At 43.2% G+C, this 1,049,941-nt stretch overlaps 4 protein-coding genes across 4 annotated transcripts; 3 read left to right on the plus strand and 1 right to left on the minus strand.

Moving 5' to 3' along the window:
- The first annotated feature begins 40,779 nt into the window (after positions 1–40,779).
- Positions 40,780–533,315, plus strand: TRPM3 (transient receptor potential cation channel subfamily M member 3). Its single transcript, XM_033962555.1, has 25 exons — positions 40,780–40,879; positions 192,396–192,501; positions 211,899–212,103; positions 215,664–215,877; positions 217,151–217,275; positions 240,573–240,744; positions 310,707–310,881; positions 330,832–330,955; positions 342,549–342,621; positions 349,813–349,913; positions 352,977–353,111; positions 375,737–375,787; positions 405,121–405,261; positions 408,516–408,545; positions 411,879–412,168; positions 425,632–425,860; positions 433,313–433,480; positions 441,009–441,149; positions 445,057–445,185; positions 471,784–472,035; positions 505,580–505,754; positions 517,754–517,904; positions 522,120–522,319; positions 525,517–525,649; positions 531,101–533,315. The coding sequence occupies exons 1-25, from the start codon at positions 40,780–40,782 to the stop codon at positions 532,563–532,565; spliced, it is 5,085 nt and encodes a 1,694-aa protein (XP_033818446.1). The 3' UTR covers positions 532,566–533,315.
- A 241,223-nt stretch (positions 533,316–774,538) lies between these two features.
- Positions 774,539–778,556, plus strand: LOC117350384 (E3 SUMO-protein ligase KIAA1586-like). The gene is made up of 2 exons (XM_033924662.1): positions 774,539–774,595; positions 776,137–778,556. The coding sequence occupies exon 2, from the start codon at positions 776,170–776,172 to the stop codon at positions 778,192–778,194; it is 2,025 nt and encodes a 674-aa protein (XP_033780553.1). The 5' UTR covers positions 774,539–774,595; positions 776,137–776,169; the 3' UTR covers positions 778,195–778,556.
- A 9,082-nt stretch (positions 778,557–787,638) lies between these two features.
- Positions 787,639–798,459, plus strand: KLF9 (Kruppel like factor 9). The gene is made up of 2 exons (XM_033924674.1): positions 787,639–788,677; positions 794,495–798,459. Exons 1-2 carry the CDS (start codon positions 788,131–788,133, stop codon positions 794,719–794,721), a joined length of 774 nt encoding a protein of 257 aa, XP_033780565.1. The 5' UTR covers positions 787,639–788,130; the 3' UTR covers positions 794,722–798,459.
- Positions 798,460–808,950: 10,491 nt separating this feature from the next.
- SMC5 (structural maintenance of chromosomes 5) lies at positions 808,951–1,019,327 on the minus strand. Its single transcript, XM_033924682.1, has 24 exons — positions 1,019,002–1,019,327; positions 1,009,583–1,009,724; positions 1,006,135–1,006,187; positions 997,126–997,288; positions 983,656–983,790; positions 980,856–980,996; positions 976,156–976,317; positions 960,522–960,593; positions 957,195–957,450; positions 940,048–940,202; positions 932,700–932,813; positions 924,488–924,582; positions 922,825–922,957; positions 907,768–907,941; positions 894,879–895,048; positions 885,160–885,283; positions 874,645–874,767; positions 871,850–871,975; positions 843,188–843,283; positions 842,375–842,479; positions 831,923–832,042; positions 815,000–815,179; positions 814,481–814,576; positions 808,951–810,297 (listed from the first exon to the last, which is right to left on the minus strand). Exons 1-24 carry the CDS (start codon positions 1,019,214–1,019,216, stop codon positions 810,151–810,153), a joined length of 3,297 nt encoding a protein of 1,098 aa, XP_033780573.1. The 5' UTR covers positions 1,019,217–1,019,327; the 3' UTR covers positions 808,951–810,150.
- Between the last annotated feature and the right edge of the window lie 30,614 nt (positions 1,019,328–1,049,941).

The following is a 1,049,941-nucleotide window of genomic DNA, read 5'->3' on the forward strand; positions in this document are numbered from 1 at the left end:
GTAACAGTGCCTTAGGTCTCTCTTTTACCTTTAACTGGAGAGCACGAAAGGTTTGCCTGTAATACTCTCTCGTATATCCCAGAAAATCTAGGATATGTGCTTTCACAGCTGGGTAATTACTGGCCTGATCCGCAGCAATGGTCTGAAAAGCCGCAAGGGTCTCGCCAGCCAAACATGGCAGAAGGCGAACCGCCCACTGCTCTGGAGGCCAACCTGCTGCAACAGCAACCCTCTCAAAAGAGTTTAAAAAATCATCTGGGGCATCCTGTGGTGTTATTTTGTTCAAATTCAATAAACCTAGAGAGTTTTGCCCTACCACAGGTAGATTACCCCCAGTCCCCAATACCGGTATATGCATCTGTCCACCAGTCGTAGGCTTCAATAGCTGCGCCATTAATTGAGACTGCTGCTCCATAGCTCGCATAAAGTCACTGTGATGACGTTCACTAGCCTCCTGGCTTGCTTGCCATAGTCCGTGGCTAGTCTCCAGGACCTTCTTTAAGTCCTCATTCTGCCTCTGACGTTCTCCCGCAACCACTGCTAACGCCGCCGGCTCCATGCTGACTCTGTAAAAAAAAATGAAAAAACACACACTCCAAGTGCGATACCACACAGTTCTTTCTCCCCGAACTATCTTCACCAGCCCCTCTGTTGTATATGCTTACCAGAGGTACTGATGCATCATCGCCTGCGTGCTCATTACAGGGTGCACCACCCTTCTTCAGAGACCTCTTGGTCCCCCTTTTGTTCCTCGCCAGCTCAGGACGATGGCCTTGACCCCCGGTCTGCTATTCACCCTTCCTGCAGCCGCCAAACTCCGGACACTGGAACCGATATCCTTGGAATGTTCAAGCCGCTTCCATTCACCAGCATTTATAATCCTGGTTCCGATGAACCAAACAATAGTAGAGAACAAAAAAAAAAATTTTCCACCTTTGCACTCCCCAATCTTCACCTGAAGAGGTAACAGACCGCACTCCTGATACCAAACTGTCACAAACCCCCTTGCAGTCCAGGGCTGGTGTGTGACAAACACACTGCTTCGGGCGCGTCCCCTTCAACTAGGGGTACCTCCAGGATTTTTAGGCGGCCCCAGACAACGGTCTAGGCCCCTCGAGATATAGGGTAAGTACAAGGTTTCACTATATCACCAAGCAAACGAGTTCTTTAGGAAAACATAAGTGGTTTATTCTGACCTCCAGGTCAAAAGATATGCAACAGCAAAACAATATCTTTGAACAAAAATAGTAAATTGGCAAAAATCAAACTTACAGTACATTTTCAAACAGACAAGAACTCAGTAGGCAAAAATCGTCACAGCACACTCTGTTAGCAGCACAGCTTCTCTCTCAGCTCCTACGTGCAGGCACAAATCACACAGCTGAGACGGTTAATCTAATTAGCTCCCTGCAATGGGAGTCACAGTAACTTTCTTACAGTTCCAACTACACTCTAAAACAGTGCAGCCTGCCTCTGCTTCCTAAACTTGTCTTTGAATGCATTACTTGATTCAGACTTCAGGCAAATATTATTCTCCAACTTCTCATGCTTATACAGCTCAATATATATCCCCTTCTTCAGGTTTAACTTGGGCAGCAGAGAGAGAGAGGAAAAAAAAAAACGATATGCAAAAAGAAAACATAAAGCACAAACAGTTTTCCTGTTGCTGTATTCTTTCATTCAGAATTCCATACCTTCTACTTGGCCTTCTACCCTAGTACCAGCTATTTCTACCTCCATGCCTTCTACCTGGTCTGGCACTGGATAGTTTGAAGGGGTTAAGATTTCCTCCAAATCCTGCATGGGATAATCCAGCATGTTTTCCTCTGCTGCCCTGTTCCACAGCTCCTCTCCTGCCTTGGGCTGTGGGAGTGACTCGCCCTCGTCACTCGCCCCTCCTCCTCCTGTTTGTCTCTGCCTGCTTTTAAACAGACCAGAGCCAATCCCCTTCAGCCTGTAGTGGGGGATGGGTTTTGGCTCTACAGCAGTTTTCCTCTGCCTGGGTTTTTCAACTGCAGCTACTTTCCTTGTGGCTTCTTTAGCTGTTCTAAAGCCCGGAAGCTGCTGTTGCCAACCTGCCTGCCTCTGTTCCAGCTCACTATCACTTTGATTATAGGGGCAAGGGAGGTCAGCCTCAAGTTGAGCGCCAGAATCAATCTGGTCCATTCTTCTGCACTTAATCCTATCAGGGACTGGACTAGTGCTGAAGCTGGGTTTGTCACAACACTTAGTCTTTTGCTGACAAGAGTATGGAATCCCAAGATAGTATAGGGCAGGTGAAATTAGATATTGGACCCTTTAAAACATAAGATGATAATTACTTTCTGATTAGAGATCCTCTGTGTTCATCCCATGCTTTTTTGAACTCTGTCACTGTTTTCTTCTCCACAACCTCCCTCGGGAGCGCATTCCAGGCACCCACCACCCTCTTTACAGAGAGGGTGGTAGATGCCTGGAATGTGTTTCTGTGGGAGGTGGTGGAGAGGAAAAGTGACAGAGTTCAAAAAAGTGTGGGATGAACACAGAGGATCTCTAATCAGAAAATAATGGTATATATTGTAGAACTAATGCCAGTACTGGGCAGACTTGCATGGTCTTTTATGGCCATTCAGTTGAGGATAGACTGGGATGGTTTAGATGGGCTGAAGTGAGCTTCGACGGAGACTCCAGTAGATGCACAATACCGGGCAGAGCTGTGGGTTTCTGGCTCAGAAATATCTAAGAAAAAGAACAATTTAAATTAAATCATTAAATTATAGAGAGTGTATATTTGGGCAAACTGGATGGACGACTCAGGTCTTTATCTGCCGTCATTTACTATGTTACTATAATGAAGGAAATCCTATAACTTGGCCCCTCAAGTTAGGCACTCTGATGCCATGTGCTGAATACCAATTCTATACTGGTATCTGTGATCCAAGATGCTGTTAAACTACTACCGTACTACTACTACTAATAATTATTATTATTTCTATAGCGCTACAAGACATACACAGTTCTGTACAGAGTCACAAAGAAGACAGTGCCTGCTCAAAGGAGCTTACAGTCTAAACAGACAAGACAGGCAAAAAAGAATGCCATGAATTCAGTTTAGGATGCCTTGGATACAGTTAAGGGAAATGGTTAATCTGCTGGTTAGGTTGGTGGGCAGTGGGGAATGGGGTTATGGATTGAAGGCTTTATCAAAAAGGTGGGTTTTCAGTCTGCTTTTAAACAAGGTAAAGGAAGGGGCATGGAGGACAAACAGCTTATTCCCGACACAGGGGGCAATTAGATGAAAGGAACAAAGTCTGGAATTGGCAGTGGAAGAGAATGGTACAGCCAAGAGCAGCTGATCTGTCTCCTGTACAGCATCAGCACTGCAGAGTACGGTACTGGGGTTCAAGAAAGGATTGGACAATTTCCTGCTGGATAAAGGGATAGAGGGGTATAGATAGAGGGCTACTGCACAGGTCCTGGACCTGTTGGGCCACCGCGTGAACGGACTGCTGGGCACGATGGACCTCAGGTCTGACCCAGTGGAGGCATTGCTTATGTTCTTATGAATAGAGTTCTCTTAAAGAATGCTAACGTAAACCTGAATTGGCAAGCCTACATTTAGGAGTGACCAGATATATTAGATCAGTGGCAGGCATAAATGGACACACCTAAGTGCACCATGCAATGCACATAACATATATCTTCAACTATAAATTGGGAAATTAAGATAAAAAATTCCTTTAAAAAATGCCAATATCAACTTATCTACAAGAAAGACTCATAGAAGCTAAAAATATTTTGCAGTAATCAACCCCACATGCAACTCTGCATGTCGCAAGAGCAGCTCACAATCCGCACAGCCCCCTGCCCCCCAGCCCATTTTTCAGATGTCTTCTGTACAGCATCAGCACTGCAGAGTACACCACTGAAGTTCTGCTCCAGAGCATACCCTCTAACCTGTTCTGCCTGTACAGGAAAAGGAAGTTGGGTCAGAGGGTGTACTCTGGAGCAGAATTTGGACAGTGTATGCTGCAGTTTCAATGCCGTATAGAAGACATTTGAGATTTGGAAGGTACACAGTCAGGGCTGGTGTTAGATATGGTAGAAATTAAGGAAGACCCCAATTCCTCTCCTTTTTGCTCCCTCTCGTGATTTCCCCCACCCACCAAATGCTCTCCCATCCAGCATTTCTCCCTTCATCCTATATAATAAAACCCTAGCCGTGCATGCAAACTCTTACCTGCGTGTTCCGTGATCTCTGATCTGTAGGTCTATGGCGGCAGGAGTGCGCATGCGCGCATACATTGCTCCCTCTCTCCGTGGCCGCCAGGACTGGCCGGCAGTGCTGGACTCCCTGCTCTCCACCTCCTCAAGCAAGATTACAAGCCGTGGTGTCGGCTCCTCTCACAAGCCGCACCAGCATCGGAGAAGGCTTCCGACGCTGGCTGGGATCATGAGAGGCGGGCGGCACTTTTAAACTTAAAAGAAAAACTTCGGCCAGAACAGTTCTTAGAAAAAGAGTCTATGTGCTTGAATTTCAGGTGGTCTGATTATACCGGAGCTCTGGGCCAAACATCCTTCACCATACTCCAAGAGGCAGCTTGCATTCCAGTGGCAGCAACTGAGAATTTGTTGTAGTGGTGGAGAGCAGCCCCGCTCCACCCGTTGACCCTCCACAAATCTCCCGGCTCCAGCAGCATCTGCAGCACTTTAAACACGCTGCTTCACGGCCTTCTACTGCCGATTTCCTCTGCCGCGTCTCTGATGACATCATCGGAGACAGACGCGGCAGAGGAAATCGGTAGTAGAAGGCCGCGAAGCAGCGTGTTTAAAGTGCTGCAGATGCTGCTGGAGCCGGGAAGTTTGTCAGCGGTGGGAGGGTCAGATGGGAGGGTCAGGAGCAGGCCAGATCGAGCAGGACAACGCAGTAAAAGAAGGGGGAGGGGCCGAACGGAGCAGGCCAGATCGCGGTAAGAGAAGGGAAGGGGGGGAATGCTGCTACTGCTGCACAGGGACCTGGAGGGGAAGGGAAATACCGCTGCTGCTTCTGCACAGGAAAGTGGGGGGAGAGGGGGGAAGGAGGGAAATGCTGTTGCTGCTGCACAGGGAAATGGAGGGAAAAAAGACAGACAGACAGCGGGAGGGAGGGAGGGAGACAGAAAGAAAGGAAGAAAGACACAGGGGCAGAGAGAGGGACAGAAAGACAGACAGAGAAAGGGGGCCAGGGAGAGAGAGAGACAGCGGGAGGGAGAGAGACAGAAAGACATACAGACATACATTCTAGCACCCGTTAATGTAACGGGCTTAATGACTGGTTTTAAAATAAACTGCTCCGGGGAGGGCCCCCATGGACCTAAATATCCTGTCCTTCTCCCCACCCAGTTCCGAAGCACCCCTCACCTTAAAATTACAAGGAGGTCACCAGCCTCCTTGGTGCTGTTCCTCTACTGTGGTCTGTCTGTGATGCAACTTCCTGTTTATGCATGGTTAGACCACAGCAGAGAAACAGTAATCGCTGCCATGCCAGTGGCTTCCTTGCATTTTTACAGGTGAAGAAGGCTTCAGAATTGGATGGGGAAGATGGAAGGACATCATAGCCCATGGGGGGCTCCTGGAGTTGTAGGCTGTTTGAACCACCCCCATTACCACCTAACGCTGGCCATGTAGGGCAGAAAAGACATGCTGGGTCTGTGTGGTGGAGTATGAGAGGCAGGGAGGGAGAAGGACATGCTGGCTGCAGAGAGGTGTGAATGAGGCAGTGAGAACATTTTGAGTGCCAAAACTGCCCTTGACTTATGCATAAGATCAACTTATCATCAAGTATATATGGTATGGTTTTTCACCTCTCCCCCCACCCCCTTTTCATCTTTCCCTGAGAGACTCATTGAAACTTATCTTTAGCTCTTGTTGTCTTGACCTGAAGAAGGGGGTTTGAAAGCTAATCAAAACTTGTAAATGGTAAATTAGTCCCCCCCAAAAAGTATCATTTATTTATTTATTTGCTTTGTGTGTGTGTTTTTCCACTGCCATATGGAAGCACAGCAAAGTAAGAGATGTGTGAATAACAGACAACTGGACTATGCTATCATTTTGGTTGTCAGACTTAAATACTTAAATTTTAATCTCAGGTTAATAGTGTAGCTTGTTCCCATAACAGCAAATTTGATTGAGAACAAGGTCAAAAATCCACTCCGTTGTCTGCCTTCAGTTCATTTATTGACACCGTGTTTGTGTGGATGGTTTAATCAGAGTGATTGATGTTAGCTGGAACTAGACAGCTGCGCGTGTGGCTGGAACTGTGACTGAACACCAAGAACTAAATGTGGATCAGATCTGTGGTATCTTGCTCTTGCAATCCTTGTATGCCAAGCATAGGATATAAAACATGTCACACTAACTTACCTACATGAGAGTTCTTTTGTTGTATTTTTGTCCATGGTCAACTTGGAATTTTAAAAATTTCTATGTTTTTCCAATAAGCAGTTTTGATACAGAAATTTCTCCCTGTCAGAAAGCTTTTTCATTCCCCTTCATCACTTCCCAGATTGGGGGGTGGGGAGGGGGGGCACAGGGGCCAAGGCCTCCCCAAAATTGGCTCCTGCCCTGGCCGTCCTCTGCCGATCCCTGGTGGTCCACAGGTGCAGCGGGCAGGAGCAAGCTTTACGAGGTGCTCGCTCCAAGGGTTCTGCTGCACAAGGGATGGGAGGGAGGGAAGGATAGAAGTTGGGTAAGGGTCCTGTTACATGAGGGATGGGAGGGAGTGAAGGATAGATGTTGGGTAAGGGTCCTGTTACACGAGGGATAGGAGAGAGGGTAGGATAGAAGCTGGGCAAGGTTCCTGCTGTGCGAGGGATAGGAGGGAGGGGAGGAAAGATGCTGCACATGTGGGGGAGAGAAAGGTAAAGAAGAAGAATTGGGGTGAAGGAGAGGAAGGGAGAGATGATCATATACATACCCCAAAAATAATACCTAGTGCGTTTTTTGGGCCTAAAATTAATATGACACTGTCTTATTTTTGGGGAAACATGGTATGACCTTTTTACAGTCTCCTCCTCATTTCTTTCATTGATCATTACTCCATGTGTCTGACTCCCCATAGTCTCTCTCTGCCTTCTCCCATCTCATTTTCTTCCAGTTCCAGCCCCTCACACCACTTCTCACTCTTGTCATCTTCATGTCTCTTTCCTCAATCATGACCTCTCTTTCCTCTTACTCTCAGTCTCTCTTTCCCAGTCCTACAAAGATACATTCCCTTCTCTTTCAGCTCCTTCTTCTGCAGCTTGTGTCCTCTCTACCAAATCATGTCTCCTCCTCACAGCTCCCTTCTCCCATCGTAGCCCATGATCTTTCCATGAGTTCCTCTCATTCTCACAGCCTTTCTTCTCAGTCACACAGTTATTTTCCTAATTGCTGTGCCCATAACTCAGCCTCTTTTCCCTTCAGACACTTCCAGCACTTTACATTAACATTCCTTCTCCCAAATAATAACCCCTTTCAATTCCCTTTACCCCTACCTAGACCCCTCTATCCCCTCTCTATAGCTCTACCACTGGTATAGGGTTACCAGATGACCAGGAAAACCCAGTCATGTCCTCTTTATAGAAGATTGTCAGGGTGCAAGGAGGGATTTCCAAAACCCTGTAGTTTGTCCGGATTTTGGAAGGCCCTGTATTCTGGGCCGTGTCTGGATGGCCTCTGTGCATGTGCGGATGTTGACATGATGACATCGCATGCATGCGCATGACATCATTGCATTCCACGCATACACAGAGGTTCTCCAGATGTGGCCCCAAGCTTGGGGAAGGAGACACTAGGTTTGTGGGGGAGAGGGGCTGGGGCAGAGCGAGGAGGGGAGGGGAGTGGAAAAGTGCAGAGCGAAGTGTCCTCTTTTTGTAAGACAAAATCTGGTAACCCTACACCAGCGCCTGTCTTGATCACCCAGCCTTTCTCCCAGTTCCGATCTGTTTCTTCCAGCATTTCAAAGCAGAATTCTGTCTCCCAAGCAGTAACCCTTTTCAATCCCCTTCATCCTTTCTTAGCCTCCTCTATTTAGGATTACCTTATTTGCTATGTCAAAAAAAGAGGACACCAGACCCTACCCATACCCTGTCCTGTCCCACCCACAGTGCCCTGCCCCACCACATACCTTCCTCCTGCCGTTCTCAGTTCTAAACCACTCCATCCCCCCTTGCACAGCCTCTCTCCAGCTCCCTACCCAAGCCACCCTAGAGTTGGGTATGGCTTTTGTGAGTCTTCTCTGTCCCCAGTACCTTCTCCAGCGCTACAATTTAAAAATTTCAGGCAGCCAACAGCGTTAGCGATGTGATATTTCTGCTGTCAGCCTGTCCAGAAGTCTTCACTCTCCAGCATCCTGCCTATGTGAGAACAGGAAGTGCTATAGAGTGAAGGCTTCTAGGGCAGGCCGACATCAGCAGAATCAAGTGGCTAAATTGCCTGCTGCCCAAAGTTTTTAAACTTAAGCACCAGAGAACGTACTGGAGACAGGAGAGACTCACAAAAGCCATAACTGACTCTGGGGTGGGGGCTGGACTGGAGAAACCATCAAGATACCCGGACAAGGGGGATGGGATGGGAGGGTAGTTTGTGATTACATATTCCATACTGGACGAAGGTGTTTTCTGTGTATACGAACAACATGGTTCTCTGTTACCATTGACTGTGCAGGATCAATCTGTACTACTCTGGCTTGTTTAGTTTTACAGTGGGTGTATTGATGTTGTAAGATGTTGCCTTTTCATAGGTACACTTTTCTTGTGCGATAAGTAGATTGCTACTAAAAATCAGGTTTTTCATATAGATGAGGGGGGTGTCAAAAAATGATGAAGAAGAAGAAGTTTTAAGATAAACCGGTTCAAACGTTAACTTAGACTTATTTGGTTATTTGTAACTAGGGAGGATTTTTGAAGGAAAGTATAGAAATAAAAGTCACATTTTGCCTGTTTAAATTGTTTTTCTTACTAAATTTATGTTGCTTTAAGGAAGACACTGTTGGCCAGATAATGTGGGCTATATCTTTAAAAAATTTATTTTCTTCTGTAAATGTTTATGATGACATTGGTTGATTTTCTTGAGTTTGTTATATTTATATAAATTATAACAAATGAAAAAACTTAAAAAAAAAAACAAACACAAAAAATGATGGGCTCTGGGTGTCACATATGCTAGGTACGCCACTGGGTATTTTTATTATACTAGTATAATAGTACTTTTTAAGGACAAATTATTATGTTTTAACCCACAAGTCCACTAAGCCATTGAGCTATGAGGTTTTACATTTCTGCAGGGTTTTTTTCCCCCATTTAATAAGTATTATTTCCCTCCATATTTACAGGGGTTAGGGGCAAAGCTGGCCTGTGAATATGCTCATTATTCAATTAAATTGTGCACACAAATTTAACACACATCCAGATTTGCAAACAAAATCTTGAGTGGCATTCATAGAATTTTGGAGGATAGTCCAAGCATATACAGTGCGAGGCTCGTAAACCTTTGAAATGTCCAAAAACCAACCCAAGTCGGCACTTGGACATCCTAATACCTGGGATGTCAACGTTCTGATAATCAAAACTGACTTTCTGGACATCCAGCAGCACTTTTAGGCCACTGTGCATCCAGAGCTCAAAGGGGCATGTTAGGAGGTGTTTTATGGGCGGACGTTGGGTGGGCTTAGACCTGGCCATCCTGCACAGATGATCAAAGCTTTCCCAAGACATAGTAACATAGTAAATGTCAGCAGATAAAAGCCTGAACGGTCCATCCAGTCTGCCCATTAGTTATTCTCATTAAATACATGATTAAATTCACTTGGCAGTTAGACCTTTTTTACTTGCTTCTAAGTGCCTCAAAGCTGCCCAAATTTACTAGATGACCACTGGAGGAATTAAGGCATGATCCCCACCTTATTCCCCCAGAGGTCACCAAGCCCCTCCTACCACCCAAAGGTGGGTGGGGGAACAGTATATTGAGGGCTTGCCATCAGCTGATCACAGCAGGGGAATCCCCATCAGCTGAGCCGGTTTCGGGGATTCCTGCTGGCATAGCTGAACTGGCAGGCAGATTCCTCTCTTCCTTCCTCCTTCTCAGGCACCGATTCCCTCCAGTACACCTCCAAACTAACCAAATAAAAAGAGCCGCTGAGCCCTACACCCATCCACCCCCAACATCCTCCCGACATCCCCGGACTTCCAACATCCCTCAATATCCCTGGACACCGTCCCGATATCGCCAGACCCCAAGACATCCTTCAAGATTCCTAGACCCTGCTGACATTCCTAGACCCCCCCCCCCCGACATCCCTGGAGCCCCCAAAATTCCTGGACCCTCTGACAACCCTGGAACCCCCAACATCCCCCCCATCTCCCAACATTCCGACATCCCTCGACACCCCTTACCTTCAGATGACAAATTGGCAGGAGAGAAGCCCGCTCCCTCCTGCCTATAGGGCCACATGCTCAGAATGACAGGCCTTCCCCTCCCAATGCATCTTGGAATGCAATGGGAGGGGCCTAAGGCCCTGATTGACTCAAAGGGTTTTATAGTTTCACTCAAATGTGCTGCTTCCTTTTTTCCTACTTTCTACTCTATAACTGTACTGTGTGCTCTTATTTTTCCTAAGCTCTCTATCTCTTTTTTATATTTTTTTTACAAATTTTTCATTGATATTTATCCTTAATGCAAATGACGTATACTTTATATTTAATTATCTTTAATTTCATTCAAATGTAGATTTAATTACAGTACTATATAATGCTTTTTTCTTCAGCTTCCATTTGTTCTGAAAGAATCATGCAGCATTCAGTGTCAGTTAAGCATTTTATTTTCTCTGTCATGTTGCCACTCTTTAACATCAGATATAATGTTTGTGTTAAATGCAAAGACAAGTGTGTATTATTCCTTTCAGCCATTTTTATGTGAGTGACTTGTTAAGCTCCTGCTGATTCTTCTTCCATTAAATTACTCATCAATTTTAGCCTTCCCATGTCTTGTGCATCCAACATCGTCTAAATGAGCACCAAATGGGGAGATACAGAAATAGGGAAGGCCGATAAGCATTTTTCCTGTATATACAAAATGTTGAAAAACCCTTGGTGCATCTTGAGTCACCCTTGTTAATTTCATGACTGGATCCAGGGACCAAAGGATGATTTTGTTGATTATCCTTAAGAAGTATCTTTGTTCTAGAATTATCTTTGTTAGCATACCCTTCTTCATTGCTGGCCTCAGAGAATGGAATCATCTCCCAGTGCAGCTTAAGTTTGATGACACATAAAACTACCTTTGCAAAAGAACTGAAAGCTTTAAAAAAAATTATGGTAGTTTTTGGACACATACCCCTTCTTCTACGAAACCGAGCTAGCAGTTTAAGCACATAGAGCCGCGCTGAATGGCCTGCGCTGCTCCTGACGCTCATAGGAACTCAATGAGCATCAGGCACAATGTGGACCATTCAGCGCGGCTCTCTCTGCGCTAAAAACCACTAGCACGGTTTTGTAGAAGAGGGGGATTGCTTAGTCTGTGCCCTCTGTAATATCTAGTTTCAAGTTTATTTGTCATTTGATATACCGTCTATCAAGCGTTATCTAAACAGTTTACAATAAGTTATATATTTAATCCTGAGAAGATTTTATATATATTTCATGTCTTTTTAATTTTCTTATAAGTTGCAAGTTATTCTATTTATTGATTCTACAGCATGTTATTGACTCTGTAGTGTGTGTATCTCTGAAAACTTTGTGTATATATCCTATGTAACCCGTTATGGGCTTTTGGGGAGGACAGGCTGTAAAAATGAATGAATGAATTAATTAATTAATTAAATATATGAGTAGATATAATAAAACAAACAGAAAAGTTAAACATCGTGTATAATCAAATAAAACGGGAGTTAAAAATAGACAAAAACCCAAGATAGGCAGTGGGATAGGATACTGGATACATCGATATACAAATAAAACGAAAGTGATGAAGGGGGATGGGATGTGTAAAAGGGAGGGGGGTCGCCTTCTTAGGAAGCATTTGTCGTTCTCTGCTAATGCATCCGTCCTTGTTTGGAGAAGAGAGGAAATCTCAGGTATTGTAGGCATCCTTGAAGAGAAAAGTTTTGACTTTGGACCAGAATTTTTCCAGAGAAGGTTCTAGCTTAATGTCTAGTGGTAGTGCGTTCCAAAGCGAGGGAGCAGTAACTGAAAAGATAGCGTTGAGTGGTATTGTAGAATAGTTCATGGACAGAGGGAATTATTAGAAAATTCTGGTTGGATCGTAGTGTGCTGGTGGAAGGGTAAGGAATCAAATGTTTATCAATAAATGCAGGAATATGTGTTTGTTTAGCTTTATAAGTAAGGAGAAGTATTTTGAAGGTGATGCAGTGTATTATAGGTAGCCAATGAGCATCACGGAGGAGGGGGTAATGTGATCAAATTTCTTTGCTTTATAGAAACGTTTGACTGCTGTATTTTGCAGAATTTTGAGTCATCAAATTTCTTTCTGCGTTATTCCTTGGTACAGTGAAATTACTAATGAGTGGATGAGAATGTTTTTGTGTGTTTGGACGTTTGGTCAAGGAGCGATGTGATTGAGCGTATGAGTTTGTTTAAAAAACCATTTCTGAACTACTGAACTGATTTGCTCGTGGAAGGTTAGATTTTTATCCAGGATTATCCCCAGAAACTTGACTTTTGTATCCATCTGAATCGGTGTGGTATCTACTGTACAGTATACTAATTGGCAACATTAGGTCATCCTTATCTGAAATTGGGAATAGAATGCCTTTGGTTTTAGAGATGTTCATCACTAGCATGTTTTTGTCAAGCCAGATGCTAATCTTAGTCAGTTTGGAGTTTATTTCTTGGATCTCTTCTGTGACTTGTGGGTTGGGGGGGGGGGGGATGGAGCAGTGGGATGTCATCAGCATAGGCAAATACAGCGAATCCTAAGGATTGGGCAAGTGTTAATAATGGGGCTAAGAAGACGTTAAAGAGCAATGGTGACAGAATGGAGCCTTAGGGGACTCCATATTTTTGAGGGACAGTTGAAGCTATTAAGTTGTTAAAGCTTACTTGGTAGTTATGGTCCTGGAAGTATGAAGTAAACCAGTGTAATACCATGTAATGGGGAACCGGATGGGTTTGAAAAGTCAATATGATTTTCTGAAAACAGCCTGTAATATACCCCACCCTCCCCTCTTCTATTAAGCCATGGTAGAGGTTTCTACCGTGACCCAGAATGCTCCAGGCTGTGGTAGAAACCTTTACCGTGGCTTAGTAAAAGAGGGCCATTGAGCGGGTGAGTTTCATTTTCTGTTGTTGATAGAGTGAGATAGAGGACAGATATCCAGGCATTTATGGGAGAGTAAGGATTAATGTCAATGGCCAATTTGTTTTTATTTTAGGTTTGCTTATGTTTATGTCATACTTAAATGTTTTCAAATAGCACATAGCCTGGCTATCTGCCAATATTCAGCAGGAGATAGTCAGCTATCTTCTGCTGAATATCCAGGTTGATGGATAGCCTGATGACAGACTATATCGAATGACATAGCTGGTTAACACCAATATTTAATGGCTCACTGGCTAAGGCACATGGCCAGATTGACCTGCCTAAAAAAAGGTCTGCCATTGCTTCTGGGCCCTAGATGGCCAGCCTCTGAATATTGGCTTGGCTGGCTAAGTCCGCAACAGCAAACTTTACCCTGGAAATTCAGTGCTGTTGGCTGAATATAGCCCCAGATATTTTTAGTTCAATCACTTCAAGTTTTTATTCTTAGTTGTATGGACCTACAGATAGCAGCCGGGCATACAACTGCTGGTTGCTTTGCTCTTCGTCGGTCCAGCCTTTATTAATTATTCATATATAACTCATTTTATAATTTTTGGTTATTTTGTTTTTTTCTTAAACTTTTCTAAAAGTTAGTATTAAAGGAACGTCACTTAGCTTATAGTGATCTTGTCCTATATATATATTCAACAGTGGCTTTTCTATATTATCGATTTATGAATATAGCCCAAGCATTGAATATCCAGGATTGCAACTGGGCTGACTCCTACAGTCTGAATAATGGGCTCTTTATATTTAATCATTACTATGACCTGCTTTGGTATAAAGCGGGATATAAATTAATAAATAAATAAAAATAATTCACCTTTGTCAAGCATTAAACACTGTCAAGTTTCAAGTTTATTTCGTATTTGATAAAATTGCTTTTTTCAAAGATTACAAAGTAATGAACAATAAATATTTTTTAAATGAGGGAGACATATAGGACCTGTTTTACAAAGCCGCGCTAGCTGCTGCAGCATGGTAACGGCCCCAAAGCCCAAAGAGATTTAAAGGGCTTCGGGGCTGTTGCCGAGCAGCAGCCGCTATAGGGATAGACAGATGTACATTTCATAGGGAAAATGGGGAAGAACTACAATTTGATATAGGAAAGAGAACAAATAAGGATAAAACAATAGGAGTTATGTTATATTAGATCAGTACTTGCCTACTTCAATTGGGAATAGTAACTCAGTTTAAAAGGCTAATTAATTAAAGGTGTCTCTATACAAGAAACTTTTTAGTTTTGATTTAAATTTTTTGAGGTTCTTTTCTTCTCTTACCTGAGCTGGTAGTAGGTTCCATGTTTGGGGAGCAGTGACAGAGAAGAGTGTGGTAGTCTAGTATTTATGATTCGTAGGGATGGAATAGTAAGTAGATTTTTATCCTTGGATCATAAGGAGAGGAAAGGAGAATATGGAATAATGACTCGGTCTAGGAATAGCGGCGTGTTGAATTGTAAAACTTTGAATGTGATGAGCACCTGTTTATATGTTATTCTGTGGTTGATAGGAAGCCAATGCGCATTCTTTAGTATAATAACCATGAACATTCTCACAGGCACTAAGGGCTCCTAATACAAAGCTGTGATAGAGGTTTCCACCACGAGGCAGCGAGGTAAATGCTCTGACTCTCAGAATTCCTATGAGCGTTGGAGCATTTACCTTGCCAGCTTTGTAAAATGAGCCCTAAATTAGTTGTATACATTCTGGCCAATATTCAAAATGATTTAAGCATCTGGAGACAGCGATTAATTGCTTGTTTGAGGCTATCTGGTCATTTTCAGCAGTACTTAACCAGTTATCTTTACTAAATTGTGCCACTTAAATAACAGGCCTATATTTAAGAAGTTTGGCTTATGTGATCAGGGCCTGAATATTGACTTAGCTGGCTCTATGTTAGCCAGTTACAAAAAAAAGAAAGGAAAACAGATATTCAGTGCTGAAGCCTGGACAAGGCCTAGCATTGAATATCCAGAAATAATAATAAGAAAATAAGAACATAAGAATTGCCGCTGCTGGGTCAGACCAGTGGTCCATCGTACCCAGCAGTCCGCTCACGCGGCGTCCCTCTGGTCAAAGACCAGCGCCCTAACTGAGACTAGCCCTACCTGCGTACGTTCCGCTTCAGCAGGAACTTGTCTAACTTTGTCTTGAATCCCTGGAGGGTGTTTTCCCCTATGACAGACTCCGGAAGAGCGTTCCAGTTTTCTACCACTCTCTGGGTAAAGAAGAACTTCCTTTTGTTCGTACGGACTCTATCCCCTTTCAACTTTAGAGAGTGCCCTCTCGCTCTCCCTACCTTGGAGAGGGTGAACAACCTGTCCTTATATACTAAGTCTTTTCCCTTCAGTACCTTGAATGTTTCAATCATGTCCCCTCTCAATCTCCTCTATTCGAGGGAGAAAAGGCCCAGTTTCTCTAATCTTTCACTATAAGGCAACTTCTCCAGCCCATTAACCATTTTAGTCGGTCTTCTCTGGACCCTTTCGAATAGTACCGTGTCCTTCTTCATGTACGGCGACCAGTGCTGTATGCAGTACTCCAGGTGAGGGTGCACCATGGCTCAGTACAGCGGCATGATAACCTTCTCCGATCTGTTCGTGATCCCCTTCTTCATCATTCCTAGCATTCTGTTCGCACTTTTCACCGCCGCCGCACATTGCGTGGTAGCTTCATCGACTTGTCGATCATAACTCCCAAGTCTCTTTCCTGGGAGATCTCTCCAAGTACTGTCCCGGACATCCTGTATTCATGCATGAGATTTTTGTTACCTACATGCATCTCTTTAGACTTATCCACATTGAACCTCATCTGCCATGTTGATGCCCATTCCTCGAGCCTGATTATGTCACGTTGCATATCTTTGTAATCCTCCTTTGTCTTCACTACTCTGAATAACTTCGTATCGTCCGCAAATTTAATCACCTCACTCATCTTACCAATGTACAGATCGTTAATAAAGATTTTGAAGAGCATGGGTCCAAGCACTGAGCCCTGCTGCACCCCACTGGTGACGCTCTTCCAGTCCGAGTATTGTCCATTTATCCCCACTCTCTGTTTCTTATGCTCCAGCCAGTTTTTAACCAGGCAGCAAAACTTGGAAATTAGTTACTCTTATTTATTTTTTTTTCATATAATTTCTGCAGATTCTAAAAAAGAAAAACTGTGTGGTATTTGTTTCTAGTGATAAGGCTAAAATACATTTTCAGAGTGGGATTTTTCAGAGATTCTAAAAATATTCACAGAAGTGTTGCATGTGCCATGGAACAGTGTAGGAGCGATGATGATTCACTGAGTTGACGAAAATGAATTATTTCATGGAAAGCTGTTTCATTAGTTAGCTGTAATTTGTGTTACTTAATTACAAATTTAATCTTATATTAAAGTAATATGTTCCACAAAAAAGGAAATCATGATAAATTATCCACAAAGCATAACATGATACTCTACACTCCTTCCATTCCCCCACCCACCCCCCAAAAGCACCTAACGGCTGTTCCATGCAACCTTTTGAATATTATCCCCATAGGGTAATATTCAGCCTGCAGTAATAAGTGGCTATTAAACTGCTCCCAGCCATTGGCTGATCTGACCCTGGCTAATCAACGTTGGAAATGTATGAAGCTCATGACATTGCATATCCGGGTATGTGTGCTGAAACAAACAAGATCCGTTTCTTGGTCCCGAAACTGTCCTGCACACACCCTGTCGCCTGGTCAGATATCTGGAGGCAATTACAGAGGTTAAGCAATCACCAGACGACATTCAGATTCAGTGCGTAAAGTTAGGACAGCCTTTTTGTGAATCTAACTTTATGCACTTGTTTAGCTAGTTGGCAGTGGAGTGCCGCAGGGGAGAGTACTGGGACCGGTGATATTCAACTTATTTATAAATGATCTGGAAATTGGGATGATGAGTGAGGTGATTAAATCTGCAGATGACACAAAACTGTTCAGTTGTTAAAACACATGCGGATTGTGAAAAAATGCAGGCAGATGTTAGGAAATTAGAAGGTTGGGCATCCATGTCCAAGTAGCAGATGAAATTTAATGTGGACAAATGCAAAGTGATGCACATTGGAAAGAATAACCCAAATCACAATTACCGGATACTAGGGTCCATCTTGGGAGTTAGCGCCCAAGAAAGGATCTGGGTGTCATCGTAGACAATACGATGAAACCTTCAGCCCAATGTGCGGTGGTGGCCAAAAAAGCAAACAAGATGCTAGGAATTATTTAAAAAAGGATGGTTAACAAGACTAAGAATGTTATAATGCCTCTGTATCGTTCTATGGTGCGACCTCATCTGGAGTGTTGCGCTCAATTCTGGTCTCCTTATCTCAAGAAAGATATAGTGGCACTTCAAAAGGTTCAAAGAAGAACGACCAAGATGATAAAGGGGAACAACTCTCGTATGAGGAAAGTCTAAAAAGATTAGGGCTCTTCAGCTTGGAAAAGAGACGGCTGAAGGGGAGATATGATTGAAGTCTGAGTGGAGTAGAATGGGTACAAGTAGATCAATTTTTCACTCCATCCAAAATTACAAAGACTAGGGGGACACTCGATAAAGTTACAGGGAAATACATTTAAAACCAATAGGAGGAAAAAAAATTTCACTCAGAGAATAGTTAAGCTCTGAAATGCATTGCCAGAGGCTGTGATAAGAGCAGATAATGTAGCTGGTTTTTAGAAAGGTTTGGACAATTTCCTGGAGGAAAAGTCTATAGTTGTTATTGAGAAAGGCATGGGGGAAGCCACTGCTTGCCCTAGATCGGTAGCATGGAATATTGCTACTCCTTGGGTTTTGGTCAGGTACTAGTGACCTCGATTGGCCACCATGAGAATAGGCTACTGGGTTTGATGGACCATTGGTCTGACCCAGTAAGGCTATTCTTATGTTCTTAACTGCTGGCTCCTGGCCTAGCTGTGTCCTGACCACCTCTGACCTTGCCAGTTAGGGAATGGCTAGTTAACAGAGATATTCCTATGAGCGTCGAAGCTAATACCACTGTGGCCGGTGATTAAAAAAAGCCTAATGTGGCTTCGTAAAGAAGGGGGGATTAATATTTTACAATTACCGTAATAGTTGTTAGTATATATTGTTACAGCATCATAAACCACTTAGGACCTTCTAACCTTTTGAAAATCAGCCCATATACATTTCCAAAGAACCTAATTTTAAATGCAAAACTAGACAATTTGTAGGAATGGTACCATTTAATCCACCTTGGATTAAAAAATGGAGTTTGCTGCTCCCCAGCACACAGCTGCTTCTAAGCAATTAAAATAATTCAGACTTGCAACCTTTGAGCAGGTAATACTTACAAGAAATGGAGTGTGGGTATATCATAAGAATCCTTATTGACAAAAAAGAGGTCATGGACAGCAAAAAGAGGCAATGGAAGTGGTGGCATATCAGGGATCAAGTAGCAGAAAGAAAAATCAGTGCCGGTGGCCATGTAAGCAGAAAGCCACAGTAAGCAGCAGTGGCAGTGATGACGTGATACCACAAATCAAGGGGGGAAAGGGAGTCAGTAATACCAGTGGGAAGCAGTGGATACAGTGGCTCCAGCTCTATGCCAGCACATCTCCTGCACCCATCTCCCACTCCCCCACTTTCTTTTCTATGGCTGTACCAGCTGCCAGTGGAGTACATAATTGTGGGGCTATACCCAAATAAAATATGATGTGAAACCCGCCTCCCCCCTTTAAAGGAGGGCTGATAAGAAATTGGGAAGAGATATGTTTGCTCACAATCTGGCTGTACCATAAAAAATTGGCAAATAGCTTTAAGCTACCTGTTAGAAATCCACACCCGTCCAATGAAAATATAAATATAAAGGCACCTCAGTATGAGCTAAGTCAACCCTCCATTTTTGTTTTGGCCCCGGGCAAGTGTCCATGGGTGACTAGCACTAGACCTGTGAGGTCTAAATGAACATTGCCCCGTACATCATAACGTTCCTGGTAGATTTTTTTTAAAATTGAATGTAAATAATAAACCCTGAATGTGAATTCAAAACAGGAGCAAAAAGGCTAAGAGATGTTTTTAAATCTCCCCAGAGAAAAATTCAAAACACAAAGTGATAATAATGATAAGAAAAGTGCAATTCATAATGTTGCTAGAAAGCAAGCAGCTAAGGTAAAAAATTAAACTTAGATGAGTCCCATCAAGTTCACATCATCATTCTTTCTCCACAGGTAGCTTAAAGCTTTTTGCCAATTTTTGGGGGTACATTTTGTTTTCTTATTGGTAAAGTTTTTGAAGCCTATTTGATATTCAGCTGGCCAGGAGTGGTTCCTGACCAACTAAATAGCACTAAGTTGGCTAACCATTAATATGCAGTTGAAGATAGCCAGCTGTCTCCCACTGAATAGCCCAGTCGGCAGCTACAGTAGCTTGGTCACCGGCTATATCATGCAACATACCTGGTCAGTGTCAATATTCACTGGCTGATTGGCTGAGTTTAGTGGCCAGATAGACCTGCCTAAATGGCATCTGTAGTAAATGGGGAAAGTATACTGTTTTGCTTTTTGTTGCTTTGGCATTTCAAAGCTGACATTCAAAGCGGTGGGCACTGGAGGATTGAGGCCCAAATTCTGTAACCGGCGCCTAATGTTAGGCACCTATTTTGGAGGCGCCCAACTAGATAGGCGCCTTTCTAAATTGATTAACAAGCTCAATTAAGCTTTTTAATCAGCAATAATTGAAACCATAGGCAGCGGAACGCGTTTTTGTTTGGGAAGGCCCAAAATCTTCGTCCAGACTTCACCCTCCCACTCCATGTACCTATGTACAACAATTTTCTTTTTCTCTTCCCTCCCCCACTGGCAGCATCTCCCACTCTTTCCCTCACTTCCCAGTGCCCCATCCATGCATTATCTGTCCTTCCCAACCTCCTCCCAGCCCATGCAACATCTGTCCTTCCCTGCCTCCCAGATCATGCAGAATCTGTCCTTTCCAACCTCCTCCCAGCCTGAGCAATATATGATCTTCCCTGCCTTCCCAACTGCCCTCCCATGCCATATCTCTCCCTTTCCAACTATCCTATCCTCCCTCTACACCATCCCCAGGTCCACCATCTCTGCCTTTCTCTTTCCTTCTTCCCTTCTGGTATCTCATTCCCCTTTCCTTCACAGCACCCCTTCCACATTCCCCTTTCCACCCACAGCATATCAGAGGAAACATGCTACCGAGGTGCTGAGCGGCCTGCGAAGTTTGCTACAGCCGGCCGCGATCCTCACCAGGCTCCTTTGAAGAGAAGCAATTTCGGCAGTAGTTGGTGAGTGAAGGCGGGAGAGGGGAGTCTCCAGAGTGTTCCCTGCCACCGGGTTCTACAATAGAATTCAGCCACTGACCAGAAAACACGGCAGCAGGATCACAAAACCCTAAGTGTGCATGTGCGCTTAGGGTTTTATTATAGAGGATGGGACTGTGTCTTTCCTGCCTAGACATCCTGTTATAAAATTATCCTATATCCACTTCAAGAGCTCAAGATTTATCCTTCAGAGCAGTGGCTTAGTAAAGGGATTCGGGGGGGGGAGGGGGGCGAATCATCCTGGGCGCCATCTTGGTGAAGACGCCGGCACATCTCTGTCCCCTCACGCCATGCTTGTGCTCTCCCTTCCCCTATAACTCTTTAAATCTTTGTCAGCGCAAGCAACTTCTCTTGCCTGCTGCTTGCTCCGGCATTGGCTTTCCCTCTGACGTTACTTCCTGGCCCTGCGGCCCTTCCCACACCAACCCTAGGTAACTGGTCTCCACCATTTTGTCATCCAGGTGGGAGAAACTCCAGAGAAGGAGGATCTACATTCTCCAGTACAATAACTCCTTCCAAAATCATTGTCAGGCAAAACTGTTTAAACCCCAGAGGTTCTGTATGACTTTCTACAGAATCAATAAAAGAAAACTCCGAGCACAATAAGTTGCTCTGAAGGCGCATTTTTTTTTTCTCTTTCTCTCTATCTGTATTCAGGCTTTACTTCTTAGCTTGGAGTGTTCTTTCAAGTCATTGTGAAAGGTCAGACTCTATCAGCAAGTGTTCCCATGGGTTGCTCTTGGGCTTTTTTCTTTTTTTCTCTGCTGTCTTGTCCTGGATTCTTTATTGAAAGCCTAAGATACGACTCTACTATGAATTCTGATTACCGACATAATGTGCTGCTGAGGTTGCTCATAGCGTCTCTTTCTGTATCTTTGCCACCTTAGGATTAAATGGATTTCTACTTTCTTTACCTGGACTCTCCTCTCACCCACCCCTAGTATTATATGTGTAGATATGTAGGATGATTGATTATGGCAGTGTGTCACAAACTTTTTAAGGTGCGGCACACTAATCTCGCAGACACAGCCGGAGTACACCCAAAATGTGTGGCCATCGACGTGATAATGTCACGCGCATATGTGATGTCATCACGTCAACATCTGCGCGTGCACGGATGTCCTCTAGCTGTGGCCCTGAGCCTCCTATTAACACCAATGCGAGGGGGAGGGGAGGGGGGTGCTGCAGAAGGAGAGGTGAGGAGAAGGAGCAGAGGCACCAGCAAGGAGGAAAGGCAGAGACGCCTACAGGACATGCCATCTCACGGCACACCTGGAATCTGCCAGGGCACAATAGTGAAATACACTGGATTATGGTATAAATGTGTGTGTATTGGAAACCATCGGAGATCATGCTAACTCTGTATTGTAAGACATTTACAGAAGCTCATGTAAACCACTCTGAATTGACTCCCCAGTCATTAATAGCGGTATAGAAGCTTTCAATAAACAGTCTTAATAAATGGTCTCAGATCCTTGTTCAAATCCTTCCTCTGTTCAGATGCCTACTAATACTACCTAACCACTTCTGTTACAATTTTGAGAGCTGTTCTGTAACTCCAAATAATTTGTTGAAAGATTTACATGAATAATCATGGTTTGGCATAAAATATGTTGCCAAAAAAAAAGAAGTTAGCTAGTTAGTTCCTAACTCTTTTGTCATATTGGTGCATGGCTGCACTATAGGGATAATTTTTAAGGCTGTTGATTTCTTTGTAGCATAAGAACATAAGTAGTCGCCTCCACTGGGGCAGACCAGAGGTCCATCCCGCCCAGCGGTCCGCTCACGCGGCGGCCCATCAGGCATATTGCCTGAGCAGCGGTCCCTGACTAATTTTATACCTACCTCTACACTTATCTCTAAACCTTCCACTGCTTTTATCTGTACCCCTCAATCCCTTTGTCCTCTAGGAACCTATCCAGGTCTTCCTTGAAACCCTGTACTGTGCTATTTCCTATCACGGCCTCCGGAAGGGTGTTCCATGTGTCCACCACCCTCTGTGTGAAAAATAATTTCCTTGCGTTTGTTCTAAACCTGTCCCCCTTCAATTTCATCGAGTGTCCCCTTGTTCTTGTGGTTTCTTTCAAATTGAAAAATCTGTCCTTGTCAACCTTTTCGATGCCCCTCAGGATCTTGAAGGTCTCTATCATATCTCCTCTGAGTCTCCGCTTTTCCAGGGAGAACAGCCCCAGCTTCTTCAGTCTGTCAGTGTATGTAAGGTTTTCCATACCCTTAATCAGTTTAGTTGCTCTTCTCTGGACTCCCTCCAGCATTGCCATATCCTTTTTGAGGTACGGTGACCAGTACTGTACACAGTATTCCAGATGCGGGCGCATCATAGCCCGGTACAGTGGCAGGATGACTTCCTTCGTTTTGGTCGAGATACCCTTCTTAATGATACCTAACATTTGGTTTGCTTTCCTCGAGGCTGTGGCGCACTGTGCCGACGCCTTCAATGTCGTGTCTACCATCACATAGGAAATGCTAGCACTTCCATGTCAGTTCATGGAACCAAACAGGCAGGTAGTCTACAAGGGCCAGACTGGCAGGGAAGATGAACGGACCAGCAAAACAGAGGACAGGAAGCCCAAACTGTAGTCCAAACTATTTATTAGCAACAACAGCAACACAAAAACACTGCCTAACTTGACCACGTTTTGCCCACAGAGGCTGCATCAAGGGCCTAAAGTACCAGATAGAATATTTTTTTAAAAACACAGATCACAGTCAGAAAGAGAGAAAAACACTTGAACCAGATTAGATTCAACCATTAACTGGTTCTGTAATTTTCTGCCGGAACGAAAAAAAAAAAAGTGGAAAATCACTGGACTAGGTGTATAGTCCTCGATGGAGACTGCCCCAACTTTGTTGGTTGAGCTGAGAACTTTTCAGCAGCCCCTCGTAACAAGCTTAAATAAAAATTTGAAACCTCATTACTGTCTTTTTCTTCCAAATTCTTTTGATGCTTTATACAGTATCTTGAGCTGTCTGAGGCTGGGCAAGGCAGGAGGTCCAAGAACCAATGATGGAGCTCAGCATGCAATGTCACTGTATCTTGAGATGTCCCCCCATCAACAGTCTCCTTATTTAAATTCTTCCTCTGTTCAAGTGCCTACTAATACCGTACGAACATAAGGAAGTTCTTCTTCACCCAGAGAGTGGTGGAAAACTGGAACACTCTTCCGGAGTCTGTCATAGGGGAAAACACCCTCCAAGGATTCAAGACAAAGTTAGACAAGTTCCTGCTGAACCGGAACGTACACAGGTAGGGCTAGTCTCAGTTAGGGCGCTGGCCTTTGACCAGAGGGCCGCCGTATGAGCGGACTGCTGGACACGATGGACCACTGGTCTGACCCAGCAGCGGCAATTCTTATGTTCTTAACCACTTCTGTTGCCAGTTTGAGAGCTGTTCTGGTACTCCAAGTAATTTGTTGAAAGATTTACATGAATAAATAATCAGGTATACGGCATAAAATTCGTAGGCAAAAAATGAAGTTAATTTCCAAGGTGGGTTTTTCCCCCCCCCCCCCACTTGTATTCTTGACTCCTAAGTTAAAGGGATATAGAAAGGTTGTAGAAAGTTTAGTAAAGTGGAATACTGGGACTGTCAATGTAATTTAGCCTGATTCATTATGATTCGGTTTCCTTAGATGCAAAGTGGAACTAGTGAAAATAATTCTTAGAGCTAAAATCACAGCAGCTTCATCTGAATGTGAGCAGCAAAAAGAAACATGAAATACCGCATGCCCTATGACTCATATCCAGAGCAGGATTAACCAAAAGGCCAAGTAGGCACATGCCTAGGGCCCGAAATGGTTAGGGGGGCCCGATGAAGGAGGGCATCCACATTGTTTTTTCCAAACGGCGATGGGCCCCTTTCAGCATCGATCGGCAATGTGCCCCCCCCCGATCGGTAACACGCCCCCCCCCCCCCCATTGACGGAAAATAAGACAAGCAAGCAACATGGATAAGAAAGGCAATGGGAACTGTAATTGTGCAAGCGGTGCTACTTGCCCAAAGCTTCCCTCTGACGCAGCTTCCTGTTTCCGCCTGGGTGCATGGTGGGGTGGGGCGGGGCAGGGGGCCCAGTGTACTTGTGTGCCTAGGGGCCCTCGACAAATTAATCCTGCCCTGCTCATATCACATGACTGTGAATAGCAATTCTAATAAAAATATAAAAGCATTGATAGTCACAGTGATTTAACCAGGCAGGAGAGGCACCTGCCCAGTTTTATCGCTTCTGCAGAGTTATCTGCTGATAACTTTAACAGAGATAACTGCTGATAACTATATCAGCACTAACTGCTAAAGCTATAGCCAGTGATTTTGTGGGCAATCTAGGGTAGAGTTGGCACTTATCCTGTTACAGTATGTAATTTTCTTAATATAGCATTTAATTAAATTGTGGAATTCATTGTTGGAGAATGTGGTGAAAGCTTAGCAGGATTTAAAAATGGATTGGATAATTTCCTAAAACAAAAGTCCACTGTTTTACTCCTTGGACTCTTATCAGGTACTTGTGACCTGGGTTGGCCACTTTTAGAAACAGGATACTGGGCTTGATGGACCTGCAGTATGTCCCAGTATGGCAAATCTTATGTTCTTAAGTGTTGCTATTGAGCTCTTAGCCGCCTAAGTTAACCAGACAGATGGACCATCTAAAAGACAGTCTTATCTTTGTGCAGCTTAACTTATGTAGTTATGTGCTGTACATAAATCAACTTAATTGGATAAGGGATTGCCAGCTGCACAAGCCGAAATATTCACTGCTAGTACCTGGACATGGCCCAGCATTGAATATCTGGGCAAAACGCCAGCAGTGGCCAAAAAATAAAATATAAAATGGTCCTTGCTGGCATCTGAATATTTATTTATTTTTAGTATTTATCTGTCACTTATAGCCTAAGCAGTTTACATTAAGGTACCTCAATATAAATAAAAGGTCTTGACGCTGTCTTTATTCAAGCTCTGCTTTCCTCCTGTTGTTAAAAAAAAAAAACCCAAACGAAACAGTTTTTGAGAAAAGAAGTAAAGAACTGACTTCCTTTTGTTCTTATTGTCAGTAGATTACCGCTGGACTTTCAAGTTTATCAAGTCAAGTTTATTGGAATTTGTTATCTACGCAATATCATATATTTCAATGCGTATAACAATTGTTTTTAAAATAACAATTAACAAATAACCAACAAGATAATATAGACAAATTTTGGCATTCTATTACAAACTGGTACAAAAGGCAAAGGGGGTGAACTACAATTTTTAAGAAAAGAAAGAGAAACATTTAAGGAAAAAACACATATGGAGAGGTCATATAAAACATATATGGTAGGATCTCAAATCTCAAAGTGGAGAAGCAGGTAACCACTAGGGATGAGCAGTCGTTAATGTACATTCACTTCAGTAGCATGCCTTAAAATATTTGGAGGTGCTTATTTATTTATTTTTACTAAAGTGCAGTAATTTGAAAGGCAGTATATACATCCGTTCTGTCACGCAAATGTGTGTATATGTGGGAGGGGGGATGTTGGAATGTTAGGCAGGAGGGAGTGGACATCCCTCCTGCTGCAAGATAGGGCTTCCTAAGCAGGAGAATTTTCCCCCTGATAAGCTGAGCCGGCAGGACTCCCTGAAGCCATGGCTTTCGGGAGAACTGCCAGCTCAACTGATCAGGGATTCCCTTGCTGCGATCAGTTGAGCTGGCAGCAAAGTCTACTTTTAGGATGAAATGTAGGCCAGCATTTTGCAGGCCTATATTTCAGGCGTCTGTCGCTGCTCTAGGGAGATGCGTAAACACGCCCTAGGCCACTTCCGAGCAAAACCTTAGAAATTGCACTTAGATGAACCTGTCATTTAATTTGCTACAGCCTTTGAAGTCTTGTAATTCATGTTAAATAAAATCAAGATAGGGCTTCCCAAGCAGGGGAATCATCAAAGAGGTCAAAAGGAAAAAAAAAACCTAAGAGTATCAAAATAATGGCAAACTCCCTTGAGCACCTTAAAATGTAGCAGGTGAATAACCTAGAAATTTCAAACCGCCCCCCTACTATCAGTACAAAGTACTTACAGACCTCATTAGTTTTCAAAGGAAAGGTACACTCATACATTCTCTTTGAAAACTACCCAGGGCTATAGAGGAATTGCAGATTTTGCACCTGTATTTTCTGTTGGCAGAAATTTGCTAGGAACGCCATCAGGCAGTGGTGTAGTGAAAGGGGAGGGGGTGCAAGGGAGGCAGTCAGTCCTGGGTGCCATGTTGGTGGGGCATCAGCATCTCTCCTCCTATCCGCTCCCTCACCTCTTCTCGTTCCTCTCCTCCATGCACACACACCCCCTTCCCTTCCCCCATACCTCTAGTTGAAGTTGTTGTTTGCGGCGGTCAACACGTGGTCTTCACGAACCCGTTGGCTCTCCTACTCCTGCTCCGGGTGCCACACAAAGGAAGTGATATTGGAGGGAGAACTGACGGGGTCGTGAGGGGCACGTTGTTGACTGCCACAAGCAGCAACTTCAACTAGAGGTAGAAGGGAAAGGGTAATGGCGGAATAGAAATCACTAATGTAATGTAATTCCATGCTACTGATCCAGGACAAGCAGAGGCTTTATAACTTTCTTAGTCTTGTTAACCATCCCTTTTTTTCATAATTCCTAGCATCTTGTTTGCTTTTTTGGTTGCCGCCACACATTGGGCTGAAGGTTTCATTGTATTGTCTATAATGATGCCCAGATCTTTTCCTTGGGTGCTAACTCCCAAGGTGGACCCTAGCATCTGGCAACTATGATTTGGATTATTCTTGTCAATGTGCATCACTTTGCATTTGTCCACATTAAATTTCATAGCTTGCCTGCCTCCTGCGATCTGAGTATCAGCTAGCATGTGTACAGTAGAAAATTCAACCTATCTATGTGTTTCCCAACCCTACCTTAAATACTATGGATGGGCTGCCATGTGCAACAACCTGGGAAATGTTAAGAACACACCCCTTGCCATTGCATATTGTTAACGAATGAAAATAACCAAAACAAGAAAATATATTTGGGGGTGTAAATATCAATATAGGCTGCTATTAAAACAGCTTATTATACCACTAACGTGTGCTATTTCAGCACAGGTTCCATTTTATACAGTGAGACCTAGGTGAATATTCTCAAAACCCACCGTACCTTTAACAACGGTCGCTAAACCAGTTCCAGCCGGTTTAGCATGGAAGTATTCTACCAGCTAATTCTCCAAAGGGCTCACCGTGGTCTTTTCTGTGCTTCCTGGCAGACTCTGACTCTGCCATGCAAATGTATTACAATGAGATCATTAATATATTTAAACGAGCACTCCAGCTAATTCTCTATTATTGCCAGGATTCTCTATTATAACCTCGCTGGCCTACATTTGCGGGCAAAATATTCTAGCAGGTCTGAGCTGTCGTAGCTTTACTTTCTGGTCAGTGCCTAAGTGATGACTGGCTCAGGCATTGACAGGAAAGTAAGGCTTGACAGCTCAGACCTGACAGAAAATTTTGCCCTATATCCTCGACAACCCCCGACACCCTCGGCAGGAGGGATGCCCACTCCCTCCTGCCACCAGTGATGCTCCCCCCCCGACACCCTCATATCTTTCATTCCACGGGTCGGTCCTCCGAACAGCAGGCTCGCCTCTTCAAAATGGAAGGGCCTTAAGTGCCAGGGTCAATCGGATGCACCAGGGAGGGGAAGGCCCAAAATTTTGAAGAGGCGGGCCTGCTGGTTGGAAAGAGTAGGTATCCCTTTGGCTGACCTTGGACTGAAAGGTAAGGGGGTGTCGGTGGTGGTGGAGGTGTTGGTTGGGGTGTGCGTCACCAGCAGCTGGAGGAAGTGGTTATCCCTCCTATTAGCGGGGTGTTGTCGGGGGATGGGAATCATCAGTGGTGGGAGGAAGTGGGCATCCCTCCTGCCATCCTTTAATTTGGAGGTCTTTTTTTTAATGTGCTGGTGTATTCTGCACATGTGCTGATCACTATTACAAGTGACTCATCACATGCAAATATAGCGACCCTCTGTGACTCTACGTGAGCCTCATTTGCATACACAGGTTTTTGACAATGACTGGTCTTTTGCAAATCATTATATTTACAGCTACGACAGCAGCCCGTCAGATTTTACTGAGTTTTGAAAATCTTATAATTTGAGGTAACAATAAAATAGCATGTCTTAAGAGTAGCCCATGTTGATAACTTCCCCTTGTTGTTGTTTTTTTCATTTGCTGATAATAGTGTGCAACTGGAGGGAGAAAGAGAGGGAAAAGGAAGATGAGGGAGGGAATGAAAGGAGATGCCAGGGTTTGGAGGGAAGAGAGGGAGGGAGGAAGATATGCCAGGGCTTGGAGGGAAGAGAGGGAAGGAGGAAGAGATGCCAGGGCATGGAGGGAAGGAGGAAGGTATGCCAGACCAAGGGAAAAGAAAGGGGGAGGGAGAGATGGAAGAAAAGGAAAGGAGAGAGATGCCAGGGAATCAGGGAAAGGAAGATGCCAGACCGTGGAGTGGGAAGGAAAGAAAGAAAGGAGAAGAGAGAGAAACCAGAAAATAGGGGAGGGGGTGGTAACAGAGAGAGAAAAATGGAGAGGTGGCAGAGCTGAAAACAATCATGTGCAAAGGAGAGAAGATAGTTTATGGAAGGAGCATAGAAAGAGGGAAGATGCCATATGGAACAGGAAGAGGGCAGACAGTGGATGGAAGGGCTGATGCTGCAGGGAAGAGAGGACAGATGCTGGCTAGAAAGAAAAGAGTGAAGACAAGATTATTAAAGCAGAAACGACAAAAGGTAGAAAAAAAAATTTTGTTGCTTTAGAATAAAATATTATTGTAGTTGTATTGATAAAAATTTTATAAACAGAAAATAAGGTAATCTTTTTATTGGACCAATTTTAATACATTTTTTACTAACTTTTAGAGACCAAAACCCCCTTTCTCAGGTCAGGACAGTATAATGTAACAGCAGTATACTATATTGACCTAAAGAAGGAGGCTATGGACTCTGAAAGTTGATTGAAAAATGGATTAGTCCAATAAAATGATGTATTCTTATTTTCAATTTTTGTTTTATTTCTATTTGTTAATTTGTAAAGTGGTGATTGTCAGTATTTTCAAATTTACATCTGCTATATTTATATTTTGCAGAGTATTAGGGGGATATGTGTCATTGTTTCTGTGGTGTTTCACTGAATGCAGTTTGGCTTCTTGGCGTTTCAATTTAACCTTTATCTACATATTTCTTTTTTTAGTTTGTGATTAGTTATTCCATACTAGGTGAGGGTGTATCTGTGTTCTGCGTGTCTGTTTCTGTTAGCGTTGACTAGCCTTGTTTGGCAAAATGCATCGGGCATGGTTTTTAGGAGCACCTTGCGTCCAACATTGGTCTCCCTACCTAAAGAAGGATATAAAACTGCTGGAGAGGGTGCAGAGACGAGCAACTAAACTAGTGAAGGGTATGGAGAAACTGGAATATGAGGATCGACTTAAAACACTGGGATTGTTCTCCCTTGAGAAAAGGAGACTGCGTGGGGATATGATCGAGACCTTCAAAATACTGAAAGGAATTGACAAAATAGAGCAGAGAAGATTATTTACAATGTCCAATTTGACACGGACAAGAGGACATGAAATGAAGCTAAGGGGGGGCAAGTTCAGGACTAATGTCAGGAAGTTCTGCTTCACACAGAGAGTGGTTGACATCTGGAATACTCTCCCAGGGGAGATTATTGCGGAATCGACAGTCCTAGGCTTCAAAAGCAAACTAGATGCATATCTCCTTGAGAGAGGCATATAAAGATATGGTTGGCTATAAAATAAGCCAGGTGAATACCTAGCAGGGCCTCCGCGTGTGCGGATCGCCGGACTTGATGGACCGAAGGTCTGATCCGGAGATGGCGCTTCTTATGTTCTTATGTTCTTATAAACCTGATTTGAATCTCATTTTCTGCCGATCTTCTTTTGTTTCATGTTGGATTCTTTGGTGGACTGCTTGCCTTGTTGTTTCGTTATAAGTTAACACACATGGAGTGGAACATACTAGAAGAGTTACAGATTTGGTTGTTCATACATACATATGGGTTACAGTTGATTGATGTAGAGTAGAGAATGACACGGGGAGCGATCCCCGCAGCGAACCGCTGCGTGGCTGCGGTTTGGCTGCGGGTTATGGTGACCTCATTAGCAAATCGCCGCAGACGCGGGGACAAATCCTTTCACCGCCCGCAAAAACGGTGAATAGATTTGTCCCCGCAGGCCAATGTCCCCCCTTCTAGGAACCGCTATTTACCTGTGTTTCACCTGCACGTTGACGCATTGACTCCGCCCCCCAATATACTGGCTCCTCATTTGTCAGATCAACCCTTCCTGCCAATAGAACCCGCCCCCCCCCCGACGATCGCCGGCAGGAAGGTGCTCAGCCCTTCATGCCGACAGAACCAGCCCTCCCCAACGATCGCGGCAGGAGGGTACCCATCCCCTCCTGCCTACCCCAACCCCCCCCCCAACGGCCCTCCCGACGATCGCAGCAGGAGGATATCCAACCCCTCCTGCCAGCTCCCCAACAGCCCCCCTATGATCACTGGTAGGAGGGTGCCCAACCCCTCCTGCCGGCCCCCCCAACGGCCCCCTATATCGCCAATAGGAGGGTGCCCAACCCCTCCTGCCGGACCCTCCCCCAACAAACCCCGCCATCCCGAAACACCACCCTTAGTCTTACTTTCCAAGTTGGACCGGACAGCTCCTCGCTCGTCTGGCCAGCAGGCCTGCCTCCGTCCAAATGAGGCGGGCCCGCCCCTCCCCTGCCTAACCCACAGGATCCTAGGGCCTGATTGGCCCAAGCACCTAAGGCCCCTCCTATAGCGGGAGTGGCTTTAGGTGCCTAGACCAATCAGGCCCTAGGATCCTGTGGGTTGGGCAGGGTAGGGGCGGGCCCGCCTCATTTGGACGGAGGCAAGCCTGCTGGCCATACGTGTGAGGAGCCGTCCGGTCCAACTTGGAAAGTAAGACTAAGGGGGTTCCGGGGTGGGAGGGTTCGTTGGGGGGGGGTCCAGCAGGAGGGGTTGGGTACCCTTCTGCTGCGATTGTCGGGAGGGCCGTTGGGGGGGGTCTACAGGAGGGGTTGGGTGCCCTCCTGCCGTGATCGCTGGGGGGAGGGGAGACTTGCAGCCGTACATGTCGTGTTTGTTTTTGTATAGTTATTAACTAATATTTAACTAAGTTTTAAAGTTTTAAAGAATGTTTCCTTTATACGTAAATAAAGAAAAGTATTTAAAATCGTACCCGTTTGAGGCTTTTATATATGCAGCGGTGACGGTGACGGGGCGGTGAATGGGGTTGCAGTGGCGGTGACGGGGCGGTGAATGGGGTGGCAGTGGCGGTGACGGGGCGGTGAAGGGAATGGCGGTGACGGGGCGGTGCAGAGGATGGTGAGACGGGGACGGGGCGGTGACGGGGACCAATTTTTTCACCGTGTCATTCTCTAATGTAGAGTGAGGCAGTTGAGAGGCATTGTAAACTTGGTTATAAATATAGACATATTTCAGATAGTATTGCTGCTTTACAATATATTTGAACACTTATATATATGTATGGAAAGGGTTTAGAGTTAAAGTCCTGGGTAAGTAGGTGGGAAGGGAAGGAATGGGGATTTGTTCAGAGACGTTTGGGGGTTGCATAGATGAAAAACTGTGCACTGGTATGCTAATCTTTGTTATGAATTAAAAAAAGAAAAGAAATACAAGTGGAAAAAAAGAAGTAAATAAGAAAACAGATAAATAGGTGGGGCGTGGATGGGACAGGGGGTGAGGCAGGGCCAGGGGGGCCCAGTATACACGTGTGCCTAGGGACCCTTGAAGAATTAATCCTGCCCTGGATGCCAGACCATGAGGTGGGAAGGAAGTAAGGAGAGGAGAGAAATGCCACAGCATGATGGGAGGGGAGGTGGAAACAGTGAGAGGAGAGATAAAAATGGAGAGAAGAATGAAGCAAAAATAAATCAAGTAAAAAGGAGAGAGGGTACAGGCTAAATGAAGGGGGCAGGTGCTGGATGGAAGGGAGAGAGGTCAGACAATTTATGGAAGGGGTATAGAAAGAGGGCAGATGACATATGGAAGAGGCAGAGAATGGATTGAAGATAAAGAGGCAGACTCTGGATGGAAGGGAGTGAAGAGAAAATGAGGAAAGCATAAACCAGAGACAACAAATGTAGAAAAAATAATTTTTTTATTTTTTATTTTTTTGCTTTAGGATAAAGTAGTATTATAGCTGTATTAATAAATGCTTATTAAAAGAAAATGCAAATAAGGTAATCTTTTTAATGGATTAATTTTAATACATTTTTGACTAATCTTTGGAGACCAAAACCTCTTTCCTCAAGTCAGGACAGGATACTGTAACAGCAGAATACTGTACTGACCTAAGGAAGGAGGTTTTGGCCTCTGAAAGCTAATTGAAAAGCATAATCAAAAGAAACGTCTAAGTCTGTTTTGGGCCTAAGTTGCTAGTCACCCAAAGTCGGCAGTGTCTAAAGTCCATTCTCGAAAAATACATACAAAATATTTTGTTTTTTAAGAGTCATCTAACTCTACATCCAGCTGTTTGATCACCTAGACTGCTAAGTTGTCTATCTTTATACCCCATTCTCGTCCAAAAATTTGTCCAAGTCTAAAACGCCTAGAAAAGGACCTCTTGGACTTGGAAGGGGCTAGCAAAGTAATGGACTAGACACCTAGACATGGCAACAGAGTAGTGGGGCACCTTACAGAATACTGCTGCAAACTTCACAAAAAGAGTACCACCATAACTCCCTTATAGGTTATGGTGAGCCCCTCAAAACACCCCCAAAACCTACAAGACCCACCTGTCTACCACCCCAATAGTCCTCACGGCTGCAGGTGACACCTATTAGGCAGTACAGTAGGGTTTGGGGAGGGGGGTAGGGGGTGCACATGTTCCACCATAAATGCAGTGGTTAGAGTGGCTTATGGACCTGGATCTTCCTCTCTATGGTTCACTAACCCACTCCCACACTACTTAAGCTACCTCTGTACTACTCTACTTGGCTTTGCTATGTCAGGTGCTGATGTTCTGGAGGCAGGTATGTACGTTTTTATTCTGATTTTTTTTTTGTTTTTGAGAAATATATTTTATTAAGTTTTCAATGAAGGAAAACAAAGCACTCAAATATACATGGTGTACAACAAGATTCGTGGATACCAAATTACTGCTCAAATTCACCAACACATTCTTGAGCCCTCCCCCCCATCCCACCCACCCCCACCTCCCCTCCCATGTCCCAAACAAACAAATCATAACAAAAATCCACTCCAGTACAGTCTCAAATATATAGTCAAACATTTAACAAATGACTTCGAGCTCTTGATGTTAAAGTATCCCAGAAAGGAGCCCAACATTGACAGAACAACCTGCCCATTGCGGAGTCTAACATAGAAAAGCAAAGTCGCTCCATAGAGGCTTGCTGTATCATCAGAGTCCGCTAACGAGAAAGCGTCGGAGATTCAGACGAAATCCAGTAAAGTAGAATAGTCTTCTTCCCCAATAACATAGAACGGGCGAGAAAGCTCCAAAACCCCTTAGGAGCTGACAGGGGTACATATTCAAGGGTAAACAGCATCTGTTGATCTAAGGAAAAGTTGTAATTCCACATGGTTTGAATATGCGTACACAGCTGTTGCCAAAAAGCTTGAATCTGAGGACACAACCAGAACTGATGTCCCAAAGTGGACGGAGAATGAGAACATTTAAGACAGCAATCTGACAAGCACATCTTTGCTCGAAATTGGTATGAGGTAGATCTGTACAACCGATGTAAAAATTTATAGTTCATTTCAAACAAAGTCACACTGTACGAAACTCGAGCTGTTCGAAAGACCCCCCTACGGATCATAGCGGCTGTTACCTCACAAGAAAGATCCTGTGACCATTTTAAAGCATAAGATTCATAGGAAGGCTCGCCCAGACATTCCTGAAGATGGCGATGATGAAATCGCAATGGAATTGGTACCTGGGCAGACAGACTCAGCGCTTCAGATAGATGTTCCATACAACGGTCCACTATAGAATCCCGTGGCAAGGTGCTGTGGGGGGGTCAGTGATCACTGGGGCAGAATGTAGGGGTCTATACTTTGTGTCTGCAGTGCTTATCTGGTCACTTTGGATACCTTTTTGCCACTTAGACTTGGTTTTACATGGCTTAAGTCATTGGTTCCCAACCCTGTTCTAGAGGACCACCAGGCCAATTGGGTTTTCAAGCTAGCCCTAATGAATATGCATGAAGTAGATTTGCATGCCTGTCAAGTCCATTATATGCAAATCTCTCTCATGCATATTTATTAGGGCTAGCCTGAAAACCTGATTGGCCTGGTGGTCCTCCAAGACAGGGTTGGGAACCATAGGCCTAAATCACAACATACAAGTTCTATCGTTAAACTTTTGGTTATACTTGCAGTACGACTAAGTTTAGATCAGCCCACGTCCTGCCCAAATCCCGCTCTCACCACTCCTACTAAAACGCCCCTTTTAGATCTGGTTGTACAACAGCACTGAAAAGGCCTAAGTCGTTTTTAGATATGTCTAAAACCCGGTTTGACTAGTCTTACTGATCGTCCAAGTGCCGATTTAGGCCGGTGTTTCGATTATGAGCCCCCCTAGTCTAATAAAATGGTATTATCTTATTTTTCATTTTATTTCTATTTGTTAATTTGTAAAGTGGTGATCGTTATTCATCAGTTATTTCAATTTACATATATCTTTTTATTTATTTTGCACAGAATAAGGCAGGGGTGTCAAAGTCCCTCCTTGAGGGCCGCAATCCAGTTGGGTTTTCAGGATTTCCCCAATTAATATGCACGAGATCTATTAGCATACAATGAAAGCAGTGCATGCAAATAGATTTCAAACGCTGCTGGAACATAAGGCAATGTTTCAGCAGCCTTTGATTTTTCACACACCAGTTTCTCCACGTATTCGCCATCATAGGACCCTTAGGGACCCCTGACGAAGACACCTTGTCGAAACGTGGTCCGTGTTGGGTCCTGCGCCATCAGCCTATTACGTCCTTTTGATCTTTACGTGGACTTATACCTTTTATGTGGATTATTTATTTGGAACTTGGCTTTTTTTATGTACATTTGGAACTTCAATTAAAGTCCATTTCAGGATCATCGTCTCTCCACATTACTTTTTTGGTTTCTCTTGCTCTTTATTCAATAGCACTTAGGGCCAGATTCTGTAATTGATACCCAACAAGATAGACGTCTATCGCATGTCAATCACTAGGCACCCATTACAAACTGCGCTTAGTGGCGCCTAACATAAAACTTAGGTGCCTGTAATGTAGGCCAAGGTTTTAAAGATGCCTAAGAGCTTTATAGAATCACTAGTGTTTAAGCCCTTTAGATTAACGGGTGCTAGAATAGATGTGTAGACTTAACAGATCACAAAATTTAATGAAAACTTACCGTGTGAGCTGTCTGTCTTTTTTTTTCTCTCTCTCTCTCCTTGGCCGCTGTCTGTATGTCTGTCTCTCTGGGCCCCCTGTCTGTCTGTCATTCTTTCTGTTTATCTTTCTGTCTTTCTTTCTTGTTTTCTGTCTGTCTGTCTCTCTCCCTGGCCCCGTCTGTCTGTCTTTTTTGCTTTCTGTCTCTCTCCCTGCCCGCTGTCTTTCGTTCTTCTGCGCGGCCTGCCTGTCTTTCTGCCTCTCTCTGTGGCCCCCTGCCTGCCTGTGCCTCTATCTGTGGCCCCCTGCCTGCCTGCCTTTCTTTCTGTCTCTCTCCGTGGCCTCTTTCTGTCTCCCCCCACCCAGAGCAAACCAAGATTTCTGCCTGCCCCCCAGCACACCCATCCCCCCAAAGCATAGCAAGTTTGCTCCCTGGCCCCCTTTTCCTCTCCCCCCCCCCCACTTCCCTGTGCAGCAGCAGCATCCCTTGCCTGCTCCGCCTGTCCTGCAGTATTCCTTCTCTCTTCTTTTTACCTCCCCCTTGTCCAGCAGCACTCATTCCATTCTCCCTGTCCAGCAGTAGCACTTTTCCCTTCCTTTTCCCTCCCCCCTGTCCAGCAGCACCCCTTCCCTGTTCCCCCTGTCCTGTAGTAGGCCAGCCATCAGTATGGTTTCTCATCCCCCCTCCCCTTTCCTCCCCGGTCTCACACAGCGGTCGGCAGTGGTAGGTCACTGCTCCTACTTGCTTTGGTCTTACTTTATTTTTGGGCAAAGGCAGAAGTAGGACCTGGCAGCGAGGAAGGCCTTAGGCTGGAAGCGATGTCGGCAAATCAAACCGCCAGACTCCACCCGCACGCACCACAAGCCGCCCCACGTGCCGGAAATCAAATTCTACACGGTGTCAGATCTCACGGACACAGGGATCACAGATTTTATACTGCGCATGTGCGGTAAGGGTTTTATTATTAAGGATGCTTAGCAGTACCTATGTCACTCTCCACCCCTAAACATGCCTACACCGTTAGGCTCAAAATATCAAATAATATATGGGATATTCCATATAAATATACAAAAATGATATAAATACAACGGAACACAATTAGGCGCCATGCAATAAGCACCTATCTTTTCTATAATCGTGCCTAAAGCCCAATTAATTTTTAGTTTTTTTTAAATTATGAGCTTGAAGTCAATTTACTAATTAAGCCCCCCTTTTACAAAATCATGATAGTGGTTTTTAGTGCAGGCCGGTGTGCTGAATGCTCTACGCTGCTCCTATGAGCATCAGGAGCAGCGCAGAGCATTAAGCGCACTAGCCTGCGCTAAAAACTGCTATTGCGGTTTTGTAAAAGGGGAGGGTGGCATTCTAATTATTTAAACCTGCTATCACTGCCAGGAAGTTGAGCCTAGTCCTAGAGACTGATTTCCCAGATTTATTACAGCTTTGCTGGAGCTTGTGAGAGAGATTGCCCATTACATTTCAAAAGTTAATGCTGTGTTCCACAATAAAACTCGGCATTCAACTCAGGGTCTTCGGGAGCTGGAGGGAGGGGAGCTTTGTGGCTACCACTACTGCTTCGGTGGCTGGAGGGAGGGAGGAAGGGAAGGAGATTTGTGGTTGCCACTAATGATCTGGGAGCTGGAGGGAGGGAGGGAGAGGGGTTGTTAGGTCAGGAGCGCACGACTTTGGAGGTTGTGTGAAAAGCGCAGAAGACTTTTTTTTTTTTGCTGGCAATTTTTTTGCTGATTGGTTGAGCATGCTGGTTAGTTGAATACTAGTTAACTGGGATTCTACTGTATTAATGCTGGAGTACTCTGTGCATTATATATAAATATGTGACTCATAGCTAGAAAGATAAACTGAATGTTTACATCCATTTAGTTTAGACACCAATTCAGAAGATGTTACTTGACTAATTGAGAATAATGGTACACTATTGCATGCATGGGGGGAGGGGGGAGAGTCTGTTGTATGGGATGGACTACCAGTCCTTCATTCAAGAGGCCAGAGCTAACAGTTGGAGTCTATGCCCACTGTGCACTGTTTATATGATAAACCTAACGATATCCTTGTTTTCTCTCTTGTTTTTTGAAAGAAAAACAAGAGAGAGGGGATATGTCTGAGATATTTAAATATTTTAGTAGCCATGAAGGCGGGTCTCTTGCAATTGAAAGAAAGTTCTGGAATGAGAGGACATAAGATGAAGTTGAAGGAGAATAGACTCAAAAGTAATCTAAGGAAATACTACTTTACAGAAAGGGTGGACCCACCTCCCAGTGGAGTTGGTGGAGTCGAGAGCTGTGGCTGAATTCAAGAAAGAGTGAGACAGACATGTAGGATCGAGTGCTGCCCGATTCAGGGGGAAAAAATTTTGATTTGATTCGATTTGGTCTGTTGAATTGAGTTTTCAATTTGATTCACTTTTCCCGCTCAATAGGGTGTTTTTTTCAAACATCCTGGCAGCTTTATTTTGCAGCCTCTTCACCCACCCTATCTCCCTTTGCCCTCTCCAGACCTATGCCAGCGTTGTAGTGTAAACGAAATAAAAAAGACTTTTCCTCTCTCTGTTAGGTCCTAGCTCACACTCGCTGTTTAACACCAGCTCTGGCAGGATACATATTTCAAATCTGACATATTGTATTCAAAAAATAGAAAATAAAATTATTTTTCTACCTTTCTACCTTCTACCCACACTGGCATTGCAATAGCAAGCTCAGGGCCCTGTGCATGTGCGAAAGTTGACGTGATGACATCACACATGTGCATGAGATGATCGCATCCATGTCCACATCTTCCAGACACGGCTCCAAGTTTAGTGGGCCACAGCTTCAAAAATGTTTGAGACACTGTCTTAGGGGGAGGAGGAGGAGATAGCAGATGACATGGATAGGTAGACTGGATGGGTCACATGGCCTTTATCTGCCGTCATTTTCTCTGTTTCTATGGTTTTGTTTCTTATGGGATTTTTAGGCATTTAAAGTCAATAAAAAGTTAAATTTGTCAGAAAATATTCTTGCAAAACTTTAGTTCACACATATAAGAACATAAGCATCGCCTCTGCTGAGTCAGACCACAGGTCCATCATGCCCAGCAGTCCGCTCCCGCGACGGCCCTCCCAGATCAATGACCTGTAAGTGATCTTTTACTTAAAAACATTTTGCTCTGTATAGTATCCCTCTAATTATACCCTTCAATCCCCTTTTCCTTTAGGAATTCATCCAATCCCATTTTGAAACCCAAAATCGTACTCTGCTCTACCACCTCCTCTGGAAGCGCATTCCAGGTGTCCACCACCCTCTGAGTGAAGAAGAACTTCCTAGCATTTGTTCTGAATCTGTCTCCTTTCAATTTTTTTGAGTGCCCTCTTGTTTTAGTTGCCCCCGCCAGTCTGAAGAATTTGTCCCTCTCTATCTTCTCTATACCTTTCATGATATTGTAAGTTTCTATCAGGTCCCCTCTGAGTCTCCGCTTCTGCAGGGAAAAGAGCCCCAGCTTCTCTAGTCTTTCAGCATATGAAAGGTTTTCCATGCCTTTTATCATTCTTGTTGCTCTTCTCTGAACCCTTTCGAGTATCGCCATAGCCTTCTTAAGGTACGGCGACCAGTATTGAACGCAGTACTCCAGATGCGGGCGCACCATCGCCTGATACAGTGGCAGGATAACTTCCTTCGTTCTGGTAGTGATGCCTTTTTTGATTATGCTCAATATTCTGTCATTGAAATATATAGATAATTTCAAAAAAAAGCACAGTGCAGGCTTTCACAATGAAGCATTTAAACTTATCAGATAAGAAGCTTTTAACAGATATTTACCTATGGTGCAACCTCTGCCTCCCACATGGATCCCTCTGTGGGCTGTTCTGCTCTCTGGCTTCAGACAGCTGATAGCAGAAGCCTGCAGGAGTCTTTGGGGATATGAAAGTCAGACAGCCCTGCATGAAAGATAGGGAGGAATCCATTCCCACTTCCACTGTCCCGCAGGGTAACTAAGGTTACACAAATCAGCAAACACAGCTTCATGCTTTTTCATCACATCATGGAACATGAAACATTCACAAATGTGCACTGAAAAATGGTACACAATCTAAGTCTCTCTCTGTGGTTTAAAACTTTGCCTCAACTAATTAAAACTTATGTTTTGGTTCCCTGCATCTTTGGTCACATGGTTCCACCTTCTGTCTTTCCTTCACAAACAACTATGTGGTGTCCTCAAACAGAGTTGGCTGTGCATTTCAAAATTGATCAGGTTGTAAACCATCCTGGAATTTAGACATAGATCAAAGACTCCATCGACATTATCATACAAACCATTTTAAAATTTTTTCATGGGGGGGATCCAAGATGGCTGCACGTTAGTTTGTTGTCTCCTACCGCCTCCAAGGAACCGGCTAATTCTGATGTTTTCTATATATCGTGAGCCGTTTGACCACAATATTTTTCAAAAAATGCCTCATACCAAAAGAAAGGGAGTTCTGAAACCGATTCCCTCCCAGTTTAGAAGTTCAACGCCGGTTCAGCAACAGACCTTAGAATGGTATCTGAATCAACTTTCAACCCACTTGCCGAGAGAAGAGGGCCCTGCTGTAGACGAAGACGATGGAGCGTCTAATTTTTGGGGGCATGAAGTATCGTTGTCCCCTCCAGATACTACTGCACCACTGTGTACGACGCTAACACGGGTTGCCTTGGCGATGATCCCAGAGCCAGAAGTCACTGACCCAGTCTTGAGCCAGGAGGGAGAAGCGCCCATGGAAATGAACACCGAGCAGCCAACATTGGGAGCTGTTGCGGGTACTCCCCAGCTTGTCATTCCTTCGGTGGTGACTCTAGAAACTATTTGGCAGGCTTGTAAAGGTTTGATAGTATGCTGATTCAATCCAAACAAGAGGTACTTAACCTTTCTGGTAAAGTTGATAACTTAACTAAGAATATTGAGAAAATTAAACAAGACTGTTGAACAAATATTGCAAGTCAAATCTGAAGTAAAGGATTTGAAAGAGAGAACATCAACTTTGATTAGAGACAAGAGTTATGTACATCCTAAGATACTGAAGATACTGAGGGGGAAAAAGGCTGGGAAGAAACAAGGGACAAATTACAGGAGTCAACTAACCCAGAGGAGGAGGTTAGAAAGATTGTAGCAAAAGAGAAGACACCAAAGACCGAAGCACAGGGAAAAGAAATGAAGATCACAAAATGCCAGGGTCTAAACTGCATATATACTAATGCAAGGAGCCTAAGAAACAAAATGGGGGAACTAGAAGCCATGGCCAATAGCGAGGACATAGACATCATTGGAATCACTGAAACGTGGTGGAATGAGGAAAACAAATGGGATACGGCACTGCCGGGGTACAAGCTCTATCGCCAGGACAGGTCAGGACAGAAAGGAGGAGGAATAGCCCTATACGTAAAAGAAAGCATACAATCGACAAGAATGGACACAGCGGAGACGACCAACAAACTGGAATCGCTATGGGTTAAAATAACGGGTAGGAAAGGGCATGAAATAAAGATGGGACTATACTATCGTCCACCCGGGCAAACCGGAGATAGCGATAAAGAAATGGATGCCGAGATGAAGCGAGAATGCAAAAGCAGTTACACAGTTGTTATGGGAGACTTCAACTACCCTGGGATAGACTGGAGTCTTGGAAGCTCAAGATGCGCTAGGGAGACAGAATTCCTGGAGGCTATACAAGATTGCTTCATGGAGCAACTTGTTAGAGAACCGACAAGAGGAAATGCCACTCTGGATCTAATCCTAAATGGACTAAGGGGACCTGCAAAGGAAGTGGAATTAGTGGGACCGTTGGGAAACAGCGATCATAACATGATCAAGTTCAAGGTTGAAGTAGGAATACCGAACGGAAAGAGAACCATAGCGACAACATTCAACTTCAGGAAAGGAAACTATGAAGCAATGAGGGAAATGGTAAGGAAGAAACTTAGGAACACTTCCAAAAAATGGCAAACAGTAGAACATGCCTGGTCTTTTTTCAAGGACATGGTGAGCGAGGCGCAAAATCTGCACATCCCCAGATTCAGAAAGGGGTGCAAAAAGAGTCGAACAAAAGACCCGATATGGATGACTAAAATAGTGAAGGAAGCGATAGGCAATAAGAAAAATTCATTCAGGAAATGGAAAAAGGACAAAACTGAAGGGAACCAGAAGGAGCACAGGAAGTATCAAAAAGAATATCACCGTGTGGTTCAGAAAGCCAAAAGAGAGTATGAAGAGAGGCTAGCCAGGGACGCACGAAATTTCAAACCATTCTTCAGATATGTTAAAGGGAAACAGCCAGCTAGGGAAGAGGTAGGACCGCTGGACGAAGGAGACAGGAAGGGAGCGGTGAAGGAGGAGAAAGAAGTCGCAGAAAGACTCAACATGTTCTTCTCGTCTGTATTTACAAACGAAGACACAACCAACATACCGGAACCTGAGCAAAACTTCAATGGAAATCAAGCAGAAAAATTAACATCCATGGAAGTGAGCCTTGATGATGTACACAGGCAGATAGAAAAACTTAAAACTGACAAATCCCCGGGTCCGGACGGAATCCATCCAAGGGTTCTGAAGGAATTAAAGGAAGAGATAGCGGAACTACTGCAGCAAATTTGCAACCTATCCTTGAAAACAGGCGTGATCCCAGAGGATTGGAAGATAGCCAACGTCACGCCCATCTTTAAAAAGGGATCAAGAGGTGACCCGGGAAACTACAGACCAGTGAGTCTGACCTCGGTTCTGGGGAAAATGGCGGAAGCACTGATTAAAGAACACATCGATGAACATTTGGAAAGAAACGAACTTCTGACAACAAGCCAACATGGTTTCTGCAGGGGGAGATCATGCCTAACGAACTTATTGCACTTCTTCGAAGGAATTAACAAACGGATGGACAGAGGAGACCCCATAGACATCATATACCTTGATTTCCAAAAAGCCTTTGACAAGGTGCCTCACGAGCGTCTACTCCGGAAACTGAAGAACCATGGAGTGGACGGAGACGTACATAGATGGATCAGAAACTGGTTGGCGGGTAGGAAACAGAGGGTAGGGGTAAAGGGCCACTACTCGGACTGGATGAGGGTCACGAGTGGTGTTCCGCAGGGCTCGATGCTCGGGCCGCTGCTATTTAATATATTCATAAATGATCTAGAAACAGGCACGAAGTGTGAGATAATAAAATTTGCGGACGATACAAAACTATTTAGTGGAGCTGGGACTAAAGAGGAATGTGAAGAATTGCAAAGGGACTTGAACAAATTGGGGGAATGGGCGGCGAGATGGCAGATGAAGTTCAACGTTGAGAAATGTAAAGTATTGCATGTGGGAAGCGGAAACCCGAGGTACAACTATACAATGGGAGGGATATTATTGAATGAGAGTAGCCAAGAAAGGGACTTGGGGGTAATGGTGGACATGACAATGAAGCCGACGGCACAGTGCGCAGCGGCCGCTAAGAAAGCAAATAGAATGCTAGGCATAATCAAGAAGGGTATTACAACAAGGACGGTAGAAGTTATCCTGCCATTGTATCGGGCGATGGTGCGCCCGCATCTGGAATACTGCATCCAATATTGGTCACCGTACCTTAAGAAGGATATGGTGTTACTCGAGAGGGTTCAGAGGAGAGCGACACGTTTGATAAAAGGGATGGAAAACCTCTCATACGCTGAGAGATTGGAGAAACTGGGTCTCTTTTCCCTGGAGAAGAGGAGACTTAGAGGGGATATGATAGAGACTTATAAGATCATGAAGGGCATAGAGAGAGTAAAGAGGGACAGATTCTTCAAACTTTCAGAAAATAAAAAAACAAGAGGACATTCGGAAAAGTTGAAAGGGGACAGATTCAAAACTAATGTTAGGAAGTTCTTCTTTACCCAATGTGTGGTGGATACCTGGAATGCACTTCCAGAGGACGTTATAGGGCAGAGTACAGTACTTGGGTTTAAGAAAGGATTGGACAATTTCCTGCTGGAAAAGGGGATAGAAGGGTATAGATAGAGGTTTACTGCACAGGTCCTGGACCTGTTGGTCTGCCGCGTGAGCGGACTGCTGGGCATGATGGACCTCAGGTCTGACCCAGCGGAGGCATTGCTTATGTTCTTATGGAACAATTTGAAAATTTCAATAGGAGGCTCAATATACGGGTACTGAATTTTCTTAAATCACCAGCCTTAAACTTAGTTGATTACTTGAAAAAATACCTAACTGAGATACTTAAAATTCCTCAACAAGCTACTCCTCCTTTCAATAAGATCTACTATATTCCTAATGCTGCTACCAAGGCTGCTGAGGAAGGAAATTTGGTAGAAGAACTAATTCAAAAAGATTTATCTGCTATGTTGGAAGATTCCTTGTCTGAAATAAAGGAAAGGGGAACATTGTGTGGGTCTAATGACAATTTTCAGTATTTTTAACTCCAATGACTTCTGGGTTCTATCTGACATGTAGATGTTACAACACTCAAGAGGATTTATTGCAATTTAACAGTTCCTTCATTTCATAAGAAATTACATGGTTCTATGTACAGAAATTAGTCTATGGAATGGGATTATAAGGTTCTAACTGGAAGCCAACAGCATTGTGATGTTTTGTACAGTTAGAACCATGTCATTCTAAGGTTGCAATTGCTTGTCTCATTTGTATTCGAGCAGGACTTGAATTTAGTGATGAAACTTTATTTCCGTAGCTCACATGTAATTTTCTCCAGGCAGAGAATCTGGATTTATTCCTATTTCTCCTTCTGTAAACCGCGTCGAGCTCTACGAACGTGGAGATGATGCGGTATACAAACCTAAGGATTAGATTAGATTAGATATCTGAAAGATTACACAAGATTGTAGAAAAGAGTTTTTGTCCATGAGTGATGAAACTAAAAAGTTGGGAGCCTCCTACTTACTGGCATACCCCTGTAAATGTTTGTTTCGATATTTGGGGATTAAGAACACCTTTTTTTTTACCATCACAATTAAGAGCCTTTCTAGACCTCAAAAAGATTTCTAGCGATTCATAGGTCTAGTTAGATAATTTGAATGTTTGTTGATTGAAGTCAGCTTTCCTTAATAAATAGTTTATTTTTTGTGTCCTCTCCATGGGTTAATGGATCCCCGCCCCCAGTTTAATGGTGGTCTAGGGAAAAAAAATATTTGGATTTCTTTGTCAATATTTTTTCCTACCTTTACAAGTTTATTCTCTGTATTTCTGTAACAAGTGTTTACTTGTGTTGTTATTGCAAATTAATTAAAAAATAAATAAATCTTTCTTTAGGCAAATGCAGATACTTCATAGAGAATGTAATTTTATAAAGTCATTTTAAACTGTATGTGACCACAAAGACATGCAAATCGTCTTTTATAACATATCAACCGGCATAAAAATATGTATGACAGAAGATGTAGAAATTCATGGTAAACATTTAGAGGGGCAGAGTTCAAAAGTATTAGTGTAAATTATAAAGGAGCCTTTCTACTAAACTGCAGTAATTTGTGCACTTACTGCACAGGTAGCTTAAAAATTGATGTATGTTACATGTAAAGGTTGCACTGTAAATGCAGGGGGCGTGGCCACATCTGCTTTGCATTTACCACACAGGGCAGACAGTTACCGTAAAGGTTCCATGTAACATACTGTGGTACAGGCCAGTAGCATAATAAATACATATGAAACACTCAGCCATGGTGGCACTCCCACTATATAACAGCATTTAGTTGAACCAAGTTTTCTGCAGGCAAGCCCAAACAGGATCCTGAGGGATTAATCTGCTAGCTGCAGGTCCAAGTCTGCTTCTTCCCCAGACAGGCAGAGATCACCCCTGCATTGGGGAGCTCTGGAGCACTGATAGCTGCAAAAAATACGGAAAATAATAAAGAAATATACAGAGCAGATTTTACAGAAGGAAAAACTGAAGGGGGCAGCAGAGCCCTGTGGAGAAGGGGTTGAAACCTGAAACGTGTTGCTAGAGGATGTGGTAAGAGCAGTTAATGTAGCTGGTTTTAAAAAAGGTTTGGACAAGTTCCTGGAGAAAAAGTCCATAGTCTGCTGTTGAGACAGACATAGGAGGTAGCAAGGAATTCTGTTACTATTTGGGTTTTTGCCAGGTACTTGTGACTTGGATTGGCCTCCACAAAGATGGGATACTGGGCTAGATGGACCATTGGTCTGACCTAGTAAAGCTATTCTTATGCTCTTATGTTCTTAATTGCTCACGAGCATGGGGAGAATACCCTACTTTCTCTCAGAGTTTCTGCAGCTGGCATCATGCTTGTTGCAGGTTTCCGGGTCTCGCTATGTCTTGTCAGGTAGAAAACAATGTTTTTAGCCATCATGTTGTGGCTTTCTTCAGGGTTTATTGTGAGGTCTGCAGTTTGTCTTTATCTAGTTGGTCCTCAAACCCAATTGGTTGGGGCTAGAGGTGAATGAAGCAAGAAAGTCCATTGCTCAAATGAAGAAAGCCACAGCAATGATGGCTGAAATGTTACTGTAACTAATAATGCAACAGACAGTGGGAGTTGCAACAAGGAGGAATTAGCATCTGCTAGGAACGCAAAAGGGTGAATCGCAGTAAATATGCCTAGAGCGCTAAGAAAATGATGGATAAAGTACAGAGAATGAGAATAATCAGGAAACGTGTGAATCAAGGATGAACAAAGTACATGATACAGACACCATGTGAATATATAAATAGGATTTAAAATGAGCATAAAATATAATATTAGTATTAGATGTATATCTACAGAGGCAGAATGTACTATGGTATAAATACATAGATGAATGTATATATAGGGTGAATATACAGTAGTATTCCCTAGTGTACAGTATATATAGGGAAAGATATTGTGCCTAAAGTATATACTAAACCATCAGTGAGTACCATCTATTGTATTTCCATATATTATAACACCATTACAGAAGCTCATGTAAACCACTCTGAATTAACTCCCCAGTCATTAGTAGCAATATAGAACCTTTCAATAAACAATAAAAAAAAACATGTAACAAGCAAAATACCCTACTGTCCAGAATGACAAACTTATCTACTAGAAAAGATATTAGCAAGGTAAGAACCTAATCTCTTTTTCTGATAACTTGATGTTTGGGTACTATTTGTTTCATGCAAACAAAACTTTTAGGAGTAAATAGACCCCTTACAAATGGTTAAACTAAGTATTTTCCTCTGCAAACTTCATTTTGCATATAAACCACACACAAAATAAAAATCATTTGAAAATCTTAGGGCTAGGCCTTGAGTAATGATGTCAGAGAGACAGTATTCTGATACAGGACTCATGTTATCATGGCTGAGGTCCAGGGAGAGTAAATTTTGACTGGCAGCTCGAACCAGTGATCAGAGCATTGGCGAGAGGACGTGTTTGACTCATGATCACAGCGATTGACAAGTAATCAGTTTTGTTAGTTTAATTGGGGTGAGGGAGGAGAAAGGTTAAATGTGTAGGATCTTTTGCACTTATGAGATACATCAGGGTCTCCCAGAATCAGCTTCTGCATGAGTATAGTGCTTCATTCTTGAGTGACTATGCTGGGAGTGCACTAGGACTTTTTATATTAGCTGGTATTTTTATTTTATATTATTGCATTTGGAAACTACTGTGAATAATGAAGGCTAGTTTGGCAGAATGTACACATTGATAGTTATAGCCAGATTGGAATGAGATGCATAAGAACAGTGATTTATTGTTTTTATTGTCTGGTTTAATGTATTATTTGAATGTTTTAATTGCACTGGTTTGGAGTTTAATTTTGATATGTAAATTTTTAATAAAGAAGTAGAATCTGATGTTCTTTGTTTTTTGTTTTTTTTTTGCACTTTAGCTTTAATATAGCTGGAGGTTTGCTAAGTCTTGTAGCCCTCCAGCTTGCCGTGGAGAGGCTTCTTCTTACATGTGGATGTTTGGGGAGGGCTAGTAGCTAAGACCTTGAGTAATGATGTCACAGACAGTATTCTGACACAGGACTCATGTTGCCATGGCTGAGGCCATATTTTGACCTGCAGTTTATACCGGTGATGAGAGCCTTGCTGAGAATAAATATTTGGCTCATGATCACGAATGAGAGGTAATCAGTTTTGCTAGACTATTGGGGGATGGGGGTTAACTGTGCATAGTAACATAGCAATATAGTAGATGACGGCAGATAAAGACCCGAATGGTCCATCCAGTCTGCCCAACCTGATTCAATCTAAATCTTTTTTTTTTCTTAGTTATTTCTGGGCAAGAATCCAAAGCTCTGCCCTGTACTGTGCTTAGGTTCCAACTACTGAAGTCTCCATTAAAACTCATTTTAGCCCAGACATGGACAAACTACAGCCCGCAGGCCATATCCGGCCCGTTTAGTTTTTTAATCCAGCCTACCAATCATCCAAACCCCGCCGACTGCGAGCCCTACATACCTCCCTCCAGAGCAGCTACGGGCCGACAGCACTCTAAACAGACTGCTTCATGGCCTTTTCTCATCAGGGAATTCCCTCTGCCGCATCACTGATGATGTCATCAGTAACACGGCACACAGAAGGCCCCGACGAGAGAAGGCCGCGAAGCAGCCTGTTTCGAGTGCTGCCGGCCCGATGCTGCTCTGGAGGGCGGTATGTAGGGCTCACGGTCTGCGGGGCTTGGATGGGAGGGAAGAATGGAGGGTCAGCACGGGTTCGGCTGCGTGGCAAGGGCAGGTGCTCAAGGGTTCTGCTGTACAAGGAATGGGAGAGAGGGAAGGATGGAAGCTGGGCAAGGGATCTGCTGCACGAGGGATGGGAGGGAGGGAAGGAAGGATAGAAGCTGGGCAAAGGTTCTGCTGCACGAGGGGGGGAAGGGAGGGAAGGAAGGATAGAAGCTGGGCAAGGATTCTGCTGCATGAGGGAGGGAAGGATAGAAGCTGGGCAAGGGTTCTGCAGCACAGGGGGATGGGAGGGATGGAGGGATAGAAAGATGATCTTGGTCCGGCCCCTCTGTTAAATTTAAGAACCCATTGTGGCCCATGAGTCTAAAAGTTTACCCACCCCTGGTATAGTGCTTCATTCTTGAGTTACAATATGCTGAGAGTGCACTAGGACTTTATATGTTAGCTGGTATGATTATTTTATATTATTAGCTTTGTAAACTACTGTGAATAATGAAGGCTAGTTTGGCAGAATGTATACTAGGGGTAAGGAACTCCGGTCCTCGAGAGTCATATTCCAGTCGGGTTTTCAGGATTTCCCCAATGAATATGCCTGAGATCTATTTGCATGCACTGCTTTCAATGCATATTCATTGGGGAAATTCTGAAAACCCAACTGGAAAACGGCTCTCGAGGACCGGAGTTCCCTACCCCTGATCTATACTTTAATAGTTATAGCTAGGAAATCTGGTATCCCCTACTCCCACCACTCACTCACTCAGTACCCATCGTCCAATCCTCCTCCTTTTGTCCCCCCATGACCCCAATCCCTGACTGAATATTCATCACCCCCCCCACCCCCCGAGGCAACACCCCAGCCCTCCAACTCAGACCAAGTCCCACTCAAGCACCCCAGTCCTCCATTACAAATTCAGAACCCTCCACGCTCCTAGCAACCGTTCCTAACCCACCCAACCCTGTCTAATCCATTCTTCTGCACATCTGTAAAACAGCTCATAGCTATCCATTTTCTAGGGCCGTTTTTATCAGGTCTTAGGACAGATATTAACTGTGAAAAGAAATGCTTAATTTTCAAATGTTCTGAGTTCCATTACTTTTTTTTTTTTTTTCCTCTGGTACAATTTCCTGCATTAGGTGTGTGTGTGGGGGGGGGGGGGATCATATTAATATCTATTCTTGTATGTAAACATCCATTAGAAGATGTTCATTCTTTTATATTAGAGTATGATCTATTAGATGGAAGGACGAAAGGTATGCTTGACTGATAAATTCCTTTTGTTTTTATGGAAGAATGACTCTTGACCAGTTGGCAGATGAGATAGTAATTATCTTGTTAGCGTGATGTCAAGCCCACTAGTTTTGACTAGGCTTTGAAACGAAACATAATTTAATATCTCTAAGGATAACAAACACTTTATTACTTAGGTATGTTCTATCTTGATCTATTTTATATGGATCAGTATGGAAAGGAATATTCACTTAGACGCTGCACACATTCTCAATGCAGTAGATAAGCCTGGTGGAAAAATAATTAAGCTTAGCTATGTAAAATTATTTCCAAGGGTCAGACATGACTGAATGGGCACTTGAGCTGGTTCTTGAGTAGCTGTCCCACTGGCAAGTCACTTTTCCTGGCCAATATACAGTGGTACCTCAGAATCCAAATGCCCCAGACCTCGAACAACATGGAATCCAAACTTCTTTTTTTTAAATTAAATTTTGCCCCGGAATCTGAAAGCTGCTTTGGAATCTGAATGTACGGGAATTGCAAGTGTTGCTCAGCCCATAGCTTCCCCTCTGACGCAGCTTCCTGTTTCTGCCTGGGAGGGAAGCTTTGGGTTGAGCACCACTTGCAGTTGCCGTTGCCGATCTTGCTGTCTCTGCCAGGGGAACCCGATCTTGCTGTCAGTGCTGATATTCAGTGGTATTTGGCCAGAACTCTAGCTGGATAATGGCTGTTCTAAAGTTATCTGGATAATTTTTCTGGATATATTCAGAGGAACATTTATTTGAATAAGTTCTGTTGGATATCCAGATGCAGTTATTGAGATACATTCCCCACTAAGCCTCTTTATGAATATGGACCTCTAAGATTACTTGGACTTAGACTTAGGTGCACCCATGCCATTAGGCACATCGGATAGCAAGTTTTTGTCAAAGGGTTTGGCCAGCAGCAATGTCTATGGCTTCTGAGAGAAGGAAGAAGACGGAAAGAAGGTAAAGCATGGGAGCTCTGGAAGAATCCCTGTAAGTCCTGACATTATTAAACCAGGTGAAGTGGGATAGGGAAAAAGACAAAGATCACTTTTCTCTTTACAGAAAAACTGCCCTCACCCCCTGCAACTGACATCTACCTTATCTATCTCTGCAGCTGATAGAAACAGTAGATTAACTGTGGAAAGATATTTCACATCATTGACTAAAGAGTATGCAAAGATGGGGAAATGCGCTGTTTTTAAGTTCAATTAGCCACTGTAGCAGTAGAACTAGAGAAAAAGCAACAGGTCCTGAGGCTGTGGGTTTGCTGTGGTTTTACACCAAGGCCCGCCCAGCCAGATACCATGAAGAGATAAACAGACCATGGTCCGAAGACAGAATTCTCAGAAGATAGAATTCACAAGAAATATCATCTAATAGCAAGTGAAAGAGATATTTGCAGTTGGGAGGGGGGTCTTGTGCTCGGAAATGCTAATATGGTTCGGAAACAGGCATTTTGGGGAAAAGGTTAAGTCTTACGGGAAACAGAGTGAACATATAACATGACGCAGGTCAACCAGCCAATAAAGGAATGTAACTAGGCAGTAATGCAAAGGAAAGTAGCCAATAAGAAACATAGAAACATAGAAGATGACGGCAGAAAAGGGCTACAGCCCATCAAGTCTGCCCACTCTGCTTACCCACCCCCTGTCTATGCCCTAATGACCCAATTTCCTTATCTTGACCCTCGTAGGGATCCCACATGGGTATCCCATTTATTCTTAAAGTCTGGCACGCTGTCTGCCTCGATCACCTGCACTGGAAGCTTGTTCCAATGATCAACCACTCTCTCTGTGAAGAAATACTTTCTGGTGTCGCCATGAAATTTTCCACCCCTGAGTTTGAGCGGGTGCCCTCTTGTGGCCGAGGGTCCCTTGAGAAAGAAAATATCATCTTCCACTTCGACACGTCCCGTGAGGTACTTAAATGTTTCGATCATGTCTCCCCTCTCCCTACGTTCCTCAAGAGTGTAGAGCTGCAATTTGTTCAGTCTCTCTTCGTACGAGAGACCCTTGAGCCCCGAGATCATCCTGGTGGCCGTCTGTTGAACCGATTCAATTCTGCGCACATCTTTACTGTAATGTGGCCTCCAGAATTGCACACAGTACTCCAGATGAGGTCTCACCATGGCCCTGTACAACGGCATTATGACTTCAGGCTTTCGGCTGACGAAACTTCTATTGATACAACCCAATATCTGCCTTGCCTTAGATAAAGCCTTCTCCACTTGATTGGCAGTTTTCATGTCTGCACTGATGATTACTCCTAAATCTCATTCTGCTGAAGTCCTAGTTAAAGTTTCTCCGTTCAAGAAGTACGTCCTGCATGGATTTCCGCTTCCGAGGTGCATGACCTTACATTTCTTAGCATTGAAGCCTAGCTGCCAGGTTGAGGACCAACTTTCCAATGTAAGCAGGTCCTGCGCCATATAATTCTGTAAACTGCATTCACTTACTATATTACATAGTTTGGCGTCATCGGCGAATAGTGTTATTTTACCTTGAAGCCCTTGAGTCAGATCCCCTTTGAATATGTTGAAAAGGAGTGGACCCAGGACCGAGCCCTGGGGCACTCCACTGGTCACCTCCGATGTTTTAGAGAGGGTACCATTAACCACCACCCTCTGAAGTCTGCCACTCAGCCAATCATTGACCCATGCAGTTAGTGTCTCTCCTAACCCCATCGATTCCATCTTGCTTAGCAGCCTGCGGTGTGGGACACTGTCAAAAGCTTTCCTGAAGTCCAGGTACACGACGTCCAAAGACTCTCCCAAGTCCAACTTTCTTGTTACCCAGTCAAAGAAGCTGATGAGATTGGATTGGCAGGACCTACCCTTGGTGAATCCATGCTGACTGAGATCCCGAAGATTCCCTTCATTCAAGATCGTGTCCAATTTGCTTTTAATTAGTGTTTCCATGAGTTTGCACACTATTGATGTGAGACTCACCGGTCTATAATTCGCAGCCTCTGCCCTGCAACCCTTTTTATCCAGAGGAACGACATTAGCTAATTTCCAGTCCAGGGGAACTTTCCTCTTACTTAGGGAGAGATTGAATAGCTCAGCCAACGGTTTCGCCAGGACATCGCTCAATTCTCTGAGCATTCTTGGCCACCAAGAAATGTATAAAATCAGGCCTCTGGGAGAGAGAGGGTAGAACAGACATCAGAGGATCTCTAGGCCTGGAGATCACCTTCTGTTACGCTATATGCTGAATGATTTATTCCTGTAAGCTGTTATTGATTGACAAAATAAATATATACTTATTGAAACCAGTATATAGCGTGCGAGGTCTCATTACCGAGGTAGGCCTGGACAGCTGCCTACATCACTTCTTCCCATGTAATGCCAACATAGTAAAAATCTTCTCTGAAAGTATGCCACTATGCCATCATGCTACCAAGTCTTCCTTGGCTTTCCTTTCTTTTGCCCTTAGATACTGTCCATTGAATTGCGACCTTTGAAATTCTTTGGTCTGAAAACTAAAGGATAGGGGCTAAGTAAGTCATCCTGCACCTTGTTACAATGTCTTATACTAGGGTTACCATTTTTTCTAAGTCAAAAAAGAGGATGCTAGACCCTACCCCACCTGTGCCCCATCCACAGTGATCTGCCCCAATCCACCCCTCCCTCCTGCTAGACTCCCCATAAGCTTCTCTCCCCCCCCCCAGCAAGCCTCTCTCTCTCTCTCTCTACAGCCCCCTGCCTGGGCCACCCCAGAGTCAGATCTGACTCTCGTGAATCTCCCCTGTCCCTAGAACTTTCTCTGGTGCTACTGCAATTTAAAAACTTTGGGCAGCTAGCAACATGATCCTTCTACCGTTGGCCTGCCCCAAAAGTCTTCACGCTGCATCACCCCACCTATGAGGGAACTGGAAGTGCTGCACAATGAAAGTTTCCAGGGCAGGCTGACGTCAGAAGGACTCATCACTAAAGCTGTAGGCTGCCTGAAGTTTTTAAACTGCAGCACCAGAGAAGGTACTAGGGACAAAGCCAGAACTGACTCTGGGGTGGGGGCTGGACTGGAAAGAGTGAGTCCAAAACCCAGACAAATGCTCTCCAGTCCAGAAAACTTTCCGGACACCCGGACAGTCCTCTAAAAAGAGGACATGTCTGGGTAAATCCGGACATCTGGTAGCCCTATCATATATACTATGTTGCTCATTATTGAAGCAGATGAACGTTCGTCTCAAATAGGCCCCCCAAAAAGTCCTTCTGCTAACAATGTCCAAATCACAATTTTTGAAAGCAGAATTTAGATGTTTTCCAAATAGCAAGGGGACATGTTGGAGGTGTGGTTTGGGTGAGACTAAGGCAGGCCCAAAATTAGGACATTTTTCAGCGATAACAAAATAGGAAGAAATATCCAAGGCAAAAAAGAAGGACTTTTAACTAGACCTGTTTCAATCATAAGAACATAAAAATTGCTATACTGGGACAGACCAAAGGTCCATCAAGCTCAGTATCCTGTTTCCAACCCAGTTTCCAAGTACCTAGCTAGATCTCAAATAGTAAAACAAATTTTATGCTGCGTATCCTAGGAATACGCAGTGGATTTCCCCAAGCCATCTCAATAATGGCCTATGGACTTCTCTTTTAGGAAATTATCCATACCTTTTTTTTAAACCCTGCTAAGATAACTTCACCACATTCTCTGGCAACGAATTCCAGAGTTTAATTACACATTGTGTGAAGAAATATTTTCTCTGGTTTGTTTTAAATCATGTCCAGAGTACAAAATGTTACCCTAATTGAGCAGCTGACTGCTGAGGGGATGAATGTTTTATAACCCACTCTCACCCCACCCCACCCCAAAAAAGTGGACATGATAGTGTTCCAGGATTTATGACAGCTTCAGGTATTATGGCAATTCCTAATAAAGCAGCAAGCAGTGTACATTTCAACAGATTTTTTGTTAATAGTGATTGGAATGTCTGGTTTATTTGTTGATTTGAATTACTTTTGTCTTTTCAACATTTATTATTAATCCAAATTTGTTGGCATTATCTTTCAGATTAGTCATCGGTTTTTGCAGTTCAAGTTTTTTTTCCTGCTTTTACCAAAGGTGTAAACCACGCCTACTTTGACCTTAGACGACATAAGGCACCTCTGTAGATGCAATCATGATGTCCTTTTATTGTAGGCGCTTATATTTTTTTAGAATTACTTTTTAATTGGTTTTAAATGATGCAGTCAATTGCTGTGCCAATGAACACCAATTAAAACAGTTAAGTTAGGTGACAGTATGGTGCCTTCTGCCACCTAACTTATGGCGCCATTACTAGAACCAGGCCCTATAGGGTAATCATAGATATTAAACATTTTATATGAAAAAAAACCCCACTCTTCGACTGGTATCATATACTTCATTAGAATGGGGTAGAAAAAGCATCAGAATAAGGGGTCATTCAGCTTTTCAGGCCAAAAACACACTTCAGTCATCGGCATAGAAACCTCCCTCAGTCCTCTATCCACACTGAATGTCAATAGTAGTAACCACTTTGCAGAACCAATACAGAGACACTTGTTTTCAGTTAGGTAATCCAGTGCATCATCTGTCGTTAGCAGTGATCTGGGAAAGTCTTCTTGTTCATAGCTCTGTATTCTATGTACATCTGGATTGGTCAATCCTCCTTCCTTGCTACTATTATAGGTGAATCCAACAATGAGGCAAAAAATGGTCAAAAGGTTCCATGAGTGATTGCAGAACAGCAAAACCACCAATATACAAAGGAATATGTATACTAAAATAATAATAAGAGTGTGACAATGTAAGGTACCCTCAGTGCGCAGGATAAGCGACGGGAGAAAAACTCCAACGCTTCAAGTGAAGAGGTAGAGGCTAGAAAGCCCCCACCTACACACCATCATGGGGTACCTATAGTGTGTTTTGAAATTAAATAGCACAATCCCAAACAAGTGCACAATGAACACAAATAAAAAAATGGATTCACAAACTGCAATCACTCAGGGAATCCCCCAGCCAACTCCCAGCAAAAAATCAAAAAAGCAACTTAGCTTGAAGAGTCTTCATTCAACGTCCAGGGGTGCGGGAACAACGTAGATGAAACACCGCAAAACCAGGTTCAACCAAGCCTGGTTTCGGGGACAAAATCCCTTCCTCAGGAACCCATGAATCAAGTATCCAAACGGACTTCAAGGCAGGCTGGAAAGAAAGAGAGGTGAGGCATATAGGTGAGGCATAGGGACTCCTGGACTCTGAAATAATTCTGGCATCCAGCAATTTTTGAAGGACTTTCTATGATCTTCTATTTCCACAGGTGTCAGCCTCTCACAGAATAGGCATGGGTCATGAAAGGGTAGGGAATGGCCAGGCCCATGTCCCTGTTATTGGATCGAAAACACTTTTCACTTGACTAGAGAAATGTTGTATCAGTCTTCAGTTGATAGGAACTGGTGAATCTTTCTCAACTGGTGCCACTTGTGCCTATAGTGATATTACAGATGTACAGAATGTATTCTGTTTTTATGCTTCAGGCAAGGGGATTGCCTTCATGGTTCCATTTCGCATTCAGACGTGCACCTTGTTGCTCTTCAGTGCACAGACTGATAGTACACCCCCTCCACCACCAAAGACTGCTTTCTCATTTTTGATGCAGCTCTTTATAGTTATTTCAGACAAAAACCTGAAAGGCGTCTGGGAGGCATATCACATTAGTCCCAAACCTTCATCTATGGCTTGGAATTGGTGGTGTATTGTTTTTATATTGGCTTATTGCACAGAGGATGAAAGGATAAGACACTGGTCATTATTGGTCAACTGTTCAAACAAACTAGCATTGGTTCAAGTACAGTTTTCATGATATCTACCCTGAATATGCACAAGAAGCATTTGCAAGCAATGAAGTCCATGTGAGTATTTTGCCTATTTAACATGGGTATTTTGAAAACCTAACTGACATTTGGAATTTCAGTTCCAAAGTTCCCTTAGTCCCGCTTTTACTAAGCTACAGTAGAGGTTTCTACTTCGGCCTGGGCTGCTAAATGCTCCGACACTCATAGGAATTCTACCATGGCTTAGTAAAAAGAGGGTAGGGTAGGGTGTTAGTCTACAGTGTTATGAGACCAAATAATTGACCTAGAGAAGAGAATTTTTGATGGTAGTCACTTTAGCCTAAGATGTCAACCAGCTCTAGTAATTAGTGACTTATCTACTCTGTATAATTTTGCAACTTCGTAATAAATAGGTTGATTGTTCCTGAGTAAAAAAATGACAATGGAAGCCATCAATAGCCTCCCTGAAGGAAAGAGCAAACACAGGGATGGTGTGTTTAGATTCAAACTGATGAGTTGTGTCCTCTAATCCTTCCCCCACCTCTTTCCTGTCACCAGGTTTCACCACAGTAATGCTACTGCACCCTCTGGAAACTGCGCACCATCAAACGTTACTTCGACCACCAAGCCTTCCGACTACTCGTTCAATCTCTGGTGCTAAGCATATTAGACTACTGCAACATTATTTACCTCGGAACCTATAAAAACACCATCAAACGTCTAAGAATAGTCCAAAATGCAGCCGTCCGCCTCATTTACGATCTCAAAAAATATGACCACGTCAGCCCCTACTACACCAAACTCCACTGGCTCCCAGTTGAGGCAAGGATCATCTTTAAGTTCGCCTGCCTTTGTTTCAAAACTCTAACTGGCTCCTCCCCAATCTACCTGTCTGAGCATCTTGAAATAGCAGGCCCCTCTCGCACACGAAACACTCATTTATTCACCTTTCCCTCCCTAAAAGGCTGCCTCTATAAGAGATTCATTGATAGAACCCTAGCATTCCAAGCGGGCAAATGGAACAATTGCCTAACTGACCTCATCTCCAACTCCCCGCCTTATCACCTGTTCAGGAAGTCACTAAAAACCTTCCTCTTCGACAAATTCCGCTAACTCTGCCTTCCCTCCTTCCCTGCTCCCTCCCTACCTCGATATGACCCTCTTACCCAATCTCAGTTTTGATCTAAAGGCCCCTCAGGCCTCCATAGCATATGCCTTTTCACGGCCTTATATTCAACAACGCTGTAAATGTAACACCGTTATAATTTGTAACATCGCTGTAAATGTACAGCCTCTTCTTAGCACATGCCTTTTCACTGCCATATATGCAACATCGCTGTAATTGTAAAAACGCTGTAATATGTAACTTCACTGTAAATGTATGTAACTTCGCTGTTAATTTTCACTGCCATTTATGTAACATCGCTGTAAATGTAACAACGCTGTAAATGTAACTTCGCTGTAAATGTACAGTCTCTTCTATTGTTAACCGCATAGAACTTCCATGGTATTGCGGTATACAAGAATAAAGTTATTATTATTATTATTATTATTACTATGGTTTATTTCTGCATTTAATCATCAGGCAAACCTAACTCTACCAGGAATGCTACTGTATGATATACAGGGAAGAGGAAGAAATGCAAATGGCAGTAACTCATTTTGTACAGCAAGATTGCCTCATGTAGAACTCACTATGCATTAGTCTCTCTTTCTCTCTCCCTGACTTTTGTTATACTAGTTCATATGGTATGTAGAAGCACCACCGCTTCTGAAAGTGGATGCCATGTATCCCTTAAGGTGAAAACTATTAAAAAAAACAGATGAATGAATTATTCTATATAGGCTGCTCAATATTTCAAACTGTTGTCTGGTGATTTATTTCCTGTGGATTCCTTGTCAACCTCGCTGCTCAATTCATTTTATACAAACCCTCAAGAGGCTGGTGAAGCCTCTGAACTGAGCTCTCATCTCAAGCGATCAGCATTATTTAGGAGCTGATTAACTAAAGTACAGCAACCTAGTAGGGTTACCACAAGCAACTCATCAAAATTATTGCTCCCTAGGAAAAAGGCTGACATTGTGCTACAAACTAACTTAATGAGATGTAATATCATACTTCCCATGCAATTACACTTTCTTGCATGGGAGAAAAGTGGGATATTTGGCGCACGAGAGACCTGTATTATATGACCACAAATATTACAGCTCTAGAAAACAATAAGGCATTTATGGTCCCTCAGTGTCAGTGCTACTGGAAACCTCCAAACTGAGCATGGAGGACAGGTTTATATTTAGAGAGAGATGAAGAAGAGTAGAGTAGGATCTGATAGGTGCCATTGACTCGTGTTTGAATCCTAGCAACTTGATGGAACATCGTCAAATTGTCAAGGCAGAATACAGAAGTAGATTGATGGGCCTTTCTTCTGCGCAGTATAAATTCGATGTTGTTGCCGTTGTCGCTTGTTTGGAGCAATAGTGAGTTATGTTGTCTATTTGGAACAGGAACTGGCCTGGAAACAGCTGCTGAGCTGATGACACCATGCACTTTTAAAGTATTGTGATGTATGTGGTCCCGTTGATCATTCTATTGATGATGTGCAGATGTCTGATGCCTTTGGTAGCCATGCAGCCCCAGACCATGACCTTCAAAGGATGCTTCACAGTGAGGTTGAGGCACTTAGGCTTGAACTTCTCTCCAGGAAACCTTCATGCAGATGTGGGCCTGGTTACCAAACAGACAGTGGGTGCTTTCATCACTGAAAAACACAATTTCCCACATTTCTCATGTCCAGTTTGAGTGCTTCCATGCCCACTCAATCTGATTGTGCCTTTGGATGTCAGTCATCAGTGGCTTGTTGCATCACTTCCTGGACCCGCACCTAGGAAGTGATGTCAGAGAAAGAGCCGACATTGGTGCAAGCAGCAGGATGGGGTTGCTGCTCAGTCCGGGAATGTTAAAGAGGTACAGGGAAGGGGTACACATAGCAAGTCGGGGGAGGGGGGGGAAGGAGCGGATGGGGTGGGGGAAGAGAAGAGGGTGGGGGAGGGGAGCCATCACTTAGCACTCAACCCATTGCTTGAATGGAAGACACTTCACTGAAATAGAGAGTAGGTTATCTTTTAGCATTATAACTATTGAAGATGATATGTTATTTAGAGCTGTTGCCAAACCTGTGAGGTTTCATTTTTCCTCAGTTTATACGACAAGACAGTGACTATTTAAACAAGAAATGGTCACCAGAAGCCTTTACACTGTGACTAAGCAGACTATCCACTATTCACCAAAGGGGAAATTCTAAAACTGGCACCCAAACTTAGGTGCCAATAGGCACTCTACCAATGCCTAAGTTAATTGAAGAACGCCATTAGAAGTGGCAAAAAATGGTGAGGTAGAAGTGCCTGGCAGAGCCTAAATAAAGAGGGCCGGAATGGTGCCTAAGTAGGTGGCTTTAGGTTGCCAAACCCCAAAGTAGGCGTAGTCAATGCTGTAAGTGGCATTAGGTGTTTTAAAGCGCTTATGTAGTCGCAATTCACATACAGATAGGTGCCGGAAAGGTAGGCCCACAAAACCCTAGCCTACATTTCTGGCGCCTATCTTTCCTGTAGGTGCGATTCTGAAACTGGCACCGATGCGTGATTGACATGTGATCAGCGGCTGCTTTTAAGACGGCTGCCAATATTGGTGCCAGTTACAGAATCCAATCCTAAGTGCTAATATTCAATAGCCAACATGTGCTGAATATCGGCACTTAGCCGGCTTAATGCTATTTAATCGGCAGGAGCCATTCCTTGCTGGTTAAATAGCATTGAGTAGTGGTTGGTATGTGTCTACTGAACAGGAGCACCTTTAACGTTCCTGGCACGAGCAGCAACCCTAAACTGCTGCTCGCACAAGCATCAGCTCTTCCTCTAACATCACTTCCTGGACCTGTGAGGTACGGGGGAAGGGGCATGCGCATGTAAGGAGCGGATGGGGGTGTGGAAAATGTTAGGAGGTTAGCACTGATTTTCGGCAGCAGGCTCATAAATCTAGACAAATGAATGGCAGAGATTATTTTGTAGGAGAACTATTTTCTACAATTTAAAGATGTGTAACAATTTAAAAGTCAATATTTTGAGGAATAAGGAAGACTGACAACAATTATGTTGCTGTGCACCTCCTAGTAGTGAAAGTAGCTTTTAAACCTAGGTTGCACCTGTGAAGGTCCAACAGCAGAAAATATAATAGAAAATAGAGAAAAAAAATTTTACAGTCTGTTAGTCGTGGCATGGTCTGTTGCCAGGGATCATAAAAAGTAATGTTAAAAAAATCATAGAAAAAACTAAAATCAGTAAAATTAAGAAAAAAATGTCAATCCAAATAAGTAAGTTTCTAAAGAGGCTCTAAATTTTAAGTATGTAGGCTTGGGGAGATTATTGTGGGCATAGGTCTGACAACAGTGAGTGGGAGTTAAGAGTTGAAAGCAGTTTCAAAAACGTGGGCTTTTAGGTTAGATTTGAACACTGCCAGGGATGGAGCATGACGCATTGATTCAGGCAGCTTGTTCCACTGGTGTCGGCATAAGTACATAAGGGCCAAGAAAATCCTGACTTTATACCAACACCTAAGGTATACACACCTATTGGCACCTAAGTCGATTTAGGCGCCAACAGGTGTGATTCTACAAACAGCATCTAACTTTGATTGACATGCGGTAGGTGTTGCTTTTCCAGGCGCCTACTGAGTTAGGCTCTGTTTGTAGAATCTGGCCCTAAATACCTACTTTTTTGGGGGGTTTCTTATAAACTTCTTCCATTTATTTTTAATATACAAACAATACTGTATAACCTTATTAGCAATACAGAATGGTATCCACAAAATTAAACTACATATCAAAAACAGTTATGTTTCACTCCCATAAAGTAAACTGTCTGGCCTCTTATCAGCTGGTGTGTTCTTTTTTTTTTTTTAATCTTTATTCATTTTAAAAACTAACATCAAGTGCAACATATTATCAAACAATGTACAAATAAACAGCACTTAATTCCATCAAATAATATAATGATATAATAAATCAATATCCCTTCCCCCCACCCTTTCATACAGCATAAAGACAATCAATGATCAAGACAAACAAAAGTGTGATCAAATAATAAATGAAAGGTATATCCCCCCCCCCTCCCACCCACCCATACTGGACGTATATAATCAAAGAGCTAAAACTAAATCTTTACATAATTTTGTCAATGGGTCCCATACCTCCTTGAATTTCTTATAATGTCCCAATTGTATTGCATTCATACGTTCAAATTTATAAGGATTCCCACCAAAAATTGTAGTTTAACCTGTCCCAATTTTTCCAATTTTTTAAAATAAGCTGTATGACATCTCCCATCATGATGAACAGTAGTCTATTATTACATGAAGTTATTGGACTCTTGTCCCTCAATAACGTGCCAAACAGCACTGTATCATATGTCAATGCCACTGGAACTTCCAGTATTCTATTGATTTAACTCCAAATGGATTTCCAAAATTTAACTATCAAGGGACAAAAGAAGAGCAGATGATCCAGTGTCCCTATATCGAGATGACAGTGCCAGCATCTATTTGACTTAGAACTATCTAATTTTTGCAATCTAACAGGGATCCAAAAACTTCTATGCAACAAAAAAAAACTATGTTTATCTCATAGATGCTGACACTGTACATCTCATCCTCCAAGTCCAAATTCGTGGCCATTGAGTAGCAATGGGGAAATTAATTGACTTGCCTAGGGTCACAAGAAGCAGTGTAGATATGAACCCACAACCTCAAGTTGCTGAGACTATAACTTTAACCACGGTGCGACTCTCTTCTGAGTGTGAGACAGAGACTGTCTTGAATGTTTTAATGTACAGTGCTGTGTATGTCTAGCTATGCTATTTAAATGAACAGTATTTATTTATTTAAAAAATTTGTATTCTAGGCAGATTACAGCATTTACTTACATTATTCCAATTATTACTACATCATTACATCACAAACATACAATTCTTTGCAAATATGCAATCATAAATGACAGGGAAAAATAGAAAAGTTTTATACCTTAAGACTTATACCCAACGCATTCCAAAGTATTGAGGCAAATACATAAAATATTGAGAACCTGTATTCTTCAGGGTGGTTCAGTTTACTACTGAAATTACTTTTTGTGGCTAATTGTAGCGCAACTTTTATGCTAATTTTCATAAAATAGGGAAGTAGTTCATTCTCTTTGTAAACCAGTGTAAAGCACATGTGGCAAGAGTATCTCCATGCTTTGTACCTGGTCTTGTAAACAGTGTTCGTGCCTTTGAAATGCAGTCTGCATGAATGTTTTCTCCTCTGACCTAAACCTGAATCTCAGAATGTCTCCTTGAAGTCCAATAAAAATATGTGAGCTATGAAAAGCCATGTTTACATTTAGCACCCAGAAAACTATTTAACTCAGCTAAATAGCTTTGAAAATGACCCTCATAAAATTTGAGGGCATCTTCAAACCAGTTAATTGGCATGACATTAATGAATGCTAAAGTTGCATAACAGAGCATTAGGGGCATGAATCCTCTCCTTCCCCCCACCCCCATTTTCATTTTGTTTATTTTTCTGTTTCATTTACAGGAATTTTTATTTCTTTTAGGTTTTTAAAAACTTTTTTTATTTCAGGAAAAATATCATTATTGCTGCGTGCTTTTTTGGAAAGAGTACTATATACGCTTCTGAAAGAGGGTAGACTATTTTCCATTAGTCCATACTGACTGAAAATGCTGCATATTCTGTCTGTTGGGAGAGTATGCGTGATTTATGATACAAGAAAAAAACCCAACACATTTCAGGATTTTTTCTGTTTCAAGCAAAAATTGCCATGAAATATTATGGAAAATTTTATAACCTACGATTAGCCAGAAGCACCAAATCCTAGTTTCATGTACACATACTGATAATTCATTTCTGCCCTAACTAATAGACGTTTCCATTGTGAGTATCCAGTAGTCGATACTGGAACATTCAGCAAACCCAATGGGCTACGCTGCACTTGGCAGGTTGTACTAGCTGTAGCATTACTGCAAGAAAAACAATCCAGGCAAAGGGATGCTTTTAACGTTAAAATGATGAATTGGAGTTTTAAACTATCTTTTTTTTTTTTTTTTTTTAAGTTCAATCATCTTTATTGCCCACTATCTTTTAATTTCTCCTCGGTGTGACTTATTGCAGTGGCAGGAAGTGCTCTTGCAAAAACCCAGCCAATAGATTTCTTAATCTTTAAACAGCATACATTCTTTCTCGCACTATGACAAATATCAGCTTTGCTGACAGATAAATGCTGAGCTCTTTTGTACCTGTGACAGATATTGAATAGAGGATTTAACAGCATTACTAGACAGATTGCCCCAGGAATGACTTTAAAAAAAATCATGAGTAATAGAGTATCTTACCTTGTTTAAATCTGAAGATTTTTAGATAACATGTTGAGTCCAATATTTTAAAGACCTCTGCAGTCAGCCACAGGTTATGCACTTAAATTACAAGAAGGCAGGGCAAGGAGCAGGCCAGAGACTGGCCAAAAAGCTGTATGGAAGGCCAATCTAATCTAGGCATTAAAATAGTGACATTTTGATGGCTGAACATGAAAATAAAGTGCCACCAGCCTTCCACTGGCACTTAATCCAGCAGCCACAGATGCCTCATATCAGGTCTATTGTTTCTGAAATTCAGTGACTGGTCCCAGTGAGTGGCGCTTATCTAGACAGGAGCCACTCTTACCTGGATTAATGCTGCTAAATATCAACTTCTGTGTTTCTAAACACTCTGGGCCTGATATTCCAAGGACTTGTGCTCCTTATTTTGTGCTCTTTCTATAAGCTGCGACTAATCAGATCCTTAACAAAAATGTTAGAACCAGATGCTCTCAACATTCTAATTCACTCCTTAATTATCTCTAGGTTGGATTACTGTAACACATTGAGAAGATTGCAAATAATACAAAATATGGCAATAAAAATGATCACCAAGTCAAAAAAAATATGATCATGTGACACCACTTCTGAAAAAAAGCACATTGGTTACCAATCTCTTATAGAATCACATACAAAATTGCATTACTAAACTTTCAAATGTACCAATATTTCTTGCCCATCTTCTTATACCTCTTACTCCATTTAGGACATTAAGATCAACAGAGCAGCATCTTTTTGACTATTCCTTCCCTAAAAGTTATTAGCACAAGGAGGTCTACTGTTTTTTCATTCATAGCCCCTCAGCTTTAGAATACTTTACCAAGTTATTTGCGTGGAGAAACATCATTAGAAAAATTCAAAGGCTCTCTAAAAAGTTTTCTGTATAAGGATGCCTTCGAGATAAAGACAAGACGACCAGTCTATGTTTAAAAAAAAATTATATTTTATGTTCTAACATCCAATTTCTAATCAGTCCTCATTTGCAGGACTTAATTTTTTATCTTTCTTCCTTTTTCATTTCTTTTCACTCCCCCCCACCCCCGATGTGCTACCCATATATGTTCTCTTTTTTCCTTTAATTATTGTAGCTTATCCCCCCTTTCCTTTTGTACCTGTATTGAATTTTTTATGTATATATTTGTATTAATCTACCATGGTGTTTTTCCCCCATTTTTAAATTTGTAATACGCTTTGAAATATTTGACAATGCGTGCACATCAAATTTTAATAAAAACTTGAAAGCCACAGTAGCAATTCTCCGCAGAAATGCATTACAGTCCATTCAGTTGCTATGGGCTTCGGTGCACTCACTGCAGAGGAATCACTACCAAAGCTTTGTAAAAGGGGCCTTTGAGAGTTAGGCCCTAAATTGGGTTTTATGGAAGATTTACTAGAGCTGCGAGCCAAAATTTATACTTAATATTTCACTAAACTTCTAAATTTAGGAGCAGAAATAGCAGGTGGCAACCAGAGCCCCTTTTACAAAGCTACGATAGCGATTCCTGCTTGCCAAATTTGATGCAGCCCATTCAATTCCTATGGACTGCATTACATTTGCTGCGCCGGTACTCGCTACGGTGACTTTATAAAGGGGCCAATAGGGCGGGGAAAATGTTAGGAGGTTAGCACTGATTTTCAGCAGCAGGCTCATAAATCTAGACAAATGAATGGCTGAGACTATTTTGTAGGAGAACTATTTTCTACAATTTAAAGATGTGTAACAATTTAAAAGTCAATATTTTGAGGAATAAGGAAGACTGACAACAATTATGTTGCTGTGCACCTCCTAGTAGTGAAAGTAGCTTTTAAACCTAGGTTGCACCTGTGAAGGTCCAACAGCAGAAAATATAATAGAAAATAGAGAAAAAAAATTTAACAGTCTATTAGTCGCGGCATGGTCTGTTGCCAGGGATCATAAAAAGTAATGTTAAAAAATCATAGAAAAAACTAAAATCAGTAATATTAAGAAAAAAATGTAAATCCAACTAAGTGAGTTTCTAAAGAGGCTCTAAATTTTAAGTATGTAGGCTTGCAATGTAATTCATTTAGCAGGGAATTCCATAAATGTGGAACTGATACAAAAAAGGCTGAATTACGAATGAACTTTAGTCTAGTCTAACTAGATGAATATGTGATAAAGCTAATCTGTTTAAAGTTGTTGAACGCAACATACTGATGGTTTATATCAGTGGTCTCAAACTCGCGGCCCGGGGACTACATGCGGCCCGCCAGGTACTGTTTTGAGGCCCTCAGTATGTTTATCATAATCACAAAAGTAAAATAAAACAGTTTCTTGATCATATGTCTCTTTAGCTATAAATTACAATATTATTATTAAGACTTAGCCAAAAGGGAAGATTTATAAACTATAAAGAGTTTTACCTCATGCAAAATTGTCATTTCTTTAATAAGGCATTAACTATTTTTCTGGGGCCCTCCAAGTACCTACAAATCCAAAATGTGGCCCTGCAAAGGGTTTGAGTTTGAGACCACTGGTTTATACGGAACAAGCAATTTTGCAAGGTAATCAGGCAGCTTACTGTTTAGTACTTTAAATGCCAAAGTTAAAGCTTTGTGCATCAACCTATATTTACAACTAGTTTTTTAGCCCGTTACATTAACGGGTACTAGAATAGATGTGTAGACTTAAGCATTTATTTATTTATTTATTTATTTATTTATTTATTTATTTCTTTCTTTCTTTCTTTCTTTCTTTCTTTCTTTCTTTTTCCCCCCTGTCTATCTGTCTTTTTTTCTCTCTGCCCCCTGTCTGTCTTCCCTTCTCCCTTACTTTTACATCCCCCATGTCCAGCAGCACCCCTTCCCTACTCCCCCTGTCCAGCAGTAGCCCTTCTCCATTCCCTTCACCCCTTCTCTGCTCCCCCTGTCCAGCAGTTGCCTTCTCCTTTTCTTTTACTTCCCACCTGTCCAGTAGTACCCCTTCTCCCTTACCTGCTCACTGTCCAGCATCTGCTAGGCTGGGCAGCCTCGGGGCTTTTGCTAGGCCGTCCCGCTTCGCATTATCGAAGTGGGCTGGCCTAGCAAATGCCCCGCGGCTGCTGCCGCTGCTGGTCTAGAGGTGAGAAGGAGAGGTGTCATCAGAAGTCTGCCGGCATCGGAGATCAGGGCAGGAACATTGCTGGGGAAACCGCCGCACACGTCGCAAACCGCCGAAGCCTCCTACTGCACATGCGGCGACACAGAGCCATGGATCAGGGATCAAGGCCGAATGAAGTTTCAACTGCGCATGCGCGCTAAGTGTTTTATTATAGCAGATTATTGTGCTCACTAATCTGTATTAATGTTTGTAGTTAGCCAATTCATCTGTCTGGATGGGTTTTTTTTTTTGCCTATGACATTGGTGAGTAGAGCTGCAGTATAGCATAGCTCACTCGTAATCTGAGGCTTTTTCCTCCGTTCAGATTAAAGCGTTATAATAGTACTAGGGTTGTGTATGTGGTTTAATGGAACTTTTTTTTTTTTTTTGTATATATATTGCTATTGCATATGCTCCACTCCTGCTTGTATAGTATAGCTAATCTGGTCTGCAGCTCTCCCTATTTTCCCTACAGACAAATGCATATTGATAATGTGCCGACTTTTTCCCATAGGAGATGGAAGAGGGTGTAATTTACAAGCAGGTCTTCTTTGCACTCTTATTTACCCTGTGGACTCCCTTTAAAAATTACTCATGACATCTATTAAAAGCAGCACCATTTCTGTTGCTGCTATCATTCTCACAAGCACTATTTATGTCTGCTTGGCAGAATCAGTATCTTGCTCTATAAGACAATTAAACACATTTATCATGCTTCTCTGGGAGGACCTCTGCTGGGAAGCTCTTCCACTCTCATCTACCGCCCCTCCTCTAAAAAAAGGCTTACTTATGTTATTCATTATCCTATCCTCGGAGTCTCATAACGGCACTTTTCAGACTATCTACTCTGAGACCAAGTTTGTAGGTATTTTTACCCATGGAATTTCTACCAAATTTTCAATAACAAAGCAGGGACTTACTTCCATTTTGAAACTAGTAGTTGGAATAAAACATCTAAGGACTTTTGCATTTGCTTTTTCTGTAGCGAGGTTTTCTACATAAATTAAAATAATAATGCAGATGCACCTGATCTCACCCATAATCTCTTACCAGGAAATACTCTCCTAAATTTAGATAAAAGTGCATATTGTACGCTTTTACAGTCATTTTCGTGCACAAGTGGCCATGTATGCATATCAATGGCCTCTTATAAAATACCAACCAATAAAATCTGAGGTAGAAAAATCAATGGAAGAAAGCTGACAATAACAAGTCAGTGACAAAGATGTAAGGAAATGAGGAAGCATGCAAGAGAGAAAAGAAGGGGCAGATGATCTGAAGGCCCTGGAAAGAGTTAATAGAAGGTTCGGTACTTGGGCCTGTTCTTTTTAACATTTTTGTAAGTGATATCACTGAAGGGCTGTCAGGTAAGATTTGCTTCTTTGCAGATGATACCAAAATCTACAATAGAATAGACACCCCTGATAATGTAAATAACATGAGGAAGGACTTAGCGAAGCTTGAAGAATGGTCTGAGATTTGGCAGCTAAGAAATGTAAGGTCATGCATTTGGGCTGCCAAAACCTGAGGGAATGGTACGGTTTAGGGGATGAACAACTTATGTGCACAAAAGAGGAGCAGGTCTTGGGAGTGATGGTATGTGACGATCTTAAAATGGCTGAACAGGTTGAAAAGTTGACGGCGAAAGCTAGAAGGATGCTAGGGCGCAAGGGGAGAGGTTAGGCCAGTATGAAAAATGAGGTATTGATGCCTCTGTATAAGACTCTGGTGAGACCTCATTTAGAATATTGTCATCAGTTCTGGAGACCGTACCTTCAAAAAGATATAAACAATATAAACAGGATGGAGGTGGTCCAGAGGAAGGTTACTAAAATGGTCAGTAGTTTTCATCATAAGGTGTATAGGGACAGACTTAAAGGTCTCAATATATATGCTTTGGAGATTTGATAGAGACATTTAAATACAATCAGCAAAAAATTGTTATTCGCCTAGTGGTGGAGATACCCCATGAAAGTGCATTTATAATAGGTGGAGAAAAAGCCTCAACTTATCAACAATATACGGACGGCAACCCAATGAGTTCTTAAGCCAGTCCTGCTCTGTATCATAGGCAAAGAACTTCACACGTTTCAAAATGTAATTTTTCAAAACGGGACCAAAGCCACCACTGTGCACAGGGAGCGGCAGTTGGATTGCCATGAGAGACTTAAGTGGGCAGGAGCCTGCCCACTTAAATTGCTTCGACTATCAGCCCATTTATTTTCAATGATATGATTGGAATATGTCAGTTTTTGGCATTTGTTTGTATAGGGTTACCAGATGTCTGGATTATCCCGGACATGTCCTCCTTTTAAGGACATGTCTGGGGGTCCGGATGGCTTTTCAAAACCCGGCACTTTGTCCGAGTTTTGAAAAGCCTCCTCAAATCGCGTCAGGCAGAGAGGAAGTCTGTGCATGCAGGGATGTCACATGATGAAGTCACGCGCAACATCATTGTGTGACATTCGCAGGCTTCCTTCTTACCTGACGCGATTTGCGGACAAGAGCGGGCAGTGGAGGACAGGGTTAGGGCGGGACTTGGTGGGTCTGGGGGGCTGGCCTAGGGGGTCCGGGTTTTCTGATTGGAAAATCTGGCAACCCTATGTATGTACTACCTTTACATTTTGCACAGTAGAGGGGAATGTATCTCTTTCTACTTACCTGGGGCTGCATTGCATGCAGTCTGGCTTCTTGAGGTTTCAATGTAATTTTTATCTACATGGTTTTTATTTTTGGTTTCTCTTCACTTATTCTGTACTTGATGAGAGGCTGTGTTCTGAGTTTCAAGTTTATTCAAGTTTATTAGGTGTTTTATATACCGCCTATCAAGGTTACCTAAATCAGTGTTCTTCAACCACCGGTCCATGGACCAATGCCGGTCCACAGAAATTTCCTGCCGGTCCACAGGGCCGGCATATGCATCAGGCCCAAAACAGTGTTCTTCAATCGCCGGTACTTGGTGAGACTGATGCGGTGTTATCTTCGGCCCGGCTCCCTCTTCCTCATTGACTCAGTGCACAAAGCCACGGGCATCGGCTCCTACACACGTCCTGCGCCTGAACTGGAAGCCTTCTCTCTGATGTCGCAACATCAGAGGGACGGCTTCCAAATGGCCCATGACTTAGCTCAGTGTTCTTCAATCGCCAGTCTGAAGACCAATGCCGGTCCACAAAATAATTATTTTATTTCTGCCGGTCCGTAGGTGTAAAAAGGTTGAAGAACACTGATCTAAGTGGTTTTACAATCAGGTATTCAAGCATTTTCCCACTCTGTCCCGGTGGGCTCACAATCTATCTAGTGTACCTGGGGCTATGGAGGACAGAGTGACTTGCCCAGGGTTACAAGGAGCAGCGTGGGGTTTGAACCCACAACCCCAGGGTGCTGAGGCTGTAGATCCAACCACTGAGCCACACACTCCTCCCCTGAAAGTGTGACCGAAGTGAAATGCTCTGCTAATGTGGAATTTCTACTTTGGGATCTGTACTGTAGCAATCCGACTTGTTCAGGGTTCCTGAAAGCTGAACGGATATTCTAGAATTCACTGCTACTCTTTTCTAGGTAGGCTCCTTGTTTTGTGAGTTTTGGAAGTTGCTGCCGATATGTGTGGTAGAACTGAGTGATCTGTGTCGGGTTTTTTGTCAATTAATTATATGTCCTGGTTTGGAGAGGTTTTATGTTGCTTCATTATTAACCGGGTCCCAGTTTGCCCGTGAGTAAAATGCCCATAGGTTCCTCTAGGAAAGTTCCTTTTTCGTGGCCAGGCTGCCTTTCTCATTCTCCTCCCTTCTCGTGTCAGCTGGGAGGTCTTAAAATTCCCTCAAGCGTAATTCCAAGGGAGAACCTCAAAACATGGAACAGAACTGGCTGGGTTTGGTTCTGGCAGTGCTTCCCAAGCATACTGTTTTGGGGCTAGTCAGCGTTTCCTCTCTTCTTAGTTCATTCCTGCTTCTTCTTCCCCTAGATGCAGTCCTGTTTCAACTGGGTCAGACGGTGTCAGGTCAAAAGCGCGCCGGGACAAAGGCGCGCCCAGACAATTTGTTTTTAGGGCTCTGACGGGGGGCGTGGGGGAGAACCCCCCACTTTACTTAATAGACATCGCGCCGCGTTGTGGGGGCGTTGTGGGGGGTTTGGGGGGTTGTAACCCCCCCCCCCCCATTTTACTGAAAACTTCACTTTTTCCCTGTTTTTAGGGAAAAAGTTAAGTTTACAGTAAAATGTGGAGGGTTACAACCCCCCAAACCGCCCATAACGCCGGCGCGATGTCTATTAAGTAAAGTGGGGGGGTTCCCCCCCCCCACACCCCTGTCAGAGCCCTAAAAACAGTAATTTAGAGCGGCGCGCACCTCCGCGCTGTGTTCAATTGTCCGGGCGCACCTTTGTCTTTCGCGCCTTTGTCTATGAATCGGGTCAGACTCTGCAATATGGGAAACTAAGGCCCTCTTTTAGAAAGGCGCGCTAAGCGTTTTAGTGCAGATTTAGCGTGCGCTAAATCAATGTGTGCGCTAACCGCTAACGTGTGCATAGGATATCATGCACGTGTTAGCGTTTAGCGGGTGTTTAGTGCATGCTGATATTTAGCGCGCAATAAAAAGCTTAGCGCACCTTTCTAAAAGAGGGGGTAAGTTTTTCAGCCCGTCTTCTTGAGGGATATGGGGAGGAGATCTCTATGCTATCCTTATCCTACTGAGGGTTTCCTTTAAAGCAACAGGTGCTGTTTTGGAGTTTGTTTTACATAATAACATAGTCAATGACGGCAGATAAAGACCCCAAGTGGTCCATCCAGTCTGCCCAACCGTACAAGCTCCATAAATTAATTTAGTTTAAATGGTCCTTTTTCTTAGATATTACTGGGCCAGAAACCCAGAGCCCTGCCTAGTAGTGTGCTTAGGTTCCATCTACTGGAGTCTCCATCAAAGCTCACTCCAGTCCATCTTAACCATCCCAGCCATCGAAACCATCCCCAGCCTGTCCTCAACTGAATGTCCATATACGGGACACAGGCTGTGCAAGCCTTCCCAGTACTGGCCTTAGTTCCTTCAATATATACCCATTATTTTCTGATTAGAGATCCTGTCCCGTATGCTGAGGCAGTATTCTGTAAGAAAGCGTGTAACTTTTCAGAACATACAAAAAGGGAGAACCAACAAAAATCTGCAGTGAAGCATGCGAAACCAAAACAAGGAAAACTGCAGAAACACATACAATGATGCAGGCTAAATTTATTATATCAAAAGATAGGATGCGGTTAACAATACCACCTTAAAAACAAACCAAGGCACGGGTCCGTGTTTCGGTTAACACGCCTTCATCATGGGTCCCAGGTCGAAAGGGAATCAGATAAAACCGCAAACAAAAAACTGCATCATTGTATGTGTTTCTGCAGTTTTCCTTGTTTTGGTTTTTAATTTTCAGAACCTGCCTGATACAATCATGCCTCTTCCCCATCCAGGTCCCCATATGAGTCGCACGCTATTAGAGTTAGACATCATGATTTATAAAATAGCACACAGCCAGAAAACCTGGATGAAAATCTTATAAAATTGCCATCCAAGCTACCGTCCCCTGACATTACTTGGGGGCCTCCTTGATAAGACAGGATTGGTCCCATCCCAGCACTGCCTTGGTTGAAAATAGCACCAGTGACCCCTAGTGGTAATTTTGCAATGCAGTAGCACTCCTAAGGGTTATTCTTCCATTTAGGATGCGGAATATTCCTCTGAAGCAGTGTTCACAAACTCAAACCCTTTGCAGGGCCACATTTTGGATTGGTAGGTACTTGGAGGGCCTCAGAAAAACAGTTAATGTCTTATTAAAGAAATGACAATTTTGCATGAGGTAAAACTCTTTATAAGTTTAAAAACTCTTTATAAGTTTATAAATCTTTCCTTTTGGCTAAGTCTTAATAATAATATTGTCATTTATAGCTAAAAAGATCAAGAAACTGTTTTATTTTATTTTTGTGATTATGACAAACATACCGAGGGCCTCAAAATAGTACCCCGGGCCGCGAGTTTGAGACCACTGCTCTAAAGCGAGACAGCTAAATAAAGCCAGTCATTTTACCTGCTTAACATCTTACTGAATATTTACACTGTTTTGCTTCTAATATGAATTAAACAGCAAGTTCATTCCCCCAAGGACTGAATTGGATCACTACACTTGAAAAGCAAGTTTCCCTTGGGCTTCCTCTGTCTCCTTTTCTCCAACTTCCTCAGAATCTCCCTTTAAACTAACTGACTGCGTTCCCTAAACCTTCCTGTCAGTTGTTTGGTAAAGCTAAGATTGTGTTAAAGGCTTCTCTGCACCTGCAATAAATGAAGTGCAACAGACCTGACTTTTTCAAATGGATCTGCTGTGTTACCTGTTTTTTGACCTACAGCAAGCTGTAGAATTATAAGGATCACACACTGCTGTTCATTGCCTGTCTGACAGCTAGAACAGTCACAGCTTGGACCAAAGAAGCACTCTATGAGACGCGGAGGACTGTGCGTTCTTGAACGTTGAAAATAAAAAAATAAAAAAGTGAAAAAGATTAATGTGCTGTTCTATATACACCAAGAAACAGAAGTAGATATTTTACTTAGTATCCTGAAAGGATGGAACAAAGAGCAAAGAATGAAAAGTAAAAGGGGAAAGAAAGCAATTTAATCAAGCAATGGGTACGATTTACGACAGCGATCATGAATAATGAATCAAAGAATGGTTCCTCCGTGGCAGCAGTTAATGTGTAAGTGCAGTTATGAAGTCATTGCGCCGTACACAAATATATCAATACACATTTCAATTAGTAAAGTACTTGAGCATGAAATGAAATTGAATAGAAACAAAACAGTGACATTTGAAAGCATAAACTTAAATCAATTAGTAAAAATAGGAGTACATGATAGGAAGAAAATCACCACGGCCATAAAACTAATTAGAAATGGCAAAAGCTCAATGAAAGCTGAAATTGATAGATTCAACCAACATGTCAAAATGGAGACGGTAGATTAATGAAGACATAAAGACAGAGTATGACATAAACAGACAAGATGCTAAATAAGCTTGCGGACCAAAAGAAATTAATCCGAGTAGAACGCACAATAAGCACAGTTAGAAGCAAAAGAGAAACTAACGGGCTCAGGAATGGATGTACTGTAGATGAAGCAGAATGAATTCATTTCAGGCAGTGTGATAGCCGAACCGATTAGCAAAATGGCAGCATTGTCACAAAACAGAATAGGGAAGGGGGGAGGGGGAAGCAAAAGGAAACCTGGAGTGCTTCAGTTCTGCCATGGGAACCCTCCTCAAGTGTCTGTTTTCTTATTTAGCAGAGGATAGAAATGATTAGTAGTAGTAATAGCAGAAGAGGAGAAAATCTATGAGCCAGAGTAAAATCCCTCCAATGATTAGAAAAGGCAAATAAAAGTGTTAAGAGTTTATGAAGTGATAAAAGCAAACTAATTTGAAAAGAGCGTTAAAAATAGTAAAAAGAGGGGTTGAAAATTCTGGTCCTCAAGGATCACCAGCTACACAAGTTTCAGATATCACTAATGAATATGTATGAGGCATAGTTGCATGCATGCAGTCTCAGTAGTACACAAATCTGTCTCATGCATATCTATCAGAAATATCCTGATATCCTGAGACGTTAGTATCTACAGGCCAGAGATGCTACTACTAGTATTTATTATTTCAATAGCGCTACCAGATGCACACAGCACTGTACACTTCTCCCTCCGTATTCGTGGTTTCCGTATCTGTGGTTTTGCTTATTTGTAATTTTTCGGCCGCTGACCCCCACCCCCCAAAAAACATCATCACTAAAGTTTTTTCCTTTTACTGTACAGCACCGATAAAAAAGTTTATCACTTACCATTACTGTATTGTAACTCTGAAAATTGCTGCTTCCATGCTTTCTCCCACAAATTTTGTTGCATCCATGTTTCCCAATGTGCACTAAGAAAAATGCTGTTTCCCAGCATCCCTAGAGAGAAAGGCTTCTTCACAGCATGCATGAAATCGCTGGTTGGCTGCCCTGAAATCGCTAGTTGCCTCTCCTTCAGGAATAGATCAGATCAGATCTCCCACCCACTTATTTCAATAGTAGTAATTTCAAAAACCGCAAATAACAGTTGAAATGTTTTTCACGGTTTCAATAGTAAAAACAGTGGCGCTTTCCCCAAACCACAAATAACATATAAAAAAAGTTATTTGCGGTTTTTCCATACTCGTGCCTATTGGCAGCCCGCATCCACCGCGAATATGGAGGGAGAAGTGTACATTAAACATTCAAGAGACGATTCTTGCATGACAGAGCGTATAATCTAATTATGACAGACATACAGGGCATAGGGTGGATCAATATATGCTGCTTATAAAGAGAAATACAAAGGGATGAAGAAGCAGAGAGGGCTACAGAGGGAATGAAAAACCGATATAGAGAGAAATTCTATAAACAGCCCTACTGGCGTCTAAGTTACAGAAATGCCATTTTGAAACACCAATTAACATTAATTTTAAAGTGCCCACCGGTTCCTAAACAAAAGGCACTGGAATCGCACCTCCAGAGGCGCCAACCCTAACAATATTTCTTTTAACTTTATATTAAAGAAGGGGGAAACACTGAAGAACAATGCCAGTGCCAAAGGTCCTTTTATAAACAGGAGAAAAGTTTATTTTGTCCCATGCATAAATGATTTATTGAGATTAAAGCGTTTAAAATCTACTTTCAAAATCTTTGCATTTAAAATAATCTGCTTATCTGGTGAAAACAATAACTTCAGGTAATGACGGTTTAGGATTAAGCTAGGATAAAAATGTTTTTGAGCCTCTGACTGCAGAACAAGCCCATTGGTTTTGCAGACAGGTAATTTCTCTATATGATACGCGTCCTTGGACAGGTTTAGACTGTATGAATTCTGGAACTGAAGAATTTGGCACTGTTCCTGAGACGCAGTTTAAGACTCTGAGGTGATGATGTCATTTGATAGCTTGTGTTTGCAAGCATATCCGTTATAATACAACACAGCACCATGAAGCAGAAGATGCTCTTAAGACAGGGGTGAACAAATCTATATCCAGTGAGATGTCTGACTGTGCTATCCATAGTTCAAAGTGGTGCTGGGCATTCATTACCACACATTTAAAAAATGTAATGCTCGCTAAATTGATTTAAGAAGTAGTAACCTATAAATTAATATGCATTAAGTTGATTAGCACATGTTAAAAAGCTCTAACACATAAAAAAAAATGTAATTAAAATGAAAGTGTGAACCAGGGAAAAGCCCTGAATTAAGGACAAAAGTCCATATCAAACTGAAACGCTGTGCCCTGTACACATCCATTGTTAAATATACCATAAAGAAGCTAGTCCATAGGTACACTCGAAACATTCTCCCCTCCCCCTTTTACTAAGCCATGGTAGAGGTTTCTACTGCAGCCCGACACGCTAAATACTCCGTCGCTGCTCCGACACTCATAGAATTCCTTTACTGTGGCTAAGTAAAAGTGTGTGGGGGGAGAGGGGAGCAATTGTTAGTTCAGTTTGTGTTTGGATGAACTGGCCTTGACAGGTCACTTTTGGATTCTAAAAACTTAATTTCCTTTGTTTCAATGGGATCCATTAAAGTCAATGGGGCAAAAAATTATGCACATTGACAATGAGTTTTTCTATTGAAACTTGTATAAAACTTGTTGGTAGGCATGCACAACACAGGCGACAGCACTAGAAAACATGTAAAGAGACAGGAAGACCACCACAGCATCAAAAGAAGAACAAGGGGCATTAATAGTGGCCCTCCAAGAAAATCAGAGTTACAACTGTCTGGTCGATATACACAGTAGTTTTAGTAGATGACTGCCTGCCCTTCTATCTACCCTGTCTGTGCTCTTTAGTTACCTTTTCTCTCTGACGTGATTATATCATCTTTATGACTTATGTAGTTTCCAACTGGAGCTATAAAGCTTGAGGGACTTTTAAAATTTGATTTTCTCTGACAGTGAGATAGAAATAATGCTGCTTGTCTTTCTCTTATAGCCCTATCTCAAATCCTTCTCCCTGACTAAGCAGTCTGGAGCCACAGAATTTGAGAGATATGTAAAACTCACTTTTCCCTGCCACCAAAAGAGAAACAGTGCTGCTGTCTCTCTCACATAGCTTTTTCTGTGCTCTTAAGATAATTAGATATTTATTTTCTAGTGACTTCAATCACATAAATTGCATGTTTTGTCTTTGAATTCAGGAGAGAAAATTATGGATTGCGCTTGATTTCTATTTTCTGCAAAGCTGCTGACACCATCACCTGCAGGATTTAGGAGAAGTGAGGTAGGACTAGGCTTATCTGACTGCTTATCACAGAGCTTCAAGGTGACTAATGAGCTGAGCCCTGCTTCTTCATCCTCTTTCTTTCAAAGCAACTCCACTGTATCTAGCCCCGTTGACCACAGTGATACCAAAACCAAATGGCACAAGTCAGCTTTTGGACTTGTATTCTGGCCATATGGGCATTTGGTCCCTTTAAAGAGATATCCAGGTAAGCTCCCAGAAGAAATCGAATATCGTGGAACATTGATAATCTCACTTGTTTTTGATCAAGATTTGAATGCCTTAATGAAAGCTTACTTTTGATCTTCACAATATTTATTTTTGGGACAAAGAATTTGGATTTATCCCGATCTAACAAAATCTACTCAGGATCGTAGAAAGATGTTTTTAGCTATGTAAGATGAAGTATTAAAAATGGGAGCTTTTTTTAATCTTTTTATTAAGTTACCCCTGCAAATGTCTCCTGAGGTACGCTGGGACTAAATATGTATTTTTTGCTCTGGATCAGCTTTGACACTTTTTGGACACAAAAAATGTTTAATTTTAATTAAAGGATAAGAGCTGTAAGAGAAATTTGGCCGGTAACACACTACGCCTTTTCTGTAATGATATTAGTTAAAATAGAAATCTCCTTGTCTCATTAATTTACTTGTTTCCCATGGGGTGTCATGGTGGTTTAAGGAGGAGTTTAAAAAGATATGTAAGTAAATGAAAATGGGCTTTTTTCTTTTTTTTTTTTTTTTTCTTCTAAAATGTGATTGCAGTTTTTCCTTTGATTATTGTTTATATTAATGCTCCGATTTACGGTCACAAGATAATTCTTGTAAATTTGGTTTAAAATGCATAAATAAATAAATATATTTAAAAAAGAGATATCCAGATAAACAAAAAATGTTCTCTATTGTATTTTACCATTATTTTTTAAATGAATTCACATTCATAACATATGTGATTCTCATAGAAGGTAAAGTAGAACTGATTAACATTATAATCACCTCTTCCTTCATCTATGTTTTCATAGCCAAGAAGGAATTTTTATCAACTCCTACAATCTCATTTAAAAAAGATGGCACACCAAAGAGTAATGTAAAGCATTGTCTCTTTTATTGTGAACCGCTTAGAACTATTATGGTATTGTGGAATACAAAAATAAAATTATTATTTTTATTATAACATAATAGCAAATAGTGATCATTCCTTTTGTACAGACCTATAAGAAACCATTGTTTTGACTACTTTTTAACTGTGGGCATGTACAGGCTGCAGCTTAGTATATAAAACAAATCATTTAATATAGTGAATAAGGTTAATATTCATAAGAACAAAAGAATTTCCATACTGGGATGGACCAAAGGTCCATCAAGCCCAGCATCTTGCTTCCAGCAGTGGCCAACCCAGTTCCCAAATTCCTAGCTAGATTCCAAGTAGCAAAACAAATTTTATGCTGCTTATCCTAAGAATAAGCAGTGGATTTCACCAAGCCATCTCGATAATGGCCTATGGACTTCTCTTTTAGGAAATGATCCAAACCTTTTTTTTAAACCCTGCTAAGCTAAGTTCTACAATCACCAGTTCTCATACCTACAGTCCTCAGGACCTCTACCAGTCACACATTGAAGTTCTTATAAATTGCTAAACAGATAATAGCTCACAAGTGTCTGGGCCTCTTTGATTTCAGTTCAGGTACAGTATCCCTGGTCCCTGGTACTGATTTCTTCAGTGTGGAACCCTGTCAATTCAGTATGATTAAAGTTCTGAGAAGAAATGTACTCTTTTTTTCAGGGTCAATGGAAAGAAAAATTCATAAATCTCATGGCCCTTATTTAAGCCCCATGCCTTCTGAATCCTTAAGGCCCACAAATAGTTTGGGTCTCCAGGTTATGTGTGGGACAGATTTACCTACAATGGTGGTAGTGTGTAAGCAGATCATGAACACTGGCCAATTTGTAGTCGTAGTAATTGGGAAGCAAAGCCAGAGCCAAGAAGATTTTTACGGTTTATGCCTTGATCATGGCTGGACAGTTCTGGATGGTTTGGGGTGGGGCTTTGATAGCAGCTCCAATAGTTGGAGAACAAGGCCAAAGCCAGGTACATTTCTACGGTCTCTGCCCTACAATTGGCAAGGACAAATCAAGATCAAGTATGCATATGTAATATTGCATCATACCATATGCTAAGAGTTTGTCTTGTTGGGCAGACTGGATCTGCCGTCATCTACTATGCTACTGGGTTAGTCCTTGAGGACTGCTCATGAATATCACCTGGCTTATTCCTCCAATTTGCTAATTTCTAAGGCTAACAACGGATAGCGCTGTGGCATGTCGTAAGCAGGATAATCACTAGCCATTTGTCCATTTTTTTGCAGTCTTAAGAATTCTGCCCTACTGTCCTCTAATGATCCTTGTACCCCTTCTGACCAGCTGGCAGCCCTTCTGATCAGTTAGCTCTATAATGGACCAGTAACTTCTCATATATACTCTAAAATAGTGAACATTTTTAAATGTATCTAGGTGCACTATGAGGTTGCTCTGTTGGATGGACAAATTTTCTCATACTGCACCTCTTTTGAAGAAGTGCCATTGGCTCCCAGTTGAACAGAGAATCTCTTTCAAGGGATTTCTTTCTAATTTTCAAAGCACTTTGGTTAGCCATGTCACTATACCTGCATAATCTTACTATTTCCTTACTATTTCCTTATGAGGGGCCACTGAAAAGTTCTCAGGCCAACCAACGAAGTTGGGGCAGTTTCCATCGAGGGTTATACACTTAGTCGAGTGATTTTCTACTTTTTTTCTTTCTGTCGGGAAAATACGGAATGAAAAATGTGGAATATTGTTGAACTAAATGTAAAGCCCTCGATAGAGACTGCCCCAACTTTGCTGGTTGGACTGAGAACTTTTAAATGACACCTTGTACGTACACTCTAGTCTATCAATGATCACCTATTGGTGGTGCCTTCTCCTTGCTTTGCATGCCTGGAATCAACATATCAGTCTGCATTTTCTTTACTGCCCCAATTTTGTGGAACTATCTCCCTCTTGCTATTCAGGAAGAAAGATCTTTTAAAAAAAGTTTAGATCTGCAATAAAAACTTGGTTATTTGAACAGGATTCTTCCCATTAAAATGATGGAACTCCTCACTCTTCCTGCCAATATTTCCTATACTTATGTTCATACGTTTGTTTTATAACTATTCATGTATGATTGCTGATTGTTGTTTTCCTGTTCACAGTATTGTACTTCTTTTAGTTTAATCTGCTTATTGAAAATTTAACAATAACAAACATGAACGTCATAGGACGAATAAAGTTCAGTAAGTCATTAAGGATAGTAACATATATCAGGAAAGTTGTCAATGCAAATTGTGTAATATGATAGTTATTTAAACATTAGCCAAATAAATGTCAATGGGCTTCCATAAATTGTGATTGGGACCATTTGAATTAAGAAATAGTTTGTCTGTACCATACTGTTCATATCGTTTATATAGACAAAGGGAATTAATAATTATAATTTAATAATAATAATTTATTTTTATATACCGCCTAACCAGCAGTTCATAGCGGTTTACACAATAGGTACTCAGCATACAATATAATAATAACATCATACATAATAAAATTCTAAGTAACTAATACAAGCATTAAAACTAATGAATTTAAAAAAAACACAATATAAACTAAAATAAGTAAAGATTAAAAGTACATTATAACTCCACCCAAAAGTCTAATTGAGTAGAGAAGCAGATTTCCAATTTTGTAAGATTTGCTGAATTCCAACGGATATCATAATGTCAATTAGTTTCGGATCACAGGAAGAGGTTTCAAAACAAGGGTAAAGATAACTCAATATAATGATATCAAATGATAGTTGAACAATTCGTAATAGAACTTGTAGTTGACCACATCTGTGTCCAAAAGGGTTGAATCCTGGAACATTCAAATAGCATGTGTGATATCGAGCCCTGTGATTGTAAACAATGCCAGCAACGGTCTTCTGATGTTAGTTTGGCTTTTTTCATTTTGTATGGTGTCCAAATGGCCCTCCACATAAGAAAAAACAAAGACTGTGAAAGACTTGCTGACAAAAGGGGTCTGTTGATTTTAGACCAATATCGATTCCAGTCTGTTGGAGTAAGTTCCACATTAAGCTCACGAGACCATTTACAATTTATTTCTGCAGATGGCAGAAAATGAGTCTCGAAATTGTTTGTAGAAATGGTTTTACCTTTGGAAGCAACTATATTACTCCAGTGCCAGAGACATGGTACAGTAGACAAATGCAATTTAAAAATTAAAGATGTCAGAATAAACCATTGATTGTACTGTAGTTCTATTTCTTAATGTGTATCTCATTTTTAGATTATACACTGCCTTACTCTGTGTTATAGTTAAAGGTGGTATAGCAAATCTCCTAAAAAAACACACACAAAAAACATATTTTGCACTGTTTATGGAAATACCTATTAAAAGTGCCATACTATTTCTGCTTCTGTATCCTACCATTCCCATGGGAAATATTCACTACAGATCCCTAGCAACTGTGCTTTTCTAAACAAGATAATTAAACCTATTTATTGTTTTCCTATTTCAACACTTCTGATACAATTGATGCCAAAGAAAGGAGAAACCAGGTGAAAAATTTGCTGTGGTATTAATAAAGGTAGGGATGGGAGTGGTGGCCAATTGGGGTAAGCAAGCTGAGAGTGAAAGGTCCGGAAAGGAAGGAGAGGTAAGGCTTTTAGTTCACAGAAAAGATTGAGAGCCATGACTGATGGGGGGGGGGGGGGGATAGTGAGAATGGACACTCAGTAAAGGAATATTGATGAGAATAGAGGTCTAAAATCTTTTCAGAAACTTGGAGAAGAATATGTTTATTCATATATACACACACACACCCTTATACAAAACCGTAGCACATTTTTTTAGCACCAGCCGTGGTGGTAACAGCTCCAACACTCATAGAATTCCTATGAGCGTCGGAGTTCTTACCATCGTGGCTGGCGCTAAAAACCACGCTATGGTTTTGTAAAAGGGGTGGGGGGGGATAATTAGTAAATTATATTTTAGCTCCATTTTTTCCTGACAGTGAATTTTGTAATCTCTGTATATGGCTTACGTTGCCGGTCATCTACCACTTTTCTGGCATTCCTCTTAAATCCTTTCAGAGAGCAGAGATCTGCATTCAGTTTCCATTTTCACTTATCTCCATAAAGAGTATGTGCTAAGTTTATTTTTCCATACATAAATCCTCTAAATTAGTGTGTGAAGGTGTTGTTTGCATACGTGAAGCAACCAAAGGTTGCTGTTTCTTTGCTTTACATTTTTATATCATACCTTCATTATTCTTCTCCTGTACAAAGCTGTACTAGCATTTTTAGCACCGGCCACCACGGTAACAGCTCCGACGCTCATAGAATGCCTATGAGCATCCAAGCTGTTACTGCCAAGGCCGGTGCTAAAAATGGTAGTTTGGCTTTGTAAATGAGGGTGTATGTTTGTTGTTAATAAGGATGTTTTATGTAACAGAATAGATAATTTTGTCTTACTTTTAAATTATAATTGTTTTATTGCACATTTAAAAAATATATACAGTGGTACCTCGGTTTACGAGTGCACCAGTTTGCGAGTGTTTTGCAAGACGAGCAAAACATTCGTAAACTTGGTGCCTCGTAAACCGAGCTTGCCTCGCTGTATGAGCGCCCCCCCCCCCACGATCCGGCATCCCCCCCAGCGATCCGGCATCCCCCCCCCCCTCGCGTTGCCCCCCCCCCTCCACCGCGATCCTACTTCCCCCCCTCCCGAGCAGTCAATGACACCCTTTACCCGACTTGGCACCAGTGCCGGTGCCCGAAGATCCTCCCTCTTCTGGCGTGGCTGGGCGGTGCATCGGAAATCCTCCTTCTTCTGGGCTGGGCTGGACTGGCTTTGAGCATTTGCTCATGCTCAAAGCCTTCTGGTCTCGCTCTCTCCGAGATTGAGAGCGAGACCAGAAGGCTTTGAGCATGTGAAAATGCTCAAAGCCAGTCCAGCCCAGCCCTGACCAGTAGAAGGAGGATCTCCGACGCACCGCCCAGCCACGCCAGAAGAGGGAGGATCTTCGGGCACCGGCACTGGTGCCAAGTCGGGTAAAGGGTGTCATTGACTGCTCGGGAGGGGGGAAGTAGGATCACGGTGGAGGGGGGGCAATGCGAGCAGGGGGGATGCTGGTTCACAGGGGGGGGAAGCTGGATCACGGGGAGGGGTTTGGAACAGCGTCAGATTCCTCAAGGGGGGAGAATGGAGCAGCGCCAGTAGCCTCGTGGGGGGGGGGGGAGGAGGTGGAACCAATCAAAGCAGTTTCCCTTACTTCCTATGGGGAAACTTGCTTTGATATACGAGCAATTTGGTTTATGAGCATGCTTCTGGAACGAATTATGCTCGTAAACCAAGGTTCCACTGTATGTTTTTATTACAGACCTCTGATGCAGGCATACAGCTAAAACACTGGCCTGTGTTGCATAGGCAGCAGAATGTTTTTTTGTGGGGGGGGAGGCAAAATCTCCGCCCAAGCTCCATCCTAGATCCCATCCCATAATAGTACTAATTGTAATACCATTTTTCCATTCATTTTTCATATATACACATAATATAATCTTATTAACACATAATGGTTAACCACAAAATTAAACTACACAAAGCACACTGTATGCTTCTCAACATTCATTCCTACCAGAACACCTGACCTTGGTCATGCATGCAGAACACAGATAACCCCTATGCAAATACAGGACCACAAACTAAAATATATACAGATTAAATCCTAAAATGCAATACTCTGCAAGCAATACAACCCCAGAGAAATAGAAACAAATGCATTTCTTCCTGAACAGTGCAAAATATAGACAGCAGATGTAAATTCTCAAAACTGACACATTTCAAACATTAAATTGAAAATAAAATAATTTCCCCTAACTTTGTTGTCTAGTGATTTTATTTTTATAACCATCTTTTCCCAGTCTCTGGCTGCACTTCCTTCAGTCTGTGCTCTTAACTGTGTATCCAGGACCACCTTATCCATTTGCTGTTTTTCTCTCCTTCACTTTTTGCCCTATATCCATCTTTATCATTAACTTTTAACATTAAACTTTCTTCCATTTTCTTCTTTCTTCTCAAAATCTATCTTTTCCATTCCTTCACTTCCCATCCCACCCATGTGTACCATCTCCTCTCTCTTTCTTTTCCCCTATTCCCATTTATCCATAAGAAGCACACCCATTGATGTGCACTATCTCCTCCTTCTGTTTCCCCTTCCCCTCCTTCCCTGTACACTACTTAATCCCTCTCTCCCATTGTCAGACATCTCTGTCGTCCCCCTTTCTCCCTCCTATGGTTTGGCATCTTTCTCCTCTTCTTCCCATAGCCTGGAATCTCCCTCGTCTCCCATGATCTGGCATCTCTCTCTCCTTCCCTCCCTCTTCCTGTAGTCTAACATCTCTCTCCTCTCCTTTCCACAGTCTGGCATCTCTCCTCTCTCCTTCCCTTCCATTCCCTGGTCTGGCATTTCTCTCTCCTTCACATTCCAGTGGTCTGACATCCCTCCTTCCATCACCCTTCTCCAGAATCTGACATCTCCCTCTTCAAGTCATCTCTCCTCCCTCTCAGTGTAACATTTCTCCCTCCCTCTTCTCCACCACTATCACATCCAAGAATATCCCTCTTTTGTCCTTTCCCAAAGTATACCATCTCTTTCCCTCCCACTTCACACACCTACTGTATGTCCAACAATTCTTTTTCTCTTCCCTCACTGGCAGCATCTTCCTTTCCCTCCTTCCCTTCCCACCACCACACCCATGTATCTCTCTTTCCCTCCTTTCCTAGCCCCCAGCTCATGCATTTGTTGTTTCTAACCCCCTCCCAGCCCATGAAGCATCTGTCCTTCCATGCCTTCCCAAAGCCCTTCCAGTCCATGCAATATCTGTCCTTCCCTCATACCCCAACCTCAACACCTCCCCGCACAATCTGGATCCTGTGGTATGACCTCTCCCCAGTTCCCGACCTCCCCACCGCTGTAATTTAAAATCTTCGGGCAGCTGGTGGCACAATGAAGCGAGTCTCCTGTTGTCAGCCTGCCTCGGAAGTGCTGTTCTTTCTGCAGTACTTCCTCTTCCCACATTGGAAGGACGATGCAGAAAGAACACTTCCGGGGCAGGCCGACAGCGAGGGGCTTGCTTTGTTGGGCCACTATCTGCCCAAAGATTTTAAATTAAAGTTGCAGGAAGGTGGTAGGTGGGGGAGTCTGGATAGCCATACTTCCGATTGCCAAGTTTTGAGGAGGCCATGGACCCTGTGTCCTCCCCTGTTCCAAAGCCTATGCTGTGTCGGATCTTTATATTAAAGGTGTTTGTCTTTGTACCAATTCTTAAGGCCCTCTGCGCTGTTTTCTTTGTTGTTTACATATGTGAAAACATTTTAATTCACATCTTAATTTCTGAAGCAAACCAAAATACAAAAAGTGGCCTAAAAAAGTGAAAATGATCTAAAAACAAGCCAAAAATGTTTCATGTGCCCATCCCTAGAAACTCTGAGCCTCCTGCTTAGCTTGCTGGTTCATGTGATGTTAAGATTATTATTTTATTCATTTTAGCAATAAGTGAATTATTCTAGGGTTAATTTATTTAGCATTAGGTATTCCATTAACCCCGACCCCCACCCATTTTTATCAAGACACGCTGCCGAGTAGTGGGAGCTAAATGCCGAGCTGTCCATTCTAATCTTATGGGCAGCTTGGCATTTAGCTTGTGCTGCTTAGCAGTGCAGCTTCATAAAAGTGTGTGTGTGGGGGGGGGGGGGGAAATAATGTTTGTGATGCATATATTCAGAGAGAGGCCTAGAATCATTAAGCATGCTGGAGAACGAATGAGGACAGCGTAATGTATATAAAGTTGCTATGAGTGTGATTTTTTTTCATTCTTTTTTTAAATGTAATTTTATTATTTTCAATTGTGCATTCACAAATCAAAACAAGAAAGAAAATAGCCCACATAAATGGGGAGACAGAAAGATAATTTAAGAAAAAATATCAAGAAATCAAGATAGTCTATCCATATACAGATCTAACTACCTTTAGGCCTAAATACCACCTTTTTCTTTTTCCCTTTCTCACAGAAAAATTTCCATTTGAGGTGGGTCAAAGAAAACATACTTTTTTTTCCATTATATATAATTAAACATCTGCAAGGAAACCTAAGAAAGACCGATACCCCTGGAGCTAAAACATGTAATTTATATTTCAGAAAATGCTTTCTCATTAGTTGGATGGCTGTGGTGACATTGGGAAAAATGCAGATCCTTTACCCACAAAAATTCTCACATTTCTTAGAAAAATAAGATTTCAGTGTCCTTATTTTGTCTTGATCAGAGCTCAGGGCTATAAGGAGAGTTGTTCCCTATTAATAATATCCTGAGAGGTTTCTAGAAATTCAATTAAATTTAAAGACTCCAACTCTCCTTCTTTCTTCAAAAAAATACTATGTGCTAACGTGGTACAGTTAATGCCACAAACAGGTGTAGTTAATTGCAAGACCATTCCGAGCCAGAAATGTGCCCCATGTGAAACACCCCCCGGAGCTCCTATTCCTCCCACTGCATCACAGCCAAGCAGGAAAGGCAATAGATAGGACACAGTTGTGGAGTCCTTACCTCCCTTGCACTCTGTGCAGCTGCGCTGCCCATACAAAGCTCATAAGAACATAAAAATAGCCTTACTGGGTCAGACTAATGGTCCATCAAGCCTAGTAGCCTGTTCTCACGGTGGCCAATCCAGGTCACTAGTACCTGGCCAAAACCCAAGGAGTAGCAATATTTCATGCTACCGATCCAGGGCAAGCAGAAGCTTCCCTCATGTCTTTCTCAATAACAGACTATGGACTTTTCCTCCAGGAAACTGTTCAAACCTTTCTTAAAACCAGCTATAGTATCCGCTCTTACCACAACCTTTGGCAATGCGTTCCAGAGCTTAACTATTCTCTGAGTGAAAAAACATTTTCTCCTATAGGTTTTAAAAGTATTTCCCTGTAACTTCATCGAGTGTCCCCTAGTCTTTGTAATTTTTAACAGAGTGAAAAATCGATCTACTTGTACCCGTTCTACTCAGGATTTTGTAGACTTCAATTATATTTCCCCTCATCCATCTCTTTTCCAAGCTGAAGAGCCCTAACCTTTTTAGTCTCACTATGTCCCCTGTTAATTATATTGAATAGCAGCAAATATGTGCCTAAGCATTATTCTATAAACACGTGTATCAGTGATAATGTATAGTTTGAGGGTAGAGAATGACACGGTGGCGGTTTACCCGCGGCCACCGCATTTTAGCCGCGGGTCACCGCCGAAAACGGGGAAGAAAACTAGCAGTCGCTGCGGCGACGGGGACAAGGCCATTCACCGCCGCGGGGCGGTGAATGGGTCTTGTCCCCGCAGTGAGGCATGAAGGATCGCGCGGTCCCCGCAGCTCACACCCGCCTGCCCAATCGATTCTAGTGTTTAGCCAGCTCTCTCCCTTCTCCTCACCTTAGTTTGTAGATTTTCTTTTTCGGCGACCCGCACGCTATCAAAGAGCCGCTGCTGCTCAGTTTCGATCTTCTGCTCTGACGCAACCGGAAACAGGAAGTTGCAGCAGAGCAGAAGATTGAACACTGAGCAGCCGCGCGTGTGCGGCTCTTTGGGAAAGCGTGCAGGTCGCTGAAAAAGAAAGCCTGCAAATTAAGGTGAGGAGAAGGGAGAGAACTGGCTAAACACTAGGATCGATTGGGCAGGCGGGTGGGGGCTGCGAGGACCGTGCGATCACCCGTGTTCCCGGCTCAGACTGTAAGGAGGGAGTGAAAGGGAAAAGGATTCTGGGCCAAGGTGATGAAAACGGAAAGAAAAACCCACAGCAGGAAAGAAAGGGAAGGACAGGCAGGTGAGCCAGATGCTAGAAGCAGGTGAGCCAGATGCTAGAAGCAGGAAGAAAGAGGGAAAAAAGCTAGATGGGGTTGAAAAGAAGAGACACACTGGTATGGAAGAGGAAGATAGGGGAAATCTGGACACAGGAAGGTAACAGAAAGAGGGGAAATTATGTGCATGGGGCATAGGGACAGAGACAAAAAGGGGACATGCCATGGGGATGGTATATGGACACAGGGGGGGGCAATGGCAGATACATAGGGGAGATATTAGAAAAGTATATAAAATCGTACCCGTTTGAGGCTTTTATGTATGCAGCGGTGACGGTGACGGGGCGGTGAATGGGGTTGCAGTGGCGGTGACGGGGCGGTGAATGGGGTGGCAGTGGCGGTGACGGGGCGGTGAAGGGAATGACGGTGACGGGGCGGTGCAGAGGATGGTGAGACGGGGACGGGGCGGTGACGGGGACCAATTTTTTCACCGTGTCATTCTCTATTTGAGGGTGAGGGCATAGTTTAAATAGGCAGAGTCCACATGGAAAATGAGCGGAGTGCAAAGTTATCATACCTGGGGCTGGATTCAGTAAATGGTTCCAGTGTTAGGTGCTGAAAAGCTCCACAGTAAGCCAGTATTCTGCAAAAGACGCTCACCCTTTTCAGAATACTAGCTTAATGCTGATCTTGCGACTAAAATTATTCACTGGATTTACAATAGCTGAGATATGGTATAAAGCTTAGGCGCAGATGTGACATTATTCTCCAACAGGGATTCTCAATCTGGTCCTCAGGACACACCAAGCCAGTCAGGTTTTCAGGATACCTACAATGAACATGAATGAGATAAATTTTCATCTGCTACCTCCACTGTATTCAAATCTATTTCATGCATAGTCACTGTGGTGTCCTGAAAATCTGACTGACTAAGTATGTCTTAAGGACTGTGTTGAGAGCTCCTATTGTCTAACATTGCACCTAACATCTGGAAACACCTCATCCGCTCATATTTCTCCCATAGCTAGCCTCTCAAGTTGTGCAATATCTGCTCTATATTTAGGACTAGATTTTATAATTGGTGCCTAAAAACACAGGTGCCTAAAGTTAGATGCCTATTGCATGCCAATCAAACATAGGCACCCATCACAAAATCGCACTTAGCGGTGCCTAATTTAAAACTGATCAATAATATCAACAAATGACTTCGAACCTTCACTTAGAGTGTTTCAACAATCATTCAAAAAGAATACTCTAAGCAACAATCATTCAAAAAGCCTTAAAGGACCCAATCTGCTAGGGATACAGGTCCTTTAAGGCTTTTATGTGGATAACTTATTTTTATGTGGATGAATTTATTTCATATGGATGATTTCAGTGTACCTTTGGAACTTTGACACTTTCAAATAAAGTCCATTTAGGAACATCATCATTCCACAGAGGGGTGTTTTTTTTTTTTCCTCTGGATTTTCTTCTCTGTGAATATTTTGGGGTCAATTTCTTTTGTTTTTTGCTCCTGTAATGAAGGACAGGGCTTTAAAGGCCTCCATTATAGGCGCCTAAGTCTAGCAGTGCATACTTCTCCGCTCCTAAACACTCCTACTTTGGCGTTAGGTGCAAGCAATATCTCCCAGTTAAATTTTATTTTTTCAATAATGAGCTTGTTAGAGCTCATAATTGAAGCAATTTACTAATTAAGTTAGGCACCTATTTATTTTGGCACCTAACTTTAGGTGCCTCTTATAGAATTTCCCCATAGTGTAAAGTCGGGTCCCGTGTTTGTAGGATTAGGGAGTATGTGTATTCCTCTGGAACGTGATGCAGACACTTATGCCACCCACATGGCTGGTGTAAGTGCTCACACCTGTGTATCTCACCTTTTACTCTAGTATTCTATAAAAGAAAATAGTTGCCCACTTTCCTTTATAGAATAGACTCCTGTGGAGTGGGGCTTCATGGGCCTTTGGATGGGCTTTTGTCTGCTGGGGGGATGGTGTTGATCTGTGACAGCTTGAGCGAAGGTGGTTCTTTTATGCTGTTTCTGTTCGGTTGTATTGTAACTTTATGTATCATTTATTCTTACTTTGTATGTGTTTTCTGTTCCCCGCTTAGATTTGTGGATAGGTAGATTAGAAATAATTTTAGTTAAAAAAAATAAATAAAGATCAGAATAAGGAAGGGGTGGGGGAGGGGGGCTGTGGCTCATTGGTTAACGGGAAAGTCTGTGGTTCACTGGCTGAGCCGCTATCTCTGTACCCAGAGGTTCTGAGATCAAATCCTGGTGCTGCTCTTTTTGATCCTGGGCAAGTCACTTAATCCTCCAGCGCCCACTGATTTGAATGTCAGCTTTGAAATGCCAAAGCAACAAAAAGGCAGCATATAAGTCTCGATTCCCTTTCCCTTATTGCTACCAAGTAAGGAATCAAAGGCTTGTGGATGAGATTGCTGGGGCAGTTGGGTGGTAGATCTGGCCTCAGCCTTTACACCTACCCGTCCAGCAGGCACACCACCCTCTCTTGTGCAACTCCCTCTCCTTGCCCCAGCCATGCCCCTTTGCCAGCTACTGTAGATGTGGTGTGGATCCCCAAGTTTCAATGTCAGTTTTCTAAAGTCACTTTTACATGTCTTTATAAAACATGGAGGCAAGCCAGCAGAAAGAGGAGGTAGACAGAAGCAGGTATAAATATGTCCACATTCTACCCAAACTTCACCTCAGAACATGCCAATTGGGTTACAGAAAAGATTGTGCCTTCGTTTTTCACCACCTCCTAATTTTAAGCATGTTTCCTCTGGGACAATTTTATTGATACCCCTTTAACACACATTAAGCAGGATTTTCTTTGAGGAAAAGTTTCTTAAATTGCTCTCTGTATGCAGGAATGAATTGGGAGTTGGGAGTTCTGATCGACAAGTCTGCACAATGCGCTGTGGCAGCAAAAAGGGCAAACAGAATGCTAGGAATGATAAAGAAGGGGATCACAAACAGGTCAGAGAAGGTTATCATGCCGCTGTACCAGGCCATGGTGCGCCCTCACCTGGAATACTGCATCCAGCACTGGTCGCCAAACATGAAGAAGGACACGGTACTACTCGAAAGGGTCCAGAGAAGAGCAACTAAGATGGTTAAGGGGATGGAAGAGTTGTCGTACAGCAAAAGATTAGAGAAACTGGGCCTGTACTCCCTTGAAAAGAGGAGACTGAGAGGGGTCATGATCGAAACATTCAAAATACTGAAGGGAATAGACTTAGTAGATAAAGACAGACCGTTCACACTCTCCAAGGTAGGGAGAACGAGAGGGCACTCTCTAAAGTTGAAAGGGGATAGATTCTGTACAAACGTAAGGAAGTTCTTCACCCAGAGAGTGGTGGAGAGCTGGAACGCTCTTCCGGAATCTGTTGTAGGGGAAAACACCCTCCAGGGTTTCAAGACTAAGCTGGACAAGTTCCTGCTAAACTGGGACGTTCGCAGGTGAGGCTGGACTCATTTAGAGCACTGGTCTTTTGCCACGCAGGAACTGCTAGCACACCTTTGTGTGGAGAGGGGGGAGGGGTAAATTAGGTGCAGATCTCCCTTATTTTATAACAGCCTGCATATTACTCCTTTCTATCAAAAACTGCACCGGCTGCCGGTGGAATCTAGAGTTAGGTTTAAGTTTTCCTGTATTTGTTACAAAGTAGTTTTTGGTATGTCACCAGGCTACTTGCTCCCTCATTTTTCTTTGAGTCCCTTTAACGAGAATACACGGAGAGTACATCTGTTTACATACCCTTCCATAAAATCTTGTCACTACAAGAGGTTCCTCGAGAGAACGTTTTCATTTTAGGCCGCCAAATTGAATACATGGCTCGGCAAAATGATGTTAGAAGCCTCTTCAAGTTTCAAGTTTATTAGGATTTTATATACCGCCTATCAAGGTTATCTAAGCGGTTTTACAATCAGGTACTCAAGCATTTTCCCTATCTGTCCTGGCGGGCTCACAATCTATCTAATGTACCTGGGGCTATGGAGAATTAAGTGACTTGCCCAGGGTCACAAGGAGCAGCTAAAATTGCTAAAGACACAACTATTCAACAGGTTGGTATCTTAACGTTCTTTGCTTTTTTAACATATCTTTCCAATTTTATTCACATGTTTATTTTATCTTGATGTATTTATTAGAATTGTATGTATTGTTTTCCTGTTGTTAGCTGCTTAGAACCTTCCCGGTATGGTGGCATATAAATAAATTATTATTATTAAATCACAGGAATGCCCCTGATCTGCCTACGACCCTCTCATGGCCACACCCCCTTTTTGGATATCTATAAAATTCATATGAGGATTTGGGCACATAAATATGAGCACATAACTTATAATTGATTGTCAGAGCCCAATTATTGGTCCTAATTGGCTCATTATTGAATTATATTGCACACACAGTTTGCACATGGAAGTTTAAGTGCCATTATAGAATTCAGTGCATCATGTTCTTCTTTGCTAGGAATGCACGTTTGTTAGCACACATTCAGTTTACTAAGGGCTCCTTTTACGAAGCCGTGTTAGCGGTTTAATGCGAGTAACAGCGCACGCTAATTTGCCGGCCACACTAGCTGCTATCGCCTCCTCTTGAGCAGGTGGTAGTTTTACGGCTAGCGCGGGGATTAGCACGCGCTAAAAATGTACGTGCGATAAAGCCGCTAATGTGGCTTCGTAAAAGGAGCCCTAAATGTTCCTTGTGCATGCTAAGTTGATTTTAAAAATGTTGACATGAAAAGTTAATGCGTGTTAATTCAAATAATACACATTAGAAAGTTCCAATGATTGTTAAAAAAAACGTCTTGTATGAGAACAAATGTGTAATATAATCTGAATAAAATGCCCAAAATACAGGGGTGGGGGAGGGGAAAGCTTTAATAAACTAAAATTAAAACCAAAAATGTTTGCCCTGTGCACATCCTTATCCCCTGCCTTCTTATAATGTTGGTGAATTGGTTTTCCTTCTGGACCTCTGCTTGTATTCAGAAATTAGAACTTCCAGGCCTTTTTCCTCTATGTGAGTGCAATATTCAGGTGTAGTCTTCTGTCAGGATGTGAGAATTTTCTAGCATTCTACAATTGTTTTTTTCTTCCTGGGTGAGCTTGAGTTACCCCCTCTTCTACAAAGCCGCGTTTATGGCTGCCGCACGGCAACAGCCCCAAAGCCCTTTTAATCTCTATGGGCTTCGGGGCCCTTACCGCAGCGGCCCGCGCTAAACGGCTTCGTAAAAGAGGCCCTTAGGGTTTGGATTGAAAAAAATTCTGATTCATCCACCTCTGTCCCTAATTGCATAAATTATTGCTTTCGGTTCGATTATATCCTCATCTTTTATTTTCTTCCACCAGTTTTCTCCGCAGTACTACAGCATTTTCTGAAGGCTGAATCACTGCAGTGACCTCCCCTGTGGTTCATGGCCCTTTATTAGAACTAATGTGAATGTCCCGGACTGAATACAACTGACTGATCAATTCTCCTATGGTTCACTCATTTCTTGCATTTTCACTAATGCTTGTCTGAGTATAAAATATTGTTTTTTAACACCTTAGATTTGAACCACCTTAGATTTGAACCACGTTTCCTGTTCATTGAGTCGGAATAGCTCGCAGCAGATTACTATGCTAAAGGTAGAATTAGGATGAAACGGACTGGCAGACTTGTGCCATTAGCAGTATGCTTTTACAGATGAAAGATATGTGGGTTAGATCAATGAAAAGCAATGCATGTATCTGAATGTGTCATTCTCATGCTTGCTTTTTCTGACCTGTCTCTGCTTCTACCCCTCCCCCTTAACCCTAACCCTGCCAACCTTTTCCTACAGAGGGTGCAGAGCAGTATACGAAAAAAGTTTTTACAGCAGAAATCCATTTGAATGTCCTAATATTGTATACAGATAATCTGTCATAGCAAGGATGATTTTTAATAGTTAATCTTTCTATTTTTAAAAAAACCATATGAAGAATGATCAGATTCATAATTTCCATGTAAAACAAAGCATTATAGATTGAAATATTTAGAGCCTGTACTGTATAGTATATAACTAGAGTGATAACTATAGCAGTATTGAATTACCAGAGAGCATGCTGGAACTTTGAGTAACTTAGGGACTGTAGTATATTTGTGTAGGTACATTTCAAATGTAGGCCAAGCTCTCAGCAGGCAAGTTATTGAAGAAATCTTTCAGACATTTTGAAGTTTCCTGGAAGTGGATACCTAACAGAAGCAGAAAATTAGAGATTCTTAAATGTATCTGGTGAAATCTGTTATATAAGACTCAGTAGGGTTCATGCAGGTACACAAGTATAGATTGTATGCCTTGGGCTCCCAGATGTCAGGTCAGGAACAATATTTTTTGAAAATATAATGCAATTTAAGTACAAAATTAATGACACCCTCAGAAAAGGGATGATTACTGACAAATATTGCAGCAGCTCTGCCTTTCTATAGATACACTGAAGGAGATAAAAAAGATAATGCCTCTATTATGTGGCCTTTGCAAATGTTGTTCTTGCTGCGGGATAACATTAGAGGCAGAAGAAAAAGGGTGTCTGATACAACATTAGTAATAACACTGAAAGTTTTGGAAATGTGAAATGCAAAGGAAGTGAGAGTGTTGTATTCTGCAAACATAAAGCATCATGTTATATAAAAAAAACACACCACTTAATTAATGTTGTGTGTCACACTAACAACTTGTATAAATGCGCTGTCTCACAAATATATATCCTTGCATAGGTATTCTAGAGAAAAACAGGGGTCTCAAGTGCTCCCGGCCAGAGGCTTGAGGTATACTTCAAAGCCACTGACTGATACTGTGAGCTATCATCGGTCCTGTTTATGTTCTCTATACCAATGACTAATAGTTTTTATATTTACATTCTCTTCTTACGTTTTTACGTTCTTTTTTATTTTTTTTAAATGTATTTTACTAAATCAGTTCTTTTGCCAGTCTGTACAATTCAAAATTACTTAGCTTTTTTTTCTTCCTCATAAACTCTTTATTCTCCCTCTCATTAACTCTACGGAAGATCTCCGTTTCGCACCCGTTCATTAACAAGGGGCTTCTTCAGGAAAACGCTAAGGGCCGCTCATAGTATCCCCCGCGTAGTACTACTACTTTTCTATTGCAAAATGGAATCTCCTTCCTCATAGGATTCCCACAGCATAAAGAGCGGAGAATGAGATTCCATTTTGCAATAGAAAAGTAGTAGTACTACGCGGGGGATACTATGAGCGGCCCTTAGCGTTTTCCTGAAGAAGCCCCTTGTTAATGAACGGGTGCGAAACGGAGATCTTCCGTAGAGTTAATGAGAGGGAGAATAAAGAGTTTATGAGGAAGAAAAAAAAGCTAAGTAATTTTGAATTGTACAGACTGGCAAAAGAACTGATTTAGTAAAATACTTTTTAAAAAAATAAAAAAGAACGTAAAAACGTAAGAAGAGAATGTAAATATAAAAACTATTAGTCATTGGTATAGAGAACATAAACGGGACCGATGATAGCTCACAGTATCAGTCAGTGGCTTTGAAGTATACCTCAAGCCTCTGGCCGGGAGCACTTGAGACCCCTGTTTTTCTCTAGAATACCTATGCAAGGATATATATTTGTGAGACAGCGCATTTATACAAGTTGTTAATATAAAAAAAAACAACAAATGCCCATCTCCAGTCCTCCTTTATTTTTAGTCTCTGTTGGAGGAAACAACCGGATGATGTTCAAAATGTCCAGCTGCCTAACATTAAGAAATGATTTTGAAATGTTTTAGCTCTGAACACCTATATTTACAAGCTTTAAATCATAAGGGTCCCTTTTACTAAACCACATGAAACACCCCCTCCCCTTTTACGAAACTGTGTTAGGTTTTTTTACTGCTGGCCGTGGCAGTATTAGCTCCGACATTCATAGAATTCCTACGAGCGTCGGAGTCAATATTGCCACGGCTAATGATAAAAAAGCCTAACACAGTTTCATACAAGAGAGCCCTAACTGTTAATGAGTGTTTAGTGAGGGAAGACTGACTAGCACAGGACACATTAAAGAGTTATGCATTAATTTTGGCAATAGTGCAAAGTAATCACATTCTTGTTTTGGGTGGAGCGTGTCATAGGTGGAGAATGGGAAGGGAATGGGCATGGAAGTGTAACCACGTAGCGTACCGACATTGCTGCATGCTAACCGGTATGTGCATGCTTAACTCAGTTGTCCCTAGCGAATAACCTGAAAAAATGGAAAAATAGCCATTTTAAGGCTGTAGTACGCTGTTTCCCTGAAAAAAGACCTATCCCAAAAATAAGCCCTAGCATGATTTTAAAGATGCTCCTAATATAAGCCCTACTCCCAAAAATAAGCCCTAGTTAAGATTGACCCATGAAGCCCTCCTCCCCCCCCCAACCCACGAATGTCCCTGACACTCTCTGACTCCATCCTTGACACTAGTGCTGCCTGATTTGCTGAAAAAATCGGACTTGTCAATTCAGCAACCCCCCATCCCTGCTGCTTTAGAAGGCCTCATAGCGGAGGTATGTCAGTCTCACGGTGGGAGGGTCGGTGGGGTTCTGCTGCACAGGGGGATGGGAGGGAAGGAGAGATAGCAAGATGCTGCACAAAAGGATGGGTGAGAGGGGAGGAAAGATGCTGCACAGGGGTGGGGGGGAGAAAGAAAAGAGGAAGAATTGGGATGGAGGAGAGGAAGGGCGAGATGATTGCTGTACATGAAAAAAAATGAGACATCCCCGAAAGTAAGCCTTAGTGCGTTTTTTGGACCCAAAATTAATATAAGACACTGTCTTATTTTTGGGGAAACACGGTATTCAAATCTAGGCTAAAACCCAACCTTTTCAGGTCATTTTTAACTCCCAGCTCCTATTCAGTTGTTCAGTATTCATTAACTCCCTGCTTTTATAAAATCATAGCGTAGTTTGTAGCATCGACCACGGCAGTAATGGCTCCAATGCTCATAGAATTCCTATGAGCGTCGGAGCTGTTACCATTGCAGCTGGCACTAAAAACCGCACTATGGTTATGTAAAAGACGGGTGGGGGGGGGGGGCGTAAAAGACATGAGTTAAAACTAGAGAATGGCATGGGGGACAAATTTTTTCTCGTCCCCGCAGGAACTCAATTTCTCCATTCTGTCCCTGCGAGTTGTGTTGTTGTCTCTGCCCATTTCTGTAAACTTTGCCTCGAACACTTATGATTTTAGAGTAAAATTTGTTTTATTGGACACACATCACAACCATACATGCAAGAAACGGTGAAGCACAAATGAGCAGGTTCCCATTTTATAACAGCAGTCAACTAACTCTGAAAATCCAACCTCCCCCCCCCCACACACACACAAAAAAAAAAATGTTTCTGGGGGAGGTACAGTGGAGGGTTTAGAGGGGAATGGGAGGGAGTTGGGGGGTATAATGGTTTCATGGGTGGGATGGGGGGTTATCAGGTTCATAAGAGGGTTCTTGCAGGGCTAGGGAGATGTGTGGATGGGGCTAGCTCTTTTGGTGCAGTTCTGGATCCTCTTGTGGTTTTTTTAGGTTTCCTTAACTGGTAGTCATTTCTTCGGAGTCATTTGGTTGGATATGCTCATTGCTTTGTTCAGCGGGTAGGAGATTTCACGGGTTTTGCATCTCTGTTTATTATTTTAAAGTGTTTGAGGCATGTACAGATGAGGATGGAGCTTGCAGGAATGGGGCAAGGACAGGAAAAGAACTCACAGGGATGGAATGGGAAAATGAGTTCCCGAGGGGACGGGGGAAAATTTGTCCCCATGTCATTCTCTAGTTAAAACAATCATTTCCACCACAAGTAATTACCTAATCCCTTATTTGTCCCACTTGTCTGTTTTGATTAGATTGTAAGCTCTGTCGAGCAGGGACTGCCTCAAATGTGTTTCGTATACAGCTCCGGATTGTTCTACTTGCTCTATAGAAATGATTAATATTCATGGTTAGCCACAGACAAGTGATTTAAACAGCCAGGGGCATCTCCGAGCCATTTAAATCTCTTTGAATAATAAGCAGTACATGTTAAGTGTCATTACTTGCATGAGCCAATGCTGAATTATACAAATGAAGATATCAAGGAATAGCCAATTAAGGATTTAGGTTTGAAAATGCTCACTTTGTTTTTAAACACCAAAAATTTAAGTCTCTTGCAAACTCCAGGCCCAAAGTTAAAAAAAAATTTAACTGACTCTTAAACATACTTGGAGCACATATAAATTCCAGCATCTAGATTTAATGTGGGCTTTGCTGTTGTAATCATAAAAACATAAGAATTGCCATACTGGGATAGGCAGAAGATCCATCAAGCCCAGTATTCTGTTTCCAAAAATGTCCAACCCAGGTCCCAAGTACCTAGCTCCTGTGGATCCCAAGTAGTAAAACAGAGTTTATGCTGCTTATCCAAGGAATAAGCAGTGGATTTCCTCAAGCCATCTCAATAATGGCCTATGGACAGGTGCATACTTCTCAGGTCCACACAAACGGTGCCCTGAACCTGAATCTTTAAAAGCTGTGTGCATTGCAGACATACGGAACTATGTAGTACTAAGATTACCAGATTTCTGTAAATGAAAATCCGGACAAATAGCCCTGTCCCCAAGCCCGCCCTTTCTGCCCGAGTAATGCCCCATTCTGCTCCCAACCCTGCTCCCCCGACGTCGCTCATTGTTAGAAGCTTTTCAAAACCCAAAGTGCCAAGTTCTGAAAAGCCGTCCGTACTCCTAGACATGTCCTCGAAAAGGAGGACATGTCCGGGGAAATCCGGATGTCTGGTAACCCTATTAGCGTTGACTAGCCTTGTTTGGCGAAATGCATCGGGCATGGTTCTTGGGAGCACCTTGAATAAACCTGATTTGAATCTCCTTATTTTCTGCCAATCTTCTTTTGTTTCATGATGGTTTCTTTGGTGGACTGCTTGCCTTGCTCTTTCGTTGCAAGTTAACATACATGGAGTGGAACATACTAGAGGAGTTACAGATTTGGTTGTGTTTATACATACATATGGGTTACAGTTGGTTGATGTAGAATGAGGCAGTTGAGAGGCGCTGTAAACTTGGTTATAAATATAGACATATTTCTGATAGTATTACTGCTTTACAATATATTTGAACACTTTTATATATGCATGGAAAGTGTTCAGAGTTAAAGTCCTGGGTAAGTAGGTGGGAAGGGAAGGAAGGGGGATTTGTTCAGAGATGTTTGGGGGGTTGCATAGAAGAAAAACTGTGCACTGGTATGCTAATCTTTGTTTGTTTTGAAATAAAAAAAGAAAAATACAAGTGGAAATAAAGAAGTAAAGAGGAAAATAGATGAATGGGGGCGGGGCATGGGCAGGGTATGGACGGGGCAGGGCCGGGGGTCCCAGTGTACTTGTGTACCTAGGGGCCCTCGAAGAATTAATCCTGCCATATATGTGTGGATCATTTATAGCTGACCCACACAACATGCTTACTGGACCTAACAACCAAAATTTGAGAAGTGGTAGACTCTTGGGTGCATCGAGCCTTTCTACTTTTAGTGAGTGATTTGGGGAGAGGGAGGGCCTGGGCGGAGACAAACTGCTAATATTCTCATATGGAATACAAGTATGAGTGAACCAGGGCAGTCTAGCAGGTCACACTTTTGACTGACTGTTGCAGTCTTCAGTTTATTTTTCATGCTCCAGGAAGTAGCTGTTGTTTCTCGCAATGTCACCATTACAGCTGCCGGTATTGTTTTTCTTCCAAACACTCCCCATAGGCCCTTTTGCAATGGCACTAGCCATCTCACAAGAAACACAAAAGCTTATTTTTAGGTAAAGAAAATGTTGTAGGCCCAGTGGACCACTGGTTTGTAGATTTATGGCGGATGAAAACAGCTGCTGCAATTTTTAGCAAGGTATTCAGCTTCCTGTTTGTTTGTTTTTTGTTTTTTTTAGTTCAAATATTCTTTATTAAAGAAGTTTTCAAAAATCAAAACAAAACATAAAACAATAGAACAAACATGATACAAACAAAACAGCGCAGTACTCGGAATATAACAGTTATCTCCAAAAAAGCCACGCATTCACTTTAAAAATGAGTAGAGAAGTTTGTATGTCCTTGAACCAATGGGATAATAAATAAGAATATAAGGTCCCCAGGATACTGAGCAAGATTGTTCTGACTCGGTATGGCTATTCTTATGTTCTTAAGTTAAAAAGAGAAAAATAAAAATCTATATACAGTGGTGCCTCACACAACGAACTTAATTGGTTCCAGGAGCAAGTTTGTTATGTGAAACGTTCGTTATGTGAAACGCGTTTTCCCATAGGAATACATGTAAAAAAAAATAATTCGTTCTGCAGCATAAAATATGCTAAGATGACATAAAAAAGATAAATTTTTTGTTATTATTTTTATTTAGATACATCTAAAAACATACATCTCCCTGTCCTTTTACTTCCACTATCTTCCTATCCCATCTCTATTCCCTTTTTTCCCTCTCCCCATGATCAATCATCTCACCACCTCTCTCTTCCCTCACCCTCAGGGTTCAAGATTGCTTCCACTCTTTTTCCTGTTGTTCTCTCTGCCTGTCACCCTATGATTTAGCATCCCTTCTGCCCTTGTCCAATATTTCCCCTTCTCTCCCTCCCTCTCATCCCCTGCTCCAACATGTGCTTTCAGCGGCCTTCTCCCCCCTTAAGCGTCTTTTCTTCTCCACTCCACCTTTCCTCCCTCCCTGCCTCCACCTTTGTGGCGCTTTTGCACCCGACCGACAACAGAACAGGCCCGGTCGGACAAATCTCCCTGTCCTGTAGCCGCGAATCTAAATTACCTTCTTACAGCAGCTGGATTATTGAAGCTGCTGTAAGAGGTAATTTAGATTCGCGGCTACAGGGCAGGGAGGTTTGTCGGCCGGGCCTGTTGTCGGTCGATCGGGGGACCTGACCAGCTGTGCACATTCTTCGGGGCGGACCGCCCCCTCCCCCCTCTTTCGTTCGCCATTGCCTTCTTCCTACCTGCCCTGCCGCAGCCGCACACAGCCGAACGGAAGTCTTCCTGATGTCAGCGCTGACGTCGGAGAAAGGGAGGGCTTTGCTTAAGCCCTCCCTCCGACGTCAGCGCTGACATCAGGAAGATTTCCGTTCGGCTGTGTGCAGCGACAGGGCAGGTAAGGAGAAGGAGACTACCCTCGCGGCTCGACCAACCCCGCTGCGATCCAACCCCGCAGGAACCCCGGACTTCGTTGTGTGAAACGAAGTCCGTTGTACGAATCAAGACATAAAGTTCGTTGTGCGCAGCGTTCGCTGTGCGAGGCGTTCGCTGTGCGAGGCACCACTGTATATAAAATCGGAGGTATGTATGTGTGTATGTGTGTATGTGCCGCGATCACGCAAAAACGGCTTGACCGATTTGAACGAAACTTGGTATGCAGATCCCTCACTACCTGGTGTGATATGTTCTGGGGGTCTCGCGGCCCACCTGCACACGTGGGCGGAGCTACAAACAGAAATTCACATTTCACCCATTCATGTCAATGGAAAAAATGTAAAAAGCTGCCATTCTCACAGTAATTCAAAAACGACTTGACCGATTTGAACGTAACTTGGTATGCAGATCCCTCACTACCTGGGGTGATATGTTCTGGGGGTCTTGCGGCCCACCTGCACACGTGGGCGGAGTTACAAACAGAAAATCTTATTTCACCCGTTCATGTCAATGGAAAAAATGTAAAAAGCTGCCATTCTCACTGTAATTCAAAAACGGCTTGACCGATTTGAACAAAACTTGGTATGCAGATCCCTCACTACCTGGGGTGATATGTTCTGGGGGTCTCGCGGGCCACCTGCACACGTGGGCGGAGCTACAAACAGAAAATCAGATTTCACCCATTCATGTCAATGGAAAAAATGTAAACAGCTGCCATTCTCATAGTAATTCCAACTATAAAACACTTTCTATGACACTATAACCACTAGGGACATCGTTTCTATTCTACCACGGACACCATACATATAGAGTTTGTATGTTCTAACTGTGTTTGTAACTGTTTCCTTCATGCACCCCAGTTCATAATGTACATGAGTACTCACATATCCTGAACTAGGAACACAGGTTCCATTCTGAACCGGGAACAAACTGCATGGAGTTTCTTTTCAACCTGAGTTTCCACATATTGAGTTGTTTAAATCAATACTGAAACTTTTGGATGCCACTTATTCCAACAGATCTTCCTTTTCAGTTTAAGAGATTGCAAATTCCAGTGAGACTTGCATTCTCTATCACAATCAACAAATCACAGGGACAGACTATTACATACTGTGGAGTGGATTTAAGATCCCCCTGTTTTTCCCATGGACAACTCTATGTTGCTTGCTCAAGGGTGGGTTCACCCAAGAATTTATATGTTCTTGCTCCTGGAGGTGAAACTAAAAATGTTGTTTATAATCACGTTTTGCGTTAGTTGTATTGTATTCATTTTGTCAAATATTTCACATTATAATTTGATTATTGTACTTTTTATAAAGCTGTAAAAAAATAATTTCATTCACCACTATAAAGTATCTTTATTTCAATCCATTTACTGTGTTATTGCTATAATTAAATACCCGTGCAACGCCGGGGCATCAGCTAGTTACTTATATATCGCCTATCAATAGAGGATGTCTAAGTGGTTTACATTCAGGTACTCAAGCATTATTTTCTGTCTATCCCGGCAGGCTCACAGACTATCTAACATACCTGGGGGCAATGGAAGTTTAAGGGCTCCTTTTACTAAACTGTGATAGTGGTTTTAATACGTGTGCTAGACGCTAACACCAGCTTTGAGCTGGCATTAGTTCTAGCCACGTAGCGCAGGTTTAGCGCGCTTATGCACGCATTAAAAACGCTATCGTAGCACAGTAAAAGGAGCCCTAAGTGACTTGCTGTGTGGGACTTGAAACCACAACCTTTAAGCTTTATCAATTTTATAAAGAGAGTTTTGCACATATGACTTAGTAGAGAAAGAGAGATTGTTCACCCTCTCCAAGGTGAAGAGAACGAAAGGGCACTCGCTAAAGTAAGAAGGGGAAAGATTCCGTACAAACGTAAGGAAGTTCTTCACCCAAAGAGTGGTAGAAATCTGGAACGCTCTTCCGGAGGCTGTTATAGGGGAAAGCACCCTTCAGGGATTCAAGAAAAGGTTAGATAAGTTCCTTCTGGAACAGAACATACGCAGGTAAAGCTAGACTCCAATAGGATCATTGACCTAAGGGCCGCCGTGTGAGCAGACTGCTGGCCATGATGGACCACTGGTCTGACCCAGCAGTGGCAAATCTTATTTTTTATGTTCTTAATATATAAGCATAGAGGAGTATATTCAGTGAATGTTGCTCAAATTTAGTTGTCAAAAATGATCTGGATGGAGTGCTTGGCAGGATCTAGAATTTATACCAATTGAAACCTGGTGTAAATCCTGGCATGTAAGTCAGGTGCGGATCCTACAAATTCAATAATATTGCGCACATCTTTAGTGAAAGCCCTTGGCTGGCCCGTGCCCCTTGCATAGCCACACTTCCTTTTTAGGTACACGCTATGGAGCTCATTAAAAAAAAAAAAAAAAGACGTTCATAAAACGGCATAAAATGGCACTTGGTCGTTTTAATTGTCAAAACGTCCACATGACGATTTGCAAAATAGACATTTTTGATGTATTGCAGGTCATTTTCCTTCCAGTATGTCTAAATCTTAAGGGGGCATGTTAGAGACATACATAGGGTGGCCTTAGGATTTGGACGTCTTGTAAGAATAATGAAAACTTTTTGAAGACGTCTAGAGCGTCATTTAGACATTCGGAGTTAGACCTGTTTTAAAAGCGCATAAGGAACAAAAATTGACCAGATGACCTTTGAATGCTGACCCCCTCACATCCCCCAAAGATGTGAAAGAAACAATAAATTCCAGCCTCTATGGCAGCTGCAGATATTAGGGGAAATCCTAGTAGAGCAGCAAGCAGGTGTCTGGAGTAGCCTGGTGGGTGGTGTAGTGAACCATAGAGAGGGGGATTCAGGCCCATACCTGACCCTATCTACTACATTTATGATGGAAAATATGAGGACACCAAAACTCCCCCCAAACCTTCTGTACTGCCATATAGGCGACACCTGTAACCATAAAGGCTATTGGGGTGGCAGACAGATGATTAAAATATGTTTGGGGGCAGTTTTGGAGGGCTTATCATCCATTATAAGGGGGTTATAGTAAAATGTGTACCTCACCCTTTATGTGAATTTCACAGCAGTGCCCCCCTAAGGTGCTCAGCTTTTCCCTTGGCATGTCTGTGTGGCCAGTCCATTAAAATGCTGATCCAAAAGGGCTTGTTTCGAACGATTTGCATTTAGACATTTTGATTTTTGAAAATGGCCAAAAAAGATATATCTGATCTCACTGTGAGGTGAAATTCTGTTAGCTGCAGGTGTGGCTGAAACCATTCAAATGTTTTGTGGCTCCTCATGAAGGCCTCTATGCCAAAACAGTGCATCATATTGAGTCATTCTTCTGAATATACACCTATGAATTTGTCTCCTGGATAATTATCCACTTGGAACCCAGTATTGGCCCTTCTAGGCCCTTTGTGCCAATATATTTTTGTTGCTCTTCACACCTAAGTATCTTCTTTCAATTTTAGGCTGCTGTAGTTTGGGGTACATGGGCTTGTCATGTCACTGGGGCTTGTGCACATCTGTGAAGCTGAAAGCTATGCTATTGGTAGCTTCACTACCAGCAGGGCCTCCCAAGGCGGTTCATAGACAACGGCACGAAAGACAAAAGCGCACACCGACAATTGAGCGCAGCGTGTGCCGCCGCACCGCTCTAAATTACAGTTTTTAGGGGCTCCGACGGGGGGTTTTGTTGGGGAACCCCCCAGTTTACTTAATAGACATCGCGCCGGCATTATGGGGGGTTTGGGGGGTTGTAACCCTCCACATTTTACTGTAAACTGAACTTTTTCCCTAAAAACAGGGAAAAAGTTCAATTTTCAGTAAAATGTGGGGGGTTACAACCCCCCACACCCCCACAACACCCCCACAACGCGGCGCAATGTCTATTAAGTAAAGTGGGGGGTTCCCCCCCCACACACACCCCCGTCGGAGCGCTAAAAATAGTAATTTAGAGCGGCGCGGCGGCTTTTGACCTGACACCCCCAAGGCAGACAGATTTCAGTAGCGATTTCAGACTAATGATGTACCACACATCTGGCAGCAGCAGGTGAGCAGTGTTGGAAGTGGAGGATCACGTTTCAGGTGACAACAGCAACAACATCAAATTTTTACTGCGCAGAGGAAAGGCCCAGCAATCTACAGTACTTCTGTATTCTGGCTCAAAAACTTGATGATGTTCATCAAGTCACTAGGATTCGAACACGAGTCAATGACACCTAACTTAGGGTTCCTTTTACAAAGGCGCGCTAGCAGGGTTAACGCGTGTGACTTTTCATCACGCGCTAACCCCCGCGCTGGCCAAAAACTACCGCCTGCTCAAGAGGAGGCGGTAGCGGCTAGCGCGTCTGGCAGTTTAGCACGCCTTTGTAAAAGGAGCCCTTAGTTTTGGGTGCAGTACAGTAAAGAATTATCTGAGTGGTTAGAACAGGACTTTAAGAACCTGGGAAGCCAGCATTCAAATTGGCCTTCTTCCAATAATGTTGTGCAAACTACTTATCCTTCTTTTGCCTCAAATACAACCTGTAGGGCATAAGGAATTTCACACAGGATTCAAATATTGCTAGTTAGTCAATCCCAGTGTAAATTTGGTCTTGTGTTGTAGGACCAAGGCTGGTAAGTACAAGCAAAATAGTCCTATACTCCCAATATTTTTTAAAACAAGACAAAGCCTCCTTTACCCAAAATCTTCCACCCCTGATCTCTTTAAAAATGAAGCAGCTGCCCATCTGATTCCCTTTCAAAAATAAAGGACTCTAGTGCGCCCTTCCGTGGGTTTTTCCTGCATGCTAAGACTGTTTTTTGGGTAGATGGAAAATGGCTTATTTTCTATTTTCACAGATGATGGCAGAGGAGTTTTAAATGTCTTTGTAGTGGGAAAGAAAGCCCAGATCTCTGTTAAGTCCTGTCTGGAAGGTGTCAAAATAGTTTATCATTTTGATTTCAAAGGTTTTACGTTCTTTGATTGTCTTAAAGTTCCCTTTTAGTATTCTTACCATAAAATCATTGGTGCAGTGGTCAGTTTCTCCAAAAGTGTTGTCCGTCAGAGGTGACATCCTTGTTGGTATTGCAATTCTTAATATGATATCTATGTAGGTTGATTCTGGTCTTTAGCATATGGTATCTTTGTATTTTTTTTGCACTGAATGATGTATACCACATTAGAAGATGAACATGTGAAGGATCTCTTTATGCTGGATGTTTTTCTCATATGAGTGATCATGGGTCCTTTGAGATGTGCTTGCACAGTTTGCAGTTTGTCACACCACAAGGATGTGTGTCATTTTCATCTTCATGGGTTTGTGTGGGGAGCTTGCTTTTGACCAATTTTTGTTTCAAATTAGGTGGTTGGCGAAAGGCCAGCACAGGTGCAGCTGGGAATATTTATTTTAGTAATTCATCTTCCTGGAGTAGTGGTTGTAGATCTCCTATAATTTTTCTTAGTTTTTCTAGCTCTGGATTGTATGTCACAACCAAGGGAGTTCTGTCTGTGGTTTTCTTGTCCTTGTAGTGTAGTAAGTTTTCTCTGGGTATTTTAAGGGATGAAGCAATATAAAGGGATTAAAGCAGTGGTCTCAAACTAACCCCTTTGCAGGGCCACATTTTGGATTTGTAGGTACTTGGTAGGCCTCAGAATAAAATAGTTAATGTCTTATTAAAGAAATGACAAACCCTTTATAGTTTATAAATCTTTCCTTTTGGCTAAGTCTTAATAATAATATTGTAATTTATAGCTAAAGAGCCATATGATCAAAAAACTATTTTATTTTACTTTTGTAATTATGATAAACATACCGAGGGCCTCAAAATAGTACCTGGTAGGCTGCATATGGCTCCCAGACCACGAGTTTGAGACCGGATTAAAGGGACAAAATGGAGCTGCAGCTGGAGCTGGCTCTGTTCACATCGGGCTCACATCCTGTGTTCACATCCTATAACTCAAATTAAACACCACACTTTTTGTTTATTTACAACTTAAACTTTTATAGGCTTTTGTTCAGTCTGTCTCAAGGCACCAATCTTCAGTTTTATTTCAAACTTCTTCCATTTATTTTATCTGGGGAAAAGAAAAAATTATCTTCTCTTCATATTACAAACAATTCTTCTCATGTCCTGTGATTTGTGTTAGATCTGTATTTACATCTCACCCTCCTCCTGAACAACAAAAGAAGAGCCTAAAGCAACCTGCCTCAACTAGACCATCAAAAAATATCAGAACCAGAAACTATAAAGAGCATAACTGCTATCTGTGAGTTGAGATTTATTTTAACTACATAACTATTTTAAGATTCTATTCAATGAAGCTAAAATCTGCTATCAACCCCCTCAGCATCAAGTCCCCATAGGGAAATTCACACATAAGTGTAAAGTACAGACAATTGTTACTCAATTGCATAGAAGGTTTTGATCTTCCAAGCCTGGGCAGAATTTACAACTGTAAAGATCTGTTTCTCAAACTTGCTTAAAGCAGTCAATACTTTAGTGCCAACTGAACTGAAACAGATAACTAACTATTCCTTCCATTCAACACCTGACCTGCTGCACAGTCTTACCCTCCTCACTACCTGCATCATCACCACCAGGATGAACTAGTCTCAGGAAGTTGGCTGTAAGGCATTAAGCCCCACCTATGGTAACATACTTTGGAAGAAATACTTAGAGTACCTGAAAGTAAACTGCTTTGAATAGAAGCAGTATATAAGAAATGTAAATAAAATAAGTACTGGATGCTTTTTCTTCTTAAAGGACTAAGAGAGGTAACTGTTCTTCAGGGCAGCTCCAGTCCATCCCAAACAGGACCATGAGGCAGGAGAGAAGCATGGGAGGTAAAGCTCCACTCCTCTGCTGACATCACCAGTACTGCCGGAATCTCCAATTAAGTTCCTCAGGGCAACTCTGGTCCACCTGGGAGAAGCCCCAACAGGACCATGAGGCAGAAGGGAGACTTGGTAGTTGAAGCTCTGACCCCTGGCAACAACACCAGAGCCACCATCCCAATGGGACCACAAGGCAGGAGATAGGTGTGGATCTGAAACTCTGCCCTCTTCCCAACATCACAAGAACTGCTAGAATCTCCAATTATCCAGGAATAGACTGGAACCTAGGCACCTCCGGCTTCGGTAGGGAGACGAAACTCCTGGATGCTATAGGCGATTGCTTCCTGGAACAATTTGTCAAGGAAAATGCGAGTGGAAATGCAATTCTGGACTTAATTCTAAATGGACTGAGTTCCAGCGCAAGGTGTAGAAGTAGAAGGGACGCTGGGAAGCAGTGATCACAACATGATCTGCTTCAACCTGGACACAGGGGCAAAACATCGATCTAGAACGTCGGCCACAGCACTGAACTTCCGAAAAAGGGTTTACGAAGGAATGAGACTCATGGTGGGGAAGAAGATTATGAAGAGGATAAGCACTGTAAAAATGCCAGAGCAAGCATGGTCCCTTTTTAAGGACACAGTCACCGAGGCACAAAATCTATATATACCACGTATCAACAAGGGATACAAGAGGAAAAAGAACAAGGAACCGGCGTGGCTCACTGTAGCGGTGAAGGAAGCGATCAGAGACAAGAAGACTTCGTTTAAGGAATGGAAAAGGTAAAAAACAGAGAAAAACTGGAAAAAGCACAAACAACATCAAAGCAGGTGCCACAAGGCGGTAAGAGGGGCCAAAAGAGACTATGAGGAAAAACTAGCCAAGGAGGCAAAAAACTTCAAGCCGTTCTTGGTGAAAAGACCCGCAAAGGAAGCGGTGGGGGCCATTGGATGACCATGGAATAAAGGGAGTGGTAATGGAGGACAAAGCCATCGCCAACAAACTGAACACATTTTTTGCATCTGTATTTACTGAAGAGGATATACACAACATACCGGAAGCTGACAGGTTATACACAGGAAACGAAGACAGGAAACTGACAGGGTTGACGGTCAGTCTAGAAGAGGTATGCAGGCAGATTAATAGGCTTAAAAATGATAATTCCCCGGGTCCGGGTGGCATCCATCCGAGGGTAATCAAGGAACTGAAAGAGGCTAAAGCTGAACTGCTTCAACTAATAGCCAATCTGTCAATCAAATCAGGAAGGCTGAAAGTGGCGAATGTTACACTGATCTTCAAGAGAGGTTCGAGGGGTGATCCGGGAAACTACAGACCGGTGAATCTGACTTCAGTACTGGGAAAGATGGTAGAGGCACTGATAAAGGACCGCATCATTGATCACCTTGATGGACACATTCTGATGAGGACTAGCCAGCATGGCTTCAGCAAGGGAAAATCTTGTTTGACGAACTTGCTGCACTTCTTCGAGGGAGTAAACAGGCAGGTATACAAGGGCGAGTCGGTCAACATTATATATCTGGATTTTCAGAAGACATTCGACAAGGTTCCGCATGAATGACTAAATTGAAAAATTGCGAGCCATGGAATCGAGGGTGAAATACTCATGTGGATTAAAAACTGTTTGGCGAATAGGAAACAGAGAGTGTGGGTAAATGGACAATACTCAGACTGGAAAAGCATCACAAGTGGAGTGCCGCAAGGTTCGGTGCTTGGACCCGTGCTCTCCAACATATTTATAAACAACCTGGAAATTGGTACGATAAGCGAGGTGATTAAATTTGTGGACGATACGAAGTTATTTAGAGTAGTGAAGACGCAGAAGGATTGTGAAGACCTGCAACGTGACATAAACATGCTCGAGAAATGGGCCGCGACAATGTAAATGAGGTTTAACGTGGATAAGTGTAAGGTGATGCATGTCGGTAACAAAAATCTTATACACAAATACAGGATGTCCGGTGCAGTACTCAGAGAGACACCCCCCCCAGGAAAGGGTCTTGAGAGTACTGGTCGACAAGTCAATTAAGCTGCCGCTCAATGCACGGCGGTTGTGAAAAGGGAGAATAGAATGTTAGGAATGATTAAGAAGGGGATCACAAATAGATCAGAGAAGGTTATCATGCCGCTGTACCAGGCCATGGTAAGCCCCACCTGGAATATTGCGTGCAGCACTGGTCGCTGTACATGAAGAAGGACATGGTACTACTTGAAAGGGTCCATAGAAGAGTGACTAAAATGGTTAAGGGGCTGGAGGAGTTGCCGTAAAGTAAGTGATTGGAAAAGCTGGGCCTCTTCTCCCTTGGAAAGAGGAGATTGAGAGGGGATATGATTGAAACATTCAAGATATTGAAGGGAATAGACTTAGTAGATAAAGACAGGTTGTTCACCCTCTCCAAGGTAGAGAGAACAAGAGGGCACTCTCTAAAGTTAAAAGGGGATAGATTCTGTACAAACGTAAGGAAGTTCTTCTTCTCTCAGAGAGTGGTAGAAAACTGGAACGCTCTTCCAGTAGCTGTTATAGGGGTAAACACCCTCCAGGGATTCAAGACAAAGTTAGACAAGTTCCTGCTGAACCAGAGCGTACGCAGGTAAGGCTAATCTTAGTTAGGATGCTGGTCTTTGACCTAAGGGCTGCCATGGGAGTGGACTGCTGGGCACGATGGACCACTGGTCTGACCCTGCAGCGCCAATTCTTATGTTCTTCAGGGTAGCTCTGGTCCACCCGAGAGCTACCCCAATGGAACCACGAGGTAGAAAATAGGCATGGATGCTGAAGCTCTGCCCTCTACCAATGTCACTAGGGCCACCTATTTGGGCAGTGCAAGCCAAAGGCACGCTTAACACACTTCTATACACAGCGAATTGTGCAGCCACAGTGAGCTTCCAAACAAGACCTTCAGACACTGCATAACCTGCTGAAAACCCCATTTAATAAGAACCAAACACCCAGCAAAAACAGAACAGCCAAAGGTTTGTTACAGCTACATTACCTATTGTATATACAATACCCCCTACCTACTTCTACCTCATACAATACTCAGAATGCTAAGAAACATAGCTAGAATGTGGATAAGATTAGATTTACTTATAATACTAGTAATCAACTAACAGAAAGCACACTATCATCATGACCAATAGAATCCAGATAAAGCAGAAGGTAAACATCTTATACTCAATCAAAGTCTCAAAAATCCACAACCCAATAACAAGGAAAACTGAGGTAGTCAAAGGCAATAGACCCCAGGAAAATATTACACAAGAAACCAGGCCACAGTAGATCGATCAACAACCTTATGATTCAAAAGGTTAAACATAACTCCTTCCCAAACAACTCCTCACTCACAATCCCTGGCTACTGTATTAATGCCAAATCCGTGATTAACAAAACAGAGGGACTGGCTAATGCAAGAACAACCAAGTTTATTACTAGTAACTGAAATTGCAATTGCAGGATGACCCAGTCTTAAGAGACCTTCTTCCAGCCAGTTATAAAATACTACATCTATGTAGATAGAAAACAAAGAGGAGGAGGGGTAGCACAGTTACATAAGAATACAATAACTTGTTAGTGAATGGATACCACATGAGTCCTTGCTACCTACAAAATGGGTGGCCTTAAGGACTCATGTGGTAAATATTCTTTATGCTCTATCACTGATCACCTTAAATAGATAATAATAAATATTTTTGGGGGTAAATCTTTATTACATTTCCAAACTACCATAGTGCAAACAAACAATTTCAATATACATAAGTTTACATGAAATGCACATTAAACTTATAGACATTAATGTATAACTATTCTCCCCCCATCAAATAATCAGAAAAATTATATACCTACAGGACTGAGCGTTCACTTAATAGCACTTTTTGAAGCCAGTTTGATAGTGTAATTTTATTATGCATATTATATTTATTATTATCTATTTAAGGTAATCAGTGCTAGAGCTGTTAGTTTATCACCATTGGGTAATTTGAATTTCCCTAGTATATAGTGTAAATATTCTTTATGACCATACGCTAATGATAACATTAGTGCATGGCTATTAATAGAAAGAAAAAAGCAGGCCATTTTTTATGACTGCGGTAAAAATATTATTAATGCATGGGAAAAACCTGCATAAAGGCACGCTAAGGCCACTTTTTACCACAACTTAGTAAAAGGGCCCCTTTTTTAAAAAATTACTTCCTTCTCTGAAGAATATTATGGTTCGGAGACTGCAACTCGCTACCAAGCACAGAGCTAAAACTGTCCACCACTGGCATAAAGATAGAGAATACATTAATACTGGCATAAAGATAGAGAATACATCCAAAGTCCTGGGAATTACATTAGACTTGCAATTAACCTTCAGCACACACATTACCACTCTAGTGAAAAAAAACCTCTTCATTATGATGAGACAACTGAGGACAATAAGACCAGTCTTGACCGAAACCAGCTTCAGGAAAGTTGCACAATCTGTCCTAATACTGGACTATTGCAACTCGATGGTAACATTGCAGAAAAGTAACGCAAGAGACTTCAACACCTACAAAGCACAGCTGCAAGACTAATTCTAAAAAGGAACTGATATGAGAAGGCAAGTTCATTTTTAGAGCAACTACACTGGCTGCCAATGAAAAATAGAATCTAATTCAAGATAACCTGCATGGTCTACAAAGTGATCTATGGTGAGAACTCAGAGGGACTAACTTCTAGTATTAAAGTCCCACATTCGTTCTTCAACTCATGCAATATGCGATGCTACAAACTATCCTTTCTATTTCCTCAGCAAGTATAGTGAAATAAAATATTCAAAACTACAGAAGCTTTGTACCTGGAGGTACGTTCGGGCTATCTTCATCAGAGAGAGCTGCTGGAGACTTCGAGCTGGAGGTTTCTCTCTCCCCTCCAGGAACTTTTCCTCCGCCACTACCTGCTGTAGTTGCGGCCCTGCCGGGAGGCCCCTATGTAGAAGAAGAACCAGGGGAAACACCAGATCAGGGGGCTGGGCTTGCGATAAATCCAGCAAGCCAGGAAAAACAGAGAGCTGGTTTGGAAACTGGCTTGCTAACATCAAAACCGGCGGTGATTACCCTCGAGAGTATTTGGGAAACTCTCGAGAGGCTGAATTCCTCAATGACCAGATCTTCACAGAAGATTGCGACTCTTGTAAGTACTGTGGATGTTCTTGGAAAGTCCTTTCAAAATACTAAAGAAGAATTTTCTAATGAAATTCAACAAATTAAAATAACCATGACAGACGTTCAGGCTGTTACTAATGACTTGATTAAAGAAAGAAACTTTTTGCTTAGATAAACTGAACAGTTGGAAAATTACAATCGTAGACTAAATATTCGTATACTGAATTTTCCTAAAGCATTTGGTGTGGCACCATTAGATATGTTTAAAAGATTCTTGATTAAAATATTAAAAATTTCCTCAGACCATATACCACCAATTAATCGAATTTATTATTTGCCAACTAAAAAAGTTACTGGAGCAATCCTGATTCACAGATTCAGCAAGATACTTCTCTAAATATTACCGAACTGTTGGAAACTACTTTATCAGAAAATACTGAGAGGGCCACTAGAGAATGACACGGGGAAAAAATCTGTCCCCGTCACCGCCCCGTCCCCGGCCCACCATCCTCTGCACCGCCCCGTCACCGCCGTTCCCTTCACCGCTCCGTCACCGTCACCTCCATCCCTTTCACCGCCCCGTCACCGCCACTGCCATCCCATTCACCGCCCCGTCACCGTTCCCGCTGCATCCATATAAGCCTTAGTACTGCAATATTTAGCTTATTCCTTTCTTATAAATCAAAGTTCCTGCTGCTGAACTAGAGAAAGAGATGTTCAGCTGGCAGGGCTTTGTTTATAAATTTTTATCAACACAACTAATATACTACTTTATCCTAAAGCAAAAAATAAATAAATAAATAAAAATAATTTTTTTTTCTACCTTTGTTGTCTGGTTTCTGCTTTCCATATCTTCTCATTCAATTCCTTCCATCCACTGTGTGTCTTCTCTCTGCGTCTTCCATTTGCTGTTACTGTGCCTCTCCCTTCACCCCTCACCCCCCCAATTGGTCTAGCACCCATCTTCTTCCCTCCGCTCCCCCATAGTCTGGCATCTGTCTTCTTCCCACTCTGTCTTCCACATTTCCCTTCAGGGTCTGTTCCTCTCCACCCTCCTTCAATGTCTTTCCTATTCCTTTCCATCACCACCCTTCCCTCCCTCCTTTACCATCTGTTCCTTTCTACCACCCTTCAGCTCCTCTCATGTGGCCTATCTATCTACCTTCCTCCCTCTTATTTTCATGGCACGTTACAATGTAATTTGTGCAAGCCACTGGAGCCTGCGAGCTCGGTCCCTGTCCCATCCCCACAAACCATCTCGCTTCTGTGCTCCTATTTTCCCCATTTCTAATATCTCCCCTATGTATCTGTCATTGCCCCCCCCCTGTGTCCATATACCATCCCCATGGCATGTCCCCTTTATGTCTCTGTCCCTATGCCCCATGCACATAATTTCCCCTCTTTCTGTAACCTTCCTGTGTCCAGATTTCCCCTATCTTCCTCTTCCATACCAGTGTGTCTCTTCTTTTCAACCCCATCTAGCTTTTTTCTCTCTTTCTTCCCCCACCCCTGCTTCTAGCATCTGGCTCACCTGCCTATCCTTCCCTTTCTTTCCTGCTGTGGGTTTTTCTTTCTGTCTTCATCTCCTTGGCCCAGAATCCTTTTCCCTTTCACTGCTTCCAGTTTTCACTCCTTCCAGTTTGAGCCGGGAACACGCGCGATGGCACAGTCCCCGCAGCCCCCACCCGCCTGCCCAATCGATCCTAGTGTTTAGCCAGCTCTCTCCCTTCTCCTCACCTTAGTTTGCAGGCTTTCTTTTTCGGCGACCTGCACACTTTCCCAAAGTGTTCAATCTTCTGCTCTGCTGCAACTTCCTGTTTCCGGTTGCGTCAGAGCAGAAGATCGAAACAGAGCAGCAGCGGGTGTGCGGCTCTCTGATAGCGTGCGGGTCGCCAAAAAAGAAAACCTACAAACTAAGGTGAGGAGAAGGGAGAGAGCTGGCTAAACACTAGGATCGATTGGGCAGGCGGGTGTGGGCTGCGGGGACCGCGCGATCCTTCATGCCTCACTGCGGGGCCTTGTCCCCATCGCCGTAGCAACTGCTAGTTTTCGTTCCCCGTTTCGGCGGGTCACCCGTGGCTAAACGCGGTGGCCGCGGGTAAACTGCCACCATGTCATTCTCTAAGGGCCACCCTATTGGTTTCATTTGTTTTCGACCAGGACCTGAATGCTATCATGAAATTATATTTTCGGAATTCACAAACTATGTTTCATGGAAAAAAAGTTTGGATCTTCCCAGATGTCACCAGATCTACGCAGGAGCGCAGGAAACTGTTTCTTGCAATGAGAAAGGAGACATTAGCTCTTGGTGGGACATTTCTATTAACGTACCCTTGCAAGTGTTTAATAACATACCTGGGAGTCAAATATGTCTTCTTTGTACCGGAACAATTATGATCCCTTTTGGATCTGAAGACTCTGGCGAAAGGGGGAATATCAGGAACTGTAGAACAGTAGTTATAATATGGTGTTATAGCTGTTAAGCCTATTTCCAGATTATTGATTTGTTTTTTTTCCTTTTTAGTCTCTCTACTTTATGGAATTCTCCTCCTCCAAGTAGTGGTCTGAGAAAGATTGAATATATTTTGTTTGTTAATTAATATTTTAATTAATATTAGTGATGTCATTTCTTTTATATGTTTTCTTTCTTGTACAAGAGGATTCTTGTGAAGTAATTGAAATTTCAATGAAAAAAAAAAAAACCAACTACAGAAGCTTTGAATACCAAGGGCCTCTCATTTGAAATAAACTATCAATACACCTAAGAGAACCCATGATCTACCTTGAATTCCGGAAGAAACTTAAGATAGACCTCTTTTCACTGTAGTCACTTTTTATTTTTTTTTTTATCTTTATTAAATTTTCAAGGCTAATACAAAGTGCATAAAATGATACATACAGTAATACTCAGAATCAGCACTTACAACCAGTCAATAACAATACAAAATGAATTACCCCCTCCCTTCCAGTACATTCAGTAAAGGAATAAAACAAAAAGAAATAACCCCCCACCCCCACCCTTCCCTGGATGTGCGTATAAATCTAAAGGAAATTAAAGGTATAGACAACTACAGTGCTCCCCCACAAATTCCCAGTCAGCAGTTCGCGGTCCCGGTCATTCATGGTATTTTCCAACCGCAAATGACCGGGCAGGAGAGAGCAGCTGGAGCACCGGTGAGTGAAGGAAATCACTCACTGTATGCTCCGACCACCTCTTCCTGTACTAAAGTCGGGCCTTACCAATTAGGAGCTGCGTGTCAAAGCTGCCCTCTCCTGTCTCCCCTGCCTAAAACCCGTATTCGTGGTTTTTTTAAATTTGCAGGGGTTCCTGGAACGTAACCCCCGTGATTTTCGGGGGAGTACTGTATACCAAAGTAACAAAAGTTGTTAATGGACCCCAAACTAATCTGAATAAATTATTTTGCCCCAACATGTCAGTGTTCATTTTCTCATACTTATAACATAAACATAAATTTGCCCACCAAAAGATAAAATTAAGCTGATCACAATTTTTCCAATTATGAGTAAACATTTTCATGGCAATCCTGGTCACTTTCTTATCCTTCATCCCTCCTTCCTAAACCAATGCTCTTACAAATAATATAATTTCAGAACGTGATCTAAATCATAAGGTAAGTCATATAGATTCCTCACAGAAAATTGTGGTATATAAGACACTATGGGCTTATTTTCCTAAGCTGCGATAGTGGTTTTAGCGCGCACTGAATTGCCATGCATGCTAGACCTTAATGCCAGAATTGAGCTGGCGTTGGTTCTAGCCATTTAGTGTGGGTTTAGCGCGCGCTAAAATCCTATGTGCGCTAAAAACGCTATCGCAGCTTAGTAAAAGGAACCCTGTATTATATTGTGTTTATAACATTTTTTTCTGGAATCCCAGTGCAGTTTTTCCTTCCTTATCCATTAGAAAACCCTTATATAACTCCTGAGTCTTCCTCCTCTCAGCCTCACACCTTAATGCCCGGGGAGGATCCTCTCTGCTGAAAAATGCTTGCTTTTTGTACTTTAGTTATGCATCTGGGTTATTTTGAAAGTTTTTATGTTATCCTTTCTTCCCGTCTTTGTAAGTCTCATCTTGTAAGTATTTTGATTTTACATCAGTTCATTTTGATACAGATCGTTTTCTTTCTAGACACAATTTTCCAGATATAGTCTCCTTGGTGAATGACACAAAAACATCACAACCTTTTGTTTCTGCAGTTTATACATTTTCTTCTATATCCAATTCTCTTTAATATCCTTCAGTTTATCCTTAGATAAACCATGTTGTGGCTGGATTGTACTTAGATTCGATCACAGTGGGATATAATTTGTTTGAAAAATTCTGCATAAAACCACTTTCTTTTCTTAGCATTCCTTTTCCTCTCATTCCTTTGTACACTTCAATCAAATTTCTCCTTAATCTCCTTTCCTAAAGTCATTATACAATACACTCCAAGCTTCTGCTAAGCTTTCTGCATAGGCATTGCTCTTTAAATCCTCTGTTCATTGGCATTGCCTAGTACCACACCTTTGCCAGCTTTGCAATGTCCTTCTCATTGTCCTTTGTGTGTGTTTGTGAAAGGACCAAGTCGTTCCTTCCTTCAGCAGAGTTTTTGTTTTATTTATTTTTTGTTGTTATTTTCGTTCTTATAGAAATATACTTATAAATAAAGAAAACCATGTAGAGGAAAAAAGTGATCAGCCGTGATACAAAATAAATTGCTTAATCTAACTAAGAAATATACCCCCCTCTCCCCTTTTACAAACCCATAGCCCAATTTTTAGTGCAGCAAAAGCAGGTTTTAGTGCTGTGAAAGCGTTTTTTTTTTAGTGCCTGCTGGCACACTGAATGCTCTGCACTGCTCCGGACGCTCATAGAATTCCTATGAGCATTGGGAGCAGCGCAGAGCATTCAGCACACCGGCCTGCGCTAAAAACTTTCCTCAGTTTTCTAAAGGCGCACTTTATAGAATCAGCCTTTTAGGGTGCTTACATTAGTCTTGTATCTTTAAAAATAGAGCTAGATGGTCAACATAAAGAATAATGTTTTTCTCCTGAAGCAGTCTTGTATATTTTAGAGAAGGACTTTAGAAAGAGTTCAACACCAATGGCCAAATTCTATACAGATCCCTGATTCTATATAGTCTGCCTAAAATCAGGCTCCTACATCAATGGATGTAGGTAAAGAATTCAAGAGCAGTGACACCAGCAATGCTACAATGAGAGGACAGAAGTTGCATGATGTCATTGTACATTAGAGTCCGTGGCCACCGAAGGCTGACATGTCTTCTGAAACAGTGGTGACAAAGAGAAGGCAAACTGTGTCCAGTTGCTCACTTGGCAAGAACAACTGAACACAGAGAAAGGTCAGATGAGCCTTGTGTAACAAACTGATCCAATTAGACACAAGATCACTACAGGCTTCCGTAAATGGAAGCAGGAAAGCAATGAGTGTTGGGTCATAAAGTGAAGGAAAGATACAAACCTTAGTGAGGGAAGAAAAGTTTTGTTGAGTTTCTTGTGTTTGCTGGGAGCACTGAAAACAACGCTCTCTTAGGCTTCCACGGCTGGCATCATGATTGTTGTAGTTGTCCGGGACTTGCCGCATCTGAGTAGGTAGAACTGATCTTTCAGATATGCTGTGGCTTTCTTCAGGATGTGCTGTGAGGTCTGCAATCTGTCTTTATATATACTGGGCCCTCAAATCTTATTGGCTGGGGCATGAGGTGATTAAGGCAGGAAAGTCTGTTGGTCATGAATTTGAATTTTGGCAGGAAAGTCCATTGGTCACAACTTTAAATTCTGATGGGAAAGAGGTTGGAAATTAATTGGGACAGTTCTGACTCTGGAGGGGGGGGAGGATTTTCTGAGATAATATTCTAAAACTTTGAGAGAGGGAAGAAGGCGGTTGTACTCAGCCTTTGTCCTATTTGCGCTCAATTTCTTTTGGATGAGTGGTTGTCATGCTTTGTTTAGGAGGAGCCCTTTGTCTCCACTGAAGTTATTTGGGTATCTTGCTATCTCTATTACCTCTCTGATTCTTCTCGGCCACCAACAATCTTCTTTCTCCAAGACTTTTGTGTCCTCAAATCTATTCGTATAACCAGTTGCCTTGGCATGAAGGGCAACAGCTGATTTTTCCTTGCTGCATAGCTTGTGGTGTCTCTTGTGCTCTTGCAACCTTTCCTCTATAGTATGTCCAGTTTCACCAATGCACAATAGTAAAGTAACCCTAGAAAATCTCTGGAACTCATTGCTGGATGATCTATTAAAAGCAGTTAGTGTATCTGGGTTTAAAAAAAAGGTTTGGATAAATTGCTGGAGGAAAAGTCCATAATTTACTATTCGGAAAGACTGCTTGCCCTGGGATTGGTAGCATGGAATGTTGCTACTATTTGGGTTTCTGTCAGGTAACTGTGACCCGCATTGTCCACTGTTGGGAACAGAATATGGGGCTAGATGGACAATTGGTCTGACCCAGTATGGATATTCTTATGTTCTTATTTAAAAAGCTGAGTTATTTTACTGTGATTTTTGGGTCCCAATGTAACCTGTGGCGTATTGCCACAAGCCACATTAGGGTATTTGCATAGTAATGAGATGCAAAACATATGTTTACATATTGTGCATCTTATTACTACCCAACCTTCAGCAACTTAAATATCGAAACAAGCAGTGTTAGGCTGTATAAGTTGAATTAAGACCCCAATAAAATGACTTAAAGCCCTAACGCTGCTTGATAATTTCCCCCTGAATATATTGTTAGTCCAAAAAAGTCTCATTTTCTTTTCTGGTTTATTTTTATTTATCTCTTCTTTGTGAAATTAAGATTTTTGGCCACTTCAGTTTACAGTTCTACTTTATAAGTGCATCCTTATAAGGTTTATTTTACATAGAACATAGAGATCAAAATCGAGATGCTTAGTTTGAGAGTCTTGGGACATGCTTAATTCCAGTGGTATTTTAGAAAAGGATCTGCTGCCCCAAAGCATTTTCTAAAATACCTGCAGGAATGCACATGTTTTTGAAAGCACACACAGCAGAAACATAGAAACATAGAAATAGATGGCAGATAAGGGCCACGGCCCATCTAGTCTGCCCACCCTAATGACCCTCCCCTTCCTTTGCCTAGCGAATAGATCCCATGTGTCGATCCCATTTGGCCTTAAAATCAGGCACGCTGCTGGCCTCAATCACCTGCAGTGGAAGACTATTCCAACGATCAACCACTTACATGCGGAAGTGATGATGTGGCAGTTTCTGTGTGCCAATGCATCCACATGTAGCTGCCCCATTTTATAAGTTCTTAATATCTCATAAGAACATAAGAATTGCCTCTGCTGGGTCAGACCAGTGGTCCATCATGCCCAGCAGTCCGCTCACGCGGCAGCCCTCTGGTCAAAGACCAGTGCCCTGAGGCTAGCCCTACCTGCGTACATTCTGGTTCAGCAGGAACTTGTCTAACTTTTTCTTGAATCACTGGAGAGTGTTTTCCCCTATGACAGACTCTGGAAGAGCGTTCCAGTTTTCTACCACTCTCTGGGTGAAGAAGAACTTCCTTGCGTTCATATGGAATCTATCCCCTTTCAATTTTAGAGAGTGTCCTCTCGTTCTCCCTACCTTGGAGAGGGTGAACAACCTGTCCTTATCTACTAAGTGTATTCCCTTCAGTACCTTGAATGTTTCAATATTGTCCCCTCTCAATCTCCTCTGTTCGAAGGAGAAAAGGCCCAGTTTCTCTAATCTTTCACTGTACGGCAACTCCTCCAGCCCCTTAACCATTTTAGTCACTCTTCTCTGGACCCTTTTGAGTAGTACCGTGTCCTTCTTCATGTACGGTGACCAGTGCTGGACGCAGTACTCCAGGTGAGGGCGCACCATGGCCTGGTACAGCGGCATGATAACCTTCTCCGATCTGTTTGTGATCCCCTTCTTTATCATTCCTAGAATTCTGTTCACCCTTTTCACTGCCGCCGCACATTGTACGGACAGCTTCATCAACTTGTCAATCAGAACTCCCAAGTCTCTTTCCTGGGAGGTCTCTCCAAGTACCGCCCCAGACATCCTGTATTCGTGCATGAGATTTTTGTTACCGACATGCATCACTTTACACTTATCCACGTTGAACCTCATTTGCCATGTCGATGCCCATTTCTCCCAATGGCATGCCAAGGGGGGGGGGAGGTCCACCCCGGGTGCATGCCCCAAGGGGGTGCACAGCTGGCCACCCACCGGGGAATAGGCTGCCACCGGGGAAAGGCTGCCACTGCCGCCATCGGGAACAGGCTGGCGCCGAGTACTCCCTCCCTGGTTTTCTTCCCCGCAGGGCCGACCAACTCTCGCCACCCGACGTAGGCCGGCAAGATTAAGGTGACCATAGGTCCCATTTTCAGACCTCCTGTCCTGTTGTCCCCACACACAGCCTTGACCTCTTTGAAAACCCGCGGAATATAAATGATAATTAATATTTTCTCTGCGTACAGTGTGCTTTGTGTTTTTTAAATTTTATTGTTGGTAGATCATTTTGACTTGGCCACGAAGGTAAGGGGGAGGGAGGGAGGGGAGCTGCTGAAAGACTTCTAGTAATCCTTGCAGGCTTGACTGTGCAGGGAATTATTTTTGTAAAATCATGTTTAGTTATGTGACTGGCATTATTTAGACTTTAATTTCTATGAATGACTAGAATGAAAATGATAAAAAATTACTTCCTTGTTTTTATGTGCATGCGCTCAAGGAAAGTGGAGAGAGAGTGGGCTGAGGACGCTGAAGGGAAATGGGGAAGAGAGAGAGTGGAGAAGTGGAGCTGATTTATAAATTGACAATTGTACAGAATATTGTTTCTTTTTATACTTTAATATAATAAGTTCAATATAAAGCAATTCAAGGCTTGTGTGGATGGAATCAGGTGGTTTGCGGGGATGGGGACTGAGCTTACGGGTATTAGTCCAATAAAATGATATTTTCTTATTTCCCATTATTTGTTTTATTTTTATTTGTTAATTTGTAAAGTGGTGATTGTTATGTATCAGTTTTTTCAAATTTACATCTACTGTCTTTATATTTTGCACAGTATTAGAGGACATGTATTACTGTTTTTGTGGTGTTGTGGTGTTGCATTGTATGCAGAGTCTGGTTTCTTGGCAGTTCAGTTTAACTTTTGTCTACATATTTCTATTTTTAGTTTGTGATTATTCCATATTGGGCGAGGGTGTATCTGTGTGTATGAAAGGGACATGGCTTTCTGATAGCATCGACTGTACAGGATCAATTGACTGTGCAGGATCTGGCTTGTTTAGTTTTACAATGTATATGTTGGTGTTCTAGTGCTCACTGCAGTGTTTAAGATGCTGCCTTTTCCTAGGTACACTCTTGTTGTGTGATATGTGGATTGTTACTAAAAATCATATTTTTCATATAGATGGGAGGGTGTCAAAAAATGATGGGCCCCGGGTGTCATATATGCTAGGTGCGCCACTGATTTCTCCTTTTATTTGTTTGCTTATTTCATTAATTTGAATCCACAAAGTTCTAGATTCAGTAAAAGGCGTCCACATTTGGATACCAAAAAAAAAAAAAAATCCACATGGAGCACTATTCTATAAAGAGCACTCCAAGTTGCTTGCCATATATAGCATAGCATATATGCTGAGATGCATTTCCAACTTTGGGCTAGATTCAATAAGCAAACAGATCGTGTACCGATCGGTTTGCGACCCCTTTGCCACCCGATTTCCCTCCGACCCAATTACCTAACCTCATGGTCGATCACCTCTGATCTGATTCCGATCCGCACATACAAATGAGGGGAAATGGCATGCAAAGTAGGAAGAGCTGCGATTCACTAACAAAAAGCAGGCACACCGACTGGGATGGCCGATCCAAAAACAAGCGACTGCTCAGGACCAGTCGCTTGTGTAAAAATCCTGCTCTCTGCCCCGATCTGCTGCTCTGGCTGCCCTGCTCTCGCCCCGAATCTCTCCTGCCTTTTGCCATGCTCTCACCCTAAATCTCTCCTGCCACCCCGATTCTATTGCCCTTCCCCGCACTGCGAGCCTATGGTTTTAACCCACAGGTTTAAAGCAGGTTAAAACCACGGGCTCGCGAAAAAGTTTTTTTTAAAAAAAGCTTTTGTGCTGCTCTGCCGGGCACAGAGGGCCAGCACATGCGCAGACCATCTACAGATGGTCTGCGCATGCGTCAGGATCACTAGAGAGCGATCCCAGCAGTCAGTTGGGGGTCACCCTCATTTGCATGAGGGTGATTCGTGAATCAGCCCCCCCAGACACAGATCGGATCCCTCACGGATCGGATCCAATCCATGCCTTTAGTGAATGTAGCCCTTTCGGGGCAAGGATTTACACGAACTGAGACCTGGTGCAAATCTGGTGTGTAAGTTAGGCACAGATCCCCTAAATTCTATAATGCTGCATGCATCTTTAGTGAATGTTCCTGACCCACCTGTGCCCCTCCTATAGTCATGCCCCCTTTTTCAGTTGCGTGGATCTTAGAACTGCAAGGTACAGGCGGAATAGAAGTCAGTAATGTAATGTAATGTAATATAGAATAGCGCTTACCAAAATGCATGTGCAAATCCTAATTGAAACCAATTAACTGCAATAATAGGTTGTTAGTGCCCAGTTATTGCTAGTTCTCAGCTTGTTACTCAAAATGCTCGAGGAGCTCAGATGCAGTTTTGAACACTATATATAGAATCCAAGGGAAGCTATAGTACAATTTATTTAGGGAGTCTTTTAAATAAAGATAAGTGCGTGTTATTTGTCGTGACGTCAGAGAGGCTTCCGACGCAGGTGCGTCTCGTGAGAGGAGCCGCAGCGGCATCTTTGAACTTAAAAATAACTTCGGCAAGGGTAAGGGAGCCGGCCAGACGGTGGGCCGCAGAACAGTATCTGGGGGGGCCACGAGTTTGACACCGCTGTTAGATGGAGTGAGGGCGGGAGGGGGAAGTCGCCTCCGTGCATCCCTGCTTCACATGCCTCCGCATGCGCAGAAGAAACCACCGCTCCTTCTACTGCGCATGTGAAGCCACGGAGCTACAGACACACGGAGCCACCAGGTTTGAAGTGCGCATGCGCGCTAAGGGAATTATTATAACAGATATTACAGCTCTTTTTCAAATTCTATATAACTCCTCAGATTAGTAAATTATGCACTTCTCAACAAGAAGTTCAAGAAGGCTGTCCACAGGTCAACAGATATATTAATTTTCATATCTCCACCTCCCTGGACTAGAGCGATTAAAGCATATTATTGCACAATAATATCAATAGTTTTATAAGTTTTTATTGGTGTAATTAGACAGTATTTTATGCAATCCTTGTTTGCTACATGGTAATAGAATAAGATAGTCTGGAACCGCTAATAAATTTCACTCTTGTGTAGGTTAGCACATGGCACAGAAATGAACATGGTTTCTACTACTACTACTACTACTACTACTATTAATAATTTCTATAGCACTACCAGACGTATGAGGTGCTGTACAGAGTCAGAAAGAAGAAGACAGTCCCTGCTTAAAAGAGCTTACAACCTAAACAGGCAAGACAGACAAACAGGATGTCATGGATACAGTTAAGGTGAGCAGTTAATCAGCGGGCTGGGTTGGAGGGCAGAGGAATAGGGTTAAGGATTGAAAGCTATATCAAAAAGGTGGGTTTTCAGTCTGCTTTTAAACAAGGGAAGGGGCTTGATGGACAAACTTAGGTTTCAAGTTTCAAGTTTAATTAAAATTTCTTATACCACCTAATCAGCCTTCTAGGCGGTGTACAAAATCATAAAAGAAAACAGTAGTTAAAATACAAATTTAAAAAAAGACAGGGGGCGACAGACTTTTGGAGACATAAAACCATAACAGGTGGAAACAAGAGGATAATAGGCAAGAACTACAATTTCAAAGATAAAAGATAACAATTTAAGGGAAAAACAATAGGAGGGTAATTTATTCCAAGCATAGGGGGCAGCTAGATAAAAGGAACTAAGTCTGGAATTGGCAGTGGAGGAGAAGGGTAATGATAAGAGTGACTTAACAGAGGAAGAGAGAAGCAAGGAGAGATATTGAGGGGCAGCAGAATGAACACACTTGTAGGTCAGCAATAAGATCTTGGAACTGTATGCGATGGCAGATAGGGAGCCAGTGAAGTGACTTGAGTGTAGCAAGGTTGGTAGAAGATGAGTCATGCGGCAGAGTTTTGCAAAGATTGCAAAGAGGAGAGGCGACACCTTGGCATACCAGTTAGGAGTAGATTGCAGTAATCTAAGCGTGAGGTTACGAGAGCTTGGACAAGGGTCCGGGTAGTGTGCTCAGAGAGGAAGGGGCAAATTTTGGTGATATTGAAGAGATAGAAGTGACAGGTCTTAGCATCAATTTGTTTTACCATTTCCTGTACGCTCTATGTAAGTGGAGACTCAAAAATTTGACTCGCTTTTCATTTAGATACAAAGACATTTGTTAGCCACCTTGAAGCAATATGGCATATAGCAAAGGGGGACAATTTCAACTAGTTATAGTTTAAAATATGAAGTGTTTGTCTTTTCTTTTTCAGCTGTAGGCTTACAAACTGATTTGATCTGCAAAAGATTGTCCTCCTTGCAGAGAAGTTCAGGCAAGAATGTTTTCTTTATCACTGCTCTTCCAGCATCATTAATTGTGCGCTTGTTAACATATTACCGGTATTTACTGTGGCAAATCTGCTTAATGAAAACAAGAGGGAAAAGGGAAGAGATTGGATGAGGAATCGCAGCAGGAGATGGTTCAACTGTTAGATTCATTAGATGTGTCTGCATTGTTGAAAGTACATTACTGATTACCTTGGCAATGGTATTGGATGAGAAATGGTTACTTGGGGCAATTCTTTAACTGGGTTCCCCCTTTTAGGTGCCCTGATGACAAGCAATGAGCGCTTTTTTTATATGACATCTAGGCACACATATTCTATTACAGAATACTAGCATAACTGAGTAGTATGTTCCCAAGTTAACACCAGACACAGACCTGCATAAATATTGCAAGTACATGTATCACTTACAGCATTCGGCAAGTCCCACTCCTTAATATTCTGGGCATATTATTAACCTTCGAGTGGCCTAGTAAGAAACATAGAAACATGATGGCGGATAAAGGCCAAATGGCCCATCCAGTCTGCCCATCCACAGTAACTATTATCTCTTCCTCTTTCTATGAGATCCAACGTGCCTATCCCACAACTTCTTGAATTCAGACATAGTCTCTGTCTCTACCATGTCTTCTGGGAGACTGTTCCACACATCTACCACCCTTTCTGTAAAAAAAGTATTTCCTTAGATTACTCCAGAGCCTATCACCTCTTAACTTCATCCTATACCCTCTCATTCCAGAGCTTCCATTCAAATGAAAGAGACTCGACTCATGCACATTTACGCTATTTAATGTCTCTATCATAGCTTCCCTCTCCTGCCTTTCCTCTAAAGTATACATATTGAGATCTTTAAGTCTGTCCCCATATGCCTTATGTCGAAGATCATACACCATTTTAAAAGCCTTCCTCTTGACCGACTGCATCCTTTTTATATCTTTTTGAAGATGCAGTCTCCAGAATTCTACACAATATTCTAAATGAGGCCTCACCAGTCTTATACAGGGACATCAATCCCTTCTTTTTCCTACTGGCCATACCTCTTCCTATGCACCCTAGCATCCTTCTAGCTTTCACCGTCACCTTTTTAACCAGTTTGACCACCTTAAAATCATCACATACAATCACAGCCAAGTCCCGCTCTTCTGTCATGCACCCCCTCGGGTTTTTGTAGCCCAAATGCATGGCCTTGCATTTCGTAGCATTAAATTTTAGCTGCCAAATTTCAGTCCATTCTTCAAGCTTCACTAGGTCTTTCTTCATGTTATTCACACCATCCGGCATGTCTACTCTATTGAAGATTTTGGTATCATCCGCAAAGAGGCAAATTTTACCCAACAACCCTTCAACAATATCATGAAAAAAATGTTAAAAAGAAAAGGCCCAAAAACAGAACCTTGAGGTACTCTACTGGTAACATCTCCATTGATCACTACCCTCTGTTGCCTTCCACTCAACCAGTTCCTGACCCAGCCTGTCACTTTGGGACCCATTCCGAGAGCACTCAGTTTATTTATTAGACACTGTCAAAGGCTTTGCTAAAATGTAAATAGTGTACAACCTCTATCCAATTCTCTGGTCACCCAGTCAAAGAAATTGATCAGATTTGTCTGACAAAACCTACCTCTAGTGAATCCATGTTGCCTCCGGTCCTGTAATACACAGGATTCCAGAAACTTGACCATTCTCTGTTTTAAAAGTGTTTCCATTAATTTGCTTATCATAAAAGTGAGACTTACCAGCCTGTAATTCCCTATTTCTTCCTTACTTTTACTTTTGTGTAGAGGGACCACATCCGTCCTTCTCCAGTCCTCCCGTACCACTCCTCACTCTAGAGACTCATTGAAAAGGTCAGTCAGCAGAGCCACCAGAACTTCCCTAAGTTCCTTCCGCACCCTCGGGTCATAGGTAATATTGGGACTCACAAAAGACACTTATGCAGGTCCCCGCAGAATATCAGCAGGGACCCAAATAAGCATAATGTGCATGTCCTTCTTCCACCCTCAATAAATCCTCTAACCCCCCTCCCACCCAACCCAGGCAAATCTTCTGATCCCAGCACCTCCTCTAAGCCCCTTCCCACCAAACTAAGAACATCCTCCTAGCCCCCTCCTACAATCCTCTCAGCTCCCTTCACTCCTAATCTGAACAGGACCCCTGGTCCTAGACCCTGAAGTTATGCTGGTATCCATATAACCCTCAGCTCTATCCCCATTACTGCCTCTGACTTGCCCACTTTCACCCCCATCAGCCCTGACAATGCATCATCTAAAGCCCAACCCCTACCCACTGACACCCTTGACAGCCAAAGCCCCCCCTTCCCCCACACACTTACTGAGAGTTTTCAAGGTGACTGAGTAATCTATATGAATGGAATGATTAAGAAGGGGATCACAAACAGATCGGAGAAGGTTATCATGCTGCTGTACTGGGCCATGGTACGCCAGCACTTGGAATACTGCATCCAGCACTGGTCGCCATACTTGAAGAAGGACACAGTACTACTCGAAAGGGTCCAGAGAAGAGCAACTAAAATGGTTAAGGGCCTGGAGGAGTTGTCGTACAGTGAGAGATTAGAGAAACTGGGCCTCTTCTCCCTTGAAAAGAGGAGCTGAGAAGGAACATGATCGAAACGTTCAAAATAATTAAGGGAATAGACTTAGTAGATAGAGACAGGTTGTTAACCCTCTCCAAGGTAGGGAGAACGAGAGGGCACTCTCTAAAGTTAAAAAGAGATAGATTCCATACAAATGTAAGGAAGTTCTTCTTCACCCAGAGAGTGGTAGAAAACTGGAACGCTCTTCTGGAGGCTGTTATAGGGGAAAACACCCTCCAGGGATTCAAGACAAGTTAGACAACTTCCTGCTGAACCAGAATGTACGCAGGTAAGGCTATTTTCAATTAGGGCACTGGTCTTTGACCTAAGGGCCGTTGCATGAGCAGACTGCTGGGCACGATGGACCACTGGTCTGACCCAGCAGCGGCAATTCTTATCTTCTTACTCCTGCCTCATTGGCTGCCAGATTCAAACTGGTGCCATTTGACCCCTAGTTGTAGTCTTATGGTACTGCTGCTAAGGGCTGCATAACAACCTAGTTTTCAATTAAATTTATGCAAATATATCTGAAGACTGGCTTATTTTGTACATGTCTTTCTCAACAACAGACTATGGAATTTTCCTCCAGAACTTGTTTCTACCAGACACAAAGCATTTTCAAATGTTGGCCCTGCTCTCTGGAATTAATTATGTTCCATTCAAGATGATGTCTTATTTTGCTTTTAGGAAGCTAATTAATACATTTTTAGTTCAATGATATAATGGATCTACTTGTATGGACCACTTATAATTGTTTATTTAAACTTATATACTGCTATTAATGACTGGAATAGTCAAATCTGAGCGGTTTACATTAGCTTTCCAATGGTATCACAAAGCATGGGCTTCTGTAGTAGTGTAACAAAACAGAGCTAATTACATGGGCTGTTGACATGGTGTTACAATGCATCATCCTCTCTTATTACATTCACCCTATGCCTATCCATACAGCCCCTCTCATACCATATATAAACCAAACCAAACTCTTAACTATAAATATAGAATATAAACATAAGATATAAAATATAAATAATTATATAAATATAAAATACGCCACCAAAATAAAAGCTAACACAACATATCAAATTAAGCCAAAAGGTGGATTTATGAAATGGTCTATAGCTTGATCTGTTAATTTGTATAATTTTCTATTATCATATATCTTTTGGTATATTGTAATTGTATATTGTATTGTACACCACTTAATACATGTTTTTTATTGGAAACTGTTTAGGTGTAGATGGTATATAAATTTTATAATAAAATAAATAAATATATAAAAACAATAAATCCAATCCAGGTCCCATCCAATTCCTCACAGTGTACTTGGCTTTAGCCACATGATTTATTTTAGTGCCTGTGCAGATCTGATTACCCCACTCACTGTACCCTTTCTCCAGATTATTAATGTATAAATTAGTCTGCCACTACGTGCGCTCACCTATTCACCTCTACATTTGGAAAATTGACCATATAAAAATTCATTTTCAAATAATGCTCTGTTCTACAACTAGGTCTGTGTAAAAAGGAGCCAGGTTGGTCTAACCTCTATTTTTTTTACTCATCTTCTTCGTGATAATCTTGTATCACTTTTTGCTGTTCAGGAAAGGAATTACCTTTCCTAGGGATAGCAAAGTCCCACTTTTCATCTTGTCTAAAGTTTGCCCAAGGGTAACCAGTTCTGTGGGTTTACCAGTATAACATAGGTATTAAAATTGAGCTCTCGACATTAAGACTAATGAGGTAATAATTTTACTCTGATTGCGCCTGAAAGTTCTTCATCAGTGTTCTCCACAAACCCAATCAGCTGAATAATTTTAAACCTCAATCTATTAGTTAAAGCCTCATTTTGTTGATGCAGAGGAGGATTTTGTTTAATTAAAGCAGTTGTTTCAGCCTTATTTGATATAGCTTGATGAGAAAATTTAAATGGATGTTTTTCCTCTTACTAATTAGCTTTTTAGCTTCATACCCATCTCCCGAGTCTGATTTCATCTCAGTGTCTGAAGGGACACGTATCAGAACTTTAGTAAGTGTCCTTAGGCATATGTTGTTTAAAGATGCAAAGGTAGGCCCTGTTTATCTTTCCCTTCCTTGAAGAGAATACAAGGACAGATAATGTTTAAACAGAGATAATGTGAAGTGAATTCAATTGTTTTGTTAAGCCGTATTTACAGACAGCTTTAGTTAAGAAGCTCTGCTGGTCAAGGCTTTTTCTTACCTTTTGGACTTCAATCTCTAGATAGGAAAAATGCTGATGTGTTTAAAGTTTCATGTGACCTGTATCCATATATGGTTTGCATTTACGTCACATGCTGACACATGCTGGCAAACCTGATTCGTATAAAAGATGTGAAACTCATAATAAAAGACGGACATATTTGAAAGATGGTTTCTGGTCTTTAAGATGTGTCCCCAGGTACCTGACTTGCAAATGACAGAGACAGAGAAAGTATGGGGCAGGAATTGGGACCTGAATCCTTTTCAGTTGGGGGCTTGTCCGCGATGGGCAGATGATATCACCGGTATTTTGTGAGTATTTCTGAATTTTTTCTGTTCTTTAATACTCACTGGGTAGTGGTGACCTGTACCCAACCCTTTATTTTAAGTTCAAGCTTTGGGTTCTATTATGGAGTTTTTTTGGGGAAAAATCTCGGGGTACTTTCGGTAAGCACCCCTCATATATATAAGCAGCTGCCATTCTTTCGGAAAGAATGTAATTATTTATAGAACCCCCCTGCCCACTCTGTCATTTGTAAGGTTTTTTATAGAGTATAAGATATTATTGTCTCTTATTACTGTACCTCGCTTATAAGGTAAGATAAGCGAATATTTTTGCATTGTTATATGGGTTTTGTAATGAGTCATAAAGGCACTTACTCCTAGACAAATGAGACTTGTACGGCTGTGTGTGTGTATGACATTTTTCCTTCAGCTCCCATCTTTCTGTGTCACCAATGTTTACTACTGAGGTAGGACATGCTGTTATGTGGAATGAATTGAATGCGCTGTTTGAATCAGTCTAAGATCTTTCCCTTGTAGTTTGTACACAAGCCCTAATTTTGTGCGTTTTTTCTATGGCTGCTTTCTTTGTGTTCTGTGCTGGATCATAAAAAAAAAAAAAAAAAAAAAGGAAAAAGAAAAAATTCCGTTTTAAAGGTTTTCTTTCTTGTGCAGAGCAAAGCTAATCTGTTCTTTGCTTTCATTATCAGGGTCTGTGCATGAATGTTTTTGTCCCTTCCCCCAGACTTCACTGTTTGGGCTTCCACTGACCCCCTATAGTGCTTCTTTGAAGTTACTCATTCTTGGTTTTATAAAGCAGTAAGGTGAGATTCCACTGCTTGTCTCTTGACTTTTCTCCGGCATTATCAAAACCACCATCTCTTCTTATAATACGCCCATCGCTCTTGTTGCCAAAGCTGATGGCATTCCCTGTTTCGTCCTAGATTTTCGGGCTGTTAATGTTTTGGTAATTCTCATTGCACTTATGTTTCTTCCACCATTCCACCGGCAGCCAATGATTTTTTTCTGTCATTTTCCTAAAGAATGTTTTATTTTTAGTCCCTGTTGGTGAAGCTTTTCAGCCCTTTTTTTTGCCTTCACCTTTAAACAACAGTATACCCAGTGTGGAATGTCCTTCGGGCTATTCTACAAAGTCATGCACTGCCCCTCATGGTCCTATTCTTATTTTGTACAACTTTTTGTGTTCCATAATTCAGGAGACCTGTCAGGCTGATAGTTTGTATCTTTTATAATGGTTGTCTGTGTGTGGTCACAAGGTGTCATGAAATAAACTGCACTGGTGTACATCTGAAGTGAAATACCTGGGTTTTGTCCTGTCTCATGGTCAGAGGAAAATCTGCACTTTCTGCACTGCTGCTATTCTGTGTCTGCCCCGCCCAGCTACCAAGAAAGACATGCTTACTTTTCTTGCTATGATTGGTCACTGCCGCCAATGGATCTCTGCTTGTTCCTTCTATGACCAGATTTTGAGACAGACCCTGGTTTCTGAAATGACTGCTCTTATCAGATGGACTTATGAAATGTTGGACATTTAAGATGTGCTTTGGTTTCTAGCTCAAGTTTGGGTTTCCCTGCTTATGCCCACATGTTTTATCTCTTTGTTTGGGACTATTGTAACACCATGAAGGGAGAACATGGCGGTAAATTACGCTCTGTTGCCTTTTTTTATAGTCACTCCTGTTCAAGAAAGCCCTGGCTGCTTGTGCTATTGTGGTAGAGATGGTTACTTCTCTGATCCTAGGTCACCCCATTACCCTTCATACTTTTCACGATGTCCAAGCCCTTCTTTTAAATAGGCTTCTGGGTCTCAAGGGTGAACAGGATTCTCTTCCTCTCTTTTTTCACAGCTTCAGTCCTTTGTTACCACCCCCTCCTCTGAATTTGATGCCTGGTATTTGGCAGGTGCCCAAAGCCGCCCTTCTGGACGGACTTTGGTGCAAAGAGGGGAAACCCTGGATACCAGCTGCTAGCTCTCCCTTATTCATTGCCCAATATCATGGTATTGGTTATCGTAGTGCTCGCTCGACATTTTAACTTCTTGCTAGTGATATTTTCATTCTTGACCTTTTGCTCCTTGATACAGAGATATATAGCTCAATAATTACAGCTGGCACGGTTGTGAATTGAAAATAAATTGGAAAATACAATTCCTTTCTATTGTTTTAGCTGAAATTAGGATGTTGCTAATTTAAAATGTTTTTTCCGGATTTATACATAGCCATCCCAGATCCATTTTGGCACAGATATTTCTAATGTTTTCCACGGGTCCTCTTTATCACTGCAGAGATAGAGACGCTCCAAAGAGACATTAGCTTTATGCCTTTTTTCAAATATGAGATGGTTATGATATACATTATTTGTTGTTTTGGTTTTTTTATATCAATGTGTTTATTTGCAGAATTAAATTCAGCCCTGCACACTTGACAGATGGAGAAATAGCTCCACGTTTAAAAACTTTATGTTTTGTCTGTGTCATGTCTACTTGTCTTAGTTTAGTGGGTACCCTAGGATACATAATATTGGCCATTTTTAGAGCTCTTTTTCCACTTCTTACTAGCCTAACTGCGCAATGTTCTTTTACTTTTAGCTTTTATATTCTGAATATAGTTTAGTTAAGGGTTATATGTTTAAGAAAAAAGTTTTACTTTATACAGCATTTATTTCGTGGTGTTCCCTACATATGATCCATTCAATATACATTTCTGAATACATTCAGTACATCAGTATGGTCTCTCTGAGGTGCATAATAGTTATATGCAGCACGAAAAAACATATCTTTTTGGATTGTTCAATTAAGAACCTTAAGTAACTGAGTATTGTCTCTCTTTTGCCATAGCTATGTCAAGTACATGAATTGGTATTGTTGCATGTTGCCACATTCAGTACAGGCAACATGGTTTCTCTTGTTTTCTATCTCTTATTTGGATCACATTGGAGTACAGCTGCTGAATGATATTTGGAATGCTTTCCAAGCATTTCTTTTCAAGTATCTCTTTCTGTATGCACAGACATCTGGCTGCTCTCCCTTTGAGATTCTCACGGGATGACCTTTCCCCGCCCCATGGGTAGATTTTCCCTTGATACAGGAGGAATACGTCCAAAAGCTAATTGAAATATTAGGGCTTGTTCAAAGAAACGTGTCTTGCACTTCTCCTTTCTCTCCACAGATTCCTACCCATTTTTTCCAGCCTGGTGATTATCCAGCAGCTTTCCAAGGATCGGAAGCAGACAGATTTCCCCTTTGGCCTTCCCACTACTGTGATCGCTGTGACCAGGCCCGCTGCACTCACTGAGGAGTTTCCTGTTTGGATCCACGCAAGTCGCTTGAAGAGGGTTAACCTAAAACCCCAGAAGCAAGTCTTCCCTGCGCAGATTTCACCTCCTCCAGTGGAACAACATGATGATCTCATTGCAGCATTCTACCAACTTTATCATTCTCTTACTGGCACTGCTGCTGCTAGTTTTTCTCCCTGTATGAATCCTTTTCACTGGGTCTACAGGGATGATGTGTTCTGGGTCCACGACACTTTCTGCCCATACCCATCTGTAAATGACACTCCTGCTGTAAACAGCACCCCCGACACCTCTTTGCGAACACGACGTCAAGCTGGACTACTCCCTCGCAAAGGCTGTCCTTCAATCGGAATCCAGAAAAGACCGATGCTACCCTTTGGTATAATTCCAGCAGTGTACAAGTTGCCACCTTCTCCTTTGAGTATTGTGACATTGTGGACTGTTTATCAATTGATATCCCAAGGCTGTGCCATTGGTCCTCAGAGATTCCTAAAACTAAGGACATATATATATATATATGTTACTGACTTACGTTGGGGGGATAAGTGTGCATTCTGGGGAGTGGTAGGGTGGAATATTAATACTGACTGGGCTTATAAACTAGAAAATACCCTGAAAAACAGTGGACCAAAATGGTAAATCACTGCTTACTTGTATGACCCTTCATAAGGTTGGACACTGTTATAGGAAAAGTGTTCCTGCACAAATTATTAAGCTTTCTCTTACTATTGACAACCCTAGACCTACTGATGAAGGTATGTACATTATGGACATGTGGTTTAAGGGTGGGTCTAGCTATCATCAGTTTTCTTATGGGATCTATCTACCTCCACTCATCCTCTCCCACCATTTTGTGGGGGCCCCAGAAAATACTAACTCACTGGCCCCTACATTCAATAAACTTACTGACATGATGGCTATTGCCAATCCCACTTTTGAAGATATTGTGGCTGTTGAGGTAGGGTTTTCAGAACGTAACCTTTGGTTAGAATGGATGAAATTCACTGCTGATCAACATAATAAGAGTAATTGTTACATATGTGCTCAAGCTAGACCCCATCTAGGAACCGTACATCTGGACCTCCCTCCTGGTATCCAACCATGCCTTTTTGGGTTATTTACCTATCCCCTTTGTGCACTGTAGTGTTCTAAATACCCTTTGTTGCCAGGACAACAAAAGCTTGATATTGCCGTTATCATCTATAAGGGCAATTACACATGTCATGTTTCTAATCTGACACAGAGTAGTTTTGTAGGTAATTTACCCCCAGGTTATTGTTCTGTCTTGGCTCATAGGTATGCCCCATTGTTGCTGCATCAGATTTGATATTTACTGGCTTTATGGAGACTTTTGGCTCCCTGTTAAGCTACCCAACCAGTGGATAGGCTAGTGCACTTTAGTTAAGGTTACTATGCTCCTGCATATTCTTTCTGAAAGGCATCCTTCCTATTCACATGGTTTTTCCTTTTATTTGTCTTGATATAAATCTGATCACATGTATACATAGATGCTATAGGGGTCCCAAGAGGGGTCCCAGATGAATTTAAGGCCCGAGCTCAGGTTAAGGCTGGGTTTGAGTTCCTTATTCCCTTTATTACTATTAATAAGAATGTTGATCGGATTAGTTAAAATTATTATAATCAGCAACGCTTTGTGAACTATTCTAGGGACGCCTTGCAAAGTATTACTGATCAATTAGGCTCCACTTCTCAGATGGTTCTCAAAATCGTATGGCCCTAGCTAGGATTCTAGCTGAAAAATTCTCCTCAGTACTTTATGCTGTTGTACTTTTCTTTCTGACAATATAGGTCCTCCTATGGACATTCAGAAATTAGCAGACCTCTTTGCTGAGTTCAAATGTAACTCTGATTTATCTAATTTTTGGGATCAGCACTTTAGTTGAATGCATAATCTCTTATTATTTGCACTCTTGTCTTGACTGCTCATGTACTGTGTTATTCGTATTACAGCTCCTAAAAAGACCCCTCCTTGAGAGACATACCTAGAGTATCACTCCCTTCCAGCTCATGCTGTGTATTTGTGACGTCATTTACATGTCGTAAGAGGGGATTTGAAGGGACACGTATCAGAACTTTAGTAAGTGTCCTTAGGCATATGTTGTTTAAAGATGCAAAGGTAGGCCCTGTTTATCTTTCCCTTCTTTGAAGAGAATACAAGGACAGATAATGTTTAAACAGAGATAATGTGAAGTGAATTCAATTGTTTTGTTAAGCCGTATTTACAGACAGCTTTAGTTAAGAAGCTCTGCTGGTCAAGGCTTTTTCTTACCTTTTGGACTTCAATCTCTAGATAGGAAAAATGCTGATGTGTTTAAAGTTTCATGTGACCTGTATCCATATATGGTTTGCATTTACGTCACATGCTGACACATGCTGGCAAACCTGATTCGTATAAAAGATGTGAAACTCATAATAAAAGACGGACATATTTGAAAGATGGTTTCTGGTCTTTAAGATGTGTCCCCAGGTACCTGACTTGCAAATGACAGAGACAGAGAAAGTATGGGGCAGGAATTGGGACCTGAATCCTTTTCAGTGTCCATTACATCAAAATGTTTATTAACTTATATTTCACATATTTGAAAAGAAGATTATGGCGGTAATAAGTTTCCCTTCCCTTTCATAGATTACTCACTGAGACTTAGGAGCTTATTTTTGAAGCATGCAGACTTCTCAAAATGGGGATCTGAACCTGAATCATTTGGTTTAAATCCCATGGCACTAGTCACTAGGCTGCCTCCCTGCTCTGATGAAATTACGACTGTCTTATTTTGGTCACACCATCAGAAGAGAGAGATCACTGGAGAAGGACATCATGTTTGGGAAGATCGAAGGAACCTGATGAAGAGGGCGACCTGCAATCAAATGGCTGAACACACTGAAAACAACCATGGGGATGAATCTGGAGGACCTTTCTGGAATAGCACAAAACCGATGTATTTTTAGATCCGCAATTCATCAAGTCGCTAGGATTCGAGCACGAGTCGATGGCACATAACAACAACAACAACAATCTTTAATAGTGTTTCTCAAGCTGCCCCTAGCCAGTCTGGTTTTCTGGATATGCATTGGCTCCATCGCACACAGGTCTGTCTCATGCCTATTCATAGTGGATATCCTGAAAATCAGACTGGCTAGGGGCAGCCTGAGAAACACTGGCCTAGAACAAGAGACAACATTTAGCTTTCTTATATGTGATCATGAATAAGACTGAATTAATTAAATAAGTAATTTATGCATTGTTAAAACATTTCTAACTTACCAAACCACTCCATGCCTTGAATACTAATAAAATATAATTAGGGACATAATCAAAACATTAAAACATCCCCAAAATACACCTAAGTTGGCACTCGGACACCCTAATCGCAGGGACATCCAAATGTTTTTCTGGATGTCTAGTGAGACGTTTCACCCTCTGTGAGTCCAGAGTTCCAGGGGGCATGTTGGGAGTCATGTTATGGGACAGGCTTTGGGCAGGCTTAACTTGGAAATCTTGCAGCGATAATCAAACCTTTTCCAAGGTGTCCTGCACGGAACTTGTACATTTGGAGCTACACCTGTTTTAGAAGCATTTATGTGCCAAAAAAGTACCCAAACTCACCAGATGACCACTGGATACATTAAGGTATGACCTTTCCACACTCTCTCACTATTCACTAACCCTCTCCCACCCATCCACTACCCCCAAATTTCTAAATGAAAGAGTACATACCTATCTCTAGAACAGCAGCATTTGGTATGAGAAAGCCTAGTAGAGCATCACACAGGTGTCTTAAGTAACCTGGTGGATGGGTTAGTGAGCCATAGAGAGGATGATCCAGGCTCATAAAGCACTCTAACCACAACATTTATGGTGTTAAGTATGAGCCCACCAAAACCCAACTATACTACCATATAGGTACTACCTGTAGCCATAAGGGCTATTGGAGTGGTAGACGTATGAGTATAGTAGGTTTGGGGGAGTTTTGGAGGTTCACCATAAATTATAAGGGGTATATGGTGAGATGTATACCTGGCACCGTCTAAGGTGCCCCACTGCTCTGTTGGCATGTCTATGTGGCCAGTCCATTAGAATGCCGGCCCCTCCCACGTCTAAATGGTGCTGATATGGGCATTTCTATCTTGGACGTTTTTGTGGTTGAAAATGGTGAATAAAGTTAGATTCCTGGTGGTCTGGATATTTTGGCGGCCAAGATATCCAAGTAGGCGATAAATAAAAAAAAAAAAAAAGCTTTAGTGTCTCTTCAAAAGCCAATTGCGGAGGGCAGGGAAAATTTTCCCAACTTTTATAGGTATCATCAGGCCTATATAATGCGCCAGGGAATGTATTGGATCCTCCCCGAGCTCATGGAGCATCTTCCAGACTGGCTATATCTAGAATGGAAAATTATGTCCCCAATGCGACTATCTCATGTATTAAGTATCAGGCTACCCAGGTATGCTAAGCACAACATAATTTTGTTGGATACATGGAAAACAATTAAATTTATTGATAAACTAACAAATATTCCTATAATGAAATCTACTTTGCAGTCCTTATGGTTAAATTCCAAGATTCGAGTAGGCAGTGCTGGGATCGCCTGAAAGAATTGGATGCAGGTAGGTTTTCGGACATTGGATGATGTTATATCTAATGAGAAACTGCTGGATTTTACACGGCTGCAACAATCATTTGGTATTTTAAAATCTCAACATTATAGGTGGTTGCAGTTGAAGCAGGCTATTCAGAGTGGGTTCCCTGAATGGAAAAATTCAAAAACTTATTACAGCTTGCAGATCCTCTGCTACCAGACAGATCTAGTTGGGCATCAGGCCTCCCAGTGGTACAAATTGATTTCTGAATTTTTAAATTAAGAAAAAAAAATAGTCTTAGAGACATTTGGAGCATCAAGATAAAGCAGTATATTTCCGTGTCTCGATGGCCACAAATTTGGACTTGGAGGCTAAGATGTACAGCATCAGCATCTATGAGACAAACATGGTTATTTTTATTGCATATGATTTTTTGGACCCCAGTTCTTTTACAAAAAATAGATAGTTCTAAATCTAATAGATGCTAGCATTGTCATATTAACATAAGGACTCTGAACCATCTGTTATATTTTTGTCCATTGATACTTGGTTTCTGGAAGTCAGTTTGGGGACAAATTAATCTCATTCTTGAGTCATCCATCCCCTTGTCGTAGAGGCGATAATTTGTGGTACACTGCTTCATGTTAAACCTACTTTAGATAAGTATAAAAGTCGCCTTTTCATGATCCTAACAGGAATAGGGGTTCAACTCTAGCCTCATGGCTAAGATGGGTGAACTGGAAGTCATGGCCAAGGGGGAGGACCTGGATATAATAGGAATTACAGAAACCTGGTGGACAGAGGAAAATCAATGGGATGTGGCGCTGCCAGGGTACAAGCTCTACAGGAGGGACAGGACCCACAAGAAGGGGGGAGGCATAGCGCTGTATATAAAGGACTATATCTACTCGATTGGGATCGATACGGCAACAAAGGCAGAGGAGCTAGAATCGCTATGGGTCAAATTGCCGGGAAAGAAGAGTGCAGACATAAAGCTGGGGCTGTATTATCGCCCGCCTGGTGCGTCAGAAACAATAGGACAAGACTTGGAAGCAGAACTGAGACAGGAATGCAGGACTGGAAGTGTAACAGTGATGGGGGACTTCAACTACCCGGGGATAGACTGGAGTACGGGACACTCCAACTCCACGAGGGAAGCAGGATTCGTAGAAGCTGTGAGGGACTGCTTCATGGAGCAACTAGTCAAGGAACCGACGCGAGGGGATGCTACTCTTGACCTCATCCTTAACGGATTAGGGGGGCCTGAAAGAGGGGTAGAAGTGGGAGGAACACTAGGCAACAGTGATCACAACGTGATCAGATTCACATTAGAAAGGGGGTCACCCATAGTGGGGAGGACCGCAACGACTGCGCTCAACTTCAGGAAAGGGAACTATGTTGCTATGAGGAAAATGGTGGGGAGGAAGCTCAGGAACGGATTTAGGATGGAGACTGTAGGGAGCGCCTGGACCCTTCTCAGGGACACACTGCAGGAAGCGCAAAAACTGTACATCCCCAGTTTCAGGAAAGGCCGCAAGAACAAGCGGTCAAAAGACCCGGTTTGGATGACACCTGAAGTAAAGAGGGTAATCAGTGACAAGAAAGTGTCCTTCCGGAAATGGAAAAGGGATCCAACGGAGGAAAATCACCAGGAGCACAGGAAATGCCAAAAGGAATGCCACCGAGAGATTAGAAAAGCAAAAGGGAAATACGAGGAGGGGCTGGCCAGGGAGGCGAAAAACTTCAAGGCATTCTTCAGTTACGTAAAGGGGAAGCAACCAGTGAGAGAGGAGGTGGGGCCATTGGACGATGGGGATAGGAAGGGAGTGATTAAGGAGAATAAAGAGGTAGCTGAGAGGTTGAACACGTTCTTCTCGTCGGTCTTCACGAGCGAGGACACGTCCAATATACCGGACTCAGAGGAGCTCACGAGTGGGGAGCAGGCCAAAAGATTGGGGCATATAGAGGTAAGTCGGGAGGATGTCCTCAAGCAGATTGACAGACTGAAAAGCGGCAAATCACCGGGACCGGACGGGATCCACCCAAGGGTTCTAAAGGAACTAAGTCAGGAAATAGCGGGCGCAATCCAGCATGTTTGCAACTTATCCTTGAAAACTGGAGAGGTACCAGAGGACTGGAAACTGGCGAATGTCACACCTATCTTTAAGAAGGGATCGAGAGGTGACCCCGGGAACTACAGGCCGGTGAGCCTGACTTCAGTTATAGGGAAGATGGTGGAAGCAATGATCAAGGACAGCATTTGCGAGCACATCGAGAAAAATGGCCTACTGCGGACAAGCCAGCACGGATTCTGTAAGGGAAGGTCGTGCCTGACAAACCTTCTGTACTTCTTTGAGGGAATAAGTAGTCAGGTGGACAAAGGGGAACCCATAGACATCATTTACCTCGATTTTCAAAAGGCCTTTGACAAGGTGCCACATGAAAGGCTGCTTAGGAAGCTGTGGAACCACGGGGTGGGCGGGGATGTACACAGATGGATCAAGCACTGGCTGTCAGGTAGACTACAGAGGGTCGGAGTAAAGGGCCAATATTCTGACTGGCGGGGAGTCACGAGCGGTGTGCCGCAGGGATCGGTGCTGGGGCCGCTACTCTTCAACATATTTATCAATGACCTGGAAACGGAGGCAAAGTGTGAGGTTATAAAATTTGCAGACGATACCAAGCTCTGCGCCAGAGTTAGGACCAGGGAGGAGTGTGAGGAACTGCAAAGGGACCTCGATAAGCTGGAGGACTGGGCAAACAAATGGCAAATGCGCTTTAACGTAGATAAATGCAAGGTCATGCACATAGGGAAAAAGAACCCGTTGTTCGAGTATAAAATGGGGGGGAGATTGCTGGAAGACACCGGACTTGAGAGAGACTTGGGTGTGCTAGTGGATCCATCCATGAAACCATCCGCACAGTGTGCAGCAGCCTCGAAGAAAGCCAACAGGATGCTGGGCATCATCAAGAGGGGCATATCAACCAGGACGCGGGAAGTCATCATGCCGCTGTATCGAGCGATGGTGCGCCCACATCTGGAATACTGCGTTCAATATTGGTCGCCGCACCTCAAGAAGGACATGGCAGTTCTTGAGAGAGTCCAAAGGAGGGCAACGAAACTGGTAAGAGGGCTGGAAAACTTCCCATATGCTGAGAGGCTGGATAAACTGGGGCTCTTCTCTCTGGAAAAAAGGAGGCTCAGGGGGGATATGATAGAGACCTTCAAAATACTTAGGGGCATAGAGAGGGTGGACAGGGACAGGTTCTTCAGACTAAAAGGGACGACAGGTACAAGGGGGCACTCAGAGAAACTGAAGGGAGATAGGTTCAAATCAAATGCAAGGAAGTTTTTCTTCACCCAAAGGGTCGTGGACAAATGGAATGCGCTCCCGGAGGAAGTGATCCGGCAGAGTACAGTACAGGGATTCAAACAGGGATTGGACAGATTCCTGAGGGAAAAGGGGATCGTGGGGTACTGAGGGAGGTGCTGGGGTGTTGCATAAGTATAGACAGCTCACCAGGTCGTGCAGGTGCAAGGCCGGAGGGTTAGGACATTGATGGGAAGATAGGACTTCGATGAGAAACCTAGGGGGCAAGGGGGCCCCTTCTGGTGATTAAGGCAGGTCATGGCCTGTTGGGCCGCCGCGGGGGCGGACTGCTGGGCGGGATGGACCTCTGGTCTGACCCGGCAGAGGCACTACTTATGTTCTTATGTTCTTAACTGATTAATCATAATTGGAAATATCATGATAGGATTAACTTTACTTTTTGGTGGGTAACTGTGTGTACCACGTATAAATATGAAAGGATGACGGTGAAACGTTTGGGGAATAATAAGTCCTTTAATGATGTATGGAGTCCATTGACTAATTTTATGGCATTATAATTAGGGTTATGTTTCTTCCTTTTTTCATTAGATTCCTTACACATCCAGGGAGGGTAGGTGGGTGGGGGAGGGAAATGTATTTTGAGGAGTTAATTATTTTATTATAATTTTGAAACCATATCATATGTACTATTGTTTTAATAATTAAGATAAGGAGAGGAGAAAATGATTGTTTAATGTAATAATTGTATAGTTAATAGTGAGTTTTGTGCAGTTTTTCTGATTTACCATTTGTATTGCACTATCAAATTTTGAAAATTAATAAAGATTTACAAAAAAAAACCCCAAAAACAGGGACATCTAGCAGTTTGGCTTTCGAAAATGGGCATTTTTGTGCTTCTGATTTTGGATATTTAGTGGGAAATGTCTAAATCAGACTTAGAAGTTTTTTTCAAAATTGGTCCTCAATATACAATCTATAAAAAACAGCTACAACACAATTACATACTGACTGTTATAAAGGTGTGCTTTAGTTTAAATTCTGTTGCTGAATTTCTATACTTGCTCAAAAGGACTGTCTTTAAGGGTGGGACTACATCCTGGGGAGCAGGAAATCACTGGGAAATCAAGCTTTGGTATTCAATTTGAAACAGTGCACAAGGGAGAGGTAAGCCTCTTTGGCTTTAGATTAGATCTTAAGCTATTTTCCTACCTGTGCCTTCCTTCTCATTCTGGTTTACAAGAGCGATTGCTGACCTTGCCCAGATCTATATCATACACTAAAGTAAACCATAAAAAGAACCCTTTCCATCCACTGACTTAGCTGCTATTTATTCCTGCTTCTCTTTATTTAAATATCTGGTGGTGACCTTAGACCAGGGGTGGGCAACTCCGGTCCTCGAGGGCTGGAATCCAGTCGTGTTTTCAGGATTTCCCCAATGAATATGCATGAGATATATTTGCATGCACTGCTTTCAATGCATATCCATTGGGGAAATCCTGAAAACCTGACAGGATTCCGGCCCTCGAGGACCGAAGTTGCCCACTCCTGCCTTAGACTCTGCACTCTTTTTTGGGCTGCATATTTATTGCTAGATTTAGATTTTCTACATTATGCCAGTGGTGTATGGAGGGTGAGAGGCGCCCGGGGCGGTGGTGCCCCTCCACCGCCCTCATCTCTTCTCCCCCACTCCTTCCCCAACCCCCCTTCCCTTCCCTGTACCTCTAGTTGTTCACCACCACAATCAACAACTTCAACGTGCTCCTCGCGACTGTGTTCTCTCCCTCTGATGTCACTTCCTATGGGCAGCACCCGGAAATGACATCAGCAGGAGTCTACAGGTTGCGAGGAGCACGTTGAAGTTGTCACACGCGGTGAACGGGGGAAGAGGAGGTGGTGCACCTGTGGCAGAGGGAGGAGTGGAAAGAGGTGAAGGTGGAGAAGAGGAAGGGTGCTGGTACCCCCACCATGATGGTGCCCAGGGCAGACCACCCCACCCCCTTTACTACGCCACTGCTTTTTACCAACTGTATGTGATCCATGGATGCGTATTTTAGTACTGAAACCATGCATGCATTGCTTCATGTGTTCCTTACCTCTAGATGGGATTATTATTTGTGCTGGCATTCTTGCTTATCACTTGAAGCAATTTCCAAAATATGAAAGTGTGTTTCATAGGTAGAACCTGTAAGTTTGATCATGCCCATCCCTTATGGGTTGGTTATGCTTAACGTGACCATACATCCCGTTTTGAATGGGACCATCCCATTTTTAGGTAGTCTGTCCCATTGTCCCCAAGCAGAGCTTCGGGATGCCAAAATGTCCCGTTTTCAAGGGCCCACTGAAAAAACAAGTACTGAGTATCCCCCCCCCCTCATACCTTTTTTTTAATCCTGGCGGCTGCCTCCTGTCCTGATGTCTTCCGGCAGCGGCAGAGCGGCACACTTGCCTGGTTCCGTGCCGCTCACCGAATGGCTGCCATCAGTTCTCGCAAGACGGTAGCCATTCAGTGAGTGGCATGGGACCAGGTAAGCAGATACGTGAAAAGCTTGCACCTGCCTTGTGCGCTGCTTTGCCGCTGCCGGAAGACATCAGGACAGGAGGCAGCCGCCGGGTTTAAAAAAGGTACCGGGGGGGGGGGGGGGGAAGTCCAGGGTCTAGGGGGGGTCCAGGGTGGAGTCCTGTCCCGTTTTGAGGAAAAAAATAAATGGTCACATTAGTTATGCTGGTTGCCAGTGTCCTTTCGATTCCAGTTTAAAATACTTGTATTGACTTTTAGGGCCCTGTGTGAACATTCTTCTGGTTATTTGGCTTCCTTGGTGATACCATCTATACTGTCTTGTGCACTACATTCACACAGTAATCCACAGTTGTTTCTAACTTCTCCTGCTGCAGCTAGACTTGAAATTACAAGACATAGGACCAGATTCTATAAACAGCACCCTTCCCCTCTAATGCCAACTCCAAACTCCATCCCTTATATCTTGCTGCACTGTTTGCCTGGAACAGACTGCCTGAGTACGTCAAGCTCCTTCTCTAGCAGTATTCAAATCTACGGTAGGCTGAAAGTCCAGGAAGTGACATCAATAGGAGAGCTGAGGCCTGCGGAAACAGCAGCTAGGAGATGCTGCTCACTGCCGCCAAATATTTTGAAGAGGTGATTGGATGGAGAGGCACCCCTGCCAAGACAGCACCTGGGGCGGTCTGCCCCCCCCCCTCACAATGCCACTTATACAAAATCATTGGCTTCCAATATCATACTGCGTTCAGCATAAGATCCTGACTCTTACTCTTAAAACTCTTGCTACCAGAACACCATCATATTTGCCTACTGTGATAATACCGTATGCTCCCCCAAGACGTCTTAGGTCACTGAACCACCAATACTTACATATTCCCTCCCTGTCATCTGGTAGATTAAGAGTGAACATCACAATCAGCCTTCGATTTTATTTGCTCCGACCTTATGGAATTTGTTATCATCTGCACTACAATTGGCGCTCTCATTCCCCAAATTCAAGGCAACTCTTAAGACCCATTTATCTAAATCTACATTTGGAGATGCTTATTGAATGCTGTCTGGTTTGGGCAGCTGTGGACTGTGCTCTCTTCTATCTAGGAATGACTGGTCTATTTTAATTAGTTGTATTTTGTTTTCTTAATAGTATGAATGTTGTTATGTTATTCCTCTGTCCTATCTGAATCTGGAGATCTTTTTTTTTTTAATTTTAATTATTTTAATTGTTAGCAACTTAGGGGTCCTTTTACTAAGGTCCTCTTTTACGAAGGTGTGCTATGCGTTTTAGCTCGCATTTGGCGCACGCTAAATCAACGCATGCGCTAACGCGTCCATAGAATAACATACACGCATTAGCGTTTAGCGCATGTTTAGCATGTGCTAATACTTACCATGCGCTAAAAAGCATATTGCACCTTAGTAAAAGAGGGGGTAAGGTTCGCTAGCCGATTTAGAACATGCTAAATGTTAGCTTGCCCATTATATTCTGTGGACGCGTTAGCATTTAACGCATGCTAATATTTAGCTAAATCGGCTAGCACGCCTTAGTAAAAGAGGGGGTTAGCTAGCACCACTGGCCGTACTCGTGGAACTTGTTTACTTACCCAACCCTGAAGGGCTGTATCCATAAGAGATTTCTAGACAGGACCTTATCCTTTCAAGCTGGCAAATGGAACAAAAGTCTGAGTAACTTTATTGTGAAAGCTTTTTCTTATCAAACTTTTAGACGATTAGTTAAGACCTATCTATTTGATAAATTTGTTTAACTTTACATTTTTGATTATGTATTCATTAGAATGTCCGATGTAATCTCACTGTTTGTATGCAGTCTCTCTTTGCTGTAAAACTGTGAACTGTTAAGGTATTGCGATATATAAAATAAAGTTATTATTATTATTATGCTGTTTTATTATGAATAGTGGTATATCAAATAAATGTTCAATACTTTTATTCCATCCTCTAGCCATATAGGTGTCTTCTGTGTTTATCCCATACTTTTTTAAAATTCTGCCACTATTTTTGTCCCCATCATCTCCCACAAGAGCATTCCAGGCATCCACTATCCTTTCCGTGAAAAAAAGAATGTCATGACGTTGCTTTTCCATTCCACCAACCCCCCTCCCCCTTGTAGCTTCATTTCATATCAATATTGCCACACATGAGATTGTTAGGGGGTTCATCTAGATCAGGGGTGTCCAACCTGCGGTCCAAGGGCCGCATGCGGCCCAGTGAAGTATTTTGTGCAGCCCCGGTCGAGGGCGATGCAGTGTTTTCCTCTGCTGCCCCTTGGTGTTTACCGTCTTGCCGGTTCCCTCCTCTGTTTTGTTGCAGCGTTTGCACGTTTGAGCGGCCCCAGAAACATATTTTTTTGGCCAAAGCAGCCCAGGGAAGCCAAAAGGTTGGACACCCCTGATCTAGATGCTCTCCTTACAATGCAGGAACATATATTACAAGTCATCAAAGGAGATTTCTTTCAATTAAGGATTCTTTCTAGAGTAAAACCAAAGCAGTATTCGATTTTCGGACAGTGATGCAGAGCCTGGCAATTTCTAAATTTGATTTTGCAGTGCATTGTTAGGCATTGCTAAATCTAAAGTGCAGGCTCATATAACGCAAAATACGACAGCTAGAACAGTCGCTGGGGTAACGCGCTATGAACAGATTTCTCCTGTGTTAAAACTACACTGGTTGTCAGTTATTTACCAAACTGAATATAAAATGTTGACAATTATCCGTCAAGTACTTTACCGTGAAGCGCCCTGGTATTTGAGTCAAATTTTGAAGAAATATTTGCCAAGTCAATCTTTGCGATCGCTCTCATCAATGTGATGATCAATTGAATCGGTGAATGAGGTGCATTACGTGAAAACATGGGCTACAGCTATTTTGGTGGCTGTTCCACTGTTATGGAAAGCTCTAGAATGAGTAGCTTCTGCGTCAGATTCTCTAAATTGTATATTTGTCCTTTGGGCTCTGTTTCTTTAAGCAGCACCTGCCACAGCAACAGTAGCGTGGTAAGGGTGAGTGGTGCCTCCCCTCCCCCCCCCCCCCCGCCGCACATATGTCCCCCTTCCCTTTCACTGTACCTGTTAAACTTCTCCAGCATGAGCAAAATGCCAACGTTGGTGTCGGCTCACCCTCTGAACACACTTCCTAGGCACAGGTCTCGGAAATGATGTCGGAGAGAGTGCAGATGCCGACGTGGGCAGCAACCTCGCACCGGGAAAGTAAAAAAGGTAGGGGGAAAGGCAAGGGGTGCACGCACGCAGCAAGGAGAGTGGGGGGTGGAGAGGAGGAGGGGTGTCATGCCCTTGGGAAGACCACGCCCGGGGCGGACCACCCCACCCCCACACTCCCCTTACTACGCCACTGCACGGCAGGTGCCTACAAAAGAAGCGCCTGCCATGTGTCAATCGTCAACAGGTGCCACAGAATGACACCTCCTAAGGAGCCTGGGCACTGGAAATGTAGGCCAGGGTTTTACAGGCCTACATTTCTGGCACCTAGGGTCCTTGCTGAATCGTGGCAAGTGTCGCCTAGTGACACTGAAGCCCGCAGCTTCCCCTAAACATGTCCATTTCTGGGCTTCAATATCCATAGGCAACTCTAGGCACCATGGACCAAGGCAAAAGTCCCGAACTGTGGCGTAGCGGGGGTAAGTGGCGCCCGAGGCGGGAGCACCCCTCTTCTCTGTCCCCCATTCCTTCCTGAACCTCCCTGCCGTGCGCATGCCCCTCTTCCTTTCCCCCGTACCTTTTTTAATTTCCAGGCAAGAGCAATAGCACAAACCTGCTGCACGCATCGTGTCGGCTTTCCCTCTGATGTCACTTCCTAGGTGAGGGGCTCAGAATTGACATCAGAGAGAGAGAACACCGATGCGGTCAGCAAGTTCGTAATGCTGCTTGCGCAGGAAAAATTAAAGCGGTACGAGGGAAAGGAAGGGGCACACTCGCGTGGCAGGGTGGTCAGGAAGGAGGGGGTGGAGAGGAGAATGGATGCCTTTGCCCTTTACAAACACCATGCCTGGGGAGGGAAACCCCCCCCCCCCCCGGCCTCCTTACTATGCCAGTGGTCCCGAAAGCCACCTTGCATTGCCTAACTTTTTTTATTAGGTTTTAATTGGTTTTTAATGGTGCAACCAATTATCACGCCATTTAGAACCAATTAAAACCCTTAAGTTAGTCGCCGGTAGGCGTGACCTAGGCAACTGCTGATGCTGGTGTTTACTAGATGTTCTGGCAGCTAATAGTTTTGTTATGGTGTTATGTATTGATGACTTTCGATATTTTAAGTTATGTATGTTTTATTGTAATCCGCTTAGGTTTAAGCGGAATAAAATGTTTTAAAATAAAAAAATATCTTCTAGTTCTATTTCCACCATTTTTTGAAAGATTGTTCATTAATACCTTTCAAATATAATCAATATCATATCTCCCTTGGCCCTCTTCTTCTTAAGATACATATTCAGGACTTTGATTCTCTTCTATTGATGAAGGATGAGCTCAGGGGTTTTACAGCCATGGCCTAATGTGACCATTAATTTTTTTCCTGAAAACAGGACAGGACCTCCCCGCCCCCCTGGGATCCCATCCCCCAGACTCGCCCACCCCGGTACCATTTTTTTAATCCCAGCAGCTGCTCCTATCTCAATGTCTTCCAGCAGCGGCAGAGCGGCACACAAGACAGGTGCGAGCTTTTCGCATGCCTGCCTAGTCACGAACCGCTTACTGAATGGCTGCCATCAGATCTCGCAGGACTCGTGAGAACTGACGGCAGCCATTCAGTGAGCGGCGTGGGACCAGGCAGGCAAACCACTCTGTCACTGCCGGAAGACATCAGGACAGGAGGCAGCCGCCAGAATTTTTAAAAGGGTAAGGCGGGGGGGGGGAGGGGCTGTATTTGCTATGGTACTTGTTTCTTCAGAGGGCTCCTGAAAACGGCATTTCGGCATTCCGAAGCTGTGCTTGGGGACAACAGGACAGGCTACCTAAAAACAGGATGGTCCTGTTCAAAATGGGACATATGGTCACGTTATACCTGGGTCACTGTTGTAAGTTAAACTAGTTTTTCCTGGATGGACCAGAATAATCCGAGACCTCACTCTGGCAATGGCATACAACAGGCTCAGCTTTTAAGCCTCACAATGGAAATGGAAAGGAAATGGAAACACTTGCAGAGAAATTCATCAGGGATTACCTTGTGCTAATTAAAATGGGATTGAAGAAGGAGATTTGTGAGGTGTAGAAAGTAAATCAGTTTAATCTTGCAGAAACTAAAATCAGTGTTTGTTATCTTATTGGCACAACATTTTTCTGTTTTATTAGATATTTGCATACAGATTCTTGAAAAGGTCTCTTGGGAGCACAGCAATAGACCTGATTTACTAAAGTCTTTTGCTTGCTATTCTATGGGCATTGGGGGGAGGCCAGGAAATCATAACAGAGTTCTATCCTGGGATCAGCGCCTCTAAACCAGGGGTCTCAAAGTCCCTCCTTGAGGGCCGCAATCCAGTCGGGTTTTCGGGATTTCCCCAATGAATATGCATGAGATCTATGTGCACGCACTGCTTTCAATGCATGTTCATTGGGGAAATCCTGAAAACCCGACTGGATCGCGGCCCTCAAGGAGGGACTTTGAGACCCCTGCTCTAAACATATTAATAGATGATCTGGAAAAGGGAACAATGAGTCAGGTAATAAAGGGGCTCATTTCTAAAACAGAAAACATCCAAAAAGTGGCACAAAGTGGAAAACGGATGTTTTGTCACCCAAATGTCCAAATTGCTCTTTTCAAAACTCATTTTTAAGACGCTCGATGGGCTTATGATTTGGACATATTTCTACAATAATGGAACTTTATAAAAATGTCCAGGGCAAAAAAATAGGCCATTTGGGGCTAGACCTGCGTCAGTAATGAATGCCAAAAAGATGCCCAAATTGACCAGATGACCCTTGAAGGGATTTAGGCATGATCCCCCCTTACTGCCCCAGTGGTCATTGACCACCTCCCATATACCCACACACCCCCAAAAAAAATGTGAAAGCAACGTTGTACATGAAGAATGACACAGTACTACTAGAAAGGGTCCAGAGAAGAGAGACTAAAATGGTTAAGGGGCTGGAGGAGATTAGAAAAACTGGGCCTCTTCTCCCTTGAAAAGAGGAGACTGAGAAGGGACGTGATCGAAATATTCAAGATAATGAAAGGAATAGACTTAGGGGTCCTTTTATCAAGCTGCGGTAGGGGTTTAACGCACGTAATACAGCGCGTTAAACCACCTGCCGCGCTAGCCGCTAATGCCTGCATTGAGCAGGCGTTAGTTTTTTAGCCGGCCGCGGGGGTTAGCACGTGATGAAATGTCCGACGCGCTAACTCTGCTAGCGCGGCTTGATAAAAGGAGACCTTAGTAGATAAAGACAGGTTGTTCACCCTCTCCAAGTTAGGGAGAACGAGAGGGCACTCTCTAAAATCAAAAGGGGATAGATTCCGTACAAACGTAAGGAAGTTCTTCTTCACCCAAAGAGTGATAGAAAACTGAAACGCTCTTCCGGAGGCTGTTATAGGGGAAAACACCCTCCAGGAATTCAAGCCAAAGTTAGTCAACTTCCTGCTGAACCAGAACGTACGCAGGTAAGGCTAGACTCAGTTAGGGCTCTGGTCTTTGACCTAAGGGCCGTCGCGTGAGCGAACTGCTGGGCACGATGGACCACTGGTCTGACCCAGCAGCAGCAATTCTTATGTTCTTACATACCAGTCTATATGAGTTTCAAATGTTATGGCCATTCCTATTAGAGCAGCAAGCAGGTCTCCGGAGCAGCCTAGTGATCGGTGCAGTGAAATATAGAGATGGGATCCCGCTCTAACTAGTACAGTTGTGGTGGAAAATGTGAGCCCTCCAAACCCCACCAAAACTCTACTGCACCTACATATAGGTTACACCTAGGGTTACCAGATTTTATGTCAGTAAAATCTGGACCCCGAGACCTGTCCCCAGCCCCACTCCCCCACTGCCTGTTCGTTGGGCAGAAAGGCATCTGCGCATGTGCGGATGCGACATGATGATGTCATATGCATGCATGCATGTGACCTCACAAGAGTGACATGATTTGAAAGAGGCGAAGACAGTGCAAAGGAGAGGGGTAGGAACAGGAGAGAGTGTTATGGATGAAAGGGGTACAAGGATGGAAGGAGGAAGAAAGTGAAAAAGGGCGGGGAGAGCTATGTTCCCTCTAAGCGGAACACGTGAGCAATTGCTCATACATTTTAGGAGTGTTGCTCACAGATTTTATGTGGTCACTCACAAAATACTTGCAAATCTGGTTTTTAGAACTTGTTGCTCAGTTGAAAATTTTTTTTAGAACTTATCGCTTGCAGGAAAAAAAAATTTGCACATGGCTGGCCAGTCCTTAGATGAAGTTTTGGGAGAGAAAGCCAGAGCAAAGAGAGTGTAAGGGGAAAGTGATAATGGAAGGTTGAAAGGAAAGTATGCCTACATACCAAGAGCTATAAACACACATCATCAATAATAATAAAACCCTAGCCGCGCATGCGCACTCTGAACTGCATGCTTCCATGATCTGTAGGTCTGTGGCCGCAGGAGTGCGCATGCGCGCTACTGTTAGCTAGCACGGACTTCCCTGCTCTCCAGCTCCTCCAGGCATCGAGCGGCAGTCCTCCATCCAGTCCACCAAAGGGCTCTTCTGTCTGCAAAAGCCTACTGAGAATCGCGGCCAGCTGTAGCGAACCTTGCTGGCCGCTCTGCACCTCAGTAGCATGTTCCCTCTGACGCACCGGATAACGTCAGAGGGAACGTGCTACCGAGGTGCTTAGCGCCTGCGATGTTTGCTACAGCCGGGCGCGATCCTCAGTAGGCTTTTTTGATTGCAGATTGCTCTCTCTCTCTCTTTATTCGGGGCAGACCAGGAAGAGCAGGTAAAGGGTCGGGTACTCGGCTACCGGGCTGTAACCCAGGGTGGGCCCGGGGGACGGGTTGAGAGCAGCAGCTCCCGTGCTATAGTTCATGTGACCCCACTCCTCCCGGGAAGCGCTATAGGGGGAGAGCCAGGTCGGGGATACCGAGGCGGGGGTCCAAGTCCAGGCTGTGGTAGCCTCCGTAGTCAGGGTACTGGGTGGCACTGGGGTAGCTCTGCAGGGAGGGGTGGGGGCGCACGGAGCCCGGGTACATGCCGATGTCCGTATGCTTCACCCCCTTATAAAAGGAAAGGGTGCGAGTGTTGGGGAGAGCTGGACAGAAAGGGATGCTGCAGGCACCATGGAAACGGGAGGGAGAGGAGAGGGCCCAGGGATCTAGATGATAGGGGGAGAGAAAGTTGAGGGTGGTGTGGGCACCCGGGTGCAGGTGCTGCAGAAACTTGGGCAGAGGGTGCAGTTACTGCTGCACTGGGATAGGGGGCTCAAATGAAGCGGCAAAGATGATCACTGGGAGCAGTACTGCTGAAGGAACTGAGAAGGGGGAAAGGGGCACTTCCAGTTGCAGCAAGTGGACTTTCTTTTTACAGCTGATACTACTGCTGCTCTGTCACTGAACTTGAATTGTTGTAAAAGGATGACACTGGATGTTGGAAAGGGGAAACAGAGACAAAGGGAGCCATGTTGGATGAGGGGGAAGGGATACAAGGGATTGACAAATAAGTTGGTGATGGATGAGGGAAGAAATATATAGAGAAAGATGGGGTGATTCTTGATGGAGTGGGAAGACAGAGACAGCAGCATGCTGGATGGGATAGCAGAGAGAGAGAGAGAAGATGGAATGATGCTGGATGGGGAGAAAAAGGTGGAAATAGGGACGGTAAAAGGGGAAATGGGAGCCTGAATATGGGTAGGTAAAAGGAAGGAAGAGTGGTTACTGCTGGACAGGGGGAGCAGGGAAGGGGTACTACTGGAGAGGGGGGAGGTAAAAGGAAGGGAGAAGGGCTACTACTGGACAGGGGGAGCAGGGAAAGGGTACTACTAGACAGGGGGGAGGTAAAAGGAAGGGAGAAGGGCTACTGCTGGACAGGGGGAGCAGGGAAGAGGTACTGCTGGATATGGGAGGTAAAGGAAGGGAGAAGGAAGGAAGGAGAAACAGAAAGAAAGACAGACAGACAGAAAGGGGGCAGGGAGAAAGAAAGACAGACAGAAGGAAAGAAACGCCTCAGCGCCCCATTGTGCTAAAAGTCTACACATCTATTCCAGCACTCGTTAATGTAACGGGCTTAAACACTAGTTGTGTAATAAACACAGAACATAGTTTCCACCCTCACACATCCCCACTTTCAGCAAATATACCAAAGCAGCATACAGAGTATTGCATATTTAATATTCAAACACGGCAATGCATAAATAATAATGCACCATAACTAACACTCTATCCACATGCACACACTCATACGAACTCCCAGATTCTATATATGGCGCATAAAATTGTCTTCTTATCTTAGAAGTTTAAAACAGAGCAAAGAACGTTGTAACGATAGATCTGTTCCCTTCCATTTTAGCTGAGAAATGAGGCCCCTCTCTAAATTTTCATTAGCCATCATAAGTTCAAGTTTTATTTAGTCAAATGCCAGTAAAAGTTTATTTCCTCAGCTAACTTACAATGGGGAAAGACTATGCCAGAGATAATTAACCTATGGTTGAGATGGTATATGGCATGGTTTTGAAGATTTCTGTGGGAAAAAAAGCTTCTCAATTGTTCTTTACTGCTGAAATGTATTAGAAGTGACTTTACCAGACGAACTCATCTTTCTGGTCTAGTAGGCCCGTTAAGGCATTCACATATATAATTTCCAGTTGACATAATTGTTAGCACTACCTCTCAAAGTGGCTTGCAGCTATAACAATTTAGTATTTGTGCTTCATTTGGGGAAAATGGTTTAGCTTTGAAGAGAGGAGTCAGTGGTCTCTGATGTCAGTGTGTGCAGAGAAGGAGAGGGAAATACACTTAAAATGCATAAGGGACACAAATAACTTTTTTAATACACCTTATTAAATTCACTGAGATCTCATTCAAGAAGAATGAATGAAGATGAAAATTCAGATGCATATCTAATCAAGAATGCTTATCTGCTGAAGAACTGAGTTTGTAATTCAATGAAATAACATCCGTCCTTTGCTGTATGTTTTTAGCTTTATTTCCAAAGGGAGGAAGGTGTATAGATTGCCATGTGCCTCAGGGGTTATCAAAAGAAATATGTCTCCACAGAAAGTGTGGTGGAAGTATGGAATGGCCTCCAAGTGAGGATGGTAGAGACAAAGGGCTAGATTCACTAAGCAAACCGATCGTATACCGATCGGTTTGCAACCCCTTTGTGACCAAATTTCCCTCCGGCCCAATTCACTAACCTCTCCTGCGATCCGCTTCAAATCCGTGCATGCAAATAAGGGGAAACACATGCAAAGTAGGTAGGGGCGCGATTCACCAAACAAATTTGGGACACATATTGGGCTGATCAATCATGAGAAGAAGCGGCTGCTGGGGACCAGTCGCACACGTCTCTGCCGACTCTCCTGCTCCATTGCCGCCCTGCACACTACCCCAATCTTCCACTGCCGCCCTGCACTCTGTCCCGATCTTCAGTCTTGGGGGTTTTATTCCTGCAAGTCACAATGGAAGCCTTCCAGCCCTACTAGCCCTGGATCTCTGCCACCTTCTCTGCAGTGCGAGCCCGCAGGTTTAAAATGGGGCTGCACACCGCAGTGCAGCCCCGCTTAAATCCGCAGGCTCGCACTGCAGGGAAGGCGGCAGAGAGCAGGGCATGATCAGCTGACAGTGGGAAGAGGCTGCTGCCGGGGAGTGGAGAGCAGGAGAATGGGGGCCCCCCCCAAAAAAAGAAGCTTAAGGTTCAGCCCTGAAAAACTCTACTCTCTGCCGCCCTGCCTGCCTCCTGTGTTCAAGCAGCAAACCTGCTGAGTCTGGGGAAAAATGCCACCCCGACTCTCCTGCTCCCTGCCGCCCTTCCCCACAGTGCAAGCCTGTGGTTTTAAAGCGGGGCTGCACTGCGAGGATGGACGGCAGAGAGCAGGAGAGTCTGGGTGGCAAGTGCAGGGCTTGGCTGGAAGGGGAGAGCAGGAGAGTCAGTGCGCGTAAAAAAAACCCAACAAACTAGCAATTTTTTTTAAAACCCAGACACAAAATGCATGCATAGACCATCTGCAGGGAAAGCAGATGGTCTACGCATGTGTCAGGATCGCACACTCGCGATCTGTGCGGTCGGAGGGGGGCGTTCCTCCAATCACCCTAATTTGAATTTGTTCATGTTGTGAATTTGTCGGGCTTGCTGAAATCAGCCACGGATCGCCCCTGGAAAAAAGGTTAGTGAATCTAGCCTAAAGATTGTATTTGAATTCATAAAAATCATGGGAAAAGCATAGAGAATCTCTAATAGAGAATAAGAGATAGTAGAGACTAGTAGATGGAATGGATGGACAGATTAGCTAGTTCATATGAGCCTTGATTCTATAAACTGTGCCTAGGCTAGGCGCCACTAGGTGACTAGATCGGCAGCACCTAGCTGAGTTTCACGTAGAACTCAAAATTCTTTTGTTGGCTTAATTGGCATGGTAATTGTATCTTTGAGAATACTGGTCACTCTTGTTCAGTTGTCCTCGAATTTCGTTATCTTGGCGTTGTTCTGGATTCACATCTAATATTTAGGCAGCATGTGTCAAGTTTGATCAAAAGGGTGCACTTCAAAATGTACTTAGTAAGTAAGCTGTGTCATGGGGGGGATTTCAAAAGTATACTCCAGGCGCTAGCGTTGTCTGTATTTGATTACTGTAATGTGGTACTGATAGGTGTTCCGGGGGTGGTGTTGAAAGCTTTACAAAGATAGCACAAAACTCCGTTATCAGGGTGTTATTCCGACTCCAGAAAAATGAACATGTAACAAATTATTATATCAAACTTTATTGGCTGAAAATTGAGTTCAGAATTAAGTATAAACTATTACTACTGGTTTACCTGAGCATACAAGGGTGTGGCCCGCGATATCTGATGGACAGTGTATTTCCTTACATTGGGTTGCAAAAGCTGCACTTGGCAACACAACATGACCTGGCGATTCCATCAAGAAAAGAGCTGAATGGAATAGACTCCCGCCTTACATTAAACATCAAAAAAATTTGGATGCCTTTAAAAAATTGTTGAAAAGATATCTGTTTTGTTGTATGAAATATACAGTATGAGATGTTGGTTGTTGAAAACCTGAGTTGTATTAGGTTGCTTGAGATTGATTTTTGGTGTAGGACAGGGGTAGGCAATTCCGGTCCTCGAGAGCCGGAGCCAGGTCAGGTTTTCAGGATATCCACAATGAATATGTATGAGATGGATTTGCATGCACTGCCTCCTTGAGATGCAAATCTATCTTGTGCATATTTATTGTGCATATTTATCCTGAAAACCTGACCTGGCTCCGGCTCTCATGGACCGGAATTGTCTACCCCTGGTATAGGAGAAGTGATTGGTGCTGCTATTTTTGATCAGGCTGGTATTTTATTTTGATTTTATGTTGAATACGATGTATATTTTTATTTTTTAGTAAGATGTCTGAAATGTTTGTGAAGTACTATTATATGTGTGTTGTACATCACCTTGTAAAAGGCAGATTATAAATAAACAAACCATAAACCATAATTGAAAGCGCAATTAAAAGCCAATTAAAATTTTTTTCTAATGATTAAGTTCTGTGTGAAACTCGGCGAGGCACCTACCTGTGCCTACCTGAAAAGTAGATGTGGTTAGGGTTGGAGAATGGGCATGGAAGGACTTAGGGAGATATCCTTCCAACCAAGCAAAATCTTTATTCTTTAAAAAAACACAGTCCCAACAAGGATCTAAGTTTCAGCATATCTAAATGCCTTCCTCAGGGGACATTTTAATAAGTTCGTCAAATGCATTCAAATGAGGGCTGATTGAAAAATAATTATTGTAAGAATTTTCTCTAATATGTCATTGATGCTTAAGGACCAGAAGTTCTAAGGAGAACTAAGGGGAACATTTGTACGTACATTATAGGACCTTTTTTAAAGGGACCATTTTTTTCTAATGCCATTGCTAAGGATGCATTCCAGATATCAACCTGTTTTGACATTATCTTTTCATTCACAATGGGGTAGGACAAGACATCTAGGAAATTATCAGCAGTCAGATTTCTTATGTCTTGAATTTCCTTCCAAACTTTGGTTGATTCATCTGTTTTATGTAGTCCTTAAAAGAAAATTTGATTAGTAAATGATCAGTCCATGATATGGGTGTTATCTCAATGCCACCATCCTTGTTTTCTAGCAAATGGCCTTTTTCATTTGTTGGAGATTTGATCATCTAATGAATCCATGAGCTGCCATTGTATCAAAGAAGGCAGCTGTGAAAGTGTCTGGAGATAAAGTCTTCTTCAATCAATAACCTAGGGTAGCTCAGGATTACTTCAGTCATTACATTACATTTCTAGACTGCAAAACCTCGCAGATCAATGCAGTTCACAAAAATAGAAAATTGGACATTCCCAGTGAACAACAGAGTAAACATCAATCAATACAACTCTCTAAAAATTTTACAAACAAGAATGATTTCAGTAACTTTCTGTAATGTAAATAAGAGCAAGACCTTCTAAATAGAGAACTTAACTCCTTATCCCAGTTAGCTGTCTGGAAAGCAAATAGGCGTTGCTGGAACTTCATATACATGCAACCTCGAGCTGAGGGGAAACAAATGAAGCAGTATTACATAGCGCATGGTTCGATGTGAATAAAGTAAGTAATTCTAACAGGTGTCAGGCGCTTGACGGTATACGGTTTTATAACAGTGTTCCTATTTAAACATGGAAGCCAATTGAGCTCCCTGTAATAAAACATGATATGATCTGATTTTTGTAAGTCAAAGATCAAACATACTGCGGCATTCTGTATTCTTCGTAATCTAAGTACATTTGTACAATGTCTGGCAACGTGAACTGAATTGCAGTAGTCCAATGTACTAAGTATCAAAGACTGAACAAGCAATCTAAATTCCATAGGTTCAAAATATGATTTGATGGTCCGAAGTTTCCACAAAATAAAGAAACATTTTTTCACCCACACGAGGTAAATGCTTTCGTAGTTAGATTTCTATCCAAATGTACTCCCATGATTTTAATTTTGGATTCAATAGGATAAGTAATCGTGCACAGATGATCTGTTGTTGCATGGAGTTCTATAGACCATGAACAGCCACATTGGTTTCTTACAGTGGCGTAGCTAGGGAGGTTGCTGCCCGGGGCAGTGGTGCCAGGCATCACTGCACCTTGAGCTCCCTGCTCTTCCCTACTGCTTGAGCACCTGTCTGTTGCTTGAATGCCCACCCCTGCCCCCTGAATACCTCATGAAATGTTCACCAGCACAAGCAGCATCTTCCATCTGCTGCTTGCACCAGTCTCAGCTCTCTTCTGATGTCACGTCCTGATCTCGGGGGAGGGGGGACAGAGAGGAGGAGAGGTGTTGGCACCCCTATAAAAATGGCAACTGGCGTGGTCCACTCCCTGCATTTTTACTACTCCACTGGTTCCTTATTTTTCAGATGGATTAGGAGGCATTCTGACTCAGACAGCTGGGGTATGCAGATTCTGTGAAGTTTGATTGTCTCTCAGATCAGGACTGTTTCCCCTCCACTCCGCTTTCTTTGTCATGGTTGGTACAAGATAGTGAATCCTGTGCTCTTGTGCTTTTATCCAGCCAGGTCTCAGTTATTCCGAAGATGTCTAGGTGGTATTCACTGATAACATCATAGATCATAGGAAATTTTATATTGACTGATCTGGCATTATTAGGCCCATATTTTAAAGTAGTTGGGCCTCCTATTTGGATACTTTGCCCCCTATGATAAAAAGCCAAGTGATTAATAGATTGCGGAAGCCAGTGGTTCTTTTTTTGCCAGTGGGTTGAGGTGGGATTTTGGGGGGTGGGGGATGGTGGTGGTAGGGGGGTGTCAGGGTTGGGGGAGGGTGGATGTGGTTCTCTTTTGGGGTGAGGAATGGCTGTATCCGGGCTATAAGAAACAGGCCCGGACTCTATCTGTCTTCCTGGTTTTCCTTGTTGGTTGTTTGGTACTGGTTATGTATTGAAAAATTGTGATCTCTGCTTATTGCGTGTATTTTGTCTCTTGAATAAACAGTTATACAAAAAAAAAAAAAAAAAGTAGTTGTCTGTTAGTTGTAGTTCTGGTTGTAGTTGTATTTTGTGGGGATTACTTGATGGTGGTAGGCAGGTGTTTGTGTGGGTTTAGTTAGATAAGTGTTTTGTCTCTTAAGTTTGTGTCCTCTAGATGGCTGGGGGAGTCTTTTGAAGATCTTTGATTTACTAGGCCAAAGCACATTCTTTTGTTTATAGTTAAGATTACAGAGCTAATCAATATAATACAAGTCAGTTTGTCTGTGGCAGAAATTAACAGTGGAGTCTTAATTAGGCAGATAGTGCTTGATGAGAGTCTGAGTACCTTTGAAGTGTCTGCTTCCTAGGAAGTTGAGATTCTGTGGAAATCTCTAGAATGACCTCCATAATAAATGTTGACGCACAGTATCAGACACCAAGAAAGAGGGAGTCAGCAGCATAACAAACAAAGCACATCAAAAGAAATGCAATGGGCCCAATGAAGGGATGCAGGAGGCAGTTTTTATTTAATTAAGGACCTTAATAAAGTCGGCTTGTCATACCACATCGTTTGACTTGAAACACAATATCAGGAAATTCTTATTCATGGAGAGAATATTTATTTATTTTTTCTATACTGTTCTTCTAAGGGAGCTCAGAACAATTTATATGAATTTTCTTCAGGTACTCAATAATTTTTCCATGTCTGTTCCAGCAGGCTCATAATGTATCCAGTATACCATGGGCAATGGGGGGATTAAGGCCCAAATTCTATAACCAGCGCCTAAAGTTAGGCACCTATTTTTGAGGTGCCCAACTGGATAGGCGCCTATCTAAATTGAACAACAAGCTCAAGTAAGCTTTTTAATTAGCACTGATTGAAACATAGGCGCCTATCAAGAAAGCACAATTCTGTAACAAGGCGCCTCTAAAAAATTAAGTGGCTTTAAAAAAAATAGGTGCTATGCATGTTAGACATGGGCGTGGCTACATGGTAGGCGCCTTGTTGCGGAATCACTGCTCTTAAGCGCTCAGCTAGACGCCTACCGTTTAGTTGTGCCTAGAGCTGGCCTATTTCTTGGGCGCCTCCAAAATAGGTTCTGCTCAGTGTGATTCATTAAACAGCACCCAATTTTACTTGAATCGCGCTGAACAGTGCCTAATTAGGCGCGTTAACGATTGGGCGCTTCTTATAGAATTTGCCCTTAAGTGACTTCCCAGGGTCACAAGAAGCAACGTGGGTTTAAGTCTACAACCGCAGGGTGCTGAGGTTGTAGCTTTAACCACTGTGCCATAGTGAATAGTGGATGCCTGGAATGCTCTTCTGCAGGAGGTGATGGGGACAAATACAGGAAAAGAATTCAAAATAGCCTGGAATAAGGATCAAGGTAGGCGCAAAACTAACCAGTTTGAAGAAATTGCCCTCAAGAGAATGGAATAAATATAGGAATTTCTACTCAAAGCAAATGACTTTCAAAGTTTAAAAAATGGCATAGAAGGCAGTAGCCTGCCCTGAGTGGCAATTATGACCCTATACACGAAATGAAAGGTTAACCTGCACAGACTAACAGAGGGGGTGGGCAACCTCAGTCTTCAAGGGTGGGGTTCCAGGATTTTCACAATGAACATGCATGATATTTATTATTTGCATGCACTACCTCCATGGTATGCAAATATATCTAAGCATATTCATTAAGGAAATCTCGAAAAACTGCCTCCCCAAGTTTCAAGTTCCCAGGTGTACTCAGGGATTTAATTTTTTGCCTATAATAAAAATGTCTAAGCAGCTTACAGGCTAAGTATTAGAGGGGAGTTGATCTGCTCGTCTAGACAGTAACAGTGGGGGAAGGGAACAGAACTACAAAATTTGAAAGCACTGATGGGGCGGGCACAGCGAGAGGGTTGATGCTGCTTCCAGGCAACTCGCGTAATTCCTAAACGCAGCTAAAAGTGGGAAAAAGAAGTCAAGCATATGCATAAGAGAAAAGAAACATCCCTGGATAAGCAGGTACAACACTGGATACCTTTCTGGGCAGATTGGATGGGCCATACTAGTCTATCTGTTATCATTTGCTATGTTACTGTTTTAAGAGAGAGCTGGGTTTCAGTGTCATGCACTGTATATATTTATATAATATATTAACGTTGTCTAGGAGCCAGTGCTGTGATATCATAAACACTGTCAGGTCTAGGATATTATGCAAGGTACTATATGTGCCATATGGGACACATTCATTTGCATGTAATTTTGGTAAGCTATCTGCAGGGTGATTTTTCCTTCATCACATTTGTTAGATCTTTCCTTATTCAAGATTACAAAGTGCACTTCAGAGACTAAACATCCAAGTCACCCATTAAAAAAAATAAATAAATAAAATGCAAATGTTATCACCTGCATGCCCTAATTACCATATTTTTCTGAGACTTGACTTTATATAGACCATAAAGCATGTGCTCTTAACTTTGGGTAGCTATAACATTCAAGAGTCGTAGTATGTGAATTCTTTAAAATTCCAAAGCTTGCTAATGGCTAGCTGTATTCTATGAACATTTAAAAATTATATCTTTAATTAAAACCCAATCCATTATCATTGCTCCATACATAGACCCACGTTTAAATGTACAGTTTATCAAAGTCAGTCATGTTAAACTGTTTGACGCCTTTTCCAATATGCAGGGAGTGGTTATTAAGGTTATTAAGTGCTTTGCCACACTTTACTGCAGTCCCTAAATAACACAGCTCACATGCAAACCAGGAGCATCGATTGCTAAGCGATGGCCTCATGTTCATAGGCCACATCTTGAAGTGGCTGGACAGTAGTTTTCCCTCCTAACCTTGGTGCTTTTTCTGGCAAGCACATCCCTATCACATCTTTCCTCAAAGCCACCTCCATCACCCTGCTCTCCAAAGCCCCCCTCCAACCCTCATATAAGTCCCCCTCTTCTGGCACTGGCTTCATGATGGTACTTCAGCTAGTGGTCAAGAGTGCTACATATATATATATCACAAACTGGATTATTCCATTTACATAGCAATGAGGGGGTAATATTCAGCCAGTGGTAGTCAGCATTTTATAAATGTTGACCAGGGCTGGCTAAATTAGCCCCAGCTATTCAGTACCGGGCTATATATTCCTGACTACTAAAACCTGGCACTTTGTCCAGGTTTTGAAAAGCGTTGAAATTGGGGCCACGTCTGGAGGGTATTTATACATATGTGGATTCGACATGGTGATGTCACACACTTGCGCACATGTGTTTGATATCACCGTGTTGCATCTGTGTATGCACAGATGCCCTGCAGGTGTGGCCCTGAAGAGACATGGTTTGTATGGGGCCGAGGTTGTGGGTGGAATGGGGCAGGGCTGGGGAACAGAACAGGGGAGAATGGGGTGTGGCTACATGTCCTCCTTTTTCAAGGCAAAATTTGGTAAGCCTATACATATTTATTGTGGATAAGAAAACCTGATTAGGTAGTGTGCTGGACTAAGGGCTCCTTTTACGAAGCCGCAGTAGTGGCTTTAACGCACGTGACTTTTAATCACGCGCTACCCCCGCACTAGCCGAAAAACTACCGCCTGCTCAAGAGAAGGGGGTAGCGGCTAGCGCGTCCGGCGGTTTAGCGCGCGCTATTACGCACGTTAATGTAATGTAATGTAATGTAATGTAATTTATTTCTTATATACCGCTACATCCGTTAGGTTCTAAGCGGTTTACAGAAAATATACATTAAGATTAGAAATAAGAAAGGTACTTGAAAAATTCCCTTACTGTCCCGAAGGCTCACAATCTAACTAAAGTACCTGGAGGGTAATAGAGAAGTGAAAAGTAGAGTTAGAGGAAAAATAAAAATAAAATAAACATTTTAACAAGATAGCATTGATCTAAATACTTTGGAAGGTAGAAGAGAGGAGAGAAAGGAATAGAAGCAGAAGGGGGAGCCGTTGAACAGTAGAATTCTGGAGAAATTTAAATGATAGAAATAGAACAAAACAAAGACAAAAGGCAAAACAATAGATAAGATTAAAGATAAATCATAAGCTGGAAAGAAAAATAAAATAAAACTTTGTCTTCAATCCACGGTTTCAGCGTCAGTGATGAAGTGGAGCAAGTAAGTTTAGGAGGAGCGATTGACGTTTCCAGAAAGGGCTTCTTCAGGGAAGAGACTTGGCAGACAGTCCCAGGATGCCTATGTCTTTTCCCCCGCGATGTTCTCCCATCCATGCATTCCCTCCCAGACACACTGCCCGTGCCCCAGCCGCTCCAAGGAGGCTGCCCCAGATGAGGCCCACGGTGAATGCAGGATTCTCTCCTCTGCGGGAAAGCCGCCCGGAGCCGACACAGCTTCGTAAAAGGAGCCCTAAGTGTATAGCCCTTGATGGAGACTTGACCCAACTTTGTTGGTTGGGCTGAGAACTTTTCAGCGGCCCCCCTCGTAAAAGTTGGCTTAAAAAAGTGAGGCCGGCAATGAAGGCACACTAAGCCCCGTTGAGCTCTTTCTTCTCCCTTTCTTATATTTATCTGATGATGAAGTAGGAGCAGTTGTTCACCACTATATGAACTGTGATGTTGTAAAATGGCCACACAGCTATCCGGTTCATAGTGGCGCGCAAGATGCCAGCACGCCGATAATCCAGCGCCGGCAATACGGCGCAAGACAGAAGCGCACGGGGGAAAAAGTAATTTTTAAAGAGCTCCGACGGGGGGTTTGGGGTGGCAACCCACCCCCCCCACACTTTATTGGTTAGTGTTTGCGCTGCTGTTGGAGGGGGGCGCGGGGGGTTGGAAACCTCCATTATAGAGAAAACTGAACTTTTTCTGATTTTGGGGGGAAAAGTTCTGTTTTCTCTATAATGTGGGGCGTTTCACCCCCCACACACCCCCCTGCAATGGCAGCACGAACACTAACCAATAAAGTGGGGAGGGGGTTGCCACCCCAAACCCCCAGTCGGAGCTCTTTAAAAATTACTTTTTCCCCCATGCGCTTCTCTCTTGCGCCGAATTGTCGGCGCTGGATTGTCGGCGCGCTGGCGTCTGGCGCACAATTATCCCGTCACCCAGCTATCCATATGAAGGAGTAACCGAATGGTTAGAACAGTGTGTTGCATGCTAGAGGCCGCTGGTTCAAGTCCACGTGTAGTCTTTTTTTAAAAAAATTGTGAGCACTTCAGGGTCAGGAAAATATCTACTCTGACTTCCCTTACTCCATTAAGTGGAGAACTTCTCAATGAAAAACACCTTTCTGTAACGTAGATGTGCCAAGTACTAAGGGCTCCTTTTACGAAGCCGCGTTAGCGGTTTAATGCGCGTAATAGCGTGCGCTAACTTGCCGGCCCCGCTAGCCGCTACCGCCTCCTCTTGAGCAGGCGGTAGTTTTTTGGCTAGCGCGGGGGTTAGCATGCGCTAAAAAGTTGCATGCGATAAAGCCGCTAACACGGCTTCGTAAAAGCCCTAAATCTTTTTTTTCTTTAACTTTATTTAATTTTCAAAATTACAGTTGTGCACAATAATTAATACACTTATATAGAATAATTAAGATTATAGAGTAATAACTTACAGGATTTGATGACAGAAAATTATCTCCCCCCCCACCCCTCCCTCAGTTAATCAAAGAATAAATAAATATCTATAAACAACCTAATAGACCCCCAAGTCATTCTAAATAATACCCCCCTCCCTAGATGTGTATGATTTACCCATCAAAAAATATCAATCTTTACAATATTTAGTTAATGGTTCCCAAACATCCATGAATTTTTTATAGTTTCCCATCAGAATGGCCATAAACCTTTCCATTTTAAAGACATAACATAGGGACTCCCACCAGACTGAATAATTTAATCTGTCCCATGGCAACCCCCATCATAATAAAAAGAAGTTTGTTATTTCTCACCGATATTTGACTCTTTGCCCTCATAAGAGTTCCAAATAAAATGGTATCATATGATAACGCCACTGGATTCTCTAATAAATTAACTGGATCCCAAGTACTAAGGGCTCCTTTGATCAAGCCGCGCTAGCAGGGTTAGCGCGCGTGACTTTTAATCAGGCGCTAATCCCCGCGCTGGCCAAGGCAGGCGTTAGCGGCTAGCGCGGCCGGCGGTTTAATGCGCGCTACTATAAAAGGAACCCTAAGTTTAAATACAGACATCCATCTTTTTGAACATGGGCATCCCCTACCCTTTTGCGATTAGAGCTGGATGTCCATCGTTTGGCCCCTCCCATAACACTTATCCAGACCACTTCTCCTTGCTATATGGATGTAGAGCAGTTTTGGATGTCCATATTCTGGTTTATATAATCAGTATTTGGATGTCTCTGCTATACGGATGTTTAAGTCAGAGATCCAAAACATGAACAGAGATCCTACTATAAGCACCACAGCAGGGGAGTTGTTCCAGAAACATGCAGGTCTGTAAAGGACAGCAATTGCATTTCTTACCCTCCTGTTTTCCCACAGAATCAGTTCTTTAAGAAGAAAGCAATTTGCAGAGTGATATAATATTATGCTTCAGTATCATGGCAGATTACTTTTCTCTTCAGAAGCCTAATGTTGACCAAACATGCACTTTTCTTTGTTGTACTGATGAGTTTTTAATGAGCGTATGCGCCTTCGCAGTCTGTCAGGAGACTGCAAAATGTGTACAAGTAGCTCAGCAAGCATCAGAGTCCTTGAGCACCGTGCATTTCCCAATTAGACAAGCTGCACATGTCAGCTCTTGTGCTGATAATCGTGCAATTAGAACAGTGTTCTTTTTGGTGAACTGGGGAAAAGCAGAAGATAGCGTAGGGATGCCAAATGCCAGGGACAAACAGCAATATGAATATAGTACATAGGGATATGCATTCATTAGCATGCATTTTGTTTGTTGAAGTACTTTTAAAAAGTGCATGCAAAATTATGCCACCTTTCATGTCAAATTTGCGGGAGCCATTCAGAAAGCCGTTTTAGCACTGAGCAGCGGTGGCAGTGCCAAAGCACGCTCCTGCTCAGAACCGCTGAGCGGATGAAGCTGGAACTCACGACAGTGAGCGACTGACCGGATTAGCAACAGGGCAGGAGCATGGAAAGCTCGCTCCTGCCCGCTACACCTCTGGACCACCATAAGAATATAAGAACATAAGCAATGCCTCCGCTGGGTCAGACCTGAAGTCCATCGTGCCCAGCAGTCTGCTCACGCGGCGGCCCAACAGGTCCAGGACCTATGCAGTAATCCTCTATCTATACCCCTCTATCCCTTTTTCCAGCAGGAAATTGTCCAATCCTTTCTTGAACCCCAGTACTGTACTCTGCCCTATTACACCCTCTGGAAGCGCATTCCAGGTGTCCACCACACGTTGAGTAAAGAAAAACTTCCTAGCATTCGTTTTGAATCTGTCCCATTTCAACTTTTCCGAATGCCCTCTTGTTCTCTTATTTTTCGAAAGTTTGAAGAATCTGTCCCTCTCTACTCTCTCTATGCCCTTCATGATCTTGTAAGTCTCTATCATATCCCCTCTAAGTCTCCTCTTCTCCAGGGAAAAGAGTCCCAGTTTCTCCAATCTCTCAGCATATGAAAGGTTTTCCATCCCTTTTATCAGACGTGTCGCTCTCCTCTGAACCCTCTCGAGTAACGCCACATCCTTCTTAAGGTACTGCGACCAATATTGGACGCAGTACTCTAGATGCGGACTCACCATCGCCCGATACAACGGCAGGATAACTTCTTTCGTTCTGGTAGTAATACCCTTCTTGATTATACCTAGCATTCTATTCGCTCTCTTAGTGGCAGCTGCGCACTGTAACATCGGCTTCATTGTCATGTCCACCATTACCCCCAAGTAATGGGGTACTCTCCTTCAATAACATCCCTCCCATCGTATAGCTGTACCTCGGGTTTCTGTTTCCCACATGTAGTACTTTACATTTCTCAATGTTGAACTTCATCTGCCATCTCGTTGCCCATTCCCCTGGTTTGATCAAGTCCCTTTGCAATTCTTCGCAATCCTCTTTAGTCCGAGCTCCACTAAATAGTTTGGTGTTGTACGCAAATTTTATTATCTCACACTTTGTCCCTGTTTCTAGATCATTTATAAATATATTAAATATTAAATAGCAGTGGCCCAAGCACCGAGCCCTGCGGGACACCACTCGTGACCCTCCTCTGGTCCGAGTAGTAGCCCTTCAATCCTTTCCTCTGTTTCCTATCCGCCAACCAGTTTCTGATCCATCTATGTACGTCTCCTTCCACCCCATGGTTCTTCAGTTTCCAAAGTAGTCATTCATGGGGTACCTTGTCAAAGGCTTTTTGGAAATCTAGATATATGATGTCTATGGGGTCTCCTCTGTCCATCCATTTGTTAATTCCTTCGAAGAAGTGCAATAAATTAATTAGGCACGATCTCCCCTTGTAGAAACTATGTTGACTGGTTATCAGAAGTTTGTTTCTTTCAAAATGTTCTCAATGTTGTTTTTTATCAGTGCTTCCGCCATTTTCCCCGGAACGGAGATCAGACTCACCGTCTGTAGTTTCCCGGGTCACCTCTTGATCCCTTTTTAAAGATGGACGTAACTTTGGCTATCTTCCAATCCTCCGGGATCACGCCTGTTTTCAGGGATAGATTGCAAATTTGCTGCAGTAGTTCCACTATCTCCTCCTTTAGTTCCTTCAGAACCCTTGGATGGATTCCGTCCGCACCCGGGGATTTGTCAGTTTTTAATTTTTCTAGCTGTCTGCATACGTCTTCAAGGCTCACTTCCATGGATGTTAATTTTTCTGCTTGATTTCCATTGAAGATTTGCTCGGGTTCCGATATGTTTGATGTGTCTTCATTTGTAAATACAGACGAAAAGAACACGTTAAGTCTTTCTGCTACTTCTTTCTCCTCCTTCACCACTCCCTTCCTGGCTCCGTCGTCCAGCGGTCTTGAGATAAGACCAGGCATGTTCTACCGTTTGCCATTTTTTGGAAGTGTTCCTAAGTTTCTTCCTTACTATTTCCCTCTTTGCTTCGTAGTTTCCTTTCCTGAAGTTGAAAGTTGTCGCTATGGTTCTCTTTCCTTTCGGTATTCCTACTTCAACCTTGAACTTGATCATATTATGATCGCTGTTTCCCAACGGTCCCACTACTTCCACTTCCTTTGCAGGTCCCCTTAACCTATTTAGGATTAGATCCAGAATGGCATTTCCTCTCGCTGGTTCTCTAACAAGCTGATCCATGAAGCAATCTTGTGTAGCCTCCAGGAATTCTATCTCCCTAGCGCATTTTGAGTTTCCAAGACTCCAGTCTATCCCGTAATAACCGGCAGAGGAGGTACGATGGGCAGGGAGGGGGGACAGGGTGCAGAGAATGGCGACCCGGCAGAGGCCTGCAATAAGTTTGGGAGGGGATTGTGTGGGCACTGGGCCCTGGCCCGAATATAAACTGGGACCCCCATTTTGGGCCCCCAAATCCTGGTTTATATTCCAGTATATACGGTAAGCTAATTTAAAAAAAAGTTGTGCACAGATCCCAAAGTTAGACATCGCTAGGCCATCCACGATTGCGGCACGGTTTATAAAATCTGACCCTGAGTGTATAGAACCTGAACTCTTTTATTAATGCTCAGGGACCATGAGTCATTTTTATCAAGCAATGGAATAGGTTCCGGCACTCAGTACCCCTTAGTATTCCCTCAATAAAAACCCTGGGTAAAGGACATATAAAACTGTAATACATTGTCATGTCAGAGCTACTTCACAGTAGAGACTTCTGAAGAGTGAAAGAACCGGTGCTTACTTCTGGTTTGAAAATTATCCCAGGAAAACTACACACATACATTTACCTTGTTTCCCCAAAAATAAAACACTTTCTTATATTAATTTGGGGCCCAAAAAAGGCACTAGGTCTTATTTTCAGGGATGTCTTATTTTTTTCATGTAATGATCATCTCTCCCTTCCTTTCCTCCACCCAAATTTGTCCTATTTCCTTTCTCTCCCCCACATGTGCAGCATCTTTCCTCCACTCTCACCCATCCCTTTGTGCAGCAGAACCTTTGCAGCTTGTATCCCTCCCTCCCATCCTCCTATGTAGCATCTTTCTATCCCCCACCGCCCGCCACCACGGCAGCAATCTACACAGGCTGCTTCGCGGCCTTCTATCTCCCAGGCGTTCCTCTGCCATATTACTAAATACAGACGAAAAGAACACGTTAAGTCTTTCTGCTACTTCTTTCTCCTCCTTCACCACTCCCTTCCTGGCTCCGTCGTCCAGCGGTCTTGAAATAAGACCAAGCATGTTCTACCACTTGCCATTTTTTGGAAGTGTTCCTAAGTTTCTTCCTTACTATTTCCCTCATTGCTTCATAGTTTCCTTTCCTGAAGTTGAAAGTTGTTGCTATGGTTCTCTTTCCTTTCGGTATTCCTACTTCAACCTTGAACTTGATCATATTATGATCGCTGTTTCCCAACGGTCCCACTACTTCCACTTCCTTTGCAGGTCCCCTTATCAGCAGAGGAACACCCAGGAGATAGAAGGCCGCGAAGCAGCCTGTGTAGATTGCTGCTGATGCTGTTATAAGATATTCCTGTCTCACGGTTTGGATGGGAGGGAGAGATGGGGCAGTGTGTGTGTGTGTGTGGGGGGGGTAATTGTGCTGCTGCTGCCGGCAACTAGGGCTTATTTTCGGAGGTAGGGCTTATATTAAGACCTACCCCACAAATCATGCTTATTTTCGGGATAGGCCTTATTTTCGGGGAAACATGGTATACCTGCTAACTAGTGTTCACTGTTTTCCAAGAACAGACATACAGTAATGCCTTGCTCACTGTGGGTCAGTGGCTTAGTAAGGGAGGGGGGGGCAGTCCGCCCCAGGTGCCAACTCAATTGGGGCTCACCGGCACCCCTCCCCCTCTCTGCTCCTCCTTCCCGCTCCTCCACTGCCACGCATGCTCCCCTTCCCTTCCCCTGTACTTTTTAAAACTGTGGCGTGCGCAGCCGCCAACTTACTGCCCGTGTCAGCTTCAGCGCACTCTCTGACGTCATTCCCGGGGACCCGCACCTAGGAAAGGACGTCAGAGAGAGTGCCGAAGCAGTCACGGGCAGTAAGTCAGTGGCTGCTCGTGCCAAAGTTAAAAAGGTACGGGGAAGGAGCACAAATGTGCGGCAGGACGGAGAGCGGCATCACTGCCCCGGGCACTGCTCACCCTCGCTGCACCCCTGCTGTGGGTAAAAGTGTGCGCACACAACCTGTACGTGCATAATTTTACTCACATATCAGGTGCACAGTTTTACCTACTACCACCGCTACTTGTCCTGCAGGATTTGCATTGTAATTTATCCACCCTGTAAATGGGAAAAGAAAGTAGGGGTACCTTTCCACACCCTTTTTCTTGTAGGAAAACAGCAAATTAAACAGAATAATCTACTTCACTGAACAGGCTTCAGTTATCCACAGCTTAATACCAGAACAACGCTAATCTGTATTAAAAAAAAATCTGGCAAGGAATCATATTGAAACAATGCTTAAGTTACAATCAGCAACTCTTGTAACAAGAGCCTGCTGTGGTACAGCCATGGAATGCACAGCATAATCGCATTCCACAGAAGCAAGCAGCTTTCTAAAAAGCAATAATACAAAAAATAAGAAGAAAGAAATAGCACAATGCACTGGTGACCAACACACTGATATTAGTTTGCAATTTTCCTTTCTGGTGGGCAAAGTTTTGCTCCAGTTATAGATTTGAAAGGATGAACACTGATAGTTTGGGGCAGGGTAATATATTTAAATTGGTATGGGGCCCATTGACATCTTTAATTTACCTCACTATAATAAGTTTTTTGATTGTGAGTCAGTTTTTGTTTATTTTGGTACACATTCAGGGAAGGGTGGGGGGGGTAATTTCTGTCATAATTTAATTTTTAAATATTTACATTTGGGATGGGTGGGAGGATGGAAGGATAAGGCTAATAGGGTAAAGTTATTGGGGAAATCTTTGGGCTCCTTTTACGAAGCCGCATTAGCGGCTTTAGCGCGTGCGGCTTTTAATCACACGTTAACTCACGTGCTAGCCAAAAACTATCGCCTGCTCAAGAGGAGGTGGTAGCGGCTAGCACGGCCAGTGGTTTAGCGCGCGCTATTACACGCGTTAAACCTCTAACTTGGCTTCGTAAAAGGAGCCCTATGTTTCTGTGTTTTATTAAATTATCATTAGGTGTGTGGGTAGGGGGAGAAATTGGATGGTTATGTATAATTGAAAGCTAAATGTGCTTATATTGACTTATTATATATGATATATTTATGTATTGCACTATTGAAGATTGGAAAATCAATAAAGATTACAAAAAAAAAAAAAGAAGAAGAAAGAAATAGCACAATGCACTGGTGTCCAACACACTGATATTAGTTTGCAATTTTAAAATGTTATTCCAAAGCGCAGTACTCAATTAAACTTTTATTTAAAACAATTTACATCACTTTACTCTTTATTCATCTTTTTCATTTATCTTTTTTTGGGGGGGCAATAACAGTGTGGCTGGAAAAAATGTGTGTTTCTCCACAGATATCCAATATGAATCTGCCGTCATTTACTATGTTACATTACTATGAATCAGCCACCAAGTCACTGAATTTGTGCCCTATTTTCAGGCAAACATAGGGGGTCCTTTTACTAAGGTGTGCTAACAGATTTAACATCTCCTAAATGCCATGCAGCTCATTATCTTTCTATAGGCTGCATGGCATATAGCACATGCTAATTGTTAGCGCATGCTAAATTCATTAGCCCACTTTAGTAAAAGGTGGGGTGGCGGCGGGAGGGATTGGGCATCTCTCCTGCCATGGACAGTGTTGGGTGGGGGTTCATGGTTGGCAGTGGGAGAGAGTGGGTATCTCTCTTGCCAGCTGACTTCACGAGGGGTAGGTTCCCTGCTGCGGCCACTCAACTGATCGCAGCATGGAGATTTCCTCATGGCGATCAGCTCAGCAGCCGCATCTATTTGAAATGTAGACCAGTTTTTTTGTTGGCCTACATTTCAAGCATCTTTCGCAGCCCTAGGCAAACGCCTAGGACCGCTTAAGCTCCTTAAGCTACAGAATACCCAAGCCCAATCAGCCATGTGACAGTCAAACAGTTAGTCGTTCTATGAATTTCTGTATCATTTCTATATGACATTGTAGCCCAGAAATTCTTTCACATATGTCTAATGTCAGGTTTACTTATTTTCACACATTTAATCTACATCCATACCATAATGATAGCATTATTACCTGTTTAGTGCAAAATTATCAACTGATTTTAAGGGGAAAAAAATTGATTTTGGTGGTGCTTATATTCATTGGTTTTGAGCAACCCTATGATGGGCCTAAAAAAATTTAACAAAAAATATTTTGTGACTAAGCACTTAAAAATTCAAGGGAAAAACTTCAATTGGTAAAGTTTCTTCAACTTTAGGTTTTTCTGGAAAACCCTACTGTGCACAAGGTTAGGTCAATCCAAGGCAGCTTTCTAACATGTGACCCCAAAGGTCAGCTTGAAAAAAACTGGGTTTTCAGCTAGGATTTAAATCTCAGATGTGGCAGTTCAGATCTTACATAATGGGGTAGGTCATTCTAGAGCTTTGGGGTGAGGAAAATGAAATCTGAGTGTCTCACAGATTTGTACTGAGATGCATAAGTCATACCTATTACTAGATTGAAAAATAACGTGTATTAAAACTTGTAATGGTGAATATAGGTCTGTTGATGCAAAAAAAAGTTAATTACACCTTTGAAAGTTATAATTGTTTGCAATTATGCCTATGTTAATGTACTAACTTTCATTGCTAGTAAATTAACATAAACTTCATGTACATGCAATTTGGATTTTAAATTGAATTATTCAGCTTCCAAACAGGGTGAGTTATACTCTAGTTCAAGAAGATATTTTCCTGCTCCACAGAACCTACTATCTCATTTATTAAGGTATACTAGCATAAATCAATGCACATTAAATAGCTCAATTTATTTATTCAGTTTTCTATACTGTTCTCCCAAAGGAGCTCAGAGTGGTTTACGAGGTCTGTTCAAAACGTTCCAGGACAGTTTGAATTGCGTATCAATGGGACGTTCTTTTCAGAAGTGCTAAGTGGTATTGAGTCGCTTGAAACTTCACAAGTAGCCTCCTTTTTTCTGTTTCTTGATATCCATTTTCGTTTCTGAGCTACAGCAGTTTTTGTGAAAGTGTGTTTTGGTGACTGGCTATTTTTCATAATGAAGTCCTGTTTTAAATTGGGTAAGACCGCCACAGAAACTTATGAAATGTTGAAAATGGCTTATGGTGAATATGTCATGAGTCGTGGAAGGTGTTTTGAATGGTATTCATGCTTCAAAAGTGGTCATAAACCAGTGGAAGACGATTTGCAAACTGGAAGACCATCAGTGTCAACCGATGAGGGTTCTCATGCATGCTAATTGGTGATTAACTGTTAGAGGAATGCAACATTTCCATTGGTTCATTCCACAACATTCTAACAGAGAAGCTGGGGGTGTCTCACATTGCAACAAAGTTTGCTCCACTTTTGAGGACTGACAACCAGAAGCACAACCGCACATTTTGTGTAAAAAAAACATGATGGCTGTTCTTCCTCAGCCACCTTAATCTCCTGACTTGGCCTCTGCCGACTTCTTCTTGTTTCCTACACTTAAATCCACCCTGAAAGGAAAGCGATTTGACACTATTGAAGACATAAAGCAAAATTTGATGCAGCAACTTTTGGCGATTCCTGAATATGCATTTCAGGACTGTTTCCAGAAGTGGAAACGACATTGGGAAAAGTATACACGCACAGAAGGGAAGTACTTTGAAGGGGACCCTATGGAATAAGTTGTAAGATCATGTAGTAAATTTTTATAAAGTCGGTCCTAGAACTTTTTGAACAGACCTTGTACGTGCCAGTATTTTACCACCCGATTATCAAAACGGCTCACCATGGGGTTTTTTTTTCGAGCTTCCTTGCAGCCTCCGACTTTGCCATGCAAATGTAGTGCAATGAAATCATTGCTATTAAAAGGGAAGTAAAATGGGCTCGTTAATATTTAAACGAGCACTCTGGGCAATTCTCTATCATTGCCGGATGATTCTCCAAACAAATCGCTAGCTTTTAATGACCAAAAATTTCCATCTGATCCGGGGATGCCAGTACTATGATATGAAAAAGCATATCTCAGGCACATGTTTCTGGCTATGGCTCATGATAAAAAATTAATAAAAGCACACTATTCAAATAAATTATAGTAATACTAGTCTTATAGCCCATTACATTAACGGGTGCTAGAATATATGTGTGTGTGTCTGTCTTTTTTATTTTTTCTCTCTCCTTAGCCGCTTTCTGTATTTCTATCTGTCTATTTTTTTTTTTTCCTTGGCTGTCCACTACCACCCCTTGCCTGCTCCCCCTGTCCATTCTCCCTTCATTTTACCTCCCGTGTCCTCCACCACTCCATCACTGCTCACCTTATCCAGCAGAAGCCCTTCTCCCTTTGTTTTACCTCCCCCTGTCCATCATCACCTCCTTCCTGCTCCCCCTGTCCAGCAGTAGGCCTGTCTTCATTTTTTTGCCCCCCTCCCTGTTCATCAGCACCTCTTCCCCTGTCCATCAACCCCTTTTCTGCCCCTCCATTTCCGTGTGTTGCAGCATTTCCCTCCCACCCCACTTCCCTGTGCAGTATTTTCCTCCCCCCCATACATTCCTCCTGAACTCCATGCCCTACGTATGTCGACATCCGCCTCGGGCCGCCGCGCCTAGCTACAGCTCACGGAAAACGGACGCACGCATAGGAACTGCGCATGCGCGGCTTACCATTTTATTATATTAAGAAGATAGTGATAGGGAAAAGAATCTCTAAAGCATACGTCTCGACTGCATGTATTAGAGGTGTATATTAAAGGTGTGTCTTATACATGCTTGTTGAAGCCGACAATTGCATCTCCCCTCCCTTCCCCTCCATCTAATAGTGCTGGCACGCCTATATGATTGACAGAACAGCATAGCGTTGCTGGTAGTTCTAGCCACCCATGCCTCTTTCCGTGGAATATACTGCGCATGTACCAATCGCTACCACCAGTGATTGATCTCATGTAAACCCTCTGTGAACCTCATTTGCATGCGTAATTCTTCAAGAATGACTCGTCTTTTTTTTTTTTTTTAATCGCTACTTTTACAGCCACTACAGAATCTAACCTTCAGTACGAGTAGAGAATGACACGGGGACAAATTTTTCCCCGTCCCCCGCGGGAACTCATTTTCCCATCATGTCCCGTCCCCATGAGTTCTTTTCCTGTCCCTGTCCCCCATTCCTGCAAGCTCTGTCCTCATCTGCACAAGCCACAAATACTTTAAAATCTTAAGTGTTCGAGGCTTGTGCTGTTAAGGCAGAGTTTACTGGAATGGGGCAGAGACAGGGACAGCAACAAAACTCACGGGGGACGGAGAAATTTGAGTTCCTGCAGGGATGGGGACAAATTTGTCCCCTTGCCATTCTCTAGGTGCGAGCTACTTCTCCGCTCCCATAAAGTGGGCTAATTAATGTTTGCTAATGCCTAATGTTAATGCACCAAAGTGCATAGACCTCTCCCTGTGCCTATCTCTTTTCTGATGTCTTTGCACACTGAGTGATGTTAAGGGTGAGCGTGTGGAAAGTGCAGAGAATCTCACTGCCCATGTTAGTCACATTAGGAAAAACAAGGGCCACACAAAGAAATGATACCCACTCAAACAACAACAATAAACAAATACAAAGAAGTCAATTGCTGTGCCGAATTGGAACTCTCAGCCCAGAAAAGCTTAGCGTTATCTCTGTTTAGAGATATGTTGCATTCCATTTAATGATTGGAACTAGACCCTTGTCACAACTTAATTTCTCTGAGTAACATTAGGATAAAATGCCTTTGCCGATTTCCTGTACTTTATTTATTCTGCACATAAATTTCCAGCGGTTGCCCAATAAACCCACTGCCTCTTTCTTTGAAGAATTACAATATCTGGTGTGTGTGTGTGAGAGCAGATTCCTCCCTGCATTAATACACTGTTTCCTTTGAAGGATTTATTTGCTAGAGCTGAACTTTTGGAACTCTGTGCACCTTATCACACTTTCACATGCCTTCATGCTGGATAAATTTTTTTTAAAAGCCTGTCAGGGCTTGTGCCAGTTAAATCCAAGCTTTCATAAGATTTGTTTTACTTCTGGCGTCAGAAGAGATGTTCAAACCAAGTGTTTTTGGGGGGAGGGAGGGGGAAAGGGGGCTGCTGTGAAAATCTGGAGAACTCTTAACAAGGCTAATCCCACAGCAGCTTATTCCAACCAGTCATTGCTGCCTTTCATAGCCCCCTAGCTCAGAGTGGGGTGAGTGACTTGTTCAGTGGGCGGTCAGGAGTAATTTATTGGCTAAAATGACCAGAGGCAAAGCAATGTGGACAGCAAAAAGTGCCACAGACCATCCCGACCAGCAGCCAAGTCCTGCACACAGGTAAAACTTTCCATTTTCAACTGCAGTTAGAACCGAATCTTTGCAGGCAAGTCACAACCAAGTAATGAGGGAGCATTAGGCTTCATCAGTGTAACACCATTTGGCCATGTCTTGCTACGGACGTTAGAAGTGAGTGTGTCAGTGTTTAAGGGCAGCTAATGGAAGTAGAGGAGGATGTACTTGAAGTTTTATTTTGCATCAAGTAGTAGTCAAGGCACTGTAACACGCACGGGACTTATTTCCTGTGTAAATTAGCAGATTATTTATTTAAAAGTGTTATGTCACCAATCACTTTTCTGATGCTTTTTTTTTTTGTTAAGGCATTGCTGTCACCTGCTTCTGATAGACCAGATTGCTTTCATTTCTGCAGTGGAATTAGTGTAGCTATTTAGGGGAGTAATTTTATAAGCCTATAATTGGTGATTATAAAATTATTCAGAATATACACACACATATGCTGTTGATACATTGGTTTACTTGTAAGTAATATGTATGTATGCTGGGGATGTGTGTACATTTTAAAATATAGGTGTATCCACACACAAACTTAGGCCCCCTTTTATCAAGCCGTGTTAGGGGTTGGTTTTTTAAAAAAATCTTTATTAAATTTTCAATGCTATTACAAAGTGCATAAAATTATATATACATTAATAATCAGAATCAGCACTTACAATCGATCAATAACAATTCAAAATGAATTCCCCCCCACCCACCCCCGTCCAATACATCCAATCAAGGAATAAATAAAAGAGATATCCCCCTGCTCCCCCCTCCCACTCTTCCTTGGATGTGTTAAAGGTAAGAGACAACTATACAGAAGTAACAAAAGTCGTTAATGGACCCCAAACTAAATTATTACGCCCCCAACATATCTGAGTTCATTTTCTCAAATCTATAAAATAAACATAAATTGGAGCTTTTACCGGAGAGGCCAGCAATAAAAAAAAACCTAACAAGGCTTGATAAAAGGGGCTTTAGGTAGAAAGTTACACCAGCTTTGAAGCAAGTATAATTTTGAGGAGAAACTTTTGAGGAGTAATTCTATAAAGACATGTGGCATCATATGTTGCCCTTACAAACCAGACACAGCATACACATCTATAAAATTACTCTCACTGCTTTATTTATTTGTTTGGATTTTGCTCACACCTTTTCTCGTAGTAGCTTGAGGTGAGTTAGCCTCTGGGGGACAGGGGAATACCTAGTGAAAGATTAGAGAAACTGGGCCTTTTCTCCATCGAACAGAGGAGATTGAGAGGGGACATGATCGAAACATTCAAGGTACTGAAGGGAATAGACTTAGTAGATAAGGACAGGTTGTTCACCCTCTCTAAGGTAGGGAGAACAAGAGGGCACTCTCTAAAAGTTGAAAGGGGATAGATTCCGTACGAACGTAAGGAAGTTCTTCACCCAGAGATTGGTAGATATCTGGAACGCTCTTCCGGAGGTTGTTATAGGGGAAAACACCCTCCAGGGATTCAAGATGAAGTTAGACAAGTCCCTGCTGAACCAGAACATACGCAGGTAGGGCTAGTCTCAGTTAGGGCACTGGTCTTTGACCAGAAGGCCACCGCGTGAGCGGACTGCTGAGCACAATGGACCACTGGTCTGACCCAGCAGTGGCAATTCTTTTGTTTTTATAACCCCAGGGGCCTTTTTACAAAACTGTGGTAAGCATTAACGTGTGCTTACTGCAGCAAAACATGGTGTACCGCAGGGTGCGCTGAGGTGTTCCATGGTAATTTTACCATGTACGTTTGCTACCCAGTTGCTAAATATATGTTTTATATTTTTGGCACAGGAGATGTGTCTGGGACAGAGAGTGGGCATGTTCTACAGTAATTGGTTAGCACAGTTGTGTTGTCTTGTGCTTACTGATTAACACAGGTTTAGCGTTTGAGACCCTACCGTCTACTAAATAGGTGGTGGTAAGGGCTCATGCACTATTTGCCTTGGGCTACTGTGAACATTAGTGTGAGGACATTATTGAAAAATACAGAAAACCGGTCATCTCACTCCAGCAGTAAAAATGGCCTTAGTATGCTGAATAACGTGAGTAAGGGCATGCTAAGGCCGCTTTTTAAATGCTGTTTGATAAAATGGCCCCTAACTTGTACCTGAGGTAATGGAGGGTTATGTGACTTCTACAGGGAGTAGCACTGGGATTTGAACAGAGCACCTGTTAAGCCCACTGCTTGGGGCACTAGGCTACTCCACTTCCACCCCCCCCCCTCCCCCGCCCAAGCCCTCCAGGCAGGATCTTCAGAGAATTCCCTAGTGCAGTGAGCTACAGCTGAATGATTTGGTTTGGTTTGGTTGTTTTTGCTCTGAAATCTAAGTGGCAGCGACTTATGAGGGAAGATGAAATGTAGCAACTAGATATGTGAGTGTGTCTGTCCTGAGAAGCTACGGCATCTTTAATAAGGAGCTTTTGAAGGAAATGTCTATTCTCTAGACATAAAACTAGATCTCCGTTTTGATCTTTTTTTTTTGTTTTTTCAGGCTCTTAACACTCAGGTTGTTAATATGCAGAAACAGTCTTGATATTTGAGTGCTTTTATTTATATGTTCAATTTTCTATACCGTTCTCCCATGCACACATACTGAGATCTGTGGTTAAGCTAAGAAGGCTCGCAGATTGCCGTGGGTGCTAAAACGAGACTGATAGACAATGGTGCCAGTAGTGTGGTGGGTTCAACACACCTAACAAACATGTGTATGCATTCTGAAAAGCATTCAACTGCTCCATATCAGGGCCATAAAGCAGCATTTCTTAATCTGTTCTCCTTCTTATTGATGACTGCACAATCCACATTAGGGTAGGGTAGATGTCTGGGGAAACCCGGACATGCCCTCTTTTTAGAGGACTGTCCAGGTTAGGGTTATCAGACATCTGGATTTCCCTGAATGGCTTTTCAAAACCCAGCACTTTGTCCAGGTTTTGAAAAGCTTCCACTAAATCGTGTCAGGCAGAGCTGGAGACAGAACAGGGCGGAGCTGGGACAGGGTAGGGGTCCTCTTCTTTTCAAGAGGAAATCTGGCAACCTTACATTAGGGTTTAATATGGAACAAATGCATAAGGTATATATGTCAGACATCTGGATGGTAATTCTCTTAACAGTGCACCTGTATTTAGGTACCTAGAAGACACTTATGTGGTGCTGTAACGGAAAACGGGTACTTGCTTTATAGAATACTAATGTAACCAGTAAAATACGGGCCTATAATTTAGGCACAAACACTTATGCAAGCCATAGAGCTAGTGGAAATTGCTAGAACTCACATGTAAACGAGAACATTCTGTCATTTACACACATAACTGTGCATCTCGACCGTGTTCTGCTCAGACTGTGCCCGTGTGTGCACTCACCTTCAAACTATGCACTTTTAGGCACCTTTTCATAGAATAGCATAGGATTGAGCAACCTTGGTCCCTGAGGGCTACAACTCAGTCAGACTTTCAGGATTTCCCCAATTAATATGTATTAGATCTATTTGCATACAATGTAGATGGTGCATGCAAATATATCCATATTCCATTTAAAACATTTAAAATAAAATGTTTTTCTTCTACCTTTGTTGACTGGATGTTTTATTTTTCCATCATGTTGGTTCCAGTTTATTTTTTTTTGTTTTCCTGTCGTCTGCTAATTCTTCTTCAAGTCTTTGTTCAACATTTTCTGTGTTTTCACCATTTGTTGATGTTTTATAAGAAGACTATTACAAAATAGATTCTTAACAAAGGCTATTTATCTGAAACACTGTTAGGGTCGAGTCTACATTCGCATACAGTCTTTTGGTTGATCTGGACTTTGGCTGTGGACATCTCTGCCTTACGACTCTTTTGTTTGCTTTGCTTTATTCCCTCACTACACCTTCCTCAGACATATTGATCATTCCTTTTTAGCTCATTTCTGCCTCTTTCTTACCCTTTTCCTCTTTTTAACTTTTCAGCTACTTATGAAATTTCCATCTTCTCTCCCATTCCCCATCTCTCCATTCCCTTTCAGCTTCAGTGTACCTCCATTACCATATTTCTTCCCTTTGTTATATCTATCCTCTCATCCGTTTCCTTGCCTCCCTCTCCTGGTTCTACCATTCTCAACATCTTCCTTCCTCTACCCTTATAGCCCAGCATCTGTTCTCTCTCCCTTCCCTCCCTATCCTCGTAGCCTGACATCTCCCTATCTCTTCCCTGCTGTACTCTGCTCCATGGTCCAGCATTTCTCACACTCTCTTCTCTCACTTCCATTTCCAGGCATCTTTCCATCACTCCATTCTACTCCTGGATCCAACATTTCTCTCCTTCTTTCCCTCCCCCTCCTATGTATTTCTCTCTCCCTCTCATCTAATCCCCATGTCCAACACCTCTCTTTCTCCCTTCCTTGTGCCCTGTATCATATCTCTCTATTCCTCTCTATGCACCATCTCTCCATTCCTCCCCTCCATTATGTGCAATTTCATCCTCTCCCCTCACCAGGCATGTCTTCCTCTCCTCCCCCTGTGGCACCATCTTTCCTTCCTCTCATCCTCCCCTCGCCTCCCCCTCTGCCACCATTTCTTCTTCTCACCCCTTTCCTCCCCCTTTGCCACCAACTTTCCTTCCTCTCCTCCCCTATACTCCAAGGCTTGCTTCTTCGGGTCATGCTACCTGCTGATAACGTGGAAGTCTCTCCTCTGCTGCGAAGAGACTTATGGGTCAGCGCCAGGCAGCATGTGGTAATTGCTGCCAATACCGCGACCCAAAGATGATGACACAGCAAGATTTGATGCTGATATGGCCCTGTGTGGGAAAATGGAATTCTGTGTGATTGTGCAATTCTGTAGAAATTCTGCATTCATGCGCAGTCATGCAGAATTCTACCAGGAGTAAGCATATGGGCAGATCATGCATGTAGGGAGCAGAAACAATGAGAATGACCAAATAGATGAACCTGGATGACTACTAAAAGACCTTTATAGGAAACAGAGATGGGCATGCATAATAGACGCAACATAGGCCGTACTTTGGCTATAAAGCCTACTTCTAGAGTCCTCATGAATAAGAAACAAAGACTTTTACTTTATAGCTGAAACATGGCCTGTGTTGGTTCTGTTATGCACGCAGCTCTCTGTTTGGATCCTGTTTGAATATTCAGTGCTGGGCTCTATCCAAGAACCAACACTGAAAATCCTGGTCATTGGCAGTGCATAGAAGTTATTTGGATATGGCCAATGTTCAGTGTCATTCCTGAGCAGCTAACCAGGCAGACCTATGACTGCTATTTATGCCACCCTATTTATACTGTTAGCTAAGTGGACACTAGCACTAAATATTCTTGTGTTCACATTGCTCCCAGTCGCTGTTCCCTGTGAATGGAGTCCTCCATCTTCAGTCCTGCCAGTGGGGGTGGAGTGGTGGGAGGGGGCAATGCTATTTCACTTTTATATTTTCAATAGTTAGGGCCAGACAAACTCCGTCAGGTTCCAGAAAACCTAACTATCCCTAGTGATTGAAGACACAATATTGAAGCATCATCCCCTACTGGTAGCAATGTGATTGGAGTTTAAGTTTTAAGTTTAAGTTTTTAAGCTAAGTTTAAGTTTTATTAATATTTGATATAATCGCCTATTCCTAGGTTTCTAGGCAAAATGCAAAAGTAAAAATTATACAATGTTAAAATCCATAAACATAGTTAGGGGGTTTGCTTGACGTATTGGGACATTGGGGTAAGCAGGGAGGAACTACATATGTGAAAGTAAATCGTGCCAAACGAACCTGATTGAATTTTTTGATTGGGTGACCAGAGAGCTGGATCGAGGACATATGCTAGATGTAATTTACTTGGATTTCAGCAAAGCCTTTGATACAGTTCCTCATAGGAGGCTGTTGAACAAACTTGAAGGGCTGAAGTTAGGACCCAAAGTGGTGAACTGGGTCAGAAACTGGCTGTCGGACAGATGCCAGAGGGTGGTGGTTAATGGAAGTCGCTCGAAGGAAGGAAAGATGACTAGTGGAGTCCCTCAGGGTTCGGTGCTGGGGCCAATCCTGTTCAATATGTATGTAAGTGACATTGCTGAAGGGTTAGAAGGAAAAGTGTGCCTTTTTGCAGATGATACCAAGATTTGTAACAGAGTAGACACCGAAGAGGGAGTGGAAAATATGAAAAAGGATCTGCAAAAGTTAGAGGAATGGTCTAATGCCTGGCAACTAAAATTCAATGCAAAGAAATGCAGAGTAATGCATTTGGGGATTAATAATAGGAAGGAACCGTATATGCTGGGAGGAGAGAAGCTGATATGCACGGACGGGGAGAGGGACCTTGGGGTGATAGTGTCCGAAGATCTAAAGGCGAAAAAACAATGTGACAAGGCAGTGGCTGCTGCCAGAAGGATTCTGGGCTGTATAAAGAGAGGCGTAGTCAGTAGAAGGAAGAAGGTGTTGATGCCCCTGTACAGGTCATTGGTGAGGCCCCACTTGGAGTATTGTGTTCAGTTTTGGAGACCGTATCTGGCGAAAGATGTAAGAAGACTTGAGGCGGTCCAGAGGAGGGTGACGAAAATGATAGGAGGCATGCGCCAGAAGACGTATGAGGAGAGACTGGAAGCCCTGAATATGTATACCCTAGAGGAAAGGAGAGACAGGGGAGATATGATTCAGACGTTCAAATACTTAAAGGGTATTAACATAGAACAAAATATTTTCCAGAGAAAGGAAAATGGTAAAACCAGAGGACATAATTTGAGGTTGAGGGGTGGTAGATTCAGGGGCAATGTTAGGAAATTCTACTTTACGGAGAGGGTGGTGGATGCCTGGAATGCGCTCCCAAGAGAGGTGGTGGAGAGTAAAACTGTGACTGAGTTCAAAGAAGCGTGGGATGAACACAGAAGATTTAGAATCAGAAAATAATATTAAAGATTGAACTAGGCCAGTTACTGGGCAGACTTGCACGGTCTGTGTCTGTGTATGGCCGTTTGGTGAAGGATGGGCAGGGGAGGGCTTCAATGGCTGGGAGGGTGTAGATGGGCTGGAGTAAGTCTTAACAGAGATTTCGGTAGTTGGAACCCAAGCATAGTACCGGGTAAAGCTTTGGATTCTTGCCCAGAAATAGCTAAGAAGAAAAAAAAAAAATTTAAATTGAATCAGGTTGGGCAGACTGGATGGACCATTCGGGTCTTTATCTGCCGTCATCTACTATGTTACTATGTTACTATGAAAAGAAAAGAAAACATTCAAGGTAAAAAACAAAAGGGGGGTTAAGGTTAACTGAGAATAGCTTTAGTCGCTTGCAGAGATTAATGGTCAGGTACGAAGTTATATTAGGAAGGCATCTTTCAAGAGATGGCTTTTAAGTTTCCCTTTGAAATGGTCTAGTATTTTTTCTTCTCTTAGTTCGGGTGGCAGGGCATTCCACAGTTGAGGACAAGTGACAGAGAAGATTTCCCAAGCGTCTAGGACGCCCACTCAGCTTAGAGGGAACAGTTCCATCCGTAATCTACCCCAGACTAGGGTTACCAGACGTCTGGGTGCCCGGATGGACTTTCCCAAACCCTGCAGTTTGTCTGGGTTTTAGAAAGCCCTACCGCATCTGAAGGACCTCTGAGCATGTGCGGACAGTTTGTCTGGGTTTTGGAAAGCCCTGCCGCATCTGAAGGGCCTCTAAGCATGCGTGCATGACATCACATGCAACCGTGTATGCTCAGACGCCCCCCAGACTCAGCAAGAAAGAAGAGATGAGGCTGTAGAGGGTGGGGCTGGGGCTGGGGTGGAACAGAGCAGGGTTTGAGGCAGAATGGGACAGAGCTGGAGGCAGAATGGGCATGGCCATACGTCTGGGATTTTACCATTTGAAATATGGTAACCCTACCCCAGACAGTCCTGGCACTAACCGGTGGCGGCTACAACAGTCAGAAGCAATATTAAGTGACATTGGCTAGTTCAGTGCCACTGAGTAGCCCCTCCCAATCTGCTCAGCATGATTTAAAGACAAAGCCTCTCCTGCCAAGTTAAATTGTTTTGACTATCAGGCCCTAAGCACTTTTCATATAGTGAAGTGCTTCTTAACCTAGTCCTTAGAACACACCCTTGCCAGTCAGGTTTTCAAGATGTCCACAATAAATATACATGAGATAGATTTGCATACCAATGAGGCAGTACATGCAAATCTACGTATCAGGTAACTTCTACAGGATCATTTTTTTTAAGGGACTTGAATAGATGTACCAGCTCAAAAGTGCATGGGGGAACTAAGATGTGATCCGAGAAGATAATCTTGAAATCAAAGAGAGGGCAGAGTATCAATATCAAGGTGGATTAGCACTAAGTAAAGGTCCCTTGCTTTATTATGAAGAGGTCGCTAGAGGTAGCTCCAAGTAATGTAGAGGGCAGAAGCCCAATTAGAATGATGTAGAATGGCTTGAGGTGCAAGAAAGCAAGCCAATGGAGGTAAAGGGTGTATTCAAGAGGTTTGGATGCTGCAACTACTGCTGTTCATCAATTCCTTAGCACTACTAGAAGTAAGGGCAGGGAATGTTGTCTTGTTTGGAGGGGGGGGGCAAGGTGCTCTGCCCTAGCCCTGGCGAAATCGTGCAGCAGCTTCAATTTTAAATGATTGGGCAGCTGCCAGTCAGTATCAAGAAGAAGGCCTGCCCCCGGAAGTCTTCATTCTACTTCCGGGGGCAGGCCTGCTCCTTGAAGCTGTGTGGCAACGGCTGCCCGATCATTGCAAGTTAAACCCTGGGAATCAGGAGGGCGGGTTGGCACCAGTTTTTAGGGAGGCCATGGCCCCTGTGGCCTCCCCTGTTCTGACACCTATGACTAGAAGTACGCAGTGTTAGGAGATGGAAATTGGATGACAGCAGTGTAGGCAAGGTCAGTGAAGATTTGTGAGGAGTGGCCTGACTCCTGCTTTCTGAAGACAGCGATAAGGGTTGCAGTACAAAGTGACAGACTGAGCAATAAAGAAATTTTTATTCTTGTATTGTGCCTTTCTTTTTCACAGTCAAATTTTTTGATTTTTAAATTCCCATAGACTCTGGAACTATTTATTGACTTGAAACACGGATTTAAATTGCTTTATATTTGCAGTGCATCAAATAAACTAAGGGGTCCTTTTACTAAGGGGCGCTAGCCGTTTTAGCGCACGCTAAACACTTACATTTCCATTATAGTCTATGGATGCATTAGCGTTTAGCGCACATTAATATTTAGCATGCGTAAAATGGCTAGCGCACCTTAGTAAAAGGACCCCCAAATTGAACTGAACTTGCCCCTATGCTTTTTAGCGCGTGTTAAATATTAGCGCATGCTAATCATGCGCTAAACACTAACACTAGTAAGTTATCCTATGGATGCGTTAGCGGTTAGCACACGTGTTGGTTTAGCGTGTGCTAAACGTGCACTAAAACGCTTAGCGCACCTTTGTAAAAGAGGGCCTTAATGCCGTTCCTCATTATAATGTCTTTAAGATTAAAGATGAGAAGACCAAGTACATTCATGAGCTGTATTGCTACACTTGGTTGCTTTCCATCATTTTACTTCTCCCTGATGGATTCAATGCCTTTGCAACATGGTTATGTAAGATATGTGCTTATGAAAAAGGTACAGCATGTACAAAAAAATCTATCAGAGGAGAAAGCTTCTTACTAGAGTAAAACCAATATTAATAAATAACGAGCCCACTAATGTTTTGCAGTCAGTTATCAAGAACAACTTTTACAAAGTATTAACAGACCTCAGAGTTCCACAGAGATGCAAACATACAAGAGAGGGTCACTCTCTCAAAGGAGTCCCAAATTTTCTAATCGGCCAAAACCCAGAAAGAGAACTGAGAAGAAGAAACTCCCACTAGGAAGAAAAAATTCCCAGTCAAAAAAAAACGTCTGTTAAAATACACAAAAAAAATTCCAAATTTCACAGTCACTAAGCACAAAACCAAAAATTTTAAATTAGTATACTCAAAAACTGGAAGAGAAAAATATCATTCAAACTTATCAGATATTCAGCTGTCTTCCTTCCACAACCACTTCCTCATGCGTCAGACAAGGATTGTAATCCACAAAACACTGGAATGTTCGGTCAGTACAAACTTCTGCATCGGAATCCCACAAGGCACAAAAGCTCTTCACTTCTTGACAAGGGACCTTGTTTCGCTAGCTTCTGCGTCAGGAGAAGAGTAATCTGAATCACACCAGCTCTGCAATAACAAAATGGCCTCGTATTCATCAAAGACACCAATACTGACGTCACATCAATCAGCTGATCAAAGAAAGCTAATCAATGAAAAAGGTAGCATATCTTCAGTCAGCTGCAAAATCCTGACAGTGCTAGCAACTGAACCTTGCTATTTAATAAATTATTTTTTTTTCAGTAACTATGGGCTCCTTTTACTAAGCTGCGCTTAGAGCGCACTAAATTGTTGCACGCTAGACACTAACGCCTTGAGCATGTAGCATGTAGCATGGGGCATTTGGCATGTAGCAAGGGGTTAGCTTGCACAGCAATGCAGCCACGCTAAAAACGCTAGCACACCTTAGTAAAAGGAGCCCTATGTTCTAGATCAGGGGTGTCCAATGTCGGTCCTCGAGGGCCGCAATCCAGTCGGATTTTCAGGATTTCCCCAATGAATATGCATTGAAAGCAGTGCATGCACATAGATCTCATGCATATTCATTGGGGAAATCCTGAAAACCCGACTGAATTGCGGCCCTCGAGGACTGACATTGGACACCCCTGTTCTAGATAGAAAATTTTTTTTCTTTTTAGAGCTCCTTGCCCTACTCATACACAAAATAATATAGCAATAGAATTCAGAAACTCACCAGTCAATCGTCTGTAGCGGTAGTCTGTATGCTTTTAAATGCTGACTATCACTGACTAAGTTACACCCAGATAGTCAATGCTAGGCCATGTCTAGGTACCAGCATTGAATATCTGGGTCTGACCGAATTGCTGCTGGCCAACTGATCTTATGAAGGTTCTGACCGAAATTCAGTCAAAACCCTCAAAAGTGTCTGTTAAATTTTTCTCTTGATTTCTCCAAATCACCCTTGCGACCAGACCCCTCCTATGAAGACCTCCCCAAGCAAGCCCACCTCCCTGAATAAGATCTCTGAGACAAGACCTGCTCCCGAAAAAGTCCAGCCCCACCCCCAAGCAAGAGCCTCCCTCAGGCAAGACTCACCCCTGAGCAAGACCATCCTTGAAACCAGCCCCCTACCATAGAACCTTCTTATATCCCTAGTGGAGCAGAGGGTGTTATCCAAGGCAGGAGTGATCCCTTCTCACTCCTGTCTCTAGAAGCTGCCTGAATTAAAATGGCTCTAGAGGTAGTCTCAAGGTACTACTACTAGAGGTTAGCTTTCCATATACAGGTACAAGTAGTCTCCGGGTTAAGAACAAGTTCCATTTTTAAAGCCATTCTTAAGTTGAATTTGTATGTAACTCAGATCTTGTTGCTCTTCACAAAGCCAAGGGCAGCGTTTCCTATACGCTGCCCGCAGCTGACCCAGAAGCCTTCCCTCTGAGCACAGAGTAGAGGAAACCTTTATGTTTCCCTCCCAAAGTCTGATCCTAGTATTCTTCCCATCTTCTCCACCTCCTTGAGGCCCCTCTTCTATCTCTTTCCATCTGTCCCACTGTTTCCTTTCCACCACCACATCCAACATTTCTCCCACTCATCTCTCTCTTCCCCATGCATCTGTACCTCACTCCTCTTCCACCACCATGTCCAATAAGTCTCCCTCCTTATGCCCGAGTCTCCTCTTTCTTCATTTCTCCATGTGCACCATCTCTTTCCCTCTCACTCATAACAATTCTCCCTTTCTATTCCCTCCCCTTCAGCATCTCTTTCCCTCACTCCCTCCATTCTTGAGATACCCACTCTATCCCGCTGCCAAGCGAACCCCCCCCCCCAGCAGCAGGAGAGATGCCCATTCTGTCAGAAAAATACAGACAGAAAAAAGTGGAAAATCATTGGACTAAGGGCTACTTTTACAAAGGTGCGTTAGGGCCTTAACACGCAGAATAGCGCGCGCTATAATGTCGCGCACCAGCCGCTACCTTTTAAGCAGGCGGTAATTTTTCAGCTAGCGCACATTATAGCACGCGCTAATCTTGTGCATGCGTTAAAAACGCTAGCGCACCTTAGTAAAAGGAGCCCTAAGTGTATAGCCCTCGATGGAGACTGCCCCCAACTTTGTTGGTTAGACCGAGAACTTTGCAGTGGCCCCCTTGTACTCCTAAATAACTAGAATCTCATTATTTTCCCTTCTGCTTCGCTGCCTGGAACAAACTGCCTGACTCGGCACGTCAAGCTCCGTCTCTGGCAATATTCAAATCTGTGCTAAAAGCCCACTTTTTGGAAGCCGCTTCTAAGTTCTAACTCCAGCCCACTTGTAAAGTACCTATATCTGCTTTGTCTTTCACTCTGTAATTCCCTACCTGAGCAGCATGTATAGATTCGCCCTTTTTTGTTCTGTTTGTCCGTCACAATCAGGGTCTGTCTCTTGTGTGTTAATGGACAGCGCTACATTCATCTGACAATGCTATAGAAACGATAAGTATTTGCTGGGGTTACCAGACGCCCGGATTTACCCGGACATGTCCTCTTCTTAGAAGATATGTCCAGGCGTCCGGATGGCTTTTCAAAACCCAGCACTTTGTTTGGGTTTTGGAATAGTTTCCACCTCAGGACCGCGTCGGAAAGGAATCGGCGCATGCATGTGTGGATGCAACGTGTGGTTACGTCACACACATGCGCGCATTGCATGTGAGGTGACGGTGTTGTATCCGTGCATGCGCTGATGCCTTCCCGATGCAGTCCCGAGGATGAGAACAGGTTGAGGGGGTGAGGCTGCGGCAGAATGGAGGTAACTGTGGCAAAATGGAGTGGGGCTGGGTAGAACTGGGCGAGCCTAAGGGCAGGAGTAATATCTGGTAACCCTACTATTTGCACAAGGGAGGTGGCTAATTTTTGATGGACCCGGGGCCTGGGATCCTTGTGTGTTCAGTACAGAAAGAAGTGCATATCTGTGTTTATTTCTCCAGTGTTGTAATACTTACTGAGTATAATTTCGTGGGGTTCCCAGTTCAGTTTCCATTTGTGATCTCTTGTTCTGTATTTGGTAAAGGTCTGTCTGTGTTTTGTGTATAAAGAAGTCATTTAAAGTTGTTTTATTTGTGGTAGTAATGGGAGGTGGGGATATCAGGGGCAGGGTGCAGGAATAAGAGGGGATCAGGGGCCCCCTCCTTAATTTCTGCCCTGGGCCCCAGAATGTCTAAAACCAGACCTGGGGGGGCAGAGCAGGGCGGAGAGTAAGCATGTTCTGTGCTAATCTGTTATGGTGCGGGAATGACACGTGTAAACAAACACAAGCTAAGGCCACTTTGGCCCCGATTCACTAAAGTCAGTGATCATCGCTAAACCTGTTTTCACAGGTTTAGCAATGATTGCTGCCAACCGACCCGATTCACAAAACGGCCCACTGCGTATTTTTCCACTCAATCACCCATTTTCCGATCCGGCCATGCAAATTAGTAAAACCCCATACAAAATAGCCAATTGATTCACTTAAGTTTGCTTGGCTATTTTGTGTCGGGTTTTATGATCCTAAAACCCGACTGCTGTAGACCTGTCGGTAACTGTGTTACCAACAGGTCTGCCTGGTTTTTTTTTTCCATGGCACAGATATTTTGTGTGTATTACACATGCAACATATCTGCCCCATAAAAAAAAAAAAAAAAGAAAAAAATTCCCCGCCACTCGCAAATGGCCAATCAGGGACTTCCTTAGGATCCTTCCTAATGAAGTCCCTGATTGGCTCAGGCCCCTCCCAAGGGAGGAACATGAGGCACCTGAGCCAATCAGGGCCTTAGGCCCCTCCCCATGCATCACATGAGGAGCAGGAGCAGGAGATCTTTGCAGTTCCTCCTGCTCCCAACACAAAAGGTATGGATGATGCGGGGAGGGGAGGGAGCATTGCAGTGGCAGGAGGGAGTGGGCATCCCTCCTGCCGTTTTTTGGGGGGAAGCGGGTGGGCCGGCGGGAGTTGTGGCTGGAAGGAGTGGGCATCTCTCCTGACGGTTTTTCAGGGGAGCGGGCAGGGAAATGGTCGCTTGGGGGGGAGTGATTGTCGGCTTTTTTAATGGGACAGATGGTGCACGTTTAAGTCACACAGAACATCTGTCCCATTAAAAGAAAGCAAAAGCCTTGACAGCAGTGACAGGAGGCTGTTTCTGAGCGATTGAGTCGGTCAGTTTACATGTAAATGATTTGCACCTCCATGCAAATCATTTGCATGCATACTTGATAGTGAATCAATCGCTGTTTGAAAATCGGCCAGAGAATTATATTTTGGTTGTAACTCACTTAGTAAATTATGGATAAGCGATTTATCAAAAACAAATAAACTTGAATTGGCCAACAGTGATTGACTCACTATCTTTAGTGAATCTGGGCCTTTGTAGCCTATATGAATAGTTTGGGATCATTCGGACATATTTTCAGCCTGATCCTATCAGTATAAGAGCTAAAATTTACAGTGAAGTCATTTTCACAATCTGTGGGTAAACATATGACTTGGAATATCAGCCTGGATATGATGTATTTCTCTTTTTCTAATATTTGGTTTCAAATTTCCTGGGCAAATGAGGTTTATACTTTTTTTTTCTTTTCCAGGCCCAGAAGTCATGGATCGAGAGAGCATTTCACAAGAGAGAATGCGTTCATATCATACCAAGTACCAAAGACCCCCATAGGTAATTGTATTGTTAGAAGCTGTGCACAAAGAAATGAATAGAATTGAAGGACTATGAAGACAAGGTTGTTTATCAATATTTGTGAATCTTCTAGAAATATTTTCAGGATACAAGGTTCATAATTTCCACCCAGATCCAGAGCTGAGAGCCATGGATCTTCTGTACAGGTTCTCACAACCAGGCTTAATTTGCAGATTAAAAGGAAATAGAACTGTGGAGCTGGAAAAGTATTGGGTGGCAAGGCAAAGAGTGGATATGTCTTAATAAGATTGGTGAACACTATTGCACAAAAATCCTTTATTCATCAAATAACTGAACAGTTCAAACTCAATGACTCGACTTAGACTGAAGCTTAACTCAGAAAAAAACAAAGTTTTTTGTAGCTTCACCGCGCTTGTTTGATATTAAAACATCATTGTGTATAACTAAATTCAGCTATCCTATTCAATCTACCATTAAGGTTTTGGGAATAATATTGGACCAGGGCTTGACTATGAAGAACCAGATGGACTTTTTGGTCAGAAAGGGTTTCTTCACTCTTTGGAAGCTTCGATCTGTTAAGAGCGTATTTTGATATTTCATCATTTAGAGTTTTGGTGCAGTCTCTTATACTAAGCCAGCTTGATTACTTCAATATTGCCCATTTGGCAATTTCCCAGAAGAATATGCAACGATTGTGAATAGTACAAAATGCGGCAGTCAGGCTGATTTTTAGGTTGAAGAAATATGATCACGTAACACTCTCCTATCGGGTACTGCATTGGCTGCCAATGTAGGCGCGGGTGAAGTTTAAGTTTGATTGCTTCTGTTTTAAGGCTTTGTTTGGTTTAGCTCCCAAATATATATTTGAGCTTTTCTCTTTTGCAACCAACAGACATAAGAGAAACTCACATCTGAATTTTGTTTTTCCACCTTGTTAGAGGATGTAAACTTTAAAAACATCATCAAAATCTTTTTTCATATCAAGCAGCGTTATGGGGTAAGAATTTAGAACAATTGCTATTGCTTACTGACACTTATGGGAAATTTAGGAGACATCTAAAAACATATCTGTTTTCAAAGTATTTAGGCAGCTAATTTGTAAACATTTTATTATGCAGTATTTTGATCATTTTAGTGTCTGTAATTATTGGCTTTTAACTTTTTTAGTTCTATTCAACTTCTTTTATTTATTTTTTTTTAACTACTGTAAACCGCATAGAACTTTACGGCCTTGCGGTATATAAACTGATTATTATTATTATTCTACAAAACATAGGTGTAAAACAATTAACAAAGGAACAATATAAAAGAAAACAACTAAAACCAATATGTAAACGTCCATATATCACAAAAATACCATTGTAGTACAACAAAAAAATACACAATCAATGAACTCCATACCTAAACGAACATTAAACATGTATCAAATACAAATAACATCCATATTTGTGTGTTCATAGCAAATTTATGTATAAAATATATATACATATAATTGATCATAGAAGGCGTTCAAGATATGCAAAGGCAACTATTGGAAATAAATGATGCCACGCTGCGGACATTACGAAACATAAAATACAAGCATGGCATAGCATGAGTAAGCCAAATTCAAGTACGCAGACTAAAAGAATTAAATAAACAGATATAATTGGCAAAAACATATATCAAGGTGAACTATCAGTTAAGACTCACAGAAATATACATATAAGGGTATATATTGGGTGGGCCAGGAGCAGGAGCAACAGGAGAAGAAGGGACGGATTAGGGATTACAGTAGCTGTTTTCTGCTTTGCTCCAGTCTCACAACCTACCCTCCTCTTCCTTGTAGGCTGCTTAGAAGAAAGGGAGTAGGGTAGAATGCCCTTATTTCTCTGGAGTCTGAAAATAAGTGGTGGAATTGCGTTCCAGGCAGAATTTATTGTGACAAATATAAATTTATAAAAACCTTTTTACCAAACAAGGGACCCGACACGGTCCGTGTTTCAGACAAACCTTCGTCGGGGGTCCAATATGCCAAAAAGGTTTGAAAAATATGCCACAAAAAATATAGGATAAAAAATCAGTTGGCGATTCTCGGCGTATTGGACCTTTTGGTTTATGATTTTTTTATCCTATATTTTTTGTGGCATATTTTTCAAACCTTTTTGCATATTGGACCCCCGACGAAGGTTTGTCCGAAACACGGACCGTATCGGGTCCCTTGTTTGGTAAAAAGGTTTTTATAAATTTATATTTGTCATAATAAATTCTGCCTGCATCTTGTACACATCTGCAGTTTGTTTTTGTTTGTTCCTGGTTGGTTTTTTCTGCAGACAAGGTTGGACCCCTCCTTCCTTTTTTTCTTGCTCGGAACTGCGTTCCAGGCCATACCCCCCCCCCCCCCCCACACACACACACAAATTAAGGGCTCCTTGTATTGAACGGCACTAAGGCCCTCTTTTACTAAGGTGCGCTAACCGGGGTCCAGAGAAGAGCGACTAAAATGGTTAAGGGGCTGGAGGAGTTGCCGTACAGTGAGAGATTAGAGAAACTGGGCCTCTTCTCCCTTGAAAAGAGGAGACTTGAGAGGGGACATGATCGAAACATTCAAGATAATGAAGGGAATAGACTTAGTAGAGAAAGACAGGTTGTTCACCCTCTCCAAGGTAGAGAGAACGAGAGGGCACTCTCTAAAGTTAAAGGGGGATAGATTACGTACAAACGTAAGGAAGTTCTTCACCCAGAGAGTGGTGGAAAACTGGAACACACTTCTGGAAGCTGTTCTAGGGGAAAACACCCTCCAGGGATTCAAGACAAAGTTAGACAAGTTCCTGCTGAACCAGAACGTATGCAGGTAAGGCTAGTCTCAGGGCGCTGGTCTTTGACCTAAGGGCCGCCGCGTGAAGGCACGATGGACCACGGGTCTGACCCGGCAGTGGCAATTGTTATGTTCTTATTAGCGCGCGCTAAATGCTAACATGTGCATGTTAGTCTATGGACACATTAGCGTTTAGCACACTCTAATTCGATTAGCGCACCTTAGTAAAAGAGGGGAGTAAATGGTTTTAGCGCGGGCTGACGAGGTAAATGCTCTGACGCTCATAGAATTCCTAAAAGCATCGGAGCATTTACCTCGCCGGCCCACGATAAAAAAAAAAACTCTAGCAACGTTTAGTAAAACCCACCATAAGCCTTGCTTACGGCCATTTACTTTTTGGCATTTTAGTACCTTCTTCTATAACAAAAAGTTTCAGAGGAAGAGGGAAATCTCCTCTATGCTCTCCAGAAACACCAATATTCCTATGAATAACCAGCTTATGACCCAGGACTTGCAAATTAATTTTCAAAGGGTTGTGTCCTATAAATTTTAAAAATTTGGGGCCAGCCAGCACCACGGTACCTGGAGGCTTTGCACCCAAGTTGGACTAGGTGTAAAGTCCCTATCAGAAATCCCAGTGCATTTTCTGTCAGCCTCACTCTTCCCTTTTTTTTTGTGGATATCAGATAAAAGCACCCAAGGAGTAGGACAGCAGTTTTTCAAATGATGGCTTTTACTTGCACCCGCCTAGTTATCAAGGTAAAATCAATTGAAAGTGGTTCTTTCTATTCTCTAACACGGACGCACCTCTGCTTTAGCAACAGCTTCTAAAGCAAGGACATTTTGAAACAGTTCAGAGCTTTTAACGTCACCTTTACACGTTGTTTACCCCATAACATCACACCTGCATGCATGTTTATAATTGCAGTGACATAGGAAAAGCATGACTGTAAACTGTCATTTGTCCTCTCATAAGTAATATTCTTCTGTAATCTATTGGGTAATACATGCAAATTACTCAGGGTTAGTTATTTTGAATAAAATACTGTGTGGTTGCCATGTGAGCAAAGTTGAATGCAGGGAAATGAAGGTCCATAAGTAAAAAATGTATAATGTGATACCATTTTAATGGGCTAAATACCTATCTTGACTTGGTTTTGGACATTATACACCCTTCATCAGGACAAACTCTACAGAGCTATCATCATATAATGTTATTATTCTTTGTTCACTTTTATCTCTATTAAATTTCTTTTAAAAGTCACTTAAGGGAATTCTTCATCAGCTAAACGATAATAAATTCATTTAGAGATCCTTTTACTAAGGTGCGCTAAATGCTAAACACCCATTATATTACTGTGGACGTCTTAGCATTTAGCCCACTCTAATCTTTAATGTGCACTAAATCAGTTAGCACTCCTTAGTAATAGAACTTCTTAATATGCACCTGAGACCTGCCTGATCATACTGAACTCCTTTTATATGTATCATTTTTTTCATTATTGTACACAGTGTATAGACATATGATAATATTGCACATGCAAGTCATACTTTCTAATCCCCAGAAGTTCTAATTTTTCAATATCCACATGGAGGGCAATTTTATAAGTTTGTCTTGTTTGGGAGACCAAGTAGGCACCTCTTTTGAGCCTTTTTTATAAAAAATACTTAGGCTCATTTTACTAAGATACACTAAAGAACGTAGCATAGAAACATAGAAATATAGAGTATGACAGCAGAAGAGGGCCGGCGGCCCAACAAGTCTGCCCACTTAAGAACCCTCCCTCCCTGGTGCCCCTCTTTCATGCATAACTTTGTAGCCCTCCCACCTGTTGGTCCCATCGACTTTTGAAGTCAGGTACACTACTGGCCCAGACCACCTGGCGTGGAAGTTTATTCCATCGATCAATCACCCATTCGGTGAAGAAGTATTTCCTAGTGTCACTATGAAATCTTCCCCCCTTAAGTTTTAGCGGATGCCCTCTTGTCACCTTGGGACCTGTAAGAAAAAAGATTTCTTCCTCCACCTCAATGCGGCCCGTGATGTATTTGAATGTTTCTATCATGTCCCCCCTTTCTCTGCGCTCCTCGAGAGAATATAAGCACAGTCTGGTCAGACGTTCTTCACATGGGATGTCTTTAAGTCCTGAGACCATCCTAGTGGCCATTCTCTGGATCGACTCCATTCTCTTCACATCCTTTTGATAATGTGGCCTCCAAAACTAGACACAGTACTCCAGGTGAGGTCTCACCATGGATCTGTACAATGGTAATATGACTTCAGGCTTTCGGCTTAGAGAATGACACGGTGACAAAATTCATCACCGTTTCCGTCCCCGCGGATAACCATGGTAAACCATCTTCATATCATTCTTTAAGGAGAGAGGGAAGAATCAGAGTATGAATGGCCACAACCTGGGAGTGATGGTGGACACAACATTGAAGGCGTCGGCGCAGCGCGCCACAGCCTCAAGGAAAGTGAACAAAATGTTTGGTATCATTAAGAAAGGTATCACGACCAGGACGAAGGAAGTCATCCTGCCACTGTATCGTGCAATGGTGCGCCCGCACCTGGAGTACTGTGTCCAGTACTGGTCGCCGTACCTCAAAAAAGACATGGCGATACTTGAGAGAGTCCAGAGAAGAGCAACTAAGCTGATAAAGGGTATGGGGGACCTCTCATATACTGACAGACTGAAAAAGCTGGGGCTTTTCTCCCTGGAAAAGCGAAGACTCAGGGGAGACATGATAGAAACCTTCAAGATCATGAAGGGCATAGAAAAAGTGGACAGGGACAGATTTTTCAAACTAAGGGGAACCACAAGTACAAGGGGGCACTCAGAGAAATTGAAAGGGGAAAGGTTCAGAACAAACGCCAGAAAGTTCTTTTTCACCCAGAGGGTGGTGGATACATGGAACGCGCTGCCGGAGGATATGATAGGCAGAAGCACGCTACAGAGCTTCAAAGAGGGTCTGGACAGGTACCTGGAGGACAAAGGGATTGAGGGGTACAGGTAGGAGTAGAGGTAAGGTTATAGGGACAGGATTAGAGGTAAATTATAAAATTAGTCAGAGACCACTGTTCAGGCAGTGGGACTGATGGGCCGCCGCGGGAGCGGACCGCTGGGCAAGATGGACCTCTGATCTGCCTCAGCGGAGGCAACTTCTTATGTTCTTAACCACTGATCCTCAAGCTTTGCTTTGAAGAATGCCGGTGTAGAAGGACTGAGGTTGAAATAGACACTACAGAATGACAGTCTCTGGTATCCAGAGCAGATATTGTGATGTCATAATGCCTCATTCCATCAGTTCCTAAGAGCCAATCACATCAGTGATGTCACAATGGCTTCATTATCCTTGGCTCACAGAAGAATCAGAGTATGAATGGCCACAACCACTGACCCGCAAGCTTTGCTTTGAATAATACTGGTGTAGAAAGTCCGAGGTTGAAATAGACACTAAGAAATGAAATGGGATTATTTCCCGTGTTATCCGCGGTGAAGGGAACGGTGATGAATTTTGTCACCGTGCCATTCTCTATTTCGGCTGATAAAGCTCCTTCTGATGCAACCCAGCATTTGTCTTGCCTTTGCTAAAGCTTTCTCCACCTGATTGGCAGCTTTCATATCTAAATATTAAGGAGCCCATTTTATTCCTGTGGGCTTCTTAGCATTTACAGGGAAATTATATAACCAGCGCCTAAACTTAGGTGTCGGTAATTGAAAAATGCCACCAGAAACCGCAAAAAAATGGCAGTGTTGAAGCGTCTACCGATGACTAAATAAAAGGCGGCTAGGTAGCTGCTTTAGGCTGTGGCTAATGCCGGAAGTGGCATTAGGCGGGCTAAAGCAGTTACCTAGCTGCAATTCACAGCAAGGTAGGTGGCTGAAATGTAAGTCCAGAAAACCCTGACCACCTGTCTATGTCACTGCAAGATCCTAAAGCCATCCTACATTGGCCATAAGCTGATTACAGCAGGGGAAGTTACCCCTGATCATTTATGCCGGCAATGCTCCCTGAAGCCGCAGCTTCGGGTAGTCCTTCCAGTTCAGCTAATCAGGGGGGTGGGGGTAATACCCCTGCCGCAATCAGCTGTGTGGTTGCAGCAGGGGACCCCTCCCGACATCGGCAGGAGGGATGCCCACTCTCTCCTGCCAGAACCCCTGAACCCCCCTTCGAAGTCCCATGGTAGGAGCGATGCCAACCTCTCCCATAGGAGGGGCCTTAGGCACCTGGGATAATCATGGCCTTAGACCCCACATTGGGAGGGGCCAATGGGAGTCCTAAGCGCCTCCTTGTGTATCTCAGAATGCACCAGGAATAAAGTCTAAGGCCCTGATTGACCTGGGTGCCTAAGGCCCCTCCTATGGATGACCATTTCTACTACTACTACTACTAATGATTATTATTATTATTTCTATAGTGCTACCAGACACACAGTGCTGTACAGTACATCTCCGCGAATTCACGGTCAGTGATTCGTGGACTCAGTCATTCGCTGTATTTTCTGACCACCTCTTCTGGTCAGAAAATATCACAAACGACTGACCAAATGAAAAGGTCTCTGTCACAACGCAGTGAGAGGGGAAAGCAGAACTACAAATTCCCTCCTCCCACCACCAACATGAAGATCACGTCACTCCCAACATCAGCGTCTGCACACTCGCAAAAACCTGCACTAGGTAACGCCCCTTCTTGCAGAAACCTGGAGCGCGCTTCCCATATGGGATTGTGCAGGAGGAGGAGTGCACAGGAACTGGCAACGGAGAAGCTGAGTTTCCCGAGGCAGTGAACCAGTGGGTTTGAGCAGAAAGAACTGGGTGACTAGGTAAGCGGCACAGCTCAGGCTAGAGCAAGAGCGGAAGAGGAGGAGTGCCAATTACAGTACTCTTCCGATATTCACAGTTTTTCAACATTCGCGGTCACTCCATGAACGTAACCCCCGCAAATTTCGGGGGAGTACTGTACATTATATTAACCATGAAGAGTCAATTCCTACTCAACAGAGCTTACAATCTAATCACCACCATGGCTTCCTTTCAGTTGGGGGTAGAAGTGATGTAGGGGATAGAAAAGAGTTTTACAGGACAAGATGGAGAGAAAACATCAAGCTTTTCCCCTTCTTTTACTGAAAAGTTTTGAAGAAAACACAACACAAACAAAAAATATAATATAATACAATAAATAAAGTCAAAGGGTGTCATAACATACAATACAAATTCAATACAATAACAATGTATTAATCCTACTGAGCATTGGTAACATACCCCTGATCTAGCCATATGATGAAGCAAAATGTGAAAATGTTGAGTGTTTATGTATAAATTATTTTTGAAGGTTGTACTGTATATAATAAACCTTTTTGCAGTTTTAATTTTATTTAGAGTTGTGATCCCTTGATCTGTTGTTTGGCTTTTTCAGATCCTTTAGCCCCTCATGGTTCTTTAGTCCAGTAACATGGCCACAACCCTTGCCAAAAAATTTCCTAACCCCTTCTACCATTCCCCCCCCCCATGACATCTATCTCCCCACCTCAACACTCCCTCAGTCCAAATCTTTGACCCCTCCCACCAATCCCCTGACCACATTCCTTAACCTCCTCCTCCTCCCAATATCATTACCCTATGACGGAAAGGCCTATTGAGTTTTGCTGTTTGGGGGAAGGAAGAGGCGTTTTGGAGAGTATGCTATGAAGGTTCAGGAATGTGATAGTGGGGAAGGACATTCAGGGACTTTGATTAGAAGAGTTGTGGGGTGGGAAGGGTTTCTGTACTATGATTATGTCTGAATCCTGATTGGCTTTAATGGAGAATTTGAGATGCCAGAAATTGAATGAATCTTAACTTTTTATTTAACTTACCCTCCTTTTATGAAGTTGCACTGCCAAGCAGCACAAGCTCAATACCGAGCCACCCATTTTATTCCTATGGGTGACTCGGCATTTAGCTCTCACTGCTCAGCAGCATAGCGTGATAAAAGGGGTGGTTAAATTGTGTCAAGTTTTTGTGTTTTTTTTTGTTAAACTGTTTATTCAAAAGACAAAATACACGCAAGAAGCAGAAATCACATTTTCCAATACAAAACTAGTATGAATGATGACAGACTTCCTTACAGGAGAAAAGAACCATTGGAGAGACTGTTGCTGTTCATGCAAAGAACAGTAGACCAAGGTCATATGAAGGAATTTTCATCCAGGAGAACGACATAGCTGCAAGAGAGCAAGTAATAGGCCTAGACCCTAGAGGAAGCAATAAACTTGGTGAGAGTGGGGAGTGAAGGAATGTCAAAATTAGACCAGGAGGAAGACAGGGAGGGAAAGAAATTAGACTCAGGAACAGAAAAGGCACAGGTTGGTGAAAAGCAGGGGGAATATAGAGGGACTGCTGTTATGGCAGGGAATGAATATTATAAGGACAAAATTGTAGTGGAGAAATAAGCAGTATTACTCTTCTTTACATCCATTATCACTGACTTCCTGTGCCTTATCGCATGCAACATAAAATCCTCACCTTTGCAAAACTTTACACAAAGGTATCCCTTTCTATTTGTCCTCTGCCATTATCAAATATGTTCCACCCAGACTTCTACAGTCAATCGCTGATTACCACTTGCACATCCCATTAGTGTTTTCCGAAAGACTAGACGCAACAAGGCCATCTACATCTTACTGTATGGCCCCTGTGTAATAGAACACACTGCCAGCAACCCTTTACCTTGAGCTTTCTTTTCCTAAATTTAAGGCTGCACTGAAATTATTTAGACTTGATTATGGGGAAGGTTGAAGTATGTGATGGGCTCTGAATGACTGGCTGACAACTTTGGAACTTGTTGGCTTCACTGGTGGATTGTACCCATCTGTATGATTTCTTGCTGTTCTTGTTTCTCTTCTCTGATATTGGAGTTCCTGATATTGGCTGGATTTTCAGTCTGTACACAACCTTGTTATGCTTTCAGGAAAGACAGTACAGTGTTCCCCCGCAAATTGGCGATTCGCGGACTCAGTTATTCGTGGTATTTTCTGACCGTCTCTTCCGGTCAGAAAATATAGGGAATGCACAGCCGATTCCTCCTCCTTTTCCCCCCTGGTCAGCCAATCAGCCTTCTGCACAGCCGATTCCTCCTCCTCTCCCTCCTTGGTCAGCCAATCAGACTTCTGCACAGCTGATTCCTCCTCCTCTCCCCCCGGTCAGCTAATCAGCCTTCTACACAGACGATTCCTCCTCCTCTCCCCCACGGAGCATACCGTGTATGATTTACTGCACCCGCTGGCACCCCAGCTGCCCTCTCCTGCCTTTTTACAGACTCAAAACCACATTTGCAGTTTTTCAAAATTCATGGGTGTTCCTAGAACGGAACCAATGCAAATTTTGGGGGAGTAATAATAATAATAATAACTTTATTCTTCTATACCGCCACAATCTTGCGACTTCTAGGCGATTTACAATCAAGAGAGCTGGACATTCAGCGAATTACAATATGCAGAGAGTCAGAGGAAATACAGAGTGCAGAGACTTTAAGAAAGCAAAATTATAGAAAAACAATTTGCTGTGCAAGAGTATAAGATATACAGTTTGGTAAGTAATGTCTGAGAGGACCTGTTTGGAATAGGCCACACATTTCAAAAAAATACAGCGAAAAATTATGATAAGATAAAGATAACAATTTATATGTATCTCAGTACCGTGAAATTCTATGCGGGCTTAAGAGGGTATAGAGGAAAAGGGTAGGAGGTCAGGAGGACCGTTATTGAGGAGAAAGAGAGGAGAGCGGGTCAGTTATTTAGGTATTTCAGGAACAGATATGTTTTTAGGCGCTTCCTAAATTCCCCGTAAGTAGTGGGCGAAAGCAGTTGATCTAGGTCTTTACCCCATAAGGCTGCTTGGTGAGAGAGAAGGTGCTCATGGTATTTTTTCAGTTTGAAACCTCTAACTGAAGGGGAAATGAATTTTGAATGTGTGTTTCTCTTGCGTTTGTTGGTGGAAAAGGAGAAAAGGTCCGTTATGTATTTGGGGCAAGTCCATATAGTGCTTTGAAGCAGAGGCAGGCGAATTTAAACCTTACGCGTGCTTCCATCGGCAGCCAGTGCAACTGCCAGTAATAAGGTGTCACGTGATCGAATTTCTTCAGCCCGAAGATTAGTCTGACCACAGCATTTTGCATTATTTGAAGACGTCTCATATTCTTTTGGGAGATTGCTAAATAGACGATGTTGCAGTAATCAAGTTGACATAGTACAAGGGATTGCACTAGGATTCTGAATGCTAACGTATCAAAATATGATTTAATGGATCTGAGTTTCCAGAGAGTCAGAAAACCCTTTCTGAATAGGGAGTCCACCTGGTCTTTCATAGTTAGGCATTGATCTAGAGTTACACCTAGTATCTTCATGGTGGGCTGGATAGGGTAGTTAAGTTTATTGATGCATAGTGGGATTTTATTGTCAAGAGGGTGAGGAGAGGCAACAAAGAGTACTATATATCAAATACAACAAACCGTAATAGGAAGCACAAAGATTATGGGGATAGAGCTTATAGGACTGACTGCGGAAATGGAAAAGGGTTACAGTCAAAGTGTATTATTTTGTACCTGGGGGCAGAATAGAGAAAAGCCAAAGCACAGAAGTACTGTATCCCCTATTTCTCTATCCAAATACATCACCATGCATTTTCTTAACACTGCCTTACTTTGCCAAGGCAGGATTAAACTTTTAATGGGCCTTCTACATATGGGGGTCCCCTGTGTTTCTATGAGTACAGTTTTCCAAAAGAGGAAGCAATAGGTAAAAAGTATTGTTCACCAATGTTCCTTTTTCATGTCACAACTCCAACTGAGTATATTTGTCTTGGAATGTTTATTATTTGTTGTTTGTTCCCTATTTATATTTAAAATTTGTAATGTACAACGCTTTGTATTCCAGGAGAAGCGTTTTATCAAATTTTGAATAAAGTATAAACTAAACTATATACCATGTGTAGGCAATGGTGACTCTGATCTTTCTCTGCACCTATCCCCTCCCTCCCCCCCCCCCCCCCCCCCCTTGCTGCACACTTCTCTCCGGCAGCAACTAACTTACCAAAACAAAAGCTTGCCTTGGGGGCCATTGAGCTAGCACATCTAAGAGGGCCTCCTCCTAAACATTTAGGCCGAAGACATATGCCTAGTTTGCCTAGGCCTTAATCCTGCCCTCTTTATACCATTCCTCAAGCTTCACTTGATCACTTGTCATGTTTTTCACACCTTCTAGAAAATATTTGTCTATATGTTGCATTGTATGCTACTATGACATGTTTGATGTAGCAGAGTGTGTGGGGCAGTAGTTAGAGCTATAGCCTCAGCACCTTGAGGCTGTGGGTTCAAATCTCATGCTGCTCCTTGTGACCCTGGGCAAGTCACTTAATCTCTCATTGCCCCAGGTACGTTAGATAGGGTGTGAGCCTACCAGGATAGATAGAGGAAAAATGCTTGAGTACCTGAATGTAAAGCACATGGATTTTGAAGTATGTCACAAAGTTTTGGAGTCAATGGAAAAGTATAAGGAAGTCATCAAGAGACAAAAATTGAAAAAACTATCTAGAGATGAACAGGACTATTCCTCTATCACAGTGTCTTGCAAACTTTTTCGAGCCGGAGCACACTAAACCTAGTGTCCCTGGCTCGAGACACCCACCGACATCAGCGCATGCACAAAGGTCCTTCCAATGGGTCTTGCACCGAGAGGAGATAAGGACTGGCAGAGAGAAGGCGAGAAAAGCTGGTGAGAAGAGAGAAGAGCTGGAGAGAAGGGCCAGCAAAGAGAATAGATGCTGGCGTCGGGAGATTGCTTACAGGACATGCCTCTCTTCGTGAGAGACACGTCCTGTAGACAGTCAGCTGGCACCAGCATCTCTCCTCTTCCCCAGTGTACCGCGGCACACCAGAAATCTCAGGAGGCACACAGTTTGCGATACACTGCTCTAACAGAGTGTACCCTTGGGTTTATAATAAGACACCTAACAATACAGGAGCCAGAGGATCAGGCACGTGTAGTGGTTCCACCACCCAAACTTCATCCAGTGACAGTGATAGCTCAGCAGATTTTTTAGCCACAAGAAGATAGCTATCTCCTGCTGAATATCTGACTCACCAGCTAGCACGGTGACCATCTAAGTCTGCGGCAGCAAACTCTGTCCTGGATATTCAATGCCAGTAGCCGGATATGGCTCCAGCATTGAATATCTATGATTGCTGTAGCCTACGGGCGGTATCCAAGCTGCCTCCTGCAGGCTTGGTATTGCACTCCATATAGCCTATTCAGTCTCCCCATCCATGCCATCTGCTATCCCTTCCTCTCCCTTAGAAATATAGGCACAGAGAAAATGAAGACAGATAAAAGACTATATGCCCTATCCAGTCTGCCTATCCATGCTTTCATAAGAACATAACAATTGCCTCTGCTGGGTCAGACAAGTGGTCCATCATGCCCAGCAGCACGCTCACATGGCGGCCCTCTGGTCAAAGACCAGTGCCCTAACCACGACTAGCCCTACCAGCGCACGTTCTTGTTCAGCAGGAACATGTCTAACTTTGTCTTGAATCCTTGGAGGGTGTTTTCCCCTATAACATCCTCCGAAAGAGCGTTCCAGCTTTCTACCACTCTCTGGGTGAAGAAGAACTTCCTTACGTTTGTACGGAATCTATCCCCTTTCAACTTTAGAGAGTGCCCTCTTGTTCTCCCTACCTTGGAGAGGGTGAACAACCTGTCCTTATCTACTAAGTCTATCCCCTTCAGTACCTTGAATGTTTCGATCATGTCCCCTCTCAATCTCCTCTCCATTTTTGTCAATTGTATGCTTTCTTTTATGTATAGGGCTATTCCACCTTCTTTCTGTCCTGACCTGTACTGGCGATAGAGCTTGTACCCCGGCAGTGCTGTATCCCATTTGTTTTCTTCATTCCACCACGTTTCAGAGACTCCAATAATGTCTATGTCCTCTGCATTGGCCATGGATTCTAATTCCCCCATTTTGTTTCTTAGGCTCCTTGCATTAGTATATATGCGATTTAGATCCTGGTATTTTCTTGTCTTCATTTCCAGACCGAAGCACAGGGAAAGTAAATGAAGACAAGAAAATACTAGGATCTAAATTGCATATATACTAATGCAAGGAGCCTAAGAAATAAAATGGGGGAATTAGAAGCCATGGCCAATGCAGAGGACATCATTGAAGTCTCTGAAACGTCTTGGAATGAAGAAAACAAATGGCATACATCACTGCCGGGGTAGAAGCTCTAGCGCCAGGACAGGTCAGGACAGAAAGGAGGTGGAATAGCCCTATACATAAGGTGACCATTTATTTTTTTCATCAAAAGGGGACATCTATTAATTCTCAGTCCTGCCCCCAATCCCACCCTAGCCTCGCCCCAATCCTACCCTAGCCCTGCCCAACCCTGCCCTAGCCCTCAACCAATCCCGCCCCCAATTTCTTCCATTCATTTTTCATGTACACATAATATCTTCATATTAATTCATAATGGTAACCTTAAAATTAAAAAAAACCTACAAAGCACACTATGCGCAGAGAAAATGTTAATTATCATTTATATTTGGGGGGGTTTCAAAGATGTCAAGGCAAATGACTTTAAAATATGCAATGTCACCTCAGTAACTATAGAAAAATAGATAAATATAGTGCAAAATATAGACAGCAGATTTAAATTCTCAAAACTGACACATTTTGATCACTAAATTAAAAATAAAATCATTTTTCCTATCTTTGCTATCTGGTGATTTCATGAGTCTCTGGTTGTGTTTCCTTCTGACTGTGTATCCTTTCTTTCATTTCTTTCTTTCTGCACTCAGGCCCAACAATTGTCCCTCTCTATTCTCTCCCTCCTTCCTTCCTATGTCCTTAGTGCCCCCAGTGCCTCCTTCCCATGTCCATAGTGCCCCAGTGCCTGTCCTGTGTCCCTAGTGCCCCAGTGCCTCTGTCCTGTGTCCCTAGTGCCTCTGTCCTGTGTCCCTAGTGCCCCCAATGCCTCCTTCCCATGTCCATAGTGCCCCCAGTGCCTGTCCAGTGTCCTTAGTGCCCCCAGTGCCTGTCCTGTGTCCCTAGTGCCCCCAGTGCCTGTCCTGTGTCACTAGTGCCCCCAGTGCCTCCTTCCCATGTCCATAATGCCCCCAGTGCCTCTGTACTGTGTCCTTAGTGCCCCCAGTGCCTCCTTCCCATCTCCATAGTGCCCCAGTGCCTCTTTCCCATGTCCCTAGTGCCCCCAGAGCCTCTTTCCTGTGTCCCTAGTGCCCCCAGTGCCTCCTTCCCATGTCCATAGTATCCCCAGTGCCTGTCCTATGTCCTTAGTGCCCCCAGTGCCTCCTTCCCATGTCCATAGTGCCCCAGTGCCTCCTTCCCATGTCCATAGCGCCCCAGTGCCTCCTTCCCATGTCCCTAGTGCCCCCAATGCCTGTCCTGTGTCCCTAGTGCCCCCAGTGCCTCCTTCCCATGTCCCTAGTGCCCCCAGTACCTGTCCTGTGTCCCTAGTGCCCCCAGTGCCTCCTTCCCATGTCCATAGTTCTCCCAGTGCCTCCTTCCTATGTCTTCCCTTGCCTTTGTCCCTCCCCCCGAAGCCAGCCTACCTGCCTACCTCCTTCCCTCCATCCAGTGCCTGATTTAACCCACCCCCACGGATTCAACCCCCTCCCCCCCCGTGATTCAACCCCCCCCCCACGGATTCATACCGCCCGTCCGTCTGCCTGTGTACCACCGCTGCCTGTCTGCCTCTCTGCCGTGCCGATTCAAACCCTGAGCTGCCACCGCCACTGCTTCCTCCCTTCTTCCCGATGTCAATTTTGACGTCAGAGAGGAAGTTCGGGCCAGCCAGGCAGTGAATGGCTGGCCCGGAACGTCCTCTACGACGTCAAAATTGATGTCAGGAAGAAGGGAAGAAGCAGCAGTGGCGGGCGGCCCAGGGTTAGAATCGGCGCGGCAGGGAGGGAAAGTGATCACCCGTCCTGGTGTCCCCACGCACAGCTTCGGGACACTGTCCCTGAAAACGGGACATTTCAGTGTCCCGAAGCAGTGGGTCGGGACAACGGGACGGTCGGTCTGAAAACAGGACTGTCCCATTGAAAACGGAACGTATGGTCACCTTGCCTATACATTAAAGAAAGCATATAATTGACAAAAATGTACACAGCAGAGACGACCAACCAGCTGGAATCGCTATGGGTTAAAATATCGGGAAGGAAAGGACAAACCGGAGATATCAGTGAAGAAATGGAAGCCAAGATGAAGCGAAAATGCAAAAGCGGTAAGACGGTTATTATGGGAGACTTCAACTACCCTGGAATAGAATGGAGTCTTGGAAGCACAAAATACGCTAGGGAGACAGAATTCCTGGAGGCTATACAAGATTGTTTCATGGAGCAGCTTGTTAGAGAGCCAACGAGAGGAAATGCCACTCTGGATCTAATCCTAAATAGGTTAAGGGGACCTGGAAAGGAAGTAGAGGTAGTGGGACCGCTGGGAAACAGCGATTATAACATGATCAAGTTCAAGGTTGAGGTAGGAATACCGAAAGGAAAGAGAACCATAACGACAACTTTCAACTTCAGGAAAGGAAACTACGAAGCAATGAGGGAAATGGTAAGGAAGAAACTTAGGAACACTTCCCAAAAAATGGCAAATGGTAGAACATGCCTGGTCTGTTCTCAAGAACACAGTGAGCGAGGCGCAAAATCTGTATATCCCCAGATTCAGAAAGAGGTGCTAAAAGAGTCGAACAAAAGACCCGGCGTGGATAACTAAAATAGTGAAGGAAGTATAGGCAATGAGAAAAATTCATTCAGGAAATGGAAAAAGGACAAAACTGAGGGGAACTGGAAAGAGCACAGGAAATATCAAAAAGAATGTCACCGAGTGGGTCAAAAAGCCAAAAGAGAATATGAAGAGAGGCTAGCCAGGGAAGCACAAAATTTCAAACCGTTTTTTAGAGATGTTAAAGGGAAGCAACCAGCTAGGGAGGAGGTGGGACCGCTGGACAACGGAGACAGGAAGGGAGTGTTGAAGGAGGAGAAAGAGTGGCAGAAAGACTTAACATGTTCTTTTCGTCTGTATTTACAAACGAAGACACATCCAACATACTGGAACCTGAGCAATTCTTCAATGGAAATCAAGCAGAAAAATTAACATCCATGGAAGTGAGCCTTGAAGATGTACGCAGGCAGATAGAAAAACTAAAAACTGACAAATCCCTGGGTCCGGACGGAATCCATCCAAGGGTTCTGAAGGAATTAAAGGAGGAGATAGCGGAACTACTGCAGCAAATTTGTAATCTATCCCTGAAAACAGGCATGATCCCGGAGGACTGGAAGATAGCCAACATTACGCCCATCTTTAAAAAGGGATCAAGAGGTGACCCGGGAAACTACAGACCAGTGAGTCTGACCTCGGTTCCGGGGAAAATGGCAGAAGCACTGATAAAAGAAAACATCAATGAATATTTTGAAAGAAACGAACTTCTGATAACCAGCCAACATGGTTTCTGCAAGGGGAGATCATGCCAATGAACTTATCACACTTCCTCGAAGGAATTAACAAATGGATGGACAAAGGAGACCCCATAGACATCATATATCTAGATTTACAAAAAGTCTTTAACAAGGTGCCCCATGAACGCCTACTTTGGAAACTGAAGAACCATGGGGTGGAATGTGACGTACAAAGATGGATCAGAAACTGGCTGGTGGGTAGGAAACAAAGGGTAGGAGTGAAGGGCCACTACTCGGTGCTCGGGCCACTGCTATTTAATATATTCATAAATGATCTAGAAACAGGGACGAAGTGTGAGATAATAAAATTTGCGGACGGTGCCAAACTATTTAGTGGAGCTCGGATTAAAGAGGACTGCGAAGAATTGCAAAGGGACTTGAACAAACTAGGGGAATGGGCGACAAGATGGCAGATGAAGTTCAATGTTGAGAAATGTAAAGTATTACATATGGGAAACAGAATCCCGAGGTACAACTATACGATGGGAGGGATGTTATTGAATGAGAGTACCCAAGAAAGGGACTTGGGGTTAATGATGGACATGACAATGAACCCGACGGCACAGTGCACAACGGCCGCTAAGAGAGCGAATAGAATGCTAGGTATAATCAATAAGGGTATTACAACCAGAATGAAAGAAGTTATCCTGTCGTTGTATCGGGCGATGGTGCGTCCACATCTGGAGTGCTGCATCCAATATTGGTTGCCGTACCTTAAGAAGGATTTGGCGATACTCGAGAGGGTTCAGAGGAGAGCGACACGTCTGATAAAAGGTTTGGAAAATCTTTCATACGCTGAGAGATTGGAAAAACTGGGACTCTTTCCCCTGGAGAAGAGGAGACTTAGAAAGGATATGATAGAGACTTACAAGATCATGAAGGGCATAGAGAGAGTAGAGAGGGACAGATTCTTCAAACTTTCAAAAAATAAAAGAACAAGAGAGCATTCGGAAAAGTTGAAAGGGGACAGATTCAAAACGAATGCTAGGAAGTTCTTTTTTTACCCAACGTGTGGTGGACACCTGAAATGCGCTTCCAGAGTGCGTAATAAAGCAGAGTACAGTACTGGGGTTCAAGAAAGGATTGGACAATTTCTGCTGGAAAAGGGGATAGAGGGGTATAGATAGAAGATTACTGCACAGGTCCTGGACCTATTGGGCCGCCGTGTGAGCGGACTGCTGGGCACGATGGACCTCAGGTCTGACCCAGCAGAGGCATTTCTTATGTTCTTATGTTCGAGGGAGAAGAGGCCTAGTTTCTCTAATCTTTCGCTGTATGGCAGCTCCTCCAACCCCTTAACCATCTTAGTCGCTCTTCTCTGGACCCTTTCAAGTAGTACTGTGTCTTTCATGTACGGCGACCAGTGCTGGACGTAGTACTCCAGGTGAAGGCGCACCATGTCCCGGTACAGCGGCATGATAACCTTCTCTGATCTGTTCGTGATCCCCTTCTTTATCATTCCTAGCATTTGTTTGCCCTTTTTGCTGCCGCCTTCTTCTCTCTCTTTCACACCCTTAGAAAACCTACAGTATGTACTTGTCCCAAGCTTTCTTAAATTCAGATACAGTTTTTATCTCCACCATCTGCACTGAGGGGGGGGGAGCACTCTATGCATCCACCACCCTTTCCATAAAGATTACTCCTGAGACTTCCCTTTCACTTTCATCATATGCCTCCTCATTCCATAGTTTCCTTTCAGTCGAAAGAGGCTTTTCTTCTGTGCCTTTATACCACAGAGGTATATAAATATCTCTGTCATATCTCTCCTTTACTTCCTTTCTTCCAAAGCATATATTCTGGGATATTTAAGTCTGTCCTGACTCCCTGTACACTTTATGACAAAGACCACTGATCATTTTAGTAGCCCCCTCTGGTCATTAAAAGTAGGGCATGGCCTCACAAGATCGTAAAGTCTTCTATAGCAATAACAATGAAAAAGTATGCTTATAATGTGTGCCCTGTATTTTAATACTTAGTCCTGTAGAAAGCAGGGTATTTTGCACATACAGTAAACTGAGACCTTTATAGCATGCCTAGTGGATTTTCTAAAATCTGCTATGTCTCTTTCATGTCGGTTTTGCTTGATATTTTTAGGTGCTGCTGTGGGCGTCTCGTAGGTCAGCATGTGGGACCGACTCCGAGTATCACCATTATACAAAATGAGAAAAATGACGGCAGGTTCACACGAAATGATGTGCAATCGGAGAAGTGGTCTGTAAGCAAGCACACTCAGCTCAGCCCCACTGATGCTTTTGGAACCATCGAGTTCCAGGGAGGGGGCCATTCCAATAAAGCCATGGTAACCAATTTACAGCTTTTTTTTTTCTTATCTTTCTATTTATGCAGCATGGGGATAATTTTATAGCTGTGCCAACAGATAAATAACATATGCAATCCTTTCTCTGTGCAAATTAATTGGAACTACAGAGCATAGAAAGTATATATTTTGGCTCTAAAAATTACCTTGAAAAACTATGTGATTACATTAATAAAGTGCACAAATATTCTGAGATGTTTTGTGTAGGCACTTGAATTTTCACAAGCATGAATGTAAGCAAAAATCCTGCCCTTATACCACTCCCAGGAATGATTGGGCATACAGTCTATATATATTCATTCACTTCTCCAGCAGGCACATACTTTGGACATTTCAGATGGGCAATTTCTTCAGGTAAAGCCTTACCCCCTCTTCTACGAAATTGTGCTAGCAGTTTTTAGCACGGTGAGCCTCGCTGAATGACCCACGCTGCTCCCGACACTTATAGAGTTCCTATGAGTGTCGGTAGCAGCGCGGCTCTCTGCGCTACAAACTGCTAACACAGTTTAATAGAACAAGGGTTTGGTTTTTACTCCCAGTCCTCGAGGGCAACCAACCGGGCCAGGTTTTCAGGATATCCCTTATGAACAGGCGTTTTTTTAAAGGGGTACTGAGTACAGGCACCTTTTCAATTGCTTAATCACAATGATCCACGGTCCCCAAGTATTAGTAAAAGAGCTCAAGTGCTGCCCACTCATGGTATCTGTGGTTGGTTGCAGGGGGCCTGCCTACTGTGGGTCGGGTCCCTCAGTGATCACCCCACTCCTGAAGAATAGCCTGGTATTTGAGTACAACACCTTTGTTGCTAGAAAAAAATGCACCCCCTTGAAGCGTGCACCCGGGGCGGACCGGCCTCCTCCCCCTCCTTGGTACGCCACTGACTAGACGTGACCACCACTAATATAAAGCATTGTTTAAGTATGGAAATTTTGGGGAAATTAAATTCCCCATTCCCCAAATTTGCAAAACTAGCTAGCTGTCTTGAACAACTTCTTTCTGTTAAGTTTTGTGCCTTTTGATAGACGTTTGCTTGCTTGCCTATTTTCTATATAACCAAATGAGTAACACGGGGAGTTCAGGCTAAAACAACATTTTTTAATTTTTCTTTTTTTTAAATCTTTATTGATTTTCAAACTTTGATAGTGCAATACAATTAATTGAACATAAAATACTGCATAAAATGCACTAACTATACAAGTAATACATAAAACAATCATTTTCTCCCACACTCCTCCCAATTATTAATACAAGACATATGATGTGATTACAATATTATAATTAAGTAATTTTAATCCTCAAAATACATTTCCCTCCCCCCACCCACCCACCCTGGATGTGTAAGGAAATCTAAGAAAAAGAGAGATATATGACCTTATTGTGAGGTAACGAATGTAGTCAATGGGCTCCACACTTTATTAAATGAACTACTAAACCCCATACATTCCGCATTCATTCTCTCATATTTATATGTGGTACACACATTTGCCCACCAAAACATGTAATTTATTCTGTCATGGCACTTCCAGTTATGTGTGACCATTTGGATGGCCATTCCCGTCATGATCAAGAAAAGACAGCTTTTATATTTATCCAAAGTAGGCTTAACATGTAGTAATGTACCACAAATTGTGTTTTGTTTTGTTTCATGTTTACAGGATTCTCCTCTGTTTTTTAAGGTTTTTTTTCATAATTTTCTATTTCAGAGGACATTGTCCTTGGTAGTACATACCATTGCTCAGTAGCCAAGATCTGGATTAGTGTTATTGCTGTCTTTTTAGGGCTGCTTCACAACTCTGCAGCATTTGGTTCTGTGAATCACTCTTTTGGGCGCTAGACCATTTGGGTTGTTTTTTTTTTTTACTTATACTTTATTCATATTTGTTACAATAACAAAACTTCAGGAAAATAAACAGTATTCACAGTAAATAATTTCAAAGTACTTTTTACCTTATTCCAGTCCACATTAATGGAGCCGAATAATACTGTGCTTAAACAATAAAAACAAAGTAAAAAGGGCATCTTTTGTCATTTCGGGAACTGTGCTGGACTGGTTTAGGTGTTTTCTAGAGGGCGGGAAACAGAAGTTTCTAGTTCCAATGCTTTAGGAGGGAATTCTATAAATGAGGCCTAAAGCTAGACACCCCAAAACTGAGTGCAACACTAATATTCTACAATAACCGAGTTTATTTATTTATTTATTTGGATTTATTAACCGCCTTTATGAAGAGATTCACTCAAGGTGGTGTACAGCAAGTACAATTCAACCTACAACTTACAATTTTGTTAACTGCATAACTGTAATTAAAAAAAGACTAAGGCCCTCTTTTGCTAAGGTGAGCTAAGCATTTTAGCATGCAATTAACGCGCGCTAAATCAATGTTTGTGCTAACCGCTAATGCGTCCATAGGATAACATGCACACGTTAGTGTTTAGCGCATGCTAATATTTACCGGGCGCTAAAAGCATAGTGCATCTTAGTAAAAGAGGGGTAAATATAAACAAATACAATGAGTGAGGTAAACTCAAAATCAGCAAATTGAAACTTGATAATAGGACTACCATGAAACAGTTTCAAAAATATACTTATAACAGCACTGAAATTCAAATAAGAGAGATACGAGGGGGTGCTGAAAAGTTCTCATCCCAACCAAGAAGAGAATGACGTGGATATGGTTCAATCAATGATCTGAAATGACGTCAAAGAATGTCATTTCTGCAAATTGGCACTTAACGAAATAACATAACACCCTTTTTAGCTACTGGCATAATAATGCTCGGATTTTAAGAAGTTGGCTGGTTGGGCTTAGAACTTTTCAGCACACCCTCGTATAATAAAATGTCAACATAATACTGATATACCAATAAATAAGTACACATCAGAATATTCAAAATAACATAAATATGAGGGTTCATAGATGAAAGTGTATGCGGGACAATTGCGCGCAGACAAATGAGCAGAGACAAATGCGCGCAGGGCGTTAGTGCGCCGGATTAAAAGTTAAATTTAAAGCATTTTGAGGGGGGTTGGGGGAACACCCCTCCCCCCCAGTTTACGTAGAAGTGTTGGTGCTGCCATTGGGGCGTTTGGGGGTTTAACACCCCCCCCCATTACAGATGAAAGTATAATTTTTCCCTTTTTAGGGAAAAATTACAGTTTCCTCTGTAAGTGGGGGGCGGGGTTTTTCTCCCCATCCACCCCCAACGTCAGCGCCAACACTTCTAAGTAAACTGGGGAGGTTCCCCCCCCCACACACACACACCCCTCAGAGCACTTTAAATTAAGTTTTAATCCAGTACGCTGACGTCCTGCATGCATTTGTCTGTGCTCATTTGTACGCGCGCAATTGTCCTGCGCACTTTGGTCCCGTCACCGATACTAGGGGTGCCATTTATAAAATCTGGTCCTTTGTGCCTAACTGTAAAAGTTACATTCCTAAATGCTAGTAGCCTAGAATTTATACATGAAATTGGCTCAGAACTTTAGGTGACCTGTTATGGAATGATAAGCAGATGTTGATTTTTCAATTCTTTTCTTTCTGTAGTACGTGCGTGTCTCTTTTGACACAAAGCCTGACCTCCTTCTGCACCTTATGACCAAGGAATGGCAACTTGAGCTTCCCAAGCTGCTGATCTCTGTCCATGGAGGCCTGCAAAACTTTGAACTTCAGCCAAAACTCAAACAAGTCTTTGGAAAGGGCTTAATTAAAGCTGCCATGACAACAGGTGCATGGATATTCACTGGAGGAGTTAATACAGGTATGCAAGAACGTTTGGAAATTAGAGGGTCAGTGTTTTGCTGTGGAAAAGAAGACATTAGCCAATTAAATGTAGTTTGACATTTAGCCTCACTTAACAGACGTGAAATCCCATATTTGCAGAGTGTACGTATCTTCATAGCTATTATCTCCTGAATTCTATGTACAGCACTTTGAGTTTCGAGCGCAAATTTGGGCACACATCCAATTTATGTGCACAACTTAATTGAATAACAAGCCAATTAGAGTTGATAATTGGATTCTTAGCAAGCAATTATCAGCATTAATTGGATTTAATTTAAATTTATGTGCATAAATTTAGGTTCAGTTCACGAGCATAAGAGCTATTCTATAAACCATGCATAATGTTAAGCAATATTTATAAAGTAGCATTTAAATGGGTCTTTTTCCTCTATGATGGCCCATTTTTATATATGTCACCTAAAAAATCAGCATCAATTAGTGCTTCACTAAGCAAAATTCTATAAAAGTTAGGTGCCCATTATACTGCATTTAGGTAGCATTAAGGTCCTGTTTCTGTAAGCTATACCTGCCTTGTGTCAATCACCTCATGTGCCACTTCCAGAATCATGGCTCCCAAGGACCCTAGATGCTAAAAATGTAGGCCAGGGTTTACTGGCCTACATTTCCGGCACCTAGAGTCCTTCTGGAATCATGGTAAGTGGCACATAGTGATGCCAAAGTCCAGTGCCACCCCTAAATAGGCCCACCCTGATTATGGCACATCATCCTCCCATCTGTCAGATCTTTAAACAGTCTATGGAACTTCAGGAAGGCCTTGAAAACCTTCCTCTTTACAAACCCAGTTTGTTAGATTACATCTGCATCCCTGACTGACCCTTACGGTGGTCCACCAACCTACAAAGCTATTTTACCTTATGTTAGGCTATGTCCGTACGGAAAATGATGTAATTTAAACCAGCATAGGCTATGTCTTTTCAGAAAATGCAGCAATTTTAAAACACCCTATGTCCACTAATTGTCTTAGACTCAAGCTATTTGGGATAACTTCTTGTTCCTTTTTATTGTCTACTTTTCTTCCTGTCACTTTATTGGTCAATTCACTTTTCAATCTTTCAATGTATTGTTTATGCGTTCCATCATTGCTATTAATTTATGACCTGCCTCTTTGTAGGTACTTTATAATTTTACAGAAACTTGTGGTATGCTATAGAAATAGGAAGTATCTTAGAGTAACTTTGAATCTTTCCATGAGATCATCGATATTAATGTGCCTTTTATCCACCTTTTAGGAGTTATTCGGCATGTGGGAGATGCACTTAAAGATCATGCCTCAAAATCTCGAGGGAAGATCTGCACCATAGGTATTGCCCCATGGGGGATTGTAGAAAACCAAGAGGACTTAATTGGCAAAGATGTAAGTTACCTATTTGACTTAGATGTTTACTCTGGTTAGATGTTTGCAGCTAATCTAATTTTCTTCACAGAGCAGGTTGATCATGCATAAAGTAATTCCAGTCAGCTATTATCTACAGCAGTGGTTCTTAAACCCTCCTGGGGGATCCCCAACCAGTCGGGTTTTCAAGATAACTCTAATGAATATGGATAAGGCAGATTTGCATATAATGTAGGTGACAGGAATGCAAATCCACCTCAAGCATATTCATTAGGGATATCTTGAAAACCCAACTGGCTGGAGGAACCACTGATCTCCACAAAAGCTGGGATTATTTTCATTTCATATCTAAACTTTGTTCTCTGTATATATAGATATAGATATCTGTCTGTCTGCCTATCTAACTTCATCTATCTGTAAATAGTCATAGCTTTAGATATAGATATATGTATGTATGTATCCATTTGAACTAAAGTTTCCAAATAACCTACCCCCCACACACACACACACACACCCACACAAACAAATTTTATAATAAGTAAAACTGTACCTCAATAGACTTCTCAACAGTGTGGAACCCTTTTTACAAAGCTGAAGCAAAAAGTGGCCTTAGTGTACCCTTATGTGGCAGGCCTTTCCCACTCGCTAAAGCCGTTATTATCACAGGGGTAAAATGGCCACTTTTCAGATTTATACAATTATGGACATGCACTAATTTTCCCATTAGCTTGTGGCCATCTATTTTGTAGGCAGTAGAGACTCAAGCACTAAACTTGCGCTAATCAGTTAGTGCGTTGGAATGTCGTGTTTACCAATTTGCATAAATAAGCTCACTCTCTGCCCACAAACATGAATGCAGCGTCAAAGTTATTATTTTTTTTTTTTTTAGTACATGGCTAGCATGTGCAGATAATTGATGCAGGATGCTTCAATGCATTCCACAGTACGAGTACGCTATGTTATGCTGCAGTAAGCATGCATTGGCACTTTCCAAAGCTTTGTAAAAGGGCTCCTGTGTAATAAAAATGTCTAATGAAAACAAATTAGTCATATGCACGTAAATGAAATAATTTTGAGCAGAAGAAGCCCATCAGTTAAACCTCTTGTTTTATATGTAATCTCTGTTGCTAATGTTTGTGGGGTTTGAGAGAACTGGGTTTAGCCCTATACAACTTAGAATGTTATAATACCTTTATATTGCTCCATGGTTCAACTGCACCTCAAATACTATGTACAATTCTGGTCACCGCGTCTCAAGAAAAGATATAGTGGAATTAAAAAGGTATAGAGAAGAGTGGTGAAAATGATTAAAGGGATGGGACAGCATCCCTTTGAGGAAAAGCTAAAGCAGCTAGGGCTCTTCAACTAAGAAAAGAGGCAGCTGAAGGGTGATATAGTAGAGGTTTTTAAAATACTGAGTGGAGTAGAATGGTAGATGTGAATCACTTGTTTACTCTTTCCAAAAATACAAGGATAAGGGGTATGCAATGAAGCTTCTGATTAATAAATTTAAAATAAAACATAGAAAATATTTCTTCACTCAACATGTAATTAAACTCTGGAATAGAGAATGACACGGGGAAAAAATCTGTCCCCGTCACCGCCCCCTCCCCGGCCCACCATCCTCTGCACCGCCCCGTCACCGCCGTTCCCTTCACCGCCCCGTCACCGTCACCGCCACTGCCATCCCATTCACCGCCCCGTCACCGTCCTCGCTGCATCCATATAAGCCTTAGTACTGTAATATTTAGCTTATTCCTTTCTTATAAATCAAAGTTCCTGCTGCTGAACTAGAGAAAGAGATGTTCAGCTGGCAGGGCTTTTTATAAATTTTTATCAACACAACTAATATACTACTTTATCCTAAAGCAAAAAATAAATAAATAAATAAATAGAATTTTTTTTTTTCTACCTTTGTTGTCTGGTTTCTGCTTTCCACATCTTCTCATTCAATTCCTTCCATCCACTGTGTGTCTTCTCTCTGCGTCTTCCATTTGCTGTTACTGTGCCTCTCCCTTCACCCCCCCCCCCCCCCAATTGGTCTAGCACCCATCTTCTTCCCTCCGCTCCCCCATAGTCTGGCATCTGTCTTCTTCCCACTCTGTCTTCCACATTTCCCTTCAGGGTCTGTTCCTCTCCACCCACCTTCAATGTCTGTCCTATTCCTTTCCACCACCACCCTTCCCTCCCTCCTTTACTATCTGTTCCTTTCTACCACCCTTCAGCTCCTCTCGCGTGGCCTATCTATCTATCTTCCTCCCTCTTATTTTCATGGCACGTTACAATGTAATTTGTGCAAGCCACTGGAGCCTGCAAGCTCGGTCCCTGTCCCATCCCCACAAACCATCTCGCTTCTGTGCTCCTATTTTCCCCATTTCTAATATCTCCCCTATATATCTGCCATTGCCCCCCCCCCTGTGTCCATATACCATCCCCATGGCATGTCCCCTTTATGTCTCTGTCCCTATGCCCCATGCACATAACTTCCCCTCTTTCTGTTACCTTCCTGTGTCCAGATTTCCCCTATCTTCCTCTTCCATACCAGTGTGTCTCTTCTTTTCAACCCCATCTAGCTTTTTTCCCTCTTTCTTCCCCCCCCCCTGCTTCAAGCATCTGGCTCACCTGCCTGTCCTTCCCTTTTTTTCCTGCTGTGGGTTTTTCTTTCCGTCTTCATCCCCTTGGCCCAGAATTCTTTTCCCTTTCACTCCCTCCTTCCAGTTTGAGCCGGGAACACGGGCGATCGCATGGTCCCCGCAGCCCCCACCCGCCTGCCCAATCAATCCTAGTGTTTAGCCAGCTCTCTCCCTTCTCCTCACCTTAGTTTGCAGGCTTTCTTTTTCAGCGACCTGCACGCTTTCCCAAAGAGCCGCGCACACACGGCTGCTCAGTGTTCAATCTTCTGCTCTGCTGCAACTTCCTGTTTCCGGTTGCGTCAGAGCAGAAGATCAAAACTGAGCAGCAGCGGGTGCGCGGCTCTTTGATAGCGTGCGGGTTGCTGAAAAAGAAAACCTACAAACTAAGGTGAGGAGAAGGGAGAGAGCTGGCTAATCACTAGGATCGGTTGTGCAGGCGGGTGTGGGCTACGGGGACCGCACGATCCTTCATGCCTCACTTCGGGGGCAAGACCATTCACCGCTCCACGGGGCGGTGAATGGCCTTGTCCCCGTCCCCGCAGCGACTGCTAGTTTTCATTCCCCGTTTCGGCGGGTTACCCGCGGCTAAACGCGGTGACGGCGGGTAAACCGCCACCGTGTCATTCTCTACTCTGGAATTCATTGCCAGAGAGTGTGGTAATATCAATTAGCACAGCAAGGTTCAAAAAAGGTTTGGACAAGTTCCTAAAAAGAAAAGTCCATAAGCCATTATTAAGATGGACTTGGGAAAATCCACGGTTTATTTCTGCTTTTCTCTTTTGGGATCTTTCCAGGTACTTGTGACCTAAATTGGTCACTGTTGGAAACAGAATACTGGGTCTGTCTCAGAATGGCAATGTTTATGTTCTTAGCATGAGAATAAGATGCCTATGGGGTCAGCAAAGCCCTATTTCAACACTGCATCAAGGACCAGTGTCTGACACTATAGAGCAGGGGTGCCCACACTTTTTGGGCTTGCGAGCTACTTTTAAAATGACCAAGTCAAAATGACCTACCAACAATAAAATTTTTTAAAACCACAAAGTACTCTGTACGCAGAGAAAATGTTAATTATCATTTATATTCCGCGGGTTTTCAAAGAGGTCAAGACAGATGACTTTATGCAATGTCACCTCAGGAACAAAAATAGACAAATATACCCCCTCCCTTTTTACTAAACTGCGATAACGGTTTTTAGCACAGAGAGCTGCGCTGAATGCCCTGTGCTTCTCTCAATGCTCATAGGCTCCCTCGCTAAAAACTGCTATTGCAGTTTAGTAAAAGGGGGCCATAGTGCAAAATATAGACAGCAGATATAAATTCTTAAAATGGACACATTTTGATCACTAAATTGAAAATAAAATCATTTTTCCTACCTTTGTTGTCTGGTGATTTCATGAGTCTCTGGTTGCATTTTATTCTTCTGACTGTGCATCCAATATTTCTTCCCTTCTTTCAGCCTGCTGTATTCTTCCAGACCTCATTCCCTCTGCCAACTTTTTCTTCCTCTCTCCCTGCCCTCCTCCCCTTTCTTTCTTTCTTTCTTTCTTTCTTTCTGTCTCCCTGCCCCCCCTTTTTTGTCTGTCTTTCTCTCTCCATGCCCCCTTTCTTTCTGTCTTCATGTCCCCCTTTCTTTCTTTCTGTCTCCCTGCCCCTCTTTCTTTCTGTCTTTCTCTCTCCATGCCCCCTTTCTTTCTTTCTGTCTCCCTGCTCCCCCTTCTTTATGTCTCCCTGCCTGCTCCTAAGCCACTGCCGCCACCATAGGGGAACAGGCATCCAAACCACCACCGCTGCCATCGGGAAACAGGCCTCCAAACAACCACCGTCCCTAGCTCTCCCTGCTTCCCCACACAGAAGCGTTGGGCCGACCTAATTTCTTCTCCCCCACGTCATTTCTGAAGTCGGAGAGGAAGTTCCGGGCCAGCCAGGCAGCAATTGGCTGGCCCGGAACTTCCTCTCCGACATCAAAATTGATGTCGGGTGGGGGAAGTTGGTCGTCTCAGCACTTCTGAGTCAGGAAGCAAGTAGAACGCGAAGGCAACGCGATCGACTCGCGTTGCCTTCGCGATTTACCAGGTGATCGCAATTGACCTTTTGGGCACCCCTGCTATAGAGAATATTGGCTTTCCCACAGAAATAGTGATCTCTCAATGACCAGGATGTTAACCATTAGGTCCTTGAATTATCCTTCAAATATAGGGCTGGATTCTATAAATGGCACTCAGAAATGGGCACTGGTAAAGATTAGGTGCATGCACTGGCTTAGTGAGGGTAGGAGGTGTCTGAGGTGGTGGCACCCCCCTCAACCTCTTCTCCCCTGATCCTTCCCCTCCCCCATGCCATGTAAGTGCTCTTTCCCTTCCCCTACACCTGCTTAGCATCCTCAGTGCGAGCAGCATCTCCAACTTGCTGCCCGCTCCAGCATCAACTTTCCCTCTGATGTCACTTCCTAGTCACGGGACCTGGAAGTAACATCAGAAGGGAGCAGAGAGGCTGGCACAAGCAACAGGTTGGAGCTGCTGCTCGCAATGGGGAAGAGCTAGAGGTACTGTGGGAGGGAAGTGAAGGAGCCCATGCGATGGGAGAAGAGTGGGAAGGAGCAGGAAGGAGGAGAGGTGCCGGAGCCCTTACCAATATGGCACCCGGGACGGTCCGCCCTCCCCTCCCCACACTTCCTCCTTATTATGCCTTTTATAGAATTGTACTCAGTGCTGATTTCCATGTCCTAACTTTGGCTCCTGACTTCCGCTTGCTGAAACCTGGTGTCAAAGTTGGCATCCGAGTCGGGTGCACTGACCCAGTATTCTGTAACAATGCACGTTCTTTTTCAGAATGCCCTAACATGCTCATGTTCCTCCCACTGTCACACTCCTTTTGAGTTGTGCACTATGAGATTTGGAGGAGCGATTTAGATATGATGTCTACGTCAGTGTGGATGTTTTGCGAAGTACGTCCAAAACTCAGGGATAGAAAATGGTCATTTTCAAAACCATAAAGCATCTCTCTCCTTTTTTTTTTGGTTTGTTTTCAAAAATTACCTTTCTAGACGTGTTCGCTCTTAGTGCATCTATCTTTTTTTGACCATTTTCCTAAATGGAAAAATCTAACTAATCAGCATAACTTGCCAGTCTTATGTTTTCAGGTGGACTTCCTGGGATACCAGGCTGCTCAATGGTATAAATTAATATATGGATTTTTGAATAAGAAACCAAAGATTGGTCTGCGTGACATTTGGAGCATTGAGATAAAGCATCAAATTACTGCGTCTCAATGGCCACGAATTTGGGCTTGGAGAATGAGATGTACGGCATTGGCATCTATGAGACAAACTTGCCTTTTTTTGTTACATAGAGCAGTTTGGACCCGTTTGTTTACATAAATTAGATAGCTCTAAGTAATAGATGCTGGCACTGTCATCTTGAAGTTAGGACATTACATCATTTACTATTCTATTGTCCACTGATACTTAGTTTTTGGAAATCCATTTGGGGCCAAGTGAATAATCTACTGGAAAATCCGGTGGCATTATCATATGACACTGTATTATTTGGTATTTCTATGAGAGCCAAGAGTCAAAGCTCTTCTAATAATAATAAACTTTTGCTCATCATGACTGGGATTGCCATACAGCAAATCATGAAAAATTGGGATCAGTTGAATTATAATTTTTGGTGGAATTCGTTATGCCAAATCTTTAAAATGGAACGGGTAATTGCTATGCAGCAGGGGCATTGTAAGAAATTTAGGGATGTTTGGGAGCCATTAACAAAATATTATACAGAATGAATATTATTTTCTCCCTTTGTTCATACACGTCCAGGGTGGGGAGGGGAGAGGGAAAATTATATGATTTCTTATGCTTAAGAACAATTATTGGGTATAAGGGAGAGTGATATTTGATGTGAGTTAGAATTTGATGGTATATTAAGTGAAGATAAAGTATAAAATGATTGTATCTTATGTTACACTTGTTGAAAGTTTTAAAAATGAATAAAGAGTTAAAAAAAAAAAAAGAAAACGTTCATACGAAAAATGCACTAAACAAGCCATTGAGATGTAGGAGAGCCTAGCATTTCTAGTAGACTGGTCACATATACATCCCAACAGAGCAGTGGGGCACCTTAGGGACACTGCAGTGAACTTCACATCAGAGATCACAGGTACACATCACCCCCCCCCCCCTTTATGGTATATGAGGAGCCCTCCGAAACCTTTTGGACCCAGCTGTACACCACATCAATAGCCCTTATGCCAGTAGGTTTCACCTATATATAGATACAGTGAGATTTGGGTGGGTTTTGGAAGGCTCACATATGCCACCATAAGTGTAGTAGATAGAGTAGGATACTGGGCTGGGTCCCCATCTCTAGAGTCCATTGCACTACCCACTAGTTTACTCAAGAGGCCCGCTAGCTACTCTCATAGAACTCACACTGTATCATTCACATCTTTGGGGGATGGGAGGAGGTCAGTGGCCCCTGGGGGAGTCTGGTGATTCAAACTTCCATCTCTCCAGTGATCATTTGGTCAGTTTGGGTACCTTTTGGCACTTATTCGTTATTAAACCAGGTCTAGCCTCAAACGTCAAAATTGTGCCCTTGACATTTTTCTAAAATGTTTATTTATGGCAGAGAAACATCCAAGTTATAAGCCTGCCCTAGTCCCACAAACACACCTTTAACATGCCTCCTTGAGGTTTAGATGAACTGCAGATTAATAGCCTAGAAATCTGTCTAGAAAATAACTATTTGGACAGTTTGGCAAGGAAAGCATCCATCATGCACTTTATGCCACTTTTTGGACAGGAAAGGCAGGAGAGGGGAGATATGATAGAGACGTTTAAAAACCTACGTATTGTAAATGTGTGTGAGTCAAATCTCTTTCAAAAGGAAAGGAAACTCTGCAATGAGAGGGCATAGGATAAAGTTAAGAGGTGATAGTAATCTTTTTCTTTTTTAACTTTATTGATTTTGCAAATATTGACAGTGCAATTAACAAGTATAGAAACATATAATAAAATAATAAAAGCACATTCTTCTTACAGACATATATGATTTTAACCCACCCACCCACCCATTGACTAGTCAATAACAGCACAAATACATATATTCATACAATAACCTCCCCTTATGTAAAATGATAATGCAATCCCATCCACCCCCCCCCCATCCTAAATGTATATATTCAAAGGTATAGACCTAAGATAAATAGAAATAGTCCCGTCCCCCACCCACTCCCCGGTGATAGTAATCTAAGGAAATACATTTTTACGGAAAGGGTGGTAGATGCATGGAACAGTCTCCCAGAAGAGGTGGCGGAAACAGAGACTGTGTCTGAATTCAAGAGGGCCTGGGATAGGCACGTGGTATCTCTCGGAGAGAGAAAGAGATAATGGTTACTGCGGATGGGCAGACTAGATGGGCCATTTGGCCTTTATCTGCCATCATGTTTCTATGATAGTAAAATCCTCTCCCTCAACGGTTACCAGAATCTGGTAGAAGAAAAACATTCCTAAAAACATTCAATATCTGCCCCGTTAAAATATCTCAAATGAGTATCTGATACAGTGAAATAACGTATATCTGGTTGCTCTCTTGTCCAGCATTTGTTCCAAATGCTTTCAGTATCATAACATTTTAAATCAGATGTTTCAAACTGCAAACCTGGAGGGCAGCAAACCAGTCAAGTGTTTAAGAAACCTTTAATGAATATTCATTAATCATTTACATACACTGCCTCCATTATAGGCAAATATATCTCATGCATACTGTATTTTCTTGTTTATACCTTGCACTCGTATATAACCCATGGGTAAGCACACCTATAGTTTGTAAATTATTGTATAGCCCGCACCTTTATAGTACGTTGAAGATTTAAAAATATGTTGACCAGTGTCATGAGGACAAATACATTTTGTTTCTTTTCCTTTGTACTTTTGATATTGTTGAATTGTGATTGCAGAAATAAAATGACTTTAAACATTTAAAAATGCATGCCAAGCTGTTTGCTGTTTAAAATCATCATTCGAGACCACTAGAATCTCTCCCTTATGTCTGACTCGAACAGCAGCGAAACGCTAAATACAACTAAAGTATATAATAGAATATATAAATGGCTTCTTTTACAAAGGTGCGTTAGGACTTTAATGCACAGAATAGAGCGTGCTGAATTGCCGAGCGCGCTAGTCCTTAACGCCAGCATTGAGCTGGCATTAGTTCTAGAAGTGTAGCACGGGTTTAGCACGCGCTAAAATCCTGCGTGCGCTAAAAACGCTAGCGCACCTTAGTAAAAGAAGCCCATAGTGTGGGAGGGCCCTCAGTTTTCACAACTCGTATCTGGAAAAGAGTACAAAGCTCTTATAGTAGAGTTATCATTCAATAAACCCAAATGGGGTAAATATTGTGAAACATCTGTGGACCCTTCCCGTGAATACTGTGAATTACATGAGATTTTAGTATTCACAGGAAGGGTCTGGGGATGTTTCACAATATTTACCCTTTTGGGTTTATTGAGTGACAACTCTGCTATAAGGGCTTTGTGCTCTTTTCCAGATACGAGTTGTGAAAACTGAGGGCCCTCCCCCACTATATATATTCTATTATATACTTTTTTTGTATTTAGCATTTCGCCGCTGTTCGAATCAGACACAAGGGAGAGATTCTAGTGGTATCTGTCAATCATCTTTTCCTATTAATAAAATCATCATTCTGCATGTAAAAGCTTGTATTGCCCATCCATGCACTCAAGTATAACCCTTCAAAATGTATTCAGTATAACTGTGGGGTATATACAAGAAAATACAGTAATCATTAAGTGCATCCTGAAAACTTGACTGGTTTTATGGGCCTTCCAGTTTTACGCTTTAACATTCCTCTTGTAAAGGATATCCTTGGGGATGTGCACAACACGGTCTTGACTTCGAGTTGCACTGTCAATATCAGCCCTACAAATTTCTGCAGTAGCAGAAACGTGTTTTTTATTCAAATGACCATACTGGTTCTAGTTATGCAACACTATTAATGATTCATTTTCATAATGAAATAGTTAGAACTACAGTTCTTGGCTGGCTTCCCACAGTGTGTGTGAATTGATTGCTTTCACCCTAATTGTCACCCTAATACATGACCGGCATGCCTGAGGTACTGAAGCATTTAACAATTTAATTTCTCTATTTGAAGCAGAACCAAGAGCGAACCATTAGTAACTATAAAACCCTGTTTCCAGAAAAAAGACTGATCGGTTAAGTGGGCCAACTACATTTTTTAAAAATGTCAAGACATGCTAAGAAAACAGGAATAGCAGATGAAGAGCCTCTGAAATGGATAATATGGGTTTTTTTTAAATCTAGTAAGTTTAATTGAGATAAACTACAGTGTGCCAAGCACAGAAATGAAACTTTTAGGGTTTTTTTTTAGTTTTATTTAATATTTGATTAATCGCTTTATCTTGCGTCTAAGCAATGTACAAAAAATAAAAAGTTTAAAAACAGTCAGGGTAGTACAATATATGAGGCATGGACTTAACATATCAATACTTACATTGCCAATGGGGAAGGGAGGTGAAAAATACAATAGGAAATAGGAAAAAAACAAATAAGGGAAAAACATAAGGTAGGGACTGAGATAGGAAAAGGAGAGAAAAATAAAAAGAGGGTTATGAAATAGAGATCAAATCAGAAAGGAGCTTATCCTAGTTTAAAGAGTCAGAGATCGAAGGCTTCCTTAAAAACGAAACATTTAAAATTGCTCTTGAATCTATCGAGAAGACATTCCTCTCTTAAATAAGTAGGAAGAGAATTCCATGTTAACATAGTAACATAGTAGATGACGTCAGATTAAGACCCGAATGGTCCATCCAGTCTGCCCAACCTGATTCAATTTAATTTTTTTTTTCTTCTTATTCGCTCTTTCTGGGGAAGAATCCAAAGCTCTGCCCGGTACTGTGCTTAGGGTCCAACTACTGAAGTCTCCATCAAAGCTCACTCCAGCCCATCTACACCAGCCCAGCCATCAAGTTCAAGTTTCAAGTTTCTTTATTTTTGATATACCGTTTATCAAAACACATGTCTAGATGGTGTACTTTATAAAAGATTATAGGAAGCAATTAAAATAGGTAAATAAAAACAATAATTTATCAAATATTAAAAATACTAGACAAATTCAGATTAACATACATGAAACGAAAGGAAAGTAGGGGAGGGAGAGGTTGTTTAAAATACATCGAAGTAAAATTAATTTGAAAAGGACGGTAAGTGGGGAGTGGTAAAGACATTAGGAGGGGAATCACTTCAAAAGAAGTATTAGATGTGTCAAAGCTACACATGAATCAGGGAATTAAGGGGCGGAGGCTGATGATAAAGAGTAAAAGCATCTTTAAAAAGGAAAGTTTTAAGTTTGGTTTTAAATTTTCTGAGTGAATTCTCTAACCGAATGTCTAGTGGAAGAGCATTCCACAGAGAGGGGAGCAGTAACTGGAAAGATGGATTTGCGAGTAGTATCGTAAAACAATTCCCCTATTGACGGTATAGAGAGTAAATTTTAATTATTTGATCAAAAGTTTATCTATGAACGCTGGTTGGTTAGTCTATCCTCAACCAAACGGCCATATACAGACACAGACCATGCCAGTCTGCTCAGTACTGGCCTTAGTTCTTCAGTATTTACTATTATTTTCTGATTCTAGTTCCTCTGTGTTCATCCCACGCTTTTTTGAACTCTTGTCACCATTTTCCTCTCCAACACCTCTCTCGGGAGTGCATTCCATGTTTGAGGTGATATAACTGAAAAAATATATTCTATTTTTTTTTCAGTGCAGTAACCTTAAAAAGGGTCAGTATTCAGCCATCACAGTCAGAACTTTTTAAAAAGGCTAGCCGGGCAGTTAGAAAAATCTAGATGTTCAACGTCCCTCCTCCAGAGAGTGAGCAAATATTTAGTCTCCAAACAGAGCGACAACTACTGGCATTTTCCAGATAGTGGCAACATTCTATCTGCAATCCAGAAAACCCATCTGAATAATTTAGGATTGCCTTTAGGATAATGGAATTTATGTGCCTATCTCCGCACAAAAGTGCTAAAAATTCCACCTAAGTGCAATCCTTAAAATATCTGCTTAAATTGCATAACACATATATGCAAAGAGGGCTTACGCATAAGCGCATTACTTACCAGACAACTTAATCCATTTTTTTTTCGATTTTGGAAGTCAAAGTCTTCTTTCTGAGATCATAGAAAACAAAGAAAAATAAAGGCAGATAATTACCATATGTCCTATCTGGTCTGCCTCACTATTCCATCTACTATCCCTCCCCTCTCTTAGAGATCCAATGTACTTGTCCTAAGCTTTCTTGACTTCAGAAACATTTTTGGTCTCCACCACCTCCATCAGGAGGCCTTTTCACACATTCACTACTCTTTCTGTAAAAAAGCATTTTCTGAGGTTACTTCCAAGTCCATCCCCTTTCACCTTCAACCTATGCCCCCTCCTCCTTGTTCTAGAGTTTCCTTTCAACTAAAAGACATTGGCCTCATGTGCATTTATGCCACTTAGATATTTAAATGCCTCTACCGTATCTCCCCTCTCCGAGCATTTTTTTTTTTGCACCAATTTTGTAGGCACCATATATAGAAAATATTTCTACACATAACGTGTAATTAAACTCTGGAATTTGTTGCCGGAGAGTGTGTTGAAATCAGTTAGCTTAGCAGGGTTTACAAAAAAGGTTTGGATAATTTCCTAAAAGAGAATTCCATAGGTCATTATTGCGATGGCTTGGGGAAATCCACAGCTTATTCCTAGGAGAAACAGCATAACATCTGTTTTACTACTTGGGATATAGCTAGGTGCTTGGGACCTGGGTTGGCCACTGTTGGAAACAGGATACTGGGCTTGATGGACCTTCGGTCTGTCCCAGTATGGCAATTCTTATGTTCTTATAGAATTTACCCCTAAATATAAGGCACATTGAAAATTATTCTTTGAACCCCTAAATATAAGGCACATTGAAAATTATTCTTTATTAAAAAACCACATGAGGAACCCTGGCCTTTTTATCTGCCAGGATATTCTAACTTCTCTTGAGTGATAAGTATTGTTTGAAGTGATTAGAATTCTTATTCCAATCTAGTTTCCAAGTTTCTTTATTTCAGTATTCTATCTAATGTGTAATATTGAAGTGACTTACAAACAGTGGTGTACTAAGAGGGTACGGGGTGGGGGGGGCAAACTGCCTTAGGCGCCTTCTTGGTGGAGGCACAGGCACCTCTCCTCCTCTCTGCCCTGCTCTCTGCTCCTTCCCTGCCCCTTCTCCGCTGCATGCACTTTCCTTCCCCCCCCCATATCTCTAACTTTGGCAGCACGAGCAGCACATCCAACCTGCTGCTAGCACCAGCCTCAGCTCTCCCTCGAAAGTCACATCCTGGTTATGGGACCAGGAAGTGATGTCAGAAGGAGAGCAGAGACCGGCGCAGGCAGCAGATTAGCGATGCTGCTCGTGCCAGTGATGTTAAAGAGGTACGGGGGAAGGTGTGGATGGCAGGGGAGGCAGAGAAGAGGGCATAGGGTGCCACCACCCCTGGGAATCACCCAACCTCACTACACCACTGCTTACAAATCAAACTTGGCAAAATTAAAACACACAGGAGCACATGACAATACAGATTAAGAGAAATATCCATACTGTGAATTGGAGGGATAGAGATGGACACCTTCACGAAGGAAGAGAGAGGAGGATAAGGGAAAGAGAGTATACTCTAAACTCAGCTCATTCCAGATCACATGGGTCCTACATAATATCACCAGAGAGCCCAAACAGCATTAGCAGGTATCAGATTTTAATGCGCAGTTGAAATAGGTAAAATTAGGCATGGTTTACTGAATAATGCTTATACTTGGGCAGTGGCATAGTAGGAGGGTGTTGGTGGGTGTGGTCCATCCTGGGCGTGGTCTTCCTAAGGGCACGGCACCCCTCCTCTTCCCCCGTGCCTTCCCCGCACCTTTTTTACTCCCCCGGAGCGAGGTTGCTGCCCGTGTCGGTATCGATGCTGTCTCACGCCTAGGAAGTGACATCAAAGGGCAAGCCAACACCAACGTGGGCATGCTTCTCACACTGGAAAATTTCATAAAAATGATTGGAAAAATATATATATACTAGCTTTATAGCCCGTTACATTAACGGGTGCTAGAATGTATGTTTGTGTCTGTCTATTTTTTTCTCTCTCTGTCTCCTTAGCCACTTTCTGTATTTCTGTCTTTCTTTGTTTTGGCTGTCCATCACCACCCCTTGCGTGCTCCCCCTGTCCATTCTCCCTTCCTTTTACCTCCCCTTATCCAGCAGCAACCCTTCTCCCTTGTTTACCTCCCCCCCTGTCCATCAGCACCTCTTCCTGCTCCCCCTGTCCAGCAGTACGCCTCCCTTCCTTTCTCCTCCCCATCCATCAGCACCTCTTCCTGCTCCCCCTGTCCAGCAGTAGGCCTCCTTTCCCCCCCATCCATCAGCACCTCTTCCTGCTCCCCCTACTCCCCCTGTCCAGCAGTAGGCCTCCCTTCCTTTTTCCTCCCTGTCCATCAGCACCTCTTCCTGATCCCCCTGTCCAGCAGTAGGCTTTCCTTCCTTTTTCCCCCTGTCCATTAGCACCTCTTCCTGCTCCCCTTGTGCAGCAGTAGGCCTCCCTTCCTTTCCCCAACCCCCACCAAAGCAGAATCTCCCCTCTGTCTATCCCCCCAACAGTCCAGCATCTCCCATCAATCCATCCTCACCTCTGTCTGCCGTTCGCCATGTGGTCGATCCGCTGCCGACAGGCGGGGTCCAGCTCCAGCGCATCGCTCGCACACAGCAGCGGGAGCAGCGCCACTAGCAGCAGTGCCGCCATCGGGAGCCCTTCTCGAGGGAGCGGGACAGGCTGCTGAGGAGCTTCGGGGGCTGCTGAGACGGCAGAGACGGAGCGGCCGAGCTGAACTGGCGTCCCCCACCCCTCCCCGGTGCCAGCGACGCTCTCCCTCTCAGCGAGCCGGGCTGTAAAAAAAGGAGACTGTGACGTATAAGCACGCATGCGCACTAGTGCCGTCGCGACGGAACAGGGAACACGAGGCGCGAGTTTGCATGCGCGCTTAACATTTTATTATTATTGATGCAATCAGTAACAACTATAGAAAAATAGACAAATATATAGCAAAATATAGACAGCAGATACAAATTCACAAAACTGACCCATTTTGATCACTAAATTGAAAATACAATTATTTTTCCTAAAAATAATTTTAAAAAAGGTACAGGGAAAGGAGTATGCATGCGGCAAGGGGAGCATGGAAGAGGGCAGGGGAGGGGCACCACCGCACTGGGTTTCCATGCCTAAGTTTAGGCGCATCCTTGCACTTAACAGCTGCAGATGCCCCTCTAGTTACGTAAGTTTGAGTAATATTCCTGCTCTGCCCATGATCCTCCCATGTCCATGCCCCCTTTTTGGTGGCGCATGTAAATATGAAGCGCGGATCCTGCACCTAAATTTACGCACATAAACTTTAAATGAAATCCAATTAGCACTAGCGCTAATTGGCTCCTTATTCAATTAAGTTGCACACCCAAATTTGTGCATACAACTCAAAGCACCATTTATAGATTTAAGGAGTTAATGCAGTGCCACATATTAACTCTTAATGGGGCAAATACTGCAGCACAGTTAATACCACCGGATTAGATGTAGCTATCTGCATCACATTATCTGCAGTGCAGTTCATGAGCAGTAATAGCATCTCCCCCAAGGACGGGGAAACTGCTGGGAACATCCCCAACAGTTAAGGCAGAGATTTTATTTATTTATTTTAGTATTTCTATACCACTTATAGCCTAAGTGGTTTACATTCAGGTACTCAAGCATTTTCCCTATCTGTCTTAATGTGCCTGGGGCAATGGGGGATTAAGTGACTTGCCCAGGGTCACACAAGGAGCAGTGTAGAATTTGAACCCACAACCTCAAGGTGCTGAGGCTGTAGCTCTAACCGCAGCACCACACATTAATTTTGACACATAGTGAGACTGATACAGAAAGCCACCACAAGCCTAACCAAGCAGTTACCGCTGGTTGTACGTTCATATTACTAGTCAAGCAGTGCAGAGAGGGGTTGGAGCATGTGTTAACTCGTGCAGAAGACATGGTTGCAAACTCTGATAACGATGGTATTGTATATAAGGTAACAGTGAGTTTTGATGTATCCATCCAAGTTTATTATATGCTTGATATACAGCACATTGAGAAGTCTCACAACATGGGGATTTTTTCATGAGCTCTGGGACAGCATAGAAATCTTTGTTCAGAAGAGTAGCTATCTAGTTCCACCCTCTCCCTCTCCCCAACCAGGTCCATCTGCCCCTGATAGCTTTCTGCATTGGCCCTTGGAATCTAGTGGCACCCCTTCTATCTTCCAACCCAACAACCCCTGCCCCAAAGAAATACCCTGGTGTTGAGTGGCAACCCCACTGTCCCCCTGATATGGCCATCCTCCCCTCCCCCCTCACCCAAGTCATGATTTAAAAAAAAAAAAGCCCTTGTCTCCAGTGGCACTTTTCCATCTCCCTCCCTTTACAAAAAAACAAACTTTCACTGGTGCCTAGTGGCACCCCAAACCCTCCGCTGGACACCCCAGACCAGTGGCATAGCCACAGGAGCACCCAAGCCTGCCCAATGTGGCTGGAAAGGATTCTTTAGCCCCACTCCTGGCATCTCTCCCTCCAGAAGATCAGGTGGTTCTTCACCAGCAGCAAGCAGCAAGCAGCAAAACACCCCCCCCCCCCCCCTGCTCGCATTGGCCTGAGCCTTCCTTCTGACACAACTTCCTGTTTGCAGAAACAAGTTGTGTCAGAGGGACGTTTTGGAGCCAACACGAGGAAGGGAAATGAGTTGCTGTTTGTTGACAGTGAAGACCTAAAGGATATAAAGGTACTGGGGGGGAGGAGGGGGGCGGCAGGAAACTGACATCGCCGGGGGTGGGGGGGTGGGATGGATTGCTAAGTACTGCTGAATATCTGGGGGTTTGTCATTTACACATCTACCCCCCCCCCCACCACCAGATTCTACAGTATATATTATGCTGAAAGCTGTGTGCCAGAATCTGGACACCTGCCCAAGATGCGCCTACAAATTAATTGATTAACATGCACTTAACCAGCAATAATTGGGTATTTAACTTGAAACATGGAACTTGGGACCTCATTTTACTAAGGTGTGCTAAGTGCTTTAGCACCCATTTAGCACATGCTAAATCAACACGTGTGATAACCGCTAATGCGTCCATAGGATAACATGCATGTAAATACTCAATTATAGCGTTTAACGCATGTTTAGCACAGGCTAATATTTAGCACGCGCTAAAAAGCATAGCGCACCTTAGTAAAAGAGGGGGTTGGTCAGACCCCTATCAGGGCATTCTAAAAAGTTGCATGCAGAATTACAGAATTTGGCCCAAGCGCGCCTTACTGGGGTGCTGGCATTTACACCTGGTTCCTTCAGACATTAGCACTCAAAAGCTAAGTCACAGGATCCGTGTCTATGCACTTTATAGACCAGCCCTCGTCACCAAATTATTTTGGTGCCTAAGTTTCCTTGAATGCTGCACCAAGCATGAAAGTATCCATGAAGGAAAGTGTTTGGACAGGGAATATGTCTATAGTATAAATATATTTTTTTAATTTCTACCGTATACATATTTTAGATGTTTAAAAAGTTTTGTTGATAAGCTGTTTAGCAGCATACAGCTGTCTTTCAGCAGCTGCAACCCGAATTTGCACAGCCATAGAAAGCATGCAACCCCCAGGACAATGACATTCTATGGAGCATTCTCCCTAGGTCACGACCCCAAACATGTACTCTATAGATTTTTAAAACTAGATTTGACTTCCCTTTGTGGCTATTAATTCCAACGTAAGTTTTATTATATGATGATAGAGACTCCTGCTGATGACTTATGAGTTTTCAGCAACTCTTTTCAACTAATGAACTGTTTTTATATCATATCTGCTGGCATGAGACCAATTCTTGGCCTATAAGTGAAAACACAGATGATGCAGGTGAAAGAAATTACAGAAAATATACTGGAACAATCAAAATGGCTAGAAGGTGATATAGTCTTCTGCTGCATGAAATCTCTAATTTGTATTTGCTAAACTGTCTTGTCTTAAATAGCAATATCAGAAGGCTTCTTCTGTACATTCTATTTTCTGTAGTAATTGCTACGAAAGACCTTATTTTATAGATTGTGTTTAATGACTCATTGTGCAGCATTTGGTTTAAAGTCATTAGTGGTGCAAAACACTTCATTTTTCTAAACATTTCATTTTGCATTTAGAAATGTAAGGGGCCCTGCAACAGAGTAGGGCAAGGTGCTCAGGAGAGGGTCTACATAGACACACACACACCACACTGTGATGTGTTCAGGAAAAGAACATATAATTAAACAGCCATACGGAGCCTGTTTCTTCACAGGTCTCCCTTGAGGGTTTATTTTTCAAAGAAACAGTTATACTTTCCATGTTTTCTATTAATCTCAGGACATATTTTCAGCATACAGCTTTAGTTAGCATTTGGATACAATTCTAGTCAGTTACTCTAGAGCAGGGGTGCCCAACACGTCGATCGCGATCGACCAGTAGCTCAGGAAGGCAACGTGAGTCGATCGCAGACTCGTGTTGCCGTCCTGATCTACGGGCGATCAGCCTTCCTCTGAGTGTTCTCCCTAGGGCCTTTTAGCTGGGCGGTCCACCCAGCTGTCATCTGCCGCTGCTGAACATTAAAAAAAAACCGGCTTGGAGATTCCAGCCTGTAGCGAACTTATGCTCCGGGCTCTAAAGTGTGCGTGCCGGCTTCTCTTCTCTTCCCTCCAAAACCGGAAGTTATGTCCGGGGGGGGGAGGGGAGAAGGGAAGCCGGCACGCACATGTTGAGAGCCCTGAAGCAAGCGTTCGCGACGGGCTAAGGCGGGAGACAAGTAAATGAAGCATTTCCTCTTCTTCCTGCCGGGTCCTGCCTACTTTCAGTTTCCGCGAAGGCAGGACCCGGCAGCATTTCCCCAATAGATTGATCACGATCTTGAGCTGATCAGCCTTCCTCTTCCTGACGGCAGAATTGACGTCGGGGAGAGGAATGCTGGTTGGCCGAAGCAGGGAGAGCTTGGGGCCTGTTATTGGTGGTGTTTGGGTCCTGGTCCCCGATGGCAGTGGCAGTGGCTTGGGGGAGGGCAGGGAGAAAGAAAGAAAGAAGAGAAACAGAAAAAAAAAAGAAAGGGAGGCAGAGAGAAAGAAAGGGCAGGGAAGAGGAAGGAAAAGTTGGGGGAAGGAATGAGGTCTGGAGGAGAGAGGAAGCATACAGGCTGAAAGAAGGGAAGAAAGATTTGATGTACAGTCAGAAGAAGAAAGTGCAACCAGAGACTCATGAAATCACCAGACAAGGTAGGAAAAATGATTTTATTTTAAATTTAGTGATCAAAATGTGTCTGAATTTATATCTGCTGCCTATATTTTACACTAAGGTCCCCTTTTACTAAACTGCAATAGAGGTTTTTAGCTCAGGGAGCCTATGAGTGTCGAGAGCAGCGCTGGGCATTCAGCGCAGCTCCCTGCGCTAAAAACTGCTATCGTGGTTTAGTAAAAAGGGAGGGGGTATATTTGTCTATTTTTGTATGGTTGTTACTGAGGTGATAGTGCATAGAGTCATCTGCTTTGACCTCTTTGAAAAACCCTGGAATAGGAATGATAATTAACATTTTCTATGCGTACAGTGTGCTTTGTGTTTTTTTTTTATTTTATTGTTGGTAGATCATTTTGACTTGGTCATTTAAAAAGTAGCTCGCAAGCCCAAAAAGTGTGGGCACCCCTGCTCTAGAGTAAAGGTAGAGTTTTCTATAGTAGAATCTTACTTCTTTCATACACTGTCATTAAAACAGATCAGCTCTTCTATTCAGCTCCCTATCTCCTTCTGGGATCTCTTTATCTCTATCTATCTCTCTCTCTCTGCCTTTTAAGTTCTTCAGAGTCACTTCCACATCCACCCCCCCCTCTCCCCCCCCCCCCTTCCAGAATAAATCTCTTTCTCAGTGCTGCTCTGGTTATGAGACAAATTGGCCAGAAGGGGGAGTGCAGCATTTTCCTTAGGGTTTGTCTGAATCTGTGAAGAAGTGTCATGCAGCTGAAGTGGCAATGTTTCATACCCTATGTCACAGTCCCTTTTACCAAACTATGGTAAAAGATGGCCTCAGTGCATCTGTGGGTCTTTCCCAGGTTCTGAGGCAATTTTTACCACGGCACTAAAATGGCCAAAAATCCTATTTTCTATATTAATGGCCACACGCTAAGTTTCACATTAGTGTATGACCATTATGCATGTGAACCCCTATTTTGTAGGTGCTAACCCTGCACTAATAATTTAGCAAGGGGCAATGTAGCTGCTCTAGCACAGAACACACATGCTCTCTACCCTCCAACCTGCTCCCTAGCGTTAAAAAATGAAGGCTTTTTTTAGTATGTGGGAAGCATGCATAGAGTGCAAAATTACTGCGAGGCACCAGAGCATGCTCTGCAGTAAGCACTTTATATTGTGGTAAACACGAGTTTGTGCTTAGCACATCTTAGTTTTAGGAGAAAACATGAAAAAAATAAGAGGGGGAGATAATTACACAACAATCATTATCCAGTAGACAGTGTATTAAGAGTATGCATGAAGCAAGAAAGAGAAAAATATATATATATCTTTAAAATTTAAATAAAAAATAAAATCCTAATGGCATCCAATTCATCAGCTAAAAGCTTGTTTAAAAAGCCATATTTAAGTTCTAGTGGAAAGTAATTCTACAATGAGGAATCTAACCAGAGCTTATTATGGTAGGGAACCACCATTTGGTTCTGGTGAAATGAACATAAAGCTCTAGAAGGTTGATAAGTGAGAAGAAGGGCATGTAGAAAGACCAGAACACCTATAGAAAATACTTTATGAGCTAACATTAAAATGTTAAAATTTAATCTAAATAAAATTGTAAGCCAGTGTTGCTCCCTCCTCAAGAGAGGCGTAGCATATGATCTTAAGTTTTACCCTGTCTTCTATTAAACTGCTCTAGCAGTTTCTAGCACGGGGAGCTGCGCTGAATGGCCTGCACTGCTCCCGACGCTCATAGAGTTCCTATGAGCATCGGGAGCAGCGCGGGCCATTCAACGCGGCTCTCTGCGCTAAAAACTGCTAGCGCAGTTTAATAGAAGAGGGGGTTGACATTCTATAATAGTCTTATTGTCAAGTATTAGATTATCTATAGACACTTTAGGTGATATTTTAGGCAACTTACAAATAAAGAATTGCAGTAGTCAATTCTACTTATTACTAATGAATGTAGGAGCAGGTTGACCATTTTTTGATTAAGAAAATGCTATAGTGAACAATTTTTTTTCAGGTAGTAAAAGGAACTTCTAATTATTATAAAGTGGGTACAAACATTTACATGCTGAATGTATACATAAATAATTTAAACAATGGTATATATATGCGTATATGCGCCACATATGTGAGTAAGTGCCAAAACTCCACTTTAATGCTATTCTTTAAATACAGTATCTCTCATAGTGTACATTTTACATGCAGGCATACATATAAACAGAGCAGAGAGTGGGCAAGGATCACACTTACACACACGTACTGACAGAATACTTTAAGTTACACAAGTATCTCCAGCTATCCTACTCCAGGGCGCCTCCAACAGATATTCCACTTTTCCACTTAAAATTCCCAGCCTGTAACAATATAAAGTCTACAGGCAAATCACCTTATCCATCCAATATCAATTAACAAAATGCTGGAACCAACTATTACCATCCTGTGACCATGTCCTCCATGCTATGTTTATCATGCATACTTGCCTTACCACTTTGCCAAGTCATGTCATATTATATTAACCATGCTTTGTAAAACTGTTTGCCATGTTGTTTTGCCAAACTGTAGTCACCATGCTGTCTCACCATTTCATGTTTTTCCATATTATGTTTTACCATGCTGTTAATTATGTGTGGCCATCTTGTCTAAGTTTACCGTGCTATCTGTTACCATACTATGTCTGAGAATGCAGCACCGTGATTGAAGTTATAGCCTAGGCACCCTAAGGTTGTGGGTGCAGGCCCACACTGCTCCTTGTGACCCTGGGCAGGTCACCCGCTCCCCCATTGCCCCAGGTACATTAGATAGACTGTGAGTCAGGGAATTATGCTTGAGTACCTGAATAAATTCATGTAAACCATTCTGAGCTCCCCTGGGAGAACGGTAAAGAAAATTGAAGAAATAATAAATATCTCAGGTTCAGAAAACTTTTAAAAGCATTTTTGTATCAAGACAGGGAGCCAATCCTGAAGTAACTAAAAGGGTAATTGTAAAAGCACATTATTAAACTGTCTAATGCAACCCCAGGACATAATGATGAGCCAACAATGACTTACTTGTACTTGTAACTATCCTCCTCTTTTAGTAAGTTACACTAACTGATTAGCGCACGGCAATCAAATTAGCATGTGCTAAACGCTAACACATACATGTTAGTCTATGGATGCATTAGCATTTAGCATGCGCTAAATCGATTAGCGCACCTTAGAAAAAGAGGGCCTGTGTATTTGTAGCTATGACCTAACTATTAATAGTTGTACTGATCTACCTGTACTAGCAACCCTATTCAATGTCCATATTAAAGTACATTACATTAGTGATTTCCATTCCACCATTACCTTGTGGTTCAAGACGGATTACATATGATATGTCAGGACATTGGAAGTACATACGATCATTGGAAGTACTTACAGACATTAGAAGTACATAAGGACATTAGAAGTACATACGGACATTAAAAGTACATTTGGTCATTAGAAACACATTAGAAATACATTATAACTTCTGGGTAACTGACCCAACCTCTTGTAATGTAATCTGACCTTGAACTGAATCGGTAAAGGCAGAATAGAAAACCTCATTAACATAACATAACATAACATTTAGGTGCGAGCATGTACACCAACTCTGTGGCTACCATAAATGCTTGATCCTAAATTATAGGCATGCATAAGGAAAGTAGACTCCTATTTTTCTTTACAGTACATAGGAGGGAATTAATCAGAGAGCACTAGCTATGGGGTCCTTTTATTAAGGCGCGCTAAATGCTAAGGTGCCTGTAGAATGTAATGAATGCCTTAACATTTAGCACGTGCTAATCTTTAGCGCGCACTAAATCAGTTAGCGCGCCTTAATACAAGGACCCCTATGTTAGCTCATGCTAATGATTAGCGTGCATTAAACGTTAAAGATGCCCATCATATTCTTATGGGCATCTTTAGCGTTTAGCAAGTGCTAACACAGTAGGGCCCATTGATGAGTTCCTCCCACAGTCACGCTCGTAGCCGGCACATAGTCACACTGCTATTGAACCATCCTCAATGAGTATAATGTTATCCATTCAATAGGCCCTCAACTATCAGCCTAACATACATGGATATCATTGTAGATTTTAAGCTTTGAGCCACATTTTCAGCGCTCCTACCTAAACATATAGCTCTGGTGATTATCAGCCATAAGGGTAAGTGGGTAATTCATCTACCTTTCTGTATGTGGCAGTTGACCTTTTCAATATTGTCCCTATTTTTATCAGTTTGAATGCATCAATCTCTCTTCCTTTCCAGGTAGTCCGACCTTATCAGACCATGTCCAACCCTATGAGTAAGCTGACAGTCCTGAACAGCATGCATTCACACTTTATTCTGGCCGACAACGGCACCACTGGCAAATATGGAGCAGAAGTGAAACTAAGGAGACAGCTGGAAAAGCATATCTCCCTACAGAAGATCAACACAAGTAAATAACAACTGCTTTCTATATTTTCAAGTAGTAACACTTTTTGGGGTCCTTTTACTAAGCTGAGTTAGATGCTGATGTGTGCATAATGCAGTAAAAAAATGGACTAACAGAAAGAACGGATCCAAAACCCCATGAGTAAATCACAAATCCAAAAGAGCGGGGATAAATCTTGAGACAATCAACCTAAAAATTACTGGATACAATACTCTGGACAAGGATACTTGAATCTTCAAATAGATCTTTATTGTAACACATCAATTAGACCCAACATTATACTTGTTTTGCCTCAGGGGTTCAAAAAACATATACAGTGGTACCTTGGTTTGCGAGTAACCTGGTTTGCAAGTGTTTTGCAAGACGAGCAAAACACTCAGCAAACTTTTGACTTGCAAACCGAGCACTGCCCTGATCAACGAGCACTTACAGTCCAGGAAGCGCCGCTTCGGGGGATCCCTCTTCCATCTTCCGGCCAGCCTTCTACATCGGGTGCCTTCTGCAGGTTGGAGGACCTCTGTCTGGGCCTGTGTGGCCGGGTGCTGTCCCACCTGTGCGTTGCATGTGACGCGCACAGCATCAATTATCGGCATTGTGCGTGTCATGCACGGCATGCAGGTGGGGCGGCGCTCGGCTGCGTGGGCTTGGGTGGGGGCTCTCCAGCATGCGGAGGGCACCCGACGTGGAGGGCTGGCCAGCGGATGGAGGAGGCATCCCTCTGAAGTGGCACTGCGAGGTTCTCTGGCAGCTGGCATCCCCCCCGAAGCGGCACTGTGAAGTTCTCCGGCGGCTGGCATGCCCCCCCCCCCCCCCGAAGTTGCACTGTGAGGTTCTCCGGCGGCTGGCATGCCCCCCCCCCCCCTCCCCGAAGCAGCACTATGGGGTTCTTCTTCAAATGACCGATGGAGGAGGCAGATGGAGGAGACGGCGTTGCAGCACCCGGCACCCGACAGGTATAGACCCCGGGTTCTAGAACGAATCGTTGCTGTTGCCACTATTTTCTATGGGGAACTTTGTTTTGATAAATGAGCATTTTGGATTACGAGCATGCTCCTGGAACGGATTATGCTCGTAATCCAAGATACCACTGTATAGATTTTTCAAGCAGCAAAGAAGATAAAGGGGCTCATAATAAAAATTTTAAAAAGTCCAAAAAGTGGCCTAAATCGGTACTTGTACGATCAAAAAGCCAGATTGTCCAAGTACCAATAATCAAAGCTGGTTTTAGACGTATCTAAAACCAGCTTAGGCCATTCCCCTGCCTCTAAACACCAAGAGCAAAAAGAGCCATTTTTAGAGGAGGGGAAAGGGCGGGAGGTAGGCCGACTTAGACTTAGTCGTACAGCAAGTATAACCAAAACCTTTAACAGGTTGCCTAGTTGGAACTTATACGTTTTGACTTAGACCAAGTCAAAACAGGTATAAGTTCCAAAAAGGGGCCGCTGAGCTGATCGCGGCTGCCACGATCAGCTCAGCAGCCCCGGAAACTTGCCCAACCACCACCACAACGATCGCAGCAGGAGAGATGCCTCATCTCCCCTGCTGTGATCACGATCCTCCCCCCTGAACTGCTGCTTGATGTATAAATACCAGCAGGACACATGGGCTGGGTTGGCCATAAGTCAAGGGGGGGGGTGGGAGCGTGATCAAGGGGTTCAGGCGGTGATCGGGGGTTGGGGGGCCGATCAGGGGTTCAGGGGGCGTTTGTGTGGGGGTGCCGTGGGCAGGAGGGGTTGGGCTCGCTCTTATCTGTATTTTAGGGGTGGGTGGGGCATCACCATGGGCAGGTGGGGTTGGGCTCCCTCCTGCCCGTATTTTAAGGGGGGTGGAGTGGGTCACGGGGCTTGCGCCTCAGCAATAGGGGTTGGGCTCCCTCCTGCCGGTATTGGTTTGGGGGTAGGGGGTGGATTGTGATTGCGGCAGGAGAGATTGGGCATCTCTCCTGCCATGGGTTGCGGCAGTTCAGGGGGGGGGGGCGATCACCGCAGGGAAGATGAGCCATCTCTCCTGCCGCGATCGTTGCAGGGGGAGGGTGGATTCTATAACCAGTGTTGTTTTTGACAGACGCCGGTTACAGAAATCAGCTTTTAAGTGAAGGTTGCCTAAAAGGTCTTGTTTTGTGTGTTTGGGACTTAGGCTAGTTTTTGGTTGATAATTTGTTCTAAGGTTAGACATAGTGGTGGTCTGGGCATTTAAACTGCTGAACGTGAGGTAGGCCATTCTCAAAAAAATCCTCATTTGGGACGTTTTTTTTTTTGAGAATGGACATTTTCCCTGCTGCTAATTTCAAAGTTTAGGGCCTTAGGCCAAAAGGGGACTTAGATGGTTTTTTTTATTATTGTTATGCCCCTCAAATTATCTGGCCTCATCAAGCAGCAAATTCTTTACCCCTAATCTTTGTTTAAAAAATTGTTTTCTGTCCTGCATTTTGGGGTTTTTTTTTTTGCAAAGATTAGGGGTAAAGAATTTGCTGCTGGATGAGGCCAAATAATTTATTTTCATTACTACTTGAAAGATTTATACATGTTTTGGGTCTAATTGATGTGTTACAATAAAGATCTATTTGAAGATTCAAAAAACCTTGTCCAGCATATTGTATCCAGTAATTTGGGGGTTGATTGATCCCATGATTTATCCCCGCTCTTTTGAACTTGCAAAAATTGGACTACCATGGAATGTGCTACAGTATCACGTGGTAGTTTTTGAATGTATGCGCTAACCACACCCTATATAATTTTAGTATTTTTCTGAAAACTTGGCTTTTCTCCAAAATGTAACTACTCCCTCCCTCTCCTTTATTCTAAGTCCCCTCTTTCTTTCCTGTTCACCAAGCCCTTCTTCTTCCAATTGGAGTTCCTTTCTTTTTTTAATTCCTGTAAACCGTGTCGAGCTCCATTTCCGTGGGGATGACGCGGTATATAAACTTAAGGTTTAATTTAGTTTAGTTTAGAGAGCATCAGGTCAAAGAGTGGGCATTCCCGCACTAATCAGTTAGCACATGAATAATGCAGCCAGTGGCATAGTAAGGGGAGGGCGGGGGGCCGGTACGCCCCGGGCGTCATGTAGGTGGTGACACTGGCACCCCTCCTCCCCGCCTCTTCCCACTCCTACCCATACACATGCTCCCCTTCCCCCATACTCTAGGTGTTCACCACCGCAGGCAACAATTTTAACATGCCCCTCGCGACCGCATCATCTCTCCCGCTGACATCACTTCCGGGTGCCACACCTAAGAAGTGGCATCAGCAGGAAAGATGACGGGGTTGCGAGGAGCACATTGAAGTTCTTGTTGCTCGTGGTGGTGAACAACTAGAGGTAGAGGGGAAAGGGGCTCGTGTGCGTCAGGGGGGATCGGGTGAGGAGTGGAGAGGCAGAGATGAGGGCGGGGAGGGGCGCCACCTCACTACACCACTGAATGCAGCAATCCTTACCACCTACAAAATAGATGGTGATAAGTACTGCTGCTGTAATTTTTAAAAAATGGCCACATGCTAACAGTCACAAAACAAGAATGGATAGAAACCTGAAAATAGTGAATAGCAAATGCACAAAAACAGGTTTCAACACACAACTATAGTTATGTAAACAAGAGGAAAAGAGCTCAGATGCCTGGGCCACGTAGAATAGAGATTCACAAGGTGGTCCAAAACAGGACAGGATCTCAATCATTGGTCAAAAACCTCTTGTACCTGATTGAAAAAACTATTTAAATCTAGTGCGTTATACACTTAATCACTTTTTACTACAATCAGCTTCTTAGATGCACTTATCTTAACTGTTGATAAGAGCCCGACAGGGCCTGTTTCGCCGGGATTTTGGCTTTGTCGGGGGACTTATTTTTGAAAAATGCATTCAGTTCATTTTTTGATATGCTATAACATCCCACCCACCTCCCGCCCTAACCACTCTGCAAAAATCGCTCCATTTCACTCTGGACACACAGCAGTAGTCAGAGGCCTAAAATGCCTCTAAATACATCTAAAAACCTGTTCTGAAATTATTGGCACTTGGATGACCTGCCTTTTAGGTTGTCCAAGTGCCGATTTGGGCGGGTTTTTAGATGTATTTCTGTTTCATTTATAAACCTCATAGTGTGTCAGTTAATAAGGAGTTTAACAAACGTAAAAGATTCAACCTCCAACAATAATCTATCTTCGGAATGCAAAGGCCATGAAGGATCATATTGACAAAACAATGAAATATAACCACTGAATATCTTATAAATAAGGTGTAACACTTTGAAATCTATTCTTGCAGGTTAATGCAGATTAAATCAAGTTAGGGAAAGGGATTGGGACTTGTATACTGCCTTTTTGTACTTTTACATACAGGTACTTCAAGCATTTTCCCTGTCTGTCCTGGTGGGCTCACAATCTATCTAGTGTACCTGGGGGCAGTGGATGATTAAGTGACTTGCCCGGGGTCACAGGAAGCAGTGCAGGGTTTGAACCCACAACCGCAGGGTGCTGACGCTGTAGCTCTAACCACTGCGCCATATTCTCCTAGGATGCCCTATATCTTTTAAGGCATACTAACAAGCCAAATGCAAACTAATGAATGCAATATCCTATTTTGTTCCATTGTGTCTGGCGGGCCCCATAGACTGCACTGATGCTGAGAACAAATGACATAAATGAGGATCCAGCTCTTTCCTCAGCCATGGTCAGTTATTTTGTTTAAAGTTACATGAGCCAAAATGACCTCATCCATCTCATTTTATCATTAGTTTAAAAAAAAAAAAAAAAACATATCACTGGTATTTACTATACAGTAATGCCCCTTCACTCAGGTTTGCTTGAATGTGCAAACTAATTTCATGGCTTTCTAACATTTAATCTGATCTAAATCATGGACTTATACAGCATACCGAGTCATCCCTGTAAAACAGAGCGCGACTCGGTTTACAATGATTAAAGAAGGATAAATTATATCATTAAAACTTATCGGCTAAAAAACGCTGAAACAAAGTAGTTTTCAAGATTTTTGGAAAAACTTGAGGTGATAAATAGATATAGGAGAGCTGCGCTGCACACCCAAGTTTATTTATTTATTTTAAAAAGCATATACAGCATAATCTCGTTATAACGGACTTCAAGGGACCTGGAAAAACAGTCTGTTATATCCAGAGTTGCATTTTTTAAAAACTTTATTTAGGTCAACTTGAGACAACGTTCAATCAATGAACAACAGTCACTGCATAAGCATATCAGCAATATCAAGAACAAAACTTAGCAAAACATTGGTATGGCACGAAATGATTGCAAAACCAGAACACTAAAAGAGATTCTAAAGCGGTGGTTCCCAACCCTGTCCTGGAGGTCCACCAGGCCAATCGGGTTTTCAGGCTAGCCCTAATGAAAATGCATGGAGCAGATTTGCATACCTCTCACTTCCATTATATGCAAATCTCTCTCATGCATATTCATTAGGGCTAGCCTGAAAACCCGATTGGCCTGGTGGTCCTCCAGGACAGGGTTAGGAACCACTGTTCTAAAGCATTATGTCATACCATACTGGAAAGAAAAATACTCTTGTCATTTTCTTCTGGGCTGCATTTCGATACTATATCACCGGCATGCCATGCGCCTTGTAGGCGGAGCCTGCATGTCCATTATAGCCGAAGAAAATTACAGCTAAAAATGGCTCTCGGGACCAAAATAGTTGCCTGTTATATCCAAAAGTCTGTAATATGCGAGTCCGCTTTATTTGATGATTTTCTGAATGTTTATAATGGCGCTCAGCCGGGACCAGCGAACCTCGTCTGCTATAGGCGAGGTTCCATTATAAGTGAGTCCATTATAACAAGATTATGCTGTACAGCCTAAAAAACTAGGCAGTTTACAATCAACATACAAAATAATTAAAAACAATAAATCATCTATCTAACAAAAGCTGCTGCTACCCACACTGCTGAACACAGTCATATTATTCACATAAACGCATCAACAAATAACTGTGTCTTCAAGAGTTTTGGGGTTTTTTTTTGTTTTTTTTAAAGATATCTCTGGTCTTACATAAGTGCGACTGACCTGGCAATGTTTTCCACATTTTCATCCCTGCAACTGAAAATATAGAATTCCTAATTCTTGCTTGCATTACATTCCTCTCCCTCTCTGTATATAATCTCATGTTTATATTTATTTTATTGAAAGCTTCTATACCGCTACTAATGACTGGGGAGTCAATTCAGAGCGGTTTACATGAGCTTCTGTAACGGTGTTATGATACATGCTTTAGTAATGGTGTTAATTTACAGAGTTTGAGTGTTTCTGTGTTAGTTATCCCTACATGAGCTTCAGATAGTGTTCTTTGGGATGTTTTGGTGCTTTTGGGTATCATGGTATGGTGCTTTTACATATCCTTTATTGAGTATACCGTATTTACATATTTACCATATATATACATTCATCCTACATATTTATACCATAATACATTCATTTTATGTATATACATTATAATTCTAGTTTTTGTGTTTCATTTATCATATACTCAGCTTTGTGTGTTTTCCTGTGTTCACTCTGTTGTGTTCCAAGTGAAGGAAGATAGTTCGTATATTAGCTGAAATAGGATGCTGAGCTCAGTTGATCTTATATATCCTATCCTATGTTCTTATGTGCATATGTACCATGTCTTACGTCTTAAAATATTACATTCAGCCCAATAGTTTTGCTCTTAGGGGCCTTTTATCAAATGGCATAAGCAGTCAATGTGAGAATTAGCATGCCTTGATAGCATGTAGCCATGATAACAGTTAACACAGCAGCTTGACACATGGAGAGCAATTTTATAACAGTGTTCCTATGTGGCATCTTTTAATAATTATATCGTTAGTTAATGTTTTATTGTGTTTGTCCTGTCAAAACATGTTTAGTACTTTCAATGTATATGCATGTAATTTTGTAAACCGCATAGTTTTTAAGCGGTATATAAATTTTTAAAGAAATTCTATAAAGAAATTAGATGCCTACTTTTCTTTATAGAATACTAGCATAACCAGATATACATCACATGCACCTGTGTGGTTGAATACGAGCACTTACACCAGCCATAAAGCTCAGTCACCACTTGTGTGTGTTCAACAGTACGAATTAAATAGATTCAGTAGATAGTATCATTGTATATACATATAGGTGGGCTACAGGGGTTAGCACGTCGGACATTTCATCATGCACTAACCCCCACAGCAAGCCAAAATACTAATGCCTCATCCACGGAGGCGTTAGCGGCTAGCGCGGCAGGCGATTTAACGCGCGGTATTCCGCGCATTAAACCCCTACCGTGCCTTGATAAAAGGACCCCATAGAGTTAAGCACAAGTGCTGACTTTCTACGGAGACTGCCTGAGGTCAATATTAGGCCTATGGAGTTTTGAGTGATGAACTTTCTATCGCAGCTTGAGAATTAGATAGGGAATTTGGACCTTTGCCACAATCATTACACTGCATTGTCAACCTCACTGCTCTCAGATCTTCTAATCTACAAGGGTTCAAATAGGCAGTGGCATACTTAGTATATGTGATACCCGGGGCCCATCATTTTTTGACCCCCCCCCCCCATCTGTATGAAAAACATGATTTTTAGTAACAATTCACATGTCACACATGAATATCTAGGAAAAGGCAGCATCTTACATAAACCCATTGTAAAACTAAACAAGCCAGACTAGTACAGATCAATCCTACACAGTCAATCCTAACAGAAAACCATGTCTTTTCGAACACACAGAACACAGAAAACACCTTTGCCCAATATGTAATCACACACTAACTCCTCCCCCTTTTACAAAACTGTAGTGTGGTTTTTAGCCACGGTGGTAACAGCTCAGATGCCAACGCTAAAAAAACACTCTACAGTTTTGTAAATGGGGAGATAGAATAAAAATACGTAAACAAAGGTTAAACTGAAGCATCAAGAAACTGGACTCTGCATACAATGCAGCATCACAAAAACAGCAATGCATCTCACCTAAAGCAAAAAATAAATAAATAAATAGAATTTTTTTTCTATCTTGTCTTCTCTGGTTTCTGCTTTCCTCATCTTTTTGTCACTCTCTTCCTTTCATCCACTGTCTACCCTCTCACTGTCCCTTCTATATAGCATCTTCTCTCTTTCTATTCCCGTTCCAGAAACTTTATGCATCCCCCTTCCATTTCTCCCTTCACCCCTATTAGTCTGCCATCCATCTTCCTCCCTTCCCTCCTCCAATGGTCTGGCATCTCTCCTTTCCTCTTCTTCCCTTCCCTCTCCCACACCCACATGGTCTGGCATTTCACTCTCTCCTCTCCCTTCCCCTCACTTCCATCAGCATCTGCCCCCTTTCTCTCCCTCCAACCCAATTACATGCAGTATCCTTCCCCCTTATGTCTCTTTCCCTGCAATTCCATCAGCATCTGCCCCTTTCTCTCCTTCCACCATGCTTCCATACCACCCTGACCCCCGTTCTCACACTTCACCATGATTCCATACCAGCCTGACCCCCCTTTCTCACCCTTCACTATGATTCCATACCACCCTGACCCCCCTTTGTCACCCTTTACCATGATTCCATACCACCCTGACCCCCCCCCTTTGTCACCATCCACACCCTTCCATACCACCCTGACCCCCTTCATCACCCTCCACACCCTTCCATACCACCCTGACCCCTTTCTCACCCTTCACCATGATTCCATACTACTCTGATCCCCCTTTTTCACCCTTCACACCCTTCCATATCACCCTGACCCCCCTTTGTCACCCTCCACACGCTTCCATACCACCCTGACTCCCTTTGTAACCCTTTACTATGATTCCATACCACCCTGACCCCCCCCTTTGTCACCCTACACCATGATTCCATACCACCCTGACTCCCTTTCTCACCCTCCACACCCTTCCATGCCACCCTGACCTCCTTTCACCACCCTACTATGCTCCTTTCTTTCTCCATCCCAAAGATCCCGCGATGACTGCTTCTGCTCCGGATGGAAGAGGTAAGTGACGTCGGAGGGGGCTGGGCCGGCAGATGCAGTTAGTTGCGGCAAGATCCCTCGATGACTGCTGCTGCCGATCCACACACACACACACACAAACCTGACGTCTTTTACCTCTTCCGGAACAGAGGCAGTAGATGGCGCAGTCATCGCGGGACCTTTGTTCACTTCAGCGCGGCTGCCGACTCTGCTCTAAGTATGGCAGCCACGCTGAGGTGCCGTTTGGAGCAGCGCGGGAGGTTCCGGTACCAGCTGGCTGTGCACCCCCTTGGAGCGTGCACCCGGGGCGGACTGCCCCCCCCCCCACCTTGGTACGCCACTGCACATAGGGTCAACCCTCCAGGAAACGCTAAGTAAATGCAGGTTTGTCCTTTGCTGTTCAAGTCCAACATGTCTTTAGGGATGTACTGTGAGAGTAGCACTCCATCCACAGACCGTGTAGTAAGAATCTATAGGGAGTGCTCCTGAGATGGAAAAATGCAGCAGATGTTGAAAAACAGAGCACAGCAACATGAAATAATATAAAGCCTTTGTTACCCTTGCTCAGAAGAAAATCTATAGATTTCTCCCAAAGGCAACAACGAAAATAGAAAAGTGAGAGAGACTGGCAGAAATCTAATAAAAAAAAAGTAATGGAAGGCAGCTCACATAGTCATCTGGGAAAAGATATCTCCATTATCATTTTTGGCATGTGTACTGTGCACCTTTACTCAGTGTCCAAACTCGGAACACTACTTGGTGATCAATGATACAAAAGCTTTGTAGTATGGACATAAGGTGGCCTGGTATTATATCACAGTATTTTTCAGCAAGCTGCTATTATTTATTTCTATGAGCTGAGAAGCTTTTCGTTATCAATAACTGTACCAACACAAATAGTATTATACATCAGATTCAAAGTAACACAACAGCAGATAGTAGGTGCTGTTTATATGTAACAACACGCCTACATGATCTGTTGCCCTTGGTTTTGTCTATCCCGGGATAGGCCATTCCGGTTCTCAAGAGCCGGAGCCAGGTCAGGTTTTCAGGATATCCACAATAAATATGCATGAGATAGATTTGCATCTCAAGGATGCAGTGCATGCAAATCCATCTCGCACATATTCATTGTGGATATCCTGAAAACCTGACCTGGCTCCCATTGTGGATATCCTGAAAACCTGACCTGGCTCCGGCTCTCGAGGACCAGAATTGGCTACCCCTGGTCTATCCCATGTGTCTGTGTAGTACAGTGGTTCCCAAACCCTGTCCTGGGGGACCCCCAGCCAGTCGGGTTTTCAAGATATCCCTAATGAATATGCATGAGACAGATTTGCATACCTGTCACTTCCATTATATGCAGATCTCTCTCATGCATATTCATTAGAGATATCTTGAAAACCCGATTGGCTGGGGGTCCCCCAGGACAGGGTTTGGGAACCACTGGTGTACTATGTCATTCTTGTTTTCTAATGGTAAGCAGTTACAGGCAGCCATAGCCATCTCAGTGAAGAAATATTTTCTTGGGTTCTACGTGGGAACCTTACTTTCACAGGATTCAGGGCACAGTGTAGACTGGTGCTTCTCGACCCAGTTTTTAGGGTACACCCAGCCACGGTGTGGCTCAAGGAAATCTGCTGCTTGAGGCGAGGGATGAGCTGCCCCCCCCCCCCCCACACACACACACACACACACGCAGACACCAAGCATCCAAAATGGGGGTGAGGCTATGGCTAACCCAACTATTAGGCAAGACTGTCCAGCTGCGTATGGCAGCAACTTCTTAGAGGGTAGTAGCTTCAGTAACACAGTAAATGACAGCAGAGCCTCATGCACCACTCCTTTTAGGCTCAGGTCACCCATATTTAAAGCAAAACAATAGACCCTTCCAGAAAAACTCAAAGAACCATGTTTCTCATCACACTTACTTTAAGAACATAAAAATAGCCTTGCTCGATCAGACCAGTGGTACATCTAACCCAGTATCCCATCTTCATGGAGGCCAGTATAAGTCACAAGTACCTGGCAAAAATCCAGATAGTAGCAGCATTCTATGTCACCGATCTAAGGCAAGCAATGGCTTCTCCAATGTCCAACAGCAGCCTGTCTCAACTATGGACTTTTCCTCCAGGAACTTGGCCAAACCTGTTTTAAAACCAGCTACATTAATTACTCTTACCACATCTTCTGGCAACGCATTCCAGAGCTTAACTATTCTCTGAGTGAAAAAAATATTTCCTCCTATTGGTTTTAATATAAGATTGGTCCATGTTGGTCTATGTGCCTAAGGCCCCGCCACAATGCACAAGGAAGGGGCAGGCCCACCATTCCGAGGAAGGCAGGCCGGACGGAGGGAGGGCCCGGCCAGCCATCGATTAAGGATAGTGGGGGGAAGGTCTGGCAGAGTGTGGAGGGGGGATCGGGGGCTCGGTGAGGGGAAGGGGGTTCGGGGAGGGAGGTTGTCCAGCAGGTGGGTTGGGCACCCTCCTGCCAGTGAGCAGTGCGGGAGTTCAGGATTTCTGTCTGGCAGGAGGGCTTGGGCTCCCTCTTGCTGGTGAGCAGTGCGGGGGTTTGGAGTTTCTGTCCGGTAGGAGTGCTTGGGCTCCCTCCTGCCGGCGAGTGGTGTGGGGGTTCTGGGTTTTTGTCCGGCAGGAAGGCTTAGGCATCTCTCCTGCCAGTGAGCGGTGCGGGATTTTGGGGGTTCAGGTTGGCAGGAGAGATTGGGCATCTCTCCTGCCCGGGAGGTTAGGATGGATTGCAGCAGGAGAGATTAGGCATCTCTCCTGCTGCAATTGGTGCAGGGGGTACCGGTTGCCTGGGCTGCTGAGCTGATCGCGGCAGTCACGATCAGCTCAGCGGTCCGATTCAGAACTTAAATCGTCAAAACATACAAGTTCTGTCTGGCAACCTGTCAAATCTTTTTGGTTATGGCTGCCAGATGACTAACCACTTTCTTTTACTAAGGTGCGCTATGCTTTTTAGCGTGCGGTAAATATTAGCACATGCTAAACGCTAATGCGTGCATGTTATCCTATGGTTAGTGCACGCATTGATTTTAGCACACACTAAATGCACGTTAAAACGCTTAGCACATCTTAGTAAAAGAGGGCCTAGGTCGGCCTACCTCCCGCCCTACCCACTCCTCCAAAAACGCCCCTTTTTGCTCTAGGTAATGGAAAGGTACAGTAACAGGGTAAAGGCCTAAGCTGTAGAGAATGACACGGTGACAAAATTCATCACCGTTCCCGTCCCCGCGGATAACCGCGGGAAATAATCCCATGTCATTTTCTAGTGTCTATTTCAACCTCAGTCCTTCTATACCAGCATTCTTCAAAGCAAAGCTTGTGGGTCAGTGGTTGTGGCCATTCATACTCTGATTCTTCCCTCTCTCCTTAAAGAATGACATGAAGCTGTTTTCCCACGGTTATCCGCGGGGACGGGAATGGTGATGAATATTGTCACTGTGTCATTCTCTACTAAGCTGCTTTTATCTACGTCTATAACTAGTTTTGATTATCAGTTCTTGGACGATCTGTCTTTTTGATCGTCCAAGTACTGACTTAGGCCACTTTTAGTACTTTTTTTATTATTATGAGCCCCTTATTTTTTACCTGGGACAACAGAGAGCTGAGTGACCTGCCCAGAATCATAAGGAGCTGCATCAGGAATTGAACACAGTTCTCCTGGTGTTGAGACCGCATCACTAACCATTAGGCCAGTCCTCCATTACCCTGCTAAGGGCTGCCATTGGTGAATATTAGTACATGGCCCCTAAATTTATTTACATTTAGAAAAACGTAAATGACAACTTTGGTTTGCAAACCACGGTACGCCTTTTAATTTGAATCCCTAGATCTGAAGAGTAGCAGCTGCTTTGGCTGTTCTGGCTTCCTCAGATATCTGGCTTCCTTGCTTTGTGAATGTCATAGCCATATGAGCAGAGCATATGTAACATCTGAGACTAGAGCTGATGTTTGGCAAGCATCAAGACATTCCGGGATTCCTGGATATTATTGCTGCTCTGTTGCTGTTCTCTTCCATTAGGGATAAATGCGCATTTCAATACAAGGTAATTGAGGGTTTTTTAATAATTAAAAAAAGCAAGTAAGCTTAAGTACCGCAGCATGTCATTAACATTGTAAGTAATCAGTCCATCTAAACCTGTTCTGAGTATTAAGATATTAGTAAATGTTTGTATTCCATTTCCCTTGAAAATGTTTTGTTTAATTTGTGCTTAGTGTGTGACAATTACAGGTACCATCATTGCTCTATAACCATGTTCTACTGATAACGTAAGGAAAACCTCATGAGATTTGTGTGAAAGGACTTGTATCCCTTAGAAACATAGAAACATAGAAATAGACGGCAGATAAGGGCCACGGCCCATCAAGTCTGCCCACTCTAATGACCCTCCCTATTTATCTTTGCGGATAGATCCCACATGTCTATCCCATCTGGCCTTAAAATCTGGCACGCTGCTGGCCTCAATAACCTGGAGTGGAAGACTATTCCAGCGATCAACTACCCTTTCAGTGAAGAAGAACTTCCTAGTGTCACCGTGCAGTTTCCCGCCCCTGATTTTCCACGGATGCCTCCTTGTTGTCGCGGGACCCTTGAAAAAGAAGATATCTTCCTCCACCTCGATGCGGCCCGTGAGATACTTGAATGTCTCGATCATATCTCCCCTCTCTCTTCGTTCCTCGAGTGAGTAGAGCTGCAACTTCCCTAACCGCTCCTCGTATGGGAGCTCCTTGAGTCCCGAGACCATCCTGGTGGCCATTCTCTGGACCGATTCCAGTCTCAGCACATCCTTGCGGTAATGCGGCCTCCAGAATTGCACACAGTACTCCAGGTGCGGTCTCACCATTGATCTATACAGTGGCATAATGACTTCCGGTTTGCATCTGACGAAACTCCTGCATATGCAACCTATGATTTGCCTTGCTTTGGATGAAGCTTGCTCCACTTGGTTTGCAGATTTCATGTCTTCCCTGACAATCACCCCTAAGTCTCTTTCCGCTTCAGTTCTTGTCAGGATCTCGCCATTTAGGGTGTAAACCTTGCATGGATTTCGGCTCCCCAGGTGCATGACTTTGCATTTTTTGGCATTGAAACTGAGTTGCCAGGACCTAGACCAGCGCTCCAGTAGAAGTAGGTCATGCATCATATCGTCTGTCATTGAATTTTTGTCTATTGTGCTTTTGCTCACTACATTGCTTAGTTTGGCATCATCAGCGAATAATGTTATTCTACCTCGGAGCCCTTCTATCAAGTCTCTTATATAGATGTTGAACAAGATCGGGCCCAGGACGGAGCCCTGTGGCACTCCACTTATCACCTCGGACATTTCGGAGGGGGTGCCATTCACCACTACCCTCTGAAGCCTACCTCCAAGCCAGTTCCCAACCCATTTGGTCAATGTGTCGCCCAATCCTAAAGAACTCTCTTGCTCAGCAACCTACGGTATGGTACGCTGTCAAATGCTTTGCTGAAATCCAGATAGACGATGTCCAGGGACTCACCCCCCACCCCCACCCCTCCCAAGCTACTCCATCCTTTGGTTATATGAGAGAGCAGCCGGAGCGCTGCGAGTACAGGAAATCACTCGCGGGTCGCTCCAACTACCTCTTGCTGCACGAAGTCGGGCCTTATCCAATCAGGAGCTGCTTTGACACGCAGCTCCTGATTGGATAAGGCCTGACTTTGTGCAGGAAGAGGTGGTCGGAGAGAACTGCAAGTGATTTCCTGCACTCATGGCACTTCGGCTGCTCTCCTGCTGCCCTCTCCCACTGCCCTCTTCAGGATCCCCCATGAAAAACAGTATTTGCGGTTTTTAGAGATTTGCAAGGGTTCCTGGAACGGAACCCCCGTGAATCTCGGGGAGCACTATATTACAGTAATCAAGTTGACTAGGTATTAGGGATTGTTCCAAAATTCTAAATGATGAAACATCAAAACATGCTCTAATGGACTGAAGCTTCCAGAGAGTAAAAAATCCCTTTCTAACCAGAGTCCACCTGGTCTCATTGTTAGGTCCTGGTCCAGTATTACACCCAAAACCTTCATAGTAGATTGGATAGGATAACTAAGTTTACTGATGCACAGTGATGTTTTAGTATCAAGCAGGTGTGATGAAGCTACAAAAAATTTTGTTTTTTTCTGAATTAAACTTCAGTCTAAATTCAGTCATCCATTGTTCTATCAAATTTAGTACTTCTGTTGCCTTAGGAGTAACTTCAGAGAGAGAGGTAGCAAATGGGATAATGATCATAAAGTCATCTGCGTAACTAAATAATTTTATCCCCAGCTGAGTCAATTGCGCACTGTCACACCCACGCTCTCTGCGAACACCCTGAGCCGTCGGGTAGTGACATGAAGCTTGTTACTGGCGTGGTCCCTTTAGAATTAGGGTCACCTTTCAAGTTGGTAGTCCCTGGCAAATGCCCAACTAAGCTTATTCTTCAAGGGTTTTGAAAAATCACACTTTGTCAGAATGGCCTTGGTGAAAACATAAGCTTTTATTCGGCCACCGGCCGTGGAATTACTGTGCCGCTCCAGGTTTTCCTGGTAGCATGAACATCATACAAAAACAACAGAAAAAGTTCATCTCACTCGTAGTCACCCAGTAATCAGCTCTGGACAGGGTTAATAAACCACATACAGTCATTAATATTCCAGGAGGTTAGGAGGTGAAACAGTTAGCACAAATAACTCTCCATTGTAGCTTTACAGGAGAGACATTCTTGTTCAGGATTGAGAAATATTCTGTGCTATCTTCCAGTGCTCTTACACTCTCCAGCTGGGCTGGACTTTCTCCCTAGTCCCGAGCAGGCTTTTCCCTGAGAGGGTTAATTTCCTTATCCCTATAAGGCAGGCAGACTAATTGAATTAGTTAGTTGCTAAGGCACTATCTTTACAGCTGGGCCCTTTCACGAGTGTGGAAGTCAGGAAATTCTGGGCTTTAAAACTAGCCAGCATTACACCCTGGCTTTTGGTTCAGCTGTGAACATAACCTGAAGAGGAGATTACTGTAGCCTTTCCAAACTCCAGCAAAACAGCATGTAAAATTGCAATACAGGATTATTTCCCTAGTAACTCCCACAGTCATTAGTTCACAGAGCAAGCAGAGAAATACAGCCAAGACAAAACCTCTGTTCACAGACCTTTCCCAGGATATTCAGCTCTCCATTTCCTCTGAACAGCTTTCCTGTATAGCCCCACTTTCTTCCCATACCATGGGCTCTGGGGAAAGGAATTCAGTGGCCAAATTACCAGCCTGTTCCTCCGTCATTTCCCAGTCAGTGCTGAGGAACTGCTCAGCCCCGTCCTGCCTCTGCTCTACTGCCAAGCCTCGTTCTGCTCTTCCTCCCTCTGCTCTCTAACGAGCCTGGCTTTAAGCTGAGGGGAAGAACCACTCCCCCTTGGCTTTGGATGGGGGAAGGGAATTCCTTCCTCAGCCCATGCCGTTTCTCTGAGGGGAAATTGCTTGTGAGCTTTCTGCCTTACAGGCAATGGCCAATAGCAAGGCAGCTTCTTCCTGCCTGGCTTTGGGACTGCTTCAGGTAAGTCTAAGCCTTCCTGTTCTATTTCCATTTCATTGTCACTCACCAGGTAGTCAGCTAATTTATTGTCCTGGGCACTGACCTGGTCAGCCCTTCTGCACTGGGGTTTATATACTTTCCTTAATTTCCCTGTGGCAAACCTTGGGAAAGACGTCCGTTTGTCACAGCACCTAATGATGACATGTAAACATTGAAAAGCAATGGGGATAATGGTGACCCCTGTGGAAAGCCAGATGGATTACTCCAGGTATCAGAGAGATTGTAATTAAAATGTACTTGATAGGTGCGGGACATAAGGAAACCTCGAAACCAGTCTAACACCTCTCCTCTGATACCAATTGCATCTAAACATTGTAACAATTTCCCATGGTCCACTAAGTCAAAGGCAGAACTCATATCAGATTGCATAATCAGGGCATTAATGCCACTACTTAACAAGAAACGAACAAGAAACGTAAATTATCCAAGATGGCCCCAATTACTGTCTCAGTGCTGAACAAAGGTCTAAAACCAGACTGAGTTTCATGTAAAAGAGAGAACTGGTCGTGATATCCCATCAATTGAGTATGTACCAATCCTAGCATACCAACAGGACTTCTACATATAATTGTCATCAATATATGTAAATCTATATGCTACTAAGCTCTCAGACGCCTGCGCTGATTGATCAAAGAGTTTTAAATCAGTTTTAGCAGGAATGTGGTATCTTTCATTGAGCTTTTTGCATGCTGCTTTTTTTTAATATTATAAAGTGCTAAATGCTTCGTGTAAAAAACATATATAAAGTGCCTAATGCTTAGTGCAAAAACTAAAATCACAGTGACCAGCACTTATTTGTTGCCGGTACATCTGCTATTTGAATGTACTGTATCTCTTTATAGCCCAACAGGCCTTTTGTGTATATGAATACCCTCTACTGTATGAGACCTTGGATAACTTAAATACTTTTGCTACAACTCCCTACTCTCTACGTACCACTTCATACTTCAATTCTTCCAAAAGGTCACTTTTTTTTTTGTCTCAAAGAATTTAACACATTTGAGAATAGAACCTCTCCATATTTAGGACTAGTTTCCCTCACACCTATCTCAAGACTCATTCCTGATTGGAACCCCAAACTCAAACTTCTGTTTCTTTCTCCAAAAACAAGGCAGGGAGAAGCTTCTTTATTTCATTCCCTAATATAGAAAAGCTTAGAACTACTTTTCCTCCTACATGTCTGCAGTACCACCTATTGACAGAACACCATTTACAATTGTTTTCTTGACTGCAGCACTTTCTGCACACATGAACGTAAATACTCTTCACTAGTGCAAATCACTTTATACATATTAAGGATCAGTGGCATAGTAAGGGAGGTTCATGGAGGCTGTCCGCCCCAGGCGTGGCCTTCCTCAGGGCGCTGGCACCCCTCCTGTTCTCTAACCCCCTTTCTCACTCCTCCCCCACTAGACCAGGCTTCCTCAGAGAACCCTCAGAGAGTTTCAAAATTATAGTGATCTAGTGTTCTTTCCTACTTGTTTTCTCTCACTAGATCACTATAATTTTGAAACTCCTTGTGTGTGGGTTCTCTGAGGAAGCCTGGTCTGGCAAAACGCATCAGAACCTGGAAGAATTAGACACCCAAGATGAGTGCACAACAATTTTTTGAATTGTTTAAAAATCTTTAAGTATTTGGAATCACAATCAGTTTAACAGTTAAAGTGCGATGATTGAATATTGAAGACACTCTGTTTCGGGGGTTCTACCTCATTGTGATCTTATATTACTATCTCATTGGTTCTGAGCACTTTTTAAACTGTTAACCCATTCATATAAAAGTATAGAGTGGGTGTTTTGTATTTGCATTAGTTCACGTTTTCACCTTCGTGGTTATATTCTATCCCATTTTGTGTTTGGGTAACAATGAACCAGCCTGCTGTGTGCAACTAGCACAAATGAATAAGGAGTGCCAATGCTCAACAAACTCAGTACTTTATTAGTAATTATTCAGAGATATTCCTTCAACTGACAGGAATAGACCTCCAGTTCCAGAGTATAGGGTTGTCCGAGGCAGAAAGCAGGCAAATTACAAAAGCCACAGGACGGGCCATACAGACTCCTGTGAGTATTAATAGAGAGAAGATTATCCAGGTAAGAACCTAATCTTTCACTCTGTTGCATAAACACAGGAGTCTGTATGTTAGGTGATGTACCAAAGCAATGACAGATGTCTAGGATGGGACAGATGAGCCTGCCGCTAAACCGAAGACCCAAGAGTGGCAATCTTTCAAGCCACCACTTCCACTCTGTAGAACCTTATAAAGGTATGGAGAGTAGACCAAGTAGCTACTCTATAGATATATTTTGGGTGGAATTGCCCAGGACTCCGCCCATGAAGATGCCACACTTCTGGTCAAATGAGCTTTGAGAAAAATAGGCTGCTGTTTGCAACAGCCAATGTATGTCAACAAAATTGCTATGCAAATCTGTCTGGCGATAGAAGCATTGGAGGCTGGACTGACTCGTCATGACTGACTGGTCATGACATGACAAAAAGATGGTCGGAAAGTTGAGAATCATTGGTCCTTTCCAGGTAGTGGAATAAAACTCTTCACACAGCTAGCCTCTGCAATATCTTATCTTGCTTAGCCACACATGTAGATTGAAAAGCGGGCAAACAAACCTCTTGGTTGAGTGAAAGGCTGACACAACCTTCGGTAGAATGAAAGGAACTGTACGCAGTGAAACCCCAGTCTCTGTGATCCTGAGGAAGAGTTCTCTGCAGGAAAGAGTCTGCAGTTCTGAGATCTATCTCATTGAAACTATTGCCACCAGAAATACTGTCTTTCACCATGAGATCCAGGAAGGATGCCTCTTGAAGAAGCTCATTTGGAGGCTTAGAAAGGCCCTTCAAGACAATATTAAGATTTCAGGTCAGAAAAGGTTGGCACAAGGGAGACCACAACCTGAGCTCCCTCCTCCTTCAAAAACTGGATCACATCCAGATGAGATGCCAGTGATAGCCTTCCTTCTTGAACTCGGAAGCATGAGAGGCCTGCCACCTGAACTTTGAGAGATGCCACCAGTATATCTTTTTCTAGTCCAGCTTGCAGAAATGTCATAATCACAGGAATTAGCTCCTCGAAAGGCTCTACCTTATCTTTGGTGCACCAGTGCTGGAAAGTCTTCCAGGTCTTAGCGTAAGCCACAAACATTGATGGCTTTTTTGAAGAAATGATGAAATGACTACCTCCGAATAACCCTTATAGATTAAAGCCATGTGCTTAAGAGTGAAGACCAAAGTGCTACGGGTTCTCCATTGGAATTGGTCCCTGATTGAGTAGCCCTATGTGAACTGGTAGTTTGATGCATCCGTCTCATTGGAGCTGCATTAGATCTGCATACCAAGGCCTGTGAGACCAGTTTGGGGTTACCAGGATCATAAGACTTGGGTGACTTGTGATTCTGAGGATGACCCGGCCCACCATGGACCACAGTGGAAACACATAAAGAAGCCTTTCTTTTGGCCAAGGCTGAACCAATGTGTCCAACCATATGCTTCCCGGCTTGTTTCTTCAACAATAGAAGCAATTTGCCTACATGTTCTTGGCCGAAGCTATCATATACATTGCTGGTCTTCCCCAACACTTAACAATGAAGTTTAACATTCTTTGGGACAGTGACCACTCACCTCAGTCTAGAGTCTGCCAGCTGAGAAAATTGGCCTGTACATTTTCCACTCCCACAAAGTGAGCTGCAGAGAGCACCTGAAGATGAGCTTCTGCCCACTTGAACAACATCTGGGCCTCCAGACATAATGAAGCACTTCTGGTGCCTCCCTGTCTATTCATATAAGCTATTGCATGGCATTGTCTTGCATGGCAGGTACTTCTCCTCAATGCTAGATGAATGACTAGTAGCTCCAGACAATTTGTGGACCACTTTCTCTTTGGGAGGGTCCATTGGCCTTGCACTAGATGATTGCTGAAATGAGCACCCCCCCCCCCCCAGCCAAATAGGCTGGTGTCAGTCATTAGAGTCACCCATGAGGAGATTCAAAGGGGCATGCCTTTCAACAAAGAGCCCTCTGAAGCCACCAACAGAAACTGTTCCTTGCTTCCCCTGTCCATGGAACCTGCAGCTCCAGAGAATGTTTCCATGGGGACCACCTGGAAAGCATGGCATCCTGGAGGGGGTGCATAAGCACCCTCATCCAGAGGAATGCTTCCAGGGAGGCCACCATCAAGCCTAGAAGGTAATGCCATGCCATGGAGCTCTGAAATTTGTTCACTGAGTTTCTGTTTGCATGGCTCAGGAAGAAAAATGCAGCCTTTCACTGTGTTGAAACAGACTCCCAGATACTCCAACCATTGGGTCAGCTCTAGATGATTCTTCTTGAAGTTTACTATCCAGCCCAGATCCTGTAGGAGATCCACAAAATGTTATATTGCCTGCTCGCCCTTCAGTCTTGATGGCACTCTGATCAGCCAGTCATTCAGGTATGGGTCTACTTGTATCCCCATCCTGCAGAGGTGAGCTGTGACCACAACCATCACTTTGGTTAAGGTACATGAGGCTGTTGCCAACCCAAAAGGCAGAGATACAAACTGGAAATGCCTCTGAAGGATATGAAATCTCGAAATATTTCCTGTGGTCTAGGAAAATGGGAATATGAAGGTACATCTCCATCAGATCTAGGGAGGCTAAAAATTTCTCCACCTCCCCCCAAGCCACTACTGGAATGACTGACCAAACCATCTCCATGCTGAAGCGTGGTATTCTTAGTGACGCATTTATGGACTTTTGGTCCGGGATTGGTCTCTAGTCTTCTCTGCATTTCTTGGGCACACTGAAGTAAATGAAGTATCTGCCAGAGCCTGATTCTTCTTTGGGAACTGGTGCTATAGCTTGAATGTCCAATAGCCTTTGCATCATCGCTTGGACCCTGGCCTCCTTTCCTGGCCTTCTGGCTAATGAGTCAATGAACAGATCTGAAGGAGGGTGATAGTACTTGATCCTATGTCCTTCTCTAATAAATTCTAGAACCCAGTTGTCTGAGAAAATTTGTTCACACTCCCTCCAGAATGCCAACAGCATCTCACCAATGTGCGGGTGCGCAGCTGCTGACTTGGCTTTATGATTTCTCAGAGGTTTTGCTGATGCAAGACCCTGAGAGTTGCTGGTGTGTAGAGTTGCCAATTCTCTGTCTGAATCCCTGATAAGATCTCTGAGCGGAGGAACCCACATAGTATTGGCAGGAATGTCATGAAGAATTAAATTTTTCTCTGCCTTCTCCCATGGATTGAAGAGGTCTGCTGTCTGGCAGAATTTCAGGTCAGCGATCCACCATGCCAGCCATAAGGTTGTCTAAATCTTTACCAAATAGCATATGCCCTTTGAAGGGCAGTCTGCTCAAAGTGGCTTTGGAAGTTCAATCATCCACCCATTGCCTGATCCAGAGCATCCTTGCTCATGACTATGATGATGTCATATAGAGCATCATAGACACAGAACCATGAAGACAGATAAAGACCAACTGGCCCATCTAGTCTGCCCATCCACAGCACCCACGATCTCCACCTCTCCCTAAGAGATCCCACGTGCCACTCTCACTCTTTTTTGAACTCAGACACAATCTGTCACATAATGTATCTCCAGCACCAGCTGGGGGCCTGCATCCTCCTCCTCAGCAGGAATCTGCCTTAGCTTGGTATGGCAGGCATGTGCCCCAACAAGCCTACCATTGCAGCTTTGATCCCTAAAGTCAGTGCTTCAAATAGTCTCCTAAAAACCATGTGATCTTGTATATCCTTTAACATCACTCCTCCCTCACCAGGGAGGAAGGTACATTTAGTCACTTGATCCACTGTGGAATCCACTTTCAACTGGCTAAACAGCTACTGAAACTCTGGAACCATAGGGTAAAGTTTGGACATAGATTTTGCCACCTTCATGGACCTTCCGTAGTCTCCCATTGCTCAGTGACCATCAAGGTGATGTCCAGATGTGCAGGAAAAAAGGTGTTCTGAGCACTTGTTCTGCTCATGATCATGCACTGTGAAGTGGATGGCTGATGGAGCTCCAATTTCAACACCCTGAGTGCATCTGTAATAACATGTGGGATGATAGTAGACTTAAAAAGCCACCGCACTTACAAAGCCCTGGTCAAGAGCAACTATCACCTCTTGACTCCTGGTTTCTGCCAGGAAATCAGCTGGGCCCTGGGACAATAAAGGCATGGAGTCTGACCTCCAGTCCTCCCAGTCCTGTTCTGCTTGATCACATAGGCTGGGAGCTGACTTTCTTCATGCCAAGGAAACCTCCAAAAGAGGGATCTCTCCCTGGTCCAATGCTGGTGTGCTCCGGACCTGTCAAATAAGCTTTCCACAGGAAATTCACAAACTCAGGGGTAGATCCTTGAACAGGTGGCCCCATAGACTCCTGCAGGACCCACAGACTGACTTCTCATGGGCTCTGCAGTATCCATGCACTTGAGTTTCACACCTTTGCTGTTTGAGGTCTCTGAAAGGGATTTTCTCCCCACCAGTCAGAATTAATCCACAACTGGAGATCTTCAGGATGCCAGTCAGATAGAAACCGAGTGAGGACTCCACCCTCACAGATCCTCATGGCATGATAGGAGGAGATTAAAATGTAGCCAGCTCCCTGAAACCCAAAGGGAATCACACAGGGGCCCCACAGCCTGTGCTGAAATCTCTAATTAATCAGAAGGTGAGCTGGCTTCCAGGAGAATGGACCTCGAGCTACAAAGAAACCCAAAGCAGCCTGGCTCATCAGGGACATCTGGGGGTTGCCCTGTGAGCAGCAGTCCACCCTTGCAGAGTCTGTGTCCTCTCCCAGGCAGAATAGCCCCAAAAATGGGGTCCTCGGGGCACTGAGGCTTTACAAGAAACAAACAAACAAAGAAAAACTACTTTAAATAATGAAACCGAACAGAGCAGATCAGAACACCTGTTCTCAGTTTGCTTCCAGGAAAAATTGAAGAAGCCACTCCACTCCACTGTTGAAGAAGGAAGAGCTGAAGATGTGATTGACACCCTTCTGCAAGCAGTTTGTGAGCACGGGATTGATCACCTAAAGTACAGACTCCTGTGTTTATGTAACAGAAAGTAGCCTTTTTATATTCTTTGCCTTGCCTTCATTATTTTACCTTACTCAACCTATTAAGGAAGGACAGTCCCTTCACAAAGCATCAGTTTTTCACCAGGCTGCAGCTTCAGCCCTCATGTCATCTGTTCTCATTTTTGATCATTAATTTTTGAAAAATGACTGTTCCCACTGGACATGCTGCAGAATAGACTCATACTTCTCCTGACCTTATAGGTATTTTTTAAAGGCTCTCATTTACCTCACACAGTTGAGTCATTTTCCGCATTCTTTTTTTTTTTTTTTTTTCTTTCTTTGAATCAGTACAGAGCTATAAAAAATGATTAAAAATTGCACTCAGGACTAACTACTGCAAAACACTGCAGCAAAGATTGATTTTTAAATGTAACAAGTATGACAAGGTTACTACTCTTTTGCGCAAGCTTCATTGGCTGCCACTAAATGCCAGAATTGCAAATCAAATTTCATGCCTAGTATATAAATCTCTGGGCAAGCTCCTATTCATCTCCATGAACTTTTGTATAGATTACTAACTAAGCATACTTACAGAGCAAATGATTGTTGTTTACTTTCTTTTCCTTTGGTAAAAGGCCTTTTATTTAAGAGAAACTTTATCACACATACACCCCACCCCACCCCCTCTTTAATTAAGCCATGGTAGAGGTTTTTACCACGGCCAAGAATGCTAAATGCTCTGCTGCTCATAAGAATTCTCTGAGCATCAAAGCAGCATGGGAGCATTCAGTGCTCCAGGCCACAGTAGAAACCTCTACCGTGGCATAGTAAAAGATGGGGGAGGAGGCGGCGGGTGTTAGATAGTTCTTTTTACTTCCAAGTTGCATCTATTTTGAATTCTTTACCCTTAGAGGTTAAGTTTGAAGTTTCTACAGGTTTTTTTTTTGTACAAAAAAAAAACCCAACCAAACAAACGAACTTAAAACCTTTCTTTCTAATAAGTTTCGATTGGAAGAATTGATGTAAGTTTGTTCAGATTTATTGTTTATTGAAAGCTTCCATACTGCCACTAATGACTATGATTTTGCTCAGGACAATTCGGAATTGGCAATCTAAAAATATCTGAATTAGATTAGATTAATCATGCAAATAAAACAGATTCTGTACGAGATTTAACAATTATACTCAAAGAAATAATCCTAAAGTGCCAAGCAAGTCTCAGGGGTCAAAGAACAAGAGACAAGTACTCCTTCACCTGCAGAGGTGGACAGGGGATTTCCCAGAGGGAAGAAGACCCAGAATTGGAATGGGAATGCTATTTCTTCATCTATGTTAGGGTGACCTAGAAAGAGACAGGTCAGTTTTCATATACAGTGGTGCCTCACACAATGAACTTAATTCGTTCCAGGAGCAAGTTTGTTATGCGAAAAGTTCGTTATGTGAAACGCGTTTTCCCATAACAATACATGTAAAAAAAAATAATTCGTTCTGTAGCATAAAATATGCTAAGATGACATAAAAAAAGATAAATTTACCTTGTTAGAGCTGTTAGCATGATATAGAGGGGATATATGTGAAGGGGAGGGGAGACAGGGGTTTTGTTGATCCTTGCTGTGTATTATAATCACCCCCCACATACTCCCCAGTACCTTTTTTAATTCCTCCCATCTTTCCCAGCCAGTGGCGTACAGGCCAGAAGCGCAGAGATCAGGAGCAATTCCTCTGCACGCCTGTGTGGGCCCATGCCGATCTCCGAATGGCTGCAGTTAGTTCTTGTGAGTCCCGCGAGAGCTGACTGCAGCCATTCAGAGATCAGCGCAGGCCCAGGCGGCGGGGGGGAGGTTTAAAACTATGCGGTGGCGGCGGGGGGAGGTTTAAAACTATGCGGTGGCGGCGGGGGGAGGTTTAAAACTATGCGGTGGCGGCGGGGGGAGGTTTAAAAATATGCGGTGGCGGGGGGAGGTTTAAAAATATGCGGTGGCGGCGGGGGGAGGTTTAAAAATATGCGGTGGCGGCGGGGGGAGGTTTAAAACTATGCGGTGGCGGCGGGGGGAGGTTTAAAACTATGCGGTGGCGGCGGGGGGAGGTTTGCGATGCAGCTCGGGCGACTTCGTTGTGTGAAACGAAGTCCGTTGTACGGATCAAGACAAGAAGTTCGTTGTGCGCAGCGTTCGCTGTGCGAGGCGGCCGTTATGCGAGGCACCACTGTATACAGTACAGATGGCCAAGGTATATACCTAGATTAGGCACATTTTCAGTGCATGGCGTGTACAGTGTGTGTTGCTGAAAATGCGTGCCTTATCTGTTTTTATACTTATATGCCTACTCTGGATCAGTGGTTCTCAACCTTTCTTCTGTTGTGACACACAATGTTTATGTACGTGAGACAATGAACATTAAAATTAACAACTGAACAAAGCACTCCTAAATATTTCATTGTTTAACTGTAAGTTTAGCATTAATTTGCCTATCCTATATTAAAAAGCTGTATGTAACACACCAGCCCCAGATTTCTCACTTGTCGTACAACAAAACAAACATGTAGTCAAATTTTAGCGTCACCTCAGTAACAGCAATGCAGAGTCCCTCCACTGCCAAATGCGGTGACGCAGTACAAAAAGCCTGCAAATCTGCTACTCAGAAACTAAACAGCAAAGAGAATCTAAGGCCAGCAGACCTGTAACATTTTCAGATGGGGCAGGAAGACCATAAGAATTGCCACTCACGCGGCGGCCCTCTGATCTAAGATCAGTGCCCTAACTGAGACTCGCCCTACCTGAGCACGTTCCGGTTCAGCAGGAGACAGAAGATTATTGGGAGTAATGAGGAAAAAGAAATAAAGACCAGTTACAGCAGGGATCTCAAAGTCCCTCCTTGAGGGCCGCAATCCAGTCGGGTTTTCAGGATTTCCCCAATGAATATGCATTGAAAGCAGTACATGCACATAGATCTCATGCATATTCATTGGGGAAATCCTGAAAACCCGACTGGATTGTGGCCCTCGAGGAGGGACTTTGAGACCCCTGAGTTACAGGGATGTCAAGAACCTGACTCTCAAGAGTGTTGTCCTTCCCAGCTCATAGGCACCAGTGGTTGCTAAGGAAACCCAGGCTTACTGTCTACACCAAAACAATTTTTGGGATGCACCTTCCACCTCTTGGGGACACACCAGTTGAGAATCACTGCTCTACATAGATGTAAGGGCACAAACATTGGGCACCTATACATCTCAATATCTGAATAGTGGGCCTCACCCCAAGACCCTCCCCCCCATTTCATACTCATTTTCAATAATTGTTGGAATTAATCCACAACTGGAGGTTTTTGGGGATGCCAGTCAAACAGACAGCGACTTAGGTCTCCACCCCTACAGATCCTCATGACACAATGAGGGGAGATTAAAATGCAGTCGGATCCCTGAAATCCAAGGGGAATCATACAGGGGCCCCACAGCCTGTGCTCAGTCCTCTAATAAATCAGAAGGTGAGCTGGCTCTCAAGGGAATGGACCCCAAGCCTCTGAAGAAACCCAAAGCAGGCTGGCTTATCAGGTACACCTGGGGGTTGCTCTGCGAGCTGCAGTCCACCCTTGCAGAGGCTGTGTCCTCTCCCAGGCAGAGTAGGCCCATAAATGGGGTCCTCTGGGCACCAAAGCCTCATGAAACCAAAGAAAAATACCCCAACCTTGTTTAAACTCTCCTGCATTGTACACCATGCATTAAGCACCAACTCACCGGAATAGATAGCCAATTTCTTCTCGTTTATCATTTATCGTTTATTGAACTCGATATACCGCCTTAGTTGCAGCACCATTCAAGATGGTTTAGAATACAATATATCAAATAAAATAAACACAAAAAATTAAAAAAAGGAACGCCTCAACCAAGATCAACAACACCCATCAGCTGATCATTGCCTCATCCAAAGGAGTGAAATACAAGCGGACATGCAACACACTTTTCACATACGTCACTTCAAGAACCTGGAACACCCTTCCAACATACATAAGAACAGAACTGAACTAGCTCACCTTCAGGAAAAGACTGAAAATGTACCTATTTGATAAATTCCTTTCAACTCAGTAACTCTGCCCTCCCTCCATGACAATGTAAATCCTCCTAAACATGATACAGTTCTCCATCCGTATTCGCTGTGATAGGAGATTAACAGACCCGCGAATACAGAAAAACCGCAAATAACTTTTTCCATATGTTATTCACTGTTTTCTATTAAAAACTATCGTGAGTATGGTGAAACCGCGAATAACATGGTAGGAGACCTGGCCTGTTCCTGAAGGAGAGGAAAACACGGTGAAGAAAGTGCTGGGAATCAGTGATTTTCTCTGTAAATGCTTGAAATCAGCGATTTCTCTATGCAAGCTGATATAATTTGGGGGGAGGAGCCAGCAAGCTAAAAACCATGAATAATCGAAACCGCAATTGCTGAAACCACGAATATGGAGACAGGGCATGATTAATTCATCAAGGGCCCCTAGGCACACAAGTACATTGGGCCCCCCTGCCCCGCCCCACCCCACCATGCGCCCAGGCAGAAACAGGAAGCTGCATCAGAGGGAAGCTTTGGGCAAGCAGCACCGCTTGCAAAATTACAGTTCCCGTTGCCATTCTTACCCGCGTTGCTTGCTTGTCTTAATTTCCGTCGATGGGGGGGCCACGTTACTGAACGGGGGGGCCCGTGTTGCTGATCGATGCTGGAGGGGTCCATCGCCGTTTGGAAAAAACAATGTTGATGCCCTCCTTCATCGGGCTCCCCTGACCATTTTGGGCCCTAGGCACTTGCCTACTTGGCCTATTGGTTAATCCTGCCCTGTACGGAGAGAGAAGTGTATAGCTTCTTCCACTCTTGCAACAATGTAACCCTCCTCTACAATGTGTTATAGCTTTTCCCCCTATTGGAACACTGTAACCTTCCTCTACGACACAACATAACCATTTCCCTGTGATACTGCATGGATCTCTTTTCTTGTAAATTGCCTTGACCCTGTACTGGATAAGTGTGATTAAGAAATCCTGATTAGATTAGAAAAATGCTCAAAACAATAAAACCCTAACAGAGCAGATCAGAACATGCCTTCTCAGTTTGCTTGAAGAAGAAAAAACTGAAGAAGGCAGTATACTCCACCGGTGAAAGAAGAGGAGCTGAAAGATGTGATTGACATCCTTCTGCAAATAGCTTGCAAGCACAGATTGATCACCTAATGCACAGGCTACTGTGTTTATGTAACAGAATTTGTTTTATGCTATATGTGATGTTCTAGATCAGGGGTAGGCAACTCTGGTCCTCGAGAGTCACAGGCAGGTCAGGTTTTCAGGATACCCACAATAAATATGCATGAGATAGATTTGCATCTCAAGGAGGCAGAGCATGCAAATTCATCTCATACATATTCATTAAGGATATCCTGAAAACCTGAGCTGCCTGTGGTTCTCGAGGACTGGAATTGCCTACCCCTGCTCTAGATGTACTGTAGTATTTTGATGGGTTTTTTTTGTACTCCACATAGAAGTTTCAGTTGTGGATTATGATGGGTCAATATTTAGCTGCCAAAGTTCAATGGGGTCTTTTAATGGCTTGCTGCAGCAGCCAAAAAAAACATCCAGCTATTCATCACTGCTATCCAGATAGTGATCAGTACCGAATATCCAGTTAAGGTGGTCAGTGCTGGAACTTCTCTAGATAAAGGCAGTATTCAACCTGTGATCTGGATACCTTATGGGGTGCCTTTGATCTCTCCTAAATTATCTGGATTGTAGACTCAATATTGCCACTGTCTGCCTAAGGGTTCCACCAACTCTATTTCCCAGTATTATCCACATAAAAGCAATTCTATAAATGTGTGCCCTATTAATAGGCACCAAATACCCATATACTGTATGTGATAGAATACTAGCGTATGCGGGGGGGGGGGGGGACAAAAGGCAAGCGGGGGATGGGACTTGATATAATGCTTTTCTGTGTGGCTTACACAATCAAAGTGCTTTACATAAGTGGCAGAGTGGAGAAGCAGCCTAATGGTTAGCCTAGTGGACTGAGAAACTGGGTTCAATTCCCACCATGGCCCCTTGTGATCCTGGTCATGTCACTTAAGTCTCCATTGTCCTGGGTTCAAGAACTTTGATTATGAGCCCACGAGCAACAGAGAAAGTATCTGCAAGCAAGATGATAAAGGGGATGGAACTCCTCTCGTATGAGGAAAGACTAAAGAGGTTAGGGCTCTTCAGCTTGGAAAAGAGACAGCTGAGGGGAGATATGATTGAAGTCTACAAAATTCTGAGTGGAGTAGAATGGATACAAGTGGATCAGTTTTTCACTCCATCAAAAATTAGAAAGACTAGGGGACACTCGAAGTTACAGAGAAACACTTTTAAAACCAATAGGAGGAAATATTTTTTCACTCAGAGAATAGTTAAGCTCTGGAACACGTTACCAGAGGTTGTGGTGAGAGCGGATAACGTAGCTGGTTTTAAGAAAGGTTTGGACAATTTCCTGGAGGAAAAGTCCACAGTCTGTTATTGAGAAAGACATGGGGGAAGCCACTGCTTGCCCTGAATCGGTAGCATGGAATGTTGCTACTCTTTGGGCTTTTGCCAGGTACCACTGACCTGGATTGACCACCGTGAGGACCATTTGTCTGATCTAGAAAGACTATTCTTATGTTCTTATGTTAAATTGCTCTGGCTCTGCCAGAGAAAGGCAGTATATGAAATCAAAGAAGTAATTTTGAATATTGACCTGCATAAATCTGACCCTGGACATCAGCCGTGGAAATTGCAGAGCTGCAGCGTATAACTGACTAGATCTTTGGAGACATGAAATGAGGTAGGCCAGTGTTTTATTCATGGTTCATTTGGGACTAGATTTAATTCTATAGATCAATACAATATAGTTAAGTTTCTGTCATCTTCTTGGCTAGTAGACAGTGTAATAATGGACCCACAGGACATAAAGAAGAAAGCGATGGATTAAAAACTCTCTTCTGCAAATTATTTAATGTTTATTTTATTGTTGCACTTTGCTTCAATATAGACAGAGCCTCCCTTATACTTCTGCTAGGAGATAAGCATTGAGTTACTTAATCTTCAGAGTTTAAAATTGATCATCTAGATCCTTGACTAATGAAGACAAACCCCTCAAGAGCAAACTGCAGATAGGAAGGTATTTCCTTCAGAAATTCTCTAACTGGTATAATTAAAATTAATTCGGAGATAAATAGTGTATCATTTTATTTCTGAGGACACTTAAATCAGTAAAGGTCCGTTTGCTACACCCATTAATTTGAATACTTAAATATTGGTTTGGGGTTTCTTGTGGGAGTTAGGGCTCCTTTTACCAAGCTGCGCTAGCGGTTTTAGAGCACGCTTAGTGCGCACTACAATGCCACACACGCTGGACGCTAACGCCTCCATAGAGCTGGCAGTTTTTATGCATAGCGGGGGGGGGGGTTAGCGCGCGCTAATCTTCAGCGCGTGCTAAAAATGCTACTGTAGCTTAGTTAAAGGAGCCCTTAGTGAACATTGCCGCTCTTCAAAGACCAACATATTTAAAACAATAAGCAAAGGATTTATTGCAAGAGGGAAGACCCTCTTCTTCCAGTGCTTGTGAAATTAAAAAGCTGACTATATTTATTATCCTTTTATAATAAAAATAAGGACCTATGAGTTACCATATTGGGACAGACCAAAGGTCCATCAAGTCCAGTATCCTGTTTCCAACAGTGGCCAACCCAGGTCACAAGTTCTTGGCAATATTCTAAGGAGTAAAACAGATTTTATGCTGCATATCCTAGGAATAAATAGTGGATTTCATCAATCCATATCAATAATGGCTTATGGATTTTTGTTTTAGGAACTAAACTAAACTAAACCTTAAGTTTATATACCGCATCATCTCCACGGAAGTAGAGCTCGGCACAGTTTACAAGAACTTAAAAAATGAGAAAGGAAAGGAAAAGGTTTACATAAGTTTATAACTCGAGTGGAAAAGTAAGGGAAAAAAGAAATTACAAGTTAGAGAAGAGCCAGGTTTTTAGTTGCTTGCGGAATAAATGGAGGGAGCTCAGGTTCAGCAGCGGGATAGTAAGGTCGTTCCAGAGACCTGTGATTTTGAATAGAAATTATCCAAACCTTTTTTAAACCATGGCAATGAACTTCAGAGTTTAATTACATGTTGAGTGAAGAAATATATTTTCCGTTTTTTGGTTGTTATTATTTTTTTTTTAAAAATCTACTACTTAGTAGCTTCATCGCATGCCTTCTAGTCCTAGTATTTTTGAAAAGACTAAACAAGTGACTCACATCTACTCTTTCTATTCTACTCAATATTTTATAGACCTCTATCATATCTCCCCTCAGCCATCTCTTCCGAAGGCTGAACAGCCCTAGACGCTTTAGCTTTTCCTCAAAGGGAAGTCATCCTATCCCTTTTATCATTTTCATCACCCTTCTCTGTCCCATTTCTAACTCCACTTTTGAGATATGGTGACCAGAATTGTGCACAGTATTCAAGGTGTGCTGGTACCATAGAGCAATAGAAAGGCGTTATAACATTTTCATTTTTGTTTCCCGTTCCTTTCATGATAATTCCTAACATTCTATTTGCTTTCTTAGACACTGCTGCACATTGAGCTGAAGTTTTCAATGTATCCTCAACAATCACACCTAGATCCTTGTCCTGGGCGGTGACTCCTAACATGGAACCCTGCATGTTACAGTTACAGTTAGGGTTCCTCTTTCTCACATTAAGTACCGTATATACTCGAATATAAACCAGGATTTTTGGGCCAAAATATTGGCCCAAAAATGGGGGTCCCGGTTTATATTCAGGTCATCCCCCAGTGACCACCCAAAACCCTCCCGGACTTCCTGCAGGCCTGCCTTAGGCTGGGACAGGAGGGATCCCTCCCGTCTCCTGCCCCAGCTGACACTAACAATTACCACCCTCCCTCCTTTCCTCCCTCACATACCTGTTGGTTCCCTGGTGGACCAGTGTGGTGCACAACTTGGCAGGGAGGTGGGCTAAGTGCAGAACCTTGCAGGGGAGGATGTGACGGAGGAGACACTGGGTGCAGATCCTGTCAGGGCATGGCATAGCGAGGGTGAGCGGCTCCAAGGGCAATGGCGTCCCTCCCCACCCTCTTCCACACACACCCTACCAAGTGCACACGCGCACTTTCCCCATACCTTTTTAACTTCAGCGGTGAGCAGCCACCAACTGCCCGCATTGGCTTCGGGCTCTCTCTGACATTACTTCCTAGATGCAGGTCCCGGAAGTGATGTCAGAGAAAGCACCGAAGTTGGTGGCTGCTTGTGCCAAAGTTTAAAAGGTTCGGGGGAAGGGTTAAGGCAGGAGGAGGGGGAGAAAGGGGCAGGGGAGGAGGAGGAAGGGGGAGCAGAGAGGAGGAAGGCTGCCGGCACCCCGAGCAAGATGGCACCCAGGGCGGACTGCCCCCATGCCCCCCTTATTAAGCCACTGGGCTGAACAGCAAATTTAGTGGCAAGATAAACCCATATAAGTTAGCCAGTCAGCTGATGAATATCAGCTTAACCGGCTATGTTTCTAGCAGACAATCCTACACACGCACACACACCACTTCTTGAGAAATCTCATTGGCTCCCGGTAGCACACTGAATAACCTATAAGATCTGTCTTTTAACTTTTAAGTCAATTTTACATAAAACCGGTTTGATTTGCACATCCAGGGAAGGGGGGAGGGAGAGGGATATTATATTAGGATTTGTTTATTAATTACATGTATGTACTGTTGTATGGTTTTATTGTAAACATTGGAATTAGGGTGGGTGGGAGGGGGAGAAAATGGTTTCCCATGAATTTATTGATGGATGTAAGTGTTGTTTTTCAAATTATTTGTATGTATTCCTTTATGCACTGTGTTTAGAATGAAAAATTAATAAAGATATATTTTTTAAAATATATATTTTACATAAAACACCAGCTTTTACTGAGCGCGTCTTAATACCGCACACTCTCGCTTGATCACTTAGATCTAATAACCAACACTAGTTGGTCATCCCTTTTCTGAAATTTATTAATACCCGGAGACAATATATTTTCTTTGTCATTGCTCCACAATTATGGAATTCCCTCCCAATATATTTAAGGGAAGAGCGTCTTATAGCCAAATTCAAAAGCAAGTTGAAATGCTTTTTTTTTAAAGATGCTTTTAACTGCTAATTTTTTATTTTTTTTTTGAGAACTCCATCCCTATTTTAATTAATTTTTACCAGGTTTTTAGCACTGTCTTTCCCTTCCTATCGTTTTTTTCCTTACTCATCTCCTTTACTGTCAAAATATTATATTTCTTCACTCATTTTCCCTTAGAGTCTGTTTTGTTTATTGGTTGGCCTATGTTAATGAGGTCGTCTCCCTGTAATGAGAAATGTACTACATGTTTTTAAACTTGTTCATCGTTTTTTATTATGATTAAGCGATCCATCAAATTTTATTAAAACTTGAAACTTGAACTTGACACAGAAATTCAATGCAGGTTGCCAAATATGGCATGACATTGAATTTCCAAGTTCAAGGCCAATTATAGGAGATAACTGGGCTACCTCCCGCAGTCTGAATATCTGGCCCAAAGTTTATGACTGTAAACATAGCAGACAACACGGCAATCAAATAAAAGTAGAACTTGAAAAAGTACCAGAATTCCTCTACCTAGGAAGGTCTGGTAACAGAAAACAACAACACTGAAAAAAAATGAAAATTAGAATTAGTTAAGTGGCATCAGTCTAATCTATTCTTTAGTCTTATATACCGGGTTATTCCCAGAGGGACTCGGTTAACAAAACATTATCTTAAGACCATAGACAAACAGTCAAAAAAGGAAGAATCAGTAAATATCAACAGAGAGTTGTCAGTTAGGAATTCTATCAATTATCAGTAAAATATTTTGTAAATAGATACATTTTCAAGGTTTTTCTAAAACAAGTCAGCGAAGAGAGAGTTCTAATAACTGACGGAAGTGAATGGCCATAGTGAATGGCAGAAAATGTGAAAGCCTACCTAAAGTTTGAATCCCATTAATGTTAGGAAACATTAATTTAAATATATGTATATTCCTTGTAGACTGAAAATGAAAGGAATTAAAAGAAAGAGGAAATAATGGGGAAAAGATCCCATTTAAACTCTTAAAGATCACATGGGCAGATTGGGTAAGATCTGGGACATTAAGAAGTTAGCAACTCAAATGAAAATGCATGTGTATAATAGTACTGTGATACCCAATGTCTTAAATGATTGAGAAACCTACGAGGGATCTTCACAAAGTTTTCACACTTTCATTTTTTTAAACACTATTTAGTAAATATCTCAAAAGCAAATTAAACCACTTATCCACATAAATCACCCTGTTATGTGACTGACTAGTCACATGACATTCTACGGCACGCCCTCTTTCCACCTCTCCCACCCCATCCATTTCCCTTAAAAATGTGAAAGTGCGGAAACTTTTTGAAAAACCCTCGTAGAAGCAGTCCTCAATTTTGATCAGACTATCTCTTGGTAGTTCAACACCTTTTACACTATTGACTTCAGGATTCATAAAGCTTCCTTCTAACAAAGTCTTGAGAGCACTGGTTACCAGTTTCCACCTCATAAGTACCGTGTTTCCCCCAAAATAAGAAAGTGTCTTATATTAATTTTGGGTTCAAAAAATGCATTAGGGCTTATTTTCGGGGGATGTTTTTTTTCATGTATAACAATCATCTCTCCCTTCCTCTCCTCCATCCCAATTCTTCCTCTTTCCTTTCTCCCCCCCCCCCATGTGCGGCATCTTTCCTCCTCTCTCACCCATCCCCTTGTGCAGCATCTTTCTATCCCTCCCTCCCTCCCTATCCCCTGTGCAACAGAACCCCACCGACCCTCCCACCATGAGACTGACATGCCATACCTCCGAGGCCTCCAAAAACAGCAGTGGCAAGGCAGAGGGAAGGCCCCGACGGGGAAGTCCGTGAAGCAGCCCGTTCAGAGCGCTGCCGCCGCTGCTGCTTTAAGAGGCCTCAGAGCGGAGGTATGTCAGGTCTCACTGAGGTGGAGGCTGCTGAATCGATAAGTCTAATTTTTTCAGCGAATCAGGCAAGGATGGAGTCAGGGAGTGTCGGGGAGCTTTGGGGGTTGATCTTAACTAGGGCTTATTTTTGAGGTAGGGCTTATTTTAGGAGCATCTTTAAAACTCATGTTAGGACTTATTTTCAGGATAGGTATTATTTTCGGGGAAACAGAGTGCCTCTCCCATTGCTCTGCCACGCTGAGCTAGTCCAAGATGCGTGCTTGCATTATCCAGAAACAGGTTACCAGGAGTGCCTTTAGTCAACTGGAATCCTGATATAGATTTTTAATCAGGGAATACAGTCTCTTGTGGTTTCACTGAAGCAGCTTCCATAGATAACTTTGTTCATGTGCAAATGCAAACTATCTAGATTTCTAAGGGGGGAGGGGGAGGGGCTAATCCTTCAACCTGACCCACAGCACATTTGAAAGAGGTAAGCTAATCCTATCAAGAATGCACCTGTGTTTGGTGATATACTTCTAATAGGTAATGGTGAAGATGTTCTTTGTTAAATAAGATAACAAAATAGTTTTGCAGTAGGCAGAAGGGTCTTTAACAATGTAACTGTATCTTTTTCATGTGACCCGTGGGCTTCCCTTTGTCATCCTATGCCTGAGAATATATGAAGGGGGCTGGGAAGGCAAAGGGACGTTCAATTGTCATCGCTGGCATCTTCTTTGATCATTACACCACCATCAAACGTGTCATTTGTACAAAGCTCATTCACACTGAATATTTCCATTATGTGTGATATTGATGTGTATTCATGGCTATTTATTCATTTAGGGCAGGCTAATTGTTGGAAAATTAGCAACTCAACTGAACCAAATTTGTCACTTCTTTTTAAGGAGCTCTTTTACTAAGCACTGTAGAAAATGACACAGGGACAAATTTGTTCCTGTCCTCGCGAGATCTATCTCCATCCCCGTGAGTTCTGTCCCTGTTCCATTCCTGCAAATTCTGTCCTCATCTGCACATGCATTGAACGTTTATGATTTTAAAGCATTCGAAGGCTTGTGCAGATGATGACAGAGCTTCCAGGGATGGGGCAAGGACAGGGACAGAACTCGCAAAGATGGGATGGGGGATGAAGAAAGATCCTGCGAGGATGGGGACAAATTTGTCCCTGTGTCATTCTCTAAAAATGGTGCTAGCCATGCACTAACTGCGGGCTTGGCATGCACCACCTATGCACTAAAAATAAATTTTATTCTTTAGCATAGTGGGCATATTTGGGGATGGAGAGTAGGTATGCCCTGTGCTAATTGGTTAGCATATGGTCTTTGGTGCACATAGACCAATTAGCATAGGATCAGTGCAAGACCCCTTACTGCCTACAAAATAGGTGTCAGCAAGGGCTCACACAATAGTGGCCGCATGCTAATTTTGAAATTAGTTGCATGGCCATTAATAGGGAATGCCAAAGTTTAGCCTTTTTAGAGCCATGCTAAAAAGTGGCCTCAGCGCAAGGGTAACCCACACGCTATAAACAGCTCCAGCCCCCTTTTTATCACAGCTTAGTAAAATGGCCCCTAAAACTTTTACACAGTGCTCTTTTTCAGGGCAGTTTACACAGAGAGTGCAATAATGTAAATAAACATCATAGAATGGTCAACTGCTTGGGGAAAAAAAAGTGTATAGAAGCAGAGAGAGAGAGAGAGAGATTCTGGATGGGGCTCCTTTAGTGGGAACTCATTCAGTAATAGAATCTTAATGGCTTTTTATTTTTACTCTTTTTAGTTATAGGGTGGGTTATCTCAAACCACCCCTGAAATACCTTCTAATAATAATTCTTCAAACCCTCTGAAATGCCACCAAATGTTCAATAAGATTTCATAACACTTGGCTTTATACATCCAAATCTTCATCGGGTCACTTTATATAAATCTTCATATAGATTAGATTAAATTAGGTAGGCGATAACTTTTTTTCAACTTGTTTTTCAACTTTTTAAAGAAAATATTAAAGGAATGTTTGCACTTAACTTAACTTAGGTGGTAGACAGCAAGGGACAAGTTCGCCAACATGTTTCACCCTTTCGGGGTTTCCTTAGGGCTACAATCCCTAAAACATAAAACCAACTTCAGTGATACTAAACTTCCGACTAGTAAAAGCACCCCTGTAAGTTTGATGGGGGAAATAATCAAAGTAAACCCCCTCCTCTCTGCGGAATTTTTGTATAGAGGGAAACTAGAGAGGAGCATTGGACATTATAAAGGATACATTATTATTAGAAGGTATTTCAGGGGTGGTTTGAGATAACCCACCCTATAACTAAAAAGATTTGGGATTATACCTTCTATCAGACTTCATAGTTTAAGCTTAGTATAAGAAGTTTTTATTTTTACTAGCATGGTAAATGCTAGCATATGCTTACCACAGCTTAAAATGGCATACCACTGGGCACAATGAAGTGTCCTGTGGTAATTTGCAAATGTGCATACACTACCCATGGGCTAGAATTATTATTATTATTTTTTTTTTTGCTGAGGGGATGAAGAGTGAGATTTCTGCACTAATAGCGCATCAGAATTGCCGCACACTAACTGATTAGAGCAGGATTAGCTCGTGAGCCCTTCCCACCTATAAAACAGGTGGCTTTAAGGGCTCACAGTCTAATTCATTTTAACCCTTTATTTGGCATTGTTGCTCGGAAGCAACATGTGTTTTTTATGGCTCTTATGGGAGATCTGCATCTCCAAATGCCTCTTACTTGGCACTGGCGCTTTCATTCAACATCAAGTTACGTAAAGCAGCCGTTTCACCATCTGTTAATTAAAGGGTTAATGGCTACAAGCTCAGGGCAAAATTAGCACATGGCCATTAATTCAGAAAATAGAAATTGGTCATTTTCCAAGTGCAGTAAAAATGACCTTAACGCACAGGAAAGACCCATTTATAATTATACTTTATTAATTTTCCAGCACACTGTTATGCTGTGGCACACAGTTTGCAATACAATGCTGTAGATTTATACACTATATGAATGTGAAAATTCAACTCATGCTATAGTTGCAAACACTCCTCCCTCCCCCTTTTACAAAACCGTAGCATGGTTTTTAGCACTGGCCGTGGCGGTAACAGCTCTGGCGCTCTTAGAATGAGAATTAGAGGACATGTCCAGGAGTCCGGATGGCTTTTCAAAACCCAGAACTTTGTCTGGGTTTGAAAAGCTTCCAGCTCGAGACTGCATTGGAAGAGCATCTCTGCGCATGCGCAAATACAATGCGGTGACATCACTCGCATGCATGCATGCATCATGCAAGCAGATGCCCTCCTGATGCAGCTCTGAGTACAAGAACAGGTTAAGGGGGCGGGGCTGGGGGTTTAAGGCTGGGGTGGATCGGGGCACGACTTGGGCAGAATGGGGCGGGGCGGAGTGGAACTTGGTGGGTCTGCACCAAGGGCCTTGGGGTGGACCTTGGGGCGGGCCTTGGGTCCAGATTTTACAATAGTAAAATCTGGTAACCCTATATATCCCAGCATTGACCCAAAAGGTCCACCAGATGTTCTCTTCTTGGTTCATTAGTTCATACTTCTGGATACAATTAAACTCTGTGAATTTCCAAAACATCAATTTAGGGTTTCACCTTCTTTCCTAGGGTAAAACACACATTCTGATAATTGCAGAGAAAAACACTTGATTAGACAGCTTGGGCAATATGCAAATCAAGCTCTTTCCAAGGCCCAGTCCTGAACAAACCAGCCTTCCCGTAACCGCTTCTAGCAAATTCTGTAGAGGTAATTCTCCTTGCAAAACCATTTATTTTCCAAACCGCAGTCTTGTGATACTGATCCCTTTTAATGAGAAACAGGAAACAGTCAAACAGCCACCACCCATTGTACAGAATAACACTCTTACAGCCCTTCCTTCCACCCCCAGCTGTTAGTCTTAAGGCTAGATTCACTAAGCAAACCAATCGTGTACGAATCGGTTTGCGACCCCAACCCGATTCACTAACCTCGTGGCCGATCCAATTCCGATCTACGCATGCAAATGAGGGTAAACAGCATGCAAAGTTGGAAGGATGCGATTCACTAAACTTTTCCAGGAACACCGACTGGGCTAGCCGATCCAAAAAGAAGCGACTGGTGGGGACCAGTCGCTCACGATCTTTCCTGCTCTCTGCCAACTTCTCCTGCCTTTCAGCCCCAACTTCTGCCTTGCCTCCTGACTTCTCCTGCCTTTCAGCCCCCACTTCTCTTGACTTGCCACCCAACTCAGGGAGTTGTGTGATGTCCTGGCGGAACCGCTATCCATACTCTTCAATCTCTCACTCAGTACGGGGAGAGTACCCATGGACTGGAAAACGGCTAACGTTGTTCCACTGCACAAAAAAGGTTGCAGAGCGGAGGCTGCGAATTACAGATCGGTGAGTCTAACATCAATAGTGTGTAAACTCATGGAAACACTAATCAAACGTAAAATAGACACGTTCCTGAATGAGGAGAATCTACGGGATCCCAGTCAACATGGATTCACCAAGGGTAGGTCCTGTCAATCAAGTTTCAAGTTTCAAGTTTATTAATTGATTTGTTCAATCGCTTAATCTGATTTCTAAGCGATGTACAATAAAATATGCATACATAAAGAGACAAAAACATTACATACACTTAATTAATTATAATATAAACAAAAGGAAAGAGGGGATGAAATCCATTTTTATAGTAAAGAAAGGACATACATGGTAAATACAAAAGGAAACTGGGAAGAGAAAAAAAGAAATAAAAAATAAAATAACACTTTATAATAAAATTTAATTAAGTAGCAAATGCATCTTTAAATAAAAAGGTTTTTAATTCGCTTTTAAATTTCCCAAATACCTTCTCCTCCCGTAAAAACATGGGAAGCGCATTCCAAATCTGGGGAGCTGTACATGAAAAGATAAATTGTCTTCTAGTACTAATAATTTTTAGTGAAGGAATTGATAAAAGGTTCCGTTCACTAGATCGTAAGGTTCTTTTAACTGAATATGGGATAAGCAACCTAAATAAAAATGCTGGAGTCTTATTTTCTAATGTTTTAAAAATAATTGTACATAATTTATGCGTAATTCTATGAATGACTGGGAGCCAATGAGCCTTTTTAAGGAGTGGTGTCACATGACCAAATTTTTTAGATTTTGTTATTAATTTAATAGAAGCATTATGAATAATTTGTAATCGTTTAATTTCTTGTAAAGCAATTCCTGTAAATAATGAATTGCAATAATCGATTTTAGACATCACCAGAGAGTGAATAAGAATATTAAGTGCTTTGGGACTGAGAAATTTAGAAATAGATCGAATTTTCCGCAACCTATAGAAGGTAGTTTTAACAATACTACTAATGTGATCATGATAATTAAGTTTATTATCAAAAATTACTCCTAGAATTTTAGTATTTTTAACAGATTGAAGAGGAATATTTTGAATCAAAATAGGAGTAACTAAAGAAAAACTTTCCTTCCAAGGAAAAAGCATGATATTTGTTTTTTTGATATTGAGGGCCAATCTGTTTTTGTCCAGCCAATGATGAATTTGTTCGAGTTTTTCATTAATTGTCAAAATTTCATTTATGTTGTTATTGTTTAGGGGGTGCAATAACTGTATATCATCAGCATAGGCAAAAACATGAAATCCTATAGATTGACATAGTGTCAGTAGGGGTGCCAAAAATATATTAAAAAGTAAAGGTGAAAGTATAGACCCTTGTGGAACCCCATGTGATATTTGTGAAGGTAGAGAAGAAGAATCATTAAAAATTACTGTAGATGTGCGATTACTGAAATAAGATGTAAACCATGCTAGAACATCATCTGTAACCCCGATAGATTGAAGTCTAGCAAGGAGTAATTGGTGATCAATCGTATCAAATGCTGCTGAAAGATCAAGAGATGTTAAAAGCACCGATTGATGATGATCCAAAAAATATTGAATTGAAGTTGTCATACCAATTAGTGAATGTTCTGTACTATGGTGTTGTCTAAAACCAGTTTGATTGGGATGTAACACATTTGTTTGCTCAACAAACTCTGAAATCTGGTTAAAGACAATTTTTTCTGTTAACTTTGCTAAAAATGGAATCTTGGATATTGGTCTATAATTAGACAAATCATCATGATTAGCATTTTTATCTTTAAGAATGGGTCGTATAAATGATTTTTTCCAATCTAGTGGCACTGTTTGTTGTTTTAAACTTTCTGTTACTAATACATGAATCCAAGGTCCAAAGATGTCAAAGTATTGTTTAAGAAGAAATGGTGGTATTTGATCTGCTTTTGAGCTTTTGATGTTCAGAGTTTTAAGAGTAATTTCAATCTCCTTAAGGCTAGGTATTTTAAATTTTGAACATTTTGAAAATAATACATCTTGGTTATTCTGATCTAATTCAGTTTGAGTGTTAGACTTTTTGAAGGATTTTCTTATCTTAGAAATTTTTTCAGTAAAATAGTCAGAAAGTTCCTGAGCAGTGGGAATTTTAATGTTTAAATCCAATTGTTTTTTTTTGTTTGGTGTGATATTATTGAGGATGGAATATAAAATAGAAGGGTTTTTTGCTTTAACTATTTTCTCAGAGTAATATTTCATTTTAGTTTGATTTATTTTCACTTTATAAAATTCTGAGTGTTCTTTGAAAGATGTAAGATTGGTTAGTGTTTTATTTTTCCTCCATCTTCGTTCGAGGGATCTTAATTGTTTTTTAAGAAGTGAAAGTTCAGCAGAGAACCATGGATTACAAAATTTTCGAGCAGAGATGGTTTTAGTTTGAGTCGGAGTCAAATTATCTAAGGTGGTTTGAATAGCCATATTCCACCTATTGGTTAGGTCATCTATTGAGCTAATAGAAGAATCGGAAAAATCAAGGTCCCATATGGTTTGTAGAGATTCAGACGATAGATCCTTAAAATCCCTATAACTAATTGTTTGACGTTTAATTTTCTGTTCAAAATTATGAGTATTATAAGTTAAAGAGATCAGAAAATGGTCTGACCATGGAACTGGAAGACAATGATTTAATGTGAAATTACTTTTTTCTGAAAGAGGGACTAATACCGAATCTAAAGTATGACCTGCTTGGTGAGTTGCCTGTTTTATTAATGAACATAAATCTAATTGATTTATATAGGAAAGGATAGTTTTAGAGAAGTTATTCATTTGATCATCAAAGTGAATATTAAAATCACCCAAAATTAGAGGATTTGAAGAAGAGCTACCAAATTCAAAAAGTAAAGATTGTAGATGAACAATATTCTCTGAATTTACTGGAGGAGGTAGATAAATTAGTAATACATCAATTTTGGGTTTTGATTGTATTCTAAGTTGGAGATATTCAATTGGAGCATGGCTTGTTGATTTATCAACCTGTGTTACTGAAGATTCCCTGAATATTACTGCCAGTCCTCCACCTCTTTTAACAGAACGATGGTTATATGAAAAAGAGAAACAATTAGGACAAGCATATGAAAGATATGCTTCTTCACCTTCTGCTAGCCAAGTTTCAGTTAAAAATAGTATGTCTAAAGAATGATGCAGAATGAGATCTCTAATAAGATGATATTTGGTTTTAATTGAACGTGTATTAATTAATCCAATGTTTAAAGTTTTATATCTGAGATTTGGAGATAATTTTAAATTATTAGAAAGGATATTTTCAGTAGAAATTAATTTTAGATTAGAATAATTGTTCTGTAAGTTTAGATTAGAATAATTGTTCTGTAAGTTAGCTGGCGTAGATTGATTGTTCTGTAGATGATTTGATCTAGATTCAAATATGGTAGGTCTATGACCCCAAAAAACTGGAATAGAAGAAAATGTTTCCTCCATTTTTACCAATTTAAAATTAGAAGTGTAAGGCACAAATCCAATCTCATTAGCTTCTTTGACTGGGTAACAAGAAAGCTGGACTTGGGAGAATCCCTAGACGTAGTGTACCTAGACTTCAGTAAAGCCTTCGATAGCGTCCCTCACCGTAGGCTATTGAGCAAGATGAAATCGATGGGGTTGGGAGAAACGCTAACTGCATGGGTCAAGGATTGGCTAAGTGGTAGACTTCAGAGGGTAGTGGTTAACGGTACCCTCTCTAAAACGTCAGAAGTGACAAGTGGAGTACCGCAGGGCTCAGTCTTGGGCCCGCTCCTTTTCAACTTATTCATAGGGGACCTGACTCAGGGGCTTCAAGGCAAAATAACACTATTTGCCGATGACGCCAAACTATGTAACATAGTGAGCGGCTCTGATTTACACGATAGTATGACGCATGACCTTTTTTTGTTGGAACGTTGGTCATCTACCTGGCAGCTGGGCTTCAACGCCAAGAAATGCAAGGTCATGCACCTCGGCAGTAGGAATCCGTGCAGAACTTACACCTTAAATGGTGAAACCTTAGCTAGGACTGTAACAGAACGAGATTTGGGAGTTATCATCAGTGCAGATATGAAAGCTGCCAATCAAGTGGAGAAGGGTTCATCTAAGGCAGGGGTGTCAAAGTCCCTCCTCGAGGGCCGGAATCCAGTCGGGTTTTCTGGATTTCCCCAATGAATATGCATTGAAAGCAGTGCATGCAAATAGATCTCATGCAGATTCATTGGGGAAATCCTGAAAACCCGACTGGATTCTGGCCCTCGAGGACCGACTTTGACACCTGTGATCTAAGGCAAGACAAATGTTAGGTTGTATCCGCAGAAGTTTCGTCAGCCGGAAGCCTGAGGTCATCATGCCGTTATACAGAACCATGGTGAGACCACATCTGGAATACTGTGTGCAATTCTGGAGGCCACATTACCGTAAAGATGTGCTAAGAGCAGAGTCAGTTCAGCGGATGGCCACCAGGATGGTCTCGGGGCTCAAGGATCTCTCATACGAAGAGAGGCTGAACAAGCTGCGGCTCTACTCTCTCGAGGAACGTAGGGAGAGGGGAGACATGATTGAGACATTTAAATATATCTCCGGACGTATCGAGGTGGAAGAAGATATTTTCCTCCTCCAGGAACCCTCAGCCACAAGGGGGCATCCGCTTAAACTCAGGGGTGGGAAATTTCATGGGGACACCAGAAAGTATTTCTTCACCGAAAGAGTGGTTGATCATTGGAACAAGCTTCCAATACAGGTAATCGAGGCCAACAGCGTGCCAGATTTTAAGGGTAAATGGGATGCCCATGTGGGATCCTTAAGAGGGTGGAGTTAAGGATGGGTCATTAGGAGAGGGATCTCCAGGAGAGCAGACTCAGGGGGGTGGGTCTGTGAAGTGGGCAGACTTGATGGGCTATGGCCTTTATCTGCCGTCATTTTTCTATGTTTCTATGACTTCTCTTGCTTTGCCGCCCTTCTCCGGCTCCGACTCTCCTCTCGCCACCCTGCGCCCCGAATCTCAAGTCTTGCTGCCCTGGCTTTCCTGCCCTCCCCCCGCAGCTCACAGCTCTGTAAGCATGCGCAGACCATCTACAGATGATCTGCGCGTGCTTCAGGATCACTCACTAGCGATCCGTGTGGTTGGTGAGGGGCGTTCCTCCGATTGCCCCCATTTGCTTGCTGGCCTTTAGTGAATTTGTCGGCCTGCCTGCAATCGCCCACGGATCGGACACGGATCGAAGGTTAGTGAATCCAGCCCTTAGTTCCAAAGAAAATGCTTCTAAACTCAAACAATTTGTTGTAGCTAATATCAAAGGTCAATGTCTCAGCTTTTTTTGTATCCGTTTTCTTAGGGCTTCAGACATGCCATTTGGTCTCCCGTTTTTTTCGGTGACACAAGTATCTTGATGGCTCAAAATAGTACCTGGCTGACCGCAAGTTTGAGACCACTGGTATAGACGGAGTGAAGTTGCCAAAGTTAAAGGGGCTTCATAATGATAATAATAATAATACAGCTTATATACCGCAATACCGTGAAGTTCTATGCGGTTTTACAAAGATTAAGCAAAGGTACAAATTGATTGACTTTAAGAGGGGAGGAAGAAAGAGGGTTAATAGGACAGGAAATCCATTTTTGAGGAGAGAGTGATCAATAGAACAAGTTAATCGCTATAGAGGGGAGAGAGAAGAGAGGATCAGTTGTCTAGATACTTTAGGAACAGGTGTGTTTTCAGACGTTTCCTAAATTCCTCATAAGTAGTGGGTGAAAGCAATTGTTCTAGGTCTTTACCCCATGATGCTGCTTGGTGCGAGAGAAGATGTTCATGGTGTTTTTTCAGTTTACAGCCTCTCACTGGGGGGAAAACAAAGTTGGAATGTGAGCTTCTCTTGTGTCTGTTGGCTGAGAAGATGAAAAGGTCAGCTATATATTTAGGGGCAAGTCCGTGTAGTGCTTTGAAGCAGAAGCAGGCAAATTTAAACTTTACGCGCGCCCCCATTGGCAGCCAATGCAGCTGCCGGTAGTAGGGTGTCACGTGGTCAAACTTTCTCAGCCCAAAGATCAGTTTGACCGCTGCATTTTGCATCAATTGTAAACGCTGCATGTTCTTTATTATCCAACGCTTTTATGTATTATGTACAAGATCTTAAATTTGATCCATGACTTAATCAGTAACCTGTGCAGATTGTGGTGTGACTTGATGTGGGAGTATCCAGGTTCACTAGCACTTAGATTAAGGGAGGAGTCAGTTGTGGGAGGGGATTTTGTGAGGCTATAAAGTCAGAAGCAAAATTCAACATTTTATCTTTTAATGTAGCCTTTCAGCCAGGACCCTTGTTTTTGAGGGAGGGTCCACATATCTTATGGCCTAGCCAGCTAGAAGTAATTTTTAATGATATGTACATCGCTTAGAATTCTGATTAAGCAATTAATCAAATCTTTATTAAACTTAAACTTAAGTAGCATTTTATTTAGCAGTGTTCTGTTAACCCATGATTACCTAAAACCTGCAGCAGTTAAGCACTAAAAGCCAAAGAGACCTCTGTCCTGCCTTGGGTATTTGGGAATCAGGGTGCCTCTCCATTCTCCTGCAAGACTGAAGGAGAAATAGATGATGAGCTGTTTCCACTGATACTACCAGCTGGACAAAAACTCAAAGACCCTAACCCCTACACAATTCTGAGGTTAAGAAGAGGAACCCTCACACCATTGCAGGTTCCCTGGATATCTTCAGTTCCAGAGGAGGTCCAGTTATCATTTGAGAGTGTGGTGCAGTGGTTAAAGCTGCAGCCTCAGCACCCTGGGGTTGTGGGTTCAAACCCACACTGCTCCTTGTGACCCTGGGCAAGTCACTTAATCCCCCATTGCCCCAGGTACATTAGATAGATTGTGATCCCACTGGGACAGGGAAAAATGCTCGAGTACCTGAATAAATTCATGTAAACTGTTCTGAGCTCCCCTGGAGAATGGTATAGAAAATTGAATAAATAAACAAATTTTCCAGAATCCTGGAGACTCAGATGTTGCGCCAAAGAGAGATCACCAAAGCAGCAAGTGTTCAAGTATCTCATCTTAAGCATTGCTGAACTTCAATTGGTAAATATGAGTAGTAGAAAACAGTATTCTCACTAAAGAATAAAATATTTTCTAGGAGAAGTTTGTAGACTGTGTAAATGCTGAACATAATTAGTTCTACCTCTGTTGACATATTGTTCCATCTGCATTGATTTTCTGAAATTGTCAAGTAAAGTGGGTGACTCAGAGCAACACATTGGTGTGTACTCTACATCATTTCTGGTAAGAGCTGAAGACCTGAAGTAGCTGGTAATTTTTCTGGCCTGGAATTTTCCCCAGTCCCAGACTATGCCCCTAAATAAAAAATATTATGTACAGGGCAGGATTAATTCTTCGAGGGCCCCTAGGCATACAAATACACTAGGCCCCTTGGCCCTGCCCATGCCCACAACTGAACTAGGAACCCCAAAACAAACTCAGCAAGTACTTCATTTTGTACTAAACACAATTGGTGGCATAACCATGAGAGGGGGCTTGGCCTCTCACTTTGAGCTGAAGCCCCCCTCAAAATGGACATCTCCCTTGCTGTAACTGGTGGGAATCTCCAAGCCTCTCCAGCTGATGACCAGCTCCTCAGGTCCAGAGACCAGAACTTTCTAAGTTCTGCAGCTTGCAACAGTATTTCAGAGCTGCTGCCTCCCCACTCCCTTGGCTTTCATGCATGCATGAAAGCAGTGGCAACTTGAGCATACAGCCACTAGCTGCAAAGCTTGGATATTTCTGGTTGCTAGACTGGAGGAGGAGATATTTAGTTGGCAGGGTTTGGGGATCCCCACCAGCTTAAGTATTTATATTTTGCATTCAGGTGGGGAGAAAATTTGGTGCCCATCCACCCATTTTGGGATCCAGCCTCCCTCCCTCCCCCCTCCCAATTAGTTGTGTGGCTATGCCATTGAATAGAATACAAGTATTGTATGTTTGTAATGCACAGGTCTCAAAGCCAACATATTCCAGTTAATAAATCCAAAATAAAACTGTTCTATCTTGTCTGGACATTTTGCTTTTCCATCATCTTGGTCCCAGTTTCTCATTATGCTTTTGTCTATCTTCTACTAATTCTCTTCCCAATGTCTTCTGTTCATTTTCTTCTCCTCTTCCCTCTTGCTCCATTCTCTCACTATACCTGTCTCCAATATATTGATTTTGCTCTTTCAGCTTTCCTCCCTTTATCCACTCAATCTCACTTTCTTTCTCACCCTTCTTTTTAAATTTTCAGCTACTTATCAATTTTCCACCTCCTCTCATTCTGTAGCTCTCCAATTTCCCCTCTCACTCCTTTCCCAGCTTCCTATTTCCTTCTAGCTACACCCATTACCACATTTCTACCACTGTATTCAGTGCTCTTTTCATCATATCATCTGCTTTTAGATCTCTTCTATGTGGATCACCATTTCCAGAATCGCCCTCTTTCTCCTTCCCTGTCCCTTTCTCTCTTTCCCCTAGCATCTTCTTATCCCACCTCTCTTCCCTCCTATGGGTCCATCTCTCATCCTCTCTCCCCATGGTCCAACATCTCTCCCTCTCTTTTCTGTTCTTCTCTCCCTCCTTGATGCTGAACAATAGGTGTGAGGGAAAAAAAGATGCTGCACCTCTTTCCATTCCACCCCCAGATCTAACATTTCTCTCTTGCTCCCTCCTTCCCCTCCTTCCATCCCCATGTCCAATTCTGTCCCTTTCTCTTCTCAACTGCCCTCCCATGCCAAATCTCTCCTTTTCCAACTATCCTACCCTTCTATTCTATATATCTCCCTCCATCAACACCACCACCAAGTCCACCATCTCTACCCTTCTCTTTCTAACTGTCTTCCCTTCAAGTATCTCATTCCCCTTTTCTTCACAGACCCCTTGACCAATTATTCTCCTTTTCGCTCCCTCCACAACATTGCCCACCATCTCTTTCACTAGCACCCTCTGTTTCTGGCCCTATAATTTCTTCCCCTTCACTCCCCACCTCCAGTCTGTCGTGTCTTTGAAAGCCATCCCCCATTCTACTAAAAAAAAAAAAAAACAGTCCAGGGGGCTTCCTGGCTCGGCACATCCTCCCCCTTCACCTCCACTTGCATCAATTTTTGTCACAGGGAAATGGCTGTGGCAGCGACTCTGAAACGCAGCCTCCCTCCGTGGTGCTTTCTTGTGCCATGGTCCACCCAGGCTAAAAATGGAAGTTGCATCATTAGGGGTGGACCACGGCATAAGGAAAGCACCACAGAGGGAGGCCGCGTTTCAGAGTCGTTGCTGCAGCCAGCATTCCCCTGTGACAAAAAAGGATGCGAGTGGAGGTGAAGGGGGAGGATGTGCCGAGCCAGGAAGCCCCCTGGACTGTTTTTTTTTTTTTTTTAATAGAATGGGGGATGGTTTTCAAAGGCAATGTCGGACCCATGCGCTTAAATGGGGGGGATATGGCAGTAGAAATAAATACTCAAGGATTAGGGTCCGAATATATCCCTTATTCACTCAAAAACAAGCCTCACATGGACAAACGATACACACATCCAGCAACACTACAAGGTCTTACTTACAACCCACAACATTCACACTCCCCAAAGAGAAAGGGAAAAAGAAAAGAAGTGGAGAAAAAAGGCCTCAGTTCAGCTTCATCTGGCCAAAAAAACTCCACTCCTACAAAAGCTGTTTATGTATAAATGCTGAAAAATAGTCCAAGAAAACAAAGCAACTAAAGTAGCCTGCCAGGTGTTATCAAACGGCACGCCTAAGACAGATGAAAGTCAGTGCCTGGCCTGGATTTGGAGGCCATTAGCAGCTAAGTTATTTTTTCTTGCTTTTGCTATGGATGTTATGAGCTACACTATACTGCCTTTTGTTACATTCACCCACTGACTTTCATCTGTATTAGGCGTGCCGTTTGATACCACCTGGCAGGCCTTGTTTTCTTGGACTATTTTTCAGCATTTACACATAAACAGCTTTTGTTTTTTTGGCCAGATGAAGCTGAACTGAGGCCTTTTTCTCCACTTCTTTTCTTTTTCCTTTTTCTCTTTCTCTTTGGGGAGTGTGAATGTTGTGGGTTGTAAGTAAGGCCTTGTAGTGTTGCTGGGTGTGTGTATCGTTTGTTCCGTGCGGGGCTTGTTTTTGAGTGAATAGGGGATATGCCAGCCCATGGAGGCCCTCTAGAGCCTTGGGCCCAGGGCAGCTGCCCTCTTTGCACTCCCCTAAAAATGGCCCCTAAAGCACTACCCCGGCGGGTCCCCCTGATGTTTTTGGGCTCGAGGCACGTGCCTAGTGTGCCTATCCTTTAAACCGGTCCTGATTATGTACCAGGCAATGCTTATCCTCTTGAATCCTAGTTGTTCCAGCTGCTTAGGTAAACACTAAGGGGTTTACCTAAACGCTAATGCACTAAACGCTAATGCGTCCGGAGTAATCTGAGGAAATACTTTTTTACGGAAAGGGTGGTAGATGCGTGGAACAGTCTCCTGGAAGAAGTGGTGGAAACAGAGACTGTGTCTGAATTCAAGAAAGACTGGGATAGGCACATGGAATCTCTTAGAGAAAGAAAGAGATAATGGTTACTGTGGATGGGCAGACTAGATGGGCCATCCTGTTTCTATGTTTTTATGTCCATTCTAGTCTATGGATGTGTTAGCATTTAGCGCATGCTAATATTTAGCATGTGCTAAAACGGCTAGCACGCCTTAGTAAAAGGACCCCTTAATTACCAGCCTGGACTATGTAATCTTAAAAAAAAAAAAAAAAAAAAACCACCTGAGAAATGGGAATGTTTCAGAAACACAAGATCAGTCTCCTTTCTGGGCATTAATTTTGTAAAGCATTGATTTACAATCTTGAGTCTTAGGAGCCACGAACAGCCCACCTTATCCCTTTGTGTGACTCTCAACCACTTTACAAATTAGATAATAAAAAATACAATTCAGTCTTTCTGCCTAGCCGCTCTCGTCTGCAACAGTCCGTGGAGGAACAGGAAACGCTGCCTTTCTGTGCTGGAGTCCATTCTAATCAAGTCCTGGTGCTCCAGAAGCTTTGTAACCTTGTTGGAACAAAGGGAGTGAGCCAGGGACACAGAGCATGCAGATGCTGAGAGCATTCATTAGAGTATGGGCTGTAACTTGTCTGTGCATGCATTCCAGCTCACTTTGACATCATTATTACATAATGGGAACCTCAAATGACGCACGATGAGAACGCAGCCTTCGTTTTTCAGAAATACATTTCCAAAGCCAAATTGATGATTTATATAATGCATCGATGCTTGATAGGGCTATAAGAATGTGAAGTTCACATGGTAGCCTCTGTAAGGTGTCCAAAGGCAGCCTTAATACTGTATAAGTGTGTGCCTGGAGTACAGAGTGACACAGGGACAAATTGTCTCCGTCCCCACAGGAACTCAATTTCTCCGTCCCATCCCTGCAAATTTTTTCACTGTCCCCGTCATTATCCATTCCTGTAAGCTCTGCCTTAACCACACAAGCCTCAAACACTTATGATTTTAAAATGTTTGTGACTTGTGCAGATGAGGACAGAGCTTGCAGGAATAAGGCAGGGACAGGAAAAGAACTCGCAGGGTGGGACAGGAAAATGAGTTCCCACAGAGACGGGGAAAAATTTGCCCCCGTGTCATTCTCTCGTCTGGAGAAAGGACATACCAAGTAGAACAGTTATATCATGTTGCTAAAGTACTCCTGTGAGGTTTCCACTCATCAGTTTTTACTTCAGAAGTGTATAAAGACAAGCGGCAGATATCACAATAATTTTCAAAGGAAAAGCACATACGAGCATTTTACTTTGAAAACTGACCTGCATACAGGGTGAGCAGTTTTCAGGAAGCCAATTAATATGAGTTAAACCTTTGTTACCTGCAAAAATTGCTTTGAAAATATCTTCATAAAGGGGTCTATGGATGGTAATCACTAGAGGAGTTTTCATATTTTGACTTTTTGATGTAAGCTGCCTTTCAGGCCTATCCCTACTATGCTGAGCCTGTCACTGGGGAAGATATTACAATTTTTCTCTCCTTTCAACAATTGGGGTAGGGGAGGGGGGATCTTCCTTTCAGAACAAAAAGTATACAATTTATTTTTATTTGATTTTAGTCATTTTCTATCCTGTTTTTCCCAAAGAGCTCAGAACGGGTTACAGGTTAATATGAGCAAAATCTCTTCTGCACTCACTGGATATAACTTTTACTCAAACTTTTATATCACCCTAAACCTGGAATTCTCAACACAGTCCTCGGGTCACATCCAGCCAGTCAGGTTTTCAGGATACCCACAATTAATGCATGGGAAAAATTTGCATGCACTGCCCCCATTGTATGCAAATCTACCGCATGCATATTAGAAACATAGAAACAAACATGATAGCAGATTAAGGCCAAATGGTCCATCCAATCTGCCCATCCACAGTAACCATTATCTCTTCCTCTCTCTAAGAGACCCCACGTGCCTACTCCAGGCTTTCTTGAATTGAGACACAGTCTCAGTCTCCACCATCTCTTCCAGGAAACTGTTCCATGCATCAACCACCCTTTCTGTAAAAAAGTATTTCCTTAGATTACTCCTGAGCCTATCACCTCTTAACTTCATCCTATACCCTCTCATTCCAGAGCTTCCTTTCAAATGAAAGAGACTTGACTCGTGCGCATTTATGCCACATAGGTATTTAAACATCTCTATCATATCTTCCCTCTCCCGCATTTCCTCCAAAGTATATATATTGAGATCTTTAAGTCTGTCTCCATACGCCTTATGATGAAGACCACTCACCATTTTAGTTGTCTTCCTCTGGACCGACTCCATCCTTTGTATATCTTTTGGTGGGAATCTCTGTGTCACGTTTTTAAAATGGAACGTATTATGGCTATACAACAGGGACATTACAAAAAGTTTCTGAAGATTTGGGAACCATTGACAAAATTTTGCAAAGAGTGATTGTTGATTTTGCCCTTTGGTCACGCATGTCCAGAATGGGTGGGTGGGTGGGAGGGAGGGTTGGAAAATATTTTTTAATTCTTTAATTTGAGTGCAATTTTTGAATATGAGTATGGGGGGTGATATATCTATTTGACATAGATTACAATTTGATTGATTTTAAGTACTTTTATAGTGTAACTAGTATTTTAGCCCGTTACATTAACGGGTGCTAGAATATATGTCTGTGTGTCTTTATTTCTGTCTCTCTCTCCCTCCCGCTGTCTGTCTCTCTCCCTGGCCCCTTTGTCTGTCTGTCTTTCTGTGTCTCTCCCTGCCCCTGTGTCTTTCTTCTTTTCTTTCTATCTATCTGTCTCTCTCCCTGCCTCCTATGCAGCAGCATTTCTCTCCCACCACTTCCCTGTGCAGCAGCCACAGCAGCATTCCTTCCCCCTCCATTTCCCTCCCCCCACACCACTTCCCTGTGCAGCAGCAGCGTTTCCCCTACCCCCCCCTTTCCCATCCCGCGGTCTGGCCGACTCCCTTAGTCCCTTCCCCCCCCTTTCCCTTCCCGCGGTCCCGACAAACCTTCCGATTCCAGCAGTGTCTGCAGCATTCTACACACGCTGCTTCAGGGCCTTCTACTGCCCAGCAAATCAGGGCAGTAGAAGGCCCCGAAGCAGCGTGTGTAGAGTGCTGCAGATGCTGCTTGAATCGGAAGGTTTTCAGGACCCGCAGCCCTTGCCAGACCCGAAGCAAGCTCTGGGAGTTTTGGGGTTTTTATCCTTCAGACGGCAAGAGCCGCCATGGCTGACAGGCTCTGCGCCACCATGGGCAAGCGCACTGCTACCTGCAGGTCCCTACAGCGCATGGAAAATGGGAGCACGCAGGTGGGAGTGCGCATGCGCGTTTAGGGCTTTATTATATTAGATATGACATATGATGTGATTACAATATTCTCTCTATCCCTTCCTCTGTATCTTAATTTCCCTTCTTATCCTTCAGTTCAGTCTTTTTTTTTTCTTTCTCTCTTATCCTCTGTATTGTCTCCCCCCACCCCCACCACCTTTCTTTCTGGCTCCCTGGCTTCTCCATCAGCTAGAGGGAGCAGTTTCCTCAGCAGTTGAGTTACTTGCCGAATCAGGCGCTTCTCTTTCCTCTTCTAGCCCTGTCCTCAGCCCATCCTTTCCCAGCACAGGCCGGAAACAGAGAGGTAGGGACAAGGTCACTGGAGACACTGTGGCTCGCTGCCACTTTCCTTCACGTCATCTTCCGCCGCAGCCTGAAGCTGCCGACAGCCACGGCTTGTAGCAGCCGACAGCCGCCGCGGCCGACATCTGCCTTAGGGGATTCTCACGCATGTGCACTCCTACCTGCAGTGCCTACAGTGCACGGAAAACGGGAGCACACAGGTGGGAGTGCGCATGCGCGCTTAGGGCTTTATTATATTAGATATGATTGTATAATATGTTGCACTTATGTATGGCTTAAAAATGAATAAAGATATTTTTTTTAAAAGAAGGTGCGGTCTTCAGAATTGTGCACAATATTCTAAATGAGGTCTCTCCAGAGTCTTATACAGGGGTATCAATACCTCCTTTTTCCTACTGGCCATATCTCTTCCTATGCACCCTAGTAATCTTCTAGCTTTTGCCATCACCTTTTCAACTTGTTTGGCCACCTTAACATCATCACATTCAATCACACCCAAGTCCTGCTATTCTTTCGTACACATAAGCTCTTAACCCCCTAAACTGTACCGTTGCTTTTGGGTTTTTGACCTTGCATTTCTTAGCATTAAATTTTAGCTGCCAAATTTCAGACCATTCTTTAAGCTTCACTAAGTCTTTCTTCGTGTTATTCACACCACCCGATGTGTCTACTTTATTGCAGATTTTGGTATCATCCGCAAAGAAGCAAATCTTACCTGACAGCCCTTCAGCAATATTGATTTTAAAAATGTTAAAAAGAACAGGCCCAAGAACAGAACCATGAGACACACTACTGGTAACAACCATTTCCTCAGAGCGATCTCCGTTAACCACTACCCTCTGTCGTCTTCAACTCAACCAGTTCCTGACCCAGCTCGTCACTTTGGAAGACATCCTGAGAGCACTCAGCTTATTTATTAGACACTTGTGTGGAACACTGTCAAAGGCTTTGCTAAAATCTAAATACACCACATCTAGCGCACTCCCTCTTACCAATTCTCTGGTCACCCAGTTAAAGAAATTGATCAGATTTGTCTGACAAGACCTACCTCTAGTGAATCCATGTTGCCTCTGATCCTGTAATCCACCAGATTCCAGAAACTTCACCATTCTCTGTTCTAAAAGTGTTTCCATTAATTTTCTTGCCACAAAAATCAGACTTACTGGCCTGTAATTCCATACTTCTTCCTTACTTCCACTTTTGTGGAGAGGGACCACATCCGCCCTTCTTCAATCCTCTGGTACCACTCTTGACTCTAGAGACTCATTGAAAAGATCAGTCAGCGGAGCTACCAGAACTTCCCTAAGCACTTTCGGATGTATACCATCCGGCCCCATCGCTTTGTATATCTTTAATTTAGCTAGCTCCTCATGAACAAATCCCTCTAAAAATCAATCAGGGCCACAACTACTCCATCCCTATTTGTATTTGTCTTCTGTAGTTCCACTCCTAGCACTGTAGTCTTGAACACAGAACAGAAATATTTGTTAAGCAGTCCAGCCTTTTCTTTATCAGCTTCTACATAGTTCTCCCTTTCACTTTTGAGTCTCACGATGCCACATTTGCACTTCTTCCTATCATTGATATATATAAAAAATATCCTGTCTCCCTGTTTTACCATGTCAGCTATTTTTTCTTCCATTTGTATCTTTGCTTTTCTGACTACTCGACCAGCCTCCCTTAATTTTTCCAGATATTTTACCTGTCTTCCTCTTTCTGCGATCTTTTCTTGTTTATGAAAGCTAACCTCTTATTCCTTATCTTTTCAGCTACTGTTTTTGAGAATCAAAGCAGCCTTCTTTTCCTCTTACTTTTACTTACTTGCCTTTTAAAAAAGGTTTGTCACCCTTACAATAATCCTTTCAGTTTTGTCCCCTGTATTTCTACTCCTTCCAGATATTCCCATCCAGGCAACAATTCCTTGAAGAAATCCCCCATCCGAACGAAGTTAGTTGTTTTTGTTTTTTTTAAGTCTTCCATCAGCACAGCCTCTTCTTCCCTACTGTTGGAAATCTTTTATGCCTCATGAACCATTTCATGTACCACTCATTCTCACAGATGCTTCTTAGTCTTGCCGCCTCCTCTTTCAGTTCCTTTTCTTCCTTCATGAGGGATTCAAGCTGCAAATGCATTTGCAGTTTGCAAATGGAACTACTCCCTCTGCCTGGGTAACATTTTTTGTCTACACAAAGACAGAAGCTGTAACCTGAGCAGCAGCTTTGGTAATACAATGTTTCCCAGCCATACTGTGGTTACAGAAGTATTTACACCTGGAAGAAAGAAGAAAGAGCAGAAACATCGTGCCAAAGCAATGCCCTGTTCCTGGTTGGCTGAAGAGCCATAAAAGCTCCACCAAGTGTCATTTGTGAAGTCTGATCTCTTAAGAAGGTCCTCAGAGTTCTGTCTCAAACTAAGAGGCTGAAACCAGCTAGAGGTCTCTTCTCAAGGAGCGCTTTTCAGTTAGGGTGAAAGGATTCACCCCCCCCCCCCCCCAAGAAGTATAGTGCACTTGGCCTGACTTAACAGTTTCCAGGCATCTCTCCCACTTACTACTCCCAAAAGTATCAAAAAGGTCCTAAACATATCCAAAGAAACCTTTTAGTCAACAGCTCTCTCCTCAAGCAAATATATGCAAATTATATATGCAGTTCACAGGTTGCTCTGAAAACTATCTTTAATGCTGAGCCTCTACAACCTCTCTATTAGAACCAGGCTTACTGAGCATTAGGCACTAGGCCAGCGTTCCTTCCTTCAAGGATCACCTGTGGAGCCTGATCTCTAAGAAACTTTATTGACTAGATGTGTTCCAAGGCCTAGGTTGATGACTCTTTCTCTAAACATTTGGAGGCTCATTTTCAAAACACTTAGAGCCAGATTCTCAAAACTAAAATCTGTCTTTAACGTGCTCGCTAAACCAGTTCCAGCTGGTTTAGCATGCATGTATTTTAGCGGCAGATTATCAAAATGGCTTACCGAGGTCTATTATGAGTTTTCTAGCAGCTTCCGATCTTGTCATGCAAATGTGCTACAACAAGGTCATTAATATTAAAATGATTACTCCGAGTGATACTATAACCTCATTGTGCCACATTTGCAGCCAAAATTTGCTGACAGGTCTGAACTGTCGTTGCCTTACAAACACACAAAAAAAATGGGTAAGAAAGATGTCCAATCCCACCAATCAACAGTTTTATTCTGTAAATATTATCCCAACAAGGATCCTAGTTTCGGCATATAAATATGCCTTCCTTAGGGGTCTTTGAATTCTGCTAAAATACACAACAATAAGGAGGTAGTTGATTCATCAGCCAGTAACACTAAAAGGTGGTCTAGCCACCAAGGCTAAATTTAAATTTTGATACCCAGTAAACACTCTCCGACATTCCCGTAATGAGAAGAAACTAGTGCAATGTAGGCGTTCAGAAGTGAGATTACAATATTGAAAAACACCTTTATATTGTTATTGGCTGACAATTCAAATACCTGTTGTGTATTTTGGCAAAATTCAGAGTCCCCTGAGGAAGGCATATTTATATGCCAAAACTAGGATTCTTGTTGGGACAATATTTACAGAATAAAACTGTTGATTGGTGGATTGGACATCTATCTTGCCTTTTGTGTGTGTGAAGTTTATATGTAATCGATAGAGAATTTGTATTTCCTCAAAAGGGAACAGCTGAAAAATCATTTTCTATATGATACTGACATAATTTTTGTGATAGATGTTCAACTATGTATTATATTTAGGAGTATTTTAAAGTTTAATGGAAAACTTAGGGTCAGAGTTATCAAGATGCTATAAAAGGCGGGCTTTTACTGCATCTTCATTTACCACAAGAGTCACCAATCACTGGTGTCACAGTACTGCAGATCGCTGACTTCCAAGATGAAAGAATGACACCTAGCAGAAATCTTGAGGTATTACCTCTAGGGATCTTGTTTTCGTATATGGGCACCTCTAGGGGAGGGAGGGGGGAAAGCTGCTGGCCAATAAAGGGGCCATTAAAGTTGGGAGACTTTGAACCACAGTTACTGACCCCTTTAACAGACAGTCCAGAAGCTTAGTTCCATGGCTTGGTGGCCTGAAACTACCAGGTGGTAAAATAGTCCCAATATATAGCTGGGGTTATCTTACTGGCTATACTGTGGCTTGCAGTATACGCTGATAAACACATCAAGCCATGATATAGTATTTATATAGACAAGGGAGGTGTCTTTTCAACCAATGATAAAGTCTTTATTTGGCAATCAATGATAAGTCTATGTTAAAAACAATAGTTCCGACAAGGATCCCAGGATCCCGGTTTCAGTGTCTTCTAAACGCCAAAACTGGGATTCTTGTTGAGACTATTGTTTTTAACATAGACTTTATCATTGATTGCCAAATAAAGACTTTATCATTGGTTGAAAAGACATCTCCCTTGCCTTTTCTTGTTGTACTGCTTATATTTCAAGGTGAGGTGTTCTTCTGTCTGTCTTATAGTATTTATATAGTAATATAACAGAAGGTCACATACCATATATTAGGGTTACCATATTTGTGGAGTCAACCCTCCTCCCACAGGTGCTTCTCACTCTTTCTCTCCCTCCCTCCCTCCAACCCCTCCTCCTGTGGATGTTTTGCTCTCTCTCTTCCCGCCTCCCCCTCCCCTATCCTCCAGCAGGATCCAGTGGTGTGGGCTTTTTCTCTCTCCAGCCCTGGCCCACTAAAGAAATGAGTGGCTCTCCCCTTCCCCCCCCCCCCCCCCCCCACCACACACACACCTACCTCCTCTACTGAAATTAAATCTACAGGCCAGCCAGCAACATCAGCAAGGTGAACCTGCTGCCATTGGCCTGCCCCAGAAGCCTTCATTCTGCATCTGTCCTGTCTGTGCAGGAAAAGGAAGTCACTGCAGAATGAAGCCTTCCGGCAGGCCAACAGCAGCAGGCTCACCTTGTTAATGCTACCGGCCAGCCCAAATATTTAATTTCAGCAAAATAAGTAGGTGGTGGACGGGGAGATGAAAACCCAGACAAATTCCTCACATTTTAGAAAGACATCCAGATACTTGGATTGTCCTCTAAAAAGAGGATATGGCTGGGTAAATCCAGACATTTGGTAACCTTACCATATATACTTGAATATAGATCAATATTTTTGGCGTGGCTCAAAAATGGGGATCTTGGTTTATATTTGAGACCTAACTCCCTCCCTGTGGCATAGCTAGGATAGGAGATACCCAAGATATTGGTGCCCTCTGAGCACCACACTCACACCCTCCCTTCCTCTAAAATTCTTTAAATCTTCTTCAGCGTGAGCAACTTCTCTAGCCTTCTGCTCATGCTGGCGTTGGCTTCCCCTCTGACGTCTCTTCCTGGCCCCATGAACCGGAAGTGATTTCAGAGGGGAGCCAGGCTGGCAAGCAGCAGGCTGGAGAAGTTGCTCATACTGGCAAAAATTTTCAGAGGTACAGGGGGAGGAAAAGGAAGGTGCAAGCAAGGCGTGAGGGCCTAGAGGGCCTGCACCCCCACCATCTCTACTCCCTCCCATTCCCATGATGTTTGACATTCAACCATTCCCTTTCTCTAAGTAGTGTCCCTCCTCCTCCTCTACCGCTGTCAGCTCCCTGAACTGGTAGAGCTTGCTCTCACACTGATCAATTGGACATGAGAGACGGGGATTACAATGAACCTCCACATGAATCATTTCCATGTAATCCTTTTGGTGTATCGATCGTTCTTTCACAATAAGTCAGAGGGTTGGCCAACATCAATCCAGTCAGTATTAGCGATTATGTTTAGTGCATCCAGGCCTTTGTGGCTCTGGGAGAGAAGGTGAAGCGGTCGGGTGCACAGGTGATGTTCTCATTGATCCTCCCTGTCGAGGGTAAAGGCCTTGGCAGAGAAGCTCGCATCCTAGAGATGAATGTGTGGCTGTGTGGATGGTGTTGTTGAGAGCGTTTTGGCTTCCTGACTCATGGGATGATTTTCCAAGGGCTGTTGAGCAGGGATGGTGTGCAAATATCTAAGAAGGGAAGAAATGTCTTCAGCAGTATATTGTCTAACCTACTGAAGAGGGCATTATACTAGAATTGTCAGGGAAGGGTGATCAAAAACTCCAGGTTGTTGTTTTATGTATTCTGTTTTAAATTATGCATGTTTGTTAGAATCTGTCTTGAAATGTTGATAATGTGGAATACAAATTTTTTTAAATAAGTACTTGTTGCAGATTTCCAGGTCTTGCTGCATCTTGTCAGGTAGAAACTGACGTTTCAGCCACCATGCTGTGGCTTTCTTCAGGGTATGCTGTGAGGTCTGCAGTTTGTCTTTGTAAATAGTGGGTCCACTGACCTGATTGAAAACAGGGTAGTCCATTGTTCACCAATTTGAATTTTGGTGGGAAAAATCAGTTGATCTCTTTATTTTCATAGAATGGAAAAATGTCTGGTGAGTTTAAAGATGTTCTCCCCTTGACAGATGAATGCTGCAGTTTGCCTGTCTGAAGCCCTGGCTTGTGGCAAAGCGGCAGATTGTAAAAATTCTAAAAAGTATCATTTGACAGTTGGTTGAGATTCTTGGAGAAGAAAGAATGCGTAATGCAGTTTTCCAGGTCTCCCCCATCTGGGTAGGTAGAACCAATGTTTCAGCCATCATGCTTGGCGTTTTTCAGAATGCGCCCTGAAGATGGCTGAGACATCAATTCCACCCACTTAGATGTGGCAAGACTCAGAAAACTGCAACAATCATGACGCCAGCCGGGAAGCCTAAGAGAACAAGAAAGAATGTTGTGTGAGCAATGAGTCTATATATAAGAATAATTTCAGAAATTACATCATTCAAAAAAATAGCTTAAAACATTTTTTTCCATCTAGTTTATGGGGGACACTATGGGGGAGTCTGTATATCTCTTAGTTTGGACAGATCAAGCTATTAAAGATCCCTCCAATATTCAGCGAGACCTAGTCAGCCGGGAACAGCTCCCAGCTGGCTATGTCCTATTTGGTTGGCTATCCACAGATATTCAGCGGGAGATAGTCAGCTGTCTCCCACCTAATATCTGGCTTGCCGACTGGCCTGGTGACTGGATATGTTGTGTGACATAGCCAGTTACCAATGATTTTCACCAGCTGGCTCTCTAACGCACATGGTCGCGTTAGAGGTTTATTTGGCTGTTCACCTTAGCCAGCCAGCCAGAAAATGAAAATCAGCTTGTCTGGCTAAGTAAGAGTTGCCAAACCTTGATCCTGGTGGCAAGATATGTTCCTGGCATTGAATATCTGGGATTGCCGCCTACCACAGGAGGTAGCCGGGCTGCCTCATATGGTTTCAATATCAGGCCTGATCTGTTATCATAGTTTGTGTTACAACTATATATGTTATGCTTGTTCTTCGCCAATAATGTTGTAAATAAAATAAATAAATAAATAAATCTGAAAAATTTTGAGTTATTGCCTGGAAAATATATTATGTTAATGTACTGACTGAGTGCTTATATAAGGAATTGATTGAGCAATCTGCACCAATATTTTGAGGGTTTTAGGTGAATGACTGAGGACAGAGTTTGCTTAGCAAGATTAGAGTAATTAATGTAATTGCCTGGCAGAGATAAAGGAAGAGTAGCTATGAAAAAATACATAAAAAGATCACCATTTACTTACATAATTGACAGTTTGTAAAGAAAATTACATTACTCAGTCTGTGGCAATGTGAACTAACTGAAGCTGTTCTTGGAATTTGACAGTTTTGAAGAACTAGTTTTTAAAAGTACGGTATCCATATATGGGAAGGATGTCATCTTTTTTGAAAATCAATTATTTTACCAAAGTTATTATTGAAAGCTTTCCAAAAGCAGGTGTTTCTTTAGCATGCTGTGCTCTGTGCTTGAGGAAAGTTTAATGCACTAAATCCAGTGAAGCGTATTAACTTTTAGATGCTGTGGTTAAGTTGTCTGGAGTCAGCTAGAGAAATAAAAAAAGCTGTGACAGACAATTTTAATAATTGTATTAAATACCTGTCTAAAGTTGAAATATCACAGCTGAAAAATTAGTCAGCTGTGGGAAAAATATTTTGATCATTTCTGAGGAACTTAAAAATGTCAGATAAGAAATGTCTAGAACTGTCTGAGGCTGTCAGAAGTTAATATTTTTATTTTATTTATTTTATTTAATGCAGAGTTTATATACCGCTAAATCGCCATGCAAAATAATTAGGGCTCCTTTTATCAAACCACAGTAGAGCTTTTTACCTTAGGCCAGTGAGGTAAATGCTCCAACAGTCATTGGAATTGAATGAGTGTTGGAGCATTTACCTTGCCAGCCCACGGTAAAAAGCTCTACCACAGTTTGATAAAAGGGGCCCTTTGTTTAATTAACCCCCTCTTTTACTAAAGTGAACTATGCTTTTTAGTGTGCGGTAAATATTAGCCCACGCTAAATACACGCTAAATGCTAACGCATGCATGTTATCCTATGGACACATTAGCACACGTGTTGATTTAGCATGAGCTAAATGCGTGCTAAAATGCTTAGCGCACCTTAGTAAAAGAGGGCCTAAAAGTTTATTAATTTGTAGTCTGCCTATATCTAGATGGATCATACTCAATATATACATAATCTTCTCACAAAAATAAAAACACAAAAATACACTTTACAAATAATCCTTGCATAAAATGAAATCTTTTCTGAATTCTAAGATTTCATATTGTGACCAAGCAGATGTAAGCCCGACCCAAGCTTTAGCTGAAATAAAAAACCCCAGGGTTAAACTAGAAACCCGGCAGAGAAAGTCCAGGATCTGGGAAGATGAAGGTGAGGAAGATAATAGGAATCACCACCAGGGGAGCCCTAGAGGTCCCTGGTCGTCAGCTGACACTGCTAGGTCAGGACACTCCCCAAGAGTAGAAAAGCCAACAGTGGCTTTCAAACAAAGCAACAGGTTAGGGAGGAAGTTTGTGCCTTGCCTCCCTAGGGTGCTTCCCAAGCCAAACAGGGTCAATGGTCCTGTCCCTATGGAATGGAGTGAAGTGGAGCCAGCAGAGGACTTGTCCAGGCTCAGGGAAGAGCCTATGGATTTTGAAGAAACCTGTGCTGCTGTGGAAGTTGATTACCCTGAAAGAATGCAGGTGGACTTAGCTTGTTGCCACAAACTGTGAGTGGAATTTACAGTGAAATGTTTGGGTAGTGTTTTGTTTTTTTTGCCATATAACACACGAGTGGAGAATTACTGTGAAAAGCTTGGAGAGGCGGGGAGAGGTTTGCTTCCAGCTGGGAGGGAATTTTGTAAAGCTGTTTTTTTGGCTTTCAATTGCAAACCTAGAGCTATCTCCTTCTTCCTGGCAGTTGTCTCAATCCTGCCAGAGGCTTGTTTTTTCTTTGTTTGAAGCACTGTTGTTTTGCAAAGCAGTGCACTGGACTGTGTGTTGTGCTGCTACCCAAATGACTAGAAAGTTTTGGACTGACAAAGAGAAGCTGAGTTTTCAGCCTGCGTTTGTTTTGAACTTTATTTTTCCTTGTTTTGGATATGTTTTGGGACTGTTAGTTTGGCCATTGCCATTGATATCACTACTGATGAACGACTTACCTGTATATTGATCCAGAGTAAAGCGGAAAGATATTTTCAACCATTTGATTAAGTATTTTTTTTTGTTGTTTTGTATTTGAACTCCAATCCAGCCTGCAGGGTGACTCCGGTTCGGGTCACACGCAAAAAGTACTGTGTTTGTAGTCACCGGTATCTTGGCCTTGCCTGTGTTAGGCTCAAGTGGTGACCACAATATGTAATCCACTTTTCCATAAGCCTTATAAAATAAATGGCCCTTCAGAAGTTTCTTAAATTTATTTGTGTATGTTATCAATCTAATCTTCTTAGGTAATGATTTCAAGCTAAAAGAGCGATTCCCGTGAAGTCCATAGGCTTTATCACATTTGCCAGGAAAATCGCTAGCACAGCTTTATAGAAGGAGCCTATCTATTGATTTTAAGTATTGATTTGGTAAAGTTAGATCAGCTCAAGTTAGCCAAGAGCATAAAATTATTCCCAGCACTTAAAACTCATTTGAATATGGATTCTAACTGTATTGTGCTAGGATCTCTTATAAAGCTTAACATGCCAGTAGGGTGTGCTCCAATTAAAACTGAGGAAAACAGAAAATTAAATTTGCATTGTATGCAAGCTGAATGAGTGGATGGGATAAGGTTTAAACAATTATTATTATTACATGGTAGATGGTAAACTAACAGAAAATACAATAATAAGGAAATGCATAGATATCCTCAAAGCAGAGCAGAGAGATTTTCGAAAGAAATCCCTCTACACCTTGAGACAACTAAGATTAATCAGACCATACTTTCACCAGCACCACTTCACCCTAATTGTACAACTGATGATACTACCACAACTGGACTACTGCAACTCCATCTATACAGGACTCAACACTGCTTTAATCTACAAAATGCAACTCATCCAAAACACAGCTGTCAGATTAATCTTCAACCTGAGAAAATACGACTCGATTACAGCCTTCACCAGGCAACTGCACTGGCTACCCATCCCATCATGAATAACCTTCAAAACTTCAAGCATCATTCACCGTATACTTTATGGAAACTCCGTGCCTCCTCTCGTCCAACTCTTCTCCAAAGTATGGTCTACCTCCCGCAGAACCCTCAGCAGAATACTTCTAAATCTCCCCTCCACAAAAAATCTTCAATACAAATGTGTTTTCCACTCCATGCTCACCTTTCTTGGTGTAAAAACTTGGAATGACCTTACTGAAGCGATCAGAATGGAACCTAACCACACCATATTCCGGAAGAAATTGAAAACTCTGCTCTTTGACACTTAATCACCTATATCCTCCCCTTCCCCCTCTCCCTCTCCCCTCCTACCCTCCTCTTCTCTTCTCCCTCCCCTTTGCCCCCTCCATCCTCATCCCTCTCTATAAGTCGCCTTGAGCCTACCTAGGTATGAGCGATGCAGAAGCTGAAGATTAGATTAGATTAATGTATTTGAAATTAGGCTAGTAGAGTCCAAAAGAAAGACACTGCTTACATACCTGAAAGAAGTCATTGCTAAAGATCCCTTGTTTCAAGAAGAAAATGGCTTGCACCCAACATCAACAAAGTCCTAGGAAAAAGCAAAGTGAATGAAAAATAAGAGATGGAGTAATTCAAATTGCATGTGCACACATAAAGAGAATATAAAAGGGAAGATTAGGTTTTTACCTTGATAATCTTCTTTCCAATATAAAGAGACGTGAGTCTTGGCAAGTGGATTGCTTCCCTTCACCTGCAAGGATTGCACAAGGCATCATGTACATTTTTCAACCTTGCCTTCTTGTGTCACTGGGCAGTGCCTCAGCAACTCAGTTCATACCAAAGCAATGGATAACTCCTAAGAAGGATAACAAGGAGGGTATGGGGAACTCCCTGACAAATCAAGACTTTTCTGCTCTTCAACAATAACATTGAATCAGACCAATAGATATATAGCATAAATAAGGTGGAACCAAACAAGCCCCCTACTTGAGTGTAATCAGAACTAAGGTTTATGCCTCTCCTATAGTCTCCCTGATAGGTTTGTCTATAGAGCTAATGACTAGTTCTTTGTACTTGTTGAACCAAAGAACAAATCATCTTCATATTCTTTTGGTAACTCACAGACCCACATCTGTAGACACATATACCTATATGTCTGAGACAGAAAGCAAGATAAATAACAATCTGACAGGGCGGGCTGTCAATATGCATGCCTCTTTATACTGGAAATAAGATCAATACTTATCAATGTAAGAACCTAATCTTCCCTTCCAGTGAGTGTTGACAAGTGTGCCGTACCAAAGCAGTCCTCTGAGTTCCTCTGAGTCTAGGGTGGGTCAGATGAGCCTGATGTGAGCACTGAGGACCCAAATGTGATGTTCATTTGTGTTGTCACGTACACTCTATAAAACATTGCATGATATGAAATGAAGCAAAAAGTGTGGAATAACTTGTATGCTTCATGGCTCCACATCATTCTCTTCTTGGTTGGGCTGAGAACTTTTCAGTGGTTCCCTCCTATTGCAAGCTTGTGTATTGCCGCTGTTGACTTTTTGTAATTCCTTGTATGTTAGTCTTCCTATGGTAACAATGAGAGCTTTGCAAATTGTGCAAAATATTTTATATTAGCTTGGCTGTTGCTGTGTTATAAGAAAAATGATCATATTTTACTTGTATGCCAGACTGACGTTGTTGTTTGCATATAAAAACTTTGGGCCTGGTGTTCCTGATGCTGAATTAACTTGACACCAGTCAGCCGATCAACTTTGTACAATCCAGGAAGCCCTTTCAGGTGTTCCTTCAATAGGGAAGATACTGAGAAGTTTGGGACACCTTTTCAATGATTGCTGCTACCTGTCTGGTGGCATGTTCTTCAAGTGCAACTGCAATCTGAAATGGATTTGGTGGATTTTGGAAAATATTTCAAAGTGAATCTTTTTGAAGGACACCTTTGATCTCAATGTGTGATTTTAGTATGCATTTTTGTGTTTGTGGTTGTATATAGAATAGGTTTCTGCAATTGCTATTGTTTATCAAGCTGCTAGCTGGGATGTGGATCCAGGGCTGCCTATAGGGCAGTACTACCAATCCTGCATTCAGGGGCCCAGAGCTGACAGGGGGCCCGGGCCAGTAGCGTACCTATGGGGGGAGGTGCGCCCCGGGTGCACGCCCCAAGGGGGTGCACAGGAGAGAGAGCTGAACGGGGACGATGGGGGACCCACACGGTTAAATATAACTCGAGCCGGGAGGCTCGTCTTCTACTTCAACTGCCCTGCCGCTCACACAGCCGATCGGAAGTCTTCCCCGACGTCAGCGCTGAAGTCGGGGAAGACTTCTGGTTGGCTATGTGTGCGCGGCGGGACAGGCAGGAAATAGAAGACAAGCCTACGCGGCTCAAGCTACATTTTGCTGAGAAAGTTGCTAAGATGGGCTGGGAGGCAAACGGGGAACACAAAAGGGGAAGGGAGTGCGTTTTGGACACAAGGCATGAACTTGGGAGAGAGGAAGAGAGAGAAAGAGATGGTGAGGTGGGGGATGGAATGGGTTTTTGTACACAGAAGGCATGTACTTGGGAGAGAGGAAGGGAGGGAAAGAGATGCTGAGGTGGGGGAGGGAATGGGTTTTTGGACACAGAAGGCATGGATTTGGGAGAGAGGAAGGGAGGGAAAGAGATGCTGAGGTGGGGGAGGGAATGGGTTTTTGGACACAGAAGGCATGGACTTGGGAGAGAGGAAGGGAGGGAAAGAGATGCTGAGGTGGGGCATGGAATGGGTTTTTGGACACAGAAGGCATGGACTTGGGAGAAAGGAAGGGAGGGAAAGAGATGCTGAAGTGGGGGAGGGAATGGGTTTTTGGACACAGAAGGCATGGACTTGGGAGAGAGGAAGGGAGGGAAAGAGATGCTGAGGTGGGGGAGGGAATGGGTTTTTGGACACAGAAGGCATGGACTTGGGAGAGAGGAAGGGAGGGAAAGAGATGCTGAGGTGGGGGAGGGAATGGGTTTTTGGACACAGAAGGCATGGACTTGGGAGAGAGGAAGGGAGGGAAATAGATGCTGAGGTGGGGGAGGGAATGAGTTTTTGGACACAGAAGGCATGGACTTGGGAGAGAGGAAGGGAGGGAATAAGATGCTGAGGTGGGGGAGGGAATGCATTTTTGGACACAGAAGGCATGAACTTGGGAGAGAGGAAGGGAGGGAAAGAGATGCTGAGGTGGGGGAGGGAATGGGTTTTTGGACACAGAAGGCATGGACTTTGGAGAGAGGAAGGGAGGGAAATAGATGCTGAGGTGAGGGAGGGAATGGGTTTTTGGACACAGAAGGCATGTACTTGGGAGAGAGGAAGGGAGGGAAAGAGATGCTGAGGTGGGGGAGGGAATGTGTTTTTGGACACAGAAGGCAAGGACTTGGGAGAGAGGAAGAGAGGGAAAGAGATGGTTGTGTACACGGGGAATAGAAGAAAGGGGAATTTTTGGTCATAGGGAGGGAGTGAGGTACAGACAGTGGCATACCAAGGTGGGGGTGGGGGCGGTCTGCCCCAGGTTTACGCCCCAAGGGGGTGCACAGCTGGCCACCCTCCAGTGTTCTCCCTAGGCTGGCACACTGCGTCTCTTTAGCCACTTGAGTGCCACCGCCGCCATTGGGAACAGGCCGGTGCCAAGTTCTCCCTGCTTTTCCCTGTGGGGCCGAGCAACTCTCGCCACCCACGTCAATTCTGATGTCGGAGAGGACGTTCTGGACCAGCCAATCGCTGCCTGGCTGGCCCAGAACGTCCTCTCCGACGTTAGAATTGACGTTGAGTGGCGAGAGTTGGTCGGCCCCGCGGGGAAGAGAAGCAGGGCGAACTCGGCGCCGGCCTGTTCCCGATAGCGGCAGTGGCAGCCTATTCCCCAGTGGCGGTGGCAGCATTTTCCCAATGGTGGAGGCATAGGGGAGGGCAAGGAGAAAGAAAGAAAGGAGGGGACAGGGAGCCAGAAAAAAAAAAGAAAGGGGGCTGGGTGAAACAAAGAAAAATGGGGCACGGAGTGAGAGAAAGACAGACATACAGAATGAAAGGGGGTATGGAGAGAGAGAAAAAGAAAGAAAGAAAATGTTTGGGGAGGGAATGAGGTCTGGAGGAGAGGAAGCATACAAGAGGCTAAAAGAAGGGAAGAAATATTGGATGCACAGTCAGAAGAATAAAGTGCAACCAGAGACTGATGAAATTACCAAAGGTAGGAAAATGATTTTATTTTCAATTTAGTGATCAAAATGTGTCCGTTTTGAGAATTTATATATGCTGTCTATATTTTGCACTATGGCCCCCCTTTTACTAAACCGCAATAGCGTTTTTTAGCGCAGGGAGCCTATGAGCTTCAAGAGCAGCGTGGGGCATTCAGCGCAGCTCCCTGTGCTAAAAACCGCTATCGCGTTTTAGTAAAAAGGGAGGGGGAATATTTGTCTATTTTTGTATAGTTGTTACTGAGGTGACATTGCATAAAGTCATCTGCCTTGACCTCTTTGAAAACCCGCGGAATATAAATGATAATTAACATTTTTCTCTGCGTATAGCGTGCTTTGTGTTTTTAAAATTATATTGTTGGTAGATCATTTTGACTTGGCCACAAAGGTAAGGGGGAGGGAGGGGAGCTGCTGAAAGAGTCTACCTTGACGTGGTTGCAGGCTTACAAATTTTTTGGTCAAATAGTGTGGCGACAGAGAAAAGTATGTGTGTATTCGGCCCATGGAAGAAGAGGGGGCCAGGGGGGGAAGGGGTGCGTGGGGGGCCCAATAGGATTGCTCAGTAAGGGGCCCAGAAATTTCTGATGGCGGCCCTGTGTGGATCTTCATAGTCTCTCTCCTTGTCTTACATGCATTTTAGGAAATTGTTGAAATCTAGTTTGTTTGTGAAGTTCCTGGAGAATTGATCTGTAAATCACTGATTGTTCAGTTTCTTTAGTTTGTTAAACCTCATAGAACTGAGGTTTTACGATAAACAAATATGATTTTTATGTTATGTTCTATTGTGTGCTTTTGATACAATTGTGCTGTGCTGTGCTGTATTACATGTTTTATGATATTATTTCTTATAATTGATTTATCAACTAGTCAGAATTATGGATGAGAGGGTTATAAATAAATGATTGCTCTTTTATTCCAATGTTAGAACCTTTAATATGTAAATAGTAGTAAAGATATAATATTAATATTTTGTTCTTGTTTTGCTGTCCCTTTTTATTTTATTTATTTTGCTTTTGCTCTGTCTGGGGTTTTTTTTTTCCTTATTTTTTTTCCTGCAGGAATTGGACAAGGAGTCCCAGTGGTGGCTCTCATTGTGGAAGGAGGACCAAATGTTATCTCAATTGTCTTAGAATACCTACGGGACAGTCCGCCAGTACCTGTTGTGGTTTGTGATGGCAGTGGACGTGCTTCTGACATCCTTGCCTTTGGTCATAAATATTCAGAGGAAGGAGGGTAGGTATACTAAAAGAAAAAAAGATTCTGTGTGTGCAGATTGTTCTCTTATGCATGAAATATTAAGCCTTAGCGTGACTTAGCAATATGAAATGTTCTGTGTCATTTACGTCACGGTAATACATGATAATAATGGAAGGCTTTCCAATGCAGGCCAGCACTGATTAGATCCTTCCTTTCCCCCTAAATTCCCATACAGCATACTATTAAATGTCAAAAGGCAGAAGGGATATTATAAAAAAATTATGGAAGTTTGGGGTGCATTAACTAAATATTGTAAAGATTGATTTATTTGTATAACTGAGGAAAAGATGCACATCCGGAGAAGGGGGAGGGGGGTATATTTGGCATTTGTTAAGAAGTATAGAAGGGTTGATTACAAATATTTTATGAGATGTTGGTTAATGGGAAGTGGGTGTGAGAAAATAAGTCTTGTTTTTATTCTATTGAGTATATTGTGCTGTAATGATAATATTTTATGTAAATGCATCGTCTTTCGTGCACAATTAAAGTTTTAAAAATGAATAAAGAATTTTAAAAAAATGTCAACAGGCAGGACAGTACCTAAACATCCAACTTACTTGACTTCCTGTAACAGTATTTCAGGCTATGAAGAGTTCACCCAGCTCCTCACCTCTATAAGAACATAAGAACATAAGCAGTGCCTCCGCCGGGTCAGACCATAGGTCCATCCTGCCCAGCAGTCCGCTCCCGCGGCGGCCCAGGTCACGACCTGTCTAAATCACCAGAAGGGGCCCCCATGCCACCTCGGTTTCCTAATTGAGTCCTATCTTCCCATCAACGTCCTAGCCCTCCGGTCTTGCACCTGCACGACCTGGTTGGGTTTCTACATTTATTTTCTGGTTAGCTTTCTCAGTATCCCATGATCCCTTTATCCCTCAGGAGCTAACTTCTCCTTACATCATGTATTTTTGCCTAACAAACACAGGTCAGAAAGTAAAAGTGCTAACTGGCATCGCCGTATCGAAAGGGCGACCTCCCTTCTGCTCACCCCTGTCCCCTAACCCCCCCCCCCCCCCCGCTTCTTCGTTGATTGGCCCTTCCTTATCCTCCCTTCCCCTCCCCCCTCCCATCCTTTCGCTCCGGCTTCGGCCGATTTGGCCGCGCTCCTCCCTAAACGGGATCGGAGCTTGTTCTTAACTGGCATTATCTGGTGGAATGCAAACATGCATGCTTCATATGTTGAAGCAACTAGAGTCAGATGATGTGTCATTTTCTTTGACATTTGTGCAGAATAGGAAATTTATGGATTGAAGCTACACACTTCACACCAGACTCTGTTTCCTTTCCATTCTTTTTCATCCATCCATTATTTAAAACAGAAGACGATAGAACAGACTTTGGTGTCCTTTTACCAAACTGTGGTTAAAAGTGGCCTTAGTGGTCATTCATGGGCCATTCGTGTGCACTAAGGCCATTTTTACTGCTGAGGTAAACTGGCAGGTTTTTCTATTTTCCACATTAATGGCAATGCATTAATTTTACCATACAACCATACAATTTAGTTTAGTGAAAAACACTCAAACAAAATTATTAAATTGTGTACAGTAAAAGGTCATACATGAGAGACTTACTTAACATAAAAAAAAGCATGGAGAAAAAAAGACTCGGACTAACATGACCATTCATATAGTACTATGCAGCTGTCATGAATACTATCATTAAAAAAGGAAACATTGGTAGTGTTTTATCCCTTCACTTCTTCAAAATGAGTGAAATCACTCCACACTCATACAAAAAGCGCTTCCTCTTCACACCAAAATAACTTTAAATATAGTTGTTCAAGACTATCTTTTCAATATCTCATGCGCTAGGGAGTTTTCTTAAACTTCAAAAACTAACACCAACCAGGAGAGCAATTCAGCGGTAGCAATTAAGAAGACCAACTCAGTCGTAAGAGACACTATTAAACGTGTGTACTGAGGAATCCCCCGAGGAAAATTTAAGCACACAAGGAATCCTGGTTTTTTCAAGTCCTTAAGCTTTATATTGTAGTAACTGCTCTCTGGGACTACACAAAACCAGGGTTTTGTTTTGTTTTACTAATCACAGTTTATGGATATCACCGTGCAGAAAATTTATCACTTAAAAATGTGAATTGGTTCAAAAAATCTTCTGTAGAATCATAAATCCTTCGATACCTCAGAAACTGGGAGCCAGGAAGACTATTTTTCAATTGTGTAGGGTGCATGCTTGAATAATGATGCATTGTATTTCAATCAAAGGGGTTATATGATGCACTGTTGTCACAAACTGTTGGTCCATCCTTGTTGCTTTCACATCTAAGAATTGTATTTTTAAAAAATCAAATGTTTACATTCCATAAGGTAAATTTTGAAAATAGGACTGTCAAGGAGGTTAGAGCTCAATGACCATAATACTCATGCAGGTTAATGGGTATGAGTTATCAGAAAGTAGTGGCTGCAATAATCTAATCTTTGATTTAAGCTATTGAGGGTAGATAAAAGTAGTGTTGTTGCACTGCGAGCCCTTCTAAAACCATATTGATAAGGATTTAATAGGTCAGCTTTTTTTGCCAAAAGTATTAGCTTGATTCAGAACCACTCTCTCAATGACCTTAGCAATTGCTCTAAGTATAGAAATAGGATGATAATTAGCAGGGTTTGCAGGATCTAATGGTGCCTTTTTAAGCAGAAATCAAACTATAGTTCTTAAGTGCTAAAACAAAGTCATTTTTAATGTAATTTTTCCAAGGCAAGTTACATCCATGTACAGTAGGTATTTTTCCTTTCCATAATGGGCTCATAGTAACATAGTAGATGACGGCAGATAAAGACCCGAATGGTCCATCTAGTCTGCCCAACCTAAGTCAATCTAAAAACCATAACCTAAGGGGGTAATTCTATAACTTGATACCTGAGAGGGTACATGAACAAAACATTCAAGATACTGAAGGGAATAGACTTAGTAGATAAAAACAGGTTGTTCACCCTCTCCAAGGTAGGGAGAGCGAGAGGGCACTCTCTAAAGTTGAAAGGGGATAGATTCCGTTCAAACGCAAGGAAGTTTTTCTTCACCCAGAGAGTGGTGGAAAACTGGAACGCTCTTCCGGAGGTGGTTATAGGGGAAAACACCCTCCAGGGATTCAAGACAAAGACAAGTTCCTGCTGAACCAGAATATATGCAGGTAGGGCTGGTCTCAGTTAGGACACTGGTCTTTGACCTAGGGGCCGCAGCGGGAGCTTACTGCTGGGCACAATGGACCACTGGTCTGACCCAGCAGTGGCAATTCTTATGTTCTTATGTTCACCCGCTGAGTGCTGATTCTATAAAGGAATCTGTAAGCCAAAAGGACACCCAAATTGGTGCAGCTAAATTTAAGTGCAACCATTTTTGCCAGGCCAATGGGTGCACTTAAGTGCACCATGCAAAGTGCATAATTTACAGTATTTTATAACTCATGCATATAAGAGGAGAAAAGTCCATAGTCCACCCATACTCTGCCCACAAATATGCCCCCTTGACATTGCATGCTATAGCACTTCATAGCAGTGATATAACGAGGGAAGTTGGGGCCCGTGGCGGTGGCACTCAATATCACCCCACAATTCTTCCCTGCCACTTGAGCACCTCTCCACCCCCACATACCTCTTGAAATGCTTGCCAGCATGAGCAGCATCTTCCACCTGCTGCTCATGATGGCCTAAGCTCCTTTCTGATGTTACATCCTGGTCCCGCAACCAGGAAATGACATCAGAAGGGAGCAGAGGCAGGCACAAGCAGCAAGTGGAAGATACTGCTTGTGACTGTGAACATTTAAAGAGGTACATGAGAGGATGGCATCAGCGCCGGCACCCCTCCCCCTGTGAAGATGGTGCCTGGGGAGGTCCGCCCCCCTCCCCCACTTACTAAGCCATTATTTAGGTATGACTTTATAGAATAGCACCCAGGGCCAGATTCAGTATATGGCACCCAAAAATAGGCGCTAGGAAAATTCCATGCTCAACACTATTCTATAAAGAGCACTCCGGGTTTAGCATTCTTTATAGAATAGAGCTTAGCATAGATTCCCATGCCCAACTTTGAGTGTGAGGACGTACATCAACTGAAATCAAGGCAGCTTGGGACAAGTACATTGGATCTCTTAGGGAGAGGAGAGGATAGTAGATGGTTTGGTTAGGCAGACTGGATAGGCCATATGGTCTTTATCTGCCTTCATTTATCTCTGTTTATAACTGAAACCTGTTGTAAATCCTGGCATGCAAGTCGGAGGTGCATCCCTCATATTCTATGATACTGCACCCAAACATGCAGAACACCACCCCTGTAAGGGCACGAGAAAACTAACAAGTAGTGCCTTGGGTGTTTGAGGTCTGGTAATAAAATCTACTTGACATGAGTTTGTTCTCCATTGCATTCAAGTTAGTTTATTGAACATCTCTGAATTTTTCCTTATTCAGTTGACTTGTCAATAAAGTTGGTTTTTTTGTGGGTTTATTTTTAAAAACCCACGCAGAACACCACTGACCCATCCATACCCCTTCCATGGCCATGCCACCTTTTGGGTAACATGCTATGATAGTTAGACGCCCAGCATTATAGAATAGCATGCAGGCAAATGCACACAGAAACCCTAATTGGTACCAATAAGCATCAATAACTGAAAGCTAATGGCTTGTTAACCCATTAAGTTGTGCGCGTATCTCTGGATCATGCCCAAATTTGGGTAACCTTTGCAGAATCTGGAGGCTAGAGTGCTTATATATAAGACTGCCAATTTTGGCTCCTCTAATGCACACAAGTGGGAAAAAAATAGACACCAGGTTATAGAATTGCCATTCAAATTTGTACCTCAGGCAGTGGAGGGTTAAGTGACTTAAACTAGGTCATATACATGGCTCCCAGTTGGCTATCTGGCAATATTAAATGGGAACATATGAGAAGGACAAGCACTACTGTTTCAAAGCTCAGAGACTTGTAACTCTGAAGAGGGGAAGATGATCCTCTCTTAGGAAAAGAGTTTTACATCCAATCATGGCTAGAAATGCAGTAAGAGCAAGTCCAACTCAAGAAGGCAACTGTTTGTAATGCTCGCAATACTAATGTGTAAGTTGGTTCGTTTTTTTGAAAAAAAGTAGGAGATTGCATTCAGGTTGTACAGAGAGTGTACTTATCTTGTAAGCATAAAGCTATATTCAGGGTCCCGACGCGGCCCCGTTTCGGCGTCTGCTTCAGGAGACCCCGCCACACACACAAAATACTTGCAAAAGAGTCACACTAATAAAGGTGTTCAAACTGCGGTCGGTCAAACAATAGAAAACTTCTGTGCAACCTATTGTTTGACCGACCGCAGTTTGAACACCTTTATTAGTGTGACTCTTTTGCAAGTATTTTGTGTGTGTGGCGGGGTCTCCTGAAGCAGACGCCGAAACGGGGCCGCGTCGGGACCCTGAATATAGCTTTATGCTTACAAGATAAGTACACTCTCTGTACAACCTGAATGCAATCTCCTACTTTTTTTCAAAAAAACGAACCAACTTACACATTAGTATTGCGAGCATTACAAACAGTTGCCTTCTTGAGTTGGACTTGCTCTTACTGCATTTCTAGCCATGATTGGATGTAAAACTCTTTTCCTAAGAGAGGATCATCTTCCCCTCTTCAGAGTTACAAGTCTCTGAGCTTTGAAACAGTAGTGCTTGTCCTTCTCATATGTTGGCTATACTGAGTGAGTCAGTCTTTATTCTGCCATTTAAAGTTTTTTCTGACTCTGGCTGATACATTGTCCCTGTTGTTGTGGAAAAATATTAAATGGGAGACAGCTGGCTAGCTCTTCATGAATATCTGATTTATGGATTGGCCAGTGACCAACTCTGTCATGTGACATAGCTGGGACCACTGCTATTCAATATATTTATTAATGACTTGGAAACAGGGACAACGTGTAAAGATATAAAATTCGCGGATGACAAAAAACTCTCCGGCAAGGTTGGATCTATAGAGGAATGTAAAGAACTTCAAAGAGACCTGAACAAACTGAGTGAGTGGGCAAACAAATGGCAGATGAGCTTCAATGTAGAGAAATGTAAAGTTATGCACATAGTGAAAGGGAACCCGATGTACAGTTACACAATGGGGAGGATAATATTGGAGGAAGGCAACCTAGAAAAGGACTTGGGGGTTTTGGTGGATAAAACAATGAAACCGGCGGCACAATGCGCAGCGGCCTCAAGAAAGGCGAACAGAATGTTGGGCATTATCAAAAAAGGTATCACTACCAGAACCAAGGAAGTTATCCTCCCACTGTATAGGACGATGGTGCAACCACATCTGGAATACTGCGTTCAGTATTGGTCGCCGTACCTTAAGAAGGATATGGCGATACTCGAGAGGGTCCAGATACTCGAGAGGGTCCAGAGAAGAGCTACAAAAATGATAAGGGGCATGGAAAACCTCTCATATGCTGAGAGGCTGGAGGAGCTGGGGCTCTTTTCCCTGGAAAAGCGGAGACTTAGAGGGGATATGATAGAAACTTATAAGATCATGAAGGGTATAGCGAAGGTAGAGAGGGACAGGTTCTTCAGACTGGCAGGGGCAACAAAAACTAGAGGGCACTCAAAAAAATTGAAGGGAGATAGGTTCAGAACATATGCTAGGAAGTTGTTCTTCACTCAGAGGGTGGTGGACACCTCGAACGCGCTTCCAGAGGAGGTGGTAAAGCAGAGTACGACTTTGGGTTTCAAAAAGGGATTGGATGAGTTCCTGAAGGAAAAGGGGATCCAGGGGTACAATTAGAGGGTTACTATACAGCACAAAATGCTTTAGAGTACTAGATCATTACAGGTCATTGACCTTGGGGGCCGCCGCGGGAGCGGACTGCTGGGCATGATGGACCTAAGGTCTGACTCGGCAGAGGCAATGCTTATGTGCTTATGTACTGCTAATGTTCAGCGGCTTGGCAGATAACTTTGACAGCCAGGTAGAGCCACCTAAAAGGGTAGTCTAGCTTTGGCTATTAAGACTTAGCCAACCAGCTGCTGAATATTATCCTAGCCAGCTATGTCAATCACTGGATAAGGAGCCGGCATTGAATTTCTGGTATCTCCATGAACTGCAGGAGATCGCTGGTGACCTCCCAGAGTCTGAATATCGGGGGGATTGTTGCTTAAATTTAAGCATATTTTGGCCACCTGAGCCTGTATTCTAAAGAGAACAGTGGGCATCTACTTTTCTTTATAGAATAGGTATCATAATCAACACCTTTTATAGTCGCCCTGTTATAGAATTATCCTTCTTATCCAGGATGTCTTACAAAGCCTTAGGGACATGCATAGACCAAAAAGTTGTGATTGTTTTTGGAATTTTTTAACCTTCCTATGTTTTGTGGTGTTTATTTCTTGTTCATTTCACACATTTAGGGCTTCTTATCATTTCTATAGCACTACTAAACATACGCAGTGCTGTACAGTATTCTCCCGCAAATTTGCGGTTCGCGGTTTCACTCATTCATGGTTTTCTCCGACCGCCTCTTCCTGTACTAAAGTCAGGCTACACCAATCAGGAGCTGCATGTCAAAGCAGCTCCTGCTTGGTGTACCCCGACTTTAGTACAGGAAGAGGCAGTCGGAGCATACCGCGAGTGATTTCCTTCACTCGCCGGCACTCCAACTGCCCTCTTCTGCCTCTCCAGATGAAAAACCAAGATTCATGGTTTTTCAATATTCACAGGGGTTCCTGTATATCAAAACAGAAGAGATTGCAATCTAGGCAAGACAGATAAACTGGACAAAAAGGTGCATCAATACACTATTCGGTTACAGTATACTAAAGTGAACTAATTTAATGTGGGCTAAAGTGAACTAATTTAATGTGGACAAATGCAAAGTGATGCGCATTGGGAAAATGACCCAAGTCACAGTTACCGGATGCTAGGGTCCACCTTGGGGGTTAGCGCCCAAGAAAAGGATCTGAGTATCATCGTAGACAATACGATTAAACCGTCCGTCCAATGTGCGGCAGTGGCCAAGAAGGCAAACAGGATGCTATGAATTATTTAAAAAGAGATGGTTAACAAGACTAAGAATGTTATAATGCCCCTGTATCGCTCCATGGTATGACCTCATCTGGAGTATTGCATTCAATTCTGGTCTCCTTATCTCAAGAAAGATATAGTGGCACTAGATAAGGTTCAAAGAAGAACGACCAAGATGGTAAAGGGGATGGAACTCCTCTCGTATGAGGAAAGACTAAAACGGTTAAGGTTCTTCAGCTTGGAAAAGAATCGGCTGAAGGGAGATATGATTGAAGTCTACAAAATCCTGAGTGGAGTAGAACGGGTACAAGTGGATCTATTTTTCACTAGGACACTTGAAGTTACAGGGAAATATTTTTAAAACGAATAAGAGGAAACATTTTTTCACTTGGAGAATAGTTAAGCTCTGGAATGCATTGCCAGAGGTTGTGGTAACAGCGGATAGTGTAGCTGGTTTAAGAAAGGTTTGGACAGTTTCCTGGAGGAAAAGCCCATAGTCTGTTATTGAGAAAAACATGGGGGAAGCCTTTGCTTGCCTTGGATCGGTAGCATGGAATGTTACTACTCCTTGGGTTTTGGCCAGGTACTAGGGACCTGGATTGGCCATCATGGCTCTGGGCTTGATGGACCATTGGTCTGACCCAGTAGGACTATTCTTATGCGTTCTTATGCACTAACAGATTTAGTGTGCACTATTGATTAGCATGCACTAAATGCCATACAATCCATTATATTCCTATGGGCTTCTTAGAATTTAGCATGTGATAGTTGTTAGCACATGCTAAATCCATTAGTTCACCTTAGAAAAAGGAACCCTTAGTTTAATTTTAACAATTAATACATGTAAGAACTTTTTTACACCTTACAAGGGATGTTAAATAATTTATCTCAGTAGGAAAGAAAAGAGTTGTTTTTGGGTTTTTTTTTTAAATGTTGTTTTATTTTTCATACAGTTCATCCACTTTTCCTGCAATGACTTTAACCCCTTTGAAAATAATTCTTCTGTTTGACCTTTAAACCCGGATGTCACAGCTTCCTTGACATCTTCTTCACTTGAAAACCGCTGTCCAAGGAGAGATTTCTTCAGCTATTTGGGAAACCTAAATTTGTCTGTCTGACAAAATTAAATCCTTGACTTCCACATTTCGGTAGCAATTGCTTCCACAGGACGTCCAGTGTAAGGGTCATCTACAATTGACCCTCTACCCCACTTAAACTGCTTGCTCCAAAATTTTACTTTGTAGGATGATGGGGCAGACTCACCATAAACTGCAGTCATGTATTCATGGATTGCGTTTGGCTTTTTCCCTTTTGTGAGAAATTTTATCACTGCTCCAAATCTAGCACTATCTTATTTGATTCGCACAAGGACTCTCCTGACATCTTGTCTCTTTGAATGTTAGACTCGCACTGTGCCACAACTGTGCATGAATAATCTTGAGATATGTCACAACATACACAGACTTGTTTCAACACACTTGCTACTTTTGTTCATACTCGGGTAGATAAATTATTGAACGCCCCTCATAAATTACCTCTGAAAGAGCAGTTCAGTTTCCTTCCAGCATCGCACAACCGAGTGAGTTTGAATTACATGCTGTCCAAACTCCACTGTTCACAAAGTCTCATAAGAACTGTGCAGTAATTTGTACATTGTCAGTTCAAACTCACTGAGTGGCAAGTGGTGCAGGTTAAAAAAAACACCCCAGCTATTCCAGAGGCAGCAATGGCAGCAAGCCAGCAAAGAAGGAAGGAGGACAATGTGTAAAGGTAGAGTTACCAGATTTTCCTTTTGGAAAATCCGGACTCCCATAGCCCCGCCACCAGGCCCGCCTAGTTCTGCCCTTCCCCGCCCATATTCCTCCCCCAAGCCTGCCCTAACCCTGCCCCCCACTGCGTGTCCCCACTTCGGTCACTGTGCTGTGGCCACTGCAGGGGAGACAACAGATTGTAAATGATTTTTGCAGCCCCCATCTTCCCTGCTCCCTATTCAGCTACACAGCCATCAGGACGTTTCTGTCCTCTTTCTCTGCCTCTAAGAGTAGCTACACATAAAAAAAAAATTCCAAGCTATTCTTTTTCTTTTTGAAGAGGAACACATCCTAAGTCCATGATTAAAATGCAATTATACTCGTGCACTCCTTAGTGTCTCTTCTTCTGCATAAATGGATGTTAAAATTGAAAAATGCACCCAACCTGAGCACTTTGTGAAAAAAGAAGCATTCCCTAATTGCTGTGAAACATTATGTAATTGGCATGCAATCATTATCCGATCTGGGTCACAAAAACTCCATGCTACCCAGTGCAGCGGTCTTCAATCCACTGAATACTTTGCTCTCAATATTGGCAAGTTGTTCATTCTGCCAGCCAAACATTCTCTTGTTGGCTCCCAGCACTGTGTCTGGATTTGGAATATGCAAACATACAAGGAACCAATCCTAACACTGAGATCATTACATCTTTCTGGTTGCCAAAAAGTGGCTGGTTTAATGAATACACAATCTGTTGTGTGCAAATATGAGAAGGAGATTTTGAAGACTACAGAAGGGAACTGTTAACCAACTATTAATGAAATACTTATATATCCGTATCTACCTATATCCATCTATCCATCTATCTATAGCAGTGTGTGCCACAGCAAAATGGTGTGCCACGAAAGATTCCTGAATTTTATTTTATTTTATTTTTATAAATTCCTTTCACACTCATAAGTATACACAAGAATAGATGGCATGTACGTCACATATGCAAGAGTCTTTCAATGTTATGAGCATCTATGTGCATAAGGATACAACCGCCCTGACAAGCATCATTCTTTGATGTGATTGGTCCTTGAAAACTAAAGGCAAGTAATTTTATTTTTTATGTTGCTTTGAGCTTGAGTAAATTTGCTACTCTGGGAAAGGAAAGTGGAAACTTGTTTAGTATTCAAACGTAATGCTCTGAAAGCAAAATTTTTTTTATTTATTTAATTTATTTATAATCTGTATAAAAAGCACGTGGCTCACAATAAAACATACATAATAATAAAAACAAACTCAATTATCAAAGTAAACAGAATCAGTGAAGTTGTCCTATCCAATTTGATCTTAATCTAGTCTCCAAAGGTCATATTTCATCATCATTACATTACATTAGTGATTTCTATTCCGCCATTACCTTGCGATTCAAGGCGGATTCCAACATTCAAGATTTATATATCAACCAAATGAATTTTGCAGCCTAAGGGCCACTGCGGAAGTGGACTGCTGGGCACGATGGACCACTGGTCTGACCCAGTAGCGGCAATTCATATGTTCTTTAACAATGAAATACATTTTAAGTAATTTCCTAAATTGTAACGCATTTTTGCACAATCTTATTATTCCTGATATCTCATTCTACAAGATTGGGCCGACAACAGAGAAAGAGGATTTTATAGTACTAATATACTTTACTTCATCTCTTTTTCGTACATCTAACAACATGCAGTCTTCTGATCTTAACGATCTACTTGGTCTATATAAGGCTAGGCATTTACTAATATAATCTGGTAGGATACCATACATTCCTTGTTGAACTATCTTCAGAATTTTAAATTGTACACAAAGATGTACCGGTGGCAGATGAAGTTTCTTTAGAATTGGAGTGATATGTTCAAAACGGGATTTCCCCGGCAAAATCCAAGTTGCTGAATTCTGTACAATCTACAGAGCTTTCTTACTGATAGCCGGTAGTCCCAGGAAAATACTATTACAGTAGTCAAGTTTTGATAGTACCATAGATTGTAAGACTTGTCTAAAGTCCCAGCCAGTCATGACATTTCTCAATTGGGATAGCTTCTCGTCACAAAATAAGCTAACTGTACTACTCTTGCCACTTGCAGTTTTAGAGACAATTTTGCATTTAATAGCACTTCCTGGGGCCATAGGTGCTCATATCGGTCACCTACAATCATTATTTCAGTCTTGTCAACATTCAGTTTAAACACACTGTCATGCATCCAATTATTGATTTTATCCAAAAGATGGACTGGCGTTAAACCTCAAGTATATTGAACTCTGGAAAGAATTTAACTGGTTAACCAAGGGGAACAAGAACCCCAGTGCCATGCTCTTCATTACCCTCATAACAATATTCATCTATAAGTTAGGTCTGTTCATATAATGCCAACTATATAGCTGGGACTAGATTCTTTATATGGCGCCAATATAATGAGCACTAAGATTCTATTCTGTAAACAGTATTCCAAGTCGGGCGCCATTTATAAAATTGCATTTGGCTCTGGAATCCACGCCGAATTTTGGGAGTGAGAATTTTCACCAACTGAAACCTGGTAAAAACCCTTGCACCTAAATTGGGTGTGGAACTGCCTTATTCTGTATTACCGTGCAAATTCCAGAAAGGACCCTGACCCACCCACTTCCCTCCCATGGTCTTCAAGTTTCAAGTTTCAAGTTTATTAGGATTTTATATACCGCCTATCAAGGTTATCTAAGCGGTTTTTTACAATCAGGTACTCAAGCATTTTCCCTCTCTGTCCCGGTGGGCTCACAATCTATCTAATGTCTTACCCCCCTTTTCAGATCCAAGCTTAAAATATTAAGATAGTGACTATAATGAGGCACACATAAATTCAAATTATTGCCAATTAGCGCCAATGATTGTTAGCACCCAGTAATTGGTACTAATTTCTTATCATGCAATTACATTGCGCACACAAATTGGGCACATGCCCAAATCAGCTCAGGCAATTTTGAGCGCCATATAAAGAATTGGGAAGTTGATGTGCTTTGGCCTAAGTGTCAAACAGATACATCTAACTTATAAGACACTATAAGTTAACAGTGTGCTCTGCAAATACTCAGCCCAGACTCCACCTCTGTGTATTCCAAACTGTAAAATAGGTATTAATTAGATACATTTGTATTTTTTTAAGTGTTTAGGTAGAATTTGGTCTTTACATACAGACATGAGTGTGTGCATATGCACATACCATACACTGGCATAGCGAGGGTGAGAGGCACCCTTGCCCTCTTCTCTGCTCGCGCCCCTGCTCCATCCCTGACCCCCACCCCCCCTCTCCTCCGCCAAGTCCACGTCTCTTCCCTGTTTAGTTTCCCTGGTGTGAGAAACATCTCCAACTTGCTGCCTGTGCCGGCGTCGGCTCTCCTTTTCATGTCACTTCCTAGTCATGTGACCTGGAAGTAATGTCGGAGGGAAACGCCGAGGCCAGTGTAAGCAGCAGGTTGGAGTTTCTCACACTGGCACAGAGCTAGAGGTACGGTGAGAAGGAAGTGAAGGCGCACATATGACCGGGGAGGAGTGGCTCGCAACCTTGGGATGATCTTTGACTCCTCTCTCTCCTCCTCTGCTCAGATCTAACAGGCTGCCAAATCCTGTCACTTCCTCCTCTATAACATTACCAAAATCCATCCTCTTCTCTCTGAACACACGACCAAAACCCTTGCCAACGCTCTCATCATCTCACGCTTAGACTACTGCAACGTAGTTCTCTCCGGCCTCCCACGCAACCTGTCTCTCACCTCTTTAATCAGTTCAAAATGCTGCTGTGCAACTCATATTCCGTGAGAGCCGCTATTCTCACATTACCCCTCTCCTCAAGTTGCTTCATTGGCACCCCATCCATTTCCGAATACATTTTAAACTCTTCTTGCTGAAATACAAGTGCATTTGCTCTGAAGCCCCCCAATATCTCTCCTCACTGATCTCTCCCTATGCTCCCCCCCCACCCGTGATCTCCGCTCATCGGGCAAGCCCCTCTTATCTATACTCTTCTTTTCCACTGCCAACTCCAGACTCCGTCCCTTCTTTCTCGCAGCACCGTATGCCTGGAGCAGGCTGCCTGAATCACGTCGTGCTCCGTCCCTGGCAGTGTTCAAATCCATGCTAAAGGCCCACTTTTTTGAAATTTTCAACTCTTAACTCCTTCTCACTGCTGTCAGATACCTATACCCACTGTATCATTTCCTCTACCATAATTTCCCCAACCCTGAAATGTCCTTTCTATATTAAATTGTAAGCCCTTCTGAGCAGGGACTGTCTATTGTATATTAAAATGTACAGCGCTGCGTACGCCTTTAAGTGCTATAGAAATAATAAATAGTAGTAGTGAAGAAGAGAGGTGCCGGCATCCCCACCAAGATGGCACCTGAGGTGGTCGCCTCCCACCTCCACCCTTAATATGCCACTGCATACATACCATTATTCTAATGAACTGTTTGTGTTATTTGCATGTAACATCTCATATTTTAGAGAATCACCATGATTATGTTTTTACAATATTGATGTTCAGTGGCATACCAAGGAGGGGCGGAGGGGGGGAGATCCGCCCCGGGTGCAGCCTTAGGGGGGGTGCACAGCTGGCCCGGTCCCTATCACATTCCCTCCCTCCTTACTGCCGCTCTCCTTACTGTCGCCGCTGAGTTGAATCAGCTTTCTTTCTCCCTCCCTGCCCCTTACCTCTGTGGCGCTTTCACACACCCCCTTACCTTCGTGGCACTTTCATCCCCCCCCAATAGGCCCGATCTGGCAAACCTCCCTGCCCTGTAGCCGGCGATGTCTAAACGGCCTTTGTCCAGCAGCCGGAGCATTGTATTTACATATGGCTGCCATAAAGGTCGTCTTTGATGCAACCGGAAGACGACCTTTACGGCAGCCATATGCAATTTCAACGCTCCGGCTGCTGGAAGAAGGCAGTTTAGACATCGCCGGCCACAGGGCAGGGAGGTTTGTTGGACCGGGCCTGTTGGGGGGGTTAAAGCACCACGAAGGTAAGGGGGGTGAAAACACCACGAAGGTAAGAGGCAGGGAGGGAGAAAGGGAGGAAAAGTGGGGTGCAGAGAAAAAGACGCTGAAGGGAAATAGGTAAAACGGAAGAGGGAGAAGGATGCTGAAAGCACATGGGGAAGACAGAGGGGGAGAAAGATGCTGAAAGCACATGGGAAAGACAGAGGGGGGAGAAGGATGCTAATAGGACATGGGAAAGGCAGAGAGGGGAGAATGATGCTGAAAGGACATGGGGAAGACAGAGGGGAAGAAGGATGCTCAAAGCACATGGGGAAGACAGAGGGGGGAGAAGGACGCTGAAAGCACATGAGGAAGACAGAGGGGGAGAAGGACACTGAAGGGAAATGGAGAAGAGAGAGTGGGGAGAAGACACTGAAGTGAAATGGGGATGACAGAGTGGGGAGAAGACGCTGAAGAGAAATGGGGAACAGAGAGTGGGGAGAAGATGCTGGAAGGGAAGAAGACAGAGATGCCAGACTATGGGGGGGGAGAGGAGGGAAGAAGATGGGTGCCAGAGCAATTTGGAAGGGGGAAGATAGGGAGAGGCACAGTAACAGAGCAAATGGAAGACTTAGAGAGAAGAGAGACAGTGGATGGAAGGAATTGAATGAGATGAGGAAAGCAGAAACCAGACAACAAAAGTAGAAAAAAAATTATTTTTCTTTTTTTTTTTTTTTTACTTCAGGATAAAGTAGTATATTAGTTGTGTTGATAAAAATTTATAAACAAAGCCCTGCCAGCTGAACATCTTTCTCCAGTTCAGCAGCCAGAACTTTGATTTATAAAGAAGGAATAAGCTAAATATTGCAGTACTGAGGCTTGTATGGATGCTGCGGGGACGATGACAGGGTGGTGAAGGGAATGGCTGTGATAGAGCAGTGAAGGGGACGGTGCAGTGATGGGGACAGATTTTTTCCTCGTGTCATTCTCTAGTGCTCACGTCAAAAGCTTCCCTCTGACTCACCTTCCTATTTCCACTTTTGACTGAACACCACGTTGCCGATCTAAAATTTTGTTGATGCTGGGGTAGAAGGAGGCCCGTTGCCGATCTTAAGTGTCATTGCGGGGGGGGGGGGGGGCGTTGCCGATCTTGTTGCCAAAATTGGAAAGGTGAGGAAGGGAGAAAGATGGGCCTTTGGTGGGTGGAGAGATTGAGAGAAGGGGGCAGATGATGGAAATGGGGAGAAAGGGGAGAGAGAAGAGGGCAGATGATGGAAGTGGGGAGAAGGGGCAGATGATGGAAGTGGGGAGAGAGAAAAGGGCATATGATGGAAGTGGGGGAAAAGAGAGAGAAGGGGCAGATGATGGAAGTGGGAGCAAAGAGAGAGAAGGAGCAGATGATGGAAGTGGAGAGAAGGGGGAGAGAGAAGAGGGCAGACGATGGAAGTAGGGAGAAGGGGAAGATGATGGAAGTGGGGAGAGAGAAGAGGGCAGATGATGTAAGTGGGGAGAAGGGAGAGCAAATGCTGAATGGAAGTGGAGAAAGAGAACACATACTGGATGGAAGGAGGGATAAAGAAAAAGGGCATATGCTGGATGGGGGAAGAAGATAGAGTTAGTGAGATAGTGGAGGGGTAAAGGAAAGGGGTGGCATGCTGTGGGTAGACATAGTGAAAAGAGGGAAACTGAGGACTGCAAAATAAGAAAGAATTTAATTTAGACGGAGGCAGAAAATAAAGAAGGAAGACCAGAGAAGGGAAGAGAGAGGAGATAGAGAGATGCCAGAGAACGGGGAAGAAGATGGATGCCAGACTAAAGGGGGGGAGTCTAGAGGAGAGATGGCAGGGGGAGACAGACAGTTTCTGGAAGGGGCAGACAGTGGATGGAACGGGCAGATGCTGGATTGAAGAGACAGGGCAGACGCTTGAAGGAAAAGAATAAAAAGAAGATAAAAGCAGAAACCAGAGACAACAAAAGGTAGAAAAAAATCATTTGATTTCTATTTTGTCATTAGAATATATCAGATTTGAAATATATATCCTGCTAGAGACATAACTGGAGATTGCAAAGCCCCTAGCAGTGCTTCTTTAGCTTCTAGCTGGCTTAGGGCTCTCTCGGACCAGGGGGCAGTTGCCCTAGTTGCACTCCCCTAACACTATTCCTGTCATGTGTGACTGCAGTATTCTGTTAGCATGATATTTCTGTGTAGCATTCTATAATAATTTGGCTTGTTCAGTTTTCTTGATACTAGAGAGGATATATGTGAAGGGGAGGGGACACAGGGGTTTTGTTGGTCCTTGCTCTGTATATTTATATTTATAAAATGACAATTGTACAGAATATTGTTTCTTTTTATACTTTAATAAAATCTGTTCAATATAAAATCATAGCTGAGACTTGTGCGGATGGGATCAGATGGTTTGCGGGGACTGAGCTTGCAGAGACGGGGCCAAAATGTGTTTTTTTCATTTCAGTCTTCGTAGTTTGCCGGTCCACAAATAATTCTTTTATTTCTGCCGGTCCACAGGTATAAAAAAGTTGAAAAACACTGCTCTAGAGCAGTCGGCAGCTATGCTGAGGTGCAGAAAGGTCCCCCGATGACTCGTCTGCTGGCTTTGCTCCGGAAGAAGTAAGTTATGTCAGAGGGACTGGACCCGGCAGACGTAGTCATCGCGGGTCCTTGCCGCAACTCCCTGCGTCTGCCGGGTCAACACCCTCTGACGTAACTTACTTCTTCTGGAGCAAAGCCTGGAGTCATCGCGGGACCTTCCAGCACGTGGCTGCCGACTCTGCTCCAGCTAGTACGTCGGAGTGGGGTGGACCGGCAGCCGGCAGCTACAGTCATCGCGAGAAAGGAGCAGGAGTGCTAGAATGAAAGAGTGGTGCAGGGAGATTAAGGGGGCAGGGTGGTATGGAAGGGTGGTGCTGATGTAATTGATGTATAGGGAAAGGGGACAGAGACATAAGGAGGAAGGATACTGGATGGAATTGAATCGGAGGGAAAGAAAAGGGGCAAATGTTGATCGAAGAGAGGGATGGAGAGAGAAAGGGCAGACATTGGATGGTAGTATGGTGGGTAGAGGGGGAGCCTATGCTGGATGGAAGTGCAGATGGGAGAGATAAGGGAGCAAATGCAGGAAGGAAATGGGAGGAGAGAAAGAGGGGAGCAGACGATGAAAGTGGACAGAGAGGAGAAGGTACTAGATGGAAGGGGTAGAGAGAGAGGAAGGAGGGGATAAATAAAAGGAGGGAACATGATGGGGGGAAAAGGATTGAGTTAGGGAAATACTGGAGGGGGTGAGGGAAAGAGGTGGTGAGCCGTAGGTAGACAGTAAAAAAGGAAATTGATGAGAGGGTAGTAAGAATGTAATCTAGATGGATGCAGAAAATAAATTGAAAAGGAAAATGAGGGAAGAAAGGGATTGCAGAAGAGAGGTGTGGGAGAGGGAAGGAGAGGAGAGAGATGCCAGACCAATGGGGGTGAAAGGAGAGATGGAAAGGGGAGGTATATAGTTTCTGGAAGGGGCATAGAAGGAGAGAAGAAACCATATAGGGGCAGAGAGATGGCAGACAGTGGATGGAAGGAAGAGAGTAACAAGAAGATGAGGAAAGCAGAAACCAGAGAAGACAAAGGTAGAACAAAAATTTTCAATTTATTTATTGCTTTAGGAGACATGTGTCACTGTTTCTGTGGTGGTGCATTGTATGCAGAGTCCAGCTTTCTGCTGGTTCAATTTAACCTTTGTCTATGTATTTCTATTTTATCCCCCCCTTTTACAAAACTGTGGAGCGCTTTTTAGCACCAGCCGTAGTGGTAGCAGCTCTGATGCTCAGAATTCCATGAGCGTCAGAGCTGTTACTACCGTGGCTAAAATCCACACTACAGTTTTGTAAAAGGGGGGTGGGGTTAGTTTGTGATGACATTCCATACTAGGCGAAGGTGTTTTCTGTGTTCTGTGTGTTCGAAAGACATGGTTTTCTGTTAGGATTGATGGTGTAGGATTGATCTGTACTAGTCTGGCTTGTTTAGTTTTACAATGGGTGTATTGATGTTGTACTGCTCACTGCAGTATGTAAGATGCTGCCTTTTCCTAGGTACTCATGTGTGACATGTGGCTTGTTACTAAAAATCATGTTTTTTGTACAGATAGGGGGGGTGCCAAATAATGATGGGCCCCAGGTGTCACATATGCTAAGTACGCCAATGTTGATGTTAAACATAAAGACTATGGACAAAAGCTAAAATACAATTAATAATGGAATATTGCATGGTCATAGTAGTTTTGTATGGCCATAGGAAAATCAATTAAAAGCACAAAGAGAAAAGCACAAAACCAGCCTCGATAAAGTCAACAACAAAGCACAAAAAAGAGGCAAGCAAGATATCTGAAAACAACCAAATGAGATACGTTTATTAGTCCAACATAGAGAAACACTCTCATCTGTTGTGGTCTTTTTGCTCCAGGACACAACACGCTGACAAGGCTATTTATGGACACTATATCAACAAGTATCTCACTAGTCCCCTGAGGAAGGCTTGTGCCGAAACTGGGATCCTAGTTGGGACCACTACAGATGAGAGTGTTTCTCTATGTTAGAACTAATAAACATCTCTCATTTGGTTGTTTTCAGACATCTCACGTACCTCTTTTTTGTGCTTTTTCATAGAAAATCAATTCACAGAACTAAGGGCTGCATCAGGCACATGAAGTACTCTTGAATCTCAGCTGATGGACCTCCAGGTATCTTGGGCAGCTGATAAACACCAGCCTCAGCTGATAGAGGAGAATGGCTTGCAGTCAGAGAGCCAGTTCTTTATAGAGAAAGACACAGGGACAAATTATTCCCCGTCCCCGCGGGAACTCATTTTCCCATCCCCGCAAGTTCTTTTCCTGTCCCTGCCCCATTCCTGCAAGCTCTGTCCTCATCTGCACATGCCTCATACACTTTAAAATCATAAGTGTCCGAGGCTTGTGCAGTTACAGGGATGAGGAAGGAACAGGGACGGGATGGGAAAATTGAGTTCCCACAGGTTATTCTCTAGTACTTTAGTTTTCAATGGCAGTTTATCTCTGCTTTCCCCTTTGGTCAGGCTCTGTCAGGCTCTGTCTCTACCAGCTCCAATTAGCAGCAGTCCCTGACAGCGTATTGCAACTGAAAGCATATCACAAATTTTGCATTTTATAGTGTGTTCCTTCTAACTTACAGCCTCATCAATGAGTCTTTGAGGGACCAGCTGCTAGTGACAATCCAGAAGACATTTAACTATACCCGTACCCAGGCCCAACACCTCTTCATGATCCTCATGGAGTGTATGAAGAAGAAAGAGCTGGTATGTGTTTAGTGTTCCAGATGCACCATTTTAAATCAAATATACCTTGCTGATGTTTTAAAATTTCTGAAAAAGATACATGTGTCTTATCATCAGCTGCACTGCCACCTTTCTCAGTGCACTTTTACTTGGATAGGGATGTGCACAGGGGAAAATGTTCAGTTGCATTATGCGTTTTCACATTTTTTTTCCTCGATTTTCAGACTTTTTTGTAGCTTGTTTTGCAAATCTGTGTTAAAAACATCTTTTAAGTGTTAGACATGTATTAAATTGATTTTGCATGCATTCATTTTGTAAGGCATGCTGATGAGTTACATGTATGCTAATGAATACACATTCTTACTTTTGGTGATAACCTTATCACCAAAAGTAAGAAAGTAAGAATGTCCCAGAACTCTGGAAGAAGTGAAGCTCTAGCTTTCAGGTCAATGTGTCCTTTTATTTTTGAGGCTTTGTAACTACTCGTTTTATTTTATATGGCATATAGCCAGTAAAATGTACGAGGGTGAATCAGAAATTAAACACAATTGTTAAATCACGTGATAACCAGAACAGAGCTAGCGAAATGCAACATATGCACTCATAATTGTCTGTTGAATAGTTCATACACACATAGTGTGGTGCTTGGCCTGTAGTCGTGTGGCAGCCATGAGGTCAGAAACATTAATATTTCATTGCAAGATTGCACCATCAAAGAGCCATGTGCAGTAGTGCACTTTCTTTGGGCAGAAGGAGTGAAATCTGTGGAAAATCACTGTTGGATATTGACTCAGTGTGGACATAATCAATGAAAGGTTTATGAGTGAATACAATGATTTAAAGCAGGAAGAACAGGTGTAAGTGACGAAGGTCGTGCTTGTCACCCATCAGCATCATGCACACAAGAGCACATTTACAGGGCGGATGCCTTGATTAGAGAAGACCGATGGATAACGATGTCTCAATTAGCTGAAAATGTGGATATCAGCTATGGATCTGCATTTGCCATAATGCATGATGACTTGTGATACAGGCAAGTCTGTGCTTGATGAGTTCCCAAAGCTTACCGATATGCACAAGCAACAGTGTGTGGAGGCTGCGACCCAGTTCCTGAGACGGTATGAAGAAGATCCGAGTATTCTGGAGAGAATCGTCACCAGTGACGAGACATGAGTGCTTCACTGTGACCCGGAGAGCAAAAGACAAAGCATGATAACATAATGGAAGCGGTGCTCACCTGGCTTCGGGAGCAGCCAAAAAAAACTTCTCTGTAGGAATGCAGAAGCTAGTTGAATAATACAACAAATGTGTCATCTTGCATGGGGACTATGTGGAAAAGTGATATGTTCAGTTACTCACAGTTACCTCTATTTAGGCCATTAAATGTATTTTGCCTTTACTTTTTGATATACCCTCATAATTGTACATGAAGGGCCCCATATTCAAATCAATTTAGCCAGCTGCTGACTGATTAAATCAATTGGTCAGGACTAGCTGCTACGTGCCCGCTGAACGTTTGAGGTCAGTTCTTGGCTGCTCAAGTGCTGATATTCAGACCTTAAACAACCAGGTTTACTGCATAAATGGGACCTCATAAAAGTCTATTCTATAAAGTGATGAATATCAACTTAAACATCTATGTCTTAACCGGCTTAAAAATAACTGTTTAATCACAGCCAACGACTGCACAGGTCCCTGCTTTGAATATCTGGAAATAACTCCGTCAGCAGTGGGTAAAACATTCATTGCTGCTTACGGAATATGAGACCCAAAGTATATTAGGAAATGAAGTGTAAGGCAGAAAGGGCCTAAAAATCAGCCCGAGGGAGGCAGCCCAACTATCTCCTGCAGACTGCAGAAATCTCAGATATTCAATGCTGGGGTCATATCCGGCCACTGACATTGAATATCCGGGTCAAAGTTCAGCGGTTCGCACTTAGCCAGCCCTGCTGATTTTCATTGACTGGGCCAGCTAAGGCAAAACGACCAAAGATAGACATGTGTTTTAGATGGATCTATCTGGCCACATACCTTAGCTCACCAGCTAAAGAAAATTGAAGTGAAGGGCCACCAGAAGTGAAAGTCTGCCAAGCACAGTTTGCTGCCTGCAACCGGGACAAGGAGCACAGCATCAGCACTGGTAAAGCCACATATCTTGTGCTAGGCTGGGCTTTCTGCTGCCACTCTCCCCTTTTCTTCCACGCCTACTTTCTTTTACAGAATATAGGTGTGAGTACTTAGGCCAGCTGTACAGCCAGTGTAAATGCTCATATCTGGATTTTGGAGATACATGTGTTTTTTACAGTGTTCTGAGTCAGTGTTTTTCAACCTTTTTATACCTATGGACGGCAGAAACGGAGGAATTGTTTTGCAGACTGGTGGTTGAGTAATGCTGGTGTGGACTCAGGTGCCGCTACTGGACTACCAAGGGAGACGGGAGAGAGTGACTTTTCCTATTAGGAGGCTTCTCCTCAGCCTACCTATGGGCTTGGGAAGTCGTGTCTCGCGCTCTGTCTTGCTGCAGCATGTTGCAGCAGCGGGATCTTCATTCCTTGTGGCCGGGTCTGGGAGCTGGGGGACCTTCCGCTCCTTCTGGGGAGGACTGAGAGGAGAGTGCAGGCCGGGGAGGCAGTGGCTTTCTGTGCATGCACAGAGGATGCCTTCGGACAGCACAGTCAGCGGACTCACCGTGTGGTGACCGCTTCGCGTGTCACCAGCTCTCCAGTGGCCTTTGACCCAGAGTTGCCCATCGGCCACTGCACCAGGCTCTTGCAAGCTCCCTGTTGGTGGCCCCGGCACTGGCTGGAGGTGTTGGAGGATGGCTGCACTGGTGTTTTTGCCTGGGTGGTCCACGAGGCATTTGCAGTGAGCCACCTTTTTAACTCGGTGATTGCGGAGGACGCTGGTCCTTCGCAGACCGGCGGGAGATTTTAGCAGACCGGCACCGGTCCACGGACTGGCAGTTGAAGAACACTTCTCTAAGTCACCATGGAATCTTGTCCAGTGTCCATGCTACACCCAAACTCCATTCATGGGTGCACCCACATGCAAAGTATACACAATTGGATTTAGACATTTTTTATAAGAACATACACTAATTGTTGCCATACTGTGATATACTGAAGGTCCATTGAACCCAACAGTGGCCAACCCAAGCCACAATTACCTGACAAGATCCCAAAAGAGTAAAACAGACCTTATGCTGCTTATCCTAGAAATAAGCAATGGATTTTCCCAAGCCCATCTTAATAATAGCTTATGAACTTTTCTTTTAGGAGTGTATCCAAGCCTTTTTTAAACCCTACTAAGCTAAATGTTTTCACTATACTCTTCTAGCAGCGAATTCTAGAGCTTATGCAATTACATGCTAGGTGAAGAAATATTTTATCTAGTTTGTTTTGAATTTATTACTTGATAGTTTAATTGCATGTCCCCCTGATCCTAGTATTTTTGGAAAGAGTAAACAAGCGATTCATGGCTATCCAAGTCCACCCAAAATAACACATAGCTTGAATATTGCTATTGATGTGAGTATATGCACTTATATGTCATTATTCTAGATATTTACATGCATTCCTGGGGTCCAGATATTAGTGTCCAGTTTATAACATTACCCTCTTGATGTACCCTCTTCCCCTTAGGGTGGCAGGAATATCTCTTGAGGAACTAAGTTATCTAAGACTCAGTTCCTCTTCTGTCTGTCTATAGGGGGCATCTGGGGAACCCTCCTGTCTTTCTTGTGTCTCCTGCTTTCCGCACTAGGAAACCTTCCTGGCACCTGCTAATCCAGTGATCAGGCCAGCATGGTAAATAAAGAGAGCATCTGTTGTAACTGCTTCCCCACTGAACAGGTATGAGGACTGGATCAATGTATCCAGTACAGAAGTAAGCAGCCACCATTCTCCTCCTTGACTTGTATAAAAAGAGCATTTCCCTATTCCAATCCAAAACTATAAGGTCAATATTCAAAGTAATTTAACAGGCAGAAGAGGTTCCTGCCTAGTTTAATCATTTGTTCAGAAATATCCAGTGTTATTCAGCGGTACTTAACTGGTTGATGCTGCAAAATACCAGCACTAACCGCTAAAGCCATAAATGGTACATCTACTCAGGAGTCCTAGGTTAGGTGATCAATCCATTGCTGTGAACTGGCTTTGCAGAAGTATGTCACTCACAGCTTTTAGCACCTCCCACATTCCCAGTGGAGTGGAGTGCCCCCTCCAGTTTTTCCTTATGCAAGTAAACTGTGCAGAGGTGTTTCTAATCTGCTCTGCTTAGTTTTTATTATTTTCAGTTGTAAGTTCGTTTTTTGGGGGGCTTCAGTGCTCTGAAACACCATATTTGGGATTTCTCTGCCTGGGAAAGGACGCAGGTTCCACCTCTGGGAGCCAGTTTGCCTTCTGAATTTTTCAGAGGCTTGAGCGTAAGCTGTGGGTGGCCTGAGTAAGAACCCTCAGGGTATCAGGGAGCCAGCTGTGTATTTGCCCCTCCCCCGTCACACTTCAAGGATCTTGGTCAGAGTTGGTCCAACTGGCAGCCCAAAGATTTCTTGGTTCAGAGCAGTTTCTTCAAAGTTCTGAGGCAGAAAGTCCATTCCATCCCCTCCAACTGCAAGGAAACCTGACCTTTACAGTACTGAAACTACAGCCCCATTATTTCCTATGGGAAAATCAGGGGGGGTGTCAAAAAAATTCATTTTTGAGGGTTTATGGGGTAAGGGTTCAGGTCCCCCACCTCCAAAACCCATATAAGTGTTTCTTGTTTTTCATAAAAGTCTCCATTTGGCATGATTTTTCTGGCAGCGGACATCTTGAATTTTATTCTGAAACTTCTATCTGCCTCAAAACCCCTTGTTTTTTGCAAAAATTGACAGGGATGGACTCGTCAGGGTGTGTTGGCACCCTTTCATGTCAAGTTTGTGCCGGATGGATGGTGGAGGAGTGTCCATGTAAGGTTTACATCATGATTATGGGAACCCTAATCATGATATAAACCTTACCCTAACAGGAAGGCCCTGATTTGCTGCTTGTCAAAGCAGCTCCTGATTGGTGAGGCCTGACTTTAGTACAGGGAAAGGCGGTTGGAGCATACCGCGAGTGATTTCCTTCACTCACCGGCGCTCTGGCTGCCCTCTCCTGTCTCCTCTGCTAAAAACCGTATTCACAGTTTTTCAACATTCGCGGGGGTTCCTGGAACGGAACCCCCGTGAATATCGGGGAAGTACTGTATTTATTTATTTAATTTTCAATCCCATCCTCCACAAAGAGCCCAGGACGGGTTATAGGTCAACATACACGTTATACAGTTAACAGGATACAATTTGTCCTGGTTACAGTACAAGATTTTTCAGGTACAAGTTTTTATCCTAATTCAACACATATACTAGGGATCTAATATCAATATCCATAATACACAGTTTACAGGTTAAATTTGACATAGTTACAGTGCAAGATTTTTCAATACAAGTTTTTATCCTAATATGACGCATACCGAGGATCTTATAACAATATACATTTCTTTGTAATCTATCAATCGTGGGCGGGGGAGTTAGGTGAACAGGTATGTTTTTATTGCTTTCCTAAAGTTGAGGAGTCCTTCAAGGGATCTAATCTGTGCCTCAGTAAGAAGTGGGAGGAGGAACGTCATTTGGCAGTATGAAGTTGAAGGGCATAATCAGGGGGTGTTTTGAGGCGAATTTCATCCTGGGAGTGGAGGGAAATGTTTGTCATGAATGGAGGAAGTTTGTTTGTCACATAGCCCAGCACCATGTCATGCAAGGATTTGAACGCTAGCATCAAGTCCTTGAAGACACAACATTTGGCTACAGGCAGCCAGTGAGCCGATGACAAAGCCTGGGAGATAGGGTCACGGGGATGGAAGATTTTTAAGAAGTCTGATTGCCACATTTTGTACACACTGGAGACATCGTATGTTCTTCACCGTGAGACCATTGAATAGCGCGTTGCAGTAATCCATACAGGAAAGGACTAAGGCATAGAGTAGCTGGGTGTAGTCAGACTCAGAAAATTATTTCCTTATTTTCTGGAATTGATGCAAGTAGCAAAATGAGAAAGGTACCACCTGAAAGATGTGGTTGGAAAGCAATATGTTAGAGTCAAGGAGAATTCCTGGGCTGAATGCTTGGTCTTTTGCAATTATGGTAGTTGAGTCCCAGTGTAGAGAAGGATGGATGTAATTGCAGTGATCTTTGCAGAGCAAAAGGAGTTCCATTTTGGAAGCATTTATTTGTAATTTGTTTACGGACGTCCAATTTTTTATTTCCAAAAGGCAGTTTAAGAGTTTCACGACCTGGGCGTCACAGATTTCTCCTAGCTGTAGGCATGGTTGGATGTCATCCGCAAAGAAATGAATCTGTATTTGGTATTTGCGGGCTATATCTAATGTATTTGCGGGCAGGTCTAATGTAGAGACTGAATAATAGAGGGGATAGTAGAGCCTTCTGCGGAACACCGTATTTGATCGGTTTTGGTTGCATCATTGAGCAGTACGCTTTGGGATCTATTATTCAGGAAGGAGGCGAAAAGTAAATAAAAACTGTTTAAACAAGTACAAAAAAATAATAATATTAAAATACCTCTAGACATCAGCTTATAGAATTGACTCGAACAAGATATCACCTTATCATTATTACTAAATGGCATTTATACTGGAATGACTGGAATACATGGTTAAATACAAATGAGTGGCATTTGTCTTCATCAGTGCAAATGCAACAAACCCTTAATAGAGCACATCAATAGAAGAAAATGTTCCCATTTTCTGCACTTAGGGCTCCTTTTACTAAGCTGCGATAGCGGTTTTAGCGCGTGCTAAATTGCCACGCATGCTAGACGCTAACGCCAGCTTTGAGCTGGCGTTAATTCTAGCTGCATAGCGCGGGTTTAGCGTGCACTAAAATTCTGCGCGCGCTAAAAACACTATTGCAGTTTGGCAAAAGGAGCCCTTAGTTTGAGTGTTTGAGAATAATATTTATCACGGGCTGGGACTTTTTCCCTTTATGTTGTCAAAATATAGCAGGCAAAGAGATCTGAGATAAGAAAAGAAAGAGTTGAGAACAGTGAAATGTCAATGTTTTATTCAAAAGCCTGGGAGATTGCACTCATTCTCAAGTCAACCTATTTATGTCATTTTTTAGTTATAAAGAAAATGGAACAGAAAGGCTTATTCTGTACATTGCTAGCATAGCAGACAGCTCTTGTTCTCTAATAGATATTCATTTTCTCTTCTGGAAAATGAAGCTGGTCATATTTATTTGGTATCAATGTCTTTGTCTCTCTGCTGTCACTATAACATAAAACTGGATTCCCCTACTTTATCAGGACATCATTGTGCTGTCCTTCACTTAGCATTCATTTCTGCCTCATATCATGCACTTCATCAGTGTATTTCTTAGAGATAAAATATATCACCAGTATTTGTAGGCATTGCAATTGCTTCTAGATAGTCGCTTTATTTGAAAAGGACACGTCGAAAAAGGAAGCCTAAAAGATAATTCTCACACTGTCACTGGAATTGTAATGTACCATTATGTAAAACACACTTGTTTACAGAACTATCCAGTTATGTAATATTTATAACCAATTTTAAAATGAAATGCACTTCTGTGAAATAAAATGTGAATTTTATTTCACAGAAGTTTAAAGAGGTGAATGAATTATACACATAACTACTGTACATTAGCCCATGCCACAGTGTTTTTAACGCGTTTAAAACAGAGTTGTCAGAAAATAAAGACATTATATACAAATTATTTGTAATGAATTTCTTTATTGTATTCTGACTCTGGTATATGCCCTTTCAAACAAAATAGATACATGGTGACAGCGCACCAGACTCCAAGCCAGAGAACTTCATCCAGACAAGGAAATCACATCCTTGCAATGACAGCCGATGGATTATTAAAGTGTTTCGGCATGGCAATGAAACATGATAGAAAAAAGATTAGTAATGAAGGATAAACATTACCAGGCATGACACCCTTCAACCATTCCTTATTTTCTCATACTTTCTTTCTCTTCCATCACCAGGCTTCTCTTTCTCCTACCTATCACTTTGTCCTTCTTACCCACCTTTTTAGCTTCTTCCTACTCATCTCTCTCTACTTCCTCAAAATTATTATTCTTTCGCTTGATTATTCAACTCTCCTTTATCCATCTTTTTTCTCCTTCTCTCATCCATCCTTCCTTCCCACTTGGCACCCATCTCTCTTACTCTTTCCCTGACTCTTTTATACTAAGCTCTTTAACTCATTCCTCTGGCACTGCTTTTTTTTTGTTGTTTTGTTGGTGAGGCCTTAGTAGTAATCCCACCATACCACAACACCATACCGATAGTCTGAAGCGAGATTTTATTTTTATCTGAGGACAAGCAGGCAGCATATTCTCACATGTAGGTGACATCATCCACAGAACCCAACACAGTCATAAACTGTACTGTCACTTTAAATCTTTAAAGACAGCTCATACTGCGTGTGTGCTGTTATCTTCCTGACCAACATCGGCTTGCAGGACTATCAGTTTTAAGTTTTCCATGGAGCTGAGAAGCTGTTTTTCAGAGTCTTTCTACAAAGCTACGGTAGCATCTACTGTGCAGCAAACACTCCAACATCCATTAAAGCCCTATAGGTATTGGAGCGATGCAACAGCAGCGGCTTTGTAAAAGTAGCCCTAAGTTTAAAATATACTACAGAAAAAAGGTACAGTTCAGCTATGGTCCCTTTCAGTTCCTTGATAATGTCACCGGCAGCCTCAGGGCAATAGGACCTGGGACACCGAGACAAGGAATACTCTTGTGTGTCACTGCGGGCAGCACAAGGAAGAAAAATAAAAGTTAAAGAAAAGGAAACACCAGCACACTAGGGAGGTAATTTTCAAGCAACTGACTGGTTTTATTACTTAAACAAAATAGACAAGTCATCCTGCTTATTTCCACATAAACCAGTTTAAAAAAACCAAACTAGTCAGGATTCTTAGATAGTAAACATAGTCCCAAAAAAATTCAGACAGTTCACTCAAACAATCTCTGGGATGAATGTGGTTTACATGTGGTTCTAAACCAAAAATACAAGCCTTTCCAAAAGCTGTTACTGGCTCCACATTTAACTAATAACTTCAGCTTGAAAAGTTTCAACAACAAAAAAAAAGAACAATGGTCCTTTTCTTTTGTGCTGATGATTTTAGCTTGTGCCAGTACTACGGTACTGGTCTTCCCAGCAGCTAACGTGCTGGCCAGGCAGTGTGCTCCACGTGGTAACAATGTTGCTAAATAATTAGGCCCTCTATCCCACCACTTTGAACGCGGGGCAAACCCCACTGCCTAGGCTTAGAAAAATTCAATTTCAAAAGAAAAAAAAACAACAAGATAAGTCTTTCTCAGTTCTTAAAGGAGCTCTCACAATACTCCAACTCTCCCAGGATTATCAAAGGACAACTTCAATACAGTTCAAATAGGTAAGGCTTCAATAACCTACCTAGGCAGTTTTCACTACTTGCTTTTTAGAACAGCAAACTTCCATCGGTTGGACTCCATTCTGAAGCTCAGCAGTGGGCTCTGGATCCAGCTCCATGTCTTGAGGAACTTCAGACCAGCAGGGAGACGGTTCTACTCCAGCCTCAGTTAGCTCCACACATTCAGGCTGTGGACTGCCATTCAGAGCTCTCAGCCCTGAGCGTTGCTGCCAGTTTTCTAACTGCAGCCGCTCCTGTCCCCTCTGTTTCTCCCTCTGCCTCTCTAACAGTTCAGTTTTCAGGTTTAGAAGTCTGCAGTCACGCCCCCTTCCCTCAGGTGCAGAGGATTTCCTATCAACTACCCTATGACTGTGCGTGGGAAGGGAAATATGCAGCTCTGCTCCCTGGCTCCCTCTACAGGGTAAGGAAGGAAAGTCAGGCAACTTGGCAGTTTGGGGTTTAAATGGACCAGAATGAGAAGTGTCTGCTTTTGACCTGTGCACTGCTCTGGGGACACTCCTAGCAGGCATAGGCTGCATACCACAATAACCCTCGGATGTATGCCATCCGGTCCCGGGGATTTATCACTCTTAAGCCTATCAATCTGCCTGCATACCTCTTCTAGATTGACCGTTAGCCCTGTCAGTTTCCCGTTTTCACTTCCAGCATATACCATTAATACACGGAGACAATATATTTTTTCAGTTGTTGCTCCCCACATTTAGGAAGGAATTTATCAAGAGGCACTAACTGCATTAGTATGCACTAACGATTAGCATGCACTAAACACTAAAGATGCCCGTTATATTTATATGGGCATCTTTAGCATTTAGCACACTCTTTTCATTAGTGTACACTAATGCAGTAGCACCTTTTCATGAATACCCCCCTTAATGCACTACCTGTAGGAGAGTCATATTTGCTGTAAAAAATCTTTTATGATCAGTTACTTTAACCTGTGGGGCTGTAGCATGAAATGGTTTTATAATTCTGATATGATCTTAAAATATGTAGCCTGAAGTGATTTTATAATTCTGCTTGGAGTTAAGATGGTTTTATAATTATTAATTTGATGGCTTTAAAAATGAATTTCTGATGTGGTCTTTGAGCCAGCACAGCCATCTGTTCAGAAAGGTGTTAAATGCCCCATTTAATACAGCACAAAAGAAAGGACTGAGCAATCACCTTCAAAAAGTGTTAAGTACACCTATTCAGATAGGACAAAAGACATGGCCAAGGTGGATACCAGAGTTAAACAGAACTTTAACAGGATGTAGATCAAACAGATGCCCTTCACACCAAATTCATCTCTGGATTACAAGATCAAACAGAAGCCCTTCACAACAAATTCATCTCTGGGCTACTCCAATCAGCAAGAGCAATAGAAGCTCATCACACCATTTTAAACCACTCAGACATAGATTCACACCACATTCAGCAAGGACAAGTAACAATACTCTGAATTGGGACACCATTGTAAGCCAGTGTAATTCATTCATGACATCACCTAAGGAATTGAAAGACTGTTCTATGATTGGATGCAATGCCCTGTCAGCCTCAGGGATAGGACAACTGCTATGCATCATAGGTCCAGAGACCTAGGATTCTATTTTTAGAACAGGTCTCAACATTATAAATATGAAATGGAATCCTTTCTAACCAGGGAAGATGCTCTCTCTCTCCCTCTGGAACCAGCCTGGATCAAGCTACAACTCTTCTTCTCCATGGATCACCATGCTGCTTCACTAGGCCATGTGGCTTCTGCTTCATTTTAAGGACTATTCACATTGTGAGTAACTTTTTGAACCCAGATAGATTAATCCTTCTGCTTTAGCAACAATTTGTCTTATGCAATCCTGTTGTCTTGGCTCAAAAGGTCCCATCTGTAACAGCTCTACCTGCTTGATTAATGAGTTTAAATAAATTTTCAATTTGTTTATAAATGTTCTGAGTCTTAGTTCTTGATATTTAATTAGCTAAGATTTAATCAAGCAAGCTAACTTTCCCCAAATTAATAGTTCTTTATAATATATATCTCTCTAAGCCAGAGAGGGATATATATTATTGGTAAAGTTCCCTTCATTTAATAATAATTTTTATAACAGGGCAAAAATGGCTACTAACTGGAGCATTATCTAAAATTTCAGATTACTGTATTCAGAATGGGATCAGAAGGTCACCAGGACATTGACCTGGCTATCTTGACGGCTCTACTGAAAGGTAAAGTTTCACTCACTAAGTGGATCACTTAAATGGATTAGCTTTAAATGTGATGTGATGTGATCTAATGTTTAGGAGGATATACAATATAGTACTTTGAGATTGAATTATGTGCTGTTATTTTAAAAAGCATCTGTGTAAAGAAGGTGCCTCCTTATAAAATTACTCTTCACATGGGTATTCCAAATATATTACATTTTTACCTTCCAGCATTTATGCCTGTGTAAAGAAGGTGCCTCCATATAAAATTACCCTTCATATGGGTATTCCAAATATATTGGGCTCCTTTTACTAATGTGCGCTAGCATTTTTAGCGCACGTAGGATTTTAGTATGCGCAAAACCCGTGCTACGCTTCTAGAACTAATGCCAGTTCAATGCTGGCGTTAAGGTCTAGCGTGTGTAGCAATTTAGCATGCGTTATTCCACTCTTTAAGGCCCTAATGTACCTTTGTAAAAGGAGCCCATAGATAGAGCTTTGAGGCATAATTCTAAACTATTATCCCAGATAAGCTAAACACATCCAAATAGTAGTAGATTCAGCTTATACAATAAAGTTCTAGCAAAAAGTCAATAAGTTCAAAGAAATCTTGGAACTTCAGAGGTGACACTCATTGGACCAGAATAGATAGTGAATGGATTTCCACCATTTATCATCACTAGTTCCATTTATATTATTCTTTTTCACTTATTTTTCCAAACCTTTCTTAAAACTACTATGCTATCCGCTCTTACCACAACCTCTGGCAATGCGTTCTAGAGCTTAACTATTGGTTTTAAAAGTATTTCCCTGTAACTTCATTGAATGTCCCCAAGCCTTAATAATTTTTGACAGAGTAAAAAATGGATCCATTTGTATCCATTCTACACCACTCAGGATTTGGTAGACTTCAATCATATCTCCCCTCAGCTGTCTCTTTTCCAAGCTGAAGAGCCCTAACCTTTTTAGTCTTTTCTCATACGAGAGCACTTCCATCCCATTTATCATCTTGGTCGCTCTTCTTTGAACTTTCTCCAGTTCCGCTATTAGAGAATGACATGGGGGAAAAATTTGTCCCCATCTCCACCCCATCCCTGTGATCTCGATCCCCATCCCCGCAAATCATCTGATCCCATCCACACAAGCCTTGAATAGTTTTATACTGAACTTATTTTCTTAAAATATAAAAAGAAACAATATTCTGTACAATTGTCATTTTATAAATCAAAGTTCTGGCTGCTGAACTAGAGAAAGAGAGGTTCAGTTGGCAGGGCTTTGTTTTTAAATTTTTATCAATACAACTAATATACTACTTTATCCTAAAGCAAAAAAAATATATATATATAATTTTTTTTCTACCTTTGTTGTCTGGTTTCTGCTTTCCACATCTTCTCCTCATTCAATTCCTTCCATCCACTGTCTGCCTTCTCTATGCCTCTTCCATTTGCTCTATTACTGTGCCTCTCCCACCCACCCCCACCCCCTCATTGGTCTGGCATCAATCTTCTTCCCTCCGCTCCCTCCATAGTCTGGCATCTCTGTCTTCTTCCCTTCCAGCATCTTCTCCCCTCTCTCTGTTCCCCATTTCCCTTCAGCGTCTTCACCCTACTCTCTGTTCCCCATTTCCCTTCAGTGTCTTCTCCCCTCTCTCTCTTCCCCATTTCCCTTCAGCGTCTTCTCCCCACTTTCTGTTCCCCATTTCCCTTCAGTGTCTGTTCCTTTATACCACCTCCTCCACCCCCATTCAGCGTCTTTTCCTTTCCATCCCTTCCCTCTCTCCACCCTCCTTCAGCACCCCTCATGTGGTCCATGCATCTTCCTCTCTTCCCCATACCTTCGTAGCACATTTTTATTTAATGTGTTCAAGCAGCCCGAACCTGAAATTGCGTGCATCTGTGAAAGCCTCTCCTCTGACGGAACCAGAAGTTGTGCCAGAGGAGAAGCTTCTGCAAACACACGCGACTTCAGGCTCGGGTTGCTTGAACAAATTAAATTAAAACATGCCATGAAGGTAAGGGGAAGGAAGGGAGGGAGATAGATGTGGCGGCAATCAGTAGGTATGAAGGATGGAGGAAGATTGATGAAGCAGTGATTGGTAGGTAGGAAGGAGGGAGGGGGCTGCATGCAATCGGTGACCATGCATGTTCCCTCCCTTAACTGCATAAACAAGGCCATTTACCGATCCACGGGTGAGCACTTTATTTTTCCCCACCGTTTTGGCAGGTTACCCACGGATACCAGCAGCTAGCCACCGTGGGTAACAGCCACCGTGTCATTCTCTAGCCGCTATATCTATCTTGAGATAAGGAGACCGGAACAAAACACAATACTCCAGGTGAGGTCGCACCATGGAATGATGCAGAAGCATTATAACATTCTTAATCTTGTTAACTATCCCTTTTTTTAATAATTCTTAGCATCTTGTTTGCTATGTTCTTCGCCGCCACCACACATTAGGTGGAAGGTTTCTTCGTATCTTCTACAATGACACCCAGTTCTTTTTCTTGGGCGTTAACCCCCAAGGTGGACCCTAGCATCGGGTAACTATGATTTGGATTATTTGTCCCAATGTGCATCACTTTGCATTTGTCCACATTAAATTTCATCTGTCACTTGGACGCCCAGTCTTCCAATTTCATAAGATCTGCCTGCAATTTTTCACAATTTTGCAACCTTTCAACAATATAGTATGAGTGAACATTGGTGTCATGTATTACACTGCTTAAAGAATTTTTAGGAAATAACATCAATAGCTCGAAAAATGGTGCAATACACGGCACCAGCGTTCACTCATACTATATTGTTAAAGGGGTGCACAATTAAATGTTTACACTGGTTGGATGGTTCACCTCATATTCAACCTGTATGTTTTTGCTTATCTTCAAGTTATATGGACTCCTGAGGAAGGCCTAGTGCCGAAACACAGAAATGTTGGATCTTATCTTTTATCTTCATTGTTACCATATTGTCTATTTGATAAATAAATGCCATTTTTATAAACACCATTTTTAATATTTGTTTACATCTTTTTGGATATTACTTTTCTTGTATCAATCCAGGTATACTTTTATTATTTTTTACTTTATATGGCCCTTTTTTTTTTTTTTTTTTTTTTTTAAACAATGTGAAAAATGTTGATATTTTATTACTTCTAACCCAAAATGACAGAAAAAAACCCTTAAATTCGGGAGGAGGTTTATTCTCATGTCATCAATAGCTGACACCGTCACTTGATAGACTACATTACTGATTAATGACATACAGTATTGATCATCAGACACACTCTTGAAGAAAAGGTAATAGATTTTTGGAATACTGCCTTTCTGTGGTACAATGTATGTCAAAAGTTGTGTCTAGATTATATTCTTTTTCACAATTCTCCAAAACCTGACGCCTCAGCCCCACCACTCCACCGCAATGTTTAATTCAAAAAAGCGGGAAGTTTGATGTGAGAACTTCATCATTGGCTATCGGGTTTATAATAGTTTTTACTTATTTGTTTTTTAATGTATTTTTCAATTCTGTTAAATTTTTAAGAACCTTTAAAGAATAAATAATATAAGACTCTTCAATTTTTAAGCGTCATAATATAAATTCTAAAAGTTATTTATATACTCATCTCTGCAACTCAGCTTAAACCCAGGGAGTCAGACCCGACATGTTTCACAAAAATGTGTTTTATCAAGGGTCTCCCGGTAGAACATAAAAGAGAAAGTCGTCATATACAATTGTATAACTTCCCCCCTCAAGCTATAATTAATTTATGGTTGATAATAATCTCACTTTGATCATAAATTAATTATAGCTTGAGGGGGGAAGTTATACAATTGTATATGACGACTTTCTCTTTTATGTTCTACAGGGAGACCCTTGATAAAACACATTTTTGTGAAACATGTCGGGTCTGACTCCCTGGGTTTAAGCTGAGTTGCAGAGATGAGTATATAAATAACTTTTAGAATTTATATTATGACGCTTAAAAATTGAAGAGTCTTATATTATTTATTCTTTAAAGGTTCTTAAAAATTTAACAGAATTGAAAAATACATTAAAAAACAAATAAGTAAAAACTATTATAAACCCGATAGCCAATGATGAAGTTCTCACATCAAACTTCCCGCTTTTTTGAATTAAACATTGCGGTGGAGTGGTGGGGCTGAGGCGTCAGGTTTTGGAGAATTGTGAAAAAGAATATAATCTAGACACAACTTTTGACATACATGATACTATCAGTTTAGATTACATCCAAAAATACTTTTTGCCACAAGTTTTGTTTCTGTGGTACAAAGCAGTTTACATTTTATTATACAAGATATGGGGAAACAATAATTGCACTGCCAACTTCTAAATAAGCATAAATGACCATATAAAAAACAATAATCATGACCTGATGAGAGCTAGTCAACACGGTTTCAGGAAGGGGAAGTCATGTTTGACAAATTTGCTTCAATTTTTTGAGAAGGTGAACCGACAAATTGATTGCGGAGAACCGGTGGATATCGTATACTTGGACTTCCAGAAAGCATTCAACAAGGTACCACATGCAAGGCTCATGAGGAAACTACAAAGCCATGGAATAGAAGGGGATATACTAAGATGGATAGGCAAATGGCTGGAGAACAGATTGCAGAGGGTGGGCATAAATGGGAAGTTCTCGGACTGGGAGAAGGTGACAAGCCACGTGCCCCAGGGCTCAGTTCTTGGGCCCATTTTATTCAATATCTTCATAAATGACCTAGAAGAGGAAACAACATGTAACAAAATCAAGTTTGCAGATGACACAAAATTATGTCGGGCAGTTGGGTCGAAAATGGACAGAGATGCACTTCAAAGAGATTTGAACCAACTGGAGAAATGGGCGGAAAAGTGGCAGATGAAATTTAATATAGAAAAATGCAAAGTGATGCACCTGGGCAGGCAAAACAAAGAACAAGAATATAAAATTTTAGGTGTAACATTGGGCAAGAGCGAACAAGAAAGGGACCTAGGTGTACTGATAGACAGGACCCTAAAGCCATCGGCTCAATGCGCAGCGGCGGCAAAGAAAGCAAACATGATGTTTGGCATGATAAAGAAGGGCATCATGAGTAGATCGGCGGACGTCATAATGCCGCTTTATAGAGCAATGGTCAGACCACACTTGGAATACTGTGTCCAACACTGGTCTCCCTACCTAAAAAAGGATATAACCCTGCTGGAGAGGGTGCAGAGACGAGCCACGAAACTAATAAAAGGTATGGAGAATTTGAGCTACAAAGAACGCCTCGAAAAACTGGGATTGTTCACCCTCCAGAAGAGAAGGCTGCGAGGGGATATGATAGAGACTTTTAAAATACTAAAAGGTTTCGACAAAATAGAGGAAGAAACTTCGTTATTCACATTGTCAAAAGTGACTCGAACAAGAGGTCATGGACTAAAACTGAGGGGCGGCAGACTAAGAACTAATGTCAGGAAGTTCTGTTTCACACAGCGAGTGGTGGACGTTTGGAATGCTCTCCCGGAGGAGGTGGTGACAGAGACCACCATTCTGGGATTCAAGGGCAAGTTGGATGCACACCTTCTTGCAAATCACGTTGAGGGATACGGGTGATCAAGGTGTCCATTTCGGAACACCTGGCATGGCCTCCGCGTGTGCGGGTCGCCGGACAGGATGGACCTTGGGTCTGATCCGGTGAAGGCATTTCTTATGTTCTTATGTTCTTAAAGCAAAAGAAGTGGCTAAATAGCTTTCTGTATCACTTATACACATTCACCTGCTTACAAACAGTGTTCAGAGTAGGTTTAAATTTGTCAGACCAAAACGCCGGAACTTGCCGAACACTTGAAAGGCTGAAATTCACTCTTCAATCATCGCATCTGCTATAAAATTTAGGTGCATATTTTATAGAAAAGGCTGAAGGGCAGATCCACGCATAAACCCAAATGAGTGCCAATAACACCACATATTGATTGTTAATGGCTCTTTAATTAGTTTGCATCCAGTTCTGGGATCCATGACCAAATTTTGGTGACCAATATAGAGTCCGATGATATAATTTACAGAATAAGGTCAGTTACATGCCAAAATTAATTATTTAATTAGATGCAAATTGTCTTTAACACCGATAATTGCAAATTATTCATGTTAATTGGCGCCAATTGCTTTTAGCTGGCAGTTAGTCATAGAACTAACCTTAGCCAATATTCTATAAACTGGGCAATTCCCATAGCGCACAATAAGAGGGTATTATGGACCTAAGAGGGGTAAGGTGGGTCAGGATCATGCCTAAAAGTCATAGGTACAGGTTACAGTTAGGTGTGGGCATTTACATCACTCTTTTGACTGGCATAGGTGCTCATGCCTATAAAGTTAGGCATGACTAATGCAAAAGTCACTCAAGAGATGTAGAGACAAAATTTAAGTCAAACTGTTTGTCAAATAGTGAATATAGTAGAACTCTGCTCAGAGACATGATGGCTGATCTCTCCGCCTCACCCACCAATCATTGCAGTGTTCAATAAAGCTTAACTCCAAAACTCTTGTTTATAATATATGTGATTCTCTAGCTTATCCAGCTATGCTGAGACTATTATCACAGTTATAAGGTAGAAAAAAATGTTGGTACTTAGCTTAAATAGCTAACTGGTTATTTAAGCTAAGTACCAACATTTTTTCTACCTTATAATTGTGATAATAGTCTCAGCATAGCTAGATAAGCTAGCAAATCACGTATATTATAAACAAGAGTTTTGGAGTGAAGCTTTAATGAACAATGCAATGATTGGTGGGTGAGGCGGAGAGATCAACCTTCATGTCTCTGAGCAGAGTTCTACTGTATTCACTATTTGACAAACAGTTTGACTTAAATTTTGTCTCTACATCTCTTGAGTGACTTTTGCATTAGTCATACCTACTTCTTTAGTTACTCAACAATCACACTATAGTTGAGTCAATTACCCCTGTAGTTTTTTTATAAAGTTAGGCAGGCAACGGCAGACTTTCACTAGTCTTCTATAATGGCAGCTCCATGCAGAACTGCCATTATAGAATTAATGCTTAGTACACGTCATCCAGGCACCTACATTTCTGCAGCGTTTTGAGAAACTACTCTTATAGGTAGAAAAGATGCAAATGTCAAATTTCATGCAGTTGTCATCTGTCAGCACCCAAGGGCATATTTAATATGTTTTCTAGACTGGCTGATATAGTTCCTCTCATCTTTTCATAAATAGGTGCCAATGCTTCTGCTCCGGACCAGCTGAGCCTCGCATTAGCCTGGAACAGAGTAGACATTGCTCGTAGCCAGATATTCATATATGGGCAACAGTGGCCGGTATAGTATGAAGTTTTTTTTTCTCAGTTACTTGATAAAAAATACAATTATGCAATAACAGGTCTAAAGCCCCAGATAAAATAAATGTATCTGCTGTAGCAAGGAAGCTTTGTACCCTATAATAACTTTTTTCAAACTTACGATATAATTAGTTTTGTTCGGCTCTGGCCGTGAATACTTTCTTGCCAAAACGTTTTCCAAGTTGCAAGCAGGTTGGCTCAACCTCTGAGTGAATAGGGTTCCCAAGTGTTTTGCTTTCAGGATTTGACGTTTATGTTCAGCTTGTCCAAATGCAATGCACTCAACCTAGTAATAATAATGACTCACAGATTATAGATAAAGGTTATCAGCCTCAAATGTGATGATCAAAGACATGTATTAAAATGTATAATACATATGAAAAGCAATTCTACAATTAGGTGCCTGTATGTATGTACAGTATGTGCCTCTTGTGAGCACAAAATTACAGAACACTACCAACAAGCAGTCACCAAAAGGAAAGTGTGGCATACTGGTTAGAGCTGCAGCCTCAGCACCCTGAGGCTGTGGGTTCAAACCCCGTACTGCTCCTCGTAACCCTGGGCAAGTCACTTAATCCTCCCCTACCCCATCTACATTAGATAGACTGTGAGCCCCCCAGGGACAGAAAGGGAAAATGCTTGAATACCTGATTGTAAACCGCTTAATACACCTTGTCCAAGCGGTATATCAAATCCCAATCCCCACTTTGGCCCAAATTCTATAAATGACGCCTAGATCAGCAAATCTAGGTGCCTAATGTAATTATTCACAAAATTTAATCTGTACTGATAATTGGCAATTAACTTGTAATTGATGTTACATTACATTACAGATTTCTATTCCGCCATTACCTTTCGGTTCAAAGCGGATTACAAAAAGAGTTATGGATGAAGGGTTACAACGTTAGATCAGAGAAGGTTTCCAAGAGAGGGAAAAGTAGGATCTGGGGTTAGGGAGGAGATGGTAAGATGTTAATTGCATTTAATTGGTTAATTGCCTCACTTGGTAGGCACCTACCACTTTCAGGTAAGCGCTTAGTCCAAAAATGTAATACTTCTTTCCCTCTATGGTATTTCATCTTTATACTAAGTTCCTCTAAACCTTCTTTATACTAAGTTCCTGTAACCCTTACCATGGAGTTCCTTCTTTATACCAGTTCCTGTAATCATGCCAAGCTCTACGATTGTGGACAAGATGCGGTATACAAACTTAAGGTTTAGTTTAGTTTAGAAAGTAGGCATGGTTATGAGTAGATTGTGGGTGAAAACCCTGGCATATAGTAACATATACATAGTAACATAGTACACGACGGCAGATAAAGTCCATCCAGTCTGCCCATAAGGTATATCCATTATAAAATACATGATTAGATGATTAGATTAACTTGTCTCTTCTTTGATATTTCTGGGTAGTAGACTGTAAAGTCTGGTATTGTCCTAGGTTTCAAATGCTGAAGTTGCCGTTCAAGCTCACTCCAGCCTATCTAACCATCCTGGTGTGCCTAAGGTTAGGATGCGTATTGATACCTAAGCCTGCTTTAGGCGCTGCTAGGTGCAATTCTATAAAGTGCCTTTTATAGAGTCATGCCTAAGTGCCACATTACTCGGCACCTATTTTAGACAGCATTTGTAGAATCGGGTCCTTTAAGTGCACATTTAACCTGGGAAAGCACTCATCTGTAAGGGCAAGCATAAGTGGCATAGTAAATAAATGCAAGGGGGCATATATATGGGTGAAGCTTGGGTGGGCTGCCAGTTACACATGCACTTACAACCTCTTGTAAGTTATGCACCTCCATGCCACTTTTATATGAGTACAGTCATACCATGTTAGGGTTACTATATGTCCAGATCTACCTAGACATGTCCTCTTTTCAGAGAACTCTCCGGGTGTCTAGGTTTAGGAACTTGGGTCCACGTCTGGAGGGCATCCTCACGTCATGTCTGTGCATGCTCAAAGGACATCCAGATGCGGCCCCGAGCTCAGGAAAGAAGAGTTTCTTATGGGGCGGGGCTAGGGCAGAATGAGGTGGGGCTGGGGGCGGAGCCACATGTCCTCTTTTTTTGCAGGAAGAAATATGGTAACCCTATGCCAAGTCTATAACTGGCATAACTGAGGACATGTAAATGTTAAGCACGTTGATACTGTGTTAGGCTAGTATACTATCGTGGAAATTGGGTGGCCAGTTTCTATTATAAAACAGGCTCTCACAGTGCAACATCAGGTGTCTAAATGGAGGTGCCTAGTTCTAGAATGTGCTAATAGTGCTTGAACGTATGAACGTTCTATTCCCCACTTCCATGGAGCAGGTATACCTCAGACATGCCAGAACACTGTATGTCATGGTTCCCCAAACATTTCAAAGAAAGGGGCACAGGGACCATTTCAAATCACCAAAATAGTTAGTCGGGGTGGGGGGTTCCTGTTAGAGTTTGCTGAGTTTGTGACCATGCAATAGTACCATCATTTTCTTCAGCTGGTGAAGTCTGGTAACCCTATCAGCCTTGCTGCCTTGACTGCTGTTACCATAGGGGAAAAAAGTCAAACTTCTTCCAGGCTCCAGATTCAGAAACAGTCAGGAAATGTGTGGTAGCCCAGACAAATCGGCTCCACTGGTCACATCTGGCTCAAGGGCCATGGTTTGGGGACCCCTGCTGTATTCCAACAAAACTATGAGGATAATACAATCTAAGGAATGAACTTTATAATGCTCTTTGGACTGCAATTCTCATGGTTTGCTCATTGGTAGTTGATGTACATGTCTGTTTATAATTACTGATGGGTAGAGAAACACTTTGAATGGACAATTTTTAAATTCTACCTACTCTGCAGTCTGGACCAATAATAAGTATAAGTTTATCCTTGAAAGGCTATGCGGTTCTTCACCTTACTTTGAAATTTTTTTTTAAATGCTCACCTTATTGTTTGGCTCTTCTGGCTTCCTTTCTGCAAATGCAGGATTAAAGATCAGGAAGTGGTCCATTCAAAAAACCTTCCTTTGCTGCTGTCTAGAGTTGAGCAGACTGTGGTTCTGACTTGCAGGTGGGGTCGCTTGAGCAAGCTATGCTGGATGCCCTGGTTTTGGACCGAGTAGATTTCGTCAAACTGCTCATAGAAAATGGAGTAAGCATGCACCGCTTCCTCACCATCTCCAGGCTAGAGGAATTGTACAATACGGTAGGGTCAAGTACAGGTATCTTTTCCATGTATACTTTGACAGTAAAAAAGACTACAATGTGAATCATAAATAAGGGACTCATGTAATTTATTTATTCAATTTTCTATACCGTTCTCCCAAGGGAGCTCAGAATGGTTTTACATCAGGAGTCTCAAAATCCTTCCTTGAGGGCCGCAATCCAGTCGGGTTGTCAGGATTTCCCCAATGAATATTCATGAGATCTATGTGCATGCACTGCTTTCAATGCATATTCATTGGGGAAATCCTGACAACCCGACTGGATTGCGGCCCTCAAGGAGGGACTTTGAGATCCCTGGTTTTACATGAATTTATTCAGGCACTCAAGCTGTCCTGGCAAGCTCACAATCTATCTAATGTACCTGGGGCAATGGGGTGATTAAGTAACTTGCTCAGGTTCACAAGGAGCAGCGTGGGTTTGAATCCACAACCCCAGAGTGTTGAGGCTGTAGCTTTAACCACTGCACCACACAGTTCAACATTATGGAGATTTTAGTGAAACACAGCTGCAAAAAGGTGCTTCAGATATGACCCTGATACCATGGCTGGCTCAACCTATGAAGCAAGCAACAGAAAGAAGCATTGGAGATGTCAAAACCAACTAATGGGCACAAGTCTTTTATTAAAAATCCAGACCCCTTAGACCCGCCCCCCAGCCCTGCCTAGTTCCACCCATCCCCGTCACATTATGTCCCGCCCCCAAACCTACCCTAGTCCCACATCAGCTCTGCCCCTCACTGCCTGAACTCATCAGGCAGGAGGAAATCCACGCATATGCGAATGCCATGCGATGATATCACGCGCAATCATCGTGTGGCATCCACACATGCGCGGATTTCCTCCTGCCCAACGCGATTTAGAGGAGGCTTTTCAAAACCCGGATAAAGTGCCCAAAATAAAAACATGGTGGTCTAGTAGACCCCCACCTTCCCACAGCCCCCCTGCATACCTTGAAGATAGTAGACAGGAGCAATACTCATATGTTCCTGTCTCCATGCCCCCATCTTGCAAAATAGTGCATCTGCCCATGTTCGTTGCACCCTGGACACACCATGCCAGGTCAGTCTGCCTTCTTTTTAGACTGATCCCACATGATTTAACCCAAGAGGCACCTTGCAGAGTCAAGCTTTGCCATTTTGCAAGATAGTGGGGCAGAGGCAGGAGCAAGTGGTCATCACTCCTTCCTACCATCTTCAAGGTGTGCAGGGAGGGGGCAATGGAGGGGGCCTGGGGTGCTCAAGAGTGGGAACCTGGGGTGTGAGGCCCAGAAGGGTTTAGGAATGTTTGAGTGTCAGGGGGCCTTTGGTGGAGATTGTTGTGGCACTTTATCTCAGATTACCATCTACTCTGAAGCCACAAAAATGTTGTAAGTTCTCTACACCCCTTCTGACTTGGCATTGAAGCTCAAATATGATGCTCAGCCTTCACACTTCTATGCACCTGTGCTGTTGCAATTGCTTTAAATATTGCATACTGATGTACTTTGCACAGGATTAGCTTGTGCGCACAAACCTTTTCTGTACTGTGCACCCTCAAAATTCTACGTTAAAGCTGAATAACTCTGCAAAGCTGGAGCACACTTTACTGCATGAGCCCCTCAACCAAGACTTCATCAAACAAAATTAATCAATTATGTAATCAGGCAAAAAATCTATAACCATCACTTTGTTCTGAACTGAATGGATAGTTAGTTGGATTACTATAATCCAATTTGCTTTGGCTTTTCGACCTCTTCAAATAAAGTGCTTCAGGTGATACAGAGAATGGTTGACTTTCCATTGATAGGGAAAACAGATATGAGCATATGCCGCCTGTATTGTATTTTGAGGTTCTAAGGTGTTTATAAATTATAAATTTTGGTGTTTATTTTCTACAAAATATGGGTTTTGTTAGCGTTTACACACTGCAGCGCCACTGCTTGGTACCTTTTTGCTGTGGAATCAAAACCTGAATGGAGGATACAAGACCAGTCACGGGAGGGATGACAGAGTACTAAAAAAAGGTGTTTTTTTTTAGTGCTTAGCCAATCAACACCTATTTTAGAGACCTTTTCTAAAGAGCACTAAGGGCTAGATTCACAAAGCAAACCAATCGTGTACCAATCGGTTTGCGACCCCTTTGCGACCAGATTTCCCTCCGGCCTGATTCACTAACCTCTGCTGCGATCTGCTTCCAATCTGTGCATGCAAATGAGGGGAAACACATGCAAAGTAGACAGGGATGCGATTCACCAATGGAATTTTTAAAATTGACTGGGCTGGCCGATCAACCCAAGAAGCGACTGCTGGGGACCAGTCGCAAATGGCTTTCCGACTCTCCTGCTCTCTGCACACCCTGCTCTCTGCTACCCCGAATCTCTCCTGCCTGCCACCCCGGTGCTCTTCCCCGGATCTCTCCTGCCTGCTCTGCCCCAAATCGCCACCCTGCTCGTCCCCAGATCCCTCCTGCCTGCCACCCCGAATCTCTCCTGCCCTTCCCCGCACTGCGAGCCCGTGGTTTTAACCCGCGGGTTTAAAGTGGGTTAAAACCACGGGCTTGCTGGGGTAAAAAGTTAAAAAAAGTTTAGTTTAAAAAAAAACAAAAGTCGTGGCTCGGACGGGACTTATACGCATGCATCTACAGATGGTCTGCGCATACGTCAGAATCGCACACCAACAATCTGTGCCGGCAGATGGTGGTATTCCTCCGATCGCCCCCATATTAGAGGTTGAAGAATCCATCGGACCTGCCCTGATCGGACACGGATTGGTCCTGATCGAGCAGGTTAGTGAATTTAGCCCTAAGCCCTTCATCTGGAGTTATTACATGAGAACAGCATTTTGTGGTATTTTGCCTATTAGCATGTGGGCCTGAGGTGAAAGGGGCATGGCAAAAAACAAAGAGAAAAAGCCCTACTTAATACTGCATTAAATCTGGGCCTAGCACATTTAAACCTGGGTCTTTCCCATGTGATAAGCCCAGATTTCACTGCACTTGAGTAAAAGGGAGCTTTAAATTTTGTTTGAATTAGGGGGTAGTTACAATGTAAAATCTGAAGTTCTAGTTGCATTAGTTGCTGGGACTGAGTGGTGTTTCTGTTTTAAAGTAATGCATTAAGGCTATCTATGCTTTTGCAACTAACAACAGCACTGCCATTTTACCAAATAACCTAATTATTGAGAGCACAAAATCAAGGGCAACTAGATGGGAACTACAGTGGTGTGCAAAAGTCCTGCATCGCATGGTGAAATTTGAATATTTAGTCATTTAAGACTCAGTTAACATAATTTAAACTATTAACTGAGTACAATTTTGTCTGAAAAGTATAATTCCATGTAATTTCATGCAATTTCTGGTACTTCCTTGATAACTGTGACTATTCAGCTACATCAGATTGATCAGAACGATTTTGATAACAGGAATAATAGTTTGTGTGAAAATTGAATCAAAATTCACCAATCAGCAGTGTAGCATTTGCAGCAAATCAGAAGTGATATTTTTGCAGCCAATCAGCATGGTGGGAAGTATAAATTTCTGGGATTCCTGAAACTGGTATCATTCAAACTGATTGACCAGCAACATCAATAGCAATGAAGTCCAAATGTCAGTTCTTGTTGGAGGAAAGCCAGGTTCGAATAGTGGTTCTTGGTGAATAGGGGTATTCCAGCAGGCAGATTGCACAGAGGGTGGGATGCAATCAAAGTACAGTGATCAGGGTGCTTCAGAAGAAGAAGGAGACAGGAGGAACTCAGGATAGACAGTGTTCCGGTTGACCAACCAAGAAAGACAAGTTACAGATAAGATCGAGTGTTGAGACTAAACTAAACTAAGCCTTAAGTTTATATACCGCATCATCTCCACGGAAGTGGAGCTCGACACGGTTTACAAAGTTTAAAAATATAGGAAGAGAGAGGAGAAAGATTTACAAGAGCATGTGAATAGAGGAGGATATGGACAGGGGAAGAGATGTTAGATGTTAGAGAAAAGCCAGGTTTTCAGTTGTTTTCGGAAAAGTTGGAGGGAGCCCAGGTTCCGCAGCGGGATAGTGAGATCATTCCAAAGGCCTGTGATTTTGGAGAGAAGGGATTATGGAGAGACACACATCTCTTGGCAATAGGAAGCAGGCGTCACCTCCGTTGCTGAGAGTGTGGTAGCACAGCCATGATTAGTACAAGCACAGTGAGGTGTTGGTGTCTGGAATTTGGTTTGAGAGGGTGTAAAGCTAGGAAAAAAACACTACTGACTGTGCAGCAACGAAAGCAAAGAATGCATGGGCTGTGCAATACGGCAAGTGGCAAAGGAAATGTCGAACAAGGTGTTATTTAGTGATGAGAGCAATTTCTGCATCTTGGGCAATCAGTGCAGGACGTATGTATGCAGATATCCAGGAGAATTCAAGCCTCAATGCCTTAACCAGTCAGTTAAGCATCCTACAAAGGTCATGGTATGGGGATGAATGGCGGCAAGTGGTGTTGGTCGGCGTCATATTGTAGAGGGCATGGTGAATGCAGTGAAGTATATTGAAATCCCGCAGATATGTAATGTAATGTAATGTAATTTATTTCTTATATATCGCTACATCCGTTAGGTTCTAAGCGGTTTACAGAAAATATACATTAAGATTAGAAATAAGAAAGGTACTTGAAAAATTCCCTTACTGTCCCGAAGGCTCACAATCCCGCAGATGTTGCCTTCAGCTGAGAACTTGTTTCCTGGTGATTACTTCTCTCAAGATGATAATGCACCATGTCATCGAGCAAAAACTGTACTCGAATGAATGAGAAAGAAGGGAGTGAAGACAATTGATTGGCCTGGTCAACCACCAGATCTCAATCCAATTGAGAACCTGTGGCACAAGCTGTCACTGGAAATATCAAAACAACAGCCAACAATGAAGCAAGAGCTGATTGTGTCATCGATTGAAGCTTAGAATTGGATTATCACCCACGAGCATCTGGTAAAGCTGGTCCACTCTATGCCCAAAAGGTGTTGGCTTGTCCACAAGAGCAAAGGCTGGCCAATCAAAAAGCAATAGACAGGACAAAACAGAAATAAAAGTAAAACTAATAGTAATATAACAGAATCTGTTACTACAATTTAATATCATGGCCATATGAGCCCAATACATTATCATTGCCAATGTTCAAAAACATTTCTCTGGACTGAAAATGTATTTAAATTTATTTAAAGGCACATCTTCATCAAATATACATGTACAGTAAGTGAACATATGATAGTAGAATGGAAAATTTAAAAAGATAGTACATAACAAATGGTTACATAGCTTAAACTGCATCAAACAAGTCAAGTGATGCAGGACTTTTGCATATCACTGTAGAGGTTATGAATCATGACAGCCATTTTGATGAAAAATAGTTTCACAAGTGAAAACGTACTGTTAATAAGTGTTAGGGAGAACCACAATCATTCAGACATGACTTCCAACACTGAAATCATAAGTACAAAAACAGTGGAGAAAAGCAGACCTCAATACAGTGACTGCTGGGCCACAAGATACTCAAAACAGTCTGTATCATCACTGGTTTGTGAAAAAAATTCCACACATGAAAATAATTAATCATGCATCTTCATAGCCCTTTAAATAAATTTGTACTTCAAATTTTTAATAAATGTACTTGACAGATGCTCTGGTTTGACTCCAACAAACTTGAGTAAAGTGGCTACAACTGGGTAAATTGTCGTAATCAAATCCAGAAACAAAGAAAACTGGCATGAAAACAAACATTCACTTATCTTGTATGGCCATAACAGTCTCAGGAACGTAGTCCTTAAGTTCTCAATATAAGCAATTCCCGACAGAGGGTACTCCTGTTTTGCAGCTCAAAGGCGCTAAATCAGGGGAAACTGAAAAAATAATAACAGAATTTTTGCGTACCAATAAAGAAAACTATGGCTCGAAAACTATGGCCATGTTTGCTAATCAAGCCATATGTTTTCATACGGGAAGTAGAGTGAACATCTAAATGACAATTTAGGAAAGAAACCGTTGAAGCAGACAAGGTTTGAAATTGAAACAAGAACTTTTTTAGTAGTTAAATTCACACACTCATTTTCTCAGTGGTCAATTATGAATGTGAAAGCTGAACACTATGGAAACAAGACAGAAAGAAGATTGACTCATTTGAATTTTTGTGCTAGAGAAGGATTATATGTGTGCCAGAAGAACTAACAAATTGATTCTGGAAGAGATTAAACCAGCTGTCACTTGAAGCCCAAATGTTGACGTTACAACTGTCTTATTTTGATCACACTGTCCAAAGAGAAAGATCATTGGAGAAGGACATTATGTTTGGGAAGATCGAAGGAATCAAGCAAAGAAAATGACCTGCAATCAGATGGTTGGACATATTGAAAACTGCCATGGAGATGACCCTGGTGGACCTTTCCAGACTAGCACAAAATCAATCTCTTTTTTTAGATCTGTAATTCATCAAGTCGCTAGGACTTGAGAGCAAGTTGGTGGCACCTACCTAACTAAATTAAAATAATACCTTACACAACTGTGTTTCACCCTGCATGGGCTGCTTCAGGGGCAAACTATACCTTCTTTTATATAACAACCATTTCACAAAAAGGCAGTACAGGACCTCCCGTTCCAAGGGGGTCTCTGCTCAGGCAGTATGGAGTAAATTCTCTATTACTGCGTTTAACTTAGGCATGCTTTGGACGTCCGATGTAAGTGAATAATTACGGAGTTAAGGGTCTTAATTAATATTAATTGGGAAATAAACGACACATAGACGTCCCTAAGAGGTAGTTGACGGACTGACGTCTACAGAAAGCATAGTCCCATCTCCAGCTCTGGACGTGGGCGTTCCGTGGGCGTTCCGTGGGCGTGCCAAATGGGGACGCTAGATAGGCGCTACCTGAGCGAACGCCTGCGTCTAAATATCGTGTATTATGTAGACGTAAGAAACCCTGGTCTAACTTGGATTTCAATGCCGTTTCAACTTTCGTAATTGCGGCTCTTTGTTAGACGCGAGGCAGACGTTCGCTGTGTTTTTCATCAATAATTCCAATAGTGAGTTTGAATAGGTAATTTTCATCTTTTCTCTGTCCTAATAAATATAATGTCAATGGAACACATTATATTGCATGGATAACAAACCACATTTCTGCCCGAACAATAATATAATTTACACATGGCTTTTACAACCCCCTTTTTTTTCTCAACAAACAGCACTGCAATCGGCTCTCTTTTGAAAGCAAAGAAAAAACAGCACACATTATCAGCACTTAAAAAGAGAATAAACAGATACACACCTTAACATTCAGCTTCCCTTATTGCAAAATGGAGGTCTTCAGTTGCACAAAACTGACCTCATTGTGACCTCATCAATCTGCACCTTCAAAGTAGTATGCCACAATTAAAAGATGTGCTGGGTGTAGAACTCACAACCTCTGGATGTTAGGAGCACAGGCTGGCTCCTAACACATAGAGCTACAGCTGCTTCTACTTAGGTCCATCTCACCACCCTTTCATATCATACTTGACTGAGCTGTCTATGCTCATTAGCTATCATATCAGGATGAACTCAAATAAGTTTAAGCAAAGGAATGCCTAAAGATTTGGAAGGTTTTCAAGTAGAAAACAAATATCAAATATGTATTAAAGAATTGCAGCACAAATGACGCTGATCGGTAAGGTAAAAAAAAAAACACCACTTTTACCGTGTTGAGCTAGAAATGCTTTCTTGTGCTTATAGCAGTTTGGATTTGCTTATACTGCTTCTTATAGGCTGTTAATTCTGCTAAGAGACAAAACACTGCAGTTGTATATTATTGTTTCTTCACCATTTCAGAAATGTATACTTTACCATGATAAAAACTAACAAAGTATGCCATGTTTAAAAGGAGAAATATAAGATGAGTTGAACTCAAATTCTTAGCATGGAAATGGGAAAAGTTTATTTTTCTGCTCCACAGCAAAGTTGTACAGTAATGTTATATTCAACTCCTATAAGAAGTGGAAAGCATCATCAAAGTGCACCTGGAAGGTAGATATGCCACAAGTAAAATACAGGCTGGGATTTGAACCCTCAAAACCCAGAAGATTGGTAGAGAGTGCCTTTCATCACTGAGCTACAGCAACTTTTGCTCCAATGTCTTTGGCTCCCTTGTCATATCATATCTTAGTGAAGTGCTAAGGGAAAAGGAGTTTAGCTATAATGTCATAGTAGGCTGAGACAAAAGAGTGGTAGCTCAATGGTTAAAAGCGCTGCTTTCACTGAGCCCCAAACCCATATTCCCAAGTGTGCTTGAATGCATGTGAGGTGAAGCTCTATTTTTCTCACACGCTAATCTTCATTCTAAGCACTGTACTAATGGATATATGACTGTAAGTAATCTGTTCCGTTTAGGCGTCATACCGGAAAAGTGGTGTTTTTTTTGCCCTTATCGATCAGCGTCAATTGTGCTGCAATTCTTTAATACATATTTGATATTTATTTTCTACTTGAAAACCTTCCAAATCTTTAGGCATTCCTTTGCTTAAACTTATTTGAGTTCATCCTGATATGATAGCTAATGAGCATAGACAGCTCAGTCAAGTATGATATGAAAGGGTGGTGAGATGGACCTAAGTAGAAGCAGCTGTAGCTCTATGTGTTAGGAGCCAGCCTGTGCTCCTAACATCCAGAGGTTGTGAGTTCTACACCCAGCACATCTTTTAATTGTGGCATACTACTTTGAAGGTGCAGAATGATGAGGTCACAATGAGGTCAGTTTTGTGCAACTGAAGACCTCCATTTTGCAATGAGGGAAGCTTGAATGTTAAGGTGTGTATCTGTTTATTCTCTTTTTAAGTGCTGATAATATGTGCTGTTTTTTCTTTGCTTTCAAAAGAGAGCCGATTGCAGTGCTATTTGTTGTTCACTTTTGTTTCCTTGCATCCTAACAGTTCTCAGAAGTGGTGAAATTTGCTGTTTCTCCTCAGCATTCTGCAGCCACAGGTGCATTAGATACTTTCATTTACTCCTAACTACAAGCCATTCTAGTAGGAATGTGTTTCTTTTGATGCAATATAGGCATTGGCCAACAGCTATGAGTTAAATCAAACTTCAGAGGGCTTGGACAGGTGTTGAAGAATGATCCAGTTAGGGGGGGATGTTTTTGGTGGGGGAGGGTGTTCAGCATGAGAGAGAACAGGTTGCATTAAATATTAGACAATGGGCTGCACATAATAAAAGCTTAAGCAAAATATTGATATGTAAAGGCAAGGCTAAAGAGTTACCAGGTGTCCTGGCTGAGAAATGAATATAACCTATTTGCTAACCTTACTCAAGACTTGAACCCCCTGATGTATGGAAGATGAAAAGCAATGCCTTAAGGCATAGAGCTATAGAGGTAACTTTGTTTAGAACATAGAGCTTCATATCAAAGCTTAGAGATGTGAAGGAAATGACTACAACGTCACTACAGCTGTATATTGCAAAACGACATCCAATGCACATCCAATTAGATTTGAATCCTAACGGTTCCTATGACGTCAGACGCTAATTAGGCGTGCTTTAGTATATAGAAAGCTTTGGCACAGCCATTTTTCCTATGTAAGACCCCCTCATGTGAGTTGGTGTTTGTGGTGTTCCGTTTCCTCAATGATGAAACTTTGTGCTATGACTTGCCTGTTCTCCTTTATACTCCCTTCTGCCTTTGACACTCCTCCCCACCCCCATTATCTGTATTTCTTTAGTTTATGGATTTTTCTGGGTGTTGGTGTGAGGGATTGTTGAGGACTTAGGTTTTGTGTTAAGTGTGGAGGGGAATAAATTGTTAGGGAAAAGAAGGGGCCAGGTCAGGTTACACACAGATGCCCACACCCACCACTCTCCCTGCTTTCATAATGTCATGGTCTGCCCCACCTCCATTTTCCATATTAGCAGAGTACACCAAAAAGAAAGAGCGGAGGGGGCCTACTACTTTCAATTAACTCCAAGTGGAATGGATGGGAACCTGTGTTTAAATATGGGAAATATGTCATCAACCAAGGCAGCTACTGCACCAGATGGGATACATATTAATGAGATTCTTAAGTTGAATGCAGGAGAATTGTCTAGATATGGCCAGACTTGGAGGAGGGGGGGATAGATATGCTGGATAGTAGTCTGGAATGAGAAAAGATAAAAGCAAGAGGTGGAGGATGTCATGGAGGCAAGGAGAGATTAGGGATGCAAGGGTATTTGCAAACAGAAAGGGTGAAAGGTTGACACTGGGGATGGAAGGAGATTAGGGAGAAACACTAGGTTTTGAGGTGGAATGGAGAGATGGCATGTAGGTTCCAGCCCTCTCCTCCCCTCCCCTGGTATGCATCAAGGAAAATAACAGAAAAGAGAGGGACAGATGTTGATGCATAGGGAGCTAGGTTGTGAAAGGTGGGATAAGAGGATTGTAAGGGATAGCCCTAATGAGCATGCATGAGAGACCTGCATCTAATGGAGGTGTCAGCCATCAAATCTACCACTATGCATATCCATTAGGGGTATCCTCAAACCCTAACTGGCCTAGTGGTCGTTCATGACACTGTTGGGACATACCTCTGTAAACCACATGATACAGCAATGTAGCTCCGTGAAGCACCTAACGAATACAATATAAGCTGAAACACAAACACACTGTCAGCTATATATGTTTCATTTATTTGATGGATTTTATTGTAAAACATAAATCCATTGACTTGCTGTTGTACATAATAGATGGAAATATGCATAATATAGGATGCAACCACAAAAAACAAAAGGGAACAAGCCTGAAGAAGTATTTAATACCTTATTTAACTCAGATGGTGCTCAGAATCCACGGATGGAATAGAAAAAACTCAGGATGGGGAACAAACCCCTAAAGAGATTGGTCATTGAAAGTGCTTCATTCTGTTTAGCATGTCCATAACATAGGTGAGTATTCAATGATTCAAAAAAATATAGTTTCAAAAAGTGCAAGCAAACTTAACTTCAAAGTCCATACAGCGATGGTCCGGTAGGGTTCTGACGCGTTTTGCCAAGGAGGCTTCTTCAGAGAACCCGCTGTGCTGTGTGCAATTCAAAATTAAATGCTTCCTGGTTCAAAGGAAGAAGTCTTTCATTTCCTGTGACAAAGATGAAGTCAGGCAAATGTCCAGGCTGCCAACAGATGGCACGGGTTGCACCTTAAGATGAAGTCAGGCAAATGTCCAGGCTGCCAACAGATGGCACGGGTTGCACCTTAAGATGAAGTCAGGCAAATGTCCAGGCTGCCAACAGATGGCACGGGTTTCACCTTAAGATGAAGTCAGGCAAATGTCCAGGCTGCCAACAGATGGCACGGGTTGCACCTTAAGATGAAGTTAGCAACATGGCTCCTGGAGAGCTACAGATTAGAGAATGACATGGGGAGCGATCCCCGCAGCGAACCGCTGCGTGGCTGCGGTTTGGCTGCGGGTTATGGTGACCTCATTAGCAAATCGCCGCAGACGCGGGGACAAATCCTTTCACCGCCCGCAAAAACGGTGAATAGATTTGTCCCCGCAGGCCAATGTCCCCCCTTCTAGGAACCGCTATTTACCTGTGTTTCACCTGCACGTTGCCGCATTGACTCCGCCCCCCAATATACTGGCTCCCCCCCCGACGATCGCCGGCAGGAAGGTGCTCAGCCCTTCATGCCGACAGAACCAGCCCTCCCCAACGATCGCGGCAGGAGGGTACCCATCCCCTCCTGCCTACCCCAACCCCCCCCCCCAACGGCCCTCCCGACGATCGCAGCAGGAGGATATCCAACCCCTCCTGCCAGCTCCCCAAAAGCCCCCCTATGATCACTGGTAGGAGGGTGCCCAACCCCTCCTGCCGGCCCCCCCAACGGCCCCCTATATCGCCAATAGGAGGGTGCCCAACCCCTCCTGCCGGACCCTCCCCCAACAAACCCCGCCATCCCGAAACACCACCCTTAGTCTTACTTTCCAAGTTGGACCGGACAGCTCCTCGCTCGTCTGGCCAGCAGGCCTGCCTCCGTCCAAATGAGGCGGGCCCGCCCCTCCCCTCCCCTGCCTAACCCACAGGATCCTAGGGCCTGATTGGCCCAAGCACCTAAGGCCCCTCCTATAGCGGGAGTGGCTTTAGGTGCCTAGACCAATCAGGCCCTAGGATCCTGTGGGTTGGGCAGGGTAGGGGCGGGCCCGCCTCATTTGGACGGAGGCAAGCCTGCTGGCCATAGGTGTGAGGAGCCGTCCGGTCCAACTTGGAAAGTAAGACTAAGGGGGTTCCGGGGTGGGAGGGTTCGTTGGGGGGGGTCCAGCAGGAGGGGTGGGTACCCTCCTGCCGGCGATCTTAGGGGAGGCCATTGGGAGGACCGGCAGGAGGGGTTGGGTACCCTTCTGCTGCGATTGTCGGGAGGGCCGTTGGGGGGGGTCTACAGGAGGGGTTGGGTGCCCTCCTGCCGTGATCGCTGGGGGGAGGGGAGACTTGCAGCCGTAGCCGCGGTCACTATGCTAATCACGATTAGCATAGTGACCGCGATTAGGTACACGATTTGGTACACGATTAGGTACACGATTTGCCGCGATTAGGTACAGCGGCCGCGTCTACTTACCATGTAGGCTAACATTGTAAGCATTAAAAGTACATGTCGTGTTTGTTTTTGTATAGTTATTAACTAATATTTAACTAAGTTTTAAAGTTTTAAAGAATGTTTCCTTTATACGTAAATAAAGAAAAGTATTTAAAATCGTACCCGTTTGAGGCTTTTATATATGCAGCGGTGACGGTGACGGGGCGGTGAGTGGGGTTGCAGTGGCGGTGACGGGGCGGTGAATGGGGTGGCAGTGGCGGTGACGGGGCGGTGAAGGGAATGGCGGTGACGGGGCGGTGCAGAGGATGGTGAGACGGGGACGGGGCGGTGACGGGGACCAATTTTTTCACCGTGTCATTCTCTACTACAGATCCTTGGAAAGGTGTAATAGTTATTATCCAACTATGATGCCCTCGATGGGAGTTGAAGCTGATGAAGATTGGCACTCAGGCCAGGAGGCTATCTGGATGAAAGATCTGCAGTGACTGAACCGTGATAAAGAGGCTGTGGCGTATACATGCAGAGGAGGTCCAGCGGATCCCCAGGGTCCATGCGGCATGACTGGCCTGGGAGTGTTCAGAGGACATAGTGGGTCCTAATGGGGGTCCTTTCCTTTTCCCTTTCCCCGGCCACGGCCTCGACTCCGGCCAAGGGTGGCCGGGGGGGAACCCTGCCTGGTGGGAGCCTGGCTGGAGGAGGTCTAGGAGGTGGATTGAGCTCCAGGATCCCCATGGGAGGCAGTCTGGGTGATGAGCTGGGGGAGAAGGTGTGAAAGAATGCCACACATGTTCTCCAGGGCCCGGCGAGTCCCTGCCTGCTCTTCCAGCATTGCAGCCTGCAGGGCACGTGTTGCAGACTGCTCGGCCACCAGGGAGGCCAGGTGCTGGTTCATGACATGTGTGGCTTCTTTTATCTCAGCCACCTCCCTGATGAGCAAAGTTTGCCTCTGGTGGATCTCATCAGGGGGGCCTCCAGCTCATCACCCTGATGGAAATCTTCCTCCCCCAGGGCTCCGACCTCATCCACCTCTTCTTCCCTCTCCAACTCTTCCCCCTCCTCTACTGCCCTGTTGTCATCGTGAGGATGAAGGGGGGGGGGGGCGCCGGTGCAGCTTGTGTATCACTGTTCTGAGGAGGAGAGGTGGCGTATGATGTGCCAGCCACTGCTTCCTCCTCCTCCTCCTCCTCATCCCCTTCATCCCTATCAGCAGCAGAAGGAGGATGGGACGCCTCTGCAAAAAGACAAGAAAATACACATTGGTATTAGTTGAAAGCGGTAACATCTGAGAACATCATTTGAATTGCATCACAGGTCACAATACTGTACATCTGGTCATTTACAAGATATTATGCAGGCTAACATATGGAACATTAGCAACTTATTCCACATGTTAGGCTTCCAAGAGTATCAAAACAGGCAATGGCTTTTATTATATTACTATGAATTGCATTTGTATAGTACTGTTGTAGTTTAGAAAGATATAAAATATGAGTTAAAACACCAACAAGTCAATGGCTTCTATGTAAAGTGATTTTACCTTGGTGCCCCAGGGAAGTATCAATGGCTCCCACAACAGGACCTATTCCAGGACCCACTATGTCCATCACCTCACTCTCCAGGACAGTCAGTTGGAGGTTGCCGCAAGGACCCTGCACATTAATCCGTTCCTGCTTCCGCCGGACCTCTCTCCGCAGGGCACGCCACAGTTTTTTCAGAGCCTCTATATCACGGCCCTGATGGTGTACAGCATCTATGTCACTGCAGATTCTTCTCCAGATAGCATGCTGGCCTTCTATCCCAATCCTATCAGCTTCCCTCCCAAAGAGGGAATCATAGTTGGCCCCGACTTGGGCCACAAGGATCTGCAACTCTCCATGCAAGAAATTCGATTTTCGCTTTGGAGCCATGTTGCAAGGTGTAGCCATCTTTTCAGGCTACTTGTAGAACACGTTCAAACACTCCCCCCATACAACACCCAATGAGGTGTGATGGGCGTGGTTAGGAAGCGGGCCAAGGAACCACACCCGAACGGCGCCCAATAGGCATAGAGAAAGTTTTCCCGCCATGCTGACGTCAGACGCTACATAGGCGTGCATGGGTATAAGAAGGTCCAGGTGAGCAGCGTTTCCTTTCTATTCTGTCCTATTGCTTATGCAGATGTTTGAGACTTTACTCTGTCTTAGTCTTTTACATTTTTTTTCCTATCTCTGCCTCCCATTTCTCTCTATTCCACAGAGCCATTAACAATATTCTAATATGTTGTTTTATCTTTTCTAGAAGCAGCTCAGATAGTAAGTCCAGGTGAGAATGATATTTTGTAAGCTACTTAGGTGTCCTTATCATAGAACTAAAGAAACCAACCAGCAAAAACTGACTTCTCTTTATGGGCTTTCATTGTGTGCTATTGTTTATAATAGTTATTTTATTTCTGATATCTCCTACTCTCCATTCCACAGGGCTGACAAAAATGACTGAGAAGACTGATAAAGACCATGCTGGGAGATATTTTGCTGGTAGAAAAATGGATATGTAAGTAAAATGGATGTGTTCATACATCTGAGAGGGTTTACTCATAGAGTTAAAGTTAATTCTTTGTAGAATCAAATTACAGGCAAGTTAAAATCAGGTGAGGAATGGTTCTGTGTACTAACTCATTGATAAGAATAGGTCGGGTGTGTTGGGGGGGGAGAAACACTGCCATTCAGTGGACATCCAATCAGTGTACATGGTTCAGGTGGAAAACTCCTAATGAGTGCCTAATGGCTGCCATTTTTAATAAGGAGTCTAAAGCTATGTTAGCACCTCTGTTACTTCTAGGTGTGTGTTCTGCCACAACTTCAGTGTTTAATTTTGGAGACATAGGTCTTTGTTAACAGTTTCTTTCTATTCTTCATTTCAGGTTAACTATGCTCATCACCTATGTGTTTGCCAGAGAGAGACCAGACGAGCAGCTCAGCACACCAGCTTGCACCTAGCCAAACAGTTGTAGGTGAGAATGATATATGGTAACCTTTATTTGCTTACTCTACTATTCTTCACTTGAGTCACTCTTCTGATGAGTGAAATAAATGTTCACAAAGCTAACATGTTTCACGCTTCTATTGTTCTCTTCACACAGGTATCCTTGATGACTTTCAGGAACAATAGTAAATTGATAATGTTGGCCTCATAGAACACCATGGCACGCATTCCTGCTGTTATATGCACACAAACTTTTTGTTTTCAGTTAGTCTATTCCCTCACATGAGTTCTAAACAGTAGCAGTGGAGGATTACAGGTGATATTAACCCACACCATCAGCGAGTTAAGGCTATTGCTTTAACAACTATACCACAGTGACATCTAAGCAGCTCAACATAAATGAGGTTAACACTTTTCTTCAGGGAAGGGAGGACAGATATGGACCTTGGGGGTTGAACCCCCTGTTTGTGAACCTTGTGTAAACCAGCTTCTCCTCTTTTCTGTTTTCAGGTGTCTTAGACAGGCAACTGCAGTATTGTCAGATGGAGTTTTGTATTACTGAGAGCAGTGCAGCTGTGAGCATCTTTGTGGTTTCCACACCTGCTTAACCAAAATAGTGCAGCTCAAGAACCAGGAGGATAGATTGAGGTATGTGGCCTTTACTTCCATCACCTTCCGTGAAAGGAAGAAAAACCCACATGTCTCATTTGGATTCTCCTGGTGTGGAGCCAACTCTTACTAGCAGTAACCCTATTCCTCAACAACAAATCTACCACAGTGACTTATATTCTCTTCCTTATGTAGCCATTTACTTTTGAACAGGGACTGGCTTACTTTGCACATCATAGCTGAGATGTCGTCATCTACCTACAGTTGCATATACCCTTGCATTCATTTGCTTCTTTCCTAGATTCTGCAATTATTTGACATCAGAGTGGCTAGCAGGTAATAGAATGAATGACAGACCCCAATAAAGATTGTCAAACTTTCTATATGTCACCTTGTTGTTATATTGAAAAGGGCCCATTCAGCAGTCCCTCCTGAACCCCTATCTACCTTGGACTCTGTCCACTAAACTGCTGATGCTACAAGGTTAAAACCACACAGGAAAGTTTAAACTATAAAAAAAATTTTTATTCAAATATAAAACTTTTTTTAAAATTTAAACTTTTGAACAAAATAACTATTTACATAACACATAACGCAGGGAAAGAGGGTGGGTGCCCCCCAAGAGCAGCTTGAGCTACCTCAGGTGAGGGGGGCGGAAGAGGTGCAGTTATTGAGAGGGTGTATGGCTGCTGGCACCATGCCCTCTTTCGGCTACCAGCGGCAAGAGGGCATGTTCCATCCTCTCAACACACCCTCTCAATACCTGCACCTCTTCCAAGAGGGCAGAGTAGGGCTCTATCTCCCTGACCACCCCCTCCTGAGGCTGGTCGGGCTGCTCCTGGGGGGGAACAGCAAGGAAAGGGGGTGGGATGGGAACAGGAAGGGCAGGAGAGTGAGGGGAAGGGCTATGGGTGGGGGAAGGGGAAGGTCCAACAGGGGATGGTGGTGGTGGTCCTGGAGGTAGTGGTGGGGCAGGCGGTGGGGGTCCAGGGGGCAGTGGTGGGGCAGGCAGTCCAGGGGGCAGTGGTGGGGCAGGCGGTGGAGGTCCAGGGGGCAGTGGTGGAGGTCCAGGGGGCAGTGTTGGGGCAGGTGGTGTGGGTGGTCCTGAGGGCTGCCAGGCCTCCTCCTCCTCCTCTTCCTCCTCCATCTCCTCTTCCTCCTCCTCCTCTGCCGAGGACCAGGGTGGGGCTCCCTCCATTAGTTGCGGGGCCTCCTGAGGGGGTGCCTGCGCTGCTGCTTGACAAGAGAGAAATAGGATACAGTCAGATATGTCCACAACACTTTTGAACATGACATTCTTTACTACGTTATTTTCTTCAAATGCTAATAACAGGATGCAAAGCACCTACTCCACTGTAAACATCAAAATGTAGCGTAAGTAAGTGAGGCAAGTAGAACACCATAACACCATTGTGACATGATATCACAATAGCAGCTTTACTGCAGATTTTATGATTAAGAATGGTTTACAGCTACTCAAGCATTTTCATCTATTTATTCTGGTAGGCTGATCACAAAGAAACACACGCTGGACTCATTACTCACCGGCTTCAGCGCGCAATTCCTCCCTCACCCCCTCAAGGAAGGCCCGCTCCTGGCGCCTCAGCAGCTGCCCCCTTTTCCTGAGATCCTCAACCTGGATAATAGAGAGAGAGAAAGAACAGAGAGGGAGGGATATGATGAGTGCCATCTAGCACTGTGGCATAACATGTTTACTTAAGTATTGACTTCTATAAGCACATAAAAATGGAGTACGCTGCCCTCCAAGAGCCCCTATCCGCTTTGCTGCCTGCCTCCACCCCCTTCTGCCACATGTTTTACATGAATGTATTCACGTACTCCAGCATTTTCCCCTTTCTGTGCTGGAGGCATCGCTATCTCTCTACTGTACCTGGGACAGTGGGGGGGGGGGTTAGGTGACATGGCCAGCATCACAAGGAGGAGTGTGGGATTGAACTCACAACCCCAGGGTGCTGAGGCTGTAGCCTATCAGCACTGCCCCACATTACAGCATGTCCTGGTGAGCTTACAATCATGCAGCAGGGGCAATAAAATAGTTTGGTCAGAAGGAGCAGGGTGGCTTGAAACCCCTGACGTCAGGGTACTGACGCTGTCACTTTAAACGTCATGCCACTATCTCCCTAGACCAGCAGATTGATACAGGAAAGTTGAAGGTATTTGAAATGACATAGCAGCACTTTAATATATTTGTTTTCCTTTGGCAAAGTTGATTTCAAGATGTTTCTATTACAAATGCGAAGCTTGTGACCCAAAAATTAGTTGTGTGCATGTTGTGAATGGAATAGATGCCTTCTAGGAGCTGAATTTGTCATTTGAAATCCTACTACTGCTCCTTTGGGTTGTGCTTTAATTTCAGTATTCAATGTAAAAGATTTATTATGCACAATTGTAGTTTTAAAAAGGAATCACAAAAAACATGACCGATTTGATCAAGACAGGTTTCCATCATAATTACTTTTTACATGATTAATTGTGAGGGCCTGACTTGGAATACTTACTTCCCTGGGACAGGAGGCTCTACGATTGTACCGCCGGGTCAGGCGGGTCCATGAGTCCCTGAATTGCAGGTATGACCTGCGATGGCCAGGCACTACAAAATAGTGGTGCTCCCGGGAGAGAAACAGCCTGGCCAGCAGCCTGGAGTCCTGAGTGGAAAAGTTTGGCTGTCTCCTGGCAGCCATTTTAGGAGAAATAACTGCGTATGAAGAACGAGCGATTCTATGACGTCACAATGCAAAAAAACACGATGACATGTTTGTGCCACTTGGGCGTGCTTGCAGCGGTCGTTCCGCGCTACATCAACACTGTTGATTACATCATAAACCACGCCGATATCGCTGTTATACAAAAAAGTACAGCAGAACGCTTAGAAGCTTACCGTGTAAACCTAATGAAACTTCACCTCCCCCAAACACAATGACAAATTATAAATGAAATAAATGAAGATTGGGAAGTAGGAGGTTCACATATTTTAGCTTAGCTATGCATGTTTGGGTGGGTGGAAAATAAAAAGAATATTGTCTTTGGTAACCTTAGTCAGGACTTGAACCCCTGCCCTTTGGAAGATACATACAGTGTTTTTAAGCACTTGAGCTATGTTGGGGATTTGGGAATGGGAATCTCCAGAAATGACTTTAGGTACAAGCTTAGAAGCTTACCATGTAAATCTAATGAAACTTCACCTCCCCCAAACACAATGACAAGTTATAAATTAAATAAATGAAGATTGGGAAGTGAGGTTCACATATTTTAGCTTAGCTATGCATGTTTGGGTGGGTGGAAAATAAAAACAATATTATGTCTTTGGTAACCTTAGTCAGGACTTGAACCCCTGCCCTTTGGAAGATACATGCAGTGTTTTTAAGCACTTGAGCTATGTTGGGGATTTGGGAATGGGAGTCTCCAGAAATGACTTTAGGTACAAGCTTAGAAGCTTACCATGTAAATCTAATGAAACTTCACCTCCCCCAAACACAATGACAAGTTATAAATTAAATAAATGAAGATTGGGAAGTGAGGTTCACATATTTTAGCTTAGCTATGCATGTTTGGGTGGGTGGAAAATAAAAAGAATATTATGTCTTTGGTAACCTTAATCAGGACTTCAACCCCTGACCTTTGGAAGATACATGCAGTGCTTTTAAGCACTGAGCTATGTTGGGGACTTGGGAATGGGAGTCTCCAGAAATGGCTTTAGGTACAAGCTTTGATAAGGGGTAATCATTGCAAGTATCTACAGGTGTATTTGATCTGAGAACACCCAATGAACGTCCAAAACGATTTCAAAATTCTAACGGCTTCTATGATGTCAGATGCTACTTTATGGTTAGGGTTAGGGCTACAGTTAAGTAGCTCGGTAGCTCAGTGAGTAAACGCGCTGTACCAATCATCCATAGGTTGTGAGTTCAACTCCTGGCTTGTGTTTTACTTGATTATAACTTTTACTTGATTATGCTGCAGGAGTGTGTTGTTGGGGTGTTGCAGGGGTGTCTAGGATGACAGAGAATAGTCACTTGCATTTTCAACAATGCATTTGAATTTCTTAAGATGAAACTTTAGTGAGCCGGGGGAGGAAGGTCACCGCAGCCTCGCGCCTCAGATGAAAAGGTTAATTTTTGAGGGACTGTGTAAGTGATCTGGGACAGTCTTCAGCGACTCGGAGCCCTCCTCCCGGCTGGGCAGAAGGAGGAGGCTTTGGCGGTGGTGGTTTTGGTGGTGAGTGAGGGCGGGAGGGGGGAGTCGCCTGGCTGCTGCATCTGCACTCCTGCTGGCCACAGACCTACTGATCACAGAGCAGAGATCACAGAAGCACGCAGGTATGTGCGCATGCGCGGCTAGGGTTTTATTATATAGGATATACACCTATCGCATCTCATTTTCATCACAAACACATTAGCGAGACTATACACAATACATTACAAAGTTGAGCTTGGGTTTGATAAAATAAACAGCATAATTTTGACTCTGTATTACATTTATTGAACCATACTTAAGAATATGGGTGTTGCATCCGTGACAACAGTGCTTTACACCATTGAGCTACCAGTCTTTTGCCTCAACTGACTGTGATATGATAGCTAAGTAGAGTATACTTTAGCACATCACTAAGGTATGCTATGACAGGGGAACCAGAGACACAGGTGTAGGTCAGTGAGTAAAAGCACTATATCGATCATCTGTAGGTTGTGAGTTCAACTCCCGGCTTGTCTTTTACTTGTGGCATATCTACCTTCCAGGTGCACCTTGATGATGTCACAATGAGATCAGCATTGTGCTGCTTGCTACTTCCTCTTCCTGTGAACTAGAAGCCACATTCAGGTCTAATCTGTGTTTTGATTCTGTTTCTAAGTTGGGCCAGTGTAAGTTATAGGATTTACCTTTGTTCTGAAGAATGAGCTGATTGTTGCAATGTTTTAAGACCAGGAGAGTGTTCTTTCGAGCAAGATATCACTTCTAAACTATCCTTTCTGAAATAATGTCTCTGGGAAATCGAGAGAAAGCTTATTGGATGACTTAGGGTGCCTTTCCTGCCAGTCTTTGTGGAACTTAAACAAAGTTTATATGGTGTTCAAAGTCCTATCCTTTCCACTTCTAATAGGAGGTGAGTATGACATTTCTCTACAGCTTTCTGTGTAGCATACATCTACCGGTTCCCACCTTCCATACTGATAATGTAAGTTCAACACCCACTCGGTATGTTTCATCTTCTCGTTCTCCTTTGAAACATAACATATTTTTTTTCCTTGTATTAATGGTAAACTGTACAATTCTGATATCCTAGAGGAAAAAGATACAACACAGCAGTGTTCTCTGTCTGCCATTCCCTACCTCACTGATATTGCTAGATCAACTAATATATAGTTTACAAAATGGTATACTGTGTTTTAGTTATCTTTTTCATCATCCTATACTTACAATGCTGAATGAGTGATAATAAAGAGTATAAATAAAGTATAATCTAAAAAAAAAAACCAACCGTACCCACGTCTATCACGGGTCCATTGGAGACGTCTTAATGACGTTTCAGAAACCTGCGTCTATTTTGCGCGAAGAGGTTGTAGGGACGTCTACCGCACGCCTAAGTACCGTTTGATTGACACTTGCGTTTGCCGGACGTCTAAAGCACGCCTATGTTAGACGTACTAATAGAGAATTTACCCCTATATGTTTGTTTCATCTTCCAACTATGTCTGCTTCAATGGTTTCTTTCCTTCTGGAACTAGTAGACCGCCTGCCTGTTTCCAATGGCAACATCTTAGGACATTTAAGGGGAAATTCTATAAGAGGTACCTAAAGATGCTTAGGCACCTAAATTAATTAGTAAATTGACTTCAGTTGAAAAAAAAAATGAATTGGGTGATAAGTGCCTATCTTCTTAGGCACGATTCTACAGAAGATAGGCGCCTATCGCATGGTGCCTAGCAGCACCTAACACCAAAGTAGGCGTGTTTAGGGATGGAGAAGGACTTAGGAGCCACTAGGTGTGATTTTTTTTTTAGAGGGCCTAGGTGCCTATGTAGGCCTTTAAAACCCTGGCCTACATTATAGGCGCCATTCTGTAATAGACACTTAAGTGTGATAGGTGCCTATCTTATTAGGAGCCATTTACAGAATTTCCCCCTGAATTTCCCCCTTATTGTTTGGACAAGGAAAGAAGGCTGGCCACCAAAAATGTTGCAAAACTTGCATAGAATCCGCATCATTATCTGGAAATTGAAGTAATTTAATTATCTAGATAACAAAATATCACTTTGAGAACCACAGTAACTTGGCAAACCAATTGAATACAAAAAGTCACTGTACCTGTTAAATAAGTCACCTGTTAAATATTCCTATTGCTCAGGAGGACTGAAGGGGAGGGGGTTTGATTTTGTTTGGTCATTCAGCTGCCACAAGCACCACACTTTCTAAGATATGTAGAGAAGCAATGTGCCAGGCAACGCTATCTAATGTTCTCCTTCCCTTCTGTTTCTGTTCCCAGAGACATGGGCCTTCAAACACACTGTATCATTTGGTCAGGGATGTGAAAAAGGTAAGAGCCAGCAGATAAGACGGCAGCTCACAGAGGTAAAGTAACCACCAGTGTTTGCGTGTTTTAGAGATAGCCTCTTTATTGCATGAGCTTCAAAAACTTCTTCTGCTCCCTTTTCTCCCATGCTTCCCCATTATTAACAGCTCCATTTTTTTGTAGAGAATATAATAGTTTTTTTTTCTTTTTTTTCACATATAGAGGGCAATTCTATAAAGAGGCACTATCTGGATCCTTTTCTATAAAGGGATGTAGCAAGTGCTTTCCGTTACAGAATATTAGTGAAACAGGTGAAATACATGGAGTTGATAACCAGCATGAAATGGCTCCTGACTGGTTAAATAGCCTGTTAGGGGCTAGCTGGTTATTTTCAGTGGCACTTAACCAATTAGTTAGTGCCAGAATGAAAACTGGCTATTTTGGAGGTGATCGGGGGCAGAGCCGGCACTAAGCTGGTTAAGTGCCAATATTCAGCACTTAACCAGCCACATCAGCCATATAAATAGGACCTCATAAAAGTCAGTAGTGTCTTTATGCGCTAACCCATTTGCCAGTTAAGTGCTGAATATCTATCGTACTTAAACCAGAAATTCAACGCCAGTTCCTAGACACAGCCAGGCACAGGATTTCTAGGTTTAGTGCCAGCGGTGGTCGGCAAATCACTTATCACCGCCGGCTGATCGGGCCCCCGTGTGTATAAACTAGGTGTAACCACTTACACCAGCTATAGAGTTGGCACATGTGCTTGCACCTAGATTGCTACCTGATGTGCATACATAATAGTAGGCTATAATTTGCATGCATAACCACGTGCCCCGCCACATTCCAACCAGACTCCGCCCATGTGCGTGCCCAACTTCAAACCACACACCATCACATTTAGGCACCATTTTACAGAATAGCGCTTTGCCACAATATTGGCATGTATGTACATATATGCCGGTATTCAGGTCATTTGCACCCAGTCTTGGTGCCTATATGTTGATGCCTTCTTTATAGAATTACCCTGAATGCGTAGTCAATGCCTTTCTAGGTTTCTTTTCTCGGTAGTGTTGTTTGCTTTAGATAAAGCGCTTTTTGCTTAAGGAAATGAAAGCTTTTTTGTTCATTTTTACTGTGGCGTAGATTTAGGCTGCTTCCTTGGCATTTTGTTGGGGTGGTGGAGGGAAATAAAGTTAGGGGACTGCAAGGACAGGAGCTTTAATGTTGATTTAAGAGTTTCTAGTCAGTCTGGTTAGACCTTCTTCCGATGAAGTGTTTTGAATTTGCTTTAGATGATTTTCCACAAAATACGGTCAAAATGGCCTTCACCCCATTCAGAAGACAAGTAGAAAAGCATTTTAGATCCTGAAGGCAGACCACTTTTTTAAATAAATTTTCTCATTACTCTATGCTGCTTGAATTTTTCATAAGCAGTTAAATCGATTAAATCATCAACATTTTCCATAAGCAGTTAAATCATCAAAGCCCTAAACACTTACCATACATGATATTCTGAGTGGTAATTTGGGCAGTGACTTCACAGTTTTATCTCTCTGCCCCTTTGTTTCCCTTACAAGTGTGAACAGCAGTGGTGCATGTTTCTCATGGTGAAAATCAGCATGTGTGGGCAGAAGTGCAGAGGCTCTGAGCTGGAACCGAGGGCAACAGCTACATCCAATGTCTAAAGGCCTGTTTTTTGTGTGTTTTTTTAGTTCAAAAATTTTTATTGACATTTTTTTTAACTTTATTTATTTTTTAATGCCAACAAAAAGTGCAATACAATTTATATATAAATAATGATAACCAACCAAGCACTTATAATCAATCAATATCTATACAAAAGATTAAAATTCCCTCCCCATCCATCATTGCCATCAGGAATAATACCAAAACAAAAGATATACCCCCCTTCCGCTCCCACCCCCCTGGATGTGTGGGTAAAAATCAACAGAAGATAAAGGACAACTATAGCAAATCTGCAAAAGATGTCAATGGACCCCAAACTAATTTGAATAACTTATTATGCCCCAGCATGTCAGCATTCATTTTCTCATATTTATAAGTTAAACATAAGTTTGCCCACCAAAAAGGAAAACTACGGTGATCCCAATTCTTCCAATTGCGAGTAATCATTTGCATGGCTATCACGGTCATAATAAGGAAAAGCCGGCATTTTTATTGAAATTTTGTATAATAACATACATTCAAACAGGAGAGAATATTATTCTGACAATCTTTTAACAAATTTTGTCATTACAAAGCAAAGGATATTTATGAAGTTGCTAAAATTAACTATCCCCAAACCACCCACCCCTCCCCATATGCAGAGAGTGAAATAATCATATCATCCCATTCACACACTGATACATCCATACATATCAATTTTCCAATACCATTTAACTATTATCCACATATGCCTGAATAGGAGACCAAAGTCTTTTGAATTTAGCCTTTTTGACTCTCTTTTCCATTACATTTGCCTCATATTTCCCAATTAAACATACTGAATTCCACCAAAATTGAAAAGACAACAAGGATGCACTTTTCCATGTTTTCAGGATGGTTTGAATAGCAACCGCAGCAAGTATTGCAATAACCCTTTATCATCGTTGGCCATATAAACTGACGCATCAAAGATATTGAAAATTATTCCAGCCTGTTAATAAGCACTTATGACAACAAAATCCTGGCTGAAATAGCCTTATATCAGATTCCACAACAATCCAATAGGCAGTTCTTACAACATTCCCCTATCAAAGGTTTTCCTTTTTGTTCTTTTGGTTTTGGGGGGTTTTTTCCCCACAAATGCTAAGCTGCGCTGGGGTGCGCTGACGCACAAAATATTACCTCGCAGCGCACAAGTTTCTCGTCACTGCGCACACAGTGTAGAGCACAGTTCTTCAACCGCCGGTCCGCAAACAAAATCTTGCCGGTCCGCGAAGGATTCGGTCCCCGCCGCAACGAAAGGCCGGCGTCAGCTGACTTGCAACTTCCTGTTGCAGTCGCTGTGCCGAGACTCCTGCCTTCGCCGGGACTCCTGCCTTCCACCGCGTTTGCCTCCTGCCTTGTCTCCGCACCTCCAGACCAGCAGCGGCAGCTGTGTATGCTTTTAACTTCGGCACAGAGCTGCCCCTAATCAATAGTTTAGCGCGGTTTCATAAGGCAGCCTCGGGGCCTTTGCTAGGCCGGCCCACATCGCATCATCGAAGCGGGCCGGCTATCAAAGGCCCCGAGGCTGCCTCATGAAACCGCGCTAAACTATTGATTAGGGGCAGCTCTGTGCCGAAGTTAAAAGCATACACAGCTGCCGCTGCTGGTCTGAACTCTTGGGCCGCTGAAGGAGGGCAAAAAGCAGCTGTCCTGGAGGTTTCCCTTCCTCTCGCCTTTACAGGTTCCTTTTTTCCACCTTTTTTTTTTTTCCTTCAAACGGCAACGGGCCCCAGCATCGACATCAATCAAGTAAGTTCCACTGTCAATCAAGCGGTTCTGCTCGGCCAAAGCTTCCCCTGTGACATGAGCCACCCTCAGGGGAAAGAAAGTGACCCACAAAGGTGAGGGGAAGGGGGGCAGATGATGGAAGTTGGGGGGGGGGAGAGAGAGAGAGAGAGAGAAGGGGCAGATGATGGAATGGAGGAGATGAGAGAGAGAGAGAAGGGGACAGATGATGGAAGTGAGAAGAAGGGAGAGAGAGCAGAAGGCAGATGGATGTCAGTTGAGAAGGGAGAGCAGATGCTGAATGGAAGTGGGGAAAGAACACATACTGGATGGAAGGAGGAGATAAATAAAGGGGGAAGAAAATAGTAAGATAATGGAGGGGTGAGGGAAAGGGGTGACAAGCTGTGTGTAGACACAGTGAAAAGAGGGAAACGGGACTAAATAGTAAGAAAGAATTTAATTTAGATGGAGGCAGAAAATAGAGAAGGAAGACCAGAGAAGAAAAGGGAAGAGAGAGCAGAGAATGATCAGATCTGAGTGGAGGAAATGAGAAGAGAGATATGCTAAAAACCACAGGGGGGAGGGAAGGATAGAGATGCCAGACCATGAGGGGAACAGAAGGAAGATGATGGATGCTAGACCAAATTGGGGGGTGGGGGGGGGGCAGGAGGAGAGATGGCAGGGAAAGACAGACAGTGAATGGAAGGGGCAGATGCTGGACTGAAGAGACAGAGAAGGTTATCATGCTGCTGTACCGGGCCATGGTACGCCCTCACCTGGAGTACTGCGTCCAGCACTGGTACTTTAAGAAGGACACGGTACTACTCGAAAGGATCCAGAGAAGAGCAACTAAAATGGTTAAGGGGCTGGAGGAGTTGCCGTACAGCGAAAGATTAGAGAAACTGGGCCTCTTCTCCCTTGAGCAGAGGAGATTGAGAGGGGACATGATAGAAACATTCAAGGTACTGAAGGGAATAGACTTAGTAGCTAAGGCAGGGAGAACGAGAGGGCACTCTCTAAAGTTGAAAGGGGATAGATTCCATACAAACGTAAGGAAGTTCTGTGGTAGAAAGCAACATATTTATTTGGCTCATAACTTGCTGGCGCCCGATATTTTTAGCTCACAGTGAAAAAAGTTTGCTCACAACACCCGCCCGCTTAGAGGGAACACTGCTAATACCACTTATAACGCCACAATGTCGTACGGACTGGCCTGCTCTTCGTACACAGAACAATAAGAACATAAGAATAGCCTTACTGGTTCAGACCAATGGTCCATCTAGCCCAGTATCCCATCTTCACAGAGGCCAATCCAGGTCACAAGTATCTGGCAAAAACCCATATAGTAGCAGCATTCCATGCCAACGATCCAGGGCAAGCAGTGGTTTCTCCCATGTTTGTCTCAACATTACCTATTTAGACCCTTTCTTACTAGAGAGAGTAATAAATCATACAACCTCTTTGTGGCATATGATTCCATTGACAGCTGGCTTCACTCCCAGACCAAATATATCCAGCTCCCGTAAGGGAGGAGAATAACCTTGTTCGTTTCAAAGGCCTACTGAAGAGCCATCTATTTAAAGAAGCATATACTTCTCCCTCCGTATTCGGTGCCGGTTTTAGAATCATGTCGATGTGAAAGATAGGCACCAGAAGTGTAGGCCAGGGTAATCAAGGAACTGAAAGGGACTATAGTTGAACTGCTTCAACTAATAGCCAATCTGTCAATCAAATCGGGAAGGATTCCGGAAGACTGGAAAGTGGTGAATGTTACGCTGATCTTCAAGAAAGGTTCGAGGGGTGATCCAGGAAACTACAGACCGGTGAGTTGACCTCGGTACCGGGAAAGAAGGTAGAGGTGCTGATAAATTACCACATTAATGATCACCTTGATGGACACAATCTGATGAGGACCAGCCAGCACGGCTTCAGCAAAGGAAGATCTTGCTTGACGAACTTGCTGCACTTCTTTGAGGGAGTAAGGCAGATAGACAAGGGCGAGCCAGTCAACATTGTATATCTGGATTTTCAGAAGGCATTCAACAAGGTCCCACATGAACGACTACTTTGAAAAATTGTGAGCCATGGAATCGAGGGTGAAATACTCATGTGGATAAAAACTGGTTGGCGGATAGGAAACAGAGCGTGGGGGTAAATGGACAATACTCGGACTGGAAAAGCGTCATAAGTGAGTGCCACAGGGTTTGGTGCTTGCACCAGTGCTCTTCAACATAATTATAAATGACCTGGAAATTGGTACGATGAGCAAGGTGATTAAATTTGCGGATGATACGAAGCTATTCAGAGTAGTGAAGACGCAGAAGGATTGCGAAGACCTACAATGGGACATAAACACGCTCGAGAAATGGGCCGCGACATGGCAAATGAGGTTTAACATGGATAAATGTAAGGTGATGCATGTTGGTAACAAAAATCTTATACATGAATACAGGATGTTTGGTGTGGTACTCGGAGAGACCCCCCCAGGAAAGAGACTTGGGAGTACTGGTCGACAAGCCGATGAAGCTGTCAGCGCAATGCATGGCAGCGGCGAAAAAGGTGAACAGAATGCTAGGAATGATTAAGAAGGGGATCACGAACAGATCGGAGAAGGTTATCATGCCGCTGTACCGGGCCATGGTACGCCCCCACCTGGAATACTGCATCCAGCACTGGTCGCCGTACATGAAGAAGGACACGGTACTACTCGAAAGGGTCCAGAGAAGAGTGACTAAAATGGTTAAGGGGCTGGAGAAGTTGCCATACTGCGAGAGGTTAGAGAAACTAGGCCTTCTCCCTTGAAAAGAGGAGGCTGAGAGGGGACATGATTGAAACATTCAAGATAATGAAGGGAATAGACTTAGTAGATAAAGACAGGTTGTTCACCCTCTCCAAGGTAGACAGAAAGAGAGGGTACTTTGTAAAGTTAAAAGGCGATAGATTCCGTACAAATGTAAGGAAGTTCTTCTTCTCCCAGAGAGTGGTGGAAAACTGGAACGCTCCTCCGGAGATATTGAGGAGCTGCAGAGTGAATGCATTTGTAACTCAGTAAGAGAAGTTTGAATTGTATGCGTACTTAATAAGGAGCCAATGGAGTGATTTGAGGAGAGGGGTGATATGGATATAGCGACTCTGGTGGAATATAAGTTGTGCAGCAGAATTTTGGACAGATTAAAGGGGAGAGAGGTTGTTAAGAGGAAGATCTGTGAGAAAAAAGTTGCAGTAGTTGAGACAAGAGGTGAAAAAGGTATGGATAAAGGGTTTGGTAGTGGGCTCCGAGAGGAAGGGTTGAATTTTGGTGATATTATAGAGAAAGAAGTGATAGATTTTGGCGGTCTGCTGGATTTGTGCAGAGTTGAGGGAGGAGTTAAAGATGACCCTGAGGTTGAGTTAATGAGACAGAGAGGATGAGAGCACCATCCACTGAAATAGAGAGTGGGAGGGCATGGTGCACAAAGATGGGGAAGGGAAGAGAGATGGAAGATGGGAATAGGGGAGAAGAAAGAGGGAGGGGATAGCATACATGGGTGGTGGGGAAGGGCAGAGAGAGGGAGGAAAGAGTGTGCATGGATAGATGGGAAGCGAAGACTTGGAAAAGTAGATTTGAGGAGGAAGCAGAAAAATGAAAGAAAGCTGAATGTTAAAAGTTAGTGCCAAAGATAAATGTAGACTTCAGTCCAATAAACATATCTCCAGGGAGTGGCACACTTCAAAAAGTAGGGAATAAAGTCCAAAGTCAAAACTATATCAAATAACCCCCTTACATATACTTGACAACTGTATTGTATTCTTGAATTATTAATATATGTAGTCTTTTACTTTGTACTCACAAACTGTAAATTTATTAGGAGGAACTGAAGTACAAAATACTTACAAATAAATATAAACTCCAGTGGACTAAGTATAATGCCTAAATGTTTCCAACACACAGCTTCACGTCGATAATGTTTAACAGTGTCCTGAAGAAACGGTTGTTCAGCTTGTGACACGATGGCCACCGTCGGCTGCATTGAGCACAGGCTGAAACAAGCATAGTGTGTCATGAAGCAATTAGAAAGCTGATCCTGAACGGGGCGCTATTCAGATAAGCGCTTTTCTATTTAGTTAATAGTTAGTGCAATTGCAATACACATTTGAAATCTGTAAAGGTTTTTTGTTTTTTTTGTCTTGGCCCATGATAGAAGTGTGTAGGGAGCTTGCACTTTTGACAGTTCTCCTACACAGCTCCGGGACAGCGTTCTTTCTCGCAGCTTCTGAGGCCATTTTTCCTCCTTAAAGGAAACATTTAGGGCTCCTTTTACTAAGCTGCGGTAGGGCATTAAAGCGCGGAATAGCGCACGCTACATTGCCCCCGCACACTAGATGCTAGTGTCAGGATTGAGCTGGCATTAGTTCTAGCCACGTAGCGCGCAGCAATACCCTGCATGCACTAAAAACGCTAGCGCACCTTAGGCATTATACTCAGTCCACTGGAATTTATATTTATCTGTATGAGTCTTTTTCTTTACCATATGCTCAGAGATATGAAGCTCCTGGGAAACTAGTCCCCATTAAGAAGCTCACCTCCCAATCATTGCATATGAGAACACAATAATTACACCCATACGTCTTTGTGACTTGTTAGACCAATGAAGGTCAAAATTTAACCACTTATTTTGAAGATGATTAGAGGGTTTCGACGCAGACCGCGTTTTATTGACTTCTTTAGGAAACCCAATCCAAAATATAGCATGCTTATCCAAGCTGAATTTGTAGATTTGATTCAAAGCACTTCAGCCAAAATCTAATGTTCACTGTGTGTTCTATGCAGTGCCCGGTAAGGTCTCTGTCAGAAAATTCTGAAATTCAACATGGGTTAAATGCTCTTCAGTCGCACGATGTTGAACATTGTTTTCCTAAACGTTATTAAAGAGAATTGACAAACTGATGGCAACACTAACAAGTTTAATGAGCAGAACGGAGAGATCGAGACGGAACATAAGGGACCAAATATTGGGATAAAAATACCAGAGAACCATTGCCACAACTCTTATACACTAAGGTCCCGGATTCTCTAACAGGCACCGTTGTCGTCAGTCGCCTTAAAAGCAGCTGTCAATCACTTGTCAATCACGCAAGGGTGCTGTTTAGATAATCGCGCCTCCGGCAAAAAGGTAGCCGCTGGAAATGTAGGCCAGGGGTTTCCAGATCGACATTTCCGGTGCCTACCTTTGACGTGAATCATGCCTCCGTAGGTACTTTACAGCACCTAACGCCACTTCCAGCATTAGCCATACTTACAGCGTTAGACACCGTAAAGCGCCTATGGAGGCATGATTCTGGTGCCAGCATTTTAGGCGCCATTAGGCGCTTTGAAAATCAGTTTCAAACGTTGCTTAAATGACATATTTCACTTAGCTTGGGCTCCTAAAAAAAAAAGGGGCATCGTTTCGAGAATCAGGGCCTAAAAGTAGAACCTTATACAAGTGTGAAGTTGGGCATGCAAATTTAGAGAGTGAGGATAGGGATCTCTGTGAAGTCCCAGCTTAGGTGAACTGTTATAAAGTTACCCTTTAGTTCATAGGCCCCTTTATCTTTATCCCTTTGCTCATAATGCCCTACTACTTAAGAACAGTCTGTAGAGAACTGGGCTTTAATTAATAAGCAGTGATTAAGCATCAATCATTAAATGTTGTCTGCATAATGCCAGAGAGGGAGAGTCATGAAATTTACAGTACACCAGATGTTCACATTCTTTCTTTATGAGCGATAAAAGAATAATATGCACGAATTAATTCTGAAGACAAGCTGATATTATATTGTCCATTTAAGTCAGTTTGACCATTATTTTATACCTGTAGACATATGCAGGTCGATATTCAGGCCACAAGAGGCAGCCCGCCTAAGTACTGCAGTTGGCGCTGAGCCCAGATATACAATGCCGGGCCATTTATGGTGACTGGCATTGAATATCTGGTTTCACCTTTGGCTATAGCAACTTAACAGTTAAACCAGTGTTCAGCACTAACCAACTAAGTGTTTAGCAGCCCAAGATAGGCTTGCTATTTAGACGGCCTATTTTGACCGCCAAACTTAGCTGGTTAGCGCTAAATATTCACGCTTAACCAGCTAAGTCATGTGACATAGCTGGTGATTGGCTAGCTGAAAAGTGCTAATCAGTAGCATAGTGAGGGTGAGAGGCACACGGTGTGGTGGTGCCCCCCGCCTCTTCTCTGCCCCCACCCCTACATGCTCCTACCCCGCCCTCCCCCCCTACTGCTGCGCTCACCACTTCCCTTCCAACATAACTCTGTAATGTTCATACCTACATGGGCTCTCCCTCTGATGTCGCTTCCTGGTCGCGGGTCCAGGAAGTGACATCAGAAGAAGAGCTGCTCGCGCCACAAACATTACAGAGGTATGTGGGAAGGGAAGCGGTGCATGCGTGTGGCAGTGGGAGGGCGGGGAAGGAGCGGGGAAGCAGAGAGGAGGATAGGTGCCATGCCCCTACCAAGATGGCGCCTGGGACGGACCGCCCCACCCCCACTACCTTACTATGCCACTGACACTAATTGCGTAGATAACTACCTATCTTGCATTGAATATTAGTGCTTATCTGGCTAAGTGCTGCTTAATTGGCCAGGAGCTATTTAACCGGTCTTAGGGATAGCATTTTTAATTTGAGATTGTGTTATTTACCCTTTGTTTGCCATTGTATTTTAAATTTAACTTTAATAGACCTGGAAATCAGTGCACATGACCTAAAAGAGAGACATATAATGAGAATTAATAAAACTGAAAATCTAAGATTCCTTGAGGTTGGAAGGCAGTAAGATCTCCTGTTTTGATAATATTTTAATGAGGGGTAGTTTTTTCTTTATTCTTGAAATGCCCAACTTGCCTGCTGTTTAGATGCATTTCTCAGAGTTTCTCTCTCTTAATCTTTGCCTCATTTAAGATATCATTGTCTCGCAAGGAGTAGCTCATTAAATTTTGGCTGTCAAAACTGCTGATCACAACACAGAGAAAGAGAGGAGCTAGGACCAGACTTTTCCTAAAGGGTGCAAGTCTGTGATGGACTGCCAGACATCTGATTAAACAGGAAGAAACCTGCAGAGATGTAGATAATACTGACAGCAACTTAATAGCTCAACTGTATAGTTTTTAATTGTGGTGATGAAGTAGTGACTTACTTTATATAGATGTATATTTCAATCCAGAAAAATGCTCGGGTGCATAGCGAGTGGAATGGCCAGTAAGAAAAAAGTGATAAAGTCATTGTTTAAATCTCTGGGAAGGACCCATTTGGAATACTGTGTGCAATTCTGGAGACCACTCCTTCAAAAAAGATATAAATAGGATGGAGTACATCCAGAGGGTGGCTACAAAATTGATCAGTGATCTCTGTCATAAAGCATATGGGGCCAGACTTTTAGACCTTCATATGTATACTCTGGAAGAAAGGCGGGAGAGAGGAGATATGATTGAAATGTTTAAATATCTCCATGGCATTAATGTACAGGAAGGGAGCCTTTTCCAAATGAAGGAAAACTCCAAAATAAGAGGGCATAGTAAGAAGTTAAGAAATTATAGGCTCAGGAGTAATCTAAGAAAATACTTTTTTATAGAAAGGGTGATAGATATCTGGACTAGTCTCCTGGTAGAGTTGGTAGAGACTAAAACTTTGTCTCCCTCGAACAGAGGAGATTGAGAGGGGACATAATCGAAACATTCAAGGTTCAGAAGGGAATAAACTTGGTAGATAAGGACAGGTTGTTCACCCTCTCCAAGGTAGGGAGAACGAGAGGACACTCTCTAAAGTTGAAAGGGGATAGATTCCATACAAACATAAGGAAGTTCTTCACCCAGAGAGTGGAAGAAAACTGGAACAATCTTCCAGAGTCTGTCATAGGGGAAAACACCCTCCAGGGATTCAAGACAAAGTTAGACAAATTCCTGCTGAACAGGACATACGCTGATAGGGCTAGTCTCGGCTATGGAGCTGGCCTTAGACCAGAGGGCCGCCGCGTGAGTGGACTGCTGGCATGATGGACCACTGGTCTTACCCAGCAGCGCAAATTCTTATATTCTTATGTTATGCGACTCTATTTATGCAGTTAACCTGGTCATTTAAATGTTGACTATCGGCCTTTAACCAACCAAGTGCCGATTCCACCCCCAGAATGCATATAAAATAGTCATTTTCAGTTCGGCGCTAACTAGCTATTTTCAAAAACACTAGCTGGTTAAGTGCCGCTGAAAATTAGCAGTTAGCTCAGAACTAGTAATTTAACTGACCAAGAGCCTTTTCTGGCTAGTTAAATCACTTTAAGCATCTACTCCTATGAGTTTAGTAATATTTTGAGTACAAATTTAGGCATTCAGTCCTAGTACATTTTCAAAAAACTAGCAAATTTAGGGGCATAACTCTCAAAGTTATGAGCATAAATCTTTTGAATATTGAGTCCATCTGGTTTCACTATGTTCTTGTTTATACTATATCAATAAAGTTTGTTAAAATTTGCTCAATGATATCAAAAGAGTAGGCGCAGTCTGGTCTTGTGCTTGTACAGCCAAGGTAGGTTCTCCATTCACTATATATTATAAAGTCTGACAGAGTTGTAAATGTCTGTAACTGTAATCTAGTTGCAATTACTGCTGGTTTATCCCTAGTATTTTATAAAGCACATAAGTACATATGTATCTTTTTAGAAAGACTCAAAGGGGTAAATTCTGTAAAGGACACCTAAAGTTAAGTATCCACAATGTGGACATCCAACCACTTAGGTCTCCAAATAAATTGAATAATAAGCCCAATTAACGACTTTAACAAGCAATAATTAGAAGTTAAACATATAAAGGCTGTACGCTATTCACAAAATAGGTGTCCAGAATTTCATAGACGCCCATCATAAAAAGATGCACCTAATGTGATAGGTGTGGGCATGGTTTTAACATGGATGTCCATTTATTGAATCGCATGCCGCTCAGCGATCTAATGCATCTACAATTGCATCTAAAATGTAGATGTTGCAAAACCAGGTCTACTTTTGGGTGTGAGTTGGGCGGTAGCTAGGTGCGAGTTAGGCATGGGTTAAGTGTGCTGGAGGCATCCAGATATAGTGATATGGGTGTGAGTAGGGTTTTTCTTCTTATTTTCTTAAACTTTGGGAATAAGGTTTAGTATGCATTACATTTGTTCATGTGCTTTGCTTGAGTAATGCATTATTAAATATCTTTTAACCTTAATATCAAACTGGAGTACTCTTTATACCAAAAAACAGAAGGTTTAGTATGCAGTATATATATATTTTTTTCATGTGCTTTGATTGAGGAACACAGAGGTAAAAGGAGATTTTTTGCAGAGAAACTGGGCAAGTGTTGATGGTACATGTGTGATATTTAGCCTAGAGAAATTACTGCTTGTGAATCAAGAGGATATAAGCTTGGTTTTAAATTGACACATGGCTTAATGGCTGAGTGTGTGGTACAGTGGCTAAAGCTACAGCCTTAGCACCCTGCAGTTGAGAGTTCAAATCCCTCACTGTTCCTTGTGAACCTGGACAAGTCACTTAATCTCTTTGCCCTAGTTACACTAGATAAGAGTTTGAGCCCACCAAGACAGAAAGGAAATATGATAAAGTAGCCAAATGTAAATATCACTTAGGATATAAGTGGTATATAGATAAATAAATATAATAGTGGTACCATTTTACTGCATACAATTTTAATGTAAAAAACATCATAAAAATGTCATAACACTAAAATGCGATAACGTTATAGACTTTGTCAAGATGTCTATGCAACACCTAAAAGGTGATTCTATAAAGGACATCTAACTATAAAGACATGCTTACATTCGCTGGACGCCACTGAGCATGATTCTCTATTGTGCTTCTATGCATAATAGAATTGTGCTGAGTGTTGTGTTCACCGACATCTAAACAACGCCTAACTTTTAGGTGTCCTTTATAGAATTTGCCTCAAAATAGATGCCATATCACCTAAACCAGTGGTTCCCAACCCTGTCCTGGAGGAACACCAGGCCAATTGGGTTTTCAGGCTAGCCCTAATGAATATGCATGAAGCAAATTTGCATGCCTATCACTTCCATCATATGCAAATCTCTCTCATGCATATTCATTAGGGCTAGCCTGAAAACCCGATTGGCCTGGTGTTCCTCCAGGACAGGGTTGGGAATCACTGACCTAAACAACCTATTATATTACCCTTTCAATGGATATCTTATCCAGAACAGGTACAGAAAGGTAAATAGCCAGGAACCCCTTTTGAGAAGTCAGACCCTTTAAGAAGTCAATGAGCCAATGGGTAAGGGGGTAAGACAAGCTCCTAACAAGGAAAGTTCCCCTGTTTCACCTTCAGGAAAAGCAGGCAAATACCAAGCCTGGTACACAGTACTGTTTGTTTTGTGAATCCAGATGGGACTATGGGCAAAAGGATTTTGTTATATTCTTGGAAATTGCTTGATATAGAGCAGTGGTTCTTAAGCCTGTACTGGAGGACCCTCAGCCAGTCGAGTTTTTAAGATATTCCTATTGAATATTCATGAGATAAATTTATATGCCCACTACCTACTTTATAGGCAAATCCTGCTCATGCATATTCATTAATGGCTCACAAGAATGGGAACATCAATTTAATACTAGCTTCCATTTACACTTAGAGCAATAACCTGAAGAAGCTATTCCATTATTTTTAATTCCAAATATACTGTTTATTTCATAAATTCATGCATAAAATCTATCAGTGAGATAACATTCCTTACTAACTAACCACATAAATACAAATATAGAAATACCTATTGTTGTTCAAATAACCATACAGTGACCAGTAAAGCACCGTTTTAAAAATTGTTCATCAACTCTCATATAATACCAATTTTTCCACGTTGATCTGTCCTTACAGTCCTTCTTCTTTTCATTCGATTCAAATCTCCAAACTTACGAATGATCTGAGTCTTCAATAGATAAATTCCATCTCAAACTCTTTCTTTCTTAGTTGAATGAATAACAATCTAGTCCGACACAGAGCTGTGTTTCGCTGTAAAGCGTCTTCAGGAGCTAAAAGGCTTAAGTGGATTTACATATGTATGCATATACTGATATTCTAATCATTTCCACATGTATGTGGCTTAGAATAGAATTGCCCTTGAGTTGAACTCATAGAGGCATTCCGATCGACTCTGAATATATTTGTTTTTAATGATTATTTTGCAAACATGATTAGACTCCCTCCACGCCTCCCCATAAGCCCTGGGATACTATTGGAGGGGTGGGAGCAGAGGAAGGGCCTTCCTAATGTGGTTTAGATTATTGGGGGGGGGTTGTTCTTCAGGAGGAAGGAGCCACATGGGGCTCCTTTTACAAAGCCGTGCTAGGTCCTTAACATGCGGAATAGCGTGTGCTAAATTGCTGCGTGGACTAGCCGCTACTGCCTCCTTATGAGCAGGCGGTAGATTTTCGGCTGGCGTGCACTAATCCGGTGTGTGCGCTAAAACCGCTGGCGCACCTTCGTAAAAGGAGCCCATAGTGTGCACTTGCAAACTTGGGGGGGGGGGAACTGATTTAATGTCAGGCTCTTTTTTGTTTCTTTGTTTTCCTCCCTTAATTGTGGTCTCTACAATATGTAACGTTTTACTTTATTCTTAGCATTAGAAAAGAAACTTTATACAGTCTGTTGCAAGAGTTTTTTCTTCTAATATTATTCATTGATCCTAAAATTATTTATTTTTTAAAGAGCTTTGCTTCCCTTCAGTGGCTTAATGCCTAATCTGAAATTTGTTAATTATATCCATTTGGTAGACAAAGAACTCCCCCTAGTGGATTTTCTTTAACATATTCTGTGCTTTCTTTTAACCTAAATCAGGACTCAGAGTCAGAATCTCCTTTTTCATGCGTAAGAAAATAAACTGAAAACTATAATGAACTAAATAATTTGATTTGCGATGTTTTGAAAAATACCTGCTGTTCAGGCCTGGGATCTGGAGTTCTTTAAAATTAGTTCATTGTTTGGATTTAGCATGCCTGGTGCAATTTTAACACTATTTAAACCACTTTTATGTAGTTTTAAATGTTTTAATAACATTGTTTGTGCAATAAATTACACTATTTGCATTTTCAGTGTACAGACAGAAGAGGACAGACATTTAATAGTAGACATTCACAATATAGCTGTAAAAGAGGAAGTATTATTAATAGGTAACGTGACCATTTATTTTTTCCTCAAAATGGGGCATCTACTAATTTTCAGTCCCACCCCCAATCCCAGCCCAGCCCCGCCCCCAATTCTTCCATTCATTTTTCATATACAGTATATACAATATCTTATTAATTAATAATGGTAACCATAAAAAAATTTAAAAACACAAAGCACGCTGTACGCAGAGAAAATGTTAATTATCATTTATATTTGGGGGGGTTTTCAAAGAGGTCAAGATAGATGACTTTAAAATATGGAATGTCACCTCAGTAGAACTATAGAAAAATAGACAAATATAGTGCAAAATATAGACAGCAGATATAGGGCTCCTTTTATTAAGCCGCACTAGCGGGGTTAATGCGCATGACGTTTCATCACACGTTGACCCCCGCGCTAGCCTAAAAACTACCGCCTGCTCAAGGGAGGCAGTAGTGGCTAGCGCAGCTGGTGGTTTAGCGTGCGGTATTACGCGCATTAAACCACTAGCGTGGCTTGATAAAAGGAGCCCATAAATTCTCAAAACTGACACATTTTGATCACTAAATTGAAAATAAAATCATTTTTCCTACCTTTTTGTTATCTGGTGAGTCTCTGGTTGCACTTCCTTCTGACTGTGCATCCATTCTTTCTGTCTTTCTTTCTCACTCCCTGCCCCCCTTTCTTTCTTTTTTCTTTCTTTCTCTCTTCCTGTCTCCTCTTTCTTTTTTTCTGTCTTTCTTTCTCCCTGCCCCCTTATTTCTTTCTTTCAAACTACAAATCTCTTCCCTGTTGCATCTTTAAAGAACGTTAAGCCCTGAGCAGGGCTGCCACTGGCATTCAGGGCCATCTTTCCTATTTGCAGCAGGCTTGGGCACCTCCCGCAGCTGGTTGGCGTCGAGCAGCAGCTCCTCCAGGCTGCAGCTGTAGCGGTAGATCTAGTTGCTCTCTTTCTGAAAACGGAACATTTCGGTGTCCCGAAGCTGTGCTTGGGGACAATGGGACAGTGTACCTAAAAACGGTACGTATGATCACATTACTATTAGGACATTTTAACATGTCAGATATTGATTGGGGTTTCCCTATTGTGGGGTCTTCTAGAAGTAGGAAGATCATGGATTTTGTACAAGGAGAACTATTCCAGCATTTGGTAATGGAACCCACATGGGATTTGGTCATACTGGACTTAGTGCTTATAAACAGGGAAAGTGCTTCTGATGATCATTTGGCATCCAGTGATCACTGCATGGTACGGTTTAATATTAAGATAGGTATAGAGAAGGCTCATTCAAAAGCAAAGGTTCTAGACTTAAATAAACTAACTGTTCAGATAGGGGATTATGTTATGGAATTGTCTGGATGGAAGCATCTGGAAGAAGTAGAAAAGCAGTGGGCAAAATTGAAAGGATCTATTATAAGGGCACTAAACCATTTTGTAAGGAAAGTAAGTAACAGTAAGAGGAAAAGAAGGCTGCTTTGGATCTCAAAAAAGGTAAGGAAAAGAGGTTAGCTTTCATAAACTATAAAAGATTACAGAAAGAGGAAGATAGGCTAACATATCTGGAAAGGCTAAGTGGTATGGTGGTTGTGTTAGTCCAATGTTCAAGGTAATATGTAATATGTAATATGTAAAGGAAAAAATATAATACCAATAAAAAAGGTACAGTATTATATTTTTTTTCCTTTATGTTTTTGTTTTATTTCTACATATTACTTAGAAAAGTTAAGAGAGGCTGGTCGAGTAGGCAGGAAAACAAAGATACAAATGGAAGAAAAAATAGCTGACACAGTAAAACGGGGGGACAAAGACATTTTTTTAGATATATTAGTGATAGGAAGAAGTGCAAAGGTGGCATTATGAGACTCAAAGGTGAAGGGGGTAAATATGTAGAAACTGATAAAGATAAGGCTGAATTGCTTAACAAATACTTCTGTTCTATATTCACAGCTGAAGCTCCAGGAGCAGGACCACAGAAGACAAATGCAAGTAGGGATAGAGATGAGGTAGACTCTGATTGATTTTCAGAGGATTGTGTTTGTGAGGAGCTAGCTAAACTAAAGGTGGACAAAGCAATGGGGTCAGATGGTGTACATCCGAGGGTACTGAAGGAACTTAGGGAAGTTCTGGCAGTTCCACTGGCTGACCTTTTCAATGTTTCTCTAGAATTGGGAGTGGTACAGGAGGATTGGAGAAGGGCGGATGTGGGCCCTCTCCATAAAATTGGAAGTAAAGAAGAAGTAGGGAACTACATGCTGGTAAGTCTGACTTCTGTGGTAAGTAAATTAATGGAAACACTTTTAAAACAGAGAATAGTGATGTTTCTGGAATCCTGTAGACTACAGGACACGAGACAAGATGGATTTACTAGAGGCAGGTCTTATCAGACAAACCTTATCAATTTCTTTGACTGAGTGATCAGAGAATTGGATAGAGGATGTGGTGTATTTAGATTTTAGCAACGCTTTTGATAGTATTCCACACAGAGACTGATAAATAAACGGAATGCCCCTTGGATGGTCCCCAAAGTTCCTAACTGGGTCAGGAACTGGTTGAGTGGAAGGCAACAGAGAATAGTGGTTAATGGAGATCTCTCTGAGGAAAGGGATGTTACCAGTGGTGTGCCTCAAGGTTTGGTTCTTGGGCCTGTTTTTTTTTTTACATTTTTGTAAACATTATTGCTGAAGGGCTCTTTGTGGATGATGTCAAAATCCGCAATAGAGTAGACACCCCTAATGGTGTGGATAATATGAGTAAGGATCTAGCAAAGCTTGAAGAATGGTCTGGTGACGGAGCAGTAAAATACCCCAGAAAGCTCTTTCTGGTTCTCTAAAGCTTTGGCTAGACCAGTGGTCTCAAATTCGTGGCCCGGGGGCCACATACGGCCCCCCAGGTACTATTTTGAGGCCCTCGGTATGTTTATCATAATCACAAAAGTAAAATAAAAGTTTCTTGCTCATATGTCTCTTTAGCTATAAATGACAATATTATTATTAATACTTAGTCAAAAGGAAAGATTTATAAACTATAAAGAGTTTTACCTCATGCAAAATTGTTAATTCTTTAATAAGACATTAACTTTTTTTTTTTTTTTTGCGGCCCTCCATGTACCTACAAATTCAAAATGTGGCCCTGCAAAGGGTTTGAGTTTGAGACCACTGGGCTAGACTATATGCACTGGCTCCTGATTTTCAGCAGTTTTTTGAGCAGCCCTAGTTAGATTCCACCGTGGCGCAGGTTACTCGGTTCACACCCCTCCCTAGTGATGGGGATGTAATGCTTAAAGACTCCCAGGATCACAGATTGGACATTTTCTTGAGAAAGCTTTTTGAGGTGGCTTCTTCAGGTATCAAGGCTGCGGCGGCAGCAACCTATGCAAGATTATTCATTTGAGCAAAAACTCAAGGGAACAGTACAGTTTAAGGGGTGAAGAACTTTTGTGCACAAAAGAGGACCAGGACTTCGGTGTGATAGTATGTGATGATCTAAAGATGGACACACAGGTTGAAAAGGTGATGGCAAAAGCTAGAAGGCTACTAGGGTGCATAGGGAAAGGTATGGCAAATAGGAAAAAGGAGGTACGATGCCCCTGTATAAGACTGGTGAGACCTCATTTAGAATATTGTGTACAATTTTGGAGGCCGCACCTTCAAAAAGATATAAACAGGATGGAGTCGGTCCAGAGAAAGGCTACTAAAATGATTGGTGGCTTCATCATAAGACATATGGGGGCAGACTTAAGATCTCAATTTATCTGCCTTCATGTTTCTATGTACATCTTTACACTGTAATCACAAAACTGAGAATCCTGTAATATTTTCTAGAAGAATATTAATTACACATGAGCTTATTTTCCTTTGGATTGGATCTAGTCCACCCAAATGTGCTTAATTTCTTTTGTCCATTTCCAACCTGAACAAAAGCTTTTGATCCTGAGGGATTACAGCCATTGATGACTACGAGGGGGTGCTGTAAGGTTCTCAACTCAATCAACCAACTTCCTAAATCCTGAGCGTTATTTTGCCACTGTAGCTGAAAAGAGTGTTATCTTTTCGTTAAGTGCTAATTTGCAGAAAGGAAATTCTCTGTTTTGACATTGTTTCAGATCGGTGATTGAACCATATCCACTTCCTGGTTGGGCTGAGAACTTTTCAGCTCCCCCTCTTACAAAGCACAGTGAATAACAGTTGAGGCCATTCCAACATGACTATAACAGAGAGGTGGCATGTTAGTGTGATGTTTTGAACTTTTGGGAGCTGCCAGCTGTACCATTGATTTCTATGGTAGTTGTGATTTTTCATGTCCTTCTACAAGTTGAATTTTATATTGAAATAGCATTGTCAGCTAATCTGTGAGGGGTTGGTCTTCCTGAGCAGATGAACTGGCTTTCTGTTTTCCTAGAATGGCTGTTAACTCCTTAGATTTCAGAACAGAGATGGGATCTCATTTGGTATGTACGGGCTCTGGTTCATAAAGGGCTAGTGACCATGAAGATTTCTGCAAGTATTTTGGGTACAAAGAACCTTTAGGCTATGTGTTTCTATTTTAAACCAGTCCATAAACTGCTGTTAAGGTAGATATAGGGAAAGCCACTACTTAGAGTGGACAACACTCCTGAGAAAAGATGGAAAAAGAAGCTAAAGCTGTACAACCTACTAATAATCAGAAAAGCTTCTTATATTGGCAATAAGTCTCTATATATGAGAGGAAAAAGGATCTCAGAAACCTGCTCAGAACATATAAAATCGAGGAAGCAACAGCTCAGACTGTGAGAGGCAGATGAAAGTCCGGGATCCCTGAAGTAACGGCTAAGACCCGTGAAGCATTGGCTTTACGCAGGACATCATAAAAGTCTAGTAACACAGTATACAACACTTTTGTTTAAAATCTCAGTCCCTAAAAGAACTTAAGTGGCATTGGGTCATTCTAAACCAGGAGTGTCAAAGTCCATCCTCGAGGGCCACAATCCAGTCGGGTTTTTAGGATTTCCCCCAATGAATATGCATGAGATCTATTTGCATGCACTGCTAATAGATCTCATGCATATTCATTGGGGGAAGTCCTGAAAACACAACTGGATTGTGGCCCCCGAGGAGGGACTTTGGCACCCCTGTTCTAAAAGGAAGTTTTTGGGAACCAATGATGTGGGCGGAGGTGGTTTAAGCTTTGAGCTCTACCAGATTAGACCTGAGGCTTTTTCTTCCGTTAGACTTGACCTTCAGCTAACAAAGTGAAGTATTTTAGAAAATTTTTGGCATGAATATATTTATACACAAGTTTCTAAACTTCTTGACATCGCATATGAATTAATACGTTTTTTTGTATGGATCTTCAGAACGCCGTCGGGAGATAAAGTGCTCCCAAGTGCTTAAGGGCTCCTATTACAAAGGTGCGTTTTTAGCACACGCACAGGATTAGCGCGTGCTATAGTGTACGTTAGCTGAAAAATTATCGCCTGCTTAAAAGGAGGTGGTAGCGGCTAGTGCATGCGGCATTTTAGCGTGTGCTAAGCACGCGCTAAAACCGCTAGTGCACCTTTGTAAAAGGAGCCCTAAGTTTCCATCGATCCAATTATTGATGTGCTATTAGTCACTGTTTTTCCATCTTTTGTACATATACTTTTATTTCTTAGTGCAAAAACATTTTATAAAACTTATCTTGTGCGGGGTTTTTTTTTTTTGTGCATTAAATCTTCAACTTGCCACCATGCAACTTGCCAACATGCATGTTTTCAAAGAAACTTTCTTCAGTGTCAAAGGGATCTAAGAACATAAGAATTGCCGCTGCTGCTGGGTCAGACCAGTGGTCCATCGTGCCCAGCAGTCCGCTCATGCGGCGGCCCTCTGGTCAAAGACCAGCGCCCTAACTGAGACTAGCCCTTCCTGTGTACGTTCTGGTTCAGCAGGAACTTGTCTAACTTTGTCTTGAACCCCTGGAGGGTGTTTTCCCCTATGACAATAAGAACAAAGATAAACCTTTTCCATACCTAGAGTTGAACCCGGGCCGCCTGGGTGAAAACCAGGAATCCTAACCACTAGACCATATGTGATGTCAAGAAGTTTAGAAACTCGTGTATAAATATATTCATGAACAGCTAGAAACATTGTCCAGCATTTAAGTATTGTTGAGCTAGTACCCTATATAAGTGGATTTACACAATCTATTTAACATTTATCAAGCTGTGCAGTGAGCGCTAAGTGCTGATTTGACTTTTGTTGCACAGCTTGATAAAAGTTAAATAGATTGTGTATACATATTTAAGTAGACATTTCAATCACATATTGAATATTAGTATCACTGTACATGTAATCTTCGAGAGAGAATTTATGTAGGATTGATGCTCGAAATCTGGAACTAATAAGAACATTAGCATCGCCTCTGCCGAGTCAGACCACAGGTCCATCATGCCCAGCAGTCCGCTCCCGTGGTGGCCCCCCAGGTTAGTGACCTGTAAGTTATCTATTATTTAAGACATTTTGCCTGTATAGTATCCCTCTAATTATACCTTTCAATCCCCTTTTCCTTCAAGAACTCGTCCAATCCCATTTTGAAACCCAAAATCATTCTCTGCTCTACCACCTCTTCTGGAAGCGAGTTCCAGGTGTTCACCACTCTCTGAGTGAAGAAGAACTTTCTAGCATTTGTTCTGAATCTGTCTCCCTTCAATTTTTTTGAGTGCCCTCTAGTTTTTGTTGCCCCCGCCAGTCTGAAGAATCTGTCCCTCTCTACCTTCTCTATACCCTTCATAATCTTGTAAGTTTCTATCATATTCCTTCTAAGTCTCCGCTTTTCTAGGGAAAAGAGCCCCAGCTTCTCCAGCCTCTCAGCATATGGAAGGTTCTCCATGCCCTTTATCATTTTTGTTGCTCTTCTCTGGACCCTCTCGAGTATCACCATATCCTTCTTAAGGTACGGTGACCAGTATTGAACGCAGTACTCCAGATGCGGTCGCACCATTGCCCTATACAGCGGGAGGATAACCTCCTTGGTTCTGATAGTGATACCTTTTTTGATAATGTCCAACATTCTGTTTGCCTTTTTTGAGGCCGCTGCACATTGTGCCACTGGTTTCATTGTTTTATCCACCAAAACCCCCAAGTCTTTTTCTAGGTTGCCTTCCCCCAATATCGTCCCCTCCATCATGTAGTTGTACATCGGGTTTCCTTTCCCTATGTGCATGACTTTACATTTCTCTACATTGAAGCTCATCTGCCATTAATTTGCCCGCTCACTCAGTTTGTTCAGGTCCCTTTGAAGTTCTTTACATTCCTCAACAGATCTAACTGTACCGAAGAGTTTTGTGTCATCTGTAAATTTTATAACTTCGCACTTTGTCCCTGTTTCCAAGTCATTAATGAATATATTGAACAGCAGTGGTCCCAGCACTGACCCTTGCGGGACGCCACTCGTGACTCCTTTCCAGTCTGAATAGTGTCCCTTTACTCCTACCCTCTGTTTCCTGTCCGCCAGCCAGTTTCTGATCCATCTGTGTATGTCCCCTTCTACCCCATGGTTCCACAGTTTCCTTAGTAGGCGCTCGTAAGGTACCTTGTCGAAGGCTTTCTGGAAGTCCAGGTATACTATGTCTATAGGGTCACCTTTGTCCAATTGTTCACTTATCCCCTCAAAGAAGTGCAGTAGGTTCGTTTGGCATGATCTTCCATTACAGAAACCATGCTGCCTTGCTCTCATCAGCTTATTTCTTTCTATATGCTCATTGATACTGTTCTTGATTAATGATTCGGCCATCTTCCCCAGAACTGAGGTTAAGCTGACCGGTCTATAATTCCCTGGGTCGCCTCTGGATCCTTTCTTGAAGATAGGTGTAACATTCGCTATCCTCCAGTCTTCCGAGATTACCCCTGTTTTCAAGAATAGGTTGCAAATCTGCTGTAGTAACTCTGCTATTTCATCTCTAAGCTCCTTTAGTATTCTCGGGTGGATTCCGCCTGGGCCCGGAGATTTTTCAGTTTTTAGTCTATCTATCTGTTTGAGTACATCTTCGAGGCTTACCTCCATGCAAGATAATTTCTCCTCTTGATCCCCCTTGAAGAATTTTTCCGGTTCTGGCACGTTGGATGTGTCATCTTTTTGTGATGACCGACGAGAAGAACGTATTTAATCTGTCCACCATCTCCTTTTCCTTCACTATCACTCCCTTCCTGTCTCCCTCATCCAGGGGTCCCACCTCCTCCCTTGCCTGTTGTTTTCCTTTCACGTATCAAAAGAATGGTTTAAAATTCCGTGCCTCCTTGGCAAGTCTCTCTTCATACTCTTTCTTTGCTGTTCGGACCACACGGTGACATTCTTTTTGATGCTTCCTGTGCTCTTTCCAATTTTCCTCGGTTTTATCCTTTTTCCACATCCTGAAAGATTTATTCTTGTCTCCTATCACTTTCTTTACTTCATTGGTTAACCATGCTGGGCCTTTTGCTCGATTCTTTCTGCACCCTTTTCGAAATCTGGGTATATACCGGTTTTGCACTTCGGTTACCGTGTCCTTGAATAAGATCCAGGCTTACTCCACCATCTGTGCCTTTCTGGAACTGTCCCTGAGTTTTCTCTTTACCATTTGTCTCAGGGCATCATAGTTTCCTTTCCTGAAATTGAACGTTGTTGCAATGGTTCTCCTCCCCTGTGGCATACCTATTTCCACTTTGAATTGGATCATGTTGTGATCGCTGTTTCCTAATGGTCCCACCACTTCCACTTCTTGGGCAGGTCCTCTCAGCCCATTGAGGATTAAATCCAGAATACCTGTCCCTCTCGTTGGTTCCTTGACAAGCTGTTCCAAGTAGCAGTCTCTTACAGCCTCTAGGAACTCCGATTCCTTTGAACACTTTGAAACTCCATGGCTCCAATCTATCCCAGGATAGTTGAAATCTCCCATAACTATGGTGTTTGCGTTTTTACATTCTCGCCTCAACTCGGCTCTCAGTTCTTCATCCTTTGCTTCTGTTTGTCCAGGTGGGCGGTAATATAGTCCCATCTTTATCTCGGTTCCCCTTCTTCCTGGTATTTTAACCCATATTGATTCCAGTTGGTCATTTGTCGTTGCTGCATCCACTCCGGTCGATTGAATGCTGTCCCTTACGTAGAGTGCTACTCCTCCTCCTTTCTGATGTGTCCTGTCTCTTCAGTAGAGCTTGTACCCAGGCAGTACTGTGTCCCATTTGTTTTCATCGTTCTACCATGTTTCCGTGATTGCTGTAATGTCTAGGTTCTCATCTTTGGCCATGATTTCTAGTTCCCCCATTTTGTTCTTCAGGCTTCTTGCGTTAGTGTACATGCAATTTAAGTCTCGATATTTTTGTTTTCTTGTTATTTTCCCTTGTGATTCATTATTCTTTCCATCCCCTTCTCCTTCTGCAGACTTTTGTTTATTGTCTCTCCTGTCTTCCCCTTGTGGTACGTGGTACTTTTCCTCTTTATGTTCATTCCCTTCCTCTTGTTCCTTTTTGTCTCAGAATATTTCAATTTCATAATTTTATATGTTCTGAGCAGGTTTCTGAGATCCTTTTTTTTCTCATATACAGTATAGAGGTTTATTGCCAATATAAGAAGCTTTTCTGATTATTAGTAGGTTGTAAAGCCACTACTTATCCCTGGAATCTTGCTATTCTTTGGAATTCTGCCAGATACTTGTGACCTGAATTGGTCACCATTGGAAGCAGGATACTGGGCTAGATTGACAATTGGTCTGGCCCAGGATAATGATTTTTATGTTCTTATCGTTGTTATATCTGGCAGTGTATTTTGATCTAGAGATTCTTCTGGCAGTGGTTGCCCAGAAAGTTACCATTGGGCTGTACAGTAAAACCTTGGTTTACAAGCATAATTTGTTCCAGAAACATACTTGTAATCTAAAGCACTCGTATATCAAAGCGAATTTCCCCATAAGAAATAATGAAAACTCAGACCATTCATTCCACAACCCAAAACTTTAATACAAAATACTGTACTGTATAAAGTAAAAATGTATACAGTAAAACAAATTAACCTACACTTGCAAGACCTCACTGGTATAGAACAGTCACTACACTCCCGCAGCAGCAGAGAGAGAAGAACCATCGGCTCAGATGTCATGCGCGTATACTGTACATACTCGTATTGCAAGACAACGCTCGTTTATCAAGTTAAAATTTAATAAAACGTTTTGCTCGCATACCACGTTACTCGCAATCCAAGGTTTTACTGTATACTATTTTTTTCCAGCTATTAAAAAAAGGTTCTATAGCATTGTATTTAGAAATAGTTTTTAATCCCCAAGCCAGGTGGTAATGATCAGAGTACAGACATCATTTTATTAAGTATACATCATGTCTCCTCTCCTTTCCTACTTTGGAACCTTGAGCAATTAGAGGGCCTTATATTCTTAAGGGTTTAACCAGGCAGGAGAAGCTCTGGCCTAGTTAAACCATACAGAGTGGGATGGGAGGGGATATTCAGCCGCCCTTAGGCAGTACAGCAGCAGCCTGGAGGAAGAAACCAGGTGGAGCCAGAATTTACCCAGTTAGTAGCAATATTCAGTCCACTAACCAGATAAGTAAGTGGATTGTCCTAACGTTATCCACTGAGCTACCTGAGCAGTAGTCTTAGTATCGGCCGGTGCCCAGGTAACTTACAAGAAGCCACAATGACCTGGATACTCAATGCAAGCGCTCAGACATGGCCCTGCATTGAATATCTAGGCTTAATTGAATATCGGGCCCTTAGACTTCCATGGTTTTCATCAAAGCTCATCCTGAAAAGAAGACATACCCCCTTTATTGTGCACCCCTCTGTGTTTAAATAAACAGACGTCCTTATTAGAAAGTCCTCTTCCCTGTGCCAGCATGTAGTTGTCTGACTCAATAAACATCATTAGCGATAAGAATGCATGAGGCTGTAATGCTATTTTTGAGTATCACCGCATCAAATAATAGATATGGCAGCATGTATGACAGCTTCAGTATAGCAGAAAATTATCCATATTTATTATTTTATTTATTTATTTTTAGTGTAAACACACCGCTTATACCTATGCAGTTTACATTCAGTCAATCAAGTATTTTTCCCTATCTGTCCCAGTGGGCAATGGAGTGATAAGTGGCTTTCCAGCGGTCACAAGGAACAATGCTGGACTTGAACCCGGATAGTTTTTCAAAGCCCGGTACTTAGGTAGCTTCTGAGACAGGGCGTCCCATACAGAATCAGGCCCGTAGGGCCCAAATCTTAAAACTTAGAAGTCAAATAAGGCGGCACTAAGTGCAATTCTTTAAATGTTAAGCGTACATTGTAGAAACCCCTTAGCGCCACCTAAGTGGCCTTAGGTGTCACTAGGCATCCTAATTTTTAGGCGCATCGTATTTATGCCAGGGATTTCTTGGCCTAAATGCATGCGCCTAAGTCCAAAACAGGCACCTGCATAGAAAACAGGCCCATGATCCACCCCATAACAGTGCCTACTTTGTGATAGGCGTCTACCTTAAAGTGGTATTGTATTGTATTTGAGATACCACTTAAGCATGAGTATTAAGCGGATTACAAAAATGAATACACATTGAACTACCCTCTCTGTCACAATCTAAACTAAAAGTGCCTAAAAGAAAACAACATTTGTATAATAAAAATAAAATGGAAAGGAAAAAAGAACATAGAGTGAACAAATGTAGAAATGTGCCCCCCCCAAATAAAAAGTAACATAACACATTAAAAACAAGCCTTACTAAAACAACACCAAAGGTAAAAAATAAATTACTTAATTAAAATATAATTAATTAATTAATTAAAATAAAATACTCCTGCAATTTATGTCAATTATAAGGTGCTAATTGCCAATTATCGGCACTGATTCAAATCTATTAAACAATTAAGTTAGGCATCTATGTCCGCTAGGAGCACCAACACAGGTGCCTAACTTTAGGCACCGTTTATAGAATTCCCCAGTTAGTGGGATGTAGCTAGAGCCTTGGAGATAGTATCCCAACCTCTTACCAACAAAATAGAAAAACTTGTTCTATAGCCCCATAGCTAATCAGGGGACTTTCAGGGAAACACGTCTGCCCACTCAAAAGAACCCTCCCCTTAAAAGAACACTCCCCCTAAGCAATTCCCGAAAGTGAACCCACATGTTTATCCCATCATTTCTCGAAGTCAAGCACGTTGCTGGCTTCAACTACCTGACGTGGAAGGCCATTTCAACGATCAACCACCCTTTCGGTGATGTCACCATGAAATCTCCCACCCTTGAGTTTGAGCGGATGCCCTCTTGTTGCCGTGGGACCCCTAAGAAAAAGGATATCTTCTTCCACCTCAGTACGGCCTGTAAGATATTTGAACGTCTCTATCATGTCTCCCCTCTCTCTGCGTTCTTCGAGAGAATATAACTGTAGCCTGCTTAGAAGTTCTTCATATGAGAGATCCTTGAGTCCTGAGACCATCTTAGTCTCCGATTCCATTCTCTTCACATCCTTTTGATAATACGGCCTCCAAAACTGAACACAGTACTCCAGATAAGGTCTCACCATGGTCCTGTACAATGGCATTATGACTTCAGGCTTACAGCTGTCAAAACTTCTTTGGATGCCACCCGGCAAAATAGCTCCGGGATGGGGACACAGCGGTAGGTACCTGAGATATATATTTTTAGGCTCCTCTGGACACTGGCTACACACAGGGCTCCTTTTACAAAGCCTTAATGCGCGGAATAGCTAAATTGCCGCACGGTAAATTGCCGCACGGGCTAGCTGCTACCGCCTCCTTTGGAGCAGGCAGTAGATTTCCGGCTAGCACACACTAATCCGGTGTGTGTTAAAACCGCTAGCGCGGCTTTGTAAAAGGAGCCCACAGTTTTTCGTGTATGTTCAATTCAGTTTCACTCAGTTAAAGTATATCACAGCTGTACTGCAAATTCTACCATAAATTGTGAGAGTTTCCTTCCCACTGGTTATTATCTGAGTGTCATTGTCTAACACCACAAAGGTCACAAGCTCATTATAAGCAAGGAGATGAATGGATTTTTCAAAGTTATTTTATGAGCTGTCCTGACAGACAGAAGATGCACAGGGAGATATAATAAGGTAAGCCAGAAAATAAGAACACCCTTGTTCTGTGAAAACCAGGAAGCCCCAAAAGGGAGGAAACGTTTGCTATTCAAAAGGGCTCTGTAAGATTCCAAATAAAAGTCGGGGTTATTTCACTTACATGAAGTCAACTAGTGAGGATATATAGGCTTATCTGAGAAACTATTATATCACATATTATATCGCTATAATGAAACTGGGCATCCAAGGTAGGCAAGAGAAGACTCCATATTAAACATTCCAAGCCAACATGACCTCGTAGAAAGAGATTGCAATGCAGAATCCGTACAAGACATAGAGCTAAGTGGGTAGGATGAAAACAAATACTTCAATTCTTTTTTTAAAAAAAAGATCCTCATGTAAGTGGCTTTGCTATGCAGTAGTGATTTTTTTTTTTCTAGTTGAAATGGCTTCCATTTTTGAAATTGAAATTGATAAAATCTATTACTGCACCTTCTTATTTAACTTATGTCTTCTCTCCAAGCGTGAATATCCAGGTTTCGGTTGGATCTATTTTAAGGTGAATTAATTAACCAGCCTAATATCCTAATGCGTTTCCTTGCATTTTGATTTCTTTGCTATTAAACAGACTCTTTTCATTTGCTGGCGTCGTGTTACACAGCGGTTTTATCCTTTCTGTTATTTTGTCTTCCTGTTTTGTCTGCCCGCCTTCTATTTAACAGGGGAACCTGCCTCCAGACTACAGGATCAGCTTGATTGACATCGGTCTTGTGATCGAGTACCTCATGGGGGGAGCTTACCGCTGTAACTATACGCGAAAACGGTTCCGAACTCTCTATCATAACTTGTTTGGACCAAAACGGGTGAGAATGTGGGTTTCTTTGGCTACTTAACTGCATTATAAGCAATGTAATGCGGGATTTGGACAGATCATTTTTTAAAATAAAGGTGTCTGATTATTGAAAACAAAAACAACACAGTTGGGGCATAGCAAATTATTTAACTTGGTTTGGGGCCCGTTGACATCCTTTGTTAATTCAACATAGTTATCTAGGTTTAAAAATCTTTTGTTTATTTTTATACATGTCCAGGACAGGGAGTGTGGGTGGGGGGATATCTTTTTGGATTATTTCTTGATTAAATTGATGGAGGGGAGGGGTTATTAATGGAATTTAAGTGCTTATATTGTTATTCGTATCTGTATAATTTATGGCATTGTGTTTTAGTTTTGAAAATCAGTAAGTTAAAAAAAAAAACAACACCACAGATATAGTGAAAATCCAATAGTATCAATAAATCACTCTTTCACAAGGAGAGTGCAAGGTAAAGAACAGTGCTTATACACAGGCCAGGACTAATATATCAGATGTGGAAAAAGCCTCAGACGACAGACCTTCCCACCATCCACAGATGGGATTTAAGGTGTTCAGGCTAAACCTCATAGGTATTAAAAAACCACCCCCGACATTGCAAAACTGGCTATGTGTGGTGCAAAAAAGAAAAGAGTTAAACCTTTGAAGATAGATGAAAAAATCAACTTATCTCACAAAACCGACCGGCATGCCAATGGTGGCCAACGTTCACATTACTTCTGCCTCGGAGTGTAACAGTTCCGATCGATAACTTTAGGACGGGACTCTTCAAAGTGCCTCCATGAAACCGCACAGAGCCAGTTTTGCAATGTCGGGGGTGGTTTTATAATGCCTATGAGTTTTAGCCTGAACACCTTACGTCTGTCATCTGAGGCTTTTTCCACCCCTGATATATTAGTCCTGGCCCGTGTATAAGCACTGTTCTTTACCTTGCACTCTCCTTGTGAAAGAGTGATTTATTGATAATTGAAAACAGCCTGTTTATCATGGCAACAGTACAGTAGTGAGTGTCCTTTGTTCAATGAGTAAAGCTGGTTTAAAATAATGATAGAAGACTAGACTTGTAGAAGGCACTATTCAAATAGATTTAGATGGCTAAATCAGGAATGAGCTGGCTCTATCAAAACAGTTGGAAAAATAAGCTAGCTTACTGGCTAGGGAGAAAAATTAGCAAAGTGGGCTACTATTAAGGGCTAGGTTCACTAAGCAAACCGATCGTGTACCGATCGGTTTGCGACCCCTTTGCAACCCAATTTCCCTCCGACCTGATTCATTAACCTCTCCTCCGATCCGTGTATGCAAATGAGGGTAAACGGCATGCGGCATGCAAAGTAGGCATGAACGTAGTTCACTAAAAAAAAAAAAAAAAGAGGGACACTGACTGGGCTGACCGATTCAAAAATAAGCGACTGCTGAGGACCAGTCGCTCATTTCCTTTCCAACTGCCCTGCCTTCTGCCCCGATCTCCTGCTCTCGCCCCGAATCTCTCCTGCCTATAGATGGTCTGCGCATGCCCATCTGAGATGCGACTTTTTTTTTTTAACTTAAAACTTTAGTTTTTAGCCTTACAAGCCTGTGGTTTTAACCCTCTTTAAACCCGTGGGTTAAAACCACGGGTTCGCAGGGCGGGGAAGGGCAGGAGAGCTTCTGGGAAGGGCAGGAGAACGGCAATGCGGCAGGAGAGATTCGGGGAAGATCGAGGCAGAGCAGGGCAGCATTCGGGGCGAGCAGGCAGGAGAGATTGCAGGGCAGAGAGCATGGCTTCCAGTTGGAAAGACGTTTTCGACTGGTCCCCAGCAGTCGCTTCTTCAGGTGATCGGCCAGCCCAGTCGGATCGGAAATTTGGTGTAGTGAATCGGGTCGCTGTCCAATTTGCATGCGTTTCACCTCATTTGCATGCAAGGATTCCAAGCGGATCGCAGGAGAGGTAAGTGAATCAGGCCAGATGGAAATTTGATAGTAAAGGGGTCGCAAACCGATCGGTACACGATCGGTTTGCTTTGTGAATCTAGCCCTATATGCAGTCAAACACATAACTGTTAATTAGCACAAAGTAGTGCCAATTAACTTCAACTATAGCCAATAATTGATTAACATCAATTAGCACCTAATTTAACAATAGGTTACACACATAACTGGCAGTAATGTATAACCCGTATGCATAATTTTGCATGCAGAAATGAGTGCTTGAGATTATAGCATTAGGGAAAACCAATAAAACTTTTGAACTGAAAAAAAACTATACCTATCCGGGTGGCTTTAACTGCATCACATTATCTGCCATGCGAATAGTTATCATGTATTAACTCCTTTTACAAAGGTGCGTTAGGGCCTTAATGCGCGGAATAGCGCACGCTAAAATGCCGCGTGCGCTAGCTGCTACCGCCTCCTTTTGAGCAGGCAGTAGTTTTTCGGGTAGCGCACGCGCTAAAAACGCTAGCGCACCTTTGTAAAAGGAGCCCTATAAGGTGGAACTCCTGCCCGTTCTCCACATCCTCCCCCTTTATGCATATTAGCAGTTAAAGCAGTGATTACCACATGTTAACAACTAAGGTGCAATATTAACAGCTAACACAACTTAGCAAATGGGCCCCAAAGAGCAGTGTTTCCCAAGTCGGTTCTGGAGTAGGGTTACCAGACGTCCAGGAAAACCTGGACATGTCCTCTTTTCAGAGGACTGTCCAGGTGTCTGGTTGGATTTTCAAAACCTGGCAGTTTGTCCGAGTTTTGGAAGGCTCTGTGCTCAGGGCCACATCTGGAGGGCCTCCGAGCATGCGCGGATGCAACGCAATGACATCTCACGCGTGTGTACGGTGTTATCACATCATCTCCGCGCATGCTCAGAAGCTCTCCAGACGTGGCCCGGATTCGGGAAAGGAGTACCCCCCCTTGCCAGTCAGGTTTGCAGGATATCCATAATGAATATGCATGAGATTTATTTGCATACATTGCCTCCATTATATGCAAATCCCATTCATAAATATTAATTGTGGATATCCTGAAAACCTGGCTGCTATAGAGCACTCTACACAACCTGAGATCTCAGTTAGGCCTCAAATGGGCAATTTAAGAACTTTTTTGCTTCTACTTTATGGCATGATTCAAGGGAGGAGTTCTGCAATACTTGTGCTTGCACTTGTTCTTTTAAGTAAATTTCAACATTCATTAAAGTGCAATTTTTTTGGACTTGACTCTCTCACAAAAAAAAATATAATAGCTAATAGTCATTTATGTTTTTTTAACAGCCAAAAGCTCTGAAACTGTTAGGAATGGAGGTAAGCGATTTATTTTTGTTAGACTGAGAATTTGCAGTTTCACTTCACTTTAAAGTAGAAATAGTAAAATACTAAAGAGTTCAATAATGTAGTATTGTTTCACTTTGGAACAGGGGCAACAAGTGGTATAGGTTCTGGAGGTTACCAAGCTGTGAATGATTAATAGGGGCTGCCATGTGTGTGACTAGTCTTTATCAGACAATTAGCAGGCTGTTTTTCTGCTTTGTGTTGTCAGGGATAGGAGACAGAGGATTGTGAGCATAAATAGAGGCAAATTTAGGACAGGGAAAAGAAGTTAGGAACCTAGCACTGATTTTCAGTATTGGGCTCATAAATTAAGCTTCTGAATCTAGGCCAGGGGTCGGCAACCTTTTTACAACAAAGAGCCAATTTATACAAAATGTTTGATCCAAAATTACAAAGAGCCGCAAGTTGCAGCTTCTCTCCCCTCCAACCCCTCACAGGTCTCTGCACCGCTCCATACCTCCCTCCCTTCCTCCCCTGATCCTCCCCCCAAACCATAGCCAAGGCACTCTCCCCTCTCCAGGCCCCGACCCTTTAAACTCCCTGCCAACCCCATGATCCCCCACCCCGGTCCTAACGAGGCACCTGGTGGTCCAGCGAGAGTCTTTGTGGCAGGAGTGCAGCCCTCTCATTCCTGCCTCCTTGCAGCTGCCTGCTAAAATGGCTGCTGCGTCCCCTTGCGGCAGCTGGCGGTACTACAGGAAATGCCATGAGCAGCTGCATAACCAAAATATTCAGTGTTCATGCCTGGACAAGGCCTAACATATTGCTACATTGAATTCTGTATAGAGTTAAACATGTTACAAAGAGAATTATACATGCTATAATAATGAATACTGTATACCTACCTTTGGCCCACCCTGTGTATAATTCTTTATAGCATGTATAATTCTTTGTAACCCACCTAGAAACTAGTTAATGAGGATATGGCAGGATATAAAATTGCATATAACATAACAATAATGCCAGCAGCGGCTAAAAAAACCCAAAAACACAACGCTTATCACTGCTAGCTGACTATCTACTCCTTCAACTGAAAAGTTATGCTTCTAAGTTAAGCAGAAAATCGAACACAAATTTAGGATCATATATTTAAGAGCTCAGCATTTTCTGAATATTGAGTCCTAAGTTGCTACTTTCATTTTGCAATTGGAAATGCTTGACCTACCAATGACTACCTAGCCGATATTCAAAGGGGCATATCCCAGTAGCATAGCCAGACTCGATATTTTGGGTGGGCCTTCCCAAACTAATCCCCCACCACATAATTTATCCTGCATCTTAATCTCTCTCCTTCTGCCCCTGGATCTGGCATTTGCCATCACCCACCCCTGCCTGAAGCCTAGCAACTGCCCCCCTCCTGGTGTACATCAGTTCTGTGCAGTGGTGTCAGAGATAGGCATCTATTATTTGCGCTAACCCCTACAGGCTTCCCTCTGCCATGTCCTGCCAGAGAGAAAACAGTAAATGACATCAGTGAGAGCAGGGTATGACAGAGGGAAGTTTGCGGGGGTCAGCGCAGGAAGCAAATATGCGTCATTGCTTCTGCCTGTAAAGGTGATAAGGTTAGGGAAGGAGAAGGATTAGAGAGAGGGGTGAGTTGCCAGGTTGTGAACTGGTGAGTAGGGGCAAATGCCAGATCCAGGTGAGGGAGAAAGGGAAGAAAGGCGGCCTATGCTGAATTGTCTTGGGTGGTCCTGAGCCAAGAATGGGTGGGCCTATAGGCCTTTGCCCACCCATGCCCACCTATAACTACGCCACCAGCATATCTAATTATTAGGTGTTTCTAGCCAAATAAGCGCCAACCAGTGAAATACTTAGCACCACTAACTAGACCATGGAGGGCAGTCTGGAAGTGAAGCTTAGATGAAGTGTGAGCAGAGTTGAAGTTATCCAGTTAACGGTGATACTCAAACTGTTAACCAGATAAAGTTAAGACGCCAAAAATGCACTGTAAAGATTCCGCCTGTCATTTGATGATTTACGTTAATGTCACATACGGTACTTCTGTGCTGATATGCCCATTGGCAAAAGCCAATTAGAATTTCTCAGCTCTTGATTTAAAGACATGAGGCCTACTATTCAGACCATGGGAGTTAGCTGGGTTGACTCCCATGGTTGGTACTGAGCCCGGATAGTCAATGCCGGGCCATTCCCGTTGACCGGCATTGAATATCTGGTCTAGTTTCGGGCCACTATAAAATTAGCCGGCTAAAGCAATATTAAGCTCTGGCCAGCTAAGTTTATAGTGGCCTAAGTTAGACTAGCTATTTAAGCGGCCCAATTTGGCCCGCTAAACTAATCTGGCTTGCGCTTTAAATTTTGCAGATAGTCAGCTAAGTCGGAAACATAGCCAGCTAGCAATTAAGCATTAATATTCAGCGGTCATCTCACACTGAATATTAGTACTTAGCTGGCTTAGTTCTATTTAACTGGCCAGGGGCCATTCATGCCTGTTAAATAGTACTGAATATTGGGCAGATGGGATAGACATTTAGCATGGTTTTACATGGGCAGTAGAGGTTCCTAGCCACGTAAAACACACTGTGCTGGTCGTCCACCAATATTCAACAGCACTTATCCAGGTAGTACCTCAGAATATCAGCTCTGACTGCTGCGGCAGCATTCATGGAAGTGCTAAGGTGGACTGGAGGTAAAGCGAAAGCAGTCACCAGAGATATTCATTGCCCACGTATCTAACCTGCCATTTGGGACCATGTAAATAGCAGTCCTAGCCAGGGCCAGCTCATGGGACTGTGGTGCTCTGAGCCATTTGCATTGGCATTCCCCCCACCCTGTCAATCTGGTATCTCTTTCCTCCCCCCGCCTTGTGATCCGGTATATCCCCTTCCCTCTCATGTCTCTCCCTCCTGCTGGACCAAGTGAGGCACTGGCTCAAGGCAGTAATGATAAAGAGTGCCGAAATCCAAAGTCCAGCATCTATCTCTCTAGTAATTTGAAGGTAGGCTGGACTGGAATTTTGACACCCTTTATCACCGGCACCCTGGGCCAGGGCCTCAGCTGGTTCATAGGTTGAGCCACCCCTGTTCCTAGTTACGTGGATGCAACACTGAATATTGACTATAGCGGTATAAATTTGGGGAATTGCTGCTCACCTGGAAATTTACTCCCTGTGGCCTGACATGTCCTGGTATTGAATATCCAGGTCTATTTTAGCTGGCAGAGGTCATTGTTTTAAAAACAACGTTCACCGCTGTGAGCTGAATATCAACCAGCATTGTAGCTATGCTAAAGAAACAGTTATTTGCCTCCATACCTGAAAATAGCTTTTCCCTGCTTGTGTGACAGGATGACATCCCCATACGAAGAGGAAGGAAGACAACTAAGAAAAGAGAAGAAGAAGTGGATATTGATTTAGACGATCCTGAGATTAACCACTTTCCTTTCCCTTTCCATGAACTGATGGTGTGGGCTGTTCTCATGAAGCGTCAGAAGATGGCGCTCTTTTTCTGGCAGCACGGAGAAGAAGCTATGGCCAAAGCCCTAGTGGCCTGTAAACTCTGCAAGGCCATGGCCCACGAGGCATCTGAGAATGACATGGTGGATGACATATCGCAGGAGCTGAATCACAACTCCAGGTTGATTTATTTTCAGACTCTGTAGAACATGCCACATTTTATAGACAGAATGGGTAGTAGGGGGGAAAAAGATGGCCAAATATAGAAAAGTGTAAATATATAGCTGAGTATTGTTCAAAATGCTGTCAATATTTCACATAAACCAAAACAAAAAAACAGCGTTTAATATTTTTTAAAAAATTTTCTTGAGTGTGAATTTTAGATTGTTTTAAAGTCTTCAGTTCATGCCAACCACCAGCCAAATTATTCTTAGGCTTATTTTTTCAATTGGCTTATGTCTCATCAGACTTAAATTATATTTTTCTTATAAAGTGCTCTGTGCAATTCATGTGCATATTTCATGTGTAAAAATCACTTCCAAACTTATAAATTAAAAATTTTGTACTTAGCTTCGGCAGTAGTTTTATCTGCTAAATCATTAAACATCGGGTAGGACTTATCAGCTCGACATGTTTCGCCCGAAGACTTTCTCAAGAACTAATCCCCCCTTTTGTTTTGCTCCGCTGCATCCCGACGGAGCAAAACAAAAGGGGGGACTCTTTCTTGAGAAAGCCTTCGGGCGAAATATGTCAAGCTGATAAGTCCTACCCGATGTTTAATAATTTAGCAGATAAAACTACTGCCGAAGCTAAGTACAAAGTTTTTAATTTATAAGTTTGGAAGTGATTTTTACACATGAAATATGCACATGAATTGCACAGAGCACTTTATAAGAAAAATATAATTTAAATCTGATGATGAGACATAAGCCAATTGAAAAAATAAGCCTAAGAATAATTTGGCTGGTGGTTGGCATGATCTGAAGACTTTAAAACAATATAAAATTCACATATAAGAAAATTTTTAAAAAAAATATTAAATGCTGTTATTTTGTTTTGGTTTATGTCAAATATGGAAAAGTACATAATTTGCTAATAATATATGGAGGCTATTAAAGATACAATATAACAAGGAGATTTTTAAAGATTGCATAGCTTTGAGAATAGAGCAGTGGTATATCTAGCATATTTAACACCTGTGGAGACTTTTGGTTTTAAACTTACATTCCAAAGCAGTGTGGGATTTATATTCCCTGATTCTACTCATTGAAATTAGTGTTTCAGATCCCATAATGCACCAGGATGAGGTTGGTAGAAATCCAGGGCTGACCTAAAATCTCCTTCCTGGAACTGGGTAACGTAGATCAACTCGTAATAGAATGAGGAGATGATGCTGGAAGAAAAGAGAATAGCATCCCAGAGGTTCTGCCTGCAGCAAGATTCTAGGAAAGGTCAGGAGGCATCAAAAAACTAGGGAGAGAGGCAGCTTGCAGGGATTATGGTGGCTGACTGGGCAGAGAGGCTGGTGGGAGCAGAGACTGATTAGGATAGAGTTAAGGGAGTATGTACATTAGGTGAAGAGAGTATGGGAGGGGCAAGATGGGATATCACTCTGAGTGCACCTATTCAGGTGGGCTGGTTACATCATTTGGGAGAGACCCCTAGCCCTTTATCATCCAGGGCTCAGAGCATCATCCAGTTTCTCCAGCACTGGTCCTGCCTCTTACATTGAAATCTTTTTACTAGCATAGACCCTTTTTACAAAAATAGTGAAGATGTGTCCAGTGCAGAATTCTGAAACTACAAAATAACTAGTAAAATTCAGTGTAGCTATATCAATTCAACATTTTACTGATTAGTAAATATTTAAAATGTGCTAAGCAGCTCTTTAGTGCAGGAAATATCAGGAGAATCAGAAATTCAATTGGTTCATTGTGACTGTGATGTCACAAATGACACACAAATACTCTCTCTCTCCACACACATTAAGTATGAACCAATCAATCAATTCTGTGCATCTCATTTTTCAATGGTTTTACACATGTAAAACCTTTTTTATGCATGGATAAAAGGCTTTTCTAAAATCATGTAGCATTAGATGCTCAAACACAATGGGCTCCTTTTACTAAGCTGCAATAGCGTTTTTAGCATGCGCTGAAATGCCACGCGCGCTAAACCCATGCTACGTGGCTAGAACTAACGCCAGCTCAATGCTGGCATTAGCGTCTGGCGTGCGTGGCAATTCAGCGCACGCTAAGCGCGCACTAAAACCACTATCGCAGCTTAGTAAAAGGAGCCCTATATGTTTATTATCACTAACATGCTTGTTTGTACATGTAAAGCATATAGGTATTTCCAGGAAGCGAGGAGAGTTGCAAAGTACGTGGCTACTTTATCAAATATGCATACACAAGCACAGAGTTCATTCACACATTTATGCCTATCATGGAGCAGGAGTAAATTTGTGTGTTTGCATTTGTATTTTTTCTGGGTGTTTATTTTATAAAGGTGCATAGGTACCTACTATAGGTTGAATTTTAGCACTAAACATACAGGGTCTGATATTCCAGCTTAACTGAATAGTGTTGCTAAATATTGGCACGGTATTCCAGAGGAAACGTTGGAGAGGAGTCCTAACTTTGCCAGTTAGATGCAAGTGCTGTCACTGAATATTAGCTCAATCAATTGCACTAGCTGAGATTTTTATTATAGATTTGCAATCAAACCAAGAATGCGTTGGCGGCTTGCTTTTCCTGGTGTTAGTTTGTTCAGAACCAGGACTGCAAAAAAAGATATGTTCATTCTGAGTTGAAATATTTATTATTATTTATTGATTAAACAAGATAAAAAGTATAAAATTACTAAATTATAAAAATCCTATAAAGTATTTTTGTGGTACAAGAGCCAATGAGGAAGCATTAGCGGCATTTTAGCCCCTTGAATGAATACTTGATGTATTTGGGGTGCCGCTTCTGATAACTCATGACACACCACTATAGAAACATTTTTGAAAATTTTTTATAACATACTGAATATTAGCTGGCACTTACATAACTAACCCGTTTGCAGCCTGAAGCTGGTCTCCCCTTCCTCTCCCTAACAAAGTCCAATCTCTTTCCTGACCCTCCCCCTAAGCTCAGCAGCCCCACCACCTTACCCGAGACTACCTTAATAGGTCTTTTGGTCTAGTGGTCATTGGACCAGGAGCAAAAATTAATTCCCATTCTTCATGTCCCCTGATTGAAAGTGACAATCACGATCGGTAGTACCATGAGACTACCAATAGAGGTCACTGCAGCCATTTTCAATCAATAACTATGAGGGACAGGAGTAAGTGGGGTTTGCTTCTGTTCCAAAGACCACTAGACCTGATAAGGCCGATTAGTGGCTTCAGGGAGTCCAAAATATATTACTTAAGATCTGACTTGAAAAGAGGCTGTTGAAGATACTTTTTTGTTCTTGCCTTCAGGGATCAGACATAGAGACGAATGGATGCTTGTGCCTATAGTTTTCTGTAAATCACAGAGTAGATGTCCTATTTTCTATGGATGTTCTTTTCTTTTGTTCTTTTTATTGTTTACTAGCTGATGACCCGGCATTGCACGGGTATTTAATTATAGCAATAACACAGTAAATGGATTCAAATAAAGATACTTTATAGTGGTGAATGAAATTATATTTTTACAGCGTTATAAAAAGTACAATATTCAAATTATAATGTGAAATATTTGACAAAATGAATACAATACAACAAACACAAAACTTGATTATAAACAACATTTTTAGTTTCACCTCCAGGAGCAAGAACATATAAATTCTTGGGTGAAGAGACCCCCAGAACATATCATCCCAGGTAGTGAGGGATCTGCATACCAAGTTTCGATCAAATCGATCAAGCCGTTTATTATTTACTGTGAGAATGGCAGCTGTGTACATTTTTTCCATTGACATGAATGGGTGAAATCTGATTTTCTATTTGTAGCTCCGCCCACGTGTGCAGGTGGGCCGCGAGACCCCCAGAACATATCACCCCAGGTAGTGAGGGATCTGCATACCAAGTTTCGTTCAAATCGGTCAAGCCGTTTTTGAAGTACTGTGAGAATGGCAGCTTTTTACTTTTTTTCCATTGACATGAATGGGTGAAATCTGATGTTCTGTATGTAGCTCCGCCCACGTGTGCAGGTGGGCCGAGAGACTCCCAGAACATATCACCCCAGGTAGTTGGAATAACTGTGAGAATGGCAGCTTTTTACATTTTTTCCATTGACATGAATGGGTGAAAGCTGATTTTCTGTTTGTAGCTCCGCCCACGTGCGCAGGTGGGCCGCGAGACCCCCAGAACATATCACCCCAGGTAGTGAGGGATCTGCATACCAAGTTTCGTTCAAATCGGTCAAGCCGTTTTTGAAGTACGGTGAGAATGGCAGCTTTTTACATTTTTTCCATTGACATGAATGGGTGATATCAGATTTTCTGTTTGTAGCTCCGCCCACGTGTGCAGGTGGGCCTAGAGACCCCCAGAACATATCACCCCAGGTAGTGAGGGATCTGCATATCAAGTTTCGTTCAAATCGGTCAAGCCGTTTTTGCGTGATCGCGGCACATACACACATACATACACACATACATACACACATACATACACACATACATACCTCCGATTTTATATATATAGATTCCAGTGTCTCTCAAACTTTTTTTTAGCTCCGGCACACTAAACGGAGCAAATGTTTTGCATGGCACAGTATAATTGAAATTTTCAATTTAGGGGGTCTTTTACTAAGGCGTGCTAGCCGATTTAGCGTGCGCTAAATGTTAATGCACCTATTATATTCTATGGACGCGTTAGCATTTAGCACGTGCTACTATTTAGCATCCGCTAAATCTGTAAAAGCTGAAAATCCAAGTTCGCAAAGATAAGAAGATCCAAATGGTAACAAAGCCTTGATTGCTTTGTTGTTCAGGTTAGGATAACTACTGCGTAAAAATATAATATAAAGCAGTAATGATTTGCCATCAATTCTTGTATGGAAACATACCAAAATTGTTTAAAAATAATATATTTAGCTATACACCAAACAGATCACTACGTTCTGGGAATTTAGCTCGACTGAAGACGAATAATAACCCATGGCTTGTTGAGACTGGCAAAATGACTTTATGCTGTGCAGGAGTTAAAATACGAAACTTTACTGAAAAGGGCATGTTTAGAAAATTACTCAAGATGCAATTATTTGTAGATGCCTTTTTTTAGCCTATAATTTTCCTCTCTGCACAGTTGATGAATTACTCATGATTTTCATTACATAAGCTATGGTATTAGTTTGTGGATATGATTTCTGATGATTGTTAGTTTGTCTGTTTTATCATGTTTTTACAAAATTATGTATGTAAATTATGTAAACCGTTTAGTTTTAAACAATATAGAAATTTTTTTAATAAATAAATACTTGCCATTGATTTTCAAAGATCAATCACGTCAAAGAATGATGTCTGTCTGGGCAGTTGTATCCTTAAGCATGGTAATTTGAATACCTTCAATTCACAATAAAATTCCTGGTGTTAGATTCTACGGCTTGTTCAAGCTAACCTCAATACTAAAAAAAACTTGTTGGAATATTGTCAATTTCTTGTTAGTTTGGATCAGGTTTTTTTTTAATTATTATTATTATTACAAGTTATTAAGAGCACTATTTATTGTTTTAAAACTTGCTTTCTCAATCTTTCATTTTTATTCGGGAGAAGCCCTTTTGAAAGGTCCCTGTCTTTTCCTCTCTATATTTGTATAAGCTGAACTCACATGAGTTCTTGTTGCTGGTTGTTCTTTGTATGTTGTTTAGTCAGAACAAGTAACTGTAATAAGCATGGTTCTAAAATTTACTTTTGTGCTATATATTTCAATAATGAACTCTATGGGTGCATTTTAATAGGGTGCGCTAAAGAAATTAGCTCACGCACGAAATTACCGTGTGCTAAACCCACACTACGCTTCTAGAACTAACGCCAGCTCAGTGCTGGCATTAAGGTCTAGCGCATGCGGCAATTCAGCATGCGCTATTCCGCACGTTAAAGCCCTAATGCACCTTTGTAAAAGGAGCCCTATCTTTTTAATATAATTGATCTCTATTTCAGAAATTGTAATGCAGTTCTTTCTGGTTCTGCAATCCATGCATCATCTTAATGTAAAAGTGATTTCTTGGAACATTCACGGTCTGAGACACCCTATAAAGAGAAAATAAATATTTCTGGCACTCAAAAAAAATGAATGCTAAAATTATATTATTACAAGAAACTCATCTTCTCAACCTTAACTCTTATAGACTCAGTGACTGAATCCCCAGCTCTATATTAAAAAAAAAAAAAAAAAATGGAGTTGCAATAGATTTTCATGTGAGGAAGGGGATTCCCATGTTCATTGCATCTTTCAAAGTGCAGTGAAGAGTACTATAGTTGGCCAGGTACTACATTCATAAAGACCTCAACATCCAGATTCCAAAATACTCTTCATGATTCTGAAGGAAAGTGGATTTTCAAAACTGAAATTTCAAAATTATACTTTTTTGTTACTAAATATATATGCTCCCACTGCAGATACTCCTCAATTTCTCTCTAATTTTTTTTTAATGAAAGACTGTAATACTGAATATGATTTTAGGGTATTATAGCATGCACAAGATTGTATGTCTAGCCAAATGTCAAGAGGCATATTAAAATCTCCTTCAATTAATGGGTCATTTTTACTTAGGGGGTCTTTTACTAAGGCACGCTAACTGATTTAGCGCATGCTAAATGCTAACGCGTCCATTATATTCAATGGGCGCACTAGCATTTAGTGTGTGCTAATATTTAGCATGCGCTAAATTGGCTAGCACGCCTTAGTAAAAGACCCCCCTAAGTAAAAATGACCCATTAATTGAAGGAGATTTTAATATGCCTTGACATTTGGCTAGACATACAACCTTGTGCATGCTATAATACCCTAAAATCATATTCAGTATTACAGTCTTTCATAAAAGAATTACATCTTATAGATCCGTGGTGACAACTCCACCCTGATAGTAGAGAGTATACACTTTTTTCTAACCTACACTATGGTATGTCTAGAATAGACAATTTTTTAAATTTCCAATACCTGAGAGAGGAGGTGGCAAGACTGAGAAGCATCCATGAGAATGAGAGATACATCGATGAAATAGTTCATGAAACGTCAAAGATTTCCAGCAGTGGGGAAGAAGAGGCTGTGCTGAGGGAAGACAGCTGGACTCAGATTACAGAACATTGCAAGATTGGTACTGTAACTCCCCTCACCCTTGAACTAAAGAAGCGATATGCTGTCCTGGAAGTGGAGGAGATGAGAGCATCCCAAGGAGAGGAAGAATCGGAGCTTGAAATCCCAAAAATTACTGGATCTGTGACCACTAGGGGGCGTAAGATAGTGGTAGTTGGCGATTCCCTTCTGAGGGGTACAGAAGCATCCATCTGAAGACCAGACATGATGTCACAAGAGGTAAGCTGTCTGCCTGGTGCCAAATTCCAGAGAGCTTGCCAAGACTCATCAAGCCCATCTCAATATTAAACCATACCATGCAGTGAACACTGGATGCCAGATGATCACCCACTGTAACATCAGAAACACTTTCCCTTTTGTAAGCACTAAGTCCAGTATGACTCCATCCCATGTGGGTTCCATTACCAACTGCTGGAACAGTTCTCTTTGTAGAGAATCTCCCTACTTCTAGAAGACCTTGCAATAGGGATACCCGAATCAACATCCGGCATGTTAAAATCACCTATTAGTAAAACTTCCCCTTTTTTAGATATATTCTGAATGTCTACTATTAAATCTCTGTCCATTTCTGTCTGTGAAGGAGGTCTCAAATAGCTGCACACTATTTTCATACAAAATGGTGAGTGAATAATTTGGAAAATCTTTAGAAAGTTTAAATTTCGCATCTGCTCAGGAATGCAATAAAAATCAAAGCAAAATGAGAGGGTGGGGTCTTAATAATTTGGTTGAATTATGTAACACAAAATCCTGTTGCTTAATTAGTTGTGGGTTCTGTCCGCCGGGATACCAATGGATGTCAGATGAATGCAACCATTAACCTTTATCACTGGTCATGTTTGGAGGCAGGCAGTATAATGATAAAGTACAGAGCTGTCAACTCATTCCAAGATATGCAGAACAATATAAATTAGTCTTCTTTTTATTCCCTTCTTTAAATATATTCATTGAGAAACACAGAAGAAATCTAAGGGCTCCTTTTACTAAGGTGCGCTAGCGTTTTTAGCGCACTCAGTATATTACCGCTCGCTATGTGGCTAGAACTAACGCCAGCTCAATGCTGGCGTTAGCGTCTAGCGCGCGTAGCAATGTAGCGCACACAATTCCACGCGTTAATGTCCTAACGCAGCTTCGTAAAAGGAGCCCTGAGTGTTTTGAGAAGCGGAAGATAAAGAATAAGGCTAGTTCAAAGATGGCAGCGCTGAAACAGGGAAAATTCCTTAGTATGTGTTTGTTGCAAATGTTACACAGTGCCTATGAAAATTCTGTAATATTTTTAAAGCCAAACTTTCCAGCTGAGCTAAAGGATTTCATTTCAGGACCAGGATGTTTCTGTGCAGACTTATTTTATCCTATCCTGTTTCACACTGTGGGGCTCATAATCAAAAGAGAAAAACGTCCAAAAACCAGTCTAAGTCGGCACTTGGACAATCATAAGTCAAAAACGTCCAAGTGCCGATAATAAAACTGGGTTTTGGACGTATTTAAAAACGACTTAGGCCTTCACAGTGCTGCTGAACGACCAAAGCTAAATGGGGCATTTCAGTAGGAGTGTCGAGGGCGGGAGTTGGGCGGGACGTGGGCCGGCTTAGACTTAGTCATATAGTATGTATAACCGAAAGTGTTACAACAGAGCCTAGACTGAACTTGGACGTTGTGACTTAGAGTCTTAGAACATGTAAAACATGATCTATGTCACAAAAACCCACCTAAAGTCATCAGATAAGCACTGCAAACACATAAAACAGACCCCCACACACTACCCCAGTGATCACCGAATCCCCCCCCCACCAACCCCAGAAAAATTGTAATCACACCTTTAAAATTCAGCCTCCAGATCATCATCACCTGGCAGCCTGGCATAGGAAAGCCTAGTCGTCCAGCACAGAAGCAGCTTAAGCTGACTTAGAGGTGGGTTAGGGACTCATGGAGAGGAGGACCCATGCCCATAAGCCCCTGTAATCACTGCATTGATACTTAAACATGTGCATTCCTCTATCCACCCCCAAAAACCTTTTTTACTTGCATATAAGTGGCTCCTGCAGCCATAAGGGCTATTAGGGTGGTAGATAAGTGGGTCTAGGGGATTCTGGAGGTGGTTTGGGGGGCTCACCATGACCTATATGGGAGCTGTAGTGAGATGATGACATGGCACCCTTTTTGTGAAGTTCACAGCAGTGCCCTGTAAGGTACCCCACTATTTAGGTGCCATGTCTGGGTGTTCCATCCATCACTTTGCAGACCCCTCCCACATCCAACAGGGGCTTGTTCTAGGCGTTTTTGACTTGGACGAAAAGTTGGATGAAAATGTGGTATAAAGATGGAAGATTTAGTGACTTGGACGATCAGATCAGCAGGGCAATGGTCAGACCACACTTGGAATACTGCGTCCAACATTGGTCTCCCTACCTAAAGAAGGATATAAAACTGCTGGAGAGGGTGCAGAGACGAGCAACAAAACTGGTGAAGGGTATGGAGAAACTTAGTTCCCTCTCTAAAAGGTTCTATCATTTGTTTAAACATCTTCATTATCTGTACGTGATAGGGTGGTATAGTATAACTACCTCCTTTCTTTTGAGTTTCTTTCCCTGTTTCATTATTGTGCTGTGACCTTTGTGGAGTATGTTGTGAAATGTCTGGTGCTTTGGTGCCATCTGGTGGTTGTTTAGGCTCACTGTAAACTGACCTTACCGGGCGTGGTTTAGAGTCAGAAGGTTCAGTGACGTCACAGGAATTTGAGATAGACCTTACAGGGCGTGGTTGCTGCACTGGGCGTGGTTGCTGCACTGGGCAGTCAGCTAGTGTCACTAATTTCTCAGGGCAGGGTTTGTTACTAGGCAACAAGTCATCTGCAGTAGAATCAGAACACTCCTGCGAATTCCTGTTCCCACCTCCCCCACTAGAGCTGTAAAAAGAACGAAAGACTGTTCTTGGAGCTGGTTTAGGAGAATGATGAGGTGACACAGGGAGAAAGGGAGCTTGAATATCCCTCTCACTACAAAAAGTAGCAACCTTGTCTTGCAAAACTTTCACATCAGTAGCTAACGCAGTTCTTTGGGAGGATATAGCTTGAACATTCTGGCGCAGAGCCAAATTATCGGCATCTGCCTGACATAACGAGTCAGTTAGCTGATTGACATGTGACTCACTTTCAGAAAGTCGGTTCTGAGACTCAACAAAGTCCGCTTGTAAGGCACATAATTGCCTGTCAGCACGGGCAGCCTTTTCATTAGACAGACGTTCGGTAGAGTCTAACTTTTCACCCAGACAAACATAAGCAGTAGTTACGTCTGCAAGTTCATTCTGCAATCTAGATAAAACCTCAGCATGATTTTTCTGACAAGTAGATAAAGAGACTTGTAACTCATCCTTCTGAGCCCGGACAGTATTAAGTTGCATCACTAAAGATGTACACTTAACACAAGAAATATCCACTGTACTTTTTTTCTGACTTTCAAGTTCAGCATTCAACTCAGAACATTGATGTCGTAACTCAGACATCCTCTGATCAAAGTCGGAATGTTGATCTTCACAATTAGAAGCTAACAGTTCAAGGGAATCATTACGAGTCCGTTCTGCCTGCAAAGAATTTTTACAATCCTCTAATTGCTCATATAAATCACTCTGAAGCTGACGTTGTTGAGATAAACTAGCAGAAACAGAAGTTTTAAAAGCAAACAACGCACAGATGAGCTCTGAATAATTTTCTCCTGTAGGTTTAGTACGAGCATGTAGGAGACGCTGCAATACTGAACAGTACGCCTGATTAGAGTCCTCTATATCTGCATGTAATAAACGTACAAGGTCAGAAAAATACACATCAGAATCTTGCTGTTTTAACACTTGCACAGCTAATTTCTGAAAAACATCCTTTTCAAGAGCATGCCACGAAATCTGAGTTTCAGTGTCAACAGACATAGCTACAGTCGTAAATTAGAAACCTAGATATCCCGGACGAGCCCCCAAAATCTGTAGAAGGATTTATGGTTCACTTAGCAGTAGTATAAACACGTTACGTCTCTGTTAAGTGGTCTAGAGAAAACCATAACCTCTTATTCAAGTCCAAATATCATGGTCTAATTATACGACACAAAACCCAGGCTAATGAGAAATATCTTTATTATGAAAATAGAAAAATATAATTCACAAGCCAGCTGCAGAATCTAAATATTGTTCAAAATATCTAATTACACAAATGAAACTCAGTACATGATTATCACAATCTAATGGTTAGACAATTAAGTAAAACTTCTTGTTAAACACACACTATTCCTTATAATAATAATCCCTGATTAACAAATGATTATATTATCACCCAGGTAACTTTTCAACCCTTTACCTATCACAAATGATTCCTATCTAATTCCCAAGCTAATAAAAGTAATTTCCGTATGCTCACCCTTAATTAGCCTCTCCGGCACAATTAGGTAGAAGAGAAAACTTTTTGTCAGCTGGAAGACGTCAGGAATCCCGTTGTAAAAGTTACACGTGTTGAAAATCCTTGATGAGGCTATAAATCATCAGCAATAAGTTCCGTTTATCTGTGCTAAATTCAGAACAGTTTTTAAATGTCCGAATTTCTATCTCTTAGGCAGAGAATCACACGAGGTAACTTACAGGTCTAATTATTGAAAGAAAAAGTTTACAATTAGAACATCTGTGAGCAGATCTGAGCTTCCCCGGACCTTATCACAGACTAACTAATTATTAATTAATTAGCACCTTTCTTTTCTTGAATCTCATCAGATGACTTCCTCGGACCAATCCAGAAACAGAACTTGATGAATAGCCTTTCTGTATAAAGTATCATATATGCTGGAAGACCCAGGGCCGTTAGACAGATAAGAACAGAATAATTTCTTCAAGATTCACACTGTCCCATTATTAAAGCACAGATGAATGCCCTTGAATAGCAACATTCGGGTACATCCCCATAATGCATCAGGCAGAAACTGTAAAGCAGTGTACTTCTTACTTCTTGCAAAATTCTTGAAAGTTGCTTGCAGAGAGAGATTCTTGAAACAATGGTTCAGGCTTGATGACATCATAGAGGCCTAACCTTCAGGTGTGAATACGGAAATATCCCTACAGACAGACTTATAACACTAGGATTGTTCTCCCTTGAGAAAAGGAGACTGCGTGGGGATATGATCGAGACCTTCAAAATACTGAAAGGAATCGACAAAATAGAGCAGAGAAGATTATTTACATTGTCCAATTTGACAGGGACTAGAGGACATGTAATGAAGCTAAGGGGGGACAGGTTCAGGACTAATGTCAGGAAGTTCTGCTTCACTCAGAGAGTGGTTGACACCTGGAATGCCCTCCCAGAGGAGATTATGACGGAATCGACCGTCCTAGGCTTCAAGAGCAAACTAGATGCATATCTCCTTAAGAGAGGCATATAAGGATATGGTGGACTATAAATTAAGCCAGGTGTACACCTGGCAGGGCCTCCGCGTGTGCGGATCGCCGGACTTGATGGACCGAAGGTCTGATCCGGAGAAAGCAGTTCTTATGTTCTTATGTTATGTTCTTATGTTCTTAGACGATTTTCGAAACAAAAAACATTTTTAATGTATTTTTCGAAAATGTGTCCTAGGCTGTTTTTTTTTTTTACTTTGGACAACTTGCAACTTAGACAAAAATGGACTTAGACATTCCTTTCGATTATGCCCCTCTGTGAGATTTGTGACCCAACATTTCCAATTCAAACCAAAGAACCGCTAACCAAAGACACAAATTATAGAAATCCATAACTAGAAAAAAAAATTTCCTAGGTCCTAGAGCCACACACCATGCAATAGAGCAGTGATTCTCAAACCTGAGGGACCACCAGCAGTTGGGTTTTCAGGATATTAATTAATATGCATAAGACAGATTTGCATGTCTTGTCAATTCTATTTTATGCAAGTCTCATTCATGTATATTCATTAGGGACATCCTGAAACTCCAACTGGCTGGTATTTTGATTGATATTGCTTGGAGCTTGCTCTTATAAATATTTCAGAACTCAACTGAAAACTTACCGGTCTCTCTTTTCAAAATACTTGGTCAAATAAATTCTTTTTGTCATTCTTAAATTGTTTTTAGTTTATAATCTTTTGTAAACCGTGTAGAACTCATGGTTACGCGGTTAAAAAGTATGATGTTATGTTATAATAGTACCCTGAACAGGTTAGAGAACCACATAAAGCACTTCTGAAGATATTCAGTTTGCCTCTAGGCTTTTGGACTTTGTAGTAAGCCTGAGTTTACAGATATACTCTAGGTATGACATAGCAGAAAATTGGAGAGTGCCGCTTTTTCAGACGTTATAATGTTGTACAGGAAATAATGAGAAATCTCCTGTGTTGCAGAGAATTTGGTCAGTTGGCAGTGGAGCTCTTGGACCAGTCATACAAGCAGGATGAGCAGCTGGCCATGAAGCTGCTGACCTATGAGCTGAAGAACTGGAGTAATGCCACATGCCTGCAGCTGGCTGTAGCCGCCAAGCACCGCGACTTCATTGCTCACACCTGCAGCCAAATGCTCTTGACAGACATGTGGATGGGCAGACTCAGGATGCGCAAAAATTCAGGTCTTAAGGTTAGTGCTACTTATATCAGTCAACAGTATCGTCCTCGTGTTGTCTTTTTTTATGTCAGTAATACAATTAAGAGTATTACATTTATACCATAGATCACTTTATACCAGTGTACATATACATACAATTTAGTGCCTCAAGGTTTTGTTTGTGTGTGAGCATTATCTCCTCCTTCTCTCTGCCCTTCCCCACCATCTGTGAGTGCCATCTCCTCCCTTTCTTCTCCCCTATTCTCATTCCATCTCTCTTCTCTTCCCCAATCCTCCCATCCCTATGCACCATGTCCTCCTCTCTCTCCCCTTCCCCTCCATCTCTATGTACCATCTCCTCCTCTTTCCCTCTACTATGGTCTGGAACTTTTATCCTCTCCTTCCTACAGTCTGGCATATCTCTCCCCTCCTTCCTTTTTCTCCTCCCCCTTTGTGGTCTGGCATCTCTCTGTCTTTCCCTTTCCCTTCTCCTCCCTCTACCTTAGTCTGGAATCCCTCCCTTCTCCTTCCTTTCCCCGCTCTGACATCTGTCTCCTTCCCTTTCTCCTTCCAGTGTTCTGGCATTTTTATCTGCCCCTTCCATTCCCTCCCTTGTTGGTCTGGATTCTTTCCTTCCCTTTTTTCCCCTTCCCCGTGGTCCAGCATGTCTCTTACCCCCCACCCCCACCCCCCATGCTATCCTTCTCCTTCCCTCCCCTGGGATCTGGTGCTTGTTCACACGGCACTGTTGTAACTCTTCGGGCCATTGGTAGCATGACTGAAATAAACATGCTGCCTTCAGCATCCTGAAAGCTTTCTTTCTGCTACTGCTTTCCACTTATGTGGGGACTGGAGGCAGTAGCAGAGGAGGAGCTTCCGGGTCGCCGAAGGCAGTGTTTACTTCAGTCATGCTGCCAATGGCCCAAAGAGTTACAGCAGTGCCGGGTGAGCAAGCACCAGATCCCACAGGAGCGGGGGGGGGGGGGGAAGGAGGACTCCAGATAATTGAGGAGGGGGGGATGGAGGACTCTAGATAGGTGTGCGAGCTGTTTAGGGGGCACTAGATGTCTGGTTTCCCCGGACAAAAGTTATAAAATTTAAAAAACACCCAGGCTCCCACCACAGTTCTCAAAAAGAAGACATATCGGGGAAACCTGGATATCTGGTAGTGTGTGAACTTTGCAGAAGGCAAGATTCCTTAAGAGCAACTGAATTGCAAGTTTATTTATTTCTTTGTTTTGAGTTTTGTAGTAAAGAAGATTTATTTAAGGAATTCAGAGTCCAGTCTAAATGTAATTTGGCTATAGATCCAATGAGTTTATACTAACAGGGATCCTGTGGGAGAGCCAATAATAGCCCTTTAATGCCACATTTTGGAGGACATTTCTCTGTTTTGGAAATGAGCTCCATGGAACATATTTTGAATTTATTTAGTTCATGTCTTTTTCAGTAGTAGGTTAAGGTGAATTACACTCAAGTTCACTAGATATTTTCTTGTACCTAGAGGGCTCACAATCTAATTTTGTACCTGAGGAAATGTGGAGAGTTAAGTGACTGGCCCAAAATCACAAAGAGCTGTAATGGGATTTGAACCTTACTGCTCTCACTGATAGGCTACCACTCTTATGTAATTTGCATAATTACAGTCTGAGTACACAGTAAGTCTCCTTTAAGGATCCGTTGAGTGGGATTTTTTTTTCCATACTTGGTCAGACCAATGGTCCATCTAGCCCAGTATCCAGTTTCCATAGTGGTCAATCCAAATCACTAGTACCTGGCAGAAACTCAAATAGTAACAACATACCATGCTACTGATCCAAGGCAAACAGTGGCTTCCCCCATGTCTGTCTCAATAGCAGACTATAGACTTTTCCTCCAGGAACCAGCTACATTAGCCACTCTTACCACAACCTCTGGCAATGCGTTCCAGAGTTTAACTGTTCTCTGAGTGGAAAAAAATTTCCTCCTATTGGTTTTATAAGTATTTCCCTGTAACTTCGTTGAGTGTCCCCCCAGTCTTTGTAATTTTGTATTGGGTATAAAATTGATTCACTTGTACCCATTCTATACTGTTCTATACAATATTCTATAATATAGGGCTCCTTTTACAAAGGCACATTAGCAGGTTTAACACGCATTAGCAGGTTTAACCCCCACGCTAGCAGAAAAACTACCGCTTAATCAAGAGGAGGCGGTAGCGGCTAGCGCGGCCGGCGGTTTAGCGTGCGCTATCACGCACGTTAAACCGCTAACGTGCCTTCGTAAAAGGAGCCCATAAGTAGCCTAACTTCTGGGAATGCCTCTGACCCGCCCAAGCCCCTCTCTTGGCCATGCCCCGTTTTGAGTTGCACACTTAGATATTTAGGCATGCATCTTATAGAATAAAGCACAGGGCAGATGCACGCCTTACTCCAAATGAGGGCCAATTAATGCTAATTATTGATTGTTAGCATCTGATTTAAAAATTAATTTGTGCATGGATCTGCGATTGGCACCCTAATTTGCATGCCCAACTTTGGGTGATCTATATAAAATTCATGGCACACTGCATGGTAAAATACTTTTTCTATGGTAGTAACTACATGAGAACATGCTGAGAACACTCCCAGCATTTGGGCTTCATATTCAATGGAACACTAATTTTTCCATTTAACATCCAGTAAATGCAGAACTTTATTGGTTAATAGGCCCCTTAATGTGACATGCATAGTTTCTAACCACTGCTGCAAGCATCTCCATACCCTCAACCCTTCTGACTCTGGCTAAAAGTGTGTGCATTGTCAAAGTATGTCTGTAATTTCAAGTGATTATAACGTCACATACAAACTCAGTCAATACCAGACATTACAGTCTACGGCCCAGAAATATCAAAGAAGAGACAAGTTAATTTCATCTTGTATTTTTTGTAATGGGTATAACTTATGAGCAGACTGGATGGACCGTTCAGGTCTTTATCTGCTGTCATTTACTATGTTACTATGTATGTATGGTAAAACTAGAGGGCATAAATTGAGGTTATGGGGTGATAGACTTAAGAGTAATGTTAGGAAATTCTTTTTCACGGAGAGGGTGGTGGATGCCTGGAATGCCCTCCCAAGAGAGGTGGTGGAGAACAAAATGGTGAAACAAACACTTTCACCAGTGCAATAGAATGTCACAAAAATCAGTACTGCTGCAGTTTCAATAGAGGGAGTTTCAAATGACTGGAGGAAAAAGCCTCAGATTGGAACCCTTCCACCACCACAATGGTGGTCCAAGGTGGTCAGGCGAACACCTCACTGGCAAAAAACCTCCAGACCGACTCCCAATAGTAGTAAACTTGAAGCAGGGCTGTTGTGCAGAAGATAGAGGAAAAATCCACTTATCTAAATTGTTGATCGGTACACCGACGATGGCCAGCGTTTCACATATCTGCTGCCTCAGGGTGTAGAGCAATCCGATCACACTTTAAGCTGGACGCAAACCGCATGGCCAGCGTTTCACATATCTGCTGCCTCAGGGTGTAGAGCAATCCGATCACACTTTAAGCTGGACGCAAACCGCATCTCAAGATCAATCTTGAGATGCGGTTTGCGTCCAGCTTAAAGTGTGATCGGATTGCTCTACACCCTGAGGCAGCAGATATGTGAAACGCTGGCCATCGTCGGTGTACCGATCAACAATTTAGATAAGTGGATTTTTCCTCTATCTTCTGCACAACAGCCCTGTTTCAAGTTTACTACTATTGGGAGTCGGTCTGGAGGTTTTTTGCCAGTGAGGTGTTCACCTGACCACCTTGGACCACCATTGTGGTGGTGGAAGGGTTCCAATCTGAGGCTTTTTCCTCCAGTCATTTGAAACTCCCTCTATTGAAACTGCAGCAGTATTGATTTTTGTGACATTCTATTGCACTGGTGAAAGTATTTGTTTCAACATTATTAGCTTTTCACATTTCCGAGTTGTTTTTGGAGAACAAAATGGTGACAGAATTTAAAAAAGTGTGGGTCAAACAGAAAGCGAAGGTATAAATTGAACAACTAGGGCCAGAACTGAGCAGGCTTGCATAATCAGTGTACGCCGTGGCATACCTAGCATATGTGACACCCGGGTCCCATCATTTTTTGACCCCCCCCCCATCTATATGAAAAATATGATTTTTAGTAACAATCCACATATCGCACAACAAGAGTGTACCTAGGAAAAGGTAGCATCTTAAACACTGCAGTGAGCACTAGAACACCAACACATACATTGTAAAACTAAACAAGCCAGATCCTGCATAGTCAATTGATCCTGTACAGTCAATGCTATCAGAAAGCCATGTCCCTTTCATACACACAGATACACCCTCGCCCAATATGGAATAATCACAAACTAAAAATAGAAATATGTAGACAAAAGTTAAACTGAACCGCCAAGAAACCAGACTCTGCATACAATGCAACACTACAACACCACAAAAACAGTAATACATGTCCTCTAATACTGTGCAAAATATAAAGACAGTAGATGTAAATTTTAAAAAACTGATACATAACAATCACCACTTTACAAATTAACAAATAAAAATAAAACAAATAATGAGAAGAAAATACCATTTTATTGGACTAATCCCCGTAAACTCGGTCCCCATCCCCGCAAACCACCTGATTTCATCCACATAAGCCTTTAATTGTTTTATATTGAACTTATTATATTAAAGTATAAAAAGAAACAATATTCTGTACAATTGTCAATTTATAAATCAACGTCTTCTCCCCAGTATCTCTTCCCCATTTCCCTTCAGTGTCTTCAACCCACTCTCTCCACTTTCCTTCAGCGCACGCACATAAAAACAAGCAAGTAATTTTATATCATTTTCATTCTATTCATTCATAGAAATTAAAGTCTAAATAATGCCAGTCACATAACAAAACATGATTTTACAAAAATAATTCCCTGCACAGTCAAGCCTGCTAGGATTACTAGATGTCTTTCAGCAGCTCTCCTCCCTCCCCCCCTTACCTTCGTGGCCAAGTCAAAATGATCTACCAACAATAAAATTTTAAGCACACTGTACGCAGAGAAAATGTTAATTATCATTTATATTCTGCGGGTTTTCAAAGAGATGACTTTATGCAATGTCACCACAGTAACAACTATGCAAAAATAGACAAATATACCACCTCCTTTTTTACTAAACCGCGATAGCGTTTTTTAGCGCAGGGAGCTGTGCTGAATGCCCCAAGCTGCTCTCAACGCTCATAGGCTCCCTGCGCTAAAAACCGTTATTGCGGTTTAGTAAAAGGGGGCCATAGTGCAAAATATAGACAGCATATATAAATTCTCAAAACGGACACATTTTGATCACTAAATTGAAAATAAAATCATTTTTTCCTACCTTTGTTTGGTAATTTCATCAGTCACTTTATTCTTCTGACTGTGCATCCAATATTTCTTCCCTTCTTTCAGCTTCCTGTATGCTTCCTCTCCTCCAGACCTCATTCCCTCTCTCAACTTTTTCTTTGTTTCATCCTGTCCCCTTCTTTCTTTCTCTCTCCATGCCCCCTTTCTTTCTGTATGTCTGTCTTTCTCTCTCTCTCTCCTTGCTCCATTTCTTTCTTTTTTTCACCCTGCCCCTTCTTTCTTTCTCTTTCCCTGCCCCCTTTCTTTCTCTATGTCTGTCTGTTTCTCCATGCCCCATTTCTTTCTTTCTTTCACCCTGCCCCCTTCTTTCTTTATCTCTCTCCATGCCCCCTTTCTTTCTCTATGTTTGTCTTTCTCTCTCTCTCTCTCTCCATGCCCCATTTCTTTCTTTCTTTCACCCTGCCCCCTTCTTTCTTTCTCTCTCCATGCCCCCTTTCTTTCTCTGTGTCTGTCTCTGTCTCTCCGTGCCCCATTTCTTTCTTTCTTTCACCCTGCCACCTTATTTCTTTCTCTCTCCCCATGCCCCCTTTCTTTCTCTATGTTTGTCTTTCTTTCTTTCTCTCTCCGTGCCCCATTTCTTTCTTTCATCCTGCCCCCTTCTTTCTCTCTCCATGCCCCCTTTCTTTCTCTGTCTGTCTTTCTCTCTCTCTCCGTGCCCCATTTCTTTCTTTCTTTCACCCTACCCCCTTCTTTCTTTCTCTCTCCATGCCCCCTTTCTTTCTCTATATCTGTCTTTCTCTCTCTCTCTCCCCATGCCCCATTTTTTTCTTTCTTTCTTTGTTTCACCCTGCCCCCTTTCTTTCTTTCTGGCTCCCTGTCTTCTTCCCCCCCTTTCTTTCTTTCTCCCTGCCCTCCCCCATGCCACCGCCATTGGGAAACATGCTGCCGCCGGGAAAAGGCTGCCACTGGCCATCGGGAACAGGCCAGTGCCGAGTTCGCCCTGCTTCTCTTCCCCGCGGGCTGACTAATTCTCGCCGCCTGATGTCAATTCTAATGTCAGAGAGGATATTCTGAGCCAGCCAAGCATCAATTGGCTGGCCCAGAACGTCCTCTCCGATGTCAGAATTGATGTCGGGCGGCTAGAGTTGGTCGGCCTGCGGGGAAGAGAAGCAGGGAGGGAGAACTCAGTGCCGGCTTGTTCCTGATGATGGCAGTGGCAGCCCTTCGCCGGCGGCAGCCTATTCCCCAGTGGGTGGCCAGCTGTGCACCCCCTTGGGCCGTGCACCCGAGGCGGACCGCCCCCCCTTGTACGCCACTGAGTGTACGTACCTTATATGACTGTATAATTGGGATGGGCTAGGGAGGGCTTCGACGGCAGCTACAATACTTTGAGATGGTTTAGAAAGGCTGGAGTGAGCTTGGACAGCAACTTCAGTCATTTGAACCTAATGACAGTACCTGGAAAACTTCTTTGACAAAAATGTCAAAGAAAAAAAAGACTGGATGGCCAGAGGGGTCTTTATCTGACATCATTAAGAGAAGAAAAAATACTAGATCATTTCAAAGGGAGACTAAAAAGCCATCTCTTCAAAGATGCCTTCTCGATGTAACTTTGTACCTGACCATTAATCTCCACAAGAGTCAAAAAAGTCATTCTCAGTTCATCTTAAACCAACCCTCCCTTTTGTTTTTGCATCTTGAATGTTTTCTTTTCTTTTAGCAAATGTAGTTCCTCCCCGCCTACCCCAGTGTCCCAGTGCATCAAATAAACCCCAAAAATATGTTTATGTATTTTAACATTGTATAAGTTTTATTTTTGTAATTCACATAGAAACATAGGAATTGGCAATTATGTCACATTTTAAGAAAACTATAAACTATAAAACTATGTAACTATGTAACTTCTCATATTAAGCCTTTGACATTTTACCCCTTTATATATTCTTTTGGCAACATGGACAAATCGTCATAACCAATGACATTTCTTGAATCTGAATCCATAATCGTTGCAGTTATGTCCTACGTCAGAAGGCGCTTAAGAACCTGGCTCCCAACAGATATGAACTTTGATGTGCACCTGAATAATCGCACTCTGACTGCTCTGTACTTTCAGGAGTTCTGTTGTTAGATAATTTGCTGTTATCATTATTATTGCTTTAGGTAATTCTAGGACTTCTACTTCCTCCTTCAATCCTCAGCCTAGAATTCAAGAACAAGGACGAGATGCCATACATGTCTCAGGCCAATGAGATGGACCTGCAGGAGAAGGAACCGGAGGACCCAGAGAAGCCTGTGAAGGAGAAAGAAGACGAGGACATGGAGCTGACAGTAAGATCAAATCATAGCATTTATTTATTTGGATTTCTTAACTGCCTATATATTAATCATTTCGATAGCACTATTAGACATATGCAGCGCTGTACACTTTATATGCAGGTAATATCTCTGTCTCTAGCAGGCACACAATCTAAGATTTGTACCTGGGGCAATGGAGTACCAAGGAGGCTACAGTGGGTACTTTATGGGGTAATGAGTTTAAAGCAACCTTGCCTAAGTGGCCTTTTAATTTGGTCTTGAACACTGCCAGGAATGGGGCTTGACGTTCCGACTCAGCAAGTACAATTCAGCATAAAGCTTACAATTTTGTTAACAAGTTTCAAGTTTATTAAAAAAAAATTTAAACCGCTTGATCAGTTTTCTAAGCGGTGTACAATATAAAATAACAACATAACAGTAGTAAAAAAAAAACAAAAAACTAACCTCCCCTCCTCCTTTACTAAATCGCTGAAAGCTCCGCGTTGCTCCCGACGGTGATAGAGTTTCTATGAGTATCGGGAGAAGCGCGGAGCATTCAGCGCAGCTCCCTGCTCTACTAACCTCTAGCGCGGTTTAGTAAAAGGAGAGGGGGGGAGGTCAATATAAAGAAATACAATGAATGAGATAAATTCAAAATCAACAAATTGAAACTTGATAATAGGACTACTATGAAACATTTTCATATAACAGCACTGAAATTCAAATAAGAGAGATATAATGCAATGTCAGCATAATACTTATGAAACACCAACTTCTACTTAATAGACTACAATCTATTGGAATTGCAGACCAAGTTCTCTCATGGTTTGTATCATATTTCACAGACCATCCTTCTACTGTTCTTTTTAATGACTCAATGTCTAAAACCTCACAGACCACGTATGGTGTACCTCAAGGATCTATTCTTTCTCCTTTGTTATTTAGTATTTTTCTTGCACCATTGATGACCTCATGCCAATCTGTAGGTTTCCATGTATTTGCCTATGCTGATGATATTCAGCTTTTAACTCTTCTGACATCTTAAAGATTAATGAGAAACTCGATCAAGTTTATCATTGGTTGGACACTAACAGATTGGCACTTAATATTAACAAAACTAATGTGATGCTTTTTCCATGGAAAGATAGTTCTAAACTTGTTTCCTCTATTTCTATAAAAAATGTTCCCCTACAATCAGTTAACAGCATTAATATTTTAGGGGTGATCTTTGATCATAAACTGACTTTCCATGACCACATTAGTAATATTGTTAAAACAACCTTTTACAGGCTGCGCCAAATTCGCTCACTTTCACAATTTTTATGTTCAAAATCTCTTAATATTCTCATTCATTTTCTGGTGATCTCTAAAATTGATTATTGTAATGCCCTTTTTAAGGGCATTTCTCAGAATGAAATAAAATGCTTACAAATTATTCAAAATGCTTCCATTAAACTTATAACTAAAACTAGGAAATTTGATCATGTAACACCTCTTTTTAGGAAAGCACATTGGCTTCCTATATCTCACCGGATAACATATAAATTATGTATACTTACTTTTAAATCCCTGTTTTATAAAACTCCAGCATTCATCTATAAATAGAACACTGAGATCCAATGAACAAAATCTATTGACGATCCCTTCTCTTAGGATTATTAATACAAGACGGCAATTTATTTTTTCTGTTTCTGCACCTCAAATTTGGAATTCTCTCCCTATTTATTTAAGGGAAGAACGCAATCTGGAGAAATTTAAGAGTAATTTTAAAACTTTTCTTTTTAAAGTTGCTTTTGATAATTAGTTAGCAGTCCGCTGGTCAAATTTTTATTTCCATTGTTTAATTTTATGACTATTGTCTTCCCTACCTTTTGTTTTACTCCCCGATTGTCTTACTTTTCTTTAATGATTTTGTATTTCATTCTCCTTTTCCCACGTGTCCATGGTTTGTAATGTCTGTTTTTTAGTCCGCTCGGATGTAAAATATTGTAAAGTGTTGTATTGTCCCCCAAATACTGTAATTTTAAAAATGTTCATTGCTTAGAAATATGATTGAGCGATTAATCAAAAATTTTATTAAACTTGAAACACCTAATAAGCGCACATCAGAACATTCAAATAACACAGATATGATGCTAATGCTTTTCTACAATACAGCTTATCTTACAGCTGAGGGGCCAAGTGCAGTTATTAGATGGAGATAAGATGTGTGGTACAACGCAGTAAGAAAAATAAAATAACCAGACAACAAAGGTAGAAAGAATTTTATTTTCTGTTTAGTGAATGGAATATGTCAGTTTTTGGAAATGTATAGAGTTGATGGGGTCCAGGCAGAAATTTGGGCCAGGACCCCCAAAACCTGATAACAGGCTGTGTCTACTTCAGCTTCAGGCAGGCTTTGGGGCCCTCTCTGGCCTGAGGGCCCAGAACATTTGCTCTGATTGCAACCCCCCCTTCATCCCCAAGCGCTTGCCCTGACATCTGCTATCTTTATATAGTCAAAGTAAAAAGGGGGCATATATTTCTTTGTTTGGTGTTGCAAGAGTCTGGTTTCCTGGGGTTTCGGATGAATTTTTACTAGGGCTCCTTTTATCAAGGTGAGCTACGGGGGATTAGTGCGTCGGACATGTCATCACGCGCTAACCCCCGTGGCAGCCTAAAATCCTAACGCCTTGTCAACGGAGGCGTTAGGTACTAGCGCGGCAGGCGGTTTAACACGCGGTATTCCGCGTGTTAAACCGCTACCGCGCCTTTGTAAAAGGACCCCTTACTTTATGATCAATGAGTTTGTATTTGGTGAGTGTCTCAATGTGTTCTAGTTGAGTGGCAGTGGCCAGTTATTCTGGTATGATGGAGTTTCTTTGTAAATATCTGTAGTAATCCAGCTTTGTTCAGTCTTTGCAACAGTTGTATTGATGTCCCATGTCTCACTGCATATTTATTGTGCTGCCTTTGCTAACGTATGGTCCTTGATATGTGAATTATGGAAATTATGGCAGAATGGTAATTTTTCTTCAGGTCCTGAGTAAATTTTTATACAGTTTTTTTTATTACTTTGCAATATGTCTGTACTGACAGAATTAATGTTGCTGTTACTGATATTGTATTAGAAGCAAATATTTTTTTGTTTAGAATGTCGTATGGGGAAATGCCCTAACTCTGCTCTGTGGTTGGGGGGGAGGCTAAGAAGTTCTATGATTGCAGAATATATGTTTGAATTTAATACCGTATGGAGAAAGCATATGTATGTTGAGGAACTATGGGGAGAGCTATGGCTCACTGGGGGTTAAAGAGAGCAACCTTTTTGTACTACTCCCTCCCAGCCCTCATTGTGGCCTGCAGGCGCTCAGTCCTATACTGCTGCCCTCACTGTTGGGAGTGAGACGGGATGCAGTAAGGGGCAGAATTGCGGTGGAGTAGGGCAGTGACGGGTGCCGAGTTTTTATGTTTCAAAAAGTTGGCAACTCTAGGTGTGCCATTCACATAGCTGGCGGGAATATCCAAGCCCCCACCAACTGAAGATATCTGCAGCCTGCCAACCCTCCCCCCCCCACCCCATCAAAAAACCTGTGGTGGGTTGGTCGTGCTGCTCCAAACTGCTGAGCACAGTCAATTCTTATGCCTGTTTTTAGTTCATGAGTGAGAACTGAGCATGCCTGCGGTGCTGGTGTCAGTGGCCCAGAGCACTGCCTTTGACTGCTGCAATTTCTAAACATGGGTTGGCGGGTTGTGATTGTCTTCAGCTAGTGGCACTGAGAATCTTTCTTAGCTAAGGTATTTCATTTTTAAAGTTTACAGGATAGGGGCAGAGAAGGGAAGAGGAAATGTATGCCCACCCAGCTTACCTACTAACCCACCCACAAATTGTCTTCTGGCTATGCCACGACCGTGAGATAGGAGGCGACATTCTATTGTAGATTGGGAAGTGGTTAAAAGATAGAATACAGAGAGTAGTGCTATGGTCAATTCTCTTCAAGTTTCAAGTTTATTAAGAAATTTTTTATACCGCTCAATCAAACTTCTAAGTGGTGTACAAATAAGTGCTATTAAGGATCCACAGACACAGGCTTACATAGGTAAAACTTGAGATAGGTTACGAGACCAATATTACATAGCATAAAAACGAATGGGCACAAGAGGAAAGAGGGAGGAACTACAATAATCAAGTAAAGTTAACATAAAAAGGTAGGTACGATAGGAAGGGGATTTTTTTTTTTTTTTAAATGATGATGATTAAAATTAAAACTTAAAACTGTTTGTCCTAATAAGGGCAGTTAGGTGTCAAAAGCATCTTGAAAGAGAAAAGTTTTTTGGTTATTTTTAAAACAGGGAAGAGAAACTTCTGTACGAAGATGGTTAGGGGTAGAATTCAAAAGTGAAGTGGCAGTTACCACAAAATTATTAGATCTAATGGTATTGATATGTTTTAAGGAAGGAATTGTTAGGAAATTTTGAGATGTAGAGCGAAGAACTTTAGAGGGCCAGTAAGGTATGATTCGATTATTAATGGAGGAAGGTGAATAACGGAGTAGCGCAAGGATCTGTACTGGGACTGGTGCTTTTTAAAATATTTATAAATGATCTAGAAATGGGAATGCTGAATGAGGTAATCAGATTTGCAGATAACATGAAACTATTTATAGATGCAAAATCACAGGCGGGTTCCATGAGATTGCAGGATGACCTTGAGAGGCTGGAAGACCGGGCATCCAAATGGAAATTAAATTTAATGAAGAAAAGTGCAAAATGATGCACATTGGGAAGAATAACTGAAAGTATACAAATATAAGAATAGCCATACCGGGTCCGACCAGTAGTCCATCTAGCCCAATCCACTTGGCAGAAACCCAAATACTAGCAACATTGCATAGCTACACATTGCTAGGTTCCACATTAGGAGTCACCATTGAAGAAAAGGATTTAGATATCATCATGGACAATATGTTGAAATTTTCTGCTCAGTGTGTGGCAAGAGCCAAAAAAAAGCAAACAAAATGTTAGGAATTATTAGGAAAGAAATAGAGAATAAAACAGAGTATCATAATGAAACAGAAAAATGAAGGCAGATAAAGAACCAATGGTCCATCAAGCCCAGTAGCCCATTCTCACTAGTACCTGCCCAAAACCCAAAGAGTAGCAACATTCCATGCTTCCCCCATGTCTTCCTCAATAACAGACTATGGACTTTTCCTCCAGGAACTTGTACAAACCTTTCTTAAAACCAGCTATGCTATCTGCTTTTACGACAACCTTTGGCAACACGTTCCAGAGCTTAACTAGTCTCAGAGTGAAAAAAAAAAAATTCCTCCTATTGGTTTTAAAAGTGTTTCCCTCTAACTTCATCGAGTGTCCCCTAGTCTTTGTAATTTTTTGACAGAGTGAAAAATCAATTCACTTGTACCCATAGGAAGTGGCGTAGTAAGAGGGCATGGGCATGGACCACCCCAGGCACTAACTTACTGGAGTCTACTGCACCTCTCCTCTTCACTCCCCTCTGTGTCCCTGTTGCCCTGACATTGCAGCACCCCTGTACCACTTTGCAGCTTTGCTGGCAGCAAGCAGGCTGTCCTACACACTTCTTGCGCCATCCTCATCCTTCCTTTGATATCACTTCCTGTGAATGGGCCAGGAAATGACATCAGAAGGAAGCCTCAGCTGGCGTGAGCAATGGCAAAGCCTGCTCACTGCCGGCAAAGAGGGGAAAGAGGTCTGAGGGGAGGATGCATTGCAGTAATTTCAGGACAGCGGGAAAGAGTTCATGGGGGGGGGGGGTCGCATGGGGTGGTGATGCAAGGCGCCTCTGCCCTGGGTGTCAACTTCCCTTGCTATGCCACTAGCCATATGGCCTATCCAGTTTGCCCATTCCTGCCAATGCAACTTCCTGTTTCCACCTGGGTGGATCGTGGCAGAGGGAAAGCTTCGGTACAGCCTCTGGCTGCTTATGTGAGTGTGTGCTGTGCTGGCACACCTCTGAAAAGGTAAAGTTTGAACTTCAAAGGTGATCATGAAGGTGTGGGGAAGGGAGGGAGCTGGTCCAATGAGGGAAAGATGCTTGAACTGCAGGGCCCCCTGGAACCGTGGGGCCAAGGGCAACTGCTCTGTTTGCCCTCCCCTAACTCTGGCCCTGGCTAATGCTTACATGAAGATTACTGATCACATGAACGGGTCGGGTTTTAACACACAAAGACATGTTATCATGGCTTAGTAAACAGCCCCTTAAATTGCTAGAAAAAATACTGTTTATTTAAACAGTGGCAACACGGAACCTACTATGTCCTGTGTGCCCCAACCTCTGCATACATGGGTTCATGTTAACAGAAAGCCCTTGCATACAGAGGGATTGAGGTACCACATGATTTGTCTTCATGATGTCTATTGAAGAGGGATTCAGCTTATAACAATCGTTCCCAAATCTGTCCTGGAGGACCCCCCAGCTAGTCAGTTTTTCAGGATAGCCACAATGAATACGAGTGGGAGAGATTTGTAAGCACTGTCTCCACTGCAGCAAATTTTTCTCATGCTGATTCATGAGTGGGTGTTTTCTTGGACTGTCTAATGCTCATGGAAATGTTTTGCTATAAAAGCATCAGCTTGTTCCTGTATAGCTATTTGGGAGGGTAATGAACTATCACGATTGGACACTCTAACTCTATTCTGGGAAATAAGAGAACAGAGAAGCTATAAACATGTGGTTCTAGGTCAGTAACCACCTGGACAATTCCCACCAGACAGTTACTTCCTGCAAAATTACCACCCAGGTCAATATCCTTCCGGACAGCTCCCACCCACTCATGATGAATAGTTCCATTCCATGACCAGACATATATCCAATAATTAAAAAAATAAACCCAAAACCACACCCATTCCACAAAAAAAACTTACCCTAACACTCAGGGGCTGAACATACTCAGGGTCTCCCCTTAACCCTAACACCTGGGGGCTGCACATACTCAGGGTCTCCCCTTAACACTTGGGGGCTGCACATACTCGGGATCTCCCCTTAACACTTGGGGGATGCACATACTCAGGCTATCCTCTAACCCTGACACTCAGTGGCTGCACATATTGAGGGTATCTCCCTAACACTTAGGGGCTGCACATACTTGGGATCTCCCCCTAACACTTGGGGGCTGCACACACTGCAGTCACGTCCAGAGCAGTACAGGAACAGTGTGGAGCAGAACATGAGGTTTTTGAAGATAATACTGGGAAGGAACTGTCTGGAGGGAACATGCTCAGGTGGGAATTGACCTAGATGATAATTGTCCAAGTGGAAACTGTTCTGGGTGCTTACTGGCCTGATACCAAACATGTCATAGGAGTGAGCTTTGTGGAAGCCAGGGGTGCTGTTCCCCCCCCCCCCCCCCAAATATCAAGCAGGCTCCTTCATTGTATCCAAAGACAGGTCATCTATATTTTGTTTGGCAAACCCAATCATTTTGAAATGTTGGTGCCTATGAAGGGTGTTAGCGAGATGTCATTTCCTTCTGGTATGACATTTTTGTTGCTGAGACAATTGCAGGCAGTGAGCATCAGAATCTTGTGTTCTTTCTTTTTTTAGGCAATGTTGGGCAGAGGAAATGGTGAATCATCAAGAAAGAAGGATGACGAGGATGCTCACTCCAGGCACAGGCTGATTCCAGTTGGGAGAAAGATCTATGAATTTTATAATGCACCCATTGTTAAATTCTGGTTCTACACTGTAAGTTATTTATTTACCTTACTAGTTATATACACAGAAGTAGGTGTTTGGCTATTTTTTTATTTATCTGGTTATAAACTGTACGTAAAATAACAAAAAAATTATATACTTGATATGGAAAGATTGACTATGAATGACACATCAAAGAAAAAGAGAAATGTAGAGGCACACATAAACAGAACAATGAAAGAAGAGATGTCAAAACCAACCTTCAGTTTTCTGTACGGAGACACCGACGTGTAACCGCGCAATTTTAGCAGAGCATCACAAGTCCTTTGTTGTCCCCTGAGGAAGGCGACACAGTCGCTGGAATTTGGGTCCGAGTTGGGACCACATTCATTTTGTATGTTAAGGACTTGATTTTGGACTTTGAAAAATTACCAATAAAAAGTATATGTAACTGAAGGTTGGTTTTCACATCTCCTGTGCCTCTTCTTTCGTTGTTCTGTTTTAACCTTAGGCTTGGTACCTTCTTTTCTGCTGAGGCTATATAAACCCCACATTTTCAGAAACCTCATTCCTCGATAAACCCTATCCAAGGAAACAAAGCATCAAGACATATTTCACACCCATTCCAGAATATTCACAAAATCAGAAAAGGTGTACAACAAGGCTGCATACTTTCCCCTTACCTTTTAAATCTCTATGCAGAACAAATCGTCAGAGACGCAAGACTGTATGAAGAAACCTGAGGTGTGAAAATCAGTAGAAGACTCATCAACAACCTTTTCTTTGTTGATGATACCACATTACTGGCTGAAAATGAAGATGATCTGTGGCATCTGATTATAAAGATTAAGGAGTACAGTTTCAAAATGGGCCTATACCTTAATGTGAAGAAGACAAGGATCCCGACAACTGGTAAAATCAATGATTTCATACTTGATGGATCAAAAATCAATAATGAAGCAACAAGAAGTCATAAAATCTAACAATGTTTGGCAAAACAGCTAAAAAGGTCCTAGACAAGATCTTCAAATGGAGAGATGTATCTCGGCATACAAAGATTCAACTTTTTCAAGCTATGGTATTTTCAATAATGCCATATAAATATTAAAGTTGGATAGTGAAAAAGCAAGATAAAAAGAAAAATGATGTCTTTTGAATTATGAATCTTGGAGAAGAACATTCAGCCCAATTTTCAGTTGGCAGAGGGTTCTAACTGCACTGTTTGCTGCCAGCACTAAGTCCCGGGCCATTTCCAGTAACCAACATTGACTATCTGGTTTCATTTATGGCTGCCACATAATAACCGGTTAAGCCGATATTTAGCACTAAAAGGCCATCAGCTAGCACATAAAAATAGGACAGCTATTTATATGGTCCTATTTATGTGTTAACCTTCCCTGGTTAGTGGTGAATATCAAGTCCTAAATGTGACTTGCCCTCAGAACAACCACAAATATTGAATTGGAATAACTGGTTATCTGCTGCTGAATATTCACAGATAGCCAGTGCAATTTAACCGGTTAGCAGCCTTTGTCAACCAGTTAAATCACTGTGGATATCAGGCCCTCTGTTTATTCCATGGACTGCCTGAAGTCACTATTGGAAGAGATTAGATCTAAGCTTTCATTGGAAGCTCAATGGCATGACTTCAGCTTTCATACTTTGCACGCATATGCATAGAGAAAGATCATTAGAAAAAGACATCATGCTTGGTAAGGTTGAAGGTCAGTGCAGAAGAGGAAGACCAGCAATGCGATGGATAACAGCAGCTAGGCGTGCTCTCTATCAACAATTAGTTGCATGACTGAAGACCAAAGACAGATCAGGGCAACTGTCCACAGGGTTGCCATGAGTTGAAAGCAACTGAATGGCACATTACAACAAGCTTGTATTAGCATGGATATAACAGAGTAACTTACAAATTCCCATTCATAAAGCACCAGATTATTTCAGCTAAATTTAGATCAACCAAGTGAGCAAAAATGCTAGAAATAAACTTCAGTGCCAAATATCTCCATATCATAACCTTTAACTATGTTATAGTAATACCAAAATCCTGTGGTCTCAATGTTGGCCCCAATAAACCTACAGAACACTCAGTAGCAACCTGTATGATATGCAGAATAAAATAAAATGACCAGCTCAATACCTCGAGGATGAAAAAGCAGCAGGAGAGGCCTGACCAAAAGGAAATGGGAATTCTGCGCTATTGTGCTAGGTGGGTGATCTCTACCCCTTTGCAGGGGGGGTTTGGGAGTTCCGGCAAGAGGGAGTAGGCATCCTTCCTGCTGATGCTGGGGGTCTCCTGCCACAGCCACTCAAATGACCGCAGTAGGGGTTTCCCCTCCCCCTCCCCACGATCAGCTTAGCCAGCAGGCCTCTCCGAAGCCACAGCTCAGCTGATCGGGGATTTATTAGTTCTATAGCGCTACCCAAAAACTTGGCACAGAAAATAAAAAGCACTATTCTATTAGCCATGTGGTTTTCTACGTAGACTAGCACTTATGCCCAGGAATCGCAACTAAATGTAGGTGCAGTCATTTACACCAATGAAAACTGGTACAAATGCCTCTTCCTAAATTTGGTTGCAACAGCCCTAATTCTGAAATTCTGTATGTAATTTAAAGTAACACCCCCTATCCGCTCATTTCTGTGCCCCCTTTTTTGACTCATGTAAAATTTAAGCATGGATCCTGTACCTAAATTTATGCATGTAACCCTGAATTGATTCGAATTAGCATCAATAATTGTTTGTGAAGTTTAAATTTGATTATTTTTGTTTCAAAGTTCTGTTTGGACTTTCTCCCACATACATGATTGACCTCTTTACTTTTGCAAATAAGAAACAGAGGAGAAATTTGCACCTTGTCTTCCCGTCTGTTAAATATTGCAAATTTAAAAAAACATCATTATCTTTTGTCATATCATGCAAGGATTTGGAAAATCTAATCATGTCTTTGAGTTCTTATGTGAAATTTAGAAGAAATTTAAAGATATACTTGTTTCTTAAATATTTGGGTAATTAATTTTCACGTTTATAGACATTATGGACTCTTTTTACAAAGGTGCGCGTGCGTTTTTAGCGCACGCACTGGATTAGCCTGCGCTATAGTGTGCGCTAGCTGAAAACCTACCGCCTGCTCAAGAGGAGGCGGTAGCAGCTAGCACACGCGGCATTTTAGCACGCATTAAGGCCCTAATGCACCTTTGTAAAAGGAGCCCTATACTTTAGTAATCTATTCTGTGAGTCTTTAACTTACATAATTTTCAATTTGTTCAATTGTGTACACCATTATAAACTTTTGTGAGCCGCATAGAACTTCACGGTCCTGCTGTATATAAGTTGATTGTTATGTTATGTTATGGTGCTAATTAGCTTGTTATTCAGTTAAATTGCATGCACAATTTGAGTATGCGACCAAAACTGTACATGCAATTTTTGGTGCTCTTTATAAAATTAGGGGGTGTGCTTTTTTCTTCACAATCCCAGCCTTTTGGAGGAGCCTTCCCCTAGAAACTCATTGTTGACTATCTTTGAGACATTGTACACCCCTCTTACAGTTATGTGCTATGCAATTTTGGCACCTAGAACAGTATCTAACACATGTCAATTATTGATGCATCTGATGCTTGTAAGTGCTATTATTATATAACATAGGATCACATAGACCCTCCCTCCTAATGAGAACAGGTTGAGGGGCGGGGCTTGGGCGGGGCATGGATGTAACTGGGCGGAGCTGGGCAGGCCTGGGGGCAGGGCTATGGGTCTGGATTTTAGTCAACTAAAGTCTAGTAACCCTAAGAATGAGGGTGATAGGACCTAATTATATAGGACATAAGCATAGTATTTCTAGGGCAAAAAATGGACAGATCCGTGGGATAGAGTTGTCAATAATGCATGTATTTGATAAAATGCTTAAACAGTGTTAATATTTGCATATGCATTTTTTCCATACAGATGGCCTATATTGGATACCTAATGTTGTTCAACTATATTGTATTAGTGAAGATGGAACGCTGGCCTTCTTCCCAGGAATGGATCGTAATCTCATATGTCTTTACTCTAGGAATAGAGAAAATGAGAGAGGTAATTGTTGCACTGTGAGAACCAGCAATATGAATTAAGTGTTCAGTAAGGAAATTGTTTTAAGCTGGGTGTTATTAATACATAAAACACATAAAACCTATCCAGCATGACCAATCCCAATCCAACATCTAACACTCTCCATACCCTTAATACACTCTAATACTCTTCTATTTACCAAACGTTATCTAAAACCCTTAATTCACCCTTTTCCTATCTCCTAAAAACTTCTACTTCCCGTTGATAACTATTTTTACCCGACATTGTTATTACCTTAAAATTTTATCTCATCGCTTATTCTATTCCTTCAAATTTTGAATATAATTCTTGTTTTAGTTTTGATGTAATCCACCTTGAACCGCAAGGTAATGGCGGAATAGAAATCACTAATGTAATGTAACGTAATATAATGTAATTAATGTAATAAAAATGGGCGCCATTGGGCACCATGAAAGATTTGAAGTCTATTTCCCAGGCCAAATAAATTTATGTTTGAATTGTGGTCAAAGGATTTCTAGGGAACAGTCTGTTATATGAGGTCAAGGCTATCCCCTAGGCCTCTGCCTAGTTAGGCTACTTAAAGAACCAAAAGGGAGACATGTATTAACTCACAATGGGGTCCTTTTACTAAGGCGCGCTAGCCGTTTTAGTGCACGATGAACGCTGACGCATCCGTTATAGTCTATGGATGCGTTAGCGCGTGCTAATATTTAGTGCACGCTAACATGGCTAGAGCGCCTTAATAAAAGGACCCCAATGGCAGGAGAAAGAAAAAAAAAAAAAAGGAAGTAGAAAACCCCCTACGAATGAACACTTCTCCCTCCGAATCCACGGTTTCAGCATCCGCGGATTTGGTTATTCGTGATTTGGGAGGGGGGGGCGAGTTTAATTTTATGGGCTATTTTTAAGCCTTACCTGGTGGTCTAGCAGGTTTTCGGGGCAGGAGCGATCTTCCTATGCTCTTGCCCTGTGCAGATCACTCATAGGAAATAGCTGCCATGAGCTCCTGTAGTCTCTCGAGACTACACGGGAACTCCCCGCAGCCATTTCCTATGAGTGATCTGCACGGGGCAGGAGCGTAGGAAGATCGCTCCTGCCTCGAAAGCTCGCTAGCCCACTAGGTAAGGTTCATGGTGGTTTGTTTGAGTGAGAGTTTGTATTTAAATCATGGGAAGGAGGCGGGGGTGGGTCAGAGCCGGCCGAGAAGTTATTTGTGGTTTTTCACGCTTCGCGGTCCGGCTCTGCACTTAACCCCCGTGGATACGGAAGGAGAAGTATATACAGATCTCAAGGAAACAAGTAGATAGGACCAATTAAATTCCAACAAAGTATAGAGTTGAATTAACATGCATAAAATTGCATTTATTAATAGACAAAAAAATAACCACAGCAAAATTTTCTAAAAACAATATAATACATAAAAAGATTGCCTGAATTTGCAATACACATTACAGTATGGCCAGACTTGAAAAAGATCTGTGTTTCAAGTTTCAAGTTTATTAAAAATTTGTTGTACATGCAATGTCAAGTACTTCAATGCATATGACAATTTAAAAATAGGAGACAAAAAATAAAACAATTTTATACAAATAAACGTACAGTATATACGTACAAATAATTACCGATATAAAAGGAGAGAGGGATGAACTACAATCTTTAAAGAAAATAAAGAAACATTTAGGGAAAAAACATCTGGAGGGTAACAAAGAATAATTATGAAAGCATGGCTAAGCCTAGAGGAGAAGGTAAAGAAGATTGTGACCTATACGTAAGGTCTAATTAAATGAGTAATGATAGACGAATTATCCTATCTATGTCTCAAATGCGTCCTTATACAAGAAACTTTTTAAAGAGCTTTTGAATTTTTCTACTGAGGATTCATCACGTAAGTAAATTGGTAAGTTGTTCCAGAGCTTCACTATTTGTTAACCCTTGAAGCACTTGAAGATTGTTCAGCAGATGACAATTCATTGAAAATATTTGCCTATACACAAGTCAGACATATTCTTGGCTAGATCTTGTGATTCCTGAGGCAGGCGTTTATCACCAAAACACAGATCTGTGTCATCTGGCAATGTTTTTGAGTATAGCAAATTCTTTTCTTTCATGTATGTAATTGAATCAGGCAATCTTTTATGTATTTTATTTATTTATTCATTTAATTTGTTTTCTTCCTGTCCTCCCCAAAGAGCTCTAGACGGGTTACAGATTAACATACATAAAATATAGTTAACAGATTATAATTTGCCATAATTACTAGTATTAGAAATTTTTTGCCATCATTACTTTTTTTCTCTACTAATAAATACAGTTTTATGTATATTAATTCACCTCTGTAGTTTATTGGAATATAATTGGTTCCCTTCTCCCCTACTCCTTTCCTTAAAACTCACAATGACCCCAACAATGAATCAGTATAGCAGGTCTAAAATAATGGATACTGCTGGCATAGTCAATATGCAATCTGTATGTTCAGTGCCATTTCCTATAAATTGTAGTAAGGGAGGATGGGGGGGGGGGCGGATGGAGGAGGCGGACCGCCCAGGACGCCATCTTGGTCCGTTCCCTGCTCCCCCGAACCTCTTTAAAATCTTCACCAGTGTGAGCAACTACTCTAACCTGCTGCTCACACCAGCCTGACTTCCTCTGTAATTACTTCCGGATCATGGAATCAGGAAGTTACATCAGAAGGAAAGCCAGTATGAGCAGCAGGCCGGAGAAGCTGTTCACATTGGCGAAGATTTAAAGAGGTATGGGGGTAAGAAAGGAAAGACACGAATGTGGTGTGGGGGCGTGGAAGGAACAGGGCCTCCACCGCCCCTGGCGCCTCCTACCCTCACTACACCACTGTGTATGGTTTAAATTAAACATCATAAAACAGCAATAAAAAGATGTTCAAAGCCCTATAAACACTAAAAGTAAGCAACATTATTTTGCTAGAGGCTCGAAGTTTCTTTCAGTTTTGGTGAAGGTTGTGTGTTGCCAGTGGTGTAGCAAGGGTAGGAGACGCCCGGCGTGTCATTTGCCATTGTAGCCAGTAGCAGAGGTGACAATAGCCGTGGGTGCAGTTGCCTTTGCAGCAGAAAGAACAGCCAAGGCAGAGAGACAACTGTAAGACAGTGGAATTAGAGCTGCTGCTGCCACAGGAACTCAGCTGCACAGCTTCTGTGGCAGTGTGGGCAGTGGCCGACATGGACAGTGGCTGACGAAATACTGTGAGGAGCTCAGATGGCAGCTCTGGCTAGGGTTACCATATGTGTGAAGACAAAAAAAGAGAACACATGGCCTCACCTCCAGCCACGCCCCCAGTTCCACATCAGCCCCTCCCCTAGGTGGTTGCCTGCTGTGTGCAGTCAGGACCGTAGCAAGCTATAATTGCACCCCATCCTTTCTTCCACTGCCCCCAACCTCTTCCCTATGATATATCAGACTTTCAGTTGTGAGTTTTGTACTTTATTCAAAATTTAAAATACAGTCCTTTTTTCTACTTTTCTAATCATGTTGATCTCAGTCTCTGCTTTCTGCTTTCCTCTGTTTTCTCTTAACTCTTGTCCCAGGGTTTTCTGTTCATTTATCATTTTTCTCTCTCCTCCTGTCTTCTTCATCTCCTCTACTACATCCATCTCTAAAATTGCTTTTTTTCCTCTGTGTTCTTCAGTTTATTTTTCTCCTTTTCTTCATTCATTCTTACTCTTCAGTTTCCCTCTTTACAGTGGCGTACCTAGGGTATGTGGCACCCGGGGCCCATCATTTTTTGACACCCCCCCCCCCCCCATTTAAAAATTTTTTTATTTTTTTTTTTTGCAATAACCATGAAATGGAATAAATGGGTCAGAATAGAAACAGGCAGTGAAAATTTTCTTTTATTGAACCTCATATATGTAACCATTATTCCAAACATAACATAACATAAATTATGTCTAAATTGTCATGACATTAGAAGCACATATGGAGTAGTTGCAGGTGATGCTTGGGACAGTTCTGATTGTGTTAGTTCGGTTTTATGTGTTTTTTGAATAGAAGGGTTTTTATTTCTTTTTGAAGGTTTTGCAGTCTGTGGTTGATATCAATTGGTTGTAGAGTTGGGGGTCGAGTGTTGCAGCTCGAATGGCTAGGAGGTTGTCGAACAGTTTTTTTCTTTTGACGTTTTTGGTTGGAGGGTGTGTGAATGGTGCACAAGTTCTCCTATGTCTGTTTGAAGTGGATTGAATTATTTAGCTGAAGAAATTAGTTACCCCCCATTCCACACACATTAATTCTCTTCCATTTTTGTTCCCATTATAAAAAAACACTGATAAGTTCCCAGAAAAAAAATACATTAAAATAAGAAGTGAAAACAAAGGCCCCTACAGATGAGAACATAACATAAGAATAGCCTAACTGGGTCAGACCAATGGTCCATCATGCCCAGTAGCCCATTCTCATGGTAGCCAATCCAGGACACTAATACCTGGTCAAAACCCAAAGAGTAGCAACATTCCATGCTACCGATCCAGGGCAAGCAGACACTTCCCCCATGTCTTAATAACAGATTATGGACTTTTCCTCCAGGAATTTGTCCAAATCTTTCTTAAAACCAGCTACACTATCTGCTTTTACCATAACTTCTGGCCACTTCATTTTTAAGTTTAGATCTTTCCTTTCAAACAGAGACCTTGCTAGATGTCAAATACAGCACAAGGTAACTTCACATGGACTTAGCTGTGCAGGAAATGTGAATCTCCTCATACACCCACCATATAGTGCAAAAATGTGCAAAGGTCTGTTTTTTTCTTTCGATCACTACATAGCCTAATGCCACACAAGCAGCGCTGTTACAAACATATTCTGTAGGTCAATGCTAAGGATAACAAAGTTTCCTTCCTTGGACCAGAAGGAGATAAACCACTGGAAGAGATCCCAAAACAACACCCAAAGACCCACTCAGTGTGTGAATCAGTTGAGTGGAGTGGACTAACTGGGGGGTGGAAATGGGCCCGGAGTTTGCTCATGCAGAATTTCCCCAGACCACCTCTTCCTCTCAACACATTGACACGCTGCCACCATCACCACTAGGAACACCTCACTGGGTAGGCCAGCTATGCTATAAACTTTATAAAACACATTATTATATTTTCTTATAAAGCACATATTTTAACTGACCTCTCTGACATCCTCAGCCTTTCCATTCACAAAAATAGAAGGAAAGAAAAGTTCCCATTCCTTGCTGTCTCATGTCCCCTGCCTATACAATATTTTTTTTCTGCAGACCCTTCAAAAGTCTGACCAAATCCTCGTTTCACTTGCATTATAAAGTACTGAGGATGCCATCTCTCCCCAATCCAGGTCCTAAAGTCTAAGACAGTAGCGCAAACTAATGCTGCCAGATACAGGAAAAAAAAATTTTGATTCGATTCAGCCCTATTGAATTGGTTTTTCCAATATCGATTTTCCTGCCCAGTGTGGGTGATTTTTTTCAAAACTCCTGGTGGGTTTTATAGCTTTTTCACCCCCTTTGGCTTCTCCTAACCACACTGGCGCTGTGGTGTAAATAAAATAAAGAAACAAAAAGGACTTTTCCTCTTTCTGTTAATATCCTAGCTCACGTTTGCAGTCCAACACCAGCTCTGGCAGGATACACATTTCAAATCTGTCATGTTATAATCACAAAACAGAAAATAAAATTAATTTTTCTACCTTTTGTTGTCTGGTTATATTTCAAATTCTTGTTGGTCCAGGCTCTGGTTTTCTTCTGATAACTTGCTTGCCAGGGTCTCCTTCTTTCTGCATGCTAAACCATCCATCTGCCAACTCCTGTCCTCCCTTTCCATTTCCCTTCCCTTCCCAGGAAGTCTGGTATCTTTCATTTTTTTCATCTCCCTCCACCTTTTCTTAAATACCCTTTCATTCGGCATCTCTCCCTCCTTCCCCACCAATCCCAGAGTTCCACCATCTCTCCGTTTCTTTCCTAATTACCCTCCTATCTCAGTATCTCTATCCCATCCTCCACACCATCCCTTGTGTCCAATTTCTCTCCATTTCTGTTCCTTCCTCCCTAAATCCATGGTCCATCATCTTCTCTCTCCTCTCCTCTATTTTCAGACCCATTATTTCTTCCCCCCCCCAAAGTTTGGCATATGCATGTCTCTTTGAACACCCCCTTCCCTCCGTGTACTTCTAAATCATGGTCCCCCCCCCAAATGGCCTGTCCCCCCTTAAGAGGTCTGCCTGTCCCACCTTGAAGGCCTGCACCCCCCTGGTGAAGGCCTGTCCCTTCCCCTTGTAGGCCTGCCCCCCCCTTGAAGGCCTGCCTGCCTGTCCCCCCCTTGAAGGTCTGCACCCCCCGAAGGCCTGCACCCCCCCGAAGGCCTGTCCCCCACTTGAAGGCCTGTCCCACCCCCTTGTAGCTTCTCCCCCCCCCTTGTAGGCCTGTCCCCCCTTGAAGGCCTGCCTGCCTGCCTTTCCCCCCTTGAAGGCCTGTCCCCCCTTGAAGGCCTGCACCCCCTTGAAGGCCTGCACCACCCCCCTCGAAGGCCTGCACTCCCTTGAAGGTCTGCACCCCCCCCGAAGGCCTGTCCCCCACTTGAAGGCTTGTACCACCCCCTTGTAGCTTCTCCCCCCCTTGTAGGCCTGTCCCCCCCTTGAAGGCCTGCCTGCCTGCCTTTCCCCCCCTTGAAGGCCTGCACCCCCTTGAAGGACTGCACCCCCCCCCGAAGGCCTGCACTCCCTTGAAGGTCTGTACCCCCCCGAAGGCCTGTCCCCCCCTTGAAGGCCTGTCCCCCCCCCCCTTGTAGGCCTGTCCTCCCCCTTGTAGGCCTGTCCCCCCCCTTGTAGGCCTGTCCCCCCCTTGAAGGCCTGCCTGCCTTTCCCCCCTTGAAGGCCTGTTCCCCCCCTTGAAGGCCTGCCTGCCTGCCTTTCCCCCCTTGAAGGCCTGTCCCCCCTTGAAGGCCTGCACCCCCTTGAAGGCCTGCACCACCCCCCTCGAAGGCCTGCACTCCCTTGAAGGTCTGCACCCCCCCCGAAGGCCTGTCCCCCACTTGAAGGCTTGTACCACCCCCTTGTAGCTTCTCCCCCCCTTGTAGGCCTGTCCCCCCCTTGAAGGCCTGCCTGCCTGCCTTTCCCCCCCTTGAAGGCCTGCACCCCCTTGAAGGTCTGCACCCCCCCAAAGGCCTACACCCCCCCCGAAGGCCTGCACCCCCCTGAAGGCCTGCCTGCCCACCTTGAAGGCCTGCACCCCTTGAAGGTCTGCACCCCCCCCGAAGGCCTGTCCCCCCTTGAAGGCCTGCCTGCCTGCCTGTCACCCCCCTCCCCCTTGAAAGCCTGCTTGCCTGCCCGCCCGCCCCACCCTGAAGGCCTGATGCCCCGACCCACCCCGAAGGACCGCTCGCCCCCCTGGCCTCCCCGCACCACCTATGAAGCAGCCGCAGCAGGATCGCGAAGTCAGCGTCAGCGATCCCTGCGCTGCTTCCTGCGCCACGGTCCCGCCCCTCCTCTGACGTCAGAGGAGGGGCGGGATCGCGGCGCAGGAAGCAGCGCAGGGATGCTGACGCTGACTTCGCGATCCTGCTGTGGGCTGCTTCACAGGTGGTGCAGGAAGGTCAGTGGGGCGAGCGGTCCTTCGGGGGTGGCGGGGGACTGAACGGCAAGGCCGGGAACACCCCCTTAGGGCTGGTACCCGGGGCGGCCCGGCCCCCCCCCGCCCCCCCCCTAGGTACGCCACTGCCTCTTTATACTGTCTACCTACAGCTTTCTAACACTTGTCTCTCACATCACACTTCTCAATTCCCTTTCTCTTATTTCCCAGTCTTTCACTAATCCTACTTCCATCCAGCAAGTCCTACTTTCTCTCCCCCCATTTCTCTAACTGGTACTCCAGAGTGATTTGTGTCAGTTAGAGAAATGGGCGGATAAATGGCAGATGAAGTTTAATGTGGAAAAGTGCAAAGTAATGAATTTAGGCAGTAAGAACAAGGAACACGAGTATAGAATGTCAGGTACAACGCTGGGTAAGAGCGAACAAGAAAAGGACCTGGGTGTACTGATAGATAGGACCCTGAAACCGTTGGCACAATGCGCGGTGGCGGCAAAGAAAGCAAATAGAATGTTAGGCATGATAAAGAAAGGAATCACGAGTAGATTGGAAAAAGTTATAATTCCGCTTTATAGAGCAATGGTCAGACCATATTTGGAATACTGTGTCCAACATTGGTCTCCCAACCTAAAGAAGGATATAAAACTGCTGGAAAGGGTGCAGAGATGAGCAACAAAGCTAATAAATGGTATGGAAAACATGGAATACAAGGAGCGACTTAAGAGACTGGGATTGTTCTCCCTTGAGAAGAGGAAACTGCGAGGGGATATGATTGAGACTTTCAAAATACTGAAAGGAATCGACAAAATAGAGCAGAAAAAAAATTATTTACAATGTCCAACGTAACACGGACAAGAGGACATGGACTGAAGCTAAGGGGGGACAAGTCCAGGACAAATATCAGGAAGTTCTGCTTCACGCAACGAGTGGTAGACACCTGGAATGCTCTCCCAGAGGAAGTTATCGCAGAATCCACCGTTCTAGGATTTAAAAGAAAATTAGATGCACATCTCCTTACGAGAGGCATAGAGGGATATGGGTGACTAAAATTACACCAGATGTACACCTGACTGGGCCTCAGCATGTGCGGATCACTGGACTCAATGGACCGTAGGTCTGATCCGGAGATGGCAGTTCTTATGTTCTTATGCCCTCACGCTTAGATTACTGCAACTCGCTACTCTCAGGTTTTCTGCTCGGCCATCTTTCTCCCCTTCAATCTCTCCAGAATTCAGCTGCACGATTCATATTCCGTGAGAGCCGCTATACTCACTTTAACTATCTCCTAAAGTTGCTTCATTGGCTTCCCATCCATTTCTGAATACAGTTAAAACTAATCTTACTGACTTACAAATGTATGCCCCTCACTATCACTCTTCTCTTATGTACGCCTATGTTATCCCCCCCCCCATGAGCTATGGTCAGCTGATAAGTCCCTCCTATCTATGCCCTTCTCCACTGCCAACTCCAGACTCCATCCCTTCTATCTTGCTGTGCCGTATGCCTAGAACAAAGTGCTCGAATCCCTACAGCATGCTCCATCGCTGGCAGTGTTCAAGTCCAAGTTAAAAGCTCACCTTTTCGAAATTGCTTTCAACTCCTAACTCCTCTCACCTTGGGTTCTTTGGGTTCTGCATCCACAACCACCACCACCACTACCCCCCTCCCTGTGCGGGCCCTCCATCCAACCCCTGAAGCAGCAATGGCAGCGGTCCTGACCAGACAACCCTCTTCTAGCCCTCCATACAGCTCCTGAAGCCGCAGCCAGTCAACAGAGGCATCGCTTTAAATAAGGTCTTTCATCTGCTGCATCACTTTCGACACAGCAGAGGAAAGGCCATGCTGGGGCTGGCCACAAGCAACCTATTTACAGCGCTGCCTCTGTTGACCGCCTGCCACTGCTGCTTTGGGTAGCTGAGGGGAGAGGCCAGGAGGCCAGATCCACATGGAGGGAGGGAGATACACCAGAAGTGTGTGTGGGGTGAGTGTCCAGCAGGTCAAGCATGGTAAAGAGCAGGGGAGGGGAGTTGAATGGATGCTGGACTCATGAGAGGGAGAGAAGGGAAGGGAGACAAAACAAAACTACTTTTAGAGTAACTCAGCAATCAGAAAACATGAATTTTAACAATTTAGCTTGGACTGCTATTACCTGCTATTCTCCTCTCCTCTGTGGCTCCCACTTCAAGCTAGTGCTGTCCGATTCAGGGAAATATTTTTCAAAGCGATTCAATTTGGCCTATTGAATTGATTTTTTCAATTCGCTTTTCCTGCCCAATTGGGCAATTTTATTTTTTTAATGGCCTGGCGGATTTATTTTTGTAGCCTCTTCACCCATTCCACCTCCCCCTGTGCCACCATCTTTCCTGTCTCTCACCCTCTCTTCCCCAAGTTTTATCAGTTTCCTTCTTGAAGTTCCTTTCACCCCTTCCCTCCCCCTGTGCCACCACCTTTCCTTCTTCTTACCTCCTCCCTTCCCCTGTGCCACCACCTTTCCTTCCTGAAGTTCCTTTTACCCCTTCCCACCCCCTGCTGCCAATACCCCTACACCTTAAGATCAGGCTGCTCCTGGCCTGCCCACCAAGGCTTCCCTCTGCTGCTTCATCAGTGATGTCGTCTATGACGCAGCAGAGGGAAGACCCCAGTGAGCAGGCCAGGAGCAGCCTGTTCACTGCTGCTTTTAGGAGGTCCAAAAATTGAGATCTCACAGAGGGAGGAGAGTCATTCGCCAGGTCGCAGCCTGCCACATAGCCACCCTTCATTGCTGTCGCTGCCACCCTCCATCACTGCCGCTACCACCCCCTAAACGTTGAAACCCGAACAAATGAGGGCAAATAGGAAAGCCGCCCGGACGCCTTGATAGACCGCCAAAAGGAGGACATGTCCAGGGAAATCAGGATATCTGGTAAACCTAGTCCTGGCAGCTATAAAACCATGGGAGAGTAGCAACTGCAGCCCAATGGGGAGATGAAGGAAGTTGGCATGCTATAGTGCTGAGAAAACTGACAGCAGGGAAAGTAGCAACAGCAAAGAGAAGGGAGCCCTGATGATCTGCAGTATTAAGGAAGAGCAGCGACCCAGTGGTTGTCTAAGAGTAAGAGCAGCTGCTGCCAAAGTGAGAAGTAGTACTGTGGCTGGGGCAAAAAAAAAGTAGGCCCTGATTGCTCCCAGTCCACAGCCAGCAGGAAAGAGCCCCAGACCCAGGAGGAAGAGAAAGAGAGTACAAAAGTTACTAGAGGACACCTTCAGAAAATGAAAAAAAAAAACTACTGCTCCAGCAGTGCCCAGAAAAGAGGGGTAAAGAAGGACCTATGAAGTGGGTCCAAATAAGAAAGGAGAGAGAGAGAGGAAGTCCAATGACAGACGCTCTCTCTCCCGGGCAGTGAGCCCTTGCCTTCCCCGTCCTGTGGCTTTTAGACTGATTACAGCATGCCGCAGGTATCAGTTCTTGGAATGATGAAAGCCAGCACCAACAGCTGTCAGTCCTTTGATTACCAGTGTTAAAGTTCCACTTTCTGTCTTGGAACAATCTCACTCTTTGTCTCTCTTTAGAGCAGCAAGGCACAAGAAGACTATTCCCTGGAACCTGGTTTTAGGGCAGCTCAGGAAGGCACATCAGTCTAAACATAGACTCTTCTCCAGACTGCCTTAGTCTCTTCACTCAAACTCCAATCTTCTCTCCAGCACCCAGTTTGTTGTTTCACCTCCAGCTCCTCAATAATTCTGTTCACTGACTGAAGACATTCTTTGTTCTTCTTTCTTCTTCACGTCACCGATGTCTCTGGCCAATCAGAGCATTCTCTGGTCACATACCAAACTCCTGAAGTCTCTGGCCAATGTAGCTTTCCCCAGCCTATGATTTTGTTATTAGTAGCACTTTGCACTTTATATTACATGTTATGTTAGATTTTAAATCTAGATGAAATAAATTTTGTTAGTTTTTAGGATATGAATTGAATTAAAGAAATCAATAAATTAAATATTTAATTAATTTTATGTTATGGTATTCTTGGTATAGCATTTTAATGAATTGAATATCAGTAATCGACTATATTTACCCTACTTTGTATAGCAATGTCAAATGTCAGCATAAATCGCCCTAGAGAGATAAGGGTGCTGAGCACTGGTTGTTACAGTTCTGAGATGGAGCCTTCCTTATCTCACATTCTTCTGGAAGTGAGGGGCCTCACTAGGTAAGCTGGCCTGGCTGACAGACAAGCAGCATGTAAAATTCCAGGGTGTGCTGGCAGGAGTGAAACTGATTATTTGTATTACTAGACACAAAAACCTAAGATGGTAGTGCAGGCATAGCCCTACAGGAGAGACTAAATGAATTATTTGCTTTAGTCTTCACCGAGGAAGATGTGGGAGAGTTACCGGTACCAGAAATGGTATTCAATTCTGATGAATCAGAAAAACTCAAACAAATCTCTGTAACATTGGAAGATGTAATGGGTTAATTTGACAAGCTGAACAGTAGCAAATCGCCTGGACCAGATGGTATACATCCCAAAGTGCTGATAGAATTGAAAAATGAACTTGTAGAGCTATTTTTCTTAAGATTCAGCATAGTACCAGAAGACTGAAGGATGGCCAATGTGATGCTAATTTTTAAAAAGAGTTCCAGAGGTGATCCTGGAAATTATACTCATATACTGGTGAGGTTGACGCTGGTGCCGTGCAAAATGGTAGAGACTATTATAAAGAGCAAAATAACAAAATATACATAAGAGTGGATTAATGAGAGAAAGCCAGCATGGATTTAGTCGAGGGAGATCTTGCCTCATAAATAAACTGCTTTTCTTTGAAGAGTTGAATGAATACATAGATAAAGGTGAGCCAGTTAATATTGTACATTTGGATTTTCAAAAGGCGCTTGACAAAGTACCTCATGAAATACTTTTGAGGAAATTAGAAAGTTATAGGATAAGAGATAAAGTCCTACTATGGATTAAGAACTGGTTGAAAGATAAAAAACAGAGTAGTTTTAAATGATCAATATTCTCAATAGCGAAGTGTAAATAGTGGGGTTCCCTAAGAGTCTATGCTGGGACTGCTACTTTTTAACAATGATCAAGAGATGGGAATAACTAGTGAGATAATTAAATTTTCTGATGTCACAAAGTTGTTCAGAGTTGTTAAATCGCAAGAGGATTGTGAAAAATTGCAAGAGGACCTTGTGAGACTGAGAGACTGGGCATTAAAATGGCAGACGACGTTTAATGTGAGCAAGTGCAAAGTGATGCATGTGGGAAAGAGGAACCCGTAATATAGCTGGGAGGAAAAAGAACCCAGCTGGGTTTTCAATATTTTCACAATGAATATGCAGGAATCTACTTGCATTGAATGGAAGCTGTTCATGCAGTCAATTTCATGGATATTTATTATGGAAATCTTGAAACCCCTGGATTGTGGCCCTTGAGGACCATGGTTTCTCACCCCTGCCCTAGATTCATTGTTAGGGACTCTGGTTTGTGTTACAAAGCTGGAGGTCTAGGATTTATACTGAGTCTCAGAGCTGCCAAGCTACCCAATTCCAACAGGGAGATTTTAAGACCATTTCTGGTTTCTGACAATCCTGTTCTAATGCATTATGGGATCTGCAGTATGGGTTTCTAAAGATAGAATTGGAAAAAATAACTCCCACACTGCCTTGTGGTATACATTCAAAACCAAGACTGGTGAAAAACTATGTAACTACCTAGTTTCTGGTCTGTCATATATGGAATCCAGATCTCAGATACAGAAGAATTTGTGAAATAATATTGTCATTGATACTAACTTATTAAAAGTATCTTTCATAGCTTATTTAAAGGTATAGGGGATAATTATAATGTATGAAAATGTAACTTTTGCTTCCCCCCCCCCCCCCTCTTTACCTGGCTTGCCTCCCTGTTGTCATCCCATATACCAGGGGTCCCCAAAGTCCCTCCTTGAAGGCCGAATCCAGTCAAGTTTTCAGGATTTCCCCAATGAATATGTAACATAGTAACATAGTAGATGACGGCAGATAAAGACCCGAATGGTCCATCCAGTCTGCCCAACCTGATTCAATTTAAAATTTATTTATTTTTTTTTTTTTCTTCTTAGCTATTTCTGGGCGAGAATCCAAAGCTTTACCCGGTACTGTGCTTGGGTTCCAACTGCCGAAATCTCTGTTAAGACTTACTCCAGCCCATCTACACCCTCCCAGCCATTGAAGCCCTCCCCTGCCCATCCTCCTCCAAACGGCCATACACAGACACAGACCGTACAAGTCTGCCCAGTAACTGGCCTAGTTCAATCTTTAATATTATTTTCTGATTCTAAATCTTCTGTGTTCATCCCACGCTTCTTTGAACTCAGTCACAGTTTTACTCTCCACCACCTCTCTCGGGAGCGCATTCCAGGCATCCACCACCCTCTCCGTAAAGTAGAATTTCCTAACATTGCCCCTGAATCTACCACCCCTCAACCTCAAATTATGTCCTCTGGTTTTACCATTTTCCTTTCTCTGGAAAAGATTTTGTTCTACGTTAATACCCTTTAAGTATTTGAACGTCTGAATCATATCTCCCCTGTCTCTCCTTTCCTCTAGAGTATACATATTCAGGGCTTCCAGTCTCTCCTCATATGTCTTCTGGTGCAAGCCTCCTATCATTTTCGTCGCCCTCCTCTGGACCGCCTCAAGTCTTCTTACGTCTTTCGCCAGATACGGTCTCCAAAACTGAACACAATACTCCAAGTGGGGCCTCACCAATGACCTGTACAGGGGCATCAACACCTTCTTTCTTCTACTGACTACGCCTCTCTTTATACAGCCCAGAATCCTTCTGGCAGCAGCCACTGCCTTGTCACACTGTTTTTTCGCCTTTAGATCTTCGGACACTATCACCCCAAGGTCCCTCTCCCCGTCCGTGCATATCAGCTTCTCTCCTCCCAGCATATACGGTTCCTTCCTATTATTAATCCCCAAATGCATTACTCTGCATTTCTTTGCATTGAATTTTAGTTGCCAGGCATTAGACCATTCCTCTAACTTTTGCAGATCCTTTTTCATATTTTCCACTCCCTCTTCGGTGTCTACTCTGTTACAAATCTTGGTATCATCTGCAAAAAGGCACACTTTTCCTTCTAACCCTTCAGCAATGTCACTTACATACATATTGAACAGGATTGGCCCCAGCACCGAACCCTGAGGGACTCCACTAGTCACCTTTCCTTCCTTCGAGCGACTTCCATTAACCACCACCCTCTGGCGTCTGTCCGACAGCCAGTTTCTGACCCAGTTCACCACTTTGGGTCCTAACTTCAGCCCTTCAAGTTTGTTCAACAGCCTCCTATGAGGAACTGTATCAAAGGCTTTGCTGAAATCCAAATAAATTACATCTAGCATATGTCCTCGATCCAGCTCTCTGGTCACCCAATCAAAAAATTCAATCAGGTTCGTTTGGCACGATTTACCTTTTGTAAAGCCATGTTGCCTCGGATCCTGTAACCCATTAGATTCAAGGAAATACACTATCCTTTCTTTCAGCAACACTTCCATTATTTTTCCAACAACTGAAGTGAGGCTCACCGGCCTGTAGTTTCCTGCTTCATCCCTGTGACCACTTTTATGAATAGGGACCACATCCGCTCTCCTCCAATCCCCAGGATCACTCCCGTCTCCAGAGATTTGTTGAACAAGTCTTTAATAGGACTCGCCAGAACCTCTCTGAGTTCCCTTAGTATCCTGGGATGGATCCCGTCTGGTCCCATCGCTTTGTCCACCTTCAGTTTTTCAAGTTGCTCATAAACACCCTCCTCCGTGAACGGCGCAGAATCTACTCCATTTTCTCGTGTAACTTTGCCGGACAATCTCGGTCCTTCTCCAGGATTTTCTTCTGTGAACACAGAACAGAAGTATTTGTTTAGCACATTTGCTTTCTCCTCATCACTCTCCACATATTTGTTCCCAGCATCTTTTAGCCTAGCAATTCCATTTTTTATCTTCCTCCTTTCACTAATATATCTGAAAAAATTTTTATCTCCCTTTTTTACATTTTTAGCCATTTGTTCTTCCGCCTGTGCCTTCGCCAAACGTATCTCTCTCTTGGCTTCTTTCAGTTTCACCCTGTAGTCTTTTCTGCTCTCCTCTTCTTGGGTTTTTTTATATTTCATGAACGCCAACTCTTTCGCCTTTATTTTCTCAGCCACTAGGTTGGAGAACCATATCGGCTTCCTTTTTCTTTTGTTTTTATTGATTTTCTTCACATAAAGGTCCGTAGCCATTTTTATCACTCCTTTCAGCTTAGACCACTGTCTTTCCACTTCTCTTATGTCCTCCCATCCTAACAGCTCTTTCTTCAGGTACTTTCCCATTGCATTAAAGTCCGTACGTTTGAAATCTAGGACTTTAAGTATCGTGCGGCCGCTCTCCACTTTAGCCGTTATATCAAACCAAACCATTTGATGATCGCTACTACCCAGGTGAGCACCCACTCGAACATTAGAGATACTCTCTCCATTTGTGAGGACCAGATCCAATATCGCTTTTTCCCTTGTGGGTTCCGTCACCATTTGTCTGAGCAGAGCCTCTTGAAAGGCATCCACAATCTCCCTACTTCTTTCCGATTCCGCAGACGGAACATTCCAGTCCGCATCCGGCAGGTTGAAATCTCCCAACAGCAGAACCTCCTCTTTCCTTCCAAACTTTTGGATATCCACAATCAGATCCTTATCAATTTGCTGCGATTGAGTCGGAGGTCTGTAGACTACACCCACGTAGATAGAAGTTCCATCTTCTCTTTTCAGAGCAATCCATATCGCTTCTTCCTCTCCCCAGGTCCCTTGCATTTCGGTCGCTTGGATATTGATCTTTACATAGAGAGCTACTCCTCCATCTTTATGACCATCTCTGTCCTTCCTAAAAAGATTATATCCCGGTATGTTTGCATCCCATCCATGTGATTCACTGAACCATGTCTCTGTGATAGCAACAATATCTAGATCTGCCTCTAATATCAGGGCTTGCAGATCATGAACTTTGTTGCTTAGACTGCGAGCATTTGTGGTCATCGCTTTCCAGCTATTTTTCAGCAATAATCTCCTTTTTCGTATGGATTTTTGTTTCGTTTCACTTTCCGTTGCAATACTAAGAAATGAGTTGCTGATATTGCTTATGTTGCAGCCTTTACTACTATCACATCTTTTCTTTTGCCGGGGGTGGTCTCTATAATTGTCCTTCGTACATACACCACCCCCACCTTCTAGTTTAAATGCCTGGAAAAATATTGTCTAAATTTCTCTGCAAGGTTTCTTTTTCCTGCTGTAGTAATATGTAGCCCATCAGTGCAATATAGCTTCTTGTCCTTCCATGTATTTCCCCATCCTCCTATGTACCTGAAGCCTTCTTGATGACACCAGGCTCTGAGCCATCTATTAAAGTCCTCTGTGTTTTTCATTCTTTGCTCTCCTTTTCCATATGCAGGCAGTATTTCAGAAAAAGCTAAAGTCTTTACAAAAGGTTTCACGCCCTCACCAAGCTCCCGAAAAGCTTTCTGTGCTGCAAGTGTGGAGTTGTTGGCCAGGTCATTTGTTCCCAGATGGATAACAACATCAGTGTTAAAATCCTTAGTTTCTTCCTTAATTATAGTCAGTATTTGCCTGGAACTCCTGGTAGCTGAGGATCCTGGAAGACATTTCACTATTTTGGACTCCTCGCCCTGTGTTCCAAGGTTAATGCCTCTGATGATGGAATCCCCCAACAGTAATAGTTTTCTGTTTTTGGCTTTTTTATTTGTACTTAGGGTGCTCTTGTTCTCTTGAGTTTCCTTCATTGGTTCCAGTCCCACCTCCCTTCTGTTTTCCTGAATATCGCAGTGCACTAGTGGAGCGAAGGAATTCTGTAGAGGTAATATTAGTGAAGGTGGATGTTTCTGTGTTACATGTCGCAGTCTTCCTGAGCCTACTGTGACCCATTTATTCCTGGGCTGTTTTATTCTTTGAGGTAGAGGTGGTAAGTTGGTATGATTTTGTGGAGTGATGGAAGCTGCTTTAATTGTATTCAATTCCTGTTTAAGTTTGCAGAGCTCCTCCTTAATACTGGCAAGTTGAAGACAGATGGGGCAAGCCTTAAGCCTCCAAATAGTATGTCTTGGAATTAAAGCACCACAGTGATTGCATAGAATAAAGGTCATCTTGATTGGTTGTGAAGTCCTGATTATATGGGTCTCTATATATGAATAGTGGTCCCTGGGGTTGGTGGGACTATAAGTAAGACTACTAGTAAGGCAGAAATATAGGCTCTATACCACCTAAAACACAGTATTTTAAACAAAACTGCAGGAAGAAGAAATAAGATTTAACAGAGGAAAGAGAAGGATTTTTTTGTGCTTTTTTATATTTTTTTTAGTAAGAAACAGGGAGGAGAAGAGAAATTAAGCAGATATAATGCTGAAAACCAGTGAAAAGAGCAGAATATGAAATGGTGAGTAACTTAGCTTTTAGAAGTTCACAGGGCAGCCTTGTTTCAGCAATCGTTCACAGGGCAGCCTTGTTTCAGCATGAGATCTATGTGCATGCACTGCTTTCAATGCATATTCATTGGGGAAATCCTGAAAACCCGACTTGATTTTGGGGACCCCTGCCATATACTGTATCTCTCCTCACTATACATCTTAAGTCTGGTTTTAATACCCAGTAAAGTGGTGAAAAGGTACATCACATAGCTACTTCTTTTTGTATATGCATCTTGGTTAGGAATTACTGATTTCTTCAGTCAGATAGGCAGAAGAGCCCCTCGCCTTGAGATACTAAGAGTACAAGAAGAAAAGGCAAGAGGGATGTCTTTTCAATCAAAAATAAAGTCTTTATTTGAAGCTAAATGGAAGGCGTTTCCCCCAGTATACACCTTGACTGCAACTTCTAGATAATCTGCTTGTTTGGGTGTCCCCTGAAGAAGGCGTCTTCTAAATGCCAAAACTGGAATCCTTGTGGGGACATTTTTGCTTCAAATAAAGACTTTCTTTATGGTTGAAAAGACATCCCCCTTGCCTTTTCTTGTTGTTCTGGTTTCTTCAGCCAACAGACCACCTATCCAGGTCCTAAGCAACTCTGCCTGCTTGACCAAGTCCTCTACAGAGGGTGTGACAAGAATATTTTTCAGAATGCTTTTCTTGACTGGGTGATACAATATAAATTAATAGCCACAAGAGGGCTCTGCAACACTACTATTTGGTATATTTTATAAATGCTCTGCAGAATCGTATTATATAAAATACTGTATATAGAGCTATATAAAGTTTTCCTTTTTTGCCTAGTGTTGGCTGTAAAGAGCAGGGGTTCCCAAATCCACATTGAGAACCACAAACCAATCTAGTTTTCAGGATTTCAGCAAGGAGTGTGCATGAGATCTATTTGCATGCAAATAGATATTACCCCTTTGTTTTTTTTTCAAGGGTACCCACTACTATCTCCTATAAAAGGCAAATGCTAGATCAAGAAGATCTTTGTTTAGTCATATCTGAAATAGAGACTATGGATCTCCAGGGCCCGCAGTTAATTGCTGTTAGAACCAGTCTTAGCTATTGGCCTACTTGCGGACTATCATTGATCCAACTACTTCTCTTTTTCTTAATTTATAAATTTTTTAAATGACTACTTTTTATTTTTGTTCTTTTTTTACTTGTTTTTTTTTATTTGCTATCGTTCTTTTTTACTTCATAATACTTAGCTCAGCTGTTGACAGAAGATCTCCATTTCGCTCTCGTATTGTATTGCAGCTCCTGATTGGTAAGGCCCGATTTTAGTGCAGGAAGAGGCAGTCGGAGCATATAGCGAGTGATTTCCTTCACTTGCCAGTGCTCCGGCTGCTCTCTCTTGCCTTTCTAGCTGTCCTCTCTAGTCTCCCCCATGAAAAACCATATTTGTGGTTTTTCAAGATTCGCAGGGGTTCCTGGAATGGAACCCCCGTGAATATCGGGGGAGTACTGTACTCCTGAACCTATCACCTCTTAAATTCATCCTATGCCCTCTCCTTCCAGATTTTTCCTTCATATCAAAATCTCACCTCCTCAGCAGCGAAAGAGATGCCCACTCTCTCCTGCTGCCATACAACCCCCCATCCCCCACGCCCGTGCCTTCGGGGTGTGTCAGGGTGTGTGTTGCTTGGTGGCAGGAAGGAGTGGGCATCTCTCCTGCTGCGGGGGAGGGATTGTTATTAGGATCAGCGACATAGCAAGAACGAGTGGGCATCTCTCCTGCCAAACTTCAATTTGGGTTCTTTTTTTAATTATTATTTTAATTTGCATGGGGGGGGGCTTAGCAGTGTCGGGTGTTTATGCAATGCGGCAGAAGAGAGTGGGCATCTTTCCTGCTGATCTTCAATTTGTTTAATTTTTTTGTTGCTTTTTATTATTACAGTGGTACCTTGGATTACGAGCATAATCCGTTCCAGGAGCATGCTCGTAATCCAAAATGCTCGTATATCAAAGCAAGTTTCCCCATAGGAAGTAAGGGAAACTTGCTTTGATATGTTCCCCCCCCCCCCCGAGGCCAGCAGCGCTGCTCCCCCCTCCCCCCCACGAGAACCGGCACTGCTCCCCCCAAAGCCCCCCCCGCGAACCGGCACCCTCCCCCCTGCGATCCGGCCCCCCCGCCGCCATCGGGCACCCCCCCCGCCGCGACCTGAGGTCCCCCCAACCCACCCGAACCCTCTTCTTACTTTTCTGTAGCCTCCGCAGCGGCACTGGCACCAGCATGTCCTGTGTGTGGTGCCGGTGCCTGAAGATGTGCTTCCTGTGCTGGGCCTGAGAGTTCACGTCGAACGTGAACTCTCACGTCGACCGTGAACTCTCAGGCCCAGCACAGGAAGCACATCTTCAGGCACCGGCATGCACAGGACATGCTGATGCCGGTACCGCTGCGGAGGCTACAGAAAAGTAAGAAGAGGGTTCGGGTGGGTTGGGGGGACCTCAGGTCGCGGTGGGGGGGGTGCCCGATGGTGGCGGGGGGGTGCCGGATCGCGGGGGGGAGGGTGCCGGTTCGCAGGGGGGGCACTCGCAAATCGAAGCACGCTCGGTTTCCGAGGCGCCAATTTTGCGAATGTTTTGCTCGTCTTACAAAACACTCGCAAACCGGTGCACTCGTAAACCAAGGTACCACTGTATCTTAATTTGCTTGTGGGGGAGGGTCTGAACTGTCAAACCTTAGTTTCCTATCAGTGCCTGAGCCAATCAGTGTTCAGGCACGGATCAGAAAGTAAGGCAACGACAGCTCAGACCTGTCAGTAAATTTGGGCTGCAAATGTGGCACAATGAGGTTAGAGAATAAACTCATAGAAACATAGAAAATGATGGTAGAAAAGGGCCAAGGCCCATCAAGTCTGCCCACTCTAATGACCCACCCCCCCTAACTTCTTCCCCTAAGACAGGGGTGTCCAATGTCAGTCCTCGAGGGCCGCAATCCAGTCGTGTTTTCAGGATTTCCCCAATGAATATGCATGAGATCTATTAGCATACAATGAAAGAGTGCATGCAAATAGACCTCATGTATATTCATTGGGGAAATCCTGAAAATCCGACTGGACTGCGGCCCTCGAGGACCGACATTGGACACCCCTGCCCTAAGAGATCCCACATGCCTATCCCAATTTTTCTTAAAATCTGGCATGCTGCTGGCCTCAATTACCTGCAGTGGAAGATCATTCCAATGATCAACCACCCTTTCGGTGAAGAAATATTTCCTGGTGTCGACATGAAATTTCCCACCCCTGATTTTCAGCGGATGCCCTCTTGTGGCCATGGGTCTTTTAAGAAAAAAGATATCATCTTCCACCTCGATACGGCCCGTGATATATTTGAACTTCTCAATCATGTCTCCCCTCTCTCTATGTTCCTCGAGTGAGTATAGCTGCAATTTACTCAGCCTTTCCTCATACGGGAGATCCTTGAGTCCTGAGACCATCCTGATGGCCATTCACTGTACCGATTCAGCTCTCAGCACATCTTTTTGGTAATGTGCCCTCCAGAATTGTACACAATATTCCAGATGAGGTCTCACCATAGATCTGTACAACAGCATTATGACTTTGGGCTTCCGGCTGACGAAACTTCTACGAATACAACCCATCATTTGTCTAGCCTTGGATGAAGCTTTCTCCACTTGATTGGCAGTTTTCATGTCTTCACTAATGATCACTCTTAAGTCTCATTCTGCTGCAGTCCTAGCTAAGGTCTCACCATTTAGGGTGTAAGTTCTGCAAGGATTTCTAAGTTATGCAAGGATTTCTGCTGCCAAGGTGCATGACCTTACACTTTTTGGCATTGAAGCTTAGTTGCCAAGTCGAGGACCAATGTTCCAGTAAGAATAGGTCCCACGTCATACTGTCAGGCAATGTGCTTTTGCCTACTATGTTGCATAGTTTGGTGTCATCGGCGAATAATGTTATTTTACCTTTAAGCCCCTGAGCCAGGTCTCTTACGAAAATGTAAAATAGGATTGGGCCCAAGACTGAGCCCTGCGACACTCCATTGATCACCTCCGACGTTTCGGAGAGGGTACTGTTAACCACCACCCTCTGAAGTCTATCGCTTAGCCAGTCTTTGACTCATGCAGTTAATGTTTCACCTAAACCCATCGAACTCATCTTGCTCAATAACCTTCGGTGTGGGACGCTATCAAAAGCTTTACTGAAGTCCAAGTACACAACGTCCAGGGACTCCCCCATATCCAGCTTTCTTGTTACCCAGTCAAAGAAGATGATTAGATTGGATTGGCAGGACTTTCCCTTTGTAAATCCATGTTGATGGGGATCACGTAGATTCTCCTCGTTCAGAATCGTATCTAATTTATGTTTAATTAATGTTTCCATAAGTTTACTCATTATTGATGTGAGACTCACCAGTCTGTAATTTGCAGCCTCCGTCCTGCATCCCTTTTTCTGGAGTGGAATGACGTTAACTGTTTTCCAGTCCAACGGTACTCTTCCTGTACTTAGAAAAAGATTGAAGAGCGCGGATAATGGTTCCACCAGGACATCACTCAACTCTCTAAGCACCCTGGGGTGTAGATTGTCTGGTCCCATGGCTTTGTTCACTTTGAGTCTTGGTAGTTCACAGTAGACACTGCTGGGCATAAACTCGAAATTTCGAAAAGGGTCTTCCGAGCTTTCCCTTGTCTGCAACTGTGGACCGGACCCCAGCACCTCACAGGTAAAGACTGAGCAGAAGTATTCATTTAGTAGTTCAGCTTTATCAGAATCTGATTCTACATAATTCCCGTCTGGTTTCCTAAGGCATACTATCCCATCTGTGTTTCTTTTTCTGTCACTAATATACCTGAAGAAGGATTTATCCCCCTTCTTAATGTTCTTTGCTAGATTCTCTTCTATTCGGAGTTTGGCCTCTCTGACTGCTGTTTTGACAGCTTTAGACTTGGCCAGATAGTCTTCTTTTGTCTCCCTTTTTCCTGATTGTTTGCAGGAGATAAATGCTTTTTTCTTCTTTTTAACAAGGTCCGAGATCTCCGCAGTGAACCACTGAGGTTTATTGTTTCTCCGCTGTTTGCTTACTGTTTTTATATAGCGGTTAGTTGCTTCATGTAGGGTAGATTTCAGAGTTGACCACATAGCCTCTACATTATCGGTTTCAGCTTGGTTTTGCAGCACCTGATGGACGAAATCTCCCATGCGTTTGAAGTCAGTGCCCCGAAAGTTGAGGACCTTTGTTGCTGTGTTTGATCTAGTGAAATCTTTCCTGAGGTTGTACCATACCATGTTGTGGTCACTGGAGGCCAGCGTATCGCCTACCGAAACCTCTGAGACGTTTTCTCCGTTGGTGAGTATCAGGTCCAGTATCGCCTGATCCCTAGTACGCTCCAATACCATTTGTTTGAGTCATGCTCCCTTTATGGAGGTTAATAGCCTTCTGCTGCCGCTGGTCGTAGCGGAAAGTTTGTTCCAATCTGCATCAGGCATATTGAAGTCTCCTAGCAATACTGTGTCCCCATGCAAAGTGATGTTCTCAATGTCTTCGATTAATTCTATATTCTTGTCTTCCTGTTGTCTTGGAGGTCTGTATACTACACCAAGATACAGGCATTTGTCATTTCCCCTGGCCAGGTTCACCCAGAGGGATTCCCCAGTGTACTTGACATCTGCGATTCTGGTAACTTTGATGTCCTCTTTAGTGTATAGTGCTACCCCTCCTCCTAATTTGCCCTCTCTGTTTCGACAAAGTAAGTTGTAACCTGGTATAGCCATATCCCACCCATGTGAATCCGTGAACCAAGTCTCGTATATCGCCACCACGTCTAGGTCGGCGTTCATTATTTCCGTCTCCAATTCCAGAATTTTATTGCCTAAACTGTGTGCATTAATGTACATAAATAACATAAATAATGTACATAAATAACATAGCCCTCCCCCTTGTAACATCATCATATACCAGAACTTGTAAAATGTTAACCCTAACCCTACACACAAACTGTTGGTACTATTATTAATGATGACATTATCAGATGCACACTGTTATTCTCTTCAATTCGTTGTATGTACAGCTCTATTCATTGTATCTACAGCTATTATTTATTGTATTTACAGTTTCTATTTAATGTAAACCGCCTAGAAGTCGCAAGATTGCTGGCGGTATATAAGAATAAAGTTATTATTATTATTATTATTATATCTTTTGTTTGCTAAGTCCCTGTGGAGAATTTCCCACCTGAGTTAGTGTGACTCCTATAGTATTGTTTTCAATGTGTGTACTTACTTCAAACTCAGAAATGGAGTTGCAACTTACTTCGCCAGGATGGTTCCTTACCGCGCCGGTACGTGAGTGATCATTTTAATATTAATGACCTCATTGTACTATATTTGCATGGCAGTATCAGAGACTGCTAGAAAACTCAGAAGCGACCTCGCTAAGCCATTTTTATAATCCGCCACTACAATACATGCACGCTAAATCGGCTGGAACCAGCATGTTAAAGGCAGATTTTAGTTTTGAAAATCTGCCCTCAGTTTATTTATCAATCACCTATGTGGCACCGGGTCAAAGGCTTTGCTAAAGTCTGACTACACCACATCTAGCATCCAACTGTTTGGTCACCCAGTCAAATAAATCAATCAGATTTGTCTGACAATACCTGCGTCTCCTAAATCCATGCTGCCTCAGGTCCTGCAGTCCATTTGATTCTAGAAAACTCACTATCCTCCACTTAAGAAATGTTTCCATTAATTTACTCACTACTGAGGTCAGACAATAATTCCCAACTTCCTCTTTATTTCCGCTTTTGTGCAGAGGAACCTCATTCGCCCTTCTCCAGTCCTCCAGGACCATGCCAGATTGTAAGGAAGCATTGAAAAGATGAGACAATGGAGGCACCAGAACTTCTCTGAGCTCCTCGAGTACCCTCAGATGTATCCCATCAGACCCCATCGCTTTGTCTGTTTTTAATTTAGCTAGTTCCTCACAAACACAGTCTTCTGAGTATTTTTCCCAGTCTACCACATGTTCATTCCCATTTGCATTTCTTTTCTGCGGTCCTACCCCTGGTCCTTCATCTGTGAACACAGAATAGAAATAATTGCTAGGCAGTTCTACCTTATCCTTATCAATTACTGCATATTTGCCCCTTTCACCCTTGAGCCTCACAATGGGAAGTATGCACATAAATCATAGTATTCTGTAATTTATGCATGCATGTGCCCCACCTTGTTCCACCCAAACTCCGACCACATGAATGGCCACCTGCAAAGCATGCTCCATAGAAGATTGGTAGCTGGAATGTTGCCACCTACACTTTGAACAAACTCATGCAGGTTATACTTCTATTGTCAGACCTCAATCTCCTAAGACACTACTTATTTTATTTTGTGTCCTTATTGGGGTGACATGTTCATCATCAGTCTGGTTTTATGTATATTAGTGCAGGTAAGACCCAGAATAACCAATGTGGTGCTATGATTAAATTTTAGGAAGAGCACTTACTTATAGCCCGGCGGCTACCCAGCCATTCACTTACAAGTTTCCTCAGGGGCTGATACTGTTCAAAATTCCATTATTATCTCATAGGTCCGATTCTTAAGGAGGATCTCCCCACACCACTCTTGTTCTTATTAGTCGGGCTATAAGCTAAGTGCTCATCCTAAAATTCAATCATAGCACCACATTGGTTATTCTGGGTCTTACCTGCACTAATATAAATAAAATCAGATAGATGATGAACATGTCACCCCAGTAAGGACACAAAATAGAATAAGTAGTGTCTTGGGTGTCTGAGGTCTGGCAATAGAAGTATAACTTGCATGAGTTTGTTCATATGCTGTTATTTTTCATATGCTGACTATTTTTCCATTGTCAGTCCGGCCACATACAGTTTAACATAACATAACCACATAACATAATTATTTATTTATTAATATACCGCATAACCCTTACAGTTCTAAGCGGTTTACAAGGATATAGCAAATAAAATTTGTAGCATAAGGAGTAAAAGAACGAACGAATGGAAGAAATTTTAGCAACAGGAAAAGTTATTTTAAAATTAGGATTGTTTATTTTGAGAAAAGAGATGTTTTAAAGGATTTTCTAAAATGCTTATATGAGGTTGAGGAGCGATCTAAAGGGCTCTAATCTGGGTCTCTTGCAGCAGCTTGATAGGCAATGAGTTTGGACACAAATCTTTTGTGGGTAATATCTTTAACTGGTGGAAAGGAAAAAAATGAGTGAGGTCTTGTGGTTCGACCTGATCTGGAGAAGCAAAATAGGTTAGTACGGTAAGAGGGTAGTAATGCGTCAAGTACTTTGTAAAAGAGTCAGCCATATTTGAAAAGAACTCGGTTTTCCATTTTCAGTCAATGAAGTTTGAGATAATAAGGAGATATGTGGTCAGAACACTGGCATTTATACAGGTACTTGTCACTAATTATAGGCAGCTCCTTATAGAATTACTCCCAAAATGGCAAAAAAAGGCTTTTATGAATGAGGCATTAGAGTTTCATTTCCTCCTCTGCATGGACTCCTGAAGAGAACAGAGGAATGTCTCTGAACCTCTTGTTCTCTTCATTTTAGATCTTGATGTCAGAACCTGGCAAGCTTCTACAGAAAGTGAAGGTGTGGCTCCAGGAGTACTGGAACGTTACAGACCTCATCTCCATCCTTCTCTTCTCTGTCGGGATGGTGCTTCGCCTGCAGGAGCAGCCGTTCAGTAGCTACGGACGAGTTATTTACTGTGTTAACATCATCTACTGGTATATTCGTCTGTTGGACATCTTTGGCGTGAACAAATACCTGGGCCCCTATGTTATGATGATTGGAAAAATGGTGAGAATAATTTTGTTACTCCTTCTATCCCTTGTAAAGTCCAGAATCCATACAAAGAGTTGCTTGGTGAGGGTTTTTGTTGTAACCCACGTTATTGACAAGGATGTATTCATGTAGTAGAAGCTGGTATACATATAAATACCTATCAGTTAATTTTTTGCAGCATGCTAAGAAGTGCTGCAGAAAATTTCCTCAGCCCGCTCCAGCACTATCCTCGAACTCTATCAACGGTGCTAGAAATTGTGTATGCAAATTTGGGTGCATGCCCAATTTGCGCATGAAATTTAATTTGATAAATGAGCCAATCAGCGCCGATAACTGGGATCTAATAATCAATTATCAGTGTTAATTTGTTTCAATTAAAAGTTACGCATGCAAATTTGCGTGCCCTGATCCACATGTAAATTTTACTTGCGTCCCCAAAAAGGGGGCATGAGCATGAGAGAGCCATGGGAGGGTCAGGGGCATTCCTGTAATTTATACGCGCAGTTATAAAATAAGGGAGATCCGTGCCTAATTTAGGTCGGGTCCCAGTGGGAAGCACTATTCTATAAATGGCACCTAAGTTTGAGCGCTGTTTATAGAATAGCATTTTGCACGTTTTTTTTTAGTTGGTGCTGATTTTTCAGTGCCATTTATAGAATTCAGTCCTATATGTACAGTGAGGGCACATCAAGTGCTTTTGCCCAGGTATACAGATAACAGCAATATTCATCCTCTATCCAAGTTGCTAGGTCGTTTAAGCCAGGCCAGAAAAAAATGCTGTCCTTAGCTTAAATCACTATACTATAATGGACAGTGGCTGCTGTCACTTTAGTCATTGCTGGCAAACACTGTCTACATATACAGTGGTACCTCGGTTTACGAGTGCACCAGTTTGCGAGTGTTTTGCAAGACGAGCAAAACATTCGCAAACTTGGTGCCTCGTAAACCGAGCTTGCCTCCCCCCCCCCCCCGCTATCCGGCATCCCCCCAGCGATCCGGCATTTCCCCCCACCACCACTCGCGTTGCCCCCTCCACCGCGAACCTACTTCCCCCCCCCCCCCCGAGCAATCAATGACACCCTTTACCCGACTTGGCACCAGTGCCGGTACCCGAAGATCCTCTCTCCTCTGGCGCGGCCTGGGCTGGGCGGTGCGTCGGAGATCCTCCTTCTTCTAGTCTGGTCTGGTCTGGACTGGCTTTGAGCATTTGCGCATGCTCAAAGCCTTCTGGTCTCGCTCTCAGTCTGGGAGAGAGCGAGACCAGAAGGCTTTGAGCATGCGCAAATGCTCAAAGCCAGTCCAGCCCAGCCCAGACCAGAAAAAGGAGGATCTCCGACACACCGCCCAGCCGCACCAGAAGAGGGAGGATCTTCGGGCACCGGCACTGGTGCTAAGTCGGGTAAAAGGTGTTATTGACTGCTCGGGAGGGGGGGGCAACACGAGCGAGGGGGGGGATGATGGTTCGCAGGGGGGGGAAGCTGGATCGCGGGGAGGGGGTTTGGAACAGCATCGGATTCCTCAAGGGGGGGGGAGAATGGAGCAGCGCCGGTAGCCTCGTGGGGGGGGGGAGAGGAGGTGGAACCAATCAAAGCAGTTTCCCTTACTTCCTATGGGGAAACTTGCTTTGATATATGAGCAATTTGGTTTACGAGCATGCTTCTGGAACAAATTATGCTCGTAAACCAAGGTTCCACTGTACTCAGTGTTTCCCCCTATCTTTATAGTAGTCCTGAAATCTCTGCTTAGCATGTCTGAATGAGGGACTTTCCCATGTATTAAGCCCAGATTTAACATGGCATAATTTAAGGCTTAAAAAAAAAAAGTCTTTCAGGTTGTACACTAATGTTCTCATTAGCGTGCAATACCTGTAAAAAGTTAAGGCCCCCTTTTATCAAACCGTGTTAGGGTTTTTTTATCGCCAGCCGCTGTGGTAAAAGCTCCAATATGCATAGAATTGCTATGAGCGTCGGCGTTTTTACTGCAGCAGCGGATGATAAAAAACCCTAAAGCGGCTTGACAAAAGGGGGCCTAGCATAGAAGCCCTTAGGCCCTGATTCTCCAAAGTGCATCCCGATGTTAGGCGTCCTACAGCTGTCTAATCAGCCAATCGGGATGCACGTTTTTTTAAAAAAAATGCTCCCCAGGCAAGCCTGAAGGCACCTCCGGGAGCCTAGGGAGACCCGCAAGATGCCTAAGCTCGTCTAAGGGCCTTAGGCGGGCCTTAGGCTGAACCTAGGCGGCCCTATGCGTCTCCCTAGTAGAGGAGAAGCTTAAAATGTAGGCCAGCAAAATGCTGGCCTACATTGCAAGTAGACGCGGCCGCTATACTTATCGCGGCAAGGGATCTCTCTGCCGCTATAAGTATAGCGGGCCGCAGCCCCCTGACCAGGAGGGTGCCCAAACCCTCTGCCCGAAGACGCAATCAGACCTTAGACTTAGTGGGGATGGGCGGACCTGCTATGCCTAAGGCCTTATTGGTCCAGGCTTCTAGAGCCTGGGCCAATCAGGCCTTAGGCTTCGGCGGGATGGGCTGGGAAGGGGCGGGCCTGCTTCATTTCGACGAGGCGTGCCTGCCGGCTCAAGACGTGCAAGACCCTTCTAAGAACAGGTTTGGTGGAGTGGAGGTTTGGGGGTTGTTAGCGCCGGGGAGGGGGGTGCGTCTTCGGGCAGGAGGGATTGGGCACCCTCCTGCCAGCTATCGATATTGTCGGGGGGAGGAGGGGGGAGATCGGTAATGTCGGGGGGGCGGTCGGTAGTGGGGGGGGTGCGTCTTCGGGCAGAGGGTTTGGGCACCCTCCTGGTCAGGGGGCCGCGGCCCGCTATACTTATAGCGGCAGAGAGATTCCTTGCCGCAATAAGTGTAGCGGGCCGTGTCTAATCTAACCCGTTTCTCTAACACGCGTCTGTAACATGGACGCCGGTTTACAGAATCGGGGTTTAGTTTAGGCCGATTCTGAATAGGACGCCTCTCCCGGGCGTCCTATACAGAATTAGGGCCTAGGTGTCTTGCGGGCCTCGCCTTCAATATAGGCGGCCTGCCTGGGGAGCATTTTTTTAAAAAAACGTGCATCCTGATTGGCTGATTAGACAGCTGTAGGACGCCTACAGCTGCCTAAAATCGGGACGCACTTTTAGAGAATCAGGCCCTTAATGTCTCCTATTTAGGAGGCAGTAAGGCCAGATTCTATAAAAGATGCCTAAAGCTAGCCACCTAGCCGATTTAGGCACCTAACTTAATTTTATAATTAACGTAATCGGCACTGATGACAAGCTTAATTGGCTCAATAAGAACATAAGAATAGCCATACTGGGTCAGACCAATGGTCCATCAAGCCCAGTAGCCTATTCTCACAGTGGCCAATCCAGGTCCCTAGTACCTGGCCAAAACCCAAGAGTAGCAATATTCCAAGCTACCGATCCAGGGCTTCCCCCATGTCTTTCTCAATAACAGACTATGGATTTTTCCTCCAGGAAATTGTCCAGACCTTTCTTAAAGCCAGCTAAGCTATCCACTCTTATCACAACCTCTGGCATAAATTAAAATTAGTTGCTACTTAGCTGCCAAAATTGGTAGGCACCTACCAATTTGGGGTAGGCACCTAGCCCGAGGCGCCTACCAGAAAAAGGGTGTGGGTAAAGGCAGATCTTGGGTGGATCTTCAGCATGTTTCCAAGTAATTGCCTTTATTGGACTTAGGCGCCAGTAGGCCAAGAAAACCCTGGCACACATTCTAATTTAAGAATCACTTGGCAAAATTCTATAAAAGGTGCCTAACTAAAGATTGACAGCTGCTATGCATTGCATTCTTTGGAGACTCATTTTTAGACGCCATTTATAGAATCAGGGCCTAAGAGCTCCCTTGTTAATAATAATAATAATAATTTTATTCTTATATACCGCCATACCGAAAAAAGTTCTAGGCGGTTCACAACAAACAGAGCTAGTACATGCGAAGCAGATAAAATACAACAGATTAGAATAAGAGAAACTTATTAACAGTTAAAAAACAGAATTCATTTAAAATACCAACCTAACAGGCTGAGCTGATACATACAATGCAGATAAAACACATCAGGTTAAAATCTGAAAAAACTTGTTAAGAAATAAAACAGGATGCATTAAGAAATCAACCTATCGAAAAGTTGTATCTTTAACAATTTTCTAAAATCAAAATAGGAAGAGACCTCTAACATAATTTTTCCAAGCCATAAATTCAGTTTGGCGGCCTGAAATGAGAGGGTTCTCTCAAAGAACTTTTTGTAGCGACAAGGTTTTATGGAGGGATATGTAAACAAGTGCACTCTGCGTGTAATCTTATTAGCGTGACTCAAAGAAAAATAAACTCTTATGTAAAACATTCATTCTTAAACTCCTTTTTCTCATTTTTCAAGGGCTTCTGATATGCCAATGGTTAGCCAAATGTTTTCTATGGCTACCAATGTATTTGTGGCCATGGCTTCCTCACCAGCCCCATTGTTGCTTTTTTCATATTTTTTCTTAGTTTTTTCTTAAGCTTTAAAGTGCTCTGTGCTCTATCTATATCTTGTCACTTATAAAAGTTAATAAACTTTAAACTTTTAGCGTTAAAACATATCTTTCTATCTTAGTGCTTGTTCTCTTGTTCACATCGGGAAGGGACCTGTCGTTTCGACATGCTTCGCCCGTAGGCTGCTTCAAGAAAATGAGGCACAAGATAACCTGGTGACAAACCAGAAACTGATTTTTAACAGATGCATGAAAATTTAAATAAAATTCTAGACTCTATCGGTAGCCAATGTAGTTTCAGATAAAAAGGAGTAATGTGCTCCCATTTTTTTAAGCCAAAAATAAGGCGAACTCTACATTAGCCAGTTAGTGCAGACTAATGAAAATGCACTAGTTAGTTAATACTTCCACACCCATTTTCTGCCCATGGCACTCCTTCTTCAAAAATATATATTTTTTTAAATAGTGCATGATTTACTTGTAGTGTGCACTAACAGGCAAAATACAGTAAAATACTTTAATGCATTTTGCAGTAGCCTGTCTTTCCTGCATTCAGATGCATCTTGGCTTAATGCCCTTTAGTGAAAGGGACTCATATGTGGGGGTTTTAAAACACCATTTGCCACTGTGATTAAAGATTGAGAGTATGGTAGTAAATGGCTGGTAAGCTGCTTCCAAGATGAACCCTGTTATTCAATGCTGGGGCATGTGCAACTCCCAGCATTGAATAGCTGGGTATGTGCGCTGACCCAGAAGTTAATTAGGCACTGTCTAATTTTCAGATCAGTGCAGGGTTAACTCGGCATCTATTAGGGGCTTTAGCACATGAGAAAAGGCAAACTGGAAAACACGTTAAGGCATTTTATGGCAATTTGTCTGCATGCACTAACACACATATTACATACCCCCTCTTCTATTAAACTGCGCTAGCAGTTTTTAGTGCAGAGAGCCGCGCTGAATGGCCCGCACTCCTCCCGACGCTCATAGGAACTCTATGAGCATCGGGAGCAGCGCGGGCCGTTCAGCGTGGCTCCCCGCACTAGAAACTGCTAGCGCAGTTTAATAAAAGAAGGGGGGGCTTAGTTTTTTTCAAAAAGTTAACAGGCATGTAATGTGCAGAGAATGGGCATGGAAACATCAACCAGCTGGCATATTAGGATTAGCATACGCTAACAGGTTAACAAAGGGTTAATGTGAGAACACATTGTTCCTCTTAAACCAGAGGCGGTAAGCGCTCCCAGATTAATTTGCTGCAGGTCTTGCGCAGTAATGGACAGATTAGTATGGGACCTATAACAAAATAAACAAAAGAGGAGCTATTTTACCACCACGTTATAAATGTGCTTAGTGTGCAGAAAAGTCCTTTCTTAAAACATACTAAGCTCATTTTTTAACACATTTTAGTTAAAGGACCCCAACGTTAAGACAGCTGTTCTGCTGTCCTAACTTTATACAGTTACTTAGCTTCTTATCGGACTGATAATCGCCACCAACTGGCTAAATTGGCACGCTACCCTAACTGTATCCCTGGCCCACCTCTACCCTATACGGAACCTTGGTGAGACCTCAACTGGAATACTGTGTGCAATTCTGGAGGCCACATTACCGTAAAGACGTGCTTAGAGTTGAGTCGGTTCAGCGGATGGCAACTAGGATGATCTCGGGGCTCAAAGGTCTCGCGTATGAAGAAAGACTAAACAAATTGCAGCTCTACACTCTAGAGGAACGCAGGGAAAGGGGGGACATGATTGAGACATTTAAATACATCACAGGACGTGTCGAAGGGGAAGACGACATCTTCTTTCCCAGAGGACCCTCGGTCATAAGGGGACACCCGCTCAAACTCAGAGGAGGGAAATTTAATGGTGACACCAGGAAGTATTTCTTCACAGAAAGAGTGTTAGATCACTGGAACAAGCTTCCAGTACAGGTGGTCAAGGCCACCAGCGTGCTTGACTTTAAGAATATATGGGACATCCACGTGGGATCCTTGCAAGGGTCGAGATAAGGATCTAGGACATTAGCACCCAGACCTAATGGGGGGTCAGTAGAGTGGGCAGACTTGATGGGCTTTAGCCCTTTTCTGCCATCAACTTTCTATGTTTCTATTCAGTTAGGGAATGAATGAGTAACTGGACAAATTCAGTGGCACGAACTGGTTAAAAGGGGAATTCATCAAGGGGCGTTATGGCTTTAATGCGCGCTAAATGCTAGAGGCCCATAGGAATAGAATGAGGCTTTGGCACTTAGCACATGCCAATTCCTTTAACACACGTTAAAGCCATAATGCCCCTTGATGAATTCCCCCCCTTAGTGTCAATGAATATCGACTTCCGGCTCTTGGGTATAATTGGGCAAGTTGGGAACGTTTTAAAGATTGGGAGCAAAGCTTTCATCCAACTGTGACAACACTATATTCATGTAACTCTCTAAACATGCAAGAAGAAATGTGCAAACATCTTCAAAACAAGTTTGTTGAGCAGACGATGGACCTGGAAAAATCTCACAGGTTTATCAAATTAGTATGTTTGTTCTTTTTTTTAAGGAATCCAAAGTGAATCTGCTTAAGAGTTTTGAAAAATGCGAAACTATTTTTCTTGGACTGTGGATCTGTTCTGAATTTTAAAAAATAACTGAAGCAAATTTTTCCAGCCCACTTTGCTGCTTTTTTTGGGAGTGTCTTGGCAAAAGCCAGAAAGATTTCCCCATCATATCTTGAGAAAATGAAGCTCGAGCAAACTGACATCCTCACTCAGTTTCAGTTTCAAATTGTTTCTATACCTCTTCTTTTTAATTTGTGTGCCATCATCGTTTTCACCATTATTATTAGACGCATGGGCCCTGATACTATAAAAGGTGCCTAAGGGCTCCTTTTATCACGCGTTAACCCCTGCGCTGGCCTACAAACTACCGCCTGCTCAAGAGGAGGTGGTAGCAGCTAGCGCGGCTGGCGGTTTAGCACGTAGTATTATGCGTATTAAACCGCCAACGCGCCTTTGTAAAAGGAACCCTAAGGTTAGGCAACTAGATTAATGCGCTGAGCCAATCTAGGCCCCAAACATAATTTTCTTAATTGGCTCGATCAGCGCCGTTAATTGAAAGCACCATTAATAAACAATTAAAAAATGATTTTTAAAAAAATTAGTTATCTGGTAGGTAACTACCAGAAAGCAGGCATGGTTGGGGTGGATTTGGGGTGTGGTTTGACTTAGCTGGCAGTAGGTATCTAACTTAGGTGCACTCATTTAAATCAAGAAAACCCTAGCCTTAATAGGAGTGCGCCTACCAGATCCTTAGACTGAAGCGCCACTAGGCGTGATTCTATAAACAGTACCTGAAGGATCAGATCCTATTGTCTGACTGGAATTTACTTTAATTTTTTTTTTTTAAATAATTGTTTTCTCAGGTACTTTAGTTAGATTGTGAGCCTTTGGGACAGTTAGAGAACTTCCAGGTACCTATCTTTATTTATATTTATTTTATTGTATCTTTAATGCATCTTTATTGTAAACCGCTTTGAACCTCACGGTATAGCGGTATATAAGAAATAATTTAAATTAAAAAAAATTAAAATAATTGACAATCTTGCTCAATGGCTCTTACATGTTAGATTCTTTTTATAGAATCAGAGCCATAGGGGTCCAATAGTCAAAGGATTTTAGGCTCCTATGAGTTTATGCTTGTAAAATTGGACCCTTTAAGGTAAATAATCAGCCAGCAGCAGTAAATGAATTTTTACACGACTGCTGGTTTTATGCCTGGAATTTCATGCACTGAATATCCAGGAACTGTATATACTCGAACATAAACCTAGATTTTTGGGCCAAAAAAATGGCCCAAAAATGGGGGTCTTGGTTTATATTCAGGTCAGTGCTGACCCGCCCCCCCCCCCCTCCCAAACCTGTTGCAGGCCTCTGCCGGGCCTCTCGTAAGACCTGGTGACCAGCAGTGGGCCAGACAGGAGGGATCCCTTCCGTCTTCTGCCCTAGTGAGAACTCACCACAACATAATCAGCTAGCACTTGAAGGAAAGTCGCTCCTGCCGTGGTTCACTGCTGGACCACAAGGGATTCGAAATGTATGTGGGGGACAGTGGAAGAAGGTAAAACATCTGAGAGTCGGTCAGGACAGGAGGTGGAAGGGAACCCTCCTGTCCCAGCCCTCCACTGGATCACCAGGAGTTAAGGCAGGCATGGAGGAGACCTGTAAGGCATCAGGAGGGAGTGGGACATGGTATAGAACCTTTCAAGGCAGGGTAGGAGGGAGGCTGGGTGCAGAGACCAGCAGGGGAGTGGTGAAAGCAGTTAGCTTAGCAGGGTTTAAAAAAAGGTTTGCAAAATTTCCTAAAAGAAAAGTCCATAAGCCATTAGGATGGACTTGGGAAAACCCATTGTTTATTTATGTTTTATTTAAAAGCTTGATAGGATAAGCAGCATAAAATCTGTTTTACTCTTTTCTGTACTTTTGACCGGGATTGGCCACTGTTGGAAACAGGATACTGAGCTCGATAAATCTTCGGTTTGACTCAGTATGGCAACTCTTATGTTCTTAAATGCATAAATCAAGCCTCTGGACTATACTGACTTATACCTAAATTGCTGAAAAACAAGGCCATGGCATATGTTAAGTGGAATGCTTGCTTCTATTTTTACTAGAGTTGTGAAACTCTTCTGTGTGTTCTAAGAGACAGGAAAAAAGAACATGCATTAGCTCAGTCATCTTTGCTCTGCCTCACAAAGTGATATCATTCTTAGATGTTTTCCAGTTCTCGGCTCTCTTAAATGTTCTGAAATATGCCAACTATCCTACTCTGCAGAGCATCTGGTCTGTGTTTTACACTCCTCATGAAGTATGGCAGCCACAGTCTTCGGACAGTTCTCAGATTCCTCTTTTAAAAAAAGGAGTTTCTAGTAGCTTTTTTTTTTAATCTTTATTGAATTTTCACATCTGTCAAAAGTGCTATATAATATACATATCTAATATAATAAAACGGTAAGCCACGCATGCGCAGTTCCTATGCGTGCGTCCGTTTTCCGTGAGCTGTAACTAGGAAGTGCGCATGCGCGGCTTACGGTCTTCTTCCTGCCTCCCCCCCCCCCGCCGAGATGGATGTCGGCCGCGGCGGCCCGAGGCGGATGTCGATCGCGGCGGCTGCTGGACGCCCAAAGCTCGCTCTCTCTCTTCCTCCCTCCCTCCCCCCCCCCCCGAGGCGGACATACTTTACACCAGTCAGTATGCAGGGGCTGAAGAAATACTTTGAAAGTCGACACTGGCCTCTTCCACACAAATCCTGAGCCAGAGAGACCATCGTTTTCTTGATTTTTACTTTTTTTCAAATGAGAAAATAAAATACAATTGTCCAAAAGCCGACCTGTTCATTCAAATAGTAGCATTTGTAAATCGGGCCAAAGACCAAGTTCAGTCTTGCCAAATCCGACCCAGCCCTGGAATAAATTACTCCTGAAATTTCACTCAACTGTAAAAATCATTTGTTCAACTTCTAGGCATGTTATGTGGAAGAGTTTCTGATTGGATGTAGAATTTGGAATGGTTCTGTGTTCTGAATGAAACCAAAGCTTCTCCCATTCATCCAAAGACATAGTGCACATAGATGGGGTAGTGGAGGACACAGGAGGTAAAAGGAAGGGAGAATGGACAGGGGGAGCAGGCAAGGGGTGGTAGTGGAAAGCGGCTAAGGAGAGAGAAAAAATAAAAAAGACAGACACACACACATATATTCTAGCACCTGTTAATGTAATGTAATGTAATTTATTTCTTATATACCGCTACATCCGTTTGAAGAAAGTTTACATTAAGATTATAAATGAGAAGTAAGAAGGTACTTAAAAAATTCCCTTACTGTCCCGAAGGCTCACAATCTAACTAAAGTACCTGGAAATTAATAAAGAAGAGAAAATAAAGATGGTTGAAAAAAGAAAAATTCTATATGAACTTATAGGATGGAAATTAAACTGACAGTGAAGAAATGTATAAAAAATACATATGGAATGCAGTTAGAGAGGGTAGGTTACAATCTATTTATGGTATTTGTTTAATTGGAAGGTGTTAAGGTGGGTAATTTGGGGGAAGTTTATCTGAAGGTAGGTGAATCTTCTGGAGGTAAAAGAGGAGGGGTTAAGATATTTGGATAAATTTTTTGAAAAGCAGGGTTTTGATTTCTTTTCTGAATGTTTTGAAGTTGTCTGATATTGTCATAAGATTCGAGATGGAATGGTTGATTTTTGCTGCTTGTGTTGCCAGAAGGTTGTCAAACATTTTCTTGCGTTGTGTGCCTTTGAGTGGGGGGAAGGTGAAAGGGTTCGAGGTTCTTCTGTGTCTTGAGGTGGAGATTTGGTTTAAGCGGTTGTTTAGATAGGAGGGGGAAGAGCCGTGTAATGCTTTGAATATCAGGCAGTGGAATTTGAATTGGATTCGTGCTTGTATGGGTAGCCAGTGAGAGTCTAAGAAGGCAGTTGTTATGTGATCATATTTTTTGAGTGAGTAGATCAATTTGAGGGCGGTGTTTTGTATGGTCTGGAGTTGTTTTATCATAGTGGCTGGACAAGGAAGATATAGGGAGTTGCAATAATCCAGCAGACCTAAGACTAGGGATTGGACGATTAGTCTAAATTGTGCTTGGTCAAAGAATTTTCTGATTTTACGGAGATTTCTCATAGTTAGAAAAGCTTTCTGGGTTGTTTTGTTGATCTGGGGCTGCATTGTGCAACATCTGTCTATCGTAACTCCTAGGAGTTTTAGTTCGGGTTGTATTGGGTATTTGGTATTTTTGATTTTCAGTTCAGTGATGGTAGGAGTTTGGGCTTTTTCGAGTAAAAGGAATTTTGTTTTTTCAGAATTTAGTTTTAGTTTGTGATCCATCATCCATTTTTCTACTGTGTCTAAGGTTGTTTCTAGCTTTGTTGTGGTGGTGGTCTCTGATGGGTCGAAGGGGAGGATTATGGTGATGTCATCAGCATAGCTGAAAGATGTGACATCTAGGGTATCTAAAGTGGCTCCTAGGGAGGAGATAAAGAGGTTGAAGAGCGTAGGTGAGAGAGGTGATCCTTGTGGAACTCCGCAGGGATTTGTCCATGGTTCTGATTTGATATCATTGTATTTTACCCTGTAGGTTCTAGATTTGAGGAACCCCTGAAACCATTTGTAGACCTTGCCTGAGATTCCTATGGCGTCGAGAATTTGTAGTAATAAGGTGTGGTCAACTAGGTCAAATGCTGCGGAGAGGTCTAATTGTATTAATATCATTTTTCCTTTACTGATGTGTTGTCGGGCTGTATCTAGTAATGTGACAAGTAGTGTTTCTGTACTATGGTTAGTTCGGAATCCTGATTGTGAGGGGTGGAGTAGGTTATGTTTTTCCAGATATTCGGTGAGGTATTGTGCCACTAGGCCTTCTATTATTTTAACGTACAATGGTATTGAAGCGATAGGTCTGTAGTTGGAAGGGCTATCTATTGGGCCTTTGTGATCCTTTATGATTGGAGTGATTAAGATCTCTCCTAGGTCCTGTGGGAATTGGCCTTCTGTCAATGTGGTTTGAATCCATAGCATGAAGTTGGTTTTGAATGTGGTGGAGGCGTTTGATAATATGTAGGTGGGGCAATTATTTAGGTCACTGGAAGCATGGCTGTATTTATTGTAGAGTCGGTTCATATCCGACCAGACTAGAATTGGGAAATCGGACCAGCTATAATGTAACGGGCTATAAGACTAGTCATAACAATAAACAATTAAGCACTTATACTCAATCAGTATCAATACAACAATAAACAATAAAGACCCCCCAACCAACCAATCACATAAAAGATCCCCCCTCCCACCAATCACATAAAAGACCATCTCCCACCCCCCCTAAAGTTTTATAAACCACATTCTGGGATACCATACGGAATATAACTGGACAGAAAAACGATCTCGTGGACTGATACACAAGTGCAGATCGGATCGGATCAGAGGATGATCGGGACAGAGGTTAGTGAATCGGGCCGGAGGAAAATCATGTCGCAAAGGGGTCGCAAACCGATCGGTACACAATTGGTTTGCTTATTGAATCTAGCCCTTGGTCTGTTGCTGGGAATGGAGTTCAGTCCCTCATTTTTTCTGAGTTTCTTCGAAGAACTCCTTTGACTTTTTTCTCTTTCTTGCCAGTTTTGTGACTGATTTTCTTACCGTGTCATTGAGATTGTTCCCCAGACTTTGCCCTTGGTGTCTTCTATTGTCTCCGTCATACTGAACTAATACAGTATGTAGAGAAAATCTAGGTGATCATTTTTATTATTTTTTTTTATCTTTATTAAATTTTCAAGGATAATACAGAGTGCAGAAAATTATACATACATTAATAATCAAAATCAGCACTACAATCAATCAATAACGACTTAGTCTACCATTGGGAATTAACTGAGGGCAATCTCAGTACTTTGCTTATAAAAGGATACAGGTATACATGATACAAGATTACCAGCAGCAACTAGGAGATATGTGACATGAATTTAGATGAAAATTTATGCTGTCCAACTGTAATAAAGTTTTTAATTACAAGTGTTATTCATTCATCAAAAACAATCTTCTCTTGATTTCAGCAGTCTGACAGAACACTATGTTAGAAACCTGATTCTGGTTAGTCACAGATGTAATATTTCCAGGATGTGTATTTTTAGCTCTTTGCAGTACTCTCAGAGGTTTTATTCCCAAAATATTGTTTTGCTGTTATGTTATTTGATAGAAAAAAAAATACATCTTGGGTGGGGAAAATTAGTTTTTGTTGCAAGCATTTAGACTATTTAGAAAAAGTTCTTCTGGGAAAGATTAATGGACAAAACTTTTTCTGACAATCTGACCAGTGTTTCTCATTATGTATTAATAGAATAAAATAAGCCCGTCTTATCAATGGCATTCCTTCAATGTCTGCCCATTCAAAAATTTCTAAATGGAAGTTACAAAACTACTAATAGATTTATGTTCTAAACAGGGCCAATGTTAGGCAGGGGGGGAGCAGAGCAAACAGGGCAGCTGCCCTGGGACCCAAGGTTATGGGGAACCCAAGCCGGTCTGACAACCCCTTCACTCTTCATTCAACTTCTTATCCATTTTTGTTGCAGGAACTAGTAGCTGCAGCAGTGATTCTGAAACGCAGCCTGCAGCTTCCCTCCCTGCTTTCCTTCTGCCGTGGTCTGCCCCAATGACACAACTTCCTTTTTCCATTTGGGTGGACCATAGCAAAAGGAAAGAACAGAGGGAGGCTGCAGGCTGTATTTCAGATTCGCAGCCATAGTTGTCAGTTCCCTGCAACTAAAATGAATGAGAAGTTGAATGAAGGTGAAGATGATGTTGGACCATTGCACTTAAAAGGGGGAGGACATGCCAGGCCAAGAAGCCCCCTGAAATAACTATTATTTTTTTATTTTTTTTTAAAGTAGAATAGGGGACATATTTCAAAGAAGTGCCAGACTGGGGTGGTGGGGGGGGGGGGGTGAAGGGGAAGAACTTATAGAGCCAGAAACAGAGAGTACTAGAGAGAGAGAGATGGTGGGCGGTGGATTGGAGGGAGAGAAGAGAAAGTGAGAGAAGTTGGACATTGGGTGCTGTGAAGGGAAGGAGAAAGAAATACTTGAAGGGAGGACAGTTGGGAAGAGAAAGTCAGAGATGGTGGACCTGGGGGTTGTGTAGAGGGAGGAAACGATATAGAATAGGAGGATAAGATAAAGGGAGAGATGGTGGACCTCGGGGAGGCAGAGAGAGATATGGGATGGAAGGGCAGTTGGAAAGAGAAAGGGAGAAAAATTGGACCTGGGGATGGAAGGAGGAGGGAGGAAGAAATGTTAGGTCTTGGGGTGGATGGGAAAGAGAGATGCAGCATCTCTTTTTTCCCTCCCATTGTTCAGCATCAAGGAGGGAGAGAAGAAGAACAGAAAGAGAGGGAGCGATGGACCATGGGAAGAGAGGGTGAAAGGTGAACCCATAGGAGGCAAAAGAGGTGGAATCAGCAGGTGCTAGGGGATGGAGAGAAAGGGACAGAGAGATATAGCCTGATGAGAGAGGAAGGGGATATGGGAAGTGCTGAGCCATGTGGAAGAGGTCAAAAGGGGGATGACAGGATGAGAGAGAGCAGTGAGTACAGTGGTGGTAATGGGGAATAGATAGAAGGAAATAGGAGGCTGGGAAAGGAGTGAGATGGGAAATGGGAGAACTATAGAATAAGAGAAGATGGAAAATTGATAGGTAGCTGAAAAATTAAAAACAAGGAGGATGAGAAAGAGGGTGAGATTTGAGTGGACAGAGGCAGAAAATAAAAAGGGAAGAAAGTTGAAAGGGAAAAATCAATATGTTGGAAGGAATGGAGCAAGAGAGAAGAAAAAAATGGACAGCAGACACTGGAAAGAGAATTAGAAGATACACAAAAATCAGAACGAGAAACTGGGACCAAGATGATGGAAAAACAAAACGTTCACACAACAAGATAGAAAAAAATGTTATATTTTGAATTTATTAACTATACTATGTTAGCTTTGGGATATGTACATCACAAATATATTTGTATGTATTCAGTGACACAGCCAACTGGCTAATTTGGGGGGAGGGGGCTGGAGCCCCAAATGGGTGGATGGGCACCAATTTTCTCCCCACCTAAATGCAAAATATTTGCTTTCTTAGTTGCCACTGCACACTGAGCAGAGTGTTTTATTGTATCATCAACAATGACAGCTATATTCTTTTCCTGGGCGGTAACTCCTAATGTGGGTTTCTCGTGCCACATTCATCAGTTTGCACTTTCTCACATTAAATGCCATCTGCCATTTGGATGCCCATTCTTCCAGTCTCGTAAGGTCCTTGTAATAGTGTGAGCAAGGGTTGGGGGGTAACCTGTAACTTCGTCGGTCAGGAATAAAAGGAAACAGTCTCTTAATTCAGAGGGAAAAGTCTTGAGTTGGGGCTGCGGTTGACGGGACCCGAGATATCATCCATGGCCCGTGACTGCCTAATCTAATCTAACTCTTAGTCTTATATACTGAATCATCTCCTAAAATTAGGGGCTCGATTTGGTTTACATAATTAGATTATGCCGTGCCTCAAACATAGTTTGCAAAGTCTCACTTTCTCTTACTGGGTTGCCAGGTCTGTCCCCAGTCAGACGTCAGAATAGGGCTCACACATATTCAATAGAAGATTTAGCTTACCTGTTCCAAGCAAAGTACAAGTTATCTAGATGCACATAGTTAGGGTTACCAGACATACGGATTTTCCCGGACATATCCTCTTTTGAGGAGGCTTTTCAAAACCCGGCACTTTGAAAAGCTTCTATCAAATTGCTGTCGGGTAGGAGGGGGGGGCTAGTGCATGATGGGGCAGGGATGGGTGGAACTGGGGGGGCTTGGGGGCAGGTCTAGGGGGGTCCGGATATTCCAAAAGGAAAACCTGGTAACCCTACACATAGTCAAGGCATATGATGAGGATCACTTCTTCCTTCCCTGAGTTTCCTTAACCCAACTCTGGCTCTGCCTTTTATACCTCCTGGAAGCTGCTTTCCTGGTTCCACCCCCTCCCGTGTCACTTCCCTGTTGGGAAAGGTTATGGAACTTAAGGTGGCTCTGACACTGTGAGGGGAGGGGTAGCATCCTATGGACTCCCTCACAGTCATCTTGCGATTTTTCACAATCCTCTTGTAATTTAACAGTACTGAATAACTTTGTGCCATCAGCAAATGTAATTATCTCACTAGTTATTCCCATCTCTCTATCGTTTATAAATGTGTTCCCCAGCACAGGCCCCTGGGGAACCCCACTAGCCACCCTTCTCCATTGAAAAACTATTTACCTCTTCTAAACTATAGTATAATATGTACTAAATGATGCATGATAATATCAGAAAATACCTTATCACATGGACAAAGCTGAATCTACTACCTAAGTGCATAAGTTATAGAAGGGCAAATTTGAGCAACAATATTTTTTCCTATCATAAAACCTGTTCATGTGTTCTGGCTGCAGGAAAAGAGAGAAAGAAAGGAATGAGTTCTAGGATAGACAGGAAAGCAAGATAAGCAAGATGTAAGTGAAAAGAAGAGAACATAAGAACATAAGAATTGCCGCTGCTGGGTCAGACCAATGGTCCATCATGCTCAGCAGTCCGCTCACGCGGCGGCCCTCTGGTCAACTGAGACTAGCCCTACCTGCGTATGTTCTGGTTCAGCAGGGACTTGTCTAACTTCATCTTGAATCCCTGGAGGGTGTTTTCCTCTATGACAGACTCCGGAAGAGCGTTCTACCACTCTCTGGGTGAAGAACTTCCTTACGTTCGTACGGAATCTATCCCCTTTCAACTTTAGAGAGTGCCTTCTTGTTCTCTCTACCATCATGCTCAGCAGTCCGCTCACGCGGCGGCCCTCTGGTCAACTGAGACTAGCCCTACCTGCGTATGTTCTGGTTCAGCAGGGACTTGTCTAACTTCATCTTGAATCCCTGGAGGGTGTTTTCCCCTATGACAGACTCCGGAAGAGCGTTCTACCACTCTCTGGGTGAAGAACTTCCTTACGTTCGTACGGAATCTATCCCCTTTCAACTTTAGAGAGTGCCTTCTTGTTCTCTCTACCTTGGAGAGGGTGAACAACCTGTCCTTTTCTACTAAGTCTATTCCCTTCAGTATTTTGAATGTTTCGATCATGTCCCTCTCAATCTCCTCTGTTCGAGGGAGAAGAGGCCCGGTTTCTCTAATCTTTCGCTGTACGGCAGCCCCTCCAACCCCTTAACCATCTCAGTCACTCTTCTCTGGATCCTTCCGAGTAGTACTGTGTCCTTCTTCATGGACGGCGACCAGTGCTGGACACAGTACTCCAGAGGAACTGTAATACAGAGAGAAGGCGGGATGGGATTTGATATACTGCCTTTCTGTGGTTACAATCAAAGCGGAAGGAAAGGATAGAGAAGGATATTCTATAGTTTAGCCAAGCTAGGATGCCCTCCACCAGCATGACTACTCATGCAGGGCCCTCAGTTTTCCACTAGCTCCCAAGCTGGGATATTCATTTATTTATTTATTTAATTTGTTTTCTATCCCGTCCTCCCCAAAGAGCCCAGTACGGGTTACAGGTCAACATACACAATATACAGCTACTACTATTACTTATTTCTATAACGCTACCAGACGTACACAGCGTTGCACAGAGTCACAAAGAGTAAGAAAACAGTCCCTGCTCAAAAGAGCTTACAATCTAAACAGGCAAGACAGACAAACAGGATGTCTTGGATACAGTTAAGGGGAACGGTTAATCAGCGGGCTGGGTGGAGGGGCAGAGGAATAGGGTTAATTGAAAGGTGGGTTTTCAGTCTGCTTTTAAAGAAGGGAAGGGGTGGGGCTTGACGGACAAACTTTGTTAATTTATTCCAGGCATAGGGGGCAGCTAGATGAGAGGAACAAAGTCTGAAACTGGCAAGTGGAGGAGAAGGGTAACGCTAAGAGCGACTTATCTGAGGAACGGAGTTCTCTGGGAGGTGTATAAGGAGAGAGATGCGAGGAGAGATATTAACAGTTAACAGATTACAATTTGCCAAAGTTACACAGTACAAGTTTTTCAGGTACAAGTTTTTATCCTAACTCGACACTTACAAGGGATCTAATACCAAAATCCATAATATACAGTTTACAGGTTAAATTAATCATAGTTACAGTGCAAGATTTTTCAATATAAGTTTTTATCCTAATGCGACACCATATCGATATCTTGTATCAATATACATTTCTTTAGTAATCTATTGGTTGTGGACAGGGTTTCCTCTCTCTTCTGAGAGCATGGAAGAAAGCGCCCCCACACCCTTCCTCAGATACCTCTCATACTCCAACCAAAATGTTGAAAGAAGCAGAAGAGGCTCTCGCGTGGCCTTTATTGGCATAGCTGCAAACAAGTGCATGCCTTTCTCCCTGGGTTCATGCCCTAGATCTAAATTAGAATACCCTATATTGGCATGACTATGGCCATACATACCGCTCAGATCTTTTCTGAGCTCCTAAAGCTGAGATAATTTGTTGTGATGGCTGAACATACTGAATGCTAACAGCATCTTCCTAAGGCCTCTGATCAGTGCAATGCAACAATCTTCCTTCTGGTTGCCTTGACACCACCATCCATCATATCACATTGCCTTCTAAAGACCACCCACTGGCTAGGAATGACTGCCTCAGTGATAAGAGACTGTGGGGTCAATGTACAGAAACAGCATGAATGCATCTTACATTACATTACATTAGAGATTTCAATTCCGCCATTACCTTGCGGTTCAAGGCGGATTACAAAAGATTTATGAAAGGGGGGTTACAATGGAAGAATATTTGTCATTACTAAAGTTGTAAAGAGTAGATCATTTGTTATTTCAAGAGTTATAAAGAGTAGAACATTTGTCAGTATTTGAATGGTAAAAAGTGGAGAGGAGTAGGTAGAAATTTAGAAGAAAGGGAAATTAAGGAAAATCATTTGTGTTTTTTCAGGTTGTCCGATTGGAGGAACATTGTCCTTTCTAGAGTTGCAGAGAGCTAGATCTTTTGTCATTTCAAGAGTTGTAAAGAGTGATCATGTCAGGATTGGTTTCAGGAAATTCTGAAGAGTATGGTTTTTAATCTTTTCTGAATATCTTATAGTCTGGGGTAGTTATCAGTAGGTTAGCGATCTGGTTATCTAGTTTTGTGGCTTGAGTGGCTAGGAGGCCATCGTGTAGTTTTTTTCCTGTTTTAACTTCTTTGACGGGGGGGGGGGGGTATGAATGGAGAGTGTGTTTTTGCCTGTGTCTGGTTGAGGTTGCTTTGGATGAGGCAGTTGTTTGTTAAGCAGTTGAAGCAGCATAAGCCTATATGGTCTTGTATGTTTTTCCACATTAATATTAACACAGGCTCATGCAATAAAGCACAGTTACTTACCGTAACAGGTGTTATCCAGGGACAGCAGGCAGATATTCTTGACTGATGGGTGACGGCACCGACGGAGCCCCCGGTACGGACAATTTTAGAGTGATTGCACTCTAAGAACTTGGAAAAGTTCTGGCATGCCGCACCGCGCACAGCGCGAGTGCTTCCCGCCCAGACAGAGGCGCGCGGGTCCCCAGTTAAGATAAGCCAGCTAAGAGCCCAACCCGGGGAGAGTGGGAGGGACGCAAGAATATCTGCCTGCTGTCCCTGGATAACACCTGTTACAGGTAAGTAACTGTGCTTTATTCCCAGGACAGCAGGCAGCTATTCTTGACTGATGGGTGACCTCCAAGCTACAAAAAGAGGGATGGAGGGAAGGTTGGCCATTATGAAAACAATTTTGCAACAGATTGGCCGAAGTGTCCATCCCGTCTGGAGAAAGCATCTCAGATCAATAATGAGATGTAAAAGTATGACTGGAGGACCAAGTAGCAGCCTTGCAGCTTTCCTCAATAGGAGTGTAACGGAGGAAAGCTACAGATGCTGCCATAGCTCGGACTTTATGGGCCGTGACAGAACTTTCCAGTGTCAGTCCGGTCTGAGCATAACAAAATGAAATGCACGCTGCCCAGCCAATTAGACAACGTACGTTTAGAAACAGGACGTCCCAATTGATTCGGATCAAAGGACGAGAAAGAGTTGGGGAACTGATCTGTGGGGTTTCGTACGCTCTAGATAGTAAGCTAGAGCCCTCTTACAATCCAAAGTATGCAGAGCTTGTTCCCCAGAATGAGAATGAGGTTTTGGAAAGAAAACAGGCAAAACAATGGATTGGTTGAGATGGAATTCAGAGACAACCTTTAGGGAGAAACTTTGGATGTGTACGCAGAACCACCTTGTCATGGTGAAAAGACCGTAAAAAGGTGGATCTGCAACCAGGTGCATGAAGCTCACTGACCCTCTGGCAGAGGTAAGAGCAATAAGAAAAAGTACCTTCCAAGTGAGAAACTTGAAAGAAGCGGTAGCCAAAGGTTCAAATGGAGGCTTCATCAAGGCGGAAAGAACCACATTGAGATCCCAGATAACAGGAGGGGCTTTAAGAGGTGGTTTCACATTAAAAAGACCCCGCATGAACTTGGACACCAGGGGATGAGCTGATAGAAGTTTTCCATGGATCGGCTCATGAAAAGCAGCAATGGCACTGAGGTGGACTCTGATGGAAGAAGACTTAAGGCCAGAGTCAGACAAAGAAAGCAAATAATCCAACAACGTCTCTACTGCCAGGGAAGTCGGATCAAGATGATGAAGAAGGCACCAGGAAGAAAATCTCGTCCACTTCTGATGGTAACATTGCAGAGTGGCTGGCTTCCTGGAGGCATCTAGAATGGAACGAACGGGCTGAGACAAAAGCGTATCATGAGAAGTCAGCCCGAGAGATACCAAGCCGTCAGGTGCAGAGACTGGAGGTTGGGATGTAGAAGGGTCTCCTGATGCTGTGTAAGCAGAGAAGGATACAGTGGAAGAAGAAAAGGTTCCCTGGAACTGAGTTGAAGTAGAAGGGAGAACCAATGTTGCCTGGGCCACCTCGGAGCAATCAGAATCATGGTGGCTCGTTCCCTCTTGAGCTTGAATAAGGTTCTCAACATGAGAGGCAGAGGAGGGAAAGCGTACAGGAACAGATTTGACCAATCGAGGAGAAATGCATCCGTTGCCAGACGGTGAGGAGAGTAGAGTCTGGAGCAGAATAGGGGCAGCTGGTGATTGTGAGGAGCTGCAAAGAGGTCTATCTGAGGAGTGCCCCATTGAGCAAAGATAGACTGTAGAGTTACAGGATCGAGTGTCCACTCGTGAGGTTGGAGAATTCTGCTGAGCTTGTCCGCTAAGGAATTCTGTTCTCCCTGAATGTAGATAGCTTTCAGGAAGAGATGGTGATCTATGGCCCAAGTCCAGATCTTCTGTGCTTCCTGGCACAAGAGGCGAGAGCCTGTCCCCCCTTGCTTGTTGATGTAGTACATGGCCACTTGATTGTCCGTGCACAGCAGAAGGACCTGAGGAAAGAGAAGATGTTGGAAGGCCTTGAGGGCATAAAACATCGCTCTGAGTTCCAGGAAATTGATGTGATGCTTCTTTTCCTGGGCTGTCCAAAGACCTTGAGTCTGGAACTCGTTCAAATGAGCTCCCCATGCATAAGGAGAGGCGTCGGTGGTGATGACTAGTTGATGAGGAGGCTGATGGAACAGAAGACCTCTGGATAGATTTGAGGATACCAACCACCATTGTAGAGATTGACGAAGAGATGATGTCACAGAGATGTGTCGTGAGCAAGGATCCGTCGCTTGGGACCACTGAGTAGCAAGGGTCCATTGAGGAGTTCGCAGGTGAAGACGTACGAGGGGTGCAACATGAACTGTGGATGCCATGTGACCCAAGAGTATCATCATTTGTTTGGCAGAGATGGAATGTTGTGGAAGTACTTGCTGACATAGAGACTGAAGAGTCTGAAGACGGTTGGATGGTAGAAATGCTCTCATGAGGAGTGTGTCCAATATTGCTCCAATGAATTGGAGTCTTTGAGTGGGAATGAGATGAGACTTGGGTAGATTGATCTCGAATCCTAATATTTGTAGAAACTGGATGGTTTGGTTGGTGGCCAGGAGAACTGCTGGAGCGGATGTGGCCTTGATTAACCAGTCGTCCAGGTAAGGAAATACCTGAAGGTGGTGAGAGCGCAGAAAAGCAGCTACCACGATGAGACATTTGGTGAACACCCTTGGAGAGGAAGCAAGACCGAAGGGCAGCACCTTGTACTGGTAATGACATTGATTGATCATGAAACGGAGATACTGTCTGGAGGTTACATTGATTGGAATGTGAGTGTATGCTTCTTTGAGATCGAGAGAGCATAGCCAGTCGTCTTGGTTGAGAAGAGGATAAAGAATGGCTAAGGAAAGCATCTTGAATTTTTCCTTTACCAGATGTTTGTTGAGATCGCGAAGATCTAGAATTGGTCTGAGATCTCCTGTTTTTTTGGGGACTAGAAAATAACGGGAGTAGAATCCCTGACCCTTTTGATCTAGAGGCACTTCTTCTATAGCGTTTAGAAGAAGGAGGGATTGAACTTCCTGAATGAGGAGGGCAGATTGAGGACTGTTCAAAGCAGACTCTTTTGGCAGGTTTTGGGATGGAAGAGTCTGAAAGTTGAGAGAGTAGCCGTGGCGGATGATGTTGAGGACCCATTGGTCCGAAGTGATAACTTCCCACCGGCTGAGGAACAGAGAAAGACGACCTCCTATAGGTTGAGGCAGGAGAGCAGATATAGGAGTATTGGCTATACTTTGGAGAAGTAAGTCAAAAGGGTTGTGTCTTCTGCTGTGGAGTTGGCTTAACAGGCTGCTGTTGCTGTTGTTGCTGTTGTTGCCGGGGAGGCTGACGCTGTTGCTGCCGTTGACGCCTGGGTTGCTGAGCAGTTGTTGGCAATGGCCGAGCTGTGAAACGGCGTTGATAGGCTGACTGTTGTCTAAAAGGCCTTGTTGGGGGAGGCTTTTTCTTATTTTTAAGAAGGGTATCCCAACGTGTTTCATGAGCCGACAGCTTTTGAGTAGTCGAATCCATGGATTCTCCGAAAAGCTCATCCCCTAGGCATGGGGTGTTGGCTAACCGATCTTGATGATTAACATCAAGTTCAGATACCTGAAGCCAGGCCAGGCGACGCATTGCCACAGACATTGCTGTCGCTCTGGATGTAAGTTCGAAGGTGTCATAAATGGATCTAACCATGAACTTACGCAACTGAAACAGAGAAGACAAGCAATGGTGGAAAGATTGTTGTTTCCGTTGAGGAAGGTATTTTTCAAAGGAAGCCATGGTGGTAAGGAGATGTTTCAAATAGAAAGAAAAATGAAAGCCATAATTTCCAGCTCTATTTGCCAACTTTGCATTTTGGTAGAGCCTCTTACCAAATTTATCCATGGCTTTGCCCTCTCTGCCAGGAGGAACAGAAGCATATACACTGGCTCCTGCAGATTTTTTGAGGGTGGATTCGACAAGTAAAGATTCATGAGGAAGTTGTGGTTTGTCGAACCCAGGAATGGGAATTACTTTGTACAGAGAGTCTAACTTATGTGGGGCCCCTGGAACCGTTAAGGGAGTCTCTAAATTCTTGTAAAAAGTCTCCCTCAAGATGTCGTGAAGAGGGAGCTTCAAATATTCCTTTGGAGGTTGGTCAAAGTCTAGGGCGTCCAGAAAAGCTTTAGACTTTTTGGATTCAGCCTCCAAAGGAATAGACAGAGAATCACACATATCTTTCAGGAAACTGGAGAAAGATGAAGTGTCATGCTTAGAGGACGGGTCATGTACAGCAGACTCCTCCTCATCTGAGGAACATTCTCCTTCAGAGAGAAAAGGCTCTTCTGAATCTCCCCACAGATCAGGATCCCTGACATGGGGAGAACGATCTCGAGACTCAGGGGTAGTTGGGTCTACATGCCGGGTCTTGCGCACCGACTTACCCGATCTCATCGACATCGACCCAGGCGATGTAATCGGTTGTACCGGAGCCGAAGTCTGCACCGATTGATGCTGAGCTCTCGGCTCCGGCGCAAGGACTGGCATCGATGTCGATGAGGTGGAGTGAATCGGCACCGAGGGAGTGGATACCGACAATATAGGTTGCTCCACTATCGGTACCGGCTCAGTGCGGACCGGCACCGGAAGGTTCGGTGCCAGGATCGATGGAAGGAGCTGTTGCAATTGCTGCTTGAGCTGTTCCTGGAGAATGGCCGTAATACGGTCATCAAGGGATGGCACCGGTACCGCTTTTTTCTTCTGCGGTACCTGCGGTGCCGCTCGACGCCCCGGAGATGAGGAGCCCGATGTCGAGGGACTCACCTCAATAGGGGCGGAGCGCTTCCGCTGGCGCCTCACAGTCGGCAGGATTGGACTCACTGCACTCGAGACCGGAGGACGTTCCAGCGGGGAAGGCTTCTTAGCCGGCTTACCTGCATGTTGGGACGCCGGTGCGGAATCTCGCGGCGTCGAAGAAGAGGGTGCCGACTGAACCGGTGCCGAAGTCGGAGTCGATGGAACGGGATCGGACATCTCGGCACCGAAAAGTAATCGCTGTTGTATTTGGCGATTTTTTAATGTTCTCTTTTTCAGTGTGGCACAGCGGGTGCAGGTGGAGGCCTGATGCTCAGGACCCAAACACTTTAAGCACCAGTTGTGTGGGTCCGTGAGAGATATGGGCCGAGCACACCGCTGGCACTTTTTAAAACCTGGCTGAGGGGGCATGAACGTGAACACCGCTTCAGCCAAATCGAAGGCCGAGGCTTCGATGGTGGCAGAGGGCCCCGCAGGGGAAAAGCCAAATTGAATAAAAAAAACAAAAGTTTTTTTTTTTTTTTTTTTGAAAATAATGAAGGAAAAAGAAAGAGGCAAAAGCCAAAAAGGTTTACGCGAGCGGGAAGGCAAGTTCAAAAAAAAATTTTCAACAGCCGTTGAAAAAACGCGTCTTCTTAGCTCCGCGGAAACTAAGAAACTGGGGACCGCGCGCCTCTGTCGGGCGGGAAGGCACTCGCGCGTGCGCGGTGCGGCATGCCAGAACTTTCCAAGTTCTTAGAGTGCAATCACTCTAAAATTGTCCGTACCGGGGCTCCGTCGGTGCCGTCACCCATCAGTCAAGAATAGCTGCCTGCTTGTCCTGGGATAAAAGATATATCACATGCAAATGCATACAAAGTATCATTAATATTAAATTGAGCTCAACAGATACGAAGGGCCACTGAAAAGTTCTCAGCCCAACCAAGAGGATGATGTGGAGCCATGAAACTTACAAGTTACTCCACACTTTTCATTTCATTTCAAATCATTGAAATGAAAAGTGTCACGAAAAGTGTGGAATAACTTGTAAGTTTCAAGGCTCCACATCATCCTCTTCTTGGTTGGGCTGAGAACTTTTCAGCAGCCCCTCGTATTACCACACCTGGTTCCTACTGGTGAGTCAAATTTCCCTCAAGTCCTAAATTACAGATAAATTATAGGTCCTTTTTGGATTATAAAACAGTTTGAGTCAAAACAAGCACATCAAGGAACAGTATCTAAGAATTAACGTGTAGTCCCTTATTCTCTTTATAATTAACAAAATATGTTCCTTTCTTGTAATTATCTCTTATTATCAAAATAAATCCAAACAAACAGCAATATTTCTCAGATAAACCTACGAGTTAATGAACAAGTGGTGTATTTGGTTCACCATCTACCAAATTATTTGCAAATGTGATCAAATTAATACCACTCCCTGAAGTTGGATTAAATTGGATAAATTGTCTCACTTTCAATAGATAAATTATAAACCATAAGCCTGTCCATCAACAGGGAATTGCTCATTGTATAAAATGGAATCTATAGTTACTTTTTAGGATTCCACCAGGTACTTGTGACCTGGATTGGCCACGTTGGAAACAGGATACTGAGCTTGATGAACTGTTAGTCTTACTCAGTATGGGCCTGATTCTGGAAGCAGTACCTGCCACAGAAGGCACCTGCTGCGTGTCAATCACAGGCACGCGCCACATCCAGAATCACGTCCTTTTTTAACATAGGCACCTTAAATGTAGGCCAATATTCCTGTTTCTAAAACAATTAATGTGGTTTACAACTTTACAACCAATTGAAATGAGCTTAGAAAGCATTAGAAAAATTGCAAATAGAAATACAATTACTCCCACCTAAAGTTCATCCACTTCCTACCCCTCTACAGTTACCTATATTATATTGCCCACTCCTTCTAATCTTAGACCTATGAGATATTCTCAGCAATAGTTTAAGTCAAATTTTGCTGCTCTTGGAGGTATTATTCATACTGTCCTTGAAGATTTTTTTGAAAAGACTGCTGGCAGACCTGGACTGGACTGGAATTCAGCCTGTGACTGGAATTCAGCCTTACAGGACACCTTGAATTTACATGAGCCATTAAGATGGTCCTATGGTATCACAGCGGGCTATGTCTTCTTAAATGACAGCTGTGTCATGCTGAGCAGAACTGCTGGAAAAATAAGTCTGGGATAAATAAGTTGATTTCCTCTGAAAGCAAAGAAAGATTACTTTTACAATTACTCAATAAACATTTGCATTTGGCATTTGTTTATGCAGTTTAATTGGCTGCCAGTTTTTCAGAGAACTCAATTTAAGATTTTGAAGTTATCTCACCACTTATTATAATCGACAGCCTTTTCATCTAAGAAGTCATCTGGTGTTACCTTCTGTGCCAAGTCAGTGGTTGAGATCTGCTCAGGATTACTCCCTCTTTTCATTTATTTAGGCGGGAGTGGATAAGGAGAAGAGTCTTTGGTTAGAACATAAGAATGGCCTTACTGGGTTAGACCAGTAGCTCGTCTTCACAGTGGCCAGTCCAGGTCACTAGTACCTGGCAAAACCCCAAATAGTAGCACCATTCTGTGCTACTCATCCAGTGCAAGCAGTGGCTTTGCCCATGTCTGTCTCAATAACAGACTATGGACTTTTCCTCCAGGAAATTGTCCAAACCTTTCTTAAAACCAGATACATTAACTGACCTTACTACAACCTCTGGCAATACTTTTCAGAGCTTAACTATTCTCTGAGTGAAAAATATTTCCTCCTATTGATTTTAGAAATATTTCCCTGTAACATCATCACGTGTACCCTGGTCTTTGTAATTTTTGAGAGTGAAACATGGATCCATTTACACCCGTTCTACAATAGTCAGGATTTTGTAGACTTCAATCATATCTTCCCCTCAGCTGTCTCTTTTCCAAGCTGAAGGGCTCTAATCTTCTTTAGTTAGGGAGCTTCTAACCTGTGGAATAACTTGCCAGAATTTATTTGAGGGGAGATGAATTGAAGAGATTTAAAATTCTGTTCAGGCTTTTATAGATTAGCTTGCTTGGGAAAGTGTGGGATTGGCACCTCTGTTTGATATAATTACAGTATTGATGTGATCAGAGCCGGATTAACACATAGGCAATCTAGGTACATGCCTTGGGCCCAAATGTTTAGGAGGGGGGGGCGCCCTTTCAGATGTGCTGAGGACTCAAGAGCCTTGGATTTTCCAACTGTCTGGATTTTTTTTAGGATTCTACAAATTTGTAAATTGCCAGGCTCGAAGTCAGATGATAACTACAGAATCTGGATATTTTTCACAGTTTAGCCCTGTGTATCTCTCTAATGTTCACTTCTCATCCCCCCCACCCCCCACCCCCAACCTCCCTCCAGTGCAGAGTCTTTGGTAGGTTCAGCCAATAGAGAAGCTGTAGTCACAGGAAAGAGGAGCTGAGCTGCAAGGGATGAGTCCTGTATGGGGTTTTGGAAAAAAAAAATGTGGAGCCAGTGAATTTTCTGAGGGAACGGGATTGTTGAAAGGGATAAGGAAATTCAGAAGAAAGGGAGAAAGTGTGATGAGTTGGCTGCAGGCTGTGGAAAAGAATGGCAGTAGGTGCAAGAACTTTGCATGATGGTGTGGAGATAGGAACACTTCCTGAGAGAGTGCATGCACTGGTGTATGTTTCTATGTCATATATATAGAGCTTCCTTTGAAAGTCTTCTCTTGAAAGTCCACTGCCACCAATGTACTTGTGTGCGTAAAAAATGAAGGGAAGTTTTCTGCCTGGGGACTGCATACCTAGGTAGGTATTACTTTTCCTGGACAAATTCCTTTGAATACCATCCTAATGCTACCTTCTCTATCTAGTCCTTTCATAAACACCAGAGAAAGTGACATTTTTTTATTTTGCTGTTTCCATTTTGTAAATATATATCTTTAAGGCAACTCTAGTTTGTATTAGAGGCAATGGGGGGGGGGGGGCTGGTGAAAATGACTTGCACAACTTCTCTGGTTCTTGGGTTACTGCTGCAGAGCTGCCAAGTTACCCAGCCCAAGAAGGGAGACTTTTTGGACAATCAAGTTGTTGAACCCCCATATCGCATAATTTATTAGTATAGAGCTGCAGAAATCCAGGACTAGTTCAGTCTTCCTCCTGGAACTGGGTAACTTGGTACATAAGAACATAAGAATAGCCTTACTGGGTCAGACCAATGGTCCATCAAGCCCAGTAGCCCGTTCTCACGATGGCCAATCCAGGTCACTAATACATGGCCAAAACCCAAGGAGTAGCAATATTTCATGCTACAGATTCAGGGCAAGCAGTGGCTTCCCCCATGTCTTTCTCAGTAACAGACTATGGACTTTTCCTCCAGGAACTTCCAAACCTTTCTTAAAACCAACTATGCTATCCGCTCTTACCACAACCTCTGGCAATGCGTTCGAGAGCTTAACTATTCTCAGAGTGAAAAAATATTTCCTCCTATTGGTTTAAAAAGGATTTCCCTGCAGTTTCATCGAGTGCCCCCTAGTCTTTGTAATTTTTGACGGAGTGAAAAATCAATCCACTTGTACCCGTTCTACTCCACTCAGGATTTTGTAGACTTCAATCATATCTCCCTTCAGGCGTCTCTTTTCCAAGCTGAAGAGCCCTAACTGTTTTAGTCTTTCTTCATACGAGAGGAGTTCCATCCCCTTTATCATCTTGATCGCTCTTCTTTGAACCTTTTCTAGCACCACTATATCTTTCTTGAGATAAGGAGACCAGAATTGAACGCAATACGCCAGATGAGGTTGCATCATGAAGTGATACAGGGGCATTATAACATTCTTTGTTAAAGTAATTCCTAGCATCCTGTTTGCTTTTTCGGCCGCTGCTGCACATTGGGTAGAAGGTTTCATTATATTGTCTACAATGATACCCAGATCCTTTTCTTGGGCGCTAACTCCCAAGGTGAAACCTAGCATCCAGTAACTGTGATTCAGGTTATTCTTCCCAGCTCTAACCATTAAGCCTCTCCATTTGAGGCATGTGCTTGCAGGGTCCTCCTGCTCACCCACAAAGTATTACTGCCACAATGCCCTCAGATAGGCTCTGCACTTTCCCTGTAACTTCTGAAAAAGTGAAATGGAGGGGGGGGAGGGGTGTGTGTGAAAAATAAGAAGTAAATCAAGGAGAAGGGGAAGGTGAAATCCTAGTGGGGGGGTCCCACTAATATATGTTTGCCTAAGGCCCAATATAGTGTTAATCCATCCCTAAATGATTAAGGGGCTAAAGTTTATGTTACAAAGATCTTGCTATGCAATATTTTCTATGATAAGAGAATTCTGGAATTTGACATTTTTTTTAGGGCATCTTACACAACTTTCTTCATGCATAGTTTTTCCTGTGAGGTTTTTCCCTTCTAGAAGAAGCAGAAAATGATTTCTTTTAGTAAAAGGTGTGCTAATTTAAAATTGTATATGCAACTAAACATGTACATCCTATGCCCTTTTACCCTATTTTTACCTTAAACCTAAGGGCTCCTTTTACAAAGGTGCGTTAGGGCCTAACGTGCGGAATAGTGTGCGCTACAATGCTGCACGCACTAGCCGCTACCGCCTCCTCTTGAGCAGGCGGTAGTTTTTCATCTAGTGCGCGCTATAGCACGTGTTAATCTGGTTCGTGCGTTAAAAATGCTAACGCACCTTCGTAAAAGGAGCCCTAAGTCTTGCTTCGAGTATTAATTTTGTATTATCTTTTTCGCCTGAGTTCAACTTTTGTTCATCACTGGCATTCATTGCATGTCTCTTGAGATTGGTAGAACCTAACACAAGAGAAGCCTTGGAAGACATATGCAATTGTAAGGGGCCCCTAAGATAGTAAGGATGAGCATAAAATAAATGAAACTAGCCAGAATTTTTCTCCAATTCATACTTCAACATTTATTTCCCATCTTGTGAAAAGGTTGTTGTCAAATTAGACCTTACCAAGTATTTGCTGTGTTGTAACCTTCTGATTAGTTGCTGTTGCAGACATTAGCTGTTTGGAAGTGTCTACTACAGTAATAATACAGTAAACAGCAAAGGGAACCACAAAGTGCTATTATTCTTTATTCATCCAAATAAAGACAGTGGCGTACCTAGCATATGTGACACCCGGGGAACATTATTTTTTAGACCCCACCCCCCATCTATATGAAAAATATGATTTTTGGTAACAATCCACATATCGCACAAGAGTGTACCTAGGAAAAGGCAGCATCTTAAACACTGCAGTGAGCACTAGAACACCAACACATACATTGTAAAACTAAACAAGCCAGATCCTGCACAGTCAATTGATCCTGTACAGTCGATGCTATCAGAAAGCCATGTCCCTTTCATACACACAGACAGATACACCCTCGCCCAATATGGAATAATCACAAGCTAAAAATAGAAATATGTAGACAAAAGTTAAACTGAACCGCCAAGAAACCATACTCTGCATACAATGCAACACCACAACATCACAAAAACAGTAATACATGTCCTCTAATGCTGTGCAAAATATAAAGACAGTAGATGTAAATTTGAAAAAAACTGATACATAACAATCACCACTTTACAAATTAACAAATAAAAATAAAACAAATAATGAGAACAAAATACCATTTTATTGGACTAATCCCCGTAAGCTCGGTCCCCATCCCCGCAAACCACATAATTCCATCCACACAAGCCTTGAATTGTTTTATATTGAACTTATTAAATTAAAGTATAAAAAGAAATAATATTCTGTACAATTGTCAATTTATAAATCAGCGTCTTCTCCCCACTCTCTCTTCCCCATTTCCCTTCAGCGTCCTCAGCCCACTCTCTCTCCACTTTCCTTCAGCGCACGCATATAAAAACAAGCAAGTAATTTTATATCATTTTCATTCTATTCATTCATAGAAATTAAAGTCTAAATATTGCCTGTCACATAACAAAACATGATTTTACAAAAATAATTCCCTGCACAGTCAAGCCTGCAAGGATTACTAGATGTCTTTCAGCAGCTCCCCTCCCTTCCTCCCCCTTACCTTCGTGGCCAAGTCAAAATGATCTACCAACAATAAAATTTTAAAAACACAAAGCACACTGTACGCAGAGAAAATGTTAATTATCATTTATATTCCGCGGGTTTTCAAAGAGGTCAAGGCAGATGACTTTATGCAATGTCACCTCAGTAACAACTATACAAAAATAGACAAATATACCCCCTCCATTTTTACTAAACCACGATAGTGGTTTTAAGTGCAGGGAGCTGCACTGAATGCCCCACGCTGCTCTCGACGCTCATAGGCTCCCTGTGCTAAAAAACGCTATTGCGGTTTAGTAAAAGGGGGCCATAGTGCAAAATATAGACAGCATATATAAATTCTCAAAACGGACACATTTTGATCACTAAATTGAAAATAAAATCATTTTTCCTACCTTTGTTTGGTAATTTCATCAGTCTCTGGTTGCACTTTATTCTTCTGACTGTGCATCCAATATTTCTTCCCTTCTTTCAGCCTCCTGTATGCTTCCTCTCCTCCAGACCTCATTCCCTCCCAAACTTTTTCTTTATTTCACCCCGCCCCCTTCTTTCTGTCTCTCCTCTTGCCCCCTTTCTTTCTGTATGTCTGTCCTTCTCTCTCTCTCTCCGTGCCCCATTTCTTTCTTTCACCATGCCCCCTACTTTCTTTCTCTCTCCATGCCCCCTTTCTTTCTCTATGTCTGTCTCTCTCTCTCTCTCCGTGCCCCATTTCTTTCTTTCTTTCACCCTGCCCCCTTCTTTCTTTCTCTCTCCATGCCCCCATTCTTTCTCTATGTCTGTCTTTCTCTCTCTCTCCGTGCCCCATTTCTTTCTTTCACCCTGCCCCCTTCTTTCTTTCTCTCTCCATGCCCCCTTTCTTTCTCTATGTCTGTCTTTCTCTCCGTGCCCCATTTTTTTTCTTTCTTTCTTTGTTTCATCCTGCCCCCTTTCTTTCTTTTTGGCTCTCTGTCCCCCCCTTTCTTTCTCCCTGCCCTCCACCATGCCACCACCATTGGGAAACAAGCTGCTGCCACCGCCGACGGGGATAGGCTGCCACTGCTGCCATCAGGAACAGGCCGGCGCCGAGTTCTCTCTCCCTGCTTTTCTTCCCTACGAGGCTGACAACTCTCGCCGCCCAACGTCAATTCTAACGTTGGAGAGGATGTTCTGGGCCAGCCAGGCAGCGATTGGCAGGCCCAGAACGTCCTCTCCGACATCAGAATTGAAGTTGGGTGGCGAGAGTTGGTCGGCCCCTCGGGGAAGAAAAGTAGAGAGAACTCGGTGCCGGCCTGTTCCTGATGGTGGCAGTGGCAGCCTTTCCCCGGCGGCAGCCTATTTCCCGGTGGGTGGCCAGCTATGCACCCCCTTGGGGTGTGCACCCAGGGCAGACTGCCCTCCCCCCCCTGGTACACCACTGAATAAAGACTCAACACATACGTGTTTTGGCCCACAAGGCCTGCATCAGGAGTCTGAATGCAAATTTGGAACCTAATATTCAATTCTCCTCTGGTCGTATCCTTGTTACATAATTCAACCAAAGTGAAAATTATCTTCAAATTATGGGTCACATCAAAAGATTACTCGCACACTTTTTCCGCTCTAACCTCAAGTTGATTCTCCGTTGTGTTTGTCATACTAGAGTAATAAACCACTCTAGTGCTGCCTCTTAAAAAGTAAGAAGTGCCATGTGCATGACTTTCTCTAGAGCTGCATTTCCGCTAGTGACACCCACTGTAAATTTTTATTGCATGCTACAGTTTTTCAGCTGTTCATAGGATGAAACTGTATTTTCCTATAAATATTTACATAGTAGTTTGTTCATAATAATAATATCCATTTCAGTTCCTGGAAGGAATAAACGACTCAAGCTGTAAATTCTGTCAGCTTACTTTTAAATTTGGTATAGGATGGGCTGGGGTGGGGTGGGCTGAGGTGGGCATCAATGTGAACTCCACTAATATGGAACATGAGGATGTTACTGGCCAGACTTTACAGTAGATATCCTGCAAACGGGATGGTTGGATAGGCTGGAGTGAGCTTGGACGGCAACTTCAGCATTTGGAACCTAGGACAATACCAGACTTTACAGTCTATGGCCCAGAAATATCAAAGAAGAGACAAGTTAATCTAATCATGTATTTTTTTTATGGGTATGATTTATGGGCAGACTGGATGGACCATTTAGGTATTTATCTGCCATCATTTACTATGTACTCTTCTTTATATCAAAAGAGCCCTGTATAATTGTCTTCTATTTCTATTTTTTCCTCTTTTCTCCTTTCATAGATGATAGATATGATGTACTTTGTCATCATCATGTTAGTTGTCTTGATGAGCTTTGGGGTGGCAAGACAGGCGATTCTCTTTCCTACTGAGGAACCTTCCTGGAGGCTGGCTAAGAATATTTTTTACATGCCCTACTGGATGATCTATGGAGAAGTGTTTGCAGACCAGATAGACCGTAAGCAGGTTTTTTAAAAAAATATTCTAGCTTCTTTTTCAGCTATCTAATTTTGATCAGATGATGTCCTATAAGATGATTTCAATGTCCAACAATGTCCAACAAGAGATGGCTCAGGATAAGGAAGACCGACTTTGTCCGTTTCCAAAACTAAATCGCATGAAACATAAAAGTAAAACTGTGCATTAGCATTCAGCCTACCTTTTATTTTTAATAATCAGAAGAATAAAAAAGTGAAAGGAAGGTATTTCAGAGCCATCTTTATAGATCAAGACTTTAATGCAGTCTGCATTTATACATTTTTATCATTTATATATTTTATAATTTTTTAAATTTGTATTAATTAATTAATTTTGTTTATTAATTTGGATATTATAGGATATTATGTATTAGAAATGTTATTCTTTTTTTTTTTTTCTTTTCTATTTAAATGGAGTTCTTTTCATAATTTGAATTGAGTTATATTGTAAATCGCTTTGATCCCATTCTTCCGTTCACTGGCTATTTCAGGAAATACAGAGACTCTTTCACTGCGCTGTATTAAGTAGCTAGCACAGCTGTTACTATGCAATAGAGGTTCATATGGACCCATGCTAACGGCTGCCATGCGTTAAAACCAGCCAGACTGGTAAGAAGATTGCACTAGCTACTTAACGTGGGTAGGAGTGGTTTAAAGGCATGGCACGGCTGCAAGGAGGAGTAGCCTGCTGGGACAGCTAGTGCAAAGGTCAGTACTATGCGTTAGCTAGTACAACTGCCAATAGCATGATTGCACTTAATGCCACCTCAAGAGATGTTGTTAAGTGCATCTGAACTCTGAATACTTTCTTAGAGATCGGACTCTACAGGTGACCCTTGAGGGGAGGAATTCTGGCCTAGTGCCTAACCCTCAGTAAGCCTGGTTCTAAGAGAGAGGTTTTAGAGGCTCAGCACTAAAGATAGTTTTCACAGCAACCAGTAAACTACTGTCTGCCTCTGCCCACCCACCCTCCCCACAGCCCACCTATCCCTAGGCTCAAATTACTCTTATACTAATCTTAAATGACCCTCCACAATTCCCCAGCTAATCTTAACAAGGACAATCTCCACAAATCTGAAACACCTAACCGCAAAACCCTCTCACCAGATCTGGAAACTCACCCTTTCCCCACACCTGAAGAGGTACTGAGGGAGGATCTGTTCTGCTAAGGAGAAGAAACATCCATTAGACTATCTTGCCTGCTGGCATTCAAACTTGGGAAAGGTAAACTTGGGTTTCACTAGGTTATTTCATTGTAATTCTCTTTTTTAGCTCAGCAATATCATTTAGGCAATAGTGTAACTTTTAGAGTCTCTGTTAGGGTTTCATACAAAAAAAGTGTTTTAGTCTAAATCAGTACCGTATTTTTCGCGCCATAAGATGCACCTGACCATAAGACGCACCCTAGATTTAGAGGAGGAAAACAAGAAAAAAAAAACATTCTGAACCAAATTGTATACTAATATACACAGCACCTTTAAATTCCATCCCAGCTCTCCCCCCCCCCCCCCCGCACCTTTAAATTTGTACCAGCCCCCCTCTCCCCGACCTTGGAATGCAGTGACAAGCAGTTATATAACAATAAGTCCTACAAACATGAACATAAAGCAACTTTAAAAACGCAGTCATACTGATATCTGAATAAAAGATTGAACAGTGTAACAAATATACATTTAAAGGACTATATCAGAGCAACCCATCAAGCTTCAGATGTCTTCCAACATGAGATATGTAGAAAAGCCCACTTGGGACAAGACGGTGTCTTTGTGGGCATGGAGGAATAGGTTACAGCAAATTACTGACAAAAATAAAACCATATTACTTCGTCAGCAAATAGACGTGTAAACGTGAAGACGGAAAACTAAAAATAAAACATAACACCACCATGGCCAAAATCCCTATAAAGTGGATCTAACTGGCTTCAATGCCCAAAAAAATGGATTTGAAAATGGAATGATTGGCCGGTATACAAGCATATCGCTAAAAAAACCCTGAAGTGCTTTAAAGACGGAGAAATTAAGTGCTAAAATAAATAACTTCAAAGTGAACACCATAAAATGTTACCGCTAATGCTAACGCAAGAGTAAAACTCATTGTTAACTTCCTGTGAGATGAATGCTCTTGCTGTGCTGCAACTTCCGTGCTGGCTGGAAAATACTAAGAAAGGAGCCAGCGGAGAGCGCCGAGAATAAATGTGGATGTGGGTGTGTGCTGCTGCATTAAAATGATTGGTACTACCACAGGAATGGGCGGGCCCAAACATGTGACATTATGACGGAGAGGCTCAATAGAAGAACGGTATATATAATCAAGCCTGCTAAGCATGTTTTGTCAAACCAAAAAGAGACTGAAAAGCGTTCTTAATGTGCCAAGTCCACTGCTCCAATCAGAACCCACATGAAAAATGATGCAAAGACATAATGATGAGGCAGCCATCCAGCAACCACCACAATTTAAAAGTACCGTTGTAAGGGGGGATATTCGCTCCATAAGACGCATCCTTATTTCCACCCATTTTTTGGGAGAAAAAAATGTGTCTTATGGAACTAAAAATACAGTATTTTAGGTTGCATTTCAGGGCATATGATCAGATTAGGGCACAAACAGATGTTGAGGAAAGTCTCTATTTGATGTTAATTCCCTCCCGCCCACCCCAAGAGCTTTTTGATTTATTGGCTCTTCAGCCAACCAGGAACAGGGCATTGTAATGGTAGGATTTTTTCTGCTCTTTCCTTTTTCATCCAGGTGTAAATACTTCTGTAACCAGAGGCTTGACTGGGAAACGTCGTGGCAGCAAAGCTGCTGCTCAGATTACAGCTTCTGTCTCTATGCAGACAGAAAATGTTACCGAGGCAGAGGGAGTGGTTCCATGTGCAAGCTGTCTTCAGCTTGAATCCCTCATGAAGGAAGTAAATGAACTGAGAGAGGAGGTGGCAATACTGAGAAGCATCCATGAGAATAAGAGATACATCAATGAAATGGTTCATGAGGTGTTAAAGATTTCCCGCAGTAGGGAAGAAGAGGCTATGCTGAGAGAAGACAGCTGGACTCAGATTATGGAACCCTGCAAGATTGGTACTCTGACTCCATCTGCCCTTGAACTGAAGAACCAGTATGCTACCCTAGAAGTGGAGAAGATGAGAGCATCCCAGGGAGAGGAAGGACCAAAGCTTGAAATCCCAAAAATTACTGGATCCATGACCACTAGGTGGCGTAAGGTAGTGGTGCTTGACAATTCCCTTCTGAGGGGTACAGAAGCATCCAGCTGCAGACCAGACATGATGTCCTGGGAGGTATGCTGTCTGCCTGGTGCTAAAATCCAAGATGTTACGGAGAGCTTGATAAGACTCAGGCCTGATGACTATTATCTGATGCTGCTCATCCATGTTGGCACTAATGATACTGAAAACAAAAAATTGAATTTGACAATTCCACAATACAAAATATCAAATTAGAACAAGAAAGGAATTGTTAGAACTCGATGAAGATTTGGGGGCCATTGGAAAAGTATTGTAATGAATATGCATCATTTTTCTTCCTTTTTTAGATTTATCATATGCACACTCAGGGGGGAGGGAGGATTTAGGGAGGAAATTTTATAATTATGTTTATAATAATAGCATAATATATTTTATATAGAATAACTGATGAAGGGTGGGTGGGTAGGGTTTATTCATTAATGGTCTATTAGATTTTATATGTTAGATTTTAAAGTGCTATATTGGAATCAATTTATGATATATTTATGTGCACTTGTTTGATTTTAAAATGAATAAAGAATTGGAAAAAAAAAGAACTCGATGAACATTACTTATTAACTTCCAGGGAACTCAGGAAAATAATCTCAAATAATCTTGAATGATCAGAAATAAGCTTAAATGATCATTATACGTATATTTGAGTTATTGTATGATAATCTGGAGGAAAAAGAAACCCGAATAGCTGTTCAGCGAGAATGAACCATATTATAATCTGAGGTCTCCCTCCACCTCCATAACTTAATCTATGCAAATTGTGAATGTACAATAAAATATTGCCAGTCTTCTGGACAACTTATTTTAGGAATGAAGAAGCATTAATTGGGTCCAGATGCTGATTCCTTTGAGAACTCCCGAATTCAAACCACCTCATTCATTTGCAGTCATTGCTAGGATGCTTCCTTTCTGTATGACCTTCATATATGCTCTGCCCCTCTTCTCCTCTCCTCAGCATTTCTCTTACAGAGGGAACTTGAAAATTGATGCAGAACATTCTGTTTCTACTTTCTCTCTAGCCTTAACTCCTCCTCCTTCCCCCCCCCCAACCCTGAGACTTGTATCATTGTGGGCTAGCATTGAGAAAGGTTATTTTATTGTTATCCCAGGTTATTAGTAACTAGGTCTCATTGCATAAAATGGGACCCTATGCTAAAATATTGTAGCATGAGTTAGTGGTAAAATAATGTGTCATATAATGTGTTGATAACTTCATGTGTTGATAACTTTAATATACATGAAAAGTTGCAGGTAATGTGCACTGCCTGCCAGTTCTTGAGATGCACAAAGCTAATGAGATGCAAATGAGATGGTATTAAAATAGTCATATTAAAGGGAACACGGTCAGTTTGCACTACTACTTTCCGTGTTGTCACACTGAGCATTAGCAACCCAGGAGCGTTTACGGATTTTATTCAACATTGTGGTTATCCATATGGTTCTCAACTAGTGAAACATAGGACAGCTTGGACCCCTGAAGAAGGTGTGTTTCTCTGAAACATGGGCTGTGTTGGATCCGATTCCCATACACATGAGAGCCATTTTTTGGAAAATATTTTACTGACTTTTTTTTTTTTTAAATTCTTTATTCAATTTTTAAACTACAGAAGTGCACAATAATTAATACACTTACATAGAATATTAAAATTAAAGCACATTAAACTTACAAAAATTTATAAAGAGGAAAATTATTTCCCCCCACCCTTCCACCTATTAATCCACTTTATGTAAACAAACTGGGTCCAAAAAGCTCTATGTAATAAGAAAAACCATGATTGTCTCATAGATGCAGACACCGTACATGTCATCCTCTAAGTCCAAATTCGTGGCCATTGAGACGCAGTAATCTCTTGCTTTATCTCAATGCTCCAAATGTCACGAAGACCAGTCTTTGATTTCTTTTTCAAAAATCCAGATATTAATTTATACCACTGAGCGGCCTGGTGACCCAGGAAATCCGCCTGGAAGCACTGGAACGGCAAACTATACTGATTTTTAAAATTTTTCCAGTCAGGGAACCCCTCCTGAATGGCCTGCTTCAACTGCAACCACCTATAACTTTGAGTTTTAGCAATACCAAATTTTTATTGCAGTCATGAAAATTCAAGCAGCTTTCCATCTGATACTACATCGTCTAAAGTACGTATGCCCGACTTCATCCAGTACTTCCAGATGACTTTAAACCCACCAACTTGAATCTTGGGGTTCAACCAAAGGGACTGACAAGTGGATTTATGAATTGGAATATCTGTTAAATTAGTAATAAATTTTAATGTCTTCCAAGTGTCCATTAAAATTCTATTGTCCTTATACAGCCTAGGCATCTTGATATTCAAAACGTGACACAATCTCAATGTAGACAGATTTGCCATTCCAACCATAACCAATCTGGAAGATATTCCATGAGTTCAGGGAGGATCCAATACATACCTTGATGCATTATATATGCTTGATGGTACCTTTAAAAGTTGGGAAAATTTACCCCACCCTCCACAATTGATCTTTGTAAAGATACTAGAGCAACTCTCGCAGTTTTCCCTAGCCAAACAAATTTGGTGAGAACACTATTTAACTTTTTATAAAAGAACCCATGAAAAAACACTGGTAAAAATACCCATTTGGTAGCAAACTACTAAAACAGTAGAGGCCTTTAAGGAGGAGCTCAGCAATTACCCAACCATCTGCAATACTGACTTTTAACAAAGTTCTTGTAACTTGTACATTGTTTTCTGTTTTTTGGTCTTACCTGCTTACTGCAGACTCGGGGGGTTTTTTGTTTCCAATTTAATGAAATGTAATGCAGATTGTAAATTATCTTTAATTCTATGACGTTTTTTTTTAGGTATCAATGGCCCATATACTATTCAGCATTAGTATTAAATGTGATCTTATCTAGTGTAGGACTGGCTTACCCATTAGGTTATACTAGAGAGGTTACCTAGGGCAGCAGATTTTTGAGGGCAGCAAAAGAGCAGCTTCAGTCAAACAAAGCAATAGCTCCTTAAAACCATACCAATTCAAAGAACCATAATGACATACTTTAATCCGTATTTTTATAGGAGATTTGTGATTGTTGAGTTTAAATAACAAAGTCTTGGGAGAGGAGAGGCTGTAGGCTAGGGACCTGAAAGTTACTTGAATGGGGGGGGGGGGCAGGATAGGCTGAAAGCTACCCTTGCCCCAGCTTGATTTAATACAGCAAAGTTAACCATATATCAGGAGCTGCATTAGAATTCCTGGTTTAGGGGAATGGATTTAGCTCCTACCTTTTCCGGTAGCACAAGGTGAGTTACATAAACGTACAATAGGTATTTTCCTGCTCCCTGGTGGGCTTAAAATCTAAATTTATACCCAAGACAAAGGAGGGTTAAGTGACTTGCCCAAGATCAGCAGGAATATCAGTAGAATTTGAACTTTGGCCTTCATGGTTCTTAGCCCCCTGCTCTAACTATTACACTCCTCCTCTGCTTAGGTGGGCACTGCCCAATATTCAGCTGGCAGAGATCAGCGGGGGGAAAAGGAGGGTTTGTAAGCATTCATCTTCATCGGCTAAATTATGCACTGATCAGTGCCAAGCACTGAATATCAGCGCATAAGTCTGGGGCAGCCTAGCCACTTGGAGCTTATGCGGGTCTGGCCAATATTCATCTAGGGCCACATAGGAGTTATGCGGCCCCCAACTGAATATTGAGCCAGACATGTAACTTTTAAAAAAAAAGTTTTTCTGAGTTTTTAACTGGCTACATTAAGGGTCCCTTTTACTAAAGGGTATTAAGCCCTTAATGTGTGGTTAATATACATAAACAGACTACCACAGAAATAAACAGACTGCCACAGAAAGATGTTAAATCAATTTTCAGTGTTTTGCCTGCTTATGCATTAACCAATGTGTTATTTATTTTTAAAAAATATTTTTAGGAGAGGCCTTGTTGTGGGTGGAGAGTGGGCATTCCTGCGTTATCCAGTTGGTATGTTATGATTAGCGAGCACTATCTGCATAATACAGAGTTAGCACAGGAGCACGCAGCCTTATTATCTTCTGCATATTTATCAGTATCTGCACAGAATAGCCTGTCTATCCCCCACCCACTTGCACACCCGTTTACAGTTAGATGTTAAAGCACTTAGGGAGGAGGCCTGCTCAAATTAGTGAGTAGCAGAGACTGCCTTTTCCAGGGTTTGGGGATCGAGAGGGGAGTCCACGGTGGTGGGTCGGACATGTCGAAGGAAACTTTCTCATGTTGGTGTGGGTTGGAGGTAGTATGGACCTTGGGGAAAGTGGGAGGGGGGGGATTGGAATAGGTGGGAGGGGCGATAGGTCCCCTACGATATTAGAAACATAGAAACTGACAGCAGAAAAGGGCCACGGCCCATCTAGTCTGCCCACACTAATGACCCACCCCCTAACTTCCTCCGTGAAGAGATCCCACGTAGCCAATCCCATTTTTTCTTAAAAATCCGGCACGCTGCTGCCTCAATTACCTGTAGTGGAAGACTATTCCAGCAATCAACCCACCCTTTCAGTGAAGAAATATTTTCTGGTATCACCATGAAATTTACCCAGCTGGGATACACCTAAGTGTCTTATGCAGTCCCAGCTGAATATTGACCAGTGGCCCGCATAAGCTCCAATTGAAATTCTTGATTGGTCATATCTGAATATTCAATGTCAGTTCCTGGGCTTAGGCTGGCATTGAATTTTTCAGTCTAATTTAGCTGGTGATAGCGCCTAAAAAGCACTGGCCACACTTGGTTGAGCATTGACCTGATATATTTTTTTGTCTATCCCTTTTCAAAAGTGAGTTAATAATCATCTGGCTTTGTTGTCTCCTGCATAATGACCTGTTTTTTGAAATATATTTCCCTGTCCAGCTGTTGACTCATCAATTTGTTATGATATTTCCTTTGTATTATACCTGTGCATAGACTATGTCAGCTTTTACCATCTCTTGATTTTCTAATAGCACAATCTCCTTTCTTAATTTCAGAATTCCCTTTAACTGTTGATTTCTTTCCCAGGAAGAGTAGCTTATAATTCCTTCCCTGCATGGAGAACTTGCAAGCTTCCTAAATCAACTCCAGACGGAGAGCACCTTTCTCTTTTCTCTAGGAGTAAATGCTGACACACAGGGCTCCTTTTACTAAGGTGCGCTAGCGGTTTTTAGCGCAATGCGGGATTTTAGCGCACGCTAAACCCGTGCCACGCGGCTAGAACTAACGCCAGCTCAATGCTGGCATCAGCGTCTAGCGCATGCAGCATTATAGCACTCACTATTCCGCGTGTTAATGCCCTAACGCAGCTTAGTAAAAGGAGCCCATAGTCCTGTAATTCTGGGTGCAGTAGCCAACCTATTATTAACGTCCCAATTTGGTCTTTGCTCTGATTGATTAGTAGAATTCACCCTAACAGAGATTGTCACATAATGAATTTTAGCATCTTGTACTATCAGATTTGGAAATTAAAAGGTAGCCTATCCTTGAATAGATGATATGGGAGGTAGAATAGTAGTTGTAATCATGCTCCACAGGGTGTATAACTCTCCAGGAGTCTATCAATTCTACCTCACAAAGATTTTTTATAGCTTTGACCTGGTTTTGACCATGTCAAGCAACATTAGGACTATCTGCCTAGTATCAAATCTAGAGATAGAGGCCTGCAAAAATGTGTATCAATGTTGCCACTCTCCAATATGATTTCTTCAGTGGTTCTAATGAATTCTGATGCATCACCTGTGGGGATGTAAAGATTTATAAATATTGGAATGTGTTCTCTGTTTTTCTTTAAGTAGTTAAATATTTATTTTGTTAAACTAGATGATTTATCCTATCGATATTGATTGATATTATGTTAAACTAAACTAAAACTTAACCTTATATACCGGGTCTTCAAACAAAGGAAGCACGACACATCATATCATTGAAACGAAAAGTGGAGAATAACTTGCAAGTTTCATGGCTCCACATCACTCTCTTCTTGGTTGAGCTGAGAACTTTTCAGGGCCTCTTGTACACTTACTTAGTCCAGTGATTTTCCACATTTTTGTTCCGGCAGAAAAATACAGAATGAATATAGCCCTCGATGGAGACTGCCCTAACTTTGTTGGTTGGGCTGAGAACTTTTCAGCGTCCCCTAATAGCTGTCTAGTTCAATTCACTTGAGGGCAATTACGCTTGTCCTCAAGTGAAGCCACATAATCATTTTCTTTCTAGAGCCCCCAAGCAGACACACAAGCACTCTTGTTTACGCCAGAGACTTGTGTGAGAAAGTTGGTTGCACGTGGACATTAGGACAGTACATCACTTCGAAAGCCGCAAAGAGAAATCTACACAAGAAGATTATGTTGAAAGAATTCAAAATGGGAGAAAAACACAATAAGAGCACCTGTTTTCTGGGACCAGGATCTGTTATAGGATTCTTTTAAGAGCAAACTGTTCAGCCCGGTGAGGGGTCTGTGACTCTGCACCAGAAATGAAACTGGTACATGGGCTTCATGTTCCTTTTGTGCCATTATATTCTATATTTCTCTGTGTCATTTGTCACTGCAAGAAGGACTGGGGGTAAACACGAAGAAGTACCTTATACTTTTTTTTTTTAATAAATCTTTATTCATTTTTAAAACTCACAATAAGTGTGACATAAAATACAATCATTTTATACTTTAACATCACTTAATATATTATTAAATTTGAACTCTCATCAAATATTCCCCCTCCCTTATACCCAACAATTATTCATAAGCAAAATAAATCATGAAATATCTCCTCCCCTTCCCGCCCTGGACATGTATGAACAAAATGGAAAAAATTAATATTTATTCTAGCAGTAATTTCATTCTTTAAAGTATCTTGTTAATGGCTCCCAAATAACTTTTTTTTACAAGAAATATCTGTAAGTAATGTCTAGCTCCAAGAATGAATGGGTTCCCCATTCATGAATACGCCTCAGCTGTCTGCATTTGTTCTATAAAGAACGGAGATGGCAGTCCCTTTTTGTACACTGTCAGTGTAATTCAGAACATTTTGTCATCTGTGCACACCCACACAAATGCCCACACACACAAACAAAGCCTATCGTCTCCTTTGCCTTTTTCTGTCATTTCCTGCTCTAACTCTGCAACAGCATACTGGCAGAGGTGTTACTAATCAACACAGTGACCGAACTGAAGCGTGCTCACGCCCTGTTTTGCAAATGTTTTCCCTTCCATTTTAACTACTCTTATCAATGGTGTGCGGCAGTGGCGTAGTGAGGGTAAAAGGTGTATGGTGGCACCCCTCCACCACCCTCATCTCCGTCGCCCCGCTCCTTCCCCGATCCCGCCTGCCGCCCCACCCCCCCTCCCGCTCCTTCTCCAATCCCACCTGTCATGTGAGCCCCTCCCCCTTCCCTTCCCCTGTACCTCTAAATGAAGTTGTTCCTCACAGCAGTCAACGTGCTCTTTGCGACCCCCATCAGCTATCCCTCTGACGACATTTCCTATACACGGCACCTGGAAGTGACGCCAGTGGGAGAGCCGACGGGGTCGCAAAGAGCATGTTGTTGACCGCTGCGAACAACAACTTCAACTAGAGCTATGGGGGAAGGGAAGGGGGGCGCCCGCATGATGAAGAGAAATAGCAAGGGGTGGGGATGTCTCAATCCGTCCTCCTTTTTCTGGAGCCCTCTTTTGCTCTTCTATGCTATGTGCTTTCTCTTGCCCGATATACCCATGTTCCTCTCTTAGAGCCTCTTTTATAAAGCCGTGGTAACAATGCACCAAAGCCCATAGGAATTGAATGGGCTTTGGTGCATTTGTTGCGGGGGAACCGTTACTGCGACTCAGTAAAAGGGGCCCTTAATTTGTCTTGAATTTCCATGTTGTTGAACTGGGTTGTTTGACCTGATATATTTGTATGTTTGCTATTTTCTTTATAAATTGTTTAATAAAAATTATTTGAACTAAAAAAAATAAAAGAAGCCTTCAGTTCATTGAGATCATCCTTCTCAAACTACTCCTGTGTTTCCCCCTCGTTTATCTGTAATTATCAAAAGTGTATGCACATATCTTAAAGAGTGGTGTCTTTCTGAAAGCAGATGACATTTTTTGCAAGTGCCTCCTGGAGAAGTAGCTCTGGTTGTCAGTTACACAATCAAGAACAAGATATGAGTTCTTTTCCTTGCTCATTGTGTGAATTGTTTTGCGAGATTTGCTTATATTCAAGTTAACTTTCATATTTAGAAGATTTAGGGAGGAAGTTATCAAAGTGTGCTACAATTAAGATGGATTATTTTATCCCAATGGGATCTAGGGATCCTTTTACTAAGATGTGCTAATGGATTTAGTAAGCGCTAACAATTAGGATTACAATGGGCTTATTAGCATTTAGCACGTACCAGTCGATAGCGTGTACTACGTCTGTTAGTGCACCTTAGTAAAAGGCGTTCCTAGTTACTAATGCCCCAAGTTAACACTAAAATAGCCTGTCTTAATGGTAGCCCAAGTTGATAACTTCCCTCCTTAGAATCTACAGTAACTATGCTTTCTCATCTTCCATTATAATTAGAAGACAGGTTGTATAATGATTTTATTATGCATTTTCTGAAGGTTCAGGGGGGCAAGTTTTAAGGCATTTGTTTACACTGATGAAAATAAAGCACTCCAGTACTCACTGAGTGCTACTCAGGGCTCAGAAAGATTTAAAATTCATGTACTTCTATAACTTTTTTTTTTTTTTTTTATTTCTTTCAGCTCCATGTGGGTACAATGAAACTGGAGATGATGGCAAAATAATAGAATTGCCTCCTTGCAAAACAGGAGCCTGGATTGTACCAGCTATCATGGCCTGTTACCTTTTGGTTGCAAACATCCTTCTAGTAAACCTCCTCATCGCTGTGTTTAAGTGAGTAATCAAGGTGCCTAAATGGAGGCACCCCCTCCCCCCCCCCCCCAACTGTAGCATTGATCCCTCAAGGGGGAATTTTATAAGGCTTTCTCTGGGGTATATAGAGTACATTTAAACTTATACACATCGGGGTTGATATTCAGCCAGCAGCAATCAGCATTAAATTCAGAAATTCAACCATAGCGTCCTAATTTTGCTGACTCTTGTATTCTTTTTCTCTCATTCACACCCGTGGGGTGCTATTGGGGGATGAATAGGGGGATAGGGGGATGTAGGGGGGGGATCACAGCCGTCCCAGTAGTGACAAGCCTTTCCAAAAACGCAGCCCATAGACCAGGCAAAATTGTTGCATATATACCTTTTACCACCATTCGAGGGACCCCTAATGAAATCGTGTTGATCGAAACACGGACCGCGTCGGGTCCCTTTACCTACCTGAGGCGGCTTATTTGTGCGCAACAAATTGTTTATTTAAATAAACCTTGCCCGCATCTTGTACAGCGCGCTGCAGTTTTTTTCTTGTTTTGATTTTAGGGCTCCTTTTACTAAGGTGAGCTAGTGTTTTTAGCACGCGCTGCAGATTAGCGCACACTGCCCCCCCCCCGCACTACGCGTAAAAACTGACACCAGCTCAATGGTGGCGTTAGCGTCTAGCGCACGCGCTAAAACTGCTGGCACATCTTAGTAAAAGGAGCCCTTACTGTTTCTTTACTGCAGACCAGTTGGATTCTGTTCTCTTTTGTCCAATAGTTTATATAGGTTCCTCAAAACGGGCGTACTCGCCTGCTTGTAAAAGTCTGCCAACATGGGAGAGGGGACGGGGAGTTTCTGATATAAATGATGGCGTGATTGCAATGTTCTTCTGTGATAATATCTTTCTTGTACCTTTTTTCTTACGTTGTCATCAATAAAAATTGTTTTGCATCTAAATTCAGAAATTCAGTGCCGGGTCATGGTTGGGTTTAGCACTGAATTTCCTGAATCCTGGAGCTGGCTAATGCGATTTTCAGCACTTAACTAGCTATGGCTTACTGCAGTAGTTCTTAAATCTGCCCTGGGGTCCCCCAGCCAGTCGGGTTTTCAAGATGTCCCTAATGAATATGCATGAGGCAGATTTGCATGCCTATCATCTCTATTATATGCAAATCTGCCTCGTGCATATTCATTAGGGATATCTTGAAAACCCGACTGGCTGGGGGACCCCAGGGCAGATTTAAGAACTACTGGTTTAACATATAAAGAACGGAATAACTTTTATGCAGTTACCCATGCCTGTTAAATGCTGGATATTGGCACTTAACTGGCCAAGTGCTGACTCTGCTTCCTGGAACGCCCCCAAAATACCCTGTTTTCAGTTTGGTGTTAACTGGTTATTTTCAGTGGCACTAACCAGTTAAATGCCACTGAAAGTTAGAAGTTATCCCCAAACAAGCAATTTAACTGGCCATTTGCCCTTTCTGGCTGGTTGAATCATGTTGAATATTAACGCCATCCTGTATACACGTGGAGGGGCATAATAAAAAAAACGTCTAAGTCCCTTTTTGGCCTAAGTCCTTAAACGTTCAAAGCAGAAGCAGGGAAAGTGTCCATAACCAAAACAAACGTCCTTGTTTTGATTATGGCCTGCCTCTACTAAATGCCCAGATCACCACTACATCTACAAATACACCCCCACGATGTCTACACTTTTTGGCCATAATGAACCAAAAAAACGCCTAAACCCCAAACATCCAACAGAAGGGCTTTTAGGCGAAGGAGGAGCCAGTCCTTTGCCTAAAAGCTGGATTCTGTAACCGGTGTCTGTCAAAAACAACACCGGTTACAGAATCCCCCCCCCCCAACGATCCAGGCAGGAGGGTGCCCAAGCTCTCCTGCCATGTCGAACCGCGAACCCCCCCCCCGCCCCGACGATATCAGGGCAAGAGGGAGCCCAAGCCCTCTTACCCCGGCGGTCGTGCCCCCCCCTGACTCGATATGGCCAGGAGGGAGCCCAAGCCTTTCTGGCCCCGGCGAACCCCCCCCCCCCCCCCGACTAACACAACGGGCCAGGAGAGAGCCCAAGTCCTCCTGGCCCCGGCGACCCCCTAGACTAACACAATGGGCCAGGAGAGAGCCCAAGCTCTCCTGGCCCCGGCGACCCCCCCCCCCCCCCTCTGATACAACGGGCCAGGAGAGAGCCCAAGCTCTCCTAGCCCCGGCGACCCCCCCCCTGACTGGATTGGGCCAGGAGGGAGCCCAAGCCCCCCTGGCCCCGGCGACCCCCCTACCCCCACCCCCCACTACAATACAGGCAGGAGGGATCCCAGGCCCCCCTGCCCTCCACATAACCCCCCTCCCCCCAATGACCGCCCCCCCAGAATCCCCGATCAGACCCCCCCCCCCGCCGACCCACAACCCCCCCGGCCAACCCCATGACCCCCCCACCCCCACCCCTTCCCTGTACCTGTAAGTTGGCCAGATGGACAGGTGCCAAGCCTGCCCGTCTGGCAGGCCAGCTGGGTCCAGAATGGGGCCAGATTGGCCCAGGCGGCAGAAACCCCGCCCACAGGTGGGGCCTGAGGCGCTTGGGCCAATCAGAATATGATGGGAGGACTCGTAGGAACAGGAAGTTTATTGGTATCTCCTGCTCCCAACTTTTAAGTACGGGCCAGGGGTACATGGACGGGGAGTGAGTGCCTTCATGGCAGTAGGCATCCCTCCTGCCTTTTTAATTGGATGGGGGGGAGCAGGCTCCTTCATGGCAGGAGAGAGTGAGCATCCTTCCTGCCTTTTTTTCAGGGAGGGAGTTGGCTCCTTCGTGGCAGGAGGGAGGGGGCTTCCCTCCTACCATTTATTTTAGGTTGGTGGGGTCGCAGGGTTTGCCATGAAGGCCATAATTGTCGGAAGTCATTGGGAAGTGCCATCAGCAGTGGTGGGGGATTTTTTTCTTTATGGGACAGATATTTTGCGTGTGTAATACATGCAAAATATCTGTGCCATTGGAAAAAAGCTGAAAAAAAGCAGGCAGACCGGTCGGTAACACAGTTACCAACAGGTCTAGAGCAATCAGGTTTGTATGATTGGTAAAACCCGATGCTAAATAGCCAAGCAATATTTGTGCATCAGTCTCTTGGCTATTTTGCATAGGGTTTTTCTAATTTGCATGAGTCGATCGGATCGTTAAATGGGCAATCAGGGGGAAAAACGCGCGGTGGGCATTGAGGAATCTGATCCGATCAATCGCTAAACTGGTCAAACCGGTTTTGTGCATCCCCCAGTTAATTGGCAGCGATTAGGAGTTACGTTAAGATCTGCTCCATGCCCTAGTCAATAAAATGTCATGCCTGGGGGCCGCTGTGTGAGCGGACTGCTGGGCAGGATGGACCACTGGTCTAACCCAGCAGCAGCAATTCTTATGTTCTTATGTTCTTAACTTCAAAGGGGCTTTGGCAATAGGAGAGGCCTGGGTGGATATGGGGAGTTCCAAAATTTACACGCAATATTATAAAATACAGTGGAACTTTGGTTTACGAGCATAATTCGTTCCAGAAGCATGCTCGTAAACCAAAGTACTAGTATATCAAAGCGAGTTTCCCCATAGGAACTAAAGGAAACTCGCTTAATACGTTTCCATCCACCCCCCCCCCCCAAGGTCAGCGGTGCTGCTATAGCTTACTCCCCCCCCCGAGGTCACTGGAGCTGCTCCACACCCCCTCCCACGATCTGGTATCCCCCCCCAATCAGGCATCCCCCCGCACACGTTGCCATTCCCCCGTCCGCCACGATCTGGCATTCCCCCCCCAATCAGGCATCCCCCCCGCACACGTTGCCCCCCCCCCCCGAGGTCACCGGAGCTGCTCCACCCCCCCCCCCCCGATCTGGCATCCCCCCCGCACACGTTGCCCCCCCCCCCCCATGATCTGGCATTCCCCACGCACGCACCCACCCAAACACATTGTCTTACCCCCTTCTGGCACCAGCACCAATGCACAGGACATGCCGGTGCCCGAAGATCTGCTCTCTTCCTTGTGCTGGGCCTTGAGCATTTGTGCATGCTCAAGGCCTTCTAGTTCTCGTTCTCTCCGAATGGAATGAATTATGCTCATAAACCAAGATTTGACTGTATATATTGTTCCAAAATAAATAACTATCCTCGTAGCTTTTCACTAGTTGTACATCTGAGTTTCCTGAAGGAAAAAACTGAAGCCCATATCTCCTTTCTTTTTGTTTCAGTAATACATTTTTTGAAGTGAAATCAATATCTAACCAGGTGTGGAAATTTCAGCGGTATCAGTTGATCATGACATTTCACGAACGGCCTGTCCTGCCTCCTCCACTGATCATTTTCAGCCACTTTACTATGATATGTCAACACCTGTGCTGTCGATGGAGGAAGAGTGAAAGTGACCAAGAGGAGAGAGACTATGGATTAAGTAAGTCCTTTGTGAATTTCGCTGGCACTGTGAAGTTCAGAATTCACAGTCGCTTGTCCTTAATTTTGTACCAGATCCGGAGGGGGGGGGGAGAAACAAACCTTTGGTGAAACTAGGTGACCAAGATAAAGATACCACATAAAACAAATTTATGGTAGAAAATAATGAGAAATACCTAACCATGTATTGTATATTAAGGCACAATATTCAGAAGGATTTAACTGGACATGAGAAGTTTCTGCCCAGTTAAATCACATCGACCAGAGAAAACACAGATATTCGTCAGTTAACTGGATAGTGTCTGCAGAATATCATGGTGGGCTCCTGAGACCCTTTTCCTCTCTATAAAAACTGCAATCGTAACTGGGTCTTGGTGCATTGTAATTCAGGACTGACCTCAGAACCATCTTTTTGCGAAAGCAGTGGACTCCTGACAAACCCAAGGCATTCAAGGGGCAGAGTCTGGGCAGAGCCAGGAGATACCTGGTTAAGAGTGATTTTCAATCTGCTGAGTAACTAACCAGATAAAATAAGGACCAACTTTATCCTAACTTTATCCAAGCAGTTGCTAGATAGTGGGCTAAGATAAATTCTAGCGTCCACATATCTGGGTACGGCCTGGTTTCAATATCCAGGTAAAAAACAGCCCACGATGGACAGTGTTTATAAGACGCTGGCTGCTGTGGGCTGGATATTGTCCCCTACATACTCCTAAGCACTGAAACCAAGCATATTTACTGGGGATATCCTGGAAACAAGATTGGTGAGGAAGGACTCCATGAATGGTATGAGACACACTGCTCCAGAGGTAATAGGAACACTATGAAAAGCATCAAACAGCACAAGCTGGTACTCTATAAAAGCTTGAGTCATGTGTATGTGAGGGGGAGGCAAAAACTGGGTTATTTTTAATCTGCTTTGTTTTTCTCTGGAGAAGATTCCAGTTAGGACAATGTGACACAGTAATTGCATGTCGGTAAGAAAGACTGTCTAAGAAGTACAAATAGCAATGATCAGAAAATGACAGTCAAAGGCAGTGCGATAGAATCAAATCAAATCTGTCACATGGTTGATGGGTGATTAGACACTGTCAGGTTTGTTCATATGAAACAGCAAAATCAAATTCTGATGCTGACCTCATTCAAATTTTATAAAGGTCTTGATTTAGCCTTCAAGTAGTAACCATTGTCCTAGAACAGATTTTCAAAGAGCTGCCCAGTGACAAAATTAATCATTTAAGGATCAATACTCAAAGGCATGTATCCAGGCATGATGGTTGCTCACTCTTCACTACATTCAGGTCCACTTTGCACATACACAGGGGGTGGGGGGGGGGGTTCATTTTAATCATTATGTTCATTACCTTTTTCATTATGTGCTTTTTTGATTATTCGATTTCTATCCTTCACACACTTGTGTTTTCTTTTTTTAAACATTATCCACCAAGTTAACCAGACACCGGTTTGAACATCAACCAGTATCTGCTGATTTTCAGACCAGTGTCGAATTAACTTCATGGGCTGAATAGTTTTAATTGGTTAAGTCTGACTAGCTAGTGTAGATGTAATTACATTACATTACATTACATTAGTGATTTCTATTCCGCCATTACCTTGCGGTTCAAGGCGGATTACATCCAAACTAAAACAAGAATTACATTCAAAATTTGAAGGAAAGGAATAAGCGATGACATAAAATTTTTAAGTAATTCAGAAAGAACGGACTTGCTAGCACTCGGTAAGATAAATGCAGCCCTCAGATACCTGTGCTGTACAGTGATCAGAATAATCACACTGGAACAGCTATATACAGGTTTGCACGTTGTCTTTCGTCGGGCATACATGTAGTTTTTTGAACTTTTTGGTAATGCTTATAATTTAGTGTAAACAACAAACAAAAATTGTGATAAACTATTACACTTATCTTTATTTTTGGTAATGCTTATAATTTAGTGTAAACAACAAACAAAAATTGTGATAAACTATTACACTTATCTTTATTTTTGGTAATGCTTATAATTTAGTGTAAACAACAAACAAAAATTGTGATAAACTATTACACTTATCTTTATTTTTGTTTGTTGTTTACACTAAATTATAAGCATTACCAAAAAGTTCAAAAAACTACATGTATGCCCGACGAAAGACAACGTGCAAACCTGTATATAGCTGTTCCAGTGTGATTATTCTGATCACTGTACAGCACAGGTATCTGAGGGCTGCATTTATCTTACCGAGTGCTAGCAAGTCCGTTCTTTCTGAATTACTGCAGTTATCTTTGGGACTTGACACCATTGCTTTTGAAGTAGTGAGTCACTAATAAAATTTTTAAGGGAATAAAACGTTGGGTAAAGAGTTACCAACGGGAAGTAGAGGTCTTTAGGAGATAAGAATAGGGTGAATTATGGGGTTTTAGATAACGTTTGGTAGATAGAAGAATATTAGAGAGTACTAAGGGTATAGAGAGTGTTGGATGTTGGGTTGGGATTGGTCGTGCTGTAATGTGACAATTTGTGTGGGCAGATATGTACATAAAAATCTAGGCACTCAGCATAGGGTTGCCAGATTTTCCTGCCCCTAGGCCTGCCTAGTTATGGCCACTCCCACCCTAATCCCGGCCCCAAGCCCCATCCTCGCTGCCTGCTCTTGTCGGGCAGAGTGGAAGTCCACGCATGAGCAGCCGTCACGCGATGGCATCACGTGACGGCCGCGCATGTGTGGACTTGCTCCCTGCCCGACACAGCTTTTCAAAACCCAGACAAAGTGCCGGGTTTCGAAAAGCCGTCCGGACCCCCCGGACATGTCCTCAAAAGAAGGACATGTCCGGGAAAATCCAGACATCTGATAACCCTAATTTAGCAATAAATAGCATGATAAACAGTTAATCTAAAAACCCCACTCAGGGCATACCTCAGCCCTACTATTTCACCTGCAATATTGTGTGGACTGACTTTAGCTGGGGGAGGAGGGGAAAAAATTTTAACCTGCGAGATTTATGTAGTTGAAAGGCAATTTCAACTGCAGAAATCTTTGACATGTCACTCCTCCCCCCTCCCCCCCCCCCCCCCCACACACACTTCCTATGTTAAACAAAACATCCTGCAATTGGAACATTTAGGTCCAATTTCAAACTTACATTTCCATTGAAGATTTATTTTTATCTGCTGTTCTGAGATGCCGTTTTCTTTTGTGTGACAGAACTTTTCATAACAGAAGATGAGCTCAAGAAAGTGCACGACTTTGAGGAACAGTGCATAGAAGAATATTTTAGAGAAAAAGATGACAGGTTCAACTCTTCAAATGACGAAAGGATACGAGTCACTGCTGAAAGGTGCATAATAGCAAGAAATACTTTAAAGAAAATATGTTTACATAGGGACATAGATATCAACAACAGACAACAAATCCCTTTTTTTTTAATGTGCTGCAGTACAATAGGCCCTATAAGCTAGATACAGTAAACGGTGCTCAAAAATTGGCACTGAAAAAACATCAGCATTCAAAGCTGTTCTATATTGGGTATCACTAATGATAAAACCCTAAGCGCGCATGCACACTCACTACCTGGGTGATCCGTGATCCGTAGGTCCGTGGCAGGTAGGAGTGTGCATGCGCGCTTAGGGTTCTATTAGCTTGGGAGGGAAATGTCCGGGGGCCTCCGGAGCGCAGAGGGGCGGCAGCGACAGAGGCGGCGCGGGCGAAGGGTGGCGTGGGAGGAGAAGCAGCTGCACTGGTGGCAGGAGTAGGAACTTTGAGGGGAGTGTGACCGGGAAATTGCCGCAAGGCGACAGGTGGCGGAGGAAGAGGAGCAGCAGCAGCAGCGTCACTGGCGGCAGCAGCAGAAACTACTGAGGGGAGTCAGAGAGGGAGGTAACAGGAAGGGAGGCCTACTGCTTGGACAGGGGGAGCAAGGAAGAGGTGCTGCTGGACAGGGGGAGGTAATAGGAAGGGGAGGCCTACTGCTGGACAGGGGGAAGCGAAGGAAGAGGTGCTGCTGGACAGGGGGGGAGGTAACAGGAATGGGAGGCCTACTGCTGGACAGAGGGAGCAGGGAAGGAGGTGCTTCTGGATGGGGGGGAGGTAACAGGAAGGAAGACCTACTGCTGGACAAGGGGAGCAAGGAAAGGGTGCTGCTGACAGGGGGGGAGGTAAAAGGAAGGGAGAAGGCCATACTTGCTAGACAAGGGGAGCAGGTAAGGAGTGGTGGTGGACAGCCGAGGAAAAAGAGAAAACGAAAGAAAAGAAAGACAGACAGAAAGCGGGCCACATCTATTCTAGCACCCGTTAATGTAATGGGCTTAAAGACTAGTTCATAAATAAGTGCCCATTATAGAATCACAATGAGTGTTAATTTTGGCACCCACATTGTTTACTAAGACCCTATGCCAGGTGCACCCCAATTTTGGACGCCCCTCCCTGGTATTCTCTAATACTGCATGCAAATTTTAGACATGCCCCTAACCTGCCAAATTTGGATGTCCACATATAGAATCTGGTGTGTTGAGGGCAATTCTGTAATCTAGGTGCCATGTTTATGCACCCCTTGTGTGCTTGTCTAGAAAGCTGGCACTTATGTGCATATGTATAAATGTACCTATGAAAGTGCCACAGAGCACCTACATGCTATCGTGCCCATATCTGTGTAATCTACACAGCATGTATTTGCAAGGGAGACATATTCAAGGGTGGAGCATGGGCAGATATGATTGGGGCTTCCATTTAAGTGTATAACTTACAGAATACTGTGAATTATATGCATCCCTACCTCATTTAGGCACCTGCACTCATAGGCGCCAGACTCTGTGGGGTGCTAGAGCACCCCGGATATTCTTCTCAGCGCTGCCCAGACATCAGAGGCTGAAATCTTCCCAATGAGAGCTGTAGGGAAAGCAGGAAGTAAGTCTGTGTCCTCTCAACCTAATGCGGCCACCTTCCCCTGCAGCCCATTGGTCAGACATTCCTCAGCCAGTCAATAAGCTGCGAAGGAGGCAAGACCAGTAGCTTAGGAGGCACTATTGATCAGACATTCCTTACAGCCAATAGGTCACAGAGGAAAGCAGGTAGGAAGGTTGGTGTCTCCTAAGGCAGCATTTCTCAACTTCTTCAAGCCAAGTACCCCCTCAGCTTAACGAATACCAACCGAGTACCCCCGCCCAAGCTCCGCCCCTGACTCTATCCCCATAATAATAGCACTAATTGTAATGCAATTTCTGCCATCCATTTTCATATATCCACAATATAATCTTATTAATACCTAATGGTAACCACAAAATTGAAAAAACACAAAGCACACTACATAGAGAAAATGTTAATTATCATTTATATTCATTTTTTTTCCCAAAGAGGTCAAGGCAGATGACTTTAAAATCTGCAATGTCACCTCAGTAACAACTCTAGAAAAATAGACAAATATAGTGCAAAATAGAGACAGCAGATATAAATTATCAAAACTGACACATTTCTATCACTAAATTGAAAATAAAATCATTTTCCTACCTTTGTTGTCTGGTGATTTCATGAGTCTCTAGTTGCACTTCCTTCTGACTGTGCATCCAATATTTCTTTCTTTCTTTCTGCCTCCTGCATGCTTCCTCTCCTCCAGACTTCGTTCCATTCCCTAACCAACATCTCTCTCTGTCCCTCCAGGAGTCCAACTTTTCTTCCTCTCTCCACCACCCCTATTGGCAACATGTCTCCGTCTCTCTCTCTCTCCCTCCTCTGCTATGATCTTGCATCTCTGTTCTTCCTCAGGGTCTCTCTCCCTCTGCCACTTCTGTCTGCACCTCCCATAATCCAGCATCTGCCTCCTGTCTTTCCCCTTTGATCCAGGCCTCTCTCTCTCTCAGTATTTCTTCTGCTTACAACCCCTCTACCCCCCCTCCCTCATGTCCAGCATTTGTTCTCCTTTGTTCCAGATCTTTCTCTGCCTCTCTCTCCTTCCTTCCTCCCTCCCTGGTCCAGAATCTTTCCACCTCTCTGCAGTCTCTCTCTCTTTCTCTCTTCCCTCTATACACCACCCAAGTCCAACATCTGCCCCCTCTCTTCTGCCTCCTCTTTGTTTCAGGTTTCTCCCTCTCTCTATCTTCCTTCTGCTAACATTTTGAGTCCTCCCACCTTTGATCCAGGTCTTTCTGTCTCTATCACTCTCTTTGTCTTCCCCCTCCCCAGGGCCTGGCATTTCTCACTCCTTGGTTCAGGGTGCTTCCGCTCTCTAACCCCTCTAGTCCAGCATCTGCCCTGTCTTCCCCTTCCCTTTTAATTCAAGTCTGCTTTCCGCCCCTCCTCAAGGTCCTTTTGTCTCTCTCTCCCTCCCCCCTCCCCCCCTTGTCCAGATCCAGCATCTCTATGGCAACCCCCATCCTGCCAGGGCCCTTGCAACAGGCATAACCTTACCTTGATGGGCTGGGCCTTACCTCCGCTGCTTCCCACACTCAGTGAGAGTAGTCGTCTTCTGCACTGTGACCACTGCTTATCGAGGACCAACCTTTAAAGCTAATTATGGTAGCCTGCAGAGCAAACTTAGCAGGCTGCCGTTGGCCTCTGCAGCATCTTCTCTCTGCCACGGTCCCGCATCTCCTTTGATGTCAGGAGCGGGACCGCAGCAGACAGAATGTGCTGTGGAGACTGACAGCAGCGTGCTAGGTTCGCTCTGCAGGCTGCCGTAATTAGCTTTAAAGGTGAGATAGTGAGACCAGGGGGGAATCCGGAGGACGCCAAGGGGGAAGCGTGTCATTCGAGGAAGACAGCCAGGTGCTCACCTAAATTAGCCGGGCAGAGCGCCCGGCTAAAAGATACTAGGGAGAACACTGGAAAGGCAGGGCTCTGCGATTGACTCATGTTGCCTTGTGCTGCAAAAGGGGATGGAGAACCAGTCCCAGAAAACAGAAATGTGCCTGGAGCCAGGGAGAGCAGAGCAGGGGAATGACCCAAACTTGTGGTCAATAGGGAGTCACAAATGGAAGATGAATTAATCTACAAACATTAGGATGTCTTCAGGGCCGGATTTAGATGAAAAGAGGCCCTAGGCTATTCCACTTATGAGGCCTTTTCACCTCCCATTTTTAAGTTTGTAAATTATATGAGAGATAATAAAATACATCATTACTGTGATATATATCAATATGTTAAATGAAACATGTTGTTATTGGTACTAACATTTATAAAAAATGTGACACGAATAATAAATAAAAAAAAGTCGAGAACGCTTATTTGGACATTTATTCTCAGCATCATATATAGTACTTGTAACAATAACTAATCAAACATAACACACAACATTGCCCCTTCCTATGTCCATAGTGCCCCCAGTGTGTCCTTCCTCACCTCACCCCCCTCCGATGCCCGCCTGCCTCCCATCCCCCTTCCATTGAAACCCCACACCCCACACCCCACCCCCGATGCCAGTCTGGGCCACCCTGTCCTGACGGATCCACGTTTTGCCTCTCTCCCCGCGGGGCTGGGCTTTGCCCAGCTGTTTCCCTCCCCGAACCTTCTCCCAGGGCGAGAAAAAGAAAGGGAGAAGCCGAGTCGGCGCCCCGTTGCGGCCGGAGCCGGTTCCGATCCCGAAGCGTAGAATTTCTCCTTATTTTCGGTTCAGTGTTTTAGTGTTCACTGTTTTTAGAATAGTGTAATTTTAATTTTGCTAACAATTTGAATGTAGGCCCCTCTTGATCTTGAGGCCCTAGGCTGAAGCCTAGTTAGCCTATAGGAAAATCTGGCCCTGGATGTCTTACCTGTAGAGGAGAGTGAGAAGTACGAATCAATAAAGGGATGGGTGAGCTAAAACTGCATCACATAGCAGCTGGATAGAGAAAAGTGCATTAGAGCTTGCTGGGGAGTTGGATCAAGGGAAAATGAAAAGCAGAACATAAAACATCAAATTATACCTGTGCATGAGGAGTAGGGAGGGGGGGGAAAGGACCAGGAAGAATGAGAGAAAAAGAAATTAGGGGAATTGGAAAATTGGGAGAATAGAGTGTGGTGTACGGTAGATAGGCTGAGGGAAGAGAGGGACTGCTTGGAGAAAAGTATTATGAATGACTTAAATGGAAAGAGAGAGAGAAAGGATGATGCTGACAAGCTGTGGAAGAGAGAGTGGAGAACCCTAAGTTTTCATATGTCCACATTACCTGCCCTGTTCTTGACATTTAGATACAGGTTGGTCACTCATTACCAGTTGTATTTTGGGTTTTCATTGCTGGATGAGAAGACATTTGTTGTGAGTTATGGTTTGAGCACCCCCAATCATTTCCAAAAGTTGGTTCCTATACGTGCACTTATGACAATTTATGGCTAATGTAACTAGATGCCTAAATGTTAGGTATACTAGTATTCTATAATAGATTCTAGGTACCCTGGTTCCATTATAGAATAGGTTTCTTGCACGAGGCCTCTGATTGTCTACATGGAGGCGTCTAGTAGAATTGGTCTCTATGTGATCTCCAATGCTTTTCTACCATTGAGGATTGTTTTTGCACCAAAACCTCCCCAGTTGCTTAATAAACAATATCTTGATACGGTTATTATTATATGTATACTAAACAGCCTTGTAGAGCTCTAGAAATATCAATGGTGTGATTTTCTAAAATATGTCAAATGTACATGACTTTCCTGATCATCACTGATGGGAACATCCTCAAAAAAGGCTTTCCATTTAGCATTGAGTTGATGAGATCTGAATCATTTAGTGATTACTAGAAAAAGAAAAGGAGACTAGGTTGAAGAAGACATACATTTATGATACTTTTGACAAAGGAAATAACTTATTTTCATTATTTTCAAGGGTTGAGAACATGTCCATGCGCTTGGAGGAAGTGAACGAGCGAGAGCATTTTATGAAAGCATCCCTGCAGACAGTGGATATCAGACTTGCTCAGCTGGAAGAAATGGTAGGGAGAATGGTGACAGCCATGGAACGACTTACTGGAGTTGAAAAAGGAGAAGCCAATAAGATACGATCCAGGGCCTCCTCAGACTGTACTGACACAGCCTACATAGTCCGACAAAGCAGTTTCAACAGCCAAGAAGGGAACACCTACAAGATCCAGGAAATCACAGACCCTGTGGGAGAAGAGCCTATGTCTCCAACGTCTCCAACTTTACTGCCTCGTATGAGAAGCCACTCATTTTACACAATGACTATGAAGGAAAAATGTGGGCTGGAAAAGATGGAAAATTTTTTCAAAGAGAGGACTCTAAGTCTGCAGCGAGCTAATAGCTCATACTCTATATCAAAAGAAGTAAAGCCACCTCCACCCCCAGCAAGCTCTTTGTCAGTTGCTCATGAATCAAGAAGGCCTTCATCTTGCATAGATATTTATGTTTCTGCAATGGATGAAACTCACCTGGGTTTAGAGCCTAGTGAAAGTTCAATGAATATGACTGGCACTGGAGACCCTTGTCAGTTGACTGAATTAATATCAAGCTGCTCAGCAAGTCATGGCTGTTGTACCACTGGTGCAAGTGGCAGAAGTTCCAGTAGGAATTGTAATTATGAGGAGCTCACTTCTTACATTAGTGATACAACTCCATGCCCTTCAGAATTCACACAAATGACAGACAGTCAAAACCCATGGGACATGGATCCACCCTTGTATCACACCTTAGAACGCTCAAAAAGCAGTCGCTTACTGACCACTGCACCTTTTATTCTTGAGGAAACCCCAATAGTGAAATCTCATAGTTTTATGTTTTCTCCCTCACGGAGCTATTACAACAATCTTGGGGTTACAATGAAATCAGCAGAATATACAAGCATTACAGACTGCATAGACACCAGGTGTGTCAGTAGCACACCTCAGACCAGTGCAGAACGATCTACTTCACCTGGGAGTCTTGGAGACAAAGTAGAGGACTTAGGCTGTTGCCACCCAGAAAGAGAAGCAGAGCTAAGTCATCCCAGTTCCGATAATGAAGATCATGAGGAAGATGCCAAAGATGGGAATAGAGGTGTTTATTTATCTTCCCAAGACAGTAACTCAAATAGAACACTGTCTAACAATATATCACTTCCAAAAATGGAACGTGCCAACAGCTATTCTGCAGATGAACCCAACATGATGTATTCACAGACAAGAAAAAGCTATTCTATCAGTGATAAACTTGATAGGCAGCGAAATACATCAGCCCTCAGAAACCCGTTCCACAGAAGCAAGTCATCTAGGCCAGAGAGTAGGGGGGACAGTATGTCCATGCGAAGACTGTCTAGAGCAGCCGCCTTCCATAGCTTTGAGAACAAGCATAGCTAGGCCTAAAACTTATCATCTCAAGAAGTCTGAGCTCCTATGTTTACCTCTGCCCAGCCTTTTTTTTATTCGCATAATAGAATAATCTCACAGTGTGAGATGCTAGAAGAAACCAACTCCTGAAGCTGGCCGGGTTAGCACTTTCTCTGGGTGTCAAGCACCACATTTTGGCTCTTGACATTTGCAAATGAGAAGGGTCTGGAGAAACCTTTTTCAAAATCATTCCCTCATGGAGTCATGAGGGGCAGAAATGAGTTTCAGAGTGCTGCTTATGGGAAGATACTTTTTGACTTCCCAAGATTTATTTTAGCATTATTAGGACATGGAAATTTAACCCATGAAGAGCATATGAATAATATGTTCCAAATCTTAATTCTTTAACCTCGCTGCATTTGAGCTGACTTATAAGATACATAGTTCCTCTTCAATGCAGACGCCAGCAAGCAATCCTTAACTTTCAAATCCTAATATGCCAACACTTCTGTGATTAATCATGGGGAAGAAAAGCAAAAAGACACTCACAGTTGACCCATCTCTTCTGTATTTAATTCTAGTGCCACAGCTGGTTTATCTGTTGCAGAACTGAAAGAAAGCAATGCCTTTTGTATTTATTAACATGAGAAAAATACAGTTCAAAGGATTTCTTGTATTAAATAGGAGTTCTGATAACAGTTGAGCAAGCTCAGGATGAATGTAATTAAATGGCTAAATGTTATATATTTATTTTTTTACCATGGGTCCTCAACAGAGTTGCCTCAGTGAATTGCATGAGATGGAGCTGTGGGAATGGCGTACTGGGGTGATACTAGTGATGCTCTGAGTAGCAACTTAGTACCGTTATTCCCCTGTTTCATTTCAGTGTTTTATTTTACTCTATAATGTCACTGCCAGGTTAATCTCACAGTTTTAGTGACAAGTTACCAAGATTCATGCTGCTAATCCATCATACTTTACAGATGCTTTCCATAATGGGACATCTGAAGGTTTTCAACATCTGGTGCAGACATCTATTAAAAGGTCTTAACTTAGCCAGTTTTTTCTGGCTGGAGTTGCCCCACACCATTTCTGCTATCAGTTTAAAGTTTCACATGGGTCCTATTTATCAAGCTGCATTAATTGTTAAGTTGGCAATTAGCAAGCGTAAATAGTATGGGTATCATGTTAAGAGCTAATGAACGCAACTGCTGTTAACAGTTGACATAAAATGAGGTGGAATGGCTGGAGAAGGCATGGGGCCTGCACCTTACAGAGATGTATTAACCATTAAAGTCAGAAAAATCAGGAGAAAACCTCCACAGTTCGATCAAAGACAAACAAACTACAGTGGAGATGTTCAATGATGTTGGTGTACAATTTATTTCACAATTGAAAAAAGCTGGTGCGATGGCTCAGACTTTTTTCAATTGTGAAATAATTGCACACCAGCAACATTGAACATCTCCACTGTGGTTTGTTTGTCTTTAACCATTAATGTGCCAGAGAATATGGTACAGTAAACACCACCTACCTAGGTGTAGCAAATTGCATCATATTATCTGCAGTTTGGTGACATACAGTAAAGAACTTTTCTCTGCATTAACTACAATTAGGGCCTGATTCTGGAAATGGAGTTTGCCGCTGTAGGCACCTGCAAAACGGGTATGCGCCTTTTCCAGAATTGCACCTATTTTCTTCTACAGACTCCTTAAATGTAGGCCAGCCTTTTACAAGCCTACATTTAAGGCGTCTGACTCACACCTACCTACGAGAAGCACCTAGGCACACCTGCGGACAACTATGGCCACTTCTGGGGTAAACCACGCCAGCCTTAGGCACCTGTAGGCATGCTTAGACATTTCCATACGCAGGCGAACAACATCCTATCGATTTTTTAAAAAATCATGCATTCCGATTGGTCTGTTAGACCGTGGTAGGATGCCTACAATCGGGACATCATTTTTAGAATCAAATCCTTACTTCGTAATAGCTGTAAAACCTTAATGCAGTTTACTACATAGGACCTCATGTTACAAACTATGGAAGTATATGGAAATGATTAACAGGATCAAGATGAAAATCCTCCCCAAGTCAACCTGCGTATCTTCTCACCAGCATGAGGCAAATTTCTGTGGGCAATAAGACTTCAGATATTCTGTTGTTTGCATAGCTAAGAAATTTTGTGGAAGTAAGAGCAGAGAGAGGACAGGGTGAGTGTGGTCTCATGGTCTTCATTATTATTATTTATTTATTTATTTTTTTACTGTGATATTCTCATTTCATTACAAAATTACATTTTTTGGAGAATGATTTTGGTTCTGTGAGGATCCTACTCTTTACTGAGGCAGTTTGTTGTAAATACAATGTGGAAGGAAACCATTGAAGAGACTATGGTAATCACTATGGTACAGTATTAATGGGAGACCCCCCCACCCCCCTAAATCACAGTTGTCGCTTCTTTTGTCTTTCACCAAAGCTCAGATTCTTTTGTTTTCTGATTCTAGCAGACACACCAGTTAGTTCTAATCTAATCTAATGCGTTATAGCCTACTAAATTCCCAACAAGGTCCGAAGTGGTTAACAAAATAAAATAGCTATAAAATACAAAAACATTAAACGAAAATGTGTAATAAAAATGTAAAATAAAGTACTATAACAAAGAAAACCAAATGCTAAAAAATGTTCGTCGAATTTTAAACCTAAATTTTATACCAACCCTTAGAGATAATTCTAAAATAAGAATTTGCCATTTAACTTTGACTCTTTTAAGAACTATGGGACCCTTTTTGCTAAAAGTATGCTAAGCCTTAACACCAGCTTAGCGTGCAAGAAATGGCTTACCACAAAATTCAGAGTCCATTCCCAGCCCGCCCTGCCCCACCCATGGCTCCACCCAGCCTGGCCCATTGCTCTTCCCTACCCCACTCATTCATGTGCCCCTGGTGCAGCCAATTAGTGGCCAGAGGCTGCCTCCCCATGCCACAGCAGAAGGAAAGGCCTTCATTAAAGGTCATTTCTTGCTGCTGTATGATTAATAGCAGCAGGAAATGACCTTTTATGAAGGCCTTTCCTGTTGTCATGACACTGGGAGGCAACTCGGAGAAGAAACGTGACTAATCAGCAGTAGACACCCCTCCCCCCAAAAAAAAGTGGGAGTTTCACACTTTGCAAGTCTGCACTAAAGTATTTTACAGTCCTTGGCCTGCCAGTATACAGTACTTGAGTGCTATTTTTAATTTTTTTGTGTATAATTTTTTTCAGGAGACATGATGGATGGAGAATTGGCATGGAAATGTTATCTAGCTAGCATGTTCATATTAGCCTACACTATCTGGATAATGTAGACTTAATGTGGGAGAACTTAGGCCCCGATTGTATAAACGGCACCTAAAACATGTGCCAAGCAATACCGCACATAGCGGCTATCAATCTTGAGTAAAACGCCATTTATAGAATCACACCTAGTAGCACCTAATTTGGACTTAAGCATCAGTAGGCTTCAAAAGCTTAGGCACCCCCTATTTATGTCAGGGTTTTCTTGGCCTAAGTTAAGTTTCAAGTTTAATTAAATTTTAATATACCGACCATTGACGTGCACCTGGCCGGTTTACAAAGCTAAAAAAGGTTAAAATAAATTTTTGTAGGGGGGTAGGAGGGGGAAATGTGAACATTAAATAGACAAACTAGAAATACAAACATGAGTTTGAGGGGAAAGGAGGGGAAAGTTAATAATTACATCATTAAAAATAAATTAATTAAAGGGAAGGGGGGAATAAAACACCAGGAATGGGGATCGCTTCTTAAAAGCGGTTCGTGTAATATACTGCAATCCTGTTGAAAAGGAAATATTTAGATGCTACATTTTTAGTTTAGTCTTGAATTTGTCGAGGGAATTTTCGAAGCGGAGTTGAGGTGGCATGTTGTTACATAAAATTGGAGCTACAACGGAAAAATTAGTATTTCTAGTGTAGTAGAATTCTTTAATGGAAGGTATAGTCAATAAGTTCTGATCAGCCGATCTAAGGGAAGAGCAAAAGGGGATGATGAGTTTATCAAGAAAAGATGGGAGAAGCGAAGTTAGGTGCCTAGATGCAAAACATACCCACAATCTACTCCTAACCATGTCTATTTTCTGGTAGTTGCCTACAATCTAATTAATTGTTTTTTAATTTTCTACTTAATTGCAATTTTCAATTAACGGTGCTAATTAAGCCTAATTGAATAGTTAAGCGCCTAGATCAGCTATGAACACCAATCTGGGCAACTAAAAGCATCTTTTATATAATCAGGGCCTTAGTGCCTCCAAGGAGGTGGTCAGGGCTTCTTTATTAATATTTTTGCAGGTGTTGCATGCTAGTGGAAAAATTAGCACAGGACCTGCATAAATAAAAATTAAAAAGTCCTATATTTAGGATGCATTGGAAGTGGGCTTACTCATTCTATATATGGCATCCTGATCTGGGTGCCCAAATGTGGTTGCACTGCGCATGTAACTCATTTGGCTCACGGATGCTAATAGCCATGATGTCAATCGGCATCAATGAGAATTTGCACGTGTATCTGGTCGTACATTATTTCATAATGTTAGGCACCTAAATCCCACAGCATGCAAACCAAAAGGGTGCGTGGCCATGGGAATGGCATGGGCGGGTCATGATCCTTCCAAAAAAAATTGCTCACAGTGTTATAGAATAATGGGTTTCAATGCCCAGCTTTGTCGCCAGGATTTACACCAGCTTTCAGCAGGCGTAAATCTAGAGCCCAGAGTTGAACGCGGAAACTAGGGAGCTAAGCGCTACTCCATAAAGGGTGCATTCCCTTTTTAAAACAGCGACAAACTTTTCCAACTGGAAAGTCCCCAAATAAAATGCACTAAGCCATAGACAGCATAACGCTGTTTTGTTGGGGGGATGGGGGTCCAGGCAGGGCAGGATTAACCAATAGGCCAAGTAGGACGTGCCTAGGGCCCGAAATGGTCAGGGGGCCCCGATGAAGGAGGGCATCAACATTTTTTTTTTTTTCCAAACGGCGATGGGCCCCTCCAGCATCGATCGGCAATGCGGGCCCCACCCCAATTGGCAACACAGCCCCCCCCCCCCCCCCATCGACGGAAAGTAAGACAAGCAAGCAACGCGGGTAAGAAAGGCAACGGGAACTGTAATTGTGCAAGCGGTGCTGCTTGCCCAAAGCTTCTCTCTCACATAGCTTCCTGGGCGCGTGGTGGGGTGGGGCGAGGCAGTGTACTTGTGTGCCTAGGGGCCTTCGACGAATTAATCCTGCCCTGGGTCCAGGGGCTCCACCCTAGACAGCAGAATCCTGCGGCACAACCTCTCACCAGCTCCTAACTCCCCCACCCACTTCCTCCCGGGCACTGTACTTTCAAATCTTTGGGCCACCGCTACACAGCATCAATGAGAAGGCCTGCTACCTGGAAGTAGAATGAAGAGTTCTGGGGCAGGCATGCTCGTTGACGCTGTGCGGCGGATGCCCAGAAATTTAAAAGTACAGCGCTGGGAGAGGGATGGCGGGAACCGACCAGCGACTGCCAATCTTTGAGGAGGCCATGGCCCCTGTGGCCTCCCCTGTTCCGATGCCCTTGCACTACTAAGCCCAAATCATAGCACGTCTTATTTAAAGAGCCCCTAATTTTGATTTGTCTTCTTTGAATTTAAAAAAAAAAAAAACATGTGGTCAGAGGAACACCCATTATACACAGTAGTATTCAGGTACATCGTAAGCATAGAAACAGGAAGAATAATTTTATAGCAGGCCACTTAACAGCTAGATTATCCATAAATTACACTGATTTTGAAAATTACAGCACAGAATGTACATACAAATATGCGTTAACTCCTCCTCTTTGGCACACACATACATTTGCCAGTTAATTGTGCACACGTGATGCACGAATACAGTAATTGTTACCATGCTGATATGCTACATGTTGTGTTAAGGGGCAGGAGGTAGGCCGTTATAAGCAAAGAATGGGCACGGACCGCACTCTGCAATTAGCACACAAGGCTTACTGCATCCTAACTGAGATCTGTATAGTTAGCGGGGGTGCACTTACCGCCTCTTGAGGAGGAGGTGATCAGTGTATGCACGTGAATTGCAGTTTTAACACATGGTGAAGAACATGTCATTGTAGTATCTGCCATCAACCATTTAGATTTTGTTTTTTTCTGTTAACATGCCAGTAAATTAACATACCTCAGTCAAAGGGTCCCTTAATTCATTTACGTTTAGGAGTGCTATTTATTTGATCCCTTTAACGCAACCCAGTCCAGTCGGAACCCATCTAGCCCGTCAGGTTTGCAGGATTCCACAATGAAAATGTATGAGATAAATTTGCATACAGTGGAGGTAGGGCATTCAAATCTATCTCATGCATATTTATTGTGGGTATCCTGAAAACCCAACTGAATAGGTGTGTCCCAAGGTCTGGGTTGAGAACCCCTGCTCTAATGGATATATTTATTTAGATAGCAGCTCAATATTGCTACTATCTGAATAAATGGTGACCTCACCCTGGCTCATCTTAAAAACCACATAGCTAAATCTTGGCCATACATAGAACTGGGATGTTACTTTTGTGGATGATAGTAAGCATCTATAACACTCATATCATTTTTTTTAGATTTTTTTTTCATAATGAATGTGGAGTGAATGGTTTTTAGGGATAAGTCATAGTCCACTGTGCAGTGTGCAATGTTTCCAGTAAAATAGCTGAATCAGCGATAATATGGTTCACCTTGATGTAGCTTTTGGTCTGGGTTCCTGCAGCTAAGTTTTGATAGATATCTGGACTTAGATTGCCCCCATGTAGCTCAGTTTGTATTTTCTAAAAGCCTTTTATTGGGGCCTTTTTTAGATTTGTCAGGCTCTCGGGTACTAGTGATGGTGAGGGAAGAGCAACAAACATTTCTGGTGGTCAAAGCAATTCCCTCACTTAAAGGCCTAATTGTCAACATGGGCTGCCATTAAGATGGTTATTGTAACACTAATTTATGCTAGCTAGCACAGGTCCCTTTTTATTCAGTGAGACCTACTTACTAACCACCGGGGTTTACGGTAAAACAATACATCTTAAACTGTAGCCCACTTGAGCACTTCTCCACATTAGCAAGTGCCCAACTCAGATTCACTCTTGCCCTGCTTCAAAACATAAGTCAAGAGAAAATTGAGAATAACTTAAGCTTGGTTAATGCTCTGTTGGCCTCAGTCAAGTTGGCACAGATTCCATCCAGACCAGGGTTGCATTTCAGTCTGAAAGAACTGTGCACACCTCATTTTCAACAATTCCAGAATGGAATCTGTCCCATCTTTCTCACCACTATTCTACTGAATACCTTGAAGCGCATAATTTTATGTTTATGTTATACAGTAAGCAACCTACCAAGAGAATTCACAAAATAAAAAATTAATGAAATAATTGAGCTCAATGTAATAAACATCAAATAATGCCGCTGGGAAGCAAAAAAAATGAAAATGTTTATCAATTACATCATTCACCAGTCAGTTTCAGCAAGACGTTACCTCACTGCTTTGCCAAACTTCATTCAGTACAGTTAAACGTTATTTTTAGGTCCTCAGCGGGCCACCACGCACTCAACTCATCTCATTCTGCGGGGCTTTATGCACCCTTTCGTCACTGGACCCATAGATTTTGTATGCGTTTTTATAGGTATTAATTTTACCTTCATTAATTTAAGTATAAATATGCTAAAAGTACTTAGCTTATATTAGACGCTAGTTGGGAGGGTAGAAACATCAGTCATCCAACATGTTTCGCCCGTCACAGGGCTTTATCAATGCTCCCTCTCCCACTCATAACCACAGTCTCCCACCATTGCGTCAAGAACGCACAACATCATGGCACAAGCCCTCCACAATCAGAGCACAAAGTGGGGGTGATGAGTTAAACAACACAGCCAAAAAGATCAAGAAAATAGGTTACTTATCTTAAATGTTCATCGGTCTTCTTGAAGTAGTAAAGTGCCATGACGTCATGCACCAGCTGGCAATCAAAATCCACACATTCCCATTCCCAAGTGTCCACAGTGAAAATCGTGATCCAAAATCAAACGCCAAAATATTTAAAAATCAAAACCCACAAAAGTCCACGGTCATTCAACGTACTCAACAAACTATATCAATCCATGCTGACAAATCCCTCCTGCTTCCTCGACACAGATGTTATACAGCATACGCATATAATATATCCCATTTAGAATCCCATTAGACTGCAATCAGTGATTATAATAGTAAATGTTATAGGAGAGTTTCATCAGTGCATTATATGAAATAAATAGTATATTTGGGGAAAAAGAACTGTAACATTCAATAAAATAACAAGTTGCAAAGTACATTGAGTTCCTAAAATCCATATTCTGCTACCCCATTCAGTCATATGCACTGTGGAATATGCATTCTTGTTCACAATCTATAGCCTCTGCAATTTGCGTGACCTTTTCTATGGCTCCACTGTAACTGTCCAAGCTAAAGTATAATTTTATCTGAGCCAACGTGAGTTGTGATAGGTGCATTGTCAAAGTGTGAAAGCTGAACTGGCATGCTGTTCATTAAAAAAAAAACCAATAAGATAAACATGGTAAGATCCTATTTTGAAGCTTACTTAAGCATTTGTTTACATATGTTGATCTCTTAATGGATTACTGTACAGTATTTTATAAATATTTTCATATAGTAATGTTTTGTTGTTTTAGTGATGCTACGACATATTAGTATGATGTTATTCTAAATACTGGATTATAACATTATTCTTTCATGAACAAAATAATACAAGTCATTTATCTTGCTTAGGGTCAGTGTTTCTTGTGTCTATAATAATAATGCATGCGTTGTTCCTTGGGTTTGTCTCAACCACAGTGAGGCATAACCTTTAACTGCTATTTGCATATTATGAATACAGACGGTAAATTGGTGTGAGTTCTTATGTTCAGATTTTTTTTTTGTTTTGTTTTAGATTCTGTTAACTCTCCAGACCAAGCAATCTTAACCAGTTCTTTGTCTGTTTTTCTTAAAAAATGTAAAAAGAATATATATTGTACATTTAAAAGTTCTATGAATTAAAATGTGAAACCCAAGATTTTTGTAATTGTGGCACAGTGAAGAAAGTCTACTCTTTGTTTTTTTTAATTAAAAAAAGAGCACTGAGGTGCTAGAAATTAAAAAAAAAAAAAAATACTTAAAGAAGCATTGGAAAGCAGCCCCCTTCAGTTCTAGTTTCCAGACAGTAGCATATTCTGATTTAGGGCTCCTTTTACGAAGGTGCGCTAGCGGTTTTAGCGTACACACTGGATTAGCGCGCGCTATAGTGCACGCTAGCCGAAAAACAACCGCCTGCTCAAGAAGAGGCAATAGCGGCTAGCGCGGCATTTTAGCGCGTGCTATTCCACGCGTTAAGGCCCTAACGCGCCTTCGTAAAAGGAGCCCTTAGTGTCTGCAGAAGATATGCCGGGTGTGTATGTGGGTGTATATTAGGCTTATTTATTTACCATACTGTATTTATATCCTGCTTTAACCAAAGTGGGTTACAAAAACACATACATAATTAAAATCAACATGCAGTACTATGTCAAACTTTATCATCTATTAATTTCCATATATACATCTATGTACCTATGGTTACGTATGTGCCTCGCGTCTAAGAATGTGCCAGTCTAGGATTCATGCCATTGGTGACTAATATTTTTTATGGAGTGTCCAAAGCATCTGTGAAATTTCCATTCCTACTAAAAGCATTTGAGCACCATTAGCGTAGTCTCAACCCCATCCTTGGAACACACTAAGCCAATTTGGTTTCCCTCTCCCAGATATGCTAGTTTGGAATATACAAGGAAGATGGAAGATGATATCTTTCTTCTGAAAGGACCCTCGACCACAAGAGGTCATCCGCTCAAACTCAGGGGAGGGAAGTTTCGTGGAGACGCCAGGAAGTACTTCTTCACGGAGAGAGTGATTGAGCATTGGAACAAGCTTCCAATGCAGGTGATCGAGGCACGCAGCATCCCAGACTTCAAGAATAAATGGGATACCTATGTGGGATCCCTACGAGGGTCACGCCAAGGGATAGGATCACTAGGGTATAGACTTGAAAGAGCGGGTCAGTAGAATGGCAGTATTACAATTATACTTAAAGGGGACATTAGACTTAGGGAGGGTCAATAGTGTGGGCAGACTTGATGGGCTGTAGCCCTTATCTGCCGTCATCTTTCTATGTTTCTATGTTTCTATCTGTGGAATGCTCCCCCCCCCCCCAGGTTCACCTAGAACTCTCTTATTCCAAGTCCCATATAGCACTCAAGACATATCTTTCTGAAAGGGCATTTGAAGATATCATAGTCAACAGTGGTGGAGCTCTGCAGATCTACTGACCCATGCAGCTACTGTCTCTCCGAAGCTTATTTTTCCCCCTTCTCAGTTGTAGACTCTCCACTATGGACTCCTAGACGTACACAATTAGCGCATGCTATGGCGTGCTCTAGCTGAAAAACTATCGCCTGCTTAAAAGGCGTGCGCTAAAACCGCTAGATCACCATTGTAAAAGGAGCCCTATATGATTGATTGCATAACTGGCTCTTCCTTGATTGTTATGGACATTTCATTTTTTTATTTCATGTAGGTTTGTTTCTTACAGCGTGAACATCCTGCAATGTTTGCAGGAAGGGCAATATGTTAAATTTTAAATAAACCATAAGATATCCACACTGAATGTGCATGAGATAGATTTGCATACAATGGAGTCAGTGCATAACAGTTTCTCTCACGCATATTCATTGTGGGTATCCTGAAAACTTTCCTGGCTTGGTGTGTTCCGAGGACTGGCTTGAGAACTCCTGGTGTAGTGTATCCCCTTTTTATTATCACTGGAACAGGATGTTAGTTTACTTTGTGCATGTTCTTTCTAATTATCAACAGCAGAGCAGGGATGAAGCAGCTCTTCAAGTGCCAAATTTGTACATAGCTGTACATTTAAAAAAAATCCATCAGGCTTTCTTACATAGGAGCCTAAATTCAAGATACACATTTAAAAGGCAATTCTGTAATGCATCAGTTACATGCACCTTGTGCATGCAAATTTATTTATTTACTCAATTTTCTTTTTTTTTTTCTTTTTATATACAAATTTAATGATTACAATATCAGATGATACCAGGAAAAAAAGGATTCTTATACATAATTAACGATATTTATACATACAAACAAAATTCCGTTCCAAGCCCACAACCATGGGAAGACATGCTACAATTTCAACTACATAATAAGAAGAAAACTAAGAATTGGTTCTTGATGCATCCTTGTGAATCTTTAACCAGTCCCTGCTATTTGGGGCTCTTACATCCTCCAGTTTTCTCAGAGTGAAACATTAGTTAAAGAAAGAAAACTCATTTCTGTTCTCTAGCTAATAAGAATTGTTGCAATTGAATGGGATCCCAAAATACATATTCAATGTCTTGTAATTTAACAAGACATTTACATGGAAATTTTAGATAAAACGATGCCTCAAGAGCTAGAACTCTTGTTTTTCATTTTTAAAATTATTTCCTTCTTAATTGCATAGCTCTTGAGACATCGGGAAAAATTCTAACCAAATCTCCACAAAATTTTGTCAGCCTATTTTTGAAGTAAAGTTTCATTATTAACATTTTATCTATCTCACTCATCCATGTTATTACCATAGTGGACCTACTCTGGTAAATTAACCAAGTGAAGATTCCTCACTCTATACATATTTTCCATCGTTTCCATTTTAGAATGTAACACCATAGAATCCTTAACAGCAGATACCGAGACAACTTGAAGTGTATTACTTTGAGTTTCAACCACACTTAATCTTTTATCCAAACAACTTAAATTTGAATCCACATTTTCAAATTTTTGAGACACAGACTTTGAAAAGTCCAATGTTTGTTTCACTGTTTCTCCGAGAAACCCTTAAACTTTAGATATACCTAACCACAAATCTTTTAGGGTAATATCTTGTGTTTCCACTGCTGGTGGTTGGTCTTCTACTACACCTGAAAATTCAAGTGGTTTAGGTATTTCAGTGAAAGCTAATTTACTTGTCTGAGTAGAGGATACCACATATTCAGTGGAAATAGCGGGAGTAACCTTCCCGCTATCACTTGATACTGGGTGAAGGGGGGGGAGTCCTTTTGAGGGGGCTCATTGATGCACCCGATATGGGAGAAGTCATATTAAGTAAAGTTTATGGAGGATTATTAGTAGAAAATGTCAAATGCCTGGCCATGGGACCAGGTACAGCAGGTGTTGAACTCTTAGGTTTAATTTTCCTTTTCCCCATGACCTGACAGATTAATATTTATACGACCCGGATTCCTACTCCTCAGCTCCTTGTTGCTCCAAGGGGCTCCCAAGGGGCAAAACATGCCCCTTTGAGCGCGCCCCTTCGGCCGTGCCCTGCGGCCGCACGGCTGTGGCTGCAACCGCGGCAGCGGTGTCCAATTTGAGGAAATCTGTAGAGACGGACCCGGTGACGTCAGGGGTCCGTCTCTTCAAGTGCCTGCCCGGTGAATCACCAACAAGCGCCTGCCGCTGCTGCGGGAGACTCGGGGCTGCAAAACAGAGTCTCCTCCAAGTGTCCCAGGGTGTGAGACAAGTAGCAGCTCCCCTACTAAATTTTCTATATCGTTTTCCCAGGAGAGCTCAGAACAGTTTACATGAATTTATTCAGGTACTCAAGCATTTTTCCCATTCCAGGAGAAAGGCAGATCTACATCAAGAAGCCTTCACAGACTAGACTTACATTTTCCATCAGTGAAGAATGTATGATTAAAATCTGTTTGGGAACAATCTTTCACATATCAAAGCACAAAAATTTAGAACTTTCATTATTAGGCATGACAACTTCTATATTATACCATCTAGACCAGTGGTCACAAACTCAAACCCTTTGCAGGGCCACATTTGGATTTGTAGATACTTGGAGGGCCACAGAAAACTTTAACTTTAACTGCAAAATTTTCATTTCTTTAATAAGACATTAACTATTTTTTCTGTGGCCCTCACAGTTAAAGTTTAACATCTTTCCTTTCTCAAAACTGACACATTTCAATCACTTTATTGAAAATAAAATCATTTTTCCTACCTTTGTTGTCTGATGACTTTATTTTTCTCTGCTTTTAACTATGTTTCCAGGGCATTGACTGTTTTTCTCTCCGTCTTCACTTTCTGCCTTGCATCCATCTTTGGCATTAACTTAACATTCAATGTTTCCATTTTTCTGCTTTCTTCTCAAAATCTACTTTTCTATGTCTTACTGTCCCTTCCTATCTCTCTCTCCTTCCCTCCCTATTTCCACGGTCTGATATCTCTCTCCTTTCCTCCCCCCCCAGTGTAGCATTTCTCTTTCCCTTCCTCCTTTCTGCCCCCTGCAGTCCATCTCCCTTCCCTTCCTCCTTTCTGTCCCCCCTCCCAGTCCAACATTTTTTTCTCTCTTCCTCTTGCATGCTTCTCCTTTGGTCCTCCTTCCCTCCCCCAACCAACATCTCTCTCTCTCTCTCTCCCTCCAGGAGTCCAGCTTTTCACTCTCTGCCCTCTCCCCCTTTCCCAGTGTAACATTTCTCCTTCCCTCCTTTCTGTCCTCCCCATCCATCTCACCCTCTCCATGAGTCCAACACTTTCTGCCTCCTGTACGCTTTCTCTCTCTGTCCTTGCCTCTTCCCTTGGGTGGCATCCCTCCTTCCCAACCCCCAACCCAACATGCTCTCTCCCCATGCACCATCTCTCCCTCCCCTGCAGTGTGTAGGACCTTTCCTTTCCCTACCTTTCTGCCAGGTCCAGCAGTACCTCTTCTCCCTTCCCTGCTGCCCCTGTCCAGCAGTACCCCTTCCCTGCTCCCCTTGTCCAGTATTACCCTTCTCCCTTCCCTGCTCGCCCTGTCCAGCAGTACCCCTTCTCCCTTTCCCTCCTCCCCTGTCCAGCAATACCTCTCCTCTCTGTAGCCTAGTGCCAGCTCACTGTGTACTTTTAACTTAGCCACACAGCTGCCACTAGCATTAGTTTAGCCACGATTTCATCAGGCATCCTCGGGGCCTTTACTAGGCTAGCCTGCTTCAATGATGTTAGGCCGGCCGACCTATGAAAGGCCCTGAGGCTGCCTGATGAAACCGCGGCTAAACTAATGCTTGCGGCAGCTGTGTGGCTAAGTTAAAATCACACTGAGCTGCCGTTGCTGGTACGAGGGTGTGGAGAGAAGAAGAGGAGTCCTGGCAGCATATCGGTGGCAGAACACAGGAAGTAAGTCAGCTGACGCCAGCACCGGAGCCTCTCTTCCTGCCCAGTGTGCCACTTCTGAGATCGCGTACAGAGTGCAGGCCGCAAAATAGTACCTGGAGGGTCGAATGTGGCCCATGGGCCACGAGTTTGAGACCGCTGATCTAGACCTTCACGAATCGGTCATCCTTATATCCATAGGCTTATCATCAGCATTCAATAAAATTGAACATGCCCTTCTTCTCCAAAGATTATGCTCAATCGGTATTACAGGTCAAGTCCTTAAATGGTTTGAATCCTTTTTTTCAGATAGATCATACAAGGTTTCGTTAAATGATTCAACTTCTCCAACTTACACAAGTGAACCTGGAATCCCCCAAGGCTCCATCTTATCGCCACTACTTTTCAGCATCTTTCTTTCCCTGCTTTTGGCACTATGCCAATCTATTGGCTTCACAGCATTCACCTATACAAACGACATACTACAGCTGCTACCTACATTGGACTCTGGCAACATTAACGAAATACTAAAATTAAATTTAAAAAAACTTGAGCAAATCAAGACATGGCTAGATAAAAACATGTTAGCACTAAATGTGGCCAAAACTAAAACATTGTTATTTCCATGGAAGGAAGGACTAAAACTAATTAGCCCAATTGTCATTAACAATAGTCCCTTACAACAGGTAACCTCAATAAAAATTCTGGGAGTTACCGTTGGTAAGAAATTCTCATATCATTAGATTAGAGGATTAGAGGCAGTTAGAAAATTAGTCAGGGGCACTGTTCAGGCAATTAGGCCTGATGGGCCGCCGCAGGTGCGGACCGCTGGGCAAGATGGACCTCTGGTCTGCCTCAGCGGAGGCAACTTCTTATGTTCTTATATCAGCAATGTATGCAAGTCCTTGTTTTTATTTTTTTTTTCAATTCTTTATTCATTTTAACAGCCAACACAAAGTGCAACAGATTAAATGACAATAGGTACAAAAATAAAACAGCACTCATTACAATCAAATAACAAGAAGTATATATACCCCCCCCCCACACACACACACACACACCCTCCCACCCACCCATCTTGGATGTGTATAACCTTCATTCAGAAATCAAAGGGTAATACAAATAATCAATTCTTACAAAATTTTGTTAATGGATCCCAAACCTCCTTAAATTTATTATAGTGTCCCAATTGTAACAAATTCATACGTTCAAACTTATAAACTTGGCATAAGGTTTCCCACCGAAAGTTATAATTTAGCCCAAATCAATTTTTCCAGTTTTTCATAATTAATTGCATAGCAACTCCTGTCGAGATTAGAAGTAATCTATTCTTATTTGCATCAATTGGACTCTTGGGTATTAAAAGAGTTCCAAACAACACAATGTCATATGGCAATGGCAGTGAAACTTCCAATACCATATTGATTTGACCCCATATGGATCTCCAAAATCTAAGTATCAATAGAATATCAAATGATCTAAGTATCAAATGATCTAAGTATCAATAGAATATCAAATGATCCAAAGTCCCTATATCAAGATGACAATGTCAGCATCTATAGACTTAGCACTATCTAATTTTTGCAACCGAACAGGGGTCCAGAAAATTCTATACAACAGAAAAAACCAAGTCTGTCTCATAGATGTTGACGCTGCACATCTCATCCTCCAAGTCCAAATCCATGGCCATTGAATAGCAGAAATTTGCTGCTTTGTCTCAATGCTCCAAATGTCTTTTATACTAGTTTTATGTTTTTTATTCAGATGCTCAGATATTAATTTATACCACTTGGCTGCCTGTTGCCCTAGAAGCACAGGCCTGGCAAGCTATACTGTTTTTTTTAATTTTGCCAGTCAGGGAACCCCTTCTGAATAGCCTGCTTCAACTGCAACCACTTATATGCTTGAGTCTTTGAAATATTGAATGATTGTTGCAGTCGTGAAAAATCAAGCATTTTCCCATTTGATATCACATCATCTAACAAGCGTATACCTGCCTGCAGCCAATGCTTCCAGAGGATCTAAGACTCGCCAATTTGAATCTTGGAGTTCAATCATAAGGACTGACACGTGGATTGATGAATCTGAATAGGTGTTAGGTTATGGATAAATTTTAATGTATGCCATGTGGAGAATAAAATTCTATTGTCCTTATAAATCCGAGGTAACTCGATACTTAAAATATGACACATTCGCAATGGGGGCAGGAGTTGCCATTCTAATATCAGCCAGTCCGGAAGATGCTCCAAGACTTCAGGAAGGATCCAGTACATACCCTGCCAAATGATAAAAGGTTGGTGGTATCTATAGAAATTTGGAAAATTTACCCCACCCGCCGCAATTGGGTTTTGTAAAGATACTAAAGCAATTCTAGCAGTTTTACCCAGCCATAAAAATTTTGTGAGAATAACATTTAATTTTTTATAACAGGACCCTTGAAAATAAACCGGCAACATACTCATTTGGTAACAAACTACAGGCAAAATCATCATTTTTACAGTTTGACTCTCCCCCACCAAGAAAGATGTAGCGGGTTCCAATGCTCACACATTTCTTTAACTTTCAGCAATAAGGATTTTTCATTTACTGTCACTGTGTCTTCCAATGTTTTCTGAATCATAATACCTAAATATTTTATACCCTCTTCCTTCCAAAGAAAAGGGAATAAATCAAATAATCATTTTGCACAATGCACATTTAGCGGAAGAACCTCCAATTTGCTCCAATTTATTTTACAGCCAGAAAATTTGCCAAATCAATCTATCAATTCCAGTAAATGCGAGATGGTAGATTCGGGATTCTTCAAATGAAGCAAGATATCATCTGCATAAGCAGAAATCTTATATTCCTGATCTGCATAAGGAATCCCCTGTATCTCCTTTGCCTGCTGTATAGCCAACAACAAGAGTTCAAAACAATATCAAAAAGCAAAGGAGATAAGGGACATCCTTGTCTAACTCCTCTCCCTAGACAAAAACGTTCAGAAAATGTACAAATCCTTGTTTTTACAAATTCTGACTGATCCGATCAATCTCAAAATTTCTAAAACCCAAATCCTTGAATGTCTGGTGGTATCAAAGTTAGATTAATGTAATTCTTTATTTAATGGAATCACTCAAAAAGAAATAAGGCCCCTTCAAATAATTCAAAATACAGCAATAAAAATTATTTCGAATGCCAAAAAATACGATCATGTCTCTCCGCTTCTAAAGAAAGCTCACTGGCTCCCTGTTGTATAGAGTAGGTTATATGATATGCCTGTTAGTGCATAAAACAATTAAGGCAAAAACACCTGAATTCATATACAAACTATTGATACCATACACTCTGTTACGTGTGCTAAGATCTATTTACCAGCAATTATTTGTACCTTCATTAAAAATAATTGGGACAAAACGCTTGGAGATTTTTCTGTCACAGCTCCACAAAACTAGAAGAACAACTATTAGACCATTTTAAGGGGAAAATGAAAGGCCATCTGTTTAAAGATGTATTTTTGACAAAACCTCAAAACTACTTATTGTAACATTCTCATACTTATTGTACTTATTCTCAAAGAAAGGAACCTATTCTCTCTCATCTAACCCCCCCCCACCCCCACCCCTTAACTGTACTATCCTTGAATGTTCTTCTTTTCTCAACAATTGTACTTCCTCCCGTCTACCCTCATGTTTCAGTATGACTATTAAGTCTGATGTTATATTTATAAATTTTTTATCCCTGTATAATTTTATTTTTGTATTTCGCCTAGAAATCTGAAATAGGCGATTATATCAAATTTTAATAATACTATAAACTATAATTTACATTTTTCAAATTTCATCATACCTTCTTTTTAGGAAGGCACCTAAAACTAAGCTATTTTTAAATCAACAATGTTAAGTTTATTTAGGAAGATTTTTTTTTTTTTAATTTGTTAGCTCCCCAATCCTTATATGTCCTATTTGTGTCCAAATTACATTGTAGGCTCTTCTGAGCAGGGACTGTCTATTACATGTTAAATATACAATGCTGCGTACGCCTTTCAGTGCTATGGAAATGATAAATAGTAATAGTAATAGTAGGCAGAGCTCTCACTTATGTATGTAAGTTACATAGGTATCTGCAGCATTTAGGCACTAACCCATAAGTCCTATGGCCGGTGTACATTCCGAAATGTTAAGTGCTTGTATACCTACTGATGCTGGGGGCTTTAGCCTTTCCCCTATGAGGAAAGGCTAAAGCGGCTCTTCAGCTTGAAGAAGAGATGGCTCAGGGGAGATATGATAGAGGTCTATAAAATACCGAGTGGCGTGGAAAGGATAGATGTGAATCACTTTTTTACTCTCCAAAATACTAGGACTAGGGGGGCATGCGATGAAGCTACTACCTAAGTAGTAGATTTAAACCAGAGAAAAGCTTTCTTCACACAACATTTAATGAAACTCTGGAATTCTTTGCCAGAGAATATGGGGAAATCAGCTTAGCAGGGTTTAAAAAAGGTTTGGATAATTTTCTAAAAGAGAAGTCCATAGGCCATTATTGAGATGGCTTTGGGAAATCCACTGCTTATTCCTAGGATAAGCAGCATAGAATCTATTTACTATCTTGCCAGTTGCTTATGACTTGGGTTGGCCACTGTTGGAACAGGATGCTGGGCTTGATGGACTTTCGGTCTGTCCCAGTATGGCAATTCTTATATTCTTACTCTATAAGGGAAAATAGGCACACTGACCACCTAATTGTAGGCAGCCTGTTAAAGAACTGTCTTCATAACAGCTGCCACTACCCCCTCTCCCTCCCCCTCCCTAATTCTATATAGTGCACCCAGGTTAGGCACAAATTCAGTGTGTGATTTTTGTCATTCAAATGGAAGTAAACAGCCAAAACTGGTGTAAGCAGCAGTTCTTCATATAACTGCACCTAGGCCCTATTCTATAAGGTAATGTTTAAGTGCTTTAGCGTGTAACTTACCAGAAGTAATGCACATTTAGGCACCTATATTTACACTTGCCTTATACATGGCATAAGACAAGTGATAATGCCTAGATATTGGTGTACAAATGCCAATAACAGCATCTGGGTGCCCAGATGCTGTTATTAAATACCATGCTAGCGCACAGACTTTTGGGGTGTAACTTTTAGCGCTTTACAGAATCGTCCCCCTTAGAAATAATCTTATATAAGCATTCTCCCACGAATATGACAATATGGCAGTGCCGAACATCACATGAGGTACGGTTAGGGGAGGGGTTGATGTTCAGCATCACTAAGTGTGATTCTACGTTGAAGGTAGGCATCGGACATATAGGCCTGTAAAGCCTTGGCTTACATTTCCAGCGCCTACCTTCAAGAAAGGCTGAGATTCTGAAAATGGTGCCGCAATCTCAGTGACACGTGATTGGCCCCATTTTTTTTCAGGCACCTGCCGATTACGGCGCTGCTTTCAGAATCTGGGCCTATGTGCCTAACTGCTATGGAATCACGCTACCAAGATAGGGGTTTATTTTCATGTAACTCCAATTAGTGCCAATTAAGCCTACTATAGTATAATCTCGTTATAATAGATTCGCTTATAATGGAACCTTGCCTATAGCGGATAAGGTCCGCTGGTCCCAACTATGCGCCATTATAAACATACAGAAAATCATCGCATATAGTGGACTCGCATATAACGGACTTTCGAATATAACGGACAACCAATCTGGTCCCCAGAGCCGCTTTTAGCTGTAGTTTTGTTCGGCTATAACAGATATGCAGGCTCCGCCTTCAAGGCGCATGGCGTGCCGGTGATATAGTATCAAAATGCAGCCCAGAAGAAAATGACAGAGTATTTTTTTTTCCAGTACAGTACGACATAATGCTTTAGAACAGGGGTAGGCAATTCCGGTCCTCAAGAGCCAGAGCCAGGTCAGGTTTTCAGGATATCCACAATGAATATGTACGAGATGGATTTGCATGCACTGCCTTCTTGAGATGCAAATCTATCTCATGCATATTTATTGTGGATATTCTGAAAACCTGACCTGGCTCCAGCTCTCGAGGACCGGAATTGCCTACCCCTGCTTTAGAACATCTTTTAGTGTTCAGGTTTTGCAATCATTTCGTGCCATACCAATGTTTTGCTGAGTTTTGTTCTTGATGTTGCTGATATGCTTGTGCAGTGACTGTTGTTCATTGTAGTTTCAAGCTGACCTAAATAAAGTTTTTAAAAAATACGACTCTGGATATAACGGACTCTGGATATAACGGACCGTTTTTCCAGGTCCCTTGAAGTCCGTTATATCGAGATTATACTGTATTCAATTTAGCCTGTTATTCAATTAAGTTAGGCACCTATATCGGCCAGGTGCGTCGATATAGTCACCTAACTTTAGGCACACAATTACACAATTTGTGGGAAAATGCACACTAACCCAGTGTTCTGTAAAGGTTCATCCACGTAGAATGTCCTTTACAGAATACACTTCTCCCTCCGTATTCACGGTTTCAGCATTCACGATTTTGATTATTCAAGGTTTTTAGCTTGCTGGCTCCTCCTCCCCAAAATTACATCACTTTGCATAGAGAAATCGCTGATTCCAAGTGTTTACAGAGAAAATCGCTGATTCCCAGCACTTTCTTCACCGTGTTTTGCCTCTCCTTCAGGAACAGACCAGATCTCCCACCATGTTATTTGCGATTTCACCCTATTCACAATGGTTTTTAATAGAAAACAGCGAACAACATATGAGAAAGTTATTCACGGTTTTTCTGTATTTACGGTTCTGTTAATCCTCTATCACAGCGAATACAGAGGGAGAAGTGTACCAGCTTAGTGTACCTCATTTTGACACCTATCTTTGGGTTGATTTACAAAATCTAGCCTTGTATGTATGTATATTTTATAAAAGGCTTTAATTGCAAATATATAGGGTTACCATATTTTCCCAAAGGAAAATCTGGACCCCCCTATGGCCAAGCCCCCAGGACCACACAGTCCCACCCCCAGCCCCGCCCTAGATGGCATCCACGCATGTCAGGAAGCTTTTCAAAAACCCAGACAAAGTGCCGGGTTTTGGAAAAGCTGTACGGACCCCCAGACATATCCTCAAAAGGAGGATATGTCAGGGGAAATTCGGACTTCTGGTAACCCTACACTTCTCCCTCTGTATCCACCGGGGCTAGGGGCAGAGTCGGCCCGCGAATATTAAAAAAAACCGCAAATAATATTCGGGCTGGTTCTGCCCCTACGGGAGCTCAAGGCAGCCATTTCCTATGAGCGATCTGCACGGGGCAGGAGCGTGGGAAGATCACTCCTGCCCCGAAAACCCACTAGACCACCAGGTAAGGCTTAAGGGGGGGCTTACAGAGCTTAAAATAGCCCAAAAATATTTTAAAATTTTTTTGTTTAAAAATCGTGAATAACCGAATCCGCGGATGCTGAAACTACAGATTCGGAGGGAGAAGTGTATATATATATATGTGCACAAAACTCACTTTATGAAAGTACCTCCACAGTTCAGGTTAGAACAGAAAAAAATGCTGCCCAATATAACCTGTTAGCTGTAATTATATACTGCAGACAGCATTTCAGAAATATACTCTCTGCTGCCACCTGCCACTCTGTATTCACCCATTCGTGTATAACTGATTTCCTTGTCAAAACCAATGCTTACATTGTGTGAACTTAGTGGCCACCTCTAGAGCTCTCTCCAAGTTTTCCGCAAACATCTGAAAACCTGGCTTTTCTCAAAAAATGTAAGCCTCTCTCCAACTTAAGAATCAAGAAAACTCTTATATCTGGCATCCCAAGTCCTCTTATATTCTTCTCATTTCTACCTCTAACCCTCTGTTGTAGTTCCTTCCTATTTCATCTACTGTAAACCGCGCCGAGCTCTACGAACATGGAGATGATGCGGTATACAAACTTAAGGATTAGATTAGATTAGAGCACCAAGATTTGGGGGAGGCGGGAGGTACAAACAGTAAGCAGCTTGGGCAAGTATTAAATTCCTCTTCCTAGTTGGTAGCTGGCGGAACAGCTGCAGCAAGCACCAATCAGCAGCTGAATAACAAGAACGTGCCAGGGTTCAGGCACATACTATAGACTTAATGTGCCCCTGATGCAGACTTTCTGTTATGAAGTGGGCAGGCATGCAGCAGCCTTCAGTGCCCACATGTGCTGAAGCCCTACTCTTCCTTGATGTTTTGGTTTGTGGTTTTTTTAATTCTTTATTGATTTTCAAATTTTGATAGTGCAATACAAATATATTAAACATGAGCATTATACATAATGCACTTAAAATACACAAAATTAATACATTACCAATCCTTTTCTCCCTCCCTTCCTCCCATAACTATTACACTGCACATGCATATATTATTACATTATAGATAAATACCTTTAGCAAATCCAAATACCTTCTCCCCTCCCCCTCTCCCCCCCAGATGTGTAAGTAATCAGTAAAAAGGGAGATACCTGACATTCATTGCAATTCAACATATGCAGTCAATGGGCTCCACGCCTTATTGAATGTCATACTAGACCCCAAACACTCCACATTCATTCTCTCATATTTATACGTGGAACAAATATTTGCCCACCAAAATGTGTAATTCAGTTTGTCGTAACTTTTCCAGTTACGCGTAATCATCTGGATGGCTATCTCCCTTGATGTTTAGATACCAGCTTGCCAAGCCAATCCTTCTGTTCTGCCTGCTATAGCACTGACAAAATGGCAAATGAGAGGAGAGAAGAAAAGGGAGATACTGGACCACCAGGTTGGAGGTCTTAGGATGCTGGACTATGAAAGGGATGCTGGATTTCTGGGAGGGGGAGGGAGGGAAAGAGAAGAGAGAAAAAAGATTGCTGATACATGGGTGGTGGGGCGAGGGGGCTAAAGATTCTTGAGTATGGGGGAAGAGAGGGAGCAGTGAGCTGGATTGCAGGCGAAGGAAAGTTCAGGGTGGTGAAAGATTAAAGATTTGCTTAGTGCAGCTAATTGACTTGAACCAGCTCTGTTCCTAACTGTACAATTTTTCTAGGCAAAATAAAAGAGTATCATCACCCTTGCCTAAACCATAACAATGAAATCTGATGACATGCTGGGAACACATGTAGACATGAACATTATGAATTCATCAATTGTACAACAACTTGAATGACGCTGATAAGTTCCATTCTGAAGAAGATTCGTTGAAGGAGCTCGCCATATTTTCCTCACTATGCTCTTCAATACTCCCCAGCATCTAACAGAGGCCAAACTCTACAGTTTTTTTTTTCTGCTGAGATTAGCAAGAAAGGGTCCCTGACTCTTGTCACTGTTAGAAAGCAACAACATTTTGTCTTTTTTTAGTAATTTGGCAGGAATCCAAAAACTTGGCTGAGAAGTACATGTTCAATTGTAAATAGTACAAATACTTATCCACCACTGCTGCCTTCTTAAGACAAAGAAATTCACTGCTGCCGCTGCTCTATGATACAATATAGAAACATAGAAACATGACGGCATATAAAGGCCAAATGGCCCATCTAGTCTGCCTATCCACAGTAACCATTATCTCTTTCTCTCTCTGAGAGATCCCACATGCCTATCCCAGGCCCTCTTGAATTCAAGTAGATATACAACCAAAACACAACAGGCAACTATAAAAAGGGAAGGAAAAGACCTCAGAGATCAATGGGTCAACTTGTATTGAAAATATAACACTAATATTTCCCATATATGGACCAAGCTCAATCATAGGTCAAAAAACCCGAAGATCTCTGAGGTCTTTTCCTCCCCTTTTTATAGTTGCCTATTGTTTTTTTATTGTATATTATTATTATTATTATTATTATGTTCTTGTATACCGCCATACCCAGAGAGTTCTAGGCGGTTCACATCAATTAATTAGGATCCGATCTACACACGGATTTACAACATTTTGTCGGAGTTACCGGCAACGAGGAAGGAAATGTTGGTACATTTTAGCAGAAATTTATCCGAGTTACAGGCAGCGACAGGTTGGATTGGCCGGGAAGAGGGAGGGAGAGAGAAGCACAGGGGGGGAGGGCGGAAGTTGGCTTATTGCAGAGGAGTGAGGGTTAAGGGTCTTGTTCGCGGAAAAGGTATGTTTTGAGGAGTTTTCTAAAGTCGAGGAAGGTCGAGGCCTCGAGAATCAATTGGGCTAACCAAGGGTTCAGCTTAGCAGCCTGGAAGGCGAAGGTTTTGTCGAGGAATCTTCCGAGCTGACATAGTTTTATGGAGGGGAAGGCGAACAGCTGAATTCTGCGGGATTTCTTATTGGTGCAAATCATAGCGAAGTGGGGAGAGAGGTATTTTGGTGATAATCCAAATACTGTTTTGTAACAGAAGCAGGCGAACTTGAAAAGGACTCTGGATTCAAACGGTAGCCAATGTAATTGGTGGTAGAAAGGAGTGATGTGTTCCCGTTTGTTCAGGCCGAAAATAAGACGGACGGCTGTGTTTTGAATCAATTTTAGTCTTCTGGAGGTTTTCTTTGTGGCGCTCAGGTAAATGATATTGCAATAATCCAGAATGCTAAGAATAGAGGATTGTACTAGTAGGCGGAAAGCGGTGTCATCAAAGTATTTTTTTATGGTGCGAAGTTTCCATAGCACCGAGAGACTTTTCTTGACTGTGAGATCGGTGTGATTTTCTAGGGATAGGTGTTTGTCTAGCGTGACTCCCAGTATTTTTAGTGTTTGTTCGAGAGGGAAAACCAATCCTTTCACTTGGATTGTGGTGTCTTTGATTTTATCTTTGGGGGTGGCCAGGAAGAATTTTGTTTTGTCCGGGTTTAGTTTTAGTCTAAAGGAAAGCATCCAGAGTTCTATCTGAATGAGTATGCTTGTGATGTAGGCAAGAAGATCCTGGGATAGACTGGTTAGAGGGATGACTATTGTGATGTCATCTGCATAGATGAAAAATTTAAGTTTGAGTTTGTGTAGGAGGTTACTGAGGGAGGCGAGGTAGATATTGAGCAGGGTGGGGGACAGGGGGGGAGCCCTGCGGAACGCCACAGGGATTGTCCCAGCTGTAAGAGAGAGAATCATTTTTGCATACCCTGTAGGATCTGTTTTGTAGGAAACCTTGGAACCAGTTGAGGACCTGGTCGGAGATGCCAATGTGGGCCAGGCATTCCAGGAGAATGGTGTGGTCGACCAGATCAAACGCGCTGCTCAGGTCAAATTGCAAGATCAGGGCGCTGGTGCCCTGACTGAAGAGTGTGTGCAAGTGGTCAAGTAAGGAGGCTATAATGGTTTCTGTGCTGTGATCCACGCGGAAGCCCGATTGATTATCGCTTAGGATGTTGAATTTTTCCAGGTATGCGGAGAGTTCTGCTTTGACTACCCCTTCCGCTATTTTGGTGAATAGAGGGATGCTGGTGATTGGTCTGTAATTAGAAGAGGCGTTGGGAGGTTCCTTCATGTTTTTTATAATTGGGGTTATCAGGATATGGCCTTGCTCTGGGGGCAAGTTTCCTGAGGATAGTAGGGAGTTAACCCATGAAAGCATGTTAGCTTTGAAGTGGATCGGAGCAGTTTTCATAACGTTTGGGGGGCACGTATTTAGTTTGCAGAAGGAGTTAGTGTATTTGTTATAATATTTGTTGAAGGTTTTCCAGTCGATAGAAGTAAATTGAGTCCAGTTTAAGTCAGATCTAGACCCTGGGTCTGGTTTAGCAATGTCGATGTCAGGAAGAATGGGAAAGAGCTCAAGGGGATTGGTCAGGGTAGGTAATGTTGATCTTAGTTTTTGGATCTTGGAGTTGAAGAAATCCGCTAGGGTGTTAGCGGTTAGTGTGGAATCTTCATGGTTGTTAGTGAGAGTATTTTGTGTTGTATCAGAGCAGCCTGGTTTTGTATAATTTGAGTGTTTGCAAGATTCATTTAGGGGTCCTTTTACTAAGGCATGTTAGCTGTGCTAAACACTAACGCATCCATAGACTATAATGGACGCGTTAGCGTTTAGTGCACTAAAATGGCTAATGTGCCTTGAGAACATAAGATTTGCTGCTCCTGGGTCAAACCAGTGGTCCATGTTGTCAAAGACCAGGGCCCTATTTGAGTCTAGCCTTACCTGCACATGTCCTGCATCAGCAGGAACTTATCTAACCTTTTCTTGAATCCTTGAAGGGTGCTTTCCCCCTATAACAGCCTGTGGAAGAGCGTTCCAAATTTCTACCACTCTCTGGGTGAAAAAGAACTTCCTTACGTTTGTACGGAATCTATCCCCTTTTAACTTTAGCGAATGTCCTCTCATTCTCTCCACCTCCACCTTGGAGAGGGTGAACAAACTCTCTTTCTCTACTAAGTCTATTCCCTTCAATATCTTGAATGTTTTGATCATGTTCCCTCTCAGTCTCCTCTTTTCAAGGGAGAAGAGGTCCAGTTTCTCCAATCTCTCACTGTATGGCAACTCCTCCAGTCCCTTAACCATTTTTGATGCTCTTCTCTAGAGCCTTTCGAGTAGTACTATGTCCATTTTCATGTACGGCAACTAGTGTTGGATGCAGTATTCCAGGTGGAGGCGTACCATGGCCCGATACAACGACATGATAACCTTCTCAGATCTGCATGTGATCCCCTTCTTGATCATTCCTAGCATTCTGTTCGCCCTTTTTGCCACCGCCACACATTGCGCGGACAGTTTCATTGACTTTGTCTACAAGTACTCCCAATTCTCTTTCTTGGGGGCTCCCTCTGTGTATAGCACCGGGCATCCTTTATTTGTGCATATGATTTTTGTTACCAACATGTATCACCTTGCACTTATCCACGTTGAACCTCATATGCCATTTTGCAGCCCATTCCTTGAGTGTTTATATTTTGTTGTAGGTCTTCTCAATCCTTCTGTGTCCTCACTACTCTGAATAACTTTATATCGTCTGCAAATTTAATCACCTCATTCGTCGTGCCATTTTCCAGGTCGTTTATAAATATGTTGAAGAGCACGGGCTTGAACACCAAACCCTGCGGCACTCCACTCATAATGCTTTTGCAGTCCGAGTATTGACCATTTACCCCAACTCTCTGTTTCCTATCCGCCAATCAGTTTTTAATCCACGTGAGTATGTCACCCTCGAATTCATGGCTCGCAATTTGTCGAATGCCTTCTGATAATCTAGATATATGATGTCGATTGGGTCACCTTTGTCTATCTGCCTATTTATTCCCTCAAAGAAGTGTAGCAAGTTTGTCAAACAAGATCTTCCTTTGCTGAAGCTGTGCTGGCTGGTCCTCATCAGATTGTGTCCGTCAAGGTGATCAGTGATGCGGGCCTGTATCAGCACCTTAGTAACATATCAATATATTATTGGAAGTCTGCTTTGTAAGTGTGATTACCAACAGTTTACAAAGAGAGGAAAAAATTAAAGCTTTGACACAAATTCCTGCAAGTATAAATGCCTTTGTTTTCCTTTTGCAGCTTGTTTTGTTCATACAAAGATATATTACTGGAGGGAGAGGCAGTCCTTTTTGAAAGGTTTACTGGATTTGAAGTGGCCTTTTAGCTTGTGTGTTTTGGATACATTGTGATTAGCAAATTGTGCTCACTGCTTTCTGACATTTCTGTAACAAATGTTTTGCAATTAAAAAGGATGTAATTCAAAACATTTCGTAACTTCCTGCTGCCATTTTTCTTGGTCAGATGTTGATAACGGTGTAAATGCAGGTCATTGGCCTTTCTTCTGATGTTGAGTATAGTACTGTATGAGGTTGCTTTGTTTGGTTCTGTTTTCAATGATAAATGATATAACTCAACCAGTGGTGTTTATGTCAGCCCCTGAGCCTCTGCAAATAAGGAAGAAAACACTCTGTGGAAACAACGCTGTTCAGGGATGTTCTGGGTCTCAAAGAAAAGGTAAATTAACTTCATGTGCATGTGACTTGGCACACCTGCATCCTTCCGGCAGGATTCACAGGCAAAGGGTGTATTTCACTTATCATCATTCACTGGCACCCCTGTATTGGGTTACCCTATGGCTCCAGATAAAGGAGGACGGATTATGACATCTGGGTTTTACTTCTACTGAAAGCAATCAAAGTAAAACCCAGATGTCTCAATCCGCCCTCCTTTTTCTGGGGCCATATGGTAACCTAAATATGCTAAAAGGCAAACAACAAAAAAATCCAACAGAGTCTGCAGTACAGGAACAGCAAGCAGCAAAAAACAAGAAAAAACTGCAGACAGTATGTATAAGATGCAGGCTATGTTTATTATACCAGATATTTAATGCGGTTACTAATGTCACCTTTGTACAAACCAAGGGACCCGACACTGTCCGTGTTTTGGAAAACACGCCTTCCTCAGGGGTCCATGGTTGATAAGGTTTAAAATGACCCGCAATTAAAATTGGTAATGAACAAATGCCTGTGTATGCACAATAAACATGAACCGACAGTGCAACGCAAAAATGGATGCCGAAGCGAAACTGAAAGCAATGGAAGTAAAACCCAGATGTCTCAATCCGTCCTCCTTTTTCTGGAGCCATATGGTAACCTAAATATGCTTACATTTCCTCCTCTCACTTTTTTTCATTTTTAAGATATAGGAGGGATATGTTTGAATTATGCCATCAAGCTCAATCTTTATATAGAGCAGGGCTGCCCAAGTCCGGTCCTCAAGATCTACTGGCAGGCCAGGTTTTCAGGATATCCACAATGAATATGCATGAGAGAGATTTGCATGCACTGCCTTCTTGGTATGCAAATCTCTCTTATGCATGTTCATTGTGGATATCCTGAAAACCTGGCCTGCCAGTAGATCTGGAGGACAGGAATTGGCAGCCCTGATATCCATAAGGTATCCAACACTTTATTGCAACAAGTAAACAAATAACAGGCCACATACTCTATGCTGTCTGGAGAGGAGAGGGCCTTAAGCACCTGGGCCAATCAGAGCAAGGATGCACTGGGAAAGGGAAGGCCTGACATTTTGAAGAGGCGGATCTGTGATCCGTCTGGCCATCAACTGAAAGGTATAGGGGAGTCAGAGGGTGGGCATCACTTGCAAAAGGAGGAAATGGGCATCCCTCCTGCCAGGGGTATGGGTGTCAGGGGTAGGAATCAACGGTGGTAGGTGGGAGTGGGCATCCCTCCTGCTGGGAGATTGCCGAGGGCTTGTCGGGGGTGGGAATCACCCATGGCAGGAGGGAATGGGTATTCCTCCTGATATACTTCAATTTGGGCGGCTTTTTAAAAAATATTTACAGAGGGGGAACTGAGCTGTCAAGCCTTACTTTCCTGTCAGTGCCTGAGCCAATCAGCGCTGAGGCACTGACCAGAAAGTAAGGCTATGACAGTTCAGACCCTGCCGTATAATTTTGCCCGTAAATGTAGGTTAGGGAATCATCCAGTAAAAACAGAGAATCGCCTAGGGTGCTCGTTTAAATATTAATGACCTCATTGTAATAGATTTGCATGGCAGTCAGAGTCTGCCAGGAAGCTCAGAAAAGACCACAGTGAACCATTTTGATAATTGGCCGGTATAATACTTCCACGCTAAATCAGCTGGGACCAGTTTAGCCACCATCATTAAAGGTACAGTAAGTTATGAGAATCTTCCCCTGAAAGCTCTGGGTCTGCTTCTGCTGCTGCTGTGGTTGCTGGAATTGTGGTAGAGTTGGTAATATGAGAGGTTAAAAAGAAGGCATTTTGAAGAAGAGAGGAAAGAACAGAGCTGGAGCTGTTCATAAGAGGCAATATGGAGGCTTCTGTTTTCCCTTCTTTCCTGCACACAGAGAAAGAGGGATACACATACCCAGAAGCAGAGCAGAAGCCAAGACCAATCAAAAAAGGGCATGTGACAGGAGACTGAGGCAGACCAATGGAAGTCTTTCCCACAGAGAGAGAAAATTGGTCACATGCAAAGGATTGGCCAATAAAATTTAGCATTGTAACTAGCTGGAAGTAAAGGAACTTGTACTTCAGCTTACAAACTGGACTACAAATACAAAACAATATAATATGCATCCACAAGTGTGGGGCAGAGCACTTATTCAATTTTTTTATAGATATGCTTATAAACTTGTTGATTAATGTTGTTAAAATTAAAATATTTTTATGATCATTGTTTTATTAAAGATGTCAGTGCTTTGGCTGAGGTCTCATGAGGAACTGTGTCAAAAGCGTTTTGAAAATTTAATACATTCTAACCCCCTTGCAGAACGTCTAAGCAAATACCTAGTATAAGCCCAGTGCTCAAACAATCTAGTAGCTCCAGATCTGCCAAGTAGAGTAACACAGTAACCATTACCACAATGATACCGCAGTAATGGAGACCGTATCCGAGGACTGCCTGGTATTACCATGGTACTGGTAGACCATTCCACAGTATTGTTGTGGGAACGGGAACCGATACCGTAGTAATACCATGGCAATGGGGAATACCCTGGATGTTAGTGCTGCCTGATTCATGGAAAAAACTGTTGGTTTGGTTCGATTCGATTTGGCCCATTGAATCAATTTTTCAATTCAATTTGATTCACTTTTCCCGCCCAAATGGTTTTTTTAAACATCCTGACGGGTTTATTTTTTAGTCTTTCCATCCACTCCACCTCTCTTTGCCCTCTCCAACTCCACACCAGTGCTGTGGTGTAAATAAAATAAGCAAACAAAAAAGACTGTTCCTCTCTCTGTTAGATCCTAGCTCATGCTCACTGTCTAACACCAGCTCTGGCAGGATACACATTTCAAATCCGACATATTATAATCACAAAATAGATAATACATTTATTTATTCTACCTTCCACTGCCATATCCAACATTTATTTCTTTCCCACTATCTACCATCTCTCTCTCTCTCCCTGCCTTGTGCCCTGGGTCAAACCTATCTATTCCCCTCCATCAAACATTTCACCCTTCCTCCCCTCCATTATCATGTGCAACATTTCTTTCTCTCTCCCATGCACCATCTCTCCCTGCTCTCTGCCATATGTCCAATATTTCTCCCTCTCTCTTCTACCATATGCAGGATTTCTCCTTCTCACCCCTTTTTACTTCTTTGTTTCATCTCCCTTCCTCTTCTCTACCCCAACAATTCTTCCTCTTTCCTCTCTCCCCCCATGTGCAGCATCTTTCCTCCCCTCCCATCTCCCTGAGCAGCATCTTTCCTCCCATCCCATACATCACCCTGTGCAGCAGCTTTCCATCCCTCCCTTCCATCCCCCTGTGTGATTTTTTTTGTAAACCGCTTTGACCTTTTGCATTAAGCCGGATATCAAATGAAAAATAAACATAAACATAACCACCGACCCTCCCACCATGAGACCTGACATACCTCCAGACATCCCAAAGCAGCAGCAGCGTGGCAGTGGCCAACCTTGAAGAGGCAATGCTGTGAACAGGCTGATTATGCTCTGCCCCACCAGGGCTTCCTTCTGTTGCTTCATCAGTGATGTCATCAGTGACATGGCAGAGGGAAGGCCCCAGCAGGGCAGGTCCCGGACAGCTCATTCAGAGTGCTGTCTCTGCTGACTGGCCACTGCCACAACTGCTGCTGCTTTAGGAGGCCCAGAGGTATGTCAAGTGTCACCTGGAGTGGTGGGAAGGTGTCTTATGCTGAATCAATAAGTCTGATTTTTCAGAAAACTAATTGATTTGAATTGATGAATTGGGCAGTACTACCAATATGTGCCTTTAAAAACTTGATAGTCTAGTGCTCTCTTCCGCCACTGGACTCGCCGCTACTAAAGTTTCAAAATGGCTGCTGAGACTTCATGTGGCAGCCTTGTGAAACTTCCATGAATCTCGCAAGGCTGCTGCATGAAGTCTCGGCAGCCATTTTGAAACTCTATTAGTGGTGAGTCCAGTGGCGGCAGAGGGCAGGAAAGACTAGGATCTTTCCTGCCCCCAAAGAGAGTACCAGACTACCTGATTTTTAAAGGTATGTCTGGAGAGGGCTAGGGAAGAGAGGAGAGAGAACTAGAACAGGGGAGAGGAGAGGAAAGAAGAATGAAAAGGAAAGGGAGAGGAGAGGAGAGGAGAGGAGAGGAGAGGAGAAATGCCAGACCACACCAGGGAAGGAAAGGTGAGGGGAGAGTAGAGTAGAGATATCAGACAAGGAAACGGAAGGGAGAGATGCCAGATCAGGAAAAGGGAGGGATATGCCAGGCCAAACCAGATCAGCCCAGACTAGGAAAGGGGAGGGGAGAGATGCCAGGCAAGGAAAGGGGAGGGGAGGGGAGATGCCAGACCAGACCGGGGAAGGGAATAATGCTAGATGAATGAAGGGAAGGGAAGCAGAGGGGAGAAATGCCAAACCAAGGATGGAGAAGGTAGGGGAGATGCCAGACCAGGGAAGGGAATGGGATATGCTAGGCCAGACCAGGGAAGGGGATGGGAGATGCTAAATCAGGGAAGGGGAGGGAAGACAGGAGCACAGGTAGTATTCTCTTCAATTCTTCCTGTTAGGGGCAAGGGAAGAGACAGGGACGAACGTATTCTGAAGACAAATGAGTGGCTACAACGATGGTGCTGGGAAATGAACTTCGGATTCCTGAATCACGGGGAGGCACTACAGGGACTCCAGGGATCAGACGGACTCCACCTGACCAACAGAGGTAAGAACGTCTTCGGACACCGAGTAGCCCGCCTGCTTCGAAGGGCTTTAAACTAGGTAAGTTGGGGGAGGGTACCCATTTATATACCGGAGCAGTAAGTAGCAATCCTGATGAGGTGAACCAAAACTCCACTTCTAAGTCAGAGGTAAGCACCCTTGCTGCAAAAGATTCGCTAGGAGAAACTCTAACTCAGATGGGTAACTCTCTAAAGGAGTTTAGTAGACACAAAGAGTGGAGAGCTATGTATGTAAATGCACACAGCCTAGGGAATAAATTTCTAGAACTAGAAACAGAAATAGTAAATGCAGACCTAGACGTGGTAGCAATATCCAAAACATGGTTCACAGACTCTCATGGGTGGGATATAACTATACCAGGATACAACCTGCTTCGCCAAGATAGAGAGGGTAAGTTGGGAGGTGGGGTAGCACTTTACATCAAAGAGAACATCAAGACAACTAGGATCACAGATGTCAAGTACACTGGGGAATCCATCTGGGTAAACCTGGCCAGAGGCGGAGAGAAATGCCTATACCTTGGTGTGGTATACAGACCTCCAAGACAATCGGAGGACAAGGACACAGAATTAATTGAAGACATTGAGAATATCACCTTACGGGGGGACGTTGTCCTGCTAGGGGACTTCAACATGCCTGATGTAGACTGGAACACATTCTCAGCAACAACTTGTAGTAGCAGGAGGATATGAACATCCATGAAGGGAGTACAGCTCAAACAAATGGTGCTAGAGCCCACTAGGGCCCAGGCCATCATGGACCTGGTACTTACGAACAGGGAAAGCGTCACGGAAGTCTCGGTGGGAGAAACGCTGGCAACCAGTGACCATAACATGGTATGGTTCAACCTTAGAAAGGGCTTCCCTAGATCACAAACAAAAACGAAGGTACTCAATTTCCGGGGCACTGACTTCGCAAGCATGGGTGATTTCATCCATCAGACGCTACAGGCTCAAGAAATAACGGATGATGTGGAAGCTATGTGGTCAACACTGAAAAAGACACTACACGAAGCAACTATCCGCTACATAAAATTGGTAAACAAACAACAAAGAAAGAGGAAACCCCGTTGGTTCACTGATGAGGTCTCACACTTAGTCAAGGACAAGAAAAGAGCATTTCTTTCATACAAACGCACCGGGGAGAAAGAAGCTAACATTGAATACAAGACAAGGTCTGCAGCGGTCAAAACAGCAGTCAGGGAGGCCAAACTTCGAGTGGAAGAAACTCTAGCAAAGAACATTAAGAAAGGGGACAAATCCTTCTTCAGGTATATTAGTGACAGGCAGAAGAACACAAACGGGATAGTACGCCTTAGAACAGCAGACGGGATTTATGTGGAAACAGATTCCGAAAAAGCCAAACTACTGAACGATTACTTCTGCTCAGTCTTTACCTGCGAGGCACCTGGACACGGGCCACAGCTGGAAGCAAAGCGAAGCAAGGAAGACCCATTTCAGAATTTTGGGTTCTCACCAGCTGATGTTTACAGCGAACTGTCAAGACTCAAGGTGAGCAAAGCCATGGGACCAGACAAATTGCACCCACGAGTGCTCAGGGAGCTGTGCGATGTCCTGGCAGAACCGTTAACCATGCTCTTCAATCTCTCCCTAAGTACGGGGAGAGTCCCCCTGGACTGGAAAACAGCTAACGTCGTTCCTCTGCACAAAAAGGGTTGCAGAGCGGAGGCTGCGAATTACAGACCAGTGAGTCTCACATCAATAGTGTGTAAACTCATGGAAACATTACTTAAATGTAAATTAGATACGATTTTGGATGAGGGGAATCTAAGGGATCCTAGTCAACATGGATTCACTAGGGGTAGGTCATGCCAATCCAATCTTATCAGCTTCTTTGATTGGGTAACAGGAAAGCTAGACTCGGGAGAGTCTCTGGACATAGTGTACTTGGATTTCAGTAAGGCTTTCGACAGCATCCCACACCGTAGACTATTAAACAAGATGAAATCGATGGGGTTAGGTGAGACACTAATTGCATGGGTCAATGATTGGCTGAGTGGAAGACGTCAGAGGGTGGTGGTCAAAGGCACCCGCTCTGAGACATCGGAGGTGACCAGCGGAGTGCCACAGGGCTCGGTCCTGGGTCCACTCCTTTTTAACATATTCATAAGGTAACTCTATTCGCTGATGATGCCAAACTATGTAATATAGTAAGTGAAAGCAATCTGCAGGAAAGTATGACGCAGGATCTGCTTACGTTGGAAAACTGGTCCTCGACATGGCAGCTGGGCTTCAACGCTAAGAAATGTAAGGTTATGCATCTCGGTAGCAGAAATCCTTGCAAACCTTACACCTTAAATGGAGAAACACTAGCTAGGACTTCAGAAGAAAGAGACTTGGGAGTAATCATCAGTGCAGACATGAAGGCCGCCAAACAAGTAGAGAAGGCCTCATCCAAAGCAAGGCAACTTATGGGATGTATCAACAGAAGCTTCGTTAGCCGCAAATCTGAAGTCATAATGCCACTGTACAGAACCATGGTAAGACCTCATCTGGAGTACTGTGTGCAATTCTGGAGGCCACATTACCGTAAAGACGTGCTTAGAGTTGAGTCGGTTCAGCGGATGGCCACTAGGATGATCTCGGGGCTCAAGGGTCTCTCGTACGAAGAAAGACTAAACAAATTGCAGCTCTACACTCTAGAGGAGCGCAGGGAGAGGGGGGACATGATTGAGACATTTAAATACATCACGGGATGTGTCGAGGTGGAAGAAGACATCTTCTTTCTCAAGGGACCCTCGGTCACAAGGGGGCATCTGTTCAAACTCAGAGGAGGGAAATTCGATAGTGACATAAGGAAGTATTTCTTCACAGAAAGGGTTGTAGATCACTGGAACAAGCTTCCAGAGCAGGTGATCAAGGCCACCAGCGTTATTGACTTTAAGAATAAATGGGATGCCCTAGTAGGATCCTTACGAGGGTCGAGTTAAGGAACTAGGTCATTAGAACTCAGACTTAATGGGGTGGGTCAGTAGAGTGGGCAGACTTGATGGCTATAGCCCTTTTCTGCCGTCATGTTTCTATGTTTCTATGTTTCTATGATGCCAGACCAGACCAGAAAAGGGAGGGGAGATGCTATATTGTGGGAAGGAGAGGAGAAAGATGACAGGCCATAGGAGAGGCAAAGAGAAAGACAGAGATGCCAGAACAGGGGAAGAGAGAGATAAGAGATTGTACACAGGAATAGGGGGAAGGGGGAAGAGAGAAGGAGGAGATGATGCACAGGGATGGGTGGGGAAAGAAAGATGGAAGAAATGCTGTTTATGGATAGATGGGAATAGGGGCGAAGAAAGAGAGAGGAGATGGCATACACGGATGGAGGGGAAGATTAGAGAGGGAGAGGAGACAGTGCACATGGATAGATGGAAAGACATAGAAAAGTAGATGGATTTGAGAAGAAAGTAGAAAAATAGAACAAAGTTGAATGTTAAAATTTAATGCCAGTTGGAACTCAGGGAGGAGCTTTATTAAGAGCTTTCCTTTACTTTTTGTATTCTTTCTGTTCTTACCCTATTTAATTTGTTTGGGTTTTTTTGTTTTTAAATTTTACATTTTTTTTAATGTAAACTGCTTAGATTTGCCTTCTGGTTTTATATTTGCGGTATATTAAATAAATTGAACTTGAACTTGTGACCTGAATAAGCCCAGCAAAACACTGTTGTTCTTTTCATTTTTTTTTCATGGTAAAAAAGAAATCTACAACCTGGGTTTTTCCTTCTGAACCCAGGTCAGCAACACAAATACCTGGTCCAATGGATGCTTCTGTCGAGCGAGGGCCTAGAGGAGCTCTGGATGAGAAGTCCTCGGCTGGAGGCAAGAGTCAAACGGAGGACTCCAGAACTTCCCTCGAGGTAATTAGTCTCTCTCCAGAAGAGGGAGATCACCGGAACAACCACTTCCCCAATTTGTGCGATATTGAATGTATTGTAACTCTTCACTGTTACTTGTAATCTACTCTTCTCCTGTAATGTAATTCTACTGGAAATGTCCAGATATCATCTTTATTGTAATCCGCCTAGAACCGCAAGGCACAGGCGGAATAGAAATCCCTAATGTAATGTAATGTAATGTAATGTAATAGCTGCCATTGAGGGGAAACCACAGGACTCACCGCCTTCTAATTTACCTTCAAGTACTGTGAAAATTATTGATTTTGGATCTACCTTTTCAATACTGTACCTCCTTTGAAAAAACCTTCAGTTATTGACCTGAATTCGATATGGGAAACTATTTCAGTATTACAAACTCTCTGGGGACCCAGATACAGACCTTAACTGCTCACTGTACTGGAATGCTTTCGAAGTCTTCAAAAATGAAAGAAAGAGTGGAAAAACTGGAATATAAATCTTTAGAGCAAGAAAATAAAATGGAAGTATTAGGAGCACAAAATCAGCTCTTAATAAAAGACAGTGGAAATATTAACCTTAAATTGGAGATATTAGAAATGGAACTAGGTGACAAAATCTCAGATTAATTAATTTTCCTAAAATGTATTCTATTTCAGCACTTGATATGTTTAAGAGATATTTGTCTGAAGTTTTGAAAGTTTCGGATGCTTCCTATCCACCAATCTCAAAGATTTATTATCTCCCTACGGGAAAGAAGAAATCAGTAGATGTTTAACAAGGTCTCATAGTAGACAGTTTGGATTTGACAAATATTTTGGAGAGATCAGATGTGGAATAGATTGCACCGGCTACATTGTTTGTCCAATTAGCATTGGACTCTGATAGAGACTGGTTGCTAAAAATGTTCTTTAAACATCAAGATAAATTAGAATGTATCTGGATGTATCAAGATTAATCCAGAAGAAGAGGAACCAATTTCTACTTTTGTGACCTCAGGTCCTAAAACTGGGAGCTACATTTGCCCTTAGATATCCTTGGTTAATTTTCAAGGAGCTAAATATGTTTTTGTTTTTAATCTTCACAGTTAACTAGATTTATTTCCAGTAAAGAGGTTGTATTCATCGGTATCCCTGTTCACATACAAGTACAACCTTCGCAGTCGAATGATTAGGCCCTACTTAGGTTTGGCTTATCTTTTTTTTCCTTTAAAGTGATGCAACTATTTAATTGCCGTTGTATTTTTTAGCTGCCTCTCCATAATTGTGGACTAGCTAACAGTACCAAGAAATTGTAATTTCTTTATTTTTATTATTTTCCTTTTTCTCTCATATTGGTACTGTTAATGTTAAATGATTGATTTGATCATGAAAAATTGAAATTCCAATGAAAAAATAATTTAAAAAAAAAGTTAATGCCAAAGATGGATATAGGGCAGAAAGTGAAGGAGAAAAAAACAACAAATGGATAAGGCAGCACAGACAGGAGGGGCAACTAGAGATTAGAAAAAGATGATTAGAAAAGTAAAATCACTGGACAACAAAGTTAGAAAAAATGATTTTATTTTCTATTTATAGGTCCTTTTACTAAGGTGTGGTAGCTGATTTAGTGCGTGCTAACTGATTTAGCGCACGCTAAATGCTAATGCGTCCATAGACTATAATGGGCGCGTTAACATTTAGCACACGCTAAATCGATTAGCGTGTGCTAAATCGATTAGCGTGCCTTTGTAAAAGAGGGGGTTAGTAAATGGAATGTGTCAGTTTTAAGAATTTACATCTGCTGTCTATATTATGCACTTTTCAGGAAGAAATTCATTTCTTTCTATTTCTCTGGTGTTGTACAGCATGCACAGTCTGGCATCTTAGGGTTTTGTTTGTGTATATTAGTACTTTTAGTTTGTGGTCCTATATTTTCATAGGATTTATATACAGTTTGTTTAGCATGTGTAACCAGGCTAGGTGCTTTGGTACGAATGAAGGTTAAGAAGCATTATTGGTGTCATAGCCCCAAGTAGGAAGATATTTGTCGACTCTCCTTTAGCCCTTTTGGATCCAAAATGGCTATCACTTACATATTAGCGGCGACCACTGCCCTAGGGTTAACATATGTCTCCAGAAAAAGGAATCTTATAGCGGGAAGAATTACATGGCTCTTCATCATTGGTCACCTAATATTTTTCTTATTTTTATTGAAAATATTTATTGATTACATAACATAACATAAAAATAAGATTACATTACATAACATAAAAATAAGATGAGTAAAAACTAGATTGTAAGAAAAATATTAGGTGGCCAATGATGAAGAGCCATGTAATTCTTCCCATTATAAGATTTCATTTAGTGGTGGAGTGGTGGGTCTGAGGTCAAAAGATAAACTTAAAATTTAATATCCAGAACGTTATTTATAGTAGTATCAGTGGTTATGGAATTATTTTGAACTTGACATCAACATTTTGGATCCAGAAAAAGGAGGGCAGATTGAAACATCTGAATTTCTCTTCCATTGCTTTCATTGGAAATAAAATCCAGGTGTCTCAATCTAGTTTGGTTTCTTACTGAAAAAGCAATAGGCCATTGCTATAAGTTAATGTTAAGGATTGCCTGTATAGGTTTTAAGGTTCATAGAAATGGCTAAGAGAAGAGCACCCTTTTACAACCAACCCTTTTACAAAGCCCTGAGGCAAAAGCTTTTTAAAGCATTGTAAATCGCAATGGGCTTCAGGGTAGTTACTGCAGCAGCAGCCGGGGGAGGGGGGAGTTATTTGCATGTAATATTCTGAGGGCTGTACTTGATTGAATTTTTATTTTCTTTATTTACTGGTTTGTTAATTGTATTGTTTCAATGATGTTATTTTATTGTTTAGCTCAAACACTTTTAATACACAAAAATTGCTTGGTAATAACATTAAAATGTCAGTAACATCAACATAACTTAAGATAATTAAATATTGTTTCACAGTAATACTTAAACATGATGACTAAATAAGTACGTAACTTTTCTCATAGAAATTCAAAACAGTTGCTGAGAAAACACCAAAAAGTTCTAAGGAGTTACTTTTGTTTGCCTCACCTATAGAGGGGTGAAATTGTGAGAAAGGATGGTAGGCCTTCCCATTCAATTTTGGGACATTTCAGGTGACATGGAAACAGCTTGCAACAATTAGTCTAGACCACACATGTCAAACACAAGGCATGGGGGCCAAATTAGGCCCACCTGGCCGTTTTATGTGGCCTTCAGTGACTGTGCTGCATCTAAGTGCCAGACTGTGCAGCCCCACTCCCAGCGGCGCTCCAAGCTCCTCACCATGCTGCCTCAGTAGCCATTTGCAGGCAGAAGGGCCCAGTCCCAGTGTAAAAGCTAGATTGGAGCAGGGCGCTCTACGCAAGTGCCTGACTGCACCACACGTGCCTCAGGGTGAGGAAGGAGCTATACTTCTACTAAGACTAAATATCTTAATAAAAGATTTGGCCCACAACTTAGCCTGGGTTTCAGATTTCGGCCCCTTATGTGATTGAGTTTGACACCCCTGGTCTAGACACAAGGCACCATGAAGCAGTAGCCTGCTACATCCCTGGACCGTTATATGGGGTGTGGCTTTAACAAGGGGATGATGCTGGAGGGCCTATCCGGACTAGCACCAAACCAATGGCTTTTTAGTTTTGCAGTTCATCAAGTTGCTAGGATTCGAGCACGAGTCGACGGCACCTAACAACATTAGTGACCTATCATAGGATGACTGATTTAAAATGATGTTTTAATTACCTTTGATGTTCTGAGATCATTCACTGCAGCAAAGAAGTTGTTTAATCTAGGTTTTATGCCAGTAGATTAGATTAGCAGGTGACAAGGACTCTGTCTTTGCCCCATATATGACAAGACAGATCAGGATGGGCTAGAGTGGACTTACCAGCAATTCCAGCAGTGGGAAAGTGAGGAGAACGGTACACAAAAGAAACCCAGTAAAAATAAAAGGGAGTCCCAAAAGAAGCTGCGGAATTGATGTTCTTGATGCAAATATGAGTAGAAATCTTGCAAAATGCACGCTCATCCACCTGAATATTCAATAAACACTTGAGACATTATCCATATATTTGTGGGCTGAATTAAAAGAGAAGTGAGCGCAGGCAACAGGTTTAACCAGATAGTGGCAATTTTCAGCCACTATCTACAGTAGCTAAGTTATAGATTTAGTTTAGTCCCGCTGTACCGGTCCATGGTGCGCCCTCACCTGGAGTACTGCGTCCAGCACTTGTCGCCATATATGAAGGACACGGTACTACTCGAAAGGGTCCAGAGAAGAGCGACTAAAATGGTTAAGGGGCTGGAGGAGTTGCCGTACAGTGAGAGATTGGAGAAACTGGGCCTCTTCTCCCTTGAAAAGAGGAAACTGAGAGGGGACATGATCAAAACATTCAAAATACTGAAGAAAATAAAGATAAGTTGTTCACCCTCTCCAAGGTAGGGAGAATGAGAGGACACTCTCTAAAGTTGAAAGGGGCTAGATTCCGTATAAACTTAAGGAAGTTCTTCTTCACCCAGAGAGTGATAGAAAACTGGAACGCTCTTCTGGAGTCTTATATAGGGGAAAACACCCTCCAGGGATTCAAGACAAAGTTGGATAAGTTCCTGCTAAACTGGAACGTACACAGGTGGACTCATTTAGAGCACTGGTCTTTGACCTGGGGGCCGCCGCATGAGCGGACTACTGGGCAGGATGGACCACTGGTCTGACCCAGAAGCGGCAATTCTTATGTTCTTAATAACAAACCTAAAATGAATGGATTGCACTGCCAAAATGACCACACTGCACAATTATTTAGCACTGCTACCTATACAGAGTTGCCTGTACAGATAGCAGCACTGAATGTGTACTTATGTTTAGGTTTATCTAATCTTTCTATACTGCTCTCCTTAACAGCATTAAAGCAGTTTACAAATAATTTGCTTATCTTAGTATTGTCACAATGGCTGAAACTCTGGCTCTCAGTTTACTGAATGAATCAGAAATTAAACAGTCCATTATTTTCACAAAAGCCAAAATACAAAAAAGAGACAATGGATTATTAGTTCTTGAAATCTTCCTCTTCATTAGTCTCTACTGAGCTTTTAGTTAATCCTATAGTAGGATTTTAGTCTTTAGTCAAGGCAAGATTAGCCTATTGGTGGACCTAGGCAAACAGGTTGCTTCTCCACCCCCGCCAGTGAAACACATTTTAAACTCCAACAAATGTGCCTCTGCTGTTCTGACTGCTAGAAAACCCAGCAAACGAGGAAGCAACAGGTAAGAAACACTGCTCACCGGTTCCTTACTCATGGAGGACAAGGCACCAGGAGAGGGAGAATATATTAATCATTTTATTTTTTATATATCGCCTAACCAAAAATGATTCTAGGCGGTTTACAACAAATAAGCACTAGTCATACAGTGATGAGTACAATTTAAAAGGAAAATACAATTCTAAACAATGTACAATAAATAAGAACTATTCCTACAGAGAAGAATATAATTTTTTTAAAGTGCAATTTAAAAGAATGGTTCTGAGCGGTTTACAACAAATAAGAACCAATCATACAATAAAAATACAATTTAAAAGGTGATACATTACATAATGGAAACATAAAGAGTTCGTTTTACGAAGCCGTGGTAGCAGTTTAACGTGCGAAATAGCGCGCGCTAAACCGCCGGCCGTGCTAGCAGCTACCGCCGCCTCTTGAGCAGGCGGTAGTTTTTCAGCTAGCGCGGGGGTTGGCATGTGATGAAAAGTCACGTGTGTTAAACCCACTAACGCGCCTTCGTAAAAGGAGCCCAAAATGAAAAAACCAGTTAGGATACAAATTTTCTTTTTTTAATTCTTTATTCATTTTCAATATTTTCAATAAGTGCAATACAAATTTCTAAAATCAAGATAAGAAGAGGATCCTAACATAATTTTACTGAACCAACCATTCAATTTGGCACCTCTGCAGTCAGTGATGGCTCTGGTTTCCACCATCCAACCTTTTTTTCTGTCAGCACTTGACTTACTAAGGCAAAAGTTTAGCTTTAGAGCAGGGGTGTCCAACCCGCGGCCCGCGGGCCATATGCGGCCCCGTGATGAATTTTGTGCAGTCCCACTTGTGTTCAAGGACAATGCGGTGTTTTCTTCCTGCCGCCCCCAGCTGTTTAACATCTTGCCGGCTCCCTCCTCCGTCTTGCAGTGTTCACTCAAAGCCACAGGCAGCGGCTCCTATGTGCCTCCTACGGCTGACCTGGAAGCGTTCCCTCTGATGTCGTGACATCAGAGGGAACACTTTCAGATCAGCCGTAGGAGGCACATAGGAGCCGCTGCCTGTGGCTTTGAGTGAACACTGCAAGACGGAGGAGGGAGCAGGAAAAAGGTAAACATCCATGGCCCAGAAGGGAGAAAGGTAGACGGGCGTGAGACTTGAGAGGGAGGGAGCATAAACTTAAGAAAAATGATGGAAGGAAGGAGGGAGGGGCATGAACTTAGGACACAGAATGAAGGGAAAGTTAGAGGGGAGCATGAGCTATAAGATGGAAGAATGGAGGGAGTGAGGGAAAGAGATGCAGAGGTGAGGGAGATAATAGAAAGGGAGAATTGGGTGTCAGAGAGGGAAAGAGATGGTGCAATTGGAGAAATAAAGAAAGAGGAGAACTGTTGGGCAGAGAGAGGAGGGACGGAGACAGAGAGAGAATTATTGGACATGGTGATGGGAGAGGAGTGAGATAGAGAAGCATGGGCACAAAGAGAACATGCTGGGCCGAGGAAGCCTTCTGGATGTTGGGGTTTTTTGGGGGGGAAGGGAGGGTATTAAAAGAAGTGCCAGATTGGGCCTGGGGAGAGAGCTTATGGGGCCAGAAACAGAGGACAGACAGAGAGATGGTGGGCAATGGTCTGAAGGGAAAGAAGTTGGTCCTGGGGTGGTGTGGAGGAAGAGGGAAAGAGATACTTGAAGGGAGAACTGTTGGCAAGAGAAAGGAAGAAATGGTGGACCTGGGGAAGGGAGGCAGGCAGACAGGGGGAGAGATGGGATAGGGGACCAGTTGGGAAGAGAAAGGGAGAGAAGTTGGATCTAGAGATGGGAGGGAGGGAGAAATGTTAGGCCTGTGGATGGAAGGCAGAGGATAGAAGGCAGAGAGAAGCAGCATCTCTTTTTTTTCTCCATTTCATTGTTCAGCATCAAGAAGGGAGAGAAGAAGAAAAACAGAAAAGAGAGGGAGCTAAATGTTGGATCATGGAGATAGAGGAGGAGAGATGGAACCATGGAAGGGTAGGAGAGAAGAGAGCTGGGATAAGATGATGCTAGGGATGGAAAGAAAGGGACAGGGAATTATAGCCTGACCAATGGAGAGAGGGGGGGGGGGATTCTGAAAGTAGTGAGCCATGTGGATGAGGTCAAAAGGGAGATGACATAGAAACATAGAAAGATGACGGCAGATAAGGGCTATAGCCCATCAAGTCTGCCCACAATATTTACCCACCCTCTTAAGTCTACTGACCCCCTAAAGTATAATTTTAATTATACTGTCACTCTACTGACCTGCTCATTCAAGTCCATACCCTAGTGACCCTATCCCTTGGCATGACCCTCGTAGGGATCCCACATAGGTATTCCATTTGTTCTTGAAGTCTGGGATGCTGCGTGCCTCGACCACCTGCACTGGAAGCTTGTTCCAATGCTCAATTACTCTCTCCGTGAAGAAGTACTTCCTGGCGTCTCCACGAAACTTCCCTCCCCTGAGTTTGAGCGGATGTCCTCTTGTGGTCGAGGGTCCCTTGAGAAGAAAGATATCATCTTCCACCTCGACCCGTCCTGTGATGTACTTAAATGTCTCAATCATGTCTCCCCTCTCCCTACGCTCTTCAAGAGTGTAGAGCTGCAATTTGCTCAGTCTTTCTTCGTACGGGAGACCCTTTAGCCCCGCGACCATCCTGGTGGCCATCCGCTGAACAGATTCAATTCTGAACACATCCTTACGGTAATGTGGCCTCCAGAATTGCACACAGTACTCCAGATGAGGTCTCACCATGGCTATGTACAATGGCATCATGACTTCAGGTTTCCTGTTGACGAAGCTTCTCTTGATACAACCCATCATCTGCCATGCCTTAGATGAAGCCTTCTCCACTTGAGTGGCTGCTTTCATGTCAGCACTGATGATTACTCCTAAGTCTCGTTCTGCCATAGTCCTGGTTAAAGTTTCTCCACTCAGGGTGTAAGTTCTGCAAGGATTTCCGTTACCGAGATGCATGACCTTACATTTCTTGGCGTTGAAGCCCAGCTGCCAGATCAAGGACCAACTTTCTAAAGTATGCAGGTGTTGCTCCATAGCATCCTGTAGATTATAGTCGTCTACTATATTGCATAGTTTGGCGTCATCAGCGAATAAGATTACCTTGCTTTGAAGCCCTTGAGTCAGATCCCCAATGAATATGTTGAAGAGAAGTGGGCCCAGGACTGAACCCTGTGGCACTCCGCTAGTCACCTCCGACATTTTAGAGAGGGTACCGTTAACCACCACCCTCTAAAGTCTGCCACTAAGCCAATCTTTAACCCATGCAGTTAGAGTCTCTCCTAATCCCATCGATTTCATCTTGTTCAGCAGCCTGCGGTGTGGGACGCTGTCAAATGCTTTGCTGAAGTCCAGGTACACGACGTCCAAGGACTCTCTTGAGTCCAGTCTTCTTGTTACCCAGTCAAAGAAGCTGATTAGATTGGACTGGCATGACCTACCCTTGGTGAATCCATGTTGACTGGGATCCCGGAGATTTCCCTCGTTCAGGATCGTATCTAATTTATACTTAATTAGTGTTTCCATGAGTTTACACACTATTGAGGTGAGGCTTACCGGTCTATAGTTCGCAGCCTCAACCTTACAACCCTTTATATGTAGAGGAACGACATTGGCTGTTTTCCAGTCCAACGGAACTTTCCCCGTACTTAGTGAGAGATTGAAGAGCACTGCCAACGGTTCCGCCAGAACATCTCTCAATTCTCTGAGCACTCTTGGGTGTAAGAGTGAGAGAGCAGTGAGTACAGAAGTAGAAATGTGGTAATGGGGAGTAGATAGAAGGGAATAGGAGGCTGGGAAAGAAGTGAGATGGGAAATGGGAGAGCTAGGGACTGAGAAAAGATGGAGAATTGAGAGGTAGCTGAACATTTAAAAAGAAGAAGGGTGAGAAATAAGGCAAGATTTGAGTAGACAGAGGCATAAAATAAAAAGTTAAGAAAGCTGAAAGGGAAAAATCAATACGTTGGAATTAGGCATAAGAAGGAAATGGAATGACAGAAGAGGAGAAAAAAATGGACAGCAGACACTGGAAAGAGAATTAGTTGAAGATAGAGAAAAAGCAGAAAGAGAAACTGGGAAAACAAAACATCCAGGCAAGGTAGGAAAAAAATGTTTTATTTTGAATTTATTAACTGGAATACGTTAGCTTTGGGATATGTGCATCACAATTATTTTTGTATTCAGTGGTGTAGTCATATACAGCTGATTTGGGGGAGGGACTGGAGCCCAAAATTAGTGGATGGGCACCAAAGTTTCTACCCCGCCTGAGTGCAATTTATAAATACTTGAGTTAGTGTGAATTCCCAAGCCCTGCCAACTGAAGATATCTTCCTCCAGTCTGGCAACTCAAACTCTCCAAACTTTGCAGCCAATGGCAATATCCTCAAGCTGCCACTGCTTTCATGCATGCAGGAGGAGGAGGGAAGGCAACAGCTCTGCAATATTGCTGCCAGCTGCAGAACTTGGGAAGTTGGAGGGGGAGGAGGTAGCCGTCGGTTGGTGAGGCTTGGGGATCCCTACTAGCTACAGCAGGGGAGATATTCATTTTGAGGGAGCCTAAGCTCAAAGTGGGAGGCCCAAAAAAGCAGTAATATTTACCCTGATTAAATTATCCTCCAAGTGCGCTGCTGACAGCTGATTCAGCATCCCCGCTCTGTTGAGGCTCACCTCTGAAGATGCTCAACGTAGCTGTAATAGAAGTGAATGGGATAACCAGGAGCGTGCATCCCTGCTCATCAGAGTGGGGATGTGGAAGCCTGTGGCTGCTCCCACTGTCAGCGGTGCACATGGAGGGATCATTCAGTCAGGGTAAGTATTACTGTTTTTTTGGGTTCCTCTCCACAGTGTCCCTTTAATGAAGGTTTATTATTAGATATATACATCTTCTATATTAGTGATTGCAGATTTGGGACCTGCTCAAACTTTTTTTTGTTCATCGACTAGTGTTAGTGTTTGTGCGGACCCAGAAAAAATTTTTTTGGCCAATGCGGCCCAGGGAAACCAAAAAGTTGGACACCCCTGCTTTAGAGCCTTTGAATTAGTACATCTCAGAGGACCCTTCCTGATATGGGCCCTACAACCTTTAACCCTGCTCTGTCTGTCAGTCACCAATTTTATGCACTTTATTAGCTATAATCTGAAACAAGACTATATACAGTAGGCTTTCAGTAATTAGACACCCATGGGGATTGGTAGATGCCGGATAAATGTAGTTTCTAGTTGCTTGAGAGTTACTAATACAAATAGGCCTAACTACTGTAATACTATACCCCATTATAATAATACATTTTTTATTTTTTTTAATAATACAAATTAATAATAATAAAATTTTATTTATAACCCGCTATTCCTCGACAGTTCAAAGTGGTTTAAATCAAGATCTGTCTGATGCAGATGAAATACATACAGAAAAATGTCTATCATATAACCAAAATTTCTTAAACAAATTTAGCATATAAATAAGTCTTCACAGATCTTCTAAACATTTGGTAAGAGATTAAACTCTGAAATAAACCACTAATGGTTTTACTCCAAACAACAGCCTAGTAAGATAGGGTTTTGCCCAGAAATCTTTTCGAAATACATCATTTTAGTGTTGGAAATGAAAATAGGAAAATTCTCCGCTTAGGGTGGGAATATGTAGGGAGCACAAAATGATTAAATAGATAGGAAGAAGTCCAACCAGCATCTTATAACATAAACATGCAAATTTAAACATAATTCTGGCACTGACTGGCAACCAATGTAATTTCCCATAATATGGGGTAACATGATTTGACTTCTTCAACCCAAATATCAAATGTACCACGGTATTTTGGATGATTCTTAATCTCCTGCTGGTTTTTTTAAGCAATCCTAAATAAATGATATTGCAGTAATCTAATGTGCTCAAAATAAGAGATTGAACCAGAAGTTTAAAGGACCAGAAATCAAAATATGATTTTAGGGAGCGTAGTTTTCAGAGAGTGTAATAGCATTTTTTAATTAGAATGTCAGTATGAGCTTCATAAGTTAATGGTCTATCAAGAGTAACACCTAAGATTTTGATAGTGGGACTGATATGATTCATTCCATTTATCACTAAAGAGGTCTCCATAATTTTATTAGATGGACTTGCAAGGAAGACATTTGTCTTTTCTGCATTCAATTTAAGTTTGAAATTCTTGGCCCATTTATCTACGAGATTGAATATGGAAGTTACATAAATTATTGTTTCTGAAGATAGCGAAGAAATAGGTATGACGATTGTAATATCATCAGCATAAATATATGTTTGTAAATTCAGTTTAGATAATGTCCTTCTCAGCAATGCTATATACAGATTAAAAAGAGAATGAGACAGAGGTGACCCCTGAGGAAGTCCACTTTTTGGAATAGACTTCTTCACTAAAAACTTGGTAGCTGTGATTTTTCAAAAAGCCCTCAAACCAATTCAAAACTCGACCAGAAATCCCTATTGCATCCAAGCATTTGATCAAAATATCATGGTCTATCAAATCGAACACACTACTTAAATCAAACTGCAATATAAGTGCATTCTTTCCAACACTAAACACCACACTTTCTCTCTTCCTCTCTCTATCACCCCCCCCATCCCCACTTATAGGTCCAGCATCTGTTCCTCCTTTCCCACCCTCCATTCTGGTCTGGGTCGCTTTCTTCCCCCTCCCCCCTCTCACATATGGGTCCATCCATCCATCCACTGTCCTTCAACCTGCAGGTCCAGCATCCATGTCCTTTCCTACACCCACACCCACTTTTGGTCCACCTCCCCCTCCCCTGGTCTGGCTTCTGATGGACCCCCTTCACTCTGTAGAGCCAGTATTTCTTACCTTCGACTCTCCCCAAAAAAAGCAAAGGCAGCCAGTCAGCAGAGACAGCGCTGTAAATAGGCTTCTTGCAGCCAGCCCCAGCAGGGCATTGCCTCTGCTGACTGGCTGCCGCTGCTGCTTTGGGGGCTGGATACAGAACGATTTTTGGTCTTTCCAGAAATTTTTTTTTTTTTGCCAGTTGGTTGAGTACTGGTTAACTGGGATTCTACTATACAGTTGTGGATTCCTAGAATCCAGCAGGTTAATTTTCAAAATCTCCTTAAAAATATGTCAAGGACCCCCCTTATCACAATATATTACTGGATATCCTCCTCCCAACACTTTCACTGCTCATAAACCTGTCAGCAAATGCCTCTTGCTGTAAGTCCTCCAGCACAATGCCTCTGCCCGCTGCTTCATTCAACCAGTTCTAGACTCTGTGCAGTCTTCCCCTTTAAATTCCTTGCAGGTAGAAGTAGCCATAAATCCAAAGCACTCTCTTGTCTCTTGAGTCCAGGCTTTGGTCAGCATGCGTGATAGCATTATTCTCAGAGGTTCTGGGCCCTGTCTTGAGTCTGACAAAATGCACAAGAACTTAATGCACAAGTCTTATAGGTTATCACTGTAGGTCTTGCCTCCATCTGAGTTGAGAGTCCTGGCTTCTGGGAGACAGAAAAGGGGAAAGGAAAAAAATATTATGTTCCCTCAAAGGCCCTTGACATCTTAACTCCTCTCTTAGTACCCTCTAGCACAGGGGTCTCAAAGTCCCTCCTTGAGGGCTGCAATCCAGTTGGAGTTTCAGGATTGACCCAATGAATATGCATGAGATCTGTGCATGCACTGCTTTCAATGCATATTCATTGAGGAAATCCTGAAAACCCGACTGGATTGCGGCCCTCAAGTGGGAGGGCCAAGTAGAAAATTACACACACACTACTGTACACTGTTACATAGCTGTAAGGGTCAGTGATACCCCTGCAAGGCAATTAATTACAGTGGGAAATACTTTACCTCATAGGGCACTTTGTAGCCATGAAGGTAACACAAGGATTCCACTGGCACCACAGGTTTGTATGAGATTTAGTCCAGATTCACAAGTGTGAATACAGTAAGCGCTTACAGGGACGTTCATGAGCCGGCTGCAATTGTGATATTACAAATGGACACTCACACTCACTGTTAACATCAAAACTGGGACAATATTTATTAAAAAAAAAAAAAAACTGGGACTCTGTAAATTAGCCTTCCCCCTCGTCCTGCTCGGGGCCGGAATTAGCTCGTGCAGGGCCTGCAGAGTGCCTCGAGTATAGGCAAAATAAGCTTGGAGGAATGGCGAGCAGCAGACATTTGAAGTGGTCTCTGGGGAATGACTCACATTTCCCAGACAGATAGATCCAAAGATAATGGCACGACGCAAAATAAAGCAAGACGGTCCAACTAGTTGAAAATGAAACCGGAAGCTCCGAACAATTTATTACCCAGCTGCTGGCAGGAAACAACAATCCAAATAAGACTGTGAGGCAGCACATGTTGGAGACAATAAGCTAAAACTGTGCTGGCTCATTTGTTATTCCTGGGAAGGAAGTTGCGCCTAGCCATGAGACAGGGGAGTGTGTGATATATATATATATAACACAATGTAGAACAGGGATCTCAAAGTCCCTTCTTGAGGGCCGCAATCCAGTCAGGTTTTCAGGATTTCCCCAATGAATATGCATTGAAAGCAGTGCATGCACATAGATCTCATGCATATTCATTGGGGAAATCCTGAAAACCCGACTGGATTGCGGCCCTCAAGGAGGGACTTTGAGACCCCTGGTGTAGAATGACCTTCAATGTGAAGTGGGAAGCAAACAGAGCTGGTGATAGACATTCCTTGGTCCAGGATGGAAATAGGTGAGGGGGAGCCCCAGTTAGGTCTCTGAAATTGAACATTACACGAACAAGCACATTTTCGTGCATCAGCCCGCAGGAATGTATATGCGACAGCAGAGTAATTTGCGTGTTTTTAAGAAGTTGTTGAAGAGACACTGGTTTTGTAACATGAAATATGAGAATTGATGTTTTGTATAGATATAAGTGCTGGTCACTTGTCTATTTATATTTTAAATGTGTATTAGTTGTATTATTTATGTTTAAATTGTGAGCCGCTCTGTAAAAAGCGGGTTATAAATAAATAAAAACAAACATCTGCCTGCAGACATGCCTTCTACAGCTGTGGGTCCCCCTGTGGCTTGAGGAACCAGAGCAATTGCCCTGTTTTCAATCCCCTGATGCCAGCCCTGGAAGCAGGACATCCTGCTTTGCTGGGCGGGTGGGATTTCACTTGGCAGGTCAAATTGCAAGAATTAGGAAAACATTCAAATGAAATGCTGACAAGACTTATGACGGGACAAACCTTTGAAATCCAGCCTGGTGCCAGGCTCCCTGCTGAAAATGATAGAATCAAATGAGGATGCTATGGTTTTATTCTTTTCCATGTCCTTAGCTCACACCTTCTCCTCAGTAGCTTAAGGTAAGTTTCATTCAGGAACAGAAGGTATTTCCATGTTTTCAATTTGTACCAGAAGCATTAAGGGTGACCTACCTAACTTCTCGAAAGGAGAGCCAGCAGGATTTGATCCATGATTTCCCTGGTTCATGACCCATTGTGCTAACCAGGAGGTACGCCTCCATTCTTGATGGATGGGAAAATCATCCATTCAGCAGTCTCTGATTTAAAACATACTGTTAGCTGCTATGAGGGGAACCATTCCCAAGCAATCTTATCTACCCACGTGCATCTGTCATCATGCTCTGTGATTCTCTGTTTATCAGAGTATATCTTTCAAGAATTGTCCTCCCTTTGTAGGCCGTGATGAATTACAAAAACAAACAAACAAGCCAAAATAAATGGCTACCTCAAATTACATACACTGGAACAAAAGGAATATTTCTCTCAGACAGCTTCCAATGAACAGGATCTATTGTTATTAGTGATCAGCTGAAAAATCAATGGGAAATCTTTTAGATTTGCTTGTTAGTGAAAAAATATGTTTGCTTTTAAAGTGTCATGTACGGAATATTGTGTGCTGTTCTAGACAGTAAAATAAAATAGGGAAACCAAGCTCATTCCCAACACAATATATTGTAAATGAGATGCTGTCATGAGCCATACCATCTGCACTTGAAAATAAGTACGTGTCACAGTACATGTTCTCTCCTTTATTGTGGCTATAATTAAAATAAAAGCACTTTCCTTCCTGGAAGCTCAGTTGGATGTCGTGTTTTCCATCCACTCTATGGGTCTTTTGCACAAATTTCAACCAAAATGACACTTTGTGAAGAGCTTATGATCACTGATCATTGAGAAGCAGATTGCATGTTGCTGGGGTTTTTTTTCAGAGATGTGAGAGGCCTAAGAGCTGCCAGATATTTTGCTGGCCGGCTGCTTTCTTGATGCCTTTTGACAATGAGTTGCATATGGAATGTTTTACTAGGAGATATCTCTGCACATGATAGACCTAAATTACCAATAACAAAGTGCTTACTTAAATAGGGTATTAATGGTCATCGCGTTCTTGAGGTTACTTTTATAAGGTTGGAAGAGCGGTCTTCCCCTCTAGACTTCCTCTCTAAAGGACTGGCTGAGTTTGACCTTGTAGTACCCTTGGACCTTTAGTTTGAATTTTCTTGGGAAATTCCATAGGAGAATCAGAACTGCAAGGGTATGGATGCAAGAGAGATTAGCCTGCTCCTTATTGCATGAAGTCAAGTGGCAAGTCTGTTATGAAAAGTAAAACTGAGATGTGTGTGTTTCTGTGGACGTGCATGATTGCGGCAGCTACTGATGTGACCAACTCGGTATCACAAGTATCACAAGTTCCTTAATTGTTGAAATCTGATATGATTTGGTATATTGACATTTTATATTGGGGGGATATTAATGATGTTGTCTAGTTATGTCTATGTTATATGTGGAAATCGAAGGAAATGAGATTTTATGTATGTGATATGTAAACCGCATAGTTGTATGCGGTATATAAATTTTTAAATAAATAAATAATCACAGCGTACACCAAAAGCCTGTCAAAAGAGCAAAGTCTTACGTTTCTTTTCGTCGCATCTCTCTCAGTCATCAAGGCAATGAATTCCATAACTGTGGACCAAGAATGTGAAATATTGACGCATGATATTGATCTAATCAAACCACCTGCTGCAAAGGAACTTTCAGCAGCATTTGATTGCTTGAACTTAATGCAAGAGGCGGTTGGTTTATGCGTAATTTTGCGGCAAGAATAGCTGAAACTTCCTTTGTCACAACTTTGAAAACAGTATATAGAATTTTAAATTTGATTCTAAAATCCATAAGCAACTAATGCAAATATATCAAGGCAGGGGCAATATGTTCGTATCGATTAAAGCCTACTAAATTCACAAGCTCATAGTCAAAAAACACAGATATCCAAAAAGAATCCTAAATTGGCACTTGGACGTCTTAATCGCCAGGACTTCCAGATACCGATAATCAAAAGCATCTTTCTGTAGGTCTAACGAGGTGTTCCAGCCTCTGTGCAACCAGAGCATGAAATGAGTGTGGTAGAGGCATTATGGGCGGGCTTTGGGCAGTCTCAAGAGCGAATTAGACATGGGTGTCTTACAGCGAGAATCAAACATTTTGCAAGACATCCTGAACAGAATTTATATGTTTCGAACTAAACCTGTTTTAGAAGTGTCTAAGGGCCACCAAGGTCCCAAACTAACCAGATAATAACTGCATGCATCAAGGTAAGACAACCCCACACTCCCGCAGTGCTCACTGAACCCCTTCCACCACATAAAAATGAGAACAAAAAGGTACATACCTGTCTCTAAAACAGCAGCATCTGGTATGGGGAAAGCCTAATAGAGATGCACACAGGTGTCTTAAGTAGCCTGGTGAGTGTTCTAGTTCAATGTTTCTCAACCTTTTCAAGCCAAGAGCCCCCTAAGCCTAACAAACACCAACCGAGTACCCCCACCCAAGCTCCGCCCCAGACCCTCCCAAGCTCCACCCCAGACCCTCCCAAGCTCCGCCCCAGACCCCCATAATAATAATACTAATTGAAATGTAATTTCTTACATCCATTTTTCATATATACACAACATAATCTTATTAATACATAACGGTAACCACAAAATTAAAAAAACACAAAGCAAACTATATGCACAAAAAATATTAATTATCATTTATATTCTGTTTGGGTTTTTATCAAAGAGGTCAAGGAAGATGACTTTAAAATATGCAATGTCACCTCAGTAACAACTCTAGAAAAATAGATAAATATAGTACAAAATATAGACAGCAGATATAAATTCTCAAAACTGTCACATTTTGATCACTAAATTGAAAATAAAATCATTTTTCCTACCTTTGTTGTCTGGTGATTTCTTTGTTTGCATTTCCAATATTTCTTCCTGTCTACCTCCTGTATGCTTCCAAACCCCATTCCCTTCCCCAACCAACATCTCTCTCTGTCCCTCCATAAGTCCAACTTTTCTTCCTCTCTCCTCCACCCCTATTGGCAACATTTCTCCCTCTCTCATCCCCCGGATCATATTCAGTATTTTTCTTCTCTGCCCACCAGCCCCCATGCCCATTTCTCCTTCTATCACCCTTCTCCAGCACGATGCCACATTTCTCCCTCCATTATTATGGCCAACATTCCTTCCCCTTCCATCCCCTTCAATCTGCCCTCTCCACCACCATATCCAACATTTCTCCCTCTCATTCTTCTATTCCCCATGCATCTCTACCTCACTCCTCTCTCTCTATGCCCAATTTTCCTTTCTTCCTTTCCCAATGTACACCAACTCTCACTCACACACTCATGCTCATCAATTCTCCCTTTCTATTCCCTCCCTCCTATGTTCCAAGTTAGTGCCTCCATGTGTCGAGTTCGTGATCTCTCCCCCCCAAAGCCAACTCATCACAGAAGCCTCCCACCGGGATCCCTACCTGCCTCCCCGCTGAAGACGCCATCATCGGGATGCCTCCCTGCCTCCATTTGCATGCCCACTGCACCCCCCTTCCCCCCCGAAGCCAACTAATCTACAGAAGCCTCTCACCAGGAATCCCTGCCTATTCCCCCTCCCGCTGAAGCTGCCACCATCGGGATGCCTCCCTGCCTCCATCTGCATGTCCACTGCACAACTTCCAACCCCAAAGCCAACCCAGAGCTGACACGCTCTATCCCTCTCCCAGCAGAAACTCCGTAGCAGGGACTGGCCATGGCCGAGTGTAGTGGCCAGCCCACGAGACGTCATAAGAACATAAGAACATAAGAATTGCCACTGCTGAGTCAGACCAGTGGTCCATCATGCCCAGCAGTCTGCTCACGCGGCGGCCCTCTGGTCTAAGACCAGCACCCTAACTGAGACTAGCCCTACCAGCGCATGTTCTTGTTCAACAGAAACTTGTCTAACTTTGTCTTGAATCCTTGGAGGGTGTTTTCCCCTATAACAGCCTCTGGAAGGGCGTTCCAGCTTTCTACCACTCTCTGGGTGAAGAAGAATTTCCTTATGTTTGTACGGAATCTATCCCCTTTCAACTTTAGAGAGTGCCCTTTTGTTCTCTCTACCTTGGAGAGGGTGAACATCCTGTCCTTATCTACTAAGTCTATCCCCTTCAGTAACTTGAATGTTTCGATCATATCCCCTCTCAATCTCCTCTGTTTAAGAGAGAAGAGGCCCAGTTTCTCTAATCTTTCACTGTACGGCAGCTCCTCCAGCCCCTTAACCATCTTAGTCACTCTTCTCTGGACCCTTTCGAGTAGTACCGTGTCTTTCTTCAGGTACGGCGACCAGTGCTGGACGCAGTACTCCAGGTGAGGGCGTACCATGGCCCGGTACAGCGGAATGATAATCTTCTCTGATCTGTTCATGATCCCCTTCTTTATCATTCCTAGCATTCTGTTTGCCCTTTTTGCTGCCGCCAGAGAGAAAGTCATGGGCCAGGCAATTGCTGTCTTGCTGGCCGGAACTTTCTCTCCAACATCAGAATTGACGTCAGGGGAAGTTTTGTGGGCCGGCCGCTGCATGCGGCCATGGCCAGTCCCTGCGATGGAGTTTCTGCTGGGGTAGGGATGGAGTATGTCAGCTCCGGGTCGACTTCGTGGGTGGAGGGTTGTGCAGCGGGCGTGCAGATGGAGGCAGAGAGGTATCCTGATGGCAGTGGCTTCAGCGGGGAGGGGAGGAGGGGCAGGCAGGGATTCCCGGCGAGAGGCAGGGAGAGATCCCTGGCGACAGCCAGGCCACGTACCCACAACAGGCGGTCCGTGTTCCTCCTGGGATACGTGTACTGCAGGTTGAGAAACACTGGGCTAGCGATCCAAAGGGAGGAGAACCCAGGCCCATAAGAAACTCTAACCACTACATTTATGGAAGAGAGTTTTCAACCTGGATGTTTTTCTGATCAAAATTGGGGTATAAAAAAAGTTAGACGTTCTGGTGGCTATGACATCTAAATAGACCATTTTCAAAAAGAAAAAATTATATTTGAATGTCCAGCAGTTTGCCATTCGAAAATGACCATTTTTGTTTCTCCAATTTTGGACATTCAGTTGGAAACATCCATGTTGGACGTAGATGTATTTTTTAAAAATGCTTCTCTCATACTCTTGCCACAGAATTCTAGACAACTTGTAAAGTTTATAACTGATTCTTAGACACATCCATCAACAAACTATTACAATAGTCAAAAAGCGGAGTAATAGTGCTTTACCACCATTTTAAAATTATTAGGACTCAACAGCCCTTTCAATCACCTTATAGATTAAGTTTCACATACACTGTTTTGATGACATTCAGTCCCCATAACAACTCCTACATTTTGCAATTTGTCAACAATCAGAATCTACATGTCATTCAAAACAAAATAATTTGGAATATCATCACAGGGGAAACTAGATAGAAGCAAAATCTTTGTTTTCGCAATATTTAATTGCAGATGATTCGCTGTCATTCACTGCATAAGCCTGTTCAAACAAAGACTGGGTTCATCAAAAGCCTTTTGAAGTAACTGGCATTAAAAAAATATATCAGCATAAATCTTAAATAGGACATTCAAACAATGTCAAAGTTGACATAGAGATAAAAGAAAAACATTAAATAACACAGCAGATAGGCAACAACCCTGATGAGCACCTAATCACATATAGGGTTGTCAGATTTTCCTTTCAGAAAATCTGGACCCCCTAGCCATGCCCCCCAGACCCATCTTGTTACGCCTATCCTCACCCTAGCCCCATCCCCACTGCCTGCTCATGGCAGGCAGGGAGGAAGTCTGCACATGCGCAGACGCTACGTGATGATGTCACATGCACACGCGTGTGATGTCATCACTTAGCATCTGTGCATGCGTGAACTTCCTCCCTGCCCGACACAGCTTTTCAAAACCCGGACAAAGTGCCGGGCTTTGAAAAGCCATCCAAACCCCCGGACATGTCCTCAAAAGGAGAACATGTCCAGTGAAATCCAGACGTCTAGTAACCCTAATCACAAAAAACTGTCTAACAGACAAGAAATATTGAAACCATGACAACACCTGTCCTGCTAAGCCAATTGATCTTATACGGTGAATTGTGTCAAAGGCTGCTGAAATATTAAGTTATCAAAAGATAGCTCCGCCTCTTGGGACGGTAGCATGGAATGCTGCTACTATTTGGGTTTTTGCCAGGTACTTGTGACTTGTATTGGCCTCCGCGAAGACGGGATACTGGGTTAGATGGACCAGTGGTCTGACCCAGTAAGGCTATTCGTATCTTCTTGTCAAAAAGCCGATCTTTACTGAGTCAACCAAACTGCAGTAGTTTCTGTATCACGACTGACTTGGAAACCAAACTGATTGGAATCAAGCCGGTCATGCCTATCCAGAAAATGAACCAGTTGATCATAAACCAATTTTTCCATCACCTTGGCCAGGAAAGGGACAGACGATATACTGGCCTATAATTTGTAACAAGATTAGGGGCCAAACTTGGACTTTTTAGCAACTGTCTCACTGTCACCCTCTTTAGGGCAGAAGGAAGTATTCTAGTTTTGAAACTTTTATTTACGATAATAGTAATAACTGATTTGTTTATTTATTTAGGGGTCCTTTTATTAAGATGCGCTAACTGATTTAATGCACGCTAAATGCTAAGACATCAATTATATTCCTATGGGCATTTTAGCATTTACTTAATAAAAGGACCCCTTATTGGTGTATGTATGTATTCAATTTTCTATACCGTTCTCCCAAGGAAGCTCAGAATGGTTTACATGAATTCATTCAGATACTCAAGCATTTTTCCCTGTCTGTCCTGGTGGGCTCACAGTCTATCTAGTGTACCTGGGGCAATGATGATGAAAACTCCTTCAAAGCCTTAATCAAAGTTGGATTGAAATGGGAAGGGGAGAGATGGAAGATAATGTTCAGTTTTATCTTATGTACATTGCACTGAATAGCAAGGTATTTGCGATACAGAAATACATTTTTATATTATGCTTTATGTTTCCTAATGGATCACTCAAGACTAATCTTGTAAATAAGGGGGATGTGGAGTTTGAGGAAGAAGATGAGTGTGCAAAGAAATGAGAGTTGGAAACAAGAGAATTTGTTAGATGACATGGCAGAGAGTTGAATTTGAAATGTATGAAATCACTGGTGTCACAAGACTCTATGCAAAATGGCACAGGTACATAAGAAGGAAATTCCGGAGGTGAGCCAAGTCTGGGGTATGGTATGCTTTACAGGACTGGAACAGAGAAGGGTAAGAGAGGAAGGTACTTTAATAGTGCTGGAAACAAAGGGCAGGCCACTCTCGTGGCCATAAATGTAACAACTTCAAAAAGATGAGTGATTCTCAAAAAACCATGCATGCAAATGAGGTTCACGGAGGGTTGCCAAATTTACGTGAGATGAGCCGCTGGTAATAGCAATCAGCATGTGCGCAGAATAGACCACGGAAAGAGACGTAAATGTGCGCTTGTGCCAGGAAAAGCAATGCCTTAGGCACACATATTGTATATGTGTTTTATATATGCAAATGTCATATGAGTGCATTTGAGATCTTTCTTCCCCCAACACTACTATAATCTATGTGAATGGTGTACTTCAGGGGTGCCCAAAAGGTTGATCGCAAGACAACACAAGTCTATCTCGTTGCCTTTGCACTCCCCCTGTTCCCCGACACCACAACAGGCCAGCAACGACTACAGAAGCACCGGGCACACCAGCCTTAGCCCCCTCCCCCACCCCACAACATAAATTCTGATGTCGGAAAGGAAGTTCCAGGCCAGCCAATCGCTGTCAGGCTGGCCCAGAACTTCCTCTCCAACGTCAGAATTGACGTCAGGGGGAAGGCTGCTGTCCTGTTGTGGCATTGGGAAAACAGAGAGAACTCTGCAGCGGCGGCGGTGGCTTGGGGGCTGTTCCCAGACGTCAGTGGTGGCTTGGGGGCCTGTTTCCAGATGACAGCTCCGACGGTGGCTTGGGGAGAAAGAAAGGGGAGACAGAAAGACAGGCAGAACAGAGAGGCATAAGGACAGGGAGGCAGAACAGGGCGACAGAAAGACAGACAGGGAGACAGAAAGAAAGAAAGGGGGGGCATGGAAACAGAAAGAAAGGGGGCAGGAAGATAGAAAGAAAGAAAGACAGGCAGGTAGAGAGAAAGAAAGAAAGAAAGAGTGGCAGGGAGATAAAAAGAAAGACAGAGAGAAAGGAAGTAAGAAAGGGGGGCAGGGAGACAGAAAGACAGACAGAGAGAAAAAGAAAGGGGGGCAGGGAGACAGAAAGAAAGGGTAGGGGCAGGGAGAGAGGAAAGAAAAAGTTGGGGGAGGGAATATAGTGTGTCGGGTGGCAGGGGGCAGGCAGGAAGCGAGGAAAAAAAAGTTGGATTCATGGAAGGACAGAGATGTTGGTTGGGGAACGGAATGAGGTCTGGAGGTGACAAAGCATGCAGGAGGCAGAAAGAAGGGAAGAAATATTGGATGCACAGTCAAAAAAAGTGCAACCAGAGACTCATGAAATCACCAGACACCAAAGGTAGGAAAAATGATTTATTTTCAATTTAGTGATCAAAATGTGTCTGTTTTGAGAATTTATATCTGTTGCTATATTTTGCACTATGGCCCCCTTTTACTAAACTACAGTAGCGGAATTTAGTGCAGGGAGCCTATGAGCATCGAGAGCATTGCGGGGCATTCAGCACAGCTCCCTGCGCTAAAAACTGCTATCGCAGTTTAGTAAAAAGGGAAGGGGTATATTTGTCTATTTTTGTATAGTTGTTACTGAGGTGACATTGCATATTTTAAAATCATCTGCCTTGACCTCTTTGAAAAAACCCCGAATATAAATGATAATTAACATTTTCTCTGCGTACAGTGTGCTTTGTGTTTTTTAAAATCTTATTGTTGGTAGATCATTTTGACTTGGTCATTTTAAAAGTAGCTCGCAACAGTGGCGTACCTAGCATATGTGACACCCGGAGCCCATCATTTTTTGGCACACACCCCCAAAACACCTTCGCCTAGTATGGAATGTCATCACAAACTAACCCCTCCCCCTTTTACAAAACTGTAGTGTGGATTTTAGCCACGGTGGTAACAGCTCTGACGCTCATAGAATTCTAAGCATCAGAGCTGCTACCACCACGGCTGGTGCTAAAAAACGCTCCACAGTTTTGTAAAAGGGGGGATAAAATAGAAATACATAGACGAAGGTTAAATTAAACCAGCAAGAAGCTGGACTCTGCATACAATGCAACACAACAGAAACAGTGACACATGTCTCCTAAAGCAATAAATAAATAGAAAATTTTTGATCTACCTTTGTCTTCTCTGGTTTCTGCTTTCCTCATCTTCTTGTTACTCTCTTCCTTCCATCCACTGTCTGCCATCTCTCTGCCCCTATATGGCATCTTCTCTCCTTCTATGCACCTTCCAGAAACTGTATGCCTCCCCCTTCCATCTCTCCTTTCATCCCCATTGGTCTGGCATCTCTCTCCTCTCCTTCCCTCTCCCACACCTCTCTTCTGCAATCCCTTTCTTCCCTCATTTTACTTTTCAATTTATTTTCTGCATCCATCTAGATTACTTTCTTACTATTTCCTTTTTTACTGTCTACCTACAGCTCACCACCTCTTTCCCTCACCACCCTCTAGTATTTCCCTAACTCAATCCTTTTCTCCCCATCATGTGCCCTCCTTTTATTTATCCCCTCCTTCCATCATGTGCCCTCTTTCTCTATCCCTTCCATTTAGTACCTTCTCCTCTCTCTGTCCACTTCCATCATCTGCTCCCCTCTTTCTCTCATCCCATTTCCTTCCTGCATTTGCTCCCTTATCTCTATCCAGCATAGGCTCCCCCTCAACCCGCCACACTACCATCCAATGTCTGCCCTTTCTCCATCCACTCCTCTTCAATCAGCTTCTGCCCCCTTTCTTTCCCTCTGATCCAATTCCATCCAGTATCCTTCCCCCTTATGTCTCTCTCCCCTTTCCCTGTACATCAATTCCATCAGCACCACCCTTCCATACCACCCTGCCCCCTTTCTCTCCCTGTACCATTCTTTCATTCCAGCAGCCTTGCTCCTTTCTCGCGATGACTGTAGCGGCCGACTGCCGGTCCACCCCACTCCGACATACTAGCTCTGGAGCAGAGTGGGCAGCCACGTGCCGCGATGACTCCAAGCTTTGCTCCGGAAGAAGTAAGTTATGTTGGAGGGGGTTGACCCGGCAGATGCAGGGAGTTGCGGCAAGGACCCGTGATGACTGCGTCTTCTGGGTCCACCCCCTCCGACATAAGTACTTCTTCCGGAGCAAAGCCGGCAGACGAGTCATAGGGGGACCTTCCTGCACCTCTGCGCAGCTGCTGACTGCTCTAGAGCAGTGTTTTTCAACCTTTTTACACCTGTGGACCAGCAGAAATAAAATAATTATTTTGTGGACCAGCAAACTACTAAGACTGAAATTTAAAAAATTAATTTCCGCCCCGTCTCCGTAAGCTCAGTCCCCGCAAACCATCTGATCCCATCCGCACAAGTCTCAGTTATGATTTTATATTGAACATATTTTATTCAAGTATAAAAAGAAACAATATTCTGTACAATTATCATTTTATAAATATAAATATACAGAGCAAGGACCAACAAAACCCCTGTCTCCCCTCCCCTTCACATATATCCCTTCTACTATCAAGAAAACTGAACAAGCCAAATTATTATAGAATGCTACACAGAAATATCATGCTAACAGAATACTGCAGTCACCCATGACAGGAATAGTGTTAGGAGAGTGCAACTAGGGCAACTGCCTCCTGGTTCGAGAGAGCCCTAAGCCAGCTAGAAGCTAAAGAAGCACTGCCTGGGCTTTGCAGTCCCCAGTTATGTCTCTAGCAGGATATATATTTCAAATCTGATATATTCTAATGACAAAATAGAAATAAAATGATTTTTTTCTACTTTTTGTTGTCTCTGGTTTCTGCTTTTATCTTCTTTTCACTCTTTTCCTTCCAGCGTCTGCCCTTTCTCTTCAATCCAGCATCTGCCCATTCCATCCACTGTCTGCCCCTTCCAGAAACTGTCTGTCTCCCCCTGCCATCTCTCCTCTAGGACCCCCCCCCCCACCTTTGGTCTGGCATCCATCATCTTCCCTCTGTTCCCTCATGGTCTGGCATCTTTCACCTTTCATCTCTCTTTCCCTCCCCCCTATGGTTTTTAGCATCTTTCTCTTCTCATTTCCTCTGCTCAGATCTGATATCTCTGTCTCCTTCCCTGTTCTCTGACATCTCTCTCTCTCCTCTCTCTCTTCCCTTCTCTGGTCTTCCTTCTTTATTTTCTGCCTCCGTCTAAATTAAATTCTTTCTTACTATGCAGTCCTCAGTTTCCCTCTTTTCACTGTGTCTAGCCACAGCATGCCATTCCTTTCCTTCACCCCTCCACTATCTCACTAACTCTATCATCTTCCCCCATCCAGCATATGTCCTTTTTCTTTATCCCTCCTTCCATCCAGTATGTGTTCTCTTTCTCCACTTCCATTCAGCATTTACTCTCCCTTCTCCCCATTTCCATCATCTGCCCCCTCCTCTCAATCTCTCCATCCATCACAGGCCCATCTTTCTCCCTTCCTCACCTTTCCAATTTTGGCAACATGATCAGCAACGCCCCCCTCTCTCCCGCGATGACACTTAAGAACGGCAACAGGCCTCCTTCTACCACTGGCATCAACAGAACTTCAGATTGGCAATGCGGTGCTCAGTCAAAAGTGGAAACATGAAGCTGAATCAGAGGGAAGCTTTTGACGTGAGCACTAGAGAATGACACGGGGAAAAAATCTGTCCCCGTCACTGCACCGTCCCCTTCACCGCTCCGTCACCGCCATTCCCTTCACCGCCCCGTCACCATCCCTGCAGCATCCATACAAGCCTCAATACTGCAATATTTAGCTTATTCCTTCCTTATAAATCAAAGTTCTGGCTGCTGAACTGGAGAAAGAGATGTTCAGCTGGCAGGGCTTTGTATATAAATTTTTATCAACACAACTAATATACTACTTTATCCTGAAGAAAAAAAAAAGGAAAAAGAAATAGAATTTTTTTTTCTACCTTTGTTGTCTGGTTTCTGCTTTCCTCATCTTCTCATTCAATTCCTTCCATCCACTGTCTCTCTTCTCTCTGCGTCTTCCATTTGCTCTGTGCCTCTCCCTTTCTTCCCCCTTCCAAATTGGTCTGGCACCCATCTTCTTCCTTCCTCTCCCCCCTCCCCCCTATAATCTGGCATCTCTGTCTTCTTCCCTTCCAGCATCTTCTTCCCACTCTCTGTTACCCATTTCTCTTCAGCGTCTTCTCCCCACTCTGTCATCTCCATTTCTCTTCAGCGTCTTCTCCCCACTCTCTCTTCCCCATTTCCCTTCAGCGTCCTTCTCCTCCTTTTGTCTTCCCCATGTGCTTTCAGCGTCCTTCTCCCCCTCTGTCTTCCTCATGTGCTTTCAGCATCCTTCTCCCCCCTCTGTCTTCCCCATGTGCTTTCAGCGTCCTTCTCCCCCCTCTGTTTTACCCATTTCTCTTCAGTGTCTTTCCTCTCCACCCCTCCTTTCCTCCCTTCCTGTGGCCGGCGATGTCTAAACTGCCTTCTTACGGCAGCCGGAGCATTGTAGTTGCATATGGCTGCCATAAAGGTTGTTTCTGATACAACTTCCGGTTGCGTCAGAGACGACCTTTACTGCCATGCTACACTGGCTGGAGCCAACCATCATTAAAGGCACGGTAAGTTTTGAGAAGCACAGGAGAATATCGTGTTACAAGAAGAAACTGCCTTGTCAGACTGTAAGAACATTCTCAGAGCAGCCAAATAGCGGTCTCCATTGGGTATCAATATGTAAGGGGCTTACAATAAGTTAAATAATTCTGTTCCAATGCTACAAAATGGCTCTTAGGAAGGTGGTTGAAACTCTGAACCTCTTTTCCAAGCAGTAACTAGCTCCTGGAGAGTCACTAGCAAAAAAAAAAAAGTAAGCTTCATAAAAAACTAAAATTCCTTAAATCCTTTTTTGTTTCTGGTTTGTTTAATTTCTCTCTTTGGTCAGGAATAAGGGATGTTACTTTGACAAACAGAGAACACTTATGCAGTTAGCCATGGAAAAACACAAGAACCGATACAAACCCATCAATCTGTATGTGTCATAATCCAAGAAAAGGGACCAAGTCTTAGAAATTGAGTTATTCAGCTGGCTAAGTAATCAAGATACTGATTCAAATGCAACAAACCACCACTTTCTATCATTTCATTTGCCAGATATATATTGGATAGGCCAATTTTTTTATAGTTATACTGGTAAATAGAACCTAACTGACATTGTTGCCTGTTTCTCAAGTAACCTTGCATCATAAGGACAACTGTATTATCATTAACCCCTAGCATGTATCAAGTTATGATAAGATGACCATATGTCCCATTTTCAATGGGACCATCCCGTTATTAGACCGGCCATCCCGTTGTCCCGATCCACTGCTTCAGGATGCCGAAATGTCTCATTTTCAGGGAGAGGAAGTTCCGAGCCAGCCAGGCAGCGATTGGCTGGCCCAGAACTTCCTCTCCGATGTCAGAATTGACATCGAGAAGAAGGCTTCTGGGCGGCAAGAAGAAGGTGAAGCGGCGGCGGAGGGGCGGGGTTTGAATTGGTGCTGGAGGAAGGGAAGGAGGGAGGCTGGCAGGCAGCTGCAGTGGTGGCGGTCTGGGGGGGTTGAATTGGGCACTGGAGGGAGGGAAGGAGGGAGGCAAGTAGGCTTTGGCGGCTTTGGCACAGCAGGGAGGGAAGTAGGCAGGCAGGCTTTGGTGCGGCAGGCAGGCAGGCTGGCTGGCTTAGGGGGAGGGGGGTGGAACAAAGGCTGGATGGCAGTGAGGGGGACATAGCAAGGAAGCACTGAGGACACTAAAGATATAGGAAGGGGCACTAAGGACTTAAGAAGGAGGCACTGGGGGCACTAAGAACATAGGAAAGAGGGAGGGAATAGAAAGGGACAATTGTTAGGCCTGAGTGCAGAAAGAAAGAAATGAAAGAAAGGATGCACTGTCAGAAGGAAATGCTACCAGAGACTCATGAAATCACCATACAGCAAAGGTAGGAAAAATGATTTTATTTTCAATTTAGTGATCAAAATGTATTTTGCACTATATTTGCCTATTTTTCTATAGTTACTGAGGTGACATTGCATATTTTAAAGTCATCTGCCTTGACATCTTTGAAAACCCCCCAAATATAAATGATAACAGGAATCTGATGAGCTTATTTATAAATATGCTTTGTCCTTTATCGCTTCTAAAATGCGGATAGCACTGGCTAAGTCATTTAACCGTTGGCATGCCCTCAATGCTGCATCAATGATTTTTGGTTCCGGAACCAGATCACAACCAATCAGTGTGTTCATGCCTTTCCTCAGTTCCCAGGCATCAATGTCTGGTTTGTTGAAATATGTCACCCAACGTGCGTCAAATTCCTCATCAGATTCCTTAACTTCTCTAGAAATCACCAATGATCCTCCATTATAACCCACTATTTATAACTGTTTTGTAATCCGCCTTGAACTGCAAGGTAATGGCGGAATAGAAATCTCTAATGTAATGTAATGTAATAATTAACATTTTCTCTGCGTATAGTGTGCTTTGTGGGGGGGGGGGGGTTTAATTTTATGGTTACCATTATGAATTAATAAGATATTACGTGTACATGAAAAATGAATGGAAGAAATTGGGGGCAGGATTGGGGGCGGGACTGATAATTAATAGATGTCCCGTTTTGATGAAAAAAATAAATGGTCATGTTGTTAGGATAAAAACTTGTATGTAAACTTGTACAGAAATTATGTATGTTAAATCTGTAACCCGTTATGAGCTCTTTGGGGCCAATGGGTTAGAAAATGAATTAAATAAATAAATATGCATGCACTACATAAGCACATATAAGCATATAAGCATTGCCTCCGCTAGGTCAGACCAGAGGTCCATCATGCCCAGCAGTCCGCACACACGGAGGCCCATCAGGTCCAGGACCTGTGTAGTTGTCCTCTATCCGTACTCTTCTATCCCCTTTTCTTCAGAAAGTTGCCCAATCCCTTCTCGAACCCCAATACTTACTAGAAACGCCTCCACTGGATCAGACTTTAGGTCCATCTATTTTGGCGACCCGCACACGCAGAGGCCAAGCCAGGTGCTCCCAGATGGAGACCCTGATTACCCATATCCCTCAATGTGATTTGCAAGGAGGTGTGCATCCAACTCACGCTTGAAACCCAGAATGGTAGTCTCCGTCACCACCTCCTCTGGGAGAGCATTCCAAGCGTTCACCACTCGCTGTGTGAAATAGAATTTCCTGACATTTGTCCTGAGCCTGCTGCCCCTCAGCCTCAGTCCATGACCTCTTGTCTGTGTCACTTTTGACAATGTGAACAACGGTGTTTCTTGCTCAATTTTATCAAATCCATTCAGTATTTTAAAAGTCTCAATCATATCTCTTCGCAGTCTCCTCCTCCCGAGGGTGAACAGTCCCAGTCCTTCGAGTCGTTCTTTGTAGCTCAAATTTTCCATACCTTTTACTAGCTTCGTGGCTCGCCTCTGCACCCTTTCCAGCAGGGTTATATCCTTTTTTTAGGTATGGAGACCAGTGTTGGACACAGTACTCCAAGTGTGGTCTGACCATTGCTCTGTAAAGCGGCATTATAACGGCCGCCGATCTACTCGTGATCCCCTTCTTTATCATACCTAACATTCTGTTTGCTTTCTTTGCCGCCGCCGCACATTGAGCCGACGGCTTCAGATTCCTGTCTATCAGTACCCCCAGGTCCCTTTCTTGATCGGATTTGGCCAATGTTACACCTAACATTTTATATTCATGTTCCTTATTTTTCTTACCCAGGTGCATCACCTTGCATTTGTCTATGTTAAACCTCATTTGCCACTTTTCCGCCCATTCCTCCAGCTGATTTAGATCCTTCTGGAGATCTTCACTTTCTTTTTGTGACCCAACTGCCCGACATAGCTTTGTATCATCTGCAAACTTGATTATACTTGTTGTTTCCTCTTCAAGGTCATTTATGAAGATATTGAATAAGTTGGGCCTCTTTTAGAAAGCTGCTCTAGCGGCTGCCGTGCGGCAAAAGCCCCGAAGCCCTTTAAATCTCTAGGGCAGGGGTGTCTAAGTCCCTCCTCGAGGGCCGCAATCCAGTAGGGTTTTCAGGATTTCCCCAAGGACTATGCATGAGATCTATTGGCATACAATGAAAGCAGTGCACGCAAATAGATCTCAGGCCTATTCATTGGGGAAATCCTGAAAAACCAACTGGATTGCGGCCCTCGAGGAGGGACTTTGACACCCCTGCTCTATGAGCTTCGGGGCTGTTGCCATGCGGCTTTGTAAAAGAGGCCCTAAAACTTGGAACTAGAGAATGACATGGAGAAAAATTCTGTCCCCGTCACTGCCCCATCCCCGCACCACCATCCTCTTCACCGCCCCGTCCCCGCCATCCCCTTCACCGCCCCATCACCGTTCCCGCTGTCCCTTTCACCGTCCCGTCCCCGTCTTCAGCGTCTTCTCCTCTCCATCCCCCCACCCCCAGCACCCTTCACGTGGTACAGCAGCTCCCTCCCGCCGGCCAGCCGTGCATTTCTCTCCCTCCCTCCCTCCCTCTTACCTTCTCTTGTGGCGAAACTGGCAATTTGTATAAGGCTATGCGGTGAATGGCCTTGTCCCCCATCTCGCGGTGACCTTTTTTTTTTTTTGATCACCGTTTTGGCGGGTTACAACCACCGGGTAACAACCACCATGTCATTTTCTACTTGGAACCTTATCTTAGATTGTGACACACATTTAAAAGACCCATTATATTGTGTTCATTATAGTTTGAACCAAACTATCAGAGCAAAGCAAAAAAAAATGTCTTCCAGATGACACTGTGTTAACGTCGGTCGTGTGTGAGTGAATGTGAGGGGTGGTGGTGGGTTTTTGTGTTGTTGTTTTTTCTTAACTTCTTTCTTTGCTTCTGCAGTTCCTGAAATTGTGGGATGGAGAAGTTCAGCCTCAGTTCAAGGAAGAGAACATGCTGTACTCTGTACACCGTCCGGGCAGGGCCTGGGCCGCTCTTGCCGCTGATCAAGGAGGATCAACAACACAGGCTGAGGAAAAAGCATTTACAGCAGGGGGAACCAGCCCCGAGGACATCTGAATTTTACAGGAAAATAACCCACGAAGCAAGAGAGCGCTGGTCAAGGTCACAGAGACTAAATGCTTCAACCTCCCCCTTCCTCTCTTGCAGTGCCCCACGTTGCTTTTTTAGGTATCAGAGGGGGGTGTAATTTCTCTCTCTCTCTCCCTGAAACATGTACACAGCTCTGACGGAAGAAACAAAAGAATCTTCCAATAGATTTGAGCAGTTAAGTCTGATATGCGTGCAAGAGTATATTATTATCAGTTATTGTACATGAAAGGACAGAACCGGGAAGGGGGGTGGGGTTGTCCTTGTTTTGTTTTGATGGTGATCAGCAGCTCAGTGACTCTGCATTTTGTGTGTGGGAAAGGGAACATGTTATAGCTGAAGCCCGGCCTGCTGGAGTCTGCTCTCACGACCTGTTTACTGTTTCAGACAGGCAGCTTGCGCAGAAAGAAAACCTCCTCCCCGGGGCTACTGCTGCTGACTGCAGGGGAGGGGACCTGAAGGAACTGTTTTCCTCCAGAGGATGATTGGTAAAGCCCCGACACTGTGGAACCAGTGGAAGCCTATAGGAAGAAAATCAAAGCAAAAAAAAAAAGTGTTTTGCTTTCTTTTCTTTCTAATGAACTGCTCAACTTTCGGAGGAAAGCAGTTCCAAGAGCAGACACGTTTCCTGACAGTGAAAAGGCTAAAAAGAAAAGGGGGAGTTCCTAATATAGCCTCATCAGTATATTTTATTTGTTGAAAACAAAGAGGAAAAACTCCAATGACTGGGCTTGGAGGATGGAATCAGACTCATTTACATATTTAATTCTTAAAATTATTTTCTATTTAATTAGTTTCTTTCCATTACATTATTATTTTGGAATGTACGTTTTGTTTAACAGTTTGGTATTGAGAGTTCAATGTATTCTTGTAAGGATGCTTCATATCTCATTTTTTCCTCTATCTTTATTTTCCTCTCTATTATTTTGCTAATTTGTTTGTTCTTTGGTACTTTAGTTAGATTGTGAGCCTTCGGGACAGTAAGAGAATTTCAAAGTACCTATTCTTTATTTATTAATCTTATTTTTATTGTCTATTTTCTGTAAACCGCTTAGAATCCTAACGGAGTTTAGCGGTATATAAGAAATAAATTACATTACATTACATATACAGTATAGGGCAGTATATGAATGGGTAATGACATTTATGAAATTACCCCTCCTGCAAAACTACCCCGCAGTTCGAATGTGGATGCTTTTTGAGTAATTGGGCACTTATTAGGCCTACATATGCCTTATCAGATGATGTTTACTTCTCCTGTATCCCAGTTTATAAAATACACATTTTAGGGGGTTTTGTACTAAAGATTATGGCCCTGTTGCAAATAAGATGTACTCATATTTTAGTAAAGACCCTCTTAATAGACAACTGTCTGGCCCTACTTTGAGCGAATTATAAGGGCTACCATCTGAGTTCTGTATAGGTTGTCAATGAGCCACAGAAATAGAGAAAAATGAAGACAGATAAAGACCATATGACCTAGGATTACCAGATTTTTTCTTCGAAAAAAAGAGGCCCTGCCCCATTCTGTCCCCAACCCCCACACAAATCTCATCTGGAGGGTCTCAGCACATGCACGGATGCAATGTGATGATGTCACACGCATGCATGTATACATGTGACATGTTCCATCTGTGCATGCGCAAAGGCCCTCCAGACGCGGCCTGGAGATCAGAAAAGAAAGATGAGGCTTTGTGGGGGCAGGGCTGGAGGCGGAATGGGGAGCGGCCAGAGGTGGAATGGGGCGGGGGCCACATGTCTGGGTTTCTCTGTGGTTAAATCTGATAATCCTAAACCTAACCAAACTATATAAAATTACCCTCAAGGCTGCACAGTAGAAGTCTTTTCTGTAACAGAACCTGGGCACCCAGTTCCATTCTAGAAGATGAGCATAACCTAGTATTAACACAACATTCAAACCCCCACAGTTACACCAACCGTAGAACTTCTGTTAAGTGCAGGCACACTCGCAATTTATAGCATTCTGTAAGTGGGAACCTGCCCATGTCCATGCCCATGGGAGGGAAAAAAAAGGGGTGGTGGAATGGTCTAGTAGTTAGAGCTGCTGCCTCAGTACCCTGGGCAAGACGACTTTGCACCAAGTACCAAAGCTAGAGTCTGCCAGGACAGATAGGGGAAGCATTTAGAGCAGTGTTTGTCAGCTCAGTCTTGGAGTACCCCCCTTGCCAGACAGATTTTCAGGATAACCACAATGAATATGCAGAAAAGAAATTTGCATATAAGGAGGGGCAGTGTATGCGAATCAGGTGTATGCATATTCATTGTGGATATCCTGAAAACCTGACTGGCAAGGGGGTACTCCAAGACTGAGCTGAGAAACACTGATTTAGAGTACACTTCTCCCTCCGTAATCGTGGTTTCAGCATTCACGGTTTCAATTATTCACGGTTTTTTAGCTTGCTGGCTCCTCCCCCCCAAATTACATCAGCTTGCATAGAGAAATTGCTGATTCCAAGCATTTACGGAGAAAATCGCCAATTCCCAGCACTTTCTTCACCGTGTTTTGTCTCTCCTTCCGGAATAGGCCAGGTCTCCCACCATGTTATTCGCAGATTCACCATATTCAAGATGGTTTTTAATAGAAAGCAGCGAATAACATACGAAAAGTTATTTGCGGTTTTTCTGTATTTGCGGTTCTGTTAATCCCCTATCACAGCAAATACGGAGGGAGAAGTGTACCTGACTATTCAGAATAAACCATTTATATATCCTAAGTTGTGTATAAATAATAGCATAAATAAATAGAAAGAGACCCCAAAGTTATATGAAATAGCTAAAATGTGTTACAGAAGAGCAAAACAAGACCCAGAGGCCAATAAAAGGTCCCAAACGGGCAATTGTTCTGAAAAAAAGGCTCATAAGCCATGCATTCAGAAGATGGGCTTGACACGGTGCCGGAAGAGCATGTGTATGATTTTGAGGGTGCTTTTCAAAGCACTTTTACCAAATTTCAATAGCGGAAGTGCAGGAACCATGCTCCTCCTTCACCCCACGTTTGTGCTCAGCCAAGGAACACAGCTGCCTCCCACCCTCACTCAAGACAAACAAGCTGCAAACTGAATCACTGCTACAGCACAGTCAGACTTGATTGGCAAGTACTAAAAATAAGAACATATATTTTATTCAAACCCTGTTTTTTTTACTTGCTGTATGCAGTCTTGGAGAATGAGATCACATATGCTGCAGAGAGAATGGAAATAATAAACTACAAAATGCACATTTCAGCTGTTTTTGTTTCTTCTTGTTACAGTCATCCCTTTTAAAAAATATTTCTATTTTAAGATACTGTATATCAGGGGTGTCCAACCTGCGCCCCCGTGAAGTATTTTGTGCAGCCCGATCGAGGGCGATGCACTGTTTTACTCTGCTGTGTTTACCGTCTTGCCAGCTCTCTCCTCTGTCATGCTGCAGCGTTTGCGCGGCCCCAGAAAAAAAATTTTCGGCCAGTGAGGCCCAGTGAAGCCAAAAGGTTGGACACCTCTGCTGTATATAGAGTTGTTAGCTTAGAACTGCTCAGTCCAAGAACACATTCATTCACAGTGTAACACAACCAATATCCAGCAAGGCTCTGCCTACTTCTCACAGCTCCACCCCTGACCTACCAGAAAAGAAACTATTAACCCCACTTGCTGGGGGGTCCCCTAGGACAGGGTTGAGAACCACTGGTCTAGGGGCCATGCGATGAAGCTACTAAGTGGTAGATTTGAAACAAACAGAGAAAATATTTCTTCACACAGTGTGTAATTAAACTTTGGAATTCATTGTCAGAGACTATGGGGAAAGCAGTTAGCTTAGCAGGATTTAAAAAAGGTTTGGATCATTTCCTAAAAGAGAAGTCCATAGGCCATTATTGAGATGGCTTGGGGAAATCCACTGCTTATGCCTAGGATAAGCAGCATAAAGTCTGTTTTACTACTTGGGATCTTGCTAGGTACCTAGGATCTGGATTAGTCACTGTTGAAAACAGGATACTGGGCTTCACCATGTAGTAGGAATTCTCAACCCAGTCCCCAAGTCACATCTTACCAGTCAGGATATCCATAGATAGATTTGCATACAAATCTATCTCATGCATATTTATGGTGGTGATCCTGAAAACCCAACTGGCTAGGTATGCGCTGAGGAACGGTTTGAGAACCACTGCTGTATAGCATCACACATTTAGAAAGAGAGGATGCTCACAGTTAAAACTAGGGTTGCTAGATTTCCTCTTTAAAGAAGAGGATGTCTACCCTGCCCTGTTCCGCCCCCAGTCTCGCCCTGTTCTGCCTCTGGCTCTGCCCCATTCCTTCCCCCAGTCCCACCTCCCCACGAACCTCCCCAAGCTTGAAGGCCACATTTGGAAGCCTTCATGGATGCGTGGATGTCGACGCAATGACATCACACGCATGTGCGTTTGCATATGATGTCATCACGGTGATGGCTGTGCATGCACAAAGGCTTCTAGACGCGGCCTCCGAGCTCAGGACTTACAAACCTGGACAAACTGCCGGGTTTTGGAAATCCCTCTGGGCGCCTGGACAGTCCTCTAAAAACTGGCCATGTCCGGATTTTTCCGGACATCTAGTAACCCGAGTTAAAACTGCCAATGAGCTCCACATGAGAAGGGACAGAACTGGGCCAATTCTACCCGTAATCGTATATTACTGTGTCTGTGTGTTTGAGAAAGGCAGGATAGGCAGGACATAACAACAAAACATTGAAAATTTTTATACAGCCTCAATCAATTAGCTCTAGACAGTTTACAATAAATTAAAACTGGAAGGGATACAAAACAATTAATTATACTGAAAAATATTTAAGAAAATATCAGTGTACAATATTATGTTGCGAAGTTCTTTGACTAAGATTCACTAACAGATTTAGTGCATGCTGATGGATAAGTGTGTGTTAAGTGCCATGCAGCCCTTAAGTATACAGTGAGCACACTAAATCCATTAGCACACCTAAAGAACATAAGAATTGCCATACTGGCACAGACTGAAGGTCCATCAAGCCCAGTATCCTGTTTTCAACAGTGACTAATCCAGATCCTAGGTACCTAGCAAGATCCCAAGTAGTAAAACAGATTTTATGCTGCTTATCCTAGGCATAAGCAGTGGATTTCCCCAAGCCATCTCAATAATGGCCTATGGACTTCTCTTTTAGGAAATGATCCAAACCTTTTTTAAACCCTGCTAAGCTAACTGCTTTCCCCATAGTCTCTGACAATGAATTCCAAAGTTTAATTACACACTGTGTGAAGAAATATTTTCTCTGTTTGTTTCAAATCTACCACTTAGTAGCTTCATCGCATGGCCCCTAGACCAGTGGTTCTCAACCCTGTCCTAGGGGACCCCCCCAGCAAGTCAGGTTTTCAAGATATCCCTAATGAATATGCATGAGAGATTTGCATATAATGAAAATGACAGGTATGCAAATCTCTCTTATGCATATTCATTAGGGATATCTTGAAAACCCAACTGGCTGGGGGGTCCCCTAGTACAGGGTTGAGAACCACTGCCCTAGACCTAGTATTTTTTGAAAGAGTAAACAAGGGATTCACATCTACCATTTCCACTCCGCTCAGTATTTTATAGACCTCTAACCCTGAGCCATCTCTTCTCCAAGCCGAAGAGCCCTAGCCGCTTTAGCCCTTCATCATAGGGAAATTGTCACATCCCTATTATCATTTTCGTCACCCTTCTCTGTACCTTTTCTTATTCCACGGTATCTTTTTTGAGAATGGCAACCAGAATTGCACACAGTATTTGAGGTGTGGCCGCACCAGAAAGCAATGCAAGGGCATTATAAGATTTTCATGTTTGTTTTCCATTCCTTTCCTAATAATTCCTAGCATTCTATTTGCTTTCTTAGCTGCCACACACTGAGCTGAGGGTTTCTTTTTTGTTTTACGTCTTTATTCATTTTTAAAACTTTCAACAAGTGTAACATAAGATACAATCATTTTTACTTTAACATCACTTAAAATACCATTAAAGTTTAACTCACATCAAATATCCCTCCTCCCCACCCCTTATATCTAACAATTGTACTTAAGCATAATAAATCATAAAATATTCCCTCCCCCCCCCCCGGACGTGTATGAACAAATGAAGAAAATAATATTCATTCTGTACAATATTTTGTTAATGGCTTCCAAACATCCCTAAATTTCTTAAAATACCCCTGCTGTATGGCTTTTACCTGTTCCATTTTAAAGATTTGGCATAACGAATTCCACCAAAAATTATAATTCAGCCGATCCCAATTTTTCATAATTTGCTGTATGGCAACCCCTGTCATGATGAGCAAAAGTTTATTATTATTAGAAAAGATTTGACTCTTGGCTCTCATGGAAGTACCAGATAACACAGTGTCATATGATAATGCCACTGGATTTTCCAGTAGATTATTCACTTGGCCCCAAACGGATTTCCAAAAACTAAGTATCAATGGACACATTGGCTGGCCCGGAACTTCCTCCGACGTCAGAATTGACATAGGGGAGAGGAATGCTGGACGGCCCAACGCTTCTGCATCGAGAAGCAGGGAGAGCTTGGGGCGGCGGTGGCTTGGGGGCCTGTTCCCCGATGGCGGCGGCAGTGGCTTGGGGGAGAGCAGGGAGAAAGAAAGAAAGGGGGCAGGGAGACAGAAAGAAAGAATGGAAACAGAAAGAAAGGGGGGACAGGGAGACAGAAAGAAAGGGGGGACAGGGAGACAGAGACAGAAAGAAAGGGGGCAGGCAGGGAGACAGAGAGAAAGAGGGGAACAGAAAGAAAGAAAGGAGGGAGGGAGACAGAAAGACAGACAGAAAGAAAGAAGGGGGCAGGGAGAGAGAAAGAAAGGGGGGGCAGGGAGAGAGGAAGAAAAAGTTGGGGGGAGAGAATGAGGTCGAGGAGAGGAAGCATACAGTAGGCTGAAAGAAGGGAAGAAATATTAGATGCACAGTCAGAAGAAAGTGTAACCAGAAACTCATGAAATCACTAGACAACAAAGGTAGGAAAAATGATTTCATTTTCAATTTAGTTATCAAAATGTGCCATTTTGAGAATTTATATCTGCTGTCTATATTTTGCACTATAGCCCCCTTTTACTAAACCGCAATAGCAGTTTTTAGTGCAGGGAGCCTATGAGTGTCGAGAGCAGCGCAGGGCATTCAGCGCAGCTTCCTGCACTAAAAATTGTTATCATGGTTTAGTGTAAAGGAAGGGGGTATATTTATCTATTTTTGTATAGTTGTTACTGAGGTGACATTGCATAGAGTCATCTGCCTTGACCTCTTTGAAAAACCCTCAGAATATAAATGATAATTAATATTTTCTCTGCGTACAGTGTGCTTTGTGGGTTTTTTTATTTTATTGTTGGTAGATCATTTTGACTTGGTCATTTTTAAAGTAGCTCGCAAGCCCAAAAAGTGTGGGCACCCTTGCCCTAATCCATAAAGCTGCCTGAAAGGACAGTAGACGTTCCTGGAATTTTTTATATTTATATCCCTTTGCAGAAGGAAACGAGAACAATGAATGAGATTTTCTAGAAGGTTTGGGGTTTGTAATAATGAAAGATTCCATAAGATTCATATTTAAATTGGAATCAAGAATAACTGCAACACTGGAGATTGAAGTGGCGAAAAGAATAATCACGCCATTGATCATTGGCCCAGCTTCAGACACTGGAATTTTCTTATCACCAACCCATGGCAATATGGTCCACAAATACAGGGGAGCTAAAATAGTGTGCTAGTAACCCTGCTCCAAGCAATGCTGAAGCACTCTGGATAACATGTGGTCAGATGTGCAACATATTGTTCCCAGTGACAAATAAAATGGGGAGAAATCCCTTAATATAACATACCAAGACCACGTAACAGTGAAAAACTGCTTTTACAAATTGTGCATGATCAGGTCATTAGCCAAAGTATTAGAACCATCAGCACTCAATATACTTATCCACTCTGGTTATTTCGAAACTCGATTATTGTAATTCTCTACTAAAAGGCATCACCCAAAAACAAATAAGGAGACTTCAACTTATCCAAAATACTGCAATTAAAATCATAACAAATTCAAAAAAGTACGACCATGTAACACCTCTTTTAAAAAATGCTCATTGGTTGCCAATACCTCATCGTATTACCTATAAAATAGCATTACTTTCATTCAAGATCCGCCAATCTAATCTGCCTACCATTTTGGACAAGTTACTGATCCCTTATACTCCATCCAGAACTCTGCGGTCCTCTAACCAAAACCTTTTCTCAATACCCTCTCTTAAAGTTATCGGCACGAGACGAACAGAAATATTTTCAGTAGCTGTGCCTCAATTATATCCAGGCAAGGAATTCCATATTAGAGGAGAATCCGCTCTAAATAAGTTTAAGGGCTCCTTTTACAAAACTGCGCTAGCGGGGTTAACGCGCGTGACTTTTCATCACGCGCTAACCCCCGCGCTGGCCAAAAACTACCGCCTACTCAAAAGGAGATGGTAGTGTCTAGTGCATCCCAGCGTTAAATGACTAGCGCACTTTTGTAAAAGGAGCCCTAAATGTTTTTTGAAAACGCTTCTTTTTAAAGATGCTTTTGGAAAATTAAAATCCACCAATCAAATTTATTTTTGTAGATCTTTTGGTTTTAAATATTTTTGCTTCTGCTTTTAGCCCCTCCCTTTTATGTGACCCATCATTGTTATCTTTTTCTAAAAATTTTGGCATTCCACTCCCTCTCCCACTGTTGTCCGTAAGTCTGTCTATTTTTGTTGCGTAATAAATTCTATTTTGTTGATCAATTGTAGATTTGATTTTTATTGATATATTATGTGCACATCCAGGGGGAGGGAGGGTGGATTTATTTTAAATGATTCTCTGAATTCTTGTAAAATTAATGTATTGGTTTATTTATTAGTGCTTATTATCTCTTATGGATATGAAATGTATATCATAATGTGCTTTTTGAAGATTTGATTATTAAATTAAAAATTTATAATAGTTATGGGATAGGGTGGAGGGAGGGATATAGATTGATTTGTTTCTTGAAAGAGTATTAAGTGATGTCTTAAATATAAAATGTATTTAATTTGTATTGCACTTATTGAAAATATTGAAAATTAATAAAGAATTTTAAAAAAAAAGTCTGTCTATTTTTGTTAACATATGTGTGAAAATGTTCCTGTTACCCCTTTTTATATTTGTAATTTGCTTTGAAACTACGTTATATGCGTTTGCATCAAATTTTAACAAACATGAAACATAATGCTCGGTCATTGTCCTTTGGCTCAGAGACTTGTAAGAGGATGTGCTGGGGAAAGGTATACTCCAGCTGTAGGAATAATCTCAACTGGATTCATACTCAGCCCACAGAGAACTTGGGTTTACTCAATGTTAGGGTTACCATATTTTACATGATTAAAATACGGACCAGAGGCCCTGTTCCACCCAAGTCACGCCTTATTCTACCCAAGCCCTGCCCCCACCCCCACCCCAACCTCCTCTTCTTGAGCTCAGGGCTATGTCTGGAGAACATCTGTGCATGTGCGGATGTGACGCAATGATGTCACATGCATGCTTGTTATGTAATTGTGTCGCATCCAGGCATGTGCAGTTGCTCTCCAGATGCGGCCCTGAGCTCAAAGCGTTTCAAAACCCGGACAAAGGGCCAGGTTTTGAAAAAGCCATCTGGATGCCTGGATAGTCCTCTAAAAAGAGGAGACTGAGAGGGGACATGATCGATACACTCAAGATAACGAAGGGAATAAACATAGTAGATAAGGACAGGTTGTTCACCCTCTCCAAGGTAGGGAGAGCGAGAGGGCACTATCTAAAGTTAAAAGGGGAGAGATTCCGTACAAACGTAAGGAAGTTCTTCACCCAGAGAGTGGTGGAAAAATGGAACGCTCTTCCGGAGGCTGTTATAGGGGAAAACACCCTCCTAGGATTCAAGACAAAGTTAGACAAGTTCCTGCTGAACCAGAACGTACACAGGTAAGGCTAGACTCAGTTAGGGCGCTGGTCTTTGACCTAAGGGCCGCCGCGTGAGCGGACTGCTGGGCACGATGGACCACTGGTCTGACCCGGCAGCGGCAATTCTTATGTTCTTATGTAGGCAAATCCAGATGTCTGGTACATCTACACCAGGGTAGAGAATGACACTGTGACAAAATTCATCACCGTTCCCGTCCCCGCGGATAACCGCGGGAAATAATCCCATGTCATTTTCTATTGTCTATTTCAGCCTCAGTCCTTCTACACCAGCACTCTTCAAAGCAAAGCTTGCGGGTCAGTGGTTGTGGCCATTCATACTCTGATTCTTCCCTCTCTCCTTAAAGAATGACATGAAGATGGTTTCCCGCGGTTATCCGCGGGGACGGGAACAGTGATGAATTTTGGCACTGTGTCATTCTCTACAAGTGTCTCGCAAAACTTTTTTGAGCCGGGTCACACTAAGCCTGGTGTCCCCGGCTCAAGACAATGGGAAGTGTGATGATGTCATGCGCATGTGTGATGTCGGCGTGCTGCCATCAGCGCATGCGCAAAGGCCCTTCAAATGGGCCTTGCGCAGAAAGACCCGCACTGGAGAGAAGAGGTGCCCTCGTTGGGAGATTGCTTACAGGACGTGCCTGTGTTCGCGAGAGGCACGTCCTGTAAACAGTCTTCCGGTTCCGGCACCCCCCTCCTCTTCCCCAGTGTACTGCGGCACACCAGAAGTCTCAGGAGGCACACAGATTTGCGATACATTGCTCTACACCAATGTGATGATCAGAAAAGGCTGAGGAGGAAAAGGAAAAAAACCATGAAGTACTAACAACAATAGAACTAGGTGCTGTTTTGATCTGGTTTCGGTCTATAGTCACATTGTCTCTCTGTACCTTGAACGCTCTAGTAACTATGGCTGCGTGTTGTGTCGACATTCCTCTTCTATATATACAGGCTTAGATCAGCTTCTTGTATCACGTGGATATTATTGTTTGCATTTCATTTATATGTTCAACATGTCTGTATCTTGCCTCGTTAACATTTCTCTTTCTGTACTTAATGTGCATTGTATATTAAAAATCAATAAAATATTTGAACTAAAAAAAAGAACTAGGTGCTCTGCGATTTTCCAGACAGCCCTTGTTGGATGTGTAATTACTAGGATTCCTGTGTAAATCCACACTTGGATGTCTGTGTGGGCCAGAAACTCTTCCAAGAACAACTTTGGAAGCTTCTTTTATGGAGAAGATACCTGCAAATTCAGTCAGCAGACCATTTTGAATTGGAAGCTCCTAGATCAGGGCAGTGGCATAGTGAGGGTGAATGGCGCCCCTCCCCCACCCTCTTCTCCACCCACCGCTCCTTCCCAACCCCTCCCCTGCTGCGTGCGCACACCCCTTCCCCCGTACCTCTTTAATTTTCCCGGCGTGAGCAGCATCAGAAATTTGCTGCCCACATCGGCGTTGGCTCTCCCTCTGAATTCACGTCCTAGACACGGGACCCAGAAGTGATATCAGAGAGAGAGCCGACATGCGGGCAGCAAGGTTGTGATGCTGCTCGTGCTGGGAAAATGAAAGAGGTACATAAGAAAAGCCTTACTGAGTCATACCAAGGGTCAATTAAGCCTAGTAGCCCGTTCTCACAGTGGCCAATCCAGGTCACTAGTACCTGGTCAAAACCCAAGGAGTAGCAATATTCCTTGCTACTGATCTAGGGTAAGCAGTGGCTTCCCCCATGTCTTTCTCAATAACAAACTATTGACTTTTCCTCCAGGAACTTATCCAACCCTTTCTTAAAACCAGCTACGCTATCTGCTCTTACCCCAACTTCTGGCAACGCGTTCCAGAGCTTAACTATTCTCCGAGTGAAAAAAATATTTCCTCCTAAATATTCTCCTAGTGGAAAAGTATTTGCCTGCAGTTTCATCGAGTGCCCCCCTAGACTTTGTAATTTTTGACAGAATGAAAAATCGATCCACTTGTACCTGTTCTACTCCACTTAGGATTTTGTAGGCTTCAATCATATCTCCCCTCAGCCGTCTCTTTTCGCACGCGCGGGGGGGGGAAGGACCAGGGTGGAGAGGAGGTCGGGTGCCGGTGCCTCCTCCAAGATGGTGCCCCTCCCCACTATGCTACTGGATCAGGGATTCTTAACCAGTAGTGCCACATTTTAAGGAGTGTTGGAAGAGGTCAAATGAGATACAGAGAAGGGTCTTGAAGTCTCAGGCAATTGATTGAAATTTGCTAGACAAAGTAAAGGCAGTTATTAGGTTAACTGCAGATTTGGCAATATGCTTGCAGTTAGCGGCAGCTAAAAGCAACATACCCAGTTGTCAGTAGTCACTGGTGGGCACCTGATTTAGGCAGGAGATGCAGCGATTTCATTGAGTAGTTAGAGGGATTCAGGAACTAAAAAAGTTTTAAAAAAATATTTTTTACAAATCTTTATTAATTTTTAAATATTAACAGTGCAATACACAGGTATAAGAACATATAACAAGTCAAGGAAAGCACATTCAGTTTACAGATATTCAAAATCAATCATTTTATCCCACCCATTAATTAATCACTATGTATATACTCTTTCAATAATCTACACTTATTTAAAATAATACAATAACACAACCCCAACCCCCCTCCTTCCGTCCCACCCTGGATGTGCAAAGAGATGGCACAGAATTAAAGACAAAAAACAACTGCAGAGAAATAATATAAGATGTCAACAGGCCCCAAACCAGTTTAAATATGTTACTATGCCTCAGCATTCATTTTTTCATACCTATAACTAGAGCATAAAAAAGTTTTAAGAACTCCTGCTCTAGGTTCAAGATCTACCAATGCAGTTTCAATTTACAGGAGGGGAGCTGAAGAGCCAGATTAGTTCCTGTTTCAGCATGGAGAATTCCAGAAACTCAGACTCCTAGGCTGGCCTTGCTTCATGTCTCTTGGAGGCCAAAGCAGTGGAATCTCCTCCTTCTAGGCATCAGCAACTGACTACTGTGAGTAAATATCTCTGCCCTTTGGACGCTTTGGCTGGGATGCTGTAACCTTTCTAGGATTTCCAAGTAATCTGAGCCAGACGTTGCACTGCCATGTTATTCAGGACCAGAATGGAAACTTTTTGGCCAGCCCTGCTTTTGAACTCAGTATATTTGTTTGTAGTCCCTGTTTCTACTCCCTTGAAATCAGTGCTTCAGGTTCCATAATGTATATTAGAATAGGGTTGTCGGAAATCCCAGAATGGTCTAAAATCTTCTTCGTGGAACTGGGTAACCTGGCAGCTCTGCAGTCAGCTCAAGAAAGTGTTGAATCAGTTCATAGTTCTAGTTTCCCATAATTACTTTTGAATCCAGATCATAATCAGGTCTAGCTTTATCTAAGGTTGCCCACAAGATCCAGATTCACCTGACAGGTTTGATCCAGTCCAGGGTTTACCACATTGTAGGTAGGGACTTGGGAATGCAGTGGTGAGAAATCAGAACCATAAGTCCCTGCATGCAGTGGGGTAAATCTAGGACTGAATTATTTTTGTCAGATACATCAATCCAATTGGTAGCCCTAGCTCAAATTTTATCCCCCCCACAAATGTCCCAAGGGAGCAACATGTTTTATAACTGCTGCAACTGTCTCAAAGCAAGAGAATAATATGTTATAGTGTCATTTTCTGTGGATCAAACATGCAAATATTTCCTTTCTGCGAAGAAGGGATATCGGGCTAAATGGACCATTGGTTTGGACCAGTAAGGCCATTCTTATGTTCTGAAACCATAGCTACAGAGCTGCCAAGTTACCCAGTTCCAGACTGGAGATTTTGGGACAGTCCTGGATTTCTAACCACCCCCAACCTGGCGCATTATAGGACTTGCAGCATTGATTTCAATGGGCAGAATCTGGCACTACAAATCCCATGCTTCTTTGGGATGTAAGTTTAAATCAGGACTTTCCCAAAATCTCCAGCCTGGAACTGAGTAACCTGGCATCTCTGCAGCTGTTGGGGTTAACTGGATTTACTGCTAGCAGTTATTTTCAGCAGTTATTGTAGTAGTCTGCTAATATTAAAAATACCAGCTCATAATAATGGATCACAAATCTGATCCAGGTCCAGTGTCAACCGACGTAATTGCTGGCACCCAAATGCAGCACATAATTTACAGTATTCTTTAATTTATGTCATAACTGGGAGCCCCGCCCATTGCCAGCTATGCTCTGCCCATTGGCACAACACTGTTTATGTGCACTGTTTATGTGCACCTTAACAAAACCACTCTTAGGTTACTTACACTCATGAATGCTATTTTCTCCTGCTTTTATGCACACAAAGGGGTATGTAATTACCGTATGAGTGCCTATTTATAGTATCACCAATGGAAGGGTAGGGGCCATCATTCCATACCCCACACCTCTGGGGCCATGTCACACAGGAAAAAAAGAATCTCTTTCAAGGCCCCATCTCTGTGAATTCTTCTCTATTACTCTCATTCTTCAGCCCAGTCAACTTCCCAAACAGCAATCATCCAGTCTATTCGGAAGTTTACTGATTACTTTTTTTCAGGACAGCACAATTGAAACTACTGTATTCCTTAGCATAATTCAGAACATTAAAATTCTGATGATTGAACTCTTCAGTGTGGCTTCCAGGCTTCACCTCCACAATAATCCAGACACTCTCCTTGATTTCTAATAGTTTCCCAGTAGCTAATGGCCAGTCCCAGATCACCACCTTTTCCTCTTCTGCCGTTCTCCTCTTATGTCCTAGATATTCAAGCCCTCCTCAGGGATCTGTGGAATACAAAACCTAGATCAAAGTAGTCCTTCTCCCCGGATAGGGTTACCATATGGCTTCAGAAAAAGGAGGATGGATTGAGACATCCAGGTTTTACTTCCATTGAAAGCAATGGAAGTACGTGGATCAGATGGAGACATCTGGGTTTTATTTCCACAACTGATGTCTCAATCTGTCTTCTTTTCTCTGGAAACCCAAACTACAATTGGGATACAGTTCAGTATAAGTCTAGTGCTTCAAATTTATTTTGAAAACAAGCAACCCATACCCACCAGACTGAAAGATTTAGTAAATCATATAGTTCTTCTTATCCTGTGCTCAGAGATACACTGGACCATGAAACCGTTGGATGAGCAAGTAACCCACTATGAAACAGCTCTGTTCTCAATCACTGTACAGATTTTTTTTTATTTGTTTCTTTGACTTTTTGTTTAGCTAATTGCTGATAAAGTGATAATAAACTTAACCGTGCTTAAAAATGAATGCTGTTAACTTATTTAAAGTTGAGTCATTTACTCCTGGGTCCAAAGCAACTCATACCTGGACATCTTACAGCAAACGTTTTGCAAGGCGTCCTGGACAGAACTTAGACGTTTGGAACTGGACCTGTTATAGAAGTGTCTAAGTGCCACAAAGGTGCCCCAACTGACCAGAAGACCACTGCGTGCATCAAGGTAAGACACCCCCACACTCCCCCAGTGCTCACTGATCCTCTTCCACCACACAAAAATGAGAACAAAAAGGTACATACCTGTCTCTAAAACAGCAACATCTGGTATGGGGAAAACCTAATAGAGCTGCTGCACACAGGTGTCTTAAGTAGCCTGGTGGGTGAGCTAATGAACCATAGAGAGGAGTTCCCAGGTCCATAAGCCACTCTAGCCACTACATTTATGGTAGAAAGTGTGAGCCCACCCAAACCCCACTATACTACCATATAGATGCCACCTGCAGGCATAAGTGTTATTAGGGTGGTATACAGGTGGGTATAGTAAGGGTTTTTTTTTGGGAGGAGGGGGTTGGAGGGCTCACCATAAATTATAAAGGGGTTTTGGTGAGATATACATCTGGTACCCTTTATGTGAAGTTCACAACAGTGTCCCACTACTCTGTTGGGATGTCTATGTGGCCAGTATATTACTGGTCCCTCCCATGTCCCAATAGTCTGCATTTGGGCATTTTCAACATGCAGCCTTTTCTGGTCGAAAATGGGTTATAAATTTAGACGTTCTGGTGGCCTAGACATCCCAGTGGCCAAGACGTCTACGTAGAAAATTTTCAAAAAATATATATGTTTGGATGTCTAGCAGATTGCCATTCAAAAAAGGCCGTTTCTGTTCCTCCAACTTTGGACATCCAGTTTGAAAAGTCCAAGTTGGGCTTAGATGGGGTTTTTTTTTCCCCAAAAACGCCTTTCCAAGTGTCTTTCCACTTTTAAACAGAGCAAGTATAACTCTAGCAGCAATTAGTGTGAATAGTTACTTATCTAAAGGCTAATCCACACTCAACAGAGTTGTAAGAATTTGCCAATGGGATAGTCAGCCTGATCTTTTATGCATGAGGAACGAGGGCAAAGAGGGGAGGAAAAAGCATTTTATAACTCCTGGAATGGAATAGGAGGTGTGGACAGTTGAAGACTTGGCTGAGTGGCTCACCATGGGTCTAATGACAGTCTCAGTTAAGTAAAAATAGGGCATTCCACAAGGACTTCTACAGTATAGTCTGTATGGCTACATTTATAACAATTCTGTAAAACAAACTGTACATTAGCAGCTTTCATGTAATCTGGAGATTTATATTTAAATTGGAATCTGATACATAGCATAGGGATGAATTTAATTCAAATTGTTTTATATGTTGACTTCACATAACAGAAACATAGAAACATGATGGCAGATAAAGGCCAAATGGCCCATCCTCAGTAACCATTATCTCTTCCTCTCTCTAAGACAGGGGTGTCAAAGTCCCTCCTCGAGGGCCGCAATCCAGTCGGGTTTTCAGGATTTCCTCAATGAATATGCATGAGATCTATTAACATACAATGAAAGCAGTGCATGCAAATAGATCTCATGCATATTCATTGAGGAAATCCTGAAAACCCGACTGGACCGCGGCCCTCGAGGAGGGACTTTGACACCCCTGCTCTAAGAGATCCCACGTACCTATCCCACACTTTCTTGAACTCAGATACAGTCTCTGTCTCCATCACCTCCTCTGGGAGACCGCTTCATGCATCCACCACCCTTTCTGTAAAAAAGTACTTCCTTAGATTAATATTAAACCGTACCATGCAATGATCACTCGATGCCAGATGATCACCCACTGTAACATCAGAAACGCTTTCCCCATTTGTAAGCACTGAGTCTAGTATGACCCCAATACTGTATGATTAAGCTATGCTGAAGCCAAATTGTTGGGCAAACTGGATGATTCACGCAGGTCTTCATTTGCCGTCATTTACTCTGTTACTAGCTTACAGAAGGTATACTTCTATCCAATTATTTACATGAACTTGGCAACTCACAACTTATTATTTGTAATTGACCTACTAGTAAATCCCAGGTATGCAGCACAGATTTTGGATTGCAGCTGCAGACGGCTGATTTCATAAGGCTTTTGTATTTCAGAACACACAAATAATGTGTACTGCACAGTCTGTACAGGAACTCTTGTGAAATATAGGATTTTAACTTGGCATGAGCAGTGCAAATACTTGAAGCACAACATTTGTCCTGGGGCAGCTCTTGTCCCTGCAGTAGTCACTTCCTAGAAAAGCCTAGGACACTACCGATCCACTGCCCCTTTCCATAACCCCCCCTCCCCCCCAAAAAAAAAAAAAACAACAACACGTGTTTAAGAGCCTAATAGCACATCACAGGCTTGCTTGCATTCAGTCAGGGCTGGTAAAAGGTATTGAGCACTCTAGGCCAGTGTTTTTCAACCGCTGTTCCGCGGCACATGCTGCCTGGTGTGCCGCAGGGCCGCCGGGCCCGGAGCTGACAGGGGGCCCGAGGCAGGGGCGCCAGTAGCTCGCCAAGGCAAAGTGAGTCTATCACCCAGGACTCACTTTGTCTTGGCGATCTAATCTATCGAGCAGATAAGCCTAATTCTCCCCGACGTCAATTCTTTAGTCGGAGAGGAAGTTCGGGCCAACCAATCGCTGCCTGGCTGGGCGGAACTTCCTCTCCGATTGCAGAATTGACGTCAGGAAGAGCATGCGTCGGCTTTGGGGCCTGTTATCCATTGGTGGGTCCTGTTCCCCGATGGCAGCGGCAGTGGCAGTGGCTTGGGGAACAGCAGGGAGAAAGAAAGAAAGGGGGCAGGCAGGGAAACAGAAGGAAAGAAGAGAAACAGAAAAAAAGAAAGAAAGGTCAGGGAGAGAGGAAGAAAAAGTTGGGGGAGGGAATGAGGTGTGGAGGAGAGAAAGCATACAGGCTGATAGAAGGGAAGAAAGATTGGATGCACAGTCAGAAGAAGAAAGTGCAACCAGAAATCACCAGACAAGGTAGGAAAAATGATTTTATTTTAAATTTAGCAAAGTGGAGGCAGTATTACCACAGTTTTCAAAGGAATTTGCCCAAATAACTTAATAGTTAACTGGGTAAATTCCCAGAGATGAAAACTTCCCTTCACTTACTATGCACAGTTCTGAATTTATATCTGCTGTCTATATTTTACAATATGGTCACCTTTTACTAAACCGCAATAGTGGTTTTTAGCGCAGGGAGCCTATGAGCGTCAAGAGCAGCGCTGGACATTCAGCGCAGCTCCCTGCGCTAAAAACTGCTATTGTGGTTTAATAAAAAGGATGGAGGGTATATTTGTCTATTTTTGTATGCTATAAAAACCAAATACAAAGAGAGACTGAGAGCTGTTGACGAAGAGCTACGTGTGTGTCTTTCTTCGATTCCAGCCAGAATATCAGCTTTGTGTTCAGCCAAACAGGCCCAGGTTTCGCACTGAATAAAGTATTTTATAATTTTTATAATTTTTATTTTGTAATAAAGTAATTATAAAATACTTTCTTTGTGTTTATTTGATTCCTATTCAAGAGAATTACTTTATATATAGTCAATATAGGCAGAGAGTTAAATTTTTTAACATTTTCTAATGGTGGTGTGCCTCGTGATTTTTTTCATGAAACAAGTGTGCCTTTGCCCAAAAAAGGTTGAAAAACACTGCTCTAGGCAAACCTTCAGTCTTATGTCCCTCCCACTCAATTAACTTTCAAGCCCCTCCCTTATCTGTGCTACCCCTAATACACCATGCAGATGTATTATATAAATATATATACAGTAAAACCTTGGATTGCAAGTAACTTGGTATGCAAGTGTTTTGCAAGACAAGCAAAACATTTTATTACATTTTAACTTGATTTACAAGCAAGGTCTTGCAAAACAAGTACATACAGTATACACACATCACATCATCACAACTGAGCTGATGGTTCTCTCTCTCTCTCTGACGCTGCAGGAGTATAGTGACTGTTCTAAACAAGCAAAGTCTTGCAATACGAGTACATACAATATTTTGTATTCAAGTTTTTGGGTTGTGGAGTTTCCATTATTTCTTATGGGGAAATTCACTTTGATGTACAAGTGTTATGGATTATAAGCTTTTTTTCAGAGCAAATTATGCTCGCAAACCAAGGGTTTTCTGTATACACTGTATTTATCACACACACAGAAATAATGAGGGCAATTTCCAAAAATAATTTCACCAGGTAAATGGGCTATCTGAAAATTGTCCATCTTTTCTGCCTTTAAAAATGCCCGCTGATGATCCTTTACATTTGAAAAGCTGTCAGGGCAATTGTTTTGCTTTGGCTGAAGCTGCTTTGTACTGCCCCCTGGACACTGCTGTCCTAGGCAACTCTCTTGTCTTGCCTAATGCCCTGCCTTCAGTTCCACATGCTTCCAGCTAACCTGCAAACACCTAGAATGGCACACAAAGGAACATAACAGTGGATAAAGCATACAGTGGGGGCACGGAGCAAGAAAATTCTCACCTCCTGTGATATGCTACCACAAGCCAGCTAAATATATTATGCAAAATGAAAAGTACTCGGTGGCGTAGTGAGGGTGAGAGGCGCCAGGGGTGGTGGCGCCCCACCCCTGCCCCCTTCTCCACCCCACCTCCACACACTCCTTCCCCACCCCCTCCTGCCAGGCAGGCACCGCTTCCCTTCCCCCGTTCCTCTGTAACGTTCCTGGCGCGAACAACAACCTCCCCCCCAACCTGCTGTCCTCTGTCATCAGTTCCTATGCACAGGTCTAGGAAGTGATGTCAGAGGAAGAGCCGACGCTGATGCGACGGCAGGTTGGGGGTTGCTGCTCGCGCCAGGAACGTTACAGAGGCACGGGGAAAGGAAAGCGGTGTGTATGCTGGGCAGTGTGGAGGCAGGGAAGGAGCAGGGGGGTGGAGAGGAGGACCAGTGCCTGCACCCTCACCAAGACAGTACCCGAGGCGGACCGTCCCCCTCCCCCATCCCTTCTTACTACGCTACTGGAAGTACTGTCCTTGATAAACATGTGCTCCTCCCCATACCACGCATTAGTACGGGTTCTTCACAGCAGGTCCTTTTTAAACTAATGATGCAAGAATAGACTTCACTGGGCCTCTTGCTGCCCCAGTAAATGCACTGAAGTCCTTTCAATTCCTACGGGCTTCAGTGCATCTCTCGCAGCAGCATCGCTACCGTGGCTTTATAAAGGGGCCTGCGCAGAAAGCAACATATAGCATTTAGGTCAAGTGCGTGATGTGGTGACAGTGCAAAACAAATACTACAGATGCCCAAGTAGTTTCTTAATTTTTTGTTTACCATCTGACAGTGCAGATGTGAGCCAGTAGAAACAAAGATGATCTAGGTCAGGGGTCTCAAAGTCCCTCCTTGAGGGCCACAATCCAGTCGGGTTTTCAGGATTTCCCCAATGAATATGCATGAGATCTAGGTGCATGCACTGCCTTCAATGCATATTCATTGGGGAAATCCTGACAACCCGACTGGATTGCGGCCCTCAAGGAGGGACTTAGAGATCCCTGATCTAGGTTGTTCTGTATAACAGAAAATTGTAGGGCTATTTAAAAGAGCAGGTACAGAGGGATGGTTGGTGAAAGAGGGTGGGGTGTAATATATATAGGGCTGTGCCCCCTGCTAAGGTTTTGTTTCATTTCACTGCTTTTACCCTGAAGAGCATTTGATATTTTTTTTTCCTTTCATATTTTTGTTTATAGCACAAGTTATTTGCAAATAACATCCACTAAAAATGAAAATGACTAATTTCATTGTGGGTTTTCTTTTATATTATTTATACCCCACTTATATCCTAAGTGATTTACATTGATCAGGTACTCTGAGAGCTTTTCCCTATTTGTCCCAGTGGGTGCACAGTCTAATTGTGGTACCTGGGGCAGAGAAGGGTTGAGCAACTTGTCCAGGGTCACAAGGTGCAGTACTGGGATTGAATCCACAACCTCAGGATACTGAGACAGAGATTCTAATCACTAGGCCACTCCTCTCTTCTTCAGTTCTTTTGAAATATTTCCCTAGTGGAGGTGGAGGGTTTGGAGAAAGATCTCCATTTCATCTGATTTCAAAATGAATGGACATCCCCTAGGTTAAATGTGATCCTGCAGCTCTCTCCCGCAGACCCGAGAATCTCAAGTATTGGGAAGAAGTCACCTTAGCAAATGGCCGCCTGAGTACTGAGCTCATAAGACACCCCCAACAATTAGCATTTTCCTCACGATTTTTGTAGCGCTCCTCCAATTCAAACTGGCTGGCTGATGGTAGACTAGAACTGAAAGCTGGAACTGATTCGGAAGGGAACCCCGCGGCAAAGAAGGTGTCTATCCCAGTGGAAGAGGAAGCTCCATGGCAACATCAAATGCTGAGCTTGCCCTTCTTCAAAGTGAAATACAGCAATAGCTCCAAGAGCTTAAACTGGACCTCACATTGGTGCGTACTGAGTTGCAGGAGACTTTGGAAGACCTCAAGCGAGATGTTGGGGGAGATCGGGCATCGAGTTGAAGCAGCGAAAGTCCAGTCAGTCGAATTAAGAGTATCTGGACCATTTGTGAGACAAGATGCAGCAACTGGAGTGGAAGCTGGAGAAAGTGGTGTTAAAGTTTGAGGACCTTGAGAATTTCTCACAGAGGTGCAATTTGCACCTTCGCAGAGTCCGCAAAACAATTGCTGACTCTAGGATTATGGAGGTGGCAGGTCTTAAATTGGAGTGCATTTTACATCAAAAAGGAGAGTCCACCGGCCCTCCCCCTCTGGGGTTGGATCGGGTGCATCGGACATTAGGTCCCCGCACTAGAAACAGACCTCAAGACATCACCATTTATTTCCATAAATACAGGGACAAAGAGAGTGCTCCGAGCTGCATGTTGCAAGGGAGGCAGTATTCATTGGGAGGACTTGGATATTGATTTTTATCCTGATATAGCCCCTGAGACTCTGCAGAGAAGGAGAGAATACAAGGGTTGGTCCCAGTTACTGCCTGAAAAGCATATTCAATATCATTGGCTATTCCCAATCAAGTTGGCTTTTATGACTGGATGGAGATTGTTATCAGTAGACTGAAGGGAAATAGCCAGCAATATCAGTAGATAGCAGCTTGCAAATACTGGGTTACTCCCGCCAGTTCTTTATGTTTTTGGAGTGTGGATTTAGCCAAGTCCTGGTAGATCCCAATTTTGCAATTCTCCCACATGATGTCCTTTATTGTATGGGCTTTCTTTAAAACTGCTTCCTTAATGCAAAAATCATGAAAGCAGGTGATGATGTCCCTTAGTGAAGAATCTGTATGATAGCAGAGGTTTCGGTGTACTCTACCCAACTTAATAGTTGGGGAGGGGGAAGGGGAGGGGTCCTGCCATCTCCTGTTTGCTCATCATTCTGCAACAGGCTGACATATTTTTAGAACTACTTGATGACAATCTCAATTGATCTCCATCTCAGGGATCCCCTTAAATTGGAGGTTATTCCTTCTGGATCTATTTTAAAGATCCTCAAGTGCATCCAAAATCTGTTTTTCTTTTTGCTGTTGCTGAGATCCTGAATGAAGGGAGCGCAGTTGATCCTTCATCGTGTCCATGTGTTCTTCAACACGTTCTACTCTCCCCGATTTCACCAAGATCTTTGTGTATCTCTTCAAGTGCAGATTGGACATTGACTCATACTTCCTTAATTTCAGATTTCAAATCTCTAAACCAGTGAGTGATACCTTTTGGGGAGGTATTTCATCATCACTGAAATTCTTCGTGGAGACCTCCTCCTTGTTAGAATCTGAGTGCTCAAAAGCCATTTTAGTTAACATGTCATTGGTCTTCTCCACCTGAGTCTGATGATTCACTTCTGTACCAGAAACAAAATTTATACTTTTCCAGCACTTCCTCGCTGCCATTCTCCTCTGCAAGCTATTACTTTGTCGAAAAGGAGTGGGTAGGGAGGTCAACAACAGCAAGTTTTGCCCCTTTGTGATGGATCTCAAGAATCAACCATCCATACCCTAGCGGTGACATCACTTCCTCCAGCAGGGCTAATTTTTTGTAAAACTAGAATACATAATTTTAGAGTTTACAGATGTACCCTGGTGGCAATTTTAATCTCACCTGAGACCCATCTATTGATAATTCCTCATGGGGAGTACATTATGTGGTAAAAGATAGAAACTGTTTGAAATGTTTTCTAGGCAGATTGGGTCTAGAGAGGATGTGTGATAATTGTTTCATCCGGGCAAGAGTGACTACATGTTTTATTTTGCCTTACATGGCTCATATTCCTGGACTTATATGTGGCTTATGGAGTGGGGCTTTGTTCCAAGGTTCAGGAGGTTCAAATAGAGCCTCAGCTCTGGTTGGATCATTCTCCAGTGGCACAGTGTATTTAATTTTTTATAGAGTCGTCGGGAGATTATTTTGGGAGTTTGCCTGATTCACTTTTAATGGATCCTAGTTACTTGGTGTTACTGGAAGGAGTTATTTACACTCAATGACATTGGGGATTTTACTCCAGTTACATTATGGGAAAGCTTTAGAGTTTAAATGCGGGGTATGTGTATTTCCCAGAACAGTTTTCGGCTTCAAATTCAAAAAGAGAGGAATATTAGTCGCTATACTTGAAGAAGGACACGGTACTACTCGAAAGGGTCCAGAGAAGAGCAACTAAAATGTTTAAGGGGCTGGAGGAGTTGTCGTACAGCGAGAGATTAGAGAAACTGGGCCTCTTCTCCCTTGAAAAGAGGAGACTGAGAGGGGGCATGATTGAAACATTCAAGATAATGAAGGGAATAGACTTAGTAGATAAAGACAGGTTGTTCACCCTCTCCAAGGTAGGGAGAACGAGAGAGCACTCTCTAAAGTTAAAAGGGGATAGATTCCGTACAAACGTAAGGAAGTTCTTTTTCACCCAGAGAATGGTGAAAAATTGGAACGCTCTTCCGGAGGCTATCATAGGGGAAAACACCCTCCAGGGATTCAAGACAAAGATAAGTTCCTGCTAGAGCAGAACATACACAGGTAAGGCTAGACTCAGTTAGGGCTCAGGTCCTTGCCTAGGGGCCGCTGCGAGAGCGGACTGCTGGGCACGATGGACCACTGGTCTGACCCAGCAGTGACTATTCTTATGTTCTTATGTTCTTAGTTTCAGGTGTGAACTTTGCAGACTGGTGAGATTGTCCACAGTGAGCAGAGGTGCTGCCGGATCTACTGTAGAGGTTCAGAGGAGAGATTTCAAAGTGTTGAAGTTGGAGGGTATTACAGAGGCTCTTTTAAAAATTAAGTAGGAATTGAATGAAGAGATAAAGCAGGAAGGTTGTTGGCCAATATGCTTAAGAAAAACCAGGTACAAAGTATCATTTTGCGAGGGTGTGATAAGATTGGGCAACTGGTGAAGAGGCTATTCGCCATGTTTTTGTTCAATTCTATACTCATCTGTACTCATCTGCGGAAGCAGTATCCTCTTTGGAGTTGGAAAGCTACTTGGCAGGGATCTCTCTCTCCAATTTGGTCCCCAGTGCTAATGATTATCTTTCTGTTATTGATCTGTAACCTGTCGCTAAAATCGTCTGTAGTGCCTGAAGATTGGAGGGTGGCCAATGTTAGGTCAATTTTTAAAAAGGGCTCCAGGGGAGATCCGGGAAATTACAGTAAGCCTCACTTTGGTGCCGGGCAAAATGGTAGAAACGATAAAAAATAAAATTGCGGAACACATAGACAAGCATGATTTAATGAGATGGAGTCAGCATGGGTTCAGCCAAGGGAGACCTTGCCTCACAAATTTCCTTAACTTCTTTGAATGTGTGAATAAACATGTGGATAAAGGTGAGCATGTTGATATAGTATATCTAGATTTTCAGAAAGCTTTTGTTAAAGTTCCTCACGAGGGGCTCCTGAGAAAATTAAAAGTGTCATGGTATAGGTGGCAAAGTTCAGTTGTGGATTAGGAATTGGTTATCGGATAGAAAACAGAGGCTAGGTTTAAATGGTCATTTTTATCAATGGAAGAGAGTAAACAGTGGAATGCCGCAGGGGTCTGTAATGGGTCTGGTGCTATTTAACTTATTTATAAATGATCTGGAAATTGGAACGACGAGTGAAGTGATTAAAATTGCAGATGACACTAAACTGTTCAAAGTTGTTAAAATGCATGGGGATTGTGAAAAATTGCAGGCGGACCTTAGGAAAATGGAAGACTGGGTGTCCAAATGGCAGATGAAATTTTTAATGTGGACAAATGCAAAGTGATGCACATTGGGAAGAATAACCTGAATCACAGTTACCGGATGCTAGGGTCCACCTTGGGGATTAGCACCCAAGAAAAGGATCTGGGTGTCATTATAGACAATAAGATGAAATCTTCCGCCCAATGTGCAGCGGTAGCCAAAAAAGCAAATAGGATGCTAGGAATTATTTTAAAAAGGGATGGTTAACAAGACTAAGAATGTTATGATGTCCATGTATTGCTCCATGGTGTGACCTCATCTGGAGTATTGCGTTCAATTCTAACCTCCTTACCTCAAGAAAGATATAGTGGCGCTAGAAAAGGTTCAAAGAAGAGTGACCAAGATAGTAAAGGGGATGGAACTCCTCTCATATGAAGAAAGACTAAAACGGTTAGGACTCTTCAGCTTGGAAAAGAGACAGCTGAGGGGATATATGATTGAAGTCTACAAATCCTGAGTGGAGTAGAACGGGTACAAGTGGATCGATTTTTCACTGCGTCAAAAATTACAAAGACTAGGGGGACACTCAATGAAGTTACAGGGAAATACTTTTAAAACCAATTGGAGGAAATTTTTTTTCACTCAGAGAATAGTTAAGCTTTGGAACGCGTTGCTAGAGGACATGGTAACAGCGGATACCGTAGCTGGTTTAAAGAAAGGTTTGGACAAGTTCCTGGAGGAAAAGTCCATAGTCTGTTATTGAGAAAGACAAGGGGGAAGCCACAGCTTGACCTGTATCGGTAGCATGGAATATTGCTACTAGAGAGCTGCACGGGAACGGGGATGACGGGAATCCCGCGGGACCCGCGGGCATCCCGCGGGTTCCCCCTTCGGGTCACGGGGATCCCGTGGGGACGCCCCTAGGGTCGCGGGGATCCCGTGGGGACGCCCCCTAGGGTCGCGGGGATCCCGTGGGGACGCCCCCTAGGGTCGCGGGGATCCCATGGGGACGCCTCCGAGGGTCGCGGGGCTCCTGCGGGGCTGGATGTACTCAGTCGCGCGGCTCTTCTTCTCCCTACCTTCTCTGCTTGCAGCACAGAGCCGAACGGAAGTCTTCCCGACGTCAGCGCTGACGTCGGAGGGGAGGGAGGGCTTAAACAAAGCTTAAACAAAGCCCTCCCTCCCTCCGACGTCAGCACTGACGTCGGGAAGACTTCCGTTCGGCTCTGTGCTGCAGGCAGGGCAGGTAAAGAGAAGGAGAGTAGCCTCGCGGTTCGAGTGGCTACCAAGGGAGGGGGGCAGTCCGCCCCGCCCCATCCTGGTTGCAGCACAGCCGGCCAGGTCCCCTTACTTTTGTGGCACTTCCCCGACCGACCGATAACAGCCCAGGTCCGACAATCCTCCCTGCCCTGTAGCCGCGAATCTAAATTACCTTCTTACAGCAGCTGTAAGAAGGTAATTTAGATTCGCGGTTAAGGGCAGGGAGGTTTGTCGGACCGGGGCTGTTGTCGGTCGGTCGGGGAAGTGCCACAAAAGTAAGGGGACCTGGCCGACTGTGCTGCACCCGGGGCGGTAGAGAAGGAGGGGGGGAGGACGCTGAAAGGCCATGGTGAAGACAGGAGGGGGGGAAGGACTCTGAAAGCACTTGAAGACAGAGGAGGGAGAAGGACGCTGAAAGCACATGGGAGAATACAAAGGGGTGGAGAAGGACGCTGAAAGGCCATGGGAAGGGCGGGGGGGGGGAAGGACTCTGAAAGCACATGTGGAACACAGAGGGGGGAGAAGGATGCTGAAAGGCCATGGGGAAGACAGAGAGGGAGAAGGACGCTGAAAGGACATGGGGAAGATGGGGGGGAGAAGGACACTGAAAGGAAATGAGGAAGAGAGAGTAGGGAGAAGACGCTGGCAGGGAAGAAGACAGATGCCAGACTATGGGGGGAGCGGAGAGAAGAAGATGGGTGCCAGACCAATTTGGAAGGGGGAAGAAAGGGAGAGGCACAGTAACAGAGCAAATGGAAGATGCAGAAGGAAGAGAGACAGTGGATGGAAGGAATTGAATGAGAACATGAGGAAAGCAGAAACCAGGCAACAAAGGTAGGAAAAGAATTCTATTTCTTTTTCTTTTTTTTTTTGCTTCAGGATAAAGTAGTAGATTAGTTGTGTTGATAAAAATTTATAAACATTAGAGGCTCTGGTAGAAACCCGTTTACAAAGTATGTATTCTTCCCAATTAATATTTTCAAATTAATAAAGTCTTTTTGCTTATTTGTAAATGGGTTTCTACCAGAGCCTTTAATTCAGTAGCATAAGTAAATGAAATAACTATTTCTGAAGTTTATAGGGACGGGCGGGGACGGAGGGGATTCCTCGCGGGGACGGGTGGGGACGGAGGGATTCCTCACGGGGACGGGTGGGATTCCTCGCGGGGACGGGTGGGACTTTGGCGGTGACGGGTGGGGACGGGTGGGATTTCTGTCCCCGCGCAACTCTCTAATTGCTACACCTTGAGGTTTGGCTAGGTACTAGTGACCTGGATTGGCCACTGTGAGAATGGGCTACTGGGCTTGATGGACCATTGGTCTGACCCAGTAAGGCTATTCTTAGGTTCTTATGTTCTTCCCCTATTGCAGTGGATGAGGTATTGGAGGCCATTTCTCATCTTCCCACATGCAAAACTCTGGGTTTAGATGACTTCTCAAACCTGTTTTACAAAAAGGTTTGATGTCCTTCTTGCAGAGCAGCTCACAAAAAGTTTAACTCGTTGCAGGATGAGGAGAGTCTCCCACTTTCCTTCAGACAGGCAGGAATCAGTCTGGTTAATAAGTTGGGGAGGGAGATGGATAGTTGTGCCTGTTATAGGCCTATTTCTATACTTGGGTAGACTTAAAGCTGTTCACTCGAATCCTAGCACTGCAACTTCAGCGCTATCTCCCATATCTTCTTCATGGTGATCAATTGGGATTTAATCAGGGTCAACAGGCTAGTGATAATATTCGCTGCCTTTTTGATCCTATTTGGGTGATCTCTTGGGGCCCTTCTTCAGTGTTGGCATTAGCTGTGAACATGGAGAAGGCTGTGCAGCTTTGGGTTTTCTGGGAATTTTAAACAATGGCTTTCTCTGATTTATAAAGACCCCGTGGCTCGCCTCCACTGTTCCCTCTAAGCTGTGCGCTTGTGCACGTGCACACAACTTGCCGAACCCCCGCACACAAATTAAAATAGCACACACAAAAAAATAAATCTTTGCCTAAAATGATTTTCACTGCTAAAATGAAATGTTGCAGAAGACCAGCTGTTCTGATTTCCCATTTATCACATTTATTGAAGCGCTATAATATAAATTCTAAGTCATTCACGTGATTCCGTTATCTTTGGCAGTTGAACTTTGACATGTCACGTGCCCCATAGGGCCATAGCCTATGATATGAAACACTTCCGATTCTTTGACTTCCTGAAGTTCCGCCATATTGTTTATTTCGTGGAATCGTAATGTACAGCGTGGTACTGCGGTTGTATAACTGTATTCGTTTATTAAATTGCAGCCAGATATAACTCTTAAAATGTCTAAACCGCGAATGATGAAAAGTGTAAAACGTAAGAGAGCTGCAACAGCTTTTAGGTCTAAATGGCTTGAAGAAATTGGTGAAACGGAGACACCGGAATCTCGAAATACAATGAGTGTTCGACTGTGTGAAATATTTATCTATGACGAAGACGATGGAGTTGTGTGTTGTTATTGTCAAGATGCCAAAGCAACTGGAAAATTCTCTACTGGAAAAATATGGGATGATGTTTGGAAACTGAACTTTCTGAAATGCCATCTATCAAGTAAATCTCATGCCGACAGTATTAGGAAACTCAGAAGTAAAAATCCGAATTTAAGAGGGGGACTGGTTAACATGTTGCTTGAAAGCCCAACCAAAAAAGAAAACAGGCAAATTAGTAATGAACGGAAGCGTTCCAGTCCTGATGAAATTAAGGTTTTTGTCAACAGTGTTGTGTTGGCCATTAAGATGAATATCTCAATGCTCTCTGTTCAAGATAACAATGAACGCATAGCGAAATATATTAGTATACCTGATAGCTGGAGAAGCAAAAACTATGCGTTTGAATTTCTTGGAATTATCAATGGCATCGTGCAAGATGATCGTATGGCAGACATTAAATTAGCAACGTATCATACGTTAACTGTTGATGAAAGCCCAGACATTTCTGTCAACAAATACTTGATACTCTACTTTAAGTATCGGCCAGTCAATTCAAATGAGTATAGGACATTATTTGATGGGATGCTACAGTTGGAAGCATGTGATGCTACATCAATAGTAACAGCAATTAGGGAATTCTATAGGAAACATGAACTTGGCCTGAATAAAATGATTATGTTCACCTCTGATGGTGCCTCTGTTATGTTGGGCAAAATAGATGGTGTTGCAGCACAGCTGAGAAAAGACATTCCACATTTAGTGCAGCAACACTGTGTTGCACATTGGGAAGATTTGGGATTTTCTGATTCATGGAAAGAAGTCAAATTGATGAAAGAAGTAGAAACTGTAATGAGAACTGTGTACACGGTGTTCTGTCGGTCTTCTACTAAACGATGCAAATTTCAAGAAATAGCAGATGCATCTGAATGTGAATCAATTGCTTTCAGACCTCTGAATGAAGTGCGCTGGTTATCTAGACACTTTGCACTTAAAGCAATTATTCGAAATGATGATCCCCTGTTAAAATATTTCGAAGAAGACAAAGATAATGATCCTATTGCAAAGTAATGCTATAAGAAGCTGAATAGTGAACAATTTCATATTACACTTGCAGTTTTGAATGTCTTATCAGAACCAGCTTCCTTAACCATGGCATTTCAAAAACATGGTTTGACACCATTGGAAGCTTATCATCATGCACAGGGTAAATTGAACAAACTTCGAATGCAATACTTAGGCGACAAGGTTAAGTGGAGTGATAAAGTCAACAGTCTTCTTGACAACAGGATGAGGTCTGGAGAAAAAGTTTCAGTGGATACTAATTCAATATTAACCTTCATCAACATCCTATGTTTGCATCTGGGTGAAAGATTTCTTGAAAATGAAGTTGAGGAATGGTCTGCTTTTGACTGTACAGCAATATCACAATGCGACTTTGACTTCGGAAATGGACATATCAGATCTCTTTGTTTAAAGTATAAACAATTTCTTCCGGAGGAAAGTGTTATTATTCAGCAATACAATGACTTTAAATTCCTTGTTGCAGAAAAAATCAAAAGCAATCTGATAAACAGCTTTCCAGATATGACAAAATTTGCATTTCAGAATGATCAATTTGCAGATTTAGCAAAATTGATGGACATTGGTGCCACATTCTTAGCATCTAGTTCAGATTGTGAGCGTGGTTTTAGTCTAATGAACAATTTGAAGACTAAACAAAGGAATCGTTTACATTTAGAGCATTTGGAAATGCTGATGCGTGTTAAGAGTCACCTTCAAGATGGAGGCTCAACAGATCTTGACAGAATTTATTCGGACTGGATAAATATGAAAGATCGCAGGGAAAAATTTTGAAAACTAAATTGCTGTTATTTTCTAAATTTTAAGTATAAAGTACAATGATATCTTATTTATAGGTAGCACTCAATGAAACATTTCAATGAAACATAATTTATGTTTATTGAAATGAGACTTAACTAACTTAAAGTGTAACTAAAATTACATTGTGTTTTCGTTAATTCAGACTAAACTCAAAGACCTGCCCATAAATGCCCATAACTGAACTCCGGGCCCTCTGTCAATCATTTTTATAGCACGCACAAATTTAGTTTTTCTTTAAAATGCCCACAGATGAAATTTTTTGCGCACACAGCCTATGATAAATTAGAGGGAACATTGCTCGCCTCTGTATTAATACTCTTTACCTGAGTCATTTTCACTGGGTAGAGGTACGTGTCTGGGGTGTTCTTTATCTCCTCTGATTTTTTCATTGGTCATGGAGCTTTTGGCTCAGGTGGTTTGTGATCATCCACATATTTAGAGTGTCTTGGTGGAAGGCCAGGACCATAAAATTTTGCTTAATGCAGATGAATTTCTTTTCACCTTTATGGATCCTTTGCTCTTGTTGCAAGCAGTGTTAGATTAATTTCAGCAGTATGGCCAATACTCAAGTTTTAAGCTTAATGTTACCAAATCTGAGCTTCTTCCTATAAATGTTCCAAATTTCTTTTTTCTTTTTGGCCCTAAAGCGTGAGGGAGCCTCCAAAATTTTTTTTCCTTTTTTAAATTTTGTTCCAAATTTCTTGATATCAACATTGCGAGGACGTGCTATTTGCAGGTTTCCAGGCCTCTCTGCATCTTGACAAGATGCAGCAAGACCCAGAAACCTGCAACAAGCACAATGCCAGCTGCGGAAACCCTGAGAGAACATATTTCGAGGATGTTTTCATTTTAAGTGGGCTGCACGGTATATTAAATATTTAGGGGTTTTATAGCAAGCAGATTTGGGGAAGTTGGTGCTCTTAACTATCGCCTTCTACTTTGCCAGGTGTTAGATGATCTAGATCGGTGGGAGGGCTTTACCGTGTCTTGGGTGGGTAGAGTCAGTACGATTAAGATGGCAGTTTTGCCATGCTTTCTTTATCTCTTTGACTCTTTATCTCTTTATCCCTTTTCCTAAGATTTATCTAATTAAACTTCAGTAGCGAGGGTTTGCATATATCTGGAGGCATAGACCCCTAAGAGTGCAGAAGGCCCAGATATACCTGACCAGGGTGGTATGGGAGTGCCATATTTTTTCACCTATTATCCAACTTAAAGGATTGCTAGAAAGGGCTGCTTTTCCTGAACTGGATCAGGCTTTCCTTGGGTCTTTATCTTTACACTTTGTGCTTTGGATGCTTTTAAACATTTTATAAACTACACAACAGATGGCTCCTTATGGTACGTCTTGCATCCTCAAAATATGGTGTTCAGTGCGTATGTTTCTTTTTCCTCGTCAACAATATTTTTATAATACTCCAATACTGAATGCACTAGGGTTTGTGCCAAAGGATGTAACTATATTTACCCATTGAGCTGGGAAAGGGTTGTGGGTGTTGGTTCAAGGTTCCTTTGTTCTCCTTGAAGCGCTTTGTGATAAATTTGGGATTGAGCAAACTGCATATTTCTATTACTGCCAACTGAGGGATTTTATGTATAGAAGAGTTATACCTGATTGGAGGTCGGGGGATCAGGCCCTAGTGGTTATTGTGCAGTCGTCCTGCCCCTCATAGAAACATAGAAACATAGAAGATGATGGCAGAAAAGGGCTACAGCCCATCAAGTCTGCCCACTCTGCTTACCCACCCCCTGTCTATGCCCTAATGACCTAATTTCCTTATCTTGACCCTCGTAGGGATCCCACATGGGTATCCCATTTATTCTTAAAGTCTGGCACGCTGTCTGCCTCGATCACCCTCGTACTTACAAGCAAAAATGGCAGACAATGTTGGGAATGCAGTTGGATCATACCAGTTGGGAAGATTTGTATGTGAAAGTGCTCACAGTTTTCATTGTGTCCAATTATGTTGAACATAGCTATAAAGTGCTATTACAGTAGTACTATACAGCTGTTTGTCTTAAACAAATATTTGGCCAATGCATGAGCTTATATTGGATGGGCTGTAAGATAGACGGCACCTTTGCCCATATCTGGTGGGACTGTATCAAGGCCCAGTGACTCTGGGCTATGATAGCCCAATTACTACAGAACCTTCTCCATCAAGTTGTACCCTGCAGATAAGAGCATTTTTCCTCAATGGTCAACCTACTGGACAGGATGTGGAGGCTTATCAGCTGTTTGCCTCAGTAGTATCTGCAGCTTGGTTGTGCCTTGCGGCTTCTTGAAGGCAGATTGAAATGCCCACCAAATAATTGGTGCTCACTAAATTGGACTATCTGTACTTAGGGGCTGAGTCTGTACAGGACGCCGGTCTCAGTGGCCTAAGAAGTGGCTGAGAATTGCACACTGGTGTTCTATACAAAATCCCGTCCGTCTAAAAAAAACAGATTAATAACCCTCACAAAATATTGGTTGTGAGTGGTAACCTCTTCCTGGAAACCCACTACACTTCTCAAACAACTTGTTTGAGATTTAAGGTAATTATTATGGGGGAAAGAGACCTCAAGGGTTCGCGGCTGCCTGAATTTATAACTTGTCTCAACAGGACAGCCACTTGCGAGCTATCATTAGTCACTCAATTCCCCTCATTTAGATTTTTTCAGTTATGATAATAATCACTATTAATGGACAAAAAAGCGTTTTATAAATATTTGTACTTAGCTTTTATGTCCAAATTACATGCTGCTCACAGCTCCCGGCTGTATTAATAATAAATTGCTCAACGGAGCAACCCCGTTTCACTCAATTCTGAGCTTCATCAGGAGAAAATCAACTTGATTGTCAGCCGGCACCGGCGAGAAGCCGTTTCTTTTCTCCCAGCGCCATATCGACAGAGGGGGTGCTTTTTTCTTTCTTTTTTATTTAATAGGTAGATATTGTGCAAGTGTAACACACACAGAGCATCCGTGCTCATTAAAAAAAAAGTTTCCTGTCCCGAGCAGCTGAATAGCAGGAGGTTGCTTCGGGGCTTCCCCTGCCTCTCAGCTGTTCAGGCTTCCCCTGTTTACTCTGCATCCGTGAGAGTCACTCTTGCAGCAATCAGTCGGATGGGAAAGATGGGAATTACGGCGAACCTCCGCACAAATCATTTGCATGCAAAATTTTTTGTGCATCAATAGCTCTTTTAGAATTAGCCAAAAATCAGATCAGAACGGACCTAAGCGGTCTTACTGATCCTGTTTAGTGCAAGTAGTAGAGAATGAAATGGTGGCAGAATTCATCACCGTTCCCATCCCCGCGGATAATCACGGGAAACCATTCCGTGACATTCTTTAGAGTGTATCACAATGTCAGTTCTTCTACACCAGCATTCTTTAATGCAAGGCTTGAGGGACAGTGGCTGTGCCCATTCATACTCTGATTCTTTCCTCTCTTCTTAAAGAATGACATGGGGTTGGTTTCCCATGGTTATCCGTGGGGAAGGGAACGGTGATGAATTCTGTCACCGTGTTATTCTCTAACATCTAGCTCCCTGTGAGCTGACATCTATTCAGTAGCCCTGTAACAGCCACACCCCTTAGTAACAGAAAGGCCATGTGGAAGGATGGCTTGTTATTGCAGGGCCTGTATGTGAGCCTCCTTGACCCACAGACCCTGTGCTAATCAGCCTTGTATTGTTGCCATAACCAGAGGTCAGGTGAGGAATGGAAAGGGGCCTTGGAGAGAGAAGGTATACAAGAGGTAGGAACAGGCCGCCAAATTAGTTGTGTAATAATAAATAATAATTATAATAACTTTATTCTTCTATACCACCACAATCTTGCGACTTCTAGGCAGTTTACAATCAAGGAAGCTGGACGTCCAGCGAGTTACAATATGCAGATGATCAGAGGAAATACAGAGTGCAGATATTTTAAGAAAGCGAAAATATAAATATACAGTTTGCTGAGCGAGAATATAAGATATACAGTTTGCTAAGAAATTTCCGAGAGGACCTGATAGGAAAAGGTCATGCATTTAAAAAAAAGTACAGCGAAAATTACAATATGATAATAATAACAGTTTATATATATCGCTGAACAGTAAAGTCCTATACGGACTTATGAGGGGAGAGAGGGAATGGGTAAGAGGTTGGGAGGACCTTTATTGTGGAGAGAGAGAAGAGTGGGTCAGTTGTCTAGGTATTTCAGGAACAGGTATGTTTTTAGGCGCTTCCTAAATTCCTCATAAATGGTCGGTGAAAGCAATTGCCAGTGGTTCCCAACCCTATCCTGGAGGACCACCAGGCCAATCGGGTTTTCAGGCTATCCCTAATGAATATGCATGGAGCAGATTTGCCTGCCTGTCACTTCCATTATATGCAAATCTCTCTCACGCATATTCATTAGGGCTAGCCTGAAAACCCGATTGGCTTGGTGGTCCTCCAGGACAGGGTTAGGAACCACTGCTCTAGGGGGAAATTCTATCTGGAGTCTGTTTATTTATTAGGATTTATTAACTGTCTTTATGAAGAGATTCACCCAAGGCAGTGAATCTAGCAATCTTACATAAAACTTACAATTTTGTTAACACCATAACAATAGTAAAATGACCAAATATAAACATTAATACATTACCCCCTTTTACTAAGCTGCAGTAGATGTTGCTACCTCCCACTAAATGCTACGACACTCCTAGAATTCCTAAGAGCGCTGGAGCATTTAGCGCTCAGGGTCGCGGTAGAAACCTCAAAATCAGAAAACTGAAACCGAGTAATAAGACTACCATGAAACAATATAAAAAGTGTACACATTTAACAACACTGAAATTTAAATAGCAGAGATATAATTCAAAGTCGGCATAATACTTATCCACCTAATAAGCATATACAGTATTAGAACATTTTCTACAATACGGCTTACCTTATAGCCTAAAGGTCTAGTGCAGATATACTGTATAAATGGGGGCTAGATGGGTGGTCCAGAGTCCATTTGAATAAATACAAGGGATCTACAAAACATTTCTGCACTTTAATTTTTTTGATCACTATTAAATATCTCAAAAGCACATTACAACACTTTTCCACATAATCATTTTTCCCAGCATCCTACTAACATGCCCAGGCCAAGTAGGCACGTGCCTAGGGCCCAAAATGGTCAGGGGGGCCCGATGAAGGAGGGCATCAACATTGTTTTTTCCAAACGGCGATGGGTCTCTCCAGCATCGATTGGCAACGCGGGTCCCCCCAATCGGCAATGCGGGCCCCACCCCAATCGGCAACGCAGCCCCCCCCTTGACGGAAAGTAAGCAAACAAGCAATGCGGGTAAGTAAGGTAACGGGAACTGTAATTGTGCAAGCGGTGCTGCTTGCCCAAAGCTTCCCTCTGACGCAGTTTCCTGTTTCCGCCTGGGTGCATGATGGAGTGGGGCAGGGCAGGGGGCCCAGTGTACTTCTGTGCCTAGGGGCCCTCGACAAATTAATCTTGCCCTGAACACGCCCTCTTACCACTTCTCCCACCCCAACCATTTCCTGCAAAAATTTAAAAGTGCGGAAACATTTTGAAGAACCCTAATAGAAGTTTGGCTAAATTCAAATGAAAAGCGGAGGCCTAATTTCCTTTATAGAATATAAGCATGGCAGGAGGAATAGGTGCCTAGAATTTAGGCACAAGCAGTAACCTCAGCCACAGAGCTGATATAACGGCTTCCACCAACTGCCAGAAATACTTGAATAACTTATAGCATTCTACATATAAGAGCACATTTACCCATGAAAGTGCCAGCAGGGCAACTAAGTACTATTCTGTAAGGGTGAGCTTAAGTGGCATAGTTTGGAACTGCAAGGGAGTCATACACATGGGCGGAGCATAGGTGGGACATGGGCGGGGCTCCCACTTAGTGCATAATTTACAAACCCCTCCTTTACTAATGCGTAGTACGGGTTTAAGCGCCGGCAGCGGCGGTAACTGCTCGAATGCTCATAGATCCACACATTAACGTTTTGAGCTGGTTGAGCGGACATTGACATCTTCACTTGCCTGTAGTTGTTCTTTTTTTGAACCCACAACCCCAGGATGCTGAGGCTGCAGCTTTAACCACTGCGCCACTGCTCAAAGCCTTGCTGCTGAAGCCCACAAGGCAAGCCCCGTAGCATGGCAACAGCACAAAGAAATAGCTAACCAATGCTCAAAGAGGGTGATATTAAAATGTTATGCACAGATCATTTGTGCTATTAAGCCAAAAGCAAAGGGAGGAGTGTGTCTGGCGCATGCATCCAAACGTTTCATGGTAAGCACGGCTCTTGTGTGCATACCCAGATAAAACTGGAAGTGCCAGCGCATATCGGCACTGTTTTTCTGCGCCTTTAGATATGAGCTTTTCAAAAATTGTTTGCACATAAATTTTTGAAAGGCTTATATTTAAGCACAGAAAGACAGGCGCCAATGGTTACTTTGATTTTCTGTTTTGCTCAGACTTGCACACATATTTGTTTCTTTATAAAATAACATTCGGTATGCTTCCGAGTTACCTAAACTCTCATTTTAATCTAAGTTATACAAACAAGAGTTCTCGAGTATCCCTCAGTAAAATTTTGCCAGTATAAAAGGTTTTGTGAAAGAATTTTTGCCTTTCAGGCAGCTAAATTAAATATTTGGCTTGCCCGGTGTGTGTTAGAAGCCTCTTCTTACCTGGATTTTAGAAAACAGATAAAAACTCAATTATTTAATAGGCCAGGGTCTTAATACTTTTTTATATTTTTATCTTGCTTTGTAAAATTCTCCGCATTCTTTTATACTGCATGCATTTTATAATTTATGTATTTCTTTCACTAGATGTTTTCAATTTCTGTCTTTTTAAATAACTTGTACTATTTGTATCTTATCCAATTGTTGTGAACTGCTTAGAACTCTCAGGTATGGCGGTATATAAAAATAAATTTATTATTACAGTATTATTATTATTCTACTTCCATAAGAAGGCACAACCAGCAGTTTAATGTGAGAAACTAAGAAATCATCTCCCGAAACCCTTCAACACTGACCCTGATGAGAAGCCTCCCACTTAAAAGGAACAGAATCTTCTTCCCCCCCCCCCCCCCCCCCCCCACACACACACACACAACCTTTCAGCCATCCCCAGGACTTACTCTTGTATGAAAGATTAACCCTAGTGATAATACCATGAGACTACTGCTAGAGATCAATAGTGTCATTTTGACCCCTGAAGTCAGACCGGGTGGGAATGGAAGAGGATTACTCTCATCCCATTCCACTGTACCACCAGACATGGACCCCAGCTGAGTCCTAGGGATGGCTGGAGGGTTTGGGGGAATTTGCTGCTGTTATGGGGAGGGAGGGGGGGACTTGTGCTTATGTGAGTGGGAGAATGAGGGTAAAGTGCAGGTCCTGCTGGGGGAGAGGGGGTAGAATTTGTCACTGCAATCTCCCTGGTATGTGCTCGCCATGTTTTGCCATCTCTATCAAACAATGTCCTGCCATGCCATGTTTGCCATCACCTTGTATAAATACACTTTAATATGTACAGTATATAAACTTGTAACCTGTTCTGAGTTGTCCTAGGAGGACGGGATATAAAACCACATAAATAAATAAAGTTACTACATAGACGTTGCAGTGCGAAACCTGTCACATCTATCTGGCAGGGTGGTCAGTGTCAAAGTTCTCGACATCTGCATATCTAAAATGGGTTCACAGGAACATAGATGGCAGCAAGTATTTTAGAAAGGGATCAATGTAGGCAGATCCATGTGGATGTCCCGACCTGGCGGTCTCAATCCAGGTTCGTGTGTCCTTTCTGAAATGCCGTTCCACATGTCTTTGTACCTGAGGGACAGACAGATGGATGGAGCCTCCCCAATAGCGTCAGATAAACACACCGAAACAGAACAATGTAGACTAAAAACATCCATTACCCCAAACTCATATAATCAAGATAGTAGGTACAAAGAAGAAGCATGTCAAAGCCAGACCATGAAAAGGCAACAATAAAAGCCAACAACCTCAAATCATTAAATTCCGCAAGCCCTACATTATGAATATAAAAAGCTGATACTTTTTTTAAAAAATTTGTATTCCACCACATACATATACAATACAAATTTTTTTAAAAAAAATATCAGCTTTTTATATTTATAATGTAAGGCTTGCGGAATTTAATGATTTGAGGTTGTTGGCTTTTATTTAAATTTACAAGTTCAATTATGGGGTGGGAGGGAGGGTATTTTTATTGTTACATGTCGCATAAGTATTGATTATATGATAGATAAGGGTAGGGAGGGGGGAGATAAGAGAATATTATGTGTATCATTGTTAATTATTAAGTGATATATTTATGGTTATTTGTATGGATATGTTATCACACTTATTATAAGTTTAAAAATGAATAAAGATTTAAATAAAAAAATTTTGTATTTCTGTCAGAAGCCACTGTTATGACAGTGTTGTGTTTCTTCCTGACCCCAGTTGCCACTCTGTGAAGATACACTCCTTCCATAGCTACTTGTGCTAGCCCTGGCAAGAGTACAGATAATGGAGGCTTCCTCAAGTGCTCCAAGAAACACTGCATGCTATGCATGAGCTCACTGCATGTGTCTGTTTTGATGAGGGTGAGGTAAGGTTACCTCTTTTCTTCACCTACTATTTCAAAAACACAAGCAGTCATACAGACTGGAACCACACCTGGAATTTTACACCTTTAGAAGCAACTAAGTTAAAAAAAAATATATGGGCAAGAACAGCCAGATACATGAAGACTTACAAGCAAAGATTTATACTGAAAGGAAAAGGGATGGAATTTGATATATCAACCTTCTGTGGTTATAATCACAGTGGTTTACATATTACATGCAAGTTTTTATTTTGTACCTTGGGCAGTGGAGGGTTAAGTGTAGAGTAATCATTTTTCAGGCTGCAAAAATCCAGACACATGACCCTGCCCTGTTCCGCCTCTGGCCCCGCCCCATTCTGCCCTATTTCACCTTCGGCTCCACCCTAGCCCCTCCTAGTTCAGGCTCCAACCTTGCCCCTACAAACCTCTTCTCTTCTTCCCCGACAAGCTCTGGCCACATCTGGAGGGCCTGGAGCATGCGCGGAAGTGTGTGACATCATCCATGTATGCTCAGATGACCTCCAGATGAGGTCAGAGCTTGTCGGGGCTTTCCAAAAACCTGGACAAATTGCCAGGTTTTGGAAAGTCCATCCAGGACCCCAGACAGTCCTCTAAAAAGAAGTCATGTCTGGGTTTTCCTGGACGTCTGGTAACCCTAGTTAAGTGGCTTATGCAGAGTGGAGGAGCATCCCGGTTGTTATGTTTATGTTTATTCAGAATTTGATATACTGCTCCTGCATTTTCATGACTTAAGTGGTTTACAATGTAATAGTTAAAAACAGAAAGGAACTCCATAGAACATATTCAAATAGGAAAGGTAGAGATAGAGAAAGATACCAGATATATACATATCCTAACAAGAAATCATTAAAGATGGAAACAAAAACAAAAATTATTTTAAAAATAAAAATAAAGTACATTTAAGAAAATTAGAAATTTAAAAATAGAGAAAATTAAACTAAAGTGAAATAAAGGTCCAATTAAATAAAGGCAGGAGGGTCCCAAAATTCAGTATAAAAATTCAGTATACATTAGCAAGATAATAACTCCTTGCTCCCCTCCCGCTTCCCCATCTCTGCCCTCCTCTTCCCTCTTCCCTTCCCGTGCTCCCCCTCTCCTTCTCTCTCTACGTCTTCTCACCTGTCTCTTTTTCGAATGCCTATAATTTTATTGTCCTGTAACTTTATTGTGAATGTCAATTGTAACCCGTTCTGAGCTCCCGGGCAAACGGGATAGAAATTTAAATAAATAAATAAAATAAATAAATTATGGAAACTTCACTTCAGTGTACCACTGCACTCAAAAATGTTTCCCAACTTTCATTCTAAATTGCTTTTCAGTTGCTGACACTTTATTTTGAAAATGAATTCTTTCCAAATGGTTTCTTCAACCCTTTTACTACTACTACTATTTATTATTTCTGTAGGGCTACCAGATACACACAGTGCTGTACATTAAACATGCAAGAGAAGGTCCCTGTTTGAAAGAGATTACTATCTAATTATGAAAGACACATAGGACATAGGGTGAATCAATATATGCTACTTATGACAGGAAATATAAAGGGATGAAGAGGTAGACAGGGCACAATGAATGTCCTGCCAGAAGTGAGGCATGCCACTCCTATTAATCCCTCTATTAGCTCATTTGGATTGCTACCTCTTCCTAAACTGCTCTCTCTCCCCTCTCTTGGTCTCCTGGCACCTTGACCTTGGCACTCCATTGACCTCGCTTGATCTCCATTTAGATTTGTTTATTTAAATACAGGATAACAAACATAACTAAGACTGCAAAATGATGACATTGGGGCTCTGAATTTTCCAATACAAACTAGATGGATATTGTAGGAAGGCTGTCTTGAAGTTTCTCCCCAGATTAGGATTACCTGCAGTATTTTATCTGCATATAAGAAGTACCTGTCTTTTGCATTTGTTGAGTGTATTAAAAGCTATATATCTTTCATCATAACATAACATATAACGTAACTTTATTCTTCTATACCACCATAATCAGACAACTTTTAGGCGGTTCACACCAAAGAGAGCTGGACAATCAGCAAATTACAATATACAAATTATAAAATTACAGCATATTGCTCAAGAAAAGACATAATAAAATTAATTAATAAAATTTTTGTAAACTTGTAACTTACCTAGACTTCTGGAAAGAAAACTTAAGACATATCTCTTCTCTCTATTGACATTTTCCTACCCTTCTCCTCTTCACCCTAACCACCACAAGACCAGGCTTAAACATGTAACTTGATCTAACTCTGATTGTAAACCACATTGCTTCCTTGTAGAGAACTGTGGTATACTCGTATAAGACACTGTATTATATTGCATTGTATATATTGTTTGATTTTGACTGTATGCCAACTAACTTTAGGGCCAATGTGTGATTTTGGGTTGACTTTAGTTTTTCAGTGCCTATATCTCTGCATTCTGGTATTCATAGTATGCCTTTCTGTACAGAAAGTAAAACAGAGCAACAAGTTATATGGGAGTCGGAATCAAAATCTCACAGATGGTCTCAGGTCTGTTGGCATGCATACCTAACTTTATATTACTTTAACACACAGTATAGTGAAAAGGGGATGTATGATATTATTTTATAAACGTCACAGAGTCAATATAATTTAAGAAAAATAAAAGCTTCATGCAAACTCAAATGTAAAAAAAAAAAAAATCCAGCTTTGAGCCTTCTTTACCAAGGGCCAGATTCAGACATGAATCTCATACCACATAAGGAAATTTACACAAACCTAATAAGGGCTAGTCAACACGGCTTCAGGAAAAGGAAGTCTTGTTTGACAAATTTACTACAATTCTTTGAGAAAGTGAACAAACATATGGATACTGGAGATCCAGTAGACATAGTTTACTTGGACTTCCAGAAAGCATTTGACAAGGTCCCACATGCAAGGCGTATGAAGAAATTACTAAGCCACGGAATAGGGGGAGAAGTGCATAGATGGATCGGTAAATGGTTAGAGAACAGAATGCAGAGGGTTAACATAAAAGGGAAATTCTCGGACTGGGTGAAAGTGACTAGTGGAGTGCTCCAGGGCTCGGTTCTTGGGCCTATTTTGTTCAATATTTTTATAAACGATCTTGAGGAGGAAACAACAAGTAATATAATAAAGTTTGCCGATGATACAAAATTATGTTGGGCAGTTGGCTCTCAAAGGGACTGCGAGGAGCTTCAGAAGGATCTGAGACAGCTGGAAACATGGGCAACAAAGTGGCAGATGAATTTTAACTTTAATAAATGCAAGGTGATGCATCTAGGAAAAAAGAATAAAGAACACGAGTACAGAATGTTTGGGGTAACATTAGCAAAATGCGAACACGAAAGGGATTTGGGGGTACTGATTGACAGAACCATGAAGCCATCGGCACAATGTGCGGCTGCGGCGAAGAGAGCAAACAGGATGTTGGGCATAATTAGGAACGGGATCACGAGTAGATCGGAAGAAGTCATAATGCCGCTTTATAGAACAATGGTCAGACCACACTTGGAGTACTGTGTCCAACACTGGTCTCCTTATCTTAAGAAGGACATAACTCTGTTGGAGAAGGTGCAAAGGCGAGCCACGAAACTAGTCAAAGGAATGAAAAATTTGAGCTATGAAGAACGCCTCAGGAAACTGGGACTGTTCACACTCGAGAGGAGAAGACTGAGAGGCGATTTGATAGAGACTTTTAAAATATTAAAAGGATTTGATGAAATAGACCAAGAAGCAGCATTACTAAGATTTTCAGATGTGACACGGACAAGAGGTCATAGCCTGAAACTGGGTGGCAGCAGGTTCAGGACGAATGCCAGAAAGTTCTGTTTCTCACAACGAGTGGTGGGCGCTTGGAATTCTCTTCCTGAGGGTGTTGTGGCGGAGACTACTCTTCGGGGTTTCAAGCACAAGTTGGATATACACCTTCTTGCAAATCATATTGAGGGATACGATAATTTCAGGTTTTCATAATAGAGAACCTAAATGGGCCGCCGCGTGAGCGGATCGCCAAACTTGATGGACCTTGGTCTGATCCGGTGAAGGCATTTCTTATGTTCTTATGTCAATAAATTATTGTTTCAGGCATGTTAGTAAAGTATAAAGAATGAGAAACTCTATGGGTAACCAAAGAAGTAGGAAAGAAAAAGAACAGAATCCACAAAATACCAACAGATCCAAAAATCCAACTGACAAAATTACCAGGAGAAACCATAAGAGGCAGCAAGAACAATTAAACATTCAAAAGCTCAAACAAAAGTGAATTCTGCCCAATCAGTAAAGGTTTCTTGAAAAGTTTAGGTGCAGCCCTGCATTGCATTAAGATCCCTAATAAGATGATCATATAATCCACTTGACCCCTCTAGGTGTGCAGTAAGTGGGTTCTGCTAGTACAGGGGTAGGCAATTCCAGTCCTTGAGAGCTGGAGCCAGGTCAGGTTTTCAGGATATCCACAATAAATATGCATGAGATAGATTTGCATCTCAAGGAGGCAGTACATGCAAATCCATCTCATACATATTCATGGTGGAGATCCTGAAAACCTGACCTGGTTCTGGCTCTCGAGGACCGGAATTGCCTATCCCTGTGCTAGTAGAAGCTATAGCAGGGATAGGGAACTCCGGTCCTCGAGAGCCGTATTCCATTCGGGTTTTCAGGATTTCCCCAATGAATATGCATTGAAAGCAGTGCATGCAAATAGATCTCATGCATATTCATTGGAGAAATCCTGAAAACCCGACTGGAATAAAGAATATTTTTTAAAAAACCAAAAAACAATAATAAATGAAACAAAATGTGATAATATATCCAACCATAAGATGTTACTGTTCACAGATTTCAAAGGGTGGATTTTACATTTTAACCAGAGATTACCAATATCTCATGGCAAGAGGTATGGCCATGCTTCTCTACCACTAGTTGACTGTACCCATAGTTCAGTCACTAGATGACACAGTGCATATTGCAACAACCATTAAGATAACTGTATAGTTCAGTTGTTAGTTTTAACAGCAGAATTTACAACAAAGAATATGAAGAGCTAGGGGATCTTCCAGCATTTGGAGTGCGTGTGGCGGGGAAGACCTGTATAGCTTGCCTCACGGAATTATTTTCAGTCCCTCTGCATGCGTGCATGTCTTTGTCTTTTGTTTGTACATCTGTATGTGTGGTGGGGGAGGGGGGGATGTGAGAGAGAGAGAGACTTTTGTCTAAATGTCTATGCATGTCTGTTTTTGTGTATGTCTGTCTATATATAGTTAATTATAAATGTAAATGCTCCACTTTTAAAAATGAGAGCACTATGTCAACGGCACATCATTGGCAAAAACTTCCGAGGAGAATGTGCTACTTTAACTATTAATCTTAGTGCAGGACTGAGATGTAAAGCTGCCTACTGTGTTGCAAGATTATGAGTGATGTTTTGAACAATAGCCAACGTTTCATGGTATAAAACAGTTTTTTCAGGGCTTAGCAATTTTCACTTTCTCACACAGTTCTGTGAAAACAAGTATATAAAAGTATTTTGTGTATCTACTCCAATAAAGTAATATTTCACTAATAGATTAAACCACGGTACTCACTGGATTGCTTGCTTACTCGACCTAATGCAATGTATCTAGTGGTCCTAAACCAGACATGGGCAACATGGGCCTATGCATGAGATCTATTTGCATGCACTGCTTTCAATGCATATTCATTGGGGAAATCCTGAAAACCCGATTGGATTCCGGCCCTCGAGGACCGGAGCTGCCCATGTCTGTCCTAAACACTAGAGTCATGTATATGAACTAGCAAGCTGCTTGCAGAAAACTGTCAATCATGTTTTCTAACTCCACCTCCTTCCTAGGGAGTTGTTCCTGCCCCCTCAGTTTGTTTTCCACAAGCAAGTTGTTCAGAAGTGTTTTGGATCTGCTCTGCGGTTTGTTTATTTTGGGGTATTTTTGCTCAGTGTTCTTTGGAGGCATGGTGCCCAGAGGTTCCCATTTGGTAGGAACTCTGCCTGGGGAGAAGATGCAGACTCACACGGTGGAAGTCTGCTGCAAGCAGGATAAGCCACTCAGGGACACCTAGCTAGCCAGCTTGCTGGAATATTTTAGAGCTCAGGGACCATCCCCTGCATAGTTGCTCGCATCCTTGATTTAGTCAAGAGCTTGACTGCAGGCTGTATGGGCTACTTCCTTGCTCGGCTGAGACTAACAGTGGGCCGGCAGCATATTCTTCCTCACCCCCCTTTTTGTGGCGTAGTTTTCCAGAGGTTGAGGTTCAGTGTGACCTCGGGCCAGCTGGCAGCCAGAGACCAGGTTTGTTCAGTGAATCTGTGAGGCAGATTTCTTCTCTCTTTGATTCCAGCTGAAGCAGGCAGACACCAAATGGCACAGTGAGTATGGCTATTAAAGCCTATGAGGGGGGAGGGATAGGGTTACCATATGGCTTCATAAAAAGGAGGATGGATTAAACATTCCGGGTTTTACTTCCATTGAAAGCAATGGAAGTAAAACCTGGATGTCTCAATCTTTCCTTTTTCTGGAGCCATATGGTAAACCTGGGGGGGGTCCTTAAAAGTTGAATTTGAGGGCTTCTGACCCCATAGCTCAGGTCCCCTACCTCCCAAACCCCTTTCCCTGTGATTTTTTTTCCTTCAGGAAGGTATCCATAGGCTGTTTTTGGTGCAATTTTTCTGACAATGTTTTTTTTTTCTTTTGCCTTTATCTGCCTCAAAACCCCTTAATTTAGCTCAAAATTGACTGTAATGGTTTCTGTTGGCCAGCCAGTAGGCTGGTCGAGGAGTGTCCATATCCTGCATGTAACGGAGCATGCTGGGGAGGGTTTGTAGCCTCAGGCTCAGCCTCCTCTGAGTCCTCCAGGGCTGGGATTCTGCAAAAGGTGAAGAGACCCTATGAATCTGTATTGGCCAAGCATAGTTGCGTGGGGGCCGCAGAGCCCAGGAGGACCACTAGGGTGCATAGGGAAAGGTATGGCCAGTAGGAAAAAGGAGGTATTGATGCCCCTGTATAAGACTTTGGTGAGACCTCATTTAGAATATTGTGTACAATTCTGGAGGCAGCACCTTTGAAAAGATATAAAAAGGATGGATTCGGTCCAGAGGAAAGCTACTAAAATGGTGAGTGGTCTTCATCATAAGGCGTATGGGGATAGAGTTAAAGATCTCAATCTGTATACCTTGGAGGAAAGGCAGGAGAGGGTAGATATGATAGAGACGTTTAAATACTTACTTGGTATAAATGCGCATAAGTCGAGTCTCTTTCATTTGAAAGGAAGCTCTGCAATGAGAGGGCATAGGATGAAGTTAAGAGGTGATAAGCTCAGGAGTAATCTAAGGAAATACTTTTTTACAGAAAGTGTGGTAGATGCATGGAACAGTCTCCTGGAAGAGGTGGTGGAGACAGAGACTGAGTCTGAATTCAAGAAGGAGTGGGGATAGGCACGTGTAATTTCTTAGAGAGAGGAAGAGATAATGGTTACTGTGGATGGGCCATTTGGCCTTTATCGGCCATCATGTTTCTATGTTTCATATGTGGAATGCATATTTGAACTCCCAAGGGTCCTCAGTGACTGTTAGCAGCGCACCAGTGATGGCGGCGCATGCGTTCCCCCCTTGACAGACGCCCCGACCAGAGAGGATGCAGACATGGACCAGGAGGTTCAGTCTGTCACAGACTGGGAGGATAGCAAGTCCGATTCCATGCCACGTTTATCCCAGGATAAAGTCTCAGAGAATAGTTAAGCTCTGGGACACATTGCCGGAGGTTGTGGTAAGAGCAGATAATGTAGCTGGTTTTAAGAAAGGTTTGGACAAGTTCCTGGAGGAAAAGTCCATAGTCTGTTATTGAGAAAGACACAGGGGAAGCCACTGCTTGCCCTGGATTGATAGCATGGAATGTTGCTACTCTTTGGGTTTTGGCCAGGTACTAGGGACCTGGATTGGTCACCGTGAGAATGGGCTACTGGGCTTGATGGACCATTGGTCTGACCCAGTAAGGCTATTCTTATGTTCTTTCTTCTCTTCTTCCTGCATCCACTCTTGTGGTCTTGGCATTTCTTTCTCCCTCCCTCTGTTGGTCCAGTCTTTCTCTTTGTCTTCCCTTAGCTCCCCCTCCCCCACCCCCACACCCACACCCAGGCCTAGCATCTGTCTCCTCTGTTCTCTCTCACCGTTGGTCTCTCTCTCTCTTTCTTTCTATCTCTCTCAACACACTTCCTTCAATGCCCCTCCCCCCCAAGTCCAGCTTCTTCATCTTCTCCTTTGGTCCAGGTATCTCTATATCTCTATTCCCTTTGCTTCTATCATCAAATCCAACATCTCTCCTTCTCTTTCTTCCCTCTTCCTGCAGTCTGGCATCTCTCCAACCCCCTCTCCCCATGCAAGAGCAGTGGTATAGTAAGGTAGAGCAGGGGGGGAGTGGTCTGCCCTGGGAGTCATCTTGGTGGGGGCACACGCAGCTCGCCTTCTTTCTGACCCACTGCTGCACGCGCCTTCCCTTCCCTCCATCGTTCCTACTTAGGACCAGGTACACAAAGCTCCCACACCATGGTAAAAAATACCATAGTGGGAGCAATTTTTCTTTTACTAGCAATGCTCAGCACAATAGCATGCAAATGATATGCTTCAGCCCTTTCAATCCCCCCTCCCTCACCAATATTGCAACCCTGATAATCCCCTTCCCTGCAAAGTAAAAATTTCCAATTCCTCCCCATATAGCAAACCCTTGGCAACTGCTCCAATTCCTCCCCCCCACCCAATATTACAACCTTTTCTAATCCCCCCCAGACAAGGAGATCCCAACACATGACTCCCCTGTTCAAGAACTCCCCACCCTAGTTCTTATTGATGGTCTCTGGTATCTGGTGGGGGAGCAGGTGCAAATTCCAATCATTTATGCTCTGTTGAGTTCAAAATGGTGCCCTTTCTGAAATGGCTTATGTGTGTACATTGCCAATCTACATACAAGGGTCATTTAATAAATAATGCACACTCTATTTTTTATTTACATGTTTTATTATTTCTTTACAATTCAATATAGTCTCCCTGCTTTACAATGACCAAGTCCCAACGTCCGGGAAGCTTCATTATTCCATCCAAGACACCGTTTTTTTCCAGTTTGCCAAATGGCTCGGGTACCGGTGGAAAAAAGCTCTTCCAGAGATGCAAAATGATGTCAACGCATAAGTTGTTACGGTCGAAGTCTGGTGGACTCATGTCTGGACTGTAGGGAGCATGAGGTAACACCTCCCAGCTGTATTTGTGTAGTTTTTCAATGACGAGTGGAGAGCTCCATCTTTCCCACGGCCAAAAAAATTTCAACGAGCTCAATCAAAAGTCAAACAAATGGTAATTTTTGCTTATGATCATGAAGGCATCATCAATACAGACAAAGTTCCATGTGGAAGAAGTATCACAGCAGTGTATTATTGTGATTTTTTGCAAAACAATGCGCAGAAAAATGTACAAAACGCAACCTCAGTTGCTCTTGGCTGGGCCACTCATTCTTCACGACAACACTCGCCTGCACATAGGGAAAGTCATTATTGAAAACTACACAAATACGGCTGGGAGGTGTTACCTCATGCTCCCTACAGTCCAGATGAGTCCTCCAGACTTCGACCTTTTTCCAAAGTTGAAACAACCTATGCGTGGACATCATTTTGCATCTCTGGAAGAGCTTTTTTCCGCCGATACCCGAGCCATTCGGCAACTGAACAAAAACGGTGTCTTAGATGGAATAATGAAGCTTCCCGGACGTTGGGACTTGGTCATTGCAAAACAGGGAAACTATATTGAAGGATTGTAAAGAAATACTTGAAAAAAACAAACAAACATGTAAATTAAAAAAATAATGTGCATTATTTATGAAATGACCTTCGTATGTAAAAGCTATTATTTTATTATATAGGGGTGTTTCTGAAATAATGGCAAATACTAATAGTGGTACTGAATGTACATAGCCATGATCAGTGTTTAAATAAATAGGCCAACTGACACTACTGTAAATCCAGCCCTTTATTTAAAAAAAAAAAAAAAAAGATATTAAGCCTCTTATGAATAGCATAATAGTAATGCAGACTTCTTCCACTGACCTTCAGCTCATGATGAAGTTTATTCTGAGTAAAGAAAAGAGTTCTTTTGTTCTCAACAAGTTAATATTTGAACCTTGGCCATGCTGTTGATTTCCTCCAGGAAAAAAAAAAATTAATCTGGAGAAAAACAAATCTTAAAGTTTCCATTAACAGAGTAAATAACTGTGTGATCCAACTTTAGGTGGAGCTTACGGTCAGTAGTAAATGTCCCAGTGATTGTTGAGAATTGTGCAGGGCTGTAAAGTAAACACATAACAAAATAATTCACAGGAAAGAACGTAAGTAAGATAAAAATAGCTCAAACTGTACTGCAGATATAACATGTGACTAGGATCAGACAGCTGAGCTTACACAAAAGGTACAAGGTAGACTTTATTACATGTTCCCTTTCTTTTCAAAAGTTCTAAGCAAGTCTGAACAGGGCCCATGCAGGCGGCTTTCTGCAAAACTTTAGCTGCAGGATGCTGTATTAAATAGGCTTGCAAATTACTGTCATGTTAACACAGTGTCAATAATCCACAGCTCTCATTCTGTTTAGCAGTGATTGGCTCATGCTCTAATAGGTAGAATGACATTTGAAAAAAATAAAAAAGCAGACCACTAGCAAAGCAACATGATCTGGCCTCCCTTTCTCTGGACCCCCCTCCCCATTAAATAGAGGGGGAAAAGGGATTGGGACCTTTTTGTAGTTATACAACCACACTCAAGGTGGTTTACATATATATGCAGGTACTTATTTTGTACCTGGGGCAATGGAGGATCAAGTGACTTGCCCAGAGTCACAGGAATTTCTGGTTGCAGAGGCTACTCCTCACTTATATAAAGCTTCCCTGGTGTCTAATGGTACCCCTCCTGCCCTCACTGAATTAAACAGAAAGCCCCTGGTGTCTAGTGTAACACCCTCCCCACACATGTATCCTCACCAATAAAGCTCCCCAGAACTCCATACCTCAAAAGAGACAAGAGCTATGCCCACTCATTCCTGCCTCTGGCACTGCCCTCTTCAAAATGGTGGTGCCTTGCCCCACATGCATCCTGGGATGGATCAGGTGGGGCCAGTCTGCCATATAAAGCAATTTTTCCCTTATATGGTAGACTGGCCTTGCTAAGTGCATCCCAGGATGCATTGTATGGGATAGTGCGTCACCATTTTGAAGAGGATGATGCCGGATGCAGGAGCAAATGAATATCAATCTTGCCCTTTTTGAGGTAAGTGGGTCCGGGGGCTTCGGTGAGTAGTCAGATGTGGGGGTCCCCACTAGACACTAGGGACTATTTTGTTTAATTCATCAAGGGTGGGGAGGGGTGCCACTAGACACTAGGGATGTGTAATGTTGGGAGGGCTGAATCGGAGGAAGTAAGGGAGGTTGGGAACCACTAGACTACTGGGTTTTTGGGGTTACGTTACGGGAGCCACTAGATTATCGACACTTTTTGTGTATGTTGGGGGAGGGAGCAGGATGGGTTTGGATCTGCACTGAGGCTTTTGGATTATGTTGGAAGGGTGGGAGGGGGTAAGATCAGTTAGGGGTAAAAGGAGGAGGCACCAGACTACCAGGATACTATGTAGAAATCTATGAAGGGCAGGGGCCCCTTCCCTTTTACACCCCTCTGACCTGGCAGTAAATTTTTCATGCTGCAGATTAGTTAAAAGCCTGTTTACCATAGATTTAAATATGCTATGCACAGATGTCTAACATGTGAATTAATTTTAGTGCTAAAAACCTTTCTGCATCTTGCGGCCTGTAATGAGCGCATAAATTGCTCATTAACCAAACACTGCAGCCCACAAAAGCTTTCTGCATAAGCTCCTTGATGAGAAGCCGTAATAGTTTTTGACACACCTAATTGAAGCTAGGATACAACATTCTATAACAAGTTGGAAAGCAGGCAAAGGCATGACTTGTCTAGCATACAGCCAGAGGTACATGTTCTCTTTTTAGAGGTCTGTCTGGGTTCCCAGATGGACTTTCTAAAACCCGGCAGTTTGTCTGGGTTTTAGAAAGACCTGATGAGCTCCAGCCACATCTGGAGGGCCTTTGAGCATGCACGGATGATGTCACACCCATCCGCTCATGCTCCAGGCCCTCCAGACGCGGCTGGAGCTTGTCAGGGAAGAGAGGAGGCTGTGTGGGGGTGGGGCTGGAAGCAGAAAAGGGTGGAGCAGATGGCAGAACGGGGCAGTGCGGGATCATGTGACATGGCAGGAGTGGAGCCCGAAGAGCAGGAACTAGGAAGTGTAGCCCTTGTCCTGCCTTACGACCAGTCTGCACACTTCGGCTAGCTTCTCAGGTCGGACACCCTTCACCAGGGCTCACAAAAGAATTGTGGTGGTGGTTTTCACACACAGTCCTCGCAGGTCGCATGGTCCTCACTTCACAGTCTCTCTTGAGATTGGGCCAAATAACTCCAGTAGTCCGGAGGAGTTGTAATCCCGGATCTCAGTCACCACCCACTCAGACCAGGCATGGCTCCCCAGCTGAAAGAAAACCAGTTCAGTCCAAGGTGCAACTGGACAAACAGGAACTTTTTTATTTAACATGATTGTAGATGTCCAGTTTAACTATATGCTATTTACTCAGTGTTGGCAGTCATCAGGTTCAAGCAATCTTTTCAATTAATCATGCAATTATTTCTCTGTCCATCCTCTTTGGAACCATAAAGGGGTCTCCCTCAGCATACAGGGCGTTGGCAGGAGAATGAGGATAACCAAGCCCTTCTCTCTTTTCTCAAAATACTGTTTTCTATCTTTCAGTTCTTTTCTCTCTGTCCTCTCCCAGGAACCATTTAGGAGTCTCTCTCTGTACTAGGGCCTTTGGTGGGAGAAACAGGACAACCAAAAGCCAGGAATTTAGCTCACACTCTCCTTTTACAACCTCCCTAGGGTTATCTTTTTAGAGGACTGTCCAGGCGTTCGAACGGCTTTTCAAAACCTGGCACTTTATCCGGGTTTTGAGAAGCTTTGGGGCCGCATCTGGAGGGTATCTATGCATGCACAGATACAATGCGGTGATGTCACACGCATGTATGAATGTGATGTCATCGCATCATACCCATGCATGCTTGGCGGTCCTCCAAATTTGGCTCCAAGCTCGAGAAGAGGTTTGGGGGTTGGGGCAAAATGGGGAGTGTCTTGGGTGGAACAGAACAGGGCTGGGTGGAATTGGGAGAGGCTGGGGCAGGGTCACATGTCCAGATTTTAGTGTTGTAAAATCTGGTAACCCTAAACCTCTCCCCCTCCCTTTGGGAGAAGGGACCTCCTACTCCTCCCACTATGCTTCCCTAACCATCCAGCTTAGTCTCAGTGACCCTCTTGTGGATGCCCCTATACTTAATGAACAGGTTTCCCTTCTATCCTTTAAAGGAGACCACACTAAATAAAAGGGGAAAGCTGATTTAAACAGTAACATATAAAAGCAACTGTTCCAATCAACTAACACTCCTAATGTTGATGTTTTTCAAAGATAATGGGCTAGATTCACTAAGCCCACCGATCAAGTTCTGACCACTTAGCAACCCCTTTGCGTCCCAGTTTTCCTCCGACCCAATTCACTAACCTCTGTCCCGATTATCCTTCATTCCACGCATGCAAATGAGGAGGAACAGCATTCAAATGTAGGCAGGCAGAGATTCACTAACAAAAAACCTGAAACACCAACTGGGCTGGCCAATCACAAACAAGTGACTGCTGAGGATCAGTCTTTCATCGCTTTCTGACTGCATCTCCTGCTCTCTTCCTGCTGTCTGCCCTGACTTTCCAGCTCTGCACCCCCTCCCCCTCCCCCCTCCTCTCCTGCTCTCTCTGCCCTGACTCTCGGCCCTGATTTTCTCCTGCCGCCCTGCTCTGCCCCGGATCTCCTGCTCCCTGCCCCGACTTTCTGCCGCGATTTTCTCCTGCCACCCTGCTCTGCCTGAATTTCTGCCGCGATTATCTCCTGCTCCCTGCCCTGACTTTCTGCCGCAATTTTCTCCTGCTCCCTGCCCTGACTTTCTGCCGCGATTTTCTCCTGCTGCCCTGCTCTGCCCCAAATCTCCTGCCTCTCTGCCTTTTGCCAAACTTAAAAAAGGTGCAGATTGTGGTAAGAATGTGATGTGTTGATCCAGTGACACGGGGAAAAAATCTGTCCCCGTCACTGCCCCGTCCCCGGCCCACCATCCTCTGCACCGCCCCGTCACCGCTGTTCCCTTCACCGTCCCGTCACCATCACCGCCATCCCTTTCACCGCCCCGTCACTGCCACTGTCATCCCATTCACCGCCCCGTCACCGTCCCCGCTGCATCCATATAAGCCTTAGTACTGTAATATTTAGCTTATTCCTTTCTTATAAATCAAAGTTCCTGCTGCTGAACTAGAGAAAGAGATGTTCAGCTGGCAGGGCTTTGTTTATAAATTTTTATTAACACAACTAATATACTACTTTATCCTAGGACCTAAAGCAAAAAATAAATAAATAGAATTTTTTTTCTACCTTTGTTGTCTGGTTTCTGCTTTCCACATCTTCTCATTCGATTCCTTCCATCCACTGTGTGTCTTCTTTCTGCGTCTTCCATTTGCTGTTACTGTGCCTCTCCCTTCACCCCCCCCCCCCCAATTGGTCTAGCACCCATCTTCTTCCCTCCGCTCCCCCATAGTCTGGCATCTGTCTTCTTCCCATTCTGTCTTCCACATTTCCCTTCAGGGTCTGTTCCTCTCCACCCTCCTTCAATGTCTGTCCTATTCCTTTCCACCACCCTTCCCTCCCTCCTTTACCATCTGTTCCTTTCTACCACCATTCAGCTCCTCTCGCGTGGCCTATCTATCTACCTTCCTCCCTCTTATTTTCATGGCATGTTACAATGTAATTTGTGCAAGCCACTGGAGCCTGCGAGCTCGGTCCCTGTCCCATCCCCACAAACCATCTCGCTTCTGTGCTCCTATTTTCCCCATTTCTAATATCTCCCCTATGTATCTGCCATTGCCCCCCCCTGTGTCTATATACCATCCCCATGGCATGTCCCCTTTATGTCTCTGTCCCTATGCCCCATGCACATAATTTCCCCTCTTTCTGTTACCTTCCTGTGTCCAGATTTCCCCTATCTTCCTCTTCCATACCAGTGTATCTCTTCTTTTCAACCCCATCTAGCTTTTTTCCCTCTTTCTTCCTCCCCCCCTGCTTCTAGCATCTGGCTCACCTGCTTGTCCTTCCCTTTCTTTCCTGCTGTGGGTTTTTCTTACCATCTTCATCCCCTTGGCCCAGAATCCTTTTCCCTTTCACTCCCTCCTTCCAGTTTGAGCCGGGAACACGAGCGATTGCATGGTCCCCATAGCCACCACCCGCCTGCCCAATCGATCCTAGTGATTAGCCAGCTCTCTCCCTTCTCCTCACCTTAGTTTGCAGGCTTTCTTTTTCGGCGACCTGCACGCTTCCCAAAGAGCCATGCAAACGCGGCTGCTCAGTGTTCAATCTTCTGCTCTGCTGCAACTTCCTGTTTCCGGTTGCGTCAGAGCAGAAGATCGAAACTGAGCAGCAGCGGGTGCGCGGCTCTTTGATAGCGTGCGGGTCGCCGAAAAAGAAAACCTACAAACTAAGGTGAGGAGAAGGGAGAGAGCTGGCTAATCACTAGGATCGATTGGGCAGGCAGTTGTGGGCTGCGGGGACCGCGCGATCCTTCATGCCTCACTGCGGGGACAAGACCATTCACCGCTCCACGGGGCGGTGAATGGCCTTGTCCCTGTCGCCGCAGCGACTGCTAGTTTTCGTTCCCCGTTTTGGCGGGTTACCCGCGGCTAAACCCGGTGGCCGCGGGTAAACCGCCACCGTGTCATTCTCTAATCCAGATTCAATTGTTCAGAGAACCCCCGACTCTCCTGCTCCCTGTCCCATGCCCCGCAGTGCGAGCCCGTGGTTTTAACCCGCAGGTTTAAAGTGGGTTAAAACCACAGGCTCGCTGGGCTAGTTAAAAGTAAAAAACAAAAAAAGTTGCTGCTTTTCTATGCATCCGCAGACCATCTACAGATGGTCTGTGTATGCATTGGGATCGCTACAGAGATCTCAACAGTCGGTTGGGGGCGTGATTCTGATAGTCCTCATTTGCATGAGGGCAATTCATGAATCACCCCCCCCCCCCCCCCGGACACGGATTGGATCCCTCACGAATCGGATCCGATCCGTGCCCTTAGTGAATCTAGCCCAAAGTGTTTTGATTGTTTTAAATAAGATCAACGATTTAAGTTAATTTCATTATTGGTAATGTATATCCATGCTGTTAGTTTTGTGTTATTACTGTTATTGTTAGATTGTGGTAGTTATTAGTGCTACCATCATCTGTATATTGATTTGTGTAAACAAATTTTATTATTGTGATTTTTTTTTTATAAATGATCTGTTTATGATTGCAAATTCAATAAAAAGTTATTGAACATGAAAGGATTTGTTTAAAACTGTGAGCTCACGAGCTAAAAACAGTGTTAAAATTCAATTAAGTTACTCTCAAAACTGCATATTCCCCAAAATGATTTACAAAGCAATACAATTTCTATTGAATTTTCAAGTTCAAATGAATTTCACTACAAGACTGTTGTTTTAAACCCTGCAGAGACAGGCAATATTCCCTTGGGAGCAATAGAAATCTATCCACCACATCAGATAAGTAACCTTGCCAATGAGATTCTATTTAATGTTCTTTAATTAATTCTTTGCAATGAGTGTTGTAAGAATTTTGATTCTTTCTCCAATTTCTAATTTTTTCAGGTAAATCTGCTGTTCCGTTTTTGGGTTTTTTTCTTCCAGGTATATATATTAAAGTTCTTTGTATTATTTCTGTACTTTAGATGTTTTATTTTGTCTCAAGTGCTCTTTACTTGTTGCATTCAACTTTTCTGTTCCAGCAACCTGCTTCTGTTACGTTGGGACTCTTTATTCCAGTGGTTCCCACCCCTGTCCTAGAGGACCCCCCAGGCCAATCGGGTTTTCAGGCTAGCCCTAATGAATATGCATGAGAGAGATTTGCATATTATGGAAGTGGCAGGCATGCAAATCTGCTCCATCCAAATTCATTAGGGCTAGCCTGAAAACCCGATTGGCCTGGGGGTCCTCTAGGACAGGGTTAGGAACCACTGCTTTATTCTGTCTCTCACTGCTTCTGGCTTCCAGGATTCTCTTCTTTTGAGCACCTGTTGCTAGCTTTAATTAAATAAACAAAAGAAAACTATCTGCTTAATTCTATGTGTGCAAAGCTAAACTGGTGTTCCTCACAGGCATATAATAAAACTCACTGTGTACAGTTTCTAACTACAGAAAATTAAATCAAAATTAGTTTTCCCTTCTATGAGTTCTAATATAAACTTCACTTTATTTCCTTTTCTATGTTGTGTGTTCAGTCTGCACCAAAAACTCCTCATACACTGGTTCTCAGTTTAAACCACTTCACAATCAGCTGCATTAAATTATATAGAAACCTATTTTAAAATGTTTCTTTGGATCTAAAAATGTGCTCCTATGGTACTTCTCTGATTTTCCTTATTTATTTAAAAAAAAAATCAGAGAATTTGAGTTTTAATTATTTCTATATCATCCTTGCATGCATTCCCAGCCATACAGCTTTGCCAAGTAAACCATTAAATTTTAAATAAAGAATTTTCCTTTTCCAAGCAGGAGCTCACACACACACACACATCCATACTCTCTGAAGATCCAGCAGCTTCTCATATTTGACCTAATATAGCCAATCAGAATGGGTGACACACAAGTTGCAAAGTTCCAGGCTCCCTTTTTCCCCATAGATTATAATGGAGGGGGAACATTTTTGGGATAATTGGGTCAATTTTAAAAGAAAACATTTCCCAATTGGTAAGATGGTCAAACACATATTTCTTAATGATCCTGTGCTTTCAAATGTTAAAATCGCAGATTCACATGGATGTTTTTCTCACAAACATACAATTTTAAAATCGACCAACTACACAAATGGTTTAAAAGCCATCTTAACTTAGTTCAAGAAGGCTCGTCAGGTGACCCCAACTACTTGAAGCATTTAAATAACAAAAATGTGTTTTCTCTGGAAGTCTGGGTTGAATACCTCACAAATTGAGGACCAGGCTACATTTGCGGCCTATAGGAGGCTATACTGAGCATGTGTGAACTCTTGCACATGCTGAATCGCGAATTGGCACTAGGCCACATCCCTAGTCTTTCCTGCTTGTTCCTCCCCATTGGCCTTCACTTGCAGCTGGGCAGTGACCCAAACAGTTATGTGTGCCGTGGCTCTGTACCAACACTCACCAGAGCAGCCCCAAAAATCACAGCAGCCACCACAAAGCACAGAAAATTTCCCCAAAACATCAGAAGCTGCTCAAAAACACTGGGAAGGTAAAACTTTAAATTTTTACACCCCATTTACACTCTGAAAAATCCACTGTCTCTGTCTTTATAGTAAAGGCATTTTTCAGGGGGGAAGGGTCACAGAAACTAAACTAAACTAAACCTTAAGTTTATATACCGCGTCATCTCCACAGAAGTGGAGCTCGACACGGTTTACAGGAATTAAAACCAAAGAAAGGAGCTCCAGTAAGGAGGGCTTGGTAAACAGGAAGGAGAGGGGGGAAGGGAGGGGGAAGTTACATTTTGGAGAAAAGCCAGGTTTTCAGATGTTTTCTGAAGTGTTGTAGGGAGGTCGAACTCCGAAGATGGGCAGTGAAGCTGTTCCACAGTTCGGTGATCCTGAAGAGGAGGGACGTTCCAAGTTTTCCTGTGTGGGAAATGCCATTTAGCGAAGGGAAGGATAGTTTGAATTTCTGAGTGGATCTGGTGGAATGAGTACTCGAGAGCCAAGATAGAAGAAAGAGGGGAGGAAGGATGCCGTGAAGAGATTTGAAGGTAAGACAGGCGCATTTGTAGCGAACCCTGAGGAAGACTGGGAGCCAGTGAAGCTTAGACAGAAGAGGGGAGACATGGTCGAATTTGCCTTTTGCGAAGATTAGTTTAGCTGCGGTGTTCTGAATCCGTTGAAGTCTGGTAAGACTTTTCTTTGTTAGGCTTAGGTAGATGGAGTTGCAGTAATCCAGTCTGGAAAGAATAATGGATTGGACAAGGACAGCGAAATGTTGCTGGTGGAAGCAGGATCTGACTTTCCTTAGCATATGAAGATTGAAAAAGCATTTTTTTACTAGGGAGTTGATGTGTTCGTTAAAGGACAATGTAGAGTCAATGATGATGCCCAGAACTTTGCTAGAGTACTCAAGCTGCAGAGTGGTGCCAGAGGGGAGTGGGATGAGGGAGGGTAGCTGATCCAATTTCGGGCCAAGCCAAAGAAGTTTTGTTTTGGTCTCATTTAGTTTCATTTGAACGTTGAGAGCCCAGGATTGGAGATTTGTTATGCAAGTTGAGATGTTGTCAGAGAGGTTGGTGAGGTTAGAGTCAGTTTCGAGAAGGACAAGGATGTCGTCGGCGTAGGTGTAAAGTGTCTCAGAGGTAGATAGGTGGAGGAGTTTCAGGGAGGACATATAAACATTGAAAAGAATCGGGGATAGAGGTGAACCCTGGGGGACTCCGCAGAGCGGTTTCCAAGGGGAAGATGAGGTACCATTCATATTAACGAAGTAGGAGCGGGAACGTAAGAATTTTGAGAACCAATCTAGGACTGTGGAATTTATGCCAGTTTCGGAGAGTTGGAGGATTAGTATGTCGTGGTGGACAATGTCGAAAGCTGCAGAGAGATCGAATTAAAGAAGGACAGCGAACTTGTTGCAGGAGTGGAGTTGTTGGACCTTTGAGATCAAAGAGGCTAAGAGAAATTCAGTGCTGTAGTTGGGTCTGAATCCATGTTGGTAGGGTAGGAGAATGGAGAATCTCTCAAGATAGGATGAGAGTTGGGTGGCTATGATAGATTCCAGCATTTTGGTCAGGAGAGGAATGTTGGCTATTGGGCGATAGCTGGAAGGAGTGGAGGGGTCCAGATCAGCTTTTTTCAAGAGAGGGGATAAGGAGATGGTCCCATTTCTGTCGAAAATAGGCCTGAGAGCAGGACGGAGTTTAAGAGTTTGGTGAGAGATGAGATGGCCCGAGCTGGAATGTTCTCGTATAAGTAGGAGGGGAAAGGATCTAAGGTGCAGTTGCAAGATTTTAACTTGAGGCAGAGTTTAGAGACTTGGGAGTCAGAAACGAGCTCAAAGGCGGTCCAGGATCTATCAGCTGGGATATGGTTGGCCTCGGTTAGATTAAGTGTGGAGGTAGTGAGCACCAGAGAGTTGTAGGCGGGGGTTGGGGGAAAGGAGCATCGTAAGGTAGTCACTTTCTCATTGAAGAATTTTGCAAGATCATTAGCAGATGGAGAAGAGGGGAGTGAGGAGGAATCGTGTTTAGAGGATATGGAACGCCAAATATTGAACAAAGTGTAAACAGAACAGAAGTATAAAAGCTAGAGGCACAGACAGGTTAAGAAGGCTCAGAAGGAAGCAGACATGCCCTATGGCTAACATGACCATTTATTTTTTTCATCAAAATGGGACATCTATTAATTGTCAGTCTCGCCCTCCAATCCTGCCCTAGCTCCACCCCCAATCCCGCCCCCAATGTCTTCCATTCAATTTTCATGTACACATAATATCTCCCTACTTAGAAAGATTCTCCATCCTCTTACCTTACCAATATGGCTTCAGACCCAACTTCTGCACTGAATCCCTATTGGCCTCTCTAATCTCTAAGGTTCAGCAACTGCATTCTCGTAACAAGTTTGCTGTCCTTCTACAATTCGACCTCTCCGCAGCTTTTGACGTTGTCCACCACAACATTCTAATTTTCCAACTCTCCGAGATAGGCATTAGCTCCATAGTTCTTGATTGGTTCTCCAAATTCTTGCGCTCCCGCTCTTACATGGTTAACATGAGCGGCACCTCATCCTCCCCCTGGACCCCGACTTGTGGTATCCCACAAGGCTCACCCCTCTCCCCAATCCTCTTTAACATTTACATGTCCTCCCTGAAACTACTCCAACTATCCCCCCTTGAAACTCTTTACACTTACGCTGATGACATCCTCGTCCTCCTTGAGACCGACTCGAACCTCACTAACCTCTCCACGAACATATCCTCATGCATAAAGAACCTCCAATCCTGGGCATTCACAATGCATATGAAACTAAACGAGTCCAAAACAAAACTCCTTTGGCTCGGCCCAATATTAGACCATTTACCTTCCTCCATCCCATTGTCCTCCGGCCCCCCATTACAGCTCGAGTTCTCAAGCAAAGTTCTGGGTGTCACCTTAGACTCTTCTCTATCCTTCAACGAACATCTCCAATCCCTGGTGAAGAAATGCTTCTTCAGTCTTCACATGCTAAGGAAAGTCAGACCCTGTTTTCACCAAAAACACTTCGCAGTCCTAGTACAATCCATCATCCTCTCCAGATTGGATTATTGCAATTCTATCTACCTCAGCCTAACCAAGAAAAGCCTCCACAGACTTCAGCGGATTCAGAACGCCGCAGCTAAGCTTGTTTTCGCGAAAAGCAAATTTGATCGCGTCTCACCACTCCTGTCTAAGCTCCATTGGCTCCCAGTAATCCCCAGGATCCACTTCAAATGTGCGTGTCTGGCCTACAAGATCCTACATGGCATCCTTCCTGCCGTTATCCCTCTATCCTGGAACTCCCCAACCCCTACTTCCTCCAGATCCTCCCAAATTTTTAAACTATCCTTCCCTTCCATAAAAGGTATTTCCCATGCAGGCAAACTTGGGTCATCCCTCCCCTTTAGAATCACTGAGATCTGGAATAACCTCACCTCCCCACTCCGAACCTCAAGCTCCCTCCAACTCTTCCGCAAACACCTAAAAACCTGGCTATTCTCAAAACTGTAACACTTCCCCCCTCTTAGGCCTCTCACCTTCCCCTTTACACCTAACTCTTTAATCTCTCCACTATAGTTCCTCTCTCATCCTTCTTCCTGTAAACCGTGCCGAGCTCCGCATTCGTGGAGATGGTGCGGTATATAAACCCAAGGTTTAGTTTAGTTTAGTTTATCTTATTAATTCATAATGGTAACCATAAAATTAATTTAAAAAACCCCACAAAGCACACTATACGCAGAGAAAATGTTAATTATCATTTATATTTGGGAGGTTTTCAAAGATGGCAAGGCAGATGACTTTTAAATATGCAATGTCACCTCAGTAACTATAGAAAAATAGACAAATATAGTGCAAAATATGGACAGCAAATATAAATTCTCAAAACTGATACATTTTGATCACTAAATTGAATCATAACATCTTCTTCTTATAAAGACAATCTCTAGTCCACAATTGTTGGATCCAAGACTTCAATAGGGTGAAATAAAACAAAAGATCATAAAATTAATCTTATACTTAAGAAAATCTGAATGGATGAAATCGCGGGGAGCTAATCATGTATTCCTGATGTTATTTCCATTTTTTCACCTTTCTCAAGACGTTTCAATGCCACAAATTTGGTTAGGTGTGTCGGATCAAAGAAAACATATTTATCAGAACCATAATGAACAATACATTTACAAGGAAATCTAAGGAAAAATTTTCCTCCCACTGAAATTACACCAGGTTTTAATAACAAAAACTGCTTTCTTCGTCTTTGAGTCTCTTTGGTAACATCAGAAAAAATTTGTACTTTCTGACCCAGGAACTCTTTAGTTCTATTTTTGAAGAACATCTTCATAATCCAATTCTTATCTGGCATCAATGCAACTGTTACCAATAATGTCGCAGGTTTAACTAATTCTTTCATTGAGCTTTCCAGTAATGTAGTAATGTCCAATTTTGATTCCTGCTGTCCCTCGTTGATCAATTGCTGATCCAATTTTCTATCAGGCAGGTAAAATACTTGTGTAAATGGTGGAATTAATTCTTCTGAAACTGAGAAAATCTCCAAGAAGTATTTTTTTAACATTTCCCTAGGAGACATAGAAGATATCCTGGGGAAATTTAGGAACCGCAAATTATTGGCTCGTTGGCCATTTTCAATCATTTCCAGTTTCATCCTGATATTTGTACTATCTTTTATCATAGTTTCTTGTATTTGTTTGACCCCTACTATTTCATTTTTATTTTTTTCTGAGGTAGCTTTAACCATAGTCAGTTCTGATTGCATTTGAGTCAATTCTTCTTCCTGCTTATCAATTTTCATTTCTAATGCCTTAAGTTGTGGATTCAATGAATTTCCCAGTCTGACTACTAAGTCCCAGAGAGACTCCATTGTAATTTCAGTGGGTTTTTCAACCAAAAAGAAAGGAGTCTCACCTGCCATACTTGTAGGAATCGAGTCTTGTTGTATCTCCCTTTGCCTTGGTGTTCCAGCCGCAGTATCCCTCTCCAGACTTGAAAAGTCTTTAGATAGATCCATAACATCGCTCGAAGATGAACCAGCCTCCTGGGCTACTGGCACTGCCTCTATGGACGTGCCTTGTGCCTGCGGTGAGCTAGTATGCTGCAGTTGGGGGGGAGTATCTCTTACTTCCGGGCTCAGCGTGACCTCTAGCCCTTGGATTCTAGCGGCGTCACCCCGTACCGCCAAGTCCTGCGGGCGATTCCCCGAAGTTGCCGGCTCCCTCTGAAGCCGCGTCAAGAGGCGCTCGATAGTGAGAGGAGGAGGAATTACAGAACGCCGCGAGGCTCCGGCAGCACTTCTCCCTCTCCTCTTAGGCATGAGGATAGAGGATAACTTCAGAACAAGCTGAATAACCAAACAGGTAAATTGCAATTCTACCGAACGCTCAGGAAACGCTCCGAATTCAACCACTCTCAGCCATCTTGGATTGCTTTCCCAGCTGCCAGAGACTTGATCACTAAATTGAAAATAAAACCATTTTTCCTACCTTTGCTGTCTGGTTATTTCATGAGTCTCTGGTTGCGTTTCCTTCTGACTATGCATCCTTTCATTTCTTTCTTTCTGCACTCAGGCCCAACAATTGTCCCTTTCTATTCCCTCCCTTCTTCCTTCCTATGTCCTTAGTGCTCCCAGTACATCCTTCCCATGTCCTTAGTGCCTCTTCCTGTGTCCTTAGTGCCCCCTTCCCATGCCCTTAGTGCCTCCAGTGCCTCCTTCCTATGGCACTGGGGGCACTAAGGACACAGGAAGGGGCACTAAGGACATAGGAAGGAGGCACTGGGGGCACTAAGGACATGGGAAGGGGCACTAAGGACATAGGAAGGAGGCACTGGGGGCACTAAGGACATGTGAAGGGGGCACCATGGACACAGGAAGAGGCACTAAGGACATGGGAAGGATGCACTGGGAGCACTAAGGACATAGGAAGGAGTCCTGAGTGCCCCCAGTGCCTCCTTCCTATGTCCTTAGTGCCCCCGTGCCTCCTTCATGTGTCCTTAGTGCCCCCAGTGCCTCCTTCCTATGTCCTTAGTGCCCCTTCCTGTGTCCTTAGTGCCCCCAGTGCCTCCTTCCTATGTTCTTAGTGCCCCTTCCCGTGTTCTTAGTGCCCTCAGTGCCTCCTTCCTGTGTCCTTAGTGCCCCTTCATGTGTCCTTAGTGCCCCCAGTGCCCCCTTCCCATGTCCTTAGTGTCCTCAGTGCCTCCTTCCTTTGTCCCCCTCACTGCCTTCCAGCCTTTGTCCCACCCCTTCCCCTGAAGCCAGCCTGCCTTCGTACCTCCCTGCCATGCTAAAGCCTGGCTGACTACCTCCCTCCTTCCCACACCAAAGCCTGCCTCCCTCCTTCCCTCCCTCCCGCACCTGATTCAACCCCCCCCCCTCGGTCCACCGCCGCTGCCTGCCAGCCTCCCTCCTTCCCTCCGTCCAGCGACGATTCAAACCCCCATCGCCCGCCGCTGCTGCATCTTCTTCTTGCCACCCAGAAGCATTTTTCCCAATGTCAGAGAGGAAGTTCCGGGCCAGCCAATCGCTGGCTGGCTGGCCCAGAACTTCCTCTCCAATGTCAGAATTGACGTCAGGAACAAGGCTTCTAGGCGGCAAGAAGAAGGTTCAGCGGCAGTGGGCGGACGGGGGTTTGAATCTGCACTGGAGGAAGGGGAAGCAATCACCTGTCCCATTGTCCCCGTGCACAGATTCGGGACGCTGTCCCTGAAAACAGGACATTTCGGTGTCACAAAGCGGTGGGTCAGGACAACGGGACGGTCGGTCCAATAACGGGACGGTCCCGTTGGAAACGGGTCGTATGGTCACCTTACCTATGGCGTATGCTTTCACCCTCTATGTGTGAATTTCCACTGTTACAGTCAGGTAGGCCTAGGGTTACCAGCTTTCCTCTTTAAAAAAGAGGATATGTGGCCCTGCCCCATTCTGCCCCTAGCCCTGCCCTGTTTCGTTCCAGCCCTGCCCCCACACGAACCTTGTGCGTGGACAGTGATGCAATGACATGTCTGGTTTTGCCTGGATGTCTGCAAACCCTACACTGGCCTGCTCACTCCTAGAAATTGTTAAAAACTCATCTGTTTGATAAGTTTGTAACTTGAATATTGTTGTATCTCTGCCTATATGTATATTTCACTGATTGTAAAGTCCTTCTTTGATGTGAATCGCCTGGAACTCAAGGATGGACGGTATACAAGAATAAAGATTATTATTTTTATTATTATTACCTCTGTTCAGGCTGCTCATTCCTGGCTCCCCCTTCGTGCCTACACAGTCCTGTGTCTCATGCCTTCAGGGGATTCTCAAATCCCCTCATGGCTGTTGACTGAGTTTCAAGTTTATTTAAAATTTACTATACCGCCTACTCGAGACATCTAGGTGGTGTACAAACATGTCATAATAATATACCAGTAAAAGTATAATTTAATCTAAAACAGACCAAGGGAAAAGAACAATTCAAGGACAAAGACGAACAGGAACAAGAGGAAAGAAGGGGTAGGAACTCCAATTATTAAAGGGAAAAGAGAACACTTAAAGGTAAAAACATAAGGTTGGGGAAGTAATATTAAAGGATTTTTCTAAAATCTAAGTCATCCTTAAAAGGACAGTTCAGGTTACAAAGGCATTACGGAATAAGAAAGTCTTTAGCATTTCCTTAAATTTTATCAATGATGTATTATCCCGCAAGTAGTTAGGGATACTGTTCCAAAGAGGAGCACTTACAGAAAAGATTGTGTTCCTCATTGTACTAATATGTTTCAATGTGGTAACAGTGAGAAGGTTGTGTGCGGTAGAACGTAGGGTCCTTGATTGGTTATAAGGGATAAGTAAGTTGTTAATAAATTCTGGCTGGCTATTTGCTTTCGTTTTAAAGATTAGTAGTAGAATTTTATAACTGATCCTATTCTCTATAGGTAACCAATGAGCTTTGGACAAAAGAGGTGTAACGTGATCATATTTCTTTGCGTTAAATAAAACTTTTACTGCAATATTTTGAACCATTTGAAATCTGTTTATTTCTTTTTTTGTGATGCCCTTAAGAAGGGCATTGCAGTAGTCTAAGCAAGAAATGACCAGTGAATGGATTAGCAATCAGAAGCCAAAACAGCATTCAGGCTCCTATTCTGTAGGATCCTGCCGTCCTCCAGCACAAAAGCATTTAGGATTCAGAGCCTGGACAGTACCCCAAAGGCATTTTATTTTTATTTGATTGGTTGAGCTGGTAGAACATCTGAGCCTGTGCAACCAATAAATTTAAAACAAAACAAATAAAAGCCTTTAGGTTGATTCTCTCCAGGCACTGAATCCTAGCAACTGTATATAGTGGGAGCCTGTGGTTTGCCCGAGTGGAATGAGGTTAGGGTCTTTGGGGGATTCAATGAATCCCCAGCGCAGTCAGAAATAAATAAATTTTAAACCACATGGGATCTGGCTGTGGGGGCTGGAGGCTTTCCCACAGTCCTGTTATGAAAGTGGACTTGGTGTGGCATTGCTGCTCCAGGCCAGTGGGACTGTTGTAGCAGGAGGCAGGTAGATCAGCTGATCTCTCTCTCAGCGGCTGTAGCACTTATTGATTCTGCGTGCTGGCTCTCAGGTACAGGGAAGAAAGGTACCCTCATTCTGGTGTATACGTGGCAATGATGCATGGGGCTGGAGAGAAGGCCTAGCAAATGCCGAAGACTAAGAGGGGGCTAAGAAGAGCAGAGAGGGCTACTGGACTGCCACTAAAAGCAGCAGAAATGTGAATGGACCCCAGTCAGATAGCAGCTGGGGTCCGGAAGACTGTTGAGTAGTGCCTAGGACCCGGCTGGGGCAGAGTTCCAACAGCTAAGCCAACACAGAAGGGGGCTCAGATTTGCCATCAGGGCCAGCGGAGGTCCTACAGAACCCTGGCGAGGGGCAGGCCAGGGTCCAAGACTGTAGGACAGTGGTCTTCACTAATTTTTAAGCAAGGGCCATTTTGGGTCCAAAGGGGCTGACAGAGAGCCAACAAATATCTTCCTACTTGGGGCTATGACACCAATAACACTTCATGATATTCATTCCTACCAGAACACCTGGCCTTGGTCACACACACAGACCACAGATAAACCCTATGGGGCTCATAATCGAAACTTAAATACATCTAAAAACCTGCCCAAGTTGGCACTTGGATGATCTAAAAGACAGGTCGTCCAAGTGCTGATAATCGAAACGGCTTTTTGGACATATCCAGGGACATTTTAGGCCTCTGAATCCCGCTGTATGCCCAGAGCTGAAAGGGGCGTTTTTGAAGGAGTGGTTAGGGCAGGATGTGGGCTGACCTAGATTTAGTCGTCCTGAAGAGATAATCGAATGTTTGACGAGACTGCCAAGGTGAAACTTATACATTGTGAGTTAGATGAAGTAAAGATAGGTATAAGTGCCCAAAAGTATCAAAAGTGACCAGATAACCACTGCAGAGGCAAAGTAAAGACCCAAACACGCTCTCCCCATGTTCACTGACTCCGTTGCACACCATCCCACCCCTAAAGTTCAGAATAAAAACATACATACTTGCCTCCGGAACATCAGCACCTGGCATACGAAAGCCTAGTAGAGCTGAACAGAGGTGGTTTGAGTAGTGAGAGGGGTGGGCTAGTGAACCATAGAGAGGAGAACCCAGGCCCATAAGCCACTCTAAACACTGCATTCATGGTGGAAAATGTGAGCCCACCAAAAATACCCCAAATCCTACTGTACTGCCATATAGGTGTCACCTACAGTCGTAAGGGCTATTGAGGTTGTAGACAGGTGGGTATAGTGTGTTTTGGAGGGCTCACCATAATCTATAAGGAAGTTCTGGTGAGATATGTATGTAGCATCCTTTTTGTGAAGTTCACAGCAGTGCCCTGTAAGGTGCCACTCTGCTCTGTTGCCATGTCTGGATGGTCAGTCCATCACAATGCTAGCCCCTCCCACGTCCAAAAGGTCTTGTTCTGGGAGTTTGAGACTTGGTCAGATTTTTGGTCAAGAATGTGATATAAAGATAGACATAGTGGCAGTCTGGATGATCAAATGCCTGGACGTAGAGATAGACAATTTTCAAAAACAATATATTTTAGACGCACTTTTCAAGAATGAACATTTTGCCGCTGGCGACTAGCGCCCTACATCCAAATTGAATTTAGAAACTTTTTTAAAAAATTTATGCCCATCCATGCAAATACAGGACCACAAATGAAACCCTAATATGCCAAACTCTGCATGCGATACAACACCAGAGAAAAAGAAAGAAATGCATTTCTTCCTGAACAGTGCAAAATATAGAAAGCAGATGTAAATTCTGAAAACATACACATTTCAATCACTAAATTGAAAATAAAATCGCTTTTCCTACCTTTGTTGTCTGGTGATTTTATTTTTCTGCTCATCTTTTCCCAGTCTCTGATTGCACTTCCTTCTGTCTGTGTTCTTAACTCTGTTTTGAGGACCTTCTTATCCATTTGCTGTTTTTCTCTTCTTTATCCATCTTTGGCATTAACTTTTAACATTCAAGTTTCTTCCATTTTTCTGCTTCCTCCTCAAATCTATCTACTTTTCCATGTCTTCTTTTCCCATCCCACATAGATATGCACACTATCTCCTCCCTCTCTCTGCCCTTCCCTACCATCCATATGTGCCATCTCCTCCCTCTTTTGTCTCCCCTATTCCCATCTATCCATAAACAACAGCATTTCTTTCATCTCTCTTCTCTTCCCCCACCCCTCCCATCCCTGTGCACCACATCCTCCATCTCTCTCCCCTTCCCCTCAATCACTATGTACCATCTCATCCTTCTTTTTCTCCCTCCTATGGTCTGACATCTGTCTTCCCCATTTCCCCCTCCTATGGTCTGGGATCTTTATCCCTTCCTTCCCACAGTCTGGCATTTCTCTCCCCTCCTTCTTTTCCCTCCTCCCTGGCAAACAGGAAACAGGGTAGGAGTAAAGGGACACTATTCTGATTGGAAAGGGGTCACAAGTGGTGTCCCACAAGGGTCAGTGCTGGGACCGCTGCTATTCAATATATTTATTAATGACTTGGAAACAGGGACAAAGTGTGAAGTTATAAAATTTGCGGATGACACAAAACTCTCCGGTTAGGTTAGATCTGTAGAGGAATGTAAAAAACTCCAAAGGGACCTGGACAAACTGAGTGAGTGGGCAGATAAATGGCAGATGAGTTTTAATGTGGAGAAATGTAAAGTTATGTACATAGGGACAGGTTTCATTGTTTTATCCACCAAAACCCCCAAGTCCTTTTCTAGGTTGCCTTTTCCCAATGTCATCCCCCCAAAATTAAGCCCTAGTTAAGATTGACCCCCCAAAGCCCCCACCCCATGAATGTCCTGACACTCCCTGACTGCGTCCCTGCCCGATTCGCCGAAAAAATCAGACTCGTCAATTCAGCAACCCCCCACTCCAGTGAGACCTGACATACATCCGTTCCGAGGCTTCTTAAAGCAGCAGCGGCAGCAGGGCTCTGAACAGGCTGCTTCGCTGATGCGGCAGAGGGAAGGCCCCGGCAGGGAAGGCTGCAAAGCAGCCCATTCAGAGCGATGCCACTCCTGCTGTTTGTGAAGACCTCAGAGAGGAAGGTCAGTCTCACAGTGGGAGGGTCAATGGGGTTCTACTGCACAGGGGGATTGGAGGAAGGGATAGAAAGATGCTGCACATGGGGGAGGGGGAGAAAGGAAAGAGGAAGAATTGGGGTGGAGGAGAAGAAGAGAGAGATGATTGTTGTACATGAAAAAAACATAAGACATCCCCTGAAAATAAGCCGTAATGCTTAATGTTTTTTGGACTCCAAATTAATATAAGACACTGTCTTATTTTCGGGGAAACACAGTAGTAGCAACATTCCATGCTACCAATCCCAGTGAGAGCAAGCTATGGAGTTTTCCTCCAGGAAATTATCCAGACCTCTATTAAACCCAGATATGCTAACCAATGTAACCACATTCTCTGATGAGTTCCAGAACATAACTATTCACTGAGTAAAATATAATCCTTCCTATTTGTTTTAAAAGTATTACCATGTAACTTCATTGTGTGTCACTCAGTCTTAATACTTTTCAAAAGAATAAAGAATGTGATTTGACAATGTTTTATTTTTGTTGTTTTAATATAATTATCGTATGTGTTCTCTACACTGCCAAGTACTTGTGGCTGTGTGGTTAATAAATGTTGAACATAAATAAATACAATAAATAAGCAATTGATTCACTTTTACCTATTCTGCCCAATACAGGGTTTTATAGACTCTCAGTCACAGCTGTCTCCTGAAGAGTCCTAACCTCTTTATCTTTTCCTCATATGAGAAGAGTTCCATCCCCTTAATCTTTTTAGTCACTCTTCTTTGATCCTCCCCTAGTGAATCGACCTTACCTGGTGGTCTAGTAGTGACGTAGGGCAGGAGCGATCTTCCCACACTCCTACCCCGTGTGGAGCCGTCATCGAAAATGGCTGCTGTGAGCTCCCGTGGTCTCACGGGAACTCATGGCAGCCACTTTTGATGATGGCTCCGCATGGGGCAGGAGTGTAGGAAGATCGCTCCTTATCCACCTCACCACTAGACCATCAGGTAATGTCCGGGAGGCAGGAGGGAGGTGGGGGTGGGTCAGAGTCGGCCCCAAAGTTATTTGCGAATTTTCCATATTCGCGGGCTGGCTCTGCCCCTAACCCCCGTGAATATGGAGGGAGGAGTGGATATCTTTTTTGAGTTTCAGTGACCAGAATTACATACAGTACTTGAGATGAGGTCGCACCATGGAGCGATACATTTGCATTATAGTATTCTTTGTCTTATTTTTTATCTCTTTTCTAATAACTCCTAGCATTCTGTTTATTTTTTTGGCTGCCACCACATACTGGTGACACCTAGATATTTTCATGGGTGGTGGAACCTAACATCAAGTCAGTGGCGTAGTAAAGGGGAGCAGTCCACCCCAGTTGCCGTCTTGGAAGAGGCGCTGGGACCTGTCCTCCCCTCCACCCCCCCTCCTTCTCACTCCTCCTCCACCTCACACACGCTTACACCCCCCCCCCCCCAATTGTACCTCTAGCTCTTCACTGGCGCAAGCAGCTGCTCGCGCCAGCATCGGCTCTCTCTAAGAAGTGACATCAAAGGGAGAGCCAACACCAATGCAGGCAGCAAGTTGATGATGGTGCTCGGGCTGGGAAAATTAAAGAAGTTATGGGGGAAGAAGGGAAGGGGGGTCAGGGGGAGATGGAGAAGAGGGCAGATGAGGGGTGCCACTCACCCTCACTATGCCTCTGCATCAAGTACCATATTTTTTGGTTCATAAGACACACTTTTTCCACCCCCAAAAAGGGAGTGGAAAAATGGGTGTGTCTTATGGAGCGAAGATGACCCCCTCCCTCCCGTACCCTTTAATAACATGGCCCGCCCGCCAGCCCTTCCTTTTAAAACACCCCCGTCCATCGGCCCTGTTATAAAAGGAAGGGCCGGTGGGCGGAGGTTTTTTTAAAAGGAAGGGCCAGCGCGTGGGCCGTGTTATTAAAGGGTACCGGGAGGAGTGGTGGAGGGAGGAAGATTGTTAGTCAGCTGGGACGGATCCCTCTAGACCACCAGAGGTGAGGGGGGGTGGCAGGTTATAGGTCAGGGAAGGGGGTAGAGTGCAGAGCCTGTCAGGGAAGGGGGGTCATGATGCAGAGCCTGGTAGGGAGTGAGGGAGGATGGGTGCACAATTTAGTTCAGAATGTTTTTTTTCTTGTTTTCCTACTCTAAATCTAGGGTGCATCTTATGGTCCGGTGCGTCTTATGGAGCGGGGGGAAATACGGTAACTATGATTTGGATTATTTTTCCAACTGTGCATCACTTTGCATTTGTCCTCATTAAATTTCATCTGCCATTTTTCTCTGCCTCTTCCTGTAATGCTGGGGGTGAGGACAGGATGAAAGGGGGCTTTTGGAATACAACTGTGGTCAACATTCTAATAGTATACAATTCTAATAACTTCCAGTAGTTTCCCATAGAAAACAAATGGAATTTTTTGTAGGGGTGGAGTTCTTCAAAAATCATGATATAACATTTAAGGCTCTTAAATGCAACTATTCAAGCTTTTTGTGCCTTCTACATGCCAAATGTGGTAAATTTTCATCTATGTTTTGCAGAATTATGCCTACAAATGGGAGAGGGGAAAAAGTATATAAAAGAGATTGATGTCTGTCTATCCAACATTCCTTGTTTTGGAAACTATGAAAAAGGGTTGAGAAACTCAGTGTCACAGAACCGTACCCAAAAAACCCTGACCTCAAATAACACACTAGATAATATGGCAAGGCAGCTTCGTGCCATCAAACAAGCTCCAATCTTACAGAAGTTTCATTTGACAGAGTTGCTCGGTTACCAAAAAATAAATCCATTTAATTGAACATGTTTATGAGCAAAATGTTAGGTTTGTGCTTTGCAGAAAGGGTGGTGGATGTGTGGAATGATCTCCTGAAGACTATATCTGATTCAAGAAAGCATTCGGCAAGCATATAGGATCTCTAAAGGAGAAAAAGGGATAGTAGATGATATGAATGGACAAACTGGATAGGCCACATTGCCTTTATCTGCTGTTATATTCTAAATTTTTATTTGTCACCTGCTGCAAGTTACACATAACTGGAGGAAGAATAGAAACATAGAAAAAAGCAGCAGAAAAGGGCTATAGCCCACCAAGTCTGCCCATTCCAAGTATCCCCTCCCCTGAATTTACTCCCTTAAAGATCCCACGTGAGTATCCCATTTTCTCTTAAAATCCGTCACGCTGCTGGCCTTTATCACCTGGAGTGGGAGTCTGTTCCAATGATCCACTACTCTTTCGGTGAAGAAGTACTTCCTGGAGTCGCCATAAAACTTCCCTCCCCTGATCTTCAGCGGATGCCCTCTTGTGGTCGAGGGTCCCATGAGCCAGAAGATATCATCTTCTGACTCGATGCGTCCCGTGATGTACTTATATGTTTCAATCATATCTCCCCGTTCTCTTCTTTCCTCAAGTGAGTACAGCCGCAATTTTTTAAATCTTTCTTCATACGTGAGATCCTTGAGCCCCAAGACCATCCTGGTGGCCGTTCGCTGAACCGACTCGATCCTCAGCACGTCCTTTCGGTAGTGTGGTCTCCAAAACTGAACAGTTGTGTAGAATTGATAGTCACATCCTAATTGACTCAGGGCTGTTATTGCTGCCAAAGAGGCTTCCATGAACTATTTAGCCAAAAGAACATAAGAGTTGCCATACTGAGACAGACCAAAAGTCCATCAAGCTAGGGTTACCATATTTTACCTCAGTAAAATCTGGACCCCCCCTAGATCCGCCCCCAAACCCGCCCAGTTCCACCCATCCCCACACGCGTGCGTGTGACATCATCGCATTGGATCCACGCATGCGCAGATGCCCCCTCCCAACGTGATTTCTTTTGAAAACCCGGACAAAGTGCTGGGTTTTGAAAAGCCATCCGGACCCCCGTACATTTCTTCAAAAGGAGGACATATCTGGGGAAATCTGGACATCTGGTACCCTTCTATCAAGCCTAGTATCCTGTTTCCAACAGTGGCCAACCTATGTCACAAGTACCTGGCAAGATGCCAAAGAGTAAAACAGATCTTATGCTGCTTATCCTAGGGATAAGCAGTGGATTTTCCCAAATTCATCTTAATAATGGCTTATGGATTTTGCTTTTATGAAACTAACCAAACCTTTTTTAAACCCTGCTAAGCTAATTGTGTTCACTACATTCTCTAGCAACAAATTCCAGAGTTTAATTACATGTTGAGTGAAGAAATATTTTCTCTGATTTCTTTTAAATCTACTATTTAGTAGCTTCAGGAAAATAGCTATCAGGAAGAATAAGAGGCAGGGCCAGAACTAGGTTAGAGAGGCCCAAGGAAGAAGGAAGAGGTGATTCCTGTAAGCACCTTGAGTACAACCCTAGACCAATTTTCATTTGCTGAACTACTTATGAGTAGTATTCTGTGATCTGGCTGGGACCAGCACTTCTTACCTGTCTCAAGAAGGATTATTACAGACTTTATTACAGACTGTGTTTTGGGTGTGGCAGTTAAAAGCCCTAAGAAATACCAGGAGGTTTGCTTTGTGAACAAAGAGACTGCTACTTATATATTTTTCTTTTGATCAATAAAGAGGTTTTTTTTCTTTACTGTTTGTGTCTGGGTCTGGCTGTGTGAAGCCTAAACTCCGCTCATGCTGTTACAGCTCCCTAGTCTTAGTATTTTGGGAAAAGAGTGAAAAAGTGATTTACATCCACCTGTTCCTCTCTACTCAGTATTTTATAGACCTCTATCATACTGTATCTCCCCTAAGCCGTCTTTTCTCCAAACTGAATAGCCATAACTACTTTAGCCTTTCCTCATACGGAAGTCATCCCATCCCCTTTATCATTTTTGTCATCCTTCTCTGTACTTTTTCTAATTCCGCTATATCTTTCATGAGAGGCGGTGACCAGAACTGCACACAGTATTTGAGGTGCGACTGCACCATGGAGCAATACAAAAGCATTATAACATTTCTCATCTTTGCAGGCAAGGCAAACAAGAGAAAGGAAGCAGCAGGAGAGAGAGAAAGAGTTAGAAGGAAGCAAGAGCAGAAAGCAAGAACAAAAGCGCACGAGTGGAAGAAGAGGCAGGAGACTACAGGGGGGAATTGGTGAGAGTTAGCTCCGCCCACCCCAACGTCAACCACCAAAGCTCCCCCTTAAAAGGGGCGGGGCCAACCATAAAGTCAACTCGGAGCTTGGGCAGGCAAGGCAAGCAAGAGAAAGGAAGCAGCAGGAGCGAGAGAAAGAGAGGGAAGCAAGAGCAGAAAGCAAGAACAAAAGCACACGAGGGGAAGAAGAGACAGGAGACTACAGGGGGAATCGACTCCGCCCACCCTCGATGTCGACCACCGAAGCTCCCTGAGAAGGGATGCTAAAGGAGAGCAGGAGGAGCTCACAGAAGGCACAGAGGACACAGACAGGCAGACAAAGAGGATACAGCGGGTGCAGAGAACAGACACAGCAGGCACAGAAGACATCCACAGCAGCCAGGCAAGCAGGCAGCAATGGAAGCAGCAGACAGAAGCAGGATGTTGAGCTACCCAGTTTTCTGCACCATCTGCCATATGTCTGACTACCTCCCCTCTGGGAGGCAGTATTATGTATGCGCTCGATGTGGAGAACTGGAGAGCCTGAAGAAACAAGTCAGACTCCTGGAGGGCAGAATACAGGAACTGGAGGCACTTCAAGCAATGGAGGAGGAAGACAGAGATACAGAGGACGCAGCGAACACCAAGACAGAGGACACTATCGAGGAAGAAGTTCGAGAGCTGGAGAAGTTCAAAGAGGAGGCATACAGGGAGGCCGTGGAAAATCACCAGCAACAGTGGAACTTCCAAAAGACACCTACAGAGAGTGTAGACCACCTGACAAGACAACCACCACGAAGAAATGGGTGACACAGCAGCGAGAACGAAGGATACAGACCTGCGGCAGGAGAGATGGACATACACCAGGGACACGGACCTGCGGCTGGAGAATCAAGAGAAGATAGAGAAGACAGCAATCATCATGGGGGGACTCCATCATCAGAAAAGGCGACAGCCACATAACAGGAGGAAGACTGGATCGAGTGGTGACCTGCCTACCAGGAGCCAAGGTAGAAGACATAGTGAGCCGCATCGACAGGATCATCGATAGTGTGGAAGAAGAAGATACAGCGATGGTGATCCATGTGGGGACGAACAACGTGAGCAACAGGAACTATAACAGGAAAGTACTGAAGGACTAGTTCCAGATGCTAGGAAGGAAGCTGAAGATCAGAACGCAGAGGATGGCATTCTCAGAGATCTTGCTGGTATCCTGGGCTGATGAGAAGAGGCAGATGGAGCTACAAGCAGTCAACGCATGGATGCGGCCCTGGTGTGAGGAAGAAGGATTCCACTTCGTGCGCAACTGGACGGCATTCTGGGGGAAGAGCAAGCTATACAGGAAGGTCGGACTCCACCTAAGCAGAGATGGAACGAGGCTACTTGCAAGCAACATCAAGAGAGAAGTTGAGAAGTTTTTAAACTAGGAAGAAGGGAAAGCCAACAGTCGACCGAGAGAAAGAGTTCGGGAACCGGTATACCTGGAGGATACCATGCATGATGATAGAGGGGAAGACTCACCAAAGGATACCATGCAAGAAGGTAGAGGGGAAGACTCACCAGAGGATACCATGCAGGAAGATATAGGGGAGGCCCACCGAATACAAGCAAGACAGATTGAAAGGGACACAAGAGGGAAGGAAATGCAAGAAAGGAGCAGGTTGTAAACTCAAGTGTATGTACACAAACGCAAGGAGCCTAAGGAATAAGATGGGTGAATTAGAAGCTATGGCACAAAAAAGATAACGTTGACATCATCGGCATCACAGAAACATGGTGGACTGAGAAAACGTCTGGGACACTGTGCTACCAGGATACAAACTATACCGTAGAGACAGAGTGGCTCAAAAAGGTTGGGGCATTGCCATATACGTCAAAGAGGGAATTGAATCTACTGGAGAGAACACACCACAACTGATGGATAAGTTAGAGTCTCTATGGATCAAAATTCCAGGAACAAATTGACTGGAAACGAAGATTGGCATCTACTACCGACCCCCAGTGCAGTCCGAAGAAATTGATGGGGAAATGACAGATGGCTAGCAGGCAAGTGATAAGCTCAAGAATGACAGGGAAGACTAGAAGCACCAAGACTGCAATCAAAACCAGCGTTCCAGTTGCCAAAGAGATTCAGAGAACGGCCACAGTCTCCGCGCAGACTGAGGAGGACCCCCGATGGATGAAGGAGGTCTCTGTGCAGACCGAAGCTATGCCCCAGCTGAAGACTCTGTACAGACAGAAGGAGTTATCCAGATGAAGACTTCGGTCTCTGTGCAGACAGAAGGAGTTATCCAGAACAGCCTGACGGAGACATCCTGCAAGAGCTGATGAGTCTGAGGGAAGAAGTGCTACGCCTGAGAAGTATCCAGGAAGATGAGGCGTTCATCGATGAAGTCCTCCAAGAATTGTCTCAAGAGCTGCCTCGAGAGTCCCAAGTCTCTGAGCAGGCACAAGAAGACAGGACCATCTTCAAGACGCACGAACTGACCAGACCTACATCATTGGAAGTAACGGTTGAGGTGCAAGAAGAGGCTAGAGACGTTGACACCTGGCAGCTAATCACCTCTGCAAGCAAACACAGAAGGCCTTCCTCTTCTTCTTCTTCTTCTTCATGCAAACATAGCAGCCTAACATCAACCCCACAGATCACCTTGAGGAACAGATTCCAGCTCCTACAGGAAAGATCTGCCAACAGAATTCAGGAGGATATCCTGGGGAGTGATCTTGAGGCCCAGCGGAAGACCCCGACTCCAGAATCAACGGATCACCACCCCCCCAAAAAGCACAGAGTGGTTGTCATTGGGGACTCCCTGCAGCCAGGCACCGAGGGACCGGAATGTAGACCAGATCTACAATCAAGAGAGGTTTGCTGTCTGCCGGGACCCAGGATCCAAGATGTGACCATCGGCTTAGAAAGACTAATCAAGCCCCAAGATCACTACCTGATGCTCCTCATCCACGTTGGGATGAACGACACCGCCAGGAACACCCCGGAGAAGATACCTGAAGACTTTAGAGCCCTGGGTGAGAAGCTGAAGCAGATGGAGGCGCAGGTGGTCTTCTCCTCCATCCTTCCAGTAAGAGGCAAGGGGAGAGCTAGGGAAGAACGTATCCAGAGGACAAACGAGTGGTTACGCGCAAGGTGCAGAGAGATGAACTTTGGATTCCTGGACCATGGAGAAGCACTTCAAGGTCTGCATGGATCAGACGGGTTACACCTGACCAGAAGAGGGAAGAACGTCTTTGGACGACATCTGGCCCGCCTGCTTCGAAGGGCTTTAAACTAGGTGAGCTGGGGGAGGAGACCCAATCTCATCCTAGTAGGGTAAATAATCACTCCATCTTTGAGTCTAAGGTAAGTATTTGCGTCAAAGACAGTAATGAGGGGGACAAACAAACTTGCGACAAACAAACTTGCATCGAAGACAATAATGAGGGGGACAAACTAACTCGAATGGGAAAATTTCCATGCAGACCAGACAAATATAGAGCATAGACGGCTATGTATGTTAATACACGTCATGTGGTTAATACTGAGGGGGACAAACTAACTAGAAACAGGAAAATCCCCATGCAGACCAGACAAATATAGAGAATGGACGGCTAGGTATGTTAATGCATGTAGTTTGGGCATTACTGAAGGGGACAAACTATCTCAAACGGGAAAATCTCCATGCAGACTGGACAAACATAGTGAATGGACGGCTATGTAAGTTAACGCACGTAGTTTGGGCAATAAAATTCTGGAATTAGAAACAGAAATGAGAAATGCCGACCTAGATGTGGTGGCGATAACAGAAACCTGGTTCTCGGAGTCCCATGGATGGGATATGGCTATACCAGGTTACAACTTACTTCGTTGAGACAGAGAGGGCAAATTAGGAGGAGAGGTAGCACTATACATCAGAGAGGACATCAAAGTTACCAGGATAATAGATGTCAAGTATATGGGGAATCCCTCTGGGTGAACCTTGCCAGGGGCAATGACAAATGCCTGTATCTTGGTGTTGTGTACAGACCTCCAAAACAACAAGACAACATAGACAGAGAATTAATCGAAGACATCGAGACCATCACTCTGCGTAGAGACACTGTGCTGTTGGGGGACTTCAATATGCCTGATGTAGACTGGAACAAACTCACCACTACGACCAGCGGCAACTGAAGGTTATTAGCCTCCATACAGGGAGCATGCCTCAAACAGATGATATTGGAGCCCACCAGGGATCAGGCGATTCTGGACCTGTTACTCACCAATGGAGACAGTGTCACAGAGGTCTTGGTAGGAGATGCTTTAGCCTCCAGTGACCACAATATGGTGTGGTTTCACCTCAGGAAGGGAGTCACAAGGACAAATACATCGACAAAGGTCTTTAAATTTAAGGGAGCTAACTTCCAGAGCATGGGAGGCTTTGTCTATGAGGTGCTGCAAAACCAGGACACGACGGACGATGTGATGGTACTGTGGTCGGCTCTGAAATCTACCCTGCAGGAAGTAACCAACCTCTACATAAAAAACCGTGAATAAAAGACGGAGAAATAATAAACCCCAGTGGTTCTCCGCAGAGATCTTGGAACTTGTAAAGCAGAAGAAAAGAGCATTTGTATCCTACAAACAATCACAACAACTGGAAACTAAAGAAGCCTATCTGGTGAAATCTAGAACTGTTAAAATAGCAGTCAGGGATGTCAAACTCCAGATGGAAGAAAACATAGCTAGGCATGTTAAAAAAGGGGGATAAATCATTTTTCAGGGATGTGAGCAACAGAAAAAAGAACACAGACGGGATTGTGCGCCTCAGGAAACCTGATGGTAACTATGTAGATTCGGACTCAGAAAAAGCCGAACTACTCAATGGCTATTTCTGCTCGGTCTTTATCTGTGAGGCACCGGGATCCGGACTGAAAATGCAGACAAGGGAGTGCTCGTAGGACCCGTTCCGGGACTTTAAATTTACCGCGAGCAGCATCTACCATGAGCTATCGAGGCTGAAAGTGAACAAAGCCATGGGACCGGATAATCTACACCCCAGGGTACTTCAGGAATTGAGAGATGTCCTGGCAGAGCCATTAGCTGCGCTTTTCAATCTTTCCCTAAACAAAGGAAAAGTCCCCTTGGACTGGAAAATTGCTAACGTCATTCCGCTCCACAAAAAGGGATGCAGGTCAGAGGCTGAAAATTACAGACCTGTGAGTCTCACATCAGTAGTGTGTAAACTTAAGGAGACGTTGATTAAAAACAGATTGGATATGATTCTGGATGATGAGAGGCTGAGGGATCCCCACCAGCATGGATTTACGAAGGGAAGATCTTGCCAATCCAATCTGATAAGCTTCTTTGACTAGGTAACAAAATAACTAGATAGGGGAGAGTCCCTGGATATAGTATATTTAGACTTCAGGAAAGCCTTTGATAGTGTCCCACACCGTAGGTTATTGAACAAAATGAATACAATGGGACTAGGAGAAACATTGACTGCATGGGTTAAAGACTGGCTCAGTGGTAGACTTCAGAGGGTGGTGGTAATTTACAGAAGATTTCAGTAATTTCAGTGATTTACAGAAGAATATATTCTACAGTTTCAACATGAAAGAGCAATTATAGAAATACAGTGTTCCCCCGCGAATTCGCGGTTCACGGTTTTAAGCATTCACGGTGTTCTCAGACCGCCTCTTCCTGTACTAAAGTCGGGCTACATCAATCAGGAACTGCATATCAAAGCAGCTCCTGATTGGTGTAGCCCGATTTTAGTACAGGAAGAGGCGGTCAGAGCATACTGCGAGTGACTTCCTTCATTTGCTGGCGCTCCATCTGCTCTCTCCTGCCTCCCCAAGCGAAAAACCGTATTTGCGGTTTTTCAATATTTGCGGGGGTTCCTGGAACAGAACCCCCGCGAATATCGGGGAGTACTGTATTTAAAAAGTAATGAATAAGAAACAATAACTATTGTAAAGTATTCCTAATTATTTTTTCTTTTTTTTAATAGCTAATCCCCTTTTTTTACTAAGCCTTAGAAGACATTTCCACTGCAGCCCAGAGTACTAAATACTCCGATACTGTTTCAACACTTATAGAACTCTTTCCTATGAGCATCAGAGCCGCATTCGGGCATTTAGCGCCCCGGGCCTTGGTAGAAGCCTCTATTGCGGTTTAGTAAAAGAGGGCCTAAATTAGAAAAGTGTGCACAGGTGTGAAGACCTTTGCAAGGAACTCTATTTAAGATCTCAGATCTGTGATTTTCTTCATTGTAAAGTCTGGGAGACAGTGTGACATCCTTTATCAAGCCTAAGTAAGACTCCCTGGCTCTCTTCCCTCAATATATTCCCTCGTCATCTTCTCTGGAGGTTTTCTGCCTTTGTTGCTTCCAGACCAGCCCTCATTCAGTGAAATTGAGCCATGCAATGCAAATTCCTGTGCTACAAAACTTTGAACAAGTGACACTGTGAGCAGTATGTGGCTTAAATTTACTGAGAGCCACGTGTTGCAGAAAAACACAGTGCAGCTGTTCAGAGGTGGCACCAGCAACAGGCCTCTAGAAAGTTAGGAGAAATAAACTGGAGAAAGCTGTCTTAGAAGGATGTGGGGTTAGGATAGCATAACGGTGACAGATGAAGGAGGTGGAGATGAGCTGGTGTTGGGTTGGGAATGGGGGGATGGATTGGCAGTTTACTGAGGAAGAACAGATTTGATTTTTGTTACCTCTATCTGACTGCTCTTACGCAGCTGAGCCAGCTGCATCATTGGAAGGAAATAAGGATTTTGGGTTTATTTTGTGCCTCTTTCAACTGTAGCTCAAGGTGAGTTACATTAAGGTGCAGTATTTTCTTGTCTCCAGAGGGTATATGGTCTAGGATTCTGCCTGAGAAAATGGAGGGCTGGGTGACTTGCCAAGATCAAAGGAGTTACAGGGGGATTTAAACCTAGGCCTCAGCCCACTGCTCTGGCCATTGAGCGGCTCCTCTACTCCCCCTTTTCCATGGGCCTTAGCTTTTTTGGCACTGGTCCTAACTCACATTGAAGTTTTGACATGATGGCTCTCACTTGAAAAATAGTAAAGATGTGACGGCAGTACATATGTTCAATATGATTATTCCTGTGAGAGTGGTCTGACTTGTAAATGTTGCTTATTTTTCCACATTGTTCAAGCTGATCCACTTTCTTACAGGGTGCTTTTATGTGTGTGTGGGTGGGGCAGGAAGAGGGGATTTCACTCTGTGTGCTCATGCCACTTCTAAGAAAACACACTCAATCACTTCATCAGTTGTTGCTGTTTTTTTGGCATATATTATATTAAAACCATAGATCTTCTGCAACACTCGCAAGGTCATGTTGAAAGTTATATGATGTTCTGGCACAGATGTACAAGAGGTTTGTAAAGAAATGTGTTAATTCAGTGCAGTTATACGCCCATTACATTCCACTTGGTGTCAGGACTCTGTGGGACTCCATTTTGTTATGGCAAATTCTTCCATGCAATCAAACTTCAGTTGCTAACAACAAATTTGTGTGCAGTCCTGAAACTGTCAAACTATTGCTTAAACTGACTATTTTTCCTAAATTTCTGAGGTACTCAGTTTTTCTGCTGTTAGCTCAGTGGCAGTCATCCATTTATTTGCAGAATTTTCTTCTTAATCTACCCCATTAAAAAAATGCCCATGGTGGCCCCCTCACAATGACACCCCCCTCAACGACCCCCCCTCCCCTGGAACCAGAATGGAGGCAGGAGGGATGCCCACTCCTGGATACCCCCCATACCACCCTGTCCAATCACCGGTAGGAGGGTGTCCAACCCCTCCTGCCGGAATGCCGCCCCCTCCCCCCGAAACTCTAGATCGCCGGCAGGAGGGTGCCAAACTCCTCCTGCCGGAAAGCCGCCCACGCCCCCCGAAACTCTAGATCGCTGGCAGGAGGGTGTTCAACCCCTCCTGCCGGACCCCCCCCCCAAACTCCCAATCGCCAGCAGAAGGGTGCCCAACCCCTCCTGCCAGAAAGCCAGACCCCCTCCGGACCCCCCATGCTAACGACATCCCCCCCGATGACTCCCCTAACCTCCCCCCAACTAACCTCCCCCCCAACTAACCTTTAAATGTTGGCCGGTTGGACGGGTCTTGCTGCCGTCCAGCCGACAGGCCCTCTTCGAATTGAGACGGGCCCGCCCCTTCCCAGCCCATCCCCGCTAAGTCTAAGGACTGATTGGCCCAGGCTCTAGAAGCCTGGACTAATCAGGCCTTAGGCATAGCGGGAACGCCCATCCCCACTAACCCTAAGGTGTGATTGGCCCAGGCTCGTAAGAAAGGCATGGGGACTATGTGGAAAAGTGATATGTTCAATTGCTCACAGTTACTTCTATTAAAGACATTAAATTTATTTTGCCTTTACTTTTTGATTTACCGTCATACCTAGAGAAGAGATGAGAAAGCATCAGAATAATTTACAATCATAGAAACATAATGGCAGATAAAGACCAAATGGCCCATTTAGTTTGCCCATCTGCAGTAACCGTTATCTCTTTCTCTCTCCAAGATATCCCACGTGCCTATCCCAGGCCCATTTGAATTCAAACAGTCTCTGTCTTCACCACGTCTTCTGGGAGACTGTTCCATGAACCTACCACCCTTTCTGTAAAAAAGTATTTCGTTAGATTACTCACCTCTTAACTTCATCTAGAGTTTTCTTTCAAATAAAAGAGGCTCGACTCATGCACATTTACAATAGAAACACAGAAACAAGATCAAAAGCAGCTGACAGATCTAGTGAAATAGCCAACGCACAGAGGCCATTATCAAAATGTGAGTGGATTTCACTTAGGATACTACTCAGAACTGTTTCTGTACTGTACAGTGGTCTGAATCTAGATTGTCTAGGATGGAGACGTTCCACAAAGGAGGAAATCTGGCTAAAGACAACTTTTTCAGAACTTAAGAAAGGAAGCAGAGATAGAGACTGGACGATAATGGCCTAGGATAGATGGATCTAAAGTGAATCTTCCATATGGAGGGAACTTGGTCAGAGGACAAGCTGTGATTAATGAGAGAGAGAGAGCAGCTGGAAGCAGTCCAAGATTTTGATTAATTAGCCAGCTACCTTCATCTGTGACATTTTGGGGGAAAGGGATGTCGAGAACTAGAGCTGAAAAGTAGACCATGAAGAGGTCTGAATAAGACTGGGGAAATGAGAATCCGGTAGAGCTGTGAAGTTCAAGACTGGAGCTAGGAGCTGAGAAATTGCTCTGAAGTGGTTTGTCCCCTAGTCTTTGTAATTTTTGATGGAGTGAAAAATCAATCCACTTGTATCCTTTCTACTCCACTCAAGATTTTGTAGACTTCAATCATATCTTCCCTCAGCCGTCTCTTTTCCAAGCTGAAGAGCCCTAACTGTTTTAGTCTTTCTTCAAACTTTCCAAACTTGGGAAATGAATGCACCCTCTTTCCACATAGTGCATATTATTTCCAAAGGGTGTGCAGTATGATTGGAACGTGATAAAAAGCCAAATGACCAAACAAAAAAGGTACAAAATGAATTCACATAAACAACACAAGACATGACATGAAATGAAAATTTTCTGGCTTCACATCCCTTGTGATAATTATCCAAAATCTTTGGAACAACCTTACTACCCCGCTGCGGAACCTGGGCTCCCTCCAATTATTCCGCAAGCAACTAAAAACCTGGCTTTTCACTAAATTGTAATTCTATCCCCCTTACTCTTCTCTTCTATATATAAGTTCATGTAAACCTTTTTTTCCTTCTCTTCCTATATTTTAAGTTCTTGTAAACCGTGCCGAGCTCCACAACATCCGTGGAGATGATGCGGTATATAAACTTAAGGTTTAGTTTAGTTTAGTTTAGTTTAATTTAGAATCAAGTTTTACACCCTTTGAAAAATGAGTAGAAAATGTAGTTCAGTGGCTGTTTTTTTGGGGGGGGTTTGGTATGTTTTATTTTTTACTTTTTTTAAATTCTTTATTCATTTTTATAACTTACATCAAGTGCATCAAAAAGTATCACCATTTTGACTGAAATACATCACTTGAAATTCTACAATTCTTCATATTAAATATAATTATCCCTTTCCTTCCCATCCCCTCAACATCTCATAACGCTTATACCATATAATAAAGTCCTCCCCACTCCATTCTTTCATTTGTACAAATCAGGGAAAATAATACCTATTCATTGCAATAATTTGTTAATGGCCCACAAACATCTTTAAATTTATTAAAATTTCCTTTCAGAATAGCTAATGTTCTTTCCATTTTATAAATATGACACACTGAATTCCACCAAAAACTGTAGTTTAACCTATTCCAATTTTTCCAATTACATGTTATTTGTTGTATGGTGACTCCTGTTAAAATAAGTAAGAGTTTATTATTTTTGGAAGATATTTGGCTCTTAACCCTCATAGACATGCCAAATAATACTGTTTCATACGATAATGCCACGTGATTTTCTAATAAACTATTAATTTGGCCCCAAACTGATTTCCAAAAATCCATAATAAATGGACAATAGAACAATAAATGATCTAAAGTCCCTGCTTCAAGATGACAATGCCAACATCTATCAGACCTAGAGCGATCTAATTTTTGTAAACGAACAGGGGTCCAGAATGCTCTATGCAGACATTGTGCATCTCATCCTCCAAGACCAAATTCGTGGCCATTGAGATGCAGTAATTTGATGCTTAATCTCAATGCTCCAAATGTCTTTAAGACCAGTCTTTGTTTTTTTTTATTCATAAATCCAGATATTAATTTGTACCACTGAGCGGCCTGATGTCCCAGGAAATCCACCTGAAAGCATAAGAACTCTAAGCTATATTGATTATTAAGATTTTTCCATTCAGTTCAGCGGCTGCTTGATCTTTTGTTGACATTCATTATATGCTAGATGAGTCGCAACATGGGTTTTTGTAGACATCGTAGCCCTGAGACCCTCCTCATATCACTTTTTGACGTGGCTTAAAAAAAAGTGTGCTTATTTACTTATCCCCCCCCCCCCCCTCTTTTACAAAAATGTGGTTTTTAGCGCTGGCTGGCGCGCTGTGCTGCTCCCGATGCTCATAGGAAACAAAAAAGGTTTTCTGGTTTGAAAATGACCATTTTCTCCACTAGATTTTTGGACGTTTCCTCCAAAATGTCCCAAATCGTATTTAGATGTCAAATTGAAATTGCCCCTCCACGTGTTGTAATTCCCAACAAGTCTCACCATAGCTATCTTAATTCGTACAAGAAGGCTCATACAAAATAATATGAATTCTGAATCACAAGTCTAAGAAACTTAAAGACATTTAGAAAAAACCCCCAAATAAACAGGAGTTTCAATTACTGTGTGTCTGCTGATAACCTGGCACTGACTTCCCAGACCAAAATCATGCAGGGACTGCCTTTCCTGTTTTCACAGGAATGCAGTCCATTTGCTCAAATATTTCTTCTCTTTGTTTATGTTCTGCCATTTTCAGCAGATGTTTCTGTGTGATGTCATCATTAGGGCCTGTCAAGTTGCTGTCAGGTTGTCACATGCAGCGAGCACTGGAAAGCACCTGCTCCATCAGACTGTAAAGGCTTGTGCTGTGGGTCAGCAGGTGCCCTTTAGACATGCCAGTGTTAATATAAGAAGGGCATGTCAGGACACGATCTTTCCTCATGCTCTCAGCTCTTGAACAGGGTCTGCAGTAAGCAGCATTGTGCCAAAATAAATAGCATCACAAGCGGTGCTAGCTGTATCGCTGCTGCCCTGGCCTCAATAGCGCAGATACAGAAGGCAAAGTTAGAAGGCCAAAATATGCAAAGCACAAAATCTTATACAGAATAAAATAGCAGACAACCCACCCTTCATATCTCAGGTAAGTTCATCAAGACTGTCCGTGTTCTGCCCCTGCTCTACACTACAATACAGGAATGTGCAAAAGATGTGTTTTCAAACTTTTTTTTTAATTGCCCAGTATTGAAACAGTCATAATGCCCCAGGAAACATATTCCATAGTGCTAGGCCAGCTACTGAAATGACTGCACTCCTTGGCACCACATAGTTAAACTCTGTTGGACCATTCACCTCCGTCCGCATAGCAGTCTCAGAACACAAGCACCGAGAAGGCTGATAAAGTGACAGTTTGGCTCAAAAACCAGGGAACAATCGCATATACAGTAAAATCTGTTGTGTTAACTAAAGCACCTTAAATTGCACCTTGTATTGTACAGGGAGTCAGCGCAAAGCTCTCAGAATAGACATCCTAGACATCCCCATGACCAATCATACAGCAGAGGTCTGAATCACTTGTGAGGCTCTAAACCTGACCACAGAGATGCCCAGGTAAAGAATACTAGAACCAATACCTCCCAATATCTACTCTGCCTTCAAAGGAATCAAAGCGAATCAAAGAGGTTATCCGAACAATGAAACTAAACCCTGAAAAAAACAAGTTCTTCTTCACAAGCCCCTTGAGAACTCAATGAGGAAAACATCATGATCAGGGGTAATACCCTACCACCTAAATCCTAGGAGTGACACTAGACCAAAAGATGACCATGGAAAGCCAAATCGCTGCTATAGTTCGCAAAGTCATTGCAGTACTCTGGAAACTACAATCCATCCGTCCTTACTTTGACACACTCCCCTTCCAAATCCTATGCTAAGCCCTGATCCTCAGCAACCTCATCTACATCTCATGCCCCAAGGAACACTACAAAAGTCTCCAAACGATTCAGCACACAGCCTTACTTTCGGCCTGAAGAAAATCGACCATGTCACACCTTACTACAAGCAACTGCAGTAGCTCCCGATTGAGGCCCACTCCTTTATTCACACTGGGCTGCTTCATGTATAAGGCTCTTTATGGCCTCCTACCAAACTACATGATGGAAGTATTTGAATTTACCTCCCTGACCCACCTTTTGTACTCCAGCTCCATATTCACTTACCCCTCCCTGCAAGGAAGACCTAGAAAAGCTTACATGCCAAAAGTACTATCCTATCACGCAGCTTACCTCAGTTGGGAACTACTCCCCATTATAGAGTCTTTGTCATACATGCATTTCAGGCGAGGATTAAAAACATGCTTGTTCAATAAATTCCTGTCTCACATACTCTTCAAGACAAGGACAAAAAGCTCCATGTACAGATTCAGACAACTCTTACTAATGAGCGCCCCCCTCCCTCGCTTGCTGCCTGCTTTTGGGTCTCTGTATCTATATCTGTAACAGTTATCGAAAACTGTTCATTTACTTGAGGTGGGTTTTTTTTTTTTGTCATATTACCTTACCATGATTGCATTTGGCACTGACCTTGTCAGCTCCTAAGTTATTTGTACTTGTAACATTACCTCTCGTGTACGGTCTTCTACTTAATTCCTGTTAACCACATCGAACTTCACTGTGTATTGCGATATACAAATAAAATTTTATGTTATCTGAAAAATGTCAGAAACACAGAATTTTGTTTCTGCAAACTGGCACTTAATAAAATAATTTAACACTCAGTGGCAAAATTATGCTCAGAATTTAAGAAATTGGTTAATTGGGCTGAGAACTTTTTCAGTACTACCTTGTAGTCACAAAACATTCATCAATTGAATAAATTATTTCAAATACCCACAGAAACAAATCACACTAGTTCCCTATAGCCCTGTAACCCCTTTCACAAGAGAGGATCTGACCAGAGAATGACATGATGACAAAATTTGTCACCATTCCCATCCCCGCAGATAACCGTGGGAAACTATCTCCATGTTATTCAAGGAGAGAGGAAAGAATCAGAGTATGAATAGGCACAGCCACTGACCCTCAAGCCTTGCATTGAAAAATGCTGGTGTAGAAGGACTCAGGTTGAGATAGACACTAAAGAATGACAGTCTCTGGTATCCAGAGCAGCTATTGTGATGTCATAATGCCTCATTTCACCAATGCCTAAGAGCCAACCTCAGCAGTGATATCACAATGGGTTCATCATCCTATAGTTGGTTCACATAAGAATCAGAGTATGAATGGACACAGCCACTGACCCTCAAGCCTTGCATTAAAGAATGCTGGTGTAGAAGGACTGAGATTGAGATAGATAGTCTCTGGTATCCAGAGCTGCTATTGTGATGTCATAATGCCTCATTCCACCAATGCCTAAGAGCCAACCTCAGCAGTGATGTCACAATGGGTTCATCATCCTATAGTTGGTTCACATAAGAATCAGAGTATGAATGGACACAGCCACTGACCCTCAAGCCTTGCATTAAAGAATGCTGGTGTAGAAGGACTGAGGTTGAGATAGACAGTCTCTGGTATCCAGAGCTGCTATTGTGATGTCATAATGCCTCATTCCACCAATGCCTAAGAGCCAACCTCATCAGTGATGTCACAATGGGTTCATCATCCTATAGTTGGTTCACATAAGATTCAGAGTATGAATGGGCACAGCCACTGACCCTCAAGCTTTGCATTAAAGAATGCTGGTGTAGAAGGACTGAGGTTGAGTTAGACACTAAAGAATGATATGGAATTGTTATCCGCGGGGTCAAGAACAGTGATGGATTTTGTCACCGTGTCATTCTCTAGATCCAACTAACACAGCAAAAAAATGGAGTACCATAGGATGCTTTAGGTGTCCTGTGGTAGCTTAAAAATCTTTATGTGTTAACGACACACTAACCCCTCCTTTTACAAAGCTGCATTAGCAGCTGCCACGTGGCAAATACCCCAAATCCCTTTAAATCCCTATGGGCTTTGGGGCAGTTACCGCAGTGGCCCACGCTATTAGACTGTAAAAGAGGGGTTACATTTTTTCATTAATTTGGGGAGGGGGCAGTTCATTGCTTTGTAATCTATGAAAAAAGTGATTTTATCAAATCCTAAATAAACCTGAAACTTGAGTAGGCATTTCTGCAATAATCAGTTAGTTCATGTACATTATTGTGCGCTAACTGGTTAGCGCACGGATACTGCAGGAGCCCTTATTGCTATGAAATGGATGTCAGTGAATGTTTAGGCATTAATTTTAAAAAATGGCTGTGTGCTAATGGCCACAGTAAAAATGGCTGTGTGCTAATGTGGCCACAGTAAAAATGGTCTTAGTGTGCGTGAAATAACCACATAAGAGTAGATGAAGATCATTTTTACCACAGATTAGTAAAACGACCCCTAAGAAACCTAAATCAAAATAAATAAAAATCAACTGAGCACATTTACCTAATATTAAGCTTCCCAAGATTTTAAGATTAAACAAATATTTAAAAATATTAAACAGCAAATTTTTCATGCCCTTGCATTCCTCTCCATTTGGGAGGGGGGAGGAAAGGGGGGGATGGTGAGTGAGACTTGCGGGAAGGGAGGAACAAGGGGAGGTTGGGGTTTATGGGTGGTTATAACTGACACATGTTTTTGTCATGCTGTACTTTGTTATGCAGATTTTCTTCGTTTCTGCTGGTTTTTTCATGTCAATAAAAATTGTTTACAATCTAAACAGCAACTTTACCCACAAGAAATTTTTCCAAAGAGTGGTTCAACAAAGATGTAATTGAATTCCCTATAGCCAATTATGCACTTACAGGGAGCCAGAGGATAAAGGTCTCTCCTGTAGCCACTACTCATGGCCTAAGTTGGAGAAAAGCCTTCCTCCCCTCCTGAGTGTAATTGACAACACCGGGGAACGTAATCACCCTTTGGCCACTAAAGAGCATATCTTTACACTTAAATCTCATCTGTTTAAGATTTACTTTATCAGACTGAGCACAAAATACAATCGATTTGGCTATACTAGAGATGTAATCAAACAATGCAGATCTGAACTTTTCTTCGGTGTGATCATATCTGCTAATCTTATGGTAGCCAAACACGTAGAAAAGGTGATGACAAAAGCTAGAAGGATGCTTGGGTGCACAGGGAGAAGAATTGCAAGCAGGAAAAAGGAGGTGATGATGTCCCTGTATAAGACTCTGGTGTGACCTCATTTAGAATATTGTGTACAATTCTGGAGACTACGTTCAAAAAATGTAAACAGGATGGAGTTGGTCAAGAGGCTAGCTACTAAAATGGCAGATGAGATTCAACGTGGATAAGTGTAAAGTGATGCATGTAGGTAACAAAAATCTCATGCACGAATATAGAATGTCCAGGTGGTACTTGGAGAGACCTCCCAGGAAAGAGACTTGGGAGTTATGATCGACAAGTCGATGAAGCTGTCCATGCAATGTGTGGCGGAGGCGGCAAAAAGGGCGAACAGAATGCTAGGAATGATAAAGAAGGGGATCACGAACAGATCAGAGAAGGTAATCATGCCGCTGTACCGGGCCATGGTGCACCCTCACCTGGAGTACTGCATCCAGCATTGGTCGCTGTACATGAAGAAGGACACGATACTACTCGAAAGGATCCAGAGAAGAGCGACTAAGATGGTTAATGGGCTGGAGGTGTTCCCTTACAGTGAAAGATTAGAGAAACTGGGCCTTTTCTCCCTCGAACAGAGGAGATTGAGAGGAGACATGATCAAAACATTCAAGGTACTGAAGGGAATAGACTTAGTAGATAAAGACAGGTTGTTCACTCTCTCCAAGGTAGAGAGAACGAGAAGGCACTCTCTAAAACTGAAAGAGGATAGATTCCGTACGAATGTAAGAAAGTTCTTCTTCACTCAGAGAGTGGTAGAAAACTGAAACGCTCTTCCGGAGTCTGTCGTAGGGGAAAACACCCTCCAGGGATTCAAGACAAAGTTAGACAAGTTTCTGCTGAACCAGAACGTACGCAGTTGGGCTAGTCTCAGTTAGGGCACTGGTTTTTGACCAAGGGCCGCAGTGTGAGCGGACTGCTGGGCACAATGGACCACTGGTCTGACCCAACAGCGGCAATTCTTATGTTTTTATGTTCTCACAAAATGTATGGGGGCAATCTTAAAAATGTATATATACATAGAAAGATATGAGAGGGGACATATGATAAGAGGGGTTTAAATACCTTCATGGCATAAATACACAGGTGAGTCTCAGTTGAAAGGAATTTCTGAAATGAGGAGGCATAGAATTTCGGTTACCAGATATCCGGATTTCCCCGGACATGTCCTCCTTTTGAGGTCACGTTCGGTGGTCCGGATGGCTTTTCAAAATCTGGCACTTTGCCCGGGTTTTGAAAAGCTTCCATGCGCAGATGCCCTCCTGCCTGACGAAAGCAGGCAACGGGGCTGGGACAGAGCTGAGGTGGGACTTGGGTGCGGGTCTAGGAGTCCGGAATTTCCATTTAGAAAATCTGGCAACCCTACATAGGATGAAGGTGAAAGGATAGACTCAGGAGCAACCTATGGAAATATTTCTTTATGGAAAAAGTGGTGAATGTATGGAATGGTCTCTCAGTGGAAGTAGTGGAGACGAAGGGCTAGATTCACTAAGCCCAACGATCCGATCTGATCCGTGGGCGATCCGATCCATGGCCAGGCGGGCGATTCACTATCTTGTTTGCATGTAAATGATTTGCACTTAGGTGAAAATCATTCGCTTGCAAACTCCGACTCAAAATCGATTGAGTCGGGGCAGAGCCCTGACAGTAGTGACAGGAGAAGCAGCCTCCTATCACTGCTGTCAGGGCTTCTGCCAGCTTTTTAAATTTTTTTTTTTAATTGGGCAGATATTTTGCGTGTTTTACACGTGTTTCACATGCAAAATATCAGCCTGATTTTTTTTTTTTTAATTTTTTTACCCCACATCTCCTGACAAGTGCCCCTTCCCCCCTCCTTCCCTCCCCGAACCCAAAAAATGTGTCCTGCTGCCACCCTTTAATGGCAAGAGGGTTCACACTCCCTCCTGTCATCGGTCTCACTCCTGACTCCCCCCCAAAACAAACAGCAGGAGGGATGCTGACTCCCTCCTGTCACCCACCGGATGCCCCCTCCTCGTTCCCAGTCCCCTTCTCACCCCCCTCCCCATACTTTTAATGGAGTGGGAGGGGTGCTCAATCCCTCCTGCTCCAATGCCTCCCGTGACAATTCTGAGGCCTTAGGCCCTGCCCCAGTGCATCATGTGATGCATGGGGAGGGGCCTAAGGCCTTGATTGGCTCAGGCACTTCGGGCATCCCTCCTGCCATAGGCGAATGACGGCGACGGGCATTAGACAGCATGGGCATCGGCACACAGAGGGGCATTGGTGCGGGTTAAAATCACAGGCTGGCAATGTGATTTTTGCAGAATATATAAAAAAGGAAGAATTCTTTTTTATATATATTCTGCAAAAGCGCATTGCCAGTCAGTGGTTTTAAAGGGCAGAATAGGGAAGAGTCGGTAAGGAAATGAAGCGACTGGTCCTCAGCAGTCACTTCACATCGGATTGGCCAGCCCAATCGGTGCTCCTTCTTCTGTTTAGTGAATCATGTCCTTCCTGCTTTGCTTGCCATTTCCCCTCATTTGCATGCGCGGATCGGATCAGGTCGGAGGTTTATCGACCAGGAGGTTAGTGAATCAGGTCGGGGAACAATCGCAAAATCAGTAAAACTGGTTTTGCAATTGTTGGGACACGATCAAAAGGTTTAGTGAATCTAGCCCGAAGTCTTTATGAGTATCTGAATCCAAGAAAGCTTGGTACAAGTACATAAGATCTCTATGGAAAAAGAAAGGGCATGGTATAAAATGGCAGACTGTATGGGCCCATATTGTGACCTTAGAATTACATAGATCTAACTGTACTGAAAGTTGGCTCGCAGTTAGAACCTTGTAATCCCATGCATAGACTAATTTCTGTTTATAGAACCATGTAATTTCTTATGAAATGAAGGAACGGTTAAGTTGCAATAAATCCTCGTGAGTGTTGTAACATCTACATGTCAGATAGAACCCGGAAGTCATCGGAGTTAAAAATACTGAAAATTGTCACTTAGAACCCTATAATTCTAAGGTCGCGATATGTCTTTATCTGCCATCATTTTTTCAATGTTTCTAAGAAAGATTAAGGTTTTAGAAAGGCCTTCACAGCCCCAGACTTGAATATTATTGAAAATCTGTGAAGAAATTTCAAATATACAGTACATGCAAGGAGTTCTAAGAATGTTTATGATCTAGAAGAGTTTGGCAAAAAATGGTGGGGAAAAATTTTGCGCACAACTATATGTGGCCATCATGGCAAAAATCAGGAAGTTGTCGTCAAAAGTAGCAGCAGCAAGCAATAGTCACTGCACATGAACATTCAGTCTTATGATGATGTTTGCGGTTTTAGTAGATAACTTCTTAGATCTATGGAGGAACTAAACCCACATGTGGAATTACTATAAATAAACAGGCAGTCTCACAGAAGCTTCTTTGCGTTTCCCTCGTTTCTCATGCTCTAAAGGTTACTGCATATATCAGCTAAATAGGCAAACATGAATTCCTGAAAGCAGCAAGCACTTCTGAGAGAGAGAGAGAGAGCACTGATTGCACTTATATTTCCTGTTGCTTTCTGAAATTGGGTTTTGAGGTGTGCAACCTACATATGTGACTTGCTTAGGACATTATGTGTAAGGAGGTCGCCATTGACCCTATCCCCTTCCACTCTTATGCAGGCTTCAGCCAGTCCAGAACTGGACCCTGCTGCAAAAACATGGAGGATTTGTACATGCCTGAGGTGAAGCCGTGCTTGCTCCTAGTTGCTCTGTGGAGGAAGTCCCTATCATCACCAGAAGAAGAGCCCTCAGTCAGGAAGGCACCAAAGCTGTTGATGAAGGTGGGAAACTTGAGAATATTGGGCTGAGTGGTTATTGGGAGGAAGAAGGAGGCAGGGCTGGTGCTAGACATGATGGGGCCCAGGGTAGATTGCTTGAGGGTTGTCCTTCTTTCAGTTTCCCTGTTTGCCTATGCCTAACACTCGTCCTAAAGTTTCTCTAAAGTTCCAGCTTTGGCTTTATCTCAACTAATGTGGGCAGAACAAACTTTAGGTTTTTGTTTTTTTTAATTATTATTAAATTTTGATAAACATATAACAACTCAGAACAGAATGCAAGCGGAATATCACATACAAAGAACAATGCTCCCTGTCCCAGATCTGGCCTAACTAATACAGAGTACTCCTTACTGAACAGGTAACAGAGACCATCTATCAACCCCCCAAACTTTAGTTTTTTCCCTTTCCATATTGTTCATTCCTTCCCTTTCCCCAACCTTTTATTTATTTATTTATTGTAACCTACCGACTCCATTCTTTCCTAGTTGGTTTGATTGTTTAATTGTATTTTATGTTACCTGCTCTATTTAATTTTTATATTTGCTTATTTTAAACTTTTATTGTAAACCACTTAGATTTACCCTTGGTTTTATATTTGCGGCATATTAAATAAATTGAACTTGAACTGAGAAGAGGCAGATGCTTGTCTGAATGGAGGGAGAAGGATTAGCTCACTGGAGGAGGAAGGGAAGCAAGATAGAGCAGGATACCACAAAATAGGAACATTAGAAGATTTGGGGGAGAGGGGAGAAAAAAAGTTATGTTAAAAACTGTGGTGAAAGGTAAACAGAGATGGTCAGGTGAGATACAGGTGCAGGACAGATTGTGGGAAGGGAAAGGAGGGGAAATGTTAGAACCTGTGGATAGCAGGTGAGAGAAAATGGGTTTCAAAGGATAATGGTGCTGAGAAGAGGGTGAGAGAGTTCAGAGGGGACAGAAAGAAAGAGGTATTCTTTACCAGAGTCACCGTCAGTACTGAAGGAAGAAATGCTGTACCAAAACTGCCATTGACACCAGGTACTGATGTTATTTTTCTTACAATACATCAATGAGCCTAGAGCTGGTCTTTGAATCAGTAGCCAGATGATGAAGAACCCTTTTGCCTCACCAGTGAAAGCATGAGCATGATCTATACAGGACGGCAGGCACCCAAGCAACTTCTCTCACAGCTGAACTAGGTTTACCATATTTTGAGCCTTACAAACCCAAACACATGACCCTGCCACATTCTGCCTCCAGCTCCGCTCCCCTCAAAGCCTCATCTTCTTCCCCAACGAGCTCCGGCCGCATCTGGAGGGCCTCGAGCACGCGTGGATGTGTGTGACGTCATCTCCACATGCTCAGAGGCCCTCCAGATGCGGCCGGAGCTCATCGGGCCTTTCCAAAACCCAGACAAACTGCTGGGTTTTGGAAAGTTCGTCCAGGCATCTGGACTGTCCTCTAAAAAAAGGACACGTCTGGGTTTACCCAGATGTTTGGTAACCCTAAGCTGAAATCTAAGGAGCATTATCTCTCAGGTCCTGAAGCATAAAAGGTTTTCTGTGCAAGTAAGACTCGTTAAAGTAATCTTGCTGGCAGAAAAACCCTCCTCCCAATTCATATAAGGGTTCTCCATGGCTGCTACCAATCATCTTAGCAGCTATCAAGAATCCTATGCTAATACATTACATGGAGCTCATGATTACCAGTGACCTGGTTTTGTGTGTCAAAGGAAAGACACCTTCTCTCCTGGGTATTAGAAGGTAGAACATCTAGCCTGCAGTTTGCCCCAAGGATGTAATGCACTACAAGATTAGAAGCAGAGAGTCCTGTGTAGTAAGGTTGCCATATGGCTCCAGAAAAAAGAGGATGGATTGAGACATCCGAGTTTTACTTCCATTACTTTCAAAGGAAGTAAAACCCAGATGCCTCAATCCATCCTTCTTTTTCTGGAGCCATATGGCAACCCTACTATGTATTAAACTCACTAAACAAGGGAACTTTAATAATCAAAAGTGATATACATCTCCACTTTCATTGATCACCTTAAAATACCATAATATATAAATATATAGATGATAACTTCACAATCTGGTATGTGCTTATTAGTGAACGCTCAGACCCACAACTATAACCCAGTGAAAGATCACGGAGTAGCTGTATATAGAGACCATCATTGCATGTTCACAGGAAGGTTTGTTCTGGCGATGCAGATTTTCACCAGCAGGCCACACAAATGTATGGGAAATTTGTGGAGCGAGGCTCGTGAAACAAGCGTGGAAAAGAGCACGCAATTGTCAGCATGAATGGTTGTTTCACCCCCAGGAGCGCAGTGGTGAAGGGGCCATGGTGTGTGTACTGCCGTATTCCAGCCAGAGTTATCAGATCAAACAGATTATTCTTAGGCACTGGTCAATGTTACAGGTACATGAGGGTATGAGGGAAGTCCCTCGGTTTGCTTTCACACGTGGGTGTAATTTGGCTGAGATCCTCAAACATAGAGAGCATACACGACATTCCACACTGGGTCCCCACATCGGTTGTGGACAATGCGTGTATTGCCAGCATGTACTGGACACTGACCATTTGCGTATTCGTAGATCAGGGGTAAGAAATTTTATTTGCGAACTGGGACTAATTGCCTTGCTCGGGCAGTGGTATAATGCATAGTGTGTCCTTGTGGTTTGTACTACATAGACTTAAGGTAACTTTAGTGACCACATGAAAAATCCAGAGTTCATTCACTTCACGGTCCTCAGAGAGCCACACCAAGTGAGTAGATATTTAATCCCTGAGTGTGGTAGCCATCCTCATCGGAACCAATCATGGTGAGTAATTATATCTGGATATAATTTATATAATAAAGTGTAAGTGCATAGTAATAAATAGTAATAGCGATTTATCTTTAAGTTAATTCTGCTCTGTCTGAATCCCCGCCGACGCGTTTCAAATAGCTTCCTCAGGGTCGGGGAACAGATTAAAGAACATTTTGAATTTCTAATTTTTAGAGTGTATCTAATGCCATATCAGTCATGTCGAGGTTTCAATTAGAGGTGCGTACTTATAAGTGCGTACTTATAAGTACATACTTAAAGTGCGTACTTAAAAGTATGTACTTATAAGTGCGTACTTAAAACTGCGTACTTACAAGTGCATATTGATAAGTGCTTACTTACATGTGCGTACTAAGTGCGTACTTACAAGTGTGTACTTATAAGTATGTACCGCTAAGTTCATACTTATAAGGGCGTACTTATAAGTGCATACTTAAAGTGAGTACTTACAAGTGCGTACTTAAAACTGCATACTTACAAGTGCGTACTTACAGGTGCATACTTACAGTGCGTACTTAAAGTGCATACTTACAAGTGCATACTTACAAGTGCGTACTTTTCAGTGCTTACTTACATGTGCATACTAATAAGTGCGTACTTATAAGTATGCGTACTTACAAGTGCGTACTTACAAGTGCGTACTTATAAGTACATTCTTAAAGTGCGTACTTACAAGTGCTTACTTAAAGTGCGTACTTACAAGTGCGTACTTGTCAGTGCTTACTTACATGTGCGCACTAAGTGCGTACTTACAAGTATGTACTTACAAGTGCGCACTTATAAGTGTGTACGTATAGATTCGTAATTACAAGTGCGTACTTATAAGTTCGTACTTACAAGTGCGCACTTATAAGTGCATTTCAACAAGTGCTTACTTACAAGTGCATACTTAGAAGTGCGTACTAACAAGTGCGTACTTACAGGTGCATACGTTTAAGTTCATACATACAAGTGCCTACTTATAAGTACGTACTTACAAGATGACATTGCATATTTTAAAGTCATCTGCCGCGACATCTTTGAAAAAAAACTTACTCATAAATGATAATTAACATTTTCTCTGCGTATTGTGTGCTTTTTGGTTATTGTTACTATTATGAAATAATAAGATATTGTGTGCGCATGAAAAATGAATCGAAGAAATTAAGAACATAAGAACATAAGAAGTTGCCTCCGCTGAGGCAGACCATAGGTCTATCCTGCTCAGCGGTCCGCTCCCGCGGCGGCCCATCAGGCCCATTGCCTGAGCAATGGTCTATACCTATCTATACCCCCCAATCCCTTTTTCTTCTAGGAATCTATCCAAACCTTCTTTGAAACCATTTAATGTTTTCCTGTCTACTTTTTCTATGCCCTTCAGGATCTTGAAGGTTTCTATCATGTCTCCTCTAAGTCTTCGCTTTTCCAGGGAGAAAAGTCCCAACTGCTTCAATCTGTCGGTATATGGGAGATTTTCCATTCCCTTTATCAGTTTGGTTGCTCTTCTTTGTACTCCCTCAAGTACCACCATGTCTTTCTTGAGGTACGGCGACCAGTACTGGACACAGTACTCCAGATGCGGCCGTACCATTGCACGATACAGCGGCATGATGACTTCCTTCGTCCTGGTCGTAATACCCTTCTTAATGATACCCAGCATTCTGTTTGCTTTCCTAGAGGCTGTGGCGCATTGCGCCGATGCCTTCAGTGTTGCGTCTACCATCACTCCCAGGTCTCTCTCCAGGTTACTAACCCCTAGTGGTGTTCCCCCCATTTTGTATGTGAACATCGGGTTCTTTTTCCCCACGTGCATGACCTTGCATTTCCCCACGTTGAAGCTCATCTGCCACTTTTCGGCCCACTTTTCCAGCTGCGTTAGATCCTTTTGGAGATCCTCGCAGTCTTCCTTGGTTTGAGCCCTGCTGTATAGTTTGGTGTCATCTGCAAATTTAATGACTTCACACTTAGTTCCCGCCTCTAGGTCATTTATGTAGATATTGAACAAGAGCGGTCCCAGCACCGACCCCTGCAGAACTCCGCTCGTGACCCCTTTCCAGTCTGAGTAGTGGCCCTTTACGCCAACCCTCTGCTTCCTGTTTGACAGCCAGTTTTTGATCCATCGGTGGACCTCCCCTTGTACCCCGTGGTTCCATATCTTTTTAAGCAGTCTCTCGTGTGGCACCTTGTCGAAGGCTTTTTGGAAGTCAAGGTAAATGATGTCTATAGATTCCCCTTTATCCACCTGGCTGTTCACTCCCTCAAATTGGGGGCGGGGTTGTGCATACTAACAAGTGCTTACTTACAAGTGCGTGCTTATAAGTGCGTACTCATAATGCTGGCATTAGCATCTAGCGCGCGTGGCAATGCAGTGCGTGCTAAAACAGCTAGCGCAGCTTAGTAAAAGGATCCCTTACAGATAGAAAGTGTGGGCTGTGATACTGAAGCTGTTCTTGGTGGTTTTTATTTATTTTGTTCAGATTCAGTTCACACCTTTTTTTCAGCAGTAACTCAAGGTGAATTACATCCAGGTATTCTAGGCATGTTTGTTTATTTATAATTCGCCTTTATCAAAGCAGAGTACAGTACAACACACACAATAAAATTGACTTACTACATAAAATATCATCATAAAACAAAAAATTCCACACATCATAAACCAAAATCATAAAAATCAACCTTATTACACAATCATCAATTCTTCTTTTTCATGGCCATGGAGAGCTTACAGACTATAGTTTAAGTGACTTACCCAAGATCATGAGGAACAGCAGTGGTTTTTGAAATGAGTTTCCTTAGTTGTCAGCCTGGTGCTCGAAGCAGTAGGCTACAGCTGGCAAAAAAGTATTGCAGTGGAGGTGAAATGGGGGCAGGGCATGACCCAGCTTGGGAGATAAAACCTCCCACTTAAAAACTGCCCTCACATGGTATCTCTGCAATGTTTCTTATTGCTGTTGGAGTTATTGAATTTTATCCCAATTTAACTCTTATCTTAGTTCAAGCTTATGTCAGACTTTCCTACAGCTATATTTTAATTAATGATTTTATCACTTAATTTAGTGTGCCTCCTTGTTAGTATGATTCCTGCCTATCATATAGGACGGTGGGGTTAAATGCAAGCCTCACACCAAGAATATAACCTGTTATTGTCTTTCAAACTTTACTGTAGTATTCACACTAAGCTTGTTAATTTCTAGGCATCCACAAAAATTTTTAAAATAACGTGACTCACTTAAGCTTTGTAAGCTCTACTGAGAAATAACTATCTCTTGAAAGTTTTAGCGTACAGCGCTGCGTACATCTAGCAGATAAAAGAGGACGGATTGAGACATCTGGGTTTTACTTCCATTGAAAGCAATGGTAAGAGTGGATAGCGTAGCTGGTTTTAAGAAAGGTTTGGACAAGTTCCTGGAGGAAAAGTCCATAGTCTGTTATTGAGAAAGACATGGGGGAAGCCACTGCTTGCCCTGGGTCGGTATAGCATGAAATGTTGCTACTCCTTGGGTTTTGGCCAGGTACTAGTGACCTGGATTGGTTACCATGAGAACGGGCTACTGGGCTTGATGGACTATTGGTATGACCCAGTAAGGCTATTCTTATGGTCTTAACCCTAGTCAGAGCAAGATGGCAGTTGCTAAATTGGCAGGGTAAGCCTCATCTTACCTCTGAAGATTTTTCCCTTGCTATGGGGAAAACCAGGAAAGGCACCAAGTTTCCAAGTTTATTATTTCTTTGATATACCGTCTATCAAAATATATCTAGACGGTTTACAATCAATAAAAACATTTTAAAATAAAAACAGTATCTACATATGACAATTAAGCAACTGGGGAAAAGAGGGGGAGGGGGGTCACAGAAACCATACAGGACTAACATGACAGGAGGGGAGGAACAGGCAAGAGGTGGTACAAAAAAATAATAAAATGTCAGAAAGGGAGAGGATAAAACAAAAGGAGATATTTCGCTTCAAAAGAAGTGTTTCGTATAAATAGTCTGAATCGGATGTTATTCGGGGGAGGGGGGGAAGGCTCCATGACTGGTCTGATTGTTTTACCTGGCTCGGCTTCGATGGAATCTTTGGTGAGGCAGCTGCTGGGAAACTGCTGGAAGGAGGAATGGGCTCTCCCCAGGTTTCATTGAAATCTCTTTCCTACGATGAATGCAAGCTCCTGGAGATTGTGGATCATGAAGAAGGAAATTCTGGACCGAGAGCAATATTCAAATGCAGATGTACTGCATGCCCATCAACTGCTATCCATGGATCTTCATTGTGAGGCATTTTTATAAACTTCATTTTTCAAAGTTTACAGATACATAATAAGATCATATTCTATTTCCCCTACATCCTTCGCTATCTTTGTGATAAACAAATCAGAGTTGGATAACAGTCGCTAAAAACAATGATTAAGATAAACAGGCCTCACTTTGGACCTAAGTTATATAAGGGGCTTGTATGTTCTGAAATTTATTCACATACTCATCTCTAATAGCGGGAGACAGCGTATCCAGATTTTTTCCCGAAGAGAGGCAGCGTGGGAGCCCTGCTCCGCCCCTCTCCCTGACCGAAAGGGAACATTTAAAAGAGCACAGCAGCCAGCTGGGCCCCCTTTCAGGCCACCAGTGGGAGACAGCGTATCCAGATTGTTCCCGAGGAGAGGCAGCATGGGAGCCCTGCTCCGCCCCTCTCCCTGACCGAAAGGGAACATTTAAAAGAGCACAGCAGCCAGCCGGGCCCCCTTTCAGGCCACCAGCGGGAGACAGCGTATCCAGATTGTTCCCGAAGAGAGGCAGCGTGGGAGCCCTGCTCCGCCCCTCTCCCTGACCGAAAGGGAACATTTAAAAGAGCACAGCAGCCAGCCGGGCCCCCTTTCAGGCCACCAGCAGGAGACAGCGTATCCAGATTGTTCCCGAGGAGAGGCAGTGTGGGAGCCCTGCTCCGCCCCTCTCCCTGACCGAAAGGGAACATTTAAAAGAGCTCAGCAGCCAGCCGGGCCCCCTTTCAGGCCACCAGCGGGAGACAGCGTATCCAGATTGTTCCCGAGGAGAAGCAGCGTGGGAGCCCTGCTCCGCCCCTCTCCCTGACCGAAAGGGAACATTTAAAAGAGCTCAGCAGCCAGCCGGGCCCCCTTTCAGGCCACCAGCGGGAGACAGCGTATCCAGATTGTTCCCGAGGAGAAGCAGCGTGGGAGCCCTGCTCCGCCCCTCTCCCTGACCGAAAGGGAACATTTAAAAGAGAACAGCGCCAATGCCTTTGTGAAGCGCCTGCAGTGATGACAGTCGGATTCTGAAGCTAACAAAATAACAGGCTCCAATCAGGTAATCACTTAGATTTAAGCACAACTAACTTGTTGCTATACCTTACCATACGCAAAGGTTGGAATACCTTGTTAAACTTAATTCGTGGGTAAACCTTGTTATACTTAATTTGTAAAACCTGTCCCCCGCCAGGATCAGGTTATCAGTTAGCTTCATTCTCAACTAACCTGCTGTACCTAGTTATACTTAACAGTTGGTATACCTTGCTATACTTAAGCGGTTGGTTTTACCTTGTAATATTGTATATTACATTGTAATATTACCTTGTAATATTGCTATACTTAATTTTGTTGGTCGTACCTTGTAATATTGTAATTGTTGTATTCATCTCACACTATCCTGTTTAAACATCTAAGAACACTAAGAACAACTCTCACCACTCAGGCATAGGCAATCCAAAGAGACAGATAACACCAATAGAGCAAAGAACTCCAGAACCAACACCCCTTTTTACACACAAAAATGGCAACACACACATTTAAACTCATCCTAGTCCTACTACTGCTCTCCCTACTCATAGAGAAATGGAAAACTGCAGGATACCACACACATTCTATACCTATCCTCACAACACACAGACTGGTTCAACCCAACAGGAAAGTCCAAACCTCCAGAATCCTGACACCTTGTCCATCATCCAACCACAAAAACATTCTCACAATCTGGGGAAAAAGACCCCCAACAAAACCTAAGACAAGACCACAAAAACTTCAAACACCTTCCAGAACACTAATCAATACACTAACTACTCACCCTCTCATAAAATTCACATCAATAGCATGCGCATATATGAATATACTATCTATCATCCCAAAGACAGAACTAATCAAAGACTAGCTGATCAAAGATAATCTAGGTTGCCTCTTCCTAGCCGAAACCTGGCTCACTTCTGACTCAGACCCAAGCATTACTGAATTCTGCCCAAACGGATACAAACTAAAGCTAGTATGTAGAGAAAAGAGAAGAGGCGGAGGTCTAGCAATCATTGCAAAAAACAACTTCAACATTAAAGTCCTAGCCATGCACTCCACCCCCCACCTAGACCTTAGCCTGCCAACTTTCTGACAACACTCTCACAGGAACTCTGAACTGCCTTCTCTGCTATGTCACACCAGGAAAATGGAACACCTCTAAACAAGAACTCGAAGAATTTATCCTCCAGCATTCCCTCTCCTCCACACATAACCTGATCCTAGGAGACATCAATCTCCACTTAGAAGACCACACCTCCAAACAAGTAGCAGACATTCTTTCATACCTCAACACCCTATCTTACCAGATACTCAATCCCGAACCCACGCATGAAAAGGGCCATCAACTTGATATAGCCGCTTACACTTCCCCCAACCTTAACACACAAAACATCCACATCACCAACGGCTCGTGGCATCCCACCTTATGGTCTGACCATTACAAGTACACCTTCACAATTAACTGGGTGCAGAATAACAACAAACCCACGCCACACACAACAAGCTTCAAGTCCAGAAAGAAAATCGAACCTACCACATTCTGGGACACAGTAGACCCAGAAATAGACCTAAACAATCCCAAAGGATTCATAAACACCTGGCGCTCCACAAGTGAATCCGCTTTAAACAAACTAGCACCACTAAAAACAAAAAATAAAATATGCAGACCATCAGACAAATGGTTTGACGCTGAACTCCTACACCTAAAAAGACAATGCAGACAATTAGAAAGGACATGGAAAAAACAGAAACAAGACCACCCCAAAACAGAATGGAGACACCAAATCAAACAATACAAAATCAAACTGAAGGAAAAAAGAACAGACTACTACTCCAAACTCATTGGCACCGATAAACCGGACACAAAAAAACTTTTCAACCTTGTCAGAAATCTCACTGATACCAAACCCCACCTCGCCACCCTAGGAAACCAAACTCCAACAGCCTCCCAACTAGCGGACCATTTCAAACACAAAATCATCACAATCAGATCCACATTCAACAACTCTCGAAACATCTTAGAAGAGATACTAACAAAACCCACAAAAGACGAAGCCACCTCAGCAGATAGGAACTGGACCAACTTCCCAACGACACAATGGTCAGACCTAGACCGGCTGTATAAAAAATACAGCAAATCTTCATGTGATTTGAACAATTGTCCTTATCTACTAGCTACAGCGTCCACTAAATTCACAGCTGGTCTCACGCTATGGCTGCAAACCACCCTAAGGGAAGGTCAGTTCCCCCCGGAACTTGGCGAAATCATAATTACTCCCATACTAAAAGACCCCAAAGGCCCAATAGACAGCCCAACAAATTATAGACCAATCGCTTCTATACCTCTATACGTCAAACTCATAGAGGGTCTAGTAGCACAATATCTCGCCAATTACCTAGAAGACCACCACATCCTACACCCTACTCAATCCGGATTCAGAACCAATCACAGTACTGAAACACTTCTGGTTTCCCTACTAGACATAGCCCGTCAGCACATCAGCAAAGGAAATAAGTTACTAATCATCCAACTCGATCTTTCAGCAGCATTCGAATTAGTTGACCATTCCATACTACTCCAGATACTAGATGCCATAGGAATATCAAGTAATGTTCTCAACTGGTTCCAAGGATTCCTCAAAACAAGATCATACAGAATCAAGTCAAATGATCTTCTATCCGACTCATGGTCAAACCCCTGCGGAGTTCCACAAGGATCCCCTCTATCGCCCATACTTTTCAACCTCTTCATAGCATCCCTAGGCATGGCCCTAGACGCCCTAAACATTACATCCTTCAGCTACGCGGATGATATAACCATCCTCCTCCCCTTCGACATCCAAGACCCCACCTCCAACGGACGCCTGAAAACAACATTGGAAACTGGAGAAAAATGGATGACGAACCACAAGTTAAAACTGAATGCGGAGAAAACCAAATTCCTACTACTAGAGAAGGAACAAAAACCATCCCTAACAGAACTAGATGTAAACACAATCAAATATCCAATACAGAATATTCTCAAAATTCTGGGAACACACCTAGACAGAGGCTGCACAATGCAAACACAAATACACAAAACCATAAAAAAAGCATTCTTCACCATGCGAAACCTAAGAAAAATAAGAAAATTATTTTCCAAAGAACACTTCAAGATCATTGTACAATCCCTCATACTCAGCTCCTTAGATTACTGCAACAGCCTCTACCTACCTTGCCCAAATACTATGATAAAACAACTACAGACCGTTCAGAACACAGCTATCAGACTCATCTACTCGCTCAGCAAATTCGACCACGTCACACCCGCCTATGTAGACTCTCACTGGCTTCCGATAAAAGCAAGAACTCAATTCAAACTCTACTGCTTACTTTTCAAAGTAACCCATGGTATGGCCCCCAATTACCTGAACAACCGTCTTTGCCGCTACCGACTACCCAGATCAAGAAGAACTCAGAATCTTTTCAACTTCCCCCCTCATAATGGTACCCGACGTAAGAAACTTTACGACAGCCTTCTAGCAACTCAGGCAGCGAAAATTGACCCCACCATCACCAAACTCATGATCAAAACAACAGACATCAAAGTGTTTCGGAAAGAAATCAAAACATTTCTTTTCAAAAAACACGTCCTTACTTAATATTCCCCTCCCCAATCGCACATGCACTCTACCCAGCAAATAACACACTAGTCATCCCCTTGAACCTCATTTACGAAAAATATCCAAACTCCTAAATAAGCATCTTCCTTAGGTATCCATTTAACCTTCTCCTAAATAAGCATCTCCCTTAGGTATCCACTTAACTGATTCCTTCAAAGTTAGGTATCTTTCTTCAGTTGCCTATATTGTTTTCCCCACTGAACCTTGTAACTACTTGAACCCTGTCAAGTTATTCTATCGATAAATCCAGATATCTTATACTTGTATTTCTATACCACAACATGTAATTTACTTAAATCGTTGTAATGTAATTCTCTCGGTAATGTCCTGATCTCTTTTAACTGTAATCCGCTTAGAACCGCAAGGCACAAGCGGAATAGAAATCACAAATGTAATGTAATGTAATGTAATAGCTTGCTAAGAAATTATATATTCCACAACCTATGAAATCCTAATTCATTATCTAACTGGGAGGAAGATGCACAAAGCTTACTGTGCTTGCGGCGGCTCATTTAGACTTTTTGTAACCAGCCTAAATGAAACATTATTGTGTGGCCAATACACAGAAGCTTTGGCCACTTCTTTACCATGTACGGAAGCAGTGTCCGAAAGTCCCATGCTAATGAGCTTAGTAGTATTAAAATGAGCTCATTAGCAGATTCTGTGCAATGCCCAGAACAAAGGGTACTTGGAAAACACCTGCCAAACTACTGACAACTTGGCACTGTCAGTAGGGTCCTGAACTTTACTTTCCTGTCAGTTCTTGAGTGCTGATTAGCTCAGGCACTGACAGGTAAGTCAAGGAAGCACACCACGGCCCCTCACCCCCAACTACTTCCCTGATCCCCAGCCTTCCCCTGAAACAACAACAACAAAAAGTCCAATGGACCTTTCCCAACTCCCCTCCAAAGTAGCTTTTCAAGTTTTATTTAAAATCTGATGGATCACTTAATCAAAATTATAAGTGATTTACATAATATAAAATTTACAATATTCAAGGGGAACTGTATAAAAACTTACAAAAGACGTACAGGACTTACTGTGCCCCCCCCCAAAAAAAAAAAAAAATCCCCAGAAGTCCAGCAGACCCATCCTGACCCCCCAAACTAAAAACAATTCCTGGTAGTCCAGTGGACCTCTCTTGAAGCTCCCCCCTCCCCCCAAAAAAAAAAATTGCTTGTGGTTCAGTGGGCTGATTCCTGCCTGGTGCTTCTTGGAATGAAATGGGAGAGGCCTAAGTACCATATAAGGAGGTTTTCCCTTTATGTGGTACTTAGGCGGCTGCTTCTAGTGCAACCCAAGATGCAATGGACAGGGGAGGAGCATTGCCATTTTGAAAAGGGCAGGGCCAGAGTCAGGAAGGAATAGGAATCCCTCCTACCTCCTTCCAAAGCTACACAGAAGGGTCTTGGGAGTGGTCAGGCCAATGGTTGGTGCAGTTCTACCCCTCTACCTTAATGCACCAGTATGTCAGTATGTCTTATAGCCCATGTCCCCAAGATTTTACTTTTTATTGTAGATTCATTTATACTCCGTTAAAAATCTGATAGGTGGAATATCACATCTTTTTATAAAACTTGAAACTTGAATACAAACAAAATAAAAAAGAGGAACTCCATTATAAATAGGAAAGCTTAGCTCATTCATACAAGAGACAAACATACAACTAATAATTGACATAAGTTTATAAAATAATCTGTTCTATAATTCTGTTTCACAGTTTCATTGATCTCCTTCTCCATCACTATTAACTATTTTCAAATGCCTGAGTAAATAAAAGAAATGCTCTTTTTCTAGTCCAATATCCAGAGGCCCTACCTACATGTGGCATCACCAATCTGTGGTGGTCAAGTAACCTTAATGCTCTCTTTGGTGTACAGAGTGAAACTAAAGAATGTAAATAAGAAAGCTGTTGCTTGTTACTTTCCCGCACCTGTAATTTGAACTCTGATTAAAGAGTTACAAATGCTATTTGGTAAACTGCGGCTAGATTATATTGATCCAATCCCTCCAATCCCACAGCTTCAGCAGAAATTTGCTGCTGTATCCCACAGATTATATGACCCCTGAGGCAGGCAGTCTCTTTATTTTTTGTATGGATGGATTTTGAATGTATCTTAGATATTAATGGTGAGACTAGCCCCCTCTTTTACTAAGGCGCTTTATGATAGAGATGTATAAATACTTATGTGGCAAAAATGCACATGAGTCGAGTCTCTTTCACTGGAATGAGAAGGCATAGGATGAAGTTAAGAGGTGATAGGCTCAGGAAGAAATACTTTTTTACAGAAAGGATGGTAGATGCGTGCAACAGTCTCCCGGAAGAGATGGTGGAGACAGAGACTGTGTCTGAATTCAAGAAAGCCTGGGATTGGCACGTGGGATCTCTTAGAGAAAGAGATAATGGTTACTGTGGATGGGCAGACTGAATGGGCCATTTGGCCTTTATCTGCCATCATGTTTCTGTCTTTGGTTTTCTTACTGCAGTCTTTGGTTTTCTACTGTCCAGAATACCTCCTATGAATGAAAATTTGTTTGTAGGTTGAAAAATTGATTTCATGAAGTTGATGATACAAGCCATATTGTTTTGTCTCTGTGGAAGAGAACAGATCTTTTGAGAAAGCTGTTGAAAGCCAGTTACGAAGGGGTGCTGAAAAGTTCTCAGCCCTATCAACTTCTTAAATTTTGAGCATTATTTTGCCTCTTTAGCTGAAAAGAGTGTTATTTTATTTTGCAGAGTGCCAATATGCAAAATTGTAAAGCTATGTTTGTCATTGTATCAGATCATTGACTGAACCATGTCAACAAAAAGTGTGGAACTCCAAGCCATCATGAAGTTTCTATTCCTGCAGATGAAAACTCCAAAGGAAATCCATGACTATGTAATGCAAATATTGAGTGACAAATGCCCATCATAATCCACAGTGAAGAAGTGATGTGCAAACTATCAGCGTGGAGATTTTGAGACCAAAGATGCAGCAAGGTCTGGAAGGCCTCTAATGGTGTCAACTCCTGAAATTGTTGACCATGTCCATGACCTGATTTTGGCAGATTGGCGAATATTGGCTGAAACAGTTGCTCAGACACTACAGATATCCAGGGAACATGTTGGGTATATGATCCATGAGCAGCTGGATATGTAGAAGCTGTCTGCCATGTGTGTGCCCAAATGTTTGAATGCTGACGAGAAACAACATTGAGTGGACTCTTCCAAGTTGATTTTGCAGCATTTTCAGTGAGCTGGTGCCAGCTTTTGAAATGACTAGATACTATTGATGAAACATGGTTACACCATTTTGATCCTGAGACAAAACAACAGTCCATGCAATAGTGGCACTCAGGTTTTCCAAAGCCAAGTAAATTCATGGCCCAAAAGTCAGCTGGAAAGGTCATGGCCACAGTGTTTTGGGAGGTGTTGTAATGACAGACTCTCTTCCAAAGTGCCAAATAGTTAATGCAGAATACTACTGAAACATGCTGTGCTGATTTAAAGGAGGCATTGAAAGAAAACAGGAGAGAGAAGCTGCATTAAGGAGTTCTCCGTTTGCAAGACAATGCACCTGCTCACGGTTGACATCGTATATCTAGATTTTAAGAATGTGTTTGACAAAGTTTTGCATGAATGACTATTTCAAAAAATTGCAAGCCATGGAATCGAGGGTGATATACTCATGTGGATTAAAAACTGGTTGGCGGATAGGAAACAGAGAGTAGGGGTGAATGGACAATACTCAGACTGGAAAAGGGTCACGAGTGGAGTGCTGCAGGGTTCGGTGCTCAGGCCTGTGCTCTTCAACATATTTATAAACGACCTAGAAATTGGCACAACGAATGAGGTGATTAAATTTGCGGACAATACAAAATTATTCAGAGTAGTGAGGACAAAGGAGGATTGCGAAGACCTACAAAAAGACAAAAATACGCTCGAGGAATGGGCCACGAAATGGCAAATGAGGTTCAACGTGGATAAGTGCAAGGTGATGCATGTCGGTAACAAAAATCATATGCACGAATACAGGATGTCTGATGCTATACTTGGAGAGAACCCCCAGGAAAGAGACTTGGGAGTATTTGTAGATAAATCAATGAAACCGACTGCGCAATGTGCGAAAAGGGCAAACAGAATAATAGGAATGATTAAGAAGGGGATCATGAACAGATCTGAAAAGGTTATCATGCCGTTATGCCGAGCCATGGTATGCCCCCACCTGGAATACTGCGTTCAACACTGGTCGCCGTAAATGAAAAAGGATGCCATACATTAAAAAGGACATAGTACTACTCAAAAGGGTCCAGAGAAGAGCAATAAAAATATTTAAGGGACTGGGGGAGTTGCTGTACGAGGCTAAAGAAACTGGGCCTTTTCTCCCTTGAAAAGAGAAGACTGAGAGGGGACATGATCGAAACATTCAAGATATTGAAGGGAATTGGCTTAGTAGAGACAAGAGATTGTTCACCCTTTCAAAGGTGAAGAGAACGAGAAGGCACTCGCTAAAGCTAGAAGGGAAAAGATTCTGTACAAATGTAAGGAAGTTCTTCTTCACCCAGAGAGTGGTGGAGGTCTGGAACGCTCTCTCAGAGGCTGTTATAGGGGAAAGCACTCTTCAGGGATTCAAGACAAGGCTGGATAAGTTCCTACTGGAACAGAACATACGCAAGTAAGGCTAGACTCAAATAGGGCACTGCTCTTTGACCTAAGGGCCGCCACGTGAACGGACTGCTGAGCATGATGGACCACTGGTCTGACCCAGCAGCAGCAAATCTTATGTTCTCACAAGGCTTACAAAACGATAGATGTTTTGATGCAGTGGGGGTTTCAGTGCATAGACTATCCACCCTATTCACCAGATCTTGCTCCATCTATTTTCTGTTTCCTAATCTTAAAAAGAGTTTGAAAGGGCAACATTTTTCGAGTGATTCTGAGGTGTTTGCAGCAGCAGAGCAGTATTTCAGTGACCAGATATCAGAATATTTTTTTGAACAGTTACAGAAACTTCAGACACGATGTGCCAAGTGTGTTGAGCTTAGGGGTGAATATGTGGAATAACTTGTAAGTTCCATGGCTCATCATTCCCTTCTTGGTTGGGCTAAGAACTTTTCAGCACTCCTTCGTATTGAGATATAGAAAAATTAGATGTCTCTGACTCTGCAGGTGAACAGCTGCCACCAGTAGGCATTTGTGAAAACTATGGTAATTGCTAACATGCAAGAACAAAAACACTGTGGAGAAGATGATGTTCAAGATGGAGGCTTATTTAAAAGTACAGTCCAATAATCCACATGAAGAAATACCTAGGACCCAAATCATTGGCTAACATGCAGACAGAACCAAAGGCATTTTTTGCAATTAGGATAAATCAGAATGTGTATGAAAGCATTCTTTAGATTAGCAAGCACATGCCGGGTTCCATGAAGTCTAAATTCTTGTGTCTTCTGGCGAATTAGGAAGTACTTGGAAAAGAAGCTTTGATTTTATGTCCTGAGGTGAAACAGGTTCTATTTCATTTTACTGGAGAAGATGGGCATGAGCTTGAGGTGTCTAAGACCAAATTAGGGGTCAAGCTGGTGGCAAGGACTAAAACCCTTTTGCTGGTGTTGAGAACCAGGAATTGAATGTTAAGCGATTAAAATAGGTCTGATCCTATGAGCATCTGAGCTGTTACCGCAGTGGCCAGCATTAAAAAACATGCTATGGTTTTATTTTTTTAAAAAGGGGGGGGGGAGGATTAATTATTCATGTCCCAGCTCTGAATATTACATAATTCTCAGGTTCTCTCCGACTCCGCCCTTGCTTCTGGATCATTCCTCCATAGTCCAGTTAGAAAAGATGCTCAGGGGTACTGCCCAGTTAAGTGCCCTGATTATTGACAGAGAGCCTGCTTAGCATGGTTTAACTTAGCAAGAGCTTCTGCCCGGTTAAACCCTATTGAATTTGCTAATGCTGAGCTTTTTCACATCAAGGAACTGGACAGCATAGAATTAAAAGGACAACACTATATAGGATCTTCAAACCCATTCGGTTAAGTTAACTAGAACCTAATGCCAGTGTTAGAGCTAATTAGCACTGGACTAGCATTAGGGTTAATCAGCTCAGAATGTTCAGAGGGCTTTAGTGCAGGAAATGAGTGCACCAAAGATGGCTGCAAATTGTATTTAAATTTACTCAAATGTTAATGAGGTCATTTTCTATTTCCCCCAATGCTCAGAGAACAGCACTTAAACAAACCCTGGAAACCTACAGCCAGCTCAGAGCTGGTGTTGTGGGGTTTGAAGAGAGGATTTTGTTATGATTTTCTGTTTAAAATCTACTGGCTTGATTTGTTCTGGAAGTGGAAGGAAGCCCACAAAAGACCTACCCCCTACTTCAAGCAATCAGAGAAGCCTCACATCAACCCCACAGATCACCCTAAAGAACAGGTTCCAGCTTCTACAGATAGAACCAGCCACTGACTTTCATGACGATTTTCAAGAGGATTTCCAGAAGATGACTCAGGCTCCAGGGGCAACGGACCAGCTCCCTCAGAAGAAGCGCAGAGTGGTAGTCATTGGGGACTCCATGCTGCGAGGCACAGAGGGACCAATATGCAGACCAGATCTACTATCAAGAGAGGTTTGTTGTCTGCCAGGAGCCAGAATCAGGGATGTAACCACAAGCCTAGGGAGACTAGTCAAGCCCCAAGACTACTATCCTATGCTTCTCATCCACGTCGGGACGAACAACACCGCCAGGAACACCCCGGAGAAGATACCCGAAGACTTTAGAGCCCTGGGTGAGAAGCTGAAGCAAATGGGAGCACAGGTGGTCTTCTCCTCCATCCTTCCAGTGAGAGGTAAGGGAAGAACCAGGGAAGATCGCATCCAGAAAACAAATGAATGGCTACATGGATGGTGCAGGGAGATGAACTTCGGCTTCCTGGACCACGGAGAGGCACTACAGGGACTACAGGGATCGGATGGGCTCCACCTAACCAGAAGAGGGAAGAATGTCTTCGGTAGACGACTGGCTCACCTACTCCAAAGGGCTTTAAACTAGGTGAGTTGGGGGAGGGAACCTTTTCTCATCCTGGTAAGGTAAGTAACCATCCTGGTATGGTAAGTAAATACTCCATTACTGAGTCTGAGGTAAGTACTTACTCCGCAGTCACTACCGCAGGGGACATACCTACTCAGAAGGGACGAACTAACTCAAACAGGGAATTAAAGGGAATACTGAGTCAAGCGGGAAAATCTTCGCACAGACCGGGCATACACGAAGTATGGAAGGCTATGTACATCAATGCCCGCAGTTTAGGCAATAAAATATTGGAATTGGAGACGGAAATGAGGAGTGCTGACCTAGATGTGGTGGCAATATCTGAAACTTGGTTCACAGATTCCCATGGATGGGATATGGCTATACCAGGTTATAGCTTACTCCGCAGAGACAGAGAAGGTAAGAACGGAGGAGGAGTGGCACTATATATCAAGGGAGAAATCAAAGTTACCAGAATCACAGGTGTCAGGTATACAGGGGAGTCCCTCTGGGTGAACCTTGCCAGGGGAAGTGGCAAATGCCTATATCTGGGCATTGTATACAGGCCTCCTAAACAACAGGACGACATAGACAAAGAATTAATTGAAGACATTGAGACCTTCATTCTGCGTGGAGACACTGTACTGTTAGGAGATTTCAACATGCCAGATGTAAACTGGAACAAGATTTCAGCCACATCCAGCAGCAGCAGAAAGCTGCTAACATCTATACGGGGGGCAAAACTCAAACAGATGGTTCTGGAGCCCACCAGGAATCAGGCGATTCTCGACCTGATACTCACCAATGGAGATAGCGTCACAGATGTTTCGGTAGGTGAGGCGTTGGCCTCCAGCGACCACAGAATGGTGTGGTTTCACCTCAGGAAGGGATCCACGAGGTCGAACACGTCAACGAAGGTCCTTAACTTTAAGGGCACTGACTTCGAGAGCATGGGAAATTTTGTCTATGAGGCGCTGCAAACCCAAGACACAACAGATGATGTGGAGGTCATGTGGTCAGCTTTAAAATCTACCCTACAGGAGGCAACCAACCTTTTTATAAGGTCTGTGAGTAAATGGCGGAGAAATAACAAACCCCAATGGTTCTCTGCAGAGATCTCAGAACTCATAAAACAGAAGAAAAGAGCATTTGTATCCCACAAACTATCACATCGACCAGAAGACAAAGAAGCTTATCTAGAAAAATCTAGAACTGTCAAACCGGCGGTCAGATACGCCAAACTCAGGATGGAAGAAGATTTAGCTAGGAATATTAAAAAAGGGGATAAATCCTTCTTCAGGTATGTTAGTGATAGAAAGAGGAATACAGACGGGATAGTGCGCCTAAGGAAATCTGACGGCAACTTTGCAGAATCGGAACCCGATAAAGCCGACCTACTGAACAAATACTTCTGCTCAGTATTTACCTGTGAGGCACCAGGATCCGGCCCACAGCTGCAAACAAGAGAGAGCTCAGAAGACCCATTCAGGAATTTTGAATTTTCCACCAGCAGCATCTACCAAGAATTATCAAGGCTCAAAGTGCATAAAGCCATGGGACCAGATAATTTGCACCCCAGAGTGCTTAGGGAATTGAGAGATGTCCTGGCAGAACCATTAGCCGCGCTCTTCAATCTTTCCCTGGGCACGGGAAAAGTTCCACTAGACTGGAAAACAGCTAATGTCATTCCGCTCCACAAAAAGGGATGCAGGTTAGACACTGCAAATTACAGACCGGTAAGTCTCACGTCAAGCAGACACCAACAGCGTGGAGGAAATGTGGTCAACTTTGAAAACCACCATACAGGAAGCAACCAACCGCTATGTTAAATCAGTAAGCAAACGGAGTAGGAACAACAAGCCACAGTGGTTCTCTACGGAGATCTCGGACCTCATCAAAGAGAAGAAAAAAACATTCATCTCTTACAAACAATCAGGGACACAGGACTCCAGAGAAGATTATCTGACCAAGTCAAGAGCCGTCAAAGCAGCAGTTAGGGAGGCCAAATTCCGCATGGAGGAGTCTCTAGCAAAGAACATCCAGAAGGGAGATAAATCTTTCTTCAGGTATATCAGTGACAGAAAAAAGAACTCGGGTGGGATGGTACGACTCAGAAAACCAGACAGAGACTATGTAGAAACGGACTCGGATAAAGCCCAACTGTTAAATGAATACTTCTGTTCAGTCTTCACCCGCGAGGCGCCGGGAATTGGCCCTCAACCACAGACAAGGATTAAATCAGTAGACCCGTTTAGTAATTTCAAATTTACACCCAGCAGCGTCTACTGCGAGCTGTCAAAAATCAAGGTCAACAAGGCAATGGGGCCTGACAACCTACACCCTAGGGTACTCAGGGAGTTGGGTGATGTCTTGGCGGAACCGCTATCCGCGCTCTTCAATCTCTCCCTTAGTACAGGTAACGTCCCGATGGACTGGAAGATGGCTAACGTCATTCCACTACACAAGAAAGGCTCCAGGATAGAGATGGCAAACTACAGACCAGCGAGTCTCACTTCAATAGTGAGCAAACTAATGGAAACCCTAATCAAACGCCAATTGGATAGGATCATGGACGAGGAGAATCTACAGGATCCCCGCCAACATGGATTCACTAAGGGGAGATCCTGCCAATCCAATCTGATCAGCTTCTTTGACTGGGTGACGAGGAAGCTGGATGTTGGTGAGTCCCTGGACATCGTCTACCTGGATTTCAGCAAAGCATTTGATAGCGTGCCACACCGCAGGTTGCTGAGCAAGATGAGTTCTTTAGGTTTGGGCGACACATTAACCAAATGGGTTGGGAACTGGCTTGGGGGTAGGCTTCAGAGGGTGGTGGTGAATGGCACCCCCTCCGAAATGTCGGAGGTGATAAGTGGAGTGCCACAAGGCTCCGTCCTGGGCCCGATCTTGTTCAACATCTATATAAGAGACTTGACAGAGGGGCTCCGAGGTAGAATAACATTATTCGCCGATGATGCCAAACTGAGCAATGTGGTGAGCAAAAGCACAACAGACAAAAAAGCAATGGCAGACGACATGGTGCATGACTTACTTCTGCTGGAGCACTGGTCTAGGTCCTGGCAATTCAGCTTCAATGCCAAAAAATGCAAAGTCATGCACCTGGGAAGCCAAAATCCATGCAAGATTTACACCCTAAATGGCGAGATTCTGACAAGAACTGAAGCAGAAAGAGACTTAGGGGTGATTGTCAGGGAAGACATGAAGTCTGCAAACCAAGTGGAGCAAGCTTCATCCAAAGCAAGGCAAATCATAGGTTGCATACGCAGGAGTTTCGTCAGCCGTAAACCTGAAGTCATTATGCCACTGTATAGATCCATGGTGAGGCCGCACCTGGAGTACTGTGTGCAATTCTGGAGGCCGCATTACCGCAAGGATGTGCCGAGACTGGAATCGGTCCAGAGAATGGCCACCAGGATGATCTCGGGACTCAAAGAGCTCCCGTACGAGGAGCGGTTAGGGAAATTGCAGCTCTACTCACTCGAGGAACGTCGAGAGAGGGGAGATATGATCGAGACATTCAAGTATCTCACGGGCCGCATCGAGGTGGAAGAAGACATCTTCTTCTTCAAGGGTCCCGCGGCAACAAGGGGGCATTCGTGGAAAATCAGGGGCGGGAAACTGCACAGTGACACTAGGAAGTTCTTCTTCACTGAAAGGGTGGTTGATCGCTGGAATAGTCTTCCACTTCAGGTTATTGAGGCCAGCAGTGTGCCAGATTTTAAGGCCAGATGGGATAGACATGTGGGATCTATCCGCAAAGATAGATAGGGAGGGTCTCTGGGGTGGGCAGACTTGATGGGCCGTGGCCCTTATCTGCCGTCTATTTCTATGTTTCTATGTTTCTATGTTTCTATGTAATAGTGTAGTGTGCAAGCTTATGGAAACATTGATTAAACACAAACTAGACACGGTTATGGATGACGAGAGACTGAGGGATCCACACCAGCATGGATTTACTAAGGGGAGATCCTGCCAATCCAACTTGATCAGCTTCTTCGACGGGGTAACAAAAGAACTGGATAAAGGAGAGTCCCTGGATGTGCTGTATCTGGACTTCAGCAAGGCTTTTGACAGCGTCCCACACCGTAGACTTTTGAACAAGATGAGTTCATTAGGGCTAGGAGAAATATTAACTGCATGGGTTAAAGACTGGCTCAGTGGTAGACATCAGAGGGTGGTGGTAAACGGTACCCCCTCTGAAAAGTCGGAAGTGCACAGTGGAGTACTGCAGGGCTCGGTCCTGGGCCCAATCCTTTTTAATATCTTCATACAAGATCTGCCTCAGGGACTTCGAGGGAAAATTGCATTATTTGCCGATGATGCTAAATTGTGCAACATAGTGAGCGGAGATACCAACATAGTGAGCGGAGATACCAATATAGTGAGCGGAGATACCATGCCCGACGCTATGACACAGGACATACTTGTTCTGGAACACTGGTCTACTCTTTGGCAGCTGAATTTCAATGCCAAAAAGTGTAAGATAATGCACGTTGGTGGCAGAAACCCATGCAGAACCTACACTCTGAATGGTGAGACCTTAACCAGAACTGTGGCAGAACGAGATCTGGGAGTAATCATTAGTGAAGATATGAAGGCAGCTAATCAGGTGGAGAAAGCCTCATCTAAAGCTAGACAAATGCTGGGTTGCATCCGGAGAAGCTTTGTCAGCTGAAGGCCCAAGGTGGTGATGCCGCTGTACAGGTCCATGGTGAGACCACATCTGGAGTACTGTGTACAGTTTTGGAGGCCACACTATCGGAAGGATGTGCTAAGAATGGAATCGGTTCAACGATTGGCCACCAAGATGGTCTCAGGGCTCAAGGATGTCCCTCATGAAGAACGACTAGGTAGGTTGCACCTTTACTCTCTCGAGGAACGCAGAGAGAGGGGTGACATGATAGAGACGTTCAAATACGTTACTGGCCGCATTGAGGTGGAAGAAGATATCTTCTTCCTTACAGGCCCTACGGCGATAAGGGGGCATCCGCTGAAAATCAGGGGAGGGAGATTCCATGGTGACACTAGGAAGTACTTCTTCACCGAAAGAGTGGTCGACCGTTGGAATAATCTTCCACTTCAGGTAGTTGAGGCCAGTAACGTGACTGATTTTAAGATCAAATGGGATCAACACGTGGGCTCACTTCAAAGAGGAACTTAGAGGGGAGGGTTATTTGAGTGGGCAGACTTGTTGGGCCGTAGGCCCTTTTCTGCCATCATATTCTATGTTTCTAAGTGCCAGAACTGAAAACCAAATATATATCCGAGTCTGATTAGGGTTACCAGATGTCTGGATTTACCCTATGTTTTAGAGTACATGTTCGGGCGTTCAGACAGCTTTTCAAAACCCAGCACATTATCTGGGTTTTGAAAAGTTTCCAGTTCCGGAACACAACGGGAGGGCATCTGCGCATGTACGGATGGAACGCGGTGATATCACACGCATGTGCGTATGTGTGTGACATCATCACATCTGCGCATACGCAGATGCCCTCCAAATGTGGCTCTGAGCACAAGAACAGGCTGGGGGGGGAGGGGGAAGGGCATGACAGGTGGAACAGAGCATAACTTGGGTGGAGCCATGGGTCCAGATTTTACAATAGTATAATCTGGTAACCCTAAGTCTGAGCAAACCTGAAAGGGAAAGCACACATTGATGCTTGTTTTCTGCACTTCAATATAAGCCTTTCAAGTGGAAAAAAAAACAACAACCCCAAATTGAAAGACTGCTCTGTGCTTCTCTTCTGGGTTTGCCTGGGCATGCACACAAGAGCTGCCCTTACCATGAAACTCTTGTGCACATGCACCAAGAACATTCCTCCCCCTTACTTTCATTCTTATAGGGTGCGCATGCTTTGCACGCCATTAGTGCTGAGCATAGGGGGGCTGTTTTTGTACTTTACTGGGGTCCTGTTTGGCATTGGGTCTTAAGCACTATATGGGGTGGGGTGGGGGATGCTGTTCAGCATTGGGTCTTAAGTTAAAAGAAGTAACCTAATAATTAGAACAGCAGCATCAGAACTAGGAAAGCCAGGGTTCAAATCCTGTTTCTCCCATTGATGTTCCTGATGACCCTGGGCAAGTTACTTCAACTTCAATTGTGTCTGGAAACAACTAAGATTTTAAACCTATTTTGGCAGGGAAATAACTTGTGTACCTTCTTGTAACTTGCCTGGAGCTTGGATTTGGAAAAGGACAGCAATTAAATTTAAAAAAAAAACCAAAACCTGTTCTCAAGTTTGCAAACAGAAACTTTGCAGCCTGCCTGGCATGCATCCCTTTGTTAAGCACTAGAGAAAAGCTGCTGGGACTGGTTTATAAAGCTTTCAACAATCCTCAGACTCAAGCTATTATCTCTAGTTGTCATGCCAGCAGGCCTCAGGAGATAAGTAAGTTTGTAGACTCTATAGAATAGGCCCTGATGCAATATTTATAGACGGTGATGTGAATGTCCATTCTACAGATATACCTTAAAGCTGAGTTTCTTGAGTATGGTCTCAAAACAAGTCCAGTTTTCAGCTCTTGCATATCAAGGATAGGGTGGTGGGGGCAGACTGCCCTCGGTACAGCCAAGCGGCCTTTGGCACCATGCAATCTCAATTTCTTCATAAAGGCAGTTAATAAATCTCAATAAATAAAATAAACATCTGCTGAGCTGTGACCTGCTTGCTGCCTTGGACCTGTGAGACTAGTCTCATCAGGGTTGCAGCACTTTACAGGGGCAGAAAGGCGTGAGCCTGGACTGGATTGAGCAGGGCCCCTACGTTCTTCAATTGTTGAGTTGGGAGAAGGTGGAACTGGAGTAGTTTATAATGATTTTGAGTAGCTCCAGCATCTAAATAGTTCTAATTATTGACTCTCGTGCTCCTTCCTGTGATGTGCTCTTGACCAGCCAATCATCCAGGTAGGGAAACATATAAACTCCCGCTCTGCATAACAATGCAATGACTACTGCTATAAACACTTTCCCCCAATATTCAGCATAAATAGCAGGCCTATCTTTAACTGTTAGGAACTTAACCAGTTAACACTGAATATTGGCTTAACTGGTTAAGTTCCAACAGCTAAAAATGAAAATGGAATTTCAATGCCGATTGCTGGATATGGCGCAGCACTGAATTTCTGGGTTCAGTGCCAGCAGCGGGCTTTAACTGTGCTGCCCGCTGTTGGCTGAATGTCAACCCCTTTGTGAAGACTCCAGGAGCTGATGTGAAGCCAAATCACAGAACATGATACTGGTAGTGGCGTTTCCCTACTTGAAATCTTAGATAATTCCTGTAACTGGGAAATATCAAACTGTGAGTATAGTCATCCTTCAAGTCCAGAGAGTATGGCCAACCTTGTTTCTGAATCATGGAAAAAAGGGTGTCTAGGGAAATTACCATGAACTTTTCTTTGACCAGGAATTTGTTCAGGGCATTTAGTTCTAGGATGAAATTAAATTCCCCTTGCTATTTGGGCCCAAGTACATACCTGGAATAGAATGCTTTCCCTTCTTCCCTGGGTAGCATGGACTCAACCGCATTGGCCTGTAGAAGGATGGAGGCTTCCTCTAGAAGTACAGTATATACTCGAATATAGGATCCCTTCCGTCTCCCGGCTGATACAAATCATTTTTTTTTTAATCCTACCCCCCTCCCCCCGCGCACATAACTTTTATGTAATACACCCCCCCCCCCCCGTGTGTACCTTTTCTGTTACCCTCTTGACCCCCCGCGTACCTTGTCAGTTGTCCCTGGTGGTCCAGTTGTATATGCTCCTGCCCTGCACACCTCCTTCCGGGCTCAGGGCTCACGGCGCACAGGTGCTCGAGCTTTCGCGCAGCCCTGCGCCGCTAGCTGAATGGCTGCAGCCAGTTCTAATTTCCTCAGAAGTCTTTCATGAGATACTTTGTCAAAATGCCTTTTGAAAATCCAGATACACAATATTGACCAGCTTACCTTTATCCCATATGTTCATTTACCCCTTCAAAGAAATGCAGTAAATCAGTGAGGCAAGATTTCCCTCAACTAAATCTTCATTGGCTGTATCATTAGTCCATGCTTATCTATATGTTCTGTTATTTTGCCTGGCACCGTCAACTCAACAGTCTATAATTTTCCGGATCACCTATGGAACCCTTTTACAAAATCTGCATTACATTGGCCACCCCCAGTTTTCCAGTACCATACTAGATTCTAATGATAAATTACAAATCACTAACAATAACTCTGCAAGTTCAGTTTTCAATTCTATCAGTACTCTGGGATGTACAGTATACCATCAGGATACATATTGTAACAGCCTTACTCAAAATTAGAGGGGTCAAAAGATCTTAGAGCTACAAGTTGAGACCTGCTCTCTTCTTCTTCTTCAGGCACCTTCAGGATTACGGGCTAACTAGACTTATTGCAAGAAATCACGCTGGAAGATTCTATACAGGGTGTTAAATCAGTAGGTGGGAACTCGGATAAATAATTGGGTTCGAGTTCACCGGCGGTCAATACCACCAATAGCACGAATGTGCCCAGCAGACGTTACCCACTCGCATCACTTTGAACACCCTGTGGCCCAGTATACCATCAGGTCCAGGCAATTTGCTACTGTTCAATTTGTCAAATTGTCCCAATTACATCTTCCAGTGTTACAGAGAATTGTTTCAGTTTCTCTTGCTCATCAGCATTGAAAAACATTTCTGGCACCAGTATCTCCCCCACATCTTTTGCGGTAAAGACCAAAGCAAAGAATTCATTTAGTCTCTCCGTTGTGGCCTTCCCTTCCCTGCACACCCCTTTCACTCCTTAGTCGTCTAGCAGTCCAACTGATTCTTTTCCTGCCTTCTTGCTATTTTCAGTCAGATCCTTCTACTTTCTGAAGGATTCTCTTTTAGCTCTAAACAGCTTCCTCCACCTCAGTTGTCAACCATGCCAGCTGCTGTTTGGTCTTCCTTCCTCCTTTTTTTATATTTAAGTATTTTTATTGATTTCAATATAATATCAAGTAAAACTTGTACAGAAAGCAAATTTAACCAAACATATTAGAATCATATAAATCTATACTTAACAAATTAAGTAGCTTACAAGAAAAACTATTATGGTGAAATTAGCTCAAGTCCTCTTTGGATCCAAGAATTAAATTGCGAGAAAAACAAGAAAAACAACCAACAAAGAGTAATAGTATGCCTATAAATCAGGTAGGGAGTTACTATTTTCTTTTAGAGCTCAAGTTTGAATTTTCTCCTTGTCCAGAGGGGACATAGCCAGAAAATTAGTCAAATGTTGGGGCTCAAAGAATACATATTTAATGGAATGATAACGGACAATGCACTTACAAGGATGTCTTAAATAAAAAGTAGCCCCCAATGAGGTGACCCCCGGTTTCAAAAGAAGAAAGTCACGTCTACGTTTTTGAGTTTCCCTTGAAACATCTGGGAACATTTGAATTTTACAACCAAGAAATTCCTTCTGTTTATTCTTAAGAAATAGTCTCAATAACCAAGATTTATCTATAGAAAGAACTAAAGTAGCTACTACTAATGTTGCAGGTGTTACCACTTCTTTGTCTGACTTCTCCAAAATCTCAGTAATATTCAATGCTTGTCCTTCAGTAGGAACAGGTTGCTGTTGATGCGACGTTCCTTCCTCCTTTTTTAATACACAGAATATATCTAGTCTGGGTTTCCAGGATGGCATTTTTGAATAACAATGATTCCTTATCTAAATTTTTGACCTCTGCAGTTACTTTTCTAAGTTTCTTTTTTACTATTCTCCTCATGTTGCCATGGTCCCTATTTTAAAGTCATTTTTAAAGTTTAAAGCTATTGTATTGGGTTTCCTGTGTGAACTTACTCCAGGGAATGTAGCAAATTTGATCATGTTATGATCACTGCGGCCCCAGCACCATTACATCCTACACCAATTTATGTGCTCCACTGAGAACTGGGTCTGGAATTGCTTTGCCTCTTGTCAGTTCCCAAATCAGCGGCTCCATAAAGCAGTCCTTGATTTTATCAAGGAATTTTAGCTCCCTAGCAAGCTTTGTTGTTACATTTACCCAGTCAATATTGAGGTATTTGAAATAACCCATTGTTACTGTGAATCAGTTTGTAATTTATAATTAAAGATTAGTTTTGTGTCAGATTACTCCTAGAAAACAAACTAATTCTGAAAAATGTAGACAATATGAGTCAATGGAAGGAAGGGCTGGAATCATGTTTCAAAAGGAGGGAAGACAAATGCATTCATATTTTTCTGAGTTTAGGGCTAAAAGATATGTCTTGAGCCAGTGCAAAATCTTACTCAAGCACACATTCAGATTGCTAATAGACTGAGTACTATCGGTGACTTGACAGAAAATTCATATATAATCCACAAAACAGAAAGGTAGGCAGCCAGAATCCTTTATTAAGGTCAGAAGCTGAGCAAGAAAAATGCTAAATGGTGGGCTTCTGATGCCAATAAAGAGAACAACTTGAGTCAGACTATTTGAAGAATCCACCAGTGGATGGTTATAAAGGGCCATTTTTGTTGGTAAAAATTCAACCACCCTCCCACCAGTAAATCTTGGATGAGGGTTACTTGGATGACGGCTATGCTTTACTGGAGCAGGTCAAAAGCCCGTCCTTTGTTTTGACTGGATTGCTGGTTGGGTCTTTTGAGGTTGGGACAAATGGGGCTGGGACTGCTTGACAGAATGGGAAGGTGGTGGAAATCTATGCCTTTGAGAGTAATAGGTTTGCTGCTAATGTCCCATTGAACTCCTCCTGGAAGAAGAGGAGGAAACTGAAGGCTGCCAAGACAGGGACTGAATAGTGTCAGTATATTTCTTACTGAGGTCAATGACCTCCTCCATCTTGTCCCCAAAAATATTATCTCCTCAACATTAGTCTCTACTGAACTGCAGGTTTTAGACTAGAAACACACAGTCATCAGTCAACACTTACCCACACCCATAGTGAAGTCTGGACACCATATCAAAAGTATCATAAGCGCCCCTGGCCAGATATTTCCTGCACTCAAACTGTTTGGTGGCCAACTGGTGAAGCTCTGAGGCCTGCTCTGGAAGGAGTAAGTTTGCAAGACTGAGTGTACTATTGACCAAAGGCTTCAAGTAGGTGCTTCTACAGAGTGGTAGGGCTGGATGCGGTTTAATGAGCATAAGACAAAGTAAACACTTTTTCCAAACGAATCCAGAGTCCGAGCCAGGGAAGCCAAGGCACAAGTTCTGGAACTTATTTGAGAGTGGATTTATTCACCAGAGAATGGTGAGACAATTGCACCCTCTCAATTCTGGGAGCCTTCTGAATATGATACTAAGTATCCACAATCTTTGGAACCACATGAACTAAGAGGAGAGATTCCCAATTCTTCAGGAACAGAAACTCATTCCTTAGGAGGAAATTCATAGTCTAGGACAGATAACATCTCTGTTCTAGGCTCTTCCTCTGTATCCAACTTAAATGAATAACTGAAGCCATCTCCCTGACAAAACTGGTGAATGTGAGACTCTCAGGTAGAGATTTTCTGGCAGCAGGAATGAATGATTGGGGGTGGGGGGGAAGTTGGATCAGTTTTTAAAATTATATTGTATATGTTGTTAATGTGTTCAAAAATTTTATTGGTATATTTTAACAAAAGAAAAAGAATAGAAACACAAACAGCATCAACAGCAGGGATAAAACAAATGTCCAATGTCTGAGCAGTAACGAGAAAATCCAAACATTAATGGTATATAATAGGCAAGGTTAGGATACAGCGTTCAAAAGAAATGAAGATAATGTCAACAGGGGATATAGCAAGCAAAATAGTTCATTAAATTTGGAATTGTGGGCAAATCTAAAACAGATAATGGCAAGGTAAAATGTTTTTTAAAAAATTTTTTTATTGGAATGTTGACAAATGAAATGTAACATTAATTAAATATAAAAAACAAAAACCCCAAAAGGAAATTTTGCAGTACAAATGATACATACATATTGACCACAGATGCATAAAGGATTAACAAGCATCCGTGTAATCTACTTTAATATAAATATGAAGTCATATGAAAGCAATTCCTATGGAGACCAAAAATTCTCTTATAATAAAACGCTAAGCGCGCATGCGCACTCTCACCGCCGTGTTGCCTGATCTGTAGTTCCGTGGCCGGCAGAGTGCGAATGCGCGCTTACCATGCATCTCTCTGTCTTGCAGCGGGCTTGCCGGCTCCGGCCAGACAAAGTTCAGATGCGCTCCAGGTCGGGTTGCGCCTTACGCGAGCGTGAGTCGATGGTGTCTAGGATCCATTCCTGGTAGCAGGGGGGGGGGGGGTCGGCGGCGGGGCCGGGGGGAGGCGGCGGCGGGTCCGCCATATCGATGAGGAGACGCGGGGCGCGAGCACGGCCGAAGGGAGCCATTGGGGCTTGCGCGCGCTGACCTCTGGGCACGCAGGCGGGAGTCGTCGTCGCCGAGGTGGGTGAAAACGGCTTTTAAGGTGGACTGGGACAGTTGCAGCCAGGTGCCCTGGCGGGTTTCCGTCTTCATCCAATAGGGAATAGCTTACGGTCCACCGGTTCAAAACTGCTAAAATTGCCTCTTTAGAGGAATGATTTGATCAGTAGCTCTTGCAGTTTTAGCACAAGTCCCACTTCGTTACTAACAGTAAAATAACCTTTTATATACAGTGGTACCTCGGTTTACGAGTGCACCGGTTTGCGAGTGTTTTGCAAGACGAGCAAAACATTTGTAAAATTGGCACCTCGGAAACCGAGCGTGGCTCGATTTATGAGCACCCCCCCATGATCCGGCACCCTTCCCCCACGATCCGGGGGGGGGTGCCCGACGCAATCGGGCACCCCCCCCCGATGCGATTGGGCTCCCCCCCCCCACCGTTTCTTACTGTCATCTGGGCACCGGCACCGCCTCCTCTTCTGCTGGGCCTTGAACATCTGCGCATGCTCAAGGCCTGCGAGTTTACTAACAGTAAAATAACCTTTTATATATATATATCTACTAGCACCCGTTAATGTAACGGGCTACAACACTAGTTAAGGTATAACAGCACAAATTAATCTAAGCTAACAACCCAGTTGAAATGTATCTAAAATTCAGGTCTAAGAAGCATTTGTTATTGGCGCCCATATTTTATTAGTTTTATAGTTATTGTAACCCGCTTAGGATTTAGGCGGAATATGTTTTTAAATAAATAAAAATTTAGGGCTCCTTTTACAAAGGCGTGCTAAACCGCCAGCCGCGCTAGCCACTACCGCCTCCTCTTGAGCAGGTGGTAGTTTTTCAGCCATCACGGGGGTTAGCGCGTGATTAAAAGTCACGCGCGCTAAACCTGCTAGCGCGGCTTTGTAAAAGGAGCCCTTAATCTCTCTCGAGGTGAGAAGAGGTCAAAAAGGATTCTATAGTAGTAATGTGGATCTTCATTTAACTCCCATGAGCTTTTCAAGTCTGACTCCTCATAGTAGTCTGGCTGGGCACAATGAGAAGACACCTGTCCCGGTTCAGTGGTACCATGCCAATGCCCTGGAGGGAGCTGGGGTACAGTCCTACCCTCTGACTCCAGTGAAGCTTCCTCCCTCATTGTAGCGAGTGGGGTTGCATGGGTCAAGGTCAACACCCTTCAAGGTGCTAGTATTGAAGACTGCTCATCCGCAGCTGGTGCAAATGCCCTTGATGCCTGTGCAGTGTGCAGCTGAAACATCTATGCCAGCTCCTCCCCAAGCATGGCCCAGTACTACTCATCAAGGATAGGAATCGGCAAAGGCTGGGATGCTGGTCTGGAAACAGCCTGAGAAAGAGACAATGTTGAACTGGAAGCAGGAACCTGGCACACCACCACCTCTGCTAAATAGGGGTGCTATCCTCTTGATGCTTGTGCTTCTCGGATACTGGTGATGCCCCCTGTGCTCCCAGCACCATGCCTCAAGGGGGATTAATGCTTATGCTTTTTTGGCTTCCTTTGACACTCAACATTGCAGTCCTTTGGTGCCGACAAGGATGACATTGAAACTGTATGCATCGTTGGCATCAATCTGATGCTAATTGGTCCTGGGAATACTATCAGCATCCAATGTCAAGGCAAGTCGAGACCTTCTCAATGCCGGTGGCAGATATAGTATGAGCAGCCATAAAGATCTCAATTTTGAACTATAAAAAGGGGCTGTGCTCAAATTGAGGCTGATGTTCAGGCCTAAATAGGGCCTCAAGAAGTTCAAAAAACTAAAAGAAGCTTGAAGAGCCAAAAAAAACCTAAGGGAATAAAGGGAAAGGTACATCAAATTTTAAAAATATGGGGAAACTGAAAACACTCGCCCAGAAAGAGCCCCCCCCTCCCAAAATCAAGAAAATATGACCTCTCAGCTCCACAGAAAGAAACAGAGAAACCTGCACTTGCACATCAGGAAGGAAGGCACCTGCACATGCATGATGGAAAACTACTAGAAGTTTCTTCATGCTGTTTATGCTGGGCAGCTCCATTGGATGACATCACCCAGATGTGAGAATATTATTGGCCTGCTTGTCCTCAGAGAAACAGAATATTGCTACTTTTAAAACAAAAAAGAGCTTCCACAAACCTCAATTTGAAGATTAAACAAAGGTAACCCTTCCCCCCAAAAAATAAAGGGGGGGGGGAAAGGTTGACTTGAATATAAACTGAAGTTAGAAATCTGGCTTGCCATGATAACCCATTCTATAAGGAGGACGGGATTCGGTAAGCCTTGCACATATGCAGATGCTCACACAGCACTAACATCAGCTTCAGCCAGCAATGTTATTGGGAAGGAAGGTGGAGGACAGAAATGCTGATCATCAGTAGGGGAGGTGGGGAGGTAAACCTTTGTGGAGGGAGAGAGGGAGAATCAGAGACACAAATATAAACTGAGATCCCCATTTTTTAAATCATTTTTTGGCCCAAAAATCTGTTTATATTTGAGTATAAATGATATGTGGATTTTACTAACTCCTGCATATTTAAACCCAGTTGAATCTCTAGGGAGCTTTGATTTATGTCTATGTATTTTAAAGTTCAAAACACCCATTAAAAGGGATCCAATCATGTAAGGGTATACAAGTGCTTTTTAATAACAGAAAATAAAATAATGCCAAAAACCAAGTTAATGAAAATGCATTGTGTATCAGCTCTATTTGATGGCATGGCTTACTGGGATTTGTTGTTGCTCTTGTTGGTTTATTGTTTGTTTTCTAAATGTAAAATTTCATTTCACTGGTATGAAGGGCCTAAAAGGATTTCATGAGTTCATTAGTATTATTCAGGCAGGGGCAGCCCTATAATGAGGCAAACTGAGGCAGTGGCCTCAGGCGGTACTTTCCAGGGGGGTGGCAGTTTCCAAGGAGCAGCACCTGTCCTTCCTTCCCCCTTTCCTCCAAGTACCGGCATCTCTTCTAAATTGCCTGTGTCTCCCCTTTCTCCCGACTATTTTCACTGGTCTTCTAAACGTGGCTAAGAGCAGCAACGGTATGCAATCACTGCCCTGCCACCGGCCACGGAGTCTTCTTGGCACTTTATCCCACCCCTGAGAAAGGAAGTTACATCAGAGAGGGTGGAAGGCAGTGTTGAGAAGACTCTGGGGCCAAAGGCAGGGCAGTGTTTGCATACCACTGTTGTCGCCGGACACGTTTAGAAGACCAGTGAAGGTAGAGTCGGGGGGGGGGGGGAAGAGTTGCTGAAATGAGGCATTGGTGGAGGGGTTGGAGGGAGAGAGGGTGAGCAGTGACGTACCAAGAGAAGGTGGGGGAGGGCGATCCACCCCAGGTGCAGTCCAAAAGGGGGTGCTCCGATGACTCCTCCAAGGGCAGGCGCTTGCATCAAGAACTTCTTCCTGACAGCAGCTGAAGCGTTCAGAATTTGCTGCTCTTGTTGGAGTCAGGCCTTCCTCTGCTAGGTCTCACCTACTTCCTGTTTTCACGAAGGCAGGACCCAATAAAAAGAAAGGCCCAACTCCAGCAAGAAAAGTGAATTGTGAACATTGTGCTGCCAACTGGAAGATGACAAAGAGAGGGAGGGGAGGGGGAGAGAAATGTTACACCCAATTGGGAAGAGGGAGAAGGAAGACTAGGGAAGGGAGAGGAGAAGAAAGAGAGATGCCAGACCATGGGGAAGAAGGAAAGGAGATACCAAGCCATGAAGGGGGAGGAAGATATGCCAGGCCATGACGGGAGAGGAAGAGATGCCAGGGCATAGGATGAGGGAAGGAAAGGTTACAGAGATGCCAGACCAGGGAGAAAGGAGGGAGGGAAAGAGAGGAGATACCAGAGCATGGAGGAGTAGGGAGAGATGGAAGGGAAGGAGGAGAGAGATGCAGGGCATGGGGGAAAGGAAGGCAGGAAGGGAAAGGAAGGCAGGAAGGGAAAGGAAGGCAAGGAGATGCCAGGGCATGAAGAGAAAGATGTAAGAAGAGAGCTTTCAGGGCATGGGGGAAGGGAAGCATATGCCAAACCATGGGATGAGCTGGGATGGGAAGATCTGAAACCCACTTTTTTATATAGCCTTCACTCCTTAACCCTACTCCCCACTGCCTACCAACCTAGTCAGCAGGTTAACCATTCCCCTTAACTGAATCCATGACATCCTGTTTGTCTGTTTAGATTGTAAGCTCCTTCGAGCAGGGACTGTCTTCTTCGTGACTCTGTACAGCGCGAGTACATCTGAAGGCACTATAGAAAAAATTAATAGGGATGGCGATCTAGACGGATGCTGCTGGATAGAGTAGCCAGTACCTGGCTCCCAATTGCTGCAAACGAGGTCTCAACATCAGAAAATGCTTCCTTCGTTGAGCAGTGGCTTTCTCAAAATCAGGTACCAAATGAATCTTATGGTCTTGATAGTTTAATAACTGACTTTTTGGCCGCATTTAAGATTTCTAAAGCCTGTTGAAATCTGAGTAATTTACATAGCAAAGGCCTTGGACCTTGCTGACCGTTAGGCAGTTTGCCTCGAACTCTGTGAGCTCTCTCCACTTCTAAAGGGAAATTTAGCTGCAGAGATAGTAACTTAGGCAGAAAATTCTCTTAGAAAGAGAGAGGATTATTTCCCTCCAAACCCTCTGGTAATCCTAAAATCCTGACATTACACCTTCGATTCCTGTTTTAACATCTTCAAGTTCATTAGATCTTTATATTTAGTTTGAACCTTGTTCAAACGGTTCTCCAGGACTGTAACCCTTTGTTCCACCATTTCAGTCTTCTGCTTACATACTTTTAACTGATTTGACAGAGTATGAACCTCTTCTTTCACCAATTTAAGGTCAGCATTATTTTCAATAAGCAGCTCTCTAAGAAATTTGAATTCTGCCATCATCTGTTCAAATTCAGATGGGTCTTTGAACAGTGGTATCTTAGAGGGGGTTGGTGGATATGGCTTAAGGCGTTTAGGGTTTCCCCCTGTTGCATATGCTGTTTCAATTTTGGATTGCCTTCCTGTGGCCATCCTTGTAGCCCTTATATTCACAAATAAAATGTTACCTTTTCAGAGGAAAAATTTTGCCTTGTACTGTAATAATACAGTTCAAAGGTGCCAATGGAGGAGGAGCAGTGGAATCAACCGACCAACTTGGCTGCCAGCAAGCCACACACCCCTCTTTATTGTAGTGTCTTGCAAACTTTCCGGCCGGCGGTACACTAAATCCAGTACCTCAACCGGAAGTTACCTGGAAGTGCACAGACGCTGATGCGCGCATGCACAGAGGGGATCCAGGAGGTGCAGGGAGAGGAGTTGAATCATCTGTGCCGGCAGACTTCCTGCAGGACATGCCTCTCACTATAAGGCAAGACCTGTATGCAGGCAGCCAGCATGGACGACTCTCCTCCTCGCCAGTGTGTCACGGCACACCAGAAATCTCAGGAGGCACACTGATGTGCCGCTGCAGTTTGTGATACACTGATTTATTGTTTTGTTTTGCTGATACTAGAGAATGACATGGTGGGTGTTACCCACAGCTAGCCGCGAGTAACCCGTTGAAATGGTGGGATAAAAAAGTCATTGCCGCGGATACGATAAGGCCATTCACCACCCCATGGAGCGGTGAATGGCCTTGTCTCCGCAGTTAAGGGAGGGAACGCGTGCGGTCACTGATCGGGCATCTCCCTCCCTTCCTTCCTCCACCTCACCTTACCATGGCAATTTTCTGTTTTTTTTGGTCTCCCAGCTGCCCGAGCCAGCTTTCATCAAGTCGCATGTGGCTGATGAAACTTCTCCTCTGACGCAACCAGAAACAGGAACTATGTGGTTCCCCATAGTTTGAAAAATCTGTCCCTGTCCACTTTTTCTATGCCCTTCATGATCTTGAAGGTTTCTATCATGTCTCCTCTGAGTCGTCGCTTTTCCAGCGAGAAAAGCCCCAGCTTTTTCAGTCTGTCAGTATATGAGAGGTTCCCCATACCCTTTATCAGCTTAGTTGCTCTAGCTGATAAAGGGTATGGGGGAACCTCTCAAATACTGACAGACTGAAAAAGCTGGGGCTTTTCTCGCTGGAAAAGCGACGACTCAGAGGAAACATGATAGAAACCTTCAAGATCATGAAGGGCATAGAAAAAGTGGACAGGGACAGATTTTTCAAACATGGGGAACCACAAGTACAAGGGGGCACTCAGAGAAATTGAGAGGGGAAAGGTTTAGAACAAATGCCAGGAAGTTCTTTTTCACCCAGAGGGTGGTGGATACATGGAACGCGCTACCGGAGGATGTGATAACCAGAAGCACGATACAGGGCTTCAAAGAGGGTCTGGACAGGTACCTGGAGGACAAAGGGATTGAGGGGTACAGATAGGAGTAGAGGTAAGGTTAGAGGGATAGGATTAGAGGTAATTTGTAAAATTAGTCAGAGACCACTGTTCAGGCAGTGGGCCTGATGGGCCGCCATGAGAGTGGACCGCCGGGCGAGATGGACCTCTGGTCTGCCTCAGCGGAGGCAACTTCTTATGTTCTTGCATCAGAAAGGTTTCGGCAGCCACACGTGACTTGATGAAAGCCGGCTCGGGCGGCTGTGAGACAAAAAAATCGCCAAGTTGAGGGGAAAGGAGGGAGGGAGATGCCCGCACTGCGGCGATTGGGAATATGCTGGACTGCACGCACTGGAGGGAAATGGGGAAGAGAGATTGGACTGAAGACACTGAAGGGAAATGGGGAAGAGAAGTGGAGAGTGGGGATAAGTCACTGAAGGAAAATGGGCAAGAGAGAGTGGGAAGAAGACGCTGAAGGGAAATGGTGAAGATAAGTGGAGAGTAGAAGACACTAAAGGGAAATGGGGAAGAGAAGTGGAAAGTAGTAGAAGACGCTGAAGGGAAATGGACAAGTGAGAGTGGGGAGAAGACACTGGAGGGAAATGGGGAAGAGGAGAGTGAGGGGGAAGATGCTGAAAGGAAATGGGCAAGAGAGAGTGGGGAGAAGACGCTGAAGGGAAATGGGGAAGAGAAGTAGAGAGTGGGGAGAAGATGCTGAAGGGAAATGGGGATGAGAAATAGAGAATGGAGAGAAGACGCTGAGGGGAAAAAGGCAAGAGAGAGCGACCAATGGGGAGGGGTTTAGGGAGAGATGGAAGTGAGAGGCACAGTAACAGAGCATATGGAAGAGGCAGAGAGAAGGCAGACAGTGGATGGAAGGAATTGATTGAGAAGATGAGGAAAGCAGAAATCAAAGGTAGAAAAAAAAATTATATTATATTTATTTTATTTTATTGCTTTAGAATAAAGTAGTATATTATTTGTGTTGATAAACATTTATAAACTAAGCCTCGCCAGCTGAAGATCTCTCTCTCTAGTTCAGCAGCCAGAACTTTGATTTATAAAATGACAATTGTACAGAATATTGTTTCTTTTTATACTTTAATATAGTAAGTTGAGTATAAAACTATTTGAGGCTTGTGTGGATGGGATAAGATGGCTTGTGGGGACAGGGCAGAGGCAGGGACGGGGACCGAGCTCACGGGGACAGGGTAGAGATGGGGACGAGCTCACGGGGACGGGACAGAGAGAGGGAATAATTCCCTCCCTCCCCCCGTGTCATTCTCTAGCAAAGCTGACACCCTCTAAGAACCTGCTTCTCTAGCAGTTGGTCAGTCTTGCATAGTTGTAGGGGCAGCCCTTTCTCCATCCTCATTTTGGATGATATTGGGGGGGGGAGGGACACACCAACTCATCCTTCACATCAGGCGATTGCCTTGAGCCATCACTGTATACAGGTCTTTTCAGCCCAAACGTAAAAAAAAGACCATCTTCATCTCATGACTCAGCTTTCCTTCACTTATGAGTTTAGCAAAATTGTGCTCAATCAAATATTGTTTGTTTCTCAGATATAGCTACGAAATCTCTGCCCAGTAATCTTTTTTTTTTTTTTTTTGCCCTAGTTCTACTAGTGTTAAGGGTCGTTTATGTTATCATAACATAAAAGGAGGTCTGGGAGTTGATTACAAAAAAAAAAAAAAAAAAATTCCAGGAACTACAGGACTTTCAAAGCAAGAGAAAAGCAGGCAGCCCCTCTTCTGCAAAGGCGTTCAATCTTCTTGGGACAGGAATTCCTCTAAGCAGAATCGGGAGTCTGGGAAATACATTACTGGGAAGTCTGGACTCTGGAACTCAGCCCCCTCGCGTGAGAAAGAGCTCCTCGCGCTGAGAGGGCGGAGACGGGGGAGGGGGAACAACTCTTCATCAGACAACTACACACCCACTGCTGCACATAAACACCGTTTCTTAGAAGTCTCTTGGCAGCAGGGAGCTGCTTTAGAGGGTCTCTATCTCCACTGCTGGCTGTTCTGAGGAAAGCCAGGCGGGGGGATAAGATGACTCAGAGGGATCCCTCTCTCTGCTTCCCCCCATGTAGCGTCCATGTCCCCGTCGCCCATGCAGCAGAAGCACCGGCATCCCTCCTCCTTCCCGACCTTTCTCATTTCCATGCTCCCTCTCACTGCCCCCTCCCCCAATCTGTCTCTCACTCGCGCGCGCAAAGCCCCAGGCTACGACTCCTCCCTCCTCTCCCCTTCCTCCCCCCCCCCGTGCCTAGTGCGTGACAAGAGCAGCCGCGGCGAGCTGACTGCGTAGAAAGTTAAAAATTGCTATACAAACAATGACATGAATCATGAGAACGTAGGCTCCTTGGTTCCCAGAAAAGTAGCCACCTATTCCTGTAAAAAAGAGCTTATGCTTATTAATAATAATATACCAATAATATTAAAAACTATGGCGGATGGGGGCTGTAGCGTGGGGGTGGCGGTCTTTGGCTTTGCAGTGCTCGCTGTTCTTGGCTCAGGCAAAAAAAAAACAAAAAAAACTAGACGAGGGAGGTGGGGAGGGAGAATGTATCTGTCTGGTTCTAGTTGCACAAGATGATGATGATGATGAAACGTGAGGATGTTATTTACCAAGGAGGTGCGGGGAAAGACAAGCTGTACCATTGGCATCAGAAACACATCAATTATAAGGGAACACTGCATGCAGTGCTAAAAAAAAAAAAAAAAAAAGCATGTGACAAGTCTTGTTTACCTGCAGCTAGGGAAGTGCAGTGCGCCATGCCAACATTCAAGTGACCCTTCACACTTTTGGCTCGGCCCTAACAGCCAAGCTCGACGTTAACCTGTGCGTTCACGTGCCGTCGGCTGCCTGTCACGCCCCATCCTTGCATATTATTTACTGGAATTTGGGGAGAAGGGGGGGGGGTGTCAGTTAGAACGGTCCTTTGTGCCTAGATCTGCGGGTGTTCCGATGATTGTCAGGTGTCCATTCTTTTTAGAAAAACAAGCCACATGAACTACTTTTTACGTTCGGTTTGCACTTTTCGGTGGTAATCTTTCGCGCGGGTAGCTGAACAAAACGAGAGGCTGTGTGTGCGACAGCGCTAATTCCTCGCCCGCGAAGACACATTCCCTCGGGACTGCCCTTGATACCTGATTCCAGCGGCCAACTGCCGTTTCAGATACCCTTGAATCTAAAACGCCGTTGATTTTACGAAAGAACGGTACAGCAAGTTTTGTTTTGTTTTTTTTAACCAATATGCTTTTAAGTAACACTGATTCGGTATGTGCGCTGCATTGCGCCCACCAGTTTGGCCATGCTCAGCCAAGTGTGCCATCTGTTTTAAGGATCGTTATTGTGGCGCAGAAACATCAGGTGTGAAAGCTAGCAACACATGGGTGGGCAGTTCAATCAAACTCATGCATGGGCTATAACCTCACAAGGCAATAAACGTGCCCTTAAAACTGATGAAGGGTGTATTCGTATTATGTATTACAAAACCTGCCCCTCGAAAAGAATTATGTCCGTATGAATACATAAGAAGAAAAAGCAGATGCTATATTATATGTTTGGGGGGGGGGGGGGTTTCAGGTGTTCAGCGCCCCTTTTCTAATATACTAATTGAAGGAAGTGACATCTACGTTTCATGTGACTAGCTTGCGGCTTTCTCTCTCGCTTAGTTTTGCAAATTGAGCCGCCAGGAAAAAAAAAAAAAAAAATAGCGCCTTATTGAGCAAAAGCTTAAAAGGAGGCTCGAGCGCTTTGCCGTTTTGTCCGTTTGCGAGCCGCGGCGCGCCCCACTCCCGGGCACGACGTTCATGTGCAGCAGCAAAGCGGAGCTCGATGTTCCAGCACTGAGGGGATTTCTGAGAACTTGAGCTGTGTCCTCAGATGAACTTTCCTGCTGCTTGCTGCGGTACATTTCTTAAAGCGGCAATGGCAAGATGAGCCAGCTCAGAGCGTGGCCAAAATCTACACACTTAGCAGTAGCTTATAAACAATAGAAGACCGAGAACTTTTTTTTTTTTTTTTGTAACTTATCCTATTTATCACTTGAATAATTGATTAAAAATGCAGTAGGTTTGGGGTCACATTCTGCATCTGTATATGATCCTTATTATAACTTTAGGCAAATACTTTCATCTGTTCAGGCACCAATTTAAACCGTAAACAGTTTGTTATTATGTCCTAGGTTTAGAGCAGTGGTAGGCAATTCCAGTCCTCTAGAACCGGAGCCAGGTCAGATTTTCAGGATATCCACAATACGTATGCATGAGATAGATTTGCATCGCAAGGAGGCAGTGCATGTAAATCCATCTCATACATATTCATTGTGGATATCCTGAAAACCTGACCCAGCTCCAGCTCTCTAGTTTACCCTGGTTTAGGGTAATATAGGAATGCTAAAATGGTAATTAATGTACATTTCTTTTTATTTGTCTTTTAGGGGTGTAGTCATCAATATAAGCTACAGTTAAGATGTGTTAGTTTGCCACTAACATGCTATTTTACCACACGTCCCATGTTATGCCCAATTGTCGTTGCACTGAATTGCCTTGCGCTCAATTGTCTGCACGCAAATGTCCACGTGCATTTGTCTTGCGCGCATTTGACTTGCCACCGTTATGCAGTGAGGTCTAGTTACTAATAACTGAGGTTAACAGTAGAATAATACATCTTAACAATAGCCCTTGTGTTGATAACTGTTTTAGTAAGTGCTCTTGAGCTCAAAATATGATTTCAAAAGACCCAGAAAAAAAGCACCTATCAATGCTCATTATCCTTTTCTAAAGGATTGGGTTGGGGCAGCAATAGTCTTTGTCACACATAAAACATTTTCGCACACACAAGCTCCGATAGAAAGAGGCAGGAGCAGGTAAGCAGATATAAACAAAACATTACTTTTCTGTTAAAATTCTTAACGACTTAGCAATAGGGAATCAATCAAATGTCTCTGTTTTTGCATAATATATATTTATTGGTGAGAAAGCAGTCTAAGACAAAACTCTTGATTTGCGCAATACAAACAGGAAGATCTAAATCTTTTTCCAGCTCTGAGGCAGGTTTCTTAAATGGTTTGAGTCAACAGAAATGAACAAAAACAATACCTGAGTGATTCATAGGTGATGCTCTTGCTGCTCTACACACCCCTGTAAATATTTTGCATTTCAGAGAGAACAGTTTGCCCAAGGAACCAAAAAGGCCTTTTTATTAAAGCTTAGTGCCTGTAAATTCTAAAAAGCCCATAGGTATAAAATGGATGTCTTAGTATTTAACACACACTACCGTATTTTCACGTATATAACGCGCGCATTATACACGATTTTACAAACCATGCATAACCAAGCGCGTTATACGTGTGAGCGCATTGTACAAATTTTTTTTTTCATTCTGATCCGGCATTCCCCCTGCGAACCGGCATCCTCCCCCCCGCTCGCATCACCCCCCTCCCCCACGATCCTCCATCCCCCCCAGCACCGCAAAGACAACTCTTACCCGATTGGGCACCGGCACCAGCACCAATGCACAGCATGTGCCAGTGCCCGAAGATCCTCCCTCATTGGGTTGGGCTGGGCGGCGCGAGAGAGATCCTCTTTCTTTCTGTGCAGGGCTGGACTAGGCTTTGAGCATTTGCGCATGCTCAAAGCCTTCTTGTCTCGCTCTCTCCGAGATCTCTCTCGCGCCGCCCAGCCCAGCCCAACCCAACGAGGGAGGATCTTCGGGCATTGGCACATGCTGTGCATTGGTGCTGGTGCCGGTGTCGGTGCCCAATGGGGTAAGAGTTGTCTTTGCGGTGCTGGGGGGGATGTAGGATCACGGGGGAGAGGAGGTGATGCGAGCGGGGGGGGGGAAGATGCCGGTTCGCAGGGGGAATGCCGGATCAGATTATCTCGGATCAGGGGGGGTGACGCGAGCGGGGAGGAGGATGCCGGTTCGGAGTAGGCGGGAGGAGGTTTTAGCATGCGCGGTATACGCATGTGTGTGCTATATTAAAAATTTATTACATAAAATTATGTTCCCCGCGTGCTATACCCGTGTGCGCGTTTTACACAGGTGCGCGGTATATGAGTGAAAATACGGTAATTCTGTTAGCGAACACTAAGGTATAGTAAAAGAGCCCCTTAGGGATAATAAGTAGAAATTAGCGCTACCATATGGCTCCATAAAAAGGATATTTACATATACAGTACTCCCCTGATATTTGCGGGGGTTCAGTTCCAGGAACCGCGAATACGTTTTTTCATGGGGGAGGCTGGAGAGGGCAGCCGGGAGAGGCAGGAGAGAGCAGCTGGAGCGCCAGCGAGTGAAGGAAATTACTCACAGTATGCTCCGACTGCCTCTTCCTGCACTAAAGTCAGGCCTTACCAATCAGGAGCTGCGTGTCAAAGCAGCTCCTGGTTGCTAAGGCCTGACTTTAGTGCAGGAAGAGGCGGTCGGAGCATACAGCGAGTGATTTCCTTCACTCACTGGCGCTCCGGCTGCTCTCTCCTGCCTCTCCAGCTGTCCTCTCCTGGTCGGCGGTTCACGGTTGGAAAATACCGTGAATGACCTGGGACTGTGAACTGCCGACCGTGAATGGCCGGGGGAACACTGTAGTAGGATAAGCTCAGCGACACGGAGGGGTAATCAACGGGGTAAAAAACCCCAACCACCTCGCCACCCAATCATCACCGATATCCTCCACACTTTTTAGCTTTAACTAAAGAACCATGTTATAGCTAAGTGTTTTTTTCACTAATTAAGCTTTATTGAAGTGATTGGAAGTTCACTAGTTTTTGATCATTTAAATTGAGAAAGCTAAAAAGTGTGGAGGATATCGGCGATGATTGGGTGGCGAGGTGGTTGGGGTTTTTTACCCCGTTGATTACCCCTCCGTGTCGCTGAGCTCATCCTACCATATGTAAAGCTTCTTTACAAGCAAGTTTGTTATTTTGGAGGGATGTTATTTTTGATTAATATTCACGCTTTCCACTCCTCATTGTTTATACCTTTTGGTATTTTCTGTGTTCCCCTTGATTTTTTGACTTAGTCCAGAAAAAGGAGGACAGAGTGAGACATCCGGATGTCTGAAACTGTCCTTCTTTTTTCTTGAGCCATACAGTAACCCTAGTAGAAATTCCATTTTTCTCAGAAATTTTCCACCCTCTTTGGGGCCGATGCAGAAAGGTAGCATGGTCCTGTAGAACGATGTGTGCAGTTTTATGACCGCACAATGCAGAGAAGTGTTTCATGCAGAAGATAATGCTGCAGAAATCCACACATAGAATATATGTGCATAGCATCTTAAAATGAATAATAATGAAGATATTAGCTAGTCAACCTCAATGCAGAAAAGAAAGCAGAAGTCTTTAAAACATATATTTATTTATTTTAAAATTTGTATACGGTCTAAGTCCCACATATATAATATTTGGAAGCAATACAAAAGAGACAAAACATCAGAATTTAAATTCACAGTTAATCTTCGATCAGGACAAGTCAGACCCTTTAAAAAAAGCACTTATGAACAATTGTGTTTTGAGGAGTTTTCTGAAAGTTCCTCGGTAATCACATTTCCTTAACTGCCCTACCAGCGAATTCCATCATTTCACCCCAGCACAACAAAAGGTCATTGCACTAGTTTCTACATTTTTCAGATTAACATTGGCCTTTAATAGAGCAGAATGTGCTAGAACTTGAATACTGGGTTTGAGGAGGCATAGAAGGGTTAGTTGAAATAATTCAATGCCACATTTTTCCTTTTGCTGCAAGCTTAACAGTACCTGAGATTTTTTTTAGGTTCAGCATATAAGTGTGAGGAAAAAAATGTATATCTTTGTATGTATATTGACACTGCAAAAATAGAAACATGATGGCATCCAGTCCGCATCCAGCAGGATGAAATCCCCTTTCTTTCCCAACTTTTGTATATCCGTAATCAGATCTTTGTCAATTTGCTGCAATTGACTCGGAGGTCTGTAGACAACACCCAAGTGGATAGAAGATCCATCTCCTCTTTTCAAAACAATCCATATTGCTTCTTCCTTTCCCCAGACACCCTGCATTTTAGTTGCTTGTATATCTGTCTTTACATAGAGAGCTACTCCTCCACCCCATCTCTGTCCTTCCTGAAGAGATTATAGCCCGGTATGTTGGCATCCCATCCATGGGAATTACTGAACTATGTCTCAGTGATAGCAACAATATCCAAGTCTGCCTCTAATAACAGGGCTTGCAGATCCTGATTTTTTTTGCCTAGACGATGGGTGTTTGTGGTCATTGCTTTCCAGCTACTATTCCTCAACAATCTAATTTTTTGAATAGTTTTCAATTTCTAGCTCTCAAAATTTAGTTTTTATTCAGTACATAAAATCACAACAAATAAAGCAAGAAGTGATTTAAATTTTTTATTGTGAGCAAAACAGACACAATTGCAAACATTTCAAGAACAGCCCTCAGAATATCGCACACAAATAACTTATCTCCCCCCCTTTTTTTTTTCACTAAGCAGCAGTAAAGGTTTCTACCACAACCCGAAGCGCTAAATGCTCCAACGCTGCTCTGACGCTCATAGGAATTCTATGAGTGTCAGAACATTTAGCGCTCCGGGCCACGGTAGAAATCTCTATTGCGGCTTAGTAAAAGAGGGCCTTGATGCTTTTTCTCAGTGAAAAAGCAAACCAATAGCATATGGCTTAGTGCTTTTTTCTCAGTGTGAAGCAAAACCAAAAAGTATAAACAGACAATGTCCATTTCTTTTTTTTGTTTTTTAAAACTTTATTCATTTTCAAACTTACAATAAGTGTTTCAATATGTTAAAACAGATTAACAATAAATATATCATTTAATAATCATCAATATTACACCCTTCCCACCCATTCCTATTATATAATCAAATACCTTATACAATATGCAATAATATAATTACCCCCCTCCCCCCTCATAATTGAACCTGAAAGTTTAAGGGGAAAAAATGTCATCTAATCAGTACAATATTTTGTTAATGGTTCCCACACATCTTGAAATTTCCTAAAACATCCTCTCCATGTCTTAGCAACAAAGCCAGCGAATAAAGAAAAGAACAATTCAATCAAGTACAGCCTTCAGAAAGCCGCAGCAGCCGCACCAAATCTCAAAGGAAGTAAATAGCTTCGGTGCGTTCACAGCAACAGCAAAAGACTAAGTATGTCTCTATACCCTAACTAACATTTTAATATACGTATGTAATTAAGTATGTTTATTATTTACAAAATTTACTTTATATTGTCACTAATATTTAATCTGTATGTATTAAGGCTTTGTACATCGCTTAGTGAGTTAAAATAGGCGATTCATTAAGAATAATTAAACTTGAACTTGAACTTTTACTAAGGTGTGCTAGGGCTTTAACGCACGGTTGCTGTGCATGCTAGACCTTAACGCCAGCATTAGTTCTAGAAGCGTAGCGCACGGTGTAGCACGGCAATTTCCTGCGTGCGCTAAAAACCTTAGTAAAAAGAGCCCTAAATGTGAACTGGGCTTAAAAAGTTTTGTGGTTTCCACGCGTATTTCAGCACTCGTCTTAGTTTATGTTGAACTTAAAGGGGATCTCCCAACAGGACATCATGTTTTTGCCACAATGCTATCTGAAGGCTTGCCCCCCTTACATCGCACATCTCTCATCAACCATTAATGTCTTTTCTCCTCAATATTAAGTTTAATTTGAAGTGTACCTGGGAAAGGGTTCACCTTACAATATAAGAACATAAGAATTGCCCTACTGGGACAGACCAAAGGTCCATCAAGCCCAGTATCTTGTTTCCAACAGTGGCCAACCCAGGTCACAAGCACCTAGCTAGATCCCAAGTAGTAAAACAAATTTTATCCTGCTTATCCTAGGAATAAGCAGTGGATTTCCCCAAGCCATCTCAATAATAGCCTATGGACTTTTTTTTTTTTTTTAGTAGGAAATTACCCCGCTAAGCTAACTGATTTCATCACATTCTCCGACCACGAATTCCAGAGTTTAATTACATGTTGTGTGAAGAAATATTTTCTCTGCTTTGTTTTAAATCTACTACTTAGTAGCTTCATCATATGCTTCCTAGTCCTAGTATTTTTGGAAAGAGTGAACATGCGATTCACATCTATTCATTCCACTCCACTCAGTATTTTATAAGACCTCTATCATATCAACCGCTGAGCTGTCTCTTCTCCAAGATGAAGAGCCCTAGCTGTTTTAGCCTTTCCTCATAGGGACATCGTCACAAACCTTTTATCATTGTCATTGCCCTTCTCTGTACTTTTTCTAATTCCACTATATCTTTTTTTGAGATACGGCATTCAGAATTGCACACTTGATCAAAAGTCGCTTCTTTCCATAACTGGGCACCATGTTTCTCCAGTGAGGAGCTGTTGGTAGGAACCTCCCCCTGATGCAGCAATAGCAAAATGGGGTTTAAATGAACTTGTGATATCCATGGATATATATTGCAGTTTCAAGGATGGCGCCCAGTTATGGAGAGAAGTGACTTTTGTGGCTTGCAACTGTGTTTTTGTTTCTCAATATTTTTTTTACAAAATATAAATTTATCTCTTAGCTTCATTTCCTTTTATTGTTGTAACACTTCTTGTTGAAATAATATATAGTATTTAATTTTTGCATTTTTTTCACTTGTGTTTGGAATAGTGTGTTTGCATCTTTTACTATGGACACACATTCAGATTTTATTTAAAAAAAAATCTTTGCTCTGTCTAGCCGTGAATTGCATTAATATATAGAAAACCATAAACACATATCTGCAGGTGGCCACTCAGGTCTGCAGTAATTATTTATGAGATCCCAGTGGTGAAAAAGAGAATACAAGGTTCAGCTCAAAAAGTGTTGTTTATTTACAGAATCTTTTTGGACATATCTAATCAGCAATAAGACCTTATCCTAAAGAATAAAAATTAGTTAACTAATAAGTACACAACTGTTTCCTGGATCCAGGCTTTAAAAAATTCCCCCTACCTTTATGTAGGGGCCCTTAGGGGCAAATTCTAAAACGGCATCCCAATTATAAGCAGCCAATCTAGATGCAAGTTTTCTAAACACTCCCCCCCCCCAACACTGTAGGCATCTAATATGGTTAAGGGAAATGTGTTGGGACACTTTAAGTTTACCCAAGGCTGGGGTGGCCTTGGGTGAGCTTAAGCTGATTGTGGCAAGGAAATCTCCCTGCTGTGATTGGCTGAGTGCCTGCGGCAGGGAACCCCCACCCCGTGAAGTTCCCTGGCAGGAGAGATGCCCACTCCCTCCTGCCTCCGCACCCTTACCCCCGCCCCCCTCCCCATTGAAGGACCAGCAGGAGGGGTGCCCATTCCCTCCTGCTGCCAGCCCCGAACTCCCTATACCCCACAAAACGAACCCCCAACACCCTCCAAGGCTGCAGGCCCCCACCCCTAACTCTATCCCCACCCCAAACCTCCTCTGTACATTTTAGTTGAAATTCCAGCAAGAGGGATGCTCACACTCTCCAGCCTGCAGGCCCGCCACTTCAAAATGGCGGGTCTCCCCTTCCTGGTGTATTCTGGGATGTACCTGATTGGCCCAGGTCCCTAAGGCCCCCTCCTATGGACTTTCAACTAAAAGATAGGGGGGTTAGGGGTGGGGTAGTGGCAGGAGGGAGTGGGCATCCCTCCTGCTGGTCCTCAATGGTGGTGGTGGGGGGTTCCCTCCCATAGCCGCTGCCACTTAGCTGATCACAGCAGGGGGATTCCCTTGCCACCATCAGCTGATTGCACGGGATCCCTCGGCAATTCTCTAATCAGCACCTGTGACATGGGCGGCAGTTATGTGGAGTTAGGCGTCTGTCCATTAGGCTAGCACGATTTTGTATAGGACGCTTGTTAGGTGGCTGCTGAGACCGATGTCCTATACAGAATTTCTGCTTTATTGTGTATTAATGCACACCTAATGTGGCAAAAATAGCATAATGCAGGACTCACTAAAGCATTCTGCATTAATTTTGTCATATGCATATGTCATCCTAGGATTCTATTTACAGCACCCTAATTTGTGCACCTATATTTGGGTATGTACAAGTTAACAATCTCTTAGGCCCCCTTTTATCAAACTGCGTTAGGTTTTGTGTTTGTTTGGGTTTTTTATTGCTGGCCGCTGCAGTAAAAAGCTCTGACGCTCATAGGAATTCTTGTGAACATCGGAACTTTTACCGCAGTGACTGGTGATAAAAAAAACAAACCCTAACACGACTTGATAAAAGGGGGCCTTAAGCTCCTTCGAGCAGGAACTGTCTTCTTCGTGACTGTACAGCGCTGCGTACATCTGGTAGCGCTATAGAAATAATTAATAGTAGAAGTAGTATTTATCTAGCAATAATTGGGTGCTAACGACCAAATATTGCAGTTATTTGGAATCAATCAGACTTTGCACACACATCTGGCTGTGCACTATTTTAAATTCCACGCCATGTTTCTGAAAAGGGGGTGTGGCCAGGGGTGTTCCAAACAGTTACAAAATACTACCTGAGCATGTTTACCTTGGTCACCACCATTTACACTTGGTTTCAGCAGGTATAAGTCTGGCACTCAAAAGTTAGGAGCGAAATCGTTAGGTGCTTAAGTGCTCAGGCATCCTGTGGTAATTTTTTTGCATGTGCTCGCACTTTCGATACGCTAAAAAAATTGATTTTTAGCACTGGGGGCAGGTCTGGGGCAGAGAGTGTTTTCTGTGCTAATCAATTAGCACAGCTACATTGCTTCATGCTAACCGGTTAGTGCGTAAGCCCTTACCGTCTGCAAAATAGATGTCGGCACGTGCTCATGTGCTAATGGGAAAATTAACACGTGGTCATTAATGCTGTTGTGTTATGGACTGCAATGGCTTGATCATGAGTATACCCTCACATAACGTACCTCGGTGACTTAAAATGGAAAGATTTGCAGTAAGCAATTTACCATTGGAACGTTTTGGGATTAATGCCAAGAAAACTGTTCTGTGTGCCTATTATGTACTTGCAGACACTTGTCATGCTTTATGATGTGCTGATAAATACCATTCTGTCTCATAGCTTAAAAGCTCTTCCACCTCTATATTGCAACATCCTTGTATTAAGATTAAACAGTACTCCCATATATTAATAATAATAATAATAATAACAATTTATATACCGCAATACCGTGAAGTTCTATGCGGTTTACAAAAGATTAAGCAAGGTACAAATTGATTGAACTTAAAAAGGGAGGAAGAAAGAGAGTTGGTGAGACAGGAAATCCATTTTTGAGCATAGAGAGATTAATAGGATATGATGATCAATATCGAGGGGTAAGGAGAAGAGGGTCAGTTGTCTAGATATTTTAGGAATAGGTGTGTTTTTGTACGTTTCCTAAAAACCTCATAAGTGGTGGGCGAAAGCAATTGTTCTAGGTCCCTATCCCATAGCGCTGCTTGATGTGAGAGAAGGTGTTCGTGGTGTTTTTTTCAGTTTGCAACCTTTAACTGGGGGGGGGGAAACTAAGTTGGAGTGTGAGCTCCTCTTGTGTCTGTTGGCTGAGAAGGAGAAAAGGTCGGTTATATATTTAGGGGCAAGTCCGTATAGTGCTTTGAAGCAGAAGCAGGCGAACTTAAACTTTACGCGTGCCTCCATCGGTAACCAATGCAACTGCCGGTAGTAGGGTGACAAGTGATCGAACTTTTTTAGCCCAAAGATCAGTCTGACCGCTGCGTTTTGCATTACTTGTAAACGTCGCATATTTATTTGGGAAATTGCCAAATAGGCGAAGTTACAGTAGTCAAGTAGACACAGTATGAGGGATTGGACCAGGGTTCTGAAAGCCGACGTATCGAAGTAGGCTCTAATGGATCTGAGCTTCCAGAGAGTGAAGAAACCCTTTTTTTATTAAGGAGTCCACCTGGTCTTTCATGGTTAGGCGTTGATCCAGAATTACACCTAGTATCTTTATGGTGGGCTGGATAGGGTAACTAAGATTATTGATACATAGTGGTATTTTGGTGTCAATCGGGTGTGGTGAGGCAACAAAGAATTTCGTTTTTTCTGAGTTAAGTTTGAGCTTGAAGTCTGTCATCCATTGCTCCATTACGTTTATGGCTTCTGAAACTTTGGGAATAATTTCCGAAATGGAGTTAGCAAATGGGATGATAATCGTAAAGTCATCTGCATAACTGAATAGTTTTATCCCCAGCTGGGTTAATTGCATGCCCAGTGAGGACATGTAGACGTTAAATAGCAGCGGGGACAGTGGTGACCCTTGTGACACACCGGATGGATTGCTCCAGGTATTGGAAAGCTCATAATTGAAGCGTACTTGATAGGTGCAAGATATAAGGAAGCCACAAAACCAGTTCAGCACCTCATCCCTGATACCGATAGCATCTAGGCATTGTAGCATTTTCTCGTGGTCTACCAGATCAAAGGCTGAACTCATATCGAACTGCATAATCAGGGCATTGAGGCCCCTACTAAACAGTAAGACGCAGATTGTCTAGAATGGCCGCAATTACTGTCTCCATACTGAATAAGGGTCTAAAGCCAGATTGAGTTTCATGTAGGAGAGAGAACTGGGTAAAATAATCTATCAGTTGTGTGTGTACCAATCCCTCCATGATTTTTACAATAAACAGAATGGATGCTACCGGTCTGTAGTTGGTTGGTAGGGCTGAAGATTCTTTACGATTTTTTAGAATTGGGGTAATTATTATGTCACCATGATTAGAGAGGAACTTCCCATTTTTTAGGTTGTGGGCCAGGTACTGCAGCAGTGATAATTTAAATTCCAAAGGCGCCGCTTTCATAATTTCGGGGGGGGGGGGGGGATGAGTCCAGAACGCAATAAGATTTGGAGTATTTGTTATATAGTTTGGTGTAATTACTCCATTCTGGGTCTTGAAAGGAACTCCAGATCCTGTCTGCTGGTATATCATTTCCTTGGGTGTTAGCTATTTGGTGATCACTAGGATCGTTTGTTGAGCAATGGTTTCTGAGGTTTTTAATTTTTGAATCAAAGTGAAGAGCTAAGTCATTTGCAGAGGGTAGTTTAGTGTTGTGTGTGGGTATGGTATAGCGAGTGGTGTCAAATAAATTCGTGATTAAGTTAAATAGCTCTTTTGTATGAATCATTGTAAGATGAGTTGATTTTAGTAGAGTAGAATGCTTTATGTTTGTCTTTTTTCATTTGTTTGTAGGTTTTTATGTTATCTCTCCATTTGTTACGGTCTGCTAATTCTCCTGTTTTTTCCAGGATATTGAAAGGATTGGATTCGGTCTTGTGTTTGGTAGTCAATGCAAAATTGTGTGATTTTGCCACAGTTCAATCTACATTTTTATTACCTAGTAGTAAATTCTGTCAATGGGTTTTAGCTTTATCATAGCTTGTTTACTTTACAACAGGATTTTAACTGTATGTTTCAGCCCGCTGGCTTAGCAGAACTACGCCGGGCCGCTGAAAAGTTCTCAATACAACCAACAAAGTTGGGGCATTTTCCATCGACAGCCATACACTTAGGGCTCCTTTTATGAAGCCGTGTTAGCGGTTCAACGTGCATAATAGCGCGCGCTAAACTGCCGGCCGCGCTAGCCGCTACCGCCTCCTCTTGAGCAGGCGGTAGTTTTTCGGCTAGCACAGGGGTTAGCGCATGATAAAAAGTCATGTGCGATAAAGCCGCTAACGCGGCTTCATAAAAGGAGCCCTTAGTCCAGCAATTTTCTTTTTTTATTATTCTTAACAATTTCTTTCTTAGACTACCAAAAGGAAGGGGAGTGACCATCAAGTTTTTTGGAGAAGACAGTCAAGGAAATTCAAAGAGAAAAGTAAAGAAGCAAGCAGACTACAATTAACAAACCCAGAAAATCATTTTCTCCCAATTAGGAATGTAAATCATCTTTTTAAGGTCAAGAAAGGCTCTTAATTGTGTTGGTACAAAAAAGGTGTATTTAATCCCCAAATAATGAATCAAACATTTACATGGATATGCCATTAGGAAAGAAGCACCCAAAGTTTTACTTCTTCTAACATAGCCAAAAATTCCTTTCTGTGATCCTGAATAATTTTAAATACATGTGGATAAATCCAGATCCTTTGACCACAAAAAGTTTCATGACTGCGTTTAAATCCTGTTCAAAACACAAAAGAAACTAATAAGATTGCACTTTCCTTTATATATGAAAAAGATTCTTCCAGAACAGCAGACAAGTTTAGTAACTTTGAGTTTACGCCCAGCAGTGTCTACGGTGAACTGTCAAAGCTCAAGGTTAACAAAGCAATGGGGCCGGACAACCTGCACCCCAGGGTGCTTAGGGAGCTGAGTGATGTCTTGGCGGAGCCACTGTCCGCGCTCTTCAACCTCTCCCTTAGTACAGGCAGCGTCCCGTTGGACTGGAGGACGGCTAACGTCATTCCACTCCACAAGAAAGGCTCAAAGATGGAGACAGCAAACTACAGACCAGTGAGTCTAACATCGATAGTGAGCAAACTAATGGAAACTCTAATCAAACACCAATTGGATAAGATCCTGGATGAGGAGAATCTATGGGATCCCCGACAACATGGATTTACTAAGGGGAGATCATGCCAATCCAATCTGATCAGCTTCTTTGATTGGGTGACGGGGAAGCTGGATATTGGGGAGTCCCTAGACATCGTGTACCTGGACTTTAGCAAAGCATTCGATAGCGTACCACACCGCAGATTGTTGAGCAAGATGAGTTCTATAGGATTAGGTGACACATTGACGCAATGGGTTGGGAACTGGCTTGGAGGTAGGCTTCAAAGGGTGGTGGTGAACGGCACCCCCTCCGAAATAACGGAGGTGATCAGTGGAGTGCCACAGGGCTCAGTCTTGGGCCCAATCCTATTCAACATCTTTATAAGGGACTTGGCAGAAGGGCTTCGAGGTAAAATAACATTATTCACCGATGACACCAAACTAAGTAATGTAGTGGGCAAATGCACAACGGACGAGGATTCAATGCCCGACAACATGATGCACGACCTACTCCTATTGGAGCGATGGTCTAGGACATGGCAACTCAACTTCAATGCCAAAAAATGCAAAGTTATGCACCTGGGCAGCCAAAATCCATGCAAGTCTTATACCCTTAACGGCGAGATCCTAGCAAAAACGGTAGCAGAACGAGACTTGGGGGTAATCGTCAGTGAGGACATGAAGTCTGCCAATCAAGTGGAGCAGGCTTCGTCCAAGGCAAGACAAATCATGGGCTGCATACGAAGGGGTTTCGTCAGTCGTAAGGCGGAAGTCATTATGCCATTGTATAGATCCATGGTGAGGCCCCACCTGGAATACTGTGTGCAATTCTGGAGGCCGCATTATTGCAAGGATGTGCTGAGACTGGAGTCGGTGCAGAGAATGGCCACCCGGATGGTCTCGGGACTCGAGGATCTTCCATACGAAGAACGGCTTGACAAATTACAGCTATACTCGCTCGAGGAGCGCAGAGAGAGGGGAGACATGATCGAGACGTTCAAGTATCTTACGGGCCGCATCGAGGCGGAGGAAGATATCTTCTTTTTCAAGAGTCCCACAACAACAAGAGGGCATCCGTGGAAAATCAGGGGCGGGAAACTACAAGGTGACACCAGGAAATTCTTTTTCACTGAAAGAGTGGTTGATCGCTGGAATAGTCTTCCACTACAGGTGATTGAGGCCAGCAGCGTGCCTGATTTTAAGGCCAAATGGGATCGGCACATGGGATCTATTCACAGGGCAAAGGTAGGGGAGGGACATTAGGGTGGGCAGACTAGATGGGCCGTGGCCCTTATCTGCCGTCTATTTCTATGTTTCTATGTTTAACCTCTTAATTCATTCTTAGTCAAGCAATTGTCCACGTTTTATCATTCCATATTTTTCCCGACAGAACGAACAAAGTGGAAAATCACTGGACTAAGGGCTCCTTTTACAAAGGTACATTAGGGCCTTAACGCGCGGAACAGCGCACGCTAAATTGCCGTGCACACTAGCTGCTACCACCTCCTTATAAGCAGGTGTTAATTTTTCGGCTAGTGTGCGCTAAGTGTATAGCCCTTGAAGGAGACTGCCCCAACTTTGTTGGTGGGCTGAGAGAATTTTTCAGTGGTCACTCATACTTCACCTTAGTAATTTATATTATCTGCCTCATTATGTTATAAAAATGTGCATGATTTTCTTTTTCTGCCTTCAGAGGCATCTTTTAGTTTATGGTTTGAAGAGGCAGATGTGATTTCTTCTGATATTGACTGGCCCCGCTTTTTGGGCAAAGTCAATTGGCCAGCCTAATCAGTTGCTCTTATGCATTCCTTATTTTTTTATGCATAAGATCATCTGGATCCCCAGTAAATTATACAGGTATGGTTTACTATCTTCCCCACCATGCTGGCACTGTAATTCAAAGCTTGGTACATTTAAGCATATGATCGTCTCATGCCCCCAACATTTTCTTATTGGAATGATATGTATATTAAAGCTATACTTCCCTATTTATGTGGCGCAGTGGTTAAAGCTACAGCCTCAGCACCCTGGGGTTGTGGGTTCAAAACCATGCTGCTCCTTGTGACCCTGGGCAAGTCACTTAATCCCCCCGTTACCCCAGGTACATTAGATAGATTGTGAGCCCAATGGAACAGACAGGGAAAAATACTTGAGTAGCTGAATAAACTCATGTAAACCTTTCTGAGCTCTCCTAGGACAACAGTATAGAAAATTGAATAAATAAATAAATAAATTTAAATATACCAGAAGGACACTATTAATCTCATTAGCAATTCATATTATTTTTGGGGGTGGAATACTGTTTTGCAGTGTCATAAATTCAAAGAGATAGTAGCCTTGAAGAATCAACAGCTGCTTAGTTTTCTTTCTGTTTGTTAAATATAATTCAAAAGGTTTTCAAAGATTTAAAAAGAAAAAGGTGATATTGTCCCATTGCCTGTATATAACATTTTTCTGTAAAGTTACATTGCTGTGGGGTTGTCTTAAAATGTCAAATTTTCTTTGGAGATATGTAATCCTAGAAAGAATCTCTACATGACCAACATTGTATTTTTGTTACCTTGTTATTGGATAATTAATAAAGAGATTGAACTTACAAGAAAAGAGAAAAATTGGCTATTTTACCTACATGGTAAAAATGGCTTTAGCGCATGGAAATGCCATGCATACGCACATACTAAGGCCACTTTTCACCACAGCTTAGTAAAAGGGCCCCCAAACCAATATATACACCAAGGGGCTGATTCTCCAAACGGTGTCTCGATTGTAGGCGGCAGCCAATCAGGACGCATGTTTCTAAAAAAAAAAAAAAAAAAAAAAAAGTGTGAGGAAGGATGCCTACATTTTAGGCGGGTGTAACATGTCTACAGAGATGCGTAGGGATGCTTAAGCATGCCCAAGGTGGGGCGTGGGCGTGGTTTCACCCAGAAGTGGCCTTGAGTGGGCTTAAGCATTCTATACATCTCTGTAGAAGGGAGATAGACACCTGAAATGTAGATCTGCAAAATGCTTACCTACATTATAATCCGACAGTAAACACCATTTGCCATCAGCTGATCGCGGCACGGAATTCCCTGGTTAGCTGAGCTGGCAGGACTCCACAAAGCCCCTAGTTTATAGAATAGCGGTTAGCACTTGCACACATAACTGCTAGTTTATGACATCAGTCATTTGCGTGTATGCCGCTATTCTATGAACTTGGCATGCATAATGGCACCTTATGTTAGGCGTGCCTTATAAAACTGCCTTTTAAATTTGCACTCTCCAGCAATATAATAAAAAAATATTAACCATTTCTGCCACAGATAACCTTAGTATTTGCCTTTAAATTATCAAGGTTTATGTCACAGGGGAAGACTGTTGTCATCAAGACAGCTTAGACAGGAATAACGGTTTTAATTGTTACTACTTAGGGAATACATTTCAATTTTAGCTAGGCTAAAGACTGACTGCTATTGTTCTCCTGTGCTATAATTGTACAATAATCCAGCCCCAAATGGCTTGAAAATAGAGTGAAAAAAAATTCAAGAGCAGCAGTCTGATTTTGCCACTGCTATAACTGGAGCATTCAACAACATCATTATTCAAAGCAAACACTTCAAACCTTAACTAAAAGGCACAGCTTGGCACAGCCCATGCAGGCAAGCTCTTCAAAAATTAATAACTGTACTGCTATTACCAATTCATAGACACTGGAATTTTGTAAAAGCTATTCAGAATGGCATAAATTGAAATTATGTGGAAACCTGAGTTCACATACTGTATATAGCTTTTCTTTTCTTTGTGCCCCCTTCCCCCTCCCCACCCCCACCCCCCCAAGTTAAGGTGGTGATTAGGAGGTTAGGAGAGAAAACTTAACTAAGAAACCAGGGGCTGATGTGCTGGCAATCTAGGTTTTCTAGATCTTCTGTTTCAAGAAGTGATATGGATATGCACACCTCAGTGTAAATATAGGGCCCTTTTACTAAGCTGCGGTAAGCATTAACACTTGTTTACCGCAGCTTAAAATGCCTTACTCTGGGGTGTGCTCTTGTAAGAACATAAGAGTAGCCATAGTGGGACAGACCGAAGGTCCATAAAGACCAGTATACTGTACTGAAGGAACTCAAAAATTAAATTGCAAACTTACTATTAATAATCTATAACCAATCATTAACATTGTCTATGGCATCTGAAGATTGGAAAGTGGCCAATGTAACACCAATTTTTAAATTCAATATCTTTATTTAGATTGTAAAGTATAAATCACAAACTGCATAGTAAATCCCAATTTTTTTTTTTTTTTTTAAAAAGGGGGATTCCTGAAGCGATCCAGAAAGTCACAGATCAGGGAGCCATACATAGGTGCTGAGTAACGATTATAAAGAGCAAAATTAATAACATAACTTTATTCTTCTATACTGCCACAGTCAGACGATTTCTAGGCGGTTTACACCGAAGAGAGCTGGACAATCAGCGAAGCACAAAATACAAATTGCAAAAGTACAACATATTTCTTAAGAATAGTCAGAGTAGAATTATTGTTATTAATATAACTTCTATTTAGGAAATGAATTTATCAAACAATACAGTCTTAATTTCTTTCCGAAATGCGCTGTAAGACAGCCTGGCTCCACTGATGTAATTACCCAACCAGGACTGCTGCTTACTTGCTTGAAACATAAAAGTCCTATCCATAAAAGACCTGTATCTACAGCCAGTAATTTTTGGATAGGCAAATAAATTACAATTTCTGGTTATCCTCGGAGGGCTGTATAGCACGAAATGAGACAAAAGATAGGTAGGGACCAATCCCCAAACCAGCTTAAAGGAAATGCAAGAGAATTTAAACATTACTCGTGCCTCCACTGGCAACCAGTGCAGTGGTCTATAGTAGGGACTAACATGATCACTTTTCTTCAGCCCAAATATCAGACGGACAGCCGTGTTCTGTACTATTCTCAATTTTCTCAAAATTTTTTAGGTACACCCAAATAAATGATATTGCAATAATCCAATATAGATAGAACTAATGCCTGCACCAATAATCTAAAAGAAAGAGGACATACAGATCACGATTTAGTGAGAAACAGCCAGCATAAATTTAGCCAAATATAGGGCTCCTTTTACTAATCTGTAGTAAAGGTTTCTAACACGGCCTGGAGTGCTACATGCTCCGACGCTGCTCTATGAGCACTGTTGGAGCATTTAGCATTCCGGACCATGGTAGAAATCTCTATCACAGCTTAGTAAAACTTGGCGATAATCATGCTCACAAATCGGGGACATTTTTTTTGAAGGCGTGAATAAACATGTTGATAAAGGTGGCATTTTAGAAAGGATATACAAATCATAACATTCAGGTCGGAGCATCAACAGGCAGGATCCGCCTGTTCTAAAATACATGGAGAAATTAACGTTTATTTACTGGTTATGTGTAGCAAGAGCATCCATTTTAGAATTAGAAATATCTAAAATGTCCCCAGGTCAAAATGGGCATATAAATGTGCTATGGAATAGCAACCAAAAATACTATGAGATGGAACATGAATGTTTTTTGTTGGCCAATTTAGAGACATAGACATGTTTTCCTGAAGTTGTCACATAGTTTGGTATCTCGTGCCAGCTTTGCTTTCAGAGGAGACATGAACTACTGGGGGATTTAAGAGGTGGTCCCCTAATCCTTCCAGTAGAGTACTGCTTAATAGGACACTTTGATGTCCCAGTTAGCACTGAATGCCAGTGTCAGTCTTTTGGGTCATAGAAGTGCATTCCTCTTCTAAAATGCCACCTAGGGTTGGATTCTACAACAGCTGCCAAAAATTAGGTGGCGGTAGCTGCCCTACCACCACCTAACATAATTGGTTTAATAGGGTTTAAGTGGCGTGATAATTGGTTGCACCATTAAAACCCAATTAAAACCTCATTAAAAAAATAGCCACCATTACACGGCCTCTGGGACTGGCACTTGGGTCCCTGGTGGCTAGTGGTGCATAGTGACACCAAAGCCCAGAAGAGGGCAGGGTTAGTGGCAGCGCCAGACTTCGGTGTCACTATGTACCCACTGGCTGCGATTCAGGAAGGACCCCGGCAAGAGGAAATGTAGGCCCATTACCTGTACCTGGTTTTTGACGTTACTAACGCTTACATGTTTTGCACTCCACTCTTTTTTTTGCATAGACTTAATATATATATTTTTTGTCTTCATATATTTCTGATATTCATCACGGACTTTCACCAATTCATTATTATTAGTTTCATTCTTATCACTGTACTTTATCCCATATTTTCTACATCTTCTGTATGCTCGATATCACTCACAGTTTTCAACTTTTTAGTCACTACCTTTCCTAATTTACATATATTTTAATGTAACCCTCATTATTTATAGGACCCCTGAAGAAGATTCTGTCGAAATGCGGCCTGTGTTGGGTCCTGCGTCCCTAGTGGACTAGGTCCTTTAAGGTTTTCATGTGGATGATTTTATTTTATGTGGATGATTTATTGTATCTTTGGAACTTTGACATTTTTCAAATAAAGTCCATTTAAAGAACATCGTCATTCCAGAGTTTCTTTTGGTTTCTTCCGTATTTAGATTGTAGCAAAGCCTTTAACAGTGTTCCACACAAACATCTAATAAATAAACTGAGTGCCCAGGGCAGGGCCGCCATCAGAAATTTCTGGGCCCCTTACTGAGCAATCCTATTGGGCCCCCCACGTACCCCTCCCCCCCCCCAACACCCCCTTCTTCCATGGGCCGAATGCACACATATTTTTCTCTGTCGTCGCACTCTTTGACCAAAAGATTTGTAAGCCTGCAACCACGTCAAGGTAGACTCGTTTAGCAGGGCCCTAACCTAACCTAAACTAATCTATACTCATCTATTCTAAACTAACATATGCCTAATACTGAACTAATAACAAACTAACAAACATCTGCATAATAAATAACTAATAAATAATAGTGCTAGTAGCTATAATTCACTTTTGAATGTAAAATCTCAGTTAAGGATTTCTTTTGACCGTTGTAGGCCAGAAATAGATCACAATTGCACAATATTTTTTGTATTAAAAAAGTATTAAATGTATTTTTTGTATTAAAAAGTATTAAATGTGTTTATAAATACTGTAAGCTTAATAAATATATCAGAAAAAACTACACATCTGAGCGCATATCTGAACATACACATCTGTATGATCCCATCCTCCTCTGCTTGCCTATAGCTGCATCATGCATGTTAAAAATGTACGATATGTTGATATGTGCACCTTCCTTCCTTCCCATCCATCCTCCTCAGCCTGTCCTTACACATCCACAGCTGCATGTTAATGATGATGAATATGTTATGATGATAAATAAGTGCATATGAGCACTCATTAACATGCAGCTATGGATGAATATAAAAAAGAAACAATATTCTGTACAATTGTCAATTTATAAATCAGCGTCTTCTCCCCATTCTCTCTTCCCCATTTCCCTTCAGCGTCCTCAGCCCACTCTCTCTCCACTTCCTTCAGCACACGCACATAAAAACAAGCAAGTAATTTATATCATTTTCATTCTATTCATTCATAGAAATTAAAGTCTAAATAATGCCAGTCACATAACAAAACATGATTTTACAAAAATAATTCCCCGCACAGTCAAGCCTGCAAGGATTACTAGATGTCTTTCAGCAGCTCCCCTCCCTCCCTCCCCCTTACCTTTGTGGCCAAGTCAAAATGATCTATCAACAATAAAATTTTAAAAACACAAAGCACGCTGTACGCAGAGAAAATGTTAATTATCATTTATATTCCGCGGGTTTTCAAAGAGGTCAAGGCAGATGACTTTATGCAATGTCACCTCAGTAACAACTATACAAAAATAGGCAAATATTCCCCCTCCCTTTTTACTAAAACGCGATAGCGGTTTTTAGCGCAGGGAGCTGCGCTGAATGCCCCACGCTGCTCTCAACGCTCATAGGCTCCCTGCGCTAAAAAAACGCTATTGAAGTTTAGTAAAAGGGGGCCATAGTGCAAAATATAGACAGCATATATAAATTCTCAAAGCAGACACATTTTGATCACTAAATTGAAAATAAAATCATTTTTCCTACCTTTGGTAATTTCATCAGTCTCTGGTTGCACTTTATTCTTCTGACTGTGCATCCAATATTTCTTCCCTTCTTTCAGCCTCCTGTATGCTTCCTCTCCTCCAGACCTCATTCCCTCCCCAAACTTTTTCTTTGTTTCACCCTGCCCCTTCTTTCTTTTTCTCTCTCTCCATACCCCCTTTCTTTCTGTATGTCTGTTTTTCTCTCTCTCTCACCCTGCCCCCTTCTTTCTTTCTCTTTCCACACCCTCTTTCGTTCTGTATGTCTGTCTTTCTCTCTCTTTCCGTGCCCCATTTTTCTTTGTTTCACCCTGTTTGAATAGTTGTCCATAGTTCCTTCTTTGAGGCATCCTGTCTCCCGGGCCATCGACTGGTGGTCGACTGTCGGCTTTCCCCTGTCCTTTAGTTTAAAGCCTTCTCGATGGCCCTCTTCATGTTGCCTGCCAATATTCTTGCTCCTTCCTTGTTGAGGTGTAGTCCGTCCTTTCTATAGTACTTGCTTTTTCCTCAGAACACCGTCCAGTTGCACATGAAGTCAAAGCCTTCCTCTTCACACCATTGGCTCATCCAGGCGTTGATCGTTTGCAATTCCCCTTGTCTATTTTCATCCGCTCTTGGTACCGGGAGGATCTCAGAGAAAGCCACCTTCACCCCCCTGATCTTCAGTTTTCTTCTGAGTGACTGGAGCTGGCCCTTCATCTCTTCTCTGTCATACTTCCATCCGCTTACATCGTTGGTTCCCACGTGGATAAGCACAGCAGTGTCCTCTCCCCCTGCGCTGTCTATGATCCTGGAGATCCTGTTGGCCACATCCTTCACTCTTGCTCCAGGCAGGCAGGTGACAATTTTATCCTCTCTCCCTCCTGCGGTGTGGCTGTCCACATGACATATAATGGAGTCTCCTATGATGATCCCCATCTTCTTTATTCCTTGGGGGCGTAAATCCACGTCCATGGTGTAGGGCCAATCTTCTTCCTCCTGCGATACGCTTGAAGTTGTTTTCAGCTCTTTGGAGGGGGGGATGTCTTCATGCGTTCTTTCTCTTTCTCCTGGTGTACAGTCGTCCCCTATCTCAGCTTCAGTCTCTTCTGAATTTGTAGGGGTGTCTTCTCCGCTCTCGTCCAGGCCAGCTTCCTGGGTTGCTAGGGTACAGTTCTCCAGCCCTGGCATCTCCACATGTTGTTGGTGAGCTTCCTCGATGAATCTTTCTAGCTCCTTGACCTCTTCGTTTGCACTGAACTCCACTAGCAACTTCTCCTGTTCGCGGATTCTATCTTCAAAGATGAGGAGTTCTTTTAGTACCATCTAATCTCCTCTAGTAGCCGGACTTGCCATTTCAAGTTATCCAGCACCATGCACCAACTGCAAATGTATGCCCGAATCCCTGAAGGGAGGTAGTCATACATATTGCAGCCTGTACAGAAGACTGGAAAGCTCATCTTCTGACTTCCTTGGGCTTCCATTTCTTGCTTCCCTTCTGAGTTGTCTGAGTGATTTGTTGTGAACCCTCTGTCTCTGTCGACTGGATGTTTTCTGACTTCTTGTCTGCTGTCTTCCTGTTTGTTGTGAGTCTGTTGGTGTTGCTGTTTGCTGTGAGTGCTTGTTTCCCCTCTAGGTGTGTGGTATGCGAGAATGTGTGCCCTGCTGTGTAGCTAGCTAAGACTAGGACTTGTAGCTTTTATTCTAAGTCGCTCTGCTGGGCGACCAAGTTTCCTGGCTCCTTCGCAAAGGCGAGCGCCTTTGTCGCTAGCCTTTGTCGTTTGCCTTTGTCGCACGCCGAACGGCTGTGCACCGTTGGCTTCGCCCCTTTTAAGGGGGAACTCCGATGATGCGGTGGGGGTGGGCAGAGCTAACTCTCGCCGATACCCCTTGCCTCCTTCCCCTGCTTCTGGGTTTCTCTCAGTGCTTCTCTCTGTCTGTTTCTCTCCTTTTTTCTATCTTCCTTCTCCCTCCTCTGCCTGCCCCCTTATTATTTATGTTGATTATGTGATCTACTTAAGAATAAGTGGAATACAAATTAATAAACTAAACTATTCTATAAGGGCAATAATATGCATAAGTGTCATTGCAGAATATAGGAATAAGGCAGCACTGCAGCATTCTTTAACTTACGCACGTATCTGGTAGAGCCATCCATGCTCCACCCATGTGAAAAAAACCCTTTCCCATATACACTAAAGAGAACACGTGCATATTTTATAGAATCATAGCTAGCACATATACTGTATGGGTAAGTTCTTCCTAATCAGGTATATGCTAATATCCAGTAACATATGTGGATATTTGGGGCCAGCGGGTGCCGTTTATAGAATCCCGCCTAGCTGTGCCTTATCGTGCTTAGGTGTCACTAGGCATTTTGGAGGTAGGCGCCAGTATAATTAGGCTGGGTTTTACTGGGCCTGATTTACAGGTGACTAACTTGGACGCCTAGTGATGCCTAAGTCAACCATACTTATTTTCTGCCCCAACCACACCTACTTTTCAGATCATTAGAAATCAATGGATGCTGCATGGGATTCTACGCCTAACTTTTTTAAATTTATTTTTTAAAATTTATTTAATTACCACACCATCTAAACTAACTGAAGTAATTTAGGTTAGGCGCGGATTTTAGTTAGGTGTTGCTAGGCGGCCTCAATTAGAGCGCAGTTTATATAATCTGGTCATTGGCACCTTCCTATAGATGCAAATTTATAGAATTTCCTAATCTTCAATTGGAAGCCACAATGAGGAGTTCCACATTCTTCTCTTGTTTTTATTTGTTTTGGTTTTATTAATGTGTACATGAGCAGTTTGGCAAAGGATTATAGGAATTAGTGATGTATTTTTATTCTTATACAGATGATATATTAATTCCTGCAGCTGATAATTTTATCCAAACTATCATATAAATGAGTTAATACAGTAGAAACTGATAAAAGATTGAAGTTTAACAAGTCAAAAACAAGGCTGATGTGGTTGTATAATTCTCTAAGGCTTAAAATCTGCATCGGGTTTTGTCGCATTAACACCAGGGATCACTTTTCAAGTAGAAAAGCCTATTAAAATTTTAAGAGTCATATTAGGTTCCATGCTTACTCTAGACTCACTAGTAAATTCAATAGTTGGTATGTTTTGATTGTACCAATTATGAGAAATACACTTTTTTTTCACACTTCATAATTGTTTTATTATTGTCACCTTACAACCCTCTTTAATAGGAGACAAAAAAATACTGCCAAATACTTATTTGGTGGTCTTCTTTTCAGTTTTTAGGTTCTGAGCCTGTTAGCAAGGCGACGGACAGTCTTGGCATATGGGTTCAGTTTCAACGTAACCCACAAGTTCTTCAGTGGGTTCTTCTTTAGAATTCTGCAACGAATCTTCTTGTTTGGAGCACGCAAAGCTTTCTGGATCTCTTGACTTTTCAAGATTCTACTAAGGTCGGTGTTTGTCATCTTGTGCATAGGAAAGTTGTAGTTGGATTTTAGGGTGGCAGCTAAGTGCCATACAAGTCATCCAGTCATCTGGGTGTGAGAAGGACAGGCCGCGATGCAGCCTGTGCTGCTGTTTGTTTCCAGGTATTTTGGTCTCGCGGTCAGGGTTCGGATGGAAGGGAGAGATGCGTCGGTGGGGGGGGGGGGGTGCTGCTGCAGGGGACTAGGGCTTATTTTTGGGGTAGGTTTTATTTTCAGGGAAACACAGTAATATGGAACCCTGCGTCACATAGCTAAAATTCAGGATCCTCTTTCCCACATACATCACTTTGAACTTGCTTACATTAAACATCATCTGCTATTTTGATGCCCAGTCTCCCAGTCTTGCAAGATCCTCTTATGATTTAACAACTTTGTGTCATCAGCAAATTTAATTATCTCACTAGTTATTCCCATCTCTAGATCATTGATAAACATGTTAAAAAGCAGTGGTTCCAGCACAGACCCCTGGGAAACCTTATTTACCCTTATCCATTGAGAATATTGACCATTTAACATTACTTTCTATTTTCTCTCTTTTAATCAGTTCTTAATCCATAATAGGACACTACCTCCTATCCCTTAATATTGGTGAAGAAATTCTAATTTCCTCAGATGTCTTTTACGAGGCACTTTGTCAAATGCTTTTTGAAAATCCAGATACACAATATCAGCTGGCTAAATCCATGATGCCTTTGTCTCATTAATCCATGTTTATGTATATGCTCTGTAATTTTGTTCTTTATATCATTTTGCCTGGCATTGGCGTCAGACTTACTGGTCTATAATTTCCTGGATCACCTCTGGAACCCTTTTTAAAAATTGCCATTATGTTGGCCACCCTCCAGTTTTCTGGTATTGTGCTGGATTTTAAAGATAAATTACTAAGATAACTCTGCAAGTTCATTTTTCAATTCTGTCAGTAGTCTGGGATGTATACCATCAGGTCCAGGCGATTTGCTATGCTTTAATTTGTCAAATTGCCCCACTATATCTTAGTGTTACAGAGATCTGTTTCAGTTTCTCTGACTCATCAGCATTGAATATCATTTCTGACACTGCTATCTCCCTCACATGTTTCTCAGTGAAGACTGAAGCAAATAATTCATTTAAACTCTCCGTTATGGCCTTGTCTTCCTGAGCGCCCCTTTTTACCCCTCGCTGAACTAGTGGTCCAACTGATTTTTTTCTCCAGCTTTTTTGATATTCCTAGGATAAGCAGCATAAAATCTGTTTTACTACTTGGGATCTAGCTTGATACTTGGAACTGGGTTGGCCACTGTTGGAAACAAGATACTGGGCTTAATGGACCTTTGGTCTGTCCCAGTATGGCAATTCTTATGTTCTTGCTTTTATTATACCTTAAAAAAAAAAAAGTTTTACTTTGTTTTGCCTGCAATGCAATCTTCTTTTCAAGGTCTCTATGCTAGTTTAAAAGTTGCTTGTGACATCTGCCAACAAAACGCAGTAGAGAGGCAATAGATAAGTCTTTTGCTGATATTTCTGCTCTGATCTTAAGACATGCAACACGGTGGAGACTCCTAATAGAAAACTAGCTGTTTCCATGTTGAGAACCCCCAGATTATCAAAATGTCAAGAGTAAGAACTTCACATGTTCCAATCCAGGCAGTGGACCGTACAAGCATGTTTTGCACAAATGCATTTGTTATACCGATTAAAACCCATGCTATCGCTATATGATTTTCATACAGTAGTCCAGGCTATGGTTTTGTCAAGACTTGATTACTGCAATGCCTTGTACCTTGGAATAGCAAAGGCAAGGTGCAGGACATTGCAGGTTGTATAAAACACAGCATCAAGATTGATAATGGGGTTGTCGAAATATGATCACATTTCTCCTCAACTCCAACAATTGCACTGCTTACCAGTTGTTTTCAAAATACAATATAAAGCAGTAATTATTTGTCATCAATTCTTGTATGGAATCATATCAAAATTGTTTAAAAATAATATGCTTAGTTACTTACCAAACAGATCATTACATTCTGAGAATTTAGCTTTACTGAAAACAAATGCTAACCCAAGGCTTATGGAGACTGGTAAAATGACTTTCTGTTGTGCAGGAGTTAAAATATGGAACTCCCTTGTGGGCCAAATACGAAACTGCCGTGAAAAGGGTTCGTTTAGAAAATTACTCAAGACACAATTATTTGTAGATGCATTTTCTAGTCAATAATTTCTTTCTCTGGCATAGTTGTTAAAATTATTCATGATCTTTTTATATAAGTCTTGGTGTTAGTTTGCAGATATGATCTCAGAGGATTGTTAATGTGTCTATTTTATTATTATTTTTTTTAAATAATTTTATTTATGTAAATTATGTAAACCGTTTAGTTCTAAATGATATAGAAATTTTTAAAATAAATATTAACTAGCAGTGGCTATTTTTGAGAGGCTAGATGAGGGACATATGGGAAGGAAGGAATGGGAGTTACAGTGGCGTACCAAGGGGGGGCGGTCCGCCCCGGGTGCATGCCCCAATGGGGTGCACAGCCAGCCACCCTCCCTATTCTGCCACTTTCCTTAACCAGTAGCAGCGGCTGTAAACTGTAAACAGGGGTGTCTGGCGGTTGTTCAGCTTCTGGCCGGATACCCTGCTCAAAGCCATGGGCGTCGGCTCCTCGCGCGATCCGTGGCTGCGTTGGAAGCATTCCCTCTGATGTCATGACGTCAGAGAGAAGGCTTCTGACGCAGCCGCAGATCGCATGAGGTATAGATGCCTACGGCTTTGAGCAGGGGAACTGGGCAGGGAAGAGAAATGTTGCTGCACAGGGAAGGGCGGGGGGGCTAGAAATGTTGCTGCTGCACAGGGAAGGGGGGAGGGTAGAAATGCTGCACAGGCAAGGGGGGGAAAATGCACAGGCAAGGGGGAGAAATGCTGCTGCTGCTGCACAGGGAAGGGGGGGGAAATGCTGCACAGGGAAGGGGGAGAAATGCTGCACAGGGAAGGGGGGGGGAGAAATGTTGCACAGGCAAGGGGGAGAGATATGCTGCTGCTGCACAGGGAAGGAGGGGAGAGAAATGCTGCTGGGCCTGTTCTTTAACATTTTTAAAAAACAGCAAGGGAATATATTTATCCAAAGTGATTCTTATAAATCACTGTTGTACTAATCACCTTTGTTTTACTTCAAACACAAATTACAACACAAGTTGATGTGGTTAAGTGAACATTCAGACCCGCAGCTGAGGTCCGGTGAAACAAGTTCACGGAGCAGCTGTTAAGGAGACCATCATTGTTGTTCACAGTCTCCTCCACCAAACAAAGACTAGATAACAACACATAAACTTGAAGAAAATAAAATAATAAATTTAACAGCAACTTAACTTTGAATGGTGTGGATGATACACATAGCTGCTCCGGGCTCCTCCATTTATTCACAATACCGACCCCCCAACCTAGGTTTCACCCGCTGGCTTCTTCAGGAGGGGTACTACAATTACAAGATGACTCAAATCAGCACTGCACCACACAGCTTGCTAACTTAATAAGCAATACATTTTGAAATACTCAATATAAGCACTCTCTCTGCAACTTACCGGCACAAACACTTCATACTGCACACACACGTACTGCTGACAAGAGGAACTTCCCAGCAGGCCATGCTTTAAATACACTCCCCTTTACTACCTATTACATCATCACTCCTTCCATCATGAGTGAAAGATTATAGTTGAAACCATTCAATATCATTGTTTAATCCTGCTGGGGCCAAGGTATGCCATTGAAATATAAACCTCTGCTCTAAATAAAGAAGATGTTGAGTAATATTTCCAGATTTTTTATGAGCACACATAAGAACAGTATATTGTAATTCCTCAATGGAGTGCTGTTGTTCAATCCAATGACTGACTAAGGGGGCAGTAACACGTTTGCATCTTATATTGCTCAAATGTTCGGCAATACGAATTTTAATAGCACGCCGAGTGTGTCCTATATAATATAGCCTACAAGGGCAAATAATACAATATATTACTGCAGATGACAAACAATTAGTACCTGTTCTTAAATAGAATTTCTTGCCCCCTGTTTGAAGAATTATCACTCGGTCAGTGTTGAGGACATGAGGGCAATACACACACTGATGACAACGTACATGAGGACCCTCTCTATTCTGTTGGACAGGGTCACAGTGTTTCAAAATCTGACCTAAATTCCGACCCCTAGTGTGAGCAAATAAAGGGATGTCATTCAAGCTCTCATGTATCTGCAGCACTGGCCAGTGTTTCAAAATAATTTTTCTAATTTGTTGACTTCGATTGGAATAAGGCAATACACATACCACGGCCCCACTGTTCTCCCTTTGTTGGGGATGAAATAGCCACTCCCGCTGGCAGTTACGGGCTCTCTTCCATGCCCGTTTGACTACCCGGGGAGGGTAACCTCTCTCCAAAAACTTTGTGTATAAAAGCGTGGCCTGCTGTTGAAAGTTCCACTCGTCAGAGCAGATCCTCCGCAACCTTAAAAATTGTCCCACCGGGATGCTGTCCCTGAGGGGTTTTGGATGATGACTATGATAGTGTAGGAGAGTGTTTCGATCGGAAGGTTTCCTATACAGAGTAGTATCATAACATACTTGAGAGTTGATCTGAGATTTTACTACTTGGATATCCAAAAAGGATACCCTGTCACTACTTACTTCATGAGTAAGAATTATATTAGGATCTGCCTGATTCAACTCTTTTAGGAATTCTTCCAATTCGTCACACTCCCCATTCCACAAGAAGAAGACATCGTCTATATACCTTCTCCATAGACCAACTTTACTAAACCATCTAGAAGTGTAGACATATTTGTCTTCATATTCAGACATGTATAGGCAGGCGATGGACGGGGCCACCGTGGCCCCCATGGCCACCCCCTTAGTCTGAAAGAAGAACCTATTTGTGAATTGGAAATAGTTTTGACACACCACAAATTCAGCTAAAGTTCCTACTAGCTCCTTCTTTTGAATTGAAATATTAGATTTACTAACTACCTGCTTGATAATTGCCAGGGCCGCTGATTGTGGCACGTTGGTATACAGGGCGGAAACATCTGCAGTTACTAGCAGTTTACAATCTTGACCCTCACAACTCTGCAAACATTGCAGGAAGTGAGAAGAGTCCCGTACGTAGGACTGAACAATGCCAACATGTTTATAGATAAAGCTATCTATAAACCTTGACAGAGGTTCCAGCACTGAACCAATACCAGCCACAATCAGACGGCCCGGAGGGCACTTAGAGGACTTATGGATTTGGGGGATGAAGTATATATATGGAATTTCCGGAAATTCCACATTCAGACATTTAAACTCTTTAGCTGTGATAACATCAGCTTGATGTGCTGAATTTAATATGATATCAATTGCCATCTTGATATCCTTAGTGGGATCCACATCGACTTCCCTATAGAAGCTAACATCTAATAATTGCCTTAAGGCTTCCATACAGTATTGATCATGGTCCTGTATCACTATCCCACCGCCTTTATCGGCGCGTTGGATAATGATAGTAGGATCCTGTTGTAATGACCGAAGCAAGCTGAACTGTTGTAATGATAAGTTAGAGCCACATTTTAATTGTGATTTTTCAGCAAGCTCAACGTCTCTTAATACTGCTCTCTCGAAAGCTGCTACAGAAACATCAGGTGCTCCTGGAGGAATCCACTTAGATTTAGATTTCATTCCTCTTGCTTCTATAGGGTCTGTTGTGGATGACTTGTCTGCAAAAAAAGTTTTTAACCTTAGGACCCGGAAGAATCGATATAGGGACGCTCGGGTCTGAAAGGCGTCATACTTGTTGACAGGCACAAACGATAGTCCTTTAGTTAACAAGTCCTCCTCCGCCGTAGTAAGGACTCTCGAGGACAAGTTAAACACGCCTGTGTTTATTTGCGTGTTGATTTCTTCTCTTTGGGTCGATTGACCTTAGGTCTCACTGCTGGGTCCACTATCTCCGTCACCTCTGCAGGTAGTTGAGTGGGTAATCGTAAAAAAGAATCCAATAGTGTAGGTTGAAATTCTACTGATTTAACTGGAATCTTTCCTTGAGATGTTGCTTGCTCATCTGTATCTGTAGAGGACCCACTAGTGGACATTTTAAACAGCACCTTTTTTCCCGTCTGTCGACTCCTCCATGTGTTAACTTTTTTATTCATCCAAGGATATACATATCCACGTGTGTAGTCAAGGTGATCCCGATGATATTTTTTGACCTTTATGGCTCTTTGTTCACTGGTATAGTTCTTCATCTGTGCTTCCAACTCTTGTACATTTTGTACAACCACTTCCTCAGAGTGTTGACCTTTTAACTGTTCTAATTTGTCAGCTAATTTACTCCTCTGTTCTTGAATAATAGGAGCTAAAGCATCAACAGTGAGCAGCATCAGGTCTATAGAGCAGCGTGTTAGAGTTAAATTACAATTTTGAACATAAAAAATCTGGAAATATTACTCAACATCTTCTTTATTTAGAGCAAAAGTTTATATTTCAATGGCATACCTTGGCCCCAACAGGATTAAACAATGATATTGAATGGTTTCAACTATAATCTTTCACTCATGATGTAAGGAGTGATGATGTAATAGGTAGTAAAGGGGAGTGTATTTAAAGCATGGCCTGCTGGGAAGTTCCTCTTGTCAGCAGTGCGTGTGTGTGCAGTATGGAGTGTTTGTGCCGGTAAGTTGCAGAGAGAGTGCTTATATTGAGTATTTCAAAATGTATTGCTTATTAAGTTAGCAAGCTGTGTGGTGCAGTGCTGATTTGAGTCATCTTGTAATTGTAGTACCCCTCCTGAAGAAGCCAGCGGGTGAAACCTAGGTTGGGGGGTCGGTATTGTGAATAAATGGAGGAGCCCGGAGCAGCTATGTGTATCATCCACACCATTCAAAGTTAAGTTGCTGTTAAATTTATTATTTTATTTTCTTCAAGTTAATGTGTTGTTATCTAGTCTTTGTTTGGTGGAGGAGACTGTGAACAACAATGATGGTCTCCTTAACAGCTGCTCCGTTGACTTGTTTCACCGGACCTCAGCTGCGGGTCTGAGTGTTCACTTAACCACATCAACTTGTGTTGTAATTTGTGTTTGAAGTAAAACAAAGGTGATTAGTACAACAGTGACTTTAACATTTTTATAAATGATATTGCTGAAGGGCTGTCAGGTAAGATTTGCCTCTTTGCGGATAATACCAAAATCTGCAATAGAGTAGACATCCAGTATGGTGTGAATAACACGAAGAAAGACCTGGTGAAGCTTAAAGAATGGTCTGAAATTTGGCAGCTAACATTTAATGCTAAGAAATGCAAGGTCATGCATTTTGGCGCAAAAATCCAAGGGCACGGTGCAGTTTAGGGGTGAAGAACTTATCTGCAGGACTTGGGTGTGATTGTATGTGATGATCTTAAGGTGGCCAAACAGGTTGAAAAGGTGACGGCATATGCTAGGGTGCATAGGGAGAGGTATGGCCAGTATGAAAAAGGAGGTATTATTGCCCCTGTATAAGACTTTGGTGAGATCTCATTTAGAATATTGTGTACAATTCTGGAGCCCACACCTTCAAAAAGATATAAAAAGGATGGAATTGGTCCAGAGGAAGGCATGGTCTTCATCATAAGGCATATGGGGATAGATTTACAGATCTCAATCTGTATACTTTGGAGGAAAGGCGGGAGAGGGGAGATATGATAGAGAAGTTTAAATACCTACGTGGCATAAATGCGCATGAGTTGAGTCTCTTTCATTTGAAAAGAGGTTCTGGAATGAGAGGTCATAGGATGAAGTTAAGAGGTGATAGGCTCAGGAATAATCTAAGGAAATACTTTTTTACGGAAAGGGTGGTAGATGCTTGGAACAGTCTCCTGGTAGAGGTGGTGGAGACAGAGACTGTCTGATTTTAAGAAAATACACCAACCGTGAAGGCAACTCTGAGTGCAAACTGAGGAAAGCAGATCAAAGACGATTGCACCCCACTCAAAGCACAATGTGAATGAGAGAATGGACTTCAGAGACCTTTTAAAACTACTTCACCATTTGGTGGAAGAAACAGTAATCAATCATAGTACAACCTGCCCATTTTGTGATATTTGTAAGGATTTTTGAGATAGATAAAACTAATATTACATAGTAACATAGTAGATGACGGCAGATAAAGACCCGAATGGTCTATCCAGTCTGCCCAACCTGATTCAATTTAAATTTTTTTAATTTTTTCTTCTTAGCTATTTCTGGGCAAGAATCCAAAGCTCCACCCGGTACTGTGCCTGGGTTCCAACTGCCGAAATCTCCATCAAAACCTAATCCAGCCCATCTACACCCTCCCAGCCATTGAAGCCCTCTCCAGCCCATCCTCCCCCAAACGGCCATATACAGACACAGACCGTGCAAGTCTGCCCAGTACTGGCCTTATTATGGTTTAAACGTGCCTGATACAGTGAAATTAAATATATCAGCACTTATCTTAAACACCACTGCATCGCCAGCATTATATACGTTTAAAGCATAATATTGGCTTATCTATCTCAAAAATCCTTAAAAATTCTATAAAATATCACAAAATGGGCAGTTTGGACTAATGATTAAGATTTGACCAACTACTGTTTGTTCCATCAAATGGTGAAGTAGTTTTAAAAGGTCTCTGAAGTCCATTCTCCCGCTCACATTGTGCTTTGAGTGGGGTGCAATTGTCTTTGATCTGATTTTAAGAAAGCCTGGGATAGGCATGTGGAATCTCTTGGAGAAAGAAAGAGATAATGGTTACTGCGGATGGGCAGACTGGATGGGCCATTTGGCCTTTATCTGCCATCATGTTTCTATGACTAGGCAATAGCATCAGAGGAGGGAATTGGCTGTGGGCAGAGCAAGGTAGAGTATGGGCCTGGATGCCATAATTTCTTGAGCTGGCCCTGGTGTAAATGGTGCTGGCAACAGCAGCTTGAAGAGCTGCTGCTGACTTCTGCGCTTCTTTACCTCTCAGATGACGCAATCATCAGATTTCTTCAGTTGACAGATCATGGGGATCCATGCTAGCTACAGTACTTTTTTGTGAATTTCGGTGGGGGGAGGGGAAAGAGGAAAGGGAAAGCAAGTGATAGATGCTCGGGCAAGACAGAGGAAATGGGTTACTCATCCCCAGATTCTGCACAGAAACCAATTAATTAATGACAATGATCAGTTATTGACATCAATTGGCATATTTAGGACTTAACTGTGGATCTACCTACAACACTGCATGCCTAAATTGTCTTCTGCACAACTCATATGGGGGCATGGCCAAGGGAAGGGCATGGGCAGGTTAGGGGCATTCCCAAAATATAGGTGCGCTGTTACAGAATAGTGCCATGTATGCACCCAACTACAGTTAGTTTGCCTGTTTGAAACCTGGTGTAAATACTGGCGTGCAAGTCCTCACTCCCAAAGCCAAGTACAGGAATAAATGCTAAGCACTATTCAATAAGTAACCTTTATAAATATTGGTCTCGCGCTTAGATTCCTAACTGGTATCACTCAGTGTCGCCTCTCCCCCCTTGCAATCTGTGCAAAACTCTGCTGCGTGACTCATCTTCTACCAACCTCGCTACGCTTATGTCACTCCTCTCCTTAAGTCACTTCACGGGCTCCCTATCTGCCATCGCATACAATTCCAAGATCTTATTGCTGACCTACAAGTGTGTTCATTCTGCTGCCCCTCAATATCTCTCCTCGCTTCTCTCTCCTTATACACCTCCCAGAAAACTTTGTTATCCTCCACTTCCAATTCCAAACTTCGTTCCTTTCATCTAGCTGTCCCCTGGAGTATGAGAGGGATCTGAGGAGAGGGGGGGAAGCTTTCTTCCATGCTCTCAGAAGAGGAGAGGAAACCCCATCCATGACCAATAGATTACAAAGAAATGTATAGTAGTATTAGATCCCATGTAAGTGTTGAGTTAGGATAAAAACTTGTACTTGAAAAACTTGTACTGTGTAACTATGGCAAATTGTAACCTGTTAACTATTAATATCTCTCCTCGCATCTCTCTCCATATACACCTCCCAAAGAACTCCGTTCTTCAGATAAGTCACTCTTAACATTACCCTTCTCCTCCACTGCCAATTCCAGACTTCATTCCTTTCATCTAGCTGCCCCCTATGCCTAGAATAAATTACCCAAGTTTGTCCATCAAGCCCCTTACCTTCCCTTGTTTAAAAGCAGACTGGAAACCCACCTTTTTGATATAGCTTTCAATCCTTAACCCTACTTCTCTGCCCTCCAACCCGGCTTGCTGATTAACCATTCCCCTTAACTGTATCCATGACACCCTGTTTGTCTGTCTTGCCTGTTTAGATTGTAAGCTCTTTTGAGCAGGGGCTGTTTTCTTACTCTTTGTGACTGTGCAGTGCATCGCTATAGAAATAATAGTAGTAGCAGATGTTAACAACTACTAACTTTGGGTGCCTTGGTCCTCATGGCCTGGTGCCCACCCATATTAACCTTTTGCCCCTCTTCAAAAAAAAAAAAAAAAAAAAGAGTTCTGACTATTCCACTACTATGTAGAATCGATCATCCAAGGAATGTTGGTGGCACCGCTGTCCAAGTCTATTCTGTGTTGCTCACTAGCCAGACAGCAGTACTGAATTGTGAAAGAGTAAGGGGTTATCGTCCGCTAATGTTACCATTCCACCTCCATACAGTAGGGGCTGCCAGCCCAAGACTGAGCGGACTACATGTCCCAGACTGCACTGGGCTTTATAGCTCAGTGCTGAGCTACCTTAACAAGGTAATCCTGCTGAAGTCAGGGGGCTTGAAGTGATTAGCAGGACTTGATGGCTGCAGTTTCTTGAAGGTGAAAACAGTAATGCTCTTTTGCAGCCTAACATATTAAGACATTGTTCCACTAATGAGGGATGTGGAGGAGGGAAGAAGGATGGTAGAACTATATTCTGATTGAGGTGGAAATTCAAAACCACTTTTGTTAGGAATTCTGGGTGTGTGCGCAGTTGGGCATGATTAGGACAGAATGGAGTAAAAGGATAGTAAGACACTAGTACTTGGAGTTCACCGACTCGGCACACCAACATAATGGCTATGAGAAAAGTGCCCGCATAAGTGTGGAGCAGCTACTGTTAGACATTGAGGAAAAACTTAAGGCATAGAAGAGAATGCTTTTTGAGTTCAGGTACGATTTTTGGTATCTGAAATGACTGGTAACTAATGATATTGAATCCAATAGTTGTGTCTGATTCTAAGCTATTTGATAGGATGCCATATTTTTCTTCACTACAGCTTAACTATGTGATGAGGCAGTTTTGATTATTCTCAAATTAAAGGAGAATGGAATATTGATAGTGAAGCTCTTGGCTGTGACTAGCTAACATCCCCTGGTTAAAATAGCAAGGAATTTGCCATTGCAAAAAATTTATCAGCATTCTCTTTCCTTTTTTTTTTTTATCAGCGAACTCTTTTCTTTCCTTTTTTATTATCAGCACACTCTTTTCTTTCCTTTTTATCATCAGTATTCTCTTTCCTTTTTTTTTTTATCAGTGAACTCTTTTCTTTCCTTTTTTAATCAGTATTCTCTTTCCTTTTTTTTTATAAGCGCATTTTTCTTTCCTTTTTTATTATCAGCATTCTCTTTCCTTTTTTTTAAATCAGCATTCTCCTTCCTTTCCTTTTTTATCAGCGCACTTTTCTTTCCTTTCTTTTATCAGCATGCTCTTTCCTTTTTTTATCAGCGCACTCTTTTCTTTCCTTTTAATCAGCATTCTTTCCTTTTTTTGTAGCAGCACACTTTCCTTTTTTTAATCAGCATTCTTTCCTTTCCTTTTTTTTATCAGCACACTTTTCTTTCTTTTTTTTTTTTTAATCAGCATTCTCTTTCCTTTTTTATCAGCATTCTCTATTCTTTCCATCAGCATTCTCTTTTCTTTTTTTATCAGCGCACTTTTCTTTCCTTTCTTTTATCAGCATTCTCTTTCCTTTTTTTATTAGCGCACTCTTTTCTTTCCATGTTTTATCACCATTCTCTTTTCTTTTCTTTTTTTTTTTTTGTAGTCTGAATACATTTTTTTTTAAGCTAAGAAATGAATAATGTTCTCTCACTCTCTCTCTGAGTCAGGTTTTCCCTTTTTTTTCTGAAGCGTCAAGGGGAGGGAAGAGCTGTGACCTGTGAGGAGCCCGGTAGTGGTGTACCTAGCATATGTGACACCCGGGGCCCATCATTTTTTGACACCCCCTCCCCCATCTGTATGAAAAACATGATTTTTAGTAACCACACGTTGCACAACAAGAGTTCCTAGGACAAGGCAGCATCTTACATATTACAGTGAGCAGTATATCATCAAGAAGCCAGACTAGTACAGATTAATTCTGCACAGTCAATGCTAACAGAGAACCATGTCTTTCAAACACACAGAAAACACCTTCACCTTGTATGAAATATGTAATCACAAACTAACCCCTCCCCCTTTTACAAAACTGTAATGCGGTTTTTAGCCACGGTGGTAACAGCTCAGACACACATAGAATTCTGAGCGTCAGAGCTGTTACCACCATGGCTGGTGCTAAAAAACAAACACTCTACGGCAGGGGTGCCCAATAGGTCGATCACGATCTACCGGTAGATCGCCAAGGCAAAGTGAGTCGATCGCGGAGCCCATCCCGGGCTCCGTGATAGACTCACTTTGTCTTGGCGATCTACCGGGCCGATCAGCCTTCCTTTCCCCAAAGTCAATTCTGCCATCGAAGAGGAAGTTCTAGCCAGCCAATCACTGCCTGGCTGGGCCGGAACTTCCTCTCCGATTGCAGAATTTACGTTTGGGAGAGGAATGCTGGTCGGCCCGACACAGGGAAGCAGGGAGAGCTTGGGGCGGCAGCGGCGGCTTTGGGGCCTGTTATTGGATGGCGGCGGTGGCTTGGGGGCCTGTTCCCCAATGGCAGCGGCAGTAGCAGTGGCTTGGGGGAGGGCAGAGAGAAAGAAAGAAAGAGGGCAGGCAGGGAGACAGAAGGAAAGAAGAAAAAAAGAAAGGGGGCATGAAGAGAGAAAAAAAGAAAGGGAGGCAGGGAGAGGAATAAAAAGTTGGGGGAGGGAATGAGGTCTGGAGGAGAGGAAGCATACAGGCTGAAAGAAGGGAAGAAAGATTGGATGTACAGTCAGAAGAAGAAAGTGCAACCAGAGGCTCATGAAATCACCAGACAACAAAGGTAGGAAAAATGATTTTATTTTAAATTTAGTGATCAAAATGTGTCTGAATTTATATCTGCTGTCTATATTTTACACTATGGTCCCCTTTTACTAAACCGCAATAGTGGTTTTTAGCGCAGGGAGCCTATGAACTTTGAAAGCAGCGCTGGGCATTCAGCGCAGCTCCCTGCGATAAAAACTGCTATCGTGGTTTAGTAAAAAGGGAGGGAGGTATTTGTCTATTTTTGTATGGTTGTTACTGAGGTGACAGTGCATAGAGTCATCTGCTTTGACCTCTTTGAAAAAAAACCCAGAATAGGAATGATAATTAACATTTTCTCTGCGTACAGTGTGCTTTGTGGTTTTTTAAAAATTTTATTGTTGGTAGATCATTTTGACTTGGTTATTTTAAAAGTAGCTTGCAAGCCCAAAAAGTTGCAGTGTTCCCGCTAAGCTGCGCTGGCGTGCGCTGGCGCACAAAATATTACATCGCAGCGCACAAGTTTCTCGTCACAGCGCACACACGCGTCGCAAAGGTAAGGGGAGGCTGGGGGAGGAATCGGACGTCGGGGTGGGGGTGCGAGGGTTCACGGAAGTTTCGCCCCCCACATTTCGCCCCCAGCAATTCGCCCCTCACATTTCGCCCCCCACATTTCGCCCCCAGGTATGTTTCGCCCCCGTTGGTGTGGCTGCCGCCGTCTCATCTGCTCAGCGTGGCTGGAGTCCTTCCCCTCCCTGGGCGGCCCGGCTGTGTGGGAGGGGGGATTGGGGTTTGGTTTCCGACCCTGGCGGCCGCGTCGCTGTCTTCCCCTCCCTGGGCGGCCCGGCTGTGTGGGAGGGGGGATTGGGGTTTCCGACCCTGGGCGGCCCGGCTGTGTGGGAGGGGGGATTGGGGTTTCCGACCCTGGCCCGGCTGTGTGAGAGGGGGGATTGGGGTTTCCGACCCTGGCCCGGCTGTGTGGGAGGGGGGATTGGGGTTTCCGACCCTGGCGGCCGCGTCGCTGTCTTCCCCTCCCTGGGCGGCCCGGCTGTGTGGGAGGGGGGATTGGGGTTTCCGACCCTGGCGGCCGCGTCGCTGTCTTCCCCTCCCTGGGCGACCCGGCTGTGTGGGAGGGGGGATTGGGGTTTCCGACCCTGGCGGCCGCGTCGCTGTCTCCCAGCCGCCCTGCTCCGGCCCCGGGCAGGGCGCGATGCACTGGAGATCCGGGGAGCCAGAGAGAGAGTTGGGGGAGGCAGAGAGCAGGTTGATTTCAGGGCTGCAGGGCTCAGGGGCGAAATGTGCGGGGGCGAAATGTGTGGGGGCAAAACATCCGGGGGGCGAAATGTGTGGGGGCGAAATGTGTGGGGGCGAAACATACCTGGGGGCGAAATGTGGGGGGGCGAAATGTGAGGGGCGAATTGCTGGGGGCGAAATGTGGGGGGCGAACCTTCCGGATCCCGGGTGCGAGCAGGGAGGGGGGCGATCGGAAGAGGCGTACGGCAGATGGCAGGGCGGCGAGAGGAGAGTCGGGTGGGGGGGGGGAGTAACACCGGAAGAGAGCGGCAAATCCGGGCAAGGCAAGACTTGCAGAGGCGTACCTAGGGGGTGCGGGGGGGTCGATCCCGACGGTCCGCTCAGCTCGCCAACAAGGAGAGGCAGCCGGACTCGCGTACGCTCCGACCGCCTCTTCTTGCAAGAAGCCGGGTCTTATTCAATCAGGAGCTGCTTTGATTGGATAAGGCCCGACTTCGTGCAGGAAGAGGCGGTCAGAGCAGACGCGAGTGATTTCCTGCACTAGGCACCACATGAAGTCACCCACCGTACCACTCGATTCGGGTAAGCGCAGGTATCGGTGGGTGGCTTATTTGCGGGGGTGCCTTATTTTATATTTTTGTCTAAAAAGGGGGGGCTGTCTTATTTGATGGCCCTGCCTTATCATCGGGGAAACACGGTACTACTACTAGTAAATTAGTAATGCGCTACAAAACTGAGGCCGCACGAGCGCCATTGTTTATCTATACATGCATGAAGCAAGTTCTTTTCAAGTTTCGATCGTTTGAAGCGTGTGCATAAACTTTCTTTTGCGATCTTCCATAGATTCAGTCAAATAATTTTTACATCCATTCGAAAATGTCGAAGCGTAAAGAGAATGAAGAGTTTGGTAGCAGCACAAAGAAAAAGCGCAGCCAATTTAAGAAGGAATGGCTGACCGAGTTTTTGGTTGACACCACGTTGCCGCACGCGAGTGGACGGAAAACAGTGGCGATGAAAGAAATATTCGAATATAGCGACACGGACAACGCATTAATTTGCTCCCTATGCCGAAAAGCAGGTGTTAACGGAGAATGGAGCACAGGGAAGACTTGGTCTGAGTGGAAAATTGATTATTTAAAGCGTCATCTGAATCATAATTCTCATTTAGAAGCGGTTCAAAAGCTTCACAATCAAAGCCGAGGTTTTCTAATGAATTTCTTGAAAGAAACTCCCGATAGTCGGAACAACAGAATCGAATACGCACAGAGATATAAATCAAGTCCAGAGGAAGTTAACATTTTAATTGATAATATATTGCTAGCGGTAAAGTTGAATTCGTCCATGCTATCCGTCCAGGAAATTCACAATCACATGGCTAAATACGTAAAAATACCTGATAGCTGGAGAAGCAAAAACTATGCTTTCGAGTTCCTTGACTGCATAAATGCCATTGTTAAACGGGAAACATTTACAGAAATCCGGAGGTCTCCTTTTCATACCCTAATAATTGATGAAAGTACTGATATTTCTGTTTCGAAAATGCTCATAATATACATTAAATTTAGAAGAAGTGGCAGCAACATTCATGAGACAGTTTTTGCTGGCATCAAACATCTAACTGCTTGTGACAGCACAGCTATAGTTGATGCTATAAAGCAGTTTTATAGTGAGAACGATTTAGATTTCAGTCGTATGGTCATGTTCACGTCCGATGGAGCATCAGTCATGCTTGGGAAGCATAATGGTGTAGCTGCAAAGTTACGTCAATCAGTTCCTCATCTTCTAGAGCAACACTGTGTAGCTCACCGCGAAGATCTAGGCATAGACGATGCATGGAAAACGATCCCATTCATGAAAGAGATCGAAACTCTAATACGCACCGTGTATACGATTTTCAGTAGATCGAGCGTACGAAAAGCCAAACTGGAGGATATTGCTAATGCTGCAGACTCAGATGTCATTTCATTTAAAGCTATACATGATGTTAGGTGGCTGTCTCGGCACTTTGCTGTAAGTGCAGTGGTTAGAAATTATGACATCCTGTTAGAATATTGTCAAGAACAGGTGGAAGAAGACAATGATCCCGTGCACAAATACTGCCTGACTAAATTGAGTAATCTGGAATTTAAAGTTGCGCTATTTATTCTCTGCGATGTTCTTGAGGAGCTTGGATCACTGTGTAAGCTTCTTCAGAAGAGTTGTTTGGCACCTTTGGATGCATTCCAGTTCACTAAAGCCAAATTAAGGAAACTCAGATCTCAATATCTGGGAGAAAAACCACATTTCAATGAAAATGTTGAAACTCTCATTTCATCTTGTAATTCTGTAATTAAAACAGATCATATTCTTACATTTATTACACAAACTTGTGATCATATGGACAAAAGATTTCCTGACAATGAATTAGAGGACTGGCGTGTTTTCGACAAAGACTGTATCTCAAATCCGTCCAACTTAGAGGAATTTACATTTGGAAACGAACAATTTTCACGATTATCTAACCGTTATTTTCTGTTAATGAACAAAGATGATGAACATTGTTTCAAAAGGCAGCTTATTTCAGAATATTCGGAGTTCAAATATATTATTGCTGAAAAAGTAAAAGCAGGAGCTATACAAACGATTCAGGAAATGTACAATTTTGCTCAGCAGCATAAACAGTTCAGTGGACTAAATGCTCTATTAGACGTGTGTGGCACCTTTCAGGCTTCAAGTGCCGATTGTGAGAGAGGATTTAGCTTGATGAATGCTATAAAGACAAAGACTCGTAATAAGTTAAGAGTAGAACATTTGGAATGCCTAATTAGAATCAAACTTTATTTAGCCACAGGAAATAATGTAAACATAGACAGTGTTTACAATTTTTGGAAATCAGAAAAAGGCAGAAGAGAACAATCTTAATAAAGAATTTTGGAGCCTAAAAGCCTATGGAGAACTTCCAGAACATGCTAAAATCAATGAAACGGACACATTTGGCCCCGGTGATGACGATGAAATCCAGTTTGATGATATTGGGGATGATGATGAAGATATTGATGATATCTAACTTGAGTGAAGAATTGATTCCATTCCAGTTTCACAACAATTATTCTACAACATATTGAGTGAACTCTTCTCACTGAAGGCAAACTTTGTGCCCAATAAAATGGTTTTCAATATTTTGTTTTAATGTATTTATACTTTTGTGTAGAAGCTGGAATTGATAGATTGTCTAGAAATTGAAAGCATCAAACGTATTGTCTTCTGGACTGTTTTTAATTTACAGTTTACACATATGGATGTAACAGACATAACTACATTTGTTGTAAAACATTTATTAAGATATCATTTCATCCCTACAATTTCTGTAGACTGTTTTAAAATAAATTTGAGTTTTTCTGGTAAAAAAAAAAAAAATAAAGAATTTTGTACTTTCAAGAATTAATGCGTTGTTTTGTGTTCTTAAAAATATTATTTAACGTTATTTAATTTAGCGTGTAGGCCTAAAATTCCTTTGAATACCTCGTCCTCATGTATCAGCAACTTTGACAACATATTTATTTGGCTCATAACTTGCTGGCGCCCGATATTTTTAGCTCACAGTGAAAAAAGTTTGCTCACAACACCCGCCCGCTTAGAGGGAACACTGGTGGGCACCCCTGCTCTACGGTTTGTAAAAGGGGGGATAAAATAGAAATACGCAGACAAAGGTTAAACTGAACCACCAAGAAGCTGGACTCTGCATACACTGAAACAGAAACAGTAACACATATCCCCTAATATTGTGCAAAATATAAAGATAGCAGATGTAAATTTGAAAAAATAGAGAAATAGAAACATTATGCCAGATAAAGGCAAAATGACCCATCTAATCTGCCCATCCGCAGTAACCATTATCTCTTCCTCTCTCTAAGAGATCATCACTTTACAAATTGGTTTTTTTTTTATTGCAGGCTGCAGCGGTAAAAGCTCTGGTGCTCAAAGAATTCCTATGAGCATCGGGGCTAATATCGTCATGGCTGGTGATAAAAAAAGCCTAATGCAGCTTCATAAAGGGGGCCAAGGGGGGTAATAAAACAAAAATGGAAAATAAGATAACACCTTTATTTTATTGGACTAATTTTTCAATTAGCTTGCAGAGGCCAGAACCTCTTTTCTCAGGTCAGTAAAGTATACTGCTGTTACAGTATCCTGTCCTTACCTGAGGAAGGGGGTTTTGGTCTCTGAATTAGTCAAAAATGTATTACAATTAGTCCAATAAAAGGATCACCTTTTTTCCATTTTCTATTTATAAATATTCATCAACACAGCTATAATAATATTTTATCCTAAAGCAAAAAATAAATAGAATTTTTTTTTTTTTTACCTTTGTCTTCTCTGGTTTCTGCTTTCCTCATCTTCTTGTTACTCTCTTCCTTCCATCCAATGTCTGCCCTATCTCTGCCCATTTTATATGGTATTTTCTCTCCTATGCCCCTTCCAGAAACCGTATGCCTCTCCCTTCCATCTCTCCCTTCACCCCCATTAGTCTGGCATCCATCTTCTTCCCTTTCTTCCCCTCCTCCAATAGTATGGCATCTCTCCTAGTCTTCCCTTCCCTCTCCCACATCCCCATGGTCTAGCATTTCAATCTCTCCTCTCCCTTCCCTCATCTTCATTTTCAATTTATTTTCTGCATCTGTCTAGATTAAGGGTTAGATTCACTAAAGTCAGCGCAGGTTTAGTAACGATCGCTGCTACCCACCCGATTCACTAAACAGCCCATCGCGTATTGTCTGATCTAATCCAACCCATGCAAATTAGTAAAACCCCATGCAAAATAGCCAAGCAATTGATTCACTAACATTTGCTTGGCTATTATGAATCAGGTTTTACTATTGTAAAACCCGACTGCTGCAGGCCTGTCGGTAACTGTGTTACTGACAGGTCTGCCGGTTTTTGACAGGTCTGTCTGTGTTTTTTATTCATTTTTTTCCATGGCACAGATATTTTGCGTGTGTTACACATGCAAAATACCTGCCCCATTTAAAAAAAAAAAATGAATAAAAGACAGACAAAGACCTGTCAAAAAACGCCCCCCACCCCCCACCCACAAATAGCAGGAGGGATGCCCGGTCCCTCCTGCCATCCGCCCCTCCTCCCCCACCTGCCACTGGCTGAACACCCTCGCCCACTGAACACCCGACCCACGCTTAAAAATATGGCAGGAGGGATGCCCAGTCCTTCCTGCCAGTGGATGCCCCCTCCCATTCCCTGCACCTTTAACAGTAGGAAGCAGGAGGGGTGCTCAGTCCCTCCTGCTCCTCTGGCCTCTTGCGCAGCAATACGGGCCTTAGGCCCCGCCCCGTGCATCAGGGAGTTTGCATGCAAATGATTTGCACCTCTGTGCAAATCATTTGCATGCAAAAAAGATATAAAATTGGCCAACAGCGATAGAATTGTTATCTTTAGTGAATCTGGGCCTAAGTTCTTACTAACCTGTTAGCAATTTCCCTTTTCACTGTCTACCTACATCTTGCCACTCTTTCCCTCACACCCTCCAGTATTTCATTAACTCAATCCTCTTCCCCCCCATCATGTGCCTTCTTTTTATTTATCCCCTCCTTCCATCATGTGCCCTCTTTCTCTACCCCTTCCATCTAGCATCTTCTCCTCTCTGTCCACTTCCATCCAGTGGCTGCCCCCTCTCTCCACTGCCTTCCTGCATCTGCTCCCCCCCTCTCCTCCCATCCAGCATCTGCTCCCTTCTCTCTCCCATCCGCACTGTCATCCAACATAGTTGGGAGGGTAGAGGGGGAGCCTAACATCCAATGTCTGCCCTTTCTCTCTCTCCATACACCCCTCTTTCATCAGCATCTGCCCCTTGTCTCTCCTTCTCCCCACTTTCATCAGCATCTGCCCTCTTTCTTTCCCTTCAAACCAATTCCATCTAGTATCCTTCCCCATTATGTCTCTCTCCCATTTCCCTGCACACCAATTCCATCAGAATCTGCCCCCTTTCTCTCCTTCCACCATCTTTGCATACCAATATCCTGCTCCCTTCTCTCCCCCTCCACCCCATTTCCCTCTCCCTCCACCACCCTTCCATACAAGTATCCTGCTCCTTTCTCGCTCCCTCCATCCCAATACCATGCATCAACGTCCTGTGATGACTACAGCTGCCGGCTCTGCTCTGGAACAAGTAAGTGACATCGGAGGAGGTGGAGTAAGGTCCTGTGATGCCTGTGGCTGCTGGTCCACCCTCTTCTGACGTCACTTACTGGTTCCAAAGCAGAGCTGGCAGATGCAGTCATCACGGGACCTTGTTGCACCTTCCCATGGCTGCCAACTTTGCTCCAGAACCAGTAAGTGATGTCAGAGCGGGGGGGGGGGGGGCCAAGGGGGGGTTGTGGAGGTGCAGGAAGGTCCTGCAGCAGAGTATAGAGCAGGAAGTTCCAGACCCGGTGTACTGGCTGTACACCCCCTTGGGACATGTACCCAGAGCGGACTGCCCGCCTTGCCCTTGGTAAGCCACTGGATCCCGATCAAGTTAAAAACTGACAAACAAGGGAAGAAGCTTTGGAAGGCGGGAGTTCCTGCACATGCCCAGTAAGCCAAAAGCTTACTGTAACTAGGGAAGAGCACCAACACACATAGTCAGAGGACTTCACCTTCAAGTGTGGCTGCATATCCCCTTCTTGTCTCCAGACAAAAAAGGTTACCTCGGTTTATATTCAGGTCAGTTTATGTTCGAACATATATGGTATATATTATGTTAGCCACGCTTGTAATACTATATTTGTCATGCTATGCAATTCTTGTATATATTACATTACATTAATGATTTATATTCCTCCTTAACCTTGCAGTTCTATGCAGATTATAAAAGATATAAACTGGACATTACCTGAAGAGGTATAGGTTAAAGTACAAGATGCAGGAACAGAGAAAAATGGAATGCTGTGTTGAGTTGTGCTAATTACAGGCATAGTGATAAATTTTGGTTCTGTATTAAGTTGTCCTGACAAATTTTCTGAATAGTAGAGTTTTTATTTCCCTGCGGAGGGTTTTGTAGTCTAGTTTTATTAGCAGTTTGGAGAGGTGATGGTCAAGTTTTGCTTCTTGTGTTGTCAGTAGGCCGTCATATATTTTTTTGCGCAGAGTACCCTTGAAAGGGGGGGGGGTGTGAGTAAAAGGTGTCCGAGTTCTTCTTGGTCTGGTTCAGTTGTTCCAGATGAGAAGTCCGTTCAGGTATGTGGGGGCAGCACCATCTAGGGCTTTGTGTAGTAGGCAGTAAAATTTAAATATTTGTGCTTGAATTGGGAGCCAGTGTAAGTCTAGGTATGCAGTGGTAATGTGGTCATATTTGCTTAGTGAGTAGATCAGTCTTATAGCTATGTTTTGAATGGCCTGTTGGTGCTTTATATATAATACTATGTTTGCTATGCTATGTTGCCATCCTATGTTTTATCATGCAATGCTCGTCATGCTATGTCACCCCATACCATGTTTGTCATGTTATGTTTTATTATGCTTTATTATGTACGTAAACTATGTATGTAACTATTATTATATGTGAAGAATAGGATGGGAAGCATATGTTGCAATATGTTCGAGTCTGTCCTGAATGTGTGCATTTTCTGTTGTAACCCGCTTAGGTGTTAAGCAGGGAAGGCATTTTTAAAATAAATAAAATAAACCTTAGTGTCTGATTACTGACCTAATAGATTCAAATACACAATTTAACAATGCCAGAACAGCTCACAGAGGTGCCTCAGGTTACAAATTTTTGTTCAATCTAGGAGCCAGCGCAAAAACTTGGGAACCAGTGGCTGAGGCCTCTCTTGTTTCTCCTCTTTCCTGTCTCACCAACCTTGTCCACAGTGAAGTTCAAGTGTGTGTAGGGAGGGAGGGTGAGGAGGATGGAAATTTCCTCTGAGATCAGCAGCAGCTCTTTTAGAAATCCAAGACGTGAAACCACGAGGTCAGTCCAAAGTTCTTCCACCAAGCGACTCGAGCTTACAGAAGCCTGACTCATAGTGGGAAGCAGGAAATTCACTGTCTCTTTGGCACCACTTACAATAAAAATACATTTGGAGGCATGAAATACTGTGCACTAAAGTGCTATTTCTAGGCACCATAGTGACCTGGTGCCTGGGATTTGTCATGCCTTGACCAACATACAACCTGATAGAGAGAGAAAAATAAAGAAAAATTACAATCTGGACAACTATTTTATTTTAATGATTTGGATTTATTATTATCCACCTTTATGAAGAGATTTGACCAAGGTAAAGTGCAAGTACAATTTGACATAAACAGCTTATATCAGGGATCTCAAAGTCCCTTCTTGAGGGTTGCAATCCAGTCGGGTTTTCAGGATTTCCCCAATAAATATGCACTGAAACCAGTGCATGCGCATAGATTTCATGCATATTCATTGGGGAAATCCTGAAAACCCGACTAGATTGCGGCCCTCAAGGAGGGACTTTGAGACCCTTGGCTTATATAACCCCCCCCCCTCTGTTTTACAAAACTGCACAAGAGGATTTTAGCGCCGACCAGTACGCTGAATGCTCTGTGTTGCTTGGAAGGTCATAGAGTTCCTATGAGCATCGGAACAGCACACAAGCCAGCGTTAAAAACCTTTTGCACAGTTTTGTAAAAGGGAGGATTGTGTTAACAGCAATACTAAAATGATCAAATGGAAGCATAAAATATAATCAGTGAAGCAAGCTTGGAGATGACAGATTAGATCCTAGTGACAGCAACAATGTGATACAATACCAGCAGAATACATATTAAAGCAGCACAGTAGAATATTCATAATACAGTGTCGGGAGCAGTGCAGAGCATTCAGCACGCTGGCCTGCGCTAAAAACCGCTATCAAGGTTTTGTAAAAAGGGGGGGGGGGGTAAAGAGTGAGCACAACTTATGTCTGCATATTTTTGTTATGGCTACTGGAATGTCACCAGTTTATTATTGTTACTCTGTTGTTATTCAGGATGATGGTTAGATTAATCTTCCAAATTTATGTGCTCATTTTTAACAATTGTTTATTTTATAATAAATGGTTAGTGATTGCTTAGGGCTTATACGCATTTCCTCAGCTGCTCCTTATTTTATCTAATATAATAAAACCCTAAGCCACACATGCGCACTCTTACCTGCGTACTCCCGTTTTCCGTGCACTGTAGGTCCCCGCAGGTAGGAGTGCGCATGCGCGGCTTAGGGTTTTGTTGGCTTCAGGCGGCGCGGAGGCTGTCGGCCACGGCAGCTCTTGGCGACTGCAGGCCGCAGTCGGCGGAGGGGTAAGGGGTGCTGCTGGACAGGGGAAGAGACGGGAGGGGGGAGAAAAAGGAGGGAGGCATACTGCTGGACAGGGGGGAGATTAAAAAAGGGAGAAGGGCTGCTGCTGGATAAGGGGAGCAGTGAAGAGGTGGTGGTGGACACAGGGAAGGTAAAAGGAAGGGAGAATGGGTGGACAGCCGAGGAAAAAGAAAGACAGAAATACAGAAAGCGGCTAAGGAGAGAGAGAGAGAGAAAGGACCCTCAGCCACAAGAGGGCATCCGCTCAAACTCAGGGGCGAGAAATTTCATGGCGACACCAGGAAATATTTCTTCACCGAGAGAGTGGTTGATCCTTGGAACGAGCTCCCGGTGCAGGTGATCAAGGCAAACAGCGTGCAAGAATTTAAGAGCAAATGGGATGCCCATGTGGGATCCCTTAGAGGGTTAAGCCAAGGGAACCTGTCACCAGGAGTGGGATCCCTAGGATAGTAGACTTGGGGGTGGGTCAGTAGAGTGGGCAGACCTGATGGGCTATGGCCCTTATCTGCCGTCATCTTCTATTTTTCTATTAAAGAAATAAAGACAAGACGCACAAACATATATTCTAGCACCCATTAATGTAATGGGCTATAAGACTAGTTATGACATAATCTCTCTATAATATTGTCTCCTGGAATGTTACTGGTATGAACTATCCAACTAAATTCCAAAAGATTTTTCAACATGCTAGAAAGAATATTTTGATATATTACTTCTGCAAGACACTCATTTGTCAGAATCCAACTGTGGAGAATTTAACTCCTCATGGGTTGGTCATTCAATTTATTCACCTGCTCAAGCTAAAAAAGGAGTGGCATCACGCAGCAGAGAGAAGGCCCCGGTGGGGAAGTCTGCGAGGCAGCCCGCTCAGAGCCGCCACCACCGCCGCTGCTATTTTGGAGGCATGTTAAGCTCATGGTGGAAGGGTTGGTGGGGTTCCGCTGCACAGAGGGATGGGAGGGAGGGATAGAAAGACGCTGAAGAGGGAAGGCCCATTTAGAGCGCTGCCTCTGTTTTTGGAGGCCTAGGAGCTGCTGCACAAGGGGATGGGTGAGAGGCGAGGAAAGATGCTGCACATGGGGGCGGGGGGGGGGGGTGGAGGGGGAGAGAAAGGAGAAGAGGGAGAGATGATTTTTTTTTTTTCATGTACAACAAAGACATTCCCCGAAAATAAGCCCTAGTGCGTTTTTGGTTTTTTTAGCACAATTTAATATAAGACCCTGACTTATTTTAGGGGAAACACGGTAGCAGTAGGATACAAATAAATCATTTTTTTTTTTTACTCCATCAAAAATTACAAAGACTAGAGGACAGTAAATAAAGTTACATGAAAATACTTTTTAAAACCAATAGGAAATATTTCTTTTCACTCAAAGAATAGTTTGCTAGAGGAAGTGGTAAGAGCAGTTAATATAGCTGGGTTAAAAAAATGGTTTGGACAAGTTCCTGGAGGAAATGTCCATAGTCTGCTATTGAGACAGACATACGGGAAGGAATTGCTTGCCCTGGGATCGGTAGCATAGAATGCTGCTACTATCTGGGTTTCTACCAGGTACTTGTGACCTGGATTGGCCACCGTGGAAAGAGAATACTGGGCTAGATGGACCATCTGACTCAGTATGGCTTTTCTTATGTACCATCTAATTTGGGAATGGGTTTAATTTCCTTTGGAATGGGGGAGGGGGCTGTTCAAGGCATCAGTGCATGATAGCTAAAAGCTATAAACCAGGGGTGTCCAATGTCGGTCCTCGAAGGCCGCAATCCAGTCGGGTTTTCAGGATTTCCCCAATGAATATGCATGAGATCTATTTGCATGCACTGCTTTCATTGTATGCTAATAGATCTCATACATATTCATTGGGGAAATCCTGAAAACCCGACTGGATTGCGGCCCTCGAGGACCGACATTGGACACCCCTGCTATAAACCAAGTAGATACTAAGTGACCGAGTAGACACTAAGCAAAGTTTGTTTAATTGACCGAAACTTGCGTGAAAAATGAACAACCAAACCAGCCCACAAAATTCTCAAGTCGCTCCTGGAAAACTGCAGGTCCAAGAACATGTACAGGAATACAAACACATTGCTTGCAAGGTAAAGCTTCACTTGGTAGCTTATAAACGTTACAAGTTTAAGGACTGGTATCCATATCTTCTGAAACTGCATGTGTTTCACCAAAGGGGTTAGAGGTACGCATCAATTCCTCTATTGAGCTAGGAACAGGGTCTGAACCCAAGCCTGGCAGATCTTCAGTCATTTCAACATCCTGGTTACTGTCTGAGGGGAATGACTCCTCCTCCTGCTTGGCTTCTGACCTCACCTCAGGTCAGCACTCCTGCTGTCTGTCTTGCCAGTTCTCCCTCCCCTTTGCTCGCAGGGCTTTGAGCTTAAATGAGCTCAACCCCCACCCTTCTCTCCTGGGAGAGAGGCTTGGCTCCAGCTCATGCGGGTACTGAAACTGATTAGTCCAACTGGGTAATCAGGACCGAGATTTTCTTAAAAGAATATGACTCCAATTTCTATCATAATAAACCCTACCATGCTTTCTAGTGCCTTTAAACCTGTGAGACACATACTGCTGTGAAATATTGTACTTCTGTCTTTCATTTCCTGATTCAGGTTTTGAGGGATAGTCAGCCCACTCTAATTCCTATCCAAGTACTAACCAGGCCTGACCCTGCTTAGCCTCCGAGATCGGGCGTATTCAGGGTGGTATGGCCGTAGGCCACTCTAATTCCTTACTGCTCACTTGATCAGCTCTTCTGACCAGGGGCCGTGTTTCACCTTAATCCCTTGGACACAGGCAGAGTCGGCTGTGGGTTTGTCACACTCTGAACCAACCAATGAAAACCAGCTTCAATTATGACGCGTGGGATTCTGTGAAATTGTTACTGAGCTGCAGAATGCCGGAACAGTACAGACGACTAGAAAAAGGGGGTGGGGGAGGAGACTACTAGAAAAAGGGGGTGGGGGGAGGAGTAGGAGGAGGTGGAGGTGGGGGGTGAGTCAGTCTGTGGGAAGCCCAAAAAAAAAAGTGTGCGCTTTATAACTAGATCTAGAGCTTTGTCTGATATTTCAACAGGCTCTTTATGCCTGGGTGAACGCAGTGATGTTAAGACAGACAAAGAGCCCGGTCAAGCCAATGGAACAGTCTGCCTTTTAGATGGAATAACTTGGAATCACCACGTGTTACATTTTTCCAAGAAAACTGCATTACATAACTTTGCCAGCCGGTGCAGGGGGAGAACAGTGAGATCTCGAATCCTTTGCTGACACAGGGGGAAGAGAAAGAGCACGGCAGCACCTCTGTTAGCCACTCACATACAACCCGTGGATGCTGCGCTGGATGGCACCAGGCAGTGTTTGAGGGTTTGAGGAGAGATCTGATTTTCAGATAACTGAGAACTAAACACTGTTTCTGGGATCACCACTGCAGTGGAGAGGAGTTCACTGTTTACTGTCAATACAAGACTTGTATTATTGTTTTTGCGTTGTGTGTGGCCAGGACCTCGGTTCTCAGACTCGGACATTCACATCAACTGCACGAGATGACAGCTGTCGCCTACATGGATTTCGTAGCAGCCCAATGCCTCGTCTCCATCTCCAACCGAGCTGCACTGATGCTGCCTCCACCACCTCCCCAGCCGCAGGAGCAGGCACAGCCCCTGCCGAGTGCCCAGGAGCTGGAACTGCGGAGGATGCCCGACAAAGAAGTGACTAAGGACTTAAATGACCCCGGCGATGCGTGGAAGGACTACTGCACGCTGCTGGCCATTGCCAAGAGCCTCTTGGATCTGAACAAATACCGACCCCTGCCCTCGCCCGTCTTTAGCAACAGCGGGGAAAGCCACGACGACGAGGATGCAAGCTCGGAAAGCGACGTGACCACCGAATGCGGGCTCAGTCCTGCCCACAGCCCCGAGAACCACCACGACTGTAGCAGCAGCGGCGACGCGTCCCCTTCTCTGGCCCAGGGCAAAGGGGTCACCAAAGGCAAACTGAACACGGAGAAAAGACACAGGTGCCCCTTCACTGGCTGCGGCAAAGTGTACGGCAAATCCTCTCATCTCAAAGCCCACTATAGAGTGCATACAGGTTAGTGCACGGGGATCGCCCCGAAAGATAAGGAGGGAGCTCTGAGACGAATTTGGGCTACATCTGGCTGTGTGCTGGGCTTATTTTTCCAAGTACTATTCGTGGACTTTAGACGTTTCTTAGAAGTGTAAGCGATATCCATGTTCGTGATTTATGACTATGTTGGAAATGAATACGTCATGATGAGTAGGGCACCTTGTTCGTACATGAAAACAAGTAGGATTTTATATGAGTAGCGATGTTCTCGTTCCAGCATTTTTTTTAAATTTTTACCAGGAAGGAAGGATAGGACAGAAATCACCTAGATAGCTAGAAAGAAGCCGAGCAAACTACAGTTGGTATTGGTAGTCTTATTACCCAGTTAAGTGCTGCGTGTTCTCCAGTGATGGGTGGCAAGTTAACACTTTTGTGTTCCTAACTAGCGAGTGGCCAAATGGAAATGTCGAGCGTGAATCATGATCTGTGTTCGAGTTTGTCACGCATTTGGTCTGGGAACAGGGGTGCGGTGAAATCAGGTCTCCATTAAACACACACGCTAATTTGGGTTAACCCTTGCGAAGCCGCTAGAGGACTAGAAATCCTGCTTCCGAGCAGCACCTTAAGAGAAAGCGCTCGCCTCCTCTGTCTCGTCCCACTCCCCTCCCCCCAGTGTCTGTACTGTGGTGCGCCCCGCCCTGCTGCTTCCTCCCGCTGCCTGCAGGTTATTTCAGGACACGCTGCCGGAAGTGACTGGAGGCTGCCGGGTGGCGCTGTGCTAAGGCGAAGGGGAGTGCACGCGCGAGCAGCTGACGTCATCCCGAACCTTGGTGATTGTAACCTAATTCTCCCCGGAAGTAGGCACTTGCTAGGGCAAGGTGACGGTGGCTGATTAGTTCATAAACACAGACACCTGTTTTAGTCGATTCGCAATAAAGCTTGTGGATAACGCATTGAACAATAAAGAGTGGGCGTGCCAGTACATGATTCGGATTATATTTTCCTAATTTAAGTGATAATATATAAAATGAGGACAGACGCTCATTTAACTTTCCTTTAGGTACTTAAGGCTCAGGGGCCAATACTCAAAGGTTCACGGTAGAATTTCAGAAAAAGTGCAGATTAATGCCATGTTAAAAACCACTGCAGTGCTGATTGGCTCAGGCACCGACAGGAAAGTTGACAGTAATCTTAACAAAAAAAAAAAGGGGAAGCATATGGCAGTAAACCCCATCCAGCAAAATTATCCTGTACAAGATGCCTAGTTAGTCAGCTGCCCTCCCCGCAATCTTAAAATCCCTAGTGGTCTTGTAGCCTCCCCTGACCAATCAGCACCCCCCCCCCATCCTTAAATTGGAAGCAGGAGTGATGTCCACTTCTCCAGCCTGCCGTGTACAAAATGGCAGTGCCCTCTCTATACAAGGGAGTTCAGGCCACCATCTACATACTGGCAGTACCACATCTAGTGCATCCTGGGATGCACACAGCAAGGCATTGTCATTTTGTAGATGGTGACCTAGAGATGCAGGAGCAAGTGGCTATCACTCCTGTTTCCAACTTACAGATGAGGGGGTGGGCCACCAAGCATCAATTTCTGATTTGGGAGAGGGGGTCTTGGGGGACATCTATGAGGAAAACCATCCAGGGCCAAGTGGTCAGGTTGGTGAGAGAGGAGTAGCGCTAGACATTTCTTAATCAACTCGAATGTTGCCTCAGACCTGTGTTGTTTCTGATGCTAAACAGGCCTGAGAGCCTTTTTCTTTTCTTTTTAGGAATTGCGGTGCCATTCTTAATGACTGCACTTAAATGCAGTCTGCATTGAAACCATTCAAGCATTAAGCACCCAGTAAGGAGGCATGCTAACCCAGCATTAACCATCGTGTAGCAACAGCCCCTCAGATTGGGCAGTTCATCTTAAAATCAGTCAAGCTGCAATGATAATTGTGCATGTTTAGTATATTTGTAGAATGCTGTGTATACAGGTTGTTTTAAAAACTCATATCATCAATATTGTATAGATCAAAACTACTTTAACTAAAGCACTCATTTTCCAGATGGCAGCATAATTTTGCCTATATGTACAGTAACTACAGTGGAGTGGGATACGTTGGAACTATGCAACATAGTAACACCAAATTCTCTGCAAATGCTAGATAAGATTACACATAAGAGAACATAGTTAAATTACAGAAACACATGACTTCTATTCTTATTCCTGACCAGTGAACCCAATACCAATTATTGCACAGTACATAAGTGTTAAATTACAATAGTAATAGAATGCTAGTGAAATCAGACTTCAGGCAGGATTCCCCACCCCCCACCCCCCGGAGATCAGTACATTGTGGACTAGATTCAGTAAATGGTGCCCAGATTTGGGTACTGAAAAAAAGTGCACTGAGCGCTATTCCATGAGCTGGGTGATGTTTATAGAATAGCACCCAATTTGGGCATGAAGATTTATACCAGCTGAAACCTGTTGTAAATCCTCATAAGTTAGGCACAGATCTCTCAATTTTTTATAATACTGCTTGCATCTTTAATAAATGTCCCGACCCAGTCATGTCCCTTTTCAGATGCATACACAATAGAATTATGTGTGCATTTCTAATTGGAGAAAATTAACTGCAGGTTGTTTGCACCCAATTATTGCTAGTTATCAGCTAATATTCATATCAAGTGCATGCCCTTATTGGCATGCACAATATACTGTATACAATCTGGGGGGTGTATGCTCATGTTTGTTCCAAAGCAAGACAGCTGAGGTGAAACTGCTGCTAGAACTGTATATGTTCAGACACACTACATGAATTTCAGGACACAAATTCATATGGTTTGAGGCATCTCCTTCCCCAAACACAACTACAAATGATGCAGATATGTTGCAGAGTTCAAATGGTCACCTAGTTCACAAAAGCAAGTGAAGTGCCAAAGCTTTAGGACTAAGATAACTGTTCCTAATTTCTGATAACATCATGGCTTCTATGACTCGGTCTACTTTGCAAGTATGAAATGTGTGTGATGTCTTCCAGAAATGCAGTCACCTACTACAAAGAAAGCATTCTGCTTCTCTGAAAACATCCTACCTCCCCTGCTACCTCACAAATAAAATACCTTTTCTTTCATATGTCTTCTAATGATTTTTTAATGGATAAAGTGCACCAAATATTAATGAAAAATTTTATTTCTGTATCCTCAGATTCACCAACTCACACTGATCGGTTATCTTGCTTCTAAACCTGTCAGCCCAGCACCAGCTGCCACCAATGGGACACCAACCCTTTTAGTACAGTTCGGCTTTTCTACTTGTTTTCTGCTGTCACTGTGTTCTGCCTCATTCATCTGTACTTGGTGCACTTGGTCAGCTTCAAGTGCAAAGGAAGACCTTGCTTGGCTGTTCTGGGACTCATTCTGTCTTAGTTGATGAAAGACAGCAAAAGGAGGAAAAAAACACCCATTATTAAAATGCAACTCTGCAAACATCCATTGTAGGCTTCACTGTACTGCAGAGCCAGGGCAAACTCATCGGGGCTTCCTTTCTAGCCACATCTAGGTAGGTGGGACTCCATTAGCCTCTGGATCTGATGGTCATGGATTTGAGGTTGGTCATGAAAACTAGAATGGTGAAAAACCAATTACATCACTTTATAGATCAAGTGATACCTGCTGCCTTCATTACATGCTCCATCATCATTCAGAATTTGAACTTTTAAGGTAAATTTATTAAAAAGTATGCTTTTCTCTAAAACATACTTCAGTCTCCTGCAAAACAATAATGTATATGATCCCCTCACTGTCCAAATCTGGAGAAAAAAAACAAACGTAACCTCCCAAAATTATTTTGGGATGATAAAAATCAAGAAAATTCAATTGATAAGAATTAGGTCTGATACTAGTCTTCATTTTGAGGGTATTTACTATATAAAACAAATGTCAAGACAGGAAAAAAGGAAAAGCAGAGTCAGGTGTTTATACCACGGCATAGTGGATTCGCTTAAGAATGGAAAGAGCTATTTACTCTCAGTTTTCCTGCAGTTTCTGAAATATTTTCCCTCATGGGAATCAGGTGCTTATCACTTTTCCATTATCTTTACATACATTTTTCTTTCTCACTGGGGGATATGTAATATGATTCCACAAGGTATATAAAATCAAGAAAAAAATCCACTCTACAGAAGAACTAGATATATTTTTGCTCTCTCAAAGCCTTGGAACCTCACACTTTGATAACTAAGGGATTTTCTAACATCAGAAGCTATAACTTCTGTCTTTATAAAGACTTTTTATCCTTTATTTCTACCCCTCCTTTCATAGGCCTGTCCAACAGCACCATCCATTACTGGGAGGATATTACAGGGCTCTCATGCAGAGCTCCTACAATACTCCCATTGGAACAACAGGAAACCAGTAATGCATGGCTTACCTTGAGCCGAGAAGGCCATCTCTTCAGTGTTCCTAGCTTCAGCCTTGAGACCATAGCCCAGGGAGTGACCTTCGGTCTCCACCTTTGCTGCATGCACTGCTAGGACCAGAGAAGAATCCGAGGGTGAAAAAAATTATTGACTGCTGTTGCTCGTTGACAGGTTTGAAAGGTGATAGCCTATCAGTCCCAAGTCGGTGTATCTGAACAGAGTCAAACTTTCAGGTAAGGAATAGACAAAAATGTAGATTCCACCCACCTAACTATGAATAATTGCACCAGGTATATGCATAAGAAGTGTGATTGCTGATAGTTCAGCTAAAGGACTGTAGCAAGAGAAAGAAAAGGCAATTGCTTGCAGTGATTAAACTGTTTAGCTGCATGTTATGCCTGAATATAACTTATTTTTAAGTGCCTTGCAGCTGTGTTATTGTTTATGTTTTATATCCAGTGTTTAAGCAGGAATAAATCTACCTTTTGGGTACTACTCATTAGAGAATGACACGGTGACAAAATTCACCGTTTCCGTCCCCGCGGATAACTGCGGGAAATAATTCCATGTCATTTTCTAGTGTCTATTTCAACCTCAGTCCTGCTACACCAGCATTCTTCAAAGCAAAGCTTGTGGGTCAGTGGTTGTGGCCATTCATACTCTGATTCTTTCCTCTCTTCTTAAAGAAGATGGTTTCCCGCGGTTATCCGCGGGGACGGGGACAGTGATGAATTTTGTCACTGTGTCATTCTCTACTACTCATGAATTCCATTTGACTAATGACTCCTTTGGTTAAACATTTTCTTGCTAAATTAGTAGCTTGGTAATTCTTTACATGACCCCCCACCTCCCTTGCTCCTGTATTTCATGTTTGGAACTGGATCACAGATAATCTCTCATGATGTTCTGGTGCAGTGCTACTGGATTAGCACAGCCAGTCAGGTCTAAAAAGAGCAAGATTATTTTCTTGGTAAAATAACAGCACCTTCACCCTCTTGGGGATTTAGAAAAATTACAGGGAGGTAACAAAGATTTCCACTACTTATTTATCAGTAACTTCTTTTTTTGTTTGTTTTTTTTGCTATAAGGTCAGTATTTCAGCTATTGTGTTTTCTTGAAATACTGCGAAGCACAAAGAGCGTGACATGTTCATTTAAGATCTTACAATAATGGGTCTGTTCTTGCTTGCAGATGAAAATATAAGATGCTGTGATACCGGAATTTTCGGCCTCTTTTACAAAGCCACGCTAGCGGCTGCCGCGCAGCAACAGCCCCGAAGCCTTTTAAATCTCTATGGGCTTCGGGGCCGTTAGCGCAGCCACTAGCATGGCTTTGTAAAAGAGGCCGTTTGTGTGTATTTGTGTATAGTCATTTTTTTTTTTTGACTGAGAAGTTTAATGTGATTTTTGTTTTGTTTTACTCACCACAGGCGAACGTCCTTTCCCATGCACGTGGCCTGGCTGCCTTAAAAAGTTCTCTCGGTCAGATGAGCTGACACGTCACTACAGGACACACACAGGTGAAAAGCAATTTCGTTGCCCACTCTGTGAGAAACGGTTTATGAGGAGCGACCACTTAACAAAGCATGCCCGCCGGCACACTGAATTTCATCCAAGTATGATCAAAAAGTCAAAGAAGTCCAACTCTACATCATGAAAATGCAGAATCACAAAAGACAAGCATATCACAGGCATTCAGCCCCTGTATATATTATCTGTTTGCATTCTGATAGGAAATGTAGCAGCAATTCAATATTAATATGTTGTCTCTTGGGGTAGCCATCTTAAAGAAGTAACCACCACAAAGGGATTTTTTTTTTCCCTCCACATGAAAAAAAAAAAGTGGCAAGTTCAAGAAGCAATCTTGGTACATGTATGTCTCAGTGAACACTTTGACCTGTGACATTAAAATAGCGACCTGAACTCTTACATTTGCCCTCAGGTATCCATAACTTTGTTTAAGGAAAATATAATGGCATCTACTTTGATCAAGAAATCTGTGCCACTTGATCAGATCAACATGCAAAGAAACAAAATTCCAATTCAATTTTATAAAGTGGGATCGCTTTCATCTCAGAATGTTTCTTCAATTACAGACTTACAGAAGCTGGCCTCAGGAATCTATTTTGTCCCTTTGATGCATATTGATGTATCAGCAGTTATGAGTGCTTGTTGGTTAATATAAAAAAGAAAGGATAATATACAGAGGAATGTAAATCCAAAAGTTGGGCTTATGTGGACATGTTTTCCCTAGAATGCTACAAATGAAAAGTCAACAAAAAAGCAGTAAGTCCCTTTTACTTTAGCTTAGCACAGGCTAATGGACATTAGTGTGTGCTAAATGCCACATGAACCAGAGGTATAAAATAGGACATTCAGCATTTAGCATGCACTAATTCCATTAACTTGTGCTAAGTTTTGTTAAAAGGCTCCTAAGTTAGTTCTGTGCAGAGCTACATAGAGACCACAAACAAATTATATCAAAGTGGATTAACATGGAAACTATGCTACTTTCCTCTTAAATGCTAAAATTTAGAACTACACACACTTCCAAGGAGCAACAGCTTAAATTCAAAGCAATTTGCTCCTCAGCTTGCGGGAAACATAGCCTGGTGAAGGACTATCGACTAAGAATTCACTGATAAACCTGCAGGGACAAGACAAGTAACAAGAGCACATGTTCTTACAAAGTATTGTGAAAATGGTCAGCATTTCAAAGTTACTTTCTCTTTGGAAAGTTACCTTGTACTATATTTGAATGCTGTACAGCCATAGGAAAAGCCATTTAAGCATACATAGTCTGCTTGTAAGCCAATTGTTCAAAACAGGGAAAATAATTCTCCATAGTCTTTGCTCTGTTAGCAATAAGGCTGCCAACAGAATCCAGATTCACTTGACAGGGATTATCCAGTCCTGGGTTTACCCAAGTGCATGCAGGGACTTGTAGTTCTGATCTTCCCAGTGCAAGTCTTGCACTGAGGTAAACTCAGGACTGGATCAACCCTGTCCTGTGACTCTTGATTCAGTTGGCAGCCTTACCTATCAAGCAATCTCTTAAGAGACTTTACAGCATGCTCTTATTCATGTCCATTCTCCTCTTACACCTGTGATTCAACCTTCTTTACTTAAAGTTGGGTGACCTGGATTTTAATCATACTCTTCTGTACTAGTGCCTGATAGTAAGAATGTGATACCTGAGTTACTATGTGAAATAATAGATTACAGAAAGATACCAGCTGATCAACCCACCCTGTAATTTGGTCCACTGTTAAGGATACATCCCAGCTGTCAGTCACAAAATATGGCCATCTATAACAGTGGTCCCCCAACCCTGTCCTGGAGGACCACCAGGCCAATCGGGTTTTCAGGCTAGCCCTAATGAATATGCATGAGAGAGATTTGCATATAATGGAAGTGACAGGCATGCAAATCTGCTCCATGCATATTCATTAGGGCTAGCCTGAAAACCCAATTGGCCTGGTTGGGGATCACTGATCTATAAGATTTCTCCTTATCTAGGACTATCTTTTTTTGTCTTCCTCCTTTTTTTGACTCCACTATCCTGGGCAGAAGAGCATATAGGACCTCCACCTTGTTAGTTTATTATGGCACCCCATCTTTTCCATGCTTAACATAAGGCTCTGTAATCTAAATAGCCAGCAATACTCATATGGTCATTGCCTAAGCATCTGATTTCATAAGTCCCTTGCATGGCCTTTCAGTTAGAAGAAGCATTCACATAGCTGAGTTTAAGACTTTAGTTCATTATAGAACTTGCACTGTTGATAGTAAATTGTACTATTGCAGTCTTTCTAATAACCTGGCTACATGGATGCCTGTGCTACTACTAGGTAAAGGAGAAATGTAGCCAGAGTGATAGTTAAGTATTTTTCATCCAAATCAAAATGAATCTAGATTATCATTACACATAGCTAAGTTCATCTAGAGAGGCACATCCATTTAATATTTCTGTTATGAATTTGAGAACCATCACCCTCAGTATAAAAAAAGTGCAGGGAATGAAACCTGTATCAGAGTTTCTTTCAAGACAGAGAAGTCTGTTCTTTTTCAGTGCTTCAAATGCATTGAGCTTCCAGCTTTATCTTGCCAATGATAGAAATTAATTGGGTGTATACAGTGTTTTTCCTTTGCTGAATTTGCCTGGCATATAATAGACTGTTATAACCACTTTTTTTTTTAAATTGCTGCCTTTGCAGTTAAAATAGTTACTAACATAAAAAAATGCTGTGGGACTTAACCACTACTTTCTGTGGATGGGAGGGGGGGGGGGGGAAGATAAATTGTGGCATTAGATTTGCATGATATAAAAGTCTTACCACTCCTCTACCTGTGGTACTTGGAGATAGAGCTAATATCCCAATCAAGACTGTATCGAGCTATAGTTGTACTTTTGAGACTTGCTCATTGGCATCCCCCACCGGGTTTAGGATGATTCATCATGGCCGTTTCAGTGTGACTAGTTCAGCGCAGTTCTATTAGTTTGTTAGGGTTTTTTTTTTGGGGGGGGGCATGCCTATCCCACACCCCCCGCTCATGTAGGCTGATGGACAGTGGGCAGAGAATCAATGTGCACGGAATGAGCTGGAGTGTTGGGGGCAGAGAGGCTAATACACAAGGCTGGAGGGAGGGCTTGGCTGCCCCCGGGGAGGTGCTTCCAATGCTACTTGTTGCAGGGGGGCCAGGGCATGTGCCACCTGGCTGCAGGTGGGGCTGGCAGGCTCTTCTACATCTTCATATGCTTCTGAGCTCGCCATGCCCTGTCCCGGGAAGGAGAAGCCTCGGGGAAGAGAAGCTTCTGGTTGCTAGCCCGTCTGACCCCACCACCATCCCTCTGGCTTGCTTGGGGCTCCATGTCTAGGATGATTCATCGCGGCCGTTTTAACGCAACTGCAATGAACCATCCCATGATGAACTGGCCGCAATGAATCGCCCCATTGCATCCCTCACCCCACCTGTTTTGCTGCAGCCACTCTTTGCACCCTCTGTGACTGCACCCTTTACACAGCCCTTGGTATGGTGCTGATCCCTCTTTCATGCACAATACTGATAACTGTTCAAAAATATATATTTTTTAATTGATTAAAGGGCTGTCTGCTAGACCAATAACCTACTCGAATTTCCTCTTTGTGAGAGTCCTATTAATATGCAGATGTTTCTTTCTTCAAAGAAACACATGTGCATCCTTGTCTTATGATACTCCATTTCCAGAGAGGGATGGGTGGGCAGAGCTAGTTCAGGACAGGATGAAACAGAGCTTATTAGTCAAACTATAGAATGTTATTCCTGCACAGTATATCTTAATTTGACTTGAGTGATTTACCTCCTGGTAAAAAAAAAAAAAAAAAAAAAAAAAAGCAAACTATATTTTCATACAGTTGAACCCAACATGCAGGCAGCATTACAAACCTGTATGCACCTAATTTTCACAATGCAAGCAATTGATCAGTGTCAATTATAATATAGAAAGAGCTACAGTTGACAGGGCATAGGAGATCATGAACAACCAATTTATATAAGTAAATACAATTAAGAGGGGTTTTTTGGTTTTTTTTAGTTGAAACACATCAGGTAAAACTAAGCACTTTCTACCTCGGTTTCAGTTTTTGAAACATTCATTTTGAAACCAAACACAAGCAATTTTGATTTCCATACTACAGGACAGTTAATTCTTCCAAGACAGCCAGTTTCCACTGGTCTAATGGAACATAATCTTCCTAATTATGCTAATTTCTTACTTTTAAAGGCTGCCTTTCCAGTAACTTTAATGTTGAGGATGGTCATAGATCACGTGTTTGGGCACTCCTTCAAAGATGGGAAAATAGAGGCCCCGTTTAGTAAGATTTTTTTTCAGTATGAGGGCAAATGCTTGCTAGATAGGGTCAGTGTACAATAACCTATCTGAAAAGCACAACAGGTGTGTAATAGCTGTGGTTTTATCATTTACTGTTATGTGAACTTTGAAGAAATAAATCTGTGTATTTATTCCAAAATCACTTCAATTGCTTAAGTCTTGCTAAAAACATCTAAGCCTTTAAGATAAATGTGATGTAGTGTATTCTGCTGTCTCCTAAGCACTGTGTTCACAAGCAAGATCCCACTTACCGATTTCATTTACTATCTACCGGTACAAGTTTGAATGGAATTAGTATGCTCCACTAGGTATTTTACTGAAAATTCACAAATATAGCTTGTAGGCAATTAGAAACTACAGTTTTAAGTTACAAACAGTAAGAGCATACAAATGGATATTTTTGGATTTATAACTTGAATTTCTGCAATGGACAACTGTTGGAATATGAAGATGAAATAGAAATTTTCTGCTGCACTATGAGTACTCATTGACAGAGTTCAGACATTTTGACTCTGAAATCATTCAAAAAAATCGCAATGGAAGGAAACTGTAGCTTACAAGTAATTATACTGTCTGCTTCTTGGGATTTAGAAAAGCCTGGATGATAGGACAACATAAATTAGTTGTTTTTCGGGTGGCAGATAACTTCCAGAATGGTAGCACAGTAAACAACATTCTAGATGCTGGACAAAATGTTCATGACATCAACATGTTTTAATGCAGATTAACGAACTGCGATACTGTAACATAGACCTCTCTAAAGGTTTAATATGTCTTATTTTTGTACAGTATTAGTATCTTTGTAAGTTATTTTTGCTGTTTTGGTTTTAGAAATCAGACTGTAAAAAAGGAAGACTTACCTGTTTTTTTGTAGATATGTATATAAATTGATAAAATAAAATCATGCATGTCTGCTCTTTTAGTACAATTTGCTCATTGTGTGTGGCTGGAGAGAAAGATGATATTTTTGTCCCTCAAAACTTGACTGAAATATGTTGTGGTTACATACATCAAAATTCAACATTCTACTTTTTGCAGAATGCCACTAAGGGGGGAGAAATTCAACAAAGGGCATTAAGGGCTAGATTCATTATGCAAACCGATCGTGTACCGATCGGTTTGCAATCATTTTCAAACTACGGTTCAATTCACTAACCTTCCTCCAGACCCCATCTGCACCCAATCCAATCTGCACATGCAAATGAGTAAAAAGGCATGAACATTTCTTAAGGCATCAATTCATGAAACTATTTCGGTCAAACCGATTGGCCTTTCCGATCCAAAAAGCTTCAACTGCTGAGGACAGTCATTTTACATCCTTGCCAACTATTCCTGCCTAGCAACTGCCGCGTGCATGTTAAGAACCCCATTAAAATATATATATCTACCCCGCAAAAAATCCAAAATATATCAAAACTTTAAATATATGTAAACTTTCATGTACATAAGCGTTAGAAATATTTTTTTGATTTTTTTTGGAATGCGCATAGCGAGCGCGGGAGTGAATCTCGGTTTTGTAATGCGCATGGCGAGAAAATCATGGATTAACCCCGTGCTCTCCTTGCGCATTGTACATTTTATATATCATTGCCAAATTAAAAAAAAAATCAAAAATAACTTTTAAGGGCCAGCTATCCCTCCCCTCTTCCTTCCAGCTAGATTGTTGTGTGCATCTGACGTCACGGGGTCGCCTTTGGTTGCTTCGTGCTTCACGGCAGAAAGAGCCGCACAGCCTCCTGGGATTCGTAGGCTGTATATAACAGTGCGTGATCCCAGTGCATTCAACTGCTGTTAACTGTTGTGCCTTCTAGCAACTTAACAGTTTCTTTTGCTGAGTTGTTAAGCTGTTTGGGGTTGTTAAGCTGTTTGTAAGCGCGCAATATACTTCGAGATCGATCTGTAAAAAAAAGGACAAACTCGAAGAATTCCACAGCTCACTCACAAACATCCGATGGATGCTATTTCTCCTTAAACCTCTCCAACAAATTTTTCAAAAAGTTACAGTCACAGCTTATACAGCTTGCAACAGTACTTAAGAAAAAACAAGAGGTTGGTAAAAACTTATATTGCATTTTTTACAACAACAATGCTTTGCGGTAGGTGCATTCGGAGTCCGCCAATAACGTCCGCGATTAAACCTCGCTCCATTTCTACGCAGTGAAGTCCTAAAGAGCTAGCGCATGTGTTATGTGCTTCAAAACCAACAAGGATACAGTGTGCACCCGCGTCGACCGATGTTACAGCGAGACGTGTGCGCAAATGGGGGCGTGTTTACGAATTGATCATTTGCATGGACAAGCTTTACTGAATCGATCGGCCAGAATGACTTGGAAACGGATAGGACACGAATCGGATAGATTTGTGGACTTTAGTGAATCTAGCCCAAAGTACATTAACATGTGCAATCACATTAGTGTGTGCCAACCACTAAGGATGCCCATAGGGATATAGGGCTTGATTCACTAAAGTCAGTGATTGTCGCAAACAGGTTTAGCGATGATTGCTGCTAACCGACCCAATTCTGTAAATGGCCCACTGCGTATTTTTCCCCTCGATCGCCCATTTTGCAATCCAATCTGGCCATGCAAATTAGTAAAATCCCAAGCAAAATAGACAAGAGATTCCCTTATATCACTTGGCTATTTAGCATTGGGTTTTACTGATGCTAAAACCCGATTGCTGTAGACCTGTCGGTAACTGTGTAACCGTCAGAAAACAGAAAAAGGGAGTCCAAAAGTACAACTAAACACAATGACATCCAAAGAGGTGAAACTGCCTCCAGAACTGTAATAAAAATATATTTTATTGCATGAAATGTAAACAATATGTATGACCCGACACTGACAGTGTTTCGGCTCTTGCCTGTCTCAGGGGTCTAAAACGAACACAAAAGTATCTCATATAACAGAACATCATAAATGCATATGAACAAACACACTGTTAAAAAAACTATTGGAGGCAGTTTCAACTTTTTGGGTATCATTTTGTAACTGTGTTACCGACAAGTCTGCCGGGTTTTTTCTTCATTTTTTTAAAATGGCACAGATATTTTATGTGTATTACACACACAAAAAAAAATAAATTTTTAATCCCCCACTGCCGGCCCTCCCCCAATGACCCCCAACAAACACGGCGATCCACAAATGGAAGGAGGGATGCCCACTCTCTCCTGCCATGAAGAACCAGGGAGGGGCCTTAGGCCCAGTGTCATCGGAAGGAGGAACAGGAAGTATTTTGAGTACCTTCTTCCAATGTTAAGGTAGGAGTTACGGGGCATGGGGGGCCTCTAGTGGTAGGAGGGAGTAGGACATCCCTCCTGTTGTTTTTTCAGGGGGGGGTTGGTTCTTCATGGCGGGAGGAAGTGGGCATCCCTCCTGCCATTTGTGGGTTGATGTGTTTGTCGGGGGTAGTTGGGGAGGGCCAGTGGTTGAGGATTAACATTTTTTTTTAATGGGACAGGTATTTTGTATATGTAATACACATAAAATATCTGTGCCATTTAACCCCCCCCTTCCCGGCAGAAGCCCTGACAGAAGTGACAAGAGGCTGCTTCCCCGTCACTACTGTTAAGGCTCTGCACATGTCTCAATCGCTCCGTGCAATCGCTCAATTTGCTTCGTGCAAATCATTTGCATGCAAACTTAATAGTGAATCAATCGCTGTTGGAAAATCAGCCAGAGAATCAGCCAACAGTGATTGAGTCGCTATTGTTAGAGAATCTAGCCCATAATGGGCATCCTTAGCAGTTAGTGCATGCTAACATGATTAACGTCCTTTGTTGAAACCCCCTCCCCCCTAAATGTGCATTTCCTATGGCCTTATAGGCCTTTTGGGAAACAGCTGCCTAACTGTATACATCCTGACCAGCATTTTTTTTCTAATCTAGATACTATGCAAAATCAGATTTTATGTGTTTTATTTTTGATATTTATTTATACAGTTTGTATACTACACTATTTTGCATTCTAAGCAGTGAACAATTAAAATATTAACAGTAAAATCACTGTAACAAATACAAATCACAGCAGAATTCATATCATCAGTACATCTCTGAGTACAGTAAGTCCTTAATCAGTACATTAATCCTGCAATAGTTACAGCACAATTATTTCTCTAAATTAAAGACTTCCTGATACAAAAAAACCCTATTAAAAAGTTTTTGATATTTGAGATAATTTTTTGTATATCACAACTTTTCAGGAAGCTTATTCCATAAAATAGCTCCCTCTACATAAAACATCCTAGACCTGTTGTCTTCCAATTGAATATGCTTAAAAGAGAGAACATTCAGCAAAAAACACTTCCAAGATCTTAAGAGACTTTTTGGACAATAAATTCTGAGAAATAGAGGACAATGCCTCTGAGGTTCCATTGTTTAATATCTTATAAAAGGATCAGTGACTTAGCCATGGGTTAATCCTCAACCGCTGGCCCCCACCCAGTACCAGCACATCTATATGTAGCTAGTGGGGATCCCCAAGCTCCACCATCTACAATCTACCAAAATCTCCTGCCGCTTACCTTTTAGAGAGCTGACCTTCTCCAATAGTGAGCAGTATTTACTTATTGAATAACTGAGCTTCAAAGAATGCTGGAAATGAGCAGCAATCCTACTTACTGGAAAGGATAAATATATAGTGGGACCTGAAGGTTTAAAATAACATTTTATATATCAATGTAACTAACTACTTTAAAACTTATTTTCTTCTCAACAGTCAACCAATGCAATTGATTTAAAAATGGAGTCACCTGATCAGATTTCTTAGCTTTGAACAACAGACGTGACAGAAACCACCATTCTGGGTTTCAAGGGCAAGTTGGATGCACACCTTCTTGCAAATCACATTGATGGATACGGATAAACAGGTCTTCATCGGGGAACACTTGGCTTGGCCTCCGCGTGTGCGGGTCACCGGACTGGATGAACCAAAGGTCTGATTCGGTGAAGGCGTTTCTTATGAAGCAAAATTGCAACCTATATTTCAACTTCAGTGTAATACTACAGTGCAATGAATTATAATAATCTAACTGGGGTATTGCCCTAATGAAAGCTTAGATTCCTACCTTTGCTAATCTTCTTTCTTATAAATCCACACTTTATTCCTGGACCAGTAGGTTATTTCTGTCTACCCGCCAGGACTTTGTAGGAAGCCTCAAACTTCAGAGACTTAAACCTCTCCCCTCATACCTCATCACTGCCTCTGCAACCTCAGTCAGTCTTAAAGCAGCCAGGAACATCTGTAGAGGATAATAACAAGAGAAAGGGGAATGGGGAAATTCCCCGGCAAGTAAATCAATTCTGCTCAAATCAACAAATGTAAAACAGCAACAATGAAAACTGAGAACAGGTGCTGAAACATTAAAAACCTGAACAACAAAAAGTGCTATAGGAAGAGACAGCCCACGCTGTCAGAAGGTGGTGCCTGAACCAGAGACCCCCCTCAAACTAAGTGCTAAACCCATTCTGATGGCACTCTTATAAAGGTTAGTCAGAAAACAGAAATTAAGCTTACCAGTACTTGTAAAGGCAGACGATCGGCAAATCATCAAGGTATAGGGTGGGTTTCCAGACTAAAGTATGGATTTACAAGAAAGAAGATTAGCAAAGGTAAGAATTTAATCTTTCATTTTTGTAAAATCCTACTTTATTCCAGGACCAGTGGAACGTAACAGAGCAGTCCTGAAAAATCAGAGTGGGCTGATGAGCCTGCTGCCAAAACAGAGGCACCAAAAGCTGCATCCTGCTTGGCCGCCACATTGATCCTGTAAAACTTGGTGAATGTATGCAATGGTCTCAAAATAAAACATGAGCAGAAAAGACAAGCTCCTACAGCCTGGCTCGTAGGAAGAAAGACTGAGGTTGCAGAGACAGTAATGAGGTAAAAAGGGGGAGGGGGTTAAGTCTCTGAAGTTTGAGGCTTCCTACAAAGTCCTGGTGGGTAGCTATAAACCCTAAGAACCATTTGCTTCCTCCCCCACTGGGAACTTTCTTTGAGCCTATGCAGACTTGTATGGCAATGTCTGGAGAGATTGGTTTGGGAGTTTTCCCTGTCCTTGATAGCTGTGGATACTGTGACTGCATGTGTACAATTTGGCTCTGAAATGCTATCAGCTCCCTAAGTGGTCTGATTCAGCATGGGGAGAATGCTTGCTCTGTTGTGGGGGAAGGGCCTGGGAAGACTGGCATATATTATTTGAGTATGCTCTACTAGTGACCAGAACATGCAGGAACTTATCAAGCCTTCAACTATAACTTTGAAAGCAATTTGGGGAGCTCTTGAACAATCAGTGTCTTACAAAATTCTTGCTGTGGAAGGAGCACTAGGAGGACAGGAAGACCCTTCATAATTCTTTGAAGGAGACTTGCTCTACACAAGGTGAGCAGATTAAAATAAAAAGGTGAGCAGATTGAAATAAAAGAATATGATGATTAAAGACTCTTTATCACTAATAAATATAATGAAGTGATGGAGAATAAACTTAGAGCTTTAAATTTGAGAGTACTGTACTGAACTTCCCCAGAACTTCAATGTTATCACCTAGGAAACTGTAAGAAATTTCTTAAAGACACTCTTAGTATTATGGAAGAAGCAATTCCTCCATTCCAGAAGTTTTTTTTTTTTTTGGTTTTTTAAAGAAAGAAATAAGATCAAAAAAATAATCAAGGAGAGGTGTCTCCAGACAATTTAAATCCAACTACTTTTCTTGGAACATCTCAAGATGAAATCCAGGAATGAGCACCTTTGCTGGTGACTTTAGTTTTCAAGTCTGATAAAGACTCAGTTATGAGACTTTAGAAACTCTCACGAGCAGTGAGTCTGGATAGTCCCTGGCAGACACAGGATAGAAGGAAAGCTTTTCTACTGTTATATCAGAAGTACAGTCCATTGGAGGACAGTTATTCCTATGTTTTCCTGTTAAGTGTATTATTAAATATGATGGTCAAACATACTTTTTGGGACCCAAAACACTGAAGGGTATTTTTTGATTTAAAAAAAAAAGTTTTATCTAATAGAGCTACTGTCTGATAGCTTCTTCAGATGTAAAGCTCTATATGTTTAGTGAATCAAATAGTGCCTGAATTTCTTTTCCTCTAGTATTATGATGTCATCCCTCTTTTCTGAAATCTCCAAGATCTTTCTTTAATTGCTGAGATGACATTTTCTTTATTGAGACTTTTTGGAAAATATCTCCTGTTTCTGGATAAAGTTATCTTTGTTTGAATGATTATAGATTACTATCAATATTTATTATGAATTTTTGGAAATCAATTTGGGACCAAATTAATAATTTATTAGATAATCCAGTGGCATTATCCTATGATACTGTGATATTTGGTATGGAAATGAGAGCAAAAAGTCAGATTTCTGTGAACAACAATAAATTATTACTTATAATGACTGGTGTTGCCATTCAGCAAATCACATATAATTTGGAAGGATTGGAGGAGATTAAATTATAACTTTTGGTGGAACTCTTTATGTCATATCTATAAAATGGAACGGTTTATTGTAATACAACGAGGATATTTTAAGAAATTTCAGGATGTGTGGAAACCATTAACAAATTATTGTAAAGATTAATTGAAATTATTTCCCTTATATTTATCAATTTAAGATGTAGGGAGGGGGAATTTTATTATTATAGGTTTATATGATTATGGAATTATATGGGTGGGAGGGATGGGAAAGGGGATGGGATAAGAATTTATGAAATGTACCAATGATTGTTTGTAAGTGATGTATTTATTGTTAATGTGAATGAATATATTTAACACTTATTGTAATTTTGAAAATGAATAAAGAATATATAAAAAAAAATTACTATCAATAAAATATATATATATGCATATATTTCAACTCCTCCCTAGCTCTGCCCAAACTAAGCCTATCCACTGGTTACATAAAAATAAGTCCCTACTTTTTAAAGAATGTATATGTTGCCCCTGTACAATTTTACAAAAGCCTCTTAGTGGGAAAACATACTTTAGATATGACAAATGCTTTATAAAATTATCTCTTAATGTCTATATATTACAAAACTATCTTATGTTAAATATGTTTATTTTAAAAAAAAATGACAATTGTCACAGCATTTTGTACTTGAATACAGCTAACAATAAAAAGTATCTGCTTTGGACACAGGTTTTACAAAGAAAACACTTACAACAAAAACTTTCTTCTATTAACATAAAAAGTCTAAAGTCTTTTTTTTTTAACAAGTACACAACTGTCCTGTAAGACATAAAAATTCAAATTAAAACGATGAAGCACTTCAGTTTTACAATTAAAGATTTCTTGCTATCTGTTTTTTTAAATGAGTTTTCAACCATTTCTTCACAACTCTGGAGCTATGGAGTCATTTAATCACACTGTCATCTGTGGATTCAGCATCTTTCAGTAACATTCCATTTTTTGTACATCTTGGTTTAGCAGTAATATGTCAAGTAAAAATTACATTAGTATACAGTTGCTTTCATTTCTTTTCACTTCATAGAAACAAGTTTTTGTAGATTGTAAGATGATTTCTAAGACCAATATAAGATGTACATGAGCTACAGGGATTACAAAGGTTTCTGAAGAAAAGAGTGACTTGGCTTGTAAAGTTTAGAAAGCTAATGCACTACAACCTACAACGTAGGGAAATGCAAGGTCATGCATGTAGGGAAAAAGAACCCGATGTTCAGCTACAGAATGGGAGGATCACTGCTAGGGGTAAGTAACCTTGAAAGAGACCCGGGAGTGATGGTAGACACATCTTTGAAGGCGTCGGCACAGTGCGCCACAGCCTCAAGAAAAGCAAACAAAATGTTGTGTATCATTAAGAAGGGTATCACGACCAGGACAAAGGAGGTCATCCTGCCACTGTATCGTGCAATGGTGCGACCGCATCTGGAGTACTGTGTCCAGTACTGGTCGCCGTACCTCAAGAAGGACATGGCGGTACTTGAGGGAGTCCAGAGAAGAGCAACTAAGCTGATAAGGGGTATGGAAAACCTCTCATATACTGACAGACTGAAAAAGCTGGGGCTGTTCTCCCTGGAAAAGCGGAGACTTAGAGGAGACATGATAGAAACCTTCAAGATCCTGAAGGTTCAAGATCCTGAAGGGTATAGAAAAAGTAGACAGGGACAGATTTTTTAGATTATGGGGAACCACAAGTACAAGGGGGCACTCGGTGAAATTAAAAGGGGACAGGTTTAAAACAAATGCCAGAAAGTTCTTTTTCACTCAGAGGATGGTGGACACATGGAACGGGCTTCCGGAGGCTGTGATAGGCCGGAGCACGTTACAAGGCTTCAAAGAAGGTTTGGGTAGGTTCTTAGAGGATAAAGGAATTGAGGGGTACAGATAGGAGTAGCGGTAGGTTATAGGGATAGTCTGGGACCATTGCTCATGCAATGGGCCTGATGGGCCGCCGCAGGAGTGGACCGCTGGGCGAGATGGACCTCTGGTCTGCCTCAGCGGAGGCAACTTCTTATGTTCTTAACCTCATGGTTTCATCCATAGATTTCACAACCTACAGAGATTCCAATGATCTCCAGGACCAATATGGTGCTACTAGAACTCTTACATTATACTGCTGTTTATTTATGTTATACTTAATCAGTTGTTTCCTTCTTAACTAGTATGTGACTTGTTTAACTTACATTTTAAAGAAAAACGTACACTTCTCCCTCGGTATTCGCGGGGGATAGGGGCAGAGCCGGACAGCGAATTGAGAAAAATCACGAATATCTTCTTGTCCGGCTCTGACCCACCCCCGCCTCCCTCCTGCCTTCCCCCCGGCATCCCGGCCTTACCTGGTGGTCTAGCAGGCTTTCAGGGCAGGAGCGATTTTCCTACGCTCCTGCCCCCATGCAGATCGCCAATAGGAAATGACTGCCGTGAGTTCCCGTAGTCTCTCGAGACTACGGCGGGAGCTCACGGCAGCCATTTCTCGCTCCTGCCCCGAGAGCCTGCTAGACCACCAGGTAAGGCCGGGATGCCAGGAGGAAGGCTGGAGAGAGGCGGGAACGTGGTAAACTATGGGGTTTCCCCCCCACATAAAAAAAAATTGTGAATATGTGAAACCGTGAGTGTGGAAACCGTGAATGGGGAGGGGGAAGTGTACTGCATAATTGGGGAGGAGGGGAGTGGAATTGAAATAGCCACTTAAAATCCATATTTGAACCTTTTTATACTAATATGTACAAATTGCTTTGGTCAGCTATTTCCTTTTGTTTCTTTGGGCTTCCAATAAAATTGGAACCAACCCTTTTATAGGGCTCTGGCCCCATGAATTTTCATTTACAATTGCCTAGGGATTTTGTCCTAGTTTATAAGCTACCACCTAACCCAGTCACTGCAATAAATGGCCTTGGTTAGTGGTCAAAGACCAAAGCTCCTTCTAATTTGGCCAGTAGGTATAACTACTGTGCAACAGCAAAGATTCTTCAGAGAAGCTAGGAATATTGCCTCTGCACATTTCCAGCGAGCTAGAGGAACATAAAATGATGTGGGGAACAGAACTCATATACCTCATGACCGTATGTGGTATTGGCAATGAGCCAGACCACTACTACTTCTAAAATTGATTTTTGTTTTTCATATAAAACTTGCTAGGTAGGAAGAGAGCATATCTTAATCACCAACTGTTCATAAATCATGTCACAGAAATAGTTTTGCTCTGTTGCTTATTAGTTTTCATATACTTACAACACTAGAAGCGAGTACGAAATTAAACATCAAGATTCTTTCAGACAAGTTTGTTAGTATGCATGATTAGCAAATTCCAATTAAAAATCCAATTCCAAAGAAGAAATAATCTGAGGACTGTATGCGCCCCTTGTGTATGCATTTGCTGAACCTCTGGAAGGCACAGCTGATGTGTTTGGGTGGTTTGTAGTATACATTTTGTTGTTACTGGTTGAGATGTCAACTGCATATGTGGATTACAATACAGAAAGAAAGTTATTAATTTTATTGGTCTCCTAGGTAAGATTTTTCAAAGAACACAAATTTATATTTTTCCCCAGGGTCTTTTTTTACTATCATGTTTATGCAACATATGCCTGTAACAAAAACATGAAAGAGCCAAGGGCTATAGAGATTTCAGTAACAAAACTAAAAAAAAAAATTACCTTTGAGTGCTAAAAGAAACCTAAGAAAACATTGCCAGCAATAGTCAAATTACAGTTTCTAAAACATCTAGCATTTATCTCCATAAATCTAACTAGTTTCTTCCTTGGTCCATATGTTCAACTCTTCGCCGCCGTCTATGGAAAGCCTTTAAGTTCCATTTGGATGGCTCTAGCATGTAGGATCCATTGTATACAAACAATATTGTCATTTTGTCACCATATGTAAGATTCTGTAGAAGCTAGGATAAAGACAAAAAAAAACCCCAACCCATCAAAAACCCATATACAAGAGAGCTTGTACAATTCATCCTAATTAATGCCTCCCTACTGTATATGGGAGCTTTTGGATCTGCCATTTTAGTGGATCTATCACAGCACCACTGTTAAGGTGCAGGAGTTTTTGACGCAAGATTTTGGGGCACAGAAATTTTGGACACCCAAATGGTACCATTCAAAAGTCCTGTTCCCTCCGCTCTCACTTCTTTTTTTTTTTAATCAAATTTTTATCATACAATTCTAAAAGAAAGGTAAAGGATAAAGATATACATCAGGAAAATAAAAGAACCACTTAGTTGTTTAATGTAATTTTGAGTTCGATGTTTTCAGTTGTTAGTCTTGTTTTCAGTCAGGGAAGGCAAAGGGGAGAGAACAACCTGCTTAAGCTGGAAGGAACAAAGAACTGTCAAACTCGGGGGTGGAGCTCCATAGGCAAGGTGGCTGCACATGCCCAGTAGGTTAAAAAAAAAAAATCCTACTGTACTAGGGGAGAATTCCACGGCACAGGCTCAGTCCAGGGACTTCACCTTCAAGTGGGGCTGCATTACCCTGCTTTTCTATCAGAGAATAGCCGTACCACAACGGCAACAGACAAAAGTCCCGTTTCACCTAGTGTATTAGTTAGTTCAAATATAAGCCTGTAGTTTATTCTGATTCATATTAATTCATCTGTTACATTATTATTCTTTTGACTAAAGTTTTTACCACTAGAAAAACTTTGGAGGCTGAACTTCTTGTTAGTGGGAAAGTGATGTTTATTCAGGCCATAGATGTTACCAATGAACAGAAACATTAACAAGAAGTCAAAAAGAAAAGGGTCTGTCCTGGATCCCATGTCTTTGGTGAATCAGAATCTTGGGATGAAGAACACACTGCAGAGGCAAGTGGTTCATGATTTAATTTCTGAAAAGTTAAAGTGTTTATGATTCAAACTGAAAGAAAGAGAACAGGAGCAGCTATCCATCTGGTGCTGACTCCATAGGATTCTATAGAGGAAGAGGTGGATGAGAGAAGTTTCAAGTTTCTTATAAAATTTGATTAATCGCTTATTCCAAATTCTAAGCGATGAACAAATCAATAAAATGAAGGCAATCAAATACTAGGAATTGATCCTTAAGTCCAGAGACCCTGAGAGGACAGGGAAACTTGGGGGTAGGTGGGTGGAGACAGAGTTTGCTAGGGTCAAGAAAACAAAAGATAGAAGAGGATATTACAGTATCTACCTTCTACTTCACTGCACTACAAAAGTTCTGCTTTACTTATATTGTGATCAAGGGAAGGACTTGTCCAAGATCCCATGTCCATGGTGAATCAGAATTGATTGTAGAGGAATGCACTTTCACATCAACAGTAGCAAGAGCCTGCTGTAGGTCTGTGATGACATTTTAGGGTTTTTGGAGACTTCTTTTAGCATCTTGTGATCTGCTCTGGGGGTCAATTTGCTTGGATGGCCAGTCCTGGGCATGTTGGCAGTTGTTTGGAAAGTCTTCCACTTGTACACTATTTTCCAGACCATGGAATGGCTAATGTCAAATTATTTCGAGATCTTTTTAAATCCCTTACCAGACTTATAAGTTGCTAAAAATCTTCTTTCTCAAGGCCTCAGCCAGCTCTTTTGATCTCACCATGGTGTTCACTCTCACTGCAGCAGTCATGAGCACACCAAACTAAATGTCTGGTGTTTAAGTAGGGCAAGCCTCCTTCAAAATGCTAAGTAACAATGTTCTAATCATGTGCACCTGATGTGATACACCTGTGTGTGATTTATGCCATTTTAAGAGGGAGGATATGTGGGGGTGTCCTAATTTATTCCTCAGTTAGAATATACATTTTTGTGGATATCTTTTGTTTCATGAGTAAATCAAGGAAAATTTTTGTTGTTTACCTGCAATTACATCATTTTCTTTTCCAGAGATAAATAAAAAAAGAGATTTGACATCGATATGTGAACATTTCTTAAGAAAGAAATGAATATTTCATGGGGTGTCCTAATTTTTTCACATGACTGTATAACCTTTTCATGTCTTTAGGGCAGAGTCCGATTACCTGAAGATAAGGGTGCTAGTGCTAAGCATCAAACCTGTTGTGGGTATTGTAGGCTCACTACAGAAATGTGCTTTGCTCTCTTATGTAGTAGTGTCATGTGTAATTAAAAAGAAAAAAAAAAACCTGTCAATTTTTTGTGTGGGCGGGAAAGGGTATAAGTGGTAGCAGCTTGTTATGATATGAGGATATGAGAATTAAGGACATGAGGAGCTTAATATGAAATCTCTCTGCTCCAGGAATTGGAACCTGTGTTCTGGGAAGCCATTTGCTGGACATGGAGCCAGAAGGGAAGAACTTATGCTGGATCCCATGTCCATAGTGAATCAGTTTCATGAGGGGCTGTGAGAGGTGCATGAGTTCAGTTCTTCAATACGCAAGTGTTCATGATACAGTCTGAAAGGAAAATATGAGCAATACCCATCAAGTGCTGAACTTGGAACCCAGAGAGAACGAGAGGTGGAAAAGTAATCAAAACTGAAGAATCTAGGAGAGAAGAGGGCTTGCCCATAGAGGGGAAATAGGCAGAAGAAAAAAAATCATATTCCAATGCATTGCACAAATTCCAATTTTGCTGTTATTTGTAAGAGAATGTATTTAATTTTGCTGTTATTTGTAAGAGAATGTATTTTGGACTTAAAGAATTTATTTTCCTAGTACAGGCTTTATTTAGGAAATCCACTTCAAAGTCTGCAGTGTCTGTATAACAACGGGACCCATACCAAGTCTTCCCTATGTAGCTTATGGAACAGTGCCTTTATCCCAGTAAGCCGAGTAAAAGGTTCACAAAACAGGGCTACATATACAGTCAAACCTCGGTTTGCGAGTAACCCGGTTTGCGAGTGTTTTGCAAGACGAGCAAAACACTCAGCAAACTTTTGACTCGCAAACCGAGTGTTGACTCGATTTGCAAGCACCCCCCCTCGATAACCGGCATCGCTCCCCCCCGCTCGCAAAGGCCCCCTCGCTCAAACCGCCCCCCCCCGCCCGAACAACTTTAACTTACCCCCCCACCCCCGTCTGGCACTGGCATGCAGAGATTCTCGGCGAGAGGGAGAATTAGAAGTCCTTGAGCATGCGCAGATGCATGCTCAAGGCAGGCAGAAGCTGGAAGATCTTCTAGGCACCGGCACGATCTGTGCCTGTGTGCCGGTGCCAGACCGGGGGGGGGTAAGTTTAAGTTGTTCGGGCGGGGGGGCCGGTTCGTGCGGAGGGAGGGGGGTTTGCGAGTGGGGGGAGGGAGCAGCGCTGCTGGCCTCGGGAGGGGATGGGGGGATCGTATCAAAGCGAGTTTCCATTATTTCCTATGTGGAAACTTGCTTTGATAAACGAGCATTTTGGATTACGAGCATGCTCGTGGAACGGATTATGCTCGTAATCCAAGGTACCACTGTATAATGGAAAGCATTATATCAAATCAATAAACTAAACTGTGAGAAGTGTGAAAAGAGAACTTTTAAGAAACAGTATTTTTATAATACTTTTTGTATATTCTGGTGTTAATTGTTGCATGCTGCAGAGGTATGCAGGAACAGTAGGGGGAAGAAGGTGGAGAAAGAACTGACAAACTGCCTGGGAAGGAAGGGGAGGGAGATGAGACATTCTTAAGACATTGTTTGCAACTATCTGGGAACACATTGTCTCAAGCTACTGCGGGACATGCTGTTTCAGCAACTATAGAATAATGGACAGTGGCTAATTGAAGGACATGAGTATGTAACTGAGGGGCTGAGCACGTAGAGAGGATTGTGCATGTAGATAGACCATATATGGGTGAAAGTAAATAAAGTTAGGGTCGCTTAGAGGAGGGGAAGAGTGAGAGTAGTGGCAGGGATAATAGAAGTACAGCAAGTTGCAGTTGATAGGTTTTCTGAAAATGTGAGCTACCTTTACCCTGACCAATGGGCACGTGGACAGGAGGGACCAGAAATGTGAGAACTAACTATATAATGCATAACCATAGTCAGCTTTGTGTACCTACTGTGTGTGTATGACACCCTTTCTTGCAAGAGAGTAAAATAAACAAATTGCTGTTTCACATCAGAATCTGTCCTGAGTGCTTCTAGTGGGGGCTCGTCGTTTCTCACATAAACTATGACATACCTTTGGTGTAATAAGGAAATACTGAGATGTGTTTTCCTTGCAAGCAGTTTTCACAACCATCTCAAAAACTCTCCTTTCATTGACAGGATCCATTCCCTTGAGATAAATAACAAAACATTTAAAAAGAGCGACTTACACCACTGTTATTATCCATGCTGAAATTACTTACTTGTTTCTTAATCTTATTAAATATACATGCTGAAACAGAAGCCATGTTCAAATGGTTGGCCACATTTTCAAAGAGAAACCCCAAATAGGGTCTCTCTTTGAAAACGGGCTTGCAAACTGTGGAACATTTTGACTTTCACCCAGAATGAAACATAAGAATTTTACATATTACTATCAACCTAAATTACTGCTTACTTTGAGACTAAGGCTTCTATATTTAGTGGGAGAAGGAAGGGAGTCAGGATCCTGATTTTCATAGTGTTAATAATCTCTGTGTGTAACATATCAACTTTTGAACTAACAGTGCAACCTAAGACATATGTAATTTGATCCTTAGAGTTAATATGTCACCTGGTTTATTTCATCTACCACTCTGAAAGGGCATCTGTTGAGTTCCTGCAGAGCCATCAGGTACAGCATCGTTGAAACACTGCGCTCTCCTCCACTCTGATGGTGTGGTGTTAACTCTTGCAGCTGGGCGCTACTGCGGAATTTTACTCTAATTCGAATTCCGTATTTGTCATAATCCTCCTGTGAAGAAAGACAAAAAACAAACAAACAAAATACCAATCAGCATCTTTCCTAATGGTGTAAATACTATACTCCAGTTTTACATATTATCCTCTCAAATCTACAGAATGCAGTACTTGCATAGCATCAAACAAGTGGAAATCCTCAACCTATTAGAGACTGATGAAGCATACTGAAAGTACTTCTTCCATATGACAGCATTGCGGGTCTATGCAATGAATACTATGTTCACATGTGCATCTAATGGTGGATTCTGGGCTTTAGAGAACAGATGTCAAAGTAAGGGATTCATGTCTATGAGAAACAGCATGAGATTAGAATTGTAGTTCCTCAAGCTTGCCTGAATTTCAAGGAAGTTTTCAATATGAGAGATGTAGAAGAATAACCATACAGAATACTCTTCTTCCAATGGAAGAGAGAGGCATCCAAGACTAGCCTGTCATGTGAGCCTAGTCTGAAGCAGAACTAAGGGGCCTTCTTGTTGATGTGAGAGGCAAAATTTATTGAGGGGATACCACTCTCAAAAGATCTGGGAATCTGTGAGATCACTGACTGATCAAGGAGCAAAAGGGGTGCTCAGGGAGGATAAGGCCATAGTGGAGAGACTGAATGAATTCTTTGCTTCGGTCTTTACGGAAGAAGAGGTAAGAGATCTACCTGAACTGGAAATGATTTTCAAGGGTGATGATGTGGAGGAACTGAATGAAATCTTGGTGAATCTGGAAAGATGTACTGAGACAAATTGACAAGTTAAAAAGTGATAAATCAGCTGGACTGGATGGTATACATCCCAGGGTACTAAAAGAACTCAAACATGAAATTGCTGACCTGCTGTTAGTGATCTTTAACCTGTCGCTAAAATTGTCTGTACTACTTGAAGATTGGAGGGTAATCAATGTTACGTCAATTTTTAAAAAGGGTTCCAGGGGAGATCCGGGAAATTACAGACCAGTAAGCCTGACTTCAGTGCTGGGTAAAATGGTGAAAACAATTATAAAAAATAAAATTGTGGAACACATAGACAAACATGATTTATTTTTTATTTTATTTCATTTTTCAATGACATATCAAGTATCCATTTGTAAAGAAAGGTAAAGTCAAGCCAAAAGTAAATATAATGCAAAATACAATACTAAACAGATTATCTGCTATCTTAATAAGAAAATGTATATATAGCTTAACTTTAACTCAAGTCCTCTAAATAAAGAAACCAAGATGTAGCATCAGCGAGAATATACAATATAATATTAGAAAATAAAAAAATGAAGACTAAAGATTGTATAGGCTGAGAAAGGTGATCAACAATCAAAGAGTATTCAAATTCCCTCTCTTGTTTCAGAGAAGCCATTGACAAGAAGGTTGTAAGTTGGCTAGGATAAAAGAATACATATTTTTGCGTTTGATAGATTATCACACATTTACATGGGTGACGAAGAAAAAAAGGTCGCCCCAAAAGCAATAACTCCTGGCTTTAAGAACAAAAATTCACATCGACGTTTTTGTGTATCTCGTGACAGATCTGGGAACATTTGTATCTTATACCCAAGCAATTCTTTCTGTTTGTTTTTAAAGAACAGTCTCAGTAACCAGTTCTTATCAGGTGCTAAGGCAACTGTAAGCAAAAGTGTTGCGGGCATTGCTACCTCCCGATCCAATAGCTCCAAGATCGTAGAAATATTAAGCGACTGTTGACCATCTTCCTTTATTTTTCTTCCCTTTTAATAGGTAAATAGTACACTCGAGTGAATGGCGGTAATAGTTCCTCAGTAATTTCTAGGACTTCCTTTAAGTAACGTTTTAACATGTCTCTAGGAGTTACCTCCGCAACCCTGGAAAAATTAATTAATCTAAGATTATTATTACGGGAAAAGTTTTCTAGAGACTCCAATTTTCTCCTTAAATTGATATTATCTCTCACCAGTGTTTCAGTTATTTGTTTAGAATCTTTCATTTCCTGGGAAGTGGTTTTTTCCTGCTCAAAATCTTTGATACTTCCTGTCACTTGCATAGTATGTGGGCATAGACATCTTTCAACTCCACAGAACATAACCAATCTCCTTTCTGAATCAAAAGAAACAGGGTCCCTAAAGAAACCATTCTGAACTTTTGCTTGGTCAGATATTTGTTCAGACCCCTCAAGGTCAAGAATAAGAAGAAATCCCCTCATCTTCTTTGTGATCAATATGTTAGTTAGATGCCATTGACTCATGTTTGAGTCCTAGTGACTTGATGAATTACAGATCTAAAAAGAAATATCATCACATTTTCTTGGCAAAATATAGAAGTAGATCGCTGGGTCTTTCTTCTGTGCTGTATAAATTTGATGTCGCTATTGTTGCATAAAACGTGATCCTCCTCTTCCAACACTGTCCATTTGCTGCATCATTAGTCTGACATTTCCACTGAAACCTGTCTGCCTTGGGAGGCCCTGCTTGAAGTGAAACTACCAACAGAATAGCTTTCAGCTTCTCAGATGTGTGCAAGCCCCAGTGGCATGACAAGCCCATGTACCATGACTGGATCAATATGTACTTGAAATACAATCCTTTTGCTTTAACCTCTGATGGAATGGGATCAACTGCGCTGACATGTAGGAGGGAAGAGGTCATTGGTAAGCAATTCCTGATACCGAGAGCTTATCTTGACAATTTAGAGTTCTTTCAGACTGTCTGGACTAGTTTTAGAACCCACTGATTTGAGGATATAAGGGGCTACCTTGTCCAGAAAAAATTCAGCTTCTCTCCTCCCAACAGGTTGTCTGGGATAGTTATTGAAATTAAGGCTATGTTCTCCTGGAGCCAGTCAAAAGCTCACCCTTTGTTTTGGTTGGAGTTTCTACATTCTCTGCTGTCTGGCATCAGTGAAGTCCCAAGTTGTCTGAGAAGAGGCTTTGAAAGTAGTAAGATCTCTGTTGCCCTCCGCTAAAATTTCTCCTGAGTGAAAAGGCCAAGCTGGGAGTGGCCTAGATCAGGGCTGCCCAAGTCCGGTCCTCGAGATCTACTGGCAGGCCAGGTTTTCAGGATATCCACAATGAATATGCATGAGAGAGATTTGCCTGCATTGCCTTCTTGGTATGCAGATCTCTCTCTCATGCATATTCATTGTGGATATCCTGAAAACCTGGCCTGCTAGTAGATCTCGAGGACTGGACTTGGGCAGCCCTGGCCTAGATAATAACTTGATCATATCTGAATGTTTCTTGATAGTCAGTGGGCTCTTGCACCTCTTCACCAAAAGGTTATCTCCATGGCACTGAATGCCTGCCAGCTTCTCTTGCACATCCGAATGGAGGTCTGAGGTCCATAGACAGGTGAATATACAGATTCCAATCTCCACTGAGGTGGCTCGGAATATCATATCAAAAATATTATAGGTAACCTTGACCATGTATTTTTCTCATTCCCACTCTTTGCATACTAGCTGACAGAAGACAACATCAGTAAACTCCATACTATTCACAATGTTCTGCAAGTGCAAGTTCATTAAGAACTGATAAGAAGCCATACAATAATAATAACAACTTTATTTTTATATACTGCAATACCACAAGCAGTTCAGAGCTGTTTACAGAGGAAGAGACTGTATACCGACAGCGATATTACAAAAAAACTTTCAAATTACATTAGCATGTTAAGATTAGTCAAATTTATCTGGAAGCATTTTTTTTTTTTCCCAAATATATTTTATTGATTTCTTGACACAAAATGCAAGGTGTACAACAAAGAAGAAAAGATACCAAAACACAGCCCCACTTCACCTTGTCCCAGACCTGTCCCCCCTCCTCCCCAGCCCACCCCTATTCCCAACTCCAAACAATATAAACCAGTAGAAAACACATAGTCCAGTCCAGTGCAGACCCAGCTCAACTTATTTAGGCATTCAATAAATGGCTGCGTGCTCTAGGCGTTAAAGTTTCCCAAAGGCAAAATACCCTTCCCTGAGCAGAATCCAGTGAGGGAAGGCCAAGCCTCTCCATAGAAGCTTGGTGAATCATCAATGTTCTCCAGCGTGAAAGTGTCGGTGAGTCTGTTGTAATCCAGCACAGCAAAATCGCTTTCTTCTCCAGTAGCACCGCTCTAGACAGAAAACTGCGAAATCCCTTCGGTGCAGACCGAGGAACATGTTCCAACGTAAACAGCATCACAGGGTCCAGTAGAAAGTTGTAATTCCACATTGTCTGAATATGTACATTGAGCTGATGCCAAAAGTCTGCAATCCGAACACAAGACCAAAACTGGTGACCCAAAGTGGATGAGGATTGCTGACATTTAAGACACCGATCAGACTGACACATTTTTGCCCGAAATTGATATGAGGTAGACCTATATAACCGATGTAGAAATTTGTAATTAAGTTCAAACAAAAGGATGCTTTTGGTCACCCGGGCTGACCGTAAAGTCCCCCTGCGAATCATGGAGGCGGTCACTATACAAGGGAGATCCTGAGTCCAGCGCATAGCAATAGATTCATAAGATGGTTCCCCCAATTGTTCCTGTAGATGGCGATGATGGAATCGCAGGGGAATTTGCACCTGCGCTGATAAGCTCAATGCTTCCGAGAGGATCTCCATTCTGCTGTCAGTGAGGGATACTCTTGGCAATGAGGCCACATATGAAGAGAGTTGAAGGTAGGAAAACCAATTTGTTTGCCTCCAGCCATTGTCACTTTGTAGCTCCGCAAACGTTTTTAAAGATCCTGTTGAATGGACCAATTGGAAGATATATTGGTTAGAACGCGAACTCCACACCCCGGTGGACGTCGGGGCCAGTCCCACTGTGAATGCACCGTTACTCCTCAAAGGCAAGTAAGGAGTCACCTGATACGGGATCCTGAGTTGCTGACACAGCAATTTCCAGAGATGTCGCAATGGCAGTAGAAAAAGATCTCGGGCTGAAGAAGTTTTCCGGGGCAGATGAGAAGCATGAAGCAAATAACTAAAGTGGTAAGGTTCACAAAGTAACAGTTCATTTTGGTGGCCGAAAAATGTTCAGTGCCCCTAAACCAGTCATTCAAGTGCCTCATCTGACACGCCCGAGACAGCAACTGAAGATTGCGGAGTCCAAAGCCTCCCCTGTCCCGAGGGCGTGCCAAATGAGACAAAGACAAGCGAGCCCTTTTCCCATTCCACAAGAAGTTTTGTAAACACTTTCCAATCAACTTGTCATGGCGAGCAGAAAGTAATACTGTAATCATTTGAAATATATATAGCCACTGAGGCACAGGCATCATATTATACAGTGCTATTTTACCCTGTAAAGATAGTGGATAGACCCTCCAATTCTCCAGTTTTTGAGTCGTTTTGAGAACCAGGGGGGTCTATGTTAAGGGTGTACAATTGAGACGGGTTAGCTGAGATTACAATACCCAAATAGGTGATATGATCCTGCGCCCACACTAGTGGAAATGTACCCCTCCACTGTGTCTGCACCTCCGGAGTCAGGGGCAACACCATTGATTTTGATTTATTCAACAGCATACCTGAGTACATACTAAATTCATCTAACAGTTCTAACGCTCTGGGAAGAGAGGTCATAGGGGTTCCTAAGGTTAATAATAAATCATCAGCGTATGCCAATACTCATAATTGAGAATCCCCCTCCAGCATGCCCTGTAATGTATCATCACGCAGTATAGTCCGCAAAAAGTGGTCCAAATACAGTAAGAAAAGCAGTGGAGAAAGCGGACTGCCCTGGGGGTGTTCCCCGCGCTATCTGGAATACGGGAGAACGGGTACCATTGACCAAGATACAAGCAGTGGGATCCTTATAGAGCAAGTGTAGCATATCAAGAAACCACCCTGTAAAACCCATATAAGTCAGCATATTAAATAAGTAGGTCCAATCGACCTGATCAAAAGCCTTAGCTGCATCTAGGCCCACCAGTATCCCAGGAGCACCAGAGTCCCTAGTACGCTGTAATGCAGTAAGCAGTCTGCGAACATTAAGTACTGAGTGGCGATTTTGTACAAAACCCACCTGTTCGGGCAATATTAGTTTCGGTAACAGAGTAGATAGGCGATTAGCCAGTATTTTATCTAATAGTTTTATATCCACGTTAATTAATGAGATGGGTCAATAGGATTCGATGTCTGTTTCTATTTTTCCGGGCTTAGGTATTAGTGTAATATATGCCTGGTTAGCTCCTAAGGGAAAGGATCCACCTGTCAATGCCTCAGTATAATATGCCACCAGGGGTCCACTTACAGCGGGAAAGAGAAGTTTGTAAAACTCTGGAGAAAATCCATCTGGGCCAGGTGACGTTCCCCCTTTAAGCTGTTGTACCGCTACCTGCAGTTCCTTACCCTGAATGGGGCGATTCAGAAACGATCTATCCGGAGATGATAGGCAGGGGACCCCTGCATCCATCAAATAATCCTCTACTTCGGGCCCTCCCCAGCTATCCCTAGAGGCATAAAATTCTCTATAGTACTGTAGAAAACCCTCCGCAATGTCAGGCGTATTAGTTAATTCCTTACCCGAAGGGAGTAAGATGCGGGAGATATAACGATTAGGGCGATGGGGTTTAGTCAAGTTGGCCAACAGGCGCCCCACCCTGTTCTCAAATCTATAAAATTTGTAGCGACAATAGCGACAGAATGACAGTGTTGCGGTTTTAAAATTAATTTATATATATATATATACAGTCAACACTCGGTTTACGAGACATGTTTTGCGAGAATGTTTTGCTCGTCTCGCAAAACACTCGCAAACCGGGTTACTCGCAAACCGAGGTTTGACTGTATATATATATATATATATATATATATATATATATATATATATATATATATATACTAGCTGATGACCCGGCGTTGCACGGGTATTTAATTATAGCAATAACACTGTAAATGGATTCAAATAAAGATACTTTATAGTGGTGAATGAAATTATTGTTTTACAGCTTAATAAAAAGTACAATATTCAAATTATAATGTGAAATATTTGACAAAATGAATACAATACAACTAACGCAAAACGTGATTATAAATAACATTTTTAGTTTCACCTCCAGGAGCAAGAACATATAAATTCTTGGGTGAAGAGACCCCCAGAACATAGCACCCCAGGTAGTGAGGGATCTGCATACCAAGTTTCGTTCAAATCGGTCAAGCCGTTTTTGATGTACTGAGAGAATGGCAGCTTTTTACTTTTTTTCCATTGACATGAATGGGTGAAATCTGATTTTCTGTTTGTAGCTCCGCCCACGTGTGCAGGTGGGCCGCTAGACCCCCAGAACATATCACCCCAGGTAGTTGGAATTACTGTGAGAATGGCAGCTTTTTACATTTTTTCCATTGACATGAATGGGTGAAATCTGATTTTCTGTTTGTAGCTCCGCCCACGTGTGCAGGTGGGCCGCGAGACCCCCAAAACATATCACCCAAGGTAGTGAGGGATCTGCATACCAAGGTTCGTTCAAATCGGTCAAGCCGTTTTAGAATTACTGTGAGAATGGCAGCTTTTTACATTTTTTCCATTGACATGAATGGGTGAAATCTGATGTTCTGTTTGTAGCTCCGCCCACGTGTGCAGGTGGGCCGAGAGACCCCCAGAATATATCACCCCAGGTAGTGAGGGATCTGCATACCAAGTTTCGTTCAAATCGGTCAAGCCGTTTTTTAATTACTGTGAGAATGGCAGCTTTTTACATTTTTTCCATTGACATGAATGGGTGAAATCTGATTTTATGTTTGTAGCTCCGCCCACGTGTGCAGGTGGGCCGCGAGACCCCCAGAACATATCATCCCAGGTAGTGAGGGATCTGCATACCAAGTTTCGTTCAAATCGGTCAAGCCGTTTTTGCGTGATCGCGGCACATACACACATACATACACACATACATACCTCCGATTTTATATATACAGTGGTGCCTCGCATAACGGACGCCTCGCACAGCGAACGCTGCGCACAACAAACTTTATGTCTTGATCCGTACAACGAACTTCGTTTCACACAACGAAGTCGCCCGAGCTGCATCCTTCCGCGCAGGCACTGCGCTTAACTGCCCTCTCTCCGCCTGGTTCCCTCTTGCCCCCCCGACTCCCCGACACGATCGGGGCAAAAAGGAGCCCAAGCCCTCTTGCCCCGCCGATTCCCCAACTCCCCACACAATATCGGGCCAGGAGGGAGCCCAAGTCCTCCTGGCCACGGCGACCCCCTAACCCCACCCTGCACTACATTACGGGCAGGAGGGATCCCAGGCCCTCCTGCCCTCGACGCAAACCCCCCCTCCCCCCAACGCCCGCCCCCCCCAAGAACCTCCGACCGCCCCCCCAGCCGACCCGCGACCCCCCTGGCCGACCCCCACGACACCCCCAACCCCCTTCCCCGTACCTTTCTGTAGTTGGCCGGACAGACGGGAGCCAAACCCGCCTGTCCGGCAGGCAGCCAACGACGGAATGAGGCCGGATTGGCCCATCCGTCCCAAAGCTCCGCCTACTGGTGGGGCCTAAGGCGCCTGGGCCAATCAGAATAGGCTCGGGAGCCTTAGGTCCCTCCTGGGGGCGGGGCCTGAGGCACATGGGCCCAACCCGACCATGTGCCTCAGGCCCTGCCCCCAGGAGGGACCTAAGGCTCCCGGGCCTATTCTGATTGGCCCAGGCGCCTTAGGCCCCACCAGTAGGCGGAGCTTTGGGACGGATGGGCCAATCCGGCCTCATTCCGTCGATGGCTGCCTGCCGGACAGGCGGGTTTGGCTCCCGTCTGTCCGGCCAACTACAGAAAGGTACGGGGAAGGGGGTTGGGGGTGTCGTGGGGGTCGGCCAGGGGGGTCGCGGGTCGGCTGGGGGGGGCGGTCGGAGGTTCTTGGGGGGGGGGCGGCCGTTGGGGGGAGGGGGGGGTTGCGTCGAGGGCAGGAGGGCCTGGGATCCCGCCTGCCCGTAATGTGGTGCAGGGTGGGGTTAGGGGGTCGCCGTGGCCAGGAGGACTTGGGCTCCCTCCTGGCCCGATATTGTCGGGGAGTTGGGGAATCGGCGGGGCAAGAGGGCTTGGGCTCCCTTTTGCCCCGATCGTGTCGGGGAGTCGGGGGGGCAAGAGGGCTTGAGCTCCCTTTTGCCCCGATCGTGTCGGGGAGTCGGGGGGGCAAGAGGGCTTGAGCTCCCTCTTGCCCCGATCGTGTCGGGGAGTCGGGGGGGCAAGAGGGCTTGAGCTCCCTCTTGCCCCGATCGTGTCGGGGAGTCGGGGGGGCAAGAGGGCTTGAGCTCCCTCTTGCCCCGATCGTGTCGGGGAGTCGGGGGGGGCAAGAGGGCTTGAGCTCCCTCTTGCCCCGATCGTGTCGGGGAGTCGGGGGGGCAAGAGGGCTTGAGCTCCCTCTTGCCCCGATCGTGTCGGGGGTGCCAGGGACCACACGGAGTCACCCACCGTACCACCCGATTCGGGTAAGCGCAGGTATCGGTGGGTGGCTTATTTGCGGGGGGGTGCCTTATTTTACATTTTTTTCTAAAAAGGGGGGGCTGTCTTATTTGATGGCCCTGCCTTATCATCGGGGAAACACGGTAGAAAAAAAAAAAAAATGAACAGTTAAGTCCCAGTTTTTGCCGCTGAGACTCTGCCCTCTCACTGTAAAATTAGACTCTACTTAGTCTGTCTTTAAATTTAAAAAATGTGTGTTGTTTTAAAAAACAATTATGTTTTTAGATGTATCTAAATAAAAATAATAACCAAAAATTTATCTTTTTTTATGTCATCTTAGCATATTTTATGCTACAGAACGAATTATTTTTTTTAACATGTATTGTTATGGGAAAACGCGTTTCACATAACGAACTTTTCGCATAACAAACTTGCTCCTGGAACGAATTAAGTTCGTTGTGTGAGGCACCACTGTATAGATATACTAGCTGATGACCCGGCGTTGCATGGGTATTTAATTATAGCAATAACACTGTAAATGGATTCAAATAAAGATACTTTATAGTGGTGAATGAAATTATTGTTTTACAGCTTAATAAAAAGTACAATATTCAAATTATAATGTGAAATATTTGACAAAATGAATACAATACAACTAACGCAAAACGTGATTATAAACAACATTTTTAGTTTCACCTCCAGGAGCAAGAACATATAAATTATTGGGTGAAGAGACCCCCAGAACATAGCACCCCAGGTAGTGAGGGATCTGCATACCAAGTTTCGTTCAAATCGGTCAAGCCGTTTTTGATGTACTGTGAGAATGGCAGCTGTTTACATTTTTTGCATTGACATGAATGGGTGAAATCAGATTTTCTGTTTGTAGCTCCGCCCATGTGTGTAGGTGGGCCGCGAGACCCCCAGAACATATCACCCCAGGTAGTGAGGGATCTGCATACCAAGTTTCGTTCAAAGCGGTCAAGCCGTTTTTGAATTAATGAGAGAATGGCAGCTTTTTACTTTTTTTCCATTGACATGAATGGGTGAAATCTGATGTTCTGTTTGTAACTCCGCCCACGTGTGCAGGTGGGCCGCGAGACCCCCAGAACATATCACCCCAGGTAGTTGGAATTACTGTGAGAATGGCAGCTTTTTACATTTTTTCCATTGACATGAATGGGTGAAATCTGATTTTCTGTTTGTAGCTCCACCCACGTGTACAGGTGGGCCGCGAGACCCCCAGAACATATCACCCCACGTAGTGAGGGATCTGCATACCAAGGTCCGTTCAAATCGGTCAAGCCGTTTTTGAATTACTGTGAGAATGGCAGCTTTTTACATTTTTTCCATTGACATGAATGGTTGAAATCTGATGTTATGTTTGTAGCTCCGCCCACGTGTGCAGGTGAGCAGCGAAACCCCCCAGAACATATCACCCCAGGTATTTGGAATTACTGTGAGAATGGCAGCTTTTTACATTTTTTCCATTGACATGAATGGGTGAAATCTGATGTTCTGTTTGTAGCTCCGCCCATGTGTGCAGGTGGGCCGTGAGACCCCCAGAACATAGCACCCCAGGTATTGAGGGATCTGCATACCAAGTTTCGTTCAAATCGGTCAAGCCGTTTTTGAATTACTGTGAGAATGGCAGCTTTTTGCTTTTTTTCCATTGTCATGAATGGGTGAAATCTGATGTTCTGTTTGTAGCTCCGCCCACGTGTGCAGGTGGGCCAAGAGACCCCCGGAACATATCACCACAGGTAGTTGGAATTACTGTGAGAATGGCAGCTTTTTACATTTTTTCCATTGACATGAATGGGTGAAATCTGATTTTCTGTTTGTAGCTCCGCCCACGTGTGCAGGTGGGCCGTGAGACCCCCAAAACATATCACCCCAGGTAGTGAGGGATCTGCATACCAAGGTTCGTTCAAATCGGTCAAGCCGTTTTAGAATTACTGTGAGAATGGCAGCTTTTTACATTTTTTCCATTGACATGAATGGGTGAAATCTGATTTTATGTTTGTAGCTCCGCCCACATGTGCAGGTGGGCCGCGAGACCCCCAGAACATATCATCCCAGGTAGTGAGGGATCTGCATACCAAGTTTCGTTCAAATCGGTCAAGCCGTTTTTGCGTGATCGCGGCACATACTCACATACACACACACATACACACATACATACCTCCGATTTTATATATATAGATATACTAGCTGATGACCCGGCGTTGCACGGGTATTTAATTATAGCAATAACACTGTAAATGGATTCAAATAAAGATACTTTATAGTGGTGAATGAAATTATTGTTTTACAGCTTAATAAAAAGTACAATATTCAAATTATAATGTGAAATATTTGACAAAATGAATACAATACAACTAACTCAAAACGTGATTATAAACAACATTTTTAGTTTCACCTCCAGGAGCAAGAACATATAAATTCTTGGGTGAAGAGACCCCCAGAACATAGCACCCCAGGTAGTGAGGGATCTGCATACCAAGTTTCGTTCAAATCGGTCAAGCCGTTTTTGATGTACTGTGAGAATGGCAGCTTTTTACATTTTTTCCATTGACACGAATGGGTGAAATCTGATTTTCTTTTTGTAGCTCCGCCCACGTGTGCAGGTGGGCTGCGAGACCCCCAGAACATATCACCCCAGGTAGTGAGGGATCTGCATACCAAGGTTCGTTCAAATCGGTCAAGCCGTTTTTGAATTACTGTGAGAATGGCAGCTTTTTACATTTTTTCCATTGACATGAATGGTTGAAATCTGATGTTATGTTTGTAGCTCCGCCCACGTGTGCAGGTGGGCAGCGAGACCCCCCAGAACATATCACCCCTGGTAGTTGGAATTACTGTGAGAATGGCAGCTTTTTACATTTTTTCCATTGACATGAATGGGTGAAATCTGATTTTCTGTTTGTAGCTCCGCCCACGTGTGCAGGTGGGCCGCGAGACCCCCAGAACATATCACCCCAGGTAGTGAGGGATCTGCATACCAAGGTTCGTTCAAATCAAGCCGTTTTTGAATTACTGTGAGAATGGCAGCTTTTTACATTTTTTCCATTGACATGAATGGTTGAAATCTGATGTTATGTTTGTAGCTCCGCCCACGTGTGCAGGTGGGCCGCGAGACCCCCAGAACATATCACCCCAGGTAGTGAGGGATCAGCATACCAAGGTTCGTTCAAATCGGTCAAGCCGTTTTTGAAATACTGTGAGAATGGCAGCTTTTTACTTTTTTCCCATTGTCATGAATGGGTGAAATCTGATGTTCTGTTTATAGCTCCGTCCACGTGTGCAGGTGGGCCGAGAGACCCCCGGAACATATCACCCCAGGTAGTTGGAATTACTGTGAGAATGGCAGCTTTTTACATTTTTTCCATTGACATGAATGGGTGAAATCTGATTTTCTGTTTGTAGCTCCGCCCACATGTGCAGTTGGGCCGCGAGACCCCCAAAACATATCACCCCAGGTAGTGAGGGATCTGCATACCAAGGTTCGTTCAAATCGGTCAAGCCGTTTTAGAATTACTGTGAGAATGGCAGCTTTTTACATTTTTTCCATTGACATGAATGGGTGAAATCTGATTTTATGTTTGTAGCTCCGCCCACATGTGCAGGTGGGCCGCGAGACCCCCAGAACATATCATCCCAGGTAGTGAGGGATCTGCATACCAAGTTTCGTTCAAATCGGTCAAGCCGTTTTTGCGTGATCGCGGCACATACACACATACACACACACATACATACCTCCGATTTTATATATATAGATATATATATATATAAATTAATTTTAAAACCGCAACACTGCCATTCTGTCCTTGACATTCAAAAAACAAACAAACATAATATAAAGTGTATGGTGAACACAGTAAGGGATCCAGCAGCTTCATCCTGCCACAGCAGTGGGTCAACGCATGGAAGGGGCCCAAAGACCAAATCCATCAGGAAGCCACTCGCCCTTCTACACCCCTCAGTTGGTGAGGCACAAAGGGTGACTGACCCATCCTGCTTGTCCAGGGAGAAAGTGAAGTTACTTATCTGTAATGGAGGTTCTCCAAGACAGCAGGATCAATCAGTCACTCTATCCCACTCCTACCCTATGGATGACATTGCTAAGCACCACTATAAGACCTAACTAGGGAAAGACTGAGGTCATGAGATATCAGCATAGGGCATATAAAGGGGGAGGGGGGCTGGCATATGCTCAGAGGGAGGCTGCAAGGGCTTCCTTTGAACTCTGGGAGAGCGAATCCAATGTCAATGGACTGAAATTCTTGGCACCAAAAATTATTTTTTGCATTGTTTTTCATTACCTTTGATGCCTTTCTATAATACCTACAAACAAAATTTACAAAAAGAGGCATTTTAGACACCATTTATAGGTGTCAGTAATGGACTCTGTCCTGTTGCACTGGTAACTTTCTGTTGCACTGGTAACTTTCTGCTGGAACATGGGAAAAATAGTTGCGGCAAAATCAAATTCCTCACATGTGAAAAAAGAACCTAACTAGCTGCCCCAGATCTAAGAGGGCCTAATGAGCTTCAAAAAAACAAAAATAAATATTTAAAAATGCTAAAAACCTTAAGGGAAAAATTACTTGGGATTAAGGCCCCACTTATACATAAGAACATAAGAAGTTGCCTCCGCTGAGGCAGACCATAGGTCCATCCTGCCCAGCGGACCGCTCCCGCGGCAGCCCATCAGGCCCATTGCCTGAGTAATGGTCTATACCTATCTATACCCCTCAATCCCTTTTTCTTCTAGGAATCTATCCAAACCTTCTTTGAAATCATTTAATGTTTTCTTGTCTACAACAGCCTCTGGAAGCGCGTTTCATGTATCCACCACCCTCTGAGTGAAAAATTACTTCCTAGCGTTTGTTCTAAACCTGTCCCCTTTCAATTTCTCCGAGTGCCCCCTTGTACTTGTGGTGCCCCATAATTTGAAAAATCTGTCCCTGTCTACTTTTTCTATGCCCTTCAGGATCTTGAAGGTTTCTATCATGTCTCCTCTAAGTCTCCGCTTTTCCAGGGAGAAAAGTCCCACTGCTTCAATCTGTCGGTATATGGGAGATTTTCCATTCCCTTTATCAGTTTAGTTGCTCTTCTTTGTACTCCCTTAAGTACCGCCATGTCTTTCTTGAGGTACGGCGACCAGTACTGGACACAGTACTCCAGATGCGGCCGCACTATTGCACGATACAGCGGCATGATGACTTCCTTCGTCCTGGTTGTAATACCCTTCTTAATGATACCCAACATTCTGTTTGCTTTCCTTGAGGCCGTGGCGCATTGCGCCGATGCCTTCAGTGTTGCGTCTACCATCACTTCCAGGTCTCTCTCAAGGTTACTGACCCCTAGTGCTGTTCTCCCCATTTTGTATGTGAACATCGGGTTCTTTTTCCCCACGTGCATGACCTTGCATTTCCCTTTGTTGAAGCTCATTTGCCATTTTTCGGCCCACTTTTCCAGCTGCGTTAGATCCTTTTGGAGATCTTTGCAGTCTTCCCTGGTTTGAGCCCTGCAGTATAGTTTGGTGTCATCTGCAAATTTAATGACTTCACACTTGGTTCCCGCCTCTAGGTCGTTTATGTAGATATTGAACAGGAGCGGTCCCAGCACCGACCCCTGCGGAACTCCGCTCGTGACCCCTTTCCAGTCTGAGTAGTGGCCCTTTACGCCAACCCTCTGCTTCCTGTTTGCCAGCCAGATTTTGATCCATCGATGGACCTCCCCTTGTACCCCGTGGTTCCATATCTTCTTAAGCAGTCTCTCGTGTGGTACCTTGTCGAAGGCTTTTTGGAAGTCAAGGTAAATGATGTCTATAGATTCCCCTTTATCCACCTGGCTGTTCATCCCCTCAAAGAAGTACAATAAGTTTGTGAGGCATGACCTACCCTTGCAGAAGCCATGTTGACTTGGTTTTAGCTGCCCATTGTTTTCGATGTGTTCACAGATGCTGTCTTTAATCAGTGCCTCCATCATCTTTCCCGGGACTGAGGTCAGGCTCACCGGCCTGTAGTTTCCTGGGTCGCCCCTTGCGCCCTTCTTGAAGATGGGCGTGACATTTGCTATTTTCCAATCCTCCGGGATCTCTCCGGTTTTTAAGGATAGGTTGCATATCTGTCGAAGTGGCTCCGCTATTTCGTTTTTTAGTTCCTTGAGTACCCTTGGGTGAATGCCGTCCGGACCTGGCGATTTGTCGCTCTTTAGTCTATCTGCTTGAGTACATCCTCTTGGCTTACCTCTAAATTGACCAGCTTATCATCTTGGTCTCCTATTACGATCTCCTCGGGTTCCGGAATGTTGGTTGTATTCTCCATCGTGAAGACTGACGTGAAAAACTCATTTAACCTATCAGCTATCTCTTTCTCTTCTTTTACTACTCCCTTTCTGTCTCCATCATCCAATGGTCCCACTTCTTCTCTCGCCGGTTGCTTCCCCTTGACGTATCTGAAGAACGACTTGAAGTTTGTTGCTTCCTCTGCCAGTCTCTCTTCGTATTCTCTTTTTGCTTTTCTAACCACTCGGTGACACTCCTTCTGGTGTTCTTTGTGCACTTTTTGGTTCTCCTCTGTTTGGTCTTTTTTCCATTTTCTGAATGATAACAGGCAAATTCTGAAGAAAACAATCTCTTCACAACAATCTCGAATACTACTGCTCCATAGAAAAAAAACTGACTGATCAGATCCTGTATGATAGTGGTAGATGGGAAGGCTCTTGCATATACAGTGCAATGCTTTCAAAAGCTTCTGGAATATGATCTGGGAAACATTCCCATGTGGGCTCTGTTGGATGATGTCACCCCCATTTGTAAGAATACAGCATCCTGCTTGTTCTCAGAGAATTAAATGAAGATAAAAGTCTCCCAAACTGGTTTTGATTTATCTGACAGTGAAAAGGAAAAAAAAAGCTGCTGCCAAAAATTTATAAAAATAGTGAATTTATTTTATTTATGCATTTTTCATTTATAGCTCTCCTATTAACTAAGCAAGGTCCAATAAAAACATTTAGAATAAAATAAAGACCAAATATAAAAGCCTAAGGCCCATATTCTATAAATGGTGCCCTACTGGTGCCCGTTTAAATAGGATTAAAATAGCTTTTTAAAAAATGTAGGCGTCTAGAAAAACGGCACCTTCATCGTGGCTACAGAGGTGCTTTACGACACCTAACGCCACTGTATCCATGGCTAACACCGGAAGTGGTTTTAAGTGTTTCAAAGTGCCTCCGTAGCCACGATTTACGTGAAAGATAGGCGCTGGAAATGTATGCCTTTAAAACCCTGGCTTATATTTCCAGCACCTACCTTTCATGAAGCCACAATTCTATAAACAACACTTTTGCATGATCGACACGTGATCATCAGCCCAAAATTTCTTACCTCCTTTTCTGTGTGTAGATCTACTTCTCCTGCACATTGCATGGAACTAAAAAATAAACTGAATTTTTCATTGATTTGTTCTACTAGCTGTTTCAGAGGATTCAGCCACTTTTCTTTTACCTGAAAACAAGCACAAATAAGTCAAAACTATTGAAAAAGAAACTGCAGCATTTTATGACTATTTGCATCAGCAGATTAATTTCAAAATCATCTACCAAGTATAAATCAGTTTTAATATATAAAATTGTCAAACTGGCCTTCTGTATGATGGTGTACATTGACACCAACTGCCAAGTGGAGAATGACGTGGCAAAAAAATTTGTCCCCGTCCCCGCAAACCATCTAATCCCATCTGCACAAGCCTTGAATAGTTATGATTTTATATTGAACTTATTTTGTTAAAGTAGAAAAATAATATTCTGTACAATTATCATTTTATAAATCTCATACAATACAGAACAAGAATCAACAAAACCCCTCTCTCCTTTCCTTCTCACAAACATCATCTCCACTTTCGAGAAAACTGAACAAGTCAAATTAATACAGAATGCAACATAGAAAAATCATGGTAAAAGAATACCCCTGTCACACATGGCAGGAATAAGGGTAATGCAACTAGGGCAACTGCCCCCTGGAAACTGAAAAAAGCACAGCCTGTTAGTGGGCTTTGTAGTTCCCAGCTATTTCTAATCAAGTTTGGACAGATGTCAGGATTTCGGATAAACGTGTCTAAGTCAGAAATTCTAGATCTTACCCTGTCAGATTTAGATCGAGGATGGATTTCTAGTAATTATTCCTTCAAATGGGCACAAGAATCATTACGATATCTGGGGATCAATTTAACAAAGCATGTAGAATTGTTATATGTTGCTAATTATCTCACTCTCTTCAAATTGATTTGGCAGGCTATTGAAAGGTGGAAACATTTAAATATTTCCTGGCTGGGAAGAGTACAATGCTGATTCTCTCGAGGTTGTTATATCTATTCTCAGCCTTACCAATCCTTTTACCTAAAAAATTCTTTTCACAGTTAGAGTGGAAGATATTCGCTTTCATTTGGTGTCATAAGACTCCAAGAGTCCAGACGTTTGTAGAGCTACCCAGTTTAGGCGGAAACAATTTCTTCAATACAAATCTCGTGTATTATCATTGGAAGCATCTTTTTTCTTAAAATTTCCTGCTAAATGTATGAGTACTTATTCAAATATGTCATATGCCTTTTTTGAACCTGATCAATTGGAAAGATTCCTGATAGATAGGGAAACGGGTGTTCAAACTAAAACTTAAAAGAGAGATATACAGGCTTTTTTTTTTTTCTTTTATTTGTTGGTTATGTATGTTCAAGAATGACCTCTTTCTCTTCCTTGATATGGACTCATATTGCTTTAGAATACTGTATGTATTATAATTGTTATATTTAAATTAAAAAAAAAAGACTCCAAGAGTTTCCTGAGCTATGATGTACCAACTCAGGAAACTGGGAGGAATGGCAGTACCACAATTTCAATATTACTATCAAGCAGCCCAATTACGATATTTAGTTAATTGGAAATAGGATGATGGAAAATCTTGAGTATGTATGGAAGAGGAGATATTGGGAGGGCCTCCATTGTGGACGATACCCTGGCTCCAACTCTCACAACCCAGAGAGTGGTAGAAAACTGGACCGCTCTTCTGGACTCTGTTATAGGGGAAAACACCCTCCAGGGATTCAAGACAAAGTTGGACAAGTTTCTGCTAAACTGGAACGTATGCAGGTGAGGCTGGACTCATTTAGAGCACTGGTCTTTGACTTGGGGGCCACCGCATGAGCGGACTGCCAGCAGCGGCAATTCTTATGTTAACTCTCTGTAATAGCTCAGAAGTCTAACCCGGTAATACGACATACTCTTGACTTATGGATTCAGATACTTAGGCGATATTACCGGGATAAAAATTATTTTATGGGGGCTGTTATTATATATATGCCTAAATTTACTCCAGGAGAAGTTGATGTGGCCTTTCATCTTTGGGGAAAGAAAGGCCTTAAAACACTAGGCCAATTATTGGAAGATGGGGAAATTATCCCTTTTGAAACATTGAGAGAAGAGTATGGCCTTGCACCAAGTGATCTTTTCTATTATAGACAAATCGAAAGTTTTTGTTAGAAAAGTGGTTTTAAAAGAATTATTTGTTGTACAATAGTTGGATTTAGGGAAGGTCATGATAAAAGAGAGTGGGCGAAGAAGTATCACTAGATTATACAATGCACAATTGGAGCATCTTCATCCCCCTTTGAAATATAGATGTCGCTGGGAAAAGATTATGGGTAAAACTTATTCTGATAAGGAATGGTTTAAAATATTGCATTCTCTTTTATAAGGTAATATAGCCAGCAATATGATAGAGAATGGATACATGATGTTTTTCTGTTGGTATTATACACCAGCTTGATTGCGGGCTATGTATGGGAATGGATCGGATAAATGTTGGAGAGGATGCATGGAAATAGGCACTTTTGAACATATTTGGTGGCATTGTACTAAAGCACAGATCTATTGGGATAAAGTAATTTCCTTTATTGAGGAAGTACTAGGCATTCCGATCTCTAAGACCATGGAATGCTGTCTCTTGAATAAGGGACTGGACGGCCTGCCCCTAAAACATCAGAAATGGATACATTTGACAATGACAGCAGGTTGACTTGTTTTGGCATCTGCCTGGAAACAATTAGATTTACCAGATCTGCGAGTATTATTGGTTAAAGTTCAATACATTCAGCAGATGCCTAAATTAACTGCTCTTCAGAGAAATCAGCTACAGAATTATAACACCATTTGGAGTGCTTATGAAATTTGGAATAATTTCCAAAAATGATAATCCCAATTGATCTTTGATATATAACCTTATGCCACATCTTATAAATCTCCTGCACATTTCTTCTTACCGGGGGGAGAGGGAGTAGGGATGGGAGGGATGAGTTATATTAGGTACTAGCTGATGACCCGGCGTTGCACGGGTATTTAATTATAGCAATAACACTGTAAATGGATTCAAATAAAGATACTTTATAGTGGTGAATGAAATTATTGTTTTACAGCTTAATAAAAAGTACAATATTCAAATTATAATGTGAAATATTTGACAAAATGAATACAATACAACTAACGCAAAACGTGATTATAAACAACATTTTTAGTTTCACCTCCAGGAGCAAGAACATATAAATTCTTGGGTGAAGAGACCCCTAGAACATAGCACCACAGGTAGTGAGGGATCTGCATACCAAGTTTCGTTCAAATCGGTCAAGCCGTTTTTGAATTACTGTGAGAATGGCAGCTTTTTACATTTTTTCCATTGACATGAATGGGTGAAATCTGATTTTATGTTTGTAGCTCCGCCCACGTGTGCAGGTGGGCCGTGAGACCCCCAGAACATATCATCCCAGGTAGTGAGGGATCTGCATACCAAGTTTCGTTCAAATCGGTCAAGCCGTTTTTGCGTGATCGCGGCACATACACACACACATACATACCTCCGATTTTATATATATAGATTATAGATTATTTAAACTTTTAGCATTTGTTATTAAATAAGATATATAATGAGTTAATGTATTGTTTTGTACATAATTGTATAAGTAAGATTGTTTTAATTGCATTATTTTTCAATTAAAGAATAAAAAAAATTAATTTGTCCATAGGTGTTTCTTCTTGAAGATGTGAGGGTAACGAGTTCCACAATGTAGGAGGGGCTGTAACAGAGAAAATCTTCTTTCTAATGGTATCGTAAAATAGATGGCATAAAGAGGGAATAATTAGAAGGTGTTGGTGGCTCAGAGTGTTCTAGATCAGTGTTCTTCAACTGCCGGTCCGCGGACCGGTGTCGGTCCGCAGAAAATTCCTGCCGGTCCGTGCAGGACTGGCAAGATCGGATTAGTTAAGTAGTATTTGGCATGTCCCCGAGCTTTACACTAGCTTTTCATTTAAGTGCTAAACTCTTACAAACATGCATTGTCTGTCAATTCTATCAACCAATTACAGTTGAAGGGGGGCAGATGAGCCTGTTCTTGCCACGCCTCCTCCTGCCCTTCCCAGTCTTTTGAGCTTTGAATCTAAAAGGAGCGACATGCTTACTTAAGCGCAGCGTCTGCCTAGCCTGTCAGCCAGTCAAGGTAGAGGGGAGCAGTGGGGTGAGCCTGTTCTTGCCACGCCTTCTCCTCCTCCCAGCATTTCATAGCTATGACGTTATACACATTGAGGTTTGAAGGATTGAATGTCGGGTACGTCAGACGGCCAAGATGGCGACCACCGGTGGGACTTGCAACTCGGCCGGAGTGAAGAAGACTCATTTTGAGCACTGTGGTGAGTGTGCTATGAGGGGACATTCTTCTGGAAGGCTCGGTTGTCGGCCACCCCTCGCTCTCTGCCTTCCCCCACCCCAGTCTGCCCCGGGGCGGTAACCGCGTGGTTACCGAGTGCCTCCATACATGGTAGTTAATTGCAGCGGCTCGTGCGAGAGCTTAGATACATTTGGTAGACGTTTCTCTTCTCTTCCTAAATGCGTCTGTGGCTCTGAGCACTTCCCATCTCCGGGATATGGTATGTCCCACTTTGACAGGTTGGGCAGGGCGTTGAGTGTCATTAAAAAAAAAAAAAAAGTGGTTGCTGAGAGGAAAGCATGTGTCCCCGTTAGTACCGCTAAGTTCGTAATTTCGATTGTCCTGGGATCTTTCAGCTTTGTAATTTAAAAAAAAAAAGTAAAGAAAACTAGTTCCTTCTAACGAGTGTAGTGCTTTGTTTCGCTTGTTGTCGGTTTATGTTTAATTTGCAGGGACCGAGCTCGCGGAGATGGGGCGGAAATGGGTTTTTAAAATTTCAGTCTTAGTAGTTTGCCGGTCCACAAAATAATTCTTTTATTTCTGCCGGTCCACGGGTGTAAAAAGATTGAAAAACACTGTTCTAGATGGAAAGTGTGGGATGAGAAGTCTGTCTATAAATCCAGGAGTGCGTGTTAGTTTCACCTTGAAGGTAAGCAATAGGATTTTGTATGTGATTCTATGTGTGATTGGTAACCAATGGAATTTTATTAGGAATGGAGTAACGTGATCAAACTTTTTTGTGTTATAGATTAATTTGACTGCTGTGTTTTGGATAATTTGTAACCTTCTAAATTCTTTTGGGGTTATTCCTTGATATAGGGAATTGCAGTAGTCAATTTGCGAAATTACAAGGAAGTGTAACAGAATACTAAGAGATGAGGGTTCTAGTAGACTGGAGAATGATCTGATCATTCTTAATTTGTAAAAGCTTTTTCTTACCACTGAGCTTATCTAAGAACATAAGCATTGCCTCTGCCGGGTCAGACCAGGGGTCCATCGTGCCCAGCAGTCGACTCCCACGGTGGCTCCCCAGGTCCATGACCTGTAAGTTCTCCACCACCTAAATTGTTTATATCCTAATCCTGAAGTAACCTGTATAGTAACCCTTTATCTATACCCTGTAATCCCTTTCTCCTTCAGGAAGTCATTCAATCCCTTTTTGAAACCCAATATTGTACTCTGTCCTATCACCTCTCCTGGAAGCGAATTCCAGGTGTCCACCACCCTCTGAGTAAAGAAGAACTTCCTAGCATTTGTTTTGAATCTGTCTCCTTTCAGTTTTTCTGAATGCCCTCTTGTTTTTGATGTCCCCGCTAGTCTGAAGAATCTGTCCCTCTCCACCTTCTCTATCCTTTCATGATTTTATAAGTCTCTATCATGTCCCCTCTAAGTCTCCGCTTCTCCAGGGTAAAGAGCCCCAGCTTCTCTAGCCTTTCAGCATATGAAAGGTTTTCCATGCCCTTTATCATCTTTGTTGCTCTTCTCTGGACCCTCTCGAGTATCGCCATATCCTTCTTAAGGTACGGCGATCAGTATTGGACGCAGTACTCCTGATGTGGGCGCACCATCGCTCGATACAGCGGCAGGATAACTTCCTTCGTTCTGGTAGTGATACCTTTTTTGATAATGCCCAACATTCTGTTCGTTTTCTTTGAGGCCGCTGCACATTGTGCCACTGGCTTTATCGTTGTATCCACCAATACCCCCAAGTCTTTTTCTAGTTTGCCTTCCCCTAGTACCCTCCCTCCCATCGTATAGCTGTACATCGGGTTCCCTTTCCCTATGTGCAAGACTTTACATTTCTCTACATTGAAGTTCATCTGCCATCTTTTTGCCCACTCACCCAGTTTGTTCAGGTCACTTTGTAGTTCTTTGCATTCCTCAACAGTTCTGATCCTACTGGAGAGTTTTGTGTCGTCCGCGAATTTTATAACTTCGCACTTCGTCCCTGTTTCCAGGTCATTAATGAATATATTGAACAGCAGCGGTCCCAGCACTGGCCCCTGTGGGACACCACTCGTGACCACTTTCCAGTCAGAGTAGTGTCCCTTTACTCCTACCCTCTGCTTCCTGTCTGCCAGCCAATTTTTGACCCATCTGTGCACGTCCCCTTCCACCCCGTAGCTCCACAGCTTCTTTAGTAGGTGCTCGTGGGGTACCTTGTCGAAGGCTTTTTGGAAATCCAGATATACGATGTCTATAGGGTCACCTTTGTCCAGTTGTTCGCTTATCCCCTCAAAGAAATGCAGTAGGTTCGTTTGGCATGATCTTCCTTTACAGAAACCATGCTGGCTTGTTCTCAACAGATTATTTTTTTCTATTTGCTCATGATACTTTCCTTGATCAATGATTCGGCCATCTTCCCCGGAACTGAGGTTAAGCTCACCGGTCTGTAGTTCCCTGGGTCGCCTCTCGATCCTTTTTCAAAGATAGGTGTAACATTTGCTATCCTCCAGTCCTCCGGGATTACCCTGATAATAACTCCAAGGATCTTAGTAGAGTTAGAGATATGAAGAGGTGTTGATTAGAGAATGACATGGTGGCTGTTACCCTCTGCTAGCCGTGGGTAGCCCGCCGAAATGGGGGGGGGAAGTGCTCACTGCGGTTACGGGAACAAGGCCATCCACCGCCCCGCTGCGTCAGAGGAGAAGCTTCCGCCCACAGATACACAAGACTGCAGGAAGGCTCCAGCGGCTTGAGAAAGTTACTCTGTAAACTTAAAACGCGCCGCGAAGGTAAGGGGGAGAGAAGGAGATGCTCAGACCGCACGAGGGGTGGTGAAGGGCGGTGAGGTGGCGAGAGGGAAGGGTGGTGGTGGAAAGGGAAGCAACAGACACTGAAGGGGGGTAGAAAGGAACAGATGCTGAAAGGAAATGGGGAACAAAGAGTGGGGAGAAGACGCTGAAGGGAAATGGGGAACAGAGAGTGGGGAGAAGATGCTGGAAGGAAAGAAGACAGAGATGCCAGACTATGAGGGGAGTGGAGGGAAGAAGATGGGTGCCAGACCAATTGGGGGGGGAGGGTGAAGGGAGAGGCACAGTAACAGAGCAAATGGAAGATGCAGAGAGAAGACAGACAGTGGATAGAAGGAACTGAATGAGAAGATGAGGAAAGCAGAAACCAGACAACAAAGGTAGAAAAAAAAAAAATTCTATTTATTTATTTATTTTTTGCTTTAGGATAAAGTAGTATATTAGTTGTGTTGATAAAAATCTATAAACAAATCCCTGCCAGCTTTCTCTAGTTCAGCAGCCAGAACTTTGATTTATAAGGAAGGAATAAGCTAAATATATATATATATTTTAAAATTCTTTATTGATTTTCAAAACTTAAATAGTGCAATACAACAAATGTAACATATAATAATACAATAAAAGCACATTCAACTTACACATGTTCTTAAACAACCATTTCCCCCCCACCTCCCAATGATTATTCAATAAAACACAAAAACATAGATTACCGCAAAAAGCCATATCATATTCCTATTGATAATATCTTCCCATCCATTCACCCACCCCCAAATGTAAGTACCCTAAAACAAAACTAAGACAGAAATAATCCCCCCATCCCTCACATGGGGTGGTAAAAGGCCTTGCTCCCGTTCCAGTGGTAGACAGCCCAATTTTTTTCCCGTCCCCACAGCTAAACCACGGTTCACCGCGATTTGCTGTGGTGTTCAGTCACTGTGTCAATCTCTACTGCCAAGCTCAATGTATCAAGGGTGAAGATATAACATTGTTCACACTCACCCTTGATACAGTAGAACCCAGGGGCTTGAACAGCGAGATTGAATGGGCGACTGTGATTGGTTGATTTTCGAGCGAATGGGTCACAGGGGGCGTGCACATTAATGAAGTATTGTGGGAGGATTTAAACCCGGGGGAAAGATACCGCCGCCATCTTTTCTCACACAACTAAAATTTAGTGGAGTCGGATGACGACAGCGACCTCGGTGAGTCTAAAATAATGGAGGTTGAGTTTTAATAGAGGGGTTAGTTGGACAGTAGTGTGTGTTTTACAACTTTCTTCTCTTTATTTTCTATTGTTTAGGGAGACCCTTGATACAGCTCTTTTTTGAGCGAAACATGTCGGGTCAGACTCCCAGGTTTTGGCTGAAATGGAGCTAAGTACTTAAGCACTTTATATTTATAGATAAGATATAAGATATTTATTCTTTATTTATTTCTTATTGGACTAAATTTGCACAAACGACACTGTATAAATATTTGAATGGACAGCCAATGAAGAGGCACCACGTAATTCTTCCCGCAGTTATAAGATAATACAGCGGTGGAGTGGTGGGGTTGAGGCTTCCTACGAAAACAAGGAGGATTGAGGAAATAACACCAACATATCCAGACTCGATTGATTTTGACTGTTTATTAAGCATTCGGTGGCTGGACAAATACATATTGTTGCCACACATTTTTAAGGAATACATTTCAATGACAGCCAGCAATACACTGTGCAAGCATAGGGAGATCATTACCTCAGGAGCTGATTAAATTGGATTTTTCAGATCTTCTGGCAGCCTCAACTTCCTTGCCACTTCAGATCACGACCACCAGGACCCCTCAGGGAAATCAGGAAAGACACGTGCGCAGTTCCGATCCCAGCGTACCTCCTCGGAACCGCAGCAGCCTGAGCTCTACCCCTTTGTGGACAAACCAGGGGAGAGATGGCTCCCAAACCTGGAGACCCGATTCAATCTGCAGGCTGGCCAGAGGGCTTCCTGCAGTTTCAGGCTTACAGAGCACCCTCTGGAAACAGACAAAATTAAAAATGTCTCCGATCTCCCACCGAAGGATCACTCGCACAGAGTTGATTCGCAGCATATGGGCTAACCCGCGAAAAAAAAATAAATTCAAAAAAGGACTAGGAAGTGAAAACAAATCACGAGCAGAATTAACTGAGTTGAAACCATGCAGTGAAGCTGCAGGAACAAACTGGGCAAGACAGGAAATTCCCAGGCAGGTAGCCCAAAGGGGAGGGATCATCTTTTAGTTGCCCTGCAGCAGAAGCTAATAGAGATACAAGATCCCGTCCGTTCTGCTTCCAGAGAGATTGTACAAGAATAAAACATACTGTACTTTGAGGCTTTTGTGCAGGTTAAATCTCAATAGTTTTCAGTCATTGCATTTCTGTGAATTATGAATGCAGCTAAGATGAAGTCTATATGAACTATCTAGAAGATTGTAAATGTTTATTGTGTTCTGTCTTGTGATAAGCCAGCAGGGACATATTTTTACTAATCTGCACCTCGCAAAGACAGTAAGGTATGGTTAAGGTTCTTCCTTAAATTTTGTTTGAGGGCCCACAAAGAAACCTTTACAAGAAACTGTTTTCAGAAATTTTTTTTTTTTTAAAATTAGGATTTTATATACCGCCTATCAAGGTTATCTAAGCGGTTTTACAATCAGGTACTCAAGCATTTTCCCTATCTGTCCCGGTGGGCTCACAATCTAGCTAATGTACCTGGGGCTATGGAGGATTAAGTGATTTGCCCAGGGTCACAAGGAGCAGCGCGGGGTTTGAACCCACAACTCCAGGGTGCTGAGGCTGTAGCTTCAACCACTGCGCCACACACTCCTACAATCACAGGGGAAAGGGAACCTCTAGTGTGCTGCTGATTCATTCCAGTGGCAGATACAGTACAAGAATAGCAGATCTCAAATGTCTGGTATGGATTTGACATACTGTCACTTGTGTGAATTGGCCCCTCGGTCATTTTAGTAGTCTCAAAAGGAGAGTGAAAGAAAGGAGACAAATAACAATAACAATAATTCTCCTTTATCTGAGACAATATTTTGTTTAGTAATTTTTGTTCTTAAAGGATGAAATTCATGAAAGCCCAGGATGCTAACTAGGGTAAAATGAGGACTTTTTGGAGCAGTGCCAGCGTCAATATTTCTCATACACATTAAAAATGCTTAGAATAATGAACTGATTAGAAGAAACAGCACAGTCAATGAACACCAATAACTTCTCTATAAAGTCTTAATCCAACCATCATAGATGTGTAAAAGGGCCGTCTTATTAGAGATCTTTTTCAATCTATGCAAACAAATGTTAAAGTACCGCAACCGCACCTCAGAAATGTTGTGCTTATAGTTTTCCAGCTCCGTTTTCTTTCGATCTAGCTCTTCCGAGAGTTGTTGCATTTCTTTTGCTTTTTTCTTATATTCATCAACAACCTATAATAGCAAAAGTAACTCTTTAAAAAAATATCAGAATGAAAATAATAAAGCAAAAATGATTTAAATGTAATGTAATGTAATTTATTTCTTATATACCGCTAAACTCCGTTAGGATTCTAAGCGGTTTACAGAAAAAAAACAGACAATAGGGTGCATTAAAATTATAAGTAAAATATAAGTAAAATAGGTACTTAGATATTCCCTTACTGTCCCGAAGGCTCACAATCTAACTAAAGTACCTAGAAAAATGACAATTAGTAGAGTAATGAAAAAATTAAAATAGAGCTATAGATGAGAAAAAATAAGAAAATAAACATTCTAATAAGACTACAATGGTCTAAAGGACTTTGAAAGGTTGAAAAAAGAGGGGAGATAGGAAATAGAAGTAGGAGGGAGAATTTGAAAGCAAATTTTGATAACTTGGACGTTACCATTTTCTATATAACCAATCTGTTTACACACTAAATTTGATTGAGATACAATATCTTTCATTTAAAAGACAGACATTGGCATTCTAGCAGGTTAACCCAACCTTTTTTTTTATATACAAAGAACAGAACACATTGTTCCTTCAGAAGCCCTACTTAAAATTCTAATAGATTCAGAATCTGGCGTTTGCAGCACATTGTTCCTGCTGCCTAACTTATTTTTACTAAGAACTCTAGTACAGCGTAGGAGGTAAGAACTGAAGAGGAAAAATCATACCGAAGCATTTAGACCTGTGAAGCAGGAAGCTCTGGATTTCTCTTCATTTAGTAAAGCGTCAATTTCATCAACTGTGTCAGGAAGAGCCTGGAAAGCCTAGAAAAAAAAGTATGTTTATGTACTGCAGTCAGCTTTTAGTATGGCACAAGAGATCCAAAATCTAACAGAAATTACCGTATTTTCACACATATAACGCGCATCGGAGAGAGCGAGACCAGAAGGCTTTGAGCATGCGCAAATGCTCAAAGCCCAGTCCAGCCCGGCACAGGGAAGAAGGAGGATCTCCCTCGCACCGCCCAGCCCAGCCCAGCCCAACGAGGGAGGATCTTCGGGCACTGGCACGTCCTGTGCATTGGTGCTGGTGCCGGTGCCCAATCGGGTAAGAGATGTTTTGCGGTGCTGGGGGGGATGTAGGATCGCCGGGGAGAGGGGGTGACGCGAGCGGGGGGGGGGGGGAGGATGCCGGTTCGCAGAGGGGATGCCAGATCGGAATGAAAAAAAAAAATTTGTACAACGCGCTCACACGTATAATGCGCACGGTTATGCACGGTTTGTAAAATCATGTATAACGCGCGCATTATATGCGTGAAAATACGGTAGAAGGTTCCAGGTTAAATTCATAAGATGAATACAGCTGATTTATACCAGTGTCCTGCAAACATTTCCAGCCGGCAGCACACTAAATGGAGTGCCCCGGCTGGAAGGCACCCGGAAGTCGACACAATGACATCACACACATGCATGACATCATCGCGTCAACATCCGCGCATGTGGAAAGGCCCGTCTTGCTGCAACCCCACTGTTACAGGGATCTGAGAGGTACAGGGAGAAGAGGAGAGATGCTGGCCAGGAGGAGAGTCGTCCACACCGGCTGACTTCCTACAGTACATGCCTCTCACCGCGAGAGGCTCGTCCTGTAGGCAGGCAGCCAGCATGGACAACTCTCCTCCTCGCTAGTGTGTTGCGGCATACCAGAAATCTCAGGAGACACACAGTTTGCGATACACTGATTTATACTTAACCTTATTCACATCTAGCAATCTACAATGTACAAATGTACAATGTACAAAACACTGAAAACGATTGCACTGCTTACAAATAAACAAGTTTCAAGTTTATTAAAATTTTGATGTAAACGCAATATCAAATATTTTCAATGCGTATAACAAAAATAATTTTAGGGGACAAGATAAAACAATTTATACCAATAAACATACAATTAATATACATACCAGATAATGAAACATAAGGAAAGAGGGGGTGAACTACAATTTTTTAAGGAATAGAAAACAATTAAGGGGAAACAACATCAGGAGGGTAATTAAAAATATTTTAAATAAATCTGTACTACAAGTTGATTAACAAACTAATGCTGTTCTAATTCATTCATTTTTAAAAATGAAAACCCTTTTAAGTGGAAACTAAAACAACACTTTGAGGGCTCAGGTTTTCATACTTAGGGGGTTACTTACTAATAGCTAGCATATGTTAATCATGTCAACTGCCATAGGCCCTGCAAACGATAATGCCGGAAAATGTGCACTATTACGCCCCCTTTAGCCTTTACCCTCAACCCCACATCAACAGTATACTGAGCTAATTATTGCTTTAGTACAGTATCTTATTTCCTACTACACATAGGCCACTTTCATACCATCATCAAAAGGAAAGCCTACCAGAAAATTAATTCTATCACACGTATACATCTATACAGCATTGTATTATGAAGCAAAGAAGTTAAGAACATAAGAATAGCCTTACTGGGTCAGACCAATGGTCTTTCTAACCCAGTAACCCATCTTCACGGTGACTAATCGAGGTTATTAGTACCTGGCAAAAACCCAAATAGTAGCAACATTCCATGTCATTGATCTAAGGCAAGCAGTGGCTTCCCCCAAGTCTGTTTCAATAACAGACTATGGATTTTTCCTCCAGGAAATTGTCCAAACCTTTCTTAAAACCAGCTACATTAACCGCTCATACCATAATCTCTGGCAACGTGTTCCACAGCGTAACTATACTCCGAGTGAAAAAATATTTCCTCCTATTGGTTTTAAAAGTATTTCCCTGTAACTTCATCAAGTTTATAGAAGTTTACCAATAATGTTTGTATTATACAACACTGATCCTTCAAATAATCAATTTGTATAAACAAGGATATAAATACTGTTTTAAGCATTTTGGGACTGATTCTATATAGAACGCTGGTCTCAGTGGCCACCTAAGAAGCGCATGAAAATTGCACACTGGTGTCCTATACAGAATCACAAATTGCCTCTGTCTTAAAAAAACAAATGCCTTACCCCCCGATTCTCTAACCTTTTCGAAGAAAGACTGACAGGCTCACCTCTTCAAAATGGTGGGCCTTCCCCTTCCCATTTCATCCTGGGATGCATCAGGAAGGGGCCTAAGGCCCTGACTGGCTCAGATGCCTAAGGCCCCTCCCATAGATGGGGGCCTTAGGCTCCTTGGCCAATCAGAGTCTTAGGCCTCCTTCCCAGTGCATCTTGAGATGCAATGGGCATGACCTAAGACTCCAATTGATTATAAAGTAGAGCCTCCACCATCATAGCACATACAGAAGAACTACCATCGTATGTGCTATGATGGAGGATGGCTCTACTTTTTTTGATCTTAGAACAAAACAAATTTAGTTTGCATTCTGACACTTCCTGCACTTCTTGCAATGTGATTTACCTGTTGATTTGCCCCTGTGATCTTTATTATGTGGGGCAAACTTCATGACAACTTAAGACTTGCCTCACTGAACATAGACATTGTGTTTCTACTAGAAAATTGATGGAATTGTTGGTTAAACACTGTTTATTGAAGAACCACAAATTTTCCTCTTTTTGTTGCATAGTGCTAGAACAACTCACTTGCTTGTCAGGGCAACATAAGACGTTGATTAAGGCAAAAGGAACAACGTTGGATCTTTAAATTACACAGTGGCTCCTGCTGGGTTAAATCATTCTACTGAATGGAAGGAAGGCTTTCCAGTGAGGGGAAGTGTTAGATTATGTCAATGTGAGTCTTCATTTCAGTTGACGTCAAAGCCGTTTTGAGAGTAGCCATTACTACGATGCCGAGGATTCTCTGCTTGGAGTTCATCCCCAGAAAACACTTTTGTGAAATAGGATCGCCCATCGGGTTTGGATTGTTTGGGACTTTTTTTGATATGGTTGCAATGGAAGATAAGTAAATCTATGCTAGTGTCCCACTGTGATTTGAGAGTGCCTGTGGCTATTTGTGCATTTGCCTGCCAGTGAGGAGGATTGACCAGCCTTTTTTTTTTTTTTCTTTAAGAGATAGTGGAGATTTTTTCTTTGACTCATGATGAGAGTGAGCGTACTATGTTGCAGCTGAATGCTGTTTAAGTTATGCTCCCCGTTGTCTTGAAGTCTTTTTTTCTCCACGTTCGGTAATGCAGTAGCCAACCTTTCCTGCCTTTCAGACAAAAGGAATTGCAGTGTGTTAGTCTTAATTACCCCAATATTTACTGGATAAATGTTACATCAGGGAGTGCTGTGTGTGTTACATGCCACTGACTCAAATTCAAGTCCTATCAACTTGATGAGTTAAAGATCCAAAAAGAGGTTGGTCAAGTGCAAGTACAAGAAGTTCCTCCAGCATCATCCTCAGTAGCATGGCAAACGCCTTCCAATCTAGGAAACCATCTTCCATCACTATATGTCACTTCTTTTTGTTGTCTCATCATTATCAAGTTTTCTTGGCAAAAATACAGAAGTAGATTGTCGGGCCTTTCTTCTGTGCAGTGTAAATTTGATGTTGTTGCATCAAACGCAATCTTCCGCCTCTAACACTGCTCACCTGCTGCTGCCCAGATAGGTGGTACATCGTTAGTCTGGCCTCTCCGCTGAAACTTGTCCACCTTGAGAGACCCTTCTGGTAGTAAAACTACTATAGCTTTCAGCTTCTTAGATGTATGCAAGCCCTAGTGGCACAACAAACTCATGTACTATGTCTGGGGCAGGGAGTGCTAGGGAGGTAAAATTCCTAGAAATAATGAAGCAACTGGTCCAGAAATTGATAAGAGGGGGAGCTATTTTAGATTTAGTTTTAGTAGAATGCAGGGCATAGTACGAGAGGTAACTGTTGGGTCCGCTGGGAAACAGTGATTATAACTATCAAATTTGAGCTGATATCTGGAGTGAAGCCACTAAAGAAAACTACTGTAGCAGCGTTTAATTTTTGAAAGGGCAACTTGCTAGGAGCAATTGGCACACAAACAACAGAAACAAAAAACACTTTGCTTTATTGTTTGCCTCACACCAATCAAAGAATATAGCCTTGGCTTACCTCAGCCAGCTGATAAAGGCATTAGTCTGTTTTCCCAAGGCCTGCCTCCGCCTTTATCTAGGGAAAACATGAGAGTTCCTCTTTCTACCTCGGGGACCTCTCTAGAATGAACCTGCCTGGGCAGAGATACCTCTCTCCTGTGACTCCCGTCCCTGTGACTAAGCACTGAGCTCCATAGGCCAGTGCATACTGGGACCTGTAGCTCCACATTTGATTAGCATCTCCTGCTGTCCAGGGGTATAATATTTGCATGGGGGAGGGAAAACCCATTAATCTGTCACATACCTTCCCCCTCAGCTCATCCATAATGGGGTGAGTGCTTGCTTTTACCTGGGGCTCCTTCCCTAAGGGTGAAGAGTAAGAAATTCCCAGGGCACTTGGAACCTTATCCACTATTCTGAATCACCAAGACCACCCCAGGGCCACAACCCAACTGTTACTCTCCATGCTTCATGCATACATAAAGGAACATAAAGGACATCGCAAGTAGTACCATCGTGACTTTGACTGAGTCCATAATAGTCTTAGGGCTACTGGCTGTCAATCTCTGGGTTCTCTCTTGGATTAATGCGCTGTTTGATTTTTGACACACTTGACCTTTTGACACTTTAGCTCTTGGATCCATAGACTCAAGTTTTGGTTTATGAGTATGGTTATCCTTTGTAAACAGCTGACCTCCTACCCCTCTTCTAATATTCCCTCAATGACTCTATCATGTAACCAGCCACTAAACTGCAACTTCCCTACATGTAATCCTCAAATCTCCACCCTTCCTTCAACTTCTCCTCAATGCTTGAGCAAGTTGCTGCTGTAAGATCTGCGCTAGCTCCTCCCTCATAAATAGCTCGGTACCGCTCACTGGAGACTGGCATAGGCTGGGGAGCCTGTGAATGGATAGCCTGAGAAGGCACCATTGCCAGATCACAAGAGGAGGACTTAGCTGCTTGGAGCCTTACACACCGGTACCTCCACTAGAGAGCAAACTATCCTCTCAATGCCGATGCTTCTCAGGTATCAGAATCTCCGATGTTTACCCATCAGCCAATTTCTTAGGGTACGTCGAATTTGTTCATCACTGGCTGAGTTTAAAGATCAGGCTCAGATATTAAAACAGCAATTTGAGAATAGGGGTTATCTGAGTAAAGCAATTAAACAAGCTTATCTACGGGCAAAGTATGCCCAAAGGGAATTATTGCTAGAAAAAACAGGTGAGAAGGAAGAGGGGGGACGTTTAACATGTGTGCTTCCCTATTCGTAAGCAGTGTCTAAAGTGATTGACATTATGAAACAACTATGGCATGTAGTTCAGATCCATTGCCCTTTGCAGGAATTTCCAAGAATAGCCTACATGAGAGGTACCATTATTGGGCAAAAATTTAATTTTCAGAAATTTGATATTAGGGAAATAAGCGGTGGAGGTCAACATACTCAATGTAAGAAATGTCAATGGTGTAGTAAAACTATTGAGGGACCCCAATGGAGGGTCCCCGATAAAAATGTAGAGTTGAAATCCAGCCAGAATACAGATTGTAATAGTAGTCATGTGATTTACGTTATAATATGCCCATGTGCTTTGGTGTACATGGGCTGGACAAGTAGAGCTGTAAAAATTAGATTAAATGAACATAAATCTCAGCTAGTAAATCACGTGTTACAAGCTCCTATGGTACAACATTGGATCCTAAAGAACCATAACGTTGAAGAGCTATGATGGCGTGAGATAGATATGGTAGAGCAAGGGCAAGCGGGGGTGGCAATGTAAAAAAACTTTTAAAAAGAAAAAGAACAGCGATATATCTTTAAACTTGATACTGTTGAATCGAAGTGTCTAAATGCTGAAACTGAATGTGCATCACTGATTGGGTAGTTTCTTCCCCCAATAGAGTGCAGGGAAAATCAGCTGTGAATGCTCTATATAATTAGAGTAAGAAATACCGGCGCCATCTTGCTTGCAAAAATTGTCTGAGTCGGATGACAATACCGGCTGTGGTACGAGAAGGGCTGTAGGGCTGTTTAGAATGTTTAATATACTGGATATAGGAATGAATTGAGTCCTGTATTCTGTTTTTTGATTATAAGGGGACCCTTGACAATGTGTGAAACACACTGGGTCTGTTCCTCCCGGGCCAAAAATAGCTGCTAAGATTAGTGGCTTTATTTATTTAAAAATCTATTTAAAAATCTTATTACAACAAAGCATTAATATTTATTTAAGTATTTATTGTGAGAATGAAATGAAATACAGTATATATTTATGGCTGATGATGAGAGCCCATGTAATTCTTCACTCTAAAAAGTTTTTAAACAGTGGTGGAATGGTGGGGCTAATGCCATAAAAACTAATATTACCCAGAATATATGAAATTTAGTTACTTATTGGAGAAGGTTCCGGTGTAACATTAATTTAAATTATTCATCAATTGGTAGCTATAAATAAAAAGCCAACATAGCATAAAATTGCAAGAAAGTGTGCAAGCAGTACGTAGGAAACTAAAAACCATTAACCCTTGACTAGAGGATAAAAATGTCCAAAAGACAATATATGTATTCCTAATCTACCCACTAGATGTCACTCCAATGCTGGAAATACAGAATGCAAAAAGAAACAAAATGTAAACCTAACAGAGAAAAAAGGGGGAAAAAGTTGAAACAAAGAGGGCTAAACAACTCTCATACCTATAAACTTGAAGCGTCTGCACAACTTTAGGCAGCCAATAAAAGTAAACAAAACTCAAAAAAAAAAAAAAAAAAAAAAAAAAAGAGGAGAGATCAAATTAAAAAAACGAAAAGGCAAAGTAGGGCCGTTAAAAATGCCAAAAAGTATGGAAGGCTATCAAAAACACTTGTGAAGAGAGTCCTTACCTTGGAGGGGGTCGCAAACCAGGTGCACGAAAGTCATCTAATAGGGATACCAACACGAGATAGCGCTGAAGATGCAGACTGAGTGGCAGGAAAAAGACATACAGTGCATGTACGTTGACGTCACAAAAAAAAGGGGGGGTGTCTACTCCAGACTCGCAAAGAGAACTATTCCTTTTGTTGGCAACATTTCCTTTTCAATTTGTAGTTCCCTTTCCGCTTTTAAGATTATAGGGATTATGAAAGCACCTTCTTAAATTGCATAGTAGAATAGAGGGGGAGGAGACATGCAAGGTAGATGCATTTATTTATCTGTTTTCTATCCCATTCTCCTCAAAGAGCTCAGAACGGGTTACAGGTTACAGGGGTTTGTAGCCAGCACGATTGGAGCATCAGGGCATTATCACACAGATGTTTTTTGTGAAGTTGCTACTTTTATAGCTGTACTCAAGGACCCTGAAGAAGGCAAATTTTGCTGAAACACAGCCCATGAAGGGTCTTGTCATCTGATTTATTTCTCAGCAAAGTGTTTGGCTTTTGTTATACTGTGACTTTTATATTTGAATTGTACATTAATAAACTACACCATTTTAACTCTGAAGTCCAGAAATTGGTTCCATATAATTTGGTTGTGACAGTCCTAACCACACCTACTCTTAACAACTCTAGAAATGACAATTGATCGACTCTTTACAACTCTCTACTAATGATCTACTCTTTACAACGCTAGAAATGACTATTATTCTTCCATTGTAACCACCATTCTTTATATCTTTTGTAACCCCCATTTTTATATCTTTTGTAATCCGCCTTGAACCGCAAGGTAATGGCAGAATAGAAATCTCTAATGTAATGTAATGTAACATACATAATATACAGTTAACAGATTACAATTTGCCATAGTTTCAGTATAAGTTTTTTTTAATACAAATGTGTTCCTTTTGGAGAATAAGTGAAAGTTTATTGAGACTCTGTACATAAGAACCTAAGAATAGCCTTACTGGGTCAGACCAATGGTCCATATAGCCCAGTAGCCTGCTCTCACGGTGGCCAATCCAGATTACAAGTACCTGGCAAAAACACATACAGTAGGAACGTTCCATGTTACTGATCCAGGGCAAGCAGTGACTTCCCCCATGTCTGTCTCAATAGCAGACTATGGACTTTTTCTCCAGAACTTGTCCAAACCTTTTTAAAAACATCTACATTAACCACTGTTAACACATTCTCTGACAACAGGTTCCAGAGCTTAACTATTCTTTGAGTGAAAATATATTTCCTCCTATTGGTTTTAAAAGTATTTCTCTGTAACTTCATGAGTGTCCCCTAGGGCTCCTTTTACGAAGCCGCGTTAGCGGTTTAACGCGCATAATAGCGAGCGCTAATTTGCCGGCCGTAAAGCACAGTTACTTACCGTAACAGGTGTTATCCAGGGACAGCAGGCAGATATTCTTAACACATGGGTGACGTCACCGACGGAGCCCTCGGTACGGACCTTTTTAACTAGAAGTTTCTAGTTGGCCGCACCGCGCGTGCGCGAGTGCCTTCCCGCCCGACGGAGGAGTGCGTGGTCCCCAGTTAGGATAAGCCAGCTAAGAAGCCAACCCGGGGAGGTGGGTGGGACGTAAGAATATCTGCCTGCTGTCCCTGGATAACACCTGTTACGGTAAGTAACTGTGCTTTATCCCAGGACAAGCAGGCAGCATATTCTTAACACATGGGTGACCTCCAAGCTAACAAAGAGGGAGGTGGGATGGTTGGCCATTAGGAAAATAAATTTTGTAACACAGATTGGCCGAAGTGTCCATCCCGTCTGGAGAACGCATCCAGACAGTAGTGAGTAGTGAACGTGTGAACTGAGGACCAAGTGGCCGCCTTGCAGATTTCCTCGATGGGCGTGGAACGGAGGAAAGCTACAGAAGCAGCCATAGCTCGGACTCTGTGGGCCGTGACAGCTCCTTCCAGTGAGAGACCGGCCCGAGCATAGCAGAATGCAATACAGGCAGCAAGCCAATTTGAAAGTGTCCGTTTGGAGACAGGACGACCCAAACGGTTGGGATCGAAAGACAAAAATAGCTGAGGGGATGTTCGGTGAGCTCTGGTACGATCAAGGTAGTAAGCAAGGGCACGCTTACAATCCAGCGTGTGCAACGCCTGTTCCCCAGGATGCGAGTGAGGCTTAGGGAAGAAGACGGGCAACACAATGGACTGGTTGAGGTGAAAAGCCGAGACCACCTTGGGAAGGAATTTAGGGTGGGTACGCAGAACTACCTTGTCATGGTGAAAAACAGTGAATGGTGGGTCAGCAACCAGTGCATGCAGTTCGCTAACCCTCCTGGCAGAGGTGATGGCAATTAGGAAAAGCACCTTCCAGGTAAGAAGCCTGAGCGAAGTAGTGGCAAGAGGCTCAAACGGAGGTTTCATGAGTGCTAAGAGAACTACATTGAGGTCCCAGACGACAGGAGGAGGCTTGAGAGGCGGTTTGATATTGAAGAGACCTCTCATAAATCTGGAAACCAGAGGATGAGCCGTGAGGGGTTTTCCGAGAATAGGCTCATGAAACGCAGTGATGGCACTGAGATGGACTCTGATGGAGGTAGTTTTGAGGCCAGCATTGGACAGCGAGAGCAAATATTCCAATACAGTTTCCACCGCTAAGGAGGTGGGTTCCTGATGATGCCGGAGACACCACGAGGAGAATCTGGTCCATTTCTGATGGTAACATTGGAGGGTGGCCGGCTTCCTGGAGGTGTCCAAGATGAGGCGGACCGGCTGAGATAGGTTCTCAGGAGAGGTCAGCCCGAGAGAAACCAAGCTGTCAGGTGGAGCGAAGACAGATTGGGATGCAGTAGAGACTGATGCTGCTGCGTAAGTAGAGTAGGAAACACAGGAAGGAGAATGGGTTCCCTGGAGCTGAGTTGGAGCAGGAGTGAGAACCAGTGTTGGCGAGGCCACTGAGGTGCGATAAGAATCATGGTGGCGTTGTCCTTGCGGAGTTTGGACAAGGTCCGCAACATCAGAGGAAGTGGAGGGAAGGCATACAGGAACCGATCCCTCCAGTCGAGCAGGAATGCATCCGGAGCCAGACGGTGAGGAGAGAAGAGTCTGGAGCAGAATTGGGGCAGCTGATGGTTGTGAGGTGCTGCAAAGAGGTCCACCTGCGGAGTGCCCCATCGAGCAAAGATGGAGAGCAGAGTCGGAGGGTCCAACGTCCACTCGTGAGGTTGAAGGATGCGGCTGAGATTGTCGGCCAGAGAGTTCTGTTCGCCCTGGATATAGACCGCCTTGAGAAAGAGATTGCGGTCCGTGGCCCAGGTCCAGATGCGCAGAGCCTCCAAACAAAGGGGGCGAGATCCGGTGCCGCCTTGCTTGTTTATGTAGTACATGGCGACTTGATTGTCTGTGCACAGGAGGAGGACTTGAGGGCAGAGAAGATGTTGGAAAGCCTTGAGGGCGTAGAACATGGCTCTGAGTTCCAGGAAGTTTATGTGATGACGACGCTCCTGTGGGGTCCAAAGTCCCTGGGTGCGTAGATCTCCTAGGTGAGCTCCCCACGCGTAGGGGGACGCATCGGTGGTGATGATCATAGAGTGGGGGGGCAGATGAAAAAGTAGACCCCTGGAAAGATTTGAGGAGTTCAACCACCATTGGAGAGATTGCTGAAGAGATGATGTCACAGAGATGGGATGAGAAAGAAGATCTGTAGTCTGTGACCATTGGTTGGCGAGAGTCAACTGAGGCGTACGAAGGTGGAGACGTGCCAGAGGAAGGACATGCACCGTCGAGGCCATGTGCCCCAGGAGGACCATCATCTGTCGGGCAGGAATGGAGGGATGCATGAGCACCTGACGGCAGAGATGGAGCAGGGTCCGCTGGCGATCGGAGGGGAGAAAGGCCCTCATCAGCGTGGTGTCCAGAACTGCTCCAATGAATTGAAGTCGCTGGGTGGGAAGCAGATGCGACTTGGGGTAGTTGATCTCGAACCCCAGGAGGTGGAGGAGAGAGATGGTGTGATGAGTAGCTTGTAGCACGAGTTGAGATGAAGGTGCTTTCACCAACCAATCGTCCAAGTAGGGGAACACCTGGAGGTTGTGAGACCTGAGGAAGGCCGCCACCACTATAAGGCACTTGGTGAAGACTCTGGGGGAGGAGGCGAGGCCAAACGGTAGCACTTTGTACTGATAGTGGTGGTGTAGCACCTGGAACCGCAGGTAGCGGCGAGAATTCTGATTGATGGAGATGTGAGTGTAGGCCTCTTTGAGGTCCAGGGAACATAGCCAGTCGTGTTGAGAAAGAAGAGGGTAAAGCGTGGCAAGGGAGAGCATTCTGAACTTTTCCTTGACCAGACACTTGTTGAGGTCCCTGAGATCGAGAATGGGACAGAGGTCTCCCGTCTTTTTGGGGACCAGGAAGTAGCGGGAGTAGAATCCCTGACCCCTTTGATCTGGAGGCACTTCTTCGATGGCATTGAGAAGGAGGAGGGATTGAACCTCCCTCAGGAGGAGGGGGGTTTGAGATGAGTGTGAAGCAGACTCTACGGGAAGGTTGTCTGGTGGAAGAGTCTGGAAGTTGAGAGAGTAGCCGTGGCGGATGATGTTGAGGACCCACTGGTCCGACGTGATGACTTCCCAACGGCTGGAGAAAATGGTGAGACGACCCCCGATAGGCTGTGGAAGAGGTAGCGAGGGTGGATGACTGGCTATGCCCTGGAGAGAAGAGTCAAAAGGGCTGAGATTGTTTAGCAGGCTGAGGAGGCTTAGAAGGTTGAGTGGCCTGAGATCGAGCCTGGGCATGGTGCTGTTGTTGACGGGGTCGCCGAGATTGTTGGGGAGGCGGCTTGAGTGGCCTGGCTGAGAACCTCCGCTGGTAAGATGATTGAGGCCGATAGGGTCGGGCAGGCAGAGCCTTCTTTTTCGGCTTGATCAGGGTGTCCCACCTGGTCTCATGGGCCGAGAGTTTCTGGGTGGTGGAATCCAGTGACTCTCCAAAGAGTTCATCCCCGAGACAGGGGGCGTTGGCCAAACGATCCTGGTGGTTGATGTCCAGGTCGGAGACTCTGAGCCAGGCTAAGCGACGCATGGCTACGGCCATGGCAGAGGCCCGAGAGGTGAGCTCGAAGGAGTCGTATATTGAGCGGACCATATATTTGCGCATTTGGAGAAGGCCAGAGATGTGTTGTTGGAATAGCGGGACCTTGCGCTCAGGAAGGTACTTCTGGAGGGCAGACAGTTGTTGGACCAAGTGTTTCAGATAGAAGGAAAAATGGAAGGAATAGTTGTTTGCCCTGTTGGCAAGCATGGCATTCTGGTAAAGCCTCTTGCCAAACTTGTCCATGGTCTTACCTTCTCTGCCAGGAGGGGTAGAGGCATAGACACTGGAGCCCTGAGTCTTTTTTAAGGTGGATTCCACCAGAAGGGACTCATGGGGCAATTGAGATTTGTCGAATCCAGGAATAGGGATGACACGGTAAAGGTTGTCCAGTTTACTGGGGGCTCCCGGTACCGTGAGGGGATTTTCCAAGTTTTTGTAGAACGTTTCCCGTAGGATGTCATGCACGGGAAGCTTGAGGAACTCCTTAGGAGGTTGCTCAAAGTCTAAAGCCTCTAGAAAGGCTTGAGACTTTTTGGAGTCAGATTCTAGGGGAAGGGACAGGGCAGCAGACATTTCTCTCAGAAATTTAGAAAATGAGGACTGCTCTGGTTTAGAGGTGGCATCGGGTGCCGATGGTTCCTCATCAGATGAGGAGGGATCCTCCTCGGTACCGAGAGGAGTTTCCTCCCATAAGTCAGGGTCCCTGACCTCTGGTGCATGTCGAGACACCGGGGTGGAGGGCGCGGTATGGCGAGTCTTGGACAAAGACTTTCCAGAGCGCACCGAAACGGTACCAGGGGATGACGACCGGCGTCGATCTCGGTCCCGAGAAGAATGCCGTACCGCCTGGTGCCGAGGAGGATCCAATGTGGCCTGAGAATGAACCACCGGATCGCCATGAAGTTGTTGGGCCGAAAGGATCGGCATGGAGGTGTTCACCGGTACCGAAGGGGTGGACACCGGGGGCTCGGTACGGGGCTCGGGCCGGTCTGGTACCGGAAGGAGCGGTGCCAGGATAGTGGGCAACAGTTGTTCAAGTTGTTTCTTCAACTGCTCCTGGAGTTGAGCCTTTAAGATGGCCGAGATACGGTCATCTAGGGGTGGCATCGGAACCGCTTTCTTTTTCTTCGGTTCCTTGGATGCCGCTCCACGCCCCGGCGATGAGGAGGCCGATGACGAGGCACTCACCGAGATCGGGGCGGAGCGTTTGCGGGACCGGTGCGATGCCGGTAGGGACGGTGTCGCCACCGTAGCTGGAGGGCGCTCGAGGGAAGAGGAAGGCTTCTTAGCCGGCTTACCTGGCGCCAGCGACGCCGATGTGGGGTCGGTCGGTGTCGAGGTCGACGGTGCCGATTTTTGAGGTACCGCCGTTGAAGGTGAGGAGTCCATCGCCGACTCGGTGCCGAAGAGAAGAGTTTGTTGAATTCTTCGGTTTTTAAGGGTTCTCTTTTGAAGAGTGGCACAGCGGGTGCAGGAGTCCGCCCGATGCTCCGGACCCAGACACTGCAAACACCAATTGTGTGGGTCAGTTATGGAGATCGGGCGTGCACACCGCTGGCACTTCTTAAAACCGACCTGCGGGGGCATGAAGGGGAAGATAGCCTCCGCAAAATCGAAGCCCGAGGCCTGTATATTGGCAACAGGCCCCGCCGGGGCAAAAACGAAAGAAAAAAGGCGAAAAAGCAAAGTTTTTTTTTTTTTTTTTTGCAAATCAAAGAAAAATAAACCCGAAGGTAAAGAGAGAAAAAATAAGGAAAAAAGCGCGAGCGGGAAGGCAAAAAAGTGGTTTCAACGGCCGTTGAAAAAACACACGCGTCTTCTTCGCTCCGCGGAAACGAAGAAACTGGGGACCACGCACTCCTCCGTCGGGCGGGAAGGCACTCGCGCACGCGCGGTGCGGCCAACTAGAAACTTCTAGTTAAAAAGGTCCGTACCGAGGGCTCCGTCGGTGACGTCACCCATGTGTTAAGAATATGCTGCCTGCTTGTCCTGGGATAATAGCTGCTACCTCTTGAGCAGGCGGTAGTTTTTCGGCTAGCGTGGGGATTAGCGCGCGCTAAAAATGTGCGTGCAATAAAGCCGCTAGCGTGGCTTCGTAAAAGGAGCCCCTAGTCTTTGCAATTTCTGACGGAGTGAAAAATCGATCCATTGTACCCATTCTACTCTCTTTTCCAAGCTGAAGAGCCCTAACCTTATTAGTTTTTCCTTATACTATTTACGCAGGAATGACAATGGGTGAGGTGTCTGATGGTATCTTATGGGATGGTTTATGGTTTAATTCTTTATATTCCACCTTTAACCTAGATGGATATATAACATACATAATTTAGAAAAACCTAGACAGCACACAATATACAAACCAGCAAAATATAGAGAAATTTAAAGCTAAAGCCTCAATGGGCTGCTGTCATCAAACAAAATAGATGTCACTTTAATAGTTGCTTAAATACATGCAAATTCTTCTGATGTCAAATTGTCCCAGGGAGTTTATTCCAATCCAAGGGACCTGCTTTGAAAGTAGCGGTGTGAGGGATCTTTAAGTAGAGGGCTTGGAAAAAGCAAGAATATTAGCATTGCAGCAGATGCTCTTGGTAAGGCTTGAAGATGTCCTTCCCTGGGATTTCTTAATGACCTGTGGAAGTTCTGTTGAGCTCTTTAACAATTACAAGTTGATTTTTAGAGGCAGAAGTGATAGAAATATTGAATTTGGGAATTGCTCAGGAAGAATGTTGACCCAACATCTTCAGAACAGTGGATTGTCACTACCATTCAAAAAAGTAAGGACAAGGGAGATAGAATGTTACATATGCATCAGAAAATCTGAACTGTTTTTAGAATTTTATAGACAGTTGTACACTAGAGAGGGAGTAGTGAAATTATTTAGCTGCTATTATGCTCTCATAGGTCCCAGTAGAACTAGCAGTTAAACTGGATGCACCCATCTCATTAGATGAAAAGGAAAGGATTATTAAGCAATTAAAAAGTGGGAAGGCCCAGAGTTGAATGATTTGACAGGGAAATTTTATAAAATTAGCCATGCTCTCTAGAAAAGAATCAAAAGGATGACTGCTATTTGGATCGAGAAAAAGGCTGAGACTTTTGTGTCTTTTGTTTTGCATGGGAACTCTGACCAGCAGGCCTAGATAAGCTGGAGTGAACTTTGACGGCAACTCTAGTAGCTGAAACCTGAGCACATCACTGAGCAGACTTCAATGGTCTATAACCCAGAAATATCAATGAACAAAGATAATTGAATTTAATCATGGATTTGTAATGCAAGTACCTGTTGGGGTAGACTGGATGAACCATTCAGGTCTTTATCTCCTGTCATTTACTATGTTACTATGTTTCTATAATGAAGATGGCTGACTATAACAACATTTTGTGTTATACTAGTATGAAAGTCTAGATGGAGCAAAGTATTTTCTAGAAGATGACTGAGAGGTTTGAGGCTTAGACAAAGTTGATGTGGAGGAGCATTTTCAACAAAACGTCTAAATCAGACTTTGGATGTTTCCCACAAGATGTCCAAATATTGGGCGGAAGAAATGGCCATTTTCAAACCTGCAAAGACATCTAACTTTTTTTTCAAAAATGACCTGCTAGACGTCTTAACCTAGCAAGACATCTATCTTTTTTTGGCTATTATCAAAAAATAGGATGTCCAGATGAAACACGTCCAAAACAAGCTATTTCATATCGGAGGGACCAGCATTTTTAAAAGACTGGCCCAGAGACATGCCATGTTTGATCCTTCTTTTGATGTAAGGTTAAAAAAAAAAAAAAATGAATATTATAGGATGGAGTGATGTATGTTCCATTGAAGTTGTGAGAAACTTAGGTTAGACAAAAAAAAAAAAAAAAAAATAAAATAATAATATTAATCTTGGAGGGGTATATATTGTAAGAAATGGTTTCCGAAATATTGGGTATATCCTTTTATAAATATATTAGAGGTATAGGATGGAAGAATGTTTGGAAATTTGAATGAGGGGGGAAGTATATAATAAAGAATTATAGTAAATATGGGTATTTAGGGTATTGAAAAATGGATTGACTGCAGGAGAATTTAGTGTTGGTTGTTTGAAAGATTAGAGAAAGAAAAATGAGTATGTTATTGCATGTGGGGAGTTTATTTTTTGTTCAGTAATATGTGCGTTTCGAAGTTTGCATTTGTGTTAGGGGAGGGGAGGATGGGGGATGGGAATAGGGGGGATGGGGAAAGAGGGGAGGGGGGGAGACTCATATATTGGTTTAAGGAAAAAGAAAAAATGTATATTTTATGTTTGAGTGGATTATATATGTATTTTATATTTTATTTGTAAAATGGGTTTTAAAATTTTTTCTTTGAATGTAAATGGCCTTAATCACCCTATAAAAAGGAAAAAGGTATTGGAATATATTAAACAACAAAATATAGATATATGTTTCTTGCAAGAGACACATTTGTCTGGAACAGAGTCTATGAAGCTGACAGATAAGTGGATAAAACAATGTTTATTTGCACCAGCGGTAAAAAAGAAGGCAGGAGTTGCAATATTGATTATTAAAAAATGTCCAGCAACATTTAATATGGTTAAGGCAGATCCTCAAGGAAGGTGGTTACTTGTTGACATGAGCATGGGCAGTAATACAATGGCGTTACTAAATATATATGCACCTAATTCGAATCAAAGTGAATTCTTTAAATCTCTACAACAATTAGTTTTACCACTGGCTACTACTAATTTAGTGGTGGCTGGGGATTTCAATGCTGTTATAGATCCAATAATGGATAAAAAGCCTAGTAGAATAATGAAATCAATGGGATTAGATAATTTGGTACAAGTATGTAATTTAAAAGATATATGGCGTATTCTTTATTTTAATGATCGGGAATTTACATTTTGTTCACATGTTCATCAATCGTTCTCAAGAATTGATTATATTTTTGTTTCAGATCAGATGGTACAGCAAGTTATAAAAGCTGACATAGAACCAATAGTAATATCTGATCATGGTGGTATATGGATAGAAGTTAACTTAGTAGATCCAGATAATTCCAAACCTGTATGGAGGTTTGATAATACATTGCTTGCTGATTCTAAATTTTGCACAGAATTTCAAAATAAAATAAATGAATATTTTAGACTTAATGATTTAGAGGAAATTTCGATTGGAATTTTATGGGATGCTTTCAAAGCAACTATGAGAGGACAAATTATATCATATTCTGCATATAAAAAGAAACTGTTAAGAAAACAATATGTGAATTTGGAAAAAGAAATTAAGAATTTGGAATTAAAATTGGTTAATAAATGGGAACAGGAGACATTTCAAATATTGTTAAAAAAAATGTGAATATAATGAAATTTACTCTGGGTTAGTAAGGAAAGATATTTTTGCTCAGCAGGTGGTGTATTATGGTAGTGCAAATAAGGCTGGAAGATTATTGGCAAATTATTTAAAAGCAAAGAAAAGGAAGGAGAAAATAAGCATAATTAAAGATGAGTTAGGAAATTCTCATTCTCAAATTGGAAATATATTAAAACAATTTTTAAAATATTATAAGTCATTGTATTCTTCGGAGTCTTATTTAAATAAAGAGAAAGATGGGATGGATTTTTTGAGTTTAGTTGAAAGTCCTAAGGTTCCTGATCATATAAAAAGAAGTTTAGATAAACCTATATCATTAAAAGAGTTACAAATGGCATTGAAATCCCTTAGAGTTGGGACCGCTCCAGGTGGAGATGGATTTACAGTAGAGTTTTATAAAGAATTTCAAATTTCCCTATTACCGTATTTATTAAAATTATATCAGGATCAACTGAATAAAGGTTGTATATCAGGCACTATGGCAGAATCTTTAACTATTGTTTTGCCAAAGCCAAATAAAGATCCAACATTGGTTTCAAACTACAGGCCTATATCTTTAATAAATGTAGATGGTAAATTATTAGCTAAGATTTTAGCATTAAGATTGGCTAAAGCTCTTCCGCATATAATAGGAATGAATCAAACTGGATTTGTTGCTCAAAGACACTCTTCTAATAATACTAGACTGGCATTTCAGATGTATTATTTAACAAAACAAATTAATGATCCGGCTTTTTCGGTTTCACTAGATGCTGAGAAGGCTTTTGATCGTGTAGAATGGAGTTTCATGTATCAAGCTATGGAATGGTTTGGTATTGGATCCGGATTTATACAAATGATACAGCTCCCCAACTGTTCACTTATATATAAATAATAATTTTTCGGATGCTTTTAAGTTGCAGAGGGGAGTTAGACAAGGTTGTCCATTATCTCCTTTGCTCTTTGATATAGTTCTTGAACCCTTATTATTAGCTATTCGACAGGCAAAGGACATATAGGGTATTCCATGTGCTGGAGTGGAATATAAAGTATCTGCTTATGCAGATGACATCTTGCTTCATTTGAGGAATCCGGAAATAACAATCCCATGTCTACTGAAGGTCATAGATACATTTGGAAAATTCTCAGGATACAAAATAAATTGGACTAAATCAGAGATTTTACCTTTAAATGTGCATTGTACAAAAGGTATACTTGATTCTTTCCCTTTTATATGGAAAGAGGATGGAATAAAGTACTTAGGTATTTGGCTGAATAAAACACTTGAAGAGACAATGAGAATAAATGAAAAATTTTTATTACAAAAAGTTACAGAGTTGTGTGAGCAATGGAATCCTTTACATTTGTCCTGGTGGGGAAGAGTATAAACTGTTAAAATGATGATTTTGCCTGTGGTTTGCTATCAATTGGGAATGATACCAGTGTTTTTTCAGGGGTCTTTCTATAAAAAATTAAATAGTATTCTGGTTAAATTTATTTGGCTGGGTAAAATTGCAAGAGTGGCTTTAGTGTCTTTGCAAAGACCAATTGAGGAGGGTGGGGTAAATTTTCCCAATTTTTATAGGTATCATCAGGCCTATATCATGCGCCAAGGTATGTATTGGGTCCTCCCAGAGCTTTTGGAACAATTACCAGAGTGGTTAAGGGTGGAGAGATCACTTATCTTTCCACTTAGGCTTGATCTTTTGCTTGGTATAAAATGGATACTTGGAAAACATTAAGGTTTGTAGACAAATTAACTACTGATTCTATTTTAAAATCGAAACAACAGACTATTTGGGTAAACTCCAAGATACAAATAGGCGGGTTTAAGGTTGTCTGGAAAGATTGGATTAAAGCAGGTATAAGATCATTAACGGAAGTAATTGATAATGGTAAGATGCTTGAATTTTCACAATTGCAACATAAATATGGTCTGAATAAAAAACAAAGTTATAAGTGGTTGCAATTGAAGCAGGCTATTCAGGTGGGGTTCCCTGAATGGAAATCTTTAAATGATCATTACAGTTTAGAATTCTTATGTTTCCAGGCAGATTTTCTGGGTCACCAGGCCGCAAAGTGGTATAAAATTATATCTAATTATTTGAATAAGAAGCCTAAAAATGGATTAAGAGATATTTGGAGCATTGAGATTAAGCATCAGATTAATGCATCTCAATGGCCACGTATTTGGTCTTGGAGAATTAAAGGTACGATGTCAGCATCTATTAGGCAAACATGGTTCTTTTTGTTGCATAGAGCATTCTGGACCCCTACTAGATTACAAAAATTAGATTGCTCTAAGTCTAATAGATGCTGGCATTGTAAAATTGAAGTTGGAACTCTAGACCATCTTTTATTTTATTGTCCATGTATTCAAGCATTTTGGATATCAATATGGGATCAAGTTAATATGTTGATGGAGAGTCATGTGGCTTTATCCTATGACACAGTGATTTTTGGAATGTGTATGAGGGCCAAATGCCAAATATCTACAGCAAACAATAAATTATTGTTGATTCTTACGGGAGTGGGAATTCAACAGATAACAACTAATTGGAAAGACTGTTCTAGATTGAATTGTAAGTTTTGGTGGAACTCAGTTTGTCATATGTATAAGATGGAAAGATTTCTTGCGATACAGAGGGGGTATTTTAAAAGATTTCAAGAGGTGTGGAGGCCATTAATTGAATATTATAACGAGTAAAGTTTATTCTTTTTCCTTAGGGCACATGTGTCAAACACAAGGCCCGCGGGCCAAATCCAGCCCGCCAGGCCTTGCAATGTGGCCCGCACCGCGCTGTCATCACTGCACGCCGCTGCGTTCCATCACAATGACGCGCGGTGACATAGGAGGCTTGTGATCTCGCCGGCCGTACTTGCTATCTATCTCCCCCCATCGACCGCCCCCCCCAAGAACCTCCGACCGCCCCCCCAGCCGACCCGCGACCCCCCTGGCCGACCCCCACGACACCCCCACCCTCCTTCCCCGTACCTTTCTGTAGTTGGCCGGACAGACGGGAGCCAAACCCGCCTGTCCGGCAGGCAGCCAACGACGGAATGAGGCCGGATTGGCCCATCCGTCTCAAAGCTCCGCCTACTGGTGGGGCCTAAGGCACCTGGGCCAATCAGAATAGACCCGGGAGCCTTAGGTCCCACCAGTAGGCGGAGCTTTGAGACGGATGGGCCAATCCGGCCTCATTCCGTCGTTGGCTGCCTGCCGGACAGGCGGGTTTGGCTCCGGTCTGTCCGGCCAACTACAGAAAGGTACGGGGAAGGGGGGTGGGGGTGTCGTGGGGGTCGGCCAGGGAGGTCGGAGGTTCTTGGGGGGGGCGGTCGATGGGGGGGGGGGGGTTTGCGTCGAGGGCAGGAGGGCCTGGGATCCCTCCTGCCCGTAATGTAGTGCGGGGTGGGGGTAGGGGGTCGCCGTGGTCAGGAGGGTTTGGGCTCCCTCCTGGCCCGAACAACTAGCGGGGGGGGGGGGTCGCCAGGGCCAGGAGGACTTGGGCTCCCTCCTGGCCCGATATTGTCGGGGAGTTGGGGAATCGGCAGGGCAAGAGGGCTTGGGCTCGTTTTTGCCCCGATCGTGTCGGGGAGTCGGGGGGGCAAGAGGGCTTGAGCTCCCTCTTGCCCCGATCGTGTTGGGAGTCGGCGGTCCTTCGGGGTGGGGGTGCAGATGCGTGCGAGCGGTCCTGCTTGGGGTGAATCGGACGTCGGGGGGGGGAACTATGTTAAAAAAATACACAGCAGAAGCTGCTAGTTCCTGGCATAAAGTGTAGGCATAAAAATCGCAACAGAATCTGCTATCTGTACCCAGCCAGGCATTTATTGACTGACTTTTTCATTCTAACGCAGATTTCCAATAAACTACGTCTTTTACTGCCAATATTGATCCCAAAATGTCCAGGAAAAGAAAAGTTGACGGTGAAGGCAGACAATTTAATGACAAATGGGAAAATGAATACATGTTTGTGCTTAGTGAGGGCAAACCAGTGTGTATATTGTGTTATGAAACAGTGTCGGTGATGAAAGAGTACAATATACGTCGTCATTTTGACACCAAATATAATGTTAAGTATGGCAAATATACTTTGGAAGAAAAGCAAAAAATTGTTAAAGAACTAAAAGGCAAACTACAATCACAGCAGCAAATGTTTACAAAGGCTACAGCGAAAAATGATGCTACAGTGAAAGCAAGCTTTATAGTGGCTGAAGAAATTGCCCGTACTTCAAGGTGTTTTTCAGAGGGTGCCTTTTTGAAGCAATGCATGCTAAAAGTGTGTGAGAAAGTATGCCCAGACCAGATACAGAGTTTTCAAACTGTCAGTTTGTCAAGAAACACCATTGCAGACAGAGTTCAAGAACTCTCAGGAAATCTATCATCACAGCTGGCCGAACAGGCATGCAGTTATCTCGCTTTTTCACTTGCTATCGATGAAAGCACAGACAACACTGATACAGCGCAGCTGTCCATCTTTATACGTGCTACGAAGACCGACCTCTCTGTCACTGAGGAACTTTTGGATGTAGCTGCCATGCATGGGACGACGACTGGTAGAGATATATTTGAGGCTGTGGAGAAATCTATAAATAATTTTAAATTACCCTGGGAAAAGTTGGTGGGGCTAACTACCGATGGCGCACCTTCAATGTGCGGAGAAAAGAAAGGCTTGGTTGGACTAATGAAGGAAAGAATGCAAAAAAGTCACTGCCACACACCCTTGATTACTTATCATTGCATTATCCACCAAGAGGCTATGTGTGGAAAAGTTCTGGACATGAATGACATAATGACCACAGTCATTAAAACTATTAACTTTATAAGGGCACGTGGCCTGAATCATCGCCAGTTCCAGCAGTTTTTACAGGAGGTGGGTGCAGAGCATGGAGACGTGCCATACCACACAGAAGTAAGATGGCTGAGCAAGAGCGCAGTCCTCAAAAGATTTTTTGAGCTCAGAGAACAAATTGCTCTTTTCATGGAAAGTAAAGGAAAGCCCTTGCCTGAACTGTCGGATCCCGCCTGGCTATGTGATTTTGCTATGATGTGTGACATATGCGAGCATCTCGCCCAACTGAATCTGAAGCTGCAGAGACGCAAACAAGTCATCACGAAGATGTCTGACATGATCACAGCATTCCAGCGTAAACTTCAACTATGGAAGTCCCAACTGGAACAGGACAATCTTGCCCACTTTCCCGTTTGTTTGAGTATCTCAACCACTATTTCTGGTACTTTTCCTTGCAGTCGGCTGGCTACCAAAGTTAGCCGTTTACTAAGTGAATTTGAGCGGCGCTTCTCTGACTTTAGAACACAGCACTCAGGCTTTGACATCTTTGCCAATCCTTTTACAGTTGATGTCAACAATGTGCCCCATCACCTTCAGATGGAGATAATCGAGCTTCAGTCTGACAGTGGCCTGAAATCAAGGTTTCAGGATGTTGAAATTGAGGACTTCTACCCTCTACTGCCCCCTGACTCAATGCCAGAGCTCCGACTTCATGCTGCCCGTATTCTATCCATGTTCGGGAGCACCTATCTTTGTGAACAGATGTTTTCAATAATGAATCTGAACAAAAACAAGCACAGATCACGCATTACCGATGACAACCTCCATGCTGTTTTGCGGGTTGCTACAGCCCAAGAAATAAAACCGAACATTGACTCATTGATACGGGGAAAACGGTGTCAGACATCTAGCCAGAAAACAAAACAATGAGCATTTTAGGTACATTCCAATATTACTGTTTTGCTTGATACCAATATTACTGTTTTGCTTGATAGCATGTGAGTTGGTTAACAGCACTGTTAAGGAAAAGATTGTTCCACTCATTTTAAATTCACATTTCTGGTTAACATTGTCAGTTTATGACTGTTCAGTAAACCATTCGGCCCGCGATTTAGGCTGGATTTTAGATTTTGGCCCCTTCTCTGATTGAGTTCGACACCCCTGCCTTAGGGGATAATATATAGAAATGGGATGGGATGGGAGGGATAGGGAGGGAAAAATATTGGAAATATGTTGTTATGAAAAATAAGGAGATATATGTAATAGGATGGGATATTTATTGTTGTGCATTACTGGGTATAATAAAATGTTTAAAGTGTTTGAGGAAGAAGGATGGGGGGAGGGACAGATTTCATGTCAGATTAATTGTATTATCAAAAAGGGATGTATAATTATATATAAATTTGGAAGGAATATTTTATTGATATGGAAAAGGGTGGGAGGTGGGGGGGAAATAAAAACATGTATAATAATATTGTTTAAGAATGCCAAGTGTGTTATGTAAATTAATTGTAATAATACTGTACACTTGTTGAAAGAAATAAAAAGGAATAAAGATTTAATAATAAAAAAATAAAAAAAAAAGAAATTAATTAGCTGCTATTATGCTCTCACAGGTCCCAGTAGAACTAGCAGTTAAACTGGATGCACCCATCTCATTAGATGAAAAGGAAAGGATTATTAAGCAATTAAAAAGTGGGAAGGCCCAGAGTTGAATGATTTGACAGGGAAATTTTATAAAATTAGCCATGCTCTCTAGAAAAGAATCAAAAGGATGACTGCTATTTGGATCGAGAAAAAGGCTGAGACTTTTGTGTCTTTTGTTTTGCATGGGAACTCTGACCAGCAGGCCTAGATAAGCTGGAGTGAACTTTGACGGCAACTCTAGTAGCTGAAACCTGAGCACATCACTGAGCAGACTTCAATGGTCTATAACCCAGAAATATCAATGAACAAAGATAATTGAATTTAATCATGGATTTGTAATGCAAGTACCTATTGGGGAAGACTGGATGAACCATTCAGGTCTTTATCTCCTGTCATTTACTATGTTACTATGTTTCTATAATGAAGATGGCTGACTATAACAACATTTTGTGTTATACTAGTATGAAAGTCTAGATGGAGCAAAGTATTTTCTAGAAGATGACTGAGAGGTTTGAGGCTTAGACAAAGTTGATGTGGAGGAGCATTTTCAACAAAACGTCTAAATCAGACTTTGGATGTTTCCCACAAGATGTCCAAATATTGGGCGGAAGAAATGGCCATTTTCAAACCTGCAAAGACATCTAACTTTTTTTTCAAAAATGACCTGCTATACGTCTTAACCTAGCAAGACATCTATCTTTTTTTGGCTATTATCAAAAAATAGGATGTCCAGATGAAACATGTCCAAAACAAGCTATTTCATATCGGAGGGACCAGCATTTTTAAAAGACTGGCCCACAGACATGCCAGCAGAGCAGTGGGGTACCTTAGAAGGCACTGCTGTGAACTTCACATAAAGGATGCAAGACATACATCTTATCATAACCCCCTTGTAATGTATGTTGAACCCTCCAAAATTCTCCAAACCTTCTATAACCACCAGTCTATCAATAGCCCTATTGGCTGCAGGTATCACTTATATGGCAGTACAGTAGGATTTTGGTGGGCTCACACGTTCCGCCATAAATGTAGTTGCCAGAATGAAATATGTGCCTTGGTTTCCCTCTCTATGGTTCACTACACTGTCCACCAGGCTATTCCAAACACCTGCTTGCTGCTCTACTAGGATTTCCCATACCATGTACTGCTGTTATAGAGACAGGTATGTACTGTTTCATTCACATATTTGGGGGGTGGAAAGGGGTCAGTGACCATTGTGGGAGTGTGTGGGAGATGCCTTAATCCATCTAGTGGTCATCTGGTCAGTTTGGGTATCTTTTGGGCTTTTATTTGCTTTTAAAACAGGTCTAGCTCTGAATGTCTAAATGGTGTGCTGGACAGCTTGATAAATGTTTGATTCTCAGCGCAAGATGTCCAAACGCTAAGCATACCCTAAGCCCGCCCATAACATGCTTCAGTCCAGGAGCGCTTTTCAGATGTTCCTTGCATGGGTGATGATCTGTTTGGAGAAAAGAGTGAAGAAGTGGTTGATGAAATTTTAAAAAACACACAGACACCATGAGGCTCATTTTCAAAAAAGAAAGATGTTCAAAAAAATGGCATGAAACAGCACTTGGACATCCAAGGCATCCAAGTAGTCATTTTCAAAACTGACTTTCTAGATGTCTTGAACTTTGGATTGCAGACAAACAGCCTAGCAAGACATCTAGAAAGTCAGTTTTGAAAATGACTACTTGGATGCCTTGGATGTCCAAGTGCTGTTTTATGCCATTTTTTGAACATCTTTCTTTTTTGAAAATGAGTCTCGTGGTATCTGTGTGTTTTTTTAAATTTCATCAACCACTTCTTCACTCTTTTCTCCAAACAGATTATCACCCATGCAAGGAACATCTGAAAAGCGCTCCTGGACTGAAGTTTGCAGATCAGAGACTCTGAGCCAAGATAAACAGTGCATAGCAATTGCCACTGCTGATGCTCTAGAAGAAACATCAAATATGCCTCTAGCTAGGAACTTTCTCATAGTGAACAAGTTCTTGGATATCTGTTGGAATTGTTTAAGTTTGTCCTGAGGAAAAAATTCCTCACACTCTGAGAAATGTTTAAGCAAGGATTTGAAATAAATGGAAGAATAAAAATGGTATTCCATAATTCTATTTAATATGAGCGTGGGTGATTGAAAAATGCATTTACCAAAAGAGTCTAGTGTTCTAGCTTCCCTTCCTGGAGGAGCAGAACTATAAGACCTTGAGCATTTTAGAGCAGATTCCATAACTACAGTAGAGAGTGATGTCGAAGTTCTGTTCTCTCAAACCCTGGACCTTTTTGTATTCTATATATTGTGTCTAGGGACTGATAGAAGAGTCTCTTAGTTCTTAAATAGGGTATCTTCCATGACCCTATATATAAATACCATGATGCAGTCAGATGGTGGTGATTCATAGTCAAGAAGCTCAAAAAGATCAGAGCAAGATTCTTTCTCTATCTCCATTTTAATAGGAAGAGCTTGACCCATTTACCTTAAAGTCAATAAAGGATATGCTCTCTGGTGGAGACTTATGCCTTTGAGATAGAGGATAAGGATCAGAAGGTATGCCATAGAGTTCTTATGCTGACAAATTTGGCAGATCCTCATCAGAGTGGTTTGAGATATTGGAGTCAGACTCCTCAAAATACTTCCTCCTTGGTGAATCTGGGAATGTGTCGAGAGGTGCATCGACTGTGAGTCGAGGAGCATCAAGGCAGATGACAACTCCTCTGCCAATGACAATGCATGTGATGCATGGGTCTATGCTGACCCCAATATCGAGCAGGAATATGTGACATCATCCTCTATCAATGCCTTGACATATCCTCAGGCTGGGTTGAGGTAGGTTGGACACTTTTAAACCCTGTGTAGACCCAAAAGCTCTTGTTTGAGCCTGGGGTATCAAACTCAGGGTAATTAGATTTGGCCCACGAGTAAATGCCCTCTGTTCCTTCCCTCCCTCCTTCCCATTGTCCACCATCTCTCTCCTGGCTTCCCGGTCTCACCTTCAAAGCAACCTGATTGGCTGTAGCGAACCTAGCAGGCTGCTGTCGACCTCTGCAGCACATTCCCTCTGCCATGGTCCTGTACTTCAAAGGAGGGGTGGGTCAGCGGCAGAGGGAATGTGCTGTGGAGGCCAACGGCAGCCTGCTAGGTTCGCTACAGCTGACCGGCGATCTTCTGCAGGGAAGCCGGAGGTTGCTAAAAAGAAGGGGATGAACATGCAGGCCTTGGGGGGAGGGGGTGGCTGCGGTAGACCCTGGTGTAGAAGTATACGGAGGGATGGAGGGAAGGATGGGTCCAAACAGACGTGCATATGCTGGACTGAGGGTGGAGGAGGAGGGGAAGAAATAATGGGTCTAAAAACAGATGACAGGGAGAGAGATGGTGGACAATGGGATGGAGAGAGGCAAAGAACAGAAAGGGAGAAAAGTTGGATACAACGGAGGAAATGGGCATCCCTCCTGCCAATTCATCATGGGGAGGGGGTGTTGAGGGATCAAAGGGGCCAGTGGCAAGAGGGAGTGGGCAAATCTTCTGCCAGTAGACTCCGATTGGGGGGGGGGGGTGGTTGGGCAGTGTTAGGCAGGAGGGAGTGAGCATTGGGGGTCCTCTGCTGCAGCCGGCTCAGCTGATCACAGCAGGGATATTTTCTTCACAATCAGCTGAGCTGGCAGGACTCTCCAAAATGTGGCTTTGGGGAGTCCTGCCAGCTCAGCTGATTGGTGATTCCCTTGCCGCAATCAGTTGATGGAAAGGGATCCCTTGGCAAAGATAGGTGGCTGGGCCGCCTATCTTTGCAAGCAGGCTAAGGCACGATTCTCTAATCAGTGCCGGTAATATTGGTGCCGGTTAGAGAATCGGGGGGGTTAGGTGTCTGTTTGTTGGGGCACACGTGATTCTGCATAGGACGCCAGTACCCGATTCTCAGTCGCTTCTTAGATGGCAGCCGAGACTATACAGAATCAGGCCCTTAGATCTTTAAGACCGCTCATCATTTTAGGAGCTGCTCTTTGGACAGACTCCATCCAGTTTATATCTTTTTGAAGGTCTCCTAAATGGAACATATTATTCCAAATAGGGTCTTACCTGAGAATTACATTATATAGAGGCATCATCATCTCTTTTTTTTCCCCTGCTGGCAATTCCTATACTATGCATTTTCATAGCTTCTGCTGTCATTTTATCAGTTTGGTTCTTTAAGATAATCAGGTATAATCAATCTCAGATACATTTTTTCCTGCACAATTCATCACCCCCTATATGATACGTAATGCTTCCTTGGATTTCTGCAGCCCAAATGCATAAATCTAATTTTTAACATTAAATCTTAGCAGACAAACTCAAGACCTTTCACTACATCACCCTCATATTATCTACATGCAAATCTCTCATGATTATTAATTTGTTATGTCTTAAAAACCCAACCTATCTGCAACTCTTGAAAATTGTCAGTAACTCTGTCTGTCTTAAATATTACATATCAGAACAGAACAAACCATGCATTACCAATATTGATTTATGCAGAAAATATTTATTTAATTTCCCATCTTTCATTTATAGGTCTTAAAACCGATCATGATATGTCCAAATAAAAATTGTTACTAATAAAACAGATTTTATCTCTATACTTACAATTTGGAATTCTTGAGGAACCTGCTGACCTGGATTAAGGTTGCATGCTTTCATAGCTTTTGTCATCAAGCCTTTGCAATTGGTCAAAAGAATATGCTTCTTTGTCTCTAAGTTCACATACTGGTCCTGTCAAAATAAAAACTAAGTGGCTTAGTTTAGAGTAGTATACCAATTATAAGATGTTTCAGTGAAACTTAAGACTATGATAAACAGGGTCAAGGTAGTTGATACTACTGTGTTTCCCTGAAAATAAGACACTGTCTTATATTAAATTTAGGCCAAAAAAAGGCACTAGGTCTTATTTTCGGAATAGATCTTCTTTTTTTCATGTACAATGATCATTTCTCCCTTCCTCTCCTTCACCCCAATTTTTCCTATTTCCTTTCTCACCCCCACATGTGCAGCATCTATCCTCCCCTCTCACTCATCCTCTTGTGAAGTGTCTTTCTATCCCTCCCTCTCATCCCTTGTGCAGCAGAACCCTTGCATCTTCTATCCGTCCCTCCCCCACCCACCCCCCGCCGACTCTTCCATCTCTCCCGCCGACCACGACACCGAAATACTGTACACCTTGTAACAAATAGCAGCATCGCAGCAATGTAGACAGGCTGCTTCGTGGCCTTCTCCTGCCCGGGCACGTGTGCCGCATTGCTGATGACATCATCAGTGATGTGGCAGAGAAATGCCCGGGCAGGTAAAGGCCGCAAAGCAGCCTGTCTACATTGCTGCAACGCTGCCGTTTGTTACAAGGTACAGTATTTTGGTCTTAGGATCGGCGGGAGAGATGGAAGGGTCGGCAGGGAGGGAGTGCATGGAGAAGTGTTGCTGCCAATGACTAGGGCTTATTTTCAGGGGTAGGACTTATATTAAGACCTACCCCGAAAATCATGCTAGGGCGGGGAGGGTTGCGAGTTGGCGGGGGGGGGGGGGGGCGATCAGGGGGGCGGTCGTTGGGGGGGTTGAGGGCAGGAGGGCCTGGGATCTCTCCTGCCCATATTTTAGTGGGGGGTGGGGGTTAGAGGGGGTCACGGGCCAGGAGTACTTGGGCTCCCTCCTGGCCGGCTCATGTGGTGGGGGAGGGGGGAGATCGCCGGGCCAGGAGGGCTTGGGCTCCCTCCTGCTCGGATCGTGTGGTAGGGGGGGGGAGATCGCCGGGCCAGGAGGGCTTGGGCTCCCTCCTGGTCGGATCGTGTGGTAGGGGGGGAGATCGCTGGGCCAGGAGGGCTTGGGCTCCCTCCTGCCCCGATAGTGTCGAGGAGGTCGGGGTGCCGCAGGGCAAGAGGGCTTGGGCTCCCTTTTGCCCCGATGTCGTCGGGGGGGGGGGGGGGTTTGGGGATCGTGGGGCAGGAGGACTTGGGCTCCCTCTTGCCCTGATGTCGTCGGGGGGGGGGGGGGTGTATTCTGTAACCGGTGTTATTTTTGACAGACACCGGTTACAGAATCCAGCTTTTAGGTGAAGGACAGGCTCCTCCTTCTTCACCTAAAATCCCTTGTTTTGGACGTTTGGGGCTTAGGCTTTTTTTAGTTTGATTATATGGTATAAGTTTAGACGTAGTGGTGGTCTGGGCGTTTAAACAGCTGAACATAGAGGCAGGCCATTATTAAAAAAAAACTCCTTTTGGATTTTTTTTTGATAATGGACATTTTCCCTGCTTCTCCTTTCAACGTTTAAGGCCTTAGGCCAAAAGGGGACTTAGACGTTTTTTTAAATTATGCCCTTCCACACATTTTAGTAAAATATCGAAATATCAAAAAAACCATCCCTCCCACCCATTTCAATTATCTCATTAAGGGAAAATGTTTACTACTCATTACAAAAGTCTGTCAATGGTCCCCAAACATCTCGAAATTTACCAAAATATCCTCTCTGTGTGGCTAATGTTCTTTCCATTTTATAACGATGACATATAGAACTCCACCAAAAACTGTAATTTAATCTACTCCGATTTTTCCAATTGAATGTAATCTGTTGAATGTCAACTCCAGTCTTAATAAGTAAAAGCTTATTGTTTTTTGAAGAAATCTGACTTTTCACTCTCATTGACATGCCAAATAAGATAGTATCATATGTCAAGGCCACCGGATTTTCTAACAACCTATTTATTTGGCCCCATATTGATTTCCAAAACGTCAATATAAATGGACAATAGAATAAAAGATGATCTAAAGTCCCAGCCTCAAGATGACAGTGCCAACATCTATTCGACTTAGAGCTATCTAATTTTTGTAAACGAACAGGGGTCCAAAAAGCTCTATGAAACAGAAAAAAACAAGTTTGTCTCGTAGCACCACGGAAACTAAATCCAACAAAGCAGTAGGTGGAGATTTGAAAAAGAAGTGTGTAGAAAGATGGATAAATAAATTACATACAAGGGGGCACTCAGAGAAATTGAAAGGGGACAGGTTTAGAACAAATGCTAGGAAGTTCTTCTTTACTCAGAAGGTGGTGTACACATGGAACGCGCTCCCGGAGGTTGTGATAGGGCAGAGCACGCTACGTGGGTTCAAGGAAGGTTTAGATAAATTCCTGAAGGATAAGGGGATTGAGGGGTACAGATAGAAGTAGGGGTAGGTTATAGGAAAAGTCAGGGACCACCTAACAGGTCATGGACCTGATGGGCTGCCGTAGGTGCAGACTGCTGGGCATGATGGACCTCTGGTCTGACCCAGCGGAGGCAACTTCTTATGTTCTTATACAATATCGTACATGTATATTAGTTGTTTAGTTATAAAGATAAATGGAAAAACATGGTACTTTTTGAATTATTTATAATGTACTAAACACAAACACTTACCTCAACTACCCGTAGCTGTAAAGATGATGCTTTATAGTCAGAGTCCAATTTATTCTTTTCAGATGTTACTGCTGTACTCTGAAGAGCCAAATCAACTTTCTGCATGTTTAGTGTCATACAATCCTTCAAAATTACAAAACCATATTTCAAAATCTGAACTGCCATAATAAAATCTGATCTTAATAGAAACCAAGAAATAAGAGTGAGAAAACTAAAATGTTGAGAATAGTTCTAACAAACTTCCTACTTGAAGCCCAATTCTATAAATAACATAAAGACCAGAATTGAGACTTCCAGTTGGGGACATCCTCAATTCTAGTGGTATTTTAGAAATGAATCTGCCAAAGCAGAGCCTTTCCTGCAACATCTGCAGAAGTAAATGTGTATTTCCTGCCAAGGGAAGTATACACCTTGAGTGGAGGAATGGCCTAGTGCAGGGGTGCCCACACTTTTTTGGCTTGCAAGCTACTTTTAAAATGACCAAGTCAAAATGATCTACCAACAATAAAATTTTTAAAAACACAAAGCACACTGTACGCAGAGAAAATGTTAATTATCATTTATGTTCGGGGGTTTTTTTTCCAAAGAGGTCAAGGCAGATGACTTTAAAATATGCAATATCACCTCAGTAACAACTATACAAAAATAGACAAATATATCCCCTTCCCTTTTACTAAAACACAATACCAGTTTTTAATGCAGAGAGTTGCACTGAATGCTTTGCACTGCTCTCAACACTCATAGGTTCCCTGCGCTAAAATCCGCTACTGCGGTTTAGTAAAAGGGGGCCATAGTGCAAAATATAGACAGCAGATATAAATTCTCAAAATGGACACATTTTGATCACTAAATTTAAAATAAAATCATTTTTCCTACCTTTGTTGTCTGGTGATTTCATGAGTCTCTGGTTGCACTTTCTTCTTCTAACTGTGCATGCAATATTTCTTCCCTCCTTTCTGCCTCCTGGATGCTTTGTCTCCTCCAGACCTCATTCCATTCCCCAACCAATATCTCTGTCCTTCCATGAGTCCAACTTTTCCTTCCTCTCTCCCTGCACCCTCCCCTTTCTTTCTTTCTGTCTCCCTGCCTCCCTTTCTTTCTTTTTCTCTGTCTTTCTTTCTTTCTGTCTCCCTGCCCCCCTTTCTGTCTCCCTACCCCCCTTTCATTCTTTCTGTCTCCCCTTTCTTTCTCCCCAAGCCACCACCGGGGATAGTATTATTCAATACTAGTCATTTGGAAACAGGCTCCCAAACCACCACCGCCGCCTTTGCCATCGAGTTCTCCCTGTTTCTCAACACCGCAATAGGCCAGCAGCCTTCCCCCCTGACATCAATTCCGACGCCAGAGAGGAAGTTCTGGGCCAGCCAGGCAGCGATTGGCTGGCCCGGAACTTCCTCTCTGATGTCAGAATTGACATGGGGGGGAGGGGGGCTGGCTTGCCCAGCGCTTCTGTAGTCGCTGCTGGCCTGTTGTGGCATCGGGGAACAGGGAGAATGCAAAGGCAACGCGAGTCTATCGCGGAGCCCGGCATGGACTCCGCGATCGACTCGCGCTGCCTTTGCGATCAACCTTTTGAGCACCCCTGGCCTAGTGGTTAGAACAGCCGACTCAGCACCCTGAGGTTATGAGTTCAATTCCCACTGCAGCTCTTTGTGACTCAAGGCAAGTCACTTAACACTTCATTGCCCCAGGTACAAAATAAGAACTTGTCTAAAATATGTAAACAGCTTTGATTGTAACCACAACATAAAAATGGTATATCAAGTCCCATCCCCTTTACCTTTAAAAAAAACATGAATGATACATACCCAAGCAGCTTCCATGTGCTGGTATCACAGCATTTACAAATGGAAATTTTTCAAATTCCATATGCAGTTGTCTCATTTTACAAGCCTACATGTTGACATGTTGCCAGTTAAGTAGTGAGGCAAAAATTTTAACATGGTTTCATTTTGCAGGTGAGCAAAATCTACATAGGAATAAGGCGAATGACACCCCTTAATTCCCTGTGTAAAGACCTAGCTGAAACTTTTAAATCTATGCATGCTGTTGAGAAACTATAAAACAGCAAAAAAAACAAAAATATTGTGAAACAGAAGATCATATATCCAAGTTTGTAGTTTAAAAGTATCCAAATAACTTAAAAACAATAATCATAAAAACAATCCACAAAGGGTGTATAAAGTCACAAATGACCCAAAGGATAGAAACCTAATAACGTATATAATAAAAATGACCCAACACGGCAGTGTTTCGGCAAAATAAAAATACCTTCTTCTGTGATCTTATAGGGTCCTTGGCTATCTTAAATATAAAAACATAAAAGTCACAAAAAATCCAAGAAGTTAAGAGGCTCCAAACATGAAACTATAAAAACCAACATGGAATTTTTTTTTCCAATATGCAATTATTCCCTTTGTAAAACAAGGAACACACATGTAGATTTTAGTACTGTCCAAGAACTTTGAAATTTCTATGTAATGTGGATTTTCTCATGTTAATAGTGCCTTTCTGAAACTGTTTTTTAAACACATATATGTAATACAGGTATGTAAATGCTGGTATTTCCATGTGGAAATCACAACCAAAGCTTCTGAAATAACCCTTATTTGCCTTTCATTCAAGACAATGTATTTTATGATGATTTACTAACAGAATTCCTGCTGAAAAAATTATTCAATACTAGTTTTGTAGCCCTTTACATTAATGGGTGCTAGAATAGATGTATAGACATAGACATTTCTTTCTTTCTGTATGTCTGTCTGTCTTTCTTTCTCTCTCCCTGCCCCCTTTCTTTCTATCTGTTTTTCTTTCTGTCTCTTTCCCTAGCTCCCTGTCTGTCTGTATTTCTTTCTTTCTGTCTTTTTCCCCATGTCAGTCTTTCTTTCTGTCTCTCTCCCTGCCCCCTGCCTGCCTTTCTTTGTCTCTCCCCCTGTCCATCAGCATCCCTTCCCTGCTCCCCCTGTCCAGCAGTTGCCCTTCTCCATTCCTTTTACCTCCCCCCTGTCCAGCAGCACCCCTTCCCTGCTCCCCCTGTCCAGCAATAGCCCTTAACATAGAAACATAGAGCATGACGGCAGAAAAGGGCCGACGGCCCAACAAGTCTGTCCACTCAAATAACCCACTACCCTAAGCACTTCCTCGAAGTGACCCCACATGTTTATCCCATTTATTCTTAAAATCGAGCACGTTGCTGGCCTTTACTACCTGAAGTAGATTATTCCAATGATCAACTACCCTTTCGGTGAAGAAATACTTCCTAATGTCCCCATGAAATCTCCCACCCCTGATTTTTAGCGGATGCCCTTTTGTCGTCGTAGGTCCTGTAAGGAAAAAGATGTCTTCATCCATCTCCATACGGCCAGTAACATATTTGAACGTCTCTATCATGTCTCCCCTCTCTCTGCGTTCCTCGAGAGAGTATAGCTGCAGCCTACCTAGACGTTCTTCATATGGGAGATCCTTGAGTCCTGAGACCATCCTAGTGGCCAATCTCTGAACCGACTCCATTGTCAGCACATCCTTTCGATAATGTGGCCTCCAAAATTGAACACAGTATTCCAGATGTGGTCTCACCATGGACCTGTAAAGCGGCATCACCACTTCGGGCTTTCGGCTGACGAAACTTCTCAGGATGTAACACAACATTTGTCTAGCCTTGGATGAAGCTTTCTCCACTTGATCGGCAGCCTTCATATCTTCTCCCTTCCTTTTACCTCCCCCGTGTCCAGTAGTACCCCTTCTCCCTTCCCTGCTCCCCCTGTCCAGCATCGGCTAGCCCGGGCAGCCTCAGGGCTTTTGCTAGGCCGGCCCGCCTCACATTATCGAAGTGGGCCTGCCTAGCAAATTCCCCGTGACTGCTTTAGGAAACCGCGGCTGCTGCCACTGCTGGTCCGGGGGTGAGAAGAAGAGGCGACCTGGCAGCGGCAGTGTAGTCAGAAGACAGAAAGTCAGCCGGTGTTGGAGATCGGGGCAGGAAATCAGCAGAGGCAGGTACTGTGCATGCACGGCACAGAGTCATTGACGCACGAAGTTTGAAGTGCGCATGCGCGCTAAGAGAGGCATAATCGAAAGGGACGTCTAAGTCCATTTACGTCCAACTCACAAGTCGTCCAAAGTAAAAAACAGCTTAAGACACATTTTCAAAAAATACGTCCAACTTTTTTTTCATTTCGAAAATCGTCTAATTATACGTCCTGTCGATCTGATCGTCCAAGCTGCTAAATCGTCCATCTTTATACCATATTTTCGTCCAAGTCCAAAACTCCTAGAACAAGACCTGTTGGACGTGAGAGGGGTCTGCAAAGTGATGGACTGCACACCCAGACATGACACCTAAATAGTGGGGTACCTTACAGGGCACTGCTGTGAACTTCACAAAAAGGGTGCCATGTCTTCTCCTCCCTACAGCTCCCTTATAGGTTACGGTGAGCCCCCCAAATCACATCCAGAATCCCCTAGACCCACTTATCTACCACCCCAATAGCCCTTATGGCTGCAGGAGCCACTTATATGCCAGTACAAAAGGGTTTGGGAGGTGTATAGGGGAGTGCACATGTTTAAGTATCAATGCAGTGATTACAGGGGCTTATGAGCATGGGTCCTCCTTTCCAAGAGTCCGTAACCCACCCCCAAGATAACTTAAGCTGCCTCTGTGCTGGACGACTAGGCTTTCCTATGCCAGACGGCCAGGTGATGATGGTCTGGAGGCTGAATTTTAAAAGTTTGATTAATATTTTTATGGGGGTGGGGGGGTCGGGGATCACTGGAGTAGTGGTAAGTCTGTTTAGGGGGTCTGTTTTATGTGTTTGCAGTGTTTATCTGGTGACTTTAGGTGGGTTTTTGTGACTTAAGTCACAATGTCCAAGTTCCGTCGATCGTCAGCTGTATAACTTTCGGTTATACATGCTGTACCACTAAGTCTAAGCCAGCCCACGTCCTGCCCAACTCCCGACCTCGACACTCCTCCCGAAATGCCCCATTTAGCTTTGGTTGTTCAGCGGCACTATGTAGGCCTAGGTCGTTTAGAAATACGTCCAAAACCCGTTTTTATTATCGGCACTTGGACGTATTTGGGAAATGTTCGTCCAAGTAATGACTTAGGCCGGTTTTTGGACGTTTTTCTCTTTTGATTATGAGCCCCTAAGGGTTTTATTATAGCGGATTACACCAAATCCAACTTCAGACAACACATGCTGCCAAAATATAAAATTTAAGGAGACTTGGTGGTCCATTGGAAATTTACGTAAAAGATCTTTAAAATAATTTATGTATATATCCATGTCAGTTTGGAAATTTAATACACATTCAGAAATTGGGAGGGGATGGGAAGGGGGTTTCTTTATTCTTGTTTCATGTAAAGATTATAAGTGCTTTTATGGAATTATTGTTAATGTTATTTTCTTTCATGCATTATTGTATGATGTTCTTAAAGAAATTAATAAAATGTTGAAACAGGAACACATGCTGCCAAAATATAACATAGTAACATAGTAGATGATGGCAGATAAAGACCCGAATGGTCCATCCAGTCTGCCCAACCTGATTCAATTTAAATTTTTTTAATTTTTTCTTCTTAGCTATTTCTGGGCAAGAATCCAAAGCTTTACCCGGTACTGTGCTTGGGTTCCAACTGCCGAAATCTCTGTTAAGACTTACTCCAGCCCATCTATACCCTCCCAGCCATTGAAGCCCTCCCCAGCCCATCCTCCACCAAACGGCCATATACAGACACAAACCGTTCAAGTCTGCCCAGTACTGGCCTTAGTTCAATATTTAATCTTATTTTTTGATTCTAGACTCTTTGTGTTCATCCCACGCTTCTTTGAACTCAGTCACAGTTTTACTCTCCACCACCTCTCTCGGGAGCGCATTCCAGGCATCCACCACCCTCTCCGTAAAGTAGAATTTCCTAACATTGTTCTTGAATCTACCACCCCTCAACCTCAAATTATGTCCTCTGGTTTTACCATTTTCCTTTCTCTGAAAAAGATTTTGTTACCCTTCAAGTACTTGAACGTCTGAATCATATCTCCCCTGTCTCTCCTTTCCTCCAGGGTATACATATTCAGGGCTTCCAGTCTCTCCTCATACGTCTTCTGGCGCAAGCCTCCTATCATTTTCGTCGCCCTCCTCTGGACCGCCTCAAGTCTTCTTACGTCCTTCGCCAGATACGGTCTCCAAAATTGAACACAATATTCCAAGTGGGGCCTTACCAATGACCTGTACAGGGGCATCAACACCTTCTTCCTTCTACTGACTACGCCTCTCTTTATACAGCCCAGCATCCTTCTGGCAGCAGCCACTGCCTTGTCACACTGTTTTTTCACCTTTAGATCTTCGGACACTATCACCCCAAGGTCCCTCTCCCCGTCCGTGCATATCAGCTTCTCTCCTCCCAGCATATACGGTTCCTTCCTATTATTAATCCCCAAATGCATTACTCTGCATTTCTTTGCATTGAATTTTAGTTGCCAGACATTAGACCATTCCTCTAACTTTTGCAGATCCTCTTTCATCTTTTCCACTCCCTCTTCGGTGTCTACTCTGTTACAAATCTTGGTATCATCTGCAAAAAGGCACACTTTTCCTTCTATCCCTTCAGCAATGTCACTCACAAACATATTGAACAGGATTGGCCCCAGCACTGATCCCTGAGGGACTCCACTACTCACCTTTCCTTCCTTCGAATGACTTCCATTAACCACCACCCTTTGACGTCGTCCGACAGCCAGTTTCTGACCCAGTTCACCACTTTGGGTCCTAACTTCAGCCCTTCAAGTTTGTTCAACAGCCTCCTATGAGGAACTGTATCAAAGGCTTTGCTGAAATCCAAGTAAATTACATCTAGCATATGTCCTCGATCCAACTCTCTGGTCACCCAATCAAAAAATTCAATCAGGTTCGTTTGGCACGATTTACCTTTTGTAAAGCCATGTTGCCTTGGATCCTGTAACCCATTAGATTCAAGGAAGTACACAATCCTTTCTTTCAGCAAAACTTCCATTATTTTTCCAACAACTGAAGTGAGGCTCACCGGCCTGTAGTTTCCTGCTTCATCCCTGTGACCACTTTTATGAATAGGGACCACATCCGCTCTCCTCCAATCCCCAGGAATCACTCCCGTCTCCAGAGATTTGTTGAACAAGTCTTTAATAGGACTCGCCAGAACCTCTCTGAGCTCCCTTAGTATCCTGGGATGGATCCCGTCTGGTCCCAACGCTTTGTCCACCTTCAGTTTTTCAAGTTGCTCATAAACACCCTCCTCCGTGAACGGCGCAGAATCTACTCCATTTTCCCGTGTAACTTTGCTAGACAATCTCGGTCCTTCTCCAGGATTTTCTTCTGTGAACACAGAACAGAAGTATTTGTTTAGCACATTCGCTTTCTCCACATCACTTTCCACATATTGGTTCCCAGCATCTTTTAGCCTAGCAATTCCTTTTTTCATCTTCCTCCTTTCACTAATATATCTGAAAAAATTTTTGTCTCCCTTTTTTACATTTTTAGCCATTTGTTCTTCCGCCTGTGCTTTTGCCAGACGTATCTCTCTCTTGGCTTCTTTCAGTTTCACCCTGTAGTCCTTTCTGCTCTCCTCGTCTTGGTTTTTTTTATATTTCACGAACGCCAACTCTTTCGCCTTTATTTTCTCAGCCACTAGGTTGGAGAACCATATCGGCTTCCTTTTTCTCTTGTTTTTATTGATTTTCTTCACATAAAGGTCCGTAGCCATTTTTATCGCTCCTTTCAGCTTAGACCACTGTCTTTCCACTTCTCTTATGTCCTCCCATCCTAACAGCTCTTTCTTCAGGTACTCTCCCATAGCATTAAAGTCCGTACGTTTGAAATCTAGGACTTTAAGTATCGTGCGGCCGCTCTCCACTTTAGCCGTTATATCAAACCAAACTGTTTGATGATCGCTACTACCCAGGTGAGCACCCACTCGAACATTAAAGATACTCTCTCCATTTGTGAGGACCAGATCCAATATCGCTTTTTCCCTTGTGGGTTCCGTCACCATTTGTCTGAGCAGAGCCTCTTGAAAGGCATCCACAATCTCCCTACTTCTTTCCGATTCCGCAGATGGAACATTCCAGTCCGCATCCGGCAGGTTGAAATCTCCCAACAGCAGAACCTCCTCTTTCCTTCCAAACTTTTGGATATCCACAATCAGATCCTTATCAATTTGCTGCGATTGAGTCGGAGGTCTGTAGACTACACCCACGTAGATAGAAGTTCCATCTTCTCTTTTCAGAGCAATCCATATCGCTTCTTCCTCTCCCCAGGTCCCTTGCATTTCAGTCGCTTGGATATTGATCTTTACATAGAGAGCTACTCCTCCACCTTTATGACCATCTCTGTCCTTCCTAAAAAGATTATATCCCGGTATGTTTGCATCCCATCCATGTGATTCACTGAACCATGTCTCTGTGATAGCGACAATATCTAGATCTGCCTCTAACATCAGGGCTTGCAGATCATGAACTTTGTTGCTTAGACTGCGAGCATTTGTGGTCATCGCATTCCAGCTATTTTTCAGCGATAATCTCCTTTTTCGTATGGATTTTTGTTTCGTTTCACTTTCCGTTGTAATACTAAGAAATGAGTTGCTGATATTGCTTATGTTGCAGTCTTTACTACTGTCACATCTTTTCTTTTGCCGGGGGTGGTCTCTATAATTGTCCTTTGTACTTACACCACCCCCACCTTCTAGTTTAAATGCCTATAAAAATATTGTCTAAATTTCTCTGCAAGGTTTCTTTTTCCTGCTGTAGTAATATGTAGCCCATCAGTGCAATATAGCTTCTTGTCCTTCCATGTATTTCCCCATCCTCCTATGTACCTGAAGCCTTCTTGATGACACCAGGCTTTGAGCCATCTATTAAAGTCCTCTGTGTTTTTCACTCTTTGCTCCCCCTTTCCATATGCAGGCAGTATTTCAGAAAAAGCTAAAGTCTTTACAAAAGGTTTCACGCCCTCACCAAGCTCCTGAAAAGCTTTCTGTGCTGCAAGTGTGGAGTTGTTGGCCAGGTCATTTGTTCCCAGATGGATGACAACATCAGTGTTAAAATCCTTAGTTTCTTCCTTCATTATAGTCTGTATTTGCCTGGAACTCCTGGTAGCTGAGGATCCTTATGTTGCTGCCTAAAAGGTTCAGCAACATAAGAATAAATAGAATATCATCAAGAAAAGCACAGCAAAATTACATATAACAAATATTAATTATACTACATTGGCTAAACATATCCACTTCTACATATTTTGTTATGTTTATCATCCCAAGGTTGTCTTGCCATTATATGCTGGTTTATTGATATGATGAAGTTGACCATTTATACATCTAGATACTGTATATATATATATAGCATTGTTACTCACCTATAGCAGGTGCTTTCCCGAAGTCAGCAGGCAGATATTCTCACACATGGGTGACATCATCTACAGAACCCGGCATGGACATTCAAGAAGGAAAGCACTGGTGTGTGCACCATATGAGCTATCTTAAAGTTTTAAAGTGACAGTAGACTTTTTGACTGTCCATGCCAGATTCTGTTGATGACGGCACTCACATGTGAGAATATGCTGCTTTTCTGTCCTTTGACAAACATATTTTACACTGGCAACAACTCGGTGATCTGATGTTATAAGGATCCATCTCTGATAAAAGTGGTTGAGATGACTTCCTATGGGTAGAGTCTTTGGCAGGGGTAGGCAATTCCGGTCCTTGAGAGCCAGAGCCAGGTCAGGTTTTCAGGATATCCACAATAAATATGCATGAGATAGATTTGCATCTCAAGGAGGCAATGCATGCAAATCCATCTCATACATATTCATTGTGGATATCCTGAAAACCTGATCTGGCTCTGGCTCTCGAGGACCGGAATTGTCTACCCCTGGTGTGTGGCAAAGCTTGAGATGCGCTGACAATGCTCTCTATTATGGAGTCAAAAGGACTGCTGTTGTTTGGATTGAGGCTGCAATTGGGTCGTCTGCTGCCTCTGTTGTCCAGGACACCTACTGATGCCTACATTATATTCCTATGACTGACAGGAATCTAACACATAGGTAAGTTAGAAAGTATGTTTTACCCCCCTTTCTTTCTTTTCTTTCTCTTCTTTTTTCTTTCTCTTCTGTAATCTTACTCCTCCCCTCTTTTCTAACCCCACCATGTTTATTATTGTGAAATGTCTTTTATGTACACATCCCCTCCTTCTCATAAGCATTACTTTTTATAAGCATTACTCTTATTCTTATTTTATCATTTTACTGTAAACCGGCTAGATACCAGTTGATGGTCGGTATATTAAAAATTAATAAACTTGAAACTGCTTAGAAATGTTCTCTGAATTTATTCTACTTAGACAAAATAAAATTACTGTCCTTGTCATCGGTGAAGAATTTCATTTTAAAAATCTAACTTAAATGGTTCTAATATGCAATTTCTCTGTCAGTATTAAAATGAGACCCTGATCCTTTTTCAGAACTTTGCACCATAAGTTCAAGATTCAACAGTACCTTTATTAGCTGCATAAGCTCTATGACAAGCTTTGCTTTTTGAACATTGATTTCTTTCATTTTAGCATTTGCATTTTGTTCTTCTTCTTCCATGTTTATTCCATCCTGCTCCATCTGCTTTAAGCTAGGGGAGAAACAGACAATATAGTTATGACTAACACAAGACTGTTAGACACCCTAGGCCAACTTTTAGCCAAATATCTGTCTCTTCCATGGACTTACCTATTTTTGGTAGCTGAATAGTGCTCCCTTCCTTTATTTACAAGGGGGGAATGTGGTAGAGAGGCTTGGGGAAATTTTTTTGTTTGAAATATCCTTCTGAAGAAGGCTAGTCTCTTGAGTTACCTATACCAAGGAACGCCTACCTGTCTCTAGCTGTAGAGGACTGCAGGCTTTCAGACAAGGCAGCAAGAGAAGGAGTTCAGCTCTAGCATAGGTCCAGTTTGGACATAGGAGATGGAAAAATACCGCTAATCTGATTCCTCTCTATTGAAATTAGGGGGGGGGGGCGCGATAAGTGTTTAGGGGAAGTGCACTGGATATCAACCCAACAAGGGTGAGATTTTGAGTGATTGCTGGTGGCAAGAAGCCTCATGCTTCTTGTCACCCACATACTATCAGATCCAAGTTCCACACAAAAAGCACAAGATCTATTTAGAAGCATGCAAGGCTAGACTTTATGCACTAGAAGGAATGCGAGTGGAGTCAAGCATGGGAAGGGTGGGAGGAACTGGAGCACTTTGCCATCCTTTTAATAATGATACTAGGCCCTGGCATAATTTGCCTAAAAGAAATTGAAACCAAAATCGATATCATCTTGTTTCTATTTCCTCATGAAGCACTTTTTGCTTTTTTATGAAACACGAATCGTTTTCAGAGTTTCTCAAGTATGATTACCTCTTAATTGGTGGAAACATACAGTCATGTGAAAAAATTAGGACACCTCATGAAATATTCAGTTCTTTCTTAAAAAATGTTCACATATCGATGTCAAATCTTGTTTTTTATTTATCTCTGGAAAAGAAAGTGATGTAATTACAGGTAAACAACAAAAATTTTCCTTGATTTACTCATGAAACAAAAGATATCCACAAAAATGTGTATTCTAACTGAGGAATAAATTAGGACACCCTACACCCTAATAGCTAGTTTTACCCCCTTTGGCTGAAATAACTGCAGTGAGACGCTTCTTGTAGCCATTTACCAATCTCTGACATTGGTCTGAAGAAAGTTTAGCCCACTCCTCATTGCAGAATTCTTTCACAGTGAGATGTTTGAGGGGTTTCTTGCATGTACAGCCCGTTTCAAATCACCCCACAGAATCTCAATGGAATTAAGATCAAGGCTTTGACTCGGCCACTGCAGGACTCTCCATTTCTTAGTTTTCAGTCCTTGGTGGATTTACTGGTATGCTTTGGGTCATTGTCGTGTTGCAGGGTCCAGTTCCACTTCAGCTTTAATTTTCTTACAGATAGTCTCACATGTTCCTCAAGTAGAATTCATGGTGGATTCTATGATGGTGAGCTGGCCAGGTCCTGCTGCAACAAAGCATCCCCAAACCATGACACTTCCACCTCCATGCTTCACAGTTGGATTGGGGTTCTTTTCCTAGAATGCTGTATTTGGTGTATGCCAAACATGTCCTCTTTTCTGGTGTCAAAATAATTCAACTTTAGACTCACCTTTCCATAGAACACTATTCCAGAAATCCTGGTGTTTGTATACATTCTCCCTGACAAACTTCAGTCTGGCCTTGATGTTTCTCTTAGAGAGCAAAGGTTTCCTCCTTGCATACCTCCCATGCAAGTTAAATTTGTCAGTCTCTTTCTGATTGTAGAGACATGCACTTTCAACAGTAGCAACAGCCTGCTGTAGGTCCCGTGATGACATTTTAGGGCTTTTGGAGACTTCTTTTAGCATCTTGTGCTCTGCTCTGGGGGTCAACTTGCTTGGACGGCCACACCTGGGTATGTTGGCAGTTATTTGGAAAGTCCTCCACTTGTACACTATTTTCCGGACCGTGGAATAGCGAATGTCAAATTCTTTAAAGATCTTTTTAAATCCCTTACCAGACTTACAGTATAAGCTGCTACAATCTTCTTTCTGGAGGCCTCAGACAGCTCTTTTGATCTCACCAAGGTGTTCACTCTCACTGCAGCAATTATGAGCACACCAAACTAAATATCTGAGATTTAAGTAGGACAAGCCTCCTTCAAAATGCTGAATAACAATGTTCTAATCATGTGCAACTGATGTGATACACCTGTGTGTGATTTGAGCCACTAAGGGCTCCTTTTACAAAGCCGCGTTAGCGGTTTAATGTGCGTAATAGCACGCGCTAATTTGCCGGCCACGCTAGCCGCTACCGCCTCCTCTTGAGCAGGCGGTAGTTTTTCGGCTAGCGCAGGGATTAGCAAGCGATAAAAAGGTGCATGCGATAAAGCCGCTAATGCGGCTTTGTAAAAGGAGCCCTAAGTTGGAAGATATATGGGGGTGTCCAAATTTATTCCTCAGTTAGAATACACATTTTTGTGGATACCTTTTGTTTCATGAGTAAATCAAGGAAAATTTTTGTTGTTTACCTGCAATTACGTCACTTTCTTTTCCAGAGATAAATAAAAAAAGATTTGACATCGATAGTGTCCTAATTTTTTCACATCACTTGGTGCAGAGATCCTGACTCTTAGATAATTACCGTATTTTCACGCATATAACGCGCGCGTTATACGCGTTTTTACCTACCGCGCATACCCCTCGCGCGTTATATGCGTGAGCGCGGTATACAAAAGTTTTAAAACATAGTTCCCACCCCGCCCGACGCCCGATTCACCCCCCCAGCAGGACCGCTCGCACCCCCACCCCGAACGACCGCTCGCACGCGCTCCCACCCGCACCCGCATCCACGATCGGAGCAAGAGGGAGCCCAAGCCCTCTTGCCCGGCCGACTCCCCGACGTCCGATACATCCCCCCCCCCGGCAGGACCACTCGCACCCCCACCCCGAAGGACCGCCGACTTCCCGACAATATCGGGCCAGAAGGGAGCCCAAACCCTCCTGGCCACGGCGACCCCCTAACCCCACCCCACACTACATTACGGGCAGGAGGGATCCCAGGCCCTCCTGCCCTCGACGCAAACCCCCCTCCCCCCCAACGACCGCCCCCCCCAAGAACCTCCGACCGCCCCCCCCAGCCGACCCGCGACCCCCCTGGCGACCCCCACGACCCCCCACCCCCCTTCCCCGTACCTTTGGTAGTTGGGCCAGAAGGGAGCCCAAACCCTCCTGGCCACGGCGACCCCCTAACCCCACCCCGCACTACATTACGGGCAGGAGGGATCCCAGGCCCTCCTGCCCTCGACGCAAACCCCCCTCCCCCCCAACGACCGCCCCCCCCAAGAACCTCCGACCGCCCCCCCCAGCCGACCCGCGACCCCCCTGGCGACCCCCACGACCCCCCCACCCCCCTTCCCCGTACCTTTGGTAGTTGGCCGGACAGACGGGAGCCAAACCCGCCTGTCCGGCAGGCAGCCAACGAAGGAATGAGGCCGGATTGGCCCATCCATCCTAAAGCTCCGCCTACTGGTGGGGCCTAAGGCGCGTGGGCCAATCAGAATAGGCCCTGGAGCCTTAGGTCCCACCTGGGGGCGCGGCCTGAGGCACATGGGCCCAACCCGACTATGTGCCTCAGGCCGCGCCCCCAGGTGGGACCTAAGGCTCCAGGGCCTATTCTGATTGGCCCACGCGCCTTAGGCCCCACCAGTAGGCGGAGCTTTAGGATGGATGGGCCAATCCGGCCTCATTCCTTCGTTGGCTGCCTGCCGGACAGGCGGGTTTGGCTCCCGTCTGTCCGGCCAACTACCAAAGGTACGGGGAAGGGGGGTGGGGGGGTCGCGGGGGTCGCCAGGGGGGTCGCGGGTCGGCTGGGGGGCGGTCGGAGGGTCTGGGGGGGGGCGGTCGTTGGGGGGGGGGGGGGTTTGCGTCGAGGGCAGGAGGGCCTGGGATCCCTCCTGCCCGTAATGTAGTGCGGGGTGGGGTTAGGGGGTCGCCGTGGCCAGGAGGGTTTGGGCTCCCTTCTGGCCCAACTATCAAAGGTACGGGGAAGGGGGGTGGTGGGGTCGTGGGGGTCGCCAGGGGGGTCGCGGGTTGGCTGGGGGGCGGTCGGAGGTTCTTGGGGGGGGCGGTCGTTGGGGGGAGGGGGTTTGCGTCGAGGGCAGGAGGGCCTGGGATCCCTCCTGCCCGTAATGTAGTGCGGGGTGGGGTTAGGGGGTCGCCGTGGCCAGGAGGATTTGGGCTCCCTCCTGGCCCGATATTGTTGGGGAGTCGGCGGTCCTTCGGGGGGGAGGGATGTATCGGACGTCGGGGGGGGTATCAGGCTTTCAGGATGGGGACAGACCTTCAAGGGGGGACAGTGCACGGAAGTCAGGGGGGGTGAACGGAGAGTCGGGACAGCGCACGGAAAGTCAGGGCGGGCGAAAGGAGCGTCGGGCAGCATGCGCGGTATACCCGTGAGCGCGGTATACCAAAGTTTTTGTACATATCATCGTGGTTTCTGCGCGCTATACCCGTGTGCGCGTTTTATACGGGTGCGCGTTATTTGCGTGAAAATACGGTATGTGTGCACTTGGTGTAAAGAACTCCTGGCTCTCAAAAAATGAATTTGAAGGCTAAATGGGCAGAATCAGAGGCTGAGATAATAAGGAATGCTTGCTATCTTGCTTGCTTGGTGCAACATTGGTGGTCTTCATGCATCACCTAGTTGGATATTAGTGCTGAGGAGAAGCCAATTTTTCTGTTATATGGGGGTATCAACCTAATAAGATGCAAGTGGGAGACTCTGGAAGGCAATTAAAGCTTTTAGGTAGAAAGCTGAAATCCAGATCCTCCCAGTTAGAATTCTCAGACATGTTCCTTATTCCATGTGCAGAAACCCAAAGGCAGGTAGAGCATCTGAATAATGCAGGAAAAAGGGATTTAGTTATAAATGGGGTAACATTTTGAAGAAGGGGGAACCCATTCCAAAAAGATAGGCCATCTTAACTAGTGTAGAACCCAGCTACTGGTGTTAACATTTAAAAGAAGACAGTGACTTTTGAAGCAAACTGTATGGAAAGCCAATAATAGCTTAGAAGCACATGGTTCAGTGCTGGATATCTTTAAAAAATTCAGATAAAAAGCTAATGTTAGAATACTCCAGTAGAAAAGTTGTTATAAAGACTGAAGTAGCCCAAGTACATTTAAATAAAGAACAGATAAAGATAAAAGATTTCAAAGTTATCCAATCAATTGTTAGTTTATGAATACAAATGTAGAGAGAGTGATAAACATATTTAATAATAATAATAGTTTATTTTTATATACTGCTAAACCATTAGTTCATGGCGGTTCACAACAATAGTTCACCGGGCATTGGAAATACAAAGTCATAGGGCATTGATTAAGAATAGAAATTAAATAATTCAGAATAATAAAACATTAAGCAAAGAAGTTTTCAGCATCATAAAACTATTAAAAATAGAAATTTCTCAATTCAATTGACAGTACAAATAATAAAAAAATCAAATAGGAAGTTAGATGGGTTTGTAGACTAAAGATTAACATCAATTCTGTATTTCATATTTTTTAAATAGATAAGTTATAAGATCTTTCTGAAACTGATAATAAGTAAGGAAAGGGGAAATAAGGACATTCAAACATGAATTCATTACTCCGGCCTGGAATGCCAAGGTCCTATCCAAAAATTTTTTGTTGTGCCATTTTTTTACTGAGGGAAAAGAAAACCAACCTGTTCTTCGGATGTTTTTATTAATAGTAAAAAAAAAAATCTAAAATGGGAAGAAAGATAAGATGGTGCTAAACCAAATAAGATCTTAAAGCAAATACAGCCAAATTTGAATAGTACTCTAGCTTCGAATGGCAACCAGTGAAGTTTTTGGTAATATAAGCTGATATGATCATGTTTTTTAAGATTAAAAATCAGACAAACTGCTGTATTTTGTATTATTCTCAATCGACTGATTGTTTTTTTTATAAGAACCTAAGTAAATAATGCAGAGATAGTATTTTGGTATAATACAATTGATATCCTTTTGTTTACTGGTACAGTCTTCTATCTTAGTATTCTCGATTATTGTAACATTATATATCTAGGTGCTTACAAGAAAATTTTCAAAAAATTGAGAGTGATTCAGAATACTGCCGTTCGCCTCATTTTTGGTTTAAAAAAATGGGAACATATCACTCCTTTTTATTTGAAACTCCATTGGTTGCCGATAGAGTCGAGAATTCTGTTCAAATTTTTTTGTATTTGTTATAAATCAGTTTCGGGTTTCTTACCAGGTTATCTTGCGTCTCATTTTTCTTTGAGTCACGCCAAAAAGACCACATGTAGAGTGCACTTGTTTTCATATCCCTCCATAAAATCCTGTCGTTATAAGAAGCTCCTTGAGAGAACCCTCTCATTTCAAGCCGCTAAATTGAATGTATGGCTTGGAAAAATTATGTTAGAGGTCTCTTCCTATCTTGATTTTAGAAAATTGTTAAAGACTCAACTCTTTGATAGGCTGCTATCTTAATGCATTCTGCTTCATTTTTTCAATCAAGTTCCTTATATTCAACTTGATATATTTTATCTGTTCTATATATTACTTCTTTCCCTGCCAGTCCGGTATTTTCTGCATTATATTGTAAATGCTTTCTGTCTTTATCTGTTTTTAAGTCCATTATTCTAATTTGTATTTTATCTGTATCCCATGTATTAGCTCACCTTGTTGTGAACCGCCTAGAACTTTTTTGGTACGACGGTATATAAAAATAAAATAATTATTAATATCCTTGTCTAAAGGGTATGAATGACTTGGTGGAGGAGTGGCCTAGTGGTTAGAGCAGCTGCCTCAGCACCCTGAGGTTGTGAGTTTGATTCTAACTACAGCTTCTCGTGACTCTGGGCAAGTCACTTAATACTTCATTGCCCCAAGTAAACTGCTTTGATTATGTAAAAAACCATATAGAAAAAGTAGTATATACAGGCCTATCCCCATCCACTTTACTTGGTGTCTTAACTCCAGAAATAAGCACTGGTGGTAATGCAAACAAGGGCAGGTCCAGAAAACGGCAGTGTACAAATGGATTAAATGTTTTTCTGAGGAGAGAGAAAGCATCACTGATGAAGAAAGGTCAGGGTGGCCAGTAACGAGCAGAACTGACAAAAACATTGCAAAAAATCTGTCGAATTGTGTGTCAAAATCATCAGCTGATTGTGAGAAGCATAGCAGACCAAGTAAACATCAACAGAGAAACAGGAAGACCTTAAATGAAAATCTTGGCATGAGAAAGGTGTGCGCAAAAATGGTCCCAAAGGAGCTCACCAATGAACAAAAGCAAAGGAGAATCAAAGTTTGCCAAGTCCTTTTGGGCTGTGTTATCACTGGCAATGAAACATGGATGTACCAATATGACACGGAAACAAAACGTCAAATCTGTTTTTTAAGTTCAAATCTGTTTAGGTTATCAGAGGGATTGCTCATTATGAATTTGTATCAACTAAATAAACAGTTAACCATATTTACTATTTGGAAGTGCTGAAAAGGCTGCGTGAAAAAGTTAAGACAAAAACGACCTAATCTTTTCACCATAACTCATGGCTCTTGCATCACGACAATGCACCAGCTTACATAGCACTGTCCGTGAGGGAGTTTTTAGCCATAAAAACAAATAAACTGTATTGGAACACCCTCCTTCCTCACCTGATCTAGTCCCCAATAACTTTTTTCTTTACCCGAAGATAAAGGAAATATTGAAAGGAAGACATTTTAATGACATTCAGGACATCAAGGGTAATACATAGAAACATGATGGCAGATAAAAGCCAAATGGCTCATCCAGTGTGCCCATCCGCAGTAACCATTATCAATTCCTCTCTCTAAGAGATCCCATGCTTTCTTGAATTCACAACGACAGGTCTGATGGGTATTCCAGAAAAAGAGTTTCAAAATTGCTTTGAAGGGTGGACTAGGTGCTCATGTTAGTGCATAGCTTCTCGAGGGGAGTACTTTGAAGGTGACAGTAGTAATATTCAGCAATGAGGTATGTAGTAACTTTTTCTAGGATGAAGTTGCAAACTTAATTGTCATAGTTCGTATGTAAAATGGAAGGGCTAACATGCAGCTAATATTGCACCCATATGTCTAAAAATTGAAAATGGGTCAATGAAGTACCTGAATTTGTCAGAACATACATGCCCAAATATAAATATAACCAGAGTGCTGAAATTCCGATATAAGTAAAATGTGGCTTGAAGGACAATCCAGTGAAGGAGAGCCCACTGCCACGTCCCTACAGCCTCCTGACACATACCACACATAAACCATTGCAACCCTATTGTCTATTTGAATGAGAACAGGTTGGTTCTGTAGCTGATCTCTGAAAGCCTTTAGAGTGCTCCATATAACTCTTAACTCCATGAGGTTGATGTGAATTTCTGTTGTTAACACCTTCTGAGGAGGTGGAATTTGGAATGGGAGACTCAGGGTCAGACTGGAATGAATGGTCCACCAGAGAAGAGATTGACTCAATTCTGGAGGAATGCTGATGGCATCCAAGAGGTTCCCAGCAGCCTGAGGCCACTGAGAAGCTAGTGTCCACTGAGCTTCTTCCTAATAGAGATATGCCACTGACGTTACATGTACTATTGAGGCCATGTGGCCTATCATTTCAACATGTGCCAAGCAGGTTCCTATTCAGAAATTGGAGTACATAGCAGCCCTGCTGGATACTTGCAAGCTCGGGCTTATATGCCCCTAGTGAGATTAGACACCTTAGTAAGCTTAGTAACAATTTTGGACCTGCGAGTCCAGAGTTACTAAGGTGTCTAATCTCGCTAGGGGCATATAAGCCCGAGCTTGCAAGTATCCAGCAGGGCTGCTATGTACTCCAATTTCTGAACAGGCACCATTAGGAATAGGAGCAGGACCAAGGCACCCAATGCAACCACTGTGTGTGTCCATAACCAAAATGACCTCATTACACTGGGTTAATCTTTTGAAGCCACTGGGGATCTTCTTGGACATCGCAAAAAGTATCGTGGCTAAATTAAACTCCTTAATGATGAGCAAAAAAAAGGGACAGGCTCAAACTGAAATCATGTCTCTGGTCAAAAAGTAAGCTAGAAAAATATATGGGAAGGGAAAAAAATTAAAATTTTGAAGGAAAGGAGAAATAAAATGAAGAAAACCTGAGGAGCAGGAACCAATATGCGCACAAAAAATTTCCAAGGAGAGAAAAGAAGAATACGTCCTCTCAACTCCACAGAAACAGTAAGACTGAGGGACCTCTGCTCGCTCACTGAGTGGAAAGCCACCTGCACATGCGCGGTATGGCACCATTTGAACTTTCTATTTTTAAAGCTAGTAAGATCTGTGCCAGGTTTCCTCGGATGGCATCACTCAGCTGTGAGAATTACTGGTCTACTTGTCCTCAGAGAATACTCTTTCATGAAAAGGGTTTTGAACGCATGGAACAGTCTCTTTATGGAGGTGTTGGAGACAAAAAGCATATCTGAACTCAAGAAAGCTTGGGACAAGTATATTGGATCTCTAAGAGAGAAGAAGGTATAGTAGATGGCATTTATAGGCAAACTAAATATGCCATTTGACCTTTGTAAGACTTCAATTTTTTCTGTTTCTATGTTACATAAATACAACTTTTCAATCACAAATATTTACCTGTCATATTTGGTGCTAATCTTCTGTTCCAGCTGTCTCTTTTTTGCATTCATATCTAGAAGTTCTTTTTTCCGCTTTCTCAGTTCATTGTCTCTGTGTTCCAGATGTCTCTGTCTTTCGGATAAGGTTGTTAATTGAGACTTCAACTGGTTTGACTTCAAAGTAATTTCCTATAATAGGCAGGCATAAACGCATATGACACGGTGTCAAATTACATTTCTTTTGTGAAACAACTGTTGATAACATGGCCACTCCTCTCACTAGCATGCTTGTCTTTTCTTCTTTACTTGTCTTTTCCTCTTTACTTTATAGATTTGTATTTCATTCCCCCTTACCTAATGTTATGAGTATGTTAAACTTGATTGTAATTTTGTATTGTTTTTTATTTTTAAGTATTCTTATTTATTGTATTGTCACCCATCAAATGTAATTTTAAACTGTACATCGCTTAGAAGTATGATTAAGCGATTAATCAAAAAAATTATTAAACTTGAAACTTGATCCTTGCAAGACAATACTTTACGAAGGGATGCTGAAAAGTTCTCAGCCCAACCAAGAAGGAAATGACATGGAGCCATGAAACTTACAAGTTATTCCACATTTTCACTTCTAAGTTCAACATACTTGGCACATCTGATGTCTGGTCACTGAAATACTGCTCTGCTGCTGCAATCACCTCCAAATCACTCAAAAATTGTCACCCTTTCAAACTCTTTTTAATATGGTTTGTAAACAGAAAATAGTCAGATGGAGCAAGATCTGGTGAGTAGGGTGGATGATCTATGCACTGAAACCCCAACTGCGTCAAAACATCCATCGTCTTACAAAAAGAGAACTCCTTTTCGCAGCTTCCCTCTCCTTTTTTCTTTCAAAACTTCCTTTAACCGACATAGCAAGCAAGTTACAGTGCCATTAACTGTTTAGCCCCTTGGAAGATAGCCAGTCATTACAACATTTTCCTGATCCCAAAACACTGTGACCATGACCTTTTCCTGCTAACCTTTGGGTCTTGAATTTCCTTGGCCTTGAAGAACTTGAGTGCATGGACTGTTGTTTTGTCTCAGGATCATAATGATGTGATCATGTTTCAACAGTAACTAGTCGTTCCAAAAAGTTGGCACCAGTGCACCGAAAATGCTGCAAAATCAACTTGGAAGTGTCCACTCCGTTTCTCGTCAGCATTTAAACATTTGGGCAGCCACTTGGCTGACAGCTTCTACATACCCAGCTGCTCGTGGATTATACACCCAACATGTTCCCTAGATATCTGCAGCGTTTCAGCAATTGTTTTATCTGATATTTGCCTATCTGTCAAAATCAGGTTATGATCAACAATTTCAGGAGTTGATACCGTTTTGAGCCCTACTACTACTACTACTACTATTTATTATTTCTATAGTACTGAAAAGATGTACGCAGCGGTGTAAATTTTAACATACAACAGACAGTCCCTTCTCAGAAGAGCTTATAATCTAATTTAGACAGGACATTACAGGGTTGGGAAGATTAAGGTAGAGGAAATGATACAGTGGGTATAGATATCTGAGAGCAGTGAATTGGAGTTAAGAGTTGAAAGCGGTTTTAAAGCAGTGGGCCTTTAGCTTGGATTTGAATACTTCCAGGGACGGAGCACGACGTATTGATTCAGGTAGCCTGTTTCAGGCATACGGTGCTGCAAGAAAGAAGAGACAGAGTCTGGAGTTGGCAGTGGAAGAGAAGGGTACAGATAAGAGGGGCTTGCCCGACAAGTAGAGATCATGGGGGGGGGGAGATAAGTGAGGAGAGATATCAGGGGGCTTCAGAGCGAATGCACTTGTAAGTCAGTAAGAGGAGTTTAAACTGTATTTGGAAATGGACGGGGAGCCAATGAAGTGACTTGAGAAGAGGGGTAATGTGAGACTAGCGGCTTTCACAGAAATATGAGTCGCACAGAAGAATTTTGAACGGATTGAAGGGGCGAGAGACGGGTGTGCAGGAGGCCCGAGAGAAGTATGTTGCAGTAGCTTAAGCGCAAGGTAATGAGAGCGTGGACAAGGGTTTTGGTAATGTGTTCAGAGAGAAGAGGATAGATTTTGGTAATATTATAAAGGAAGTGACAGGATTTGGTGGTTTGTTGGATATGAGCAGAGAAGGAGAGAGAGGAGTCATCCCAAGGTTGCGAGCTGACGAGACAGGGAGGAGAAATAGAGAACAGCGAGAGGGGGGAGGTGAGTTTAGGTGGAAAGATAAGTTCAGTTTCAGCCATATTCAGTTTGAAATGGCGGCAAGACATCCAAGCAGCAATGTCGGACAGGCAGGCTGAAATTCGGGCCTGAACTCCTGTATTGATATCCGGCGTGGAGAGGTAGATCTGGGAGTCGTCAACATAGAGGTGATATTGAAAACCATGAGAGGAGATCAGCTTACCAAGAGAACAAGTATACTGTATATGGAAAAGAGGAGAAGGCCCAGGACAGAGCATTTGGGTACGCCAATAGACAGCAGGATGGCGGCGGAGGAGGATCCACCATAACATATGCTGAAGGTACGATGAGAGAGATAGGAAGAAAACCAGGAGAGAGCAGAACCCTAGAATCCCAGCGAGGACAACGTATTGAGAAGGAGGCGGTGATCAACAGTGCAGAAGGAGGCAGACAGATGAGAAGAATGAGGATAGAGTAAAGACCATTGGATTTGGCCAGGAACAGGTCATTAGAGACTCTGGCAAGGGTAGTTTCTGTACATTGGAGAGGGCGAAAGCCTGACTAAAGCGGGTCAATAATATTATTTGAAGAAAGGAAGTTAAGGCAAGGCGGTGAACCGCACGTTCGAGTAATTTGGATAGGAAGGGGAGGAGGGAGATAGGGCGGTGGTTGGAGGGAGATGTAGGGTCTAGCAAGGGCTTTTTAAGGAGGGGTGTAATTACAGCATGTTTGAAGACATCAGGAACTGTAGCAGTGGAGAGTGAAAGGTTGAGGATGTAACAAATGGAAGAGATTATAGCGGGAGCGATGGACGTGAGTAGGCAGGTAGGAATCGGATCAGAGACCTTTCTGTATCTTTGGTATCAAAATCTCTATGCTGAAAGTTTGCACTCTTCTTCACTGTGGAGTATGATAGGCATTTGTCATTCAGTGTTTGCATCATACATTCACGGATTTCCTTTGGAGTTTTCTTCTGCAAGAATAGGAACTTCATGATGGCTCGGAGATCTACACTTGAAAATTTCACACTTTTTGTTTACATGGTCAATCGATGATCTGAAATAATGTCATAACATAGCATTATGATTCTGCAAATTGGCACTTTGCAAAAAGCACAGTTACTTACCGTAACAGGTGTTATCCAGGGACAGCAGGCATATATTCTCACATGTGGGTGACGTCATCTACGGAGCCCCGGCGCGGACAGCTTTTCAAGCAAACTTGATTGAAGTTTCAAGTTTGCACACTGCACCACGCATGTGCATGCCTTCTCGCCCACTAGAGGGCGCATCCCACCTCGTGGTCCTCAGTTCCATAACTAGCAAGGAAGCCATCCCCGGGGAGGCGGGCGGGTTGTGAGAATATATGCCTGCTGTCCCTGGATAACACCTGTTACGGTAAGTAACTGTGCTTTATCCCAGGACAAGCAGGCATGATATTCTCACATGTGGGTGACCTCCAAGCTAACCAAAACAGGGCAGGTGGGAGGATGGCAATTTAGGAAAACAGATTTTGCAACACTGACTGGCCAAACCGGCCGTCACTCCTGGATAGAGTGTCCAGACAGTAATGAGAGGTGAATGTATGAACCGAAGACCAAGTGGCAGCCTTACATATGTCCTCCATCGGAGTGGATCGGAGAAAGGCTATTGAAGCTGCCATTGCTCGGACCTTGTGCCCCGTGACTCGACCCGGGGGAGGAAGGCCAGCCTGAGCGTAGCAAAAGGAAATGCAAGCGGCCAACCAGTTAGACAGAGTGCGCTTGGAAACTGGATGCCCTAATCGATTGGGATCGAAGGACAAAAACAATTGAGGAACCTTCCGATGAGACCTGGTGCGTTGAAGATAATATGCCAACGCCCTCTTACAGTCAAGCGTGTGAAGCGCCGTCTCGCCAGGATGGGAGTGGGGCTTCGGGAAGAACACAGGAAGGACAATGGACTGATTGAGGTGGAAGTCAGAAACAACTTTAGGTAAAAACTTAGGATGGGTGCGGAGAACCACCTTGTCGTGATGAAAGACAGTGAAAGGAGGGTCCGCAACCAAGGCTTGCAACTCCCCAATCCGCCTGGCGGAGGTGAGGGCAATCAGAAACACCGCCTTCCAAGTCAGAAATTTCAAGAGGGACTTGTTGAGTGGCTCAAAAGGGGGTTTCATCAGTTGAGCCAGAACCACATTCAAATTCCACACGACAGACGGAGGCTTAAGAGGGGGACAAACCCTGAGTAACCCTTTCATGAAGCGTGTCACCAAGGGATGGAGTGACAGAGGGCGTCCATCCAGAGGTTGGTGGAAAGCAGAAATCGCACTGAGATGAACCCGCACCGAAGTGGTTTTCAAGCCAGAGCGCGATAAATGAAATAAATAGTCTAAAACCGAGGATACCGGAACTGATACCGGATCCAGGTGAAAAGACGAACACCAGGTGGAAAACCTGGTCCATTTCTGCGCATAGCAAAGCCTCGTCGAGATCTTGCGGGAGGCTTCCAACACCTCCCTCACCGATTGAGACAGGTCCGGAGGAGTCAGGGAACAAGAAACCAGGCTGTCAGGTGCAATGACTGCAGATTGGGATGTAACATGGATCCTTGACTCTGAGACAGCAGAGAAGGAGAGACAGGCAGGGGAAGAGGCTCCCTGGCACTGAGCTGGAGCAGCAGGGAGAACCAGTGCTGCCGCGGCCACCGAGGTGCTATGAGAATCATCGTGGCCGTGGACGATTTTAGGTGTACCAACGTTCGCATGATCAGAGGGAACGGAGGGAATGCATACAGGAACCTCCCTTCCCAGTCGAGTAGGAAGGCATCCGCTTCCAGACGGTCCTGCGAGTACATCCGAGAACAATATAGTGGTAGTTTGTGTGTCTCCGGAGAGGCAAACAGATCCACCTGTGGCGTTCCCCAGCGAGCGAAAACCTCGCGCAGAACTGCTGAGTGTAGAGTCCACTCGTGCGGTTGCAGAAGTCGACTGAGTTTGTCCGCCAGGCAATTCCGTTCTCCTTGGATGTAGACCGCCCGGAGGAAGATGTTCCGGGAGGCCGCCCACTCCCAAAGGCGAAGAGCCTCGGAACAGAGGGGCCAAGACCCCGTTCCCCCCTGCTTGTTCACATAGTACATTGCCACCTGATTGTCCGTGCGGACGAGGACCACCTGGTCCTGCAATATGTGAACGAAGGCTCGAAGTGCTAGGAAGATGGCCCGCAGCTCTAGCACGTTGATATGACACTGACGGTCTTCTGCCGACCACAGGCCCTGCGTGCGAAGACCGTCGAGATGGGCTCCCCACGCGTACTCCGAGGAGTCCGTGGTCAGGACCTTGCGAAAAGGCGGAGTGCGGAACAATAGCCCCATGGACAGATTTGAAGAGTCTGTCCACCAACGCAGCGATTTCCGCAAAGGCGGAGTCACCGAAATGAGGCGAGACACCGGGTCGCACTCCTGACGCCACTGGGACGCGAGGGTCCACTGAGGGATCCTCAGATGTAGCCTCGCAAACGGCGTGACATGTACCGTCGAGGCCATATGGCCCAGCAGCATCATCATGTACTTGGCCGACACCCTCGATAGTTGAGAGACCTGGCGGCTCATCCGTACCAAGGCTTCCAACCGCTGGGTCGGCAGGTAGGAGCGTAGGCGCACCGTGTCCAGCACCGCACCTATGAATTGAAGAGACTGAGTCGGCCTCAACTGAGACTTTGGAAAGTTTATCTCGAACCCGAGAGTTTGCAGGAAGGCAATAGACTGTCGGGTCGCTGAGATAACCCCCTCCCTGGTCGGGGCTTTGATGAGCCAATCGTCCAGGTAAGGGAACACATGGAGTCCACGTGACCTGAGGGCTGCCGCAACCACCACCATGCACTTCGTGAATACTCGTGGGGACGCGGCCAGGCCGAAGGGCAGTACCCTGTACTGGAGGTGGAGGTCCCCCACCTGGAATCGTAAGAATCTTCGACAGGCGGGGTGCACCGGAACATGGGTGTATGCTTCCTTCAGGTCGAGGGAGCACATCCAGTCCCCTTCCTCCAAGAGGGGATACAAAACCGGGAGAGATAGCATTCGAAACTTCTCCCGGGCCAGGAATTTGTTGAGCTTCCTGAGGTCCAGTATGGGGCGCAGGTCCCCGGTCTTTTTTGGGACCAAAAAGTAGCGGGAGTAAAACCCCGTACCCCACTGGTCCTTGGGGACCGGCTCGACCGCCCGAAGCTTCAAGAGGGCTTTGGCTTCGGTTATAAGGGTCGGTAGCTGCGAACGGTTGCAGGGGACTAAACTTGGGGGACTGTCCGGCGGCGAGGACACAAAGTTGAGCGAGTAGCCCTCGGAGACGATCCGGAGCACCCAAGCGTCTGAGGTAATCCCGGTCCATGCCTCCCGGAAGGACCGAAGACGCCCCCCGATAGGCAGGGGTTCCTGTGAAAGTGCGGAGGGGAACCCGCCCCGTCCGCTCAGCCCGTCAAAAGGAAGGCGCGGGCTTAGAAGGGCCCTGCGCCGGGGCTTGGGTTTGTCCCACTCTGCCTCGCTGAGACGGACATCTCGGAGGTGGTCTCGAGAAAGCCGGGGTCGACTTCTGAGGGTATCGGCGCGGCGGAGGCCGAAAAGGTTTCTGCGGCGGGGGCCTAGGTTTGGGGCGGACCAGGGATGCTAGAGAGCGCTCCTGCTCCGACAAGCGCTTGGTCGCCGCATCCAATGACTCGTCAAATAACTCGGACCCCACACAAGGCAAGTCTGCAAGGCGTTCCTGCAGGTTTGGGTCCATGTCGAGGGTGCGAAGCCAGGCCAAGCGGCGCATGGCCACTGCGAGGGCCGACACCCTCGAAACCAGCTCAAAGGCGTCGTACACTGCATGGAATAGGTACAACCTCAATTGAGACAGGTTGGACATAAACTTATCGAATCCTGCTCTTTGGGAGTCCGGTAACGAGTTTCGATATTGAGGAAGGTCCTTCACCATACCACGCAAATAGGAGGAAAAGGTGAAGGCATAATTTAGAACCCTGGTGGCCATCAGGGAATTTGAATAGAGGCGACGGCCAAACTTGTCCAGGGTCCGCCCCTCCCTGCCTGGTGGAACCGCCGCAGAAACCCGTGAGGGCTGTGATTTTTTAAGAGCAGACTCCACCAGAAGAGATTGGTGTGAGAGCTGCGCCTTATCGAACCCTTTAGGGGGAATCGTCCTATACTTCGATTCCATTTTTGAAGGTACAGACGTGACTGTAAGAGGGTTTGACAAGTTCTTCAGCCAGGTTTGCAGAAGGACACTGTTGAGAGGGAGTCTAGGCACCTCTCTAGGAGGAGTGGGGAGGTCCTGTTCCTCCAAAAATTCTTTGGAATACCGAGAACCTACCATCAGGTCAATCCCCAGGGCTTGGGCCATGTCCTGAACGAAGGATGAAAATGAGGACGGCCTAGCCTGGGGAGACGGGGTTCTCGACCGCCCCACCGAGGAGAGGGGGGAGGCCTCATGGGAATAATGAGGATCCCTAACAGATCCCGAATCCCAGGATCCCCTCTCCAGGGCCCTCGAGGGGGAAGGGGAAATTATCCTCCTCGCAGAACCCTTGGGTGAGGACCCCGGGGTTCGTGGGACACTCTCCCGTTTCCTCGGCGAGGCGGCTCGGGAAGACTTCCCACGAGGTGAGCGGAGGAGCCTCGGGTTGTCGAGGCGCAACTCCGACACCTGCAGCGCCTCGCCCCCGAACGACGAGGAACGGTCACGCCGAGGCGAGCCTCGGGGCCGCTTAGACTTCCTCGATCGGCGCCCCGTCCGAGGTCGCGTCGAGGGCGAGGCGTGCCGGGAAGACCCGGAGGAAGAGGAGGAAAGACGGCGCACTCTGCGCAACTTTTCCTTGGGCCTTACACTCCACTCAGGGGGTTCCCCCGAGGTCGAGGTCAGGGGCGGGGCCGAGACCGAGGTGAACGGGGCCACAGTACCCGAGACCGAGGTCGCCGAGGCCGGGGCTCCCGCGGTCGAGGGGGCCGAGGCCGGGGCCTCCGAGACCGAAGGCGCCCCGGCCGAGGTCGAGGCCGCCGGAACCGCAGCACGTTGCAACACTTCCAGGGCTCCCGACAGCTCCGATGAGATCAGAGCTCGGAGGAGGTCCTGGAAGGCCGGAATCCCCACGAAGGTGGGGAGTTCCGAGTCCGGGGCACACTCCCTGGAGGGCGACCTCGGTCTCGAGTATTCCCTCGGGGTGTGCGGAGTCGAGGTCCGATGCGGGGCCGGGGTCGACCCACCCGCCTTGGCCTGACTCGAGGATGGCTTCTTTGCTGAAGGGGATGGAACAGAGGACTTACCCGAAGCTGGCTTCACTGACGACGCCTTCGAGGAAGAGGGCCGAGGCGAGGCCGAGGCCCCCGAGGACGCCGAGGCCGAGGTCAAGGCCGGGGCCGAAGCCGAGGCCGACGTCGAGGCCTTAGGCGCGTCGACGGCGAACAATTCCGCCATTCTGGCCTTACGGCGACGGAGGGCCCTGTTTTGGAAGGTAGCACAGCGATCACACGACTCTGTCGGATGTTCGGGCCCAAGACAGACAATGCACCACCGGTGAGGGTCAGTGATGGAAAGCAACCTCTCACACCGGCTGCACTTTTTGAATCCCGTAACAGGACGGGACATCCACGAAGAAAAAGAAGAAGGCCGGGAACGTACCGACGTCCCGCGGCCACGGCTTCCGGGAGCCCCCGGAGCCCAACGAAAAACGAAATACTTTTTTTTTTTTTTTTTGAAAAAGAACCGAAAAGAAAAACAGCACCGCGAACTAATTCGATGGAGAAAACAAACTAAAACGCGGCAGCTAGAAGGCAAAACACTGGAGCTCAGATCCACAGGGCTTTCTTGCTCCGCGGAAAAAATTGAACTGAGGACCACGAGGTGGGATGCGCCCTCTAGTGGGCGAGAAGGCATGCACATGCGTGGTGCAGTGTGCAAACTTGAAACTTCAATCAAGTTTGCTTGAAAAGCTGTCCGCGCCGGGGCTCCGTAGATGACGTCACCCACATGTGAGAATATCATGCCTGCTTGTCCTGGGATAATAATATAACACTCTTTTCAACCACAGTGGCAAAATAACACTCAGAATTTAGGAAGTTGGTTGGGCTGGGAACTTTTCAGCACCTCTTCGTAGAGCCAGCAGGCAAAAGTTTTTGCTTTAGCTAGGGTAACCAGGTTACCCATTCCAAAAGGGAGACTTTTTGGCCAGTCCTGGATTTCTGTGAACCTCATCCTGGTGCTTTATAGGACCTGCAGCACTAATTTCAATGGATAGAATCAAGAACTACAAATACTACACTGCTTTGAGATGTAATTTTAAAATCATGACTGGCCAAAAAGTCTCTTCTGGAATGAGTAACCTGGTCACCCTAGCTTAAGCTAGGACTCCAGCTGAAGTACAGACAAGATGTCTGCCTTAGACAAGCGTGTAAGTGGCTCCAAAATCTTGTATCTTTGGGCTGCCGGTCAAAACATTAAATGTGACTGAGACCTGAAACCCCCTAGCTTCATGCACATCAACTGGGGGAAGAAAATGCAGCTGGCACCCGGTAAAACCCTCAGGACCGGCATGGCAACACACAGCTTGCGCTCAAGCTCTGGATAGCCAAGAGTGAGCTTTGCTACGAGGGGAACGGTTCCCGAGCCTCCAAATTATTAGTGCAGGCTGGCTAGGCAGGTTCCCCTAAAGGTTGCCCTGCTAGCTACAGACTCAATCCAGAGAGTCTGTGTTTTCTTACAGTCAGAGCTTGTCAGAACCACTGGGAACCTCTGCAGCACTATAACCCATTCTGAGCTCTTTGGGGAGGACAGGATAGAAAATGAAATAAATAAGTACATAAAAGTCTCAAAATCCGGATGAAATATCTGACAATAATAACAATGATTTCAGAGCAGATCAGAAAACCACCTTCAAGCTCGTGTGTAGAAGAACTGAGGAGGAGCTGAAGTGCAGCCCAGAGCAGAAAGTGGAACCAAAGAAAATTTAACTCCGTCTATACAAACTCACGGTACATAGACAAAACCGTGCGAGACAAAGCTGCGCCGACAATCGCGCACAGGGACATCTGCGCGCTGGATTTAAACAGTATTTTAAAGCGCTCCGAGGGGGGTTTGGGCAAGGAACCCCCCACTTTACTTAGAACTGTTGGCGCTCTCGTTGGGAGGGGGGTGTTGGTGGGAGAACACCCCATTATAGAGGAAACAGTCTTTTTCCCTGTTTTCCCTCGAAGCGTTTTAAAATACTATTTAAATCCAGCGCGCAGACGTCCCTGCAAGTGATTGCCGTCGCTTCAATGTCCGCGCGATTTTGACCCGTCACCAAACTCGCGGGTTGGGATGCATAACCCACTTATCAAGACTCCTGTACCCTTTACATCAGCATGTATATTAGCATTGACTGATTAAGACCAATCATATCAGCTAGCACCAAAACAGGCTTTATTACATAATTTACTTAAGATATTTTCCCCTTCCTTTTTAATTTGGTACCTAAATTTATGCACTGATTGCATATATAAATGTATAGAAGGCTAGCACTTACACAAGCTAATGTACACTTACCCATGTAAATGCTAGCTCAGTGCTATTCAATATATGATGCATTACAACTCAGTTTGTAAATGCAATGGTTAGATGATCTGATTCAACAATCTGCATCTTATTGCACCTTTAGAAAATTGGGTAAGACCTATTTGATCAAAAAATTTGTTACTTGATTGATGACTATCTCATAGTTTTTTATTGTATTTTTCACTATTGAAATATTGTAGATCATTTATTATTTTATTGTCCCTTTATTTTAGCCTTTTGGAAATCTATTTGGGGTCAAATAAATTGTTTATTGGAAAACCATGTGGTATTATCTTATGATACAATTCTATTCGGAATATCAATGAGGGCACAGAGTCAAATTTCGTCTAACAATAATAAGCTTTTATTGATCATGACGGGATTCACCATACAACAAATCACATTTAATTGGAAGAATTGGAATAGACTCAATTATTGCTTATGGTGGAATTCATTATGTCACATCTATAAAATGGAAAAAGCAATTGATATATACAAAGAGGGAACTATAATAATTTTAATAAAATCTGGGGGCCATTGACAAGATATTGTAATGAATAAATACCATTTTTCCATTATAAATGCAATAAGAAGGAAGGGATGGGGAGGGATTTTATAATTTTATTAAATATTTAGATCAATAATAAAGAATATTCTATATGAGCTTTGTGAACACATAGTTATAGTTTGTTTGGGAGGGAATAGGTTAAAAATTTTAATGTTTTAATGCTGAATATGATAGAGATTCAAGTGTATTCAATTCAATTTAACCATTATTTAATGTTACACTTGTTGTAAGACGTAAAATGAATAAAAAAAATTTTTTTAAAAAGAAATATTGTACTGCTTTTCTGTGTGCTTTGTATCATCACTGGAATGTCCAGTCCTCTTATTCTGTGAACCGCCTAGAACTTTTTGGATGTTGGTGGTATAGAAAAATAGTTATCATTATTCTTCACAGGGGAACAACATGGGCAGAACTAGGATTTACAAGCCTCACTTAGAGAATACTTTAAGTCATGTGAAGTGCCACATTTAAGTACTCCCACTATGGCATTGGGTAGGCACTCCTAAATGTAGGCGCATTGATGCTGATTTAGCTCGTATTCTATAACAGAATCTCAGTGCCCAGATGCTTTTACAGAATTAGTGCTCAGCAAGTGGCATCTCGGTGCACAAATTTTGTTGCCTAATTATAGAATAGCCTCCTTAGTCATTTACCTCCTCTTTTAATAAGGAGCGCTAGCTGATTTAGGGTGCGCTAAACACTAATACGTCCATAGAATATAAAGGATGCGTTAGCATTTAGCGTGTGCTAAAATGGCTGGCGCACCTTAGTATAAAGACCCCTTAGTAAATTAAGCATGAATATTCAATTTCAATATAGATTTGTAAACGGACCCCTTAGCTGAAGTATTACTTGAATTCAGATTTTTATATATATCTTATGATTTGCACTTACTTTTCTATAAGAAAAATAATTCTCTTATATACAGTGGTACTTTGGATTACGAGCATAATCCGTTCCAGGAGCATGCTCGAAATCCAAAATGCTTGTTTATCAAAGCAAAGTTCCCCATAGAAAATAGTGGCAACAGCAACGATTCGTTCCAGAACCCGGGGTGTGTACCTGTCGGGTGCCGGGTGCTGCAGCACTGTCTCCTCCGTCCGCCACCTCCGTCCGTCATCCAAAGAAGAACCCCACAGTGCCGCTTCGGGGGGATGCCTCTAATGTCCACCAGCCGCCGGAGAACCCCGCAGGGCCGCTTCAGAAGGATGCCTCCTCCATCCGCCGGCCAGCCCTCCACTTCGGATGCCCCTCGCATACTGGAGAGCTCCCACCCGATCCCATGCAGCCAAGCGCCGCCCCACCCGCACGCCGCGCACAATGCCGATGATTGACGCTGTGCACGTCACATGCAACGTGCAGGTGGGACGGCACTCAGCCGCACAGGCCCAGACAGAGGTCCTCCAACCTGTGGAAGGCACCCGACGTGGAAGGCTGGCCGGAAGAGGAATCCCCCGAAGCGGCGCTTCCTAGACTGTAAGTGCTCGGTTATCAGGGCAGTGCTCGGTTTGCGAGTCAAAAGTTTGCTGAGTGTTTTGCTCGTCTTGCAAAACACTCGCAAACCGAAGTTCCACTGTATTACCTTTATGTGGTCTTCTAAATGTCTTCTTTCATCTGTATCCACTGTGACTGTGAGAAACTGTGCCCCTCTTAAGGAGGTGTTACTGGAAAAAGTCTTGTTTGAATACGCAGATACTTTTACTATATATTTTTCTTCAGCTGTATAGATCTGGCGAAGTTTAGTTTCTTGGATAACCTGTAAATGAGAGCAAACTTACTTCAGCAGACAGAGTCAGGCTTCTTCATTTTCAATGGATAAAGACTGAACTCACTGAAGGGATCTGGGCGTAGGCAGAGCCTTAATTTACACTATGAAAACTATATGCGAGTACTTTAAGCAGATATTTATTGCTTTTTCAAAAGATTTAAAAATTTACACATAGATGATTAAGATCATTTCTATTTTTTTGTTTTTAATATATTATGGGGTCCTTTTACTAAGGCACATTAACCAATTTAGTGTACGCTTAATGCTAAGGTGCCCATTATATTCTATGGGCGCCTTAGCATTTAGCGCGCCTTAGTAAAAGGATTCCTATGTGAAGTTTGCACCCCTAATGCAGACAATACACAGATATGCCGAAACAGTCATGTAAATTTTTCTTAATATAGCTTTCTTCAATTCTTTATATTTTATAAAAAATTCTTTAAATTTGAATTGTTTTATATTCATCCATCTTGTATTAAACAATTCAAGTTGTCCTATTTACTATTTGTTAGTCTGTTTATCTATCCAGTGTTGTAACACCAAGGTGTATAACCAGACACCCAATTTTGGTTGGGCCTCAATCCAAAGTGGATGGTCATAAGAATCCCATCCCTGCCCGGTATCTCTCTCCCCCATCCTTCCTCCCCCAGGCTTCTCTTAACTCTACCCTGACCTACCACTCTGGACCTTTTAAAGCCTTCATTCCTTTGTCTACAGCAAGAAGGGACTCATATTCACTGCACATGCAAGCCCCAAGCCTTAACTCAGACCTGGTCCCACTTATCTGGAAAAAGGAAGTTACATCAGAGGGATGTCTCAAAGACTGGCACGAGCATTAGGTATGAGTGACTGCTTATTGCCAGCAAAGAAAGCACAGTTACTTACCGTAACAGGTGTTATCTGGGGACAACAGGCAGATATTCTCATAGATGGGTGTAGTAGTCATCCACAGAGCCCGGTAAGGATAATGCTAAAGTGTACTGTAACTTTAAGCTTTAGAAAGCTTTCAGACTGACCGCACAACGCATGTGCAAATGCCTTCCCGCCCAATGTCAGCTCACAAGGTCATCAGTTCTATGCCTAAGTGAAGAAGCCAACTAGGGGAGGTGGGCGGGTTGTGAGAATATCTGCTTGCTGTCCCTAGATAACATAGGTTTCGGTAAGTAACTGTGCTTTATACTTGGACAAGCTGGCAGCATATTCTCACAGATGGGACTCCCTAGCTTAACTAAAGGGGATGGAGGAAGAGTTGGCCTCCAAGATACGTTTACCATATGGCTCCAGAAAAAGGAGGACGGATTGAGATATCTGGGCTTTACATCTATTGAAAGCAATGGAAGTAAATCCCGGATGTCTCAATCCGTCCTCCTTTTTCTGGAGCCATATGATAATCCTACTCCAAAGAAAACATAAATGTTTAGTGCCACGCCACAAAATCAGATATATTGTCCGATATGAGTAGGCGGAGAGTAAGGGAAACAAAAATAAAGAGAGGACTAATAAGTGGTATACAAACGTCCTCATCAAGAATGAAGGGTTAAGAACTCAACAATACCGATATGTATGGAGTCTATGAAATAGAAGCCAACCTCAGTGTCAAGTGAATCCAAACACAGGAGAGGACCCTGCCGAAAAAAATCTAGGAAGAAACAGTAGATTGGATACTGGAAAGAGGCACTAATAAGAATGACCGGATCAAAAAAAAACTAATTGAAGCCATTCTTGTCCCAGATCGACACAAATGGGAAATGAAAGGGGAAAAAAATGGCAAAGCAATGAAAATGTGGTTCCCATTAATAGAATAACGTTGTAGGAAGAAACGGGAAAGAAAAAACACAGGAAGGAGAGAAAGCACAGTTACTTACCGTAACAGGTGTTATCCAGGGACAGCAGGCAGCTATTCTCACATATGGGGTGACGTCATCGACGGAGCCCGGATGCGGACGCCTCACAAGCAGACTTGCTTGAAGAAACTCAAAGTTTCGAGTTGCCCGCACCACGCATGCGCGAGTGCCTTCCCGCCCAATGCAGGGCGCATCAACTCAGTTCAGATAGCTAGCAGAGAAGCCAACCAGGGGAGGTGGGTGGGTTGTGAGAATAGCTGCCTGCTGTCCCTGGATAACATCTGTTACGGTAAGTAACTGTGCTTTATCCCAGGACAAGCAGGCAGCCTATTCTCACATATGGGTGACCTCCAAGCTAACCAGAATGGGATGGTGGGAGTGTTGGCAATTTAGGAGAATAAATTTTGTAATACTGTTTGGCCAAACTGTCCATCCCGTCTGGAGAAAGTATCCAGACAATAGTGAGAAGTGAATGTGTGAACCGAGGACCAAGTAGCAGCCTTACAAATTTCCTCAATAGGAGTAGGTCTGAGGAAAGCAATTGAAGCTGCCATTGCTCTAACTTTATGGGCTGCGACTCTACTGTGTAGGGGTAATCCAGCCTGGGCATAACAGAATGAGATACAAGCCGCCATCCAGTTGGAGATGGTACGCTTAGAAATAGGATATCCCAACTTATTGGGATCGAAGGAGACAAAAAGTTGAGGAGCAGTTCTGTGTGGTTTGGTGCGTTCCAAATAGAAGGCCAAAGCACGTTTACAGTCCAGAGTATGAAGAGCAACTTCTCCAGGATGAGAATGAGGCTTTGGAAAAAACACTGGAAGAACAATGGATTGTTTGAGATAAAATTCTGAGACCACTTTAGGGAGGAATTTAGGATGAGTACGAAGAACCACCTTGTCATGATGGAACACTGTGAATGGTGGGTCAGCAACTAAAGCTTGCAGCTCACTGACTCGTCGAGCAGAAGTGAGGGCTATGAGAAACACCACTTTCCAAGTGAGATACTTCAGATGAGCCTTATCAATTGGTTCAAATGGAGGTTTCATCAGTTGAGCAAGGACAACATTGAGGTCCCAAACCACAGGAGGCGGTTTGAGAGGAGGTTTGACAATGAAAAGTCCTTTCATGACTCTGGAAACCACCGGGTGAGCAGAGAGGGGTTTTCCTTCAATAGGCTGATGGAAAGCCGCAATTGCACTGAGATAGACTCGGATAGATGTAGACTTGAGGCCAGAATTGGATAAGTGCAAAAGGTAGTCCAAAACAGAAGATAAGGAGGAATGTTGAGGCTCCTTATGATGAGAAAAACACCACGTAGAAAATCTAGTCCATTTTTGGTGATAGCATTGTCTAGTGGTAGGCTTCCTAGAAGCATCTAAAACATCTTTTACAGATGGAGAAAACTGAAGAGGGGTTATGTTGAGAGGTACCAAGCTGTCAGGTATACAGACTGCAGGTTAGGATGAAGCAGAAATCCTTGACTCTGTGTAAACAGAGAAGGAAAAACTGGTAGAAGGTATGGCTCCCTGCTGCTGAGTTGAAGTAGAAGGGAGTACCAAGGTTGTCTCGGCCACCGAGGAGCAATTAGAATCATGTTGGCATGATCGTTCTTCAACTTGACCAGAGTCTGGAGAATGAGAGGGAATGGAGGGAATGCATAGAGGAAGAGATTCGTCCATTCCAGAAGAAAAGCATCTGCCTCGAGGCAATGAGGAGAGTATATCCTGGAGCAGAACTGAGGCAGTTTGCAGTTGTGGGGAGCTGCAAAGAGGTCTATCTGAGGCGTTCCCCACTGTGAAAAAATGTGATGAAGAGGCGAGGAATGGAGTGTCCATTCGTGAGGTTGAAATAGACAACTCAAGTTGTCCGCCAAGCAATTCTTTGCCCCTTGAATGTAGACAGCTTTGAGGAAGGTGTTGTGATGGATTGCCCAGTCCCAAACCTTCATAGCTTCTTGACAAAGAGAGGCAGACCCCGTCCCTGTTTGTTGACATAATACATGGCGACTTGGTTGTCCGTCCGAATGAGGACTACTTGGTCGTGAAGCAGATGTTGAAAAGCATTGAGAGCTTTGAGGATCGCTCTGAGTTCCAACAGATTGATATGACACTGACGATCCGTACTGGTCCAGAGGCCTTGAGTACGGAGACCATCGAGATGAGAGCCCCAAGCGTAGGTCGAACAGTTTGTCGTGAGGACCTTCTGATGGGGGAACGTTTGAAAAAGCAAGCTGCTGAAAAGATTGGAAGAGAGCATCCACCAACGGAGAGACTGCTTCAATGAAGGAGTGACTGATATGTGTCGAGAAAGAGGGTCGCAAATTTGCGTCCATTGAGATGCCAGGGTCCACTGAGGAATTCTGAGGTGAAGTCTGGCAAAATGTACTGTGGAGGCCATGTGACCCAAAAGTACCATCATGTGTCTCACTGAGATGGAATAGCGGGAAGACACGGTATGACAGAGTTGAAGAAGAGCTTCCAGTCGTTGCTGTGGATGGAATGCTCTGCTCTGAGTTGGACAGTGTCCAGAACAGCTCCAATGAATTGTAGATTCTGTGAGGGCTGAAGCTGAGATTTGGGAAAGTTGATTTCGAATCCCAAACTTTGTAGGAACCAGGTAGTCCGTTGGGTCGCTACAATAACCCCTTGAGATGTGGAATCTTTGATGAGCCAGTCGTCAAGGTAGGGAAATACCTGAAGACCATGATTCCTTACAACTGCTGCTACCACTACCAGGCACATGGTGAACACTCTGGGAGAAAAGGCCAGGCCGAAGGGTAGTACTTTGTATTGATAGTGCAGATTCCCCACCCAAAATCTGAGATATTGATGGGAAGCCGGGTGAATGGGGATATGAGTATAGGCCTCCTTGAGATCCAGAGAGCATAACCAGTTGTTCTGCTCGAGAAGGGGATAAAGGGATGCCAGGGACAACATTCAAAACTTTTCTCTGACTAGAAATTTGTTGAGTGCCCTGAGATCTAGAAAGGGCCGCAGATCGCCCATCTTCTTCGGAACAAGGAAGTAACAAGTATAAAACCTCTTGTTCTGCTGTTCCAAGGGAACTGGTTCAATGGCATGGAGACGAAGCAGAGCGTAAGCTTCCTGAAGAAGAAGGGCGTTCTGGGATGGATTGGAAGGATACTCTCTTGGAAGAAGCTCTGGTGGAACCTGAGTGAAATGAAGAGAGTATCTTTCCCTGATGATGGTAAGTACCCAGAGGTCGGATGCGATTGTCGTCCATCGAGGGTAAAAAAAGATGGAGACGACCTCCAAGAGGGGGAAGATAGGACAGAGACAGTACAGTGGAGGTTTTGCTCTGTTTTAAATAGTCGAAAAGGCTGTGTAGCCTTATGTGCAGCAGAAGGCTGAGATTTTTGTTGCTTCTGAGCAGGAGCTGGCTTTAGCATAGGTCTGACATAAGAAACAAAGAATTTGTCATGCTCAGACAATTCTATGGTGGCTGCCTCAATGGATTCATCGAAGAGGTCATTGCCAGCACAAGGAATATTAGCCAAGGTGTCCTGAAAAGTAGGATCCATGTGAATGGTACGAAGCCAAGCGAGGCGGCGCATTGCAACAGAACAAGCAGCCACTCGGACAGACAACTTGAAGGCATCATAAGAAGACTGGAGGGGATGCAAGCTGAGTTGTGATAGAAAAAACTATGACATCTTGAAATTCAAAGTGCTTTTGAGTATGCAAATAACTCAAAAATTTAGGCAAAAGAAGTAATAAAATGATCATTAAGTACTTTAGAGGACATCATAGCATTTTGAGAGATGCAACGTCCAAATTCGTCCATAGTCTTTCCATCCCTTCCAGGAGTGCAATGTGCCTGGAACAGCTGGCATGGTATGAGGAGATCCGGTAATGCCCTGCCTGGAGAAGGACTCGAGGACGTCGAGGCAGCCTCGGCTGGAAAAAAAGCATCAAAAGAATAGGGAGACGTGGACGAGGTAATCGAGACCGCTGAGTCGTCAAGGTGTGGAAGTGGATACCTCGATCGAGGAGTCGATGGTCTAGGAGATGCAGGTGTAGATCGAGGCTTAGTGGAAGACAGGCGCTCCTTAGAAGAAGAGCGATGCCTGGAAGCATGCCTCAAACGTCGATGAGAACCGTGCTTGGAAGCAGATCTCAAAGGTCGAGAAGCCCCGCAGATGAAAGCAGGCGATGCCACCAGGGAATGGATGGGGCTTGGAGTTGTGGATTGAAGCTCCAGAGGCTGGATGGAGGAATCTCGATGCACTCCCAAAAACTCTGCTCCTTGCATTGAGGGTGAGGATTTCTGTCGAGGCACGTGCAAAGACTCTGCTCCTTGCTTCACGTGCTGAGATGCCATACCAGACACTCGCAGAGACTGTGCTCCTTGCATCGAGTGTGAATATGTCAGACTAGACACTCGCAAAGACTCTGCTCCTTGCATTGAGTGTGCATATGCCAGACCAGACACTCGCAAAGACTCTGCTCCTTGCATCGAGTGTGTATATGCCAGACCAGACACTCGCAAAGACTCTGCTCCTTGCATAGAGTGTGTATATGCCAGACCAGACACTCGCAAAGACTCTGCTCCTTGCATAGAGTGCTAATCTGGAGCTTGGGACAGAAGCAAAGACTCGACCTCGCGGGAGACTGCTGATTTCCCAACTGAAGTAGAAGAGGCATAGTCGAGGCAGAACTATATTTGCTCAATAACTGAACAAATTGCTGCCCAAACATGGTCTGGAAAGAAGCCGACAAGGATGGATCCACGTCTGAAACCGGACCACCTGCCTTGGCTGGAGGTTCCACCGAGGCAGTGGAAATATGCTTCGACTTGGAAGTCTCAGGCACCTGAAACACAACCGGTGGAACTGTCTGCTGCGCTAGCTCACCTGAGGATACAGGGGAAAATACAGCAGTCGTCGAGGAAAGAGCCTTTGCAAACGAGGAAGGGGCTCGAGGTCGAAGCAGTGGAGGCCGGTGGACCCTCGGTCGAAGTCAACTTCGGAGTCGAGGAAGAAGTGGATTCCATCTGGAAGAGCCTCTCCACTGAAAGAAGACGACGTGTAAGCACGAGGTTGAAGAGCATCACAGCGGTCGCACGACTTCGGTTTATGGTGAGGCCCAAGGCACTTAAGTCACCTGGTACGTGAGTCCGGGAGAGAAATCGCACGCTGACACTGGCTACGCTTCATGAAGCCGGTAGCTGGCCGGGACAGAGAAGGAAAAAACAGCCACTGTAAGGTCAAAACCCTTGGGCTGCGGCCGAGCGGCCTGCCCCGGCAACCGGACAGAAGAAAGAAAATTTTTTTTTAAACAAGAAATAAAAGAAACACAGCGATTCATGAAGAAAATAACACAAAACCGCAGTGAGAAGGTACAAAGTTAGTTAAACGCAGAAAGTCAAAGACGGACTTCTCGGCTCCGCGGAAAACTGAGAACTGAGGAGACGCGCCCTGCGCTGGGTGGGAAGGCACTCACGCATGCGCGGTGCGGGCGACTCGAAACTTCGAGTTTCTTCAAGCAAGTCTGCTTGTGAGGCATCCGCATCCGGGCTCCATCGATGACGTCACCCCATATGTGAGAATAGGCTGCCTGCTTGTCCTGGGATAAACTCTGTAACTATGGACGGGAAGATGTGGAAGAAGTTGGAAAGAGTGTCTAACTTGGGGGAAGGCCATATGTCAGCAGTACTCCCCCTATGGGCTGGCTGAGAGCTCGTGTATATCTTGTAAAGTGAATAGAGGTTTATTAAGAGTGCAAGTAAAGAAAAAGAGATAAAGTACTTCTCAAGACAACTAAGAAAAAAATGGGACCAACAAAAGCCGGAGCAGTTGGAGATCAGAAGTTACTGAAGAAATAGTAAAGAGGAGATAAAAGTTATTGAATGCTTCCGTTAAAAAGGAAGCCCAGAGAGAAGGATATGTGAATTTATGTGAAGTATCCAGTATCTATCCGCACTGATATAGTGAGTCAGAGGACTGAGCAAAAGAAAAAGGGCCGCTGCCTAGTTTAGCAAAAAAAAAAAAAAAAAAAAAGGTAAAAAGTCACAGAGAGCAATTATTTATTTGGATGCTACTGGAGGAGAAAGAGAGCAAGAGAAAACCATACACAATGGAAGCTAACTTCCGAATGACAGAATGGCTTCTAGTACTAGATAGGAGAGTAGAAAGAAACCAGACAGTAAAGGTTGATATTATGAATTTCCCAAAAGTAGAAAAAGGAAAAATTGGCAGTGGAGCTGATTATGATAATTGTATTATGCAGGATATAGGGGGGGGGAGGCTTATAACCAATATGTATTAGATACAATTTTAGTTAAGTGTGTGGCATGTAGTTAAAGCTACAGCCTCAGCACCCTGGGGTTGTGGGTTCAAACCCACTATGCTCCTTGTGACCCTGGGCAAGTCACTTAATCCCCCATTGCCCCAGGTACATTAGCTAGATTGTGAGCCCACCGTGACAGACAGGGAAAAATGCTTGAGTACCTGAATAAATTAATGTAAACTTGAATAAATTAATGTAAACCGTTTTGAGCTCCCTTGGGAGAACGGTATAGAAAATTGAATAAATAAAAATAAATATTATATAAAAAGATGTAGCTGAATAATTAAAATGCTTCAGAGGTTATGACACAGCACGCAGAGTACATATTTTTCTGTTATAGAACAAAATATTTTGGTTTCATGTCTAGAACAGGATGCTGAAGCCATAACATAATTGTTCCCTGAAAATAAGCTATGGGTCAGAACTAACATATTTGTCACTTGTAGAGTTAGGGAAAATCATGTGACTGTAGCCTACATAAGGGTATTGTCTAGCAAATGAGAAAGTTTTTGTAAAATAGATGCTTGCAATAGAATAGAGCATGTCAACAAGGTCAGCATGTCCTCGATGAACATGTTGTTCACTTCCTTCTATTGCTGATAGAGGTGAAACCAATAGCATGTGATGAGTTAAGTCCATACTTGTTGCTAAGGAAAAGTAAAACAAAACAGAACTGTGGAAACAACCAATGTTCAAAATCTTTGTTTATTTCTTCAAAATACTGTCCACATTTGTATAGAGCGGTCCACTCTATACAAATGTGGACAGTGCTTTTAGTGTTTTGAAGAAATAAACAAAGATTATTAACATTGGTTGTTTCCACAGTTTTGTTTTGTCATTTTTTTCTCTATGGAAACTTGGGTTGCTTCTTTTGTTTCTCGTTAAGGAAAAGTACTAATGAAGTCTGATTAACTGGAAACCATGTGACTTGAATAGAACCAATAGAATATTGCTGAAGTATACAATTTGTAAATGGATTGTAATTGGAAGATGTACCAACTACGTATGTTTAATAATGAATTAATTGATTATGTCATTATCCCAATAAAATGGCCAGTCACTTGTAATTCATCTTACCAATTTTAGTAAGAGGTCAAAATGCTCCTCAAGTCCTTAAATATTTAACTACACTTTTGTATTAGATTTCTTTTCCTCGATTTCCTCTGAGATAGAAATTAAGAGCTGAGGGTATGTAGTTTATCCACATAGTTATTTAGCCCAAACAGAACAGAAGGTCCATGAGCCCAGTGGGCTTGTAGAGCAATAAGAAACGAGAATACTACGCATAACAAAATCCAACAGCGCGGTCGTTGGGCATTTAAAAGAAAGGAGTGCATAGTATCTACTGCATGCATAGTAGGCACACACAGAAGAAAATAAAATGATAGATATGGTCAGAGCCATAGTGGCTGAGGCAGCCACCCCAACCCCCGGGCACTGCTACGCTCCCAGTGGATAGAGCATTAAGCTATACCAGGGGTGTCAAACTCAATCACATAAGGGGCCGAAATCTAAAACATAGGCTAAGTCACGGGCCAAATTTTTTATTAAGATATTTAGGGGTCCTTTTATTAAGGTACGCTAACCGATTTAGTGCGTGCTAAATGCACACCTTAATAAAAGCACCCCTTAGTTTTAGTAGAAGTATAGGGTTACAACCTCTCCAATCCCACGCTGGCTCTGTTTATTTTGCATTATTATGAATAAGCTCTGTTATTCTATGCCTTGTGTACTTCAGAAGGAAGGTGGCTTAGAAATAAAATTATATGGTTTTAACCAAATGAAAGGAGTATAGCTTTCAAAAGCTAGTCAGAAATGTATTGCTAGTCTAATAAATCACCTGCAATTTGTTCTTCAACATTTGTTTCTTTCAAAATTTGGAAATAGTGCTTTCTGAGAGTCTGGTACTGTAAACTTGGAAACTGCTATAGCCTTGTGAAAGACACTGTAAACTCAAAATTCATTCATACCATGTTTCCCCGAAAATAAGACCTACCCTGAAAATAAGCCCTAGCATCATTTTCGGGGTAGGTCTTACTAGAACCCTACTCTAAATTCGCCGGGATTCGCCGGCAACTGTTCAACCTGTCCCACCCTTCGGAGCCGAACCCCTGCTGACCCTCCATCCTTCCTTCCCCGCCAACCGTGAGCGAGCCCTACCTTCATGCGAAGCAGCGTCAGGCCGGCAGCACTCTAAATATGCTTCTTGGTCTGCGGCCTTGAGACTTGAGGCGCTTGTACCTGATAGTTTTTTTTTAAGTCTTCCGGCGGGCCAGCTTAAGTGTAAATTTTTAATTATCTGGTGGGTCAAATTTTATAACACTGCGGGGCCAGTTTGACACGTCTGAACTATATGGTATAGAGACTTAGGAAAAAATAATTAATGAAAGTACCAGGGAAGGAACAGACAATCGAGAAAATCTGAGCCACTATTAAGGTAACAGAGTACAAGGTGCCAGTACTGGCTCTCTTTTGCTTTTGTATTTTTTAAGTACATAGAGAGTAGTAAAAAAATTGAAAAATTCAGGTTATATTGGAAGGTTTTATAGCAAGATAGAAAAAAATATATTCACTCTATAAGATATGTATAAAGAAAATGAGAGTTTTAAGAGTAACTTCTCAGTTGGAAGTATTGGCATAGCAATACTGGAGAGATAAAACCGAACAGGTATAAAGAAAGTGGCATGCACCCTATACGAGTAGGCCAATGTCTCTTAAAATGTCTAACATAGTAACATAGTAGATGATGGCAGATAAAGACCCAAATGGTCCCATCCAGTCTGCCCAACCTGATTCAATCTAAAAATTTGTTGTTGTTGTTGTTGTTTTTTCTTCTTCTTAGCTATTTCTGGGCAAGAATACAAAGCTCTGCCCAGTACTGTTCTTAGGTTCCAACTACTGAAGTCTCCATCAAAGCTCACTCCAGTCCATCTACACCCTCCCAGCCATTGAAGCCCTCCCCAGCCCATCCTCCACCAAACAGCCATATACAGACACAGACCATGCAAGTCTGCCCAGTACTGGCCTTAGTTCTTCAATATTTACTATTATTTTCTGATTCTAGATCCTCTGTATTCATCCCATGCATTTTTGAACTCCGTCACTGTTTTCATCTCCACCATCTCTCTCGGGAGCATATTCCAGGCATTCACCACCCTCTCTGTAAAGAAGAATTTCCTTACATTGCTCTTGAGTCTAGCACCCTTCAACCTCAAATTATGTCCTCTGGTTTTACAATTTTTCTTTCTCTGGAAAAGATTTTGTTCTACATTAATAACTTTCAAGTATTTGAAAATCTGAATCATATCTCCCCTGTCCCTCCTTTCCTCTAAGGCAGTGTTCTTCAACCACCGGTCCATGGACTGGTGCTGGTCCACAGAAATTTCCTACCGGTCCACAGGGCCAGCATGTGCATCAGGCCCAAAACTGTGTTCTTCAACTGCCGGTCCGTGGTGCGATCGATGCGTTGTTAATAAGATTATATTGTGTGTATATATGAAAAATGAATGGAAAAAATAGTGTTACAATTAGGACTATGGGGGCAGGGTCTGGGGTGGAGATTAGGTAGAGATGGGCAGGGTCTGGCCCACGGCTTAACCCAGTGTTCTTCAACCGCCGGTCTGCAGACTGATGCCGGTCCAAAAAATAATTCTTTTATTTCTGCCGGTCCATAGGTGTAAAAAGGTTAAAGAACACTGCTCTAAGGTATACATATTCAGAACTTCCAGTTTCTCCTCTTACGTCTTTTGGCGCAAACCTCCTATCATTTTCGTCGCCCTAGTCTGGACCGCTTCAAGCCTTTTTGTGTCCTTCGCCAGACACAGTCTCCAAAACTGAACATAATACTTCAAATGGGGTCTCACTAATGACCTGTACAGGGGCATCAACACCTTCTTCCTTCTACTGGCTACGCCTCTCTTTATACAGCCCAGCATCCTTCTGGCAGCAGCCACCACCTTGTCTCAATGTTTTTTGCCTTTAGATCTTCGGACACTATCACCCCAAGGTCCCTCTCCCCATCTGTGCATAAAGTTCCGTAGCCATTTTTACAGCTCCTTTCAGCTTAGACTACTGTTTTTCCACTTCTATTATGTTCTCCCATCCTAACAGCTCTTTCTTCAGGTACTCTCCCATTTTATTAAAGTCTGTACGTTTGAAATTTAGGACTTTTAATATTGTGCGGCCGCCCTCCACTTTAGCTGTTATATCAAACCGTTTGAAGATCGCTACTTCCCAGTTGAGCACCTACTCATATATTAGATATACTCTCTCCATGTGAGGCCAAGATCCAATATCGCTTTTTCCCTCGTGGGTTCCCTCACCATTTGTCTCAGCAGAGCCTCTTGAAAGGCAACCACAATCTCCCTACTTCTTTCCAATTCCGCAGATGGAACTTTCCAGTCCACATCTGGCAGAAATCACGAAGTTAGACCACATTTGAAGAAAAGGTAGGCCTGTAAAGGCATAAGATCATCTTGAATAGGATGTGTTACTGGCCTTCTCCGTCGCAACAGCCACTTCCAGTCCTCCAAGTTCTTTGGAATTAAGAGGTAGTTTGAATACAAGTCTGAGCTTGACATAACCTTTTTTTTTAAGCAGGTGGTCAGTCAGGTGAGATATTCAGAAGGAAGTATGGACGGCCATTAGAAAGTAGAGCCATTATCCTTGGGGTCTACTTGACTAGGATATCAGCATTGATAGCACACTGGTGGATGTTCTGTGGTTGAAGAACCTAGTTGATCCTGCGAAGAATCTGAGTGAACATGTCTGTAACAAAGGAGAAACATGTTGGAGGTATGTGGAGCTTGGAAGTTTAACAAGGCGATCAAGGACAGGAGTGTCAAGATCATAGGCAGACGAGGAGATGGATCAGGTGGAGGTCTAAAGACTGGAGAAGAAGCCAGACCTAGGAAGAATATTTGCCAAAGTGATCCAGAACATTAATATCCATGGCAGAGATGTGTAGTCATGCAAGATGTCTTATAGGAATAGACATAGCCTATTGTCTGGATGTAACATCAAATGCATCAAATTCCAAACTTGCTATAAATTTCTTGGCTTGGAATAGTCCATGAGGTCAAAAAGTTGTGCAGATGGAATATATAAGTGAGCAGGTATGGTATCAATCTATCAAAAATGGGAAAAAGTGTCTTTGGCGGCAGGCTGGCTAATCTACTGAAGAGGGCTTTAAACTAGAAGTGATGGGGCAGGGTGATCAAAACCCACAGGTGGGTATAAGCCCTCAGGTAAGTAAATCACTGAATACCTCTATACGGATGGGAAAGGGGGCAATGTCTGGAAAGTAGTATATACTAATGCTCGAAGTAAGAGAAGCAAAATTCTGCATCTAGAAGCTGTGATGGAAGAAGATGAGTTGGATATAGTGGCGATCATGGTAATGTGGTTCATGGAGAACCCTGACTGGGATGTAGTTATACCGGGTTATAATCTGTTCAGAAAAGACAGGGTAGGAAGAAAAGGAGTAGCGTTATATGTTAAAGATCATATTAAAGCCACACAATTGCAGGATCTGCAGGGCAAGGAAGAGGCACTGTGGATCAATTTGGAAAGAGGGATTATGTCAAGGAATTGTTCTCTGGATGAGAACATCTGGAAGGAGTAGAAATGCAGTGGGAAAAACTGAAAGCAATTATTGTAAGGGTGACAGACCTTTTTGTAAGACAAGTAAGTAAAAGGAAAAGAGGGTCACTTTGGTTCTCAAAAGTAGCAGCTGAGTAGGAAAGGAATAAGAAGTTAGCTTTCATAAACTATAAAAGATTGCAGAAAGAGGAAGCCAGAAAAAAATATCTGGAAAAGTTAAGAGAGGCTGGTCGAGAAGTCTGGAAAATAAAAATGGAAGACAAAATAGCTGAAACGGAAAAAAGGGGGAGACAAAACAGAAGAGGTGGTGGAGACAGAGACTGTGTCTGAATTCAAAAGGGCTTGAGATAGGCACGTGGGATAGGCAGACTAGATGGGCCATTTGGCCTTTGTCAGCCATCATGTTTCTATGTTTCTAAATACAACAGATATGTAAAGATTGATACTGCGTACCAAACCAAAGCAGTTTGGTCTTAAATAAATTTAATTTCAAACAGAATCTGTCAGCCCAATGCTGAACTTTAGTAATTAATTTCAGATTCAGTATCTGAATCTACATCTAGTAGAAAGAATATATTGTCTGCATATGAATTCAAGTGTTCACCTTCATCTAATTTAACTGAACTAAGTGTACCCATGAAAATGTTTAAGACTATCAGAGAAAGTTGTAGCCCTGAGGCACCCCAAAAATTAGAGTCCAAAAATGCAAAATTTCACCTTTAACTTTCACTTCAAATGATTGATTCTGCAAGAAGTTTTGTGGCTCTGCATGGGCAGGAGCGTGGGAAGATTGCTCCTGCCCCGCTTCATCACTAGTCCGCCAAGCTTTAAAATGTAAGTTGTGGAGGGTCCAGGAGGGTAGTGGGGGTGGGTCAGATTTGGCCCTAATGTTATTTGAAATTTTTTGGTATTCCCTGGCCAACTTTGCTCCTAACCCCCGTGAATATGGAGAGAAGAGTGTATTACTTCCAGTTAACTTTGCAATCTCTCTCACCTCATTAGAAGTCAATATTGATACTTAAGAAACCCTACAATAACCAAGAATTCGAGAATATCTTTAATTCAGGTCTTCTGCTCTGTAGTGCCAGATTCTAAAAATCTTGAACCCTACTCACCTTTTCAATCATAGATCTTGTTTTTTCTGTCCCCACAGGGACCTCATGGACATAATACTGATAACAAAGATAATTCATCACAGGCAGTGGGGCATCAAATAATTCTCTTAAATATGAGAAAAAACCATATTGCCTGCGAGTGAGTAAAAAAAAATATTGCTTAAGTATACTGCAACAAATATAAAATCTAATGCAATCAACAATCTATAGCTAAATCTCTCCCACAGAAAGGAGGTAATTCTATAAACATTTTTCATGTACACATGGAAAATGTCTTTCATAAAATATTGTTGGTTTATATTAGTCTTTTTTGTGTTACAGGAAATTTATGTATGTTTTTATTGTAAGCTGCTTAATGTTAAAAGCATGTTATAAGTTTTAAAAATGAATAAATAAATTTGCATGCAAGTATGTGCAACATGAAGATTTTGGATTTGGAGCACTAAGCACTTTGTGGATTAGCAGCAGCAGAGGCCCGAGACTTTACGACAACTCCAGCAGAGATAAGTAACTCCCTTGTTTGATATTTATTTAGAGTTTTAGTCTTTTTGAACTTTAGCTGTTTAGTGGTAGGAAGGGAGGAGTGCTATGATGTATACAAGCCTGAACTGGCAGAGGCCTGTGCCCTTATGCTTTAGAGTTCACATTGGCTATCACTGAGCACTATTTATTAATTAATTTATTTATAAATCTATAAAATATATTTTTTGAATAGGAGAATTTCTCTTTTTGAAGAACAACAACAAGAATAACCATACTTACATGCATGCCACTTATGTGAGAAGCAGGGCAGTGTTCTAATGTAGGTGCTTATTTTTAAAATTACATGATACATACAAAGTAGATATACATATTTAAACCTGCTTCAGAACAGGTATGAATGTGTACATCAGCATTTGTGGACTAATAGGATTGGATCCGGAAGCCTTCACATAATACCAATCCAAAAGCTCTCCCACAAAAAAAAAAAAAAAATTGCATCATTGGAATGTAAAATCCAAAAGAGTGATTCCATCTAGAAAGATACTGTCACCATAATCATCACTAGTCCATTTCAAATGATATTTTTACAAATAATTTTTAAAGTATTTTTCAAATATTATTCTTTTTAATTTGGATGTATTTTTTAAAATAATCTTCACATATCAGATTAACAGAACTCCCATTCTATTTTAAAATTCTAAAGACTCAATCCTTATAAATTCCAAACACTTATCTATAAATTACACTAACAAAAATAAGGCTAATGTAAACCTTTAATAACTCATTAAGGGAGTCTTTTACTAAGGTTCACTAGCCGATTTAGCACGTGCTAAATGCTAACAAATACATTATAGTCTATGGACACGTTAGCATTTAGCGCATGCTAATATTTAGCGTGCGCTAAATTGGCTAGCACGTCTTATTAAAATACCCCCTAAATGAAGAGAAAATCATAACATTCAAAAAAAAGTTCAAAAAAGCTGTTCTGACAGCTGATCCAGTCCTCTAAAATATATTACATGTCCAATCTAATGCCTGAAATTTGATATATGAGGTGCTTTGTTCTCTAACTACAACTTATGAATCTTTAAAGAGGAATAACAAATACAATACTAATAAAACAAGCACTACATTGGTGCAACTAAAAAGATTCACAAGATAATGTTATTTCAAAGCTTACTGTAGATCTTGAATAGGTCTTGCAGGCCGTCGATCTGCAAATGACTCACTTGGAGCGCAAACAGCATTCACTTTTAACCTTTGATTATCACGCACCTAGATGTATAAACAGTCAAATATAACATTAATTTTTCGAAGCTGATGATATATCCAAGTCCCTGAACAAGCCATATTGTTTTGTCTCTGTGGAAGAGAACAGATCTTCTGAGAAAGCTGTTGGAACTGACTCGGCTATTAGATCGGTTTTCCTTAATTTTTATTCTGATTTGTATAGACCCTCACAGGGGCGAGATCCAGCTGCTATTGAGAGATACCTTTCGCAGTTGCGGCTTCCTCGACTTTCGGATGCGGATAGGGAATTGCTTAATGAGCCTATTGAGTTAGGGGAAGTCTTGGGAGTCATTGCTGATTTGAAGTTAGGGAAATCGCCGGGCCTGGATGGCTATACTAATCAGTTTTATAAACTTTTTCGAGAGGTTCTTGCTCCATTGTTGGTTCGGGTTGCAAATGGGGTGAGGGATGGCTCTCCATTGCCCTCCACTATGGGGGAGGCTGAGATTTCGGTCCTGCTTAAACCAAACAGAGATCCGATGGGGTGCGGGTCATACCGGCCGATTTCGTTACTGAATACTGATGCAAAAATTCTTGCTAAGGTGTTGGCTCTTCGGTTGGGGAGGGTACTGCCGTCTTTGGTACATTTGGATCAATCTGGTTTTGTTCAAAAAAAGACAGGTGTGTGATAATATTAGACGCACATTACACCTTATGTGGGCTGCACAGCGGACATCTGCTAAAGTAGCTTTTCTGGCGATCGATGCCGAGAAGGCTTTCGATCAGGTTGATTGGAACTTTTTATGGCAGGTGATGTCGAAGATGGGGTTGGGAGTTTTCTTTTTGACCTCGGTGCAGGCCTTTTATGCGGCTCCAAGGGCTACTGTGTGTATTAATGGGATTTATAGCGACTTTTTTTCCATTGCGAGAGGTACTCGACAGGGGTGCCCTTTATCTCCTCTGTTGTTTGCCCTTTCTATGGAACCTCTGGCCATTCGTATTCGGGAACATGGTGACTTGATGGGGGTGCGAGTGGGAGATATTGAACATCGTATAGCACTCTTTGCCGATGATGTGTTATTGTATGTCCGGGACTGGGAGGACTCGTTACCTATTTTAGTTGATCTCTTTTTAGAATATGGGCAGCTTTCGGGGTTCACGGTAAACATGGATAAATCTGAATTGTTGGGTGTAAACCTGGGGGTGGAGGATCAACGTCGTTTGGCTGTCTGGTTTCCTTTTCGCTGGGCTCCTGGGGTTATTCGCTATCTCGGAATTCGTTTACCAACCGATCTATCTCAATTGTATACTGCTAACTATGCCAGAATTATTCAACAAATTCGGACTGATATTCAACGCTGGAACGGGTTTTGGTTGTCTTGGTGGGGTCGCATAGCAGTTTTGAAAATGAATGTCCTACCCCGTTTGCTCTTTCTCTTTCAAACGTTGCCGGTTGCAGTCCCACATTTGGTGTTGAAGCAACTCTGAGGCACATGGGCCCAACCCGACCATGTGCCTCAGGCCACGCCCCCAGTTGGGACCTAAGGCTCCAGGGCCTATTCTGATTGGCCCACGCGCCTTAGGCCCCACCAGTAGGCGGAGCTTTAGGATGGATGGGCCAATCCGGCCTCATTCCTTCGTTGGCTGCCTGCCGGACAGGTGGGTTTGGCTCCCGTCTGTCCGGCCAACTACCAAAGGTACGGGGAAGGGGGGTGGGGGGGTCGTGGGGGTCACCAGGGGGATCGCGGGTCGGCTGGGGGGGCGGTCGGAGGTTCTTGGGGGGGGCGGTCGTTGGGGGGGAGGGGGGTTTGCGTCGAGGGCAGGAGGGCCTGGGATCCCTCCTGCCCGTAATGTAGTGCGGGGTGGGGTTAGGGGGTCGCCGTGGCCAGGAGGATTTGGGCTCCCTCCTGGCCCGATATTGTCGGGGAGTCGGCGGTCCTTCGGGGTGGGGGTGCGAGTGGTCCTGCCGAGGGGGGAGAAGAATCGGACGTCGAGGGGGGGCATCAGGCTTTCAGGATGGGGACAGACCTTCAAGGGGGGACAGGACTTCAAGGGGGACAGGCAGACCTTCAAGGGGGACAGGCGGGGCAGTGCACGGAAAGTCAGGGCAGGTGAACGGAGAGTCGGGACAGCGCACGGAGAGGCGGGGCAGTGCACGGAAAGTCAGGGCGGGTGAACGGTGAGTCGGGGCAACCAGAGGAGAGTCGGGGAGGGCGAAAGGAGAGTCGGGGTGGCCAGAGGAGAGTCGGGCAGCATGCGCGGTATACCCATGAGCGCTGTATACAAAAGTTTCCGTACATACAAGTGTGGTTTCTGCGCGCTATACCCGTGTGCGCGTTTTACACGGGTGCGCGTTATATCCGCGAAAATACGGTAGTTCCCCCCCGACGTCTGATTCATTACATTACATTAGTGATTTCTATTCCGCCTGTGCCTTGCGGTTCTAGGCGAATTACAAATTATAAGAGATCTGGATATTACCGAGAGAATTGCGTAACAACGATTATCTAGAGAAATTACATAACAGTGATTCATGTACTTTACATGGTGTGGTAGAGGATTCAATTGTAAGAATTACATAGCAGAGAATCAAGTGATAACAGGATACAGTAGAGAATATCAGTATATACGGGTTACAGACTAGAAGTTACCTAATAATGACGTAAGAAGTTTGTTGGATAGTGAGGTAAATGCTTATATAGGAGTCAGAATATGTTTGGAAGGACAGGTTCTAGAAGACTACCGTATTTTCGCGGATATAACGCGCGCGTTATACGCGATTTTACCTACCGCGCATACCCCTCGCGCGTTATATGCCTGAGCGCGGTATAGAAAAGTTTTTAAACATAGTTCCCACCCCGCCCGACGCCCGATTCACCCCCCCAGCAGGACCGCTCGCACCCCCACCCCGAACGACCGCTCGCACGCGCTCCCACCCGCACCCGCATCCACGATCGGAGCAAGAGGGAGCCCAAGCCCTCTTGCCCGGCCGACTCCCCGACGTCCGATACATCCCCCCCCCCCGGCAGGACCACTCGCACCCTCACCCCGAAGGACCGCCGACTCCCCAACAATATCGGGCCAGGAGGGAGCCCAAACCCTCCTGGCCACGGCGACCCCCTAACCCCACCCCGCACTACATTACGGGCAGGAGGGATCCCAGGCCCTCCTGCCCTCGACGCAAACCCCCTCCCCCCAACGACCGCCCCCCCCCAAGAACCTCCGCCCGTCCCCCAGCCGACCCGCGACCCCCCTGGCCGACCCCCACGACACCCCCACCCGCCTTCCCCGTACTTTGTGTAATTGGGCCAGAAGGGAGCCCAAACCCTCCTGGCCACGGCGACCCCCTAACCCCACCCCGCACTACATTACGGGCAGGAGGGATCCCAGGCCCTCCTGCCCTCGACGCAAACCCCCCTCCCCCCCCAACGACCGCCCCCCCCAAGAACCTCCGCCCGTCCCCCAGCCGACCCGCGACCCCCCTGGCCGACCCCCACGACCCCCCACCCCCCTTCCCCGTACCTTTGGAAGTTGGCCGGACAGACGGGAGCCAAACCCGCCTGTCCGGCAGGCAGCCAACGAAGGAATGAGGCCGGATTGGCCCATCCGTCCTAAAGCTCCGCCTACTGGTGGGGCCTAAGGCGCGTGGGCCAATCAGAATAGGCCCTGGAGCCTTAGGTCCCACCTGGGGGCGCGGCCTGAGGCACATGGGCCAAACCCGACCATGTGTCTCAGGCCGCGCCCCCAGGTGGGACCTAAGGCTCCAGGGCCTATTCTGATTGGCCCACGCGCCTTAGGCCCCACCAGTAGGCGGAACTTTAGGACGGATGGGCCAATCCGGCCTCATTCCTTCGTTGGCTGCCTGCCGGACAGGCGGGTTTGGCTCCCGTCTGTCCGGCCAACTTCCAAAGGTACGGGGAAGGGGGGTGGGGGGGTCGTGGGGGTCGGCCAGGGGGGTCGCGGGTCGGCTGGGGGACGGGCGGAGGTTCTTGGGGGGGGGCGGTCGTTGGGGGGGGAGGGGGGGTTGCGTCGAGGGCAGGAGGGCCTGGGATCCCTCCTGCCCGTAATGTAGTGCGGGGTGGGGTTAGGGGGTCGCCGTGGCCAGGAGGGTTTGGGCTCCCTTCTGGCCCAACTACACAAAGTACGGGGAAGGCGGGTGGGGGTGTCGTGGGGGTCGGCCAGGGGGGTCGCGGGTCGGCTGGGGGACGGGCGGAGGTTCTTGGGGGGGGGCGGTCGTTGGGGGAAGGGGGTTTGCGTCGAGGGCAGGAGGGCCTGGGATCCCTCCTGCCCGTAATGTAGTGCGGGGTGGGGTTAGGGGGTCGCCGTGGCCAGGAGGGTTTGGGCTCCCTCCTGGCCCGATATTGTTGGGGAGTCGGCGGTCCTTCGGGGTGAGGGTGCGAGTGGTCCTGCCGGGGGGGGGGATGTATCGGACGTCGGGGGGGGGCATCAGGCTTTCAGGATGGGGACAGACCTTCAAGGGGGGACAGGACTTCAAGGGGGGACAGTGCACGGAAAGTCAGGGGGGGTGAACGGAGAGTCAGGACAGCGCACGGAAAGTCAGGGCAGTGCACGGAAGTCAGGGGGGGTGAACGGAGAGTCGGGACAGCGCACGGAAAGTCAGGGCGGGCGAAAGGAGCGTCGGGCATCATGCGCGTTATATGCCTGAGCGCGGTATAGAAAAGTTTTGGTACATATCATCGTGATTTCTGCGCGCTATACCCCTGTGCGCGTTTTACACAGGTGCGCGTTATATCCGCGAAAATACGGTAATGTGTTATTCAATAGAGGGAGAGCTTGTGCGAAAGGGGAGGATATTAGTTGGTAAGGACGTGTTTTTTGAATAGAAATGTTTTGATTTCTCTTCGAAACACTTTGATGTCTGTTGTGTTGATCATTAGTTTGGTGATGGTGGGGTCAATTTTCGCTGCCTGTGTCGCTAGAAGGCTGTCGTATAGTTTCTTACGTCGGGTTCCATTATGAGGGGGGAAGGTGAATAGGTTTTGAGTTCTTCTTGATCTGGATGAGTGGTAGCGGTATAGGCGGTTGTTTAGGTAACAGGGGGCAGTTCCATGGGTTACTTTAAATAGTAGACAATAGAACTTGAATTGAGTTCTTGCTTTTATCGGAAGCCAGTGAGAGTCTACATAGGCGGGAGTGATGTGGTCAAATTTGCTCAGACAGTAGATGAGTCTGATGGCTGTGTTCTGAACGGTCTGTAGTTGTTTTATCATGTTGTTTGGGCATGGTAGGTAGAGGCTGTTGCAGTAATCCAAGGTACTGAGTGTGAGGGATTGTACAATGATCTTGTAGTGTTCTTTGGTAAAGAACTTTCTTATTTTTCTTAGGTTTCGCATGGTGAAGAATGCCTTCTGTATGACTTTGTGTATCTGTGTCTGCATAGTGCAGCGTCTGTCTAATTGTATTCCTAGAATTTTGATGTAAGAGAAAGGGCGGGACAGCCGGAAAAGGAAGCAGCATAGACGCAGGGCTAAGAGAAGGGGCAGGACCTCCGGCAGAGGAAGCAGCAGGACGACGGTAGGCAGCTTCTACATGATGGGGGGGTGGGGAGGCTGTGGGGGTGCGAACGGTCCTTCGGGGTGGGGGTGCGGGTGCGAGCAGTCCTTTGGGGTGGGGGTGCGAGCGGTCCTGCAGGGGGGGAGGGTGAATCGGACGTCGGGGGGGGGGCATCAGGCTTTCAGGGTGGGGACAGGACTTCAAGGGGGGACAGGACTTCAAGGGGGAGAGGAGAGTCGGGGCAGGCTAAAGGAGAGTCAGGCTGGCCAGAGGAGAGTTGGGGCAGGCTAAAGGAGAGTCGGGCTGGCCAAAGGAGAGTCGGGGCGGGCGAAAGGAGAGTCGGGCAGCAACGGGAGAGTCGGGGCGGCATGCGCAGTATAGGGGTGTGCGCGGTATATAAAAATTTATTTACATAAATTACAGTTTCCCGCACGCTATACCCGTGTGCACGTTTTACAAGGGGGCACGGTATATGAGTGAAAATACGGTATATACGGTAATACTTATTTATTTGGTAGAATGATATCATATTTAGATGATATCATATTTATACACCAAGATGGTATGTATTGATTATTCCATCTCCTTTTATTGATATATCTGCTTATATGTAGTTGTTTGGTTGTCCCTGTTTTATATTTGACTTTTGGTGCTCTTAACTTTATATGTTTGTCTATGGTAATATTTATCTGTTTATTTATACAATTAATGGTTTTAATATTTGCATATTTTGAGTTTTCATGATTTTATACTAGAATTGGGGTTTTTTTTAAACGTTTATCAACAGTTCTTATAGCCCCTGATGCAGCCCCTGGAGGGGGCAAAACATGGCTGTGTCAGGCTACTGTTGATTTTAAGTGTAATTCTTTAATAAATAGCTATTTAAAGGTCTTTTGCAACTGATCTGCTTCTCTTTTTTACCACATTGGATCTTGCGGATCAGTTACCTTGTTGTTTTTTTACTCTGTAAGCTAACCGCTTTTTACCACATTCTCTGCCATTGAATTCCAGAGTTTAATTAAATATTCAGAGAATAAATATTTTTGATTTGTTTTAAATTTACTACTTAGTAGCTTCATTGTGTGCCCCCTAGTCCTTGTATTTATGGAAAGAGTAAACAAGAGATTCAGATTTAGCCATTCCACTCTACTCAGTATTTTATAGACCTTTATCATATCTCCCCATGACCATTTCTTCTTTAAGTCGAACAAGTTGCAGATTCATTTACTGTAGCGTATTCATGTGTCAAAACTCACTAAGTCCATGGTATTTTCATGACAGTGAGGTTCCTTATTTTGAGACAAGCTAGGGACTGGGATTGAGCTTCCTACAATAAATACCATCATGAACAGACATTTAAATAATAGAAAGAAACAGGAAGACAGAACAACCACAGACAGAATTGTTAGTTACTTTGCTATCTTTTAACTAGTAATTATTTATTTATTCTTAGTAATTATGTACCACTTATAGCCAAAGTGGTTTACATTCAGGTACTCAATCTGTCCTGGTGGGCTCATACTCTACCTAATATGCCTGAGGCAACGGGGAATTAAGAGACTTGCTCCAAGTGTTGGAGAGGGCAAATGATATTTGAAATAAATCTTATTTAATGTGTGAGTTAAATGCATACCTTTTTATTCCAGTTTTGCAAAAACTTTGTATTAATTAATTTCCATTATTTCCTACCTGTCAAAAATGATTGCACATGTGGTAACTTCCCAGTAAACAAATACTTGGAGAACAAGGATTAGATTGAAGCTAAGCTGTATCCCTATGAGATCTGGCACATAATCAGTTGTTCAATATAGCTTGGTATAAATGATCTATTACTGCTTAGCACTGCTTGGTGTGAAGGATCATCATATTTTGCTGTATAGATACAGGCACCTTGACTTAGGGGCTGAATTTTGCCTTCAATCGGATTTCTTATTACTGAATAGGTATATAAATTAAGAGTTAAGTGAATTATCATTAGTCAGAGGCTGGGGTGTGGAGTCTCCTTGGGCTCAGACCTTTTCTTCTGCAATGTTTTACAGGAGTTTCACCATGCATTAACGCAATTGCCTGCTCCTATGTAATGCCCCACTGCTTCTCTGGATCTGAAAATGGCTGCGGCATCAGCATATGTGTGCTTTCGTTAGCTCTACCTGACCCCCCAAAACAGGAAGTTACATCAAGCTCTGATGTAACTTCATGTTTTTGGGTCTGACAGAGCCAGTGGCAGCACACACATGCAGATACTGCAGATACTTTCAGAATGTAGAACAGCAGCTGGTATTATACAGGAGCAGGTAATTGCGATTACATTTTTTCACACACATTAAATATTTAGTGTGTTAATCACATTAACATGCTAAATATGTAGTCCTAGTTTAAAGCTTTTCTTCTTGCCTGTTGCTGAAAATATTTGCTTTATGCAGTACAAATTGCATACCTTTACCCTTGCCTCTTTTTCCTTAGTTTCAGACTTCTTAAAATGCACATTTTCATTAAAACCTAGTAGCACAGAGGTGTTTATACTGTATTGCTTATTAAACTGTAGAATAGTGTTAGACTAAATAGAAATTGAGATCCATAGCCTGCTAATAACCAAAATGGACAGCAAAACATCTTCAGGTTACAAGTTTAACCTTTGAAATACTTGCCTCTCTCAGAAATATTTCCATATCTTCCTTACTTTCGAAAACAAAGGCCCGCATGTCATTTGCTGAGATGTGATTTTCAACATACTTGGCATGTCTCTGATCTTTCATATTAATCTGGGACAGAAAAACAGAGGAAGTATGCTATTACTTTGTTACAATATCATTAACCAAAATTGCTGATCTAGGATGTTAGCAGTATGGCTGGTGTTTCCCTGATCAGTAACTGCAGCAAAAGGAGTAGATCCATTTTCTAACAAACTACTACTCAGGAATATAAGCCTATGCAATTCTGTTATAGTTTAGCTTAAAGGAGAACAAGACTTATCTAGAAGTAAATTCTTACTAGTAGGAACACAAAAACGTCAACAAAATAAAACACTTTTCAAATGCCAGAAATGATTCTGTACTTACTCTTTACAAACAAGACAAAAGAATTGCCGGTATAACTATCCTTAAAAATATTTACTTCTGCTGGTCTAAGTGACATGGACTAGAAATCTTAAATCCAGTTGATATTTTGTATTTCATGACTACCTATAAACTAAGGGCTTCTTTTACTAAGGTGCGCTAAACATTGCTGCGCGCTAGACCTTAACGCCAGCATTGAGCTGGCGTTAGTTCTAGAAGCGTAGCACGCGGTGTAGCGCGCAGTAATTCCCTGCGTGCACTAAAACCACTAGCGCACCTTAGTAAAAGGAGCCCTAAGTCATTTTCTTAATGAAGGCCAATACTAGTGGGAAAGGCAAAACTGTTAAGGGACAACTTTGAAAGCCAGTAGAAAGCTTGCACCCACCAACTAATTTTGAAAGGGCTAGAAACATAAAAAACATAGAAAAATGACAGCAGATAAGGGCCACAGCCCATCAAGTCTGCCCACTCCTGGAGATCATGCTCCTAATGACCCATCCTTAACTCCACCCTCTTAGGGATCCCACATGGGCATCCCATTTACCCTTAAAATCTGGCACGCTGTTGGCCTCGATTACCTGTATCGGAAGCTTGTTCCAATGACCAACCACTCTTTCGGTGGATAAAATACAGAAATGCAACAATGAAATCCCTGACTTTTTATTGAGTTGCACTGGCTGCCTGTGGAGGCTCGGGTGGTTGTTTAAGTTGGGTTGTTTTTGTTATAAGGTTCTTTATGGTACAGCCCCCCATTATTTGGTTAACAGATTTTCCTTGGCTTCCTACAGACATAGTAGAAGAACCCATCCTTTGTTTAATTTTCCTTCAGTACAGAGTTGCAAAAGTAAAAAATTTCTTAACCACACTTTGGCATCTCGAGCTACCTTTCATGACAAAGAATTTTTAATTTTACTGCTCGCAGCTCATTCTTATAAAGATTTTAGAATACAATTGAAAACCTATCTATTCTCTAAGCATCTGACTAACTAAATCACTTTATTCCATGTACTATGACTATTATTAGTAATCATTTGTAAACCGCATTAAACTAATGGTTACGCGGTTAACAAGTACAATGTTATGTTATGTGCCCCTTTTAGCTATGACTAAAATGATGTGGGCTTTGAAGAAAAAAAGATTTTCTGTCCAGGAGATATACAAAGATAAATTAAAGTTGCTTACCTGTAATACACGTTCTCTAGCAGGCTATCAGCCTTCACTAGTGGGTGGCATCTCACTGGGACTACTGATGCTCAATGTTGAAGGTGACCAAGATGCTCTCAATGTCAATGCATCTCTGGCAACTGATGTAGCTACTGGACGCATAGAAACTAATGCTTCTGATGCTGATAGGCTGGTTTTATCACTGAAAGCTTCTCTCTCAGCTGTTCTCTACCACAAATCAATGAGAGGGATCATGATCCTGTCCCAGGCATTGCAGACACCTTGAGGAATATTCATAAATAATAGGTCCTATTGCATCCCAAGCACTTCTGGAAGCCACTGGAAGTCTTCTTTTTAAGAATATCTTCCAGAAAAATAGCTGCAGCAAAATCATACAACTTAATGGCAAGGCCTTTCAGTTGTGTCAAACATGTGAGCAGAAGCCAGAGTTCCACAAGACCTGAATCATAACACTGTTGGTAGCACAGTGAGAGCACCAAAATCCACTTGTAAGTCAGTGCTAGATGTCATGACAAAAGCAGCAAGAGGCACAGAAAGTTGGTCTGTAGATGTAGCACAATCCAATATGGTGGTGCTGGAGGATAAGGACGGTGAAAATATGGAGTGGGAACCAGTGTGGGAGCCTGATCTAGATCAGGTACTGAGAGAGACAAGAACTGAAGGAGAATAATTTGACCAGAGCTCTGGAGCAGTTTTGAGAAGAAACTGAATGGGGCAGCCTGTGATTGTGGGGGGACACAAACAGGTCTAACTGAGGAGCCCCCCAGCAAGAAAATATCTGGTGCAAGACTGTAGAGTTGAGTGTCCACTCATGTGGCTGGAGAAATCTGTTGAGTTTGTCAGCAAGAGAATTCTTCTCTCCTTGAATATAGACCGCTTTGAGGAATATGTTGTGAGCAACTGCCCAGTGCCAAATCCTCTGGGCCTCCTGACAAAGATGGAGAGACCCTGTACCTCCTTGCTTGTTTATGTAATACATTGCCACCTGATTATCTGTGCGAATTAGGATGTGATTTGTTAAACTAGGTTGAAAAGTCTTGAGAGCATTGCGAATGGCCATGAGTTCTAACAGACTGATGTGGAATTGCTGCTCCTGGGCTGACCAGTGACCCTGTGTACGAATATCATCCAGATGAGCTCCCCAAGCATACTTGGACGAGTCTGTGGTCAGACCTTTCTGATGTGGAGGTATTTGAAATAAAAACTCTCTGGAGAGATTTGAAGAGATTATCCACCACTGCAGAGACTGACGAAGTGAAGATGCTACTGTAATCTGCTGTTAGAGCGGGTCAAGAGCTTGAGACCACTGAGTTGCTAAAGACCACTGAGGTGTCCAGAGATGGAGTCTCGCAAAGAGGGTAACATGGACCACAGACGCCATGTGACCCAGTAGCACCATTGCCTGGCCAATGAGAAATCTGTGTGCAAAGTTGGATCAAATTATCTTGACTCTGATGCGGTAGAAAATCTCTGAGATGAACGGTGTTGAGCAGAACTCCTATGAATTGTAAAGTTTGAGAGGGTTGAAATTGAGATTTGGGAAAATTGACTTCAAACCCCAACTGCTGAAGCAAGAGAATTGTCAACTGTGTCGCTACAAGCACGCTTTGAGGAGTGGCATCCTTTATAAGTCAGTCATCGAGATAAGAGAAAACCTGAAGATCTTGAGCCCGCAGAGTCACAGAAAACTACCACCAGACACTTGGTGAACATTCTGGGCGAGGATGCAAGGCTGAAGGGCAGAACCTTGTAATGAAAATGCTGTTGGGCCACTTGAAATCTGAGGAATTTTCTGTGGGCAGGATGAATTGAAATGTGCGTATAGGCTTCCTTTAGATCCAGAGAGCATAGCCAATTGTTCTGATTTAGGAGGGGATACAAAGTTGGCAAGGACAACATGCAAAATCTTTCCTTTACGAGAAACTTGTTCAGGCCCCTGAGTTCCAAAATCAGATGTAGACTTCCTGTCTTCTTCAGACTGAGCAAGTAGCGGGAGTAAAACCCATGATTCCTCTTAATGGGAGGCACCCTTTCTATTGCATTCAGAAAAAGTAAAGACTATCTCCCAGAGAAGAAGGGATGTCTGCTGATGGTCAAAAGAGGACTCTCTTGGAGAATGATTTGGAGGCATAGTGATGAAATGAAGAGAGTATCCCTCTCGAATGACTTTTAAAACCCAGAGGTCTGTTGTTATCAGTTTCCAAAGTGGATAAATTAACTGGAGCTGGTCTCCGATTGGTTGAGGAAGAGGCTGAGAAAGGGAAACAGCAGCTATGCTCCCCATGATCCTGTCAAAAAGACTGAGTAGGTTTCTGAGGAGCTGATGGTTGAAACTTTTGTGGACACTGTTGCTTTTGTTTCTTCTGCTGAGGCATACGAGATACAGCAGGTTTTGCTGAAAAATGTCTCCAATACGAGGAAGAAGGCTTAAACAACCAGGAAGCTGAAGGAGGTTTAGACTTGGTTTTAACCAAAGAGTTCCAACTCTTTTCATGGTCAGTGAGTTTTTGTGTAGCTTTTTCAATACACTCACTAAAAAACTCATCTCCCAAACAGGGAATATTAGCCAATCTATGCTGAAGAATGATGTCCATATCTGAGACTCTCAACCATTCCAAATGTCTCATTGTCACTGACAGCTGAAGCTCTGGATGATAACTCAAAAGCATCATAAACAGATCTTGCTTTATATCTTCTATGAAAGATATTGTGAAATTCCTGAAGATGTTGTGAAGGAATATATTTATCAAAAGAAGGCAATTTCTTAACAAGGTGCTTTACATAGCAGGAGATATAGAAATTGTAGTTAAGGACCCTGTTTGCCAATATGGAATTTTTATAGAGGCGACATCTAAATTTCTCCATAGTGTGCCCTTCACATCCTGGTGGCACTGAAGCATAGACCTTTGATGGAAAAAAAATTTTCATAGCTGACTCCACAACTAATGATTGGTGTTGAAGTTGTGATCTATTGAAACCCAGGGAAAAAATTGCACTGGCTGCCTGTTGTTTTTAGATCTCAATATAAAGCAATAATGATTTGCCATCAATTCTTGTATGGAAACATACCTGAATTGTTTAAAAGTAAGAAGTCAAACTATTTACCATCTAGGTCTCTGCGTCTGAGAACTCAGCGTTATTAAAAACAAATGCTAATCCAAAAATATGCTGAGACCAGTAAAATGGTCTTTTGCTGTGCAGGGGTCAAACTGTGGAATTCACTTGTCGGTCAATTACAAAAATGTTATGACAAGGGTAATTTCAGAAAACTATTTAAAACACAGCTCTTTGTTAATGCATTTTTCTAGGAACTGATACTTGCGATTGTTCTTTTGATGGGCACTTTATGTGATTTTCCAATGATTATATGTTAATCTTTGTTTGATTTTATTTGTCTTACTGAATTATGTATGTAACGATATGTAAACCATTTAGATTTAAACGGTATATACATTTTTAAAATAAATTTTATAAAGTGAATCAAGTTTTCTGGGAGCTACTGTAATGGTCAAGGGTGTTTCCCAATTCTTATGAAGGGTCTCTTTGAGAATACCTTGCAATGGTAATTTGGGAAGCTCCTTAGGAGGCTCATCATAATCTAAAGCCTCTAGAAATTCAGCACTGTAGGTAGAGTCAGCTTCTAATTTAACAGGAAGCTCTTTGCCCAATTGTCCAATAAATTTAGTTAAAGAGACTCTTTCAAGAGGAGATTTTGTCTTTGATGGAGATTTCTGGAGAGGCTTTTCCAAAAGAGTATGGTACACCTCTGTTGCAGAAGCAGAAGAGTCCCCCATCTGAATCAGATTGTAATTTCGAGTCATAGAGAAACTTTGGTGACGGTGAGTGTCGAGAGGGTCGACACTTATGACAACTCTGGTACCGATCTGAAGAAGAGGTACGATGTGAAGCTCTCTTTCTCTTAGAAGTATGTGATGAAAAACGGTGCTTCCTGGATTTGGAACATCGAGATGAAGTGTTGATGTCTCGATGAGATGGATTGATGCACCGATGAAGAACTTGACCTTCGATAAGATGATCGATATCGAGGCATCAAGCGTCAAGAAGAGCGATGATGACTAGATGAATATCCATGCTGAAGCTGCACAGGAGAGTAGGTTGCAGTACCACAGGACCTGGTGACTATATGCTCAGGCTGGGTCAGTACCAAGGGAGTCAATGCTGGTGTATGAAGCTTGAATATATCACCCAGCTCCCTTTTGAAAAACTCATCGTGCTTTTCACGGAAGGAAACCACCGGTACCTGTGGCTTGTCTTCCGATCCCAAGGTGCAGCAGCATGCCTCGGAGAGAGTGACCTCGATGAGGATGCACACCTCGAAGGAGAGGCAAGCTGCAAGAGGGAACGTCGCTACTTCGTCGGCATCAAGGGACTTTATGCAAGAGTGACCTGCGACACTATTTGGGAAGCTGGTGGCTTCTTAGCTGGCTTACCTGACGGTGTGAGATCATCTGATACCGATGTCGATTCCAATGTCTTCGACATCAATGGTTGTGAGGTCTTATTGATGTTCATGATGGTCCCAAACAATTTTTCTTGTTGAAATTTACAGCATTGATGGAGCGCTTCTACAGAGTAGACCACCGAGCACAGGACTCGATCCAGTGTTCAGGACCAAGGGATCTCTAGGGAGGTAAAAAGGAAATGGGATACACATGTGGTATCTCTAGGAGGGGTAAAATCAAGGGGGTGGGTCATTAGAGTGGGCAGACTTGATGGGCTATGGCCCTTTTCTGCCGTCATCTTCTATATTTCTATGCAACAACCAACTATGCAGGTCGATGATGGAAATCAGCCTTTGGCACCTGCAGCACTTTTTGAAGTCCGTTAATGGCCTAGACAAGACCGAGAAGACCTCGTCAGCCAAATTAAACTCAATGGCTGAAGAGAAAACACGAACACCTCGAAGGGCAAAGCCCATGAGGAAAAACGAGAGAAAAAAAAAAATCTCCCCTCTTTCTTTTTTTTAAAAAAAAAGAAACCAAAACTATGAAAAGTTAATTAAAGAATTTGCGAAGCAGGAAGGCAAGGCACAAAAAAATGAACTGAGTTAGAAAAACACAACTTCTTTGCTCCACGGAAAATGAAGAATTGAAGTACTGCGAGCCTACATTGGGTGGGAAGGCACACACACATGCTTGGTGCAGGCAGTAGCGAAGTTTTAAAAACTTACACTCTTAAAGCTGTCTGGATGATGTCATCAACATGTGAGAATATGTTGCCTGCTTGTCCTGGGATAAAGGATATTTCTGTGAAAGTTAGATGATTTCCAAAGCTAATCTAGTCAACAGGGTACATAGATGAAAGCGCGTGGGACAATCACGTGAGGACAAAGGAACTCAGACAAATGAGTGCAGGACGTCAGCACGCCAGATTAAAAGTTACATTTAAATTGCTCCAAGGGGGACCCCCCCAAAAAATTTACTTAGAAGTGTTGGTGCTGCCATTGGGGAGTTTGGGGGAAACCCCCCCCATTACAAAGGAAAGTGTAATTTTTCCGTTTTAGGGAAAATTTAGTTTCATCTCTAAGTGGGTGGGGGGGGGGTTTCCCCCACCCTCCCCAACAGCAGCACCTTCAGAGGGCTTTAAATTTAACTTTTAATCCGGCACACTGACGTCCCGCGCTTATTTGTCTGAGCTCATTTGTCCACGTGCGATTGTTTGGTGCACTTTAGTCCTATCACCAGTCAACAGAGATCTTACTTGGTAAATCATAATAAAAGAAACAAGCTCTTACCTCTAGCATTATGGGTTTACAGACACTTTGTTTAAATCTGTTGCTATTTTCCCTAAGCCACAGAACAGCATTATACGTATCTCTGAATCTTCCTCGCAGTTTTTCTTCCTTTAGATTCATCAGGTTGTCAAGCTGTTTAATACGATTAGTGTTGCCTAATAATCGAAAAAAAAAATCATGATTAAAATGTAGATTCTAACTTAATTTACGGTATAAATACATGTATTGTAGCACAAAGCTCAAACAAAACCATTTATGTGACCCCCCCAAGACCCTGAATCTGCTAATCTAAATGTCCAATTCTTTCTTTCTTAAAATGTATTTACTATATTCATATGCCGCTTTTATCAAAGTGGCTCACAAAGCACATACATAATTAAAATAAAACAATTACTTAAAAAAATAATTCCATCCACACATATCTATTCAAAAACCCATACACATTAATGAAGCTTTTGGTCTCATGGTATTTATAAACTATGAATAATTGCTCATCAGATAATTACATTTTCTCCACTAGCAAGCTGATATAAAGACAATAAAAGGAAAGACATGAACAAACTCAAACAGGAACACAACTTTGTAAACCTAAAAAAACAGTTACTAAGGTGCAGTAAAATCTGGCTTTTAATCATATCTTAAGGCCCCTTTTACAAAGTCACAGTAGCACTGCTACCACGGTAAATGCACCAAAGCCAATAGTAATTGAATGGGCTTTGGTGAATTTACCATGACAGCATCACTATTGCAGCTTTGTAAAAAGGATCCTTAATATGGTAATATTGAGTAATTAATTTGCAGTGTCTCATTACACAAATTAGAGGTTCCCTGGTACAGGAATAATGCAACTTCCAGTAAACTTTTCACATTGCATTATTCTGATCCCTGGGAGCATACAGTTACATTACATTACATTAGTGATTTTTATTCCACTATTACCTTGCGGTTCAAGACGGATTACAGAAGAGGATTTCTGGACATATAAAGAGGTGTTACAGAGTAGAGCAGGTTGCTTCAGAGCAGGGATCTCAAAGCCCCTCCTCGAGGGCCGCAATCCAGTCGGGTTTTCAGGATTTCCCCAATGAATATGCATTGAAAGCAGTGCATGCACATAGATCTCATGCATATTCATTGGGGAAATCCTGAAAACCCGACTTTGAGACCCCTGCTTCAGAGGATTGAAATGTTTCATACGATGTTAGATAGACTTCATGGATTTCTTGAATAGCAGGGTTTTTATTTCTTTTCTGAACATTTGTAGTCTGGGCCGGGGTCGCGAATAGTAGATTAGAGAGTTGGTGGTCTAGTTTTGCTGCCTGTGTGGCTAGAAGGCCATTGTACAGTTTTTTCCGTTTGATGTCTCTGATTGGAGGGTATGTGAATGGTGTCTGGGTTCTCCTGTGTCTGGTTGTGGTAGTTTGGATTAGGCGGTTGTTCAAGTAGGCTGGGCTGTCACCATTTATGGATTTAAATAGTAGACAGTAGAATTTAAATAGTATTCTTGCTTGAATTGGGAGCCACTGTGAGTTGAGGTATGCCTCGGTGATGTGGTCGTGCTTTCTTAGTGAATAGATTAGTCTTAGGGTTGTGTTTTGAACTGTTTGTAGTTGTTTTATCATTGTTGCGGGGCAGGGGAGGTAGAGGATGTTGCAGTAGTTGAGGAGACCTAGGACTAGGGACTGGACCATGAGCTGGAATTGTTTTCTGTCGAAGAATTTTCAAACTTGCCTTAGGTTTCTCATGACCACAAATGATTTCTGTATTGTTTTGTTGATTTGTCGTTGTATGGTGCAGCATTTGTCTATCGTCATTCCCAGAAGTTTTAGAATGGGTTGATTGGGGTATGTGATTTGAGTTTATTACTAGGTTTGTTATGGTTGGGGTTTTATTTTTTTTCGAGAAGTATGAATTTTGTGTGATTTCTAGGTTAAGCTTTGGGTTTTTGTTTTGGTTTTGCCTTTGGCCCAGTTGATATTGAAGGAGTATGTGTAATGGTCTGAACAGATGGATCTGGACCATTTTCCATTTGAGGTTTGAATCTCTGGTAGAATGGGCAGTTCATAGACAAAACTGAGGAAGACAAAGGCGTGTGCCGACAACTGAGCGCAAGACGGAGGCATGCGCCGAAGAAAATGACAGTTTTTAGGGGCTCTGACGGGGGTTTTGTTGGGGAGCCCCTCCACTTTACTTAATACAGATCGCGGCGGCGTTGTGGGTGGTTTGGGAAGTTGTAACCCCCCTCATTATACTGTAAACTTAACTTTTCCCTGTTTTTAGGGAAAAAGTGAAGTTTTCAGTAAAATGTGGGGGGTTACAACCCCACAACGCCCCCACAACGCGGCGCGATCTGTATAAAGTAAAGTGGGGGGGTACCCCCCTCGTCGGAGCCCCTAAAAACAGTTATTTTCTTCGGTGCGCGCCTCCATGCTGCGCTCAGTTGTCCGCACGTGCCTTTGTCTTCCGCGGTTTTGACCTGACACCGAATGGGCTGTTGGGTCATGAAGACTGCAATGACCTTTCTCATTTGTGGTTTGCGGGTCTAAGATCTTGTAGGTTAAGGCTTCGAGGTAAGATAGTAGGTTTTCTACTTGCTTAGAGGAATGGTCTTCGAGATGGAGGTTTAGATCTCCTAGGATTAGGTTGGAAGTTGCCGTTAGTGAGTTTCGGTATATAAAATCTTCAAATTCTGGTCTTCCTGTGTTCCAATTCCCTGGTGTTATGTAGCAGAGCATGCAGGTTTTGGATCCTTTTAGTGTGGTGCATGAAAGTTGGCAGGCTAGTAAATCCATGTACGGGGTGGACGTTTTGTCTAGTATGTTTAAGTTTAGGGAGTTTCTGACTAAGGTGGCTAGACCTCCTCCTCTTTCTTTTTCCCTGCAGACCACTGTTATCTTTTATCCTTTCGGGCAAACTTCTGTTTTCCTGGAGTCTGAGTCTGAGGTTAGCCAGGTTTCAGTGAGGAAGAGGCAGTCTAGATTTTCATTTTTTATCCAGTCTTTTATGTGTTCTGTCTTTGGGCCTAGAGCTCTGATGTTTATGTAGGCACATGTTAAGTGTGGTATATTCTGTTTGCGCACTATTTGTTGCTTTTGGGTAGATAAGTACTCTTGGTTGGGGGTGTTGTTTAGTCCTAGAAGGGTTTGTTGGTCTTCTCCTCTATGTTGGTGTGATGATTTGGTGTATGCAGGTCTGGGAGTTTATGTTTCGGTCTGTAATGGTTCTCATGGCTGGGTGGTGAATTCTATTTGTAGTTGAAATAATTGGTATTGGGGAGATGTTGTTTGCTGCAGCCTTCCAGTTGGTTAGGAGCAAGATGATCAATAGGATAGTTTGTGTTTGTGGTATAGCTTTCATTGTGAAAGATAGGGAAGAACAAAATGGCACAGCCAAAGGAAAGGGGAACTTTTAAACAAGCAATGTTTCCTGCTGAGCCCTCCAACTGGCTCAGCGGCTGGAGCGTCGGTGAGAGGCAGAGTGCTCTCCCACGCCTGAGGGGATCCTCAGTTTAAAGATTTCCTTTATTAAAATAAGTCTTAAAGGCTTGAAGTAGTACTGTGGACTGAACAGTCTTCTGGTGTTTTGTCCTTAGTTTTCATCATCTTTTAATTTGTTAATTGTTCGAGGGTTCTACTTGGCTTTGATGTCCTGCATCAAGGTATTTACTGTCAAAGTTGAAAGAGAGATAAGGTTCCAAGCTGCTATGGTTTGCTTTGGCTGTAAGCAAATCCTGACGCTGATTCAAGTACAGCCAGACCGAAAATCACTCTGACTTTCAGTATTGAAGAAAAATAAAAGCTATGTCCAAATTACGAGAAAAACGTTAAAGAATTGTTTTCCTCCTTCACAAAATATAAATAGTTACGAAAATAAACTTGAAACAATGAATAAGAATAGGAAAAAAGTAACGAAAGTAAAGAAAAAGAAAAAAGATGACAGACAAGGGGAAAAAAAAGTCAGCCTCATTTAGGTGAGCAGACCAAAATGGAGGTTTGTCATGGCTCACGATCCGGGTTCCCTCTCCAGTTTCTTCTTCCCTATCAGCCACGAAAATGGATCCAAAAACCCTTCCTTCCCGAGTAAATTCGGAAGTCGGAATATCTGAATTATTTATGGTTTTAACTAAGTTTGAATATTGTTATTTTTATTCTATCCTGTTCCCTTAATGGTTTCAGTAGTAGAGAGCTGAACGGGGACGACGGGGATCCTGCGGGTTACCCCTTCAGGTCGTGGGGACGCCCCCTTGGGTCACGGGGATTCCGTGGGGACCCCCCTCGTGGTCACGGGGATCCCGTGGAGTTCGATGCAACTCGAGCCGCGAGGCTCGTCTTCTTTTCCTACCTGCCCTGCAGCAGCACACATAGCCGACCGGAAGTCTTCCCCGATGTCAGCGCTGACGTTGGAAGGAGGGCTTAAGCAAAGCTCTCCCTCCCTCCAACGTCATCGCTGACATCGGGGAAGACTTCCGGTCGGCTATGTGTGCTGCTGCAGGGCAGGCAGGAAATAGAAGACGAGCCTCACGGCACCAACTACCTCTCAGAGCTCCATTTGGATGAGAAAGTTGCTGATAAGGTTGCTGGCAGATGAGGGCTGGACACGAATGTGGGCGGCAAACACAGGACACAAAAGGGGGGAGGGAGTGCGTTTTTGGGCACAAGGCATGAACTTGGGAGAGAGGATGGAGGAAGGGAGGGAAAGAGATGCTGAGGTGGGGAGGGAATGCGTTTTTGGACACAGAAGGCATGAACTTGGGAGAGAGGAAGGGAGGGAAAGAGATGCTGAGGTGGGGGAGGGAATGTGTTTTTGGACACAGAAGGCATGAACTTGGGAGAGAGGAAGGGAGGGAAATAATAATAATAATAATAATAATTTATTTCTTATATACCGCTATACCGTGAAGTTCAAAGCGGTTTACAATAAAGATACATTTGACAGTACATGGGATAGAAACGGTTTACAATAAAGATACGTTTAGTCAGTACATGGGATGCAAGTGGTTTACATTAAAGATTCATTGTCAGTACATGGGATACAAGTGGGTTACAGTAAAGATATATTTTGTCAGTACATGGGATGCAAGTGGGTTACATTAAAGATTCATTTTGTCAGTACATGGGATACAAGTGGATTACAGTAAAGATATATTTTGTCAGTACATGGGATGCAAGTGGGTTACAATACAAGTGGTTTACTATCAAGGTGCATTTTGTCAGTGTAAGGGATACAGGTGGGTTACCATAAAGATACATTTAGTCAGTACATGGGTTACAATAAAGATACGTTTTGTCAGTACATGGGGTGTAGGTGGGTTACAATAAAGATACATTATGTCAGTACATGAGATTCAAGGTGGAAAGTATAATTAGTTTCGGGCCTTGGAATTAGGGGACGAGGTGGAAGGGTCATGGCGAGGAAGAGTTGGGTATGGGAATTTAGAATTTGTTAAACAGTCGAGTTTTCAGGGATTTTCTGAAAGAGATGGTTGTGTACACGGGGAATGGAAGAAAGGAGAATTTTTGGTCATAGGGAGGGAGTGAAGTACAGATGAGAGGGAGAAATATTGTGGTGGAAAGGGAACAGTGAGACAGATTGAAATGGATGCAAGACATAGTGGTGAAGGGAATGGAGGGAGAGATGTGGCATGGTGCTGGAGAGGGGTGATAGGAGAAATGTTGGCATGGGGCTAGTGGGCAGGCACGAAAGATGAGAAAGGGATAAATGCTGGACCATGGTAGGAGGAACCAATGGACAGCAACAGAAGAATTTACAGAAGATGGGAAAGCGGAAAAAAGAAACTGGGACCAACTTTATGGAAAAATAAGACTCCAGACAACAAAGGTAAAAAACGGAATTTATTGACTAAATATGTTAGCTTTGGGAAATGTATATAGCAGATGCATTTCTGGTTTTATTTCTACAGTGTTGAAGTACTTGCTGACCCTTGCTGTGACTGGTGGGGATCCCCAAGCACTGCCAGCAGAGGACCTCCTCTAGAGACGACCAGAACTCCCCTCCACCAAGCACAGCAGTCGCTGGCAACATCCATGAGCCACTGAGGTGCCAGCATCTGTGACTCAGGGAAGCTACTGCTGCCTGCCAAGCTTGGTAAAAGGGACCCCCGGCCAACTGTAAAGGAAGTCCTCGGCTGACAGCTTGGGGGTTCTCATCAGCTGAGTATTTATATTTTATATTTACATTAGAGGCTCTGGTAGAAACCCGTTTACAAAGTATGTATTCTTCCCAATTAATATTTCCAAATTAATAAAGTGTCTTTGCTTATTTGTAAATGGGTCTCTACCAGAGCCTTTAATTCAGTAGCATAATTAAATGAAATAACTATTTCTGAAGTTTCTAGGGATGGACGGGGACGGAGGGGATTCCTTGCGGGGACGGGTGGGGACGGAGGGATTCCTCACGGGGACGTTTGGGGACGGGTGAGATTTTGGCGGGAATGGGTGGGATTTCTGTCCCCACGCAACTCTCTATTCAGTAGCGGCCTTCTACAAGAGAACCCAAGGGAATATAAGATAAAAATCTTTTTCTTTTTCAAACCAGTGTTCTACGTGATCCGGACCCACAGCGTGCCTCGGACAAGCTTCGGTGTGCCTCAGCACCACTGCGCCCGACTGAAAGGCCACCCTCGTAATGACAACGCTGCTCCCTCCTGGCCCCTGTCACTGCCCGCCTTTCATGTCCTCGAGCTCGACCGGCCACTCCCCTGCCCCGAAATCACACTGTGCAACTCGCTCCTCTCACCACTTACCTATCGATTTAAATTATACCTTACTGGCAACAATTAAGGCAGGTTACCAAGTAGCATCAGACCATGGTGAGCGAGCAGGAACCCTACAGTTTGCTCATAAGTTTACATAGTTAGTTACTTATATAATTCCACTGGAGTTCCGTTCCTTCCCTAACCATGTAAACCGTGTCGAGCTCCATCTGCGGAGATGATGCGGTATATAAACCCAAGATTTAGATTAGATTAGATTAGATTAGATGCTATCAACTTGGGTTCGAGTCCTAGCGACTTGATGAATTACAGATCTAAAAGGAAATCGGTTTTCTGCTAGTCTGGTAAGGTCCTCCAACGTCGTTCCCCATGGTTGTTTTCAATGTGTCCAGCCATATGACTGCAGGTCGCCCTCTTTGCCTGGTTCCTTCGATCTTCCCAAACATGAGTGCTTCTCCAGTGATCTTTCTCTTCTGATAGTATGACCAAAATAAGACATTTGGAACTGCATCATTTGGGCTTCGAGTGACAGAGCCAATTTGATCTCTTCCAGAATCGATTTGTTAGTTCTTCTAGCAGTCCACAGCATGCATAAAATCCTTCTTCAGTACCAAAGCTCAAATGAGTCAATCTTCTTTCTGTAATATCCAACTTTCAAATCTGTAACTGACTACTGAGAAAACGAGTGCATGGACAAGCCTGATCTTCGTTTGGAGTGTTATTTTCTTGCCTTTGAATACTTTGTCAAGAACCTTCATCGAAGAGTGACCAAGAGCTACCATAACATAACAATCAGCTTATATACCGCAGGACCGTAAAGTTCTATGCGGTTAACAAAAAATTACAAAAAAGATATACAATTGAATAGAATAAAAATTAAATGACCAGATAATTAAAACTAAACATAACAAATTACTGAAATTATGATATCCATGTGAATGCAACCTAATTACCCAAGTATTTAGAGAACAAATATGTTTTTAAATTTCTCCTAAATTCTGCATAGGAATTGGAGGATATTATCAAATGTTCCAAATCCTTGCCCCATAAAGCGCTTGATATGTCAAAAGGTGTGGATGGTATTTTTTAAGTTTACAACCTTTAACAGGCAGAAAAACAAAATTCAAATGCGAACATCTCCTGTGTTTATTAGTTTTAAAGAAAAAAAGAGGTCAACTAGATATTTGGGAGTAAGGCCAAACAGAACCTTATCCTGCTTCTTTGTTTACGAAAGAGCCCAGGAGATTGTAATCCTTTACAACTTCTATTTTATCACCTTCATGCTCAAAATCCTCATCATTTTCCATGCTCATGATCTTCACTTTGTTTATGTTCAGTTCTAATCCCATGTTATAACTTTCTGCTTTGATTTTTCTCAGTAGATATAGCATATGTCTTCTTTGCTGCTGGTGATGAGCCTTGTATCATCTGCATAGCACAGGTTGTTTATATTTTGGTTACCTACTTTGAAACCAACGGTCTCTTCTTCCAAATTTGCTTTTCTGAAGATGGCTTTGCCGTAAAGGTTGAACAAGTAAGGTGACAAAATGTATCCTTGCCTGATGCCAGATTTTGTTGGAAACCAATCAGTATTGCCATACCCCTAGCAAAATTTATCTAAGATGTATATCATTTGTGGAAAATATGAGTAATCAGATAAAACACATTTATTTTTAATGTACTTCAAATTAAATAATTATGTATCACAGAACAGAATATTGTGTATTGCCCCCTTTTGCATATATACTACCTGTAGCTTTTTCTGATAGTTGTGAATGAAGCCCTTTATTTTCTTATGTGGCAATGCTGACCATTCTTCTTGGCAAAAAGCCTCAGATCTTGCAAATTATTTGGTTGTCTAGTATGAACTGCATGTTTGAGTTCTCCCCAAAGTTGTTCAATGATGTTGACTCTGTGCCAATCTATTGGTTTCACAGCTTACGCATATGCGGATGACATTCAAATCATTCATCCTATCGATCCATCTAACAACTATGACATTACCGCCATAAACATGAAGCTTGATGGTATTAATGATTAGTTAAAAGAAAACATCCCCAAAACAAACTGTCTACTCTTTTCTTGGAAAGATAATATTCGTCTTGCATCTCTAATCTGTATCAATAACATACCAATCGATTCAGTTGGTACGGTAAAAATTCTGGGTGTGATCATCAATAGTAAGCTAAATTATCATGCACAAATAGGAGCTGTGGTCAGAAGCTGTTTTCACAAACTCAGAATGATTAGATCATTAGCAAAGATCCTGGAACCATCATCTTTAAACATATTGATCCATTCTCTTATAATTTCAAAAATATATTATTGTAACCCCCTATACAAAGGAATATGTCAGAAAAAAATTAGACGTCTTCAGTTAATACAAAACACAGCTATTAAAGTCATTACTAACTCAAAGAAATACGATCATGTCACTCCCCTTTTAAAGAAAGCCCATTGGCTACCTACTAAGCAAATAACCTATAAGATCACCATGCTAATATTCAAAACCCTTAAAACAAAGGAACCAGCCTTTATTGGTAAATTTCTCATTCCGTATGATTCTAACAGAACATTAAGATCTACTAATCAACATTTGCTTTTTGTGCCTTCACTAAAGATTATAAACACTCGCCGGACAACAATATTCTCAATAACTGCTCCTACGATTTGGAATGCATTGCCAATTCATATCAGAGAAGAACAAAGCCTAGATAAATTCAAAGGAGCATTAAAATGCTTTCATTTCAAGGATGCCTTGAAAATTGAATTTTCCTTCTCTCTCCCCCTATTCTCAATCCACTAAACTCAATGTGCTATTCTCTTCCTTTATTAAACTTTTGTAAACCGTGCCGAGCTCTATTTTCATGGAGAGGATGCGGTATATAAACTTAAGGTTTAGTTTAGTTTAGGATCCAGATATAAAGAAACCTTTCCCCTTTTGCCCTGTTTTTCCCATTCACGTTCTCTTACCTATAACTTATTGTAGTTCAACCCCCTTACTTATCATTTAATGTATGTGATATTACGTGCTTAATGGTATGTGATTCTATGTTTTTGAGTGTATCTTATTGTTTTTAAATTTGCCTTCCCCATTGTAAATTGCCTAGAATTCTAGATAGGCGTTTAATCAAATCTATATATATAAAATCGGAGGTATGTATGTGTGTATGTATGTGTGTGTGTATGTATGTGTGTGTGTATGTGCCGCGATCACGCAAAAACGGCTTGACCGATTTGAACGAAACTTGGTATGCAGATCCCTCACTACCTGGGGTGATATGTTCTGGGGGTCTCGCGGCCCACCTGCACACGTGGGCGGAGCTACTAACAGAAAATCAGATTTCACCCATTCATGTCAATGGAAAAAATGTAAAAAGCTGCCAATGCAAAAACGGCTTGCCCGATTTGAACGAAACTTGGTATGCTGATCCCTCACTACCTGGGGTGATATGTTCTGGGGGTTTCGCGGCCCACCTGCATACGTGGGCGGAGCTACAAACAGAAAATCAGATTTCACCCATTCATGTCAATGGAAAAATTGTACAAAGCTGCCAACGCAATAACGGCTTGCCCGATTTCAACGCAACTTGCAACACATCTTTCTTTTCAGTTTAAGAGATTGCAAATTCCAGTGATACTTGCATTCTCTATCACAATCAACAAATCACAGGGACAGACTATTACATACTATGGAGTGGATTTAAGATCCCCCTGTTTTTCCCACGGTCAACTCTATGTTGCTTGCTCAAGGGTGGGTACACCCAAGAATTTATATGTTCTTGCTCCTGGAGGTGAAACTAAAAATGTTGTTTATTATCAAGTTTTGTGTTAGTTGTATTGTATTCATTTTTTCAAATATTTCACATTATAATTTGAATATTGTACTTTTTATAAAGCTGTAAAAAAATAATTTCATTCACCACTATAAAGTATCTTTATTTGAATCCATTTACAGTGTTATTGCTATAATTAAATACCCCTGCAACGCCGGGGCATCAGCTAGTTTTAAATAAAACTTGGAAACCTGGAAACTAGTGGTCCATCTACCCTAGTATCCTGTCTTCACAGAGGCCAATCCAGGTCACTAGTACCAGGGAAAAAACCCAAATAGTAGCAAAATTCCATGCTACCAATCTAGGACAAGCAGTGGCTTCCCCCATGCCTATCTCAATAACAGACTATACCTTAACCACTCCCTACCACATCCTCTGGCAATGTGTTCCAGAGCTTAACTATTCTCCGAGTGAAAAAATATTTCCTCCTATTGGTTTTAAAACTATTCTCTGTAACTTCGAGTGTCCTCTAGTCTCTATAATTTTTGATGGAGTAAAAATATCAATCCACTTATACTCGTTCTACACCATTCAGGATTTTGTAGACTTCAATCATATCTCCCCTCTTTTCCAAGCTGAAGAGACCTAACCTCTTTAGTCTTTCTTCATACGAGAGGTGTTCCATTCCCTTTATCATCTTGGTTGCTCTTCTTTGAACCTTTTCTAGTTCCACTATATCTTTTTTGAGATAAAGACAACCAGATTTGAACACAATATTCAAGGTGAGGTTGCACCATGGTGCGATACAGAGATATTATAACATTCTTAGACTTGTTTACCAACCCTTTTCTAATAATTCCTAGCATCTTGTTTGCTTTTTTGGCCATCACCACATAGGTCCTTACTCTCAGTATGCTGCTCTAAACATGCTTGGTAACTCATCAGCTAATGGAGCTTTGGCAGCCTACCAAAAACATTGCTTGGTAAATGATTTTATGGTTGTAAGTAACTTCAATTTCTGTTAAAGTACTGCTGAACATTACTGTTTACATGGCCAACAGGAAGAGATAGGGGAGATAGGGCTAACAGAGAGTCAAGTGTAAATACTGTAAATACTATTCTGTTCAATATGTTGGTTTTCTATACATTATTTTGATTTTTCTTGGTACATCCCTGGAGTGTATACAATGTGTTTACCACCATCAGTAACAGAAATTCTGCGAGAAGCAGCTGGTACACAATAAAGGGGTTCTTCTCTGCTCGGATGTGTTAAAAGAACGTGTCTGAGATGCATCTTAAGAAATGCTGACAAGATAAAATAATAGAAAATTTTTGTTCACATTGACTCAGTCCTTGGCTCACGAAGGAAAATTTTGCTCACATCAATTTTGTCCTTAGGAAGGAACATTGCTGCCAATGCTAGGTCAAAGGACTCAACTGTCTGGGGAGATTGAGTAGATGGTATACAAAAAAACAAGTTGACATTCTCAGTCTGAAAACACGCTCAAAAGCCTGAAAAAAAAGACACTCGGCAAAAATAAAATAAAATAGAAGATTTTTAAACTGAAAGAAAATTAGATGAAATAGAAAAAATCTGACTAAAAGTAAGGAAAAAATGAAATGGGAAAGCACAAAAAATACAATAGCATGACGCACTTAAAGAGACCCTAAAGAACAGCTTCTTAGCTCCATGGAAAACTAAAAACTGATGGTCTTGCGAGTCGATGCGGGCAAGAAAGCACCAGCACATGCACAGTATGAGTGGTCTTAAAAATTTAAAGTAACATAGTAGATGACGGCAGATAAAGACCCGAATGGTCCATCCAGTCTGCCCAACCTGATTCAATTTAAATTTTTTTTTTTTTTTTCTTCTTAGCTATTTCTGGGCAAGAATCCAAAGCTTTACCCGGTACTATGCTTGGGTTCCAACTGCCGAAATCTCTGTTAAGACTTACTCCAGCCCATCTACACCCTCCCAGCCATTGAAGCCCTCTCCTGCCCATCCTCCTCCAAACGGCCATACACAGACACAGACCGTACAAGTCTGCCCAGTAACTGGCCTAGTTCAATCTTTAATATTATTTTCTGATTCTAAATCTTCTGTGTTCATCCCACGCTTCTTTGAACTCAGTCACAGTTTTACTCTCCACCACCTCTCTCGGGAGCGCATTCCAGGCATCCACCACCCTCTCCGTAAAGTAGAATTTCCTAACATTGCCCCTGAATCTACCACCCCTCAACCTCAAATTATGTCCTCTGGTTTTACCATTTTCCTTTCTCTGGAAAAGATTTTGTTCTACGTTAATACCCTTTAAGTATTTGAACGTCTGAATCATATCTCCCCTGTCTCTCCTTTCCTCTAGGGTATACATATTCAGGGCTTCCAGTCTCTCCTCATACGTCTTCTGGCGCAAGCCTCCTATCATTTTCGTCGCCCTCTTCTGGACCGCCTCAAGTCTTCTTACGTCTTTCGCCAGATACGGTCTCCAAAACTGAACACAATACTCCAAGTGGGGCCTCACCAATGACCTGTACAGGGGCATCAACACCTTCTTCCTTCTACTGACTACGCCTCTCTTTATACAGCCCAGAATCCTTCTGGCAGCAGCCACTGCCTTGTCACACTGTTTTTTCGCCTTTAGATCTTCGGACACTATCACCCCAAGGTCCCTCTCCCCGTCCGTGCATATCAGCTTCTCTCCTCCCAGCATATACGGTTCCTTCCTATTATTAATCCCCAAATGCATTACTCTGCATTTCTTTGCATTGAATTTTAGTTGCCAGGCATTAGACAATTTCTCTAACTTTTGCAGATCCTTTTTCATATTTTCCACTCCCTCTTCGGTGTCTACTCTGTTACAAATCTTGGTATCATCTGCAAAAAGGCACACTTTTCCTTCTAACCCTTCAGCAATGTCACTTACATACATATTGAACAGGATTGGCCCCAGCACCGAACCCTGAGGGACTCCACTAGTCACCTTTCCTTCCTTCGAGCGACTTCCATTAACCACCACCCTCTGGCGTCTGTCCGCCAGCCAGTTTCTGACCCAGTTCACCACTTTGGGTCCTAACTTCAGCCCTTCAAGTTTGTTCAACAGCCTCCTATGAGGAACTGTATCAAAGGCTTTGCTGAAATCCAAGTAAATTACATCTAGCATATGTCCTCGATCCAGCTCTCTGGTCACCCAATCAAAAATTCAATCAGGTTCGTTTGGCACGATTTACCTTTTGTAAAGCCATGTTGCCTCGGATCCTGTAACCCATTAGATTCAAGGAAATACACTATCCTTTCTTTCAGCAACACTTCCATTATTTTTCCAACAACTGAAGTGAGGCTCACCGGCCTGTAGTTTCCTGCTTCATCCCTGTGACCACTTTTATGAATAGGGACCACATCCGCTCTCCTCCAATCCCCAGGAATCACTCCCGTCTCCAGAGATTTGTTGAACAAGTCTTTAATAGGACTCGCCAGAACCTCTCTGAGCTCCCTTAGTATCCTGGGATGGATCCCGTCTGGTCCCATCGCTTTGTCCACCTTCAGTTTTTCAAGTTGCTCATAAACACCCTCCTCCGTGAACAGCGCAGAATCTACTCCATTTTCTCGTGTAACTTTGCCAGACAATCTCGGTCCTTCTCCAGGATTTTCTTCTGTGAACACAGAACAGAAGTATTTGTTTAGCACATTTGCTTTCTCCTCATCACTTTCCACATATTTGTTCCCAGCATCTTTTAGCCTAGCAATTCCATTTTTTATCTTCCTCCTTTCACTAATATATCTGAAAGAAATTTTATCTCCCTTTTTTACATTTTTAGCCATTTGTTCTTCCGCCTGTGCCTTCGCCAAATGTATCTCTCTCTTGGCTTCTTTCAGTTTCACCCTGTAGTCCTTTCTGCTCTCCTCTTCTTGGGTTTTTTTATATTTCATGAACGCCAACTCTTTCGCCTTTATTTTCTCAGCCACTAGGTTGGAGAACCATATCGGCTTCCTTTTTCTCTTGTTTTTATTAATTTTCTTCACATAAAGGTCCGTAGCCATTTTTATCGCTCCTTTCAGCTTAGACCACTGTCTTTCCACTTCTCTTATGTCCTCCCATCCTAACAGCTCTTTCTTCAGGTACTTTCCCATTGCATTAAAGTCCGTACGTTTGAAATCTAGGACTTTAAGTATCGTGCGGCCGCTCTCCACTTTAGCCGTTATATCAAACCAAACCATTTGATGATCGCTACTACCCAGGTGAGCACCCACTCGAACATTAGAGATACTCTCTCCATTTGTGAGGACCAGATCCAATATCGCTTTTTCCCTTGTGGGTTCCGTCACCATTTGTCTGAGCAGAGCCTCTTGAAAGGCATCCACAATCTCCCTACTTCTTTCCGATTCCGCAGACGGAACATTCCAGTCCGCATCCGGCAGGTTGAAATCTCCCAACAGCAGAACCTCCTCTTTCCTTCCAAACTTTTGGATATCCACAATCAGATCCTTATCAATTTGCTGCGATTGAGTCAGAGGTCTGTAGACTACACCCATGTAGATAGAAGTTCCATCTTCTCTTTTCAGAGCAATCCATATCGCTTCTTCCTCTCCCCAGGTCCCTTGCATTTCGGTCGCTTGGATATTGATCTTTACATAGAGAGCTACTCCTCCACCTTTATGACCATCTCTGTCCTTCCTAAAAAGATTATATCCCGGTATGTTTGCATCCCATCCATGTGATTCACTGAACCATGTCTCTCTGATAGCAACAATATCTAGATCTGCCTCTAATATCAGGGCTTGCAGATCATGAACTTTGTTGCTTAGACTGCGAGCATTTGTGGTCATCGCTTTCCAGCTATTTTTCAGCGATAATCTCCTTTTTCGTATGGATTTTTGTGTCGTTTCACTTTCCGTTGCAATACCAAGAAATGAGTTGCTGATATTGCTTATGTTGCAGCCTTTACTACTATCACATCTTTTCTTTTGCTGGGGGTGGTCTCTATAATTGTCCTTCGTACATACACCACCCCCACCTTCTAGTTTAAATGCCTAGAAAAATATTGTCTAAATTTCTCTGCAAGGTTTCTTTTTCCTGCTGTAGTAATATGTAGCCCATCAGTGCAATATAGCTTCTTGTCCTTCCATGTATTTCCCCATCCTCCTATGTATCTGAAGCCTTCTTGATGACACCAGGCTCTGAGCCATCTATTAAAGTCCTCTGTGTTTTTCACTCTTTGCTCTCCTTTTCCATATGCAGGCAGTATTTCAGAACAAGCTAAAGTCTTTACAAAAGGTTTCACGCCCTCACCAAGCTCCCGAAAAGCTTTCTGTGCTGCAAGTGTGGAGTTGTTGGCCAGGTCATTTGTTCCCAGATGGATAACAACATCAGTGTTAAAATCCTTAGTTTCTTCCTTAATTATAGTCAGTATTTGCCTGGAACTCCTGGTAGCTGAGGATCAGCTGTGACAGCACACTTTTTGACCACCTGTGCCAGATTCCATGAATGACATCACCCATATGTGAGAATATGATGCCTGCTTGTCCTCGGATAAAAATATTTTATCAGGTTAATTACTCTGGCTTACATGTATGATACTGTAAAGTATGCTGGAACTAGAGAATGACATGGGGACAAATTTTTCCCCGTCCCCGCAGGAACACAATTTTCCCGACCTGTCCCCGTGTCGCTGGCCCTGTCCCATTCCTGTAAACTCTGCCTTAACTGCACAAGCCTCGAACACTTATGATTTTTAAATGTTTGAGGCTTGTGCAGATGAGGACAGAGCTTGCAGGAACTGGGCAGGGACAGGAAAAAAACTCGCTGGGACAGGATGGGTAAATGAGTTCCAATGGAGATGGGTAAAATTTGTCTTCATGTCATTCTCTAGCTGAAACCTGTTTGAAAAAGTTTGTATTTATTCAAGTCTTTTACTGAATTACAGAAGTGCTACCAACAGTATGGAGAAATATCTGTGCTACTTGTTTCAAATTGCTTTTTGTCAGATAAATCACAGTTGACCAAAAGGTAAATCCACCCTATCCCCAAGATAAGCACAGCTGTCAGAATTTAAGTATCTTTTTATTTCATTTATATTCTTCTACAATTGACTTAAATTATGCAATAGGTTCACACCAGTCTGAATTTTAGAAAATGAGACAGACCAGTTCCACAGTAGTTTGGTTGGGCAGAGAAATAAGTTCAAGTTATTGAAAACTTTAGCACTTTCCAACCAAATAATTCAATAATTCTGGAAAAAAAAAAAAAATTAGGATTTGAAATAAATAAATAAATATTGTAGGGTACCAACTCACCTCTCAAATTGTTGTGTTTTTTAATTTAGAGGAACAACTTGGTTCCTGCTACTAATTGGTTTGTGTGTTTAACATGTAATGAAGGATGGGCCTGGGTGTCCCTCACTGGCAGCTGATTATTCCCATCTTGCGGTTTTGGAGGGATATAAAGTGCCCGATACTTAGGGGCTGTAAGCTTTTTTGGGTGGGAGCAGTGCCTTCTATGGAGTAAAGCTGATAGAGCTGACTCTTGTCTTGCCGGCTAGGTTTTGAACAAAGAAAATTGCTTCCCTAGCACAAGCCCATCCAAAGCACACAATAAAGAGAAAATTGAGCATTCTACATTTTGAATATGTATTTATAAACTTACTTATTATTTCTTTCTCCAGATAGTATCTCTCTTGATTTAGGTCACTTATTTCACTATCAATGTTCACCTTGTCTTCTTGAATGCTTCTCAACTCAGTATTAAGAGAATCAATCTCTGGTTGCAGATGCTCACAATTTCCTATAGTATTCAACTCATTTTGCCAGTCTTCTATCATCTTATGGGTAGTGATTATTCTCTTCTCTCGGTTTGACTCTTCATCTCTCTTCATCCTCAAAGAATGCTGAACATCGTCAATCTAGGAAAAATATGTGTGTGTAAAAATATGTATATACGTGGAGGGGCATAATAAAAAAAAAGTCTAAATCCCCTTTTGGCCTAAGGCCTTAAACATTGAAAGTAGAAGTAGGGAAAATGTCCATCATCAAAAAAAACGTCCAAAAGGAGGTTTTTTTTTTTATAATGGCCTACCTCTACGTCCAGCTGTTTAAACGCCCAGACCACCACTACGTCTAAACTTACACCATATAATCAACCTAAAAAAAGCCTAAGCCCCAAACGTCCTTCCCCTAAAAGCTGGATTCTGTAACCGGTGTCTGTCAAAAACAACACCGGTTACAGAATCCCACCCCCAACAATCCGGGCAGGAGGGAGCCCAAGCCCTCCTGCCCCGCAGCAACCCCAAACCCCGCAACACGATCAGGGCAGGAGAGAGCCCAAGCCCTCCTGCCCTAGCGAACCGTGACCCCCCCCCCTGCTGACATCGGGGCAAGAGGGAGCCCAAGCCCTCCTGCCCCGCAGCACCCCCGAACCCCCGACTCGATCATGGCAAGAGGGAGCCCAAGCCCTCCTGCCCTGGCAAACTGTGACTCCCCCTGCTGACATCGGGGCAAGAGGGAGCCCAAGCCCTCCTGCACAGCAGCACCCCCAAGCCCCCGACTCTATCATGGCAAGAGGAAGCCCATGCCCTCCTGCCCTGGTGACATCGGGGCAAGAGGGAGCCCAAGACCCTCTTGCCCCATGATCCCCCCCCCTCCCCCGCCGAGTCCAATGGGGCCAGGAGGGAGCCCAAACCCTCCTGGCCCGGCTATCTCCCCCCCCCCCATGATCTGACCAGGAGGGAGCCCAAGGCCTCCTCGCCCGGCGATACCCTCTAACCCCCACTAAAATACAGGCAGGAGGGATCACAGGCCCTCCTGCCCTCGACGCAACCCCCCACGACCTCCCCCGTGAACCCCTGATCGCTCCCCCCCCCCGCCGACCCACGACCCCCCCCCCCCGCCAACCCCATGACATCCACCCCCACCCTCCTTCCCCGTACCTTAAAAATTGTTGGTCGGACAGACGGGTGCCAAGTCCGTCCGTCCGAAAGGCCAGCCATCTCGGGAATGGCTGGCCTTATGGCCTGATTGGCCCAGGCAGCTCAAACCCTGCCCACAGGTCGCGACAGTTTGGGTAGAGGGGTGATCACATCACGGCAGGGGAGATGAAGCATCTCTCCTGCCGCAATGGTTGTGGTGGGTAGGTTGCTGGGCCGCTGAACTGATTACACCAGCCGCCATCAACTCAGCGGCCCCTTTTTCAACACTTATACCTGTTTGACTTGGTCTAAGTCAAAATGTGTAAGTGCCAACTAGGCAACCTGTCAAAATCTTTGGTTATACGTGTTGTACGCCTAGGTGTAGGTCGGCCCACCTCCTGCCCACCACCCGCCCTTTCCCCTCCTCTAAAAATGCCTCTTTTCTCTCTGCATTTAGAGGCAGGGGAAAGGCCTAAGCTGGTTTTAGATACGTCTAAAACCAGCTTTGATTATGGGTACTTGGACGATCAGGCCCTCCAAGTACTCTATTTTTTCTGCAGTACTCTATTTTTTCTGCAGCCCTCACATTTAAAGTTTAATATCTTTTCTTTCTCAAAACTGGCACATTTCAATCACTATATTGAAAATAAAATCATTTTCCCTTCCTTTGTTGTCTGGTGACTTTATTTTTCTGTACTTTCAACTATGTTTCCAGGGCCTTCTTGTCCTTTGACTGTTTTTCTCTCCGTCTTCACTTTCTGCCTTGCATCCATCTTTGCTATTAACTTAATGTTCAATTTTTCTGCTTTCTTTTCAAAATCTACGTTTCCATGTCTTACCTTCCCTTCCTATCTCTCTCTTCTTCCGTCCTATTTCCATGGTCTGGCATCTCTTTCCTTCCTTCCTTTCTCTCCCTCCCTCCTTCCTTCCTTTCCCCTAGTCTGGCATCTGTCTCCTTCCCTTCCCCCATGCCCTGGCATCTCTCCCTCCCCCTCCATGGTCTGATATCTCCTTTCCTTCCCTCCCTCCCATGAACTTGGCTTCTTCTCTTGTTCCTCTCCTCTCCCTTCTCCTTCCTTCCCTCTCTTTCCTCAATTGGATGCAGCAGCAACAGAAGCAACATTTCCCTTCCCCCTTTCCTGTGCAGGAGAGGCATTTCTCTTCCCCTTTCCCTCCCTCTCTCTTTCCCTGTACAGTAGCAGCAGCATTTCCCTAGGGTCCCCCTTTCCTATGTAGCAGAAGCATTTATCTTTCCCCTCCCCTTCCGTTCCCTTCCTTGTGGCGCCGCAGCGTGTCTTGCCGGCTCGCTCCATTCAAAGCCGCGGGTGACGGCTCCTTGTGAGATCCGCACCTGTGTCTGAAGCCTCTCTTATGTTGTGACATCAGAGAGGCTTCCGATGCAGGAGTGAATAGCGCAAGGAGCCGCCAACCCGTGGCTTTGAACGGAACGAGCCGGCCAGACACGCTGCTGCTCCGAAAGGAAGGGAAAGGGGAAGAGAAATGCTGTTGATCGCGTCCAGACCGCGGGCCGCAAATAAAACCTGGAGAGCCACATGCGGCCTGTGGGCCGCGTGTTTGAGACCGCTGGGTTAGACAGACAAGTTTACAAACTAATTGATACACAAGGACTGGAGGGGTAAAGTTACAATTCAATGCTTAGAAATAAAGACAGAACCATGGAGAAAACATAGGGGAGGGAATAGTATAAACCTAAAAGGTAAGGACTTTGTCATTTAAAGGAAATTTAAAGATTAAAAGCAATAGACAATAGAAGTCTGCCCGGTACTTTCTTTAGGTTCCCACTGCTGGAGTTGCCATTTAAGCCTACTCTAGCCTATCCTAACCATCCTGTCACTGGAGCTTCTATCAAAGCCCTCCCCAGCTCATCCTAATCCAAATCACCATATATGGGACACAGACCGTGCAAGATTGCCCAGTACCGGGCATAGTTTGTTTTATACCATTCATTTTCGAATTAGAGATCCTCTATGTTCATTCTACACTTTTTTGAATTCCGTGATATGCATATAGAAATTAAAGTAGTAAGCAAAATATATAAGGTTTTCTACCTGCTTCTCTTTACTCTCCAATGCATCTTGCTTTTGTTTACATTTTTGAGAAGTCTCTTTAATTTCAATACCCTGTAGGATATATATATATAAAAAGGATGTTAATAACAGTGATTTCATCTATAATGGAAGTACTGTTTAAACATTATATCGAATAAACAAGAGCAATTTTGAAATTCCACAGACAACTTGTAGAAGGAAAAAAAAATTCCAGTTATGCTATGTGCAATCTTAAGAGTACTAAACGGATTACAAGAAACATATTGTTCCATAGAATTTTGTAGAGTTAAATATGTTACAAAGAACTATGCTACATAAAGGGCTCCTTTTACTAAGCCGCGTTAGGGCTTTAACGCATGGAATAGCGCACACTAAATTGCTGCCCGCACTAGACCTTAACGCCAGCATCGAGCTGGCGTTAGTGCTAGCCGCGTAGCGTGGGTTTAGCAGGCACTAAAATGCTGCGTGCGCTAAAAACGCTAACGCAGCTTAGTAAAAGGAGCCCAAAGTTACCACATTATACATAAAGTCTGAGGTAATATATCATAAATAGCAGTAGCACATTAATACTGTCTTTGCTTCGAGTGACTTGTATTATCAATCAATTTTCTTTGGACCCCTGGTAGGGATTTCTTAAAAAGCCATGTTTGTAGATTTTTGCAAATAGTGTGTACTGTATATACTCGAATATAAGTCGAGACCCCATTTCCCCCAAAAAGGAGGAAAAATGGTTGACTCAAATATAAGTTGGGCAGCTTAATATTCAAGTGCCCTGCCCTGTCAAGCTCTGCATCCAGCCCCCTTCCCTCCATCTCCTATCAGGCACTGCACCCAGCCCCCTTCCCTCCCTCCTTCCCCTGTCAAGCTCTGCACCCAGCACTCTTCCCTCCCCTCCCTCCCCTGTCAGGCACTGCACCCAGCACCCTTCCTTCCTTCCTTCCCTCCCCTGCCAGGCTCTGTACCCAGCACTCTTCCTTCTCTCCCTCCCATCAAGCTCTGCACCCAGTACCCTTTCTTCCTTCTCTCCCCTGCCAGACTCTGCACCAAGAATCCTTCCTTGCTTCCCCTGTCAGACTATGCATCCTCCCTCCCAGGCTCTGCCCTCTGCCTCCCCTCCCTGCCCTATCCTCATAGTTCTGCCGATCCCTGTTGGAGGTGCAGCAGGCAGAAGCAAATTTTCTGAACTCCTGCCCCCCTGCTAACCAGCTGCGATGATCCCGTTTCTTCAGCTGAGCGGCACGAGCAGCAGCACAATTTGGCGCTGATTCTCAGCGCTGAGCATACCACTTACATCTATAACAGACTGGAACATGAGGGGCCAGGGAAGAACTACAATATTTGAGAAAAAGAATAAAGGTATCGCCCTCGATTCCACCCAAGAGGAGGCTACTCCACTGGTCGAATGTGCTTTCAACAACATTGGCAGTTGTTTGTAGCAGACAATGGTGGAGGAGATCGGTGTCCAAATCCACCAGGAAATTGTGGCCTTGGAAGCTGGACTGCTTTGGGTTGACTCTTTGATTAGGACAAAGAGATAGTTCATTAGACGAAACTCATTAGTCACTTCCAGGTAACACAAAAGAACTCTGCAGACATCCAGCAGCTTTAATGCCTTGTCTTTTTTCTTAGAACCCTAGGTTGAAAGGTTGGTAGCCTGAACTCCTGGTTGATATAAAATGCAAAATGGAAGGTACTGTACACAAGATTACTCCCATTTCTGTGATCCTCAGAAACGGTTCTCTGTATGACAAAGCTTACAATTCTGAGACTCCTCTGGCCAAGGTAATTGCAAGTAGGACCACCACTTTGATCGTAAGATCCATAAGAGAAACTTCCTCCAAAGGCTCATACAGGGCCCTCTGAAGACCCTATAACACGATGTTGAGATTCCAGGAAGGTATCTCGGATCAGCAGCCTAAGCCTTAAGGCTCCTTTGAATAATCTAATGTCTGGATGAGCAGCCAGGAAGACTCACTTATCTTGGCCTCTAAAGCAAGCCAGGCCTGCCATCTGCACCTTAAGGAACATCACTGCTCATCCCTTGTAGGGCCTCTTGAAGGAAGGCCAGTACTGGCAATACTGGGGCTTTCTTGGGCTCCAAATTCTCCTTATTGCACCAGCACTGAAAAGGATCTCATGCCTTGGCATATGCCAAAAGAATGGTTTCTTGGCCTTCAGTAAGGTAGTAACAACCACTTCTGAATATCCTTCTTGGCTAGAGCCGCGTGCTCAAGAGCCATGCATTAGATTGAAGCAACCTAGATCTTCTAGAACAATCAATCCCTGTGTGAGCAAGTCTGAATACACCTGGAACTGGAGACATCGGGGGCATCTGACGCTCAATCTAATGGCAACAAGCACCTCTGTTTTTCAGCCAAAGATATGAGACCAAAAGTGCAAGGCTTGAGCATGGCGTTTCCTCCATGGCCCCTGATGGGCTGGGTGGTCCATTGCATAGCTTCTCACCCAAGGAGAGTGATCCTCATGGCCCCATATTGGCTCAGGTGTCCTTGGTATGCAGATAGCAGCCTGTTCCGAGCACTGACTCTTCCTGTTGACCACCGCTGCTGTTGCTTTGGGAGGCCTATAAGGAAATTAGAAAGTCATGGGATAGGAGGTAATGTCTTATTATGGATTAAGAACCGGTTGAAAGACAGAAAACAGAGAGCAGGTTTAAATAGTCAATATTCTCAATGGAGAAGGGTAAATAGTGGGTTCTCCGAGGGTTTGTGTTGGGACCGCTGCTTTTTAACATATTTATCAGTGATCTAGAGATGGGAATAACTAGTGAGATAATTAAATTTGCTGATGACACAAAGTTGATCAAAATTGTTAAATCGCAAAAGGATTGTGAAAAATTGCAAGAGGACCTTGGGAGTCTGGGCATCAAAATAACAGATTACATTTAATGTGAGCAAGTGCAAAGTGATGCATGTAGGAAAGAAGAACCCAAACTATAGCTACGTGATGCAAGGTTATATATTAGGAGTCACTGCCCAGGAAAAGGATCTAGGTGTCATTGTTGAGGATATGTTAAAACCCTCAGCTTAATATGTGGCAGTGGCTAAGAAAGCAAATAGAATATTAGGAATTATCAGGAAAGGAATGGAAAACAAAGATAAAAATGTTATAATGCCTTTGTATCGCTCTATGGTATGGCTGTCCCTCAAATACTGTGTGCAATTCGATTGAACTAAAAAAAAAAAAAGATATAGCAGAATTAGAAAAGGTACAGAGAAGGGCAATGAAAACGACAAAAGGAATGGGACGACTTCCCTATGAGAAAAGGCTAAAGTGGCTAGGACTTCTCAGCTTGGAGAACAGACAGCTCAGGGATGCCATGAAAGAGCTCTATAAAATACTGAGTGGAGTGGAAAGAGTATTTGTGAATCACTTGTTTACTAGTACTGGGGGCATACGATGAAGTTACTAAGTGGTAGATTTAAAACAAACCGGAGAAAATATTTCTTCACACAACATGAAATTAAACTCCGGAATTTATTGCTAGAGAATGTGGTGAAATCAATTAGCTTGGAAAGGTTTGGATAAATTCCTAAAAGTGAAGTCCATAGGCCACTATTGAGTTGGCTTGGGGAAATCTACTTATTTTTAAGATAAGCAGCATAAAATCTGTTTTATTACTTGGGATCTAGCTAGTTACTTGGGACCTAGATTGGCCACATAAAAACATAACATAACATAAAATCAATATCTAGACCGCATTACCTTTAAAAGTTCTATGCAGTTTACAAAAGAGTAAATAAATACAGTCAAACCTCGGTTTGCGAGTAATGCGGTTTGCGAGTGTTTTGCAAGACGAGCAAAACACTCCCGCAAATCTTAACTCGCAAAATGAGTGTTGACTCGCTAAACGAGCTCTCAGCTATGGTGGCCCAGGGGTGGGTACCTGCCTGTGGGTGCTGCAGCCCTTTCAGCATGGTAGCTTCCTTCCCTCGGGGTCCCCGTGCGGCTGCCCTCCCACTTCAGCCGATGCCTCTGCTGTCCAACAGCGCCTCCCGGCTTCCGATTCAAGCCAGCCGCCATCCTGCAGAAGCATGCGCAGGACCTCTCAACTCCTGAGTCAAGCCAGCAGCCACTCCGACAACACACGCATCACATACAAGCACGCATGACGTCCTGTGTGCTTGTACATGGTGCTCGTGTTGTCGGGGCGATGGCCAGCTTGACTCGGGAGTTGAGAGGTCCTGCGCATGCTTCTGCAGAATGGCGGCCGGCTTGAATCGGAAGCCGGGAGGCGCTGTTGGACAGTAGAGGCATCGGCCGAAGTGGGAGGGCAGCCGCACGGGAACCATGAGGAAAGGAAGCTACCATGCTGAAAGGGCTGCAGCACCAACAGGCAGGTACCCACCCCTGGGCCACCATAGCAAACTTTGGTTGTAGAACGAATCTTGAGTTTGCATTATGGCCTATGAGGAACTTTGCCTTAATATACGAGTGCTTTGGCTTATGAGCATGCTTCTGGAACGAAGTATGCTCGTAAACCAAGGCACCACTGTATACAACAAATGAGAAAAAATAAAAATTTAACAGCCCAGAAAGTTTGAAAATAGATAGGTTTTCAATTGTTTTCTAAAATGAAAATAAGAAGCCGAAGAAAATAATAAAGGTTTAAAATCCTTATCTCACGCTGCAGCCTAGTAGGAAAGCATTCGATTGTGATATCTCTTAAGTTTACAACCCTTCACCATTGGGAAAGTTAGTAAAGCTTTACCACTGGAAACAGGATACTGGACTTGATGGACCTTTGGTCTGTCTCAGTATAGCAATTCTTATGTTCTTGAGTGGGATCTAACTGGTTCATTCAAAAGTTTACAATCCAGTCCAGACTCTGCAAAGTTTACACAACTGCCGCCACTGTCCTTTCTCTCTCTTTTTGAGAGGGGGCTCTCATGAGCCAGTCGACTAGATAAGGATGAGCCAGCTAGCCCACCCAGTGGAGATAAACTGCTACAACCACCGTCACCTCGATGAACTTCTGGGTTACCACTGCCAGCTCAAATGTTAGCACTGAGAACGGATAGTGATTCTCCAACACATGAAATCTGAGGAACTTTTTGTGTGCCGGGAAAATCAGAATGAGACGAATTAGCCTCTTTCAAATCCAGGGTGGCTAGAAACTCTCCCAGCTGGACCGCTGCAATGGCAGATTTCACCATCTCCATCCAGAATCACGGAACCTTCTGGGCCAAATTGACGTGTTTGAGATCCAGAATGGGCCTCCAGTCATCAGAATCTTTCTTGGGCACAACAAAGTATATCAAGTATCTGCCCAAGCTAAAGTGTTCTTCCGGAACTGGTTCTATGGCTTGAATACTCAGCAATGGACTGCCTGATCCACCAGAGAATTCATGAACCAGTTGGACAGACGGTATGCATACTCTACCTTGTAACCTTCTTTGACAAATCCAAGACCCCAAGATCTGTTGTTATGCTTTCCCAAGCTTCCAGAAAGTCCGAGAGCCAACCTTCAATTTTCTGAAGGGCAGCTGGAGGTCTGGCATCATTGTGGCTTCTTGGCTGCTGTTGTGGCCCAGGAACCTGTATTTTGAATTTTCCAGCTACCGGAATATCTCTGTCTGGAATCTTGATAGGTCCTCCAAGACAAGCCTCCTGAGGCGTACTGGCGAAAAAGTCTGGAGCCCAGAAAGGAGCTCCAGTTCTGGCTTCTAGCCACTTCTGCTGTCCGGTAAGGACTTGGGACGATGATCTTGCACACTAGCCATAAGATCATCAAGGCATTTGCTAAAAAGCATCTATTCCTTGAAGGGGAGCCTAAGTGTAGCCTTGAAGATTGAATCGCCCTCCGACTATCTGATCTACAGCATGCTTCGGGCAGAGATGGAATAAGTGGAGACTCTTGCCATGATTTTAATTTCATCATAAAGTGTGTCAAACCACATAGTCCACCCTTGCCTGCCCAAGCTGAGGTAATGGCTCACCGCTGTCACGTCCAGGGTTCGCAATCATGAATATCAGGCATGTGCTACAAAAGCAGCATCTGATGCCACCTTAAATTCTAGGGTCAGGGCTTCAAACTGACTCCTGAAGACCATGTCCACTCTGCAGTCCCTTGTATTCTTCAGCATGACTCCTCCACTGGGTAAGGATGTACGTTTAGTCACCTGTGACATCAGATGACTACCTTTAGCATAGCAAACATTTGCTGGAACTCTTGATCCATATGATACACTTCTCCCTCAATATTCGGGGGGGTTAGGGGAAGAGCCGGCTCACGAATATTTAAAAAAACGCGAATAATATTCGGGCCGGTTCTGACCAACCCCCTGCCTTCCCCCTGAATCCTGGACCTTACCTTAAGCCCTCTGGTGGTCTAGCGGGCTTTTGGGGCAGGAGCAATCTTCCTATGCTCCTGCCCCAGGTAAATCACTCATAGGAAATGGCTGCCGTGAGCGCCCATCTTTCCTATGAGTGATCTGCACGGGGCAGGAGCGTAGGAAGATAGCTCCTGCCCTGAAAGCCCGCTAGACCACGAGGTAAGGTTCCGGGGAGTCTCAGAGGGCTTAAAAATAGCCCCAAAAAATTAAAATCGCTTTTTAAAAAAAAATCGCAAATAACCAAATCTGCAAATACTGAAAACGTGGATTCGAAGGGAGAAGTGTATAGCCTTGTCATGGCTTTCACCCCTTTGAGGGAGCCTTCTGGGACCTCTAAGGACTCTGTAACCAGGAGTATCTTGTCTGGGTCCCATGGAAAGGACATGGGCTGAGATTAGAGAGTTGCGCGGGGACAGAAATCCCACCCGTCCCCACCAAAATCCCACCCGTCCCCGTGAAGAATCCCACCTGTCCCTGCGAGGAATCCCTCCATCCCCGTGAGGAATCACCTCTGTCCCCATCCATCCCCGCGAGGAATCCCCTCCGTCCCAGCCCATCCCTATAAACTTCAGAAATAGTTATTTCATTTAATTATGCTATTGAATTAAAGGCTCTGGTAGAAACCCATTTACAAATAAGCAGAGACTTTATTAATTTGGAAATATTAATTGGGAAGAATACACATTTTGTAAATGGGTTTCTACCAGAGCCTCTAATGTAAATATAACATATAAATAAATACTCAGCCCACTGCCTTACTCATTAAGTTTACTTCTTCTTAACTTGTCAAACTTTTATTTTGTTTTTTTACAAATCAAAGAGGACCAATCTGGAAATAGCATGTCTTTATATTAATTTCTTGAATAAAGAGACTTAGAATTACTGCTTACTATTTCCCTAATTAGGGCAGGAAAGAGGAAAGCTTGTATTGGGATTTTATTTATATTTATGTGATGTGTTGTACTGTTAAAAACGAAATATAAAATGTAAATTGCTTTGAGTCCCTTATTAGAGGGAAATGGTGATTCAAAAAAAAGAAAATGAAATTATGCAGTCCAGTATGTCCAGTGAAAACCCAAATGATGGGTGGATGGATCTTTTCAGATATTTTAAAAATGTTTATCTCACACTATCCAACCATTCTAGGTGGGTTACAGTTTGAGCATACATAAACTCGTTTAAATAAAAACACATTCCATATAAACATGATAACCCTTGAATTTTTCCTACCTGCCCTGCCGCAGCACACAGCCGACTGGAAGTCTTCCCGATGTCAGCGCTAACGTCGGAGGGAGGGAGGGCTTTGCTTAAGCCCTCCCTCCGACGTCAGCGCTGATATCGTGGAAGATTTCTGATCAGCTGTGTGCTGCAGCAGGGCAGGTAGGAAAAAGAAAACGAGCCTCGCGGCTCGAGTTTGCATCTAACCCCGCAGGATCCCCGCGACCCTAAGAGGCATCCCCACGGGATCCCCGTGACCCTAGGGGGCATCCCCACAGGATCCCCGTGACCCGAAGGGAGAACCCGCGAGATCCCCGCGGGTCCCACGGGATTCCCGTCGTCCCCGTTCCCGTGCAGCTCTCTAGCTGAGATCTGACCAGGCTCCAAAAAGAACACTGAGATGACTGGGGCTGAGGTGGATCATCTTGAGCCCACAAAAAGACTCGGTAATAATGTCTGGCAAGGCTGAAGACTTGAACAACCACCATATGGAGGGATCTTCTCCCAGGTCCACAGTCGGAACTCCATCTTGATCCTCAACATAGGAGGCCGAATCTGAAACCATGCTTTGAGACAGTAAGGGGATCAAGACTGAACGTTCGTCCCCTGAATCCGTCTGACTGACAATGAGTCATGGAGAAGCACCACTCTCATAGAGGAAGCACTCTGAGGACTCTTAGAGGCGTGCACCAAGGGTCACTCTTCAGCGGACTTAAATTGCATATTTTGGCCGTGCACATACATCTGCCAGATTAGATTAATGACCTCTGGGGTAAAGGCCTTAGTATGCAACTCTCCTTCCCCTTTAGAAGGGAGGAGATGCCTCTTCTTTGGCTGTGGAGCCTCTGCGCCAGTTTGCACCAGGGCTCCTGAGGAAGTTTTTGCTCCCCTAACAGGCTCAAAAGTCACGTGCCATGCCCCAGAGGCTGCATAGGAGCTAAACTTGAAGTCCCCGCTTCGAGCAACGCGACACGTGGCACAAGAGCACTCTTCTGCTGTGCAACCATTGCAAACAAAGCATTATATAAGGTATCAGAGTCAGAGGACTCCATCACTGGCACTTTCGAAGCAAAATGAAGTGTTTTGGAGAAGTTTGAGAACATAGAAAAGAAAATCAGGAAAATCCAAAATGGCTGCCGCTGGTAAATTTTAGTGCTAAAAAACAGCTTAAAATCACCTCAGGGCTGACCAAAAACAGGAGTTTAGGGGAGTTCAGACCAAGGCCCTAGCTGTAGAAATGGATAAAACCAGCTTTTGAAGAGCCCCCGATTTTTCCTATATAGGCTGTCACAGCCTTATCCATAGACCATGTGCTTGGAAATGGTGTTGCTGCTACCTGCTTTAGCTCCTCTCAGGTGTAGCTGTTCTAGGAGAGGCCCTCTGCTTCCAGTCACTCAGCATCTTCACTGGAATTTTCAGGCTGCCAGTCAGACATTCATCACGACAAAAGAGAGGGGGAGATGAAACGCAGTCTGTACCATGACCGCCCTGAAGGAACACTATTAGCACCTAAACAGCCTACGCTCCAGCCCCTGATCAAGTCTAAGGTTCAAACAAACACCAGAGAAACGGACTCTGGACTCCACTAATCTTCAAGAAGCTGGATGAAACAGGTCCCCCAACTGCAGATTTTAAATCTGCCCCTCTCCATGCAGGCAGAGTAGACCTTTATCAAAAGGGATCTCTGATTTTACGAAAAAGATCGTGACTAGAGCGAAAAACCGCAAAACCATCACAAACTAAAAAAGAAATAAACCAAGCAGATCAGAAGACATTTTTCATGCTCGCCTGCAGAAACAGAACAGAAGGGGGCAGCATACTCCTGGGAGAAAGGTTTTGAAAGCTGTGATTGACATCTTTCTACAGTATGATTGTGAGAATAGACAGAGTACTCTAAGGTTCAGCATACCATTTCTATTGCACTGGAAAAACCCTGTTATGTTAGTATTCTACTGAGGTGTCTTTTCTTTTACAAAATAGGCACCACATGTGTACCCTGTTATAGAATTGTCCTTCAAGTGCATTGCTATTGACTGATTTTTTATTTGTTTTAAAGTACGTTGACTACTTGCATAGATTAAGGATGTTTTATTGGAATCCTCAGAGAGCTACAAGGATCAGTGCAATACAACTGCTCTTAAATAAATTTCTCTCCTGCATCACTCATTAAGGAGATTCTAAAAAGTCAATTGATTTGCATGCCCTCACACGACCAATGAGGCCTGGGATTTGTACACTTCTACTTTGAAGTACTATATGATGACAAGCAATAGAAGGTAAAATTATGGTCATACCTGTTAATTTTCTTTCCTTTAGAAGCAGCAGATGAATCCAGAGACTAGTGGGTATAGCTCACATCGACCAGCAGGTGGAGATAGAGAACTGATTAACAGTTGGCCTTAAAGCCTGGTGTTCTTTCTGTTGATTCAGTTATGCACTTTGCCCAAGCATCCCGAAAGGAGAATGAGCAGCCACAAACTCCATTCCAGTAAAAAATGTGTCTTTCTCTTCTGAAGCCCATTGATATTTTCTCGTTTTTCGTTTCTTGTTTATTTTATTTATTTATTTATTTTTTTTTTCTTTTTTCAGTCATGAAATAATACACTTACCAACCATAGCCCCGGCTAACCTAATGACCTAAACACCCTACACACAGCCCGTGCACTTGGGGAGGGGCTCTGGATTCATCTGCTGCTTCTAAAGGAAAGAAAATTAACAGGTATGACCATAATTTTACCTTCCATAGCAAAGCAGCAGATGAATCCAGAGACTAGTGGGATGTAGCAAAGCAAACTCAAACTGGGTGGGACGCCAATGCCGCCTCTGCCAGCACTGCCGCGCCAAAACTCGCCTCTGAACGGGCTGCTACATCTAAACGATAATGCTTTGAAAAAGTATTCCCTGACGACCAAGTGGCCGCCCGGCAAATCTCCTCTAAAGACATCCCCCCGGACTCCGCCCAAGATGTAGCCAAAGCCCGAGTGGAATGAGCATGAAGGTGCTCCGGAACCTTCTTCCCTGACAACACATACGCCGAAGCAATAGCGTCCTTGACCCAACGCGCAATGGACGCTTTAGACGCCGCCATCCCTTTGTTTTTACCCGCGAACGCGACAAAGAGATGGTCCGACCGGCGAAAAGCATTCGTCACCTCCAAATAATGGAGAAGCATACGGCGGACATCCAGGAGCCGCACCGACAAAAAACGCTTCCCCCAATCCTCCTTCCTGAAGGATGGCAGAAACAGACTCTGGTTCACATGAAAGGACGAAATAACCTTAGGCAGGAAGGACGGCACCGTACGCACCGTCACCCCAGCCTCCGAGAAACGCAAAAAGGGTTCCCTGCAAGAAAGCGCTTGCAGCTCTGATACTCGCCTTGCTGAAGCCATCGCCACCAAAAAAAACTGTTTTTAGTGTGACATCTTTCAAAGTGGCCGCGGACCGGGGCTCAAAAGGTGCCCCCTGCAATTTCCCAAGGACGAGTTTAAGGTTCCAACTTGGACAAATTCGCTTAACCGGCGGCCGGATATGTTGAACCCCCTTGAGGAAACGTACCACGTCCGGCTGTGATGCGAGAGCCGAGCGAGCCACCCGGCCCCTGTAACAGGCAATGGCCGATACCTGAACCTTTAAAGAGTTATATGCTAACCCTTTCTCTACGCCCTCCTGCAGGAACGCCAGAATAGCCGGCAGAGAAGCCTGGAAAGGCGCAATTCCGTGTCTGCCGCACCATGCCTCAAAGATCCTCCAGACCCTCGCATAGGAGGCTGACGTTGAAATCCTCTTAGCCTTAAGCAGGGTGGAAATCACCCGGTCTGAATAGCCCTTCTTTTTCAGCCGTGACCTTTCAATAGCCAGGCCGTAAGACCAAAGCGGCCCGGATCTTCCATTAATATTGGACCCTGAGTTAGCAAGTCCGGAGTTACCTGGAACGCTACCTGCTCGCCTACCGACAGCAGCATCAGATCCGCGTACCATGGCCGCCGTGGCCAATCCGGAGCCACCAGGATTACTCTGCCTTGAAAGCGAGCGATGCGTTGCAACACCCGCCCTATCATGGGCCAAGGCGGGAATACATACAGAAGGGAATTCGGAGGCCATGGGAGAGCTAATGCGTCCACCCCTTCCGATCCCTGTTCCTTGCGTCTGCTGAAGAACCGAGGCACCTTCGCATTGCGGGAAGAGGCCATGAGATCCATCTCTGGCCACCCCCATCGACGGACTAGCAGGCTGAACGCTTGAGCCGACAACTCCCATTCTCCCGGATCGAGAAGAGTTCTGCTGAGGAAGTCCGCTTGTACGTTTTCGTGCCCTGCAATGTGGGCCGCCGACAGAAGCGGAATCTGCCCCTCTGCCCACCGAAACAAAAGTCTTGCCTCTTCGGCTAACTGCGGGCTCCGGGTACCCCCCTGACGATTGACATACGCGACCGCCGTGACACTGTCCGAAAAGATCCTGGTCGGTCTGTCCTGAACTAGGGTCTGAAAAGCCCGCAGCGCCAACCGGATCGCTCTTAATTCCAGTAAGTTTATGGGCCATTGAGCCTCCTGGGAAGACCACCTTCCCTGCACCGACGTGTGCATGCACTGGGCTCCCCAACCCTGCAGGCTGGCATCCGTTGTAACCACCACCCAATCCGGTGTGGCCAACGGCATGCCCCTCCAAAGATGCCCGTCCTGGAGCCACCAGCGCATGCTTTGAGCCGCTCGAGGACTCCACTGGAGACGCACATTGTAGTTCAGAGAAGCTGGAGACCAGCGAGAGAGCAGAGACTGCTGTAAGGGTCTCATGTGGCTCCGGGCCCAGGGAACCACCTCCAGAGTCGCCACCATGGAGCCCAGTACCTGCACATAATCCCAAACTCGAGGTCTGGGCGACCCGAGAAGGAGGCGAATTTGCGCCTGCAATTTCTCCCCCCAATCTCGGGGTAGAAACACCTTCCCCAGAGCCGTAACGAACCGCACCCCCAGATGCACCAAAGACTGCGATGGGGACAAAACACTCTTGGGAAAGTTGACAATCCACCCCAACGACTGAAGGAGAGAGATCACTCTCTGCGTCACCGACAAACTCTCCTGCCGGGACGAGGCGCGGATCAACCAATCGTCCAAGTAAGGGTGTACCCGAATCCCTTCCTTGCGTAGAAAAGCGGCTACCACCACCATGACCTTGGAAAACGTGCGGGGAGCCGTCGCCAGGCCAAAGGGCATTGCCCGAAACTGAAAATGATGGCCCAGAATCGCAAACCGCAGATACCGCTGGTGCGGAGGCCATATCGGAATATGGAGGTACGCCTCCTTGAGATCGAGAGACGTGAGGAACTCTCCTGGTCTTACCGCCGCAATAACTGAGCGCACCGTTTCCATTCGGAAATGGCGCACGCTGAGGAATCTGTTGACTCCTTTGAGATCCAGCACTGGTCTGAAGGACCCCCCCTTCTTTGGGACAATGAAGTATAGGGAATAGATCCCGTGGCCTACCTCTTCCGTGGGCACCGGTACCACCGCCCCCAGATCGAGCAGCCCCTGAAGAGTCCTGCGGACCTCGGATCCCTTGGCCTTGCCACGGCACGGGGACACCAAGAAAGAATCTACGACGGGAGCGGCGAACTCTAATTTGTACCCTTCGTGAACAATGTCCAATACCCATTGGTCGGACGTGACAGTGGCCCACTCCGCCCGGAATGCCGAAAGCCGACCCCCTAGGGGCAGGGCGGAGGGAGCCAAGCCCCCGTCATTGTGGAGGGCGACTGGCTGGGGTACGGGCTGACTGCCCTGAAGAGGGTCTTGCCGCACGAAAGGAACTTCTCTGCTGAAACCGAGGTCTCGAAGCAGAGAACGGGCCAGATGCAGACCTGGAAAAAGGTTTACCAGCCCTGGCCCGCCTAACATCCCGGAAACGTGGTCTAGACGATGCGGCCCTTACCGGGGGCCTAGCCCTGTCCTCCGGTAAACGCTGCGTTTTGGTATCCCCAAAATCTTTTACCAGTTTATCCAACTCCGCTCCAAACAATAAACCCCCTCTAAACGGGAGTCTCACCAGCCGGAGCTTGGACGCTGCATCGGCCGCCCAGTGACGGAGCCACAAGGACCTGCGGGAAACCACAGACAGAGACATCTGTTTCGCAGACGCCCGAACAATATCATACAAGGAGTCCGCCAAATAAGCCAAGCCGGACTCCAAATCAGCCAGTTCCGAAGGGATAGTACCTCCAGACTCCAGCAATCTATCGGTCATCCCTTGTGACCACTGCAGACAAGCCCGCGCCGCGTAAGAACTGCAGATTGCGGCCTGTAAGGTAACTGCAGCCACTTCAAAGGACATCTTTAGGGAAGCTTCAATCTTTCTATCCTGTGCATCCTTGAGTGTCACGCCCCCTTCTACCGGCAAGGTAGTTCTCTTAGTCACCGCTGCCACCAGAGCGTCCACCTTAGGCAATCTAAACCTGTCCAGTTCGGACGGTTCGACCGGATACAAGAGCCTCATGGCCCTTGCTACCCGCAAACTGGCCTCCGGCGCCTCCCATTGCGCCGAGATCAGCTCCTGCATGGCCTCATGTACCGGAAAGGCCTTAGACGGCCTACGGGTACCTGCCATCAGGGGGTTACCGGACCCCGTGGCATCTTCCTGAGCAATGTTCAAACTCTGCAAAGCTTTTGAAATAAAAGAAGAAAGCTCCTCTCTATGGAACAACCGGATAGCCGTAGGGTCATCCCCCTCCCTACCCGGGATACTCTCCGTGTCCCAATCCAATAGCTCCCCTTCCTCCAATGACTCAGGCAGGGAGAAAGGAGATCTGGGCAAAATATCCACTGCCTCCGCAGACACTAGCCTGCGCTTCTTAGCCCCCTGCGACTGCCCCGGGGACCCTGCTGCCCCTACCGTGGGTCTAGCCTCTGTCCCCTCCCCCCCGTAGAGGTAGAGGGCACCGCAAGGGACCGCCCGGCCCCCAGCCCCGGCTGGGTAGGCTGCGAGCGCTGTAATTGAAATGCCTGATGGAGCAACAGCACAAAGTCGGGCGAAAATGCCCCCCAGCTAAGAGGCACTCCCCCGCCCTGCTCCGAGCCGAGGGGAGGGGCCGTGCCTGCCTCCAGCGCTGACGCCTGTTCCCCCGCCGCCTCACTCTTGTCCTCCGTGGCCGAGTCCTGCAGCAACCCTGCATCGGCTCCAAGCGGCGGGGACATTGCGCAAGACTCCCGCACCCGGGACATGGCCGCCTCGCAAGCCGCCAAAAACGGGTCGTCTGCCTGTGCTTCCAAGCACCCGGCAGAGCAAAGACCCGCCCGTGTTCGGCGCTTTCCACAGCGCGAACACAGCTGACTAACTTCTGCAGCCATCCCCCCTCGGCCTGAACAAACAGCTCCGACGCGGTTTTTCTTTTTTTTTTTTTTTTTCTCACACACGCGGCGAACGCCGCCGAATGACGACTCCGCCCCCCTAGACGCCCGGCACCCGGGAAAACGCGACCACACACGAGAAGGAAAGAAAACACTCACCCGGACAGCCGCTTACCCCCGAAGCCAGGCAATCATTGGTAAATGTACTGCATGCCGAGTGAAGCACAGCACGGCTCAGTACAAGCAGGAAGGCCCCTTTTTTTTTTTTTTTTTTTTTTTTTTTTTTAACTGGAATGAAGAAGCCAGCCACTCCTGCACCTGGAAAGGAACCCCTCTATCCAACGGAGGGGAGGGTGGAGCAGGGACCTGGGAGGGCCCAGGTGTACCTCCCAAAGCCGGCACCAAACAGCCAGGCACCCCCACCTACTGAAGAGAACTAGTCTCAACAGAGGAATCCTACCGGAACACCACTTCAATCTATCCTGCAGCAGGCAGAGACCAGGAGCTAGAAGGATAGCTCCAACCCTGCTGGGAGATAGAGCAAAACTGAATCAACAGAAAGAACACCAGGCTTTAAGGCCAACTGTTAATCAGTTCTCTATCTCCACCTGCTGGTCGATGTGAGCTATACCCACTAGTCTCTGGATTCATCTGCTGCTTTGCTATGGAAATAGTAGATATTATCAAAGAGGCTATACTTAAGTTGAACTTGAAATCTTACCTTATCCTTCATTTTGGTATCCATGTTCTTGCATTGTTTTTCAATTTCCTGGATTTTGTGCAACGTGGGTGCCTGCATTTCTTTTAGCCGCTTCAGCTCTTCTTTTAGATGATCACGACTTTGTTTCACCTCCTCATATTGCTTGCGAACATTTTCATATTCCTTATCACAATATTGACAGAAAAGGTTAAAAATACCGGAAGCATCCAAGTAAAATACTGCTAATAATGTTAATACCCAGGACAAATAATACTTGGGTCAATATTCAAAACAATTTAACTAAGCACAATAGGTTTCTGCCCAATTAAATGTAAGTGGTTCACTATGTGGCACTGACTGGTTAGGAGTCAGGAGTTATGCAGGCATCAGTGATATTCATTACAAGTGCCCACATAGCTAACTGGGCATGTAGAACAACATACAGTGGAACCTTGGTTTACGAGCATAATTCGTTCCAGAAGTATGCTCGTAAACCAAATTGCTCGTATATCAAAGCTAGTTTCCCCATAGGAAGTAAGGGAAACTCGCTTTGATTCATTCCACCTCCTCCTCCCCCCCCCCCGAGGCTACCGGCGCTGCTCCATTCCCTCCCCCTTGAGGCCACCGACGCTGCTCCATACCCCCCCCCCGCGATCCGGCATCCCCCCAGCGAACCAGCATCCTCCCCCCCACTTGCGTCGCCCCCCTCCCCCGCGATCCTACATCCCCCCCCCTGAGCACCACAATGACATCGCTTACCCCGATTGGGAACCGGCACCAGTCCCAATGCACAGGAGATGCCAGTGCCTGAAGATCCTCCCTCTTCTGGCCTGGGCTGGGCGGTGCGATGGAGATCCTCCCTCTTCCCTGTGCTGGACTGGACTGGGCTTTGAGCATTTGCGCATGCTCAAAGCCTTCTGGTCTCATTCTCTCCGAGATTCTGAATCTGAGAATCTCGGAGAGAGCGAGACCAGAAGGCTTTGAGCATGCACAAATGCTCAAAGCCCAGTCCAGCCCAGCACAGGGAAGAGGGAGGATCTCCGTCGCACCACCCAGGCCAGTAGAGGGAGGATCTTCAGGCACTGGCACCTCCTGTGCATTGGTGCTGGTGCCCAATCAGGGTAAGCGATGTTGTTGTGGTGCTCGGGGGGGATGTAGGATCGCAAGGGGCGGGACGACGCAAGCGGGGGGGGGATGCCGGATCGCTGGGGGGGATTCTGGATTGCGGGGGGGGTGGCGCTCGTAAACCGAGTCAAACTTGGTTTCCGAGGCACCGATTTTGCGAATGTTTTGCTCGTCTTGCAAAACACTCACAAACTGGTGTACTCGTAAACCGAGGTTTGACTGCAAAAGGCACTTCTAACTCTGCAGTTAGTCATTGCTGTACCAGCACAGCTATTATCAGCTGCATAACTTTCAGCCACCACCAAAGACCCAGATATTCAGTGCTGATGCCCACACAGGGTTTGGTACTGATATCTGGGTCTAATTCATCTACGGATGGTCAGCATTTAAAGCACTACCACGCCTACTTTTTCTGATGAATGTTAATGGAATTGTGGACGTCTTGTTTGTAGAATAGCATCCAGCATTTAGATATCTAAGTTCCAATTAATGCTTGTTAAAGTCATTAATTGACCTTATTATCCACTTTATTTGGACGCCTAATGTCAGTAAATGTCCACATTTTGGACACCTAAAGCTAGACGTCCTTTACAGAATCTAGGCCTTAGTTCATAACTGTGAGGGGGCATTCATATGTGTGGTATATGGGCAGTTATATAACATTCACAACTTACAAAATTCTATCAGTTGCACTAATCTAACACCAGGTATGCACACTTACAACAAGTGGAAGACTTGTTGTAAGTGGACATATCTATATATCGGCATACCAACCAGCTTTGTGTTAGTATTCTATAAACTATATAAAAGAAAAGAATGTGTCAGATCAATGGCAATGAATTAAGAAGAATAGTGTTGGGAGGGAGGGTGGGTTATGGGTTTATATATATATACAATTGTTATTATCTTGATGGATTATCAAGTGTTGTTTTTGAGCCTATGTATGATCTTTCTTGTACACTTGTTGAATGATTAAAAAAGAATAAAGAATTTTTAAAAAAAAGGCAATTTGATTTTTGCTATAAGCATAACATTGAAACATTATTAATCTAAAAAAAGAAGCACTAGCTGCCACCTACCTGAAAGCATAAGAACATAAGAATAGCCTTACTGGGTCAGACCAATGGTCCATCAAGCCCAGTAGCCCGCTCTCACAGTGGCCAATCCAGGTCACTAGTGCCTGGCCAAAACCCAAGGAGTAGCAATGTTCCATGCTACCAATACAGGGCAAGCAGTGGCTTCCCCCGTGTCTTTCTCAATAACAGACTATGGACTTTTCCTCCAGGAACCTTCCTTAAAACCAGCTACGCTATCCACTCTTACCACATCCCGTGGCAACACGTTCCAAAGCTTAACTATTCTCTGATTATTCTTTGACGGTGGGGAAGGGAGGGGGGTATTTTTTGGGTATTGATAAATTGTTTCTGAATGTTAATAAGTGCTTAATTTTTATGGTTATGATATGTATGTTATGAGGCACTTTTTGTAAGATTTGAAAATTTAATAAAGATTTTAAAAAAACAACAAACAAACTATTCTCCGACTGAAAAAAAATTTCCTCTTATTGGTTTTAAAAGTATTTCCCTGTAACTTCATTGAGTGTCCCATAATCTTTGTAATTTTTGATAGAGTGAAAAATCAATCCATTTGTACCCGTTCTACTCCGCTCAGGATTTTGTAAACTTCAATCATATCTTCCCCTCAGCCGTCTCTTTTCCAAGATGAAGAGCCCTCCTCGTTTTAGGCTTTCCTCATTCGAGAGGAGTTCCATCCCCTTTATCATCTTGGTCGCTTTTTTTTTTAACCTTTTCTAGTGCCACTATATCTTTCTTGAGATAAGGAGACCAGAACTGAACGCAATACTCCAGAATTACTTACTGTACTTACCGTAACAGGTGTTATCCAGGGACAGCAAGCAGATATTCTCACATGTGGGTGATGTCATCCACGGAGCTCGGTATAGACAATGTTAAAAGTGCAGTGCCACTAAGTTTTTAGAAACTTCGTGACTGCTCGCAACGCGCTTACACGAGTGCCTTCCTGCCCGATGTCAGCTCAAGGTAACAGTTCTGTAAGCAAGCTAAGAAGTCAATCATGGAAGGTGGGAGGGATGTGAGGATATCTGTCTGCTATCCCCGGATAACACGTTAAAATAATTAACTGTGCTTTATCCTAGGACAAGCAGGTAGCATATTCTCACATGTGGGACTCCCTAGCTGAACATAGGGTTAGATTCACTAAGGGCACGAATCTGATCTGATCCATGTCCGGGAGAGCTGTTTCACGAATCGCCCTCATGCAAATGAGGGTGATCGGAATCACATCCCCAACTGACTGCTGGGATCACTCTCTAGTGATCCCGACGCATGCGCAGATCATCTGTAGATAGTCTGCGCATGAGCTGGCCCTCCGTGCCCGGCAGAGCAGCAAAAATATCTTTTTTTAAAAAAAAAAATTTTCATGAGCCTGTGATTTTAACCTGCTTTAAACCCACAGGTTAAAACCACAGGCTCACAAAGCGGGGAAGGGCAGGAGATTCAGGGCAAGAGCAGGGTGGCCAGAGCAGGAGATCGGGGCAGAGAGTGGCAGGAGATCACAGCAGAGAGGGGCAGGAGATCGGGGGGCAGAGAGGGGCAGGAGATCAGGGGGCAGAGAGGAGCAGGAGATCGGGGGGCAGAGAGGAGCAGGAGATCGGGGGGCAGAGAGGAGCAGGAGATCGGGGGGCAGAGAGGAGCAGGAGATCGGGGGCAGAGAGGAGCAGGAGATCGGGGGCAGAGAGGATCAGGAGATCGGGGGCAGAGAGGATCAGGAGATCGGGGCAGAGAGGAGCAGGAGATCGGGCAGACAGGAGCAGGAGATCGGAGCAGAGAGGGGCAGGAGATGGGGGCAGAAAGAAGGGTGAGCAGTCCTGAGCAGTCGCTTGTTTTTGGATCAGCCAGCCCAGTCGGTGTGCCTGCTTTATGTTAGTGACTCACGGCCCTTCCTACTTTGCATTCCATTTCCCCTCATTTGCATGCGCATTGCAGAGGATGACTGAGACAGAGGTTAGTGAATCGGTCAGAGAGAAATCGGGTCGCAAAGGGGTCTCAAACCGATGGGTACACGATCGGTTTGCTTAATGAATCTAGCCCATAATGGGGTGTCCTAATTTTTTTACATTACTCTATGTCTAGATTCAGGCACAATAGAGCTAGGGAGACTCATTCTAGTGAGGAGAAATAAACTTTATTCATATAACCCTCTAGTGCAGGGGTCTCAAAGTCCCTCCTTGAGGGTTGCAATCCAGTCGGGTTTTCAGGATTTCCCCAATGAATATGCATGAGATCTATGTGCATGCACTGCTTTCAATGCATATTCATTGGGGAAATCCTAAAAACCTGAATGGATTGCGGCCCTTAAGGAACATGACAAAGCCAAAGAAGCAAACCTCTATCTCAAAGGATTTCAATCTGCTTTAAAGTATTTTGTATCCCTATTTGTAGGTTTCCCATTTTCTTTATTTTTTCCAACTTAGTATGGCTTTCTCTATGACGAGCACATGTGTCTCAATTTTCTGGTCAAATCATATACACCTGATAAAATAAGGCAAAACTTACCACCCAAGGTCGTTTTCTTTCCAGCATTTCAATTAGATCTAAATGACGTTTGCGTTCATAGTATCTCTCTGCATCTTGCTTATACCGTTCATTCCTCTGCTTCATTTTCTCCATGAGCTCCATTTTTTCTTTGCATGAATTCTGTAATAGCACATTTACAGCCCTAGTTTAGACAGGTCATAGAAATAGGAATTGAAACGCATCTAAGTTTTACCAGTACTTTAGAGCAGAAATCTGCTGATGTAAATCTTGTTCTAAAACACAGAAGAAATGTAACAAACATCCATTCTAGGAAAATAAACAAATAGCGAGCTGTTCAGAAGCATCACATATATAAAATGGAGCTTACCATAGCAACACAAAAAGGATATATTAATAAATTTCAAAAGATATGGAGACCATTAACAGATTTTTGTAATGAATGATTAACTTTTCCCAAGATAGAAATTTGATTAGAGGGGAATGGGGTGGGATTTTATTTTTGGTTTTTACACACTATATCAATGTTGAATGAATTTACAATAAAGTTGTTTTTAAATATTATTGATTGAATGGGAGGGAGGGAGGGGGGATTAACACATTCAAAAGAAATTATATAAATTTAGATCTACTGCATAATATTATAAATTTTGTATAAAATTAATTTTCTAAAAAATGTTAAACTTGATAATAATAAGTGTGTTTATCAAGTGTATATGTTTAAGTTTCTAATAAGTATATTTGAAACACTTGTTGTAACAAAAGAAAATGAATAAAGATTATAAAATAAAAAAAAAAATGCAGCAAAAAAAAAAAAAAAAAAGAAGCATCACATAACTGGTTACGTTGAAAAATTTTCACTGAGATCTTTTTCTACACTTTTTGAATGTTTTCTATAGTGAATCTCATTTATGTTATTTTGTATGTGGCATCTGGGGAATAGTGCTGCCCAATTCAGGGAAAAAAAATTCGATTTGATTCACTTTTCCTGCCCAATCGGGCATTTTTTTCCAAACTTCCTGGTGGGTTTATTTTGTAGCCTTTTCATCCACCCCTTTGCCTTCTCCAACCCCACACTGGCGCTGTGGTGCAAACAAACTAAACAAACAAAAAAGACTTTTCCTCTCTCTGTTACCGTATATACTCAAATATAAACCGGGATTTTGGGGCCAAAAAATTGGCCCAAAAAGGGGGGTCCCTGTTTATATTCGGGCCAACGCCCCTTCCAGAATTTTTTAGGCCGTCGCCACTGCCAAGCTTTGCCCCCCTCCTCCTCCCCGCCATATCCTCACCTCTGCCAATTCCTGGTGGAGGTGCAGCAGGCAGGAGCAAGCTTTCCAACTCCTGCCCTGCTGCTAACCGGCTGCACAGACCCAATTTCTTCAGCTGAGCGGCATGAGCAGCAGTTGCGAAGCTTCCTTACTGGTTCCCGCAAATTCTCACGAGAGCCTGACAGGGGAGGGGAGAAAGGAAGGGTTCTGGGTGCAGAGCCTGACAGGGGAGGGGAGGGGAGAAAGGAAGGGTGCTGAGTGCAGAGTCTGACAGGGGAGGGAAGGAAGGAAGGGTGCTTGGTGCAGAGCCTGACGGGGGAGGGAAGGAAGGAAGGGTTCAGTACCTGATAGGGGAGGGAGGGAAGGGTGCTGGGTGCAGTGCTTGGCAGGAAGGGAGCTGGGTGCAGTGCCTGACAGGGGATGGAGGGAAGGGGGCTGGGTGCAGAGCCTGACAGGGGAGGGAAGGAAGGAAGGGTGCTTGGTGCAGAGCCTGATGGGGGAAGGGAAGGAAGGAAGGGTGCAGTACCTGATAGGGGAGGGAGGGAAGGGTGCTGGGTGCAGTGCTTGGCAGGAAGGGAGCTAGGTGCAGTGCCTGACAGGGGATGGAGGGAAGGGGGCTGGGTGCAGAGCCTAACAGGGGAGGGAAGGAAGGGTGCTTGGTGCAAAGCCTGACAGGGGAGGGAAGGAAGGAAGGGTGCTTGGTGCAGAGCCTGACGGGGGAAGGGAAGGAAGGAAGGGTGCAGTACCTGATAGGGGAGGGAGGGAAGAGTGCTGGGTGCAGTGCTTAGCAGGAAGGGAGCTGGGTGCAGTGCCTGACAGGGGATGGAGGGAAGGGGGCTGGGTGCAGAGCCTGACAGGGCAGGGCACTTGAATATTAAGCCATCTGACTTATATTTGAGTCAACCATTTTTCCTCATTTTGGGGGGGGAAAAAGGGTGTCTCAACTTATATTCGAGTATATACGGTAGGTCCTGCTGCTTTGTTTTCGGAGACCCGCTCAGAACTCAGTGAATCACCGAGTCTGATTTTTTTAAGATAGTGAATCAATTTGAATATGAATTGGTGAATCGATTCAAATCTGGCAGCACTAGTGGTTGGAGTAATAATAATAGCTTTATTTATATCCCGTCATACCTTTCAGTTCAAGACGTTTTACAAGAGTCTGCATGAAAGCAGCGAAGTTACATCATTAGCATGAAGTAGGAGGAAACAAACAGGCGTGTAACGTAGTTATAAATAACAGGAGGTAGGAACATGCCAGATAACACAGAGGAAGTTTTGGACTCTCATGTTTTTACTAGCTAACTTACAACCTGCCGATGTAGTGAAATGTTGAAGACAAGGTTGGCCACTTGATCACAAATCTTTCACTACTTTAGCTTTCAATTCCTCTTCAACAAAATCTTTCATTTGTCTGCCATCTCCCTCATTATTATTAGGCTTCTCTAATACACTTACCTTTTTAATAAGCAGAAGTATCCCAAAAGATGGCGTTTGAAAGCAATTATAACTACTTGACATTTCTTAAAATGCAGAACAACTCATTTTACCTCAAGACCTTTTTCTTTGTCCCTGTAGTTTTTCAAATCACAGTGAAACTGATACATCTCTGGAGGCCCAATGGATTTTTCTGTTGCTTCAAGAAGTTCAATTTTGCTAAGTTTTGCAAATTCTCCAACTTTGTCCTATGAAAGATAAAAATACAATGAATCTATATGATAATACATTTTTCATCACAGAAATCATATTAGTAGGTAGTATGTAGTATAGTAATGCTGCTCAAGATCTTTCACTTGAGACAAATACAATTTTTTACTGTGCTTTTATGCATTTGTATTTCAATACAATTTTTTACTGTGCTTTTATGCATTTGTATTTCCCTTTATTCAATTACTTAGTCCAACCGTTGCAAAAAACAATGAAATTCCAGAATAAGAGGGCATAGTATGAAGTGAAGAGATTTTAGGCTTAGGATTGTAAATGTATTTGTGTGGGCTAAGGGGTTACCTACATGGCTTGGCTATAAGCCAGGACACAGAAGTACAGAATTTCTGATATGTGAGCACTCTGGTATATGAAATCTCTTTATTTATCTGTATTCCCAAAGATCCAAATACAAACCCCCTATGCAAATAAGATTGCTGACAAGCAAATAAAGCAGGCTCTGTGTTAGCAAAGTAGAATATTTATTTATATTGCAGATGAAATTTAATGTGGACAAATGCAAAGCGATGCACATTGGGAAGAATAACCTAAATCATAGTTACCAGATGCTAGGGTCCACCTTGGGGATTAGCGCCCAAGAAAAGGTTCTGAGTGTCATCGTAGACAATACGATGAAATCTTCCACCCAATATGCGGTGGCGGCCAAAAAAGCAAACAGGATGCTAGGAATTATTAAAAAAGGGATGGTTAACAAGACTAAGAATATTATAATGCCCCTGTATCGCTCCATGGTGCAACCTCATCTGGAGTATTGCATTCAATTCTGGTCTCCTTATCTCAAGAAAGATATAGCGGTACTAGAAAAGGTTCAAAGAAGAACAACCAAGATGGTAAAGGGGATGGAACTCCTCATGTATGAGGAAAGACTAAAATGGTTAGGGCTCTTCAGCTTGGAAAAGAGCCGGCTGAGGGGAGATATGATTGAAGTCTACAAAATCCTGAGTGGAGTAGAACGGGTACAAGTGGATCGATTTTTCACTTCATGAAAAATTACAAAGACTAGGGGACACTCAATGTAGTTACAGGGAAATACTTTTAAAACCAATAGGAGGAATTTTTTTTTCACTCAGAGAATAGTTAAGCATCCGTGAGAAGCACCGTCCATTGGGGCTGATCCAGACTCACCCCTTGAGCTAGATGAGAGGACTGGAGGTATCAACGAAGACTGCAGCGAGCTAAGCCCCTCAGAAGAACAGGGAGATCCAGACTGTTCCTCTGGGGTGACCACCTCCAAAGTACAGCATACTGAAGAGGACGCATATGAGCAGTAGCCCACCTCACTACGTCCAGGGAAGCCACCATTGACCCCAAGACTTGGAAGAAATCCTGCGCCTGAGGACACCGGGACGCCATAAGTAGACGAATGTGGGACTGCAATTTGCTCACCCAGGCCTCTGGGAGGAAGACCTTCATCAAGGAGATGTCGAACACAATCCCCAGACACTGCGAGGGGGCCAACCGGCTCTTGGCAAGGTTGACAACCCACTCCAGCAACTGCAGGAACTCCACCATCCGAGCCATGACTTGGGTGCTCTCCTGGAACGACTTTGCGCGAATCAACAAATCATCCAAATAGGGATGCACTAGAATGCTATGTTTTTATGTTTTGTTGTATGGTTATTTTATTATTCAAATCATATTGATCCCAGGCTCTGATTTCTGTTTAACTTCTGTTAGCTCGCTCACCAGGATCTCCTGGCCATTTGACATTTTCTTCTTTCTCAGTGCTCACCATCCATCTTCCATCTCTGTACTTTTTCTTCTTTCTCTCCTCCTCCCTGCACAGCACCTCCTAAGGGTCAGCAGTTCCCTCCCAAGGGTCCAGCACCCTCTCTCCCTTCCCCTCTAGCTCCAGCCTCTAGTCCAGTGTCTCTCTCCCTTCCCTCCAGCACACCCTCCACCCCATGTGGCCAGCACCCTCTCTATCCCCTTTCCTCCAGCCCTCCCACACCACATGGCTAGCACCCTCTCTCTCTCTTCCATTTATTGGGGTCAGTAGCATGGAATGCTACTACTTTTGGGGGTTTTGCCACCATGAGAACAGGCTACTGGGCTAGATGGACCATTGGTCTTGCCCAGTAAGGCTATTATGTTTCTCCAGCCGCCCCCCACATCATATGCCCAGAACGCTCTCTCTCTCTCTTTCCTCTAGCCTCCCCACTCACACACACACACCACATGCCAGCACCCTCTCTCTCTCTCTTCACTTTCCTCTAGCTCCCCCACACCATATGGCCACCACATTTTCTCTTCCCTTTCCTCTAAACTCTACCCTATGTAGCCAGCACCCTCTCTCTCTCTTACATAAGAATAGCCTTACTGGGTAAGACCTATGGTCCATTTAGCACAGTATCCCATCTTCGCGGAGGCCAATCCAAGTCACAAGTACCTGGCAAAAACCCAAATGTTAGCAGCATTACATGCTACTGACCCATGTCTGTCTCAACAGCAAACTATGGACTTTTCCTCCAGGAACTTGTCCAAACTTTTTTTTTTTTTTTTAAAACCAAGTTACATTAACTGCTCTTACCACATCCTCTAGCAACCCGTTCCAAAGCTTAACGATTCTCTGGGTGAAAAAATATTTCCTCCTATTGGTTATAAAAGTATTACTCGGTAACTTCATCATCAAGTGTCCCCTAGTCTTTGTAAATCTTGATGCAGTAAAAAAATCAATCCACTTGTACCCATTCTATACCACTTAGGATTTTATAGACTTCAATCATATCTCCCCCTCATCCATCTCTTTTCCAAGATGAAGAGCCCTAACCTCTCTAGTCTTTCCTCATATAAGAGGAGTTCCATCCCCTTTATCATCTTGGTCACTCTCCTTTGATCTTTTTCTAGTGCCACTATATCTTTTTTGATAATGAGACCAGAAATGAACCCAGTACTCAAGGTGAGGTCGCACGATTAAGCAATACAAAGGCATTATAACATTCTTAGTCTTGTTAACCATCCCTTTTCTAATAATTCCTAGCATCCTGTTTGTCTTCTTGGCCACTGACGCTACACACTGGGCGGAAGGCTTCAGCGTATTGTCTATGATGATACCCAGATCCTTTTATTGAGCGCTAACCCCCAAGGTGGTCTCTAGCATCCAATAACTATGATTTGGATTTTTCTTCCCAATGTGTATCACTTTGCATTTGTTCCTATTAAATTTCATCTGTCATTTGGACGCCCAGTTTTCCAATTTCCTAAGGTCTTCCCTGCAGTTTTTCACAGTCTGCATGCGTTTTAACAACTTTGAATAGTTTAGTGTCATCTGTAAATTTAATCACCTCGCTCAAAGTTCCAAGTTTCAAGTTTTATTAAAACTTTGATTCAATCGCAATACTTCTTATAATATGTTTTTTGTAATTCTTTTGTAATCCGCCTTGAAACGCAAGGCAATGGCCGAATAGAAATCTCTAATGTAATGTAGTGTAATATCATAGTTTCAAAGTGATTTACAATTAAAAGCAGGGGTACATATTATTTTCAGGTTTATAATTTTTATTCGTTTTCAAATTTTACATAAAGTGTACAAAATATTAAAATACAATTGATGAATACACAATATCACTTTTATATCTAATACATCATATTTTAAATATATTTTTATCCCCTCTCCCTCCCCCCACCCTTCTAATACTTTCCAATCATACATTACATATTGTATTTCATATTATATCATATTATGTAAAAATTATTTTCACTACCCTCCCCTTCATGTGTGTCACAAAGAAGATATTGAAAAGAAGAAAAGAAGAAGAGAAATCCTACTATTTATTCATTACAATATTTTGTCAATGGCCCCCATATTTTTATAAATTTAGTATATGTCCCTCTTTGTATTGCTATTGCTCTTTCCATTTTGAATATATGACATATTGTATTCCACCAAAATGTATAATTTAGGTTATTATAATTCTTCCAATTGTTGGTTATATGCTGAATGGCAACCCCTGTCATGATTAATAAAAGCTTGTTATTTTCTGGTGAAATTTGACTTTTTTTTCTCATCATCATTCCAAATAACACTGTATCATAAGATATTGCTATATGATTTTCCATCAATTTATTAATTTGTGGCCAAATTGTATTCCAAAAACTTTTAATGTAGGGACAATGATACAGTAAATGATCCAACGTCCCTGGTTCCAGATTACAGTGCCAGCATTTATTAGACTTAGAGCTATCTAATTTTTGTAAACGTGTAGGGGTCCAAAAAGCTCTATGTAATAAAAAGAACCAAGTTTGTCTCATAGATGCTGACACTGTACATCTCATTCTCCAAGACCAAATTAGTGGCCATTGAGATGCATTAATTTGATGCTTAATCTCAATGCTCCAAATATCTCTTAGACCATTTTTTGGTTTTTTATTCAAATATCCAGATATTAATTTATACCACAATGCGGCTTGATGTCCTAGGAAGTCTGCTTGAAAACATAAGAACTTTAAACTATATTGATTATTCAATGTTTTCCATTCAGGGAACCCAACCTGAATGGCCTGCTTCAATTGCAACCATTTAAAACTTTGTATTTTACTAAGACCAAATCTATGTTGCAATTGTGAAAATTCCAGCAGTTTACCTTCTGAAATAACATCATCTAGAGATCTAATGCCTGCAATAATCCAGTTCTTCCAAAGGATTTGAGCTCCGCCAATTTTGATCTTGGAGTTTATCCATAGAGATTGATTAGTTGATTTGTTTATTGGGACAGGTGTTAATTTACTAATAAACCTCAACGTTTTCCAAGTATCCATTAATATTTTATTTTCTCTGTATCTTCTAGGTATGTTAATGCTTGGAAGATGAACTAAATTTAGGGGAAACATAAGGCGCCATTCCAAATACAACCAATCTGGTGCATTATCTATAAGTTCTGGGAGGATCCAATACATACCCTGACATAGAATATAGGCTTGATGGTACCTATAAAAATTTGGAAAATTTACCCCTCCCTCCTTAATTGATTTTTGCAAAGTTACTAAAGCTATTCTAGGTGTTTTACCAAGCCAAAGAAATTTTGTTAAAATACTATTAAGCTTTTTATAAAAGGACCCCTGAAAATAAATAGGTATCATACTCATTTGATAACAAACTACAGGCAACATCATCATTTTAATAGTTTGAACTCTCCCCCACCAAGAAATATGTAAAGGGTTCCATTGCTCGCACAACTCCGTAACTTTTTTTAATATAAATTTTTCATTCTCTTTTACGGTATCTTCAATTGTATTTTTAACTTGAATACCAAGATATTTAAATCCTTCTTCTTTCCATATGAACGGAAAAGCGTCAATTAATCCTTTTACACAATGAACATTTAAAGGTATAATTTCAGATTTATTCCAATTAATTTTATAACCTGAAAATTTGCCAAACATATCAATTAATTCCAATAGACAAGATAAGATAGACTCTGGATTCCTCAAATAAAGTAAAATATCATCCGCATAAGCCGAAATTTTATATTCCATATCAGAATATGGAATACCCTATATCCCCCTTGCTTGCTGTATTGCTAACAATAAGGGTTCTAATACAACATCAAATAACAAAGGAGATAAAGGACAGCCTTGTCTAACTCCCCTCTGCAATTGAAAACCATCAGATATCATATTATTAATATTTAATCTTGCAATCGGGAAGCTATACAAAGTTTTTACCATTTGTATAAATCCAGAACCTATACCAAACCATTCTAAAGCCTGATACATAAAATTCCATTCTACCCTATCAAACGCTTTTTCTGCATCCAAGGAAACTGTAAAAGCCGGTTCATCCATTTTTTTTGATAAATTTAACATATGAAACAATAATCTAGAGTTATTAGAGGAATGTCTTTTAGCAACGAAACCCGTCTGATGCATGTCTATAATATGTGGGAGAGCTTTGGCTAATCTCAAAGCCAAAATTTTCGCCAAAAGTTTATTATCCACATTTATTAAAGATATAGGCCTGTAGTTTGAAACCAAAGTGGGATCTTTATTTGGCTTAGGCAAAACAATTATTATTGATTCAGCCATAGTACCTTTAATATCACCTTTTATAAGTTGTGTCTGATATAAATTTAGTAAATATGGGGATAGGACATTTTGAAATGTTTTATAAAATTCTACTGTATAACCATCACCACCTGGAGCGGATCCAACTCTAAGAGATCTCAATGCTGTTTCTAATTCTTTTAATGATATAGGTTCATCTAAACTCCGTTTTATATGATCAGGAATCTTAGGTCCATTAATAGAATCTAAAAAATTTTTTCCATCTTTTTGTCTCTCCAAATAAGGCTCGGAAGAATACAGGTCCTTATAAAATTTTAGAAATTGTTTTAAAATTATATTTGTTTGATTTGTTATTATACCATTATCATCTTTTATCCCATTTATATTAGTTCTTCTTTTTTTTGCTTTAAGATAATTTGCCAATAATCTTCCCGCCTTATTAGAATTTCCATAATACACTGCTTGCTTGGAAAACAAATCTCTTCTTATCATTTTTGAAGTTAATTCATTATATTTACCTTTTGCTTTCAAAAGAGCTTGCAAAACCTCATGTTCCCATTTACTTACCAATTTAGCTTCTAATATTTTAATTTCTTTTTCTAATTCTATATATTGCATTTTCATCTGTTTCCTAACAAAAGCTGAATATGATATAATATTACCCCTCATAGTTGCTTTAAATGCATCCCATACATTCTCAATAGATGTATCCTCCACTAAATTTATTTGAAAGAAATCATTAATTTGTGTTTTAAAATTTTCCAAAAATTTGTCATCCACAAGCAATGCATTATCAAATCTCCAAAGAGGTCTACCATTCTCCAATTGATCCAATTGTAATTCTATCCATACTCCCGCATGATCCGAAATAATAATAGGATCTATGGAAGCTTTAATCACCTGTTGCACCTTATTTGTTGAAACAAAAATATAATCTATTCTTGAAAATGATTTATGAACTTGTGAACAAAATGAAAATTCCTGATCATTAAAATGAAGAATACGCCATATATCTTTCAAATCACATGATTGAGCCAAATTATCTAAACCTAAAGATTTTATGCTTTTACCTGGTTTTTTATCCAATAATGGATCCATTACAGCATTAAAATCTCCAGCCACCACTAAATTAGAAGCAGCCAGTGGTAACAACATATTCTGTAACTTTTTAAAAAATTCTGATTGATTCGAATTAGGGGCATATATATTAAACAACGTCAGGGCATTATTTCCCATACTTATATCAATATGTATCCATCTTCCATGTGGATCTGAATTTATTACCTTAAAATTGGCCATACATTTTTTATTTATAAGAATTGCTACCCCTGCTTTTTTACCTGCTGCTGGAGCAAAAAAACATTCCTTTACCCACCCATCCTTTAGTTTTTTTGATTCCTTTATATTCAGATGAGTCTCCTGCAAACAATAAACATCCGCGTTTTGCTTTTTTAAAAATGCTAATACCTTTTTCCTTTTGATTACATGATTCAGGCCATTGACATTAATAGAATATATCTTAAAAGACATTATATATTTTAAAACTTATCATAATAATCTTTTTCCTTTCTTCCTTCATATTTAAAATCCAAAAAATTTTCTCTATGACACACATTTTTACCCCTGAAGTATCCAATCCCTTATTAACCTTTTCCTTAATCATTCTAGTAAAACCCATCTTTTTCCCACCCTTTCCCACCCAATATAATGACTGCTTAAGGACACACATTGGAACAGCAACCCGAACATCCCCCTCCCCTCTAGGCAACCAATATTTAATTAATATCCCCTTTATCATTTCTTAAAATAAATTCATTAATCTTTCACAGTGTATCTTAGTATATCTCCTTTTAAACATAAAATCTTTTTTTTACCATTTTTGAAATAATTATATTTTCTATCTATCTATATTAACCTTTGATAACTTTAATCATATTTTACTCCTAACATTTCATTAATGTATCTTTATCCACTCATCAATCTTTAATTTATATTTCCCCAATATTTTAGTTTATATCATAAAATTCTATCATAAACATATATTTAATATAGTAATGTTATTTTTCCTATATCTTATACATTCTATTCCATCAATTCTTATCATCCTTTTAATATCTAAAAACAAATATACATATCTTCATATATTACTTTAAAAGTTTTTAATATATTTTTTTTTCCTTTTTGCATTCTTTTTTTACCCAATTTTTATTTTTATCTGGTGCATTCTTCTTTTTTTTTTTCCTGCTTTTATTTTTTATTCATGTTTTTATTTCTTTCTGATCACTCTTTACTCCAGCCATCCATATTTTACTCTTCTAATTTTAGTCTCTTGAGTTTCCAGTCTGTCTTTCTTGTCTATTTCTTCTTTTATATTTTTTATTGTCTTTTTCTTTAGTTCATTTTATTTCCTGTTCTTTTTTTCATATTCTTCTTTCTTCAATATTCCAAAGTCTCACAGTTTTATATTAAAATTTATTTTTTTTTCACAATGTCATCAAAACCAGTCTTGTTATTTTATGATCATTTCAACATCCATTATGTTAAAATGACATAGGTTCTGATTTTGAAAGAAAGGTTTTTAGCTTTTCTAGATCTTCAAAATACAAAGATTTATCTCCAGAAGATACCCTCATTTTTGTTGGGTAATATAATCCGTATTTATATCCTTTTTCTTTTAGTTGAGGTCTCAAGTCTAAGAATCTCTTTCTTTTATTTGCTGTGTTTTTAGCAAAATCCGGCAAAAACCATATTTTGGATCCTTTGTAATTTAAATTTTTGTCTTTCTTGGCAGCATTTAAGATTTCTATTGCTTGCTGGTATCTTAGCATTTTAAATATTAATGGTCTTGGTCTGCCTTGATTTTCCATATTTTTTACTGGGATCCTGGGCGCTCTTTCTATTTCTAATGGTTGTTTAAAATCCAATTGTAGTATTTTGGGAATTAGATTTTCTAAAAATTGTATGGCATTTTTCCCTTCCAAATTTTCCTGCATTCCAAAAATTTTTATATTCTTTCTTCTTCCTCGGTTTTCATAATCTTCCAGCTGATTTTTTAATTGAATCAGTTCCAAACTGTCATTTTTACATCTATTTCCTTCACATTCTAAAGCCTCCATTTTAGTTTCTAAGTCAGTTGTTCTTTTATTATTTATTTCCATCTGTCTATGGATATTTAGTATTTCTTCCTTCATTTCGGCCATATTACTCACAGTTTCTTTAAGCATTTGTTTAATTTGTCTCAGTTTCTCCATAACTTCTGCTTTGCTCAGCATATCTGATTCTTCAGCAGGAAGCGGGACCTTACTTGGTGTAATTTGATCCTGCTTCTGCCTTTTTGCTGACATACTAGTTTCATTTTTATTTTGTCGGGTGCTTGCCATGCTCCTGCACTTTTTTTAATATTTTCGTGGATTTTATTTTCTCCACAGTCGTTAGGACCACTAAGACTTCTGCCAGCCACAATATTCAGTAGTTTGTCTTTGATGTCTTGCTACTCCAGCTCAGAAAAAAAAAAGGTGAGGAAATAACAAATCTTTTTTGGCTCTCTTTCCTCAGGGCTTTGTTTCAGTTTCGGCGGCACAAGTATTTTCTTCACAGTGATCTTTAAGATCCTGTAAACTTCTGTCATTCACCTTGCCTTCTATGTCGCGCCGCTCCAGCACAGAGAAAAACTGTAAACTTCTGTCAGTCACACTGTAACTTGCCTAGAGAAAAAAAACCGACGAAAGAGAAACAGATTTTTTTTTTTTTTTTGGCTCCCTTCCCTCAGGGCTTTGTTTCAGTTTCGGAGGCACAAGTTTTTCTCCACAGTGATCTTTAAACTCTGTCAGTTACTTGCCTTCTATGCCTCGCCGCTCCAGCACTGAGAAAAAAACCGGCGATCTTATTTTTTGGCTCTCTTCTCTCAGGCTTTGTTTTAGTTTCGGCGGAGGAGGGTAATATCAATTTACCACAATTTCAGCATCGACTGCAATTGTTTTTCGCCGAATTCGGCAAGAAGGGGATAATTTTTTTTAATAACCGTTGCCTATTTGAAGAGGAACGTCGCGATCACACGTCCATTTTGTGTTCGCATTAAGCCACGCCCCCAAGGGGTACATATTATTTAAAATACAATGGAGACAAAGAAAGTACAAACTTGAACATAAGGGATGAGGGAAGAACTACAATAAGTATAGGAAAGAGGACATAAAAGGTCAAAACAAGGGGAGGGTAAGGGGCTCATAGTAAAAAAAAAAAGTCTAAAAAGTGGCCTAAATGGGTACTTAGACGATCAAAAAGCCTGATCATCCAAGTACCCATAATCAAAGCTGGTTTTAGACGTATCTAAAACCAGCTTAGGCCTTTCCCCTGTCTCTAAACGCATAGAGTGAAAAGATGTGTTTTTAGAGGAGGGGAGAGGGCGGGAAGTGGGCCAACCTAGACCTAGGCGCACAGCAGGTATAACCAAACGTTTTGACAGGTTGCCTAGTTGGCACTTATACGTTTTGACTTAGACCAAGTCAAAACAGGTATAAGTGCCGAAAAAGGGGCCGCTGAGTTGATGGCAGCTGGCACGAACGGCTCAGCAGCCTGGCAACCTACCCACCCCCCACCGTAACCATCGAGGCAGGAGAGATGCCTCATCTCCCCTGCCACAATAGCGATACCACCAAGTGCCGCCAAACACGGAACTTGGGATCACTAAAGCAGCAGAAGAGATGACCCGGGTGCCGCGGGATCGAGGTGTCGGGGTGTCGGGGTGCCGCGGGGCAAGAGGGAGCCCAAGCCCTCTTGCCCCGGCGATCCTGGAACCCTTCCCCCCTCCCCCGCCGATAACGATCGGGCCAGGAGGGAGCCCAAGCCTTCCTGGCTACGCGACCCCCCCCTATAAGATCGAGCAGGAGGGAGCCCAACCCCTCCTGCCCAGGTGAACCACCTATCCCCCATCCCCACTAAAATATGGGCAGGAGGGATCCCAGGCCCTCCTGCGCTCGCCCCCCCACGAACCCACGATTAGCCCCCCGCCAACCTGCGAGACCCACCCCTGCCGACCCCTCGATTCCCCCACCCTAACATCGTTGGAAGGACGGACGTGTGCCAAGCCTGTCCGTCCGGGAAGCCAGCCATCGCAGGAATGACTGGCCTTAGGACCCAATTGGCTACTGGGCCTATTCCGGTTGGCCCAGGCGCCTCAGGCCCCACCTGTGGGCGGGGTTTGAGCTGCCTGGGCCAATCAGGTCCTAAGGCCAGCCATTCCTGTGATGGCTGGCCTGCCAGACGGACGGGCTTGGCACCCGTCCGTCCGGCCAACAATGTTAAGGTAGGGGAGATTGGGGGTGGGGGGATTGAGGGGTCAGCAGGGGGAGTTTCACGGGTCGGTGGGGGGCCGATCGGTGGTTCGGGGGGGCGAGTGTTGGTGCATTGAGGGCAGGAGGGCTTGGGATCCCTCCTGTCCGTATTTTAGTGGGGGTGGGGGTGTAAGTAGTTCCCCTGGGCAGGAGGGGTTGGGCTCCCTCCTGCCCGATCTTATAGGGCTGGGGGCGCGTGGCCAGGAGGGCTTGGGCTCTCTCCTGGCCCAATCATTATCGGCGGGGGGAGGAAGGTTCCAGGATCGCCGGGGCAAGAAGGCTTGGGCTCCCTCTTGCCCCTGCGCCACACTCTACCCCCTATTGGAGGCACTTCAATTTTTTAGGAAGCCTAAAATTGGTAACACAAGATAAAGACAACCCAGAGACTGCTGAAGTGTTCAACCATTTTTAATTATTCAAAGAGTGAAACAATACCTTGCGCCTCCAATGCAGTAACTCTCTCCCTCTTGCACTCCTCGATGAAGTACTCTATCCCTCCTTGCCCCCAAGTCGTGATTAACAAACTACCTGGTCTGACTCCTGCTCCTGTGTCAGGCATGCTGTTTCTTTGGGGTCTAAAAGTGGCTGCAGTGTAAGCATCAATGTATGGGTGCTGCCACTGGCTTTGTCTGACCCCAGAAACATGAAGTTACAACACAGTTTGATGTAACTTCCTGTTTCTGGGTCAAGCAGAGCTAACAGCAGCATGCACAAGCTGACGCCGCAGCCACTTTTTCATACACAGAGAAGCAGTGGGTCTGACACAGGAGCAGGAGAACAGGTAAATGTGTTAATTATAATTACGATAAATTTTTTTAATAAAAGTAAAATATTTTGTGCATTAATCACATTGTTAACGTGCTAAATCTGCAGCCCTAGTATGGAGTGATATGTTCATCACGCGGGAGGGGTGGAGAGCAACAGCACGTTAACATAGATGCTGGGGGATAGGCAATTATTGGAGAAATTAAAAGTTGCATATTAAACTCAAATTAAAGAGTTCTCCAGCCCTGAAATGGGGGGGAGAGGGGAGTGTGATTATTACAGGTGGGCAATGTGCATAATAAAGAATGTTATTTCCAAATTCCTGACATATTCCAGGGTCTACTTTAAATGTGCCTGCCTAACCTTCAAGATCCTCCACGGTATCCTTCCTCCTTTTATCCCTCTATCCTGGAATTCCTCAAATCCAACCTCCACTAGATCCACTCAAAAATTAAAACTATCCTACCCCTCCTTAAAAGGCATCTCCCTTGTTGGTAAACTTGGCTCTTCCCTCCCTTTCAGAATCACTCAGCTCTGGAACAGTCTCCCTTCCCCTCTCCGCAATTTGAGCCCCCTTCTACCATTCCGTAAGCATCTGAAGACCTGGCTCTTCTCCAGAACGTAACCCCGTCCCGCTCCTGGCACTCTCACACCAACCTCTCTTCTCTCATACTTATATAATTCCACTGGAGTTCCGTTCCTTCCCTAACCATGTAAACCGTGTCGAGCTCCATCTGCGGAGATGATGCGGTATATAAACCCAAGATTTAGATTAGATTAGATATCACTATAGTGCTCTGTTTTAAAATGTTCTGCTCTATTAAACTAAGTACATTTTTCAAAATTTCAATCAGATTTTAACATTCTCCCTATGCTAAACTTCATACCTAGTGGTTAATTGGACACTCTGGGTTAAAATAACTTCCACTGGATCAAGAACACCATGATTTTATAAGTATAGGTTATCCACATTCAGGGCTCCTTTTATCAAGCCGCGCTAGCGGGTTTAACACGTGGGACTTTTCATCATGTGCTAACCCCTGTGCTGGCCGAAAAACTACTGCCTGCTCAAGAGGAGGCGGTAGCGACTTGCGCAGCTGGCGGTTTAGCGCGTGCTATTACGCGCTTAAAAAACGCTAGTGCGGCTTTGTAAAAGGAGCCCTCAGATGTCTGTGCAAGAAAAGTCAACCTTCTCACCTGAGGAAGAAACTGGCAGAGATTTCCCACTTGGATATTCAAAGCTGCTATCTGTTCCTCTACCATCTTCTGACTGGCAGCCTTTTTGTTGATGAACCACAATGACTGGTTATTCACTACATGTATTTCACGAGTAATGACAATATTTCCAGAACATTTATACCTAATTGAAAGCAAAAAATATAAACATTTTCACCCTTTCATTAAAGAAAGGCCATTCAACCAATATTCATAAACTGTAATTTAACCTCAATCCCTCCCCCCCCCCCAAAAGCACATTTGAAAGATGACATTCAAACTGAAGGTATAATTTTCAGCTTTCAAGATGAAATGTGTATTTTAGATTCATCAGTTTCAAACACATAACTTTTTTAAAAAACTAGCAAAGCTATCTAAGAAGACCAGAAGCAATCATTGTTTTCAGTTACAAATACACCCCAGACAATTATACAGCTCAGGCCCGCAGAATTTTTACACATAATTTATAAATTAAGCCAAGCATGGCATCACTTCTGTCCCACCACTTGCTTCCCTAACTCTCCTACAGCCCTCTCTTTCCAGGTGGGTAATTTCTAATGCCAGATTACCAACAGTGGAACAGCTGTTGCTCACTGTAGGAGCAAGCTTGCTCATCGTTCACTCTCTTCCTCCCACAGGGATGCCTGGAGGGACCAATGCAGAAAGCTTGACTTAGAACCATGCACTGATGGTTCATCTTCTAATGCAAGCTAAAGCACAATTTTTGCTCCTCAGTATAATAAACTAATAGCATGCAAATTGCCACCACGTTAAAAAATGTGCATCATCAGAAAAAGAAAAAAAAACAAAAACCAACAAACAGCATATGAACCAGACTTCACTGTTTGGGCTTCCACTGGCCCCCTATAGTGTTTCTTTGAAGTTACTCATTCTTGGTTTTATCAAGCAGTAAGGTGAGATTCCACTGCTTGTCTCTTGACTTTTCTCCGGCATTATCAAAACCACCATCTCTTCTTATAATACGCCCATCGCTCTTGTTGTCAAAACTGATGGCATTCCCCGTTTCGTCCTAGATTTTAGGGCCGTTAGTGTTTTGGTAATTCTCATTGCACTTATGTTTCTTCCACCATTCCACCGGCAGCCAATTATTTTTTTTTCTGTCATTGTCCTAAAGAATGTTTTATTTTAGTCCCTGTTGGTGAGGCTTTTCAGCTCTTTTTTTGCCTTCACCTTTAAGCAACAGTATACCTAGTGTAGAATTGCCCTTCAGGCTATTCTACAAAGTCATGCACTGCCCTTCATGGTCATATTCTCATTTTGTACAACTTTTTGTGTTCCATAATTCAGGAGACCTGTCAGGCTGATAGTTTGCACCTTTTATAATGGTTGTCTGTGTGTGGTCACAAGGTGTCATGAAATAAACTGCACTGGTGTACATCTGAAGTGAAATACCTGGGTTTTGTCCTGTCTCATGGTCAGAGGAAAATCTGCACTTTCTGCATTGCTGCTGTTCTGGGTCTGCCCCACCCAGCTACCAAGAAAGACATGCTTACTTTTCTTGCTATGATTGGTCACTGCCGCCAATGGATCTCTGCTTGTTCCTTCTATGACCAGATTTTGAGACAGACTCTGGTTTCTGAAATGACTGCTCTTATCAGATGGACTTATGAAATGTTGGACATTTAAGATGTGCTTTGGTTTCTAGCTCAAGTTTGGGTTTTCCTGCTTATGCCCACATGTTTGGGACTATTGTAACACCATGAAGGGAGAACATGGCGGTAAGTTACGCTCTGTTGCCTTTTTTTATAGTCACTCCTGTTCAAGAAAGCCCTGGCTGCTTGTGCTATGGTGGTAGAGATGGTTACTTCTCTGACCCTAGGTCACCCCATTACCCTTCATACTTTTCACGATGTACAAGCCCTTCTTTTAAATGGGCTTTTGGGTCTCATGGGTGAACAGGATTCTCTTCCTCTCTTTTTTCACAGCTTCCTCTGAATTTGATGCCTGGCGTTTGGCAGGTGCCCAAAGCCGCCCCTTTGGACGGACTTTGGTGCAAAGAGGGGAAACCCTGGATACCAGCTGCTAGCTCTCCCTTATTCATTGCCCAATATCATGGTATTGGTTATCGTAGTGCTCGCTCGACATTTTAACTTCTTGCTAGTGATATTTTCATTCTTGACCTTTTGCTCCTTGATACATATATATATATAGCTCAATAATTACAACTGGCACGGTTGTGAATTGAAAATAAATTGGAAAATACAATTCCTTTCTATTGTTTTAGCTGAAATTAGGATGTTGCTAATTTAAAATGTTTTTTCCGGATTTATACATAGCCATCCCAGATCAGTTTTGGCGCAGATATTTCTAATGTTTTCCATGGGTCCTCTTTATCACTGCAGAGATAGAGACGCTCCAAAGAGACATTAGCTTTATGCCTTTTTCCAAATATGAGATGGTTATGATATACTTGTAGTTTTGGTTTTTTTATATCAATGTGTTTATTTGCAGAGTTAAATTCAGCCCTGCACACTTGACAGATGGAGTAATAGCTCCACGCTTAAAACTTTATGTTTTGTCTGTGTCATGTCTACTTGTTTTAGTTTAGTGGGTACCCCAGGATACATACATTGGCCATTTTTAGAGCTCTTTTTCCACTTCTTACTAGCCTAACTGCGCAATGTTCTTTTACTTATAGCTTTTATATTCTGAATATAGTTTAGTTAAGGGTTATATGTTTAAGAAAAAGTTTTACTTTATACAGCGTTTATTTCATGGTGTTCCCTACATATGATCCATACATTTCTGAATACATTCAGTACAGGCTACATGGTTTCTCTTGTTTTCTATCTCTTATTTGGATCACATTGGAGTACAGCTGCTGAATGATATTTGGAATGCTTTTCAAGCATCTCTTTTCAAGTATCTCTTTCTGTATGCACAGACATCTGGCTGCTCTCCCTTTGAGATTCTCACGGGATGACCTTTCCCCGCCCCATGGGTAGATTTTCCCTTGATACAGGAGGAATACGTCCAAAAGCTAATTGAAATATTAGGTCTTGTTCAAAGAAACGTGTCTTGCACTTATCCTTTCTCTCCACAGATTCCTACCCATTTTTTCCAGCCTGGTGATTATCCAGCAGCTTTCCAAGGATCGGAAGCAGACGGATTTCCCCTTTGGCCTTCCCACTACTGTGATCGCTGTAACCAGGCCCGCTGCACTCACTGAGGAGTTTCCTGTTTGGATCCACGCAAGTCGCTTGAAGAGGGTTAACCTAAAACCCCAGAAGCAAGTCTTCCCTGCGCAGATTTCACCTCCTCCAGTGTAACAACATGATGATTTTATTGCAGCATTCTACCAACTTTATCATTCTCTTACTGGCACCACTGCTGCTAGTTTTTCTCCCTGTATGGATCATTTCTAACTGGGTCTACAGGGATGATGTGTTCTGGGTCCACGACACTTTCTGCCCATACCCATCTGTAAATGACACTCCTGCTGTAAACAGCACCCCCGACACCTCTTTGCGAACACGACGTCAAGCTGGACTACTCCCTCGCAAAGGCTGTCCTTCAATTGGAATCCAGAAAAGACTGATAGTATGCTACTCTTTGGTATAATTCCAGCAGTGTGCAAGTTGCCACCTTCTCCTTTGAGTATTGTGACATTGCGGACTGTTCATCAATTGATATCCCAAGGCTGTGCCATTGGTCCTCAGAAATTCCTAAAACTAAGGACATATATATATATATATATGTTACTGACTCACGTTGGGGGGTTAAGTGTGCATTCTGGGGAGTGGTAGGGTGGAATATTGATACTGACTGGGTTTATAAACTAGAAAATACTCTGAAAAACAGTGGACCAAAATGGTAAATCACTGCTTACTTGTATGACCCTTCATAAGGTTGGACACTGTTATAGGAAAAGTGTTCCTGCACAAATTATTAAGCTTTCTCTTACTATTGACAACCCTAGACCTACTGATGAAGGTATGTACATTATGGACATGAGGTTTAAGGGTGGGTCTAGCTATCCGACCCATCAGTTTTCTTACGGGATCTATCTACCTCCACTCATCCTCTCCCGCCATTTTGTGGGGGCCCCAAAAAATACTAACCCACTGGCCCCTACATTCAATAAACTTACTGACATGATGGCTATTGCCAATCCCACTTTTGAAGATATTGTGGCTGTTGAGGTAGGGTTTTCAGAACGTAACCTTTGGTTAGAATGGATGAAATTCACTGCTGATCAACATAATAAGAGTAATTGTTACATATGTGCTCAAGCTAGACCCCATCTAGGAACCGTACCTCTGGACCTCCCTCCTGGTATCCAACCATGCTTTTTTGGGTTATTTACCAATATCTCCTCTAATTTTACCTATCCCCTTTGTGCACTGCAGTGTTCTAAATACCCTTTGTTGTCAGGACAGCAAAAGCTTGATATTGCCGTTACCATCTATAAGGGCAATTACACATGTCATGTTTCTAATCTGACACAGGGTAGTTTTGTAGGTTATTGCTCTGTCTTGGCTCATAGGTATGCCCCATTGTTGCTGCATCAGATTTGATATTTACTGGCTTTATGGAGACTTTTGGCTCCCTGTTAAGCCAGTGGATAGGCCAGTGCACTTTAGTTAAGGTTACCATGCTTCTGCATATTCTTTCTGATAGGCATCCTTCCTATTCACATGGTTTTTCCTCTTTTCTGTCTTGATATAAATCTGATCACATGTATACATAGATGTTATAGGGGTCCCAAGAGGGGTCCCAGATGAATTTAAGGCCCGAGCTCAGGTTAAGGCTGGGTTTGAGTTCCTTATTCCCTTTATTACTATTAATAAGAATGTTGATAGGATTAATTAAAAATTATTATAATCAGCAACGCTTTGTGAACTATTCTAGGGACGCCTTGCAAGGTATTACTGATCAATTAGGCTCCACTTCTCAGATGGTTCTCAAAATCATATGGCCCTAGATATGATTCTAGCTGAGAATTCTGTTAAATTCTTCCCAGTATTTTATGCTGTTGTACTTTTCTTTCTGACAATATAGGTCCTCCTATGGACATTCAGAAATTAGCAGACCTCTTTGCTGAGCTCAAATGTAACTCTGATTTATCTAATTCTTGGGATCAGCACTTTAGTTGAATGCAGGGTTGGGTAAAATACTTTTTTATTGTTATAATCTCTTATTATTTGCACTCTTGTTTTTGACTGCTCATGTACTGTGTTATTCGTATTACAGCTCCTAAAAAACCCCTCCTTGAGAGACATATCTAGAGTATCACTCCCTTCCAGCTCATGCTGTGTATTTATGACATCATTTTCATGACGTAAGAGGGGATTTGAAGGGACACGTATCATGAACCTTGATAATTTTCCTTAGGCATTTGTTGTTTAAAGTTGTAAGAAGACCAGGCCCTGTTTGTCTTTCCTTCCTTGAAGAGAATACAAGGACATGTTTTGGAAGACGATTTCTGGTCTTTAAGATGTGTCCCCAGGTACCTGACTTCCAAATGACAGAGACAGAGAAAGTATGGGGCAGGAATTGGGACCAAAATCCTTTTCAGCATACACTGTAGAAAAAGTAACATAGTAAATGACGGCAGATAATAATAATAACTTTATTCTCAGATAAAGATCTGAACGGTCCATCCAGTCTGCCCATTATTTGTTCTCATTAAAAATACATGATTAAATTAACTTGTCTCTTCTTTGATATTTCTGGGCCATAGACTAAAGATTCCAACTGCTGAGGTTGCCATCTAAGCTTACTCCGGCCCATCCAACCATCCCGTTGTTTGCAGGATATCTACCGTAAAGTCTGGCCAGTAACGTCCTCAAGTTCTAAGTTAGTGAAGTTCCCATTGATGCCCTCCCCAGCCCATCCTACACCGAATCATCATATATGGGACACAAACTGTACAAGTCTGTCCAATACTGGCCTTAGTTCTTTAATTTATACCATTTGTTTTCTAATTAATAATAATAACAGTTTATATACCGCAAGACTGTGACGTTCTATGCAGTTTACAATGATTATAAGATGCTACAAACTGAGTAGAATTAACAAAGTTAAAAGCTAGTGATTAACAGCTCTAGAGATCAGTTATTGTGGAATAAGATTGTACAGTTCAGTTACCTAAATACTTCAGGAACAGATATGTTTTTAGGTGTTTCCTAAATTCCCCATAAGTAGTAGGCATAATTAGATATCCTCTGTGTTTATCCCATGCTTTTTTTAATTCCATCACTATTTTCCTCTCCACCACCTCCTTCGGGAGGGCATAACATGCAGTCATTTGCTGTTGAAGAGTAACTGTAGAACAAAATTTCCCACAACACAAAGCATCTTCTATTAGAATGTTATGGCATGAACCAATGGAGATGTTACATTCCTCTGCCAATTCTCTAACAGTTAATCACTGATTAACACACACAAGAACCCTCACTTGATCAACATGATCATCAGTTGACAATGATGGTCTTCCAGTTTGCAAATTGTCTTCCGTTGATTCATGACCACTTTTGAAGCGTGAATAGAATTCAAAACACCTTCCACGACTCATGACCAGTGTTCCCGCTAAGCTGCGTTGGCCTGCGCTCGCGCACAAAATATTACATCGCAGCGCAAAGTTTCTCTTCACAGCGCACACACGCGTCGGTAAGGTAAGGGGACGCATTGGGGGGATTGCACTTCCCCACAATTGCCATGCTTCGGTTCCTCTTCTTCCTTCCTTCCCCCCCCCCCCCCGCGGGACCCTGCGGCACCATCAACTCTTACTCCCTCTAATGTCGGCCCTGCAGCTCCAGACTTCCTCGCACCTTCTCCCCTCCCCCTTTGGATCGCTATTATTTTAAATGTTATAGCCGCGGAGCTGTATCCATCAGTGGAGATGTCTAACCTCGGCCTGCCCCGGAACTCTTACTGCAGCAGACGCCCGTCTAGGCAGGAACAGGAAGTCACTGTTGCAGTAAGAGTTCCGGGGCAGGCCGAGGTTAGACATCTCCACTGATGGATACAGCTCCGCGGCTATAACATTTAAAATAATAGCGATCCAAAGGGGGAGGGGAGAAGGTGCGAGGAAGTCTGGAGCTGCAGGGCCGACATTAGAGGGAGTAAGAGTTGATGGTGCCGCAGGGTCCCGCGGGGGGGGGGGGGGAGGAAGGAAGGAAGAAGAGGAACCGAAGCATGGCAATTGTGGGGAAGTGCAGAGCTGCAGGGAAGAGTGTTGCGGTACCCAGCTGGAGGGAGAAGGAAGATGAGGGAGGGAATTAAAGGAGATGCCAGGGCTTGGAGCGTAGGAGGAAGGTATGCCAGTCTAAGGGAAAAGGAAGGGGGAGATGTGAGAGCATGGAGGGGGAGCGAAAGATGGAAGAAAAGGAAAGGAGAGAGATGCCAGAGAATCAGGGAAGGGGAGATACCAGACTATGAGGAGAGGTGTGGGAGAGGGAAGGCGAGGAGAGAGATGCCAGACCAATGGGGTGAAAGGAGAGATGGAAGGGGAAGGCATACAGTTTCTGGAAGGGGCATAGAAGGAGAGAAGATGCCATATAGGGGAAGAGAGACGGCAGACAGTGGATGGAAGGAAGAGAGTTACAAGAAGATGAGGAAAGGAGAAACCACAGAAGACAAAGGTAGAAAAAAATTTCTATTTATTTATTGCTTTAGGAGACATGTGTCACTGTTTCTGTGAAGCATTGTATGCAGAGTCCAGCTTCTTGCTGGTTCAATTTAACCTTTGTCTATGTATTTTTATTTTATCCCCCCTTTTACAAAACTGTGAAGCGTTTTTAGCACCAGCCTTGGTGGTAGCAGCTCTGATGCTCAGAATTTTATGAGCATCAGAGCTGTTACCTCCGTAGCTAAAATCCACACTACAGTTTTGTAAAAGAGGGAGGGGTTAGTTTGTGATTACATATTCCTTACTAGGCGAAGGTGTTTTCTGTGTTCTGTGTGTTCGAAAGACATGGTTTTCTGTTAGGATTGACGGTGTAGGATTGATCTGTGCTGGTCTGGCTTGTTTAGTTTTACAATGGGTGTATTGATGTACTGCTCACTGCAATATGTAAGATGCTGCCTTTTCCTAGGTACTCATGTGTGACGTGTGGTTTGTTACTAAAAATCATGTTTTTCTTACAGATGGGGGGGGGTGCCAAAAAATGATGGGCCCCGGATGTTACATATGCTAGGTACGCCACTGTATGTAAAGATACCAGAAAGCTGGCGTAGCAAAAACTTCTAAGTTTTGAGTATTTAACCCTCCCACAATCTCACGGGCACTCGTTTCAAGTTTATTGAGATTTTGATTTAAACGCAATATCAAATATTTTCAATGCGTATAACAAAAATAAATTTGGGGAAATAAATAAAACCATTTGAACCAGTGTTCCCGCTAAGTTGCGCTGGCGTGCGCTGGCGCACAAAATATTACATCGCAGCGCACACGTTTCTCGTCACAGCGCACGATCGGAAGAGGCGTACGGCAGATGGCAGGGCGGCGAGAGGAGAATCGGGCGAGTTGGCTCATAACTTGCTGGCGCCCGATATTTTTGGCTCACGGTGAAAAAAGTTTGCTCACAACACCCGCCCGCTTAGAGGGAACACTGCTCATGACATGTCCCCCATAAGCCACTTTCAACATTTCATAAGTTTCAGTAGCGGTCTTACCCAATTTAAAACAGAACTTCACGATGTAGCACTGCTCATTGAGGTCACATATGATGAAAAATAGTCAATCACGAAAACATATTTACACAAAAACGCTCAGAGATGAAAACAGAGATCAACAAACGGAAAAAAAGGAGTTAACTCTTGAGGTTTCAAGCTACTCTGCCACCTAGCGCATCTCAAAAGAACTTCCCATTGGCACACAAGTCTAACTGACCTGGAACTTTTTGAACAGACCTCATATAAATATAGTGGGGCCCCACTGCCACCAGAGTTTGAATCAAATGTATCTACATCTAACAATTGAGTGAATAGCAACTAAAGTACCAGAACATATATTTAAAAACTTACAGCTCTAATTCAACTGAGCCTTTTGTGCAGCCATGTTTCACATAGAGAGCAACCTGTAAAACAAAAATAAAGATTTGTTATTATAAATGAACTCCAATTAAATACAACAGATGAAAACAGCTAACCCTTACACTCAGGAGTTAATTTTTAAAGCTGTGTTTCCAAACGGAGTCTTCAAGACCTTCCACTAGGTCACACTTAGTTCCTATTTAGGCTGCTCTAGGTAGACATGTGTTAACTGCACAACTGTTAGCATGCAGTATATACCACATACTAATTGCAATATAATTTCTGTCAATTTTCCACCCTGTTACAAATTGCTTCATTGACTGACCTTGTCAATGCTTTTGTAGAGTCAGGAGTGGTACCAGATGACTAGAGAAGGGCAGTTGTGACCCCACTACACAAAAGTGGGAGTAAGGAAAAGGCAGGGAATTACAGGCAAGTAAGTCTGACTTCTGTGGTAAGCAAATTAATGGAAACACTTTTAAAACAGAGCATGGTGAAGTTTCTGGAATCCGGTGAATTATAGGACCAGAGGCAGCATGGATTCACTAGAGGTAGGTCTTGTCAGACAAATCTGATCAATTTTTTGATTGGGTGACCAGAGAATTGGATAGAGGGAGTGCGCTAGATGTTGTATATTTAGATTTTAGCAAAGCCTTTGACAGTGTTCCACACAGACATCTAATAAATAAACTGAGTGCCCCTGGGAAGGGCCCCCAAGTGATGGGCTGGGTCAAGAACTGGTTGAGTGGCAGACAACAGAGGGTAGTGGTTAATGGAGATCGCTCTGAGGAAAGGGATTTTATCAGTGGGGTGCCTCAAGGTTCTGTTCTTGGGTATGTTCTTTTAAACATTTTTATACGCGATATGCTGAAGGGCTTTCAGGTAAGATTTGCCTCTTTGTGAATGATACCAATATCTACAATAGAGTAGACACCCAAGATAGTGTGAATAACATGAAGAAAGATCTAGTGAAGCTTGAAGAATGGTCTGAAATCTGGCAGCTCAAATTTTATTCTAAGAAATGCACGGTCATGCATATTAATAAAATCAGGCAAAAAACCATCCTCCAGGATAGAAGCCACCCCCTGAGGATCCTTCTTAGAACCCTCAGAAGACTTGTGGGCTTTGGACTCCAAATCTTAGTGCGCTTTGTGGGGGCTGAAAACACGTTGTCCTCAGGGGCTGCTTTTGCTTTTTCGAGTGCCTCTGCGCATGCTTCAGGACCAGCATCTGAGGTCAAGGGAATCTGGGCCAATGAAATTTTACCTCCCTCTTGTGCCGCAGCGCACATGGAACATGGCCGTTCACCGAACAGCCATCCACCGCAAATGGGGCATGAATCCAAAGAATCCTCTCCTGGGGAGTCCATCTGAGTAGTTATCTTTCAAAAAGATGCTTGGAAGGTTAAAAAAATAATTTTAAATTCAAATCAGGGAAAAAGTCCAAGATGGCCCCTGTGCAATTTTCAAAACAAAATCAGCCTGGGAAAAACACAGGAACTCCCAAAACAGGATTTTAAGGGGGGGGGCTATGGCTCACTCCCAAACTGCCCAAAACCCACTTTTGGAGACTCTCAAAAATCTGACCCAGCCTCTCAGTTGATTACTTACTTGTGCCACATGATGCTGAAAGACTGCAGGAAAGGTAGCTGGAACAGCCCACAGGGAGATCCTCTGCCTCAACAAGTCTGTGCACTGGACTCTGATTCCTTTAACTGCCCCCACCCCCAGGCCGAAACCAACAGCCAGAGACCACCACTGGACCAGCGCTGAAGTGAATATGTGGAGAGACACAGTCTGTTCCAATTCTGATCACACCTCCATGGAGCCATGCAGCCTGCGCCCAACCACTAGCAGACAAACCTAGGGTGAGTTAGCTCCCAGGGGACGGATCTTGAGCCCCAGAATGAAGGAGCAAGCTGTCCGGAAGTCAACTCCCCTGGAAGCAGACTTCCCAAAAGTCTGCAATCTCCCGCAGCCCAAGATGTCTCACGCAGGGAACACGGAAGCACTGTATCAAACACGGTAAAAAAGCACAAACACACACACACAAAAAAAACAATACCGATATTAAAGAAAAATAAATACGAGCAGAAAAGACATGCTCCCTCTGTCTGGCTTATAGGTTAAAACTGATTCTCTGGGAACTGGTGCAGAGAAAAGAGATAGGTACTGAAGACTGAATATTTATGTCTCCATATAAGTCTGTCTGGCAAGAATAAGTTCACAACCTGCTTGTCCAGGAACAGAATGGGATTGTACAAGAAAAGATGTTCTCTTCGAACCTTCAGACAATCTATCATAGTGCATGCATTCAGCTTGGTTATAATCTAAGACCAGATGGATAAAAAGTTGAATGGCTGCCAAAGTTCTAGATTTTTTAAATATTTTAATGAAAATATCATAAAAGACAAATTAAGAAAACTCTTGAAAAAATATGGGACAGCTTTGTTTTTCCACTTGTTTAGCAGAGTACAAAAAAAACCAAACAAACTGAGGAGACTAAGGAACTCGCTGTGTGCCATACAGGCCATGCATGCTCAGAACTTTTACACTAGCTCTCAGCTCAGGAGTAGAGAATGACAGTGACCAAAAAAAAAGATCACCGCGAGTTCGGAGACAAGGCCATTCACCGTCCCGTGGAGCGGTGAATGGTAGCACGGGGCGGTGAACAAGTAGTGAACGAGCGTTCGATCCGGCAGCTCACTCTCTCCCGCCGGCCATCCAAGCATCTCCCTCCCTCCTTTTCCCTTACCTTTTCTTCTTGAAACTGACGATTTCTATAAGGCTACGAGCTGTATTACAGCCGGAGCCTTGAAGTTGCGTCACGTTGCCTTCTGGAAAAAGTCTCCTCTGACGCAACTTCCTGTTTCCGGTTGCATCGGAGGAGACTTTTCTAGCAGGCAACCCGACGCGACTTCAAGGCTCCGGCTGTAATACAGCTCGTAGCCTTATAGAAATCGCCAGTTTCAAGAAGAAAAGGTAAGGGAAAAGGAGGGAGGGAGGGAAATGCATGGCTGGCCGGCGGGAGGGAGTTGCTGGACCGCGTGAAGGGTGCTGGGGATGGGGGGATGGAGAGGAGAAGACGCTGAAGACGGGGACGGTGACGGGGCGGTGAAAGAGACAGCGGGGACAGTGACGGGGCAGTGAAGGGGACGGCAGAGACAGGGACGGGGCGGTGCAGAGGATGGTGGTCCGGGGACGGGGACAGAATTTTTCCCCATGTCATTCTCTACTCAGGAGGAGTTGTTTCAACCCAACACCATGCAATGTCATTACAACCTGGTCATCAATGGGGTGGGGGGGGAGGAATACACATTGTATCTATTCTATATAATACTGTTGGATTACAATGTGGTTCTCTGATTATAAACATATTTTAAAGGAAGGTAGACTAATTTTTCCAATTTTAAAATTAAAATCTCAAAGAAGATACTTACTTTATCTGCACGCCCAATAAACGATGGCTTCCCTACCAGTCCCAGACAGATGGCACAAACAATGCTGGACTTTCCTGTTCCATTTGCTCCTACTATCACGTTCAAATGAGGTCCAGGAATCACCTCACAAGTATCGTATGTCCTGAAAACAAGCATCATTACACCAATAAGAATATTACAGAGTGGAAGATAATGAACCTTTACTGTGGGCAATCTTTTAGAAAGATTATGTTTTTAGTACAGTTTACAGTCACTTGCAAATACAATGTCAGTAATACCAAAAAAATTAGAATGTCAAATGTGTGTGGTTATTTCTATTCAGTTTGGGTGATGGGGTACAATTTAGTCTTGCCATCACTAGCCCATTTTTTCATTTGTAATTAAGCACCTTCCAAAATAGAACTGCTCCAGCATCACACAACAGCCAGTGTAATAAAGCATACTAATCAGAGTTCAGTAGCTTCTGGTTTAGCGTTGAATTTTTATGCACTCCAATACCTTCCTATATAGCAAGGATAAGAGTAAACTAAAAACTTCAAGTTAAAACTGAGAAGTAAACCACTGTGCTACTATTAGCACAAAAATATAATTGCAATTAATTGCACAAATAAAGTATTTTTATTTATTTTCCACTGCAGCTCCCTGTGATTCTGGGAAAGTCACTTAACCCCCATTGCCCCGAGTAGAAAATAAGTACCTCTAACTAATATGTAAACCACTTTGATTGTAATCAAAGAAAGACAGTTTATCAAGTCCTCCCCTCCCCCTCCCTTCCCTAAAGGACTGACGCTAGATTTTTAAAACTTGCGGTAAAAATCAATGGTCCCCTGTTCAAGCCGTGACTATAGCGATTTCAAACGTTCATGCAAATGAGGTTGGCAGAGAGTAGCAAAGATTGGCTAAATTTGCATGTGCCCTTCCCTGGTGATAGCACATGTGCAGAATAAATGAACAAAACAACCCCCCCCTCCAAATCGAAGTTCGGCAGAAGGGATGCCCACTCCCTCCTGCTGCCGAAGTCAAGCAACCTCTCCCCCCTATGGCAGCGGGAGAGATGCCCACTCTCTCCCTCCATCAAGCAATACCCCCCTCAGCAGGAGAGATGCCCACTCCCTCCTGTCGCCAAGCAACACTCCCCCCTCCGGCAGCAGGCGAGATGCCCACTCCCTTCCACTGCCATGCAACCCCCCTGCCTGTCTGACAAAATAGCTGGCCTGATCCATCTTGAAATTGTAGCCCCGGAAGCCAGCCTCCTCTTCTTAGCCAGATTTATCAACACGAAGAGGTGGTCCAAAAGACGAAAGTCATTCGTTACTTCCAGATAATGCAAAATAGCCCTCTGGATATCCAGCATCTTCAAGACTTTGTCTGTATTCTTAGAACTCGAGGGCTGGATGTGGAACACTGAGTACACGTTTGGCAAGAAAGAGGGAACGGTCCTCAAGGAGACCACGGTCTCTGTGATATGTAGGTAAGGGTCTCTGCATGACAATGCTTGCAGTTTGGAGAAATGCTGCACAGAAGTGATGATAACCAGAAACAGCATCTCGATAGTCAAATCCATCAGAGTGGCATCCTGCAAGGGCTCAAATAGAGCCCTCGAGAGCCCTTCCAACATGATATTCAGATTCCATGACGGATATGGCTGGTAAACGAGGGCTGCAGCCTCAAGAGTACCCGACAACATCTGGGTGTGCAGAAAGAGAACATCTGGCACCCTGGGACCTGAAACAGAAAATTTCAGCCACTTTAGCTTTCAGTGAGGAAACCACCAGCCCCGTATCCAGACCTTCTTGAAGGACAGGACAACAGATACTGAAGCCGTGGCAGGTCACAGCTGCTTCTTGCGGCACCAATGTTGGAAGGTATCCCATGCCTTGGTGTATGCCACGAATGTGGCAGGCTTCTTGGCTTTCAAAAGAGTACCTACAACCAGATCTGAGTAGCCTTTCTGGCTCAAGGTCAAGCACTCAAGAACCATGCCATGAGACCAAAGCACTCCGGATCTTGCAGGATGAAGGAACTTTGAAAGAGAAGTCCCAGAAATGGTTGAGGTCTCAGAGGGCAGCCAATCAAAAGATGCACCGGGTCTGTGTACCAGGGACATCAATGACAGTCCGGGGCCACTAGGATAACTCATCCCTGATGCCTGGCCACTCTTCTCAGGACTCTCCATAGCATGGGCCAGGGAAGGAACACGTACAGGAGTGCATCCACAGGCCAAGGCTGAACCAGCAAATCGAACTCGGCACTTCCGCACTTGTAACTGCGGCTGAATAATCTCACTACTTTCTTGTTGCTCACTGTCACAGTGAGATAAAACATAGGGCTGCCCAACGGTCAACGATGCTCTGCAATGCCTGAGGCAAGAGGGACAACTCTCCTGGATCCAGAGTCTGCTTACTGAGAAAGTCTGCCCACACATTTTGCACTCTGGCAAAGTGAGCCGCAGTGATTGCCAGAAGATGAGTCTCCGCCCAATGGAAGAGCGCTTTCGCCACCTTCTGGAGGCCAATGCTCCTGGTGCCTCCTTGCTTGTTGATGTAAGCCACTGCTGAGGTGTTGCTGGAAAAAACTCTGACTACTTTGTGTGATAACCAGGGCTGAAACTGAGTCAGCGTCAACCTGATGGCTTGGAGCTCCAGCCTGTTGATGGTATCCATTGTCAGTATGGTCCAAGAGTCGATCTTTAGAGGCATCCCTGAGGACAGCGACTAAGGGCGAAGCTACCAGGACATGCTGAAGTGGGAATCCATTGTCCTGGGAAGTTGAACATGCAGAGTCCCTCTGCGGAAACCAGTGACAGAGAAGAGAGTGCTGCAAGGGACACATATGCGCTCTCACTCAAAGAACCACTTCTATCATTGCCACCATCGAGCCCAGAACCTGAAGATAATCCAAGGCCGAAAGAGACTGCTGTGCTAGGAGAGCTGAAATTTGGTTCCCAAATGTCAGTCTGCGTGTCTCTGGGAGAAACCCCTGGCCTTTCTCAGTATCAAATCAGACACCCAGATACTCCAGGGACTAAACGTGCTGCAGCTGGGGCTCTTCTTCAGGTTGACAATCCATCCCAGACCTTAAAGAGTCATCAAGACAGTCTGAACCACTCTCTCCATTTCCTCCCATGAGGGAGCCCCGATGAGCCAGTCATCCAAGTAAAGGTGGACCAGCCAATTGTTCATTATAGTTTCTTCTTTGTATATTGCCGATTGTCTTGATCATACTCTGTACAAGAAGTTATTCTTGATAATTTGTTCAATAAAATAAATAAATAAATAAAAAATGGTACCATGACCCCTTCCTTGGGAGGAGACTCAGTCTAAGACTTCTTGCCCTGATTTACAGAGCTCCTCCCTCTCCCATGTCCACGTTAGAAGATCTTCTAACCGTCCTAAACAAACTCGCCATCTCCCACAACTAGACTATTCTAGGTGACTTTAACTTTACAGATTATTTAAATGTATCTGGATCCACGGCAAAATTCATTGAGACACTATCAGACATGGGTCTCCAACAAATAATCTCCTGGCCCACACATTCTGCTGGCCACATACTCGATCTTGTCTTCATGCAAGAAAACCACCAAACCACCCCTCAATGCATCACCAGCCCAATATCCTGGTCTGATCATTACCTTATCATATTCAATTACACCATCAAGGCAAAACAACCTATAAAAGCACAGGAACTCCAACTCAAGAAGATTGCAATAATGATGCAATTGACTTAGAAACTCTCTCCTCTAGTATATCCAAACTAGTATAGCTACAAACTAGCACACAGCAGTTAAAACCCTCTATGAATGCTTAGCCACAGTCAAAGAGATTAAATACCATTCCCATAACTCCCCCTCATCTGGTTCACCGACTATCTAAGAACAAAAAAAAAGGGATTTAAGAAGAGTCGAAAGAAAATGGTGCAAAACCAAACACCCAGACGACATGACAAAATGGAAAGAACTTCATGAAATATACATAAGAACATAAGAATTGCCACTGCTGGGTCAGACCAGTGGTCCATCGTGCCCAGCAGTCTGCTCACGCAGCGGCCCCCAGATCAAAGACCAGAGCCCTAACTGAGATCAACCCTACCTGCGTACGTTCCGGTTCAGCAGGAACTTGTCCAACCTTGTCTTGAATCCCTGGAGGGGAGCATTTTAGTTTTCCACCATTCTCTGGGTGAAGAAAAACTTCCTCATGTTTGTACGGAATCTATCCCCTTTTAACTTTAGATAGTGCCCTCTCGTTCTTCCTTCCTTGGAGAGGGTGAACAACCTGTCTTTATCTACTAAGTCTATTCCCTTCAGTATCTTGAATGTTTCTATCATGTCCCCTCTCAGTCTCCTCTTTTCGAGGGAGAAGAGGCCCAGTTTCTCTAATCTCTCGCTATACAGCAACTCCTCCAGTCCCTTAACCATTTTAGTTGCTCTTCTCTGGACCCTTTAAATAGTTCTGTGTCCTTCTTAATGTACAGCAACCAGTGCTGGACGCAGTATTCTAGGTGAGGGCGTACCATGGCCCGGTACAGAGGCATGATAACCTTCTCCGATCTGTTTGTGATCCCCTTCTTAATCATTCCTAGAATTCTGCTTGCCCTCTTCGCCGCCGCACATTGCGCAGATGGCTTCATCGACTTGTCGACCAGTACTATCAAGTCTCTATCCTGTGGGGGGGGGGGGTCTCTCCAAGTACCGCCCCGGAGATCCTGTCTTCGTGTATAAGATTTTTGTTACCAACATGCATCACCTTACACTTATCCACGTTAAACCTCATTTGCCATGTCGCGGCCCATTTCTCAAGCGTGTTTAAGTCCTGTTGCAGGTCTTCGCAATCCTTCTGCGTCTTCACTATTCTGAATAGCTTCGTATCGTCTGCAAATTTAATCACCTCGCTCGTCGTACCAATTTCCAGGTCGTTTATAAATATGTTGAAGAGCAAGGGTCCAAGCACCGAAACCTGCAGCACTCCGCTAGTGATGTTTTTCCCGTCCGAGTATTGTCCATTTACCCCCACTCTGTTTCCTATCCGGCTACCAGTTTTTTATCCACATGAGAATGTCACCCTCGATTCCATGGGTAGTTGTTCATGTAGAACCTTGTCGAACACCTTCTGAAAATCCAGATATACAATGTCAACTGGCTCGCCCTTGTCTATCTGCCTGTTTACTCCCTCGAAGAAGTGCAACAAGCTCCTCAAGCAAGATCTCCCCTTGCTGAAGCCATGCTGGCTGGTCCTCATCAGACTGTGTCCATAAAGGCGATCAATGATGCGGTCCTTTATCAGCGCCTCTACCATCTTTCCCGGTACCGAGGTCAGACTCATCGGTCTGTAGTTTCCCGGATCTCCTCTCAAACTTTTCTTGAAGATCGGCATAACATTTGCCACTTTCCAGTCTTCTTGAATCCTTCCCGATTTGATCGACAGATTGGCTATCATTTGAAGCAGTTCAGCTATAGTCCCTTTCAGTTCCTTGATTACCTCGGATGGATGCCATCTGGTTCCGGGGATTTATCATTTTTAAGCCTATCAATCTGCCTGAATACTCTTCTAGACTGACCGTCAACACAGTCAGTTTCCCGTCTTCGTTTCCCGGTATGTTGTGTATATCCTCTTCGGTAAATACAGTCACAAAAAATATGTTCAGTTTGTCAGCGATGACTTTGTCCTCCTTTAGAACTCCCTTTATTCCATGGTCATCCAACGGCCCCACCACTTCCTTCGCAGGTCGTTTCCCCTTAATATATTGAAAGAACGGCTTGAAGTTTTTCACCTCTTTGGCTATTTTTTTCTCATAGTCTCTTTTGGCCCCTATTACCACCTTAATGCACCTTCTTTGATGCTGTTTGTGCTTTTTCCAGTTTTGATCTGTTTCTGACCTTTTCCATTCCTTAAACAAAGTCTTCTTGTCTCTGATCGCTTCCTTCACCGCTACAGTGAGCCATGCCGGTTCCCAGTTCTTTTTCCTCTTGGATCCCTTGTTGATACATGGTATATATAGATTTTGCGCCTCGGTGACCATGTTCTTAAAAAGGGACCATGTTTACTCTAGTGTTTTTACAGTGCTTATCCTCTTCTTAATCTTCTTCTCTACCATGAGTCTCATCCCGTCGTAACCCCCTTTTCGGAAGTTCAGTGCCATGGCCGTCATTCTGGATCGATGTTTTGCCCCTGTGTCCAGGCCGAAGAGGATCATATTGTGATCACTGGTTCCCAGCATCCCCTCTACTTCTACATCACCCACCCATCCCTAAACTGGGAATCAACTACCTTGATTGCAAAAGATGAAGTACGTAGACTAGGAATTATATTCAACTCGAGACCATCATTCTCCAACCACATATTAAAAGTGGTTTCTTCCTCCTTCTACTATCTTCAGCAACTCCAGAAAGAAGCTACCGTGTGTCCCCCAAAATAAGACAGTGTCTTAAATTCATTTGGGCCCATGCACATGATGCACATGATCATGATTTGGGTATGCACATGATCATCTCTCCCTTCCTCTTCTTCGCCCCAATTCTTCCTCTTTCCTTTCTCTCCCCCACATGTGCATCTTTCCTTTCCGCCCCTCCCTCCCTCCCATCCCCCTATGCAATAGAAGTTTGCCCAGCTTCTATCCTTCCCTCCCTCCCATCCCTCGCACAGCATAACCCTTGCCCAGCTTCTATCCTTCTCTCCATCCCATCCCTTCTGCAGCAGAACCCTTAAGCACCCCCCCATCGCGCAGCCAAACCCCTGCTGACCCTCCATCCTTCCCTCCCTGCCGACCGCAAGTGAGCCCTACCTTCATCCAAAGCAACGTCGGGCCATCAGCAATCTAAACAGGCTGCTTGGCCTTGTCACTCTGCCACGATCAGGAAGGATGAAGGGTCAGCAAGGGCTCGGGTTGAAGAGTTGCCGGCGAATCCCAGGATTAGGGCTTATTTTTGGGGTATGGCTTATATTAAGACCTACCTTGAAATGATGCTAGGGCTTATTTTTGGGGTAGTTCTTATTTTCGGGGAAACACGGCACTTCTCCAAACAGGATTTCATCCAACTACTCTATGCCTTCGTCCTCTTACACCTGGACTACTGCAATGCATTATTTAATGGTCTAACAGCAAAAACATCCAACAAGTTCAAAATGCAGCAATAAAGCTATTGAAAAACCTATATGCTCATGACCCTATCTCCCCAGCTCTGATCGCAGCCCACTAGTTACCCATAGCCAAACGCTGCATCTTCAAAGGCCTATGGTACACAGATATTTCTCACTCAGACTTCCTCTTTACACTCCAAGGCAAGCACTACACTCTTCAGGGTGTACACCTGGATACACCCCCCAGGACACGCCCTCCAGCTCCACACAGCCCGAAAGCAATCTTACTCCCACTTCCTCCCAAACCTATGGAACAACCTCCCTCCAGACATCGATTCTTTGAGGGATTTGAGCTTCAGGAAAGCCATAAAACCCCACATCTTTGCCTAACCACATCCTCTCGACCTCAAGCTACCCCTTATTACCCTTCCCCTCACATTTGCCTCTGCAAAATACTCCATGGATCATGATACTAAAAGATACTAGATCATTAATGTACAAAAGATGCCCTTGTTATGTTGTAATCTTGTAATTTTGTATAATCGTATCCCCAAGCGTAACTCCAAGAGTAGTCTTATGGTACATTGTAACGTCATGACTGTAAAACTGTAACCCGGGATACAAAACCAAATACATATTTCATCTCAGCCCTAGATTTCTCCTCTGTCTTCAGCTTAAATGGTATGGCTAAAGCCATCTCCTTGACAAAATCAGTGAAGACAAACTCTGGTGGAGATTTTCTTCTCTTGAGGTGGCGATAGGTCAGATAATAATAATAACAGTTTATATACCTCAGGACCGTGAAGTTCTAAGCAGTTTACAATGATTAAAAGGTATTACAGATTGAGTGGAATAAACAAAGTTCAGAGTTAGTGAATAACAATTCAAAGATCATTTGTTGAGGACTAAGATTGTATAAGTCAGTTACCTAAGTACTTCAGGAATAGATGTTTTTAGGTGTTTCCTGAATTCCCTATAAGTAGTATGCACGAGCAGTTGTTCCAGGTCTTTACCCCATAATGCTGCTTGATGTGAGAAAAGATGTTGGTGATGACTTTTAAATTTACAACCTCTAACCGGTGGAGAAACAAAGTTCGGATGTGAACTTCCCTATGTCTGTTGGTTGTGAAAGAGAAAAGGTCTGTTATATATTTAGGGGCTAAGCCGTAAAGTACCTTGAAGCAAAAACAACCAAACTTGAACTTCACACTTGCCTCCATCGGCAGCCAGTGTAGAAGTTGATAGGAAGTTGTTACATGATCAAACTTCTTCAGTCTACAAAGTAGCCTAACCGCTGCATTTTGTACCAGTTGCAATCGCCGCATATTTTTCTGGGAGAGTGCCAAGTAGGCGATGTTACAATAATCGAGTTGACTCAGTATGAGGGATTGTACCAGAATTCTAAATGATGAGACATCGAAGTAAGCTCTGATGGACCAAAGCTTCCAGAGAAAGGTCTTTCTAATCAAGGAGTCTACCTGGTCTTTCATGGTCAGACTCTGGTCCAGTGTTACTCCCAATACCTTCATAGTGGGTTGAATGGGATGACTAAGGTTATTGATGCACAGTGATGCTTTAGTGTCAAATTTTGTTTTCTCTGGGTTTAGCTTTAGTCTGAACTCAGTCATCCATTGCTCCATCCGATTTAGTACCTCTGTTGCTTTGGGGGTGTCTTCTGAGATAGAGGTATTGAATGGGATAATTATTGTGAAGTCATCAGCGTAGCTAAATAGTTTTATCCCCAGCTGGGATAGTTGCCCACCCATACGACTCCTCCTCTGAGAAGCAATGTGGATCTTCATCCGAGTCCTAAAAGTGGTCCCAGTCTGAGTCCTCCTCCAAGTCAGAGTGATGTCCACATCCCTCAGAGTGCCTAAGTACATCCCTACCATTTGACATTGGGGAGGCTTACTGTTGGTACAATTAGGAGTTTCCAAATTAACTTCATTGATTTTATTTATGTTTATATTTGGCCATTTTGTTATTGTTATACGTTGTATGTTACATTGTACCCACTATACACTATCTTGGATTAATCTTCATAAAGGCAGTTAATAAATTCCAATAAATACAAAAATAAAATAATAAATATTTACATTAATCTTTGGCAAGCACTGTTGCCACACTACAGCCCTCTGAATAATCTGCACAAATGAATGCTAATAGCATTAGGTTCTGTGCTTTAACCCATAATATTGATATTCTATGTACTTAAATAAAAATAAAAAAGTTACAAAATAAAGTGACAGGAATGAACTTTTCTGTAATTAGATAACTGGAAAATCCATAGAACAGCAGCCTTCCACCCCAGAGCAAAGCAGCTTTGAGAAGTCTCATACTCACAGAAAGTTTTCCATCTTGATGCGCCGAATAGAGCCCTCCACAAACCCCTGGTCCCGAGCGGACTGTCGTCCAAAACCTCCTCTTCCTTCGGCAGCTGCCCCCTCTCCATCGCCGCTGGCCTTCCTCTGGCTCTGGTTCTTGCTGGTAGACGGAACAACAGGAGCAACGGTGCTGCAGCGGGAATTCCCAGCCTTCCTCTTGGACGGGGTGGCCATGTCTTCGCGCCAGACAAAAACAACCGCTCAATAGACAGCCGAGCAAGGACGCCCGTCAGATTCCATGCCCTGCGACGCTGAGGGAAGGGGCGGGACTACGCTGTTCGCGCTTTCACTTTCAACGGAAACAGACGGGGTATGGCCGGAATAGAAGCAAGGGGGCGTCACCTATCTTGCGAAATGATGACTAGAGGGTATCACTCTGTTGTGGAAACACTGGGCAGGATTTACTTCGGGCCCGATTCAGGACACAAAAATATGCAGATGGAGGCGATCGGAGGAACGCCCCCAGCTGCCTGCACGGCTCGCGCATGCGCAGACCCATCCCAGCCTCGACTTTCTTTCTTTTTTTTTTTTTAACTTTAAACTTTTGCAGGCGGTGGGTTTAACCCGCTTCGGGTTAAACCCACAGACTTGCACAGGCAGTCGGAGCAGACGTATTCGGGGCAGTGCACCAGTGCTGCTTTCAAAGCCCGAGCCCGTGGTTTTAACCCGCAGGTTAAAACCACGGGCTCCCTGGCCCGGGAAGGGCAGGAGAGATTCGGGGAAGATCGAAGCAGAGCAGGGCAGCGTTTGGGGAGAGCAGGCAGGAGAGATTGCAGGGCTTCCAGTCGGAAAGACGTTTTCGACTTGTCCCCAGCAGTCGCTTCTTCAGGTGATCGGCCAGCCTAGTCGGATCAGAAATTTGGTGTAGTGAATCGGGTTGCTGTCCAATTTGCATGCATTTCACCTCATTTGCATGCAAGGATTCCAAGTAGATTGCAGGAGAGGTAAGTGAATTTAGGCCAGATGGAAATTTGAGAGTTAAGTGGTCATAAATTGATAAGTACACGATCGGTTTGCTTAATGAATCTGGCCCACTGTTGCTGAGGTGGTGCAGGGGTTGTTAGTTTCATACAAGCTTTTCCTGTAATAGGTCGGGGGGGGGGGGGAGAGGAAGGAGGTGATAGATAATCGTGTAGTGTCGTATGTAAGGTGACCATTTATTTTTTCATCAAAATGGGGCATCTATTAATTGTCAGTCCCGCCCCCAATTTCTTCCATTCATTTTTCATGTTACACATAATTATTAATTCATAATGGTAACCATAAAATAAAAAAACTCAAAGCACACTATACGCAGAGAAAATGTTAATTATCATTTATATTTAGGGGGTTTCAAAGATGTCAAGGTAGATGACTAAAATATACAACGTCATCTCAATAACTATAGAAAAGACAAATACTGTATAGTGCAAAATATAGACAGCAGATATAAATTCTCAGAACTGACACATTTTGATCACTAAATTTAAAATAAAATCATTTTTCCTACCTTTACTGTCTGGTGATTTCATGAGTCTCTGGTTGCTTCCTTCTGAGTCTGCATCCTTTCTTTCTGCACTCAGGCCCAAGTGCCCCCAGTGCTTCCTTCCTATGTCCTTAGTGCCCCCAATGCCTCCTTCCTATGTCCTTAGTGCCCCAGTGCTCCTTCCCATGTCTTTAATGCCCCCAGTGCCTCCTTCCCATGTCCTTAGTGCCCCTTCCTATGTCCTTAGTGCCCTCAGTGCCTCCTTCCTATGTCCTTAGTGCACTTCCTGTGTCCTTTGTGCCCCTTCGTATGTCCTTAGTGACCCCAGTGCCTCCTTCCCATGTCATTAGTGCCCCCAGTGCCTCCTTCCCCTGCCCTTAGTGCCCCCAGTGCTCATTCCTATGTCCCACTCACTGCCTTCCAGCCTTTGTCCCACCCCCGAAGCTAGCCAGCCTACCTACCTCCTTCCCTGCTGTGCTAAAGCCAGCCTGCCTGTCTGCCTCCCTCCAATGCTGAAGCCTACACCAATTCAACACCCTCCTCCCTTCCGTATCTGCCCCCACTGCTGCTTCCTGCCCGCCAAAGCCTGACCTACCACTGCTTCAAACTCTCCCCCAGTCCGCCACTGCTGCTACCCGCCACAACTAAAGAAAAGGAAGGTCCATGCACCAGCCCACAAACCTTCTTCCCGATGTCAATTCTGATGTCAGAGAGGAAGTTCCGGGCCAGCCAGGCAGCAATTGGCTGGTCCAGAACTTCCTCTCCAACGTCAGAATTGACAAAAGAAGAAGAAATGTATACAAGTGATTATGAAATTGATATGGTGACGATACGTCCCGTTTTGAATGGGACTGTCCCGTTTTCAGACCTTTGTCCCGTTGTCCCCACACACAGCTTTGGGACGCTAAAATGTCCTATTTTCAGGGACAGCATCCCGAAGCTGTGCGCGGGGACAACGGGACAGGGGGTCTGAAAACGGGACGGTCCCGTTCAAAAAGGTAAAAAAAATGATTTTATTTTCAATTTAGTGATCAAAATGTGTCAGTTTTGAGAATTTATATCTGCTGTCTATCTTTTGCACTATATTTGTCTATTTTTCTATAGTTACTGAGGTGACATTGCATATTTTAAAGTCATCTGCCTTGACATCTTTGAAACCCCCCAAATAAAAATGATATTTAACATTCTCTGCATACAGTGTGCTTTGTAGTTTTTTTTAATTTTATGGTTACCATTATGAATTAATAAGATATGTGTACATGAAAAATGAATGGAAGAAATTGGGGGCGGGGCTAGGACAGGATTGTGGGCGGGACTGACAATTAATAGATATCCCCTTCTGATGAAAAAAATAAATGGTCATGTTAGAAATGGAACTTGTAGAATCCTGTTTGTCAGAAGCCCTGCTTAGTGAGCAAAGGGGAAATCATATGCTGTTTCTGGGAAGGTGAAATTGCCTCACAAACCCTACTAACAGAAGGGTGTAGAATCCTTGCTTCTGATTAAATTGAAGTTGACAGAAGAGTTGGAATAATTGTGTCCTGAATTTGCACAGGTAAATGAAAAAGAACCGGGCTGAGCAGTCCCAGCCGGTTCCAGGACTTTGAAAATGAAAGTTTGGGCTTTTGTTTTTGTAATAAGGATTGGCAGAGCATAGCTCGTTAAAAGCACATGCTTGGGTGAAAATTGCCAGATTGCAAACTGTACAACTGGGAAGCCTGGTTGGGCTAACAAGCAGTTTAGTCACCAGAACAAGTTTGTATTTTGTTTTTCCTTCACCAAATTATAAACCAGAAAATAAAGACATAATAAGTCACACTAAACACCTTTGCTGGACCTTTTTTATTTGATACAGATACCCCTCTATCCTCCATGCTTCATTCAACTGCTTGGCTGAGGCTTGAATGACCCAGGTCAGGACTCTGGCTAACCCTGTCCACAATGTACACACCCGGTCACAATGTACACACAATATTCAGCCATGAAACCCAAGGGTGGGCCTCTGGATTGATCTGTTGGGACTAAAGACAGTGGTGCACCTTTTGCTAAATAAGAACAACCTTGATCAGGACAAACTGGAAAGCTATCTGCCAATATCTAACATCCCATTTCTAGGAAAATTTATAAGCAAATAGTCTGTGTTCACCTCTGTGACTGGCTAGTAGAGAGAAACTGGCTAGATCAGTGTTCAACCTTTTTACACCCATGGACCGGCAGAAAAAAAAGAATTATTTTGTGGACCGGCAAACTACTAGAACTAAAATTAAAAAACCCCATTTCCACCCCATCTCCGCGAGCTCGGTCCCCACAAATCATCTGATCCCATCCACACAAGCCTCAGTTATGATTTTATATTGAATGTATTTTATTAAAGTATAAAAAGAAACAATATTCTGTACAATTGTCATTTTATAAATACAAATAATTCAGAGCAGGATCAACAAAACCTCTGTCTCCCCTCCTCTTCACATATATCCCCTCTACTATCAAGAAAACTGAACAAGCCAAATTATTACAGAATGCTACACAGAAATATCATGCTAACAGAATACTGCAGTCACACATGACAGGAATAGTTTTAGGGGAGTGCAACTGTCCCCTGGTCAGAGAGTACCCTAAGCCAGCTGGAAGCTAAACAAGCACTGCCTGGGTTTTGCAGTCCCCAGTTATGTCTAACACCAGCTCTAGCAGGATATATATTTCAAATCTGATATATTCTAATCGCAAAATAAAAATAAAATTATTTTTTTCTACCTTTAGTCGGCTCTGGTTTCTGCTTTCAATCTTCTTTTCACTCTTCCTTCCAGCGTCTGCCCTCTCCGTCTCTTCAATCCAGCATCTGCCCCTTCCATCCACTGTCTGTCCTCTCCCCCTTCCATATGGTATCTGTCTTCTTTCTATGCCCCTCTCCCCTTTCCATCCAGCTTGTGCCCCCTCTCTCCTTTTTACATGATTCATTCCAGCTTCACTGCTCTTCATTTTTATCTCTTGTACACCAGATCTATCATCGTTGTCCCTCTCTGCTTACTTTTCTGCTGACCCCTTCCTATCATCAATCTCTCTACTTTCTCATGCCTGTGTCTCCCCTTCCCCTCCTCTAATCTCTCTGCCAGCTGTTTCCTTCCTTTTTTCATTCTCCCTTCCCTCCTCCTCCTGTCCAGCAGTAACTCTCTTCTCTTCCTCCCCTCCCAGCAGCATCTCTCCTACCTCTCCAGTAGCAGCTGTCCCTTTTTTTCCCTTGCCCAGCAGCTTCCTAGATTCCTTCCTCTCCTCTCCTCCCAGAAGCATCTCTCCTTCTCCTTCTGCAGTAGCAGCTGTCCCTTTTTTTCCTTGCCCAGCAGCTTCCCAGATTCCTTTCCCTCCTCCCCTCCCAGCAGCATCTCTCCTTCTCCCTCTCCAGTAGCAGCTGTCCCTTTTTTTCCTTGCCCAGCAGCTTCCCTGATTCCTTTCCCTCCTCCCCTCCCAGAAGCATCTCTCCTTCTCCCTCTCCAGTAGCAGCTGTCCCTTTTTTTCCTTGCCCAGCAGCTTCCCAGATTCCTTTCCCTCCTCCCCTCCCCCCTCCCAGAAGCATCTCTCCTTCTCCCTCTCCAGTAGCAGCTGTCCCTTTTTTTCCTTGCCCAGCAGCTTCCCAGATTCCTTTCCCTCCTCCCCTCCCAGAAGCATCTCTCCTCCCTCTCCAGTAGCAGCTGTCCCTTTTTTCCCCTGCCCAGCAGCTTCCCAGACTCTGATAGTGGTTTTCTCCCCTCCCAGCAGCTCTTCTTACTTCCCAGCGCAGCGATTCACTAAGGCAGCCTCGGGTCCTTTGTTGAGTCACGCCGCCTCTGAGGAAAGAGGAAGTTGCATCATCAGAGGCAGCCGCGACTCAGCAAAAGCCCCGAGGCTGCCTTCGTGAATCGCTGCGCTGGGAAGTAAGAAGAGCTGCTGGGAGGGGAGAAAACCACTGTCGGAGGCTCCCCAAGATCTCTTCGTCCCAGCGCAGACTTCAGATGTTGATCTTGCCGGCCCTGCGCAGACCGGCAGGAAGTTGAAGTCAGTCAGTCTTGTCGGCCCTGTGCGGACCGGCAAAAATTTCCTGCGGATCGGCACCGGTCCGCGGACCGGCGGTTGAAGAACTGTGGGCTAGATCATGTCAGACCCAGTTATGGTATAGAAACAGTCCTTGTACAAGATGACCTTCACAGAAATCAAGACAGGGAATTTGGTGTACAGCTAGATTCAACTCTTACTCTAATCCCCCAAATCTAAGCAACCTTCAAAGCTGTTTTTATGCAACAACTTCATTGCCTCTCTCCTTACAATGAGAAGAACATGTCTCATTTATGCCATGTTAACTTCAAGACTGGATTACTATACTACGCTGTACACTGGTTTGCATGTAAAAGCTCAGCACAAGTTCCAATTGATTCAGAATGCTGCAGCAAAAACTTCACTGGCTATCAGTACAACAATGTCTCTCAAACTATATGGCACGGCACAGTGGTGTGCCCTGAAGAGATTCCAGGGGTGCCACAAGAGATTCCAGAATTTTACTTTATTTTTAATAATTCCTTTCATAAGTATACACTAGAATAGATGACATGTACATCACATACGCAAGTCTGACAATGTTATGAGCTAGAGAATGACACGGGGAGCGATCCCCGCAGCGAACCGCTGCGTGGCTGCGGTTTGGCTGCGGGTTATGGTGACCTCATTAGCAAATCGCCGCAGACGCGGGGACAAATCCTTTCACCGCCCGCAAAAACGGTGAATAGATTTGTCCCCGCAGGCCAATGTCCCCCCTTCTAGGAACCGCTATTTACCTGTGTTTCACTGTGTTCGTGACCGGGTGTTAGATGTCTCCGCCATGTTGTCTGTCTCCTCCAACTTTCGATCCAACTCGCACGTTGCCGCATTTACTCTCGAACCAGCCCTCCCCAACGATCGCGGCAGGAGGATATCCAACCCCTCCTGCTAGCTCCCCAACAGCCCCCCTATGATCACTGATAGGAGGGTGCCCAACCCCTCCTGCCGGCCCCCCCAACGGCCCCCTATATCGCCAATAGGAGGGTGCCCAACCCCTCCTGCCGGTCCTCCCAATGGCCTCCCCTAAGATCGCCGGCAGGAGGGTACCCAACCCCTCCTGCTGGACCCCCCCCAACGAACCCTCCCACCCCGGAACCCCCTTAGTCTTACTTTCCAAGTTGGACCGGACAGCTCCTCGCTCGTCTGGCCAGCAGGCCTGCCTCCGTCCAAATGAGGCGGGCCCGCCCCTCCCCTCCCCTGCCTAACCCACAGGATCCTAGGGCCTGATTGGCCCAAGCACCTAAGGCCCCTCCTATAGCGGGAGTGGCTTTAGGTGCCTAGACCAATCAGGCCCTAGGATCCTGTGGGTTGGGCAGGGTAGGGGCGGGCCCGCCTCATTTGGACGGAGGCAAGCCTGCTGGCCATACGTGTGAGGAGCCGTCCGGTCCAACTTGGAAAGTAAGACTAAGGGGGTTCCGGGGTGGGAGGGTTCGTTGGGGGGGGAGGTCCAGCAGGAGGGGTTGGGTACCCTCCTGCCGGCGATCTTAGGGGAGGCCATTGGGAGGACCGGCAGGAGGGGTTGGGTACCCTTCTGCTGCGATTGTCGGGAGGGCCGTTGGGGGGGTCTACAGGAATACACAGTCTAGTACCCGAACTCGCAATCTGAGCAACTGCCTGCTGCCGTCGCGTATGCTGGGACTCCTGCCTTCGTGTATCTGCCGGATACGCGAAGGCAAAAGTCCCGGCATACGCGACGGCAGCAGGCAGTTGCAAATCAGCTGACGCTGGCGCAATCTTGCACACTGGGAAAGAAGAGAATCTCCGGCGTCAGCTGGCTAGCAACCCCCCATCGTATGGGACACCTGCCTTCGCATATCTGCCGGATACACGAAGACAGGAGTCCCAGCAAAAGATGCAGCTGCAGGAAGTTGCTAGTCAGCTGACGCTGATGCCGGAGCTTCTCTTCCTGCCCAGTGTACACCAGGTACTGCTGGACAAGGGGAGGAGGGGAAGAAGGAAGGGAGAAAGGATACTGTTGGACAGGAGGGAAGGGGTACTGCTGGACAATGGGAACAGGGAAGGGAGAAGGGGTACTGCTGGACAAGGGGGAAGTAAAAGGAAGGGAGAAGAGGTACTGCTGAACCTGGCAGAAAAGGAGGGAAAGGAAAGGTGCTACACACTGGAGGGGAAGGTGAGATGGTGCATGGGAGAGAGCATGTTGGGTTGTGGGGTGCGAAGGAGGGATACCACTGAGGGAAGAGGCAAGGACAGATATAGAAAGTGTGCAGGAGGCAGAAAGTGTTGGACTCATGGAGAGGGCAAGATGGATGGGGAGGACAGAAAGGAGGGAAGGAGAAATGTTACACTGGGGAAGGGGGAGAGCGCAGAGAGTGAAAAGTTGGACTAATGGAGGGAGAGAGAGAGATGCTTGGTTGAGGGAAGGAGGATCAGAGGAGAAGCATACAGGAGGGGTTGGGTTCCCTCCTGTCGTGATCGCTGGGGGGAGGGGAGACTTGCAGCCGTAGCCGCGGTCACTATGCTAATCACGGCAGGGAGATCTTTGCCGCGATTAGGTACAGCGGCCGCGTCTACTTACCATGTAGGATAACATTGTAAGCATTAAAAGTACATGTCGTGTTTGTTTTTGTATAGTTATTAACTAATATTTAACTAAGTTTTAAAGTTTTAAAGAATGTTTCCTTTATACGTAAATAAAGAAAAGTATATAAAATCGTACCCGTTTGAGGCTTTTATGTATGCAGCGGTGACGGTGACGGGGCGGTGAATGGGGTTGCAGTGGCGGTGACGGGGCGGTGAATGGGGTGGCAGTGGCGGTGACGGGGCGGTGAAGGGAATGGCGGTGACGGGGCGGTGCAGAGGATGGTGGGACGGGGCGGTGACGGGGACCAATTTTTTCACCGTGTCATTCTCTATTATGAGCGTCTGTATATTGTCACCATCTATGCTTTCGCCGAGCGGTTTAGGCAACCTGGCAGTGACATAAGACTCAAACTCTGGCATGAGCCCCTTTGAAGTAGGGAAACCTTTAAAGTAGGACACCCCTAGGTTATTACCTAGCACAGCCGGTGTGTGTTCCTTTACAGAAAATCCCTTTAGTCAGAATGGCTTCAATGAAAATTATAGGCTTTATTAGGCCACTGGCCTCAGCAACACAAAGCAATCCCAGTTTCCCCGGTGGCATGAATTTTATACACTAGAACAAGCATTCTTCAAATTAAAATATAGTTAATTCTGCTCTGGGCTTTATCAAAATGAATCACAGTCTTAACAGTCCTCTTCACCAGAGTCTTATAATGGGATAGGCTAACTGCTATCAGAGTCAAAAGTTCCTTCAGCTTTAATGCAGTTCAGCTGGTAATGGCAAACTGGAAAATACTCAATAAGCTAGAATAGTATTTACCTGGTAACAATGGAGCAGTCTTCTAGTCAGCGTTTTGGTTTAAACTTCAAAGGCAGACGGCGCTAATTGCCTCTCACAGGTTGCTATAGCTAACAGCTGTAAGCCTGCACGGAGGTTTGGTAACAAGACACCAGAGTACTTTCAGGCTGTCTCTCTGCCTAACGTCTGGTTCAGCTAAGCTAAGGTTTGTACAGTAAAACATATAGGCTCTTGTGCTTTACCCAGCCATATAATCAGGAAGCAAACCTGGCAGTTTCCAATATTACAACTCCTACTATAACATTTCCCCATTTATCAGTGAGTAAACAGAGAAACAGCAAGGTAAAGGAATCTTTCCTTTTGAACTCACAGTTCTTATGCAATCTCCATTTGTTCAGGCTGGGTTTCAAACAGCACTACTCTCCTCAATCACCATAGGCTCAGGCATATAGGATTCTGCAGGAGAGTTCCTAACCTGTTCCTCCCTCATGTCCCATTCGGACTCGGCAAACTGTCCTGGCTGCTTCCAGGGAAGGACAGTCTCATGCTGGGCTCCCTGCCTCTGCACTGCTCCTGCCTCGAGGGCTCTCCTGGTTCTTTCCTCCTCCCCCTCTAGCTCTCTACAGAGCCTCGCTTTAAGCTGAGGGAAGAAACCACTCCCCTGTAGCTACAGAGGGGGGAGGGTTTCCTTCCCTCTGCTTGTAACGTTTCTCTCAGGGAAAACTGCTTACATGCCTTCTGCCTCCCAGGCACTGGATAATGAGAGATCAAAGATTTCTGCTTTTGCTTAGACACTACCTTAGGTAAAGCAAAGCTTTCTTGTTCTGTCTCCATGTCTTCCTCACTGCTTACAGGGTAGTCAGCTAAATTACTCTCTTGGGCACTGGCCTGGTCAGCCCTTCTACACCGGGGTTTGCATGTTTTACTATATTTCCCTGTGATAAACCTCGGGGATGCAGTAGGTTTGTCACAATATGTAACGATACTTTATTTTAATTTTTTATGCAGTAGTTATCCTAACTTGAGTAACAAAACAAGGCTTTGTTACCTTTTCAATCTTCTTATCTTTGCGAACTTGGATTTTCAGCTCTGACAGAAATTAAATAAAAAATAAGAGAACGACTGCATATGGTAGATGATGAAATGCATGTTTGCTTGTCGACTGTCGAGCTGCCTTTTGAGTTTTTTTGCACTCAAAAATAAGCACATTCATCGCAATTCTATTATTTAGTTTCACCATTGTTTCAATTACCCATGTATGGCTTAAAGAACTTTAAATAATTCTCAATTTTAATTTTTTGTTTGTTTTGCAATTTTATAATTTCAATTATAATGTGCCACAAAAAGCATTTGCTTCGTTTAATGTGCCGGAGCTAAAAAAAAGTTTGAGACACTGCAGTACAATATAGGGCAAATTTTAAAACTTTTGTCTGATCTTAAAGGCCCTCAAATTAAATGGTCCAGTGTACTTGATGAACAGGATCTTTCTCTACAAACTTCCAAGGTCACTAAGGTCCTCCCAGGGAGTATCTCTAACCACGCCCTTTCCAAAGGGCATCATGCAATGTGATACTCGCCAGCAAGCCTTCTCTGGAGTAGCTCCCTCCCATTCTGGAATGCACTTCCTGAAAGGCTTCACTTAACACAAGGCTATCTCTTCTTCAGGAGGCAAGTGAAAGAGTGTCTCTTCAACCAGCCCTTTAATGGAAGAAATAACTAATTTGCTAGACACACGAGTGGCATCAGCTGCACATGTTTATCCACTTCTACTCTAGCTGAGATTTTTCAAGCACCATTCAGATCTCATATTCAACTTTTTTAAATCAGCATCCTTATTCTCTTACTCCCTATGCTGTCTATTAAAATGTTTTACCATTTACTGTATTGAAATTGTAATGTAGCATACTATGCCATACTTTGATTGTAATTTGATTATGTTTACTGCTGTAATTGTCTATGGCTTATGTTTGACATTTTCTTGCTATACACCACCTTAATTCCTTCAAAAAGGTGGTAGATAAATCCTAATGAATAAATAAATCCTTATAATTGTGCCCCCTCCTTTACTAAAACATAGCGCAGGTTTTAGCGCCAGCAATGGCAGTAACTGCTCTGACATTCATAGAATTCCTATGAGCGTTGGAGCAGTTACCACATCACTCTTGGGAAAGAGTCCACCCTCTTGTACAAAGAGTATGTGGTCTTCTGAAAGAGGGCTCACTCTTCACAAACAGTGCACACTCTGTCAAAAGAGGGTGCATTCTTTTAGAAGAGTGTACAGTAATTGATACACAAGCAAAATTTCATTTTTTTTTAGCACGAAACATTGGAAACTATGATCAGATCCTGTTAAAAATTCAAATAAAGTTTAAAAAATACTTGTTGAATGAGACATCATAACCTGGATATTTGAATTCTGATTTGTACGTCCTTTCTGAAATCGGTCTCCCCTTGTTATAAAACGTTTATTGAAACAAGATAAGTACCATTTAAAAATGTACTTGAGCATTTTAGACCTCCATAGGTCTTTTGATTATATGGGGTGCAGAAAGACTAGACAAATCAATATCTTAAGAACATAAGAATAGCCTTACTGGGTCAGACCAATGGTCCAACAAGCCCAAAAGCCCATTCTCATAGTAGCCAATACAGGTCCCTAGTACCTGGCCAAAACCCAAGGAGTAGCAACATTCCATGCTACTAATCCAGGGCAAGCAGTGGCTTCCCCCATGTCTTTCTCAATAACAGACTATGGATTTTTCCTCCATAAAATTGTCCAAACCTTTCTTAAAACCAGCTATGCTATCCGCTCTTACCACAACCTCTGGCAATGTGTTCCAGAACTCGGCTATTCTCTGAGTGAAAAAATATTTCCTCCTATTGGTTTTAAAAGTATTTCCCTGTAACTTCATCGAGTGTACCCTAGTTTTTGTAATTTTTGACAGAGTGAAAAATCAATCCACTTTTACCCATTCTACTCCAGTCAGGATTTTGTAGACTTCAATCATATCTCCCCTCAAACATCTCTTTTCCAAGCTGAAGATCCCTACCCTTTTTAGCTTTTACTCATACGAGAGGATTTCCATCCTCCTTATTATCTTGGTTGCTGTTCTTTGAACCTTTTTTAGTACCGCTATATATTGCATGAGATAAGGAGACCAGAATTGAACACAATACTCCAGGTGAGGTCGCACCATGGAGTAATACAGGGGCATTGTAACGTTCTTAGTCTTGTTAACCATCCCTTTTTTAAAATAAATCTGAGCATCCTGTTTGCTTTTTTGGCTGCTGCCACACATTGAGCAGAAGGTTTCATCATATTGTCTACGATGACACTCGGATCTTTTTCTTGGGAACTAATCCCCAAGGACCCTTGCATCTGATAACTGTGATTCAAGTTATTCTTCCCAATGTGCATCACTTTGCATTTGTCCACATTAAATTTCATCTGCCACTTAGACACCCAGTCTTCCAATTTCCTAAAGTCTGCCTGCAATTTTTCCCATCCACATGTGTTTTAACAACATTGACAAAAAAACTCTGTGGAGAGGTGATGTTCTTGATGCAGGCTTTATTAATATTTCAACTTAACAATCCACATAAAGTATCAAGGACCCAATCCACTAAGAACTTTGGACCCAACGCGGTCCATGTTTCAACAATACTGTCTTCCTCAGGGGTCCATGTAGGTCATATCTTATTGTCTCATGGATTATAAATAGTCCAGGTCCAATAAAAGCTCTACACTAGTGAGAAGTCCTCAGCATTTCTTCAGATGAAACAGCATTTCTTCAGATGAAGGTTCAAGCCTGGCTGGAAGGGGGGGAGGGCCCACAGGGGTTGTGGCCTCCCCAAAAATTGCCACTTACTTTTATCCCTGGTAGTCCAGAGATGCAGCGGGCAGAAGCGAACTTTCCTGGCACCTGCCCCGTTGGTGGATGCTCTCTTTGAATCTTTCAAGAGGCTTGCTGTTCCACCCTCTTCCTTATCAGAAAGTCCTCACAACCGACTCATCAACGTACGCTTGGGGGGCTCATGTGGATGGTCTCCGCACTCAAGGTCTATGGACTTCAGCAGACCGTCTGTGTCATATCAATCTGTTGGAACTCAGAGCGATATTCCATGCTCTCAAAGCCATTCAACATCTCCTTCATGACATGGTGATTCTTGTACGTACAGACAACCAAGTGACCATGTATTATGTCAACAAACAGGGAGGGACGGGATCTCACTCCCTCTGTCAAGAAGCTCTGAAATTGTGGCATTGGGCAATTCTTCACAACATCTACCTCAGAGCTGTTTATATTCAGGGTCAACACAATTATTTGGCAGACAAATTGAGTCATCTTCTATAGCCTCACGAATGGACACTCAATTCTCCTACTCTTCGCCAAATCTTTGCCCGTTGGGGAACTCCATAGATAGATCTGTTTGCGTCACCTCTCAACTTCAAACTGCCTCAATTTTGCTCCCGCATTTACGCCCCTCAACGTCTCGAAGCGGATGCGTTTCTACTGGACTGGAGGAATCAGTTCCTTTATGCCTTTCCTCCGTTTCCTCTGATTCTCAGGACTCTTGTCAAACTGAAGTCAGAACATGCCACCATGATTCTGATAGCTCCTCGGTGGCCCAGACAACCTTGGTTCTCCCTTCTACTTCAACTCAGCACCAGGGAGCCTCTCCTTCTACCAGTATTTCCTTCTCTACTCACGCAGAGTCAAGGATCCTTGCTTCATCCCAATCTGCAGTCTCTACACTTAACAGCTTGGTACCTTTCTGCATAACAGACTTTCCTCAATTTTCTCAGTCTGTTCAAGATATATTACTTGCTTCCAGAAAGCCATCAACTAGACAATGTTATGGCCAGAAGTGGACTAGATTTTCTGCTTGGTGCTCTACACGTCAATTGCAACCCATTTCGTCCTCTTTAGCATAAGTTTTGGACTACTTTGTTCATTTGTCACATTCTGGACTTCAAACTACATCTATTCGAGTCCATCTTAGTGCTATAGCTGCTTTTCATCAATCTTTGGATGGAAAACCTCTTTCTGCACATCCTATGGTTTCTCGTTTCATGAAAAGACTTCTAAATCTCCATCCACTGCTTAAACCACCTCCAGTGGTTTGGGATCTCAATGTTGTTTTAGCTCAACTTATGAAACCTCCTTTTGAACCGCTTGACAAAGCTCACCTCAAGTATCTCACTTGGAAAGCTGTGTTCCTGATCGCCCTCACATCTGCTCGACGAGTCAGTGAATTACAAGCCTTGGTGGCAGATCCACCTTTCACAGTTTTTCATCATGACAAGGTGGTACTCCATACTCATCCTAAATTCTTACCTAAAGTTGTTTCAGAATTTCATATCAATCAGTCTATTCTACCTGTATTTTTTCAAAAGCCTCACTCTCATCCTGGAGAAGTGGCCCTTCATACCTTGGATTGTAAACGTACCTTGACTTTCTACCTCCAACGCACTCAACTGCACAGAACATCTCCTCAACTTTTCATCTCATTTGATCCGAACAGTTTGGGACATCCTATATCAAAGCGCACAATCTCCAACTGGATGGCTGCTTGCATTTCTTTCTGCTATACTCAGGCTGGTCTTCCTCTGCAAGGTCGAGTGACGGGCCACAAAGTTAGAGCTATGGCGGCATCTGTAGCTTTCCTCTGATCAACTCCTATTGAGGAAATCTGCAAGGCTGCCACTTGGTCCTCGGTTCATACTTTCACATCTCATTATTGTCTGGATACCTTATCCAGGAGGGATGGCCACTTTGGCCAATCTGTTTTGCAAAATCTTTTTTCGTAAATTGCCAACTTCCCTCCATCTCTTTTTACTTAGCTTGGAGGTCACCCATGTGTGGGAATATGCTGCCTGCTTGTCCTGGGATAAAGCACAGTTACTTACCGTAACAGTTGTTATCCAAGGACAGCAGGCAGATATTCCCACAACCCTCCCACCTCCCCTGGTTGGCTTCTTGGCTAGGTATCTGAACTGAGGATCCTCTCAGGAGATGCGCCCCCTAGTTCGGGAGGAAAGGCACACGCGCATGCGCGGTGCAGTCCTCGAAAGATCGAGATCTTCAAGCAAGTTTGCTTTCGAGGCTGTCTGCTGCGGGGCTCCGTCGGTGACGTCACCCATGTGTGGAAATATCTGCCTGCTGTCCCTGGATAACAACTGTTACGGTAAGTAACTGTGCTGTGTCTCAATTCGAACAGTCCCTTCCTTCCAACCAAAAGTTGTGTCCAGTTTTCATGTAATCCAGAGGGTGCAACTCCAAGCTTTCACACCTACGGAAATGAAGAAAGCAGATAGTGTTAAAAGTTCTGGATGTGTGAAGAGTTTTGATTCGTTACTTTGAAGTGACCAACGAGTTCCAATTGTCTGATCACCTCTTTGTGCTTATGGATGTGGCATGTCGGGGGAGACTGGCATCTAAAGTGACCATATCCAGGAGAATAAGGATGGCCATATCTTCCACCTATATTGGAAGCGTAAAGCAGTCTCCAGTGGTGGTGAAAGTGCACTCCACTTGCAGTGTCATGTCCTCTTGGGCAAAGTCTGGAGCAGTCTCACCTGTAGAGATTTGCAGGGTGGTCACTTGGTCCATTCTTCATTAAGTTTTGTAGGGTGGATGTATCAGCCAGGCTAGACACCACTTCTAGGTCCTAGTACTGGCAGCAGACTTAGGAACTGGGGGCTGCTCTGTTATGGCTCACTGGTCAAGACTATCAGTCCTGTTGAACAAGAAGGAAAGATTAGGTTCTTACCTTGCTAATCTTCTTTCTTGTAAACAGGAATGGTAGTCTTGATGACTGCCCTGTCAGATGTATACTAGCCTGCTCTCTGTTTCAGACATGCCTGCTGTAGTCAGATGTCTTGTTAATATTGCTTGCCTGGTAGAGTCAGGAATGAAGAGAAATTCATTCTTTAGAGACTCGTTGTAAATACTGAGCAGATGGCACAAAGGTAGGAGGCTCCTTTTATTTCCACCTTATTTGTTTTGTTTAGTACTGGTTTAAAAGCATTGTTTAATGTTTGTATTCAGAGCAGAACAGACTTATGTAGTTTTGGGAAGTTTCCCCGCACCCCTCTCTTATGTTTGCACTCCAGAACTCGCTAAAAGATTTGGTACCAACTGAGGGAGTGGAGCTCATCCCAGAGTGATGGGAGGTGTAGCATGAAAACAAAACAGTGGGCTCTCTACAGCCCTCATGGCTAATGAAGATTTAACCTGCTAGTCAAAACATACCATTCCTGTTTATAAGAAAGAATATTAGCAAGGTAAGAACCTAATCTTTCCATGGATTTAGTATGTTTTGGAACAGGACTATGCTACTGTAACTGAATCTTGCCTTGATGGACGAAATTAATCATATAACTCAAAACTGACACAAAATGGACTGAGTGAGTTTTGGAAAAATGTTCTTCAATTGTGCTTTTGTATTTTAATATCAGGCATCATCTACAGGTTCTCTGCAGAATATAAGGAATAATTTTGCTGGAAATACCTACAGAAAAGCTTCCCTGGAGGGGCACAATAATGATACACCTATGGGGAGCCAACCTGTGTCATAACCTCAAAAGCTGATTTTGGGATCCCCGCCCTCAGTTTGGAAAGCTCTGACTTACAGTGATTTCTAATAGTGTCCAACCATCCACTACTTGTATTACTATAATGTCCTCAAGATGGCACTAGTGCCCTGCAAATGTACATGGAAGGATCAGCATTTAAGAATTTGTAGTCTTGTTAAAAGGAAATTAGAACAATTTTTCACAATGTCTCTTACTTGGAGCTACATCAGGAGAGAATCATGCAGGATCAAATTAAAATATTACCATTTAAGAACCTTAAACCCTTAAGAGGTTTGGCCCCCATATACCTGGTTTCCCATTTTATCTTGGATTGTTCCATCAGGCCTACATGCAGAGTACATATGTTTAGCCACCCAACAACAAAAGCCTGCCAATACAAAAGATACCTGGACAGAACCCTTGCTTTCCAAGCAGGTCAACAGAACGATTGGCTGGGTAACATCATTAAGCACTCCTCATCCTATATTAGCTTTAGAAAACTAGTTAAAACAAACTTGTTTAACCGATTTGTAACCAAGACCTTTTAATTTCTTTTCTCTATATTCTACTTACATGTACTCGATAACCCTACATTGTGACTATTACTCTGACTTTCTCTCCCTTTGTCTGATTACCTTGATAACCTACCTACATGTATTCGACAACTTTCATTGTAATTATTTCGCTGATTGTTCAGCTATTCTTATTGTAAACCGCCTCGAACTACTATGGCTTTGGCAGTATATAAGAATAAAATTATTATTATTAATAAAGTGTAAGATTAAGTTCTTTTATACTGTGCTAGTCTAAAAATTCTGGGGTCAATATTCAAAGCGATTTAACTAAGTAAGAGTGGCTCCTGCCTGGATGAATTGCTTGTGTAGGTTTATCCTTTGCTATTTTCAATGACTCTTAACTGGATAGTGTTGCTGAATATCATCAATAATCATGAAACTCAAAGACAACAATTTTCTTGGTAGCCTGGGAGCAGAGTTGGTACTTATGCAGTTAAGTCTGATATTCAGCACTTAACCACATAACCTATAGTAGGTCATACATATTCAGATATTCAATTCTGGTGCCCAGCATGGCCTAGCATTGAATATCTGGATATAATGCCAATGGTAGTTTTAACAAAATGGTGACTGCCACTAGCGGAATATTTACCCCTCTGTGATGTAGAACTTATCTGTTGATGAGTAAGATTGAGTCCAGTGCATAAGTGATTGATGTCATCGCACATTGCCAGGATGGACCAGAGCTCAGAACATAGTGAAGAGTTCTGAGCAGCATAGGTGCTGGAAGGGGGGGAGGGCCCACAGGGGTTGTGGCCTCCCCAAAAATTGCCACTTACTTTTATCCCCAGAGATGCAGCGGGCAGAAGCGAGCTTTCCTGGCACCTGCCCCGCTGCTAACCTGGTCGGTTGCTTTGGCGCTCCTGCTTGTCACTCAGCGGCTTCTTTGACCCCTGTGAGCCCCCTTCCAGCACCTATGCTGCTCAGAACTCTTCACTGTGTTCTGAGCTCTGGTCCATCCTGGCAATGTGCAATGACATCAATCACTTATGCACTGGACTCAATCTTACTCATCAACAGATAAGTTCTACATCACAGAGGGGTAAATATTCTGCCAATGGCAGTCACCATTTTATTAAAACTACCATTGGCATTATATCCAGATATTCAATGCTAGGCCATGCTGGGCACCAGCATTGAATATCTGAGTATGTATGGCCAACTATAGGTTATGTGGTTAAGTGCTGAATATCAGACTTAACTGCATAAGTGAGTGCAGGGGGTAGGGAGTTGCGAAGGCAGAGAGGACAGATACTGCACATACAGGGAGAGAGTTGGGAAGGACGAATGCATGGGGTGGGGTTAGGAAAGGAGGAAAAGAGAGATGCTGCACAGTTGGAGTAGTAGGAAGGGAGAGAAAGAAATGTTGCCGTGGGGGAGGGAAAAGGAACAGAGAATTGTTGGACATAGGTGTGTGACATGAGAGGGAAAGAGAGATGATGTATATGGGAAAAGGAAGAAAGAGGAAGAATTGTTGGACATGATAGGGATGGAGAGGAGGGAGGGAGAGATAAATGGTACACTGGGAGGGAGGAGAGATGAGCCAAAGAAGGGAAAGATGTCAGACCACTGGAATGGGAAGGAGAGAGAGAGAGAGATGTTAGACCTTGGAAAGAGGGAGGGAAGGAGAGCGAGATGCCAGACCATGGGAGAGGAGAGAGATTCCAGGCTATGGGAAGGAGAGGAGAAAGATGCCAGACCATATGAGGGGTGATGGGAGAAGACAGTTATCTGACCATGGGAGAGGGATGAGATGGTACAGAGGGATGGAGGGGAAGGCGAAGAAGAGGGAGGAGATGGTGCACAGCAATGGGTGCGACAGGGAAGAGATAAGAAGACATGCTTCTTATGGATAGATGAGAGTAGAGGAGAAGAAAGAGGGAGGAGATGGTACACATGGATAGATGGGATGGGAAGGGAAGGGAAGGGAAGGCATGGAAAAGTAGATTTTGGGAAGAAAGCAGAAAAATGCAAGAAAGTTGAATGTTAAAAGTTAATGCTAAAGATGGACGTATAACACACTGACAAACCCCACTTCCTGTTGACGTATTGGGCTATTTGTAAGAAGCACACATCAATCGTGTAAGAAACTTTTTGTTAAAATATTTCAATGTGCTCATAAGTTCTTCAGCAGGACGCCACAACAGCGATACAAAGTTGCTGACACGAAACTCGGCAGAGGAACATCTCTTCAGATAAGTAGTCTACTATAATATTCTGTAGAGCCATATTATTACAATACAGGGGAAGCAAGCATGCTCCGTTTAAATGTGATATGATTAAAATCTGAGCATCGTGTCAGCTACTTTGTATCGCTGTTGTGGCGCCCTGCTGAAGAACTTATGAGCACACTGAAATATTTTAACAAAAAGTTTCTTACATGATTGATGTGTGCTTCTTACAAATAGCTCAATACGTTAACAGTGTGTTCTATATTGAATTTTTGCCCTTCCTGGTATTCAGATTTCACTTAAAATCCCCTGTTCATTTGGATATAAAGATGGATATATGGCAGAAAGTGAAGGAGAGAAAAACAGCAAATGGATAAGTTGGTCCTGGATACAGTTAAGAGCACAGACAGAATGAAGTGCAGCTAGAGACTGGGAAAGATGGTTTGAAAACCAAAATCACTAGGCAACAAAGGTAGGGGAAATGATTTTATTTTCAATTTACCCCCTCTTCTACAAAGCCGCACGGTAATGGCCCTGAAGCCCATAGAGATTTAAAGGGCTTCGGGGCTGTTGCCATGCGGCAGCCACTAGCAAGGCTTTGTAGAAGAGGGGGTTAGTGATTGAAATGTGTCAGTTTTGAGAAATGACATCTGCTGTCTATATTTTGCACTGTTCAGGAAGAAATGCATTTGTTTCTATTTCGCTGGGGGTTGTACTGCATGCAGAGTCTTAAATCTTAGGGTTTTGTTTGTATATATTATTACTTTAGTTTGTGGTCCTGTATTTGCATAGGGGTTATCTGTGTTCTGCATGTGTGACCAAGGCCAGGTGTTCTGGTAGGAATGAATGTTGAGAAACATACAATATGCTTTGCATAGATTAATTTTGTGGTTAACCATTATGTATTGTTAATAAGATTATATTGTGTGTGTATATATGAAAAATGAATGGAAAATGGTATTACAATTAGTACCATTATGGGGGCGGGGTCTGGGGCGGAGCGTGCGGGGCCCCCAAACAAAAAAGCGTTCCGCTGCCTATGCTGAGCAGTATGGCCCTTCCTGCACTTTGAGATTTTCTTGGCTTCTCAGTTTTGTTTTAATTTCTTAGTCGAATGGACAATAAACAAAGATTCTTCCAGTAAGTTTTCTATAAATTATGATGCTTTTTGTTGCCATTGTTCTTCATTTAATTACTTTTGTTTTACTTTATTTTAAATATTATTTTTGATCATGTTGACAGTCTGGATTCAGACCATTCCTGAAATGCAGCAGAAATATCCAGAATTTTTGAAACACATTCCAGGTGTCTAATTAGCTTGGGGAACAGATCACAACCAGAGCAATTGCAAACATTGTGCTCATTTGTCTTCTCAAAGCTACAAGGATCACCATTACCTTTGTAACCACTACAAAGATGAGAAAAGGCCTAGTAGCTGGCCCTACCAGTTGCTCCAGGTGATTGTCAGACAATGCATAAAGTAACACATACATTCTTGGAGATCTCCAGGCCCATACCAAGGTCACTGATAGTCTAGTGCAGGGATCTCAAAGTCCCTCCTTGAGGGCCGCAATCCGGTCGGGTTTTCAGGATTTCCCCAATGAATATGCATTGAAAGCAGTGCATGCACATAGATCTCATGCATATTCATTGGGGAAATCCTGAAAACCCGACTGGATTGCGGCCCTCAAGGAGGGACTTTGAGACCCCTGGTCTAGTGGGAGCAGGAGTGACAAGATTGCTGCTAAGGGTCAAGGGTTGCATTTTAGTACTCATAGCTGACGTGAGCAGGAGTAACTACACTACCAGCGACTCTGGTATGGGCCTGAAGACTTTTAAAGATGTATTTGCCAGTTTACACATGGTCTGACAGTCATCTAGGACATCTGGTCGGGCTGGCAGGTGGGCTATCCCTCAGATATGGGCCCAGAAGCGAGGGGCTTGATACTCTGGTGCAGCTTTGGCTTCAGGAAATTCTCCTGTATGTTTTTCCTCCTTAGCCGATGATTGGCTGGGTCATTTGGAGGATCGCATCTCATCTGGGCCACGTCATTCTGGTGGCTCCAGACTGACCTCGAAGATCATGGTACGTAGAATTGATGCGCCTGCGCAGGGGTCGCAGCCTTTGCCCGAGTGCCTATCCGGACTTTCTCACGCAGGGTCTGGTTTCCATGAATGATCCGAGTCACTGTGCTATTATGGCAGGGCTCTTGAGTGCGCAGCCTTAGAGCATAAAGGATATTCTGCTCTGGTTGTTGATACTCTTCTAAAGTCTAACAAGTCATCCACGGTGTTGGCCTATGCTAAGGCGTGGAAGGCTTTCCAACACTGGTGTGCCCAGGACCAGGTGCACCCTTATTCAGCTCCGATCTCAGTAATTCTCGTTTTTCTTCAGGCTGGTTTGGATAAAGGCCTCACTGTGGCTTCTCTTCAGGTCCAGGTGGTTGGGCTCTCCTGTTTTAGATCCCAAGAGCGATGGTCCTCCTTAGTGTCTCATCCCGATGCCGCTAGAATCTTGAAGGGAGCTCTTCATGTCAGACCACCGGTTGAGCTTTTTTTTCCTTTCATGTCAGACCACCGGTTGAGCTTTTTTTTCCTTGGGACCTTAACTTGGAATTGTCTAGCCTTACCATGGCTCCTTTTGAGTCCCTTCGAGACGCTTCCCTCTTGGACTTGACGCTCAAGAATGTTTTTCTGGCCACCATTACTTTGGCGTATCATGTGTCTGAACTGCAGGCTTTGTCTTCAGTTTTTCAGAGGTGAGGGTTTCCCTTCAGTGTGTTTTCCTGCCTTGAAGAAACTGGATGTGCGCAGAGTTCTTGTGCATTAGCTAGAGGTCACCAACCATTTGTTTGTGCTGACTCCTTCAGTTAAGCAGGGCGCTCCTCCTTCCAAGGCCACGATTTCCAGATGGATCCATAGGACCATTTTGTCAGCCTACATTCTTTCTGGGAAACAGTCTCCTGTTTCCATCAAGGCACATTCTACCAGGAATGTGGCTTCTTCAGGTGCCAAAGCTAAATCTGTCTCTTCTGAGATTTGCAGAGTGGCAACGTGGTCTTCTCTTCACCCGTTTGCCATGTTCTACAGAGTGGACGTGGCGGCAAGACAGGACTCCGCCTTCGGATCCTCAATCTTAAGGGTTGGCGCAGCAAGACTGTCCTAGCTTTCTGGGGGACTGCTTTTGTATGTCCTTACTGTCTAGAATGTCTCACTTATTGCTGTGGAAAAAGAGATTATGCACTTAACCTGGCAAGCTCTTTTCCAGCAGATAAGTGAGATATTCTAAACTCCCATCCTGTCTTGACTGCGCCTGCTTAGTTTTCAGTCTGTTTATGCTTCTCCAAGCTACTTCTTGGATGCGTGTCAGCCCTTGGGGGCTGGGATGAATTTGTATTTATGCTCAATTTATTGGGGAGTACTTTCTGAGCTTCATTGAAGCCTTTGTTGATATTTAACTTGCTTGTTCAGTTAATTCTTGAGCAGAACAGTTAGTTTGGGCCTGTTGCTACAGGTGCCTCTACTTCATGTGTATTGAGTGGCTCTACGTGCTTGGGTATCAACTGAGGGTGGAGCTAGAGAGCCCAGAGAAGTACGGTAGAGGCAGAGTGAAAAATCTGGAGTGGATTCTTTCTGCAGCATGCAGCTAAAAGGAAATAACACTACTGTCTAGAATGTCTCACCTATCTACCGTACTGGAAAAGAGCTTTCCAGGGTAAGTACATAATCTCTTTTTCTAGTTCGTATTTCACAGTTGTATCACTAATCAGCATATAATAGGTATTGTTGTTGAGTGGGATTCGTTTTTGTGGAATTTCTATTCCTAGCTATTCTGCTATGGGTGGTGATCGTTTCTATCTTGTGTGTCATCCTATCTGCACAGTTTATCAGTTGTCTTTGTTATATTTTCCCATATGATTGGTTTTATCTTTTTGAAGTTAGTTATTTAACTAGTAAATGTAATTGGTTACACTTAAGAAACATACCCAACACTCCTCAAATATTTTTCCTTTGATTCACTAAAGGCATCAACACATGAATGTATAAAATGATTTATTTTTTTTTTAAATGCTTTTCAGAACAGTGAATTTTCCAACCATGTACTCATATGTGACTAAAATCTTTCTCTGCTGTATGCAAATAAATGGATAATATTGTGATTATAAAACCAGCACTGGATTACACAGGAATTCATAACAGGACAAAAGCAAAATGAAGTCATCAAGAAGACTTCTATAGGAATCATTTCAGAGAGGCAGTTGTGTTAAGTGTCTAACAGCAAAAATAACAAAGAGGCTGGTGGAACATTATAGACTAACACATTTATTGAAGCATGAGATTTTGCAGACAAACAGTCTACTTCGTCAGATAGTAAAAACCACAAAGGAATTATTTTGAGTGTGCCCACTCAGTGCCTGTATTTTTGCAATAAATAATATAGAACTAAAAATCTGCTGAACCAAATACACCACTGACCAAACAATTTTTTTTTTCAAGTTCACCTTCTCATTGCACTCACCCTATGCATAGTGGGGGTAATCTAAAGCATGTTCTACAACTACAAGAGTGGAGGAGTAGCCTAATGGTTAGAGCAGTGGAATAAGAACCAGGAAGCCTTGTTCCATTGTCTCAGGTACAAGATTTGAGCCCTTTCAGATGATATATATAAATAAAATAACACTTTACACACATGGAAACATGCTTATGTATATGGTTGAATACAAGCAGATAGGTGTACATCGCAAGAAGATAGTACACACATGTGTGCTGCATGTTGGTGTTCACAGGGGCATAGTTTGGGCAGAAAAACAAAATAAGGTGGCAATTCTAAAAGTAGACACATCCTTTTAGGTAGCCTGCTGCAGTACCTTGAGCAACTATTCTATAATGGCATCTGAGTGCCAAGATTTCATGATAGAATACGCATGTAATTCGGTATTGGCATGCTTTATGGTTAGGTGTGTGCAGTTATAATGGTCATAGACCTGGTGTAACTGTTACTCCTGGCAGAATTTGTGCAGAATTCATCACCTCCTCAGGATGTACAGAATTCTGCACATGGGCATTAGAGGAGGAAATGAACTGCCACCCAGTGGGTCACTTCCTCCTCCTGTGCGGACTTAGACCCGACTGTTTATGTAAACTAGAGAATGACATGGGGACAAAGTTTGTCTCCATCCCAGCAGGCTCTGTCCCTGCCCTGTCCCCATCCCCCCAGGCTTCATCTCTGTCCCTGCCTCATTCCCACACAGTGGTGTAGTAATGGGAGCGGGGGGAGGGGGCAACAGCTCTGGGCGCCATCTTCATAGGGAGCGCTGCGCTGGTGCCTGTCCTCCTCTCTGCCCCTGAGTATCTCTTGAAATGTTCCACCTGCTGCTCACGCCAGCCTCTACTCCCTTTTGACATCATGTTCTGGTCCCACAAAAGAACAAGCAAAAAGTGGAAGATGCTGCTCGTGCTGGAAAACACTTGGTACGCGGAGGGCTGGGGAGGGTCACTCGGTGCTGGGCGCCAATTCCCTCACTACGCCACTGTCCCCATAGACTCTGTCATTTACAGAAGCCTTGAACAGTTAGGACTTTATATGTAAATCTTTTTATTAAAGTGCTAGTGTTTTAGCCCGTTACATTTGTTACAGTAACGGGTGCTAGAATAGCCCCATCTATACCCTGATCCCACCCATGCCCCACCTCTACCATGCCCAGACCCTGCCTCCCACTGATTCCAGTCCAACCACCTCACCTTTCACCATTTCCTTAGTCCTCTGTACCCTTTGGGCCCTCATAGATCCTCCACTGTATTTATCACCAAACAGGGCCTTTTCCCTCCATGTGGGTCTGGCCTCCTGGACCCCCCATTACTTACTCGAGGTGGCAGCAGCAGTCCTGATGTACCAACCCTTCCTCCCTCAGTGCCCCAAAGCAGCAGCGGTCCTGCCCCCTCTATCCTCCCTGAAGTCTATCTCAACCCATCACCTACCGTCTCTCCCTGTCCCCCTTGTAACCCCTCTGTTCTTCTCCTGTCCTTCTCATCCATCTCCCAAATCTGACATCTCTCCCTCCCTCCCTTACACCATCCCTGACTCTCTCTCTCTCTCTCCTTTCCTCACTTGACTCCAACATCTCTTTTTTCTCCCACTCCCTCCCCCCAAATCCAGCACTTCCTGCCTCGTGGGCAATTCCTAGACATAATTTATTTTTCCATTTTGTACAATTAGCAACTCTAATAGTGCCTGCACTTTAAGAAAATCCAAATAGCTGGAGGTAGTCTCCCGAAGCTAAGCTGCAACCTCCACACTCTCTATGGAACTCTGCCCCAGTGCTTCACTGGCAACACCGTCGCCCTGGGAGAAAGAACCGAGGTCACGTGCTCACTGTTGTTAGTGATGAGGGCTGGCATCCGGTAACTTCTGAACAGTGAGAGGCAGGGTCGGGGCATGGGTAGGATCAGGGTATAAGTGGGGCTGGGCATGGGGGCTACCACATAGCTCCTCCGGAGTCTATCAAATCGAACTCCATGATTTTGCCATTGCAGGCCGACCCGAAGTCCAATCCCACCACCAGTGCCTTCTGCCCTTTGTGAGATCTCGAAAGCGACTCCACCGCGGCCCAATCAGAGGCCAACCAATGCCTTCGGTGAGTAGAGCGCTACCAATGAAGTGCCGAGGAAAGGTGGAGTTTCCTAGCTAGCAGGAGTGGTTGGATGGTGGTGTGTCAAATTCCAGTCCCACCACCTCACCCTTCACCATTTCTTTATGTACTGCGCATGCATGGCATGGAGCACAAAATTTGAAGTGTGCATGCACGCTAAGGGTTTTATTATAGCAGATACAAAGGGGCAATATTCTGTACAACTGTTTATAAATCACAAATAGAGCCTTCCATTTCGATCTGGTTTTGGTACAACCTTCCTAAAGATTTAGTTGCTTATCTTTTTACATCACCTAGGAAGGTAACTGGATTGTCTTTCAGACATGGGTGTAGAAGAGAACCTAAACTGTGTAGTGGATGAACAGGAAAATAACTTTGTTACATGTTAGAAATGTTCCTTGATGCCAGCAACCATGAATAAATCTGTTGCAGTAACAGTAAGATGCTTGAGCAGCTGGGCACATGATGGAAGGGCATTGCAGCTGGCAGACAAGACACAGATGATGTCATTTAAAGTAGTTCACTAAAATCCAAAAACAGCTTCTGCAGTTCTTTAAAATCATTGAATTCAGTTGCCAATTAACTAAGATGTGTTAAGTTTTTACATATTGATACTAGTCTCAAGTTTTTAGAGAATGACATGGGGATAGTTTGTCCCTGTGGGCTCTGTCCTTGTCCCCATTCCCACAGGTGTTGTCCACGTCCACTCACTAATATGAACTGCTATCTTGCACGTGCAGAATTCTGCCAGGATTAAACTGTGGGTGCCTACATACAGCAACTTTATTATGTAAGTTCTCTAACTGAGATCCCCACTCATATTCTGACTATTATATGCAGATATCTTGACTGTCCATAGTGGGCTAAAAATCTAAGTTTTGTATCTGGGGCAATGGAGGGTTAAGTGACTTGCCCAGAGTTACAAGGAGTTGCAGTGGGAATTGAACCCAGCTCCACCCCCCTGGTTCTCAGGCCACTGCACTAACCACTAGGCTTCTCCTCCACTCCAACAGTGCTTAAGGCACTTACAAATATGTCCTATTTTCCACTTACCGGTACATATGTAGAGGGACATGTACCTGTAAGCGTCTGTAGAGGCGCTGATAAAGGGCCGCATCATTGATCACCTTGACGGACATGGTTTAATGAGGACCAGCCAGCACGGTTTCAGCAAAGGCAGATCTTGCCTGACGAACTTGCTGCACTTCTTCGAGGGAGTAAACACGCGGATAGACAAGGGCGACCTGGTCAACATTGTATATCTGGATTTTCAGAAGCGTTCGACAAGGTTCCACATGAATGAGTACTTTGGAAAATTGCAAGCCATGGAATCGAGGGTGAAATACTCACGTGGATTAAAAACTGGCTGGAGCATAAGAAAAAGAGAGTGGGGGTAAATGGACAATACTCAGACTGGAAGAGTGTCACCAGCAGGGTGCCGCAGGGCTCGGTGCTTGGACCCGTGCTCTTCAACAGCTTTATAAACAATCTGAACATTGGTACGACGAGTGAGGTGATTAAATTTGTGGATGATACAAAGTTATTCAGAATAGTGAAGACACAGGGGGATTGCGAAGATCTACAAAGTGACATAATCAAGCTCAAGAAATGGGCATCAACATGGCAAATGAGGTTCAACGTGGATAAATGCAAAGTGATGCATGTCGGTAACAAAAATCTCATGCACAAATACAGGATGTCCGGGGTGGTACTTGGAGAGACCTCCCAGGAAAGAGACTTGTGAGTTCTGATCGACAAGTCGATGAAGCCGTCTGCACAATGTGCTGTGGCGGCAAAAAGGGCGAATAGAATGCTAGGAATGATAAAGAAGGGGATTACGAACAGATCAGAGAAGGTTATCATGGTGTGCGCCCTCACCTGGAGTACTGCGTCCAGCACTGGTCGCCATACATGAAGAAGGACACGGTACTACTCGAAAGGGTCCAGAGAAGAGCGACTAAAATGGTTAAGGGGCTGGAGGAATTGCCATACAGTGAAAGATTGGAGAAACTGGGCCTCTTCTCCCTTGAATAGAGGAGACTGAGAGGAGACATGATCAAAATATTCAAAATACTGAAGGGAATAGACTTAGTAGACAAAGACAGACTGTTCACACTCTCCGAGGTAGGGAGAATGAGAGGGCACTCTCTAAAGTTGAAAGGAGATCAATTCCATAGAAATGTAAGGAAGTTCTTTTTCACCCAGAGAGTGGTGGAGAGCTGGAACGCTCTTCCAGAGTCTGTTGTAGGGGAAAACACCCTCCAGGGTTTCAAGACTAAGCTGGACAAGTTCCTGCTAAACTGGGACGTACGCAGGTGAGGCTGGACTCATTTAGAGCACTGGTATTTGACCTGGGGGCTGCCGCGTGAGCAGACTGCTGGGCAGGATAGACCACTAGTCTGACCCAGCAGCGGCAATTCTTATGTTCTTATAGAATTGCCCTTTAAACATGTGTTTTATATATTTTTTAAAAATACATGTGTACATACACACATTTGGTGCAGGTATAAATTGGTGGAAGAGCATCTGTGTGCTTCTGGAAGTCACTGTAAGAGTTTATTTTCTAAAGTCACGTAGGTAGCTAGATTGCATTTATAAAAGAGGCACCTATTTGGGCTTTTTCGTTTCATTATTAAAACTTATATACCACCATATTGGTTCACAAAAAGCATTCAAGACAGTTTACAAAATAGAAAATTGAAACATCCTAACACAGTCCGCAATAGCCTTAACTCTGTAAACCATGGCTTTGGTGGATGATACCAAAATCTGCAATAGGGTAGACACCCCTTATAGTGTGGATAACATTAGGAAAGACTTGGCTAAGCTTGAAGAATAGTCCAGAATTTAGCAGCTAAAATTTAATGCTAAGAAACGCATTATAACGCATTTGTTATACCGCTTATCATGCTTCTAAGCGGGTTTTAGTGCCGGCAACAGCGGTAACTGAACCGCTGAGCAGTTACTGCTGTTGCCGGCACTAAAACCCGCTTAGAAGCATGATAAGCGGTATAACAAATTTTAAATAAACTAAACTAATTAGCTAATTTTTCAATTTAGTTGGGCGCGCATCTAGGATTGTTGCCATATATAGAATCTAGGGGATATTTTTATAAAATACATACATATGTAACCTTGTACGTACAAGAGCTTCCAGGTATGATAGGGCAATATATACATTCTCCCTTTTTATAAAGACAGTATATGCATCTGCCTTTATAAAATAAGGTAACAAACGTACATTGTGGCCCTGATTCTGTAAAGGCACCTCCAGTTAGGTACCTAGATCGGGGCAACTAGGCACCTACCTTAATTTTTGTGATTGGTTTAATTGGTGCTGATAATTGAAAGCACCATTAAAACCAATTAAAAATGATTTAAAAAAAATTAATAGGTGCTTAATTTGGTAGGCACCTATACCTTCAATGTAGGCATCTACACCGAGGCCCCTACCAGCAAATAAGCATGGTTAGGAGTAGATTTGGGACGGAGTGTGGGTGTGGATTGAGTTGGGTGCCAATATTTTAGGCCATGAAATCCTGTCTTAATATAAGCTGCATAGGCTACTCAAATAGATACTCAACAAATATAGAATAAGTAACTAAAAATTAAAAATACAAATGTGCAGACAAAATCTAAACCCCAGGAAGACAAACCTTCTATGCAGTAAGTAGAACACTAGAAAAATAGAAAATATAAATGCATTTTCTCTGTACTGTATAAAATATGAGAAGAGATGCACATTCCCACAGGTTACAAATTCCAATTACATTCCTGAAAAATCAAAATAAAAAAGGCTTTGTATCTATTCTTCTCTGAACATTAAGGGGCTCATAATCGAAAGAGAAAAACGTCCAAAAACTGGCCTAAGTCGGCACTTGGACGAACATTGTCAAAATACATTCAAGTGCCAATAATGAAAACGGGTTTTGGGACGTATTTCTAAATGACCTAGGCCTTCACAGTGCCGCTGAACGACCAAAGCTAAACAGGGCGTTTCAGCAGGAGTGTCAAGGGCGGGAGTTGGGCGGGACATGGGCCGGCTTAGACTTAGTCATACAGCATGTATAGCCGAAAGTTATACAGCCCAGGATCGACGGAACTTGGACGTTGTGACTTAGACCATTTAAAACATGGTCTAAGTCACAAAAACCCACCTAAAATCACTAGATAAGCACTGCAAACACATAATACAGATCCCCACACACTACCCCAGTGATCCCCTCCAACCCCATAAAAATCGTAATCACACCTTAAAATTCAGTCTCCAGACCATCATCACCTGGCATAGGAAAGCCTAGTCGTCCAGCACAGAGGTGGCTTAAACCGTCTTGGGGGTGGGTTAGGGACCCATGGAGAGGAGGACCTATGCCCATAAACCCCTTTAATCACTGCATTGATACTTAAATATGTGCACTCCCCTATATACCCCCAAAACCCTTTTGTACTGGCATATAAGTGGCTCCTGCAGCCATAGGGCTATTGCGGTGGTAGATAAGTGGGTCTAGGGGATTCTGGAAGTGGTTTGGGGGGCTCACCATGACCTATAAGGGAGCTGTAATGAGGAGAAGACATGGCACCCTTTTTGTGAAGTTCACAGCAGTGCCCTGTAAGGTACCCCACTATTTAGGTGCCACGTCTGGGTGTTCAGTCCATCACTTTGCAGACCCCTCCCACGTCCAACAGGGCTTGTTCTAGGCATTTTTGACTTGGCCGAAAATGTGGTATAAAGATAGACGATTTAGCGGCTTGGACGATCAGATCAGCAGGACGTATAGTTAGATGATTTTCGAAACAAAAAAAATTTTAGACATATTTTTTGAAAATGTGTCCTAGGCTGTTTTTTATTTTGGACGACTTGCGACTTAGACGAAAATGGACTTAGACATTCCTTCGATTATGCCCCTCCATTTGTATATTTTTTTTTCAAATTCAATAAGACTATTAGTTACATACCTTGTATATTTGACACCTAGGGATGATCATCTTTTAACACCCCCCCCTCAAGTATATGTTGATTTAGGTGCCTTAAGCATTCGCATTTTAACTATTTT

The sequence above is a fragment of the Geotrypetes seraphini genome, chromosome 1, assembly GCF_902459505.1.
Source record: "Geotrypetes seraphini chromosome 1, aGeoSer1.1, whole genome shotgun sequence".
Classification (NCBI taxonomy): domain Eukaryota; kingdom Metazoa; phylum Chordata; class Amphibia; order Gymnophiona; family Dermophiidae; genus Geotrypetes; species Geotrypetes seraphini.

Bases quoted from the DNA above. Each gene is read 5' to 3' on its own strand.
- TRPM3 (XM_033962555.1), top strand. From the start codon at position 40,780: ATGATCCCAGAGCCAGAAGTCACTGACCCAGTCTTGAGCCAGGAGGGA. The intron at 40,880-192,395 runs GTACTCCCCAGC...TGGGCAAATGAG, and splicing joins AACATTGGGAGCTGTTGCGG to GTTTATACTTTTTTTTTCTT. The intron at 522,320-525,516 runs GTAAGTCCTTTG...TTTGTGTGACAG, and splicing joins GGAGAGAGACTATGGATTAA to AACTTTTCATAACAGAAGAT.
- LOC117350384 (XM_033924662.1), top strand. From the start codon at position 776,170: ATGTCGAAGCGTAAAGAGAATGAAGAGTTTGGTAGCAGCACAAAGAAA.
- KLF9 (XM_033924674.1), top strand. From the start codon at position 788,131: ATGACAGCTGTCGCCTACATGGATTTCGTAGCAGCCCAATGCCTCGTC. The intron at 788,678-794,494 runs GTTAGTGCACGG...TACTCACCACAG, and splicing joins CCACTATAGAGTGCATACAG to GCGAACGTCCTTTCCCATGC.
- SMC5 (XM_033924682.1), bottom strand. From the start codon at position 1,019,216: ATGGCCACCCCGTCCAAGAGGAAGGCTGGGAATTCCCGCTGCAGCACC. The intron at 924,583-932,699 runs GCAAGTATTTCA...TTATACATCTAG, and splicing joins TGGAAATATTTCTGAGAGAG to GTGCGTGATAATCAAAGGTT. The intron at 871,976-874,644 runs GTAAGTGTTTGT...TTATTTTGACAG, and splicing joins TACAGCTACGGGTAGTTGAG to GACCAGTATGTGAACTTAGA.